The sequence below is a fragment of the Lepidochelys kempii genome, chromosome 2 (genome assembly GCF_965140265.1).
Source record: "Lepidochelys kempii isolate rLepKem1 chromosome 2, rLepKem1.hap2, whole genome shotgun sequence".
Lineage (NCBI taxonomy): Eukaryota > Metazoa > Chordata > Testudines > Cheloniidae > Lepidochelys > Lepidochelys kempii.
Window position 1 is genome coordinate 162,691,225 of NC_133257.1, and position 1,153,433 is coordinate 163,844,657.

A 1,153,433-nucleotide genomic window follows, 5' to 3' on the forward strand; every position below is an offset into this window, starting at 1 on the left:
TTTCTGTCTACATATTACAGAAGGTGCTCAAGATATAACTCAGTCTGTTCTCTGGTTTGATTCAGTGGTCTGTAGCAGACTCCCATCATTCTCCTTCCAGGACTTTGTTAATTAGTACATTGATCCATGTGCATGCAAGATCCCGTGACTCTGAGTTATCTCTAAACCAGATAATGGTATCTTTAGCATAGAGTGCCACCTTCTCCATCTCTTTTATCCTCTCTATCCTTCTGAAACAGGTTGTATCCATCAATTTTAACACTGCAATCATGTGAATCATCCCTCCAGGTTTAGTAATGACAATTCTATCACATTTCCTGTCATCAATGAAAATTTTCAATTCCTCTTGCTTGTTACCAAGACACCTAACATTGATACAAAAACAACTGAAAAATGTCTTCTCCTCACTTCCTTTATGACGTCAGTTCAATGTGTCTGAGACACACAGAGTAGGACACAGTCCTTAACCCAAGGAGCATATGATCTAAATGGGTATTATTTTACAAATGGGAAACTGAGGCACAAAGTGATTTGGTGACTTGTTCAAAGTCACATCCTAAATTTAAGGCACAGATTAACTCAGATCTTGTGATACTCAGAGCACCGCCTCAGCCACAGGACCCATACTTCCTCTCAAACAGTTTTCAACCCATGTTGCTCCCATGTGCAGAAGCCTGTTTTTAGCAAGCTCAAGTAATTTTGTAGTTATCTAATGGAGTGGCGAATGCTACATACATATTGCTGAAAAACATATGTTCACATTAACCTGCAATATACATAAATAGCTGCAAAAATACAACAACATTTTTGGGAATCAAGATCAGTGCCTCTTTATGTTCAAATGTCTTGATTTTTCACCTTGGCAAGCACTTCAATGCAAGTTAGTGTGAAAAAATCATTGTGCTAGTGATTCTGACCCATGTTTGGAAGGTCTCTATCAAGAATTAATTTGGCAAAGTCTGAGATAGTGCAGATACTTTCTCATAAACAGCTCCCATTTTTCAAAATAGGAATATGCAAACTCCATTGCTGTAGGGATACCTAACTTTTAATTGCTGAATTTATTGCTAACTGCAGCCATTTTATAGCAAACGTAATATACTTAAAGTGTGAATGAATTCCAAAAATGATTAGGCTTAATTATCAACACCCCCGAGATTTACTATTTTTATTGGCTTTCACTATTTTTAGTAGTTTTTAAAACCTTACATGGGTGCTATATTTTAGAATTAGAGCTCTGAACGCCAGCTGGTTTTCACTCAGCTAAGTGTTTTATCTAGAAGATTAGATTACACACCCTTGGGAAGAAATAGACTTAAATACATTGTACAGCAGGTAACATACTTGGGGCTATGTATTGTGTCATTAAGAGCAATATAAGAAACCAGGAAGGTTGATCTTAATCTCGCTGATCACCTCAATTAATACAAGCCCTACAGTGTCCTCCTTGAAATTCAATCCCCATGGTTTCTTGTTCTGTTTGTTTAGTTAGGATAATCTTCTTTATAAAACCATAGCTAAAGGTACAAAAGTCCATATTAAGTAAGTGGGGATGTGGCAGTTATAGAAGAAGCCACACGCCTAATTGACATGGAAATCAACCAACTGACTGTTTAGGCTTCCAAGGAAAGACGTGTATTAGGTAGGGGCCTTTTAAAAAAAACAAAAGGAACAAAGCTAATTATAAATAGAATGCTCAAGCGATTATATTCATAACAACCTGTCTATACTTACAGTAAATATCTTTATCATTTGGAAAGTACCTTCTTCTGTGTACCAACATAAGCAAGGAGCACAAATAGGGTCTGATCCTGTACTCATGTGACTAGTCCTTACTCACGCGGGGGCTACTTGCATGAGTGAGGACTCCTCTAGTGAGTAGAAGTTTGCAGGATTGGACCCATAGATCTTGATGAAATAATTTTGCTATTATCCATTTTCTTCCGCCCCAATAGCATATAACAGGAATTATGCATATATTATTTTGTATCAAAATTGTATGCGAGGCTAAGAAAATAAAGTATTGGGTGCAGTAAAGAGCATGGGAAGCTCGTAAAGACTGGGCTTGGAGACTGACAGGCATCAGCTGGTGAAGGGCACAGGACAAGAAACTCCACATCCATAACTGCTTTGTGCTCGCCAACCTGCCGATGCTCTGGTTGATTTTCAATATGTGTCACGTGGCCAAGATGCCACTGAAAACTAATCCGATCACAATGGGTGAGAGAGATTCTGCAAAGCACCTTCCCCTTTGACTAAGTGGTGGTGGGCTTGTATCTGCCTCTACAACATGTCCTTTAAAAAAACTTCATTTCGTCTCAGTGATCCCATCTGTGTTGATATGAATTTTATTCCCCCTTATGTTTTAAAAAGGTGACAGAGCTCAGCGCTGTGACAACAGTCACATTTCTTTCCCCTTAACATAAGGGGTTGTGTTTGGCGTGGGGCAGGTGAACGGTAAAATGTTCCTTTTTGAACATTAAACACTTAATCGGTTGAATACTTAAATATTTCACCTCTATCAATTTTTTTAAACCCGTTCAGCTCTTAAAGCTCACTGTGTGACTGCCATGAAATGAACAGAAAAGGCTCCAATAGTGAATATCTGCAGTAGCTTGATTTGAGTCCCCTGCCAAAATTTGTAAAGTGCAATGCACCTGTTCTGAGCTATGAAACCTCTGTCTTTTATATTACCTCTTCCCATTGACTTCCAGGCTATATGGAACAGTGACGTGGTAGAGTAGCGCAAATGGTAAATATTCTCCGAGGAGGGGAACATTCTTCTGCTATTGATGAAGCAAACATATGTAAGAATTTCCCATCGACATTCCTTTACAATGGAAGGGCTGTCTCATTTGCATTACTGTGTTTTATATGTAGATGGGCTAAAATAAAGTTATTCTCAGATGCCTAAAAAACATTGAGGAGTGCTCCCGGACTTGGGTTCATACCAGTTTGTTTTTCTTCTCACATTCTGAAAGCTGTGCATTGTGGTTGCTTGGTTTTCAATGGAGATCTTGAGGGAAATTTGTGCCTGTGCTTAACAAACAGATGACATAAAAAGACAATTTCAAGATGAATAATGAATCAAACTGACACAACCCAGGTGGGCAGCTGGTGCATTATAATTAGAGATGGGCCTGAATCAGAGCTTCAGGTCCTAGCGCTCCCTGAATTTTGGGGAAGTTCTGATCCAGACTGGGATTGCAGCTCTATGACTTAGACCCATCTATAACTATGCTCATAAGGGACAGGTTTGTCCACTCAGGATGCATGGCAGGAGTATGATTTTGTGATGACATTGGAGCTTGTCTAATGCAAATTGCAAGCCAAGGAAATGGGCCTGTAAAAATGAAGAAAAGTGACTCTTAGGTCACCTTCCCCTCCTCCCACCCCAAATGATCAGCAGTTTTGTAGTGTTGCTTTAGTGCATCAGTGTTGCTTGTTTTCAATGTCGTGAGTTGAACTGGTAACAAAAATGTCAAAAAATGGGATTTCAAGGACAAGACCATTCTTCGTGGGTGATCCGGCTCTCTGGAGGTTTTCTGCATTTGGGGGGGTTGAGGGGAAGGTGACCTAAGAGTCACTTCTCTTCATTTTTACAGGCCCATTTCCTTGGCTTGCAATTTGCATTAGACAAGCTCCAATGTCACATGGAGAGACCAGTTAAGATGGCTTAGGGTCCCTTTTTGCCACCATGGTATACAGAAGAAGCATAGCGGGACTGTGGGTCTATCCCATAGAGTGTTTTTGGAGTGGAATTTCATTAGTGTTCAAATGCTAAGACATGAAGGAAGGGAAGGAAAGAGTTAAAAGCATATGGGATGGCTGATGAAAAGAGAAAGGAAGCTATGTATGACTATTGAAAAACTATCGTCCTCTCTGGTCTAGAGGGGATTAGACAGGGTAGTTCAGTGGACAGGACACAGGCCTAGAAGTCCTGAGACCTGGATACCGCAGCTTCTGTTACAGACTCCTTGTGACAACTCAGGCAAGTTGCTATGACTCGGTTTCCCTTCTCTAAAAATGGGAATAATGAAACTTATTGGTTGTTACAAAGTGCTTTGTATTTGATGAAAAGCATTATGTAAGCACTAACTTTTATTATTCTAATGAGGCTGTAAAATGATGTCTTTCTTGCAAAATGATCTTTAAAACATGAAGCATTAGGATGGTGACTGAAATCATTAGTATCAAATTGCTCTGCTTTTGCCCTGTCACACTGAGACTTCAAAGCAAAATTGTCTTGTGGGTGTTTATAAGGTTTTATAAGGATAACTTGTCTTAGGTCTTTAGTGAAAAAATAATCAGACTTTTTCACACTGAATAATTATACAGCGAAGGGAAGGATCAATATTTTCTTACCATTCTGTGTTGAAGCTCTGTTTTGATTCTTAAATTTTAAAAACACTTACAATTGAAATGAGGAGGAAATGCCAATAATTGTTAACAGACTATTTAGAAAATAATTATAGACTGGATTCACCACTGCATAACTCCATTTGATGGCAATGTGCTCCTACATAAAACCTGAGGAATTCAGTGGGGCTTCAGGCGCTATGCTTGAACTGTGACCATACTAGCAGCTTTTCTGCTGTTGTTTGGCTCAGATTGTAAGCTATTTGGGGCAGGCATGATCTTTTTGTTCTGTATTTGTATAGTGCCTAGCACAATGGGGTCCTGATCCACGACTAATAATTCATTATATTGTAGGGCCACAGCAATATCATGTCACTGGAGTGGCGCAAAGTAGCCAGAGTGATCCATGGTTTACAAAGTGGAAATGGAACAGTCAAATTGTTCAGAAATTGTTTCTTTTCAGCAGCCAGCTTGCTGCCTTTTTTATTGTCAAAGACCATCGTTCCTGGGTTCATGTTATATAGTACCTAGCATCTGATAAATTAATTGACGACAACACTGTTGTTACGACTGGAGTCGAATGAAGGAAAGAGCAGTACTGTGGCTGAGATACAGCTGGGAAGTATTACAGTTATACAATTTTATGTCAAGCCAGTTCATTAGCATTTAAATAAGTTCTTAAATATTATCCTTGAAACTAGCAATAATGTAAGCCTTAAATCCAGTGATGATAGTGGTGCGAGTTTAATGACTAATTTAAGCCTTAATTTTGAACCTGCTAAATTGCTCTTAGAGAGCCTTGCAATTTCACACGGCTGCTTTAAAATGCATGGATTTGTGCTTTGCCTTTAACAGGTAAAAAGTAGACCTTACCCCACGTCCATATTTGAAATCAGTAGCAAACTGTGCAACACCTTGACATAAACCTCTCACTGATTACATTTATACTCCTGACAAATTGAAACCCAGGACATCAGATATATCTTTTAAGCCATGTATCAGACATAAAGTATAAATCAGAGGAGCTGGATGACTGTGGATTGAATACACTAGCCTTTCACCTCTGAATACCAACTTGGGTTCAAGACTGGTGTAAATTACCAGTGAAATGAGTCTGTCAGCCTTAATACAGTCCCAGTACACATTTGATCACTTCACACAATTTAGTACAATTCTGTGTTTCTGTCAGTTTCTGCTCATCAAAGGCCCAAGTCTGTAATAGTGCAGGGATCATAGAATATGAGTGAAATGCTTTGACCAAGTTGTGCAAGGACACACGTCATAACACAAGCCATCTGCAATACCTGGATATACACACTACAACAGTCTCTCACTTTCATCAATATTGCTAATATTTAGCAATTGCTTCCTTGGTTAAAAAACAAACAAATAAAAAACCAAACAAGCAATAAAAAGCTTTCACATAACCAGAAAAGATCTGAACAGATCCCATTTTAAAATTCAATCCAGTGATTTTTTTGGGGACCTTTCCTGATTAGGACTATATTGTCATCCATTTATTTGGCTCTATTAGGTAATGCACTGTCATGAAATGTGTAATCCTCAAGAGTTTTATGAGTTAATCATTTATTTTTCATCTGTGGTTTCTATGGATGAGTAATGTGGTGCCTCATATTTCAGTTGCAACTGAAACTAAAAATTCTCCAGAAGCTGACAAGCTAAACGAATGGACACGTTAGTAACACTGCATTGCTCATGTGCTTGAGTCTATGTTTTAATTAACTGGAGAATGATAAGAGGTTTCATTAGGTGGAAATTACTAAAGGACCTGGGGGAAAAGAAAAATATTTCATGAAATGGAATGCTTATGCTATTAGTCTCAGTAGGTTGTCTCCACTCATGTTATAAAAGAATCACCCCATAATCTTGTCCTCTGAGAACCCTGATGTGGGAACAGCTTTAGATGATGAAGGAAAGTTCCACAACGGTGATAATGACACATCTCCAATATCACATTTAAAAAGTTGCTTGGTAACTTCATTGTTGATAACTATTCAGGGAGAAAATCAGTATTCAATGTGGTAAAGGCGAGGTCAAGCTCTGTATAATTCCCATATGCTTAACAAGCAGTGCTGCAGGGAACCCAGAGGTGGAGTGAAATTACTGTAGTAGAATTATATTTTATTAAATTAAAGCTTCAAAGTGAAGGGAGTGACCACAATTTATCTCCAATAATAAAAGTTTGATTACGAACTGAACGTCACAGGTTCAGTAAAGTGCCTTTCACTTAATACTAAATTCACTTCTTTTTCTAGGAACGTTTTCCCACCCATTAAAACATTAGGCATCTTGCTCTGTGTTCTTGTACTGTATAAAATAGGAAACTCAACAATCTGGGGTTTCATTTTTCCTCTTTATTTTAATATTTCTTCACAAAGGACTTGCTGTACCTGTGAAATTAATGGATTGAGTACCTAGCTAACTACAATTTTGCTGTCCTTAAAGGGATGTGGAGAGATGGGACTGAAGCAAATTCCTGAAGCCAAGTCCCTTTGAGAGAGTTTGAATCCAGGTCCAGATGCAAACTTCTCAGGAGGTCCAAAGCAGAGCCCTGGGTCTCAACCTCCTTTGGGAAAGAGTTAATCCATAGGTAGATCTGAACTATGTGGCTCATTGTATCAGACATGTTTCTCATTATGGTCCTGATCCAAACCCCAATGAAGTCAGTGGGAGTCTTAACATTGTCTTCAGTGGCCTTTGTAGCAGATCCCTTAATATTGGGGAAGAAAGTTTAATAACCTGTGGTTCTGGCTCTAAGGAGGGCAGAATGTCTTATGTGTCATAATGTCATCATGCTTCAGGTGTAACTTTCTCTTGTCTTCACACCTCTTCCTGTTGCAGATGCTTTGACTCGTTCTGCCATCTATTCTTTCAGTGACTGTAAGAACTGGGGACCCTGCTTCTGTTTTAGTATTTTGCAAATCCTGTAGAACTGGGTTTTTAAAGTTTTGCTTTACACAACACATATCTTTTCCCTCTTCATCTTAAACCCCCCTTTTTTTTTTACCCCAAGGGGAATATAATATTAAGAAAACATGTACTCCTAACTGGAAGTCAGTGTTAGGTGTGACACTCATTCTTTCCCTGCTTGTAGGACTACCAGGGGAATAAAATAATAATCATTTTAAAAAAAAAAATGCAGAACCAAACTTAATTCAAGTCTCAAAAGTTTTGGGTTCTATTCTAGGACTTGCTTTAATTCACAGCAAGACCAATGCGCGTTTTTTCATTGACTTTGATGGGAGTTGTATTTTGACATTATGGTTGTCAAATGGGTTCTAAATTTGGCCATTTGGGTTCTTCCATCTTTAATGGAAAATTAAATGTCCCAGAAATGCCATTTTACGTGTGTGATTCATGTGTTTCCATGGCCCATAGCACTATGGAGGCACTCTAATATTTCAGAAGAAAAACTCCCTCTGTGGATCCAAAGATTATACCTGCCTTATTTGAAATGCCTAACTAGTTCTTCTTAAGTCAATTGGACTGCATAGCTGAGTATGGCAAGAAAGACTGGGCCCTAAAAGAACAAGTATGTCCATGCAGTTCAACCATAACTACAGTGTGATGTCTCAGAAAGAGGCCTAAGAGCATCTCTGATACAAAGCGAGCAGCCCATAGCATGTCCTAGTGGATCCCTGGCAGCCTCAGAAAGGGGATATGCTCAGATAGAAAAGAAGCTAATGGCTGTGCTCTTTCAAATGGAATGATTCCATCAGTTCTCCTTTGGGCGCAGGATGGGCATGCAGTCTGATCACAAACCATTACAGAGCATCATGAGGAGACCACTGCTGAGTGCACCCAAGCAACTACAACACTTGTTATTGAGACTCCTGTCCTATGAGGTGAGGCTAAGGTAGTGCCCCAGAAAGTCATTACTGGTGGCAGATGTGTTGAGCGGGGCATACCTTGCAAAGTACAACGCTGTTGGCTCTGTGGAACAGGAGATAGAAATTATCAGCATGCTACAATGTGTTCACATCTCTGTGGGAGGCTCCAGACGATCCAACAAAGCACTGAACAGGAAGAGTTGCTATAGGCAGTAAAATGATACATACTCCAGGATTGGCTAGAACAAGTGCCACAGGAGGTTACCTCCTACTACTAGGTGAGAGATGAGCTCATGCTTCAGACCTGAGGATAGAGGCTTGTCTGAGGTGAGCCAGGAAGCGTATCTGCTGGCCAGGTATGAATGCTCAGTTGAGAGCAAACATGGAACAGTGCCCGGTGTGCAGAGAATATAGTAATCAATAACAGAAGGCATCTCTACACCTTATGAAATTCCAACCTTGCTCTGGGAAAAAGAATAGATACTCACTGTTAATGACAGGAAGTACGGGCCACAATAGGTTATGACTCCCGTTTCTGGGAGGTGGATGATCTGGAGGACAATCGGGTAAGAACTGTGATCAGGAAACTTAAAGGCAAATGTTGCAAGGTATGACATACTTGGCACTATGCTCAGGCCACAATGTAGTCCAGCAGAATTCAAATGATTCAACACCAAATGGGAATTAGAGCACAAAATGTCTTCCCCTGGGTACCCTCAAAGCAACGGGAAGGCAAAGTTGGTAGGAAAGACAACCAATGACAAAGGCAAAACAGACAGAAAGGGATCCCTACTTGGCAATGTTGAACCATCACAATACACCCTCCCAGAGACTGGATAGTTGCTCAGCACAGAGACTTATGGGGCAGAGAATCAAGACTCTGCTTTCCATGATGGGTAGTCTGCTGCAGCCCTGAAGAGGAACAATGGACAATACACAGAAGTAGTTAAGAGAACACCAAGCTGGAGAGACTGCCGGCTACAGCCAAGGTCCTGAGGCCACTACGGACAAGGGAGCAGATCCGGGTCCGGCCATCGAATAGCCACACAAATCAATGGCAAAAGGCAACAGTCCAAGCTGAAATGGAACACAGGTCATATGAGACAGCTACAGGCTCAGGACAGCAGTGAAGACAAAACCAAAGACAGCTGTGGAGTAGTGGCACACAGCTGGCACACGTGGACAGATAAAGCAAGCCCAGGAGCAGGAGGCCATAGAAACAGCTTCAGCCATCAGCAGGCCTGGTGAAGGAGAGTCAAAAGAAACAAGGAATATGAGCAATACACAGGACCAACAGGAAGCTACCCAACAGAATGAAGGCAGCAACAGGGTGGAAACAATTCCCCCACCAACAGCAATAACACAAACAAGTTGTAAGAGACTGGTTCAAAGAGCAGCACACTTGAAAGAATGAGGCATAACAGGCCTGTAGTGGGGTGGCTGCCCCACTCCAAGGTAAAAAAAACATTAAGAGCCGCTGAGGGGGACTGGCAAGGTAGTTGGCCCCAGGTATGGCTGGCTTAATCAGGCCACAGCTTGCCTGGATTAAAGAGCAGTGGGGCCAGGAGACAGAGAGTCTTACTCTAGCCCGGGAGTGGGAAGGGCTAGCTGCCTGGGAGCAAAGTACCTGAAGCAGAGCAGTGCTGGGGAATAAGGCAAGAGGAGCTGGGGAGCTCCAGCCTTGCAACTCCTCAGGCTGAGGCCTTGTGCAAGGCCTAAAGATGTACTGGGGCTGCAGAGGTGTAGCCCAGGGATAGGCAAAGGCAGCTGGTCCAATCCCCTTGCTGGTGATGAGTGGCCATTACAGACTGCAGTCTGACCCAGTGAGCGGGGGCTAGATGACGACTGGCAGTAGCCACTGAGGCAAGGTGGGGATAGAGGGTTGGGGGTTCCCCTGGGAGGGGAGACCCAGAGTGTGGGGGTACTGCACGGGCAGAACCCCAAGGTAACAGGGCACTTGGGTCCAGTAGGGACACGGGGGCCTGAGGCAGGCAAGACACCGGCCAGCAGGAGACGCTCCATGGCTGGAGGTTGAGCTAATTCCCAAAAGACCAGCAGGAGGCGCCGCACCAGTGAGTCTCGACTCTGCTACAAGGCCACAGTGAGATGGCAATAAAGGCATGACCTTTAGGTGGGCTATGAGCTAGTAACCTTTGGCTCCAGTAAGTCAGAACATGCCTGCACAACAGATACAACAAAAATTGTTTAAAGGAATATTGTAGCAACCTGCATAGAACTTGGAAGTCAGAGCACAGGTGGCAGGAGGGGAGTTTGGAGGATGCACCAGGAAGTCACATGTATAGATTGCAAGCTGCAGTTGGAGCATGTCTGTAAATAGTTCTCTTAACAAAAAGAGCCAGTTTAGTTTTACGAGCATAGAGTCTTTTCATGTTCTTAGTCAGCATGAAGTACATGGAGCACTTGACATTCCCTACTGTAAGTTTAGGAATAGGATGTTTAGGGAATACTGCATATACCAAGGTGAAGTGGTTTATTTTGGTGAGGCAAAAGTGGTAAGAAGGCCCGCCAATGGCGCGGGAGAAGGGGGGAAGCGGGGGAGGACAAAGGCGGCAATTGCCCAGTGTCCCGGGCGATTTAAAAGGGCTTGGGAGTCTCTGGCCGCCGCCAGTAGCGCAGTGGGGCAAAGGCAGGCTGCCTGCCCACCCTCGCTCTGTGCCGCTCCCGGAAGCAGCCGGCACATCCCTGCAGCCTCTGGGGAGGGGGGGGGTCTCCTCCCACTGCCCCCTGCCCCCACCCCGAGTGCCAACTCCACAGCTCCCATTGGCTGGGAACTGAGGCCAATGGAAGCTGTGGGGGTGGTGCCTGCGGCCAGCAGTGCATGGAGACCTCCTGGGCCCAATGCCTAGGAGCCGCTGCCAGAGGGGTGTGCCAGTCATTTTCAGGAGCTGCCAGAGGTAAGCACCTACCCCCTGATCCCATCCTGCACCCCAACCCCCTGCCCCAGCCTAGAACCTGCACCCAAACTCCCTCCCAGAGCCTGCCCCCCGCACTCCCTCCCACACCCAAACTCCCTCCCAGCCTGCACCCCTTGCCCTAACCTGGTGAAAATGAGTGAGGGTGGGGGAGAGCGAGTGACAGACGGAGGGGGGATGGAGTGAGCAGGGGGGCAGGGCCTCAGAGAAGGGACAGGACAGGGGCGTGGTCTCAGGGAAGGGATGGGGCAGGGGACTGGGCAAGGGTCTTTGGGTTAGTGCAATTAAACAGTTGCCAACTCTACCGGGCGGGCATGTGAAAACCCTGGCTGTGCAGGAAGAGCGTGCCCAGCAGCGCAGCTTGCTGGGCACCAGCCAGCACAGGTGCACACCGCCGAAATATCAGGTGGACCACGTCTGCACGGGCGCGGCTTTTGTGTGCCTGGGGCCCATTGACTGTTCTGTCCTGAGGCCTGGAATTGCTGTCAGTGGGCCTGGTGGCAAGTTTTTAAAGGTGATATTTGACTGTAAACCTTAATACATGACATGTAACTTTTGTAATGTAACACATGACATCTAGGTTTGCTGCAATCTATCATAATATCCTTTAGAAGACAAAAGATTGCCTGAAAAATATACTTTTGACAATGAACCAGTAAAAATATATTGTTTTCTTTCAGTGGTATAATGGCTTGAATTAGAATATTTCTGGGTAATATAGATCTATGTATAATTTTGAAACACTGTATTGCTTTTTTTTTAAAAATAAGAATAGTTAGAGACTTTAATGACATACTTAATTATAGATTAAACAAAATACAAAACAGACAAGTGGGTAATATTTTCAAAAGCACCCTAATGACTTATGCTTAGATGGTAGGATTTAGGTTTCTAAATCACTTGGTGCTTTTGAATTTCCCTCCTCTCCAATAACTATAGTTTTCCTCCATCTGGAACTTTAGCCAAAGATCTGTTTGCTGCAGGAGAGGGGGAAGAGGGCTGCCAAGGAGTTGTATTCATTTCCCTGATTGTCTGTCTGGATCTGCCCCAGTCTCATCCCCACAGTAAGTTAGAGTAGTCTAGGGGTTGCTCTAACCTGCACCAGAAAGGAAAGATCCTCAAGGAAGCATCCACAGCTAGGGAAAGCCTGAACACTGTGGCCCTGATCAACAAAGATACTTAGGTGCCCAAGTCCCATTTTTAGGTACCACTGTGATCCACAAAACTCCCACTCAGCTACCACCGAATCTTGTAAGCACCTAAACTCACTTGACACCTAAGTGTTTGCAGTAAAAGTTCCCATGACACCTATATTTCTGTCTCTGAGCACGCACACTGCTGCCTTCCTCTAGCATGGGGTGCTTCCTCCCCTGAGCCCCAGAGTGATTCACAAACCAGGGGAAACTGGGTGCTTCTCCATCTAAATTGTGTGTTAGGCATGCTCAGATGCTGCCTAAATCCACACAAAGCAGCCTAGGGAAGGAGGACTTCCCTGATATCCTTTAGGCCAGTGATTAGAGCACTCACCTGATGAGGAGAAGGGATTTGAGCAGGACTGTACCACCTCTCTGGCGAGTGCCCTTCCGCTGGACTATGGAATATTCTGCCCTCTTGAAGTTGGTCCACTTTAATTAAAAAATTGAATATTGATTTGGCCAGAGACTGAGAATGACACTCCAGCCCAGTTGTTGGGGCATTCACCAGAGAGGTGGCAGATCCCTGTTCAAATCCCTCCTCATCTGTCAGTTGGGGTACTTGAACTGATGGTCTCCCACATCCCAGGTGAGAGCCCTGACCAGTGGGCTGCAGGTAAAAGGGAGATTCCTCTTGCCCTCCCAGCTGCTTTGTGTAGATTGAGGTGGCCTCTGAGTATGCCCACCTGATTAGGCCCCATACGTGAGTTAGGTGGAGAAGCACCTATCTTCCTCTGGTTTATGGGCCGCTAGCAGAGATAAGCTCCTCCCTGCAGCCTGGACTTGGGCACTTGTGTCTGGGAGAGGGCAGGACATAGGAAATATACCTCTCATCAGCATCTCCCATTGGCTAGCTTAAGTAGCTCCCAGCCTAATGTGTTGGCTTTTGTGGATCCCATTCTAAGGCACATGTCTCTCCCCATTCATTATATAAGGAGCCCAGGCATCTGACTCAGGCCTTGTGGGTCGCAGGTTGTTCCTGTGATTTTCTAGATGCCTAAAAGTTAGGTGTTGTGCCTTTGTTAAGCCCCTTTATGGATCCAGGCCTGTGTGCTTTGGCCACACCCCCTCCTTGCTCCCAACATTGGCCCCAATAGTAGGAGCAGTAGGGGAAGGTCGACTAAGAACCTAGTATGCCGAGCTGTACATCTGCTGGAAACTTCCCATGCCTTATGAATCCTCAGTTACAGAGATATAGATAGTTTCCTTTCCCAACGGAGCAGAGCAGGGCTGAAAATTTGTCCCTTTGTATTACATATAGTTCTGTATATGCAGGAGACCTAGCTACATGAAATGAAAGTAACTACACATTGTTAATGCTGCTATAAGTAAGCAACAACAACAAGAGAGGGTGGTGTTTGTTTTGTTTCATGTTCAATAATATACAGAAAATGTGGATGCGCCTTAACATATTGGAGGTGCATGTTCGGATCACTTCATTCCTGTTTCCCTATCAGGAAAATAATGATAGTGATCCTTCCCTTTCTTTTTGAAAGTGCTTTGAGAGGTCTGGATGAAAAGAGCTATGTAAGAGGTAAGACTTATGATTATTACCATCATTGGTATTGACATTTCCCATCTATATTTTAATGTGGTAGAATTTGTTATATATATGTCCTCTAAGAATGAACCCGACTTGCATTCACTTGAGTTAGTGAGTGAAAAAGTGAATTATTTTGTTAATTTCCCATAGGAAAAAAGAGAAGGGTCTCTGCATACTCATACGTGTCAGGAAGCTCAAATGATGTGAAGAGGTCTTGAGTTACTCAGCAATTAAACTTTTGTGGGATATGGGGAGGTGATCATTAAAACACTGATCTGAGCGGGGGGGGAGGGGAATTGCTATATGACATAATTAGGTGACATCATCTCAAGAACACACAGCCTGAGCTATTGGTCTTTCTTGCAGGGTCATGAAATATGCTTAGAGGATAGGCTGTAATAAGGATGGTTAGCCAGGGCTTCGTACAGCTGTACTCGTGGTCTTCTGAAAGACAGGAAGGAGAAATGGGCTGTGGGGAGATAAGCAGAGGGATTCCTCTTGCCCACTCCTCTGGGTGAGGTCTCTCAGTTGCTCCAAGCAAAAGTCAGGGCTCCATTTGTAGAAATGGGTGTTTGTGAATCTTATTAAATCTCTACTTTATTGTTATGAACATAAGCATCCATCGATTCATAGATATTAAGGCCAGAAGGGATCATTGTGATCATCTAGTCAGCTCTCCTGGATTAACACAGGCCAGAGATGTTTTACCCAGTGGTCAAGCCCATAATTTCTAGTTGAACTAGAGCATATATTTTAGAAATATATCCAGTCTTGATTCAACTATTCAGGTGACGGAGAATTGTCACACTGGATCAAACCAATGGTATATGTAGACCAGCACCCTGTCTCTGAGAGTGGCCAGCACCAGAGGTTTCAGAGGAAGATACAAGAAACTCCATAATGCATAATTATGGATTAAACTGCTAATAGAGAAATGTTCTTTTTAACCCCATCCATGAAGTGGTTGGTTTATGCCCTGAAGCATGATTTTATATCCCTTATTAAAAATACATTTTTATCCTCTAATGTAACTGCGGATGTTCTCATTATCCACATTAACGTCTTATTTTTAATCACACTCGAATATCACACAACCCTCTCTTCCGCACCTCTCTTTAACAAGCTACCCTCTTGCAACACTATTAGTGGTGGATGTTTGGTGTAATGATCTGGAGGGGCTAGATCAAGGTGCTGGAAGGCTGGCATCCTTCCAAAAGCTGAGATAAGTGGCCTGTTACAGTAGTGGTAGGATGTGTGTCTGTGGGTGGAGGAGAAGAAGATATGAACTGTGCAGTGGCTTCACTTTTCCATTTCCTTGCTCTTGTGGGTTCGTGTCAGGCATGTGTTATGAAGTCGTATGAAACTTGGCTTGAGAGTCTTATACTGATAATTATTTCTGTTAACACATAGGGCTTGATTTTGTTTGCTGTGGTTATGTGATCAGCCTCATTTACATTAGTCGGACAACTACGGGAGCACAGAATTCAAGACTGAGCCCATACATTGGGGAAAAATGAAGGGAAATGGATTTGGTATTTTCTGAAATAGAAATCACTTTCCCTGTGCCTGGGAGTCACCAGAGACCTCAAATAAAAAGCAATCTGTCAGTGGTTAGGTGACACTTCAAAATGAACATTTTCTCCTCTATGGAATAGCGTAAGGAGCTGGTTCTGATTGGAAGAACAAAAACGCCACAAATGAGACATCTGCACTAAATTAATTGAGAGACCCTATCCACATTACATGATATTTTCTCCTTTAAAAAAGGGAAACCAACCCAGAAATCAGCCTTTCATAAATGGAAGAAAGACAGAAGTATATCTACAAACTTACACAGCGATTGGAAGCTCTTTTGGTGGCCCACAGGGAAGCTTTAGGAAGGTAATTTTGCTACCAAACGAGTGTTCAAAAGGATGAACTAAACATGCTTTCAAAATGTATGATTGCTGTAAGTAATTCAAATTACCTACTCTAGCTCATATTACATCTTTCTGTAGAGATCACAAAAGCACTTAATTTTTTACCTACAGTGTGGCAGAAATCCCTGAGGAAAGTCTAAATCAATTTACAAGCACTGCCATGAGAAATATTGTGAGAGGACTGTAACGCTACCACCCAGCACACCTATAGTTAAAGGTCTGACAGCATTTCCTCCATTTTGTAAAGCCTTTTGTTCAGACGTTTATCACTGAGACCTGCAAAAATTCACTCCAGGCTGTAGCTTGGCAGAGAAGGGTTCAGCCAAGGAACACTATTTCTTGGCAGTTTGTCCTTCTTTTTAAAATTATGATTGAAAAAGGAGCTAAGCGCTCTGTAGTTTCCGAGCCTGCGTGTGTTCCTCTTACTCAGAAAGTGACTTTGATTTGTAAAATGAAATTGTGTGGGTTCTTAGTCTAGAATGTTGGTTATTTTTTAAAAATTTAGAGATTTTGTGGCAATTGCAGATACTATAGACTGTGCAGCATATTCTCTTTGAAATATGAAAACTTCCATAAATGCTGTGGCCCAAACAACCTTCACTCAGGTAAAACTCCCAGTAACTTCAGCAGGAGGATTTGATTGATTAAGGACTGCAGTTCTTACCACTGCTGCAGCATTCTGTCTATAACCCACAAAACATAGGAATGGCTGAGCAGAAACTTTGCAAAAACCCCAGAAACCAAACAACTCTTCTCTGGTTTCAAGTTTTGTTACAAAATAGAAACTCTGCTCAGGTCTGTTGAAAGGGTTGCAGACAGGGCTGGCCTCATCATGAGGCGAACTGAGGCGACCGCCACTAGGACCCAGAGTGTAGAAAATTGTGTCTGCTGCTGGTGCATATGTATTCTCTCTGCTCTAGATGCACAGAGATGGTGGAGTGCTGTGCTGGAGGAAAGAGGGCACAAGAGACGTAACAGGCAGGCAGGAGAGAAGGTGAGAGGGAATCACAGAAAGCAGCAGCAGCTGCAGGGAGAGAGAGGAGGAGCCTCTTATGTACCTCTCTAGCACCCCTAGGAGCCTGGACTGATTAACACCAGCTTCTCAGGGAGCTTCCTATTTCCTGCTGCTTCCCTGAACCCACTTGAGGAGAACAGGCAGTCAACTGAAGTAGTAGGAGCCAGTTAGGCCCTTAAGATGCTGATATCTTCCCTCACTCAGGCCCTGCTACCAGCCTGCTTATTTGTTCCCTTCAACTGAGTGTTGAGAGCCACTATAGCTGGCACAGAACAGCAGTCATGAGTGAAAGAAGAAAACGCCCCTCTGGGGCAGCATTCAGAAAAAGAAAGAAAGCAAAGGAAGCTTTTCTATCTAAGCAGGAAGGAGCTCTCCTGAGATACATAGACATAAATGTTCACGGTGAGCCTTCCAGCCCCAGTGAGGATGTGACTGGTGAGGAGATGCCTGATCTTCCAGTTAGTCAAAGGGCAGGTGACCTGCCAGCTACTGCAGCATCCATATCTCCATTTCAAATGAATCTAACCATGCACATTCCTGAAGAAAATGTAGATCAGAGAAGAATGTGGTGGAGGCGCAAGAAACAGTTGCTGCTGAGTTTAGTTCCTTAAGTCTAGATGATCCAGGACCGTGTCCCACTTGAGCAGTAGCCTGAGGGACTTCCTTGTACTGCATGGGCCACAGCAAGTGAAAAACTTCATGTTCCCCAAAGACAATGAAAAGAGAAGTTTCCATCCAACACATTACTGGTATGAAATCCCCAATGGTGACAAAGTGGAGAGGCCATGGTTTATGTACTCAAAATCCCAGAATGCTTAATACTGTTTTTGTAGCAAACTCTTCCAGTCTAATGTTCCAGTCACATTGGGTTCTACAGGAACAAAGGACTGGAAAAATCTGGCTAGAAATGTGGCATGCCACGAGAAGGCAGCAAATCACCAGAGAGCATTCCATAGGTGGAAAGAGCTTGAGATGAGACTAAGGTTAAAGGCCACCATAGATGACCAGCATCGAGAGAAGATTGCATCAGAGAGTCTCTTTACTGGCAAGATGTTTTGAAAAGGCTCATTGCCATTGTGAGAATGCTTGCTACCCAGAACCTAGTATTGCATGGCACTTCAGATCAGCTGTATGTGCCAAACAATGGAAACTTCCTTAAAATTGTGGAGCTGATGGCTGAGTTTGATGCTGTACTCCAGGAGCATCTAACAAGAGTCACCACCCAAGAAATGTACACACACCACTACCTTGGAAAAACAATTCAAAATGAGATCATACAGTTACTGGCAACAACAGAAGATTGTGGCAGATCTGAAGTCAGCAAGATATTACTCTGTTATTCTGGACTGCACACCTGACATCAGCTGTATGGAACAAATAACTTTAATGGTGCATTTTGTTACAACAACAGAACCTAGTGAAAAATGTCCCTGCAACGATGACTGTCAGAGAGCATTTTCTAGAATTTATTGACATTGATGATACTACAGGAGTTGGTATGACAAATGTGCATCTTAAAAAGCTGGAAGATATGGGAATTGCGATAGCTGACATGAGAGGTCAGGGCTACGATAATGGTGCCAACATGAGAAGAAAGAACAGATGAGTGCAGACACAGATCCGAGAGTTAAACTCTCAAGTTTTTTTGTCCCATGCAGTTCTCATTCATTGAATTTGGTGGTCAGTGATGCAGCATCAGCTTCTAGTGAGGCTGCTAAATTTTTTAATGTAATTCAAAGCATCTATGTATTTTTCTCTGCATCAACTCATCGATGGCAAATTCTGAAGCAGCTTCTGGGAACATCCTCTCTGACACTGAAACCACTGAGTGCCACAGGATGGAAAAGTCGAGTGGAGGCGATAAAGCCTATCAAACACCAAATTGGGAAGATAGATGATGCCTTAGTTGCCATTATGGAGGATAATGCTATGACAGGTTTCAGAGTAGCAGCCATGTTAGTCTGTATCCGCAAAAAGAAAAGGAGGACTTGTGGCACCTTAGAGACTAACAAATTTATTTGCGCATAAGCTTTCGTGAACTACAGGTCACTTCATTGGATGCATGCAGTAGAAAATACAGTGGGGAGATTTTATATACACAGAGAGCATGAAACAATGGGTGTTACCATACACACTGTAACGAGAGTGATCAGGTAAGGTGAGCTATTACCAGCAGGAGAGAAAAAAAACCTTTTGTAGTGATAAGCAAGGTGGGCCATTTCCAGCAGTTGACAAGAATGTGTGAGGAACAGTGCGGGGAGGGGGAATAAACATGGGGAAATAGTTTTACTTTGTGTAATGACACATCCACTCCCAGTCTTTATTAAGCTGGATCTGTTCATGGGAGAACAGTGGCAGAGAGAAATGTAATAACCAGAAACATACATAACTTCAAATTTCTGTGTGGCTTAGTGTTGTGGCATGACGTACTGTTTGAAATAAATGGTGTAAACAAGAAACTCCAAGGTGTTGACCTTGATATATCTGGAGCAATGGAACAACTGGACAAAGCGAAGGCATACCTACAGTCTTATCGGTCAGATGAGGGATTTCAAAACATTCTGAAGAGTGCACAGAAGTTGGCAGAGGAACTTCACACTGAAGCTATTTTCCCCACCCATTCAAGAATACAAAAGTCACCAAAGAAGATGACATTTTGATTACGAGGCACGGAATAATCCCAGAAGAGACCCCAAACAACAATTCAAAGTTCAGTTCTTTACCAGGTGCTAGATTGTGCAATACAGTCAGTTGAAGAATGTTTCATGCAGTTCAAGGAACACAGCAGTGTATTTGGGATGTTGTATGATATTCCAAAACTCCTCACTATACCTGAAGAAGTCCTACACCAGCAATGACGGGCACTAGAGACAGTGCTGATACATGATGACATGCGCAATATTGATGTGAGTGATTTAGGTCATGAACTGAAAGCCCTTTCAAGATAGATTTCAGCAGGATCAATTCCAAAGGCTGTTCTGGAATATATGTGCATAAATAAGATGACCACCCTCTTTCCAAATGCTTTTGTTGCTCTGCGCATACTTCTAACATTTCCTGTAACAGCTGCCAGTGGAGAACACAGCTTCTCCAAGCTGAAGTTCATAAAAACACATCTACGCTCCACAATGACACAGGAGAGGCTGGTCGGCCTTGCAACCATCTCAATAGAGCATGAGCTGGCCCAGACTCTGGACCTTCAGCAGGAAGCAGTTCAAATCTTTGCAGCCAAGAAGGCACGGAAAGCACTGCTTTGATTATTCAAACAGATAAAAATGCCAGTGTTTACTATGCAGACAAGAAAAGTTACATTTGCTGTTCAGGCGTTTGAAAGTTAAGTGTTAAAATTTTTGAACAAGGCATTTTAAGTTGTTTGTTCTCCTTTATTGGGGTAGGTAGCAGAGCAGTACCATGAGAGGAATAGAACAGGAAGAAGGCAGAACTGAGACCTTTCAAAGTTTTGGCCGAAGCGAGGGGGTATGGGGGCATCATTTGAGCTCCCCGCCTCAGGTGCCAAAATGTTGTGTGCCGGCCCTGGTTGCAGACCTCATGAGTGAAGCTGGGTCCAGTTTCAAGCAAAGTCTGTTCTGAGTTAGGGTTTTGACTTGAAACCTGGTGAAACCTTTTGCTGAGTTCTGCTTTGCATCAGGGTCGGGGGTGGGGGGAGAGGGTGGTTGAATCCAAAAACCTCAAACTCAGAGGAATGAACCTATGTGAAGTGAAAACCTAAAGGAGATTCTTCACACAAACCCCTGAGAAATGAAACTGCTGAGTTATGCATGGTTCTATGAATGGTACCTCATATGCTCTGTTTTAAACCACTTTTAAAAACACTAGGGGTGTGATCCTGGCCCCACTGAAGTTAGTAGCAGCAGCAAAGAGAACTCTCTTATGCCCCTTCCTCCACAATACTTTGAGTGTAACTGACCTTGCTGCTCCAGAACTGAGTGTTGACTCTCTAGACTCTCAGGGTATATCTACACTGCAGTGTAAGCCCAGGGTTAGTGGGACTCAAGTCAGCTGACCTGTGTTAGGGAACCCTGGGCTTGAGTGTCTACATTGTATTTTAACCCTGTCAGGGTTCCCTCCCCACTCTGAACTCTAGGGTACAGATGTGGGGACCTGCATGAAAAACCCCCTAAGCTTATTTTTACCAGCTTAGGTTAAAAACTTTCCCAAAGCACAAATTTCGCCTTGTCTTTGAACAGTATGCTACCACCACCAAGTGATTTAGACAAAGAGCAGAGAAAGGACCACTTGGAGTTCCTATTTCCCCAAAATATCCCCCCAAGCCCTTACGTCCCCTTTCCTGGGGAGGCTTGAGAATAAACAACATGAGCACAAACCAGCCTTGGATTTTTAAGACCCAAAAAACCCAATCAGATTCTTAAAAAACAGGACTTTATTAGAAGAACAACAACAACAACAAAAATAAGAGAACAACTCTGTAAGATCAGAATGGAAGATAATCTTACAGGCAGTCAGATTCAAAACATAGAGAATCCCTCTAGGCAAAACCTTAAGTTACAAAAAGACACAAAAACAGGAATACACATTTATCATAGAATATCATAGAATATCAGGGTTGGAAGGGACCTCAGGAGGTCATCTAGCCCAACATTTCCTCCAGCACAGCGAATTTCACAAGCCAAAACAAAGAAAACCTAACGCATTTTCTAGCTAGATTACTAACTAACTTTACAGGAGTTGGAGGGCTTGCATCTTTGATCTGTTCCCGGCAAAGGTATCACACAGACAGACAAAAGCCTTCCCCCCCACTCCAGATTGAAAGTATCTTGTCCCCTCATTGGTCATTTTGGGTCAGGTGCCAGCCAGGTTACCTGAGCTTCTTAACCCTTTACAGGTAAAAGGACTTTGCCTCTGTCCAGGAGGGATTTTATAGCACTGTATACAGAAAGGTGGTTACCTTTCCCTTTATATTTATGACAAACCCTATGTTAAGACCTTTCTAACTCATGCTCGAATCTTGGGCTCTGGTGTCCACACTGCCAGTGGGATTATCCTTCCCTGTTAAAAAGAGGTTTGAAAGAAGACTTAGACTCACTGGGTACGTCTACATAGCAGCTAGACACCTGCAGCTAGCTCATGCCAGCTGATTCAGTCTCATGGGGCTTGGGCTGAGAGGTTGTTTCATTGCCGTGTAGATTTCTGGGCTGGGGCTGGAGCGCGGGCTCTCAGAGGGTCCCAGACCTTGGGCTTCAGCCAGAGCCCAGAAGTCTACATGACAATGAAACAACCTCGCAGCCTGAGCCCTGTGGGCCTGAGTCAGGCGGCACGGGCCAGCCACTGGATTTTCTACATACCCTGTGTAGTCTTTGTAGACATACCACCACCAGGGGTTAACCCCTAGGAGAATCCTGGGTGATTAAGTAACAAAGTCAATGGAAATTTTGCCTCACACAGTAACATTTTAAATTACATGAAAAAAAAATACCCTGTACCAGAGTTGTGCTGTTTTTGCTTATCTTTTATTCAACCAGAGTTCAAGAGGCAATAAGTACAAGTATTGCAAAACTTTGTATCAGCCCCCTCACAGATCCTGATACCTTGGAACATGGGAGGGTCTTTGTTACCATTCCAAGATACTGGCCAGCATCTCCCAACTTTATGTTCTAGCATAAAAAATACCGATTTACTACTGCTGTCTACCACTTGTGTAAGTGTTTTACTGCTGTAAAAAAACAGTCACCTTCCTCTTAAATAAATGTCAAGAACGATCTCTTTTTGTTGCTCTATCTGAAAGGGCTGTTTTGAGTGACTAATAATCTTTACAATGTACAAGGATTGCCCATGATCCAGAAGTGTGTTCTTTGGAAGTGGGCCACAGTGGCAAGCAGCTCTCGCTTGTATGTCAGTGATTTTATTCAAGTCGCAGTTGATTGAAATAAATATTTCTGTAAAAAACAGAAGGCAAGCTGCTTAAGCCATCCTGCCCCCGCCGATGAATGGAAGTTTAGGGCCAGATCTTCTGGTGCGGCACAACCATTTCCACTATGTTACTAGGGCAAACTCGCCTTAAGGTTAGTATAACCAGCTCAGCATAAGGGGGGATTCTCTAATGGCACAGAGCTGGCAAAGGGCACTTACAGCATTCTACCTCCCTGCTGCCAACCAGAGCAGGGGAAAGGAGAAGTGTCTAGAGGAAAGTGGGCACAACTGGGATGCAGCTATGCCACACTGTATTTGGACCCGTGGGTCTTTTTTCAGTGATGTAAATTAGAGCAACCTAAGAGCTGTTCTAACTCAGTGCAGGGAGACTGACTCAGCACAGAGGTGCAATATGAGTGTGGAAACAAAGGTGAACATTAAGCCACTGTTCTGTACACACACACACACACACACACACAAATACCTTCATGCTTTGCAGATCTATCAGAACCCAGGTTCTGGCCTATAGGGCTTCACATGTTAGGAGGCAAGAAAAGGGAAGGTTATATGATAAACTTAAGTTAAGTTACCCCTGGAAAAACTGCTTGGAGAGGCTCAGATGTTTGCAGGGTATGTTCTTGTTGTTTAATATCATTTCCAGCAACAATTGCAGCTCCAAACAGTCTCATTATTTAAGTTTGGATGTGTGTGTTGGGGGGTGTGTGTGTGAGGAAAGTAGTTGTAGTGCTGATCATTGACAAGCTATTGTACGAAGGGAGAGAACCCACTTGTGCAGATCTTGGCAATTTACAACTTGGACTTTCATTCCCCACAGCGTTTCCCCCAACCCAGCACAGTGAGCCTGTTTACAGCTCTAGATTTTAGACAGCAACATCTTCCAGAATAAAGAAACTCTACTACAGCCAGTTACACAACACCATGTATTCCAGTGTTGTATTGTATTATTACAGTCCCATCCTCAAGTCTAGTCGGTAACTGTATTTGCACTGAGGTGAAGGGTTTCCAAATGCTGCTACTGTGTAAATCCGGGCCACATGTATTCCATAGCACAATGGGACCAAAGAGTGCAGGAAGCATGCCTAAATTCTGTGACATTGAACATTGCATTGTATTTCCATGAAACGTCCTTCATTCTCCTCCATCATGTCTGGCTCTCTGTAGATGCAGATGGACAGCAGTTTACACTCGTTTCACATTCTCAAAATTAGCTTAGCAACCCAGAGTTAGACATTTAATTTTTTTCAAATGAAGGTGTGAGATCCTGGAGCACAGTTCTGTGGCAAGGGATGAATTCTGTGACAGCATCACGGAATAGTTGGATCCAGCATAGACTGTAGTTTGGCCACATACGCTACATTCAAAGCCTTTTTGCCATGGCTGGAGTATTGTTCTAGATATCCTTGAGTGATGTTTAAGTTCTGGCCTATCTGCAGCAAGATTCAGTGTTATCTATCACAGCAGCACCTAAACAAGGGGTCTGCAGAATTGCTGAAAGCTGTAGGTACTCAGCATCTTTGAATAATAAATCACTTAGGTTCATAAGTATGGATCTAGGTGTCTAATGTTAGGGACTGAGAAATAAAAAATATCCCCTAAATTCTTGATCACCAGCCTAGCTCAGAAGCTTTTAATGAACATTATTGCTCTTTGTACTGTGATTTTATAGACAGTTGCTCTTCACTCTTACGTTCTGTGATCTATTTCAGCCTCTTTGATGTCATTGCATTCAGTATGACATGTTTCCTAGCCTATTATTGAAATCAGTGTATTCTGTGCTTTGGAAGATGTGCAGGGTTTTTTTAGCAATGTCTTTGAGATATCTGTATAACTATGGTTCTTGGAAAGCATTTCTCTGAAGTTCCCTTTGATGTGGGTGTGACATTATCTGATTAAAATATGACCATATAGATAATTGTTGCAACCACTGTTATATATTTATAGCAAATCTTGTACAAAGGTTGTCAAGTGAGGTGTCTATGAAAAGGTTACGATTTGCTGGTTATGATTATGCTATCTGTATGCATGTATCTTTTTTGTAATTTAAGCTATAAGATTGGCTCTATATCTGGATTTCAAATGTTGGCACCTGGGGTACCGCCCACAAGGTAGCTAGACAGCACATCTTGGAGGGACTATTCAAATTAAGTGGCTCATCAAGAAACACTTGGTTGACAGTGGACCATTGGAGATGCCCATCTACACTGAGTGGATTGTCATGTAAATAGGTTGTCTTGAGTGTAGGAAATGGTTTTCTGCAATGAATAAGTGAAATTGGGCATGAATATGTGACTTGCCCATGTGACTCCAAACACCATCTTGTTGCTGTAATTTTCCACAGTAAGAACAATGGGATGTCCTTCACATGGCAAAAGCTATAAAAGGTCCTGGAATGACCCATCCAAGCTGTGGATGTACTCCAGAGACTTGACTTAAGCCAGCAGTTTATTCCATCACTGCTACAAGCCTGAACCAAGAACTTTGCAATTACTGTATGTAATTGATTTTTTTTAACCAATTCTGTCTTTTTATGAATAAACCTTTAGATTTTAGATACTAAAGGATTGGCATCAGTGTGATTTTGGGGTTAGATCTAAGTTATATATTGACCAGGGTGTGTGACTGATCCTTTTGGGATCAGACGAACCTATTATTTGATGAGACTGGTTGTAAAGAACCACTCATCTCTGAATCCAGTGTTTTTGGTGGTGGTATAAGCACTGGAATGACTGAGAAAACTGCCTTTATGTTTTCTTGTTAGCTGGTGTGGTGAAACAGAAGTTTACTTTTGTTGCTGGTTTGGTATGTCTTATGGGAGATTAGCCACCAGTCTTGGGGTGTATCTGTCCTATTTCTTAGAAGCTCGTCCTGAATTTGGCATCCTCAGTTGTGACCCACTGAGGCATGGGTACAGTGGGATTCTTCCATTTCATCATGAGCTCTGAGTGCTATTCCTGTTTAGCACAATTCAGCAGAGAAGTGATTCAATCTATATTCTAGGGTAGAGTAAATGATGGAAAGAACTTTCTGTGAATATTTGTCCAAATTGAAAGATTGAAATTCACTGTGCTCACTTTCTACAAACACTGGGGTGTTTGAGCTTTACTAGCACAAATGCAAATATTACAATCAGATACAGATTTCAAATGACAGTAGAGTTGTATATTTCACAACAGACTGTGTAGGTTGGTTATGTATGCCATCCAATCAGGGAACAGAAACACTACCACATGACTTACATAACTAGTTCCCAGAGTGAATTGCAAGTTATGGTCCAGATTATGCTACTCTTACTCATGCTGAGGAGCACCTTACCCTGCAACTAGTTTCACTGAAGAGAAGGTGGTCGAATCAGTCTCCAGGACTCTTCACAGCCAACTATTTCCAAATGGTGTGTAGATCAAGAATTTTTTGCTGAAAAAAGTTTGCAAATAATTTCAAGTAAATTAAAGAATTGTTCAATCTGTTCACAGCCAATTTCGGACAGAAAAAAGGCAAAATTCATCAAATAAATTATCTGTTACTTTATCATTCATTCAGCTCTGCTTCAGTCACCATTTACCAACCTTTTTTTAGTTGAATGGTGAAGGAGGTCATGAACCCCAGAGCTAAGCGGAACGTTAATGGCTGTATGTTGTCCCTGACTGCTGAGTGGTAAAGTGTATACCAGTGATAATGGAGTATAGTTTATATTCATTCCTCAAGACATATTTTCAGTATGTAAATCCACAGAGCAGAACAAATACTAAGAAGTGAGTGGTTAAGGTGAACATTATCAGCATATAAAGCAGTTGCAGTTACTTTTTGTCATGCTGTCAAACCAGATGCCAGCTTTTGCCAATACATAGCTAGAATTAGTCTGGCTCATCTCTGTGTTAGTACTGTTAAAATAAAGTTATAAAAATGTGTTTAGTGATTAGACTTTATGGAATGCTTGTAAATTGCTGCATGCATTAATCTCACTTATAACATCTGTATCCCATCCTGTAAGGTAATATTTGAGCATTTGGCATTGTCAGGCTCAGTAACTGTGCAAATCACCAGGCAGGAAAGTGTGACATGGTGGCTTCCAACAGAAGATATTGTTAGGTCCTGCCCAACATAGAATAACCATCAGCACCAGGTGAACTATTGTGGAACATCAGAGGACAAAAGACTTTGCTTCCCCTCTTCCCCCAACAAACCATGAAGAGGAGACGTACAAGAGAATTCCTCCCATCATCTTAGCTGGCAGCTCACAGAAGAAGGAAAGGGAATAAGAATTCCTGACAAAGAGAAACTATATCTCTATGCTGCTTGGACTTTTGAGGGTGAGGTTTTCTAGGCATAAGCAAGAGATCCCCAGTGTTTAGTCTGGGTTAGCCTATGTGACACATAGAACTTGCTTATTATAGAAGCTTCTATTATTTTTTTAAATTTAAGATTGGAACTCATTTGTGGGTATATATGATTACCTACTTTAACCTTGTAAATAATTCCTATTTCCTTTTCCTAGTTAATAAATCTTTAGACAGTTTATTATAGAATTGGCCACAAATGTTGTCTTTTGGTGTGAGATCTAAGGTTCAATTGATCTGGGATAAGTGACTGATCCTTTGGTACTGGGAGTAACCTGAATATTGCTGTGATCCTTGGTGTAAGTGACCATCTTTCATAAAGGCAAACTTACCTGGGTGGCAAGATGGTACCCAAAGGGGACTGTTTGTGACTCTATGGTTAAGCTGTTACACTGCCTGAGGATTTTACACTTAATAAATGGTTGGTGAAAACTAATATAGAATTCACAGTCAATTTGGGATTTGTGCCCTGCTCCTGAACAGTCTGCCCTGAGGTTGGTCTTCATGCTCTTGAATCACTGCAGCACACCTTGACACCTCTGTTAACAGAAGACTCATTCTATTCAGGAGTTTTACACCATACAGAATAAAAACTTTGACCGCTGGTATTTCCTGTTGTGCCTGAATTTTGGCAGGGATATACAAGTGTCTAAGATTGCCTTTCAGTTATTCTTTTAGAAGGTACTCTCGGGAACAACTGGTGGGAAATATTTCTCTCGCTCATCTCTGTTGGGATGGACTCTATTTTTAAGGCCTGTCTGTACTGGGGAAATTGTCTAACTGGTTTTGAAACTGGTTCAGCTTAAACTGAGTTAAAAGCTGGCTAGAGCTGTAGTGTAGGCCTGGTTTTAGGATTTACCGTGAAACAAACCATGCAGTGGAATGGGGCTCCCAATGACAGGGGGCCCATCAAAATGCAGGACAAATATTTGACAACCTGCCCCCGAGTCCCAGCTGGCAGTGCAGCAGGGCTGAGGCAGGCAGGCTGCCTGCATGCCATGGCCAGTGACCCCACGCCACTCCTGGAAGCAGCTGGCTTCCAACAGACCTGCTGCCCTCCTCCCCACAAGGGGCGTGCAGAGACATGCCAGCAGCAGCGAGCCGGGCTAAGGCAGCTCCCTGTCCGCTCTGCCTCCCTCCCTCCCTCCGCACCACTTCACTCCCGGAAGCAGCCAGCATGTCCCTGCGGCCCCTGCGGGGGTGGGGGGTGTCTCCACGTGCTGCCCCCTCCCTGACGGCTGACCCCGCGGCTCCCATTGGCCGGGAACTGTGGCCAGCGGGAGTTGTGAGGGCAGCGCCCGAGGGCAGTGGCGTGCAGAGACCTCCTGTCCTCCCAAGCCTGGGAGCTGCTGCTAGAGGGGGGTGTGTGCTGGTTGCTTTAGGAGTCGCGCGACCCGAGGTAAGCGCTGCCCACCTCCTGCACCCCAACCAGAGCCCACACCCAAACTTCCTTGGAGAGCCCGTGCCCCTCACCCCCCCACACACCCCAACCCCCTGCCCCAGAGCCCACACCCAAACTTCCTTGGAGAGCCCGCGCCCCTCACCCCCCCCACACACCCCAACCCCCTGCCCCAGCCCCAGAGCCCACATCCAGCACCCAAACTTCCTCCCAGAACCTGACCCCCGCATCCCCTCCTGTACCCCAACCCCCTGCCCCAATCAAGGTACCTCACTTTATTTTCATTTACTTCCCATTACTTATAATATAGGAGGAAGATGAAGAAAAAAGAATGAAAAATGGGGGCGGGGAGATAAGAGAATGTTCTTTTTCTTGGCTGGGTCTCCGGGGGGGGGAGGCTCGAAAATGAAGCTGCGCAAATGGCCCCAGTAATTCCAAATCCACCAATGGTCAGATTTACTAAGGATGCTACAGGGAAGTAAAATGCACTATATCATGTCTCTGAGGATATCTTCAGGTCAAAATCACTGGCCCATTCATATCTGAGATTACTTTCTTTGGCAGCAGGTGGCATTCTTGTTTAAAGTTAACCTATTATTTAGTTACACCATGAAAAAGAATATAGACAATGGGCCAAAAACACTGAATCAGGTGTCTTCCTAAGTCAGGTCATCTCCCTATGCCCTTAGGATGGATGATTCATCCCACTTGTGTTGTTTCCTGCTCCCATGTGAGTTGTAATGTCTAGGGAATGATATAGTCTAAGTGATGAACTTTGGCTCAGTTTGGCTGAGTCACTGCGGTGTGCATTCTGTACAACAACACAGCTTCCGCCATTCCAAATCCCGTGAGGCGATCACATCAGAGTGGGGCTTGGAGGTGACTCAGCTCCGTTACAAGTAAGCATCCACTCAGTCAAAAAGGTGGTGCATGGTGGCAGCACAGAACGGTCCAAACAACACCACCACAATTGGGCCCTGTGTTCATCATCAAGAATAGGAAGGGAGCCACCAAATGAGGGGACAATAGCCAACCAATAGCTGAAAGTACAAGTACTGATATGCAGATGCAGAGGAACGTGGGGTGGGGGCGAGCGAGTGAAGATGCCAGACCTGTGCAGGAGGGAGGCTGGGCTGGAGGGGGGGGGGCGGGGGGAGAATTCCAGTGTTGAGGGGGGGCAGTCAGGATTCCAGTGACAACCTCGAGTGGGGGGTCAGCAGGGTTCGAGTGACCAGTGACAGTCTGAGGGGGGGTGCCTTAAGTGAGCAGCTGGGGCCAGCCCTATGGGGGGTGGCCCTCAGGCAAGCAGCTGGGGCCAACCCGGTGGCAGGGCGGGCTTGGGCCAGCCCTGCATGGTGTCCTGTTTTCCCTTTGGGAAATATGGTCACCCTACATATGAGTAGTTAGGGACTATTGACTAGAGAACCAAAGATTCCTTCTCCTCAAACTCAAGGTTAGCAGTTTTCATTATATTTAGCCATATTTTATTTCTGCTATTTGTCAGTTGTCTGAATAAACACTGCAGTAAGTGTAAAGATAAGCATTGTTTTATTGATGTCTGTTCTTGCCTTTCTGATAAAAGTTTTGGTGCAGCTAAACTTCAGCTTCTTTACAGGGTTTTTTTGGTCTGATAAATATGAATTAATACTAGCTCTTGTTCTGAGCAAATTTTCAGACTATGGGAAAACTAATATACAAGCTTGCTTTATTTAGTGAATTTAACTTGCTGTTTTACTGAGTTATTAATAGTTAAAAGGTTATGTAGTGAAGGTTCCCTCCCACAATATTTTAATTTGATTAAAGTTTTATTGAAGTAAACTTGCACATGAAAAGCAATTTACCTCTGCTCTTATTGGAGATAACTGCATTTATTTGTGATAGCATAATGTATTTTCTATCTGCATTTCATCTGCACTGCATTATCATATGAACCAAGATAGATTTAATCAAATTTAATTTGTGTTGTAAATTTTAAGATGTTGCACCAATTAGCCAGAATAAATCAAAGCAGTGGGGGGAGGGGTGGGAGATTACAGTTGATTAGCTAGTACTGGCTCTTAGTTGGTCACTCATCCCTTTGTATATCTTATCTCACCCAGCTCCATTGCTCCTTTGTGAAATAGTGTTATTTTCCTTTGGTCTCTTCTCCTCACGTATGGTACATTTCATAGATGATTTTTTGGGTCTCATGGAAGCAAGAGCCACAGATAATGTTACCAGCCTGTTCTTCCAGTAGGCACCTCAGTCCTGAGCTGTTATATTCCTGCTCTACCAGTTGTGGGTCTCTCTAGGCAGTGACTGCCAACTATTCTGTAAAGTGGATTTTTTAAATGCATTAATCTCCTCTGGGAATTGATATTGCTTTCCTAGCGCTCTATGACCCTATCCTTCCATTGGCTCCCTTCCATTGAATCCTTAACTCCTTCCATTGGCTCCCTCTCTCCTGGCATCCACTACGGGCTTCTTGTCCCCACCTCCAAGGCTGGATTACTCATTTGCTTAACTGTGTTCGCATCTTGTGCCACTGTGTACTGTGCACCGAGTGCCTACAAAGTGGCTGATCAATATGGAGAAGGTCAGTCGGACACTACAACCTACCCTTTCTCATAAGGCTAGCCAAAGAAACTGAAGAACAGCTACTGTAAGAGTGATAAAAGAATATACTTTAGTTATGCTATGAATAATTAACCCGTGGAACTTTCTGCCACAAGATGTTTCTGAGGTCAAGGGATCAATAGGATTCAAAATAGAATTAAACATTGAGAGGACTAATATATACATACTTAATTACATGATAGGTTAAAATTTTATAAGGGATATTAACGTGCTTGCTTCAGGTCATAAAACTAATTGCCCGGGGTTCGGAAGAGACTTCTATAGGCATTTACTGCATAATTCTCTATTATGGGGATTTGGCATCTTCCCATTACAGAGAGGATACTGGGCTGGATGGACCACTGGGCTGATTCCCTGTGGCGCTTCCTTTGTGCAGCCTTTTCATGGATAGGTACCTACTGATGCTCTGGCTCCATTCTTACCAGTGTCACGGCACCTTGGCACCTCAGTTCATCCTTTTTAAACAAGACCGAGTCTTTTATCTAATGAATATTTTCTATATTTCCAGTATTGGTCCCATAATTCTTTCCTTTCTTTCTTCTCCCCTTCTAATGGGATTCCCCCCCCCCCCCCCGAGGGTTTATTTGTCTGCATGTCAAGGGGGTGGTTTTCATTACAGTATCTTAATTGTAGGTCAGGATGTTTCAGTTTTGTTGTACAGTGTCTGGAATGTCAAAGGATAATAAATATATTATTATTAGTTATTGCCCATATTAATTTAATTATGATGTCTTATTCTATTTTCCTGGCTTGAGAATTCTTCATTGGCTTTCCAGATTGCTCAGGCGAGTGAACCTAAGCAAAGGCCATTGTAAAATAGTAGAGTGAAAAGAAAATGTTTCAGTACAGTCGGACAACACTTCCCCAACTGAAAAATGTGGTGTTTTTACATTTTGAGACAGTTTCTCGGACAGTGAAACAAGGTGACATTAAGCAAATCACACTAATTACAATGTAGAGTGATTTCACTGACCTGTTGATACTTGACAGCAGCTGCCAATTACAAGTGTGTTAAGAAAAGAACATTTTCTGTGTTACCTTTTCCCTTTTAGGTAAATAAAAATTGTTAGCCCACTAACTGCAAGTGCTAAAGAGAGCACAGTGTAGCTAAAGCTCAGCACTGGGAGTCAGAGATCCAGGTTTTGTTAATGGAGTTGACACAGACTTGCTGTATGATCTCAACCAGATCATTTAGGAACTGATCCAATGCCCACCAAAGTCAAATGGAATTTGATCAACTTCACTGGGTTTTGGATTTAGCCCTAAATCTTTCTGGGTATGATTATCTACCACCTGGTAACTTGTATAGTCAATGACATCAGCTAACACACAGCTATAAGGCTTTACCATTCTGATTTGGCAAGATTTTGCACAGATGCAAGTGTCTACACGTGCTGCAATGGAGTGGAGAATCAGGCTCTGTGCACATTAGTTTCCCCAGTCTATAAGACAGGCATAATAACTTACCCACAAAACATGTCAGTAGCATCTCCCAGCTCAATTCATATAAAAGCTCACAGCCCCTTTATAGGGCCGGCTGTGGGCTGATTGGGCTGGCCACACCTGTGGTCAGCTACTCCCTCAGCTGCTCTCACTTTCCAGGGCTGCTTTTAACCCTTGTTTTCCAGGAGTGGGGCAATTGCCCCACTAAGTTCCCTGTATACATGGCTTCTTCCACTTGCAGGTCATGGAGGCATCCTTGAGAGCAATGAAATGGAAGCCCTTTCAAAGGGTGCTCTGAGATGTTCCAGGGTATATTATGTGGTAAGCTCAGGTGCTGTAGATTCATATCCTAGCTCACTGCACAGTAAGAGTGAGAAAGGGTAGAGTGAGAAACAGGGTGAAAAAGCATCGGGGGGAAAAGTTAAAGTCTAGCTTTGAAGTTGTGCCAGTGATGTTCAGCCAGGGCAGGACATTTTCCACCCCTACCACTATCTCCCTGCAGTGATGCAAAATTCTACTTGCCCCAAACCATTCTCTCTCTTTTTTTTTTTTTTTGCTTTTGAACGGCTGAATAATGTATTCCCTTTTTCATTACTATTGACTACGTTGATTTTGTACCAGCTGATAAATGTTCATGCCAATTTTGCAACACCGTCAACCTTGGCTCCTTCTCGGAAGTGTTTGCCCTTAAAAGCATTTGAAACAGAAATGGCATTGGAAAGAAGGCCAGCATCCCCAATGAGCGAAAATAGCATTTCAGTATTAAGTATCATTCAATAGTATACATCAGTCATTAGTTTGCTCATTATGGATTTGTACTTTTGTAACATAAAATGTTATATTCATTTTGTTGTTTTATAAGAACTGGAAAGAGGAGAAGCTATATATCACAAACAGCAGCAAAGAGTTGCACCACAGAGCACTCAGTTGGGCAACTGAAAGTCTTGAATGCAGCTTTGAGATTTGTTACATGCTCAGTCTGTGATCTTGGCCAGTTCCTTTAGTTTTCTTTTGCTTCAGTCGACATGGCTCCGAGCAGAGGCAGGGCTAAGACTTTCCCTGTGAAACTGTAAAGATCTTGCATGAAAGCAAGAGAAAAAACTGAATTTTATATTTATGGGCCCAATCCTAAAACACTTTCTCATGTCCCAGGGAAGTCAATTGGGCAACTTGACTGAGTGGAGGCTTTAGGCTCAGGCTCTGTATGACCTGTTTTATGCAAGATAGCATGAGATGTGCGCTCTACATATATGATTTTCAGTGGTATTGAGCGGTCAGAAACAATGCCCATTCCTCAGTGTGATGGCTCATCATTCTGAAAGACAGCCAGGATCCTGAAATGTATCAGCTATTGAAAATGCTCATTATCCTTATATTTGGAAGAAGAAACAGGGATGCTAGGGGAGAGAGCGCTTGATATCGCCCTCTGCATCTTACAAAGTATTTGAACTGAGTAAAATTACTATGTTTTATAGAGTTCTGGAAGCTGTCCCCCAAATGTTTGCCTCCTTAAGTGCTCAGCATTTCTCTCACAGCCAGGCGATTAATGTTGCTCTCTGATAACTACCCTTCAGCCTGCCATTCCTGCAGAGAGACGAATATGTAGGGCCAACTTTAGAGATGGTATAAGTGGGTGCAGCTCCACTGATGGCACTTTGCATTGTACATACATGCGTCATGTCTGAATTTGGGCCCTGAAAATGGCCGCCTTCTTCCTCAACATCCCTGCTGCCCTGTGAGCATTCAGAGCCACATCTGCTTATTCTGGAGACTAAAATTAGTTTTTGTTGCTTTTCATTTCTGTTAGAGTTACAGAGCCAACAGAGTTATGGGAGTGGGAACCGGATTCCATTACTTCTGTGCCTTATCAGCTTCACTCTGTTCCAGTGACAAGGCCAATCACTTACACCTGTGCAAGCCCATTGGCGGCAATGGTTTACACAGCTCTCAGAGACCATAAATGGAAGGCAATGGGGTTGCACAGGTGTGACTGATGGCAGGCTTTGATTGGCAGGACATTTATCACAGGTGAGAAACTGTTCAAGAAATACAGAACCCCAGCTTGGCTCACCTGTCCCAGGATGTGTTTGCAGAGCTGGCTGTTGGGGGAATAATAGTCCTTTGATTTGTAGCTGAGCATATTTGATATAGGATCCCTGAGAGACATCACATATGAGATGCCATGGTGCCACTTCAGCGTTGTGTGGCGTAGCTGGGAGAGTAGGTGAGTGTGGCTGTGACTGCAAGGACCAAAGGCTAGTCTGCAGCTTGGGCTGAAGGGGACAGAATGGATTGGCTGGCTGCAATTACCATAGGCTGTCATTGCTGTGTTATAGAATAGTTACATAAAAGAATTTAGTTGTTAAATAAACTCTTTTTGTACCTTCAATAAGAACGATATAGGAGTTGAGCCTCACACTGCAGGGAACTTCTGGAATACCAAAGACTTTCAAAATTGTTGTAAGCTATAGCCTCTATTTTCTTCTTCTCTTTCTACCTTCATCTCCAATTTCTTCTTCATCCTGCTTCCTCTGGCTGTCCCCTTCTGTTTCAATTCCTTTTCCTTCTTCCCCCTCTCCCCTCAACCCCTCTTCAACAGCTCTCTCTCTTTCCTATGTGGTTTGAGACACTGTCCAGGGCTCAGAGAACAAGCTTTGAGCTAGTCACTCAAGTTCAAATGCAGGCTCTGATGCTGATTTCTCTCCATGGCCTCAGACAACCTGCTGAAGGCCAGTCTTTCAAAATATGAGCCTTAACTTTTCTGCCTCAGGTAGCCCCTCTAGCAAATGAGGATAATGAATATTTACCTGCTGGACAGGGACATCCTGATGATTAATTAGTGTTTGTAAAGTGCTTTGAGAGATGTGAAATGCTAAGAATGCTGAATAATGATATGAACTTTAGTTAACCTAGCCCTGATATTAATTTATTGACTTCCCGGAAATACAATATGGTGGGTGTGCATCCAGCTACATAGGTAACTAACCTGAAATCTGGTAAGCCACAGACCGGGATATATCCAAATGTGGTGTCCAGAGGAGGCTGCACAGGGTGCATTTTGGATGGAACAATCTGACACTCTCTGCTGAGTTATGTTTTACAGAACGAGGGGATTTCAACAGTGAATATACGATTCATTTAGCATAAAGCTGCATTTTGCCCAAGGCTGCGTTGTTTTTTCCCATGCACCTGCTTACTTCTTTAAATCATGCCCACATGCTGCTATTTCAGTTCCTAACCCAGCAATTATCCACCTACTTGTGTGTGCATTGGGCACACTGAACGCAGCCAGTTTCCTCCCCAAAGTTTCAAAGGAAAATCAGGCGTCTCTTTTCCCCCCCTTTTATTGAACTGAGCCCTGTGTATCATCCTGTAGTTCTTTATCAACAATTGACATGCTTTAACATGTAGCTGCAAAGGTATATGCTCTTAAATCATCATTTACTCCCTGTGCTCGCCTGACAGATTGCAATTCTTTTGTATGACTGATTAGCCACAGGCTTTGAGGATAATCTGCTGCCTTTAGCTGACCACTTCAGGGCCTTTTCCCATTCAAGTGTAAAAGACAGAGAGGTCGCAGTGGTAATGTTCACCACAAACTCTTTGCTGGGCAAACTCGCCCTGCCCAGTTCTTTATTTCTGGATGGAAGAAAGACCATTATTTTGGGAGCGTCTCTGTGTTGTGCTGACTTGTCATATCTTCTCTCATCACCTATGTGTGCCATGGTCAAGAAGTGGAAGGAATCACAGAGCAGGGAACTAAACCATCCTACAGACAATAAACTGTGGGGGAGCGGCCATAAAGCTACCATCGACCAAATAGATGGAATGCAGTCAGCAGAAAATTATACTTAGGACATATTGGATGGCTGCCTGAAGGAAGAAGACAGAAATAAGAGCTAGTGTTAGCTACTAGAGATAGGGGAGAAAAACAGGAATCCACTGTATACGCGTAACCCTAGAGCAGACTTATGCTTCTGGGCCCCAATTCAGCAATGCACTAAAGCATGTGTTTAACTGCTTTCTTGATTTGTGGTCTTCGTGCTGAAGGTCCCAGGTTGAGCCTTTGTTGACAATCCATTGTGGGAGCTCACGTGATATATGAACTCCTGGCTTTTTTTCTAGAAGGAAAAAAGTAAATGGAATCAACACAGTTCTGGAGAGTGATATCTTATGTGATCAGAAAAATCTTTCTGGGAGGTTGGATTAGACCTAATGTTTAATTAGTACCAGACCAACCCTAGAGAGAATTCTTGCTGGGACTAAGAGTAATTGGTTATAAGACACCTAGTTATGTTCATCATATGCATGGAGGCAACTCCATTGTTTGTAATGGAACTGCTGTCTCTAACTCTAGGTCTGAACTGGGCCTGGTATTCAGGTGATAGAAGTTTGCTTGTGGGTTTGGGTGGTCTGGGGCAGGGGGGAAACAACACATGAACTTTAGGGCCAGAGTTGTCCAATTTGGAAGCCTTAAGGCAGGTACTTAGGTGCCTAAATACCTTTGAGGATCTGGGCCAGAGAGCCATAGTTAGGTATCCAAATAGATGTGACCTGTTTTTCTGATGTGCACTGAAGTTGATGGGAGATGCAGTGATCACTACCTCTGAAAAACAGGCCATCATATGTAGCTGCCTAAATGTGATTTTTGGCCCTATATCATGATATGGCAGCAGCACTAGAGGCCTCAGTCAGGTCAAGGTGTCCGTGTGCTACGTAGGGTCTAGACTCCGATTAGTTCAGTGTACACATGCATTCTGTAAACTGGGGATTCTTCCAGCTGGTTAATATTTACAACAGTCATCATTGATATTTCTGGGAAAAGAGAACATTTAAAGCAGGGAAATAAAATTAAACCTGCATTTGTAGATGGTTGGGTTCAGAATGAGACTCACTGGAAAGAAATATTTTCCTTGTCTTTAGCAGTTGCTGGCAGAAAGAGTCACTGCTGTGTGGACAACACTAGACAGATTGGGGGTTTGGCTAAGGAAATTGAGGTGTTCGGATAAATTACTTCTTTCCACTGAAACAGCAGAATTTCATTTAAAAGTGTCATTTTATGCATTCCCGGCTCAATTCATTAAAGTCTCACTCTAGCCCTGGAGTGGGAAGGGCTAACTGCCTGGGAGCAAGGTACCTGAAGCGGAGCAGTGCTGGGGAAGGGCAAAGGGAGCTTGGGAGCTCCATCCTGGTAAAACCCCAGGCTGCAGGCCTTGTCAAAGGCCTACAGGGGAACTGGGGCTGCAGAGATACAGCCTGGGAATAGGCAGAGGCAGCAGGTCCTAACCCCTTGCCGATGATGAGTGGCCATTACAGACTGCAGTCTGCCGCAGTGAGCGGGGGCTAGATGATGACTGGCAGTAGCCACTGAAGCAAGGTGGGTTGAGAGCAGTGGTTCTCAAAGCCGGTCCGCCACTTGGCATGGGCCAAGGGACGTGCTGGCCGCCTTTCCCGCAGCCCCCATTGGCCTGTAACGGCGAACCGCGGCCAGTGGGAGCCGCAGTCGGCCAAACCTGTGGACGCGGCAAGTAAACAAACCAGTCCGGCGCGCCAGGGGCTATCCCTGAACAAGCGGGACCGGCTTTGAGAACGACTGGTTTAGAGGGTTGGGGGTTCCCCTGGGAGGGGAAACCCAAAGTGCAGGGGTACTGCTGGGAGCAGAACCCCAAGGTAAAGGGGCACTGGGGTCCGGGATGGACATGGGGCCAGCAGCAGGCGAGACACCGGCCTGCAGAGGGCACTCCGTATGCTGGAAAAGAGATAATTCCCAGACAACCAGCAGGAGGTGCCGCACCAGTGAGTCTTCGCTTCACTACAGGAACCCTAGTCCTTACAGTGGAGTCTGGCAACATCTGTGTAAAGTTGCACTCGGCCAATTTCACAACAGTGAACAATGATTTAAATATGTCCGATTCAAAACAGGACAGACACTGTCTGCTCCGTTCTGCCTTTGCTACCGCAAAGTACCTGAATTTCACCAGCCCAAGGAGTTAAAGCTAACATTTTAAATATCGAAAGGATGACAGATGGATCCGCGCTTCTCCCCTCCACGGTCCCTCCACTACATTTTTCCAATATTAAAGCAACAAGCTGTTCTTCTTCAGGTTCATCATTTTTAAATGACAAAACCATGACAGTAGTCTCCCCTTGAGGTCTGAGAGCCTGGATTACAGTACAGGCTCAGAATCTCATCAGTTTTTTCACTCTCCTGCAGCATGTGGGGTCTCGGTTATTCACTGGAAACTAACGAGGTGCATTCAATGTGGCATTTAAGCCTGGGTCTGAGGGGAAAGGAGGAAAGACGCTAAGAAAAAAGACAAAAGAGTTGCCGAGATAGAACTGCCACTGACAGAAAAAAATGGCGTCCAGGGGAAACACGGAGAAACTTCTGCAGAAGCAAAGGCGAAAGAAATAGGAAGAGGCTGGTGGAAGTGGAACAAATGGAACCCAGGCTTGCCAACCTCACTAGGTGTTGGGGGCTAGCCCCCAGTACACTGCTTGGAAAACGTACTCCATGGTAAGAGCTGCAAGCACTCCAGCCAGCCTGTAGTTCACACTTGGGGTCCCTACACACAGGGAAGTGTCTGAGGAGATGCACAGCCCCACGGGAAGCACTGGATAGATTGTCCCTCAGGAGACACAACCCCTCTCCAAGTTCTCTGGCTTGCAGGGGCCTGGTGTTTGCTGTGCTCTTCATCCTGTACACAGTTAATGAGGCCTACTCCTCCACAACCCTTTTTGTGGTATCTAGCCCCTCCCCCCCTCCCCTGAGGATTAGCAGGCAGCATTCCCCATTACATCCTCAGGCATAACTTGGTCATTATTATTTTCTTATTTCTTTAGTGCTTAGGTACTTGTGGCCCTTTACAGCTGGCACTTTACATTCAGATGTAAATGTCAACAACTGGGCCTACTTGGAAAGTCCCCTTTGCGTTTATCTAATTGGAAAAACTACTACTAAAAAAATTCATGATCTACAACGAGTTGTGTGTCTTCAAAATGTAATGGGCACAGGGTGTTATCACTGTATCCCAGTGTCCCAGGAGCCCTCAAAGCTAAAGCAGGGCTATACAAAAGGGCATAAGAGCTGAGGTCAAAATTGATGAACCTGAGACTAAAATTCTCAAAAGTGACTAGTGATCCTGGGTGTTTAGCTAACATTTGACACCTTAAACAGGCCTGGTTTTAAGAAATTGCTGAGCGTTCATCTCCAGAAATCACACCCTTAAATGTGTCTTGGATAGGCCAACAAAAAATGGAGGCAGCAGAAGTCACCAGTCACTTCTGAAAATCTTGGTCTGGGCACATTGTTATCCTCCTAAATTCATATTTAGCCATCTAAGTAAAGGCAGCCTGATTGTCAGTGGTGCTGAGCACCCACAACACCCACTGCCTGTCATGTATAGGAAAAATCTGTGACAAATTATCGCCCTCAGTGGTTGGTTTGCATCTCCTAGGTTGCAATTAAAAGGGCTGGAAACTGGAAGCTGAGATGCTCCTTTAAAGTTCCTCCCAATTAGTGGATGTCAGACCGCGGGCTTGGTCTGATGATAAAGGCCAGCTCTGCTACCAGATCCTATGCAGCCAAGGCAGGAGGTAACTGTGAAAAAAGGACTGCAAAAAATAAATTCCCAGGCGTGAAACATGGCATACTACAGAGGAGAAGACCTGTGGGGTGATCAACACCTTTTGTGAGTGGGCCCTAGGAGAGCATGGACCAAAGAACAACATTAGCTACAGCTCCAATGAGAAAAAAATCAGAGGTCTGACTCGGGAAAGTAGGAAGGAGAAAGGAAGTGAACACTAACACAAAGATGGACGAGTTGAAAATCTCTGGAAAAAATACTAAGTTAGACCAAACAAAACATTCTTACTAAAGCCACTGGTGTTTTTGAAATCATGTCCTTTATTACTGCACTAGCTGCATCACTGTAACATAACATTGCACTATGGGCAAATGCAAAAATAGTTGAGTCACCAGCTTTTATTCCTGGGAACACGATGAGCTAGGGGGGTAAAGAATATCTGTAGCAAATACCCCCAGCATGCATAATAAGACTAGGTTGCTTTAAGGAACAGCTACATGAACCATTAAACTAACTTCCTAATAAACTATACTACACAGTTTAAGGAAATCTAATTTTATCTCTGCCTCCTACTCAGGAAAGCTCCCTATCATGCTTTTCCTTTGCTTCAGTTCTATGTCTTTGCTTTTTAATCAACTCCATAAGAGCTTGGGGATAATGTTAATAATGGACAAATTAGATACAGAGAACAGAATTTTTTTTGTGCTTTTAAAGTTACCCAGCAGGTCTGCCATTAAAATAAAAACTAGATATAAAGAGGTTAATCACATAGCAACTTGAGTAGGCTACAGCAGAACATGCCAGTGACTCCAGCTAAGTTAGCATAAAGCTCCTGTCATTAATTGGTGCTGGAATGGTAAAATATTTAACAAGGGGAACTCCTCCCCCCTTCAGCATTTTCCTTATATAAACTAATTAAGTGGTGGTATGATAAGAGTTGCCCCCTTGATCTGGGCCCTGCTTTTAGCTTGCCTACGCAAAATGCCCAAAGCCCTGATCCTGCTTCCAATTAAGTCAATGGTAAAACTCCCATTGACTCTAATTGGGGCAGGTTTGAGTCCCAAATGCAAAACAACAACAGCAAAGCATTTTAACAAGCAGGCCACTAATAGGCAAATATAGAGTTGAACGCGGAAATTTTCTCCCTCCCGCATTTTTTTCCTGGAAGCCGAAGACTATAGGGAATATAGAACTTTCAGTTTGACTTTCATGAGCGATTGCTGACATACAGAGCCCAGGGTGCAACACAATGAGCCACATTTGTGTAAACATGGTAGTATAGCTGTGAAACGTTTATTTAGCATGGGGGGAATTATTAGCTCTAGATCCATGCATGGGGGGGGTCCCTTCTGCGTGCTGAGCTGCCCTACCAACGTGGAAGGTAATGGTAGTGCATAGCAAAGAAGTAGTAGCTTGTCAAATAGTTTGTAAGCCCTCCAATGGCCTACACGGTCCTCTGTGTTTCCAAAGCCACCAGAACCCTACCAGAGCAGCAGCCTGTATACAAAGCAAGGCCATCCATATTGTGTATAGTTAGTTAACATGGTTATTTGGACCGCACTGTGTCTGTGTGGTTTCTTCATGTTCTATTTGTTGTGTAAACAGCAAAAGACACGTAGGGTCCAGACGTCTCCCCAACACTGCCTCCCTGCCTGAGACATGCAGAGACCCCTCCATGAGGCTGGGATTTCACCTACAGAGAGGGGTGGGGATTGGCAGGCATGGGTCCAAAGGACAGGCATGCTCCACACATCACTCCTTCCCCCATCCCCCTGGAGACAAAACACAGAAAATACTATAGCATGAGACTCTAGTCCCTTTTTCATAGGTCATTCCCACCCCCCCACCCCCCAAAAATTGAATCCACCCCTTTGACATGATGTTCTAGGGGGAGTGGCCAGCAGGGAAAAGAGATGTGATGTCCGGAAGCCAGAGATCATTTTTGCCAGATGCACTGACTGGACCAAAAAGAGGGGGCAGGGGGGACGGAGACAGGAGTCGTTAGATTTCAAAAGGCCAAGTTAATGTTAACTTCTCTCTCACCCACCTTCCCTGTGGTCTCCTACATGAAGCAAACCCATTTAGAGACTAGGATACACTATGAGAATAAACCTACCATTTGGACAAGGTAGGGTTGGTTCCTCTATACCTACCAATGCCCTAGGATCTGTGCAATTCTCAGAATACCCATAGGCACTCACATAGAGAACAAGGGCTTGGGAGCTGGGCTCAAGGTCATCCCTTCTGGTGGCTGCAACCTACTCCCACCCCCAGGCAGGTTGCAGTAAGTGGGTATGTCTACACGACCCGCCAGATCAGCGGGCAGCAATCGATCCAGCAGAGGTCGATTTATCGTGTCTAGTCGAGACGCAATAAATCGACCCCTGAGCACTCTCCCGTTGACTCCTGTACTCCACCACCACGAGGGGTGCAGGCAGAGTCGATGGGGGAGCGGCAGCCGTAGACTCACCGCAGTGAAGACACTGTGGTGAGTAGGTCTAAGTACATCGACTTCAGCTACATTATTCACGTAGCTGAACTTGTGTTATTTAGATCGATCACCCCCCCAACCCCCGTTCAGTGAGGAGTTAACTGCTGGGCTAGCCCCCACAGGAGAGGAAGCTGCAGGGAAAGCCTTTTCCTTTCTCTAACATGCAGGGGCTTCTGCAGTGACTGAAGGAAAAGAGGCATGTAGTGAAAACAATGCTCTCCTCTCTGGCCACTGATTTGGGCCCTAATTTTGCTGCCTTGTGGGGGACAATACTGTCATGACTCCATGTGCTGCAGACAATAGACATAGTTACTACACATCCACAGTTGGAGAAGAGCCACTGGAACCCAGCTCCTTCATAGTTGGCATAAATACAATAAATTCACTCAGGGGAGCTTGAGAAAGTGGACACCATGAGACCTGGCTAAAATTGGACTTGACTTGGTTTCTTTCTTCAGCTCACACTCAATATTCATACTGGGTCGAGTGACTGTGACTCTGTACCTGCCCTATAAGAAATATTAAGTATTTTTTTAAAGCTGGACTTCAGCAGACTTTATTGCCATTTACTTTGGATGCCACCAGAGCAACACTGGGTGGCATTTTCAGCATGTTTGTGACTGTGTTCAGCCCCAACGTGCCTCTTGTGCTCAGTTTTACCTAGCTGCTTAGCACTGCACATGCAGTGAGGAAAAGCTGGCTTGCATTTTACCATGTTCACCTGATGAACTCAGACTGAGAACCCTTAATGTAATGCTGCCTAAATAACCAATGGTGAAGCACCCCTCTGCAGTGCCGGAGGGAGATGTGAACAAAGCAGCTTTTCGCAGCGGAGTCAGCTCCCGCTTGCAGAGGGTCACATCTTTTTAAAGCAAGGTGGCACACATAGCGTAGATCAGGGACAACATTCCGTGATTAGTTACCGTGGTCTGGATCCAGATGACTGCGCTGAAGCCCATGGAGTCACTTTGGCTCAACATCAAGACAAGAGGAGAATCTGATATCAGATTCTTTGGGGCACCCCTTAACTAAACTAACACACACACACTCTCTCTCTCTCTTACTCCACCCCTACCTTCCCTCCAAAGCTTTTAGAATATCCTGGCTCCAGAATGTTTTGAGCCTCTTTCTCTAATTCAAATGCTCAGCCCAGATTGTGGCTTTGGGCTTCTGTGGGGAGCAAGTACAACTCAGGCAGAATCTCTGGTGGGAGCACATGATGGCAGCTCCACCACCCTTTGAAAGGGTGCAGAACATGTCTCCCCACACATGGTTAGGGAATGATGCTGGCATTAACCTGACCCAATTCCTTTACTCCCTGTGGAGATTTTGGCTTGCTTCTGTGAAGGAGTGCAAGGCAGTTCCATATGCTCTCTCCTTGCCTGCCCATTCAGGGCCATCCGTGGTCTGAGCCAGCCTGTAAAACTTGGGTTTGTTAACATGTTTATTGTTTCTCTTTGACTCCAGATCAAATGTGTGCTCAGTTTACAAGGAAACAGACTTTTTTTTTTGGCCCACTAACTTCCAGCCCTGAAAATTCAACCGGGGCTGGGAAAGCCAAGCTGGCTTCTTCTCGACTCCTGTATCCGTCATCGCTGATAAATATTCTTCATTCAGAATTTATCTAACAATTCTGCTGAAGATGTGCAACCCGACTAGACTCCAGCTCGCTTTCCATTAGTTGTATTGACTCTCGCTGGCAATAGGGATCAAACTTATTGTCACTGGGAAAATGAGCCGATAACAACCATGAGACACACAGGAAGCAAATCTTTTGAGTCAGAAGATGACATTTTCGCAGTTATTTTTTTGACCATAACAGCACTTTAAAGGTCAGATAAATTGTTCAGCAAATTCACTTTTTTTAAAGCCCTGACTTATCTGGCATCTTCCATTCTTGAACTGAGGTTTTTGTTAATTATTCAGGGAGAGAAGTGGACATTTGTCGGCTAGTTAATCAATTATAAAAAAAATTGACAGAAAGAAACTTTTGGAAATGTCAACATAAATTTAAGGAAGGTAAAAAGGTCGGGTACAGCCGGAACTAACTGGCAGCTTCGTTAACTTGGTTGACACTGCGATCAAAGACTGAATTAGCTTGGAGATCTGAACTACCCTATCATGTTCCTGTTCTAGGCCAAGGCGAATATGGGCAAAGCTTGCCCTGCTGCTGCTTGGGTAGTTGCCGTTTTAGGGATAAACGGAGCCATGTCAGTTCTTCATATTGCCAATCAGGAACTTTTGACAAAATAATAAATTAATTTCTTTTTTTAAAAAAAGAAGGAGCAATGCTCCTTCCGGGAGCTATGTGTGACCTTGAAAGCATGCACAATAATTATATGAGGATGACAAAAGAGTGAGTGGGCTCTTCCCTATTAAATCTGTTTTTCAAGGTTAATACAGCTGCTGGAAAGCTCAGAACCTAAAGAGTGCAGAATCTTTCTGTTCATATTGGAAGTCAGCTTTGCTTTGGCAAAGTCAAACGATAGGTGCTGAGCAGACATTACCTTCCCATTTTGTCCTTGTGAATTCAAGGGGTACATTTTAAAAAATTGGTCTTGTAGAATCAGCCTAGTTGCATGGAGAAAACCCGACCAGCACTCGGCTGTAAAAACACAGCCAGGAGCCATGTACCAGCACTATCATTCTGCTAGCTGAGCTCTCCTTTTATATTTTAGGGCCTGATCCTGTGCTGTGCTCAATACCCTCACCTCTCACTGCAGTCTGTGAGGGTTGAGCGGGTTAGAAGGAGAAGGAAGACAAATAGGAGACAGGGAATGGCTGAAATCTCCAAAGGTTGGGACAATTTTAGGCTAAACGTCCAGACTTTTTTTTGTGTCTCAAGCTGAGTCTTTTGCAGTTTATCCATCCCAATAGTTTGAGGAGCATAAGAGGTCAGAGATTAGGCCCCTACAATGAGCGATAGGGCTATTCTGCTGGCTCATGCTGGTTTATGCAAGAAGCCAGATCAGGTGGATCTTATTTGCTCCATTTCAGGGTATAAAGGGTTTGTATGATAGGGCGTGAAGAAACCCCAGGGCCAAGCCCAATTCAGGAGTAAGCACAGGCTGCTGTTATTTAAGATAATACCCCAAGAAGCGGGTGATTTTTGGACAGTAAGGCTAATGTAATAATCATTGCAGCCTTAGGAAACTAGGCACCCAACTCCTATGGAATTTGAATGGGAATTGGGCACCTAACCCCCTTAGGTTCCTTTGGAAATCCCAGCTTCACTGGGTTCTGTGTGCACACCAGCTTGACAGAACCAGTTCGGGACCCTGCCTCTTCACAGGGAAGAAAAAAGCTCTCTTCATTTTTGTGCTGCAGCTCCAGCTCAGTAGCAGGTTTGGCAGCATCCCAGACTTCACTGAGCTCAGTCCTAGACCTATTATTAGTTACGTTCTGTTACAGTGCACCATTTTTAATTGCTGTTTTCTGAGCCAGAGGGAGCCTTGTCTAAATATATCTCGAGCGCCAGCACTGATATTTAGCACAGCTCCCATAATTAAGCATTCAGCCAACAAATAAACTTCTCACTTGAGCAAACAGGTGCTCTCAAAACCGGCTGAACATTTGACTAGCTTCCATTTTCTATTATTTTAATATTGTTAGGTGGCCTTGGCTTCCTTTCCTTGGTGGTGTGGGTATCTGAACTGCCAACAAAATTACCGCTTTTCCATCACAGCTCTTTTCCAATTATGAATGCAGATGCTGACAGCTTGAATAAAGATGCTCCACTGTGCTAGGAGACTTTTCCTCCTTTAGGAGAACTAAAGCACTTTTGGTTTAAAACCACCAATTTCAGTTTATAACAATACTTCCTGGGAAATTATTTGTTTGTTTTTTACTCCACATTTGGCTTCAGTCTGATGACTACTTAGCACAAAATCTCTCACCTCTTAACAGTTCAGCCGACAGATTCCAGAGCAAACAGGTGAATGCAAATCTTTCAATTGAACCATTTCCTACACATTTCTGGCCTGCTCCAGATCTCAAGCTGTACTGTAGAAAGGCGTGAATGCTACTCAGCATGAGTAAAGCTGGCAGAATTGGGTCCCTTCAAAGCTGGGGTGGTCCCATTGAAATAATTGAGAGTGGCAGATAGCGTCAGGTGCTTGGTATTTCTCAGAATACTTGTGGGATTTTCTGTTAGCACAGGCAGGACAATTTAGGAGGGAAAGTGTAAAACAGTGTAGCTTTGTTGAAGCCACTGGAGGAATGCTGATTTACCCCACGTGAATACCTGGCTCTGTTTTTTAAACAGAGTGCATTTTCCCGTGTTGTTCCTCCAGAAATATGATCTACCCCAATGCATGGCAATGGGACTGAAAGGTGAATCTCTATCCCTCAGACAGTGCCTGATCCTGAGCTACTTCAGTGGGAGTTGACTGTGCTCAGCAGCTCCGAGGAAGTGCTTAGCACCTCCCAGGACTGGTCCCCAAGTGCCTAGCCATAGCTCTTAAATACTGGCATCTCTGCCACCATGGACTGAAAAACATGTAGCTGTGAGTAATGGCTGAAATGTCACAGGTGCCTGGGAGAGTGCCACAGGATACTCAGCAGGGATATGTGCGTCTACCTTCCCTTAGGGTCCTTTCCAAATCCTTTTGGTTGTTTGTGTAATGCTGACAGCCCCCGAGCGGGTGAGATTGAACCTAGGACCTCTGAGTTTAGTGCATGAGCCTCTACTGCATGAGCTAAAAGCCAACTGGCTGTTAGCTAAGGCTGTAGAGCAGACTCCTTAATCTTAATCTTTCACACTTTCACACCCCCGCCCCCCGGCCTTGGTGCCAATACATGGGACAGAATACCACACCCAGGGGGATTATCCTAGTGCAGTAATTGATATTTAAAACTAAGACAGAAACACTGAATCACAGCTACAGTTTCTGAATGACAACACCGTCTCTCAGAGATGATCACCAGCAGTGCAGGAAACACAAAATCTGATGAGAGAAAGTAAAGGGGAAATCCTTGTTTTCTTTCCTTAGATCCGCTTTCTTGCTTTGTTCATGTGAAATAGGATCTGAGCAAATGCAAATAAATACACACCCCATAATATTTATCAGGTATAAGAACTTTCTAAAAATCACCTTTGTGGTGAGATCCAAGGGCCACGGTCTGTCACCTTTCCTCCCAATGAGTGATACCTTTCTCTGCATGTAGATCCACTGATTTCAGTGGGACTGCTCATGGACTAAGGTACAAAATGGGGGGCAGATTCTGATCCCAAATGTTCAGACAGTGTAGAAACATACTCTTAAATTTTCAGATCAGACACAGGGATTTAGCCATGTTCATTCCTATTGACATGGGCAAGTTGCACAATTACATCACTCTGCACCATTTAAAAATGGGGGGATTGGCTTTGTAGGTCACTCAGTAACTCAAAGTCTCCTGTGTTATTTTAATGATTCCAAATGACCATCTAATGTTACAATCTCAGTAGTTAACAGATATAAAGAGGATTTTTTTCCAAAGTGCACATTAAAACAATGCATCCTTTTTTATCCAGACTAGTAAATCCAAGCAAATCCTGTTGCAGTCCTTACTCAGTCAAGAAACACCTTGAAGTCAATGGGAATTCTGACTATGATCTGCAGGATTTGCTCCAAAAAGAAATCAGAAAGTTCGCCACTACTCACAGGCATATTTTCTCTATAGAGTTTTAAGACCATACACCCTGCCATGTGTAACTGCTTGCCACTGCTTTACCGAAAGCTCCTGTCTCCTATTACTGCAGAATCCAGTTACAAGAATAAAAAATAATGTGGCATTCCAAAAAGCAATGCATGACATTGAAATGCTGCACCCAAACTAGCCAGAGTTTAACCTGCTGATCCTAGCCCAGCTTGCAGGACAGGAACAAGGCCAATGACTGTTGCTACCTGACCCAAAGCCTTCCGTCTGCAGTCAAATCAGGCTGAGATCCCAGGGAGGTGGCAGTTCTAGGAGAAAGCCGCAAAGACAAAGACCAAAAGAAAAAACAAGCAACAAATTCCTGGGTCTGATCATCTCAGATGTTCAGTGAAAGCCTCATGTCCATACCCATCTCTCTCCTTCCACTTCTTCCCTCTTGGTTTCTTCCACTTGTCTTGGGCTGTGCTGTAAAGATGTGCCCCTCTGGCTGCAACACAAGACACGAGGGTTCAGAAAAGCTCCCATGTCCTGTGTTGTAGCCCGAGGTCTCACAATATGTCAGAGGAAAAAGCCTCCAGCGTGCAGGCTCCTTTTCTAAGCAGGGCTGTTCTCATGCACTTTTGAATTCAACCTTTATGCCAACCTGGGAAAGGAAAAGCAGAAATAGAAGTCAGGTGCTCGTGCCGGGCATGCAGATAACACTGTGTGCTATTGCCATTGTCAACACCACTAATGGAAAAAGGACTCCAGCAGCTGGCAAACTGGAGCTCAAGGGTCAAGTTCAGGCCTGGAGTAAGAGAGTGCCATTTCACTGACCGCAGTGGAGGGGCACCTGCTCACAGCAGGTCTACATTTGCCCCATGGCCTTTGTCACCCCTGGGATCTCCTGGACTAAAAACACTGAATGTTCTTCTTAGGTAGCTTGGTTGACAGTTCTTTGACATGCAGCTAAGCACATACTTAGTAACTATTAATTTACCAGTACAGTTTGCCTTTTTTCTGTTTGCAAGTTGCCCCACGTCGATCACAACATTCTCCAATTTGTTATCCAGAAATACTTTTGAATTTCTTCAGTGATAATTCCAGGTCTGCAGATCATTGTGAACAGTTCACTGGGAATATTTGCAAACTGTACTGTGCTTAAGTAAAATAAGCCCTGTTGAGTTATTCTGGTTTCCTGATTAGAGGAGTTAACTAACTAACACACAGTGACTATCCAGTTCAAAAGTTCATTTTAGGCCAACATTCAAACATTTTAAATGTGCATTTTTGAAAGTATTTTTTGCTAATAAAGCTCCAGTTCAAATATTCATAGAAAGCAAGCACCAAAAATGGTTACAAGCAGTTGAACTGAAATTCACTTTTAAATTCAACTGAATATTCACAGGGCATTTTGTTTTTCACTGCTCTCTCAGTAGTGAAAACTCAAGTAATAAATTATTCTTAACTAAAGTTTTCAGAGATGTTGCTGAATTTCTCATGAGTGTCGTATTTACTTGCATGCATTCCTTTGCTTGTGGGTCTATGATTCATTCCCTGGTGCAGTGATTTGCGAGGCAGTGCATGAAAGAATTTTTAGAAATGCCCATTCAGTACAGTACACTGCTGTGCATTACAATCAAGATCAGCAATTAGGGAGCCAGGTATAAAAGACAAGATTTTTCGCTATCTCCGTTCAACCGATCTATGGCAGATTAATGGCTTTTTTCGTCCCAGAATCCCTACATATCACTTTTTTGCCATCTCGTCTTGGCTAGACACTTTTGCTTCTCCAAACAAACAGTGTGGGGGCTGAGGAATGAAGTAATCTTAGCTACTCTGTCTATGAAGGTGACCCATTGAAATGTCTACTTGGGCACTATGATAAATCGTGTTTACATTAACAGAGTTTTTAAGATTATATAAGTCATTTGCTCCAGAACATTAGTACAAACTTCAGGCATTATTCCGTTCAATGGATTCTTTCAGTTTGCTATCTACTTTAAATAAAGCTCCAAGCTATCAGCTTTGTTCATGTACAGCTTTATCTCTCATGGAATAAAGTGGAGTTCAGCCAGCCATACCCCAGATTAGGCAAAGGACAAAGCTTTGAATTCAAATATCTTGCAAAATATGAACACCTCAAAAAGGAAAGCAGGCGGTAACTTTTGCTAAGAACGTGGCTCTCAAGGTTGTCTAATGATCAATGCAATACAACAATAGCTTTTAACTGTTAACCTGCAATGCATAGATCCCAAAGCTGTGTTTTATGTTCTGCAGTTTTTGCAATGAGAAGCGATTTATCTGGAGATTAGTCATTTCTAAATCTGTCTCCTGGATCTCAACAGGCATAATAAAACTAGAAAATATCAGTTTCATAATCACTTTTAAAAAAACATTCTCCAGCCTGCATCTGTCTTACCAGTTCCCTAAACTGTGCCCATATAAGCACTAGAGGAGAATCAAAATGTAGAATACTAGGAACTTGGGTCCCAGAGTTAATCCCTTTGTATATATATAAAAGAATGATGCTCAGATAAAGTTAAGAGTTTTGCTTCAGCCCATTAGAGCAAGGAAATTCAAGGTTAAAGCTGATATTGCATCCTTAAAGGTCTGATGCCTCATGGAAAACTCTGAAAAACATTCATTCAGTTTAGAGACAGTTTCACTTAATTAGTCTGTACTTCCTTATCTCCTGATTTTCATTCCTCAGGGCATTGCCATAGAAAGCAATTTGGGTTCACCCGCTTCGGAGGCCCATCTGAAGGCCTTGGTGAGCATGCAGTAGACTGCTCTGAAAGCGATTGTGATCACTGTGGGGTGATGGGGTGAACTGGTTCAGCTAACAATCAGAACCTCAACACATCTTCATCTACTCAAACTGAGCATAAGCTTTTGTTGGTAAAAAACGCCACTTCTGCACAAAAGCTTATGCCCAAACAAATCTGTTAGTCTTTAAGGTGCCACGGGACTCCTCGTTGTTTTTGTGGACGCAGACTAACACGGCTACCCCTCTGATACTCCTCAAACTGAGTTGCTTCACCTTTTGGCTGAGGGAACTGGGCTTATTTAGTTTGCAGAAGAGAAGAGTGAGGGGGGATTTGATAGCAGCCTTCAACTAGCTGAAGGGGAGTTCCAAAGAGGATGGAGCTCGACTGTTCTCAGTGGTGGCACATGACAGAACAAGAAGCAATGGTCTCAAGCTGCAGTGCGGGAGGTCTAGGTTGGATATTAGGAAACGCTATTTCACTAGGAGGGTGGTGAAGCACTGGAATCAGTTACTTAGGGAGGTGGTGGAATCTCCATCCTTAGAGGTTTTTAAGGCCCAGCTTGACAAAGCCCTGGCTGGGATGATTTAGTTGGGTTTGGTCCTGCTTTGAGCAGGGGGTTGTACTAGATGACCTCCTGAGGTCTCCTCCAACCCTAATCTTCTATGAATCTGTGATTTTACACCACCAACATGGACAACTTTTTTTTTTTTTTCAGGGAAAGGAGGAACCTGTTATCTTAATCCTGCCCTCCAATAAGGGATGTCTTATTTGGGGTGCCACCCAGCCATATGGCAGCTGGCTTTCCTGCCGTGGCCACAGATTTTAAGGCTGTCAGAGAAGCTGGACAGTTCCCTTTCACCCTGTGGCTATAAATCTTGATTTTTGTTGGATACTGAGCAAAGGCTTTTGCCAATCCATCTTTTGAATGATGTCACACTTTCCCTGCCCCACAGAGAACCTGCCAAGTAGGAAAGGGATTGTGATGGGAGTGGTTTGGCAATTGAGTCAGGAAGACACACTCATTATTATCCTCCATTTCAGATATCGCAGCCATTGAAGAGCAATCAATCATGTTGTTATTAGCAGAGGGTTGTGACTCCTAGTGCAGTAATGAGCAGCAGGACCAGATGAACTTTCCTGAGATCACTTGGAAAATGCACTTTTAATTAGAGCAGGATCAAAACCAGACTAATAGATATAAACCTCTTTTAACCTGGAGGCCTGGAAAAGGTTCAGATTTGAATCTCCACATCCAATCCAAGTGCTACAGTTTTGGTGCTGGGATGGATCCAAAAAAATCAGAAGGGGTCTATTTTACAGTCCCTGTCTGGCTACAATCCCCAAAATAGATTATAGGATGCTGGAGCCATTGAATCTGAACTCCAGTTGTCGTTCAGCCTCGAGCACAAATCTTATGTCTAGACCTAATCTGGGTCTGGATCTGAATGCTACCTTCTTGCTCCATCTCTAGTATTAGTGACTTCAACATTTTCTGTAGTTGTTGAAATCAGATGTGTTTCCTGAGCCCTGGTCTTTGATACATTTCTGAAGTTGTGACAACTACCTTTTTGTTCTTGTAGGCAGCTAGCATTACAGGGCGCCCCCTTGTGGCCTGAGGTGGTCATAGAGGCAGCCTGCCTCCATTTCCCGCTGAGTTTCCCCTGAATAATCCAGTCATAGTCAAGGTTTTTGAAACAACATTCCCTCTCTCTTGGGGTCTAGTTTATTCAACAACATTCAGGTCACACAAAGGTCCTTTTCTGCTCACCCCTCAGGGTTAGGGTTTCACAGTCTCTCTCAGCTTTAAGTCCTGGCCGCCCACCCCATAGCTCATCCCTCAAGTCTAAGAGTTATACAGCCCTTCCTCGGGTCGTGTACTGGTTGACATCTTTCCCCCACCAGCTTGCTCCAATAGCTCCTCCCTAACTGGGCTTGGAGCCTCCTTTTGAGTCATTGACCCAGTCACCTGAACATGCCCCTAATCCTCCCCAGGTGGATCTAATAACCCCAAACACCTGTTTGCACTGGCTGGGAAAGAGGGGAGCCTTGCCCCTGCTGTGACATACTAGGGCACAATCCAGACCAGTAGGGGACTGGCCTGTAACCTTGTTGCCTTACAATGTCTTGCTGTACTAGCTCACCTCAGCCTCCTACAAACAGCTTTCCAGCATGCAAGCCACACCCTGAGTGCCTGTGTGTAACTACAGTCTGCCAGCTACACCTGGCTCTCACCAGCCTTGGTTATACTTCAGGGTAACCACAACACTCCCCCAGTTCTGGATCTTTCCTCAGAAATGTATATACTGTACTGCCCAGCCCTCTCCTGGACAGTACAGATATCTTCCTTTAAGTGACTAATGGCCATCTTATTACTTTAAAAAGTTACCCAAACATTCAGCTTATACACAGCGGATGAGATAAAACAGTAGAACAAGTTTATTAACTGCAAAAAGACAGATTTTAACTGACTATACTTAATGAGGCATACAAGTCAGAAATGGTTGCAAAAAAGATAAAATGCTTACTAGTATCTACTTCAGAAACTCTCTCACCACATTCTCCAGTAGATTACTTACCAAACTTTCCCGTCAGGACCCGTCCCCTACAGTCCAACAGCCATTTTCTTTTGTTTTCTCAGGTTTGGAGAATGAGGTTGGTAAGGAGAAAGAAGGGGTGTCTTGGGTGGGGTGCGGGGTTGTCTCTTCTTTTTATAGTTCCAGTCCCTCTTTTGAAAAATATTTCCAGCTGAGACCCAGGAGACAAAGAGTCTGTGTGGAAGGATATTCCCTGCTGGGTTTTTTTCACCTGTTTGAACTTCCTTTGTTTTCCCTCCTTGCTTGATGACTTTTTACTGCGTAAATGCAAATTAAGGCAAGCACATATTTCTTTGTTTAGGACAGACCTATTGCCGACTTCTGCTTGGGCAGGGCTGTGGGGTTTGGAATAGGTGTTAATAACATCATACAGGGGAATCTTATAACTTCAGATACAATGTTGCCACACATATTTTATCAGGAAAATACTGACCAGCAAATTATGAGTTTTCAAGGATATCTCGCAAGGCATACTTTGTACAAACATTACAATAGTTTGTAGGGTGTGATCACAAGGGTGTATTCTGTCACACCCACCCACTCTATAGGACTCCTGGTCCCAGTCTCTTAAATGAACAATGATCTGTGATGGCCCCCATACTTTCCCTTTCCCAGACACTGATTGTTCCCTGGCACCATCTTCCTCTCTCCCAGTGACCACTCCTGTTATTCCAGACACCTGGAACAGGGTAACTGGCTTCTTACACTACCTTAAAGGGCCAGCACTCTGTTACAGTTCTAATTAAAGTTTCACATCAGTTCCACACCAGTTCAACCTGTACTTCAGAGAGGATAGTCTTACTGGGGTATGCTAAAAATTCAAACATTTTATAGAGAAATAAATGTGCTACAAGTTGTCTAATACCTGATAATTAATTTGGTATTTAAGGTGACACTGTACTCCTTACATATTAGGACATTAATTTAGATGTATGCAGTAATCATTTTTCAAAACCCATAATCATGTTTCCTGTAGCTATTATTTCAATATAGATGAAGCCATGGTGCTGAACACAGCACAATCATAGTGGGGAATGGAGAAGGATGTCCAGCTTTATTTTCAAGAACGAGTTACCATCGACCTGTTTATTATTAGCAAAACAGGTCACTAATCCTGAAAAGTATTGCCATTGTGTAAACACAAGTCTCCATAATAGTTAACGAGTACAAAGGCAGAATGCAGCCCTTTGTGAATTTGCACACTCTATGGATCTGATAATCAGATAATCCATATTTGCTGTGGGACTTTTTCTCATCCGTGCTCTGCTGCTTTATACCTTGGGACATGCCCTATATGTTGTACATACATGTACATACATATTTTGACACAGTCATGCAGCAAATGTATCATGGGCAACTGCCAAAGGCTAACTAGCATAATTCTTGAGAACAAAGAGGCAAGGCATTTACCTTTAAACGTGAAGATTTGCCAGATATCTTCTGAATTAAGACCACAATTTAAAACAAGTCTTTAAATTGAAAATCTGTATCTGATTTGGCTGCAGGGGGGCTTCTAGATCCGTCTTATCGCTTTTAAATCAATAGGACTCATTTTGGAACATTCCTCCTGTTCAAGGATTTTGTGCCAGTTGCTGTTAAAGCATCATTAATTCATGTCCTTATCTTTTGTATTTCATAAAGTGTAAGGGTTCTTTTGTGCACAGTCTATTAATGTGGAAGCTGCAATCCATCTTTTCCTTTTTTGGCTTAGTATTGTCTCCCTTGATCAAAGCTAGATTATAACACAAGAGTGAATTTCATAAATTATTTACAGAAAAGAAAAAAGTAATGTGGGCTAAAGTCAATAACATGTAGTATTTTACCTAATTCACGAGGAAGCAGTCAAGATTGTTTGGGATAATCTGCTAAAATGCTGCAATAAAAAGTCGATTTAATTTTTTTAAATGGCAGATGTCATTAAAAAAAAAAAAGGTTAATGCAAACATAAAATCTCCAGAGTCTGGAACTTCTCTTCGGATGTCAATAAAAGATAATGTAACCTGTCAAATTTGCAAGCATGTTTTATCCCACCATCACATTTTATCTTCGTCACTCAAGCATTACCTCCCAGGAAACAGCCACATCTGCTTGATTATGCTGAAGTCATTCTGATGAGGAGAGCAGGTTGCAAATTAAAAGCTCCCTTTTCTTTCCAGTTTTCAATCCCTCGGTATGTCCAGTTCAGTTAGTTCTTTCTTGAAAGGTTGAAGAGCTGGTGACCACTTTAGTGGCCCTTGTGACTTTAGGGTAGGCTTTCATCTCATTTTATTTTAAGGAGCTGCCCTTGTGTCATACTTGATGATGTCTCTTGTTAAACACTAATACTGACCTAACGGTTACTGTACAGTGATGGCATGGTATATTGTGAGGTAGTATGATCTTGTTCCCACTAGCTGGTACAAGCTGTGACATTGAAAGGGCCTCTGGTCACCACAAACAGGCTTAATGCAATGTGAAACTTCATAATGTTGTACTAGCTGGCCAGATACTCTAGGCTACCACTGCTTCTTAATGTTGGTTTACATTTATCCCTCCCTCCCATGCCTCATTTTCTTGGGCTCCAGTACTATTTTCTACGTGCTCTCCAACACATTTTGTCTTCTCTAAATTCCATCCTACTATATTTTTAAATACGTAACCTACAAATCACAATTTCCCAAACTTTTCATAGATTCATGGATTATAAGGCCAAAAAGAGATCACTGTGATCATGTAGTCTGACCTCCTGCCATAGGATGTCCCTGAATTTGTTTCTGTTGGAACTAGAGCACATATTTTAGAAAAACATCAAACCTTGATTTGAAAATTGCCAGTGGGGGAATCCATCACATCTCTTGTTAAATTGTTCCAGTAGTTAATAACTCTCACTACTAAAAATGTGGGCCTTGTTTCTAGTCTAAATTTCTCCAACTTCAACTTCCAGCCATTGGGTCATGTTATATCTTTGGCTGCTAGTTTGAGGAGCCCATTATCAAGGTTTTTCTCCCCATGTAGGTACTTAGAGACTAATCAAGTCACCGCTTAACCTTCTCTTAGTTAAACTGAACAGATTGAGCTCCTGGTGTCTAGCACTATGAGGCATGTTTTCCAATCATTTAATCATTCTTTTGACTCCTCTGAATTTGTCAAATTCAAATCCCTCTTGAATTTATCAAATCTTTCTTGAAACATGGACCCCAGAACTGGACACAGTATTCCAGTATTTTGAAAGCTGATGTAAAAATTTCAACCTAGCTCTAACATGTTTGAATGTAAAGCTAGACATGGGCACAGACAAAATTCAAAGATCTCAATATCTCTGAATTATTTATCTATATTGGGGTTATTACTAGTACCCAGTGCTTAATTTGTGCCAGGGCTTGCCTGGCACCTCTAGGCTTGCTGCGTCAGTTATCAATGTAGAACATTGCTTGAGCCCTGGTACCTAACTGTTTGAGCCCCAGCACCTCTTTCATTACAAATTAAGCACCACTTGCATCCATCACCAGCATGTTAGAAAAGTTTGTATAACGTGCCTGTGACATCTCCAGTTGTTGGGCTTGCTAGGTCCTAGAAGTCTGGGTACTGTGCTTCTGAATAAGTTCTGTGTCCAAGCTCCACTCCAAACCCATCAACAAGTGAACTAGAAGGGGCCCAGCACAGTAAGTATCACTCACCATAAAATAAACCCTTTAAAGCTAGCAATCCTGATTTGAAGATGCCATCAGGTTGGGAAGAATGCTGATGACACAAGGTGTGCTATGCCAGATGGTCCTTATCTCCCTTGGCTGTATTCTGTATTTCCATTCTTTCTTCACTGTTATGCCACCATCACTAATCCATTTTCTTGCAGGTTGTCTGTCTCATATAGCGGCTGCAAGCTTCATAGTGTGCATTCTCCTTTGCCTTCCTGTCCTAACCCCGCTCTAGCCAAGAGTGGGGCCGGGTTGAACACTAGAGCATTACTGTCATCATTATGGGTCATCAGTTTTTGTATCTTCTCACATTCAAGCCACAACTCAGGCATAATCTTCCTACCACAGAAGTGTGCTTTTGCAATAGCACAAGCTATTCCCTTTTCCCTTGGAGACTCTGCACGTTATTTCCGCAACTCATTGGTCCCAGCACCAGTGAGAAGGTTGAGAGTGTCAAAATAGTCTAGCGTATCCAGACACACCTTCAACTAAAAATTACAGTAAGAGGTGCCTAAATCCATGGACTGCTTTTAAAAAAAGCTCATCCATAACACTTGTTATTTCTAGAGTGCCCTCCAGCTGCGTATCTCAAAGAAGTCTGCAAATGGTGTGGAATTTAGCTTCCCTTTGAAGCGGATGGATACTACTTCCCTTTTCAAATGGGGAATACTGAGACATAGTGATTTACTTAAGATCCTATAGGAAGGGTGTGGCAGAGCCAGGAATTAGACCAGGTCTGTTTTCATACCTGTGCCTTAACAAGGCAATGCTTTCCAGGAGTATCTGCAGCCTTGTTCAGCAAGCAGAAACTACTGTCGGAAAAATCTCAAGAGGTTTGGTGTGTAATCTTGGTTTGAATTAGCCCTCAGCAGTTGCAATACTTGACCAATCTATTCAAACATCTTGGATCTGTAAAACTGGTCTGGAAATGTCAGAGCAATTGGCTTTCTTGTAAGACTGTTGGGATTTCCTGCTTGCAGACACTCCAGAGATATTATGAAACCATTCTTTCTCTTGGTGTTTTGGCAGAAGGAACCCGAATGCATAGAGGAAAGTGAGAGCAAAAAAAACAGTGTCAAATAGTTGTCTAAACTTTTCCCTTTATTCAAGTTGAGCTCCTTTCAGATTCTGGGCACAAGTTCAAAAACTTGTTCTCATTTTATCCAACTAGCAGAAATTCTAAAGTCTTTCCAAGCCTCATGTCTCTAGCACTATGACAGCACAGAAATATTGTCCAGGCTGCCCACTTATCAGATTCCTGGATATGGGCTAGATTCTCTGCTCTCATATGGGCCATGTGGAGTAGTCTGGTGACACAAAAGCACCATGTAGTTGGCTTTTCTGGCCATCTGTGGATTCACCTTTTGGAGGAAAGTCCTCACTTGATGTAGCGCTGGCCCCAATTTGCCATAATGATTCTTAAGAGCTGTGGCAACCAAAAACTGTTTAAAGAAACCACGAGGCCTCTCTAAACTACTTTGGGGACTGGACCATTGTATCTTCACCCCAGGATCAGGGATGCAAATGGATGCCTTGGGGTCCCACTGCTTAGATACTGGTTTCCATATTGACATTTAAGCTATTTTAAATGCTGCCAGTGGTATATAATTGACCATGGTGAATAATGGAGCAGGTGACAGTGTTTAGATGTTCTAAATTTGCAGTACCGTAGGTGGTTTTGTCCACTGCTATTTCCTTCCACTACAAAGCACTGAATATTGCTTCCTGATTTCAATAAGCTGTAAGAAAAAATTTTTTCTCACAGAGCAACTGACAGAAATTTGAAGTGATATAATAATAATGCACAGTCCATTTGCTGTCTAATGTATGTGTGGGATTGAATAATTCTTTGCAATACATTTCCTTCTAGCTAAATTACCGTAACTTCAAACTGAATTAAAGTAGCTAGTTGCCACTACACTGTGGAACTTCAATAGCGAGATCCATCCCAAACTTTGGCCCGTGTGTCCTTTCCTGCACAAGTTATGGTCCCGGGGGAAGGATATCTGAGGAAAAAAGGAGTTCAGAGAGGCAGCAGGTTCTAAAAGATACAATATTAAAGGCACAACAGCAAACTATCCAAGCGCAGAGGAAACATAGGAAGACTAGTAAGAGACCAATATGGCTGCATCGGGAGCTTTAATTACCTACACATTAAAAGGGAATCATTCAAGAGTGGAAACAAGGACAAATTGCTAAGAATGAGTATAAAAGAATAGTATTATAGAATAGCACAAGTCTGTAGGGATGAAAATCAGAAAGGCTAGGGCACAAAATGAGTTACCCCTAGCAAGGGATATAAAAGGCAAAAAGGTTCTATAAATACATTAGTAATAGAAAGATGAAGGAAAGTGTAGGTCCATTGCTTAATGAGAGCAAAATAATGGATGACACAGAGAAGGCTGAAATGTTTTTTGGTTTTGTTTTTTTTAACATCAGTCTTCACTAAAAAAAAGTGGAGTTGTAGTCATGTCGGTCCCAGGATATTAGAGAGACAAGATGTGTGAGCTAATATTTTTAATTGGACCAACTTCTGTAAGGGAGAGCTTGTCTCACCAGCAGAAGTTGGTCCAAGAAAAGGTATTACCTCACCCACCTTGTCTCTTCATTGAAAAAGGTTAACTGTGACCATATGGTTAACACAATTAATATTAACAACAAGAAGAAAGGATCTCAGGGCACAGAAGGGAAAGCACAGGTTAAAGAATATTAAAGGGCAAACATGTAGATATCTTCAAAAAGGGGGGAAAGAAGGAGCTGGGGAATTACAGACCAAACTTGGATACCCAGAAAGATACTGGAACAAAGTATTGAACTATCAATTTGTTCAAACCTGGAGGATAAGATAAGGGATAGCCAACATGGATTTGCCAGGAACACGTCATGCCCAACTAACCTAATTTCCTTCTTTGACAGGATTACTGCTTTAGTAGATGGGGGGTGGGAAGTAGATGTGATATACTTGATTTTAGTAATGCTTTAACACAGTCCTACATGACATTCTCCTAAGCATACTAGGGAAATATGTTCCAGATGACATTATTAGAATGTGGGTGCGCAAAGATCATATTCAAAGAGTAGTTATCAGTGGTTCACTGTCATACTGAAAGGACATATCTAGTAGGGTCCCATTGTTGGATCATATTAAAGAAGTTCTGTATTAAAATCACAAATGAGTTTGATTCCCCAGTTTAAATTCCAGGGTATTACTAATTAAGAGGTCTCTTGGTTTTTGGTACTGTTTCTCTCCCTCTATGTGTGAAACTTGCAAGCTGCTAATTGTGTTAGTACATTCTAAGACAGAGTCTGTTCTCAAAGCAATTCACAAGAGAGAGAGACTCAAAGCAATACTCTAACAACAGAAACAGCACCCAGAGACTCCCCACCCTTTTGTTGTATTAACAATTGTGATTAAAATAGAGATAGAGGATGTATGTGGATGGATGCTTGGTGTGGATAATAAGTGAATGATCAGGGAGGTGCCAGCCTAAGAATCCAGTGTCCATCGGCTGAAGAAGGCGTCAAGTGGAAATAACCAGACGACCCCCCCGGAGGGCAGACTGGAATCCACCCAACAGCCTCAAGGATGGGAGAACCAAAGAACAAGATAACATCTTGGAGCTGTCAGGAATGTGCTATCTGCTGATTGATTCAGCAACAGCATGATGAAGCAATTCCCATAGACTGGCATAGGAAGAAATTCCTATAAAAATAGACTCTAAAAAGTGAGAACTTTGGGGTCTGATTCTGCAAACCAACTTCCAGGAGCATCAGATGAGCATCTGACAAGGCCCTGCTCCCTCCTCATGTCCAGGCCACCTGGCCAGTGGCTTGGCATGAGCAACTCTAAGGCTGGTAACTATGATAACAACCTTGCAGAACCTGTGTGTGTATGTTTGTATGAATGAATGTGTGAATAAATATGAGATTGAATGGAATGTTATAACTATAACTAACTGCTTACTATGATTCTTTCTGTATTCACAATAAATGTGGTATTTTGCCTTTTTCCCTTTAATAAGATCCTGCTGGTTTTTATTTTATTGGTATAACACCATAGGGGTCTGACTTGGGTCCAATACTATTCAATATTTTCCGTAACAGTTCAGATCATGCTTGTATGCTTATAAAATGTGCAGGTAACACCAAGATGGGAGAGGTTGCAAGTACTTTGGAGGATAGGATTAGAATTCAGAATGATTTTATAGAATGGAGAATTGGTCTGGAATCGATCAGATAAAATTCAATAAAGACAAGCACCATGCACTTAGAAAGGAAAAAAATAAATGCACAAATACAAAATGGGGAATACCTGGTTAGGCAGAATTATGCAAAAGACGATCTGGAGGTTATAGTGGATCATAAATGGAATATGAGTCAACAGTGTGATGCTGCTTTGAAAAAGGCAAATGTCATTCTGGGATGTATTAACAGGAACATTGCAAGTGAGATTCCATTCTTCTTGGCCCCGCTGAGGCCTCAGCTCCAATAGTGTCCAGTTTGGGGCACCGCACTTTAAGAAAGTTACAAATTAGAGAGGGGCCAGAGGACAGCAGCAAAAATTAGAGCTTTATAAAACATGGCCTGTGAGGAAAAGTTGAAAGAACTAGGCATGTTTAGTTGAGAGAAAAGAAGGCTTGTGGTGGGGGGGCATGATAACAGTCTTCAAATATGTAAAACATTGTCATAAAGAGGATGGTGGTCAATTGTTCACCATGTCCAAAGGTAGGACAAGAAGTAATCAGCTTAGTCTGTAATAAAGGAGATTCAGGTTAGATATTAGAAAAAGCTTTCTAACCATAAGGATAGTTAACCATGGAACCAAAACAAAATGGACCACAGGAGGTGGGACTGAAGTCTGAGCCCAAGCCTAAGCCCCTCCACCCTGGGTGGAGAGGGCCAAAGCCCAAGCCTGAGGCCTTCTTCAGCTCCAGGCAGGGGGGTTATAACCAGAGCCCTGTGACCCCGGACTGAAGCCCTCAAACTCTAGCCCCAGGTGGTGGGGCTTGAGCTTTGGTCTCAGGCCCCAGCAAGTCCAACACCAGCCCTGGGGACCCCATTCAAATGGAGTCATGACCCACTTTGGGGTCCTGACCAGTTTGAGAGTGGCTGGGCTAGGTAAACATAATCCTGCCTCAGCACAGGAAGATGGACTAGAGGACATCTTGAGGTCCCTTCCAGACTTACATTTCTATGATGCTATGATCGTAAATTCACAAGGAAGAAGAGGAGTGAATGAAGAGATCTGTAGTAATTCCCTCCTGTTATTTGTGCTGCATTCTCCACTCTGGGATGTGGGGCTTGGTCTGTCAAATGCATGGAGGCTGGAGGTCTGCTGGAAACTTCAGGCAAACCATGCTGGTTCCACCTGACTGATGTCTGCCCATATATGCACATCTGAAACTGCTTCTTCCACTGAGTTTTGACAACACAGCTCTTTCCCAGCCTGTGATGCCACTGGTGTAGCCAACTGCTACCTCTGCTGGTACATGAAAGCAGAATATAAGCAGTTAATCCATTAGTTTACACAGCAAATTGCCATATAGGTTAAGGTAGGCTTTCATGGGAACATGCTTCCTAACTTAGACCCTCACCACCACCAGGCCATATCTTCCTTTCCTGTTGGTGCTGTAGGGGAACATAACAAATAACTTCTCTTCGCTGCTCTCCCATTGCCTCTTCTTTTTTTGCAATTAATGTATGGTGGAGGGGAGCATAGAATCCTGAGGCAGGTGAACCAGGTAGCCAGACAGTCACGACAGGACATCTGCGAGTTCTTTTTCGTTTTTTTAATTCTAATAGATTTGTACAAAGGTTCTTTTGAACCTTTTAGACTTAAGAAGCATTGTTGTGAAAATTAATAAAAGAACCTACTAGTATTCTATACATACAAGTATGTCTATGCTGCAGTCATGGGGTGTGACTGCCGATGGAGTAGACATACCCAATCTAGCTTGGGTACTGGAGCAGAGAAGCTGCAGCAGCACACGCTTCAGCATGGGCTGTACAAACCTGCCTGCCTGGAACCCTACGTAATCACTCATGTAGCTAGTCTGTGCTGAAGCATGCCAATTAAGGTTTTGCTGAATGGGAAAAGAGAAGAGGAGCTTGGGCTGGTGGGCGTGAGGCTGCCGCCCTGTGCACGTGATCTGTCCCCACAGTCAACTATGCTAGAGGCCAGAATGGGAGCAGGGTTAGATGCAAGTGTAAAATGGGAGGCGTTCAAAGAGCTACCTGCGGCTTTACCTGCAGCCAGAGCAGCACATTTGCTCTGTTTGTGAGGGAGCATCTGGGGTTCACCATTGTATCAGGCAGTGGATGCCACCTTTGCACCCAGATTGGCAAACACTGAGGTTTGTCTCTCACGCAGTGAGGTAAAGAATGAAAAATAGTGAAAGGTGGCAAAAAAAAAAAAAAATAAAAAACTTTCCCCTAGTTTCCCATTTTCTCTAGATAATTCAGGACTTGTATTTCCCCAATGGGCTTTATTAATTAATAATGAGACTCCATGATTACTAAGCAATTTATAGTACCTGGACAGAGATAATCATTATAGTCCCAGGAAAAAGAAATCAGCTGAAGGAAATATGAAATTCACTGTGTCAAATCAAGTAAAAAACGTTCTCTGTAGTGCAAATGTTCCCAAATCCTTCATCCTGCAAATGCTGTCTTTCTAACACAACTCTAAATTATGCTTATATACAAAAACCTTTATAATATATCTACAAGAAACAAACTCCACCACATGTCTTTGTCCTATTATAAGTAGGGAGGCATCAAAATCCAGGATGATAGCATTTATAAGAGAAAGATCAATAGGGCATATGGGATTCCCAAGACAGCAAATTAATCTATTAAATTTCCACAGGTAGAAAATCCACTGGAGAAAATATCCAAAACAACATTTGCAGTACACACAATGTGCTATTGCCAGGCTAGACAGAGGGGGAAATAATCATCACTGAATGTACTTTCAGAGATGGGCTGGTGCCCCTTCTCCTTTTCTGATCAAAATGACAGTCGCCTTTAAGCCAAGAGGTTCTCCAAAAAAAACTTATGACACCCCCCACAGCACAGAATGCATCTGAGAGCCTGTGACTTAAGTCCAAAGGTATTTAGGCACCTAACTCCCATTGAAATCTTGGCGAACACTCTTGAAATCAATGAGAGTTAGGTGCCTAAATACCTTTGAGGATCTGTGCCTTAGTGACTACTTCGCTCATGGTTGAAAGTGTCTTCTCTCTCCCTTCTCCCCCACAACTGAGCTGGTGAGGTTGTAAGAAAGGAGCGATGGTCTTGTAGCCAAAGCACAGGACTAAGAGTCAGATAATCTGATTTCTAGTCCTTTCCTATGTGATCTTGGGCAAGTCAGCTACTGCTGCGGCACCTCAGCGTTTCAATCTGGAAAATACCTACCTATCTGGTAGAGGCCCTGAGACTTCATTCTTTAATGTTTGGAAAGCACTTTGAGATCTTCCGCTGGAAAGTGTTGTAGATGTTACTTGACCCCACCAGGGCTTAAACGCCTGGAAATAAATGATCCTCAGTTGAGCAGCGTTAGAGCAGCAAACAGCGTGAGGAAACTTGCCAAAGGAGAACTTGTGTTATTGTTTGTATTGCTATAGCACCTGGGATCCCTCGTGTAAGCAGTTCCACTTGCCACTGCAGCGCTCCCTGGCATCAGAGTGTGGCATTGCAGGCATCTTCATCTCCAGTGCCCTCTGTTGACAGCTTCTCTGGCCTCACAATGACCCTGTCTGTCTCTAAAACTTCCATAGCCCAGTCCTCTGAGCAGGTCACCTTTGAAGTTCAGTCCCCTTCCAAGGTAACAAAAGTCCAACTGAAAATGCAAACTAATGATCCGTCTGCCCTTCTTGGGCTACTCTGAAGTTCACTGCTCTTCATCCCTTCTCCCAGACCTTGTAGAGTTCTTCTATGTTCCTTAGGCTGCCTCCCAATCGTCCCCCTACAGGTCCTTCTTCCCAGCAAGTTTTCCCACTTCCTCCCCCTGCAGGGACCTACCTGCTTCACAGAGGCCCTACTCCTCCTACAGGAGCCTAACTTCGTTCCTCTAGGCCCTCTTCAGCCTGCTTTTACCAGGCCTTTCCCAGAGAGCCGGAACACCTCAATCTCCTTCCCAGACTGAATTTGTCTTTCTCCTTATATAGTCCTCTGACCATTTTACAGCTGAACTCATAAGTTGTCATTCAGTCACCAGCTCTGGATCAACTGGAGGATAATTGCTACAACACAGGCCGGCCAGCCTGTGCTGTCTAGTCACTGACCAGGGCCCCATTGTGCTAGGTGCTGTACACATACAGAATAAAAAGAGAGTCCATTCCCCCAACGAGCTTAAGTATAAAACAAACGCCAACAGCTGGCTATAGACAGCTGGGGGAGTAGAAGAAAACAATGAGACACTATTGGTCAGCATGACAGGTTATGGTCTCAGCACACCAGCAGCCTAGTTGTTGTCAAGTTTTTGTAGGCAACACAGCAAAGGAGAGTTTTAAGGAAGGTTTTGAAGGGGGTGTCAGTGAATTCATTTTGTCGATATTTATCCTGCCAAGCATGAGGGGTAGCGTGGGAGAAAGTACGAAGGTGCTTGTTTGAAAATTTAGCTTCCATGGCCCTCTTGTTATACAATGGGCTGATTGGAGGCAGGTAAGGTAACAGTTCACATTCCCAGCTCATATCAGCCTTGAAAGGTTTGCAACAGAGTACTCTGCCAACTCAGTGCTGGGGCAAGGCATGGAAAGGAGCAGTAGCAGGACAGGGAGCATTGCAGAGACTGAGAGAGAGAGAGAGAGAACACAAGAGTGCTAGGACAGTGATGAGCCCATGCCAGTTTATCTTTGTTCCTTAAGCTCTCTGCACAGTGAGCAATAAATCTTTCTACCCCCAATTCCTGTGAGACTATCAATTACAATGGATTCAGAGGGAAGCATAAACCAAGAAGCAGCTTTTTCTTTGCTTCCTCTGAACCCTGTGTCAAGTGTATGTTCTGCTGCAATAAACCTTGGCCTCTCTGCAATGCAATACAATTCCAGCTACCTAGACACTTACCATAGAAAAGAGAGGATTCTAAGAGCAACACGCATCCCTGGAATCAGTGGAATTATACCAGAGATGGGTATAGACCTTTGTTTGTACCCTAGATAGTACCTTAGATACTACTGGACTGCCTTAGAAATCTGTACAATAAGAGTAATTAACCCTCCCTCCCCCATCAATTTGGGCATGCTTACTAGAAGAATACAATGTTTGGGGGCCCCTGGATAGATTCCCAAATATTCAAACTTTTAGAGACAGATGTAGAAAGTTCTATTGTCTAGGCAGAGCAATTATGGCAAAACAATTGCACAGATGCAGTAACTAGCAATTTTAACTATTTTCCTTGCAACGCTTATTTTTAAAAGATCTTTTCCTTGCACTGATTCTGAGCAGAAACCATTTGTCTGTTGGCGGATTTGCCTTTCTGAGCTGTTCTATGATACAGAACAGAATTTAGAATTTGTTTTTAGACAGTGCCTTTCACACCCAAGTGTTCCAAAGTTTTTTTACCAACCGATTGTTTATTGATTGTGGGTCAGCAGTCAGTCTGTCTACAGGAATAGCTCTTCCATAGTCATTTACATTAGAAAGAGAGATGGCCTTAAGCCACAAAACTGAGTTTCTGATATGATTTCAGATCACTCCCTGTGGGGAGTTCAGATCTGGGATTCTAAGTTCATCTTGTTATAGACATAGGCCCCAGCCAACATTTGGAAATTTGGACCTGAATCCAGATCCTGAAGTTCCCCTGTACCTTGGGTCTTTGGTTAGAGTCTGTCTATACTGAGGGCCCTACCAAATTAATGGTCCATTTTCGTAAATTTCACGGTCATAGTATTTTAAAAATCTTGAATTTCACTATTTCAGATATTTAAATCTTAAATTTCATGGAATTGTAACAAAGCATGAATATTTATTGAAAAAAATCGCAAAATATAAACATGTAAAGCCCTTAAAGTCAGTGTTTCTTAAACTGGGGGTCCCGACCCAAAATTGGGTTGCAAAGCTATGAGGGGGAGGGTATCTCATGGTATTGCCACCCTTACTTCTGCTCTGCCTTCAGAACTGGATAGCTGGGGCACAGCAGCTGCTGGAAAGGTGTGGAGCTCTGAAGGCAGCACTGCCAGCAAGAGCAGTGCAGCCTTCAGAGCTGGATTCCTGGCCAGCAGCCGCTGCTCTCCGGCCACGCAGCTCTGATGGCAGCACAGAAGTAAGGGTGGCAATACTACAATCCCTTTACAATAGGCTTGAGACCCCCTTTTGGGTTGGGACCCCATTTGAGAAACGCTGTGTACTTGTTTATATTTTTACCCTGTAGTATAAAAGAGTATAGGACCGGGTAAAAATACACAAAAGACCAGATTTCATGGTCCATGATGCATTTTTCATAGCCGTGAATTTGGTAGGGCCCTATCTATAATTAAAGACCCTTTTGTTGAGAAGGAAAATTGGGCAGGACGGAGAGGTTGTTTTTGAACAGACTATTGATCTTAAATATCTACCTGGAAAGCCAAAAGGGATTGTGGTTTAACATCTCTGCTGAAGAATGTCTCCTCCAACAATGAGGTAATCCCCTATGGCACTGCAGTGTTGTGAATAGGTTTGGGCCCTTGTGCTGGTGTGGGCCCCAAACCTTGCACCAAGAGAGAAGTCTTCTACCATGGAAGCCACACTGGCACCCTCATGTTGATCAGAGTGATTATCTGGTTCTATCTCAATAACTCACCAAAACTTTTAATTCAACATCGAAGCTTTTTTCCACCTCTATACAGAGTAATTCAAAAGAGGTTTTGTACTTGGCATGAACACCACCACATTTTGTAACCATGTGACTTATCCCCCTAATTAAATACTTTAGACTAAGAGGTCTAGTCTGCTGTCAATGCACCTGCTTAATTGTAATCAGCATACAAGACAGCAATGGGTAGATGCAAAGATAAAGTTATATAGCTACTAAAGATGACTGGAACAACCTTTATTAATTAATTATTACCTCTTCTGTAGCATCCATTACAGCACTTAGGTGCTGCAGAATAATTTTGAACATCATACAGAACTCAAAGCTCAAAACCAGACCTGCCCTTCATCCAAAAAGTGCCTTGCTGAAGGAGGGCCGGATTTCCAATTAGGCCCAGTAAATGCCTAGGGGCGCCAGTGTTCCACGGGTGCCTAAAAATTCAAAGTTTGCTGCTCCCGGGTTCTGTCAGGGGGCGGGGCCGGCTGAGAGGGAGATGTCTCCATGCAGCCCTGCTGGAGCACTCCTGCCAGCAGGGAAGGCGAAGCAGCCCCCTGTGGCAGGGAAAGAGCTCAGCAGTCCAATGCAGGGGGCCCTACTGGGCAAGTGGGTCCTGAGGGAGCCCAGCCAGGAAGGCCTCACTCCTGCTCCAGCCTGGCTGATCATGCCACTCCCAAGGAGCCAAAGTGATCCCTGACCGACCCCAGCTACACTGCTGCTTGCTCAGCCCAGTGGACACAATCACCTCCCAGCAGGGCTGGTGAGTGTGGCCAGGGGCAGGGCATGGGAGAGTGGGTCTCTAGGACTGTTGTGGGGGGGCTCTGGTCAGTGAGGAGGTGTTGGGGTGCTGGGCAGTGGGGGATCTAGAGGGGGAAAATGGGCAGTTGTGGTGGGGAGGGGACTGTGCGGCGGGCGCCTAGAAGTTGAAAGTGGCAGCGTACCTCCTCCGCCCGTGGCAGTTTGGAGCTCCCTGGGGCTCCCGCAGCTGCCCAGCCACTGGGGCTGCCTAGGGGCACGCAAGGTGTAAATCTGGCTGTGTGCTTAAGACCTCCAGTTTAACCAGAACAGAATCAAAAGCAGAACAATATTCATCTAAACACCCACCTTACAGGGAAAGTTGCTGTGAGCAAGATCCAATAGTGGGGACTTTCTTCTGAGAACACCCCATCACTGTCCTTGGAAAGAGGAGTACTGACAGCTAAGGTGACCCTGAAGAGGTCAGCTGTTGTGGTGAGGCTTAGAAAAGGAAGTGGTCTCATAAATAAACTGAGTCCCATGCTATGTAGGGCATTAAAGACCACTGGAATTTTACAATGTTGCCGGTAACATCAGTTTTGTCTCTTTCATGGTAATCATATACTATAAATAATACATCATTCATAATACTTTGCCCATCCATAGTTCATTTGATTCAGGGTCATAGAATCATAGAATCATAGAATATCAGGGTTGGAAGGGACCCCAGAAGGTCATCTAGTCCAACCCCCTGCTCGAAGCAGGACCAATTCCCAGTTAAATCATCCCAGCCAGAGCTTTGTCAAGCCTGACCTTAAAAACCTCTAAGGAAGGAGATTCTACCACCTCCCTAGGTAACGCATTCCAGTGTTTCACCACCCTCTTAGTGAAAAAGTTTTTCCTAATATCCAATCTAAACCTCCCCCACTGCAACTTGAGACCATTACTCCTCGTTCTGTCATCTGCTACCATTGAGAACAGTCTAGAGCCATCCTCTTTGGAACCCCCTTTCAGGTAGTTGAAAGCAGCTATCAAATCCCCCCTCATTCTTCTCTTCTGCAGGCTAAACAATCCCAGCTCCCTCAGCCTCTCCACATAACTCATGTGTTCCAGACCCCTAATCATTTTTGTTGCCCTTCGCTGGACTCTCTCCAATTTATCCACATCCTTCTTGAAGTGTGGGGCCCAAAACTGCACACAGTACTCCAGATGAGGCCTCACCAATGTCGAATAGAGGGGAACGATCACGTCCCTCGATCTGCTCGCTATGCCCCTACTTATACATCCCAAAATGCCATTGGCCTTCTTGGCAACAAGGGCACACTGCTGACTCATATCCAGCTTCTCGTCCACTGTCACCCCTAGGTCCTTTTCTGCAGAACTGCTGCCTAGCCATTCGGTCCCTAGTCTGTAGCTGTGCATTGGGTTCTTCCGTCCTAAGTGCAGGACCCTGCACTTATCCTTATTGAACCTCATCAGATTCCTTTTGGCCCAATCTTCCAATTGGTCTAGGTCCTTCTGTATCCTATCCCTCCCCTCCAGCGTATCTACCACTCCTCCCAGTTTAGTATCATCCGCAAATTTGCTGAGAGTGCAATCCACACCATCCTCCAGATCATTTATGAAGATGATAATGGGTCCCCAAAGCACATGTTAATTAACACATATTTTAATTAACTAAGCCTCACTAAGGAGGATGAGGCAAACCCATGAAGCATAATCGATTCAGATACAACTCCAATACCTCTCTTGAATTCAGATTACACCACATAAAACACATCAGGATACTTAGCATAGTGGAGGCAGTTTTAATCATAATATGACTCCTTTCTGCAGCCTCCAGCTCCTTTAGCCTACTTTCTCTCTCACTTCCAGTCACCTTCTCTTTCCCCAGACACGGTCCTTTGTCTCCTTGTGCATGCCAGTTTCCATGTGGTTAGTCAGATGACAGAAGAGAAGAGAGGAGGGTAAATGATTTGTCCTCATCCTGAGCCAAATTTTGCTCTGTCTGGTGTGTACCTGGAGCAACCCCATCATCTTCAAATGGATTTATTCCACATGTACACCAGTGTAACTAGAAGCAGAATTGACCCCAAATACAAAGCAATCTTTATGTATAGACCTTTTGATACACAGAAGTCTCTCTCCCTTCCTGGCTGCCAGTCACTGCAGATCCCTTTGCAGCCCCTGAAACCTCTTCTTTTCTGCTCTCAGCTATGTCTTCCTTCCTGTGCATGAGCCCCAGCAGATCTTCTGCTCCGTATATCACATCAGGTGGATCCTGATGGAGGATACCCACAGTCTGATGAATCCAGAAAACATGGTTTCTCCATACTCCCTACTCACAGCTAGAGTGGGTTGAGACTCGGGATTTCCACTTTGTGGTGAATTTCGACATCTCCAGGTTTGGTCACATTACAATTTGGAATTAAATTAATTTTATTGACATTTCCTGTGAACCGGAAAAAGTACATTTTTCGTTTTGGAAACACTGACACCTAGTGTTTCTAAAAACAGTCCCCAGGACTAGGTAGCTGCTGGCTGAAATTGACATGATTCACTGCTCCTATTTAGTGGTGGGCAGCAGTGAAACTGACAAGAATCATCGCAATGTCAGTCAGCAGTTACCGCAGCTTCCAGGGTCTATGGCTTCATGACAGCCCCACTATATGGACTGTCATGGGGTTGGGGACTCCAGGACTTCCAGTCTCCTGGACCAGTTGGTTTCCCTGTGCTGTCCAATTCCCACAGCCTGGGGAACCAGGGCCCTGAGAGCTGGGCACCTGGGGAGCCATCTCTGGCCAGGTCCCTCTAGGGATAAGCTCCCATCTCCATGATAGGAAGCCTAGAAACTCTGAGAGCTCCAGCTTGAGTTAGGGCTCCCAGGCTGTCTGCTATGGAGCTGGGAGTCTGGACATCTTGGGATGGACTTTGAGGTCTGTGGGTCTGAGGCAGCCCCACCACGGGGACCACCTTGGAGCTCCTCATGGCTCCTCAGAAGGCAGCTGGCCCATAAGTTTGGAAGACATTGGGTCTCCTACGCTATGGCAGTACACATGGTGGGGCTGCCCCAGAGATGAGGACCCTGGAAGCCTGGGCTCCCAGCACCCCCAAGGCAAGCTGGCAGGAAGCCAGTCAGGTTTCCAATGGAAACATAACCTGTTGGTTATTGAAAGTTCATCAGACTCGATACATTTGCATGCAACGTGTTACGGTTCAATGAATTGGTGTTTTCTGGTGAAACCCTCTTTCACTGGAAAATTGCTGACCAGCTCTACTCCCGCCATCCTTGTGAAATACAGAATTATTATTAAACTCAGTTTACCATGAGGGTAAGTGAATTGCCCCAGGTTGCACTGCAAGTCAATGGCAGAGCTGGGAACAGAACCCTTGAGTCCCCATTCCCAATCCCCTGCCCTAATCGCTGAGCCGTTTTGCTGTGAAATCCTAGTTGCTGCCAGTCTGACGCCTTCAATACACATGGAAAAACAAAAACAAAAATTAAGGAGTTGGTCCAAAGCCCACTGAAGTCAATGGAAACTGTTCTGTTGACATCAGTGAATTTTGGATCAGTATCTAAGAGCAAAAGAATGGGTGTTAGGGGACGGCTATTGAAAACCTGGACAGGTAATGCATATGGTATAAAAAAGTGACCTAAAATAGATGACGCTCATTGAGAAACTCTGGGTACCAATTTAAAAAAAATTGAGAATTTTGTTTGTTTCTTCTCTCATGTTAATTATCTTTCAACATCTCTTCAAGCTGTTGTAAGGATCTTCCTTCTTTTCTCCACATTTCACAAAATTTCTCCAAATAGAGAACAAAGTTGAATGGTTAGGCTTTTAGAAACTGCTCTTGCTTTCTCGGTGTCTGAACAAACAATAGTATTCTTCTTGCACTTACAGAAAAGGAGCTGAATAGCTTTCAAGAACTATGCTACATTTTAATATGTCTTAGTGACATACAAGAGTGTAATGACAACGCTAGAATGAGTTTAGGTGGGGAAAGAAGGGGGAAGTTTCTTTGATAACATTAACTTACCTCAGAACATTCAGTAATGTCAGGAAATTTTGTACGCTTTTTTTTCTGGGTAATTAATTCACTGGTATTTGAGCAAACAACTATTCCTTGTTCAATGGTACAATCGGTAGGTGTTTTATTCTGCCTTAAATTCTAAACCTTCATTTTATCTGGTATATTTTTAAATGACAAAATCATTACAAAATGCAACCTTTCCATTCTTCTCTCAATCTTAACTAATTTCAGATGATGATCACTGATAATCTCTGAATTCCTTAGTCCAAGTACTTCACTTTTAACTCATCATTGTTCTCTTCCTCAAGTCCCTCCTAAATTTCCAGTTGTATAAAAGAGGGAATTGAGGGATGAAGTGCCAAATTGTGATCCACTTACTCATACTGAATAGTACCTTACTCCACCAATATCCCCTGTGACTTCATAGTGTAAGGTACTTGTAAACATGAGTGACGAGATCACAATCTGGCCTGATATGAATGTAGTCCATTTATTTACCATCCCTTGGAGAATGGTGGAAGGTCTGCTTCTTTGGAGAGTCTGGACACTGCTCTCAGTCAGGAACACTTGATTACAATGGAAAAGTATACAACTGCTTTTCTGAGTCAGTAATTGAATCCCTTCCAAGATAGATGGAAGCATCACAATTAGAGGTGAGCCTAAAGCAAAAGCCCCCATCTGAACACCCCCAAATTTGGGAAGATGCAAATCTGGATCAGAACTTTGGGGCTATTTTTAATTAAGTCACCAGAGGCTGTTCAACCTACCAAACATCACAGAAAAAAACCATTGTCCCTCTAGCCTGGACACCATGATTTGCTGAGAGCCAACCAACCATCACACTTCTACTTTCTCTCACATATATAGTGATTTTGGATCCCTGGTTAAGATTGTAAAGCAAAAGAAAAAATATAAACAGGTCCTGGTGCCTTTGAATCCTATGCATCTGAGAAACCCAATGGGCAACTGGAAGCTCTCTCAGGAGGGGAGAGGGGGAGAGAGAGAGAGAGAGAGAGAGAGAGAGAGAGAGAGAGAGAAAGAGAGAGAAATAAATATTTAGCCAGCTAGATTTAGCAGCTAGATTTTTAACAGATTTCAGAGTAACAGCCGTGTTAGTCTGTATTCGCAAAAAGAAAAGGAGTACTTGTGGCACCTTAGAGACTAACCAATTTATTTGAGCATAAGCTTTCGTGAGCTAAAGCTCACTTCATCGGATGCATTCTTCTACACTTTCCACAGTATGCATCCGATGAAGTGAGCTGTAGCTCACGAAAGCTTATGCTCAAATAGAATTTTAACATGTACTTACCAATATTTTTCAAGAAAATATTTCAGTCATCTTTTTTCCCTTCTCTGATTCCTTTTCCTCTCTTGCCTCCTTCAAATAACTATTTTTTTCTCCCCAGCATTTGGTCCAAATGCTTTGGGGCCCCTTAACTTGGTTTAATAAATTAAGGGCCAAACGCTCTTCTCAGATCCCCAGCTTTAAGAGTCTAGTCTCCCTAAATGTGTGCATGTCCCACTGACATCCAAAATACTGGGCCAGATTCTCTGGCTCACTGCTTTCAGGTGGCACAAAGCAAGTGGAAACCAGATGCTTCTCTCCAGCTGCAGATTCTGTTGCTGTAAGGGAGTCCCCAGTGGCTATTAAACTAGCTTAGCACAGCTTGTATTATGCCTAAAACTGGGGGGGGGGGTCTGGAACATTTTATAGTGGGGGGTGCTGAGAGCCATTGAACCAAACTGTAAACCCTGTATATGATGGAAACCACTTCAAGCCAGGAGATGCATCAGCATCCCTACTTCCACCACCTATGCCTAAAGCAATGTGTCTCAATGAAATCACCACAAAATCTGCAGCAGAACAAACAAACGCTCCCAATTATAGAACATAAAGAAGAAAGAGCTCCAAAACAAGATACTGAGAGCTGGGTAAAACCTTGTGACGGGTTGCATTAAAACCTCACTCAAACTAATGTGTAGGAGGCCCCCTCACCCACCTTATCTCCCCCATTTAAGACAGTTTTAACAGACATTTGAGGAGCCACACCTAAAATAAAGCATAATAGAGTCAGCCAAGAAACTAGCCCCAGGTGGGTGGAGAGTTTGACTGGTACTGTGGCCAGGTGCATGTGTGTAGGAGGGGAAAACACAGTGAAAAACTGGAAAAGACTGAGCGTTTATCTTCACATACAGCATGAAGATGCTACAACTCTGACGGGAGAGTTTCTTCCATCGGTGTAGTTAATCCATCACTCTGACAGGTAGTAGCTATGTCGGTAGGAGAAACTCTCCAGTCAATACAGCGCTGCCTACACAAGGGGCTAGGTTGGTATAACTATATCGCTCGGGGTATGGATTTTTCATACCCCTGAGTGACATACTTATAGTGATATAGGTCTGTAGAGTAGACCTGACCTCAGAGAGAGCACAAGCCTGAAGGAGCAGCTGAAGCATGGTGGCTGACTCTGGAAGAAACCTGGGGAGAGATCTTTGGGTCAGGGTGCAGGCTGAAAAGAGCATTCTTGGTGCTGTGAGCAAAAGAAGCTGTCTCCTGCTATTTAATTCCTTCTGCGTTTAGAGACACAGGGCTTTGCACATTCTTTGTAAATAAACAAAACTGAATCAAAGAAAATACCAGACTCCATCAATTTCTATTTCCAGCTAGAACAGGGGTGGCCAACCGCTGGCTCCAGAGCCACATGCGGCCCTTCAGAAGTTAATATGCGGCCCCTTGCATAGGTGCTGACTCCGGGGCTGGAGGTACAGGTGCCAACTTTCCAATGTGCTGGGGGCTCACTGCTCAACCCCGTGCTCTGCCCCAGGCCCTGCCCCCACTCCACCCCTTCCCCCAAAGCCCCCGCCCCTTCCCCCAAACGTGCTGCGCCCTCCCTCCTCCCCTCTACCCCTACCCCCACCCCCAGAGCAGCCTCCTGTACATGCAAAACCGCTGATCGTGGCAGGCGGGAGGCATGGGGGGAGCTGAGGGGAGGCTGCTGACGTATTACTGCGGCTCTTTGGCAATGTACACTGGTAAATTCTGGCTCCTTCTCAGGCTCAGGTTGGCCACCCCTGAACTAGAACAACCTCAGGACCTCAAACTTTGACTAGACGTTCAGGGTTAAAAAACAACAACAATAACAACACAAACTAGAAGCCTGATGCTGAGCTACTTGTTGTAATGAATAGTAATTAAGATGATGATAATGCTTAGCACCTGATTAGCATTTTTCACCCATACATCTCCACAAGCTTTAAAAAGGAGGCTAATTATCCTTATGGACAATTTACAAATGTCAATGGGATTTCTGGTATTAGCAAACAGTATCCCCCGCTGCAAGCATTTAAAGAATCAGGCCCTTCAAAGTCTTCCATCTTTCCCGGAAATTTGCCAGGCATGAGATACCTGATTTTCATTAGTTCCAAATATGAGGAATTGCAGTAAAGATTTCCCTTTCTGCTCTTTGAAACATATATCCCAAGACAAGCAACAGATCCAACTTACAACAACCTCAGAAGCTAGGACATAGATCAGTAGGTGTTGAACAAAGAAGATGTTTAAGGAATGTTAATTAGGACTTTTATAAACTACAAGCACAGTGCTTAAGAGAATGGATACTTAGTATTGTGTAAATATGGGGAATCAAGTGACGATACTTGTGATGTTGTTCATGCGGGAGGTGGATTTAAATATAGCCAATCAGGACATAACTTCGATAACCAGGGTCCAATTTTCCAAGAGGTCTCAACCTAGCCTCCATTTTTCCCTGTGTAACCTCTGTGTGTGCCTATCACCTATGCATATCCATGTTATAATATTTACATATGCTAAACCATTCACCTGCAACTGGATACACAAAGCGGGTTTTGGGCATACAGGTTTTGTGTGCACAGAGTGCTCAAAAACTGTGTGTGCAAAAAACTGCACACACAGAAATGGAGGCACCAGTTGGCCTTTCATCTCTGATGTTACATTATAATAGACATTTTCTGGGTGTGATAGAGGAGCACATTTTTTGACCTCCAAGGTAATGATTACATCCTTGCTGGCCTTTGTTCTTTCCGATCTTTACCACCCCAACCTATACTGTCTTACCTCTCTACAATCAGTTTCAGACTCCGAGTGTGACATGCCTTTCATACACATTTTCATTTAACTCTGATCTGTCACTTTGCTGAAATTCTGACCAGGTTTTCATAAAAACCTTATCTAAAAATCAAAACATGATTATGTTCTTTCATGCTGCAGGATATGGCCCTACCTCATGCTATTACTGAAAATCTAAAGCTCTTTTACACAGATCTATTTTTTGACCTTTGCTTTGCTGTATTTGGAATCAAACCCCCAGTGACAGAGCAAAGAATAGAAGACCGATCTCTTAGCTCCCAGTCCTGTGCTTTAACTACTAGAACATACTCGCAGTAAATAGAAACTTTCACCTACATTTCTAACAGCTAGAATGTTTGTTTGCAGTTATGGTAGTTTAAAACTATTTTCTAAATCCTGCTCTCCCTCTAATTCCATCCTCCTCCCATCCTTAGTAGAATTTCAAGGTCCATTTTAACACTGCTGGCAGCTTTATGATCTTACTTGTATAGACCGTATATGAAAAGTCCCCATCAAACAACTAGAGGTGGCTATTACACCACAGCCAGCCCCGTTAGAACACAGAAATCTTCGGAGTCTGTGCAAGCAAAACGTCTGGTAATGCAGATATTTTAGGTAACAAGCACACACATCTTAAATGTATTATCATTCACCAGGCTCTTGTACCACACAGGAGTTCAATGTTCCAAAGGCAAAATGAAATGGCAATTCTCAGTTATAAAGATGCGTGGCCTGATTCATCTGTCAGTGGCAATCAGGAGTGATTTCACTGAAGTCAAGGGAACTACAGTAATGTAAAAGTGGTGTAAGGGGAGAAACATTCCCAAAGACTGTTACCATTAAAAGAAAATAGTTTAGCGCTTCACTGAGGATTTTAAACATGTATCTACAATTAGCAGGTAAAGTGCTCTTGTTGCTACACTGTGCCCCCCAGGAAATGAGCCTGCTTGAGTAAGAGTGAATAAAGGGGTCCGGAAAACAGTCTAGGTTGTAAATTGGTGTAATGCAACAGCTCCTATGGCACGTCTAGATGGCAAGCTACTGCGTGGCAAACCAGGGAGTGAATTTACAGCATACCAGCTTGCTGCGCGCTACCCCCTTTGTGGACACTGCTGCAGAACCGTGACAGTTCCGGCATGCGGCTTGGCATTCCACTTTCAAATAGGAGCCTGCCGAGCTGCACTCCAGGACTTTCATTCTGCTGTAGCAGTGTCCTCATGGAACATTGTTGCACAGGTGCTGGAACTAGGAGTGCTGCTACATATGCCTCATATCCAGGGTTTGCAGTTTGGTTCAATGGCTCTCAGCACCCCCACTATCAGAATTGTTCCAGCATCTCTGTGTTGCTGTGAGTGACAAACTGGTGTGCCGTAGATTCACACACCCTGGCTTGCTGCATAGCATCTTGCCATGTGAACGAGCCTTTCACTGTGAAACTGAGACTTAGTCAAAACTGTGTGTCATGAAGCTTCTCGGAGAGGAAGAGATGAAAGGTGTCATGGTCCTGGGGAGGCTGCCCCTCCGAAGACCCTTGTCTAGTCTCCCGAGTGCACCCCCTATCCAGGGACGGGCCCATGCCTCCACTTTTCCTTGGGGTGGGATCTTGCAGTCCAACCACTCCCGACTAGATCTCGGGGTTACACTTCCCTGGCTGCCAATTGTTACCCAGCAGGTCAAACTGGGCTTGGACCCTGCCCCAGTTGCCTTTCAGGAGCCTGTGGTCACCAATCACATGCAGTGACACAGAAGCAGTTTTGCCAAATCCAAGTATAACTTATTTTGCCCAAATGGTACAGAGAAGTTGATTTAAAGATAACAAAGAGCTATATTCATATTGTCTTACCTACACTTGGCATTCCTCTCAAGCCCATAGATGGACCCAATTTAGTCATGTTGTCCCCTGTTCTCCCTGGGCACCAGGGTACAACCAGCTGGCTGAAGACCCTGGTTCTCGAGTCAGTCTGTCCATGCGTCTGCCTCAATGCATGCTGACTCTGTGTTCCTCTGTCAGCTTCCAGCAGAGCTGCCCACTTCCCCCTCCCTGTCTGCCAGGGCACCTTTTTAATCGCTCAGGGCCTTTTGATCTCAGCCCTAACTTTGGGAAGAGAAAAATATCCTATTTTGGATGCTGCCAGCCAGGTAGGTTCATCCTCTAACCCCCCCTTTATAGCCTCCTCTGATTTAACTTTATGCATTTGGTCAGGCAGCAATATAAAACTGAACAGAACACCCAAGTCATACCTAATTTTCCTAAGAAATAACAGACTCTTTCCCAATTTGTCACAAAAGGAACACAACAATTTTTACAAAATCTAAGCTTTCATTTTAAAAAAACTTGTCAATTAAAAATGAAAGTGAGAGTGTCTCTGACAAAAAGTAACTAAAACTGGGCATAACCCTCTGCAGGATTGATTTTTAAGAATCAAAGTATTTGATCATCAGCATTTGTGTGATCATGGGCTGAAGTGTGTTGGATTGTGGGCTGATATTAGAATGTTATGCCCTGATTCTGCAAATCACTTAAACACATGCTTTACTTTGAGAAGTTATGTAGGCCCATTGGGTTGAACCTGGACCATATTTAGAGCTGGCTGGAAAAATGGAATTTCCACTGGTAATGGAGTCAGCACCCATCTCTCTTGAGTGCCCCTCTCTGGCTGATAGTACTTGCAATCACTCCGTTTTGAACGGGGTGGCACCCGCCTCTTGCAAGCACCCCCTGGACGATGGTTGTTTGGCAGGTCTTTAGCAACTCATCCCTCTGGCTGAGTCACACTCACTGTCCCGCCTTCCAGGGTATATAGTCTCTAGTTCTTGTTCATGGTCCTGGTATGGGACTGTAGCACCCAGGCTTCCTCTCCAGATGCACTGCCTTCTTTATGTGCCCATCTCAGTACCCTGGGTTGGTGACCTTTCAAAAGCCCTCCCTGGGCTCAGTCTTCAACCACACCAGTAGGGCCCATCACAGTAACCTCGCCTAGTCTGGCTACGTTCTAGGCTCAGTCCCCATGACTCACCCTGCCCACACTGACCTATCCATGCTAGGCACCCCATCTTCAGCAGCCTTTCCTGGGCTCAGTCTTGCCTGGAGTGAGCTGTTCACAGTCCTGCTGCTCTGCCAGCCAGCCAGCCAGGCACCTGATCCTCTCTCTTTGAGCTCCATGCAGCAATCTACTCCTCTGCTTCTGCTGCTGCCTTTATTGTGGCCCTTCTGGCCCCTGATTGATCACTCCAGCAGCCCCTCTGACTGGCTGTTTCCCTGCAGCCACTCTAGGCTGCCTGGAGGACTTCTCCTCTGCCCTTTTCTGGGGCAAGGTGAGGCAGGGCTGCAAGGCCTCCTGCCAGGGATCTCTGGACTTAGTCCACCCTGTCACACCACCCTCATGAGAAATTCTAACATTTCAGAATTTGCTTGTGTTCCAAATTAGAACAAAAATTTGAAATTTTAAAGTTTTTTGTGGAATAGAAACTGAAAAATATGATTTGGAAGCATTAACATGTTTTGATAAAGTCAAATGGTTTCACTTCGATAATGCTGAAACATTTTATTTTGAGAAAGTAAAAAAATTTCTTTTGATATCAAAAATAAATATCATATTATATAAATATAATATTAAAAGTAATGTTATAATATAAAAGTCAAAACAAAATGGAACAAAATGATAACGTTGAAACTAAACATCTTTACCTAATCAAAACAAAATGTTTCAACGATATCTAAATGTAACAAGAAAGTCAAAATTATTCTTTTTAACATTTTACATTAAAAATATCAACAGAATCAACATGTTGCCACAAAATGTTTAGATTTTGACAAAATTGCAATTTCCAACTGAAAACTGTTCCATCAAAAAAAGGTCATCCAGCTCTAACTGTATTGAAGTCAAGGGGAGTTTTGCCATTGACTTCAGTGAGGTCAGAATTTCACTCACTGATTTCACTTGGGCTACTTATGTGCTTACAGCTATATACATGCTTAAGTACTTTGCTGAACTGAGACCTTAGTGACAAGTAGTTACATGGAAAATGACCTTATCTCCATCCTGGTTGCCAGTGTAGCACATCCATGACCTTTAAACAGGCACAAGCAATGGTGGACCAGTTTCTCAGCTCCCAGCTACATGGGGAGGTGACAGAATATGTTCTTTTAATATTAATATAATTCCATCAACCAGTTTTAAGTGTTTTTAGTCACAGTGAGATTACTGCATTCCATTCTTACCATACATAGAAAAATCATTACCCATGTTACTAGGAATCTGAAAACTTAAGAATAAGGGATCAATTATTAAGATTAAAGGGAGGCTGCTCTCTCCAATTACAATAATAAATCTAAATAACATGGTAACATTTAAAAGTCAGAGCTCACCAAAGGCAGGCACCGCCATTTATAGGCACATGCACCCAGGGCAGAATGCTATCATTTTCAACTGTCAATACGCTCCATGTGTTTTTCAGAAAGCAAGTACAAACATTCCCAGCAAAGGACGATGCTAAATATAAGCTTTTTTTGACAAGTGGTGTTGCCTTCTTCCTCTGTTGTGGTAATGAGAGAGCATTTTTGCTAAAATGGGAAAACAAATAGATTCCCTACTTCCCCCCGTCACCTTCCCCTCCCTGAGCACATGATTTATCATAGTTTGGAGGGAACATTTTTGTGGGAGCTCTTAATTAAAAAATTGGCAGGGTGTCATTGCCCAAGTATGAGCTTCTTTGTCCATCTGTACTGTCCTCTACTTTTCTAACAATAAAGTTTGGAAACAAAGGAGATGCAGATAATTGTGAATATCTGAGTGACGTGGATGAGCACTGGTATAAAGAGAATGCTGAGTTTCCCTGAGTGCTCTTATCTGAAATAACACACCAGCTGGAGCATCTTATTAAGGGCTAAAAAAACCCCTCAGAATGTTAGAGCAAACTAAAAGGTATCTTATTTTTAAACTGTATTAAGTATTTTTAAGGGAAGGTGGGAAATGATATTTCAGACATGAATCATAAAACACAAATGATTGCAAAACAGCATTGAAATTTTCAGAATGATCACTTAAGAGCTGCTTTATTTTCTTTAAATGAATGTCGATTTTTGGTACATTAACTCGGTATTTTTGGTTTTAGTAAGTGGAAAGTATTCTCTGCTTGCAACTTTTTTTATGAGCATTACCACAAGTTTTGCAGCTGCATTCATCCAAGCAGATCATCATATTTAATAACAAATTGTAATTTGTTTATTTTACAAATTGTTGAGGGGACTGGATGGGTCAGAAGATTGCTAATGGGACATGGGGCTTTCACCTCAAGGGCACTATTTGAATCTGAACAGATCCAAACTATTACTATCTGCGTGGCTGTATAGCAGCCCATATGAAACAACATGGAGCTCTAGCAGAGATCAGGGTCCCACTGAGTTAGGTACTGTACAGACACATAGTAAGAGACAATCCCTGCTCCAAAAGCTTGCACTCTAAAGAGACAAGGTACACAAAGAAAGCATTATTATCCCCGTTAAGAGACTTGTCCAAGGTCACACAGGAAGGCTGTGGCGGAGCTGGAAACTAAATTGTCAAATACCTTAAAAACAAGACCAGCCTCCTTCTCAGGAAGGACTCTCTTTGACTTCACTGGAGTTTGGTTCAGGACCCTGATGGTCTCAATTTAAGAAAAAGAGAACAACGATAGATAAATAAGCCTGGAATCCTTATTCTAAAGTCTATGGGTGTGATTCATACCTGGGTCACTCCAGTTCTATGATGGTGCCACTCCACTGAAATCTTCTTCATCACTATGGGACGCTGGTTTGAGGTTAGCTATATATTGGGTGGCAGGGACGGCATTTTCCAACTGTGTGAGCCAATGGCCTGATAGAACATGCTGGAGTTATACTGGGAACCAGTGGAGATCACCTATCAATCAATGGAGTTAACAGCAATGTACAGAGTAACCCAGGGATGAGTCAGGCCCACTGAACGTTCAGTTTAGCTCTTGGCAGTACGGTTATTGGAAACCATGCAAAAGTGGTGTGCTTTTGATGATTATGGGTTTGTCACTTACAGCTAGTAAATCAGAATGAAAGAGTTAAGCAGTTGTTTAGAATTATGTCCCTCTGGTTTTAGGAGAGTCTCCCTGGAGGTCTCCCAAGCTCTGATGCCCTAAACTACACTTAATCACTTTTGGTGTCCTTCCCTGTTGATTGCAGCAGCCTCAGCACCTTTGGGATTGGTGTTGCATTACAGATCCATCAACGATTTGCTGCACACTCTGTATTATTTCACACCTGCTGAGGCAAACATTTCTCCACCAGGGTCAGATGATGCTCTACATTGGCCTACAGTTTAAAATCTTGTTAATGTTGACACTTTAAATAAAAACTCTGCAGTCATGATGGACTGAGCAAGTCCTGCTAACTTCAGTGACTGCCGCATGCTTGGGCAGTTGCACTCTCATGCTTGGGGCAGCAAAAAACCTAGAGCCGGCCCTGATTTCATTGCCAAACTGGTATGTACAATATGATTGAACAACAGGCCTGATCCAAAGACTATTACATTTGGTGGAGAGACCGCCAGTGACTTCAATGAGCCTTGAACCAGTCTCAATATGAATGAATTAAGCCATGGCTCTCAGAGTTCATTTTAAACTTGTTTTTTTAATGTTTGATGAGAAATTGACTTTCTGAATGATTTAAAGGGGACTGACATCGCTTTGAAAGAGAGAGGTTCAAACCAAAGACACAACTACATTAAAAAATAATAATAATTAGGGGCAAGGAGACCAGGAATGAAATGTTACAAAATTGTGCAAATATGACCTAGCACACAATTCTAAAGAAAATACAAACTATATTTCAATGGTTGGCTGCATGTTAGTTGTATGGTTCTATCTTACTCCTTGCAAACTCTAACATACGTGTTTAACTATGAGTTGTCCTATTGACTATAGGATCAGGGCCTTCCTTTTTCGGATCTCTCTCTCTCCCACCTATATTTTATGCCTTCAGAAACTAAAATGGAACATACATCTGAAAACCACATCAAACTGGAGAAACACTTGAAGAAGGTGATGGAGAAGATAACACAAGATACTTAAGTTAAAGTGGTGATATGACAAATGGCTGAACAGTCTCTGCACTCTCTAGGATTTAGTAAAAGTAGTTTGGCATCAGACTGTCACCCAAAAATCAGATTAGATTAAGAAATGTTCAAGTTCTGGGAGTCCCATTTAGGGCTGGGTGAGTTATTTATTCTGAATAATTTTTCTGACGATTTCCCCTCTTTTTTCTCCTCATGAAATGTCCCCAAATAGATCTTTTTTTTTTAATATCTCCATTGCTCAAAATAAATTGCCAAAACATTTCTATGAATAATTCTTTATCTGTAGCTTTTTACTAAAAGAGGTTTGCTGAAAATATTTAACATTCAAAATCTGAGCTGTTTTGAATATCTACTCAAGTCACAGGAAATTTATTATGTTCCCTGAGTTAATGAGCAGAACTTCTGCAATCAGAATTAAGGTGTCATTTCTCATGTTGACAAACTCAAAATTTGCTTTCCATGAATGTTGTCCATTATTTGCTTAAAACTCATTGTTTCCATAAAAGTTCCTTACAGTAAATTGGTTCGCTAGAATATTTGGAAACAGTTGACTCAAGTGGGGCATGAAAACAGACAATGATATTTCAATTTTCCTATAGGATAAATAATCTAGGTAGAGAGAAAATACATATTCTATATATAATATATGCATATTCATCATAGTGATAAATACAGTGAATATTTTCTCAAATAAAAATGACTCATCTTTGTTCTCATGCCCTATTTGAGGGCACTTTCTATAAATATACGGGCAATCAACTTTTCTGGAAGGAATGTTACTTAGATGTAGAGGGATGTTACTTATAAACCTTGGACCAAACGGCCTCCAGTCACCTGACCTCAATCACATGGTCCTTCCCAGTCACATGCTCCCTCTGGTCAGGGGCTTTACCTGGATGTTCCCGCCTGGGGAACTACAATTGCCTGAATTCCCATCTTTTAACGGGCTGGGGGTCCTCTAGCAGATGTGCTGGGCCAGGAATGACCAGCATCCTGTTACAGACAGAGATTGTGCCTCAAGGAAGCAAAATGCCAGCTCCTTCGTGCAAGAGGGGTGCACACACTGCACAATCCTTGGGTCAGTGCAATATCTTCCCCACCCCCATCCCCGAAGGCAAGTGTACAGAGGGTTGAAAGGGCATAGAGAGGCAGTAACACAGGAACTGTGATTGTCTCTGGCCCTTGTGGGGGACACAAGGGGAGAGAGGCTCCTTATGCTCTCCTCCATGGATGGGCCAGACAAACAATTTAAGCCTATGTATAGACTCTCAAAATGGGCCAAATTCTCCCCTTACATTCTCTCCCTCTGAAGTCAACAGGAAATGGGCACCTGTATTTTGGGGGAGAATTTTGACCCAGGTGTATGCTCCTGACTCTAGATAGTCTATTCATAGGGACAGACTGCGACCTGTCCTTGCAGAATAACAGGAGGTGCGTGCCAGGCAAGGAATCACTCCCACCCTTTTTTGTACCCTGTTATAGTCTTGGGAAAATGTTTTTTTTTCCAGGAAAAAAATTGGTTTTTCAGTGGAAATTCAAATACCAAAATATTTGGGTCAAAAACTGAAATATTTTTTAGTTTGGAAATACTAACACAGTCCTTTCGTGGGAGCTGCAGTTTGTGTAACTCATGCTCCCATTCTCTTTTATCGGCCATGCTCCCTGCATCTCCCATGATGCACCACAGTCTAGTCCACAGAATAGAATAAAGTTTTTGAGTATTGAGTATTTTAGAATGTTGGCTGGGGAGAAAACAGTCAAGCTCCAATAGCAAAGCTACATGGATGGTTTCTTTTTTATTGTGATGAATTATTGACCACCAGTGTTTGATGTCTGGGCAGCTCCAGCATGGGTGCAAGTAAGAATTCCTACTGCAGCGCTCTTTACAACACTGTGCAGCTATCCGACAATTCTTCTGGAGTCATGAATAGCCTGAATACCATTTTGATTAGAATTTCTTTCAAATGCCTCAAATATGAGCACTTATGCATGATTTCCACAGACTTTCCTGTTGTTCTTTTGGTAAACACGGTATGTAAATGCCTTTGGCAGTGTCCCAGGTAGTTATGCTGCCAGATAGGGAAATAATGGCTGTGCAGGTACATGACATAAGACACAGTACAAACTTTCTTCAACAAAATTCTGTGTCTTTTTGTTACCCACAGACCTGGATTTTACCTCGTTGTGAAGTGACACAGCTGCAGATACTGAATAACTAATCAATTCCTCATGAGCCTCTCCTGAAGCTGCTACTGACTCAAAAATGCAGTGACGTCATGACCAAGTCTTTCTGTCCTCGTATGACTCTACTGAAGTCACTCGAGGTAGGCCAGGGATGGAGTTGAACCACTGCTTTCATTTTCATAACCAAATGGCTGACATCATTCAACTTCTGCACAACACTCCAGAGCAGTTTATTAAGGTGCCTGGGGAGACACCCGAAGTGACTGCGATCTTTTCGGTTGGTTTTTCCCAGATTTCAAGGGTTGCAAATTTGATCAGAAGAGCTCATCTTTTTGATATATAATTGGACACTTTGATGTTTCTAGTTGTATTCAGCGGGCAACGCTGGAACTGTATAAATAAACAATCATTCGGGCAGACAGGCCTAATACGAGATCTTGAAATCAGGGTAGGGACTGCCACTGAGTAGGCTTGTACCATGCCTGGCACAACAAAACGCTAATCGCTGTTGGGACCCTTAGGCACTACCATAATACAAATAATTATTGGAACTCTTCTGCCATAATAATTGTAATACTTGTGATACTTTTGTGGGTTTAAATGAGCAGAATGTCAAATGTGAAAAAAAATGTACAAGATACAAATGTAACCAGAGGTGGGTGGTAAACAAAACATCGGAGGAGTATTCCAGAGCCCCTTCAGTTGGATATCCAAACACCCAAGGACTACAGAGCAAAACTCTGAAATCCCAAAGTGTTGTGTTGTGGCATCATTCCCAAATGCCCACACCTTGAAAAAAGTGCTACTTCTGGTGATACTCTGATTGCATAATTTAGCTGGCACTGGCTAAAGTACATCACTGTCAGCAATTCTGCATCTGATGAAAGTACTTGTAGGAAGACAGGGCTAGAGTTGGCAGCCCTTTTTCACACAGGTAGTCTTATTGACCGGGGGTTCTGATGATAGGGGAATTACTTATATGAGAAGGAGAAACAAATTGGGCATAGGAACCTAAGAATCACACTAGCAATGGAAAACACCTTTTTAATAGCATCATAAGAGACCCGTGAGCTTTCCTGAGTCATGACTTCCAGCTGTATTCTCCCATACACTAAAGGCCCAGTAAACTGAACAGGTAGGTTTTAAATCAGTAGCTCACAGCATCCCCTTAACACAGTTTGTTTATTTTGATGCTGCCATTTCTGTTGTCTTGACATCCTCTTGGTGCCAATGTGTGTTCTTGGGGGATGTGTCAAAGGACTGGGCCTCACCCTTCACTATTCAAACATCTGAGCTTGTTGATGGTGTCATGTTCATTACGAAAACCGTGTAATACCAATTAAGCAGACTCAGGCTTTTGTACTATACTGTCTGTAAATCAGAATCATATTAATTAACTAAATTAAAAAAAGATGTTGGACCCAATTCTGTAGTTCTCCTTACCCCACTACTTACATAATCAAGATTTCCATGAGGAAATCAATGGGAATTTTGATTTAGTAAGAATTGCAAGGATTGATCCACTATTAAGTAATTTAGGTCTGTTTGGGGACTGTTTTAAAAGTATTATAATCTGGTGATGATTGTCAGCTGGAATTTAAATCTCTTTCTTTCATCACTCTAACATTTTGAGAAATTGAAAGACAAATGGATACCCAGATCCTCAGCTAGTGTAAACTGGTGTTGCTACTGAAGTCAATGGAGATTCACCAATTTATACCTGCTGAGAAGTTTCGGTTTGTGTATGACTTTGCTATGTATTTTGTTTTTCTGTAGCACAGCCAACCGCCCGAGAGAACACAAGGTAACTAACAAAGCCTATTGTCTGATTTGCTGATGTCAGTATAAGGGCATGTTATGGTGACAGGAAAGAAATAAAGTTAAAGGCAAAATTTAAAGAACCATGGCACAGGAGTAGGTGCTTGAGAGAAAGAAGGAATGTTTGCACAACACATAAGGACAAAGTGGCAAAGGTTCCAACAGGTGAAATAAGAGAAAGAAAATAAGGGAAAGAAAATTAGAAGTCAGTTTTCGAAAAGTATTTGATGGTACCTTTCTAAGATGTGACTCTAAATTCATAGCTAGCGTAACTCCACTGGAATCACAGGATTTATACTAGGGATGAATTCAGTCCATGTTCTGCTCTGATACTATGGCAATGAACATGGTACAATAATATATCCAGAACAGAATATATCCAACTGAATGGTTCTGAGGGACCAAGCAGGAAAACAAAACCTTATCAAATAGAGAATTCCTTTGTATCTACTCTTGAGTTACCAGGGACGCAGGTATTTTCGGATTAGCAAATCTCTAACTCTCAGTTTTGTCTCAGCAGCAGTTCCCTAGCTCAGTGGTGATCAGTCATCTCAAAACTTCTCCTTTCAGAAATTGACCATTTCCATGGTAACAACTGCCAGATGCACTGGGAAATGTGATTTTGTTTGTATATCAGTGGAACAACCTGGATGTAGAACTTTGGTGCTGCGTGAGGTCAGTGCTCCTTTTCTATTAAACTGTTTATTTCTGAAAGAGAGGAAACAGGTGCAAGCACGAGTCAGCAGCCAGTTGCTGGCTGATCCATGGAGCAGGATTGGCAGCAGCACCCGAAAGCTGTCTGACTGCCCACCTGCAATGCCAGGATATACTGCAGCTGCAAGAGAGTGGGAGGGACAAGTACATTAAACAACAGCACCCAACTGTTTATCAGCATTTTTCCTTTTCTTCTTGCTCCTTTGGTGTACTCTGCAAACAACAGCAACATTCCAGTTTAACACCTCCACAAGATCAATTTAGAGAAGGGTTTTAAAAATCCTGATTTCTCATTCAAAGACCATTGAACTGAAACTGAAGAGAACATTAGTTTAATCATTGAGAGCTTGATGTTGCTTAAATAATGACTGGTGCCTTCATCTCCAAGAGTCTTATGACCATACAGCTAAATCAGGGATGGACAAACTTTTTGGCCTGAGGGCCATATCTGGGTATGGAAATTGTATGGCGGGCCATGAATGCTCATGAAATTGCGGGTTCAGGTGCAGGAGGGGCTCAGGGCTCTGGCTGGGGTGTGAGCTCTGGGGTGGGGTGAGAAATGAGGAGTTCAGGGTACGGGCTGGGGCTCCGGGCTGGGGCAGAGGGTTGGGGTGCAGAGAGGGGTGAGGGCTCTGGCTGAGGCTACAGGTTCTGGGGTGGGGCTGGGGATGAGGGGTTGGGGGTGCGGGAGGGGGCTCTGGGCTGGGACCGACGGGTTCGGAGGGCGGGAGAGGGATCAGGGCAGGGGCAGGGGGTTGGGGCACTGGAGGGAGTCAGGGGTGCAGGCCCCAGGTGGCACTTACCTGAAGCAGCTCCCGGAAGCAGTGGGATGTCCCCCCTCCGGCTCCTATGCCGAGTCACAGCCAGGTGGCTCTGCGCACTGCCCCGTCCGCAGGCGCCGCCCCTGCAGCTCCCATTGGCTGTGGTTCCTGGCCAATGGGAGCTGCAGAGCCCCTTGTCTGATCCTATGCATAGGAGCCAGAGGGGGGACATGCCGCTGCTTCCGGGAGCTGCATGGAGCCACAGCACCACGGAGCTGGAGTGCCAGAGCGGGGCAAGCTCCAGACCCCGCTCCCCGGAAGGAGCTCAAGGGCCGGATTAAAATGTCTGAAGTGCCGGATGTGGCCCCTGGGCTGTAGTTTGCCAACCCCTGAGCTAAATCCTGGTCCAACTGAAGTCAGTTGCAAAACTCCCATGGACTTCAGGATTTGGCCCATAGAAAGTGTTTGTACTGAAGTTCTTGTCCAGCAACCAGTCATACCAGCAATGGAGTTTCATCTGACAGACTTCCTATATTTTCTGGAAGTCTCTCAGCTTGGAGGCTCTTTGCAGTAAGCCCATCTGTTTTATCTGAAGTTACTCCAGCACCTTCATCCTCTTTGAAACGGATGATTTGCAGGCCAACCCAGGAGGCTGTGAATGGCTCATGTGAGATTCAGTCCCACTTTCCCTGCAGTGCAGTGGAATAACAGTGTTTCCTTTCGCTCACAAGCACAGTTTCAGGTTGGAAAGTAAAGACACAAGGTCTGCCTTATGGGACTGAAATTCCCTATTTCCAAGGCTAAGATTGCAGGTGTCATTTAATGCGTGGATTTCAACTGTCATGAAAAAGTCCAATTTTTTATTTTTAAGGGATTTCTTTTAAGTGCTTGTGAAAGGGGCTGGATTGACTGAAGGATTAACAGTAGCTTCAGCTGCTTTTTCTTAATTCCTAATTTGCATTCTAAACACTAGACCCAGATTTATTGTTCTGTTTCCCTGAATAAGTACTGTTTTATTTCCAGGTCGGCAAATGTATGCAGTTAATTAGATGCTTGAAAGACTAGAACTCGGGTTGGATTTAGGCCTGCAAGCCTAAGGCTGAGTGTGCTGGAGAAGGAAACTACCAAGGCATTTGGGAGAAGAAAATGTTTACTCTGCTCTACAAAAAACGAATATTCAAGGGTTGGGGTTATGCATCCTGTCCAGTACTCTGCCTGCTCAGACCCCACGGAGACTAATCTTGATTAGAAATGAGGCCAAACTCCACCTCTGAATGTAACATACTGTAATCGCATACATACAAACACCATGGTCATCAGCTGTTATCAAACCCAGGACTCTTCAGCAATAAAACCACTGTCCTCTACCATTTAAGGTGAAGGAGCGCTCCTTCAGCTGTCAACGAGTAGTAGGTATTAGAGTCATTGGAGACATTAAGCCAGTGTATTTGCATGAACACCTCAGAATGCAAGTGATGTTCATATTCAGATCCAGATCCCAACGTTGTAGCTGGACCCTACTTTTATAATGAGCCGAATAAAAACTCTGAGTCCCAGTGCCAGGAACTCTGGGAAGTTTGGATCTGAATCTAAAGTTAGTGGCCCAAGCTCATCTCTAGCCTAGGTTCAACTCAGAATATGGGTGGATAACCCAAACCATAAAATATAACCCCCTCGCATCCAGAAAACAACCCAAAGATTTGCCAGATTCTGTGGAAGAACATGTGCAGAGATCTGTCAGCAGGTAGATGAACTAGCCCAGGCTCAACTTGCACATGCTCATAGGGTGATTATCAAAATGGAACACTCTTGGGGAGGGAAAGGAGAGTGAGATGAAGGCACAGTGTACCTATGTACTAAACACCCCCTCAAATTTATTTCAAAGTAACCCCACAATGATGACATCAGAATAATGGAAACAAGGAAGCTCAGAAATAATAATGTTGCCAAGAATGGTTCTCGGGTCCTGACTGACAACATCACTGAAATAAAAGGATCTTAGCACATATCCCATGTGTGAGCCATTCAGATGTGAGACTTCAGATTTGGATGAGACACAGGAATGTGCTTGTCACTCACTGGTTGTCATTCCAACCAACATTAATCTCAGCCACTGTTTATGACTTTTCAAAGACAAGCAACATCCTTAGGTTCACTAAGGTCACTCAGCAGCTAATGACCTATCAGAGTTTAACAGAGCAAAAACATGTTTGGCTTAACTTCCGAGGCCTTTTCCCTGGTTTTAATATCAATAACAATGAAACAAATATTACATCAGCAGTACACAAGGGCCAGTGCACAAACATACCAAGTTTTTTCACATGGTTGGTGCCTATTGGACTGGTAATGTTCTCATGAAGGGAACACATATCTGTTCTCTCTCTCTCTCTCTCTCTCTCTCATTACCATGGTGTCTGGGCACTTAAAAAAATGAAGAACAGTACTAGCAAGAGCCAGGCAACAAAATGGTGGGCACCAGGAATGCTTCTGCACACAGTTCTGCCAATAGACCTTAATCTGACCCTCCAACACTTCCTGGCTTCCCACTCCTCTCTCCTTTGCCCCTGTTCCTCTGTTAGTCCAATTTTTTACCTCTCTATAGTACAGACTGTCAATCATGTCAAACAGCGGCAAACGATGTGGAGACATTGTGAAGTGGTTTAACCGCAACTCGATTTACAACTAGAATTGGGTCTGAAGAAGAATACTGGTTCCAAATGTTGGGAAGGCTCTGAATCTGAAAATCACACCACAGGCCTGTCTCTGGAACCCTGGATTCTGATCTGGAGCCAAACTTCAGCAGAAGGGCCCATCTCTACTTATGACCTAAACCTTAATGGGAACCCAAGTCTTCAGAAGTAAAAAAAGAAATGCATCAATACACTGCAGCTCCTAGACATCTATGAACATTTTAGGAACAGCAAGAGAAAGAGACTCATCATATGCACAAATTAAAACAGAAAGTAGCATCTCAATGGAATTTTTCACGGCAGTCCTGCCATCTATGACTATGCTTCAAAGAGATATATGATCATAACCAACTGAGAACTACGTACATTTCATATACACACACACACAGCTGCTTAGGGCCTTTTTTGGCCCACAATGATTGAGCAGAATGTTCTGTGATGCTTAGACAGAATTATTCTCCTGAATGCTCTACTACTGGGTTTCTCCCCCCTGGAAGTCTTTGAGGTATTTGAGTTCACACCAAGATTAGTGTCTATCATGCAATCATGTTAAGCACTCTTATCTATAGCTGTGAAACACAGACACTTTATAGCAGGCACTTGAAGCAATTAGAGCATTTTAACATGCACAGTCTGCATCTCATCTGTAACGTCAAATTGTCAGATAGGATACTAAACATTGAAGTCCTGGACTAGTTCTGCATGACTACCGTTGAGTCCCTAATGATACAGGTGCAACTTAGCTGGGCTGGTCACCTCGTACATATCAATGATACACGACTCCCCAAAGTCATATTTTATGGACAGTTGAAAACAGGGGCACATACACTGGGAGGCCAATAAAAATGGCATAAGGACACTTTCAAAGCGCACCTAAAAGTTGGCCAAGTCATCCCCAACACACCGGAAGCTGCTGCTGCTGTGGACAGATCAGGATGGTGGCAGACCTATTTGTCTGCAGTTAAATCCATTGAGAACAGCAGAACAGAAAAAGCCAAAAAGAAGTGTGAGTAAAGAAAACAGTCTGCCTGTAGCAAAAACCAGTGCCCACATCTGCCCAACATGCGGGTGCACCTGTGGATCCCTCATCAGCTTACATTCACACAAGACGATGCACTGAAACAAACTGACTCTCAGACATCGACAATGACAGGAAATTTCAAGGGGTACATATCACATAAACACACCTGGCTGCTTAGGACCTTTTTTGGCTCAGAATGATGGATCAGAGTGCTGATATGCCAGACAGAATTATTCTACTGAATGTTCTACTACTGGGTTTCCTCCCTACCCCTCCCCTACCCCAGGATTCTTCAAGAAACAAGCCCCCCAAAAAGCTTCCACAGCCAGGCCACGTTTAAAAAGAATACCTCAGTTAAGCGTGGGAAATTGTTGCAGAATATATGACCACAATAAAGACCTTACTAAGAAGAACATGATTTTCCATCCCATATCAAGCCACTTATACTGTCCTAATTAGACTCGTCTTCTGTGTGGCGCTGTTGCTTTACCATGGCTGCATCAGATTCAAGAAATAATTTCTTCCTCTCCATTTTAAATTACTATTTACCATAAAAGTGAAATTTAGGGTCAGTGAGAGGTGCCACAGCCCTGCAGACTGAAGTGCTCCATCTACAATGGTGGCTGTCAACCTTTCCAGACTACTGTACCCCTTTCAAGAGGCTGATTTGTCTTGCCTACCCCAAGTTTCACCTCACTTAAAAACTACGTGCTTACAAAATCAGACATAAAAATACAAACGTGTCACAGAACACTATTACTGAAAAATTGCTTATTATAAAATAAATCAATTGGAATATAAATACAGTACTTACATTTCAGTGTATAGTATATAGAGAGTAGTATAAACAAGTCATTATCTGGATGAAATTTTAATTTATGCTGAGTTTTCCAGTGCTTTTTATGTAGCCTGTTGTAAAATTAGGCAAATATCTAGATAAACTGATGTACCCCACTGGAAGACCTCTGTGTACCCCCAGGGGTACACAATACCCCTGGTTGAGAACCACTGATCTACAACACAGATACAGCACTGTAGGCTTTCCCACACTGCCTGTGTGCTTCAACTGTGAGCTGAGAAGTACCATGTCTATGTGGGTAAGAGGGTACTACAGGCCCCAGGTTTATTTGGTTATTGTGCTCTCGGCTTAGAGCACTCTCTCTCGCTCTCTTATATCATCATAACCACCATCAACTTACCGGCCTCTCTAGGTACCTGTCCCCTCCCCCGACTCTCTCTATGTATCTATATTATGTCCATTACTGTCATATGTAAGGTTCAGATTTCCAAAATAGTCTAGGTTGGTTATGGCTAAAACGAATGGAATGTATGTGGGTCTAAGCACCCTAGATTGCTTTGAAAAACTCAGCCTAAATTGGTCTACAAGGCTGCTAACTAGTGCCAGCAGCGGTGAGGGCACTACAGATGGTCAAACTATTCTACTGAGAACAGAACCCCTGATCCTGACCTTAATCTTTTCAAAATTTGGGGTTATTTGAGATACTTTAACTGAAGTCTCCTCCAAGTTCTCCCTCTCCCCCAACCTTTCGTTGATAAAATGGAAGGAATCAACAACAGCGGAGGCTTCTCAGATACCAGATCAAACTTTATGATACAAATACGTTTGTGAGCACTCACTCTTCTGTCTGAGCAGGGATTATTGCCTTGTAACGGTTGCTTCTCTTTGCAATTGGCTCAACTGCTGCATTCTGATGAGTCTCTCTGTTAACCCACCTAAGCAGGCTAACCAAATGTTTCCAGGGATGAGAAAAATAAATCTGTGAGGATTCTTTTCCACTGACATTGTTTTTTATTGTAAATAGCTATATTTTATTTTCCACTTCTCATTTTCAAGGCATTAAAAATAATGCAGGGTGGACCTCCCCCCCCACCACCAAAAAAAAGTCATCAGTGCTTTCCTCAGGGTAATCTGTAAGGAGCAAGGAACAACAAAAAAAGACAGCACAGGCTTAAGTTATGAATGTAGGAAATAATAATAATAAAAATGGGTGGACTGGATGCTTCCCCTGCCCCCTCCTGCACCAGAACAAACAAAATGATGTACGTGTTTTCCTGAAATGTCTGGCTCCTCTATGTTGCCGCTAAATAGAGCCAATATGGAGAATATCTAAAGCTGCCTTGCTCTGATTAACATGACTCCCTTTGTGGCCTGGTGGCCTAGTGGTAGCACGCTGTGTTGCCATGCAGTAAACTTCGGCTCAGTGGCCAGCACTGATCTGTCATGCCCCAGGCTGGAAAAGGTTGGGAGTGCTGCTGTGGCAGCACCTTTGGCTCCGGGAGGAGGAAATGCCTCATATCACTCAACAATAACTCTCCACTTAATTAAGGTGTGGAACTGTCATCTGCTGAAGAGTGTTCCATCCAGTCCTTCTTAACTGGGAGGACGAGAGCCAGCAAGCAGAGCCTTCAGGGGTAGGGGCTGGGGTATAAAGTGTAGAAAAGCGGGGTTGGGAAATCTACAGGCATCTGAAAGAAACACACACGACTCATCAGGAAAGGAGAAAATTGCTGTTTCAGCAAGAGGCTGAAATAGCAATCCTAGTTCTGCCGCAGTACAGCAGTATATGACCCCGAATGCTTGGGACATTTCATGTGCACATTGATATGCCTGACAGTAGGGGCTACCACACATGTTGTTAAAGAGACTGGTATATGTGACAACTAATACGTTTATTAGCAGGATAGATTCTGGAATCTGAGTGGAGTCTCTGAAATTTCTATACTACTCATGCAAGTTAAGCCAGCAGAGACACTTTCGCACCCAGCACTGGTATAGAGACAATTTCGCACCTACTGCAGGATTTCACAGCCACATTGTCTGAGCCCGTCATAGAGCACCACTGATGGCGGTACTGAGGAGGAAGGCTTCTCGTATTCTCACTCTGCTTCTTGTATATCCACGCAGTGCCAGTCACAATTTGGCCTTTACTCTGGGTATTATGCCGATTTTACAGCTGAATAAACTGAGCACAGAGATTAAATTACTTCCCCAAAGCCACATAGTGAGTCACTGGCAAAGCCAAGTTAGGATTAGAACTAGTAATGGTTCCCATTTCTCAGCTCTTACAACTAAATTACTCTGCACTCCTCTATAACAGTGGAAATTTCTCCATGCTCACATTCATAGAAATCTGGCCCTGGGGGAAATCTCCACCAAACACAATGCAACCATGGTAACTGCATCACAAACAAACATCAGCTGTTACAGAATTTTGATTGTAAGACTTTCAGAGAACTTCCAGTTTCAGATGAATTACTAATAACTTCCATAAGAGAAGATTTTGAACTGCAGAGTTTGGATCCAAATCCTGAATCCCAAAGTTCAGGTGTGTTTGTATCTGAAATTTGGTTCAAGCCCATCTGTAATTTCTGTTATCTGCTGTACTATAGGATTTTGGGCTCTGCGAGAAGCATTATAGCACAGGAAACAAGGTAAATGCAAAAAAAATTAAGAATTTGAACTTGAACTTGTAACTTTCAGATTCACAGATATTCCCATATAAACTGTTATTACCAACATACTTTATAAATATTATGTTTCATCTCCCTCTGATAGGAATTCCAGGATACTGAATTCCTAATACCCAAGTTCAGTGGGGATATAACATTAGGTAGTTTTGCTTTGCCTGCCCTTCCAAGCTAGTGGGTATTTTTGAGTGTTTTCCTATCCCTCTTCTTTGATGAGGAGTCCGTCTTGTTTCAGATGGGTACTTGCTGCCTGACCTCTAGATACCCTTGTGTTTTTAGCATGATATCCTTAGAATACTGATGCTCCTATTCTTGATCTTCCACATCGCAAATATTTCCTCTTAGTCACTTCTCTGATACAGGTGGCTGTTGAAGTGGAAGTGTATCATCTGATAACCTGTGCTGCTTAACTGGCTCCTAGAATCCCGGGGTTATTTTCCAAATGTTACTGTTCCACTAGCCTTGATTGTGGCAATAGAAAAGTGTTTCACATTTATTTCTCAACTTTTGTCCCTCAGTTTCTCCTTTTTTCAGAAAGCCCTCTGATTTCTGTGACTTAACTCTTGCCTTTCATTATCTTTGTGTGCTTTGTTTTCACATCCCAGTACCTTTCTCATGAGAAGGCGTTTGTAAAACCCGAGAACATTTCCACTGTGTTTCAAAAGCATGGGAGTGAATTTCTCCAGACTTCCAGCTCAGATTTCTCACAAAGCTCAACAAAAATCCACTCACAAAGGCACAATAATAGTTACTCCACCTATATATTTGCCTCTGTAAACTACAGATGAGGCACCTCAATGCAGAAACCTTGGAAAATGCTAACCACCTTTTCAATAGTTCTAACAAGAAATATTCTATATCAAACAAATAACTGTTTACTTGCTTTACCGCCCGAATATTGTAGGTAAGCATGGATGGATGGAGATGCTTACTTCTGCATCATCACTCTCCTGACTTTCAGGACAATATTGGTGTCATCACAGCTTGCTTAAAAAGCAGCTATCTCACAGCATTTCAACCGCTCAGTTTACTCATGTCTTTGATATAGTCAGCTGAATGCCTATTATCTCACTTGAAAGAGAAGCTTGTAGTTTGCTCACCTCAGTCACCTGCAGGATCTTTGAAATGCCTCCTCTTCTGTTCCTTCCAAAGAGTGCATTCCTGCATCACCCACTTCGTTCCTGAGTCCATTTACCATCCAGTTAGCAATAAGTTCCTGCTAAGTTATCATACGTAACGCTGAGAAAAAAAAAGACACTGAGACACAATGCAAGGTCTTTTCCCCTATCTTTCTTTGACTATTTGTTTGCTCGGTGATCCATCACAGACAGGTCTCCACTAGTAAATTGAACAACCTACCCTCCTGGTTCTTCTTTTCTTCTTCCTTTTTATAAACATATAATCAGTGTTTCAAATTCTTCAAGTATCACAAACTGTGCTTCTCTATTGCCCTCTTCTGGCTATCGAGTAACACAACCTCACTACTGAATCAGAGAGCAACAAATATACAGTACCATTTCCTTGTTTCCCTGTTTAAAATCAATTGTGATACATGCTGACCAAAAGTCAACAAACATCATTCTATTTCTTCCCTGCATTGCAAAGCACCTGGAAAGATTTACAGGTTGTTGGTCAGCCCTGGTAAGCACAAAACACTTAACAGCGGGGCGGGAAGCAGTTGGTAAAAGAGGCCTGCTCACATGCTTTTTTGTCACCAAAATATTGGAAAAAGTGGAAACAAACTAATTTTATCTAAAAATGAAACACAGGTGGATTTACCCCAATGATGCCATAAATAACATGTTCTTCTGTGGCCCCGAGGGTTATCTGATTTTAAGGGTTTGGTTGCACCAGCATTGCATGTACAGAACTACTGATTTTGATGGTAATTCTATAAGTGAAGGGCTTGCAGAATTAGACCTCAAGAGAGCAATGAATTACAGCCCATGGTTTCTTGGTCATATTTTCTTTCTTTCCTCAGATTTCTCTCTGTGAACATTTATTACCAATATTTGCTGAGCTGCACCATGTTCAGCACGGCACATAACCTAAAGGAAAACATGGTCCCTGCCCCATGAAGCTTGCACTCTAAATTAGAGAGCCACACAGACAATAGTCCAAACAGATATGTATAAATGGAGCTGTGATGTTCTGGTGCACAGCACTCTTAAAGTGAGGATGACTAGCTTCAACTGGATGCGTAAGGCAAAGGGAAACCAGTGAAAGGATTCAAAGAGGGGAGTGACATGGGGTGGGTTCTGGGAGAAGATGATAATTTTAGCAGAAGCATTTGAATAGACTGGAGGGGATTGAGGTGAGTTTGCAGCAGGGAAAAGCATGGCTTACGAGTGGGATAAAAGTGAGAGAGAAAACTGATTTCCCTGTATATTAGTGGTCACTAATTAATTCATACATTAGTTATTAGTGCTTGGTAATTCATTTAGCCAGGTAAATGTTCTTACTAAAAATAATAAGAATAATTTATGATCTGGCTACTTTGTACAACTCTGGCAGCACAAGGGACCAGATTCTGGCCACAGCATAATTTCCCTTTGCTAGCCATACCCAGGGGACATGCTGGGGACAAGGAGAACATGCCAGAGTTCTTGGCATAGGGTTCCTTAGTGTGCAGGCCAGCTTCCAGGATCCAGGAAACAAATGTGGATAAAGAGGAGAATTTGGCTCATATTCTGAACCTCTCTCTCTCTCTCTTTCATACACACTCACTCACACAATTCTCTGTTGGCCTGCTTTAAGCATTCTTCTTTGCATTTTACTTTAATTTTTAAAGAGACATGGACCCATACCAATATTCTGTTTTTAGTGTTCAAAATCTGTAACCAAATCAAGTTATGAATTTTTTCAAATCGTCATATATTTATAATTGGCTAAATGAAAGCCGCAGCTGCAAACACCCCCATCATCTGGGATGTTCGACACCCCCAGAATTGCATTGTTTGAATTCAACATGTCTCTGGATCTGAATTTTGCAGCCTGAGCCCACCTCTGCTTTTAAATATAGTCCTCTGCTCTGTTGTCACTTTTGCTGTCTCAGTCTTTTTAAAACATATTTTATGGTCAAAGCTGAAGTGCCACTTTTTCTACAGCCACATAGACTCTGTACAAAGCTGTCCACTTGGAGCTATGCCTTTTAGAAGAGTCCACACAGCAGTGGATTGGTGGGGTAGCCCATTGCTGGCCAATACACATGAATCAAAGAATGGGACAGAGGAAAGAGGAATTGCTCTGCAACGGGGAGAACAAGTCAGGGAGAACCAAGCTGAAGGGAGATGATAGGAATATGGGATGTAAAGCAGAAAAAACTAGAAACTAGAGGTGCACAAGACAATATTAAAGAACCAGGGGTCTCTAAAGGAATGAGGCAAAACTACATTGTCAAAAATCCAACAAACCTGTAACACAACCGGAGCACGCATACCCAGCAGTGCCTGCCACCTCTAGAACTAGCATACAAGGCATTCTTACCCCAGAGAACCCTTTGTTTCTATTTCCTTTTCTCCAGCCTCTCTCTCAAACCACACTCAGCTGCAACCCAGCCCGGAGGGGACTACAAGTTCAGTACACTATTTTTGATTTCACGTATCTTTAACATGCAATGCATGGCACTCCAGATACAAAGAAATCTTTGAGTTTCCTGTGAGACTGAGTATCCCTCATGCAACATGTACATATATATATATGTATATCATGGCAAATATCTCATAAAACAACAATATTTTTGTCCCCCCCTCAACTCTAGGTTCCATTTTTCCTGCTTCATTTTCCATCCTCCTGCCAGCTCCTTTGTCCATATGATGTTACACACTGCAAAAGCACATAAATGGGCCACATTCTGCCTTCAGCTACACCCCATATTCTGCCTTGAGTTAAACGGAATTTTAAGCGTGGGGTTGAGGGTCCGTCTATACTAAGATAATACAGCAGCACAGCTGCGGTGCTGCTACGGTGCCACTCTACCACCATAGCGTAAACACTTGCTACAACAACAGAAGGGGTCTTCCCGTCACTACGGTTAATCCGCTCCCTTCAAAGGCGGTAGCTAGGTTGATGGAAGAATTCTTTCATCAACCTAGCAGCGTCTATATCAGGGCTTGGGGCTGCTTACCCATGGCTTAACTACTTTTTCACACCTCTGAGCGACATACCTAGTTCGGCCTTAGTTTTACAGGTAGACAAGGCCTGAGATGCTGAGGCTGCCTGGCTAACTGGAGCAGGGTGCCCTGTGGAGTGAATCCACCACCTCGACGCACAGCAGTAAATAATCTGGGTGAAATCCTGGCCTCACTGAAGTGAGTTTAGCCATTTATTTCAAAGGGCTCAAGATTCCATCCAGAGTCTCTTCAAGAGGATGGGGCCATGGGTGGCGGGTGGAGCCCCCACTTTGGGAAGACTAGCCCCTGGCTCCACCCCTTCTTCCCCCCCCAGACCAGAGCCCCATCCCCCCCCCGCCTCCCACACAGCCAGAGCCCTAGGCCCTCCCCCACTGCAGCCAGAGCAATAAGGCCTCCCCTGCCCAGAGGAGCCCCGAGTTCCCCCCACCCTTGGTGGAAGGAGCCCCGGGCTGGCCAAAGCCCTGAGCACCCACGCACACACACCTACCTGGAGGAGCCCCGAGCCCTGGGCTGGACAAAGCCCTGAACCCCCCACCCCAACCTGCCCAGATGAGCCCTGAGCCTCCCACTCCCGCACGTTCCCTGGGGAGCTCCGAGCCCACCCCACCCTGAAACTTGCTGAGGGGAGCCTCTCCCGAAGAAGAGCCTGAGCTTTTGATATGCCCCATGCAGGTTGCGGGGCAGTTGAGGAGGCAGTATCTGCTGGTCAGCATCCTAGGACCATCAGTAATCTCTCTAGAGTCTAGGGAGATTACTGATGAACCAAGGAAGCTAAATAGCACATACCACCTCCTCAGCCACCCTAGAACCTGCATGGGGCAAAATAAAGCAAAACCTTCCCCCACCAAACCCCTCAACCAGGGGTCCAGTGGCAGTATCAGGGCCAGGGGAGGCAGAGTCCTACCGCCCATGGGGGGAGCCTACAGAGGATGAAAGCCAAGCTAGAGAAGACAAGAAGATCACAAAGAATGAGCCTGATGACCTCAGTGTCAGACTGCGGAGATGGTCAATAACTCGAGGTAAAGTGGACCACATCCAGTCTTTCTGAAATGAAATTTCATCCTAAATTTACAGCAGTACAAACTGAGCTAAATGCCAGGCATATCTGAGCATGTAGGTATAAGCCTTCCTGTACTGGAAGAATATTGCTTGAATGTCATGAGGTTTTATTATATTTGAAGGGATGTAGAGCAATGAGTAAGGCAGACATATTAATCCTGGGACATTTCAGAGTCCAGCGTCAAATATGTATTGGATAATTGACAGAGAGAGGAGACAGGAAATGTAGATGCTGTCCTTTCTATAGCAGTGGTTCTCAACCAGGGGTCTGGGGCCTCCTGTGGGGTTGTGAGCAGGTTTAAGGGGGTACACCAAGCATAGCCAGAGTTAGACTTACTAGGGCCCAGGACAGAAAGCCAAAGCCTCACCGCATATGGCTGCAGCCCAGGGCCCCAAGCCCCGCCACCCAGGGCCAAAGCCAAAGCCTGAGCAACTTAGCTTTGTGATGCCCTCTGTGGCACGGGACCCTGGGTAATTGCCCTGCTTGCTACCCCAAATGCCGGTCCTGGCTTTTATGTGCAGAAAAACAGGTGTTGTGGCACAGGGGGGCCGTGGAGTTTTTATAGCATGTTGGTGGGGCCTCAGAAAGAAAAAGGTTGAGAACTCCTGGTCTATAGGACCCCATGGACTGCACAAAAACATGTCCTTAAAAAATATAGGACTGAAGGAGGGGACAAATCTCTGCAAGAAAACACTCATCTTACCAATAGAAAACACGGTATGGGATAGGTAAAAATTATATTGTTGTGTTTAATATCAGCAGCACAAGAAAATTATTCAGTTAGACTCTACTTTTACCAATAATATCATGATTCATTACCACTGAAGGCTGAGGCCTATGTCCCCGAGCTGGAAGAGAGCTTGGTTAGGGCCAATGGTAAATTAATTCCTTGAAATGGAATGGAGAAGATTCATTCTGAAGTTAATGCAATCAGCATGAGGCTCCAAAATAGAAAACCATGACTTAGGCCTTGGCTACTACAGAGTTTTGTCAACAAAAATTATGTCGACACTGAAAAAGCACTATAATAAAAATCAGTATTGCATATTCACGCTTGCTCCCTCTGTCAGCAGAGCATGTCCACAGTTGGGGCACGATCATTGACAGTGTGAGCAATGCACTGTTATAACCTATCTCAAAGTCCAGATCTACAGCTTCTATGGCTAGATCTTGTGGAAAGACAGAGCAGATCACAGTGCATCTTGGGACCAAGCTCAATGTCCCAGAATGCATTGTTTTCTGTCCCAGCATTTCATGGGCTTCTGGCTTTCTTTCACAGCATTTTTCAGCAGCCCTTCTTTGCTGTGCACCCCGGCATCTTTGTGAGAAGGGATGGATCCTGCACTGCTCTCCTATGCTCTGATAACTGTCTCGAAGACATCGCAGATGGCAATGGCAGATGGCAACATGTGACCTCCAGAAGAAGAAGGGGGAATGTCCGGGTTCCAGCAACATGGACACAGGTAACTAACCGCTTTCATGTTCTCTCCACAGGTACCATTGCGGAGAGTGGACCAGATGATATGTCTGGGGGGAGAAAGCAGAAGGAGACTCCGCTGGTTGGAAGGCATGAGATGCACTGTCCTGAGATGGGGGGTTCCACGACCACCACTCCCAAGAGAAGGAGGCGGGTGGTGGTGGTCGGGGACTCTCTCCTCTGGGGGACTGAGTCATCTATCTGCCGCCCTGACCGGGAAAACCGAGAAGTCTGCTGCTTGCTGGGGGCTAAGATTCACGATGCGACGGAGAGACTGCCGAGACTCATCAAGCCCTCGGATCGCTACCCCTTCCTGCTTCTCCACGTGGGCACCAATGATACTGCCAAGAATGACCTTGAGCGGATCACTGCGGACTACGTGGCTTTGGGAAGAAGGATAAAGGAGTCTGAGGTGCAAGTGGTGTTCTCGTCCATCCTCCCCGTGGAAGGAAAAGGCCTGGGTAGGGACCGTCGAATCGTGGAAGTCAACGAATGGCTACGCAGGTGGTGTCGGAGAGAAGGCTTTGGATTCTTTGACCATGGGATGGTGTTCCATGAAGGAGGAGTGCTGGGCAGAGACGGGCTCCACCTTACGAAGAGAGGGAAGAGCATCTTTGCGAGCAGGCTGGCTAACCTAGTGAGGAGGGCTTTAAACTAGGTTCACCGGGGGAAGGAGACCAAAGCCCTGAGGTAAGTGGGAAAGCGGGATACCGGGAGGAAGCACAGGCAGGAATGTCTGTGAGGGGAGGGCTCCTGCCTCATACTGAGAATGAGGGGCGATCAGCAGGTTATCTCAAGTGCTTATATACGAATGCACAAAGCCTTGGAAACAAACAGGGAGACCTGGAGGTCCTGGTGATGTCAAGGAATTATGACGTGATTGGAGTAACAGAGAATTGGTGGGATAACTCACATGACTGGAGTACTGTCATGGATGGTTATAAACTGTTCAGGAAGGACAGGCAGGGCAGAAAAGGTGGGGGAGTAGCACTGTATGTAAGGGAGCAGTATGACTGCTCAGAGCTCCGGTACGAAACTGCAGAAAAACCTGAGTGTCTCTGGATTAAGTTTAGAAGTGTGAGCAACAAGAGTGATGTAGTGGTGGGAGTCTGCTATAGACCACCGGACCAGGGGGATGAGGTGGATGAGGCTTTCTTCTGGCAGCTCGCAGATGCTACTAGATCGCACGCCCTGGTTCTCATGGGTGACTTTAATTTTCCTGATATCTGCTGGAAGAGCAATACAGCGGTGCATAGACAATCCAGGAAGTTTTTGGAAAGCGTAGGGGACAATTTCCTGGTGCAAGTGCTAGAGGAGCCAACTAGGGGGGGAGCTTTTCTTGACCTGCTGCTCACAAACCGGGAAGAATTAGTGGGGGAAGCAAAAGTGGATGGGAATCTGGAAGGCAGTGACCATGAGTTGGTTGAGTTCAGGATCCTGACACAGGGAAGAAAGGTAAGCAGCAGGATACGGACCCTGGACTTCAGGAAAGAAGACTTTGACTCCCTCAGGGAACGGATGGGTAGGATCCCCTGGGGGACTAACATGAAGGGGAAAGGAGTCCAGGAGAGCTGGCTGTATTTCAAGGAATCCCTGTTGAGGTTACAGGGACATACCATCCCGATGTGTCGAAAGAATAGTAAATATGGCAGGCGACCAGCTTGGCTTAACGGTGAAATCCTAGCGGATCTTAAACATAAAAAAGAAGCTTACAATAAGTGGAAGGTTGGACATATGACCAGGGAAGAGTATAAAAATATTGCTCGGGCATGTAGGAATGAAATCAGGAGGGCCAAATCACACCTGGAGCTGCAGCTAGCGAGAGATGTTAAGAGTAACAAGAAGGGTTTCTTCAGGTATGTTGGCAACAAGAAGAAAGCCAAGGAAAGTGTGGGCCCCTTAATGAATGAGGGAGGCAACCTAGTGACAGAGGATGTGGAAAAAGCTAATGTACTCAATGCTTTTTTTGCCTCTGTCTTCACTAACAAGGTCAGCTCCCAGACTGATGCGCTGGGCATCACAACATGGGGAATAGATGGCCAGCCCTCTGTGGAGAAAGAGGTGGTCAGGGACTATTTAGAAAAGCTGGACGTGCACAAGTCCATGGGGCTGGACGAGTTGCATCCGAGAGTGCTAAAGGAACTGGTGGCTGTGATTGCAGAGCCATTGGCCATTATCTTTGAAAACTCGTGGCGAACGGGGGAAGTCCCAGATGACTGGAAAAAGGCTAATGTAGTGCCAATCTTTAAAAAAGGGAAGAAGGAGGATCCTGGGAACTACAGGCCAGTCAGCCTCACCTCAGTCCCTGGAAAAATCATGGAGCAGGTCCTCAAAGAATCAATCCTGAAGCACTTAAATGAGAGGAAAGTGATCAGGAACAGTCAGCATGGATTCACCAAGGGAAGGTCATGCCTGACTAATCTAATCGCCTTCTATGATGAGATTACTGGTTCTGTGGTGAAGGGAAAGCAGTGGATGTATTGTTTCTTGACTTTAGCAAAGCTTTTGACACGGTCTCCCACAATATTCTTGTCAGCAAGTTAAAGAAGTATGGGCTGGATGAATGCACTATAAGGTGGATAGAAAGTTGGCTAGATTGTCGGGCTCAACGGGTAGTGATCAATGGCTCCATGTCTAGTTGGCAGCCGGTGTCAAGTGGAGTCCCCAGGGGTCGGTCCTGGGGCCGGTTTTGTTCAATATTTTCATAAATGATCTGGAGGATGGTGTGGATTGCACTCTCGGCAAATTTGCGGATGATACTAAACTGGGAGGAGTGGTAGATACGCTGGAGGGCAGGGATAGGATACAGAGGGACCTAGACAAATGGGAGGATTGGGACGAAAGAAATCTGATGAGGTTCAATAAGGATAAGTGCAGGGTCCTGCACTTAGGACGGAAGAACCCAATGCACAGCTACAGACTAGGGACTGAATGGCTAGGCAGCAGTTCTGCGGAAAAGGACTTAGGGGTGACAGTGGACGAGAAGCTGGATATGAGTCAGCAGTGTGCCCTTGTTGCCAAGAAGGCCAATGGCATTTTGGGATGTATAAGTAGGGGCATAGCGAGCAGATCAAGGGACGTGATCGTCCCCCTCTATTCGACATTGGTGAGGCCTCATCTGGAGTACTGTGTCCAGTTTTGGGCCCCACACTACAAGAAGGATGTGGATAAATTGGAGAGAGTTCAGCGAAGGGCAACAAAAATGATTAGGGGTCTGGAACACATGACTTATGAGGAGAGGCTGAGGGAACTGGGATTGTTTAGTCTGCAGAAGAGAAGAATGAGGGGGGATTTGATAGCTGCTTTCAACTACCTGAGAGGTGGTTCCAGAGAGGATGGTTCTAGACTATTCTCAGTGGTAGAAGAGGACAGGACAAGGAGTAATGGTCTCAAGTTGCAGTGGGGAGGTTTAGGTTGGATATTAGGAAAAACTTTTTCACTAAGAGGGTGGTGAAACACTGGAATGCGTTACCTAGGGAGGTGGTAGAATCTCCTTCCTTAGAAGTTTTTAAGGTCAGGCTTGACAAAGCCCTGGCTGGGATGATTTAATTGGGGATTGGTCCTGCTTTGAGCAGGGGTTGGACTAGATGACCTCCTGAGGTCCCTTCCAACCCTGATATTCTATGATTCTATGAATGCTGTTAATCACAAAGTTCCTAACTGAAGAAGACTCCCAGTTGCCTGACATGCTGTGTGATATAGATAGGAGAAACTTTAGATTGCTTTTGGCATTCACAGAACAGCTGCAAACAGTGGACCATTGCTTTTGGGCTCAGGAAACAAGCACTGAATGGTGGGAGCATATCATCATGCAGGTATGAGATGATGAGCTGTGGATACAGAACTTTCGGATGCGGAAAGCCACTTTCCTGGAACTGTGTGCAGAGCTCACCCCAGCACTATGGTGGAAGGATGCCAGAATGAGAGCTGCCCTATAGGTAGAGAAGTGTGTGGCAATTGCTGTGTGGAAGCTGGTGACTCCAGATTACTACCCATCAATCACGAATCAGTTTGGAGTCAGGAAGTTGACCATTGGGGCTGCATTAATGCAAGTGTGCAGGGCAATTAATTGCATCCTGCTAAGAAGGACCATGACTTTGGGAAATGTGCATGAAATCATGGAGGGTTTTGCAGAAATGGGTTTCCCTAACTGTGGAGGGGTGATAGGTGGCACACACTTTCCAATTTTGGCACCAGACCACCTTGCAATGGAGTACATAAATAGGAAGGGGTACTTCTCCATGGTGTTGCAGGTGCTTGTGGATCACTATCGGCATTTCACTTACGGGGTGGTCTGGGAAGGTGCATGACACACACATCTTCAGGAACACCGGCCTGTATAGAAAGCTACACGTGGGAACTTTCTTTCCAAACCAGATTACAGTGGGAGATGTTGAAATGCCCATAGTGATGCTGGGAGACCCGGCATACTCCTTACAGCCATGGCTCATGAAACCTTACATGGGAAACCTGGACAGCAATAAGAAGCGGTTCGACAACAGGCTGAGTAGGTGACAGATGACAGCAGAATGTGCCTTTGGCAGATTAAAGGCGCACTGGCGATGCCTTTATGGCAGGCTAGACCTCAATGAGGATAATATTCCCATGGTCACTCCACATGTTGCATAATCTTTGTGAAGCTGAGGGTGAAAGGTTTGTTCAGGGGTGGAGTGTTGAGGCAGACAACTTGGCTGCTGATTTTGAGCAGCCAGATACCAGGCCCGGGAGGCTCGAATAAGGGAGGCTTTGAGGCAACCCTTTGAAAATGAGAACCAGTAATGTACATCTCTGTGGTTGATGCTGCAATGTCACATTACATGTAGTTTTCCTAGGAAGCAATGGTGAAGTTTAGGGCATTACATTCCAGTACACAAATGATTTAACTGCCTGTGTATGTATCGGTAGTGCCTGCTATCTCAATTTGTAGGAAACAAATAAAGATGAGCAACCGTTCAAAAACTTTGCTTTTATTGCACAACACACACACACACACACACACAAAGACACTTGGTGGGAAAGGAGGTACCAGGGAAGGGCAGACTTTCACAGCTGCGCATAGATATCATTTTGAAAGTTGTCTAAGAGGGTGGAGTGAAGGGGAAACCGAGAAGTACCAGAAAGCAGAAAGGACTGTCTATGTCTAGACTACCACTTTTGTCAGTATAATTTCTGTTGCTCAGGGGTGTGAAAAAAAACACACCCTGAGCGACATAAGTTACATGGATATAAGCACCACCTCCAGGCCCGCCACAGATAGATAGCTTCTCCTGAGGACATAGCTACTGCCACTCGCTGGGGGTCGTTTAATTATGTCAAGGGGAGAGCTCTCTCCCATCAGCATAGAGCGGCTACACAGGAGATCTTACAGTGGCACACCTGTGCCACTGTACGCTCTCTAGTGTAGACATGGGCCTATGTCCCTTTGTCATTCTACTGTCATTCCTTCTGACCACCTATAGCGGATCATCAGTGAATAAATCAGGAAAGGAGAAACATTTTCCAAGTAATTTTCTGTGCGGATTAAATCTAATTTTGTCATTTGGATTTTAGAAGTTACATATGTTTTCAGGATTAACCATAAAAATTAAGTTGCTATCTAAGATGCATGTGATGTGCACCCTGTAAATCTGTACAGTTCTATGATAAATAACTATACCAGTTTGCTGAGTTTTAATTTTCTGCACATTCTGTTTGGCATGCAATTTTTCCTAAAGAAACAACACTGTGCAAAGAAACTGAAGCTTTCTGTCCAAGAAGATTCCTTCCCTGTGCATGGAATTCATTAGAATATTATGTTATGTTTATCAAAACCCATTAGAAGTGAGAGGCAATCCTTCTGGCTGGCTCACATTTCATATATCTTCAAAAGGTATCTTTTGAAGTGTCAGAAAGACATTTGGAATGATCAAATATGCAGAAGAAAGTAAAAATAAAGTAAATGGCATGGAATACTGAAATCAACTGAGTGTTTGGTAGATATACCTATACAACTATGATGAGATACTGTTTGCTGGGGAATGACAATGTGTAAGAATGCTAATGAGGACTGTAATATCTCTAAACAAAGCCTCCAGGTCCAGCAAGCTACCAAAGGCATAACAAGATACAGAAGCTGGAAGCTGAAGCTAGATACCGTCAGACTGGAAATAAGCTGCAATTTTCTAACAGTGAGGGTAGTTAACCACTGTAACAACTGACCAAGTGTTGATTCTCCATCTCTGGGCATTTTTAAATTAAGAGTGGAAGTTCTTCTAAAAGATCTGCTTTATTTCAACAACAATTCAGAAAAGTCCTGTGATCTCTCTTATACAGGAGGTCAGGTGAATCCCAGTCAGTCTGGAGTTTCATAGAACAAGAGGACACTTACTACTCCAGTTGATCTGGGCGTGAAGGTTCTTTTTCTTTATGTGGAGAACACAGGCGATATCTGCAGAATTTTTTATGAATATTTGTACCTTAGTTTATCTGCTTGATATTATTCTGAGTATATGGACTTAGACCAAAAGGAGCTGTTAGGAAGAGCAAGCAGGAAATGAAACAATGGTCATAGATAGGACACATACAAGAAAACAACTTCAAGGGAGTAAGGGAACTATGGCTGGACTATTCAGTGGCAAGATGCTATTCCCAGGCTCCAACTCCCAGCGATTTTACCAGGGCCACATCCGAGAGATCAAGTGGACCAAGAACAATTAAAGGGACCCTCCAGGAAAAAGAAAGGGGAGGTGAGTTGCAGCAGCTACTTGAGGGGTGATGCTGATAGAGAAACAGAGAGAGAGAGGCAAAGAACGCCTTTTTTGGTGGTACCCAGGACAGGTCCAAGCAGAACAGTCCCATTCATAGGATGGACCAAGGCAACCGCTCCAGGCCCTGTGCTTTGCGGGGCCCTGCGCTTCAGGGGGATGCAGGATCCAGAGCAGCCTCAGGGGTTGGTGGGGGGCCTGGTGCCAGCAGCAGCAAGTGACCCGGCCCCCTCCTGCCCCCATTCCACTCCTTTCCCCAAGCCCCCACCCTGCCTCTTTCCAGCTTCCATCCCCTCCCGTGAGTGACGCCGGGAGCTGGCAGGGCAGGGCAGAGCAGGGTGGGCCAGGGCCAGGTTGCTTGCTGCTACCGGCGCCAGGCCCCTCACTACCTCCCAAGCTGCCCTGGATCCTGCCTCCCCCTGAAGCACAGGGCCCTCCAAAGTGCGGTAAGCCCAAACATTGGTGGAGCTGGGCCCACGTTCCAAAATATTGGTGGACCACAGGGCACCATGGGCTCAAATAACTTGCCACCTGTGCAAATATCTGGGTTAAGCAGAACCTTCCTAAACTTGCAAGGAAAAGATAAAGTTTATGCAAGACCAGATGAGTATAGACTTTTATTGTGTTAACCTTTTTCTCAAAATGATGTATACCTCTGGATGAACAAATATTTGTTTTAAAGCAGCTGGTTTGATTCACTTCAATCAGCCACAGGCCACATACTTCTGGAGGGAAGTTTCTTGCAGGTGTCAAACACTGTTAGGCCTGTTGATTTAGCATGGTTGCTAAACAAGGGGCTGTCTAAGAGTAGCAGGACCACATGTCTCCATCCAGGCAGGGGTGAAGACAGTGATTCTTGTCACATGAGAAGTGAAGTTGAGACAGCAAAGGGGTTTAAGGCACAGCTCATCTTGTACCTATCACACTTATGTCCTGTGTTCCCTCTAAGCTGCACAGTTGCGCAGCTGCTCAAGAGTCAATCAAGTGCCATGCACTCGATTAGCAGAGCAGTGCATATCTGGTATCATGTGTTCAGGTGCCCCTCTCCCCACTGCTCTGCAGCAGCATTGCTCCTGCCCTCTGCCTTGGCACCCCGGCCAGCTGCTCCTGGGAGCCTCCTGCTTGCTGTGTAGAGTGGGGTGTGGGGAAGTGAGTGTGCTGATGTCAGTGTGTCCCCCTCTCTCCACCTCCCACATCCATGTACCTCATCTCTCTCTCACTGTCAGTGTCTCTCTCACAATACACACTGTGTCTCTCTGACACACACACTGTCTCTGTCTCACAAACACACACTATGGGTCTCTAACAGTCTCTCACACACAGTCTCTCTCTCACAGTCTGTCTCAAACAAACACACACACACACAGACACTCTCTTTTACACTCACCTCCCAACACATATTTGTGTTATTGTTGTTACTTCTGGTACTTCCTGCAATGCACATATATTCGTTGCAATTTTATTTTTTCGAAGCGCTGTTATTTTTTTGACTGGTCTATGCATTTCATAATTTGATTTCTCTCTTATGCTTTATTTTTTGAACAGTGAGTTCTAAAATGCCTAACCTGTCCTGGCCAGAGTAATTATCCCTATAGTAATTTTAAAAAAATACTCATTATACCTAGGTTTTTTGTTTCTACTGATGGTGCACATTTCCTTGATATTGGTGCACATAAAATTCACTCTTCACATGGATGGAAAAATTAGAGGGAATGTTGCTTGTATCCTCTTAAGAACATAAGAACAGCCATACTGGATCAGACCAATGGTCCATCCAGCCCAAAATCCCATCTTCCGACAGTGGCCAACGCCACGTGCCCCAGAGGGAATGACCAGAATAGTCAATCACCAAGTGATACATCCTGTTGTCCACTCCCAGCTTCCAGCAGAGAGGCTCGGGACACTTAGATAATGGTGTTGGATCCCTGACCAACCTGGCTAATAGCCATTGATGGATCCATCCTTCATGAACTTACCTAGTTCTTTTTTGAACCCTGTTAGAGTTTTGGCATTCACAACATCCCAGGCAATGAGTTCCACAGGTTTACTGTCCACTGTGTGAAGAAGTATTTCCTTTTGTTTTAAACCTGCAGCCTATTAGTTTCATTGGGTGACCTCTAGGTTCTTTTGTTATGTGAAGGAGTAAATAACATTTCCTTATTCACTTTCTCCACACCAGTCAAGATTTTATAGACCTCTATTATATCTCCTTAGTCATCTCTTTTCCAAGCTGAAAAGTCCATCTTTTTAATCTCTCCATAAGGAAGCTGCTCCACACCCCTAATCATTTTCGTTGTTCTTCTCTGTACCTTCTACAATTCTAATATATCTTTTTTGAGATTGGGTAACCAGATCGGCACGCAGTAATCAAGATGTGGGGGTGCCATGGATTTATACAGAGGTATTATGATATTTTCTGTCTTACTCTGTATCCCTTTTTTGATTGCTGCTGCCCATTGAGTAGCTGATTTAAGAGAACTATCCACGATGACTCCAGGATCTCTTTATTGGGTGGTAACAGCTAATTTAGACCCCATCATTTTGTATGTACACTTGGGATTATGTTTTCCAATGTACATTATTCTGCATTTATCAACATTGAATTTCATCTGCCCTTTTGTTGCCGTGTCACCCAGTTTTGTGAAATTCCTTTGTAACTCTTCATGTCTGCTTTGGACTTGACTATCTTGAGTAGTTTTGTATCATCTGCAAATTTTGCCACCTTACTGTTTACCCCTTTTTCCAGATAATTTATGAGTATGTTGAACAGTACTGGTCCCAGTACAGAACACTGAGGAGACACCTCTATTTACCGCTCTCCATTCTGAAAACTGACCATTTATTCCTATCCTTTGTTTCCTATCTTTTTTAACCAGTTATTGATCCATGAGAGAACCTTCCCTCTTATCCCATGACAGTTTACTTTGCTTAAGAAGTCTTTGGTAAGGGACCTTATCAAAGGCTTTCTAAAAATCTATGTACAATATATCCACTGGATCACCCTTGTCCTTTTTTGTTAACCCCTTCAAAGAATTCTAAAATATCGGTGAGCCATGATTTCCTCTTCTACATATGAACAGGAGACTGAGATTAAGAAAGCTACTGGAGAATTATTATCATTTATTATTTGTATTACCATAAGACCTAGGAGTCCCAGTCAAGGAGCAGGATCCCATTGTATGAAGTGTTGCACAAATACAGAACAAAAAGACAGCCCCTGCCTCAAAGAGTTTATAATCTGAACCCCTGGTCTACATTATGAGGTTAGGTCAAATTTAGCCGGGGTTAGGTCAATTTTAAAATGAACGCATCTACACAACCAACCCCGTTCCGTCGACCTAAAGAACTCTTAAAATCGACTTCTGTACTCCTCCCCAGTGAGGGGAGTAGTGCTAAAATCGACCTTGCTGGGTCGAATTTGGGGTAGTGCAGACGCAGTTCGATGGTATTAGCCGCCAGGAGCTATCCCAGAGTGGTCCAATGTGACTGCTCTGGACAGCATTTTGAACTCCGATGCACTAGCCACGTACACAGGAAAAGCCCCGGGAAATTTTGAATTTCTTTTCCTGTTTGGTCAGCATGGCGAGCTCAGCAGCACAGGTGACCATGCAGTCCCCCCAGAATCACAAACGAGCTCCAGCATGGACCGAAAGGGAGACACTGGATCTGATTGCTATATGGGGAGAAGAACCTGTGCAAGCTAAATTCCGATCAAAAAGAAGAAATGCTAATATCTATGCCAAAATTGCACAGGGCATGGTGGAGAGAGGCTACAACAGGCACACACAGCAGTGCCGCGTGAAAGTTAAGGAGCTCAGGCAAGCCTACCAAAAGACAAAGGAGGAAAACGGTCGCTCTGGGTCAGAGCCCCGTACATACCACTTCTGTGATCAGCTGCATGGCATTCTAGGGGGGGGGACCCTATCACTATCCCACCACCTGCAAGGGGGGAGTCTCATGCAGCAGGGAGGAGGATTTTGTGGATGAGGAAGAGGAGGAGGAGGAGAATGCGCAGCAGGCAAGCAGTGAATCCGTTCTCCCTGGCAGCCAGGACCTTTTCATCACCCTGGAGCCAATACCCTCCCAAGGCGGGATCCCCGACCCTGAAGCCGGAGTGCACATTTGTAACTAGAGTACAGGGTTTAAAAGCAATAGTGTTTAATGTTTGATTGCCCTGAAGACTTGGGATGCCTTCGCGGCCAGTACAGCTACTGGAAAAGTCTATTAACATGTCTGGGGATGGAGCGGGAATCCTCCAGGGACATCTTCATGAAGTTCTCTTGGAGGTACTCTGAAAGCCTTTGCAGAAGGTTTCTGGGGAGGGCCGCTTTATTTCGTCCTCCACGGTAGCACACTTTACCACGCCAAGCCAGTAGCAAGTAGTCTGGAATCACTGCAGCACAAAGCATGGCAGCGACTGGTCCTGGGTTTTGGTTGCATTCAAGCAACATTCGGTCTATATCTTTCTGTGTTAGCCTCAGGAGAGTGATATCATTCATGGTCATCTGATTGAAATAGGGGAATTTTTGTAAGGAAACAGTAAAAGGACCCCATTCGTGCTGGGTTGTTTGCGCTTGGCTAAAAGGGATCATCCCAGAGAATAGCCACGCGGTGGTGTGGCGGGAGGTGTGTGCTGCACATCCACCCAAAAACCGCAGCCCCTCCAGTGAAACCCGACTGGCATTGCTTGCTATGGGAAAGGATGGCGGTGCAGTTTGAAACCATTCCCATGTTATGAAGGCAGAAGAAGCCAACCCCATGTACCAAAAGGCTTACCATGGCTGCCTGGAACCGGAATTCTGTTGTCCAGCCATGTGTGATGTGTCACCATACCGGCAGGCGCTCAATATAAAAGGCAAAATGCAACCTTCTACCTAAACCACATGTGCTGTGAATTGCTTGATTCACTGTGAAAGAGTCTGTCTTTTGTTCTCAGAAATGTATCATCTTAAATTTTACACTCTCTTTTTATGTCCTCCCAGGTGCAAATGTTTCTATGCTCCTCCTATCATCTCCGTCCCTGAGGTTATCGCAGATTAGAAGGTGAAAAAAACACACCTGCGATGACATGTTTTCCGAGCTCATGCAGTCCTCCCGCACTGATAGGGCACAGCTTAATGCACGGAGGCATTCAGTGGCAGAGTCCAGGAAAGCATTAAGTGAGCATGAAGAGCAGAGGCAGCAGGCAATGCTGAGGCTAATGGGGGAGCAAACGGACATGATGAAGCATCTATTGGAGCTGCAGGAAATCCAACAAGAGCAGAGACGTCCACTGCATCCGTTGTCTAACCGCCTGCACTCCTCCCCAAGTTTCATATCCTCCTCACCCAGATGCCCAAGAATGTGGAGGGGGGCCCCTCCGGGCACCCAGCCACTCCACTCCAGAGGATGGACCAAGCAACAGAAGGTTGTCATTCGAAGTTTTGATTTGTAGTGTGGCTACAATAAGCAATGTGGCCTTGTCCTTCCCTCCTCCCGCACCCCACCCCACCCGGGGTACCTTGTCAGTTATCTCACTTTTTTTTGTAATTAATAAAGAAAAAATGCATGGTTTCAGAACAATAGCCACTGTATTTCCTTTGCCAGCTGTGATCGAAGGAGGGAGGGTGGTTGGCTTACAGGGAATTAAAATCAACCAAGGGGGTGGGTTTGCAGCAAGAACACACACACAGCTGTCACACCGTGGCCTGGCCAGTCATGAAACTGGTTTTCAAAGCCTCTCTGATGCGCAGCGCGCCTAGATGTGCTCTTCTAATTGCCCTGGTGTCTGGCTGCTCAAAATCGGCCGACAGGCAATTTGCCTCAACCTCCCACCCCGCCATAAACGTCTCCCCCTTACTCTCACAGATATTACGGAGCACACATATCGCAAGCAGCAATAACAATGGGAATGTTGGTTGCGCTGAGGTCTAACCTAGTCAGCAAACAGCACCAGCGAGCTTTTAAATGTCCAAAGGCACGTTCTACCACCATTCTGCACTTGCTCAGCCTATAGTTGAACTGTTCCTTACTACTGTCCTGGCTGCCTGTGTACGGCTTCATAAGCCATGGGAGCAAGGGGTAGGCTGGATCCCCAAGGATAACTATTGGCATTTCAACATCCCCAACAGTAATTTTCTGGTCTGGGAAGTAAGTCCCTTCTTGCAACTGCTCGAGCAGCCCTGAGTTCCTAAAGATGGGAGCGTCATGCACCTTTTCAGGCCATCCCACATTGATGTCGGTGAAATGTCCCTTGTGATCCACCAGTGCTTGCAACACCATTGAGAAGTACCCCTTGTGGTTTACCTACCGGTGCCAAGATAGGGATATGTGGTCTGTCTATCACCCCACCGCAGTTAGGGAATCCCATTGCAGCAAAGCCATCCAGTATGACCAGCACATTTCCCAGAGTCACTACCCTTAATAGCAGAACGTCAACGATTACATTGGCTACTTGGATCACAGCAGTCCCCACAGTAGACTTGCCCACTCCAAATTGATTCCCAACTGACCGTTAGCAGTCAGGCATTGCAAGCTTCCACAGGGCTATCACCACTCGCATCTCAACGGCCAGAGCAGCTGTCATCTTGGTATTCCTGCGCTTCAGGGCAGAGGAAAGCAACTCACAAAGTTCAAGGAAAGTGGCTTTACGCATGCGAAAGTTTCACAGCCACTGTGAATCATCCCATACCTGCAACGCTATGTGGTCCCACCAATCTGTGCTTGTTTGCTGGGCCCAGAATCGGCGTTCCACTGTATCAACCAGCCCCACTGCCACCATGATGTCCCAATTGCCACATCCCATGCTTTCAGGAATGTCTGTGTCCATGTTCTCATCACAATCATCCTTGTGCTGGCGTCTCTTAGCCCAGTTATGCACATACTCCAGGATAATATGCAAGGTGTTTACAATGCTCAAAACAGCAGTGGTGAGCTGAGCGGGTTCCATGCTTGCTGTGGTATGGCATCTGCACGGGTAACCCAGGAAAAAAGACACAAAGTGATTGTCTGCCATTGCTTTCACAGAGGGAAGGAGGGGCGACTGATGACATGTACCCAAAACCACCCTCGACAATGTTTTTGCCCTATCAGGCATTGGGAGCTTAATCCAGAATTCCAATGAGCAGCGGAGACTGTGGGAACTGTGGGATAGCTATCCACAGTGCACCGCTCCGTAAGTCGATGCTAGCCACGGTATTGAGGATTTAATGCACTTAGTGGGGACATACACAAACGACTGTATAAAATCAATTTCTAAAAATCAACTTCTATAAAATTGACCTAATTTTGTAGTGTAGACATACCCTGAGTATAAGACAAGAAACAACAGATGGATGAGACATTACAACCACTTAGTTTGGAAGCTCACCGACTATGCAGATCAAAAGGAGCACCAGCTATGGTCTGTAGTTACTAACCAGGAGCCCCAGAATCAGCATCCTAGAGGACAGCAGCAATGGGAAAAAGAATTGTAAGAACAACAGAATCCTGTTTCCATGACTGAGAACTCTGTGCTACCCAGAAATATTCTGCTCAGACAGTAAGTGTCCATACTAGGGATTTTCACTGCTCCAGATGGCTCCAGGACAGAGACTCAAACTTTAAAGTCAGAAGGGACCATCACAATCATCCAGTCTGACCTCCTGCACATTGCAGGCCACAGAACCTTACCTAACAACATGTAGTTGATCTGCAACTGCTAGCAAGAAATATCTCCAATGACTGGTGATGGGACACTAGATGGGGAGGGCTCTGAATTACTATAAGGAATTCTGTCCCAGGTGTCTGGCTGGCAGGTCTTGCCCACATGCTCAGTGTTTAACTGAACACCATATTTGGGATTGGAAAAGAATTTTGCCCAGGGTCAGATTGGCAGAGACTTTTTTTTTTTTTTTTTGGCCTTTCTCTGCTTCATGGGGGATGTTACTCACAGGTTTAAACATGCTTATTAGGGAAAGCAACTAAAAATATAAATGTTTACTGTTTATACTAGATGACTGTTTATCGTTAAAAACACTAAATGATGTTTAAAATGTGTTTTTGCTTCATTCTCACATTTCCTTGCCAAAATCCGCCTCCTTTCTGGAAAGGACAAGCAGACCCTGTCGACACTGGGATGCAGCAAGGCACTGTGGTAAGGCTCCCCGAAAGCACCACGTTTCGGCCTCTCATTGCAATATGGCTAAGTTAACTAGCACCGTTTTGGGGCCAGGTGGCTCTTTCCTCAGCCTCACTGCAGCTGGTGTTCACGGCAATTAATCCTGCACCGGCACCCGCATCTGACCGGCCGCAACCCTGCTTCCAAGGCCAGAGCTGCGCGGTGCAAAGCGGGCCCCGGGCTGACAGGTCCCGGGGGGGGGGGCGGCTCAAGGGGCACCTGGCGCGCGGGGGCCGATGCGGGGCCCCAGGAACCGGCCGCGCCGGGCGGGGGGGGGCCCGGCCCCCGGGGTCTGTGCTCAGGCGAGTCCATTCGGGGCCTTCTTCCCGCGAGACGCGCCGGGGCAGCTCGGCCCCGCCCCCGCCCGGCTTTACGGGCCCACGAAGCCCCTGCCCCGCCCGCGCCTGCCCCAGGAAGCGGTTTGTGGCGGCGCCCCGCGGCAAGGCGGGGGGAGGGGCCAAGCCCGGCAGCGACCCGGCCCGACCGGCTCTCTCTCCCTCCCGCCGGCCCGCGGGGAGGCCGGAACGTTGGTGCCGCGGCTGCCGTTTCCGCCAGGACCTTGCCCCCGCGCTTTCCCACCGGAAGGAAAGGCGGCGGCACCGGGCCGGCCGCCGCGGGGTGTGCGCGCGCCTCTCGCTCTCGCGGGGATGTCCAGGCGCCGGCGGTTCCTGGAAGGGGCGGCTCGGGCGCTGATGGGCACGTGCCCGGCTCAGGCCCGATTCCTGATGTAAGAGCCTGGCGCGCGGTCCCCCTTTCCAGGGAGGGAGGGAGGGAGAACAAGATCTCCAGTATTCTGATTTGTGACGTAATAACAGCCACATCTCCTTCTGGGGGGGGGGGGGGGAGGTGCTCTGAGAACGTTCTGTTAAATCTTCTGTAGAGTCGTGGCCCCGCCCCCTCCTGTTCATCCACCACGTGGCCCCGGTTTCTTGACGCCTCCCCTGCCCAGGGGCCCGGGCCGTGCGTGGCTGGGTGAGCCCCGCGCATTTGGGCCGAGGTGCTGTGCGGTGCCCTGCGCCAGGCTGATCGCTGTCCACCCCCACAGCCCGCTGTGTGTCTGTCTGTGCTGCTGCCCCCCCCCCCCGCGTCCCCTTCTCTCCACAACACTTCCTTAGAGAGGACAGCCCGTACACAGGGCAGGATCCCGGACAGGGGCTGTGGCTCGGTCTGGAACCAGTGCCTCCTGCTGCCCCAGCGCAGTGACTTGTAACTTGGTCAGTAACCCCGTCCTTTTTCCTCCCCCAGGTGGACGCTTCATTCTGAAAAAGGCAAGTATAAATAATTCAGTGGTTTTGGTTCTTTAAATTGGAGACAGGCAAGCTCAATTCACAGCTTTTGAACTGCCCAGAACACGTGATGTGACTTTTAAAACATGTTCAGTTCTTCTCCACTTTCGAAAACGTGGGATAACAGAGGGAAATTCTTCACCAGAGGGAATTAGGAAATGTTTTTCTTTTGGTAGAATTTTCTGTGGCTACCACTTATGTCTGATGTAATGTTACCTGGAATGGGATGTAGTGAGGCAGATGTGGGACCATCTCTCCATGTTGCATCCATTCACGTCAAGCCTGAATTTGGCCTTTCATTAGCCTGTTTCGATTCTAACACTATTGTATTTTTAATTAAATCTCAGTCTTGGAAGAAGCTTAGCAAGGGCAGACCACCTTTGACTTCAGCAGGGTTTTATGTTGATACAGGAGTGTGCCTCATAGAGTTCCTTGCAGGAATATGTTTCTCATAATGTAAGATTTTTGAAGAAAGGTGGACGTATTTTGCTGGTACAATTACCTTTTGGACAGCACATTACTATATGTAACTCTACACACAATACAACATGATTATTTTTTTAACATTTTGGCATTCGGCTTCCTCTTGAGTTTTTGTTGAGTATGAAATGCAGACTCAAACTAATCCTGTATCTAGTGCTGACATAGAAACACCTCTAACAGAACAATTTGAAGAAAGTACTTGTACCCAAATAAGATTTTTAAAATGCTAGAGAAAAGGTTGCCCTGCCCTTATCAATGCACAATTTACAGTATGCTATAAATTAGTGGCTTAATAGCTGTAATATATGCCTTTTATATGTTCACCTCTAAAAATACTTACAGAGAGAAGTTCATTTAGGGTTTTACTTTATTCATCTGTAGATAACAAAACCGACAGAGAAAGGATATGCCCTTACTGTTTCCAGTTTCTGGTTCCTGATAACCACAGAGTACGTCTCAAACCCAAGATGAAACTGATTCCACGGATACAGAAACTTCTTAATCGGGAGGCAAAGAACCAAAAACTGAATTTGAAACAGACAAAGCTTTTGAAAAAGTATAAGGACTCAAGAAGTGTTCGGGTAAGATTGCGATTCCAATTAATACGATAACTGAGTTTGTTCATTCCCTGGAGCCTTAATTTCCCTCAAAGAGAGAGGGAATAAAAGAAGATAGGAAGCTTTTCTCTTTAGAAATTGAGTTTGCAATCCATACGATTATTTCATCCGAACGTAACTTTCTCTACGTAACTTTCCTGTTACGGTAACTTCTATTCAAATACACACACAAGGAATTTTAAAACAAAAAACCTGACTTTAATATCGAGATGAGAAAATGGCAGGTGGAAAAATCCCCAAACCTCCAAACACATGGCTGCAAAAATGTACAGAAGCCACAATCTGCACATTCTAAGATTTAATCTAAAAAACAAGCCATTTATCTTTTTATTGTGAAGATAACTTTTTGTTGTGAACATTCTTGGTGTAAACTGTACTGCTAGTCTATTTGTGCAGTTTTGCAGAAGTGTCTCTAGCCAAACTAGCAGCAGCAAAGATGGATACTTTTCTTTTCCCACCCTCTTCACTCAAGAGTGTTATGACCTGCAAAGCCTAATTGGGGTCAGGTAAATCCTAACATCATTAAGTAGAGGTAGGTTTTCCCTCCTTTTTTTAAAAATGAGGAAATCAAAGCTGAAAGTCCTGTTAAAAGTTAAGATTCCAGCAGTTACACTAGTTTGGCTGTGATGGACATTTTTTTTTAAAGTGTATAAGCTGAATGTTACTGTTTGTCATAAAATGTCTATGATAAAGCATACAACACGTAACATAATCCTAGTTAAGGTTGCTGTCGGAACATTAACTCTTATTGGCTTACTTCTTTTCTTTAGCCATTTGAGGTTTGTCTTCACAGTGTTTTGGAGCCTGTGGGAGTGAGCCTATCAGCCCAGGTTGATAGACTTAGGTAGCGGGGCTCATGCTAGTGCTCTGAAAATAGCTGTATAGACAAGGCTTTGAAGTTGTGGCTTAGACACCGAAACCTAGGGAGTGCGGGGTGTTTCATACTCTGAGCCACACTTCAAAGCTCTGTCTAGACAGCTATTTTTAGAGTACTAGTGAAAACTCTGCTGTTAACCCGGATTGGGATGCTTGCTCCTGTGGGCTGCAAAATGCTGCATAGACATACTCATGGAGGCCTGAAGATTTCAAGGACAGCTATGCCTGGAGGAAACACTTGTCACCAGTCTCCCATTTAGAAGTCTGTTGTGAAGCTGTGTACCTAAATGAGAGTAAATTATTTCTGGAAGAGATCAGAAGTTCATGCACACACAAAGTGCTTAGTCACACATTAACACTGACCCAGTTGCTTATATTTTGAGGGCGAGGATATCCATAGTGACATGTAATCTCACATGTCCGACAATGAAACAATTTTTGTTGGTTTGGTTTGTTTCTTTATCAGCATTTTTCAAATTGAGTGTGAACTGCCTGAGCAGGCTCTGATGTCTCCCAGAGGAAGCTCAAACAATCTTAGGGAAAATTGGGTTGGGTGGCAATTTTGTGTGAGACTTTCCTGACCAGTGTTTAATATTCAATACTTAATAGCCAGTGACTTCTTATTTGCTGATTAGAAAGTGGAAATGATCCAGCAAGAATGAAAAATGAATTACTGACTTCCCCTATCTACAGGGTTAAAATATACATTTCTGCCCCAGAGCACAGTGTTTTATCACCAATAAAAGGCACTTTACCCAGTGCTGCAAACCAGTGTGCATTATGGGAGGTCTCAGAATGCTTTCTGGGCTCGATTTTTGCTCTCATTTACACCAATGTGTAAATCCAAAGTAACTTCATTAAAATAATGAAAATAGTCATTAAGGGGCAAGGGAAGACGCTTGTTAACACAAAATATAGTAAACAGTGCTAACACATTTCACTTTACTGCATGAGCTTCATTGTATTCCAGAATGATCAAAATGAAGAAGTTTTCAGGTTCTGAAGCTGTCATGTAGAAAATAACTATATATAACTTTAATGTAGTGCTATAGAGACATACAAATCTATTAAAACAATTATATAGACAGATGTCTTAATAAATGAAGACAACACCCCACTGGGGGCGGAGGGATAGCTCAGTGGTTTGAGCATTGGCCTGCTAAACCCAGGGTTGTGAGTTCAGTCCTTGAGGGGGCCATTTAGGGATCTGGGGCAAAAATTGCAGATTGGCCCTGCTTTGAGCAGGGGGTTAGACTAGATGACCTCCTGGGGTCCCTTCCAACCCTGATATTCTATGATTCTAGGCCCAACATTGACTCTTCAGAGCGTGTCCTGCTGGCAGATTGAACAGCTTTCTAAGAAATGAGGAAACTACTGATTATAATTTCCTGTGCCAGAATTTGCAACAATAGAAATCTGAAGCACCAACAACACAAGATTGGGTTGAGGAAGTATCATAATCATTAACTAGGATCACTTCTATGTCAAGGCTATAGGCACTTCAGATAGACACAGTACAAAACTAACAAAATGAAGCAAATTCCCTCCCCTCAAAATTTTAGTTTCCATTTGAAGGGCTCACAAACCACTGTGAACCTGGAAGTTTTGCTTTTATTATTCATTGGTGTGATATCACAAATATTTAGGATGGATTTGAAAAGCTGTCATTTTAGACAGCAGATATTCAGTGTCTCTCTTCCTATTCCAATAACGTGGGTGGATCCAACACTTTGTGGTCTTGCCCAAACAAACTTAAGTAATGATACTAAGGCAGGGGTGGACAAACTTTTTGGCCCGAAAGCCACTTCAGGGTGTGAAATGGTATGGAGGTCCGGGTAGGAAAGGCTGTGCCCCCCAAACCTCCTGGCCCCCACCCCATCCAGCCCCACCCACTTCCCACCCACTGACTGCCCCCCTCAGAACCTCCAACCCCCCCCACATCTTGTCCCCTAACCGCCCCCCGGGACTCCACCCCCAACCAGCCCCCCTGCTCCCTGTCCACCCTGACCCCTGTCCACATCCCCACCCCCGACAGGCCCCCCACCCCCTATCCAACCCCTCCCTGTTCCCTGACCCCACCACCCCAGAACCACTGCCCCCTGCTCCTGACTGCCCCCCGGGGACTCCCTACCCAACCCCCTTCGCTGCCACGCGCGCCGCCACTACCGTCCCCAGGCAGGACGGTCCTGCAGGCCGTAGTTTGCCCACCTCTGTACTAAGGAGTAGTTGGCCAGGTGTGAATGTACTGCTTATGTCTTAAAAAAAAAAAAAAAAAAAATCCCCAAAAGAACCAAATATTGATGTACACTGTGACCTGCAGAGCTGTAACAGGTTTTTAAACAAAAATATACATTTGTTTGTTAGCTGGACAGATTCTCAGAATATAGCAGGCATCCATATAAATGTGAGTTTATAGTTTGTGGTCCATTCTAATCTCCATGCAATGTTCTTGAATTGGGATTTAAACATAGTAATACCGTCTGCTCTGTTTCAGACAGACTGACCATCCCATTAAGATCTGTCTGAGTTAAGATCAAGATTGACTTACATACTTACTGTGATTTGGTGTGCACTTTCCTACTTGGATTGTGCTTGGAATGTTTCTGGTATTATATACTTAAAATACTACCAGGAACTGACAGCTCCCAAAATTACCATTTTAGAGCCATATAAGCTCCTTCTGTAGAAAATGACACAATAGGAGCAAAATTGACTGAGACTTAAACCAACAAGCTGACAGGCTAGGTTTACAAGACCTTTCTTAACCATTAGCGATATGTTATATCTTGGTTTAAGCATTCTGCTAACTTTGCAATTGCATAAAATTGCCTTATTCTATTTTGCAGAGTTCTAAAACTCCTAGAGGCATCATCTGTAAATTAGTTGTTTTTGCGGATATGGTTCATCAGTTAATGGAAGATCAGCTGTTAAAGAGACTTTTGCCAAAGCCATTGGTTCCCAAACTTTGGGTTGTGGACCACTGGTGGTCTTCTGTGGAGAGTTGGCAGGTCACATTGTTTTAATTCTCCTTGTTTCTAGCTGAATCCATTAAAAAGAGCTAAAATAAATTAAAAGCTTTCCTGTTATTTTCTGTGACAGCAGTTGGTGTACTTGTAAGAGATGTTATGTGATGGGAGCAGTGTCTCAGACAGTCTCTCTATTAACACATGGTTTTGCCCACTCAGCTGCTTCCCCTTTTGACCCCACTGAACTTTAGTAGATACCCTCTAGTCCCACTCTCCCTGTGTGGTATTCCTTCTCTCCATACCAATGGGCTACCTTGTTTCTTTTTATCTGTAGTGCATCTTTTTATTTTTGCAGATTTGGGATTTTTAATATTTTCTCTGAAGACTCACCAAAAAAAGTGTTCTGGAGGGGTACCCATGTTAGTCTGTATCAGCAAAAACAACGAGGAGTCCCCGCTGCACCTTAGAGACTAACAAATGTATTTGGGCATAAGCTTTCGTGCGCTAAAACCTACTTCATCGGTGCCACAAGGACTCCTTGTTGTTTTTGCAAAAAAGTGTTGTATATTTACGTAGAGGTGTAAATTAAAAGATAAATTTTAAAATACATTTTGATTGTTTTCTGGATTCTTGTATGTTTGTGGTGAAACATGAATTCCACTGGGGTACATTCAAAGTATTATACAGTCAGAGCTACTTTTAATGTTGTCTAGTCTTTTTGTGGTGACAAGGTTGTTTTTTGTGTTTCACTCCATGTGTTTGCAATTCAGAATTAAAAGTCCCCTGAAATTAGTTTCCAGGGGATTGGAGTCATTTCTAGTCACACCCTTGGGAATTTGATGATTTACGTGGTTTAAAAGAGAAAGCTAGATGTGGATTTGATGTTGCTTTTTATGTCTCTCTGCTTCACACAAGTAAAGTATTTAAGCAGCTTGATTCACTCTCTGTAATTTTGAAGAGCAGTTTAGATAAGTCTAGAAGTGTTCGTCACCAATGCCTTATACATTTAAAATGCAGAAAGACTGACAGAAGAGCTAACATTTCCTTTCCTCTCTTCATAGCTGGTTACTTGCAACACATGCAACAAAACAACAAGATATTGTGGTAAAAGAAGAGATTTTTTGGCAACAGCAACAAGCTGTTCTGGTACTCCGAAGAGTAGACCAGACCCAAAGACTCAGATATCTGCAAACAAAACGACACCCTTAAACCACAGTAAATCTGGATCTAAAAGCAAGAGTCCAGCATCAACTTCCAGGTGCCTATTTCCATTTTACCTAAAGAGGCAACATACTTCAGTGAATAAGGGCACAGTACTAGAAGTCAGGAAAGGGAGTTCAGACAAGTAGTTTAGTAATCGCTCTGATAATTAATATTTTATCTTTTATCAAGGATCTGAAATGGAAGATCAGTTGTTGTTTGGGTTTGTTTTTTAATTGCAGGAGTCCAAAGAGTCTAATAAAAAGAGTGACTAGGGGTAAAAAATATTACTTCTAGGTGTTTTTAAAAAAATAAACTTCGGCCTTTAGTGTGAGATACCATGTAGGGTTTTTATTTTCTAAGCATGTGTGTAATTGTGTGCACAAACTCAGTACTTGCATACATATTTGGGTAGTTGTGTTTCTCACAGCCCACTTTTACACGCAATGTATAAGTTATGTTTGTAGTTAAGTAATTGTGCACCTGAATTTTATGTACAGAACCATTTTCAAATGCAGACCATAAAATTACATTATTCCTCCAGCCTCTTTTTAATAAGAGATTTATTGGATTTTTGTTTTGTTTTGCTTTTCAGAACATGCATGGCTGGACAGTCACCATCCAGTTCTTTGTCCAAGACTCCCAAAAACACTAAATTTCACTTTACTCAGCTAAAACGGTTGCTTAATCTTGAAGAAAAACAAAAGAGCCAGAAGAAGATGGACCTGAAAAACTTCTTGTCTTCACTTTGAAATACTGAATAATTACAATAGTCATGATAATGGTTACAATAGTAGTGGCTAAAATTGGGCCAGTAAATGAACTAAATTAGTGGCTGCTTTATTAATTGTTTTATAAACTTAGAAACAATTTTTGTTAATACGGGTTAATTTCTGGCTGTGTTAAGGCCTTCAGCATGTAGGGGAGATTTAAATACATTGTTTGGAAACAGTCTCTGTACTTTTAGATGGATTGCCTACCAGAGGATATTGCTGGAATAATAAGGTAATAAGCCATGTCTTGGAAGCCTGAACTTGTATCACAATCTTTAGTGGCTCAGGAATTAAAAGCCAAAAGCTGTTCTTGGACCAGATTGGCTTGCACTGTAGCAATCAGTGTAATGGTTTTTAAAATAGGATCCTGTACCACAGTAGAACTTGCAGAGGATCTGCTGATCTCTAATTCTTTCCAGATCTGTGCTGTAAATGCTATGGGTTTGTTTGTGAGTTTTACTCAGGACTTTCTTTGTGACTGCAGATCTGTGACTAAAACTGATTTCCAAAGGAAATCTGTGCGGTCATCTTAATGAACTGACAAAGTAATTCTGAAACATTCCTGCTTAACGCTATTCAGAAGTAGGTCTTATTCTGAAATTTCTGAAGTTGATGGCTCCAGTTTTCCATGTGGAAAGAAAATTATTTGTTTTTACATACAAATAGCTTTACAACCAAAAATTTCTCTTTCTGTAAGTTATATAAAGTTTATTCCTTTCTGTTCCAGTCCTCATTCTTGTTTTGGCACCAGTAAAGCGACAAATAAAATGATTCCACTTGCCCCTTGAAGTGCATCTGGCTTATTCTTATCCAATTAAAAACCAGTTTCCAACAAATACAAGTTGGTATATTTAAAAAAAAAACATTTCAGGGAAGGCAGAGCTTCTTGCAAATCTTAGTTTTAATCTCATAAGGGCTGATAAGTATGTAATATTCATATGAATCTTCTGGAAATGGGTAATGTGACTGAAATACATAGTAGAAGTGATTTGGAAAGCCCTTCCTTCACTTTAGGCTTAACTAAAACATATGTAGGGTCAATTTTTAACAATTTTTCTGGTAACTATGCTTTTACAATGCATTGTGCTGTTTTTCCTCTCTGTAGGGCTCTGTATTTATTTACATGGGTCACTTTATGGCTTGTCCTCTGATGCCTTTACTAATTCTTTAGTTTTGTTGGGGAGAAAAATGTATATTGTAAAGCAGTATTTTAAAAGGGTTTGTGTTGTAAAATCTTAACTGTAAATAATTTTAATTTTTTTTCATAAGGTATGTGGTACTTTTGCATGCTGTGTGTAGGATTGAAACGTGACTATTTATATAATTAATATTGCCACTGTTAGACAATTGCAACAAATTTTATACAAAGTATGTTAGGTAAGGTATCAATGAAAAAGTCACAATCTATCATCTTTGGATCTAATGTGAAATCCCTTTATATCCCATTTCTCACCCATAACAATTTAACATTCAACACGAAGACTTTGTCCAAACCATGGGAATGGCCATGAGTACTAGGATGACTCCTAAATATGCCAACTTCTTCATGGGCCACATTGAGGAAGCATTTCTGGACAAGTACACCACAAAACCAATGAAATACCCTAGATACATCAATGATATTTTCTTTGGACAGATGACCTAAAGTTCATCGTAGATTTCCACCACAATTTCAACAACCACTCCCCCTTCTTTAAACTCTCTCTAGAACAGTCCTACATTAGCATCAACTTCCTGAACGCAACAATCAGCTTCAACCATGGAACCCTACAGCCAAGAAACCCATAGTTCATCATACCTACCTTCACAGATCCAGTAACCACCCCAAACCCCCCAAGAAATTTATCTACAGCCAGACGCTCTCATACCACAGAATATGGTCTGAGGAGAAAGTCTGGGATATACATCTTAACACACTTAAAACTGCCTACACCAAACAAGGACACTCCACTAGAGAAGTAGATATACTTCATGGAATGGGCCACTCAAATACCTCAAGAAAACCTGCTTTAACAAATAAACCTCCCTGTTACAATTACAACCCATACTTGATGGGGTCCTCATCCTAAAGAAATCTTTCCTGAACCCCCTCTGTTGGCCTTCAAACAACCCTCCCAAGCTCATAATCAGAAGTAGCTCCACACAGACGAGGATACACCAACTGAAAACCACCAGATCCTTCCAGAACAACAGATGCAAAAACTGTACACATCAACAGCTACAATGATCAATAATCCCCATAACACACCTTTCAAGATCCATGTCTATATGTGCTTATCACAATATATGGTGTACCTTTTCCTGTGCACTAAATGCCCCAATAACAACTTAGTGGGTGAAATGAGACAATCAGTATGCTCCAAATGAACTCTCACAGAAAAACGATAAAAGAAAAACACCCTATCACCTGTGTGTGAACACTTTTCACAAAGCGATCATTATATCTGACCTCTCAATGCTCATCCTCAAAGGAAGCCTGCACAACACCTTCAAAAGAGAAGCCTGGGAGTTTACATTCATAACTTTCCTAGATGCTAAAAATCATGGGCTGAATATGGACACTGGATTTATGGTTTATTACAATAATCTGTAACCTACAAACCCCCTCCCAGCTATTTTTTCTCCCCATCCCATAACACCTCTCCTGTCATAGGAGTTAACTGGCCACTTAATACATATTTCAAAGGACAATTCAAGGTGAACTACATGTGCTAAACGATGTGTTCCATCTTGTACATTTCCCAGACCTGAGAAAAGCTCATCCTAAGATTGATAGCTTGTATCTTTCACCAATAGAAGTTAGTCCTGGCTATGACAACACTACATATAAGAAAACAAAATGGTAACAGTAATCAGTTTGGTACAGTAATCATGGTTAAACTTTCTTCCATTTTGAGATATTCCCAGTTTCAGCAATTATTCCCAATTTTAAGTACAGGGAATCTCTCAAACTGGTAAATCTTTCAAAATGGAAGACACTAAAGTGTAATCATTGTCTTTTTATAATGGATTCTCCTGTTGCTTCAATGGATAACTTCTTTAGTTTTAAACAGTTTTTAGAGACACTCACCTCCAAACTATATATCTTTCCTTTAGAACAAATTCTACCCTCATTTAAAAGTGCCATTTCACTCAACTGAGAAAGAGTAATGTAACTGTTCTAAACTAGCCACAGTCAAAATGGTGGTGCAGTTTTGGGTTACTCAGAACAATATATGGAGGTTATATATAGACATTTCAGAGAACATAGGTTGGGCATATAAGCATTAAATAATATTGATTTACGATCATGTTTTTACAATGTTTTATTCTTTTAAATATGAAAACATTATACATTGAGGTGTTATTTAGAGGACAAATTACACAAGAATTACACCTTCTGTGAGCAGTGCACAATAATGAAACATTTTTACATTTCAAACATCTTTTCTTTCTTGTCAGTTTTCAACAAATGAGTAAATTTTTGTTGCAAACAAGTTACAAAGTGCTGTTAAAGCATTTTTGCAAATTCCCACAAAAAAGGATCATGCTTACTAGGATACTTTTTAATGTAGTAAAGATTAAATCGGAATTAGACTTCTAAATAGTAAGATGGAGAAGCTGACGAAGATAATTTAACACACTGAGACAGGTTCAAAGACAGAATGGTCATTTTAAAAAAAGATAATCGATATTCCTATTAAGATTTTTTTAAGTTGATTCTCTAAGAGTAAGTTGCTGACAGCCAGATCCTAACTGCTTTATTCCCACAAATAGTCAGTGGGAATATCAAGCATGAGAAAAGCAAGCAAGAATTAATCCCAAGTGTTTTTATTAATAGAAAACCAGCCCATCAAAAATAGTGCCATTGCAGCTGATTAACTCATCTTTCAGCGATAACTCTATAACTTTCTATTACCATATGTACTACAAGTTGAATTTCCGCCCAGCCAGAGGGCCAGTAAAAGGCCTATGCATGAGCTATATCCATTTAAATCCTCCACATGGTGCACAGGCTTTTTGATGGCCCTCTACGCAAGGATGAATTTTGGTGATCACTAGAGGACACATTTGCAGACACTGAAATTCATGGATGTTTTGCCACTGACTTCTAGATTTTAAAGCATGTAGCTTTCATTGTGTTGGGTGGGAGGGGGAAATCATGAAAGGTTGACTGGTTTAATATATGAAAGGTTGAAGCTGGATGTAAAATAGACAAGCTAATGTTACTGACACCTATACATTAACTTTCTAGAGAGGAGGCAATTTATTTTTTTCAACAGTTACAATTGTTTTGTACCAAGAATCTTAAACTTGTTTTTAAGATCACAAAAACATGGAGAATAGGCATTTTTAGATAGATTTTTTTATAAAGTTTTACAACTATATCATTTTATCTTTAGTCGTTACTTCATGAGAGTAATCCCACTGACACCAGCAGAATTACCTGCAAATAGGTATTATTCATATGATTAAAGGCTGCAGGATTAGGTCCATGCTTTTTCACTAAAAACTCCTGATCACTATATAATATAACTGAGTAAATAAATGTGTCTCTCTCACTAGAAGGATCTAATTTTTTATGATTAGAAAATGCTTCAATCTAGTATCCACCTTTCTTTGGGCAGGTCATTTGGATTTCAGTGCAATTGGGTCACATTACCAAAATACAATTTTATCCAGATTAGGTGACTACACCTCATTTTATCTACCTGGGAACAATCCTGTGCACAGGTATATATGCTACATTTTGGTACTTGAGAACTTAAGGATACCTGCCAACCCTATGGGGTTGCTGTTGTGTCTTACTATATTGTATGTCTCCTTCAGTGAATCTGGGAATGGTGTTACAGTATTAAAACTTCAAATTCATTGATACTGTGATGTCACTCCCATTGAAAACATAGACAGTTGGAGCACCATTCATCCACTACCATGAGATACTTTTAGTGACAAACAAGGAGCATTTTATCTCCCCGAAATTGTCTGTTTTCAAACTAATTTTGAGTGGCTATTAAAAAACCCCAAACAAACAAAGCACACCACAGAAGTAAAAGTTCCATGAGGCAAAAACATTAGCACTGAGCTACAGCAAATTTTACCCAAAGAAAAGTATAGTTCTCAAACTTTCACTTTAAAATTATATCAACGTTAACGTTCACCTCAAGGAAAAGTTTGATTTTTTAAAATATATTTTTCCTAAACCTTGTCTTTAACCACTTCTAAATATACATCTATAGATACACGACAATATTACTAAAACTTAAGAGAATAACAGAGTGAAGTCAGTGTCTATTTTTTCTCTGTCTTTGAGGTGTTCAGTGCCGATTCTCCTTGACTTTTACACATTGATTTCTGCTCTTTTTCTGACTAAGGCAGGTGGAGAAGGAATGAATGTTTAAACTTTTTACAACAAAATATTTTAAAAATCCAGGCTCTAATCTTACAATGAACTCTATACCAGTGGAGCTCTATACGTAGTGACTTCAATGGCGGAGCTGTCCACCGGCTTTGGAACGAATTGAGACTACTGATTTGTTCTGTGCATTTATGATTCACGTGATAACTGATCTGATTTTTGGTTTTCATTTATAAGAAATTTTGTACTATGCTTTACAAAAGGAGAGTGCTTCTTTGCAGTAATAATGTGTGTACATACACATTTATATAGCTACATTTTTAATTGACTAGAACACATTTAAACCATGAAAGTCTTAACCTACATCTAATTTTCAAATAGTCTTCAACTTGAATGTACTTTTGAAAAGAGGATTATGGATATTTTTTACATACCTGACTCTGCTTACGAAAACATAGCTAGTTTCCTTTGTTCTAATTATGGTCCATATCCTTCCCACTCTGGTTTTCACTGTGGAATGATAAAATGAGTAGAAAGCCCACTCAGATGGCTATAAATCTGTTGAAGGCTGGTGAGCTCAGAGCATCGAGAATCTCACAACCCCTTAATCAGGTTTTTGGGTGGGAAACTCCCAGTGAAAACAACTCTACATAGCATTGTTTCCTTGCAAATTACAGGGTAAAGTGTGCAAAAATGAATGTCGATCCAGTCAGATTTAATTCCCAGAGGTTCCTACTTCATGCATGCAAACCTAAGAGGGACTTGAAGTGTTTTGGAGCCAGGTATGGGTTGAAAGGCCATGGCAGAAGCAGTCTAGATGGTATATTGTTAGAGAGGACAGGAAGAGTCCCAGGAAATGTCATGGAGAGTCTGGCCCTCTTTGTAAATACCCCATTCCTCTGTTACCTTCAGATGCACAGAGAAATGGGTGAAGGTCCAAACTCTCTGAGACCCCTCTGTGGGCTGCTAAACCCTATTCCAAAGTAATGATGCTGTGCAGAAACCCTGTAATTTCACTCCATAGATTTTTCCATCTAACTACAGCCCATTTGTGGTACTTTTTGCAAAAGAGGACTGTATGTACTTGTGTCCAAATATGAATATTTTTAAAAAGAAGGCTGTTATATCCTGCTGATCGTTAACAAGAATTCCAGGGCCTGGACCTACTGAAGTAAATGGCAAAACTTCCACTGACTTCAGTAGGGCCAGGATTTCACTCCAGGATTATACTGAGTCATCTCAGTCTATTTTATTTTAGAAACTACTGTTTTTAAGTGTGTAATGTGGGGTGAGGGGGTACAGTATTAATTGGCTGTAAAACTTTATTTTTGTTTACACTAATGTAAAAAGCTTTAGTTTGTATGACAAGTATGAGTAAAGGTGGATATTTGTTAATATTGCTATGAATGTTTACAATGAAAGAGCTTCTCTAGGCAAATTTCTTGCTAGAACACTTAAAAAAGCCTCACACGGTAAAACAAACTCAAACACTTGGGGTCAGATGTTCAAGGGTATTTAGGGCCCTACGGATGCTGCTAGGAGCCTAGGGGGATTTTCAAGAGCACCTACGTTCTTAACTCCTATTAATGGCGAGTAAGGCACTTTTGAAAATCCGACTAGGCATCTAGCTGCATCTTGAGGCTCCTAAATACCCTTAAACATCTGCCTCTTAGTGTTTTTAAAAGGCAAGGGGTAAACAACTTTATTTTCATAAGTTTAGTTACTCATATACAAATACCACATTTATACAGCGATAGAGTTTGTTTTTAAACATACATTCAGCAACATTTTTCTACAGTTTAATTCACACAGTGGCCTAGATTTTCTGGGAGAAAACCCCCTCCTTGTAAGAAAAGGAGACCAAGATCCAGAAGTTGTTTGCTGAGAGGCTTAGACACAGGGAACCTGTGGCACTCATTGGCCTCTCTGGACAGGCTTCTCCATGGGAGAGGATGCTTTGACCCAAAGTTTCCACAGACAACAAAATTCTACCTGTAGTATCATCATGCTGTGTAAGTAAAATGGTACTTGAGCACTTTCCAATTTTAATAATGGCCATTCAAAAATAGGTATGGTCCTGAGTAACCACCGCATACTATAGTTGAAGCTGTGGAATGACTTCACGTTTCAGGGATCAGGTTTGTTAATGGAGACGGATGTGGCAGAAAGGGGTTATTGTACAAAGAAGTGGTCCTTCAATTTAGAAACCGAGTTGTCAGGAAAAAAAGCATTTCTATTGTACTAATTAAAATATTTAGTTTTTATGCTGTATTTTTAATGTTTACTTTTAAATATTAAAATTAAGCACAATTTTGAGTCATTTAAGGTGTTCAATTTAACATGATTTATATTTTCCACTTTCAAAGTTGGTTAATAACATTTACTTTAAAATAAACCAATAGTTTTATTTGGGGGTGCGTAAATTAACTTAATAAATAACCAGTAACATCACACTCCACATAAAAATAAATTGCAGTCGTCTTCTTATAAACATAAGATTATGATTTCCATAATGTTCCATTGCCTCACTAGCCATTGAAATGTGGCAACTTAAATGTATACTTTGATTATATAGTGAACTACACTGAGTAGAGGGTGCATAAGAAAAATAAAGTGGAAACTTATCAGTTTCTTACAGGGCACCTGATCAAAATCTGTACAAAAGATATGAATATTTTAAGATAATTACCCATTTTTAACGTAATAATATACAGATGCCACCTTTTATAAATGTACCTATGTTCACTTGCCAATAAAACAGTAAACAAACCAATATTTTAAACAATTCTTATAAATTATTTGGAGCTTTTTTTTTTTTTCCCCGCCACTCTCCAACAATGTACAAAAATAATACTACAGGACTATCAATCAGTCTGACCTACCCCTCACTCCACAGAAGAGCAGAGGCTATAGAAATAGAGGTTCTTATCAATCATCACTGTAGATGTCTCCAGCAAATGGTAGGTGCACATGACTGCCTGTGACATTGGGAAGTCGAGACAGATCAGGAAGGTTCTGGATGCGTGACCTGAGTTCTTTTCGCACCTGGGATACTCTGGCTAACTTACGCTTGTATTCCTGTAATGCAAAAGTAGTTGACATTAGATTATTTTCCAGTCACCGTTGCTTTCATGGTGGGATTTTCAAAATCTCATCCATAGTGTTTAACTGACATTTTGTTGACCCTTAAGCGAGTGAGGTCATGAAATGAGTTAGACAACCAGATATTTTCCAAGTAGGAAGAAGAAAAGGAGTACTTGTGGCACCTCAGAGACTAACAAATTTATTTGAGCATAAGCTTTCGTGAGCTATAGCTCACTTCATCAGATGCAATCCTTCCACTCCATATAGCTAAATTCAGTGCCTCGCATAATGACAGGTTTCAGAGTAGCAGCCGTGTTAGTCTGTATTCGCAAAAAGAAAAGGAGTACTTGTGGCACCTTAGAGACTAACAAATTTATTTGAGCATAAGCTTTCGTGAGCTACAGCTCACTTCATTGGATTGCATTAATCAGAAAGCTTATGCTCAAATAAATAAATTTGTTAGTCTCTAAGGTGCCATAAGTACTCCTTTTCTTTTTGCGAATACAGACTAATACGGCTGCTACTCTGAAACCTTTCCAAGTAGAGTTTATCACCTACTGGAATCAGTGTTTGATTCCCAGACAGCTCAGGAATCACAACACAGCTCAAGAGATTGATTTAGTTCACTGTACATTTTGTTTTGGGGGCTTTTTCGTTGTCCTGTGACTATACAAAAACTAAACAAGGAGGATGCCAGTCTTAAATAATACAATTGTAGAAATGTCTACATGTGACTAATACCATGGGATTATTCTGAGATCATTTAATATGGTATTAAAGCATCTTGTGACTGATTGTCTTCTCACTTGCCCCATAACTCTACTGACATCCAGAAAGTTACTTGTCATTTACACTAGCAAGAGAGCTGCAGCTGGCTCAATTCCTTTCAATTAAAGCACTAGAAATGCCAAGCGAGATTGGCCAAATGTCAAAAATGGTTAGACTGAGGTACAGGGAAATTGAATGACTTGCCCAACATGCCACTGGGAATTAGAGCAGAGCAAGAAGTAGAACCGAACATTCCTGGCTCCCTGCTGCGTTCTAAGCACTTTACAGCTCCTACATTAAAACACTGGCTGGCTCACTACAAAAGCAATTTTCCCTCTCTTGGTATTGACACTTCCTCATCAATTACTGGGGGTGGACCACATCCACCCTGATTGAATTGGCTCTGTCAACACTGGTTCTCCACTTGTAAGGTAACTCCCTTCTCTTCATGTGTCTGTATATTTATGCCTGCACCTGTAATTTTCACTCCATGCATCTGAAGAAGTGGGTTTTTTACCCACAAAAGCTTATGCCCAAATAAATCTGTTAGTCTTTAAGGTGCCACCTGACTCCTCGTTGTTTTTATGACCTTGTTAATACACCAATATGGATGGCAAGTAAACTGGCGTCAAAGAGAAATCCCAAGTTCCTAATTAGAAGTTAAACACATAGGTGTGAGGAGTTAACCTCAATATAATGAGAAACGGAGATGAAATACTGGCCCTCAGCCCCAATCAACAAATCCTTTGTTTTGTTTATATTAATTGACACACAGTCACAGACCATCCAAAACGATGCATCAGGCAATGTGAGGTTCATGTAACCCAAAAGGGTCAGAAAACAAACATAGTTCTTAACGTCATCAAAGCAAAAGTGATCATTAGCAATTCAATCAGAGTCCCATGAGGTACTAAATGCAGTACAAATAATAAATGATCTATAGTTAGGAATCAGAGCTTCAAAATTTGCTGACTCGATACAGAACAAAGCTGTATTCGTATTACTATTTTCTATTATATGAATTATAAGAAAGCTCTATAGAATTGTATATCATTTGCTGAAAGGGGGGGAAAAAGAGAGTGGTCATATTTGTCCAGATCACCTTCGTTGGGAAGAGGCTCTGGAAGTGGAAAATGTAATCCTGATTGGGTCCTTTGGACACTACAGCAATATAATGTACTGTTCAATATTTTATGTTTCAGTAGTATCCATAGGTCCCAGTTGGATTGACTCTGTACACACACAGATACAAAGACATGGTCCTTTGCCACAAAGATCTTAAAATCTAAAAGTCTGATGATAATCCTGTGCTTTCATCTCCATTTGTTTCTAGTCCAGCATGCATGAACACACGCTTGAGAACTCTTTGGTGACATAGGGGGCACAGACGTTCAAATTAAAGGAAAGAATAAGGATTATTGTTCACAAAGACAAATAATTTGGCAATCTGTATAACATTTCATTGCATTAGGTTCACCAGTTTCAGAACACAAATGGCTAGAGGTCCAACACTAAGGTATCAGATTCTAAGGAGCTGACAGAAAGCTTGAAGCCAGTAGATTTGGCTTCAGTAATGATATAAAAATGATATAAAACAATGCAGGAGAGGTTCAATGAAATCCTATGCAAAACCAAACTGTCCAAAGGAGCTAAAAATTGGCAAAAAGCCTAACATCAATTAGCCTAACTATAAAATAATATTAATGGTAACCTTTCCTTAAAGAATGAGGAGTACTTATGGCACATTAGAGACTAACAAATTTATTTGAGCATAAGCTTTCGTGGGCTAAAACCCACTTCATCAGATGCATGCAGTAGAAAATACAGTAGGAAGAGATATTTATACACACAGAGAACATGAAAAAAATGGGTGTTGCCATACCAACTATAATGAGAATTATCAGTTAAGGTGAGCTATTATGAGCAGAAGAAAAAAACCTCTTGTCGTGATAATCAGGATGGCCCATTTCCAACAGTGGACAAGAAGGTCTGAGTAACAGTAGGGGGAAAAATAAACATGGGGAAATAGTTTTACTTTGTGTAATAACCCATCCACTCTCAGTCTTTATTCAAGCCTAATTTAATGATGTCCACTTTGCAAATTAATTCCAATTCAGCAGTTTCTCGTTGGAGTCTGTTTTTGAAGTTTTTTTGTTGTAGTATTGAGACTCTCACAGATCTTGGGAGACAGGCCAGTCCTTGCTTACAGACAGCCCCCCAACCTGAAGCAAATACTCACCAGCAACCACACACCACACAACAAAAAAACTAACCCAGGAACTTATCATTGCAACAAAGCCCGTTGCCAACTGTGTCCACATATTTATTCAGGGGACACCATCAAAGGGCCTAATTACATCAGCCACACTATCAGAGGCTCTTTCACCTGCACATCTACCAATGTGACATATGCCATCATGTGCCAGCAATGCCCCTCTGCCAGGTACATTGGCCAAACCGGGCAGTCTCTACGTGAAAGAATAAATGGACACAAATCAGATGTCAAGAATGGTAACATTCAAAAACCAGTCAGAGAACACTTCAATCTCCCTGGTCAATCTCCCAGACCTAAAAGTCGCAATACTCCAACAAAAAAACTTCAAAAACAGACTCCAACGAGAAACTGCTGAATTGGAAGCGGCACAGGTTCCTTAGCAGGTTGCTTGACACAACACTAAAATTCCCTTCCACTTGTAACACAGCATTCCCGTATTAACATCCATCTCAGGAATATGTAACAAAAGCTTTTTCCATTATAAACCTCATGTAGAACTAGAATTTCCATTATGTAGAACAGATTTTATGAAGCAATAAATATTCTGGAACCCAATGACCTAATTTTTCATGTACTTGCCTAACACAGTCAACTAAAATTCTGAATTTGTCCAAAATGTTCACAGGGATTTTGGGCGCCCCGCTTGGGATGGAGGCCAATTTTCAGAGCATACATGCTCAGCAGTTTCAGGAAAAACAACCCCAACGAAGCGATTTCCAGTTGGGCAATCAAAATTGAGATATTCAAAATCACTAATCACTTTTGAAAATCTTGGCCTCTGTACTCTGAATGTTTCTACACAACTGCAGTCATCTAAGCATTCCTGGAGTGCTGTAAGATTGATAATAAACAAGCAAAATAAACTGTTACTAAACATATATATAATCATTTGCTATTTTATCATAGTAAATATTACGTAATGATGTGTACATATCCCTTGAGTGCTATCAGAGTGATATTCACAGATTCACAGATTCCAAGGCCAGAAGGAACCATTGTGCTCATCTAGTCTGACCTCCTGTATAACACAGGCCACAGAACTTCCCCAGAATAACTACTACAGCAGGGATCGGCAACCTTTGGCACACAGCCCACTAGGGTAAGTGCCCTGGCGGGCCAGGCCGCTTTGTTTACCTGCCGCGTCCGCAGGTTCAGCACGGGACAAGAGTTGCGCTAGCCACCACTTCCCGCAGCCCCCATTGGCCTGGGACGGCAAACTGCGGCCAGTAGGAGCTGCGATCGGCCGAACCTGCGGATGCGGCAGGTAAACATTGAAAGAGACGGGGTCCAGTGGAAAAATATATGTGATCATGTAATTATGACTGTATTATAATGCACATGAACAAGGAGGGGAGCAAATTAAGGTTGCATAGGCAACCTTAATTCTGACATTTCCTAACTTTTGAGTGCTTGACTTTGCAACCTTAATTATGTTGTTTTAAAGTAGGTTTTATGTGTGCAATTTCCTAGGTTTTTAAAAAACAAAATGAAAGAAAAAACAAAACATAACAAACTAACCCCAAAATACCATCCTGTGGCATCATATTTACACCCACATGGACCATAAGCAGGCTTGAAGGAAACTTTCAATCCAGTACACAGACCTCTGCCACTGGAGCTAACAGAGTAACGGACAGCAATAGTAGGTTGCCATCCAGTGTGGAGCAGCACTAGAGGGAGATGAGACACTTTACCAGTAGGCCTCACAGATATTTCCTGACAGCAGAGGAATATTGAGACTCAGGAACTGGGGGTTCCATTCCATGCTTTGGAGAGGACTGTGCCCTAATGGGAAAAGACTCTTCTGCCCATTTCCCCCAAATGTAGCTCCTTCTGCCCCATCCCCTCCAATCCATCCTTGTCTCAGTCTTGTCTCCTTCATACGCTTGGCTCCTGGTCCAAGACCCATTTTCTTTATCTAGCCAGCACAATTTTCCACACCTCATGCTTACTCATCCGAGACACAGTCGTCTTACCCAGCAAGTCCTAGTCTCATCCCTCCAAACCCACCATTGTCCCAGCCCATGTCCACCCAACTCCCAGGCCCAGGCTCCTGTTTCCACTCTCCCCTACCGCCAGCTCCTTGTCCTCAGTCTCTGTGTCCAACCAGCCCCAGTTCCCCACTTCCCATCTTCTCATCCAATTTTTCCTTTTCTCTTACCCTGGCCTCCAGTCATTCCCTTCTTCACTGGCTGCCAGTTCCAACCTCACTCCCAGGCTCCTTGTCCAATTTCAGTGCCTCCCTCCCTCAGCTCCTTGTCCCACTCTTTGCCCAACTTGACCCAGTTCTCCTCCCAGATAACAGTTCCTTCTCAGATCAGTTTCCCCTGCCCACAGGTTTTCATGCCCAGTCCCTCCCCAGGCTCCTCATCCAATTTCAATCTCCAACCCCCAACCAACAACTCAGTCTATCCCTCCCCTTCCTGTTTCCTTCACCAGCTCCCAGTTGCAGTCTCTTTGTCCATCGAGTTGCAGATCCCCCACCCCCAGCTCCCAGTCACAATCGGCCCCAGCTACTAGTCTCTGTTTTCCTGCCCAGCCAGTTCCAGTCTCCCCTCACCCCAACTCCCAGTTCCAATTTCCCTATCCTTTCCCTGCTAGCCTTCAGTCCCCACTGCATTAGAATCCCACAGTATCTTCCTCCATGCTGCCTGGGCCAACCAAGGGTCATTGAGAGCACAGAAGAAACAGGCTCCCTGCTCTCAGTTCAGGGGCCCAGGTCTGGATCCAGCACAGCCTGCAGCAGTCCAAACTTACAAATGCAGAGGAAGCAGTGCTCATCCCTGGAGTGGAGTATGCTCAGTGTGGATGGAATCTTCAGGAATTTAGCTGTTCAAGTCTAAGAAGTCTCTACTAAGCATGTGTGAACTGAGGTTTTTTATAAAGTTTATAACTTTGTCAAATTTACTGCATGGGGTGCTAAAACGTCTCAAAGAAAAATCACCAGAGTTTTTTATATTGGCAAAACAACATATTCTTCCTAACCTCATTCTCAGAAACAGCTGAATCATTCTGACAGAATTTTCCAAAAAAATTCAGCCTGAGGCAGACACCCGGCACAGAAAAATTCAGCCAAAATGGTTACAGCTTGGCAAAATTATAAGCAACTGAAAATAGGGTCTTCTAATGGGAAGTGTCAGGTAATCTTAATCATGGGGGGAGTTAGCTACCAGCTGTGCCTATAATATATTTACTAAAGCTTAGTCACACTTGCTGCACAATGATCTATGTTAATTTATAAAATGGATAGTATGCAAAGGGAACTGATTAGCTGCTGAAGGGTTGGACTATGCAGGCATCTGCTACAATTGCACATTCAGTGAAGGAAAACTGAAGTAATTTCAAGAAATGGGGTAGGAAGGCAGAGGCACAGTCATGTGACCAATAGCATTAAAATAGATCATAAGTAATCTCCTGGTTGTGACTGAGTTTGTCTCCTTTCCTATAGTTCTGTTATCTGTATTTTGAAGAGGTTATGCTAGTTAAGAATTTGGCTGTAAGTATAATCCCATACCCCAGAATGACAGGTTCCCAACAGATGCTTTTAATTTCATTAACTATTCAATCCTTGATCCCCTGCCAAAACCACCAGGAAGCTCTGAAACATCATAGTTAACACAGGATTAGTCATGGAAGACCAGTACGGAGTAAATGGGCTGGAACAGAGTATTAACGCTGATGCACTGTACAGTAAGAGACAGGTACAACAACCACTAAAAGTCAGCAAACTTTAGAATTGAGAGCAATGAAAAGGAAATTGCCTACAGCCTAAAGACAGCTTCCGAAATTTGTGACCTACTGACAATGGAGCCATTTAAAGAAAATGAATTTCTGAAAGCTAACATGGGCCATCTTAAAAATAGATTTGATATTAAAAATGATGAATTTATTCTTCTCCTTTAGAAAAGTAGGTTTTCACAAACTTGTTTAAGAACAGTTGTGTGAAATACAGGCACAAACGTTTACTATATCTATTAGCTGAACTCTAAAATCGCACCTATCGGACATGTATACTTCATTTCAAAAGCCGTTGCCTGCAGGTTCTCATGAAGCACTTAATTCTACCCTGAGAGCCACGCACATAACTCTGACTTCAGCAAAGTTACGCTTGTGTGTCAAGTGCAAAATTTAGCCTCAGAATTTAAACTGAGCATTTAGCAGAGACAACTGTAGTACACTTGAAAGTAAGAAATTATATATTGTTCAAACGACATTCACTGTTGTGAAGAGAAAAAAAGAACCGAAGAAGCAATTAAGGTCACTAGTCAGAGAATTTATCCCTTAGTACCCAAGAAGCCTGATTTATGAAGTAACAATTTATATTTTCTTCCATTTAAATTAACCTGTGGACAACAGAGGAAGAGATGAAGAAAAGAGATGGACTGTCTTTTTCCAACAATATCCTTTTGACTCAAGGTGGGATATTTTAGGTTGAAATACATTTAACTGATTAAACTACCTCCTAAAGCGGTATGAATTTGTCCTTGGCTCTCTGCTATGGATATGCACCATTCTGTTTGCCTATGGGTAGCCATGCTGATGTCAATGCAGAGCTGATTTTACCAGTTTTGGGCAGGCCTCTCAAAACAAATTTTTGCTCCCTCCCACTCCCCTTTCTCTAAATCATAAATAATTCCTATCCAACATGAACATACTACTGTGCACAATGACAGCCATAGGATTCTGGGAAGATCAGTGAGAGAATCTGGTAGGGTTTCCTCCAATTAAACCAATACAGTGTATGTACAATAGGCTGTGTGGGAAATCTTTGTGTCATCACTAACCCTTTACTCCAGGTAAAACAGAGCCAGCTGTTTGTGCTGATGTCTATGCAAAATTACCAATATATCGAAAAAAGTTTCAGGAAAAAATTCTCAAAATAGGCCAGGGCCTGGGTGCCACCAGACCCCCAGCTACTAAAAGATTGTGTGTGTGCACTCAGGTAAATGTTACCACTTACGGTACTCCAGAAGACTGGAAAAGGGCAAATATAGTGCCAATCTATAAAAAGGGAAATAAGGACAACCCAGGGAATTACAGACCAGTCAACTTAATTTCTGTACCCAGAAAGATAATGGAGCAAATAATTAAGCAATCAATTTGCAAACATCTAGAAGAGAATAAGGTGATAAATAACAGTCTGCATGGATTTGTCAAGAACAAATCCTGTCAAACCAACCTGATAGAAAAAAAAAAAGAAAGCTTTCTTTAACTTCTGAGGATAGGACAAGAAGCAATGGGCTTAAATTGCAGCAAGGGAGGTTTAGGTTGGACATTAGGAAAAAATTCCTATCAGGGTGGTTAAGCAGTGGAATAAAGGACCTAGGGAGGTTGTGGAATCCCCATCATTGGAGATTTTTAAGAGCAGGTTATACAAACACCTGTCAGGAATGGTCTAGATAGTATTTTGTCCTGCCATGAGTGCAGGGGACTCGACTAGATGACCTCTCAAGGTCCATTCCAGTCCTATGATTCTATGATTACACACATTACCTAACAATAATGACCTCATTGATGAATAGGTTGATATATCTCCATTTTACGTGAAGGGATAGCAAGGCAGAAGGGTTCATTTCACCTTGATTTTCAATGATGATGAGCATCCTCAATCCCGTTTACTTTAGAGGCAGATATGGATGCTGAACATCTCTAAAAATCAGACTATAAATAGGGCCCTACCAAATTCACAGCTATGAAAAACGCATCTCGGACCGTGAAATCTGGTCTCCCCCTGTGAAATCTGGTCTTTTGGATGCTTTTACCTATGTTATACAGATTTAATGGGGGAGACCAGCGTTTCTCAATTTGGGTGTGCTGACTCAGAAGGGAGTGGCAGGGGGGTCACAACGCTATTTTAGGGGGGTTGCGGTATTGCCACCCTTACTTCTGCGCCGCCTTCAGAGCTGGGCGGCTGGAGGATGGCTGCTGTTGGCTGGGTGTCTAGCTATGAAGGCAGCACCTCACCACCAGCAGCGCAGAAGGGTGGCAATACCACACCGTGCCATCCTTACTTCTGTGCTGCAGCTGGCTCTGCCTTCAGAGCTGGGCTCCCGGCCAGCAGCCCTTGCTCTCCAGCTGCACAGCTCTTAAGGCAGCACACAAAGGTAGCAGTACCTCAAACCCCTGAGCCTACAATAACCTTGCAACACCCCACACACAACACTCCTTTTTAGGTCAGGACCCCTACAATTACAACACTGAAATTTCAGATTTAAATAGCTGAAATCATGAAATGTATTATTTTTAAAATCCTGTGACCATGAAATTGACCAAAATGGACTGTGAATTTGGTATGGCCCTAACTATAAATGATTTCTATTTCTGTGTGCAAAGCAAGTAGGGTTTGGCCTATTTTAAATCTGATTATTGCTATCCTATTTCCCCTTTCAGGAGCACAAATCAGTGCCCTTAGGGACTCTGATGTAACTGATTCTTCAGCTTTTTAAAACTTAGAGTTTGGCTAGGGGCACTGTCCAAAGCCATATTCTGATTAGCTAGATGAACCATTTTGATGACATCTCACACATGCATTGAGGGACAAATCCAGGTGTCTAAGGGGAGGGAAGGGAGCCTTTCATCAGGCCACACAGCAGCTGCAGAGCTCTTCCAAAGAGGCTGCCCTAGCCCACTGACTGAAGTAGGCTCTGTGCTGGGAGTATGAGAGAAAGGTGGGAAGGAAGGGAGGTACTACACAACAGCAACAGATCCCCTGACTCAACCATTCCTTCAGTCTGCTCCCTCCTCCCCACTACTGCTATATATATGCTACTAAATAGGAGCTATGCTCCATGCATGGGATACATGTCTCTCATATGGACCTCTGCAGTCACTGCACCAGTTCCACAGCTATCAAGGCAGAGGCAGGATTTGTGCCGAATTCCCAACTGTGCCTTGTTCCCCTCCTTGAAAATAAAAACACTATCCTTAATGTTAAATTCAAATATAAGAGAGCTGTAGATGGTGCAGGTAAAGACAGGCAGCTAGGAGAGGGCAGGCCACAGTAGGATCACATCATAATTTTACACTCTCCTCGCCTTGGCCCAAAGTGTCAAGTTGACCTTTCAGAAGCAGTTTGCGCATATCCAGCCACTTTAAACTCACTTCCTGTTGGAACCACTAAACTGGGAGCTGTTCAATAGACTGAATTTTGTTTTTACAGCACACGATGGGATAAAAGTGGCTGCTGAACCATAAACTACTGATGGAAGTGCAACTGAACCTTTAGGGATATAAAGGAGGAGGAAAGGTCCAAACAGCATAAGGAATTTTAAAAGGAGAAAGGAAAGTGGAAAAAAAATGAAAATATATTCAAAAGAGCAGGGAAAGTGTGTTTATAACTTTTTCCCCAACTATTTTCTCTCATTCTTGTACTATTAACCATTTCCCCAAAACACACCTTAACTAGGCAATAACAGCCTGCTCAGGCACATCCTGTTGTGGCTTCCAGCTATATTAAAGAGGGTACAGGTAACAGATTAGGGATCATTTTAAAAACAGTGCTATTTTTCATTATTGGAATTTTTAAATCTTTCATCTACAAAAATGTTGTTGGTCAAAGTTTGCTGCAAGAGAGCAGAGGAAGGTCACTACAGAGCGCACAACAGATACACAAACACACAGGTTATAAATATGCCGAATTCAATGCAGATGTAAGCGGGTGAACTTCCAATGAATTCAAAGGCTTGCCAGCAGTGAATGTAGCCCAACGCTTGTAGAACTGTCTACATGCCATGAAGGATATCTTCGGAAATGTGAGTAGTTCAATATACAATGGCTTTGCTGCTATGGAGTTCTAATTTAATGTTTCTCCGTCAATAGTAGATGACCAGCTACTTTTGGCTTGTTAACAAGTCTTTACAATAACTTTGACCTTCCCAGTTTAGTAAAGGCATTGGAGTCTCCTGTGGTTGAACTTGGTTGTTTCTTGGTTTGTAGGTTTTGATATAGACTCATCCTTGGGGATGATCTGGCCTTTGAAGAACAGGCTTATTATGGCAATACAACAAATTAGATATTGTTCAGTGTTTTTATTGTTATGATTCTTCACAGTGTTCATAAAAGTGTACTTCAACAGACATTTCAAAGACCAAAAAATAGGCCCACGGTAAGGGAAAATTATTTAGTCCCTTTGAAAGCCATGCATCTGAATGTTAACAAAAAAAGTGACTATACAGTAGGGGGAAACAAATTATATATCTGTTTGTGAAATGTAGTATTATAAAGATGTTCTTGATAAGCAGATCTCATACATTCATAAAATAATTAAGTGATCATTCTGAAATGTCATCCAGAAATGAAAAACCTGGACTCTGTCATTCTATCCGTTCCTTACCTAAGTTTCCGTATATAGGTGTTTTGTTCTTAGGATATACTGAAAAATAAAATTACAGAAGACTATGGATGGTGAAATGGATTGATAATCCATTACCAATTCCCTTCTCTGCCATGTGCTTCCTGTGTGACCATGTGCAAGTCACTTGGGGTAAGTCTTCACTGAAGAGTTAGCCCGGGCTATTACTCAGATGTTATCCCTATCTCCCCACCCATCCTCACACAAAATCCCTCACCCACATTAACTGATGCTTTAAACCGAAGCTAACTAGGAAGGCTGGGTGTGGGTTAGAGCTTGAATTCCACTTTCACTCAGGCTCATAACCTATCCACTATGCCGTGAGGATTCAGGCTAAATCACTGGAGTGCTGACAATCTTCCAATGCCTTCCTACAACCCCCCCAACAACCCAGAAAGACAGACAAGTTCTCCCACACTTCACTTGGAAAGAATCATAGAGCAGATCAGCTTACCATAGCTCTAAAGAACCATGGGATATGCCCCCAAAAGTCCTAGCAACATACACAGGGGTGCATAGTATTTGTGAGGACACAGCAACTTGGGCAGGGCTTTGCAGTGTGGTTGCTCACATCCAGATTAGGCCAGCCTAGATGCTGATCAGCCAGGCTAACTCTCCAGTGAAGACATATCCTTAATCTTGCTGAGCCTCAGTTCCCTATCTGAAAAATGGGGATGATAGCACTCCCCTACTTCACAGGGATGTTGTGAGGATACATTAAAAAGACTGCAGGCGCTCAGATACCATGCTGATGGGGACCATATAAATCCCTAAAATGGATAATAGGGTAAAGAGCCATATCCATCTAAGTACTTTTTTCATATTCAATCCATGATACCAGTAGCTGAAAGTTATTACCAAACAACAGCTTTAAGGTGGCCTCTATTTAAAATAAGTTGATGATCTCTAACCAGTTTCACTACTTGGAAGTCTTAGGAGAGAAACCAGCAACTGAACAGGCATGGGGACTCAAGTTATTTGCTGATACTTAGAGGTGAGCTCACCAGATTAGACACACATTTGTGAGGCAACCTAGGAAATTTTGAATTTGTCTTCTCTTCCTGTTCTGTGGTGAGGTAAGGTTCGTCAATCTACAGGCTCTCAATACCACATCTTTTGTGCACATGAAAAGAATTTAAAATTGAAAAAGAACAAAAATAATTTAATCTCCTCCTGGTCTGTCTGTGGTGCAGGAAGCCTCTTCATCCATCTCTGTCAAAAGCAGCAAGGCAGAACCCTGTACTTGGTGTTCAAGAAAGCGCTAGCAGGGAGACCTGGCTTCTACACTAGCAGATGCTTCAAAAGGACAATGTCTAGGCTCCAGGGTATGGCAAGACACCCAACCAGCTGAAATCTGCAACATGCAGGACATACTAGGTGGGAGGGAAGTATGCTGTTGCTTTTCAAGGGAACAATAAAACATGCTCAGCACTGCATCCTTCTGAGCCTACCTGAGGTAATGTACCCTGTGCCAGGGCTCTAATATTATATATGTGACTTGCCACTTTCCTTTCACCCCTCTGTGAAACTGCATCGGAGAAGGGTAAGATTTCACCTGCAATGGGGAGCATAAATATGTGATGAAGCATTTGACACAAAATTAAGTAATTCTACCATGATTTATATAAAAGTCTACCTCAAGTATAATGTGTAGTTTTATTCTAAAATGTGCTGTAAAAAGACCTCATAGGGTCTCTCAACATCTCCCATTTCACAAGTGCTCAGTTTACAAGTTCAAAGATTACTTTTCTAACTGGTAGCCCTGCAAACTCAAACTGGTATTTGAAAGTCAACCCAGGTTCTTTCCTCCTCATACACAATCCTCAGTTGTAAATGTTTGGCAGGCCAAATTAGGCCCTGAGTGACACCTGTGCTACCCTAGGGCTACAAAACTGTACAACTTTAGTATATTGTGAGATTGCACAGGTATAACTGACTAATCCTGTAATTGAAACTTAGCAATTTTGTTGATGGTACACAAGAAGGAACCTGTACCTGAATAACAGAAATCAAAAGTAAAAATTTGCTTGGTCACTCAAGTTAGCCTATATGACTGAATACCCGCATGGTGCAGATCTATGAGTGAAAAATGGAGCTTACTTACTATAACTAGAGGATATTTGAGATGTGTGGTCCCTACCTGTATTCCACTCATAGGTACACGTGCATGTCATGCACCTGAGTTCGAAAATTCTTCAGAGCAGCATCCATTGATCCACGCATGCACAGTAGCTCCCCTCGTGCTCCTCACCAAGGGCATGAAAGGCAGTACGGGATAACATCTTTCCACTTCCTTCTCTTACTGCCATCCAATAGGATATGAAGCAGAGGAGATGGAGGGCAGGTAGTGGAATACAGATAGGAACCACACATCTCAAAGAACCTCCAATTACAGTAAGTAATCTCCATTTCTTCTTCGAGTGATGGTCCCTAGGTGTATTCCATACATGGGTGACTGGAGGAGAGTGCGAGGAAGATGGCAGAAGAGTTGCTGATAGTACTGCCACTCCTACAACTGTATCTGCAGTCACTACTTGCAGGGATAGTCAACAGGTGGACCGCAGGCCAAGTCCGGACCAGAAGACACTTTTGAACGGACCCCAAAATCTTTTTATTTGCTTATCATTATTGTTACTATTTTTTTAAATATTTTCTCTGGAGTCTGGACCTTGACTATACCTTGATCAAGAAATATGGACCTTGACAAAAAATAATTGACTTCTCCTAGACTAGAGTGTAGTGTGTTTCACCCATGTGGGCAGAATTCCAAGTTGCTGCCTTGCAGCAGCACACCTGATAGGGATGCCACAAAGGCAGCTTATGCTTGTGTGAAGTGAGCTTTAATACCCCCAGGAAAAGGAATTTTTGGTATTTTGTAACATTCTAAGATTCCCCCTGAAACCCACTTAGAAATTCTCTGGGAAGATATAGCTTGCCCATGCGACCTTTCCACTATGGCAATGAAGAGAAGGAACTGGAGAGGCATCGACCCACCCTGCGTTTTATGCCTTTGGTCAGGAGCATGAGGGGAGTTACAAACTGTGAATTTGTGGATCAACGGACACTTCTTTGAAGACTTTCCAGACTCAGGCGCATGGCGCTCACGCATACCCACATGTGGAAAACACATAGGGGCCATCACTCAAAGAAGAAGGTGCTATTTTTACATAGTTACTTTTCAGAGTAAACCACAATTTAAATAAATGTGTGTCGAGTTTTGAGGGAGCAATAGAAGATGCTGCAATTAGCAAAAACAGTGGCATGGAATATTACAAAAACTAGACTGTTCACAGAAATATTAAAGAAGAGAGAAAACATATTATTGAACTAGAAAAACGCATTATGCGAAGATGGACAGACTACTTCAATAAACAAATAAAGCATTTTGTAACAGATTATTAGGAGTAGTTTTGTCATGACAGATTTAGAGGAACACTATGAATCTGTCTTGTGGGTAAATTATTTAAAAGTTGTAGATCCAGGCCTAAGCTTCCTTTTACTGGCAATATTTTACGGGTAACTTACATCCAATGAGTATTCAGATTCTTCCTCAGAAAAGTCCATCTCAGCTGTTGTAATTATTTTTCAGTGATGACTTGCTTTTTACCAAGAAGGTCTAACTGAGCTTCAGTGGCTTTCTCATACTCTTACATTTAGGCAGTTCTTCAAGCCCAGGTAAGGAATCTTTTGATCTAACCATTAAACACAGTAGCAATTTTTAAAACAACTATATTAGATTTAAATGCTACCTTTTACATTAATTTAAATTGGCAATTATCAGATTTTCTGTCTTGTCTTTGTGCTCCAGCATTTTATAATTGAAGATAACCCAGATCTGAATGAAGTAAAAGATTTTGCTAATCTCAGCATAGTCCCTAATCCACATTTGCTTATATTACTGATAGATGTTTTAATTTTTATATACTTTTTGGCTACTAGTGCCTGCAACACAAATTTTAAAATACAATACCATGATTATCCTAATGTCAAAAGGACAAATAAATTTGGACAATTCATCTTTTAAACAACAGGGAATTTTTAATTTGATTCAAGGATATGACTTGTTCCATTCTATAATGTTCTGTGTAACTGAAGTTCAAATAATCAAAGTTGTTCTGTGACTCAATGTGAATGATTTCTCAGGAGTTGGAGAGAGAGCTACGGCTCTGCTGGTGAATGGGGACATGTAGGTTAAAAACTCCAACAGCCACTGAATGTGCTCAGTTACTCTGGATCCTACTCACTGATTGGAAAGAGAACCCAAATCAGTGCCAGCTATTTTGGAGGCATGACTTGAAAGGGTTCTGACTAGAATATGTGCCAAATCACCACCACTTTCTTTCCCCTCCCTCCATCCCCACAAGGCAGACTCTGTCCATGAATGAAATAGGTGAGATGCTTCCTGTCATCAGAGGTGCATGGTAGAGCTTTGTGATGCAATTTACTCCACACCTGCCTATATTCTGGATACTTTCTTCTTCCAACACATTCACATACCTTCTTGAGTGTCACTAGGAGTGATGCACATGCATCAAGAGAACATTTTCTAGACCTCTGGATGGAACACACTTTCCTGGAGTTTTTGAAGGACATTCCAGTTGGCCCTGAGTAGCGAAATACAGAAGCATTCTTCTCTAGGACCAGCACTAGCTGAATGAAGATCCCACTGGATTCACAGTTCAGCTAGAGAGCTGTGACTACTAGCATAAGGTGGCAGTGGATGCAGAGGAAGATCTCTTCTGCTCCACACACAACACATTCACTTCTCCTTCCTCTCACTACAAGATACAAGACACTGAGCAGCCCAGGGAAGCACCAACCCTGCTTGCAGCACACCAGCATACTATGTTGCTTTCTTTTGGAGATGCTGAGAAAAGATGGCTAAAGAACCGACTACAGAAGTGAATTGTTCTGTTTCCCTCCCCTACTGTGCTATGGTTTTCTCTCCTCTACAGGCAGCTTTGTGCTAGTTGAGCACATGTGAAAACCGTTAGTCTCACATCAAGGGCCTTACGCACTACAATGAGTCAGCAAGCCATATGTATTCTGAAGACTGCACCGTGTGTTAAGGTGGACAGCTCACACCTACCCCATACAGGGTTAAGGCAGAATGCCGTACCTTGCCAGCCCATATAAATTACTTACAGGAAGTTAGCAAGAATGACAATGAGGTAGAAGTTATAGGGATAGATTATCTGGACAGCTCAAAAACAGATAGGGCACAGACAGAAGCAAGAAGTTGGGGGTGACCCTGCTATATTCAAACAATACACAGGGAGAAAGGAGGGCACAGGCTAGGTGGCTCCAGGGAAGTACTCTGTTAGAGACCTGGATTCACCTAAGGCAGGCAAAAATGGAGTTCCATTGAGGAAGACCCCACCCACATTGGCAGAATACTCAGGAATGGCCAAGGTTTACCAGAGACAGACCCTTGTATCCACAGGAGACAGAACGCCTGGCCTCAGTGTCTATTTTGGGGTGATACAACCCTTATTAGTCTGCCTCTCTTCCATTCCATGGGCCCTCTGCCTTGGAGGACAGAGGGTCCATGATGATCCCATTCAGGAAATACCTGGTTTCCTCACCCCCCCCAAAAAATGTGCGCGCCATACCTAGGGTCTTACCTACTGTTATGGCATCAGACAATGCTGGGGAAAGGGGAAACAGCTATTCAAATAGCTGATTAGTATGATTAGATGCATGTAGGGAGTCATTTTCAGCCCTGGAGGCTGAGTCTAATTCTCCCCAGATCTTGGGTTCTTCAGTAAATGCCTAGCCTTTGGGACTCTCTCTCTCTCAGAAGTGACACCCAATGAATATTGCTTAATCTATTATCTATCCTTTGAAAGACAGTACAGGGACTGAACTGACTTGAAGGATGGCACAGTGAATTATCAATTGTTTGACCACACTATCAGCCTAGACAATGTGTGTGAAGGTGGGGCCCCATATGGCAACTAACAGTGTAAACACCAACTACACACCCTCCAGAGTGAACTTGTGTTTTTGTTGGAAAACCACTTTTATTTTAACAAAGTCCTGGGCTGTTCAGTCTCCTGCAGTCTTAACATCCAGTACTTTCCTAGTGGGTGATCAGGGAGACTGGTTTACGGTCAACTGCACAATACCTATGTGTCTGGGTTGGGGAAGGTGGAGGCATAGGACTCAAGGGACTACGATGGTCTGTTAGAGGTATGCCAGCAACTTAAACGGGATTTCTGACATTTCACGGTGTTGAACTGGTTACTATCACCAGAGAGGCCCAATGCTCCAGTATAAAGTAGGCATGAAGAAGGGGATTGATACTCGAAAGAAAGTCCCTCAACCATCCAGCAGTGTTACCAACTTTTTCCTTCAAGGCAGTGGCGTGTCCAAACTTTCTGTTAGTGTCTCACTGCAGCAATGGTTGAAGCCTATTATCTTCACCACATGCATCAGATAACTTTTCAAATAATGGACAGCATAGTTTTCTGGGGTGACTACCCCAGTATTTCTAAAGTTTAACAAGGCTTCACCCTACTGCCCTGAATGGCACTTTTATGCAGTCATGCTGCTATACTCAGGCATCAGCAAATATTTTGGAGTGTCTTGATTCAACTGTTGATGTCCATCTCCTGGGTTTAGAGGAGGGGTTTCCTAAGGACATAATCTTGGTGTTTTTTCTTCTGTATTATTTGCTATTTTATGTCTATTGTCCTTTCAAGAATGGCTCTCAGCCTTGTTGATTCACCCCATCTTCAGATGAAAAGGCATTAGCAAATTGGTTTGAAGCAAGCAAAGCCTTAACATATGTTTGAAACACTTTAGATGATGTTTTATGTGGGAGTTATGGAGAGTTCTTCTGTGGGGTTCACTACCCATCCAGCTACACCACGAGCAGCAGACTAAACTTCAGCATTGCAGGTCCTCACAAACTCCACTACAGCAGCATCGTTTTAGTCCGAAAGCATTTGTGACCCAAACCCTAACAAAGAGTTTTACCATCTCCATGATGGGAGAGCTGGCCTACAGTTAGTTATCCTCTACCTCGTGAGGGACTTGGTGGCAAAAATACCTGGTCTGCCGCAGAACCTTAGTATCTATGAGTTTATGAGATGGGCCCCTATCAATCTGCTAGAGGCTGAATTTCTTTAAGGCCGAGTAGAGGGTTTGTTTGTTTAAGTGGAGAAGGGGTGGGGAAAAGATGCAGTTTCCTCCACATGTAACTAGAGTTAGGTCTTTACCCACTGACCCTCTTTACAATACCAAGGATAATATTTTCAGAAGCGCCTACATCCCATTTACAAAAAAGGCTTAAGATTGGATCTACAAAAGCTATTTAGCCACCGCTGATGTTCTCAGACCCACTGCTCAGCTGCTGCCTAACCATGTAGGCACCCTAAATTTCTACCAGTAGCCATATGCATTAGCCACCTAAATCCTGATGCCCCCTCACAGCTGAATAGCTGCTCAGTGCCCTGGCACAAGGCAAAGCAACAACATTTTCAAACCAGGCATTCCACTGCCTCTGTCACAAATGTCATAAGCCTTGTCTACACTACCAAGTTTTGTCACCAAAACCAGCAAGAGCGTACACACTACAATGGGACTTTTGTCGTGAAAAACACCCAGTTTTGGCAACAAAAAACTTCCACCCCTACAAGAGACTTTTGTCCTTCCCCCTCTCTTTATTGTCAACAAAGAGCCAGTGTAGACACTGCTGATTGTTTTGTTGACAGAACTGGCTTCCGCCAGTATCCCACAATGACTGCCCTGATTGCTCTGCTCAGTGTTTTGATCTCTGCTGCCCTGCAGGCATGCACCCCTCCCTGGTCAAAGCTCTGGGAAGTATCTATGTGCTGCTCCATTTGGGAAGCAAAGAGCAAATAATTGCAGGGGGAAAGACTGTTGTGCTACTTTGCCATTCCTCAGCATGGAGAGCTCACACAGCTACTCATGATGCTGCTCTCAGCAGTTGAGGGGGCTATGGGAGAATTCAGAGAAATCCCAAGATGCACAACCATCAGCTCTTCCTTCCCACAACACTGCACTGTGGAATTCATACCCACAGTGCATTATTCACCCTGTCAATGATGGTGTCCGCAATGTGGACAAGATCTGTCAGAGGGAGCAAGTGTGAACACCCTTTGGTGATTTTTGTTTTGTCAACTTCTGCATGTCGACATAAGTTTTGTCAACAAAACTTGGTAGTGTAGACAAGCTCATAGATGCTCTTACAGCACAACTACTGGGTGATGCCTTGCACAAGAGAGAGTGGCCCAGAATATCCAGTAGCCCAACAGTTTTGACCTTCCTTTGAACTGCGGGAGACTCAGAATTGAATTCCCACTTTGGAGCAGGGACTTGAAGCCAGGTTTCCCACTTCCTAGATGAGTGCCCTAAGCATTGGGCTACTGCAGGGGTGGGCAAACTATGGCCTGCGGGATTACCACCCCTGTGGCGCCATGGGCTCTGTGGGCCCCATGCCGCTCCCAGAAGCGTCAGGCACCACACATCCCTGCGGCCTCTGGAAGGGGGGCAGAGAGCTCCGCGTACTGCCCTCGCCTGCAGGCACTGCCCTTGCAGCTCTCATTGGCCAGGAACAGGGAACCATGGCCAATGGGAGCTTTAGGGGAGGTACCCATAGCTGAGGGCAGCGCACGCAGCCCTCTGCCCTCAATCCCCCAGTGGCCACAGGGACATGGTGCCGGCCACTTCCGGGAGTGGCATGGGGCCAGGGCAGGCAGGGAGCCTGCCCTGGCCCCGGAAAGCACAGCTGCCACCCCAGAGCCGCACCAGGTAAGTGGCGCTGGGTCAGAGCCCACACCCTGAACCTCCCTTCTGCACCCCAACTCCCTGCCCTGAGCCCCCTGCCACACCCCTCCTGCCCACCAACCCCCTGCCCTGAGCCCCCTCCTGCACTCCTCCTGCACCCCAACCCCCTTCCCTGAGCCCCCTCATACCCGCACCCCTCCTCTGCCCTAACCCCTTGCCCTGAGCCCCTTCCTGCACACTGCACCCCATCCCACACCCACACCTCAACTCCCTGCCCCAGCCCTACATTCATGGCATGCAATTTCTCTACACAGATGTGGCCCTCGGGCCAAAACATTTGCCCACCCCATGGCTATTGCATAGCCTGGGGTGGGGGTCTCAATTTCTCCTGTTGAAGCTGTTCTCCTTTGTATAAACAATTAAATATTCATGGGTCACAGACTAACACTGCAGCCCAGCGCTCAGTTAGGGCATTTACTGTGGCTGTGACAGACTCCGCTTCAAATTGGGAATCAAACCTGGGTCTCCCACATGAATGCCCTAGCCACCAGACCAGAAAAGTGCCTAAACTAAGTCAGATCTAACTCCAAGAGAGGGTTTACAGCTGAGTGTCTCAAGCAGGGGAAGACAGTTAAGGTCTAGATCAATGGGAGTTAGGGACCTAAATTCCTTTGAGGATCTAGGTCCTAAGCCCTGCCCTTTCCTCTACATTTTGCTCCTGGTTAACTTGGGTGGCTTCCCACTGAGCTTGCTGGCTTCTGAGGATCTCTGAGGTGTCTAATGCTCCCCAGTCATCATATGGTGAGCCTCAGTCCCTAACCCAGGGCTAAGAATCCAACTAAGCAGCAGGGCCCTAGAAGTTAGCCGTTGCGATGTCTAAGATCTAGCCCTTAGGAGCCAAAGTTTCACTAAAAGTCAATGGAACTTAGGCTCAAAAGTAGATAAGTCACTTTTGAAAATGGGACTTGGGTGCTTTTGAGCATTCTACCCTCTCTCCTGCAATATATCTGCTACCTAAGGTAGCTAGTGCCCTGTTTAACTTCTACTACCCACACCAAGCTTTGGGGCAGAAAAGCCCCCAAGCCATGGTTTAGCTATCAGCCTGGAACCAAGCAGCCCAAAATCCATGTACATTTCACTGGATAGTCACAGGAAAACAATCATTTTGGATGGTGTTTAAGGTGACTGAAGCTTACAATGAATTCTGTGTATTAGGCATTTAGGCCTAAATCTAATCTAGGTCTCAATGGAGTAACGTCAAATAGTTTGGGCCTTTTTCTAAATATAAAGCAGGTTTTCTACTCTCCCAGCAGCAGTTACCCCACTCCAAATTCAGCTACAGATTTAAAAGGAAAGTGGCATTTTCTCATCTCTCCACCCTCAAATTAACTTCAGCAAAGCAGCAGACTAGCCCAAATGGGTGGGGACTTGCCCCCAACATTCAATTTCTCAACACAAAAATTGATGTTGCTGCTGAGGGCGGTAATCTGTGATTAAGGGTAGCGACTTAGGCCAGATGTGGCAACTATTTAGGGACAATAGTGCTTGTGAAGGTGGGCTATTTTGGTCCACTGGAAGCACCCAAGCAGAATATCTGGCCAGGGACTGATGTTATGCTAAGTTTACTACTTAAGAAAAGCTGCAGCTTGTTTTTCCTTCCCAGTCATTCATTCTCGTAAAAAGAAAGAATAGCGCGAGTCTGTCGCTGTACCTAGCCTACAAATCCTTCAATTCCAGCAATTACATTTTTTAAATTGAATATAAATCAGGAAAAAATCAAGCCATTAAGATTTTCTTTGCCGTTTAGGCAAGCTAAAAACAGTTTAGCAAATGACCCATTTCATTTAAGGTTTTGGGGAAAAACCACACACATGGGCAGCAAATCTAAACTATCAAACAATGGAATTTGCTATTGCTGAAGAAACTGCACAAGAGGAGCTTGTTGATCAGAAAAGGGAGACAGTATTTCTGCCTATAGGAGGAATGAAACCTAGAAAGATTAACGAAAGCTCCCATTGGTGTGCAATAGCTTATGGCCTGTAACTGCTTCAATTATTTCATTGGAATTAGTACTAGAAAGGAGCTGTGTGTATGAAGTATTTTATGCCTCAGACATCTCAGGTGATTACATAAAGGGGAAAAATGTATAGTTACTTTTGTATTAATATCATATACTGTTAGATTCCAAATCCTGTTCAACTTTTAGGAGCAGTGAGCATTAAGAGCTCCTCTGTCACAGGGAAGATGCAAGGAGGTGGTAAATCTGAACAAAAAACGCAAACAGCTAGAGGGAGAAGCTCAACCTGCTAAGGTCTCTGGGCTAGCAATTTTAGGGGACTCTCCTGTAGCTACAGTTCTAGAGGTGCTAGCAGTGGAGGGAGTATAGCACCACGATTTCACCACCATGTTGTCTAGACCATCTCTGAGCAAGATTAGATGGCACAACGGTACAAATGCCTGCAGGCACTGTACACTAACATCCCCTCTCTCCACCCTAACATTGCTAGCACTGGTGAAGAGTAAAATTGCTACTGCAAATATAGCCTTAGTGCTCAGTTATCATGCTTTGACATTCTAAAGCAAGAGCTCGAAAGGGATCTAGATTTTAAACGTTTTTTTAAATTAAGAAAAGAGTACCAAAAGGTTCTTCTCAAGGGGATGGCTTAACTGGTGGATATATGTCTAATTATCTTTGATAGATACACCAATTAAGGAATATACCAGTGGTTCTCAAACTGTGGGTCGGGACCTCAAAGTGGGTCGCAACCTCCTTTGAATGGGGTTGCCAGGGCTGACTTAGACTTGCTGGGGCCCGTGGCTGAAGCCTGAGCCTCACTGTACATGGCTGAAGCCAAAGCCCAAGGGCTTCAGCCCTGGGCAGCATGGCTCAGGTTGCAGGCCCTCTGCCCAGAGCAGTGAGGTTTGGGCTTTGCCTCCACTCCCCCCCGCCCCCCACAGAGTGGGGCATGGTGCAATGAAGTTTGAGAACCCCTGGAATATACAAATTCCCAAATGGAATGTGGTTGAGGGCATCCACTTAGTGCGCAAGACCCAGTAGAATGTACACAGGCCATCACCTTGTGATTTTCTTTCCATGACTGAGATCCCCAAGCACACCTGCCATAATGGTGGAGTTCCCTAGATGTTGTTGCAGGTAACTAACTTCCATACAGACAACCATATAACGTAGACTAATTTAGGATTTAATTGTTACCAGAATTAGGGGAGCTGCCCTATGTGGTTCTTGGCTGAACACACGCAGATGTACATACTCTAGCTCTTACTTTTGGACTGCAATTGAAGATTTTGGAGTGCGGGAGAGAGTGAAGACAACACTACACTCTTGTCTTGGCTAGCACATTAACTCCTCCAGAGAGAGGCCATTGCTATTCTTTATGGCCAAAGGACTTCTTCCATTGGTTCATCCCCCAATCAATAGGTAACTTGACTAAGACTAAGGAATAATCACAGCATATGTGAAGGTCTTGTAAGGTATAGCCATCCTTTCTCACTTGTCACTACAATAGCTCCTTACATTCTCTCTCTCTTTCCAATATTGTCTTAGGTCATGTAGACACACAATCTGCAAGAGAGAATGCAGGAGGCTAAAGCACCAGGGATGCAGTTCAAGTAGCCACAGGAAAGAAAGAATTTCAGATGTCAAGGGGTTTATACATCACTCAGCTACATTTTCTTTGATTTCATCAGAGTTTCCAGGAAGTCTCAACCAACAGAATTATCTGGGGGAAAGGACATGGTATTTGAAATGAACTCCACTTCTGTGGTAGATTTATATACCGAACAAAGTCCTCTGTGACCGTGTTTCAGCTGAGTTGATCTCACTGAGGGTCTAGATCTGTTGGGAAGTTACTTTGGAAGTCTTCTTGTTCGAAACACTTCAGTTTGGAAAGACAAGGTGCCAACCCTATATAGGATTTTTAGAAATAGGCCTAAGCAATAATCTGACTTAATTAAGGGGGAGGAAGAACATAAGGTTGCTCTAAGGCAGCTGTGGCACCATCTGAAAGCTTTAGGATTTCAACTCCTTTCAAACCGGATATAGCTGTAGATCCTGAATACAGTCTGCACAGAGTGTCTTCTCGGAAAATATCCAGGTCTCCATGGTTACTGCTGGATAGGCCAACAGTCTTCTTATAAAACTGGCCATGAGGTATTGATGACTCAGCTATAGGTCATGGCAGCAATAGTAAAGAGTTAAACTCAAGTAGCTCATTCTCCCTTTCAAATCTTACAGTGCACCCAACTGCTAGTATAAGATAGCCATTCATCTGCACCAAGCACACACACGGGTACAGGACTTCATTGTTTCTAATTTGTCACCGGTCCTTTGGATGCATTTCAAGGTGTAGAGGTAATGGACTGCAGTGCAACCCGTTCCAATATTTAGATTGCCCATTCTTCTAAATTTGCTTTTCCTTGCAGCTAGAGGATGCCATGTGTTCTGGTGACCCAGATCTTAAGATCAGTCCAGCTAAAACAGAGTTCATAGTGGTGAGCTGGAGAGATGCATCCGTCAGCTATGACAAGTTACACCAGCTCCCTCAAGTGTGAGTATAAGGTCAGTTTTTGGATAGGCTCCTCATGACACCAGGAGAAAGGAGTTTCTATCTTCCTCAGTGGTAGCTGGGAAAGGGATTATATCTTCTCGCCACTGGAGTTCTTGTGGCGCTGCTCCATGAATGTGTCACTTTGATTAGATTGCAGTACTATACCTTATCTTTTTCTCACACAGAACTTCAACTAGTGCTGACAGCATCTTCCTGCTTAGTTTGTGGCATGTCCTGTGTGAAGGACATGACATGTCATGACCTGTATTAGGTACCTGTTTGAATGTGATTCAAAGTGGTGGGTTTTGATTTACAAAACTGCATAGTTTTGGTCCTGGTTATATTAGAGACAGCTGTCCCTGTATGCACCAGCCTGAATTGAGAACCTATGGAAGACTTCTGCGAATAGTCCCAATATTTTAACTATTTGGCAGGGAGTTCCTTAGCTCCAGAATTTGCTTTTAACAATAGTTCAAGGTTAAATTTGTTAATTTTTTGATAACACTAATCACCACATTTTTTCTCATGATGCAACTTCATTACTTCCCCTCACCTACATGGTAATGTGGAGCAAGAGGAATTGTTTTTTAAAACATTATCTTTGATTTTTTTCACTGAATTCCAGAGATTGTTGTTTTTACATTCAGGTTAACAAAACTTGAAGTTGAAATTTTAGCCACATGAAGACAATGTTCACACAAATATTTATCCAAACTTATTGCACATGTAATGTGCTATTAAACATTCCTTACTCTATATGCTATGCAACATACCTAAGATTCATATATTTTTCTTTTTCCTTATCCATGTGCATTTAAGTTGTCAATCTTAAATTTGCATCAAGTCTCTTCAGACAGAAGTGTTTGCTGAAGCATGAGTATGACAACTGTCAAAATGACTAAATATGCATTACAAATACAACTTCCTCCAGGAACTAGTGGACACTGGGAGAAGAAAGAGGGAATGCATGAGAGGGCTGTCAAACCAGAGAGAAGGGAAAGGGCTTAGCTAGGCTTTGGTAGTCTAGCATCATTGTATAAATGCATTGGAGCAGTGAACTAATTATGCAGAGATATAGCTTCTATGTGAAAATCATATTTTGTATGCCTCATTAACACTACATTCGAACTGGATGGCTGAGGCAGAGAAATGTTATCAAACCTGCCCGATATCTTCCAATGACACAAAGGCTAAAGAAGGTAAAGCAAAAGCAAAAAAGTTCTACCATCTCCTTTCCCCATCAAGTTTCAACTGTCACTGGAAAGGCCAATATATTTATCAGGCTCTGCTGAGCCCTTCCAAGCAGCCAGTTCACACATGACATATGCACAGTGTTTTCTGGAGCAATAAAATTCCAATGTGTCCAAAATAACATTAATAGTCTAATTACATGCATGGGTCAGACTGAGCTGTCACAGGTGTACAATATTCATTACCTTTTTGGTGGTCCTATAAAACTTGTCTATAAAAATCTGAGGTTCTACTTAAAATGTTTCTAAATCGTATGGTTGCAGGAAAAAAACCCAACCTTTAAGTGTAATCTTTTGAGTTTCAGCCCAAGAGAAAGGCAATAATTGGAGAGGTGTTTAAAACAGTTTCTCTCCCCACCAAAAAATATGTACTGATATTCCTATTGTAACAGAAGCACCACATCCACTAAAGCAGCAGAAATTCCCATTTCATTCCCTTCTCACTTCAATTTTTGGACTGAAGTTTTCCAGGTTTGATCTTTTCCCATAAATTTTTAGAACATTTGTAAAATAAGTTTGATTCCTGCTCCTGTAAAGTAAGCTTCTCAACAAAAGTTGTGTTCTTTCCACCTCATATAATATCATTAAGGTAGGGCAGCATATGACTACCAATAATTACAATTTGCAACTGATTTTCAAATTAGGCCATCTGTTACACCTGTGAAATTCTATGGCCTTTCCAGTCACACAGATGTAACAAAATACACAGCACAAATTCTAATTGGGGGAGAAAGTGAGGGGAAGTGGTCATTTAAAGTCAAGTTGCACAAGTGACTGCAATTGGACCTTGATTAACAATTCTATTGATGTGAGTACCAGAAAAACTTCCAGTTTACTCAACAGGAGCAGTATTGTTTCTGCAGAGGCAAAAAGACTTACAAAAATGTGTGGCCTCACATTAAGGTAGTAATCACAGATGGCTCCCTAACATCAGTAGCTGTAGGTTCTCAGGACCTCTAAAATGAGGCCATTATTTTTTTTATTAGTTGGCAGATATGACCAAAACAGAGCACATCTGCCCAAGCACCATTTTCAAGAAAAAAATAGATTCTAGATGCAGAACCTAAACCAAGCACTCACATGTGATGTTTTCTTTATGAATGAGTGAAATGTTTACTCAAAGTGATCTTAGCATGTAACAGAATAATTTTATATAGTTAAAACTATGCTCTTCAGATTGTAATTAGAACATTAAATTGCAGTTTCCCATTTTCTCTCAACCCAGTTTACATGCTTATTGCAAAGTATTTTGACTAACCAGTGAATGCATCTGAGTACTGCAAGCAAAAAAGAAGTCCTCATATATTTCAACTCCTTCCAAGAAAAAAAATTCTGTCACTGAAGTTTGCAGTGGGAATCACTTCAGTTTTCAAAGTATAAACAAAAATAACCCATTACATTACATACCTCAAAATGTTGTTCTTCTGAAGATGTATGAGATAGAGCCACTCACTTTGGTTTAGGGATCTTAAGCTTTTGGCTTACAGCAGCCAGGAATAATCTGTTTAAAAGCCTCACACAACAGCAGTAGCAGGTCTCAGATAAATAAGAGACCACTACCCTCATTTAGTTTCTTAGTACTGAGGTACCTTTAAATAGATTAGTACAAGCACCCCAATCTAGTGCAGATGATGGAAGAATGTGAACCTATTTAAAATACACTAAGATACTTTTCCTACAGGCTATAGTTAAGCCACAATGTAAAAGTTCAGATGTGACTCTACAGATAATGGTAGAATCAAATTTGAACAGCTAAAGGAGGTTTCTTTAAAAATGTGAACTGCAAAGAAATAAAATTGTGGGGGACTTACCCTATACTACTCCTTTCTGGTAATACTTTTCACTTTCAACCTAAGAATTCTAATATTTTACCAATGATTAATTACAGTAGAAATTTATCCTTGTTTTGGAGAGAAGAATCAGGTGTATGATATGTCTGTACTGCAATCATGGGTGCGACTACAGCTCGAATAGACATACCTGAGCTAGGTTTAATCCACCTAATTCAGGTACTGGAGCAGTGAAGCCACAGCAGCACATGTGATGCAAATCCATCCAGAACCTGAAGCAATTACTCAAGCAGCTAGCCTGCCCTGAAGCATGCATTGTCATGGTTCACTGCTCCAATACCCATGCCAGTCTGTTATTAAAGCTAGCTTAAGTCTGTCTACTCAGCTTCAAATCATGCCCCTTGACTGCAGTATAGACATACCCTCAGACAGCACAATGACTTGCCAGAGCTCTCAACGGATGACTGTATTAAAGCCAGGATTTAAACCCATGTCTCTGTATATTCAAGTCCTGTGTTTTAGGCCCCAGCCCATCCTTCCATTCTAAGGCTGGCTTCATTTTTACCACTTAAATATTAGAAATATCAGATCCTATTTTTGCTGAAGGTCTGGGATTGGCAAATCACAAAAGGCTGAAGCCTAGGTCTAATGCATTTTCAATTGAGGGTTTTATATACTGATGACCCACATTATCATAGTATCTGCGGAACTCAGTCATTTGAATATGCTTATTGATTATACTTCATACCTGTGCCAGGGTTCAATTTATAAGTTGTTTATAAAGGGTAAACAAATGATTAACAGATTTTATAAGCATGTTACAGACATGAGGAGAAAGTGGTATAGATGGTTATAAGTCATGGTAAGAAACCTTTTGCTGTTGGATTTTAACAACTGATTGACCCTTTATGAGATGTAAATGGAAGTGTAATATATGACCTATTTATCCTCAACAACCCAGTGAGACAGACAAGCACTATTATCCCCATGTTACAGAGGGGGAACTGAGGCAGAGAACTTAAGTAGTTTGCCCACGGTCACACAAGACAACTGTAGTAAAGCACTGAATTAAACCTCAGTCTCCTGTGTCCCAGGCCAATGCTCTAACCACTGGACCATCCTTCTCTAAGGTTTGGAGAACTGAAGGTCTAGTTTCAGTCTAGTCTATCAAAAAAAATACTGAAGTCTTCCAAGGAAGAGGTTTAAATTAAAGACCTGATCTTGCCAGTGAAAAAGGTAGAATTTAAAATAATTGAATGCAGCCATTACTGTAAAGGAGCACAAGAAAGAGAACAACTCACTTTCAAAGAACTAAAAAACTCCCTGTAGTTTTTTTTTGGGGGGGGGGGCGTGGAGGAGAGAGAGAGAGAGAGAGAGAAGACAACATATATTCTGTTTTTAGCTCAGCAGATAAGTCTCTCTGCATTACAGAATTTCTTCACAAATTCTGTATCCAGACACAGGTAGAGAAGATTTCAATAGTTCAGGTCGGAGCCCTGAACACATGAATCCCTGGCCTATTTCAAGATGGTCAGAAAAGTGATAAAATGACTGAGTTATGTCTGTGCCCAGTGTATCTTCCAGGTCCTACTATAGTTTACCAACCAAAAAAAAAAAAAATCTGTCCTATTGACAAGGCAGAGGCACTAGCCACGTAGCTACTATTGTTGCTCACACAACAGAAATGAAATAAAAGGTTTGATCCCAGAACCACTACAGCTGATATAAACAGAGTATTACACATTTAGAGAGTGTTCACATTTACAAAAAAAAATCTGAACTTAAGTGAATTCTGTAGAGAAGGGAATTATTCTGTATACAGAGGCAAGTACTCCTTGATACCTTAATAGAGAGGTGAAGATTTTAAAATAAAATGAGAAGATTTTTAGTGTCACTTTTATTATCTTATTTCAAACCCACACAAATTGGAGCTAGGAAAGTTCTGCACCAGAAACAGTCCGACTAATGATATTGTAGCGCAGATCACTTACAAATCTCTCTTTCAAAAGGTGGCACCATTTCATTGATTTTACACATTATGAAGTGCATTTAGATGTTTTGCTGCTTCCCCACAACATTCAAATGAATAAGGCAGTGAAGAACATCCTTTTGGGAAGAGAAGTCTTGTTTACAGACAAGTTGATCTTAAATTATTTACTAAGAGCTTCTAGAAGGCATAGAAGTCAAGGCAACAGACATGCCTGTCCATGAGAGATCAGGATTAAAAACAGGAATGCCTGTGCAGAGGTATTTTACGAATATAATCAGGACAAATATAGAAAATGAGGAATACTCAGCTGGCCCTGAACATAAAATCTTGTCTAATGGAAGAGAACAGCAACTTGAATAGAAGCCTCGACTAAATGGAAGTGGTTAAAAATCAGGAGCGTCCCCAAAAGTCATGCTTTTCAAACAGAAAAAAACCCTCCTCTTTAAATTTAGAGATTTGAGTCTTGATTTGAAATAACATCTTTTAAAACACTGGACTATTCAAAATTCACTTTCCTACTAAAGCAGTTAAAGGATTACAGATCTAATCACTGTCAATTAGGCAAGGGAGAAACTGATGAAGTCACGTTATGCCTCTTCACAAACCACATACAACTGCCATTTTGTGATAAGAAAGTTCTTTTTAAACCGAACATTAAAGAAAACTCAGAGGCTACCATGAACTAGAAGCCTGAGATCCATAAACAAGATGTGGAGAACTATTCTAAAATACTTATTTTAGAGAAGGAAATGCCTATTTACACAACAGTCCCCATTGTTGGTAATTTGTTTAATCTATGACCTATAACTATTTGAGCATGAATACGTTAAAAAAAGAACTACACAAAAATTGCTATTATGGATTCACTGACTACCTAGAACTTTCACATTTAAATCTCTTTAATCCCCCAATATTCTCTATTGGATCTCAATTTTGCCCATCTTATTTTGTAGTCTGTGGGAACAGGCAAAAAAGGAAAACTTTCCCTGGCCCTGCACCACACCCCTCAACTCCCAACAACCAAGAAATATTATGCTATCTTGTAAATATTCATATGTAGAGGTGAGAAAAGTCATGGGATTCCTGAATCAGTAAAAACACCTATAGTTTTAGATTTATCAGTTCATACACAAATTTGCCCATGTGAAACAAAACACTTGAGTGCAAAGGCTTACGCGACTGCACGCACATCTAATAGCGTAACAGCTCTGTCTACACTACAGGATAGGCAGTATCTTGGTAGTTGTGACCAGTTCTTGAAAACATATCAGCTAATATTCAAAAACAATTGTTGAAACATCTAAGGTTTTTCAACAAGTGTTTTCAGAAGAGTTATGCACCAGTCATGCCATAGGCACAACGACATTATCTGAAGTAATATAAAAATTACTATTAATTGTTTCATGACTCTGGCAATTTTGTAGCGTACACAGCGCTGTTTATACAGGGCATGATGTTCCAAGCTACTCATATGCTTAAGGGTAATCACTTTTACACAAGGGCCCCGGATAAAACAAACGTGCACCTCTAACAAGCCCGTATTCTCATGGGGCAAAACAATGACAGAATACTAAACTAATTTTACGATTAGGGTGAGTGAATTTTTTTTAAATCGGTACAAGCTAAAAGGGGCTGCTACTGGATTTATGAAAAAGCTGGTCAAAGGCCATTTTAAACTTTATTTATTCCTCAATTATTATAAAGTGGGAAGGAACACTGTTAACCACTCCAAATTCAAGGAGGTAGCACTGATGCTATGATAAGTTAATGAAACTGGAGCATTTAGTACACAATGACTACTAGCAATATCAGGGTCTCATTTACATATTACCACACCAAAACTAAAAGATATTTGGAGCAGTCCTGAAGTAAAATTTAGGAGAGATTTACTCCACAAACATCCGAATGCAGTGGTTTGTAAGTTTGGGCAATGAAGATTGTTATTTTTTGTTTTTGTCAAGCCTTTTCATTTCTGTCACCCACAGCCTTCACCATGGATTTGTTTGCAGCAACCCCAATATCCATTTGATAAACACGGTTTTACAGATTTTCTAGAATTAGGCCACAATGCTACTAAAAAGTTATATACAACTTGTGTATAACTTTATACTATGCACAACCAGAAAATATGATTCAGCTTAAGCTGCATTGACTGAGTCAGCAGATTAACCTATATCCCATCCTGGGTTTAATTCTTTATAAGAAAAACGTTTCTTGGGGAAAAATAAATATCAGTAGTCACTAGTTTTCTGAATGTTCTGCAAAATGACTTCCTGCAGAAGAGGAAGGGAGAGAAAGAGTGTGTTTGTTGTAAGGGGAATACAGAGTAGGGCCTTGAAATACATGATGTCTATGCTATCAAAACACCAAGAGTAAAAGATAGGTGGAGTAGACAAGAGAGAAAATTTGCTATTGTACATGTGAAGGACACATGCTGCAAGTTGTATCACATCTCACTGGGATGTAACCTAACACACCCAAGTTATTGGCAGTGAAAATAATAATGGCATTACGTGCACAGCTCTTTTGTTGAAATGACAACTTCATTATAAGTCAAACTGTTGACTTCTCTGGTTAAGGTTTCCACATTCTAAGTGTTTTTAACAAGACCAAGGGCTTTAAGATGTTGAATTTATTGAAAATGCTTGAATGTTAGCTTCACAACTGCTGCATATTTCATTCTTGCAGATTAAAATCTGCAGTTTCTAATCTCCAGGGACAACAAACTTATTTTCTGCTTCAGATATAAAAGACATGTTGTGGTTTGTGAAACAATGGAAAGTATCAGTGAAAAGGCAAAGAATACATTTTGATATAAGCGGTTACTAAAGCATTATCTTTTCAATTTTCAAAAACGAGAGACAATACAGGATTTTGATTTTGATATTTATTTTTAGCAGGATGTGTGTACTAATGGATGGTGACATCATTAGGAGATACGTCCATGTCCACCACCTGCAACAGAAGCTAGACAGATGTTAAAGAAATCATACTTAAAGCTATAAACGACACTACTTACCTATAGTGGTGTTATGACAGTCACCTTAACAAACAACTGGGTTAGCTTTTGATACAAATACACATGACCAATATAAAAACTTACCAACTGTCAAAATTCATTCATCAAGTTTTAAATTTAATGCATACTGTACCTTGATTTTAACAAGCTGTTAATTTAGAGAAATACCCATTATAAAAATCCCGTTATTTAGAAGAGAGAGATATACTCATACAAAACAAGGCTATATTGTTCTTAAGTGAAAGAAACTTACCTGTAATTCTCTTCAAAAGATAAGCGATCCATTCATTTAACCCTATACTCCAGATTATGGCTAGCAGGAATTCCCCAGACTTTCAAATTCTAATGCTATCAAACCACTTCAGCAGCAGATGGCATGCATTCATTCTTGCTACGAATATAGCCCCTTATTCTTTTTACATGTCAAATCCTTTTGCAAGTAACCAGGTGGAAATTATATAAAACATAATACCCCAAAACTCTTCAAGAAAGGTGATGCTATAAATGTACTTTCTGTAAGCAAGAGATGTGTAAAATATGTAGTAAAAACTTACCTATCTCCTTCTAAAGACTACAAGCTTCAGGATTTTTAATCAAAAGACTGTGCAGTAGCAATAACTGGCTACAAAAAGCAAAATACAACTGTCAAATTTCAAAGCCTCACAATGGTGATGATACAAAGAAAAAACTTAAGTTTGAAGGGTAAAATCTAAACAAACCCCGTTCTAGAAACATCTCAAACATACATACTTACCTGAGGATCTATAAGCTTGGAAACAAGTCCTTTTAGACACTTATAACAAATCCAAACTCAAGATGCAAAGCTAAGTCTGAGCAACAGTGCTTTTTAAGCACATGCAGAAACTCTGTGCAGCTGCATCACAAAGCTCTTTGACAGGAACTGACTGGAAGCTGACTGTAGATAACATGCATATTCTAACTACACCTTGTCATCTGAGAATTACTGAGAAACCAGAAGAAATTCAGTCAGTCACCTAGCCATACATACAAGTTCTCTTGAAAACATCTTGACCTATCACATAAATGTGTACTCGGGCACCTAAATATGTTGGTTGATTATTTTAAGGATTGCTTAGCATCCAGCAGCTCCACTGAAATCAACAGATGTTGGGTGATGATCCTTTCTGAAACTCAGGCCTCTTTTTTAAGTGTCTGAATGAGGATATAGGAGTCTAACTTTAGACTGTTTTTTAAAAAATCTTGGCCCATAATTTTTTTCCATAAGTTTGCGTTTATATGTAGTCAGTGGCTCAAAAAAAGTCTTTACAAACTGAACATCTTGTGAAACCAGGGACTTTCAAGAGCCATTTATCGAGAAAGATTACTATAGCAACTGAACAAAATGTGGGCTACCTTTTACTTGCGTGTAAAGAAAAACGAAGTGTATAAACTTGCAAACTCAGTCTATAATTAAAAAAAATATTTTGCATGAGACTAGGCAAAAGAAACTTGTTCACACCAGACCTAATATCATTGGCATTTAAAGTTAAAAGTGCAGGCAGACTCTCGAACAATTACAAGGACTTAACACAGCTACCCAAGCTTTACTTTGTCAGGAGCTATAACGACAGAATGAAACCTTAGATTGGGATGCAGAAATTCCCTAGTTCTGAGAGATCAAATGTGGCAAGATGTACAATCTAATAGAATCACCCAATGTTATCTATGAAGACTGTTAAGATCTGTCGGAGTTTGGTCAAGACCTTTGCATGCTTCTTCCCATTCCTTTTTATGGCCAAGATATTTCCCAACAAAACAAAGATCTCTATTCACAGCTATAGTCCGAATGCATTTTCTGGGGCAACAAACCACTATTTAAAGGGTGTGGTGAGTCTCTATAGTGTGTCCACACGAAAGAACTTCTCATGACTCTCTGGTGAATGGCTCCATCTCTAGGGTCTATTATATAGCAGCATGGCCTAATTGCAGTAGTGCTCTTCCATGTCAGATAAAGTAGTCATGTGGGAAATGTGTCTTAGGACCCCACCAAATCAACAGCAGCATGATGGGTGTTTGTCCTCAGATTCGTATGAAGAGGGTTTTTTTGTTCACTGATACTTCAATATATACTGAGGTTCTCAAGTGAAAGTATAGCATGGATACCATGAATACTATTGGCGCCCTAAGAGCGGAGATTTCCAGCTTGGGTCTTGATAACTAGTCTTTTGTTAAATCCTTCCCCTGCCATACAAGTCCAAAACACTGCAAACTAATACAAGCTGTGTCAAACATGGTCCCTTTGCTCCCAATGGTCCCTTAAAGCCAAGCTGGGACTTACAGACAAATTCTTTCATTTCTTCCACGAGACATCCTTCATAAGTCAATCATCTAAACAGGTGAAAATATTTACTCCCATCTTCTGGATATATTGTTACAATGGTTAGGTATTTTTATAAATTCATGCTGGTCTGAGAGCAGCCTAGAAGACAGCAGTGAATTGGCAGCACTGTTCCAGTATAAAAAAATTGGACACAAACAGTACTATATGCATGTCTTGCCATATGCACATAAGCATTCGTCAGATTCAGAGCGACCACTTCTAGCTGAGACAGAATCATTCCCAGACAGCAAGAACATCAAGTGTCTTAATATATGGGGCACAGATCCCAAAGTACCAACTGCTGCTAGTCCACTGGAACTTTCAAGTTGGCCAGCCTTCGAGACAAAGTTTTAGATGGCCAGAAATTATAGGTCATATAACACTAAAAGCTATAGTCAAATCCCAGAGATTCATCAGGCTGGACAAGTCAAGTTGTGGACAGGACCCAGGGGTCTGACTCATCCACTCCCATTTTTAAGGGGCTGAGTAACAGAAGGCCTAAGTCAGTCACAGACAAGTCAAAGACAGAAGTCTAAGACAGACACAGTTAACTTTTGGAGTTGAGTGGCATCTCCAGCTGCAGACCTTGACCTGCATTGAGAGAAAGCATAGAGAACTTTTAAGGATGTATCAGATCCTCTATGTCAAAACCTCAACTCACTCAGGCTAAGATGGGAACTTGGCTTCATGGGAGGTGCTGAAGAAAAACTGTATGGCAATCTTATTGGACCTTGTGTCAAAGTAGGTAACGTTGGAAGTTATGACAGCTGTGCTAGATTCTGAAGCACTTTAAGATTTGTCCTTTTTAATCTTTCATGTTAACTTGATGGACTGAATGCAAGCTTTTGGTCAGTCCAACAAAGGTTACTCTGGGACGAGAGTGCTTGCAGCAATGCTTGGATGTAGATCACACAATCACCTAACTCACGATCCACCTTAAAACATCTTTGGACAGCTGGGGCACCTCAAAGCAGTTAGACAACTCTGGACATTTTTTCCCAAAAACATTATACACTTCCGAGAGATGGGAGGAAAACATGGCTCTTTAAATGAAATTATGATACATCATTAAACTATGTAATGTAGTAATTCAGTACTACAGTGACTGATAGCTTATTTCAGAACAGAAAAAATCAAGCAAGACCTTAGCTGGGTAAAGAGTTAAGCTCCTAGATCCCATGTAGCAAATGATTTTGTTTGAACAATGCAGATAAGAAAGCTCTGTTAAATTTAGGTAAGCCCCCCCCAAACAGAAGCTGTGAACAAAACTTAGAAAAAGCAACCACTGAAGGCTACAACAGTAGAACCATCTGTTGACATAGCTGCGTTTATACCAGGGCTTCTGTTGGCATAGCTACGCCAGTCAACAGTGTGTGCTCATTTGTATTTTTAAAACACCCCAACCAAAGTAACTACACCAATATAGCTTTTCGGTGAAGACCAAGCGTAAAACAATAACCAAAAGAGCCTTTTCAATATCAGCAGTAAAAGAAGGAAGTGAGCTAGATATAGAAGGAGGACTTTCCCTCAACATACCACCTAATGTGGAAGTGGCTTAATGGTTTTAGAGTTTTGAAGCTAGGAAGTTCCTGCTAGTCATGTGCTCGAAGTGGGCATCTAATATTTACCTTTGAGAGAAAGTTTAAACCAACTAAACATTTATAACATATCAAAATTAATTTCATGAAGAACATGGATTAACTGAACAAAATATTACGCACTTCCAACTTATGCTCTTTTTCTGCAAGGACTTCTTTTTGACACCGCAGAAAGTCTGATAACATTCGAGTTAATTGTTTTCTATCATCTATTTCAGCCGCCAACCTGCCATTGTAATCCGCCAGTACCATACAAGCATCATCTACCATCTTGGAAAGCTGTTCTCCAGATTCCTTATCTAAAAGACAAGCAAAGAAAAAAAAATAGCAATACATTACAAAATCTTCTCAGGCTCTCTCATGCTAACACTTCAATTACTCCATGCCCATCTCTCACCTGTTATTCTGTCTAGTAAGGACACATCTTGGACCTCTACAGGCAATGAAGCTATCCTCTGATGAACTGCTGCATCCCCAGAGGCTGCATTTTCTAGTTCTTGTAATGCTCTAATAAGATCTGTAGTCTGAAAAAACACACAGCCTTAGAACTGGTCTAGTCATTAAATCCTGATACACAATAAAGATTCCATCGGCATGGCAGAAGCCTCTGCAAGCATAAATCTGGTATAGCCCACTTGATACCTATGAACCATGCTAACGTAAGGAAGTGCCTGAAGTAGAGTTGGAGTGCACAGCAGTCCTTCCCTATGGGAGGCCTCTTCAGCCAGCATAGTTGAGAGCAGCATTGGGGCTGTTACATCAGGGGCTGTTTTGCTCATGATAATCCAAGGATTGGGGAAGAATAAAGGTTGCATACAGCCACCTTTACTCAACGTTCTAGCTTTTGAGTGTTAATTTGGCCCTTAAAATGGGACCCATTACAATGCAGAGTTGGTTCTTTATTACTCAGTGACTGAAGGATTTGGGGTTTTTACACATATATCCCAAACCTTACGAAATGATAAAAGTTTATGAACACAAGAGACTTCTACCTGTGGAGGGTCACTTGGAGAACTTTGTGCTGAACAGTTATTTTCATCAACTTTTATCTGTTCAAATGTGCGCTTCCTGGCCTTTCTGTCACCATCTAAAAGTCAAAGTAGAGACCTAAAAATCAGTTCAGGAAACAATACATTTATTTCGAGAGACTAAAATACATACACACAGAATACTTACACAAAGCTTGCCTAAGTTGTTCTAATACATCATTTTCATAAACAGACCTTTCTTCCCAAATAGAGAGCACACGGCCAAGGTGTTTCTTACAACTCTCATCAGACTCACTGTGGGGGAAACAATAAATTCACCAATAAAAATGGTAGAAGTACAACCAAGTAATAAACAATTCAGCCCTGTATAATCTTGCATCCAAGGATCTGAAGTATTTTACAAATATCAAAGAATTAAAATGCCCAACACCTCTCTGAGGTGAAGATCCTCATTTTGCAGAAAGGGTAAAGGACGTTTTGACTTGTTCAAAGCCACCTCACAATACGTCACATTGAAATAAAGGCCAAGTCTACTAGCCCACCAGCCTACTTCAACCACTGAATGCTTCATAGTGCCTTTAAACCTAGCAAAGCATGACAGATCAGTTTTACCCTTATTCTATTAATTAACATTTCATCTTTTTTACAATTAAATCTTATTACATAAAAAGATGCGAAAGATTCATCTACAGATACACGTTCTAGTTTAAGTGCTAAATAGAATCATAGACTAAGGTCAGAAGGGACCATTATGATCATCTAGTCTGACCTCCTGTACAATGCAGGCCACGGACTCTCACCCACCAACTCCTGTAACAAACCCCTAACTTGTCTGAGCTATTGAAGTCCTCAAATCATGGTTTAAAGACTTCAAGGTGCAGAGAAATCATATGCTAGATCTGTATCATTAAGGAATAGGGAATTATTGTAACGTACAAGTTGAAAAACACATTTACCCTCAACCTAACACAAAAGAAAAACACAACCCAGTCTTCCAATGTGAAAAGATGATTATCAGGCTAATAAACTTTATTCTGATCAAGGTGCATACACAGGCATGGGAACTAGGGTGTGTGTGGGGGTGGGGGGGAGGGTGCTGCAGCAACCCTAGGTTTTATGCGGGATCCCACTTGCCGGCCCTCCTGCGCCCGGGCTCCCGGCTGCCAGCCCCAGCCTCTTACCCCTGCCAGATCCACCACCCCCCCACCCCCCGCCCAATCCCGGAGACACGGCCCTGCTCCCAGTCCCAGCTGGGAGGGGGGGGGGGGAGGAGAAGGGAGGGAGGGCGGGAACAGACAGGGGTAAGCGCGGTTGGCTTTCAGTACTCGCACTATTAAAAAGTGTTCCAGCACCACTGGGTATATATACTAAAGAAGATTGACATTTATTCAAGATCAAAGGAGCTTTTAAACTAAGAGGTGCAGGGAAGAAATTGAAAAAAAAAAATAGATTTCAGATCTAGGATAGGGTGCTTTCTTTAAATAGGGTCCATGAGCGCTGCTGAGCCAGACAGAACAAATGAAGTGTTCTGAAAGGAAAATGCCTCACACGGGCTTTTTTGTTTGCATGATAGTTAAGATGACAATAATGCTCACATTACAGTTTACTGTACCTTGAAACATGCTTAAAGGCCTCAACTATAACTGGTGCAAAGTCTTTTGTAAATTCTGGTCCTTTCCTTTTGCTGTTCTGAATGACATCGTTGGCCAGGTACAGAAATGTCAACTTCCTATTTGGTTTTGCTGATAAAAGAAAAAAAAAGAGAGATGCAACAATCCGAAGTTGTTAGTAGTATAAAACTAATTTTGCAAGTTAACATTCAGTTGAGTTTCTTCCTACATCTCTTATGTAGAGAATGTAAACAGATATAAATGTTAGCTAAAAATACAAAGTTCCTTCACTATTTCTGTTAGCACCTCATACTATTAATACAAAATAATCAAAGCCATTTTTTATAAAAAATTTGTCTGCATAAATTTCAGCCCTCAAAACCCAGAGAAAGCAAGTCATATCAGTTCGCCATCCCCCGCTGCCATTTTCAGTACAGGCCCAGCAACAGCTAATTTGAAGTTTGAACATTCTTCACATTTTGCCAATCCACAATTTGCTCTGACCTCTTGCTGCCCCTCTCACACTACCACATTCCTTTGCTACTTCAGCACACACACTGTCCTTCCCCTCCACGCTCATACCCAGTCTCTCCTCCACAACATAACACTTACTTAGTCTCCCAAATTCTTCTTCTTCCCACACGCAGAACCTTACATTTTTTAAAATACACGTTGCGCTTTTAAATTTACATTATGAATCACCAAAGCAAACATATGATCTTGTAGCTATAATCTTAGGGTAACATTTTCAAAACTGCTTCAGGGTATGTCTACACTACAATATAAGCCCAGGGTTAGTGGGACTCCAATCAGCTGACCCTGGGTTACAGAACCCAGGGCTTGAGCATTTACAATGATTGTTAACTGGACATTAAGGTTTTTCTAACCCAGGCTTGAAGCTGGGACTCTGATGTCAACGCTGCAGCACACAGACTCAAGTGAAATCAGCCATACACCAGACTCTCAAACACCCTCCTGAAATGCGGCTGGTCTAGACCCCGGACACTGGCCTCCTGTGAGAAAGCTTGACTGTCTACACGGCATGTTACAGGAAGTTTGAACAGCCCACCAACACATCCTGCCAAGCAATCATTTTGGTCCGTGCACCCCCAGCTATTGGAAACAGCAACATGGAGACGGCGCCTTTAGAAGAAGTTCTTTGCTTGCACTTTCACTCCTGTGTTGGGAAACAGGCAGAGCTTCTGAGAAATGCTGGTGGATATTTTGGTGCTGTCTTCTGACCCAACAAAGGCACCTGACAGAGCTTATGATGGAGCAGGAAGTGGCGGTAGCAGAGTACCAAAGCATGGCAGACTCCAACTGGCTGACGGAGCTCATGACACTCCGTACAATCACTCATGCCCCGAGTAGACCGGCGCTTCTGGTGCAGGGCCACAAGCGCAGGCTGAGGGGACGATACTGTCATGGTGACTTAGGATGACCAGCTGTGGTCCAGCACTTTCACATGAAGAAAACTACATTTCTGGAGCTTTCTGAAGCGCTTGCCCCAACCCTCTAGTGTAAACATATGCATGAGGCCACTCATGCCAATCCAAAAGCAGGTTGCTATAAGTGTCCAGAAGCTGGCTACCCCAGACTGCTACAGGGCCATTGCCAACCAGTTTAAGACTGGGAAGTCACCTGTGGGTAAAGTCATGGTGGAGGTGTCTGAGGCAATCAGGCATGTGGTTTGAAAGATATTCATGAAGTAATTGCATTTGAGAGAATGGAACTCATGTGCCCCTAGTTTGCCCTCCTCAAGGAACATGAGCACAAACCACAAAGGGCACTACTCCATTGCTATGCAGGCCCTCATGGACCCCAGAGGTCCATTTACAAATGTGAACGTGGGCTGCACTGGGAAAGTTCATGATGTCAGGGTTGTGTGATGAGGGAGAGTCTACATTCATGGACAGGCTGGAATACTATTCCCATCAAATATCAATAGCATTACTGACCCCACCATTATTTTGGGGATCCCCACATGGCCCTTTTTGCCTTGGCCTATTAAACTCTCAGCAGGTGCAGAATGGTTGTTGAACGTGCTTTTGGTAGACTAAAATCCTGTTGCACATCCAAATGGGTCTGCAGACATCTCCAAGTCATCAGTGCTGTTCGCATTACTGTGGCTTGCTGTAATCTTCACTATCTTTGTGAAGCCAGAGGTGAGTCATTTCCCTCTGAATGGACCTATGAGAGAGAAGGTCCACTGAACCAGTATACTCAGGCAGAAAGTCCCCCTACCATAGCTGGAGCTAGATGCACCCAGGCAACAGAAGTCAGGGAGGCTTTGTGCTCCCATATTATAGACTATGAATGTCCTTTTGGAGGAATGGGGACAGGGCTTATTGATTTGGGGTGGGGGGTCAGTGCTTGGGGAGGGTAGGGACTCGACTGCCATGCAATGTACTTATGAATGACTTGGCCACTTATGAAATGGTGGGGCATGATTCACAGTATAGATTCATATAATACTCCTGGGAAAATTCAGCACCACTCCGCAATGCAGAATTTGCGCAGAATGAATCTTCTGTGCAGAATTTCCTTTTTCCCTTGCAGAAATGGGCTGCAGAGCTCCTGGACCCGGCCGAGTCTAGTTCCACAGTTTGCAAATAGAAGACTAGGGTGGGGGGAGCGGAGAGAGAGAAAAGAGGAGAAGAGAGAGAACTGGAGGGCTCCCGACAGCTGCAGTTCGAAGGAGACAGTGTGCAGGAAACATCAAACAAACCCGGGACCCAGCATGAGACTGTTTCTCCCTCTGGATCCCTGGGCTCCCGGGGAGAGGGACTGGAACTAGACTGTGGTAGGGCTTTCTTTAACACTCTACTTCTGGGGGAATTTTTTATTTTTGTCTATGTTGATACATTGTTGCTAACAAGCATGTTGAATAAATTACCAAAATAACAAATTGGTGTGATTATAGAGTGTTATTTTGACAAATAAAATTTGCCAAATTTTAAAATATTGTACACAGAATTTCCCCAGGAGTAATATAAAGAAGTGACTGAAGTGAGGATTGTATAAAGGAATGGTGTTTGCATACTAATTCCTAATTGTCCCTGATCATGTGTTTACCTTTGTTATTTTAAAAACACTGTACAATATGACAGTGATAGAAATAAACTCTCCTAATGACACAGAAATCTTTATTTATAAAGATGTCTTGGAAAACTACAACATCCACCCATTGCCAGGCAGGCCAGCTGACAGTGCCACACCAACACACCAGAACCAAACAGGGGAGGAAAAAAGTGCATGAACAAGACAAATAATGAAACCATGTACAAAACAGAAACCCCCTACCACTGCTTGTCCCCAGACCCCTAGGTTTCCTTTCCCTTCTTGCTGCACATGAGTGGGATGGAGGCATCCACAGGAAAGTTGTCAATATAAAGGACCGAACTGGTCTAAGTTTCCTGGCCCAGCCGCTATTGGGGCCTGACTGCATATGCTACACAGTCATGAAGTTTTCCGAACTGTTTCTGGACTAAATCCCAGGATACTGACCAGGGGTCTGAGGCTGTAATGTGGGTGATGCAGCAGGAGTCGGTACTCTTTCAGCCGTTACTTACATCAGCAACTCAAACTGTTCTCTCTGCTGACCTCTGTCCTTTTTTAGCCACTGCTCCTGCTCCAGGAACAGTGAAACAAGTGCCTGCTCCTGCACTGAAACCCTGTTCTCAAGCTGTGCAGCCTGCCTCAGCCTTTCCTCTTGACTCTCGCCATGCCTTGCCTTTAGCCATAAGTCCCTCTGTTTTTGGTACTGGACCTGCTTGTGGGTCCTATCCAGAATTTCAACCATAAGTTAATCACAGAAATGCTTCCTCTCGAAACGATCCTTGACAGTATGCTGGGCCAGGCTTGTACTAGACAGTGGGCAAGCTGTGGAGATTCTGCAGTCACTAGAGGTCGAGGGGCCTGGAATAGGACAAGACACAGAGTTACTGTCTCAAACAGCTCATTGCAGGAGCACAGAAAAAATTCTGGTGGAATTCCAAGGACAAAGCATTACATTTCCAAACTGAACCTCAATATACTGTGAGAGGGATGCTTCCAACCACAGATGCTCCCTGAACACAGCCTGGTTAATCACAGAGACATTAATATTGAGACACTGGTAAGTTAAAATTCAAAGCTGTTTTTTGTTTTCTAAAAATTGCATATCTACTCAGGGGGAGGAAGGTGTGTCTGTCAGTTGCCTTGCTACAAAGACTTTTTCTATCATTTCAGGCCTTCCACATTTTGGAGGACATAGCTGTTCTTGTGGTGCCTGACCGGCTGTTCTTGTGGTGCCTGACCGGCAAAAGGAGAGGATATTCAAAGCTGCTGGTGGGAAACCTGCAATGTATGCAGTGAAGGTAGTCAAACCTATAATGGCTGAACACCTCTATGAGTGGAATGGCTTTGTGAGCTACCAAGGTGGGCCTAAAAAATATTCACTTCCCCAAAATGTGATTACTTATCTGGAGTTCTGGCTTCAGGAAACGTCTGCATCTATCAGCACCTAAGATGCAGTCAGAATTCATAAGGGAATCAACAGCATGCTGCATAAATTTCATGGGGCTTAGCCAGTCATGATTACATGCAAACACACAGAACTCCACAACCACCCCCCCCACCTCCTGGCATATTTCTGGATGCATTTTCAAACCCAGTCAAATTTGAGACAAATGATTTTGTCACCTATGTACTGCTTGGACTACCTTTACCTGAAATGGACTAGATTTGTGAATGAAACACACTTGCACCACCACCGCTGTACCATTCACTCTTTCCAGATGGCTTGTTACACCACTGGATGGTTATAGAGTGGCATACTTATAGGTATGGCAGTGTTAGGTTATTATTTTTAAGAAACAAATGCCCTAGCAAAAATCTGTGCCTTTCTAGTAATATAAAAACACCTTGAAAATATTTATTGTTTGTATTTCCTGGTCACCAATTTGAATTCCACATGGCGGGGGGGGAGTGGACGGAAGAAGACAGAGGAGAACGGGCGCACAACTGGTGTACCATCTGCCATTGGCAGACAGAAGCCCTGGTTAGCAGCATGTAATAAATTTTGAAGTGTTTCATAGAACCGAAATCCACCCCATTCCTACATTAAATGGAGCCAGAAACTTACCAGGCTCCAAGGCAGCTTCTGTCCAGTCTGTCCTCTGCAAGCTCTGCAGCCAGGTTGTTCCCTGGGTGGGCATCAAACAGCTCCCTTAAGTACAGCAGGATGTGCTGCTCCTGGATCAAAGCCCTCCCCCCCCGGGACTCATTTCAGGAACAGAATCACTTTGTGGGCCTCCTTCTGCACTGCTGCTGGTTCCCACCACTCCCCATGCTGGATTCTGGGGCCAGCAGGGCAGCATCACAGCTGACTAGTTCATCATGCACCACCGCTGGCTCTGTGCTTGTCAACCTCCTCAGAAAACAGGCACAATGTTGGCAAGATGCCAGAGGTGTGTTTCAGGTCCCTGGTTTTCTTATACCGTCTAGAGATGCTTAATCCAGTCCCCGTACTGGTCACCAGCCCGATATATTTGCATATTGGTGTCAGGTGTCATCTACACTTTGGGGAAGGAGAATCCAGTAACATTGTGACACCCCATCCCCTCAGTGATAATACTCAATTTTTGCAGTGTAAATAGAACGCTGTTTTAATCATGTTCCTTATACAAAATCCCTCATATGCCAGTCCGTACAGCGAGAACTAACAACAGCTCTCAACATCCGAAAGACACATTGTTGACATGAAATTAGATTCTTGTCTAAGGGACAACGGTATGCAAAATCTCTTACTGAAAAAGACCAGATTCGTAATCTGGGTCAGGCACAGAGATGCCACATGGTAGGTGGAAGGTGGAATCCATAGAAAATGTTACTATTTGAAAATTATCAAATATATAAGCACAGTAACTCCAAACTTAACGTTGTAGTTATGTTCCTGAAAAATGCAACTTTAAGTCAAACAATGTTAAACTAATACAATTTTCCCATAAGATTTAATGTAAATGTGGGGGGTTAGGTTCCAAGGAAATTTTTGGGGGGGCAGACAAAAGACATTATATACTGTACTATCGTAGGGAGGTGCCCTTGGCTTACCCCACACAGGCACAGCCTGCTGCAGACAATGAGGCAGGCAAGGACACTAGAAAGCACCTTGCACAGCAGCAGCTTCCCCCCTTAAGAACAGGCGCTGACTTTGCTAGGGGATGCTCCAGGTCCAACTCTTCCCACCCCCACTCCACCTCCTCCCTGGAGCACATTGCGCCCCCGCTCCTCCCCGTTGCTTCCACCACTTCCCTGCCGCCAAACAGCAGGGAAGTGGTGGAAGCACTTAGGACTTTCTGGGAGGGAAGGGGAGGAGAGGAGACTAAGCAGATTTAGAGTTAGTGGGGCCCTGTGCTCAGCTTCATTTTTGCTCCCCACCCCCCACTGGGGGAGCACTCTCTCTTATCTCCCTCCCATTTTTTTCCCCTCTATTCTCCTCCTGGGGCTCAGGGCTGGGGGTGCAGGGTTTGGGAGAAGGCTCAGGGCTGGGGCAGGCAGGAGGTGCAGAGCACTTACCTGGGACAGCTCCTGTTTGGTGCAGGGGGTGTGCAGGTGGCTCCGTGCAGCACTACCCCCGTGACCACAATTCTGGGAGCTCCCCCGCCCAACCAGGCAGGGCCACCTGGAAGGCAGGGGCTTTAGGGGCTGCAGGGCCCTGGGCTAAGGGGGCCCCAGCCTGCAGCTCTAAAGCCCCTTTCAGAATGCAACCCTGTGAGCACAGGCTGGGGGACACAGGAGGAACAGGGGCAGCTGCGCAGCCAGCCAGCAGGAGAGAAGTAGCGCTTTGAAGAGAAAAGCCGTCTGGCAGCAGGGGAAGCGCTGGGAGGGAGGAGGCGGAGAAGAGGAACTTGTGCAATGCTCCCTTGTAAAGTCGCTGCTCTTCCACAGAATCCTATAAGCAGTGGACAGAGCAGGCAGCCAAACGACATTATAAGGAAGCATTGCACAACTTTAAACGAGCATGTTCCCTAATGGAGTAGCAACGTAACTTCGAAGAAACGTTAAACAGGAGAACATTAAGTGAGGAGTTGCTGTAAATTGCTCATGCTGGTCTCTACAGCAAGCCCTGACATACTGCCCCTTTTGACATGTCACTTGACATGGGAGCAAGCAAAAAGTGTGTTTCGAGGACAAACTATGGAGCAACCAAGTAAGATGATCTGAGACTGTATGACTAGGTAAAGCTAACATTGCCATCCTCTGAACTGAACCCTAGTACTGATAGTCACTAACAGGAAAAAGATATCAGTTTGATATCTTGTTTTGGGGAAACAAGGCATCTGGAGGCTGTAATGTGTAAACTCTGAAAAGTCACCTAGATATTGAACATAAATCTTCTTCATGCACAGGGGGCAGAACAGCCCAGATATACTATCTTGATAGCTACATAGAATAAATACTTGTAGGAACTGTTTATGTCCAGCATGGCTATAGAACCATTCAGTTTTCAAAGTAGTCAAGTTTGAGAGGATTTCTGAAACAAAAATAGCCCCTCAGAGAGCAGTGCCAACAATACTGATGGGTGGGGATCTGCTTTCTGACACTGCACTGTTCTCCTAATAGCTGAAAGTAAGAGACAATGAAAACAAACTCCATAAAGTTGGGGTCCCTATTTGAAACAAACTCAGAAACTCTAACTGAAAGAAGTGGAACACTAAAAACAAGGAGGCCATTCTGTCACAAGGGAGTCCTTCCAATGGAGAGAATTGCAAGAAATCCCAGAGACAGCAAGCCGCCTTCCTCACAGCACTCATAAGAGAAAGGAGGAAATAAAACAAAACACACCTCGAAAGAACTACCATCAACAGATGGAGGAAAAGTCTCCCCACATCTCCATCAAAAAGCTAGTGTTTTCTCCAGCTGTCAGGTAAGATTTCAACAAACTATATTCATATTCACTGTACTGAGATGAGAGACATTTACAAAGCCAGGTATTTTCCTTGTCCATTTGCTGGTAAGAAACATTTACCAATTGCCTTAGGCAACATACAGGATATTGGTGTATACATAATGATGTATGTAATGCCTTTAAAAAAGTCTCCCCCTACAATCTAGCCCAGGGGTTCTCAACATTTTCCTTTCTGAGCCCCCCCCGCAACATACTATAAAAACTCCACAGCCTAGCTATGCTACAACTGGTCTTCTGCATATAAAAGCCAGGGCAGGCATTAGAAGGTAGCAAGCAGGGCAACTGCCTAGTGCCCCACACCACAGGGGCACTGTGAAGCTACAATCCTCAGGACCCAGGGCTTCAGACCCATGCGATGGGCTTCAGCTTTTTGCCCTGGGCCCCAGTGAGTCTAATGCTGACCCTGCTTGGCGTTCCTCCCACGCAAAAAACCTGCTTGCAGCTCCCCCCTAGGGAGCCCGAGACCCCAGTTCAGAACCACTGATCTATCCAATCTACAGATGTTACAGATTTGCCTGATTTAGTTATACAAAATGCTTAAATCAAAGGATTCTTTGGCAGTTGAGGCAGAGAACCAACCAACATTTAAGGAGCACAGGGAGACGAATATTGTTAGAGATTTTTCTGTAGTTACTAAAATAATGAAACATTGATTAGAACCCAGGTCTCTTGGGTTCCAGATCAGTGCCCATCCTTGGATGATGCACATTTAAACTTCTCCACCTATGTGTGTTTCCGTATCTAGACTTCAACCTTGAGCTCTTGCTGATCTGCAATAGAACTATATCAAACTGGGCTAAATTGCTATCTGGAAGTATACACAATCCTGCCTTAGCGTTTGCTGCTAATGTATTCTGCTCCGCATAGATTCTAATTAAAGGACACGAACAAAGGACTTCAATATGCTTAACTGTTCCTGAGAACATTTTACATCTATTTCCAAAATCAACTTTGCTGGACTCAGTCTGAAAACCTTTATCTACCCCTTCTAGTATCTCTCTTCGGAGAGGACCACTCATATTCAGGTTTCAAGAAAGATATGGAAGTTTGGATTTCCATTAAAAAAATATATGAATGTGATCACGGAACTATACAGATTTTCCTCGGCACTTGGTAAAACACAGTATGTTAGATTCAAGTGTTGGTAGCGTTGTCTGCCACAATTTACGGGTTAAGATTTTATTTAATTTATTTAATTCATACACATTTTCCTGGCTCAAGGCAAGGGCTAGAAGGTGACTATTGACATGGGGAGCCGTACAAAAATAGGTAACGACCAATATCACTGCTATACTGAGACACTGCACCAGGTGAATACAGAAGAAGGGACTGGATGGTAGGGCTGGGTCTATATTGACTCTCATTCCTAAAAGGTGCAGTTTTACCTCATGCCCACACTAATGCTCTTCTAAACTTTCAGTTGCAATGCCCTCTGGTTACCTAACTCCAGTTATTGGCACAGCTCCCAGAAGCAATGGATTCTGGAACACGTCAAAAGGCTACTGGTGCACTGTGGGAGTAGTTGACCCATCTGGACCATTTCAGTTTGAACCATTTTAATGACATTCATATTGGCACTAAACCAGTGCTAGCTGAAACAGTTCAGACGAAACTGGTAGTTAGACACACTGAAAGCAAGCTTAATCCAAAAGGTATATGGCAGGCATTCAGACAGTTTAATATCCATTACGTCAGGCGTTCTCAAACTGGGGGTTGGGATCCCTCAGAAGGTCACGTTATTACATGGGGGGGGTCGCGAGCTGCCAGCCTCCCCCCCAAATCCCGCTTTGCCTCCAGCATTTATAATGGTGTTAAATATATAAAAACGTGTTTTTAATTTATAAGGGGGGGAGGGTCGCACTCAAGAGGCTTGCTATGTGAAAGGGATCACCAGTACAAAAGTTTGAGAATCACTGCATTACATGTATGCTACCAGGAACCATGTTACTCTAGTCAGTGTACGAGCAGCTACACTGCAAGCCCTTACCCAAGTTATGGTGCGCTCCCCCATGTGCGTCCTCGGGACTTTCTGGGGATACGTCCCACGGTTCTTTGTGCTGCAGTAAACTGTGCAACAGATTCTTTCCCAGTGAACTGTGGGAGAATTTGTCTGTCCTCCTTGGCACACTGGAGGAAGCTGAGAGAAGACAAATGGAGGACTATCAGCACTCTAAATGATTTAGCCTGCATTCTCACAGCACAGGAGGAGGAGTACTACTGGCTCAAGTGAAACCAGAACCCAAGCCCTAAACCCCATGCCCCCTGCCATGCTAGCTGGCCTGCAAGCACAAAAACTCAGGTGAGATATGTGTATGTGTGTGTGTGTGTGTGTGTGGATGGAAGGGGATGGGGCGGGGGGTTGGGACAACACACAAGGAAGAACCTGGCTAACTCATTTAGCCCAGACTTTTACCTTGGTTTTAGCCCAATCCTCTCTACCATGCTTAAAAAGCCTTTTATATGGATTTGTCAGGCTTGCTTACCCAGGTGAGTAGGCTCCCTTCCTCAGCGCTGGAACTCATCTATTAGTTTATATACACCTGCCCAGTTTATAAACACCACATTACACCCAGCCTTCTGCATGTCTACACAGCTCACTTGAATAGTTAGTGTAGTAAGCACCATAATTTGAGACACACCAAAAATCACACCTCTAAAAGAGCACTGCCAAGAGTCTGGCAGAGGAGGGGATTACATGGAGGGCAAGTCAGTGTAAGAGAATAAAAAAAACGCACGACAAAAAAAAACACCAATGGCAAATCTCGAAACTTACGATCAACCTGCCACTACTATAAAGAGTTTGACTAGTTGCTGAACACCCCCTGTTGTGCCTGATGGCGTTTTAAGAGCAAATGCACTCATGGACACAGAGACTGGCAGTGCCAGAGGAGATTCCAGCAGTTGAAGGTCAAACACAGACCCCAGAGCCAGCAGGCTCTATGGGCAGATGGACTGGAGGACATCCTCAGACCTGCTCGGGGACAAGGAATGGAACAGAGAGAAACCTGCATCAGAGCCATCGCCACTTCCAGGTAAGAGGCTACTGCCATCTTTGTTATTGCTAGTGAGAAATTGCAACATAAATGATAGGATTTTGCTAGTTTATGGCCAATGCAATTATTATGAAGAATATTATGTACTGTGGGGTGACCTTTGGGCCACCTGAGTGCAGAAGCCACACCATTTCCCCAGCCACCTTTTACCCCCTTCCTCCCCCATCACATGCAATTCAAGATGGATTCCAAACAAGGAGAAAAGTAGTAAATATGCAACTAGTGATTTATTCTAACTGAAATGTAACTGAATACTGCTAATTGATTTATGCACAACTGAGATTACAAGATGAGCGATGCCTGCAGACACTGTGATGCATGCAGCACAAGCACATATGTAGAGCTATGTACACACACACACACTGCACTCTTCTCATACTGGCACGGTATTAAAGCAGTCTCCAAAACAGCCAGGATTTTATGTCCTACTGTATGATCTGTGGCTATATTAAGTGAAAGCAAGGTGGATAAAAACCAATGATTTTTTTAAATAATAAAAATTCCTAGTTATTTAAAAATTGGACTTTTTGATAAAATGCTTTTTGAGGAAAAAAGCAATCTGAAGATATCTTTAAGCTATAATGTATCTCTTCATAGAACAGGGATTGTAAATTCTAATTCTACAGTATGAGAATATATTCATGTAATGTTTAAGAAAAGTTTTGTAAATGAGTTCCAATAGTTCATGGATTAGGGACCCAATCTTATGGGATTCCAGGGGCTTCTGTACAGATTTAGATTAATCTTTCTACCTATCCAATGGGTCTCAGTGCTCAGTCTAGAAGATACCATCAGAGAAGATACATTTTTCAGTTCTCAAACTGTGGATTTGTCTATCCAGAGATAACATGCTTGTTAACAGCAAAAATGTTTTTAAATGAATAAATAAATATCTAGAGGTGAGAAACAGACCTCAACCCTACTGTCCCTCTGAAAATTTGTGTACACAGAGTCAATCCCTTATCTCTCTCTAAAAGTTTCAAAAAGTTCAATGAACAGAAGTTTGTTGGGGGCAGAAAAAATCTGGATAAGGAGATGTCTGGAGATAAAATGTGAGAAGGGAGGAACAGGCAGCAGAAACAAAAGTGAAACTGTTTGAGCAGCATATTCTAGAAGTCTTGAGGTCTTTCCAAATGTAGCCTTCATTGATTTGAGATCTACCATATCATTCTCTTACTAGAAGGGAAAAACTATAATGGCAGCAGGCTGTAAGAGAGACCCAGTTTGGGAATAATTACCATTCAAGAAATATATGTTTGCTGCTGATGTTTTAAAGAAAATCACACCAATGAATGGTGGAAGTCACTGCTGAAGTGATAATCTCACTTTTAACAGCAGTAGCTTCTTCTGCCAGTGTAGAAAGAATATTTTCTTCCTTTGGACTAATTAATTCCAAATTGAGAAATCATTTGAGACCTGAAAAAGCAGGAAAGCCGTGTTTTTCTTTTCCAGATTAGGAACAAAAAGGAAAATGAAGGTGAAGACTACTGAGAAGCTGCAGAAGCCAATATTTTACATTTTTCATGTTGACCTGGCTGACATAGTCTTTTTAAATATTTCATTTAACTATTTTAGTTAAAAACAATTTTAACAAAAACAAACCTGAATTAAAAAAATTGAATGTTTAACTAAATTTAAAAATTCATGTGCTTGTTTTGTTAAAATATTATATGTTTGCTGTTGAGGAAAACAATCCAGAATATATAACGTTGTTTTAAACAATTTAAATGTCTCTCTGGTGATGTTCTCCTCCTAATACAGCATGACAAGAAAATCCTCCAAATATTAATGCTTGACCAGTTGAATTGGAAATAGTTCGCCTCCCAATGATTTCATAAATATCTGCTTCAATTACCTTTGGACCATTCATTTTCTGATATAGCTGTAAAACTAATCTGAAAAGTTTTCAAAATCAATCACTTAAAAATGTATAGTGTGTACCTTCTAAAAATGAAATCTACATCTATCTCTGAGTTGAGAAGAATATGTACTAAGGTTATAACAACCAACAAGAATGCGCTTTTATGTAGAAATCCATGATTAAATAGAATCTTCCTAACTAGTGATTTAAATCAATTTGAGCTAAATCAAATCCACCCTGAGTGAAAGTCTCTAGGTATTGGCAGCCTGATGTACAGGGGTAGTGAAAAGGCATATTCATGGTAAGCAAGTTCCTGCATCCTATTTCAGCATGCTTTTTTGTGTTCACTGAGATTTTGGTCCACCCCCAGAAAATTATGCTTCTGAACTTTTCACACAGGAAAACCTCAAGACAGTCCACGAGACACCTATGCAGGACAAACACTCCCCGCCCCACAGCTCACTACAGTCCTCTCTAGTCATCACTCGCTGATCAGTCATCAGACAAGGAAATACCTCTTTGACATACACAGATGGTCTTCTACCACAGGCCTGGAAAAGTTCCCTTTTCCAATCCTGAATCTCCAGCAGATTAACATCTTCTGATGACAACACTACCTGAAATACTTTTAAGACCAGCACTGGTAAAAGGTTCCTAGTTTATGGGCACCAAACCCACCCCCCCATCCAGGTAAAAAGATATATTTATTTTATTTTAAAAAATTCCAAGATTTTCCATTGTATTGGTGGGCTGGTGACCTGAGCTGCAGCTGCTTATCAACAGGCAAATATGGAGAAAGGAGATAAACGTGGGTATGGAGAAGACAGAAGTATCAATTTTGTGGCCTTGCTGTGACACAATGTAAAGAGATATTTTTATTTCCCTGGACAAAAAAAAGTTCCTTTATTGCCTTTGCAAGGCTGTCCACATCTGCTGCACCAAGCAGCCTCCAATGGCTTTTGGGATGAGGGCCGTGAACTAGCAGGGGAAAAGAAAAATGTTCCAAAGATGACCATCTGCAGGATATGCAAAATGACTTTAGCCACAGGTCACACCAGCAGTGAGAATTCCAGAGGCTGCTGTAGGAGCAGGACAGGGAAATGAAGGAGCATGACTGGCAGCAGCAGAAGGAAATGTTCAAGCAGACACTTAGCCTGATGACCAGTACCTTTGCCAGTTGACTCTCCTCCATGCTAACATACCTGGCAGCCAATGCACCACTTGACAATTCTGGAGTGGGGTTGGCAATGTGGCAATCAAACTCCTAGAATAAAAGTGAGTATGGATATATATATTCTGTTCATCCTACCTCCATGCAACTACAGGAGAAGTAGTACAAGAACACTGGTGATGTGCAATTCTATCAACAATGACATCACACTGATTTACTTTGTTTTCACTGCACATTTCACCCAACATTTGCACTCTGGTCAGTAGCAGCTGGATTGGCTGCATTCACTTTTACTAAAGTATTTGATTGAACAATCCACAGGTGAGTGTTTGGGAAATAAGAGGCAGAAAGCTTAAATCAAAAGCTTTTAATTGTCAGAACAGCAGCAAATAGATACATGTCTAAGTCTACACAGTATAACACTCCACAGCCTCACATTTTCCCACACAAAGCTGGATGTGGGCAAACAAGCCATCCCTTACTTCCCTTGCTCTCCCAGCCCCAGTGATCAAAGGTGCACTCTTAGGTTCGGGTGAACAGGCAGCCAATCTTCAACCCATTCCTGGAGAAAGCTCTCTCCATTATGCTTGCATATGTTGTGGAGTGCACAGCATGTCCCAATAACAGATGTCACTGGGCATACTACATCCAAACAGGTTTGCAAGCTGTGCCAACTTACCATCAATCGTCCAAATGTACATTCTACCACCATCCCGCAACTGCTTAGTATGCAAATTCTTCTGAGTGCACTCTTACATCAGGGTACAACTTCACATGCACCTTGTGGAGGGAAGGAGATGGTCACAGTTGATGTAAAACTGGTTAGCAACCAACCTGTAGCAGTCTGAGGTAAGAGCCTAATTCTGGATTCCCTCATCTGCATGTCCTGACACTGGAGGGTTGGGTCCACATGACAGTGTAGACCCACTCAGTACTTGTGCTCCTGATCCAGCATCAGGTCAACACAGGAGAATCTACAGCTATTACAACCTGCATCAGCTGCCTCAATTCTGCTGTGTCCACACCAAGGCCTGCTGCCACCTTCTGATGGCCACTAGCTGCTTCCAAAATGCTCTCTACCAAGTCCCATGCCCTCTATCTGCCTCCAGTTGTGAAAACAGGTGTTGGATTAACAGTGACAACTGCTGGATCAGGTCATCATCCTGATCTGGATCAATCCCTTGTCAGTGGGTGGAACAGAGGTGAAGATGGAAATGAGGAGTGTGCAGTGCCAAAAGTGTTTAAATTCTCTGTGCTGGTTAGCAAAGAACTCTTCCACACAGGGACCTGGGAGGGACAAATAATTTCTTCCAAAATACAACACAAAACAATTCATGTGGTGGTATTGAACTAAGAACCACGGGATATGCTCCTGGAAATTCTAGCATGTAACCAGGATGCATGCACCTACCAGACAGGCCTCAAGTGTGGCTTAGCAGCGTGGATGCTTGTAGGCAGGGTTATCTAACCCAGTTACCCATACTCAGGAAATCTCCGTGAAGACTACAAAAGCTGCCTCAGTAGGGAAAAGAAACAGCAGGGTGATGAGCTGGTGGCAAAATAAAAAGCAGAATGCCAAAGAAGACTACAGGTACCAACGATTAGTAAGTGTCAGAACGCTAAGGTGGCAACAACAAAAAAAAAAAAATCAAGTGCCACCAAGTGCCAAAGTACTGACAAAAGTCAAGCACTGAAGAATTGCACCAAACATCAGAAGCCAAGATAAGAACCTCAATAAGTTCCAGACTTGACTGAAAGACAAAGTTGGTGTTGAGAAAGGATACCTCAAGCACTTACTGGGATCCAGAGAAGAGCTACAACAGCTGATGTGGTACAGCTTCTCTGCAGTTAAGGAGCAAGTGACTGGATTGTTTTCAGGGCAGCAAGCATATACAGTAGAGGGAGTCACATGAAACAACTAGTGGGGACCTGACTCACATTCTTCTTTGCTACCACTGCCCTCATAGGTTAAGAATTTGGGGAGATTCTACCAGTTCTCCACTCAAGAGTTAAAACAGGAGTATCATGCACAGATCATATACTTAGAGAAAGTTAAATTTTTAACCCACTACATCAGGAGTCAGACTGATCCAGTTCATGGCAGTCTGAAGAACTGGTACTTTTCTCTGATGGCTGATTTTCTGGGCTCTAGAATCTACACTTTCATTTTTTTAAACGTTTAGCCCTTATAGTTCCAAAAATATAGCTTTTCCCTATTAATATCCATCTGACCCTACAGACATGAAACAGCTCGGAGAAGTGTGAACTGCCTCACTCATCTCAATAGGTTAACTAAGGTACACTATCATGAAAATTTTAAATGTAAGCATTGTTAGCTATTACGCTGCTGATTACAACATACAAGGAAGGACAGGGGTGATCATGATACAAAGATGTACTCTAAATGACAGGTTTCAGAGTAGCAGCCGTGTTAGTCTGTATTCGCAAAAAGAAAAGGCGTACTTGTGGCACCTTAGAGACTAACCAATTTATCTGAGCATAAGCTTTCGTGAGCTACAGCTCACTTCATCGGATGGTGTCTCATGGGTGGAACTGGGAGAGTATCAATACTTTTCTCTGTCTGATTTGACCCCTTCAGATAATGCCACCCATCCCCAACCCCACATACAGACAAATGCTTTGATCCAGGTGGCTAAGTTTGAAGATAACAGAAAGGCAACTTCTTCTTACCAAAAAAAGCCAGTTTGGAGCCATTACAATGCATTATGACGTCAAATCAAGAGGCTGACATACTCTGAACATGCATGAAAGAAACAGCTACAAACCTAGAGGGGTCAATCTCAACTGAAGTTCATGACAGTGCTATTAAAATTATAGTTGGGCTTTAATCATTGTAGTTTCTTATCTCTGAATTAATAATGGTGTCATGCTTCAAATTAATTGTTACAGCCTCTTTTCAATATAAAAAATTTTCATCAATATGCTAGCACAGACCCAGAGCATGAACTAAATGACAGTTATGCCAAAAAAATCTAAAATTTAATATATATTATCTCATAGGTTAGATTAAAAAACAAAACCAAAATGAGTGAAACACAAGTTTAAACACACACTAAAAGCCATACTAGTCCATCTACAGAAGCATTCAGCATATATGTTCCAACCAACCTTTTAAAGAAAGTCTCTAATGAGCAGACTCATCTGATGAATATATCATCGTATGACAGATGCCAGAAGTCCCGTTAACCCATAGTAATTTCACAAAATGATGAATTCTAGAATATATACATTTAATGTATTCATTAGTTACAGTCAAGAAGAATCAGTAAAAAGTCTGTTCTATAAATCTGAAGAGAAAGGTCGAAAATCATACAGTTTATGAACTGTTATGCATGATTACAAAACACTCAGATTCTGTTTACACTAAGGGACTGTAAATGCATCAACAAATCCTACTGTCCAGCTGCTGGCTACAACCAAGCCAAATAAGTAAAAAAAGTCATATTATATGCCATAAGACTGCAGCAAACTGAGCAACCTATTTGGAAATAATTCTAATTTACATACTCCCAAATGTTACAAATATAATTGTATGAAAATTTAACAGATTACATTTAACAATTTTCCTTTGAATTTATGTACACAAACATCTAGACAAAGTGAAAGCTATAACAGCTAAAAACTCTCTCTTCTGCAACTGTACAAAGTTATTCTAATAAAGAATTTCAGTCCAAAGACTGTTAAAGAACATGCAACTAAGGATGGGAGCTTAGTTCAGAGTTACTTCAATTCAACTTGATCAGCCATTTCCCATTATCTTACTGTAGACATCAGCATAGAAAAAAAACTTTCCGATCCCATTTGTTTCTGTACTCTTAAAAGCATGATCTAAAGAGTCTTTCCTTACTGGCGACTGGAGAAAGAGAGCAAGAAAAAAAGCTATATAATGGAATTAAACAACTCCTATTACTGTAACCATCTTTACATAAGTTACCAAAGAGCAAGTGAGGTAAAATTTATCTAAGTTACTCTGGACAAGGGGTCTGAAGGAAAGAAAAATAGGAATAAGCTAAAAATAAAACCCAAAACATTAAAGAAAAGATCTGTGCTTTAATATGAAATTTTAAGAGGACAAAAAAATTACAAATATGAGAATTCTAGCTAATTGTACCCCAAAGGAAGACATGTTGAGAAGTCTGTTTTCATATACCAGAAGTTTGCTGGGTTTTGCTAGTTTTTAAAGCAAACTGCAATAGTTCACTGTCAGAACCAGAATCTCATGGCTCCAGTAGAAGAAAGTTGTTACAAGATGTTAACTTATCCAGACAGTAAATAGTATGTGTGTGTCTAAATATCACCTCCTCACTCCAATTTCAACATAGTGTCTCGTTCCCATTACACAATTTTAGAAATACAGGTGCCACTGACAAAGAGGAACAAGGGTCTAAGAGCTCCTATCGTTAATACTGAAGCCATTTAAGATGAAAAACTAGGCAAACAGTTGTCCAGGACACACATCCATGACCATTCCACTCATTAGTTAAGTGAAAGGCTACAGAGAAATTAGTCTTGCATTGTATTGTGCTCTTAAGGTTGCTCATTTTATCCCTGGTGATGGCATATTCCACTGTAAGGGCCTTCCACAAGAATGAATTATGAGATGAAAGATGGCATTATGGTTAAAGAAATTGGTTTGGGACTCAAGGAGATATGGGTTCAATTTTTAATTCTGCACAGAATTCCTGGGTAACACTGGCAAAAATCACAGTCTCGAAAACACAGTTATTACTAATTCTTTATCTCACAAGGCAGGGGAGTTGGGAAGATGTATTCATGTGGTTTGATAAAAAAGGCGCGGAACTAGGTCTCCTGAGACCTAGATTCTGTGCCTGGTACTACCAGGGACCTACTGTCTCACCTTGGGCAAGTCACTTCGCTCTGTGCCTGTTTTCCCTCCCACTCTTTGCCTATATTGTTCATTTAGATTAGAAACTACTGGGGTTAGGGACTGTCTATGTGTTAGTACTGCATCTATCACAATGAGGCCCTGATCTTGGCTGGGGTTTCTAGACTACTGAAATATAAGTAACAACTTTTGTGAGGCTTTCAAATACTGTGGTGATCACAGGCAAATAGCTAAGATAGAGGTTGGGGTTTGTCAGCCACAGCATCCCCAAATGCAGCTGAAAGTTGGGATGTGGAACAAAAGGCAATCTCTATAGCTTAAAAAATGAGGACCAGGACCTTGAAATGGACAGTGCAACATGAAATGATCTCAGTGTTTTTTTCTTGGACAGGAGCTGGCCTGCCACATGTCTAAGCAGCTGTAGTTTCCAGATACTTAGAGGTCAGCCCCAAGTCGGAAGAATTGCACAATCTTACTTTGAGATGGCAAAGGCACGAAACACTGTAGCCAAATCACCATTCAGGTGACGATTAAAAGAATAGTATTTCTAGTAATCACTGCTAAGGACCCCATACAGATCCCCTCCCGCAAGAGGGCACAAGCTTGACAGCTGGAGACAGGTGCTACCAGAAAACATTGCTGTCAGTTCTTCAGAATGCTTCATTCTGCCAACCAACACTACCTCCATTTACTTAGAGCAGAGATTCTAAAAGCGTGGAATGTATTCTGGGAGAGGCGTGAGATGCTTTAGAGGAAAAAAAGACTTACTGTGCACTCTTTACCCACAGCAATGAATAATTAGCAAAGCTGATTCCTCCATACAGGTTCTCAGATGCTGCTGTGTATTTTGATGGATTTTTTTTAAGCTTGCATAGCATTATACAAAGTCATTGCCATCTGTACATTAATCCATTTGCTATGATGTGGGGTCCACATTTAATTGTAAGTATCAACCACAATTTTACTTTTGCTCTTATTATAATGGATTGTTGGTTCTGTTTGAATCAATGCCTTACTGTTTTTTTATATTTAATGAGACTTACATATTGATTTTTTTTTAAAATCAGTATACATACTTGTGTGGTGGAGTGGGAGGCATAAACTACTACAGATGCAAAGAAGGGGAGGAGCACGACCAAATAAGATTGAAACCGTCTGTGGTTCTCAACCATCTAATTTTCATCCATTTCTCTAGTCAAGCAACTATACTTAAGGCTATGAGTCTGTCACAGATTCCGTGACTTATGCAGCAGCTGGGGCTGGGGGAGCTGTGGCAGCCAGCACTTGTGGCGGGAGCAGTGGAGGAGTTCCTGCCCTGGCCCCTGCCTCCTAGGAGCTGCAGGGATGCGGAGCCGAGTAGGAAGCCCATACCAGCCCCGCCAACCCTCCCTCCCCCAGTACCAGCAGGGGTCCCGGGCCACAGCCCAGCCCCTCTCCCCCAGTCCCAGCGGGGGTCTCGGGTCAGCTCCCCCAGCATCCGCAGACTGCTCCCCCATCCAAGTTTCACAGCAGGTATTTTTAGCAGGAGTCATGGATAGGTCACAGGCCCGCGATTTTTTGTTTACAGTCCGTGACCTGTCTATGACTTCTACCAAAAAATACCCGTGACTAAAACATAGCCTTAACTATACTATCTGAACTTGATAAAGAGTTAAAGAGCTGGATTTCAGGAATATACTGATGGCACTACAGTGACTGCCTCATACGCTCACTCTCATGCGTATGTTGATCAAGATAGAAAATAAAACCAATTTTAAAAGGCTCCTACATCAGCTATTCATCATAAACTTCGATCACTCAAAACAGTGATCTTAAATAATTTATTTGGGGGGTGTTTGGGATTTTTGTTTAGAGATGTGGGAGAAATACCATACATTTGTTTTCAAAAAAAGAGAAACTGTTCCAGAGACAGTGTTGTTATAGGGAAGGTACTTTTACTTTACAAAATACTGTACATACTCTATCATAAGCGGGTTTGTTTATAAGCTGACCGCCCCCCGCACCGCCCCCCCCCGATGAATAAGTAAAAATGGAAAATTTTTATGACCCATTCATAAGCCGACCCTATAATTCAGGGGTCAGCAAACTTTGGATCCCAGGGTATCAGGATAAGCTGCTGGCAGCCCGAGATGGTTTGTTTACCTTGAGCAAGATAAACCTAAGTGAACAAAGTGCTCCCATCGTGCCAGCAGCTTACCCTTACAGGCCGGGACAGCAACTAGTGGGGAAATTTGTGTGTGTGTGTGTGTGGGGGGGGTAATCTGGGGGTCAGCCTCCACATGACCCCACAACTAGCCCAGGATCCCCATACTCTCCCCATCCCATCCCTTCCCACCTTATCTGGGGAGGGCCAGGGGAGGATGTCTCGTGCCTAGCCGCAGCATGCTCCGGCGGGCCAGGCCAGGCAGCACAGCCGCAGCGTGCCAGCCCCAAAGCTGCAGCTGCTTCGGAGGCTGGGGGGGGGGGGGGGAAGAGCAGTGTAGCCAGAAGCGGAGAGACTCCGGCCCCACCTCTTCCCTTCTGGCTCTGCTGCCTCTCCTTGCTCCCTCTGTTGGGGGAGGGGCTGTGTCCCACCTCTCCCGCTCTATACCCGTTCATAAGCTGACCCCCTTCTCTGGTGCTTCCCTTTTTTACTTAAAAAATTCGGCTTATGAACAAGTAGATACGGTAACTGAGATAAAATACTTAAACCTACATATCTGTGTAGTAGACACGTCACTCTTCAGTTTGTGCATTCTGACATCCCATGTTTCTACCCAGAAGCCACGAGTTTTGGGTTTTGTTTTTTAATTCTACTTACTCTGTTCAGTCTAGTGATTTGAAAGTTCAAAAGAGAACCATTTTCTGCAAGAAGTGAACTAAAATGTATTTTAAATCAAATGTATTTGCAAATGTTCCTAATACAAAACACATGGAAGCTTAATGTAAGATATTAAAACAATTTACATACCGTTTCAACACAGGCTAAAATAATTATAAGATATAATACTAAAGTTTTCCTTTTAACTTAATCCTATTTAATTTTAAACCCGTGTTTCTAGGATAAACTAATTCTATGTTTATGAAGGTATGCGGTCCAACCCAGAAGGAAAAAAAAAAAATCTTTGATCAACCACTTAGAGGAGTAGCCGTATTAGTCTGTATCCACAAAAACAACAAGGAGTTCGGTAGCACCTTAAAGACTAACGGATTTATTTGGACATTAGCTTTCATGGGTCAAAAACCCACTTCTCCATGCATCTGAAGAAGTAGGTTTTTGACCCATGAAAGCTAATGTCCAAATAAATCTGTTAGTCTTTAAGGTGCTACCGAACTCCTCGTTGTTTTTGTGATCCACCACTATGATCTATCAATATGACATGGCACATGCACCATCTGCAGGTCAGCCAAATTTTTCCTATCAATTTTGTTGGACTGCTGCCTACCAGCTTCTCCTCCCTAATGAAAAACCCACCCCTAAAGTCTTCCTGTTCAAATCCCTAAATGTCTCTACTGTGTAAAGGTAGCTATGGGAAGAGTGAAAGCAAAAGTTGCCAGGCACAGTAAGTTATCAGCTAAGGTGACTTCTGGTACTATGGCAGATAGGCCAGCTCTTGTCTTTGCAGCAGGAAGTCTACAATTCACTTGCTAGGAAAAACAAAATTAAGCATGAATGCATATTACTAAGGAAATAACCTCAAACTTTAAAAAAGTCAGTCTGAAATATAGTCAGTTTCCAAAGCCAGGTAAACAAAGCTTCAGTTCTCACACCTGTCTGAGTCCCTCTGCCCATTTTTGTTGTTACACATCACATGTTTCTATTTAACCTAGTTACTCTAGGCTGCTGCTGTGAAAGAGCCACAAACAGCAGCCTGCCTGCTACACTCCAAAACTGATTATACACAAAACAATGTCAAATACTGAAAGTAAACACCTAAAGGGAAAACGAGTCTCTAGCCTTTGTCATACTGATCTTCAGTGCGACGAACAAACATAATCGGTTAAAAAAAGCGCTATTTGTAAAGTTGACAGTGTCCCTTTAATTAGTCCTACCCGCTAATTCTCTCTGAAAAGAGAAAAACCCGCTGACGCAGCTAGGAGGAGTCTCCACGCCAAGCAAGGCACAGTACGGATAGAAACACTGACCCTGGCACAGCGCATCTCCGCGGACTCACCTGCAGGATCGTCCTTCCCCCAGCGCGCGAAGGCAGGGAGCGCTGCCGAGCCCGCAGCAGGGCCGCAGCTCCTACCCCGGGCCCGCTCCCCACGCCACGCGCCGGCCCCGGGCGATGTCTTCCCAGCCGTGGAGGAGGCGGGTCACCGGGGACAGGCCTCGTGCCGCGAGGAGCGGGCAACGCCGCCTTCCGGGATGGGGGGGGGGGGGAGGCGGAGAAGGCACAGAGCGGCCGCCCCCATCGGCGGAGCGGGGCTCCTGCTTGTCCCGGCGGCCAGTGCCGGGGGAAGAGGTGAGCCCCAGGCCTGCCCGGTACCGACCTCACCTTTGCGCAGCTCCCGCTCCCAGACGGTGACGATGAGCCCCGAGTGCTTGCGGTGGTGGATGAGCCAGAGGCTCAGCGTCTGCACGCTCTGCTGGGAGTTACTGAGCTCCGAGAGCTTCCGCTCCAGCGCCGCCTCCGAGAACGCCGACATCCCGCCCCGCCGCCGCCGCCCGGCTCCGCGCCCGACAAACCCGCCGGCCCTGGCCAGACGCAACCAAAATGGCGGTGGCCCAGAGCCCGACTCTCTCCGCCTAGCCTCCTTACGTCATTACCGGGGCGGGGCCTGAGCGGGGGCGGGGCCGAACGTCCCACATCCGGGTGAAAGACAAGCCCCCGCCCCTGCCTGGGGGGAGGAGGAGTCTCTACGGGGCCGGCGTGGGGGGTAGGGAGACAGAGTCTGTCTGACCGCCGGGGGCGCAGCGGTCCCTGCGTTCACCCACCAGGCCTGGGCAACACGCGGCCTATTTCCGGGGGTGGGGGGAGCGTGTGAGAGGACACGCTGAGAAGCAGGCGACAGGGCTCGGGGAGCGTGGGGCTGCCTCTGAATAGTTCCCTCGTTTCAGCCGGCCTCGTGGAGATCATTTACATCGTTCGCTTCATGCCTGCCCCCCCCTTCCCCCGGCAGTGGCCATCTCTGCAAGAGCCATTTTCTGCTGCCCTGGACACGGAACACGCGCAGGACCGCTGACCCCGAAAGTTAAAAACATCATGGCAGAGCCCACCCCCGTCCTCCAAAATGATATGAGTGCCAAAAGCCATGAGATTTTTCTGAAAATAAATTAGGGTTTGGGTCTTGTTTTTTGGTCTCTCTGCTGTTTTTTTTAACTCCCCGCACCAGCACAGATTTGCGACAATTAGTGTTGGCCCCTGTTCTCCCAAACCTATTGACTTTCAGGTGAGCTAGGCTCCAACTACAGGGGCGCCCCCTGGCTCCTGTTGGTGTGGAGCCTCCAGCTTCCCCCCATACCTTAAAATTCTAATTAAGTCTGCACCTCTCTAGCCCCACAGCTGCCATCCCCTGGCCAAGAAGTTAACTACATACCTCCTCACTTCTCACATCAGTTCCACACCCCACAACCCTGACCCCTTCATTCCTACATCAGTTCTGCCTCCACTCTGGTAGCTCCTGGGGCGCGGCGGGGGGTGATTCAATAGGTGCAGCCCCAGGGGGTCTTCCCCATCCACTCCCAGGCCTGGGGGGGACGACAGATGAAGCAGGGTCCCCTTCTCATCCATCCCAGGTTCTGCAGAGAGGTCAACTGCAGGGACTCTTCGCTCTCTCCTCATTCGCAGGCCTGGTGTTGTCAGGATAAAGACAGGAGGAGGAAGAAGCAGAGAGCAGACTGACGCATTATTCACAGAAGGGGAGAAGGCTGCCCTAACCTACAGGATCCTTCTCCTCTTCCTTTCCCCAGCCTGTCCTGTGAAAATAGTATCAGCTGCTCAGTCTCCCACATCACCTACCCCAAAGTCCTCTTAGTTCCTGGCAGGGAAGGGGAGCGCTGTCTGCTTCCTACAGCAGCTCTGATTGGCTGTTCTTTCTCAATTGCCCGCCTCCTGGAGAAGAGTCAGGAGTCAGAGGGGGTTTCCCCCCAGCTCCCTCAGGACTGAAATTCATGAGAGGTATGGAGCTTCACCGCTACAGACTAGGGACCGAATGGCTCGGCAGCAGTTCTGCAGAAAAGGACCTAGGGGTTACAGTGGACGAGAAGCTGGATATGAGTCAACAGCGTGCCCTTGTTGCCAAAAAGACCAATGACATTTTGGGATGTATATGTAGGGGCATTGCCAGCAGATTGAGGGACGTGATCGTTCCCCTCTATTCGACATTGGTGAGGCCTCATCTGGAGTACTGTGTCCAGTTTTGGGCCCCACACTACAAGAAGGATGTGGAAAAATTGGAAAGAGTCCAGCGAAGGGCAACAAAAATGATTAGGGGACTGGAACACAGGACTTATGAGGAGAGGCTGAGGGAACTGGGATTGTTTAGTCTGCGGAAGAGAAGAATGAGGGGGGATTTGATAGCTGCTTTCAACTGCCTGGAAGGGGGTTCCAAAGAGGATGGCTCTAGACTGTTCTCAGTGGTAGCTGGTGACAAAACAAGGAGTAATCGTCTCAAGTTGCAGTGGGGGAGGTTTAGGTTGGATATTAGGAAAAACTTTTTCACTAGGAGGGTGGTGAAACACTGGAATGCGTTACCTAGGGAAGTGGTGGAATCTCCTTCTTTAGAAGTTTTTAAGGTCAGGCTTGACAAAGCCCTGGCTGGGATGATTTAATTGGGTATGGGTCCTGCTTTTGAGCAGGGGGTTGGACTAGATGACCTCCTGAGGTCCCTTCCAACCCTGATATTCTATGATTCTATGATTCTCAGGTCATCCAGAGACTGGCTCCAGCCATAATTTGTTACTCATAATTAAGGTTAAGTTTCTGTCTTGGGGATTTTTTACTAAAAGTCAAGGACAGCTCATGGGCAATAATCAAAAATTCATGGAAGCCCACAACCTGTCCTTGACTTTTACTAAAAAGAAAAACTAACGACTCGGGGGAAGACTAACAGTTGGAGCGCTGCTGGGGGCTGACCTCTGGCAGCTACTCCAGCCCCACCACTGCTCCAGCACAGGGGCTGACCGCTGCTGTTCCAGCCCCCAGGGGGCTGACACAATACCGGCTGCTGCTCCAGCGGCCCCGGCGCTGACGGCTGCTCCAGGCCTGCTGCTGCAGAAGAAGTCACGAAGGTCCCGGAAAGTCACAGAATCTGTGACCTCTGTGACAGAACCATAGCTGTACTCATGATTTCTTGTGTGAGGTGGCAGTGCTGCAACCACACCTTCCCTGAAAGGTGCTAGCTTGTGACTCTCGCTTGTATCAGAATAAGGAGCATTTACGGAAGAGCATTTACGAGGTATTGAGAAAAACAATTTGAGAACCCTACCATGTTTTCCCCTAAAACATTTCTTTTTAAACTCCCACAGTTTTCCCCAACATTTTCACATATTTCTATCGCACCAGGATTTGAATTATATGAGTTAAATTTGTCTAAATTGATGGAGATGCTACAGGAATCAAATTAAATAAGTTCTAGAACAGGACCGTGTTTTTCACTTGGTTATGAGGCAAGTTCCTGAATCTTTTCCAGTAGCTGGTGTGCAGTGATTAGAAAGTAAAGAACAGGAGGAGGAGCAAACAAAATGGATCACATGGGGCTGAAACAGCTAGAATTATAATTATATGTTAGGTTTTTAGCTCTTAACTGATCTGCTAAGATGCAGAGCTCCTTGGATGAGTAGTTCCCAGCTGTTATTGTTTAAAGCAGTACTCCACATTTTGAATGTGGTAATAGCCCTGTTTCTTGCAGCACCCGGGGCTACACTTCGATTTTTCTTGGCTGACTACAGCAGAGAGAAAATACTATATGATAGGTCTTCCTCACCTGCAGGTATTCTTCAAACTATGGGACAATATTGGGAATCCTTGGAGTAGGAGAGATTTAATTAAGACAACAAGCACAGCCAACATTTTCCCCATGTGACTTACCTAAGAGGGACAGCAGTGCTCAAACGTAATGGTTAGAACCCTTGGATAGGCAAGCAGCGCGTCATTGGATTGTGACTCTGATTCCATGACCTCTCCCTACCTCTACTTCAGAGTATCCTTTTCAACCATAGTCTTTCTAAAGAAACTCCAGATAAGGCTGTGATGGGTTTGGTCACAGAAACTCCCTCAAGATTGGTCACTAGATGTGCTGGGATACCACTGAGAGAAAATCCCTCTGCCAGAGAAGACTTTCCTCCACTCCGGTCTTGCTGAGTTAGACACTCCAGTCAGCTACAGCACAGACCAAGAGGTTAGGCCACAGCCCCCTGCAGTTCACAGAAACTAAGATTCACTTAGCCCAGGGGTTTCTCAGTTAACAGGGACTTTCCCAGCACCCAGTATTCAGTCTTTCTGGGAGCCTAAACCCCAAATAAATCCATTTTACTCTGTATAAAGCTTATACAGGGTCAACTCATAAATGTTTTGCCCTTTACAACACCAATAGAGAGATATGCACAGCTGTTTGCTCCCCCAGGTATTAATTACTTACTCTGGGTTAATTAATAAGCAAAAGTGATTTTATTAAATATAAAAAGTAGGATTTAAGTGGTTCAAAGTAATAACAGACAGAACAAAGTAAGTTAACAAGCAAAATAAAACAAAACATGCAAGTCTAAGCCTAATACATGCAGAAACTGATTACAGATGAAATCTCACCCTCAGAAATGTTCCAATAAGCTTATTTCACAGACTAGACTCCTTCCTAGCCTGGGCTCAATCCTTTCCCCGGTACAGTTCTTGTTAGCTCCAGCTCAGGTGGTAACTAGGGGATTTCTCATGACTGGAACGTCCTTTGTTCTGTTCCACCCCCTTATACAGCTTTGGCACAAGGCGGAAATCTTTTGTCTCTCTGAGTTCCCACCCCTCCTTCTAAATGGAAAAGCACTGGGTTTAAGATAGACTCCAGTACCAGGTGACATGTCCTGTGAGACCCCAAGCCTTCATTCTTCCTGGCCTGACTCACAGGAAGGCTTGCAAGTAAACAGAGCCATTTACAACCAATTGTCCGAGTTGATGGGAGCCATCAATATTCCAAACCACCATTAATGGCCCACACTTTGCATAATTACAATAGGACCTCAGAGTTATATTTCATATTTCTAGTTTCAGGTACAAGAATGATACATTTATATAAATAGGATGACCACATTCAGTAGATTATAAGCTTTGTAATGTTTCAGAGTAGCTGTCGTGTTAGTCTGTATTCACAAAAAGAAAAGGAGGACTTGTGGCACCTTAGAGACTAACAAATTTGAAGCTCACTTCATTGGATGCATTCAGTGGAAAATACAGTGGGGAGATTTATATACATAGAGAACATGAAAAAATGGGTATTACCATACACACTGGAAGGACAGTGATCACTTATGGTGAGCAATTATCAGCAGGAGAGCGGGGGTGGGGACGGGACTTTTTGTAGTGATAATCAAGGTGGGCCATTTCCAGCAGTTGACAAGAACGTCTGAGGAACAGTGGGGGGTGGGGAGGGAATAAACATGGGGAAATAGTTTTACTTTGTGTAATGACCCATCCACTCCCAGTCTCTATTCAAGCCTAAGTTAATTGTATCCAGTTTGCAAATTAATTCCAATTCAGCAGTCTCTCCTTGGAGTCTGTTTTTGAAGTTTTTTTGTTGCAGAATTGCCACTTTTAGGTCTGTAATCGAGTGACCAAAGAAATTGAAGTGTTCCCCGACTGGTTTTGAATGTTATAATTCTTGACGTCTGATTTGTGTCCATTTATTCTTTTACGTAGAGACTGTCCAGTTTGACCAACGTACATGGCAGAGGGACATTGCTGGCACATGATGGCATATATCACACTGGTGGATGTGCAGGTGAACGAGCCTCTAATAGTGTGGCTGATGTGATTAGGCCCTATGATGGTGTCCCCTGAATAGCTATGTGGACACAGTTGGCAACGGGCTTTGTTGCAAGGATAGGTTCCTGGGTTAGTGGTTCTGTTGTGTGGTGTGTGGTTGCTGGTGAGTATTTGCTTTAGGTTGGGGGGCTGTCTGTAAGCAAGGACTGGCCTGTCTCCCAAGATCTGTGAGAGTGATGGGTCGTCCTTCAGGATAGGTTGTAGATCCTTGATGATGCGTTGGAGAGGTTTTAGTTGGGGGCTGAAGGTGATGGCTAGTGGCATTCTGTTATTTACATTATAAGAGACCATTTGCATGAAGCATATTCCAGTTACATTATATTCACACTCATTAGCATATTTTCATAAAATCATATGGAGTACAACGTCACAAAGGCTTTTCCCAGTTCCAGGTATGTCATCGTTATAACTTAAGGTAATGTCTCTCTCAAAAATGTATTCATTTACTGTTTCCTTAGATTTATACACACATCCATTCAAAAGAAGTGCCTATCCCTTGCTCTAGGCACTCCTTGATAATTTTAAGTACACAATCTTAAAATAGACCAGAGGTTCTCAAACTGTGGGTCAGGACCCAAAGTGGGTTATGACCCCATTTTAATGGGGTTGCCAGGCCTGGCTTAGACTTGCTGGGGCCAAAGCCCAAGCCCAAGGGCTTCAGCCCTGGGCAGCAGGGTTCAGGTTACAGGCCCCCAGTCTGGGGCTGAAGCTTTTGGGCTTTGGCCCCCTGGCCTGGGGTGGTGGGGCTTTGGCTTTGCCGCCCCGCCACACCCTGCCATACATACACCCAGGATGGTGGGACTTGGGCAGACTCACACTTCGGTTCCCCCTCCTGGGGTCCTGTAGTAATTTTTGTTGTCAGAAGGGGGTTGCGGTGCAATGAAGTTTGAGAACCCCTGAAATAAACTATACCCAGAACTAGCCTCCAGTCATGAATAAGCAAACAGCAGTAACCTTGCTGCAAAAAACATATTTAAGGTTTTTGAAAACTTTCACAACATTTCACCCTTCCTCCCTGTGCTAAATACCATGGACCACTAGCGGGATGTGGGCACTTGCAAAGGGGATTGGCAGAGGACACATTCCTGGCTATTCTTTCCTGGGAAATATTTCTAAAATACCTGTTTCTTGGGACAATCTGGTCCATTCCCAAGACAAAATGTTAGCTCTTCAGGATTATTTCTGCGAACCCCAGGAATAAGTAACCTTGAGCAAGGATGAGTTAGCGGGACTCAGAAATGGGAGGGCCAGCTTCACAAAGTCAGGGAAATCATCTCAACCCTTCTTTCAGTTTGGTGGCAGAATTTAAACTTGGAGATCCCATGAACCCCCAGGGAATGCTTCCAATACATCACTCATCATTTGTATTTTGAGTCAGCATGGGTGAAATGAGGTCTGAAAACCTAATTTGTAGAATACTGTCATTTTTATTATGTACAGCAGAGGACACTATTGGCATAATCCAGAACTGACTACTCAGGTGAAACTGAGACTGAATGGATAGATACACAGGAAGTAGGACACCGATGAACACTAATTCAGCAGTTAACTCTCAATTAATGCTGCCTATTAGGGAGTTATTCTGAAGTTACAGCTGAATCTTTGTAAACAGCTATAGAAAAAGAGAACAACAACTCACAAGACTGGATAGAAGAGGGAGTTGAAGTACAGTTTTGTCAATGTCTCACCTCCAAGCAGTATATAGAAGACAAGAAAGAAGATATGTAGGTTAGGGGAAGTAACAGTGGGTAAATAGCTATAGTGATAATTAACAATACTTGGTATTTCTTAGCACCTTTCATCCTGGAATCTGAAAGGTCTTTGTAAACAAGAATATGTCTTGTGGGACAGGCTTTTTTCCAATGTAGCAAATGAGGAAACTGAAGCACAGAGAGATTAATTGACTTGTTCAAAATTATACAAAGTTGAATAAGTTCTTTTGTCCATATATATCTTATACTACAAGCACAAAAGGGAGGCTTTGAAAATGTAGACCAAAATTAACTCCTGAGCTCAAAAGATGGTGATTCATCTAGATTAGCTGTTCTTGAGAAGAATTAAATTCCATTTACTGCTGAATGCAGAGAGGATATCCCAGGCACAAATTAAAAATAAAATACTGAATCAGCCTAAGGACAGACAGCAAAAGAAAGCTTAAATGGAAGGAAAAATCCATGTTGAAGCCATCTATCCAAGCTGCATACTGGAGCCAAAGACTTTTTTATCTAAATTCCTGACTTCAAGCACTTTACATTTTAATTTAATTAATTAAAGATGGAAATAAATTGCTGCATTTCATATTAAGAACAGCCCTTTCTGGAGCCATGCAGATTGCCACAATTGTTCAGAGCAAAAGGATAGATTGCACAATCTAGAATCTTCACTAGGGTTTTGTCTATTCCATGATTGCTCTGACTCTCTTGTAGCAGGACATATAAGGATGTTTGCATAAAACCTTCCTTTTCTCCTAACAGTCAGGCAAACAGCCAGAGCCAGCTACGTACATCCTCCCTTTCATCATTAAACGATTAACTCAAATCATACTATGTAAACATGGACTGTGATTGATATATGGATGTAATGAAGTTTCAGGTTTTTTGAGTGAAGGGAGAGCTGTAACTAGGCAATAAGACACTCCAGGGTATGTATTAACTCAGGTGTGTTGAGAGGCATGAAGCTTTAGATTAATTTAAACATTCTGAGTGGTGTATTAATGGGCCATTAATATTTGCCCTGGAGTGTGTACAGCTTTTATCCATAGCATAAAAGCAATAAAGCACATTCCTAGTAATAAATAATGTTAGCATTTTAAAGAAGTAAACACCCTTTAATGCATCACGGCACCATAAGGAAATCCTATTGAGAACTTTTGGAAAATGCAAGTTTAAGCTTGAATTTAATGACAGCAAATGGGCTGATTCACCTCCCTGCTCCAGCAGGGGCCACTGTGTCTCAAGGAAGATTCACCTCTAGGAAGGACAAGCAGTGTTTTCATGACCTATTCACCCCCATGGCTTCCATTGCGTAGTGCAACTTTAAGGGGCCAAGGAAGTCCTGCTGAGAGAGGGATCCAGGATGATCCACTTGAAAGGCTACACTAACAGGAACCTGTGCTAGATCTGGGGATTAGCTGGGCACTTTGATGTTGCCAGAGGATTTACAATGTGGTTTATACCCTCAGCCAGTAAAACCCATTGCTGAATTTAGCTCAGTGTCAATAAACAATGCTTACGTATTTTATAAAGACATTAAAGAACATTGCCAAAGATCTCAGAGTTGTTAAAAATGTAATACTGTAGCTACCTACCTTTTTGATGAAAACTAGGTGTCACTAGTGGTTTGGATGTGGCCACAGTAGTTTCATTCCCATCTCTTTTCTTTCCCTGCAGGATTACTCATTCTTGGTAGTGTACACAGTAAATGCAACAATTTTTTTGTTTAAAACAAAAAAGTCATTAAAAAAATTATTTACTGAACAACTTAGGCCAAATTTTGCTCTCCATCACAATGATGAAAATCCAGAGTAACTGCACTGATTAAAACCAGTATAACTGACAGCAGAATTTGGCTCCTTATTTATTGCTGGAGGGTGCTAATGTGGTATATTTCCATAGTACTTTTTCAATACAAACAGTATGGTTACATACATAATTATACAATTACACATGTGATCAAGTTATTAAAAACTATATTATAATGTATACACACAACAGAACTGAATTAAGGTTGCACTGGCAACCATAATTATAGTGTTTCCTAGCTTTTGATTGCTTGACTTTGCAATCTTATTAATGTTCTTTTAATGTGGGTTCTTGTATGTAATTTCCTATGTTTAAAAAAACAACAACAAATTCCATCATGTGGCATCATATTACCACCCGCATGGTTCATCAGCAGGGTTCAGACCTTTAAATCCACTGCACTCACCTTTGCCATTTGAGCCAATGGTGTAACTGATAGCAGTAGCAGGTTGTCATCCTCTTTGTGGACCAACACTAGAAGGAGATGGAACACTTTGCCAGTGGGTGTCACAGCTATTTGCTGACAGCAGAGAAACGGTGAAACTCTGTAATAATGGGTTCCAGTCCAACATGGCACTGTCCCCTCCAGACCTATCTCTTCCCCACCCCTGGCTCTTCATCCCAGTCCTATTCTCCTCACCTCGTCAGTCCCAGTCGTCAATCCTTAGGCCTCTCATCCCAGGTCTAGTCCCCTTGCCCAGCCTGTCCTAGTCTCCTGTTTTAGGCTCCCCATCCCAGTCTTTCCCAGTCTCAGTCTCCTTGCCCACTCTCAGTCTCCCTCTTCACCCCTCCCACACAGCCTCCAGTTCCCTCACAGAGGCTTCTTATTCCAGTCTACTCACCCTGTCCTGCTAGGTCTGGCTCTTGTCCCCTCTGTTCATATGAGGCCTCTTCCTCCTCCTCCTCCCTCCCTGGGCACCAGCAGTGTGATCATTGAGAACACAGAAGAGAATAGTTTCCCTCCTCTGACTTCCAGTACCTGACTCCATAAGCACCAACTCTGTGGGTGCTCTGGGACTAGCACCCAGGGAAAAAAATAGTGGGAGCTCAGCACCCACCAGCCACCCTCTGATCAGCTGTTTGGCATGCCCTACTGATCAGCTGTTTGGCGGCAGGCAGAAGGCACTGAAGGGAGGGATGAAGTGTAAGTGGGAAGAAATGCTGTGTGGCCTTGGGGGTAGATGGAGGAGGGGGCTTCAGGGAGGAGCGGGGGTGGAGCAGCCGCCTGGAAAGAAGAAAGTTGGCACCTGTGCCTGGCCCCAGCCCCAATCCTCAGCAACCAAGGGCTGCTATTCCAGGAATAGTCCTGCTCAACCCACTGCAGCCCCAGGCTAGACCATACTCTGTGCTGATGGAATCTTTGGGAAAGTTAACTGTGAAGCTCTAACAAGTCTATACAGATAATAAGCAAGCTGTGATTTTTCAAGGGCTTATAGTTTGGCCACATTTGGGCAGATTTTCATGGGATCAGCAAAATGCGCATCCCTGACTCAAAGGCTGCCCTTTGCCACATTTCAAGTCCCTGCTGCAAAGCATGGAACCATTAAAGCTTCTGAAAAACAAAGGTCAACAGAATTTTTTAACATGGGCAAGACAATGTATTTTTCCCTAGCCTCATTCTTAGAAACAGCAAACTGTTTTGACTGAAATTAAAATAAATAAATATCAGCCTGAGGCAAACATCCAGCATGGAAAATTTCAGCCCAAACAGTTACAGTTTGGCAATGATACAAACAACTAAAAACAGGGTCTTATAATGGGACAAGTAAGGCAATCTTAGGGCTGGTCTACACTGAAAACTTGCATCAGTATAGCTACAAAATCCACACCCCTGAGAGATGTGGCTATGCCAAGCTAACCTTTGGTGTAGACAGCACTAGGTCAACAGAAGAATTCTTGCATTGACCAAGCTACTGCCTCTTGGGTAGGAGAATTAACTACAGCGACAGGAGAATCCCTCCCATCGCTGAGTGTCTACACTGATGTACTACAGCAATGCCACTGCAGTGCTGCAGCTGTGCTGCTGTAGCATGTTAAGTGTAGATATAGCCTTAATAATAACTCATACTACTAGTGTCACCTATAATAAAAGTATAGAGGCTAAAGAGAGGAATGCTTGGTGTGCTTATTTGCATATCCTTCCCCTTTTTGGATTACTTTTTAGGTGTTGAGATTTGCCTTTGGAGTAAAGGGTAAATTTCTACAATTTAAAAGTAGAAACATACTTTTCTTGATGGAAGCTTTTAGCCTAGCAGCAAGTGGAGATCTGTGTATCAATCAATAGGATACTCTCAGATAGTGGGAGAAGCTCTTCTGCCGACATATCACTGTCCACACCGGCGCTTATGTCGGCATAATTTATGTCGCTTAGGGGAATGGATTTATTCACGCCCCCTCTAGTAACATACATTATGCCGACATCAGCAATAGTGTAGACATAGCCTTAGAGTTAAGGGCATTCAGGATCTCCCAAGTTTGGGCCCTTGAGCATGAAATCAAAGAACCTTTGAGGTCAATTACAGTTTTGAAAAAGTAAGAACTAATTGATTTGGCCCAAAGAGGTTTCAGGCATTAATGTTTTAAAACGAGAAGTATTACTTTAACATAGTCATTCTTTCCTCTTTTCCTGTAGGGGATAGTAAGGTTTCCATTTTCTTTCATGTGAAATGGAATATCTCTGCAATTTTTATCATATTTTCTGGTAAGTGAATCTTGGCATCTTTTCTATTCATATTTGTTTTTTTGTTGGCAATGTGATCACCTAGGTCTGGATTAAAAATTCACTAAAAATACCATAAATAACATTTTACAGAGTTTTAAATATTAAAAAATTGCAAAGAATAATTCCATCTCTCTGAGCAATATCTGGAGAAAACAAAGGACAACATGCATAACTCTGAGAGGCAGCAGCATGGTCTAATGGATTGAATGTGAGGCTGCTTTATTCTAATCCAGGTTTCAGCCACTGGCTAGCTGTTTAGCCTTGGATCAGTCATTTAGAGCTCAATTCAGTAAGGTATGTAAATGTGTGTCTAACTTTAAGCACATTTATATTTCCACTGAAGTCAATGGGACTACTCACATGCTTATGTATGCCACTGAATACTGGGCTTCACTCCCAATCTTGCTCCCACTGAAATCAATGAGAATTTTGCCATTGATTTTAATGGGAGATGGAGGGATCCTTAACCTTCTTGGGCCAGATTTTTATAAGTATTTAAGTGTCTAATTATGCAGATAGGCACTTTTGTACACCCTACTGGGTGCCTTGGCACCAAACTTCCATTTTCGTTTGAACACCCCGCTAGGCACCTATCTACATTTTTAGGCACCTAATTACCTTTAAAAATTTGCCCCCGTCTCAGTTTCCCCATCTGCAGAATGGGAATGATAATGCTTATCTACCTCTAACTGGTGCTGGGAGGATTAATTAATGAATGTTTATGGTATGGTGTGCTGTGCTGTGTAAAAATATGAGAGTTGGCTATTGATATTGTTAATCAATGTAGTTATATGCATGCATTTAGCGTACACGGCATCCTACCTAGTGCTGATATGGTTTGAGAATGTAATATTCAGCTAACACGAGTAATACTCAACTAAAATGAAATATAGAAGTCAGCCAGTAGTTTACTAAGATTTAGCATGGGGAGTAGCAAGAAATTTTCTGAGGGTTGAGGTATTATGCCAATCCTTAAAGTCCAATACAGGAATTTTAATGTCATTAAAAGCACCAGACATTATATAATGTGGTGCTATTTAGAGTTATCCTTTATCAAGGTATTACACCTTCAATAATAGATCAAAACAGTGGAAATCACAACTTTCTTATGCTCTAATCCACAGGATTAAAGCTTCAGTTGAGGAATCAGTGTTTATGCTTGGGGTGGTTACAAACAAAGGGCCAGCTACTTCAAACATTCATTACTGGACAGAGTATTTACCATTGTAATTAGTCCCTTTGACCCCAGTGGAACTACTCATGGTAGTTAAGCACTACGCTTGCAGGATCGTACCAAAAATGAATTCCAGACTTTGTTGTATTGCCAAATCTTAGGGCAATATGAATTTTACTGCTGAAAGTTAATGGAAATACTAACAGGTCAGCTGACAAATCTGCTTTGTGTCTATAGATTGTACTAAATGTCTCTGTGACTGATGAATGTCATAATATGTTATAATTTTACACTCATATATCAGACAAAACCATTGAGAAATCAGAACATTATACAAAGTTTCAAAGAGCTACACAGTGCTTTAGTTATGCAACTTCCTTCTGTCACTGTTCGGCACTGTGTGCTGAAATATCTTGCAGTATTTTCAAAATGTTGGGATAAATTCACATTCTTAATATGTACTAAATACAGTATACATGGCATTTTTTAAACATTGCACATATGTGATTTACTGATCCACATGAAGCAGATGGCAGCTTTGTTGTTTTCTGGTGGAAACCTTTTTTATGTTGACCAAGAAATGAGAATGTATTAAAGATTCAAACTGGTAAAACACCTAGGTCTGGGTTTTTCTCTGTGTGGGGAATCTCCACTGGCGTAAAACTGGTGGAGGAAGCTTGAATGCCTCCTTCACCAGCTCTGCTGCTACCTGCTCCAGTCACCCGGCCCCTTCCCCAGCATAGGAAGGGAGTGTCGGATGGGGTGTGTATCCCTGAGGGACCTTACATCAGCGGTATAAACTAAAGCTGCTCCCTGTATTTTTAGTTTATTTCATTATTATTTTATTATTACTTCACTCACATTAATCCTCCAATCATTATTTAGGGCCTGCAACACTGAGATTTGGCTGAGAATCAAGGAGCTGCGTCTGGCTCCCTGTCAGCCTTCCTTTACTGAGCAGTCTTCAGGCACAGTGGAGTATAAAACCCATTAAAAATAGTCAAATAAAAACAGGTGGGGATACAGAGTGTTTGCTTACAGATTGCTAGTCTGAATCAAGACTGGTCAGTAGTGATTCAAAGTCACTCCCCGTCCGATAGATATTGAATGGTGACTTGCAGTTCATCTGACTTTTCTCACTTTAGCTATTTCTACATCATTCAGAGCTTTTTATAAAAGATTGATTAGCACTGTATTTGCGCATAATCCTCCAATATTCTAGCATTACTTATGGATAAAACAGATTGCCAGCAGAAAAGACCTGGATACATATTTGAATAAAATGAAACAATGCTTTTAAGCTATGGGGTTCTCAAAATGCAACCACCATATACAGTATCCAATTTTGCCCTGTTAGGGCAAGCCTTAAATTGCTCACAGTCAACAACTGTGACTTCAGCAACCCTTCCAGTCATGGATACTCCAGATAGTGTGTCAAAGCCATTTGGGCATTATGAATATGAAATGGCATCAGAAGAACCTGGCAGAATAGTGAGGTATCGATTGCCAGAACTGCTTGTTTTGTTTGTTTAACAAATGATGCGCTCCAGCAGCCTTGGGCTCCATCAGTTCCACTGGGCTCATAGATACTAGGTTCATGCCAGCAGCTTTCATTTGATCTCATCAAGAAATTTGGCTGACCGCAAGCAATCAATGTTTTCTCTCACATGCTGCATGACTTGCACTGAAAATGACCTGAAGTTTTCCCTAGTGGCTGCTACCATTGTTTTTGAAACCTGAAGCTGGCTGTGTATATCAGGGACAACCACACACCAGAGACAGTTTTCCTCAGTTTAGATCTCTTGTGTCATCATGTTAAGTGGCTCATTTTATTCATAACAACCCTCAGAATCCAGTGTATGGTCACCAAATGTCCTCATACTGATGAGTCTGTCCTTGTTATCTGCTATCATGGTATAAGTGCTTACCACTCTCCGCCTGACGGTCTGCTCTTAACTGGCATTGCTGCAAGAATGGAGCTTGGGATTGAGAGAAAGTTTGTTTCAAGGACATCTCCCATTCAGCATGAGGAGAACTGGGCTGAGGGAACTGGGTTTATTTAGTCTGCAGAAGAGAAAAGTGAGGTGGGATTTGATAGTAGCCTTCAACTACCTGAAGGGGGTTCCAAAGAGGATGGAGCTCGGCTGTTCTCAGTGACGGCAGATGACAGAACAAGGGGCAATGGTCTCCAAGTTGCAGTGGGGTAGGTCTAGGTTGGATATTAGGAAAAACTATTTCACTAGGAGGGTGGTGAAGCACTGGAATGGGTTACCTAGGGAGGTGGTAGAATCTCCATCCTTAGAGGCTTTTAAGGCCCATCATGACAAAGCCCTGGCTGGGATGATTTAGTTGGGGTTGGTTCTGCTTTGAGCAGGGGATTGGACTAGATGACCTCCTGAGGTCTCTTCCAACCCTAATCTTCTATGATTCTCTGAAAAACACCAGATATTCTGCTGAAAGTATACAATACCCTCCTCACCCCACCCCAAACTTTGACTTCTTCCTTTGTAATTGAAAATATATCAACCCTGTCAACCCAGTTGGATGTACAGAGTGGGAATCACTATTTTCACCTCTACTTTTACCATGAGCACAGGGATTAACAATGGCCAAATTCTGAAAGTTTTGCAGGTCCCTACTAAATTCAGACATGTTTCCAAAGATTATCCAAACGCTTTTAGTCCTAGTACTTTTTGGGGTTGGTAAACCACTGAAAATAATATTTGGTATTAAGAAACCACCACCCCTATGCAGGAGTCGGGAAAGGGTGACTTGTAGGTGAAACTCTAATCCATCTTAATGCAAGATAAGGCCTGATTGAGGTCTGGGTTCTCTCTCATTTTCTCCAGGTTTCTCTTCCCTCCCTTTCCCTCCAGTCCCTAGCAAGCAAATGAATGATTTAACTTACTAGTCCTGAGGTTCTGCAGTTCTGATTCTTTTGGAAATAATCATTAGCAATTTCAAAGTGTGAAAGAGGTGTCCCAGCACCATCAGCTGGGCAGAATGAAAGCCACAGTCTCCCAGTTTATTTAACACAATGGGCTAGATTTTCCTCTTACTTACACTGGTGTAAAGAAGGGTTAGCTCCACTGATGTCTGTGGAGTTATACCACTCTGAACCTGGTCTAAGTGAGAGGAGACTCTGACTCACTATATTCAGTGATTGTGTCACTTGGTGATTAAGAATACATTCAGTCATGTAGCAGTCAGTAGAATTCCGCAGGCACAGGGTATTGAACGTACAACCCGGAGCATGCCCACTGACATCAAGGGTAGGTGTGCAGTCCTAAATTTATACCCACATCTACTGACCATAATTAAAAATAGAATTTAGCCCTCTTCACTCATTGAATTTGACACCCCTACACTAGAAGCTTTTATACTGAGCTGGATTTGGGCCTTACATATGTGCATGTGAACTGTGCAGTTAAAAACACACCCTGATGAGCATTATGGTCCTGCTTTTGCTCCTGTCGAAGCCAACAAGATACTGTCATTATCTTCACAGGGAGCAGGAGCAAGCCTTTCAAATGTGCCCTTCTAAGCTTTGATAAACTGTTTCTCGTTTGCACGATACAAACAATGTTTTCAAATGGGTGAATTTATGAATCCAGAACTAACATTTTTCAGTCCTGTCAAAGGCATTGTGTCTCAGGGAGGGCTAATTCTCTTCAAAGTTTGAACTTCAAAAATGTGGTTATTTGAGTTATATGTGTGAAAAAATGGTAATGAGAATAGCATATAGGATGATATTATCAATTAAATGTACGGTGATCATTTTAAAATAATCTTTTTCCCCCCAAAGACCAAGAATGGAAAACTTCAAGCCTAAAGGAGACTATTTTGGAAAATTGTGAACAAATAAGGATAAAGGCAGCCAGTCTTTCCACTCAGGGAAGTTACATTTTAAGTTTACTGTGTTTTCTAGAATACTACATGGTGATTTTAAATATGTAACTTTTGCAGAGGTGCCATGTGTCACACAGCTCATGTGGCACACAAACATTTGAAAGACCTGCTACTCCTGTCTTCCTCCACATAGACTGAGTCCCCCATTTTGACTTAGATGAGGATGATCCACTGGGCTGGGAGTCAGGAGACCATGGATTATAGTCTGACCTCTCCCCCTGACTGAAATTAATATTTCTGAGCAGTTCACATCCCTTATTACTGACCAAGGCTGCACACACCCCTGCTTTAGGAAATACACAACTATGATCCTCCTCTTTTTACCATGGTTTCTGAGAGATCATACAATGTCTCTTCATGCAGAACTAGGAATAGACCCTGGCTCTCTACCATGACAGAGCCAAGTTTCATCCATTTTTACACAATGCCTTTCAGAATGAATGTGCCAAATACATGTGCTTGACTATCATGTCTGTAACCACTGCTCTGACCACTCGAGCACACTGCTCTACTAGAGCCATGGATAAAATCCTGGAGTTCAGGTACCAAACATTCCACTGCTGCCTCACAAATAGTTCACAGATTCCAAGACCAGAAGGGACCATTGTGATTGTCTAGTCTGACCTCCTGTGCAACACAGACCACAGAACTTCCATTAAATAATCCCTAGAGCATTCCTACAGGTGTATAACCTACCTTCAAAGTATCTTAGTACCTTCAAAGGGACTAAGCCACATAACAGCCTCCTTCTATTATCAGTTACTCCTTTAACTCAAGTAGAAGAGGCCAGGATATTTAGAAGTCCTGGGTTTTAACCCTGCTGATGACCCAAGAAATAAAAAATAGTATGTGACCATGAAATCAGAGACTAACTAGAGGGCTAGTTGTGGCCACTGGCACAGACTTGCTGTTGCTGGGGTCACTGCTCTAGGTCTACATCAACAGTAGCTGGTACAGACTATGGATAGTTTTATCCTTTCATGTTCTACTGTGTTGTGTAGATTAGTGGTTCTTAAAGCCGGTCTGCCGCTTGTTCAGGGGAAGCCCCTGGCGGGCCGGACCTGTTTGTTTACCTGCCACGTCCGCAGGTTCAGCCGATCGCAGCTCCCACTGGCCGCGGTTCACCGCTCCAAGCCAAAGGGGAGCTGTGGGAAGCAGCGCAGGCCCAGGGACGTGCTAGCTGCCCTTCCCGCAGCCCCCATTGGTCTGGAGCGGTGAACCGCGGCCAGTGGGAGCTGCGATCAGCCGAACCTGCGGATGCGCCAGGTAAACAAACTGGTCCGGCCCTCCAGGGGCTTCCCCTGAACAAGCGGCGGACTGGCTTTGAGAAGCACTGGTGTAGATCATATATCCTACAAATGTAAGAAAGTATAAGAAGTGTTTAAAAAAAAAGAATCAGAAAACATAATTTTGTAATGTATACCTTTTCTACAAATGGGTAAGGAGAGGCACAGAGAGGTTAGGGAGTGAAATTTATTCTTTGCAAAGGCCTTAAATAGTGAGGAATAGACTTTGTGTTGCCCCTCAGCACGGAGATGAATTTCACCCCAAGGCTCTGATCCTGTAAACACTTAAGCTTGTGAGCAGTCCCACTGAAGCTTGTGTCCCATTGAAGTCAAAAACACTACTAAAGTGCTCAGAATTAAACATGTGAGTAAGTATTTGCATCAGCCCAAAATCCAATTGTAAAACTTCAATATATATATTACATCATCACAATATTGATGTCCGCCACTTACTACTCCTAACATTTTGGGGTGTGGGAGGAGGGAAGAGTCCAGTTGGCTCCATTTTCTCCACATGATCGGAATCAGATGATACAGTACCATGCTGAACTATCTGCTCAGTAGCCAACATTTTAGTTTTACTGATGCCATGGGTTGGACTCAGCCATAAACTGCAATGCTTATTAAAGGCTTTTCTTTGGAAAAACAAAGTTTAAAAAGAGAGAGAGAGAGAGAGAAGAAGCTGAATTGTATTGAAGGCTGAGATCATCTTTAAAAAAAGTTTCCAGCTAGGACAAAAAACTTTCTGACTTCAAAATTACATTTTGCAAATACTTCCCAGCTGGGAAAATTGAAAACTGCTTTGCCAATTATGCTTTAGCCATACATAGTACTAATGGGAAGATAACTTGTTCTATCAGTAATTGATAAACCAATTAATGCTACTCTGTGTATATATATGTGTGTTCGATGGGGGTGTTGTAAATGAACATTTCCTATGGCACTTATCAGACAAATGCCTGGTGCTGCCAGATGTTGATCAGATAGGCTATCTGCTTGCAGCTAGGAGGTATCATTTGATAAGTAGGATGTGTGTTACTCAGTGTGGAAGGTGAATTTTGTTTTTACTAGACAGAGCTGAATGGAAGCTACATGCCTACCTCAAGACCAGATTTATTTCACTCTATTCAGCAATTATTTGATAAAAAAATGTTAATTTTATCATTTTTATTGATTATTTTTTCCATTTATAAAAATATCTTTTTATCGTTAAAAGGATCCTGGTATAAAAGATAAAGACAGTTGCTTCTGCTCACCCCCACACCCAAGAACTCCAAATCAATCTCAAACAGTACTTTCCCTTACTGGTAAATTCCAGCCCTTTCCATTCCCTGCCCCCGCCACCCAAAAAAAAAAAAAAAAAGGCCTAGGTAAAGAGATGGATCTTGCAGCATGACTGCAAATTCAACAGTTTCAGGCTATTTCAGTCTAAGTGGGGAGTAAGTTTCAATGTTGAGTTTTCTTCATAGAAAATGGCCAGCAACTCCGTTGCTCTACTGAAACGGCTCTGTCTTGAGCTCCTTTGATGACAGTAGCTGTAATAGCCTGGCTAGGGGAGAGAGGCAGATTCTCAGATAGGCAGATCCAAGGGCCTGTCTTTGTGTGTTGTGCACTACAATACAAAACCATAGTCTAAAAAAGAGAAAGAAATCACTGTAATGAAAAAAAATTCTGGGTTTCAGGAGGAAAAAGCAGAACTGAGAGCCCATAATCAATCTAAGAACAGGAAAAGCCCAGAAGTAAATTGAGAGTCACCAAGCAAACCAACTCCGAAGAAACCAGAACTGAAAAAAAAATTTTTTTTTGCTTCCCATCTATAAGAGTTGAGGTTATTCTGTGTAGTTTACATCTTAACACCTGTTCAATGAAAAAAATAATTTTAAAATATGCCATTGATTGAATACTGTATGTTTAAAAATATTTTCAAAATATTTTGCTGTTTTATATGTATGACTAAACAGCACAGTGAAAAGGACAGTCACCTGTAGTGATTGCCTGGTGCTTCTAGGTCAGATAGCCTTCAGTTTGGGTGCAGTTGGAAGGGTGCACACAAAGGTAACTCTAAGCCATCTGTACACCTCCCACAATCCTTGGCCAGTAGGGCGGGCAAACTGCCCCGAGGATAGAGCAGTGTAATGGCTGCTCTTACTTGCTCTAGCTGGAATGATACTTCAGGGACTGTTCCACTGGCCAGGAGTGCCTCATTCTCTGGGCCACATTTCACTTCAACGCACCCGAGATGCACCAGCCTCAATGTGATCCCTGTGCTGGGATCAGGGGAGGGACTTCATAGGCAGGGTTAGTGCAAAGCCCATGATTCCCCCATGCCAGGGTAATCCACATCATCCCTTTAGGGCTCATTTAAGATCCCCTTCTGCCACTGTGGGAGCATACAGTGCAAGTGAGGGTGTGATTGTAGCCTGGGTAGGCATGTCTGCACTAGCTTTAATGTACATATCATGGCTAACAATAGTAGTAAAGTTGCTATGGCATGGACTTTAGCATGTCCATGCCATAAGCTAGCCCAAGCAGAGTACAAGCCCGCTGGGAACCCTGGGTACATACTGTTATTGCTAGCTCATGCTACAGTCCATACTGCTGTGTCTTCACTACTACTGCGACCCATAGAGCTAGATTAAAGCTATCAGGTATACCTATCTGTGCTATAATCATCTCACCTGCAATGTAGACATAGGCTTGGGTCAAGGAATGGACCATTGTTCCAGAAGGCCCCTCTCCTGCCCCCCTGCCATTTCACACACTGCTTCAGAGGAAGAACACACCTTTTCTGTGTCCTGACACAGCACACAGGCAGTGGACCATTCCTAGCTGTCTCTGCAGTGAGGCATGAGAGCTTTGTTACCTTAGACCTTGTCTACACTACAAAGTTTTGTTGGCAAAAGTTATGCCGCTTTAACTAAACAGCTGTTGCATGTCCACACTAGCAGCTCTTGCATCAACACAGAGAGCAGTGAACAGAGCTATCCCACTGTCTAACTGGCCGCAGGGTGCTTGGGGGATGGGAAGGGTTTGCAATGCCTCATGGGGCACGACAGCATCACATGATGCAGGTTTCTCAATCCCATTGTTCCAGGGGCATCCTAGTAAATTGTCAGCCACTTTTTCAACTGGAGTTGGGGGGTAGGAAAGGAGAGTGCTGTGTCTCGGGCCGGGGAGACAGCAGGCTGACTAACCTATCCTGAGGCACACACATCAGCCCCTGGCTCTGCTCCACACAGCAGTCTCTCCCGAAGCAGCCTGCTCTGCCTGCCTGCCTGCCTGCAGTTCTGTGATTCCGTCCAAGTTCTCCATACTGAGGAATGTCAAAGCAGCACAGCAGACCCCCTCCTCCCACTCCCACCCCCCAGCAGCAGTCTGCCTGCCACTGTGTTCCTAGTGCAGGGCAGAACAGGAGCATCATCATCATGTTCCCATTATGCCTGTGGTGTTTAGGGCAGTGACGAAGTTCTTCCACTCCTGTTTGTTTCTGTCAAGTCTTTCAATGATTCCCCAGCTGTGCCCCAGGTTTTTCAGCTCAGTTTCCAGAGCTCTTCACCATGCTGTTTTTGGGTGGCCTCATTTTTGTTTGCCTTTAGGTGTCCATCTTATTGCTATTCTGGTGATGGAATCCATTTCCAGCTGACGCACATGACTGATCCATTTCCAACGCCTCCTGGCAATGATGGTGCTTAGATCCTCTTGGCTGCACTGTGTCAATAGATCTTGGTTTGAGATTGTTCTGGGCCAAAAGATATGGAGGATTTTTCTGAGGCAGGTTGTATGGAATGAAGACAGTATGGACATGTCATATTTTCTCATCCCCCAGCATTCTGCACTGTAAAGTAACGTTGAAAGTACGCAGCTTGGATAAAACTTGAGTTTGGTTTTGGCGTTGTATTTTGATGATTTCCAGACTGTATTTAAGCTTCTAAAGCTGATCCTGGCTTTACTGATTTTGTTCTGGATGTCCTGGCTTGTTCCACTGTCCTGGCTGATGGTGCTGCCCAAGTATGTGAATGCTTCTACACTAGTGAGAACATAATCCTCTGTCCGTACTGGTGATGGTGAGGCAATATTAAAGGTCATGATATCTGTCTTATTGCAATTGATTTTCAGTCCAATTTGCTGGCTGAATGTGTTAAGTCGAGTTGTTTTTTCTTGTATATGATGTTGGTTATGTGATGGGAGAGCGAGATCATCTGCAAAGTCCAGGTCTTCAAGGGATGAGAAGAGTGTCCATCTAATGCCCCTTGTCATATCTTCTGTTGTATGCTGCATTACCCAGTCGATGGCCATGTTGAAGAGGATTGCAGACATGACACCCCCCGTTGTACTCCTGTTTTGACTTAAAAATGAGCTCACTGTGATCAACACTGTATGTAAAGTTGAAATAAAAGCTTTTGATGAGAGGTATTCCATATGCTCGCAGAATGCGCCATAGGCTGGTCCTGTGAATGCTGTCAAAAGTCTTCTCAAACTCTATGAAGTTTATGTAGAGCTGCTGTTGCCATTCTAAGCACTGTTCTATTATGTTTCGTTGAGTGAAGATCTGGTCTGTGCATCCATGCCCTTTCCGAAAACCGGCTTGCTCTTTTCTGAGAAACTATCAACTGCCTCTGATATACCCTGGACTATGATGTTACATAATACTTGGCTTGGCACAGATAAAAGTGTGAGACCACGCCAGTTATTACAATCACTGAGAGTTCCTTTCTTTGGTATCTTCACTATAACCCCATTGGTCCACTCATTGGCACTTTTTCCCTTTCCCAGACTGATATAAATAGAGGGGCCAGGATAGACGCTGCTAACTCATGATTTACCTTGAGCAATTTTGCATTCATGTTATGCTTGCCAGGAGCTCTCTCATTTTTAAAGGATTTGATGGCTTGAATGATCTCTTCCTTAGTTGGGGTGTCTGTGTTGATATCAAGATCTTCTTCTGCCTCCTGGATGTTTGCTTCCTCTTTAGGTGGCTCACTGTTCAGCAATTCTTTGAAATGCTCTGTCCAGGGTATTTCTTGTTCTTTTTCTGTTGTTAGTAGGTGGCCTTGTTTGTTCCCGATGAGAGTGTTTGTTGGTGTCTGCCATTTACCACTGATAATCCATGTAATTTTGAAGAGAGTTCCTTGTTCACCACAACCAGCTGCATCCTGTGCTTGTGTTGCCAGATTATCAATATAATATCATAGAATCATAGAATCATAGAATATCAGGGTTGGAAGGGACCCCAGAAGGTCATCTAGTCCAACCCCCTGCTCAAAGCAGGACCAATTCCCAGTTAAATCATCCCAGCCAGGGCTTTGTCAAGCCTGACCTTAAAAACCTCTAAGGAAGGAGATTCTACCACCTCCCTAGGTAACGCATTCCAGTGTTTTACCACCCTCTTAGTGAAAAAGTTTTTCCTAATATCCAATCTAAACCTCCCCCACTGCAACTTGAGACCATTACTCCTCGTTCTGTCATCTGCTACCATTGAGAACAGTCTAGAGCCATCCTCTTTGGAACCCCCTTTCAGGTAGTTGAAAGCAGCTATCAAATCCCCCCTCATTCTTCTCTTCTGCAGGCTAAACAATCCCAGCTCCCTCAGCCTCTCCTCATAACTCATGTGTTCCAGTCCCCTAATCATTTTTGTTGCCCTTCGCTGGACTCTCTCCAATTTATCCACATCCTTCTTGAAGTGTGGGGCCCAAAACTGGACACAATACTCCAGATGAGGCCTCACCAATGTCGAATAGAGGGGAACGATCACGTCCCTCGATCTGCTCGCTATGCCCCTACTTATACATCCCAAAATGCCATTGGCCTTCTTGGCAACAAGGGCACACTGCTGACTCATATCCAGCTTCTCGTCCACTGTCACCCCTAGGTCCTTTTCTGCAGAACTGCTGCCTAGCCATTCGGTCCCTAGTCTGTAGCTGTGCATTGGGTTCTTCCGTCCTAAGTGCAGGACCCTGCACTTATCCTTATTGAACCTCATCAGATTCCTTTTGGCCCAATCTTCCAATTGGTCTAGGTCCTTCTGTATCCTATCCCTCCCCTCCAGCGTATCTACCACTCCTCCCAGTTTAGTATCATCCGCAAATTTGCTGAGAGTGCAATCCACACCATCCTCCAGATCATTTATGAAGATATTGAATAAAACCGGCCCCAGGACCGACCCTTGGGGCACTCCACTTGATACCGGCTGCCAACTAGACATGGAGCCATTGATCACTACCCGTTGAGCCCGACAATTTAGCCAGCTTTCTACCCACCTTATAGTGCATTCATCCAGCCCATACTTCCTTAACTTGCTGACAAGAATACTATGGGAGACCGTGTCAAAAGCTTTGCTAAAGTCAAGAAACAATACATCCACTGCTTTCCCTTCATCCACAGAACCAGTAATCTCATCATAAAAGGCGATTAGATTAGTCAGGCATGACCTTCCCTTGGTGAATCCATGCTGGCTGTTCCTGATCACTTTCCTCTCATGTAAGTACTTCAGGATTGATTCTTTGAGGACCTGCTCCATGATTTTTCCAGGGACTGAGGTGAGGCTGACTGGCCTGTAGTTCCCAGGATCTTCCTTCTTCCCTTTTTTAAAGATTGGCACTACATTAGCCTTTTTCCAGTCATCCGGGACTTCCCCGGTTCGCCACGAGTTTTCAAAGATAATGGCCAGTGGCTCTGCAATCACAGCCGCCAATTCCTTCAGCACTCTCGGATGCAACTCGTCCGGCCCCATGGACTTGTGCACGTCCAGCTTTTCTAAATAGTCCCTAACCGCCTCTATCTCCACAGAGGGCTGGCCATCTCTTCCGCATTTTGTGATGCCCAGCGCAGCAGTCTGGGAGCTGACCTTGTTAGTGAAAACAGAGGCAAAAAAAGCATTGAGTACATTAGCTTTTTCCACATCCTCTGTCACTAGGTTTGTCGTTTGTCTGCACTCACAAGGTGTTTGACCTCCCAGTGTGCCTTGCTATTCTGGTCGTGGTATTTGTCCTTTAGCTTCTGGGATTTTGTGTCTAAAACTTTTTTCTTCAGGGCTCATCTGGTTTCTTTGGTGTTCCATGTGCTGGGTGTAATCCACTTCTTCCTTTTCTTCTGCCTGTAGCCTAGACAGGCTTCACTGCTCTGTTTATAAATTGCTGTTACTTTGTCCCACTTCTTGTTGATCTCATCTGCATTCCCCTCCTCTTCATTAAGGTCTGCAAGTGCCTGAAACCTGTTCTTTAACTGCAGAACAAAGGCTTTCTGTATTTCAGGGGACGTTAGCCTGTCAATGTCATAACGTCTATGTCCCTTGTTTGATGGACCCACACTTCTCAGTTTTAGCTTGATGGAGGCTGTCACAAGGTGGTGGTCGCAGCCAACATCTGCACCCCTTCTCAATTTCACATTTGTCAGTGAACGTCGCCATTTGCCATTGATCATCATATGGTCAATCTGTTTCTTATCTCTGCCATTTGGAGAACACCATGTCAGCTTGTGAATTTCACGATGTTCAAATAGGGTTCCGCCGCCGATGAGGTCATTGATATTACAGAAATCAACAAGCCTCCCTCCGTTTTCATTCACGGTGCCTCACCCATGTCTTCCCATTGCTCTGTCATTGTTTGTGTTGTCCTTACTGACGTTTGCATTCAGGTCTCCCTTGACGATACTCAGGTTGCGGCGTGGTATTCTCTTTAACTCTGCCTGTAATGTAAGGTAGAATTTGTCCTTTACTTATTCATCACTGTCATTTGTTGGCACATAGCACTGAATGAGGGTGATATTATTGTATTTCCCTTTCAGCCTGGCTCTCATAAGTCTGCTGCTTATGGACTTCCACTAAACAGGGAATGCTCCACTCCCTTCTTCAAAAAGATGGCAACAACCTCATGGTGTTGTCCATCATCCCATCCAGAAAACAGCAAAGTTTCTCCCAAGGCTGTTGTTAATCTTCCTGATCCCATCCATCTGCTCTCGCTGACACCCAGGATGTGTAGGTTGTAGCGTCTCATCTCTGCTGTGACCTGAGCGAGCTTCCCTGTTTCGTACATTGTCCGTACGTTCCAAAAACCAAGTTTGATTTTTGTCTTCGGTGTTGAGCACTTCAGTCTTCATGCCAGTGGCTTCCTTTCGGCTTTCACCACTGGCAGTCATATATATGGCCATCACACACAGTAATGGTCGATTTCTACATCATTGTTTCCATAACATATTTTGTCTTTTACAGGATGGGGTTGTTAGTCCTGTGCCTAACCCCCAACCTGGAGGACCAGGATATCTGTTTTGTCTGGCTCCCCTCCCACAGACCAGTCCAGCATGGTTGAACCTACCAGGAGCAAAAAGCCCCCGCAGACACAGACTCTAGGGATCATTAGAGCACGCAAGCTGTCCCACCACAACAAGGCAAGGAACAGGAGCATTCCACATTCATGATTTAGTCTTTGTTCCTCAAACTGAGCAGGATGCTCAGCTGTCAGATACTTTAAGGAGCTTTGAAAGGGGAGGGGCACATGCCAGCAGGGCAGCAGAGATCAAAACAGTGAGCAGAGCGGTCAGGGCAGGCATTGTGGGATACTGGTGGAAGTCAGTTATGTTGACAAAACAAACAGCAGTGTCTACACTGACGCTTTGTCACTTTAACTTTGCTGCAAAAAGCTTTATGCCTCTTGTTGAGGTGGTTCTGTTTTGTCAGCAAAACAGCAGAGTTTTGCTGCCAAAAGAAGCTATGTAATAGTGTGTGCACCTCCCCTCTTTTGTCGGCAAAAGGCAGCTTTTGCCGAGAAAACTTTGTAATGTAGACAAGGCCTCAGAGAGCATGATCTTACCGCCCACTTCACTTTGGCTCAAACAATCAAAGTTTTACTAGGAATTTTACAGAAATTGATTTTTTTTTAAACAGGGTAATAAACACATGGACGTCTATCAGAACAATGCAGAAAGAATTGCTAGATTGCTACTGAACTTAACACTGCACAAAAGTACTAGATTTTCTTTTGTGTATTAGTACCCTCTTTTTGGCTGTCATGGACCTGTTTTCTCAGTGTTCCTCCTCCCCCGCAACTCTTATTGTTATTAATTATTCGTATTATGATAGCACCTACTGGCCTCAACTGAGATCGGGCCCCACTGCTAGGTGCTATACAAACACATAGTAAGAGATTCTTTCAGCATCTCTTTTGATGATCCCTTGTCTTCCCTATATATTTCTCTATCAGTGTCCCAAAGGGCTATGTCTGTGTCCCCTCCTCTCTCTTCTCACTTCACTTGGTCTCTGATCTAACAAAACACTTAGGCATATGCATAACTTTAATTGAGTAGCCCCAATGACTTCATTGGGACCATTCACATACTTAAAGTTATGCATGTGCAAATGTGCTCTGCTGAACCAGGGCTAAGTTATTAACTTATTTGCTGTGAGACTAATATGTACATTATATTATATATAACTAATATAACATTATATAACATTAATATGTACATTGTATTATATATAATATGTACAGTAGTATATAAATATAATACTAAATATTTCCCCTGTTATACTGTTTAAATATGAATAGCACTATAGTAAATGAAAAAATGAATTCACACTACTGTGGCTCTTTTGGTTAATGTTGATTGCCAATCGCTCAGACAAACGAGTTTGTTTACATTTCCAGAAGATAATGCTGCCTGCTTCTTCTTTACAATGTCACGTGAAAGTGAGAACAGGTGTTTGCATGGCACTGCTGTAGCCAGTGTCGCAAGATATTTACATGCCAGATGCACTAAAGATTCATATGTGCCTTGATGCTTCAACCATCATTCAACAGGACATGTGTCCATGCTGATGACGATTTCTGCTCGATAACGATCCAAAGCAGTGCAGACCGACGCATGTTCATTTTCATCATCTGAGTCAGATGCCACCAGCAGAAGGTTGATTTTCTTTTTTGGTGGTTCAGGTTTTGTAGTTTCCACATCTGAGTGTTGCTCTTTTAAGACTTCTGAAAGCATTCTCCACACCTCATCCCTCTCAGATTTTGGAAGGCACTTCAAATTCTTAAATCTTGGGTCAAGTACTGTAGCTATCGTTAGAAATTTCATGTTGGTATCTTCTTTACATTTTATCAGATTTGCAGTGAAAGTGTTCTTAAAATGAACAACATGTGCTGGGTCATCATCCGAGACTCCTATAACATGAAATATATGGTAGAATGCAGGTAAAACAGAGCAGGAGACATACAATTCTCGCCCAAGGTGTTCAGTCACAAATTTAATTAATGCATTATTTTTTTAACGAGCATCATCAGCATGGAAGCATGTCCTCTGGAACGATGGCTGAAGCATGAAGATGCATATGAATCTTTAGCACATCTGGCATGTAAATATCTTGCTATGCCAGCTACAATAGTGCCATGTGAATGCCTGTTCTCACTTTCAGGTGACATCATAGGTGTTGACTTCTAATGGCACTGGTGGGTGCTTGACTCTCTCCTGCCCCCGGCCCTTCCCCAACTCCACCCCTGCCCTGCCCCCTTCTTTCCGCACTCCAACCCCTTCCCCAAATCCCCACCCTGGCCCCGCCTCTTCCCCACCTCCTCCCCCAAGCAAGCCACATTCCTGCTCCTTCCCTCTCCCTCCCAGAGCTTGCTACAGCTGTTTGGCGATGACAAGCACTGGGAGGTAGGAGGAGGAGCTGGGATGCGGCGTGCTCAGGGAAGGAGGCGGAGGAGGAGGTGAGGGGGCCGGGTGGGGAGCTTAGCTGCTGGTGGGTGCAGAGCACCCACTAATTTTTCCCCATGGGTGCTCCAGTCCCGGAGCACCCACAGAGTCAGCGCCTATGGGTGACATTGTAATTAAGAAGTGGGCAGCATTATCTCCCGTAAACGTAAACAAACTTTTTTCTCTTAGCAATTGGCTGAACAAGAAGTAGGACTGAATGGACTTGTAGGCTCTAAAGTTTTACACTGTTTTGTTTTTGAGTGCAGTTATGTAACAAAAAAAATCAACGTTTGTGAGTTGCACTTTCACGATAAAGAGATTGCACTACAGTACTTGTATGAGATGAACTGAAAAATACTATTTCTTTTGTTTATCATTTTTACAGTGCAAATATTTGTAATCAAAATTTATATAAAATGAGCATTGTGCATTTTGTATTCTGTGCTGTAATTGAAATAGATATATTTGAAAATGTAGAAAAACATCCAAAAATATGTAATAAATTTCAATTAGTATTCCATTGTTTAACAGTGCAATTAATCGCGATTCATTTTTTTCAAGTTAATCGCGAGTTACCTGTGATTAGTTGACAGCCCTAATAATTACATGACATTTGCAATGATGTGTCACTCATCACAAAATGGCCCATACTGTACCAGTGAGATCTAGGATTCAGAGCCAACCCCTGATAGATGAGATCAAGGATAAAAGAAGACTGTACATATGATATCTTCCGGCATAGTTCATTCTATGCAAATAGCTATTGGGTAGCATCTCCTTTTCAATAGACCTCTTTGCTGTTATGCCGCTGCTGCTCGTGCTTGATGCTGGAATGGAACGCACGACAAAATTTATTATCTCTTTTAAATCTGAAGTGACATAATGTACTTTAGTAATTCAACTCCAGCCCAATAAAATTGAAAGAGATACTTTGTCCCGGGCCCTAGGACTGTACATACCTGAATCGCTAAAAGATGTGTCACTAGGAAGAGTTGATTGCCTGATTATCATCACTAGGAAACCATTTCACTGTTGGTATACACATTCTGGAAAGGCTGTTTCTAAATTTGTGTCATCTGGGAACCAAGGGGTCAGGGAACACTGGCCTACACCTATAGTTGGATTGCTCTCTACAGAAGCCACAGTGAGAAATTAGTGGCCAGTAAACTATTATAAAACAAAACTTTTATATATTTTAAAATCCTAATTTAGGGACTATTCTGTCTATTTTAAACTAAACACTGAGTTTGCACTCGGAAAATATATGTTAAATCCAACCTTTTTCTCTCAGTCATTCACAGGGCAATACCCTCCTCTGATATGTGCAGTAGCAGTCAAATTTCACTCTCACCTGCTCAGGTGCAATCACCATGGACCTCAAAAAGACTGCATGAAGATAATAGGAAGCAGCATTTGGCCCTAGTTTTCTCATTTCTGGGCAGTTTTCTATCGCATAATCTCCATTCATTTAGCACATGGAAATTCCATTGATGTCAATAGGAAGTTTATATACAGAGAAAGAATAATGCAAATCCACACTGTGGATAACAAAGAATAAACGTTGCCCACATATGGAACTCTTAGCTATGTATAAGGCTTGAAGGCCAAATCCTGCTCACTTTACTCAAGTGGGTTGTTTAGTTTATTTCACTGAGTCTACTCCTGAAAGGCAAGTAGGATTTAGCCTGCTATGTTTTTTCATGCACAAGGAGCAAAACATATTTTCCCCTATCCTATATGAGTTTTATTTCAGTTCATAGAAAGACAACAAAGAGAGAGAACACAACAGCTCTTTGTAACATTTTGTATCTGCACACACAATGGCAGCTGCTTCTTAATTGTACTCTGCAGCAAATTATTCCTTTATATTTAAAAGGATAGCATAACATCGTCTCCTTTCAGTTCCATAGCTACCTGCACCACACGGCTCCTAATAATTATCTGTGCATAAGGATTAAGGAAGGTTTGGCTGCTTTTTATTTCCAATTATATGGAATAATATTTCAGTGTGGATTTAGCCACAGTTCAGATTAATGCCAGGTTATATTCCTGATTTCATTTATATTAACGCAAACAGTGGTTTTCATCTGCTGCTACAATATGGGACATTTGCGAAAGTTTCAGGAAATTTCCCTCTCCAGTTCATAGAGTTCATTCACAGATGGTTAATACAGTATTCAGTAGACAAGACAATAGCAGGCACAGTGGTTGAAAGATAGCAAGGAGGTTGTATCAAAATACTTTCCTCGAAATTTCTGAACTCTTTGAGTATCGTATTTCGGCGAGACATATCGCAGAGCTACATATATTATCAAAAAAACATAGGTACATCTCTTTAGCCAGGCACTTGTACTGTATTACGCCTAGCATGTGCATATTTAAATGTCAAAGAAAATGGAAATGAGTGTGGAACAGTTTTCTACAAGCCAGTGCAGTTAAATATGGTAATATTGAATGCACTGCTTTGTGATTTGCAAAGTTTCTTCAGCACCCTGCTTTGGTGGATATTCAGCTGTTAATCTTGTAGGGTCAGTTCCTCTGGTGTTAAGGCGGAGAGCTCAGTTGAAGTTAATGGAGCTCTGCCCATTTGCCACAGCTGAGGATCTATCCCTAGCCTATAAATGGCAGTTATTAGTGGTGTTCAATATGTGTTCATTGGATATGTGGTATATGAAGTTATGATTTTGTTTTCTGTGTGTTGCATCTTTAAATATAAGGGATGAAATCCTGGCCCTCTTGAAGTCAGTGGCAAAACTTCCATTGGCTTCAGTGAGGCCAGGATTTCATTCAAGATGTCTGCCAGGCTGTAAAGGAATTCAAGATAGAAGATATTATTGAGTGAGAGAGACACTCTGTTTTTTTTCTCATGGTGATGCTATATTTCCTCTTTCACTCTTTATTGCTTTCCTTAATTGAAAATACACGTAATTTAGATGGAAACTGTACATTTGGCTCTTTGTGGCCTTGATTCAGTGAAGAATCATAATCATGTGTCTAAATTTAAGCACATGAGTAATTCTGTTGACTCTTAGAGATAAGCACCTGCTTGCATCCCTTGTTGAAACATGTGGGAGATGTAACAGTCACTCATGGCTAAATCTGCAAAGGTTATGTGTTGCAACACCTCACAGTTATATACCCTGCTGCCCAGTGGTATTCAGAGCCCCAGGTTTGGTACCCAGACTCCCTATACAATGCATGGGGAGAATTAGGCAGCTAAGGGTAGGCTTTTCAGAAGCCAGCAAGCGAAGCAGGGAGCCACTGAAGCTAGACAGGAAGAAATGTCAAAGAGCAGGGCCTAAGCCCAGCTCCTCAGAGGGAGACAGGCCCCTAACCTCAGGCTGAAGGGAGGTGCCTATAGCTGATCAGGATTCACACCCATGAAGCCTCCCCTGACCTGTCAGGTCAGCTGTTTCTCACAAAAAAGCAGGGGACAAGGACGAGAGAGTGAAAGAGACCCCACCCCATTCAAGCCAGTAGCCCAAGGTTAAAGCACTCACCTGGGGTGCGGGAGACCTGTTTCAAATCTCCGCTCTGCCTGTTTTGGAGTATGGAGTTCAGCTTGGTTTTCCCATATCCCAGGAGAGTGGAATTAGCACTGGGCTAACTGGGCACTCTGGGACTCAGACATGTGCCAATCAGCCAACCCTGAAACTTCCCTCTGTGGTTGTTTCTGGCTATCTTCTGTATAGGTTAGTCATGCTATGAGCATGCTTATCGGACTGGAAACCTCAGGCAAGCCAGGAGGGGGAACATCTAGTTCAAAAATCCTGCTGGGGCTTAGGCACGAGCTAGGGGACCCAGCAGCTCAGTGGCATCAGGATTTAGGCGGTTTGTGCATGCCCAGTGGCAGAAATTTAAGTATTTTGGGGACTTTACCAGCAGAAACTTAGGAAATGTAGGTGCCTACAGCATTAGGTGGCAGAGAGAGGGGGTCTTTAGGATCTCAGTGGTGCCTAAAGTGGCAGTGAGGTGCCTAAGTCTCTTTGTGGAGTTAGTCCTCTGATTTACACTGACGGAGGCTAGCTAGTCAGGCTAGACTGTATCCAGATACTTTGCAAGAGAAATAACCCAGAATATAAACAGGAATAAAAAAAGGAACTAATTAGATGCTTGTGATATACTATAACGTTTTTATACAGTATATTGCTAAAAATTTAAACATGCTTCCAGCTTATCTGCCTTTAAATAGCAGCTAAATATTATAATTCATTTTGAATGATTTATTATAGGAATCTTGCCCATAAATCCAAAGTAGGAGATTTTAAATCACATCTTTTCCTTTTAAAGGAATTAAATAATAGTCATGCCTTGGCGTGCTTTAGCATTTGAAGACTGAGCCAGATATTTCCAGTATTGGTCCAGTTGATGATCTGACAGAATATTATCATGTCTTGTTGAAATCATGCATAGCTTGCTATTACAGCTGTATATCAACAGGAATCTGTAAGTTACAGGTGTTGGAAATAAACCCGTCATGAAAAAAAATGGTTGCAGATGGTGTCACTTGCACCAAAAGCCTGACGCCTATTTGTTTGACTTTAAAAATCTTCTTACAGAGATTCAGAATAGCCTGTTTGTTAGATATTGAAATGAAACTTGTTTTGCTGGAAATTCCAAACAGGAATAGCAATAAATAACCAAGTACATATTTATAATAATAATTTAGTTCTACACAATAGTTTTTCAGTTAGTTCTTATAGACTATTGCCTGGTGATCGTTCTGAAATGGTAAAGCTCCAGAATTGTTTTGGCAACCAAAATGCATGATTTGAGGCATTCTTACTGTTCTGTATGCATATAATTTTGTGAAATGTAGCTTGGTGGTGTTCATTCATCTAAAATTGCCTATGTGTAACAGATGCCGCCCATATACATTTTCTTTGAACTCTCGTGACAATTGTCACAGTTTCAGGGTAACTGCACCTCCAGTCCCCAGTGGGCTGCTAATGGATGCTCCCTTAGGTCTCAGACCTCTAGAGCTGTCACCAATGTATGGGCAGAGACCTGCATCCCTCTCCCTCCAGAATGGAGATTTAGGCTTGCAGTGCCACTGCAATTCACTAAGATGTCAGGGCTGGGGTATGGGCAGCTTGGCCTGGGGTTAGCATCAGGCACAGGCTGAGGGCCCAGGGACAAGAAGCCAGTTACGAGAAATCAGGCCAGACTGGAAAGCCAGGAGATCAGAATCAAGAGACAAACTGGAGGGAAGGGATCAAGAGTCAGTTACTGAGAGTCAGGTCAAGTCAGTATACCGGGAAATCCGGGTCAGAAGGCAGGAACAGGTTGACACCAGGGAAGCAGTCTATGGTAGGGTGCAGCCAAGTTGTACAGACAACTTCTTTCTCGGGCTGCAGCCCCTAATTAAGCCAAATTAGGAGCTTGGATCTCTGCCAGTCAGAGCATAGGGGCCAGGCTTGTGCCCCAGTTGCTGTCTGTGAGCTGCCAGGTGGAGCATCATGACCCCCAGACCCAGGTCTGAGACCTGCAGGGCCTGATGTATGATTATCCCAGCAGATCTGATCTCAGCTCAGCACCTGAGGTTTCACTCTGTCCCAAGGGCTATGACAGGATTAGCAAATACCCACCAACTTTTGCAACATACACTTACTTTTAGGACAACAGCATCACAGAGAAAACATATAATAAAACAATAAACCGTCTATACATTTGCTAGCTTCCCAGGTGTCACCTATCTTCCACTTAGCAACCTTGACTGGTTCCAATACTCCACACCCTTTCAGCAAGGTTTATGCACTTGGTTATAAGTTCATGTCAATTTGCTGGATCAAAATGAGGGTTATTCAGCCTATACAGGCTGGCTGTTTATACCACCAGTTCTTTCTTTGACTCTTGAACCCAGTCTGAGCCGGCATTGGTAATTTATCAGGTCCAGGGCCTGCTGTAATTACCCCTCAATGATTTTATTTCCTGGAGGAGTTCATGCAGCCAGCATACAATCCCTGGCACACAGAGATACAGATAAGATTTATATATTGATAAGATAGTCTCAGACATATTGCATGTGTCCACATCATCTGTCACAACAATATTCATAGGGCTTTCCATGCTCTACCCATTTCTCAGAAGTGTGGAACAAATCATGGAGTCATGTGTAGATATATGTTTGCATTTAGTTTTTAATATGATATGTATGTCTGATTCCAGACGTGTTTCCTGGGGTAAAAGCCTGGCCCCACCGAAGCCAATGACAAAACTCTCATTGACTTCAGTGGGACCAGGATTTCAACGCTGGTTTTTATCAGCCCGAGCCATATAATTCAGACCTGGATCTGAATATTAAACACTTCAGAGTTTAGGGAAACTTGGCTCGGGGTTTTGGGTCAGGCCCATCTCTAGGTTTTTACATAAGAAACAGCATCAGTATTTTGAGATTAAACCCATTGTGCTGTTTTTTTCATCTGATTAGGCAGATGCAACTATTTCTCTTGGATATGGACTGTGAAGCTGTCAGCCATGCTTTTGTGAGTTTCAGATTAGTTATTCTAATGTATCCTCCATGGCGCTACCCTTAAATACCATTGAAAAACAACAGAGAACATAGTATATCTGTTCTTTGACAAATGCCTTGGCTTCCAATTCCCTTCTAGGTACATTTTAAGGTGTAAATTCTTAGATACTTTAGGCCTTGGCTGTGCACCATTGCAATAGATGACATCAGCCAAAGCACTCAAACTGACAGTTCCCAGATTTAAAACTCTGTGGTAAAGCAGGTTGGAAAAAGTGAAAAACAATTTTGCAAAATATTTTGAAGTTGTTTCCATTTTGCAGACTGGGCTTCAAAATTGAGACTATTTTTTTTTTCAAATTGCTCATGAAATCATAGCATTACATAAATGTAGGGCTGAAAGGGACCTCAAGAGGTCATCTAGTCCAGCCCCCTGCACTGAGGCAGGACTAAGTATATCTAGACCAACCCTGACTGATGTTTGTGTAACCTGTTCTTAAAAACCCCAAAAGGCTTTTTAAAAAAAATCAATTTTTTTGTATTTTTCCACTGCAATAAAATTAATAAAGTCCATGGTGTGTTTGTTTGTGTTCATGTTTCCTGTTGCTATTCTGCAACTCTTCACAACTTCTTCAACTTTGGCACTTGGTAACTTTTCCAAAAATGAGGAAGTTTTGAAAAGTTACAGAATGAAGGGGGGGAAGTGGAATTTCCACATCTTAAATCAAAAATCTGAAAGTTCAAAATTAAAAAAATGCGGGGTTTAGACAAAACCCCAGTAGCTTTAAGAAAACAACAACAACAACAAATTGTTAAAGATTTTGGTTAGGAAAAAAAGTTTTGAATGAAAAGTTTTGACCAGCTCTGACCTGCAGTGTGGTGACAGGCCATTCTCATGAGAGGGCTCTCAATATTGAAATTCACTTCCCTGAGATTCTCCTCTCCAACAGAGTCCAAAGGCACAATCCTCAGCTCAGCCAAGCTCATATTAGGTACAAGTGAGGGAGGGAAAAGCAAAGGCCTCTTCATGTCCCCCCTAACCAGCCCCCAGCACAAGTAAGAGCCAGCACAGTCAAAGTCAAGTCAAAGTTCCCCCAAGCCTAATGGCTCATCAGCCCAACACAGTTAAGGCACATCAGTTTCATAGCCAACAGCACCTGACCTAGTGGTATGCTCTAATTTGTGTCGGCAGGACCAGTCCCTATTCTTCTAGTTGAGAAGTGGTGGAATATATTGTACTCCCCACTTCTGCCCCTGGAATGCCACCTCCCTCCAGCTGACCCTGGACACACACACCCTGTGCCCTTGTATTGCAGCTGTCAGGGAACTTGGCACTACTCTGGCAGCACAAAGTGACCTCAGTGGTATGAGAATCTGGCCCCTAGGCTGTTGAACCTTAGAGCATTGTGCTAGGCTTATAATTTCTTTCAGGAATTCAAGGGGCGGGGGGGCTTGGTATTTAGTTTTTGAGGAGAGTCTATACCATTAAATATTGTAAAATTTGACACTGAGGGCAAATTACAGGAGCCCAAAGTGATTGCCCCCCAGTCAGGATTTCCAGGGTGCATCATGAGCTAACCACACCAACACCCCCTGACCCAGCCTCCAACAAGTCTGCTCCAGAATTCCCCTTACTCTGTGTTGGGGGGAACTAGCATAGACTAGCAGAAGACCACTACACCAGTCATCCACCAGGTCAGTGATCCTTTACACTATGACAATCCTCAGCTGTTGCCTTAGGGCAGCTTTAAGTCCCCTTTGAGTGGCACAAAGGAATTTAAGAGTGGCCGAGGATCAGTCCTGAGATTGGGTATCAGGCAATCTAGAATCTATTCTTCATTCTGCTACTGGCTTGCTGGGTGACCTTGAGCACATAAGCTTTCTGTATTTCCATTTCCATATCTGTAAATCGGTCAGAGTAATGCTTCTTTGCTTTCATAAAGTTCTTTGGAATCAGAGCAAAAGCACTGTACATGTGCAAAGTATTCCATTACTATTATTTTAAGGATATATTTTGCAGTTAATACTAATCATTCTTAATGCATAATTGCTTACAGATCCGATGCAGTTATAGTTTTATTTGCAGTAGAGGGGGAAGGAAATGCAATATTTATATTAATAATTTCTCCACACTTCCCTGTATTGTCTTTTTCCAGGTGTGGCCTGCTGTTATTTTTTCCCCATCACTTTTCAGAAACACTTGGATAATGAGAAAGTTCAGTTTCTCAGTCCTGCTTCAATAGATCAAAGGGGAAACAATTTCATTTATCCGTTGGACAATGGAGAACAGCAGACAGGTAAAGGGGACTGAGGTCTGGGATTCACTCTGTAGTACTGAAGTTAGTGGGGGGCATGGATCAGCAGACCCCTTTTTCTACTGCCCTGTTGGAACATACGGTGACCAGATGTCCCGATTTTGTAGGGACAGTCCTGATTTCTTATATAGGGTCTTTTTCTTATATAAGCTCCTATTACCCCCCCACCCCCTGTCCTGATTTTTCACACTTGCTGTCTGGTCACCCTATTGGAACCACCCTTTTCCACATAACAGGAGAATGCACTATGCTGACCCTACACATCCTACAGTGGTGTTTGTATCTGCATTGGAAGTGAAAACATTTCCCTTCATTAAATGCAAAGCACACATTGGCTTTCATATCTGGATTTTGAAGCCGAGGTTTTGGCACTGGCAACCCACTATGTGTGAATGCCAGCTGGGCGGGGTGATAAGGAGTTATCCACACCAGCCAAAGTTCCTGGTCTATTTTACCCAGGGGTAAATCAGGCTTTTCTGCAATCATCTGCCTAAATTCTCTGTCATATCTTAACCATGCTACCCAGATATAGCATAAGCCCTCATACTTGAAGAAAGAAATACACTCCTTCGGGGCTCCTTACACATATTATACTCACATAAATGTTTGAAGCATCTTAGGTCTGCAGGGTTTGTCGTCCTTGTTTTTGTGTTTTCTGCCCCCTTCCTCTGTCAGGTCTTCCCTGAACAGCAGGCAAATAAATCCGCAAATTCCCCTTTCCAAATCTTTCCTGTAACCCCTTTAGACAGACGATTCCCAAGTGGGCAGTTGGATCCCGCATAAGCTGCTGTGTTTCCTGCCTATGTTTCTTTAGGAATTATGCCACCTGGAGACAGGTGGGAGGTCCCCTCCCTAATTGCTCCATATTCCCTTGTGGGATATCAGTCACATTCCAAACATGGGACAGTGCTACCCCGTCATCTGAGAGGGGCTCACTCTTATCAGGCAGGCTGCCCAACCTATGGGCCACCAATGCCACTGATTTTGCCAGGTCACCCCATATGCACTGGGGGGGGGCATGCTGGAGGGAGGAAAGACCTGGGCTGCCACCCAGTTTATATAACTCACTTTCATCAGAGGTAACAATGACCACAGGCCTCACTGTATTCAGAACTTTCCCTCAATAAGATCTACACACACACATAATGTGCCCTTTTCCCAGAGTGAAGCAATAGCTGATCTCCCACTGTGCTCTCAGTGATATTCACAAGGGATTGTGCTTGAGTTAGTGAGTATGCCTTCAGGAGCTTTCTTTGTATCAGTGCAACTCCTCATTTCCTCAATATCGAGCTGTGCATTAAAGGCACAAAATAAGCCCTATGGTATAGGAACAGTGTTATGTAACCATCCTTCTTTAGCTTCCCCATAATGTTGTCTCCAGCCCAGAAAAATGCATGGAATGTACCTGTAAAAGGTCTTCAAGGTATGTTGTATCCACAGAACTTAATAAAAAGATCAACCTTAGAGCCAGCATTTCTCAACTCTTCTTCTCTTGAACTAATGACTTATGATGCACACCTCCGCAAAGAACTGCATTTCTGTGCCAAATACAAACTCTTCTCTAACAGTATCTGGCCTCCATATGCAAAAACAGTATCTCGCTCTTGATCCACTGGATATTTCTGTACTAAGGAAAAAATAAGATGAAAAATGTAAATTTGTTAAGCAGAGTGTTCAGGGATCATCATATGTACTTCTGTGGCTTATTTATACCCATAGTGAAAATTAATTGTACTGAATACTATCATTCATTTCACTTTTGTACTGTGATCTACAGTTTCCTCTCTGCAGCACATGGACAACAGAACTCTGTCTTTTTCTACATAAGAGCATAAACCAAATAAATGTTAACAGACTTGCACACTGATGCTGTTTCATTACTAACTTGGCTCTGCCTCGTTTTATGACTACGGTGTTGAACTCTATTCTTTTGTCATCCCTCTTTGTTTACTTCTACATCAGTGATAATATATTGCCAGAAAGGACATATGCTTGACAGATGCAGAACCCAGATATTGTTGTGAACTTTATGTCTCCAGCAGTGATATCTGGGTTTATCATTTGTTCATTTTCTTGCTGCTGGATAAACCTTCAATGCCCTTTTTGGCTGGCATCACTGCTTTGCAATGTCGATTTCATTTATGGTGCCAGCTCCTGGGGTCAGTTAAAAAGGACATGTATTTTGTGACAGGTCCATTTCCTTTAAATATGTATGAAACAAGTCTCTGTTCTAAATCTTTTAAAAGCAGCCATCTGAAGGCCTGATCTTGCTCTCATTGTGGTCAATGAGAATTGTGCTGCTGACTTTTAGGGGAGCAGGGTCATGCGCTTATAGTGTAACTTACCAAATGAATTCAAGGAATGGCCAGGATTTTCAAAAGTTACTCGGGAGTTTGGGTGCCCAATCTGAGACACTTAAAGGGGTCTGATTTTCAGAGGGTGGGTGCTCAATGCAGAGGCACTTGGCCAAATCAATGGCAAAGTCAGGCTCAGAACTCAAGAATCCTCTGAACTGAAAGGCCTTCAGGAATTCCCAACAGGCTCTTCATGAATCAGAGTAAGATTTAAAGCTCTCTGCCATACAGCTTTTGTGTTTGTAGTCAAAGATTGTTGGTAGCATTTGCCTGTACTGCAAAATAAGACTTAATGAGCCCCATTCCTCCCTGATGAAGCCAGTGGAGTTACAAGAGAAATGAACTGGCCCACTTAACCAAGGATATATTTGTGCTGTGACAGCACGCTTATTATTCACTGATATATTTCATGCTTTGTGGCTGGTAATGTTATTTCAGGTTGATATTTTGGTATTATGTCTTCACAGCCCCTGCTTCTCTTTGAATTCTGGTGAAATTATGATAAACGTAAGTATGACATTCAAGTGTCAGAGTTTATTACGGGACAACTTCTGCAAGGTGCTAAGGACCCTGAAGTCCCACTGACTTCAACAGGACTACTCGTGCTTAGAGTGAGGCATATGCTTAACCGCCTTGCAAAGTTGGGGCTTAAACTGGTATTCAATTATTTTCTTTTATTCTTGTATAAACAAATGGTGTCATGAAGCTGCTATGTCAGTGTGAATTCAGAAACAGAGCCATCTGGGATATAATTACAAATGCCTCAAAAGGCAGTTCAGTAGCTAGAATATTGCACATTTAGCCTTATGTTAATAAGTTTATTCAGCTGGCATGACAACTTGCACATTACTCAGTACTAACTTCAGTCTTCTTAGCAACTGAACTACCGGTGATCATGGGGCACCTAACCTTTGCATTCTAGGTGGTGGCTCCCAGTTGGGCATTTTGTGCCCACCTGGCGTCAGTCTTCTGTGGAGCATGAAAACCCCTCCACTTTCTCAGAATGACAAAGGAAATCTTCTTCTTAGCATATGTACAACATGCCTCAGGCAGTAAGTGACCAGGATTCATCACCGAATTTGGTCTGCTGGTTGGACCATTAGCTTCCCTGGCTTGGCTGGGTTCTGACGGGGAGTCAATGTGAACACTGATCCATGCCCCCCACAAATGAAATGAACAAAGACTTAGAAGTGTGGGAAAGATTCTTGGAAGAGTTTAATGGTGTTTCAATATGGCGTTCAGACTAGCGCTCAAAAGCATGAGCTGCAGGTACAGCCTGACGCCTCAGGAGGCGTACGTTTTGGGGTTTACTTTCAAGGAGATTGGTGTGCACAGAGGTGGTCAGAAAGCTGGGTGGCTCAGGGGACATCAGCTTCCTTGAGGTTCTTTTTTACTGTACTGGTGGCAGTCACTATTTGGGGAGAAAAATTTCAGAACAAAAAGTTTCTGGTGTGACAACCAATCTGTGATCCATATTGTTGATAGACAGTTGGCTAAGACTGCCCAGGGAATGAGGTTGGTGAGGGTCTTTGGTTTACATTGCTTGTGGTTTAACAGCCTTTTTCATGCAGTGCATGTCCTAGCAATGGCTACTGGTGTTGCTGATGCTCTATCGCAATTTCAGGATGACAGATTCCTGGAACTCACCCCGCTGGCCAGCAAGGATCTGCAGGCGATGCTCCAACAACTCTGGAACCTTGGCTCATGACAGCTGTGGGAGTAGTTGAGGACATGGTAGGCCCATGAACTATTAGGGGGGTATAAGGCCAGTCTTTCAGAATGCATGTACTTTAGGGCACAGGAAGGACTTCGCTGTGGGTGGCCCTTATCCATACACCAGGTAGTGCGATATGTGGTGTCTTTGACCCCCCACAGTTGGGCTTCCTCTACTATCTCTGACTGGCTAGCAGGCCTGTCCTAATGGAGTAGGTTGGCTGGTTTCCCAGACCCATGTGGACATTTCATAGTGAGGAAACTCTTACAAGGGCATAGGGTGACCAGATAGCAAGTGTGAAAAATAGGGTCACTTTTTTGGGGGGGGGCATAGTTATGTATATAAAATAAAGCCCCTAATATTGGGACAATCCCTATAATATGGGGTATTTGTCCATCGTAGAAGGGTGGTCCAGGAGGGATAGGTGCTGGAGAGACTACAGGTTACCCATAATACTGAAACCCACAGCAAAGCCTAAAATAATCATGTCAGGGTCTGCAGCTGTGGGAAGGGGCCATTTTATTTAAGGTGGCATTTGTTGTTGCTTTCTATAAGTGCCGTGTGGTTTACAGGAGTGGTAGTTGAAGGTAAAACTGGAAAATTGCGGTACATGGCTTCTTTGGGGGCAGAGGCTCTGTAGTTTCTATGGGCAACCCCAGTATCAGGGGCTAGATGTCACAGGGGAACAATTCAAAGAGATGCAGAAACTAGACTAGTTGTGAATCTGCAAGGCAAAGTTAGAGCTGTCATAGTTTGAATGGCTGAGAGGTTGGAGGTGTCAGGAAGCTGACTCCCAGCTACCACCGGAAAGACTCCCTCTTGCTGGAAGCAGGGGGTAACAGGGTGACTTACAGTCCTGGGTACCCCAAGTACAGTCACAATGGTTATGAAGGAAAAGGCAATCTCTGAACTCCCTGGCCTGATCCAACAGGGGCCTTTGAGTATAAGGACAGAGCTCTTAAACTGGGTTTCATTCACTGGGGAGCCTGCGCACAGGGGAGCACCAGAGTAACTCAAGGCAACCTGTGCTACGAAAGAGAGAGGCTATGGTGTATCATGCTCGCTGGACCTTTTCCAGAGCATTAGTTTCGTTCCTGAATATAACAGGTTTCAGTAATCAAGCCTGGAGTGCATGAGTGGGTGAATCACTGTGACCAGGTCTGAATCTATAAGAAGGAGCACAATCATCTAGCTTGCTGCAAATGGAATGAGTTTTTTTTTTCTCACCATAGATATCTGGGCATCCACTAGCCTGAGGAGTCCAACAGGACTGGAGGTTTGTGAACCAACTTAATAAGGTGAGTGCAGACGCCTGACATCTGGAATATTATATAGGAGACAAATTCCTTAAAGTACTTCTCTCTTCTTCCAAACATCACCTCGGTCATGCTTGGATTCATGCAGGTGCTGATTTTGACAAGACACTAAGAAAGCTGGAAGGTGGTGCTGCTTATGTTTGAAGTCAAGAGGGTGTAGCACTGTAAATCTGTATAGAGTGGGCACTTCAGTCTGGGTTGTCTCAGCAGCTGCACCAGCACTTTTCTGTAAATGTTGAGTACTTTGGAGACAAGGGCTGAGCCTTGTGAGACTGCAGGTTACAGCTCTGGAAGAAGCGAAACAGTTACCCAATAACAACCCTCTCAGCATTTCAGGATGTTTCCATTCACCCCTATAACTTCATCTAACAGGAGTACGGTTGGTCAAAAATTTTCCGTTGTACCTGTTCAGGTTTTTTTAAACAGAAAATGCCTTTTTGACAAAAATTAAACATTTAGTAAAAAAATTATCTTGGTCAAAAAATTTAATTTGTCAACAGTACATTTCAAATTTTTTTGGAAATTTGTCTAAAAATTTAATTTTGGTGGAGGGGCAAAAGGCACTGTCTGACCTTATTACTCTCTCCTCCACACTTTTTCAGTAGAAAGGAGTGAAAAAGGAAGATAAAAAAATTTTCCTCACCAAAATGAAACAAAAATTTTCACTGAAAAAACAAAAAATTTCATAGGAGTTTTTGAAAGGAATGAAAAATTTTCATTTCCCTCAAAAATTGTTGTAGAATATACTTACCTTTTATTCCAACTAGCCCTACAAAGGAGTGTTTCTTATTAAACAGTATCAAGTACCAATGTATGGTCCAGCAGGAGGAATATGGATGTACTTCCCTTGTCTATGGCCAAAAGACAGTCATCCACCAGAGCAACAAGTTATATCGCTGTACTAAGTGCAGGCCTAAAGCCTGATTTAGAGAGACCTGAGACACTCATAAGAGATAATGGAGAGGAGATTGGTTTTTTTGCTAGCCTCTCACTAACTGGCTGAGAAAAGGGAAGTTAGATAATGGGCAGAGGGAGGAGGGGAGGTAGTTTGCAAGGTCACTTGTGTTGAGCACTGGCTCGTCTGTTGTATGTTTTAGAGTTAAAAGTAAAGTCCCTCATCAAAGGAGGAGTGTACAATCTGTGACTGTGAGTCCCACATGCTTTCCACTCTCTTTTACCATTTAGGAGGACCAGAGTCACAAGTGGTGGCCCTGACTGGGACTGGTACTTCCATGACTACTTCTTGTGTGAATGTGCTAAATTCTCGGCAGGAGGGTGTTCTATTTCTGCTCATTTGCTTATCCTGGCTTTTCTTGGTAGCCCCTGAGTCCATTCTGGATGCAAGTGAAATAAGAAACTTCCTTGCAGAAACAAGTTCTGGGGTTAAATGGAGGCAGTCTGGGTTTTTTAAGCAATTTACCATCCAGAAAAATTCTGCAGTACATAACTTTGCATCCTCTCTGGCAGAGAAAAAGTAGGAGCTCTTTGCCTCCTGCATAGCACTGGCATAGGTTTGCCATTGCTTGCGTGCACGTGTTACTGCCCTCTGCTTGCTGGCCTACAGAAAAGATAGGTCCACATGTGTTGGAGCTGTCCTTTAGCACAGGAAGCAGAGGCCTGGCTTTCTGGAGCTAAAAATGAGGATTCTATTCCCATCTTCTTGTGGGTGTGCGATGTACATTGTAATTGTTACAGGTCTGCTATAATTCAGCACATAACACAGCCATTTACCACTTTCATTTAAAAGTTCAAATCCTGAGGGTAGTGTCCAGTAAAACAAAATTTTCATATGGGATGTGTAACTTATGTATAATTGTTCTTATACAGACATTTCTTGTGAGAAGGGTGGCAAACTTTTCTTTATTGAACATGTCAGAAATGTAACTTTTGGTAACTTCTGTCAAATAACCTGTTTGGTTCTGGCCTTTGTCAATTGCCAAAGTACTTTGCATCTCTTACGGAAAATGCAATAAAATGAAATTTTAAACAAAAGGATACCTTCTGACCCACAGTTCAAAATACAAAGGCTTTTTTTCCCTTACACCCATCATAAAAAAAGGTTACTTACCTGTATTGTAACTGTTGTTCATCGAGATGTGTTCATGAGTGCACCGTAGCCAAAAAGTTTTCCCGAGTAATACCCATCAGGGTAGTACATGTGCCTTGCATCTTCTTGTGCATCCAGTTGAGGACATAGAAGGAAGAGGTGCCACCTCAGTTCCTTCTCATGACATTGGCTGGTAGTTGGAGCTTCAGTTGGCTATTGCTCATCGTACCCTGTTTTCCTCTGAAGAAATGTTTTTTTTCTTATTGTAAATAATTAGTAGTTAGTTCGGTACCAGCGTTTTTTCCCACTGAGCAACTTATTGGTTTATTTTATAAAGTTTTTTCTTGTTTTGATCTAGGTTTGTTTTGCCTGGTACCGGAGAGGCTTAGCCCTGGTCTACATTACAGGGTTAGGTCAAATTTAGCCGAGTTAGGTCAATTTTATAATCAATGTGTCTACACAAGCAACCCCGTTCTGTCAACCTAAAGGGTTCTTAAAATCGACTTCTGTACTCTTCCCCGGCAAGGTGAGTAGTGCTAAAATCGACCTTGCTGGGTCAAATTTGGGGTAGTGGGGATGCAAATCGACGTTATTGGCCTCCGGGAGCTATCCCAGAGTGCTCCAATGTGACCGCTCTGGACAGCACTTTCAACTCTGATGCACTAGCCAGGTACACAGGAAAAGTCCCAGGAACTTTTGAATTTCACTTCCTGTTTGGTCAGCGTGGCGAGCTCAGCAGCACAGGTGACCATGCAGTCCCCCCAGAATCACGAACAAGCTCCAGCATGGAGTGAACTTGCTGTATGGGGAGAAGAATCTGTGCAGGCAGAACTCTGATCAAAAAGAAGAAATGCTAATATCTATGCCAAAATTGCACAGGGCATGATGGACAGAGGCTACCAAAGGGACACACAGCAGTGCCGCGTGAAAATCAAGGAGCTCAGGCAAGCCTACCAAAGACAAAGGAGGCAAACGGTCGCTCTGGTCAGAGCCCCAGACATGCCACTTCTGTGAACAGCTGCATGGCATTCTAGGGGGGGACCCTACCACTACCCCACCACTGTCCGTGGACACCTGCAAGGGGGGAGTCTCATGCAACATGGAGGAGGATTTTGTGGATGAGGAGGAGAATGTGCAGCAGGCAAGTGGTGAATCCATTCTTCCCGGAAGCCAGGATTTTTCATCAGCCTAGAGCCAATACCCTCCCAAGATGGGATTCCCAACCTTGAAGGTGGAGAAGGCACTTCTGGTGAGTGCCCATTTGTAAGTAGAGTACAGGGTTTAAAAGCAATAGTGTTTAATGTTTGATTTGCCCTGAAGACTTGGAATGCATTTGTGGCCAGTACAGCTACTGGAAAAGTCTGTTAACGTGTCTGGGGATGGAGTGGGAATCCTCCAGGGACATCTTCATGAAGCTCTCCTGGAGGTACTCTGATAGCCTTTGCAGAAATGTCTGGGAAGGGCTGCCTTATTTCGTCCTCCACAGTAGGACACTTTACCACGCCAAGCCAGTAGCAAGGAATCTGGAATCATTGCAGCACAAAGCATGGCAGCAAATGGTCCTGGGTTTTGGTCGCATTCAAGCAACATTCGGTCTTTATCTTTTTGTGTTAGCCTCAGGAGAGCGATATCATTCATGATCACCTGGTTGAAATAGGGGAATTTTTGTAAGGGAACAGTAAAAGTACCCCGTTCATGCTGGTCTGTTTGCGCTTGGCTAAAAGGGATCATTCCTGAGAATAGCCACGCAGTGGGGGGAGGGGTGAAGGGATTGTCCCATGTTGCCATGCATAGGGGTGGGGGCAGGTGTGTGCTGCACATCCACCTGAAAACTGCAGCCACTCCTTTTAAATGGCAAACCCAGCTGGCATTGCTTGCTGTGGGAAAGGACGGTGCTGCAATTTGAAAACATTCCCACATGTTATGAAGTCATTAGAAGCCAAACCCGGGTACCCTTTGGCTTACCATGGTTGCCTGGAAACCAGATTCTGTTGCCCAGCCCTGTGTGATGTGTTACCATACTGGCAGGCACTCAATATAAAAGGCAAAATGCGACCTTGTACCTAAAGCACATGTGCTGTCTGCTGTGAATTGCTTGACTCACTGTGAAAGAGTCTCACTTTTGTTCTCAGAATGTAGCAACTTAAAATTTATTTTCCCTTTTTATCCCCCCGCAGGTGCAATGTTTCTATGCTCCTCCTATCATCTCTGTCCCTGAGGTTATCGCAGACTAGCGGGTGAAAAAAAAGCATTTGTGATGACATGTTTTCCGAGCTCATGCAGTCCTCCTGCACTGATAGGGCACAGCTGAATGCATGGAGGCATTCAGTGGGAGAGTCTAGGAAAGCATTAAGTGAGCATGATGAGAAGAGGCAGGATGCAATGGTGAGGCTAATAAGGGAACAAATGGACATGCTCAGGCATCTGGTGGAGCTGCAGGAAAGCCAACAAGAGCACAGACCGCCGCTGCATACACTGTACAACCGCCTGCCCTCCTCCCCAAGTTCCATAGCCTCCTCACCCAGACGCCCAAGAATGCGGGGCAGGAGGCTCCGGGCACCCAGCCTCTCCACTCCAGAGTATGGCCCAAGCAACAGAAGGCTGTCATTTAAACAGTTTTGATTTGTAGTGTGGCTACAATAAGCAACGTGGCCTTGTCCTTCCCTCCTCACCTACCCCACCCGGGCTACCTTATCAGTTATCTCACTTTTTTTTTTAATTAATAAAGAAAGAATGCATGGTTTCAAAACAATAGTGACTTTATTTCCTTTTCCAGCTGTGATTGAAGGGGGGAGGGTGGCTGGCTTACAGGGAATTAAAATCAACATAGGGGGCAGGTTTGCACCAAGGAGAAACACACACAACTGTCACACCGTGGCCTGGCCAGTCATGAAACTGATTTTCAAAGCCTCCCTGATGCGCAGCGCGCCTACCGGTGCTCTTCTAATTGCCCTGGTGTCTGGCTGTTCAAAATTGGCAGCCAGACGATTTGCCTCAACCTCCCATCCCGCCATAAACATCTCCCCCTTACTCTCACAGATATTATGGAGCACTCAGCAAGCAGTAATAACAATGGGAATATTGGTTGCGCTGAGGTCTAACCTAGTCAGCAAACAGCACCAGCGAGCTTTTAAATGTCCAAAGGCATGTTCTACCACCATTATGCACTTGCTCAGCCTATAGTTGAACTGCTCCTTACTACTGTCCAGGCTGCCTGTATACGGCTTCATGAGCCATGGGAGCAAGGGGTAGGCTGGATCCCCAAGGATAACTATTGGCATTTCAACATCCCCAACAGTAATTTTCTGGTCTGGGAAGTAAGTCCCTTCTTGCAGCTGCTTAAACAGCCCGGAGTTCCTAAAGATACGAACGTCATGCACCTTTCCCATCCATCCCACGTTGATGTCGGTGAAATGTCCCTTGTGATCCACCAGTGCTTGCAGCATCATTGAGAAGTACCCCTTGTGGTTTATGTACTGGTTGGCAAGGTGGTCCGGTGCCAAGGTAGGGATATGCATTCTGTGTATCACCCCACCACAGTTAGGGAAACCTCTTGCAGCAAAAAGAAAAGGAGTACTTGTGGCACCTTAAAGACCAACAAAGTTATTAGAGCATAAGCTTTTGTGAGCTACAGCTCACTTCATCGGATGCATACAGTGGAAAATATAGTGGGAAGATTTTTTTATACACAGAGAACATGAAAAAATGGGTGTTAAGATACAGACAGTAACAAGAGTGATCAGGAAAGGTGAGCTATTACTAGCAGGAGAGCGAGGGGGTAGTGATAATCTTTTTGTAGATAATCTTTTGTAGTGATAATCAAGGTGGGCCATTTCCACCAGTTTACAAGGACAGTGGGAGGGGAAATAAACAAGGGGAAATAGTTTTACTTTGTGTAATGACACATCCACTCCCTTGCAGCAAAGCCATCCAGTATGACCTGCACATTTCCCAGAGTCACTACCCCTGATAGCAGAACTTCAGTGATTGCATTGGCTACTTGGATCACAGCAGCCCCCACAGTAGATTTGCCCACTCCAAATTGATTCCCGACTGACCGGTAGCAGTCAGGCATTGCAAGCTTCCACAGGGCTATCGCCACTTGCTTCTCAACTGTCAGGGCAGCTGTCATCTTGGTATTCCTGCGCTTCAGGGCAGGGGAAAGCAACTCACAAAGTTCCAGGAAAGTGGCCTTACGTATGCAAAAGTTTCGCAGCCACTGGGAATCATCCCACACCTGCAGCACTATGCAGTCCCACCAGTCTGTGCTTGTTTTCTGGGCCCAGAATCAGCATTCCACTGTATCAACCAGCCCTACTGACACCATGATGTCCCCATTGCCACATCCCGTGCTTTCAGGAACATCTGTGTTGCCGTCTCTTAGCCAGGTTCTGCACATACTGCAGTATAATGCACTAGGTGTTTACAATGCTTGCAACAGCAGCAGTGATCTGAGCGGGCTCCATGCTTGTGGTGCTATGGCATCTGCATGGATAACCCAGGAAAAAAGGTGCAAAATGATTGTCTGCAGTTGCTTTCACAGAGGGAAAAAGGGAGGGAGGAGAGACTGACGACATGTACCCAAAACCACCCACAACAATGTTTTTTTGCCCCATCAGGCATTGGGAGCTTAACCCAGAATTCCAATGGGCAGCGGAGACTGCAGAAACCATGGGATAGCTTCCCACAGTGCACCGCTCCGTGAGTCGATGCTAGCCATGGTAGTGAGGACGCACTCTGCCGACTTAATGTGCTTAGTGGGGACATACACAATTGACTGTATAAAATCGATTTCTGAAAATCGACTTCTATAAAATCGACCTAATTTCATAGTGTAGACATACCCTTAGTTATGCCTAAGTATCCTGGCTTTAAGCACTGTCTGATACAGAGGGTGTCTATGTGACCCTCACATCCACTTGCTGTATTGTCTCTGTGAGGGCCATATTAGAGACAAGTACTCTATTTGTAAATCTTCTAAAAGGAGGACCTAGAAGCCTAGAGATATTAGGTTATGGGACTACCTCATGTAGTATGTCATGTATCCCTCCTGGTTGGGCCTGGGTTGTTCAAAAATTAGCACTTCATCCTTGGCCTCCAGAAATGCTCCTGCAGATCTTTCTGATGTGCCCTGCTGCTCAAAGTCAGTCACCAAGGAGAAGAGGAAGCATTCCCATTGTCCAAGTATGTCTCATAAAAGACACAAGTCAGTTTCAGGGTGAGATCTGACTTAAAAAACTGACTAAGTCCTCTTCTTCTTCTAAAGGGGGTGTTGGGCACCTTAAAGCTTCAGCTAAGTCTTTGCAGGAGTCTTCATGTACTGGTTACAGTGAAGGTAGAGACTCACAGTTCTTTGGTACTGATGATTGAGCTTCAGCAAGAAGACCAGCCACTGACTCTGGTACCTTTGCATGTACCATCAAGACTGGCATCAACAAAGCTCCTAGTTGAGGCACCAACTTTGTCATTGTCACAGATTTTATCAGTGCCGACAATACCAGAGGCCTATGCAGCACATAAGACTTACTTTGTCTCTTGGTTGCTTGATTCCCCTGTGCTGCAGCAGGATATTTCCTTGGCCAAGTAGGTCATGCAATCAATATCTCAATCAATGCCTCCTTCGGTACCAACTCTCACTTGCTTGGCACCAGTCCCATTGGGAATGTTATCCTCTGTAGCCAAGAAACCTCCAGTACTGACTTCATCAAGACAAGTGGTATCCGTGGGACTTAAACTGTCCATATTGTCTATAGGACCGATGAGTAAAGCTACCACCCAGCGGTGCCGTTCTAAGTCACATGCCCCAGTTACTCCATCTGGTACCGCTCTACCAATGCCTACAACTACTCTTTTCCTTCATTAGATTCTGAGCAAGGGACCTATGCTTCCCCTTACTTCAGAGGCAGATCAAGATTCTCTCCCATGTGTTCATTGGTGGCAAGATCAGATACCCACCATAGACAGTTCTACAATGGCAGATAGAGGCAATCTCCCAGCTGGCAAAGCATGCCATACCCATATATGCAGTGGCCATATTGGAACCCAGGGGATATTCCTCTAGCTTTTAGGTCAATTTCCCCAGACCAGTTGAGGCAAAGATGCTCACTTCATTCCAGAGACATAGGAACCTGGTGCCTGGTACCCAACTCAGTACTGGCTTGCCTTAGGAGCCTCCTCAACTAATACACACGATGCAGCAACTTTTGGAGCTGAAGGCTCAGATTGGCCCAGTACAGACTGAGGACCCCATTTTAACCACCAATAACTTGTCTTCTTGTCCAGATGAAGCCTTGGCTCCTGAATCATCATCTCCCATTGAGGACTATTTAAAAAACTACAAGGTACTCATTTCAGGGTGGCTAATTCCCTTGGGATCCAAATAGAACGAGCCCAAGACAACCCTCACCAGTTGGTGGACATTCTACATCTAACCATCTCAGGCAGGGTGGCCCTGCAAATTAATGAAGCCATTTTGGAAGCTGCAGAAACCTTATGGCAGACACCTGCTTCTTAAGCCTTTATGGTGAAAAAAACTGAATGCAGATACCAAATACCTTCACAGGGATATGGACACTTATATACCCATCCAGCTCCTGGGTCCCTGGTAATTACAGCTGCCAGTGAGAAATGGTGGGAGGATTGCCTCCCACGGCTGGACTTGTTTTGGAGAAATATTTATTCCACTGGTGAATCACAAATGTGCATAGCCAATCATCAGGTTTTACTGGCAGGGTCTGATTATTCCAACTGGGGTGCCTGATTTAAGTTTGTGGAGAAACTTCCTGATGATTCCAAGGAAAAATTTCAGGTTATGCTGGGTCAAGGATGTCTAGTATCACGAACATCTCTCCAGGCACCATTAGCTGCGGCGGACTCTGCAGCAAGGTGATGGTGACTTTGGTAATCGTGCGCCACCTCTTCATGGCTTCAGCATTTGGGAATACCTATGGAGATGCAAAAAGCTATTGAGGACGTGCCTTATGTAGGTTATTCATTGTTCTTATAGCAAACTGATGAGGCATTACATCATTTTAAATTATTTGTCAAATAAAACAACTTATAGTTTCATGCAAATAGGAATTGCTTATAGAAAATTACACACAGTAACTCACAATATCACACACAGCCTCAGCTCTCTGCAATGGGACAAATCTCCAGAACCTCAAAGGGTATGTCTACACTGCACTAAAACATCTGCAGCTGGCCCATGTCAGCTGACTCAGGATCACAGCGCTTGGGCTGTGGGGCTATAAAACTTCAGTGTGGATGTTCGGGCTCAGGCTGGACCCCCTCAGAGTCCCAGAGCCTGGGCTCCATTCCCATGCTGCATGCTCGGAGTGACAAGGCACTACTATATAGCCTCTTTAAGGGGCTATACCCTGTTCCCCACTTACTGTCAACCTGTGGTACAGACTGGATAGTCCCCAGAGTGTGAACCCTGTTGTCTAGCATCAACAGAGCAACTAGCCCCAGTGAGACACCTCCACTTGTTGCTCTCATGAAGAATATGAAGGCGTTTTATCCAACTGAACTCAGCCCTTATCCACTAGTGCTTCCTAGTTACTGATTCCAATAAGAATTGTGTTGCTCTCGTTATCAGTTCATTCTGATTTCTCCTGTGGGCTTGGATTTCCTAGGATCCATCCCCTGCACTCCCCCCGGCTCTGTCTGACAGCTTTGTTGGGGGAGAAGCTAGCTCTCTTCATGTTGGAAAGGGTCCTAATTTAATTCCTGTTTCATGGCAGACTAGGAGTACTGTCAGTCTTGCTGTGAAATGCAGAGGCTCAGCAGAACACTAGCAGACTCTGTCAGTTCCCCAACACAGCCATCAACAACCCCCCTAAACCAAACTCCTTGGGACTCATGTCCGCTACTCCCTCCACACCAATACCTCCCAGCCAAACTCCTTGACGCAAACAAAACTCCTACTATCTCTCTGATGCAATCGCTTGCAGACAAACTCCTTCAGAGCCTCTATTCCCCTTTTGAACCAGAGCAGTTCAAACACATGTTGGCTAACATTCAACTCAATGGCATGTCTCGGTTTATCTGTAACACAATAACTTTTGAAGACTACAACCAATCAATTCCAAAGAATCAATTCAGAGAGATCAGGAAGATCTGTTTCCTTTCCCACAAAACTGCGGGCTGAAGACCCCACAGGGAGATCTAAACATGGAAACGTTTAGGAAATTGCACATTGATTTCCCTCTCAAAAGTGGAATTCCTCCAGAACTGTCCTCTGACACTCATGCCCCTTTCACTCCTCTTCAACTCAGATCATTAAGCCGAGGTACCCTTAGAGAAAAAGAACCAGCTTTCCCCCCTTACTGTGACCTGGACCTCATGGGATAGATCCTTTGTATTATATAGCATGGCCACTCCCTGGCCGCTTGCTCTGAGTGACCAGGCATTGCATAAGGGTGTCCCCTCTTTTCCCCTTGAAGTCAAAACGCTGATACAGACTGGACAGTCACCAGAGGATGAATCCTGCTGTCTAGAATAAACACAGCCCCAGTGGGAAGCCTCCACCTGTTACCTTCATGTGAAATGTAAGAGGCCTTGAGCCACTGAACTCAGCCACTAGCCCCAAGCCTCTTGTGTGTTGAGAGAACATGGAGTGTGAGAGAATTAATGTGCTTTCAAGTTTCTGATTCCAATCAGGATTTTGTTGTCATTTAATGGCGAGGGAAGGGAGAATGGGAGAGGGAGGAAGCTCCTTCTAATTTCTCTCTGCTTAAGTCTCCTATGGGCTTAGACTTTCCTAGGATCCATCCACTGCACTCCCCCATGGTCTGATAGCTTTGTTGGGGGAGAAGCTAGCTCTCTTCAAGTTGGACAGTGCCCTAATTTAATTTCTGTTTCATGGCAGACTGTGAGAATTGTCTGGTCTGGCTGTGAGATGCAGAGTTTCAGCAGACTATGTCAGTTCCTCAGTACAGTCGGCAACAACCCCCCTAAACCAGCTTCCATCAAACCCATGAAGCTATTGCTTCCTCTGCACCAGTCCCACCCAGCCAACCTCATAGTATGTCTACAAGACAACAAAAAAAAAAGGGGGGGGGTGTTCTTAACTCAGGTTAGCTGAGGTTAAAATAGCAGTGAAGACATGGCAACCCTGGTTTTAACTTGGGTTGGCAACCTGAGTTCAACCCCTAGCACCCCCACAGGCTTTAACTCAGGTTAGCTAACCCAATTTAACACACTTTTATTTTGCAGTGTAGACATACATTTAGACACACTCAAAGTTCCTACTCTCTCTAATGCAATCCCTCCCAACCACAACTCCCTAATATTCTCAAAGACTCTATTCTCCCTTTGAACCAGAGAAGCTAGAACACTTATTTGTTTTCTTTTTTATTCCCTTATTGTGTTATTTTTCTGGCCTCCCAATGTAATTAGAAAAAAAAAACAGAACCACCATTCGTAGCACTAGAAAAACTCCAAGTTCCATGGAGTTCCCGGCATTATTTCCCCAGTTCTCAGCATTGGGACAAATTTTTATAGCTTCCCTAATTTAGAGATTTCCCTGAGCTTGTTCCCCTGTTCATACTCTTCAGCATATAACTTAGCTATTCCCAGGTTTTTCTTCCCATGTTGCTGTTAAATCTCTTTATATTTTTTGATTTCCCTTTTCTCTCTCTCCCTGGCTTGCCTATGTCTGTCTTGATCAGTACAAAAGTGTGTACTCAGCTCTTCTGCTCTCACCTTGCCTAATTGCTGAATTCCCTCTGGAAAGGCAGACCAAAGGTTCATTTCCCATCCAGTTACCAACTTCACAGTGCTAGGTTTTGTGCTGAGTAGTTGACATTACAAGGCTGAGATACTCTCTGTCTTTCACAGTTAAGGCACCTCAACAACCTTAAACTTCCCGGTAGTGACACTATGCAGTAACCATATGATTAGGATAAAGAGATTTTATTGTTTGTGGTCCCAGATTAGGTAAATGCACTTTCAATTTTCCTTTTCATATTTTTCTCTCACATTCTGTCACTAAGGGGCAGAGTTAAGGTTGCGTGGGTTCCTCAGGTGTGTAATTCCACACCTTTAGCCTGAACTCTCAATTTCCCAAGTTTAATGCTGGGTTTGGGGATAATTACAATATCCCTGTAAAGGTTTTTACCCTTAAGTTACAGATTCATACTCACAATATTAACTCCATTTTTAACATAGTTTGTCTGGAATTTTCCTTGGTTATTAAAAATGATTTAAAATGCCAGACATGAACCTAAATGAGAATTCCACAGATAATGTTGCCTGGATTATTTCTAATTATTTGACAATAGGTAGTATCAACTTAAACCATTTTTTTGTATTTTAACTATAGGGCAGTTAACTCTGGGGAGGCTTGGAGGACTGTGGGGTTTCTTTTGGGAATCTCATAGACTTTAAGGCCAGAAGGACCATAATGATCATCTAGTCTAACTCCTACACCTTGCAAGCCACAGAACCTCACCCACTCACTTCTGTAACAGACTCCTAACCCCTCGTTGAGTTACTGAAGTCCTGAAATCATGGTTTAAAGACTTCAAGTTACAGAGAATTCACCGTTTACACTAGTTTAAGCCTGCAAGTAACAAGTGGCCCATGCTGCAGAGGAAGGCAAAAAGAAACCCAGAGTCTCTGACCCCGGGGGAAAATTCCTTCCCAACCCCAAATATGGTGATCAGTTAAATCACAAGCATGTGGGCAAGACTCACCAGCCAGACACCTGAGAAAGAACTCTCTGTAGTAACTCGGAGCCCTCCCCATCTAGTGTCCCATCACTGGCCGTGAATCTGAGAGCTAGGGACATTTGTTACAATAATAAACTTTGTCCTGAGGCACCACCTGAAACAGCCTCAGGCATGGTGCTAATTCTGTCCTGGGCTGGTGAGAATGCCCACTAATGTACCATTGAAAAATAAACCATTCACATTCTAAATACAGAGGCACCATAATAAAGCCAATACTCTGTCACACCATGTGCTTCCATATTAATGGCACCCACAGCATCATACTTTTTAAATAAAATACCATCCCACAAATTTACAAAAAACTCTATTTTAATTTTGCTTTGTTTCTTCCTTGTCCTCATTGTCTGGAAGGGGCAAACACATTAAAGGGCTCTTGTGTGTTGAAAAATTGTATTTGTTCAACTTTTTTAGGTTTAGTACCTCTCTATCCTTTTGCAACCTGGGTACTAAAGTTTTTTAGATCCCTTTGTTGGTAAACAGATCGGCACAGAGATGGGATTTAAGGTAAATCATGCCTGATTCTCACATGTCCCCTCTAAACGTGAGACCTTCCTGGCATGAGTATTTTTTCCTCCAGATAAAAGCCTCAGAGATGCAGACGTATTTGGGTTTGAATTCCAGACACCGACTTGGAAAATCTTGTATTGCAAATGGAAAAAGTGATACCTGATTCTAATGGTTCATTGTAGCTTTAGTATGCTCTCATCTAGTGGCAATGCTTTCTAGCATGCTGTGCTAAACAAAGTACACTTTAATGAGGGCCTGTGGCTGATTTGCTAGCCGTATGTGGGAGGAAGCCAGAAGTTTGCTTTACCCAGTTATCATTTCTGTTATTGAATCCCACTGTGTTTGGGAGATGTGATATTATTATATATCTATTTTTAAAGCCATTGCTTTTCAAGTTCAGCAGCAATGTCTGAGAAAAGTTGGCTTTAAGTCAGACTGTATTTTGCTCATTTCTAAATTCTCTACCTTTCCACCCGTGATTTTTATCACAGATCTACCTCACCCTCTCCTGCCATACTGTTAATGTTTTCAGTCTGGTTTCAATCACTCACAGGCTCACAGCCAGTCAGCCACCTTCAGTGTGACAAAAGAGACATCTCAAAAGCTGAAGCATTTGCACAAAATTGCTTAGCAAATGTAGTGGCCTTTTAATTTTGCTGCCGTGTGACCATCTCATTTACCCTTTCCTCTGGCAGACCGAGAATAGTGAATGTGATCTTTAAAACTTCCTAGACGTTACTCAAGAATACAAACACAGTGCAGAGGAGGGCATTTAGAACTGCAACTGGAGGATAGGAGAAACCATTAAATGGATACAAACCTGAACTTTCTGTAACTGAGGCTTTTTCTCCTGAGATGTAATTCTTGGCAAATCAAGTTTCTATAAAATAAAATGTGAACAAAAAAGTGTCATAATTCCACTCTCTGAACAATATTTTTTCAGAGACAAATTAGATTTGCCAATACGTCACTTTTGATGCATCTTCCCAGCAATTCAATGCAACTTGTTCAGCTGCTTTTTCCAATGAGTATTCCAACTGATCGTAATAAGTCTAACCAAAAGAACTCTGCTGTATTTGGTCCTGCTATAAAAGGCAGGGAAAATCTGTAAACCTACTTTGCAGTTTGTCATTCTGATCAATCTTTTCCTGACAGATGAAGATTAGCTGCTGGTCCTGGTGGCTAATGCTGAAGCCAAATGAGATTAGGAAAGGTAACCTTAGCATGCATCTCCCAGGACAGCTCATGGTTTCTGATACCCACTGAATAACCAGAGTCAAATTAGTGATGTGCTGCCAATATTTTACAAAAGGACTCCCACAAAAGTGTTCCCCTGAGCCTATGATAAACCCCAGATCTCAGGCCAGTGTCTGGTTGTGGAGAGGAAGGATGAAGAACTGAAGAAACCGCTCTGTGCATAAGTTTACCCATCACTCAGCTGGGGATAATAATGCTCCCCCACATCAAGAGTGTGCTGTGAGTTTAATTAAAGTACCTCAAATGATAAGTACTACAAAACTCCTAGTATGAAGATAATGTCATATGTCAAGGTTCATTAGTTTTTAATGGGGAAGTCTTCTGCAAACAGTAATCTTACCATGTGTATAATGTAAGGATATAGGCATGACATTGGACTTTATTTCATGTTCCTTACATACAATACAGTATTTCTTTGAGTTGCATGCTATTTGAATCGTGGAACTATTTCCAACTTTATGCTGAATAATAACACATTTATTTTTCTTGTGTCTCGTCTTAGAGAACAGATGCTATTTTGCTCTCCTGTCTTCCGAACGTCAAACAATAGCTGAGGCTAAACTGTTTACATCTAAGTTCTGCCAAGTCTGAATTATTAATTTCTGGCTCTGCTTGGTCTCTTCATCTTGTCCTGGATATTCGTTTGAACTTTGATGCATCACTCCCTTTCATTTCTAAGATGACCGCACAGATTCATCGATGCTTTTCATTGATTCAAACCGGTCTCTTGTGTGACACTTCAAAGACATGATTAGAATTGATTTCTCCTACCCTCAATATTGCTTGTTTCCAGAGCAGCTTCTCTTCTTCGAACACAGAGTTATTGATCCATGCATGCAGGGCTTCTAAACTTGATTATTATGCTTGTCTTCTCACCGGCCTCCCTCATACTCTTATCTGACAATTCTATTAAGCCCAGAATGCTACAGCATTTTCATTAACATTCCAAAATTAGGGACTGAGCCTTACTCCCATGAATAGTTGCTATTCACCTATGTAGCCTCAAACACGTAAGACTGTCTAAGATTAGGACCTTGATGATCATTTGATGGGGTGGACTAGGCCCTGAGGCCCGTTGCTGGAGGCCTTGTGGACCTGCCATTCCCCCACCACCACCATCCCCCTGAAAAGGGCAGAGGAGAGGTCCTCCAAGCTGCCTAGAGCAGCTGTATGGGAAGTAGCCAATCAGGGCCCAGCAGGTCAGTATAAGAAGAGCTGCAAGGCCAAAGTAAGCTCAGTTCCTTGCTAGAGCTAGATGAGAGTGGATGGTGCTCTAGGCTGGTTGTTCGGACTCCACAAGGACAAGGCCTGGAGGCAAGGGTGAAGAATGTGTGGGAGCCATGGGGAAGTGGCCCAGGAAATTATAGCAGCAATGCAGTTTATTTAAAGGGACATTGTGCACAGCTGCTATCTATAGGGTCCCTGGGCTAGGGCCTGGTGTAGAGGGTAGGCCTGGGTCTGTCCCCACTCCCTCCCCACCAGCCCCTGGAAAAGTGCCCTGGACTTTGAGGCACCCCAGAAGGGGAAATGAACTGTAGTGGCCGAGCTGGGGCCAGAAAGGCCCTGAGAGGGTGAAGATATTATTTCTGGGGAAGGAGCCCTGGGACACCACTCTATTCCAGAGCAGGACAAACAGAGACATCACAGAGGGCACTGAGAGAGACCCCTGTTGGACTTATACCCCAAAAGGGGTTTGTGTTGCTTTTGTCTCACAGATTGTGTATGACTTGGTGAGAAGGCTGAGTCACTGAAGACCCACCACAAACCAATTGAGAGTGCAGGCAGCCACACTTGGCCAAGGGTTGCTCGCGAGAGATGAATGTGACCGCCCCACCATTACAGATCATGTTTGTTCCTGTTCTTTCTTAACTCCATTAGCTTTGGGTGCATGTGATAGGGTGCTTGGGAGGCTGAGCAGCCTAGGGGTTAGCACACCTGACTTCCATCCAGATAGGGAGGCAAAGGGCTGGTAGAGGGGTATGTTCCTGACCTTGAGCCATGAATCTTTGGCTCTCCTCCCATAGCTGGGTTTTGCCCTCCCTCTCCCAGCCCAAGGCTCTGTTGGAAGCAACACCAGCAGGGTCCTCTCAGCAGGAAGTCTAAGTTCACTTCTCTTGGCTACATCCTACCTATAGATCCCTTCAGTTTGGGGCATGGCCCTTATAGTCCAAACAGTCAAGTCAGTCACTCAACAACAAAAAGAATTCAAATATTCAGAGCCCTGCAGGACCTGCTGGCCCTCAAAGAGGGGTAGTGGTTGGAGAAGGCTCTGCCTGAGGGCATTACTGCTCTGTGGTCCCTCTCAGGCTCACTCTTCTGTCTGGCTTCCTGTAAAAGGATTCCTCACACCTCCAGCCTGCCCACCACCCTTTGTCTGGGCTTCTGAGCTCCTTTGAGCTCCTTTTAACCCACTCTTCCCATGGGAGCATGCTAGGGAGCCCTGGAGGGGTGGGGTTACCTGGGCTTAGTATTACCTTTTAACCCCTTCAGTCCAGTGTGAGGCTTATACACCCATCAGAGTGTGACAGGGTTGGGTTTTTTAAATTCTGACTCTGAGCTTTAAGTGTTGTAATGAATTTGCTCCATCTTAATTTCCCTCCCTCCCATGTAAGTCAATTACCACACTGACATTAAATAGAGAGAAGACCCAGTCCTTCTTCCTTTGATAAGAATCACATTTCTTTCTAGTTGTTTTAGGGTTTAATCCAGCAAGGTGACACTCTTGTGAGTCAATCAGAGTGAAGACCTTGCAGACAGCCCTCAGGATATTGCAGGATCAGCCATTAGATCTTAGTCAGGGCCTTTGGGTGCCCACTAGTGTTGCCACCTGTCCAGGTTTTCCCAGAATTGTCCCTTTTTCAGGTAGCTGTCCAGAAAAATCTTCAAGTGTGCTCAGTATACACTACCAGCTGTCCAGTTTTAAGATCTCAGGATCAGTTTTATGGGCTCAGCATCTCTAGTGACCCTCTCTGCTTGGATTAAATTCCTGTGGTGAAATTCTGGCTCCACTGAACTCAGTAAGAGTTTTGTCAATGGGATTCCACCCCTCTGGGTAGCTAGGATTCTGAGTACTGTTTTTAGACCAAATCTTGGAGACCTAAGTGCTCACAACTCCCACTGAAGTCAATGACAGACACAGGTGCTCATTATCTCTACAGTTTTGGCCCTATATAGGCTGTGTAATTTTTTTCCACTGAGAATTAGAAATTCTGATGCTTTGCTACAGTTCAAATACAATTTTAAAAGCCATCTTTCAAGTCAACTTTTTTCCTCTTTCATTTTATTCCCATGACTCTGTGATTTGAACAGCATGTTTAGTTGACACATCCTTGAATTATGAAGTAAGAATAATTATGATGATGAAGAGGGTTGTGGTTTAGTCATAGCAATTTTTAGGGAAAGCCAGGGGGTGGTCAAAGTGAAAAGAACAAAAATCAGGGAACCACAAGAAAATAAAACAGTAAAAGTCTCAGGTCCTGTTTTGTATCTGGTATTGTCATGACTGTCCCATTTCAGTGGAAATAGCAAAAGCATTAAATAAGCTATCTGAACAGTTTTGAATACACATTAGGATTTGCCTGTAAGCAAACCCAATCCAGCTCTACATAAGGAAAAATATTTGTATCTTAGGAAGGGGAGAACGTATGACCTGTTGGAGGATGAAGGTCTCTGCAAAGTCTGCTAGCATAATCTTTTATGTAGAGCTCTTGAACTCCTGAAAATCATTTCAGCCAGGGTTTGTATCTGATCCTCAACTCAACAAACCTGCCCTGTGGTCATTTTAACAAGCCCTTTGAGGATTCCCCTGCACTTGGGAATCATTAGATAGCACAGAGCCACAACTGTGACTTCTATGCGATTCCCCCGCTCAGCCAGAGGAAGGCTGCCGGGTGCTCCATGTCCTGGGGACTGCAGGGTGAGAAATGTGGGGACTCTAGACAACTGGCATAAATTAGAGCAGTCTTCTAATTTCCACTAGGGTTTCCAGAGGGCACAGATTGTGCCTAAAGCCACTGTTGCCACTACCTCTCCCGTATCCACCTTTCCAGTCTTGCAGTGAGTAATTTCGCCAAATAGGAGGGTCTGACACTTTAGTCTCAGCTCTCAAGGCTCTCAATAAAATCTGTTCAGCTACTTGTCACCAACACACAAATCAAGAAAGAGACTTAAAAGTCACCTATATTTTAAGCACAATCATTATCCGGTCCATGACTCCTGTGAAGCAAGTGATCATGGATTCCTTCATTTTTGTGTGGCTTTTGTGGCAATTGCTATGCCTGAGTGGGTGGCTGAGCAGATAGTACTGGTTCACCAAACTTCATGGAGCATTGACACTTGCAGTTAAAGCATAGGCTACACAGGAACATAATAGAGCAGGGGTTCCCAAACTTTTTTGCTGTCTCCCTTCTCCACGGGAGTCGCACAACAGCCCCATCCTCACTGCTCCTGCCCTTCTGAGGCAGAAAGTCACAGAGGGCAGCAGGCAGCTCAAGCTTGGAGTGGTGGCAGGACCCAGCTGGCTCTATCCCAGAGAAGCCCATGGCAGTGCAAAGTGGACCAGGGCCCTCTCCCTCTCTCCTTCCTGCCCAGATCCTTTGTCTCCTGCAAGCTCTGGAGAGCTTAAAATATCTGGGCCTGTGGCCAAACAGGTGCCCATGGCAGGGTGACCAGATGTCCTGATATTGGGGCTTTGTCTTATAGATGCAGCTATCCCTCCCCCGTTTCTCCCCACCCCCCAAAAAAAGTGACCCTAGGGCAGGACAGCAGCAGGGAGCACACCAGGGAGTCCACAATGGTCAGGGAGGGGAAGAGGAGAGAGCAGTAAGCTGCTGCCAGGTCAGGACAGTGCTGCGCTCCCTAGGGTGACCAGATAGCAAGTATGAAAAATCAGGACACTTTTTTGGGGGAGGTGGGAGTGGGGAGGGGAGTTGTATAGTTGCTTATGTAAGACAAATTCCCTATATTGGGATGGTCACTATAATATCACTCCACCCAACCACTTGGGACTCCTTATGCATTCTCTCCACTGCTGTGCTGCCCTGCCCTGGCCTGGAGACCTGGCCAGATGCAGCCCTGCACCTCACTTCATGCCTCCCCAATAATCTCCTCAGGAAGAGTGAAGCCCACAATTCGAAAAACCAATGTAACTGAGAGCCAGCCTCAGCAACCTCTCTCTCTGAGCCAGGAAAAGCATAGGTAAGTAATTAGGGAATTTATTCTGGTTTGGTAGTTTTATTTTTTTTTTTTTAAAGTATCCTGAAACAAGATGGGGGAGAGTGGACAATTTACACAATGGTATGTTTACATTCCAGATAGTAATGAATGATAATTTACAAGAAATGTACCTGATTTCATCTCCTTTTCAGCTTGAAGAATACTAGTGATCTACCAATCTATTTTGAATATATGTAGTATGTGAGCACCTCACAATCTTTAATGTATTTATCTGCACAATACCCCAGTGAGGTTGGGAAGTGCTATTATCCCCATTGTACAGTCAGGATGTAATTTGGTTTCTGCAAATACTCCTCCATTTTTGAAAATTACTTCCTTCAAACATTAGTGTCATTAAAACTCCATCATTTGTATGTTTGCAGGAAGTGAATATAAAGACTGCAAACTTGGTCCAAGCACCACTTAAAACGTCAAATGAATATTTACATTAAAATATGCAGTATTTGTCCAGCTCTAAGTGTTAATGTATCTTTAAGGGGTTGAAGACATTTGGCTAGGTTTTGTTTTTCCTAGGAAATGACTGTCAGAGTCTTTTGAATCTGTGACTAGACTAAAGCTCAGCACATAGTCCAGAGTATCACTTTCTGAATTCTGGCCTGCATGGAGGATCAACATTAAAGACAAAAGTGGGAATCTCAAAAAAAAAGAAGTGTGAAAGGACAAAATGACATCAACAACCAACACGAACTACAGAGCATGCAGCCACTGAGGAATTTCAGCCTGAACAAATTCCATTCCAAAATTCCAGTTGTGGAGAAGGGTATGGATTCTGATAGTCCAAAACAGATGAAAGCACAAGTTATGTGTCTCTTTCAAGTGTTATGGAACAGGACTATTGTCATCAAAGCCACTGGGCAAGAACAACACTACACAGCACATTTGTTGGTGATCTCCCCTGAAAATCTGGGTCGTTAGCAAGGTCCAAAGTGGGAATAAAATCCTGGTCCCATTGAAGTCAATAGGAGTTTTGCCATTGACTCCAGAGGGGCCAGGCTATCCCCTACATGTACGCATCTGTATGTGAAACACTGGCAACAAGGCAGGATCCAACCCTTATTTAGGGTCTGCTGCTGCTCCCATTGACATTAATGGCAAAACTCCCACTGACTTCAATATTAGAGCTGGACCAGGGTCTTAGCAAATAAATCTCTTAGATATCTAATGTCACTGGGGTTGCCTTTTAACAAATGGTTGTTCGGGTAATACATACTTTACTTACACAAACTTCTTCCTATTATAAAATTAGACCTTTATGTTAGCTGTAGTTCATGCTGTAGAAAAAGTTAGCTGAAAATATTTTAACAATTCTTTGCATATTTACTTGACTCTAGATCAATTTTGTTGAAGCAACATGGCTTTTAGAAACCTAGTTGTTTTAAGAGGACATGTGATTTCCCCCCCCCCCCCGCTTCCCGCAAGTCAACCTTCTACATTGAAGCAGCATGGAGGAGTGAATAGGACACTGGATTGTGAATCAAAAGACCAGGATTATATTCCTGTTGCGCTACTGACTGCTGTGCAACGTTAGGCAAGTCAAGTAACCTCGTAATGCCTCAGTGTCCACATTAGTAAAATGGGGGTGGTAATAATAACCTTATTTTTGTAAAGATTTTTATGTATGAATGAAAAGCACAATATAAGTGCTAAGCAATATTTGCCTACTGGAGTTGGTAGAAAAACATGTTACAAAAGTTTAATATATCTTCATGCATGGACATTTGGAATCGGAGTATAAAAATCTCTCTGCCAGATCAGAACAATGGTCCAACTAGCGTGGTATCATCTCTCCAGATGCTATTGGATGCTTGAGAGGAATGTGCAGATATAGTGGGCAATTATGGAATAACCTGCCCAAAGATGTTTCTTTCTAACCCACAGCAGTCAGTTTATGGCTGATGACCTGAAGCATGTGGGGGATTTTCCTCCTATCTAATACATATAAGTGTCTAGCCCGCTTTTTGCCTCAGTGATACCTTGTGACAATGAATTTCACAGGTTAATCAGGTAGGAAAGTATTTTTTGCAGCTTTAAATTTGTTGACTCTCTTTCATTGGATGTCTCCTTATTCTGTATTGTGACAAAGTCACATCCCATTTACTTTCTCTGTACCATTCATTATTTTATGTAATATTTGTAATCATCACCTCTCATACTTTTGTCTCATGGTGCTTTTTTGCAAAGAGTGGCCTAACCCAGTACGTCAGATTTGAATATCCCTGAACTTTAAGCTCTAAACCAGATCTGGATCCACATTTTGTGATTTGAGTCTACAAATAACAGTGCCTGAAATTAGGGGGGGAAAAAAAGATAAACTTTCTTCTTTGAAAAAGTGTTGTATTAGGAATTTTAAGTAGGTTATCCCTTAAGTAGGTTAATTAGGTGATTTGTGTTTCTGCTATCAGCAATGAATTAATTCTTCATTAATCAAGATTTTGAAAGAGGGAATAACTCTTGACCCCATGGCTGTCCCTCAGCAAGTGACAGTCAGTGCGCTCATGTCTGCTGTAAACAAGAGATAATGAAAAAGGGATAAAAAGTAAAAGGAAAAATCACTTATTGAAAAGCCCACTTCGTTTCAGCACATATCCATGAGTCAGCTGTGATCCACAGCTAGGGTAAATCAGTATAGCTCCATTAACTTTAATTGCTTGCGTTGACTATGCCAGTTTACCCCAGCTGAGGATCTGGCTCAGAATATTTATTTTCACTTTAGATCTGGCTGTCTTACTAGTAAACATGTGGCTATTTTTTTGTTTAGGCAGTTGGAATACATCTAGTCCTAAACACATACTGTCTGAGTTTGAACTATCCAGAAAGCTCTAGATGACATCAGCTCACTGACACAATAGTTTTGTAAACCAGAGATTCCTAATCTCTCTGGAAGACTCTTCCAAGCTTATTGCCCTGGAGCTTGTGATAAAGAACAAGCCTAAAAACACATGCAAAAAATCACAAGAGAATTAATTGTAGAGCTACGAAGAAAACAAAAAGCAAGCCTTAAAAACTCTGCTGAAAATCACACCAGCTAGGCCAAGAACTAGGACTCCTTACCATTAAAGTAATCATTCCAAAAACTCAGTGTCTCAGCACTGTTGTCTTCCACAATTATCTTTATCTATTTTGAGCCAAAGACTCTGGGGGAGAGTATAAAACCAGACAATGTAAATGGCTCAGATATGCATGGCTTGTTTTCAGGATAAAAGCTATAGGGAACTTGGTTACTATAAATTGTTTTGCTCTTAAAATGACAGTCCAGAAATGTTTAGCACTCAGTTATTTTTGCTACAGACAAAATTTTTTTTACTTCGCTAATCCTGGGCTAGGTTTTTCAGACCCACTGTGGGTGTTACAGACTGGCATAATTTGGAGCTCTCTGAGGGTGGCTCTAACAGTTCATGGTGGATCAGGATCAGAGCACAGCAGCTGGGAGCTTTATGCCTGTCTTTCATACCACCCTCTGATTTGCATGTTGTGATTTTTTTCTTTTGCGGGGGAGAATCTGAGCCAATTATCTCTGTAGTACAAGGGTTCTATTGTTTTGGCTGCATAGCCTCTGCAAAACTTAATCCTAATTTGGGGCCTTAAAGCAGTTTCTAAGAAATCACATTCTGTGGATTGGGACTATCATTCTGACCGACAGAGTTGTACCTCTATCTGCATGCCTATATATGGAGTGTGGCCAACATAAATTTTCATAAGGCTGAAATGATTATGCTCAGAGGATGAAACTTAACTCCATGGGAATAGAGGCTGCCGAAGAGTCCCAGTGCATTAGCATCATTTTAACTTTTCATTCAAAGTGGATGGGGCAGCACACCCGTAGGTGCTAGAGCAGGGGTCCATGCCAGCTTTGTCTAGTCCAATGTGGAGGAAAGATTTCAGGGCAAGTCAGGAAAGGCTGGGGGGGATGGATGGACGGACACAGGAATGTGGCCACAGGGTCTTTGATTATACACATCCAGTAGCCACAAACTCCCATATGGGGTACATATAGGGTGTTACAATAAATAGCTTCCCAATAGAGGGCACTATAGTGTGATTACAGAAAGGAACTTAGAGAACTTTACTTCTAGGAAGTGCTTGATGAGAGAGAACAGCATATATGGAGGAAGGAGTAAAGCCTGCATGTTATACTGTTTTGTGTCTCTCCCTCTCTGTCTTTATGCTTGAACACAGGACATGGTGTCAGAAATGAATCAGCTCCTACAGGTATGTGAAATCAGAAACTAAGAATATTGCCACAAACTAAAGAAAGAGAACACAATAATTATGGCCTCATACCAGATTATTGTCCCCAAGCAGGTGGACATGAAAGGTGAAGAGTTTAGTAACTGGATAGTCTTTAGATCACAGTGGGAACCCTATGAAATTGCAATGGGGCTAAATAAAAAGGAAAACCGAATAAAAGCATGCACACTATTAAAATAAGCTGTAATTGACAAAGGCTGCCATAGTCTCCAACAGCCTCCAGCTATGTCAAGAGCAGATCAGGAGGACCCATGTAAAATCTTAGAAGTGCTCCAAAAGCATTTTAAGCATACAAATCATGTCTTATACAAAAGGTTTGTAAAACAATTGTAATCAAGACTCTGGAGAAAGAAAAATATATAGCCACACTATGCAAAATGGTGGACTCATGAAATAGATAAAATGAATCCACTAGTACAGCACCTGCCTCAGAGCACTCATTGAAAACTCAGAGTAAAAAATGGGAGCATGTTGACAGAATGCAATAATAATCTTTGTACAAAATGTGCCTTGTAAGGTATTATTTGAAAACTTATTACTTGCTAGTCGATAATATCATGGTGAAATGTATGTAACAACATATGTAAAGTTATAAACATAAGTTGAAATCATGGCTGAAGTGTGTTTACCACACAAGACTGGGAAGTGGGTAAACCTGTTCCTCAAAGACAAAGGACGCCCCAAGACAAATATCATTAAAGGTGATGGGCCATAACCTATCAGTGGCTGTTCTTTGGCATGGAAATGAGGGAAGGCAAGAGAGACAAACAAATCTGCATCTTAGCAAACAGTTGAAAAGCAACAGCACAACACCTCTTCTCCACCAGACACCATGTCTCCTTGCTCTCAGTTGGAAAGAACTTTATCTAGGGAAATTCATTTCCAAGGGTAAAAACACCTCAGTTCTTTCTCCCTGTCCTTCTTTCTTTTCATGTAAGACAAAAGAAACAGCCATTGGGCCTTGGGAGCACGTCCTGAAATGTAACTTTGCCAGCAATGCTACTGAAAACCTGTGATAAGAATTTCACCTTCAACCAAGTCAAGTTAGCGAAGTTTGGTAGTAGGAAGCATTTTTTCTTTGTTGTAACCATTTCTGACACTAATGTCTTAATACTTGTACTCACTTACAACCTACCTCTTTGTAGTTAAATAAACTTGTTTTATTTTTTAATCAAAACCAATCCAGTCTCGTGAACTGTGTGGGTAACTCCATTTAAGGCAGCAAGCTGTTGAATACTGATCCCGTTGGAGGGGCAATGGACCTAATATATCTGGACTGTCCAAAAGAGTGCTGGACAGTGTTAAACACATGTTTTTGGGGAAAATCCAGGACTGGGAGTGTGTTGGGGTCACCCTGCATGTGGTAATCGAGGCTGGTGGAAGTCAGTGTGTGTAGGCAGGCTTCAGTTATACAGACACTCAGCGTGTTACCTACAGGCTGGAAGGCAGTTTGTGAGCAACCCAGGTGGGAACTACAACAGCAAAGCATTGAGAGGCATCCAAGGTTGCAAGGCTGGGGTGACAAAGACCCTCACTGGTCTGGATTGCACCCCGAAAATGTCAGAGCAATAAAGCAAATGGGGGGAAAAGCAGCATCATTGCTAAAGTCACAGACACTGAAAAGATGAATAAGTGGCATGGGAACCACTGAAGTCAGGCAAGTTGCACATTTCCACAGACCCAAGCAACTTAAAGTGCTAAAACGAGTTCACTATCCAATGCCTACAACTGAAGAAATATTATCTGAAATGGCATATTATCAATACTTGGTGACAAAGACAGATTTGCAAGTGCTATTGGATAAGCAAGCAGCTGCTTCACTGCATTCTGGACACCAGCAGGTAGCTACAGATGGTGGAGAATGATGTTGGGAATCAAACTTATAGCAGAAGAATATCCATGCTGCCAACAAGATGTACTAACAGGACTTGCAGGATCATATTCTGGTGTATGAATACAGAGACAGCAGGGCAGAAGCTGTGGTGGATCACAGCCACAACCTAGTATCTTCTAGGAAAAGCCAGGGAAGGAAATCTAAAATTAAACAAGATTAAATTGCAATTGTCTGGAGTACCATACAATGGACATTTACTGATCTCCCAAGGCCTATGACCCAGCCCCTAAAAGATAAAAGCAATACAGGTATGCCCACATCTAAAGAGTACAAATCCTAATAGCTTCTGAACAGATTTAATAACTATCTGACAATTTCTTCAAAGCCTCTCAGATGTGTGCAAACTCCTGAGGTGACTACTGGTCAAAGATGTAGCATGGACATGGTTACCTCAATATGATTCAGCCATCACACATCAAGGAGCTGGTGACCTGAAATACTACTACAGGAATGAAGAGGCAACCATACAATGTGATTCCACTGAGACAGGTATTGGGCATTGCTACTACAAAAGGGACAGCTGGTACCTTTTGCATCAAGGCCACTATCACCAATGGAACAAAGTTACACCCAAAATTGAAGAGAAAAAAAAAATTTTGCAATAGTGTTCCCAAGTAAAAAATGTTGACCAGTATGTTCAAGGACATTAAGCCATTTGAGTAACAAGTGACCATAAACAATTAGAGATTATTATTAAAAAGCCACTGCTGACGGCCCCCAAACACCTTCAGTGCATGCTATTAAACTGCAATTCTGCTACTTAGATGTACACTACAAAAAAGGCACTGAGATGTATTTAGCTGAGTTCTTAACCAGAGCAGCCTTGCAGCATGAAAATGTGGCAACTGAACAATAGGAGACCCTCAATCTGATAGAAATACAGAAAACACAGACAGATCTAGAAAACCACTTCATCCAAGTGCCAGTTCAAGGAAGGAGCTAGAAGGAATCCAAGAACAAATTAAACAAGGCAAAGATTTACAAGTAAGTGCTCATGTACGTCATCTTGTCAGGATGCCCAGACACTTGGGGAGAGGCCCCACCTGCTTCCCAAAAATACTACACTGATCAAGATGAGCTGACCATTCAAGATAGCATCATATGTAGGGGATTCAAATCTTAGCACCCAGATCACTGAGAATAGAAAGCCTCTCAAAAATACCTCTGAGCCATTCTGGAACAGAAGCATGACCAAACCAGAGACATCTTATACTGGCCAAACATGACCACGGATATCAGAGACCTGATGAGCAGTTGTCATATATGGGAGGAAATGCAGGCCAAGGAGCAAAAGGAGACCGTGACAACATGCAGCATTCCTAAAAACCCCTGAGCAAAGACACAGGACCTTTTCACCCCAAACCACTTCATTATTGTGGACTACTATTCAGACTTCTGGGAACTAGATGACGTGTCCATAGCAGCCATCATAGACAAAGCAATGAAGCATTTCAATAGGCAAAATGTCCAAAACTCTGTAGTTTCATACAACAGACCCCAGTTCACTTGCTGCGAGTTTGTCCCATTTACCTGGGAATTCAGTCGCGTCACATCTGTACCATACTACAGCCCGTCAAATGGCAAAGCTGAATCAGCAGTTACATTCTTTGATAAATTGCTAAGACTCTGAGCCTTTTTTGAATGGAAAAACATCCCATGGAAGGCACTGACAGCAGCCTAGGACAATGCTTGATATTAAGACACATGTTTAGCTTGGTGCCTATGGCGCCAGCATTACTACAACTGGCAGTGGTGGAAGGAGCAACAGACAGACAAAAGAGAAGAGAGATGACACACCAATGACTGAAAAGCTAAAGGCCTCCCAGACTACAAACAGGAGACCCTATTTTTCTAAGGACAAATCACACACTTGGAAGCAAGCTACGTGTGTTTGAACAGATAAATCCTCATTCACATAACAACATAGGCATATACGTCACCAAAACCACAAATACATATGCCCTTTACAAACACAAAACAAAAACACAGATGTGGAGAACAGTAAAACTCACTCTGCTGAGACATGATCATCAGGACATGGAAGGAACACAGGACAATGAGCAATCAGTAGCTAGCGGAAGAGACTTTCAAAATACCACACTATCAGAAGAACCCAATGTGAGGCTATCACAAGAAAGACTTACTTCAACATCAAACTGCCTGCAAGGCAAAGACAAGACTGTGTACAGTACCAAGGTGTGAAAGAACAACCCTCCTGGTTGGTCGGTGTCTGTCTGTCTGCCTTTTTTTAAATGCTTGAAAACTGAAAACGTCTTTTTTCTTTGCATTTAGTTAATCTAAGTAATCCTCTCCCCCACGTGCCCCCCCCCAAATTGGATATCTACCTCCATCATAATGTTCACTCAGCTTGTGTGTTCTACCCCTTCCTGCACTCTGTCTGTCTTGTAAATTTAGAATAGATCATAAGCTCTCCATGGTAGGAACCATCTACAATCTGTGTTTAGGTCCCCATTGTGCTACGCACTGTACAATCTTGAGTGGTCCTTAGGCAATAAACATGTCAAATAATATAATGCTCCATGAGATCTTTGAAGATTCATAGATCTTGAGTCCAGAAGGTACCACTAGATCTTCTAGTCCTATCTCCTATATATCACACCCATTAAATTCCACCTACTTACCCTGCATTGAACCCAATACAATTTTGCTTTATGGTTTTTCAGTTTGTCCTCTTTCTCTTGTCTGACTGGGAATTGCCTGTGAACAAATTCAGCTTAGTGTAGTTCAGCTCAGGACCTAGACTTGTCCTTCAGCTTCATGCTTTCTCCTTCTCTTACTAGTCAGGCTTTTCTTTGTGTGCTTCAATGTTCATACAGATGATCAAGTTCATGAAGGCATGTGGCACAAATATTGCAGTGTTGTACATAAAGGAGAACCCTCCTGCAGAAATATTTCTTGGAGCATTAAACAGGCTCCCCACATGCCTTGCTTGCCACTTACGTCCTAGAGCAAAGCTTCAGCCAACTCATGATGATAAGTCACTGTCTGACTTCTAAATTGACAAGTGTTTGTGAAAGCAGCAAGACGTGTATATGTAATAGTTGTAAGTGCCCAGGACAGGGTTATCTACTGAATATCTAAATGGCCATCTGGCCTGAGAAACTGCTTCAGTAGATATTAGACTGTTCAATCACTAATCAAGTTCTGAAATGTATTACTTTTAAACTGCAAGATGCTACTGTCTATTCAGAAAAGGAAAAAAATAAGTTCTGAATCCAAATTGCTGCCTCACACCCACATAGCTGGGTTTGGTGAGGAAGTTTCCATAGGAACTAGGCAGGGAAGGAATTCTCTACACAAGATCATGGAGTGAGGGACAAGCTGCCCGATGGATGCTATTCATTCATCTTCCTCTCCATCCCTCTGTAGTTGCAAGGTGAGGGTGAGGATTATTACCAGGAGGATATGATGCCAGTAGAGAGGTATTGGTAAGCATAATGGTCCCTTCTAACCTTAAAATCTATGAATTCATTACAGGGACTCACGGAGGACTGTTCAGGGCAGGGATCTTATTTACATGAAATTTCAGCCTCCTAAGTGTTTCAGCAAATAACTTCCAGGAAGCAGGTATGGAGCACTTCCACCAAAGCCTGCACTGAGCCGGATCCTCCTCATCCTCCTGAGAAGAGGAGCACAATGCCAGGACTACAAGAGGGCCTGCGTATGAGGCACTGGTGGGGAAAGGGTAGTAGAGAGTGAGAACTGATGAGGGAGGGAAGGAGAAAGGAAAATTGATGTGAGGGTATGATATGGAAAAAGGGAGGGGATAGAGAATTGCAGGATAGAATTCTTGGGGCAAGGGAAATAATTGAAGTACTGTGGGGGAAAGGGAGAATTGATAGATTGTGGTGGGGAAGACTGACCTATTTGGTGTGGGAATGATTGATAGATATGGGTGGGGAAAGTATTTTGTGGGGAGTTGTCTATTAGGGCTCCCATTTTGGAACTATTATGCAAATATGCACATATACATGGAAATTTTTCTCTGGGTTTTTGCTGAGCCAGTGACTTCAATCAGACTAGTTGCATAAAAATCCATAGGTGAATAAGGATATGGAGGGTCAGGCCACAATGAATGAATGGAAAATTTTCCATGGCATGTAACAAGAATTATGGGAGTGCAGGTACTTCGTGAAGGCAGGGAGTTTTAAGACAATGTCTTTACACACCTGCTTTCAGACAGTAAAATCCCTAGTTGTGAAAAGTGCACAGAACTTGACCCAGCTAGGAAATAGCTGCTCAGGACCAATAACTTAGATTGCTGTGGATGAGAGTTATTCATCACCTACTCTTTCTTAGTTCAATGACAGACAGGTTTATTGAAGAATTGCCTCTTTCAGACTAGCTAAAATGAGCTAGCTGCATATCAAATGGGCACACTGATGACCTGGATTCGGAGTATGTCACAGGTCTGTCAGTTCTTTTGCCTGGGGTAGGCTGTATTCAGTGGAAGGAATAGTCATTGTTCAGTCAGCCCACTACATTTCCTCACTTCTGTTATCCTCACTTCTGCTTTCTCTGAAGATGTTGTTCTTTCCCTAGCAAGCTTCATTTATGAAAACAGCTTCTTGTTCACCACACAGATTTTTCCCAGGCTCTCTCTGCTCTAGTCAAAATACGTGCAGGCAAGCTGACTAGACTTCACTTCTGGCTCTTTTTCTTCCTAGGTGACCTAAGTTAGTCCCTAGCTATACTTTTCTCAGTGCTACAGTGTAGTCCAGGCAATTTATATGCCGTTTTCTGGTATGTTTGGTTTCCATTAGAGAAACTCAAGCAACAATCCCGATTGGTGCCTTATAATTTTACCAGAGAAAAAGACCAAGGATACCTTTTAAATCACATATATGCATGTAAGCTGCTTGCATATGGATGCATTTAAACTTCTAAAGAGCTAGATGTTTCTTCACAGCACGAATGTGTTACTATGGCAACAGCACTATTTATCCTGATGCCTTTTGACATTATTAATTCAATGGCTTAAGGTGATTTTTTTTTCAGACAAAATGTTACCCCACAGATACCAAAAAAAAATTAAACATTTGGGGACAGATTCTGTTCACATTTATGCAGGTGCAACCTATATTCAGCAGAGGAGTATGCTTATGTGTCACTGAGAGCAAAACTTGGCCCTTCAAGCCTATTATTATTATAAATTGGGGTAAGTGGGAAACTTCTATTAAAGAGGCCAAAATATTAGTTTCACCTTTATAAAACAAAAACAGATTTTGTTTCCTAGAAGCTTAGATCCCCAAGTTTCATGCAGAAAGTGAAATATTTCACACAGATTTAATGGAAGAATTTGTTGTTATTAGGTGTTTTCACTCTAGATACAAGGAGTGTTTTACAGGTTAAAAAAAAATACACACAACCCCCCGCAGCCCCCAAGGATCTTACATTCTAAGTAAAATCAAAACACAACAGCATGACAGCAGATCAGCATCGGAGAGAGGGCTGGGAAAGGAAGACATGGGGAGATAAAATCCTCTTGTACACTCTAGTTTGCCACCACCAGGCCTGTATGGAAAATTAGTCAAGTTGGAACAGGGTTGTGTTTGTTTATATATTGTTTAGATATGCATCTCTGGCTGATTGTCAGTGAAAGTCTTCATGGAGAAAGTGTGTTTAAAAGAGTGATTTCAAGAGAAGTTGACTTCAAAACAAGTGTTCCAGGCCTAAGGGTCAGCATGGGCAAAGACGACAAGGTGAAAGTGGGATACAAATCCTAAAGGAGAAATTTGGTGGGAGATTTTTGAGATGTGGCAGGAATGGAACAGGTAATAGACAGATGAAAGCAAGTGGGGGAGTGCCTAGAGGAGTCTCCCACTCACTTCTTTGAGACTAAGGAGCATCATTTGGTATGTAGAACAAAAATGGTCAGAATTTGAAAGCTTGGCCTCCATTTTTTTTCTTGCAGTTTGCAGGCACAAGTAATTGCAAAGGTATATTGGGAGGTATAGCCAATGCAGAAGAGGACCGGAAATCATACAAGAGCTGGATGACCTTGTAAACTGAAATAATAGAAATGGGATGAAATGTAACAGTGCAAAGTGCCAGGGCATGCATTTAGGGACAAAAAGAATTTTTGCTATACGCTGGGGACTTTTCAGTTGGAAAAGGACAGAGGGGGAGAAAGACCTGGGTGGATTGATTGATCACAAGGTGATGAGCCGTCAATGTGATGCTGACATGAAAAAGTCTAGTGGACGTGTTATTCCTTGACTTTAGCAAAGCTTTTGATACAGTCTCCCACAGTATTCTTGCCAGCAAGTTAAAGAAGTATGGGCTGGATGACTGAGCTATAAAGCTGGCTAGATTGGGCTCAACAGGTAGTGATCAGAGGCTCCATGTCTAGTTGGCAGCCAGCATCAAGCGGAGTGCCCCAAGGGTCGGTCCTGGGGTCGGTTTTGTTCAACATCTTCATTAATGATCTGGAGGATGGCATGGACTGCACCCTCAGCAAGTTTGCGGATGCCACTAAACTGGGAGGAAAGGTAGATATGCTGGAGGGTAGGGATAGGATGCAGAGGGACCTAGACAAATTAGATGATTGGGCCAAAAGAAATCTGATGAGGTTCAACAAGGGCAAGTGCAGAGTCCTGCACTTAGGACAGAAGAATCCCATACACCACTACAGACTAGGGACTGAATGGCTAGGCAGCAATTCTGCAGAAAAGGACCTAGGGGTTACAGTGGATGAGAAGCTGGATATGAGTCAACAGTGTGCTCTTGTAGCCAAGAAGGCCAATGGCATTTTGGGCTGTATAAGTAGAGGCATTGCCAGCAGATAAAGGGACGTGATCATTCTCCTCTATTCAACATTGGTGAGGCCTCATCTGGAGTACTGTGTCCAGTTTTGGGCCCCATACTACAAGAAGGATGTGGAAAAATTGGAAAGCGTCCAGCGGAGGGCAACAAAAATGATTAGGGGACTGGAACACAGGACTTATGAAGAGAGGCTGAGGGAACTGGGATTGTTTAGTCTGCGGAAGAGAAGAATGAGGGGGGGATTTGATAGCTGCTTTCAACTACCTGAAAGGGGGTTCCAAAGAGGATGATCTAGACTGTTCTCAGTTGTAGCAGATGACAGAATGAGGAGTAATGTTCTCAAGTTTCAGTGGGGGAGGTTTAGGTTGGATATTAGGAAAAACTTTTTCACTAGGAGGGTGGTGAAGCACTGGAATGCATTACCTAGGGAGGTGGTGGAATCTCCTTCCTTTGAGGTTTTTAAGGTCAGGCTTGACAAAGTTGGGGATTGATTTAGTTGGGGATTGGTCCTGCTTTGAGCAGATGACTGGACTAGATGACCTCCTGAGGTCCCTTCCAACCCTGATATGCTATGATTCTAATGCAGTCCCAGAATGCATCAGGCAAGGTTTTTCCAGTAGAGACAGGGAAGTGTTACTACCATTATACAAGGCACTGTGAGACCTCATCTGGAATACTGTGTGCAGTTCTGGTCTCCTGTGTTTAATAAAGATGACTTCAAACTGGAACAGGTGCAAAGAAGGGCTACTAGGATGATCCAAGGAATGGAAAACATATCTTATGAGAGGACACTCAAAAAATTTTACTTGTTGAGCCTAACCAAAAGAAGGCTGGGGGGAGATATGATTGTTCTCTATAAATACATCAGAGGGATCAAAACCAGGGCAAGAGAGGAGTAATTTAAGTTAAGTGCCAACGTGGACACATGAACAAGTGGCTATAAACTGGCCATCAACAAGTTTAGGCTCATAATTAGGCAAAGATTTCTAACCATCAGAAGAGTGAAGTTCTGGAACTGCCTTCTAAAGGGAGCACTGGTGGAAAAAAAGACCCTAACTGGCTTCAAGACTGAACTTGATAAGTTTATGGGGAGACGGTTCTGATGGGACTGACTACAGTGGCATGTGACCCAGTGGTAATTGCCAGTAGCAAAAATCTCCAACTGCTGGAGATGGAACACTACATGGGGAGGGCTCCAGGTTACTACAGCAAATTCTTTCCCAGATGTCTGCCTGGCAGGTCTTGCCCACATACTCAGGGACTAAGTGACTGCCATATTTGGGGTCGGGAAGGAATTTTCCCCCAGGTCAGATTGTCAGAGATCCTGGGGTGTTTCTGCAGCCTCGGGCATGGGACACTTGTAAATTTAACATGGTGAATTCTCTGTAACTTGAAGTCTTTAAACCATGATTTGAGGACTTCGGTACCTCAGTCAGAGGTTAGAGGTCTATTTCAGGAGGTTCTGAAGAGTGAGGTTCTGGGGCCTGCAATGTGCCGGTGGTCAGACTGGATGATCACAATGGTCCCTTCTGACCTTAAAGTCTATGTCTGTGAGGATGCTTAGAGGTCCCAGCAACTGATTTGGGGTGCCATCAGATATTCAATCTGTCTAAAGTAGCCTAAACTGCATCCTTGAATAATTGTTGGTACAAATTTACTTAAACAATTATTTGCCCCTGCAAAACTGTGGGTTCAAAAATAGAGAACGGATTACTGAAAATTTGACCCTAAACGTTGAGAGTGAACCTTTTTTTGTTTCAGAGAATGAGTCATGAAATCATGACTTGAAACCTAGTTCAGCCTTTTAACGAGCTCAGAGAATTCTATCTCATTTTTAAGTCAATAGCAAAAGCCTTTTGGCATTAAATCAGTTTCTAGTGTTAGAATTAATAATGAATTCACTGGAGCCATTTTATTTGCCTGTGGTAACTTTCCATAATGAATAAGAGTTAGTCCTTTCATATTGAATGAAAATGCAGATTGTTCTGTGTCAAGATCACATCCTTTTGGGTCATGCGTATTGGACTCTCAATCTTAACTGGGAAAACTTAGTATTCTCTTGGAACAAAGAATAGACGGTAACAAAATACCAGCTCCTGTGTTTCCTTTGATGCCTATATGCATTTTTGTTGCCCGTGATCAGCAGGTGTATGTAGTGAGGTTTTCCTTATATGACAGAAAAATAAAGTTCTCTAGTAATGGCATTATATAAAGAGACACATATCAACATATGAAAACTATACCCGCGTAGGCCATGTGATGTAATTTCAGGCTCTTTTATAGGCAACAGTAACTATGTCCAAGTTTCTGGTAGAGCTTTTAGAGTGCAAGAATACTTAACAAACACAGTGTATGAAATATCAATATGTGGGACAGAAACTTTATATCCCTAGTGGAGCTGTTTAATATCAGAAGAGACCTTTGAGAGTTTTTAAGGAAGTTTTCAAACAAGAAAAAAAAACTACTGAGCCCATGCATAGTATCTACAGCATTTTGCACTGAAGAGCATTTTTAAAGATCCCATAAAAGAGAAGAGAGACATTTTTATTGGGAAATCTGCCTGCATGAAGGAAACAATTCACCAGCATTGCACAACCTATATAGCCGTTAACAACTATTCACAAGCACTGGGGTAAATTTGCAGTGTGTGGGGTGCCTAGCCATGTGAGTTGCATTAACATTAATGGGACTTCTGTGTGGACAACCTGCTGAAAATTGACCCCCTGGAAGTTTAAGTTGCCACAAATATATTGTCAGCTTGAAACAATACGTGGTAAATTATCAGATGGGTTCATATGGACTTAGATGCCAAATTCTTGTTAACAATAGCAAGAGCCATGAGTTTGACTCCTTGTGCTCTTAGCTTACAGACATTTAAGGATATGTTTACGGCTTTCAGAAATAAAAGCCATCTTTCGGAACCAGTCCCAGAGACATGTAAATTGTCTGGTCACATGTGACAATTCCTGAACTAGTCACATGATACTGAAACAAGTCCTCACTGGCAGTCAACAGAAGACTGCTCAGAGTGTGTGGTGCTTGTTTGCCTAAAAGAGGAATGAATGCTGATGCCATGGCCGGCCCTAGACCAAATGGCACCCCAGGCAAGGAGCATCTTTAGCACCCCCTCTGCATTTGTTAAACTTTTGAATATTTTTTTACTGCATTTGTAGCCCATTTCACAATTGCATGCATGATTTATCCCTGTCATATATGATGATAAATTTTCACGCTAGGATCTGTAAAACTGTATTTATGTCTCACTGATGGACTGGAAATGCCCCACCCCTTACATACCCATGAGGTCATGGCTGACAACATTCTAGGAGGTTAGAGGAAAAATGTAGTTCTCAAAGTCTGAAAGGTTCCACACGATTCTACAAAGGTCCAGAACATTCTAGGAGGTTAGTGAAAATTGAATCCACATATAGAATACCTGAAACATGTTACTTCAAACATTCTATTTTCCTTTGGTTGCTAACAACAAAAACAGCACCCCTAGCCCGGCAACCCCCAGCCGGGCATCCTAGGCAGTCAGTTGGGTTGCCTGCCCCTAAATCTAGCCCTGGCTGCTGCCTTTGCTTGCAATTGGTCCCCCATAGCCAACAGTACAATTTTTCCTCTTTATCCTTCCATAATTGTTCCTACAGTAGAGATCAGATCAGCTTAAGGCCCCTTAATAATCAAAGCCTTTATATAACAAATACAACACTTACAGCTGGGAGAATTCTGCAATACTTCTGGTGAGGTTCTACTGTGAAACATTACCCTGTAAATAGGTGGTTTTCATGCTTATTACCGTTCAGTTAGTTGCATATCAGATCTGAAAATGTAACCAGCTAATCAGTGTGTGTTATGTGTCCACTACTGTGCTCAATCAACAGCACATCTGGGTCTGTTATAGATCCCTCATATGTGATGACTGCCACCTTACCTCTTCTCCCTCCATGCTGAAAAATGCAAGTCTCTACTAACACTAGGCAAAATTTGTAAATCAAAACTTTTTTTTTTGCCCCCCAAAAAGCCAATTTGTGTTTGAATGAAACGTTCCATGAATTGGTCTTGATTTCACCAAATTGTTTTAGTTAAATCTAAAAAAATTCTGAAAAAATTGAAACATTTAACTTTGACTGTTTTTTATTTGAAACAACTTTTGTTTTAAATGTACTTTAATTTTATTGGAAAAAATTATAAAAAGTTTTAAAGATATCAAAAACTAAATGAAAGAAAATGTATCCTTCCAAATTATTTTTTTAACTTTTCGGTTCACCAGAAATTAAAAAAAAATATTTTGTCTTGATCCAAGAAGAATTTTTCTTATTTTGATTTTTTTAGAATGGCCAGTAAACTGAAAAATCAGTTATTCACACAACTCTCGTCTCTACAGCTTGAGCTATAGAAGTAGACACGCAAGCTGGGAGCTGTAACACACTAATAACTTCTGTGGATTGGGCAGTGAGCATAACACCAGTAGTAACCAATGGGTTACACAAACTCAACCTGGGATCTGAAAGTCAGGCTGGGGACTTTATGGCTCACATATTCCTAATAAAAACTCTGCAAGTAGAATATCGTTTACAAAAAGTTTTGTTGCTGATGCACAAACCAAAATAGACTCTAGCTCTCTCTCCTAGAGCTGTGTTGGCTCTACAAGTTTACAAATACAGATAAGTCCAAACAATTTAGTCAGTTAAAATGGCAGATACTACTCTGAGTATATACAGGGTGTAGCTGTATTAAGCAAGGCACTTGCATTTTTAATAGCCACTTTTTAGATGTGAACCACACTTTAGAAGTTGAACGATGCATTAAATACTGAACTTCTTGCTGTTCAAACTTTAATATACAAAATTAGGGCCCAGTTCTGCTTTGTGTTATTCTAGCTTTATGCTGGTATAATTCCATTGATTGCAATGGTCTGAAGACAGTATAAAACAGGAGTAACACAATGATGAAGACAGTCCTTTATATTTCTTTATCATAGTTTTTTTTTCTTACAATCAGTACATGCTTTTATTCTAGAAAAGACTAAGAAAATGAAAAGAGGAGGTGTGGGAATGGAACGTGCATTTTGTAGTAGTCAGGCTGAACCTTCCAAACCTTTCAGTGATTCATTTGGGATAAGCACCCCAAAATTATCAGATCATCCAAACTTCTTGAGTATGCAAATTTGGGCTGGAAATCTCACAAGATTTTGGTCCTCCCAGCTTCCAACTATGTCAGAAATACAGTGAGAAGAGCTTCTTTTGTGGTATTTCAGCACTTCTGCTTCCAGTCCCATCCAAAATCATTAATTTCAGAGAAAGAAAAGAGTGGAAGTGACTTTCTTCATGTCTAACACAATAAGCTAAGTTTGAATGTGTTTGACTTTTTATTTCAATCCAGTTTGTTATTTATTGGCAGAGAAGACAAATGAGATAATTTGCCTTTCATGCCAGTACTTGATGGCATGTGCTAACACCCTGTGAGCAGGAAACTTCAAGTAGATGGGCTTCATTACTAGACCTGAACTGAAACTGAGCCACATCCAGTATGCATCATTGGATGAAATCATTTTTCCTGCAGTTCTTATTGATGAGTTATGGGGACAAAATGAAGGTTTGAGTACAAGGGCACGCTGTATTGGAAGGGGTAAGAAATGTAGTATTGGTGTGAACAAGAATGGCTAAAATGTAGATGTATATAAGACAGAAAAGGAATAGGAAGTTAGGGGGTGGGAGTAAAGGAAGGGAATCAAAGTTATAGGGCTTGTAGAGGAGTGGTGTATGGAATATAGGAAACAAAAACACTATGATGTTAAACTTTGGAAGAAACTACTTGCATTGTGATCAATCAGTGTGTGATGGAGTCAGCAGAGCTTGATGTGATAGATTTAATGTTAGCCATACTGTTTTTGATCACATAAGAGATTTGGTTCAGGTTCATTTTGGGTTTTAGGTGAAGGTTCTGCTTTAATATGCCTCTTTCATATGCCTCCATCGTCTGATCAGATTTGAGAGCGTGAGTTGTTCAGTTAATGGACACACACAAAAAATGAAATGTAAGTGGAATGAGGTGGAAGATCACTAGGCTGGCCACAGAACAAAGTCATCAAGATGGGAAGAGAAACTGAAGAAGACAGAGAAAGAAATGAAGGGCAAGTTCCAGATGAAATTTGCAAGGGTGAAATTTACCCTTGCAGAGGGTCTGTAGAAAGCCCTGTACCACACATCTGCTCCCAGCTATATCAGGACAAACCACTGAAGTAATTAAGGCTTTGTGGGTGTAAATGGCATAGAAATTGGTTCTAACACTTGATATCAACTGTATTCGCTATCATTGAAGGTTTATTCATTGAATATGTCAACATTGTATTGGTACCCAGTAGATGGGGTTGGTTGAAATTTTCTGCCAAAACTATTCTTCATTGGAAAATTGGGTTTTTGATTATCATCTTTTTTGTGAAAAGCATCTGCTATCTGCAGAAAAAATGACTTTTAGTCAAAAATTGAATTTTTCAGTTTTCGGATGAAAATTGAAAAAATTCATTTCAGAAGTGCTGCCACAGCAGAGCTGGGCAAACTATGGCCTGTGGGCCATATCCGGCCTGGCCTGGCCCTTGAGCTCCTGACTGGGGAGGCTAGTCTCCCTCCCACACAGCTATGCCACCACGCGGGCTGCGAGCTCCTGCCGCTCTGAGCGGCATGGTAAGGGGGCGGCGGCGGCGACACTGGGCATGTGGGGACACTGGGCATGGCCACTAGGTAACTTGAGGGAATGGAAGACCACGAGTGTCGATGAAGCCCCCTCGCACTAGGCCCAAGTGACCTTGGCCCCCCCTGCCTGGAGGCACTTGCAGAAGTTATGCTGAGGATCTGCAACAATATGTTGCAAAGTCAGACTGTCTGAAACTAAACAAGGCCAGACAGGGCAGATATGGTAAAACACTGCTGAACAAAGCAGCTTTACATATATGGTTTAACAGATGGTACAAAGAAAAAGGGAACTAGCTGGTATCTGGATTGGCTGGCTATATGGATACTTAGGACAGCTTGCTATTGGATAAGTATGCTGAAGAAAGGATGTATAAAAGTCTGTGTAACTTCCTACTCTGTGTGCAGGATTTGAGATTAATGTCTCCCTGTACCACTTGAAGCTTCAAATAAACTTTTCCGCTTCTCACCCTGTTGTGATTATTGGGCGACGCATACCAGGCAACGAGCCCTGCTGTTACTTGCCTCGGGCACTCTGTGCCGGCAACAGTGACATCTCTGAATTGAAATGTTTGGTTTTCAGTTGTGAGTTTTCTACTAAACATTTTTGAGTTTTGGCTGAAAATTTTCAATTTTTGACTTGTTGATGCAAGAGCAAAAACATTTTTTTTCATTTGCATAGAAATCTTTTGTTAAAAAAAAAATCTAAAAATGTTCCAACCAGCTCTAGTACATATACAATTTTATGATAATTAAACTCATCAAGTCCTATCCCTGTGTACAGGGGAACCAGTGTAAAATCTGAGATGGATACATTTGGTTGATAATGATAAATAAACAGAAATTTTAAATACTCTGCTTTTTTTGTTAGGAAATTGCCTCCCCTCCCCCGAGTTATAAAAATATGCCTGTGGCCCACTTGTTAATTCAGTAACCACATCTTTGTTAAACATTTTTCTCCCCTGCTTCTTCCACAATGGACAACCATTGCAGCATTGTCCTGGCAGCTAAGTAGATGAAATGTTAAAATAGCTTTTCAGGGTTGAAATAAAATCAGAAGATGACAAATCCCTTATGCATACTTACTTGGCTGAATTTGAATAGGACGTGCACCAGAGAAGTAACATGGGCTTCCAATTTCTATGTCTTTCAAATGAATTGTTGGGTCTTCCTGGAGACTTCAGGTCTCACGTCAATAAAATCAGAGGTCCAAGGGCTGTATCTTAGCTCCCCAAGTATTGGCCACAATGTCTACCAAGAAGGAGAGAGATATGTTTGGAATGATTGGATGATTAAGGTGAAAAATGGTTCACTTTTAAAATGTAATGGAAGCCTGCTAAAAAGATCAATTATTAAAGCCTGGAACCTACTTCATGCACACATCGCACTTGAGTGAACTACTTATGGATTAAAAGGTAGACTTGCAAAAGATTTTTTATGCATGCCAAAATTGTGATTGTGTGATGTGGTGTACACTCCACACTGGCCTAGAAGGGGTTAATGAAGCTGGAAAGTGGCCAATTAACTGGATAGGCCACCACTGAGGTGAATTAGGTTGCCTAAGTAAACCCTGAATGATGATGGAGCCCAGCTGAGAAAGATCAGGTGGGGCTAGTATAAAGCCAGGAAGCTAGCACTAGAAGGAAGCCTGCAGCCATTCTCTGGGCATTGAAGAAGGAAGGAAGATACCTACCTACCTAAGGAGAGAGGTTGTAGGAAAAGAAAAAGCTCAGGGAAATGGCAGCAAGTTTTAAGATGGTGCAGACCTTAGCTGCTGAGTAGAGGGTGCATGGTCTGGAACCCAGAGTAGGGGGCAGGCAGGGTTCCCCTACCAGCCACTGCGGAAGTGGCACGGTCAGGGCAGTGGATTTGGAGACTGCCTGGGGTAGTTTGTCCTGTGAGACTTTGATAACTCCCCCAGAAAGGGAAAACACACAATGACTTGGCAAGAGGGACAAGCCATGATGGGAGAGCACCTGGAATTGGGGGGATAAAGGGGAGGCGCATGGCACATGAATGAGTGACAGAAGGGGGCATCATACCTGGAAGGAGCTAATCCCCAGAACAGTCAGGAGGAGGTGCCCTAGCAGTGAATGTATCCCATGGCAAACTATCACTAACTTTTATTTGCAAGAGAGAGAACATTTGTTTTATTATTTGCAATAACACTGTTGAGCCATACAGAAGATCCACCCAGATACCTCTACTAGTTTCATTTAGAAAACAAATCTAGTTTTGCCAAATGATTATTTGGCTTCCTTCCAGAATGAAATAATTATTCACAAATATAACCCCAGATTCCAAAAATCTTCAGAATGGGTTCAGAAAAGCTCTAATAGGGATTAGAGCAAAAACATGTCTAATTTTCAAAGCCTGACCTGAGGGCAAGGCTGTGTTTGTAAGTTTAAATCAACAGCACTGACAAGAGCCAGGAATGTTTCAGAAAGCTCACCATGGTAATGCCACTGTACTGTAATTGATTTTGAATTGAGCCATTAGTTAAAGCCAATTTGCGATGTTTCCTTAAGATTTTGAAGAATCAAGGAAATAGAGCCAACACTGTCAGAAGAAAGTACATGACATTCATTCCCAGTTGAGAAATGGTTAATAAAAAGAAACAATGCATATCTCTCTCTCTGTGTATATATTGTGATAGACCCAGGCCAGTTGGGTACAGCAGAGTAGCCTTATTGAGATCCAGGAAGTGGGCGGGTGAAGGTCGCCCACTGCTAAAGGATCCCCCCTCAGCCTAAGGGGGAGATCCACAGGACCTGGGAAACCAAATAATTACGGGGGACAACTAATGAACAACAGGGACGGGAGTGCGGTCAAAGGGTCAAACGAAGGGAACCGGACGAGGACACCGAGCAGAGAACCCCGGACAGTGCCCACCGCTCCTCAAAGGCATCAAGGGAGTCAGTGGACGCCGCCCAGAGGAACTCTGCCCAGAGGCGTGAACGGACAGAGAATCAGAAATAGGCCCCGCAGTCGCAGGAAACTCCATCGGCCAACCTCCTCACTCTGGTTTTATAGATGGCCACTTTAGCCAGGGCCAGGAGAAGGTTGTCCAGGAGGTCCCGCAACTTAGTGGGGCCATGGACAGGGAGTGCATAGATAAGGAAGTGAGGAGAAAAGTGCAACCAAAACCTTAACAAAATATTCGTGAGGAGCCGGAATAGGGGCTGCAACCTGGAGCACTCCAGATAGACGTGCGCCAGGGTTTCCCTCACGCTGCAAAAGGGGCAGGTGTCCGGGATTGGGGTGAACTGCGCCAAGTACACGCCTGTGCTCATGGCCCCGTGAAGGAGCCGCCAACTGATATCCCCGGCGGGCCTCGGGACTAAGGTGGAATAGAGGCTGGCCCACCGGGGCTCCTCACCCTCTAGAGGTGGCAGGAGGTCCCGCCACTTTGTGTCAGGGCGGGACGTGAGGGTGAGGACATGAAGAGTGTGGAGCACGAGTGTGTAGTACAGCAGAGTAGCAGAAGGCAGATATACTGGCCACTGGATGAACAGTTTTCTGTTCCCTGACTGACCAGAGCAGGGGCTGCTCCAGACTAATAAGAACACCTGACTCCAATTAACCTGCAAAGAGTCAGGTGAGGCCATTAAGCTAATGTGACCACCTGACTCTAATTAAGGCCCCTCCAATACTATAAAAGGGCTCACTCCAGTCAGGCAGAGGAGAGCCAGGGAGCGGAAGTGTGGCTGAAGGGCTGGTTAATGAAGACACCCTTAAGTCATTGGTAAGGGTGAAGAAGGGAGAAGCAGGAGAGCTGCGGGGAAGTGGTCTAGGAAAATGTAGCAACTCTGGCAGTGAAAGATTGGCTGCCAACAGCTACTACCATTAGGGTCCCTGGGCTGGAACCCAGAGTAGAGGGTGGGCCTAGGTTCTCCCTCCGCACACAACCCACCACTACAGAAACAACTCCTGGGAGGGGAAAATAGGCCCCTATCAGGACAGGAGGCTAAACCATTTTGGTATAAGGCTGAAGGAGCAACAGAGACTGTAGGAATTCCCTCACCAACCTTCTTGCTGGCTTATGATGAAAAGGGCTCAGTAGACTGTATCCCTGGCCCTAGAGAGAGAAGGGCTACATGTAGAGTTGCAGTGAGCCTCTGAAGCTAGCATAAACCACCTGGAAACGTGGGACCCACGGGGACAAGGTTGAAGCTCTGCCACAATATCTATATATAGCTCTGTGTGTGTGTGTGTATATATATATATATATATATATATAATCCACAGTTGAAGGATGTTGAAATGAACTGGAAGAACCATTAACAAAAATTTCCAGCACTGGCAGTGTATACTGTAGTATTCAGTAAACTAGATTTATTTTCTAAAATCATGCTGGGGACTGGGAAGGATCTGGCCCCAGGGCTCTGCTGTGACTTGTACAGCCTGAGCTGTGCTGTGACAGAGGTGAAGATGCACTGCTAATGTAGCTGGAGGCATTATGATGATGTAAGGAAAGACACCTCCAGTAATTCTGAGTAATATCATATTTGCAGGTAATGTTTCCATGTCAGGACGAGCTGGGGCCTGGGATAGGTGCAGGGGCCATTACCCTTTCCCTGCACTGCCTTATCTGGAGCAGTAAGCAATGCCAGTCTCTCTCCCCTCCTGTGACATTTGCATTTACAATATGGATACCTACTGTGTAGGGAGAAAAGGTGGCTTCCTATGTCCTCTCTGCATTCCAGGCACCTATGTATGGCCAAACAAAACTTGTCATTGAGGGCAAGTCTACACTACAAAATTAAGTCAACGTAAGTAATGTCCATATACAGCCATCACAGTAATTAAATCGCTTTTGCATATCCATACTACACTCCTTGTGTCAGCAGTGCACGTCCTCATCAGGAGCACTTGCACTGATTAAATTGTCAGTGTGGGGCATTGTGGGATGGCTTTTGAAAGGCAGCAACAGTCGATGTAAGCAACTCCGTGCCTGCACTGATACTGCATCAACCAAATTACATTGACCTAAGCATTACACCTCTCACAGAGGTGGAGTTATTACGTTGGTGTAGTGGGCAAGTAACATCGGTGGGAGCTACATTTTAATGTAGATGCTTATGGAGTTAGGTCGGCATAAGCTGCCTTACATCAACCTAACTCTGTAGTGTAGACCAGACCTAAGTTTAGGAGTTAGTGTCTTACCCTCTGTATGTACACACAGTAGTCTCAGTTAAAAAGCTAACGTTTACCAACACTTTGCATACACTGTTATTTAAGACACCCCAGCTGTTTCCAGTTATTTCCTAGTCCAAGTATAAGGACCTACTGTGGCATCTCAGGAAACCTCTGTATGGTAATTGTTAGCAAATGTTAGACCATAAACTCAACTGGTGTAAATCAATGCTCCATTAATTTACATGCACTGAGGCAACAGCCTATTATCATTTAAATGGCACCCACAATATGTTAATCATCTGTTGTACATTCATTACTGCTCCCTTTGTAAATGTTCATTAATTTGTATCTTGTCAAGCCCTTACAAACAAGGTGTGTTTTGTTTGACTATGCATTCTGTCTCTCCGTTTTGGTGAAAGGTGGCTGAATTTATGTTTGGCCCAGGTGGACCAGCGAAGTGCTCTAAAACAAGATTAGTGAATTCAATTCAGCAGGAAAGTCAGGGAGTTTCAGATTCCGATTAAGAACAAAGAGGAAAGAGAAAAAAAGAAAAGCATGTTTAAATTTGAGCTAAAGGTTCATTTTCAAAATGACAGCCCTTCTTGCCAGACAGGATATTCTAATGATATTTTTGTGCTGAACAGCACAAAACATCAAACAAGTCACTTTGCAATAACATGGGTGGATCTAATTTTCTCCATATGCACATTTTTCAAGCATCATTGTTCAATTAATATTTCATATTGTAAAAAAGTAACAAAAGTATTATGACTGGAAGTAATATCAAAGATCAGTCACAGCACTTGTTGCTGAATATTGTTGCTGGGAGCCTATAAGACAGAATGTCAGCAGACTTCCATTTCCAAACATCTCTTGGTTTAATAGTTTGAGTGTCTATTGTGAAAATGATACGAAACACCAGGAAATTAAATAAAACCCCCAAACAAAACAAACACCACACTGAAAGAAAAACAACAAATCATATGAGATTTTTTTTCTTCATTTTAGGAGCTGAAATGAGCATGATGTCACACAAATTGTTGCGATGACTTTGAACCAAAAACGTTTTATTTTAATGTGACAAGGTCCTGGTTTTCATTACTTTACTTTTCAAGCTGTTAACATTGTGCTCTGTGATAACAAGTACAGAAATCCTACTTGCTCATTATATTGTATCTTGTAAAAATCAAAGACACAGAGTTAACATTAATCTACACTTTCCCTCTATTGCACTGAAATACAGGATGTTGCACACAGTTCTGGCCAGAAAAGTGACTATATATACAAGAACCAACTTCTTACTCCATCTTCACTGCTCTCCATATGTATTCAGAGTAATATCTACTCATTTTAGCATCTGAAATAGGTTATTACATTTAGCAGCTGGCAATACCATGGTAAAGATAATACTAGTTTGAGAGAGACTCTTTCCAGGAATAGGGTGGAAGGATGACCTTGTGATTTAGGCACCTGACTCAGGAGTTCAAGGTTCAATTCCTGTTTCTGCTACAGACTCATTTGGAGCCAAAGTACTGTATGCTTCATTCCCCTGTCTGTAAAATGAGGCTAATACTTCCCTACCTCACAGAGTTCTTGTAAGGCTAAAATCGATTACTGGTTGTGAGGCATTAGAACCAATAAGTAGGCGAAGTACAATTTCACTTTAAATTAATGGAGAGTTATATTCTCCTTTAGATAAGTGCAAATAACTCTTATTGACTTTAACGTAAATGACACATCCGTTCAGAGGGGAAGATACTGAGATCATGATAGAGAGCACGATGTAGGATTCGGTTCTATTCCGCTTCTTTTACTATGCCCATTTCCATAGTAACAGAGCACCTATGTAAGAAATAACATAGTATGCTTCCACAAGAAGAGAGGATATTTTGTCACACAGTTTGGTACTATTGACAGTCATCAGGAACAGTACTGGAATTCTATACGTAAGTCCAAATTGTCCCCTCTGGCTTGGTGGCTGAAGGGACAAAACAGATGAAGCCACACCCAACATTGGAGAAAGCAGGTATGATGCATCTGAGGCATCATTCATTCACCTTTCCCCAGACTCAGAGGCAGACCCCACTTGGGCTTGTGAATCCATGTTGTGGGAGGGTTGTTTCATATGTAAAATGCAGTTCTGAGCCAATTTCTCTGCTCAGATGCATGCAGCTCCCATTGATGTCAAAAAAACCAAAGTCTGAATTTGACCCTTTTGGAAAACCAGTTCATGATGATAATGGAGAGCAACATACATTATTAATCCAGCCTGGTGACAGGATTAAAGTCAGCTATCCAGAAGACTTGGGTTCAGAAGCACATTATGCACTTACTCTTCAGATAAGTAGAGGCAGGGGGCATTATGGGCCAGATTTTAAAAAGGTATTTAAGTGCCTAAAGATGCAGATAAGTGCCTAAGGAGATCTAGAAAAGCACCTAAGAAATTCACTTAGGTACTTTGGTAAATCCCACTAGACCGTTATCTGCATCTGTAGGTACCTAAATAAATCTGGCCTCTCTGCATAACTGTAACAGGTTATGTTTCTGCCCACTAGGTGGATACCTTCTGTGCTTCTCCCCATTTCAGATTCATCTAAATGCTCCTACCTCTAAACTGGAAAAAAAAAGTGCCATAATATGAGCAGCCGTTATGAAAGAGGGAGGGTGGGTTTTGAAGAGAAAAGTGGTAATAAAATAAGCTGCACACATGATATGTTAACAACACTCATTCCATTTAATAAATCCTTAGTTAAGTTACTGTAGGACTGGCTACCAGCTGGGGTAGGGGTGCGGGAGTGGGGTGAGAGCTCAAGCTGGGGGTGCGGGCTCTGGGGTGGGGCCAGGGATGAGGAATTTGGGGTGCAGGAGGGGGCTCCAGGCTGGGATTGGGGGGTGCAGGCTCCAGGAGGGAGTTTGGGTGCAGGAGGGGACTGCAGGCTGGGGCAGGGGGTTGGGGTTCAGGAGCAGGTTTGGGGTCCCGGTGGCGCTTACTGTAGCTCCCAGGAAGCCACCCACCAGATCTCTGTGGCCCCTAGGCAGAGGCGTGGCCAGTAAGGCCCCATGCGTTGCCCTTACACCTGCAGGCGCCGCCCCCACAGGTCCCATTTGTCGCGGTTCCCTGCCAATGGGAGCTGCAGAGCTGGCACTTGGGCAGAAGCAGTGCATGGAGTCTCCTTGGCTGCCCCTGTGCCTGGGGGCCATAACAGCTGCTTCCAGGAGCCACGCAGAACCAGGGATGCATTTGCCTGGCAGGGAGGGGAGGAGTTGAACAGCGAGTTCCCTCGTGGACCCCTGACGGTCTGCAGACCTCAGTTTGAGAAACGCTGTTCTAGAATTAGATTCCACCAACCAAGTAACAGCTGTGAACTCCTAAAGCACTATAACAGCCTTAACCTGGAGTCACAGTCCCCTTGGTCACGTTGGTTTAGCTTGGTTCAGCTTGCCACCCAGACAAACTTGTCTTTGTGATAGATAGTGCCTTACACCAAAAATCACAACAATATTTAAATTATTCCCATTCACGAAGGACCAGTCACCTAGCCCAGATTAAATGCATCCCAGATCTCACCAAAGATAACACTTACAGCCAATCCTGTAATAATCTAACTAAAGATTTATTAAACAAGAAAAGAAATATGAATTATTTACAAGTGTGCCGCTCATACACCAGGTGCCAGCTCTTGCCAGGGCTGTAGGCATTAGCTGAGCACTGACTAATTCATAGCTCGCAACCAGACCAGCTCACCTGCATGTTAGTATTGTTCAAGATAGGTGTTAGACTTGTAAGAATGTGTTTTGCCTCTGTAAAATGCTTGTAAGTTTCTGCATGCTTTAATCTTGCAATGCCAGTATCCCATTCTATAAGATAATATGAAAGTTTTGCATTATAAGTGTAAAAATACCTGCTCTGACCTTGTGAACCTCAGGACAAAGAGTGGCTCCCCTGCCCATCTAAAAGGACTATCAAAATCAAATGGGCCATGTTTAAGGGCAAGCACACCCCATCTCCCCTTTGGGGTGGGGTAGAGATTACCACAGTCCTGCGACTGAGTCCCCCCGACCACCCTTAGCCTGGGGTGGTGTGGCCTACGGGTCAAAATCAATATAGCTGCCCTCTCCCTCAAGGCTGTGTGGCCGAATGACCAATGAGGAGAAGTGGGCCGCCACCTGGGGGTGGGTGGCGGCTGGGATAGAGGGACCTGGGCCCTCCCTGCTCCACCGGGTCCCAGTCCAGGGTCCTGTCAGTGGTGAGGATATTTGCCATTGATTCAGCAGGGAACAATCCAAAACATGCTGATGCCACTCAGCTGAATGGCTAATCCCCTTGGGCAACTTCCTACCCTGTCCTGTCCTGTCCTGTCACACAGCGGTCCAGGCATCTCCAGGGTTTCTGGATTCCTCAGCTGGGGCAGTTCCAGGTGGTTCTGTCCTCTCTGGGGTGTCCTCCATCGTCCTGGTGTCTGCCTGAATTTCCAGCTTGCAGAAGCCAAACCCGCTGAGATTCAACAGTTCCCAGGCTAGAGATGACAACCTGCATCCTCCCTCCTTAGTGGTCAGCCCCAACTGAGCTGAGTTGCTCCCTTTTATACTTGGGTTCCTGCCAGAGCATGCCCAGCAGGGCAGAGGAGGTGTGGCCTCCTCGACCCAACGGGGTGGGATTAACCCCTACTGCACCAGTGTGGGGCAAGCATGTCCTGTCACAGGCCATTGTAGGACAAAAGCTTTTATTGTGATTGCCCCATCCACCAGTGAAAATGTTACATGCAGGAGTGCCTGTCCTATTGGTTTGAAAGCTGGGAGAAGGGCATATAAAGATGCTCACAAAAAGAAAGTTATCTCTTAGTTGTTTGAACTTTCATGGCCCTGGTCTACACTATTAAGTCGAATTTAGCAGTGTTAGATCGATTTAACCCTGCACCCGTCCACACAACAAAGCCATTTTTGTCAACTTAAAGAGCTCTTAAAATCGATTTCTATACTCCTCCCCGATGAGGGGATTAGCGCTGAAATCAACATTGCCGGGTCAAATTTGGGGTAGTATGGATGCAATTCAACAGTATTGGCCTCCGGGAGCTATCCCAGAGCGTTCCATTGTGGCTGCTCTGGACAGCACTTTCAACTCAGATGCACCAGCCAGGTACACAGGAAAAGCCCTGAGAACTTTGGAATTTCACCTCCTGTTTGGCCACCACAGCGCGCTTATCATCACAGGTGACCATGCCATCCCAGAATCGCAAAAGAGCTCCAGCATGGACTGAATGGGAGGTACTGGATCTGATCGCTGTATGGGGAGATGAATCCGTGCTATCAGAACTCCATTCCAAAAGACGAAATGCTAAAATATTTGCAAAAATCTCCAAGGGCATGATGGACAGAGGCTACAACAGGGACCTGCAGCAGTGCTGTGTGAAAATTAAGGAGCTCAGGCAAGCCTACCAAAGAGGCAAACGGCCGCTCTGGGTCACAGCCCCAGACATGCTGCTTCTATGATGAGCTGCATGCAATTCTGGGGGGTGGGGGGGGGCTACTACTACCCACGCCTATCCGTGGACACCTGCAAGGGGGGAGTCTCAATACCCTCCCAACCCTCCCAAGGCAGGCTCCCGGACTATGAAGCCAGAGAAGGCACCTCTGGTGAGTGTACCTTTGTAAATATAATACGTGGTTTAAAAGCAAGTGTGTTTAATGACTGATTTGCCCTGAAGACTTGGGATGCATTTGCAGCCAGTACAGCCCCTCCTTTTAAATGGCCAACCCAATGGGTGCTTGGTATGGGAAAAGAGGGCATTGCTGTTTGAAACCATTCCCACATGTTATGAAGGTTGAAGACGCTGAAAGACTGTGGCTTACCATGGCTGCCTGCAAGCCGAATTCCAGCCCTGCTTGTGTGATCTCTCACAGCAAACCAGGAGGCCCTCAATATTAGAGGTAAAATGCGACCTTGTACCGAAAGCACATGTGCTATGTAATGTTAACAGCTTGGTTCACCGTGAAAGAGTCTACCCATTGTTCTCTAAAATGTGTCTTTTTAAATACTACTCTCCCTTTTATTCCTCCTGCAGCTGCAAATGTTTCAATGCTCCCCCTATCATCTCCATCCCAGAGGCTAGCACAGATAAGAAGGTAAAAAAAAAAGCACTTGTGATTAAATGTTCTCTGAGCTCATGCAGTCCTCCCGCACTGAAAGAGCTCAGCAGAATGCATGGAGGCAAACAATGTAAGAGTCCAGGAAAGCAGAAAATGAATGCGAGGACAGGAGGGATGAGCAAGATGAGAGGTGGCGGAGCAAGATGATAGGTGGGGGCAGTGTGATTAGAGGAGGCAGGATGCAATGCTGAGGCTACTGGGGAATTCAACTGATATGCTCCAGCATCTGGTGGAGCTGCAGGAAAGGCAGCAGGAGCATAGACCACCACTGCAGCCCCTGTGTAACCGCCAGCCCTCCTCCCCAAGTTCCATAGCCTCCTCACCCAGACGCCCAAGAATGCGGGGGCGGGCACCCAACCACTCTACCCCAGAGGACTGCCCAAGCAACAGAAGGCTGCCATTCAATAAGTTTTGAAGTGAAGTGTGGCCTTATCCTTCCCTCCTCCCCTCATCCACCACCCCACCCAGTGCTTCCTTCCTCCCCCACCCCTCCCAGGCTACCTTGGCAGTTATCCCCCTATTTGTGTGATGAATTAATAAAGAATGCATGATTTTGAAACAACAATGACTTTATTGCCTCTGGAAGTGGTGATCGAAAGGGGGAGGGCAGTTGGCTTCCAGGGAAGTAGAGTGAACCAAGGGGGCGAGTTTTCATCAAGGAGAAACAAACAGAACTGTCACACCTGGCCATAGCCTGGTCAGCCATGAAACTGGTTTTCAAAGCTTCTCTCATGCGCAGCACACACTGCTGTGCTCTTCTAATCGCCCTGGTGTCTGGCTGCGCATAATCAGTGGCCAGGCAATTTGCCTCAACCTCCCACCCCGCCATAAATGTCTCCCCCTTACTCTCACAGATATTGTGGAGCAAGCAGCAATAACAATGGGAATATTGGTTTCGCTGAGGTCTAACCGAGTCAGTAAACTGCACCAGCGAGCTTTTAAACATCCACATTCTACCACCATTCTGCACTTGCTCAGCCTATAGTTGAACAGCTCCTGACTACTGTCCAGGGTGCCTATGTCCGGCTTCATGAGCCATGGCATTAAGGGGTAGGCTGGGTCCCCAAGGATAACTATAGGCATTTCAACATCCCCAACAGTTATTTTCTGGTCTGGGAAGTAAGTCCCTTCCTGCAGCTGTTCAAACAGACCAGAGTTCCTGAAGATGCGAGCGTCATGTACCTTTCCCGGCCATCCCACACTGATGTTGGTGAAACGTCACTTGTGATCCACCAGTGCTTGCAGCACCACTGAAAAGTACCCCTTGCAGTTTATGTACTGGCTGCCAAGGTGATCCGGTCCCAAGATAGGGATATGCGTTCTGTCTATCGCCCCACCACAGTTAGGGGATCCCATTGCAGCAAAGCCATCCAATATGACCCGCACATTTCACAGAGTCACTACCCTTGATAGCAGCAGCTCAGTGATTGCATTGGCTACTTGGATCACAGCCCCCACAGCAGATTTGCCCACTCCAATTTGATTCCCGACTGACTGGTAGCTGTCTGGCATTGCGAGCTTCCAGAGGGCTGTCGCCACTTTCTTGTGAACTGTGAGGGCTGCTCTCATCTTGGTATTCTGGCACTTCAGGGGAGGGGAAAGCAACTCACAAAGTTCCATGAAAGTGCCCTTACGCATGCGAAAGTTTTGCAGCCACTGGGAATCATCCCAGACTTGCAACACTATGCAGTCCCACCACTCTGTGCTTGTTTCCTGGGCCCAGAATTGGCGTTCCACAGCGTGAGCCTGCCCCATTGCCACCAGGATGTCCAAATTGCTGGGGCCCGTGCTTTGAGAGAAGTCTGTGTCCATGTCCTCATCACTCTTGTCACCACGCTGCTGTTGCCTCCTCGCCTGCTTTTGCAGGTTCTGGTTCTGCACACACTGCAGGATAATGCGCGAGGTGTTTACAATGCTCATAACCACCGCGGTGATCTGAGCAGGCTCCATGCTTGCCGTGGTATGTCATCTGCAGGAGAGCAGAGTTGCAGCAGAAGCGATGAGAATAGATATTTATAGAGAACGACGAGAGGACCTGCGAGGTGGATTCATGAGAGCAGGAGAGCAGAGTTGCAGCGGAAGTGGTGGAGGACGATGGTTAGCTCTGCGCACGTTTCACGAGGAAGAACACACGTACCCGGGAGCCCATGACAGACAACATGGAGAAATTCGCTATTGAGACAATAGCAGCAGAGCAGAGTTGCAGCAGAAGTGGTGGATGACGACGGTTAGCAGTCCTACTGCACCACCTGCTGACAGCAGCACCCAGGACACAACAGTGGCGGTGTCAGTGAGCTGAGCTGAGTGGGCTGCATGCTCGCCATGGTATGGTGTCTGTGCAGAAAAGAGGCGTGAAATGATCGTCTGCCGTTGCTTTCACGGTGGGAGGGGCGACTGACGACATGTACCCAAAACCACTCACGACAATGTTTTTGCCCCATTAGGCATTGTGAGCTTAACCCAGAATTCCAATGGGTGTCGGAGACTGCAGGAACTGTGGAATAGCTACCCACAGTGCACCACTCCGTAAGTTGATGCTAGCCACGGTAGTGAGGACACATTCTGGCAACTTAATGCGCTTAGTGTGGACATACTCAATCGACTGTACAAAATTGATTTCTAAAAATTGACTTCTATAATATCGACCTAATTTCGTAGTGTAGACATACCCATAGTGTTACAGATAACCTTACAAGTTCTGCTTAACTGAACATACAGGCGGTTTTAGATCTTAGAAGAAATGCTATGCTGTTGGGTGTGATGCAGCATGCAGAAATAAAATTTGGTTAATGTCTGTGTGTCTGACTGGTACATAAGGAATGATCCAGATCTGCTGCCTACAGGATGTTCCTATAAAGACAACTGTATTTATACATTCACAATTTTGCCCCTTCCCCCATATCTGCCCAGGCGGCTGTCATGGCTGCAGGAAAACCCCTTGGTGGTCGCAAGCGGCCACGGTGGATGCATTTGAGAAACACTGTTCTAGGATATGTCTATACTGCATTTTAAAACCTGCAGCAGCAAATCTCAGAGCCTGGGTCCACAGACTAATGCTCACACGACAGTGCTAAAAATATCCATATAGATGTTCCAGCTCAGGCTGGAGCTCAAGTCTCTGATGCCTGGGCCGGGATGGCTTTCAGAGCCACAACATGTACACTGCTGTTTTTAGCACTGTCGCATGAGCCCACAGAGCTGCGCTCTGAGACTCGCTGCTGTGGGGTCCTGCTTGCTATGTAGGCATGCTCTAAAATGCTACATTTAAGAAACACAAGGTAGATTTGGGTGCTCACTAAGATTGAAGCTGTAGAAATGTCGAGTCGCAGATGAAAATGTCTGACATTGTGACCTGGTCCATGATTTTAAAGAAATGATTTAACCGTAAAGTCAGGGATGTAATGTGAAACACACATCACCCCCCACCTCACTACAGTATCAAAGTGGGGGCTTAGGGTGCAACTGACAGACAACTCTCCCCACTTTCCACCTGACCTTCCCCAATCCCCTAGTGTTTTTCCTTGGGTTTGTTGAAGACATTGCATGCAGGTGCCTTGCAGGGTTCCAGATACTACTGGCAGCATGCTATGTGAGCATTTATTTACTCTGCAGGGGGGTCTACTATCAATTTTTCACTTGAGACCTGCTGCTTCCCTCCATGGCAAGTAGGCAGAGGGAACATAGGACCCTTAATGAACAGCAATTTTGCAAATAGATGCCAGAGACAGTTTTGACAGACATTAAGCCTGTAAGTGTTAATGCTGTGGAGGTGCACTGTGGAAGTCCCCAAGTATATATTTTTGGGTGTTAAAAAAACAAAAGGGAGAGGAGATAAGTTTGCTATAAATAAGGCTAAGCCATAATAAGGTCAATTCTGCCATTTGTTGCTAGCCAGCCGCTAAAACTATACTGTGGAGATTATTTGAATAACTGTCTGTGAAAGCAGCTGTTAACCAGATGTTCTGCAGCCCTACATATTTACAGGTAATTTTATTTATTATTCTTAATTATTATTATTATTTCCAGCTACCAAAGAGAAAAAGGAAGGGAGAATGCCACAGATTCAAGATACAGCATGAACTGTTTCTTTTTTTTTACCATAACTATTTATATAAGAAAGCAAGAAATATATATTTGTTTATAATATATAGAAACACAGTATCATATAAATACATCATACTTCACATATACATAATCATATCACATATACTATCATGTGTGTGTATACCTAGAGACATCTAACATACATATACACATTACTAGGCTGATAATATCATGTTGCTTACTATTTTTAAACAAACATAATGGGGATGCTCTTCATATTATATTAACTACTGTGAAATCTGAAACAAGTAATGTTTGAACGTTATCCTGCAATTCCACAAATATCTGACTAGAATGGTGGGACCAGTTCTCGTTTTAAAACAGTACAGTCAGTTCTGTATGCCATTTTACTATGCAGCAGGAAGTCTGCATATTTTATTACCAAGTCCCTATGGCCACTACTGTAGACACACAGGTCATCTGCATACCAGGCTATGGGCTGACTTAAGGCAGATTTATGACAGCTTATCACCAATCATAAAAACTGCCACCACAGATGACGTACTGAATTTCATCTGCTATGGTGTCTGAGAAATGGACAGAGCCCCTCCCATCAGTGAAAGGAAAACTTGTCTGACCCCTCTTTTTGGTAACAGAATGGGCTTTGGATTGATAACATGTTTTATGTATGTCTCAACTGACACATGCTTCACTGACATATTTAAATTCCATCAGTTGATGGTAATAAAACTTTAATTCCTTATGGAAAAGCCCTACAGACAAAATTTAATAGAGATATAGCCAAGAAGGTTCTATGCGTATTTAATAGGGTTTATAGAAATTATTTTAAAAACCTGTAGAATGCAATGGAGAATTTTACCCTTTCTATCAAATATTTAAACCTACTATAGAATTCTATAAAAGGAACATAAGCCTTTGTTAAATTCTATAAGATTGCTTAAAAAGGATGTAGAAAAGTTACCAATTTCTATTACACTCTATAGGACTATTCCATAAGGGATAAGCAGTAGTACTGATCCTGTGAGAAACGCAATGGAAAAGCTCCCATTAACTTCAATGGATCAGAATCAGGCCCAGAATATTTTTTAAAGTTACTTTGTTTACTTTTCTTCAATCATTTGTGTATGGTATCTAATATGAACAGAGAAAATATTCATGTAGAAATCAGATATTTATATCTGTTGTATTAGTAATGCAATTGTATTGTTACTCCAGCATCCTGAAATATTATAACAACTGCTAATACAGCATGATTATTATTAGAGCTGTCAAGGAAAGCTGGGACTGACCAAGCATAATACCCCCAGAAATTTTTCCCATGATACACGCGATCGATCTCTGTGGAGCCATCCCTGCTGCAATCGCTAGCCACATCCCCTCATGCACCAAGTCTGTACCATGCTCAGCCCTCACCTTCCAGCCCGTTCCTTCCTAAGAGGGGACATGGGCTGTTGGAAGCAGGGCAAGGCCTGGCAGCCTCCCCCCACTCCCAGAAGGAGTTCTGTGGCAGGAACTAGCCTCATGGCAGTGATGAGAAGGAGCGGCATTGACTGCCCCACTGTCTATTCAGATTTGGTCCTGTGTCTCCTCTCGTGGCGGGGGGGGAGGGGGGAGAAGCTGCAGGGCCAAAATTAAGTGAATACTAATTTGATCCCTGTACACACTATATACACTGTTGGCAGATCCATACAATATATAGAATCAGTGATCACAATCAAGAAGAACAAAATGGGAGACACAAAATGCAGGGAACCCAGAGATAAACAAATATGCAGCCAAGGTGACAGAGGAGAGAAGGAAAACTGGAGATGATTTCTGTTCCCCAGCTCAAGCCAGCAGGGATTGCGGAAGTGACTTCCTCATACTATCTGTTAGACAAAGACTTTCCACCAAAAAGGGAGGGAGTAAAACCCTGCCTAACTCTGGGAGAAAGGAGGGAGACAGCAACTCAGCCTGCACTGTGTCGTTATTCTGTCAGCACAAAGCCCAGCACTGGGAAGTTATCGCCGAGGTCAGCACAATACCTTGGTGGCATATGAGGCCTAGATTTCTTTCCCGGAAGGCACTCACCAGTTCAGGGGGGTTAAATTAGACTGAGTGTGTCTTATGGTCATAGAGAGACACAGGGAAAGAGAGCAGAGAAATTTAACAGGGAACCATACAACATTCCAGCCAGCATACAAGCAGGCACTGAGTGTCTGTGTGTTAAGCAGCTCCGATTCAGTGATTCTGATTCTGGCAGCCTGTCTCCAACCCAATAGTCCCCACTCTAGTCTCTATCACCCAGTTACTTATGCAGGGTGGTCGCAACACAGTCCCAGTCTCAAATTTTCCCTAAACCACGTGCTCTGCCACATCTAGCTTTTTCCTGGACCATTCAGAGAGATATTAAGATTAGGTTTCTCCTTTAAAGATACGGTACCCAGCAGCTTGCCACATTAACTGGAGTTAACATTCATGTTAAATCAAACACAGCACTCGGTTGGTTTAGATTAAAAGTAAAATACGTTGATTAACAAAAGAAGATAGAATTCTAAGTGAGTTCAAGTACAAAGGATAGAATTAGAAATGGTTACGAGCAAATAAAAGTGAAAAACACTTGTTAGAGGCAAAGACTTAACAAAATAAGCCTTTGTTCAAGATAGTTTCCTTACCAGACTGACCAACCCCTCTGTTCAGGATCTCCCACAAAGTCCAAAGTGCTTGGTTCCTTTGTCTTCTTAAGTGAAAGATAACGCTATAGTCCAGTGAACCTTTGGATTCTTCTGAAGGTTACTCCCAAAAGTAAAGTTCATTCAAGCTGTGAGGAAGGTGACATGACATCTCTCAGTGAAGGAAGTTCCATGCTGGTTTCTCTTCCCACTGGTGGTTGCTAAAATGCAAATCGATCTGTTTCCTACAATCTTCTCCCTCTGCTGTCTTGATGATCCTGTTTACCTTCTGTGTAATTTGCATTCCCATTGTCTCTTAGGGTATGTCTACACTACGAAATTAGGTCGAATTTATAGAAGTCGGTTTTTTAGAAATTGGTTTTATATATTCGAGTGTGTGTGTCCCCACAGAAAATGCTCTAAGTGCATTAAGTGCAGTAACTTGGCGGGGTGCTTCCACAGTACCAAGGCTAGAGTCGACTTCCGGAGTGTTGCACTGTGGGTAGCTATCCCACAGTTCCCGCAGTCTCCGCTGCCCATTGGAATTCTGGGTTGAGATCCCAGTGCCTGATGGGGCTAAAACATTGTCGCAGGTGGTTCTGGGTACATATCGTCAGGCCCCCGTTCCCTCCCTCCCTCTATGAAAGCAAGGGCAGACAATCATTTCGCACCTTTTTTCCTGAGTTACCTGTGCAGATGCGATACCACGGCAAGCATGGAGCCTGCTCAGCTCACTGTCACTGTATGTCTCCTGGGTGCTGGCAGACGCGGTACTGCATTGCTACACAGCAGCAGCAACCCCTTGCCTTGTGGCAGCAGACGGTACAGTACGACTGGTAGCCGTCATCGTCATGTCCGAGGTACTTCTGGTCGCCTCTGTGAGGTCGATCAGGAGCGCCTGCGCAGACATGGGTGCAGGGACTAAATTTGGAGTGACTTGATCAGGTCATTCTCTTTAGTCCTGCAGTCAGTTCTATTGAACCATCTTATGGTGAGCAGGCAGGTGATACGGATTGCTAGCAGTCCTATTGCATCATCTTCCACCGGGCAGGCAAGAGATGAGGATGGCTAGAGGTCCTATTGTACCATCTTCTGCCGAGCAGCCATGAGATGTGGATGGTATGCAGTCCTTCTGCACCGTCTGCTGCCAGCCAAAGATGTAAAAGATAGATGGAGTGGGTCAAAACAAGAAATAGACCAGATTTGTTTTGTACTCATTTGCAACCCTCCCCCCGCCCCCTGTCTAGGGGACTCATTCCTCTAGGTCACACTGCAGCCACTCACAGAGAAGGTGCAGTGAGGTAAATCTAGCCATGTATCAATCAGAGGCCAGGCTAACCTCCTTGTTCCAATAAGAACAATAACTTAGGTGCACCATTTCTTATTGGAACCCTCCGTGAAATCCTGCCTGAAATACTCCTTGATGTAAAGCCACCCCCTTTGTTGATTTTAACTCCCTGTAAGCCAACCCTGTAACCCATGTTGTCAGTTGCCCCTCCCTGTGTCAGAGCAACGGCAAACAATCGTGCATCTGAGTTGAGAGTGCTGTCCAGAGCAGTCACAACGGAGCACTCTGGAATAGCTCCCGGAGGCCAATACCGTCGAATTGTGTCCACAGTAGTCCAAATTCGACCCGGCAAGGCCGATTTAAGTGCTAATCTACTTGTCCGGGGTGGAGTAAGGAAATTGATATTAAGAGCCCTTTAAGTCGAAATAAAGGGCTTCATCGTGTGGACGGGTGCAGGTTTACATTGATTTAACACTGCTACATTCAACCTGAAGTCCTAGTGTAGACAAGGGCTCAATATAACTTGGAGATGCCTTCCAGGTGGCAGAACCACATTCCTTTATCTAGGGTGGAGTAACTCTAGCCCTGCCTGACAGACACATTTTGATAACATAATTTCTAATGTTTGTTATTTTGAATTTGTCCTCTGTACATGCACCACACAATACTGTTAATGATCAGTATAGTATTAGCTTTCTACTGATCTCTTACATGACACCTTTTAAATACGGGTTATAACATTAGTGAGTTGGGGGTACATTCAGCTGGTCAGGCCAGCTGAAAACTTGCTGCCATGTACCAATGAGTCCCTTGCCTTCTTGCACTGAGATGCTGTTATAGTCACAGCAGGGGAGCAAGGTCAGGGAAATCCCCAAATCAGGGAAGTAATGACATAATCTCTCATTGCTGGGAAGGTGGTGCTGGGAGCTCCAGGGATCCTGGGGTTTACAAGAGCTGGGAATGTTGGCTCTGGGATTTTTTTTATCTGTATTGGGAAGCCAGAAAAACAACATGATAAGGGATTATTAAGAAAACAGACAAGTGTTCTGGCTTCTCCGGGTCACAAGGAGAAGCGGGTTTTGTTTTTGTTTTTTGAGTTTGTTTCCTAGGGATTGCATCAGAAAGAGGAGGAGCTTTGTGTGTATCTAAAAGTTTGGCTGAGAGGAATTGGTGCAAAGGGCACAGCGGATTCATAGGCCTCATGGAGTCTGGTTTAGAGAGGGTTATCGCAGGCTGTATTGGGGAATTGATCAAATCTGCTAATGTTCTGCTGAGTCTTTACATCTCACAGCCAGACAAATTAAATTAGGACACCTTCCTACTTGAAAAGAGCTATCTTCTCTCCCCGTAAAGCTTTCAGACAGAGCCTTGGGGAGTGCCAGGGATGGACCCTAGGAAAGTCCAAGCCCACACAAGACAATTAGCGGACAGAAATTAGAAAGAGCTAATAACAAGAGCAACAAAATTCTTATAGCAATCAGTAACTTTAAAGTACATTGAATTTCCTGCCACTCCATGTTCTCAGTGCACAAGAGAGAGCAAATAAGACTAGTGGCTAAGGGCTGATTTCAGTGGGGTAAAACCCTCTCACATTCCCCATGAAAGTAATAGATGGACACTTCTCACTGGAGCTAATTGATGGACTGATTCTAGACAGCAGGGTTCATCCTCTGGTGAATGTCCATTCTGTACCAGCATACCCCCTTACAGAGGATAGACAGCAGTGCCCAGTTGCTCAGAGCAAGTGGCCAGGGAGAGAGAGACACTGTGTAGTACAAAGGACCTAGCCCTCTGATATCTAGGTAGGGTGACCAGTTTTGCTGATATTATTGGGACAATCTTTATATTAGGGGCTTTGTCTTATATATGCAACTATACCCTCCGCCCCATCCATACCCACCCCCTGCCTCTGCCCACCACCACAAAAATGTATCCTGATTGTTTACACTTGCTATCTGGTCACCCTATGTCTAGGTCACAGTAAGAGAACAAAAACTAGCATTGTCTCTTACGTGATTCAGCTTAATGCTCATAGCTGAAGAGGAGTGAAGGGAGGAAAGAGTCAAGGGGACAATTCCAAAGAAATTCTACCTTGGAGTGGGAAATCAATGTGCAACTTCTTTAAATGTTTCCAAACTTTGTCTTTCCCCTGGTATTTTTACCCAGCAGTTTTCTGGGGAAGGAATATAAACCTTCCTGATCTTACAGGCCATCCTTGTTTATCACCCTCTTTATGGGAGACTGACAAAGGAAATACAGGTTTCAGAGTAACAGCCGTGTTAGTCTGTATTCGCAAAAAGAAAAGGAGTACTTGTGGCACCTTAGAGACTAACCAATTTATTTGAGCATGAGCTTTTGTGAGCTACAGCTCACTTCATCGGATGCATACCGTGGAAACTGCAGCAGACTTTATATACACACAGAGATCATAAAACAATACCTCCTCCCACCCCACTGTCCTGCTGGTAATAGCTTATCTAAAGTGATCATCAAGTTGGGCCATTTCCAGCACAAATCCAGGTTTTCTCACCCTCCACCCTCCCACACATAAACTCACTCTCCTGCTGGTAATAGCCCATCCAAAGTGACAACTCTCTACACAATGTGCATGATAATCAAGGTGGGCCATTTCCTGCACAAATCCAGGTTCTCTCACCCCCTCATCCCCCTCCAAAAAACACACACACAAACTCACTATCCTGCTGGTAATAGCTCAGCCAAAGTGACCACTCTCCCTACAATGTGCATGATAATCAAGGTGGGCCATTTCCAGCACAAATCCAGGTTTTCTCACCCCCCCACCCCCATACACACACAAGAGTGAGTTTGTGTGTGTATGGGGGTGGGGGGGTGAGAAAACCTGGATTTGTGCTGGAAATGGCCCACCTTGATTATCATGCACATTGTAGGGAGAGTGGTCACTTTGGCTGAGCTATTACCAGCAGGATAGTGAGTTTGTGTGTGTGTTTTTTGGAGGGGGATGAGGGGGTGAGAGAACCTGGATTTGTGCAGGAAATGGCCCACCTTGATTATCATGCACATTGTGTAGAGAGTTGTCACTTTGGATGGGCTATTACCAGCAGGAGAGTGAGTTTGTGTGTGGGAGGGTGGAGGGTGAGAAAACCTGGATTTGTGCTGGAAATGGCCCAACTTGATGATCACTTTAGATAAGCTATTACCAGCAGGACAGTGGGGTGGGAGGAGGTATTGTTTTATGATCTCTGTGTGTATATAAAGTCTGCTGCAGTTTCCACGGTATGTGTCATAAATATAAAGGGAAGGGTAAACCCCTTTGAAATCCCTCCTGGCCAGGGGAAAGCTCCTCTCACCTGTAAAGGGTTAAGAAGCTAAAGGTAACCTCGCTGGCACCTGACCAAAATGACCAATGAGGAGACAAGATACTTTCAAAAGCTGGGAGGAGGGAGAGAAACAAAGGGTCTGTGGCTGTCTGTAGTCTTCTTGGCCGGGGATAGACCAGGAATGGAGTCTTAGGACTTTTAGTAAGTAATCTAGCTAGGTATGTGTTAGATTATGATTTCTTTAAATGGCTGAGAAAAGAATTGTGCTGAATAGAATAACTATTTCTGTCTATGTATCTTTTTTGTAACTTAAGGTTTTGCCTAGAGGGGTTCTCTAGGTTTTTGAATCTAATTACCCTGTAAGATATCTACCATCCTGATTTTACAGGGGGGATTTCTTTATTTCTATTTACTTCTATTTTTTATTAAAAGTCTTCTTGTAAAAAACTGAATGCTTTTTCATTGTTCTCAGATCTAAGGGTTTGGGTCTGTGGTCACCTATGCAAATTGGTGAGGCTTTTTATCCAACATTTCCCAGAAAAGGGGGGGTGCAAGTGTTGGGAGGATTATTCATTGTTCTTAAGATCCAAGGGTCTGGGTCTGTAGTCACCTAGGCAAATTGGTGAGGCTTTTTACCAAACCTTGTCCAGGAAGTGGGGTGCAGGGTTTTGGGAAGTATTTTGGGGGGAAAGACGCGTCCAAACAGCTCTTCCCCAGTAACCAGTATTAGTTTGGTGGTGGTAGCGGCCAGTCCAAGGACAACGGGGGCAATATTTTGTACCTTGGGGAAGTTTTGACCTAAGCTGGTAAAGGTAAGCTTAGGAAGTTTTTTCATGCAGGTCCCCACATCTGTACCCTAGAGTTCAGAGTGGGGGAGGAACCTTGACAGTATGCATCCGATGAAGTGAGCTGTAGCTCAGGAAAGCTCATGCTCAAATAAATTGGTTAGTCTCTAAGGTGCCACAAGTACTCCTTTTCTTTTTTAAAGGAAATACAGATGCTCCTTGGAACCTCAAATTTTAAAGATCTGGAGATTTGTCCCAGAAGCACATATTGGTGGGTGGAAGAAAACCCACATTACTGCCTTCAGTGCCTCAGCTGATCATGTAAAATATTAACAACATCATCCAAAATCAATTGCTCCATGCTCATCTGGCAGAGGCAGCAGAGGGAAGGATGCTCCCAACCTAAGAGTCATGTTAGAAGATCCATGTTGCTTAGAGGAGCTGCAAGCAGTGGTTGGATGAGGAGCCCTCACCCCTAGTTTTTACTGATAGCCATTGTGAGAGAGCAGTGATGGATGTTTTGGGGGTCCAGCCTCTTTCACAAATAGCTGGATACTGTGGAAGACCTTTATCAAAACATAATTCAAACAGATATTGCTGCCCCCTCTGTTGTTATGAGCAGGCTGCCATCTCATTTAAACATGGCACTTGCAGTTACCAGTCCCTTTGCACTGTCTATCAATGGCCTTCATGCTCTGCCATTCTGCTGATGTTTTGTAAAAGGGCAAAACTTATTAATGTAGATTATCAGTGTAAACCTATCAGTATTTTGTGCAAGAAACTGTGGTAACAAGCCCATTTCCAGTGGATAACCTGCCATTTCCCCAACGGAGATCAGCTCCAACTACGAGATTCTCTTCAGAATTCAAGTTAGGCAGTTTCCTTCTCCACACTGCCTGGGCACCAGCACAGGGTCACTGAAAGCACAGCACAGGACAGTCTCCCTTCTCTCACTTCCCATGCTCATGCTACCTGGGCCCACCGCAGCTGGGAGCAGCAATTGCAGAGAAAGTCCTGCTTTGCCCATGCAACCCTGGGTTAGATCATGCTCAGTGAAGATGGACTCTTCAAAGGAAAATGTACCTGCAAAACTGTAACAAGTCTGTGAGCATGTGTGAACTGGGATTTTTCAAAGACTTGGCCAAATGTTAGGGGCTATTCACAGGAACAGCAAATGTATATCCTGGACATAAAGGCAAGTCCACTGCCAAATTTCAAGTTCCTGTTCCAAAACATGGGGTGCTATATCTTCTCAAAGAAAAGGCCATTCAATTTTTTTAACATAGCAAAATAACATACTGGCCCCTAATCTCATTCTCCAAGTAAATGGAACCATTTTGACTGAAATTTTCCCAAACCTATTCAGTCCGAGGGACACATTTAGCATAGAACATTTCAGCCTGAATGGTTTAAGTTTGGCAAAGTTATAAGCAACTGAAAACAGGATCTTATAATGGAAAGTTTGAGGCAACCTTAACTATAGACATTGCTACCCATTCCACCTATTATATAACAAACAGACAGTAGCAGTAATAGATTGATCACAGATAAATCCAGACAAATGCTGGATTCCAATCAATCAGCATATCTATGGAGATTTACAACTAGATGAGGTAATCTGCTGTAGTCTTTCCATTGACTTCAATGGACGTTGAATCAGGCCCTATATGAACATTCAGCATAAGTGTATTTTAGCTCAAGATAGTGTTGGAGTGTAAAGACAAATGGTTGTTTGCCAGAGCCTGACTATTCCTTGATAAATTAACTTCTCTGATGACTAGCAGACTGAGGTGGTACCACTCAGCAGTGACATATTCAGAGCTGTTTTCTCACTATATTCACTTCCACCTACAACTAAATCACTTGTTCCTGTATATTCCTACTTACATTAAAATTAGGACAAGTAATGTAAATCATTACTTTTAAAACTGTGTTGCTTACTTTTAAAGCCCAGGGGCATCATCCTAAAGATTCATCACGATAAAAATGTCTTTCTACTTTTGATCTTGTCTTGCCAGTTGTAGCTTTAGAATTTTAATGCTTTAAAGTTAAAGTTGATTTATTTACAAATTGCTCTATCGGGTATATTTCTACATTCCCAATTAAGGTTTTGGGTTTTTTTTTAATAATTCAACTTATCATCTTGGAGCATACAATGGTTCATCAACTTCCTGAGCTGTTTGATTAGGCTTAACCCCAGAAACTGGCATTTTTCTTAATCATGACACAGCTGAGTCTAATTTATTTCTGGTTATTAAACAGGTGAAGTGATAACAGTAGTCTCTAGGGATGAGTCTCTAACAACAATAGTGTATGTACCTTAACACTGGGGTAGCCATTTTACTACCCACGTCTAATGACCTCTGCAAAGATAGTCAAGACAAGGACAAATCCCTCTCTTAGTAAATGAGTTTGGTCCCTTGACTTCCAAGGGAGCAAGTTTGCGTCTTTTATTAGCATTAGCAAATCAGGTAGTTTGATTGTTTCCCTGAATAAGCTTGTAAAGGTTTCATATTGACACAGAATCCATTTGACATTAATCATGTACTATCTCTGTAACTTGCTGGGGCCTAGTCTCCTGACAGATGCTAATTAATTGGTGGTATGTGTATCTTGCAGTGGGATAAGAGGGCATCCTATTTCTGTTGGTGTCTACAGAAGTTTGGGATTGTCTACATTTGGAAATTTATCAAAGTAGCTAATCCAGAATAATTATTCCAGAATAGTTTTCTGGTTTAACCCCATGTGTGGTATTTGTATTCTGGAGTAAGACAGTTATACAGCAGTTTATACCAAAAGTCTGGTTAATTTCCAAGTGCAGACAAGCCCTTTTTCTCTGGAAGTGAAACAGATAAAGTTGTGTTTGAGGTATTCAAAGAACCCCACATGCAATGGTTTTTCTGGAATTAAATTTATGAATGCAGAAAACTTTTGTGTGACAGAAAAATCTGTCTCAGTCTCTCTCTACCAGCTTCATAGTTTTATCTGAGAGAAGATTGGCTAAGTTAGAAAAAGAGAAGATGTAAAATCTTATTAAAAATACTCCTATTCTGCAACAAGAGAAAGAGACTGAGTCTTGTGGCTTTAGTTGGACTTTTATGCTCATGACTAAACTCAGTGCTACTACAAATAGCAGAGGACACCTGCAATTGCATAGCACTGTGTGCATTCTCTCTGAGAATGGAAAGGAATGTTCCATTTCATAGATCATCTGCAACTTTCTACAAGGATCTTACAAAGTCAGCAGGCTTTAAGAGGAGTTAATGAAAACAACTACATTAGCCAGTCACAGGCTACCCCATGATTAAGTTCATTTTTATTTAGAGATGAGCCTGACCTATAAGGTTCAGACTAATATCTGGATAAGAATTCCCCCCCAAAGCTCCTGACACCCGAACTTTCATAAGTGCTCTGCTCTGTTATCTCAACATCCTACCATATCTCGAGTCGTTCAGTGATTCCCTCGCAGGGCTACGGGAACTGGATTAACACACTATAAAACAGCAGATTTATACTTTAAATTTGGATTTTTCAAAAGCACTCACCATTGGCCTATCTCTGCTCCCATTGAAATCAGTGGATTCTGACTGACCTCAGTGAGAGCAGTTTAGGACAACAGAGAGCCCTTTCAAAAATCCCACCCTACATATCTTCTAAGTAAAAACTAACACACATAATAAATCTAATGTTCACAATGACCATTGCTTGGTGTTTTTGTTTTCTGAAAATACATTGACACTTTTACATTGTTATAAATTATAGATATTCCTAGCCCTGTACTTTGCCATATGCTGTGATATCCTTGCAAAGAGGGCATTACAGTGCATGAATGTGCATTTTTAAAAAGGTCTGTCTCCCAGTACAGACATAGATACAGAGATTGTACCACCACAGTAAAATGTTCTCTGAAGTACCCACCTTTGCTTTATAAAGTCAGTTGAGTGCCCCACTGACAGCCCTGAAGGCTGAAGTCCTCAGTCTATCAACAGCAAGAGCACAGCGCACGCAGTGACAATACAAGTTTTCCCACTCTGTCTTGCCAATGTGTCTAATTGCTTAACTTTAGGGACTACATTTTGGGGCGAGAGCATAGTTTGGTCTCCATATCCATCTGTCCTTCCATATCCTGGGACTCTTTGACACTGAAGTTGTGAAGTGTAATGGCAGGTTTCATATCCGCACTATAGGACTCTTTCCCCCAGTTCTAAACAGAAGATTCCTCTCCCTTCACTGCCTCAAGACCCCATATTGTGATGACCTTTCTTGCCTGAGAAAGGTTAACTAGGGCTGCCTTCAATCTACCCATGCCCCTAGGCAGTCAGAGCAGAGCCACACAAGGTGCTTCTTCCTCTATGCTTTCTCTACACTACTCCCTGTCACGATCTGCCCTGATAACACAAGACGGACAGAATATTGGACTTTGGTTTCCTTTGTGGTATTGTGATGTGAAAAAAAATTGGTGAGGAAGAATAAGATCCCTCATAGAGAAACATCAGTCAAGAATCCCTTCAGCTACAGCTATTGCTCTGAGTGCTTCATGTCCCAGTTTCTGGTATATTTTTACTCTTCTTACATTGAGGCTAGTGACGTCTGAAATTCAGCCAGCCTAGCCTGAACCTAATTGATAAACTATCTCTAAAAAGCTTTTTCATAATCACGGCCTCAGTGGCAGACTCTCTGAGTTGTGCTACATTAGCAATTCAACCATCAGGGACAGGTTCACTCTTTACCCATTTGGCATCTCCTCCAAAGTCTATTACATGCAATGTGAGGTTTTCCATTGACTTTGATAGGCAATGGATTAGCCTCATGGACAGATCCCTTTACAAGTCAGAAGTGAAAAACATTGATTAAAAAAAGACAAGCACATGCATAGCCATGGGAGCAGTAAATTTCTGTTTGTGCTGTTTCAGAATTAGTACAAGAGAGTCAAAATTTTGGACAAGACACTGGAAAAATTTACAGGACAATGTTTCATAGAAATTACTTGCTGTTTTCCAGTCAGCTCTAGTGGTCATTGTGTAATGCTATAAGCAGCAACTTCATATCATCGGGCAAGATTGTCTCTTGCCCAAAGCATTTACACAGGACAATAAGGTTGCAAAAGGGTTTGTCTGCATCACAAGTCACAGCATAAGTGGGGAGAGTAAACTCTGTGAGCTTGCTACACCCCACCCAGCACGGATGGGTGGACTTGACCCTTCACTCAATGTGCCAGCCACCACAGCCAGGTAAATAGATGATTCAGATTTTTTCCTCTGCCCCTGGAGCACAGAGAGAATCACGGACCAGATTTTTTTTTTTGGGGGGGGGGGTGTCAGAGGACATGGGGGAGGAGCAGTAAACTAGAAAATTTCTGAAAATTGTGTGAATTTTGCCATAACATTTGTAGACAAAATGTTCACTCAGTAATAACACATTTCACAGCACTGAAAATTTTGTTGGTCATTTTGTGCTCCTTTCCCCTTTAACCTTCAGTCTCCACATAGGGATTCTTTGCAAAAAATCAGCTTTTTGCTGATGGGAAACACGCTGGCAAAAAGCAAAATTATATGTCTGTAACCCTGGCTAAGTTTACAATTGCTCCTTTGTATGAAGAATTATTCTCACAGTTCTATATGGGTGAAATACGGCCCTGTGCATAGCATTGACACAAGGCCTATGCACCACGTCCGTGCCTTAAAGTTGTATTTTGAAGGTTAAGTAGCACATAGCCCATCATGCTTGCCTTCTGAACAGGGCTGAATTTTACACCAAAGTGGATGATGAGAGTGGATTCCCTTTTCCTAGTTCAAAGTTTCCTTTCCTTACACTCTCATCATTGAAATGTATACACAATACATCTGAGTCTATTCTAGTCATTCTGTAGTTTTTACTGCCCTTCTCCCCTTTTTATTACTGCTTCCTCCTCCAGTTTGGTATCTTCAGTAAATCTCTTCCTTTCACTGCACGCTTGTTTGCTATTATCTGCAGTGTTTTAATAAGGTTTCTTGTACAACCGATAGCTATCTAATTAGTACATTGTGAGCTGCTTTACTGGAGGACTTGGCACTCCCTTATCTGTTTTACATTTCAAGCCAGAAAAGCTTCTTCAGTCATACAGTTTGCGCTTGTAGATGCTGCCAAAGGAGTTGCTACTTTGAAGTCTTTTTTATTTTTTTCGCCAAGTGTTCCTCAGTATTAAACCTTTCACGTTTTCATACAATAAGGCAGCTTGAAATTTTACCTTTCTCCCAGATTTCTTCCTTCACATTAAATGTTATACTAGGGCCTGATTTTTCAAAACTGTAAGTGCACAAATTTGCTCATGTCCAAGATCATGTACACAAATCAGATACTTTTGCAGGCAAATGGCCAGCGAGATGCATAACTTACCTTGTACATACCTTGTCATCTACATACATACACACAGTAACAAATCAACATATGGTATCATCGTAATCAGGTCGTTACTGTGTTTGCCCCGGTACTAACAGCCAGTTTCTCCCAAGTGCACTGTTTATGAATCCCCAACCTCTTCCTCATGTTTTGTCTCCACACTGCTTCCAAAAGTGTTGAGAGAGCCTCACAACCTTCTGGTTGAGTGGAAGTACAAAATTAGTTCACTTAAGAGTCCAGTTTAGGAAGAATCCCTTTAAGAAAGCCATGCTGCAGAGAGCAGGGAGCTGTTCTTGCAGCACCACTTATGGACTTTTCTGGCTGGTCAACATGGAATTTGGACTACTAAGAGCTGGTTGGAAAATGTTGTTTATTTTTCCCCATTGAAAATTACAACAAAGAAAGAAAAAAAATAGTTTTCATCAAAAATTGTCAGTGGAAAATTTTGACTTTTCATTAAAAAAATCCAAACATTTTCAGATGAAAAACTGAAATAAAAATCAGTTTTCCAACAAAAAAATGAAAACTTTTGAATTTAGCAGACATCTTCTATGAAAATTTGTGTTTAGCCAAAACCCCAATTTTCCATTGGAAAAAAGGGTTTTGATGGAAAGTTTTTGACCAGCCCCACTATCCGGATGATTGTGGGGCTCTTTGAGACTCCACATTCCCTACTAGTAAAGGAAGTTAGACCCATACATGAGCATCAAAGAAAAACAGAGCTCAGCTATGTACCTGCAATATCTAGGCTGAAGCCATGGACATGAATAAACAGTATCAGGAAGACCATCTTTTCAAAGGAACAAAGTCCACTGCAAAATAAAATAACACATCACCTTATTTTGTTTAGATGTCAACAGATGACGGAGCAGTATGTGATAACAATCCAGTTTCAGTCAGCAGTCCAACCAGGCACTGTGATGTGCCACTGAAGTGGGGCTGCAGGCTGTGCTAGGCCTTACAACATGGCAGAACTGCTGTTTGGTATAACCTATAACCCTTCTAATACTGACAGAGTTGAGAGCAGAGTATTGCACAGGGCTCACAGAGGACTGGACCAGTTTGCAATATTCATTTGGTGGTGCTATATAACTACTGAAATATACACTCAATGAGCCAACAAGGGGAACATTCTGGATGGATCATGAGGTAAGAAACGATCTCCCAAAGCCTTATTTATAAAATGTACAGTTGGGTGTGTCAGGGTTTCCTCCCCATTCTGAACTCCAGGGTACAGATGTGGGGACCCGCATGAAAGACCCCCTAAGCTTATTTCTACCAGCTTAGGGTAAAACTTCCCCAAGGCACAAACTCTTTGCCCTTGGAGGGTACACTGCCACCACCAAGTGATTTAACAAAGAATCAGAGAAAGGACCACCTGGAGTTCCTATTCCCCCAAAATATCCCCCCAAGTCCTTACACCCCTTTTCCTGGGGAGGCTTGAGAATAATATCCTAACCAATTGGTTACAAAGTCATCACAGATCCAAACCCCTGGGTCTTAGGATAATAGAGACATCAGTCAGGCTCTTAAAATAAACAGAACTTTATTAGAAGGAAAAAAGGTAAAAGAAGCACCTCTGTACAATTAGAAGGGAAACTAATCTCACAGGGCAATCAGATTTAAAACACAGAGGATTTCCCTCTAGGCAAAAACTTTAGCGTTACAAAAAGAAAACCAGGAATACACCTTCCTCTCAGCACAGAGAAAATCGCAAGCCAAAACAAAAGTAAACTAACGCATTTCCTTGCTAGTACTTACTAATTCTAATGGAGTTGGATTGCTTGCTTTCTTGATCTCTCTCCTGCAAGTACACAGAACAGATAGACAAAAGCCTTCCTTCCCTCCATACCCCTCACCCCGATTTGAAAGTATCTTGTCCCCTTATTGGTCCTTTTGGCCAGGTGCCATCCAGGTTACCTGAGCTTCTTAACCCTTTAACCAGGTAAAAGGATATTGTGCCTCTGGCCAGGAGGGATTTTATAGTACTGTATACAGGAAGGTTGTTACCCTTCCCTTTATATTAATGACAGAGTGGATAAAGTATTTCTACACCTAGCCAATGAAAACCATATGAACATAAAGGAAAGATTTAACAAATTATTATAACTCATTGGTGATCTTGGGCACTGCGACTCAGGATCTGGATGTTCATATGGTACTAGGTATTCTCGGCAGCAAAGGTATTCTGCTAGGTATTCTCGGCAGCAAAAAGGGCTTACTTTAGTTTTCTAGGAGTTCCTTCTGACAATTTAAATAATACCAACTTGAGCCTCCACACAGAAACCTAGGATAATATGTATATCACTGTGGCTGCCCTTGGTAGGCAACTACTCACAATCACTGACTCCAGGGATTTAAAAGAGAACTTTCCTGGAGGGAGGGGAAATGGGGGATGACAGAATAAACCTGGGAAAGAAAGCAATCAATAAAACAACAATATCTATTAGGTAAGATTCCCTCCCCCCCCTCCCCTCAGACTGTCTTAACAATAGTCCCAACCTGAGTCCTTCTCTTGCCATTGTGTTCTAGAGCCAGCTGAAGGGGAGCTCTCTGGACACAGGAAGGAGTTAGTGTCTAATCATCAAGGAAAGATGACAGATTGACAAAGTCAGGGAGAGGATTTGAAGAGGAATAAACTAGTCACTTTTCTTTCTTTCACTCTCTTTAGCTAAACTGAGAATGTCTCATCCAGTTTAACACACGAGAAGTGCACATCTAGTTATCTTAATCTGACAGATATTTTGTGGGAAAGGTTTGTTTATTTTAATTCCATTTTCTCTCTGCTTTTAATAGATCTTCTTTTGTTAAGATTACTGCTGTATGAGTAATTTCACACAGACATCCCCAAAGAAAAGAGAATGCTATAACCTTTAAGAAGAGACACTAAAAGTTGAAGTTTCTCAAACCTGTACCATCACCACCACAGTCTTGGTTAAGGGGTTTGGATGAAGGTGTCCTATATCAGCGAGTTGTTGCCCTTTGGTTGTGGTGGGTGAACATAAAAGGAAAGGCCAAAAGACCAAGCAGGGGAAGGTAGTTGATGGTGGTGGTGTGATATTGGTCACAGGCACAGTATGGACCCTTCCAAAAATTTCTGCAAGTATATCTGGAACCTATTCAGTAGAAAACATGATTACTGGAGATATGGAGAGAAAGTATCTCACTTTACCACCTCTTATATTTCTGCTATGTCAGTCGCACCTTTCTTTTTTATTTTTTCAGGATCAGGGACATTGTAGTCTAATAAGAGCAGGGTGAAAACAGTTGTTGCCAATGGGCTTAATTTCCCAGCTTCCAAGTGTCAAGAGGCAAGCATTGTGGAACAACAGGAGCAAATCACAAGCCTCTGCCTAGCAGAGGAATATCCAGTTATCCATCCTACATAGCCCTAAGTAATTTGGCACTGGTTAGTGGAGAGTCTCTTTCCTTGTGTCATACTTCTGTAGTTGAAATCAGCAGACACATGTGAGCTGGAGCCCCCTTGTTATAAATAAGGGAAGCTGTAGCAAGACAGTATTTCAGGGTCCTCCCTTTACTTTGGAATTTGCTCTACTTGATGCAAAATAACCCAAATTTAGTAATCTTTTGCGCACTCTAAAGGCCCATCTCTTTTCCCAGGTCTTTGGAGTGGACAATAGGTTGCAGGGGTGTGTGTGCTGTGCAAAAGTCTTCTTCCATTATGTTTGATATATATTTATTTAGTGGGATGATTATTGTGAGAATTAATTATGAAAGGGAAGCCAGGGCATGGGATTAGCAGCTTTTTATATTTTAATAATCTCAAGAAAGGAAAAAAAAGAAAGTAGGAGTTATGAAGGCCGGCTTTTGACCATAAGACAAGGGTCTCAAAGAACATTTATTGGAAGGCAGATGTTATCAGACATATAGTTGATAGTTTGCCATTGTATATTTTAGGAAGATGGGGTAGACCGACCCTGGCCATAGATAGAGGCACTATAGAAAAACCTAAGTTAGATAGACAGAAGGCCAGATTTGGTCATGGCAGTAATAAAGAGGAACGCTGCCAACATGAAACTGTAATAATCACCCCAATGGAATGATATTGTGTCAACAATGGGATGAGTTGACAGCACACACATGCACTTAGGACTCAAGTGTGTGCCTTCACACCTCTTGTTCACATCTCTTGTTCAGACCATGTGCTTAACAGTCTGCTCCCCACTTACAATCACAGAGCTGGACGATAAAAGTGAAACTGGAGAAACATATTGGGTTTGTCAAATAAATAGTAATCCCTAGAAAATAATACATCACCACTTTTTACTGCCAAAAGGAAAGAATAACAATTTAAGGTAAAATGTAAGAGAAGTTCATGATGCAGATTCAAAGGAGCATGAAGAGTCTGACGTGTGGAGATATGCATATTTCCATATTTGCATCTTATGTTTCATGTAGATCCATTTTGTGCCAGCAGAAACTAGTAAGCGTTAAAGATTGCAGGATTTCCCCCATAATTGAGTAAAGTCAACTAAAAAGAAAAGCTAACCAAGCTGATATGAAGTACTAAATTCCTCCAAAGACTGATAGGTTGACATCGGGTGAGTCAGCAAAACAGCTTTGCATCCCTATGTGGCATCCTAGACATGCTACCTAAGGACAGAGGCTACATTCCAAATTCGGCTCTCACACTCTTGCAGTGCCATGACAGTCAATGGGGCTGCATTGGCACGAGTGAGAGAACAATTTGGCCCTGAGTTTCTAACATATCCAGAAATAGGTACTATAGTAAAGTTGTGAATATTTCCTGCTGATTGGAGAGTTAAAGTAACATCATACATTGTCTCTGTGGGCAGGTGTTGTTAAACTGGTCAGATGAGATTAGGCAATTCAGTTTCCCAAAAGCCAGGTTATACCTCCATGACTAGGAAATGACACATGTGGTTATCCACTATGGATTTTACACTGGAATTTTCTCTTTTCATTGATTCATTTCTAGACCAATGGATCTCATCCTTTCCAGACTAGTGTACCCCTTTCAAGAGTCTGATTTGTCGTGTGTAGCCACCAAGCTTCACTTCACTTAAAAACGACTTGCTTACAAAATCAGACATAAACATACAAAAGTGTCACAGCACACTATTATTGACAAATTGCTGACTTTCTCATTTTTACCATATAATTATAAAATAAATCAAATGGAATATAAATATTGTACTTACATTTCAGTGTATAGTATATAGAGCAGTATAAACATGCTCTGTATGAAATTTTACTTTGTACTGACTTTGCGGTGGCTTTTTATGTAGCCTGTTGTAAAACTAGGCAAATATCTAGATGAGTTGATGTACCCCCTGGCAGACCTCTAAATAACCCTAGGGGTACGTGCACCCTGGGTTGAGAACCACTGTTCTAGGCCATGTCCAAAAGCATATTCAGTTAAATAATCATATATATGTTTTAATTTAACTTATTCCCCCCGTCCATGCCACCGTATACCAGAATATTGGTGTGGTGGGTGTTTACCCCACACCAGCCCCACAGAGGATAAGGTGGCCCAGAAGAGGCCAATTAACCTTCACAGTTGCCGCTGAAGGGAGGCCCAGGAATTAATAAAGTCTAATTGCAGATGAAGCCAAACTGGGTAAGGAATATAAACAAATGAAGTTTGTGGCAGTAGAGGGAGAATATGCAGTCACTCTCTGGGAACAGAGAGGAGGAAACCTAGGGGGTACAAATAAGGCCTGAGATCCTAGCTGTGAAGGAAAGGTCAACCCCAGAGGAGTTTTAGGGGGAAAAAAGCCTGAGACAGCAGGGTAGGAAGAAGCTCAGGGAAACAGAAGCAAGGAGGGGGACTGTATAGACATTGGCTACTGGTTATAGGATCCCTGGACTGGAACCCAGTGTAGAGGGAGTGCCTGGGCTCCCCTACTCGCCACAGGGAAGTGATGCAGGACTGTTGAAGGCTCAATCCAAACAGCTTTGTCTGATGAGATTTTTGATACCTTGGGTGCAGGGAGTATATAGTGACCTCACTGGAGTTCTGAGTCTCGAAGAGAGACCACTGCAGCAATGAAATGACCATCAGCAGGGGATTCCATATAGGAAGAAAGCTTCTGTGCCACACCTAGCCAGAGGAGGCATTCTTGCATTGAGTGAACCACGTACAACTGGAGAAAGGATATTATCGTGTGTGTGCGCACACACACTGTTATCCTTTTTACTGTACTTTATTTTTTTCAACTAATACTTTTCTAACTAGCTGTTAAGAAGTACACTGTGTTGAAGATTAACTATTGGCAGTGATTGAATACCTGAACACAATTTTAAGTAAACAGGGCTTTGCATCAGATAAGTTAATGCCAATTCGTCCCCACATGCAGGCTAACTAATGCACCCATTTCCCATCCCTAATGCCTGGTAATCGCTTGACACGTTGCTAGAAAGTGTGCACGTATACTGCAGTCAAGAACATCTATTTCATTAATAGAAGCATAAGCCTTTGATTGTTGGCATGCTTTCTGAATAGGCTCTTCCTTTTGCCACCAGGTACTCGAAGTCTCTCTAGTACCATAGTTTTACAAACGGAGGAGCCTAATATTGATTCCATTGAAACAAATGGGAACTGCAATTAAATTTCATTCTGAAATATGACTGCAAGAATTGTGTGATTAGATTCCATGTTTAGTGTGTCAGTGATTTCCATATTAAATGTACTCAGTTTACAAGTAATTTCCCCCCCTCTAATTGGGCTCTGAGAGGCGAACTGGGTTCTTGCACATCACCAGTAGTAGCAAAGTCTTTGCAGGCCAAATTATGCTGTACATGTGGAAATAAAGATAAGCCCAAATCTAAACACCATTTCCAAACACCCCTGAAATTTGGAAATGTGTGTTCCAAATCTGACATTTGTGGGAGGCCTTTGTCTCTATAATGGGTTGAGAAAACACCGCCAGACTTTGAACCTGATCAAAAACCGTTGAAGTAACTGAGTTGAGATTCCCATTGACTTCAGTGGGTTTGGGATCAGGTACTTTGTGGAGGAATTCCATACGTGGTTCTTCACGGGAGGTCCTGGGGCCTTCTTTATATACAACAGATGCAGAAGTGTACCTTGTGAAGAACTCTGTCAGAACCATCATCATGCTTCTCAATCACATTTTTTTCATCTCCCGGATTATTGGCAATATCTTTGATTACAAAGTGGCTCAATCTGCCCTTGACCTACATCTTTACTTTCCTTTAAGTGATCCCTAACCAGTTCCCTTACTTTTTACAGAGTTTTCTTATTTACAGCTGAAGATTTTTGAAAATGCCTTCTATTGCTAAAGCTACAAAACAGTTGGTTTTCACATGCTCATAACTTTCAGAAACTTTCATCTTTTGTGAGGAAAATAGCCATGATTGAGCTCTGTCAAAAGTGATTTTTTTTTAAAAAATTCTCAGCAAAATCTCTTCAGCCATGTGCATGGTCAGTGAACATGAATATCAACACACACACACACTTTCTATTTTAAAGAAATCTAACCAAACTTTTAAGAGAGGGCAACAGCAGAAGTTGTGAAAGTGGGAAACTTGAAACGTCACACACACATACACAATCCTCATTAAGAACTAGTGCCTTTGCTTGATATGAAAAAAAGCTTTGATTAAACAATATGACCATTTGAAAACTGAATATTGAGTATTCATGTTAGGTATGTTCCTGAACTGTAACAGTGTGAACTTAAACACAGACGGACTATGTATGCATTCAACTATGTAAATGTGTAGATAGCTATTGAGATATATACCTTCTGATTTAAGGAATGTACAAAGTGGCCACTTCCAGATTTTCTCATTTTCTCCATCTTGTTTGTCTTTTCCATTTACGGTACAAAATAAACTGCATAAAACTCCTATTTATGCAACATTTAGGGTCAGATTCTGATAGCCATACTCCTGATGAATTGTAATACCTCACTCCATGAATCAGCCTATTGCAGATACTGAGTGAGGGAATAGAATAGAGCTGTGCAAACACGATTTTTCAGTTCATTGGCCATACCAAAAAATTAAATAAAAGAAAATATTTTGGGTTGACCTGAAACACAAATGTGAAATTTCTGGCAAGCAAAAAAGTTGAGGAAAAATTAATTTATTGTATAAAATGGTTGTTGGAGCTGAAATGAAATATTTTAGGTCATCTTTGAACTATTTTACTTAATTGAAGTAAATTTTTAAAGTAATTTTTAACAGAAAAATCAAAATTTCTTTTGACATTTTCAAAACAAAATGATTCAGTTTTTTTTCAAAACCTTTTTCTAGGTCTCCCCAGACTGAAGCAATTTGGCAAATTCAACACAAATTTAAAAAAAAAATGTTTCAATTGACTTCAATCTGCAATTTTCATTGAAAAAAGTTTCGGCTCACAAGTTTTGCCCATTCCTAAATCAGTTGTAAAGCTGGAAGGTTAAGGACTCAAAGATCAGGCAATTCCAAAGTTAAGCTTATTCTGGCAGTCATAACTCAGCCATGCTGGGCGTATATTGGATTTTACATTGCTCATTCCTATGCTGAATTAAACCCAAAATCTTACTTTTTGTTCATGCCATATACTTGTAAAATGGCCAATGTACTAAGATGAGCAATGTGGCCAAATGAATGTTGCCAGAGCAACCTTATCTTCTGGAATTACCGGTCTTAAATGTCTGGGTCTCATAGAACCCAAACACTGCAACAATACTAGTCTTTTTGCATTTTAAAATGTACTGTGCCAAGAATAAATCACCCAAAAATACTGTGCTATGCATTCAATTGTGTGAGTTATCTGAACACAAGGGGCCTTGTGGTGACACTTGATGCCACTCATGGAATACAGAGCTCACTCAGAACCCTCTATAACTCTGAGCCTTCAGACGCCATTTATTCTCAGTACAGAGGGCAAAAATATATACCGGTGCACATGCTGAGGGTTAGGTCTTTCTGTGAACATTCTTCTCTCCCACGTACCCCTCGCATATAACTGTTTGCTGCCAACATTTGCATCAGTCTTGCAGCATTACAGTTTTCTTCCCAATATCCACAGGAGAAACTGGAGGCTTTCTGAGCCTTCCCAGAGGACAGCTGATGAGTTGAGATATAGTGACACTTCAACAGCTGCACCCACAGCCATCTGCTGCTTTAATTTGGAAAGAATATAATAAGAGCAAGAGGGAACGTTCTTTTTCTCATAGAGGTGTACTTCTTTTTCTGGCAAAAGAAGTGAAGATCTCTTGCTGTTGATCCAGGTGGAGATGTGAATAAACCCAACATTTACTGTATAGAGTGCCTTTTACCGAGAAATAAGAATCAGAACCTTTTCTGCTGCTAAACGATGTCCAGCTGTTAATGAAATTACTCATTCTCTGATTATTAATAATCATAAAGGGGATGAATTTTTATGGCCTTACTGGCATAACAAAATAAGCACTTGACTGCCTAGTCAGACAGCATATAATTCTTGCATGAGCAAAAGTGAATTCTTTTATAGAAAGCTTTTCTCTTTATTTTCTCTTTATTTGAATGGCATACAGACTTTCTTACTCATTCAAATGTATGCATTCACTTATTATATTTGAGGGGATACAATTGTTTATCATATTTACAGCTGAACTACTATGTGTGAAAACATATAGTAACACCACAGTACAACATAACCTCAGAGTTATGAACTCCAGAGTTACGAACTGACCGGTCAATCACATACCTCATTTGGAACTGGAGGTATGCAATCAGGCAGCAGCAAAAAAAAAAAAAAAGAAAAAAAAGAAAAAGAAAAGAAAAGGTGCAAATACAGTACAGTACTGTGTTAAACAAACTGCTAAAAAATAAAGGGAAAGTTTAAAAAAAAGTTTTGCCAAGGTCAGGAAACTGTTTCCGTGCTTGTTTCATTTAAATGAAGATAGTTAAAAATAGCATTTTTCTTCTGTATGGTAAAGATTCAAAGCTGTATTAAGTCAGTGTTCAGTTGTAAACGTTTGAAAAAACCACCATAATGTTATGTTCAGAGTTACAAACATTTCTGAGTTATGAACAACCTGCATTCCCGAGGCATTCATAACTCTGAGGTTCTACTGTGTGTCTGTTGTACACATATGAATATAGAAATAAGATTAAAACCATGTATTCTTCATGTAAAAAGAAATGGTTTTTAATAATCATGAAAGGAATAGGAACTTACAACCAGCTTCTGAAAATCAGGCCCTTTTAATTGTCTCAGGTTGGGCCACCCAAAATAACTCGGTTGTGAGACCAAGAAGTCTTCTCCAATGACATCTTCAAATACCTGTCCAGGGGCGAGCCACAATTTGGCATAAAATGTTTTTCTATAGAGTCCTCGAAATGTAGGGCTGGAAGGGACCTTGAGAACTAATCAAGTCCACCCCCCTGCATTGAGGCATGTACAAGTAAACCTAGACCAACCAGTTCTTTAAAACCTCCAAAGATGGGGCTCCACAACCTCCCTTGGACACCTATTCCAGAATTTAATTACCCTTTTCGTTCGGAAGCTTTTCCTAATATCTAACCTAAATCTCCCTTGCTGCAGCTTAAGTCCATTCCTTCTTGTCCTATATTCAGTGGCTATGAAGAAAACTGATTGCTATCCTCTTTATAACAGCCCTTAACATTTTGAAGACTGTTATCGGGTCCCCCAGGCCTAAGTCTTCTTTTCTCAAAACTACATATGCCCATTTTTTTTAACCTTTCCTCATACATCAGGTTTTCTAAAACTTTTATCATTTTGGTTGCTCTCCTCTGGATTCTCTCTAATTTAGCCACATCTTTCCTAAAGTGTAGCACCCAGAACTGGACACTGGACTCCAGCTGAGGCCTCACCAGCGCTGGATAGAGTTGAACAATTACCACCAGTGTCTTATATATAACACTGGGGGTGGGGGGCTTTTCTTTGCAACTGCATCACATTGTTGACTTATTGAGTTTATGATCCGCTGTAACCCCCACATCCTTTTCAGCAGTACTACCACCTAACCAGTTATTCCCCATTTGGTAGTTGTGCATTTGATTTTTTCCTTTTTTGTGAAGTACTTGTAACTTGTCTTTATTGAATTGCATCTTGTTGAATTCAGACCATTTCTCCAATTTGTCTTCTAATCTTGTCCTCCATACTGCTTGCAACCCCTCCCAGCTTGGTGTCATTTGCAAATTTTATAAGCATACTCTCCATTCCATTATCCAAGTCATTAATGAAAACATTGACTAGTACTGGACTGGGAACTGACCCCTGCAGACCCCACTAGATATGCCCTCCTAGTAGGACAGTAAACCATTGATAACTACTCTTTTTCACTATGGTCTTTCAGCAAGTTATGCACCCACCTAATAGTTATTTTATCTAGTTTGATTAGATTGCTAGTTTATCTAGATTGACTAGATTGCTAGTTTATCTAGTTTGCATTTCCCTAGTTTGCTTATGAGAATGTCCTGTGATACTGTCAAAAGCTTTACTAAAATCAAGATATATCATGTCTACTGCTTCTCCCATGCCAACCACAAGGCCACTAACCCTGTCAAAGAAAGGAAATGTTGGTTTGTCATAATTTGTTCTTCAAAATCCATGCTAGCTATTCCTTATGCTCCCTCTAGATGCTTACAAGTTGATTGTTTAATAAATTGTTCCAGTATGATTCCAGGTATCAAAGTTAGGCTGACTGGTCTATTATTTCCTGGGTCCTCTTTGTTCTCTTTTTAAAAGATAGATACTATATATTTTCTCTTCTCCAGTCCTCTGGGACCTCATCAATCCTCCAGGACTTCTCAAAAATAATTGCTAATGTTTCTGATGTTGCTTCAACTAGTTCCTTAAGTACCCTAGGATGAATTTCACCAGATCCTGATGACTTTAGTACATCTAACTTATCTAAATATTTTTAACCTCTTCTTTTCCTATTTTGGCTTGTGTTCCTTTACCCTTGTTAATATTAATTGTGTTGAGTATCAGATTGCCATTAACCTTTTCAGTGAAGACTGAAGAAAAATAGACATTAAACACTTCCGTTTCTTGAGGTCATCAGTTATTAGTTCTCCTTCCCTGTAAATAGAGGAAGCTACACTTTCTTTTGTCTTTCTCAGGCTCATAATGTTATCTAAAGAACCTCTTCTTATTGCCTTTTATGTCTTTTCCTAGGTGTAACTCATTTTGGGACTTAGCCTTTCTGATTTTATCACTACATGTTTATGCTATTCTTTTATAATTCTCCTTAGCAATTATTCTATGGTCCTACTTTTTGTAGGATTCCTTTTTTCATTTTCAGGTGATTAAAGAGCTCCTGATGCAGTCATATTGGCCTCTTACTATTCTTCCTGTCTATCCTTTGCATAAGGATAGTTTTCAGATGTGCCTTTAATATTGTCTCCTTGATGAACTACCATCTCTCCTGAACTCTTTTCCTTTAGATTTTCTTCCCATGGATCTTATCTACAAGTTCAGAGTTTAGTAAAGTTTGCTTTTTATTTTAATCCTTCTGTCCTTATTCCTCTGCTCTCACGCCTTGCTTTCCTTAGGCATGAAATCTATCATTTCACTATCACTTTCACCCAATTGCGTTCCACCTTTAGATTTGCTACCAATTTCTCCCTGTTAGTCAGAATTAAGTCTAAAATGGCTGCCCCCTGATCACTTGCTCCACTTTCTGAAACAAAAAGTTGACCCCAATACATTTCAAGAACATACTGGAAATTTTGTTTTGCTGCATTACTTTTCCTGAGTTTCAGTCTGTTTTCACCAACAACTTCCTCCTCCCTTTCTTTTTGTCAGTGTCTGGTCTTTTGCCCTTCTGGATCAAACCAGACCAGTGGGCTCAACAAGAGGTCAAGCCAAACTCCTCAGAGGCTATTGCTCTTCCATTGCCTGTAACAACCTTTAAATGTTTGATGAAGGGTAACTTATCTTGAGCCACTGTTTCCTTCCTGTTTGCTTTTCCTTCTAGTCTCCCATTAAACTATATAAATATATTCATATAGTAATCATCCCAGTATCAGGTAAACATACACTATTCATAAACTATTACAAAGCAGCTTCATGTCGTCACAATTATCATTTAGTCTGACCTTCAGCATAGCACAGGATGAAATTCACCCGGTAACTCTTGGATCAGGCCCATAACTTCTTAGCTGAGCTAAAGCATAGCTTTCAGAAAGATAGTCAATACCAAACAAAGATATCTGGGAAACATGATCGAGTATTTCAACTGAACTCATCTGTAATGAGACAAAAAGAAATGACCAAGACAAGATGAAAAAAATAGTAAGAAAGGACTTTAAAATAGGCTCGTATGAGTCACCATTGGAAGCAGCCATTCTCCTGCTGGCTGAATGATCTTCTCTTTCTTCAGGAGCCTGGGTAAATAACTTTTGAGGCTACAAAAAAAGAACTTCAACAAACTGAAAAGGAGCAGGCAGAGCAGAAAGACACTATACAGTGGGAGAACAAGGGAAAGGTATTGCAAGTTGAGCGATTTCTATTTCTACCTCCTAGATGCTGGTTTCATCAATTCTTCAGTGCACTGATGGTATTTACTCCTTTTCTAAAATTACCTAATATAACACACATAGTTCTATTACCTGTGTATAACCCACAACATATCTTTGTCCCCCTCTAATAGTTAGACAGTTTACAGAGGTTTGAGACTGCTACTGCCTCCAGCCTAAAAGAACATTGTCCTTTAACTCAAGCAGTAGAGGCTCATGCTTTCAGATCCAGAGGGCCTGAGTTCAGACCCGATCACCCAAATATGGGGCTTGTCTACACTTGAAAGTTAATGTGGATTAAAGTAGGGTACACACTGAAAGCACAATAGCGGTTCCTGAATTGGGTGGACATTGTTGTTCTGGAGTGAGAGTACCTTCTTCCTGTTTAAACTAAACCCACTTGTACATTGGATTAATCTTAAGAGGAACAAGGCACTCTTGCTCCAGAATAAGTGTCCACACAGGAACTGATAATCAGGAACAACTTTATTTGTAGACAAGTCCCTGGCATCCAATATAAGAAATGTTTAAATAAGATAAGACACTCTGATTGTTGTGAAGTCTCCTTAAACCAATTAACAAAGTAAAATTGTTGTAAAAGGCAGCTGCCATTCAGCAGAATATTGTGCTCATGCCTGCAGTGCAATTTTAATATAACTTGGGCATGGAGAACTCAGTAAAAAGTATGCCAAACAGCAAGTGGCATTTGGTGAGCTATTACCTGAGTAATATCTGGCAATATTCAACTCCTGGACTGATGGCAAGATCTGGGCCTGCTGCTGTCAGGAGAGAGGAGCAGCCTACAAAGTCAAGCAGCGATTCTCTCACTCTGCCTGAGCTAGTAGACCAAGGAGTTTGTTGTTCTAACACAACTGTCAGAAAAACTCCATCCAACCTTTCCTCATTCTTTCTGAGCCTGCCCCTCCCCATGCAGGTCACTATTTGACAGTGGCACTGGAGTGCTCCTGTGCTGCTAGCTAGGCCTTTAAAGTATACAAAGGTTATGTCCCCATCCCAGTGCACCCTGAGGCACCTAGGCCCAGAGTTAAAAGGCCAGTGTATGCAGCAGTAGCAATAAGAGGAGGACTGTTCCAATAGGCCAGCTGCCGAAGCAGTGGTGTGAAGCAGCTGCCTGTCCCCAGCAGATATCCCTCAAATTATGTTGAGGAAAAGATCTTATGTCACCACCACCTGAAGCCACAAGCTAGCCACCTATCTCCCAGCTTGAACACGTGAGGGGAAGAGGAAAAAATCACTCAAGTTGCTTCCTTCTTGGCAACCCTAAGTAAGTTTTTTGAGCAATTAATGGGGGAAGGATAATGGTGGCAGGATTCCTGGCCTGTTGATGATTTTCCATTTGGATGTTTCTCAGCTCTGACTACTAGGACTAAAGATACAAAGGTAATCAGACTCTGAGCCAGTTTGTCCAGCCCCCCCTACCCCAAAACTTGAGCAGACTGTACAGCCTATCATGGTCAGCTGAGGCTGGCCATCTCAGGTCGGTGTAGAATCTGGTTTTCCTCAAAGATTCACAATCAGAGTACTGCTGATTTCCAAATGCAAAAATGAGGGGGGAAATCTGTGAAAAGAAGAGGGTGGTTCAAAATACATTCTACTCAAGGGGTCAGTCACTGCACAATAGGACACTTGAATACATTTCACTCCTCCCTTCCCCAGAATCTCTCAAGAGAAGTTTATGTGTGAATTGGCTGGGTTCCCCTATATGCTTCCCACCTGCTGCACTGACATCAGTGCTGGAAGAAGCTGCTTTTTCTGTTCCAGCTGAAGGCAAAACATGCCGATAACATCTGCCAACAAGCAAAGGTAAGGAAAGAATAAGGGGGATATGAACAAAAGGGGTACATCTTGGGGAAGAGGGATGGGAGAAGAAAATTTTGGTTTACTTAGATAATTAACTATATGGCTTTGGAAAGCCCAGTAAGCCTCAATGTATTTTGGCTACTAGTGTGTGAGCCTGCTGCTCTCAGTGACTGCAGTTCAGATGAGGAATGCAGGGCCTTATTCAAACTCCTATTTTGGAGGGGTTCGTCGCAAGAGGCCTCCCTTATCCAGTTTTCACTTAATCAAGGAAAGGATGGAACCTTGTCAGGAAAGGCTGTAGCTGCAGCAACAACAGTGGAGAGCCATCTGTTGTAGAAGGGTTCCCTGCCACCCTTTTACACTCTCAGATACTCCTAATTAGGATAAAATCTTTGCTTATGGTTCTCTCAAATCGGAAAGTGGCCTGCGTAGACCATCAAAATGGAGACATTTTATAGGCTAGATTAAAATGCTCTGTCTAAGGAATTTATTAGAACTCTAGTATTCTGAATTCTATAAAGAAAACTTTTTAAAATGGGTTCTCTTATTCCTTCTATAGACTACTTCTAAGTAGTATGACACTACTAATAAAATAATACCCATGATATTGTTGCCAACAGATGAGGGAGAACAAACACATAACACACTTAGAATTAGGTATTGATATAGATACAGACTTCTGCCAAAAAATAAAAAAATGTGGGGTGGATAGGTTAGAATCTGGAGTTTGGTTTCAGTTTATTACAGAGCTTAAGTAACAGGATCCAAACTTGCCCAGAGTTATTGGGGGAAAGACTGAGTTAAAGTTTTTGGCTCAAGGCCTTGCCTAAAATTTAGTGCCTGGTAGATTGTTCCTAGTAGTAGTATTTAGCTTAGAATTATTAGCAGTATATTTTATTATTATTTTCTGTCCCACGTTTCATTGTAGGCAATCCTCCTCCTTTTGATCATTCTCTACATGGAATCTATGAAGCAGCAAGCTTCCTTCAACCAATTCTGCACAGAAGCAAAATCTCCAACTTAGAAGGACCAGGTAATAGCTGTTATGTCATTTTTGTGCCAAAGTAAGTGAGTCAAGTTATAATTGCCTGTAATTGGCACTCCAACAATCTTTAGAATTCTTTATCTACAGCCAACTGTAGTCAAAAAGCTGTGAAATTCCTTCCTGCCTTTGAAAACATTAGAGAAAACACTTCCAACCTTATCCTTATAGCCCAAGGCTCAAATATTTGAAGTTATATTGTACATGTCATTGTAGATGGCTTACTGATAAATACAATTCATCAACACAACGTGGCAGTGATCAGCACAAGCATTGGTAAATACATCATCACAAAGGGAAACTGGCTTTTGTGATGCAAGATTTTAATCATATGCTGAATTATGTCTGCACATAGTGATCATTAAAACCAAATTCCACTCCAATAAAATTTTCCTTGGAAGGCAGATTTAATTTCCATGCATCTTTTGAGACATAGAACCAAATTCTATCTTAATTTATAGCTCATTTACACTTAATAGAATCTCACAAGGTGGAAGTCAAGATACAATCTTGCTCAAAATGGTTGTTTAATTAACTGAAAAGGGTACAATCAGGGTAATTATATAGTATATATATTTGGAGCCACAAATCTTTACAGTTTTATCTTTTGCCTAATAAATGTTACCACCAAGTTAGTGACAGGGAATGCCACAGTCATGCTGATCATTTGCAAATGTGAACCGTAATGTTTTTACTGGTGACCACTGTAAATTAATCCCTATTTTTTCCCTATAATTTTCTAACATGAACGGGTATTGCATCCAGCATGAGGTAACTCAATAATGAGGTCCAAAATAAATTAATCACTGGCCTGGAAGTTGGTGATTGTGTAGGACCAGTGACTATCGCCTGATTACATTTAATGTGTGCAAACCGAGGATAGTCCCAACCAGTAGTGTATATATATATATATATATATATATATATATATATATATATATATATATATATATATATATTTGGTACTTCAAAGGAGAGAATTTCCCAAAGTTGAGGAAAATTATGAGTGAAATTAATTTGGAGGGAAAACTGATACAGAAAACTGATTGAAAATTGGAAGCTCTTTAAGCAAAATTTATTAGATGGCCAAAAAGCCACAGGTTTCAGAGTAACAGCCGTGTTAGTCTGTATTCGCAAAAAGAAAAGGAGTACTTGTGGCACCGTAGAGACTAACCAATTTATTTGAGCATGAGCTTTCGTGAGCTACAGCTCACTTCATCGGATGCATACCGTGGAAACTGCAGCAGACATTATATACACACAGAGATCATGAAACAATACCTCCTCCCACCCCACTGTCCTGCTGGTAATAGCTTATCTAAAGTGATCATCAAGTTGGGCCATTTCCTGCACCAATCCAGGTTCTCTCTCCCCCTCACCCCCCTCCAAAAACCACACACACAAACTCGCTCTCCTGCTGGTAATAGCTTATCCAAAGTGACCACAGTTTCACAGTCAAGAAAAAGAACAACTTTGCCTATAAGCCTATGATGGTTCAGTAGCAAAGTGAAGGCAGCAATTAGAAATTATATATATATTACAAATGGAAAGGGGGAAATAGCAATCAATATAATGAAAAGTTATAAAGTATAGAAAACTGATAAGGGAAGCTAGGGACATCAGGGAAAAATCCAAGTCTGACAGGGCTAAGCACAATAAGGAATTTAGGTATATTAGGCACAAAAGAAATCTTAGAAATGGTGTAGGCTTACTACTGCATGGAGAGGATAAAGTTGTTAAAAAATTATACAAAAAAGGCAGAAGTGTTCAATAAACATTTCTGTTATGTATTGGGAAAGAAGCAGGGTGATTTATTCACATCACATGAGGCTAATGAAGTACTTTCCAGTCCATTAGTAACTAAGGAGAATGTTAAACAACATTTACTTGGGATGAATATTTTAAAATCAACATGCTTAGATAACTGGTAACCAAGAATCCGAAAAGAATTGGTTGAGGAGATCTCTGGCCTGCTGATGTTAAATTTTAGTAAATCTTGGAATATTCTAGAAGACTGGAAGAGTGTTAATGTGTTCCAGTATTCAAAAAAGGCAAAAGGGATGATATTGGTAACCATAGGCTGACATCAATCCCAGCCAAAATAATGGAAAAGCTGATACAGGATTCAACTGAGAAAGAATTAAAAAGGTAGGAATATAATTAGTGTCAGTCAAAATGGCTTAATGAAAAATTAAGTCTGCTCAAACAAACCTGATTTCATTCTTTGAGATTGCTAGTTTGGTGGATAAAAGTAATTGAGACTGTTGTATGGTTTTGACTTAGTACTGCACAACATTTGTACAATATCAATATAGCACACAGTAAATGGGTTAAGAACTGGCTAACTGACTAATCCATAAAAGTAATTGTTAATGGGGGTATTTCTAGTGGGGTTCCAGAGGGATGAGAGTTAGGCCCAATGCCATTCAGTATTTTCATCAATGAACTGGAAATAAATATAAAAGCATTGCAGATATAATTTGCATATGACACAAAGATAGGTGGAGTGGTAAGGCAGTCATACAGAGTCATCTGGATTGCTTGGTTATCTTGCCCCATTCAAACAAAATGTGTTTTAATATAGCCAAATACTACGTTACAAATCTAGGAACAAGAAATGCAGGCCACACCTACAGTGACTCTGAAGGGATTTAGGTGTCATGAGCTTCCAGTGTGATGCTATGGCAAAAAGGGCTAATGTAATCTTGGGATGAATAAAGAGCATGTCTGGGTGGGAAATGGTTTTCCTATCCTGCAAGAACTTTAAAGATTTTTTAAAAATCCCCCCGAATCAGGACAAAAAGTCAAAGTTTTGCAAGTGTTCATGCACTGATAAGGCAAATATTTTTTTGGTTCAGGTCAATCAAAATGTTTTGTTTCAACTTTGACATTTAAATCTCTTCTGTATAAATGAACTAAAATTTCAAAATGAAAAGTCGTCTTGAACCAAAAAGTAAAACTTTTCATTATGAAAATGTCAAAATGTCATTTTTTTTTGACAATTTCACAATTTTTTCCCCCAAATTGGGAAATTTGTCAGAACTGATCCATTCAGTTTTCGTTTTGACAAATTGGCATTTGTCTGACAAAAAATATTAGTAGAAAAATTCCCAATGAGCTCTAAAAAAACCCCACTCCTATCTTTGTATTTGGCATTAGTGTGTCCAGTCAGGGAGTCTTGTTCTGGTACTCACATTTTAAAAAAGGTGTTGAAAAATTGGAGAGGGTCCAGAGAAGAGCCACAAAAATGATTTGAAGGCTGAAGACAATGTCTTACAAATCAAGCCTGTATGTCTTTCTACAAAATATGCTTTAGCCAAACCACAAATGATGTTTTAGTCACAGTTTATTGGGCTCAATACAGGAGTAAATGGGTGAAATTTAATGGCCTATGATATACAAGAGGTCAGACTAGATCTAATGGAGTCTTCTGGCCTTAACCTCTATCAATTTATGTACAACTTGCGACAATACAGTACAAAGGAGAAACAGAATTTTCTGGTGCACCAGAGTTCAATGGCCTAAACTACATACAGTGCAGCAGACCATAGCAGTGCATTGTGGAGCTAGGAAGTCTCAGTGGTAGCTGAGGTGAGAGGCACAGGTCTGCAAATAGCAAGAGCTAGCGAAGCTACCATCTGTTAACAGGGATGTACACAGGAATCATTTTCTAGTCACTTTGCATGTTGCTTTTTTCATATCCACTCTCATGGCGAATGAAGATACTGCCAGGGTCTAAAGCTGGAGTGAAGTGTCCAATCACTGTCTCCCATTTCTTAGTCATTTTGCTTTCGCACGATGTAATACCCCAATACTCTCTCTAACAATGAGATACTCCAAGCTGTTTGTTTCTAGGAAATCATAGAACAACTTGGGCAGTTAAAGCTACCTGGTCTTTGACTTGTGCCTGATGACACAATCCAGATGTACAGTTAGATTAGTTAGCTCTCTAGGGCAGGAATTGTTTTTGCTTTACTCACCTGTATAGTACCTCACACAAGGTGGTCTTGATCCATGATTACAACTTCTAGGTGGTACTCCTATAAATAAATCATCATCCATCATACTGTGAAATTAAAGTAGCCATAAAGAAGAATTCTAATTCATGCCAGGTGATAGCCACCAATTGTTTTCCAACACGTAGATGTTAATTTCACAAAACAAAAAACAGCAATCGAGTGGAGTTCAGTAATCACAACTTTGTACTGCTATTGCCACTAAACCATGGATGTTCCAGGTACTTCAGGCACAAGGGACTCTTTCACACAATTTGGTTTGTGCTGGCTATATCCCATTCAAGGCCCGGGACAAATTCTCCCTTCACTCACTCACACACACACAGTTTCCACTGAAGTAAATGGAAGTTCACATCTGTATCTGAAGGCCGAATTCAGCCACTTCTCAACACCTGGCTAGAAGATAATGAGGCTAGATTCTTGATTGTTATAGTTTCATTGACTTCAATGGAGCTATGCTTTTTTACATTGTCTTAGAATCTGGCCCAATATCTCTAGCTCATTTCTACTAGGTGCATTATCTAAGTGATCATTTATAAACCATTTGAAATCTTTCATCCATCATAGAGGATAATAATATCTCTGTTCTCTTCAAACAAGCTACAATTACTGCCTATGTGACAAAATCTGTAACCACAGATCTCCTTTCAGGCCACTTACATAGCAATTCTTCCTGTGTCTGTGAGACAGTATATGCCTGAAATGTTTGCTTCACTTCGTCCCAGTTCACTGGTAAATAGAAACACAACTGGCATAAAATTAAACATGAAATCCTTGATCACATTCATCAAAAGAAAATAATACTAGTCATGACAACTTTAAAGAAAACATCAGCAATAATGAGTCCATTATTTGCCAGGCTTATACTGAACGGCATTGAGTGTTTTTGAAGCCTCATACACAAACTTTGCAAAGTCATAGGGAATGGCTACAAAAGTAAATTTTTTTTAAAAAGTGGCCTTCAAAAACTTATGGCCGATTTCAACCTCAGTTACCCTCTGGGCATAAATATATTCATGAAGTTTATCATGGCCAGAAACAGCAGCCAAAAGTTCTTTCTGAATCTGTGGATGCTGGTATTACTGCCAAGGATCAGTAAAGACTTTGAAAACATGTACCATAAGGCAGTCATCTTATAGACACTTCTCACAACCAAAAGGCTTGAACATGTAGGTTGCAAAGTTTGAAATCTTGCCAGAACTATTCTTAAGGATCAAAAATGTTAAAAGCAGCCATGTACCGTGTTATTTTTTTCTTAATGGTTACCCTATACCGGGGTGGGCAAACTACGGCCCATGGGCTAGATCCTAGAGATCTTAGAGATGACACTACCATAAGAAAGAATTGTGGAGATTTTGTCTGCCACATTTCTTTTGCGCACTAACATTTTGTTGGCAGCAGAATTACCTTAAGAAGCTCACAATCCTTCTCACTTTGGGTACTGATATGGTCCTCATCTCTGTAGCATTTGAGTACCTGGTTGTTTGTTCTGTGATGGATTCTATGTATCCTAATATAGCTAACACTATAAATGACTCCTGCAGTTTTAAATAGCTTGTCTTTCTCCCTGTTTTTTAGAGCATTTTTTGATCTTTTTTTTGTAAATTGTGATTGCTATGGAGGCAGTGGATCAGTGAAAAAGTCAATCACCTGATGTTCTGCATTGAAATAAGCCAGTTTTCTCCCAAAAAACTATTCCCTTTTGCATTTCCAGAGAGAAAAATCTGATAGTGGAGACTATCTAATCAATTATTTCCCATCTTTCCTGTTCCCCATATCAGCTGGGCAGTTTAGACTTACTCATTGGCCTCAAAAGTGTATTAAAGCAGTATATTTTAATCAGTGGGGACGAGGAGTGATTTACAAATGAGCAAATAATCCCAAGTCTAAACCACGTTTTTTTGTCCGTGACATTTGAGAGTTCCCCCAAGAGGATCAATTAACTCAGTGACGGCCAACTGCATGACATTAACTTATCGGTTCAGTAGCCAAATGTGGTATCCTGCTGTATTTTCCAGTTTAATTGCTGCAGATGTACTGAATCTGTATGGCAAAGACATGCAAAATTGGCCCAATTGGGGATTGCAATGGCTACAGCTGAGGATCGCTAAAGAAAATGGAGTAGAGTGTAGCCACCCTCCTCTATAATATGGCTTGCCGTGTGGCCTCCTGAAATCACAGGCCACCTTATGCATTACTCAGATTGCAGTGCTTTGAGGCCATTTGCCATACTGGCATCTTTCTGATCATTTCCACCTTGTTTTGGCCCCCCGTGGTTCCCCCTCCACTGGTGCAACAGCATGTCAATGGCATCAACCTCAAGCTATAGGCAGAGTACCAAATGGTGCACTGAGGCTGCAGCTTGAGGGGGCCCCAAACAGGTACCATGTCTGCTGCTCCACGAATGGGAGGGGCAGGGAGGAACAAGCCACAGAGCGCTGATTACTTAGCAACCATCCAGCAATCGTTTCTTCTCCTGCTGTTGCTGGAATAAAGAAGTCAGCGGCAGGATAAACAGGAGCCAGGAGAGCCCTATTCAGGCCAGCTGGACAAACAGCCCCAGCCTCTGCCTTCATTCACTTACCAATCCCAGTCTGTACTGCCCCAGAGTCAACTCCTCCCTTTAACACCAAAATGCCTTCTCCCAGGCTGTCTGGGAAAAACTCTGATCAAATCTGAACAGCCTCTTGCTTATATTCTCTTTCTACTCCTTCCTTAAGACTCAACTCTGCCAAGACACCTACAAACCCCAGCGTGCTGAGCATGGCTAGTCATGTGGTGAGCTGCGACTGTCCCTCTTCCCTTTCCTTCCTTTTCCTCCCCATTTCTGGCCTTCCTCCTCAACCCACCTTTATCCCCAAGTTAAAAAAGTGAAAACAAAGCAATACTTGTAACTTACAAAGCTGTGCCAGTTCTTCACCAGATTACTTGTTTGTACCCCATCTCCACACACTCATTTGTTTGATATCTTTTAGAGTGTAAAGCCTTTAGGGCAGGAAACAGTTAATGAATCGCACCACTTTCTGGTGGCCATATAGTCCTTCTTCACTCATCATTTCACCTGATTTGCAGCATCTATATAACTATAGCTTTGCCCTTTCAATTTTCAAAATTATACATATAGGTCAAAATAACAAATTACTAGGAGATACGATCCACTTGCCTATTGAAGGGATCTATGTCCAGTGTATTGTAACACTAACAAACACTCATTACAAATAAATTACATTAATAGCTATGCAGTACAGTGAAAAATACAAACTTCCAGCATCTACGTACACTTATATAAACCTACAACACCAGGTAATCAAACATTCCACACCACCAAACCAACCAACCATCCCAATTCCATTTCTAAAACTATTCTCCATAAGTCCATCACATTTGAAATTATAGCACAAAACTTAACGCACTGTAGAATTTCCTTTGGAAATTTTTGTTAAATATTAATGAATAATAAATAATTATAATAACAATGACTGTATACATTAATTGTATGCACTCAGTGGCATATTTCCATTGCGGAACAAAATGAAAGGACAAAGTTAAGGCTTTCTGGATTGTCTAGGTTTGGCTGGGATAGTAGTAAATTATGGAAGATTATATGGCAAAGGCATTCCCTAAAGTGTTTCTTTTTCAGACATACTCATGTTTGGGTTTCTTAAAAGGTGTAGAATGTTTATACAATAAAATATTATTTTGGGGCATTAGCTTGAGTCCACTAAACACATTTTCAAACTGAACTTGTTTTAACATAGTTTGTTTGGGGAATAAGGTTTCAATGCTGGCTTTCGGGCCATGTTCCACCATCAATTTTTTTAAGGAGAACTCCTACAATGAAATCAATGGGGTTTAAAAACGGTTGGAATGATATGACTCTGTCAGAGAAATACTCCAAAACCATCATCAAGTTCATTTGCTAATAGCCAATAATAGAAGTTATCTTTTGGGGCCTGATCCAACACCCAATGAAGTCAATGGGACTCTTTCTATTGATGCCAGTGCCCGTTGCATTAGGCCTTTTTGAATGTGGCTCTAGTGACCATTGAGTGATATTTGCTGTATCTCTCGTATCACTATGCATATAGCAAAGTATATTAAAGAGCATTATGGTCGATGCTTTTATCTTTTAGATTTTTATTTATTATCTTGAATAACCTCATTGTTCCTTGTAATTAATACAGCATACTTGTGAAACGTTCCAGCCAAACAGATTTGAAACCCTATGTGAGGATAGTCTAGTTCCTAGTCAAATGTTGATATAATATCTTGGCATTTAGCAAGAATAGCTTTTTTGACTGTGCTATGAGGTCAATAATTTTCCACAATTTTATGTGGGGAAAAAGGTTGTTAAAAGATATACAGGGCCTCATTTTAACAATCCCTTTCCTTTGCTAGAGCTTGCCAAGATTATTTAAGCCTCCCTTTACACACTGAGGGGAGGGTTGGACAGGGATGGGTAGGGAGAGCCAGCTTTTGAGTTCTCATTCAGGAGTTGGAATGTTTCATCACTTTATTTAAAAAGGTAATTTTCACCCTGATGTCATTTTTAGATGTGGCATGTGACAACATCACATAGAACCGAACTTTCACCATGTGGCCTTCATATAGACTTGTAATATGTACTTGAGGTGATGTTGGTTACCTGTGGTGTCAGACATGAGACTTTAGAAAATGTAGGCCATTGTCTAAGGGTTTGGTGTTTTTAGGTGTCCAGTGGGACACACCTACAGGAACCAGATAGTCAGGAGTGCTGGCATCCCTCCTCTGAAAATCAAGGTGTCTCAAAGTGTGGGACACCCAAAAATAAAGCAGAAGATCCCATCTCAGCAATGGTGGCAAGGGGAGAACCCAGTGTAATTGAGAGGTAGCTGGGTGGCAGAAAGGAAAAGGATTCCATCTGAATGTTAGAAGTGGAGTGATAATCGTCAAAATACATCATACTCCTCTACAGGTAGACTATGCTCCTGTTCCGAAACAATTCAGGAAAAGCTGGGAGTGCGGGGCGGGGTGTCCTCAACAGCATGGCATCTAAGGTGGATGCTTTCCATTCAGGATGTCCCAGCAGAGGGTTGTCTCATCAGACTGTGGTGTAATACAATACAGCAGCTATTGAAATTCACTAGAGGTAAAGGTTTCTGAATAGAAAGGAGCCTTCTTCTTTTCCAAACTACATTCCCAACAGAAAATGTGGAGACGTTATAAAAAGGAAGGTTTCAGAGGAACAGCCGTGTTAGTCTGTATTCGCAAAAAGAAAAGGAGGACTTGTGGCACCTTAGAGACTAACCAATTTATTTGAGCATGAGCTTTCGTGAGCTACAGCTCACTTCATCAGATGTTTACCGTGGAAACTGCAGCAGACTTTATATACACACAGAAATCATGAAACAATACCTCCTCCCACCCCACTGTCCTGCTGGTAATAGCTTATCTAAAGTGATCAACAGGTGGGCCATTTCCAGCACAAATCCAGGTTTTCTCACCCTCCACCCCCCCACACAAATTCACTCTCCTGCTGGTGCTAGCCCATCCAAAGTGACAACTCTTTACATAATCAAGTCGGGCTATTTCCTGCATAGATCAAGGTTTTCTCACATCCCCCCCACCCCCATACACACACAAACTCACTCTCCTGCTGGTAATAGCTCATCTAAACTGACCATTCTCCAGGTTTAAATCCAAGTTAAACCAGAACATCTGGGGGGGGGGGTAGGAAAAAACAAGAGGAAACAGGCTACCTTGCATAATGACTTAGCCACTCCCAGTCTCTATTTAAGCCTAAATTAATAGTATCCAATTTGCAAATGAATTCCAATTCAGCAGTTTCTCGCTGGAGTCTGGATTTGAAGTTTTTTTGTTTTAAGATAGCGACCTTCATGTCTGTGATTGCGTGACCAGAGAGATTGAAGTGTTCTCCGACTGGTTTATGAATGTTATAATTCTTGACATCTGATTTGTGTCCATTTATTCTTTTACGTAGAGACTGTCCAGTTTGACCAATGTACATGGCAGAGGGGCATTGCTGGCACATGATGGCATAGATCACATTGGTGGATGTGCAGGTGAACGAGCCTCTGATAGTGTGGCTGATGTTATTAGGCCCTGTGATGGTGTCCCCTGAATAGATATGTGGGCACAATTGGCAACGGGCTTTGTTGCAAGGATAAGTTCCTGGGTTAGTGGTTCTGTTGTGTGGTATGTGGTTGTTGGTGAGTATTTGCTTCAGGTTGCGGGGCTGTCTGTAGGCAAGGACTGGCCTGTCTCCCAAGACTTGTGAGAGTGTTGGGTCATTCTTTAGGATAGGTTGTAGATCCTTAATAATGCGTTGGAGGGGTTTTAGTTGGGGGCTGAAGGTGACGGCTAGTGGTGTTCTGTTATTTTCTTTGTTAGGCCTGTCCTGTAGTAGGTAACTTCTGGGAACTCTTCTGGCTCTATCAATCTGTTTCTTTACTTCTGCAGGTGGGTATTGTAGTTGTAAGAAAGCTTGACAGAGATCTTGTAGGTGTTTGTCTCTGTCTGAGGGGTTGGAGCAAATGCGGTTGTATCGCAGAGCTTGGCTGTAGACGATGGATCGTGTGGTGTGGTCAGGGTGAAAGCTGGAGGCATGCAGGTAGGAATAGCGGTCAGTAGGTTTACGGTATAGGGTGGTGTTTATGTGGCCATTGTTTATTAGCACTGTACAGTGTACACCACCCTATACCGTAAACCTACTGACCGCTATTCCTACCTGCATGCCTCCAGCTTTCACCCTGACCACACCACACGATCCATCGTCTACAGCCAAGCTCTGCGATACAACCGCATTTGCTCCAACCCCTCAGACAGAGACAAACACCTACAAGATCTCTGTCAAGCTTTCTTACAACTACAATACCCACCTGCAGAAGTAAAGAAACAGATTGATAGAGCCAGAAGAGTTCCCAGAAGTTACCTACTACAGGACAGGCCTAACAAAGAAAATAACAGAACACCACTAGCCGTCACCTTCAGCCCCCAACTAAAACCCCTCCAACGCATTATTAAGGATCTACAACCTATCCTAAAGGATGACCCAACACTCTCACAAGTCTTGGGAGACAGGCCAGTCCTTGCCTACAGACAGCCCCGCAACCTGAAGCAAATACTCACCAACAACCACATACCACACAACAGAACCACTAACCCAGGAACTTATCCTTGCAACAAAGCCCGTTGCCAATTGTGCCCACATATCTATTCAGGGGACACCATCACAGGGCCTAATAACATCAGCCACACTATCAGAGGCTCGTTCACTTGCACATCCACCAATGTGATCTATGCCATCATGTGCCAGCAATGCCCCTCTGCCATGTACATTGGTCAAACTGGACAGTCTCTACGTAAAAGAATAAATGGACACAAATCAGATGTCAAGAATTATAACATTCATAAACCAGTCGGAGAACACTTCAATCTCTCTGGTCACGCAATCACAGACATGAAGGTCGCTATCTTAAAACAAAAAAACTTCAAATCCAGACTCCAGCGAGAAACTGCTGAATTGGAATTCATTTGCAAATTGGATACTATTAATTTAGGCTTAAATAGAGACTGGGAGTGGCTAAGTCATTATGCAAGGTAGCCTGTTTCCTCTTGTTTTTTCCTACCCCCCCCCCAGATGTTCTGGTTTAACTTGGATTTAAACCTGGAGAATGGTCAGTTTAGATGAGCTATTACCAGCAGGAGAGTGAGTTTGTGTGTGTATGGGGGTGGGGGGGATGTGAGAAAACCTTGATCTATGCAGGAAATAGCCCGACTTGATTATGTAAAGAGTTGTCACTTTGGATGGGCTAGCACCAGCAGGAGAGTGAATTTGTGTGGGGGGGTGGAGGGTGAGAAAACCTGGATTTGTGCTGGAAATGGCCCACCTGTTGATCACTTTAGATAAGCTATTACCAGCAGGACAGTGGGGTGGGAGGAGGTATTGTTTCATGATTTCTGTGTGTATATAAAGTCTGCTGCAGTTTCCACGGTAAACATCTGATGAAGTGAGCTGTAGCTCACGAAAGCTCATGCTCAAATAAATTGGTTAGTCTCTAAGGTGCCACAAGTCCTCCTTTTCTTTTTATAAAAAGGAAGAAGATCTTTTCTCAATTTAATCTGTGCATTTTCAGGGTGAAACTATTATGGAAGGGCTACAATAGAGGTAGTCAACAGACAGACCCCATGCCAAATCCAGATCGCCAGATGCTTTTGAACGGACAACGAAATTTTTTTATTTACTTATTATTCTCATTATTATGATTTTTTATTATTTTCTCTGGAGTCGGGACCTTGACTTTACCTTGACGAAGAAATCTGGACCCTGACAAAAAATAATCAGTTACTCCTGGGTTACAAAGGATGCATGCAGCTGTGCAGTGGATAAGCTGCAGACATATTTGTTCTCTGACTGGAGTCCAGAGGCTTCCCTGTGACAAAAAACGAGTTCTGAGTACTGAGTCTGAAAAATCTATCCATGTGTTGTCACTGCACATCTGGAATTTAGGATTACTAATGGAGATATTGTGATAGAAGAGAAAAGTGTCTGGCCAATAAACTTGTTTTATATATTTATTTTAAAAAGCATTACCACATTTCTGGCTAGTAGCCTTTTATCCTCTAGACCTTACAACAGCGCAACTGGAATGCTAAGCAGCTCTTTAAGAGATACATATAGATCCCACGGGGCATCTTTTTATATGAAATTATTGGAAAAGAAGATCTAGAAAGGAGCAAGTCCCTGTTTTCCGTCGGAAGCGTTACATATATGATAACTTACAACGGCTCCTATCGCCCCAGGGGCTAAAGATGATGTGTGAAAATCATCTGCTAAACTCTTTGTCAACACAGGTAAGCATCTAGGGTGCTGCCAGAAAAGTATTTAACTGTCTTTGAACTCTGTAACCTAACCTTACCTGACTGTACATGTTACATAAAAGAGTCAATATTTCTGGGTAGCTTGTAACACTTATTACCAATTGCACTGGAAATCAAAGTTCTTCATACCACTGTCCTTATTTAGTAGGGTAAAATAGTTATCACTTTTCTACTATGTCCCTCCAAAAAGCCCTGTTACTCTAATTCAGATAGATCGAAACACACTGTGCATGGGGGGAGCTTGGTGACACTGTCCTCCGGGGCACACGCAGTTGTCGCCCAGAGCTTAGGTACCCGGGTGATGCGTGAAACACATTTCAATTGAGTTAAAAGGCTGTCCCCGTTTTACTCCCCCAATATCCGTTTTCATGGCTCTGTGATCAAGAGTTTCAGGAATTCCGTCTTGCTGTGCAGCATCAATCAGAATACTCACCTGAGTGCAGGCGAGTCAGAGATCTGCATTTATAAACGATGGGCTCTGTACAAGCCTCTTCCTGCATGGTCTGCTTTAAAGACAAAAATCAAAAATGCATCAACTACCAGCAGTGCTTAATTTGTGCCAGGGCTTAATTCCGGCACCTCTGGGCTTGGCAGTTCGTAGCCCTGGGACCTCTCGGCTCGCCACATCGGTAATGAAAAGAAACGAATTGCTTGAGCTCTGGCACCTCTTTCATTACAAAGTAAGCACTGCCTGCCAGCTAATGGCAGCAAGCAGCATCCCATCATGTTTGGTGGGGCTTTCAGTATTAGATTACTATAATCCTTGAGAACTGAACAGACACACACACACACGTACTTCACTGAGGATTATACATTCAGTTCAAACTACCAAAGCAGGGATACATTTTAAGGTTAGCGTTTCATTGCCAGGCCACCCAGGTGGTTTAACAAAATGGCATTTTGTTGCTTGTGTGGCGGCTTCATGGCTGCATAAAGAATACAAAATTTAAAAAAAATAGCCAACCAAGATCTCAGTTGGATACGTCAACAAAACCAGCAACAAACACAGTGCTTTAGAAAGCTTTATTGCAAGATGTGTTTACATAATGCTGTAGAGGTGAGTTTTGTTACTACTTATATCAAGAAATTTTGGACACAGGTCTGAGGTCAGTTTCTCATGTTGACCCTGCATGGCACGATAAAAAGAGAGACTGCATTTTCTAGAACGTGAGGAAGGGATGGAGTGGGGAGGAGAGGCAAAAGAGGGGTGTGTTAAAAAGGAAAATCCCCCTGGGTTATACTCAATGTAGTGACAAAGCTTCCTAAGGATGGATACAAATGAAGGAGTGCTTGTGTGTAGTAAATTCTTAAACAGTCATTCAAGTTATTAATGAAGTAAAACTGAGAAACAAAAAGCAGTTTCATGGACAATTAAATTTAACATAACAAAATATCTTTACCTAAAATGAGAAAAACAAACAAATGAAAAAGGACCTGCAGATAATATCTTTGACCATGCATGGCTTGTTTTTAAATTACAATTCACAGAATAACACTGCTGAAAAGCCTATTTTACACTATGCTACACACAACATGAAAAAACATGAGTAGTGACATTTACACAATTTTACAGTATTTGTCCTTCGTCTAAGAAACACGTCCTTTTCTACTTTACAATTTTTTTTTACAATTCCCAGCTCTCTTTCTCTCTCTCTCTCACACACACACAGACACACACACACACACACAGTATGCCCCTAATACAGTCTTTAAAAAGGAGAAAAACACGCATTGCTATCAACAGACCTTTTCTTTCAAAGAAGCCTGCAGATTTCGTATCTGTTTGACGTGATCAATGGTTAGATAATGGTTAAACATTACGTACCTCTGTTTGCCACTCAGTGGGAAACCAACAAATTAGAAGTGTACAGAATATATTTAATTTAATTTTTTGCATGAACATAGAACTATAAAACCCCTCAAACTCCTTTGAATGACTTGCTCTTTAACTATTAAACTGCTTTCTCTTTATATTGCATTTAAAATGCAATTCAATCATCTGTCAAAAAAAAATAAAAAGACAAACACAAAATAGGCCCTTGTATTATCAAGTGTTTACAAATAAATTCTAATAGTGTTCCCTAATCAAGCATCATTTCATCTCAGCATTAGGAAAACAGCATAGGGTGTTTTTAATTTTTTTTCTTTTTTTCCTTCCTTCAGAGCTCTTAAGTACCGAGCCAGAGAAACTTCAACATTCACAGACCTTGCAGTTTTTCTTGCGTCCAGATGCAGGAAATCCAGAGCAATCTGAACTTTATACAGGGCCAAGTTCTAGCCTCATGTATGCATGCACAATTCCCCTTGAAGACAACAAGAAACTGCATGTTCATTGGAGAGAGCAGGAACTGGCCTTTGCGTGCTGCTTGTCACGTCTTTCTAGCCATTTTTAAAAACAGTTTACAAGTAAAAAATAGCAAACAAACATAAAAAATGACTCCACATTATAGACTAATAACTTGCTAAATATGGGCTTCCAAATCAAAGCTGTTCTTGAGTTATAGGAATGTATGTATGTTTGGGGGTGGGGGAGAAACAGGGGATGTGAAGTTGGTAAACTATTATCTTTACCCTTCCTAATCAGATTTAAAACAATCTATTGTAAGAACATAAAAATGGCCATACTGGGTCAGACCGAAGGTCCATCTAGCCCAGTATCCTGTCTACTGACAGTGGCTGATGCCAGGTGCACCAGAGGGAATGAACAGAATAGGCAATCATCAACTGGTCCATCCCGTCACCCATTCCCAGCTTCTGGCAAACAGAGGCTAGGGACACCATCCCTGCCCATCCTGGCTAATAGTCATTGATGAACCTATCCTCCATGAGCTTATCCAGTTCTTTTTGAACCCTGTTATAGTCTTGGCCTTCACAACATCCTCTGGCAAAGAGGTCCATAGACTGTGCGCTGTGTGAAAAAATACTTCCTTTTGTTTGTTTTAAACCTGCTGCCTATTAATTTCATTTGGTGATCCATAGTTCTTGTGTTGTGAGAAGGAGTAAATAACACTTCCTTATTTACTTTCTCCAAACCAGTCATGATTTTGTAGACCTCTATCATGTCCCCCATTAGTCATCTCTTTTCCAAGTTGAAAAGTCCGTCTTTTTAATCTCTCCTCATACGGAAGCTGTTCCATACCTCAATAATTTTTGTTGTCCTTTTCTGAATCCTTTCCAATTCCAATATATTTTTTTGAGATGGGGCGAACACATCTGCACACAGTATTCAAGATGTGGGTGTGCCATGGATTTATATAGAGGCAATATGATATTTTCTGTCTTATTATCTATCCCTTTCTTAATGATTCCCAGCATTCTGTTGCGTTTTTGACTGCTGCTGCACATTGAGTGGATGTTTTCAGAGAACTATCCACCATGACTCCAAGATCTCTCTTGAGTGGTAGAACTCTTTCTTGAGTTGTAAAAGCAACAACCACCCAACTTAAGCAAATATTAATCTTGACTCACAATGTTTGTGAAATGAATCACATTTTTGTTGTTAATTTCCAAATCCCTGTTAAATGAGGGGGATCCAAAGGATTTTGGACATGCAAGCTGACTGAGAGACATTTAACTTTAATGACACTCAGGAAATGCCACTAAAATACAGTCCCCAAACACAAGAATTGCTTCCTATTACTGCTGGCAAAACACCATCTACACTTTAGCAATTGTTGCATTCCTCCCTCATTAATGAGAAGTGGAGATTCCCATTGTCCAGGGTGCATATACAGCACACTACACAGGGAATTTAAAGTTCAAACCTGCCAAGTAACTGGAATGGGAGTTGAGCACCTTGAAGGAGGCCTTCAGCATCTGGCCAGAGCAGGACTCAGATTCAGATCTGCTTTTAACTAGGACATGAATTGCAATCCAAACTACTCACTCAGACCACACTGACGTCAATAAACCCCCAATACATCCATCTGTGTTTTTTATGCAACCTTGAGCAGAAAGATAAGAAAATATACTGAAAGGCCAAGTGTCGTATCATGTAGAGCAGTGGTTCTCAAAGCCGGTCCGCTGCTTGTTCAGGGAAAGCCCCTGGTATGCTGGACTGGTTTGTTTACCTGCCGCGTCCACAGGTTCTGCCTATCGCGGCTCCCACTGGCTGCGATTCGCCGCTCCAGGCCAATGGGGGCTGCGGGAAGTGGCATGGGCCAAGGGACGTGCTGGCCGCCCTTCCCGCAGCCCCCATTGGCCTGGAGCGGCGAATCGCAGCCAGTGGGAGCCGCGATAGGCAGAACCTGCGGACGCGGCGGGTAAACAAACCAGTCCAGCATACCAGGGGCTTTCCCTGAGCAAGCAGCGGACCGGCTTTGAGTACCACTGATGTAGAGATCCTTTCCAAAACCCTGGTGGCAACACATTGTTTCTTTTAAAATGAATTAATGTGATTAAATAAATTCTGTTTCCTTCAGTTTTCTAACCAATCCTTTCCTCTTTACAGCTTTCAACTCATTCTTTATTCTATGTTTTATTAACTAACCAATGAATGGCTTCTGTCTGCTTCCAAAATTCACTTGTTAAACTAAATTAACTGCCAAATAGCAGGAAAACATGTTCACCAATGTCTGTAAACCCAAAGCCATACTGTAACAACCAGGACTCATAGCAGGGACATATATTTACCCATGAACTGGATGGGTCAAGGCCCCAGGCAACTGTCAATAAGGACTGAAATCCAGCAGCTGAGGAAGAGAATTGCACAGATAGGAGTTTTCACAACGTATTCCATTTAGTTTGATTCTACTAGGTCATTTATTTCAGTATTGCCTACTGATTGGCTCTCAGATTACTTGGATGCTGTGTTCAACATAGTCTCATATATAGTTGAAATTTTGCTTGTTTGGTGCCTTATCCTTAGCACTTCCTGTCCTCAAAGTGGAACAGAATGCAGGAGTCAATACACCTTTATTCCCAGCCCGGGGTCACAAAAAAAGCTAATCCCATATTGCCTCACAATGCATTCTTCAGTACCATTCCATCTAGATATGCTTTGGTGCAAAATGTTCCCTTTTTTTGTTGTTACTAAATTGCAGTTCCCATGAAAATGCTTTGGCAGTGGCGAAAGCCGGGTATAAGTGGGTTCAGTTCAAATTCACTGAGGCAGATGTACTTCACTTAAAGGCAAATGAGCTGATTAAAGTACATTCTAAAATTCTGTCTGGTTTGGACAGTGGAGTGTGATCCTTTATATGGGGATATACCAGAACAGAACACGCACTTAACCTCAGACATACACTGAAGATGTTTATAGAAGTCAATTACAAACAGTGAGACGAGGAAGAACGAGGAAAAAGCAAATTCCTTGTGTGGGAAGAGGAATGTTCACTGTGGTATCCTCGCTATTTATTTTAATGAGGAAAAAAGACAAAATATAGAGGAGTTTTAGCAGGGCCATTTCATGTTCAGTTCAATTGGTTTGAAGCTAAATCACCACTACGCTACATCACAACAGAGAAAAGCAGCATGAAGGGCTCAGGCAGGTGAATGAAACTTCTTGATCTTGGCAGCAGAACCTCTTCATCTAGCATGTAAATTGTTGGCATACATTTCTGAAATTGTACAAAGACTCAGTATACCTAGAGTTTAATAGTAGGAGGTATTCTGTGCTATCTGTGTGCGTACAATATTAGGTACAGTGTACGTGCATACACACACATGCAGTTCAGAATCCTAAACATTCCACCTGCACGGCAGGGTATTTCCTGCCCTGCAGGGTGAATTCCATTGAATAACAGTGAGTTCCTGTAAAAAGACACTCCTTTCCTGAAGGTCAGGTGGAATTTTAAGGCCCCAGGAGTGAAATCTTTGCCGCTTTGACTTCAGTGGGGCCAGGATTTCACCCCAGGACTATATGTGTACGTTGTACATACACACACATCCATACTGTACATATACATAAGTACACATACATTTTTACATTCTTTGGTGGTGAGATAAAAATAGGGTTGTACAGATTGGTGTATGTCTGTCCAATAAAACAATCTTAGGAAGATCATAGTAACTAACAGAAGTGATTTTGCCTCTTTAAGGACTGTTCCTTGCACTGACAAAATGCCATGCTTTACGATTACTAAAACAGGCCACAAGGAAAGCCAACGTAAACATAGCTCACACAATAAAAGATGACTCAGGAGAGTCCCCTAATACTCACATCAATGCATCATGAGAGAACAAGCTATAAGCTTTCACCTAGAAATACTCAAACACTCCTTTTTTGTATCTGTCAGGTTTTAGTGCTGAGCTGTGACACACCCTTCTTTAGCCCTTTTTGTTTTTTCTGTTATATATCTTATCAAAATTAAACTAACAGAGGACGGGATGTCAGGAGGAACAGATGAGGCTGGTAGAACAATGCCACACTGACTGGTTGTCAGCCCGTGTATCACCGATGATGGTTTTGCTTGTAGCCACCTCTAAGGATTTCACACCTGCATCTCAGAGGTGCTGATGAGGCCCAGTGCTTTGGCTTCTTCTGGTGTCAGTCCACTCTTTAGAGTTCTTCTTACTGTACAGTCACAAAATCCAAAGGGAAGCAAATAACAGTTAGGAGTGATATACAGGACTGTCAGTTGCAATATATATTCTAACACAAAAACAGAATCAAACAAACAGCAGCTATGTCTATAAGGCCTGAGTTTCAGAGCAGCTGAGCACTCTCATCTGGCAACTCAATGGGACCATAAGGTACCCAGCAGCTGTGAAAATCTTTCTATAACATCTATATTTAGATTCAAAACAAGTCTTTTCAAGTCTTGTTTTCTTAAGTAAAATCCTACAGAACTTAAGGAAATCAACTTTCTTTAGATTTATAGAAAATGATTTTTACATTCCACAAAAGGAATTAGCATTCTCATATAGGTTTTTAGAGAACTTTTAATAGAACCCTATTTGTTTTGTCCCTATTAAATTCGATGGGGCTTTTCCATATGGTGTTTTAATTGCTATTTCTCTGATCTTCTAATAACATAAAAGTTAAAAAGAACCAAAAGTAACCACAACATTACAAGTAATCAGAATCCTTATAAATAATGCTTCAAAACCAGATTTCCTTTCCTCTTGTTTTCTGCTGTGCCCCCTTACTCCCTCTCTCCCCCCCCATGTCTACATCACATATTGTCAGCAATGGTTTATAGCTAATTTACAGGGGTTGAGACCTTGGCTTTTTATTTTTCTGAGAACTGTTGGGAAAATCTGTACTACCACAATAATATAAACAGCAGCACAAATAGGTATAATTTGACACATGAAACTTACATTTTAAATTTATTTCTGCTTCACAGACTCAGGGTTTGTCTACATGGTATGATAATGTGCACCAGTGGGGTGTGAATTCTAAAGTGCACCAACATCTCACACATTAACTTGCCTGTGTAGACCTGGCTGATGCGCACTAAAAGTTCCCTACTGGGCATTAACATAGTTCTGTTAAACCAGACTGTTATAATGCACACTAGGGAAATGTTACTGCGTGCCAACAGGGTTTACATAGGCCAGTTAGTGAATAGCATTTTGGTGTCCTTCAGAATTCACACCCCACTGTTGTGCATCAGTGCACCATGTAGACAAGCCCTTAAAGAAGAGTTTGCCATTTCTTTTATAGCAAACAGAATCTGTGACTGTGCACTTCCCTAGAATTTTTTTCATTAGGGGCTGCAGGTGAACACACCTTGTTTCAGGGTGGGATGTGGAGGCCTATGGACTGACTGCTCACTCCAATAGTTTGTTGTCTAGGCAGATGTGCAAAATGCAGATTAATGCATTTATTGTACATCCAAAGTCCAAACTATAATTTATGCAGAGCAAAAATATTCAGAGCTCCATAACAGTGAAGAGAGCCAGTAGGAGACACACAGCTCTGGAGAAAGGAATTACAGAGCATGGTTAAGAACTCCTTGGCTTCCAGCATTGTTTTTATGCACCATAATTAAGAGCTCCAATTCACTGGAGAGTCACTCCAAGTTCCTGAAACTGACTGGTATAGACATGGGTCTAGCAGGAGTGAAAGGACTGAATGGATTGTTATGGAAAACAAATAAGATAAGAAAGAGGAAAATAATGTCACCATGTCACGAATATGGTGAAAAGCATGACCTACATTTAATAGCAAAATTTCTCTCTTCCGTTTCTGGGACAATTAAGTGAATTGGGAATGTCACACTTACAATTGTTCCTTCACCTCCGAATCCCTCACTTGAGGAGTTCTTCAAGGCTCACTCCTCTCCCCTATATTATTTAACTTCTATACCAAGCCATTGGAAGAATGTGAGGAAATGTTGCATGATACCCATCTCCATATCTCCTTTGCATCAAATATAAATCAGCACCATCTCCCAACTTTATCAATGCTTCGGTGAAATCTGCACTGGATGGAGAGCTCCGGGCTCAAGCTGAACATAGGCAAGACTAAGATGCTGGTAGGAACAGGGAAGTGCTTCAAATAACACGTCCACTATACAGACCACTTTCCTTACATTATTAAATCAGTCATCACTTGGAGGTCCTTTGGGACTTCTCAGAGTTATTAGATTCCCAACAGTCATGACAACAACAACAAAAAAGCTGTGAATTGCCATAATATTTCATCCCTGCCTATCAGAAATGGCCACAATGATCCACATGCTTGTGACTTCAAGGTTTGAGTATCAAAACACACTATATCTAAAATGAAACTACACTCCCTTCCCCCTCCCCCGAAAAGCTGCAACTGAAACAAAATACAGCATTATGTCTGCTTGGTAATTACACAGCTGCCATGTATTGTTCACCCCAGTGCTCTGCTCCCTGCTGAATAGATAGTCAAGTTTAAAGTCTTTGTCCTGTTATATTCAAGGCCCTCCATGAGACTGGCTCTAGCTACCTACAAGGTTATCTTTGCATCTTGTAACCCTGAACTCCAAAACCAGCTATATTCCATTGGAGCAATGAACCTGTTGACCTCTAGAGGGAGGCATATGAGCACAGGAGACAGAACTTTCACAGAAGCTGGACCTAGAATGTGGAACTCACTCCCACAAGAAATAAGACCACACCATTTCCAGAACTTAATGCAAACCTCATTTCTTCGAATTAGCTTTTCCTCAAAAATGTCACCACAGATGCACGCACACACAAACATATCCAAACATAAACAAGAAAAATGTTCTGAACTAAGCAAGCTTTTTTCTTACAAGATGGCAAGACTGAAGTAAAGACAGAGAGATCAATTGTTATGTCCATTTGGAAATACTTAGTAGACACTCAGACACTGTAATAATGGGGTCATATTCATCCATAAAGAACAGCTAGAATAAACCAAATTCAATTATGCCTATATAAATCTTTAAAAGTCAATACAGTTACTATTCCACATACACAGCTAGCTAACTGGAAAAAAATTGAAGGGAGAAAAATATGTGGCTTTACCTTAGACTGAACACAAAAACAGAAGATGGTGAAATTCCCATTTTCCCTTTACTTACAGGCCTGCAACTTCACTATGCAAACCAGTGTAAAGGGAATGCCAAAGACAAGTGCAATAATGAATTGGTATTTAGGGCAAGTATATACAGAGTACTTAATAAGGAGTCAGAATACTGTGGAGGAAAAAGCCTATTATGAGAAAATGTGAAAGAGAACCGAGGATGTAACTGTAAGCGAGAATCATCATTGTGTATCTTAAGATGTGCCATGTTCTGAATTTATTGGAGACTCAATTCAAGGACATCACGATTTTGCATATGATCCAAAGTGATGTACAAAATTAATGTAAACTCTTCGAGGCAGGGGCCGTCTTCTATCCTATGACTGTATAATGCCAGGCATAAGGGAGCCCCAACCCTTAGTTGGGGACTTTAAGAGCTAGCAGAGCTCAAATAAATAATAATAGTAACATTCATTCAGTACTTGGATACATGTAGAAGTATCTGACCAAAAAAGGTCTTGTAGGGTTCTGTAGGATTTTGCTAAACTACCTCAGGTCTCAGCTATGACACAGAAAGGTAATTTGGATTTAGACATCCCAATGCCTGGACCTTTTAACTTAAGCAGTTAGACAGGAGGAATCAGCTCCAAAGACAGACAGACTTTGATGGATAAGGGTAATAAAATTACATTTTTAAATCTGTAAATCTAATGAAAAGCTCCCCTGTGGAGAGAATCAGGCTCTAAGCAAAGAGATTCAACAGATAAGCCTGAGAGGCAAGCACTGAAAATACTACTTCATGAGGTATTGTGCGCCTACTGGAACACTCAAACTCACTAAGTAGAAGTGTGTCTACTCTGAATTTACATGGCAATTTCCCATGCATTATGGCCTTGCATGCCCGTATTGTAGCAGATTTGGAGGGTTTGTTGCTGAGCAGAAGAACATGATTTGTTTCTAATGTGCCTAGGGACTGAGAGAGCTTGAGATCCCTTGTGAAGATAAGTGCCTTTCAGTGTAAAAGCTTCTAATTACAAATAACCTAGAGCCAGACCTGGCTCTTGTGTGAGTGTGTTGTGGGGACACGGAGCTCAAGGAGGCCTCCCTCACCTTAGTGCGCCCCTTTATGAGTCAGGTGGAATTTAAGCCCTTGCATTTGTGGAATAGCAGGGACTGCCTCTTTAAACAGTGCCAGGAGTAAGGAGAGGTGGAAGGGAGGGGACACCACAGTCCTGTCACATTTTCCCTTGGCCCCCTTGTATTGGCTCTTGAAGAGGGCTAAAACAGGGGAAATCTAACTGCACTCTATAAAGGGGTGCAGTAAAGTATGCACTTTCCCTATGAACTGGAGGGTGGGTGAATCGCCTTCTGACATGCTATACAGCAGATGATTCTAGGCCTTTTTCACTTCCAGAGATTGCATTTGGTGGGGATCTCCTACCAGCTTGGGGCAGGAATACAATCCATTAGTAGAAGTGACTTGGAGAGAGAGTTTTTCCTTCCATGTTTTACACTCAGTGCAACATTACACCACTCAAACTAGGTCTTTATTCTTCCCTTTTCACTGAACTCTGTGGCATGTCACTAACTTGACTAGACATAATTTCTTGGCTTGTAAAACTCTTGGCCTGCTGCAGCCCACATTAAATTGAGTTATGGAATGCATTCTGGAGGCAATGACAATAAAAATAAAGCTTTCTAATGACCTTTTGTGCTCTTTAAGCAATCTTTAAAACATTGGCTAAAGAAACATAAAAACATAAAACAGGAAGAAAATTACTTTTACTGTTGTCACAAGAAAGTCCTGCTGAGATCTCATAACCCAGAAACCAAACATTGTTTTTAGGGGGTCGGAGGGGATGATATTCTTTACCAGTCAGGAAATCTAGAACTTAGTTTGATATTCTGGCAGAACGTAGCATGCCTATGATGAACTTGGTGAATTCATCTGAGCATACTGGGTCAAACAACTGAAAAGAGAAGCAGCCCTCACAGAACTGGGAACATTTAACATACAAGAAGACTCCCCAAAGCAGAGCCTTTTCTCAGCACATAATTAATCTACACAGGTTTTTTTTTAAAGGGCGGCTAGCCTCCCTGATTTCACTAGAAGTGAGGAGCAGTAAAAAAAGCAAGGTTGGCGCCACATATGGTAACAGTTTCAATGGCTTTTGGCATGTAGGTGTAGACCATTTCCATTTGAGCACCATTTGAATTGCAACAGTATCCCTTTACATAAATATGAGCACTTTGTCCGCTTTGGGGTCGCGTGTATCATGGAAATAGTGTAATTCCCAACAGTATCCTAGCAAACAATGAAAATGAATAAAACTCCGACGGAAGTCTGTGGGCCAATGAAGTAAATGATTATGATAGTTTGTCAGAAAACAAATTTAAGATGCTGTAAATTACCTATGGGGGAAGCAGGGAGGTTAGTAGGAAAAGCAGCCTGTAGGAGGACAGGAGACTAAGCAGTCTTATGAGCCTATTTTATTTTATGTACTTTAGTTGCATTTCGTGCTACATAATCCCGTCCCTACCTCCTACCCAATTCACTCACACCTATTTTATAATCAACTTCTTCTTCCCGTTATGCCATCATCTGGGGTCGGCTCACTGTGCAAGCATGTGTCATCTTCATCTGTCTGAGGTCCACCTGCTTACATGTTCTTTGATGCAATCCATCCGTCACTTCCTCAGCTTTCCTCAGGGTCTCCTTTCTAGCACCCTCTCCTTCCATGTTATCTTCACCAGGTCCTCTTTGTTCACCCTCTCTGTGTGTCCAAACCAGCTAAGTCATGCTTCCTCAATTTTAAAGCCACAGTATGGACTTTGACTTCCATCCTAATCTTGAATTTCACAATCTCTCTTTATTGTGCCTTTTTATTGTGTGTTTTTAGCTGTTGACACTCTGAGTACCTTTCCTAGACTTGAAGAAGAGCTCTGTGTAAGCTTGAAAGCTTGTCTCTGTCACCAATAGAAGTCTCTCTCACCAACAGAATATCAATAAAAGATATTACCTCATCCACTTTGATTCTTTTTTTATTGCGCAAAGATATCCCATCTCAAACATCTGTAGGTGTTGAACATACCATCTCTTTACTCCCCAAGCTTCTGAATTATACAGCATTGCGGGGCTCACCATTGTTCCAGACAGATGGGCTTTCAATCTCAGTGGCATATGCTTGTCATACACAACCCTAGAGATGTTATTCCACACTCTTCCAGCTCCCACACAGTCTTGAGTGTATCTCACATTAAAGATTGCCATCTTCCATAACCCAGCCGCCAACGTACTTGAACTGGTCCGTCTGGTTTAGTCATAGTCAGTTAATCTCTATCTCCAGTTTCCTTGTGGCACCTCTTCTAACCAACATGACCTCAATCTTATGTTCATTTTCATCCCATGCCATTGTAGCTGGTCATACCACTGGATTACTATTTCCTTTAGATTTTCTTTTGAGGACACCCTTATTACTATATTGTCTAAATATATAAGTTAGTCCAGTAAAAGATATTACCCCACCCACCTTGTCTCTCTAATATCCTGGGACCAACATGTCCACAACAACACTGCATATAGCAGCTTCTCACTTTTTCCCACAGGGATCTTCCTGCTAATGTAGTCTATCAAATATGATAAACAGCAGCAGACTGAGGCCTGGCCCTCATGCAATCTGACTTACACTTCAAAGGGGCTTATCTTTTAAAACATGTTCAGATCAGTGTTTAAGTGATTGAGAAAATCCCTTTCCAATCAATGTACACCCAACATATTACAGACACTGCCATTTAAGTCCTCTCTGATTTTACCCCCATCAGTCAGGCTATGGCAGTTTGGTTATGTGAGCTCAATTCAGAAACTCTCTGTGTTCTTCATCCCCTTCCATTGTTCACTTAGATGATATATTTTTCATGTCAATATCTTATAGTCTGCATTAAGCTAAACTTGCATTAAGCGAGGCATATGTCATTGTTGAGCATGAGCAGGGCTAAATTTCCCAAGTGGTGGTGGTGCGTACGGAAATTTTTCCTTATGGGATTTGTGAGTGAATTCCTGGATCTCATCCAGTACCACTTTGAAAATGTGCAGACAACTGAAATATGCAGCATTTTCAGTCAGGGCCAGCATGTCAGAAGTTGTCCCAACCAAATTTCATAGATAGTGCCAGTCTCTCCTAACAAAGAATTCAACTATTCAGCAAATTCCATTGTAAGACTAGATATTAAATAACATAAAGGGGAAGCCAAAAGTAAAAAAGGATAAAATTTGTCTTTATAAGAGAAAGTTAAGAGATGTGTTTGATCTTTAAGTGGGTTATATTCTAGAGAACAATAGGTACATTATTCTGAAGAATTTGGATAAAGGAAAGGATTTTTTGTTTCTACCTAATATTTAACCTATTGTTTTAATTACTAACTAAAAATGGTTTGTATCTCTGGGTAACGTTTTTAGGTGTCAGCATCTTCCTCACCAATTAACATGATTTATATAGTGCCCATAGTGAACCAGACTGTTGTACAGACATGGAAGAATACAGCCTCGAAAAGCTTAGAATCTATGGTCCTGAGGCAGGAAAGCATCCCTGTTCAGGACAGCACATGCCTAAACGCTAATCTGAATTGGGGACCATGCCATAAATATTATCGTGTAGTACTGGGAGCATGAATACTGAATGTAATGCTCACAGTAGTAAGCACTACATTTGGTAATATGTATTTGCAAGATTAGACTGTAAATAGCCAATGTGTATATGGGCAAATCAGGTAGGGGATGGAGGATTGAAAAAGCAAGGGGATTTAGCAGAGGTGTTAGGCATACACCTTGTAAGTTCCATTTTTAAAGCAATTTATCATTTAGTAATAGATGTATTTCACTGAGGCAAGAGCTAGGGCTCGTAGATTTAGAACTGTGTGTTGAAAAAGGACTAGGAGGAGGAAGAGAAGGGCTACTATCTTTGAGCACATAAGTTCTATGGAATTGGAATCTAAACCTAATAATGTCTGAATCTCTCACCTGGAGTCCTTGTTGGGGAATAAAGAAGATTAAAAAGCAGATCTGTAAACCAAGAAGATAGATTCAAAACAATTGAGATGAAAATGTTTTTTTGTGCATATGCTGATTATTCAGGGTTACTCTGCTTTGAGAAATTCGGATCCAATTACGGGTGAGGTTCCCCCCCTTTGTGCTGTAGGTGGGGTCCCTCCCATTGTGCTGCCCTGCTTTGAGCCAAAGCAAAATGCAAGGTAACTGCTGTGGGAACTTGTTTTGCATCTCCAAACAGAGACATCCCTCCAGATGCAATCTCAATACTATGAATGTAGTTGGAATTCCTGCCTTCACAAATGATCATGTGAAATTTCTTCAGGGCATTAGAGGGCTCCCTTTGGCAACTATGGCTATCACCTTGCTTTTCAGTAAAGCCATGCATGATCGCACTTTTATTCTTGTACTCTAAACTTCCTTATTATTTCTGGTTCTTAATTGAAGCCCTTTCCTCAAGAACAGTTTGATCGTGAAAGCCAACACCACACTGCTTCTGATTTCTTTACTCAGACGTTGGAAGGAAGACATCTCCTATAAGGAAGGAAGAATGATATAAATACAGGCATACACAGCTGACCTGGTGTAAACCTGAAGTCTTTAATTAAGATGGATAGAAACCAAAGTAAACAAAGTGCATGTTTAAGGCCAGCAGTGCAACCAGACCATATGTTATTTTTCAAATACCCAGAGCAATATCCGTACTCACTATGCCAGAAATTAAAAGAAAAAAAAACCCTTTAAATCTTTAAAATATACTAAAGAGGAAACAAAGGGGAATGTGAGTGAAATGACTTCTGTCTAGTGGACTGAGAACAAAATAAATAACTGACAACAATGAATTAACTATTTCTATCCCTTGAAAGAGGTAAACTAAAGATGTCAAAATTAACTTTTGTTGTGAATGACTTACATGGTATTACTTTCCATGATTCTGTAGTAAGAGATGACACTGACTTACTTATAACCTGGAACCATAAATAGATCACCTCCCCAGCACTCCTCTACAGAGCTATAATTCTATATGAATTATCCAACATCCCATCACTTAATGTTTGCTATGCACCCTTATCTTGCCAAATCCTAGCTTCCTCCTTTCACCTTCAGCTTGTTCTTGCAATATAACTAATCAGCATCACTCAGTCAAGAAATATAGGACACTCCAGCACTCATTGTCTTTATTTAGCAACACCTGGGACGTCTCAGTTCATCAGCTATTCTTTGATCCTTCCTTTGTCTGCTTTCTGCACTCATTGGAGACTGTGTATTACACTTATAGTCACAGGGACAAATCAAAAAATTCAGTAACGTTTTGCTTACACTATGGGATCCTGCTGGGAAGCAAAATGGCTTCTCTGCTAAAACACACTGTAAAAAACCCCACTACAATACCCTCAGCCTTCAAACTTGCTTTACCTGCCCAAAACTCTGATTACAGTCACACGGCTCCTTTACTGGCTCCCCTCTTTGAGAATCTGCCTCATGCCCATGAATTCTAAGGGTACGGCAACAATGAAATTAAAAATCCATGGCTGGCCCATGCCATCTGACTGGGGCTAAGGGGCTGTTTAACTGCAGTGTAAATGTTCAGGCTTGGGATGGAGCCCAGGCTCTAGGACGCTGCAAGATGGGATGGTCCCAGGCTGGAGCCCGATGCCAAATGTCTACACCGCAATTAATCAGCCGCTTAGCCCCAGTCAGATGGCACGGGCCAGCCACGGACATCTTTGGACTAGTAGAATGTTCTGGAACAAAACATCAAATCCAAAAAAGCAAATGATGCAATCTGGGGAAAAGGACACATGTTCCCTGACCTTGCCAAACAGTAGTGCAGTATACATTTGATGAACTAAAAGCAGATTCTACTTGCCTGGTGTCAGTGCATTTATATTCTATCCTGCTAAATTAGGAGTCAGTTTAGAAGAAACAAAACATATCTTTTTATTATAATGTATTTTTTATGACTAGATTTTAAGGCTAGAAGAGACTGGACATTTATGTGGATAAGAATATTCATAATAACTATGCTAAAACTTTTGGAAGGGATAATACATCTCATGCTTAAAACCCTAAATCAATGTCCAACTATTAGAGATCAGGACAAGACCTAATATGCGGAGCAGATTATCCCATATCTGCATATTGTAGAGTTCGTACATCCTCCTCTGAAGCATTTGGCACTGGCCATTGTCAGAGACAGCATACAGGACTAAGTGGACCTCAGAAAAGCAATTCCAGAGTTCCTATACTCTAATCTGACCTGCTGCATATCACAGGAGTATTACACCCAGTAATTACTACAATGATACCAATAACTTATGGGCAAACTAGAGCATATTTTTTTGGAAGGCATCAAAAAACTACTACTGATTTCATAAAGAGTCTGTACCATCTACTGAATTCAATCTCCCATCTTCCAGAGTTTTAGCTATTTCATCATTTTATTTTTCATTCAATTAAACTTTTATTAGCGTGATGACCACCCTGTGAAAGTATCAGGTTAAGTATGTTTTGCTACGACAAATAGCATTTGATAATGAATAACATCTATGAAATATTTACTTATTGTAATTGTGATTAATTGCTGCTAAGTGTGCATTAAGTAACCTGATTGATTAAGTTTGCCCTTCCTTCTTCCCAACTCCTTTCTTTTATACTGAACCCAGCAATTGTGGATTTAGTTATAAATTGGAAGCAAAATTGCTTGGGATTTTGGAGTTTATATAATCTTTTTTTATCGAAAGACATAAAAAGGCATAATTTCCATTAATTCCTGTTTTCAGTCAGGCCATAAATATCTGGATAACAGGCTCTTTTATAGCATTTTGGCACTTTTGTATTTGATCCTGGCCAGAAAAAATAAGTGCACAGACATATGAAAATAAAACATAAAGAAAAAACAATAACTGAGGTGTAAGCTGGTGGAGCTCCCAGCCAGCTCAGAACAAAAATTATACACCTGAGGAGTCAAAAAGTCATCCTACCTTCCAGAGTTTATTTGATTAACAAATGTGTTATTCCAAAATAATACTGCATGAAATCTCAGCCTCTTCAGAGCTGGATCTTCATAGGATTCTTTCCTACATCCTAGATCCCTTTTCTAGCGTGCTATTCCTACCTCGTTTATATTCAGGGTGGAGTCTAACAAGAAAGACCTGCACTGGGATATTTCTGTAGTTAAGGCACTGAGATAGGACTCAGGAGATCTGAGTTCAGTTCCCACTTCTTTCATGGACTTGTGCATGTCACTTAATATCTCTGTGCTTCAGTTTCCTGTCTGTAAAATGAGGATAATAAGACTTCCCTATCTCACAAGGATGTTGTAAAGATAAACACATTAATGTTTGTGAGGTGCTCAAATACTTAGTGAGGAGGGTCACAGAACGAATGACACAATGAGAATCTATCAGCATTAGTTAACCGGCAGGGCTTCAAAACCTGATAAATGGGCAGCTCATTACACGTGGTTTTTAAACATCAAAAGTAGTTTGGGTCCAGTGGTTTGATTCATGCTGCAGGCTAAAATTTGAGTCACTTTGATTTGATCCAAACAGTTTCCCTATCCTAAATCTATAGTAGATTTTAATTTAAATGAGCAAAAAACAAACAACCAACAAACGTTTTGAAATCAACTTTAAATAAGCATCTAGTTGTGAAACTTCCTGCTTCTGCAATCCTTACTCATGTTACATGGAACTTGATGTAACTACTCATGTGAATAAGTACCACTGAGAATCAGCAGACTTCAAAAAACTGGGCCCTAAATTAAGGAATACAATATAGACACATGATACAGACGAAGATCCATGTTCAAAAATGGCATTTGTTTCGTTTATTTTTTAAGATTTGTTTCTATGGTGAATTTTCACTGAAAGTCTTTTAGAAAAAGTGCGTTTTACAAGTCTTTGAACGGAATTGTCACTGTTGTTGTTTGAATGGGGAAAATCTAAACTCACAAAAACAGGCCTAGCCAGTAACCTGCCCACCTTTGCCATCTCCATGCTAGATAAACATCAGCATATGCAGAATATGGCTGCTCACCTGCTCCTCAATATAAATATGTGACTCAGTGAGACCATGCTTATGACACCATCTCTTTGCCCAGGACACGGACTTTCATGAGCCAACAAATACACTTTAAGATATTAACACTGATAATGCCAATAATGATGTAATAATCCAGGATTAAGGCTCTAGCAGGTCCCCATTTCACACTGTGTTCCACTAAGGCAATTGAGATCAAGTGGATTTGACTTTGTTTGCTGTCCTGTGGTTCAATTTGTATTTGGCAGAGCACTTGTAGGGGTCTGCCATAAAACTTCTCCGAAGATGCCTGTCAGAGCCCACCCTTGGCTGCTCACAAAAGTCGCAAAGCATTCCCTATTTGGCTGGTTTAATCCACTGATGTTTAGATCTTCATTTCCATGTACCTTTATGCACGTGTTGGAGTTAGTGTTTGGCTCTTTAGGTGTCTATCACTGGGCCTGATACACGTTTATTAAATTGGAGCTTGATTTTGATACACTTACTCATGTGGAGTAGTACTTTACTCCTTGAGTAGTCCCACATATTTCAACGGGACTACTCAAGAGCAAGGTGCTACTCCAGCATGACTAAGAGTACTGCAATCGACAGCTCTGAGTGAATGATTTTATGTACAGCCTGTTTATTGAGCATTCATCACTGAATCTTTGAAGTAAACAAACATCAAAAGAAGAACAATGAAAGTGCCTTTTCATACCAGCTAAGACGCCTTGATACCTCCAGTACTACTGTATGTATCCACAGCCCTCTTCTTTGGTTCTTCCACCATCGAGTTTTCCCTATTTCTTACATAAAAGTTCTCATCCTATCAATTTTTACCACTAGTTTCAGTGTGCATTCTCAGTGTGCAGAGCAGCAGGAGTGATCATGCAACCTTTTTCTAACACTTGATGCAGTCAACGTTATATTCCTCATGTGGTCATCATGGTGTGAGTACCCTATTTACTGCTGGGATATTCAAGTGTGTACCTTCCCTCTTCATTCCCTTTCTTTTCTCTTTCACTCGGTCTCATGACAGTGGAGTGTCAGTCTCCCTGTCCACCTTACACTCATGGGCGGCGGGTATTGTAGGCAAGGGGAGGCTGTGCCTCCCCAAACAGCCTACCGTGGCCCCACCCCTAGGCCAGCATGCTTGCTGGGGTGGCTGGTGCTAGGCCACACTGCCTGCCCGGCTCTCCGGGGCTGGCTGCCCAGAGCCCTGAGGTTTGGGGGCTGCCCAGAGCCCCAGGGCTGGGGGTGCAGTGACTGCACTGCCTGGCTGCCTGAGCACCAGGGCTGGGGGTGCAGCGGCTGTGTCGCCCAGGAACTGTGGGCGCTGAGGCTGTGGTGCACTGGGGCTGCGGGCTCACCCCCCCACCCCCAGTCATCCGGTGCTGGGGCCAGTGGGGGGTGCTTTGGGCTCCTGTGGGGGAGGAAGAGGGAGGGGGGGCGAGGCCTCGGGCACAAGGGGAGGGGCCGGGGGTTAGCCTCCCCAGGCAGCTGGGTCACCGGCCACCCATGCTTACACTCCAGCCTGGAAGAAAAGCTCTGTGTGGCTCGAAAACTTGCCTCGCTCACCAACAGAAGTTGGTCTAATAAAAGATATTACCTCATCTACCTTGTCTCTCATCTTATGCTTGTCTTTCATCTAATTCCTTCTCTACCAAAATACCTCCATTCCTTCCTCTAGTTTTCTCAGATCTCCATGACCCCTTTTCATTCTGCAACTTCTATTTTTTATTCCTTACAACCCAGTGCTTCAAAGTCTGCAATAACAGTTTTCTGCAAATTGCTAAAACTAACTCCGTTTTCCTCCTTAACAACTGGACTGTGTTCACTGGAATTTGGACTACTGCATACAGTGGTTCTAAAACATCACCATTTCCAGTTTTCCCTCATATTCACTGTTTGTTATGGTATCATTTCTGAAGTTCATCCCATACGTAGGGGAGAACCAGACAATCACAATTATATTATTTTCTATTTTCTTGCTAGGTTGGACAGCTCTAAATAATGTTATAAAAACCTTTCACCCAGAAAGCTTCTGTCAAGTCTAAAACAATGGAAATAGCACATGTCCAACCCTCAGTTTTTATTTAATGCTTGTGAAACATGCTGAATTGAGAACCCTAGAGATTGGAGTCTTTATTTAAATGCAGAACAGACACATTAGAGAAAGGAACAGTGCAAGCTTCCTGTGGCAATGTGCCTCAACCCTGACTTTGGGTTCTGTGGCTCATTAAACTGTTAAGACTTCTAATGAGAGTGTCAGATTGTGTTCTCCAGTTTTCTCACGTGTTCTCCAGTTCAATACATATGTCATATAGGCCACTGAATAACCATCACATAGTAATGACATTGAGTTGTCATTAGACTTGTGTATATACAATTTTATCTTGCAAAACCTCTAATGTTTTGGAGGTACCTCAGAAACAGTCCCTCTTATCACACATATTCACCTTCAGAACACAGCCTTCATACATTTACAGTATATCTCAGCAGAAGTCAGTTTTTCTTAGTTTACCCGTACCCCCATCTTCTCCATTTCAGCTCTTTCTCAACATTTTCCTTCTTATTTGTTTTCAATGGCCCTATAAGTCAGATCTGCATTTATCAATAACCCTTGATATCTTCAGAGGTTGTAGAGCAGATACAGGAATTACCATTCATTTATCGTCGAAGGACTTTTCACAGCCTTATTCCTTCTCACAACTTATGGCTCCTTCGATTGCTCTGACTTGACCTTTTCTTTTCATTAGAATCTAAATATTGATCTTTGAATACTGAATATGATCACACTACCCAACAATTTATCTCATTCCACTTTGTGGAAGACCTAATTCAACAAATGTAAAAATATATTATTTTCCCAATAGATTCACCCAATGGCTGAGTAAGAACTTGCTTCTCTTATAACTCCATTTCTATTTCTCTCTTGATTCAAAATGACTGAGAGTTACTAATTTCTCATCTCTATTTTCTTTATCCCCTCACCTTGTCTATGAAAGGTAACTGGTAGAGTCACATGAAATGTTTGCAACACAATCATGCATAACTCATTTGGGTTTCCAATTTTGATAGAAACACACACATCTCAGTCCAGGTTCACTTAAATCTTTGCTACGCTTTAAGTGAACCTGAGCAGATTTATTCTTCTGCATTAAAACCCTGAGAAATGTATGATTTTACATGGCTGCAGTAAAAACATGGTGCAAGCTGGTACTTTCAAGTTAGTTTCACTTTGACATTTTGAGTTAGATTGAACACCAAACACACACCCTCCTCGCTTTCACTCTGAGTGTATGTGTAGGGATGGGTCTTGCCAACCTGTATGGGTCAGAACAACGAACTATTGTGTCTTTTGCTCTTTACACAACAAAGGAACGTAACCCTGCAGCACTAAACCACCTAAAGCTCTAGTTTCCAGTATATTCATGTAGATCTGTGCCACTTTCATAGACTTTTGACTGTTCAGCAGTCAGAGTAGCCTTTCCCATTCTCTTATCTTAAATTCTACATTCATATTGATGGGGTCCTGCTTAGTTCCTTGGGGAGAAAATGCAGGTGCCTTGTTATCTCTTCAGCTCAGTGGTTTTTCAAGCCAAACCATTTTATTCATTCATTATCCAGGTATATCAACTACCACTGAAGTTGTACAGTTCCAGACATTCTCCTTGCTGAAGTGCCGTACGCTAAACTACTGAACTTTACATTTATTTTGAAACTGTCTTTTAGTCGACTTAAAAGGCAAGCTGAGATCTTGAAGACAAAACAAGTGAGAGAGCTGGAATCTATCAGGATAAATTACAATGGAAATCAGTCCCAGCCTAAACATTTACTGAGTCCTTAATCCCTGTTGATGTTTTCACTAAACATAAATGAAAACCAGCCCTATGGAAAATATATAGTATTTTCATTATTATCCCTTTTGCTGTAGCAAGTGCTTTCCTGGAAGAAAGGTGCCTGGCAAAGACATCGAACATATGGCTTTTGTGTGTGTGTGGGGAGAGGATTGCTAACAGAGGGAATAGTTTAGCATGGGGTAAGCCACAAAAATATGCAAACATAAAGGGCATCTGTTTGATATGCATGAGTCACCTACAGCAATCAGCACATATGGAGAACACAAGCGCATGTGGGGCAGCAGGTGGTCGCAGTGGATATGCTGCTGAGAGCTGTGGTGTACTCTGTGACAGAAAGTAAAAGAGACAATCCAGTGTCAGCTCATTTTCTTTGCTGGAAGGTTTGCTCATTCAACCAGAATGCCTAGTTCATTTTTAATTTCTCTGAGGAAGTTGCCGCACGCAAAAATCCCCGTTTTGGCACTTTGGGAAGAGTGAATGTGCTTTTGGCATATGCTAGCTAATAAAAGCCAAGTGCTGTTTGTACAGAATGCTTTCCATCACCAACAAGGTTAACTGAACTAGAACAATGCCACAAAAAGTATGCCTGTTGTGATCTTTCACTCACTGTTGTTGTCTCTTCTTTGTTCTAACTTCCTGGAAATGCTAAAAAATGGATGGAGAGGTGGTCACAAAGCCACAGACAGTGAATATGATTAAAATCTTAAATTTTTACCCTCCTCTGGTATTCACCTTTCCCACGGTAACTGCAATATTCTCCATGCTTGGAATGGGGAATATCGCAAAGACTACTGTAACTTAAACTACTGCATTTAATAAACATCAAAGCCAAACTTCTCAAACTTGGGTGACTACGGCAGCTCTGTGCCACTGGAGGGTTGCATTACGACAGGATTTCCTTTAATTCCCAACGTAAATTAAACCAGCTTTGTGGCTGCTTTGCAGACAAATTTCACTACCATAAGTAGACAGATTTTACTTCCAAGTTTGCAAAAGGACATTGTACCAACAATAAAGAAAAGATGTTTAAAGTTGTGAAATAATACGTTTGACAGTGGCCTTTTATAGTTAAGACACAATGAAGTCAATTACAACAGGGCATATCTTGTATTCTGTATATACATATACAAATAAATTGGTTTTTTTTATTACTTCACAATGCCTGACTGCAAGTTAATTTAGTTTCCATTTGGGTTCTTTAACTGATTGCAATACCCTGTTGATGTGTACTGTGATCACAGAAACATTAAAGCACTTTTACATATTGGACTCCTTTTCCTACTAAAGCATTGTTCAGTTCTCTAGTACATAGACACTCATTGTCTACAGTAGTAACTGTCCAGTAAAAAAAGGTTATTAACCTCTCCATAACTGTTGTTCTTTGAGATGTGTTGCTCATGTCCATTCCCATGTAGGTGTGCGCGCACGCCGCACGCACTGTCGCCAGAAGGTTTTTCCCTCAGTGGTATCTGGTGCCCCCGGAGCTTTGCCTTCATGGTGTTGAAAATAGGAGCCTGCTGACCTCGGGCCCCCTGAATTCCTTACAACTCCGACAGAGGGGTAGGAGGGCAGGTTTAGGAATGGACATGAGCAAAACATCTCAAAGAACAACAGTTACTGAAAGGTTAGTAACCATTTTTTCCTTCGTCGAGTGCTTGTTTATGTCCATTCCCATCTAGGTGATTCCCAAGCAAATGTTGGAGGTGGGTTCAGAGTTAACCAACAAGCTAGCTGGACTGAGGGGGCGCTGGGTCAGCAGGCTCCTATACAGAGTGCCATGAAGAGCTATATAGACTGCTGGAGCTGACCCGACAGATACTACTGAGGGAGAAACCTTCCGGCGGCAGTGCATGTGACAAGCACACACCTACACGGGAATGGACATGAGCATGCACTCGAAGAAGAAGAATAGGTACGGGCTTGTATGCTCAATACCGAGTTTACCAAATATGCAGCAATATTATCTACATATTGGAAGCCAGGTTCAAGCCATGATGCTTTTCTTCACCTGATATTAATTCTGACTTCCATAGAGAATTTTTACCATTATGTTTTATGCTGTTTTGCCTGAGCTAAATATCTAATTCTAAACTTTCCAAATGCTAAGTGTATTTTGAATAATGCTAATAGCCTATCACCAAAAAGTTTAAATGTGAATTTTAAACTGAAACATTTCAGGACAGATCCTCAATGTATAGACTTCAGTGAAATCACTGGAGTTATGTTGATTTACACAAGCTAAGGAGCTGATCCTACATATTTACACACATACACATAAACATACAGATGTGCATATAAAAAGAGACAGATGGACAGACAGCTTTCCTCTCCACTGCAACAAGTTTATCAGCAGTACTCACATGACTTCCTGTTTGCACGTGACCGCTTCCTCTCTCTAGGCACCGCTCGCTGACTTGGCACTTGGGTGGCTGACTTTACAATGCGATCCATGATCTCATCAGCTGCATCATCTGTAGCATTAGGTGAATCATCACCAGCAGCATTCCATGAACCGATACGGCCTGGAATGAATTGGAGTCTTAGAAAAAGAGTACCCCTCACACATCACCTTTGTTTGTAGTTGGATCATTGCAGAATGACAGCAGGCAGCTCAGTGACTGCTGTTTCAAATTTGTTAGAGTAAAAACGTCTACCCATTACAGAAAATTTTAGATAACTCGGAAGCACCAGCTGAGCTATAAGGGAGTTCTGAACTGGCCTTAAACTCATGGCTCTCCTCTAGACAATGCAGCTGGCAGTAGTCTCCCAGAGACTGTCCACCAGCTGGGGATTGCTGGAGTGCAGCATGCTCTCCTCACATCCCGTTTTGCTCCCTATACTGGAGCCAGACCAGATGGAATAGAATCTGACTGTACCAAGTCTGCTTCCATGCTTCTGGCACAAAGGGGATGTAGTGGAGGAAAGAATCTCTTTCAAGATGTTTTTTCCCCCTTTGAAAGGAAGAAATCACCTTTTCATTGCGTGGCTGGATATAGCCCGGCACAAGTGCATGTGCTCTGTTACAAGCAGAAAAGTAAAAGTGGTTGGCAAAATGTTCAGACTGAAAAGCTATATAAGCAATTTTGGTTAAAACTACACACCCACCAGAGAGCCACGTCTCCGAAACCAAAAGATCCAGGAAATTATGGCCCTCCCTGTTGCACAGAGCCCTCCGACAGGCACATCTTTTGGTTTCTCCATTAGATATTATTGTTTGTTTTTCTTAATAATTTGAAGGTTAGTCAGTCAGAAGAATAATGACAATGAGCTTTCCAAAAGAGCTGGCTCAGTAAACACAGTCAGGTTAAAAAACCAGCAATGATGGGACCAATCCTTGGCACTTCGCTGTTGACAGTAAATAGCAGTCTTGAATCGCAGTGTGTCCTGCTGCTTTTTTTCCAGGCTCCTGTCAACAGCAGGTCTATTAGGACAGCGCTCCTAACAGGCTTCTGTCTGGCTCACGCTACCACTGCCTCTGTTATTCTTTAAGCCAACAGGAACTGAATCTTATTACAGGACACACTGCTCACTAGCACTTAACGAATTACGTCAGCTGTTTAGTTTGCTGCAGAGCAGCTTGAGTTGTTTATTTCTTTGTATCTTAGCTACTCGGCCTGCTTTTTAAATTGGGGCTTTTGGAGCCAGGCATCAAAGGTTTAATAAAATACATAGAAAATGTTTTACTAGCAGAGCAGGGTCTAGGCATAGTGGTACCAAAAGAAATCAGTAATGGATAAGATTTCCATATATGAGGGAAAGGAATACCATGAAGAGCAGGCCTTACCACCAAGAATTAATGCCCTGTACTCCAGAACCAGTAATTGATTGATTAATTGATAAACCACAGCTGTAAGAAAAAATGTGAAAGGAAAATGGGTTAATGAGCCCACTATCTGTGAAATGATTCAGCAACAAGGAGGTGGTTTGCTTGCCACTCTTCTTATGAATAGAGATCCCAGCGGATCACATGATGGAGAAGAAATGAAGATATCTCATTGTCAGAGATGAGATACTACTGTTGTACTACTGAACTCCTCTGTCAGAATATTGGGTCTGTGCACTGTAGACTGGGACAACATTTGATTTCCCAGGATTCAGTTTTCAGAACTGAACCGTGCTGACACTTGACAACTGTTGGCTTCAAAGGAAGAAGAAATAGCTGCTAGAGTTGCGAGCACATCCATGGTTACCTATAGAAGGTAGATGACCTGCCACCAATCTGCTCTCTCTTTACCAGCTGGTATCTCCGACCCTAATATGGCACTAAGTGATATCAATGTGTACATTCATCTGGGACTGATACAAGCCTTGGGTGCATGATGCTTTACCCTTAGACTACTAGTGTTCACTGTGGAATAACTGATTCTTCATCTTCCATTTCATTATTTTAAAATTTGTTTTTCCAAAAACAACACTGGGCTTGTACATATGATGTAAACTCATGTGTCCACTACAAACAGCAGTTCTATGCAGTAGGATAAATCAAATAGCAGGGAAATGTTTATACATTTATAATCTCTTTTATTCCTTCAAAAACTTTGCAAATCCTTCTCTTCTTTCCCCACCATTCCTCATAAGCTTTGATGCCCTTTAAGCAACAGTTTGTGGCCTAATGGCTGCTTTCAACTTGCTTGTATTGGAAAAAAATATGTTGACCTCATCTATATTTCATAACAAAAGGTGATCAGAGGAATACAAAATGTGGCTTAAAGGGGAGCCAGGCTCATGCAGGAAGGGGGTGGGGGTGGGGTCAATTTTAAGTGGTTATTATTCCTTATTGCTACTCCCGCTGTCTCAGCTACTGACCACCTGCCTGATCTTAGGCAAACCACTCCAAGGGGTCTGTGCCCCATTTGTAAAATGGGGGGTAACAAAAATTGCTTCTTCTCTTTTGACTATTTAGATTGTCAGCAACCTACTACAGTGGCATGACCTCAACGTCTTACTGTAGTACATACAATAAATAATGACAATGCCCAAAGGGAGTTGAGAAAATAAAAGCACAGCGTTTACCTCTGCTGGCTCTGCTTCGAGTGCGAACACCTAGTGCAGTGGTGGTTTCCCCACTGACGGAGGAGGTCTTCAGCACAGCCTTCATGTTCTCATGCTCTGCTGCTTCTTCAGCATACTGCAGACCCTGTGGCTGGCTCTGAGATGGTGTAGAGTTGCTGGAGAACTTTCCAGACTGCAGAAAGAAAAAGAAATTGTTTAATTGACACGATCTAAGTTGACGAGCAAAGGTGGGTGAGGTAGTATCTTTAACTGGACCAAATTCTGTTGCTGAGAGAGAAACTTTTGAGCCTACCCAGAATTATTCTTCAGGTCTAGGAAAGGTAGGCAGAGTGTCACAGCTAATTATAAGATGGAACAGATAATTTAGCATAAGTTGTTAACACATATTTCAAGGGATCATACAGGATGAAGTGGCCCTTTCACAGTGCTCCAGTCATAAGGAGGAAAGGAAAGTGGAGGGGAAAGGGGGGAAGTAGCAGCTGGAGGGGGTTGTTACTGGGGCTACAGATTGTTGTAATAAACCATCAGTCCAGTGTCTCTATTCAGTCCATGATTTTTAGTGTTTAGCAAAGTTATCAATTTAAGCTCCCAGGCCTGATTTTAAAATCGTTATGCAGGTTTCCTTTGAGGGTGAGGACTGACAGGTCAACTGCAGAGTGAGAGAAGTGTTCATCCACAGGTGATAGGCAGTAGCATAGCTGGGGGTGGGAGAATGGCAGCGGCCGCTCCCGCACCGAGCACAAGTGGCGCCTTTTTAATTACTTGGTGCCTTTAACATTTTTACTGACCTGGCAGTGCTCTGGGTCTTCAACAGCACTTCGGCGTCGGGTCCTTCACTCGCTCCGGTCTCCAGCGGCATTGCGGTGGTGGTGGGGGAGCGGGGGGGTATGTGTTCCTTCAGCGCCGAAGACCGGAGCGAGTGAAGGACCCAACACTGAAGTGCTGCTGAGGACCCGGATCGCCGCCGGGTCAGTACCAGGGGATGGTGCCTTTATTTAATCTCCGCTCCCCCTGTTTTTTCCACCTGGCTACACCACTGGTGATAGGGTGTTTTTGTCTTTTATCATTTTCCTGTGAGCTCATTTGAGAGCACAGTGATTGTCTGGCTTTATCCATATAGTTGATATTGAGGCATTTAATGCACTGGATGAGGTACATTACATGCTGTGATTGGTATATGTGGGACCCATGTATCTTGAAAGGTGTGTTGTGGGGGCTGTTGATCTTTGTAGCAACAGAAATATGTTTTCAGCTCTTGCATCTGTTGTTCTGGCAGGGTCTGGGCCTACTTTGAGTTGGTGTGTCCTGGGCGTGGGGAACTTGCTTCTGATAATGAGTTTGGAGAGATTGGAGGGTTGTTTGAAGGCCAGAAGAAGGGATTCAGGAAAGATTTCCCTCAGGATGGGGTCCCCATGGAGTATGGGTTGTAGTCATTTGATGATACCCCTATGGGTTCCAGTGTGGGGTGATAGGTGACAACTTGGGGTGTGTGGTCAGAGAGGTTCTAATTTCTTTATTGACGTTATTTAGTTCTAAAGAATGAAACTAGTAAAGAAAATATGCCATTTGTTTAAGACCACATATCACACACTGAGCAGTAGACACACAAGCAGAGATCCTTGCCTGTCTGGACTCATTTGTAGTACAGGTAGGCTCAAAAGAGTGGGGCAATATTCACTTCTCTCCAAGAGAACGGACCCTGATAGCTATAAGGACAAGGGAATATCAAGGTGCATATAAAATCCTCAAAAAAACTAGGCATAAGTATGGGCTTTAATCTTCATACCTTTTCCATCAGAGCATAGGGTGTGAAACAAAGACCTGCTGTGTGACCTTGGGTAAGGGCCTGCCGTATGGACTCAAATACCACAGTGATGAGCACACTAGATGAATCAAGTTAGCTAAGTAAGGAGTAGATAAGTTTGTTCTGTAGCCCCAACTACGGGTAACTTGGCAGAGCAGAAGTAGTTTCACTGTCCATGAAAGGAGACATTTTCCTGCTGTCTCTAACCTCCCCCTCTACTCCTGCCCCTGCATATCTACAGATAACAGTTAAGCGGTTCTAATAGCAACTACCTACAGTAAGTTAAAAATATATTAAGAACAACACTGAAAACATGCTGCCAAATAATTTCATGGCTGGAGCACAAAAATTGCAGGCGGCAGTAAGAAGAACAAACAAAACCTTAAACTGATTTTGGAATCTGCCCTTCACTCACCCAATCTGTGTATGATTTCTGTATTACCAAGACAACATTAAGAAACAATTTCTAAATTAGCTGCACACACACAACACAAAGTAATGTGACAGTAGGCTGAGGTTTCATCAGTTACAGAAGAAACCTGTCTAGGATTGAAGCCTCTAAGAACTTCTGCAGAGCAAAACATTTTTAAGGGAGCATGATGTTTTCAGAGGAGGAGCAAGTTATATTTCTATTTCAGCCTATGGATATTAATGTTAAAATGTGCCTCTTACTCTCATGGTTCTTACTGTCAGAAAGAATATTTAAGGTATGTTTTTACTCTGAAAAGTGATTACATAAAAATGATAACTTGTTACTCAACAGATCTGCCCCAGTGTTATATTCAGAGTCATATTTCCAAGCACCAGGGCCTAAAATATTTTTTAAATTTCTCCTCACTCCTGTTAGCCCTGCAGACATAACACAGATATGAGAAAGTGTGCTGAATGTTGCTCCTTCATTTGCACCATAAACAGGATTGTTTTATTAATTTCCTATTATAAGGCCAATTAGTTGCACTCAGGAAAATCCATAGAGCCTTTATTACTGGTGATGATGCTTTAGAAGAAAAGAACCCAGCTTGACTCTGAGAGCCTATGTTGAGTTTGCAGGGCTGGCTGTTAGGAAAACCCCATTGTTTTACCTGTAAACTGAAAATATTTGATCTGGAAATTACTGGGAGAATGATACTATTTAAACAAAATGATTTATCAGATTAGAGCTGTAAGTGAACCAAATAACAAAGCAATAATCCTTACAAAGCACTGAGCTAAATATATTAATTTGAGATGTACTGCTGATGGTGCATGTCTAGAATTTGTTTTAAAAATACCAGTTTGCCTCATTTGGAGGAAGAAAATGTGTAAGTGCTAGAGTCTCACATGTGAAAATAAAGGTTAGAAAAATATTAGTGATAAATGTCTACTGCAGTGCATGCCAGTCTTGGTTTAAAAATAACATTGACAGTAGGTTGAAAAGTTAACAGATACAAAATGTCACAGAAAAAACAAAGGAGACTATCATCACATAACCAATAGTTAGAATACACACATTAGTTAAATATTTTTGCACAAATGTTAATTCAATAGCATGTATTGTTCCATCTAATGGATTCAAATCATCATTCACTTGGTGATTCCTCATGTTCTGTTCCACCCAGACATTAAATTATAATCTTTGGGGAAGAAGAGGTCCCAGATAAGTAGCTTCCTATATATCTTTCATTTTCAAATGTCCATGCTTTGCTTACCCTCAAAGAGTAGCCCCTTGTGCAAATGACTGTCATTATGAAGCACTGGGCATTCAGCCAATCAAATTGCTTGGTTAGTTGAACTGGATGAGTGAGCTATATTTGAACAAAGAATGCATTACACAATGAGATGCTGTCCATAACAATAGACTGTTCCACTGGGAATACAGCAGGTTTGTCAGCTGGTACATTATTTATTCAATTATTTTCAGACTCATGTATTAAGAGGAATTTTAAGAAGTTCATAAACTATTCCATTGTTCAATTCTTTGGGATTCATAGTGCAGATGTTGCAAAATTTTGTTTTGCATCTCTATAGACAGATGTTTGAACTGCTCGTAAAATAATGTTTTGTGACTAGATAGCTCAACATTGATTATCCCATTGTCATGGGAACCTTCATCCAAAGTTTTCCACAGGACACTCAGATTATTGAAGTTTTGCATAGTTAAGGGAATTATTAACTTAATTAATGATTTTGGGACCTGGAGAAAGGAAGTTTCAGATAATTAAGGCTCCAAATCAGGATTTATAGGAGAACACAAACTCATGGTTAAAGCAACTTTAAAAACAGTCTCATGATAGAGCCAAAAAGCCAAGAGAATGAAAGTCACAGTGCACGGTTCCAGTTGAGCTAATGGACTTGAGCATTCCATAATATTTGTGTTAGAATTAGATCTCACAGCACACAGGGGATGTGGAAACGACATGCTCTTTCAAAGAACCATACCTCTACATCCTCCTCTTCATCCGTCTATCGGGGAGATGAAGGACAGGACAGAGAAGGACAAAGAGCAATGTTTAGGAAGTACAGTATGATCAAAGCATGGTATTGTTTAAGCAATGACAAGATGATCTGTAAATAAAGGTAGATAAGAAAATACTTCATATGGCAATCAACTTGCCGCTTCCTTTTAGTAAAGAAAAATTTATGGATGCTGTTATCTTCTGCAGAAAAGGCATTGCATTTACTCATCTGTGCACCCAAATGCATATAAATAGAACTGGCAGTAGAACCAAGGCAAAGTTTTAAGTAGAGTTGCCTGCTGCCTTCTCTCAGACAAATTCCAAAGTAAGGCCATGCCCTATCACCCTTTCATCTTTTTCTTTCCCTCAAATCATAGTGTTATATGACACTATGCATCTTTCTGCTCCAATGGAACCATAAAGCAGCTGTCCCCTGGCTGCATGGAAGGAGGTGGAGGGCTCTCTTGTTGTTCCAAATAATGGAAAGACAGACTGTATGGTTGGCTCTGGCTTCTCTCTCTTAGCCCCTCACTCACCTGCTAGTGAGACAGAAGCTCTCTCTTCCTCTCCCTCTCTGTGATGTTTCTTGGGCACCCACGACTGTGAGTCACCTTGTTACCCCCCATGACTCCAGTGTGAGGGAAACTTGCCCGTTCTTAGCGGGGTGTCAGCTCCCTGACACCACCAGCCTATAAGCCACCCAAGCCCTCTCCTCTGGGCTACATCACACTTTTCTTCACCTTGTAGGTTAACAATAGGTGCACCCTTTGAATTGTACCCCCGTGATATCCAGCCCCTAATGCTGGCTACTCTCAGAAATTCCAGATCCTCTGCCCCCAAAGAAGCAGTGTACCCCAATTTATCAGTTTTACCTTTATGCACCATTCCTGCAAACTACACAGCGCTTGTGAGCACTTAGGATAAAACAAAAGCAGGCTTATTTAAGAAAGAATACAGATGTAATTAGAAATGGGAGAAACTGATGAAACCAAGTGATTACAACACAAAGCAATATCATAAAACTCGAACCTGGGTCTACACTTATCAATAGTTACCTCTCTTATGCAATAAGGCAGATTTCCCCCAAAGTTCAGTCTACTGCAGATCTGGCTGGTTTAATAAAAACCAGGATCCAAGAACCAGGATCATGAAACCCCCCTTGCTCCCCATGAGTTTTCTCAGTGAATGGACACGGAGTGCCTCTCCCTCCTCTGTGTTATACTGAAAACAGCCTTTTGTTTCTATTCACAGATAGGGAGAACCCCGGGCTTGCTGTAAAGTTTCTTTTTTGCCTTTAAGTTTTTTGATTGTTTGTTGTTGCCTCTGATGGTTTCTCACTCAGAGTCTCAGTATTGCATAAAGCCAATTGATTGAGCCTTGCATTGCATCACTGACCAAACAGAGTGGGGTGATAACTCCCCTTTGCCTGAATGGGCCATCACTGAAACACGTTAACTCTTGGTGACTAACTTCTACTCCTGGTCCATAACGCATTCTTTAAATATAGATATCTTATTCCTTAACTATTACTCATACTTACATCTCATAATGATTATGAATCTTGATGAGCTTTCTGTAGATACCGTACACATTACTCTTTATGGATAAATGTGATGTATGAGTTTTGTCAGATCAGAGGTGCAAGATATTTGCAAAGAACAGGGGAACCTATGCTACAGGGGTCTGTGTCACACTCCGCCCAGTTGATCTGTTAGCAATCATTGGCACTCTCTCCTCTTTTCCCATGTTCATAATAGGGAGAAGTACTGGAGGAGAGCCTGGCTACTCCTTCTCCCTATGTAGTGACTGGTTTCTTGGTGGCTCATTTTCTCTACCTTTTGCTTTCATAACAGGGTGGCTTCCGAACCACTGTGTCTTTTTGCTTAGAACTTGGATCTCTTCTGTATCTCTAAAAAATCCAAATGTCTGGAAGTCAGGAAATGCAAAGTTGACATTTGAAAGAAACCTCTAAATGTTGGAAAGTATGAAAAAACAGAGTTAATGCCCTCCCCATACAACCTTAACTCTACCTGTGCGTTCCCATCCACACCCTCCCACCCCCTGCCCCAAAACACGAGACAGATATTAGCCCTCATACTTCAAAATTGACATCTTGACCTGCATAGCCCCAGCTATGCTGGATTAAATTGGACATACAAATGTGTATATCATTCACCACCTATTTGACCAAAGAAACTAGATTCAATTCACTCTCTCTCAGACAAAAACACCACCAATATCACCGTGACTCTTAAGAGATGAAGGATGGTCTTGTGGTTCAACCATAGGACTGACAGTTTGGAGACCTGGAATTTATGCTTGGCTCTGCCAGAGATTTCCTTTTGAAACTTAGGCAAGTCTCTTAATCCATCTGTGGTTTATTTACAATGATGCCTGGTTACCACAATGATGTTGTGAAGCTAAACACACGGACGTTTATAAAGCACTTTGAGATTCTTGGATGCTATATAAGTAGGATAGTCCAACAAAAATTACACTTTATATAAAAGTAAAAGACCTATCCAGCTGCTACCTGACACTTCCTAATTTAGGCCCCAGCTAAACAAAGCACCCAAGCGAGTGCTTAACTTTAAACAGGTTCAAATAAAACACATACTTAAAGTGCTTTGATGGACTGGGGCCCTAACTCCCTGACATTAGGCACTGGAAATCATAGAAACATATTAATCCCTCACCACCCTAGATTGTGTGCTGCAGACATTTAAAACCTAGTGTACTCCTGCATTTAGGCTACACAAACCATGGTGGATGTAGTTTATGAAGTCTGCAGCCACAGTATATGAATTTTAAGATTTCCTTAAATTTGTGGAGTTCAGGTCCATTCACTAGTGTATCAAGTGTTGAACCTGCAAAATTTCAGGAATTTTTTTCATATGTCCATATGAGTCATGGCTCCTGGGTAGACTGCTCCTTCTGAGATCCCTTTCCAGTGACAAGCCCATGCCTCCACTTCTCTTTGGGATGGGACCATGCAGTTCAACCACTCTCCGACTGGGTGTCCAGATTACACCCCTCTGGTTGCCAACCAGGATATCTAGCAAGCTCAATGGGCTTGTTGCCCGCAGGAGTTTTCCTTTGGGAGCCTATATCTGGCATTCCCCTCAAGCCTCTTGGTAGACATGACTTAGCCTGAGTGGCCCCTTTCTCTTCTGCGCCATGCTGTAACCTGTTAGCTACAGACCCTGATTCTCAGGCAGTCTGGCGTCTCCTTGCATCCTTGTCAGTGCTCACTGACACTCTCTGGGAAGCCTCTCCCTTTTCTAGGCCCAGGGTCCTCTCATGGTTTAGTGTCCTCCTTTGATTCTACTCTTAGTGTTGGGAAGATTAAACCTGGATGGAGTCACATTGCCCAATTAACAGCTTCCTCATTGTTCCCTCCAGGACTCTTATCCCTGTTATTGTTTTGCTATTCCTGTTTGGTCCTTTTAACCACCTCTTTGATTTAGCTCCATTGCAAGTAACAGATCACACAAACACTACTCCCCATTCATGAAAAATAATCCAGATATTCCCCAGTTCTCAACACCTATCTCATATGAAGTGTTCTCAGAGTGATAGCATAGGGGGGCATTTATTTATTTTATTAATATTTGTAAAATGCAAACACTGAATTTCCAGGTTTTTAAAAATACACTGTTCCATTAATTCCCCACCCCCTGCAAGTTATTAATATATATTTTCTTATCTTATCTCCAGTTCAGTAATGATTTTTGTCTGGGATTGATACATTTTGTTCCAAAAACATTCATCATTAAATAGGAAAGCCTCATTTGTTTTGGCGCTCATCTAGTTTTCAGCATGCTCTACATGACAAGATTAGCTGCATGAGAGTGCTGAGAAGCACATTAACGTTACTTTTTAAGGGCATGTTTGGTTTAGAGAGTGAGCTGTTTATTTTCCTTTGGGCATAGTGGCACTGAAATGCAGCCAGACATTTTGCAGTGGGACCTCAGCAGGTATGTTCATTTTGTTATTCGCATTATGATAGATTTTTTTTTTTTTTGCAATCCTAGGGAAAACAAATTCCTCTGAAAAACGGCCATGCAGAGTTCTTCGAATAAATAAAAAAGAGAAAACCACAGAAGCATCTTGGAAAGAAAGAGCATATCTGTATATTAATCCATACACAAAATGAAGAGAAAAATAAAAAGAAAGGGGGAAAATGAAGCAAAAATATAAAGTAATCTGTGAGAGGCATTCAAAGGAAGGGAAAGGGGCAGAGGACAATGCTAAGTGCATTTTCCAGAGTAAGAAAGCAATCCAGGCTTTGTGCAGTTTATTTATTATACAAGGGTTAGATTGTGATAGCAGGAGCATTCCAGGCTCAAGAAGACAATTTCCTTCTTGCTCCCCCCTTTGCTCCAGGGAGAAGTGATTGGCTGATGGCTTATACCAGCAGCAGACTACTACCCCTCACCCCACCATGCTTGCTCAGTTCCAGTAGCCAGTGTGTATTGAGAGGGACAGAATCAAAGTTCTGTTCATTCCTCTCCCACCTGCTCTGGGTGGAAGGGAGTAAGCAGTTTGTACAGCATCCATGATCCCTATAGGTCCATACCAAATCTCTGTCGCTGTGTGGATGGGCCAGTCTGGGCCAGAATGCAGCCCTACATTACTAAGGGTAAGAGTTAAAGTAGTAAGTGAATTACTCAAGTCTCCTAGATCAAAGATTAACTAGATGGGAATTTTCCTTCTTTTCTTTCTTCTTTCTTTAATGGTTAAATATATTGCGAAATGTTTTTGAATTGGGAAAATGTTAACAAAAGTAACATTACCAAACAGTACTGGAGGAATGCAGCTAGGATGAACAGCTCCCCTAGCTTTCTTTGTGCATGAGCTCTGGCTTTGAAGGCTGAAAGGATCTCCAGTTCAAATCCTAGGGATTCAACTTTTCTGTCAAGTTCACATGCCATAGCACAATTTCAGGAGACCTTTTTTTAAAAAAAAGTCACTCTCGGATTCGTGCCGGGGCGGGGGGGGGGATTTTGCCATATTTAAATATTATTTCTATTAAATAGAGGTTTTGGAATAGAAATTCTAAGGAACTGTACAAAAGACAGCTACATAATTCTGGGGGACAGGTACTTTTCAATGTTATTAAAAATAATTGAAAAGCTCAGACTCAAATGTATAACTGCATTTCTTTCCTATCTTTCCTGCTTATTTTTCAGTGAATTGTATTGTTTCTGAAAGTGTGTGACTGATATCACTAGATAAAGGCAGACATAGGGTTATTTCTACACTGCAATCAAGGGTGAGAACAAGGGTGATTGTAGCACGTGTCGACCTACCCAAGATAGAGTTATTCTAGCTAGTGCGAGTATTAATAGCAGCAAAGTGAAGCTATGGAAGCACAGACTTCCACACAGATTGTACAAGCCCACCTGGGATCCTGGATACATGTATGGGTGGCTAGTCCATGTTCAAGTCCATGCTGCCGCAGCTTCACTGCTGTTGGTAGCTGAGCTAGCTAGATTAAAGCCACCTCGGGTGTGTCTACACACGTTGTAACCCAGATGCAGTGTAGTGATTGCAGTGCAGTGTTGCAGACACTAGGCAACCTCCCCCTGTAACTGTGACCATGCGCCATTCTTCCATTTTTATTCTTTTCCCATCTAAGAAACATCTGTTGGGAATTACATTAACAATACCAAACTCATTTCACTATGAGTGACCTAGAGAAGTCAGGAGCAAAGGTCTGTAGAAATGAAAGGCTATTACAAAAATTGGGAGTCTGTTTCTCAGACCTAAAGCCCCTTCCATGTGAATAACGCCACTGAAGTGTATAGGAGTTCTGCATCCAAAAAGGTCAGCAGGATTTACCCTCTGCCCTTCAAGACTGATTTTGGTTGAGTGGGTTTAAAAAATAAAGGGATATGTATTTTCTTTTCTAGAATCGGAAAGGTTACCTTTTCTTGGGATTCATGTAGACCACAGTGATAGGATGCGGGATTCGATCCTGGGAAGATTTGAGGGTTGTGGTGGCTATTCAGCTGAACACGAGTTCCCAGTGTGACACTGTAGCCAAAAGAACGATTGCAATCCTGGGATGCATAAACAGTATAATCTCGAGTGGAACAAGAGTGGTTATTTTACCTCTATATTTGGCATTGATATTACTGTTGCTGGAATACAGTGTCCAGGCCTCACGACCACAATTCAAGAAGGATATTGATAAACTGGAGAGGGTTCAAAGAAAATCCACGAGAATGATTAAAGGATTAGAAAACATGCCTTATAGTGATAGACTCAAAAAGCTCAATCTATTTAGAGAAGGTTAAGGGGATAAGGATATAGACTTGATTACAGTCTATAGGAACAAATATTTAATAATGAGCTCTTCAATCTAGCAGAGAAAGATTCAACACAATCCAACGGATGGAAGCTGAATCTAGACAAATTCAGATGGGAAATAAGGCATAAATTAACAATGAACGTAATTAACCATTGGAACAATTTACCAAGGGTCATGATGGATACTCCATCACTGACAGTTTTTATCCATGATGACTCCAAGATATATTTTTTGAGTGGTAACAGCTAATTTAGAACCTATCATTATATATATGTAGCTGGCATTATTTTTTCCAATGTGCATTACTGTGCACTTCTCAATGTTGAATTTCATCTGCCATTTTGTTGCCCAGTCAGCTAGTTTTGTGAAACCCCCTATAACTCTTCACAGACATCTTTGGACTTAACTGTTTTGAATAACTTTGTATCATCTGGAAAATTTGAAATGAATATTCCGTTACCAGGTGTATATTTACTATGCATAGCAGGCATATCTTTTCACTTCCATGCATAGAAATATAAACTAATCAGAAAATCTAAAGTTAGCAATAAAGCAAAGACAAAACCCCCTCCCCCTACCATAACTGCTCTATTTCATTATTCTCCCCATGCAATTGCCTGCCAGCATGCTGAATTACAGTCTTGTTTTTTGAGTAGAACTGGCCTTGGAGATGTTAGGTATCTCTCTGTTTATATGGGGCAATGGGGAGAGCAGGTGTTAGAAGGAAGCTGTAGCAAGTCTTCTGATGTGACTGTGGCTCTGATTTTACCATGTGCTACACCTGAGTGGGGGAAAATAAAAGCAACATTACTTGACTATATTTAAATGGATAACTCCTATACATGTAGATCACAGAAAGTCCTTGATTCACCCACATAAGCAATCTCCTTAAACAGAGGAGTATGTGTCGTGCTAGTGAGGAGCCAGTGGTTGTGGTACATGTTGGTACCAATGATACAGGGAAAGGCAGGAGAGAGGTCCTGGAGGCCAAATTTAGGTTGCTAGGTAGGAAATTGAAGTCTAGGACCTCCCTGGTGGCATTCTCTGAAATGCTTCCAGTTCCACGCACAGGGCCAGGTAGACAGGCAGAACTGTGGGGTCTCAGTACGTTGATGAGATGATGGTGTACGGAGGAGGGTTTAGATTTATTAGGAACTGGGGAACCTTTTGGAAAAGGGGGAGTCTATACAGGAAGGATGGGCTCCACCTAAACCAAAATGGAACCAGACTGCCTGAACTTAAAGTTAAAAAAGTCGTAGAACAGTTTTTAAACTAAGGTCTGGGGGAAAGCTGAAAGGTACGGAGGAGCACGTGGTTCGGACAGAGACATCCCTTAGGGGTGGATCTATTAATGAAGATTCTCTGTGTCCTAGTAAGGAGGAAAGGATGGAAGATGATAAAACATGGGTAGAACCTGATGAAAAACAGTCAAATGAAAAAGAGTCCCATTCAATTACATCTTGTAATGGCAAACAGCTAAAAAGTAACAATTTTTTAAAGTCCTTATATACAAATGCTAGAAGTCTAAATAATAAGATGGGTGAACTTGAGTGCCTTATATTAAGGGAGGATATTGATATAATAGGCATCACAGAAACCTCTTGGAATGTGGATAATCAATGGGACATAGTAATACCAGGGTACAAAATATATCGGAAGGATAGAAAAGGTCATGCTGGTGGGGGAGTGGCACTATATGTGAAAGAAAGTGTGGAGTTAAATGAAGTAAAAATCTTAAATGAACCCAACTGTACCATAAAAGTAATTCCATGCTTGAATAATAAGAATATAGTAGTAGGGATATAGTACCAACCACCTGACCAGGAGGGTAATAGTGACTGAAATGCTCAGGGAGATTAGAGAGGCTATAAAAATAAAAAAACTCAGTAATAATGGGGGATTTCATCTATCCCCATATTGACTGTGTACGTGTCACCTCAGGACTGAATGTAGAGATAAAGTTTCCAAACACCTTAAATGACTGCTTCTTGGAGCGGTGCATCCTGAAACTCACAAGAGGATAGGCAATACTTGATTTAGTCCTAAGAGGAGGACAGGATCTGGTTCAAGAGGTGAATATAGTTGAACCGCTTGGTAATAGTGCCCATAATATAATTAAATTTAACATCCTGGGGGGGAGGAGGGTGGGGAACACACCACAGCAGCCAACCATGATTGCATTTAATTTCGGAAAAAGGAATTTCACAAAAATGAGGAAGTTAGTTAAACAAATTAAAAGATACAGTCCCAAAAGCGAAATCCCTGCAAGCTGCATGGAAACTTTTTAAAGACACCATAATAGAGGCTCAACTTAAATGTATACCCCAAATTAAAAAACATAGTAAGAGAACCAAAAAAAAAATGCCACTAAGGCTAAACAACAAAGTAAAAGAAGCCGTGAGAAGCAAAAAGGCATCCTTTAAAAAGTGGAAGGTAAATCCTAGTGAGGAAAATAGAAAGGCGCATAAACTCTGGCAAATGAAGTGTAAAAATATAATTAGGCAGGCCAAAAAAGAATTTGAAGAACAGCTAGCCAAAGACTCAAAAAGTAATAGCAATTTTTTTTAAAGTACATCAGAAGCAGGAAGCCTGCTAAACAACAGGCGGGGCCACTGGACGATTGAGATGCTAAAGGAGCACTCTAGGATGATAAGGCCACCATGGAGAAACTAAATGAATTCTTTGCATCAGTCTTCACAGCTGAGGACGTGAGGGTGATTGCCAAACCTGAGATATTCTTTTTAAGTGACAAATCTGAGGAACTGGCCTAGATTGAGGTGTCATTAGAGGAGGTTTTAGAACAAATTGATAAAATAAACAGTAAAAAGTCACAAGGACCTGATGGTATTCACCCAAGGGTTCTGAAAGAACTCGAATGTGAAATTGCAGAACTACTAACTGTGGTATGTAATCTATCATTTAAGTCAGCTTCTGTACCGGATGACTAGAGGATAGCTAATATGATACCAATTTTTAAAAAAAGGCTCCAGAGGCAATCCCAGCAATTACAGGCCAGTAAGCCAAACTTCAGTACCAGGCAAACTGGCTGAAACTATAGTAAAGACCAGAATTATCAAACACGTAGATGAACATGATTTGTTGCGGAAGAGTCAACATGGTTTTTCTAAAGGGAAATCATGCCTCACGAATCTGTTAGAATTCTTTGAGAGGGTTAACGAGCATGTGGACAAGGGTGATCCGGTGGATATAGTGTACTTAGATTTTTAGAAAGCCTTTGATAAGGTCCCTCATCAAAGATTCTTAAGCAAAGTAAACTGTCATGGGATAAGAGGGAAGGTCCTTTCATGGATCAATGACTGGTTAAAAGATAGGAAACAAAGGGTAGAAATAAATGGTCAGTTTTCAGAACAGAGAGCGGTAATTAGTGGTGTCCCTAGGGGTTTGTACTGGGACCAGTCCTATTCAACATATTCATAAATGATCTGGAAAGAGGGGTTAACGGTGAGGTGGCAAAATTTGGAGACGATACAAAACTACTCAAGATAGTTAAGTGCAAAGCAAACTACGAAGAGTTACAAAACTGGGTGACTGGGCAACAAAAGGGCAGATGAAATTCAATGTTTATAAATGCAAAGGAATGCACATTGGAAAACATAATCCCAACTACACATATAAAATGATTGGGTCTAAATAAGTTGTTACCACTCAAGAAAGACATCTTGGAGTCATCATGGATAAAAACTGTCAGCGATGGAGTATCCATCATGACCCTTGGTAAATTGTTCCAATGGTTAATTATGTTCATTGTTAATTTATGCCTTATTTTCCATCTGAATTTGTCTAGATTCAGCTTCCATCCATTGGATTGTGTTGAATCTTTCTCCACTAGATTGAAGAGCCCATTATTAAATATTTGTTCCCAGTGTAGGGACCTATAGACTCATTTAACAGGGATTTAGAAATTACTAATAAAAATGTGATTCATTTGATAAACATTGTGAGTTGGGATTAATATTTGTTTAGAATGGGTGGTTGTTGCTTTTACAACTCAAGAAATAGATCTACCACTCAAGAAAGAGATCTTGGAGTCACTGTGGATAGTTCTCTGGGGGTATCATAGAGGTCTATAAAATCATGACTGGTGTGGGGAAAGTGAATAAGGAAGTGCTATTTACTCCTTCTCATAACACAAGAACTAAGGGTCACCAAATGAAATTAATAGGCAACAGGTTTAAAACAAACAAAAGGAAGTCTTTTTTCACACAGCACACAGTCAGTCTGTGGAGCTCTTTGCCAGAGGATGTTGTGAATGCCAAGACTATAACAGGGTTCAAAAAGAACTGGATAAGCTCATGGAGGATAGGTTCATCAATGGCTATTAGCCAGGATGGCCAGGGATGGTGTCCGTAGCCTCTGTTTGCCAGAAGCTGGGAATGGGCGACGGGATGGATCACTTGATGATTACCTATTCTGTTCATTCCCTCTGAAGCATGTGGCATTGGCCACCGGTGGAAGACAGGATACTGGACTAGATGGATCTTTGGTCTGACCCAGTATGGCTGTTCTTATGTTCTTAGAGGTTCCACAAGGAGAATTTTAGAGAATGCTCTTCACTCCGTTAGGCTTTCTCAGCTCATAGGATCAGCATATAATTGTGAATTAATGCTAAGCATATATCCTACAATTCAGACAAGGAGGATATTTGTAGCTGGGATACTATTGCTCAGATGATACTCAGTTTCTCCCAAATACAAATACCATTCTGGTCTGATTCTTCTTCTTCTTCCCTGTCCTATAACAAGCCCTTCTGGGGAAGGCCCAATCACTCTCTCTCCTGTTTTCACATCTTCAGGAAATGGCCCATCTCCCTGGCTCAGATGTTCAGTGACTGGCCACTGGCCTGTACCTACATCCTGTTTTACTGTGATAGGGTCAGCATGCAGGCCCACTTCCTCTCTCCATCTCCCTGGATATTTCTTCTGGTGAGAAGAAGCTCCTTCATTCCTGTTGCTGCCACTTATTCTGGTCCTTTAATACACAAATGCTCCATCGTATACTGGTGTAACAGGAACCCCTCCCCTCTTGCCATTATCTGAACTGGTGAAAAGCACTGATGCTACTTGGAAAATTAAATGTTTAATTTGCTAATCCCTTTGGGTAGTGTCACATTTTAACTCCTTCAGAATGTTACAGAGAAATTAGGGCGCAATGCAAATATAAAACTTCAGTTCCCTAATACTAGACCTGAAATTTTGCATGTCTATCTTAAACCCTTTGCAAAGAACCAGAGCCCTTCCTTTACCTGGGACTAGTCCAAAAGGAAAATCTTTTGAGATAATAATGTGGCTCTAAAATTTTCTCCCAGATGAGGCAGATTTCCAAAATTTGAAAGGTTATTGCCAGGAAAGATCTACAAATGATTGTGAGTCAACGACTTAAATACAATCCCAATATGGGTCTGATGCATTTTTTTTCTTTACCTAACTTGTCTGAGCTGTTGGCCATAAAACTGTAATCAGCTTTGGGTTTTTCATGCCAAAGGCAGGATAGGGGTAGCTTCATATGCGATGAACCACTCATGTTTAATCGAAACTCCAGATTTGGATTTTGAGACAGCTGGAAACTTTTATTAAGTACTGGCACTTCTTAAAACTTTATTTGGACTGAGTGAAACTGCATCAATTTAAAAGAAGATAAAAAAAATCAGAGGATCTTTAAAGATCAAGAGAAAGTTCATCTTATTTTTACCAAAGTAGCCTGAACATAGCGAAATTTATCAGGTAACAACTAAAGAGAATCTAAATTAGTAATCTGTAATAAAACCTGAAAGAGGCTGCACTTGACACTCATGTAATATTTTTTTATCTAATGAAGAAAATAGATACTATACATATAAAACACTATAATATTTAAATTTGCAAGTCAGGACTTTCCCAAATGGGAACCTCACATTACACACCTAAATCCATATATAGGCACCTAAATATGTGGTCAGTAATTTGATGTATGGAATGATTTGGCAGCCTAACTTTAGGGTTGTGTTATTTATATTCTTGGCCATATTTTTCAGTAAGGTGTCCTCAATTCCTACTCTATTCTTTGTTGAAAACAGACATTGTGCATGAATTTGTCCATGCAACACATGGAAGATTTTCTTTATGAACACTTAGTCTTCTTTTGTCCAAATCCGGAAGCTGCTACGAATCCAGAAGCTTTTATAGTCAATGACAAAGAAAAACATAATACTGATTTAACAAAGAACAAAGGGTACATTATTCATAGTGGAGGGAATCCTTAAAGGAAGGTTAGTGAATGAAGCATAACATCTAAAGTATGGCATTCACTAAAAAGAAAGCTTCACAAATACTTGCCACAGTGGATTTGATTTTGCCACTTACATCTGTGATCATTTTCCCCCTGGTCTTGTTTCTTTCCCTGTGGTTGGCGCGTTTCTGCTTCTGCTGCAAAACTCGTTCCCTGGTGGTGCGATACTCTAAAGCAAATTCACTAATAATTTTGCAGAACTTATTGATGTTGACTTCACGGATTGCATAAGGAGGATGACCCATAAATAACAAAAATGCATGGAACCTAAAAACAAAATGAATTAATGACAGCTTTTAAAAATGAAAAAAAAACATTCAAAAACTTTAGATTTCTAGTAAAATAGATTCCAATTGATCCATTTATTGTCTTCCGAGCTCTCATCTCTTTTTTTTCACGCTGTGGAATTTTCATGGATGCCTTAAACATCACTGGCATGGTTTATAATTAAAAACATAATGCAAATAAATGGCTAGCCTATGATAACTTCATCCCAACCCATTTTCCCATGCTGATATTAGAGATAAGATGTGTATGAAACTCCATTAATTTTATTTTACTAATTTGGCAAGTGAATGAACAATTTCATTGCAGATATTGAAAAAACTATTATGTTTTAATTCCATTTGTTTGTATTAAGCAACTTCAAAGAGGCTGTTAAGATGTTGGGGAAAGTCTAGACAAGAAGAATGAAGATTTACAGGCTAGCAACACAGGAAGAGAAGCATTTGTAGTTCAAAAAGAAAACCATAAAATGTTGTAACATCCAAATACTTACAGTCTGGGGTGCTTTGAGTTCACAACTTTACTGTTGATTCAGTATTACTCACAGCTTTTTGTATTATTTGCAGCTTTGCTGCCGCTTCTGTACCACATTATTCACAATGGACTACTGAATATATAGATCTTTGTGAATCTATTTTTTATCTATTGCGTCTATGCCAATTAAAACACTCATTACAATGGAAATGAAACATGTGACTGAATAAGGTATCCTGGAGAGGCTTAGAATAGTAGTTACATTAGGTAATTTAAAGTAAAGAAAACACTGTTCAGCTTATTTTCAAATCCAAAACAATATATGTGATAAACCCAGTAGGAAACTCATACGTTCCTGCTTTCACTACTACTCAGCTATATTTGGGGTACTACTTATTTAGAAGGTGGAATAGAATTCATGAATGAGAAAACAGATGGGCTGGACTAACATCCCAGAGCTGTACATTCACACATTTGGGCCTGTTTGAACTCTCTTTGGTAATTCTGTGTACAAATATACATTATTTCCCCATCTGGAAAATGGGAATAATGATACCATTCTCCTTTGTAAAGCAATTTGAGAACTATGGATGAAAAGCACGACATAAGAGATAGGTATTATTAATTATTATTATTAATTATTATTATTGGGCATATTTAAATCATCTGTGTGAGTTTATGAATCTGGAAATATACTAGCAATGGCACTTGCATATATATGAGCATTAGCAGATTGTACAAGATACGTATAGTACTAGCTCCAGATACAGAACTTGTTACTCTGTCTTTACTATGACAAACATATCATTAAAGACACAAGGAAATTGCCTGAGAAGGATTTCAGGATTTCACCACAGTGTGTAGTGATATGTAAGAAAATAATTGTCAGTCGTCGTTTTTCTCAGCAGAAATACAATATTCAGCTGAAGTTAGGAAATATCTGGAACAAATGAACATCTGTTATAAAGACCTCACAACAGATATGTAGGTAAACATACTTCTTGGAACGTGGTTTGAAGCACATTGAAATAAGTAATTGAGGTTGTTCCCATCAGTGCCCTAATGCTGTACCTGTTAATTATTCTTCTGTGAACAATCTTCAGAATTATGATTCTTTCTGCACAGTCTTTAAGGAACTCAGACATTTTTTGCTTCAGCGTTGGTTTCATTTCATGCTTTGCTATAGCCTTAAGGTGATCCCATGATGCTTTGCACCTTTTCTCCATCTGACATAAATTGTCCTGAAGTTGCTCAAAGTCAACCTAAAAACAAGTGAAGACATCAGTCACTTTGATCTCAAACACCATAGCAGTAACCTTGGGTATCTGAACTGTTTCATCTTTATACAATAAGGAGGTGGGGAGGGAGATGTAGCTTCAGTGACACTGCTATATACATTAATACGATATTAACACTTGTCCGTGTCTCTACCCTCAGTGTAAGTATGTGAAAAGTTAGTCAGAGAAATTCCGAAACAAAAAGAAATGTAACTATGTGTGGTTGCCATATAGATGTAACATCTAAAGAAAGGATAATATCTTCATTTTCTGCTACATTTGTATAAAATGTTTTAGTAGATTCTCTTCTTTGCAGTCAACTGCACTAGGGACGATCAGAAAATGTGTGCATGCACCAAGGCAGCAAAAGGGTTTTTTCTTCTCTCTTTCTCACTACCACCTTACAGTATTTTAATGCGTCTGCCAATCACTACAGTGTCCAGATGCCAATGTTTCCCCTTGGGTATGTCCCTACCCCATGCACTGTCTTGTTGAAAGACTATATTGTATTCCAAATGGTCAGTTCATGTGCCAGAACTTCAAGTTTTATTCAGAGGAAGTGTTATCTAGTGATCTCAATACAAACTTGCATCTCTTGATACACAGTATGACACTGTTAGCTTATAACACAATCTTTCTAATAGCTTTGAAAGTCTGTGTCAACACAGTTAAAATAAATTATTACATCCTCAGTAACACTTATCAGGAGGGAAGCCAATAAATTCCATAAGAAGGTGAAACAGAGGTTCTCTCTTATTCATCAACCAAAAAAGGTGTTCAAATTGCAGTGGTCTACGCAAGCCATTCTGGATATGTTTATAAAAACAGGGCAGTATGCATGAACTATCCAGCCGCAGTACAGCACATACACAAAGCAAATGGAAACAGTAGAAGTCTCCAACATGGTCTCCTTAACTTCCCAAGGAAGAATAAATTTATTTTCAAACAACAGCTCAAAGTAGAGATGAGCTTAAGCCATAAAATACAGATCTAGACTCAGATTCCAAACATGCCAGAGTTTGGGTCTGGTATTTTTGGCCCATATCTTATTGCAAAACAAAAAACAGTTCTGTATAAGGGGTTTCTTCCTGCTCATAGGATCTGAAGAAACTGTAGCTTAGTAAATGTTATTTTCAAAGGTTTCTAACTGAATATATTCCTATGCAGTGCAGCTATTCATTTATTAATTTTAATTGCTTTTGTGGTAAGAAAACTATAGTCCTACAACAGTACATGCAATGTTATTAAAAAAACTTAGTAATATAAAATTTATCATATATATAATAGGAAATTAATATCGTTATTAATTGTTCATTGTTGGTAACATGTCCATAACCAAAATTATAATGCTGACCAAGTACATACGTAACAAGACATTTTAAATGACTGAAGGTGATATAAGCACATACGGATAAAAGGTGAAATACTAGCCCCATTGAAATCAATGGGAGTTTTGCCTTTGACTCCAGTGGAGCCGGGATTACATCCAAGGTCTTTATGCCTGAATTGCTCCAATCCACCTCCCAAAGCCATAGCACAATCTCATGAGGCTTAGTGATTTCTGATTTGTACAACTGTTACATATTTCGTATGTTCTGCCAGGTTATTTCACAGTTATGTGGGCTGTGCAAATTAATTTTATCTTATAGCTTTTATATTTTACCATTACTGGTTTAAATCCAAAATCAGCCTGAACTGGAATCAGAACTCTTGTGAATTCGCGGAAAGTTCAGGTAAATCCAAACACTGAAACTCAGACACATCTCTGTAAGATGGACCTGAACCAGCGTACTGAAAGCCAGGTCTCTAATTGTGGCCATAATGCTGATTGTAAGTCAGCATGCTGTTTGAAGGGGGTTTAGAAGCTCTCCTTTGCACTCCCCTGATCCTGGTGCTATTCTGTGCATGACTGTTACTCTTGTGCTGTGTTAGAGCAGCCTAAAGGTTTTTATCACCTATGCTAGGTTGCTAGAATCAGAAGGGACTGAAAATAGAGCTTATGATACATTTTCCCCAGTCATGATCCCTTTTCCCTACCATGCTGGCAGCAGAGAGGTCATCTGGCGTAACCGTCCTGGTTCAGGCTCTACTCCATACAGTTATCTTGCTTACTCTGGGGAAATCCCTCCCTGGTTATGCTGTCACTGTAACTGCAATAATGAAACTGGCCCTGGACTCATACTACCACAAAATTGGAGGAATTTGGGATTGGGATCCAAACCGTCCCACCCCAGCCCTATCTCGAGTGTGGGTGGATCTCACTCTAAGCTTTTTATTTTTTTAATGCATTCTTCACCTTGGTTCAAATTAAAGTTTGTTACAGATGGAATAAAGTTTTCAACTACATACAGTACCTACTGCTGAGAGTCATACTAACTGAGTTTAGCCATAAGAAATGTATATTATTAAAAAGCTCCCTGATATAACCTGGTATTGATTTGATTCATTTTTCCTCTGACTTACAAAGTGATGAATTTTTCCTCTGCACAAGGAAATAAAAACATCCTTTGATCCATTCTGCTATTTAGAAAAGCCCTGCAGGCGAGGCAGCTGTGGGGGGTTATATTTTTGTTAGAGTATCAATGCCTATGTTAAAAAAAAATCCTTCTCCAGGTCAGTATTTTGACTGTTGATGACAAACATACTGCAGCTCACCAAAGACTGGAAATATAAAATGCACACAGCAGACAAAATACCAGTATCCCCATTAGAAAAAAATGGAGCCCAGAAGACTGTAGGACTCAAAATTTGGGGTCACAAAGAATTTACCAGACGGGGTAGGGAACTCCCCCTATCCCTCCTCTGCATAGTGCAGGAATTTTTATTAGTTTTCATCTTATGTTACAACAGCTTGCATTGAAATCAGTGAGAGTTCTGAGTTACCAGTTCTGTAGAGGTCAGAAGACAGTGTGTTCGGGAAAGGTTCTCTAGTTTCTAGAGAGCAGTTGGCATCTTCCCCTGGGCCGTGGTCCTGCAAAGAACCAATGCAACCACAAAAGGGGTATTGATAGCTGACGAGTGGATATGGACGAAGGATGTGCTGGAGCCTTCACTACAGTTTGAGGCTACCAGCCTCTGGTAGAACCTCTGAGGGAGCACCGCAGTGAAAATACCACCTGCTCTCCCATGGGGGGCACTGAGCACAGCTCAGCCTGCGCTGGTGCAGTAAGTGCGAATTACTGAAACTGGAAATCCAAACTCACTAGAGTAACTCACCTGTATATTCTGAACATGACTGAGGCTAATGTCAGAAGGAGAGTTGCCAAGAGAGTATAACAGATCACTACGAACTCTAATGTAATATGGGCCACCAACTCTCAGGAACTTGTCTTGAATGAGTGGTCATTTTTAGGGGACAAAAATAATCCATGTATGGAAAATTCTCCACATTTGGAAGAGTAAGAGTTAAAAGTGCTATGAGACATTCATATACATTAGCTTGTATTTTACAAGTACTGTTTCCCCAGCTTACGTTTCTGAAGGTGTTCCCATTATTTCCAATAAAACCCTAGGATAAGTAGTCCTTATACACACAGAATCCAAGGCATCTCCATAGGATATCTGCTATAGACCCTAACCCTTAAGGGGTTAAGTGAAGATCATTTCACACATTATCTGATATAAAGTATCTGCTTTCCTTTAAATGTGTGTCATGGTCCAACAAAATGCTTCCCTAAAGAGCACTGATGAATGAACTTGATTTTAAAAAAAACCCCCAAACCATTTTGTACTTGCCGATCTGTTGATCAGATTTTTCCTGCCTAAACTCACAGAACAATTCCACCAGACTGGGTAGGCAGGAATAGAAACATCTGAAGTTATTTAGAAAATTTGGACTCTTCTAGAAAATGAGGTCAAATGAATGTGAGAGTTTACAGTATTAAAGCACCCACTGTACAGCATTCAAACCACTGGTGTGGGCTTTTTTTCAAGTAGCAAAAGTATTAGGAAGCTGCTCTCTCATGGGGCATGGCCTGGAGTGACGCAAACACTGTCACCCTCACTTAGGGTGACCAGATAGCAAGTGTGAAAATCAGGACAGAGAAGGGGGGTAATAGGCACCTATATAAGACAAAGCCTCAAATACTGGGACTGTCCCTGTAAAATCGGGACATGTGGTCACCCTACCCTCACTGTCCCTTCTTACCTGGATCTGTCCCTTGTTCTGGTCTTTTATCCTACCTACCTCCTTTCTTTTTTTACTGTCCACGTTTTGTTTTCATGGTTTCTCTGCTGCTCCCATTTCTCTCAGTTTCTGTCCCCTCTCCTCCCCGATACACGCTAAGGGCTCAGTCTTGCCTTACAGGCACTGCCGCAGAGAAGGACAATTTCTCCCTCCATGCAGGACAAGTTGGTTACGGCTCACCTCTTCAGGTCATGTGGCCTGCTCCCCACTGCATGCACAGCCAACTCCACTGGCTGCTGTAAAGGGAGAACAGAATGCTGGCCATACTTTCTCCCTGGCAGCTTTATCATCTTCTTTCTCCATACCCCATCCTTTCTCAACCAACACAACAACACTTAGACTCACACATTCACACCAGGTAGTACTGAACAGCGTAAACCTTTCTCCTCCAGTGAGGGAGCACTAACCAATGTGCTGAGTTGCTGTGACCATCAACTCCATTTAGGCCAACGATCAGTAACATTAGAAAGTGAATGAGGTGCACACAGCGTGCATGCTAACAGAATAGGCCTCTCTACCACTCTCTTCCTGCATGCCCATGCTCATTACTACTTTCCAAATGCATGGATGATGTAAGGACCATCTAATTCCCTTCATCATCTGTAAAACAAGGTTTCCAGTAAAAGTTTAAATTCTGAAGGATGACAGTGAAGTTTGGATACTTCAGTAATCATTGGCAACATCCAGCTCTATATCACAGATGAGGAACAAAAGAGTCAAGCAACTAGCCTGAGGGCACAACGTGATTAAGCCCAAGATCCACTAAGCACTTTGTATGTTACTCTGACCTGCCCCCTACTGTGCATACTAATCTTTATCTATACAGAATGGAATTTCCTTAAATAGTGTACTGTATGCAGTGTTGTTGTAGCCACGTGGGTCCCAGGACATTAGAGACACAAGGTGGGTGAGGTAATATCTTTTAAGGAACTACTGTCAGTGAGAGACACAAGAGAGACCAACAGAATTGATTCAATAAAAATTATTACCTTACCCACCCTATTTTAAATAGTGATATTTATACATTATACATTTTGTCAAAAATAACTACATTATACTTTTTCAGCTAGAAATGTACAATTCCTTTTTCACTCCTTAATGCCATCTTTAAGAAACTTGCTATCACTCTGTGGACTCTTGTAACGCGCAAGGAAGGTTAATAGGAGGTACAGCTCACTGGAGCACAACTTTCCTTATTTATAAACAGCAGATTCAATTGAAAACAGGGATCCAAAGGCATTCAAATGGTTCAGAGCTTTACTTATCTTCATTGAGAACTCTAATAAACCATTGACATAAGAAAGTTGTCTTGTAACTTTACTGACATTATGTTGGCTTATTAGTCAATAGACTAGATTCTCTGGTGCTCTTTACCTTGTGTAGTTATTTATATGAGTAATAACTGTGAACTACTAAATCAGAAAATTAACAATTTGCATCTTTTTTACCCTTATATAACTGACTATACAAGGTGAAGCCCAACTGAGCAACTGACCAAAGGTTTGTACAGTGCTTTGGAGATGCAAAACTACACATGTGCTCAGCAATATTATTATATTTGATGCATTCTTACTCCATTTTGCGGTTAGTATTTGCTTGGTGTCGAGTGTTATCAAATAATCAAATTACACCTCAAGGAGGTGTAAGATGATAAAGGTGCACAATGTAATTTGGGGTCAGAATTAACAAGATTAAAAAGGGTATTGAGATAGGGAGAGTTATAAATGAGGATTGTTTACATTACAAGTACAGTACACATATCACAACGTATAAAATACCGTATCTCTTTCCTGTGAGCTATTCAGTTCATACTGTGTTCCCAAGGGATGCAGGGCAGAGTGAGGTCCCTACTCCACATTTATATGTCATCTTATTGCCAACATTTTATTAAAAAAATGAAGTTACACAATGGTAGAGAGAGATGATTCATTTTCTTATTGTTGAAAGGAAACAGGAACAGTACCTGCTTCCAGCTGGAAGACAGCACTGTGACTAACATGGCATTTAGGTGGATTTCACATAAAATTGTGGTTCCACGAGACTATGGAAAAGGTAGTCCCGAGAGAACTCTCTGTTGTAAGAGTGTTTTATAATTATGATGCATTGTATAAAAAAAAGAGAAAGATGGTAATTTCAAATTATCATTACAGCTTCAAGATACCCCCTTTTGCACTGTGTGCTACACATATCAATCAACTCTAGTCTTCTATTCCAATTAAACCATTTTCTGGGTCAAGTTCAACCCTGCCATAATGTGCACAACTCCTCAGACATTAAAGATATTGCACCTGCTTATGCTTGTAGTGAATTTGTTCCCCTGCAGTTACCTGGATATTTTGAACAGGGCTAAAAACCCCAACTCCAGGCCTGAGGTAAAAATAAAATGGAAGGAAGCTGACAAAATAAGCTCAAATTGAGTAGTGGCATTGAAGTTTCCTGAACGTGCCTGAAAAACTCAGACTGAGAATTAACTAATTTATTACCAAGATCACTGGAAGGTATTCTGAGTCTTTTTTGAAGGTTCTGCATAACTTCTGTTATATATTCTCAATATTCCTTACAGCTTTCTGTTATATTATAATTATCATTTGCTGACTCATCCTAGCTCTTTAAACTTTGTTATTATACTGGTGGATAGATCAGCTCTAGACATTTTCGAAACAGGAACTGACTCTCTCCCCATCTTTGCCTCTCCCCACCTAATGCTATTGACGACAGAACCAACACATTCACAAGACATGTTTCATTCTAATTTCATAACTGAAATGATAATTAGATACACACACAGACATATAAAGTCAGCTTTTCTCCCTTCAAAGATAGGGTATTTTCTACTGCAGACCACAGGCTAGTTTAAGTTCTTTGTAATTTAGGTCAGACAGATCATTTCCACATTATTACAGGGATGAGTTTTGATGTGGAACATGACATTCTCTTCTTCCTGCCCTTGTTCAGGGCCAAGGGAAGTTCTGAGCATTGAAAGAGTAACAAATGAGCCCAGAGTTCTTTCAAAGAGCAGTCAGATTAGAGTTTCTTAAACAATATTTGTTATATTAGAGAAGCATATATCATTGCAGCACACTGGTGGGCACCTTGTGTTTTGGTATACACTATCCAAACATTTACAAACACCATTGTGAAGATGCTATTCCATAAAATCTACCCACTCTCTTTTAAATCTTGTATTTTAGGAGTTAACATATAATTCGTCACAGGATTCAATGTATTTAATTAGGAGTAGGCAGAAAAATAAGAGAAGATGCAGTTATTGCACTCCATTTGCTAAGAATACAGGTACAGGAAACCATCTGGTAGATTTGCTAAGTGCTTTTGCCTACAAATGCTGGCTTATTAGTAACGTAAACAAAATTCTTATATAAAAACTGGGGAGAAAGGCAAGTAGGTCAGTATTAATAATAGAAGTTTCTTTGAAAAGTAATAGTTTTTTTTTTAAAGAGGTGGAGTGTCGCAGGGCTGGGATTCTTTGTTAATGAACTTCACCACCCAAGATGCAGGACTATGTACATAAATGCAGCTAACAAATGTAGGGTACAGACTATGCCTGATGAAAAAGGTGGCGGAGACTCTTGTGCCACAACCACTAAGGAGAGATTTGAATTATGGTTAGTGTTTGAACTAAAGAGAGCAGAAAAATAAAAGGACAGATGAGAAGTATACCACCACTTTCAGAGACACAATCTGGTGAAACTCAAACTATGAGAAGATTTCCAACGGCATGAAGGGAGGTCAGGTGAAAATCTCTCATTGAAAAGCAGTGGAAGTTGGATGCCTTGGAAATCTGCCTCCTAGTTTTTTTCTGAATAAACAGCATCTTCAGTCAGTATGACTCTAATGTTGATTAGGATATGATTGGACACAAACCGTAAGCAGAATGTGTGTGGCAGTGAAGGGATCTAGCATATTAGTGCTAGATAGTGCTCCATAAAATCTTAAATTAAACAGAAAGTTACCAGAGAATTTTATATCCCATAATCCAGGTTTAGAAAATTACATCCCTTGAGTTTCAGAGTAATTAGTGAAGAAGGAATGTGCTTAGACCTAGCAGACATAATGAAAGGGGGTCTTTCACATTCTTTCACATGTCGTTGGCTGGAATCTGGTCCAGGATGGTAGTGAACAAAAGTAATTTCTTTCTAAAGGCTCTTCAGTGGCCGACATGAGATGAGCTGCTGGTCTCAGTCCAAGTTTTAGTGGACAGGTGAGGTCTGTATTTTGCTACCCATGCTAATAAATGATTATTAATAGTAATAATACAAACCATGATGTGCATATCTGTCACTCCACTATAATGTAATTCCTTGACATATTAGTTCAATTTCTGCTCCGATGTGCCCATATACAACTTATTTCAATAAGAGTCATATGAGGGCATCAAAGGGCAGCATTTAGCTCACCTCCATTCTTGTGGCTACAAAGTTAGTGTCCATCCTATCCACATATTTTTAATAAAAGGTCAGAAACAGTCTCCTTGCAAAAATAATTATAAAAAATATGACAACAGAATCGAGTAACTGATTAATACATGAATGGATTGCATGAACTTAGTGGTCATATCACCCATTATTCCCATTTCTTTACTTATCCACTGCACAGCACCATTGTATCTGAGCACCTTACAAATTCTAAAATAAATACACCGAACAATCTCTTCACAAATCCTACACAAAAACCTCCATGATCAGAGACGGCAAGGAACACGATCAGTGGATGGCAACCTAACTCTAGGTGGCTTGAATGGATGCTATGGCACTGCTAATAATAAGGGCACTCATCTGACTTGCACTGTTAGTGAATCAAAACAATACTGCCAGGTACTTACTTTTTCCAGACAAAACACCTAAATCGCTCTCTCTCAGACACACACACACACACACACACAAACACACACTTCCAGCTGTGGAAACCATCTGGGATATTGCAGCTAATTCTTCAACATTGCTCCAACTAACCTGTTTCACCAGTTGGAGCAGCTGTCAATGTCCTTGCACCTGACACCGTATTTGGTAGAAAATGTATGGATTTCTTGTCTTAAAATATATATACAAAATATATTTTAACTGTAAAGGACAGTATACACAGATACCCCCTTGTGCACAGAGACAAGAACAGATATCACTGAGTCCAAGTTTGAAGCACCATTTGATCTTCCCTTCCCATCCCTACCACCACCACCCTGGCTAGGGGTAATATTTCTCTCTGCTTTCAGTCAGATTAAACAGGAGCCATAACATACCAGAAAAGCACTTGTGTTTCACCCACTCCTTCTCCCCATAAATCCAAGCGGAGTCCTTTGGCTCACTCTGCTCTAGTTGCAGCCTTCCTGTCCCCCCTGCATCTGTGTCAGTACAATCAGCAGTTCTTTCCTGAAAGTAATTGCTACTCCCTTGTTTGTGTTGCTCCCATTTCCTCATGCTTACTCTTCAAAATCACCTGCTTTTCCACTGTCTAATATCCGCAAGTAATTTGAGAGTCTTGCTGGAAGAATCAAACATAGCCTGCTGGGAGTGTGGCATTTTATAAATAAGTGATTCAGAGGGAGAATAGGACAATTATAAGTTAGCTGTGGAGCTGGCTTTAGATCTTCAGATGCATGGAGATGATTAGATAAGGGAATTTTTACAAGGATTTTTTTCACTAACATCGACTGACTCCAAAGAAAAGATACCAATGCAAACCCGGCCTCATCTTGTTACACTGAGAGGAACAGCATTGACAGAGGCACAGAAATCTGGAGGCCTGAAACCCTGCCTTTGTGTTGGGTATATCAGTACTAGGGCAGTACCAGCTGCAAACAAACAGCTTTTTTAAAAGGAAGAACAAAAGATATGTTTGTAAAGCCTATTTACATAGGTCTTTTCTGAGGGAATGGTTCTGAAGGGTTGGGGGGATTTATGTCTGGTGAGTTATATTACGAGTAGTTTGTATTTAATTGAGTTATTTATGTGATGATATTACTATAGCTTTGTATACAAAATTCCAGTAGGTCAAAATGTCAATGGTCCCTGCTCTACACAATTTTGTATGGTAATAATATGGCATTGTATTGTTTTAGACTTCTGTAGTGAGTTTCCACTCACCCAGGTGTGTTCTCATCACCATTGCGGATAACTGTGACTTTGTTTGGTCTTTTGGAGATGATCCACAGGCTTCACAAGGGATTTTACTGCCTTGTTTCATGTCTTTTCAACCCTTTTCAGATGTGCCAGGCTGTTTTATTTAAAAAAAAATAACAGTTAGGGAATTCTCACATTGATGTTCATCCCAAGGGAAGGGGCATCTCTGTTTTTCTACATGATGGAAATTGTTTAGCCTTTTGTGGCTTGGGTCTCCTTGAAGTTTTAGAAAGATGCTTATAGATGAACTGGAGCCCAAAGTGCAGTGTAATCATCAGTGAAATAATGATTCTTCATTTATGCCAGTTTTCCTAAACCAGATTTCACATACTGTCTCTGACCATTCCATTGAAGAGGGCAGGATGGAAGGTTTCCATGTCCTAACGCTTTGATTTGTGGCAAAGATGAAGGGGGACTAGAGCTTAATTCAGTAATCCATCACTGGTACAATATGTGCAGGAATATCCCAAAGAGGAAGACCTTGGGCATTATAGGGAGGATTAAGGCCATAATTTCCCTTACTGTGATTTTGTTTGACCTTTTAGAATATCATCTGCTTTGGGCAGGGCCACTCAGAGTAGCAAACCACAGACTGAAATGCTGGGTGCAGTTTTGTATGGCTTTGGATCTAGAAACTCTCAGAAACTGCAAATGTAGATTGGGATTTCTTCCACTTCCTGAAACTGCAGGATACAGACTTCTTTTCAGAGCCCACAGATAAAAGTCTATGATAGATTTTGGAGGATAAGTTCTTCTTATATGTTCAACAATAGTTTTCATCCTTTTAGTAATTAACTGAGTCACAATTTAAAGTGTGCTTTAACCTCTAAACACAAAAAAGAAGCAAGGGAAACAAGAAGTAAACCAGTACAGCCAACTGGCGAGGCATAAGAAAGTTATCTGAGCCAAAAAGAGATCCTTTAGAAAATGGAAATCTAATCCTAGTGAAACCATAAACTGTGACAGTCAATATGTAAGAAGAAAACTAGAAGACCTATGATGAAATCTACAGAGTAAGTAACTAAAGGTGTAAAAATAAATACACCGGACCCTCACTAGAATGCAGGATTTGGGATCCATGCATGGTTCTGCATTAACGTGCGGACTGTGTTATAGCGGGGACTGCGTTAAAATGAATTCCAAATAAAGTAATTACATTTGGGATCCATGGCTGTTACTGTGTTATATGTGAATTCACGCTATTTAGACATGCGTTTTAGCGAGGGTCCGGTGTACCAAGAAAGTTTTTAAGTATATTAGAGGCAGGAAGCCTGTTGGAGAATCTGTGAGTCTGCTGGATCACCAAGGATTAAAGGGAGAAATTAAGGAAGACAAGGACATTGTTGAGAAACTAAGTAATTTCCCTGCATCAGTCTTCACCCCAGGGGATGTTAGGGAAATACCTACCCCAGGCCTTCTCTCTTCTGGTAATGAAGATGAGGTATTACCAGAGACTGAGGTGTCCGAAGAAAAGGCATTGGAACAAATTGATACATTAAAAAGGAACAAATCACTAGGCCCAGATGGTGCACACGTAAAGTTCTGAAGACACTTAAGAATGAGATGATTAAGCTGCTAGCAAAACTAGGCAATCTCTCGTTAAAATCAGCTACTATATTGGAGGACTAGAAGGTAGCAAATGTCCCATATTTTTAAAAAAGGTGTGAGGGCTGAGCCAGGAAATTATAGAGCAACAAGCCTTACTTCCATACTTGGTAAACTGGTTGAAATGATGTTAAAAACATAATTATAAAACATTTAGATGATTATGATATGATAGACTCTAAACAGCACAGTTTCTGCAAAAGAAAACCGTGTCTCACAAATCTATTCAAAGGCTTTCAATGTGCCAATAAAATAGTGGACACATGAGAACAAATAAACAAAATTAATTTAGACTTTCAAAAGGTCTCTGAGAAAGTCCCTCACAGGAAGCTAGTCACAAAACTAAGAAGTCATGTGATGTGAGGCAAAGTACTGTCACGGATCAGAAACTAGCCAAGAGGGAGAAAACAAAGCAGAGGAATAAACAGTCACTTTTCATCATGGCACAACATTAACAGCACAATATCACAAGGCTCTGTACTAGAACTTTTGTTGCTTAATATCTTGATTAATATATGGAAAAGAGGGTGAGCACTGAGAGGGGAAAATCTGCCGGTAACAGAAATTTATTTCGATTAGTCAGGGCTTCAGAAGATTTTAGAAACTTGAGAGATCTAATCAAGCTAAGTAAATAGGTAACATTGTGGCAGATAAAATTCAGTGTTGATGCATACAAAGTAATGCACAGAACAGTGAATAATCTGAACTGCCCAGACACCTTGCTGAGTTCTAAATTAACTGTGTCCACTCAGGAAAATACCTGGCCATCATTATGGACAGCTCCATAAAGACTACAGTAAAATGTGCAGCAGCACTTAAAAAAACAAACAAAATGTCAGGATGCTTAATGAAAGGGATGGAAAGTAATATGGAATATATTATAATGCCATTAGATAAATCCTCACCTGGAATACTGTTTTAAGTTTCTTTCATCCCATGTCAAAAAAAGTATATAGAGAGGCTTCAAAGACAGATGTGAAAATAATTAGAGTATGGAAAAATGAAGAAGAAAGATTGAAGAAATTAGGGTTGTTAAGTCAGTCAGTCAATATGTCGCAAGAATGAAACAGAAAGTTGGCAAATTCAAAACTGATAATAGGAAATACTTTCTACTCGATGCACAATAAGACTTTGGAACTCATTGTTAAAAGATATCACTGAGACCAAGAACATAGCAGGATGCAAAAGAAGACTGAACATTTATATGCACAAGAAAAATATCTAGGGTTCTAATAGTAAGTATTTTTTAAAAAGCAAAGCAAGAGTTTTGGAAGGTTTATAATATCTCCTGTTTGAGGAAATAAGCCAACCTCCAGTTATTGGGGATTATTAGGAAAAAGACCGTTACCTTTTCCGTAACTGGCGTTCTTCGAGATGTGTGGCTCATATCTATTCCACAATAGGTGTGTGCGCTTGCCACGTGCACCGGTGCCAGAAGTTTTTCCCCTAGTAGTACCCGTAAGGGGAGCACCACTGTGACCCCTGGCATGGTGCCTCCGTGGCACGGTATAAGGGGAGCTGCATGCTCCCCCTACCCTCAGTTCCTTCTTGCCAGACAACTCCGACAAAGGGGAAGGAGGGTGGGATGTGGAATAGACATGAACAACACATCTCAAAGAACACCACTTACGGAAAAGGTAACTGTCTTTTCTTCTTCGAGTGATTGCTCATGTGTATTCCATAATAGGTAATTCCAAGCTATATCTGTTGGAGGTGGGTAGGAGTTCACAGATTCCTGGGACGGAGTACAGCCCTTCCGAACCCGGCGCCATCCCTAGTTTGGGAGATGATCACATAGTGAGAGGTAAACGTGTGAACTGAAGACCAAGTAGCGGCCCTACAAATGTCCTGGATAGGGACGTAGGCCACAAAGCCAGCGACAAGGCCTGGGCCCGAGTCAAGTGTGCCTTCACAATCGGTGGTGGGGGAACACCCGCCAGATCATAACAGGTGCGAATGCACAAGGTGATCAATGGGAGAAGCACTGATTGGAAATCGACTGACCCCTCATGCGCTCAGCCGAGGCAATAAACGGTTGAGAGGACTTCCTGAACAGCTTAGTCCGTTCCAGGTAGAAGGCCGGCGGCCTATGCACATCGAGCATGTGAAGCGGCGTTCCTCATTGGATGCGTGAGGCTTAGGGCAGAGGACAGGCAGGAAAATGTCCTGGCCCATGTGATAGGCGGAGACCACCTTAGCGAGGAATGCGGGGTGTGGGCAGAGCTGAACCTTATCCTTATGGAAAACTGTGTACGGGGGTTCGGAGGTCAAAGCCCTGAGCGCTGAGACCCGCCGGGCCGACGTGATAGCAACCAGGAAGGCCACCTTCCACAAGAGGTGAGACCAAGAGCACGTGGCCAGAGGTTCAAACGGGGGCCCCGTGAGACGGGATAGCACCAAGTTCAGGTCCCACTGTGGAACAGGAGGCCTAGCATATGGAAAAAGATGGTCCTACCCCTTAAGGAACCGCCCAGTCATAGCATGTGAGAACACCGTGTGTCCCTGCACCAGCGGATGGAAGGCCGATATGGCCGCCAGATGCACCTTGACCAATGAGGACGCCAGGCCCTGGGCTCTAAGATGAAGGAGGTAGTCCAGGATAAGCTGGATAGGACGGCCACTGGGGAAACACCCTGCTCGGCAGCCCATCTACAGAACCTGGACCACTTTGCCCAGTAGGCGCGGCATGTGGAGGGCAGCCTGGTTTCTGGGGGATGCGTTGGACCCCCTCTGAACACGTCCGCTGCTCCCCACCTAGTCATCGAGCAGTTACGCCGTGAGGTGGAGAGCCGCTAGGTTGGGATGGAAGAGATGGCCCTGGTCCTGGGAGAGCAGGTCCGGACGGAGCGGCAGCGGCGGGGCCACCACCAGGCCCATGAGGGTCCCGTACCAATGCTGTTGGGGCCATGCCAGGGCAATTAAGAGGACCTGTGCCTTGTCCATTTTTACTTTCTCCAGGACCCTGCTGATGAGAGGGAATGGGAGGAAGGCATAGAGAAGCTGGCTTGACCAGGACAGGAGGAAGGCATCTGAGATAGCGCCCCATCCCAGACCCCCCCGGAACAGAACCGGGGGCAACACCTGTTCTGCCTCATCACGAACAGGTCCACCTGGGGAGTTCCCCACACTCGGAAGAGCTGGTGAGCCACTTCCGGGTGGAGAGACCACGCGTGTTGGGAGGAGAAGTCCCTGCTCAAACAATTGGCCCACGTGTTGTGGGCACCCGGCAGGTGGAAGGCCCTCAGGGAGATGTCGTGTGCTATGCAGAAGTCCCACAGTCTGAGGGCTTCGCGGCAGAGGGCCGAGGACTGGGTCCCACCTTGCCTGTTGATGTAGAACATCAAGGCTGTGTTGTCCATGAAGACCCTGACCACCTTGCCCTGTAAGTGCGAGCAGAAGGCCAAGCATGCCAGGCATACAGCCCTGAGCTCTTTGACTTTTATGTGTAGGGGCAACTCTGTGGCCGACCACAGTCCTTGGGTCTGAACGGTCCCCATGTGGGCTCCCCAACCCAGGTCCGACGCATCGGACACCAGCTCCAATGACGGGGTCATGTCCTGGAAGGGGACACTTTGGAGCATGTTGCTCAGGGAGGACCATCACTGCAGGGAGGCGATCACTGGGTTGGGCACAGTGAGGACTTTGTCCATCCTGATCTGGGCCTGGGAGAACTCCGAGGCCAACCACAACTGGAGGGGCCTCATTTGGAGCCTGGCATGGCAGACCACGTACGTGCACGCCGACATGTGACGCAGGAGCTAGAGGCACACTCTGGCCATTGTCACAGGGAAATTCATGACTGAGTCGATGAGCCCCTTTAGGGTCTTGAACCTGTCTGGTGGGAGGGAGGCCGTGGCCGTCGAGGCGTCCAGGAGCGCCCCGATAAACTCTATGCGCTGGACTGGGACTAATATGGACTTGGTGTTGTTTACTGACAGGTCCAAGGTGGCACACGTGGACAATAGGAGCATCACGTGATCCTGCACCTGCGACCGGGAGCTGCCCTTGACCAGCCAATCGTCCAGGTAGGGAAAGATCTGGACCCCTCGGTGCCTGAGGTAGGCAGCCACCACCAACATACATTTCGTGAACACCCTGCGGGCAGTGGATAGGCCAAATAGGAGGACCGTGAACTGGTAGTGGTTCTGTCCCACCAGGAAACGGAGGAAGCGCCTGTGCCCCTTGTATATATGGATGTGGAAATATGCATCGTATAGGTCCAGGGCCAAGTACCAATTCCCAGGGTCGATGATGGAGGGGATGATGGAGGGGATGATGGAGGCCAGGGAGATCATGCAGAACTTAAGCTTGACCTCTGGAGTCGGGGTCAGCACCAACTCCATGAGAATGGCCTGGATCCTGATGTCCCTTTCTCTTTTAGTCCAAGGCTTGAATGACTTGCAAACCTTGCAACGATCGCTGATGTGAGTCTCATCCAAACAGCATAAACAGTCCGCATGCGGGTCACTCCTTGGCATAGAACGCCTACAAGAGTAGCATGACTTAAAATCCGGGACGTGGGGCATGCCCCGGATCGGGCACTCTAACTAACTGGAACAACTAACTGACTACAGGTACTAGCACTGAACAAACGAAAAGTTGTGGGGACGAGCTACAGCGAAGCTGGAGCAGAGCAGTTCCGATTCACCTTCACTGGCGGCAAGAAGGAACTGAGGGTGGGGGAAGCACGCAGCGCCCCTTATACCGTGCCATGGAGACTCCAGTCCAGGAGTCGCTGGGGTGCTCCCCCTACGGGTTCTGCCGGGGAAAAACTTCCGGCACCGGTGCATGTGGTGAGCACGCACACCTATTGTGGAATACACATGAGCAATCACTCAAAGAAGAAACATAACCAGGGAGCAGGTTATCCTGTAATTACCTACTGCTGAGTTTCTTTCACCTTCCTTTGAAGGAGCTGATATTGACCGCTGCCAGACACAAGATACTAAAATAGATGGATCACTGGTCTGAGCTATTCCCATGTCCGTGAAAAGCGATTCTGTAATAATTGCATTCTGGATTCCCATGTTGATTATCTCTCAATGATTCCATATTCCATGTATGCAGTTTAAAAATAAAAAAAACATGTTGTTTCTAACTTACAGATCAGAAAATTCAACTTGACTCTGGGAGTCAAGTTGGATTCTTTCCCTCATGAATATCACTTTCAGTAATAAAAGCTCTAAAGACTAAATTTGTCCGCAGTGACAACTGTACAGCCCCCTATGACTTCAAATTTATATTCTCAGTGACAAAGGGATAAAGACAAAGACAAAATGTCCCTCACTATAAGGGATGTCACTCTTCTTAGACCCACAGTTCCCTCTGCTCCACACCAATTTGGCCTCCGCTCACTTTTACTGTTGAAAATCCTTTACATAAGAATTAAAGATGCATGAAGCTGAGGTTATACATTGAAGGAAAGGAAGGAATACACTGAAGAAACCCACCCAACTGTACGTTTCCTGCATAAAGATTATCTCTGTGCCCCAATTTTGGGTCTTTGTCACACACTGTGTGCCACATTGGGGACTGGAAGATTTAGGCATTTGGCTATACCTGTGCAGCTCCAGTGCCTTTAGTGGTTTCCACAGGCCTGACTCTTTGGCATTTACTAATGAATGCAATTAATGTTGCACAAAATGGAATAGAATCCCACTCCCTGCTGATGTTTGTGTTGGCTCTGCAGAGCTAACAGGAGTAAGGAGAAGTAAGATTTATTTTTGTCACTGTTTAAGTCAGTAGATAGGACACACACATAGTAGACACACAGAAGGAGCAAATCTGTCGAGGAGGAAAGTGCCATTATTACATCTTTTGCAGAGTAGAATCACACTGTAAGCTGTCAATAGTGAGAAAAAAGCTTAAATGCACCTTCTTTCCATATGAAATATGGCTTTCTAATGAAGCTCTACCCTAGAAGTATGTTAGTACAGCACAGAGATATTATGTTAGGACAAGAACAAAATTTGGGGACTGTTGTTCCCTCATCCCAAGCCTCTGGCAGTAAAAAAACTAAACAAAGAAAAGAAAAGGGAAATTTTTTTTCCTCTCATAAAGAACATAAGAATGGCCATTCTGGGTCTGACCAATGGTCCATCTAGCCCAGTCTCCTGTCTTCCAACAGTGGCCAATGCCAGATGCTTCAGAGGGAATGAACAGAACAAAACAACCATCAAGTGATCCATCCTGTGTCGTCCAGTCCCAGCATCTGGCAGTCAAAGGCCTAGGGACACCCAGAGTATGGGGCTGCATCCCTGAACATCTTGGCTAAAAGCCATTGGTGGACCTATCCTCCATGAATGTACAGAATTCTTGTTCTGAATCCACTTATACTTTTGGCCTCACAACATCCCCTGGAAACGAGTTCCACAGGTTGACTGTGCACTGTGTGAAGAAATACTTCCTTTTATTTGTTTTAAACCTGTTGCCTACCATTTCATTGGGTGACCCCTTGGTTCTTCTGTTATGTGAAGGGGTAAACAACTTATTCATACCATTCATGATTTTATAGATCTCTGTCATCTCTTTTCCAACCTGAATAGTCCAGTCTTTTTAAATCTCTCCTCACATGGAAGCTGTCCCACACCCACAATCATTTTTGTTGCTCTCTTCTGTACCTTTTCCAATTCTAATATATGTTTTTTGAAATAGGGCAACCAGAAGTGCATGCAGTATTCCAGGTGTGAACATACCCCTCTTCTGCCCTTCAAACAGTCCCCCACCCTGTCAAACCTCATCATCAGAAGCAAGCTCCCCACAGACCAGAACACACCAACTCAAAGTGGCACCAGACCCTGCCAGAACAACAGATGCAAAACCTGTACACATATCTTCACTGCTACAATGACCAACAACTCCCACAACTTTCAAGATCCATGAGTCCTATGCATGCCTATCATAATATATGGTGTACATCATCGAGTGCACTAAATGCCCCTAAAACAACTATTTGGGTAAAACCAGACAATCACTACATTTTTGAATGAACTTACACATGATAAAAGACAAACACCATATCATGTGGGTGAACGTTTTTCACAAAGCCATCACACTATATCTGATCTCTCAGTCCTCATCCTCAAAGAAAACCTTTACGACACCTTCAAAAGAAGAGCATGGGAGCTTAACTTCATAACTTTGCTAGACACTAAAAATCAGGGATTGAATAGACACACTGGATTTATGGCTTATGATAACAGTCTATAAACCACTAACCCCTCCTCCTCCTCCAGCTTTTTTTTCTCCTTTACCCACTGTGATGTTAACTGACCATTTCACCTTGAATGGTCCCTTGAAATATGTGTTAACGACTGCTGCTAAATAATCTGATCCATCTTGTATTTAGCTGTGACACTCTGGATACATCTACATGGGGATAAAAGCCATGCAGCATGGCTGCGGCTGGCCCAGATCAGCTGACTTGTGCTCATGGGGTTTGGGCTGCAGGGCTAAAGGTTGTTGTGGAAGCATTCAGGCTTGGGTTGGAGCCTGAGCTCCAGGGCCCCCAACCCTCACAGGGTCCCAGAACTTGGCCTCTAGCTGGCGCCCGAATATCTACATGGCAATTTTTCAGCCCCGGAGCTTGAGCCCTGTGAGCCCAAGTCAGCTGATCTGGACCAGCTGCAGATTTTGTTATCCCTGTGTAACATATCCTGTGAGAACATTGCCCAGATCTGAAGAAGAGCTCTGTGTAAGCTCAAAGGCTTTTCTCTCTCACTAACAGAAGCTGGTCCAATAAAAGATATTACCTTATCCACCATGTCTCTCTAAAACTCTTCTGATGCAGGTAGTTTTTTTTAAAAGAAAAAGAAAAAAACAGTGCCTCTTGGTCTCTTGATGAGTTTGACATAATTAAATAAACACATTTACTTTAAAAAAAAATGGTTTCCCCAATACCAGAAAATAACCATCGGGCAATACCAATAAAATCAAATCCTAGCCTGAAAATAGCGAAGGACAAACTCACAAAGATATGTCCCTAATTTCTGTAATAATATTATAATAAATCCATGTAATAAATAATGATGACTTCAATGATTTCTAGAATAACTCTTTTCTAGTTGTATCAAAGCACAACAAAGGCAATGAATTTGTTTCAGGTTTATAGACAATGTAGGAGCATGGCTGCAATCTGAGGGGTATACTGAGATACTAAGATATCTCAGAGATATCTCTGAGATACAGCCAGAAAGATAAGAGTACTGGTATCTTTAAAATTCCATAAAATCCACATTCATAAGAAGAATTGTGAGGAGGGGAGAAAAAAAAAAAGAATTAAATCAAAAAACTTCAATGTTACATTTAAAATCTTTTCGTTTCTTATGGAGACTGATAAAGATCCGGCATCTGTAGCAAATGCAAGGAGCTTTTCTTCTTTTGTTCGCAGACATACCTTGGCTGACCTAGTGATGGCCCCAATTTCTGAATAAAGATCTGTGCTGTCTGGGAATTTTTCTACCACCATAGTGCAGACATGGTGGAGGAGAGACTGCTTATGCACTGTGTCCTTGACTTCCGGAACCTTCTCGAGGTAGCTTAACTCAAAAGCTTTGGCCTGTGTAGGAAAGGAATTTTTTTTTAAAGTAAGTTTATTTTGTCCACACAGATCTCCTGAAAGAAAACATTTATTAAGATATACAATGCATGAGGGGGGTGAGGGGAAGAGATTACTCTTTTTAAATAAAAAGAATCCCAGAGCAGGAAGAATATATGATTCTTTCTGATACAATTTTACATACTTCTTAAGAGTCAGTAGATGCCTAGATCATTCCATTGGCAATGAAAAGAACAAAGAGATGATTCTTGTAGTGTGTATCAAGAACAACTCCACTGAAGTCAATGGGGTTATGCTGGTATAAAATTGGGACCAGGACTGGTTCCAAATCTCTCTGAGGTTATTTTGAAGGGGGAAAATAGAATTAATGAAACATACAATGTAGGTTTTGTTTTTTAAATTACATGTATGTGTTGGAAATACACATATACTAGGTGATAACTGTGATACGAGGTACAGAAGCTGATGAGGAAAGTCTGTGATAATAGTCAGTAATAAAATAATAGGGTGACAAAAGCTTACATTGGTTCCATTTAGAAAGTTCCCAATGGCTAGTAAAGTAGAAAGGATAAATTCCAAGGTTTTATTATGCTCCAGCTGGTCCATTCCTTCCTTCAGGTCTAAAAGTGGTTCTGCAACTTCCTGGCATTAAAAAAAAGTGAAGATTTTAGGCTCTCATAGATCATTCTGTCTTAATTCTATGTTTTAGATTAATTATTGCAAAGGTTCTAAACAGTGATCCTGCAGAGAACTGGCAGTTGTGTGATGCTGCAGCTACTAAATCACATAAAAAAACTCAGCAGAGAAATAAATTAAATATTTCCTAAAGTTGCTTGTTCACGTAAGCGATTGGTGTCCTTGTCACAGGGATGTTATATGATTGAAAATGGAAGAAGCTTCACTGCAGGGGGCTGCTGTGTTTGAGTTAGAGGCATAAAAAGCTCCACTAATGAAATGTCTTAATTTTTTGTGATGTTTCAAGAGCAAAGAAAACCTAGAATATTTGGTAACTTGACATCTTTAATCTGCCTCTACTGGTCCCTACAAATGATGGCCACCTCTGAGATGCAGATGTGACTACTTCTGTATATCAGTCTGTCACTTGAAAACTCAAAAAACTCGGAAGTGTCACGCTTTACAAAATGGCCTCTAATTTTAACTTTTTAACCTGCAAACTCTTAATGTGCTTTCTGTACATGCAAGTTATCGGTAAGCAGGCATATAGACTGACAGACACCAATTCCGCTCCATTATCTCAGGAAATGGATTACACTGTATAATTCAAAGGCAGAGAGATATACAGTAATTGAAATAAATGAGCTTATTTCTATGTCTTTTTGGGTGGCCAAGGGCTGTTTCTTTTGTATGTACAATAAGGTACATACAGTTCTCAGTCCTTTCTATCAGCAAATTTCATCTTAGTCATCTGTAACCAGCATTCTTTCTACAAATTATCACTCTGTTGATGATCTGAGGAGCCAAAATTAAGCCTCAGTATTTCAGGCCAAGTGGCAAAACAACTGAGAATTTCTTTGCCTAGTGGAAACATGATGGATTATTTGTAGATTATAGGGATATTTTATCATAAACATGTGCAGGGAGCTTCAAGAGAAAATGCACTGACAATCACTATCATATTACCATTTTGTGTAAATCAAAAGAAAAGGAGTACTGTACATTTTATTTTGGGTATATTGGCAGGGTGAACAAATTCAGAGGTGATATAATTTACACATCAGACTATGGGAGTAAGGGGGTCTAAGGCCTTGCCTACATACACAAACACACACAGCTTGCACCAGTTTAAGGTTAATGTTTACACTATGGAGACTGTGCTGCTAGGTCACCATAGCTGTGCCAGCATAACCCCCTAGTGCAGACGCAACCTCTTCTCATGGAAGGGTTTTTTCCATTGGTGTAGGAATACCACTTTCCTGAGCAAAGGTAGCTATGCCAATGGAAGTATAAGTTGACATAGCTGTATCTACACTGGGGGTCAGGTTGGCATAGTTATGATGTTCGGGGTGTGATTTTTTCACACACCCCTGGCCAACGTAATTATCGTGAGCTAACTGTTAAGTGTAGACGAGGCCCATGTAAAATTGATTTAGTTAAATTGGTACAAACCCCTATGTGGACACACTTAAACTGGTTTGCAAGCTTATATTGATTTAGCTTCATTTGGTAAATTACTGAATCAAGCTAAATCAATACAGATCAGTTGCAAACCCAGGGATTTTCACAGGTTTAACTAACTTGATTTAAAAACTGATTTAAATTCAGCATGTATAAGCTGTGTGTGTGTGTGTGTGTGTGTACAACAGTCTTAAAATGGTGTAACTTACTTGATACTGGGCTAGATAACAAGGTAGCTCCCAGCACGATCATGTTAGACATAATAAGTTTGCCTCAGTTAAATTAATGTACATCTTCATCCAGCCAATTCATGTGCAAATTATACCATCTTAGAATCCCTTATATACATCTGTTGAATATTCTTATTTATTATTATCTGCATTAGAGTAGTGCCCAGAGACCAACCCAGGCCTCAGAGACCACAGAGGGTCCCTCTGTGCCAGGTGCTGTACAAAGAGTGCAACAGACAGTCTCTGCCCTTAAGAATTTACCATGTAAATAGACAAGACAGACTCATGATTGGGGAAAGGGTTATAATACCATTTTCCAGATCCAAAGTAATTATGACACAACTTTATCATTTTTATTCTAAAGATTTATACTTTGTGAAAAAGTATGAAATTTCCTTAACGAATGATAGCATATGGTCTACAGTTCGACCAGGCTTTAGGTGTAATCATTTTATGCTGAAGAGAAATGAAAGGGAATCCTTCTCTTTCCCAGTTTAACTACTCTCATTATTGCACCTGTTTGCATTCATTTATAATCCTTTAAGATTGTCAGCACTGAAGATATATTTGCACACCCTGTCCTGAGTTTAAAGACTTTTCTCTCTTGATTTAGGAGAATTATCAACAACCTCTTTCTAATAAATTCAAACTTGTTTTAAGACGTCACGTCTTTTAAGATGTCAAATTTTTGTATAATTTGATGGCATCTGAATTACATATAATTTGGTGCAAAGAATTAGCATTAATGCAATATCCATATTGAGGAGCCAAGCACAGAAAAGTCAGAAAATGGAGACTAACGTTGAAAATCAAACTTAACTCTGCCACTTTCCCCTTGTATTTATGCCTTAAAATATGATCTTACTTTAAAGTGGAGGACATTAAAATGATACATTTACCAAAAAAATACCTGAGATCCATGATTATTTTCTATTCTAAATACAGCAAAAAACTACTGTTTCTCAAATATTTCTGTGTTATGCGTATGGTAACTATTGGCATATGATGACATTTTAATGGTGACTTTTGTATACATGTACAATTTTTTAAAATCTGACCATATGGAAATATTTTATTTATTTTATTTTACACACATACAGATATCAAAAACAGCAGAATGACTCTGGCTCAAATCTGATAAAAACTGATAAAAATTCAGGAGGTAGAGAATATGACAAAAAGGAAGAGCCAAACTCGGACCTCTGATGAAATCTGGGTCTAGAAACTAAAGTGCTAATATCAGCAGAAGAACATCTTTTGTAAATACTTTGTGAGGAAAATCCTTAAGAGGAGGGAATTTGCAAGATCTGATAGGAAATCTGCATTCTAATACATTATTTTTTGCATTTCCTTTCAGCGTGGGATATCATGAAGTCCAATCAGAAAATAAAGAGATTTTGTATTGATTGAGCTATTACTATCTAGGCCTCAGATCACGGACCAAGCTTATTCTTAGTAAAACTTCACTGCAAGTACAGTAGTTACATCAGAGATGAATTTGGCCAAAAAACATTCAAACCAGATGAATTCTGTTTGTCTGTTTTGCCAGTCAGGAACTTGCTAAAAATAATATTTCAAAATTTTCCAAAGCATCAAATAAAAAACCTGTTGAAAGTTAGCAAGCGAATGTATGAAATCACCCAAACAATGTTGACTCTTCCTCACTCATCCATCAACAATCTACCCTGCATCAGTTTGCACAAACAATTCACAAAATACTTCTATGGCTCTTTGACTGAATAGTGCACATCAACAAGTGCAGCAATGTTGTGCCTGCATACAAGTAATTCTGTTAATGAGCAAAATTAGAAAAACATCTGAGAGATAATCTTAATTTTTCTCCCCACACACTTTCAAGAGTTTACAATAGCAATAACAACTTTGAGGGATCCCAGGGATCTTATAAATTAGCTAATGAATTAATATAGTGATTAGTTCGCTCCACTGGTCACAATAAGCCAGATTTTGATATACTAAGTCTTTACATAGGCAAAACTCCCACTGATTTCAACAAGTGTTTTGCCGAATAATATCTGGGTAAGAAGGATGTAAGGATTGGGCCCTCATCCCCAGGAAATTCCTTGTTCCTAAATCATTATTGCCTAATTAGAGGAAGGAAGACATAACCCTTACTTTTTTTTGTAAAAAAGAGCTAAAATGTTCCCACTTCTTCCACCCCATCTCCTGTTGGTCACCAAAACAAAAGCTAAAAACAATCCATTCACCATACACACAACATAGCCAGCCATGTAATAGTAAAGACTGAACAAGCTGAAACAAGGACTTGAAATTGCCTGCTGCCAGTCAGAAGAAGTTTACCTTTTCCACTAGCTCATAATCCATTTTGAAAGCCCAAAGCTGGAGTCTAGCGGAGAGCTCACTGATGGAGGAAAGAGTGAGAAGAAACTGCTCTGCACTCCCCAGTGGGATGTCAGGGTTTGCCATCTGGGCCTCCTGGATCTTCTGTTTTTCTTCCTCCGTAGGAATCATAGTTAAAATTTTCTAGAAAGAAAGACAAGAGAAATTATTTTTAATCAGATGTACAAGAGCAATGATTTCAAACCTCTTTTTTTCATGGAAGGAAGGGGGAGGCAAAGAAGCAAATTTATACAACATATATTTGGAAACCCATTTTTTTTCAGACAGGTGTCCGTTCAAACAATTAAGAATCATACTGAAGGCTTGACACTGGTTTACTTTGTGGTAATGGGATTCCTGACTCAAACAGCTATAAGTGAGAGCAGAATTGTGCTCCGATTATGTGTAACACAAAACCACTGCACAGGACACCTAAACCATAACAAGGGAATCTTGAATAGGTCTATGATTGTAATTAGAAGTCCTTATTGTTTCTTTTATTTTTATGGAATGAGAGTGATTAGGCACAGAACAAACTAAAAATGCAAGTTTATCTCCTGGTATCTTCAGATCAAGACTGGATACCTTTCTGGAAGATATTCTTTAGTAAACTGGAAATTACTGGGCTCAGTGCAGGGAAAACTGGGTGAAATTCTCTGGCTTATGTTATACATGAGGTTAGACTAGATGATCTAATGGTCCCTTGTGGCCTTAAACATCTGAGAACTTAGAACAACAAAATAACTCAAAACCTAGGTAAAGGCGAAGATAGGATTTTTATGGTACGTTGTTAAAAAATGTTTCTAAATGGCAGCATTTTGCATTTCTGTAGGTAGGAATGAAGGTACCCAGATGGCAAACCATTTTAGGGTGATAGCGGGGTGGGTAGCTCAACTATATAAAATGTGTGATGTTGGAAGAGCTATTATCCCTCTCTACTCCAACCCCATATGTTTACTTGTCACATAATATGACAACACTATTTCAGCATGAATAGATCAGTCCTAGAAATACCACCTGTATTTAAGACAGTTACTCAAAAAGGAACAATTGGTAAAGTTTTAATTCAAAGTATGCACTGCACAACATGGGGCCTGCTTCTCCATTCATCTGACAGGCTTATAGTATCGATGAAAGAGGATATCAATATGCTAATTTGCTGCTGTTATTAGTATTGGTTCAGAAATTTACATTTTCCTTTTAATTCGTGGCTTTTATGTGCTTGTTTGCATGTGGCAACTTCCCAGCTGCTTGTTCTCCAGGGTTGCTCTTGGAAATAAGATTTTGCTTTAAGCAACTAAATGCGTTTTTAAAATGAAAAAGAAAAGAAAACAACATAAACACATCAAATAAGCCAGGACCTCTGCCCTGCTGAACACTGCCTTGTTAAAGGCGATGTGGTAGGTTTTCAACAAGACCTATGTTCACTCATTGGAAAGAACGTTAGGCTTTTTCTGTAGCCCTTTGTAATGGCAGAATCAATTCTGGAGAGGCGAAAAGTCAAAGAAACACAGGATTTGCCAAACCAGATTACACCACTGATCCATTCAATCTAGTATCTTGTTCCAGCAACGGCCAATGCCTGATGCTTCAGAGGCACCTGCTCCCTCCCCCACTGATACATCTAGCTCATTGCTTAATGTTGCATCTGGGTATGGGGAGTGAGGAATTCCCTGCCGACCCCATCAGGTGAAGAATGACCTTTGATCAACCAAAATATTTTATCAATTCAAATCCAGCCACAGTACTTGTCCTGATGACCATCTTCCTACGGCAGTGTATTCCATATGAAGAAGCATTTCTACCTGTTGGCTTTGAACATATTATGTTACCTTTCAATTTAACAAAGTGTCTCTTTGTTCTTATACTACACAATAACAAGACAGTCTGGTTTTTACCTGGGATATGCAGATGGGAAGTGTAAAGTCTGTACTAATTTCAAACAGGGAGTGGAATCATTTAGTCTATTCATTCACTTGGAACAGAAGAGGGATAATGTAGAATTAAATTTCTTTGCCCCTCTTTCCCCCAGTTATTACTACATTGTGTATATACTGCAATACAAGAGACAGTCCCTGCACCAGAGAGTTTACAATCTAAATAATCAGCCTCAGGGGGATGGAAGAGGATGTAATATTCAAGACAATGATCAAGATGATAAATAAGGGCATGCAACTTTTGTCCTGAAATTTATATGATGACAATGTAAAATACAAATTGAATCCAATTCCTCACTTTTGAATTCTAAGCAGTATCTGTGTTTTCCTGACCCATATCCTGAAAATGGCTTGAAATTACTGTTGCATGCATTTAACAGAGAGCCTTCATTTACTGAAATCAGTATGGTTTCTTGATTTGTTTTTATGATCTATCTGTAATCAGTTTTATATGCTTACATCAGTTGCCTAGATCATATCTAGAGCAGATTTGAGAACTGAACTGACTGCTCCAGGGCACCTCTCAGACCTCTCTATACTGAGTTCAGTATTTAGATGCTACTGCAATGGGCACTTTATAAACACTCAAAGAGATCAGACAAAAGGAGGGACAGATTAGACAGACAGATATGGACAGATGAGATAAAAATCCTGACTGGGGCATCAGGAAAACTTCACAGTAACTCCCCAGGAAGAATGAGGCCCTCCAGCACCTAGTCCTCTCTTTCTTTTTAAAAGATGACTTAAATTTCAGTGACTTTGTGAGGCTGAATGGAGGAGCCAGGATAGTTTGCATCTGGGATTATTTTAACATTCATACATGGCCAATTTAGGAGACATGATTGATGTAAAAATACTTTTGATACATTCTGGTCTCAGAAGGGGAAACACTTTGGCAGTTGCAATGCCCTCAATTACCCACTGCAAATAACTAGGGCTCCAGGCTTTTGACAGATACACAAGGATCCTACAATCTTTCTTTTTTTGATGGTAAAGCATCCTCACTGTAGGGATTTTTCAGCAGCCTTAGGGCATTTTAACCAGAGCAATGAAACAGTCAACTGTATTTCCAAAGGGACTCGCCTGGTCCCTGAGCTTTGTATAAACACAGCAGGCCAGATGGAGCTGACAAAGAGCATTCAGTCCAAGCACTGCTACTCTGCTCTGCTGCTGAGCTGCTTCATGTGGTATGTGCAAAGGAAAAGCAAATCCAAAAAGCCTTATTTGTAGTTCAAGGATCATCCCTGCCATCGAATTACTGCCCTGATATAAGCAGAACTGCTGCTGACTAACTGGCTGATCTCACACTAGTTGCACTCAAGGTGGAACCGAAGCCATAACAACAGGCTTTTCACAACACTTTTAATCCACTCTAAGAGTCATTTTTGTCCTGCTGATTATGACCTTCTCTGTGCCTTCCTGAAAAAGCAATAAAATGTTCTTATTTTTGTTTTCCACTCTATGACTAATTTAAACCATTCATTCAGTGTGGAAGATTGATGAGTCTACCATCTGCCAGTTTATTATTATTATTTTTTACACATCATTTAGAAAAACTGTATAGAAACACAGTAGGACAGAAGGTTACTGGCACATCATCATAACTCACAACCTCTTTGTTTCCACCACATACATCACCTTTGAACTTACTCATTATCTCATAATACCCAATAAGGCCCACTTTGGGTAGAGAGCAAGGAAAAGCTTACCAAACCCCATAAACAGTCTAGGCTCATATATTTCTTGCTGGTAGGGTGTCACAGTCTTGTATAAACTACAGATTCCATGCCCATACATACCCCTGTAATTGTTTGGCCCAGAGTGCATGATTCCAGAGAAAAATCTGTCCAGTAAAGTAGTATTTTTATGGATACAAAGATTGTTTTTGGCCACCTGATTCATATGAGATCATGATACTGATTATTTTAGTATTTGAGCTTAAAATACCCCCCAAAGTTCCTTTTTTGGAAACTGTCAATTGCTGGAACTCTGCGGGGAGGGGAGAATGGGGGGAAAGACATATTATAAAACCATTACTCTTCTAGGTTTAGTCATTCCAAGTCTGATTTCCAAAGTTTCTAAGGAGAATGCTTCACAAAGTACTAAGTCCCTTCTTGAATCTAGGAATCGTATAGTCAAATACATACTTTCTGACATTTCACCCACTATTTCACAGGGTCTCGTGCCTTTCAGACAGCTGTTAACCATGCAGATCAACGGTTTACATAATCTGGAAAAAAAAGTCCAGAACTCTACATTTACTGACTATGACCACCTGAATTTATTATATTTGATTTGGATTCTCAAAAACACATCCAATTTCAAAGAGAAGGAACTGTATCCAAAATACTTCATAATGTTAGTGATAGCTAGAAATCAGTAACTGATTACCAGCCTTGCTTCATTCAAACTGGGTTTCTTCTTCAACTATTCATTGAATTTAAATGTAAATTTAAATTTAAAGCTAGGCTCCTATGTACCCAAGTCACTTCTGAAGATAGGATTTAGTTGTTTTTGAAAATGGGACATAGGCGCTTTTGAAAAAATATTTCCTCTCAGTCTTTAATTTCAAATAATTTTAACCTGAAGAAGGCTAAAACTACCACTATATAACTTATACAGTATAACACCATACATTATTTTCTAAAACCTTAGATACATACACTATCCTCCTGTATTACATAAAGGGCACAGCAGCCCAACTCAACCCCGTCAGTCCACTTTTGACTCAGTTAAATTAGTCATGCTTACATGCACAATGCAAGCCTCCTTAGGTGTACAATTTGGGTCTGATTCTGTTTCTCTTACTCATAAGAAGTAGCACTTTACAAGCAGACTCATTGATTGCCTTCATTGAGGATGAGTACCAATAAGTGTTGTGGTTGACTTTTTTTTTTCGATTTGTCCTTCAGATGAATCTGTTAAGATCACAAAGAGTAGACTTTACACTGATTATCTCATAAAGAGCCAAGACTGCCATTCTCACTCACAGTGAATAAATAGCATATTGCTCTGCAAGTCCTGTAGTCCAAACTTGATTAGACATATTGAGTGCCAGACTTTCAAAAGAAAGCACAACCAATGTGGCAACTGAAAGATGACTCACCATTTTATGTGGGTTCATTGGAAAAGGGTGCATTTTTGCAGGAGCACCTGTTGGGCCCTCCTGTGAAAGCATGGCCCTACCAGTTAATCCTCTGCATACTAAATTTAATACATCTGCTTGCTTAAAACCAAGCAATGCCTCTTTGTCTCTCTTCTTTACAATACTCAGTAACTAACTACTCCAAGCTCATGGGCTTTAAAGTACACTCCATAAAGCCACTCTTTTTTCTGCCTATCTCCATTATGCACTTTGAGTAAAAAGTTACAGGAATAGCAAGATTTGTTTTTATCTGGCAATGTAAAGCTTGAGGACAAACTTAATTTTTGCCTTTTGATTTTGATTCTGGCTGTTAATAATCCAAAAAGGTTTTTCCTGGTCATATTTTACAAAAATCTGCCAACTCTTCTGATTTATATAATGCCACCCTCAGAAGGTTTTTAATGGCTCCCACGTGTATCTGATTTCAGCTCAGCCCTCGGAATATATTAGTCCTGTGGGCTACACCTACATCCAGAACATCAATAAAAGACCCTTCTGATGCTAAAATTATGTCTTCATTATGGGAGCCCAGGACGACAAAGGAAATAGAAGAATGCCCCAAAACAAGATTTTGACAGTTTCTTATGCACTATCACTTTAAAAGCATGACAGACCCACAGCTCCCCCAGCAGCCTATTCTACGGGACCTGCAAAATGACGACTCTCAGTTTGCATATACTATGGTGTTGAAGCCTCTCTTAAAGCGTGTAGGCTACATGTAGTCACAGATCACAGTGAAAGGCAGGCTGTGTCCATACTGTGGTTTTTAGCTACTTGCAGCAGTGAAAGGCTGTGGTAGGGTGACCAGACGTCCCGATTTTATAGGGACAGTCCCGATTTATGGGTCTTTTTCTTGTATAGGCTCCTATTACCCCCCACCCCCTGTCCCGATTTTTCACACTTGCTGTCTGGTCACCCTAGGCTCTGGTGAGGGGAAGGCAGTGGAGAAAGTCTCTGGCAGCTCCCTGCTGAGGAAGCCTTTCCCTGTGTATGGGGAAGATTTCAGCAGTGGGGAAGCAGCAGGCACTACACTGCTAAAAATAGCTCTGGGACCCTCGGGCTCCAGCCGAGCCTGGTCGTCTACACTGCAATTTTACAGCCGCCCAGCCTGAGCCCCACAATGGGGCCACCCGTGGGTGTTTTATTGCAGCACAGATGAGTAGGGTGGCCACACTGTGAAGCAACACTGGAGCTGCACACAGTGCTTGGATTAGCAGCGCACAGTGACTGAATCAGCACTGGAAGAGTTGTGCTAACCTGAGTCTGTAGCCTGTAACTATATCCCCACTGCATTACTACCTCAAGCATCAGCAGCAGTTGAGTTTTTGAACTAGTGATTATTGTGTGTGGATGGAGCTGGTTTAGGGACAGCACTCCAGTTATACGTTGAGCAAACTCGGCTGCGAAGACATGCCCTTAGAGGTGCAGCATAGCCCTCACAATGCCGGGGGAGGAGAATAATCCTGGGCGGCTCTTGGGGCTCGAGAGGACCCTGGCAAAGTGTACACAGCCTAAGTCACAGTTACCTCCTTGGGCTGCTCTATAGGCTGCAGAGTTGCATTATGCATCCCAAGTTCCCCACCCCAACATACCTCTCCTACCCTGCCCCTAGCACAACCCTAGCTCGGGGCTTGTGAGGAGTCCTTAGAAGGCAGCCTATCACATTATCTCTGCTGGAGGAATTCTCTGGATGTGGGGCTTTGGAGATCCCCTTATGTCATGCCAGTCTGTTTACCGGGCTTACAGGACTACAGGAGGCATGAGGTTCTCAAGCCTTGTTCTTTTGTGAAACTTTCCAGAGAATTTTAGCAGTAGCTTCCTTACATGAACAGTCCATAGGCAAATGGAGAAAGCTAAAATTCTTACATACAAATTGTACTCCTTGATTCTTTGGCAGCTGTTCAGTTTGCTACAACAGTAAGGGCTTATTTTTCCAATTTTTGCATGGCACGTGTAAGCAGAAAACCAAAGCAACAAGAAAGCAGGCTCAAATTTGCCATGCAGAAATACAGAGAGTGTTGACACACTGATAACTGGTACAAATTTTGATATGAATATACGACTATTTCTGCACCCAACAAAAATGAGAGAGAAGATGGTGGCTGGAACTCTGATTACCAGTGCAGAGTTGACATTTTCACTGGCAATCTGAGTGAGCAGCCTCCATTACAGTCTGGCAAATTAACACAAAAGTCAGTAACTTGTAATATTATAGGTAGAGAATATAGCAATGTCTATATTTAAGATGTTAGACTTATTTCATTTTAAAGGCTTATTTTCCATTGCTTATACAATCTTCAACTTTCTTTCAGAATCTGGCAGACGTGGGAGCAAAAGAACAAAGATAGCGGGGGGGGAATATATTTTATCCCTTAAAAAGTTTTGTTGGCAACTTTTTTTATGAACAGCTCTAGCACAGCAGGGACAGATGGTAAACACTTGAAATCTGGCAGGGAGAGAGTCCCTAAATTGCAAATGGACTTTTCAGAATGCCGGTGAAAGTTGACTATCATTTGTCAATGTTATATGATTTTAACAATTGTATTTTGTGCATGACTGGAGTTTGCAGTCTCTTAATGGTCAGTCAGTACTTTATGGGGCTTGAACAGGAGTGTGTTGATTGAAAAAATTTGTAGGCTGTGCAGTGTTTTTATCTACAATTAATGAAGGTGAAAAGCAGAGGAGACAAGATTCTTCCTTCCATACAACATATGAGTGTGTATAATACAAAGTAAGGAAGTAGGCAAAAGTGTCCAAAGGAATCCTGTCTTCTTCTGAATAATCTGGAAAGTTGTGTATGGAAGGAGGCCACATGGATTGCATGAATACCACAGCATAGAGCAATCTACAGCTATTTAACAAGAAGTTGAATGGTGGAATTTCTATATTTTCTTATTTAAAAATGTAGGAAATTCTATTAAAAATCCCCAAATTTATGTCACAAGAATGGTAAGATTGCAAAGTGAAACACTCAGAACTCAGGAAATTATAATGTGAAGGTGATTTGCGCAAATTTAGCTCTGCCTTAGCCTGAGTAATCATTACAATAGGATCTGTGATTAAATGATCTTAAACTATTTCCCCCCCACATGAGCCCTACCTCATTCAAGATATAGCTTGGCTAGGAACAAAACAGCATTATGGAGAGAACTGATTTGCTTCGTTCACTGCAGTTGTGATATGCACCGCTGTGAAGGAAACTGTTGTGCACAGAATTTCTTCTCATTCATTGTAAATTATGTGGTGTGTAGTGTAGTCAATGAGACAGGTCTCTAATCATCATCATCATCATGTTCCTATTATGCCTCTGGCATTTAGGGCAGTGACGAAGCTCCTCCACTCTTGTCTGTTTCTGGAAAGTCTTTCAATGGTTCCCTAACTGTGCCCCAGGATTTTCAGCTCAGCTTCCACAGCTCTTTGCCATGTTGTTTTCAAGAGGCCTCGTTTTCACTTGCCTTCAGGTGTCCATCTTATTGCTACTCTGGTGATGGAATCCGTTTCCATCTGAAGCACATGGCCAATCCAACACCTCCTGGCAATGATGGTGCTCAGATCCTCTTGGCTACACTGTGTCAACAGATCTTTGTTTGAGATTGTTCTGGGCCAAAGAATATGGAGGATTTTTCTGAGGCAGGTTGTATGGAATGAAGACAGTATGGACATGTCATACTTTCTCATTCCCCAGCATTCTGCACTATAAAGTAGTGTTGAAAGTACGCAGCTCTGATAAATCTTGAGTTTGGTTTTGATGATTTTGAGACTGTATTTAAGCTCCTGAAGGTGTTCCTGGCTTTACTGATTTTGTTCCGGATGTCCTGGCTTGTTCTACCATCCTGGCTGCTGCTGCTGCCCAAGTATGTGAATGTTTCTACATTGGTGAGACCATAATCTTCTCCCTGTACTGGTGATGGTGAGGCAATATTAAAGGTCATGATATCTGTCTTATTGCAATTGATTTTCAGTCCAATTTGCTGGCTGAATGCGTTGAGTTGAGTTGTTTTTTCTTGTATATGGTGTTGGGTATGTGATGGGAGGACAACATCATCTGCGAAGTTCAGGTCTTCAAGCGATGAGAAGAGTGTCCATTTAATGCCTCTTGGCATGTCTTCTGTTGTATGCCACATTACCCAGTCGATGGCCATGTTGAAGACGATTGCAGACATGGCACACCCCTGATGTACTCCTGTTTTGACTTCAAAACTGAGCTCACTGTGATCAACAGTGCATGTAAAATGGAAATAGAAGCTTCTGATGATGATTAAATGGAAAGGAATTCCATATGCCCACAGAATGCGCCATAGCCTGGTCCTGTGAATGCTGTCAAAAGCCTTCTCAAAGTCTATGGAGTTTATGCAGAGTTGCCGTTGCCATTCTAAGCACTGTTCTATTATGTTTCATAGAGTGAAGATCTGGTCTGTGCATCCACGCTCTTTCCGAAAACCGGCTTGCTCTTTTCTGAGAACACTATCAACTGCCTCTGATATATGCTGGACTATGATGTTACACAATACTTTGCTTGGCACAGATAAAAGTGTGATACCACGCCAGTTACTACAATCACTGAGAGTTCCTTTCTTTGGTATCTTCACTATAACCCCATTGGTCCACTCATTTGGCACTGTTTCCCTTTCCCAGACTGATGTAAATAGAGGGGCTCTAATGGAAGAAGGAGAATGGACTTGAAGTTAATTCACTGGACTGAGATTCAAGAGATCTGGGTTCTATTGCTGCTTATGTGACCTTTGTCAACTTACTCAGTACTTTCAGTAGCACTGTAGTTGCTTACTCCTAGTCATCCCCTTGTGGTCAGGCATGGCGTAGCTGCTCTCTCTCTAGGGTAGCATCCCCTGCCAACGGTCCCTCTGGCACTGTAGTGGTGTGTCTGCTTGATGACTTGGCCCTCCAGCCAGGTCACTGTCTTTAGTCCACTCCTTCTGGGTTCCCAACTAAAATTCACAAAAAGCTGTGAGAAACAAAAGCCTTCTGCCCTCTCTGGGGCTCTTCCATGGCCAGTCTTTGGGTCAGCCTGCTGCCCCCTTGTGGGGCTTGACAACCGTTACAATGGGTTTGTCCAATCCTTGCCTTGGGCTGGTATGTGAACCTAGTCACCTCCCTGGTGACTCAGGGTGTCTCCCTGCCTGGAGAGCTTTTCAGTCCCTTCCCTGCTTTTTAATCAGGGTCTCTCCCAGGACTCCGTGTCAGGAGAGCTTTTTTCCTCATTCTCTTCCCTGCAGTTTCCTTTCCTTTCCCTCCTCTGCTAATACAGGACCCTGTAGGAGCCTTTGTGACTCCTGTAGTCTCTGCAGACACAGCTGCAGACTCCTTTTCCACAGGAATCACCTGGTTTCTCTCATGTGGGGCCCATCCTGTAATCAGGGTTCACTTAGCCTCAGACTCTCCAGCCCACATATATACTCTCTCGATACCTCAGTGCAGTACATAATACATCTGTGAAATGGGTGTATTAATATTTCTCTCAACCAAGGTGCTGTGAGGATGAATTCATTAAATGTTTGCATGATACTCAGCTATTACAATGGAGTGTCACAGAAAGAAAATAAAAAACCTTCTTATTTCGTGCAGGGTTTAGATGGCACAGTAAAAAAACATGTGGCCACACATTAAAAAATGAGGAGAAAAAGAAATACTGAATAGCTGTTGCTCGCTGAGCACCATCCAACCTCTGCACTGGGCTCAATCCTGTAGGGTACTAAGCACTCTGGCTCAGATGCAGCAGAGCTTTTCAAGCATGTTATCATCTTCAAGCACATGAGTAGTTCCACTGCAGTCAATGGGAGTACTCATATTCTTAACTTCAAGCTTAAGTCTTTGCTGAAATGGGGGCACAGTACTCAGCATCTCTTTGAGCCCTAAAGGAGGCAGTGGTCCTATGTGAAAAAATAGCATGTGGCCATGTCATAGGAGACTATATCGGAATGCATATGAATCAGGAGAAAAGTGAAGGATGTGTAGGAAACAATATGTTATTTCCTGACTTGTGAGTGCTTCACTTCGCAATCTGCCCTATTTTGTAGTATATTTTAAAAATAAATGATGGCATTCTCGCATCAATCAGGGTGCAGCCAGTGAAAAGGCTACCCAGAAAGGGTGGAGATGGTGCAAAGCACTCACTATCCTGCCAAGTGGCTAGTGTAGCCTCCACAGTAGGTGGCACTGGTTGGAAAGCTGAGGTGTCCAGAACAGCTGGTGAGGTGTTGAGTCTGCCAGGGGCGGTGGAAATTTAAGGGAGAAGATGCATACAAGACTGTGAACATCTTTGCTATGTATTCTGTTTTGGGCCCTCTCTAGAGTCATAATTACTAAAGGCCCTATTATTCACCTGCAGAAGATGAGCAACGTACTATGGGATGCAAGTAAATGTGTCACTGGGAAGTCCTTGTATTCCACCAGAGGATGATCAGGCCCTCACATTAAGTTAAAACATAATAGGTTTTATTCTTTTTTGCATTTAACTGTCCGCAGCTCTGTTTCCATATTATCTTTCTTTTGACTTTTCCTTCTTAACTAAATATGGGGAGGAGGGTGAGGGCAAAAGAAAAACCTACAACTGAAATATTGGAAGATGATCTGCAAATGACATATTCAGTCAGGTATTGATCGAGATTTTAGACCAGGTCTTCAAGCATGCAGATTACTCTGTAACTGGTATAGGTTTAATAAAAACATTTAAAATAAATTTAAAAAAGCAATGTTAAAAAACAGTAGCAGCAGTTTCTTTTTAGACTTCATAAAGGAACAATGTTTTGATAAAAGAATAACAAACAGAGTTCATCTTGGATCTCGGTAAGGAGACCTGAAAACTCAAACATGTAATGGTAAAAATGGCATCATCTGTAATCTTTTTACCAACTGGCTTACTTCAAACAACAGTAACACAGAGATGCTATTCTGAAGACAACCAGCCATTGCATTTGTTTTCCATTTGATATACAATCTAGAACAATTGCAATAGCAAACCAGGCATGAACTTTATTAAACCTTGTACAGTTTCCAACAGTTCTAGGAACTGTGAATTTACCCTTGTAGATATCTGGGTGTGCAAGTGTTCAACATTTAATATATATGTATGATGAACTGGATTTAGGATTTTTAATGACTTAAAAATGTGAAATACACAAAGAAAGATATGTGAGCGCTACCACTGAAAATCTCAATAGGAATTTAGGTTCAAATTTTCTTAAAAGTTAAGTACAGAAATCCATACTTTGACACTTAATAAACAGCCTGATGTTCAAAGAGGCAGAGCTCCTGCAGTTTCCACGGGACACCAACTGGAGTTTGGAGTACTCAGAGCACATCTGAAAATCCTAAACATGTTTTTAGAAGCCAAACTTTAGGGACTTAAGTTTTTTAAAAAATCAGTCTTTGAGTAATAAAGATGCAGGATTGAATGCTGAACCCGCAGATACATATAACTAATGTCAACCCGCAACGATGAAAATAAGGCACAGATTTTTTCCTTACACAGAGATGAACTACAGTACATATAATACTTGGGCAAAATTATATGCTCACAGTTTAACGCTGACCATATTGGACTATCCCTTCTTACCTCTATTCCCTCCTTGTTTAAGGCATATTCATCAAAGTTCAAAATAGCAGTCTTGATGGTTCTTGGAGGGGGTAACACTGTCAATCCAATATTAATAGCATTGCTTCGTTTTGAGTCCAACACAATGATCTCTTGTCTCTTTCCATCTGCAGCAGTTTTCTTGGTAAACAGGTAAAGAGAAGAAACTTAACGTTGATACAATTCTTTGATAATACAAAGCAAAAATTTACATCGATCTTCAATGACTTGAACTTTTATGATAGTAGCAACACAGACAATAAAAACTAGTGCATCTATAAGTAAAACACAGGGTAAATTCTTCTGTCGTTTACACCCGTGCATCTCCACTGAAGTCAATGGGGCTTGTCAGAGTTTAAACTAGAAGGCAGAAATTAGTCTTATAACTATACAAGATAACTATATTATGTACTTTTAGCTACAAGGCTTGGGAGTACAGAAATTTGAGATGGGATTCAAAATTTTTAAAGAAAGTTTTATGTTGCCAGTATAAAGTGATAGCTGTCACCAGCTGACAGAAATTAAATGTCACCAGAATGTCACTAGACTTTGCAGGAATGCTCAGCAGAAGTGTGTACTAGTGATTAGAGCAGGGAACTGGAAAGCAGGGCTCCTGGGTTCTGTTCCTGACTGGCTATGTGACTTGGATATGTAACTTAACCTTTACCTCAGTTGACCTATTTGTAAAAGGGAGACAGTAATACTTACCTATCTCATAGAATGTGCGTGGCTTGATTCAGAATGGCTCTATTACGTTGGAAAACAAAGGTAGAATATGGTTCCGTGATTGCTCTCAAAAGGAGCTCCAACACCTCCTTTTTGGAGGTGCAGGATGTGTCCTGCCTGAACTGCTTTCTGTCCTGTGGCTGGTGAAGCAATAACACCATCCCACCGACTGTGGTCAGAGTACTGTGGCTGATCCCTGTGCAGGTGCGGACCTACTTTTGCTCTCTTATCTCCTTTGCACTTCCATGTAGGGCCAGATATAAGCTAGTCCTTAATATGTACCAAAGGCTTTGAGATCATCCGGTGAAGTGTGTTAGATAATAATGACAATACAGATAATAATGAAAGTGAAAAATGTCAATAACAATATATTTTTATAGACCTCAGTCAAGTATTAATTTTTTAATAAAAATGTAAAACACATTCTCCACACACAACAATGACAAAAATGCCTAGCCAACTAAGTAAACTGATTTGCAAAACACGTATAGGGGAATTATAAAATTTTCAATATGGTTTTCATTTAGGCAACATATCTTTTATTTTCTCATCACACTGCATTGAAAGGTGCCTTTTTTGGAAAGCCAAGGACGTAATTGAATACGGCATATGATGTAGGACTCTATTACACACTGGACTTTGTAAGCATGTTTCTTTCTTTTCTTCCTTCTTTGGTAGCATACAGTATGGGGTGGGAAGATGCTGTTCAGAGCCATATCAGGATCAAATTTATGGGTTTGAGTTAAAGTCTGAAGCCCCTATTCAGCAAAAGCACTTAAGCATGTACTTAACTTTTAGCTTTAGCTCCACCCACCAACATGTCAGCTCACACAGCTGTGCCTGTGAGGAACAGGAAGTAATCTGTGCATGATATAAAACTGTGGCAGATTACTTCCCTTTTGGATCAAAGGGGGAACGAGGAACCAGATAGTTACTAACTGAGTTACTAACTGAGTATAAAAATATAGCTGTGTTTCACCTAAGATCACTTTCCTCCTAAGATCACTGGGTCTCAGTCATACTAACCCTTTTGTAAACAGCTACTTTCTAACTTGTATTTCACTGTCCATAATTATTTATTATGGGTATTACCAAAGAAGTGAAATTTAATATGATTTTTCCAATAGCCTTGCAAGCAAGTATTTATTTATATATTATCTAACATGAAGACAAAAATAGCTTCTTCCCCAAAAGTAACCCCTGCATGAGCAGCATTTAAACTGGCAAGACAATTTGAGACACCTGACTCTGCGTCAGTTATATGGAGGATGTTGCATTGACCTCCGATTGTGAGAAAGCAATTAGAGCACCCCATCTATTTCTATCTTGATTAACAAGGATTATTGGGATTTCAAAAGGAACTGAATGGGATTTGGAGCTCAAACTCCCTTACACTCCTTTGGAAATCCCACCCCACATGTGTAATTTCCCTCAGCATTCACTGAAGTTATGCACATGCAAGGGATATCCTTAAGCACGCAGATGAGAATATATTCCTTTGTCTTTACTCCCTACCGGTTTCTCAGGCCCCAGGAACAGTAAATTCAGCCCTATTCAATAGGAAACAAGCCAGCAAAAACATAATTTCTAAACTATGCACTGCAGACAGCAGCAGGGTTGCATGATAACATAATTTAACACAGCAAAGGTGCATTTGTTTTCATCTCTCTGCCAGAAAAATAAATACCTTGAACCACCTTGCCAATATACCTGCCTGGTTTGGCAGTGTCAGAAGGGAAGAAATCTTCAGACTTGCTCAGTGAGGAAATCTGATCTCGCTCTTTATGCCTGCTAACAAGCTGTCACAGCCCTCTAGTCCCACAAATAAACTGTCTGCTGTGGAGGATGCTGTGATTCGTATAATCATGCAGTAGTTTTCTCTGTTATGTTACCAGTTTTCTGCCAGAAATCACAAATGTCTCCACATGTTACATTCATCTATCTGAGGTATATTTTATTTTATTTTGTTGTAGTCTATTGTGTTTAATGAAAAACTTATTGTGAGCCAGCATCAGGAAGTGGCTGTTTATAGCTGTGTTTTGTGGAAATCATAGTTAAGGATTAGAAACAGGAGTAAAATTGGTTGCAGCTGTATCAAGGAGCATATCTGGTAAGATGGAGCCAAAAAATCCATACCTCATCCTCTCTTCTGATCTTAATTTTAGTCTCTCTCTCAGTTTTCTGAACAATTCATCTGACGAGCAACTGACTACATCTACTGTGTTGAAATCTGACTGGTTGACCTTTTATTCATTACTCTGTATTCTGTTTTTAGAAGAACCAACTGAACTTGTAGCACCTCTTATATTATTGTGCAGTAGACCAGATTGGACACTAGGAGTTAGCACAATGGGATGTGTTCTCACTGGAAATTGACAAACTGGTCTGGAAAAAGTAAGAGCTGGGCTAATTTGAGCACAATAGCCAAAGCAAACCTGAGGGGGGAGGATGTGTGCGTGCATGTATTATTATTATTTTTTTTTTTACAGATTCAGTTATGTCTCTTTAATTACTTCTACTTGATCTAGGATCTGCTCTACCTGCCCTCAACAGGTTGATGATATTCCCCCTAACCCGGGGGGTGTCTCAGAAGTCTGAAAATCTTTGCTGGGCTATTTCTTGTTCTTCATTACATGATCCAGGCTTCCTGGAGTCAATAATCGGTGATACTTGTGACTCACAGAAGACACAGGGTATTTGCGATTTGAAGACAACTGCTAGTACGAACAAAGAGAGGCCCTCATTCCTCCCAACTTAGATTTGTCAGAAGGAGAAGATGGGAAATAGGACAGATCTTGGACTGCACACACAGAAGACTGGGGTTTAAGAGCCAAGACCACCATCAGGTGGGATGGTTAGATAAGGCCTGAGCCAATGCCCATTGAAATTCATAGGACACTTGCCACCAACTTCAGTGGGAGCTGGATCAGGCTCACAGACAGCAGAGGTCACAAGATGCAGCCCAAGAGATCAGGCAGAGCCCAAGAGGACTCATTATACTCAGAGGAAGAGTAGAAAGTAAGGGCACTAACACAAAACATGACTGGGATTCATATCAAAGACATTACAATAGTCTGGATGAAAATGGGAAAGGAAAAGGGTCTAGCTGAGTAGAAGGAAAGATGTTGGGTTATATAGAGAAAGAGACAAGAAGGTTTCAAAAGTTTGGCTATACATCAACACTTTACCAGGCTTATCCAAAGTTTGTCCACTAAAACAGTAAGTCTTAAAAAATCCATACAATCTTCTGTGCAATGATAATGAAATTCCAATCTTGTACTACTGAAGGGACATAATGGAAGTTAAACTTGTAATCTCTCATGCAGAGAAGTCCCTGCCCTCCATGTACTGCTAGATGCTTTGGCACAGCATCTGCTCCTTGGCTGGGAAGATGAGTCAGCAGGTTTCTTTGACATCAGTGCAGCCTTGAATTCTGAAGAGTGATTTAAATGACCACTATTCTTGGAGACTAAGTCTCCGAGACTAACCTCGAAGAGAAAAGTCATCATCTAAATCACTATTCAAAACTCAAGGCTACACCGGTTTCTAAGAAACCTGCTGATTCATCTTGCCAGCCAAAGAGTAGATGCTGCACCAAAGCACCTAGCAGCACATGGAGGACAGGGAAGAAAGTGCGTGTAGGGCGGAGATGAGTCATGAGAGTTTGGGAAAATACCTGGTTAACGATTTGGAAAAATTAATTGATTGATTAAAATAATCTAAACTTTTATCATAATTTATGATAAATGTAAAAGGGTAAAAGTAAGGCAGACCAGTTCATCAAAATATTGACATTATGAAGTATACAACAAACTCTGTGGAAGTGGAAATATGCTGTAACTCTACATTCAGTTCAAGGAATGATTTGTTTTGTGGCTCCTAGATGACATTCTCATTCCTTCTGCTCCAGTCCACACTCAGAATGAGCCTTCTATGATAGATTTATATTTACAATGAAGGAGAGTAGGAGGAGTAATATGCCGCAATTTTACCAACAGTGGAGAAAGCAGAGGGAGTGAAATTAAGCTCAACATGCCCTGAATTAATCATTGATTGGATTTAAAATCTGTATGAAATTAAATTATTTTTAAAATCTGTATGAAATACATTTCAGTTCTATATGCAATGAAAATCACTGAGCTATTCTTGTGTTAGAGATAATTCAATTTAAAATTATAACAGCTGTGCAATCTATGTAATTGATGTATTTGTAGGCCTACTGTTTGCTGTGTAAACATTTTATAAACTACAGCTACATTGTCCACATTACCAATACATAACCAGTATGACACATCTGTAATTCTGATTATTTTGGCTGAAATGATTACACTCTCAGATATAGCTCAGGGTTCAAAGTCACCTTACAAATTAGTCAGGAGGACTTTTGATTACAATTTTTTTTCTTTTTTTGGTGGGGAACTCAGTCTTTATTGAAGGTACAAGGTGATAGCCTTGGAAACAGAAGTCTTCTGCTTATACCCAAAAGCAACAGCAAGGTAGGGCAAGCTTCCCTGCCCTGATACAACGTCTCTCAACATTGGCCCGGAGGAACAGTCTCTGGGGGTGAGAAAACAGTGCAAGATTTCAGATCCATTCAATCCTTGGCCTACCAGCTGAGTCAGTCAACTGTGATGTGTCTGCTTGACCAAGAACACCAATATAGACTGTCAAACTGCCATTTATAACAATTTCAACTGGATTTGAACCAGTGACCTAGAAATGAAGGACTAGAAATCTAATTTCCAACACCTTGAGCCATCTAGTCTTCTGGATTGTTTGTTTTTGAACACGTGGATACTTAATTTGTACCAATTATGGAAAAGTAAAATGATCATGGTACTATGTGGTTTTTCAGAATTGTTATAAAACTTGTACTAATGTGAGAACTTAGGCATATGTACAACAGATATATTGGCAATGAGTGATTTTCTTATATGTGGCCTTACGGTGTATCTTTTATTAGTACTATAACTGGAAAAGAACATTGTTTGTCTGATACCAATTACTGTATTTACATTAACAAATCAAAAACAATAGTCATGAACAGCAAGGGTTCTAGCTAATAACGTTTAAAGGCTAACTTTAAATCTCCATTAAATTCAACTACAAGATACGTCATAAGAGTTCAGCATTAAATGGTTCTGTTACCAGCCTTAAAGATTTAATTTTATGATAATGTTCCTATGAAACACAGAAGTCTTAGCAAATCAAGATTTTCTCTCATGAAAATTTCATATTTTCATAATGAAATTTGGATAGTAAAGTTCTCTAAGTTAAGGGTGAAAAATATTTCTGTGCAAAGTGGCAAAAAAATGTATGCATGAAAAGAAGAGAACCCAGGTTATATTTGCAGGGCTTGGCAATATGACAAAAAGTTCTTTAGACAAGAAATCTTTATACACTTGAAACGGAAATCATCGCGAGACAATTAACATGGAACCACAAGACTATTTACACATTTCAAAGCAGAACCATACTTTAACGTTATGACCCTTTCAGGAATAATTCCTAAAATGATTATGAAAATAGTATGAAGATATATTACAGGATATATGTTATGAGAATATATTACAATGATTTCATGTGGTGTCCAATTATAACAGGCCCTGTTTTGCCTTATCTCCATACATGCCTAATAATAAAGCTTTAAATTTCACTAGCAAGGGAAAAGTAGCCAGATACACAGATCTGAATTACCTTTCCTTAATACATGATGCACTTTGGTATCCATGGGGACATCATTTTACAGTGGCCTTAATTTAGGATAGTTTAATTCACTTTGTAAGTGAATTAAGCCAAACTAAATTAAGGCCACTTTAATTCTGAACAACAGCACCCACACAGGGACTCAATATGGTTTAACTAATCCACTTCACATTCATAACTTTAATTAATTTGGATTAATGTTCCTGGATACCCCCATGCAGACAAACCTATGTTTGAAAATTCTGGCTATGAAGTTTACAACGCTACAATACCACAATGCTACAATACTCTCCAGCTGAAGTGAAATACAAAAAGTGAAATAGAAATATGATTCACAAGAGCAATATGGCATATGGCTAGGCATGTATATTGTTTGGGGCTCAGCTCTTATTGTCAGCTCATGGAGTGTCTGTCTGTCTTTGTAGAATACTTAACTTATGTGCACAAATATAGAACATATATAAAACATCTTTGTTAATTTCTTTTGTTTTTTAAACTCTGTAAGCATAAATATCATCTACATTAATCTAAAAACAAACTCAAATTTAATAAAAACTAAACAAAACATTAGAAATACCTTTGTGACCGGCAGTTCCTTGGATTTAGATTCAAAGAGGTGCTCCAGTTTGGAAGTGTCCACCTTAATGGGTTCCAGTTTCGACCACAGGAATTCTTTACAGCGTTTGTTATTTTTACACTGCCACTCAAATGGCCGTACCTCGTTCCAAAACAGACGGATGGTTTTCTTCTTCTTCATGAATGCTGGCTGACCCCTAGAAACCTGGGGTGACCCTAAACCCTGAGGAGAGCTGAACAGTGGAGGAGGAGCCAATAAATTACCAGAGGGTGGAGGTGGACATCCAAACAGAAGAGGAGGTGGTGGAGGAGGCAAACCCAAAAAGGAAGGTGGAGGTGGGGGAGGGGGAATTAGGGAGTCCCCAGGACCCATATCAACGTCCAACACATCTACATCATCCTCATCCCCCAAGTCTGTAAAATCCATGTCTTTGATTTTAAGTTCTCTAGGATTAGCCATGAGCTGATCCCAAATGTAATCAGATTCCTTCTTGGGCTCTGCTGGTGTTTTCTCAGGGACCTTTTCATCGAGCTCACCCTCAGGCAATACTGTCCCCTTGGCCAACTCAACATTGTTGAATTTTTCTGCAAAGGCTTTCACACTGCCTTGGTTGTCCAGATTTCCAATCTCCATCTTTTTGACACTTTCATCTTTGGCCTGCTTGCTGGCCTGCAGGATAGAGATCCTACTGGCTAGGCTGGTGATTGACTGATCACTTTCCTCCGTCTCCTTCTTTTCTTCCTCCTTCTCCTCCAGCTCTTTCTCCTCTTCATCCTTGGGCTTCTTGTTATGGGCATACAACATATCCAGCATAAACCGTTTGTTGTTGAGAATGTTGCTGCACTGCTCATTCACACCAGCATCTTGAATAGTCTTTGACCACGTACCTGTAATCACACGCACAAACAATGAATGGAAAAGCACAGGGTGTCAGGAATCCTAAAAATGGCATTGGAAATATCTTTGGTGATACATGTGCAATTATAGTATGAAACCGGATAAAGGGCCTGTCTATAAGAAGACTGAATATGCAGCAAGCTGGGCTGTGAATCTATCTCACGCTGACTGTCCATAGGGACACTGCCAATGTGCACTAATGGTTTAGTAGTGTGCTTTGATCTATACCACCTTCAAACAGCAGCAGTTCATAGTGCACTTGGGAACTTTTGGTGTGCAGCAGCAGAGTCTACACAGACTGACAATGCACAGCAGATTAGTGCAGGGTAGATTGAAACCACATGTTGCTGTGAACTAAATATTCAGGCAGACAAGTCCAAAGTTTCAGGGAATATTTGGAAATGATATGTAAGCAATAGCACAGATCTACAGCCGGATTCTGCAAGTTGGTGAGTGTTTCTCTGAGAAGTGCATAGCAGCCATTCAGGCAGTGGGAGCTGAAGGTGCTCGGAACATCTCAGGAGGTACTCGGTGACTCTAAGGACAGAGACCAAACTGCTTCTTTGAGCTGCTCTTTAAATTTTATATAGAAAAAATAATTGGTTACATGTTGGTAATTGCTCACTGAGGAGATCTGGCCCATGTTATTTTACTGGATACCTAAATTGTTAGATTCTTTGACAGTCCATCAGTCCAAAGGCCAACAAGACTGGATGACACTTGTCCCCATTTCCAGTGTCTCTGCGCTTTCTGCTCCGAGCTAGGATCAGAAGTGGGAGGATTAAAACACTGTCAGAAGGGCTGCTCCTGTGGTATTCTTGACATGGCTAGAAAGAGGTGTTACTTTAAGAAAGACTGTTGCTTTTCCAGCCTGAGGCCAACAAAGTTTGTATACCCACCCACCCCATCCTCCTCCACCGCAACCACCCCGGCCAGGGGAGGGCAGCTTGAAACTCTGGCTGCGCTTAGCACAACTCCTTGGTGCTTTGGCCATATTCACCAGGGTGACCTCTGGGGTCTCTGCAGAGTGAATTGTGCACACAGAGTAAAATTTTCAAAAGCACCTAAATAACTCAGGAGCCTAAGTCACATTTTCAAAAATGATTAATGTACTTAGGCTCCCAAGTCCTTTGGGTGTTTTTGAAAATTTTATCGGCTGACCATAATTACTGACCTGCATTTAAACCACAATCAAATTGAAATATAGTGGCCTCTGCCCACCTCTCAGCAAGATAAAATCATACATATTGTATACTGGTGTATAGAAGTTGAAAAATTAACTAGTGCATGAAACATCATAAATAATTAAAACCAAACAACAATAAAACCATCAAAATAAATGATCAAAGTAGATTGTAGGATGCATTTTTTCCTGACGTTGAATACCTCTTAACATCTTCACCAACCAGTGTGGGACACAATGTAGAAAGTATGTCCAAAATATGTGAGATCTTTTTTCAAAGGGTATTAAATGAGACCGGCCTTATTTCACCTTCAGTATATTTTGCAATTAAAATGGATTATGAAAATAGTTCAATACTTACCATGATTCTGTTTTTGATTCTTTCTTTCTCTTCCTTACACATTTAATCAATATATTTTTTCTAATCTAACTTTTAAAATTAAATTTTAGTTTATTTTTGATTACTGCCTTCCTTCTCCTCTCTTTCCTGGTGTGTGTGTGTGTGTGTGTGTGTGTGTGTGTGTGTGTGTGTGTGTGTGTGTGTGTGTGTGTGTGTGTGTGTGTGTGTGTGTGTGTGTGTGTGTGTGTGTGTATTAGTTATGTGGTTGCATGTTCTCTTGAGTTTCTTATTTATTTTTGTTTCTCCTTTTACTCTACTGTCTTTTTCTTTGTCAGGATTTTTATGTTAGCACTTTAAATTTAATGTCTTTATCAGTTGACTTATTTTATTTCTATAACCTTAAGCCCCTTCCATCTGCTCTGGAAAATCTCTTCCTTGGCAAGTTCAGTGGCCACATCAACACTATGGGCAAGAGACCCAAACCGGTCTAGCTGAATCATTTGTTAAAATTAAATTAAATTAAAATGGGTTTAAAAATTCACTGTGCATCACGGAGCAGACTTCCAACCTGGGAATTCCAACCTGGGTTTCTAATGTTGAATAGTTTATGGCCCCATCCATACTAGCTCTTAGCCACATTTGAAGCTGAACCCAACATTAAGAAAGATTCAGCTTATAGCAAATGATTTTTGCCCAGGATGCAGGCAGTCCATCTTTCTTCACTTTTTACTTTCCTGAACACTCAATCTCTTCCTTGCCTCATTTTCCCATTTGTGACAGATATGGCAATTTCCTGCCATATCTTTGGGAGATCTTAGTGTATTAAGTGTATATATCATTGTGGGCCAGGGACTGTATGTAATTCCCTGCGGGAGGGTGACCACAACTCTTCCAGGAACTAAGAACAGTGGGAGGAAATTAGGCAAATTCACTCAGGTTGTAACTTCTCCAGAGAGCTACCACCAGATGGAGAGGCTCACATATACTAGTTCAAACTGGATTCCCCAGAGGCCACCAGACAAGGAAAGGATTTTGTGGATAAAAAGCCTGATTTTAAAATGACTGAAGACTTTCTTCCTGATCCAGCAAAGAGACAGGACTTCTGTCCAAGTTGAGCCCCAATCATTCCTGGGGAGGGTTGGAAGGACTTTGGCCTACTGAGGCCACATAAGACTGATGGGTAAACTATGGTAAGCTGTTAGAATGCATATAGGAACTTTTATTGTTTTTATATGTTTTCTCTGTAATGCTTTTACCTTAAGAATAAATGTGCTTGCTCGTAAAGGGCTGTGCTGTAACTTATAACTGCTGGCAATTAAGCTGTTCATAAGCCCGTGGAGAAAAAGCAAAGTGCAGATGCTGGCCTATTTAAGCAGTCTGGTTTACTGGGGATTACCACAGTGTAGACAGGGAACTGTGCAGCCTGTTTAGGCGGGAGAGAGATGCAGCTGGGAGTCTAGACTGGGTACCCTCAAGGGACCACAGAGGGAGGAATACAGGTGCAGTTGCCCTGAGCTGTGACGCCCTTCACTCATCCCTTTCCCTCAACATTCCATCTACAGGATTGCTCCCTCACCTCTTCTCTCTCGAAGATTTGCTACTAGATTTTTCTGATCTCCTCCAGACTCTCCTCTTCCCCTTCACTATAGATTTCACAAAGACCAATTCTCAACCAGATTCAACTGCCTAAAGACTTCAGAACTGTCCAAGATTTCCCAGACTCCACTGTATACATGCCACAAGATTTGGCCCCCCTCTAGATTCTCACCTTCTGTGTCTCCCTAGATTTGATTCCTTTCCAATACTGCTCACTCAAAATTCTCCAACAGAGTTTGCATCCCCATTTTAGTCTCCCAAGATCTACCTCATTCTTCACTAGCCAAACAAGATTATCTCTTGTAAAGCCTCCTGCTGTTGCTACTCCTGTAGATTCTCCTCCCGCGCCTCCCCCCCCCCCCCGGCATGCATCCCCTTCATGCACACTACTTCATCTGGCTACTGTGTTGCAGTGCTATCTAGGATGAGAAGGGTTGGAAGAAGCATAGAGCAGTATGTTTGATGATAAGGAAGGAGGAGCCCAAAACCAAACACTTCATTTCCTTGCCCCTGCTGTGTCTGGGCAGCCACAGCAATGTAATCCATGAATGACAGCTCCTTTCCTGGAATCTGAGAACTGTCTGAGAAAGCACAAAACCCTAGGAATGCAAAAATAATCCATGCAGACCGAGTACTCTGCATGATTTCTAGTTCTGCATTTGCTCCCTTACCAACTAAATTGCAAACTTTAGTAATTCACAACACATTAGGTCTCTCAACCAACAAATCTTTACTATACTGCTAAAGCTTATGAACTTTTAAAAGCTGGCATTTCATTAAGTTATAGTATAATACCAAAATAGTAATGCAGAAGCGTATGACAAATGGATTCAGTGTGACAAGAAGTTAAAGTTCATCATGTTGGAAACAGCCAGAACTAAAATGTGCTGAGTGTGAAAAATGTTTGTAACCCATTCGCTCCTCGTTTAACATTTGGAATATGCCAAAGTGTGATGAGAGCCATAGTCTGTTTCATAACCAGTACAGTTTTTGCTGAACACCAGCTGAGTAATCTGTAATACTGATGGTTAGCAACATCTTGCCTGTGTGAAGAGGAGGAAGCAGAGGACAGTCTCCATCCCCTATGTGTTCAAAGCCTTTCATCATCTACTCTAAAATAGAGGCTCTAGCCACCTTCCATTGGTGGAGAAAGGGGGAGAGTGGAAGATAAAGAGTGAGCATGAGCTCACTTTCACTTTTATGGTTTATTTCCTATGCTGGTCCCCTCACAACCCACTAAGCAACAGCACTGCAGGTGTAAACAATGCCTCCATTCCTAGAGGCTACTTTTCATTATCTGCACTATAACACAACCTCTGCTGACCTGAAGGCAAGGGATCCAAATTTATGATAAAACTGTCCTTGAAACTGACTGTGCCCTTTTCAGGTGGAACTGCTGTCTCAAAGAGATAAGTTTGTTGGGACTAAATCCTCAACTCATCTTTTAGGTTTATATTTTTACACAGATATTTATCTATCCATCTTCTTCAAGGGTATAGTGGTATTCATGGAGCCATATACAAGCCTTGACCAGTGACATCAAGGAGAGTTCTGCGCACTGAAGAAAAGTTGATGACCCTTAAATAGTGAACAATAGTGAACCTGTTAAGTTTTAGTAACATATTCCTGTAAAAAAGAGATGGGGTTTGCCTCCACAGGCAATTTTAAAATCAATACTGCATTTAAAAAAAAATTCACTAGTTCAAAAAGAACTATTTGGGGGAAGCTCTATGGCCTGTGTTACACACGAGGTCAGACTAGATGATCACAGTGGTCCCTTCTGGCCCCGGAATCTATGGAAAAAAATGTGAATGTTCAAAGGCTGGCAATATAACCACCAAGACATGATCTCTATGATTTCAAATAATTCCTATTTCATCAGCAAAGAGTGATTAGATACTTCATGTATTACGATAATTTATTTTAAGATCTAAAATGTTTCACTTAGAACAGTGGGCCCCACTGCAGTGCGTCAATAAGATTTAGAGGCCATGTTAATTATATTACAGCTATTCATTCAAGAGCAAACTATTGTATAAGAATCAAATTACTAGGGGCCACAATCTGCCATTTAGTCACTGGCATGGGCTGCTGGCCACGTGGAGTTGGACCTCCCAAGAGAGAATTCTAGATGGCATAACTCCTCCCCTAGCAAGCTGACGCATAGGGTAGGTGTGCAGGCGGTGACATCCTTTAAGTGTGGCTGGTGGTTCATCCAGCCATTACTGTTGGCTACTGTGGAAGTTCTCCTTATGCCTTCTCCACCCAAGCCATGGTCAGGCATTTCTAGCTCTACAGTCAGCAACTTCAAAGTGTCTCCCTGAATTTCTGATACCTGACCAAGACAGGAATGATGGAAGAAAAGAAAGAAATGCAGCACCTGGAGAAGCACCTCACCTAATTTCCTATAGTATTAACATTAGGACTACCCATCGTGATAGTGAACAGCATGGAGACAGGCATTGGCGATCTCATGACAAACTGTCTTAGGGCATCTCATACCATTGGAACATCCAACAGAATTCACTGACCTTTGGATGCATGTTAGTGGCAGGACCAGTCTCTAACCAGTTAGTAAATTAATTGTTGAAAGAAGAAATAGGTCTTGATCAGAGGGAAATCTTATAAGACCTGATTCTTCTGCTGCTCTGCACACATAAACCCCATTGAAATTAATGGAGTTCCACACAAAGGGAGCAGCTATGGATTTGAACCATAAAGGAAGAAATACTAATGAAGGACAGGCTGAAAAGATTTGTTAGTTGATTAGCTTTACACCAAAGCACCTGATTTGACATGTTCTTTATGGGAAAGCCTGCATTTATTGAAAAAGCTTCACTTTACCAGTTTCATTGTCACTGGTTAACTTGTCCTCTCTTTCTTCCCTCTCTAAAGTGCTGCTTGCTGAGGATATGCTGGATGCAGAACAGTTGTCTTTTTCATTCACTTCCTCATTCTGCCTCTCTTTTTCACTGAGTATTGCACTTTCTTCTGGCTCTCGCTCAGGACCTTGCTCCACCTCACTTTCTGGTCCCACCTCCGAAGCCTCTACTTCCTGTGGTGTCTCCGTTCCCTGCTCGGCCTCTGCCTCAGTTTCCTGTTCTGGTTCTGTCTCTGGCTCAGGCTCGGGTTCAGGTTCACTGGCACTCACTGGTGGAGAGAACAATGAAGAAAAAGATTCACTTAACAACAATTTCTCTTGGTCGTCTAGACTCACCCATCCAAATGAGCAAAATGTGAATTTACGAGTGATTTTTTTTTGTCCATGGAGAGTCTAGCTTTATGAGTGAGAGATTGCCGATCATTGTGTGAAGACAGAACCAAACATGAGTGCAACTTGGCAAGTCTTGCTTGATTTATGTTTGCTTACAATCTGAACCTAATCCATAATTTTTTACTTATACTTCATTGGAAGTTTGGTTATTGTGGTCACAGAAAGAGCTGAACTATCAGAAAACGGGCATCCAATCCATGTCTAGCAATGAAAGCTCAACACGCAGACTGAGCTATAAGGAATGAGTTAAACAAAAAAGTAAGCGGAGAGTGCCTTGTAGTTGAATCCCCTTGGGTTTCTGAAGGAATTTTTATGGTGACTTCTTTTTTCACCTGATGTGGATGGCTTCAACAAAAAGATACAATCATTAGTTTTATGAGCACAGTAAATGGCACAGTCTGGAAATGACAGTGTCATACAAATTTGGTTGACAGAAAGCATATGTTTTTTATGCATATTTACTTCAGAATAGCCACATCAAAACTGAACTGAGCTTCCAACTGCTTGGCATATGGCATAAATTTAGCTTCCAATTGGATGGCATATGGCACAAATTTAGCTTGTAATTGGTTAGCAGATGGCATACATTGTTGATGGTGCACTTGGTTTCCTCCTTCTTGCTTTATCACTGACACAGTGCAATCCAGTCATTCACCTTATAGTTTTCAGCTAAACCAGAAGATTTTTACATGCAAGATTTTTTTGTTATGCTGTGAAGACACTGGAAAGCATCCACACATATTCACATCAAGCAGCCCACAACTCTTGGCAAATTGAAATGGCCATGCAAAAGTGATGAAAATGTACATGCATATTAGGTACGCACAGTTTTCGCATCACCTCTGTATTAAAACTTGTGCAAGATGGTTGAACTACAATACCTTAATCATATCAGATTTTCCCCCTTGTTGCTTACTTTTCATTTACAATATTGCAATATGCACTTCAGGCCCTGTAGTGGTTTCTGGATTCAGCTACATATGACATGACATATTCTGAGAACTTAAGAGATTAGAATTCAATTGAGCCGTTGGGTGAAAGAGTGTAACAAGGAAGTGGGACCTAAAAATTTCAGTCTTCTAGAGCAGTGGTGGGCAACCTGCAGCCTGCGGGCCGCATGTGGTCAGTCAGGGTAATCCGCTGGCAGGCCACGAGACAGTTTGTTTACTTTGACTGTCCGCAGGCATGGCCGTCCACAACTCCCACTGGCTGGGAACGGTGAACTGTGGCCACTGGGAGCTGCGGGCAGCTGTGCCTGTGGATGGTCAATGTAAACAAACTGTCTCGTGGCCCGCCAGCAGATTACCCTGACGGGCCGCAGGATGCCCACCACTGCTCTAGAGAGAAGGTAAATGGATTTAGCCTTAGAAGGCATAAGCCCAAAATAAGAGCAGTAATGAGGATTCTTTAAGTTTCTCTCATTCTCAGTGCAAAGGCATTTCGCATCCTGAGACAAAAATCTAGCCATGTTTTTCTAAGAATGCATGCTTATACATTTTATTAAGCCTATCTTTATCTTTCTATGAAGGATACCTTTCCAAATCACATCACTAAACCAGACAGTGTTCAGTAATGTGGTTTTGGTATTGTAATATCCTATTTTACACAGCCTACAAAGCATAATTTTTGACTTGTAAATGTTAATGCTCTGAGTGAAGTCCTGATCCCTTGAAGTCAATGGGGCCAGGATGTCACCCTATCTAATCCTCTGCATCATATCTAAGGTGTCTCACACCCATGCATTACCCAAGAGAAAATCAGCATCAGCATCAGAAAATCAGAGCAGATCTAGTGCTGTTCATTGGGCAGACAATTTGAACCACAGAGAGCATATCTGAGCCATAGCTCCCAGAGCATAGGGAAACCACTATCTCTTTTCAAGACAAGCCGGAAGTACAATACTGCTAAGATACAACCTTAAGTGTCCTTAAGAAGTTAGGCTGTGTCACATAGCTGAGCACTGAACTAACATGCTTCTGAGATATTTGAGACCTATGAATTTGTCACATTGTAATCACAACATACAAAGACACGACTGTCATCTGCTAACCTTTATACAATTGGCACATGGTACAGAACTTTCGACCTTTCTCTCCAAAAAGAGAAGTTGTTCTCTGATGACTGAAAAGAATAGCTCCTCTAAAAAGAAGGGAACCGTTGAACACTTGGCCAGATCTGACATTATTTATGATACCATGGTCAGGAGATTGCATCAGAGATTTTAGTTTAACAGGGGAAAGAACTGGGAATATCTGATAAATGTTTAGGAGCAGAAAAAAATAAACAGAAAATAGCTTAGAAGAGGTTTTACATTTTCTATGTATTTGGAATAGTCCCTATGTAATAGATGGAAGTGGTACATTAACACAAGACAACACATAACTAAGTGTAAATAGCAATATAGTATCTTGGAGTATGCTATTTATCTCTTTCCTAGCACAGGGAGTGCCTAATATTCTGCCCTTTCTGGTGCTATAGTACACAGAACAACACTTCCAGAACAAAAGATTGAAGTGCTATTACTCAACCACTTTGATGGTGTCTCTCTAGCTTTTGAGATAGTGTCAAATGATCCAAGATATACCGAAACAACGTAAGTAATAACATAAATCCACCAAAACTTCTGCCAATGAAACTCAAAAATACAAAATATTCAACACGCACTACGGAGAGAATAAAAATATTGAGCTCACCATACATCTGTCTCTTGCATTTGCACTATATGATAAATTTAATGGTCATGTTGATATTGGAGAGAAATATGCTGATGTGATAAACTCCATTCCCAGCAGATGTCTATTTGGTTACCTATGTGAAATGAATTGTTGGTTTCAGTCCAGCATCTACTGGACCAGTTTTCACACCCGAAAAACCACCATGACAATTGGCAACGTTGCTGGCAGACACAGCATAGAGGCCAAGACTAAGGAAAACCTAAGTTTTCATAAACACCTTATCTATATTAGCGAAGTAAGTCAATCTAAATTACTTTAGTTAAGTTACGTAACTTAAGTTGACATAATTTACATTGACTTAATGTGGTGTCTACACCGCACTATGTCGATGGGAGACACTCTATGGTCAACATAGTTTCTGCCTCTTGTTAAAGTGGATTAATTAAGTCAACGGGAGAGAGCTCTCCCATCCACTTATTGTGTCTTCACCAGATCTGCTAAATTGATGCCCACTGCATCGATCACAGCCACGCCGATTTAGCCCATAGTGAAGACAAGCCCCAAGAGAGTAACCATCCTCTGATCCCTATAAGTGAACCCTCCAGATATGTATTGAAGTATTGTGGTGGGCCAACGCAAGGAAGCACACATTGCCACACCAGTAGCATTGCATTTAAAATTATGCTTCTGAGATGAGGGATTTGGTTAAAAGAGGAAAGACTTTGATTTAAATCTGGGCTAGTGGAAGCGAAGTAGGTTTTCCTGAAGTACTGGAAGGGCAAAATCACTGTGATCATCATCATCATCATGATGTTCCCATTATGCCTCTGGCGTTTAGGGCAGTGACGAAGCTCCTCCACTCCTGTCTGTTTCTGGCAAGTCTTTCAATGGTTCTCAGCTGTGCCCCAGGTGATGGAATCAGTTTCCATTTGAAAGACATGACTGATCCATCTCCAACACCTCCTGGCATTGATGGTGCTGAGATCCTCCTGGCTGCACTGTGTTAACAGATCTCAGTAAATCTCTGTGAGTGGAGTGCTTATCATGTTTTTATCTCAGATTCATTTTGTGTGTGTATGCAGTTCTTGTTAAGACTCAGCTGAGTTTACTAGTGGTTATGGAATGGTTATAACTTCCCTTTGGCAGAATTTAAATCACTTTCCCCCTTCTATCAAAATTCCATTTTATTTAATTTTTACAGTTAAAATAAATTGGGTGAATAAAGTACTTTCGTTAAATGAATGGACACTTAGGGTGGCTATATCAACAGGAGGGCGACTGAAAGGTTTTAAGATGCATGATGTTTTGTATCATATGTCTGGTTATGTTTCTGCTGAAAATGAAACAATACAAGTCTACTACAGGAAAAAAGAAAAGTGAGACATTCCCGGAGGAGTGAATGCTGGAGTTTCAGGGTTCCCAAGAAGTTATGAAATCTCACTACTATCAAGTTCCAAGACGGAAGCTGTGAGGGCTGGATTGCAGGTGTTCAGATTTCCATTGTTGCTGCTGCTGCTGTTGAAAGAGTAATCGGCACTGTGTATTTCCGAAGTAGAAGTAAGGAAGCTGAATTTCTTAAAACCTAAAAATTGTTAGCTGTATCTAGGAGCTTAACATAATTCAGATGAACCCCACTGTATAAGATTGTTAATGTGCACAGTCCTATCTTCTGCCACTCATCCTAAATGTATGTCTAACCTTAGCAACACCAGTCTCATGATAACACCCAGACCTCGTTCCCCAATGGCTTCTCCTCTCTCCTCAACCTACTCTAAATCCCTCTCTTCACCCCTCCATCTTACTTTCTTGACTCCCAACCCTACCCCGCTGTGACTCCACCAGCTCACAATGGTGGCTGACAAGAAGCTGCAGACATCATCTGATTTCTCTCTGGACTAATGGCTCCCATCCTGCCCTCCAACTGCTTCTGTTTTCAGCACTAGAAGGGAAATAGACTAGTTGACCTCTCTAGAACCTGTTATTCCCACATATGCTGCCTTCTTATCTGATCGACTCAGGGGATGCGTTGTGAGCTTAGGGGAGTAGCCAGCAGGCAGACATATGAATGGACAGGTGACAAAAGAGCCACTAATTGTCTCATGGCTTTATTGACATGTTAACACAAAATAAACAACAAGCTCAAACTTAAATCCAGGTTTGGCAGTTCCTGAAATTCCACTCTTAGGACAAAAAGAAAAGGAGTACTTGTGGCACCTTAGAGACTAACCAATTTATTTGAGCATGAGCTTTCGTGAGCTACAGCTGAAGTGAGCTGTAGCTCACGAAAGCTCATGCTCAAATAAATTGGTTAGTCTCTAAGGTGCCACAAGTACTCCTTTTCTTTTTGCGAATACAGACTAACACGGCTGTTCCTCTGAAACCACTCTTAGGACAGCTTATCCCAGACCCTAGATTTCTCTGATCAAGTAGGCCACTGCCATCTTCGTCATATTCAGCAAGGATCCAATCTGGCAAACACTGCTGCACATGTTTAGTTAATTTTAAGCATTTGACTATTCCCATTCCCTTCAATGGGCCTACTCATGAGTTTGAAGTTCAGTATACATGCAGCGTCTACAAGATCAGGGTCTAAATCAGCATGAGAAAATTAGCATCTCCTTGCAAGGGTTCAAACATCTGGTAACAGGGTGGGTCTGGAGAAGAAGCTGCTCACCACCCTGTTTCATACCTTCCCCACTAGAGCCTTGCCCACCACACCCTGTATTCCCTCCACTTCTCCCATGCACAACCCATTTCAGAGCCAACCACCAAAGACCCCTGTGATTGCCAGAGCACTTGGTGTCTCTTACAACTGTGGCATTTCCTCATATAACGCTGTTAGCCAGTCCTACAAGCCCAAAAAGAGAACAAAAGCATTCCCAGTCTTGCTCCTTAACAACTGTCTAGAGTCTAAAATGGATAATCCCACCTTGAGTCAGCCTTCTCAGCTCCTACCTGTTGAGGGATGCGTACATGCATCTCCATGGACACAGATGACCTGTTCGCAGAATTTCACTTCTAATCAAGCCCTCCTGACTCAAATGTCTGGGCACACCCGGAATCCACTGGGGCTGTTGAGAATCTTTCTTTTTAGCTGTATAGGCATGGTACACCCAAACTTGGGAACTCAGCAAGACTGCACATCTCCCCCTAGTCACTCACACCAGATAAAAGAATCCAGCTAATAATTAACACATTTCTTTGAAGGATTGTGTCTTAGCCCTGGTCTACACTGGGGGAGGGGGATCGATCTAAGTTACGCAACTTCAGCTACGTGAATAATGTAGCTTAAATCAACGTACTTAGATCCACTTACCGTGGTGTCTTCACCGTGGTGAGTTGACTGCTGATGCTCCCCCGTTGATGCCGCCTGCGACTCTCGCAGTGCTGGAGTACAGGAGTTGATGGGAGAGTGCTTGGGGATTGATTTATCGCGTCTAGACTAGACACGCTAGATCAATCCATACTGGATCGATCGCCGCCCGCCGATCCGGCAGGTAGCGAAGACATACCCTTACAGTGCATAGAATGTATCACACATTTTCCTTCTGCAATTTTCTCTTTGCTTGGGAAGAAGTAGTTTTTAGGATTAAAGCATTAGACTGGAATTCAGGGAGAGCTGAGTTCTTAGATCTGCCTCAGCCTCCCTATATGACCATATGCAAGTCAATGTTTTCAGTTTCCCCATTCATAAAATGGGGCAAATAATATTTCCTGACTGTAGAGGGTTGTTGTGAGACTACATTCATTAGTGTGTGTGAGGTGCTCAGTGAACATGGCATGAAAATTTGCATACAAAATGACAGCCAGTCTAGTGCTGTCCAGTTCACAGCAGCCTGGGGTGTTTGCTGCCCTGCCTCACTTGCCAAATCCCCAATGCTGCCTTCCTGCTGCTTACTGAAGACAAGAGACAGCAATCCTTACTCAGGTAAAACTCCCACTGAAATAAATAAATTTCAGGGCCCATATACTGATGCTGTCCCAGCTACCTGAAGAATACTCGGAGCTGCCTTCTGCCGAATTTTGTCTGCTGCTGCGCTGCCCACCTGTTTTGTGCCGGCTGTTGCTCTGCCCACTTGCCCAGTTCCCAGGTACTATCTTTTGGCTGCCCCATGTACACCTGTTTTTGTTAGGTGCTTCATTTGAGATGCCCTGTGCACCTGCTGGCTGTCTGCTGATAGGCTCTCCATTGTCCAGCTGCCTAGAGTTGCTCTCTGCACCTGTTCTAAATACATGCTCCATTTTATACTGTCATTTAAAAAATGCTTCCAGGGGAAATATGTTAAAATAATCATCATAAAAGAGATACTTCCTTACCCAGTTGTGAAATCCTAATGGTGGAAAAATCTAGCTCATTTGCTCTAAAAGCAACAATGGATCTGAAGAACTGGGATTTTAAATATTTTGACAGACAAATGTTACCAGAAAATATCCAGATTCTGAGCCATGATTCCACAGAGACTTGTGGGGGCTCTACTACCCAAAGAAATTAGTGTGATTACGAAATCACGTAAACTCAAACTAAATAAACTTGACCTGAGATTTAATGCTATTAGAGTAAATACACCCAAAGTCAAAGTGCAACCTCAGTATCTTCTTTCATAGTTGTATTGCTTTACAGCATGCTTCAAAGCCATGATACCCAATAAAACCAAGTAGCGCAAATCATAGAAGCATTAATCACCAATAGCATGTAGCAGGAAATCAAACCAAATAAAATAAAATGATGGTAATAATTCATCCTCAACATGCACAGAGGCTCCCAATGTTAATGCAGCATCACATGGAATATACATCTCTGTGATTTTGGGATTTTTTGGAGAGAGGGACACATGATGCAAGTGGTGGAATGATGTGCATGCATAGTATCACTTTGGACATCAATAAATTATATGACAACAAACAAACCACATAAAATGCTAATTATACTTTCCTTCTTCCTAATTGCATTTGGCCCCCTTTGTTAGTTTTGCTAAAATTTTAAATTTTTTGTGTGCATTAAAATTAAGCAACAAAGTTCCCCCTTAAATTTAATATTTCTTCTGTTTGTCACATTCAGCCTGTGCTATGCTGGAAGGTTATTATAATCTTGGCATTCAGCAGTTGCATTTCTTTCAGAGAATCCACATAAGCAAACTGTGTTGGCAGGAGCACTATTGTTTTAGTATTCAGTAACTACTGATAGACAAGGAACATGATGCTAAAATAAGATGCTTTGCACGTTGCATGTTCTAATTATTTTGTTCTAAGAACAATGGGCAATAATAATAACCATAAATAATAACAACAATGAATTATAACATATTCCTAGCATGAGTAGCTCAGAAGGCATTTGAGAAAGTAAGAGAAAAATGCAGACAGAAAGCACAGACCAATCTGTCAAGTTACAACCCCTGAAATGAGTGGTGGCACCCTAGAGCTTATATTTCTGTATTCATGCACAAAAAATGTGTGCTAAACAGAGAGACGCAATGAGAAAATTAGCTCCTTTCTCCCAGTCCTCCCTTGCACTCACCTTCAGGGGACTGAGGTGTTCCACGGGGTGTTGAAGGGGTCTTCAGCTCCTCCTGTGACTCTATGGATGCTGGGCTGATGCACTTGGGAATGGGAGAGGATGGGGCAGAAGGAGAGCTCAAGTTCAAGGACAGCTCACTTCTGCCTCGGCATATACTCCGACTTTTCAGCTCCTTCTCATACTCCTCAGCTGCCAACTTCTCCAAGTATTTGTATCTGAAAGTTAAATTCCAAAGGGTTTCCGTAAAGAGAGAGAAGCCAGTGGTTGATGCTTGTTTAGGGACGACGCACCTGCAGAGAATGAACTGACTTCCTGACACAAGGGGTACAGTGCTACACTGACTGCTGGGTCAGTCTGCCAGTAAAAGTGCACCAAAGCAAAAGATATTAGCCAAAAAAATATTAAGTTGCTCATGACAAAACAAAAAATGGTATCATTAAACAATCCTCAGATATTGCATCCTGTCTACACAGTCCTGCCTTCCTCCTTTTTGGAAGCATTTGCCTGCTCCCTCTTCCACCCCTCTCCCCAAAAAAAGCCCCCCCCCCCAAACCCAGCCCCCTAATCTGATGCAAATAGCCAAAGTCCCTGACTTGCTGCAGGGAGAGGGAAAGTGGTTCAGTCCAGCAGACAAAAGCAGCTCTCCCTGAAAATAATACCAATAATAAACGTTTGGACTGAGGACTATCTAAGGCTTTGAACCTGCTTCTATTTGCTCTAAGAGCAATGCACTGGAATTCACTTTGTTCTCTCCGGAGTCTACAATGGAAACTTTTCTTTTTTTTTATTCTAAAAAATTTCTCTGCCGGACTCAGACATCCAATAGCTTGGACCTGACGTCACATATAGTTTATTCATCAAAGTCAGTTTAAAAGAACAAAGATACATCTGTTTTGCATTTTAGGCAGGCAGAACTCACTAACTGTTTATTAAGACCAGCTACCAATCATATTCTTCATACTGTGCTTTATACATTTGGACCAAAATAACTTTGGAATATGTGCCTCTTCCAGATGTCTGCTAATTTTATCCACCATTATTTGCTCAGGAATAAATTTATGAATACAGCTGTAACAGGCTCCTGACTCTGTCTTACCCACAATTGAGCTGTTAAACAGGTTAATCAAGACTACCGCCTATGTCCCTGAAAGACTATGTGGTCATCCTCCAATAACCCACTGCTGTAAACACATCATAACAAGGAACAGCCCCTTCCCCAATCCTGCCTCCCTGACAGGCAGAATTAATGTACACGTGTGTATTAAATTCAGTAACGGTAAGGAAGTCAGCCAGATGTGGTAATAAACATGCTTAGTACATATAGTAATCAGACACATGCATTCACAAGCATAACTATACAGCATATAAAGATGTCTTTGAAGAGCACTTCTTGTGTTTTCTGATGCAAGTTGCATTATTATAAACTGCAATAATGACGAACAAACTCATTTTCTTTTATTCCTCTGGAGGAATAGGCATGCTTTGAACTGAGCTTTTGTAGGAAAAGGAACTCCTACAAACTGGATGAAAATATAACAAGCCACATACTTGTATGGTTATAAAATAAGAACTGTTTACAGTTCTAGCATGAAGCCAATTCTAAAGAACGATTCTTTTCCAAAAGAAGAGAAAGCCCTTCACAAACATTATCATGGTCTTTTGTTACACAGTTAATGAAACCAGCCCTTATTTTAACCACAGTCAGTCAGGTATTCAGCCTTCCCTCTCCCCACAAACTCAGCAGATGGAACTTCGGACTCATAAAGAGACATTCAAATAGATCGCTTAGCTAAACCAGGTACAGAACAGCTGGCTGCAACGAAGTTTTCTGCAATGTGCCACTGCACTACAGCAACAATCAGGACTGATCCCCCTGTAACATGGGGAACTACAATATTTTATTGTCCTCTGCTCTTTTTCAGCTATTTAACTTTTTAGCTTCTGTGGCTTTGTGCTGCAGGATTAAATTCACCAGGCAAATAGCAGTCTGTCAACATTCACAGCTATATCTAGTCAAAATGTAAAAACTGAACCCATATAGCAGCAGATTTCATGGTATTACACAACAACCATGGATACTGGGTAACTCAGGGGATTAGCAAAGGTCTAGATGGAGCTTTATACCAATAGGCAACAAGTATGAATCTAGACCAAAAGTTGTTTCCATTTCACATTTGTTAAGTGAGTTATGTTAAACAAGTGGATGGTTTCAATTCAGTTCCTAGTGAGCAGGTATCTATATTATCAAAAGCACCATCACATTAGCTTTCTTGTTAGAAGTCTTATGAAGACCAGGGTTTGAATGAGGATAAAGAATGAACTACTGTCTCTCTCCTCCGTGTGGTTATTCCAGTCCAGGGTGGAGGCACGGCCGCCATACATGCTTCCATGTTCCTCTAGGTCAGGGCAACTTGCAGTGCCAGTGCATATGCTGAACCTGTTCTATGGCTATAAGGCAGCAAACCCCTGGGTTGTCAGTTTGGTATGTTTCATGAGCAATCAATTCCACTGATTCTGTTTAAGAGAATAAAAATGTAATTTGAAGTTCTCTAGATCTGTGAGCAGTGCCCTCGGAATTCTACGTAACCCTCTGTATCAGCAAAGTCAGCAGGTATAGGTCAGAATAAGAACAGGAACATTTCCATTTGAACTGTAAACCTCTAGGAAAGGGTCTGGGCATGTTCCTTTGCAAGGGCATTTTTAAACGATCGTTGCAGACAATCTGCCATCAAACACAAAAATACATGAAAATAATATTACTGATTCATACTTGCAAAACCAAGGAAATGCAGAGTTAAACTTTTTAGTTCCTCATTAAGGTCCTGATCCAAAGCCCACTGAAGTCAATGGAAAACCTCTCATTGACTTCAATTGGCTCTGGCTCAGGACATAAATTACTATAGGTATTGCATAAAGGGGCTCATATAATATGTGATACTACACAAGACTGCTCCAAAAACCTGGAGAAACTTACACAATGGGGGATTTCAACAGAGCTTTTTGTGCTTATTTTGTTTTAATGTGGAATATATGTTTGCAAAAAAAGTGCACTGTCAGAAATTGTCTGATGCAAAGGACTTCATAAAAAAAATTACGTAAGGCCAATGCAATGGATGACTCATGTTTGACCTCCATTGTAGATTCTTCCTCCAACATATACGGACTGTCTAAGAGGGATGTTTCTTTCCTCTTCTTAAGAAGGAAATAAGAGTCTAGTTTTTCATTTCAAGATATATATATACACATCAAGATATATTGCAAATGACTGGTAAAATTGGCCCAGACAGCATAGCAATGATGCCCTGCTGGTGAACATTTCCAAAAAAATACTCCAGCTTACTTTAGCATGTTCCATTACAACTTGAAAATACTGGAGAGCTCACTTCTAATTTGTTTCACATCTAGCCGACCAGCAGGATGGTGGTAAAAGTTTTTACCCAGCTACAATCAGTGTTTTGTGTTTATGCGGTCAGATGTGTTTCATTTCACAAGATTCCTTAAATGGCTATATTTTTGGCTGTAAAGATGAGGGAAAGCACATCAACCTCTGTTTGATTTTAGAAACATCAACATCATTTTTAATAATGGCCACCTTAGCCACAACAGAATTGCTGCTGGGTCAGACTAAGTTTGAAGGAGGAAATTGCCTCCTGTGATGATTTGTACTGCCAGAGAGAAATCTACCAGTTAGATGATTTCTTCACATTAATGTAACGAAACACAATTTTTAAAGGATTCCATGGGTCACTTTGTCCAGTAGTCTCTCAATGGTAAGGATGCGGCATACGTTATGCAAAACAGAATTGTAGCACTCTTGATTTTTTCTGTCTGTTATCTGGTTAGTGACATGCACATTTTGCAGGTGAAAACAAGAATTCCGTCTCGTCATTAATAACCACTATTGAAAACGGAGGTTAAACTACTGGAAGACAAAGTCTGTTATTTGAGTGCTCCTTGAAAACTTGCTTTCATAGGCGTAGGAACCCCATTGCTTAGTACAGTGTTTCTCAACCTTTCTAGTTGGTAAGCTAACAATGTTAAACCTATATAATTTATTTGTGTGTTTTGAGTGGTTCTGAGAAAATACTGAACCTTGAAGGATAAGGGTATGCTGGGAGTGCGGGAATGAGATTTTTTTTGATAATCAATTTTCTTTGCTTTAGATAATAACACAATTTTCAGTGGCTCATGACCACCTGACTGACCTCCCCTGAAGATTTGTACCCATCGGTTGAAAACTACTGGTTTAGAAGAACTATAACCATACTAATATTTGGGCAAATTTCTGGTGCAAATGTAATACTTGGTATTATTTCCCAAATCAACAGATAAGTTATGTCAATCAACCAATCCCATGCCTACCAGTCCTGCTGCACTTTTATTTATTCCTACGCCCATGACTGGACTCATTTTTCGTTTTAGTGAAAGTACAACATTCTTATAGGTTTCTTTTTAAATAAAATTGTCCCTTGCATGCCAGGTTAAAAGTGCATTTAAATAGTCAATAGCCACACAATAACGGACATAATAAGTGGAAAGCAACTGAAAGCAGGAAGCAAAAGGTACAAACCTCTCTTCTCTTGCTTGCCTTAGTTCCTCTCTTTTGTCTAAATAATCACGGCTAAAGTTGCAATAAGTTGCAGAGGAAATCAAGGAATAAGAAGGAACAAGAATAAGGAAGGTAACAGATGTAAATAATAAGAGAAATAAACATCTAAACCCAAGACAATTAAAGGTAATGAAGGCTGATTATCTATACTGAAGACATTTGCATCTACTCTCTGAATAAATGTGGAAGAGGGGGTATGTGTGTTCAGATGTGCATAGATACACTCTATGTCACCATCACCCCAAATATGTACAGTGGAGAAGGATACTAAGCATAGAATAAAAATGGGCAACTTTGAATTACAGGCTTAGAAGCCCAAAATAGAATTTCTGGCACATAATTCTATGTTTGCCTGTTATTTCTCATGGCCCTGACTTTTGGACAAGTTACAAGTCCTCAAATGCCACTACTTACATCTGTCCTCACATTTCTGCTATTTTTTCTCCTCCAGTTCCTCTTATTCTCTCCTCCCACAACTCCCTAAGCAACTCTTTTCTTTCACGTTTGCCAGATCAACTTTGCCCGACACTTGGGTAGTGTAATTACTGGGTGTGATGTCCCACCCATGATCTTTATTGCTGAAATGTTCTTTATATTATTTGCAGCTTGTTTATCTCATAGGGGTATATAAGAATTGCAGAAGTTAGATGTCCTGTTAGAACATCTAGCCCACACCCCTGCTGATGCAAGATTGTTCCGCGCAGTCCATTTCATAGTGTTTTGTCAAGTGTTTAGACAAAACTGATGGGACTTTCATCACTTCAGACTATTTCTCAGCCTATAAGACCTCAGTGCCAGGAAGTTTTCCAGAAATCTTCCACTTACTGATCACATCTCATTATTCCTTTTTATACTCTGTATCAAATGAAATAATTACTCACCATCCCTGGCGCGTGCACCAATCAAACATCTGAAGACCGTTATCTTGCCCCTTCCTTAGCACTCACATGCAGATGTCACCCATAAAAACTTGTCAAATTGTATATATAGCTAAAGATACTTAAATATTTGCACTATTCTCTAGACCATTGGTTCCTAATCCTTAAAAAAAGTGAGTCCCCTTCAGGAGAATGAAACTGATCTAGCTCCCCTTCAATCCTACCATGTGTTGTTAAGGCCCTACCCCAAATGAGCAGTCACTCAGAGCAGATGGTGAAGATCTTCATAATCTGATACTTCCTTTCTCACATGCTTAGATGACATAGTCTATAATGCTGACATTCATCATTGGCATTGGAATTAGCGCCCATTGAAATGAAAGCTGCAGTGCACATCTTAGAGTTATTATTCCAGTCTCTCTGCAAACTAACGACGCCATCAATGTGTTTGTTACACACTGGTTCGCAGTTTCTACATTTTCTCTGCAACTCTAACAGCTAGGAGACTAATGTTTAAAAAAAAAGAAAACTGAGGTTCTGGAGAACACTGAGGGTATTTGTACACTGCAGTTAGACACCTGTGGCTGGCCTGGGCCAGCTGACTTGGGCTAAGGGGCTGCTTAATTGTGGTGTAGATGTTCGGGTTCGGCCTGGAGCCCGGGCTCTAGGACCCTGTGAGGGGTGAGGGTCCCAGAGCTCGGGCTGCATCCCAGTTCCGAATGTCTACACTTCAATTAAACAGTCCCTTAGCCTGAATCTTGCAAGCCCAAGCCAGCTGGCATGGGCCAGCCACAGGTGTCTAACTGCAGTGTAGATATACCCGGAGAGGCCTCTCCATGTACCCCAGGCTAATCGTCTCCACCCGTTCTCCACCCTGGGAGAATGTCTTGTACTGTGGGAAATCCTGCTCTATATTTACTATGGAAAATAACTCAAATATTGCACAGGTACTGAAACAAGTTTTGTTATCTCAATCATATCTTAGCTAACTGGAAAATTTGAAGGGTCACCACTGTATTTAGGAATTTGGGCTGTTCAGCACTTCACAGGATTATACTCTTAATTGAACAACTGTGAGGGGCTCAGGGAATGGGATTAAGATTTTTTTTTTTTAACTTCACTTGTATGTTCTCATTTTTCTAACCTTAGGAACCATCCCCAATGGCAGCACTATCACGGCATGTTGCGGGTGAGATGTGCAGATCTATCATTCAAGCTGCCAAATGCTCTGTGGTGGCTTTTTTGGTCTGGGAGTTTCCTTTCTGAAAGTTGATGTTGGCTGTCTCATGACTGCCTGCTGTAGCAATATGATACCATTTGGAGGGAGAGTTTTTGGAAGGAGCTTAGAGCTAGAAGATTAGGATCTAATTGCTTCTGTTTCAGAAGAACTTGGGCAGCTTTTGGCTGCCGAAGATTTTATTGTGGTGCCCTAGTCCCTGCCCTCCTGCTCCTCTTTTCTTCACTGAACTAGCTGTGTTCTGGAGCCAGGAGGGCATCTCCGCTGACTAAAGAAGGCTTATGTGTAACTTTCTTTGTTTTCTTCTATTTGTGATTGGATATAACCTCTCTTACTAACCTCAGGCAAAAGTACCCTCTTTCCCAGCTTCACTATAGACACAATAGATTGCTTCCATTTCTTAGATGCTTACTAAAACAGAAAAGGCTTAAACCTGCATCTCAACAGACAAATTTCCATGAAAACTAGTGCCCAAATTCTTATTAATATATATTCTAGGGCTATCCAATAAATGCTTTATGGAGGAGACAGCAACTGTTTCCAGTCTATAGCCTGCAAAATTCTGACTTCTACTTGATGAAAGATATTCTTTTCCTCACACCCCTGATTATGACACAGTGAAATTATTGTTTCTAGGCACAGTTTGCAGAGAATACTTCATAACTGCAGATGGACAAGGAGTCCCACACCAATGAGATCTGCTATGACACTGTACAACTAACAAACAGGGTAACCAATTTTTTATATCTGGCATTTCCACAACTCCTGCAAGCTCCCGAATACGTATACTGAATTTCAGGCCTTTGGAAAATTATTTAATTTAGAATGTTTGATTTCTCCCATTTGGGAGGGATCTATATAAATTTTAACTTGATGTGCCTGGTCCAAAGCCCGCTGTAGTCAATGAATATCTTTACATTGACTTCATTGGGGTTTGGATTAGGCCCTGTATTTTGTTTGTGCAGTGATTCTGATACATCTATTTTCTTGGACTCTCAATGCATTAAAGCGAATGGAGGTAAAGCATTCTAAAAAAGTGCCATAGGCTCCTAAAAGTGAAATGTTTTTACTTAGCAAAAAATTAAGGCAGCAAGAGACCCCTCCAAAAGCCCCTACATCTTCTAAACATTATGGTTTGAGGGAGAGTAAATTGGTTAATGAAGTGGGGCCTGTGCCGTTATCTAGCCAGTATAATTGGCTGGGTACACACAAACTGACAGTTTCATTAAATGTTACAGTTCATAATACCCTTTGTTTAATATATCAATCTTTAAACACGTTTATACCTTGACACACAGCTGGAGGAAGAACACTGGCATGTAATTTCCCTATTATTTAGGAACATTTTGCATTAAGGCAACAAACCATTAACAAACACTATTATCTCCTACTTGAATTTGTTTCTCTCTTCCCGCTCTATCCTTTGCAACCTCTCTTCTCTCTCCTGACGTCGCCTCTCTCTTTCCACTGCCAAGGACTCTTGGTGTTGCCGATAAGATGATGTAAGGAGACCACCCAATGCTGGCCTGCAGACCAAAAGGAATCACATTTCACAGTGCCACTTTTATTGATTATATAGACAGAAATTCTTAACAGTCATCAGTTAGTCAGAAATGCATTCCCGACATACAGAATGACATGGAAATATTCATTCAAAAATGCATCAAAACACTGACATAATAGACCCTTACTAACTACTACTTTATTAAGCTGTGATGACCTTAAAAGCTGCAGGTATTTTAGAAAAAATTTAAGGTAACTTAAATCTCTGAGGTGCGTGTAAAATCTTTTTAAGAATTGTTCAGCATCTTTCAATTGAAGTATCACCTAAACCAGCTATACACCATTATGGCTCTAACTGAAAGGACGAACTCCGAAATGGTATTTTGACATAAAAATAGAAGTGCAACACTTTGCTACCACTTCCAAACATGTTATGCGATGATGCTTCAAAAGCTGATGTATCATAAACACCAAAGGAATACCGTATACTGAGAAGCTAAACTAAAAGGCGATAGAACTAAATTTTGGAACCTGAATGCAATTTAGGATGAGGCTTATTAATACTTGCCATTATGTTGCTAAATTCATGAATTTTGTCATCTTAGCAGTTGCTGCAATAGCAATATGAATCCTTTGCTGAGCTATATTGCAATCTGGACCTTTCACGTTAGTAAGTACAGGAACAAATCAGTAAAACATATAGGGAAAGTGCTAGTGATTATGACCCTGGTTCATTAAAAGGCACAAAGGGCTTAGTCTTGCTATATCAAGTTTATTACTGGATTGTTAGACAGTGTACTACCAGAGTGCAACAGAGCTAAGTCACACTATTAGTAATGACAGGTTTCAGAGTAGCAGCTGTGTTAGTCTGTATTCGCAAAAAAAAAAGGAGGACTTGTGGCACCTTAGAGACTAAAAAATTTATTTGTGCATAAGCTGTAGCTCACGAAAGCTTATGCTCAAATACATTTGTGAGTCTCTAAGGTGCCACAAGTCCTCCTTTTCTTTTTACTATTACTAATAGGTATCAAATCTTTAGCTCTTGTTCAACTGTCTGCTAAAATAGAATCAAAGGATCAAGCATAGCTGAGTAAGTTTCCAGCCAAACTACATGGTCCCTTTCATCAGGGATGAACAGTGGCTGCAGCTAGTAGAAACCAAAGCAACCACTTCTGGAGGATTTATCAGATGCTAGCTTTGCAAGATAGACTGCTACTGTAATTAGTGGATACATTTAATGAGTAGTCATCATTGAAAGCAGATGTGAGTTCTCCAGTCTTTGGCCAGGTCTACACACAGTTTTTGTACCAGTATAACTATTTTGGTTAGGGGTGTGTTGTTTTACAAAAGTAGTTATATACTGGTACAAGCCCTCATGTGTATGCAGTTATATAAATGTGCCTTATACCAGTATAGCTTATTCCCCTTCCGATACAGAAATAGCTCTCCAGGTACAAAGCACCTTTATACCAATAAAACTGCATCCACACTAAGGGGGATTGCACTGCTTTAACTATTCTGGTAGAGTTAAAGTGGTTCACCCTTGTGTGTAGACGAGGCCTTGTTTAGTTCATAAATGGTTGTAATGTGAGCTTTGGAACGAAGGGATCAGCAGTCATAAAGAAAGGAATCCCTTCGCTGAAAAGAAACTGACTTGCCTAATCCTTTCAGAGTCACAAATTTAGCAGTACAAGAGCGAATATACTTGCACTGCCTTTACAAACTCAGATACCCTCCTTCTATTTATCATAGGTCTAAGCACTGTACTGTCTAGGCATTCAGTCACTAGTGCCCACTGATTCACTGGTGGAGGCAATAGCAGCAAAAGACCAAGCTATTCCTGTAAAGATATCTTTCTTGTCTGTCTGTGTTTAGACAGAGAGGAATCTTGTAGAAGACGGACTTTTTGGCCGCATTGGCAGCAGGTCAGTGTAAGTATAATTTCAATAATTTCATTAAATTCAATTTCAATATGTCATAGTCCACCCTGATAAACATTACCTAAGGGGCTATAAAACATGATACCCTGTAAACCTTGTTTCTGGCACTCTGCTGAAGCTACAACAACAATGTTGGATCACAATCAAAATAATAAAAAACTCCAATAATCTCCAACACTAGCTCCCCAGCACAAAAAAAATCTGATAGTCCAATTTGGAATACATTTTAAACAGATTATAACCTTTGACTTTCAACCCCCCCCTCAAAAAAAGCTTTCAGCAAGAATTAAAGATTCAAAAGGCTACAGCTCTATCACCTAACATGGTATGAAAGACTCTGGTGAATTATGGCTACAGTATATCACTCAAGGACTGCTCTAAGAATGGTCAAACCGGGCAGTGTCTCAGGTATAAACATCTGTAAATGAAAAGAGAGAAATGGCAAAATTGTGAATTGACTGTTTTCCATCAGTTCAGTTGTTTTCTCCAATCACTTGAAACCCCAGGTAGCTGCCTTGAAGGCTGAAGTCTCAATATACAGCCAAGGGCAGTTACGACTGAATGAAACCTGAAGAAACACTAGAAGCAGATCAAGGAAAAAGACCAGACAGCTACTATGAGACTGTAAGCTTTTTGGCTGGGAGTATCTTTTTACTACATTTGTATAACTTCAGCATAAACTGGAGCACAACCTCTCTGATTGAGGTCTCTGGGCACATAATACAAATGAATAATACAATAAGCAAAATTAATAAATAATAACTATCCAGAGGATCAGGGACATAGTTATGTGGAGGTGAAAAGTTTGGTCCCTCACAGAAGACTGAAACCCAGACCTACCTCTGAAGTTCTTCTGTGAGACCTAATGAGTTCACAGCCCAATCATCATTAACAGCAACAACTATAACTGTTAATAACTACGACTACTTCATTATTTGGAATTATGTTAGCTGGGTCAAAATTACAAGAGCTATCAGGCATCATGCTTCAGAGCATAAGCTGATCACTATCTGGGATCAGAAAAATACTCCTCTTCCCCAAGTGATGATATAATATTTCCCCAACGATGCACTGTGAGTGTATTATGCCTTCTCTGGAGCGTATCAGGGATGGACCACTGTCAGAGACAGAGTAGTATGCTTGATAGACATTTGGTGTGTTTCTGTATGCAATTTCCTATGCTCTAAAATATTCTGGTCTGGAATTCAGTCATATCAACCCCCAACCCTAATATGAGTTGTGACGAACATTTTCGTAAGTTTTAATATGCAATAATCTTGTACAAAATTATGTTCATGGAACTTGAATCAAAATTCCCTGGGCCTCCTGATTTTATCCAGAGACATACTGACTCCATGAAACACACTTCAATGATGCTTCACAGCAATCTGGTGTGACACGTGGCACTCAAAGAACTGTTTAAACTTTAAAGAGTAGTTGCCAATGCTACATGAATGTATAGCTTTTGTGTTGGTATGTACGTGGAACACAGACAGCACGACAAGCAGATGGAACAAGCTGTTAGGTCTGTAATGCACTTGAAATAATATTTTAAATAATAATGATTTTTAAAAGAGATTTGTCTTAAAATGACTGTTTTTCTATCGCAATAGCAATGATGCTCAAGGTAAAGTCTCTCCCTTGCTGAAATCTCAAAGTAAGGTGTAACATGACCGTGTAGAATGGTTGAGACACGTCAATAAATGGTCTTGGTGTATTATTGTTATTATCCATATAGATAATATATACACACATTATGATAGCTGGTTTCATACATGACCAATTGGTAATATTGACCTTTAAAGGTAAAGGTGCAATTCCAAACACACAAAGAGGGTGTTTATTCTGACAACTATTTTCAGTCTTCTACATTCACTAGGGGCAGGGGGAAATAAAGAGGCTTGCTTGGTCTGATGTGACAGCCAGCAGAATCTAAACAAGATTATGTTTCCAAATACAGGAACATCTGAAAGGGCACTCCCACCACAAAAATTATATCCAGAGAAAATGAGTGGCAGGAAAATATTATAATAGTGACCAGAAGTCTCAATCCCTCCCAAAAAAAAATTGATTTGTAACCATTATTATCCACCAGGATATTGGGGGCAAAGGGGCCATTACTTTACCATTATCTTGTTAGAAGAAGACAGGAGAGAGATAACAAAGAGGAAGGGAAACAGTTTGTGTAAATGGGGACCCTGGATAATGTAAAAAAAAAAAAAAGCCACCTGCAAGTTAAAACTCTAAAAAACCACCTAACTAAACTGACCTATTGCATTTGCTACAATTCAATTTCAATGCACCACATACTGTTTTGTCACTTTGTTATATGTATTCTTCAGTTTAAACATTTTATGACAATACTCCATCATATACTAGTAAATACCATGGAATAGTTTGTGAAAGTGACGATGCCTTAGGAATTTGAGACCTTTGCTATTAAATCTTTGTTGAGAATTGAGGTGAGGAAATAGGTCTTATTGCAAGAGTTGCTGGATTGGCAAAGTGGGAATTAGCATTGCAGATATATTGATCTAAATTTTCTTCAGTGGTCACCTTTTCTTCATTGCCAGTAGAGCAGAAAATCTTTAACTTTATCAAATGTATCTAAGTCTGCTGTTTCATTTAATCTTTGCAAAGAACACAAGATACAAAGGTATATAATGACAGCTGAAAAAAATCAGAAGGTTGATATTCAGGATTTTTCATAATTTAACTATGACCAGAATCATTAATAATCTTTATAAATGAGCCCTAATTATCCATTTTCCACCCTATTCCTGCTTCTGCCGTCACGCAAATGTTAGAACACCACCAGACTGCTAGTCTGAAACAGACCTCACGCAAGTCTAAATGTCTCTTGGCTCTAACATAATAAACCCACTGCCCAGCCTAGAAAGAGACAAAAGGGGAGCTGCAGTTGCCAAGAGCCATACTGCTCTTCACAGTTATGGATATTATATCTGTGTGTGACAGGGCAGATTCAAAAGTATGTTGATATAACAATTTGCAACCAGACTAAACATAACTTGGGAAATCTTTACAAAAATTCTCTTGAAAACAAACAAAAATTAGAGAGATAAAGCTACAGATTAATATTTCCTTTGAAAGAGAAACTTGAGAAGCATCAAAAGAAAAAGAACTGATTAACGTCAGACTTTTAACTGGCCTGCAAGGTTATGTAAAATGAAGCCATTTTAGGTTCAGGGTCAGTGGGTATCCGGGACAATGGTTTCCAATGCACAGACTTTCCTTTACACACAGACCACTATTCAGAATGAATAGCCCACACAATTTCTGTACCAATATAACTATTTTGGTCATGGTGTGATTTTTCTACTGACAGTTATACCAGTGCAGTCCCTAGCTTGGATGCAGTTATACCAGTATAAAACTGCTTTATACTGATACAGCATATTCCCCTCCCTATAAATTAGGAATAAGTTAAAGCACTATAACTGCAATCATACTAGGCAGTCTGTACCGCTTTAACTATACCGATATTGTTAAAACAGGGACCACAATCCTGCAGATGTATAGAGGTGCTTAACTTTAACTCAATGGGATTACTCATGTGATTAAAGTTAAGCAAATATGTAAATCTTTACAGACTGGGATCAAAATTAGTAAAGGTTAGATGTGTGTCTGAAATGCAAATGGCTATTCTTCTCTTAATGTATGCACAGCTCACCTTCATAGCATCAAGACACAGGAGGGTGTCTTTTGTCAGCCTTCAAAATATGCCTTTGCCTACATTGTGAGGCACAGAGGGCCACAACCAGTGGATGACCACTGAAACAAGTATTGTCATGTCTTGATGTTATTTTAATATAGCAAGTTCAGCAGGACTTCTCTAACCTCCACTACTGCTTGAGAGCCTTTGCAAGTCACTGAATTCTGTGAGTAAATACATACAAAAATAGTGTCTTACAAGACCTAGTTTGTTCGTACACTTGAAAACCATGACTTGGTTTTAATTATTTAAGATAATACTTTATCATGTACAAAGTGCTGCAGCGTATTTTGCAAAAATAATAACGCTTTGGTAATAAGGAGACATCTCTACAGTTTCCAAGCTATTAAATCTCTTTATAAGAAGGAAGGCAGCATCATTCTTTATGTGAATCATACAATGGGCAGAGGCTCTACATTCTTAGATATTATAACAATGCCTAGCACATTTGAGGCTTTACTGGACCATAACTATTAGCAAGTTTATTCTGTAAATTGTTCAGGGTTTAATTCAAATAATTCATTAAAAAAATTTTCCTTGCGTTTTGAGCATATCTCAGAAGAATTATCACCAAAAACATGGGGAAGGAGGGAAGGTTTTGGTCCATTCATGCTTTTAAGTGGAAACCTGGCAAAATTTAGTGGTTTTGACCTGAAATAAAGCTGAACTTGGCTTCTGTGAGTTATTTTTCCCTTCAGTTTTTGTGTTTTTAAAATCTGAAACTTGGAGTTTAGCTCATCTGGGTGTGAAGAGAAACCAGAAAGAGATTTGCACAAAACCCTGCTAACCTAAACTGCTGAGCTTAGTACACCTCTGTTCTCACCATGGCTCTCTCGTGGATGGGCTGTTCCCAACACTGAGTTCGTGTTAAAACTAGGGGCTAAATTCTCCCCCATGATGAGCACAGCAAACCACTTCAAGTGTATTCTACTTTCCTGACATATACAGACCACCATCACGTTCCCAGAAAGCTCTTGGGAGTTACATACTGTAACAATGCCAACTCACCACCACAGTGCCTCCTGCTGGTCATGCTGGGAATTAGCTCTCTTGGACCACCAGGGCGCCTTTCACTAGTGGTGTCTCACTCGCCATTACTTCCACTTCCTCCACCATCTCAACCCACGTTGCTCCCGGACCGCAATGTCCTCTTTGAGACACGGCCCTCCGGCAGTGCCCCAGCCTGCTGTCTCCCTGCTGTCTCGGGGGATGGGTGGTCCTCAGTCTTTCCACTTGCCTCAGTGGCCAACTGTAGTCTCTAGTCTAGCCCCTGGCTTTAGTGGCAAACTGCAGTCTAGATTTAGGCCACTCTCCTTACTGGCAATTAGCAGTAAAGTGGGGGGAAAGACCCAGGCCTGTCTGCTACTCTGGGTCCCAGCCCAGGGAAAATATACCTATCTTTAAGGTGCCACCGGACTCCTTGTTGTTTTTATAGCTGACAGCCACTATTCCCTAATCCCGCTGCCTACTTTCCCTGGACCATTTCCCCCATAGCCCTAGCACCTTCCCTGCCCTTGCTTCAGGGCCTCAGTCTGGCCATCGTCAGCCAAGAGCTCCCCTATTGCACTGCTACCCTGCCCAGCACTGCAGTATCTCTGGTGCACCTCAGCAGACAGTGCTTTCCCCTTGTCCTCCAGGGAGAGGCTGCCCCTTGCTCTGCTGAGCCGCCCTTTATATATTGGCTGCTCCATCAAGCCTTCTCCTGATTGGCTCTCCCTTTCCTGATTGGCTGGGTTCTGCACAGCCTCTCCAAGGCTGCCTTAACCCTTCTCATGCCTATGTGTGGTAGCTGCCCCACCACAATACACATAAGGAGAACAGAATACTGTTCATACATATTAAAGCAGAGAACGTGAAGAGCTTTCAACCCCAAATTTGAAATCACCAAACAGTTTCTAATAGAAGCACAATACCCATCAGGGAAATACCATCAATAGCTAACCACTACCATATTATACCTAGAAAGAAACAGTCACTGCTCTGAAGAGCTGGCCATATAAAGGAACAGATAAAAGGCTACAGGTAACACTTAAGTCCCACTTAAGCTCTATTTTGATCTGGTGGTCTGTGTAAGCACTCCACACAAGGTTAAGAGTAACTCACAATGAGCAGTTGTCTGGTGGTGGGCTGAGTGCAATGGGCTAGGGGTGGAGGAGAGAGAACCTAAAGCAAGGCAAAGGGGAAACTGCTCTTGGGAAAGCCCTATCTTTCAAGGGCAGTGGATCATATAATTTGTTTGGTTTCATATATTTATTTTTTTCCCTTAATGTTCAAGTACAACAGTGGGAATAGATAGTGCTGGAGTGGGGATTAGCAGCGGAAGACTAGTCAAAATAAGTCAGTTTTGAGAACCTGCCAAGAAATTTCTTTCAACAGCACTTCCCGGGTGGTGTAGCCAATTACAGGAACAGTTAGTTTTAGTAGAAAAGCTAAATCAAGTGCTGTTTAACTTTGTCAAGTACGTTTTTTTTATGAGGCACTAAAACAGTTTAAAGATGCACCCAGATTGCCAGGAAATCATTGAGGTAGGCACCTGGGGAGGGGAGGGTACTCCAGGGAAAAATATTACATGTTTTGGCTGCATTTCCTGCTTAAGCTTATAGCAGGGTATTAATAATATCACTAAAGTTAGTTGAGAAAAGATTTCCATATCATTTTACTCCAGAAAGCTTATTTATCCCATGTGTTTATGAACTTCTGTTATGGAAATACAGTGGCTGGATAACTCTGATGATGTATTAATATTGAACTGTATTTAAATACGGTGTGTATCAAAAAGGCCTAAGCAGCCAATCAGAACATTGGATTGAACAAAAAATATTCAATGCCATATTTTACGGGAGCCCAGTGAGAATATATTGTATCCTAGGGTCAGATGGTACAAACCCAAGTGTTCCAAATCAGCGGTTCTCAAACTTCACTGCACTGCAACCCCATTCTGACAACAAAAATTACTACACAACCCCACTATCAAGCAGAGTGCCGCAGGGGTCGGTCCTGGGGTTGGTTTTCTTCAACATCTTCATTAATGATCTGGATGATGGGATGGATTGCACCCTCAGCAAGTTCGCAGATGACACTAAGCTGAGGGGGAAGAGGTAGATAAGCTGGAGGGTAGGGATAGGGTCCAGAGTGACTTCGATAAATTGGATGATTGGGCCAAAAGAAATCTGATGAGGTTCAACAAGGTCAAGTGCAGAGTCCTGCACATAAGACGGAAGAATCCCATGCACTGCTGGGGCTGAGGACCAACTGGCTAAGTGGCAGTTCTGCAGAAAAGGACCTTGGGATTTCAGTGGACGAGAAGCTGGATATGAGTCAACAGTGTGCCTTTGTTGTCAAGAAGGCTAACGGCATATTGGGCTGCATTAGTAGGAGTATTACCAGCAGATTGAGGGAAGTGATTATTCCCCTCTATTTGGCACTGGTGAGGCCACATCTGGAGTATTGCGTCCAGTTTTGGGGCCTCCACTACAGAAAGGATGTGGACAAATTGGAGAGAGACAAGCAGAGGGGAATGAAAATGATCAGGGGGCTGGGGCACATGACTTACGAGGAGAGGCTGAGGGAACTGGGCTTATTTAGTCTGCAGAAGAGAAGAGTGATTTGGGGGATTTGATAGCAGCCTTCAACTACCTGATGGGGGGGAGGGTTCCAAAGAGGATGGAGCTAGGCTGTTCTCAGTGGTGGCAGATGACAGAACAAGAAGCAATGGTCTCAAGTTGCAGTGGGGGGAGGTCTAGGTTGGATATTACGAAACACCATTTCACTAGGAGGGTGGTGAACCACTAGATGGGTTACCTAGGGAGGTGGTGGAATCTCCATCCTTAGAGGTTTTTAAGGCCCAGCTTGACAAAGCCTTGGCTGGGATGATTTAGTTAGGGTTGGTCCTGCTTTGAGCAAGGGGTTGGACTAGATGACTTGCTGAGGTCTCTTCCAACCCTAATCTTCTATGATTCTATCCATATATATGTTCAGAGGGAGCTTTGTTGATGGGACACAGCAATCAGGAGCCTTGGGTTCTATTTCCAGCTATTCTGCATGACATCGGGCAAGTTACATCATCTCTCCGAAGCCTCTATTCCCCTCCCACCTTTGTCTGTCTTGTCTCTTTGCACTGTTAGCTCTTTAGGGCAAGGACGGTCTCAATCTGTCTGTACAGTGCCTGGCACAATGGCTTAGGTGCGATGAAAAATATGAAATCTCAATAAAACCAATTACTACACCAGAGAATTGGAAATTAGCAAAAATAATACTTATATTTTTTAAAAAAAATAGGAGATCCAAGAAATTATAGATTAGTAAACCTTAATTTTTTTACCAGTTAAACTGCCTGAAATGGTCATTAAAACTAGAATTGTAAAAAATCTAGACGATCTGAAAGGGTCTAATCAGAAGGACTTCTGGAAAGGATAATTGTGCCTCACAAATCTATCGGAGCTCCTCTTTCAGTGAGCCAATAAAATAGTGGATAAAGGAGAATTGGCTGATGTAATTTATTTAGACTTCCAAAATGTCTTTGAGAAAGTCACTCATAACGGGCTGTAATTTAGGTTGGACATTAGGAAAAAACTCCTAACTGTCAGGGTGGTTAAGCACTGGAGTAAATTATTTAGGGAGGTTTTGGAATCTCCATCACTGGAGATTTTTAAGAGCAGGTTAGACAAACACCTATCAAGGTTGGTCTAGATAATACTTGGTCCTGCCATGAGCGTAGGGGACTGGACTAGATGACCTCTTGAGGTCCCTTCCAGTCCTATGATTCTATGATCTCCATGCCTGATTGTAACCCTGAGTGGGAGAAAAATCAAGAGAGGATACAGCAATGGAGAAAGGAAAAACAAAGGATAGGAGAATGGACATCAAGAGGAAAGATACTGCCAATACCAATGACACTAACTGGCAGTAGAATGACTGTATCTAATAGGATGAGGAATCTAGGTGAAGCCGAGCAGAAACAACTAAGATGTCTGTACACCAATGCAAGGACTCGGGGTAACAAAATGGAAGAACTAGAACTACTGGTGCCCGAAGTGAAACCAGATGATATAGGGATAACAGAAACATGGTGGACTAGTAGTCATGGCTGAAGCACAGGTACTGAAGGGTAAGTGTTGTTCAGGAAAGCCAGAAATAAAGATATTGGTGGTGAAGTAGCATTGTATTTTAATGATGAGAATAAAGAAATTAGAAGTGATGAAATGGATAAAACAGAATCTGTTTGGGTCAAAATAACATTGGGGAAGAAAGGTAACAGAGGTTTAGAATAGTGCTTGGGGTCTGCTACAAAAACCCAAGAATCCAATCTGGATATGGCTAGAGTGTGTCATACCCAGGGTACAATTTGGACTCATGAACAGCTGTGTCCTCTCATTTCTCCAGCCTGGGGTGCCTTTTACACTGTTTCACTGTGAGAGCAACCACTCCTGGTCTGCTCACACAGAGCCTTCAGCATGTAAGTTACCCCGTTAGATTATATGAGTGCCGCAGCCAGCCACCCTTGAATTATACTGCAGAACAACATCAGCAAACTCCCATTCTCAGACTTTCCCCAGAAATGTACATCTTGTACTGCCTAGCCCTCTCTTGGACCATACAAGCTCCTATAAAGGCTGTTATTTTATTAATAGAACATTATATACACAAATCCTTTTATCTCAAATGGAATTTCCCAAATACTTCAATCTAATCACACTGGTTTAGCTACAACAATAAAACAAGTTTTTTAACTACAAAATGATAGATTTTAAGTGAATATAAGTAATGACGCATAAAAGTCAGAATTGGTTACAAAAGAGATAAAAGCAAAATGCAACTAATGCCTCTCTTAACAAAAAGGAGTGAATTCAAAGCAAAGGTCTCTCTCACCACGTTTCAGCAGTTTAACTGGCTGAATTTCCTTCAGTCAGGATCTCTCCCACAGTACAATGCTGCTTCCTTTGTTCTTCAGATGTTGTGGATGCCATAGGCAGAGAGAAAGGGAGCCATAATTTGAGGGCATCTGCTCTCCCTTCTTATAGTTCTTTCTCTTCTTTGAAAAGCATCTCCAGCTGAGATTCAGGAGACAGAAAGTCTGTGTGGATGGGAACCCCAGCTATTTCTTTGTCAAGTTGTAGATTTTTTTACCCACACCCTCTTTCCTGCCAAAGACTGGCCACTTACTCAGGTGATGGTTTTTATTTGATTTTATTGGCACTTAGCTGGGGCATCAGCTTGCCTTTTATCTCTGAGGACCTAGTTTGTTGCCACTCACCAGACATGAAACGTGTCTTAGTCATACCATAGAGAGGAATCTTATAACTTTACATACAATGTTGCCACATATATTTTATCAGGGCAATAACGATCAACAAATTATGAGTTTTCAAATAATACATCACAAGGAATACTTTATATAACATTGACCATGTTCCTGTGAAAGGGGTGAACACAGGGATACAGACCATCACATAGAGACTTCTTTGGTATTTTTAATGAAATAAATACTACTGGGAATTGTGTGATTACGGGAGACTTTACTTTCCCAGATATAGATCGGAGGACAAATGCTACTAATAATGGTAGGGCCCAGATATTCCTGGATGTGATAGCTGACAGATTTTTCACCAAATAGTCACTGAACCAACAAGAGGTAATGCCATTTTAAATTTAATATTGGTAAGTAGTGAGAACCTCACAGAAGAACTGGTTGTAGAGGACAGCCTTGGTTCGAGTGATCATAATTTAACTCAGTTTAAACTAAATGGAAGGATAAATAAAAGTATGTCTGCAACTAGGATCCTTGATTTCAAAAGGGAAAACTTAAAAAAAATAAGGAAATTAGATAGGGAAGTGGACTACACTGAAGAACTCAAGAATTGGAATGTGGAGGAGGCTTGGAATTACTTTAAATCAAAGTTCCTGAAGCTATCTCAAGCCTGCATCCCAAGGAAAGGGACAGAAATTGTAAAGAAGGGTTGCAGACAAAATTGGATGAGCTAGCACCTCAAACAGGTTATTAACAGAAAGCAGAAAGCCTAGAAGGAATGGAAGATGGAAAGGATTAGCAAGTGTATGGAAAAAGTGAGAACTGCCAAAAGCCAGGCAGAGTTGGACCTTGAAAAGGAAATTAAAACCAATAGTAAAAAGTTCTATAGCCATATAAATAAAAAGAAAACAAACAAAGACAAAGTGGGACCATTAAGCACAGAGAATGGAGTTGAGATTAAAGATAACCCTGGCATGGCCTAACACCTGAATGAATAATTTGCTTCAGTTTTTAATAAGGGTAATGAGGACTTTAGGGATAGTGGCAGGGTGGCTAATGTAAATAAGGATATGGAAGTAAAGATTACAACATCCAAGGTGTAAATTATACTCAAACAGCTTACTGGGACCAAATTGGGGGACCAAGGTAATCTGCATCCAAGAATATTAAAGTAATTGACGCATGAAATTGCAAGCCCAATAGCAAGGATTTTTAATAAAGCCGTAAACTCAGGGATCATACTCTATTACTGGAGAATTGCTAATACAGTACCTATTATTAAGAAAGGGGGGGGGGGAGAGGGGAAGTGATCCAGGAAACTACAAGCCTGTTAGTTTGATCTCAATTGTATGCAAGGTCTTGGAAAAAAATTTGAAAGAGAAAGTAGTAAAGGACATAGAGGTAAACAGTAATTGGTATAAAATACATGGTTTTACAAAAGGTATATTGTGCCAGACCAACCTGATATCTCTTTGAGACAGTAACTGTTTTTTTAGACAAACGAAATGCAGTAGATCTAATCTACCTGGATTTCAGTAAGGTATTTGATACAGTTCCATGTGGGAAATTATTAGTCAAATTGGAGAAGACGGAGATTCATATGAGAATTGAAAGGTGGATAAGGAACTGGTTAAAGGGGAGACTACAATAGGTCACAATGAAAGGTCAATTGTCAGGCTGGAGGTAGGCTACCAGTGGAGTTCTTCAGGGACTAGTCTTGGGACCAGTCTTATTTAGCATTTTACTTCATGACGTTGGCACAAAAAGTGGGAGTTTGTTAATAAAATCTGAGGATGAAACAAAATCGGGAGGTATTGTCAATATGGAGGAGGACTGGAATATCATACAAAAAAATCTAGATGAACTTGAAAACTGGAGTAATAGAAGTAGGATGAAATTTAATAATGCAAAGTGCAGGGTCATGTACTTAGGGAAGAACAAGAAATTTTGCTATAAGCTGGGGACATATCAGTTGGAAGCGACAGAAGAGGAGAAAGATCTATGTGTATGGATTGATCACAGGATGACTACAAGACACCCAATGTGATGCGGCCATAAAAAAGGCTAACACAATCCTATGATGCATCAGGCAAGGCATTTTGAGCAGAGACAGGGAAGTGTTAGTCCATGATGGGCAACCTGTGGTCCATCAGGGTAATCTGCTGGTGGGCCGTTAGACAGTTTGTTTACATTTGCATGGCCGCCTGCAGCTCCCAGTGGCCGCGGTTTGCAGTTCCTGGCCAATGGGAGCTGTGGGAAGTCGTGTGGGCCGCAGGGACGTGCTGGCTGCTGCTTCCCGCAGCTCTCATTGGCCAGGAATGGTGAACCGCAGCCACTGGGAGCTGCAGGTGGCCATGCAAATGTAAACTAACTGTCTAGTGGCTCGTCAGAGGATTACCCTGACGGGTTGCGTGTGGCCTGCAGGTTGCCCACCACTGTGTTAGTACCATCATAGAAGGCACTGATGAGACCTCATCTGGAATACTATGTGCAATTCTGGTCTCCCATGTTTAAGAAAGATTAATTCAAATTAGAACAGGTATAGTGAAGCACTACAAGCATAATCAGAGGAATGGAAAACTTACCTTATGAGAGGAGACTCAAGGAGCCTGGCTTGTTTAGCCTTATCAAACGAAGGCTAAGGGGAGATATGATTTTGTTCTCTATAAATACATCAGAGGGATAAATACCAGGGCTGGAGAGGAGTTATTTAAGTGCCAATGTTGACACAAGAACAAAGGGATATAAGCTGGCCATCAACTAGTTTAAACTTGAAATTAGACAAAGGTTTCTGATCATCACAGGAGTGAAGTTCTGGAACAGCCTTCCAGGAAAGCAGAGGGCGCCAAAAAACCCAAGTTGTTTCAAGACTGATCTTGAAAAGTTTATGGAGGGGATGGTATGATGAGACTGCCTACTACGGCATGTGGCCCTTTTGCGACTGCTAGTCGCAAAAATCCCCAATGGGTAGAGATAGGGCACTAGACTGGGAGGGCTCTGAGTTACTACAGAGAGTTCTTTCTCAGGTATCTGGCTGGTGGGTCTTGCCCACATGCTCCGGGTTCAACTGATCACCATAGTTGGGGTTAGGAAGGAATTTTTTCCCAGGTCAGCTAAGTAAAGACCCTGAGCGTTTTTCGCCTTCCTCTGCAGCATCGGGCACAGGGCACTTACTGGTTTAAAGTAGAGTAAAATGGTGGAGTCGCTATAACTCAAAGTCTTTATATCACGATTTGTGGACTTCAGTAACTCAGCCAGAAGTTATAAGTCTATTACAGGTGTGGGTGGGTGAGGTTCTGTGGCATATAATGTGCAGGAGTCAGACTACATGATCATGATGTTACCTTTTGCTGTTAAAGTCTATGACTCTATAATATTGATGCAGAACATCCAGCCACCAGGGGCAGAAGTATCCAAAGCTGGGACTACTATTTTGCAGGGGACGAAAGGGAGGTATAAAAATGGGTCCAGAACTGTGCAAGGGAGACCCACCCACACACACACTCGGGGGGCAGTAGAACCTAGATGGTGCCTCCCCTCTCATGTGCCATCTGGGCTGCAGAGAGGAACCATCAGACACTCCAGCTGGTAGGGGCAGAAGCAGCCAAAGCAGGGACTTTCAGTCCTTTGGACAGTCAGAGAACTTTCTACAGTTTTGACTAGGCTTACTCTAATCTGTGATCATTGGTTGCTTCCTCCAACCCTCCTGCCCACCTCCCTCACAGTATCTGAATTTCAGCTTCAGTCTACACCTGCCCCATTCCCCTCATTCCTCTTCCCTTCTCCGTTTTTTCCCCTTTAGTCTGTCCACCCCAAACTAACCTTCTCTTCCAAATACATACATAAAGAAAGAAAGAAATTGTGGAATAATATGCTGTTTGCTGCCATCACACTGTTCATTCTGCTTGTGTGTTCTACCCCTTCCCCAACGCTGTGTCTGTCTTGTCTAGTTAGAAGCAAGCTCTTTGGGGAAGGGGCCATCTATGACTCTGTGTTTGTACAGTGCCTAGCACCATGGAGCCTCTCTTTTGGTTGGCTCTAAGGTGCCATGGCAATCAGCTTAAAAAAGAATGTAGTTCTTGCCACAGAATTTAATCCTATTTCACTGCAGATTTCAATGACTATAACCATAAGTACCAACAAAAGTATCCGGTCACTGAGATATACTTACAAGCAGCTGAGAAGGCTTATTTGACAGTGATGGGTTTCGTACCACAACTTCACTATGATTCAGAACAGGGATGGCAACTGTAAGGTAGTAGAGGGCCACAGAAGCCATTAAAACTCTTTAACGAGCCATATAGAAAAAAATATTCAGACTGCGCTGTGTCTTTTAGTAAAATGGCTGCTGCCTCGTACTCTCCACCTGGCTCCGCCTCCCCATCAACACCTGTTCTGACTCTGCCCCACGTTACCCAGCTCCAGTTAGTGCCTTCCCATTGGCTGATTGTGGGGGAGCTCAAAGCCAATCAGGTTCTGGCCAAGCCCTCCACCAGAGGGGGGAGCGCACACCTCTGTCAATGGGGAAGACGTAACCAGAGCGGAGTGGCATGGGATGGAGCTGGAGCCTATGTCAGTGGGTCGCCAGGTGCATGGGTTCCCCATGTGGCAGAGTCTGTGTCCATGGAGGAGTAAAACAGAGACAGGGACTGGCAGCAGCATGACCCGTGTGCCAGGTCACAGTGCCACTCACATTTGGTCCAGCTGCCCCTCTGTCATGCCAGCAGGGAGGACGCTCAGGAAGGGTCTATTGGCATTGATTACTGTCCCTGCACATCTGGTAGAGATGTGCCCCAACCTTCCCACGCTGGGCGAGGAGGGATTGGCCACAGTCAGTTTGGCGGTGGGAACTGGGAACCAATGACAGCAAGAAGAGCCAGAAGGTGTGGGACAGAGCTCCCTCCCCTCTGTGAGTGATGGAGAAGTGGTTGGGCCATTGAGTGGTGCTGCGACCCAGCACATTGGCTCAGGCTTCCAGTCCTGGCTTCGCTCTGCTCCACACTCCCTGCAAGTGACCTCACTACAAGCAGTGTGTATGTTGCTCAGAATTGGGTGGGCATGGGTGCTACCAGCCACTCAGGCTCACCTGTGGCTGTACCCCTACTCAATCCCCCCTCCCCCGAATATTTTCACTGGCCACCTATGGGTGGGCCAATAAAATGATCAGGTGGGCTGGATGCAGCCCCTGGGTCACCAGTTAACCATCCTTGATTTTTAGAGCAAGGGCATGACTTTCCCCCATTATAAACCCATCTGTCTCCACCTTCAGTCTCCAGTGGTGAGATCACAGGTAAAAGAGTGTAGGTACCTCTACATAGCAATTAAACACCTGCAGCTGGCCAGGGTTAGCTGACTCAGGCTTGGGCTACAGAGTTGTAAAATTGTGGTGTAGACATTCAGGCTTGGGGTGGAGCCTGAGCTCTGGGACTCTACGGGGGGGTGGGGGGGAGGATGAGGAGGGTTGCAAAGCCCAGGCCCCAGCTTAAGTCCGAAGATCTGCACTGCAATATTACAGCTCTGCAGCCAGAGCCCTGTGAGCCCGAGTCAGCTGACCCTGTTTAGATTGAGGAGCTAATTTTCAGGAAAATCCTGTAAGGCCTGAGCCCAACTAAAGAAAACAGAAATACAGGGGAGCCTTAGAACAAACATCTTCTCTTCACAATCAAAAAGTGGAGTTAAAGGTACAGAGAGAACAGTGTATATTGTTACTTTCTGGCTGTTACATACTGTCGCCCTGCTTCGGCTGAACTGGTGGGCTTATGCAATTGAGATTGATGTAGCTTTCTGGTTGTAAGGGAGAGGGAGGTGGTTTGCTGGTGGAGGAAGAAATGAAGGGTGGGAGCACTGGCAGTGTACTCTAACCTAAAATGGGAAGTCTGGAGTGTCTCACTTTCTTCTGCATTGGGAATTACACTCACAAACTGGAGCAGTAAAAGAGCCAATATCCCTTTCCTTTTGGTCACATGGTGAACATAAAGTGCACTATGGTTAGACTTCCTTCACCAGGATCTCACATAGCTGTTATACGCACTTCACAACCATGGCTATCCACAGGGGGTACAGATAAATGAGATGGAGGAACAGTCTTTTAAGCAGGAACTGGCAAGATCTGCAGCTGAATTTACAAGCTGACAAATTCAAATAGCTTCTCTTTCCACTGTACAATCACAGATACACCCAAAAAAGAAGTAAACACAAACAGTGTTACTATTGCACTGAATTATACAAATGTTTTTGTTCAGTAGATTTTAGGCAAAGAATGGTTTTAAAAACAGGAATGTCAATTACTCTTCTTTCAAACTCAAGGTGTAGCTCTTGTTTTCATAGGCAAAATGCAGCCCACGTTCTGAAAGGTCCATCAACTGAATCAAACTCAGACTGAATCACGCTAGATAGCACCGAGATAAATGCTTCTCTCCTTATTTCTTGTTCTTTAAGGTCAGATAAATTGTATCAGCAATCACATATGAAGTGCTTGTTGGATAATTCTCCCCTAAACGAGATAAAAATAAGGATATAGAGGAGATCATTTATGCTGTCCTTTGATAACTCCGAAACCATAAACTGAAAGCAAAAAACTCACCTTGGAGTTAACCATTAATTGCATCTGCTTATCAAGCTTCGTTTATTTTCAAATTTTTACCGTCAGGAGATAGGAAACAGCATCAACATAATCTCACACGAATACCTCAGATGGAGGTCACTGAAAGGTTCCATGGTACTTTGAACTAATTAGTTGGTGATTAGTGTAACATACATTACAGCCCACTGTCCATCCTTAGGTCCCTCCACGTGCATCTTTGCAAGTCATGAATTTCACGATTCCATAAGAAAAACATGATTCTGCCCTGCTTAGAGTAGACCTGTCACTGGAGTAACCTGGTGTGTACACCTGGAATGGCAGAGCACCCAGAAATCATGTGCTTGACTTAAATTCAATCCCAAACCCTGAAAATCTGTGTATGCTACATCATAAACTGGGGGCTTAAAATATTTCAATAAATAACCGCATATAAAGGGGTGCATTCAACAGGCAAAAGGAAGCTGTTGGATACATGCATTTTTCACAACTCTAACCTCCACCTGAGGTTCACATACAAAATCCATAAATCCAGGATAATCAGATTGATCTGTAACACTCCCTCAAAGACTTTTATGGCTTCATCCTGCAAGGTCCTGGGCACTCTGGCTGCAAACCAGCAAAGCAGTTTAGTACATGCTTAAAGCTAAGCTTGAGTGCTTTGCTGGATGAAGGCCAGGGTGCTCAGGACCATGCAGGGCAATTCCACATAAATGTAAGTTATTCTTTCTGTGCAAATCAGTTGTTCTTTGACAATTTCATCCTTGCTATATTACCCACTCCTGCTTTTCAGATTTATTCTGACTCTTTCTTTAGCTTTTATTTTGGGACGGTGTTTGCTTCTTTGTAGTCCTTTGAGTTCAACATATTTTAATTATTCTTGTTTTTAATTTTGTGCAGCTCCCACATGCATGGCAGGAGGTGTTATATACTATACAGGTTCCATACTAGAATCTTTAGTCATATGAATAATCCTGACCCATGCTCATAAAAATTCACAGGATCGGATCCCCCCAAAGCTATGAGTGCATTACACTCATTCAGAAAGGGGTTTTATTATTATTTGTAGTATACATAAATATATATTCTTCTCCTTTTTGATGTTTAATATTTCATTTGATAATTAACCCAAATTTAATACTAGTTATTGACATAAGTTTAAAATATTTTTTCTTATTGTTTCAGAAGACCAGAGGCCAGGCAACTCAACAAAATGCAAACTGCTTACAAAACACGGGAAAAGGCTCCTGTACTTTGTGATGACTAATTTGCCCATCAGTGTAATTTCTAGTAATGAAATATCTAGAACTAAAGCTCATGCACAATACAAGAAACAAAGACTTAGGTTTGGACCCAGATATTTGTCAAGCTATTGGCTGAACAACGACCAAAAGTTTCACCAGTGGTGCAAAAAAGCTGTTACGGTCAGATAGGCTACACCATTAAGACATTTATTGCTGTCACATCATATCAGAAAGACACATTTGGTATCCACTGAACACCGCAGGGCTTGCTCTCCCGGGAGCCGCAGCGGTGAAAGGACCCCAGACAGGAGAAGCAGCTACGTGGAAGGGATGGGGTGGGGCTGGTAATGCCACGCCGGAGGAGCTGCTGGCATAGGGCCCCCCGGCAGCCCCACGTTCTGCTCCTTTCACCACTGCAGTTCCCAGGAGGGTGCTGCGGTTCAGCAGATTCCGACTTCTATCTACAGATATCCACATCCGTGGATATAAATTTGTATCCGCGCAGGGCTCTACAAGTGACCCTCTCCAGGCTCAAGTGCCCCTGCCGGCCCGGGCGGTGAGAGGAAGAGGCGGTACCAGAGCCGGAAGGTCAGAGGCCCTCCTCTTCCGGCCACACTGCCTGGGACTCTGCCCGGTGTAGCACTGTGGCTGCCTGGGAGAACCAGGCACTCTCTTAGGCAGCTGCTGTGCTGCACCGGACAGCATCCGGGAGTGGCTCTGGGGCCTGGCTGCCACGAAGAGCAGCCGAATGCCAGGGAAAGCCAGCGCAGCAGGAGGACAGAGCCTCCCACCCAGGTAACGTGGGACGGGGAAGGGATGGGGAAAGCATGACCCTGGGATGTGGGTGAGGAGGAGTCACATGTGAGGTCACAGAGGGGTCACATGCTCCCCCGTTAGGTGGTGCCCCCTTTGTATCCCTCTCATGAGTTGCCATACTGGTAAGAGTTAAAATCTATTTGTACAACTGGGTTTCACATTTGTAGATCTGTGCAGCCCTTCCACAGCCGGATCCCCAAAAGAAATGAATGTTTCATGAAGGGTAACAATTAGTATTTCGTGCCTAGAGATAAGAGAGATTTTTTGTTGCATAATTTTCTTCAAAGGGGATGAATTTTGACGTGTGTAATCATGTCTCAAAATGAAGGGTTGAATGCTTCTTTTATTGCTGAAATTATAATATACACATGCCATATGTAGAAGACACATCCATGTGATGAATTGCAGAGCCAGGAGATAAAATAAATGCATCACATACTCTGAGCCACTTGCACGCTGCCCAAGGTCCACGTCTAACATTTCAAACTCATGAGCATCTTCAAAGGGCCACTGTATTTTTGGATATCCTGACACTGAACCTTTTTTTCCCTCCCAATCCAATTTACACTCACCACAGGCAATATTCAGTCCAGCATCAGAGACAGATTAACGCCTGATAGGGCTAGAAATAGATTTATGTCATTGGAAAGAGGAGATAACTCCATGTCCCAGTGGGACAGGGCTTGATTCTACTCCTGGAAGGTCCAGAGGTATATTTTAAGTCATAACATTTACGCATGGATGTGTTATTTTAAGTTATTAGTTTTTTCATTTAAAAAATGTAATTACATATTTTTCTGCTGTCATGAGCTCTGTCCTGCTGGACTCAAAAGGAGTCCTAATTTTACAGACCTACATATAATATATATGGACACAAATACACATGTAATTACAGGATAGAAATGAAGGGATCTTCCCTTTGTGAAATGTTTGCATTCATTTCCTGTTTAGCTGCTCTACACTGTACTCATAAAAAAGCTGCCTTTAACTCTTTGAAGTAGTCTTTGCTAGTGCCCATGATACAACTCGATCTACTAAAATCAAGCTAAAGGCATTATTCTGCATCTGTAACAGGAAAAGGTCAAGTTTAGGGTCAAACTGAACGAGCACGTGTAATCTAAGCACAAGTACACTGGGACCACTCTTCCTCGTCAAGAAAAGGCCTCCGAAGGTCATTTTCACATTGAGTCCTAATTCCAAATCTGACCTAGCTTCAGGTGTTGATACAGAAGTTTTTCACAGCCCTAATCGCAATGTCTACTACATATGCAAGCCAAGTATTAACTGTCCTCATTAAATCTGTTCAACGAGCAACTGGAGAACAAAAACAATTGTTCTTACACAAGTTTATTAATCAAAAACCTCAAAAGAACTGGAATACTTGTAACTTTGGCTGATTTGAATCTCTGTTTCTAAGAGATAAAAGAGTGACAGTGGTTGTATGGAGTCTTTTGTTCTGGTTTCACATGACAATGATTTGACCCAGACTGCGAAAGATAAATCCAGCTAAGTTCCTATAGGAAGATGAGCAAATGAAAAACTGTGCCTTTCACCATGGTTATATTTAATGTAATTACTCACTTGAAAGCAGGATTAAATCAATACCTTGTGGTTGGAAACACTTACAGACCGTGGAACCACTTACACCAGACGGTGGAAAGATTCAGTGAAATAAGCAATTAAAAATATAACAAAGGGAACACTGAGGAAAATTAAAGAGGAAACAATTAAACTCAAAAGATGACTTGGAAATGTAAATTCAGTGGCACATAAACAAAAGACCCTGGGTAAAATATTTTGGTATGTTAAAACACAGGTACAGCGGCTAGTAAAAAGCTCGAAGAAATTCACAGAAGAAGCAAGAGTCTGCACTAACCAAAGCAGAGGCTAATGGCCAAGTTTAGAGTTGAGGTTTAGGGTAAACTAGGCCCCTGTAAGCTGCTAACTTGCAGAAGGCTTTTGAAGAATTAAAGGCCAATCTGGCAACATGTGAATCTGAGCCCATCAAGCCCGGCTGGAAATTATTTAAGATTAACCAGTCTTGACAGCTGCATAATTAAAATCTCCTACCTCTCCCTCCTTAACCCAGCATGATATCCTTTGGAGTTGTCGTTTACTTTCAAGCAGTAACAGTCAGTTAATTTCTGGTGGTCTAAACCTCTTGCCAAGTGGAATTTCTTGCATGTATCCATAACATTCTTTTTTTTATATTTTTTTTCTACATACCTTAGTGGACCATAATTTATCGTGGTATTTTGATAGCTCATAGACTTATTTTTTTTAAAGCTAGTTGGTAGGTTAGTATGTGTCTCCCTGAAATATTATGGAAAACATTTTGCTTGTGATTTAAAAGCAATAAGATAAATTATGCATTTTCAAGAAAATGAAGGGCCAAAATTATACCATGGGAAATTTGGACATTTTAGACTTTGATGACGTTAATCTGAATTTGCCTCAGTGTAAATGAAACTAGAATTGTGGAAAAATGTTTCAAAAATTGGGAGAAATAAAATTTGTTCTAAAAACCCTTCAAGTACTTAACTCTGTTGTAACAATTCTAGATGGAAGCAGCAGTGATGGGATGGAAATAGATCTGGCCATTAAAAATAACACAACAAACAATCCACTTAGAAAGAGTGAGGGAGAAAATTTTTCTTGCTTTTGGTAAATTCTATCTATAAATGTTAAAACAGACCTGACTAGGACACATGTTTAAAATTCAGACACAATGACATACACAGCCACAACCATTATTTCCTCTACTCTCTATATGCCGGGATAATTTCAAAATGCAGATTTAATTACTAAGAACTTTCTTACAAACCTTTCAGATTTGGTCTCCTGAGGTGGTGAGAGAGTTGTCCCATAACGAGAAATGGGTGTTGTAGGTGCACTTAGTCCAGAATAAGGTCTTGTAGAGGAATAAGAGTTGTTGCCATAACTACTGTTTCTGAAGTTACCAGAAGAATAGGAGGCAGGCAGAGAAAGGGAGAGACAAAGAGAAAGAAAGAGAATAATCAGCAAGCAGACATGCGGCAGCAAACCCTCTTTACTCATAAAGGGGATCAAAGGATGTTGTACCCCAGAACTCCATGAACTTCCAGCCACATCCCCACCTTTGAAAAAAAGTAGCATATCATCTCATTTTAATATAACCCATCACAAGGACACGGTTAATATTGTATGTTTTAAACTACTGGTATGGAGATTAAAAGAAGGATCACAATGTTCCTTTAAAGTGACAGCTGTTCACTGGAATACCTAATTGACTGCTCAGTTACTCAGAAATGTATTAGCTGGTTTGGGAGCTGATAATCAACCACCAGGAAAGAAACCGAAAAGATCAATGTCAGCAGTATTCATTCCAAGTGAACTAAAGGAAAACACCACTATTCCCCAGCCATTGTCAGAACATGGACTCAAATGATTGGCTAATGTTTCTGCTGTAAATGAAAAGCATCCAAATTCTTTTAAATTAAAACGAAGTATTTTCTTTCCCCACCCCTTCTTCCCCAGCATAAGTCATAGCTTATGTGCCATTTCTTATGATGTCTGTAAAAAATCATAGCCACAGTTAAAAAAGACATGTCTCTGGAAGCACAGCTTTAGGAATTTCTACCATCCATTCACTCCATTAAAAAAATGCTTGACTTCGACGTTAGCTTGTTGATCAAAGAGAAATTGTTTCCAGGGCTCTTGGAATGGTCACCTCCCCAGAGCCCTTAGTATCAATGTTTTCATCCTGGCTTTTCTACTGAGCAGAAAAGGCAGCTGCACAGCTTTCATGTGTCTTTTCACCGCTCCACCATCATATGTAACTGACATGTCATGGGTGCTGGCTTTGGAAAAGTTTTAACCTTTCTTTCTACTTTTTGGAAGAGATGCACCTTTTCCATTGGGACTGTATGCCAGATGGTAGTTAAATTATTCCAGGAAGCCAACCAGCCCAATGACAAAATTTCATGAAAGAAAAGCCTAGTGTCGTTTTCTATTTAACAGCTCATTAGATTAAATATACTTCATTTATTTTATCACTCCTCTTCCCCCCTCAAAATGCTAGTATTGCATAATTTCACTTCATTCAGGCATGTTACTTGAAAACCTAGGTGTCTTTTTCAGCTCAGATTAACTCCTACCATTTGCTTATGGAAAACTGCTTTCTACAAATGTCCAAACTTCATTCTTTGGGCTGCAGCCTGAAGTACTGATTGCCATAGGCTAGAGTTATACAGTTAGAATATATTTAAGCTAGGAATCTTTTATGGGAGGGACCTTGCTATGAACAGAGTGTATCAGATTTCCTCTCCATATCCCCATCTCCATACCTATCGTGCATGTCTTAAAGCACTCCCAAACAGCTATTTGTAAGGCTTTGTACTACTCCAAATGCAACAGGAATCCAAGGAAAATAATTGAAATTCACCTTTCTAAATAGGGAAAAGAAAAGACCAGTTCGGGAATTCAACCTCTGTCAGAGTGCCTTGGCAGGAGAATAGAATAGGAAACGGAAATAGTACTCTGGTTCAGGGGTTATGTGTCTGTACAGCATAAGGCCTCTTTGGTCACATAGGCCTAAAGTTGCCACTGGTCTTCGCTCAGATACAGATTAAATTGGTGGCCATGAGCAAGTAACCACTCCTCTGCCTCAGTTTCTACATCTAAGATATTTAGATAACACTACTTACATCTCTCTCATGGGATGTTGGGAGGGTTAAATGATCCTTGTGAAAGGGAAGGGAAAATCCTTTGAAAAAGGGAAGTGCTCTTTATATTCCAAGTGTTGAGTGGTGGAATAGTATCACTCAATTCCTTTTAGAGTGTTTGGAGGCTACAAAACATACTAACTAGTGAAGAGAGACCTTGGCATCTGTAGTCTGTCAGAAGCAAATGATGTCAGCGTGGGTATGAAAGTGAAAATCATCCACTCCCTATCCCATTGCAAAGATAAAAATCTGCATAACTTTCAGTAAGCATCATATGATAAAGAGAGATAAGTAGGGGATAAGAATCTGCAGTAACTTGTCAGACTTAATGATTTTGCATAACAAAATAACAATCCAAATAAATCTAAATATTTTATTTGCTAAGACTTTTACTATATGCAAAATATTTACCAATTTCTTATTGAAAACATGTGCATTGAGGATTTACTACTATGCTCAGTAAGGGCAGTATAACCGCTAATCGGCTGGTAAACCTCAAAGTGTTGCGAATAATCAATTATATTATAAACCTATAATACTGTAAGTGGCTTATTAAATCTCATTCCAGTGTGTATCTGGAAGTTTTAAATTAAAGTATGGCTGTTTCCCTATTTTCACTTGTATGATAGCTTTTTAGGATTAAACCTATTATACATCTCTTGTGACACAGACAACTTGAAACGGCAGAAAGAAAAGCTATGGCTGTGTCTGTACTTAAGCAGTGCAATGCAAGAGCACTGGAGGTGAAATCCCAGCCCCACCAAAATCAATGGGAGTTTTGTCACTGATTTCAGCAGAACCAGGATTTCACCCTAAAATTTCTAGAGCCTGATGTTGATCTCACACAGCTTTTACATCAGTATAACGCCAATGATTTCCTGATGCTCAAATAAATTTGTTAGTCTCTAAGGTGCTACAAGTAGTCCTTTTCTTTTTAATGATTTTCTTGAAATTACTCCTGAAAATAATACAACATAAATGAAAGAAAAATTGATGCCCATAACCCTTTTCCCCAAAAGATGCTTTTATCATGTTTTTTTTATTGTCACTTAGAAGAGGCCAGTTATTAACTATGTATCTTGAAGAGAAACAGGATGAAATAAGAGTATCGAAGACCAAGGAGGGAGAATCAATCATGTTAAAATATAGGCTAACATGACTAAAACTAATACAGTATGTTCTAGGAACAATGCAACACAAAGAGCATGTAAATAGTACAATAAAACTCTAGAAAGATGTTATTAATTCATCTAAAAATGAATGCCAGCTGCATAAAATCTACCTGTTTTCCCTGATAACCTCTGCTTCCTTTTCTGTAACAGTTGCTGGAGACTCTTCAAAGTCATAGGAGAAAAGGTGAAAAGGGCTATGTGGTACATAAGGCAATTTCTCTACAGTTGGAGATGCCTTTGGAGTAATAGATGCTGATGAATTTTGGGAGGAGTTAAGTGCAGGAGAGGATGGTGATGAATAAACAGAATAATGGAGTGAGACAGATGAATCAGGCACAGAAGATGAGCTGCTGGGCGGACTCTTGGCTTTAGAGCATGAGGGAGGCCTCTCGGCTTGAGAAACTGCACTTGAGACGGTTGAAGAATCAGAACTCTGATTCTCATTCTGCAGCTTTTCATTTGCAACCAGGTTTACGTCTGGGACCTCACTGCAAGGGAGGGTGTGGTGAGGAAGGAAAGAGAGAAAAGGCAAAGCAGGATAAGGAGAGAAAGGATCAAAGAGCACATAGTTGGGGGGGAGGGGGAATCCAGCAGAGTCAAACAAAAACAACAACTTCCCAAATGTAGCCAATTGCCATCACTTTTAAAAAGCTAGGAAGCTCAAAGCTTTGTATCCTAGAGGGATTCTTCTTAGGGTTGGAAAAAATGAGGAATGTTTAGATTTGGTTTAGAGGAAGGGAAGGGATTGGACCCATGGAAATTCAGAACCTGGAATCTAGTTTTCATGAATCTTTTTCACTACAGTTCTGTATACTATCCTCAAGTGACCAGTTAAGCCCAAAAGCAGCCTTACCATATTGGATGATCTGGCCCAAAGAACAGGTAATTTATGATGTATGCCCAAGTCTAACAGCCTGCTATCTCAATACCATCCTGTATTTTCATATGACATGTTCATATAAGTATGGTGAGATCCACTGACACAAAGCGCTATAACAGAGCAGGTATTATTATATAAAACTCATTTACCAGAGATGAAGCCCAAAATGACCCAAATCAGTATTCTTCTATCAAAACAAAACCCAACAGTAGATTTAAAAGCAATGTGCTATCAGTGTGCTTATGTACCTCTTTAAGGACTTCCATGACAATTCTCACTATAAGAGTGTCAGCACAAGGCTTTTACCCCATTTAATCACTACATGGGGGCTGCATGAGGGAACTGCAAGCAGATCAGTTGTGTCTAGATGCCTGTGCTCCAAGGGCAGTAGAAAGGGGTCTTTGCATTGGCCCTGCGTAGCTTAGTGTTATTGTAATAAATGAGGACCAGAGGCAGGACAGGCAAGGAACCATGGGATCTGAATTTGTGCACGGTTAGCCTTGACATCCAGAGCCCATAGGCTGGAATAGCAACTATGGGGGGCTGGCATTGCAGCCCTGAGCTGGGTTACTAGATTGGTGGGTTGATTTCACCACCCCTGCCCCTCTGAACTCCAACTGTGTAGCACAGGGTGGGCAAACTATGGCCTGAGGGCTGCGTCTGGCCCTTCAGATGTCCGGGGCTTGCCCTGCTCAAGCGCTTCAGCTGGGGAGTGGGGTCAGGGGTTGGCCCCTGCTACGCGTGGCTCCCAGAAGCAGATCCTACACGCAGGGTCAGCCAGGGGGCTCCGCATGCTGCCCCCACCCCAAGTGCAGCCCCTGCAGCTTCCATTGGCCGGGACCATGGCTAATGGGAGCTGCAGGGGCAGCGCCTGCGGAGGGGCAGCATAAAGAATTGCCTGACCATACCTCTGCATAGGAGCCGGAGGAGGTCACACCCCGCTATTTTACAAAGGCAGTTAAAAGGTAGTATTTTGAACAACGATCTGAATATCACTCTAGCCATATCAAAGTAGATATTATTTTAAAAGTATGAAAGTTACATAAGCAAAAACATGCCGTATATGATTTGTCAATTACACCTCTTTACATAATATTGTTTTATATTCAGGTAATTAAATAACTGAATTTTTAGCTCCTACTTTTAAGCATTGGATTTGAGGAAATTATCACTTAATTTTAAATTTTCAGAAGGCCATTGGCTAGATTTGCAGACTGGAAGACATTAATAACGACATTACAATATTTTCTTTGGAATTTGCACATTAAACAGTTTCCTTTCCTCCTTCAGCGTTGTAGAAGTCTGTATGAGTGCGGTTAAGTTAAAAAAAAATCCAATCTCATTTTGCAGAATTGCAGAGCCAAACATTTTAACTTAAATCAAATGGCTGTCTAGAAGAGAAAGCATATTTTCTTTTTCTGATTTATTTATTAGGATAAAGTTACCATTGGCCAAATTCATATGAACCTCAGAAAACAAATGGAAAATATTACATGTGAACATGTAATATTGATAGCTAGAGTCTGTTTACATATATACATGCGAATGCATGCCTGTGTCCAGCATTGTCCCTAGGTTAAGTATTTTTCCCCTATAAAATTTGTTAAAAATTCTAAAATAACTAGTTGGCAATATTCCAGAAATGGTAATATTTTTATATCAGTAACAATTCATAAAAAAATTATAACCATGAAAAAGGCACATTTTTGTCTGTGATGATGAATCATGGAAACACTAACAAAGGATGCTCAGGAAGAGGTTCACAGAGGCCCCAGCTCAGCAAAGTACTTCAGCATGCAATGAATTGCTTTGCTGAAAGGGATGAAATTAGGCACATGCATAAAATTCCATCATCATCTCTGCTTGTTAAATCTTCTGAACCAAATTAGTGTAGCTAGTGTGCAATCTATTGGATTTTTATAATTAAATGCATTTAAATATTTTCATAAATATGAACAAGGCTTTGTTGATTCAAAAGGCTTTTCCGAAGGTACTTTTTAAAATGAAAAGTAGGAAAACGTTTTCCAGGATAGTTGAGTACTATAAATCAGTAAGGTGAATTCATGCTACAAATATTGGCGGTGAGATCAGGAAAGGTGAGGGGAGGGACACTGAAGCCTGGTACCTGGGTTTGACCTGCCTAGTGGCCTCTTCCTCCCCCTCATCCTCAGTATTAGGCTCTGTGACTGGTGGCTCCTCTTCTTCTTCTTCATACTCCTTCTCCTCTCTGAGATCAAACCAAGGAAAGAGGCATGCAATGGGACAGAAAGAGGGAAGGTGGAAGAGAAAAAGAGATAAGTCGCCCCAAAACACCAAACCCAAACATGTTAGAAATGGAAGGGAAAAAAAGACAGAAGTAGTTCAGTCACAACATGAGAAACCATTTTACCCACCCTAAATCTATCAAAAAATGAGTAAGCTTGCTGCAGAACGTTAAATGAACTCTTTGCACTAGCTAAGTAGTTAAGTATTCAGGACATTAAAAATCACACTGATGTTCGCACAAAGGGATTATTAATGCATGGATTTGTTTTCCACACTTATATCTATTTTAAAAAAAATCCTAAAGACTTTCTAGACCCAGGTAGAGCACTGCTGCGGTGCTAACCCCACAGACACTTCTGTATGCTATTCTCCCATATCATACCAATGGCCAGTTTGTTTTGCATGAAACTGTGTCACTTTGGCTTAAAGCACCACGCAGTGAATCAAGGTGTCGTAATATTAAAAGCCAAAAATAAAATATTTTGATTGAAAAGCGGACAGTAATTTGCAAGGCACCTATTTAACAAGAAAATTAAGGATGTAAACCAAGTTAAAAATAAGTCTAATAAAAAAAATAAACAGGATACAGTTTAGAACTACTCAGAAGTTAAAAATTGTAGTTATAAGATGCTGTTATATGAATTATCCATTAATGGAAAAATGGGGAATCATTAGCATTGCATAGGGTATATAGTTTTGATCCAGAGAGCAGACTGGGAGATGAATATTACAAGTCATGCTTAAGCCCCACTATAAACCATAGCCCAAATATAAACTCATTAGCTACATTACATTCCTCTCAAATAATATACCAGTTTCTCATTCATTAATATTCAGTTTCTCATTCTTTATAGCAGTTGGTCCAGTTCTCCATTTGACTTACTGAAGAATGCCATTATGGTATGTTATATACAAAAGAGATATCACTTGAACTGCAACACCATGAATGGCAAGGAACTTTCTAATGTTCTCATATTCCACTCACTTTTCTAGTTGCAATGCTTCTCTTTTTTAAATTCTAGAGGGATGCTCTATGGATTTTTGTTGGTTTGTTTTTTTAACATTAGTATATTTTGGAGTCAGAAGAAAACTGAATGCCGCTACTGTAGGAAAAAAAGGGTTTCAGTGGCACTGTTGAGGTGAAGTACGATAATCTTAATATAAACTATCTAGGTTAAAAATGCCAAATGCTATCCCATTGAAGCCAAGAGGAGTTTTGCCATTTGCTTCAATGGAACCAAGGATCAGGTCCAAAGTTTATTGCTCTTGCATTGATTATGTTATATTCAAAGCTTGATCTACTAATATTGCAGGAAGATGGCAGCACTTGAAACCCTTTTCTGAAACCTCTGACAGGCATTCAACTACTCTCAAAGCATATAGAATGCAACATCAACACAGCGGGCAGCTGTCTTTAACCAATACTAAGGGTATGTCTACACTATGAAATTAGGTCGAATTTATAGAAGTCGGTTTTTTAGAAATCAGTTTTATATATTCGAGTGTGTGTGTCCCCACAAAAAATGCTCTGTCAAGGTTCCTCCCCCACTCTGAACTCTAGGGTACAGATGTGGGGACCTCCATGAAAAACCTCCTAAGCTTATCTTTACCAGCTTAGGTCAAAACTTCCCCAAGGTACAAAATATTACACCCGTTATCCTTGGACTGGCCGCTACCACCACCAAACTAATACTGGTTACTGGGGAAGAGCTGTTTGGACGCGTCCTTCCCCCCCAAAATACTTCCCAAAACCTTGCACCCCACTTTCTGGACAAGGTTTGGTAAAAAGCCTCACCAATTTGCCTAGGTGACTACAGACCCAGACCCTTGGATCTTAAGAACAATGAACAATCCTCCCAACACTTGCACCCCCCCTTTCCTGGGAAATGTTGGATAAAAAGCCTCACCAATTTGCATAGGTGACCACAGACCCAAACCCTTGGATCTGAGAACAATGAAAAAGCATTCAGTGTTTTACAAGAAGACTTTTAATAAAAAATAGAAGTAAATAGAAATAAAGAAATCCCCCCTGTAAAATCAGGATGGTAGATATCTTACAGGGTAATTAGATTCAAAAACATAGAGAACCCCTCGAGGCAAAACCTTAAGTTACAAAAAAGATACACAGACAGAAATAGTTATTCTATTCAGCACAATTCTTTTCTCAGCCATTTAAAGAAATCATAATCTAACACATACCTAGCTAGATTACTTACTAAAAGTTCTAAGACTCCATTCCTGTTCTGTCCCTGGCAAGCGCAGCATACAGACAGCCACAGACCCTTTGTTTCTCTCCCTCCTCCCAGCTTTTGAAAGTATCTTGTCTCCTCATTGGTCATTTTGGTCAGGTGCCAGCGAGGTTACCTTTAGCTTCTTAACCCTTTACAGGTGAGAGGAGCTTTCCCCTGGCCAGGAAGGATTTCAAAGGGGTTTACCCTTCCCTTTATATTTATGACATGCTCTAAGTGCATTAAGTGCATTAACTCGGCGGAGTGCTTCCACAGTACCGAGGCTAGAGTCAACTTCCAGAGTGTTGCACTGAGGGTAGCTATCCCACAGTTCCCGCAGTCTCCGCTGCCCACTGGAATTCTGGGTTGAGATCCCAATGCCTGATGGGGCTAAAACATTGTCGCGGGTGGTTCTGGGTACATATCGTCAGGCCCCCATTCCCTCCCTCTCTCCGTGAAAGCAAGGGCAGACAATCGTTTCGCGCCTTTTTTCCTGAGTTACCTGTGCAGACGCCATACAACGGCAAGCATGGAGCCCGCTCAGCTTACTGTCACCGTATGTCTCCTGGGTGCTGGCAGACGCGGTACTGCATTGCTGCACAGGAGCAGCAACCCACTGCCTTGTGGCAACAGACAGTACAATACGACTGGTAGCCGTCATCGTCATGTCCGAGGTGCTCCTGGCCACGTCGGCCAGGAGCGCCTGGGCAGACATGGGCACAGGGACTAAATTTGGAGTGACTTGACCAAGTCATACTCTTTAGTCCTGCAGTCAGCCAAAGATGTAAAAGATAGATGGAGTGGATCAAAACAAGAAATAGACCAGATTTGTTTTGTACTCATTTGCTTCCCCCCATCCCCCGTCTAGGGGACTCATTCCTCTAAGTCACACTGCAGTCACTCACAGAGAAGGTGCAGCGAGGTAAATCTAGCCATGTATCAATCAGAGGCCAGGCTAACCTCCTTGTTCCAATAAGAACAATAACTTAGGTGCACCATTTCTTATTGGAACCCTCCGTGAAGTCCTGCCTGAAATACTCCTTGATGTAAAGCCACCCCCTTTGTTGATTTTAGCTCCCTGAAGCCAACCCTGTAAGCCGTGTCGTCAGTCGCCCCTCCCTCCGTCAGAGGAACGGCAGACAATCGTTCTGCGCCTTTTTTCTGTGCGGACGCCATACCAAGGCAAGCATGGAGGCCGCTCAGCTCACTTTGGCAATTAGGAGCACATTAAACACCACACGCATTATCCAGCAGTATATGCAGCACCAGAACCTGGCAAAGCGATACCGGGCGAGGAGGCGACGTCAGCGCGGTCACGTGAGTGATCAGGACATGGACACAGATTTCTCTGAAAGCATGGGCCCTGCCAATGCATGCATCATGGTGCTAATGGGGCAGGTTCATGCTGTGGAACGCCGATTCTGGGCTCGGGAAACAAGCACAGACTGGTGGGAACGCATAGTGTTGCAGGTCTGGGACGATTCCCAGTGGCTGCGAAACTTTCGCATGCGTAGGGGCACTTTCATGGAACTTTGTGACTTGCTTTCCCCTGCCCTGAAGCGCATGAATACCAAGATGAGAGCAGCCCTCACAGTTGAGAAGCGAGTGGCGATAGCCCTGTGGAAGCTTGCAACGCCAAACAGCTACCGGTCAGTTGGGAATCAATTTGGAGTGGGCAAATCTACTGTGAGGGCTGCTGTGATGCAAGTAGCCCACGCAATCAAAGATCTGCTGATATCAAGGGTAGTGACCTTGGGAAATGTGCAGGTCATAGTGGATGGCTTTGCTGCAATGGGATTTCCTAACTGTGGTGGGGCCAAAGACGGAACCCATATCCCTATCTTGGCACCGGAGCACCAAGCCTGCGAATACATAAACCGCAAGGGGTACTTTTCAATAGTGCTGCAAGCTCTGGTGGATCACAAGGGACGTTTCACCAACATCAACGTGGGATGGCCGGGAAAGGTACATGACACTCGCATCTTCAGGAACTCTGGTCTGTTTCAAAAGCTGCAGGAAGGGACTTTATTCCCAGACCAGAAAATAACTGTTGGGGATGTTGAAATGCCTATAGTTATAGTTGGGGACCCAGCCTACCCCTTAATGCCATGGCTCATGAAGCCGTACACAGGCAGCCTGGACAGTAGTCAGGAGCTGTTCAACCACAGGCGGAGTAAGTGCAGAATGGTGGTAGAATGTGCATTTGGACGTTTAAAGGCGCGCTGGCGCAGTTTACTGACTCGCTTAGACCTCAGCGAAACCAATATTCCCACTGTTATTACTGCTTGCTGTGTGCTCCACAATATCTGTGAGAGTAAGGGGGAGACGTTTATGGCGGGGTGGGAGGTTGAGGCAAATCGCCTGGCTGCTGGTTATGCGCAGCCAGACACCAGGGCAGTTAGAAGAGCACAGGAGGGCGCGGTACGCATCAGAGAAGCTTTGAAAACCAGTTTCATGACTGGCCAGGCTACGGTGTGAAAGTTCTCTTTGTTTCTCCTTGATGAAACCCCCCGCCCCTCGGTTCACTCTACTTCCCTGTAAGCTAACCACCCTCCCCTCCTCCGTTCGATCACCGCTTGCAGAGGCAATAAAGTCATTGTTGCTTCACATTCATGCATTCTTTATTCATTCATCACACAAAGAGGGGGATGACTACCAAGGTAGCCCAGGAGGGGTGGTGGAGGAGGGAAGGAAAATGCCACACAGCACTTTAAAAGTTTACAACTTTAAAATTTATTGAATGCCAGCCTTCTTTTTTTTTTTGGGCAATCCTCTGTGGCGCAGTGGCTGGTTGGCCGGAGGCCCCCCCCCACCGCGTTCTTGGGCGTCTGGGTGTGGAGGCTATGGAACTTGGGGAGGAGGGCGGTTGGTTACACAGGGGCTGTAGTGGCAGTCTGTGCTCCAGCTGCCTTTGCTGCAGCTCAACTATACACTGGAGCATACTGGTTTGATCCTCCAGCAGTCTCAGCATTGAATCCTGCCTCCTCTCATCATTCTGCCGCCACATTTGAGCTTCAGCCCTGTCTTCAGCCTGCCACTTACTCTCTTCAGCCCGCCACTTACTCTCTTCAGCCCGCCACCACTCCTCCTGGTCATTTTGTGCTTTCCTGCACTCTGACATTATTTGCCTCCATGCATTCGTCTGTGCTCTGTCAGTGTGGGAGGACAGCATGAGCTCAGAGAACATTTCATCACGAGTGCGTTTTTTTTTCTCTCTAATCTTCACTAGCCTCTGGGAAGGAGAAGATCCTGTGATCATTGAAACACATGCAGCTGGTGGAGAAAAAAAAAGGGACAGCGGTATTTAAAAAGACACATTTTATAAAACAGTGGCTACACTCTTTCAGGGTAAACCTTGCTGTTAACATTACATTTATAGCACATGTGCTTTCGTTACAAGGTCGCATTTTGCCTCCCCACACCGCGTGGCTACCCCCTCAACCCTCCCCTCTCCCTGTGACTAACGGTGGGGAACATTTCTGTTCAGCAACAGGGAAACAGCCCAGCAGGAACGGGCTCCTCGGAGTGTCCCCTGAAGAAAAGCACCTATTTCAACCAGGTGACCATGAATGATATCTCACTCTCCTGAGGATAACACGGAGAGATAAAGAACGGATGCTGTTTGAACGCCAGCAAACATACACTGCAATGCTTTGTTGTACAATGATTCCTGGGTATGTGTTACTGGCCTGGAGTGGTAAAGTGTCCTACCATGAAGGATGCAATAAGGCTGCCCTCTCCAGAAACCTTTTGCAAAGGCTTTGGGAGTACATCCTTTCACATGCTTGCTTTTAAACCATGTATAGTATTTTAAAAGGTACACTCATCGGAGGTCCCTTCTCCACCTGCCAGGTCCAGGAGGCAGCCTTGGGTGGGTTCAGGGGGTACTGGCTCCAGGTCCAGGGTGAGAAACAGTTCCTGGCTGTCGGGAAAACCAGTTTCTCCGCTTGCTTGCTGTGAGCTATCTACAACCTCCTCCTCCTCCTCCTCATCTTCTTCGTCCCCAAAACCTGCTTCCGTGTTGCCTCCATCTCCATTGAAGGAGTCAAACAACACGGCTGGGGTAATGGTGGCTGAACCCCCTAAAATGGCATGCAGCTCATCATAGAAGCGGCATGTTTGGGGCTTTGACCCGGAGCAGCCATTCGCCTCTCTGGTTTTCTGGTAGACTTGCCTTAGCTCCTTAAGTTTCACGCGGCACTGCTTCGGGTCCCTGTTATGGCCTCTGTCCTTCATGCCCTGGGAGATTTTGACAAAGGTTTTGGCATTTCGAAAACTGAAACGTAGTTCTGATAGCACGGATTCCTCTCCCCATACAGCGATCAGAACCCGTACCTCCCGTTCGGTCCATGCTGGAGCTCTTGCGATTCTGGGACTCCATCATGGTCACCTCTGCTGATGAGCTCTGCATGGTCACCTGCAGCTTGCCACGCTGGCCAAACAGGAAATGAGATTTAAAAGTTCGCAGTTCTTTTCCTATCTACCTGGCCAGTGCATCTGAGTTGAGAGTGCTGTCCAGAGCGGTCACAATGGAGCACTCTGGGATAGCTCCCGGAGGCCAATACCGTCGAATTGTGTCCACAGTACCCCAAATTCGACCCGGCAAGGCCGATTTAAGCGCTAATTCACTTGTCAGGGGTGGAGTAAGGAAATCGATTTTAAGAGCCCTTTAAGTCGAAATAAAGGGCTTCATCATGTGGATGGGTGCAGGTTTACATCGATTTAATGCTGCTAAATTCGACCTAAACTCCTAGTGTAGACCAGGGCTAAGGTGCCTCGGTGACAGAAGCATAATTAGAATCAGACTAGATGGGGGTGTGTGTGTCAGTTTTTCATTGTTACCCTGACCTCAAAAATTCAAATGACACAAAGCAAGCAGCATGAAAAACAGCCAATCAAGAGTGTTCCTCTTACCTCCTTTACCTGACAAGCTATCCGTTGAGCATTACCTTTGCCAACATCTGACCTCCTGCTAAGAGGGAAAGCCTATAGCAGCAGTGCTGCACTTGTTGCTATTCCTGTACCAGACAGAAGTATAAGAGCAGCTGGCTTCAGACCATGGTTCATAGATCACAGTGTAATGATTTACACTGTCAATTCCTTAACTATAATGGCGCTGTCAGTGTTTTCTTTCACAAACCATTATATTTACATGTTAATTTGCCCAAGGGGTTTAACTCTGCCATTAATATTTGCTCTGGGGTGAATTTTGGCATATACTGGCTGAATCTTGAGGCAAAAATGTTCAAGCTACCCTCTTCATCTGAAGTAATATTTTACCCTAAAGGCTGCCTCATTCACAAAGGAGAAATCAGAATAGCTGGAATATTTTGTTTCATGTATACAAAATTAGGACCTGAATGTACAACAACCCTTTTGCTGAGCACTCCTTTCTTTAAGTAGAACCACTGGCATGAAACTATTTGTCTGAGTAAGGGCTCCCCAGTGTGAGGAAGGGCTGCACAATTTGGCTCTTCCTGTATGGTTTGTTAATTCCCATCAGGAGGTTTTTGAATAGACTTTGCCAAATACCTCTTACAAAAGAAAATGCCTCATATTACAACAGAAACAGAAACAAAATACATGCTAAGATAAATCAGTATGATAAGTACCAGCTTTATGCTTCATGCATTGATTTTACAGATTTTGGTCAAGATTTTCAAAACTGGGTTCCCAAATTTATTTATAGCTAAAATAGGGTGAAATTCTGCCCCACAGAAATGAATGGCAGAACGCCCATTGACTTCACTGGGGTAAGACTGCACTCTGATTCAGTGTACCTTGGAGCTGCTGGCTGCTCAGCATATATTAAAAACAGGACACGTAATTAGGTGCATAGGACCATGTACCTCCTGTTGATTCCACATGGACTATGGAGTCTGTTTGTGTGGAGTCAGTTACAGGACTGGGACCTAAATATGGATTTAGGAACCTAATTTTAATCACACAGTTTTGAAAATCTTGAACTTTTTGTATGTACCTTGTGTGAAATGAAATATACAATCATCATCCTCATCAAATTATGAACAAGGGACGTAGAGCACTCCATAGTTCTGGTTGTTTCATTTGTCTTTGTCAGTCAGTGGGAAAATTGGATTCCCAGAGTAGAAGGGTTAACTAAAAGACTGGAATTAAGTTCATATTTAGAAGAGTGCAGGCTAAGTAAGCTGGCCTTTATAAGCTGGTGTCACACGAATAACAGTCCCCTACAAAACTTCTGCACTTCACTTAGCCTGAAAGGACCGTTTCTCTCCAGGAAAAGCCAACAACTAAGCATCCTGAAGAATTACAATAAAACTACCTAGATCAGCACAAACAAAGTTCAGCAGGTTAACAATAACAAAAACATGCTAAAACACAGACTGCAATACCTCATTTTCAGTGCTGTCAATCAGGCACTTATCATGAGCTCTCATTGATTTAAACTAGGGCTGTCAATTAATCACAATTAACTCACGCGATTAACTCAAAAAAATAATTGCAATTAAAATAATTGTAATTAATCACAGTTTTAATCATACTGTTAAACAATAGAATACCAATAGAAATTTATTAAATATTTTGGATGTTTTTCTACATTTTCAAATATATTGATTTCAATTACAACACAGAATACAAAGTGTACAGTGCTCACTTTATATTATTTTTATTACAAATATTTGCACTATAAAAATGATAAAAATGATTTACTTGATAAAGAAATAGTATTTTTCAATTAACCGCATACAAGTACTGTAGTACAGTCTCTTTATCGTGAAAGTGCAGCTTACAAGTGTAGATTTTTTTTTGTTACATAACTGCACTCAAAACCAAAACAATGTAAAACTTCAGAGCCTACAAGTTCACTCAGTCCTACTTCTTATTGAGCCAATCACTAAGACAAACAAATTTGTTTACATTTACAGGAGATCATGCTATCCACTTCTCACTTTCAGGTGACATCGTAAATAAGAACAGGCGTCCCCATGGCACTTTTGTAGCCGGCATTGCAAGGTATTTTACATGCCAGATATGCTAAATATTTGGATGCCCCTTCATGCTTTGGCCACCATTCCAGAGGACATGCTTCCATGCTGATGACGCTCATTAAAAAAATAACCTGTTAATTACATTTATGACTGAACTCCTTGGGGGACAATTGTATGTCTTATGCTCTGTGTTTTACCACCTTTTGCCATATATTTCATGTTATAGTAGTCTCAGATGATGACCCAGCATGTTGTTCGTTTTAAGAACACTTTTATTGCAGATTTGACAAAATGCAAAGAAGGTGCTAATGTGAGAGCTCTAAAGATAACTACAGTACTTGACCCAAGGTTTAAGAATCTGAAGTGTCTTCCAAAATCAGAGAGGGACGAGGTGTGGAGCATGCTTTCAGAAGTCTTAAAAGAGTAACACTCTGATGCAGAAACTACAGAATCCAAACCACCAAAAAAGAAAATCAACTTTTTGCTGGTAGCATCTGACTCAGATGATGAAAAGGAACATGTATCGGTCTGCACTGCTTTGGATCGTTATTGAGCAGAACCCATCATCAGCATGGATGCATGTCCTCTGGAATGGTGGTTGAAGCATGAAGGGACATATGAATCTTTAGCATATCTGGCACATAAATATCTTGCAACACCGGCTACAAGAGTGCCATGAGAATGCCTGTTCTGACCTTCAGGTGACATTGTAAACAAGAAGCAGGCAGCATTGTCTCCTGAACATGTAAACAAACTTGTCTGTCTGAGTGATTGGCTGAACAAGAAGTAGGACTGAGTGGACTTGTAGGCTCTAAAGTTTGACATTGTTTTATATTTGAATGCAGTTATTTTTTGTGCATAATTCTACACTTGTAAGTTCAACTTTCATGATAAAGAGATTGCATGACAGTACTTGTATTAAGTGAATGGAAAAATACTATTTCTTTTATTTCTACAGTGCAAATATTTGTAATAAAAATAAATATAAAGTGAGCACTGTACACTTTGTATTCTGTGTTGAAATTGAAATCAATATATTTGAAAATGTGGAAAACATCCAAATATATTTAAATAAATGGTATTCTATTATGGTTTAACAGCATGATTAATCACATGAGTAATTACAATTAATTATTTTAATCATGTGATTAATCAGGATTAATTTTTTTAATCGCTTGATAGCCCTAATTTAAACATATGTTTGAAGAAGGGACACACATCAAAGTGTAGTCATACAAGACATCCATGCTTCTCATATGGCATACGAACTTGGCCTTTGATCTCACATCTCACAACACATATACGATGTGCAGGAAGGTTGTACGTAATATCCGCACATCTGGAGGATTAGATTGTTTCAAGAATCACAGTAATAGGATAGGGAGCAACTTTCACTTCTAAGTCACTTGCTATAATAGATCCCAGGTTAAAAAAAAACTAAAAATCATTATCACATAACAGCTATATGGATGTCTATGACTTCATGATCTTAACCCAGTTCCTAGTGGACAGGTAGTCACATCTCCAAAACCACCAGTACAATCAGCACCCTTATTGGCAGTCTCAAGAGTGAGTCCAAGGCTTGAGTGAGATTTACACCCCCACTCCCCCTTAGTGGTGGGCCCTTCAAGCCAGAGTTCAGAAATTCTAATAGGGTCATATGAAGATCTTATGTTTCCTCTGCTCTTGCTCTACCTCCTGTATGTACACATAGAATACTTCAGTTTCCAGTGCTAGTCATCTGGCATCTGTTACAAGCACTGACCTCATTTTTGGGGTTAAAAAAACCCCAGCATGTCTTCTTACGTGTTACTGCTTGCATGATGTCAGGGCAGGATATTCAAAATCAGATAACTGGTTGGGAGCCTATGTTACCACTGCCTGCCCCAAATCAGGCTGTGAACCTATGGACAAGTCCATTTGCAGCATAGCCTCTGGCCACCAAATAACCAGCAACTCAGACATTTGTGTATTGTTTCAAAGTATCACATGTTTCAAATGATCTACACATGGAGCATTCCTGTGGCACTCTTGGTTTTATGGTTTACAATTGGCCATTAACACGTATGCAGTTAATCCTTTCAGAGCTGCACATTTTGTAAGAAACTGGCCTATTTTTCTAGAACAAGCACTTTTGATTATGCATAACCAAAATGAGGACAATAAACAAGGCAATTAAACGCACTGCTGAGTGGACACTTAGGAATGAGCATAGGCACATGGTCTCCATGTCCTCTACATGGATCTTTTGGCTTCTCAGTTAGCTCCAGAGAGGCTAGTAAAGTGTCTACATATCAGCCCAATTGATCCTGGGGATAGCAGGCGCAATGTGAAAGTGGTGGTGGTGGGGATCAGGGGAGTGGGACAGAAGTGAACTGATGCTGCTCCACAAGGAGGAGGTGCTGAGTGCCTTGGCTGAGGCACAGGAAGTCATGTAAATGAGTTCTCCCACTCCCCTGCTCTTAAAGCTGCCTTACGTTAATCCCATTTGTGTCTCTCCTCCTACCTACTCCACCCTAGAGACACAATAAGATCTGTAAGTCTCCAATATACAGGACAAGATGAGACCAGAGTTACTAATTATTTTTGGGGGGAGGGGGGGAAGGGAATTTTTTGTGTAGCAGTGGGTGGATTGGAGGGTGGAAAGTTGATAGCTTGAGTGAGTAGCTCTCTCCTCCCATCTCCCCAGCTATCCAGTGGTGGTGCAATGGACTGATGGGTCCAAACTGTGCTTCTTACATGATGGCTTCATTTTAGAGATGCCAGCCAGCTGGACTTCTTCTCAGGCCATGGTGACCCTTCTCATGTACTCTCTCTCTCTCAATGCTAGCAGCTCAGAAGGAATCTGGCCCTCATCCAAATGTTAGAAGGGCTCAGTGACTCTGCTGATATTAGCCCTAGCAGGATGGGACACATATGGCAGTTGGGCTGGGAAGAATCAGAGCAAAGGGTTGGTTGTCCTCATGTCTGTTATGAAGATGCCAGGGGCAGTGGGGGAAGAAGGTGAAGGGAAATATGCATTGGCTTCTGTGGCTGTGGAGCCAAATTGGACCATGCCAACTACTGTGGAATCTGCATAGTGGAAATCGCTGAATTAACATATTAAGGGAAGACCCAGATCCAGGGTCCATAACTGGGAAACACTCTTAATCAGCAACTGAACATGTAGCTCCAGAATTTGACCTCTAGAGTAGAGTTTTTATGAAAGTGGGTCTGATTCATGCCTGGGATGAGTGACAATCTTATTCTTAAAATACCTGCTGAATCAACGGTGTTTTTCATTTCTTAATCCAGAAAATAGTTCCAGTGCCAGCTGACTTTCAGTATGGATAGAAAATAGATTTTCTGCTTATGCAGAGCTCATGTAATAGCTGAAATATAACATCTTCTGCAGATTCGTTGTCTAAACAATGCTGTAAAAATGGAAAATGTGCTCCAAAACATTTGTTAAAACTGGAAAACAGCTAAATAAAGACTGGGAATGCCATTTATATAATAAAATATGGTGGAAGCAAACAGATAGAGGAGACAGATCAAATGAGAAGAGCCAACAGATTTCTGAATATACCTGGCAGCTCCAATGGGGCATTTCTTATTAAGTATATGTTTATTTTTGTGTGAATAGGAGAAGGGGTAACTTGGCAATAGTTTCTTTCTTTTTCCCTCTGTCTGTACATATATATGTAGATTTTGTGCCAATGCAATAGTATAATTAGATTAAGAAAAATGATTCAGTGGAAACTATTCAATGAAATTGAGCTCCAAAACCTGCCAAGGTTTTCAGCAGTGGCCTAGTTACTTTATCAAGTTTAGCACAAAGCAAATATTTATCTCTACAGAGCTTACAGCTAGCACTGTATGGACTGGCATGTTTGACCAACATTAAGGCCACCACTGGCTTACTTAGGTTCCATGATATCAATCACAAATCAGAATTTTGCAATTAGTGTTTTAAAACTGTAAACATAAATTCTGGAACAATGGATACATTAAAATTCAGCTTTAAAATGGCTGTCTGTTATCCACCAAAGGGGGCAAATACTTTTAAAAGATTATCATCGGCCAAGAAAACTAACAGATATCTAATAGGGCAAAGTTGTTGTTTGGCTATTTCCATGACAAGAACCCAAAGTTAGACAGGGAAATATTTGTAGCCCCTTTAAAGTACATGTACGTTTAGCAAGATTATAAAGTGCAGTTTATGGATACAGAATATACCAAGGGAATCTAAAAGCAATGTAGCCAAAGCTTTAAAAGTAATGGATAATCCTTTCCCCTTCCTTTTAATTTAAAAATAAAATCAAACTTGAATCTATCAGATTGTTCCTGCTGCTGACATTAAATAGCTTCCTCAAATTAATGAAACATAAGCTTTAAAAACACAGAGACTGAAGAAAAAAACTAACACCCGAAGACCAACCTACAACTTTATTTGAAAGGGAAAAGCAAAATGAATAAGGTGCTAACTAAAGAAAATAACACACACACACACAGACACAGAAGAATCTCGATGTTTTCTTTACATGATCCTTTTTTGCTTAAATCCAAGTTGTAATTATTCTTTAGTGGAATCTCAATCTAATAATATCTGTGCACCCTACAATGTGGTTAGGAGCAGTCTCTGAGAACACAAGGGAAAAAGGATGCTGCAACCATTAAATAACCAGGATGATAAGGAATAGCAGTACAACCAGAAGACAATAGATCTGGATTAAGGCTTTCAAAAACAAGGTGTTTGAAAATTCTAAAGTCTGTGACTCTGATCCTTCTGTAAGAGTTGAAAGCATGACACTATGTTACGCTAATATCACAGAATATGAGAACCCAGAGATGAAGAAAACCTGTTTATATTATCTAGTCCATCCACCAGTCAGCACAAGATTGCTCCCTACAGTACAGAGTTTAGTATTTCAACAAGCATTATTTTTAGTGTCTCAACCTCTAAATGTTCCAACATGCAGCTTGAAACAGGCAATTCTCAAATTCTTAGTTATTTTCCAACAGAAAGAAATGGCTAATCGGGAATTTGAAGGAAGTAGCTGGGAGGATATTTCTGTCTAACAGAGAAAGAATTTTCAATATAAGACCAGATTCTGCAGTCCTTAGTATCAATGGGACTTTTCATGGAGTAAGGTAAGGTATTGCTCATTGAGGATGAGTAGCAGAATCTGGTCCACAACAGAGAGAAATAGCAAAGGATGTTTTTATAATAATATTTATTTTGATTTTTTTCACCAAAAATCATTTGCTTTGTACGAGCATTTATGCAAGTTTTACTGAATGAGATATTAGTATATCAAAGACCTCTGTTCAATTAGGGCCTGTTCTTTTAGGGCCTGATTCAACTGCCATTACAGTCAACAGTTTAAAATCAACCTGTTTTCCCTCTCATTTCAATAGGCATTGGATCGGGCCCTAAGGCAGCGATTCCTGCAAGGTGGATCTAGGGACCAGTGGCCTGTGAGTCCTTCCTAGATAATCTGCAAAATTAAGTATTTTGAGAGCCAGGTAGTGGGGCACTGAAATGTTGGTAGGGAAGGTGGGGTCATGAGAGAATCTCTCTCTTATGAAGTGGTCCACAGAATGATAAGGTTGGGCAATCCTAGTTAAGTTACAGGACACTGTACTCCCACTTCTCTGAAACCATCAGGTATGCAAATGCCTTTGTGTACTGCTTACTGCCAATGAGGGAAAGCCGCGGTTTAAAAATTAAGGTATCAGCATACAAGCTCTTTTCGTTTTAGTTTCTTCAAATTACCTATTTAAATAGCCACTGCACATCACTGGCCAAGCTCACTGACGTGAGATAATATGACTGTGGACACTATCCCTCCAAAAGTTATTTTTTAAATGAAACCTTAGGGTTGATTTTAAGGCACATTACTTTTCAGATTTTTTTCCATTCAAATATCAGATCTGTTTTCCCTCTCACAGAGTACTTGAAAAGCAGCTTTCCTGAACTCCTTACAGGTGAATAAATAGAAAATGAAAAATATTCCATCAAGGAGAAGACTTTACAAGTCATAGTAGGTATCAATTTTATTTCCTTCCAGGATTGCTTGCTGCTGTCATAAATTTATGGCTCAAATTTCACTTTCCTAGGTTAAACAGTGCCGCTCATAATTAACTGCCTCAGCTCTTATAAAACAAACAAATGCTCTGAAGCACCTCTGGTCATAAAAGGCTTCCCTTTTCTTCCTTTCAAGAGCATTCCGATACAGTCTTTCCTTTCACAGACAGAAGAGGTTTAATTAGTCTTATGTGTAAGGCTAAACAGCAAAAAGGAGAGTTGCCAACATTTCAAATTAATCAAATTATGACTCTGGAAGAAAAGGTTATTTACACTGGAGGGTTTTTTTCCCCCTTAGAAAAGAAAAGCTAACAAAGCAAGCCTCATGTCCATCAAGTATTTTCAATAAAATGGTTTTACTGGATAAAATTAGTAGTCTGCTGACTTATACCACATGCAATCTTACTGATAATGGGTTGCCTAAGGTATACATTAGCAAGAATTTGGCCCACTGTGTAGAAAGGGTTTTATTTGTACTTGCGATCAAATGGAAAATTAATGTGTGTAATTAATAGGTCAAAAATCCTGCCTTTTCTTTTCATACATCCTTTTACCATGACTTATATTACATTTTGGAAAATGAGAAGGAGGGTAATGAAAGTTGAAAGGGGAAATATGTTTCCATTCTGTATTCATATGTGACAGTGCTCTTTGCTTTTTAACTTCCTGTTATTTTCTTTTCTATAAACTATGATAAATACCACCTTACACCTGTATCATACTTATATCTCATACTTTTGCCCAATGAACCCAAAGCAATTCACATTGTTACACACATTTTATGAAAGGGTACACTGATGTATAAACGAGTGGCCAGGAATGGACTTCGCAGAGACTCAAGCACTGACACACAATTGTCAGGGGTGGAGACAATTGGTAGATTGCTCATCTGTGATGGTGCCCCAATGACCAACGTGGTTATGGGAGTGAGGATGATGATGACATTGATGTACAGAGGGTCTGTGCAAGTTGCTCAACGTCAGTGGCAGAGCTTTGAACAACCAAATTTTAATAGGGCAAGAGCCATATAAATTAATAGATTCTATTACATATGGTTTAGGTTGGGAGTGAAAACTGTTCTTGATCAGTTTCTTATCTCCCCTCATCCATTGTATTTCCTTAGCTTCCTCCAGACCACTCTAAGATTCTCTTTAAAATCATCTGAGTATACAAATCTTTTTTTTTCTAGCTTCCCTGTTTCATCAGCTGTCCCTTCAAATCTGCATTGCTTCATTCTTCATTTAATCCGCTACCGTTACCGCCTTCAGAATGCATGAGGGACATAACAAAGGGAATCCGTCCCCAAGCTAAAATAGGAGGGCCCCAACAGCTATTTTTATTGGTAAAGGTACTGTTGTCAGAGACTAACAATGGCTTGATGTTATGAACAGTTGCCATTCCGTGCACCACTCTTTTCTGAGGATCACTATTCTTAGATCTTCATTTCTTCACCATTTTTTGTCCATACCAGTGGCTAATGAAATAAAATTAAAAGAACATCCCCATCCACCCCCATATTTAATCTTACGTCATTTTACTTCAAGAAGAACCATAATGCTAGGTGGCCTACCCTAGGATGTCTATGAATGGGTCCTTCAGTATATGAATACCGCAACCTATGTCTCTGTGTTTATCACTTCTACAGGAGATGTTTATTGCCTTGGATAACTGTCTCAGACACAAAAATGGGACAAATCTCAGGCAAGAGAAAGTACAACTCAATGTCTTTTCATTAAATGATAAAGGTTACTTTTTACAACCCCCTCTATTTTACAATGATGTCCTACCATTAGATAGGCCCCCTTAAATTCTTAATCTTGGCTCTCCCTACTCATATATTGTTGTTATTATTGCTATTAATTACTTTCATTACAGTAGCTCCTGATAGGCCAGCAGAGTCAAGTGCTATATGCAACCCTGATTGCCCTTTTCTCTTTTTTTAAATAGCAGGATCAGCCAAACCTAAGGGATCTGACATACGTTCATCATCATTTAATTAAAAAAAAACAAACCTATCTGCCTTTCAATTGTGCGATAGCATGTTTTCATAGCACCAAGAAATATCAGCTGTGGCAATGGAAAGTCAACAAAGCGCAAAATTCTGTGACTAGAGCTACAATTTTGACATGGTAAATTCTGTGGGTGGAGGGGGGAATCAAGGACTGGTTATAGTCAGAATGTCAGAAGCCATGAAAATCATAACAATAATTGTAAAAAGTCTTAGATATACTTTGGGCATACCTTCCCCTGGAGGACTGTCTCACCACAAAAATTTATGGGCCACTATAGCCAAAGCTATGGGCTGTGCAGCTGGAGAGAGTCCAAAGTTAAGCAGAGAAAACCCTCTTCAGGATCTCAAAAAGCATTCAGCTATGATCCCTTCATGTAGCTGAATGGTCTTCCAACATCAAAACACATAAAACCAGACAGTTCTAATGTTTGCACAGCTCCCTGTCGTGTTTCAAAACAGTAACAACCCATCTTTTCCAAGAGGCTTGAAGGAAGTCCAGCCCCTTTCTAAGGCTCAGCATAATTCCACTGATAATGGATTATGTCACAATATCCTCGAGTTACTCTCAGCTCTGGGAGGCTCTTCCAGATGGGACACTGAAAACCTGGTGCAGATGTAACTTCAAAATTCCTACACTATTGTCTAGCTCAGAAGGGCTTTTCCCCAGTGGCACTAGTAGGGCAACGTGCATCTTGACTGTGAGGTCCTCCTCCAGGGGGTGCCAACAGACTTGAACACTCGTCACAAGTATATCATGTCCTCTTTCGTCTCTAGCCACTGCTTCTTTCCTCCTCTACAGAGTCCTTCTGGAAGAAAAGCTTCTTCAAAACACAAAGTAAGATTGGGAAGTTTTAGGGGAAACTTACCCCTGAACTGGTTTAATACTGGTAGAGTGTAAAGTCATAACAGCTTCAGTCACCATATAAGCCTGCTTATGTAGACCTGACAGACCTCCCAGTATAACTACTTGTTGCTTGCTTGCTAGGGTCCTGTGGTACCACCAGAACATCCTAATGCAGTACAAGCTCCAGCTGAGCATGTAGAGTGACTAATCCTCATGTTATTATTTTGGCAGAAATGACAGAATAAACAACAGCCAAGGAAACATATTATAAACTAAAAAATTAAAAGGGAGTCTAATAAGATGGCATTATCACCTAAACTTAACTATTCACAACGTTATAAGTCTCAGTAGATTATTTGGAAACACTTCATATTTAAATTCCCTAAAAAACATAGATAGATTCTTTGCTCAAATGCTGATAAGATCCACTAGTGTAAATCTACTTTCAACTTCCCAGAGAAAGCTCACTAAGTCTTGTTGACAGAATTCAGTTGAAGTATTTCTGGGGTAGAAGATTTTCTTTGTATAATAAGGATCAAAGAGAAACACTTGGTCTGATCAGTTTTTGTGGAATAGGCTCATCATTGCGCCCATTTGAAAGACTGTGAGGACCGGCAGTTCCTGGTATATTGCTGTGTGTGGATGGGCCCATGAAGAGCACATTACGTGAAAACCATACCGAGGAATTCCACTACCACGCAGCTGCACATCAAACTATATGCCTTCAGTTCTGTCAGTATGAGAACCAAAAGTGAAACACAGTCACTTGACTTGTCTATTAATGCTCATGTGACCACTGCACACAAGATTCATTAAGGCTATAAAATGAAAACTCCACTATCATGCAAGATCTTGCCACTGTTTATTGTCTTCTTTGACTCGCCATTGGCATGGCTGGAAAAAAAGCTAGAGTCACACATAAAATATAGAAATGCTTTGGTAAGAAGTCTATTATTTTACAAATAAAATGCTATGCTAGGCCCATAGATTTAGACTAGTAAATTCTGAGCAGGACAGAAAAAGTTCACAAGGTGCCACCCTTGAATCATTCTAAATGTCATATTTTAATAGGATTAAAGTGTTTCCAAACTTTAGTGAGCTCACCTGCGGAATGGAAACAGAAAAGGATCTAGTGCAAGGCAAACTTGTGAGTGTAAGGCCTAAAGTAAATGTCAAGGGTCTAGGTAACAGAAATATGCCTGCAGCAAAATGCCTGTCTGTAAAAGTCCCTTCCTCCCCTCACACACACTTAGTATAATTTTAGTTAAGTATTTGTAATGGGTATATAAAGATGGCTTTTGCTCTCTGCTAAACCACACTAACAGAACAGATTTAGTCCCTTATTTGTTTTGAACAGTGGTACATTTACTTTGGAAGACGGTTGCCAACATGATGAAAAAGACCTACAAGTTCTCCACTTGGTTGCCCTTAAAGACATATAGTCTGACCTTTTCCCATCTTACAAGCAAAATCTGCTCTCAATTACACTGGTGTAAATCAGAGTAACTGCACTGGCTTCACGCAGCTTCGCTCGATTTACAGCATTGCAAATGAAAACAGAATTTGGATACTATTGTCTTTTCTGCTTTACTGCCACCATAAATTTCTCTTTTTGGAAGACTTATTTCCTTGCCATTGCAGTAAATCTTACCTATTGACACAAAGCAGATGACTCTGAACAACCTGTTTGATGTGGTAAACAAAAGCAAAATAAATGCCAAACCATCTGAATGAGTTAGAAAGAAAGGGAAGAGGAACACTCTGCAAAGGAGTACTTTGAGGAACCTGGGGCGTGCTGCAATTTGGGGAATGGAGTCCATAAATACCAAGAAGAAAAGAGCCTAAAAAGAAACACAATATACTATGTGGGACTGATTCTGATCTCCCGAGAGTGTAAATCAGGGGTAGCTCCACTGAAGTCAATGAAGTTATTCCAGTGTAAAGCCAACATCGGAATCAAGTGACATATGTACCGTGTAATTACCAGCAGAAGCAAGGAAGTAAATCTAAGGAAAAGAAAATTAGGCTGAATACCAGTAAAATTTTTCTAATGGTGAAGCAAATTTGGAAGAGTCTCCAAGGAAAGTGACTGAAGCCTCATAGCTGGGGATATTTTATAACTAAAATAGATAGAGCCCTGCAAAATACACTGTAAATAGCAATCCTGCATTTGCTAGGTGATATGCTACGGGCTGGGTCCAATGCCCACTGAAGAGGAGTCTTTCCATTGACTTCAATGGGCACTAGAGCTGATCCCAGGTGAACAATTAGGCCTTTTCCTCCTGTAATTTCTATAGGCTGAATTACAAAAGGTATCACCAGGCTGTGGCGTCTGGAAAAGTCCGGTGCTGACAATTTCACTACCAGGAGAGCACTGAGCTGGCTTTTGATATACCGTTGCAGATGTAACATGCCCTTAGTTAAGACAATGCTCCAGATACTTGTTTGTATGGGCAATGGAGGTGGGACTGTGGACCCACAACAAACATGCCTCCATGGGGAGTTTGCTGCTTGCTGAAATTTTTCAGAATTGGAACAGTATGCATTGAAATTGCAATATTTTGGTGAAAAACAACAAACATATTTTGAAGACATTTTTGCAGGGTTTTTTTGCCCATGTTTCCACCAACTCTGTGACTAAACTCAGATACAACATGAATAAAAACTTACTAAGATTCCATAGGAACCATATTTCTATAAAAAAAAGAAAAGAGACATCTCTATCAAATTACCTAACATAAATCTGTGTTGTTTAGTTTTGAGGCCAGGATGTGCCCTTTAGAAAATAATATTCCTACTTCTCAGGCACAATGACTAGCCCACAAAATGACTATTTTGAAACAATAGTCCATAACGTCTTCTCTGCATAGCGATCCTGAAAGGGAATGGGAAAATGGTACCCTTAAGTAGTAGCCAGGTGTGGCAAAAACATGGTCCAGAGTTCTGAGAGTCAGACTCATTTTCATTAATACAAGAACTTCTGGTCCCAACAGGCAAATATTCTACCTTGATCTAACTGCTGAACCATATGCCTTTACTCTCGCCCTAATGCTGTCATATTGGTTTCAGGAGTTAAAAAAAACAATTAAGTCTGGGACTAACAGATATGTGGTGTCTAGATGTTATTTTGATGCTTTAATGTTTATAGCTTGGGAAACAGGATGCAGCCAATGCAAATAATGAATCAGAGTGGTTAGCTATGCTTTTAAATACTTCAAGGCATTCTAAGACTTATACATTATATCAAAGTTAGCTCTTAAAAAACCCTTTATCAAATATGACAATTATATAGGCTTCTTTTCTGCATATCCAGAAAGAAACATAATCATGCAGATGACTAGTCAGCAAAGCAGGATATCTTCTCAAGAGGCTGAATGGCTGGAATTTCAAAGAGTCAGCTTTCAGGGATTTTCCAGGAGTGAAGAAACTACAGGCCCAACCTCTGGTATGGCAAGAACTGAGTGGGAGAATGAAGTGTAGTACTTTGCTCCTGCCCACTGCCAATACATCCAGAGCTGGGGCCAAGATCTGTCCCAAAATGGTTAAAATATAGATGACAAAGAAAGTGACTAGCATAATATCAGGTCCAAAAGGAGATGAACACAGATTTAAACAGAGAGGGCATTAGAGGGTTGTGTGTTGGGGATTAGGATGGTGTGATTTGGGACAGACTGTTTTTTCCATCTGGTGTTATACATTCTCCAGTTCCCAGCTATGAAACAAAGAAAACAATAGGGTGAATGCAAATGACAAAAAAATCATCAAACTGACCAACTGTAATGTACCTCAGGAAGGATAACTCAGTGTGCTTGCATGTCTTTGATTACAACAGAATAATCAATCCAGGATCATTGTGGAGTCAAAGCACTGAAATAAAATGCATTTCTTCCACCCAAATGCATCACCCTAAGGAGTCAATCACACCCACTGTATGTGTTCCAGACACCAAAAGGTAATGAAAAAGCCCAGAACCATGCAAGAGGTGTTCCATGCAGAGCAACTGCAGCAACACTCACACTGAAGATGTTTGAAGTTCAGCCTCAAATGCACGGTCATCCTTGTCATCAGCCTGTAAGACCACGAGGCCCTCAGACTCAAATTCACTATAGACCCAGCCAAAAACAAGCATGAAAGAGATGTCAAATGAAAACATGGAATGATGACAAATGCATTGGACATAGAGAGCTGATCTAAACTACTGCTTAAGTCGATAGAACTTACATCGCTCAGGGGTGTGAAAACAACATCTCCATTGTGCGACGTACATCGACTTACAGCAATGTTTACACCATGCTATGTCTTGCACCTCTCGCAGAGGTGGAATAATTATGCCAACGTGAAAGTGCTCTCCTGTCAGCACAGTGTGTCTTCACCAGATACGTCACAGCGGCGTAGCTGCAATGTACTGCGGTAGTGTAGACTTACCCTCAATATACTGAGAAGCCACTATGCGGTATATGACATACCACTACTACTTAATAGTCCTGGAGCCTTAAAATTTCACGTATTCTGAAGGAAGGGTCTTTTTAAGAGGAATCCATTGTTATTCAGTAAAATTTACTTTGCAAGGTAGGAAATTTCCTACATGACTGGCAGAATTTTGAGGCTCCAGGATTGTATATAGTATCTTCCATCAGAAATGCTCAAAGAACTTCACAAATGTTAAGTCTTCATTTGTTTGATGTGCTTCAGTTTCTGGTTTCCCAGCTCAAGACACTTTGTGCCTGGTTTTCAGAGGTGCTGACAATCAACAACTCCCACTTTTCTCTAACAAAACCCTGTCCAGATGAACTGGAATGGCAGTGGCAATAAACAAAATTTAAACATCTGTCAGTTTTCATTTTTGTCTTATAATGCCAATAAATACCTCAGTCCAGAGCACTTTTCAAGCAGTAATAACCAGCTAGATTGAATGGCTAGCCTTGGTCCTGGGCCACTGATTCCATCCCCAGTTGGTCATTATTGCATCTCATTTGTTAATTCTTAAATATAACATCACATCTATTAAAAACAACAGCTCAGCCTTGAAAGAAAATACACGTTTTGGAGCACTGATTGTAAAAAGAAAATGTCTCACATGAATTCATTCCAACCAAACAACCAATAACTTTGCACAAGTGTCATAAATCTTGATGTTTATGATTTCACCAGGGCCTCCCTGTAGAATTTGAATCTTCTACTATATGGATATATCAGATGGAAATTCTGTCCATATATTACAATAGATGAAAATTCTATCAATAAATGTTGTTCAGATCTCACCCTATTAATGTTTTATCTCATGCCATTCATGTCATTCCTGTGGGACAAATGGTAATACAGACTCAGGAATGTATTTGTTTATTTTACAGATCACTTTGAAGGTTTGTTTCTTCTAAAAATTAATGAAATATAGTACTGACAGGCAGCTATTCATAGGGAACATATAGATCTTAAAGGCAGGTGAATATAGAAGAACCAAGTGATCACACCTTTCTTCCTTTAAACCTCTGGTAGCGTTTTACCTTTTTGTCCATTAAGATACATTCTGAATAAAGCAAGAAAGGCAGGAGAAAATGAAATAACTGAACAGTTTACCATGATCAGAGTCAATGATGTGCAATGAATACAACAGAAAGGAACAACAATGAGAATAAAGGTATGTTTCTTGTCTCAAGCACTTACTTCTCACTAAGATCTTCAATATGCTGCCCATGGCCTAACATGAAGCTTGGGCTCGACTGACTGCAGGGACTTGCAGGAGCTGATAAAGTGCTTTTGATGCTCTGGGCTGAATGTCTCCGGCTTCTCCTGCGCTCTAACCCCCTTCGTTCACTGGAGCCAAGACTGGCCCTTCTTCTATCTTTGCGCCCATTGGGAGGGGGATCAGCAGTCTCGTCTCCATCCTCATGTCTCAGTGTCATCTGAAAGGAACAAAAGGGGAGACTTTTCACACGTTATCTCTAGATTTCCTATGTTTTCACTCACGTTTTAACAATGAATATGTAGCTGCACATCATCCCCAATCATGAAGTCATTGCTCCCAGCAGAACTTAACTGACTCTTACTATACTCACCATTACAACAGCTACTCCTCGTTAAATGCTACATACTCATCTTACTGCTGCTATTCATACACTGGGATTGCATAGACCCCCTCATCTGCAGATCTTCGAGAGCTCTGTAAACATTTAGGCTGGGATTTTCAAAATCTAAGGGAGTTAGATGTCTAGCTCCCATTATATTACAGTGGGATTTGGGGACCGCATTCCCTTACGCCTTTGAAAATCCCTGGGAGAAAATCTGGCCATATTTAATTCAATGGTAAAATTCTTACCAACTTCAAAAGGGACAGGATTTTACCTTGAGTCTTGTGAATTGCCACTCCACCACTGGAGGTAATGATATACAATCCTCATTTTATAGATGAGGAAACTGAGCCACAGAGAGGTTAAGTGATTTACTAAAGTCCCACAGGAAGTCTGGGACAGGTCCATAAACAAAATCCACATCTCTTGAAACTCAGTCTGGCCATTAGATTTTCTACTCTCTAGAAAGTAGTTACATGAGGGCATGGAGATATTATACATAGCGGACTACTTTGGAGCTTTACAAATGTTGCTACAATCTGTTGCCTGATCTTTAGATTATGTATTAAATTATACTGATTACTTAAGAATCCCCAGTTATCACTTTGAGGGCTGTCAGGTTCTTGCCCCAAGATCAGTCCCAGTATTATTCAAATTATTATGTAATTGGGAACCCCAATGTGCGCAGTTGTAACACTCACCCTATAGCAACTCTTTTATATTTACAAATATAGTTTAATAATACATTTAACACAGTCACAAACACCCCAATTCAGTAAGACAGAGATACTACAGAATGTACATCTGCACATCCATATACTCACATCATCTCCTGTAGAACAACCTGAAACGCTAGCCATCATCTTCCCTCATCACCTTCCCCATCATCAACAGTAAAAAGAAAAGGAGGACTTGTGGCACCTTAGAGACTAACCAATTTATTAGAGCATAAGCTTTCGTGAGCTACAGCTCACTTCCTCAGATGCATATCGTGGAAACTGCAGCAGGCTTTATATATACACAGAGAATATGAAACAATACCTATTCCCACCCCACTGTCCTGCTGGTAATAGCTTATCTAAAGTGATTTCCAGCACAAATCCAGGTTTTCTCACCCTCCAGCCCCCCTTTGTTTGGGGGGCTGGAGGGTGAGAAAACCTGGATTTGTGCTGGAAATCACTTTAGATAAGCTATTACCAGCAGGACAGTGGAGTGGGAATAGGTATTGTTTCATATTCTCTGTGTATATATAAAGCCTGCTGCAGTTTCCACGATATGCATCTGAGGAAGTGAGCTGTAGCTCACGAAAGCTTATGCTCTAATAAATTGGTTAGTCTCTAAGGTGCCACAAGTCCTCCTTTTCTTTTTGCGAATACAGACTAACACGGCTGTTACTCTGAAACCTATCATCAACAGTGACCATCATTCTGGCATCTCCCAAGGACGACATCTCCTCGTCCTCCTGCTGCTCCTAGGCTGGGATGCCACTTTTATAATATGTTACGCTGACACTGCTATGTTTGATGCATATTCAGTAGGTGATTTTCCCCCTTTTCCTTATTTGTATTTCCTCACCTTACTAACCTTTTCCCTATAGATTAGTATATCAAAGATCTCCACCCATTATCATATAAGTCCATTTGTTACCATGGCCCTTTTGTGGTTAGGTATAACATTTTTATTTCTGTCCTAACTGGTTATTTCGGTTCTTTCCAAGTTCCAAGGTGTGGTATACCTGTTAAATTTAAAAGGGTATGAACTTAGGAAAGCCCCTGTGCCAACCTGCTTTAACATATCCTCCATGTTAAAGGTCGCAGCCATATATGGACCTTATGCTTTAGCTCATCACCATCTATCTCAGTGAAAGGTCGCAAACATATGTATGCAAACTGCCTTAGCTCAACATACAGGATGTGACCTGCAGGTCCCTTGTGTTATAGCCAAAATATACTCTAATATAAACCTGTAAACTTATTATGATAAAACAAAGAATCAAACTCATACAAAAATAAGAAACTTATAAGAAAAGATATACAGGCAAGCAAGCAAGCTAGCCTTAGATGGCAGGTTTCAGAGTAACAGCCGTGTTAGTCTGTATTCGCAAAAAGAAAAGGAGTACTTGTGGCACCTTAGAGACTAACCAATTTATTTGAGCATGAGCTTTCGTGAGCTACAGCTCACTTCATCCGATGAAGTAGCCTTAGATGTATCTCATGTACCTGTTAGAGACATCAGTTTATTGCCTGGACACTTCTGTTGAATTCTGTACCTGTGATCAGAACTTCCCCATAAACTCTATTTTCAGCTCCCCAAATACTTGGTGTTTTCAATTGGGCCATTTTCTGTGCAAAGTTTATCTGTTCAAAGTTCACAGGCCTCAAGCCTTATCCTAACTTGCTGAAGATAATGTCTTACAGGATACAGGCCTGTAGATTTCTTCCATTACCGCTGAATATAATGCAAAGCAGAATATAATGCAAAGCAGTACATACAATAAAGGCAAGCTAGCCCACTGGCCTACAGATTTCTTCTCAACCAAGGAAGAAATTAACACACTTTCATGCCAGCTTAATATCTTTATCTGTTTTTACCACTCTCTCAATAAAATTGAGAAAACCTGCTCTTGTCAACTTGTATCATGATGGATTTCAAAAACCAGAGAGGACGTTTCTGGACCTTATTCTCCAATGAGCCACATAAGTTTTCAGTTGGTGTGACTACATTCAGTTGAGCATTAGGGCCTCTGTTCCTACGTTTTGCCTGACTCATCAAACACCGGTATAAATGAGGAGTAATTCCACTACAATCAATGGAGTTACCACAGGGTAAACCTGGCATAAGAAAGAAGAGAAGCAGGCCCAACGTCTCTGCAGCTGGACTTAGTACTAGAGGCAGTAATTTCATTTCACCGCACCATGACATAAATTCACATGCACTTTATATTACTTTCGGCCTAAAAAAAGCAAAGTCTGAAAAGTGTCTAATCGTTATGAAACCAAATATTCTATCTTTGCACATAAATATTTCACAGGTGGTGAATGTGGAGTCAGTCATTACCCAATCACTGCAAGTCGGGTAGGAATTAATCCAGTATAAACTCATAAACAAGGACTCACTGGGCAATCAATTGTGGAGAGAGCCGTGTATGTGAAGTTGATGTAGGCTGGACATTTTTTTGTGCACTGAATGCTTTTGCATATGGAAAGAACTTTTACTGACGTAGGGAGTCTGATGTGTAACTAGCAGTTTGAGAAAGAGTTTTAATTGCAGGCAGAACTGCCTCTAAAGAGGCTAGTAAATGTGCTGTTTCACCTTGACATATAACCTATCTCTAATATGAAATGCATTTGTACTGCATGTAGTCATGTACCGGAGTAGGTCACATATACGAATGTGTGTAACACTTCCAGGAACCAGATGTTTTTCTTTTAAAAGAAAATAGATAACCAAGTTTCACCTAGGTTACATATTCCCCATACCCAGCTTTGAAGTTTGCACAAGCTGTAAGATGCATAAAACAGGGAATGTTATGTTACCTCATAAATGTTAAATTGCTCAACTAAGTCCAAGTCTGTTCCTTTCTTGTTCAAGTGTCTCTGTGAAATAGTTTCGATGCCTAGCTCTTCCAGACAGTCCACCACGTCATAGAAAGAGTCCTGATCTGGCAACCCCGACAGCGTCTGAGAATCAAAGGGACAACATTGACATTGATTTGTTTTGAAGAGAATTAAAAAAGTTTTACAAGAATTTGTAAGTGGCAGTGTACGTGAGTGTGGTTAAACAAGAAACAAAGAGTGGGGTTAGTGAGACACAGCTAGAAAAAAACAAAACATCAAGTGGAGCAGAGTCTAACCAAAAACTCTGGGAAAATATGTAAAAAAAAAGATAACAAACAAAACAATATATATATATATATATATATATATATTTAAATATATATAACAATATATATTTGGATCCTTCCCTGGTTCTACTTAACTGCAGAACTAAAAAGCAGCAAATATTAAGATATTAAGCACAGGAACAAAAGCAGAGAGAGAGAGAGAAAAAAAATTAAAAAAGGTTTATCTGAGCAAGGCAAGCTGGTTTCCTATTGATTCCTGTCTCTTCAGCCTTAAGGAGAAGGGTGAGCCACACAGCTGATTGATGCTCAGCCAGCAACAATCATCCCAAGCCATGTGCCTACTGTCTTCAAGTCCTTAGGTAATAGTAGTATTCTTAATGTACAAGTTGATCTAGACAGCAGAAATATCAGTTCCTTCCTTCCTTTTCATTCTTTAAAATCTTACTGAAGGGATACTTGCTACCTTGTCCAAAGGGTCTTATTAAGAGTTTCAGCATATATAAAGCATTTCTAATTGTGACAAACATTTACCATTAAAAGTAGAGAGACACTTTCACAGACTTGAAAATAAAGAATATTTATATAAAAATAATTTACTCCACAATAACTTTTTGAACTCCCATTTCTATTTGTTTCTGGGTTTAATACAGAGCTTTTCTTATCACAGTCTAGACTTTTTTTGGTGGGTGAATTCACAATATTACCATTAGTCACACACTGCTACTGTGCAGTGAAGTCATAGTACAGGTTGTACTGCAATATGCCCTCCCAGCCTAGTATTGAAAATGACTGCCATGTGATGAATCCATTATTATGGCTCAACAGCAGAATGAAGTCAGGGAGAAGATGAACTATTGGAGAGAGTTTCAGAGTAGCAGCCATGTTAGTCTGTATTCACAAAAAGAAAAGGAGGACTTGTGGAACTTTAGAGACTAACCAATTTATCTGAGCATCAGCTTTCGTGAGCTACAGCTCACTTCATTCAGTCTTTCCACTTTATGCATCCGATGAAGTCAGCTGCAGCTCACGAAAGCTGATGCTCAGATAAATTGGTTAGTCTCTAAGGTGCCACAAGTACTCCTTTTCTTATTGGAGAGAGATTTGTTTAAACAGAAATGGGCCTGATTCTCTGTTGCTCTTTTGACTTCTGGCAGTCATTTACATCATTGCAAAGTGGGTGTAATGTACTGCTATTTTGATTTGGTAGCATTTTACACTCAGTTTATGTTGTTGTTAATGACTATACAAGGTGCAGGGCAAGTGAGAATCAGGTCCAAATAAGCTTAAGAGCCTAATTCTGCCACTCATGTTGAGTAGCACCTTATTACAAGTAGTATGCAAGCCAGTTTAGAGCATGATGTTACCCAGTGTGCATAAGTGTGGCAGAATTGGTCTCTTAGGCTAGGTCTACACGACCCTCCTAAAAAAAAAGTTACAAGGAGGAATGATGGGCTCAGACCTAAAGAAATCCACTGTGGGATGAAAATAAGTCAATACGGGATGAAGTAATAAAACAAATGCTAGTGGCTGACAATTCCCAGACAAGATTAAGAGGTATAACCCCCAGAAAGAGGGAACCCAGTATGAAATACAACATTGCATGAAATGGGCATGGAAAAAGACTCCTGGGGACATGTTTTCCTGCTTTAGTGGGAGTTACATACATATGTGAATCGAGAAATGCCTTTCAGAAGGTCTCTTATCCTAATGAAGTCATGGGAGTTTTGCCACTGATTTCAACAGGACCACGAGTTGGTTTTAAATGAAACATCATGACAACAGTGATGTTACTGGGGGATCTGGCGCTACCAGGCTGTTTCCAAGGGCAATTCCAAGCATTAAAAGAGAAGCTACTTTACCAAAAAGCATTTACTGTAGTCATGAACAAGAGCTTGAGAAAGTACTATGCAGTAGGAATAAATTCATATTGTGATTTATGACCAGAATTGACAAACTGAAGGTACTTGAACGAATATAATGAATTTAACAGGTCATAATGTTAGTAACACTCTGACCTGTTAAACAAAACCATAAAGCACAATGATATTTTGGTTCCTAAATACATTCTGGCTTTCTGTCTTCTTTAAAAGGTCAGTTTTAAAAATCTGACTCATTTGATGATTACTTTAGCGGTTAAGAACTTTTTTCTAACTAGCTTCTCATTTTTATGGCCTTTCGGTTTTATTTTGTGTGTGTACATGCATATTTTAGATAACATTTGATTTTACAATGGAACAGCTACTTGTAATAAAAACCTTTGAGAACGATAAACAAGAAAAAAAAAATCATGGCACCTTTTCCTTTTCAAACAGAAACCCTTTCATTAGCACTCAGACCTGTTAAATTCATTACACTCGATGCATAGAGAAAAAAAATCAAATGTTCTGGAACCATCAAATTGCGCACAAAGCTAGCCTTTGTAACCATGGGATCTTATTACCATTATGCTTGTCCGCCCCATCCCTATGGTTTGTTACACTCATTTGTTGAGTCTTTTTTTCTAATTAAATTTTGAGCTCTTTGGAGACAGGAACTGTGTCTCCCTATGTGATGGCACAACACCTAGCAAAATGGAGTCCTGATCCTGGTTGGCGCCGTTACACAAATGATAAATAACAAGAGTAACCATCAGTTTTATTCATACTGGTAGGCTGGCATAATGATGTGAACTAACCTTCAGAAAGCTGCCCCGGAGTTTACTGATCCATAATCTGCCACTCCCATCTAGTGCTCACACTACTGTCCTTACCTGTCTCCTGTGCCCCCCAAAATCCCTGTCCTCCACCACCCCACCCACCACAGACTCTCAAACACCTAAACCCCTCTTTCTATCTGCCTAAACCTCACACAATCCCAAAGCACCACAGCATTCACTTCAAGTGAATATGCTCTCATACCTCTCCCTCTACCCAACTGCTCAGACTTCCCACCACACCAGCCAATTAATTTGAAAAGAACTTCTCTTTCAGCTACTATAAAGCCTCATTTTCCTCACTAACCTGGAGATCTGGTAGTATTCTAAGGGATGGAAAAGAGAAGATGAAAAGAGAAGGCCTGAATTTTACAGCTGTTGCATGTTGAGATTAAACAGCCTTTGAATATTTATTTTACTTATACAAAGACATATTTAGTGCCCCCCATCATGGCATCTGCTGTTGTTAATGTTATATTTACAAAAACGGAGTAGAGTGGTGGCCAAAGGCACAGTACTAAAACAACAAATAGTGTTCTCTAGATAAGGTTAATCCAGTTTGGCTTTGAGTGGCTTGCACTGTAAGTTCTTGGGACAAGACTGGTCTTGCTATATATCTGCCAAATGCCCACAATGCCTTTGAGCATTATGTAACTGAAAATAAATGAGTACTAATATTGCTAATGATATTAATGTGTTAAAACAAACCTTGTTAACTAAGGTCATTGCATAAACCAGCAGTTCAGTGTCAACCCCGTCCTTTTCCTCCAGGATCTCCATAATGTTGGACCATGGCTTGGCTCCTAAGAGTAAAACAGAAACAGTAGCTCATCATGTAATCTAGAAAAATGAACAGGTTCAGACAATATGTACCACAGATTCATAATAGCAAATGGTTAGATAAATTGCTAAACAATTAGTTTGTACAGTTCTTTGATGCATCAATATTTACACCTATATAGCCAACGATAATGCTTAGTCCTGCCATGAGTGCAGAGGACTGGACTAGATGACCTCTCAAGGTCCCTTCTAGTCCTATGATTCTATGATATTACAGTTGTATAGTGTATTATTGGGACAGGTACCTATATCACGACAAGTACTGATGACTGAAATAAAGACGACTGCATTGAATCCCAATTTATGCTTCCCAGATAAAAAGCATCAGTGCAAGAGTGATATATCTTTTGTCCTAATTTTTACCTGAATTATTTTAATAACCCCTCCCTACATCTCCCCCCCCCCACACACACACTTCAAAGGTGATTCTCTCAGTTTTACTCAGTAAGGGAAATACTATATATTTGTTTTGGCTCATATACTTACAAAATCTGTGAAAAGCAAGGTGACTTAATAGCCTATTGCTCCAAATAAAGTAATTCTATAGGTCTTTAGGAAAATGGCTGGTAGTCTCAAGCTAAAGTCTTATGTCTGAGATGCTCTGCAAAACCATCACATTTATTTGGCTGAGGTGGATATATGTACTCAAGAAAGAGCCAAAACTGATCTATCAAGGAAACTGAACCGGATAATGAAGGATCCAAGTTCAGACAGTAGTGTTTGAAGTAAATGTGAGGATCAGGAGGGAAATCAGAAAGCTATCAACTATTTACCTGGAGAAACTAATTCAACTACATGATCAGCAGAGCTGGAAGGCATTCTCTGAAATGCAGAGAAATGATTCAGACCAATCTTCACAGAAATCCACCTCCATAACTCTACCCGCAGGATATGGAGTGACAATACACTCATATAATGAAACTCGAGAGATTCTTCATCAGAACCTGTCATTAGGTGATCAGTGACCCCAAAGATAGGATGCTGTAGCCTAACAAACAATCCTTTTGTGGTTGTCATATACACCACATGAGTTATCATCATAACTCTGCGAGCAATCTCTCATTCACACTGCTTTCAAATTTATATCCTGCCACACACATGCAAATCTCCCATTGACTTAATTGAGAACGCCATTCACAAAGCGATGGCAGTTTATAGTGTGCAAAGTTCCTTACACATGAACATTCAGACAGTGGAATGTTCCCATTTTCAGTTCCTTTACTTTTATTGATACCAATATTCTCCAATCCTCACTGCAAACAAAACAAAACAGAAAGCTTTTGGCAGCTTCCATATCAAAGGCAAAGGTACAAAAAGGCTGGAGATACATTCATAGAATATCAGGGTTGGAAGGGGCCTTAGGAGGTCATCTAGTCCAACCTCCTGCTCAAAGCAGGACCAATCCCCAGTTTTTGCCCAAGATCCCTAAATGGCCCCCTGAAGGATTAAACTCACAACCCTGGGTTTAGCAGGCCAATGCTCAAACCACTGAGCTATCCCTACTGCTCAGTATTTTTTCTAATGCATTAATTAAAACACTATTCTGTTATGAGCTTTTCCAGTTCCACTTGCCTTCTCTTCATTTGCCTCTCTACATAAACAGACATTTTTGTGCAAGGAACACACGTTCAAAAGACATGTGGAACAAATTCACTCTGCTCAAATAAGATATATGATTGGGAGGAATGATATCCTCACTACAAAAATGTCTTCCTGTGGTTTCTAATGAAAAAAGAAAAAAAGTAAGAAAACAAGAAAGAGAGAGAGAGAGAAACAAAAAGGGGAAATTATATTATTCTGACCGACAACAGTGCTATTTGTAAGGAAGTGAATTGTCAATAACATGACAAATTAATTACTTAATCCTTGATTTATGATTCAGTGAAAGATCTTCTCGGGGGGGGAGAATGCCTTTTATTCTGTAGCTAGACAGTCCTTATTTTGATTAGAACAATTCCATTTTGTTTTTTAAATGCAATATCTTGGTATTCTACCATTCCACATTCTCCTGCCTGTTTCCATGTAAAGATGACATCCACAGGTACCCATGAAAGCACAAACTTAGCTAGCCTACACCCATTGCTTCGCTGCTTTCCGGGTGTATAATTTTAATCTGTCAGTCAGACACTGTTATCAGCAAGCCACTTCAGCAGTACTTGCTTTTCAGAAGGTAATCGGCTGTTGTTGTTTACAAAAGGCCATTTCCTGACACATACCATGGAAATTCTGGATCAGATGCTCAGCTAGCGTAAATCAATGTAGCTCTAGTGACTTCAATGGAGCTACTCCAATTTACGCTAGATGAGGATGTGACAATTGCATCTAGGCTGCCCATTTTCTCATTCTCCAACCTGGAGACTCTCATAAATAACCAACCTTCCATACAAACAGACTTTATTAAAATAAGACAAAAAGAACAGGAGGACTCGTGGCACCTTAGAGACTAACAAATTTATTAGAGCATAAGCTTTTGTGAGCTACAGCTCACTTCATCGACGAAAGCTTATGCTCTAATAAATCTGTTAGTCTCTAAGGTGCCTCAAGTCCTCCTTTTCTTTTTGTGGATACAGACTAACACGGCTGCTACTCTGAAACCTAAAATAAGACAGGAGATCTACATTACACACTTCACCTCTCTACAAAGGAAAAAGGACTGTAAAGCTATCTAAAATCCTACCTGCCACATGGGGCCACAACAATGGTACCCCTAAATCACCCAGCAATATCATCAATCTATCCAGCTACACACTTAGCCCGGCAGAATAGTCTGTTCTATCTCGGGGACTCTATTTTTGTCCCACCGCCCCCACAAACATGATACAGTTTTGCGGTGATCTGGAAGCCTACTTTCGCCGTCTCTGACTCAAAGAATACTTTCAAGATAACACTGAACAGCGCAGATATCCTCCCACACAGATATCCTCCCACCAACAGCACAAGAAGAAGAACTACACATGGACTTCTCCTGAGGGTCGAAAAGACAGTCTGGACCTATACATAGAGTGCTTCCGCCGATCTGCACAGGCAGAAATTGTGGAAAAACAACATTGCTTGCCTCATAACCTAAGTCGTGCAGAATGCAATGCCATCCAGGGTCTCAGAAACAACCCTGACTTTATAATCAAAGAGGCTGATAAAGGAGGTGCTGTTGTCATCATGAACAGGTCTGACTACCAAAAGGAGGCTGCCAGACAACTCTCCAATACCAAATTCTACAGGCCACTTTCCTCAGATCCCACTGAGGAATACACTAAGAAACTGCACCGTCTACTCAGGACACTCTCTACACTAACACAGGAACAAATCAGCATACCCTTAGAGCCCCGACCGAGGCTATTCTATCTACTACCCAAGATCCATAAACCCGGAAATCCTGGACGCCCCACCATCTCAGGCATTGGCACTCTCACTGAAGGACTGTCCGGATATGTGGACTCTCTACTCAGACCCTACTCCACCAGTACTCCCAGGTAGCTCCGTGACACCACTGATTTCCTGAGAAAACTACAATGCATTGGTGATCTTCCAGAAAACACCATCCTAGCCACCATGTACGTAGAGGCTCTCTACACAAACATCCCACACACAGATGGAATACAAGCTGTCAGGAACAGTATCCCTGACAGGTTTCAGAGTAGCAGCCGTGTTAGTCTGTATTCGCAAAAAGAAAAGGAGTACTAGTGGCACCTTAGAGACTAACCAATTTATTTGAGCATAAGCTTTCGTGAGCTACAGCTCACTTCATTGGATGCATATTGGACAGTCTCTATGCATCCGATGAAGTGATCTGTAGCTCACAAAAGCTTATGCTCAAATAAATTGGTTAGTCTCTAAGGTGCCACTAGTACTCCTTTTCTTTCTGAGTATCCCTGATGATGCCACAGTACAACTGGTTGCTGAGCTCTGTGACTTTATTCTCATGCACAATTATTTTAAATTTGGTGACAATATATACCTCCAGACCAGTGGCACTGCTATGGGCACCCGCATGGCCCCACAATATGCCAACATTTTTATGGCTGACCTCGAACAATGCTTCCTCAGCTCTCGCCACTCACGCCCCTTCTCTACCTACGCTGTATTGATGACATCTTTATTATCTAGACCCACGGGAAGGAAACCCTGGAAGAATTCCACCATGATTTCAATAGCTTCCACCCCACCATCAACCTCAGCTTGGACCAATCTACACGGGAGGTCCACTTCCTAGACACCACGGTGCAAATAAGCGACAGTCACGTTAACACCACCGTATACCGAAAACCCAACGACCACTACGCCTACCTTCATGCCTCCAGCTTCCATCCCAGACACACCACACGATCCATTGTCTGCAGACAAGCACTGACGTACAACCACATTTGCTCCAACCCCTCAGACAGAGACCAACACTTACAAGATCTTCACCAAGCATTCTCAAAACTACGATACCCACACAAGGAAATAAGGAAACAGATCAACAGAGCCAGACATCTACCCAGAAGCCTCCTGCTGTGAGACAAGCCCAAGAAAGAAACCAACAGAACTCCACTGGCCATCACATACAGTCCTCAGCTAAAACCTCTCCAACGCATCATCAGTGATCTACAACCCATCCTGGACAAAGATTCCTCACTTTCAGAGGCCTTGGGAGGCAGGCCAGTCCCCGCACACAGACAACCCACTAACCTGAAGCATATTCTCACCAGCAACGACACACTGCACCATAATAACTCTAATTCAGGAACCAATCCATGCAACAAACCTCGATGCCAACTCTGCCCACATATCTACACCAGCGACACCATCACAGGACCTAACCAGATCAGCCACACCATCACCGGTTCATTCACCTGCACGTCCACCAATATAATCTACGCCTTCATGTGCCAGCAGTGCCCCTCTGCTATGTACATCGGCCAAACTGGACAGTCTCTATGTAAAAGGATAAAAGGACACAAATCAGAGATTAGGAATGTCAATATACAAAAACCTGTAGGAGAACACTTCAATCTCCCTGGACACACAACAGCAGATTTAAAGGTAGCCATCCTGCAGCAAAAAACTTCAGGACCAGACTTAAAAGAGAAAGTGCTGAGCTTCATTCATTTGCAAATTTGACACCATCAGCTCAGGATTAAACAAAGACTGTGAATGGCTAGCCAACTACAAAAGCGGTTTCTCCTCCCTTTGTGTTCACACCTCAACTGCTAGAAGAGGGCCTCATCTTCCCTGACTGAACTAACCTCATTATCCCTAGCCTGATTCTTGCTTGCATATTTATACCTGCCTCTGGAAATTTCCACTACATGCATCTGACGAAGTGGGTATTCACCCACGAAGGCTTATGCTCCAGTACATCTATTAGTCTATAAGGTGCCACAGGACTCTTTGCCGCTTTTACAGATCCAGACTAACATGGCTACCCCTCTGATACATTTTCTCATTGTGATCTTGAGGTGCACAATCAAAGAGAAAGCATGAGGTTACCTGTGAGGCTATCTTCTCTCATCTTAGAGACTAACAAGTTTATTTGGGCACAAGCTTTTGGGATATAACCACGAAAGCTTATGCCCAAATAAATTTGTTAGTCTCTAAGGTGCCACAATGACTCCTCATTGTTTTTATGGATATAGACTAACACGGCTACCCCTCTGAATTCTCTCATCTTGTTACTGAAGTGTGTATATGTCCTCTAAATTCGCAAGAGGCTGCAGCAAGACAATGACATTTATCTAGGAGCCTTGAAAAACATGAAGCTATATGCTTGCTTCTTCATTTTCCTTTATTCTTCCTACCTTCCCTTGAAGAGGAATATTCATATTGTGGAAAGCTTTCAAACATCTCAGACTACACATGAGTTCAAACCAAAACCACAGATCTGAACACTCCCAAATGTGAGGGAAATTTGTATCTAGATCCAAAAGCCCTGGCTTGTCACCAACTGTAATGGTCAGACCTCTTCAAACTTTGAAGACGTTCAAATTTTGAGTGAGAGCTAAACTTTTCAGGTCAGGCCTATCTTTACTGAAAAACTAAATCCATTTAATGTTCAGCTGTTTGGTTTTTTTTTTCTTTTTATACTGTTATCTACCTACATTTGTTAATTCCCAATGCTATGTGGTAAACAAATGTAGTCTCCATACAACTTGGCTCCTCCTCCTGCACAATCATGAAACAAAGGTAAAATGCTGAATTTGTGGCAACATTTTTTCTGACAGCAGACTGTGACATAAGGGGACGCAGTGTGGCCTACTAGACAGAACACTGGGCTGGGACTCATCTGACCTGGTTCTATTCCTAGTCCTGCCACTGATCTACAGGGTGACCTGGGGCACATCACTTCACCTCTCTGTGCCCCAAATTCTCCATCTGTAAAAAGGAGATGATGAAACTGACTCTGAAAAGTGCTTTGAGATCTGCTGATGAAGAGAGTTATTCAAGAGGTAGGCACCATTAAAAGCACAAGCTTATGACTTCCATGCAATACCAGTAGTAAAACTGATGAGAGAGAAAAATCAGGCTTCCTGAAGTGAACTGGAAGAATTTTCTTTCTCTGTATGTGTACCAGTGCCTTCCTACTGAATGGAACCAGAACTGCTCTCCTGTATGTCAGAGGCTTCCTATTGCTGACAGCTACTGGAGATTCTCCTTTAGCTGAAGCGTGGTGTTTTTGGGGAAGGATCATTTGAGCTTCCTTCACATTGCTGCCACTAAGTCCAGAGGGGCCATGGATGGTGTAAAGCACAGTGACAACCATTACGTCCTAGATGATCCAGAACACTTTAAATACAGTATATCCAAATAGTATATCTAGTTACTTCCTGAGTCTCTGACTATTTTTTGGCCTCTCCTTAAAACTGTGTGCATATGAATTTTGTTCAAATCTAATAAAAAAAGGAAGCTGAGTTTGGTGGGGTCAAAGTCTCCACATCACAGGGCAGACATGCAAGTAAACACAAATAGTTTTCTGTTCATGAAAAGCCCAGGAGAAGACGAATACCATAGGTGAGGAGTAAAGTGCAATTGGTACTGCTGTGTGAGAATTCATCCACTGAGAGAGGTTTATCTGTATATCTCTATTAGTCATAAGCACTAACAGGTGACAGCCTTTACATTTACGCTTGTTTTTTAAGTGTATAATGTGCATGTACATTCTTTCATCTGATTTTAGGAATATCAGTATTAAGCTCCTGAATATCTAACTCTGTTTTGATAAGGGAGGAAAACATGAACTATTCTGATATTACAGGCTGCTTACAAGCCATATAACAGCAGCCAAAGTTGCAGAAACAATACGCACAAACAGGATGTTATCAGGCTCAGTTCAGACACGGCGCTTTCATCTCTGAATTAAAAAAAAATGCTTGTGATAAAGTAGCAGCTGGAAGCACTGTAGAATTCCTACAGCACTTTCCAGCCTCCCCCCCCCCAGTACACAACCCTTCAATTGAAAGGAGAGAGTTCCCTTGGAGCTAAGAACAGACAGCAGACAAAAATTAAATAAGGGAGGGTGAGCAAGAGGGTGCTCCATATGTTCTAGGGACTGTACAGTTGCTCACCTATGATCTGCTTTTATCCATTATTAAGCCGGCAGCTTCTATAGAGCTTTGTATTTCAGTTTGCATATGGATGTACTCTAGCAGAGAAATCACAGATGGGATCACTTGGAAACAGGGTTGAATTATTAAAGTTGGGGATTTTTTTGGGGGGGTTAATCATGTGTGGTACACATGTTAAAGAATTATGTCATATCTCATCGCCTTGCATTTGAATGAAAAACAGGGCTTTTTTCAAAGCAGCATTGAACTTAATTAGTTAGCTCTAAGACTTATAATAAAATTTCCAAAACAAGGCATGTAACATATTCTTCCTCTTTTCTTCCATCTAATAAACAAATCTTTTAAAGCAGGTCTGCCACCGTTACAAGGCAGCAATTACCAACTGTAATTAAAAAGGCAGCATCACCACAAATAAAAAAGAAATGCTGTTCCTCTGATTACCTTAAAAAAAACCCAAACCCTAAACAGACAGGACAATAACACACACCTCCTCTTGTAGTTTCTTGTTTTACTCTTGAGGAATTTCTAATATAATTGAAAGGGACTTTTTTTTTTAAGCATAGTGGATATGTAAGGATAACAAGTTATTTGTAAAAAGAAAAGGAGGACTTGTGACACCTTAGAGACTAACAAATTTATTTGAGCATAAGCTTTCATGAGCTACAGCTCAACCATGATGCAATATGCCTCCCAGCTGGTATGAGAATTCCAATAATCTCCCACTTTGCTTTCAACAATCATCTAACCATAAGTATACTTTTTCAAAATTTTATGTTGATTTTCAAATTCTTTTATTACTTTTTTGGGGGAGTGAAATGTAGGCCCAAGGCCATCCTACCAGATATAAAAGGGGATGGCACATGGTAGCATGTTTTTTCCCCTTCTCCCTCCCCCCGCCATTGTTTAATGGTGTTTGCTAGCGCGGGAACAGCTGGTGATTTGAACATATTGAGAATATAAGTGAGTTCAGAGGGCTGAGGAAATACTACAATTGGCTATAAAAATAAATCATAGAACTCACTATTACATGAGCACTATAAGTACATTTCTGCTGTATAGCATTCTAAGGTTTATGGGTTTTAATTCAAAACAGAAAACCAACCTGAACAGTCCACATTTTTAAAGTATCCCCTTGCCTTCCACCCGGCTACAGAGGATTTATGGCTCTTTTTTAATCTTTTCAACACACCAATTCTGATAGTTAAAAGTGAAAACTGGTAACTTTCTCTTCTCTCCCTAACATCCCACACCCTGCTTCTGTTCCCACCAATCATTTGTTTTACTTTAACCATAACGAGTCTTTTGAAGAAGTTCAGCAGCAAGGCAACCATTCCAAGGATGGGAACTTTGTTTTAATCTCCATGTGTGTGAGACCACAACAATGGGTCTGCAGCCTCACAAACCTTTCTGGAGTCAAAGGAAGAGTTCAAACCAAAAGAGCATGTCCTTGGAGTTCTGCAATACTTTTGTGGGAAGAACCACCCAAAAAACCCCACCACAACATTTTTGTTCTTTTCTTAATTGTGTGCACATTTTTTAATACAAGTCTTTTTTCCTGGATGTAAAGGATGACAGGTCTCAGCATAGTATCTGCTGGAGGATTTTATTGCAATGCAACAAACAGACCATTTTCTATGTACAGTTCACACTGGTGCTATGTTTGTTTAGGTTTTTGGATGACAAAAGGACAACACTGATGACATGTTTTTTCTCCATGTTAGATGGCTGCTTTTAAGCAAGAAGAGAAAGCATGATCCTGAGGTTAGGGCACTCACTTACAACTTGGGAGACCAGAGTTCAATTCCTTGCTTTGCCACAGACTTCTTGTATGACAGAGGTAAGTCACTCAGTCTCTCATCTGTAAAATGGGGATGACAGCTTTTCCCTATCTCACAGAGATGTTGTGAAAATTATTACACTAGCAAATTGTGAGGCCCCTAGATATCCCAGTAATGAGGGCCATAGAGATAGATACGGGACCTTAGATAGACTAATTATGGAGAAGTTCCATATAGTCTTAGAGTCTTAGTAGGAAAACAAAGTAACTTCTACTGGCTGGTAACACTGAAGACTGGTTTCATCAATGTCTTTAATGTACATTTTCACTATGTGACGGATTCTGATATACTTATTCCTGTGAAATGGTATCTTACCCCACCAGCAGCCCTAATGAGACCCATGGAATTATTTAGAGAAGAAGGGTACTTCTCACAGTGACTCCGTGTTGTATTAATACTTTAAACATGTTTTTAAAAACAATCAAGCAGCAGTTCTGTAAAATGACTGTGGGACAAATAATCACTGAGGCAGATTCCTCTGGGATGAACAGACAAACACACACCACAGCTGAAATCTTGGCCTCACTGAGATCAATGGCAAAACTCTCAGTAAAGCCTAGATTTCACCCTATATTATCAGCTACTCACCTCTCTTCTCATCTACTGTGGATACTGCCTGGATTAAAAGTGGTGCATTAGATTCCGTATACTCCACAAACACCAGCTGCAGTTTCAGTGCTGTTTTTACCACCAGACGGAACTGAAAGAAAAGAAAGTAACTTGGTCATTCAGCAGCTGACAGTATTTCCAGATGTGCTGCATGCCACTGTACCAGATGTAAGCATTGCATTTTGGCTTGAGGCAGCAATGGCAACAATATGAGAGAATGAATATACTTGAGCCACATACATAAAAGTTCTGCACAGCGAGTTGGCCTCGCACTTCACTGATAGGACAGCACTCTCCCCATTAACTGCAGCTCAGTCTGAACTCCAAAACTAAGGCTCCAAAGCGCATAACAAACATGACAATACATTCCTCAGACCCCTAGTCAGTCCCTGGTCAAAGCATGGTAGACACTGAATCTACTGATCTGAGAACCTCATCTCCTAACACAGTATTTATTGTTCATTACTTGTGAGTGGTTAACATGGTCAGATTTCAAGCTCTTCCTCCCTCTCACGCAATTGGATATGATTTTCCCCTGCTTTCTTTTTCATTTCTTATAATATTTCTATTTAAACAGATTGAAATTCATTAAGCATGGGAACTGGGAGAAGTGTCTTTATACTTAGCTGTCCCAGAAAACACTATCATAAAATGGCCTTTTTGTACTCCAGCGGAGGGGAGCATTGAGTTTGCAACCTGCTAACAAGAAAACAAAAACTCCATCAATGAGTGGGGCCTCCCATCATGTATTCTCTGAGTTCAGAAACTTTGACTCCTAGGGTGAAATTCTGATCCAGCTGAAATCACTGGCAATTCCCAGTGACTTCAGTAGGGCCATAGTTTCATCCATAGATTTCTCAGTAACAGAGAGGAGGGTTTGTCTATGAGATAATTTCCAAAGCACACAGTGGGAGCAGTTAAACATTCTCATATAAACACCTACAGACCTGACTTCTGACAAAACCTTCTTCCCTGCAGGGTAAATTTCATCAAATAACACAGAGTCTCACATATAAAAGACTCTGAAGGAAGAAGAACTTTTAAACAAACAGGATTGTGCATGGCCAGTGGAGAGGAATTGTATCAGGATGGCTATTATGGGTTAAAACTATTCTATTCTCAACCCTCCAAATCCATGGATTTAAAGCTGGAGAAAAGGGTGATTGAACCAGCGTGGCTCACCCCTTGACAACTGAAGCTAAGTAATGCTGATTACAGATGAGCCAGACCTGGGAGGGATCCTAGTTTTCTATGATAAAAAAACCCACAAAATTCTCTGATTAAAAATACCCCATAAAAATTAATGTTTTTCTGCAATTAAAATGAAACGCTGAATTTAGTTTCTCTAGCCACAACGGGGAGCCCTGCTTCTCTAGCCCGGGGAGCTGAGCCACCTAGGGCTGCCAGCCTGAGCCCCACTGCCCAGGGCTCGAGCTCTCATCCCCGGTCCGGTTAATATGGAGAGCCAGACGATGGAGGCTTGGATAAATGGAGTTCTACAGCATATGTTTTTATTTTTTCACAAATGTAAAAACATTCTCTATAAAAATGCAAATTCTGTATTTTTCTGCAGCAAAGGGAATTTTCAGGATCCCTGCTTGTAAACGGCAGCAGAAGGGTGAGAGTCTGCAGAGAGAATGTGAAAGGCTCCTGCAGGGAAGACCTTGAGACCAAGGCTGCTGTGACAGAGAGGAGCTGCGGTAAATAGGAGGCTCCTGCTAGAGACCCAGACAGACAGGTTTGGGCCTGACAGCCTGAACCAGAAGGCTAAGCTCCAACCAAAGAAGGCCTGAGAAACTTTTGGGAGACTCCTGGGACTTACCTCTGGGAAGAAGGGCTGCAGACTCCCTGCCTAAAGGGAAAGAGTGAATTAACTGGGGTTTGGGCCAGTATATAAGGACTCAATAACTAGGACCCCAGTAGGGGAATGTTTTAATTATCTGTGGACTGTGAATTATTAAGGGGTACTGAAGAAGGAAGAAATTGGTAGCAGGACATGACAGAGTGACCTCTGCCATAAGGGGGGGGACTCAGTAAGCTGCCACCATGCTAGCGTGATACATAATTACTCTCAGAAATACACTCCAACATACTAGAATCGAGCTAGGCTCTGTAAGAATGGGTATTTGTAACTTTTATTTGGTTTATCTGTTCTCTTTCTCCACATGAAAGCTATCCAACAGCTTGAGGAACATCTCATTGAATAGCGAGAGCAATGTGGTCCCTCTACCAATATAATAATCTTTGCCTGCTTTATATTTAACATGTATCTGGGCAGAGACAGGACACTCTAAACAGCGGTTTGCAAACTATGGGGCAGGCCTCCCAAGGGAGGTGCAGGAATGTGTCAATGGAGGCATGAGTTCTGACTCTCCTTCCCCCCCACCCTCATTCCTTCACCTGGAGGCAGCCCGGGCTCAGGCTCTCCTCACTCTCTCGCCCCATCCCTCACCTGGAGGTGGCAGGGCGCTGGCTGTCAGCCCCAGAGAGGCAGCAGCAGCGCAGAAGTAAGGGTGGCAATGGGGAACTAAATCTGCTGTGAAAAGTGATATTGACAAATATCACTGTTCTCATTGCTGCCCTTACTTCTGTGCTGCTGCTGGCAGAGTGCTGTCTTCAGAGGTGACTGGTGATATACGTACTCAGAGGGGAGGCGTAAACAACTACAGACACAAAGAAGGGGGGCCTGATCAAATAATTTTGAGAACCCTGGCTCTAAAAGAATCTATGCATTACTGTCTTATTACATTAACTCAGTAGGCAGGAAAGTAACTGAAACACTCATTTTGTCTCATTCCAAGAAAAATCACTGTCCCAGTAATTATTGCTTCAAGGAAATAATCTAATCTATCTCTATATATATAGTTGGTCTGTCTATCTACGGTACTTATAGTTCCCATTATCAGTATCTGAGTGCCTCACAATCTTTAATGTATTTATCCTCACAACATCCTATGAGTTAGGAAAATACTATTTCCCCTGTTTTACAGATAAGGAACTGAGACACAGAAAGATAAAGGGCAACTGACTTTTAACAAGACTCAGTGTGACACTACCCAGGGTAAAATCAGGACTGATGAACAGATGTGTACCCTCAGTTCTCCAGCCTGCGGTGCCTTTCACACTGCTTTGCTGTAAGAGCTACTACTCCTGGTCTGCTCACACACAGCCTCCAGCATGCAAGTTACTCTCAGTTATATTGTCTGAGTGCTATAGCCAGCCACTCATGAATTAGACTGCAGAGTAACACTAGCAAACTCCCAATCCCAGACTTTCCCCCAGAAATGTACATCTTGTACTGTCCAGCTCTCTCCTGGACAACACAAGTTCATATAAATCCGTCATTTTATTAATAAATGATACGCACAAATCATGTTATCCCAAGCGGAGTTTCCCAAACACCTTAAAACAAACACACTGATTTATCTAATCAGTAAACTAAATTTATTAACTACAGAAAGAGAGATTTTAAGTGACTACAAGTAACAACGCATAAAAGTCAGAATTGGTTACAAAAAACAGAAGTAAAGCGCAACTAATCCCTCACTTAACAAGCTGAAAGAATTCAAAGTAAAGTCTCTCTCACCACACATTTCAGCAGTTTTATTGGCTGAATCTCTGTCAGTCAGGATCCCTCCCCCAGTCCAAAGCTATTCCCTTTGCTAACCAGGTATTGTGGATGCCGTGGGTAGAGAGAAAAGGGGGAATAATTTGAAGTGTCTCCTCTCTCCAGTCATAATTCTTTCTCTTCTTTGAGAATCATCTCCAGTTGAGGTTCAGAAGACAGAAAGTGTCTTTGTCAAGATGTAGATTTTCACCCACATCCTCTTTCCTGCCAAAGAATGGCCACTTAACCAGGTGTTGGTCAGTTTGATTTTATTGACACCTGGCTGAAGCATTGGGCATTGGCTCTGGGGAACTGGTTTGTAGCTGCTGTCCCTAGACTTGGAACATGTTTAGTAATACCATACAGAGAAATCCTATGCAATGGTTACATGCAATGCTGCCACACATATTTTACCAGGAAAATAATGATCAGCAAATTATAAGTTTTCAAATGATACCTCACAAGGCATACTTTTACAGAACAACGATAAATTTTGTAAAAGGGGTGAACATAGGGGTACAGACTGTCACATTCAGGTGCCTAAGTCACTTTTGAAAATGAGACTCAGGATTCTAAGTCAGTTGTAGTTGCAGCTCTGAGTGGCGCAACACCTAAATACCTTTAAAAATCTGTATGCAGTGTTGTGGTAGCCGGAAGAACTCTGGGTAAGCTAGTAACTTGTCTCTCTCAGTAACAGAAGTTGGTCCAATAAAAAATATTATCTCACCCACCTTGTCTCTTTAAAAAATTGGGCTTCTGTCACTTTCCCAAGATCACTCAAGCAGTCCATGGAAGAACAGGGTCTTAGACCCAGGTTTCCCAAGTCCCAGGTTAGCACTCTAATCACCAGACTGCCTGCCTAGTGACCCCTTGTTTTAGGAAAGCAGTGAATGGACTAATGAAAATCAGACACTTTGAGGTGGCCTTCTAATAATGTGGTGCAAAACTCAACTATTAAATAAGGGGTATCTGGGGATGATTTTTATTGCTTAATTATCATTTAAATTTATTAATCAATTTTATATTTAGGGCCCAGATCAAGGTCTCTTGAGCTATGCACTGCACAAATATTTAAGCAGAGTCTCTTCCCTGAAAAGCTTGCAACTGAAGATCTAAGGAAATCTTACTGTCGGCCATAACTTTTGACTTTCCTTAGAACTTTAGGCTCAGTCACACAGGCCACTGCTGACTGGATCCACATGGAGGTATCTGGGGGCGAAGTCACATACAGCTTCCAATAGACAAAAAACGGTGTGAGATGCTGATCTTTAAAAACTATGCCTCTGTAATTCCACTATGTCCTCCACGAAGCAGAGGGCCATTGTGTGATCTCAGCATGCTAACTGTGGGTCATGGCTATCTGTGGCGGTCTATTAAGTCAATTTATTCTTTCATTCAGCTTGCAGCTGCTATGCTAGAAACCCTGTAAACCCTTAGGGGCCAATGTGACTGTTTCAGCCAAATAAGGTTTCTGTATGTGGATTTACTGAAGCCCAGTCTGACTTTCTGAGCGTTCTCTGTAGCTGTCAACCTACTGTGCTTAACTGGATACCAGACCATAAGATGGCTGCTGGGTATAATCCAGCAACCAAGACCTGGAGAAAGAGGTGATTATATATGTATATTTTTTTCCTTTTAAATTGTGGTTTATAGCCTCATCTAATTTTGGCAATAGGAGGATGCTTTTAATTCAGTTGTAAAATTGCACATTTTGGGGGTTCATTTGGCTCCTAACAAAGTAAAAACGGATAAAATAATTAATAAATATTGGGGAAATAGGTATGTGTGAAACCACATGACCAAAGTGGTTGGTGACGTTAATCACTTTAGTGGATAATGGATTTAGATGTTGTTAACTGTTGTCATCTCTTTGTCAATGACATTTGTTGGCAGGCGATGAGGCTCTGTGTGTGATGCGCACTTCAACATAAAATGGTACTGAAAGCACTTGGCTTGCTCCTTTGTACTAAAGCAGGATTTTTATGTAGGATGGTCAATTTTCCCCCAAAATGAATTCTTGGGAGGGGAAGAAATTTGGATCAAATCTGTGACAACCAGAAAAAAAGTCAAAATGGTTGTTTCAGTCATGTTGAAAAGAATCATTTCGACTTGTTTTCCCCCAAAATGAATTCTTGGGAGGGGAAGAAATTTGGATCAAATCTGTGACAACCAAAAAAAAAGTCAAAATGGTTGTTTCAGTCATGTTGAAAAGAATCATTTCGACTTGTTTTGAAAGAAATGCTTACTCACTGTAACTGTGGTTCTTCAAGATGTGATGCAGACGTGTATTTCACTTGCGTGTGTATGCACTCAGCATTCTGGAGCCAGAGATTTCTGCCCAGCAGCGCTCGTGCCTTGTGGCCATAGCTCCCTTCCCCCGGTTATATGAGGCGGCACCATCCCAACCCACCTCAGTTTCCTTTGCATCAAATACCCAGACTCCGATGCAGAGGGGACGGATGGGGTTGTGGATTACACATCTGTATCACATCTCAAAGGACAACAATTACAATAAGTAATCGTTCCTGCTTCTTCTTCAAGTAGATGCAGCCATGTATTTCACTTAGGTGACTCACAAGCAGTACCACCAGGGGATGGGGCACACAATCTATTTAAACAAGGACTTGAAGGACTGCCGGGCATGTAAGGCGGCTCTGCCATCAAAGCCTGCAACTCATACACTCTCTTTGCAGATGTTATTGCCACAAGGAATAAAGTTTTTTTTTACGTAAGTGAGGAAAAGGATAGAATGCCAGACGCTCCAAAGGAGATCCCATCAGAATCGTTAAGACCACATTCAGGTCCCACAAGGCAACTGGTTCTGGAACCAACAGATGGAAACAAAGGATTGGAAACACCAATCGTCCATGAATGAGTGGATGAAAGGCTGAGATCGCTGTTAGATGCATGAGCTAAGTGTAAGGCCCAATGACTGCAGATGCAGCAAATACTTCAAGATGTCATGGATACTGAACTCTGTGGGCCAATGACCACACTGAAAAATGCTTCCACTTTGCCGAAGAGGCCATCCTGGTTGAGGGTTTTCTAATACTGAGTAGGACTACGGAATAGCTGCTGAACATTGCTCTTCCTCCTCATTCAACCATGGAGCAGCCATGCCCTGAGATGCAGAGCATGACCATGATTCTGCCTGACCAGGTCAGAATGAGAAGGAAGGAATATGGGAGGCTGAATTGACAGTTTTCAGAGTAACAGCCGTGTTAGTCTGTATTCACAAAAAGAAAAGGAGTACTTGTGGCACCTTAGAGACTAACCAATTTATTTGAGCATAAGCTTTCGTGAGCTACAGCTCACTTCATCGGATGCATACAAATGCACAGGAAGCATTTTTCAGTATGTAAAGCTTAAGCTTTTTCACGAAAGCTTATGCTCAAATAAACTGAATTGACAGTGCAAACAATTGGCAAAATTTCCTTGGCCATAGGAAAAAAATCAGTTTCAGTTCAAACCAAACTGCTTTTCCCCGCCCCAGATTTTGTGGTTCAGACCCTGACCAAAAAAATCAATTATAGCCTCAGCTCCAATTTGTACACCTTTGGGGAGGACAAGGCTGAAACAAGAGCATGAAACTGCCAAACAATCCCTTATTTAGTTTCCACAGTGTCTACACAGTTCTGAAATGATCAAGGGTACTACATGCATGGTGAGGTACTATAATCATTTATAATATTACATTAATGGATAGTATCTCAGGTGAAAACAGAACAGTAGTTTCACACTTAAAAAATTTCAGATTCTGGACTTTAAAGAGCCACTCGTTTATTATAAAATATCAGCATCTAGTAGGTAGGATTTTTACATTTCACAGTCGGTGGCTTTAAAAGGCTTTTGCAGATTTCAAGGTATTTCTTTTCAGCTATTTAAGTTGGTATCTACAGTATGAGAAAAATGTAAGTATTTTGCTCTCCTAACCTTGCTCAATGGGAGGAAAGAGCATCAAACATATAACTTTGTAGCCTTATTTTTTCAAACCAGAGCAATAGATAAGATTAAAGATGCTAAATATTGATTTAAAATACCCATAAACCAAACCTTTAATGTTCATATGAATCAGCAGCACATTATGGTAACTGATGTGTAGCTCACAATGCCAGTGTGTAGTTCACTAATTTGGTCAGTGTAACTGTAAAAATATTGTCTTAGGTATGAGACCTGGATGAAATAACTAAGACTCCTAACTTCATAGGGTGAGATTCTACAAGGTGCAACACAAAACTTGCAGCCCGAGGGGAGGAGAGAAAAGACAAGTTTATTATAAGCATAACATGATCTTTTCCCCTCTCTACCCAACTCAAGGGGTTATAATTAGCTTTCTCCCTATAGGTACCAAGTTGGGCCTTTGCCTCAATTCCACTAAAAACTTGCCAGGTTTGTAGTACCCTTTTTACCCTCCCAGAAACACCACAACCCGGGTTCCAATCTGTGTACTTGAGCACAGCAATGCTCTGAGAGTGTCTTGATCATTCTGGTGCTTATACTACCTTTTCCTGTATTTCATATATTCCAGTGATTAGAAATTTGCTAAAGTAAACAGCCAAGTAATATATCACAGAATTATAGAGGCAATAATTAAATTATTACTTATGATGCCTAACTGGTTTTTTAGTCCATTGATGCTTCGCAGACCAAACAGAGTAGGTATTTACATCTTGACACATAAATGCATGGTCCATCCCAAACCACTCAACAGACTGCAGCGTCACACAAATGACTTTTCCACACCAAGGGTTAGCAGCAGATAAATAAAGAGAAGGAGGATGCCAGGGTGGGACTTGAATTCCTGTCTGAAACAATACAAGGGAAACAGACAGTGAAGTAGAATGAAGCGTGAAATTCAGTCTATTTGGAATACTGGTCTCAGGGCAGAGGTCAGAAACAATGAGCCAGAAGCCTAACGGAACAGAAATCCCAACTCCAGTGCCTTCCACTCACACAAAAGTATATATAGATTCCACAAAGGTGTTTTTTGAACAAATAAAAAAAACATTCCAACAGCCACAGCTAAAACCAGCACTAAATTAGATCATCTGACGAACAGAGGAAACAATACAAAAGAGAGAAAATGATCTTCTGTACTCTGATGAGAATTTAGTCTATCAGAGCCCCTTGTAGGGTATTTTTAGGAAGTCGTGCAAGGCATGTTTGTTAACCCTGGATTTCAATTTTTCATAAATTAGGCCCATGTGTAGGCGCATTTTCCCAGTCAAGGAGTGAAAGGGGTTGAGGTAGGGACTGAACTGGTTGTTGAGCATCATTTTAATCTATGTGTTGCATCCAGACACCTCAGTGATGGGTGCAATACAAAAAAGTTCTGTGTCCTATTTCCAACCGCCTGAACCATTAACTTTCAATGAAAACTGTGTTTAAATCATGAAAGCTGTTTCTAAGATATACTGGCCTTCTTACACTTTGTAATAAATGAGGATGAATCGTTTCCTGTAGGATATTAAATCGCTAGCCAAATTACTACGGAAATCTGTAGGACACCTGCAACTTTGATCTAACAGGATGTGGTGCAGTAAGAACAATCAAGAGCAGAAACAGACTGCAAAGGTACAACTGTGGCATCTTATGAGACAACAGCATCATCACAGTGTGATCAGTTTGGGGTTGTAATTAATTCCATATTTTTCCTGCTTTTCTTAAGGTATTTACAATTTTACATTGCAAATACCACTGCGTGTGAAAAAAAGATGTCAGCCCTTTAGGGTTATAAATACATCCGCTGACCCAAGGAAGTGAGGTTTCACTAATAGCAAACCAGGTTTTGAGAGTAAGCCTGGATTCTTAAATCACTGAAGGCTGTGATGTCAATATTCTCTGTGAGTATATAAAGTCTGCTGCAGTTTCCACAGTATGCATCCGATGAAGTGAGCTGTAGCTCACGAAAGCTCATGCTCAAATAAATTGGTTAGTCTCTAAGGTGCCACAAGTCCTCCTTTTCTTTTTGTGATGTCAATGTTTTTCTCAAGGATGCTGGAGGGGATTGAGAGGGGGAAGTGATGTTCACAAAGTACTTTGTTCTTTTCACATCACTTGCCAGTCAATCCACAGAGAGGAAATGATGTTAGCATCTTCTGGCTAAAGATAAAATGCAGCCATCACTGTAAAAGGGAGGAGAGGAAAGCAAGGAAGGGAAGAAACATTAACATTTCCCCTCTAAGTGTCTTTTACACTGTACAGTGAGTTTGGCAGTTCCTTCCTGTTTTATCTCTTTACATTAGGACAATCGGAATAATGTGTTACAAAGTTAGCCAAACATACTGCACAACAAGAAAAGGAGGACTTGTGGCACCTTAGAGACTAACCAATTTATTTGAGCATAAGCTTTCGTGAGCTACAGCTCACTTCATCGGATGCATACTGTGGAAAGTGTTGAAGATCTTTTAGTCTCTAAGGTGCCACAAGTACTCCTTTTCTTTTTGCGAATACAGACTAACACGGCTGTTACTCTGAATACTGCACAACAGAGATTGCAAGATTAATATTCCAATGAAGGGCCTCATTCCAATTGTTAATCATTCACCTAGAAAAACCTAAAACTTTACAGGGGAAGTTGCCAAAAGGTTCACTAACCAGTGTTCAAAATAATATTCACTTTGTGCAGCTTTTAGCAATTTACTTTTTAAAATTTTTAAATGAATTCCTAACAGCCAGTGTAAATTCAGAGTGTTCACTGGATGCAACATAGTTACTCCAGAATTACACCAAAATAACTGAGGGATGAATTTAGTTCACTGAATTTTAGTCACTTGAGGCTTGAGGTCTGAGCCAATGTGCACTGAAATCATTGGGAGTCCTTCCAGTGCGTCAGGCCTTCAGCATGTTACCATGCTGCATAAGAGACTGAGGTTCAAGTTGTCCCTTGGGATATTACACCTCAGACCAGCAGGTGGCAGGAGTACGCAAAAGTCAAAACTCTGTTCTTCATTGGGGAGATTCATACTACAGTAGAACCTCAGAGTTACAAACACTAGAGTTACGAACTGACCGGTCAACCACACACCACATTTGGAACCGGAAGTACGCAATCGGGCAGCAGCAGAGAAAAAAAAAACAGTACAGTACAGTATTAAATGTAAACTACTAAAAAAATAAAGGGAAAGTTTTTTAAAAAAAGATTTGACAATGTAAGGAAACTGTTTCTGTGCTTGTTTCATTTAAATTAAGATGGTTAAAAACAGCATTTTTCTTCTGTATAGTAAAGTTTCAAAGCTGTATTAAGCCAATGTTCAGTTGTAAACTTTTGAAAGAATAACTCTAAAGTTTTGTTTAGAGTTACAAACTTTTCAGAATTATGAACAACGTCCATCCCCAAGGTGTTCATAACTTTGAGGTTCTACTGTACTTTATTCTCAGCACCTTCTAGATCCATGTAGCAGTCCCCGGAAGGGTTGCAATTATGTTTGGCTGCAAGGTTTTTGCTGTAATAAAGCCACTACTTATGCAAAGATGGAGAGAAGACGAAGTATTGGCCCTGAAAAAACAATGGGTAACTCTTTCTTACTCAGATGGGCCTAGAAGTTGTACTAAACTTTGTAGCTCTCCCTCAGGTAAAACTCCTTCTGATATGATATGTAAGGGAGTTTTGTTTGAGTAAGTACTGCAGTATTAGACTCTTGGGTGAGTGAGGAGAGCTTCCCATCAACGTTGGTGCAAAGTGGAGTGGAAGGAGAACAAGTTAGCTGTTGTGGTGGTACAAATGGGAGACTGCATCTCTGCAATAGGTGGAAAATAAACATGTTCAGGGAATGTAAAGCCAAAGCGTACCTCGTACATGGTGCACTCTTATTATTGTAAAAATCTAAATTATGCCATTTAAAAAAATACATTTGAATATTTTTTAAATCCAAAGGTCCAACTTCAATAGGAGCTTCTACAATAGGAAGAGAAGCACAAAATTAAGTATTATGGACCATTCTCTTTTATTATAAAATGACTGTAACATCAAAAAGTTCTATTGACAGTAGTCCAGTTTACATCCCCAGTTCACTATCCTAATTTCATTTATTCTAATTATCCACTTATTTATTTGAGACAAAAGAGAAGGGAAAGATATAACTATCAGACCCAAATGTTCCATAATAACTGGCACACACCTAGAAAGACAAAACACTATACAAAATTATGTTGTTATATCAGAATTAGTGCCAATTGTTATACTGCCTGTCGATTGTCTCCTAAACCCATATAAGTCTAAGAGCTAGTAATAAAAGAATCAAAGAATTAATCTCTTTTGCAGCAAGCAAAAACCCAAAGGCTATATCTGTTCAATGAAGGAAGAAAGGCACTTTGAAATACTTGAACTCAAAGGACAAATAGCTGAAAATATTTGCTTTCATGTGCAGCTATCTCTGAGTCTAACCATGTCATGGCATCAGGGTCAAAACTATATTATTATTTGTATGCAGTAGCACTGAGAGGCCCTAGCTCTACTGTGCACTCTGTAAAAATTAGAAGGCACTGGACCCTGCTCCAAAGAGTTTACAGTGTAAGCAGAGGACAAGAGACAATAGACGGATACAACAGACAGAATGAAATGATACTTGTCGGCATGATAAGCAGTGGTCACAACCCACGGGCCACCCAACCTCGATCAGGATTTTGTAAGCATGACAGTGGAGGAGAGTTTTATATATTTGACCCCAATTCTTGATACACAGAATTTTGCTGCATATGTGGTTGAAGATTCAGTTCTTACTGTTAATCTATGACTATTACTAATTATATAACACCAAAAGAGTGCTAGGTGCTTTACAGGATATAAGATGCCTCCTCTGAAGAGCTTACTATCTAAATAATTTATCCTAGAAGGGCATTTTCCTCTTTCAATTAATGATAGGAGGTGGAAAACAATCACCTTCTACCTTCATGAAGAACACCAGCCTTGGCATATATGGCAGATACGGCTATGGGACCTGAATTCCAAAGCTGATTTTTGAAAATCTCATCCTGATCCCCAAAGCATTATTAGGTCATAACCTGTATCACTTTCGCTGCTTGCATCTTTTACCGTAATGAGACATGAAACATACCCTGTCTTTGTAGCAGTGCCGTACTCTGCCCTTCAAAGAGCAGAATGCGTATAAGAGACCCTCTAAGTTATGTATAAGAGGAAGCTCAAGCTAAAAAAAAGTGGAAATAAACTAGCAGAGAATGCTGGTCTGCCCAAAACAAATAATTTACACACACTGCACCAGATTTTGAGCTGGTATAAATCAGTGTAGCTGCATTTAATTTAATGCAGTTATAGTGACTTATTCCAGCTGAGGGTCTCTCTCACTGTATTCACCTTTCAAATGAGCACGTTGAAAAAAAGACTGAGCTTGATACTCCCCTATCTTATGTGCGGAGAGAGCAGATGGGGAAAATGTTGCTGTATTAAGACACACACTTGCATCTCCCACTGAATTCATTAGGAGTTGCAGGGGCTGATAATTGAAAATTTGAGAAACAAGGTGGATGAGGAAATGTCTTTTATTGGACCAACTTCTGTTGGTCTCTCTAATATCCTGGGACTGACATATCTACAACTACACTGCATACATTTGAAAATCTGGCCATTTGTATACAGGTGGCTAAATATTGATCTAGGCAGCCATTGTTATTTATTATAAATTATTATTTATTTGTATTATTGTAATAACAAGGAGCCATGGACCAAGACCCCATTGTGCTAGGTCAACAGAACAGAACAAAAGTAAGTCCCTGCCCCAAAGAGCTTAAAATCTAAGCAACTTTAGGCATAACCATGGGATATACTATGTACATTTGTGTCCAACAGGGTATGTATTCTTTGTGTCATGTCAAACACACACAAGTCCACACATGTGCCCAAACACAGGAGACTTAATTGTCTTCCCCTTTGTGTTTAGTTTCACCCTAGTCCTTTGTTATGTTGGTGAGATGAAAAAAGAAAAGCATCCTTGAGATACAGTCAAATCTTAGTTATGTCATTTTTGTGATTATCTACAGATTATTGCTGTTTAATGATTGTTACATTGATAGAAACAATAAAACAGATGATTTAAAATAACGAAATAATAAAAAGCCATTCCAGTTACCCTTTTCTTTTGAAGAGGTATAATTCGGTGGCTTCCCTAAGAGCTTCCAAGAAGAACCACAAACCGTCCAGACCAGAAGCAGAACAGGAAGAAGTACCCCTTCATTAGGATATAACAGACTACACCCCATTCACCAGGTCTCTGGTTTTCCTGGTATACACTGGAATGTGATAAGTCCCCCTATGTTCAGGGGCTCTTCATGCTGTCTTGTCTGATCAGTTAATGAAGTCAGAACAACCCTGTCCATAATATACTACTTCTGTCTTGGGTTACATGCCTCTGAGAGAAACTCAGATGATACACTCATAAAAAGGATACAGTAAAGGAGAATTAAAGAATTTTATAGATGGAGCTGGGTAAATAGTGGTAAAATTATTTTCAAACATTTTTGCAAATTCCACATTGTGATTTGATCTGATCACATTTATACCCTTTTCTCTTTACTTTCTTGGGAACATTTGTGCAAACAGTAGTTTTTTGCAAGGACTTTTGGGAAGCGGTGAAGCTGTATGCATGTGTGTAAAAACATAGCAGTGCCTACACGTACCAGAAGTATTTGTTTGGCCATCTGTCACCAGGCTGCGCTGCTCTCCAGTCTTTTGCCCAGAGCTGTATTTCTTTAACAGAGGTTAGCAAACAAACAGAAACCATCCTTTAACTCAGTCCTGGGCCACAGGCTTCAGGGCCTCGCAAGTGGTCTCTGGCATTCCCGGCAGCATCCTAGTCCCAGTCTGCTTTGCCCCCTTCTTAGAGCAATAGCCCCAGAGCTGCTTCCCTGAACTCCTGGCCCCTTGCTCTAAGGACCCACCAAAGAAGCTAGCTCCACTCCAGTATGGGCCTTTCCTCCCTAGGACACAGCCTGTCTTAGTCTTCTTCTCCACCCGACCCACTAACAGCCCTTTATAGGCTCAGCTCAGTGGTTCTCAACCTGTGGCCCACTCAGCACACAGCTTGCGGCCCATGCAGCCATACAGGTAGTATATATATATTGTGTGGATGTGGCCCACATAACACAGAGAGCTGCATATATGGCCCACAATGGTAAATAGGTTAAGAACCATTGGCCCAGGTGTAGCCCAACCCTCTTTAATAGGCTGGATTGGACCCACCTGCTCCAGGTTAGGGGAGCTGGGCTTAGTCTATCCCCAGGGACCAGGGACACCACTTTTTATAGAGGTAGTGATTTTCTATCTATGTAGACAGATAGTGGACACTTTATAGCAGTGGGACAGTGTCTTCACAACTCCAGGTCAGAACCATGGAACTAACGTATTTAATACGACAAAACAGAGAAAGGTATGTGACTGAACCGTTCACAGCAGAGACCTACATGAAATTAATGGCACTGATGATTCATACCATGACAGAATATAAACTTGTGTATTCAACCCATCCACCTGTATTGCTTCATTAAACACTGTTGCAAAATAAAGTTTAAATAGCAATGGGATGATGACATCTCTGCTGAACACCATTCATAATGTCAGAAGATCAGATATCATTCTCCCTCAACTGTGCCATCATTGAGTTATCTCTGGCTAGCATAACAAGGCATCCACATTTTCACAGGCGCTTCCAAAAGCTTGGATGAGTGACCTTATAAAAGGGCTTCTGTTATGTCTGTAACACTGTCTAAAACTTTTCTTGTGTTCCCTAGACTTTTCCTGCAACTGTCAAGCAGCAAAGATAATACCAGTAATACCAATATTGTGATAGACAACCACACAGTGACAATGAGAATATGGTGTCTATGATGTTGCCCATCAATCACTGGAGAAGAAATCCTCAATACTTTGCCAGCAGCTGATTCTGTATAATTACCATTTAGTACACTTTTCATGATTTTTCTCTAATTGGTTTACAGGTCACTTAAAGTGCCATGCCTACATTTCAGCAAGCATTACCCAATATGGGCAATAATAGCTGCTTGTCATGTATTAAATAAGGTCAGCATCTAATAATCCAATCCCGTCCTACAATACACAGTGCAATCTTATCATGCTAGTATGCTTGCATAAGGTGCCTACATTTTGTATCCGTTCCCAGAATTGTGTCAAGTTTTTTTTATTTATTTGTACCTGGAACACTCATTTCCTTGTTCTCAGAGAAACATCTAATCTCTAAGTCTTCTCCAGAGGGAAAAGCAGAATGACTGCTTTAGCCTTCTGTTGGCACCAATTCAGATAGTGTAGCACAAATACAGATGACAATATTTATGTGCCTGTGAAATATGAACTGTTACCTGGAAGAAGGAGAACTCATTTGGCCTACATTTTCCAGCCGGTTAATCAATGCCAGGTATGTGCATGTGCCATCTGAATGGCCCATGCCAAGGATGCAGTTCTGACCACAGTATAACTGCCAAGCCTCCCAATTTAATAATAACGATCTGTACCTTATGCTGTTTCTTCCATGTGAGGAGCACAAAGTACTTCAAAAACATGAGTTAACTCAACTGGCACAACACCTCTGTCTTCAGGTAAGTATAATTATATCCAGGGTCTCTCCTGTTTTGAGCACTAATTTTCATAGCTTACTGACATTCCAGCCCCATTTTTATGAAGCATGCACAATTCCATTTTTATGAAGCATGCACAATTCCTCACCTAAGCCAACATTTTACTAATCCTTTTTCAGATCTGTGTGATAAGAGGTGGATTTGTTCTGATTCCAGCCAGCCAGGAATACCAGAGCCACATACACAAGTAGGAAGTGTTGTCTCTGATATGTACAATTGATTTTATTTTATTTCTGAAGCATAGTAAAGGACTATGACTTCTACCTGGGGAACAAATAGTTTCACAAATGCCTGATAGGATATGTAATCTAAATGAAAGAAAATATATGCAAAAACATCAGATTAATCAGGAGAAAGTCATTAGTGGGCAAGTTTATGACTGGGAGTTGCAAATGGTTAAAACAATACAAAGGAAATATAAGTTGCGTCAATTACCCTGTTCAGAAAAGAGGTTAGCTATCCTATCTAATGAATTTAGAGGCCACTGTTATTTTTCTACAGAAGAAACATACACGAGAATAAGAATCAGCTCCTTTTGAGTCAACTCAGCCAACTATTTCAACTCAGCTTTATTTTCCAGCTCTACTAATTCAAAGAAATGGCTAATTCTGTTAAGGAAAAATATTAAGATTTTAAAATCCAAAGAGACTCACCCGCCAAATGTCTTTTTTAGAGTTCTTAACTTACTGTGAACATCTTTTTTTTTGAAGGGACACAATCAACTTCACTATGGTCCAAAAGTTGATCATAAAAGGTGTTTCACTTTGCAGTTACAAAGATTTCTCTGAAAATGCTTCCTTTTACTGATCATAGCAGCAAAAATGCCTTCCTTGGTGCTTTATTCAAACTATCATGCTGCAATAGCACAAATTAGAGAGTGTGCATCACCTGTGTTGATTTATGTTAAGATATGAGACACATTGGTGGCTGCAGCTAGTTGTCTTTTTAAGTATCTCCTCTTTGCTTTAATAACTTTAAAGTAGATGGCTTCATGGTTAAGGCTCTGATTCAATAAAGTACTTAAGCATAAGCACAACCTTCAGTGTGTGGAATGGGACTTCTCATGTACTTAAAGTTATAAACATGCTTAATTACTTTGCTGACTCAGGGCTTAAGACACAGGATTGTAGTCAGAAGATCTGGATTCTAGATGCCGGTAGTGACATGCTGTGTGACCGCTTGGCCAAGTCACTTTTTTCTCAGAATGCCTCAGTTTTCCTAGCTGTGAAATGGGGACAACAACATGTAGTTCCCAGAGTGAAGAAAGGGCAAGTGAACTTATGAGGCTTTATTCCTTAGTGCTGGGAAAACACTTTGATATTCTCAGATGGGAGAATCTCCAAAACTATGAAGAAAAAGCTTTTGAACTATGCATGTCACTTTAATCTTTGCTTTCTGTGCACACTGACTGAATGGATGACAGGGAAACAAATCCATATACTGCTCTGAAAATCAATGTTTCCAAACATTGCAAATGCTCCGCATAAAGATTACATATTGTGTAGAGTTACATATGTGGTGTACAGCTTTTATATATCTGCTGTGAGATTTTGGCCATCCAGAGAAAGAGGGAAATTAAAACAAAATATATCTGGCTTAACACAAGAAAGTAAAGAAGAGCAAATGGTGATTAGTGAGTGGTCAACAAAAATTAAATAAATAAAATAAAATGGTTCATGCCTGGAAATAATTATTTCCATCATCAATCATGGTCGAGAGAGAGGAACAATAAAACAAACCAAAGCAATCCATACACACAAGCAGGCAATTTATACAACAAACCAAAACAAATTATGAGCCAGTTCTGCCCTCAGATAAATATGTGCAACTTCAATGAGAGTTGTGCATGAGAATCTGAGGGAAGAATTTGACCCAATTTTAGGCTGCTTTTATTGACTTTAATCAAATTGAGATATACTTCTAATGCAACCAATATCACGCTATCTAGGCACCATGTGCAAAACTAAAGGCTATTTCAACTCAGCTTTTTAGGAATTGTTATAATTGTCCAGGAATTGTTATAATTGTCCAGGAAGGGAACTGACACACCTTCTTTGTATAAGATGTATTTTCACACTGGAATCATGATGATTGTCTTTCAGGAGAAATATTAGAAGATAGTTGTGCTACTCTGTTTTTTGGGGGAAAGACCTATTTAGGAGCAGTCTTTCACTATGCAAGACCAGATTTATTCTGATCTCTGGTGGTAGTATAGATATTAAGGAGCATTAGAACATAAGAACGGCCATACTAGGTCAGACCAATGGTCCAGCTAGCCCAGTATCCTGTATTCCAACAGTGGCCAATGCCAGGTGCTTCAGCGGAAATGAACAGAACAGGTAATCGTCAAGTGACCCATCCCCTGTCACCCATTCCCAGATTCTGGCAGATTGTAAAGATTTACAAAAGGGTTTTTCATTTCTCTCCTCTCTCCAAGCTACAACTTAATCTTGTTAAAAATCTATTCAACTTCCTATTAACCTTTAACAGTGATGCTATTTTCCAGGATCTCAACCACATGAACGCCAGCAGGATGTGTAGTTATGCCTGCAGTATCCAGGGCGCAAGCTGCAGTTATATCATTCTGAGGAGGATGCAAAACATTCAGCTTGATGGATACTGTATTAAGGTGAGATGCAATTTCTGCTAAAACTCATGTTAGTTTGTAATATGCTACAAAATACCATTTGAAAAGAAACAGACATCTCTTTTCTCTTTTAAAAATGCACGTCCGTTATATATGTATAGGAAGGGTTCTCCAACATTTTCACGATGTGCATCATAATGAAAAGATCATAGAATCATAGAATATCAGGGTTGGAAGGGACCCCAGAAGGTCATCTAGTCCAACCCCCTGCTCAAAGCAGGACCAATTTCCAGTTAAATCATCCCAGCCAGGGCTTTGTCAAGCCTGACCTTAAAAACCTCTAAGGAAGGAGATTCTACCACCTCCCTAGGTAACACATTCCAGTGTTTCACCACCCTCTTAGTGAAAAAGTTTTTCCTAATATCCAATCTAAACCTCCCCCACTGCAACTTGAGACCATTACTCCTCGTTCTGTCATCTGCTACCATTGAGAACAGTCTAGAGCCATCCTCTTTGGAACCCCCTTTCAGGTAGTTGAAAGCAGCTATCAAATCCCCCCTCATTCTTCTCTTCTGCAGGCTAAACAAGCCCAGCTCCCTCAGCCTCTCCTCATAACTCATGTGTTCCAGTCCCCTAATCATTTTTGTTGCCCTTCGCTGGACTCTCTCCAATTTATCCACATCCTTCTTGAAGTGTGAGGCCCAAAACTGGACACAGTACTCCAGATGAGGCCTCACCAATGTCGAATAGAGGGGAACGATCACGTCCCTCGATCTGCTCGCTATGCCCCTACTTATACATCCCAAAATGCCATTGGCCTTCTTGGCAACAAGGGCACACTGCTGACTCATATCCAGCTTCTCGTCCACTGTCACCCCTAGGTCCTTTTCTGCAGAACTGCTGCCTAGCCATTCGGTCCCTAGTCTGTAGCTGTGCATTGGGTTCTTCCGTCCTAAGTGCAGGACCCTGCACTTATCCTTATTGAACCTCATCAGATTCCTTTTGGCCCAATCTTCCAATTGGTCTAGGTCCTTCTGTATCCTATCCCTCCCCTCCAGCGTATCTACAACTCCTCCCAGTTTAGTATCATCCGCAAATTTGCTGAGAGTGCAATCCACACCATCCTCCAGATCATTTATGAAGATATTGAATAAAACCGGCCCCAGGACCGACCCTTGGGGCACTCCACTTGATACCGGCTGCCAACTAGACATGGAGCCATTGATCACTACCCGTTGAGCCCGACAATCTAGCCAGCTTTCTACCCACCTTATAGTGCATTCATCCAGCCCATACTTCCTTAACTTGCTGACAAGAATACTATGGGAGACCGTGTCAAAAGCTTTGCTAAAGTCAAGAAACAATACATCCACTGCTTTCCCTTCATCCACAGAACCAGTAATCTCATCATAAAAGGCGATTAGATTAGTCAGGCATGACCTTCCCTTGGTGAATCCATGCTGGCTGTTCCTGATCACTTTCCTCTCATGCAAGTGCTTCAGGATTGATTCTTTGAGGACCTGCTCCATGATTTTTCCAGGGACTGAGGTGAGGCTGACTGGCCTGTAGTTCCCAGGATCTTCCTTCTTCCCTTTTTTAAAGATTGGCACTACATTAGCCTTTTTCCAGTCATCCGGGACTTCCCCGGTTTGCCACGAGTTTTCAAAGATAATGGCCAATGGCTCTGCAATCACAGCCGCCATTTCCTTCAGCACTCTCGGATGCAACTCGTCCGGCCCCATGGACTTGTGCACGTCCAGCTTTTCTAAATAGTCCCTAACCGCCTCTATCTCCACAGAGGGCTGGCCATCTCTTCCCCATTTTGTGATGCCCAGCGCAGCAGTCTGGGAGCTGACCTTGTTAGTGAAAACAGAGGCAAAAAAAGCATTGAGTACATTAGCTTTTTCCACATCCTCTGTCACTAGGTTGCCTCCCTCATTCAGTAAGGGGCCCACACATTCCTTGGCTTTCTTCTTGTTGCCAACATACCTGAAGAAACCCTTCTTGTTACTCTTGACATCTCTGGCTAGCTGCAGCTCCAGGTGCGATTTGGCCCTCCTGATAACATTCCTACATGCCCGAGAAATATTTTTATACTCTTCCCTGGTCATATGTCCAACCTTCCACTTCTTGTAAGCTTCTTTTTTATGTTTAAGATCCGCTAGGATTTCACCATTAAGCCAAGCTGGTCGCCTGCCATATTTACTATTCTTTCGACTCATCGGGATGGTTTGTCCCTGTAACCTCAACAGGGATTCCTTGAAATACAGCCAGCTCTCCTGGACTCCTTTCCCCTTCAAGTTAGTCCCCCAGGGGATCCTGGCCATCCGTTCCCTGAGGGAGTCGAAGTCTGCTTTCCTGAAGTCCAGGGTCCGTATCCTGCTGCTTACCTTTCTTCCCTGCGTCAGGATCCTGAACTCAACCAACTCATGGTCACTGCCTCCCAGATTCCCATCCACTTTTGCTTCCCCCACTAATTCTACCCGGTTTGTGAGCAGCAGGTCAAGAAAAGCGCCCCCCCAGTTGGCTCCTCTAGCACTTGCGCCAGGAAATTGTCCCCTACGCTTTCCAAAAACTTCCTGGATTGCCTATGCACCGCTGTATTGCTCTCCCAGTAGATATCAGGAAAATTAAAGTCACCCATGAGAATCAGGGCATGCGATCTAGTAGCTTCCGTGAGCTGCCGGAAGAAAGCCTCATCCACCTCATCCCCCTGGTCCGGTGGTCTATAGCAGACTCCCACCACTACATCACTCTTGTTGCACACACCTCTAAACTTAATCCAGAGACACTCAGGTTTTTCTGCAGTTTCGTACCGGAGCTCTGAGCAGTCATACTGCTCCCTTACATACAGTGCTACTCCCCCACCTTTTCTGTCCTGCCTGTCCTTCCTGAACAGTTTATAACCATCCATGACAGTACTCCAGTCATGTGAGTTATCCCACCAAGTCTCTGTTATTCCGATCACGTCATAGTTCCTTGACATCACCAGGACCTCCAGTTCTCCCAGCTTGTTTCCAAGGCTTTGTGCATTTGTATATAAGCACTTGAGATAACCTGCTGATCGCCCCTCATTGCCAGTATGAGGCAGGAGCCCTCCCCTCACAGACATTCCTGGTCTAGAGCAGACCTCCCCTCCCTATCATAGTCACATAATATCCTTGGAGCAAGTACAGCAATTGCTCACACGCAAAAATATTATTCGGAAAGTATGTAATGTAGTTTTAATATGATTTTGGGGCTGGAAACACACAGGAGAAGTCAGCATCCATCTGTCCAGCTAGCTCTTCTCTGACCACCATCAAGGAACATGCCTAAGCCTACCACTGACCACAGTTTCAGAATTGATGATCTACAATATTTACAAAGGACATCCCAAAGGTATCTGTTAGGTGACAGAGATCTTCAGAATCAAATCACAGTTCTTCAATCTTTCATTTTTGATGGTCAGAGTTCATCTAAACAGTTTATTCAAGATTATTCAACACCATGATAGTCATACACTGTTCAACAGTCACCTGGTAGTAACAATTCTTAAAGTTCAGGTATTTAGAAGTAATGATCAACAAGTGTATAAAAACAATAGAAATGACTTGTATTCCTTAACACAGAAGAATTTGCTAATTAAATTTAACAGTTGAATCCAGGTATAGTTTGATCCAGCTGTTGGATGTGCGTCTGAGTGAGAGAGAGATGTGATCAATGCATTTTGCAGTCTCTTCCTTTAAAAGCTGCAACTGTCGCATACACAGTTTTCTCACCCTTTGCCACACTGATGTATGACGTTAGCCTTGAACTCTGGTACCCCTCACAGCTGTGCTGTCTGACAATTCACTGGGTTGGACCTCTGGGCTGTCATTCTCTGGCAACAGGGAAAGATGTGGGAGAATGTCAGTTTCAGCAACTTCTTTTCCTTGAGTAGGGCCAAGCTGATATTTCCTTAGTTGTGTTCCAGAAAGTGGAGGGGGAGAGAAAGATTTCCGTGGGACTATTCTATGGACAGAGTCTTTTGATTTTCCCTTCCCAATACCCTGCATCACACTATAGCATGTTACTCTTTTGTTATGTGACTTAGAGTCATGTTTTGGGGGGGAGGAGAAGGGGGGGGAGGAGAAGGGGGGGTTAGGCTGCTCAACATAAGACAACACGATGTAAGTTACCCAGAAGAATGTGTAATACATTTTAACTAGAATGGGATCCAATACAATACTAGAACCTCAAAAAAGAATTATAATATTTTATTTACATACTTATAATACTGATATAGCATTGTTCATTTACGGATCTTAAAGTCCTTTACTAACAATTAACGGAGCCTCCAAATACCACTGAGAGATAGGCAGTATTATCCTCATTTTACCAATGGAGCACAGGGGGTTTATGGGACATGCCTAAGATCAGAAGTAGAATATAAGATTGCTGTTTCCCAACCCCCTGCCCTAGCCACCCAAGCAGAAATTTGACACTAATACATTTTCAGGACTAGTGCACATTTAAAAAAAACAAAAAACATGTGGATGAAAACCACAGTTACATTAGCTTTCTACAAAAATACCATCCCAACTCAGGGACATAATTGATTGGAATCCGTTGTTTTTAATGACTTTCATTTGGAGTGTGTCACTTTTCCAAAGCAAATCCCTCCTCTTAGCAATGTATCCCCTACCATAGCATGGACAATTGATTTCTATACAATGATCTACAAGCCACAGCAAGTAAGAACTCCATTACAGATTGGGTGTGCAATATGGATGAAGCTCAGTCTCCTTACTCCTGGGGCCAGAACATCTGCATTCAAGTCCTGCACAAAGGAAGAACCTCATAGTGGTCTCAGGTAGCCAATGCATGGACTGGATTTGATGGGGTACAGATGGACCATGTCCAGCCCTCCTCTGAAGAGCCTGTGTGGTATAATACTTTTAAGGATTATGCCCATGATAGAAGAAAAAGGGAAAAAATGAGAAGAATACTTGAGTACTTTCGACTGCATCCTCCTCAAAAAAGAAGTCAAACATACGACAAATGTGAAGACAGTTCAGTCTAAAAAATGGAGCTATCTTAAAAGTGTCCCATTTAAATAATGTCAAGGCTGTGTTCAAGGGCTTTGGGGAGGAAGGAAATATTTGAGCTCATAAGTACAGTGGAAAACTATTCTGCGGTTTTATGCATATGACATTTGTTCTTTCAACACTTCCATTAAAACATACTCATATTAAGTACCCAAAAAAGGCTATGTTTAAATATCTTTACCTGAAAATACTAGTAAATTTAAAGATATGGTTGAAAATCTTTTCTTAATGCTGTGAAGTCTCACAGACAATATATTTCAACGTTTTAAAAAAATATAAGTACATTTGAAATAGTGGAAGTGGTTAAAAGTAGTATACTATCTAAGGTTCCAAACCAATACATATTCACTTTTGCAGCAGATCTTGCTTAAGCAAATAATTAAGAGGTTAACCTTTCTGTGCACCCTAAAAAGCAAAGTACTAGTGGTTTTATTATGCAAACAGTTCAAACTGTTGAAAGAACAAATGTTAGAGGTATAAAAACATGGAACAAAAACACCACAAACCATTCTCGAAAGAATACCTAATAAAGGAAAACAGGGGAAAGGATATATTTTCCACATATTACTGCAACAATGAGGCTAATAGCATTTCACTGTATTTATGGACTGGAATATTTCCTCCATTCTCAACCCCCTGAACGTTATCAGGGACAAAAAAGAACTCAGCAACAATGTCCTGATTGCAAAACAGACCCATTCTTTTTACCTTTGCATTACTTGCCAAATGAACTCAATGAAAGAAGCGGGCTTGTGAAGATCCTAGGTGGACATTAAAAGTGGTTACTGGAAAATTTTCCAGCAACCAGCCATTTGTCACAGCTTTCCCAGTCATAATGTTAAAGTTCACAAAGCCTTTAGGCCATGATCGTGCAAACCTGTCAGTATGCTGAAAGTGTCATTGATCCACCTAAAGATACTACACAGTACAGCGGATTCTAAGCAGCACCATCCTTTTTATGCTCCAGTATGACAGGTCAGCAAAAACTTTCTCAGAATAAAGAAATTTTGAAAGAATGAAACATTTTCAATAACTTTTCATGTTTCATCTAGAATGACAGAATGTAATATTTTCCTCTGATGACATGCTTCATTCAAGGCTTTAAAATCTCTTGTAATAATACATTAATTAAATCTCAGATTGCCCATGAAAGACAATATACGTATTATTAGGTGCAGTTTACAAATGGCTAAATTGAGGACACAGAATTTTAGTGATTTGCTCAAGACCACAAACAAGTCAATGGTAGAACTGGGGACACAACTCAAGAGTCCTAGTTCCCAGGCTTCGGTTTAACTAACTAGATATCACCATCTCACTTAGCCCTAATCCTCCAAACGTTTATCTACATATTTAATTTAAACTTGAAGTCAACTGGATTACTCACAAGTTTAAAGTTAAGCATATGCATAAGTGTTTGCAGGACTGGGGCCTTGAATTTTCCTGACCTTTATTGGACAAAATATGGTAGAAGTGGCTTGTCGACTTCTATCTGATAGGAGCTGATCATCCCTCTCAACCTGTCAAGTCTCAAATGTAGGACACAACACGCTGCTGAAGTACTGAGACCACAGCCTACCATGCTGACCATATTGTCTCAGTGTTTCCTTGTTTTCCCGTCAGTCTGTTTCTCTCTGTCGTCTCTTGTCTTAAACTTAGACTGTAAGCTCTTTGGAGCACGACTGTCTTTTTGTTCTGTGTTTGTAAAGCACCTAACACAGAGGGGTTCTGGTTTATGACCAAGGCTCTGAGACACTATGATAACACAAATAATAAATAATAAATAAAGACCAAAAATATTCATGAAGGAAATTTAAAATGTTGTGGAAGTTGATTCTTTAATACAAGTACTACCATTCTCAGTTTCATGATTCTTTATTTCTTTCGTAAATAGTTTTTAACAATAAAAGTGAGGGGACCCCACAATTTGTGTGGAGTGTAGGTAGCTTTGGGACTAAAGTGGATGATGTCCCTCAAAAAGATGGACATTTCAGAGCTCTGGAACTGACACAACAATGAATATTTGAGTGAGAGAGATATTAATTAGTGCAGAATTTAAAAGGGTCTAGGAACAGACTGAAAGGTTGAATGAAATTCAGACTCATCATCCCTTAAAAATTACAAGCTGAAACTGGGTTCTGTGATAGCAATGACATGCATGCTCTACTGAGAGAGCGAGCGAGCGAGCAAGAGTGCAAGACAGGCAATGTAGTCAAGGTTTTGAGCCCTGTGGCATGAAAAAAATTAGGGCTGTCAAGTGATTAAAAATTAATAGTGATTAATCACGTGATTAAAAATTAATCACAATTAATCACACTATTAAATAATAATAGAATACCATCTATTTAAATATTTTTGGATGTTTTCTACATTTTCAAATATATTGATTTCAATTACAACACAATACAAATGTACAGTGCTCACTTTGTATTTATTTTTGATTACAAGTAATTGCACTGTAAAAAACAAAAGAAATAGTATTTTTCAGTTCACCTAATGCAAGTACTGTAGTGCAATCTCTTTATCATGAAAGTTGAATTTAAAAATGTTGAATTATGTACAAAAAATAACTGCACTCAAAAATAAAATAATGTAAAACTTTAGAGTCTACAAATCCACTCAGTCCTATTCCCTGTTCAGCCATTTCCTCAGACAAACAAATTTGTTTACATAATCAAAGATAATATTGGCTGCTTCTTGTTTACAATGCCACCTGAAAGTGAGAACAGACATTCACATGGCATTGTTGTAGCTGACATTAACGTGCCAGATGTGCTAATGATTCATATGTCCCTTCATGCTTCAACCACCAGTCCAGAGGACGTGTCCATGCTGATGACGGGTTCTGCTCGACAACGATCCAAAGCACTGCGGACTAACACATATTCACTTTAATTATCTGAGTCAGATGCCACCAGCAGAAGGTTTATTTTTTTTTGGTGGTTCGGGTTCTGTAGTTTCTGCATCGGAGTGTTGCTCTTTTAAGATGTCTGAAAGTATGCTCCACCCTATGTCCCTCTCAGATTTTGGAAGACTCTTCAGATTCTTAAACCTTGGGTCAAGTGCCGTAGCTATCCTTAAAAATCTCACATTGGTACCTTCTTTGTGTTTTGTCAAACCTGTTGTGAAAGTGTTCTTGAACCGAACAACGTGTGCTGGGTCCATCCGAGACTAGTATAACATAAAATATATGGCAGAATGCAGGGAACACAGAGCAGGAGATATACAATTCTCCCCCTAGGAGTTCATTCACAAATTTTATTAACACATGATTTTTTTAACGAGCGTCATCAGCATGGAAACATGTCCTCTGGAATGGTGGTTGAAGCATGAAGGGGCATATGAATGTTTTGCATATCTGGCACATAAATACCTTGCAATGCCTGTTACCAGAAGTGCCATATAAATGCCTGTTCTCACATTCAGGTGACACTGTAAATAAGAAGAGGGCAGCATTATCTCCCTTAAATGTAAACCAAGTTGTTTGTCTTAGTGATTGGCTGAACAAGAAGTAGGACTGAGTGGACTTGTGGGCTCTAAAGTTTTACATTGTTTTGTTTTTGAGTGCAGCTACGTAACAAAAAAAATCTACATTTGTAAGTTGCACTTTCACGATAAAGAGATCGCATTACAGTACTTGTCTGAGGTGAATGGAAAATACTATTTCTTTTGTTTATCACTTTTACAGTGCAAATATTTGGAATAAAAAATAATAATATAAAGTGAGCACTGTACACTTTATATACTGTGTTGTAACTGAAATTAATATATTTGGAAATGTAGAAAAACATCCAAAATATTTAATAAATTTCAAATGGTATTCTATTGTCTAGTAGTGTGATTAAAACTGCAATTAAAAATCACGATTGATTTTTTTATTTGCGATTTTTGGAGTTAATGGCATGAGTTAACTGCTATTAATCAGCAGCCCTAGGAAAAAATCTTCCTTCGCAAGGTGAGATACACTGTCCTATGATTTAAAAAGTCACTTGAAAAGTCCCTTCAGCCACTGCTATATGCAGGACTCAAGATATAAGCTTTTTAACATCTTCTAAAGAAAAGGTAGTATGTTCACTTTTATAAAAGCATTCTTCATTTTGAAGGTAAGAGTATTTTTCCCTATATTAGCTCTCATATTCATATTCACATCACTTACTGACTGAAAGCAGAAAGCTTAGAGGGCATGTGCATCCCATGGTCATTAGAAGCACTTTTAAGTTAACTTTTTAATAACAAATAATGAAGGTTTCTGGGTATTTCCTTCAGATAATCCACTAGTCCACTGAGAGTCAATCTATTATGCAGTCTCAAAGAGTAACATCAGTGGCTATGTGAGCCAGGGTGATGATATGGAATATATTTAGTTGGTTCACTAAATTACTAAGACATAAGCAAATAGAAATGTGAAAGATAGCAATAGTTTTCCTACAGCAATAATAAATTCTGATAATGGTGACCTGAAAAAATATATGTTTCAGCTAGGCTATCACTGAAAAGGTGTGCGAATATAATTATTTTTGATCTTTGACCTCCATCCATCATTATAGTATCTGAGTGCTTTCCAGCAATATTAACTGTCCCTACATTTCATTAATGCAGAGTTAAGGTTATTTGTTCGTGCTTCCTGCCCTTCCAGAATATCAAGGTCAGCCATACTCAAACCTCTGAAAACTGGGGAATGAAGACTTAAGGTAATGTAAACTTAAACTTCTGAAAACATGGAATTACAGACTCAAGGTACATGCCACTCCCACAATACAACCTTACCTCTGTCTTCTTCAAGCAATGCCCCAACACACTAACAACACACATTAATACGACACTTTAGGAACAGAGTACCTCAGCACTGTAGGACAAAGCACCTTCTCTTTGCTAACACCTTCTCTTTGTGAAGGCAAAACATGGGTTAAGGTCAGGTAAAGGGAACAGCTACTACCTGCACCTACCTACATGCAAACACCAAGCCTACTCCGGAGAAACCACCTCAGATTTGCTAAACCTTTCACGCTAAGAATTCCCTCTGAGGTATTGCCTTCAGTTACCCCTCACCAAGCCTCAAAGACCACTGTCAAGTGTGTCACCAGTCTGCGAGCAATCCCCATGGCAAGAAGACCTCTGTGCACTGCTACTGATACAACCTACAAAACAATGCACTGAAATGAAGCAAACATCAACGTGCACGTGCACCTGTCCTCACCATGACAGTGACAACTCTGCCAACCTGCTCCAAGTAATCCCTCAGGCATTCAACAGAGAGACACCTAACACAGTGAAAGCAGCTGGGACACATGGGGATAAATGCTGGAATTCAAATCTCTGGAGCACAATACAGCACAAATAATGTCTTTTTTCTTTTAAACATTCTTCATGTCTACTAATTCTGGCACCACCCTTACTGAACCATTCCCAGTGGCTATTGCTAGCTCCACGGGGCAGACTTAAGGTTGAATTTGGAGGATGACGTGCACCTTAGTTCTGCATTTTTTCTGGTTTTCTGAAGTTTAAGTTTGTGTTATTTTAACTTTTCATTTCCTGGTTTTCAGAGGTTTAAGTGTGCTGAATTCAATTTTTCAGAAGGGTACCAGGCAACCTTAATTCTGCGTTAAAGTTTGGGGGCAGTTTTTAAATAATTTCTCAGCAACACCATGTTCCCCAGCCCAGCTCTCCTCCTCCACTGCCTCCAGTTTCTTGGCAATGATTACCCTGGCCACAAAATCATTAGCTGTATCTTAGTGTCTTCACTGCCCCCTCTCATCTTACATCCTTCTGCCTTTCCAAGTACAGACTGGTCCTCCCTCCCCAGCCCTCCTCACTACAGAAGAAGGGGCATTGGTGAGGCCCCATAAGGTGAGAAGCTGAACAGAGGATGACAGAACAGAGCAGGGAGTGACATGGAGTCACTTAGGGCATATTCTGAAGTGAGGATACAAAGGGGGAGGTATGGACAAGGGTGGTAATGTTGGGTCAGAACTGAAGCCCCTCCCTGCATCTCCAACTGTACAGTTTTGATCCCACCGTATTCTTGTGCACTGCTTTGACTTCTCCTTTCTCCCTAAAAGCAGCAGTATTAAGGGATGTCTCTTCCCCGTTGCAGAAGGCAGCATGTGGAAGAAGGGAGTTTAGGAAATACTCTGTAATTTTCACTCCATGCATCTGAAGAAGTGGGGTTTTTAACCACGAAAGCTTACGCTCAAATAAAACTGTTAGTCTTTAAGGAGCCATCAGACTCCTTGTTGTTTTTCTGGAAATACCCTGTTTCAGAATTACTTACACACACAATTTTATGTGCTTGCTATCCTGATGTGTACGTCATATCATCGATAGACTTCAGATCTTGTATTTAGATCAATGGAACACCGCCATATGAAAAAAAATCTAATTTAAACACCCATTTCTAACTTCCCAATTGCCGAGTTTTTGAGGTAAGTGGCAACATATTTCAAGTTATCAGTGGTTAGTCCCTGGTCAAAATGTGGCCTAAACGAGTTATGTATATCTAAACTAAGGGACTGTTAAAAATGGAAGAATTATGTAGTGATAGTAAGTTTCAAAAAATTCTAATTAATCCACTTGAATCCCTAAAGGATTATATTGTCCTTCACTGAGCATCTGCTAGAGTTCATGTCCCATTGAAATATGACAGAGACAGACATATTTTAAATTTGGATTTTGCAAAATTCCCTCATGTATACAGCATCTGCATACAGTTGCCGAATGACAAAGGGATTGCACAAGACCTTTTCTTTGTCATTCGTATTATTTGGTTTCCATAGGCAAAAGCTGTATCTCAGTTACAGATAAAAGGTTTGGAAAAGATTTAAAGTCCTGTGTTCAAAAAGAAAATGGAATTATTATTCCATCTCACCTCCCCTCACCAAGGCTCACAATAACAGCTCTTAGTTGCTATAGCAAACCAAACAAGAAACAAACAAACAGGAAAGGTGGATATTTTGATTAGAATCGCACAAAGGGGTAATAGGTTCAGCAGCACCCCTGAGTTCCTGTTCAGATAATAAAACTGGAAAATGTTTCTGCAAGGCCTTTATCCAGGTTTCTGAAGTATGAACTAGGACCTAATTCACACCAAACACTTGCCACTGTGGAAAAGACTTGCTGTGAGGAGACACCATAAACCTCAGCATTTGCCTTTTCCTTATCAGGACTGCAGTATTAGTGCCCAGATGCAGCATTATTACTCTCTGAGCCTTGTCTCACCTCATACAATGTTTCATTATGTAATTATAAGTCACACATTTTTTCTTCTTACACCATGCACTAGAACTACACAGAGAAAGAAAGAAGTCTTCCATCTGCAATACGCACACACACACACACTTGGGAGGGGGGTGTTCAAAAATACATAATGCTTTGCATTTTCACAGGTTTAGTATGTTTTCCTAACATTGGAATAACAGACCACAACTATATGCAAGTGCACTTGAATACTATGGCACTGGTATCATACAAATGCCTGAAATGTAAATTTCATTTAACCCCAACCAAGTGAAGATAAGGCCTTTGTGTAAAAAAATCCCAAGAGCTCTCTTTACAACAGCAGTAGCATGAGATTTTGGCAAGCAGCTCTGACACAGTAGTTAGCTAACTAATGGTCTGAAGTGGTTTGAGAGTCGTGTAGGATTCTGTAAAGATGAGAGTTACCTGTGACATGAGAATTATGAGAGTAACGGCAATGTCACATTCAACGTGTTATCTTAAGGGTTTTAAAAGATATTCTCAACAAAAAAACTTCAAAAACAGACTCCGACGAGAGACTGCTGAATTGGAACTAATCTGCAAACTGGATACAATTAACTTAGGCTTGAATAAAGACTGGGAGTGGATGGGTCATTACACAAAGTAAAACTATTTCCCCATGTTTATTCCCCCACCCCCGCAACCCCTACTGTTCCTCAGACGTTCTTGTCAACTGCTGGAAATGGCCCACCTTGATTATCACTACAAAAAGGTTCTCCCCCCCGCTCTCCTGCTGGTAATAGCTCACCTTAAGCGATCACTCTCGTTACAGTGTGTATGGTAACACCAATTGTTTCATGTTCTCTATGTATATAAATCTCCCCACTGTGTTTTCCACTGAATGCATCCGATGAAATGAGCTGTAGCTCACGAAAGCTTATGCTCAAATAAATTTGTTAGTCTCTAAGGTGCCACAAGTCCTCCTTTTCTTTTTGCGAATACAGACTAACATGGCTGCTGCTCTGAAACCGGTCACATGAGAGTACGCAGAATGCTAAACAGACAGAGCTTGAGTCAGTGATTTGCAGCCCGAACCAAAGCCCTAATGGAGTCCTTCCATCAATTTCATAGATTCCGAGGCCAGAAGGGACCACCATGATGATCTAGTCTGACCTCGTATAGGACACAGGTCATAGAATTCCCCCCAAAATAATTCCTAGAACATACCTCTTAGAAAAACATCCAACCCTGATTTAAAAATTGTCAGTGATGGGAAATCTACTACAACCCTTGACAATGGTTAATTCCCAGGGTTAATTACCCACACTGTCAAAATGTATGCCTTATTTCTGGACTGAATTTGTCTATTTTCATTTTCCAGTCATTGGATCTAAGGGAAAAAGAAGTTGAGAAGAGATGTCATTTTCTCAAAGAGATACTATTAAAAGCACAACTGAAAACTATCCTGATGCCAAAGAAAGATAGGAAAAATAGTAAAAGGCCAATATGGCTATATCAGGAGCTCTATAATCACCTGAAAATCAAAAAGGAATCCTAGAAAAAGTAGAAACATGGACAAATTACTAAGGAAGAGTACAAAAGAATAGCACAAGTATGTAGGGTCAAAATCAGAAAGGCTAAGGCACAAAATAAGTTATACCTAGCAAGGGACATAAAAGGCAATAAATAAGAGGTTCTTTAAATATATTAGGAGCAAGAGAAAGACAAAGTAAAGTGTAGGCCCTCTACTCAATGGGGAAGGAGAGCTAATAAGGATGACATCAAGAAAACGGAGGAGTTTAATGTCTATTTTGCTTCAGTCTTTACTGAAAAGGTTAATGGTGACCAGACGCTCAATGTTATTAATATTAACAACAAGGGGAAGGAAAGCAAGCCAAAATCAGGAAAGAATATGTTAAAGAATATTTAGATAAGTTAGAGGTATTCAAATTGGCAGAACCTCATGTAGTTCACCCGAGGGTACTTAAGGAACTAGTTGAAGCTATTTCAGAACTATTAGTACTTATCTTTGAAAAGTCCAGAAGAATAGGTGAGATCCTGGAAGATTGTAGAAAAGCAAATGTATTACCTATCTTTAAAAGGGAGAACAAAGAGGAGCCGTGGAATTATAGACCAGTCAGCTTAAATTCAATACTTGGAAAGATACTGGAACTAATTATTAAACAATCAATTTGTAAGCACGTAGAGGATAACAGGGTTGTAAGGAATAGCCAGCATGGATTTGTCAAGAACAAATCATGCCAAAACAACCTAATTTCCTTCTTTAACAGGATTACTGGCCTAGTAGATGGGGGGAAGCAACAGATGTGATAGATCTTGATTTTAGTAAAACTTTTGACACAGTCCCACATGACAGTCTCATAAGCACACTAGGGAAATGTGGTCTAGATGAAATTACTATAAGGTGGGTGCACAACTGGTTGTAAGTCTGTACTCAAAAAGTGGTTATCAATGTTCTGCTGTCAAACTGGGAGGGCATATCTAGTGGGGTCCTGAACTATTCAATATTTTCATTAAAACTTGGATAATGGAGGGAAGAGTATGCTTATAAAATTTGCAGATAACACCAAGCTGGGAGGGCTTGCCAGCACTTTGGAAGATAGGTTTAGGATTCAAAATGACCTTGACAAATTGGAGAATTAGTCTGAATTCAACAAGATGCAATTCAATAAAGACAAATGTGTCACACACACCTGCTTGATGACAATTCCCCATTTACAATTACATTTTGAGACCTATCAGTTAGCCAGTTTTTAATTCACTTAATGCATGTCATGTTAATTTTATACTGTTGTAGTTTTTTAATCAAAAGTGTGGTATCAAGTCAAACGCCTTAGAGGGTCTCTAAGTACCTTACATGAACACTATTTTCTTTATCAATGAAGCTTATAATATTATCAAAAATTAAGTTAGTTTGGCAGGGTCTATTTTCCATAAACCCATACTGATTTGCATTAATTATATCACCCTCCTCTAGTTCTTTACTAATTGAGTCCCGTATCAGCTGCTCCATTATCTTCCCCGGAATTGATGTCAGGGTGACAGTTTGGGAACCCCTGATCTAGTGGTTTGCACATGGGAATGCATATTAATCCTGGTTCTGCCACTGACTCACATGTGGCCTAGAGAAGGTCATGGCACCTCTCTCAAATTCCCATCTGTACAATGGAGACAATACTTGCCCACCTATGTAGCTTACCACGGGGTTGAGAGGGTTAATTAGCTAAATTTTGTAAAGTGCTTTGAACATACTTTAAACTTACAAATGCTAAATATTATTAATGGCTCAGAAGCACGCTATTGTCAATTTCACATGCTAAAACAGCAACAGTAATAAAGAAAAATGCTACTAAAAATATAGCAGTCTCCTCCACTTATCATGAAAATGTCTTGTGTGTTCTTGAGAATATCTATGGATCTACTGTACATATTAGATTGATTTCAAAAGGTCATGAAAGTTCACAATGCAAGTCACAAAGAACTCTCTATATCAGGGGCTTTTAGAAGAAAAATGCTTTGGAGCCCAGATGTCTCTTCATTTGCTCCTTTCCTTCTCAAAAGCCATGTCTACTTCAAATCTGAGCATTAAACACATTTGACCAGCTTGCTGCAGTTTTGGATGTGCCTTTATTGTGGTATTATTTAATGTACATTTTAGTTTCATTCTTGTCAGAATGAAACATATTTGAGATGTATTATTTGAGATTTATTTTGCATCTGGGACTTGTATAATTTTTAGCCAAGTAATTGCCATGGTCATTCAAAAGAGCTGAATTCACTGAAGCATGAGGTCATAATCAGTGGTGATTTGGCTTATATCATAGATCAATCTAGAGTTGTTTTTTTCAGTTCTTTGGAGTGGTATATGACCAAAGGAAAAAAATAAAATAAAAACCTTTCCTGTTCCTGATGTAACCACAACAGATTTCCACCTATGCTTTTTTCTCAAGTCTAGAGGAACTGCAGACACAATCCAGTAAATATACAGATACTCTAATGAGGAGCAGCAGTTCATGAAAGTAATAAAATAAATGGATGCATAAAAAAGAGTCTCCATATTCCAGAGAGCCAAACCAAAGAGTTTTGGGTTAGCTTTATAACATCTGATGGGAAAGGTTTCTGTACATTCAGCCAAAAACATATTTAACTTAGTTTTGATCCTTTCAGCTCAGTATAATATTGTCTTTGAAGATGTGGGTTTATCACTATTTAAACACATCCAGATCTCCTACCTATCATGTGACATTATTCTTCCTACTTTTACAGCACATTTCATGAAAGGCTCTCAAAGCCCTTTACAAACAGTATTTAATTAAGTCTCAACACACTTCTGTACGATAGGCAAGTTGTAGTATGGGGAAACTGGCCGGCAGACTGAGTAAGGGATTCAGACCGCCATTTTCCCATTTGGATGCCTAAAGTTAGACATTTAAATTTGACCAAAAGAAAACTTGAATTTGTGTTGGTGAAAAAAAAATGCAAATTAGCTGCTCAGATATTACAGTGATGAGCATGTGATAAAGATAAAGCCCTTTGTTTTCCGTTTTTATTGGGGATTGATCAGTGTTCATAAAAAACAAAATAAAACAAGTGTGTCACAATTCTGGGCAACTGCACCTGAGTTTTCCACAAATGGTTTAGCAAGGGCACCCGCTCTCAGGCTTCCCCAGCCATTGCTTTTCTTGGGTGGAGACCCTCCGTGTCTCTCTCTCTCTCTCTCTCCCCTGTCTGGGATATTTCCAAGCTGAACAGTTCCCTGTATTCATTATGTTATTCCCAGCAAAAAAGTCTGCCTAAACAGGCCTGCTTGCTACTCCCTTCAGAGATGGGGCATAGTGTAATTGTTACAGTTATAAGTTACCACACATTTCTTTCTCAGCAAGCTCATTTTATTCCTCAGATAAAAGCACTTAAGAGAAAACATTTGAAACAATAAAAGAACCTACTTGCATGCTAATAAGCTTACCAGAGATTCCCCCTGTCAAGGTTCCTCCCCCACTCTGAACTCTAGGGTACAGATGTGGGGACCTGCATGAAAAACCTCCTAAGCTTATCTTTACCAGCTTAGGTCAAAACTTCCCCAAGGTACAAAATATTCCACCCGTTGTCCTTGGACTGGCCGCTACCACCACCAAACTAATACTGGTTACTGGGGAAGAGCTGTTTGGACGCGTCCTTCCCCCCAAAATACTTCCCAAAACCTTGCACCCCACTTCCTGGACAAGGTTTGGTAAAAAGCCTCACCAATTTGCCTAGGTGACTACAGACCCAGACCCTTGGATCTTAAGAACAATGAACAATCCTCCCAACACTTGCACCCCCCCTTTCCTGGGAAATGTTGGATAAAAAGCCTCACCAATTTGCATAGGTGACCACAGACCCAAACCCTTGCATCTGAGAACAATGAAAAAGCATTCAGTTTTTTACAAGAAGACTTTTAATAAAAAATAGAAGTAAATAGAAATAAAGAAATCCCCCCTGTAAAATCAGGATGGTAGATATCTTACAGGGTAATTAGATTCAAAAACATAGAGAACCCCTCTAGGCAAAACCTTAAGTTACAAAAAAGATACACAGACAGAAATAGTTATTCTATTCAGCACAATTCTTTTCTCAGCCATTTAAAGAAATCATAATCTAACACATACCTAGCTAGATTACTTACTAAAAGTTCTAAGGCTCCATTCCTGGTCTATCCCCGGCAAAGACCCAGCATACAGACAGCCACAGACCCTTTGTTTCTCTCCCTCCTCCCAGCTTTTGAAAGTATCTTGTCTCCTCATTGGTCATTTTGGTCAGGTGCCAGCGAGGTTACCTTTAGCTTCTTAACCCTTTACAGGTGAGAGGAGCTTTCCCCTGGCCAGGAGGGATTTCAAAGGGGTTTACCCTTCCCTTTATATTTATGACACCCCCCAACCCACCTCCACAAGGGCTTTAGTCAGCATCAGTCTTTGCAATCCCTTCCCTCAGGACTGGGGCCCTAGCTCAGTGGTTTGAGCATTGGCCTGCTAAACCCAGGGTTGTGAGCTCAATCCTTGAGGGGGCCATTTAGGGATTTGGGGCAAAAATTGGGGATTGGTCCTGCTTTGAGCAGGGGGTTGGACTAGATGACCTCCTGAGGTCCCTTCCAATCCTGATATTCTATGATTCTATGATTTGCTGGATCAGAACAGAATCCCTGAGCCTGTTTAAAACCAGGCTATTTAACCAAAAAGCCATTCTTTGTCTGTGATGCTTGGAGAATCCAGTTTGAACTAGAATATGCGTATGTCTCCAGGGGTGGCCTTCAAAGGGCTGATAAAGGGGTCTCTGTCCGGCAGGAAAAATGGATGGGGACTATCACTTGGCAGTGAGTGAGTGAGTTGGGCAGGGAATTGGATGCCAGGGAGAGAGATAGGAAGGGAGCCCCTTTTGGGGCTGCTGGGACTTAGCTTTCTGTCAGCTTTGATCTCCCGCAGCACAGCTGTAGCCGTCAAGTGCCAGCTACCATCCTCTGAGCAGGTTCACTGTGCCATGTGGATGGGACCCTGACGGGGGCAGCGGGAGCTAGATCTGGGGACTTACAGCACTTGCAAAATTCAGGTTAAAATTGGTAAAACGCGAATAGTTGATTTTTCAAAACCCAGGAGTTTTGGGGGCAAATTTAGTAAAAACCAAAAACAATGGGCCTTTGGTAAAGGCAGAGAGAGATAAAAGTGACCCAATTTTCAGAGCTGATAAATATGCACAACACCTATTGACTCAGTGGAAAGTGCAGTAGCTCAGTATCTCTAAAAATCAGGCCACTTTGGGGTGCCTAATTATGAATTTAGTTGTCTAATTTTAGCCTTGAAATTTTTGGCTTGAAATTTCCCAAGGCCATGACACCCAGTCCCTGCTTTAACCCATAAAATATCAGAAGATCTCAGAACTTGGAGAGGACACATCCTCTTCCCACCTCCGTTTTCTTAGCACACCTGACTGTTTACAAGACACATCCAAGTTGGACTGTGGCCCTGCTGCCAGCGATGCCTCTGTGCTATTTCTGAGCAATACAGCAGACTGGCCCACATCCCGAATGCTAAGTGAAAGGCCTCTCTGTAAGGTAAATAATCACTGATTCAGAATGCTACCCCTTACATTTGACAGCCAGCATGGTTGGTTCTCTGCACCTGCAATGAGGGGGAACTAAGAGAATCTGTGGTTCAGCAAGTCTTCTTAGAGGTCCCAGTCTTGGAGTGTTTCTTTAACTGTGCCTGAAACCTGCCCACCCAGTTGCTGATTTTGGGCAACCTCCCATGAGTCCACATGTTTCTAGGTCCACCTATGCAGGTCATTGATTTATTTATTGGGGTGGGATTTGCAATATGGAAATGAATGAGAACAAACAAGAGTAAAGGAAATAAGAAAAAAAGGAATTGGATTGGAATTTACTGAGGTTTTACAAATAAAGTCCTCATCCATACTGCAAAAGGAACTGAGTTCAAGGCCCTATCCATGCTAGGAAGCAACTAGGTTTAACAATGGGTTTTTAACTCAAAACTAGCCAGAGGTGCAGCTCAACTATGTTTTGACACAGCTTGGTCCCACTTTTGGACAGGGGAGGAGGAGGGGGGAGGCAAAGGGGGGTATGAACTGGGTTATACTCAATTTTCAAAATCTGTGCTCTACCAAAACACTCCACCATGTCTTCTAAATCGGATTATAATGCCCTTTGGGATCACAAGGCTGGGTTGACCTAGGTGAGAACACACTGAATTGCCACTGAGTTTAACAAGCCCTGTTAAACTTTTTGGCATTAAAGGAGAGTAACTATAATGGGGAGAGTGGGGCATAACCACCTCTTCTTTTGAATAAAAGGCCCGTTTGGCCTGCACTGGATGCTAAAGAGAGGAGTTATTGTGTGGCATGCAACTCTCCTTCACAGTGTTATATTGTCATGTCTCATTTTGTTCTGTTCCATCCTCAGTCCCAACTTACTTTCTATCTCTACTCTATTTTATTTGCTAGATGGCGCTGTGGGATGATTTTTCTAAAGCAGACAAGAAAAAAATACTTCTTCCCTCTCTTCATTTGTTGATTTTTCTCTCCTTATGAAGCATCTGGAGGTTTCTCTGCTTCTTGGTGGCACCAGACACATGCTGATCTGCTGTGGCTGGACATTTCCTCGGCTGTTCTCTCAGTATATCCACAGCATTTACTACAGTGCTTCTCAGAAACTGCTAGCAAAAATAAATGGAAGGGAGAGAACCCTTGGGAGCAGCTGGGGTATATGTGTGTGCATGGGCAGGGGTGGGACTCCTTTCCTCAAGGTTTCCTATTTTTATTATTCTTTCTTTTTTTTTTTACTTTTCTTTGGGACTATTACAGCTCCAGTAAAATGGGACTTCCTAGAAACTAGATTTTTCTAACAGAGAACTAAAATTAAAAAGGCCACAACTGGCAGCTGGAGTTCTGGTATGGGTTAATTCAACACCGCCCCCCGCCCCAGAATCCTACCCTCTTTTTCTCCACCAAACTGGAACTCACTCTCACTCCCTACGGGACAAGCTGCTGTTTGCAAAAGCCACAGGAAGCTGCCCTTTGCAATGGGGGAATCTCAGAACGATACTTTTTTCTGGCACATTTCACCTGCAGCTTAAGTAAGCCATCCGGTGCTGGGGAATGCTATGAATGGTGCAATATTCATAATATCATAATAGGTTTAAATCGGGATTCAACTGCTTACACTTGATGCTCAAGACTTGCTACTAATGACTTGAGGAAAATAAGGTGAAAATAAGATCATGGCCCTTATTTGTGAGGCTGGTTATGTCCGTCTGTTCCATGTAACAGTCTTCTCAGTTACAGCTCACTCTTCTGGACAAGAACAGCACTCCATTTATTCATACTTGTAGAGAGCTTTAAGATCCTTGGATAGACAAATCCACTGAGGTATTATTAAGTTTTATTAGGTCTTATAGCCAAAATTTGATCTTTACTGATGTTTTTTACCTAAAATCCATTGACAAACTCAGAATTCTTTATCTATATTTCTGCAAAACAACTGCTTTCCTTAAAGATAAAATTAATCAGTCCTAACAAACAGGTGTGTGGTGGAGAGAAAAACAGCCTAAGAACAAAGGTGAGTTTTCAGTTGTCAACAGGTAATTATAAACAATGAGAAAAATGTAGTGATTAGAAAAAACACCTTGGCCACGTCCTATCAAATACTTAAGACTAGCCTGTCACACTCTCTTTTAATGTATTTTATGTTAAATATATGGGGCAAACCTGACACTCCAAAGCTTTGTTAACAAACGCAGAGATTATCAGCATGATTCAAATATCAATGAATATGATGAAATTAACCATAGTGCCTTGTAACAGCCATAGAGAACCAAAACATTAAACACGCAGCCGGGAATGCAAAGGTTAACCAACTCCCTGCTTCCTGCAGATTGCATGACTCATCCCAGAAGTCACACCTGCAATCTCTGCTGGCAGACCAGGCAAAACCCTCAGAATACAGGATTATGCTTTAGAGCCTCTGGACGCAAGGTCAGGGTCAGAGTACATTTATTTGTTTTTTTTAATACTGGGCTCACCATGATGGGGAAAAGGGAAGATGGGATTTCTTTAATTGGTCATAAATACTGGATTGCTGAAGTATCAGGACTTGGCACTTTCTGGAAGTTTACTCATTCAAGATTGTTTTGTTTTTTTTAATTGACCATGTGCACTTTTCTTCTACAACAAGTAAAGCAGCAGAAGACAAAAACCCACCTCTCTCAGCCATTCAAGGCCTCTCATTCCATAGACTTAAGCCTTCCTATCTTCTTTTAAACCTCTAGTAGCATTTTACCTTTGTCCATGGAAAAGAGATAAAGATCAGGGCTTAAACAGTGACTTGTAGGAATGGAGCATGTGAGGTCGGGGGGGGGAGGGGGAATGGTATGGGGGATAAAAAGACAGAAGTACATGGCACATTTATTACTGACATGAGCCTAGACAAAAATCAACAAGCCTTTGCTTTTCATTGCCCATCTAATCCCCAGATGACGAGTATAATTGTATAAACTAGAATAAATTGCCCCACTGATTGGCGTAGCAGCTGGACTTAACTACAACCATATTTGACAATGCACTAGACTGTCTCAGTCTGAAAATGACTGAGAATCTACTCATGTGCTCCCCTATCGTTCTTCTTCCAACACCAGAAGCTGTCAAGTTTGGCGGTACAAACTGTTGGTCATCAAGCATAAGACTCAGGGGACAGGAGAGGAATTGATTAGAGACTCCAGAGCAGACCGACTGTACTTATGCCCAAACACTGTGTAATTGTGTGCAAATAAGTAGCCTTCTCCTTTATGATTCACATCCTATTTCTGCCACAGTGGAAGCGCTGTTAATGTCAGAAAACTGTGTGAGTGAACAAAACAAACTTAGAGAGAATATATTTTAGTATTTAAATAGGAAATAGTTCCTCAGAATACAACATACCAAATTCCTTATTTATGGTTAAGACCATTTCAATCCTATAAAGTGCATGCAAAACGGTGATAAGGAGACTGACCTTCTTTGTAAGGCGCTTTGAGATCTAAAGATGAAAAATGCTATATAAATGGTAGGTATTGTTATTAGTACTAGTGGACTTTTGCATCTCCTAAATGATTTTACAAAATGCCAGAAGCATGGAGAGAATATTTTATATTGGCCAAGCTGATTTCGAAGTTCAGATACACCGAAATATCTTATGAAAGCATATACCTTTCATTTTATGTTCTGCACTGTAAACTTGGATTATTGTACTTTGCTTTTCACCCTGTAAGCAACATTGGCTTCTTGCTCCATTCTTTTTCATCTGGCCCAATGTGTCAAATTTTTGGTTGAAAATTTGCAATTTTTCTTCTTCAGGCAATTAGTTTCACAGCCAGACAATCTCCAGATGTGTATCTTGCCAGAAGACTTAATGGTTATAAGCATTCAATAAAGACAAGTTGGTTCCATTTCTTTGTTCTGGTACTGTGATATGACCCCTTCTAGCAACCTTATGGCACTGCATCTCTATTAGGGAACATATTGCTAGTAATCCTTTTAATAGAACCCACTTGCTACAAGGAATATGTATACTGGGGTAATTGTGAAAGCTGCCACTCATGTTGATTTCTTTTCTATTACCATTTCCTAACTCATGTAATATTCATTTGCTGTGGGGTCTTTTGTTTCATTCTTCCTGTTTTTTCTCATGCAACTTATAGACCATTTTTGGCAATTATTTCATAGAATCATAGGACTGGAAGGGACCTCGAGAGGTCATCTAGTCCAGTCCCCTGCACTCATGGCAGGACTAAGTATTATTTGTCCATGTTGCATTCATTCCTAACAGAATGTTTGCATGTTATGTACAAGATTTGATTATTCTGAATGAAAGGTTGGAAGTGAGCTCCTGCTATGCTAATAGCAGTTAAAAGTCATGCCATGTGTCAGTTAAAATTTAATTTCTGCTAGATTTTCAATAAACTGCTAATCTGATCTATGATCTCAAGGTAACGAGATACTCATGATATATAAAGAGGTATATATTTCATAGAATTTTATTCATTTACAAACATAAATGCTGAGCACATTAATTTCTAAAACTGAACTTATTTTCCTTGAAAATATCTATTTCTACTACTGGTAGTTCTATTTATATAAATTTTGGAGTCCACATTTCAGAATGCAACAGGCTTAGCTGCAGTGATCTACACATTTGTCAGCTCACCCCAGACTATTACAATGCACTCTACTTTGCACTGACCAAAAGTAAACTATAATTGGTTCAGTAAGCAGCTAGCTCCCTACCTGAAAGACTGGACAAACCAATGTGAACGCATCATGTGCTCTACCTTGACTGCCGATTCAATTTCAATCTTATTCCAACATCCTGACCTTATCTTCAAAGCACTAAATCAATACGTGCAAAATAAACTATGTTTATGCAACATTACAGCTACAAATTTAGGGCCTGATGCAAAGCACTATAAGAAGCTTTTCATTGACCTCAATAGGCACTGGCTTGGGCCCTTAAAAGTCAGGAAATGAAAAAGTTAAGGTGATATGACTGTGTTCATACTGCACACAAACATTTTGTTTTTCATAGAAGTTAGATAGCTAAATGTATAACAAAATACCTATTAGGTTGGATTCTGGTGTAAATGGCCGTCATTCCAATGAAGTCAAAGGAGCTGCACCCATTTACACCAGTTGAGTATCTGGTGCACAGAGTGTGGAATGGGTAAATTGTAATATTGCTTTTAGGACTTTGAGAGAGAGAGTCTCACCCTTGCTCTGAACCCCCTATGCCAGGCAGAGGGGCCAGAGAGAGGTTTAAAAGTCCTGGGGGAGGATTCACCCAGTGCAGTAACTTAGGAAGAGAGATGTGAGACCCCTTTGCAAGGCTTGGTGTAGGGGAACACATCAGGGTCCTGGCCAGAGGAAGGAGAAATATCCTCATAGCCTGCATCGGCTACAGAGATTCTCAGAGCTTGTTTACACAGTGCAACAATGCACACTATGGAGGTGTGATTTCTAAAGCACATGAATATGTTGTGCATTAATTGGTGTGAGTACACCCTGCTGGTGAGCACTAACAGTTCCCTAATGCACTTACTTTAGTTTGCATCAGCAGTATCTATACAGTCCAATTAATGCACAACATGTTAGTGTGCTTTAGAAATCACACCCTGGAAGTCAAGCATCAGAGGGGTAGCCGTGTTAGTCTGGATCTGTAAAAGCGGTAAAGAGTCCTGTGGCACCTTATAGACTAACAGACGTATTGGAGCATAAGCTTTCGTGGGTGAATATCTACTTCGTCGGATGTGTGCACACCCTGGAAGTGTGTATTACCCCACCATGTAGACAAGCCCTCAGCTGTTGCAGGCTTCAGAGCAGCTCATTAGCAACCTGGGGGGGAGCATGAGTGCATGAAGTAACTTAGAGCAGCTCTCAGATGAAGTGAGCTGTAGCTCACGAAAGCTTATGCTCAAATAAATTGGTTAGTCTCTAAGGTGCCACGAGTCCTCCTTTTCTTTTTGCGAATTTATTTTGAATACCTTGCCAGGCCCTGCAGCAGTCCAGAATCCAGCAGGCATGAAACTACCTGAGATGCCTTCCCTCTGAGCTACAAATTCTGTGCTGTGGCACACTATAATTTTTCACGCTTCAACTTTGGCCTTTCCACCTGGCAGGCCTGCTTAACTCCCCCATTATGTAGTAGCAGGAGCAACATACACTTCTGCTGAGGGCAGCAGCAGGACCCTACTGAACAGTTCACAGGCACATACAGTGCTACGGATACATACCAACTGCTGGACATACACTCCACAAACAGAGGAGAAGGAAACAAATACATTCATAACTAAACAATAAACAAGTATTTAATCAGGGCTTTAATTTCCGTTTGTATGTAACATATAAGATAGATTTTATGTTTTCTGCCCCATTACAATTAAACTTTATTAAATATGGTTATAATGTATTGAGTGCTGTATTGTATATAGAGGATATGAGGCCAGACAGATTCTGATCTTACTCTGTTATACATTCTGAGTAACTCGATTAGAGTCAAACAAATTTCTTTGTGTTATTGTCATGTAAACATTACCACAATCTGCCCCATGGTCCCTTCCCCAAAGGGCACACAATCTAAAATGAAATGAGTGCATGTCTATGATTAGATACAAATATTAAGAAGCATAGAGAAGAAAATCTACTGTTTTGACATCTGCCAACCTTGTTTGCCTTATTTGTCTCCTTCACACACATCAGTAATTTTAGCCACATTAGCAAATAAGGATAAAGCACATTATCACCTGATGATCCTGTAAATGACAGTTCACATGTAGTGCACTGTGCGTGTTCCTTTGATGACCACTAATTAGGCAGGCTTGAGTATATATTTCACTCACTCATAGAATATGTGCAATTCAACTCGTAGATGGTATTAACTCAGGACTGGCCATACACAACTGTACATTTACTGGGCCGTAAGAAATATTTAACCACGAAAGCACTTGAGATGCAAGGATGTCTCATTTTTAAGAACACCCTGAGAAAGCTCCACTGTAAGAACTCCAGTGGAAATTTATTTTATTACTTTCTTGGGCTTTCATGCATAGGTGACGATTCCATGAGTGCTCTGGGGATGGAGCACCCATGGCAAAAAAAATAGTGGGTGCTCAGCACCCACTGGCAGCCCCACCGATCAGTGCCTCCCCTTCCCCCCAGTGCCTCCCATCCCACCAGTGGCCCCACTGATTGGCTCCTCTCCCTCCCTCGCAGAGCTTCCCGCCTGCCACGATCAGATGTTCTGCTGGGGAGGAAGGGGAGGAGGCGCTAGGGGGAAGGGGAGGAGCGGGGGCAGGAAGTGGGCAGGATGAGGTAGGGCAGGGTGGGGGTTTGGAATTAGGAATGGAATGGGGGAAGGGTCTGGGGTAGAGTGGGGGTCAAGCACCCGCAGGGCTCTGAGTAAGTCAGCGCCTATGCTTGCATGCCTTTTGAAAGAGAATTAATTTTTAGTCCTAATCCTATCCTTACATATTCTTTTCTCCAAACCTTTGCTCCATTAATATGAACCTATTTACAATATATATTCATAAATCGGTTTCTGTGTATGTTTGTATAGGTGTCTATGAGGACCTCTTCAAGAAAGGGAAAAAGGACAAGTTGTACTGTCAGTACATTTCAAGGCTATGATACAAGTCAGCATAATAAGGTGTAGAACTAAATCCTGAGATCCCTATTCACTTCCTTGATTGATGCCAGTGAAAAATGGCCTGAGTAGGAACTGAGTGATAAGCGAGTAAGGACACTGAGATGTGGCTCACCAGCAAAATCAACAGCCATTTCCTGCGAGGTAGTTCATAGGCAAACAGCCCCAAGGATATATAGCAGCTGTTGGATATACCAGGCAGAAACAAAGGAGTAGAAACCAAACTGCCACCTTAGTGACAAGAAGGTTGTGTGGAACATGGAAATTCCATTTAATGAAGATTTCAATATTTGGCTTTGTTTCAAACTGGAATGAAACCCAAAAATTCAAAGTTTCCCATGAAAGAAAATTACCCGAAAAATTTGTTTTGAATCAATTTTTAAATTTTTTTTCCTTTTACACTAATTAAAGCAATTCAAAACAAAAGTAATTTCAAATAAAAAAATTAAAACATTTTATTCTGAAAATGTTGAAATGGTCCATTTATGTCAAACCTACTTTTGTGGGTTTTTCCCCTCCAAAATGAAATGTTGGCAAAATCAACATGATTTCATGCTGTGTTTCAATTTTGGCATAAAATGGTTCTGTCCAAATTTTTCCAACCAGCTCCAGTGACAAGTTACTATGCTAGCACTTGTGTTAAGTCATCAAACAATAATTTTAAGAATTAATCTTTACACATTTTCTGGGAAGTACCTAGGAAAGTATTATTAGATTCTTTTACACAATGGATCAGCTATAGCACAGAGAAATTAAGGTCCCAGTTCAGCAAAACCTTGAGCACATGCTTAAGTCAATCTGTGTTCAGCAAAGCAGTTAAGCATGTGTTTAACTTTAGTCAGAAGCAGGGCAAGGAACAGAACTCCAAAGACTTGACTGTTTGACCTCTTCTCTAACCACTAATCCTACATGGCCTCCCATATTTTAGAACTAGAGCCCAAATGATCACTGCTTAGGGCACTTTCCAAAGCCCATTGAGTCCATTAACTTTAATAGACTTTGGATTTGGTCCCTAATGAGAAGTGAGATATATTTACATTATGTTCATGTGAGCTTCTATTCAAAAGTCAGTAACACAGTTCTCAGAATCTCTATGTGGCCCAAGATCTTTCTGGTACTTTGTAGATGCAGTGCCCCTTCAGAATATAAAACAATTCTGCATTTTAACAAATGTGAAGCAAAAGATTCATACAAGGCTGAGGGAAGGCCAGAGAGCTAAGATTCAACATTGTCCTTACAATACTGGACTCAGACAGACGCAAACTGGAAAAACAAATTAAAACAATATGTGAGATATAAATCTTTACTCAATCTTCCTAGACCTAGCATTCCACTTGGTCTTCCGAGGTTACCCAGATCACTTTAAAAATGGACTACTTTCCACTGAAAACAATGCCAAAAATGGTTTTCAGGTCTGCTGGGGGGAATTATAGCAGCCTGGATCATCAAATAGAAAAAAAAAATTACTCTCATCAGTGGCACTCAGAAAGGAAAGGAAAAAATGAAAGTGCAGTACAGTTTTGGGAACACAATGCTCTTTTATGCATAAATTCTAAGGACAGTGGTAGAGATTTGTGGGTTTGCAGAGCAACCCAAACTTTATAAGAGATTTTTAAAAAAAGATCAAAGGCTTAATCCCAGTGGTCTGTGAACACACCAAGGGTAGAGTATCTGAATCAAACTAGTGCTCCACCATTAGAAGTTTTATTCAGAAATGTAGCTACAGTAGGTATCCCGCCTGTGGGCAATGATCTCTAACCCTGGATCCTTTACTTCAATAATTTAGAGTAAATGTATACAACATACAGATATATATGTAAGTTTATATGTACATTTATTTATTTCAAAAGATAAAAAAAATCATTGCAAGTACTTAAAGTTAGTTCAGTACATATCCCAAACCTTAAAATAAATGAATATCAAGCTAAGGGAAATGTCTCCAACAATCCACAGGTATCACACAGACACTGTCAGTGATACACTACAGGGACACCACTTCCACCTCCAACATACACTCCAGATCCCTTCACAGCCAACCTGCATGTAACTTGAACTATGATGCAAAACCTTAAACTCTTACCTCAGCAACAAGAGATAGAGACTGCAGAAATATGGGGACAGGGGTACAGTGTGATTTCGCAGAGGTTTGCCACAATATTTATACAGGTTGGAATTAAGGTTTTGCATTATAGCACAAGGAGAGATATGGCAGGACCACTTAAATGTTAATTACTAGGCTTTTTAATTTTATTTTGAAGTTGCAGAATTATTGTAAACAACCGTTGTTACCTGCCTCTGGAAATTTCCACTCCATGCATCTGACGAAGTGGGTGTTCACCCACGAAAGCTTTTGCTCCAATACGTCTGTTAGTCTATAAGGTGCCACAAGATTCTTTGCCGCCTTTGTAAACAAAATAATTTTGGTGCTACAGTGCTAATTGTAGTCTACTGAAACACACAGGCCCGTGGCAGGGCTTTGAAGTGTGAGTGTGGTCGCTCTCCCAGCGCTCCGCGAGAGGATTAGCTTAGAGTGCTGGGAGCGTGGCTTCTAGCGCTGGGGCACTGTTTACACTGGTGCTTTACAGCGCTGTAACTTGCTGCGCTCGGGGGGCGGGGTGTTTTTTCATACTCCTGAGCGAGAAAGTTGCAGTGCTGTAAAGTGCCAGTGTAGCCATAGCCTTTCGCTACTAACTCTGGTCTAACATTGTTTTTTGGATGATTTTTAATGACTGCCAGATGTTTAAATCTGGTTAGCGTCAGCTTTTCTTTAACCCTGATAAAAATAATGGGCCCCATCCTCGGCCCTGCTACAACCCCTTCCCATCATGCCAGAAGTGCACAGGCACTAGCCCGGGGTGGCCAACCTGAGCCTGAGAAGGAGCCAGAATTTACCAATGAACATTGCCAAAGAGCCGCAGTAATAGGTCAGGTTTCAGAGTAACAGCCGTGTTAGTCTGTATTCGCAAAAAGAAAAGGAGTACTTGTGGCACCTTAGAGACTAACCAGTTTATTTGAGCATAAGCTTTCGTGAGCTACAGCTCACTTCATCGGATGCCGATGAATCTGATGAAGTGAGCTGTAGCTCACAAAAGCTTATGCTCAAATAAATTGGTTAGTCTCTAAGGTGCCACAAGTAATAGGTCAGCAGCCCCCCATCCACTACCCCACTCCAACCCCCAGCACCTCCCGCCCACCTGTAGCCCCACCAGTCAGCACCTCCCCTTCCTTCCCCACGCCTCCCACCCGCCACAATCAGCTGTTTTGCAGTGCGCAGCAGGCTCTGGTGGGGAGGGGGAGGAGCGGGGGCATGGCAGGCTCGGGAGGGGGCAGGGGCCTCGTGGGAAGGGGTGGAGTAGTGGCAGGACCTGGGGAAGAGCAGGGGGTTCAGCAGCGAGCACCTGACAGCACATTGGAAAGTTAGCATCTGTAGCTCCAGCCTCGGAGTCAGCGCCTATGCAAGGAGCCGCATATTAATCTCTGAAGTGCCATATTATCCTCCTGAGCCACCTGATATAGAGGGTGGTGCAGAGCCAGGTGGTGCAGAGCCAGAGTAGTGGCTCTATACCATTCTCCTCATAAGCGCTGGCACAGAGGATGTGACCAAGGGAAAAAGGGAAAGTCTGGAACGTTGCTGTACTCTGGTGATCCCCAGCTGCCAGAACAGCCCCTCGTAGTATGGCTACACAGCGGCTGGGACCAAGCCTCCCAGTCCAGGTAGACTGACTCACACTGGCTCCACTCAAGCTAGCACGCTAACAAATAGCACTCATCACTTATTCTTTCAGAGAAAATCAACTGAACACTCTGCACTTCAGTATGTGGTGGGTCTTTTGGACAAGGCCTTAAAAATGAAGGTGCTGTATACTCTGCATACATGTTGAAAATGTCATGGCACTTTTCACAAGAACGGGGTTTTGTCCCATTGTCTGCTAAGAACTCATCCTCTCCACCAGTGTCACTCATCACGCTGTGTGCTAGCGAACTGCTGTTCTCCGCTCTGCAGGAAGCTTCGTTTCAGTGACAATAGCATATGTACTTAGTTTCGGAGGTACTTCGGAGATGAAAGTTATTATATACATGTTAAAATGGCGGTGGTATTATGGTTATTAAAGCTCCATCTTAATGTGTGTACTCCAAGCCTAGCTCACTGGAAAAAGTATGCCACTTCTGTGGTTGACTTTGAAAGACTTGAAAAACTTTTTAAATTAGGATAGGTTTTCAACTATGAAGGAAGACTAACAAATTCTGATGGAGTGTTTGTAGTTTTACAGAACTGCTTCTCCGGTTACTGAAATGTACATGAGGTTGGGTATTTGCAAACTGCATCACTAAAAGATACAAGCTATACAGGGAAGTGCATTATCTATCATCTAGGGCAGTGGCTCTCAACCTGTGGTCTGCAGACTATGTCTAAGGGTCAGAGGGGTAGCCGGGTTAGTCTGGATCTGTAAAAGCGGCAAAGAGTCCTGTGGCACCTTATAGACTAACAGATGTATTGGAGCATAAGCTTTCGTGGGTGAATACCCACTTTGTCGGATGCATGTAGTGGAAATTTCCAGAGGCAGGTATAAATATTCAAGCAAGAATCAGGCTAGGGATAACGAGGTTAGTTCAATCAGGGAGGATGAGGCCCTCTTCTAGCAGTTGAGGTGTGAACACCAAGAGAGGAGAAACTGCTTTTGTAGTTGGCTAGCCATTCACAGTCTTTTTTAATCCTGAGCTGATGGTGTCAAATTTGCAAATAAACTGAAGCTCAGCACTTTCTCTGTGAAGTCTGGTCCTGAAATTTTTTTGCTGCAGGATGGCTACCTTTAAATCTGCTGTTGTGTGTCCAGGGAGATTGAAGTGTTCTCCTACAGGTTTTTGTATATTGACATTCCTAATCTCTGATTTGTGTCCTTTTATCCTTTTACATGGAGATTGTCCAGTTTGGCTGATGTACATAGCAGAGGGGCACTGCTGGCACATGAAAGCGTAGATTATATTGGTGGACGTGCAGGTGAATGAACCGGTGATGGTGTGGCTGATCTGGTTAGGTCCTGTGATGGTGTCGCTGGTGTAGATATGTGGGCAGAGTTGGCATCGAGGTTTGTTGCATGGATTGGTTCCTGAGTTAGAGTTACTATGGTGTGGTGTGTAGTTGCTGGTGAGAATATGCTTCAGGTTGGCGGGCTGTCTGTGGGCGAGGACTGGCCTGCCTCCCAAGGCCTGTGAAAGTGAGGGATCGTTGTCCAGGATGGGTTGTAGATCACTGATGATGCGTTGGAGAGGTTTTAGCTGAGGACTGTATGTGATGGCCAGTGGAGTTCTGCTGGTGTCTTTCTTGGGCTTGTCTTGCAGCAGGAGGATTCTGGGTAGACGTCTGGCTCTGTTGATCTGTTTCCTTGTTTCCTCGTGTGGGTATCGTAGTTTTGAGAATGTTTGGTGAAGATCTTGTAGGTGTTGGTCTCTGTCTGAGGGGTTGGAGCAAATGCGGTTGTACCCCAGCGCTTGGCTGTAGACAATGGATTATGTGGTGAGATAAATAGCAGATTTAAAGGTAGCCATCCTGCAGCAAAAAAACTTCAAGACCAGACTTCAAAGAGAAACTGCTGAGCTTCAGTTCATTTGCAAATTTGACACCATCAGCTCAGGATTAAACAAAGACTGTGAATGGCTAGTCAGCTACAAGAGCAGTTTCTCCTCCGTTGGTGTTCCCACCTCAACTGCTAGAAGAGGGCCTCATCCTCCCTGATTGAACTAACCTCGTTATCCCTAGCCTGATTCTTGCTTGCATATTTATACCTGCCTCTGGAAATTCCCACTACATGCATCCGACAAAGTGGGTATTCACCCACGAAAGCTTATGCTCCAATACGTCTGTTAGTCTATAACGTGCCACAGGACTCTTTTGCTGCTATGTCTAAGGGGTCCATGAAAGACTTAGACGGAAAACTGATTGAACAGAATTCAACTATATACACAGACAATAGGTTTCCAAAGGGGCCCACACCTCCATTTGAAAATTTTTAGGAGTCTGTGATTGAAAAAAGGTTCAGACCCACTGTTCTAGGGTGCATGCAGTTTTGTAGCCATGTTGGTCCCAGGATATTAGAGAGACAAGAAGAGCTCTCTGTAAGCTTGATAGCTTGTCTCTCTCACCAACAGAAGTTGGTCCAATAAAATATATTATTGAGGGTACAGTGATGCAATGTGTCACACATCACTACGGTGTGAAACAACTAGGTAGAATGACACATAATGCCACTTCATTAACTTGCTATTGTTTGCAGTCAGTGACATCCAAGGGAAATGGTTTCGCATAACAAAAGCAATCAGTTCTTCCTGGACAACATGAGTGAAATTGCTTCAAAAATGGATTAAATTAAACTACAATATCCCTTTAAAGCTTTCTTTTTTTTTTAAATTTAGAATAATTATTTGTAGCTTTGTGATTTGCTAGCCTTGTTTTAACATTGCAACTTGTCCTGAGTGAAGCCCGCTCTATAGAAATGTCTATTGGAGGCAAAAAACCTTCCAGCCTTCACACATACCCTTGCTGGTATGTACAAGCAGGACTTTTCCTTTAATTTCTACACAGAGGGAGATATTTCCCCCAAAGATACATGGAGGGTATTGGAGTGCTGTCATGGATCTGAGAATTACCAGAAAATTTAACCAACAATGATGGAGATTTTAAAAAATCTATTGAAAATCTATGAGAGTTTGGTGCCTACTTGTTCTTCACGCTTTGAAAATCTTCTCCCTTGTTACTTAACTTGGCTCTCTAGTTAGATTCCAAATTTATTCTTGTACATAGGCTGGTGGTGGTGAGATTTGTAAGAATGATGTGAGAAAGATGAGATGATGAAATTGACAGAAAAAGTTGGAACCGCTAGTTATCCACTCCAAAATCTTAGGTTTCAGTTTTAGCCTTCCTTTTCCCCTAGTCCCACCAAACCCCTCATCCCTTTTATCTGGGAGCCAAAAGAGCTTTAAAAAGATTTTTTAAAATAGACATATATGATGGCTATTTTTATCTCTGTTTTTAATCCCTTAATCACCTTAAAAAGTTAGGATAGCTGAAACTTTTATTGATATCTACACACCTGTCTAAAGAGCTCGAGAAGCACTATGGCTTAATTCAGCAAAGCTTTTACATATGCACGTAAGTCCAACCCTCGCCTAAAAAGCATGGTTAACTTTAGGTATGTACTTAAGTTCCATTAAGCCCAATAGAACTTAACCATTTATCTACAGTTAAACTCATGGTCAAGTGCTTTGCTAAATACGGGGGGTGGGAGGGTGGGACCGCTGAATCAAGGCCTATGTAAGTGTTATGATTTTAGTGATATATTTTAATACTTTGAGCAATGCCATGCTATTCCATCCCTTAAAAGGAATATGGAAGAAGTACATTGCTAACCTCAAATTTTGCACTGATCATCAACAAGAAGTGCTATCCTAGCACCCAGTTCTCCCACTCTTACTCATATGATTTGCGTCTAACACTAACCTTCCCTCCACCTTTACGATTTCTCACTACTGATGCCATTGGTGCAGCTCAACTAGTGGAAACAATGGTAGGAGTCCTAGTGCAAACTCTCTGCTGGAATTTTAACAATTGTGTCCTCTAACTCTGTTCACAGCAGGTCTAGGCAATGCAGTGATGAAAATGCCGGTGGCTGATGGTGACCCATCTATGCCAGTGTCCAGTTCTGTTGCTATCAGAGATGGAAGTGCAATAGTATGAGCAATGGTAGGGAATATAACAGGAAAAAAATACCTAATATAGACAAGTCCATTAGGTAAGGAGCCAGAACTGGAGACTGAATGAGCAGGATTTAACAAATAATTATAAAAAATCAAAAATATTATGGAATTTGTCAGAAAAGATTTTCAATGAAAATTACTCAACCATCTCTACTAATTAGCTTATTGAGCCTCTACAAAGCTTTTAGGTAAAGGCAAGAAACAACATGTCCCAGTCACTGCTAATGTACTCCACTAAATGATATGTTGTTTATCTTCCGTTTCCTTCCACAAGGAATTGTTTCAATATTTACACTGAAGCTTTAGCAACTTTACCTTCCTTTTATGCTCAACAACGTTAAAACAATTTTCCCTTTGTTGCAGAAAAAGAAGTAGTTTAGCTGGACTGTAAATTAGACTGTAGGTATGTTGCAAATTCCACAGATTCGTTTTTCATGGAGAGCCAAATCCACACTTAAGTGCATAAAGCAGCGGTCACACCACACATTCTGCTAGTAGCCTTGTCATACCTTCGATTAACTTTTGGCACACAGACAGGGACTTAGATCTCTTCCAAGACAGTTAAATAATAATGAAAGAATAACTTTGATGCTACCTGAAACCAAACTATTCAAAACACATTGCCTGCATTCCCTAGGCGCAGGCACTGAGCCAAGATATGGATATAATCATTTCGGCTGACGATGGGGGAGAAGAGGAGCTTAAAGACTGGAGTGTTGTAGTGCTTTGGTAAAGACAATCAACATACCTCATTTCAGATCTGTAAAGTAACACTAAGATGTCCCCCACATCGTGGTAGAATGAGAGGATTAGCATACTCAATGTCTTAACATTTCTTTTTCTTGCACAGCTTTTTTCTTGTATATGTTTCATAGGAAACTAGAATCCGTATCCCCCAAACCATCTCTACATCTCTATTGCATCCTCTCTCTGGCAGGGGCGAGTATTTGATGTTCCAAGAAAACAAGCTGCCTGGTTATGCACCGAGGCAACTGTGGAATGATCTACGTGTGTGTGTGTATGGGGGGGGGGGGGATTCCTTCCTGATCTTCCACCCAACAAGATGCTCATGACACTTGAGATTAGTTACCCTCATCATTATCTTACTTTTCATATCTACCAATATTATTAGTCATCCAAAGATGATCCAGCATTTATAGTAACCCAGCCCCAGTTTTTGACTCAATCTCTTGCAGCAATGAATTCTGTGCATTGGGGGGATTGGTTAAAGGGGCCTCTGGGACTCAGGACTGCTAGGCTCTTCTTTAGGTTGCACAAATATCCGTACGGAAATAAGGAAAGAAAGCCCTTTCTCTATGGCCCCATCATCTCCAGAGACAGGGCCGGCTCCAGGCACCAGCGTTCCAAGCAGGTGCTTGGGGCGGCAGTTAGAAAGGGGCAGCAGTGTTTCCGTGGCGGTGGCAATTCGGCGGCAGCTCCTCTGTTCCGCCGGCCGCGGCAGCAATTCAGCAGCAGCTTCTCCCTTTTGCTGTCCGTGGCGGCAGTTTTTTTCACTGCTTGGGGCGGCAAAAACTGTAGAGCCAGCCCTGTCCAGAGAATTTCTCACCATTGCTAACACTAGTTCAGCTTCACCAGGTGTTAGCAATTTTGGGGACCCCTAGTGTAGAGAGGTTACTGACACCATTCCAAGCATTGTGGCAGTTAGTCTTGTTCTGAGCCGGTCTAAATAACAGGGGCAGGAGTAGCCTGTGTGGCTCTTACACATTACCCTCTGCTTTAGGGGGCAGTAATAGATTTTGTGGCTCATCTCACATTCCTTTTAGGTCCTGCCTATTCTTCACCCACTCCTTGAACTCCCATATTGGGAGTTTCTACAGTGTAAGGCTCTGCACTGTAGACTTGATCTACCTCTCATTACAGTTAATGGGAATCTTTCCACTGACTTTAACAGGAGCTGGATAAGGGCCTATGCAAGCAGCGATATCCGTAAGCAGCCCCTCCACCTGTTCCTCCCTCCCCCTGCAGAAGAACTGCACGGGCTCCAGGTCAGGCAGAGACAGAATTTGACCCATTATGCATCTTTTGTTATGAGACTAAAGTGATCATGCTCTCCACTGGTGGCTGTTCACAGCCAGGCTGTGCAAACACGAAAAGCTACAGCAAAGGGCTCATCCTCATATGAGTAGGGCCCTACCAAATTCACGGTCCATTTTGGTCAATTTCACGGTCCTAGGATTTTAAAAATTGTAAATTTCATTATTTCAGGTATTTAAATCTGAAATTTCACAGTGTTGAATTTGTCGGGGTCCTGACCCAAAAAGGAGTTTCATAGATTCATAGATATTTAGGTCAGAAGGGACCATTATGATCATCTAGTCTGACCTCCTGCACAATGCAGGCCACAGAATTTCACCCACCACTCCTAAAAAAGACCTCACACCTATATCTGTGCTATTGAAGTCCTCAAATTGTAGTTTGAAGACCTCAAGGAGCAGAGAATCCTCCAGCAAGTGACCCGTGCCCCATGCTACAGAGGAAGGCGAAAAACCTCCAGGGCCTTCCAATCTGCCCTGGAGGAAAATTCCTTCCCGACCCCAAATATGGCGATCAGCTAAACCCTGAGCATATGGGCAAGATTCATCAGCCAGATACTACAGAAAATTCTTTCCCGGGTAACTTGGATCTTACCCCATCTAAAAACCCATCACAGGCCATTGGGCCTATTTACCATGAATATTTAATTACCAAAACCATGTTATCCCATCATACCATCTCCTCCATAAACTTATCGAGTTTAATCTTAAAGCAAGATAGATCTTTTGCCCCCACTACTTCCCTCGGAAGGCTATTCCAAAACTTCACTCCTCTGATGGTTAGAAACCTTCGTCTAATTTCTAATCTAAATTTCCTAGTGGCCAGTTTATATCCATTTGTTCTTGTGTCCACATTGGTATTGAGTTTAAATAATTCCTCTCCCTCTCTGGTATTTATCCCTCTGATATATTTATAGAGAGCAATCATATCTCCCCTCAACCTTCTTTTAGTTAGGCTAAACAAGCCAAGCTCCCTGAGTCTCCTTTCATAAGACAAGTTTTCCATTCCTCGGATCATCCTAGTAGCCCTTCTCTGTACCTGTTCCAGTTTGAATTCATCCTTCTTAAACATGGGAGACCAGAACTGCACACAGTATTCCAGGTGAGGTCTCACCAGTGCCTTATATAACGGTACTAAAACCTCCTTATCCCTACTGGAAATACCTCTCCTGATGCATCCCAAGACGACATTAGCTTTTTTCACAGCCATATCACATTGGCAGCTCATAGTCAACCTATGATCAACCAATACTCCAAGGTCCTTTTCCTCCTCCGTTACTTCTAGTTGATGCGTCCCTAGCTTATAACTAAAATTCTTGTTATTAATCCCTAAATGCATGACCTTACACTTCTCACTATTAAATTTCATCCTATTAAAGAGTTGTGGGGGGTCGCAAGGTTATTGTAGGGGGGTTGCGGTACTGCTACCCATAATTCTGCGCTGCTGCTGGTGGCGGCGCTGCCTTCAGAGCTGGGCAGCTGGAGAGCGGCGGCTGCTACCACAAGCAGTGCAGAAGTAAGGGTGGCATGGTATGGTGTTGCCAACCTTACTTCTGCGCTGGTGCTGGCAGGGCGCTGCCTTCAGAGGTGGGCACCCATCCAACAGCAGCCGCTTTCCGGCCACCCAGCTCTGAAGACAGCAGCGCAGAGGAAAGAGTAGCAATACCGCAACCCCCCCTAAAATAACCTTGTGACCTCCCTGCAATTCCCTTTTGGGTCAGGGCCCCCAATTTGAGAAACACTGGTCTCCCTCGTGAAAGCTGTCTAGTATAGGGTAAAAGCACACAAAAGACCTGATTTCAGGGAGGGATACCAGATTTCACAGTCCGTGATGTGTATTTCATGGCTGTGAATTTGGTAAGACCGTACATATGAGGAGAGATATTTCCACATACCACCCTGGCAAGCTCAACATTATGCCAGAAAAAAAATGTTCTCCTCGTGGTCAAATTTACTGGTTGCACAAATGGAAGCAATGCAAGGACATACTGTCCTTTGAAAAAATATGGTATTTACCAATATCAGGAAATATCAGGAAAGAAATAACAGTCCAGTCTACATTGGAACTCTAAACAGATATTTACTTAGTATTTTAGACCCTAATCCAAATCCACTGAAGTCAAAGGAAAGACTCCGATTCACTTCAATGGATCTTGGATCAGGTCCTGAAACAGCTTACCAATTAAATGCCCTTGCAATAATCATGTTTTTTGATTGCCCCTCCGTGCATGTAGGCACTATGTAAAATATGGGCCTGATCTAACTCCAAGTTTAGATGAGGGTAGAAGTCCTATGGACTTGACTGACAGCAATATTAGGTAGGTGGCAGAATTAGCCTGAGTTGCAGAATTCTTGCTTCACGTGTGCGTGGTAGCAGATTGATGCCTGTATTCTCCAAACTGCTCCAGTTTGGGCTGTAGATGCTTTCACTTAGAAATTAAATTAGGAGTGGATTAAATTAGGAGTCTTTAAATAGGAGTCTTTAAATTAGGAGTGGATGTATTTATAAAGGATTGTTCTAATTTAACCACAAATTATTTGGCTGGGCACAGGAATTACTGGGTGAAAACTATGGCTTGGATTATGCAGGAGATCAGTCTATATGATCAGAATTGTTCCTCTGACCTTAATATTTACAAGTTTATGAAAATTGAGCGCTCTAACAGGATACTGAACAATGGACTGAAATATACACAACGAATACTGTATATTTTACCAAAGGACAGGATAATCTCAGTCTAAATTAAAATATAAGAACCAACACCATTATTATAACAAATGCTATTGCTATAACTGATCGAACTATATTTAGGAAAGAGCTAAGATGTCAGGCTCCAGAGTCTGCTGATAAGTTATTTTGCTTTACGAATGCTGCCAACTCTAAATTCTGTGCATAATTCTATTGTATCCTTCTAGTCTTAGTTTACAAAACTATATGAGTTGATCCCAAGCAATCAATACTTAAATTTCTCTCTGGAATTCCAACCCTTCTCCACACACACACACACACACACACACACACACACACACACACACACACACACACACACACACACACACACACACACACACACACACACACACACACACACACACCTCAGCAACAATTCATGCACACAAAATAAAAAAAAAAGTAAAGAACACTTAAGATGTACAAAACAAGTAACTGGAGAACTTCTTACCTTTGACCCAATGAGAGTGTACAGCCATTGGATGGTTTCATTATGATTTATTACTCCATTCATGCCATCTACATACAGCATAATCTGGCCCAAAGCTAAAGCAAAGAAAAAGACAAAGAAAGTACAATCAGACCTGGTGAATATTTATTAAAATCCTGATATTGACTATCATTACTATTTAAATAGGTTCACATTGACAAAAACTTTATTGACAAAAGACACAAGGCTAGATACTGTTCTAGATTACACTGGTGTTAATTTGAAGTAACTTCATTTGGAGTCACTGCAGTTTTGTACTAATGTTACTGAGGGCAGATTATAGTCATCAGCCCTTGCCTGAATGATTCTGTGCTGTATTGGCCCAGTCTTGGAAACACTTGCTACCCAGCATAGTGCTTACTACCATGAACAGTTCCATTATTTTCAATGGGCTATGCTTTGCTACTGTGAGCCAATGGGTCTATTCATGTTTGGAAGTACTATGTAGTATATTGAATGTTTTAGATTTGGAATCTATCTATGTGAATTAAAATAATCTTTGATTAGGCTAGCCATTCTGTTTGCCAAATTTCAGCAATTCACAATTCCAGCGTGGTAGTTAATGCAAGTTAGTATAGCAGAATGTTGCCATTTCACAAAGACATCCTTGTGAATCATTGAATTGTGAGTGTTAGCAAGGAAACAAAAAACAGCAAGGAGAAAAAATCACAAAATACGATTTATGATAACGTTTCATATAGTGCTTGTAAAATACGATACTATACTTTGCAAAACCCATGAGGTATTGCTAACATGAAACTTTGCTACAGCACATAGCTATTAATTCTTTGCTGAGTGATAAGGAAAAACAGAGATTTTTCATATAGATTATCAACTGCTGGGATTAGTGAAGAGTGGATTAACAAAAATCAAAGCTTTCTTCTCCAAATCTTTTACTTTATAATAGGAGATTCATGCACACTTGAGCCGAAAAGGAATATGTTAAAGTAGCACCTTCAACACAATCTGTAGTAAGAATAACTCAATAGTATTAAAGATGACCCAATAGTTATTACTGGAGAATTTTTGCAATGAAGAAATATAAAAAAATAGAGCAGAGAAAATAATAATTATACTGTGCATCTTCCAAAAGCTTTTCAAGGATTGGCTAGTTTCACTATATGTTCTGTACTGGACCCCATCAGCAGAACCTGTCTCTGGTGGTTGGGTGGGGAATGATCCGTAACCCACCTCAAAAGTGGGTGTCATTGTCTAGCGGCTGTCCATCAGGTGAATCATCCATTTGGTGCAGCCAGCTTCGTTGACACAGAGAGAGGCAATGCTTACATCCTTTGCCAGGAAGCATGAATCTGGCCTATTAACTAATTAATCATCATAACTGAGGTAGGTAAAAATGTATACTTATACCCTTTTCTCAAAGGGGCGAACTGATGCAGAGAAGCAAGTGCCAAAAGCCACACAACATGTCAGTGGCAAAAATGGATTTGAGCTCAGATTCCTAATTACCTATCCTACATTCTCTAGACCGCAGTGCCACTTACAAGAATAGCAGGAATCATCACATGTTCACATCCTTTGGTAGTAGTTTGTTTCTTTTATGATATGTCTGTATGATTTTTCCAACCTGAGACCACTGTTCACACAACTGTACTGGATAGGCAGTGCGCATGCCATGACTCTTGATAAGGAGGCTTATTATGCCAAATACGATCATTTCTCTGTTACTTAGAGAGACAAGGCAAGGCCAGATTGCTATAGAAAAGTAGTGGGAGATAGATATATTAGCTCCAGGCTAAACAAATCCCTGGTACCAGGTTAAGTGAAATGGAAGCTGCTCCAGGTCAATTAAGACACCTGGGGCCAATTAAGAACTTTCCAGAAGGCAGGGAGAAGGCTAGGTTGATTGGGACACCTGAAGCCAATCAGGGGCTGGCGGAAACTAGTTAAAAGCCTCCCAGTCAGTCAGGTGGGTGGGCATGTCAGGAGCTGTGGAAGGAAGTTGCGCTGTTGGAGAGGCTGAGTAGTACACACCATATCAGGCACAAGGAAGGAGGCCCTGAGGTAAGGGTGAAGTGGAGCTTGAAGAAGTGAGGGCTGCTGTGGGGGAAGCAGCCCAGGGAATTGTACATGTCATTTTTCTAAAAGGTCAGCTACCATAGCTGATACTATTAGGGTCCCTGGGCTGGAGCCAGGAGTAGAGGGTGGGCCTGGGCTCCCCCTGCACCTTTGCCCCCTGATTAATCACTGAGACTGGGAGACAACAGAGACTGTGCAAGGAAGGATAACTTCTCCTCACCTCCCTTGCTGGCTTATGATGAAAATGGCTCAGTAGACTGTGACCTTTGTCTCTATAGAGAGAAGGGTTACGTGGAGGGTCACAGTGAGCCTCTGAGGCTAGTGAAATCCGCCAGGAAACGCAGGACCCACGGAGGCAAGGACAGAGCTTTGTCACAACTGGTGTCAGGAGTGGGACTTCGTTCACAGCATGGCGGAAGAAAGAGGTTTAAAAAAAGTGCACTGGGGTTTTGGATTTTTTTTTTTTTGGTTTTTGTTTGTTTGCTTTGTACCACAATGGAAGAGGTGGTAAGAGCTCTTGTACAAACCATGGCAGCCCAGCAGGAGGCCACCCGGGTTCAGGCAATGGCACAACAGGAGTCTATGCGGCTACAGCAGGAAAGCAATCAATTATTGATGAGCCAGGTGACCCAAGATCGTGCCCTCTTGAGAGAGGTGGTGGACCAGCTGAAGATCCTCACCACCCAGGCCCAGGGGTCTGACGGGACGCGAACCCTGAGGGCCACTGGTTGTCTGCCAAAGATGACATCAGGAGATGACATAGAGGCATATCTCCTCTCATTCGATAGCACTGCTCAGTGTGAGGCGTGGCCCCAGGAGCAGAGGACCAGCATTATTGCCCCTTTTTTGTGTGGAGAGGCCCAGAAGGCTTACTTTGACTTGCTTGCCACGGATGCCACTGACTATACCCATCTGAAGGCAGAGATCCTAGCACGATCAGGCGTAACAGCAGCAGTAAGTACCCAGAGGTTCCATGAGTGGAAATACCAGGAGAACAAACCCCCGAGGTTCCAGCTATTCGACCTCATACACCTCGCACGGAAGTGGTTACAGCCTGAGGTGTGCAGGCCGGAGGAGATTTTGGAGACCCTGGTCATCGACCATTACATGCGGGGACTGCCACCAGATCTCTGCAAATGGGTAGGCCAGAACGATCCGTCCATATACGAGATGATCACACTGGTAGAAAGACGGTGACAGCTAGGGAACTGACCCAACTACCCAAGGAAGGCCCCTTTCGAAGCAAGCACCTGACCCCAACCCTGGAAGGTTGGGCAACCAAACCCCTGGGGAGTCCTAGGTGGAAGAAGGGGGGGGGCGAAAACCAGAAGGAACGGATTAGCCTGAGTGAGGGGAACCCCGGGGCTAAACCCCTTACCCCCAGGATAGGGGAGTGATTAAAAGCAATTATAGATGTTATGCATGTGGGGAGAGGGGACACATAGCAGCACAGTGTCCCAGCACCGAGGAGCCTATGCAATGTAACTTGGGGGATTGGGAGGTCCCATGCTCCTTATCCACCTCACGGGGGTCGCATTAGCCCTACATAATTATACCAGGCCAGTGAGGATAAATGGAGCAGAGACTACAGCGCTTGTGGACTCTGGGAGTGCTATCACCCTCATATTGGGTAAGCTGGTAAAAAATAGTCAGCGGCTACAAGCCAAATGTGCGTGCATGGAGTCGTGAGCCATTACCCCACCATCCCAGTGGAGATAGAGGTTCAGGGAAACCCCATTGAGGTGATCGTGAGCATAGTTCCTAAACTTCCATATCCTGTAGTCATTGGGAGGGACTATCCAGGGTTTGATAATTTACTCCCCCCTGGAGAGGCTGGAGGGAGGTGGGGACCCTGAGGACAGCGACTCATCACCGGGGGAATGTCAACCCCCAATATTCGCTGAGATTTCTCAGGATCTATTCTCAGCCCCCCCAAAAGACCCGGAAGACAAAAAAAAAAAAAGCAAGGAAGGCTGTGAAGGCCTTGGGAACCCGGATCCTGACCCAGGGCCAGAAGACCTCCCTAGTAGGCAGATGGACGCAAGCAGCCAACAGAGGAACTTCCACCAGAGAAGGTGAGCCAGAAGCTGCCCCCAACCATGACGGCGGCAAGCCGTTGAAAGAAGCAGAAGCTGACCCCTGGGAGCGTGGGCAGGTTAGTCCCGGGAGAGAGACTTTTGGGCAGGACCAGGAGGAGGACCCCCGATATGATAATGCCAGGAAAGAGGTGGCCGAGATCGATGGGATACCCGTGGATGGGAAGGTCTTGGGTCCCGGACCGTACTTTATAGTGAAGAAAGATCTCCTGTACTGCATGGTGCAAATGCAGGAGCAAGAGATACAACAACTTCTGGTGCCACGAAAACATCAAAAAGCCATATTGAGTCTCGCCCACAGTCACCTGTTTGGAGGACACCTAGGGGTAGAGAAAACCCAGGCACGGATCCTGCGGAGGTTCTTCTGGCCAGGAGTACATGAAGATGTCCGGCGATACTGCACCTCTTGTCTGGAGTGTCAGTTACATAGCCCTCGCCTGCACTTGTGGGCTCCTTTGATACCTCTTCCAATAATAGAGGTTCCTTTCGAACGGATAGCCATGGATCTGGTAGGGCCCCTACAGAAGACAGCTCGGGGCCACCAACGTGTGCTTGTTGTACTGGACTACGCAACCTGGTACCCGGAAGCTGTTCCCCTGCGCAACACAGCTTCCAAGACAATAGCTAAGGAGCTTTGCCCAGGTTGGGCTACCCAAGGAGATACTGACTGATCAAAGGACACCTTTCATGTCCAAGTTGATGAAAGATCTCTGTTCACTGCTCCATGTACAAGCCCCACGGACCTCTGTATACCACCCGCAAACAGATGGCCTTGTGGAAAGATTTAATAGGACCCTCAAGGCCATGATCAGGAAAGTGGTGAGCCAGGATGGGAAAGATTGGGATACCCTATTGCCTTACCTCATGTTCGCCATCCGGGAGGTTCCACAAGCCTCCATGGGTTTCTCTCCGTTCGAACTACTATATGGGCGCCACCCTCGGGGCATATTGGATAGCCAGAGAAGCCTGGGAAGAGGAGCCAAATCCCAGAAGGAACATAGTTGAGCATGTACTGCAGATGAGAGATCGGATAGCCCGAGTTACGCCCATTGTACAGGAGCACTTGGAGAGAGTACAGGAGACCCAAAGAACCCATTATAACCATCAAGCGAAGCTTCGACGGTTCCAACCAGGGGATCGGGTGATGGTACTGGTGCCCACAGCAGAAAGTAACCTGTTGGCCCAGTGGCAGGGACCCTACGAAATAATCGAAGCTGTGGGAGAGGTGAACTATAAGGTGCGGCAGCCAGGCCACCAGAAATCGCAGCAAATTTACCACATCAATCTTCTAAAACCTTGGCACAATCAAGAGGCATGCTTAGTCATGCAGGAGACCCTTCCCCAGGAGGATAACTTACACGAGCAAGTGAGGGTATCCTCCGACTTGACGCCAATCCAAAAGATCAAGGCAGGCGACATGATTAATCGCAACCGAGATGTGTTCTCTACAAAACCAGGGAGGACGACTGAGACCTATCACCATATCCACACGATCCCCGGAGCCAAGGTAACACTGAGACCCTACCGAATCCCAGCAGCCAAAAGAGAAGAAATCAAGGCCGAAGTAAAGAAAATGTTAGAATTAGGGGTTATTGAAGAATCCTACAGTCAGTGGTCCAGTCCCATTGTTCTAGTGCCTAAACCTGATGGTACCATGAGATTCTGTAATGACTTTCGCTGACTGAATGAAATATCCCAGTTTGATGCATACCCCATACCACGCATTGACGAACTGGTTGACCGACTGGGTAGTGCCCGATTCTTGACTACACTGGATCTGACAAAAGGGTACTGGCAGATTCCTCTGACCAAAGAAGCTAAAGAAAAGACAGCATTCTCCACCCCGGATGGGCTATTCCGGTACACTGTCCTCCCTTTTGGCCTACATGGGGCCCCAGCCACATTCCAGCGCCTCATGGATAAGCTGTTGCGCCCCCATACTAGTTATGCAGCTGCATACCTAGATGATGTCATCATCTATACGCCAGACTGGGGAACCTACTTGGAGAAAGTTGAGGCAGTACTGCGCACCTTAAGGTGGGCTGGCCTCACTGCTAATCCAGCTAAATGCATCATAGGGCTAGCAGAGGCTAGGTACCTGGGATATATTGTGGGAAGGGGCATAGTGAAGCCCCAAACAAATAAGCTAGAGGCAATTCAAAACTGGCCCCGGCCGACCCGAAAGAAGCAGGTCCGTGCGTTCCTAGATGTGGTAGGCTACTACCGACAGTTTATTCCCCACTTCGCCACTAGGGCAAGTCCCCTAACAGACCTGGTGAAGGCCCGAGGTCCAGACATGGTAAAGTGGACCGACACAGCAGAGGGGACATTTACAGACCTTCGGACAGCCCTCTGTAATGACCCCGTACTCATAGCCCCGGACTTTAACAGGAAATGTATTTTACAAACAGATGCTTCCGAGGTGGGGTTGGGAGCGGTTCTGTTGCAAATGGTGGGAGAAGAGGAACACCCGATCCTCTACCTAAGCAGAAAGCTTCTCCCAAGAGAACAGAAATACACAGTAGTCGAGAGAGAATGCCTTGCTGTCAAATGAGCTATGGAGACACTGCGTTATTACCTCTTAGGCCGGCGATTTATTCTTGTGACAGACCATGCACCCCTCCAGTGGATGCAGTGGAATAAGGAAAAGAATACAAGGGTCACCAGGTGGTTCTTATCCCTCCAACCATTCCAGTTCCGCATACGGCACAGGGCTGGATGCCACCATGGCAACGCTGATGGTCTGTCACGAGCATACTGCCTGGTGTCCCAAGTTGCCCAACTCTATGGTGTTGAGCAGAGGGGGGGGGGGGGGATATGTGACGGGGCAAGGCCAGATGGCTATAGAAAAGTAGTGGGAGATAGACATATTAGCTCCAGGCTAAACAAATCCCTGGTACCAGGTTAAGTGAAATGGAAGCTGCTCCAGGTCAGTTAAGTCACCTGGGGCCAATTAAGAACTTTCCAGAAGGCAGGGAGAAGGCTGGGTAGATTGGGACACCTGAAGCCAATCAGGGGCTGGCTGAAACTAGTTAAAAGCCTCCCAGTCAGTCAGGTGGGTGGGCATGTCAGGAGCTGTGGAAGGAAGTTGCGCTGTTGGAGAGGCTGAGTAGTACACACCATATCAGGCACAAGGAAGGAGGCCCTGAGGTAAGGGTGAAGTGGAGCTTGAAGAAGTGAGGGCTGCTGTGGGGGAAGTAGCCCAGGGAATTGTACATGTCATTTTTCTAAAAGGTCAGCTACCATAGCTGATACTATTAGGGTCCCTGGGCTGGAGCCAGGAGTAGAGGGTGGGCCCGGGCTCCCCCCCCACCTTTGCCCCCGGATTAATCACTGAGACTGGGAGACAACAGAGACTGTGTGAGGGAGGATAACTTCTCCTCACCACCCTGGCTGGCTTATGATGAAAATGGCTCAGTAGACTGTGACCCTTATCTCTAGAGAAAGAAGGGTTATGTGGAGGGTCACAGTGAGCCTCTGAGGCTTGCGAAATCTGCCAGGAAATGCGGGACCCACAGAGGCAAGGACAGAGCTTTGTCACATTAGTTTTGTTCCCTCTCACCACCATATTTGTTTATCTCTACCTGTTGTGTTTCCAAGGTTTAGATTTTAAGTTCTCTGGCATCTTTTTTGTTGTGTGTGCACAGTTTCTACCACTATGACACCCTGATCCCTGATTAAGACTTCTGAGCATTAATGCAACATAAATGTATACATAAATAATAATAAATGTACATATATCCATATATGCTACTGTTCTACTAACTACATTATTTCAGGGGAGATTCTCCCACAGGTACAAATGCAACCAGGCACTTAACTGTCATTGAAAATCAATAGGAGTTAGGAATCTAACTGACATTTTTGTTTCTAGTAAATCTCACCCATTGGTCTGTTTTAACTGGTTTACATGGAAAACTAAAAAAAAAAGTCAATACATTTTGAAAAAATAAGATAACTCCCCGTCAGCAAGATTAAAATGGCACTGATTGGATAAAAGGGCTCATTTTCAGCATTTCCTGACAGTTATTTGAGAGAGGGGAACACTGATATCCCTCAATAATCAAATAAAGGTCATAATTCCTATATTTGCTTCTTTTCAGAACAAAAAGATTTGGCCATAGATCAGGGTGAGATCAAACCATGATAAAATCACCAAACCATTCCTTTGTAGTGAATTCTTTGGTTAACGGTGGAGGCATTTAATTTGAATCTGAAACAAATGTGCAACAAAATTTATTGCTGGCACATACTTTCCAAATTAATAAGAAAGAAATCAAAGACAGCAGAAAGTCTGCCTTTAAAACAAAAACACACACAATTTTCCAACAAAACAACTTTCCTATTTGTTCTCAAGATAGACTGAATGCTTACGTAAGATGTGGGCTACATTACGTCCCAGCTTTTTAAATATAACTGTGCATAACAACACTGGGTTAGGACATATTAGCAGGCACCATGGAAAGCAGGAGCAACATGATTCCTGACAATTTTCATTTGTTACCACAAAACCTTTGTGTGTGCATGTGCACATCATCAGGCAATGCCACAAGACTGATAATATCTGTTACAGCTACAGGACAGTTCTTTGGGATCTTGGTGGAAAATTCTAAACACATGAAAGAAAATCTACTAGACATTCTGTTGCAGTTTAAACAACTGGCAAATACTGACAGAAGTATTACAAGATAAAGAATATTGTACAGAATGTCATTGAGCAGTTAAGACAAAAGATAAGTTTTTGCTGGTGCCAGGCTGCCTGCACAGAAGTCGCGTCTACAATAATTATCTGTCACACATCAAGTTATCAGTTGCTGACAGTCCCTGGAATGGAGCTTCATAGTTTACTTGCTGAATAGCATGTTATTTCCTGTCTCTATTAGTCACGGGAACAAAAGTGAGAGTTAAGGAAGGGGGGGGGCGGGAAAGGGGAATCTACTTTCTATAGGATGAGTACCTAAAATACACAGCAACTTTATTCCCTTAACTGGTCTCTTAGATTCATGTACATTGATGGTGCCCTAAAAATCTTTTTTTCCTCAGATTGAGTTCCATTAAAAAAGAAACACTGAATTCCTATTTAAAAAAAAAAATGCACACGCACTCCCCCAGGACTGTATAAGGTCCATTTCCAAAGCTAAGTGCTACTTGTGTTGCATGGGTGTGCTGAGGGAAAAGAGAACACCTGAAAAGAATGGATCAGAGTGGAGGCTATCGTACAAACACTAGCCTGGGAACCAAGTTAATGCACCTGCTGATACTTCATGGCTCTAATGAGGATTGAGTCTGTCTGACCACGTCTTGCATATGACATAGTTGGCAGACTGGGCGCAGGATGCTCCTTGTCTAGAGCAGCAGCATGTGTCCTCCTTAGATACTCTGATGCACTTTGCCCTACATTGGCACAGTGGTTTATGGTCCACTGAATGAAACCCCAGGCCAGAATGGCTGAAACTCCCCCCAACTCCACCACATTAGTGGCACAGCCAATGGGGGGTGGAAAGTGACTCTCCCACCCCACTCTGGTGACCCCTAGAGTATGTGTGGTGACTTTTCAAGCTAATAGGTATCACTGAAGGTGGCACCAATAATGACCCATCACCCCCTGTCCCCAGCTCTGCCATTGTTCACAACCTGGCTTCACTACCTCCCCACATATGGCCACATCAAGGAAGAGCATGATTTTACCCTATGGAGACAGGCTAATTTGAGAAGGGATCTATTAAATCAATGAGTTTACTTTGGGGCTGAATTTGGTCCATCACATTTAACCTCTCCATTTGTACACTCCTGTAACCAAACTGGCAAAAAGTACAAGCTATTTAATCCAATCTCTGTACTAACTGGAATTCTACTTTGGAAATATATCAACAAGGAAAGCATGCTATTGAGCAATGGGGGGCAGGCAGGAGGGTACGGGATTAAGATGAGAAGGCTTAATTTGAAAATCCTTTGCTTTTGATGGTTTAAATCAAATTCTTAATCTTATTTGAACATAGTTTGTGAATTTACGCAGGGCTATTTTGAGGTGGAATATTGCTGGATTTTTTAGGTTAGGCTTACGTTGGAAAAGGATGGACCAGCCAGGAATTTCATAGATTTCTAAGGAATCAGAGGCTTAAAAAAAAAATCTCTAAAAAACTTGCCAGTATTGGCACTGAGACTTTTTTCAACTAATATAAGAAGGGTTAATTGGACTAATGAGGGAAAAACAAGCACAAAAACCTCACCCTCCTAATTATTTTAGTAGAAGTCTTTTATTTACCCACCTATAATTTCAAACTTTTCAAAGCTGTTTCCAACCTGTAGTGTTCAGCAGCTTTAAGCCTCTCTGGACTGCAGACTCATTTTTTTCTATCTACTTCAACTTTGCACCACAGTAATAACCTAGTTAAAATACCAACATTTGAGTCAGGACAATTGCTATTTTATTCCTGCTTCCTCAAGTCAAAACATAATTCATCATGCCAGAGTCATGGCGCAATATATCTAATGACTACGTATCATTTTTTTTGCCTAAATAAGAATGATGGGCCAAAGTTAGAAATTGTCAAAGTGGGTTCAACTCTGATGGAAGTTCCTGGGCCAAATTCAATGGGGATGTCATACACACAGGTAGTGGTGTAAGTTACATGTTGAATTAAACTATATTGGTAATATAATAGGTGTAAGTAAGTGTAAGAGAAATTGCACCAATCTGGCATTAGAGATTTGCAAAAGAAGAGTAAATTATTCACCACCAGTGCGGAAGGAGGAAATGGCAGAAAAAATAAATAGCAGGGTATAAGTTTAAGCGTAGCGGTGATACTTTATATTACACCTCCTGTTAATTACTTTTCCTGCTATACCTTTTTTTCTGATTCCTTACAATCATTTTGACATCCCCCTGAATGTCATATATGTAGAAGTTATATATTATTTTATCATTCACACTTATTTTCTGAACAATTAGCCAAATTCTGTTCTTGTTAGAGTACATACTTGTTAGAGTACTGCATACTCAGCTTTTATGAGAAAACTGCTTTCTGTCTGGCTAAAGCTTTACCTTATCTTGTACAAGCAAAGAATGGCCAATCAAATTATAGCTACCTTGTGTTCAATTTGGTATACTATAATTAATTATTACATAGCCTACTCTTGAGTCATCAGCTCTGTTGAAGACTATTATAATGTCTCCCAGAAACACATGAAATCCCTTATCTTGCAAAAGCACCTTAATATATGAAGTATATGGGGATACTGAAAAGATATGGGCTATAATCCAATATGGAAAAAATGTATCCTCGTCTGTTATATCTTTGGAAAATATTTATCTGTCTATGTAAGGTTTTTGTTAGGTCCCTAATATTATTATCCTAAGTGCCAACAATATCCCATGATGAAATACCAGTAGGTTACTTGGCCGTAAGTACAATATCTGTCTCAGAATTCCTGGCTCATATTCCGTCACTGCAAAGGAGCGAAGCTCATCTCTGAGATGGTATTTGGTTAGAGCAGACAATTTACTGCTAAATAATCTATATGGTTCTGCAACTGGACCTATGGAAGTTTCAGAAAGTATTGTTTATAACCATGTTCCATGCCCAATGCTGTGTGCTGTACTATAAGATATTATCGGCATAATTCCCAGGAAAAAACGGTCTAGAGTCATTTAAAAAGATGTCTAAAGCATCAGTGTTAGGCTCTACATGCATTTCAAGTCAGTAACATATTTTGAGTTGGTCCCAGGCCTACCATTTACTACAGACATTTCTCTTTCTTTCTCAAGTAAATCACTAAAAGGTTCAGTAAAGGGGAAAGTATAATACAAAAAATTAAATAAAAGCCAGCCCACTGAACTCAATTATTCAAGCCCAGATACGAATGAGTTAAAGTAATTGTTAACAATCTACACAGACAGGTTTTGTTCCAAATGTAAACCCACTGCATTGTTAAACACTGTTTTTGTGCCACTTGGCTATGTGAAAAAATAAACAAAATCATCAAAAACTTCTCATCTCTAAAAAAGTAAGATCAGATACAGCAGTTATTGAGGTGGCGTCATTGTTCCCTTTTGTAAAAACAATCATGTTAAGCAACAGTTTGCCAGCCTACAGACACTATATTTATTCTACAGGGATAGAACTGGCTCAGATTTTTCAGATTTGCTTTTACTTTGTTATTAGAGATATGGTCAGGTTTAGTCTGCAATACCTAGTCAGTCATTTGCACACATATTCAAGTCTTTTATTGCTGCCAGGGATGTTAGCAATGCCTGACAGGAAGCTGAAAGCCAATTTAGTAATACCTAGAGTTGTGTGATCTGCTTCTTAACAAAGCCTTCTCAAATTTGATTTCCTTGTTTAATCTGTTTTTATAAGGTCTGTTCATTTGTTCATTATTACGGAGCTGAAATACACAACAATGCTAAGAGATTCATTTTTTAGGACCCCTTTATTAATCCGTTATTTATGGCAGAGCTGCAGTTTTCTAATGAACAGCATAACTGTTGAAATACATAGACAATTTAGTTCCAAATATAAATGTATCATACTATTAATATGTAACACCAGCCACCCTGGGACCTCTTGAGCTTAATCCATGTGCCTCTACTGCCTGATCTAAAAGACACATCTCTCTTACCAAGGCTGTATATAGCAGGTTCATCAATCTCTACCTGGCCTAGCCACCACACCGAACAAACAGGGGTTACAAACGTAAATCAGCAATTTTCATAACAGCTGGCACTTTCATTTTTAAGATCAAGCATTCACTTCCATGTTTAGCCGTGGAGTACTTTCCTCGAACCAACAACTGTGTGGGAAACTTTATGCAGCAGTTTCAGATCTTTGGCAATATTTTAGGGTTAAGACTCTTTGCAGTTTTATGGTTTTACTCTTCAGGAAGAATACACAGAAAAGGTTTCAAGATTAACCATCATATGCAATTTTTATTCTTCTAACTCGTTAAAATCCTTATAGCAAAAATATACACAGATATAACATACTAACACAGTGGTTTTCAAACTGCGGTATGAGTACCTATAGGGGTACCGGAGCTCTCACCAGGGAGTACAGGATCAAAATCCTTTAATAGTGGCCAGGCCAGGGTCAGGAGGGGAATAGAAAGATGCACGCCTGCACAGACTCCCCTGCGCAGGCTCTGTCAGGCAGGGCAAGTGGATGCAGGGCTGGCCTTACGGGTGGATCATGTGAGCTACTGCCCAGGGCACTGTTGTCAAGAGGTAAAGGAGTAGGGAAGGCCTGAGGTGTGAGGCAGTGCAAGTGAGATTTGGGCAATGGGGAAGGCCGGGGTGGGGGGGGTGAGGGAGGGGAGGCAATGCTTAATTTGTGCTCCAGGGCGGCTGGCCAGGAGCCCAGAGGTGCCGAGTGCCCAGCTCTGACGTCAGCATCAACACCAGGAGCAGCGCAGAAGTAAGGGTGGCAATACACACACCACGCCATTCTTACTTCAGCGCTGCTGCTGGCAGTGACACTGCCTTCCGTGCTGGGTGCCTGGCCAACAACCGCCGCTTTCTGTTCTGCCCTCCGAGCTGGGTGGCTCGAGAGTGGCAGCTACAGGCTGGGAGTTGAGAGGCGACAGCCAAGATTCTGTTCATTCAATCATGCAAATGACCCTTTTAATAAAGGCAAAGAACTGAAAACCGGGCAGTAAATATAGGATATGAAAGCCACCAAACAACATTAGTCAAAGATTTTTTTTCTAAAGCATCAAAAGCTCTAACATGCTAAACTGTATTTCAGAAAATCTAAAAGGTCAAATTTTCATTCAGAGCTCTGCAAGTGCATAGAAAAAAAAACACACATGCATCCACATTTTAAATATTTACCAACAAGTATTAAAGTCTTTTCATAGGTATGTTATGACCCTATCTCAGATGGGAGGGTATGTGGTAGCCTACATTATTTGAAAAGGGGTACGCAGCCTAAAATGTTTAAAAACCACTCTGCTAACAGATCCTGCGGGCAGCTGGCGAACAAAAAAAAAAAAAAAGTTGTTGAACAAACAAGATTGGCATCTAAGATTTTTCACCTGACTACTGGTTCAAATGCAGCTGCTTTCCAGAGGTCAGCTCACATGATGCCAAACAGAAGAGGAGGCTGAACATGCTATCCTTCAGCACAATCAATTCACCTTTGTGCTGCACATTCAGGCACTGAGATTTACATCGCTCACGGTGATTATAATGGAGTGGGCACTGCAACAACATGCCATAACTTGCCATTAAAAATACATATTATTTAAAAAGCAAGGTCAAGTTCATGAAGACTAAAACTACTTTTCTTTACTGAACAGCTAAAATGTGCTTGTGCTAAGCCACTTTTGACATTATTTTGCTTTTAAAGAGAGTGCATTTCTATCGTGAGACTATTTCAACCTGTTAGAACTCCACTCTAAACATTTTGTTCTAAAACGGCACAGTTTTTATCAGCAGCAAAAGCCCACAGGAAGTTCTCAAAAGAGAGTTATAATTCTGACATTCCTGGCACAAAACAGAGACCGTCACGTCCATGTTATTATTATTCTGTTCCACCTAATTATCTGTCTTTAACAATAACCTCAGTCCCAGCATTCCCCAGGGGCCACTGTCAAATAAATGCTTTTTTCAGTGCTGATTATGGTAAGAAAGTGAAGGTTAATAGGCTGCCAATTCTAGACACTGGGACAACTGGGACAGAACTGAGGCTGAAAACAAGGTGTCAAGCTTTTGAAGCCCTCCTGCAATGACCATCTTTTTAAGAAGAAAGGTACCTGAGCTGTCAGCTGCCCTTCCTACACTACACTAAGAGGTCCCACTAATTCCTGAAGCCCTCATTACCGTTTTATCTTTACTCACAAAAGCCAAGTGTGCAGCCTCTTCCTTTAGGGCCTGATACTCCCAGGTTCTGAGTTCTCCCTGCTCACAGAAATCCAGGGCATTGCTCTCCTCCTACAAAATGCCCAGAACACTGCAACATCAGCTCCTTAGAAAGTCCAAGGAATACCCTAACAATATATATTCTCCTTCAGCCAATGTTTCTCCCCACTCCACTTTTAAAAACAACACACAGAAAATTCAAAGGTGATTTTAACCAAAACAAATATTTCTGCCGGCTTAAGGCCTTTGAATGGAAAGAAAAATATTAAATTGTCAAATAACGGTAAATGACAACACCTGCGGCAGCACACACATCAGCCACATGAATCCCAAAGCAATTCATCACAGTCATAGCCATTCCAACAAATAACACATACATTCCTAGAGATGGAGATTTCCTACATTGTACCAGCTCTCAGGAGAAATGATAAAAATAGATCCTCTGTAGACTCTGCCAACAGTTAACAACTTGCTGAATATATTTGTGTAGGGAATGAAAAATCCAGTAGCAACTATTATATAAATACATTATAAAATCTTTGCATGGATAATAATGATCGTAATAACATAATCATCCACTTTATTTTATATAGCATTCTTTATACAGCATGCAGAATAGCATAATATGCTTTACAGAATTAGTAATACATGTATAAGATTATACACATTATGAATAAATAAAATTATTTCACCATTAAAAAGAAATCTGTAATAAAACAATCCTACTTAACAAATGAACAAATCCACTTCAGCCTCTGACCACCAGTTTGCAGACATAAAAATAGAAACATATGCACTAGAGCTGTGTGAAGTTTTCATTAAAAAGACAAAAACCTAAGAAAACCCTGAAACAAAGCAAAGGACATGAAAACCCAGGTTTGGAAATTCACATGACTTCAACCAATAAGAGTTCACAAGGATGACCTGAAAAACAAAATGGCTGAGCTTTGGACATCTCTGATTCACACACATGCAAGGCAAAAACTTACCATCCAACACTTTGACCTTTTGCCATGAGTTTTGGAAGTCAATTCGGTACCTGAAGCTATATGTTTCCAAATGCTATCAGAAAATGTGCTCATTAAATTTGCTGGCACTCAGCTGATACAGCTAATATGGATGTTTAACATGGGGTTTTGCCCTAGCACACAGACACATTTACATAATCTTTACATAATTTTCTGTCCTCTGGTGTCTGTGCCTTGTCAGGGCGGGACAGCTTGCGTCCTCTTACGATCCCCAGAATCTGTGTTGGTGGGAGCTTTTTGCTCCTGGTAGGTTCAACCATGCCGGATTGTCTGTCAGGGAGGGGCCAGACAAAACAGACACCTGCTCCTCTAGGTTGGAGGTTAAGCACAGGGCTAACAACCCTGTCCTGTAAAAAACAAAATATGTTACGGAAACAGCAGTGGAAAAATCAACCGTTACTGTGTGTGATGGCCTTCAGCAGTCAATGACCCATACTACTGCCAGTGGTGAAAGCCGAAAGGAAGCCACTGGCATGAAGACTGAGGTGCTCAACACCAAGCCAAAAAAGAAACTTGGTTTTTGGACTGTACGGACAATGTACGAAACAGGGAAGCTAGCTCAGGTCACAGCAGAGATGAGACACTACAGCTTACATCTCCTGGGTGTCAGTGAGAGCAGACGGATAGGATCGGGAAGATTAACAACAGCCTCAGGAGAAACTTTGCTGTTTTCTGGATGGGATGATGGACAACACCATGAGGGTGTTGCTATCCTTTTGAAGAAGGGAGTGGAGCATTCCCTGCTTGAATAGAAATCCATCAGCAGCAGACTTATGAGAGCCAGAGCAAAAGGGAAACATAATAATATCACCCTGATTCAGTGCTGTGCTCCAACAAATGACAGAGATGAAGAAGTAAAGTACAAATTCTACCTTACACTACAGGCGGAGTTAGAGAGAGTACCACACCACAACCTAACTATCCTCATGGGAGACCTGAATGCCAAGGTCAGTAAGGACAACACAAGCAATGACAGAGCAGTGGGAAGACATGGGTGTGGCACCATGAATGAAAATGGAGAAAGGCTTGTTGATTTCTCTAATATGAATGACATAGTCATCAGCAGAACCCTATTTGAACATTGTGAAAGCCACAAGATGACATGGTGTTCTCCAAATGGCAGAGATAAAAGCCAGATTGACCATATCATGATCAATGGCAAATGGCGACGCTCACTGACAGACGTGAAAGTGAGAAGGAGTGCAGATGTTGGCAGCGACCACCACCTCATGACAACCTCCAAGCTAAAACTGAGAAGTGTGGGTCCACCAAATAAGGGACATAGACATTATGATATTGAGAAGCTAAAGTCCCTTGAAATACAGAAAGCCTTTGTTCTGCAATTAAAGAACAGGTTTCAAGCACTCACAGACCTTGATGAAGAGGAGGGGAATGCAGATGAGGAGAACAACAAGAAGTGGAACAAAGTAACAGCAATTTATAAATGGAGCAGTGAAGTCTGTCTAGGCTACAGGAAGAAGAGAAGGAAGGAGTGGATCACACCCAGCACATGGAATGCCATAGAAACCAGATGAGCCCTGAAGAAAAAAGTTTTAGACACAAAATCCAAAAAGCTAAAGGACAAATACCGCAAGCAGTATAGCAAGGCACACTGGGAGGTCAAATGCGTTGTGAGAGTGGACAAACGGCATTATATTGATAATCTGGCAACACAAGCGGAGGATGCAGCTGCTCGTGGTGAACAAGGAACTGTCTACAAAATGTAGTGGCTTATCAGTGGTGAACGGCAGACACCAACAAACACTCTCATCAAAAACAAACAAGGACATCTACTAACAACCGAAAATGAACAAGAAATGCGCTGGACAGAGCATTTCAAAAAATTGCAGAACAGGGAGCCACCTAAAGAAGCAGCAAACGTCCAGGAGGCAGAAGATCTTGATATCAACACAGACACCCCAACTACGGAAGAGATCATTCAAGCCATCAAATCCTTAAAAAATGGGACAGCTCCTGGCAAGGATTACTTGAATGCAGAATTGTTCAAGGTAAATCCTGAGTTAGCAGCATCTATCCTGGCCCCTCTATTTACATCAGTCTGGGAAAGGGAAAAGGTGCCAGATGAGTGGACCAATGGGGTTATAGTGAAGCTACCAAAGAAAGGAACTCTCAGTGATTGTAATAACTGGCGTGGTATCACACTTTTATCTGTGCCAAGCAAAGTATTGTGTAACATCATAGTCCAGTGTATATCAGAGGCAGTTGATAGCATTTTCAGAAAAGATCAAGCTGGTTTTCAGAAAGGGCATGGATGCACAGACCAGATCTTCACTCTATGAAACATAATAGAACAGTGCTTAGAATGGCAACGGCAACTCTGCATAAACACCATAGACTTTGAGAAGGCTTTTGACAGCATTCACAGGACCAGCCTATGGGATTCCTTTCCATATAATCAACGTCATCAAAAGCTTCTATTTCAACTTTACAAGCATTGTTGATCACAGTGAGCTCAGGTTTGAAGTCAAAACAGGAGTACATCAGAGGTGTGTCATGTCTGTAATCCTCTTCAACATTGCCATTGACTGGATAATACGGCGTAGAACAGAAGACATGCCAACAGGCATTAAATGGACACTCTTCTCATCCCTTGAAGACCTGAACTTCGCAGATGATGTCACCCTCCTATCACATACCCAACACCATATACAAGAAAAAACAACTCAACTCAACACATTCAGCCAGCAAATTGGACTGAAAATTAATTGCAGTAAGACAGATATCATGACCTTTAATATTGCCTCACCATCACCAGTATGGACAGAGGATTATGTTCTCAACAACGTAGAAACATTCACATACTTGGGCAGAACCATCAGCAAAGATGGTGGAACAAACCAGGATATCCGGAACAAAATCAATAAAGCCAGGAACACCTTCAGGAGCTTAAATAGAGTCTGGAAATCATCAAAATACAACACCAAAACCAAACTCAAGATTTATCAGAGCTGCGTACTTTCAACACTACTTTGTAGTGCAGAATGCTGGGGAATGAGAAAGTATGACATGTCCAAACTGTCTTCATTCCATACAACCTACTTCAGAAACACCCTCCATATCTATTGGCCCGGAACAATCTCAAATTGACACAGTGCAGCCAAGAAGATCTGAGCACCATCACTGCCAGGATGCGCTGGAGATGGATTGGTCATGTGCTTTGGATGGAAACTGATTCCATCACCAGAGGAGCAATAAGATGGACACCTGAAGGCAAGCGAAAATGAGGCCACCTGAAAACAACATGGCAAAGAGCTGTGGGAGCTGAGCTGAAAACCATTGAAAGACTTCCCAGCAACAGACAGGAGTGGAGGAGCTTCGTCACTGTCCTAATTGCCAGAGGCATAATAGGAACATGATGACGATTACAAATTTTACAATTTTACAAAATTTACATAATCTGCTGTCATATTTTCAGAGGCCCTTTGAAATATAGCCCTAAAACTGTAGGAGACAGAAATGTCTCAGAGGCTGTCCAAAAACTATGGAACTCCCACAGGACCATTACAAACCTCACTACCTTCCACTCTAAGTGCAAGGTGCATTTCTTTGATCTTGCCTTCTCTGCAATAAATATACAGCAGCATGTTTGTGTATATGCATATTATATGTATGTAAAACAAAAAAATCCCAAACCAAACAATCCACTGCTCACATTTTCCTCTCTGGAGAGAAAAAGAGAGAACAAATGTCACACGTTAGTCACATTGCTTAACACACTACTGAAAGATGCTAAGATACTATGGAGATAAGTGCGGTATAAGAATCTGTATAGAACAGAACAGAATACAATATATTTTCTGGGGACCTAAAATTACCATATGATTGCTCAGAGCCAGTCCTGTGGCCATTCAAATGGTGTGTTAAGTAGAATCTGAATTGAATCTTGTGTCCTATTCCTTTGGGAGTAGCAAATCTGAGAGTTCTGTGACTGTTTAGTCAAACAGGGGATGAGCACTCCAGAGGGATGCTCAGAGGACTCCGGGGTTGATGTGTGTCTATTACTCTCCGGCACAGAGAGAACGAGGCCTGCGGAGGCCTGGAAGGCAGTGCTTGTGTTGTCAGAGGCTGGTAGTTTCAGAGAGGTTATCCACAGCAGGCACAGACAAGACTTCCTTACGCTAAGGGCAAGTGGTGGCAAGGTACCTCACAAACCTGGGAACCAGGGAGCTAACTGTGGCTAGAGAAGACTGCATGCAGGAGCTGGCATGCATACATCCTTTAGTCAATTCTTGCACGAGGGGGCTGAATTAAGGTTGCATAGGCAACATTAATTCTGGGATTTCCTAACTTTGGAGTGCTTGATTTTGCAACCTTAAAAGTGTTCTGCTGATGTAGTTTGTGTGTAATTTATACATGGCTTAATTGTGTAAGAGGAGGGTTTTTAAACTATTGTCCATGGAACCTTTCCTGGTAGTCTGCAGAACAAGGATTCGCGGAACCAAGGAGTAGGACATTTTGGATGGGAGGTGTGCTCAAGAGAGGATGTCACCCTTGTGAAGTGGTCTGCAAAATGACAAAATAGTTGTCACTGCTACATTCTTGTCCTGTACCCTCTCATGCCCTGCAGCTCAAGCTACACTTTTTCAGGCTGGGTGTTCTTTCTGATGCTGCAATTAAAGACATGGTTATTAACTAGTGCAGCTGCAATTACACCGTGTTTTAGGGACTGGTATTCTGCCCCCACTTTCCTGTAATAACTCAAATAAACTTTGAGTCTGGACTCTTAGCAAGAGATTCACCTTTTAATAACAGTTTAAACTTTTTATGGTGGATTTATCATTCTGAATCATCTCAAAGTGCTTTATAATAACAACAGTACAATTAAATAATCCATCCCCCCAGAGTTAATAATTAGTTAAACTCAGATAAAGGCAGGGTGGATAAAAATTAAAAAAAATCCATTTTTTAAAAATTTAAATTGGATTTTTTTGAGGAAAAAACCTATCTAAAGATTGTTTTAATTAAGATACATCATAGCTCAAAGGTATCTCATCATGGAATAGGGATTATAAATTCTAATTCTATAGTATGAGACAATATATTCATGTAATGTTTAAGAAAAGTTTTGTAAATGAGTTCCAATAGTTCATGGATTAGGGACCCAATTTTATGGGGTTCCAGGGACTTCTGTATAGATTATTTAGGTTAATCTTTCAATCTACCCAATGGGACTCAGTGCTCAGTCTAGAAGATACCATCAGAGATGCTTAGTTTTGCAATTCTCAAATTGTGGATTTGTGTCTCCAGACATAACATGCTTGTTAACAGCAAAAATTTTTAAAATAAATAAATAAAAATATAGAGGTGAGAAATAACAGACCTCAACTCTATTGTCCCTCTTCAAATTTGTTTACAGAGTCAATCCCTTACCTCTCTCTAAAAGTGCAACTTTTCAAAAAGTTCAATGAATAAAAGATTGTTGGGAGTGGAATAGATCTAGACAAGGAGAAGAGGTCTGGAGATAAATGTGAGAAGTGAGGGACATATTCTTGTTTTGTTAAAATATTATATGTTTGCTGTTGAAGAAAAAAATCCAGAATACTTAACATTGTTGTTTTAGTTAAATAAAACAATTTAAATGTCTGTCGGGTGATGTTCTCCTCCTAATACAGCATGGCAAGAAACTCCTCCAAATATTAGTGATTTACCTGTTGAACTGGAGATAGTTCATCTCCCAATGACTTCATAAATATCTGCTTCAATTCCTGGCTAGTGATTTAAATCAATTTGATTTAAATCAAATCCACCCTGGATAGAGGTGAGTAAAGCAAACATGTCTGAAATGCAAAATTAAACAAGGGATAGATAGCAATACTCCCAATGTCAATAGGCAGTGAGTTCCATCCAGCAGATGCAAAATGGTGAAACAAGCAACCAGCCAAAGTAACATATTTCAGGAGTGAAGACACCAGGAGAACTGTATTGGTGATCTTAACTGGCAACCGGCTTGGTACTCAGTCCAGTTATGTGCTGAGTGGGATGGATTTCAAGGCACTCCACTCCCCACTAATCATCGTGAATGTAAACTGTCTTTCTGGGTAAACACCACTAATCCTGACTTTGAAAGGCACAAAGACAGGAACATGATGAGCCAATCCAAATTACAAGAGGGAAAAACAAATTTTAACAGCTCTCCTTTCTTGAACTCCGTACAAGCCTATTTATGCAGCAGAAAGAAAGGACCTGCAGGTGCTAGCTGTTTTTTATCAAACACTATCAATTATGTACAACACACTGGTTTGGAATTCCAGTTTCTCCTCGAAACACGAGCAAGCTAAGCTGTTCGCCTGAGATTTAAGGCAGTACTCAGCTTGAAAATCACCGGGAAAGACAGATATGTGTTTTGAAAAATAGGCTATTAAAATCCAGTTATAACAACGACAACTCTCCTGAATTGGCAGTCTCTGTGAGCATCTGCACCTGGGCATAGAAATTCTGAGGAATGATATGAAACAAAACTCCTGCTACCGTATGAAAATAGCCAATTAATTGACTGCAATCAAGTATTTCAACATTAAGTAGCAAAAAGAAGTCCATCATGAGGCCATTGGCTCTTGCAATCCATGTGAAGTAAAGAAAATATAAGCAGAGGTAGCACAGCTGTTCTGTTTAACGGGGCAGGGAAGACGTATCCAAGACAGTGAACAATTGTTTATCCTCAACTACATTATCTTGTTAGGACAAAAAGTAAACCTTCCAGGATATAACTTGGACATTTGCTGAGGGAACAAATGCTGGATTTTCTGTCACTGTTTTTAAATATAAAGACACATGTTCTGAAGGATTTAAATATTTACATTTCTCCTAAACAAAGAACAGGATTCCCTGAGAACAAAAAAAGAGAAAATGAATGGGGGTGACTAAGTGGAACTGCCCGACGCTAATTTGTAATAGAAAACACTGAGGATCTCTCTTGTGTATGTGAAATCCTGGCCACTGCCTACTTGATTTATAACTGTCTCCACCCAGAACTATTGTTATTCTAATGAATGTTTTCATTACATGCATTTCTATACCATATACAACTCCTACATAAGTACTACTCCCTTACTGTCATCAGCACCAATATTTCCCACAGCCATAGTGCCTAGTACTCCTAACCTGTTTCCCAGTGGCTAATTTGCCACTTACCCACAGGCCCAATACAATACCCATTTAAATTACTGGGAGTCTCTCTGCTGATTTCAAAGAAAGAACCTCTCTGCTTAAAGTACTGAACTTCTTCCGGTGAATACAGATTCTGCAAAAAAGGTGTGTGTGTGTGAAAAGCAACAGAAGAAGAAATGGATGAAGAAGAGGTAAACAATGACAATGGTAGCCGTGCTGTTGGTATCTCTTATAATTTTCCTACGTGGATCCTACGTGCAGCGTAGGTGATGGACATGAGAAGGGCAATTGATGTTAGCAGCAATTAAATCCTGATCAAGGAAAGCACTAAAGCATGGGAGCTGTAGCTCACGAAAGCTTATGCTCAAATAAATTGGTTAGTCTCTAAGGTGCCACAAGTCCTCCTGTTCTTTTTGCCGATACAGACTAACACTGCTGCTGCTCTGAAACCTGCCATTGACTTCAATGGAACTACTCATGTACTTCAAGGCAAGGAAGCAGTAGTACCAACCTTCAGCATCCTAAAATCATGAGTCAGTCCCCTCAAAAATCAGGTGATTAACTTAAAAATCATGAGAGGATTAAAAAATAATACATTTGGGGTTCTTTGTGTGTGTCTTCTGGTTTCTGAGCTTTTGCAGGGCACTCAGGTCACTTTTTTAAAAAAAGCTTTTCTCTATAACCCCAAGAGCTGGAAATGTACTTTCTTTGTGAAATGAAAGATAAGATTTTCATGCAATCTCTTGAATACAGCAACTGGGTCTTTTAAAAAACCTTGCCATATGGAGCAAGGCTTGCAATAGGACTGCAAGAGTTGGCAACACTGTCACGTGCATAAATGGATTGCTGGATCAGGTGCATGACTCAATTACACATGGAAGGTGACGCAGAAGGAAACTAATGACACGGTACAAAGAAATAACTTCTCTGCCTAAAGTACTGCAGTTTCTTCTGGTGAATACAGATCCTGCAAAAAAGGTGTGTGTGTGTGAGAGAGAGAGAGAGAGAGAGAGAGAAAAGCAACACAAGAAGGGATGGATGAAGCAGCGGTAAACAATGACAATGGTAGCCGTGCTGTTGGTATCTCACATAATTTTCCCACTGAGAGTTTTGTGGGACAAAATTAAGAAGCGTTGGCGTCGACCCACACTGCCCCTGACACCCTCAGTCGGGAGCATGAACGGAGATACTGCACATGTGCGGGTCAGCAGACATTGCCTGGAAAAACTTCTGGACTGAGGCGCATGGCGCTCATGCATACACACATGTGGAATACACACACGGACCAGCACTCGTAAAAGTAGTAGTAGTTAGGTAGACTTTGTCTAGTCTACCACTACAATACAAGATTTTGTTCATCTTAGCTAATTATATAATGAGTGTCTGGGGAATATATTGGAGGGCTACATTTAAAAGAGAGAGAGAGAGAGAATATACTTCTTTAGATATATTTTTGCTCTGTAGGAAGGAGAATATATTAACTTTCACCATTTCTAACCTTTACCATTCAGCAAATTATTTTTTTTTTTAAAGAAAGAGGGTCATTGTTAGTAAAAACAAAATTTTAGAAAATCAAAGTATTTTCAGGAAACACTAAAAATCCCCTTAAACATTATTAATTTTAATATTACTCCACAGTATTTGCAGTGCAAATATTACAGCTGGTGTTACTTTATGTGAACCAGAAAGGTACCATGAAGAGAAACAAAAGTAAAACTGATATCTGCTTTCATCGTCTCACCTGAGAACAATGCAACAAGTAAAAAAAACAACTTCAACAGAAGTAAATTATACATATTACATTTTCTCAGGCTTAGTAATATTTAAAATATCATTAAAAACTGAGGTGAAGAAGTTTGCTTTGCAGAATAATGTTTTTAAACTGCATACAGCTTCTCTTTACCTGGTAGAGTGGGTTGCCACTCTGAAGCCAATCTACTGCACATTCATTGTAAAGATGAATGTAGTGAAATATTCTGATACAAAGCTTCTTTTCCCAACCAACAGTATATCAACCCACTTCAAAATTTTCTCAATGAGCAGCACTTTGGTAGCCTTATGCTCTGCTCATGTGGGGCTCAGAAATAGAAAGTAGAAGAAAGATGGAAAGAGTCCAAGGGACTTTGGGTCAGGCTGTTATCAGCAGAGCAATGTGAAGAAGCTTGTATGTTCCCTGGCCCCAAGTAGTGCTGCTTAAATCCTCATTTATTAGCATACTAAATTTACATCTTAAAACTTCAAAACCAAACAAAAGGCAGGGAAGTAAGGCACTCTTCTAGTTTCCCAAATTCTTTGTCACCATGAATGGTGTCTTAATGAGGGGCAGAATGAAACAGCTGAGAAAATAAGCTTGATTGAATGAAGATCCTCAGCTCTATACATTCAGGGATGTATTCCAATATACAGTGATGATAAAGAAAAGTATCTGTCATTAATGATCTATTGAGCTCTCATAACATAAATAACATTTTAAAAATGATTATGTCCTTTTCTTGGCTTAGACCATTTCTCTAAATCATAATTATAGTCTAACAGAAAGCACAACTGAACCTGACATTCCTGACATACAGAGACTTTCCAGTTTTTATTGCTGTACGACATGCTGTGCTTGTCTCTAACATTTCACACAGACTCCACCCTACACCTGCAGTAATGTATGTGTCATCAAGGAATTCACTTTCATCTGCTGAAATCATGCTTGTTAGGACAAATTAATGAAAGAGACTGTTCTTTAAATATTGGCTATACAAAGCCAAAGTCAGCACCAGAAAGCAAATTAATACATTTATTCAGTGGACTTTTTTTGTTTTTGTTTTGTTTTGTTTTGTTTCAGGTCTGCTTGTTGCCACATGGAATTTATGGTTATATGGTCTCATAAGAAATCTCTGAGAAAAGAATGTACTGGTATCACAAGTTCAAGTCTCCTACTTGGAATGGACTTTCTCAGCGAGAAAAAGGTGTAAAAAAGAGATGTCATTAGAAATCCCTTTCAAGTAGGGAGACTGCACTTTTCCAGAATATTCTTATTAAAAGTGCTTTTCTGCCATTTTACTCAAATTCATCTCAGACAATGAGCAAAGATTCCTTCCAAATTAATCATAATACTCCTCTAATCCTTTATTATTCTTTTCCATTTTTTAAACACCCACATTTACATCAAGAATTACCATGAACATGAATCTCAGCTTATAGGAATTCTTAAAGCTTTCAACAGTTTCACGTTTAGGAGATTTTTTCTTCTCTCCATAACTTCAGATAGGTTAATGTTATCCTGCCCCTGGCTCCCTGTCCCAGTCTCTCTCCCAAGGCTCCTCATCCAATCCTCCCCCTCCCCACACCCGTTTACAGTATCCTCTCTTCCTGGGTCTTTGTCCAAATATCTGTGCCCAGCCAGTCTCAGTTCTCCCCCCGCACTCCAGCTTGTTTTCAGAGATGTGTCTCATTCACCCTCCTCCATCGGTTCCCTGTCCCAGTCATCTTGGCCAAGCAGTCACTGTCTGCCCCCTCCCCTACCAGTGTTCCCCACCACCAACTCACTTACAGGCCTCTCTTTCCCCCATTCATTTCCAGTATCAGTCTCCCTGCCCTCCCAGCTCTCAGCCCCAGTATCTATCTTCTCCCTCACTCCAGTTCCAGTCTGATCAAGTCCTTGTCCCAAACTACTCCTTTCCCTCCACCCTGATCTAGCTTTTGTCCTCTATACATTCAAGTCAAGCAGATCTCTTCTCTATGCTGTCTGGGCACCATCATGGGGATCACTGAGAACACAGAAGACACAGGTTCCATGTTCTCAGTTTTGGTGCCCAGCCCTATCCCAGCATGAAGGAGCAATAGAAGCAAAGTTTGGTTGCACCCCTCTAAACCCTGTTCTGGAACATGCTTAGCTGTTCTCTGGGGATAGAAAGAGCAACGTCTGGTCATACTAGGAGCTACACAAGACCAAGGCATGCACGGTGATGACACAATCTTCAGAAATTTTAGCTGCTAAACAAAAGTACCTCTACTGAGCAATGGCATGTGTGAACTGAGATTTTTCAAAGGCTTAAAATTTGACCAAATGTGGACAAATTTTCACAGGTACAGCCATTGGCACATCTGAGACACAAATGCCACCTCCTGCCAAATTTCAAGTCCCTGCTCTAAAGCATGGGAGCATTACAGTGTCTCAGAAAAAGCTGGCAAGATATTTTTGTTAAGGGCAAAACTACGCTAGCTTCATTCTCTGAAATGGTGGAACCAATTTGACTGAAACTTTCCAAAAAATTCAGCCTGAGGCAGATAGCCAGCATGGAAAATTTCAGCCCAAATGCCTGAAGTTTGGCAAAGTTAAAAGTAACTGAAAACGGGATCTTATAATGAGACGTCTCAGGCAACCTTAATAATAGGCTGTGCTACTCGCCTCACCTATAAATATTTAGCAGATGTTGAGGTGCTTAGCAAAAACAGCCCCCTGATATACCTAGTTAAAGGTTTAAATGTAATATCACTTTATGTGAAATCTGCACAGCACAACTGTCTTAAAATGTATAGGATGTAATGAACAAGTGCAGTCTTTGTAACTTTAACAATATACGATGATATTCACAATCTGCACTTTTGGAAAAATGGAGAGTATGCTTCCTGGTTATTAAATCTCACATTCATTTGTGAAACATGGATTTGATAAGTTTAGCATCTAAGCAAGGCTGTCCTTACCCATACACAAAGTAAGCAACTGCGAAGGGCACCAGGAAATTTGCTCCCCCGCCCCCCTTGGTGGGGCTGCGTACAGCCCCAGAATAGCTAGGGATGGTCCTGCATCTAGGCCTGAATGCAGAAAAGGAGTTAGATGTCGTGATGCTCTACATGCGCTTAGACAGCCAAAAACCTATCTTCCCCTGGTTTGTTAATCACTCTGAGGCTTAGGCATGAGATGCGTTCCTGGGCACCCAAAGGGAGGTAGCGGTGCTCATAACCAGAAGCAGAAACATAGGCACTGAGGGAACTTTTACTGCAAAAACTTAGGTTGCAAGTAAGGTTAGGCACCTACAGGGTTCAGCAGGAGTTTTGTGCATTGCAATGAAGTCAAACAGAGACTTAGGTGCCTAAAGCAGGGACTTAGGTTCCTAACTCTTTTTGTCCCTTCAGGCCCTTGTGGGTTTTGCTAGGCAATACCTACTGAGATGAAACAAACAAACAAACAAGGAGGAATCTAAGTAACACGGCAAGATAATGCATAAACCTGGCATGTGTAAAGAACAGGTTCAAGTAAAGAACCAGTCACAGCTGAAATTATTTTGATGCTCTCAAGCTATTTCCTATGTTCTAGCAGACATTATTCACAAAAGCACTATACAGGCTTGCTCATCCTCCCATTTCTCCCCCACTCCTGTGACTATTCTTGCCTGTCTGCTGGTTTCTTCAGGAGGCAAGAGAGTGGAGATGACAAGTGAGTCTTCTCCACACAGGGCAGGAAAGAGCCACTCCATGTTGCTGTCACTCCCTCTGAAAAATAACGGCTTTTGTTACTGCTTCTGATCTCCTGTGGAAGGCTCGGAGAGTCAGGAAAGTAGATTCAATACCATGTGACTAATCTTAAGCAATCAGCCCAGCTGGAAATGTAAAAAAAGGAAACCTATAACCTATAAACCTGGGAAAGGTCACTTTGGAAGCCTTACCTTTTTCCATAATGATTAATTTTGAGATTTTGGGGTTTGGCCTCAAGCATAAAGTTCTTTTACTTTAGTGTTTGTTTTGTTTATACACTGCATAGAAAATAACACAAAAAGAACCTTTCCCAGCATTTCCAAAACTTGTACATAAGAGAGAGTATTTCCTGAGCTTTTGGGAACATTCTACTTTTTCAGGATGATTCGCAATATGGTATTTTCTTTATGAAATGCCAAAGGAAACACTTAATAAAATGTTCTCATTAGTGAAAGGGCTGAGAGACCATGATAGGAAATGAGCCAACTAGCAAAACAAGCATGATCTCCCCACACTCGGGAGATGCCCCACTGAGAGCAACAGCTTCATGCAAGCGGCACCTGTAGTACAGCTAACTGTTCAACGTGAGGGCCTTTTCACCATCTGCCTAAAAACCCTCGTTCATAAATTCTGCGTGGAATGACTGTGCATCCGTCCCAGCCATTAAGTAATACACACCACTGGATTTCTCCCCACCTCTTCTTCTGAACTCTAGTAAGCTCAACAAGAGGGAATGAGGAAAATAACTGTGCGATGAAACTTCTGAGATCTAAGAGTTACCGTCAGTCCCTCTGTGGGTTTAAGTACATGACACTTTGTAGCCTTCTAAAGTAAACCCTAAAGCAGACCTACAGTACAGTGTTCGCATCCCAGAGAGATTTCTGAAGCGTCACTTTTACAACATACCAAAATCATCTGTATGTGGAACTCTTAATAACGACAAGGGTTCAAATGACAGATATATTTAAACTTACATCATTTGTCTCGTTTTATTTTACCCCATCACATTTTTTCTTCTTAAACTAGACTGTGGATTTATCAATTGTAATGTGACTTGCACACCAAACTGTGTGTACACATGTGATGGGCTGGGCTTACCAGTGATGCCACCTACTGGTTTCAGAGTAACAGCGGTGTTTGTCTGTATTCGCAAAAGAAAAGGAGTACTTGTGGCACCTTAGAGACTAACACATTTATTTACTGGTTAGGTCACTGAGTCCCAGCTCTCCCTGTCTTTGGCATCCCTGGCCAGCAGTCACTCCAGCACTGTGAGAGTCCCTCTTCAAGGAGGTAGTGACTTGGCCCTCTGGCCAGGTCATCAGTTGAGTCTGCCCCCTTCAGGGGTAACAGCGTTCAACAAAATATACCTGTCCAACATCCCCACAACGAAGAGTCTTTGGCCCACCTCTAGTCCTCTGTGGGCTGTGCACCCTTGCCTCAGGGTCTACACTGTCTCGACCCTCCCCCCCCACACCCTTATCTCCAGGGGAGAGGGAAAGAAGAAGGGTTTGTTCCCACTTCAAGCTCAGACCTTCACTATCCACCAGGCTCTGACCCAGGATCCTATGAGTGGCAGCAATGTCAGGCACCTGGCAATGCTCAGGGGCTACCTTACTGGGCCACTTATTACAGCATACTTTCCAGTCCAAGGTGTGGTCAGAGCTGCACAGACAATACAAGTGAATGATTCTTTCCTCCTTCAGGACAAGCTAGTACCTCCTCTTGGACCTGGGGTAGCTGCAGCATGCTGTGTGTGTGTGTGCGCGTGCGTATACACAGCTAAGGCAGGCTTTTCAGGTGACGTGGGATAGCCCAGAACTGCTTCATAAAACCTTCTATCCCAGTGTGGGGCTTATATACCCCATCACAACACCTAACATATATACACAGTTTATTCCATTAAAATCCTACACTGCCAATATTGAGGTTGCCTGACTGAGTAATCCGAAGTGAGGAAATAAGAAAGTCAAGGTTGCACAGGAGGTGGTGTCCCATGGACAGGCGACCAGTTACAGTGGCCCAAAATAGCCCTTTCACCCCCTCCATGAAGGGCTACCATGGCGTCTGGCTCTTGCACTTTCTCCACATTGTTCTCCACAGCCATGACCGTTAATGCTGAAATTAAAGTTGAATGTATCAGTCAAGATCTAAGCGAAGAATTTTGCCTTCAAATATGTGAAAATAGTTTCCTCACATTAAACAAAGAAAATGAAGATGGAGAGAAGAACAAGTAATCCCAGCTGGGAGAATAAGTAAATTACTGTGTTAGGTAAGGCATGAAATCCCTGTACAGTCCTACAGAGTCCTGTGAGGCTGCTTTTCCTACTGTCCACCAACCGGCTTTTTCTTAGTTGTTGGAACACATCTGTATGTGCAACCCAAAACCATCTCTTACATTATCATAGTAAAGCAATGTGTACTCCAAGGCAAACTCAGTCATCTGATCTTAAACAGTTTAAAATAGTATTTGATGGCAGCGTAAAATACTTGATGGCAGCGTAAAGCAGGATTGTCGTTTATTTGTAAGCATTCTTGAAAACTGAATGGCAGCCCAAATTTCCGTAACAGTTTCAAAATTTTGTTTCATAAGCAAAATGCAATCCACAAACAAGTAGAGGATATAGCTGCATAACTGGCCTACGGTTGCCAGGCATCTGGTTTTTTACCAGAACACCCAGTCTAAAAGGCACTCTGGCAGCTCCAGTCAGCACCTCTGATCGGGATATGAAAAGTCCGGTCAGTGGTGTAGCAGGGCTAAGGCAAACTCTCTGCCTACCCTGGCTCTGGGCAGCTCGTGGATGCGGACGGCATGTCCCTGTGGCCCCGAGACACAGGGGCGATCAGGGAAGCTCCATACGCTGCCCCTGCCTTGAGCGCCAGCTCGGCAGCTCCCATTGGCCAGGAACTGTGGCTAATGGGAGCTGCAGGGACAGTGCCTGCGGGTGCAGGCAGCATGCACCGTGCAGAGCTGCCTGGCCGCGCCTCTGCCTAGGGGCTGGACATGCCAGCCACTTCCTGGAGCAGTGCGGGGCCAGGGCAGGCAGGGATCCTGCTTTAGCCCCACTGTGCTGCCGACGGGGAGCCGCCTGAGGTAAACGCTGCCCGGACAGAGCCCACACCCCGAACCAGGTCGGAACCCCCTCCTGCACCCTAACTCCCTCCTGGAGCCCACACTACCACCACCACCCTTACCCCCTCCCCTGAACCCCCTCCCACACCCACTCCTGCACCCCAAACCCCTGTTCCAGCCCTGAGCCCCCTCCCAGATCCCACACCCCATCCCGCATCCTGAGCTGCCTGCCCCAGCTTTAAGCCCCCTCCTGTACTCCAAACCCCTCGGACCCAGCCCAGATCCCCCTTCCACACCCCAAACCCCTCATCCCTGGCCCCACCCCAGAGCCTGCACCCCCAGCTGGAGCCCTCACCCACTCCCGCACCCCAGCCCCTGCCCCATCCCAGTGAAAGTGAGCAAGGGTGGGGGAGAGCGAGCGATGGATAGAGGGGGGCTGGAGTGAGTGGGGGCAGGGCCTCAGAGAAGGGGCAGGCGAGGGGCCTTGGGGCAGGGAAGCAGGTAGGGCAAGGGTATTTGGTTTTCTGCAATTAGAAAGTTGGCAACCCTAAACTGGCTTATCTGGGACTTCACAGAATTACAGAAATGTGGGCTGAAAGGGACCTTAAGAAGTTATCTGGTCCATCTGATTTGAGATAATGTGACTGACTGAAAGGAAGACCTACCTTTTCACAACACGTTCAGCAGCAATTCTGAATAGAACACCCCTCCCATTTTGGTTGAACTATCCAAGCAAGCACCTAAGCAAGGACTTTCTCAACATGACCTTGCTTTCTTGGGGTCATCATTTTACCCCATTTTCTAAATGTTTCTCAACCCTCTGTTTTCTCAGTTTAAAAAGTGGGCTTGAGGCAAAGATAAGTGCAAATCTTCAGCTTTTCTTCAGCCTGAATTTCAAAACAGCATACCACCTGTATCTCCGATTCAAGTAAAAATTAATGTTTTTGCTCCCAGAAGATAAACTTCAAAGAAACAATCACAAAAACAAACTCACAGCACATAACTTCTAACAGACTTTAAACCAAAATTAAAATAATCTGAAAAAATTGTCTGCCATTTTCTCTGATTTCTGCACTGCTTCTTAAGTTAAATAGTCACTAATGTTGTAATTTAATTGTTTTTAAAGAAACCCTCCTTTTCTAAGTAGGAAGATGTAAACTATTCACAATGAAGTTTAAACTTATACATTGCAGCTTGAAAGACTGCAGTACTTTAAGAGCAGAAATTATCACAATAATAACAACAATGAAAATACTCATGGCCTGGTGGAAAGCCACCTATTTCTGTAAATGATGAAATATGAATAGTTAATCTCAACAAAATTATATTATATAAGAAGCACGCAGCTGTTTGATTTTACTGCCTCCAGGCAGAGCTTCATAATGTCTGATTAACTAAAATAATATTTTTTAAAAGCCTGGCAGAAGTTAAGCACTGAAGCAACACACAACTACCATGCTTTGCTATTCTGTCTTTTTGTCTAAATGATGTACTGAAGCAATCTGAAAAGAAGCATTCCATAAAGTGAATGTCAAAAACAAAGTAACAATGTACTCCTTACTAATAACTTATAGCAGCTTCTCTCTACTTCTGTGCAAGATAATTATAGTAGGAGGAGAGTAATTTAGCATGCCTATTTACCTAAACTATGCCAGAGTTTCTAATATATTAGAAAACAGATTTCCTGGACAAGAGTGAAGGGCCTTTCCCTTGGACAATTTCCAGTATTGTCAGCTTGCTTACATTTTCTCCCTCAGATTTTCATACATTTCAAGAAAGCAAGCCCCTCTATGTAAAACCTCAGCCAAAGCACTGAATTGACTTTCCCCTCCCATGAGGCAGAAACTCCTCTGTTCAAGGCCACAAATTAACTAGAACAACAGATGAGGGCTCTGTGATGACCACATCTCCAAGAAATATCACACAAATATATAAATGCCCAAATAAATTCTAGTAATAGCACTGACTAAAAGTCAGGACTATCAAGGTCAGAGGACCACAGTCAGAAGTTCAGTAAATGGTGTCTCAGTGGTTTGAGGTCCATGGTATAATGAAGGATCATTACAGACAGCTGTGGTAAACAAAGTACAGAAGGCCTTCTGCTTGTCTGTTTACTACTGAACTGGACAATGATTAATCAGGACTCTGTTGTTTCCCTTTATTATTGTGGCTGCTATGTGGTATCATCTGAAAAGATTTTTGTTTCATCTCTGAAACAATTCGCCAAAACAAGGCCTTAAACTTAGCTGATATTAACTCGACGTTTCTCAGGGCAAGTCTACACTACAGCGCTATCTCAGCACAGCTGCACCGTTGGCATAAGTACTCTACCTCCTCAAGAGGCAGAAGCTATGTTTCCCGCCAACACAGGTCAATGTAACTTGCGTCACTCGCAAGGGTGGCTTTTTCACACCCCTGAGTGACATAAATTATATCAACTTAAGTGGTAGTGTAGACCAACCCTAAGTCTCAGTTTTTTTACTGTTGGGCACTGCTCTACAATAAAACAAAGTTTCAGTCTTGAGAAATATTTGCGGCAATACATATATAAGTTACTTGAGGTTTTGACTAACTTCTACCACTAAGGATGCTTAAACAAAGTTACCCTTGCCACAGTACCTGTGACAAAAACAAAGCATTGTGATGAAGAATTAAATCCCATTGGCCTTGGTAACCACAGAACAGCAACTCTTTTAAGCTGTCTTAGTGGTAGTTTATCTGAGTCAAAATTATTTATTAAGGCTTGTTCCCACACAGACTTATCCATGTACTTAACTTTATGCATTTGAGTAGTCCCACTGAGAGGGAGGGCTGGCTGAATGGAACTCAATATGAATACAGTAGAAAAATAAACAGGAAAACATGGTTATAGTTTAGCCTGTAGTGCTTTTGTTTTACAGTGCTATACAATAAAAAAAAATCTCGAAGATATAGAGAACTTATCATTTCTGTAAGTAATTTTTAGCTTATTGTATTTTTTAAAAACTGTTTTTTAAAAGTATAAATATATTGTTTGGTTTAGAAGGGACTTAGAATGGAGTTGTAGTAACAGGGGAGAATAAATTCCCTCGGCTGTGTACAAAATGAGAGAATATTTATCCACATGGCTTCCGTGGAGCAGTCTATGTATTTCCAGTAATCATTCGATACATTTCCATTACAACAGCTGTGCCAGTATATGCATCAGGCATATCATACCATAGGAGAATTGTCAGCAATGGCACTACAAAGGGAAATGATTGCTTGCCTCCCAGCCGTGATATTGGTACACTGGAGAGAGCTCATAATTTAGTTTCTTAGGAGACAAATTTAAGAGAGATGGGAGCTGGAGGGGGATGGACTAAAACAAAAAATCAGAGAATGGGGGGTCAATACCATCTTTGCCTTCCTCTGCAACCAAAGCACATAATATGTTAAATGGCCACCCCATGTCCTATAAAGGGTTGTAGCCACAAACAGAAGAGAAAAATTAGGTTCAAAGAGTAGTTATTTTCCACTTCTGTCTGGCAATGAGATCCTGATTAGTTACCGTTGCACTGGTGCCTGAGTGCCTCACAATGAAAAAGGCCCTAACCAGCAAACAGAACATGACTTTGGTATAATTTGTGTCTAATGATACACTCTAGTAGGTTTTGGACTGCTCCACTTTAAGGTTATACACAGGAAAAGAAAACAATCCTACAATTTAATACAATAATTTTTAATGATGTCATTTCATTCCCCATTTCATATTCAAGTACTATAAAATAAATACACATGATTTCCTGTGGGTATCCCTACAGTTAGAATTATACATCAGACACACTCTAATACAAATGTAAAATAACAGACCATTATGTAACTATTTTCACAGGAGTTAAGGCTGCCTTTGGCATATTTTAGAAGAATTTCAATACACAGCTCCTGGCACGTATGCTCTAAGGGTATATGCACACTGGCAAGTTTTTGCGCCACAAGTTATACCACTTTTATTAAAACGCTGGAATTAAACTGCTGTTGTGTGTCCACACTGTGCTCCTTGTGATGCTGGAACGCATCCACCTTAGCAGCTCTTGCAACAGCAAAAACATCAGTGCACTGTCATAGCCACCTTACTCTGCAACTGGCTGCAGGGTGCTTAGGGAAGGGTTTGCAATGCTTCATGGGGGAGGCACAGCGTCATATGATGCACGTTTCCCAAACTCCATTGTTGCAGGGGCATCCTACTACATTGCCAGCTGCTTTTCAACTGAAGTTGGGGGTGGGGGGGTGGGGGAGTGTGTGACAGGGAGTGTGTGTGTGTATGGAGGGGGAGAGAGAGACACTGTGTTTTGGGGGACAGATAGTGTGTCAGCATGCTCTCTTGTAAGCTCAGACAGCAGCAGGAAGCAACCAGTCCTGAGGCAGGGAGCGGGGTGAAACCCCGACATCCGCCCCCCATTATGGGACAGCTCCGGAGGCCAATTACAGCGCAGAAAGCAATCAAGTGTCTACACTGGCAATAGAGCGCTGGAGCTTCTGTGCAAATAGCCTTACAACTCTCATCAAGGTGGTTTTTTGCAGTGCTGCAACTGAGGAGTTTCTGCACACAAAGTGGCTTGGCGGTATGTACATGTCTGCACTTTGAGCGCAAAAAGCTGCTTTACTGAGCAGAAACTTGCCAGTGTAGACAAGCCCCTAGGTTCTCAACTTCTTCCCTCATCCCTACCTCCTATTGCCACAAGAAAAGGAAAAGAAAAAAACTTGAGGTAGATTTTTTGTCAAGGATAAAAAAGGTAAAACTAGAATATTTCTGAAGTTCATAATCACAAATTTTGCTAGCAAAGTGCAGTGTACTGGAAACAGTTCACTATTTGCATGAACCTGTGCGGAAGAATTAACTAGCCTACTGGATCTTTTCTTTTTTAAATAATAATTCTTATCTCTTACATAGGAGCTTTTCATCCACAAACTGTAAACTACTTTACACAAGAGATAAATATTGTTATGTCCATGTTACAGATGGTGAAACTGAGATACAGGGAGAGAAGCTGCCTTGCACATGGTCACGCAGCGGGCCAGTGACAGAACCAGCAACAGAACCCAGGTAACTTGTATCCCAGTCCAGTGCCCTATCCACTGAGTCACACAGCTTCTCTCTCTGATGTTTTAGCAATTCTGAATGATACAGATGTTGTCTGCTGCAGATAGGACCAAGGAGACCAATATTGTTAAATATTCTTACCAGTTTATTGTTCTTTTTTGAGTGCTTTCACTGAATCTTTGTACGAAGAATAAAAGCAGTTAAAATACCTTTTCTTTACTCTCATTTACATGTCACAATTATTGTGCTGTGCAAAAGGATTGCTACACAAAACCTTAAAGGCTGATCACAGTAATATCATTGTTTTGTAAAACTGAAGCTGGCTCTTCAACTCTGATGAATGTGGTTTGCTGGAAGTTATGGCAATCTAAAGTTGATTTGAGACATCAAGGAGTTGAAATTCTCAACACTGAATAGATTTGAAAAGTGAAATTTCATTTTCTCTTTGGAAGCAAAAACCTCCCAGTTTTGTTTGACTACAAAACAGAGCCGAAGTCTTTTTGGAAAATACAGTATGAAGCATTTCTTTGTCAGCGGCAGACAGCCTGATTTAGATTTAGAGTTCTTTCAAGCAATTAAAGCATCTAAAAAGCCTTCAAGCAGCCCCAATGTGGTTCTTTTTGGGAACACTGTAGGGGCAGGGAGGAGGGGGGGGGGAAAGAGCTATGCAGGCAGAAAACAAGAGCTATGTTTGGAAATACCACAGCCCTGCATATTCTTCTTAAAGTATATAGTGAGATGCATAATGGCATTTCAAGATGTGCAGTAATGTGCCTGTGGTTCTCACAGGATAGCCCAGTAAGCAGGATGTTTTTGTCTTAAAGTTTTTACAGTAACAATGTTTAAACAAGCAAAACTGAAATAAGGCTGTTGAATGACACTGCAGTGATCCACAGAACTCTGGTTTTCATTCACAGATGGATTTCAGTTTTTCCATAGTGTTTGTGTAAGGAATTGTGTGTTTTAAGGGTGATGCTCCTCAGAAGTAATCAGACTTTTGTCTTTAATCTTTAAAGACCTAATCCTGCTTCTATTGAAGTTAATGGGAGTTTGTCATTGACTTCAATGGAAGCATGATTAGGTCTTTAATGATTAAAGGCAAAAGTCTGATTACTTCTGAGGATCAACACACATTTCTACACTGAAGTGTTTTTGTTCAATGGACTATGACAACATGACAGGCAAACAACATAGGCAGCTTTCTTTGTTTATAAGCCTTCGAGTATATATGTACAGGGCCTCCTCTCAAAACAATGTCAAGAAAAACTCCCTTTGAAATCAGTAGAGTTACAATGTGGTGAATGAAAGGAGAAACCAGGTCCACTGTATCTTAGCCTTGTGTGCGGTGCTGAAGACTTCACAATCTTGTGTACAAAAGACTCACTCCAGTTTAGAGATTGAGAGTTAAGTTCACCCATTTTGGCATGATTTAAATGTGAATACAAGTGAGATTGTGAAACTGCGCACATGCTCCCAAGACAGCAATGGGAACTGCAGCTGTAGGGCATTCCCATCTGGAGAGGGTAGTGTTTGGACCATCAGCCTGCCTGGGGTTCTGCTGGGAAAAGCAGCTTCAGTGTTGCCAACTCTTGCGATTTTATCGAAAGTCTCATGGTATTTGGTATTTTACTTAAAGCCCTTTGACCTACAGTGATGTAATTACCTAAGAATATCAGTTTTCATTTAAAAGAAGAAAAAAGTAAGTTTCTAGCCTTCATGGTTGTGGAGAAAAGCTTGAAAACCATGACCCAAATTTAGCCAAAAAAATCTCCGAAACCAGAATGCACCTATAAAGAACCCAACATTTATTATTTTTAATATGTCACATTTTACCCCATCTCATGATTTTGGAACATTTGGGGTTGGCAATATGGCATCTTGGACTTGTAGCCAGACAGCAGCAGCCCAGAAGACACACTGAATCAGTGTATCCCCAGGCACATTGGTCATATTCTTGCCCCCACGCAGCATTGCTCAGTTTGCCACTATGCTAGCTGGCTGAGAGCCTCCCGGAGAGTTGAAGTTATGGATGCCTCGCCCCATTGCAAGCAATCTCCGGGCAGACTTTTTGTTAGTGGGGGCTCTGGATTAGATCCAGCCCAGCCCAGCGAGTTGTACAGTACGCTGATCTGGATTTGTAAATCAACACCACAGTCAGTACTGGTAGGCAGTCCGCAGAGCCAACAAATGCTCTCCACTCGAAATACAAGATATTAGGCAGGTAAAGGCAAACAAGCCCACCCTACAAGAGACCATATTCACTGCCTAGATTTCCTTTCCTTTCTAAAATGTGCACAGGAAACAGCTCTATAAATGGGAGGAGAATCTGAATCACGGTAACGGTGGCTACAGTCATCTTTTGACCAAAAAATTAAGGTAATTTCTATTTTCTATTGCAAGGAAGCAATTCCTATCTAAACTCGTATGAAATACACAACAACATGATTCAACAGCTCCTCATTTACTAATAGGAATAGCCTCCCAGCTTTCTTTATGTTCTTTATCCACACATACAGTAAGTATACAATCTGCATTATTTTATTCCTCCTTCCTTGTCATGGCCTTAGTAAGTTTGGAGAGAAACAAAGGTTTTACATTCGTCATATTGAAGTAAAGACTTATTACTTTTACCCTAGAGTAATTGTGGGTATTAGAGATATTGTAGTTACCATGGATCCCATTGCCAGTGTGCATGTGCCTCTTGTGCACAAGACTGGATTTTTTTGGGTAGGAGTGTCTGTCAGGGTGTGCATGAACCCTGTGCCTCCCGTAATAAGGGCACCAGGGACAGAATGGCAGCGACCCTCCCTCAATTCCCTCCCAATTCAAAGCCCATGTTGCTGAGGACTCTGAAAAGCAGGGATGGAAAGTGGGTCATGGGATCCACACTGACTACAACATCATATAGAACCACAGTTACTAAAGGGTAGGTAGCTGTTCTCTCTTCTTGGAGTACACGTCAGTGTCGATCCCACTGTAGATGACTGGGAAGCGGCGTCCCCTTAGGGTGGTGGGGATGAAGAGTTTCAGCTGCATCAGTCAGATAGGGACTCCGCTCTCTGACCTATCAGCTAAATCCAAGCCATCGTGTTTGACAAATGTCAGTAAGTAATTCCACATTCCTGCCTTACAAATTCCTGTAGCAGGTGGAGAATATTGCTCAAGCTCTGGTGGAGTTAGCCTTGATGTTTGATGGGAGAGTTACACCAGCCAACTAGTTTCAGAGTGGTAGCCATGTTAGTCTGTATCAGCAAAAACAAAAATGAGGAGTACTTGTGGCACCTTATAGACTAACAAATTTATTTGGGCATAAGTTTTCGTGGGCTAAAACCCACTTCATCAGATGCCTGGAGTGGAAAATACAGCAGGAAGATATATATATATAACAGTACATGAAAAGATGGGAGTTGCCTTACGAAGTGGGGGGTCGAGACAATTCAATTAAAGTGGGCTATTATCAACAGGACGAAAAATCACTTTTGTAGTGGTAATCAGAGTGGCTCATTTCAAACAGTTGATAAGGAGGTGTGAGTAACAGTAGGGGAAAATTAGCATGGGGAAATTAGTTTTTAGTTCTTGTAGTGACCCATCCACTCCCAGTCTTTATTCAGGCCTAATTTGATGCTGTCAAGTTTGCAAATTAATTCCAGTTCTACGGTTTCTCGTTGGACTCTGTTTTGAAGTTTTTTTGTTGAAGAATTGCCACTTTTAAGTCTGTTAATATTGAGTGTCCAGGGAGGTTGAAGTGTTCTTCGACTGGTTTTTGAATGTTATAGTCCTTGACGCCTGATTTGTGTCCATTTATTCTTTTGCAATAGAGACTGTCTGGTTTGGTCAATGCACATGGCAAAGGGGCATTGCTGGCACATGATGGCATAGATCACATTGTAACACAGTGAGATGCACTGTGATATCTATTTCAATATCCTGTGCAATGAGATAACCTGAGCTTTAGAATGCCTGGCTATGGTTGGAAATAGACAGGACAACAGTTTAAATGACGTAGGGCTTGTCTACACTACCGCACGGGGTTGATCTAAGATACGGAACTTCAACTACGTGAATAGCGTAGCTGAAGTCGATGTACTTAGATCTACTTACCGCGGTGTCTTCACTGCAGTATGTCGACAGCTGACGCTCTCCCGTCAACTCCACTTACGTTTCTCCTTCTGGTGGAGTATTGGAGTCGACGGGAGAGCGCTCACCAGTTGATTTATCATGTCTATACTTGATATGATAAATTGACCCCTGCTGGATCGATCACTGCCCGCTGATCAAGTGGGTAGTGTAGAAAAGCCCTTAGTCTTGTCATTGTAATAAAGTAAAATCCTGCATACATGTAGGCTGCGTAATTTCTTTTTCCCCAATAACAAGTATGGGAAAGATCAGGCAGGTTGACTCAGGTGCACCACTTTGTCCTTACAGAACACTGCATGGGGGTGTGATGGGTTCCCCCTGGGGTGCCACCTGGAACTGGGGTACAACTGAGACCCCTGACTCACCAGCTGGGCTCCCTTTCACACTGTACAGATGTGACAAGCTACAAAGCCTTCCGGCCTGCACTTTCACCAGAATACATATAGGTAGGGGCATACCCAGCTGCAGTTGCGTGTAGGCTCTCTGACCAGCCCCTGCATAGGAATGCTACTCCCAGCTCCTCAGGCACACACCCCCTCTGGAGTATAAACCCAAAATTATACCGTCTTGTGCTGCACATGGAACTGTACAGTGTAAGCTCATAAAATTCACCCCTCAACTCAGTCTGGAGAGGAATTTGCCCCTGAGTTATGATTTGCACACACTTCAGTCCAAATAACTGTTTTAGATAAAGCAAAAACAAGTTTATGAACTACAAAAGATAGGTAGATTTTAAGTTATAGCAAACAAATGAAAGCAGATTACCTAACAAATAAACAAAAACACAAACTAAACTTAATATACTAAATAGATTGGATATGAATAGCAGATTCTCAGCCTAAGAGATAATACAAGTAGGCTGCAGATTCTTAAGGGGCAAGCTGCACTTGCTTTACAGTTTGGAATCCCCAGATGTTTTATTTACAAGCCAAAAATGCCTTTATCGTGGGTCCAGCACTTCCCCCAGTTCAGACTTTTTCCTCAGGTGTTTCCAGGAGTCTTCTTGTGTGTGGGGTGAAGAACCCCAGATGGTGTCACTTCCTGCCTTATATATAGATTTTGCATATGGTGGTAACCCTTTGTTCTCAAAGCTTGGTTCCCAGATCGGTCTGTGGAAAAATACTGACATCTCAAGATGGAGTCTAGAGACATGTGGTCTTGTCACATGTCCTTGTAGAGTCATAGCAGCTATTAATTGGAGGTTGTCTTAGCATTCTCAGGTGGGAAATAAGATTCTCCTAAGGCCTACTGTTTTTTTCCTAATGGCTCATTGCACTGAATAGGCTGTTCCCCACCCACTATCAAGACTGAAAGCATCAATATTCATGACTTCAGATACAAAAATGATACATGCATACAAACAGGATAATCATCTTCAGCAAATCATAACTTTTCCAATGACATCTCACATGACTTATCTTGCATAAAATACATTATAATTTGTCATAATAATATCATCATAATATGAAGAATATGGGATTCAGTGACACAGGGGAATCGGCCATATCTGCCTGAAGCTCACTTATTCTTCTGGCCTAAGTGATTGCCACAAGGAAGACAGTCTTCACCATGAGGTGGTGCAAGAAGCATTCTGAGAGAGGCTCAAATGGAGGTTCCATGAGCCTCAGAAGGATTAAATTGAGTTTCCAGGCAGGCATTCTCTTTCCTGTGGCTAAATATATAATATCCCTTTAAGAACTTTAATACCACTGGGTGAGAAAAGAATGAACATGACTGCACACAGAAAACTGAAATCACTGTGAGACAGTCCTTCTACCACTAGTTTTCCTGCTCTGTGTCATGGACCTGCAGGGAGCAGTCTCTGTAGTAGTCAACCAGCCAACAACTACACTGTCAGGTACAATGACTTTGAGTCTGGATGGAGTATCTGGCCATGGTTCTGTGACATCAGGTCCAAGTGGTCTGGGGAACTGGACTGGGGGGTGAATGGGCATGTGTATTCCAGATGCCAACAGCAAAAAGGCCCATCTCATGGTCACAACTGTGGCCAAGTCCTTGTGATTATGTCAAAGGGGACCATCACTGCCTGTAAGACTTTTCTGACACACATTTGATCTTCTTTAATTCTGTCTCTTAATTCTACTAATTAATGAATTAATAAGGGAGTCATAATTTCCCAATGTGGGAAAAGGTATCTGGCAAACAACACTGGCAGTTTGCCACACAGAGTTGCAGTGAGGCAGATGAATAAACTTTGCACTCAAAAAGGTTCAGCTTTTGGGGTGTTTGTCCTGGGTGTGCCTTTCATCAATTTTGACTTTTCCTGCACTGATGCAAGAACCAATAACCTTGGGTTGAGTGGAAGGGGGTAAAAGTGCTTCAGGCTTTTCAGAAGCACCTGATAATGTTTCTCCACACTTTTAAATATGGGCTGATTGGTATCTGGGATTTGCCAGCACCTCTTGGCTGGTTCAGATAAGCCATCATTGATGAGGAGAATGATTGTGGCTGGGGCTCATGCAGTGAATGTCAAAGAGTGTATGGAATTTCTCTTATCTGACCATGGTTTCAATATCTAGGCTATCTCTGCAACGCAAGCTAGCAGATCCTGAAAGGCTTTAAAATAGTCATCCGCCAGGGCGGGTGCTGGTGCAACTGTTTTTTCTCAAGCAATGATGACAATTCTTTTGGCAGAAAACTACTGTTCTTCTGCAATCCCCAGCTCTTGGGTGCTGACATCGGGTTCTGGTGTTGGTGGCCTGGGTAGTGATGCCACTGGGAAGCCTGATTTCCTCCTCTTCCTGGACACACAGGAGCAGAATTTGATACAAAAAACCTGAGGTGATAAGCAACAGTAGAGCCAGTATTGCCAAGGCAGCATGTTTTACGGGTACTGACCCAGTTGTGGCTGGTCATCCCAATGCCACTCATGCTGCCTGTGTGGTGGCGCAAGAGGGATCTATAATAACAACTCTACAGTTGCTCTTCCAAGGTAGAGGAGAGGCATCCTTGCTCAACACTGAAGGCATAATCCCATAATGATGGAAAAGAGTAAGATTCTCTGAATGGCAGTGCACTGGAGTGTGGTTCCAGCGCTGGGTGCCATCCTCAAGGGGATGTCAGCGGTTCCACAAGGGCATAACTTGGTCCCATAGTCATCCCCACAGTCAATGTTAGTGTCTTCATTGGTCAATGTCAGTTTACCATGCACTGCTCCTGCCTTAGCAGAGGATTTATACACCCTGTCCTTGGAAGACTGATACGTCTTTTCCTTATGGGATAATGTTGCCTGATGCTTGGAGCCATGTTTGGTCTCTGCTTGGTTCTGAATTTCAGTCTCACCCTTGTTTTGAGGTGCTGGTGTCTGCCCCCATGATGCCATTGTAAGTGCCGTGTCAACTAGACAGCACTCGAGGTGTTGGTGGCAATACTGGGGAAGTTGTCACTAACGTTAGTGTAGTGGTAACCAGTGCCAAGGCAGTGTCAACGTAGACAGTGCAGATTTTGATAATATTGTATTTCCTGCTTTCCTTTCATTGCTGGACTCCTGAGCAGAGCCATCCCATCCATAGGGCAGACTTGGGCAACTGCCTCGGGCCCCACGCTTGGGGGGCCCCACGCTTCAGGGGGATGCGGGGGGGGAGCAGGGCGGCCCAGAGGACTAGCAGGGGGCCTGGTGCCGGCAGCAGGGGTTGGGCCTGCGTCCTGCACTCACCGGCCAAGACATTTATTTCTTTTTCTTGTCTGCAGCCCCCTTGGGCTCAGGCTTGTTCTCTGCGGTGGCAGCAGCAGCGAGCGACCCGGCCCCAGTCCGTTCAGCTCCACTCTGCCAGCTCCCAGCGTGGCCTGCTGCCACAGGGTCCTAGCACCCCCCCCCCCAACCTCTAGTGCCAGGGCAGGCTGACTATGACCCTACCCTTCCACCTTGGATGGACCCTTCCCATTTCCGGTGGGACTCTCCATCAGCACAGGGAACCCCCTTGTCCCTAGCACAGGCGAGTGCCAGCCAGTAGTTTCCATCAGCCCTCACCTGTCACCCAGCACTGGTGTCCCCCCAGTGCCCGACACCTCCCCCTTGCACTGCCCTTTCTCCCCATCCCCCAGCACTGGGTGGGGTCCTCCAATGCCACCTCCAGGCCAAGGTGAGACTTATCACCCCCCTGCCTCAGGGTCCTCCTTGCCTTTCAGCTCTCCAGCCTTTGGTTCCTCTTCCCCGCAGTACCATGACCAGGAGTCCCACAACTCTGCTCTCTCCACCACCCACCAGGATTGGGGTCCCTCAATCCATCTGCTTTTCTGCCTCCCCTCCCCCTCCCAGCCCCCAGAGAAAACAGATCTTAGAGCCCCATCTCCATGCTGGAGGGTCCTGGTGTCCCCCAGCACCAGGGCACATATAGGAACTCCAAGAGCCACCTAGTTCCCAAGAAATGGGCTCTCAGGGTTGCAAATGTATAATTACATTTAAAAAAAGTCCACTGAGGGTAGCGAGACCATATGCACCTGGGAAATGAGTTTGCTGCAAGGAAGTCCAGGAAGGTGGATTTCAGAATGTAAACGGCGCAACACTGATCATGATTGGTGAGTTTTTTTAATTATATGAACTTCATTATAATTATAAAAAAGAGCTACAATATAACAACATTGTAATTATACAGCTGGGCACTAACAATATTTAACTTGCAGCCAGCCGCTGCTCTTGAAGTTCACAGTAACCAGATTTCACCTGAATAAAAAATGTTAAGGAGGGCCCCACATAGGCTGATTTGCCCTGGGCCCTGCACCTCCCTAGGGATGGCCCTGCCCCTGGGTATGGTGTCTGCTCATGGAAGAACTCACTGATGATGACCCTTTGGGTTGTTCTTTTGTTAGTGGTCATCTCTTCTGGGTCTGAAGTAATGCCCGTCAATTGCTTGAGTAGATGTAGCTTCAGTCATGTGTTTGTAGACTAGCAAATCCTCAAGGAGAAGAATTTGCACACCAAACATCTTTCAGGAATGTGGCTCTTCCCAAGACAGAACAGACAGTGATTATGCCAGGTAGGGGAGAGAAAGTATAAAATCTGAAGATTTGGAGTCTGCCCTGGGAACAGTGGTTGGCATAAAGTGTCTCGCCCCACCTCACTGTAGAGGGGGAGTACCTACAAGGGCTGGGAGTCACCAGTAACTTTTCTTCTTCGTGTATGTGTGTGAAAATAAAGCTGTCTTCACAAAGTGGCTTGAAAAAAAAGATATTAAAGTCTCTAAGTGTGTAGCAGGTTGGAGACTCACTGACTTCGATCTCAGTGCCATGGGAAGTAAAAGGAAACTCAGGGAGGGTTGAAGCTGCTCTATTCTTCATGTCCTCATGTGGGAGCACAAGACATCACAGGGCACATGCACAGCTACTGAAAAAAAACCATCTCATGTGCATCAGCATACTGCGCACCCACAATGGGATTCACACGGACACCTAATTCTAAGAAGTTTCTTTCCAAATAAAATTATTCTGGTCTGCATAAGCATATCTGTCCTGCTGTGCTAATAATCGGTATGCAGTCTGGTAATAAATAAATCACAGTCTGGTAATTTCTAGCTAGAGGGATTGTTCCAGCACTAGCCGTGGAGCAACAATCTCCATTAGTCATGCTTTGCTATATGTAATCCATAACACAAAGAGCCTCTTTTAAATACTTAATTAACTAAACAAACATTCTCCCAAGAGCTATTAATACTGTAATCAATGCAAGATTTTTAAATATAAACACACTGAATGGTAACCTTTTAATACAATATACCAGTTCATTGTCTTGGACTGCTAATTCATTTTGAAGATTTTAGGAGTTGGCTCTTTACATTACTAGCCCTATTAGTTTGATATTTTATCAAGGCCAATAACCAGGATCTGTCTCCCATTTTTTTCTGAAACAATACATTAACTGCAAATTAGTCAACTCCTCCAGATCAAGAACTTTTTTTAATTAAAAAACAAAACAAAAAACAAACAACACTTCTTTAACTGGAATTGACTTAAAAGTCACCCCATTAACTCACATCATTCCAGCTCGTAAATGGAACAGAGCCATCATCAACAGAGCCTTTAAATCAAGTATTCACTCTTTTGCTGCTGGCTAATAAAGGATCACTTCTGTCCACATTTTCCATCATTGAAAGAGAGAGTAATCAGACCCATGGAAAGAAAATGAACCCTTCATTATTACAAAGAATGCAGGTATTATAACCTACATTTGAACAAATCAAGCATGCAATATGATTGGTTAATGAAGATTACAATGTATTTATATACTATAGGCTGGACCTGGATGTTCTGGATACGTTTAGCCTAAATTCTATGGCATTCTATGGCAAGCTTGTGTGATCCAATATTGAACTGTAAGGCAAGATGGAAATCATGCGGCAAAGTGCAGTACATTTTTGCAAGAAACGTGCACGTAAAAGGGTCTCTGTTATGTTTTACAGGAAGAATTTTTTAAGACATAAACCATTGAAAAAAATCCCTCCTGAGCATGGCCAGTGGCTATCTACTAAATTGTTAGCAGCCTAATGAAGCCCAGATCCGTATATCACATCACTAGGGGGCGGGAGATGTGCACATTTTTCTTAGCTGGCTTGACTGCTGTGATTATTTAATTATTTTTGTTTTAAAATCTGGGAAAGAAGTAAAGGGTGACTGTAGAAAACTACATATAGTCTCACAACTTTAGGGTCTCTCCACCATTTCTTCTGCAATTCACAAGTTTCATATAATTCTGACTAGAGTGTAATTTTACAATCTGCAACAAGTAAGGGGCAGTGTAATGTTGCACCTTCCCAGGAGGGGACAAAGAATCACAGTTCTCTACCCAGCCTTGCTCTATGGGCAAAGCAATCTGTACTACTGGTCTATACTTATAGCAGCTTACTTCCCCCTGTACGTTGGCTCAGCTGTGCTGGCCAGTGCATCCAGGGATCTACTTAAGTCCTGCCCTTGCCCATCTACTCATTGAGAACCTTCAGGGAGGTGGAGAATAGTACTTGCCCGGAGACTGCTCTCCTCCCAGTGCTGTAACACCCAGCATGGGTAAGTCTGTTCAGGGGAGTAAGCAGGTATATGACAGCAGGTTACAATCCTCTCCCCTATATTTTAGTAAAAAAAATGAACATGCACAAAGTGTGTTTCCTTGCATAGATACAGATGTGCACCTGTCCTGTTAACTGAGACTTCCTGAGCGAAACACATCCCCAGCCAAACAGCAGCACCCACAAAACAGTGCACTCAGCCCTCCTCTGCTTGTTCTCCTCCATAGAGTTTAAATGTCAAAATATCATTGGAATGATTTCAATGCTTACATTATTAATCACTGGCTATTTATTTAAATAAAAACAGATTATTATATGGAAAACAGAATTCAAATTGAAACACCCTCCAGTCAGGAAATGGAAAATATATTCTCATCCTCTCATTAACCCAAGCTCATTGCAAATACTGTGTATATAGTCTGATATACATTTAATAGCCTAGATAGTAACTAACATGTTCCATATACGCTATGTAGGCCTGCTAATGCGACTAGGAGCACTTTAACACTTTCATTTCTTAATCTTTTTCTGCTTGAATTCATTAGTCTCTTTTAATATTTGTATTACAGAAGCAACAAGAAGTCCCAGTAAGGATCGTTGCCCCAGTGTGTGGAACAGTATACAAAGATGAAATAAATGACAAGCTCTTCCTCAAAGACCTTGCAATATAATGCTCTGATTCTGCAATTGGATCCGTGGGGGCAGACCCTGTGCAAGTACCTACATAATATATTCAGAGGTAAAGTTAAACTTCGAAGAAAGCCAAACAAATTGAAGTGTGGCAATGGACACTTAAGACTCCCCAAGAACTTTAGCTCTAAGCTGTAGTGACATCATGCAATGGCTATACAATTATGATTGGTGCATAATGGTGCCTGTAGCTTCTGATTAGATTAAACTGATTTTAAAAATACTTCAGACTTTTTTGTTCTTGTTGTTCATAGTACCATGAGGTATAAGAAACTTTTTTCCTCCTCTTCCACTTGCCATGATCAGGGCATCTTGCTCAAATAAACTGGTTAGTCTCTAAGGTGCCATTAGTACTCCTTTTCTTTTTCCGAATACAGACTAACACAGCTGCTACTCTGAATTCCTCCATGAGGTACTTCAGTTTTGGGGATCACTAGTGATATCACAACTATTCCAGATGTGTGTCAGAGCACCATGTTTGAAAGTGGCGGGATAGAGAGAGGTAAATCTGTTGTTTCTCCAACATTTGACAGTAGTGAATGGTTTGGGGTATTAACAGTTTATATCCTACAAAACCACACCCTACTGGCATGGTGCATTGTGTGTGTAAGAAGAAAAGGAGTACTTGTGGCACCTTAGAGACTAACCAATTTATTTGAGCATGAGCTTTCGTGAGCTACAGCTCACTTCATCAGATGTTTACCGTGGAAACTGCAGCAGACTTTATATACACACAGAAATCATGAAACAATACCTCCTCCCACCCCACTGTCCTGCTGGTAATAGCTTATCTAAAGTGATCAACAGGTGGGCCATTTCCAGCACAAATCCAGGTTTTCTCACCCTCCACCCCCCACACAAATTCACTCTCCTGCTGGTGCTAGCCCATCCAAAGTGACAACTCTTTACATAATCAAGTCGGGCTATTTCCTGCATAGATCAAGGTTTTCTCACATCCCCCCCACCCCCATACACACACAAACTCACTCTCCTGCTGGTAATAGCTCATCTAAACTGACCATTCTCCAGGTTTAAATCCAAGTTAAACCAGAACATCTGGGGGGGGGGGGTAGGAAAAAGCAAGAGGAAACAGGCTACCTTGCATAATGACTTAGCCACTCCCAGTCTCTATTTAAGCCTAAATTAATAGTATCCAATTTGCAAATGAATTCCAATTCAGCAGTTTCTCGCTGGAGTCTGGATTTGAAGTTTTTTTGTTTTAAGATAGCGACCTTCATGTCTGTGATTGCGTGACCAGAGAGATTGAAGTGTTCTCCGACTGGTTTATGAATGTTATAATTCTTGACATCTGATTTGTGTCCATTTATTCTTTTACGTAGAGACTGTCCAGTTTGACCAATGTACATGGCAGAGGGGCATTGCTGACACATGATGGCATAGATCACATTGGTGGATGTGCAGGTGAACGAGCCTCTGATAGTGTGGCTGATGTTATTAGGCCCTGTGATGGTGTCCCCTGAATAGATATGTGGGCACAATTGGCAACGGGCTTTGTTGCAAGGATAAGTTCCTGGGTTAGTGGTTCTGTTGTGTGGTATGTGGTTGTTGGTGAGTATTTGCTTCAGGTTGCGGGGCTGTCTGTAGGCAAGGACTGGCCTGTCTCCCAAGACTTGTGAGAGTGTTGGGTCATCCTTTAGGATAGGTTGTAGATCCTTAATAATGCGTTGGAGGGGTTTTAGTTGGGGGCTGAAGGTGACGGCTAGTGGCGTTCTGTTATTTTCTTTGTTAGGCCTGTCCTGTAGTAGGTAACTTCTGGGAACTCTTCTGGCTCTATCAATCTGTTTCTTTACTTCTGCAGGTGGGTATTGTAGTTGTAAGAAAGCTTGACAGAGATCTTGTAGGTGTTTGTCTCTGTCTGAGGGGTTGGAGCAAATGCGGTTGTATCGCAGAGCTTGGCTGTAGACGATGGATCGTGTGGTGTGGTCAGGGTGAAAGCTGGAGGCATGCAGGTAGGAATAGCGGTCAGTAGGTTTACGGTATAGGGTGGTGTTTATGTGGCCATTGTTTATTAGCACTGTAGTGTCCAGGAAGTGGATCTCTTGTGTGGACTGGACCAGGCTGAGGTTGGTGGTGGGATGGAAATTGTTGAAATCATGGTGGAATTCCTCAAGGGCTTCTTTTCCATGGGTCCAGATGATGAAGATGTCATCAATATAGCGCAAGTAGAGTAGGGGCTTTAGGGGACGAGAGCTGAGGAAGCGTTGTTCTAAATCAGCCATAAAAATGTTGGCATACTGTGGGGCCATGCGGGTACCCATAGCAGTGCCGCTGATCTGAAGGTATACATTGTCCCCAAATGTGAAATAGTTATGGGTAAGGACAAAGTCACAAAGTTCAGCCACCAGGTTAGCCGTGACATTATCGGGGATAGTGTTCTTGACGGCTTGTAGTCCATCTTTGTGTGGAATGTTGGTGTAGAGGGCTTCTACATCCATAGTAGCCAGGATGGTGTTATCAGGAAGATCACCGATGGATTGAAGTTTCCTCAGGAAGTCAGTGGTGTCTCGAAGGTAGCTGGGAGTGCTGGTAGCGTAGGGCCTGAGGAGGGAGTCTACATAGCCAGACAAGCACACTCTTTACTCCATGCAAATTCTCTCTCACGAATCAGTCTTGCTATACACCAAACTCAAAGATTATAGCAAAAAACAAACAAACAAAAAACCCCACAACAACAACAGGGGGAGAAATATTCTCTCACACAGTGCCAGTCCCACCCTTGCCCCACACTCCTACTAGCTGGTATCAGCACACTGTGTTCAAAACTCGTTCCGTTCAGAATGGCTTTAAAGACCCCAGAGACTTCTTTTCAGGACCACTTATGCTTTGCTTAGTAGTTAAGGATGTGCATTTTTCATGGTTCAATTCCTCATTTTTCACAGAGTCTGCATAGCCCAAAGTGTCACATTTCATGGGAATTTCACAAAGCATAAAATTACACAAAAACTGCATATTAATTTTCATGTAGGCAGAAAGCAAATCGAAGCCCTCCAGACACAGTCAGCTTTAAAAACAAGGGAAATCCATAATTTTATGGTGTTATTGCTGAATTCCATGTAGACCTTCAGAATCCTATATCCTCCTCATCAGTAGTCATAACATGAAAGGGCATTTCATATTGTGCACAGAGGAAGGAACAGCTCAGTTTATTTGTAGACTTGTAAATTACTATATGGAGGTTAAACTTATGAACTCAAATTTGTTTCAATGCCAATTCCCATCCCAGACTGCAAAGAGACATACTCTGTACAATCTGTATTAGGATAAACTGACTCTCTTTGCAGATGTATCATAGATCAGAATCATATCCAGGGATGAGGAAGGGAAGGATCATTTTACAGCCTAAAAGACACTTCAGATTATATTTTTTGTAGGAAACAGTCATGGAATGTGTTAATAAATCAATTTTAATAAAAATGTAATTTAAAAATGTTCAGATGGGAACTGTGGAAAGGAAATGTTTGTTATAAGCATAGAGGGAAAGGAAAGAGGATGCTTTCTGCCTTTAAAATTGTATGTTTTCAATGTCAAACTCTTTTGTACAAATAAACAAATTCAGCTAGTCTTAAAGAGACATTCCCAGAGGTGCCAGAGGGGCTCAGCTACTGAACCAAGACAGCCCACTGTACATCTCAGTAAGCACACCGATGGTATAATATACCCTGTTTTTAGCAAAGTAGAGTATCATATTCAAGTGTTTCTTTCAAAACCAATGGGCTGATGTACCTGGGTGTTTACCCAATGCATATTAGCCAATCTCACAGGCACACAAGACATAATGGTAACAGGTCAACTGCAGTCATACTGTTTTAGTACTTTTAAATCAGAACAGAAATGTTTTGAAGCCCTTCTTAGGATAGCAGTAGTAGGTATTGACCTATCACCACATCTGTCTGTCTGTCTGTCTCTCCTGACGACTATTAAGTGATCTTAGAATGATATGGACTAAGATGTCACCCATGGCAGGTGTCCAAGTATGTGAAACATCTTTTCCAGAGAGAGATCTTCTATGTTAAATCCAAGAGAAAGTAATTCACTTGCAGCAGAATACTTTTATTAGATTGTATCTTTCATGCTGAAGATTACACTGAGATACTCATTCACTGTTATGATGTACAAAAGATCCTGTGTAGGTGGTTTCATATGATGGCTACTTGGCAGCCTTTTATAAAATGAATGAGTGGTACTCTAGTATAGTTTCCAGCTATACAGAGTCTACAACACTGAAATCATTGACATTCTTGTTAGCAGGCTCAGGAGACGGACCAAAAATGGAATGCACCAAGAGAACGAACTGTCAACTCGCTCTTGGTGGTGATCTACTGAGATGGTCAAGCTTTAAGAATATCGCTGAGGGGGTTTTTTTTGAGCAGCTAATAAAGGCCCAGGCCCATGCTGTGTTTGTTCTGTGACTAGCAGGGGATTTTATATGCTTTTTAAAAAACCCAAAAAATAAAGAACTACTCATTATAGATTACTTGAATGCTTAGGGAAAAAAATCAGTCAACTTTGAAATTATGCACATAATAGAATAATGAATGTTGGGGAGGGTCACAGAGTGGGGGCTGCAAGTTTTGATGTCAGGCCATGGAAAATGAGAGATGAAGGTAAGCTTCTGCCCACTAATGTGCTGAATTCTCCTGGTATGCTATTTACTTGGGGGTATTCAGCGTACCATTCTAAAAGACGCTTGGTAGTTTCCAGTATCCAGGTTTCATTTACAATGAATGGGGAAATAACAGAATGAGATTCATGCTACATGATATTTAACTCTATTTTCACTAATAAACCTGAAATGTGACTATTCGCTTTTATGTTGTGACACCAGTTCAGTCACAACTGGTCACTCAGTGAGACATATCAAGCTGTGATCTAGCATTCTTTATGGTGTAATTTATTTATTCATCACACTTACACAAAGTAAGCATCATATGTGCAGCTAACGCCATTTGTTTCAATCCACCACTGTAATTAGAGAAAGCTTCTCTGTAAAAAAGCAAACATTGCACACAGCACTTGGCTTGTAGCAGAAATACTCTCAGCTAGTGACAGCTAAAGTTTGGGCTCTGCCAACAAGAGAATTTTAATCAACTGTTTCCATTGTCTATTAAAACTTCAGCCCTCACTTTTTCCTTCCTCTAACCTCACCTCAACACCTTCAGGCACGGCATGTCCAGTGATAGATATTAACCAGATGCTGTTCTACAACAGATCCATGGCTCTCAGTTGTTTCAGGAATCTGATTTCCCAGAATGTACAAGAATAGACGTTTGTTCTAAAGCTGGTGCTCAGGTGACATCACATGCCTCTTGTTTTATAAATAGGCATAACTTCTGGGGGCATTAGTACAGGTTCTGTTATTAAACTGATTGGCTGCTACCATAGGTATCCACAGACCATCAGATGTTTGAGTATCTACATGAAATTCTGACTGATGGAATTGTTTCTGAACTCATTCGGAAGTAGCAGACATTATATAACAAATGGCAAATCAGATTATTTGATTATTGTATTCAAATTCATTACCAATTGTGAAATCTTTTTTCTGCCATTACACCTAATCATAATGTAATTGGCCTTACATATTTTGTTCTATTTGTCTTTGATAAGATAGATAATATTATTAAACTATTTTGTTCAAGTTTGCAAAAATAAAGATATTAAAATTGAGTTAATACAGTAGCAGGCATAGCCTGAATCCAAAGCAGGAAAGATTTATCATTTAATAATAAATAACTTCTCACATTTACAATATGCTTTTTATCCAAAAGTCTCAATGCAGTTTACAAAGGTTACGCTCATTCTACCTATTACAAAACTGAAGCACAGAAAAGTTCATTGACATCGTGCCTATGGTCTCACATGAAATGAAAGAGAATGAAAAATCCAAACTGGAGCTCTAAAATCAGATTTAGTTCCATTTTAACATGAGTGCTTGACTAGCACAATCTTTGGGGGATGCAATATAACAACTTTTTGCCTAAATAATATAGGTATGAATTGGGGTCCAGAATTTGACTCATTGTGTTACTTTTTCCATAAGGGATGTTATTATATTTTTGGGTTTCCTGCAGTTATTTCTCATTTATTTTCAGTGCTACTGGTAAATGTCATATGACAACATGATTTAAAATTCATGAAAGGCCTTGTAAAATTAGTAGGGTAAATATAATAACCAATTACAAAGTCTTACTGCATGCTTATTTTATTTGGTATAAAGCCAAAAAGGCATCATGGAAGCATGAAAAGCATTGCACACAATGTATCTCATCCACACAAGACCAAATAAATCCCCAAGTTCACAGGACAGAAGAATACAACATGTTAATAGAGGATTGAAGTGCCACATTGGCTATGTTTATCAAACTGTTCACTCAGGTTTAATCCTATTAACCAACATATCACCTTCCCTCACGGTATTTTAGTTCGTTATCCTATGTCCGTCACAACAACCTAGTGCTTGATCCCTAGCCCACTAAAGTCAACAAGAAGACTCTCATTTACTTTGGTGAGCTTTGGATCAGGCCCTATCACAGTGAATTCTGCTACAGCCCAACTCCTCTGTCCAAATGACTGTACTGGGTATAGGAAATTGGAGCATCAGAAATGATACATCTTTAGTTTTAGATGACACGATTAGTACTTTTTTGACCTTACATGTGTAACGAGCTGGATTATATTCTAGAATGTTCTCTTTGGGTTACGTAGAGCACCGAAATAACAAGGTCATGCCTCATGCACTCACAGGCAATCTTACATCTCTGTTCCTGACTAGAAAATGTTCATTGCAAGTTTCTTTTCATGTGTATTATTGTTGACAGTCAAGTTGAGAGTAACACTCGATTTATAACTCAAGCGAACTGCTGTGAAAATACTCTTAGTGAGTTAAATTAGCTACTGCATTAAATGCCTGCAAACTCCATATTGTCTAAAAATGCAAGTTTACTTAGTAGGTTATATTCAGTTTTAAAAACAAACTTTTAAACAAATTCTCCGACTGTAAGGATCCCAGGGCAGAATTTCACTTAAGGTTATTATGGGGATATTGACTGAAGGTCCCACTTTTCTTGTCACATTAGTCTTTTGATCTACAGGGATATATATTTTAACTAGGCCTGGTCTCCCATTTAAGTCCCTATTTTATGCCTACATAACTTGGTGCCACAGCCTACGTAACTTGAACTTTAGCAACTAGGTAATGATTTGAAACCAAAATTAGGCAGTTAGGGATACACACCCCGGCCCCACTCCAGGCACCCGGACCTCAGCCCCACTGCCAGAGCCTTGCCGCAACCCCGCTCTCAGCCCTGACTCCCCACCATGGCTCTGGCCCTGCTCCTGGCACCTGGCCACAACTCTACTGCTGGCCCAGGCTCCTGGCCCCACTCCCAACCCCGGTGCCTGGTTCCCCACTACAGCTCCCAAGGGGGCGCGGAACAGGTAAGGGGAGGGTGCAAACAAAAAAAAGTTAGGGTCCACTGATCTTTGCTGTACAAAAAGAGAATTTATCCATGAAGAAATGCAAAGAATCCCCCAAATTAAAGGGTAATGCACAATTAAAGCCTTACCAACTCTGGACATTTTTCTTCCACTTTTTCTCCATTTTCATCTTCTCTTTTAATATTCTGATAACACCCACCTCAATATTGTCTTTCTAACTAGACCTACAGATATAGAGATACACATCCAAAGAGAGAGACTGCAGTTTGATGGATCAGCAAAATAAAAAAAATAAATAAAATCCTTGCAACACTGAGATTTGCTCAGCTACCCCCAGGAAATTCAAATACCATACAACCACAGCTATTTCTATAAGGTACAAAGTATATTTTCAAAGTTTTAAACTAACCCTATTAACTGCAAATCCCCCACCAAAACCACCAGACTTGCACCGCTTCTGCCGTCCTCCATCCACATTCCATTTGAATCAACATATTGTTAGGATGTAGCTGGAAAACTCAACAATAGAACAGATGCTCTAGGATATTCAGTAAAAAAGAACAGAAAATCTTCCTTTTTGGATTATTTTTCAGCTATGTCTAACAAAGACCCTTTTCCTGCTCAGTGTTTACATCAGTGACCTATTCTTGAGTATATTGCATATCTATGGTATTTACCACACTGATGGCATTATTCCTGTGGAGTCCATTGAAGCTTTCCATTGACTTTCCATTGCTTTTCCAAGCTTTTCCAAGCTTTTCCAAAGCTTTTCCAAGCTTTCCATTGACAGTGGGCTTTGAATCAGGCCCGTGTTGATTAAAAGTGACTCTGTTTCTGAACACGTCTGTTTCCAGTTAGTATAAAGGAACGTTATTTGAGTAACTTTAGGCCCAGTGGTTATTAACTGAGAATGAATAACCACTGCAGCTAAATAACCATCAGATGAAAAGTAAACAAAGAGAAAAGGCACTAGCTACTATTGTTTCAGGATGTTCTGGAGACAAAGCAGTGTTTAGTGCTCCACAGCATGGATCTTTGGAGGAGGATAACAAAAGAAAACCCATTTGCAAAGGTATTCATATACAATGCTCCTTTGTTGGGCACCAACCAATAGATAAAAGTGTCCCACCCTTTAGCAACGTAACAGTTTTACAAAAACTGTCCTTGGTTCATCTGTATTCTACGCAACAGACACACTTTTATCTGCTACTCATTTACTAAATATAGAAAATGAAACTCTTTCGACTACTCATTCTTCTGGCAGCACCTTCTGCTTTGAAACTCAGTAGATTATTCTAAACTGCCCAGAAAAGCAAACTCACAAACAGGAAGCTTTGGAGTGAAACAATAAATAAATCTTAAAAAAACCCCAAAAAACCAAAGTTTGTCCCCATGAAATTAGTTCCAGAAAGCAAAGACTGGCATTAAACAACCTAATGATGTTAACGTGATTGTTGGACTTCCACTGGCTTCTGGAAAATTAAGTCCTGACATGGATGCTGGCATCCAATTCCATAGAAATCTCTCTGCCTAAACACCTCTTAAACTCTTCCACCAAAAATAACTAAGTTAATGTTGGATACTTATGCACTAGAAAGTCAGGAAATGTCCTGATTAGGGTTGGAGTTAATAGCAACACTACAATAAAAGAAGAAGAATAGTGCCTTCAGTTAAGGCTACAGTGGAATTGAGTTGGGATAAGAAACTTGGGCCAAATCATATCCTTTTTGCAGTTTAGGCTGACCACTCCCCAGAAAGAGGGTAAATCCCACTGCAAAGGGTATTAGGAGGCTGGTACACCCCTGCTTGCATGTTGGAAGCATTCAGTGACACATGCTACCTCATTATATTGTTGTATTGCCATCACTTAACATGTTGTTCAAAGCCCATGGCACTGTCTCAGCTTCTCGAATTCCTATTCTGATGCATTTTAAATCCCTATATTCAACCAGAACTCTACAGTTGTACATTTTAAAACATCATATTAGATTTATATTACATACATGGTTATCATGAAAACCCTTAAACCATTTCCTACAGTCATCCAAAAATAATAAATCAGAAAAAATATTATTCTCACATGACGTATACTTAATGTTTCTTCTCAACAGCCTCCTCATATTTTTGGATAGGGTTGGATACACTGTACTTGCAAGCCTATCTTTATCTCACTGCACATACAGAAAGCACATACTGGTTCCTGGAACTGAAAACAGCTGACAAAGTCTTGACATAATAATGGACTTCAAGCAGCCTGAAAGTCAGTCAGGACTTAAATTCAATTTCTAAAGAAAACACAGATATAGGAAAATGCTAAAACATGTCTGTTTTTTTTTTCTTTACTACATTTATAGAGGTAGGGATATATACCCAGAGAGAGAGAGAGAGAGAGAGAGAGACTGCAGTTTGATCCACCAGCAAAACATTAAAATGTCCAAAAATAAACTCTACTTTCAGATGTGCCTTATATGGTTCATAGCCCTATAAATACTTAATAACCAAGATTTTCATCCACACTTGCATACAGTGGTATTTTATTTAGTTAGTTTTTTTAACCTGTCTAGATGGTCACCTGTTGATAATAAGGCAACAGGGTTGCATACCAGTTTTCTTGGTTCAACCACTGAAAAGCAAGCTTCATATGCACATGCTGTGAACATCAATATTACGGGTCTGATCCAAACAAAGCCCACCTAAATCAATGGAAAAACTTTCATTTACTTCATTTTGCTTTGAATCAGGCCTATAACACATACAGTTTTCCCACATGAAAGTATAGAATTTGACCATTTTAACCCTCCTAAATCTGATGGCATTCGGATGTCCTTCTGGGAATACATAAATACATTATTTAGTTATTTTTGAAAAGCAGATGATGTGCATGGATGTGTTACTGCCACTCATTCAACCTGTGATGTCAAATGACATTCCAAGAAGGTGGAGGTACAGATAGCATGCTGTGAACTCGCAAAGATGAGGCCACATCATACAGACAATGCAAAATGCAAGCATTAGAAAGCTGACTTGCCTAATATTAATAGATTATTACTCTGAAACCTTAGCACTATTGTATGCAATTACTATGCTCAAGTAAGGAAGACTCACTGTAATCCTAGAGGGAAATCCACGTTTCTCACTAATTTATTTGGCAAATTTTCTTGGATATTTCCTATATCCGAAACGTTTACTCTCCGTAAAATCTCTAGAGATAGAGAGCCAGATTGTCAGCTAGTGTTTATTAGTGAAGCTCCATGCCAGTGGATGGTGCTCCACCAATGAACACCACCTGAGGATCAGATTTTTTTTCCCCACTGTATTTGTTTTCTTATTTTCTTTTCTATTTTTTCCTTAGTGTAGTTCTGGCTAATTGCTTCTGCATAACTTTTCCTCAGAGCTGTAAAGACAGGATCTTATTTAGTGTTCATGTATTATTTTTCTGTGAGCTTGCCTTGCTTCGCTGTGTATTATCTCAGAGCCTTCACAATAACATGTATAGTTATTATACCATTACTGTTGCAGAAACAGGCAGTTTGTTTTTAACACACTGTTGTCTGTATTGGTCCTGTCTTTGAGTCTCTTATTTAAAAGGATACTTTCAACTCAAATGTACTATTTTAAATAATGTAGATCTAGAATACCTAGCTCTTAAGCCAGCTTTCTGTCTATTTATGTATTTAATTTGTATTTGGCTCCTCAGTGTGTGGTTTGTTTTTCTGTTGAGGGTTTTATGAAAGGTAAATGAACCAGGCTGATAACTGTAAAGACTCTTATAAACAGCACCATGGAAGTATTTAAATGGAGCATCTGGCTAACATGCATTCTTCTTGAGTCTCCCTGTTTACCAAGAGGGGCTGCTGGTGCTGAAACCATCAGGGTTGTACAGGTCCTCTCATATGAACACTCTCCCACCTACCCCAGCCCTGAGAAGGAGGCAAGGAGAAGCTGCTATTGGCTGGAACCCTTGTTTGGTGGCTAAAGAGGATCAAAGACAAGCTGGAGTAACTGCCACTGCTTGCAACCTGGGCTTTCTTGTTAAATGAAAACCACTGCTGCTTCTGAGATAGGGCGATTTTTAAACTGATGCTGTGAATGATATGGTTCTCTCCCCCACATACAGAGCTAAGAAGCCTTTCAAACTCAATAGGCCAAATTTTCAAAAACATCCTATAAAATTGTGTCTGCAGTTGCAGAAGTCTTTTAATAGGGCTTAGTAACATAGTCATAGGGATTGACAAAGGGAAGAGAGAAGAGAATGTGCCTAGTCATGTTTAAATTTTCCAGTTCTCCCAGTCAGTGATATGTCCATTTCACCTTTAACACGGCCTGATCATAGAGTCATAGAAATGTAGGGAGAGAAGGGACCTTGAGAAGTCATCAAGTCCAGAGCCCTCTGCCGAGGAAGAACCAAGTAAGCCTAGACCATTCCTGACAGGTGTTTGTCCAAAAAAACGCCAGTGATGGTGATTCCACAACCTCTCTTGGAAGCCTAGTCCAGAGCTTTTTCCTAATATTGAACCTAATCTCCCTTGCTGCAGATTAAGCCCATTATGTCTTGTTCTATCTTCGGGGGCATGGAGAAAAACTCATCACCATCCTTTACATCTCTTTACATATTTCAAGATTGTTAACAGGTCCACCCTCAATCTTCTTTTCTCAAGACTAATCGTGCCCAGTTTTTTTAACCTTTCCTGACAGGTCAGGGTTTCTAAACCTTTTATCATTTTTGTTGCTCTCCTCTGGACTCTCTTCAATTTGTGCACATCTTTTCTAAAGTGTGGCACCCAGAACTGGACGCTGGACTCCAGCTGAGGCCTTAGCAGTGCTGACCAGCCTGGGATGATTACCTCCCATACTGTTAATACACCCGGAACGATAGTAGTCATTTTCACGACTGTATCACATTGTTGACTCATATTTAACTTGCAATCCACTGTAACCCCCAGATCTTTTTCAGCAGTACTACTGCCCACCCAGTTATTCCCCATTTTGTTGTTGTACATTTGATTTTTCCTTCCTGTGGAAAGCACTTTGCACTTGTCTTTATTGAATTTCATCTTGTTAAAATTGGTGTCATCTGCAAATTATATAAGCATTCTCTCTGCTCCATTATCCAAGTCATTAAAGAAATTATTGAATAGTACCAGATCCACAACAGACCCCTATGAGATTCCCACTAGATACGCCCTCCCAGTTTGACAGGAAACCATTGTTAACTACTATTTGAGTATGGTCTTTCTGCCAGTTGTACACTCTCTTTATAGTAAATTCATCTAGACCATATTTCTCTAGTTTGCTTAGGAGACTGTCATGATGGACTGATGATGTATTTGCATGGAATCTATTCCACTGCTCTAAAAGTAACTCTCTTCCACAACATATAAAAACTCACTCACTGGGAGACCCAACTAATTATGAACAGCTAACCACTGCAAATTATTCAAACATGTTTGAATCCTTGATGTAGTAGGTTGAAGCAGATTTGTCAGTGAGATTCACTGCAGGAAACACAGCTTCTGCGTTCACTTACTGTACCTCTTAAGATGTAGTTCTGATAGTTCTGGTCTGCCTCAGCTCCCACTTTTATCAAGCAAGTCAGGCCTTCAGCCACAACAAACTCATGAACCAAATCCTTGTCATCCTGCCAAAGAAGACAAAGGGAGAGAAAACAGAGATACTACGTTACAAATCTCAAAGACAAGGAAACATTTTTTGTCACAGTAATATGAACTAAAATATATGGGCTGTGGTTTTTACTTTCTATTCAAATGAAATGATATGAGCATACTCTTTTTCTATAAGTCAGAACTGGACCAAGAATTCTTCCATCAACCAAGCCACGTTTATACCGGATGTCAGGTTGACTACACTATGGCATTCAGGGTGTGAATTTTTTCACAGCCCAGAGCAACGTAGCTTGGTCAATCTATTTTTAGGTGTAGACGAGGCCTTTTCATGATATGTCTACACTGCAATTAAACACCCACAGCTGACCCATGTCAGCTGACTTGGGCTGCAGGGTTGTAAAATTAAAGCGTAGACGTCGGGGCTCGGTCTGGAGCCCAAACTCTGGGACCCTCCCCCCTCTTGGATTGCAATTTTACAGCCTGATAGCCCAAGCCCCACAAGCCCAAGCAAGCCACGCAAGCCCCTGGACATGACCATCCAAGGGTGTTCAACTGCAGTGTAGACAAACCCTAAGAAGCTGTGGCAATATCAGCAAGTATAGACCACTTCAGTCTCTTGGCATTATTTCAACCTAAGTATTTAAAATATGGATATTTACTACACTGTAATATTTACTTTTATCATAGTATTTGTGATATTAATTAAACTTTAAGTGAGAAAATACAATGGTAAATTTAATGACCAAGGGTAGTTAATTCCCCCTACGTTCTTATGGAAAAGTCTCATAAAATTTCATGCAAAATGATTTTATGTTTACTATAGGGGTATTTTTAATAACCATCCTTTGGAATTTACTAGACAAGTACATCTCTTTTATGAAATTTTCTACAGTACAAACTGAGTCAGGATTGCAGGATTTGACCCAAAGTTTTCAGTTGGTTGGTTGATTTTTTTACATAGGAATATAATGTAGAGAAATGAGGAAGCGACAGCATCCAGAAGAACTGTATGCACGAGGGTTAGATTTTTCCCCCTTAAAGTTTATATCCATTTCTAAGACTAATAGCACAGAAAGTTTTTCTCTTAAATAGTAGGAACTGAATAAAATCTATTCAAAATTGTAAAATTTTACATAATGCAAAAATCAGTGTCAAATACAGTGGCTGCCATTAAAAAGTCAACATTTACAGTTACCTCAGAGTAGGACTACATGACCTTAATATTTAAGTTCCTGGCACTTAAAAAGTCCTTCTACCCTGCAAGGAAGAATCTTTTCTCAAGGAAATCATCAGAATTCACTTTGCCGGGCAAGTATAATTTCAAATGACATGATTTTGCACACTTGATATTATTAGTTTCATATTCACCTTTAATATATAGTGATAAGATGACTAGGGAAAACTAGTAATTTCAGCATCACCGGTTTGTTTTGTTAACCATTAATTATTATGGCAACAGTACTACTTGTTGATTTCGGGAGCAATATCCATAATTGTGAGAATAATTAACTACATCTGTCATTCTGGTTAATAAAATACCACTCCTGGACTTTGGTTAACAATTTACCATTAGTTAAATTTGCTTGTGGTGATTTATGCAAGTCATTTCTTGGACCACCAGTCTCTTATGCAGCACAATCTGATGATTACAGTACTTCAGCTGCTGAAGAGAAGAGGGCAGTACAGGTATTTAGCACACGCATGCCAACAGAATAGAGAGAAACATTTACATAAAAGAAAAGGAAGCCATTTAAAAACATGCTTAAACTTACACAAAGCTGCTGGACAGTTAATTAAGCAGCCATTGATCGGGTGACTAAATCAATTAACCAGATAAGCATTAATAAATTTAAAATATTACTGGATCTAGCTGCTTTGTGAATACAAATACTAATGTTGCCTGTGGATTACCAATACATCTAATGATTTGGTTTTACATAAACCTGTACATGTTTTCACAAAGAAATTGATGTCAATGGAGTGACATTGCACTCCATATGCTTTATGAAAATATGCTTATGAATGTGAATATAATGTAACTGGAATATGCTTTACGCAAAAGGTCTCTTGTAGGGTATCATTACAAAGCTTAAAATCTACTGAATGTGTTCATCCTATTTGTATGCATGTATCATTCTTGTATCTGAAGCTAGAAATATGAAGTATAACTCTGAGGTCCTATTGTAATTATGCAAAGTGTGGGCCATTAATGGTGGTTTAGAATCCTGATGGCTCCCACTGACTAGGACAATTGGCTGTAAATGGTTTATTTACCTGAAAGCCTTCCTGTGTACTTGTGGGCCAGCCCGTGGGTAATGAAGAATGACCATGTCACCTGATAATGAAATCCATCTTAAATCTGGTACTTTTCCATTTAGAAGGAGGGGTGGGGACCCAGAGAGACAAAAGATTCCCACCTTGTGCTAAAGCTATAAAAGGGGATGGAACAGAATAAAAGGGGCAGCCAGTCATGAGAAAGCCCATGCTAACCACCTAAAATATCTACTGGAACTAACAAGGACTGTACCAGGGGAAAGGATTGGGCTCAGACCAGGAAGGAGTCTAGTCTGTGAAAGAAGCTTATTGGAACATCTCTGAGACTGAGATATTACCTGTAATCAGTTTCTTAATGTATTAGGCTTAGACTTGCATGTTTTTGCTTTATTTTGCTTGGTGACATACTTTGTTCTGTCTGTTATTACTTGAAACCACTTAAATCCTACTTCTGATACTTAATAAAATCACCTTGGTTTATTAGTGAACCCAGAGTAAGTGACTAATACCTAGGGGAACAAACAGCTGTGCAAATCTCTCTGTCAGTGTTATAGAGGGCAGACAATTTATGAGTTTACCTGTATAAGCTTTAGACAGAGTAAAACAGATTTTTTCGAGATTTGGATCCCACTGGGAGCTGGGTTTCTGGGTGCTGGAGTCAGGTAACCTGGAGAGCTGTTTTCACTTAAAGTCTGCAGCTTTGGGGGCATGGCCTGGTTCTGTGTTGCAGCAGGCTAGCTTGTCTGGCTCAACAAGATAGGGTTCTGGAAGTCCAGGTTGGCAGGGAAAATGGGCTCAGAGATAATTTCAGCACATCAGGTGACAGTCCCAAGGGGATCCCTGTGACTGGACCTGTCACAAATGGTAACTGCCATCTTTCAAATACTGTAGCGCTAAAGGGAATAGGTCCAGACTCCACAATTATAATAAATACACAGGACCCTCGCTAGAACGCGGGATTTGGGATCCATGCACGGTACCGCGTTAACGCAGAGACCACGTTATAGCGGGGACTGCGTTAAAATGAATTCTAATTAAAGTAATTAAATTTGGGAGCCATGGCCGTGACTGCATTATATGCGAATTCGCGCTATATAGTTCTAGTGAGGGTCCGGTGTACATAGATTTGTTGGAGATTATTTCTTATTTGTCATAGAATTGATGGCACTCACTGAGTTAGAAAACTGCAAAGTCACCTAAAGAATAAAGTGTTTGTCTTTTATGTTGACAATACACTTATTAGGCTCTGAATTTTATACATTTGCTAGAGTTAAATAATTTTAATAATTTGTTGGAACATGTATATTTTCAAGCCATAAAGCATTCTGAGGGAAATTTATGCAATGGCAAATCTTGAGTCAGCTGAAAATGGTGGGGAAGGATTTGATTATTGAGTAATACAGGAAGAGGTGAAAGATGTCAACCAAAATATTTTACCCCCAGCTAAGAATTATTTATCCTATTGAAAAGCATAAAAAGGAGAAGCCAACTCAAGTCAAGCTCATCCTTTAGTTCCCTCCATAAACCCATGGTAAATAAATAAAACAGATTAGGATATATGCATTAGACTTTGGTTTAGAACTCCACTTTTCTATAGATTTATATTTTTTCTTAAACATTAATGAAACACTGGTAAATATATTGTTTTAAGAGTCACAATCCCTAGAAACCATCATATGGAGTCCTCAATTTAAACTATTAAATTGTAAGTGCAAATAGCAGATACGATGAAGGGGACATAAACTTGCTCTATTTTTTTTAAACTATTTTCTTGATGTTCAAAGTTTTATAATGTGATTCTACCTTTGTGTTCAGCTCCATGGTAATGATTGTATCAATAATATAGAAAGGGATCAGACAAAAAGCGGGACCACAGAGTACACACAGAAGTCTGTTTGGTAATATTGCATATATTTATTATAGTGTGACTCCCCTTGTTGAATAAAACAGGCTAGATTTTGGCTGAGATGCACACATACAGGCTTGTCATCAGCTCCACTGGAGTCAATGGAATTAAGACAATTTTCACCAGCTGAGGATCTGGCTCTGACACTTTGGGCCAGATCACAGCCCATGGTAAACACACTTTGTGTCTCTCCAAAAGCACAAAAGGGAATTAAAGCTGCCCTACCTGGGCAACTGAGGATTTTCTGGTGTGGGGGAATCCTTGGCTGACACAGAGTCAATATAGCAGGCCCTATATCACCTACTGCAAGGCCCCTGACATAGAGGGGATGTCCAGGTATGCTGGGAGGCCTGTGGCCAAAGCATGCTGAGCTCTGGCAATCCTTGGCTAGTGAAATGCCCTTGGAATCTATTACAAGTTGGCACAACTAAGAGGATTGAGCTCTTCAATTCTAAGTCAATCTATCTCACGCTAATTTGTGTAAAACCTGTTGTCAAAATTTGCATTTTAAGGTAAAGTTCCAAAACTAACATTTTGCAGCAGCCGTTACACTGTAAAAATACCCTGTCATAATCCATACATTTTTCAGTTGACTGAAAAAATGATACAAGACAAAATGCATTCTACACCTAAATACATATCTAGTCGGCTAAGTAAAAGTGGCTCAAATATCAGAAGTGCTCATGTAGTAGCATTAACTGTAGGCACCAAAGTTTAAAAATTCTGGTCTGTGTGTATTAATTTTTGTGTAATACCAATCTCACAAATAGCCAAATGTGCCAGTCTGTACAGAACAATTACAGAACAACTATACAGATGGTAAGGATCTAAACTAAATTGAAAAGGGCTACATTTTGCTCACTGTAGTCACACCTTGTCCCATTGACTTCACATGAACAGTCCCATTAAACTTACTTGCTTGAGTAAGGAGAAAAGGATTCAGGCAGCATAAAATAAAAATGTCAATCTAAAGCTGCCATTTTGCCCTCAACTCACTTCATAATGCCCATCGCACTCTGTGGTCTCAAGTCAGTGAATGATCTTCTGCATTAATGCAACAGAAGTATAAAACTTGGAACCAATGTGCCAAATTCCTCCTAGGTCTAACTCCAGTGAAGCCAACAGAGTTACATTAGTGATGAAAATGATCCAATGAGACAAAGTGAAGCTGGAACACCATCATGTGGACACATATCATTTGCACTACAATTTATTTTGCAAAGTCACACACAAATTTTATAATACTAGTTGTCTCAGCAACCAAAAGTCTGCTAGTTGCCTCCCAATACATCCAAAAGACATGATCCCTGCCCCCAAGTAGCTTACAAACAATTTTATGTTCTGTGTTTGTAGAGCACCTAGTACAATGGAGTCCTGGTCTAGGTTTGGGGCTCCTAGGCAATACCACATCACAAATAAACAATAAGTAAGACATAAATAGGGTGTGACATTGGCAGACCAGCCAACCTTTGTATGACCCATAACAACTTAACAAGAGGCATTTGCATCAAGACAATTCACATGTATGTGAATTTCAAAGAGATGTACTAGACTAGCAATCATCAACTCATTCATTTCTAGTAATAGAAGTCAAGGGTAGATGCTAAGTGTATTTATCTGATTACCTATATCTTGTTAGAAGTTTAACAGTGTAACCAAATGAACTGGTAGATGCTAATTCCATTTCATGTGTTAATTGCCTTAATTATGTATGTGACTGTGTCCCAATTAATCTTGAGATCAAAGATGTAAGATACTGCAGGAAACTAATAATATTATCTACATTGTCTTCAGCTTAACTTATAATGAAGGACTGGTTAATTACCTCATGTGAATGAGTGTAACTAGTTTACCTGTGTATGCATAGGAAACAGAAGATTCGTTTGAAAGCAACAGTCCACTGGCAATCTGCGTTGCCTATTTTGCTTCGAGGGAAGGCCCTGCTGTGACAATTTCTATGAGAAGCCTGCTAGAAGAGCTATAAAAGAGAAGCCTCGGGCCTGATCCTGCCATCTCAGCTCTGCTTAAACTTTAATAGGGAAAGTATATGACATTCAATGGAAGTCTCCACGTAGTCGCCTGGATTATCCTGGAAATCTCAAGGAAAAACCTCTAACAGACTCTACACCCGAATTGCCTATTGGACTATAACCCACTGAACTGATTCCAGAGAGACTTCTACAAGCCAGCAGATATACATTGCTTCTATGATTCTGATCTATGAAAATTAAAAGTCATTTGTATGTATACTGACCTTGTAACCATTTATAACTCTCTTCTTTCTTTTTCCTCTTAATTAATAAATCTTAGATTTAGTTATTAAGGATTAGTTGTAACCGTGTATTTGAGTAAGATCTGAAATATTCATTGACCTGGGGAATAATGTGTGATCCTTTGGGACTGGAAAAACTTGATTTATGGTGAACAGGGTTTTAATTACCTTACACTGTACTAGACTTGGCTGTCTAGATAAGACCCAAAGGCTGGAATGCCTGAAGTGGAATGTGTTTGGCTTCTTGATAACCAGTGTGGTATTACAGAAGCTCTCTTGTTACTGGTTTGGTGAATTTAATTATAGAATAAACCACCAGTTTTGGGAACTGTCTGCCCTATTCCTTGCAGTCTGCCCTGAGTGTGGCATTCTCAGTGTGGCCCAGCCAGGCACCATGGTCCCATAGGGGAGTTACAAGAAAGGAGAGAGGAAAAGACTAGGGTGAAATCAGTACGACTACATTGTTGACCAGAGGAGGCTAGTGCAATGCATGATGTAGTACAGGAGGTTTTTGTTTAAATAAGTGAAATAAATTTCTTAACCAGAAGGCCAGCCGTCCTTTCAAACAGGCCTACTAGATTGTTTGAAAGACTCTGTACTGTTGTGACAAAAAGAGAATGTACATAAATAATTTCCTCTCTCCTGGTTTCTCTAATATAAAAGCACAGAATAATTCAACTCATATACGTACACACACAGCCATGTCATTTATACTCAAAGGAAATGATTTGAGTAGTCTCTTGGTCTTCCAGCATTCTGAAAATGGTTTTCCATAAAGTTATAAAAAAGCAGTAATAAGCCCTAGAACTCATCTAGTAAGCTTTATGTAAGTTTATCCATGATTAAGATGAGATAAATCTGCTCAATCCATTCTGATTCACTAGAGGGTGAATCTCATTCACAGGTTCTAGCAAGGAAATTATTTTAGTTGCCAAAATCAGTGGTTAAACAAATCTTTGTGGTATTTCAACATACTGTAAGAATATGGGGACTAAGCCCCAGAGGAAAAAAATACCAGAAAAAAAGAAATTATCTAGGATTTTGAAAAGTTACCCAAAATTATCCACGTAAGAGTAGGTTTACCAAAGGTGTAAAAAAGAGACTTCTTCAAAATCATTTTTCCAGCAATCTTTTTAACAAATGGTTATTGCTTTTATTCAACTTAATAAAAATAGCATTAGAATCTAAGCGCTAATTTAGAGACCACTGATATCCAAGGAACTCAGCAACCAAATATGTATTGTCAGTAGGAATTACAATTGAAGTCAGTAAAATTGGCTGGTAACTATTTTTTTCAGCATACATTGCTTTTCTTTTAGAAATATTTTATGGGCACCTTTCTAGAAATCTTGATAAGAGATTGAGCCTTTCCTGAACAGTTTTCAGTGTCCTTGGGTTGACAGACAAAATGATCCATTCTGGATTGTTTAAGGACAAAATAGCCCAACTGGAAATATTGAAAAGTAGAATAACTGTGTTCCAGTGTTTCTAGAATATCTTTAATTAACATTAAAAGACCTAACATGTCAATTTTGGAAGACCTCTAAGATCCAAAAGATACCAAAAAAGTCTGATCCAAAGCCAATAGGAGTCTTTCTTTTGATGTCAGGGAGCTTTAGCTCAGGCTCTTCAGGCGCAAAAAAAAAGATTGTCAAAGGCAAAATATAGAATTTAGGTGCCCATCTACAACGACTTTCATTAGGAGATGGGTACCTAATTGCCCTTTACACCTTTTTAGGGCAAGTAGACACTAGAAGTGCTACAATGGCACAGCTGCACCAATGCAGCTGTGACACTGTAGCACGTCTGGTAAAGACATTCTATGCTGAAGGAAGAGAGCTCTCCTATCAGCTTAATAAAATCACCTCCATGAGAGGTGGTAGCTATGTCAGTGGGAGAGCTGTCCACATCGGCACTTAGGTTGGTGCAACTTGTGTCGCTTACGGAGGTGGCTTATTTGCACCCAGGAGTGACACAAGTTATACCGATATCAGTGGTAATGTGTACAAGTCCTTAGAAATCTCCCTCCAAATCTTTATTGGAATGGATGCATAGTTATTTTATGTCTGTACTTCTACCAGAATATTATTCACAAACAAAAAACCTGACAATATCCTTTTAATTCTCAATGTGATATGCAGTATGTATTATAGTTAGTTATCCTTGCTTTTTCTTTTTAAAATGAAATCAAGAAAGCTGATTTATTTAATGTTATCAAAAGGGCTGAGGCAGTAAACTGTTACCCTGTAGATTCATCCTTGACTGAACTGAGATATATTGCATTAGGACTGCAGAGGAAATGAAGGGGATGTGGAAACTTTAACCAGACTACTTTGAAAACCACTGAATAAACACACCAAAACTGAATTTTAAAAGGCTCTTAAGGTACTCCTCCTTTCACCAATAAAAGGAGAAAAGAAGGTGTAATGCAGCAGAGTATAAACACATCATACTGTAGACAAAAATTTGCACTCTGTACATTATCTATTCCATCATGTATATATGATGTAGGGAAAGAAGCAAACATCTGGAATGTGCAAAGAAAGATGAAAGGAATCCAAATCCACATATCCTAAACTGAAAGGAAAATATTTACATCGTCTCTGTACTAGGGTAATCTTTTCAAACCCATTAACTCACTGTCTTGCCAAGTTAGGTGACCTCAAGAGTAAAGGCTATTCTAGCAATGGCAAGTGGTTCACCATTTCCTGAAAAAGATCATTCATTCTATAGATTATTCGAGCAGCACCAATGAAAGACAAGTAGTTGTGGCATGTGTATGATAACAACTAACAGGGGCAGAAGAAGGTTTGTCATTTGGTAGGGAAATGGAACTCTCCAGTAATATTACTAAGATTTATGACCCCTTAATCAGCAGGCATTAAAGCACTGATGAGAAAAGAAGCAAAATACAGCCAAATCTCCATAAGCTTCCTTTTAAGCTCCTACAACCATAAAGATTGTGAAGTAACACAAAGACCAGCTACTTAAGAACTTTACAAAAAGATACTGGTGGCCCTGTCAGCTAAATATATTTTAAACACCCATTGATAAGTTTGGAACAGATAAAACCCTAATAAAAGCAAGCAAATCAGCAGCAAAACCAGGAACAATTATGTTGTTATAATTATATTGCTTTTCAATTTTACACTATTTTATTCCAATAAGCCATCAAACAGAACCCTGAATATATTTAAACTATTTAAAGTTTGCTTGTTAAGTGAGAGGCTGGCAAATGTAATATATAAATATTTAGAAACAAACTGTTATACTTAAGCCTTTCCAAAGCCCGCTATTTCCATGGACCATGTGTTTTAAAAGTTCCTCCCCTCAGTGTTATTTGTTATTTTATTTCTGTCATAGGAACATATTCTCCTAACAGGAAAAGATTTTTCAGAAAATTATCTCCCAGAAAAACAGAATGCAATAAACTTTAAAAAAAAATCAGCTCTAACACCACTGCAAACAGCTGTATTCTAAGCATTTGGGGATTTTGGATTAGTTACTTGCTAATCACATTCGGATGGCCACATATTTGTGTTTTACATGTCCAATACATATATATATGCGCCTGGGGATTTTCACTAAAAGAGCAACTCATTTTTATGCCTTTTTTCTAAGACATTTCCATATCCCTCTGGGAAACCTGAGGATTCCCATATTTATTCCTACTCCATACATCTTGCCCCCACCACTTTACAAAGCTGCATGTCACAGCCACTCTGATACTAGCTTGTTTAAACCAGGAACCTGGGTGCTGTCAGCTTGCCCTCCTCTCGTGAGGTATCACTGAATAAGCAGGCAGGCGCAGTCTGTACCAGCCAACTTTCTAATTGCAAACATAGAACACATTGCATTCTGGAATTGATAAAGGCATGGGTAGCCGTGGTGATGACCACATCTGAAAGAAAACCATGGAACTTCCTTGCCAAGAACAGATGGAAAAAAATCACTTTTGAAGACTGTTTACAAGACAGAAGTCCTCTGTGTGGCACAAACCTGACCTGGCCAGATGTGTCCTCCATTGAAAGAGAAGTGTCACTCTTCCCCCCCATGCAAAGCCTCCACATGGTTCTAGTTAGGAGCAGACAAGGGCTAGGAATTAAACCTGAGTTTACTGTGGTTAGGGTTCCGTGTTTGTCACGGAGATTGCGGAAGTCACGGATTCCATGACTATCTGCGACCTCCGTGACTTCTGCGTGTGGCTTACCCCAGGGCTGCCCAAGCAGCTGGCTCTGGTGCCAGCTTCTTAGGTGGCCCCAGGGACAGCCACTCCAGCCGCTGCTGGAGCGACTCTGCCACCAGCCACTCAGGCGCCCCTCAGCCAGCCGCTGCTGGAGCAGCCCCGGGCCAGCCGCATCAGTTGCTGCTTGGGCAACCTGGGGCAGCTAGCCCCAGGAACTACCTGAGCAGTGGTCTTAGGGGTGGCCAGAACAGCTGCTGTTCGGTGGCCCCTGGGCGGCCAGAACAGCTGGTGCTCAGTGGCCCCCAGCAGCTGGAGCCGCTGGCCCTGACTCCTCCCCCACCAGCAGTATCCCCCCCCAAGATGCCCCCCAGCAGTGACCCCCTCCAAGATTTAGTCAGGGGTATTTATAGTATAAGTCATGGACAGATCACAGGCCATGAATTTTTGTTTATTGCCCATGACGTGTCCATGACTTTTAATAAAAATACCTGTGACTAAATTGTAACCTTAACTATGGTTTCTGTCATACAGAATAAAATCTTTATGTCTGAATATGCATTCTTGTGTCTTAATGTCACACTAATTCCCATTGCTACATTGCAAGATATCACATTGTCTCGCAAATTTGTCATGCAATGTTTTACAATGTGAGAAAGTTAAATCCTACCTGAAACAATTCAGGGACTAAGGGTAGACTCACTGACATTGAACCGACAACAGTTCAACAACTTTTAGTGAGAATCAGTTAATACAGAGCCCTACAATTAGTGGTGTTGCTAACTCAGAATTTTACGCGGAACTCTATGGCAATTTCTACTTCTAAAGCGGGAGGACTGAAGGAATCATTGTTCTCGCTTGTGCTTATTAATTAATGGTACTTCTGCAACTGCCCCTCATACTCTGCTGCGGTAGTGAAGGTGTTCATTGAAGTGTGAATTGCACAATCTGAAGCAGGGGCCACTAGGCACTGCTGCAGTAGAAAATAATAAATAATGATAATACTAACAACACATGGGTCCTTAAAGTGTGAATCTACTTTGAAAAGTTATTCCATAAAATAGTATTGTGGGGTCCCAGGTTTATTATTCCTCAGTTACTTTCAAATCAAATATTATCAGCTTAGAAGTAAAAGGATGTGTTTTTTCTGCCTGCCCTGCAAACTCAACCTAGGATCAGAAAGTTGAGCTGGGTTTAGGAGGATTAGGATTTTCTCATTTGGTGATATAAATTAGCTTGAAGGGAGCTAGAGATGAGTGGAGAGGGAAGGGGAAGAAAAAGCACAGCAAGTGGTATAATGTAAATTAAGGCTTTGTTAGGATAAACTATCTCAGTGAAGAAAAGAACACAAGGAATGTATTTGCCCTCTACCCTTTTTTTATTCTTCAGTGTGAGAATACCATACTGGAATAAAATGAGAAGCTATATTCCAAAACAACTGCCAAGACTCCTCTACTGGCATGCAAATGAGGAAGAATGGAAGGATCCAGTCTTTTAAAAAAGATAATATAGGGCAAGACTCTTTGGCCTGCTCTGCCCCGATTTTGCATTTCTGGTGGCACAAAGGGAGCAGAAGCAGCCAGGTCTCCCTTTCCGAGGATTCCTCTGGCTTTGGCAGCCCCAGTGCTTGCAGAGCCATCATAGCTGGCTCCTACAGGTCTATTTCCTTGAAGACCCCAGTGTAGTAGGCATGTTAGGGTGTGGACAGATCGCACTGCACTTTAGCTATCCATAGTTGGTATATAGCCCCTATGTGGTCCAGAGGCAGCTAGCATAGGTAACAATAGCCTATGGGTTTTTTTAATCTATGCCAGAGTCTGTGCAGAACCAGCAACCAATTCCTTTTTGTCCCTCCTCTCAGTTGCACAGCTAGGAATCTGGCCCATATATCACAGAAATGTCTGCACAGGTATGATTATTTGTAATTACCTATATCTGCTCCCAAAGTACTTTGTGTGTTAAATCCGCTGAAGTTACTGACAAAATTATCCCTGTCAACTTTCCTACCTTAGTGTCGAAACAAAAGAACATGCTGTGTTCAGTTCTGTGTCACATATCGCAGAACGAAATTCCAGCTAAATCCCAAAGTCCAGTTTTTTTAATTGTATAAGCAACAAGTTGTGGGTTTTTTTATATACGAAGTTGAGCTTCCAATGATAGCTTAGTTTAGAAAAAAATCTCATTTTGGCACGCACACTGCGCCAACGTGATCAGGAAGTGATTGAAGGAGTATAAATATGGACTGTCACAATATATTTTATAGTCACTTTCCCATACTTTAAATTACAGTTCTGTTTTCTGGACTATAAAATTATTAGTGTAATTAAAATATTAAATCACAAATCCAGAAGGGCCTACTACTATATACTCCTGTAATTCAATCATCACTGTTTGCTTCAGTATATTTTAGGTTGCTTCCTGGGCCGTATCAGCTATAACAAATGCACCTTTAAGAAAGACGGAAATCAAGAAAGTTTTAAAGTTCAATGAGATGCCTCATACTGTCCTGCTGGTTGAATATAAATTATGTAAGGAGCACCAAAGATAGGACTCTGTATAGAGACCACCTGTTGTTCTTAACTAAACCACTGATTATAGGATTCAAACCCTGTCTTACATTATTATTTTAACCTCTGGTTTGCATTGAGGTGGATAATTCCATTTAAAACACAAACGAAAAACAGAGCACAGAACCAGATATGAACAGTTTTTCCACACAGTCCTGAAGAACCTAAGTTCATATTTTTTTCAATTCTGAACATTATATGGCATTGGTGACAAAATACTCCTAGATGAGAATACTGGGGACATTCCAGTAGTGTTTTTCACTGTAGTTTTCTACTTGTGTTTGTACATGCATTTCTTAACATAGTCCCATGGAGCTGCCCTATTTATTTTGTGAGACTGTCATCAATTTGCTCATTGCCCAAGAGCTTTGCAGACAAACTGAGCCCTTCGTGAGGGAGATGGTTGATTGTATCTTTCCAGAGAGATAAAACTGGAAATTGACAGGAAATAGCGTGCTTATGTATATAATTGAGAACTAAACTGTGACTGCTCCAGTACTGGGTCTCTCAATATATATCAATACATGTAATAGAAAAGGAATACTTGTGGCACCTTAGAGACTAACAAATTTATTTGAGCATAAGCTTTTGTGAGCTACAGCTCACTTCATCGGATGCATTCAGTGGAAAATACAGTGGGGAGATTTATATACATAGAGAACATGAAACAATGCTTAAGGTGAGCTACTACCAGCAGGAGAGCGGGGGTGGAAAAACCTTTTGTAGTGATAATCAAGGTGGGCCATTTCCAGCAGTTGACAAGAACCTCTGAGGAACAGTGGCGGTGGGAGGAGAATAGTTTTACTTTGTGTAATGATCCATCCACTCCCAGTCTTTATTCAAGCCTAAGTTAATTGCATCCAGTTTGCAAATTAATTCCAATTCAGCAGTCTCTCATTGGAGTCTGTTTTTGAAGTTTTTTTGTTGAAGAATTGCAACTTTTAGGTCTGTAATCGAGTGACCAGAGAGACTGAAGTGTTCTCCAACTGGTTTTTGAATGTTATAATTCTTGACGTCCGATTTGTGTCCATTTATTCTTTTATTCTTTTATTCTGGTATATTTTTGATATTAAAATACTCTCTGGGAGCCCTTTTCATAAGCCCCCATCAGAATTAACATTTTCAAAAATGAAAACATTTAACATTGGTTTTTGAGTTGAAATGCTGATGCAACCGTCAATGTTTTCTTTTCTTCGGGATCTTAAATATTACGTCAATATAGTGTCATCGATCTATTCAACAGAATTGGCCTGGTTACGTAGAGACTGTCCGGTTTGACCAATGTACATGGCAGAGGGACATTGCTGGCACATGATGGCATATATCACATTGGTAGATGCGCAGGTGAACGAGCCCCTGATAGTGTGGCTGATGTGATTAGGCCTTATGATGGTGTCCCCTGAATAGATATGTGGACACAGTTGGCAACGGGCTTTGTTGCAAGGATAGGTTCCTGGGTTAGTGGTTCTGGTGTGTGGTTGCTGGTGAATATTTGCTTCAGGTTGGGGGGCTGTCTGGAAGCAAGGACTGGCCTGTTTCCCAAGATCTGTGAGAGTGATGGGTCGTCCTTCAGGATAGGTTGTAGATCCTTGAGGATGCATTGGAGAGGTTTTAGTTGGTGGCTGAAGGTGACGGCTAGTGGCGTTCTGTTATTTTCTTTGTTGGGCCTGTCCTGTAGTAGGTGACTTCTGGGTACTCTTCTGGCTCTGTTAATCTGTTTCTTCACTTCAGCAGGTGGGTACTGTAGTTGTAAGAACGCTTGATAGAGATCTTGTAGGTGTTTGTCTCTGTCTGAGGGGTTGGAGCAAATGCGGTTGTATCGTAGAGCTTGGCTCTAGACAATGGATTGTGTGGTGTGATCTGGATGAAAGCTGGAGGCATGCAGGTAGGAATAGCAGTCAGTAGGTTTCCGGTATAGGGTGGTGTTTATGTGACCATCACTAATTAGCACCATAGTGTCCAGGAAGTGGATCTCTTGTGTGGACTGGTCCAGGCTGAGGTTGATGGTGGGATGGAAATTGTTGAAATCATGGTGGAATTCATCAAGGGCTTCTTTTCCATGGGTCCAGATGATGATGATGTCATCAGTGTAGCGCAAGTAGAGCAGGGGCATTAGGGGATGAGAGCTGAGGAAGCGCTGTTCTAAGTCAGCCATAAAAATGTTGGCATACTGTGGGGCCATGCGTGTACCCATAGCAGTGCCGCTGATTTGAAGGTATACATTGTCCCCAAATGTGAAATAGTTATGGCTGAGGACAAAGTCACAAAGTTCAGCCACCAGGTTTGCCGTGACATTATCGGGGATACTGCTCCTGACAGCTTGAATAGAGACTGGGAATGGATGGGTTATTACACAAAGTAAAAATATTTCCCCCCCCAACTGTTCCTCAGACGTTCTTGTCAACAGCTGGAAATGGCCCACCTTGATTATCACTACAAAAGGTTCTCTCCCTCCCCCCCACTCTCCTGCTGGTAATAGCTCACCTTAAGTGATCACTCTGGTTACAGTGTGTATGGTAACACCCATTGTTTCATGTTCTCTATGTATATAAATCTCCCCACTGTATTTTCCACTGAATGCATCCGATGAAGTGAGCTGTAGCTCACAAAAGCTTATGCTCAAATAAATTTGTTAGTCTCTTAGGTGCCACAAGTACTCCTTTTCTTCTGCGAATACAGACTAACACGGCTGCTACTCTGAAACCTGTCATTACGTGTAATGACATCTAGGAGATTGAAGATAATTCCTTAGCAATTCTACATACAGGCTGTGGGAGAGTTTCCCAAAAGAAATGGTGGAAGCCCTATTTCACTCTTACTTATAGAGAAGAGATGAATAAAAGAATACATACATATGAAATAATGAGTGGCTTAGAGAAGGTATAGTTGTTGCTCCTATTGACCATTTCCCATTGTACAGGAACAAAAAGACAATCAATGAACTTGAAAGGCCACCATTTCAGAACTATATACAAATACTCAACCTATGGAGCTCATTGCCATAAAGTATCATTTAAGGCCAAATGTTCAAAGGATTCGAGAAGGATGAGATATTTATATGCATAATGGGAACATACACAGGTTAGACAGAAAATTTAAGGAATATAAACCTTCCTGCTTCACTACATAAGCCAATCTCTAACAGAAATGGCTAAGAAGGAACTTTGCCTACAGACAGTTTAGTTTATAATTGTCCACTGTTGTGTTTCTTGCATTTTCCTCTGAAGCATCTGATTATGATCATTATTATAAACAGGATATGGGATTAGACAGACCACTGGTCAGCTCCATTATGGCAGTTTCTATGTTTATATGTTATCTGGACAAAATACTCTAGAATATACTGGAAAGAACAAGCACGTAGGGAAGTGGACAAGATGACCTAGCTCTGACTACAATGATTCTATAATAAAGTGAAACATTATAAATAATTGAAAGGCAGCCAATTTAGAAACAGGCTTAATCTTGTTTTACCTGTCAACTAATGGTTGCTTTAGAGATGGAGTAGTAAAAATGCCTCAAAACTATGAGTCAAAAGCTGTGTCCCACATTCCCCAGGCCAGTAGGTCCTTAAAAACAGCACAATACTATGCTGCTGCTGTGCAAAAGCAGAGAGGCCAGGCAGTGCGGGGGGGGAATCATGACATGGAACTTTGCTGTCCCTCTCTCAGCAGCACTGTGGAAGAGTGAATTGGGGATGCAGTGGGAGTGGATGCGGGTGGGAAAGGCAACTCTCTAGATCCACAGACCTAAACACATTAGAGACAGCATACAGGGCCCAGCAGCTATGACATAGCCTAATGGAGAATAGTAGGGGCAGCAGAGAAGCTTCAAGGTGACTTTTTGTCAATCCACTGGCTTGGAAGAGGAAGCTTCCTTTCCTCCAAACTCTCTTAGACCCCAGATCCAAGTATTCCCCATCCACAGATGTTTTCTGCATTCAGGGCTCTGGCCCCCTTGGCCAGCCATCTGGTGGGGTGAAGAAGAGCAGATCCTAGAGGTGGGGCCGTCTGCTGGAAGTAGACACTTCCCATATTTCAGTCAGGGGATACGGGGGAGTGGCGGAATCAATAGGATGTGTGTATGGGGTAGGAGAGTGAGGTGTACCTAGACACAGGTGATCTAATCAGACTCTGTTTTCAGCTTTGACTCATGATATCCTTTTCTTTCTGCTGTCTGGCTGTTGCTTCAATCACCCACCTTTCACCACAATTCCTCCCCTGCTAGCCTCACTTCCCCTACCCCCTATGTTCCTCTCCCAGTCTTGTCTTCCCTCCCAACTACCTCCTCACATTTCCTGACTCTTCCTGCTTCATCTCCCTGTCCACTTACATCCTCCACCCTCCCTCTTGCTCCAACCTATTAAATATACATATATGTAAAAATGGGACAATAACATGATAAACACCAATCATCACCTGACAACTTGCTTTTTACGTTACATCCTTCTTCCCTACTCTTTGTCTGTTCTGTCTAGTTAGACTGATTTTCCTGGCAGGGACCACCTATTCTTGCATGTTCATACCGTTCCTAGAGCACTTAGCACAATGGGGCCCTTAGCCTGACCATTCCCTTTAGGAATTGTTGGAATAGAAGTTTAACAAATAATGAGATCTTCCCTACTTCAGGTATCATAAAATGTTTAGAATCTTAAGGAAAACATCTAATTTATTGCTACACCTTCTATATCTCTAAGGCCAAGTATAAGTGATAAACAAAGTCAGTAGTTTGACCTGCTATAAATAAATCTATGTGAGCCATTAATAACGTTATACACTCACATCTCGTGGAAGTTGAAGGACAAGAATGGCCAGGATGGTCTCTCAAAAGAAAAGAAAATACTAAACAAATGTTGACTTGTGACATATTTCACTTCCCCTACACACCATCGCATTACCAGTGCAAAAAGACTGCTGAACAATACAACACAGAACAGCATTTTGTCTTGTTTATATATGTATATGTTTATATCTAAGACATTCCCAACAACCACTGCAGGTCAATGGGTACATTTTTAGAGCAGGTAAACAACTTATAATGGGAGTTGCACTCCTAGCTCCCTGTGGATTATGCAGAAAACTTACCCTTAAAGTATCAATGTCCTAGCACAACATTGCAATGAGTCAATTGGCCAGTTATCAAACAGCAAACACCAGCAAATTTCTTTTCCAGTCTTATAAGCATCTCCAGAGTATTTCTGTTGCCAGTAGAACAGTCTGACATTAATGTATTAAAAGACTAGATCATTTCTTGCCAAGTTGAAGACATTTCAAATATACACCAAACTATTGCTGGTTATGTATTTCCATCTTGGCATGAATGAGTGGGCATCAAAATTTGCTGAAAAGTGAAACCTTTTATTTACAGCCATTAATCCCCCATATCTGGTTTCCCACCCCAGGACAGCACATGAACAGAAGCCTGTTTCAGGGACTAAATTTCAAACTGCATCACAGAAATATCATCAAAGCAACAATGTAAAAATTGTTGGTGTCGGATGCTGAAAAAAATGTAGACCAAATACTATTCTTGCTAATTTGCGTATTCCCCCCACCCCCAAAGTATGGTGTTTTGGTTATTTTAAACTGTTAGTAAATATGTAATTCTACATCATATTTTGGGTAAATGTGGTGATTTCAATATTAATCACTAAAATACTGGGAAAAATAAAAATTTTAATGTAAAAGTTATGTCCCAGAAAGTTGATAAAAGCTTACAAAATATTTAACATTCTGGAAGGGTTTTGCAGTTCTACCATAAAGAGGTTTGACTGACATTTGGTACTCAGCCTATCAGGGGCACTGGGAAATAATGTAGCCCCAAGACTTTGATCTGAAATCTTTTGGTTGTATTGCTCATTTATCTGAACTTTAAAAAAATATTTAAAACTTTGAAGAAAAGATATTCCTCCATTAAATTATTCTCTGAGTGGTCTCTGGAAAGGAGGCACAAGGATCTGCCAGACATTCAAACTGCTAAAATCACCAAACATCACTCATGCATCTGTCCCTATATCCACCCAATATCACAGAGAAAAGTCTATAGGATGGTAAATTATAAATAAGACTCATATCTTTCCTCATTAATATTGCAGTGATTGCTTAGAGGACAGCAGACAGAGGAAGAGAAGAAGCAAGGTCAGTCATCCTATACACAGGGTACACACAACATAACCGGTATATCTTCAGGTTTAATTTAGGGTAAAACAACAGTTCTGCCAATTAAAAGAAATTGTCCTTCCCTATTTAGGGAGAATATATGTGCCTTCTGTAACACATGCAAAAGTGTTGAGATTTTAAATATATATGAATTTGCTAAACAAGGATGATACCCACAAATGATAATCTTCTCTCCTTTATTTTTTCAAAAATCCAGTGCTCTTCTGTTTGCTGAGGATAGTGCCACAGTTGGAAATTTAGGCTCAAATGCAAGTCCTATTGAAGTCAATGACACAATTCCCATTTACTTAATTGCAGTTGGATCAAACCATTAGAAAAAGAGCACACTAAATGTTTACAGGGATTTTAAATTTAATAATCTAATAAGTGAACTCTCAAGGGTTGCCTAGACTAGGAAAAGAAGTTGAGCCTATGTTAGGGTTATCTTGGGGTTACCTTTTCCTTAGTACAAACATGTTAACATCTTGCACCTCAATTTAGCTGGTCAAGAACAGTGCTGGAGTGAGCTTTAACCAGCTAGATCAAGGTACAAGTGTTAACCTGAGTCTGCACTAAAAATAGGGTCAACCTTAGGTCAAAGGTAGCTAAAATGTGTTAGCTAGCCCCAACCTAACCTCAACTACTTCACCTATTCTAGACAAATCTTTAATGTGATGTTACTACAGGTTTTGCATACCAGACTTCCTCCTAATTTGGTGTTGTGTATGAATTCTTATGTATGCCATTGCTTGAGACATTTAAACAAAACTAGACAAAATAATAGAAAGTATTTTGTAGGGAACGACCCTTCACTCAGAGTGGGGACTAGATTAGATGTAAATACTTTACAAAAAAACAATAATTATCTGCTAGTGATGGAGCAATGGAGATGTGACAGCAATTGAATGTTCAGTATATGCCTTATACTGCTTATATATATATATATATATATCCTATATATTTGCAATAACAGCATTTTAGTAATCTAGGTTTAAGAGAGACATAAAAGAAGGGAACATCTTGACATTGTAGAAGGATGGACTCAATTATCTACTTGGTCTTTTTGATCTCTACCTACTATACGTGAAGAACTAAGCTCATCCAGCCCTTCTTTCAGAAGAACATGGGGACAGAGGACTGGAAAGGAGCGCCTGGATCATCGAGTCCAATCCCCTACTGTTGCAGGCCACCCAGTCATATGGCTCTGTTCATAAACCTATCAATCTCCACCTTAAAACTCATTAGGTTGTTTGCTCCCACTACTCCTAATGGAAATCTGTTCCAGAACCTCATTCCTATGATGGTTAGAAACCGTCTTCTAATTTCCTGCCTAAATTTATTCATGGCCAGTTTACACAGCCCAGCATTTGGAAATTCAAACCTAAGGTACGGTTTAAAAATGACTCAATGAAAGAAGGCCTGTCTTCACAGAAGAAGCTCTGGTACTAGTTCAATTACATTTGGTGGAAGTGGAAAAATTATAGATGGTTTTATTGCTTTGTATATTTTATTGCCTTGGCGACTTCAGTTGTCCAAAGCATTTCAAGAAAACAGGAATGTTTGGGAATTTTTTCCCTCCATACCTCACTTCTGGCATTTGCAGTTAAAGGGAAGGGAGAAAAAATACCATATTTCAATCACAGATAAACACTGTTGCCCCTTTTTGACCCAAATGGCTAATCAAAGTTTAGGGCTCTGTGGGTTTTCCAGTCGAGAGCAGAAATTGATTGTAGCCAGGAATTTCTTTGATGCAATCCTGTTTATTTACAAGGAATGTACAAAATCTTGTGTCTCTGAATACATTGGAGCCAAGAACAAAAAGGAGCAGTTTCTTAGTTTACCAGCCCTCTAAGTTCCTTTAGCCAACACCAGAACCAAAGGCACTCTGTCAAGCTTGCTTTAGGGTCACAGTGTGCTTACAGGCTCCTGCTTGGCTTTTTCTTGCCTTTTTTCCTCTGCCTCTCTGTTCCTGTCTGTGACCTCAGGACAGGCCTACACTTAAATCAGGAGTGCAGCTGAGCCTCTATACTGCTTCCGTGAAGACACTACTATGCCAACAGGAGAGCTTCTCTTTCCAGCGTAGTTAATCCACCTCTGTGAGAGGCAGTAGCTATGTAGATGGGAGAACCTCTCCCATCGACATAGCACTGTGTACACTATACCTTAGGTCGGTATAACTGCATCGCTCAGGGGGTGTGGATTTTTCACACTCTTGAGTGATGTAGGTTAAACCAATGTATGTTTATAGTGTAGACCTGGTCTCAGTCTCTTTGTATTCTCTCACATACTCACACATACCTACCCAAAACAACATTCAGACCAAAAGCTCCTGGGTGGTTTCTCACACACCTTTTGTCTGAAATAAAACAAGTGTTAGAGCTACACCACTATGAAGTGAAGTGAACCAAAAGGTGCTGTTAAACTGTCCCTATTTCTCACTACGTCCATGTACACTGAAGACCAACACTTCATTCCTTAGATAAAATTATCGCCCCCATTGAAGAAAATGGGTGTTTTGCCATTGACTTCAGTGGTACCAGGATTTCATCCCTCAGGTCTTGAATGAAAATGGAAGAGTGGCTTTATATTGTGACTCTTTCCACTTCATTTTGGAGCTGACAGCTGCTAGCAAATATTTTGCTCAAGAAGCATGCAGAATAAACCTAAAATGCAGCTCATTAATAAGAAGTGCCCATTCATGGGACAGTAACTTGTACAGTCGATCAAACAACGTCACATTAAATGTGAAAGTAATGCAAGATAAACTAGGTAGAAAACAACAAATTAGTTGTCCTGTGCTACAGTATTTCAGTTCAAATAGACATAAATATCTCAGACGCGAAAAGTTGTGGTTTCTAGGGTTGTTGTCCTACTCCTGATGTTTTTGTACTGCTTAGAAGAAAGAGCTCAACACTTTAAAATCTGTGTGTGTGATCTGATGGATGTTTTAATCCACAGACAATAACATTGCCTAGGCCTCAGTAAGGCTTTGGCTTTGGATGTGGTTTTGTGAAAGGAACTTTGCTAACACTTAGGGTGATACAACCTGTATTTCACGGGTGATTTTTGAGACCTGTCTTGTTCAAAGTTGGGTAAAGATGAAGCAAACTCTGGACTATGAGATTGGGAAGTCAGGATGGGAAGAAAGGTTCTCTCTTCCCCATGGCTGATCAGGAGTCCTTGCAAGAGTTTTAGCTCTTAGAGGGGAGATCTGGCAATCTGAGTTTAGAAGACTGTTCTCTTTGGACAAATCTACAGGGCTTTGCATGCCAGGACAGAGGCTCCTAAATTAAATGTCACACACTTCACTCCCTAAGGAGTCATCAATCATTCTTAGAAGAGCAGAAGGAGTACCCTCCTTGACACATCTCCTTCCTCAGATCAATGAGGAAAACAGAGTATACTCCTTCTACTCTTCTAAGAGTGATTGATGACTCCTTAGAGGCTGAAGTGTGTGACATTTGATTTCACTTACTGATAAAACTGTGTGCTTCTGAACACCTTCTAGTTAATGTTTTCAGGAGTCTGAGATATTTACTCCCTTTAACATTTTAAACAAAGCTCCATTGTTCTATGATTAATGAATTTGTGACAAAAGGCGAAAATATATACGCAGATTTTATATGTGACTACGTATTCTATATTGCCCAACATTCTGACAACATCATCAAATAAAAGTATAGATTAATCAAAGAGGATACAGTGTAACACCGCCAGATGTGAACACTGGCATTTTAATGGAAAAAGTTCTTTATGCAAAAGATTATTTTCGCTAAAACAAAAACTGACATAATACTCTACCACTATACTCTATCAATGCTTGCTTTCCACAAAACCTAATGCACTAGTTGATCAGCATCTCTTACAGTCCTCTTTAGAGAGTGGTATTTCAATTTTACAAATAGAGGATGCTTCTGTTGTTGTTTTCTTCTTCTTTCTCTTGTAGGAATGTATTTTTTGTCTGACTCATTGATATACTGAAAGACTACAATTAGCATATTTTTAAACTATGGTCTGATCACCATTTTTAGTTTGTACCTTCTCAAGCATGGTTATTATTCCTCTGAGCATAACTTTTTCCATTTTATTATGTGCTGTAGTACTAGAGGCTCTATTAAATAAAATCCTTTAATATCGTGTAAAATAGATATACTATTATGCATTATTCATTTATTTTGCCTTTAAAACTGATAAAATATTAAGGGGGTTTTTAATACAGCTATTTTTCCTCTATTTTAAATTATGATTTTAAAAGAGGAACTCCTGTTCATTATTTCATTATGTGCCATGCTTATTTTCTGTTAATTTAGGGCCAGATTCCGATACCCTCTCTCATGCTGAATACTACCTTCCTTACTGCACAAGTACTCCAATTGAAGTCAACAGGAGTATTTGTGGAGTAAGGAAACAGTAAATCAGATTCACTTGAAAGGCACACCTTATCAACACCTCACTGCAAATAAAGACAAGAATCAGCAATTTAGCTGGTTGTATCTGGGAAGACAATACACACACACTAAAGGCATGTCTACACTACAGACATTACAGTGACATTGCTAAGGTGCTACAGCTGTGATGCTGTAGGGTAGAAGCTCCCTACATTGACAGAAGGGGTTTTTCTATGTAGTTAACCCATCATTCTGAAAGATAGTAGCTAGGTTGACAGAATAATTCTTCTGTTGACCTAGTCATGTTTGCACCGGGGCTAAGGGTGTGAAATTTTCACAGCCAGGAGGAACGTAACTAGGTCAACCTACTTTTTAAGCATAGGCCAGGCCTATGAAACTCTGGGTTTGCCTTGTATTATTCTGTAGACAAGTATTGCTTCCCAGGGTGGGTCAGCTCTTTTCACACAAGACTAGTAGACGCTCAGCTGACCAAAACTATGCATATAACAACAGGTAATATGAGAACAAGCAATCTGGCCTGGCTACCAGTCCTGTCCGTTGCTTCTCCTGACCTCAAGCAACAAGTTGCCTTGCAGAATCTGCTTCTTAAGGTAGAAGACATGCCACATCTATCCTGTTTAAAGATGTGTTTAATGCACTGAGCCACTGTCTCAGCTCAAGGTGCCCCATTTGGACAATTACCCTAAGGAACCTCAATATCATCTCAAGGTGACATACTAGGTGGCAAGAATAAGCTTCAGACATAGTCAATGCCTATCTCGGAAGAAAACCAACAGTCCAGCCCTCTTGTTTTAACCTTCTTCGCAATCTCTGGGTAAAGCTCAATCAGTTCAGATGTGGACTGATCAGATGTGCTGCTAATGACTCTAACCGAAGGTTATGGAGCACTATTTAAAATGGGGGGACATAGATTTGGATTTCTCTCCACATACACTTGACCTTCTCTTCCCCCCTCAAGCCCCCCTCCCAGCAGCCTCCTTACCCCCTTGGCACATGAGGCCCTATGTTTGCCCCCTCCAAATTTCAGTGAGTAATGCTGCAACCTGGGGCACAGAATTGCAGCAACACTCAAGTTTGGCCCAGCCAAGTAGTGGTCGGGCCATGGCCTAGGAACCCGCCAACTCTGTGTCTGTGGGCTTGTCTACATTACCCACAGGATTGATGGGTAGCGATCGATCCAGAGGGGGTCGATTTATCGCGTCTAGTCTAGATGCGATAAATCGACCGCCGAGTGCTCTCCCGTCGACTCCAGTATTCCACCGGAGTGAGAAGCATAGGTGGAGTTGATGGGGGAGTGTCAGCTGTTGACTCACCGCAGTGGAGACACCATGGTGAGTAGATCTAAGTAAGTAGCTGAAGTTACATAACTTAGATCGATTCCCCCCCACCAGTGTACACCAGGCCTATGACAAGTGGAGTCTTCATGGCTCCCATTTGCCACTGTGGCCAGATAGAAGATGTAGGCCACATACCTGCTCGCTGTGCCCATAAGCAAGGGGTGCTTGGTTCCCTCATGGACTTGCCATAATACCGTTCCTGCAGTTACTGAATAGTTAAGACACTAAGGCCTGGTCTACACTGGGAGGGAGGGGGATCGATCTAAGTTGTGCAACTTCAGCTACGTGAATAACGTAGCTGAAGTCGACATACTTAAATCTACTCACCACGGTGACTTCACTGCAATGAGTTGACAGCTTACACTCCTCTGTCGACTCCGCCTGCGCCCCTTGCTCCAGTGGAGTACCGGAGTCAACGGGAGAGTGCTGGGCTGTCGATTTATCGTGTCTAGACTAGACGCGATAAATCGACCCCCACTGGATCGATCGCTGCCCATCGATCCTGCGGGTAATGTAGACAAGCCCTGAGAAGAACATGCTTGACTTGATTGTCCATGCAGATACAATCAAAATACATAGTAAATCAAAATAACAGTATCACAATTTACCCCAGAGAAAATGCTGATTGGAAATATTAACATTTTAAAATAGGAAATTAAGAAATAGCAATAGTATTTAGGTCTTCAAAAAGAAAACTCTCCCTGTACCCTTTTAATGAATTCAGCCCTCATCAGAAACCAAAGAGAGATTCCTGCTCTGTACATGTCACATTAATCTAATTTTTTGTTTGTTTATGATTCAAAACAATGGTTCAGTATTTGCCAAGCCTTGCCTCACTTTGCTGAGGCCTTGTGCGACAAACAAAAGCATTGGTTATTTTGATTTCATATTTATGTGCTGCTTGAATGACTTATAAAACCTGGGCTCATTCCCTTAATGCAAATAAGAGATGCACGCTACCTTCAAACACTTTTAATGGAAAAAATAGATGGGCACAGACTCTTTTGCCAAATTAACTGACCTCTGATCACATGATTACAAAAATATGGTGTTATGAGATGTTCTGGCACTTTTCTCAGAGATGATGAAATCTCCACTGCCTTTTGAAAATTATTACAAAATGAGCACTGTATGAAAATATAAAGAATGGGATTAGCCTGAAGATACAACTTTTAACGTAAATTCTAATATTTCAGAAAAAAAAGTAGCCCTGAAGGTGCTTTATTACTAAAACCAACATGATAGAACATCATCAGATAGCTGATTTATGCTGAAGACTATATTTTTTTCTTAGTCTTAGCACAATTTTATATCAAAAGACTTCTAATACTACAATACTTTCCTGGCACTGATTCTAGAAATTCAAGTCTCCTGGCACCATTTTGGACATATATTTTTGTACACAATTACTTTAACTCACCCACTTTTCTTCAGTGCTTATAAATTAACATTTCAACGCAGACATTTCTCATCTTTCGAGAAAAGTCACAGAACATCACTTTGCTGTCTATAAAAATCTTGTATTTTTTCCTTGACAGTTCTTTTCAAAATATTCTAAAGGCACCCTTGGACAGTATCTTCAAAATACTTGTAACTAATGGGAATAATGACACAGATATTACATAGGTACTATAGTTAATCTTCACAACAATTAATTGGTAAAACTCCAATAATTTCCCTATGGTCTTTTCTCCCTCATTTTCCATTTTGGTAACACACAACTTCAAGTATTCAAACGTGATATGGATTCTCTCCATTACAAGCTGTACTTTTTCCCTCAAATCTCCCAGTGATGTCATTGTCTTATTATAATTTCTATCCTGGAATGCAGGAGATGAAGAGTCTCCCAAAATCATCATCATTCAGTGAGAGTTCATAAATCAGTTGGCAGCAGGTGTATGGACATAGACAGTTCCCAACTTCCTCTTTAGAACAAATATATAAGAAAGAAGGAAAATCCAGTACTCTATGGAAACTGATTATTTCACACCATCAGACTGGGTCAGTCAACAAGCTAACTCCATCCTTAGTGGAACTCCAATGATCTAGCTTAATTTATGTTTAGTTTAAAAGTAGTTATCTTATGTTTCTTTTAAAAAAAATCCTTATATTATCTTTCAATGCTTAATTACACTAAAAAAACTGTATTAAAAGAAAAGTATTAAGCTTGAAAAGTAAAGCACTCAATAGTTAGGAAATGCCAGAAAGAAGGTTGCTTATGCATATGAATTATAATTAGAGCTGGCTGGGAATTTTCCAACTAAATAGTTTTGCAATTCATCAAAACAAAACCTTTTTGTGGAAGTGTACCAGGGTCAACAAATGTTTAGCTGAGAAAGGTTTTGCAGGTCCAGGATGGAATATATGGTCAAAACCAGAAGAAAAGAGCAACCCATCCACCACAGAATAGCTAATAGTTCAGCGGTTGGAACTCTCCTCTCGGATGCGGAAAACCCACGTACAAGTCCCTGCTCAGACCAGGGACTTGAAATGCAGATGAGTGCTCTAATTATGAGACTACTGGCTTTTTTGGGATGGGTCTCTCTAAACTTTTTCCATTGGAGCTGTCCCATTTTGTATAAATAATTAAATATTCATTGGAGCAGGGACATGAACCTGAGTCTCCCACATCGGTGCCCTAACCACCAGGTCATATAATCAATGTGGGTTACTTTTCAATTATTCCCTTATGCAAAGAAGGAAAAACAATTTACTGTTGAATAGCCTGGAGATTCATCGGTAAGGTATTCACTTACCTGAAATATTTGTTTCAAAGAGAAAAGGGCCCGTCTCAGCTCCCGTCCACTGGAGTTGTAGAGTTTTTCTGAAATGAGGAACAACAAAAAATCCCAACATTAACAAGACTGCCAAAATGAGATGGAGTTAGAGGGGAGCTGGTGAGGAATGGTCGCAGTGTCCATTTACTAAGGAGTACATTCCTCTTAGACTAGCCAACCTTTTTTTTTTCATAGATATAATACCTGTTAATCAAATAGCACAAATAAAATGAGTTAATTATTCATGGCCTGAGTGAAATTTCCCAGAGGAATTTTAGGAAAGGTCACAAGAAAACGAGACTATGAGGATTTTTCAAGTGTAATTGTGTCTATCTAGCTTTCTTTCCTTTTTAAGTTAAATTTAGAGCCTGTGAAAGGTACTGGACTGACAGCAATGAAGACTGCACAGCAGCTGCACTGCAAGCTTCCCCACACTTGCAATTGAGGCCCAATAATGAGCCTCAATCCTGTCCTGGAAGGATTACTTTTAAGGAATGAGAGTGGACTTCAGTCCTCATACCTATGCAGTCTTTGACCATTGTTCTATGATGGCCAATGATCATGCTAACTAGTGCCAGCTTTATGATTTGGAAAATCTAATGGGAAGTAAACTGAGGACATATCGCTCAGATCCCTCATTTTATGCAGACTACTATCAAGTGGTAGTAAGCTTAGATCGCTACCAATCTATCTACATTTGAACTAGTGACTTAGAAGTAAAAGTATCCACATCCCCATTATCAGTCCTTGAGCCACTGAATCCCCAAGATGTTCCTTTCCTGTGTTCTCATTTTTTGTAATTGGAATACCTTTCTGCAATTGCAATGTATGTGAGGATACTTAATATCAGAAATAGCTGCACAGTTTGTTCTGAGCATAATTCAGAACAATGTTTTTCTCCCTTAATATATATCTCAATCTCTCTCTCTCTCTATATATATATACACACACACACATATATATAAATGCATAGTCATAGAACAAATAATGAAAAGTGGAAAAAGTCATTAATTTTAGATGGATTCATAGATTCATAAATATTAAGGTCAGAAGGGACCATTATGATGATCTAGTGTGACCTCCTGCACAATGCAGGCCACAGAATCTCACCCACCCACTCCTGCAATAAACCTCTCACCTATGTCTGAGCTACTGAAGTCTTCAAATCGTGGTTTAAAGACTTCAAGGTGCAGAGAATCCTCCAGCAAGTGACCCGTGCCCCATGCTACAGAGGAAGGCGAAAAACCCCCAGGGCCTCTTCCAATCTGCCGTGGAGGAAAATTCCTTCCCAACCCCAAATATGGCAATATGTGTGTATTGAATTAACATATTATGAAGGCAATTAACAAGAGAAACCAACTTCTTTTGGTGACCTTTCAGGATGCTGTTAGCCTCTCCCAAAAGGTATCACATGGAGCATAGGAGCCTAGTCCTGCAAAGGATGCGTATGAAGGATGCTCAATAGCTTTAAAGAGGCACTCAGAGGCTCATGGGATCAAGGATAAAGTGACTGCAGACTGTGGATGTTCCTGTGTGGCAAGATGACACACCATCAGCCAAGTGTATGGAACTGACTTAAATAAATTCTCCTCTCCCCCCCCCGCACACTTCCCTTTGCATATTTTTGTACCACACTAAATACTGTACAAAATTCAATAGCCACATTTTCTTTTCCTCTTTCTGGGAAGGACGCAGAAAAAATAGGCATTTGGGGATTTCTTACATTTTTGCTCAGAGACTTTCCTTTTTCCACATAACTCTAAAAAACTTAATTTGAGAAGACCTGAGGGTTAATGTGAATAAACACCTTCTAGTCCCAACAGTCTCATCCAATCAGAAAATATAACTTCAGCAGTTGTTTATAAGCCTCATAAAGCATTTTGGTCATCCCAAACTGCCTTTGGCTTTGAAGGCAGAACGTGTAGAACTGACCCAACTATTACAGCTGTTACAATCATTCCTCTTCCTTGTAGAGTTTATGGATTTCTGACAAAAACCCTGGAGGAAGGGATTTCACTTAAAACCATAAACTGCAATCTTTAATTGTTCTATCTTAAAAATGTACTGGCATGTATAAGCAGATGACATTTCTTGGCTTGACAAAGAGGAGTCTTGTCAGGAAAGCTTAAAGAATAATAGGGATTTTTTTAAGACCTTGTTTGTTGACTTCACATACTATATAGCACAAAACTATTTCTCTGTGAAATATACCTCCATCTGGCATTTGTTATAACTAATTTCCCTCCATTCATATAAGTCACTGGCATCGCAGAGTGAGGCAAATAAGGCAATGCAGCATCATCCTAATTAAGAGAGGCACCATTTCTTGTAGTGCTGGCAACTTTGTACATAAATATCAACATTTTAAACAATGTCACCTGTGGGCCCTTCCTTACACAAAAGCAATTATTGCCGCAGCCTGGGGTAAATAATAATCATGTATTGTTATGATACTACAATGGTGGCTGCCTCCGCTGGTGCATGCGATTTTTGGTAGTTCTCTGAGAAGAATAAAGTTGAACTATTTACTTGTGTTCTTTTGTTTTCTCTTTTCACAGATGTGGTGTAAAAAAATCTATGGCTCAAGGATAGACAATGTGTCTGTCAGTTGTTCATATGAGACAGAAGTCTGTAACTTCACTTCTGAATATACACCACTTGAGGTAAAGGAGGCTGACCAATAGCTTCTAGCAGTATTAAGGCTTACAGCAGAGGCAGCCAGCTACCACAGGGCAACATAATCAAACACTTGAACAGATCTGACTCCACTTAGAGGGGAGTAAAAGTACATTTTAGATGTGAGCCAGCATGTTGCACCGGCCACGTGTAGCAAACTGGAGAAAAAAAACCCAATTAATGTTCACAGTTCTCTTCACATGTTAAGATGAGCTTGTGGATTTAAACAGATGTAACCTATTCACTCACAATTCCAACTGCTACAGTTTATTCAGGCTAATTTTTACATGCCTTGGCAATACAGGGATCTTCTCAAGACTTGGCTCCACCGAGGAATTGTGAAAAATCAGAAACATTTACAGACCCATAATCCAGAAGATAAGTGAAATACTCATATCTTTAAGAGTTATGCTACATTAGAAAATGCCATGGGTTGATTTCTGCATGAAGTAAGAGTGTAATTCACCCTAAGCAGAGAACTCTGTATAAGGCAAGCTTTTCTTTTCCTTGTGGTACTATGCTATTTTCTTCAAGATACACAGAACTTTATCTACAAGATAAACATTTAGGGCTATATACAGCCCTCAAGGCATGGTAGAACTCCTATAAATGTCAAAAGGAATGCGAATGCCACATGTGAGTTAACAGCGTGTTTTGATGCTTATCCCATAAGCTTCATATATGAACAGAGACAGTGCAAACATTAAACATTAAACTGACAGCAGGATTTGAAAGTCAAGAATAATCAATTGCAGTAATCTCTCTTTGTGTGGTAAACCAGGAATGAAGTGCATATTTTTTTACAGTGCTTTCATAAGAATACCAAAGATAATTAAGAAACAAGATAGCAAAAGCTATCTAACAAAACACCCGGGTCACTGGATTGTAATGAACTCGCTACTGTGATGTGTAATGCTACCCCTCTACTGGACAGACTCAGAAATACTCAGCTCTGTGTTTGAATGAGTGTGTCATAATTCAGCCAACAGCTGAGAAGAGTCTCCTGTAACTGAAGTGATAGGTGCCTATAATTCTGAAGCAGAAGCATCCAAATTGCATCCCTGCTGCTACCGCTAATTTCTAACTTCAGGGCCATGCTGACAGCTTTAAAGTCCTAGCTGGCCACGGGTTTGCTATCATATAAAATACTCCATATATAAACACCAACTGTTAACAGGAGACAAGAAGACAGCTTTTGTATGGAGCCTGCTTTGTTAGTAGCCAGTCAAACGATCTTCTTTGAAAGAACGCGGTTTAGTTGAGGATACATACCAGGCAACGTTGGCTAGTAGGGTTAAGGAATATCTTCACTTAAAAGAAAATCCTTGTGAGCTCATGTGAGAGCTGGATCTTGGCTGACACACCAGGGATTGAACCATGGACCCTCCAGAGCTAAAAGAGTGAGCTTGCTACACATTGAATTAATATGCCAAGACGCACAACCAAAGGCTGTAACAGACTCATATCCTCCACAGACTGAGCACAGAAAGGGATTTCATATATTCAGGAACCACAATACCATTAAAATTAAATAAGATAAATTAAGAGCAATAGACACAGTCAGAGGTCTCAAACTCCCTAAATATTAATCGTGCATTTCTGATGCTTATATGGTAATGGTTTGCAAAATTGCTTTTAGTTCCTAAATAAAAGAGAGAGCTCATGGAGGTTTGGAAAGTCAAGATTTTATTAAAGACATTCATCTTGGAGTGATCACACTCAGTAGTTTTGTCAGCTATTACCGCTAGATGGCAGGGATTATTTTTTAAGGGAAAGGAGGCACTATCTGTTAGAGGTCTGCTTGGGCCCAATTTTAAAGCCCAACCTGAACCTGACTAGACCACAGCCAATACGTACCCAAACCACATCCGAGAGTTTCATGTTGTTTTCATTACCGACACAGGGGAAAAACAAGGAAGGACTCTCTGGCTTAAAATTGCAAACAACAGGGTAAGGGATGGCAGAACTCAGGGGTAGGGGGGAGTGGGAGATAGCACCCCTCAATGGAAATATTGTGGGGCCTGATATGTTTCTGTCCACATGCATCACACTTGCGGGGATGCGGGAGGAGTGAGACCTGTAAGGGCTGGAACAGCACCAGGACTGGACTAGGAAGTACGAACTGGGGTGAATGGTGCCCCAAGACCAGCAGAGGTGGTAAAATGTGGGCTGAGGCGCATCCTGAGGGACAACAGGAGGCCCCAGCAGGAAGCAGAGGAGAGCAAGGGGGAAGCTGAGAGGAAGACAGGGGCAGCGAGGGAGATGGGGGAGACCCCTGGAACAGGGGTGACTCTTGCAGAGCCTGTCCAATCCCTGCCTCCCCCAACACCTGTGCCTGGCTCCTGCTCCCTGCAGGGAGCTCAGCCATCTGGGTAGCCCTGCTACCCGGCTCCCAATATCTCCCAGCTCCGCTTGGGCTCCCAAAGGTTCCAGTCCCCATGATCCTGTCTGATCCCAGCTATAGCATCCCTGGATCCTTCCACCAAATGCCACCACCTGCCAGCTTGGAGGACATTCTTCAGCCAGAGAGAGAAAGGGACCACCTTGGCCCCTGGCACCTGAACCCTGCTCACCCTGCTTCGTATTCCCCAGCCTAATCCTGGGCACGGCAGTGGCTGCTCCAATCACTCTGGGTCACATTCTCAGCCCCCACAATAATTCTATTGCCAGGGGACTCATCCTCACCACGTTCATGAGCTACAGTTCAGCACTAGAAACTTATTTTTAAAATGAAAGAGGAGATTCTCAGCTAATCAGGAGTCTCCAGGACCTGAATCTTTAAATAAAATTTCACATATTGCAAGACTTGTGCTAAAACCAGTAGAGTTGGCAACCCTGGGTCCTTACCTTCAGCATCAGTGTGCTAAGAAAGGGCCACACGGTACAGAAGCAAACTAGTATTACACCCATCCCCTCTAACACCCAGGGTTATTTTAAAACAGCTTTCCTAGACCAAAAATGAAACCAGTGAAAGTGGTTTTCTCTCAGGCAAACACAAACGTCAGTGGATCATTGAAAAGACAACTCTGCTTATTTTACAGATTATTTTACACTGAGAGAGAGCTTGGGAAGGTTCTCGTGCATGACCTTCAAAGGCTTTTTGTTGTAGCATGAAAGGGTTTCATTCTTTTTCCTTTTCGGTGTTCTGAGAAAAATAAAATAAAATAAAAGTAGTAATTTGCCTCTATGTCAGAAGTTCTCAAACTTCATTGCACCATGACCCCCTTCTGACAACAAAAATTACTACACGGCCTCAGGAGCGGGGACCGAAGCCTGAGCCCACCCAAGCCCCACTGTACTAGGTCGGGGATGGTGCGGGAGCGGGGAGGGGAAGGGGAGCCAAGCCCAAGCCAGACAGCTCAAGCTCAAGGGCTTCAGCCCCAAGCAGGGGGCCTGTAAGCCCTTGAGAGCTTCAGCTTTGGCCCTGGGCAGTGTGGCTCAAGCTTCAGCCCCGGGTCCCAGCTTGTCTAAAGCCAACCCTGGTGACCCCATTAAAATGGGGTGGTGACCCACTTTGGGCTCCTGACCCACGGTTTGAGAACCGCCACTCTATGTCATTAATAAAATCTTCAATTTTCCTTAGTATTCGCTAGGAAAATCACATTTTTATTCACAAATTTTAAAAAAATACCTTCGATAAACATAGTCCCAGGTGTAATGCCTGATCTCTGAAGGAAGTACACAGCTCCTCCCTTCCCTGTCCATCACACCAGCTGAATTAGGCCCTGGGGTATAGTAATTTATGAAACGTCAGCCTTTTGGGTTACTGGCAAAAGGCAAGCTAACATCTGGCTGAGCACAAATGGGAGTTACTCTGCTTCATTTGCTCCTAACTGAACGACCTCCACATTTCCCATCCATGCCCCTCTTCTCCAAACTCTGATTTCAGAGATGAAACATCTTTCACTACACTCTATATTACATTACATTACCGGGGTCCGCAGCGTTGACTCAGTAAAGGACATTTGAAATAGTTCCTGCTAGTTCTTGGTAAAATCCCTGTGCATGAGGTAAGAGTAGCAATATTCTCTGGCTTCCATAAAACACCAAAAATCTGGCTACCACTTAAATTTAAAAATATTATTTCTGAACCTAAAGCAATGAACAACCTGAATATCTGGAAATACATGTATTAGCTACACCTTCATTGGCAGCTAAACACTCTACTGGAATTAAAGGGAACAATTTGAATTTTTCCAGAGAAAGAAGAGAGAAAAAACGAAGTCAGGCAATTTTTCTTTTATAGTAGGGAAAACTTAACTCTTGCTGTGAGAGCTGAGTACCGTATAAATATAAAGCCTGATTCACCACCATGCCACTCCTGTTTTACACCAGTGTAATTCCACTTGAATCAACAGCAGTACACAAGCACAAAAGTGGAGTAGCAGCAATGAATCAGGCCCATGCATCCAATCCTGAAGTGCTTCCTCAGGCAACATTCCAACTGACTTCAACAGACTACTGGATTGGGCCCATGGGTGCAAACAGATTCTCAGATCCATAAATTCACTGTATACAACACTGATTAGTGCAACGTGCCATTCTTTCATTGTATGTCAGACAAATTAAAGTGGCACTTTAAGAAAAGACCTGTGATGATGCCAAAAAGGGGCTTTCTTCTTAGTTTTGTTTTTGCCCACAAAAGCCAATAATAAATCTGTTGGCAAGACAATACACTTTCCTTTTACTCCCAGATCCCTACAAAATATATCATTTCAAGAGGGGAATTATTCACAGGCACATTGTCCACTATTACATTAACATAATTGCTGTTTCTGTTGAGGATACTTAGTTTTGTATATTACAAATCTTGGATATTTTTATCTAATCTGTTTATCTATATATAAATTAACAAATTATTACACACTCATTTGTGCAATATTTGTAGTTTGTGAATTTAAGATTTATAGTCTCTCATTAATCTAACAGTAAATGACTAGTATTTGGTGAGGAAATGCAGTTTTTTGACAATAAAAACAACAGGCCAAGAACAAAATATAGTAACTCTCTTCAAGCCCACATTGCTGCCAGCACTGATTGATTCCAAAGAATCTTCAGCCTGCTTCACAATGAATGCATGGCAGACTAACAATGAGAATAAAACCTACCTCTACTCATTTTCATTCAGACACAAAACAACTGCTTCATTAATTATCTGGGGGACAGTGTCACCTCCTTAGGTAGAGAGGACAGGGATGTAAAAAACCATGATCCATTAGGCCTGGGTACAAGGAATGCTCTCTCTTGGCATCATTTCCCCATACCCCAATAGAATCTGTTCTTCAGAGACCCTGTGATGTGCAGGATCCGCAGGTGTGGAGGGGGAGGAAAGATAGCCATCAAGGTAGAATTATAAGCCCCTCCCACCTCACCTTGAAACCCATGCCACCTTTGTGCATAAATTAATACTGAACCCTCCCCCATCCCCACAACTCCTTCAGACCCCTACAAAAGCCAAGCTGCCAGGGAGCTGATGGTGAATTCAGGGAGCCAGTGCAGACAGAGGACATCTGCAGATCTTGGGAGAATTTGTGGATTTAGGGGGTGGAACCACATCAGGGACAGGGTGGGCGGGGGAGGGAGAACTTCACTTTCCATAATGCAAGAACTACAGGGCAAATCTACACATCTCATCTCAAGAAATTTTCTCTCTATATTATAGGTCTGCAGTCCTCCCACTGAACGTATCAATTTGGAATAACAGTCTGCTGGGCCTCCCACAAGGAGACCCCACAGATAGGGATATTCTGTTTTGACAAGGGAGCCTGTATGCGGAAGGATCTCCGTAAAGCCTTTCAATAGCCTCCCTGGGTTCGGAGAGACATCCGAAGTAAGAGATGCTTATCCGAAACCCAAAACGTTTGAGGTCTTCCTGAATATTGTTATTTGTAGATATTTTTACAATATCAGACAGGGATTGACACAGGGCTACCAGGTCTGCAAATTAAGTTTCACATTAAAAGTAACAAAATTCAACAGAAAGTACATCCATCCTCCAGGAACTGGTGGCAACCTTGATTCCCACCTCCTATATTGACAACTATGTAAACAGAATGAGGTCACTGAATGAAGGGACTAAATGATTTGAAGACAGACAGGAATATGAGTGAAGAGAAAGAGCAATAAAGGGAACCTGCAAGAGGACAGACAGAGGAGAAAAATACGGAGCCAGAGGATGAGGAGAAACAGCTATATCAGGGTAGACAAGGAGAAAAGTTGGGAAGGACAGTACAGAAGAGAGACAAGAGGAGATAGCCATCAAATGCGGGAAATAAATGAGAAGACAGAGAAAGATAGATGATCCTTGCTGTCAGAAAGCAGCAACTTTTGTGATTCACACACAGGGAGTGCTTGTATTAAGATGAGTAAATTCAGGAATTGGAAAATGGAGGAGAGATAAGGGAGGAGCTGAATCATCTTATCCAAAACTGGAAAGCAAAAGAAAAAAAATCTTCACAGGAATGGATCCTTGATCTCTCTACATAATTCCTGCACTTCAAAATGGCTGTCACGCCACCATAAGAATCGGCACCCCAGGCTCATTACCAATGTACAGAAAAAATAAAGTGATACCTACATGGTCCAATTAGATGTGAAAGATGGATTTTTCCATATATTCTTAGCAACTGGGGTTATCATCTTCCACTACGGAAGCCTGAAGAGATCAAATCAATCCCTCCTCCAATGATTTCTATCAAATTCCTGCTTATTCTGCCTGACTTTATGTGAGTATACATTTGTCATGGATAAATCAATAGAAAGAGTTCCTTCTTTACAAAGCCCTTTAATTATTACTCCCCTCCCTCCCACACATGCCTCCATACGCATGCTGAACTAGCAGAAAGAACCATTTATAACACTATCCCTAAACACCAAAGCAAATAAATACCAGGGGTTTACAGATTTACAGTAAAAGGATGTGATGAAACACAGTAAGTGTTTATATACTTAAGTGAAATGGGAAGCCTTTGTTTTTCATCTGCTGAGGGTTGGGGGATTGAAGGGGATGTGGAACCTGGAGCTCTCCACACGTCACTCCTGCACCACACTGAGAATAATGAATAATTTTACAAACTGACAGCGTAACAACTTCCTTTGAGTATTCCCTCTTCTCATTCACCTTTGCGAACTTAGGTCCTGGTTGCTAGTGGAAAATGGAAGGAAGAAAACATAACTGATACCTGTGCTGAGATAGGGCAAGAAGACTGGCTTGGAGAGAGCACTCCTATTTCAGTCCTAGTTTTGTACTCACACCTGAAGTAGAAGTGTTTCTGTGTTCCTTACTCCATGCTGCAGAAGCCTGTCTCAATCTACTCCTGCTGTTGTTCTAGAACAAGTGCAGAGGTGGGAAATGGGCCCAGCATGAAGTGACAATAACAATGGGCTTTGTCCTTAGATGGGTAAGAAAGAACTAGAATTGGACAGTGGAGGTCAGAGTCAATAAACTAAGGCAGAGCACCATATTGACTTTACCAAAAAAAGTAGCAGCAACAGCCTTGGGACAGTTGTGTGGTTCAAATATGCCATCTGTAAGGAATGATAGGCTTATTCAGATTGGCTCCCATAGGACAGGCAAACAGAGTGCAGATGGGAGAGGTTCATTGCCCAAATGCTCCATGGAGCTGGCTTTTGTGGTTGGACTGCAGCTGATGATCTTTCAAAAGTGATCAGAAGGCCAAAGCCACAAATGAGCTTTTCTTTCTCTGCAAACTGAGGAGTAAGAAGAGCAAGGAGAGTGGTGCACTTTCAGATCTCTTCACCTATTTCAACCCACTGCAGCATTTCTTTGAATTTCCAAACTTCTTCCCCTTCCCACATTCACTTACCATTTCTAGTTTTGAAAGCTGCAGTACAAGGGTTCTTCTTACCAGTTATAATTATCACCGGAGACTGTGGGGTTAGGTGAGTATGCGTGTGTCTGGGGGAAAGCTGTACGCAAGTAATGAACATTATAACACACTGACAAAACAAAATGGCAAATACATTACTTGTTATGGTACTATCTATACCATGAACAACACAGTACAGCATTGGAATACAGGGAAGCCCAATCTGCTTCAAAACATCACCATTACTGGAAAACAAGTTAAAACTTTGCTCACATATTGAACAACTAAGGATTCCCTGCTTATTCAATGGAGTTACACCAGTGATTAATTTGGCCCTGTGACATGTACTCCTGCAATAATCTATTCATACAGTCCCTCTTCCCTTGAATGCAAAGGAATCAGTACTCTCTTTATGTCTCAAGTGCAGGAGATGGCCTTAGGTTCATTTAAGCTTGGTAATTTAAAAAGAGGGAGATTTAAAAAATATACAAAAATTGTGGTGATTGTTCTTTTGAAAAACTATGTGAATGAAAGAAAGTGTTTGAGAGGGGAAGAGGCAATGTGGAGTTAAAGTAACAAGGGCATATATTGTAGCAGGATATTATAGAAAGTGGTGATGGAAAAGAATTAAGAGGTCGTCTTGTTCATCTCCCTAATAATGCAAAATTGTTCCCTAGAGAATAATACAGTAGGAAGGCAGTAGTTATCCTAAAACATGGGTTACATAATTCAGGAGAATGAAGCCAGAGAAAATTACTATAAGAAATATAGAACAGCTCATTGTTTTCTTTAGAGATTATTGTAACCAATCTGCGGCTAAAAATATAATTATCCAAAAAACTATGTAAGTCAAGGCAAACCTTTAATGTTTGTTTCAGTTTACAACTCGGTCTCTGAATTGCTGAACTGTACACTAGTATAAGCAAGAGAAATTACATCAGTGCCTCTTGGGTTATGAGAATTTAGCAATCTCATGCTAGATTATTTTTCCGTGTTTTAATTCACTGGGTATTGTGCCAAAATGCTGCCAACTCTTGTTTACTCTATAAATATTACTAAGCCAATGGTGATCTGCAGCTTTAGCATGTTCTCACTAAGAAAATGCAAAACAATCAAATCACATTTCTGCAGACCTTACAGTTATGATCATATTTTTATTTTTGCTGACAGCTTGGCAAGAAGTAAAATACCTGAGTGTAAAGAGTTGTCTGATTTACGACAACAACTTGGATTCATTCCTGAGCTTCAGGCTCAAACCAAACTTTAGTGGCACAAAAGATGTGCCAAAGTACGTCAGAGGATAAGGGTACCTCCAAAACAAGGAAGGTTCCTATGATTTCTGTCTTTTTTCAGGGAATGTACTAGTTTACCAGGCTAAGCTCCATAGCATCAGCTGCCTTCTCATCAACTGTGCATGTTCTAACACAGTGATTCTCAACCTTTTTGGGCTCAGGCCCCATTTGTAAATGTTTATGACATGTTGCGACCCCATAAATAGTCTGGGGGTGGAGACCACAGGGTGGCTTTGGTCAGATCCTGGCCCCCAGAGAGGTTGGGATCTGCCCAGCATTCACCCCACAGTGGCAGCTCCTGTGCTGTAGGGCTGGCTGGGCTTGGCTCTCCGCTCCGAGCATTGCAACATCCAGGACTAAAGCGCCACTCAGGTTTTGACTCACCCCCCGACTGACCAACTTTGTGAGTGGAGTTGCAACCTGGCTCACAGGATTGCAGTGTCACTCACTCAAATTTGACCTACCCAGACTCCCAACATCATGATGGCTGGGCCAAACCTGAGTGGCGTTGAGACCCCAGAGTTTGCATACCTGGAGCAGGGAGGTGAGCCCAGCCAGCCCCATGGGACAGGAGCCACAGGAGCTGCCATGCGACCCTTTGAAACTTTCTGGAGACCCAGTGTTGGGTCCCGACCCACAGGTTAAGAAACCCTGTTCTACCCCACCATCGGGATGCTCGAAAACTCAGACACCCAAGATTAGCACTCATAATTGGCGGTCAGCAGTCATCAACCTGCCTGAGAGTAGTTCAGAACCTCAGCATCTTAGCACAGTGTTGTCAACTCTCACAATTTGATCATGACTCCTATGATGCTTGTCTCCAACCATCAGCTGACGGAGTTATGTAATTATGCATGATAATCTTTGCTTACACACACACACACACACACAAAATAAGATTCTAGCCTTCATGGTTGGGAAGAAAAGCTTGAAAACATGACGCATAAAAGATAAAAGGCAAGATGACAAATAAAAAGATGCAAAACTGTATTTTGTTTTTAAACTCTGATAATATTTAAGCCAAACTCATGATGTGTTGGGATCTGCCTCACAATTTTTGAACACTTGCGCTTGGCAGTTCTGAGTATTCATCAAAAAATCCTGATGTATGAGTAACAGTACATGAACCTGTGGTTGAGAACCACTCCAATCATACAAAAAATATCCTTATTTATTTATATAGTGGTAGCACATAGGAGCCACCAATCATAGATGAAGATCCCATTGTGCTAGGTTCTGTACAAATGCAGAATAATAAGACAGTCCAAAAGAGCTTACATGGGAAAGAAAAAGAAAAAAGGAAATTAACTAACCAGCTTGCTTAAACAACCAACCAAACAACCAAAACTGACATCTCTCTTTATATATAATGGAGCCTTGCTGTGTTTTGGTTTGTATGGAAGAATGACAACTTGTGGAGAAATCTCACACCAGTCTGCCTGCAGTATGTGCTTCATTATTACAAGTAATGCACCACCACTTAGACCGCATTTTGAATAAATTATATAAGTCAAATTCAGACAAATGTATTAGTGGAGGGAGGAAAGGGTATGCGGGAATCTGAAACACAGGAGAAAAAAGTTACATTTCACGGAAAGACCAAACCACACTTGTATTAATTTAACAGAAACCGGTGTCCAACAACGTGAAAGAAATAATGAAATATCACAGATGTATGAACAAATGGAGAGAATGTGGTGCAAATGGATTAAACAGATGTCAAAACACCTTTTGGTAAGCAAAGCTCCCCCCTGTTCTGAACAATAAAACTGATAGTTGTGAAGAAAAAAATGCATCATCCTGAAGACTGAAAGGCAGGAATTTTGATATTTTATCTTCATCACACTACAAGAATTTAAAAGTAAAGAAGAGGGCAGAATTTCTTCGACAGTTATTTCTATTATTATTATTTGTATCGCGGTAGCAATAGGAGCCCCAGTTATGCTAGGATTTCTCCAACTGGTTTGAACCCACCATAAAATTATCTCACAAAAACAATGTGTCAGGCTCAGGAAGTTTAGATAGGCCTTAGGGTGCTAAATCTTCTTATATTCTTCTCATAAAAAATTGAGGGAAGTTGTTTGCATTTGTTGTTGTTTGTATGTTTTCTTCCACTTCCACAGCTGCCACAGTTATCATCAGTGGAGATTCCCAAATACAGCCCACTAGGATTAAGAGAGAGGGAGCAGCTGGCCAGGTGATATCTCCGAGGGACCCACACTTTTGGAATTCCTCACCTTTTCACGCTAAATAAAAAGGAGCCTGGGATTTCAGGAAGCTTGGTATGATGATGGCTGGCGCTCCATCCTATTGCTGTTCAGGGCAGAAAGATTTTTTGTTGGTTGTTTGGTTGGTTGTTTTCTGGTTTGGAGGCAAGGGGGCAGCCAGTTCTCAGTTAGTTGTTTGGCTTTCTTTTTAACATATGTAAAAATCATTTTGAGCCTTGGCTAGGAATTTTTCTTCTTATGTAAATTGAGAGAAAGAAAATGTCAGAGCTGTTGTTTTAATTCCACCTGCAGATATAAATAAATATATTGTGCCAATTTTTTTCCTCTCTTTTACACTTGCATAACCTACTGATGTCAGTGGGGTTGTATGGGTGTAACAGAATTTGTTCCATATATCCTTACATTTCCGCATCAGTGGAACTTAAGTGGCGCATAGGCTTGTGCCTGACCCTCGGCACGTGGAGGAATTCCACCCACAATGAAAAACATCAGATACTAAAATACTTTAGTCTCACAACCCAGCCGAACATAATACTCTATAATATAATATGATCAATATCATAGACTGAGGCTGAGAGGAGAGATGACCTAGTAGTAAGGGCGCTAGCCTAGGACTCAAAAGACCCATGTTCAATTCTCTATTCCACCAGACTTCCTGTGAGACCCTAAGCAATTATATTTTCAACATATTTATGGTATGATGGTTATATTTAGTATAGCATTCCAGAGATTTCTATTGTATAGTGTATTTAATAATATTTTGCTTGTAGTCAATCTGTGCCTCTATTCCACAGCTGTAAAATGGGGGTAGTAGTACTCTGCTACTTCACAGGAATGTTGAGAGGTTACATACATTTGAAGATTGTGAGGTGCTCAGATACTAAGGTAATGGGACCATATAAGTACCAATGGTGGACAGTAAGGTTTCAGTCTGCTGTATTCCTCTGTAAGTATTCTTATAAAAAAACCCAAACTATTTCACACTAAGAATCAACAGTGAGTATTAACTGAGAGGCTCTGTCAAAAATTTGGAGAAAATATGGGGGCCCTATTCAGGGTGGAATAAACGGCAGAATTCTTGTTTCCTGCTTAATATTAACCTTATCTTATTATTTCCTAATTGAACTATGAAAATATAATAATAAAATAATTCTCTCTATATATAGTCTATTCTAATCATGAAAGTCAGAGTTCATTAAAATAATTGCCATCAATGTCTATCACTATCTATTACAATTGTAAGTTAATTCAAATCTAATTAAACTTAATTAAATATAACTCTAATGATGGTAATTTGGAGGTCTAGACAATGGTTCTCAAGCAGGGGCACATGTACCCCTGAGGGTACTCTGAGGTCTTCCGGGGGGTAAATAAACACATCTAAATTTTGCCTAGTTTTACAACAGGCTACACAAAAAGCACAAGTGAAGTCAGTACAAACTAAATTTCATAGACAATAATTTGTTTATACTGCTACTGTACACCAGTGGTTCTCAAACTAGGGGCACGGGCCGAGGGATGTGCTGGCCGCCCTTCCCACAGCCCCCATTGGCCTGGAGCGGCAAACCGCAGCCAGTGGGATCTGCGATTGGCCGAACCTGTGGACGCAGCAGGTAAACAAACCAGCCCGGCCAGCCAGGGGCTTTCCCTGAACAAGCGGTGCCCCTAGTTTGAGAACCACTGCTATACACTGAAACCTAAGTACAATATTTATATTCCAATTATTTATTTTATAATTATATGGTAAAAATGAGAAAGTAAGCAATTTTTCAGTAATAGTGTGCTATGACACTTTTGTATTTTTATGTCTGATATTGCATGTTTTTAAGCAAGGTGAAACTTGGGGGTACACAAGACAAATCATACGCTTAAAGGGGGTACAGTAGTCTGGAAAGACTGAGAGCCACTGGTCTAGAACATATGCAGCTTTGCAGGAACAAAACAGATATGTAAACGTATTTGTAACTTGGTATTAGAATAAGATGGTTAGTTTTACATGTTGGTGTCTGGTTCTAGAAACTGAGCTAGGGCTGCCCACTGTAATTCCTTTCTTTGAGCAAGTAAAACGCTCAAAAATCTCTTGTAGGCCAAACACAGTGAAAAGGAAGAGTAATCAAAATCCCATTATGTCCTCAAATTTACAACCTGTGAGCTGTCAAACCATATGGGTGTTGAGGTGGGAATTATTTACTCAGTTGTGGCACACACCATACCAGAACTCCACTGCCTTCCTGATGCAACAAGGTACTGCTGAATCCATCAGTGATTAAACAAACTTTTCCACAAGCCACTTGGGATGTTTATTTACAGCCCTCTCAAATGCTAATCTGTGCTTCTTCACTTAACTTTCAAGAAAAAGAAAAAAGGAAGAAACCATCTGAATTTGTTCAATGAAGGAAAAAACAGTCTGGGATCACCACTCCGGGGAGTCAATTGATAAACATTTCTCTTGCTAGATTTCCTTAGGAGCAGGACGACTGAATGGTTCCATTAGACAATGAACACTGTATCTATACTTCAGTATGCAACATGTAGAAGTCAACAGAAAATAAAACCCTGTTACTTTGGTTTATTTAGTGAAGGGTGTCAGCACCTTGATAAAGTATGTGTGTGCACACACGTGCCATTTATGTCAGGACGCTCCCTATAAAACCAAAGGTTTGTTTATATTTATGAACAGTACAGCTATACAAATTTACTCCAGTATGAAGGCTGGTGGACAAGATTTCAACCTGGAAAAAGAGTAGTCTCCACTAAAAAGAAAAAAAAAAGTGCAGTTCAGCTTTTATATATATATGGGCATGACCTTCAAAATTCCATTCACTTCAGGTAGTTAATCCTGATTTACACCAATGTAAAATTCAAGACCACTGAATTTTGTATGTTAAGAATTGTATATGTAGAAACTACATATTTCAAGGACTGCAAATACACACTTGTGACAACTAATGAATTACAGCTTTTAATTTTCCTACTGGTCACATAATACTGGTCAATAATATTGCTGTGAGTAACTTGCATCATAGTGACAAAACTATTTTTTTCCCAAAGGTAACCTTAACACATGTAGTTTTTCTTCTCTCTCTCTTCATATTAGTGTGAGGCACAAGAAAAGAGTGGTAGGCCCCGGACTTTGGAAGTCACAACATACATACTTAAGTAACCTGCACTCGGTAATCCCGATCACAGGAACCTCAACTGGAAAACGTAACTAAACATTCAATGTTATTAATTCATATGCACATATTTAATTAATTCCATAAATAGGCATTTTTCATTAGCCACCTACTGTCAGAATGATTCACCAAAAATTAATGAACTGGACATATTGTGCAGTGTTGTAGCCCTGTCAATCCCAGAATATTAGAATGGGGGATCAGACAGAAATAGGGGTATCAGACAGAAAAAAATCAGGACGGGGGTGAGGAGTAATAGGTGCTGTAGGGAGCCAGGGTGGCTCCCCTCCGAACCAGAGAGTAAAGAGCCACCCTTGCAGCCTGAGTGGGCGGGGCCAGACCAAGCTTCCGCCAATCCCCGGAAGGGGAAGGGTGGGACAGGAAGTACAAAGGGCGGGGCCCTCTGCCCAGTGAGGAGAGCACTAGGGAGGGAGACAGACACAGGCTGCTCCCTCGCAATCCTGCTGCTGACCCAGGCGAAGCCCTGGTCAAGGAGGAGCCTGACCGGGAGGAAGGCCTGTGGCAACCAGGGCTGCCAGCCGTTGAATACCTGGAGGGGCCTGACGGCAGCCCGGGCCAGCGTGAGTCCGATACCGAGGGGGAGCGGGAGTGGCCCGCAGCGGACTACCCGGAGGAGATGGAGGGACCGGAGCGACCCGCCTGAGAGACCAGGTAGGAAGTAGCCCAGGGGCCCAACTACACCGTGGGGTGGGTGTGTTTGGTCAGCGGGCGCGGACGGCCCCGGTGACCCAGCGGCAGGATTTTCGCCTCCCGCCACTGCCAGGGCCCTGGGCTGGAACGCAGTGGAGTTGGGTGGGCCTGCGTTCCCCTACCCTGGCGCTCCCCGGCCAGAGGGGCGCGCTACTGACTCCGGCCGGCACACCTTCCCCACTAATTCCCCAACGCCAGGAAGGTCTGGCTGAGGCCTGCCACGGAGACCATAGCTCTCTATCGCCCCTAGGGGCTCGGAGGACAGACACCTGCCACAGGTGCCTATATAAGAAAAAGCCCCTAATATCAGGACTCTCCCTATAAAATCGGGACATTGGTCACCCTATATTAGAGAGACCAGGTGAGTGAGGTAATATCTTTTATTGGACCAACTCTGTTGGTGAGGGAGACAAGCTTTCAAGCTACACAGAGCTCTTCTTCAGGTTTGGGAAACCATACTCATGGAAAGCCTACACTTAAAATGCTGCAATGGCAGAGCTGCACCGATGTAGCTATGCTGTTGTGGTGCTTAAGTTAAGATGCTTCTGCACCAATGAGAGAGAGCTCTCCATTGCCTCGCATTTGTGTCCTCAAAATTGTGAGCGGAAACCAGTGAAGTAGCTTGTACTAGGTGTAATGAAGGCCAGAAGCTAGGTGTAAAGTGCACTTTAAGTCTGTTAGTATGCTGTAGGCTTGTATTCATGCACTTTGAGTATACTTGAAGTATACTAAATGTGGGTTCTCTTTTCCATAGGGGATTCACTTCCGGTGTTCAGTGTAGATCACTGACCAGTCTCTGAAACAACTCTTTTAGTGTTACATGCTCTGAAGACTATTTATACAGCATGTCAGTGCTTCTGGCTCTTCTGTTCCACACTTCTTGGTCACACAGCTACTTCGTTTTTGTCCCCTTTGCAGCCTTGCAGAGTTAAATGTGCAATTCACACATTGAATCACAAACAAGATTTCTTCACCCTCGAGCACAACACAGCTACCAGAAGCAGGAGTTTGGCTTGGTATCCCCAAGAAAAGGGGCAACGTTTCTCATTAAAAGAGTCAAAAATACACTCCAGTTAGTGTTCTTATTTTTAAGACCATACAAATATGATGCTTAGTATCTTTTATCCAAATCTGTAGTTGGTTTGATATTTTTTCTGGTTACCCTTCTCTCACACATCTCAGCCTGTCATAAATATAAAGGGAAGGGTAAACCCCTTTGAAATCCCTCCTGGCCAGGGGAAAGCTTCTCTCACCTGTAAAGGGTTAAGAAGCTAAAGGTAACCTCGCTGGCACCTGACCAAAATGACCAATGAGGAGACAAGATACTTTCAAAAGCTGGGAGGAGGGAGAGAAACAAAGGGTCTGGGTCTGTCTGTATGCTGGCTCTTGCCAAGGACAGAACAGGAATGGAGTCTTAGAACTTTTAGTAAGTAATCTAGCTAGGTATGTGTTAGATTATGATTTCTTTAAATGGCTGAGAAAAGAATTGTGCTGAATAGAATAACTATTTCTGTGTATCTTTTTTGTAACTTAAGGTTTTGCCTCGAGGGGTTCTCTATGTTTTTGAATCTAATTACCCTGTAAGATATCTACCATCCTGATTTTACAGGGGGGATTTCTTTATTTCTATTTACTTCTATTTTTTTATTAAAAGTCTTCTTGTAAAACACTGAATGCTTTTTCATTGTTCTCAGATCCAAGGGTTTGGGTCTGTGGTCACCTATGCAAATTGGTGAGGCTTTTTATCCAACATTTCCCAGGAAAGGGGGGGGTGCAAGTGTTGGGAGGATTGTTCACTGTTCTTAAGATCCAAGGGTCTGGGTCTGTAGTCACCTAGGCAAATTGGTGAGGCTTTTTACCAAACCTTGTCCAGGAAGTGGGGTGCAAGGTTTTGGGAAGTATTTTGGGGGGAAGGACGCGTCCAAACAGCTCTTCCCCAGTAACCAGTATTAGTTTGGTGGTGGTAGCGGCCAGTCCAAGGATAACGGGTGTAATATTTTGTACCTTGGGGAAGTTTTGACCTAAGCTGGTAAAGATAAGCTTAGGAGGTTTTTCATGCAGGTCCCCACATCTGTACCCTAGAGTTCAGAGTGGGGGAGGAACCTTGACACAGCCGAAGTCCAGTCTCTGTGGCTGCTAAACTAGTCTAATGAGTAGTTCATGACTCCAGCAGATGTTTCTAGTTTTAAGACCATTAGGAACTTTATGGGCCTTTTTTTAAGTCTTTCTCCCAGCAATGGGATTTCTAATGGGAACTTAAAACTAATTTAATAGGTCAATAAAATGCTGCACTTTTTTCCTTTTTAGACTCCATATTTGTGATATCAAACACTTAAATACTGAACTCTATTTCAGAGCCTCAAAACTTCAGAACAAAAGCATAATCAAAGGTAAAGCTGGCTTACTAGATGCTTGACTTTAAGTTTTCCAGCTTCCCCCTCAGAAACATTTTTTACTCATTATTATCTGTCCTGATTGGCATTTTTTATTCCATATTGCACTTTGGTCATAAGAAATACCAGACTTTGTGCTTCCAAAACATCCTAATCCAAGGTAATATCAGTTTCACAAAATCTTATTAAAGTTATTGGAAAGTGAAACCTACAATTAACTCCTCATAAATTTCCTTTTTCTTTCCTTCTTTCTCCCTTTTCTACCATTCAGTATTGGTAATTTAGTGCTGGAATTGAAGTCACTGCCATTGTCCAAACCGTCTAGGATCACAGAGCCCTGAAATGTGATGATTAGGGCTGGCTGTCAAGTCCGTCATGAAATAAAACCCCAGGAAGAACATGGACCCTGAATATTTATGCGCACATTTTCCATAGATCAAAGTTTTTCTCATTATTTGTTCAGAGTGTTGACAGCATGTAATTATTCCTATTGGAAAGAATTAGAGTGTATCAGGTGATTCAACTGATCTGTTATTATCTACCTAGCACTGTACACTGTTATACTCACTCTATGCAGATGTCTGACAATATATAATATGCCTTAGAAAGCTACTAGGAAAGACAGCAACCTACAGACAGCCAAAAGTTAGTCACTCAGACCAACTCATTCTTGAGATTTTGTTGCTCAGATACGAATAAATTGCATATGCCCTGTGGTAAAGGTTTATAACTGCTTGAAGTGATGAGCCGTTTTTAGAGAGGTGATGAGCCATCTTCAGAGAGGCTAACTGAGGGTGGCATGCACACACCAGTAGCAAGAGATACGTCCTCCAGAAATTACATTACTCAAAAGAGGTTACTGTTTCAACTAAACTCAAAATATCCTCTTTTGAACTTCATAGGCAGGGTATGATGGCACTAAATGCCAACACACATGCAGCAGTACTGGCTGGAAGGAGTCCACAGGACATTAAGTGTGGCTGGATGAATGAAAGGGAAGGATAAATCTTGTTGTAGGTGGTTATACAAAGAGAGTTAATCCTTTGACTTGTCAGACGTATCCTCAAATTTCTCCTTTCACCTGCCCCGTAAATGAATCAATGTTCATTGACGTCTACCAAGTACCTTAACAGGAAAAAGGTTTCACCGTCATGCAGGATTCCCTATGGTCAGGTCTTGCTAATTTTGTCCAGCGGAAAGGACTGTAAATCCTACTATGGGTGTCTAGGCCAAGTAATTCACTGAGGTCACAAACTCACAATTCATACTTCAGTCACAAAAAATAGCAATCTTAGTCCTAAATGCATCAATTTCCATGTATTCTTGAATCACAAAACCAGCTCAGTGAAATACTAAGTGTCTGACTGAAGAGAGAGCACAAGACAGTCACTAAAATGACATCTTCATCGAGCAGTCATACTCATCTTCCATGACTGTCATTGAGAAAAATAGCATGCCTGTTTCAGTCTATCGTTTATACAGCTAAGTTATTTTACTGAATTCAGTCTCTTCTTAGAGTGAAATTTCTTGTTTGCCTGGAATGGCATTGCAAGAGTGTGAGATAATTGGCTCTTTACATTCCAGTAGTGCCCAAAATGTGCTAGGTTCTGTACACATATACAGGTAGATACAGTCCCTGCCCATTTATAATCTTAAATTATCTCAGCGTCTCCTCCAAAGGCTGTCTCCACCCTTTCAAGGCAGCGTGTGGGGGGCTCACGACCTACATGTGGTAGGGGGCCCCCACAAGACCAGTGGTCCCTTTGGATGCTGCTGTCTTGGAGGTGACCCTGGGACAGATCACTGCATATGTCGTTGTCCAATCACACACTATAATGGAAGAAGTTCAGGTTCTGAAATCTAAGATCCGGCACCAACAGAGTTAAGGGGCTGTATGAATGAGTCCATATTCCAAAGGAGCCCTGGCTAAAATTTCCCCACTACTGTATTAATTCTTGATGCCTTCTGCCTTCCCAGGGGGACAGACCCCACACCTCTGGGAGGTCTGGCTTCTCCTCTACCACTCTGTGTTGATTTACAACAGTTTCCATGATTAGCACAGCACAGCTTGTAATTGCTGCTAAACTAACATAGGGAGACCTCTCCCACAGGGATTAAAATGATCTACCAGTAGTTCTTTGTATTTTCAGCAGTCTATATGACAACACCAGGAATGAAATGTGGAACACAATAATAATTCTATGACAAATCCTCTCAATATTTGTCTCTCATGAGCTATTCATTAAAAATTGATTTAACTTGAAGTCTGTGGTATTTCAATTTAGGTCAATTAAGAAAATTGTTTAAAAAACCATACAGTCAATGTGGTAGCAGATATAAAATCCCTTTTGTGTTATAATGGGGGCGGCTACATAAGGCTAGGAAAGACCCTCTGAGAGTTTCACAATGATTAGGACCATTGGAACAAGTAGTAGTATGTAATTTCATACAAATAGGCTCTGTTCTCCTTCAGATGTTCAGCTGATATTATGCACATCTATATTATTTACAGTTAAAGGGAATTATATGTTCATCCACTCCGCTCATGAAGAGGGAGACTCCACAAGTTTTACTGGCATTATTTAAATTTGCAGTGAGAACAACTGTTCACAACAAAGCTTGTTAGCTAGAAAATGGCATAAAACAAAGCTGAAGGAAGTATGAGCTGAATCATCATTCAAAAGTAGTTTTTGTTTTGTACATCAGTTCCATGTTAGTAAGAGTGAAGGAGTAACATGCCAAATAAGGCCAGGCATAGTGCAGGAAGGAACTACATTGCTCTTCCAGTTCACCCCAGTTCATTCCTGACTTGTAGCTAAATTGTAGCTGCTACTGTGATGGACTTCTGCTCAGAATGAGAAGCTGTGCCTTATGTTATAGTGGTTTTGTGAAGCACAAAAACATACTGTAGGAATAAGGCTGACATCCCAAGCCCATTTGCACTTCCAAACCTAGGTGAGAGTTTAAAATTGGGTTTCCTGAAATAAAAATCCAAAAACGTTTAAAATTCCAATTTAGGGCCTAATATCACTCCCCCGATGTGGAAGTTTTGTCATTATGTTCAACATTGGGCCTTAAAATACAAGTCTTGTGTTACCCCACCTATCCCCTTTGCCTGCACAGCATTGTGCTGTACAGTATTCCTTTCAGCGGTTTGTGCAGTCTTGTTTTAAATGACGGGGGTTCCTTTATACTTCTTGGCATATTATTCCACAGACCATAACATCTCACTATTAGGAAAATTTTCCTGACATTTAACCTCAATTTTCCTTTGTTCAATTTCATCCCCTTGCTTCTAGCTACACACTTGGACCACTCTCTCCCTCTTTGGTTTTTATTCCCTTCCTATTCTGTGTACAATCATTTTACATTTCCTGGTTCTAAAAATCTGTATCTCATTTGGCAATAGCTATTTTCCACATCCCTCAGAAGTTACTGGCAAGATGATTTTCCATCTGTTAAATTTTTAAATTTACATGTTTGGTTTCTGCAAATCATTCCCTTGGACATGCCAACAAATTTAGATGAATTCTGTTCTTCAAACAAGCAACAGTTTGTGCTACAAACCCTGCTTATGTTTTTGAAGCATTTAAAATAATTTCAGGTCTCAGGATTTTTAAATATACTGTAGCTTTTTATATTTCCCATACTTCAGGGGAAACAAAAGATTCTTCTAGAGCTCATTTAGGTGTTGCTTGATAGTGCCTGTTAGTATTTCCTGGTGTCACAGTTCAGGGCAACTGCACTTATATTCACCTTTTATGGGACACCCACTCTAGGTTCCTGGCTTCCTTTCTTGGTGGACACCTGTAAGTCTTTCCCTTCTGACCGGAGTATTTCCACACTGCACAGCACCCTGCCTAAACTGTGAATTTCTCCACCAAGTCAGGCTGCCACAGCAGGACTGCTTTACTTTCTTCTCAGAGGCTATAAGCAATGCAATTGCTAGGGTTGCCAACCCTAAAAGCGTTACAGAGAACACATAAAAACAACAATAAAAGAACTTATATGCATGCTAATAAGCTTATCAGAGATCATGCCCCCCCCCCATCTCCACTAAGGCTATGGTCAACATCAGTCCTTCCAACCCTTCCAGGCTGAGAGCCATTGAACCAAACTGTAAACTCTGTATATGATGGAAACAACTTCAAGCCAGGGATTCCAGCAACTATGAACCCTTTCCTAAGGATTGAGCCTCCCCATCCCCTCCTGCCCCTTGGACAGAAGATCCTATTAATTTGCTGGATCAGAAAGAAGCCCTGAGACCGTTTTAACGTAGGCTACTTAACCAAAAGCCCTTTATTTCTTTGTTGGTCCCCAGAGAATCCAGCTTAACCAGAATATGCAAACTTCTCCAGGTGGCGGTAGCTCTGTGGAGGTGTGTGAATTTGTCTAACCTCACACCACAGTTCTTAGTTCCCGGAAGGGCTGTGGGATCCCTCCTCCATGAAATTACATACAAACCCTGACCCACAGTGATACATAAGATTAATTCACTAAGGTTTAATTTCATTCAGTAAGGTCTGTCCAGGATATTGCCATATCTGTCACACCTGGGTCTTTCGAATTCAGTCACTCTCACTGTACTGGATTAAAAAGAAATTGGGGAAATATTGAAAGAAATCAAACTTTTTTTTAAATATGGGGAAGATTTGTTGCCTTTTTCCAATGCTTTCTGTTAAACCTGCCATGAAACAGGAGTCTTGTGAAACTACATTAAAAACTGTAAAATGCTGAGGCCCTCAAGTAGAAAACACTGTACACAATGAAAAATTATTATTACTAAAATGAGTACTCGTTTCCACTCTTCACTAGATATTGAGCCTTGTTCTGCATTTAGGCTCTGATTCGACAAAGCACCTAAGCACATGCTTAAGTCCATCCCTACTCATAAAAGCATTTAGACACATGTTTAATTTTTAAAAAAGAAAAGGAGTACTTGTGGCACCTTAGAGACTAACGAATTTATTTGAGCATAAGTTGTCGTGAGCTACAACTCACTTCATTGGATGCATTCAGTGGAAAATACAGTGGGGAAATTTATATACATAGAGAACATGAAACAATGGGTGTTACCATACACACTGTAACCAGAATGATCACTTAAGGTGAGCTATTACCAGCAGGAGGTGGGGGGGGATCCTTTTGTAGTGATAATCAAGGTGGGCCATTTCCAGCAGTTGACAAGAACCTCTGAGGAACGGTGCGGGCTGGGGGGAAATAGTTTTACTTTGTGTAATGACCCATCCACTCCCAGTCTCTATTCAAGCCTAAGTTAATTGTATCCAGTTTGCAAATTAATTCCAATTCAGCAGTCTCTTGTTGGAGTCTGTTTCTGAAGTTTTTTATGTTGAAGAATTGCAACTTTTAGGTCTGTAATCAAGTGACCAAAGAGATTGAAGTGTTCTCCGACTGGTTTTTGAATGTTATAATTCTTGACATCTGATTTGTGTCCATTTATTCATTTAGTCATAGAGACTCTCCAGTTTGACCAATGTACATGGCAGAGGGGCATTGCTGGCACATGATGGCATATATCACATTGGTAGATGTGCAGGTGAACAAGCCTCTGATAGTGTGGCTGATGTGATTAGGCCTTATGATGGTGTCCTCTGAATAGATATGTGGACACAGTTGGCAACGGGCTTTGTTGCAAGGATAGGCTCCTGGGTTAGTGGTTCTGGTGTGTGGTTGCTGGTGAGTATTGCTTCAGGTCGGGGGGCTGTCTGTAAGCAAGGACTGGCCTGCCTCCCAAGATCTGTGAGAGTGATGGGTCGTCCTTCAGGGTAGGTTGTAGATCCTTGATGATGCATTGGAGAGGTTTTAGTTGGGGGCTGAAGGTGATGGCTACTGGTGTTCTGTTATTTTCTTTGTTGGGCCTGTCCTGTAGTAGGTAACTTCTGGGTACTCTTCTGGCTCTGTCCATCTGTTTCTTCACTTCAGCAGGTGGGTATTGTAGTTGTAAGAATGCTTGATAGAGATCTTGTAGGTGTTTGTCTCTGTCTGAGGTGTTGGAGCAAATTCGGTTGTATTGTAGATCTTGGCTGTAGACAATGGATCGTGTGGTGTGGTCTGGAGGCATGTAGGTAGGAATGGCGGTCAGTAGGTTTCCGGTATAGGGTGGTGTTTATGTATCCCTCCTGCACAGGGGCTGTATTGCATGCCTGGAGCACTTACTGAAGACCAAGGGAATTCTGGGTGCAAAAGGAATGCAGAATCAGGCTCAATGGCAGACAATCACACAGTAGCACTTTTCTGATTTATCAACCTTATGACTATAGCATTTGCTTCTCTACACCTTTCTAACTACCACTCAGGTAGTGGTATCCACTTTACAGACTGACCTTATGCCAAAGGTAATTCAGTAACTATGAGATAACATCGATAACCAACCACTAGCCAGGGCTAACTAAACCCTGGTTTTAGTGTTTTGGTTAGCTGTGTCAAGGAAATGCCTTTCAAAAGTATAATTTTAGGTGGATTTGAACAGGAATTGCTTACAGGTACTTATAAAGCTGAGATGCCGACCTAGCATGCTGAGTCAATGTCTAGGAAAAGAAGGGCTCGGTGCCATCTGTGTGGTGCTGTAAATCTCTCCTTCTTTGCATTGTTTCTCCTTGTTTGCCCCAGAGGATTCCACTTTCCCAAATACATTTTCTCTAACAGAATTCTTGATTGTTTCGGGGACCATACATCCCATTTTGGCCAGGACAGTTCCCTTTTGTAGCCCTATCCCCAGGTGCCCCGATTTTTTATTTTATTGGGGAGGGGGTGAAAACTGGGTATTTGTCCCATTTGCTCTTGCCAACTGATCATCTCCGCATGGTATTCCATTTTCCCTTTGGGAACTGTGGTCATCCTGTTGGCTATGGTTTAATGCAGTTTATTTTCTTTTGTCAAGTATTATTTTAACAACAGCTCAGTGGTTACATTGCCACATGCTTTCAGTGTACACATAAAACACCTTCGAATTTTCATGAGATCAAAGTTTTATCCAGATAAATTGCAGAATGGCAACCTTGCCTTAGATTGGGCCTGGATTAATAATAGTGAGTTGCCCATAGATCTTTTTGTTGTTGTTGCTGCTGCTGTTGATATTGTTTTTTAAATACTTTAAAATGTACTAGTTTCAGCGCCATGGTGCTGAAATGGTACAACCGGAGGACAGTATTTTGCATTTTTAGCAGTCAGACCCCAAATGCTTATATTATGTTGTAATGGATCCAAATGAATCAAGGACATAAACATACCATCATGAATACAGACCATTGTACCCCCTACTATTTGTTGTATGAACTAAACTCTGGCCATGCTCTTCAGCAGACAATTTAATGGGATCGTCTTGCTGGTGGAATTGTTGTATGTGTCATGCACATTACTGCAACAGAGATCTGAATAGGGACCCTTGTGGTTGAAAAGATCAGCCTAACCAGTCAAAACCTAAGTCTGCTATTATTCTACACCTGTCTTCAGTATAGGTTGGTTTTTGCATACTTTACATTGTGCATTAATCATGGTTCCATAGGTGTATCATTCAGGCAAAAAAAAAAAAAATATCAGGGAAGTACTGTATCAAGATACCCAGAGATATTAAAGGCCAGATTCTCTCCTCAGATGTGTAGCAGGACCAGCATGTTTAAAATACCCGCCCCCCCGCTTCCCTCCCGCACCAAAGCATCATATGTTATGCATTTCAGGCCCTCTCCACACCTCAGTTAAGCCAAAGCAGGTGTCTACCGCAGTTTCTCTGACTCACATGTATACAGATTTTTTCTCTCTGAACTAGTGCTTTAAAACAACACAGAAGAGGTTTCAATTTATAGCATGAGCATCAGAGGATAAAAAAAGAAATCCCAGTTCACACTGATCAAGGAAATTCTATATGATTTTTTGTTGCTAGGCTAAACCTAAGTGTGAATAGCACCTAAAGATAACACTGGGCATTTAACTTTTGACTATAGTTTACACTTTTTCAATAAAGAACTTAAAATTAGTAACAATAATGGATTTTCTGCTTGGGACTTTTCTTTTCCGGAGATCATGTCCAGCAAGAGTTGTGCCAGCTTTAGGGCCTTTTCCTACTTGAAGAACTGAGCTGAAAACCGGTCCTAGCTATGTGCTCTTCTAGGACACAAAGCACCTACATTTGATTCTTCTAAAATCGGCTGTTTTAATCTGTGGAGGAAGGGATGGGGAGATTCATTCCTCTTCTGTGAGGGAATTAATTTAATTTTCTATTTGTTATTAATTTATGTAATGACACCTTTATATTATAGGGACGAGCTGTTTTGAAATACCTACAACTGGGATAGACTGATGGACATAGCTCTCCAAATAAGAAAACTGCAGGTGTATTCCTGTTCCACAGTATCTCGAACCCACTGATCCACGGTAATATGAATCCAAGCACATAGGAAGCGGGATAACCTTTTGGAAAAAACAGGGGAGGGAGAAACTGGCACATAACAATCTAGTACTCTGTCCTCGAGAAGGAAGTAAAGCAGAGTGGATTTCCTGACTGCCTCAAAGAACCTGCCAAAGAAGGAAACTGAGGAGGTGGAGGTCTCCTCCTGTGGTTTTCCCCATTTTCTGAAGTGATCAGGCTGCCTAGGTTGGAAAATAGGTATCTTTGGAGAGGGTGGAATTGCTTCCTTTTAGGGAAAGGAGTAATTCCCAATGGTTTCAATGTGGCCCTGAAATCTTGAGATTATGGAGTGTTGCATCCATCTTTTGCGAGAATGGGATAGGACATCTGAAGGGGAGATACTGCATCGTCTGCTAGACCACAAGCAGAAGACACGACAACTGAAGCCATGAACATCTGTGCATAAAACTATGGATGCCATGGCTCTCCCCATCAAAGGCTGCTTGCAGAAAGGTCCTAGCTATCAGTCTGCTCTCTTCTAACATGGCCTAGAATGCCTTCATTTATAGGCAGAACCACTGTAGAAGGCCTGATGAACCAAGTATATTCTTGGCCTATGGGAACTCTCCTGAACCACCTCAACCTGAACATTAAGAGCGGTAGATACTCTCTGTGGTAATTCCTGGTAAACCCTGCAGTCATCCTGATCGGGAGAAGAAATCCCAGATACCACCATCTTGTCAGTGGATGAGGAGGAATAGTGAAAAGGAAGTTGAGTTTGAGCCTCCTGTACAGAGATGGACTGAGATTCCCAAATCTAAAGCTGGTCTTCAGATTACTACTCAGTACCATCTTCAGTACTGGGGATAACATCCCAGGCCTCCTCATGGGAGCTAGCCCAGTGTCTGTTAGCCAAAGGAGGAACAAGGGAGGATCTATAGGTGGGTGTCAACCTTTATAAGTTTCAATAAGGTCATTAGCAAAGCACAGGACTCCAGCCCTGACTGCTTCAATGATCTGTGTCTCTGGACCATCTTGGGAAATCCAAGGGGTATGAGGAGTGGAATCCTTGTGGCAAAGGTGAGTGTTGTCTTCTATCCTGGGAGCAAGGGGCAGAGGAGCCTATCTCAGCCTCTGAGGAGGACCCTGAGTTGCGTGACCATGGAGGTGCTGTACCTGTTTGTGCCAAGGTCTGATGGCATCTCTCCAGAGATGCTGGGTTTATCCCTGGACTGTACTGAGTGAGGAAGCACTGGACTCTCTGAAGAGCTAGCTGCCCATTGTACCAAGGGCTGAATTTGTCTCAGAGATAAGTCTGTAAGTCCCCAGACAGTTTACTAGTGGGCAATACCAGGAACCTAGACCTTCTAGAGGAGCTCGGCTCCTTCAAGGAATGGGTTTCCAAACTTCTGTGCTTTTTTCCTCAGCACTGGAGAAGAGCATCAGTGTCAACTTTCCCATGCAATGTCAGGATAGGCACTCCTAAATGGGGTAGGAGTACTCATTGCCGAGCAGAGAGGTCCAGAGGATGGATACAGGGTGGCTTCCAAAGGGAGATGATGCAGTCTCACCTCTCATTTTTTGTCTGGGATTTGAAGCCCCTGCAGATCTAGCAACGGCCTCGAATGTAACCTTCACCAAGGTACTTTAAGCACCCAAAATGAGAGTCATTCACCAGCACAGACTTTTTGCAGTTGGCACAAGGCTTACAGCCCAGAGACTGAGGCATGCCAGGTGATGATATCCTTTGTATAAGAAATATGTGACACCCACAGTCAGAAAAAGAAAAGAACTCTAATTTACACTGAGTACTACTAACTGACTATTTACAGATGAGAGATGTTTTGCCCCCTACAGGGGGAAAAACATTTCAGTTGCAAGCCAACATGTTCCAACTACGGATCACGGGCAGTAAGGCACAGGCAGTAAGAAGGCACTGAGGAGGTGAGGGGCGGATTCATCCTTTATACCATCCTGCAGCAGTGCAAGGCTGCTGAGGGCGCATGCACTGTTCCCACTAAAGGAAACATCTCTGTCTCTGGTGCACTGGACACACACACACCTGAAGTGGAATATGTGCAACCGCTTGAAGAACTCTTTCTTAATACTGAACCTCTATGTTTATTGCTTTTTGACATGATTTTTTTTAATTGGTGTCTATAGACTACTATCATGTGCTCTACATGGGGATACATCTCAAATCTATTCATATACTAGAGCTGGTACAGAATTTGGCAGCTTGCACGTTAAGTGGCGTTTTGATTAACGAGCATATTAAACCTGTACTCTACAAACAGCACTGGCTTCCTGTTTTTTGTTTGTTTGCTTGTTTGTTTTTTCTGGATTGATTTAAGATGTTGGTCTAGACCAGTGGTTCTCAACCATCTGCTCAATCAGCAACAGCTGCAGCCCATGTGACATCCTCAGGGCCATACAGGTAGTATATAAATGATGTGGATGCAGCCCACATAACACAGAGAGCTACATATGCAGCCCACAGTGCTAAGCAGATTGAGAACCTCTGGTCTAGACCTATAAAGCCTGAAATGTCTTGGGACATACTTATCTAAGAGACCACCTCTCTCCCCACGACATACTGCCACAGTTGTGGTCCTCAGAGGTACCTTTGGTGAAACATTACGAATAAAAGTGACAGGGGCAGCTGGCAAGATATTTTCCATTAAGGCCCTGGGTCTCTGGAACTTATGTCCTTCCCAGGCCGAATCTGTCAGCCTTCAGGGCACACTGGGAGGCTCATCTTTTCTCCTTACTAGGTAGGATTGAATAGCGGTGATGTGGGACTCTGCGGACTGTGTGTGGGGACTGTACATTGCTATTATGTTTACATTGTTCTTGGGTTATTAGATTTGAGCTGAGGGAATTGACAGGTCTGCTTGTTTATTTAGTGTATTTTTAAAAGCCTGTCAAAGGTGCCCAGACCATGAGATGGGTGATTTTATATTCCACTTTATAAAAAATATAAATAACTAGAGTTAAGCTCCAAAGTCCACAGCTAAGCACCTATATGAGGGACTGTGAAGTCCATGGATGTTCAGCAATTTTGAAAATCATTTGACTTTTTCAGGCAGCTAAATATGGACTGAGGAGCCTGACTGCTGACACCTAGTTTTGAAAATCCTAGCCTTGGTATACAGTTTCAGATTCTCTTCGTGCTCTCTTCTCAACATGTTCAAAACAATTAATAGCCAAATGAATGGGAGAAGCTATTACTAACAGTGCAAAAGCATTTCAATTCGGTCCATCAACTGAAAAGAAGGGGAAAATTACGTAACATTTTGTTCTGCAGTACATCAATCACACTCTTCTGCAGAAGTTCCAAAGTGGTGCCCCAAAAAACTGTGCGAGTGTGTGAAAATCTTGTCACTTCTCACTCACAAACTCAGGGGTTTGCATGTCTTAGAACAATCCTATTTTTTCCGGTATTTTATTAGCAGCCCATTTCTAAGAAATGCCAGGTGGCAAGATGCCCAGAAATCATTTGCCAACTAATCTTGCAGGATTGGGCACCCTGCCATCCAGACAAAAAACCCAAATGCTTTAACTCATTGATAATGGACTCATAAAATCACAAATTAAATTCAGTAACCACACTACTAGAAAAAGTTTTTAAATGTATCTCCATAAATGACTTTCATACTGAAACGTGCAATGCAGCTAGTGAGAAAAAAGGCTTTCCTAGTCCTTTTTCTCCATAATGTAGACTGGGTTCAAATAAGGATAATCTGCTATGATTTCATTAGGCACTGAGAAAGTTGGAGACAAAAATGGGACTTCTGGATCCCTGTAAGCATCACCACTGTACATTTGTCTACTACGGGTATATTACGAATGGATTTCATTTTACCAGGAAAGTTGCAAAGTGCAAAAATAAATCCAGCTCTCTTCCTCCCTCACAGGGCTCTTTTGAACAGTGCTCTAAAACTTAGGACAAGCTGTGCTGTACCATCACCATTCTAGGGAGAGAGAAAAGAATTTGCATCTGAAGAGAGCAGTGGATGTTTTTTCGCAAATCTTTCATTCTTGCATTTTGTCATGCTGTTCCTAAAATAGAGGATTATTGCTTAATTCTGCTTAAAATATAGCATTTATAACGCCAAGAAAAATCTTAAATAGCCAGTTTGAAAGCCTACAGAACAAAAGAATAGCCAGTAAAGCCCCTCCAACTTACCCCCCCCAAAATCAACCAAAGATATTTTAGTGCATTTTCAATAAAATACACTACTAATAATCATTAATTCTTTAAAAATAGTGAATATTCAGTGAACACCTTCTGTTCCTATGACAAGCTTTAAGGTTTTGGTAGTTTAGAAAAAACCCATATAACAATGGCATTGGTCCAACATTTTATAACCTTCCTTTAAGATTTCAAGTCAACACTAAAAAGTTACCCCAGCCACAGGGACGTGGATTTTCTATGCCAACAGCAGAATCCCTCCCATTGGCGTAAGTTGTATTGCCTATACTGAAGCACTACAGTGGCATTAGCTAATAAGCAATAACAATTCAAAACCCTTTTCCTAACTTCCCATAAAACAATTGAAGAAAGAAAAAAAAAACCAAGGGAGGCAACCTTGGACTAATCTCCAACGGCTGTCTTTAGAAGGCATGTCTCTGTTATTTACAGCCTTCTTTCTATTCTTTCAAAGAACAGGATTCAGCAGAAGAGAGTCATTTTTCCTTAGCCTTCCTCTTACACCCCTTGAAAGACCCATAAACCCTATACATAACTATTACATCATTTCCCCTTTGGAATATTTCAGTTTGTTTTAATTAATGGAGAAAATAAGTAATCAAACGTATAAATCACATCGGGAAACTGTCCTATTCCTATAGTGTAATAACCTCCAGACAACCTTGCAGAAACAGTTGTCAAGAAACAAGAATAAAAAGAAAGTTCACAGACTTTTGCCCCCTATAAACAAACAATATGCTTTGTATGAAGCTGAAGCTGACTTTGTATAGTTCAGCTATAGTTTGGTGCTCATAAGGATTACTTATTCAGCCTCACTCCCACGATTGCAAAGCAGTACAAAGGAATTTAGTCATGCAACCCTCGTTTGCATCTTACAAACTGCTATAGAAATTTTGGAGACTGTGTGAACTTGTGCAACCCTATGCATCAGTTTCTTCATCCACAAATGTGGATAACAATAATCAGCTTCCTACTTCACCCAGGTGCTCCAAGGATGAATCTAATTAACACTTGCAAAGCAGAATGGTAGAGCAACATATTTAAATTTTATGAGTAAAATGGTAATTTCTGACTATTACTCTGTGCACTGCAGTTGGTAGCGAGTGTAGGAAACAAAAGTGACACTACATACTCATTCACTATATCCTAGATTTAGGAAAACATTCATATTCATGACAAGATTTAAGCATGTCCTTAAGGGCTGTCCTGCACAGGGATGGATTTAAGCATGTGTTAATTTAGATTGATTAAGACTAATCTATCAGATAAGGGCTCTGCACTCTCCAACTGATATTCATGCTAGCTGAAAGGATTTTAATATGCTAGGTAAGAATAGGATATATGTGTCCCGTGAATATCAAAATTGCAAGGAAATTTCCTCTTTTCCTGTGCTGACTTGACTTTATCCCTTCTTTCATGCTGTCCCTGATTCTTGGAACATGGAATGATCACCAATGCACATTCCACTCTACCACCACACAACTTCAGAAAACTCAGCTGTATGCTCCCTATGGATCTGTACTGCACTGGACCCTCCTGTGGCTTTATGGTTAGTTACCACTGGCAAAAGACGATGCACATCTCCACTGTCTTAAGCGTAGCTTTGCCTGCTTCCCACAGCAGAGAATTTGGCCCTTGGAGTATAAACATTGCAGGGCATGCACTTTGTTATCTGTTCGACACATCTGACCTACTGTACAGCAGTGTGTACACTTACACCACCACATCAATGATCAAGTCTGAAAAACAAACTTAGGACAACATTTCTGCATTCTTTCCTCAAGTATGTCTTATCAATACATTATGGGCCAGGCTTAGTCCCTCCCTCCTCATATACATTTCACATTTTTGCCATCTGAAAAAGTCATCTCTGATCATGTCCCAGCAGAGTCTGTCCTTGTAAGAGGATCTCCAAAATGTTATAAATATTACAAAAGTGATTAAACAGTGTGTCAAAGTGAGAATCTTTTTTATTTTTTGTATCCATCCGATACAAAGTGGCTTTAATGATGACCCAAGGTTGATATCCTTGAAGCTTCTAGTAATGCAGTTCATTTAGATGAAAGGCCAGAATAAATTAACTTTTGTTTTCATGCCATTCTCAACAAGCAGAACTGAAGCAAAGACACTTGACTACTATTTCATGTCTGAAGTCTTTGCTTCAAAGCAATAGGGACAGTACGGTGTGGGTGGCCATGACACCACAGCTGCTGTAAAACAAAGCCCCTGTATATTATACACAGTTCACAGGATTTAGTCTGGAAAAAAATATGTCTACTAGTAATGATGAAAACGAGGAGAGGAGATTGGTGCTCCAGTAATGTACATTGCTGTACCCAGGAGTCTTCACTATTGATAATACGAATAGTGTCTTTAAAGTGCTAATTGACGGCATTCCAGCAACCCTCCAAAATTCATACTTTGGGTGACAGTAACTGAACTAAAAATGATGGGAAACATTACAATAGGCAGCAAAACCACGTCTTTCTTCACATCCCCACATTTCAACTAATAATCTTAAGACAACAGGGACCACCTCAGTAATGTATAAAAATAATGATGATGTGGCAAAAATTCAGACCACATTTTCTAGATGCATATTTCAGGGCAAGTTTGATTCTATTAAAGTAATGAGAAGAAGCAAATGTATTTAAAAACTGCAACCCATACCATTCTTCTCAGTGTGCATTACAATGATCAAAATAATTGAAACCTTAATTCCATAATCGCATAACACCACAGATTATGATTTTTGGCACAGACCACAACCCTACAGTTTGCAGATTCAGCAGCTGATTTTGCAAATGATGTTTGTTATCAAATAACATCTCAGCTGCAGTTTAAGTTTATGACAATCTTGGCTATTATACTATTTTTTTTTATGTTAGGACTGTGATATCTGAGAGATCAATGTTGGTTATTGTGTCTGGAGTATGCTGGAATATGGATATTGGATCCAAAATGGAAAGCACTTGCTTTGGGAAGTCTATGCTAGACTAGTCATTTCCAACTTGAAAAGACGGAACCAGTTCTAATTGAGCTAGTGTGCTATGTGACAGGGTCGGGCCAGATGGCTATAGGAGAGTAATTTTTTTTAAGAGTATTTTTTTTATTTGCATAACACACTTACAAAACAAAACAACAGCATATGCAATGTGTAACACAGCAACCAATCACAATTGTTTTCTCATTAGCTTCAGGGGAGGGAAGTGTTCAAGCTTGCCTGGGCCCAGAGCGGGGGGCTTCCTCGACTCTCGTGGTCTTCCACCCTTCTGAGTTACTTGGTGGTACAGAGCAAGGGGGCTTCATCGACTCTCAAGGTCTGCCACCCCCTCGAGTTACCCGGCACCATGCCCAAGTGTCACCAAAAATTCCCTCCTCTGAAAGCACCCAACAAAAGGGGCAGGTTGTGGGGTGGACAACGCGGGGGGGGGCACGTGCACCCACGTGTGAAAGGACCCCTATAAGGTGGTGGTGTCCGCAGCAGCAATGGCTGGGGCTGGAGTCCCTTACTCTCTCCCCCAATCAAACGGTCAAAACAAAGGGAGCCGGACGGGGACACCGAGCAGAGAGCCTCGGACAGCGCCCACCACTCCTCAAAAGCATCAAGGGAGTCAGTGGACGCCGCCCAGAGGAACTCCGCCCGGATACGTGAACAGACAGAGGATCAGAAAATGGCCCCACAGTCACAGGAAACTCCATCGGCCAACCTCCTCTCTCTGGTTTTATAGATGGCCATTTTAGCCAGGGCCAGGAGGAGGTTAACTAGGAGATCCCGCAACTTTGTGAGGCCATGGATGGGGAGTGCATAAATAAAAAGGTGAGGGGAAAAATGCAACCAAAAACATAATAAAAGATTTATGAGGAGCCGGAACAGGGGCTGCAGCCTGGTGCACTCCAACTAGACGTGTGCCAGGGTTTCCCTCACACCGCAAAAGGGACAAGTATCTGGGATGGGGTTGAACTGTGCCAAGAACGTGCCCGTGCTCACAGCTTCGTGAAGGAGCCGCCAACTGATGTCCCCGATGGGCCTCAGAACCAAGGTGGAATATAGGCTGGCCCACCGGGGCTGCTCACCCTCCAAAGGTGGCAGAAGGTCTCGCCACTTTGTGTCAGGGCGGGACACTAGGGTGAGGGCGTGAAGGGTGTGGAGCACGAGCGTGTATAGATGTTTCCTTGGCGCGGTTTGGAAGCATACCGGCTGCAGTTCATGCAGCCAGCTCGCTGAAAAGGGGTGAGGGGGTCAATTGGGTCTACAGGGCAGGGGTCCAATTAAAAGGACCGGCGGGCCTGGGGTAGAGGGTGGGTGTGGCGTGCCCTCGAGCAGGACCCAATCAAGGTAAGCTCTAGGAGCAGGCGGCAAAGCGGCCTTCACCTCCTGAAGTACGCGCGGGGGAGCGTGAGGTCTGGAGAGTCCCATGCGCCGAGCAAGCATCAGGGGATCCAGCCAGTCTCCCCGGTAGTAGTCCAGGAGGTCTCCGACTCTCATGACTTCTGCCAGGATCAACCTCTGGCGCACCGAGTGGGACTCCACCACCTGCACACGGAGCTGGGGGTTGTGTAGCAGGGGCTCCGTGAGGAGATCTACCCCCTCGGTGGCCACCATGGACCTGGTCATTAAAAAACGTTTCCAAGTTCGGAGGAGGTCCTGGTAGAAGACCGGCAGCCCCGAGAGGTCTCGCGGAAGACCTCCCGGATGGAGATAAAAGAGCTGCCGGTCATATCGGAGCCCTCGGATGAGGTGCAGGATGGCATGCGCCAGTATGCTCCATGCTGAACTGCCTGCACTATAAAGGAGTCTCTGTAGGGCCTGGAGGCAAAAAACGCAGACCTGAGTATGCAGACACTTCAGTCCCTGTCCTCCTTCTTTCAGGGGTAGATGAAGAACCCCTACAGGGGCCCAGTGCATTCCTGACCAAAAGAACCCCAGAATCGATGTCCGGAGGTTGGTCAGGAAACCCGGGGCTGGGAACAGGGTGTTCAGCCGGTACCAGAGCTTGGACAGGACTAGTTGATTAAGCACCAGCGCTCTCCCACGAACGGAGAGACATCAGAGTAGTCCCGTCCATTTCCGGAGCTGCTCTAGCACCCCGCCCTCTACATTTTCCCAATTCTCCGGCGGAGAGGGATGCGTGGCAGAAAGGTAAATGCCGAGGTAGAGTAGCGGACCTGCGCTACACCGGATGGTCTGAAGCGTGGGTGGGAGGGAGCTCGCCTGCCGCCAGTCTCCTACCGCCAAGCCAGAGCTCTTGACCCAGTTGACCCGGGCAGAGGAGGCTGCCGAACAGATGGCCTGCCAAGCCTCCACCCGCGCCAAGTCACCTGAGTCCTGGACCACGAGGAGCACGTCATCAGCATACGCCGACAGGACCAGCCGCAGCTCCGGCTCCCGCAGCACCAACCCTGTCAACCTTCTGCAGAGGAGGCAGAGGAAGGGCTTGATCGCCAGAGAGTACTGCTGGCCTGAGAGGGGGCACCCCTGCCGTACTCCTCGCCTGAAGCTGACCGTTTCAGTCAGGGTCCAGTTGAGCCTGACCAGACACTCTGCGGAGGCGTACAGCACCTGGAAAAAACCCACAAACTGGGGTCCGAAGCCAAACGCTCGCAGAGTGCTCAGGAGATACCCGTGATCCACCCTGTCGAACACCTTCTCCTGATCCAGGGACAGGAGGGCGAACGACAGACCGTCTCTACGCCCGAGTTCCAAAAGGTCCCGAACCATAAATAGGTTATCAAAGATACTGCGGTCCGGGATGGTGTAGGTCTGGTCTGGGTGGATCACGTCCGCCAGCACAGACCCTTGCTGCAGAGAAATTGCTTTTGCTACGATTTTGTAGTCCGTGCTGAGGAGCGAGACGGGACGCCAATTTCGTAAATCGCGGAGGTCCCCCTTCTTTGTGCACCGCTCGCCTGCACAAAAGAGGAAGGACCCCGCTCTGTAGAGACTCGGCCCAGACGGTGACTAGGTCTGGGCCGAGGACGTCCCAAAACACGCGCTAGAACTCTACGGTCAGCCCGTCCATGCCTGGAGACTTATCAGTGGGCATATGAACGGAGGGCTTCCGAGAACTCGGCCAGAGCGAGAGGCAACTCTAGCCAGTCTTGGTCGCTCGTGCTGACTGTAGAGAGCTCCTCCCAGAGCACACTGCAAGCGCCAGGGTCGGTCGGATCCAGGGAGAAAAGACTTGCGTAGAAGGCTCAGGCCCTCCCACACAGCTCCATCGGTTCCATGAGGGGGGTGCCGTCTTCTGCCAGGAAGCAGGTGATGTGTTTCTTGGCCCCCCCTCATTTTCTCCAGGGCATAGAAGAAGCGGGAGCCGCGATCCATCTCCCGAAGGAGGCGGATGCGGGATCGAACAAAGGCGCCCCAGGCCCGATGGTCCTCGAGGGCATGGAGCTCCTCCCGCTTCTCCTGGCATGCTCCGCAGAGGAGTGGGTCCTCAGGACTGGCGGCCAGGCGCTTCTCCAGCTCTAAGACCTCCCGTTTCAACTGCTCTATCGCCTCATTTCTCCATCGGCTGGTGCCCTGGGTGTAGTCACGGCAGAAAAGCCTGGCGCGCACCTTCCCCAGGTCGCACCATCGCCGCGCCAAGGGAAAGGCACGCTGCTGCCCACGCCAGGCCAGCCAGAATTCCCGGAAGGACTCACGAAGCCCTCATCCTCCAACAGGCTGTTGTTAAAATGCCAGTAGGCCTGCCCCGGCCTCTCCGCACAGAGGGAGGCTGTCACGGTGGCTAGATGATGGTCAAAAAATGGGGCCAGCCGAATGCTGGAGGAGTGGGCTCATGAGAGATGGAAGCGTGATAAATAAATGCAGTCCAACCGGGAGTGGCTCGACGGATGGGCTTCCACCCGGACAAAGGTGAACGTGGAAGTGTGATCCGGGTGGTGGTCGCGCCAGACGTCCACTAGGGAGCAATGTTCGACTATCTCCCGGAGGGTGTCCACAGCGGCCGGGCTCTGCTCGGTCCCCGAGCAGTCCTGTTCCTCAAGGGTGGTATTAAAGTCCCCTCCCAGAACCAGGCACTCGTGAGAACCTAAGGTGCCGAGGAAGGCAGAAGCCCGCTGGTAGAATTGCAACTGCTCCAGGCCCGATGTCGGGGCACAGATGTTAACGAGGTTAACCACGAGCCCCTCCATGCAGACCAGGAGATGCAGCAGGCGACCCCTAGCACCTTGGGCCGTAGGTCGGGGGAGAACAGGGTCGCCACTCCAGCCTGTCGGACTGTGGCATGGCTAAAGTAGACCCTCCACTTCAACTGTCTTTGGCGGTCGGGTCCGTGTGGGTCTCCTGCAGGAAAATCACAGAGTACCCTCCCACGCGAAGGAAGGAGAACACCTGGGACCTGCGGAGAGCCATCCTACAACCCCGGGTGTTCAATGTTGCGATGGTGAGAGGTGTCATTGGGAGATCCGGGGGGGGATCCTCACTGGCAGGGACGCTCGCATCTCCCAGTGGGCCGCACAGCAGTCCGTGACCCATCCCGTAGGTGAGTAATTGTTCACGGATGATGCAGACCCGCCAGTAGGCCGCGGCATTCTGCTTCCCCGTCCCTTTACCTTCCCCCATGAGGGCCCTTGTGGCCCGGAGGATTTGAGAAAAGTCCCCCCATCGCTGGAGAGCAAATTGTACCTTGTTGCGGGAGCCATGGACATCCTCTAAAAACTTCCGCAGCTCTCCTCGCAGCTCATGGGGGGATGGGGTTACGGTTTCCTGGTTGTTCCCCGGCGGGGCCCTTGGTGCAGCCCTGTGGTCCACTAAAACGGACAAGCAGGGTGTGGACCCTGACGGGGTGCCTGATGGGCTGGAGCTTCTCGGCCCGCCTCAAGCTCTGGGGTGATAGGGGGTGGTGGAGGGAAAATAGCAGCTCCTAATGGGTCGGAGCAGGAAAACACAAAAGCCGCTCCCTGGGGGTCATCAGTTGCGAAAGGGAAGGAGACAGCCCCGGGGGCGGCAATAACATTGCAGGAGGTAAATTGGATGGGGTAGGGGCAGGGGCAGAGGCGAGGTTCTGGGTTTTGGGAGGCAAGCAGCTCGATGGTGGTGCCTCCCGATCAGGCTCAAGGGTTAAAGGGGTGGGGAGGAGGCTCTCAGTGACACTGGGCGTGTGCTCTGTGGTGGATTTAGCGGCCACAGCATCAGAAGGTGGATTATCTTCTGTAGGGCCCCCGCCCGGGAAAGAAGTCGATTACTCTGCACCAACGGGGGGTGCCCCTGGTGACTCGTGTCCCGGCCGCGTGGTGCCGGCTGTCACCTGAGCAGGCTCGGTGGTCATCAGCGGGATGCCATCAGCGGCCGGGTTGGTGGAGGAGTACAGGGGCTCCTCGGAGGTGGGAGCGGAAGCAGCAGTTAAGGGGGGGGAGCATGGGGAAAAAGGAGGAGTGGAGTGAGGTTGCCCAGATCGAGATTTGCTGGCAAAAGGTCGTCCTCCCCCTGAGCGACCAGAGTCAGATCTAAGGCCTTGATCTCCTTGAACATGGAGGAGAGGACACTTTCCGCCGCCCCGGGGTTCTCCCCGCCGGCACCCACCACGACTGTTGCCTCGGGGTTCACGGAGGCTTTGGGGAGCATCAGGACAGAAGGGGCTTCCTCGAGGGTCTTGGAGAGGAGGGTCTCCCGTGGAGGGGAGACACTACCCTCCGGTGCTGCCACGTCTTTCCCGGCTGACACCGGTGGATGGGACGCACTCGTGGGCAAAGCAGAAGGTTCGGCATCGGTGCCCCCCTTCCTGGTCTTCCGGGGGGCCTCCACCTCGGGTAGATGAGGTGGAGCTCGAGCCTTCCGCTTGCCTTGCTTCCCCTGGACTAGGGCCCAGCCCTCCATGGCATCATCTGGGGGCCGGTTAGCAGGGGTCGTGTCAGGGGGTAAAGGTGATGGCTTAGGGACTTGCTGGGGGAACGTGGGGCAGCATAAGGGAGGGAGGATTCTCCCTGGGGCAGGCTCTCTCCTATGCCTGGTGGTATCTCTGCCACACCCTCCTCCATAGACCCCGCTAGATTGTCAGCAGCGAGGGCGGGGCTCTCCCGCTCATCTGGGCATTGTAGGGGAGGTGCCCCTTGGGCCTAAGTGGGAGTAGCGGTGCTCCGAAGAGGAGGGGGCCAGGGGAGTCAGCCATGACAGGGCCGATGTCCTGCCGGGTCTCGGGGATCCCAGGTGCCCCTCCTTGTCGCCCTAAGGGGCAGTCCCTCCGGACTGTCCCCAAAGCCCGGCAGAGGAAGCACCGGGCTTCCCCCGTGGAAAAGTACACCCGGTAATGGGCCCCCTGGTGGGGGCTATGAAGGACACTTCGAGCGCCACTCTGTCACACGCCGCCGACAGCAGTAAAAGTTGCACTTGCCGGCGGAAGAAAAAATGTGACGGAGGGTGGGTCAGCCCAACGGGAGAGGGCTGATAACAGAAACAGGTTTCTCCAGGGTAGAAAGGGTGGGTAGCAGGGCAGCATTGGGGAGAAAAGGAGGGACAGAGGTCAGGACCAGGCGGATACTCAGGTTCTCTAGCCGCAATAAGGGGACAAACACCCCCACCCCACCGCCAGGCCCCTCTCCACCGCTTCCTGGGCGGCAGCCTCCGATGCTAAGAAGAAAACGACCTTCCCGTACATTTTGGAGGCCGCCACAATGGCCGAGGGCCCCACCACCCCTGCCAACGCCTGCACGTAGGTCTCCACATGGGGCGAGGTGGGCACCAGGAGGCATCGGACACCGTGCTTCCTTGTCATGATGGGGAAGGGGCCCCAGCTGCTATTGATGGTGGCGGAGGCGGTGGGCGGGAGAGATGACGAGGCGGCAGGCGGGGGGGCTGCCGCCGCCTGGGCATATGTCCTGGGGGCTGAGGGAGGGTCATCCGCAGAGCTGCTGGAGGGGACAGCGGGGGAGGACGCCGTGGTCGGTGGCGGGGCTGCAGCAGTGGGGGTGGCCCCTGCCATGGAGGGCCTGGTGGTTTTAGCAGGGCCCTTCCCCTTCTTCTTGCCCTGGCCTTTCCCACAGCTGGGGGGGGCTTCCCTAGAGTCTGGGGAGGCAATGGGCATGGCAGCGGCAGAGGTCACCCTGGTGCCCTCCATTGCCGATGCCCCAGCAGGGGCGGTGGCAGGTGATTAACAGGAGTTGGGGTCAGGCAGAAAGGGACAAGCTGTGAGGTGGACAATTCGGGGGGGCGGGCACATGAACTACCATACGCTTGTCCAGAGAGTCCTGTTGGGTTGGCTGGTGCTTCTGGCCCACGCGGTGGAATCAGGACGAACAGCTGAGTCCAGAGGCAGATGTTGGACGGCCAGCAAAGATGGTGGGGTTGGGGGGGGTGAAGATCGTAGTGTGGGGGTTGGGAGGACACAGATGGATCGGGGGCAGCTCCGTGCCACACCCCCTGTGTCACTACAAACACAGTCACGACACAGTCAAGGCCTCCCCCCACACGAGAGCAGAGTTCGAAAGTTACTCAGTCTTAGGCCCCCTCCAAGCCAGAGGGCAGCAGCAGGAGAGCAGGCTAAGTAGGTCCCTTTTCCCTGGGTAAGGTAACATGGAAGGTTCCAGAACAATCAGGAACCTCCTGGAGACAATTAAGACAGGCTGATTAGAACACCTGCAGCCAATCAAGAAGCTACTAGAATCAATTAAGGCAGGCTAATCAGGGCACCTGGGTTTAAACAGGAGCTCACTTCAGTTTGTGGTGCAGGTGTGAGGAGCAAGAGGCACTAGGAGCTGAGAGTGAGAACGTGGACTGTTGGAGGACTGAGGAGTACAAGCATTATCAGACACCAGGAGGAAGGTCCTGTGATGAGGATAAAGAAGGTGTTGGGAGGAGGCCATGGAGAAGTAGCCCAGGGAGTTGTAGCTGTCACACAGCTGTTCCAGGAGGCACTCTAGACAGCTGCATTCCACAGGGCCCTGGGCTGGAACCCGGAGTAGAAGGCGGGCCCGGGTTCCCCCCAAACCTCCCAACTCCTAGTCAGACACAGGAGGAGTCGACCTGGACTGTGGGTTCAGAAAAACGGCAAAGCTGAGGGCTGCCGTGAAGCTCCAAGGCGAGCAAATCTGCCAATAAGCACAAGACCCACCAAGATAGAGCAGGAACTTTGTCACAGCTACAAATAGTAGGTTAGCTGACGTACTGCAAGGATTGTACTTGGGGTGGCTAGCCCGTCCCAACTTTCATGCCACCATGTCTACACTTTTATTTTTAGCACATTAGCTTGATCAGAGGTAGCGCAAGTATGCTTACCTAAGCTGGGAATTACACCTTCTGCTCCAGTGTAAACATAGACAACAGTGATTGTAAAAGTCATATGCAAAAATATAACACTGTAATGTGTGACATTCCCTATTTATTGTGTCCTTTTCTCTCACACACAGTATTTTGTTTCTAAAATTGTTAACTGAAATGAGAAATAGTCTCAATGTCAGTGTACCACAGATGAACAACTACTGTTTTGGATTGGTGTAATCTAGTCATGATTTTCCAAACCTCAGGTTTTCCAGTGAATACCCACATACTTATGATATCCATGAATGCTAAATTTTGCGTTTGAGTCTGATCACTTCATACTCTCCTTGTGTAAAAACCTATGAGAGGAGATGGAGGAAAAGGCAGGAACTTTCTATATCATTCTGAAAGGAGAGGAGGGTTTTCCCCACTGTGGAGCTCTCAATGAATTTGGGCCCCAGAACCTATGGATCCCTCAAGATCAACGAGGAATCGGAGATATTTGCCCCCACCTTTGGCTCCCTAGCTGAAAGGGACTCCTATGACTTCCGCTGCCCCAAGAAGTCTTTGAGGGGGATATGCCATAGCAGAATGAGGCTCAGGAGGAAACAAAATGGATACATGTGTTGGGTTCTTTGCATACACAGATAACCAAGGGACAAACTAGCCCTGTAAGATCAGACCACAACGTCTCTAAAGGATCCGCCAACACAAATGCGGAGGACGTGATCCATTCTTCTGAAAGGGTAGCAGAATAACAGCACCCAGAAACATATGGTGCCGATCTGAGAACAGAACTGAGATCTATGAAAGCTTTCCTCATACTGTATGTGATGTTGAAGTTGCTTTCCTGTCAATACTAGGGCACAGCAATGGGAACATGTCAGCAGCCAAAGTTGTATTACTGCATCCCAGGCAGCAGCATGCTGGCAAAAAACATCTCTTTTGGTATCGGTACGTTATATGTGTTTGTATCCAAAACAGAGTCTCAGCTGAATGCATAGCTGATCCTACCTTTTTTGATTTGAAGAGGGTGCATGGCTTACAACACTAGGTAATACGATGAAGGTGCCAGTAGCAATTCTGTAGTTAAGAGCAAGCCTAGATATCCATTATAAGCCCCATTTTCTTTCTCTCTCTTTCACACACACACACACACACACACCACTTTTTGACTGGAGTGACCAGTTTGCATAATCTGGGATGCTTAAACTAGGGCATGAGATTTTTTTCATGAGAATTGAGAAAGTGCAGTGTTGAAGTTATTTGCTATTTAAAAATTGCTTGCATTTTAATTCCATCCCTCAGGCATAATGCTTTTTGAGCTCCTGTGTATCCTATGGATCTCTGCCTCTCCTACCAGCATTACACACACACACACTTTTTTTTTTTTTGCCAATTATTATGGCTGGAGATTTGTTGATAGTAAAAGCAGATGTTTATGGCCACATGTGGGATGTTTCTCTGTATACAATGGCTACTACATTACGCTGCATTAGTAAGTCCATGACCTATACCATATGTATCACTTTGGTTAGGAGGCATTTTAAATCACATTGACAGTGGAGGGCAATTTTTAAAAGTCACTTTAAAATTGAGTGGGGTTGTTTGTTGTTTTTGTTTTCACAGATGGTCTAAAAAGTTTGTTTAAAAATTGTTCTTAAAACATCAAAGTATCAATTTTGCAATACTTATTCCCCACAACCAACATATGTTGCTATCTGGATTTCCTATCAAATATTTATGGACTTAGGGCTACATTTTCAGAGGTATTTGGGTGCCTAAGGATGCAAATAGATATTTAGTGGGATTTTTAAAATGCCTAGGCACCTAACTCCCATTGAAATAAAGCAAGAACAGGGGCTTCTCAAACACAGCCACAATGTGGGAAACACTTCTGTTTACTACATCAGACTAAAGTTCAAGGGCTAGCGGCAGTTCCTGTATCACTGCATTTGAACAACAATAGCTTTGATACCACAGTCATGCTGAATGCACTGGGTTGGCAGCCATCTTTCTAAAACGCAGGGAAAAAAAATTCCATCTGACAGAAAACAGTGAATTCACAGACGACCACCGCGCCCAAATCTCTAGCAATGTGCTATGTAATGACATTTCCCCACACTGTCAGCCTTGAATCTTAGAATGAGACCATAAGGACAAAATGCTGGTTAAGTTGCATATCAGCTTCCTTACACCACTTTTGGTCAGCATCAGCATCTTTCTCTGCTACATACTTTCCCTACCTGAATTACTTATTACTCTTTCTCAATTTCCTTATTCAGTAAATGTCCATGAGGTCCCATAGGGAAATCATTTTCTAACCTTATTCTATAAAGCTCCACTGGGATTTTATTTTAAATGTTTCTGTTACTCTGTACTAGTCACATTAACATCACACCTATTGCAAGTTTTGATACAAGAAACATTGGGCTGTAAATTCAGACTGTGAATGAAAACTTCAACTATTCTAAAGCTAAAAGGGGCATGATGCGAATGTCAAGGTTCTTGATTATGCCTACTAGGAATCAACAAGTAAATTACAAAATAATTTAGAAGCCAAGAAAGGAAGAGGAATGCATGGAGTTATTGCTGATGAAAAGTGTGACTAGTGGGTGGAATCAACTGTCACTCAAGGCGGAGAGAGAAGTGGGTTGAGTGGTGAACTGACTGAAGGGGTGGTCTTGCTTTACCAGAATCTAGAAGTTTCCGGAGTGCATGGTCATTTGAATTTGGCCTGAGATTGGCTTACCAGTGCGGGTGGCAGGATCTGAACTGCAATACTTTATTACTGTACTTAGAACATAAAAGATAAGGAATTTATAAGGAATGAAGGGCAACTGGAATCAGAAGTGTCAATCAAAATGTAATTAGTTATAGTTCATGGCTGCATATAGACCCAGTCCCCTCACAGCATTCTTTTTCAACCCCTGGACTTTCTGCTATACCTCCTAATTATTCTCAAGTCCCTCTTTTGTTTGCAACTTTCCTCCTTACAGTAACAATGAGATACAGTATTAACTTGATAGTCTGGTTTTCGACATGTTAGTCAATGAACTAGAAGAACTCAGATTTGCCAAATATTTCAGTTATTCAAGGGATTTCCTCCCCTCCCCCACGACCTCTCTCTGCACACACATCCAAATCCCAGAATGCTATTATAATTTAATCTGTCATCCAAATTCATATACCAAGCCCAGCATCATGCTATCTGAAGATTAACAAAAGGGGCAGGGAACTTTGTTGTAGAAAATACCATTCTTGGCAATCTGAGACTTACATACAAAAGAGGATTCCTGGCTCTTGGTTCTGGCCCATTGGGGGCTAAATCATCCTTAGTAACACTGCTGTTACTAAGCAGTTCAAGAACATTTTGCACACTTTTGCTTACTAACATGAATAATAAATAAAAATAATATATGATAGAAAAAAACGTATAAAACACAGTGAACAATCAGGTCTAGGAAAAAGATCTACCCACCGCCCTACCTGGAGTAAAAATCAGATACTATATGAAAAGCATCTACTTAAGAGGAAGTAGCTATGTCAGAGGAAAACACTGAGAACATCAAAATGCTGAACTCAGGATACGGAGGGGGAGAAGTATGTCCTAGCTAATATTGATTTTCATTTTGGTGCGATGACCATTTGCCACATCTCTTGCCCTGATGCAAAATGACTGACCTCCTCTTTCCTCCATTAAATAGCTATAGTTTAAGCAGTTCTGAGACAGAACTGTTAGTCAACGGCTGACATTCTATTATGCCTATAGCCCAACAAGAGTCTGCAGCTGTTAAAATAGCCCAGGCACATACGTTGAAATAGCTCAGCCTAATGCACAGAGATAGATTGTTAGACATTTAAAGTGGAGCTTTTTCCATCAACTGGTTAGTATATAGCCCTGAATTTACAAGGGAAAAATAGTATTACATCGTGCATTGTCATGCCTGAACTGGGAATAATAGCTGACCAGCAAGTGATCTGAAATAAATTTCTGAAGCTGGGAGATGGATTAATATGCATAGTCAAGTTACAGGAAGAATGGAGAAATCAGTAGGGACTGAACATTCCTTACTCTCATCCCAACCTTTAAAACAAATTGACTAAAGGATACTAAAAGATATTGATTCTGCTGGTGATAAATGGCTGGTGTTAATTCCCCTTCATCCTCTGTTCCCAGTTTGTTCCAATGCACAGATTGCACGAACTCTGCCTTTAAGGTGGTAGTATTTCTTACGAGCTGCAAAAGCAAGGGACATTGTATACACTGTCCTCTTAAGTATGCAGCTCAGTATCTTTTAAATGCTATTAATTTAATATTAATATTAATTTAAATCCTGGGGAAGTAGTGTTGTCTAAGTAAATCCAGTGTAAAGGACAGCTGCAGACCAAGGGACCAAATCCTGCTCCCACAGAAGTCATACATATGTGGTCTACTTTTTTTTTTGGTTTTTTTCCTACCCTGTCTACATATGAATAATTGAATTCTTCATAAACCTGGATCATTTTACACTGCTTGGCTGTAAAGTATGTTAACTGCACTTTACCTTGGATCACCAAATGGCTATGGGAAAACAGAAAGCTAAACACTCTGTTTATTATAGCAATAGACCTTGTGACCTTCTCCTCGAATAAGACACATCACAATCTCCTACAAAGACCTCAAATGTACCATATAACTACAATAACCCCTGGTCCTCTCTATTACCGTACCAACTAGATTCCTGATCTCGTTTCTCATTTAACCTTACTGTGTGCATTCTTCTGTCAATAAAAGGCTTGCAGCTTAGGGTTTCTTATTGACTCAGAAAATCCAGTCACTAAGGGTTAACAAGCTTGAATGTTCACAGGCTTGGTTCTAAACAGGGTGAGTGACACCGACTATAATTAATACCAAGTTGCAAGTCCACCTGTTCTGTTTTATTAAGCTTCTTGATGCTGCGGTGTCCAGTAACAGTGAAGGTTTCTGGGACAGCATATTTAGCACATGAAACCAAATAATGCGCAATTGCATAATTCCCTTCAGGAAATCAGTCTCTTACCATTCAGATTTAGCCATACCAAGCAGCTGCTAGCGGAACAAAAATAACTTGGCATCAATATAGAGCATGAGACAGAGCCAACGTTATCATATATCATATTATAAAGACCACAAGATAAAATATTACGAGAAAATGCTGCGCTAACATCTTTGGTAAAATGGTACACTCAGTCATATTAAAGCACTGAAACAGAATACAGCTATCTAGCTATTGTTTCAAATGTTGTGCTTAGGGTGCCAACTTTATAAAGGTCTCCTCAGAGAATAATATTGGGAGATCAAATGTATCCCACTGAAGTTGCCTTTGGAGAGAGACAAACTAAACCTATGGCTATTTGAATTCAGAGATTTATAGATAACCATTATTCCCACTGAGCAATTGTTGTTGCTTCTCTGCAGGAAACAAGGATGTTATTTCACTGGTAACAGCATAAGGAGGCGCTTTCTACATGAAAGACAAAGTTTCCAGAGTATAATTTTGCTACACACTTAATGACTGTATATAAACCTTATTTGCTGAGAAACTACTATTAACATAGGTTGGGTATCCAAATAATAGTTATGTGAAGTAATAAAATACCCTGTTTGGGGTATTGAAAATACGCCATTTAATTTTCTTGACCTACTGTACTACCTTTATGATATCTGGAGATTTAGTAATTTAAGCAGTTGGATTGAATTTCATAAAGTACCCAACCTACATCTAACTTAGTTTATTCACAAATGAAAAGAGGAACCTGTTATGTGCTCCTGGGGTCTAGTACTGACCTTACCTAACTGCAGGTCAATCCCAATTATCAAAGTCAATTTCAGTTTCTCAAGTTCTGATATGTCTCAAGAATCTGCAATTCTTAGGGAGAAAAAATTTCCTTTACTCAGAACCAATTATCTAAATGTTTTAGATGATCTGAGAAACATTTGGATAATCAGGGTTTACCTGCAACTGTTCATCATAACTCTACCCCTAAGCTCTCAAATCGTTGCATGGTGATTTGGCTGAAAGTCTATTCTCAAAGACAAAGGAAGTCAGGGTTCCAATTTTGCAGGCTCTGAAAATAATATATAAATACACATTGGGTTTTTACCTTTACTTTCTTTTTTGATCCTATTAAAAGTCATTAATACAGATGCCTCTAGTTTTGTCTTCTAGAATGGAACCTTCTGCCTTCTAAGGTTAACTGTTACAGCATTTTGGACACCCATATTGTTCTTCAGCACTTCAAACTCTACATGCATACTACATAAATCAATTCCACACATTTCTGAGAAATAATGCATCTTAAAGTGGTATTCTTCCAAAGTTAAAGTCAGCTTTTTGTGACTATTTTGGTTTTTTTCAGGTTATTCATCTCAAATTAACCTTCAGCATATTGCACAATGGAAAAGATGCAGTTTTAGGGCTAAATTATGCCTCTTAGAAAATCTATGAGCATCAATTGAAAATTTCAGCTTATCCTGCACTTGACCAGGGTAGTGAGATATATACTGTACTTTGCCCTTTCATTTCTGCTGATCTCCGAGTGGCTATGGGCATGGTTTCTATGTCTGAACTTTTGCCAAAGATTATCAGTATTCAACACATACACAAGCTTAAATATGATTTCTGCTTCCAGATTTTTGCGGCTCTCGTGTGCCTTATTCTAGTTTTCCAATCCAGAAGAGGCAGCCCAGATATTTTTCTACTGGCCATAATACAATAACTCACATAAGCATTCCAGGAAGAAAAATAGTTAGCTGACAATGCCTTGTATATATCATAAAAAACAACAAAATGGGCTCTTGTGCGCGCAAGTAACCAGTCTGTGCATACATGGATTCTGAGGTCACAACATCAGCTTCTTATGCTAATTTCCTAGATGTACTTTAGGTAGCCAGTTCTGAAAATGTGACCCAGTATATTTCCAGCTCAAAAGAATTAATACAATTGCACCAAAAACTGTGACCGGTTATAATCTTAGATTTCTCAATATTCTTCACTCAAACTCCTCAGCACAGCTAATTATGAACTCTGTCCTAACAGCTAAACTCTGAGACCTATTTCCATCCAGTTTTCAGTTTCATTTGCTTGCTGCAGTCTTCTCTTAAATCACTGTATCTCTTTAACTAGCTTTAAGTTTTGAAATGTGTTCGGAGACACTTGGCATAAAGGATGCTATATAAGTGCAAAAGTCTGTTTGATGGGTTACAAACTGCCTGTGCTATTGGAAACTGCCCATCCCCAAAACATTACTGCAGGGTAACCAATCCCCTGCTTTGCTTTGACTTGTTTCCCTTAGCTCTCAATTACACACTATTTTTGTCCTCTCCACAGCTCACAGAACAAAGCAGCACACACACATTTAACAACGTTCCATAAAAGGGGGCCTGGGGAATGCTGGTTGTGGGATCTGTTTGCTCTTCTGAGGATTCTGTCTTGCAATCATCATTAAAATGTACCAATATATTTTTAAACAGCCAAAAGCGTCCATCAGTAAAATCCATTACAAAATTATCTTCCAGTACCATGGCAAGCTATTCCAGGATATTTGAAAACACATTTCTGCATTCTCAGGGTGGTGAAATAAATGGATTATCAGTAAAAAATGTGAATATTGTTTGTAATATTTTTCCTAGGCGCTGTCAGCACTACTAAAGGATTCTGTACAGTTTGTGAGAAAAATTCCATATACTGAAACTGGCAAGTCTGATTCTTCAATGATATTAAAATGCAAAAGAAATGAGAAAATCAAGGGGGGAAATATATCAGTGATGAGAGTGTTACATCAGGAAGGAAGGAAAGCTTCAGAAATAATCTATAAATTGTGACTTCTCTTTGCCCTAAGTTTAGAGACTCATCGCTCACACCTCAGCCCAGCCACATATACAGCAAAAACAAACTCATTAGCTGAGCTGATGCCCCCATGAATTATACACGTCCACTAGGGTTGCCAACTTTGGTTGGACAAATTCCTGGAGATTTCATCACATGACATAATTTTTAATTAAAGATTAATCTATAATTCTTGGATACTCCAGGACAATCCTGGAGAGTTGGCAACCATAACTTCCGCATATGTGCTTATTAGAATATAAACATAATATATAGAAGTACTGTGATACATAAACCCCTCTTGCCAACTGGAAAAGGGTTACAAGAATGTCCTGATTCTGGAATGTAATTATGGTTCACCAAAAAAACCCACATGAGATCTTAAATGAATGTCAGGGTTATACTGATCATTAATATCATTGTGAAATCTATGTACAGATATTAGGTAAGGAGTTATGTATGTATATCTAAAATATGTTCTTAGATTCTGTATCACAGAAGAGGTGTAGAAACAGGTTTCCTGTCAGACAAAAGACGTGTATTCACCCGTCTCTCTGTTGGCATGTAAATTTGGCATTGTAAGCCAACACAAAGGTGGCATATTTATATATGAAGTCAACAGAGAGATATGAAGTCAACAAGGAAGAAAGCATACAGCAGGGGAGGAGAATCTTGTATTGAGATACACCTCAAAGGTTTGCTAGAATATATCTGGGGAACAGAAGACACCCTGCCATCCTACACCTAGGAAGTAAACAGGCAGTATGTTTACATTCACGAAAATGGGATCTCAGCCAGCCTTAGTTGAAACACTGCAAAGGATATTTGGGGTGAGGAACTTCTGCAGACAAGAGGTTAGCCTGGTAAGTTAAGTCTAGTCTCTAGAAGGCATGTTATGATTTTGTTTTATGCATAACCTTTAGTTTCCATTATCCTTACTCACTATCTCTTGAATCTTTGATAATAATCTTATTGTTGTTTTCACTATAAATGTATCTCAGTGCTGTGATATTAAGCAAGTAGTTGATCCTGTGTGGAATCATTCAAACTGGTGTGTCCACTGTTCCCATACGGACAGCATCCCTGGTACTTCTGTGAGAGTTCAGTGGAGATGGGGCTGGACACTAGAGGCAAACACTTCAAAGGGACTCAGGGACTGGGGTACATTAATTGTTAACCTACATGGCAAAGTGAGGGGTGACACAGTCCAAAGAAGAGGGTTTGGGTGGCTAACAGACTGGGGCTAAGCGGTTTGCTGTGTGAGAAGGGGCTTTGGGCTGAGCCTGGGTCAGGGGGTTGGGGTGCAGGAGGGGGTACAGGGTGCTGTCTCTGGGAGGGGGGTCAGGGCTGGGGCAGGGAGTTGGGGTACAGGAGGGGTTATGGGGTTCTGGCTTGGGAAGGGAGCTCAGGGATGGGGGTTGGGGTGTGGCCTCCCACCAGGCAGCACTTATCTCCAGTGGCTCCCGGTCAGAGGCGGGCGCAGGCTCCCTGCTTACCCTGGCCCCACACCACTCCCGGAAGGGGCCAACATACCCCTGCGACCCCAGGGGTAGAGGGGAGGAAGGGACGTGGCTCTGGGCTCTGCCCCTCTCTTGAAGAACCACCCCCGCAGCTCTCCCAGCCAATGGGAGCTGCAGTGCCACTTCCGGGAGTGGTGTGGGGCCTGGGTAGCCTTAGCAGCAGCCACACTACACTGCCGCCAGAGATCGTGATCCACTGGGAGATCCTCTAGTGTAGGCTTAGATGTTTTGGAAAATTTTACCCAAAGTGACTTGGGAGCCTAAGTTCCAATGAATAAGCTCCACTGAGTAAGACATAAGCTCCTAAATACCTAAGTCACTTTAGAAAATTGGACATGCTATCTAAGCCAGTTAGGCCTTGCAACGCTGCACAGAGTAATCCCTGAGTACCTTTAAAAAGAAGAGAAAGTATCACATGCTGCTGGGGATGTCCAGAGCTGCGAGCCTGTGTGTTACCTCTCTGCCTCAACAGCAGTGAGCCTAGCTGCAGATTAGACTGCGTGTCAGCTCCCTGCCATTCCAGTACATCTGCCTCAGCAGCAAACTCCTGGAGACACTACCAGCCTTAACGTTGCCTAGCAGGTAATAATCAGTGAACTCCAGCCCCTGAGTACCTAGGAGATGTCTCTTTGCAATGCACACCCTCTATCATTGTACAGTCACAGAAGATACTAAGTGTATCACCTTTTTAAAGAATCAATATGCTGCAGTTCATTCATTTAACTGGTGTTTGACAACACTCTTATATCAATCACACCACTGAATTGGTTTCACAGTAAAAATGAAACAAGTTTATTAAATAAAAAAATCATAGATTTAAGTGATACCAAGTATAGGGAGTAAAGACAGAAAGGGTTACATACAAACTACAGTAAAATATGCTTCCTAATGGCTAAGACCTAACACAAGTATACAGCCTTTGTGCAAGGTAGTTTCCTCACCAATCTTCCTTTTCCAGCAAGGGCTGTCTAGCTTTTAACCAGGATCCCCACAAAGTCCAAGATGCTGGTTTTCCTTGTCCCCTCAGATGAAGGATAACACAAAGTCTTCCTGTGTGTCCTTATATCTCAAAGTCTGCCTTTGTTTCAAGAGTCAAACTGATCCCCGGGGTTCCATCTCCTGACTCTTCTTGGGGGAGGGGACAACACCATCTTGATTAAGGTGTCTCCTGGTGTGTTCCAGTGTAATGCTTCCTGCTGCATTTTTACAATATAAATGTCCCTGTTGCAATTCTGGGTGCCAAGTGACTAGGAGTTTTCCTTCCTTTAGGATCCACACATGGTGACTCCCCAATCACCTTGTGAGCTTTGATGGTTCTGTTTATCGCATACATAAATTATAATCCCATTGTCACTGGTCAACCTTGTTTTATTTGTCTTCAAGACCTGTGCAGACCGATTTTCTACTTTGTTCAAATATAGACTTTAAAACATAGTATCAGAGGACATCCATACTCCATATACAGCACTGTCACCTATATTTCACAATGATATTATTGATCAGGGTGGTGTTAGTTTTCAGATGACACATCACAAGGCATATTTTGTACAAACACCACCACAATAGCATGTAGGCTATGAATACAGGGTTGCCTAGGGTCACAGAAGGGTTGTGCCTGAGACGACTTTTACAATCCAAGAAAAGCCTCTAAAGGATTGCTTGCCTATGTTGCAACATCTTCTTATTCATTCCTACCAAAGCTGTTTGTGTTTATTCTCTCCTTGTAGTTCATTCTTTCCTACTTGGTCCTTTGGCACAGCTGCAGCTGAAAATTGATGCATCCTCACAACACACGGAAGCCTCAGACCCTGCTCCACCAAATCAGAAGGAGGACTGCCCCAACAGGGAAGCTAAACATCCAGTCCATCTCTACAGCTGATAGCCTCTAAGCCATCCTGGCTCCACAGCCCCTGATTGAAGAGATTTTTTCAAATCCTACTCACACAAGCTGTAGTTACTCCATCTCACCTGCAAGTCTTAGGGCCATACTTCTACGGCGAGGTATTTAATAAAATGACCTAGTAATTCTTGGAATGGCAGACCCTTTTTAATCACCTTGGGAACACCTCAATAGTTGCTTATTGGAAAGGTTAAACCCCCCCAGGGGATTCTTGGTTTACTCCTCTCCCACTCCACTTTCTTTTGGCTGACACTTCCTTGGCTGACAGTAATGGGACCAATAACTATGGGCTCTGGTTCCTTTCTTTCCCTTGGCTGATCAACATGGAACAATCTATTTCCATATCAAAGCAGAGAAAAATACGACTAGATTATGATGTCACAAACAAAGTTATCATTTAGGTGATCCAACACAGCTGTGATGGGTATGATACAGGAACCTGAATACTTGGAAATCAAGAACAACAAGAAGCTAAGCTGTGTGGCAGAAAGACCTTGCTCAAACAAATGTCGTCAAAAAGAAGACAGAAAAATATATATTTTGCATTTAGAATGAACTCTGAATTTTGCTTTTTGGTGAAAATCTTCCTTTGAAGATCTCAGCCCACAGACTTACAGTTAATACAGCAAAACAAAGATCGCTTTGCTGTAGTTTTACAGATGTTCTGCAAAAAAAAGACCATAAAAGGAAGAAAAGAATTAAAAGAACATGATGTCGGTACATTCTCTAATTGCATTTCAGCTATTGTTAGATTAATTTTCTGGCATTTGAATTTTCAAATAAAAACAATACTGTATTAAAGGCATGAAAAGTGCAGTGCAATCAAGTAATCTTGTTCAGCTGACAAACCAGATTTTTTTTTATTTGTACTGCTGGAAGATCCAGTGTTTTGTGAGGTAAAAGAGAAAAAGCATTCAGACTATTGATCCTGGCTCAGCACACTTCTCCCAGCAGCTACCAGTTTTGAAGATAAGCCTCGGATTGAAAAAAGTAAAAGACAGACTGGTTTTGGTGGGTTGTTTGGCCTTTTTTGACTGAGTTTGACACAAATCTCTCTACAAAACAACTTTATGGAGTTCAGAAGTAACTATCCAGTTACTCATAGCTTCACCAATGTGGTACTACCTTAATAACTCTTCTCCATTAGTTACTGATGGGTGATTGGGGAACCTTTCTTTTCTGAATAATGAAAGTGTTGCTGGTAAACAACTACTGTCGTTGCTTTAAGACAACAAATAAATTTCTAGAAGCAAAATATTACTATAATGCCTACATTGCTTTAAACAATTTATTTTATTTAATTGCCTGATTATCATTTTAGATGCCCTTGGAAGAAAATCTAGAAATGCAATTAAACATTATGGGAAAGTATAAATCAGGGGTAAACTAATTTATCGCAATCAAGGACTGTTGGCAATTTGCCATGAGTTAAAGAATTACATAATTTATCCTATATATATACACACCAGATAAACTGGAGTAGTTTCAATTTTATCTCAGGTATGGAGGTTCAGCTCACGAAGATTATGAGTCCCATAATGCATAAATCTATTATTACCTGATTAGCTGACTGCTTCGATCAAGAGGGAGCACAGCATGCTGGAATCTATAGTTTGAGGGCTACACCTGTGTTCAGGCCAGTCACAGGCCACATTTTGGAATTCCCTGGGCTGCATACGTAGAACAGGAAGAGAGCAGGAACCCAGTGCAGCTACTAGAGCACTGATGTAACATGCTCCTTATAGCCAGCTTTTATTAAGTAAATGACTTGCTATATTCTGTAGCAACTATAACTTGTAAGCCATCTGCAAGGGTAGTTTATGGTATGGTACACCTCCAATCTGGACACGGATGACAGCAGCAAAGCTCAAGGCCTGGACAACCACTCATATATAAATGAATGGAAAAATCACTCCTGATCACTGATGCCAATTGGGAATTCAAGAGCAGTGGAGGATCCAAGAGTTCCCCTAAACAGCAAACCTCACTGGCAAGAGCTGGGTAATTTGTCTGAAATGCCCATGGAATTCTGTGTGGATGTACTGGGGGGAAAAAAATCTTCCACCAGCTGGACAGAAAAGTCACCACTAGCAAGCCAGGATTGAGCAACCCTACAATAAGAAATACATGTGCAAACAAGGAATAGACATAAGAAAAAAGAAAACTGATAAAGAAACATGGTCTTCAAACACCCAAGGGTTATTACACACACACACGAGAGAGAAAACACTAGTTGTGTGCTTTCTGTGTTTTAGAATTTAAGATATGTTAGCAGACCCTTTTATAACAGTTTCCTGGGCAGAATATCTTGCTCAGTTCAAATGTCCATTCCAAAACCTTCAGTAGACTTTTAGTAGGTGAGCTGAGTGTTTGTGAAAAATAGACATTTTGCCCAAAGAGAATGGGCAGCCAAATCTCAAATTGCAATTTAAACATGATTGTCTATTATTGTTGCCCAGTGGTTTATAAATTGAATCTTTCTGCCCATACATCAGGCTTAGCTGTCGCATATTTATTTTAAAAAACTTCCTCTCTTTCGCTCTTCTTCAGAGTCTTACTCCTCATTACCTAATGTTCACATGCCTCTGAGGTGTCAGATAGAACATACTACAATGCTGGCCAATTTAACTTTTTCCTTCCACTGTGTGGTATCTCACCATATGCTAACTAAATCTGCACCAGATTATTGTGGGAAGTATATTACAATTGTCTCTAAGGGAACAGTGAATCCACTATTGGCCCAAATATAGAAATAGTTAAGATGAATGCAACTTCAGTGAGGCCACTGGAACTGCATTCACTTTTATTCTTATCTTGATGTGCTAAAACAAGGCAGGTAACTCTCTCCAGTTAAAGGCCATATTGTGTGTCCACATAAACAGTGGTTGATTGGGGTTTTCTGTGGAACCTAGACAATGGTTTTGAAAAGATTAATTTGTCACCTAATGTACGAACATGTTGCACTCATCTGTGCTAATACATTCTATACCCATGTACACTGTAGTCTCTAAATATGTCCAGTTTGGGAAATTAAGACCACGCTTCAGTGATGACAAAGAATCCTGGCCTATTACTATCGTCTCTGGATAAATAAAAATAACCAAATAATGAAAAAATAAGACTATAAATTAAAAAGATGTAATCCATTTGACCACTTACTTTATCTTTAGCTACACTGCAAATATATGCATTAACCAAAAACAAATTCTCTCTTCTATTATTTCCAAGCAATGGTTTCCTGTGGTCAACAAATAGAATAGTACTAAACATTAGAGAGCTCTCCAACAGAAATCAGCATGGGTGCTTATTAACTGCAAGAGACTGACTCAGAGGAAACTCACTTCAAAAACCTAACATATCCTACTTCTCTTACCCCACATGGCTCTGTGGTTTTCCCCACTATCCAGCAAAAATAGCAAATTATTTGGAACCAGAAGCAGCACAGCCAGTAATGGAGACTCCCAAATATTGCCTTTCTGTATGAGTCATACATCACCCAAGAGTGATATGAGAGCTTGTCTACACTTACAGCACTACAGGTGCACTGCTGTAGTGCTTAGTGAAGATGCTAGCTATGCCGACGGGAGAGATTCTTCACCACCCTGAAAGGCATTAGCTAGGTCAATAGGTGAACCCTCCCATCAAAATAGTGCGGTCTACACTGGGGATTAGGTTGGTATAACTAACCTCAGGGGTGAGGAAAATCTGAGCAATTTAGTGATATCTACGTAGGTTGGCAGCCCAAACCTTAGGCAAGGCTGTATAACTAATCCTAAAGGTTTTTTCTACCGTGGATGCAACCTCTTTGCAGTCTTATACCTCATCTTCAGAGCACTCTTCCCCTCTTCCAAAATAACAAAGCTTTCACATGCAACTCTTACATCCCTAAGACTAATGAATGAAAAACAGCTCTATTCAGGACAGCTCTTAAGCACACCTTAACTTGAAGACTCTGCTTAAATCCCACTTAAGTCAATGAGATTTAAGCAAATTTTTAATTGCTTTCCTGACTCAGGACCTAAGAGTATATCTATACCACTATTTTAAATACCCATGGCTGGCCCGGGTCATCTGACTGGGGCTCACAGGGTTTAGGCTATGGGGCTGTTTAACTGTGGTGCAGACATTCAGGCTCGAGCTGGAGCTAGGCTCTGGGAACCCAAGCACCGAATGTGAAAGTGTGTTATTGTCTTTAAGCCATACAATAGAAGGTACACTGCACTGTGCACAAGAACAGTTTCATATTATTTTACACTAAAATCTAACATAAAATCAAAGTCAAGGAGCATTCAAAATAATCAGGTTATGAGGAATCAATGAACAATTCAGAATTCACCATATAATTCCATAAATAACTTGAAAAAAAAAGCTCTAAGTCAAAGGACTTTAGCTGGAAAAAAAAAACCCAGAAAATAAAAGACACAACTCGGAGATAGATGTAGGTTTCATGTACACACTGTACATTTTTAAGTGATCGATTTTGAAAACTTTTCAGATTAGTTTTACAGCTATATCAGAAATATGAATGATTTTGGTTATTTCATTTACCAAAGGTAACTGAAGCAGATATTTATGAAGTCATTGGGAGGGGAACTATCTCCAATTCAACAGGTTAATCATTAATATTTGGAGGATTTTCTTGCCATGCTGTATTAGGAGGAGAACATCACCAGACAGACATTTAAATTATTTTATTTAACTAAAACAACAACGTTATGTATTCTGGATTTTTTTTCTTCAACAGCAAACATAATATTTTAACAAAACAAGCGCATGAATTTTTGAATTTAAACATTCAAGTTTTTTTAAAATCAGGTTAGTTTTTGTTAAAATAGTTAAATGAAGTATTTTAAAACAAATAGTCAATTTAATTATGTCAGCCAGGTCAACATGAGAAACTTAAAATATTGGCTTCTGCAGCTAACTCCGTCATCTTCACCTTCACTTTCCTGTTTGTTCATAAACTGGAAAAGAAAAACAAGCTTTCCTGCTTTTTCAGGCCCCAAACAATTTCTCAGTTTGGAATGAATTAGTCCAAAGGAAAAAAATATTCTTTCTACACAGTTAGAAGAAGCTACTGCTGTTAAAAGTGAGATTATCACTTCAACAGTCTCTGAATCCAAGTGCTTAAGTGACTTCCACCAGTTCACTGGTATGGCTTTCTTTAAAACATCATCAGCAAACGTATTTCTTGAAAGCTTCTTATTCCCAAACTGGGTCTCTTTTATGGCCTGCTGCCATTATAGGTTTTCCCTTCTAGTGAGAGAATGGTATGGTAGATCTCAAATCAATGAAGGCTAAATTCAGAAAGACCTCAAGACTTCTGGAATATGCTACTCAAACAGTTTCATTTTTGTTTTTACTGCCTGTCCCACCCCTTCTCACATTTATCTCCAGACTTCTTCTCCTCGTCCAGATCTATTCTGCCCCCAACAATCTTCTGTTCATTGAACTTTCTGAAACTTTGCACTTTTAGAGAGAAGTAAGGGATTGACTGTGTACACAAATTTGTAGAGGGACAACAGGGTTGAGGTCTGTTTTTTCTCACCTCTACATATTATTTATTTATTTATTTATTGCTTTTAACAACCATGTTATCTCTGGAGACACAAATCCACAGTTTGAGAACTGCAAAATGAAGCATCTCTGATGGTATCTTCTAGACTGAGCACTGAGTCCCATTGGGTAGATAGAAAGATTAACCTAAGTAACCTATACAGAAGCTCTGGAACCCCATAAAATTGGGTCCCTAATCCATGAACTATTGGAACTCATTTACAAAACTTTTTTTAAACATTACATGAATATATTGTCTTATACAACAGAATTAGAATTTTTAATCTCTATTCCATGAAGAGATATCTTTGAGCTATAATGTATCTTAATTAAAACTATCTTCAGATAGGTTTTTTCCTCAAAAAGCATTTTATCAAAAAAAAAACAATTTAAATAAAAAAAATCAGTTTTTTTATTAAAAAAACACATTGATTTTTATCCACCCTGTTAGGTAGTCTGTTTGTATGGTTTGAATAATAACCCTCCGTTCTTTGCCAATTAAGTAGGAGGAAGTATCCCAAAGGTATGCTTAACGGTGACCAAGCTGAAACCAAGATTTCCACAAGAGAATCCATCAGAAAAATAAGTCAGCATAGGTAAGAAGATTAAGAAATGAAACACTGATGTAACCGGGAAGATGTCTGGTGTTACATTTAAAGGACTACAGTGGTGTGAGGGTGTTCTTTGGTGTTCTGCTGAATGTTACTGCAGAAGAAAGCTATTCTGACTATAGCATTTTCTAGATTCTGTCCCCATGCAACAATCCGTCACAGAGACTTACTTGTGCAGAATATGACACCAAATATTACACCAAAAATACTGCCAATTGGCAATAAGAAGGCACAGTGTGAATACTGTACATCTAAAACATCTGTTATACAGTCTTCCCATTCATTCAATTAACCTGACTGACATCTGTCTTTTAAAGAAATGACAAGACAAACTTCACTTGTCCAAATTAAACCCCTTCACCAAACAAACAGGAAGGTATTGCCACTACATGAAATTCATACACTCTCTAGCAAACTTACAGATTCAGAAGGCTTACGTCTCAAAGTTTTGCAATCAGTTTTTACCCCTAGAATGCCAGCAATTTTGAGGCTGTTGACAGCCAAACATCTATTGTGGAGGTTAAGTGTTTAGGTCAATAAATGCTTTGTCATAGAATTATAAGATGATGACACAGGCACAAGGCTGATCAGAAACCCATTCGGCAGTTTTATTAAAGAAAAAACAAACACCAACACAAGGAAAGTTGTCAAACCAAACAAGGGAGTCTAATAAATTCCTTTTAATATAATCATTTGAAAAAGTGTTTCACAACAGGAGTCCATGCTTCACTGGTACCAAGGAATGTACTGTCAAAACTCAAAGGTAAGAAAAGATTCCACTGCCTCTTCCACAGTCTTCTATGACAAAGAACCCAAAACAGCAGCCCATATTTTTTAAAGTGGACTATTATTGTCATTTATTGACTTGGGGCGGGAGGGGGCGGGGGGAAGAGAGAAAATATCTGAAAATAAATTACCTACCCCAATGTTCTACATTATGTTCGGAGTGGAATCAGGTCAGATTCAAGGTTGAGATAACTTATGAATGCAGCATATCCGCTAGCATACGTAGGCACTGAATGCAGTATTTCTGAAATGCCGCATTGTCTTCTGTTTGTCAAATATTAAATATCAGACAAAAAGTAACACACCATGCTAATGTTTTCGAGCAGGGCTGCTGAACGTTAAGATCTGGAGTTGATTTACCCTACATTTTGGGACTGGAGTTCAAATCAAAAGAACGCTGGAGACTACACAGCTCCAAATTTCATAATCTGTTCATGTGATATGCTGAAAATCTCATGAGAATGATTATCATTGCAAGATTTCAGCTGCATCTGAAATAGAAGCTACACTCTTACTCATTTCGGACCTGAACTGAAGTAAAAACATAGGGGTTAGCTCTTATTCAAGTATACTATGGATTTGAAGTTCAGTTCTCAGATAATTTCCGATAAGCATGGTTATTTTCTATTCACAGTACCAAAAATCATCTTCTTCACAATAAACACATGCCACATAATCTCCTTGGACATCTTAACTATACTGCAAACCGCAGACCTATGATATATAGTATTATTCGTAGCAATGATCGAACTGTGTTCACAGTTTCTTAGTCTGGCTTTATTTGTAAATCTCGGCCACCCAAAGTCTATTATCAGGGTTTTTTTTAGTCCTGCCTTGTTAGCTTGATGAGCTTCAGTGCTGAAGTTTTCTACTAATAAATCCACTTAATTCAGTTGTAATTAAGTAAATGTTCCAAAACAAAATTGGACACCAATTTGTGCAATTTTCACTGCCCAATGCATCAAGGCTGGTGTTTTATACTGTGATGTTTCTGGATAATTAAGACAATATTTCAAAACATACATGAACACCTTGCATTTTTGTTTATGTGCAACATCTTTAAAAAAATCCCTTATTTTAAATGGCATTCCTAGAAGAAAAAAGAAGTGGTAAAATATTGTGCATCAACTTGAAAAACCCCTTTAGTCCATCCTTTTTCCTCTCTCTCTCTAATGAATTGCCAATTCACTGGGGAAACAGTGTTCACTGTCCTCTCTTCTGCTGAAAGTCAATTAGGTTTGGCAAACAGAGACTGTAACTTCCATGCAGTCAGCAATCCCTTTTTGTCAAATGGCGAAATTCATGTTGACTAAATGAAGTAAGGATTTCTGAGTGAATATCAGCCAAAGCTGTTAAAATCACTCACAATGAGAAATCTTTAATTGCCCTGAATGAAAATCAGCGCGTGGGCACTATGCATGGTGGGTCTGTCACACAAACAGATGTAATGTAGTGCAATCTATTTAAAAAGCATCCAAGTAACTGTCAAAGTCAAAAAATGTACATACTCCAAGGCGTCTATGTCCAGACTGCAAATTTCTGATGCACAGATTCACTATTTCACAGTAACAGCCGTGTTAGTCGGTATTCACAAAAAGAAAAGGAGTACTTGTGGCACCTTAGAGACCAACCAATTTATCTGAGCATATTCGTGAGCTACAGCTCACTTCATTGGATGCATACTGTGGAAAATACAGCAGATGATTTTATACACACAGACCATGAAAAAATGGGTGTTTATCACTACAAAAGGTTTTCTCTCCCCCCACCCCACTCTCCTGCTGGTAATGGCTTATCTAAAGTGATCACTCTCCTTACAATGCGTATGATAATCAAGGTGGGCCATTTCCAGCACAAATCCAGGGTTTAACAAGAACATCTGAGGAACAGTGGGGGGAAAGAGGGGGAAGGAATAAACAAGGGGAATTAGGTTACTTTTTATAATGAATCAACCATTACTGTTAACCTTGAAGAATCCACTATGCCACTTACAGACATACTGGGTTTGAGAGGGGAAATATATGTGAAATTGGAACAAGAATATGGTTCCAATTCCAAGGGCTGCTTTTACTTAGATGGGGCAGAGGAAGTCAAGAATAAACTATTTCTATATTCATCTGTCTACACCGCTGTTCCCTTAAGGGATAAATGATGAACATTTTTAATACAACAGACTTTAAATGACACCCCCTTGTTGGTAATATTTTATCTTGAAATTAACTAGATTGTCTGCACTCGCTAGGTCTTATTCCATTTTACAAACACTGCTTTCCCATGCTGTGTCAGACGTAGCACAGGCTACCATGACTGCATAGTGTTGGTCCTGCCATATCCTGAGTATTAGCTATCAATATACAGATGAATCAGCAGAATTGTGGAGCTATCTGCCATAGGAGCACAGCAAAATATTACAGGATCATGCACTGTCGTCAGACATTCTTGATACTCACCCACAGAACAGTAGTTTTAAAAAATAAGATGTAAAATCCAGGGTATGTTTCAAATAGTTTAAGACTGGTCAAATATTGAGGCAGTTGATAGAATCCTTTTTAACTTGCTAAGGATGGAGGGAGAGCAGAACCTGGACCTATCTGAGCATTTCTATTCCAAACAACACTTAAGCACTCACTTAACTTTAAGCATTTGGCGAAGTGAGGTCCTGAGTAGGCATGTAGTTAAGCATTTGATTAAGTGCTTTTCTGAAATAAATGCACGGTTAGCTGGAATGGAAACTGGAGAGAAGTGATGCAGAATAACCCTCAGGCAATAATCAAGTTATTGGGTGCATAAGATTAGAATGTTTTATTAGAGGAGCAAAGATTAGCTGGGTTGCAGGTTTTCCACCCTGTCACTCAATATTATGGAACCAGTAAACAAAACATTTTTATGGTCCTTTCAGTTGGTTTCCATTCTCCAAACAAAACTCTCATCTCATTATCCTATGCTCTATCACTGCAAAGTTGGCAACTGTGGTTAATCCTCTGCACTAAAATAGCTGCTAATTTTTTTTCAAAGTAAATAAAAATGTTTCCGCATACTGTAGGTACTATAAGAGTAATACATAAATCCTCCAGCCAACAGCTTCTTTCTACAACCCTCCCTCTCACTCCTTTAAAAAAAAGGTAATTTAAGTCTGAAATACTATACCTCCTGTGCTATTAATCCTGGAAAGCTTCCAGCTTCCCTTTTCCATCACAGTCCATTTATTTTGCTTGAAGTTTCCAACAATGCTTTCTACAAAGAAAAGTCACGGACAGAAAGACTGTCACTGCTGGCAATGCTCAGTCTTTGGGGTTTGCTGTATGCGCCACTGTGGAGGAGCCTGCAGTTAAGCTCTTATCAGTCAAATCAATGAAGAGCAAGGCACCTGGACAACTTCTCCAATAAAGTTTAAAACCTGAATTATGATGGTGGGTTTAAGGGCACCATAAAATTACATTCCCATTTTGCTCAGGGCTTAACAACTCTTTCACCAGAGCAGGGTTTTATAGTCAGGTTTTTCTGCTGCATTCTAGATCCATCAAAACAGCCACTAGACAAGAAAGTCCTCTTTAAAGTTGTGTATGGGTATTTAGCACACTGTAAACTGTGTACAGCACATTTCATCCAACCACTGCAACTACAAAACCTCGAGTTGTGATTCTGACAGATCTAACAAGTTGGGCTAGTGGGGTCAGTAGTTGGATCAGAGACATTCAAGATCCATCTAGGTGCTCTAGAAAGAAGAATCAGTGATTCTGTAGATTTTGCTCTTTCCTGTCAAGCAGAACTGAACCACTACCTCAGCATGCTTAGGACACTGTGCTGTTTTTTCAGAGGAAAAACCAAAGTTCAGACCCACTTGTGGTCATGAAAAATCCAATTTCTGAAACAGCAGAAAAGGCTGCCCCTTCATTGGTGGATGACAAGTTTCCGGAATAGTTTCTGTATCAATTTGGAGCGTGCTTTGGATCTCCGGGGACCGAAAAGCACTATCAAATTTAGAGTACTATAATAAAAAGAAACTGCAGTGCATTCTGTTTAGAAAGATTTCTGATAAAATACCCCTTTGCTATGAAACTCCACTCAAATTACGGTACCCACACTGCCTTTTAGGACTTAGGATCCCCTTGGGAGTATAAGAGGGCTCTTTTTTAAAAGAAAAGAAACAACATTTGTACCCTAATGCAATGTCACCACAGAACTCCCTACTGAATGGCCAACAGAGAGAGAAGAGGTAAGCCGCAAATCAGCTGTGCCTCTTACTCTCAGCCTTCCTAACAACTCAGCACAGATGCAGAGAACTGTAAATTGTTACCATTTACATGACTTCACAAAACTGTCCAGCCAACAGCACAGTAAGTCATGGGGGAAACCACTTCTTTCAAACACTCAGTATAATCAGGGCTCCTTATGAGATTCTAAAGGTTGGGAACGTGCTAAGCAAGTAAAAATCTTTGCAACAAACTTTACAATAGCTTTACAATAGCTATTATATACCCCAAGCAGTACTCTCATTTGAAGAGGCAGCGTCAGTAAACAAGAGACTAGGCTGGAGAAAGCCCTCTCAGGTTATGTCTACACAGGGATAAAAAAAACTGCAGCTGGCCTGGGTCAGCTGACTTGGGCTTGTGGGGCTCAAGCTCTGCGGCTGAAAAAAGTAAACATTCAGGTTTGGGCTGGAGTCCAAACTCTGGGACCCGGTGAGGATGGAGGGTTCCAGAGCTCAAGCTCTAGCCCAAGCCGAAACGTCTACACAGTGATTTTTAGCACTGCAGCCCGAGTCCAGCGAGCCTAAGCCAGTTGACCCAGGCCAGCTATAGCCATGCCGTGGTCTTTTATTCCTCTGTAGATGTACCTTCAATGTCCCCCGTCACTGGATTCTCACTGTTTTAGTTCTCTGCCCCTTCTTCTACTCTCTGCAGGTGACCAGAGAGAAGAAACTGTAAAAAAAATAAATAAATAAAAATCTCTCTTGTAAAATGTAAACTCACTTGGAGACTGGTGAATAGAACAGCAAGTCAAAGATGAATCAATGCATCAAAGTGTGTGTAAATTGCCATGTTTGTCACTAGTTAAACATAATTATGGTGACTCTAAAATTTTTCTAAATGAGAGTGGCAAATTTAATTCTCATAACTCAGCATATGTTATAGGCCATATTGTTTTAAATGCAGCAAAATGGATAAAATAAAGTCAGAAAATACAGCGTATGCAAAGAGGACCAACAATCGGCAGCAAGAACTTTATTTTATTAAGCCAAGATGGTGAAGCCTCATTTTTCCTCTTCCCCTTTTACACTGGCTGCCATTTCACTAAACAACCCTGAAATCATTTGTTCCTGATACTGTGAACTGAAAAATCATAACATAAATTTGGAATTGCTTTAGGATGCAAAGATTCCAAACAGCAATGCCCCTTAGAAGCCAATACATTTCTTATTCAGCAGCTCTATGCTCCTCAACAGAGAAAAAACCCACAAAAAACAGATTAGCCTACAAGTACTGGTAGATCACAAAGCAAACTACTTTAAACATCAACATTAGGAACCCAGCACACACGTGGACTCCAGTTTAGCTCATGTACAACTTACTCATTTGACCCTTTAGTTATTGGGCTACAATACAAAGCAAATATCTAACAGCTGAAGTTGATGTTAGTGCATCCTACCTTGTGTTGGCCAAAAGAGTTGGAGAGCAGTACCCAGCTGATGTTTATAAAAGCTGTGAGACATGTTGTAAGGATTAGTTGGAAAGACTACTTAACTACTCAGGATCAATCCCAAGCCCATGAAAGGGATGGCATGGGCAACATGCCTGCTAGCACTACAAAGTTCAATTTCTGGATTTCTTTAATATACAGTGCCAAAATTATCAAAATGTCTTTTCAAGTGCCATGAAAATGCCAGGTAAGAGACAATATTTTCAAAATAGATAGTGACACAACATGCTTATTACTGGTCTTTAACATATATTATCGTTCCATCTTTTAACACCATGTTCACAAAGGCAAGATAGTGATAGCACTTTGTGGACACTACTGACTCATTAGGAGGCATCACAAAGATCAGTCTGACTTCTACCCACAAGGGCCAAAATAAAGGTAACCAGTGTAAAAGTCACATTTGTAGGATCTCACTGCAGGCTGCAACCACTAGACGGTAACATGACCACTTTAGAGATTTCAATAGAAACAGTAGTTTGTTTCACAGCGTTTAGCCAAAAGAGAGCGCTGTGATCACACAGATTTCAGTGTGACACTCCATTGAGTGGAAGGCCATGGTGCACAGTGTGGTGGAGGTAGGGTGACCAGATAGCAAATGAGAAAAATCAGGAGGGGTGGGGGGGAATAGGAGCCTATATAAGAAAAAGACCCAAAAATCGGGACCGTCCCTATAAAATCGGGACATCTGGTCAGCCTAGGTGGAGGACAACCACACCATTGTAGGGTTCTATTGTTCTAAATATTAACAATAATATAATGGAAATGAGAGATGTGCTCTAGGAATTATTACTTTGGGTTCCATGACCTGTGTTCTACAGGAGGTCAGACTAGATGATTGCAAAGGTCCCCTCTGGCTTTGGAATCTATGGACTTTCAAAAACTGTATTAAAGCCTTTTTTTTAAAAAAAATTCCAAGATGGAGTCTGATATCCAGTTAATTGAACTCTGAGCACCAACAACTCATAAAACATCTCTCAGGATCATAGCCAATTCTGAAAGAATGGAACTCCAGAGTGAACAGAATACAAGTCTGACCACTGACAAATACCCATACTGGGCTGAATTTTCAAAGCAAAAGTTGTGTAGTGATGTGTAACATAACCACAAATCATTCCTCATCTCCAAAGTATTCTGACAATACAGCATCAAATCTACCAGGTCAGCCAGTGACTACTCAATTTCCAGTGATTCAGCAAGCCCTTTTTGTTATTTCTTTCTAGTTACTACAACATCATCTCACTACGTTTCCCAAGCAACTGAGAAAACTCAGGTCTGGGTGGAAATTGCTGAGGGTGATTGTGCAATTTAAAGGGCCAGTGGCAGGGCCTAGCAATAATTTTCTATGTTCCATTTGTCAACCGTAGGTGGTTGGGGTAGTTCACTCCCCCTCCCCCCAAGATGCAGCATGATGGAAGTAAGGCAAATGTTCCTTGTCTGAAGACTTGTGTGGACCCAGCTGACCCAGAAGTGACAGGAGTAGGAAGGAGAGTATAAGGCCATTGGGACTTACGACTAAGGACGAATGAAGGTGAAAGAGGAAGTCTAAGACTTTGGGGGAGAGGTCTGTCAGCAATATATAAGGAAGTGAAGTCAGCTTCTTCTTCCCCTGATTCCCGAGGAAGCTGGATTGTGGTAATCATAAGGTGTAAGATGAAACTACAGGAAAATCAGTTTTAACTTTTTGCATTCTCATGTAGCTCTAGGGTATACCTGGCCATTTCCACCATCCCATTTTACTGCATTATAGTAAGTGAAAACCTATTCATTCTTTTTATTTACTTGCTGCTTAATAAAAAAAAATTAGGCCTCTCCTGCCCCTCCCATCCCCACTTTAGGAGTAGCTACATTTTGCATCAATGGGAAACTCACTTCTCTATCTGAATCATAATTTTCTCAAGTGCAGAGAATCTAACCTTCATCACACTGGTCAATACTGGTTCCTGGGTCTAATTTACCGCTTGTCCTGCCTTAAATGTTTAGGTACTAGTTAGTATGAGCAAGGAATTTTCATAAATGTACAAACACCTAATAAGACAAAATGACATGAAGGCCTATGGATTGGATCCAGCTAATTAGGTACGACATGGCAAGTTCTTCATCTCTGTGCAAACTCAAAGAGTGAATATTTGCTTGAGAGAACACCTAGATGTCTCTGTAAAGCTCTGTAAAGCTCACAAGTTTTTAGACATGGGGAAGGCCTTGGGGAACTTTAGACTTCAGAATTTGGTTAGAAGGGCCAAAGGCTCTGCAGCCAGATGTGTGCAGTTGATCTGTTTTTCATCTATCTTAGTTCAAGGCGGGCATTTCCTTGTAAGCAACACAACTCTCCTTTGAGACAAGATCAAAGCAAAATCAAAAGAAAAGTATATGAAAATGATGACATCTCCTACAGGATCACAGTGATAATTCCAGGCAGAATCAACAGAGGTTACCATCCCCCAGGATTCAGTTTCTGACCCACGTTTAGCTTGATTTATTAGGTAGCATAGTCAGGTGGGATTGGTCTATGTACAATTTTAGAATGAAATAGAGATAAGCCTGAGCAGGCGAGTTTTGATCCATAAACTCCTCATCTATATTTCCCCCAAAATTCAGATTAGTATTCCTGTAGTCCATAAGAAATGGGGTCAACAAGCCTGAATCTAGAATCAAACCTTCCCAAATTCCAGGTGTGTTTGGATTCTGGGTCCAAATTCTGTACCATATGTAGAATAAACCATAAATAATGGAAGCCAATCGCTGAGATGCATGGTGAAATCCTTTCAGTTCATATACAAGGGAGACAGTATCAATCTGTCAGAAGTGATACCAGTAATAGTACTACTATTATATGGACTGACTCTAAAAACACCCAAATAACTGACCTAAGGGAAACTGAATGCCTGTTATGGTCCATATTGCCCAGAAACAGGATAGAAAAGTTTCCATTTTGAAGTGCCTAGCTACCATATTTACCATAGAAATAGACAAAAAAGATCAGTCAGTTCCACATGAAGGCACAATGCCATCAACTTCAAGGGCAAGACTTTGAAGGAAGCTACACTACATGGGTTGAATGAAGGGGACTGTCTTAGGAAGGGCAGCAGCACTTGGTCATTATACTATGGGCAACAACCCAGATTATAAAATAGTGCATTACATAACACAGACTGTCCCAGACTTATGGATATTATATGATGTGTGAAAAATTCAAGGTCTGTCAAAAGATCAGTTTATTGTTTTTGCATTATCCTCAGCATATTAATGGCATAATTATACTTTAGAAAGATTATATTAGATCAATAGTGCAAGAACTGAGCATGTCAATCACTGGTTCTTTGGAAAGTGTCATATATGCAGTAGGCTGGAGAAACAGAGTACATAGGACACCTATCGGTCATAAATTTACACATCCAGATATCCTTACCATCACCCATTCCTACCTATCTTTTTTTTATTCAACACGATCTATGTTTTTTTAATGAAAGTGTATGCCTCACTTGTCTTGGACATCAAATATGTCCAGGGCAAACTCCTACCCTCACAGGACAGATGAAGTGTGGGAGGGGCACAAGGATATATTAGTCACAAGAGTCATCCTGTCAATGCAGGGAAGAATGCTTTGGAGCAGGCTGCCACATGATAATGGGCATGCAGAACTTCCTTGTTAATATTTTTATTGCAGTAGTGCCTTCAAGGCACCATCATGCTATGCATTGTATAGATAATAAGAGTTTACAACCTAAATAAATAAAACAGGCAAAGGGTGGGAGAAAGGAAGTACTATTTTCTCCATTTTTTTAACAGATGAGGAAATGAGGCACGGGGAGATTAAGTGGATACACAGGAAGAATATGGCAGGGCTAAGAACTAAACTCAAATTTGCTGAGTTCTAGTCCAGTGTCTTACCTACAGGACCCTTCTTCCTGTGCTTCTTTGTACGTTGGCTGGGGATTTGGCCATGTGCCTTTTAGGCTGTAAGGCACCATTCAGGCCATAGTCCATTCCCATCCCTAGAGATTTGAATTCCAGGTTGGCAAACTTCTCTGCTGCTGTTCAGGTGGAAGCAGAGAAGATTGAAGAGGGAAGTGCGAGCGCTCAGCATTTCTGCAGATCAGGCACTTTCATTTAGGAGCCTACTTATGGATTTGAAAATGTTGGTTTGAGCCTCTGGCCCTTATTCTTGTGAAGGTAACCTGCAAAATATGAACAGAAGCTGGAAGAAGAGGAACACTATTTTTCCCCTTATGACAAAGTTCCTCCTCTGCCTCGGTGGGTCCTGCGCTTTTTGGCGGATTTGCTCGCCTCAGAGGTTCATGGCAGCCCTCAGTTTGGCCACTTCTGCTAGAGGCTCAAACCCACCATCCACTCAGTTAACCTCATCACTGGCCAGCATGGGGGAAATGGAGAACAATCCCCACAGTCTCTGTGTCCCACCTAGTGGGTTGGGAACAGGCCAGATCCCTTTCCAAATTAGACCTTCCCTTCTGGTGTTGCTCACAGACCAGGTCAAGTCCTCCTGTGTCCAATCACGAGTTGGAGGGATGGGGGGGAACCCAGGCCCACCCTCTACACCAGGTTCCAGCCCAGGGCCCTGTGGATAGCAGCTGTCTACTATGCCTCTTGTATCAACTGAGTGACAGCTACAACTCCCTGGGCTACTTCCCCATGGCCTCCCCCCAGCACCTTCTTTATCCTCACCGTAGGATCTTCCTCCTGAAGCCTGATCATGCTTGTACACCTCAGTCCTCCAGCAGTACACCTTCTCACTCCCTGCTCCCTTGCATGCCCTCCATTAACTGATGGCAGGTCCTTTTTAAACCAGGTGTCCTGATTAGTCTGCCTGCCATAATTGATTCTAGTATATTCTTAATTGGCTCCAGGTGTCTTAATTAACTTGTCTGTCTTAATTGGTTCTAGCAGGTTCCTGATTACTCTAGTGCAGCCCCTGCTCTGGTCACTCAGGGAACAGAAAACTATTCATCCAGTGGCCAGTATATGTACTTTCTACCAGACTCCTGTACCGCACTGGTCTGGCTGTCACACCCTCCAGTTTGTTTCCCGATTTACAGTGGGTTAACAACTATATTTAGCTGAGAAATAATTTGCATTATGAGGTTCTAGAGAGTTAAAAATTAGAATTACTTGAAGATTACTGCAAAGAGGAGAACTCTCAGGCAGATTAGATTGTAGGGAAAAAAGTATATTAGGAACCCTGCAATCTTGCAAGGATTTTAGCAAAGATGAGATATAACTTGAACCTGGAAGGACAATCTCCATGGAGAATCTCTGGGTCAGATCAAAAATGGGAAAAAGGCCAACATTCTGATTCAGATGCAGTTGAACTCTCATGGGGTTTCAGCTCAAGATAGTGGAAAACTCATGCAAACTACTGATCTCATGAGACTGCCACTTCTAGAGGATCAAATCTAGTGATGCCAACCACATGGGAGCAAATACATCTCCTAAGAACAGCTCCCAGGAGTTTCTTGCCATCAAATACAAGATTAAATTTTATCCTTGTCTTTGACCATGAACCCAAATCCTTGCCTAAAACATCTATTTAAGAATAATAATGTCATCAAATGTCATATTTGAAGACAAACTGATCACTATAGCATACAATACTGCACAACTAGCTAGCAACATTTGGTGAATTTTCACATCCCTATGGAAAATTAGTCACTGGCCGCTGCAGGAGTCAGAGGACTGAATGAAGTCTCTCTCCTACTGGCATAGGATGATGTGGTAAATCCTACACTCCTAAAAGCCATTTCTTATGGCACTATTCAAACTTAGTGACCGGTTTAGATCACTTAATGTCAGCAAACATCTAATGTAGGGTATAGAAGAGTATAGCTGTACTATAATAAATTAAAGAGGATGGTAAAAAAATCTTATGGTCCAATGCCCCTTTCAGATACACTCATACAATTCGCACTGAATACAAGTCACACTGAAGTCAACAGGAATTGAGTGTATGCAGCTGAAGACTGAACTGGGCCCTGAGTAAGCCACTATGCACATTTGAAAAATAAAAAAAAATGCCATCAGATTAATAGTCTCTCGAAAAATATGAACAAAGCTTCAGTCCAGCATGTCAGTTCCAAAAGAGACAAGCAGCCATTCCTCTCTGGTTACTAAGACAGTGATACTTAGACCTCAGAGGTTCAGGAGCCAAATCAGTGATCAGCATTACCCAAAAGAGCGACAGTAGTGAGAATACATTGTTTCATTTACTGCTTATAAATAAATAAATGAAATTATTTTCACAGCAAAATGACTGACTCACGCATCCTAAAATTGGTTAACACCACAGTAAAACCACCCTGATTGGTTAATAATTAAGTCACACACTGTTTTAATAGCATGTGCTGCAGAGAGCTGCAGGAAACACATTGAAGAGCCACTTGCAACTGGCAAGCCTCCATCTGAGTATCACTGCTCTAAGATTTCAATCTAGCATATAGCTGCAAAAGATCCTTATAAGGCAAACTAGCAGAACACAAAAAGGCCCCCAAACAATTTTTAATCATTTCAGAAATAATAGGTTCTCAAAGAGAAGCAACTTATTAACCAAATACTGTTGAGCATGAACCACATAATGAGATAAAGTTAGATTTTTAAATCTTTAACCGTGATAGTTATTAAAGGTGTTTTGTAGTATAAACAGACCATTTCTGTACTCTTGACATGTAACACAGACAGAGCTAAGCATTAATGTATCTATCATTTTCCTAAGGCACCTAACACCATCAAATCTAAGCACTGCACAACAGTTAAAGAGCACTGAATGTGCCCTAAAGGCACAAGTGGATCATCTAAAAAACAACACATTAAAAAAAACTATCTAGTTGACATTATTTCTCAAGATACCAACACTAACTTACTTTCACGAAAATTAGGAAAGAAGTAACAGAGCAGCAGTTTTACTCACTGAAAAACAAGCACTGATATTAGAAAATGAATTTGCCATTTTTTCCAAAACACTCTACTATGAAGTAGTACTGAATGCATCCGATGAAGTGAGCTGTAGCTCACGAAAGCTTATGCTCAAATAAATTTGTTAGTTTCTAAGGTGCCACAAGTCCTCCTGTTCTTTCTACTGTGAAGGTCTTCTAAAAGCCCAACCTACTTGGTAATGATAGTAAATTGCTAGGATTTTTTTTTTTTTTTTTTTTTTGCCTTTCACAGGTTTTCACTTTTGACTCCAATTTAGGAAAACATCATCTGTTCAGGACCATGCTCAAAGTTAAGCGTATGTGCTTAAGCACTTTCCTAAATTGAGATGGATTTCAACGTGTATTTAAGTGCTTTCCAGAATCAGGACCTGAAGGAGAGAAGAAAAGATGGTTTTGTATAAATAAAGTCTGCTGCAGTTTCCACGGCATGCATCCGATGAAGTGAGCTGTAGCTCACGAAAGCTCATGCTCAAATAAATTGGTTAGTCTCTAAGGTGCCACAAGTACTCCTTTTCTTTTTGCGAATACAGACTAACACGGCTGTTACTCTGAAACTTGTTTTTGAGACACATGACTCAAATACAGAGGATCTGGGTTCCATTCCTAGCTCTACCACAGATTTCCTGTGTCTTTGGGCAAATCACTCAATCTCTCTGTGCCTCAGTTCTCCACCTGTAATTTGTGGATAGCAACACTTCCCTATCTCATGGGGTTGTTATGGGGATAAATTCACTGATGTTTGTGAGGTGCTCAGATATTACAGCAAAAGGGACCATAGAAATATGGAACCTAGACAGAGTGAAGAGGAAAACTGATCCCCTGGTGGGATTTGTACCTGGTGTATCTCATTAACTGCTCATCACACTGAACCATGTGTAAATACAGGTCAGAAGCACAAAAACTGATTCACTCAAGCAGACAGTAAAATGGGTTTGAATTAGTGAAATCTATTCCAGTAAGTCCCTTTAAGCTTCACTGTCCTGCCTCTCTGTCTTAAGTGACAGCAAGGTCACTTGCTTCTTAATTATGCTGGTCTGGTGAGCACTACATTCATTCAGTTGGCAAGTTTATTTAGGCATGCTTCTATTAAAATGCACACCAAAACAAACGTTTAAATATCACACATGTAAAACAAACTAAAATCAGCTTTGAACAACTGAGAACTGAAGTTGGATGGAAAGAAAGACAGAGCTCTGCAAGTACTGTGACATCTTACAGAAAGAATAAAGGGAAATTTGCATTCTGTAATATTTTGAAGGTGAACTAAAATGCTGTTTTAAAATAAACAAAACCACTTGAGGTTCTAAATCATTAACTGAATACATGAGCAGATGTTAAAAAATACAAATAAACACCTTTAAAAATGTAAACTCAAAGACGTTTTACCTGCCAAGACTTGAGGTCAGGACTATGTATTTATCCTGCAGCAGTTGGTGACATCATTAATGCCTCCTGGAATGTAAGGAATGCAGCTCTCTGCATATTTTAAGTGTTAGTGATTATACCAGCTCTTAACAGGGGAAAAAAAAGATCCCAGAACTTGGCAGGTAAACAAGGGTCTGACTCTGAGAGATGTTGAGTATTTGAAATTCACAGAGCAGCGAATGAGGACCAGGTTCTCAAGTGCTCAGCACCAATAATTGGGACCAGATTTTCAAAAGAGCTCAGCACCCAATCCACTAAACTCCTTTCAAAAATTAGTGCACTAAGTGTACAGGGGCAGAGCAATTTTGGAAAATCTGGCCCAGCCAGTTAAGGTTGCTCAGCATCACTCAGGATAGAGCTCATAGGAAGGAAACGATTCTTCAACTAACCTTTTTTAAAACCTAGCACTAGACTATCATTTTTGACTCTACATCTATTGTATGCTAATGATTTTGGATCTTAAACAAGTTTTTTTTTTATTTGTTAAAAGCACTTCAATTAATCTTTAAATGTAAAGCGCACTATAAAAATGGCTGCAACGTTTACCACTGATCCTACCCACTGCTGCAAAATTGTGCTCTAGAGTATATCTTTTCATTTAAAACAACAATGATTTATATCAGCTGAGGATCTGGCCCTATGTTTTTAGCGTTTCTGGTTGTAAAAACAACCTTGAAAATGTGAGCAGTGTTCTAACCAATGCAGTGTCGTCTTTTGAGTCTGCTAACAGCCTGAAACAATAGGTCTGAAAGGTGTCAACCACAAATCAGTGGGGCGTTAACTATGAAGACTACTGATGATCATTTAAATGGCAGGAGAGTACACTTTTACGGCTGAGCATTTTAGCAAAAATTTCCAGCAATTGTCTTTATCCCATAATGCCAACTACCTCCCATACCTACAAAGATGGAGAATTTTATATCAAAATAAATATAATTGGAAGTATTGTACTAATCTATTGTTTTGTATCTATTCATTCATAAATTTCATTTTTTTTTGTTGAAATGAAGCTCTCATGGAATTTCCTATCAGCTGCACATGAGTGCCACAGAATTTAAGGTCAATATGCATGAGGCCTTGTCTATAATATTGCTTGCCATAATATCGGATGTTCTGTCTAATTTTGAATCTCTAATTTATAAAGTTTATATTACAAGCTTTCATAAGGCAGATACTTTTAACCCAGATTTCACTTGAACTTTACTTGTCACTACCCTTACACATCAAAGGAATCTTGTCACTTCATCCCATTTCATATATTTACCCCTCACGTATGCTGCAAGTTAATGGGTCAAAATCAACCTATCATTGTTTCAAGTAACTCCTGAAGATTAAAGTGTAACTTGAAATGATTAGAGAAACCAATATTTTTTCTGATTGTTTCAGATTGTTTATTTTGTGCTTTTGACAACATTTTGGGTGTAGACTGTTTCATGTTTGCTGATGTTTAGTCAGTTTCCCTCTGTTGTTTGTGTGGCTCTTTCACATTCAGCAAAAGAGAGAGAGGAAGATTTTAAATAAACAAAGCACTACAGTAAAGCCTCTAAAATTGGCACATGTGAAGGACCTGAAAGTACTTTTAACTCATTGTTTTTCATTTGACTAATTTTCACATTATTGGTATCCTTTAAGTTCCCAATCCAGTGCATTATGGTGCTTTCCTGAGAGGTATTGAACAACCTGAGTTCCCATTTATTTAAATGGAAATGGAAGATGCTCAGCGTTTTGCATAGGACACATTCACACCGCATGGGACAAAACCACAGAGAAATGAAAGCAGAGCAAAACAATATCCTAGGCAGTCCAGGTAAAAATAATGGGTCATCCTGCAAATGCTAACTTGATATGATCAAAAAAAAAGAAAAAAAAGAAAAGGAGTACTTGTGGCATCTTAGAGACTAACCAATTTATTAGAGCATAAGCTTTCGTGAGCTACAGCTCAATTCATTGGATGCAGTATGGTGTGCATCCGATTAAGTGAGCTGTAGCTCACGAAAGCTTATGCTCTAATAAATTTGTTAGTCTCTAAGGTGCCACAAGTCCTCCTGTTCTTTTTGCGGATACAGACCAACACGGCTGCTACTCTGAAACTTGATATGATCAGTAAGGCCTGGATCCTCAAACAAAAATCCTAAAACAATACTATGATAAATCTTTTTGTTTGTTAAAAAACTGTCCACTCCTATTAATCAGTATAAAACTTGATTAGACATCCATGCACCATCAAAGGTCAAGCTCTGCTGAAAATCTATCTGCAGCTAAAGGACTGTGTTTGAGGCCCAGCAGTTAATTACAACTGTGTCCCAATCTACTGACCACTATAAGAAAGTCCCAGAAGTCTCACCCCATCAAGCAGCACTCATATAAACACCTTTCACTCAGCAGGGGGTCTGATAAACACTGAAAAGACCCAGATAAGCAAAACAAACTTTAACCAGCAGAGACTTCTCATGGCACAGCTGACTAAACTCCCTAAGGAGAATTCAACTTATCATCCTTTAAAAATATATAAGTAAAACCAACACCATGTAGAGGAAGCCAGACATATTTTCTTAACTATTAAGTGACCATAACAGAGGAGGAAAACCATTTTAAAAAATAACCCAAATCATGGCTGTAAAACCCTCAAACTTGACAGGGGGACACAGGGCTGGTTTAGTATTCTAAATGCCCTTTTTAATTTTTTTTTGTTTGGTTTGTTTTTAATTTGACTAGATTTCAGACTGGCACTGTCCCTTTAACACTGAGCTATAGTGAAATATACCAGGAGGGGTAACTAAGGACACAAGTGTCCACCCATGAAAACCAAATTGCAGGATGTGGCCTGAATAGTCTAGGGCCCCAAATTCTGCAATTAGCTATGAACATGCCTAACTAAATGTTTAGGATTAATCCTATCACATGCATTCCATACAGCATTTGTGTAAGTTTTGGTAAAATCAGGACCTAAAACTTTCACTACTCAATAAGGGAGTAAAAAACCAAGGGCATATGGAATACATTTGAGTTCTAATGTCCAAATACCACTGGGTAGGGCTGTATAAAGTCTAATGGACTTTTTATCCACTCCTTCTCTCCTTGTATGTCTTAGCTGTGGTTTACCTTACCTTATTTCCCTTCTTTCTTTTGTTCTTTGATTTCCTCTTATTGCTATTTTGGGTTTTCTCAATTGTACTTCAGTTTGGGGGTTATAATGAAAGAGAGAGCTTTCCTTGTATCATGACAGGAAAAAGACATGTAATCGTATGCATTTATTTGTATTATTATCCCAATATACCTGTATACAGGAAGAAAGGAAACAATTATGGGGTGCCTAAATTATATTGAAGAAACACTTGATATTCCATATTGAAGGAAATTATTCTACCACTATATAATGGACTAGTGAGAGGACATTTGGAATTCTTGTTGCCTTATCATAACTCATTATTCCACGTGGCTCAACCCTTATATAACATCAGAAACATTTCCTTTATATTATCTCCCAATACTCTTTACGGTATTATTTAGACATCCCAAAATTGTGCTTGCTTTTTACATTAAAAAAAAATATTTTTTTTGTGTTGAAGGTTTTAGTGTCAGTTAACTAGTTCCTAACACATTGTTGGGAGTTGTAAAACAAATAATAAAATAATAATGGCATTATCACTATCTCCAGTTCCTTCTCCAGCTCCATGTTAGCTGAAGAAAAAATAATACCACATATTCTAAAATGGTACAGCAGGAGACAACATAAATAATACACGAACTTGAGCTATATAAAAATGGAGTTATTTTTAAAGAGAAAGCCAGAAAGCAAACATTGATGTGCGGTATACAGAATTCTGATGACAACAGAGGACAGAGTTTGCAAGACTATTTGACCTAATACTAAGTATGAGAACAAAGTGAGCAGAAATGTTTATGAAGGAAGGCTCAAACACTAGAAAACATAACAAAAATCAAGAAACATGGGGTTGCGACTGATCCAAATTGAGACCTTCAGCAGGTCGCAAACTCTGTGTCTAATTCCCCCCCCACACACACATCTATAAAGCAGATCTAATGGTACTTACCAATGCTGGTAAAGCACTTGCAGATCTACTGATAAAAACCAGGTTTCAGAGCAGCAGCCCTGTTAGTCTGTATCCGCAAAAAGAAAAGGAGTACATGTGGCACCTTAGAGACTAACAAATTTATTTGAGCATAAGCTTTCGTGAGCTACAGCGCGCGTCATCGGATGCATACCATACTGCATCCGATGAAGTGAGCTGTAGCTCACAAAAGCTTATGCTCAAATAAATTGGTTAGTCTCTAAGGTGCCACATGTACTCCTTTTCTTTTTGATAAAAAACACTATATGGATGCTAAGTATTATTATCAGTCATATTATTAAATAACTGTAGGTCAAATTGCTGTATAGAGATAAGTTACCAAGACAAAATAACTGCTTATATTGTTTTGAAGATTAAGTAAGAAATAGAATGAAACACTTTTGAAGATGGGTCATTTTTTTCAAAAAAGGACTGAAAACATGTGCTCGTTTTAGCTTCCTAATTCCTATTCTTCTGAGCTCTTTACCAGTTTCCCTTTAGTTACACATTTGTCTTCCCATGTAAAATGGAGCAGCAGAGCAAATACACTCTGAGTGTGGCCTGGTAAAAAAACGTAAGTTAAAAGTAACCTTACACAAGCTAAATGTATGTATATCTGAAATGTATTTCTAGAAATCTAGCTGATATCTTCAATATTTATTGAGATGTAGTGACCAAAGCTTTTGTTTTAAATCCCTCTGCTTTATCTTTCTTTCTTTCTTTTAATTGTGGTAAAAACATTTCCTTGCTAAATTTACCTAGAGCACCTACTCATTTGTCCAATACCTTCAGAACTATCCCATGGTTGTTTATACTCACTACCTTTAAGGATTTGCTGCGGCCAAAAATGTTAGAGAAAAACCATATTCCCCCACGTGAGGAAATACAGACTTCTTATGAGAAATCTGGCATAACAAACAAGGTTGTCATCCAATAAAGTGTCTCCTGATCAAAAGAGCTAACATACAGTAAAAGATACTTTGTAAAATAATACCTCAATATCTGTCTGTTCTGTTTTAAAACGCTTTTCTTTAATGTAAACTGAAAAAGCTCAACTTGCAGGGCAGTTAGTAATTCCTGCTCCACAAGGAAACATATTATGTTGCTGCATCTACAAACAAATGTCTTTGTTCGGATCGTGCAGACACTTATGCATGCATTTAATTTTAGTCATGAGAATAGTCCCATTGAAGGATTGAGATACTAGGGTCTGATTCCGCAAAACCTTAATCAGGGAATTACTTAGCAGGTGAGTAATCAAGTGTGTCTGAGGAGGTCAGACCTACTGACTTGAATAAGTCTACTGATATAAATAAGCGCTGCAGGATCAGGCCATTGGGTTATTCACTCTCCCTCCCCCTACGCACCTCCTTCATGCCCCCCCACCCCGCCCCACCCCCCAAAAAAAGGTTTGCTCCTGTTTTCATAAATGTTTTACAGAGTGCTTGGTTTCATGGAAATCACATACACAACAGTAAAAAAAAAAAAAGAAAGAAAGAAAGAAACTATGTGAGAAATCTCCCCCTCTCCGGTTTTCTTACCTTTTTTTGGCTTGTGCATGAAATTCAGAAGGAAAAAACAAGATCTGCCATTAGATAATTTTGTATACTTGGAACTTGTAAAAGAATTTTAATGGGAATTCCACACATCAGGGCTGTTTTCTTTCCAGGTTATGTCAGTTTGCTTCAGTAGAGTAACCCACATACAGAAAAGTCCTAATGTGTTCAAACTTGCTGTATTTGCTAATCAAACATATTTGACAAATCTGCCACTGAGTGTATTAGACCCTACTTCTGCAAACACTTACACTAGGAATAAACTTTACTCACATGTGCAAATGTAGGACTAGGCTTTAGCATGGGCTCAATCCTGTGAGCAGATCCACACATACAACACCTTCTCCGAGGTGAAATACTGAAGTCAGAGGGGCTGAGCACTGGAGCAAGTGGCTGTGTACCTATTTGCAGAATCAGGCTTCCAAGTTGTATTTCCATAAATTAAATTGAAAACCCAAGATCAAAATTACAATAAAGCAATCAGAACTACAATCTACTCAGGTACATTCAACAAGAGTTTTCCTTGCTGCACTAGTCAGGTTTAATGTGAGTATAGGAAGGGTACTGAAATTTACATTCAGTTTTGCTGTCTACTCAAATTGTCTGCACAGTTTTGTGTGTTGCCTGCTTACAAGTACAAATCAGAAAGGAAGTCCAGTCCTAATTCCCACTCACCTTAATGTGAGCAGGACTGGGCATGCATACAGAAAGCAAAACGCAGCGTTGCAAACTCTTGTGATTTTATCTTGAATTTTGCAATACGTGGGGGCGGTTGTTGTTTTTTATCTCATCATTTTTAAGCCAGTCTCAGGATTTGAGGGGCCTGATTTACAATTTCTGATCACCAAGCGAGGGCAAAACTAAAACCATAACAGTAGAACATACATACATACAAGTCACTAAGCCAAAGCGTATACACACGTAAAAATGTATAAAAAAATGTACTTCATTCATTTATTTTTACAACTGTCATTGTAGTTGTAATTATTTATGAGAAATCTCAGGGTATAATATCTACCTATATATTTCTACCACATTCATCATCACAATGTGCCAATACAGAGGGTAATTGCTAAACAACTGCCTCTTCCATGAGGTAGGGTTGCCAGGTGTCCGGTTTCTGACCAGAACATCCGGTCAAAAAGGGACCCTGGCGGCTCTGGTTGGCACTGCCGACGGGGCCATTAAAATTTCGGCCAGTGGCATGGCGGAGGCCCGGGGCTAAGGCAGGCTCCCTGGCTGCCCTAGCTTTGTGCGGCTGCCAGAAGTGGCTGCCAGGTCCTTGCGGCCCCTAGGCGCATGGTCAGCCAGGGAGGCTCCGTGCACTGCCCCCGCTCCCAGTGCCGGCTCTGTGGCTCCCATTGGCCGGGAACCGCAACCAATGGAAGCTATGGGAGTGGCGCCTGCAGGCCCAAGTGCACCACGCGGAGCCTCCCTGGCCGCCCATGAGGCTAGGGTCTACAGGGACCTGACAGCTGCTTCCTGGGAGACATAGTAAACACCCCTAGGACCCCGCACCGCCCCCCCACACACACAACACCCCACCTCCTGCCCTAGACCAGAGTCCCCTCCCGCACACAAAGTCCCTCCCGGAGTCCAAACCCCCAACCCAGAGCCCATACCCTGCCCCGCACCCCAACCCCCAGCCCTCTCCCGCACCCCAAACCCCTCATCCCCAGCCCCAACCCAAAGCAAACACCCCCAGCCAGAGCCCTCACTAAGCTTGGTGAAAGTGAGCGAGGGTTGGGGACAGTGAGTGACAGAGGGAGGGGGGATGGAGCGAGCATGGGCAGGGCCTCGTAGAAGGGGCGGTGATGGGCCAGGGCCTTGGGGAAGGGACAGGGAAGGGAGCGGGAAAGTGGTGTTCAGTTTTGTGCCATTAGAAAGTTGGCAACCCTACCATGAGGTCAAAAGAGCCCAAGTTTGTGAATCCTCAGGCATAATGCAAGGCCGAGCTCTTCCTTCCGACCTCTGCCAACAGGGGTGTTTGGGCAGGGTTCAGTTTCTGTCATGATGTGCAGACATTTACGTCATTTTACATATTAACAGAGATGCTTTTATATTTTTGTTCAGGTAGGAAGGGGCATAATGAAGATTAAATGAATGTAAAATATTAATAAATATAACATTTTGTTAAATAAATCACATATGTTTTGGTAACATGAGATCTCACTAAAGCAGCTGCTATGAAATCTTTACCAAAAACTGAAGAAGAGAGCCCACCAATTGTGTGTGAAGATACTGTATGTGGATTACTCAGGTTCTACTGAACAAGCAAATGTGTTAGCAACTCGAAGCAGAGTTAAACAGGCAAATTTTGACCTATCACATTTGACATCAATAGCCGGTGTAAGGCAGTGTACCCCTCTGATACCTGAAAGTCACTCTGAAAGTGACCTAATTTAATCATCTCCACACACATTCCAGAATTTAGAGGGAACATACCTTATTGTTTCTATGCAACAGTTTGGCAAATTATTATTTTGCATCTGGACAAAGGAGAAACAAAGAAAATATATCAGCAGACAAAAGGAAAAGAAGGAGACCGCCCACAGAAGGGATGGAATAGGATTGTCTTGGGAATTTCACTGAAATAAATCGTTCCCAAATGATAATCTGCCAAAAGCACAGAGGCAGTTCAGAGCCAAGGGGACAAATTCTTCCCCGGTGTAACACCACTGACTTCAGAGTTACACTTGGGATGAGTTTGGCTTAAGGAATCTAAAGATGGACCCTGACCAATTTCCCCCTAAGTAGGATTCAGATCTGTGGCTTCCGGTGTTACAACATTGCTTTGGCTTTGTTATGCTGTTATGTTCTTTATCAGAATTTTTTTACTCATACAGAACAGCTAAAGAACTCCAAACCAGTAGCACCACCTGATGAATATCAACTGCTCTTCAAAGCATTTGTCTTAAAACCCAGGGTTGGGTTTGTTTCCTCCCCTACTCCAAGCTGGTGGGTCTTAGCACTGATGAGTTCATTGTGTGGTCTGTCTGGTCAAATCTGCTGCTTAAATCCAGTCATTCAGAGTTGAATGGTAATGTTTTAACGGGGTAGGATTCAATCTTTTCCAGTGTGTGCACTTCCTTGCTTCTTTTGCAGCCTTTACATTTCTATTTGTGGTGTTCTTGTTACTGGCTGATAGATGAGACACAAGATTAATGTCGCCTCGCCACATATCAATAGCCTCCCAGTGAAAATATAGGTTTCAGAGTAACAGCCGTGTTAGTCTGTATTCGCAAAAAGAAAAGGAGTACTTGTGGCACCTTAGAGACTAACCAATTTATTTGAGCATAAGCTTCCGTGAGCTACAGCTCACTTAATCGGATGCATACTCTGGAAAATACAGAAGATGTTTGTTTTTATACACACAAATCATGAAAAAATGGGTGTTTATCACTACAAAAGGTTTTCTCTCCCCCCATTTTTTCATGATTTGTGTGTATAAAAACAAACATCTTCTGTATTTTCCAGAGTATGCATCCGATGAAGTGAGCTGTAGCTCACGAAAGCTTATGCTCAAATAAATTGGTTAGTCTCTAAGGCGCCACAAGTACTCCTTTTCTTTTAGTGAAAATATAAACAGTCAAAAAGCTGTAATGAATTCCACTTATTTATCAGTTTAGAAGAATGGGATTTGTGGTGACTCATCATATTACAGCAGCCCAAAGACATAATACATGATTCTACACTCCACCCATTTTCCTTTTGTTCACCTATAATAAGAGATTCATGCAGGATGGACAAAATGCAGTCTCTATACATTTTTCTTCCCTAAGCAATTATTTGGGCTCAAATGCCTAAATTTTCAAAACCAAATTGACTACAATGATGGCGGGAGGTTGTAGCTTGGGTATCAATTTGCATTCACTTTCACATTGTTTCTTTCATTCCATTTTATAAGTCTGATACTTATTTTTCTCTGTCTCTTGCAGGATGTCTGCTTTCCATCAAGCACAGACACACTTTGGGACTGGGCTGCTACAGCTGCATTTTCTGACTGAGCCACATTTTACAAAAGAATTTTTATGAATGCAGTGCCAAACTTGTCATAGGTGATCGTGCCTGTTTCAGCCTTAAAGTTTCAGCCTTTGTTCTCTCTCCTCTTTCCTCCTGGTTAGCTAAATGATTTGCTGCTAGGAAAAGAATCATTCACTAGGCCATGCAAAGGAGTTCAGTAGCCGTGTTCCACATCTTAAAGTAAATAGACAGACTAGCAATAGGTTGTTCTAACGTGTTAATAAAGTAGTATGTTACCATCACATTCACCATTGCAGGGTCACTCTTTTAATTAAAGAGATCTATCTGGCTGCATTAAAGAAATATTATGGAATATTTTATATATGAATGTACTTACTTCAAAATTATATGATAATCAGTTAATAATGGAAACCCATAGTAATATAGGAATTGCCATGCTGGATAGCACCTTAGGTCCATTTAACCCTGTATCTGACAGCAGTCAGCACTGGATGCTTCAGAGGTAGGTGTAAGAACCCGCAGTAGGCAGGTGCAGAATAATTTGCTTCCCCACACACATCAGGTCTCATCCTGATCTCTAATAGTCAAAGATTGGCTTAAGTTAGATAATTGGTTTAACATCTCTTCCAAAAAATGTTGTTAGCAATAACTATCATAATCCTGAATATTCATTATACATATAAAGGTTCAATCCCTTTTTGCATCTTGCTGAGTTCTTAGTCTCAATGACATATTATGGTAAAAAGTGCCACAGTCTAATTATGTATTGTGTGAAAACGTGTTTTCTTTGATCAGTTTTGAATCTGCCACCTTGCAGAAACATTTGATATACTTTCTTAACCATTCATTATTTTATATAATTTTACTATGCTTCCTGCAGCTCTCATTGGCCGGCAACAGTGAACCACGGCCACTGGGAGCTGCGGGCGGCCGTGCAAATGTAAACAAACTCTCTGGCAGCCCACCTTGGATTACCCTGACAGGCCACGTGTGGCCTGTGGGCTGCAGGTTGCCCACCACTGGTCTACGGTGAACAATCCCAATCTTGTCAATCTCTTATCATACAAGACTTTTTCCAGGCCACTAACTATTTTCATCATCTTTCTGTGAACCACCTCTAATTCTGCAAAATACTTTTTTGAGATGCACTGACTAGTACTGCACACAATTTTCCAGATAAAGCTTCATGATCAAGTTAGGTGTTGAAATTATAATATTTTCCATCATGTTCTCCGTCCTATTCCTTATGCATCCTAGCTTCTTATTTGCTTTTCTGACACACTGAGCAGAAGTCCTTATTGGGCTGTCCACAATGTCATTTCCATTTCCAGAGCTGACAGAGCTCATTTAGAAATCTGTATGTTTGTGTTTGAGCAGTTTAAATTTTTCCTATCAATGGCCATTACTTTGCATGCATCAACATTGAAGATTTTCTCTGTCAAAGACCAAGTGTACGCTCCACAGTAGAATAACTCCACCCTAGGAAAACAAATAAACACTAGTAAATGCCAGTAAATAAGGAAGCCCAGCAACTACTAAGAGAAGTATATACTCCGGGAAGGAAAACCTCCAAAGCTCCACCTACACTTATGAATAAAACTCCCCAGAATTGAGAGAAGAAGGGATTTCACTCCACCCTTCGGATGTCACTTCTAGCACCAGTATGCCTGGCAGCAGCAATGAGTTTCTTTGTATAAATGCTATAGAAATATAACATCTCTTCTACTCTTCTGTTTCCACATTAATGAAAATGATTAAGGACAACGGAAAGTACCTTTAGCAGTGAAATCAAGAACTGAATTTCCTTTGCATGGTAAAGTAGTTTAGAATCATGTGCAAATCGTAGCTCTGTAGTAAATAACTTTGTATTAATAACCACTAGTATAAACCCTGTATTGTCCAGTGTAATGTTGTGATTCAAGCCACTCATCTACCAGTTGCTACAACACTCTTATCTACTATCTAAATGACATGACGAATTACCTCTATCTATACACTAGTGTAGATACATTATCTCTATCAGGAATAATTATTTGGTTTCACAGGTATAATCTCAGTCAGTCTCTGGAGTCTATGGCAATGTGTACTCAACATCAACTGAAAAGACAACAGCAATATAAACAAACTGTTATCGTTCTTGTGATAACTAACAGTAAATCACTACGGGACTTGTGCTTCTAACAGCTTTTGATTAGGATGCTAACCACAAAAATGTGTTTGGAAAAAATACAATTTCCTACCCCAGTTTACACATTATTGAAAATATAGACTGCAGCTTCTTTTACTTAGTGTCTAAGCATTTGATATCTTGGTAAACACAAATTTAGGGAACAATTCATTATGAAGAACAAAAGGGTGTCACAGATCTTTGCAAAACTTTGTAACAATCATTTCCTGAACAATCAACAAAATAAACATTGCAAAACGGGTATGCCAGAGAAAACAACCGCAAGATTATGAGAAGCAAAATGTCCACTATAATACTGTGCGCACTGTACTGCAACTGAATTCATTCAGTTGCTTACCTGGACATTCTGAGATTCCTACTTCTTGTGGTTAACAATTAAATTTTATTGTTCTCTATGACGGCTCCTTTGTAATCTGCTTGATAGTAAAAGTTAAACGTGGGCAAGAAAACCAAAACTGACAGCATTAGTTCATTTTGGGAAGCATGTTGTCTGTTGCATTCTATAGGCCTCATTGAAGTCAATGAGAATCCTTTCATTAACTTCATTGGACACTAGATTTGACCCACAGAGACCATCACCTCATTTTTTTTTGCCAGAGATAGAAATTCTGCCTATGAGTAACCATCTCACTACTGGTCATAGTAAGGGGACTAAGCAGGGTCTGTCTGCTAGACCCCCAAGAGTACAGCATGGTCATATAGAGAATGCTAACAGACCTGAAGGAAACAGGTTCTAAAATATAGGGTGCATCTTGCAGAGCAGGGAACCATTACATTAACTCAATGCAGCACAAGGTGTAGAAAGTAAAAAGATATGCAACACTATTCAGCTGTTTGGAAATGGACTACTTTTAGAAAGGTCTAAAAAGTCACTTATTTCATCACGTTGATATCAGATCAATGGAATAAAATGTATCTCCACAATAGTTTTGCTATTATGAGTAGATTGCCAAAAGTTATTTTATCTAAATAGCGTATGAGATCTCTTAAAATCTGCCTTACATCAGTGTGTCAGAAAAGTAAAAATTCAGATTCTGGTATGGCTTTTTTGGTTGGTTGGGGGGTTATTTATTTATTTATTTTACAGAAGATTACAGAAGAAAACAGGACAAATGGATTCCCTGTCATCTGTTGTGGTCAGATTCAGTCCAATACACCCTGGTTATGTTTCAGGGCCAGATCCTTAGCCAGTGTAAGTCAGTGCAGTTACACTGAAATCAACAGAGCTCCACCAGCTTAAACCACCTGAGAATCTGGACCTCAGATACCACTTTAGAAAAACCAAATTTGCATCCCCAATTTATCAGGCACATAAACCACAAATTTTGCACTAGGCCTCCTACAGATGTAGCGCTCACCCTGAATTATAGCAGAGCAAGGAAAAAAACAAAAGATTACATTCTCAATGCAAGCAGGCCTTAAATCACTGCCTAAAGGGAGGACACGGTTTATATTCACATGGTCACCCTGAACAATGCTTCTTTCCCTCTGCTAACCTCTCTGCGGGAGGTGATGAGCTCAGAATTCTGGGTTACTGGCATACTGAGTGCTAGCAACACATGTGCATAAAAAATTAAAAGGAAAGCAAAAACACGCACTAAATAAAATTCCCTCTTTTCTCTAGTTACCTCAGTCAGATTATACTGTTTGATAGCTTGTAAGTCTTTTTAGACTATCATGAAGTAATACAAAAACAACATATTTAAATAAAGTCTGGAGAGAACTATGATGTCTTAAGCTGTCGAAACTACCACACTGCTGCAGAATGATGCTAATTTTTCTTCACTTGAAGGGTACTCAGGAAATTACATGTTGATATCCCCAGCTGTGCTGTCTACAAAAAAGTGAAGCAACAAAATGCTTCACACAGGTGATCCAGCTGGAAACAAGTGGAACAAAATGACTGGTTGGATCTGATACACACAGTGAGTAGGCGACTTACAAAGATAATTACTGATGACTGCCAGTCATCCATATTTATTTGGTCCCCCAGAAATCAAAATGCTACACCAACATGCAACTTCTAATATTCTTTCTCCCTTCCCATCGAAACACCGCATATGGAATTTTTTACAGGTGACTTACGTAGTTTCTTGTTTAACTTTGATGCCGCAAATTAAACTGACAGAAAAGTCCAGAAAAAAGCATTTCAAGTACACCTGGCTGGGGTTCCTTTAAATCTCATCAGTAGTTTTAGACATCAACGATGTGCCAATTTTTGCCAATCTACCTTTCTCCTCCTCCCTTATGTAATACAAAATGACAGTGTAAGTGCCAAAGGACCCTCTAAATTAGCAAAAAAAATTCTGCATTCATAGCAAGATCTTCAGCACAAAGAAGACATGATGATACTTACACCTCTCCATCTGCCACCTATATGCATGCATTAAAGCAAGGCTCTTAGCCCTGGTCTATACTAGGAGTTGAGGTCGAATTTAGCAGCGTTAAATCGATTTAACCTTGCACCCGTCCACATGACGAAGCCCTTTTTTTCTACTTAAAGAGCTCTTAAAATCGATTTCCTTACTCCACCCCCAACAAGGGGATTAGTGCTGAAATCGACCTTGCCGGGTCGAATTTGGGGTACTGTGGACGCAATTAGACAGAGTGCTCCATTGTGACCACTCTGGACAGCGCTCTCAATTCAGATACACTGGCCAGGTAGACAGGAAAAGGCCCACAAACTTTTGAATTTCAATTTCCTGTTTGGCCAGCATGGCAAGCTGCAGGTGAGTGCAGAGCTCCTCAGCAGAGGTGACCATGCAGAGCTCATCAGCAGAGGTGACCATGATGGAGTCCCAGAATCACAAAAGAGCTCCAGCATGGACCGAATGGGAGGTACGGGATCTGATCACTGTATGGGGAGAAGAATCCGTGCTATCAGAACTACATTCCAGTTTTCGAAATGCCAAAACATTTGTCAAAATCTCCCAGGGCATGAAAGACAGAGGCCACAACAGGGACCCGAGGCAGTGCCGCGTGAAACTTAAGGAGCTGAGGCAAGCCTACCAGAAAACCAGAGAGTCAAACGGCCACTCCGGGTCAGAGCCCAAAACATGCCGCCTCTATGATGAGCTGCATGCCATTTTAGGGGGTTCAGCCACCACTACCCCAGCCGTGTTGTTTGACTCCTTCAATGGAGATGGAGGCAACACAGAAGCAGGTTTTGGGGACGAGGAAGATGATGATGATGATGAGATTGTAGATAGCTCACAGCAAGCAAGGGGAGAAACCGCTTTTCCCGACAGCCAGGAACTGTTTCTCACCCTGGACCTGGAGCCAGTACCCCCCGAACCCACACAAGGCTGCCTCCCGGACCCACCAGGCAGAGAAGGGACCTCTGGTGAGTGTACCTTTTAAAATAGTATACATGATTTAAAAGCAAGCATGTTTAATGATTAATTTGCCCTGGCATTCGCCGCTCTCCTGGATGTACTCCCAAAGCCTTTGCAAAAGGTTTCTGGGGAGGGTAGCCTTATTCCGTCCACCATGGTAGGACACTTTACCACTCCAGGCTAGTAGCACGTACTCGGGAATCATTGTAGAACAAAGCATTGCAGTGTATGTTTGCTGGCGTTCAACCAACATCCGTGCTTTATCTCTCTGTGTTATCCTCAGGAGAGTGATATCATTCATGGTCACCTGGTTGAAATACAGTGCTTTTCTTAGGGGGACATTCAGAGGTGGCCATTCCTGCTGGGCTGTGGCTAAACAGAAATGTTCCCCGCTGTTAGCCACAGGGAGGGGGAAAGGGTGAGAGGCTAGCCACCCGGTGGGGGGAAGCAAAATGCGACCTTGGAACGAAAGCACATGTCCTATGCATGTAATGTTAACAGCAAGGTTTACCATGAAAGAGTGTATTGTTCTATAAAATGTGGTTTTTTAAATGCCACTGTCCCTTTTTTTTCTCCACCAGCTGCATGTGTTTCAAGGATCACAGGATCTTCTCCTTCCCAGAGGCTAGTGAAGATTAGAAGGCGAAAAAAACGTACTCACGACGAAATGTTCTCTGAGCTCATGCTGTCCTCCCACACGGACAGAGCACAGATGAATGCGTGGAGGCAGACAATGACAGAGTGCAGAAAAGCACAAAATGACCGGGAGGAGAGGTGGCAGGCTGAAGAGAGTAAGTGGTGGGCTGAAGAGAGGGCTGAAGCTGAAAGGTGGCGGCAGCGTGATGACAGGAGGCAGGATTCAACGCTGAGGCTGCTGGAGGATCAAATTAATATGCTCCAGCATATGGTTGAGCTGCAGGAAAGGCAGCTGGAGCACGGACTGCCGCTACAGCCCCTGTGTAACCAACCACCCTCCTCCCCAAGTTCCATAGCCTCCTCACCCAGATGCCCAAAACCGCGGTGGGGGGGCCTCTGGCCACCCAGCCACTCCACCCCAGAGGAAAGCCCAAGCAACAGAACGCTGGCATCAGGTCATCAAAACATCAATAAGTTTTAAACTTTTAAAGTGCTGTGTGGCCTTGTCCTTCCCTCCTCCACCACCCCTCCTGGTGCTTCTCTCCTCCACCACCCCTCCCGGGCTACCTTGGCAGTTATCCTGATATTTGTGTGATTAATTAATAAAGAATCCATGAATGTAAAGCAACAATGACTTTATTGCCTCTGCAAGTGGTGATTGAAGGGAGGAGGGGAGGGTGGTTGGCTTACAGGGAAGTTGAGTAAACCAAGGGGCAGGGGGTTTCATCAAGGAGAAACAAAACAGAACTTTCACACTGTAGCCTGGCCAGTCATGAAACTGGTTTTCAAAGCTTCTCTGATAGGCACCACGCCCTCCTGTGCTCTTCTAACCACCCTGGTGTCTGGCTGCGCTTAACCAGTGGCCAGGCGATTTGCCTCAACCTCCCACCCTGCCATACGTGTCTCCCCCTTACTCTCACAGATATTGTGGAGCGCACAGCAAGCAGTAATAACAGAGGGAATATTGGTTTCACTGAGGTCTAACCAAGTCATTAAACTGCGCCAGCATGCTTTTAAACATCCAAATGCACATTCTACCACCATTCTGCACTTGCTCAGCCTGTAGTTGAACAGCTCCTGACTATTGTCCAGGCTGCCTGTGTATGGCTTCATGAGCCATAGCATTAAGGAGTAGGCTGGGTCCCCGAAGATAACTATAGGCATTTCAACATCCCCAACGGTTATTTTCTGGTCTGGGAATAAAGTCCCTTCCTGCAGCTTTTGAAACAGACCAGAGTTCCTGAAGATGTGAGCGTCATGTACCTTTCCTGGCCATCCCACGTTGATGTTGGTGAAACGTCCCTTGTGATCCACCAGTGCTTGCAGCACTATTGAAAAGTACCCCTTGCGGTTTATGTACTCACAGGCTTGGTGCTCCGGTGCCAAGATAGGGATATGGGTTCCGTCTATGGCCCCACCACAGTTAGGGAATCCCATTGCAGCAAAGCCATCCACTATGACCTGCACATTTCCCAAGGTCACTACCCTTGATATCAGCAGATCTTTGATTGCGTTGGCTACTTGCATGACAGCAGCCCCCACAGTAGATATGCCCACTCCAAATTGATTCCCGATTGACCGGTAGCTGTCTGGCGTTGCAAGCTTCCACAGGGCTATCGCCACTCACTTCTCAACTGTGAGTGCTACTCTCATCTTGGCACTCATGCGCTTCAGGGCAGGGGAAAGCAAGTCACAAAGTTCCATGAAAGTGCCCTTACGCATGCAAAAGTTTCGCAGCCACTAGGAATCATCCCAGACCTGCAACACTATGCGGTCCCACCAGTCTGTGCTTGTTTCCCAGGCCCAGAATCGGCATTCCACCGCATGAACCTGCCCCAGTAGCACCATGGTGCTCACATCGCCAGGGCCTGTGCTTTGAGAGAAGTCAGTGTCCATGTCCTCATCACTCTCATCACCACGCTGACGTCAACTACTCGCCCGGTTTCGCTTTGCCAGGTTCTGGTGCTGCATATACTGCTGGATAATGCGCGTGGTGTACAATGTGCTCCTAATTGCCAAAGTGATCTGAGAGGGCTCCATGCTTCCCATGGTATGGCATCGGCACAGAAAAAAGGCACAGAACGATTGTCTGCCTTTGCTCTGATGGAGGGAGGGGTGACTGACGACATGGCTTACAGGGTTGGCTTACAGGGAAGTAAAATCAACAAAGGGGGTGGCTTTACATCAAGGATAAATAAAAACAACTTTCACACAGAATGGCCCCCTCAAGGATTGAGCTGAAAACCCTGGGTTTAGCAGGCCAATCCTCAACCCACTAAGCTATCCCTACTCTGTTATTTCAGGCAGGACTGAATCTTCATTAAAGTTTTCAAGGTGCCCCTGACAGACCTCACCAAAACGATTGTCAGTTGTTGATTTCACGGAGGGAGGGGGGAGCAAATGAATTCAAAACAAATCTGGTCTATTTCTTGTTTTGATCCACTCCATCTATCTTTTACATCTTTGGCTGGCAGCAGACGGTGCAGTAGGACTGCAAGCCATCCACATCTCCTGGCTACTCGGCAGAAGATGGTGCAATAAGACTGCTAGCCATCCTCATCTCCTGCCTGCTCACCATAAGATGGTACAATAGGACTGCCTGCAGGACTAAAGAGAATGACCTGGTCGAGTCACTCCTAATTTAGTCCCTGTGCCTATGTCTGCTCAGACGCTCCTAACCAACCTTACCGAGGCAGCCAGGAGCACCTCGGACATGATGATGATGGTTTTCAGGCCTATTGCACTGTCTGCTGCCACAAGGCAATGGGTTGCTGCTGCTGTGTAGCAATGCAGTACCGCGTCTGCCAGCACCCAGGAGACATACGGTGACAGTGAGCTGAGCGGGCTCCATGCTTGCCGTGGTATGGCGTCTGCACAGGTAACTCAGGAAAAAAGGCACAAAACGATTGTCTGCCGTTGCTTTCATGGAGGAAGGGATGGAGGGAGGGTCTGACGACATGTACCCAGAACCACCCACGACAATATTTTTTGTCCCATCAGGTTTTGGGATCTCAACCCAGAATTCCAATGGGTGGCGGAGACTGTGGGAACTCTGGGATAGCTGCCCACAGTGCAACACTCCGGAAGTCAACGCTAGCCTCGGTACTGTGGAAGCACTCCACCGAGTTAATGCATTTAGAGCATTTTGTGTGGGGACACAATCGACTATATAAAAACGATTTCTAAAAAAACGACTTCTATAAATTCGACCTAATTTCGTAGTGTAGACATACCCTTAGTCTGTTAGGAGTTACAGTCTCAACTAGTTATTTTTGCAAGTTACTTATTCAACTGGTGGATCCAGAAATCTATGTGGCTTCTGTTAACTCTTCAGGAGATCCAGATGTTAAAGCTATGACATGTTCCCTTCAGGAAGCACAGCCCTACAAAATTTCTTCTCAACCACTCTCCAGGGGCAAGAGAGGCTTGGATTTTTTTTATTCTTGATGGGCAAGTCAAATATCATTAGTTATTTTCATTGTAATCATCACCTTGATAAGGGTGTGTGAGTTGATTTCATGTAACACCAATAGAGAGCAGGTAAATTTTCATTAGCATTTTAAAAAGCTGAAACCCAGGAGTTAGCCTCCCACTAAAGTGGAAATTCCAGAGTTGTTTGGTGTAGAAATGTGAAGAAACATAAAACAGATAAAGAGAGCTATGGTCCGACTTACGGACATTGTTTAACTTAAAACACGTGCACAAATCCTCCCAGGATTGGGGCCCATATTAGTTCTACACTAAAACAGTGCACCATATCACATATACAGTATAATGTACTAAAATGTGTAAATGTTAATGCATTGTTCATTTCAAATTTTCCCAATAATAAGTAGATTATCACAAATCAAATTTGCTAAGCTGCCTGATGCTATGAGGACTCCATTTGGTTGTAGAAGATTTCGGGAACCCCTTATGTAAGGGTCGGGGAAACTCTTTCAGCATGAAGACTCTTGTCCATAAGCCCTTCATGTTAAAAGACCACCAAAGGCAAATATAATGTGTCATTATTTCATATGTTATAAGAGTTCCCATAATCACGAGACAGTCACATGTATCCTATGAATATGCAGTGGTTGCCACTGAAAAACAATTTTAAAAAAAAGCCAGTATGCAGTTTTATTTGATTAATGCAGTTATTTTGTGCTCTATTAACATGTACAGAAATAATTCAGAGACAACTAAACCCACAGACTTCAGTGTAAAAATGAGGGCAATCCCACGTATTTTTTTAAAAGGTAAAAGCATATTGGACACAATATTGTGGTTGTTTCATCTGCCAAGCAATCCCAGATTTAGATGCACTGTACAGTACATGTGTTCAATTGCATTACTTTAATTTACTCCTCTCTAAGTTAGATGGCAGCCACATAGCACTCTCAATAATACAAGATTAACAGAGTATATAAACTGAATGAGGTTTCGTAATACAACATGTAAGATGAATGGCCTGTCTCCTCTTCTGTACTGAAGTATTTTAACATCAGTCTGTTGTGTTTACTATTGGAATTTACCAGCTTGCCTCTGCGTTATGTCTTCCCTATTCACACTTCTCCTTAATTATATGTGATAGCTAAGGCTTAAGTAGCTGTTAAATTAATTCCCTTTGGAATTATTAATGCCTATTCAGTCTGGGAAAGATGGGGATGGAGGTGTTTTTGTCAGCTAATTAAAAGTGGAAAGAAGAAATGGGAATTCTAACCGTCCTACATCATGGTTAAACCAGGAATGAAAACTGAATTTAAATGCAAAAGATATACATTTGTTACATACTACTTCAGATCATGTTAGGGTAACCATGAGGTTTACTTTGAAGAATCTCTGAAGAATGCAATCCAATTTAAGACCGTTTCATTATTCTTATTCTGAGGATGTTATTATACCTTGCATTTTGCAATGTTACACATGGCCCAGTCACTTGTCCTTTTCACCCCAGCATTTACACATGCATACTGTGACAGGGTCAGGCCAGATGGCTACAGGAGAGTGACAGAAGGCAGATATATTAGCCCCAGGTTAAGTAGGTCCCTTTTCTCTGGGTAAGGGAAGGTTCCAGAACAATCAGGAACTTTCTGGAAACAATTAAGGCAGACAGGCTGATTAGAACACCTGCAGCCAATCAAGAAGCTGCTAGAATCAATTAAGACAGGCTAATCAAGGCACCTGGGTTTAAAAAGGAGCTCACTTCAGTTTGTGGACCATCAGAGGGGAAGGTCTCTGGCCTGCCCTTATTTTATTTCTCAGTAATAGAATTGTACAATTTTAAATAATAAAAAAATGATTTTCAGAGGCCATTTTCTAGCCATTCATGGTTTGGAGGCAGGGATTTCAGTAGTCTATTAGCTTTGCACATGTCTGGTCAGTGTCACTTTCCAAAGAAATGTCACCAGCTTGACAGAGAATCTCCAAAATTAATAAAATAATTGTGGCCTAAAGGTAAAATCAATTAAAAGGAATTTTAGAAGTTGGTTAGTAAATCAAGCCAGTACAGGTGTGCCTTTGTACTCTGTGTGTTATTGTAGACATGGTATGTGGCTGGATGAAAAGTGAGGAATGTGGATTAAAGCAATTACAGATCAGAATTCCATTGTGCATTTAGTCAACTTTTGTTGACACCACTGGAAAAGCATTTGAGTTATATTCCTGATCACATGATTAAAAAGAAAATTCCTTCAGCTTGTGAAACATTTGGCTTCTGAAACATTCAGTTTGTGACCAGAGTCATAGAAGGCTGCTGGCTTGGGAAAGTCAATTCGCCAGGGAATCCTCCTACTCTCTGAATTGCACTGGTCAGCCCCAAAGGCTTCCAACCTCACTTAAAGAGCCTCCATATCCAGCAACCTCAGCTGACATGCAGAACTAACATGTTTCCAACTGCCAAAAGACCATGGGTAAAATTCTGCTCTTGGTTTTATTCTTATTACGTTTTGGCAGTTGCAGACATTTTCTTTTTATCTTGTTTAATCAACAAAGGTCAAAAGGATTTCACAGGTGTAATGAAGCAAATAATTTGTCCCTATGTCTCTAATTACAGATGAAAACTTTTGCCAGTGTTAGGCATTTGCAACTTAGAGCTAGCATGTCACAGCAAACATTAATGCGTAACAGTGTCTAGTCTTGTTTTGAATAGTATGCAATATTTTGTGTACTGCGTGTTTGAGCTCTTAAAGTATTTGCTAATGATTTATATTAATTATAGAATACTGTTCAACAGTAGGTAGCTCTCAAAGCACTTTGCAAAGGAGATCAGTATCACTATCCCCATCTCACAAATGGGGAAACTGAAACACAGAGTGGTGAAAGTTACTTGCCCAAGGTCACCCAGCAGGTCATTGGCAAAGCCAGCAATAGAACCCAGGTCTCCTGAATCCTAGACCAATGCTCTAGCCACTAGAGTGCATTGCCTCAGTTTAGGCAATTATGTTCTCAAAAGCAAGCCTGGAAATAGTTAACAAAATGGTTGAAATATGTCATCAGTGTGTGACCAGAAGGAAAGAGCAGCTGCCAGCTAGAGTTGTGCACAGGTCTTTATCTTCAGGTTTGGCTCTAAACCAGAAATCTTGGATTCTGTCCTGGATCAGATTTATTTACAAAATCAGAGACTTCTCTAATGCTCCACTGGCCTCCTGGACCTTCAATGTCTTCTTTAGCCTTCAGTTCGCTCTCTTGGCTCCCTCCAAAACTCCTCAAGGCCTTTTGGCTCCTTTCCAGCTACCTCACACTCTGATGGCCTCAGTTTGCTTATCTGGCCTTATCAATAACCCACTCCTTAGTTCTAGAAGTTTTTTTTCCTACAGCTTCCCTTTTCTATTCTCACTTAGCTACACTTTCCCCAGGCATTGAAAGAGTCAGATCTTAGACTCTGACTTCAGCTCATGGCCATTATTCTAGATGCACTAAAATGCCACTTGTGCTTTGGTCACAAACTCAATATTTGCTATTTTTAGACTGCTGTTAAGTAGAGAAAATAAAACCATGAACAGTTTGCCTGTAGTATTCCATTTTCTATTATACTCACCTGGATGAAACATGGAATACGTTGTCCAAGAAACAAGAAGGCAGCAGCAGTGTCTTCTCTGCTCTAACCCCTTTTTATCAACTAGCTAATCAGCATCAGAGGCTTCTCACACTACTGAATACCATAATTCCCAAAAATAGAGGACAAATGTAGGAGTATTACACAAAAAAATCCAATAAATATATGCAAAAATTGAAAATTCCTGTTTATAAAATATTCAGATAGGTTGTTTTCTTTGTTTCCTCAGAGCACAGAAAGTCCTGGTAGTGAAGCTGAACCACAGAGTATTTCATAGAGAGAAATAAACTCATAATGTTAGTTTCACAAGGTAGTGTTTGAATCAGGATTAGGTTTAAACGGTGGTTGGGCTTCCAAGCCAAATCAGGGCTAGGACTTGGATTTGATAGCAATGAAGTCCTCACAAGAAACTGTGAATGGCATAAACCAGGCATGATCAATTGTTCTCATGAGATTTTGGCCACAGCTGAATTGGAACTGACCTACTGAAAACCAAATTGTAGGGAGGGGTTTGAATCCTGGGATGTGAACCCAAACCCCTTCACCCCACTCTGAAATATGAGACAGGGCAGCTTCCAAGTCCCAGTTTTGGCTCTACATTTTAGTAAAAGAAAAAGAAAAACAAACAGGTTTTCAAATCCCTTTAACAATCGTTCCATAAACATGAATGACACAAGGTATATTTGGCACCTTAGAGACTAACAAATCTATTTGAGCATAAGCTTTCATGAGCTACAGCTCACTTCATCGGATGCATTCAGTGGACAATACAGTGAGGAGATTTATATGCACAGAGAACATGAAACAATGGGTGTTACCATACACACTGTAAGGAGAGTGATCACTTAAGGTGAGCTATTAAGCAGGAGAGTGGGGATGGGGGGCGGGGAAACCTTTTGTGGTGATAATCAAGGTGGGCCATTTCCAGCAGTTGACAAGAAAGTGTGAGGAACAGTGCGGGGGGATGGCGGGGGGAGGGAGGAAGGGAGGAATAAACATGGGGAAATAGTTTTACTTTGTGTAATGACCCATCCACTCCCAGTCTTTATTCAAGGCTAAGTTAATTGTATCCAGTTTGCAAATTAATTCCAATTCAGCAGTCTCTCGCCGGAGTCTGGATTTGAAGTTTTTTTGTTGAAGAATAGTCATTTTTAGGTCTGTAATCGAGTGACCAAAGAGATTGAAGTGTTCTCCGACTGGTTTTTGAATGTTATAATTCTTGACGTCTGATTTGTGTCCATTTATTCTTTCATGTAGAGACTAGTCTGGTTTGGCCAATGTACATGGCAGAGGGGCATTGCTGGCACATGATGGCATATATCACATTGGCAGATGTGCAGGTGAACGAGCCTCTGATAGAGTGGCTGATGTGATTAGGCCTTATGGTGGAGTCCCCTGAATAGATATGTGGACAGAGTTGGCAATGGGCTTTGTTGCAAGGAGAGGTTCCTGGGTTAGTGGTTCTGGTGTGTGGTTGCTGGTGAGTATTTGCTTCAGGTTGGGGGGCTGTCTGTAAGCAAGGACTGGCCTGTCTCCCAAGATCTGTGAGAGTGATGGGTCGTCCTTCATGATAGGTTGTAGATCCTTGAGGATGCGTTGGAGAGGTTTTAGTTGGGGGATGAAGGTGATGGCTAGTGGCATTCTGTTATTTTCTTTGTTGAGCCTGTCCTGTAGTAGGTGACTTCTGAGTACTCTTCTGGCTCTGTCAATCTGTTTCTTCACTTCAGCAGGTGGGTACTGTATTTCTAAGAATGCTTGATAGAGATCTTGTAGGTGTTTATCTCTGTCTGAGGGGTTGGAGCAAATGCGGTTGTACCGTAGAGCTTGGCTGTAGACAATGGATCGTGCGGTGTGGTCCGGATGAAAGCTGGAGGCATGTAGGTAGGCATAGTGGTCAGTAGGTTTCCGGTATAGGGTGATGTTTATGTGATCATCGCTTATTAGCACTGTAGTGTCCAGGAAGTGGATCTCTTGTGTGGACTGGTCCAGACTGAGGTTGATGGTGAGATGGAAATTGTTGAAATTATGGTGGAATTCCTCAAGGGCTTCTTTTCCATGGGTCCAGATGATGAAGATGTCATCAGTGTAGCGCAAGGAGAGTAGGGCCATTAGGGGATGAGAGCTGAGGAAGCGTTGTTGTAAGTCAGCCATAAAAATGTTGGCATACTGTGGGGCCATGCGGGTACCCATAGCAGTGCTGCTGATTTGAAGGTATACATTGTCCCCAAATGTGAAATAGTTATGGGTGAGGACAAAGTCACAAAGTTCAGCCACCAGGTTAGCCGTGACATTATCGGGGATACTGTTCCTGACGGCTTGTAGTCCATCTTTGTGTGGAATGCTGGTGTAGAGGGCTTCTACATCCATAGTGGCCAGGATGGTGTTTTCAGGAAAATCACTGATGGATTGTAGTTTTCTCAGGAAGTCAGTGGTGTCTCGAAGATAGCTGGGAGTGCTGGTAGCGTAGGGCCTGAGGAGGGAGTCTACATAGCCAGACAATCCTGCTGTCAGGGTGCCAATGCCTGAGATGATGGGGCGCCCAGGATTTCCAGGTTTATGGATCTTGGGTAGCAGACAGAATACCCCTGGTCGGAGTTCCAGGGGTGTGTCTGTGCAGATTTGATCTTGTGCTTTTTCAGGGAGTTTCTTGAGCAAATGGTGTAGTTTCTTTTGGTAACCCTCAGTGGGATCAGAGGGTAATGGCTTGTAGAAAGTGGTGTTGGGGAGCTGCCTAGCAGCCTCTTGTTCATATTCCGACCTAAAAAGTAATTCTTTTGCTTCTGGTAGCATCACCACAACTGTAAAATGAGCATCTAGTAACAGGCACATCCAGTCCATAATCTGGTTTATGATTGGAGAGCGCATGCCAGGAAAATTCATACTAACTTTTTCACTGCACTTTATATACAGGTACTGCAAATACCGGAGAAACAGTACAACTTGCTGAGCTGAAAGGTCTTTCAGATGAGGCAAGAGAAACGTTTCACTGTATGCTGAATGGAGAATGGCATTTAACAGTGTTGCCTTTTGTGGTCCAAGAGGGCATAATTCTTCAGTGTTCATCACATGGGATTTCTGTGTTAATTGAAACATATTCTGAAACAAGGTACATTGTGCTTTTGTTTCCTTTCATTCTCCTTCCTCTGAGGCATCAAATACAGACCATACCTGATGGGAGGAGCAGTGGTTAATATAGGCAGGAGGGCACTAGAGTGCAGATAAATTACAACTTTCTGTCAGCCTAGACCCGAGAGAGTACAGCATTCATCTTATTGGCATACAGTCACCACACACCTCACAATGTCACCATTTGAAAATGCAGTGTCAAGATGACATCACAAGTTCCACCTCTTTTATGGATGTATTTTAACAAGACTGTGGTGAACAAAGGGATCTTACAGTATAACAAATCTGATGACAAATGTTATCCAGCGTTTAATATTGATTTTTAACATAAACCTTTGACAGTGGGGGGCATTCACAATCTTCAAAGCCCAGTACTGCCAATCTCAGTCATTCAAAAATCACGTGCCAGGCCTAAGAAATCATGAGATTGCCTTGAAAACAATGAAATTTTAAAAATATTATATTTGGAGTTCTTTTTATTTTCTGTCTCGGTTCTTGGGCCTTTAGGAGTCACTAGGGTCACATTTTCAAGTGCTTCTTTGCAACTATATGGGCTAGAAACTTTTTTTTTTTAAAATGGCAAGTGGGATTTCATATAATCATATGACTCCGGAAGCTGGGGCTTTAATAAACACTCACAATTTCATGATACTCACAATAAAATTGAGAGCTGGCAACACTGGTCGCTATTACTATTGTTTGGTTCATCATCCTTGGAACATAAGACCCGCCATACTGGATAAGACCCAAGGCCCATCTAGCACAATATCCTATCTCTGACATTACCCCATACCAGACGCTTGAGAGGAAGGTGTTAGAATCCTGGAATATAACAAATGTGGAATAATCTTCTCACAGGGTCCACTCACCACAGGTGGCACCTTCTCCTGGTCACTCTGGGAATTAGCTCTTTGTAGGTTCTATGCCCCCTTCTGCTGCTCGCTGCACACCCTACCGCCGCTCTCTCTCTCATTCTCTGCAACGCAGGGTGTTCCCTCTTCGTGATTTGGCCCTCTGGGTAGGTCACTATGTGTGTTTCCCCATTCCAGGGTACTAAAGTCTTTCCTTACCGGCAATCTTATGCAGTCTTCCCACCCACTGCCACTATGGAGCCACTTCCCACTGTCTTTTCCCTGAGCCTTTCCTTACCATCTCCCTCCTTCTCTGCATTTGCCAGCCCCACAATTCCCTCCTCCCAGAGAGTAACTGTAGACTACTTGCCTCTATAACCCCAAACCGTAATCCTCCCAGTTTGCAGCCTAATAGGTTGATTGGCCCATCTGGCCTCCATTAACCCCTTTGAGGCGAGTGTGGGGTGAACACCCCACCACAAATCTGCCCCAACATAGGTCTCATCCTAGTCTCAAATAGTTAGAGATTGATTTAAGCCCTGAAGCACAAGGGTTAACATCCTTTCCAAAACTTGTCATTGACTATAACAAATCTGGATATTTTTGATAGCTATATAAATATCCAATCTCTTTTTTTAATTTGCTTAATTTCTTGGTCTCAATCAGAGGAAAATTCTGGACCAAAAGTTAACTTTCTTGAAGATCTATTCTGATGGAAAGAAAGAAAAAACAAGAACAAAACCTGGGAAAACTAAAATGCAGTGTACTGTAGCTAACTACAAGGATACAAACCCTTCCTGAGGTGTTTCTGTTCTCCCAGAATCTCCAGTGCTGAGATACGAGCCATTCTGCAATATTGTATTGTCTTTTCCTTGTTTCTTTAAGCAAGCTCCCTCCACAGAGCTCAGCATGGGGGAAGAATACATAAATATGGAGGAGCGAGAAGTGCCAAAATAATTTTGGCTGCTTCTGACAAAGTACTATTTTCTAGCATTATGCAAAGTACTGTTCAGTATTTTTTTTTTTTTTAGCCTCTCAAAAACTAGGGAATTGTTTGCAGCATAAAGTGCTTTCTATCTCTGTAATAAAGTCTGGCTTATTATGCCACTTTAATACAAAAGAAGGAATGTGATGCCTAATTGGTATGAAGGTGGTATATGTACTGCCACGCTACCTTGAATACCCAGAACAAAGACCTTTCTTCACCTGTCCACAGGGCAACACATTACTGAACAGAAAATGTAATCCTAGTCCCATTGAAATCAGTGGGCTTTTTGCCATTGAGTTCAATGGGGCCAGGATTTCACCCTGACTCTTAGGACTGATAACGCTTAAAGCCAAAACCAGGCACTGGTTATCAGTCAGGTCTCTTTGACTTATTTATCTGTATTATGTACACAATTTAAACCATATAAATCTGCATAGAATTAGAATCTGATAGTTACTAATCTAACTATTGTAAACTCTATGAAATAATTAAAGACTAGAAAAATAAGGGTCAGATGCCAATCTCAATTACACCCGTGTAAATCTGAAGTAAACCTATTAAAGTGAACGCCGTTACTCATGATTTATGCCATTCGAAATTACCTCAGAATCTGGCCTTAAATATCTTGATCCATTGATCCTAATAAACAGCTTTTAATTTTAATACCCATGCTTGAACAATCGTACTAAAATATTTATCTGCAGTTGTTCTTTAGCAATTGGCAAAGCGGAATAAGGATCACACAACCTGACCCCTGACACACGGATTTAAATGAGTTGGGAAATTCTTAAAGGAAACAACTTCCTGGCTTTACCATAGGAGGAAAAAATCTAATAGTTTTCCTAAAATGGCATTCCAGTATATGTGACACACATTTGATTTGCTACAGCCACAGTACAAATGATTATAAAAGGAAATATAGAGCAATACCTGTGTAATAAGCTCCCTCTCACACTTTTGAAACTCACAAATAAATGTAACCAATGAGGATATTATCACAATCATTCTAGGCACGCTGTAGTGGTCAAGAAATTAATGTGACTGAGGCCAACCACAACAGAAAGATATCCTATTTTTTGTTTACAAGGGCAGCTTTTCAGGATAATTTGAAGTGACAGCTTGACCACTTCTGGTTACTTTCTTGATCTAAATACCCAGATACAATCTGTGCTTACATACTCTACAAAGCATACTCAAGTAGATCTGTTTAAGGATCACAAAAACAAAGGAGATAACTTAAAAATAAACCTAGAGAGAAGCATGATAATCAATCTGATCCTCTCTACAATTTGAGAATGTCCATAGTCAAAATAATAAAAGAGTGGTGAAGGAAGGATAGTCCATTGATGAGGGTGCTAGCCAGGACTTGGGAGACCTGAATTTAATTCCCTGTTGTGCCACAGACTTCCTGTGTGACCTTGGTCTAGTCGTTTAACCTCCTTGCCTCAGTTTCCCATCTGTAAAACTGGGAACAACAAAACTTTCCTGCTTCACAAGCATGTTGGAAGGATAAATACATTACAGGTTGTGAAGTGCTTTGAGATCCACTGATGAAATACTGTGTTCTCTGCTCTTTTGCCAGCCTATCAGATTGGTCCCAGAAATTGATTCTTTCCTACAGACCGCACCGCAAGACACTCAGCATATTGGTAAGTAAGTTATTTCTACTTTTCTTGTGTGTCTTCATTTTCTCCCAGTGCACAATGACAACGTGTCACTGTAACTTGATTTGGTAGATGTTTTTATTTTTATGAAGGCAGCCCTATCTCAAAGTGATAGGACATTACGGCGCTCTCAGCAGCAATGTATATAATTAAGGAGGGTAAAGACAAATATACAGTGCAGTTGTTTGTCTCTAGCTTTTCACAGAACATGTGGTACACCAAAAGAACCATAGTTACTTATCTGAACACACAAGGACTTTGAAAAGAAAACAAAAAGAATCCCTTGACAAACACCAAATTGGAACACTGTTTTGATAGCCAGTGGGTTGCTTATTATAATACTTCATCTTGAAATCCATGCGACAAATTGAGGACAGAAACAACACACAAAAATGTGTATGCGTCAAAAGTCTCTAAAATCCTTTTTAAGAAAACTCCCATGGTAGAACAGGGTAGAAGAAAAGCCATAGTGGTTTCAACAGCTACTTACAAATTCTGATCTTTTTATGGCGATGATTCTAGGTGTACAACTCATAGCAACAATGAGAACACAGATTGAGGGGCCAGATAGAGACCTTAGATTTCTAGATAAAGGAGCATTAAGTAAAAGTTCGTTTCACTTTCCTTTTCAATGTTTTTTTTCCCCTCCTTAATAGCAGAAGCTGGTAATAGTGCACTAGGATTTATCTACTTAAAAAGAAAAAACTGTTACCTGCCTTTCGGAACGGTTGTTCTTCGAGATGTGTTGCTCCTGCCCATTCCATTCTAGGTGTGTGTGCGCCTAGAATGGAATCGACATGAGCAAGCACTCGTAGAAGAAAAAATGGTTACCTACCGTTTGTAACTGCTGTTCTTCGAGATGTGTTACTTATGTCCATTCCATTCCAGGTGCACACACACTTGGCATGGAATGGACATGAGCAAGCACTAGAAGAAGGAATTCATACTACCAAATTCAGACCTGCTTTATGACAGTGTAACTCTAACAGACTTTACTGGAGATGCCCGCTACTTATTTTTAGGCTGGACATATATTTCTGAAACAGAAAAAGAGGCTATCTTTCATATTATATATGCAGAACAGCTTGCAAGCAGTTGGGCCAACACTTGGAAACCTAAGTAAATGAAGTCAAGTATAGTTTGTCTCTTAAATAAGTGGTCTGATTTTCAGCGGTGATGAGCCCCCTGGAGTCATTGAGAGCTATCTGTGTTCAGCAGTTCTGAACCTCAAGTCATTTATTTAGGTGACTTACTTTAGGCACTAACATTTTAAAAAATAAGCTTTATTATTGACTTCTATTTTATATGGCAGAGACACAGACATATTGTTGTGGCCTCTATTTCCTTTGCAATGTTTTATTCTCTGTTTGGAATTCAGACAATGCTCTCATAAATAAATTGCTGTCAAATTAAAAATAGAGAGAACGAGTGAGAGGAAAAAAATATAAATTCAAAATCACATACGTTAAAGCTTCCAATAGTATGACACATTGGTCTGCATTGGTTGACATTTTGCACATTAGTTATATGAAAGCTACAACTTCATTCTTCATTTCCCTCATGATTTATGAAAGAGGTAAAATTGTTTTACTGATGTGCCAGAGAATTGTTACACCCTAAAATACATATTTTGTAATATTGCAAAATAAGCATATTAACCTTATTTACATTCAGACAAAGGCACACACACAAAACACAAGGACAAAGTCTGACTTGTCCTTCTTGCCCAGCATCTGCTCTAAGTGGAAGGTATTGGGAAGAATGATTACAGGGAAAACTTGTGTACAGATAGAATGGCAGAGAAAGGCATAGGGAGAGATATCTAAGCCAAAGAATCTTTTGCCCAGGAGACAAAACAGAGAAGGGAGTGGGAAAGCCATTATGTTGTCCAGAAAATGTTCACAGAAAACTATTTTCTAGATCAGGGTTGGCAAACGACGGCCTGGGGGGCCACATCCGGCCCTCCAGACATTTTAATCCAGCCCTCAAACTCCTGCCGGGGTGCGGGGTCAGGGGCTTGCCCCACTCCATGTGGCTCCCAGAAGCAGTGGCATGTCCCCCCTCTGGCTCCTACGCATAGGGGCAGCCAGGGGGCTCCGCATGCTGCCCCTATCCCAAGCGCCACCCCTGCAGCTTCACTGGCCAGGAAACACAGTTAATGGGAGCTGCAGGGGTGGCGCCTGCGGACAGGGCAGTGCACAGACCTGTCTGGCTGTGCCTCCGTGTAGGAGCCGGAGGGGGGACATGCCACTGCTTCCAGGAGCTGCTTGAGGTAAGTGACCCCCAGATTCTGCACCCCTGATCACCCCATGCCCCAACCCCCTGCCCCAATCCCCCTTTCGCCCTCCAAACCCCTCTCTCTCAGCCCAGAGCACCCTCCTGCACCCCCAACCCCTCATCCCCAGCCCCACCCCTGAGCCCGCACCGCCAGCCAGAGCCCTGACCCCCCCTGCACTCCAACCCCCAATTTCGTGAGCATTCATGGCCTACCATACAATTTCCATACCCAGATGCGGCCCTCAGGTCAAAAAGTTTGCCTACCCCTGTTCTAGATGGATTATGCATAAAGAAAAAATGGAGGTTAACCATTAACATAACATTATAACCTTTGTTTACATTAATCAACGGTAGTATTGAATTTTAATGGCTAAATCTGAAGATTAAAGAGTTAAACGCAAATTTCCGGGAGGCAGAGAACTCATCAGTTCACAGTGGTTTGTATAAAACTTCCTACAACCCATGCTCAGTGGCTTTATTTATTCAACAGTACAAAGTTTCATTCCCTATCAACATTTGCCGAGACCATTCCCTTTTTTATTTTAGGAAAAGTCTGATGGGAACTTTTAATGTACTTTAGATTAACGTAATTTAGATTACTGTGGTAACAAATGGCATTCCCACCACTGTTACTTTGTTAGAGAATGGCAGAGCATAAAGGAAATAACACACAGTGTTCACTGACTCTTTGCAAGAACTATTTTGATTAGCAGCAATTTATGACTGATTAGGTAGTGGGAATTAACAGCTAAAACTACTCCAAAGGGAAGCAACTTGCAATGCACACAGGACTTCTAATTCTAAACTCTTGGACCATAGTATTGCTTACTATTACTGCCCATGGCTGACCCAGTTTTTCTCCTCAAAAGGCCCAACAACATTCCCTGTCACCACAGAGGACTAAATGTGATTCCCTCTGGAGCCAATCATTCTAAAGGCTGGCCAACGAAATTTGCTGAAAAGCAATGGGAAGGATACTCAAGAGCTGAGTAAGCTGTCTTCATAGTACTCTCAGCCTCTCCTGTCCCAAGCTGATAGAAATAGAGCTTATGACCTAAAATGAGATCTCTTTATAGCTACACTGAATTAGTGCCACTAACTAGACTACTGGGTTGTCTCAAGTTATAAATCCTCAGCTATACATACTAACAGGGGCCCTGAAACAGAACACTTTACTCGGCCTTTTTTTCCCATTCCCTCAAATATCTCAAACATTGGAAAAACTCAGATCTCTCTGGCCTTCAGTAACATTTATTTATCGTCACAATGTGAAAGAGCAATACAGAATAAAATTTCCGCTGGGTAATAATGGCCTATATTTTATTTTATAAAAGGCTCAACACTTTTCTTGCAAGAAACTTCTACCTCTTGCTTTAGCCTCTGCCTTTTTTCTAGAAGAGTCCTGTGGTTCTGGATTTTTTACGTTTTGGAAGTTGCAGAACATCATTGGCTTTCCTAAAGGAACTCAAGACTCTCATCACACCAACTAATAACCATTTGGGGAGTCTGTGATCTCCTGAAGTACTTTACAGCTACATATCTAGAAGTAATTTACCCAGTTTGTCATGGGTTAGTGAGTGGGCTCAGACCAAGTCTCCAATTATGTATTTGATTTTCAGACCTAATCCATACCATCTTTGAACCTAATTGCTGTACATTGATGGGATAATGCCTGATTTTCTTTCCAGCTTAAGGTGAGCCTCTCACTCCCCTATAGGTGAAGGACAGTTTATTTCAATAAAATATTATTCCCAACTCTGAACTATTACCCCCATTTCACAGAGAGGGAACTGAAGCACAGTGAGGTTGCACGACTTGCCCACGGTCACATGGGAAGCTGGTGGTAGAGCTAGGACAGTAACCCAGGTCTACCACATCCTAGTCTAGTGCCTTAACCACTGGACAATCCTTCTCTTCCTGTGTTCTCTTCCCCTCTCCTCTTCTTGGTGGCCTTTCCCTTTCTTTAGCTGTGGCCTCCTATCTTTCTCTCTTCTCCCATTTTCCTTTGGTGACTTCAGCATTTCCCTTTATCTCTTTCCTTTCTTAGGACTTGTCTTAGGACAAACGGTCCAGTGGACAGACTCCCTCCCATTCACTTCAATGGGATTTGAATCAGACTCTCATCTCTCCAATAACACTCGTGTTTTCCCTTCTTGGTTCTCTCTCTTGCAAACCTCATCTCTCTAGAGATGTTATTTATCTACAGTAGAACCTTGGAGTTATGAACAACCTCCATCCTCAAGGTGTTCATAACTCTGAAACGTTCTTAACTCTGAACAAAATGTTATGGTTGTTCTTTCAAAAGTTTACAGTTGAACATTGACTTAATACAGCTTTGAAACTTTACTATGCAGAAGAAAAATGCTGCTTTTAACCATCTTAATTTAAATGAAACAAGCACAAAAATAGTTTCCTTAATTGTCAAATCTTTTTTTTTTAAACTTTCCCTTTATTTTTTAACAGTTTACTTTTAACCCAGTACTGTGCTGTTTTTGTTTCTTCTTTTTTTGTCTTTGCTGCTGCCTGATTGTGTACTTCTGGTTCCAAGGTAGGTGTGTGGTTGACTGGTCAGTATGTAACTCTGGAGTTCGTAACTCTGAAGTTCTACTGTATTTTCTTTATATTGCACCCTTCACTGGAGTATCTGTGCTCCCCTCCTTCCTTTATGTAGCTCTCCCAGATTAATGTGAACCACTATATAGCCCATATACTGGGGTCTGTGGTGGAGCTCCTACTTATATCAGTGGGAGTACTATGTGCAGACTGTGGTGTGTTTGCGACAATAACTTAAAAATTTAGCTGCAGCATAATGGGATGGCACATGCAAGCTATATAAGGGAAGAAGGAAATCAGTGAAGAAGAAGCATGGTAAATACAAGCAAGGAATACGTGGGAGAGACAACCCCCAAGGTGATGAGGCAGTGTGGGAGAGCTATACAAAAAGAGATAATCAGGACAATATATGTAAGTTGCTGGCTGTATTTTAAAGAATCCATATTGAGGTTACAGGAACAAACCATCCTGATGTGTAGAAAGAATAGTAAATATGGCAGGCGACCAGCTTGGCTTAACAGTGAAATCCTTGCTGATCTTAGACACAAAAAAGAAGTTTACAAGTGAAAGACTGGACAAATGATGAGGGAAGAGTATAAAAATATTGCTCAGGCATGCAGGAGTGAAATCAGGAAGGCCAAATCACACCTGGAGTTGCAGCTAGCAAGAGATGTTAAGAATAACAAGAACGGTTTCTTCAGGAAAGCCAAGGAAAGTGTGGGCCCCTTACTGAATGATGGAGGCAACCTAGTGACAGAGGATGTGGAAAAAGCTAATGTACTCAATGCTTTTGTTACCTCTGTCTTCACAAACAAGGTCAGCTTCCAGACTGCTGCACTGGGCAGCACAGCATGGGGAGGAGGTGAACAGCCCTCTGTGGAGAAAGAAGTGGTTCGGTTTAGAAAAGCTGGACGAGCACAAGTCCATGGGACTGGATGCGTTGCATCTGAGGGTGCTAAAGGAGTTCGTGGATGTGATTGCAGAGCCATTGGCCATTACCCTTCAAAACTCATGGTGATCGGGGAGGTCCCGAATGACTGGAAAAAGGCTATTGTAGTGCCCATCTTTAAAAAAGGGAAGGAGGAGGATCCGGGGAACTACAGGCCAGTCAGCCTCACCTCAGTCCCTGGAAAAATCATGGAGCAGGTCCTCAAGGAAACAAGTCTGAAGCACTTAGAGGAGAGGAAAGTGATCAGGAACAGTCAGCATAGATTTACAAGGGCAAGTCATGCCTGACTAATCTAATTGCCTTCTATGAAGAGATAACTGGCTCTGTGGATGAGGGGAAAACAGTGGATGTGTTATTCCTTCACTTTAGCAAAGCTTTTGATACGGTCTCCCACAGTATTCTTGCAAGCAAGTTAAAGAAGTATGGGCTGATGAATGGACTATAAGTTGGATAGAAAGCTGGCTAGATCGTCAGGCTCAATGGGTAGTAATCAATGGCTCCATGTCTAGTTGGCAGCCGGTATCAAGCAGAGTGCCCCAAGGGTCGGTCGTGGGGCCGGTTTTGTTCAATATCTTCATTAGTGATCTGGAGGATGGTGTGGACTGCACCCTCAGCAAGTTTGCAGATGATACTAAACTGGGAGGAGTGGTAGATACGCTGGAGGGTAGGGACAGGATACAGAGTGACCTAGACAAATTAGAGGATTGGGCCAAAAGAAATCAACAAGGACAAGTGCAGAGTCCTGCACTTAGGACGGAAGAATTCCATGCACCGCTATAGACTAGGGACCGAATGGCTAGGCAGCAGTTCTGCAGAAAAGGACCTAGGGATTACAGTGGACAAGAAGCTGGATATGCGTCAACAGTGTGCTCTTGTTGCTAAGAAGGCTAATGGCATTTTGGGCTGTATAAGTAGGGGCACTGCCAGCAGATTGAGGGATGTGATGTTGCCCTCTATTCAACATTGGTGAGGCCTCATCTGGAGTACTGTGTCCAGTTTTGGGCCCCACACTACAAGAAGGATGTGGAAAAATTGGAAAACGTACAGCGGAGGGCAACAAAAATGATTAGGGGACTGGAACACATGACTTATGAGGAGAGGCTGAGGGAAATGGGATTGTTTAGTCTGCGGAAGAGAAGAATGAGGGGGGGATTTGATAGCTGCTTTCAACTACCTAAAAGGGGGTTCCAAAGAGGATGGTTGTAGACTGCTCTCAGTTGTAGCAGATAACAGAACAAGGAGTAATGTTCTCAAGTTACAGTGTGGGAGGTTTAGGTTGGATGTTAGGAAAAACTTTTTCACTAGGAGGGTGGTGAAACACTGGAATGGGTACCTAGGGCGGTGGTGGAATCTCCTTCCTTAGAGATTTTCAAGGTCAGGCTTGACAAAGCCCTGGCTGGGATGATTTAGTTAGGAATTGGTCCTGCTTTGAGCAGGGGGTTGGACTAGATGACCTCCTGAGATCCCTTCCAACCCTGATATTCTATGATTCTATGAAGTTACACTGCAATTAGGATCTCCTTTGAAAAGTTATTTTTCAGAGAACCAGCTCTTGAAAATGGTCCCTACAATTGAATGGAATTTCTAATTCAGGAAAAGTGGTAGACTTTGTCCACACAGAGAGAAAATCAATCAGGAGTTTGCCTGGGAGTAAAGGGAGTAAAGAGTTATACTGAATTAAAAGACAATGCTTCCAAATCATTGGATTTCTGTGATATAGCTCAGGAAAGGTGCATCAAGCACAATTAGCTTAAAAACAGAGAAGTTAAGGGGAGATGAAAAGTCATTTTAAAAAGAGATGAGAGAAAATTGCTTTAAAAGATGGATCCAGCTGGCCCAATGTCTGGTGGGCTGAAAATTACAGATGAGAGTAAAACATCATGGGCAAAAATAAAGAGCAATCAGGGCCCTCTTTAAAAAAGAAAAAAAAAAGAAAAAAAGAAGAAGAAATGTCAAACCAACCAAGCTATCCATAAAACCAACAATTCTAAGTGACTTCCATGCCAGCTGTAATTTCAGCATTGCAAAACACATTTCTTTCAAAGATACATAGTTTTTCTGTGAAGTCTGCACTATTATTATTGCAATACGGAAATGGCAGAAAAGGCATCACTAACGAAAATAAGATTAAAAGTATCATTGTAGAAAGAAATATTGGCTTGTGGAATATTAAACATAGCCCACTCACTGTTAATGTTACAGACATGTATTTATTACACTGTCTTTTTCAATGCTGAATCTCAAATTCAAAGAGATCTCAAATAATAAGAGATCTCAAAGAGAGATGATTGGAGCTGCAGAAATATCCAAAGCCAGGTCACTTTTTTAAATTGAAATCAAATACTAATCAGAGTGCACATAATGGAATTTGCTCTCCTACCATGGATAGATTTTTGGAGAGCAGCATTTGCAAATAGCTACCTGTTTAAAAAAATAATTTGTAGTGGACACTTCAATGCAATGATCCTATTAACTCATATCAGACATAAACTTGGATTTTTTTTGCAATAAGACTATTCAAACATTAAAAGCATGAAAAAGTTATTTTTTTAGACATTGTATTTTAGCCAAATAGTAGATTCCAGGGTAACAGCTATGGAGCCAACTGTTATATTGTATGTTTTAGCTTAACAGCACCAGGAATTTATTACACTGAGTCAGATTCCCTGAGCCAAATTAATGCTGGATGTAAATTAAACTGTAGATGAATTTGGCCTTTTCTGTCTAAGGTGTGTGGGCTGGTTGGCAGCAGGCCATGCAAGTATCAACAACTACCTGTCAGCAAAGCTGGAAGAAAGAATTTCACGCTCACAGTAATATATTTATTTAGTACAAAGTGTTTAGAAGTCAGATGATGTGGAAAAACAAAGTAAAGTACACAACACCATTAGGGTTCAAGATAGATTTGTTGATGTGCTTTATGTTATCTACGGGTAAATGTTTATTGAACTTGTAATCCTCCCCCTCACCCTGGCTTTTGCACAGTATCAAGTTCACAGAATCTATTCAAGTAACTCTTCAAAGTATTTTTTTCTCCTTCCTATTGGGAAGGGATATATAAACTAATTCAGGTTGGTCTGGAGAGCTGCTTTTTCTATAGCAGTTCTCTTTAATTTCTCACCATATTTAGATACATCAATCCAACCTATACAAGACTTTTCTTTGGGGTGTGTGAAAGGGGTACTAATTCTCCTCTCTGACCAACAATGCAATTCTTGTATCAACAGTACAGAGCTCTACTGCATGTTCATCACTTCTTTGGTGCCTGAAACTTCCACAGATATATCAATTCTCTTTGCAAACCTCTGGCATGCAGTATTATCATGAAAATTGTATAGCAGTGTATTCACGCTATACAGATTAGATAAACACACACAATTACACACAGACACTGTAGTTTCAATCAAAGAGGGGCCTGAGCCACAAAACTCACTCAGATCGGAATTTCTCAAAACTCAGGGGTGTTCAAGTTCAGGGTTTGGATAGGCCCATTCTAGAGATACAGGCTAGTTGCAAAATTCAGATCTGAGGTCCGGTACCAATCCACTAACCCCACTGCCAAAGTTTGGTGGAGTTTTAATCCAGGATTTCAATTTGGGCCCATCCCTAGTTTCAAATGAAGCAGCTGGAATTAATCAGTGTCTCTCCATAACAGAGCTTGCATCCTAGCTGTGAAAAAACGGAGAAAGAAATCCAGCTTTTATATTTGTTCATGAGGCAAACAAAATAAGCTGTCATCCTTTCTCACAGTACAAAAAGTAAGAACAAATTAAATGACAGTCCTGGGACCTGACATCGCCGGATGAGACCATGCAAGATTTGTGTTCACAGAGAACCCTGGTTCCCGAACTAAGATGTTCCTCAATATATAGGGTACATTTATAAGTGTTAGGTCAGGTTTATACCCAAGCTATTTACAGAACACGACTAGGCTCAACATTTTTCCTTTATTTGTTTGAACACTGTTACAAAAGAAAACCTGCTGAACCAAGAAAATAAAAAGTCTGGCATTACACTGAAAGGATCTCTCCTTCTTTATATTTGTTTGCTAGCCCGTGTTCTAGTGAACAGCACATGTGTCAAAAGCTGAGCTGCCATCTGAGCCATCACTAGAAAGGGTTCTGCATGTCAGAGTACTAATGTTCCCTGGAGTTTCTTATTCACAGACCTGGGTAGCCACCAAGCACATGGCAGCTTCCATCAGAAAAACAAAACGGAAAAAACAACAACCTTAAGTACATTCTCCTCTTCAGAGACAATACACTATCTATTTTTCTCGTGGCAATATCATCTGCTTACAGTTGCTAGATATCAAGTCCCTGAATCACCAATGTTTTAGTTACTACAGACTATTATTGTATCCAGTGTGTTATTCCAGAAGACCTGCCAGCAACAGCTACTGCTAGAACCAATCAAAACTCCACAGGCACACTAACTCATACTCCTGTATATTTTTCTATCAAAAGGAAGAATTCTGAGTAGAAGCAATTTGGAAGATACACACTAGTCCATCACTGTGATACCAAGCAGCTACAAAATGTAAACAAAAATTAATTTCAAGAAAAGTGGATACCACAGGAACGTTATTTTACTATTCATTGCTTTCCAAGACATCCAGAATCTACACGGACTTTTCAGTTTGCATATTAGCCATAAAACATAAATTTGATGATGACCTGTTCTGTTCATTCTCTCTGAAGCACCTGACATTGGCCACTGTAGGAGGACAGGAGACTGGGCTAGATGGACCATTGGTCTGATCCAGTATGGCCTTTCTTACGTTCCTTTGTGATAAGGCTCTGGGAGGCACAGTACTCGTTATTGAATTGGAAGGTGGTGTGTGAATAATCTAGCCAACAGGGAGAGGACAGAAAAGTGAGTAGAGAGTCATAAGTTAGGACCTCCCAAAAATGGGATCCGTTTAAAAACCATGAGATTTTTTTTTTTAATTCTTGGTTTCTTCTTATTTGCCTTCTGATTTCTGAGCCATTAGGGCCCACTCAGTTCACATTTTCTGACTTTTCTCCACAACCATAAGGGCTAGAAACTTACTTTAAATACAAAACAAAAAACAAAAAAAAAAAACCCTGAGATTCCCATTGAGTCACTGGCTTCCAGGAGCTGGGGCTTTAAGAACACCACCAAACAGCATGACACCTGTAATAAAATTGCAAGAGTTGGCAACTCTCTGCCGTGTTTCCGCTGCCTCAGGCAGTAAAGAGCCCACATAGGCTTATGCAGAGGCTTCTTACAGTGCAATTCATGGGAAGGCAAAGGAATGGAAATGCTGGGGACAGGCTAGTCGGTTCAAAAAGGCAAAAACCTGGAGCTAAAAAGGGTCAAATCCAGCAGAGTAAGGAAGTAGCAGGCCGTGTCCACTAATCTCCTCTACTCTCCAGTAGCTTGCCACAGACTGATTAACTTACATACATTAAAGCGTCTAAAGCATATAGTATGATGGGTGAGGAGACAACACATTTTTTTCAGAGCAAAGAATCCATCAAACCTTATACTTTACGACCGTGAAAATCTGCCAGCAACGGTGCTCACTGAAATTCCAGCTGTGGTGGTAGTTAATAGCGGTACTAAGCTTATGGCCACATTCTACTTGGCTATAAATTTGGATGTATTCAGTGGCGAACTTCTACAAAGAAGTGTAACCTCAGTGTTCTTTGCATTTTGCCTTTATCTCCTAAAGTCAAAACTATCCAAATGGATTGGATCTCTGGTTGCATATGAAAGAGGGTAGGCAAAACTGGCATGAAATGATAGGCTCTGAGACAAGCTCTTCAACTGATCCTTAGCTTGTGCACCCAAATCTTTAATACACCACTAGGAAAAAGTCACCATACCAGTTGGAAATCAAAATGTGCATAAGTTATTTTTAAAGCTAAGACACCAAGAACTGCAATTTTAACTTTTATGTGTTTTCAAATCATGGGCTTACAAACACATTTATGATCACAAGTGAAATCATGTCCTTTGTTCAGAAAAGTCTGTAAAGATGACTACAATAACTGCCCGTTAGAAAGAAGGGGAAAAAAGCAACAACTCAGGGGTCTGTGCAATGGAGCAGTCTATTCAAAGCCAACATCATAATCTTCAGCTCATCCATGTGCAAGTATTTAGAATGTAACCACTTCCTTAGCTGATGGTTCATTGGAATTGCCCTGGACAGTGACTCTGCAGGAGGCCTCAGCTGAGTTCACAGTGAAATAACTTATGTTTAGTAGCATGGCAGAGCTAAGAGTCAAATACTTTCAACATTTAGCAGGTCCAGAAATTTCCTAGATTGGAAAAGAGAAAAAAGCCTGCCCCTTCATCCACAGTAGGAAGGACCCCAAACACAATGGAACTAGGGTGGCTCTCCTGCACGTCTGAGCAGTAGGGGCAGGTGCTAAGAAGACCACAACACCCTTGCATAGCTTGCACCTCAGCTTCATGTGGTCATACACAATTGCATGCAGGGGACTGAGAGTGTCCCGGGGTATGGACTGGGACCAGTGTATCAGTTTCTACTCAGATGCACCAGTCATTGCCCCTGAAGAGTGGAAGCTGAGACAGTGTGTGGGCAAAACAGTGGCTGTGTGGACTCTTTGGGCTTGGTCTGTAAAGAGTCAAGCCTTATTAAATCAGTACACTGAAAGGATGTGGCGAAGCTGCGGCGGCCAACAATTTGACCTTTAAGTTGGATGGTGGGAACTTAAAAACTTTCACCTAATTTTGTAAATCTTTTCTGTTAGATCTAATATTTGTTTATGGTATTTCTAATCTTGTATATATTTGTTCTGTTCTCATGGGCAGTTCTCAGTCTGCAAGAAATCCAGATCCTTGTACATTTGACATTAAAAAAAAAAAACCTGCCTTCCAGCAATAATAAAAGAATAGTAAATACATGTTAATTTATTCAGCATCTTTCCAAAAGGATTACTAAGCATTTTGTGTGTCCAAGAATTGCATCCCCATCCTATCCCTTGAGCCAATCAGAAACATGCAATCTGCATGCACACAATTGCAAATAATGAGAACACTACAAGCTTGGACTGGTTACTGTAGGGTGCAATCTACAGACTGTTGGGGGAAGGAAGAGTTGTTTGTTCATTTTTTTAAAACTCCAGCTTGCTGCCTTCATTCTTCTCTCCTTTTGTTTTTTTTTAAAGAAATTTATATTAAATTAATCACCAAGACACGTGGAGTAAATTTTACTTTCTAATTTTTTAATCTACCACTCTTGATATTTGTGTACTACTGGTTACATCTGAAGTATAGCAGCTTGCAAAAATATTTTTTTCTTTAAAAAACAAAAACAAAACAAAAATCTGCTGATGCCCCATACAAACGGAATTTGGAGCAGAGGAAGTGATTTAATCCACAAAAAAAGTATTTCAAATTCTTATTCTATTTTAATATTTTTGTTTAAGGTTTTTCTGGCTGGCTGAATTGAGACTTTTTCCCCCTGGAACATCTACGTTGTGATGCTAGCCCTTGCGCTGCAGCAGGTTCACATCGAGCAGTGTGAGGAGGAGGAAGAACCGTGAGCTCCCTGCTGTTGCACTTGGTTCAGCATCCTCCTCATCACTTCAGCAGATGTTTCAGCTGTCTCACAACAACAGGAACTCTGGGGACTTTTTTTTATATATATATCTTCTCTATTCCTAAAAACAAACATCAGCCAAACTCTGGGAGCCCATCTCCAGATAGCCACAACAAAAGTACCGACCCAAACACCACCACAATACAACTGGAACAGACCCCTGAGCCCTTGGGAACAGAAGGGTTGCTTCTAACGTCATGCTAATGACTAATCTTTGGCAACTCATGTGAGAAAAATCTTGAAGTAGTTGCTGTGACAGAAAACAGCATGAAAACAAACGTATGATTCAGACATGAAAAATATTGTTTAAAGAGATAATATAACGTTATCCAATCTTTTTTACCATCAACATTTTGTGCAGTGCTCTTGCAAGTGTTGTATGTTTTGAAGTGCAGGGGTCTTGGAGGGTTTTTTGTTTGTTTGTTTTGAAAAACCAGGTTAGAGCACATGAGAATTACCACAGTGTCTCAGTTTGGAAATAGCTAGATTCTATAGAGCCACAAAATTCAAATGCCATAAGGTTAGATAAATTGAGTGCCAGACAGTTTACTCTGTGTCTGTCTTTCAGCTGAGACTGTTCAAGTCCTGTTCCAATACAGGTCATGTCTGTTCCAAGTGGAGAATAACATCCCTTGGGACCTTTTATAAAGACGACTACACGCAAAAGATTCACCCCTTTCACTGTGTCAGTGTAGTTAAAGCGGTACAACCCTCACTAGTATAGCTATTCTTGTACAGAGAAGGGAATAACTATCATTGCATAAGGCACCTTTACACAAGTATAGCTGCTTCCATATTAGGGTTTTTACCAGTATAACTACTTCAGTAAAAAAATCACACCCTTAATTTAAATAATTATGCCAGTACAAAAACTGTGTATAGAGCAGGCCTAAGAGTGGGAGTTTCCCCCAGCGTCCTTGGAATAAAATTTCCCCTCCCTACATTACAGTAGTGTTCTTCGCATATATTCAAGCTGCTCCTTCCTCCTTTGTGCATGCAAAATTCCCAGTGAAGTCCATAGAATCCTCTTGGAGAACAGATAATAAATATTGAATGTAAATTCTTAGCTCATCATCCAGTAATTTCGTATCTTCTTCACTTCACTGCAAATCATTTCCAAATATTTTATTTTTTTTTATTTTATATTGCTGTTACGCATGCTCTCCAGCTCCCATTGTTTGATTAATAATTCAGAGAGAACAATTTATTTAGCAACTACAGCTTCTTTTTGTCCATGCATTGTCTGTGAGTACTCTATGATTTTCTCAGATGTATTTGTTACTGAAAATTTATTCACCAAATAATTTCTGTGTAGAATGCTTCTTCTGCAGATTGTTAATGAATAATTCACTGCAAATACAGATATTTCATATCCCAATCAGCAGTGTTCATTTATAATAAGACTTAAAGGTCAAATGGTACTGTGGTCTGCTCACTGACTGAATATGCATAACACTAATAAGAATTACATTTCTAGTGTGAATACTTGTATTTATGAATTACAATTCTCTTTCTGCAAATGGTCTTAAAATTGTGCTTAAAATGTGACACTTCAAACATTCCTGCCAAAAAATGTATTCATAAGAATGTCTACAAATAACAAAAGAGCACCAACACAGCTGAAGCAATTTCAATTTTTATTCAAACAGATATTCACAGATTTTTTTCCCCAAGCATTAATCTCGAATTTTAAATTATAATTAACTCTACTTGTTGTGGTCACCATCTCAACAGTTTGTTTCCAGATAGGCAAGAGATTCTGGATTGAGTCATCTCGTAAACATCAAGATATTATTTTAAGACTTATGCTCTCAGACCTTTCCTCAACTCCAGCTAGAATGTGGTACTTTGGGAGAATGGGGTGAGGAAACAGGAGGAAATCCAAAGGAGTAAATGTCACAGTTCAACAGCATTTACTGTACCTCTATTATGCTGTGGTACTGGAATAAGTAATATCACCACTATTCCTATACTAATATGTGCCGCAACATCAGGCAAGGAGCTCACCAAGGGCAAGGAAAAGATAACTTCATTTTCACAAGATTTTCCAAAAGGCAGCTAAATCATCTCACATCCTAGATCATCCACAGTGAAAGCATCCCTTCATAGCATATATAAACTAGAGAATGGCAGGAACGATAGCCATAGATCTAAAGCCATGCTCCTCCAGAGATGATCGTGGCATCCCAAAGGTCTCCTCTGAGAGCATCTTAAACTTTTATATTCCCTCACAACAAGACAATTTTTCACCACTGAGATTTATGATTGTTTAGTCATCAAAGTAAAGCATGCATTTAAGGAAGCAAAAGGAAGCACCGGGCATTTAACCAAAATATGTGGACAAGTAGCAAAAGACAATCATTTGGCTAAGAGCACACCAAGATAGCTTTCAGCGTGCGTAGTGCTTCAATCTTTCCCAGCTCCTGGATGTGGCATCAGTCTTCTTGTATTATTAAGCAGTGATACTGACAGCAGAGCATGCTATGAAACAGGGCCATGTTCCAAGTTGTGCATTTCCTTCAAAAACACACACACTAAGAATATGCAAAACCAGCTGGAATGTCTGGTTAATGTTCACACCACCTCACAGAGTTTCACATGAGGCTTCTTTGTTGCAGAGAATTTAAATGTGACCGCTTTTGGAGGGGCACGCTAAATACACACAAATTAAAGGTTCCCATGACATGCCCCCACCCCAACCCCCAGAAAAAAAAATCTTGGGACACCTCTGGTGAGGACGCCCTGTAAAGTGAGAAGGCAGTGGGTCCCCATGGCAGTGGCATTCTCCATGTCCCTACAGCCCGGGGAAAGAGGAGAGGCAGCTCCTCCTCCCTCCACCCCTACAGCTGCTGCTTCTCCTTCCCCACTGCTGGAGTCCCAGCACTGCCGCCTGCTTTGCAGACTGCCCACGGAGGTGAATCAAGGGGTGGAGGCAGAGGCAATGTGGGGGACTCCAGCAGCAGGAAAGGAGAAGCAGCAGGCTGCAGCTGTAGGGATGGAGGGACAAGGAGCTCAGTTGGCAGCCAGCCACCCTGCTGCTTCCTCCTGGGCTGCAGGGACACACAGAGATTTTCTGGGGGGTCTGTGCCCCTGCTTGCCCTCCCCTTGTGCATGCCCCTGAGTAGCTATATAACAAAAACAGTTATTCTGGCTCACTCACAGCAGCGGCTTCGCATATTACCTTAATTAGATCGTGCAAGGTTCTCTCAACAGTAAACTGTTGGCAACAACCACATTATGCAAGGTTTCCTGCCACTTTAATCACTAGACAAAAGTGCCTGAGACATTTGCTTGAATTCAGCAAAGAAAAAGAAAATAAACAGTGCAACAGGTCTACTCAATATGTACGAAGTTGATGGAATTGTACTTACTACTTGAACTAATGGATTTTCAATCAAAGAGTACAGTCAAATCAATACATCATGTATAATGATCTCAAGGAGAGAATTAGCTTCCCCTTTACTCAACAGACCATGGTTTAACATTTCTATCGCATCATCAAATATTCAACTGTACCAAAAAAGTCAGTGCTGGAAAAAGCATCAATAAAGCCAAGACTTTCAAAAGTTCCTGGGGATTTTAGGTGCCTCTGTTTTTCGGTGCCCAATTTGACACCTAAAAGGGATCCTCTTTTCAGTCCATCGAGCACTCGCTGGTGGTTTATGGCAGGCTAGAAACATGGCACTGACTCCATCCACTGAATTGCATTAAAAACAGCTAAACATATTACATTCTAATACAACTTTTTCTGTTTGTAATTGCTTCAAGTGGTGAGGGTGCAGCAGTTGCTATATACTCATGAGTTCAGTCTTCTCTTGTCCTACCTATATTAAATATTCCCCAGTGTAACACCACTGCTTCTTCACTGTGATGGCCTTATAGCTGCTGAACCATCGCTTACTGTATACAGATATCAAAGTTCATCGAGAAGCATATGTTCTGCTCCCTCGTTATTTCCATATTTTCTTTTTCAGCTCTCCCTATTTGTTAAGCCAAAGTGAAAGTCTCTCCATATTAAATTTCATTTGCCATATCAGACTAATTGCAGCTTATCTCTGCAAATAAAAGGAAACTGCATCTCTCTAGAAATCTGTATTAGTCGAGTACTTAGCATGTTTACAGCTAGACCCTCTTTTCTAGGTAAAAGTATTAAAAGTAAATGAACTGGCCTCTGCTATGCCACTCAACACTAGTGGATCAACGGACTTGTTGCATGGGTAATCCATCCGGCACCAATAACAGTGAGTGTCATTTTTCAGTATCCTAACCTAATACACAAACATTCCATCTGAAATTGCTAGATAACATCAGCTACTGAGCCTCTCTCTTCTAGGTCACTGTTTCAAATCCTGCCCAGGTAGGCAATGAGCAAAAGATATTATCTCATGGCTATTCAGTGGCCTACATCAAATGAATTGGTGGACTGTAATCATCTGGGAAGTCAGACTTATTTTATTTATGATGAACAGTTTATTATACCATATACCCCCAGCCACGACTGGACAGGCTGGCACAAAAAGTACAAGGTACACAAATAATCAGGTATCATACAGAATATCAAAAATGTTAGAGGATGTTGGGATATCCGTGACTCCTAAATATTCCAGCCTAACCGCATACTAATCTCTGGCCAGTTCCAAGTGGATAGGAGTCCATATCAGAAAACCTCATGGACCACAGTTATCCTTGTTGGGAGACTTAGCAAGGACAGATGTGAGGACTGAGCTACCTTCTCACCCTCTACCATTGTCCTCTTCAGAACAGCACTGAGGCACATTGGCAGGCCAGTGGGAGACAGAAACTTGGGCTACACCAGACTGCAATATGCCTGTTCTGTGAAAGACTTCAGTCTTCACAGATTCTAATCATACATCTATCTTCCCAGCATCAAGGTTTTTTGTTTTTTTCCAACTCTTTAGTATGTCACTTACGACCACCCAATCCCTTTGTTAACTTTCCCATTTGTATGGTTTTCAGTAGGAAACCTAATCATTTTTCAACTGCTGCTAAAACTACTAAGAAAAAATATTTCAGCATATAAAACACATGCATAAGAGAACCCTGGGAGGACTGTAAAGTCTTGGAATCATGGTAGCCATCATCATAAGCCTGGTTCTGTTCTTATTCATGACCACCAGTTGCTGACTTGTTTACCTCTATGGTCGAGTATTCTCATTCTTTGAGACCTTGTGCTGAATATTGTTACTTTTTGGAGTCTTCTGTTATCCTTCCCTAGTAATTTGCATCAAAACGGCTATAGTAAACATAATGTAATGTAATATAATCAATCAGGAGTTTCACTGCTCTTACAGTGCATCATGTACCACAAAGGCAGTAACATTTGGCTACAGTATAAAAAACTTGGTCAAAATTATTTTTACCCTTTATGTTATTAATGCAGAGGCAAACACAAATCCAGATAAAGTTGTACAGAAATGTAACTGAATGTTTTAGCAGATTTTTAGTCAGTATTGCTACATGATCTGTGTTTCAGCCCACTACTCTAAGGGCTTCTCTCACAGAGAATAGCAGTGATTTAACAAAAAGGGTAATTTAAAACTGATTTAATTGAAACTGGTGCAAACCCCTTTGTGGACATGCTTATTTTGGTTTAACAGTGACATATTTCAGTGTAGCTTAAGTCAGTTGGGAATTGGCTTAAAATAAACTGAAATAAGCCACTCAAGCCAAATTAAGTGTGTCCACATATGGTTTTACACCACTTTTAAGTGACGCATGGTCTACACTCAAAACGTAGGTTGGCATAGCTACAGTGCTCAGGGGTCTGAAAAATCCATACCCCTGAATGCCTCAGTGCTATCGCTGAGCCTCTGTCATGTAGACATCAGTTTTAAAAACAACTTAAAGTTAAAACAGCACAATCTTCTCACATTTGATCACTATATCACATGAGTTGATGCATGAGGGTTAGAGTTCTTGCACTCTTAATTCCCAATGTACTGAAAGGCTCTTGGTAACCTTGGTAATACTCTTGGTAACCTTACGACTGATCCACAGCCCTCAGAAGTTCTCAATTCTGTTGTGCTAGCTACATGCATATTGGGCAGCAGTACAAAATATATAGGTATATTTACAGAAAGACTTTTTTTTTTTTTACACTGCCTGCAAGGTATGTGTGCGCACTCCTTTACTTAGCCATGGACACTGTTTTGTAGCTGCACTGATACTTAATTGGATCCTGGTACTAAAAGGAGGACTTTATCAGAGGCATTCTGGACATTTTAAAGAAAAAAATTTGCAGTTCTCTGCCACAGTCACCACATTGGCTGTAACACACAAAGCTTAACTGTAAACTGTGTCAGGACTAGAAGGTATAAAATATGATTTCCAGTTTAAAAGACACATCCTGCTGTCAAATGGGAATAACTACCTAAGTGCCTCTCCCTGCCCAATTTCTCAGCTGGCAGTCCTGTTTATGAAAATAAGATGTGAATGTCTCACTGGAAAAGGAAACATAAAGGCTTCCCAGATGTGCCTTTGAAGATCACGTCATTTCAGTGTTGAAGTATCGAACAGAACAAAATAAAACCTGTTTACTCTGGGAACTACTTGCCATACTGAAATCTGGTTGTTTTTTTTTAATTGTCATACATTTGGATAAAGTGGGTTTTTCTGCAGAATGTGCTGTTTTGGAGTTTCATTTTTATTTTAAAATTTATGTATACAATGGGTTTGGTGAAAAGAAAATAAAGAAAGACATTCACCCCTAAGCCCTGGTCTACACTGGGGAGTGAGGAGGAATCAAACTAAGTTATGCAACTTCAACTACGTGAATAACGTAGCTGAAGTCGACGTACTTAGATCGACTTACTGTGGTATCTTCACTGCGGTGAATCGACTGCTACCACTCCCCCGTTGACTCTGCCTGCGCCTCTCATGGCACTAGAGTACAGGAGTCGATGGGAGAGCGCTCGGGGGTCCATTTATTGCGTCTAGACTAGACGCGATAAATCAATTCCCACTGGATCGATCGCTGCCCGCTGATCCAGTGGGTAGTGAAGACATACCTTTAGTTAGACAGTTTTCCTTATTCCATCTGCAAAGTTCAATACCTATGTTTATATTTTATTCAAACCATAAAACAAAGAAGTTATTGTTTGCTCCATTCTCTGACCAGTACTGGAATTCAGTATAATTCGCTTGCACATGCCTCTATTTGTCATGCAAAATAAACTTTTTTCTTACAGACAACTCCTACAAATAAACTTAAAAAATAAAATGTAAATGTTAAAAGGAAAATTGTAACAAAATGAATAGCCCACATTCACTATCAGTGTCATTTTTAGTCACTTTGCTTGAAAGCAAAAAAGCTCTACTTAAAAAAAAAAAAAAAAGGTGAAACCCCAAATCTCATAATTACAAAACACATTTTTTAAATAAAACATCTCCCCCATCTAGAAAGAAAGGTTTATATATAAGAATAAACTAAAGCTTAAAGGCAGAAAGGCTTTGAAACATCCATTCAATACTCAAGTTTCTAGAGCAAGTAGAGCACTTCACTTTTTAAGTTTTATATATATAGTTTTATTTATATTTATATATTTTTTTTATTCTATAGACTCAAATTTTTCAAAACTTTGACTTCAAATATCAATATTTTATAAAAGAATTGTTGCCTTAATTGAAATACGTGATACCTGTATTATAAAAAGGACTCTCTCTCTCTGTCTCTTTGTGCACACGCATTCACACACACCCAGAGTTCTCTTGATAAGCAGAAGTCTAGTATTCTGTTTCTTATAATATAAAGCCATACAGCTCCACTTCACTTGTTCTGCATGAGGATGTACATGCATGCACATACCCATACTGCCTTTGAGAAAGTACAGGCTAGCATTCTGAATTACCAAATTAGTAAACTATGGTTTTAATTTGCCATTTTTTGTTCTGTTGAACATCTCAGAAGATCCACAAGAACAAATATATCTCAAAAATGTATTGTCATAATCCCCTAAATTGCACAGAATGCACTTCATTACGTGTGGTGACTGATGACAGAAGAGTGTGAAATGTGCTGGTACAAACATCAAAATTAACAATAGAAAGCTAAGTGTTTTGAGCTATTCAGTTACTGAATGGCTTTGGCCAAACTTTTGAGGATTTTTCTGGTGTTCATTATTTTGGTTACTTCCTTTCTCTTCCCACCTATTATTAACTGGCTCAGGAAACACAATAGCACACAGGAAGTTGCAAGACAAAAGTCCTTTCAACATTCTTTAGTACTACCATGGTAAACTTTTACATTGTAGCACAGGCATGTGCATCACTAATAGATCAGAGTGCCTAATGCACATCCAGCGGGAACCCATTTAAAGTTATAAACTCTCTCTCCTTCTGAATAAGAAGAAATTGCATCTCTCAAATATATGAGAGGAAAAAATCAACAATACCGTTGTATCTGATGTGTTATTTTCAAAATTCTAAAGATCTGATGCAAACTTTAATTTCTCAAGCTATCTTGGGAAGTAATTTTGATGACCATTTACTCTTTATTATGCTCCGTGATGTTCCTTTGCTATTGCTGAGATTTCCCAATATATAGATTTTTGCCATTTTTATGGATTGACAATTGGCATCATGACACCATATTCCTTATCTAGCCTGAGCTCGAACAAAAATTAGGATATATTCAAATAAATTAATCCATTTCCTTTTTCCACAAATGAGATGAACTAAAAGGCATATTTAAATACTGTCAAAATTAGAGCTGGTTGGAGAATTCATTTTATTTTGCAACAAATTTCAAAATTTGTTTTCATTCTATGTTGGAACAAAAAAAAAAACCCTTTCAAATGTTTTTCTGAAATGAAATTGTGTCAAAAAGGTCAGGTTTTCTATTTCTCCCTTTCTCTTAGCAACTAGAGAGGCCATTCACCCTGGACCTCAGAAACTTTCCCATGGAACACTTTCTCAAAATTGATATATGTTGAGGAAACAGTGTTATTCATCAAACAAAATGGTTCATCAAAATTTTTCTGACTGGCTCTAATTACAATGTGATCTAGAACAACAAATCCAGGAAACACTAAATTAAGACTATCACAAAAGTATTCTTTCATGCCAAAAAGGAGAAGACAGCAATGTCCTAAGCTATTATTAGTACAATCATTTATACAGCACCTATCAGAATAATTTTGGTGCAGTTTAGAGAAAAGTATCATACCCAGTACAGGCCCCTATCCTTCAATTTTCTCAATGCTGGCAGACCCTTGCAATCTGCACACAGCAGTTTTAAAAATCAGGGGCCTCAATGTCTCCTAGTTTCTTGGTTTAAGTTACATTTCAAAAGGCAGTTGGTCACTATTTATAGTTGCCTTTTTAAAGTGTTTTAATGTCCTCATGAAATCTCAAAAAATGTCATTCCTTACAAATGCAATTATTTTATTACTTTCCCCATGTGTTTCTGTTATAAATTAATATGATTTTCTATTCAATTCCCTTTTTATTGCACTAGTAGCACCAACACAATGACAGTACAGCTTGCCAGGCCTGAGGAGTTTTTTTTTTTTTTTTTTTGATAACTTCTGCTCCCTATGTAAACATACCCTCTGTTTGGTCTGCAACAGCAAGACATAAAGCAGTATAGGTCCTACATAAACATTGTTTTTGTCCTCATTTCTTGGCAAAAAGAGTAGTGCATTTTTCTGGAAAGGATGAGATTAGATAAAATGAAAGAACTATGAACGCTGGCAAGGGCCCATGGAGCCAGGTACTAGTCAAAGTAAGTAAGAAATGAGCCCAAAAGGTATGTCATATGTCTAAAGGCCAGGCCCCAACATGCTGAGTAGTACCTTACTCAACCAACAGTCCTATTGGCTTCAGAGGGACCACTGGTGGAGCAGGGTGCTATTCAGATTAAATAAGGGTACCTGGCTCGAAACATACATTACAGCGTCCCGTTAATATAATTCCAAAATCAGGGTGAGTTTTCTTTTGCTGTTGTTTGGGGTTTTTTAAATGTCACTAGTGGTGGCAGTTTGTTTTTTGTTTTGTTTTAAGGAGGAAAGTCTACCAAAAAAAAGTTGAAATAATAACCAAACAATAATCAAATATAAAATGCCATAATTCAGTGTAACAAAGATTGTATTTCACAGGGGAGACCAAGTATAACAAAGAATACAAATTCGCTACAGCATAGTTCACTGCTGCTTCCTGTTAGCTGGAACTCTGCATCACATGCAAGTTCCCTATGGTTCAGTCCTTGAACGATGGGGGAGAATAAGCAGAAGCAATACATTTGTCAAGAGAAAAATATACATTTATTCCTCCAAATTAAAAACTGTTTACCCTAACAGCAGCTGGTGAACCACGAAATGCCATAGCAAAGTGAACTCTGCTTCAATAAACTTACGTTCATTAAAGAGGGAGAAAGAGAGGGGGAAATAGTCAAGGGGAAAATGTTTGGTTGATCCTGAGAATGCAAAAGGAGCTGTGGGTAGGAGTGTAACACATTTTCAGGTTAAGCAAATAAATCCCCATTCAGAAGAAGCATGAGGCCAAGAAAAACCAAGTACTCCTTAAGATTATCTCAGAGAGGTCAGCAAAAATTTAATCCACCTGCTGTCCTTGCACTAAGACCCCCACATTATATACAGATCAAAAAGTCATGTGCCCAACCAATACATTTGTGTTAGAGTAAGAGGCATGGAGCATGCTACCACATAACGTGTTTAAGTGAATTATAGTCATATGTTTCAAATAACATTCAAGAATGAGAGCAAAATGGTTAGGTCTCCAGCCTCTTTCCTAAGAATGAGTGAGTCTAAGGGACAGGAATATATTTCCCTCCTGAAATGTGCACATAGCTCTCCTCAGAATCTGAAAAAAAAAAATGTACAAGCATGATTGCGATCTGCTATGATCAGCTTTCATGCTGAGCATATACCCAGGAAATACTCCTCAAGTAAAACCTAGTATAGCCAGAATGCTTTGATATTCCGCGAAGATTACTAAATGCTCTATATAGAATTGCTGCCACATTTTGACACCAGTGCATGTGTTAAATGAGTACTTGCTGCTATTTAGCTGCTTAGACAGATTTTCAGAGACATTTGCAGCAATGCTAGAATTTTTCCAGTGTGATGAGGATATACAACATGGAGAGGGATTTGGAAAAGAGAGAGGTCCTTCACCCAGAGGAACATTATTTAGTGCTGAGGTGCCAACGGTGTGAATCCATAGAATAGCAGAACATCACTGGTTGCATTGTGTCATCTGCCCGCACTCTAAACTATGCTTGAATTGGTAGAACTTTCATCTTTTACATCTCTTCTTAACATTGAATACATGATGTTTCACACAGACATACAATATAGAATGTTTGTTCAGAAATCTGACTTTTCTCCACTAATAAATAAGAGTAGGGTTATACTTGCGGCAGAGTGTAGAGTACAGATATGCCACACCGAGCTAGCAAGAGTATAAACAGTAATGTAGATTGTGAGGCACAGCTTGAGTATAGACATAACAGAACACTAGAGTCTTTACCCTACATGGCTCCCTACATTCCCAAGCAGTGCCTCCCGTTTCCATCGTGCTATTTTTAGTCATGTAGTGTCCTGCTGTCTCCTTGCTGCCAGAGCCTTTCCCACTGCAGTGAAAGACTCCAGCAGCAGGGAAAGCCTTTGGCAGCTCCCTGCTTCCAGAGCCTTTCCATGTTACCTCCTCCCCGGCCAGAGCCTTTCATAGCTGCCTGTAGCTACACATAGCAGTGAGTCTTGACACAACCTGCCTTTCACTGGAGCATGTGGCTAAAAATGCCTTACAAGCCACAAGCACAGACAAGGCCTAAGTGTGGCATAAAATGGGGATGTAAAGGACTGGAGTGTAGGTGGTCTGGCCTAGGGTCTGCACATCAGGGACAGTAGTCGATGAGTAGGACTTGGAGGAATCATAACAGCCAGGTTCGGTAAGCAAGAGTTAGCGTCAGAGTCAAGCTGGGGTCAGAGACAAGAGACAGTACTGGGCCAGAGTCAGAAAGCAAGAGTTAGAGTCAGGCCAGGATTGGAGACCAGAGATCAGGAGATGGGGTAAAGTCTGGAGTCACAGCAGGCTGAGGTCTGTGTGGTTACCCAGAGAACTTCCTGGGGCAACCCCATGGTTAATATAGGGCACTTGGCCAGTCAGAGAGCCACAGGGTACTGTCTCTCTGGTTCCCTTGGATGGTACTTTCTGTGGCGCCTATTCTCCATAGTGTTCCCTGGCTGTGGCTCTATCTGGCCTCCTAGTGGCTCTGTGAGAACCATCAGCTGTCCCAAGCTTTGCCAACCCAGGTTCTAGTCCACGGACCCAGACAAGGGAGCACCACAAGTTACTTTTTTAATGCAAACCACATTTAAATACAAGGGGGATATGGCCTACGTGGATAGTGGATTTTAACAGGATCAAAAAATATTCTAAAACTAATGCTCTTACCACCATAAGGAAACATATCCTTATGCTATAACATTGCGACTTTCACACAAACACACGCACTATCCAGAATGTAATACACTCACTCATTCAGCCATTTTCAACACCATGCAAGGGGAATTAGTCACAGATATCCTGTAAGCAGTTTGAGAAGGAGTTTTTCTCAGTTCGCATACAGCATGATGAAGACCTGCTCTTGATAAATACTCTAGAAAGGTAACACAAGCCCAAAGCTAAATCAGTTTTCTAAACAGCATTGCTAATTGAGTAAACAGTACTCTGTACTCTCAGTCACTACTAACTCAATGCCAGCCAGTGATGCTAGGGGGGCACTTTTGCTGCTAAAGATTCTGCCAGCATATCAGAATAAAACTGAGCTTGTGACTCCTTACTTAAAGATTCCATGGCACTATATAAAAGAATAATTATGAGGACAGCGGTCATAAGTGTACTGCAGCAATTAAACAGAAGTGCTTAACGATCTTTCCCTCCCATTATAACATAAGCATGCATTGCTTAGTTAAAAACAAGGAAGAAGGGAGGAAAGGATTATCAATGTTTTTTCACATCCATCCCAATATATTTAAACCCACTATCAGCAAGAATTCTCTCTCTCTCTCTCTCTCTCTCTCTCATCCCCTCTACACACTAATAACTGTGGCGGGGCTCCCAGTTACAACATGGTAGCGCCTGCACTTTTTGATCTTAAAGCGTAGACAGGACTGACCCACATTTTATTCACTGTGCCCCTGAACCATATTAATATAGCAGATGACCAGGTCTGGTATAGTTCTGGAGTTTAGCAGGACTATAGCCTGGATCACCTGGATCGATCGGTCTTCAGCTGTCGTTAAGACTGTGCCAATCACAACACATCCGCCATTCTTCTCACACTCTTGCCTTTCTTCTCCACGTTCATCTGAAACATTTAACAATGTCATCTTCCCATCTTCTTGGAGGCCAACCGGGTGGTCTTTTCTGTTCTCACGGGTACCACTCAGCAATGATTGTGGTCCACCTCTTGTCCATGAGCCGTGCTGTGTGGCCTGCCCATCGCATCTGGTTATGTCTGCTTTCCACGATAATATCTTTCACGCTGCTACGTTCTCTGATCACCTCATTTGGGATGCAATCCAGAAGGGCATTTCCCAACATAGCTCGTTCCATTGCCCTTTCAGCTACCGACAGCTGCTGTTCTTCTCTCTTTGTCAGTGCCCATGTTTCACTGCCATACAGCATGGCTGGCAGCACTGCTGAATTGAAGATATTTGTACATGTGGTCTTGTCAATTTTTCCTTTCAGGACATTCTTGATGGAATTAAAACGCACACCATCCTGTCCAAATCCTTTGCGAGAGTTCTCTGTTCAGGTCTTCGCACATATTAACTTCTTGGCCCAAATATATGTACTGTTCCATTTCTTCGATTTCTTCTCCTGTTACCGTTATTCGGGCTTTTCGTAAGACGTCTGATCGCATGTATTTCATTTTGCAGCGGTTCATTTTCAGGCTGACCTGACTGCTTTTCTTGTCGAGTCTTCATAGCATGCTCTGCAGTTGGTTGGTGCTTTCGGCAATTAGTACGATGTTGTCCGCGAATCTGAGATGAGATAATCGTTCTCCATTTATGTGGACACCACTCCTCCAATTGATCTTGTTCATAACCATTTCGAGGCAGGAGGTGAATAGTTTTGATGAAATCATATCTCCTTGCTTTACGCCTTTCTCGATTGGGATGCGGAGAGGAGTTTCAAGGAGAGTAATGTCTGTTGTACATCCAGTATTTGCTTCCTTCAACAAACTGATGCATTGCATGTTAATGCCCTGCTCTGCAAGCGCCTTTAATATTGCGTTACACTCAATGCTATCAAAGGCCTTTTCATAGTCGACGAAAGCAATGCACAGCGGGAGTTTTTATTTCCTTGCTCTTTCTAGGAGCTGGCTAAAGGTAAATATATGGTCAATCGTGCTGAAATTTCTTCGAAATCCTGCCTGCTCTCTTGGCTGTTGTTCATCCAGACTCTGCGAGAGTCGGTTTGTTATCACCTTTGTAAAGAGCTTGTAGATGTGAGAGAGCAGGCATATAGGGTGGTAGTTCTTAAGATTTTCTCGATCACCCTTCTTGTGCAGCAAGATGGTATTCGACTCCTTCCAGCTTGATGGTATTTTTCCTTCTTCAAGAGATCGACTAAATCTTAACACGAGGGCCTTATAAAGTTTTTTGCCTCTTGCATAAATCATTTCTAACGTTACTCCATCTTTGCCTGGGGCTTTTCCCTTCTTCATCTGGTGTAGTGCGCTTCGGACTTCACTGATGATTATTGGGGGAGACGCGTTCTTCTGACTCTTCGAGCAGTGGGAGAGGGACGTTTATTCTTGATTTGAACAGTTCTATATAGAAGTCCTTGCAGACCTCCTCCATCCCTGTTCCGTCGATTACTGTCTCTCCATCCTTGTTGTTCAATGCTATCACTCTCAATCTATACTGCATCAATTTCCACTTGCATGTCCTGAGGCTCTTACGTGATTCAGCTGTTTTGAGGAGCTTTTCTTTTCAGAAGTTCTCGAAGTCGTCCTTCAGTTTTCGTATAAGCTTGCACAGAATGGAGTACTCGAGGTTGTTTCTTTTCATGTTTCTCTGCTTCTCCAACAAGCTTTTCATTTCATTCAAGATTCTTCTCTTTGTCTTCTTCAGCTTTTCAATTTCAGCTGCTTTTATGCAACGTCTCAGCTTGTCAGCAAAGATACTACAGTCCTCATCACACTTTTCCGTCTGGCTCCAGTCAAACCCAGAAATCGCTTTCTTCAGCTTTGCTTCATCAAATGTCTTCGGCCGCTGTTTCCTGTTTGCCATCTGTAACACCTTCTTTTCCACCACTTAGTCGAAAATCAACTTCGCTCTAAGCAGGAGATGGTCACTGCCGGTGTTGAAAGGCTGCACAGAGACATCTTGAACGATGCACCTTTTATTGACTAAAATATAGTCAATTTCATTCTTGCTCTTCGTGTTTGGCTCAATCCACATCCACCTTCTTGCTGTCTTCTTTTTGTACCAGGTGTTTGCCACATACAGTTCTTTCATTTCTGCCATCACTACCAGACTTTCTCCTCTTTCATTCCTTTCGCCACTGCCATGTCTCCCTATAAACTTTTCACCAGCTTTCCCTCGCCACTGTAGAACGGTTCCATGATGCGCAGGGAACTAAGACCCATTTACTCGTGTTGTTTTAGCCGTTAACTTCAAGCCATCCCACTGGCTAGGCGGGCAGGCATAGGACTATAGCATAGGTTGAAAATTTGGTTGTAACCCTTTTCAGTCCAGTCAATGCTATAAAGTCAAATTATGCCACAATCTTCGCAGTTGACTACCATTTTGTAATTAAGTCCTTGATGTAGTACCTGATACAGTGTAAATGGGATTTCTGTCCATACTATCCTTCCTTTTACCATCCATCCCCTTCACATTCACCCCATTCATCTTATGGGGAAGAATATGTCCCAACAATAAATTCTGAATTCTCTTCCTGGAATCCTCGCTTTTCCCCATCTTAAACCCTTCAGTTTTTGTTGTTGTTTTAAACATCATCATATGCTCTTACACTCCTCCCACATTGCTCTGTTCCTCCATATACCAACCACCCTAGGTAAAGGCTTTGCCACAAAATAAATAAATGCATTACGTAGGAAAAAACAGAACTGTTGGTCATTATGTGTCAAATCCCTGACTTGGCATGTTCATAAATTTACTGTTTTAAAACATAAAATGCAATTGCAGTTTATTTTTATTTTATTGGGGATATCTTGAGTGGTTGTTATATGAAATGCAGACCAACATTTACCAATAAATGACAAAGTACTATAAATTTAAAATAGTTCAGTGGATAATTGCCTGAACATTTGAAAGTAGGCATTTTTTCACATCAGGCCATCGTCGACAGAAAGTTGCTATGATCAGCTAACAGAGTGAATATCCAATCTCCTAGTTTCTGGCACTTCAGGAAGGACTGGAGGAAAGTCTTCCAAGCCACTGTAACTAAGGCTGTGTTACTTTTATACGAGCAGACTTGCCTAACTCCTTTTTAATAAAATTCCTTAATCTCCTTCCTCTCGGCAACAAAATTTAGCTTGTAAAATGTGACAAGCAAAGTGGGTGGAAATACACATGTGCCCTTTATTTTTTGGCTTCTTCATGATTTATGGCTAAAACCCAAAACAGATTTCCCTTTCCCAAAAATAGCTGGGGTTGGAGCAGGTTCTCCTTGTTATTGGGGGAGGGGAGGGGATTTGTGGGTTCTTTGTTTTGTTTTAAGAAATTCACGTCTTGTCTACCCGAGAGGCCTTTTTGGCAACTGGAAATTAATGAAATGAGAACATCACAAAAGTCAAGAGACTGAAAGTTGAGCAATCAAGAAAGGATGAGATTTTTAGTCTGGCTGTTTAAAACTATTTTTTGTTAACTCTAGCTCTAATAACTAATGAACATTTTAGTTAAAGGTTGTCTTTGTTCAAGATGCAGTATCCTCATCTCTTCTTCAATTAAGGTATGAAAACACACAATACACATGCTCCAAGACAGCTCCCCTCTGTTCCCTCCCCAAGAGATCCTCCAGCAAAACCTAGTAATTTGATATTCCTGACATTTCTTAGGTAATATAAAAACAGGAGGAAATACCTTTAAAAATAAAAACAAAAAAAATACTTGCAAGCTCTTTATACATCATAAAGGAGAAACAGAGAGCTCAAACCCAACTTTTAAAAATTCTTTGCAGGATTCCTTTAATATTAAGAAAGCTGACAAAAATAAATAAATAAAACTGCTCCTCATTCTGTTTTATTAAAAGGTAAAGTTCTTATCCTCTCAAAGGCCCGACCTTCATTTTTCAAAATCCTGTTCTACGTCTGTGGAGAGGGTGATCACTTAACAAGAGACATTTGACCTGCAACCAGGCCATCCCAAACTGGCCCTAGAAGAAAAATGTATACATTTTTACCATAATGCTTCAGTTTCAGCACTTTAAGATGCTAACTCTAAATTGAAATGCAGTGGTTAGCAACTGATGGGCTGTTTATCTACCACTGATAAATCACATATTCCATATTCAATGGCTGAGCTTCAGAGGGTTGTAGGGTTGCAGAGTTACTGCAGCACAACTGTACTTCTTTTGAAACTCAAAAGGTAACTCTAGCTGCTCTATAATTCTTTTCAATTAGCTTTCCAACCTTCTGAGAAATGGAACCAGCATGATGGTTCCCAGACTCAGGCACAGAAGCTGTTTTCTCACTACACATTTTTCCTTCACTCAATCTCAGAACTGAAACCAAACCTTTCTGGAGGTTCAAGAAAGCTTGTGTAATTCCCTCCTACCCCTTATTATTTTTTTCATTTTCATTTGCCTCTGCATTTCCTGATTCCATTCAGGATTGCCAAATATTGCGAGGAACCACAGGAAATCTGGAGAGAAAGCCTGTCCCCGTGAGATTTCCAGATTTCTGTGCAGGTGCTTAGATACTTTGGATACAGTTCCGATAATTTTCCAAACTGAACTCAATTACCAAACTTTTAGAGGTTGAATCATCATTGGATTTCATCAGAAGACAGACAGCTACCCTGAACCCAATACAGTTGCACTGCTATTTACACTGGCATTACAAATGAACTTGCGACATCTGCAGCAATATTTCTTTAAGAACACTGTTCAGAATTTAATGGGTGTTTTAATTCCTTTAATTTTATTTTAGAAAGCAATTGCTGTTTCTGTAGGCTTGGCAGCCATCTCCCTTTACAAAGTCAAAGAGATACATTTCCCATTACCTCTTTTCCGCAGCACTGTTTTGCACATTGCCCTTTTACTTGTTCTGAAATAAAACATCTGCCTTGAAAATGCTATTTTGCTCTCACTGGTTGAAAATGGCTTCAATCTTCAGCAGCTGGTGCAGGAATCTATTGGCCTAGCCCACAGTATCTAGTATTCTTAGGGGATAAAATCAGCTTCTGTACAATATGCTTTTGTCGTAAAGATGCCAAGACTTAATAACCAACTTCCAAGGTCTGTGGAAGCGCGCGATTTTTTTCCTCCCAGTTTACTAACTGGATTTTAATTAAGTGAACTTTTCATTAGGAAAAGAGATAAATTATATTTTAAAAGCTGTTGGTATTGTGGGAATGATGGAGGGGAACTTAGGCTAACATTTTCAAACCTGGATGCCTAATGTTATGCACCTATGTCTATATATAAGCACTTAAATAAAAATTTTATTTTCAATTGTGCTGAGCACCTGACTCTCCCATCAATTTCAATGGGATTTATGCATGTTCACCAATAAAAAAAAAATACCAGATTTTGTGAAGTATGTTGCAGATATACTGTAGCTGCTTTCAATGGTAGAGGACCCCTGCTTGTTAATCAGTGGTGACCTCATCAGTTGGTGACACTAAAAGTACCATTCAACGTTAATGTAACATTCAACATTAATTTCATGCAAGTTATATAGAAATGGCTCCTAAAAAGTTTTCCAAAAATCAAACAAATGAAAACATCTCTTATGGAAATGCAAAATTAATAATGGACAATGGATTGTTCCAATTCCCTTCTTTAAAACCTACAATAATATTATCAGTAGATCTCAAAGTGCTTTATGAAGGAGATAAGCCTCAGTCTCCCCATTTTGCAGATAGGAAAACAAGCACAGATTGGGGAAGTGACTTGCCCAAGATCATCAAGCAGGCCAAAGACTGAGCCAAGAACAGAACCCTGGTCTCTTAAATCCCATCCAGTACTCTAGCCATTAATCCTCTGCATCACACTGTAAGGGTTCCCTCCCACTCTGAACTCTGGGGTACAGATGTGGGGACCCGCATGAAAGACCTCCAAGCTTATTTCTACCAGCGTAGGTTAAAAACTTCCCCAAGGCACAAATCCTTTCCTTGTCCTTGGATGGTATTGCTGCCACCACCAAGTGATTTTGACAAAAATTCAAGAAAAGGACCACTTGGAGTCCCTATTTCCCCAAAATATCCCCCCAAACTCCTTCACCCCCTTTCCTGGGGAGGCTTGAGAATAATATACCGACCAATTGCCTTTAACATAAGAACAGACCAGACTCTTTATCTTTAGGACACTAAAATCAATCAGGTTCTTAAAAGAAGAACTTTATTATAAAGAAAAAAAGTAAAAGAAGCACCTCTGTAAAATCAGGATGGAAGGTAACTTTACAGAGTGATACAAAGATTTAAAACACAGAGGATTCCCCTCTGACTCTGCTTTCCAGTTACAAAACAGGAATGAAATTACCTCTTAGGATAGGGAAAATTCACAAGCTAAAACAAAGGATAATCTAAAGGACTTTCTTGCCCATACTTACAATTTCTGTAGATTTACAGATTGTAGATGTATCATTTCAGGTATGTTTTCAGGAGATGGTTTACCTGCTTGGTCTCTCTCTCCGTCCAGAGAGTGAACAAAACAAAGAGAGCAAAAACAAATACCTCCCCCCCCCCGATTTGAAAGTATGTTCTTTCCTCATTGGCCCTTTTGGCCAGGGGCCAACTAGGTTATTTGAGCTTCTTACCCCTTATAGGTAAAGATTCAGTACAGCTACCCAGGAGGGATGTTATGCTACCCTCAGCTGTATGTTTATGACACACACACAGTCAGACAAAACCAGATCTATGGATGGTGAACTGATTATGTATCAACATCTATGTAATTTACAAACCAAGACACCAATGGTGGGGGACTTACTTTGGATTTTTTAGACATCTTAATTTTCATCGATGCTCATCTGCAGGTTGTAAGAATTAATAACTAGGTACCAGATAGTTGGTGCTCTCTTTCTTCTTCCCCACACCCTTTTTCACTCACACGAGAACGTCTCTACCCTCGTACTGAGATTTGTCTGTTTAAATAGCAATAAGTTAGATAACTATTGTGACAGACAGACAGACAGACAGACAGACAGACAATCTCATCTCCATCATAACTCTCCTAAAGCCAAGGGATTTTCATCAGGGATTAATTTGGTCCAATGTATTTGGCTTCCTCAGTCCCACTTGTCCACTCAAGAAAGCTGAGAAAGAAGTGGACCTCTGTTTCTGTACTGCCTTATTCAAAGAACTTCCTAGATGCCTGATCCATAGGCAATTGAAATCAAGGGGAGTCTTTCAGTTGATTTCAATAGGCTTTGAATCTAGCCCTAATTGCATACATTCCCAAATTTGCTCAGAGAAGATGATGTAAATTATGTGGTGCTTATGAAATGATATTAACTTATTAGGTCAATAGCCCCTTATTTTTCCCACATGCACCATTCGGCGTGAGCTATCCCTATTTTCAGTGCTGAACCCAAAAGGATGGGCTCTCTTTTACTTTAGCTACCATATCACCTGGCTTTCCCGTATCAGAAGACTGGTACCATGGTCTTAATATTTATGTTCTTCCCATAAAAAAAAATACAAGTTTCATGATAAAAATGGTGTGTAAAATAAAGGTATTAACTTATTACTGGGAGTGGGGGAGAGGGTATAAGGAAAAGCAGCCCAGTTCACAGGAATAGATAATAAAATAATAATAATAATACTGGTGGGTTCTACTGACAGCATAATGTCTCATCGCAGCAGAAAGAAATGAGACACATTTACTACTTGAAATTGATTTATGTCAACATAGCCAAAGCTCACAGGGTGACCCACTGAAAACCAGGGACAGACATAAACCAGCTGCAGGAAATATGAATCAAGTTATCTCAGAGTCAACATTTTTTAACTGTAGAAGTGGGTAAGAGTTTATAGTGTGATAAGTGCTTGTTTTGAGTATGGAAACATGGCAAGGAGGAAGAAAAGCTGTTTCACTGCTAAATGCAAAGTCTCGGTCACTGGTCCACATGCAGAAGTTAAGCATGACTTTACAAAACAAAAAGGCTTTCTAACTCTTGCAACTCATATCACTGTGGTGGCATAAACTAGTTTTCATAGGAACAGTAAACCATTTTAGGAGTCTGGCCATGAGTTCCCACTCCAAGTCTCTGAAGTATACCACATATAACTACATAAAGTGCCTGGAAGCACCATAATAGTATAGTCGTGGAAAGAATCAAAAGGAAGGGCCCAGTAAATATTAACATTATTTGCATTATAAATCTCACTTGAAAAATCTTCACTTGTTTTTTTTTTTTATTTCTTTCATCTGAAGGCCTAAAAATAAATAATGACACTTGACATCTAACTGCACATCTAACTGGAATTCAAAAAGAGAGGTGCAACACCACTTTTAACCAGAGTTTGAGAGGTTTCCTTTCTTGTGACAAACAGCTGATACCAAAAAGTTTTATCTCTATGATACTTTTCAGTGTCATAAATGAACAAGAGTTGTAAAAATCTACTACACAGCAGCATTAAGTGTCTGCATGTAAAACTAAATCAATAAACCTAACTCAACCCCATCCTCAGAGGCTTCTTCCAGACAACAGATTTATTCTTTTTTTTTTTAATTCTTTCAGATAAGTAATCCTCTCAAGACATCCCATGAGTTTACCCTCATCAGAATTGCAGAAATATATTTATATTTATTAACTATTTGCATTACCACATGCAAATATGCCTTCAGTAAATGTGCCTGATTTTATAGGAGTTCTTTTTGACAAACGTATTGCAAAACACACCAGTGTTCAATTTTGCTAGCTGGCATATGGCTAGAGATCTCCCATATAAGACGTTTTAATTATTCTTTGAATTAACCCTTTTGTTAAAAATATTAATGCATACATTCAACAACATACAGTTAACAATATTACACAGTAATGGAACATAATTTACAGTAATATTAACAGTATAATCTTAACCTTTATGGTACAGTCTGTGGTGATAATGACTGATTGTATATCATGTACAATCATTACCCGTTTGGACAAATTCAGACTGATAATGTCAGTAGAGACTTATTAGTATTTCTAGTGAACAAAAAGCTACATTAAGAAGATCAAGTGGAACAGCCTATCACATATTTATTACACACATATGGAGTGAAAGGACCTATGGCCTGATCTCGCATCAAAGTCAATGGTAGCTTTTCCATTGACTTCAGTAGGTGTAGGCAAAGGACAAAGGTCTCACATAACTATTGTGGAATACTGATCAAGCCAGCCCTTCTGTTGACATTTCTCTCAGAAGCATGCTCAGATCCCAGTGTATGTGGTCATATAAGTGGACATTTCTTACAGATTTTTAAAAAAAGGTTGTCAGAGTGCGTGAGACACAAAAATAACAGCTCTTCCATCTTTTTCTAACAGATTCCTAACCTTTCACTACTGTCCCCCGAGTTTCCTCTATTTCAATAGCAAGACAAAAAGGGACTCTCCCAGTAATACTAAAGGATGTCTGTTCAGACTAGTCCAGACACTGGAATGCGGTGAACTGTCATCAGGCTGTCAGAGTACAATATGCTTAAAAAGCCCAATAAAAGAAAGCATAGACAGTGATTGGTGGTTGGAAAAGTCAGTGAAAAATAGTTCTTCCTTCTCAAGAAAGGTATGAATGGATGATATCACACAAACCTTATTGATAAAATAGACAGGAAGATGAGAGATGTGTGAAGATACCACATACGGGCGACAGGAATCTGATGCTGTTTTGATAGGAAGGCTCACCATTTAGTGGGTAGAGTTAGTATATTTAACACAAGTCTAAAAACGTCTAAGGTGCCATTTTTTCTCAGGAGTAATCAGTAGTAACTACGCTGAAGTCAATGAGGGTATACTGGTGTGAGATCAGAATCAAGCCCTTAAATCCCAATGTAGTTCAGAACAATGCAAATCTATATCCAATATATGTCAAGTACCATGGTTAAATGGTTGAGATTACAAAGGGGAACTTCACTTCTCTTCATTCCTGTACCAACATATATTAAACCTTTCATATAATTTCAGCAGGAGAATGATCTATAAACACACCATGCCTGGGGTTTCCCTCAGCTTGGGCTCTTTCTGCATCTAAACATAGAAGGCATCATATTCATTTAAACTCAGATTCCTTTATACCGCTCAGGAACTGTAAACGGGCCTCAAAGTGAGTGTAATTATGATTTACCACCACCTTAAGGCCCCATCACACTGCCAGAGTGGACTAATGGGGCTTTAGTGCAAGTAAGTACCAGACCCAGAATTATTTTTGGATAAGAAATTGGTTGTACCCGCATGTCAAAATCCAGTTCTTCTATACTCGGTGTGGACAACCAATGACTGGGAACTCAGGGCCTCTTTTGGATCTCATTTACACTGGATTTATATCTGCAGAACTCCATTAACTTTAATAGATATGAACCAATTTACAACAGGTTGAGAGAAGAATCAGGCCCAAGTTAGTAGGGGCTTGATGCAATGCCCACTGGAGTCATATATAACAACTCCCATTGATTTGAATAGGCTCTGGATCCGGCCTATAATGACTGGAGCTGAATTTGGTTTTTGCATTCCAAAAGGGAAATAACTACATAATGCTCTTAGCCACCAGGCAATTTATAATTTAGCCTTTTTTGGACTATAAGAGTAACTTACAGCCTTCTGGCCACTGATACTTTCATACTTTATAATGAGATTTTAAGGACCTCAGTTGTAGCAAGACAAAACATATTGCCAAATGTAAAATGATTGTGATCTCATTTCTATAATGTAAGGTTTTCAATAAGTTAACATTTTCACATAGCTAAGATTTGAAATGGACTGGCAAAAAAATTATTCGGAGAATTTTTTTATAATGTAAAATTGCTGCAGAATTTGATCCTAATTTTAACTATATCATCCTGATTTTCATAAGTAAACACATGCTGATGATTAGACCTGGGGGATATTTAGGGCCTCAATAAATCCCTCTGGGCCAGTTCAATATCATGATGTCAAATAATATGATTAGGATACGTTAGCTGGGTCACATCAGGATTACATTAATCCTTGTCGTGATCACTGTGTTGAAACATGATGACACAAGGTATGACATTGCCAGTTTATCTCAGAGCTAGCTGTTAAAGTTAGCAACTCACCAGAAAAAGTGGCCTAAAATGAGATCAAATGTTTGTCTCTTTTACCAACAGAAATTGGTATTACCTCACCCACCTTGTCTCTCTAGTATCCTGGGACCAAAATGGCTACACCAACCCTCCAAACAAACATTCTTGTGATATTTTTGGGAAATTTGTCATTGCCTAGCAACCAATTGATAAAGTAAATTATCTAATTTCTATTCAAAAACATTTTTAAACTCAACAATTAAAGCCTTTGATCCATAAAACTTTGTTTCAAAGCAAAGAAAACAAAACAACTCCAAACCCACTTTTGTTTAGGAGTATAATAAAAACACAACCACTGATCCCAGTGAATGTCTGACTCCAGGTCCTTTTCTTGGAAAATGGACATATGGATTTTTAACAATACTTCCCTTTCATCACATTAAGGTCTCAAATGTTAAATTTCAAAACGGAAGAGAACTGTATATTGTGGAGTTATAAAATCCACAAAAACTGGACATTGCAACAGAAGTGCCTCACAAGCCCAGCACCACTGAGAACCATGAAACTATGGGATATATTGTTTGGAATCCATTCAGTCTTTATTTTGCAACATACACATCTGTGACTCTGAACCAAAAAACAAATCCTATGTGTAGCAGGTATTGCTATTTGCAAAGCAAATCTAAAATAAAACACAATTCCCACGCTCACCTAAAACAAACTTCGAACTGAGCCCCCTGGCTGCCTCTATGTCTGATTCCTGTCACAAGTGATACAGGAGGAAAAGGAACATTCTTTTAAAGTTAACACAGATGATGCTTCACGGATTAACAAAGTAGACAGATGACAACCAACCCATGCCCACATACATTCAAGCTCTCCTACTGTGTCTCCACAGATCCTCCGCCAACCCAAGTTCTAAAACCCAATGGTCATTGTCAAACTCAAAATTCCCAGCCTGTATTTTAACTAGAGCTGGTTAAAAATGGGAAAAACAAGGGCAAAACCAAGACCCATAAAAAAAAATCAACAAAGGTGAAAGGGACTACTGTATATGGAAGTGTGCTGATTGAGCTGCTGACTGAGAAGAGGTTGCCCAGGTTGAAGGAGACACTGTAATACAATATTCAGCTTGGGCTCCACCAGCTAATTTATATTCCAATATGCACATTGAGTGTGTTTTTTCTGAAATATACACACTAGCTCAGAATCCCCTTGTGTAAGACCTCTCTTAAGCCTACACTCTTTGCGTGAAGAGGTGGAACCCCTTATTTATAAAAGAGAAATCCGAAGAATTAGAAGTAGTGGAAGAACATGTGCCCTGGAGCTAAAGCCCTGTTATTCCACAAGCTCTGTGAGATCTTTGACTTATAACAAAACAACCAACCACATTTCACACCCCATTCCTGGCCTGGTGTCTCCACTGGAACCACGTCTCTCAAGTTCTGCAGAAATGCAATTATATGGACAGCGTCCAGATTTCTCATAAGCAGGATTTGCTACGTGTGAGCTTTGTGTACTGATATACTCAATGAGGTGCCTTACTTACAGAGAGACTATTAACTCAGAAGTGTGACCATTCCCACCGGACTTAGCAGGAATCCTTTCCACTGATATAAGTGCGTAAGAATAAAATGGAACTCAATTCAATTTCTGGCAAGAAAGTTGTGTTCAAATCTGACTTGGTGTTATATTTCTAACAACGGTGTCCTTTTTCAACACCATACTGAACTACATTTTTAATCTTTCCAAGATCTGGCTTGCTCGTTAAACTAAAGAGAAAAAATCTTTTTTTTCCCTTCTCGCTGTATGCACATTCTAGTGAAGTCTGTGAAATAAAGATGGTTTAAATGGAACTAAATTCCAGTAAACCATAGCTCTGTGGGATTTCTACATGAACATTTAGTTTGCAGCAAGCTGGAGTGTGAATCTTCTGGGCATGTTGACAACCATTCTGTGTGCAGAACTTGCACTGATGTCAGTAGGAGTTTTGCATAAATATCATGATCATGATCCTGATCCTTTTGAACCTTTCATACATTTGTTCAGACAGAATTTTTTCTTTTCACCTGTCACCTTCCTGCAATACAAGGGATTTCTGTAGAGTCAGGCCAAGGAAGGGATTAAGAAATTGAAAGTAGTAGGTAACATTCCAGGACCTCTGACCTACAAATTGCTATAACTTGACACCCCACCCTCCCAAGGTTCTTGTTACAGCTGAATATTATGATGGATGGAAACAAAAAAAGAGATAATAGAACCAGACTGCCCGTTTTGCTCTCCAAATCTATCAGAACTACAGAATACTTATCAATTAAATAATTACTCAAGGAAGAGAGAGGACATTTTTGCTAAGGCTGACTTCAACTGCCAACAGCATTAATCTACGAACAACCCCGAGCCCATATGTTTTTGTCATGTCAACAGTTTCCAAAGATAATAATTGCTCTTCAGTATCATGCCTGGCATAACTGAGCCTGTGAGCAGGCTGCTAAAATTAAATGGAGTATGTACAAACTCAGAGAGTAATTCTCTAATGACTTCAACCAAGAATCAGTTTAAACAATATTACATTCAGTCCAGCATAACCAAGGGATTTAGAATGGAATGTAGACTATACAATAGCCATTCGTGAACAGAAACTTCAGTGTCACACCAAATGTTGGCAGAGAACGCACAATACTGTATAGGAATAGCCCATATAGGAATAATGGATTCTAAGCTAAATCAGCTCCTGCAGACCCAAAAGCCAACCATAACATAATGTGATCTTTTACAGAGAATATTTACAGACTTTACTGCCAAAGTCAGGCCACATAAGGGCCTGTATATATGGATTTAGGATCCCAAATTCAGGTTCTGTTGTTTTTTTTTTAAATCTCATTTTAAATACATGCAAAACAAACAAAGTTGAATTATGCACATACCAGAAACAAACACTATATATATATATATATATATACACACAAGACAAATACGTCAGCAATAACTTTTAAATCTAATTCTAGGTGCAATTAAAGGTTTTGCTATTGAGCTATAAAGCTACAAAGCTATAAAGCTCTGCATGATTTGCTCAGTTTGTCCTCCATCTCCAAGCTCCCTGGGGCGAGTCAGAGAGAACCAACAACCACTCGTGGCTGAAATCTCCAAACTGAAATTGTGACTGAAATTTAGTCTCTAGTTGCAGGATGCATAGAATTTGCCTTCATGTACTACTGTGGAGATTCCATGTAGAGATCACCTTAGCATCCACAACACATGTCACCCTAACAGGGACTATCCCCCATAGGAGAATCTTCAACAAGAACTTCCCCCACAATAAAAGTACAATATATACTGAGTGCCTCCAACCATTCACAACATGCTGCTTTTTTTGGTTCAAGATAATTTCAGATGAGCTAACCGTTGCTTTTAGCTGGGGCTGAAAGTCTAGTGCATTGTTATCTGTTGGGCAAGTGTTATAAAAACAAGCTGCATTCCACTGTGGCATGGCAGAGAATGTGCATTAATAATAAATGCTGCACTTAAAATTGGCAAAAAATATTTAAATGATGGGAAAACACATTAGCTGCAAATGAGAATAAGTTATCATCGAAGCCAGAACTGAAGCTTTGCTATCTGACTGGAAATATTGGGTGTTAGCAAATTAAAATGTAACTACTAAAAACAGCAAACCACAGTGCTGCCAAGTCTCTGGATTTCATTGACAGTATATATCGGGTGGTGATATTTTTAAGCTCCAGCTCCTGGAATCACATAATTACAAGGGATTTTTTTTTTCAGCTGAGCACTGCTAGATCTCATAGTTAATGAAAAGAGCTAGAAATGTGACATAGATGTATTTAATGGCTCAGAAACCAGAAGGTAAAAAAAAAAAAAGAAGACTTTCTAAAAAAAATAATCTCATGATATTTATACCAGTGTCTTGACTCATGGGGCCTGACTTATGGTTTATGTATGCTTGTGGTTGGCAATACTGAAACATACCCCGACCTGCTACATCAGGAAGGCATAAATACTATGTGTCCAATTCCGATCTCACCCTTACACTTGTGTAGCACTACTGGTTTCAAAGGAGTTAGTCCTGATGTACACCAGTGTTACATGAGAGTAGAAGCAGCTCTGCATACTCCCATGAACCCCACTGTTCACCATGGTGGAAATTAATCTCTGTGCAAAGGGCCTGCACAGGCCTATGCCCAGTTGACATAATATGTAAGCCCATTTCTGAGGGTTTAAGTTGGATTTAAGTGGTGCCTGGCCTTTAAATGGAGCCCTCTGCAGAGGGATGAATTTCATCCTATGAGCATTTGTGTTCTTGTGATATTCTGGTCTTTTTGCCAACATTATCATTGTATCTTAACAACAATTCTGTGTATATTAAAGCTTTCTCAGGTTTCACTGTACTAAAATCAACGGTTATATTAAATGCAATATATTCAGCAAGCAATGAATCATGACAGGTTTCAGAGTATCAGCTGTGTTAGTCTATATTCACAAAAAGAAAAGGAGGACTAGTGGCACCTTAGAGACTAACCAATTTATTTGAGCATAAGCTACAGCTCACTTCATCGGATGCATTCAATGGAAAATACCTGTTGGGCAAGTGTATTTTAGTATTTAGTGGTATTTTCCACTGAATGCATCCAATGAAGTGAGCTGTAGCTCACAAAAGCTTATGCTCAAATAAATTGGTTAGTCTCGAAGGTGCCACTAGTACTCCTTTTCTTTTAATGAATCATATGTTATCCCACTTAAAATAAAAGTGCAGCTTTGAAAACCATTATTTTACAATGAAACATCATTTATTCTATGCTGTGGTAATATATACTGACTATACTGCTAAATGCGAATTTCACTTTAGAAATGCACTGGGAAGCTCTGGTGAGACAGAAGCTTTAATGTTTATGTAACCAGAACCACTAAGTTGTATTCACTGGTAAAGCACAAGTTAGTTTCTCTCTTTTTAATTTTATATAAATGCATGCAACCTTGCACCAATCACATTAAAACATTGCAAAAACACCTCTTTTGTCCTTTTGTCCTTGTTCTTTCCTTCTCTGGCAGATCTCTGCTCTTTCTTTGTTTCTCCATAGCCCCATAAAACATCAGTCAAAAAGTCTTTTAAAAGCCATCAACAGTTGAAAACTCTTCACTGTATTTCCCAGGTCCTACGAACCAAAATTAATTGGAGGTAGGATGATGGCTTGCCATGAAAAGAGGGTAGTATTTACGATCACTGACAAGTAACCACTGTTACTTTCCCCATTTCTTCCTGAGAACTACTTACTATGATCTTAGGCATAAAACAGCCAGAAACAACTCTTCAGTAATTAATTTCTTGATAAAAGACACCCATAGTTCTAAGAATTCATTTAAATGGTCCCAGGCTTCTGAAAGGTTCTTGTGAAGGGCTGTTTCATCTACAGACTGAAAAACATTCTCTTCAAAAATGCACGGGCCAAATTCTGCCTTCACATGCATACACATCACTCCCATTCAAGCAAGTCAAGAGGGGCAGAATTGTTCTGTGGTGCAGCTGCACCATTACACAAAACTGAAAATAAGGCCATTCATTTCATTATGTAATTTTTTTTTCTACAGGAAAGTTTGTGTGAAACAATATCACAAATCATCATTGGAAACTGTAACAACAAGTAGCATTTTATCACCTTCCTTTCCACAGGGAAAGAGCCAATATCAGAGTTGTCCTCTCTATAATCTGCTGTTAGTAACAGAACCTTTTAAATTCCAAGTAACAACTAATCAAAAAATACAGTACTAGGAAATCTTATTGTGGTAACAATTATAAAACTATGTCACATACTAGTGACAAATTCTTCACACTGAATTTAGTGGACAGTGTATTCTTTAGTGGCTATTACCAAACTGCTTCCTTTGAGCACTGCGGGGACTATGATTAACAAAATAAAATCTGAATTGATGTAGAAATATAGACTGAAGTGCGAAGAGAATGGAATGAAATAGTCTGAGATTTATTTAAGAGAATAACCCAGAGAACATGAGAAAGGGAAAACATGTTTTAAGATCAGGGAGATGGTATTAAAATCCTGGATTAGTTGAGGATCTATGAACTGCATAGCCTATATGAGAGAACACTTTGTGGAAATTCTATGGAGGAAAAGTGCACAGGGGTTGTTTTGCCCAATAAAATTTAAAAAATTATAATAAAAGGAGAAAGGTGGGAAATGGGTATCCTGTTTCCTTTGATGTCCAAATACAAATAGTGCTTATGAAAGAGCACGTCACATACATACTTTCCTTTTATGTATGACTTATTCTGGATAAAACTTAAACATGATTCTGGTTCTATAAATTAATAAAACCTTCAAGGTCAAACTAAGGTTTTAACACCAAGTGAATCTGCCTGCAAATAAAACAACAGTGAACTTCCAAAAATGTGTTGTAACGTGCAAGGTAAAGTGTCTTGAGAAATCTTGAATTAAAAATACACTGCAGGAAGTTTAGACTTGAGAGGCGTGAGAGATATTTTGCACAGGAACAGCTCCTGCTGTAACTTGCAGTCAAGCCAGATTTTTTCAGCCTCAACATAAATCAGGATGAACACAGCAGCAAAACTGTCCAGAAGAACAAGGATAAATCATTTACATGCAGGTCCTGCTACAGAACTCAGTGCTTTATACACCAAATTATAAAGTTCTACAGATGCCTTGATTGTAAAATGTTACAGGGGCATTTGTAAGTCAAATAATCAGCAGTTAGGAGGATATCAGGGGAAATAGTTACCCATTTCCTAAAGTTTTATCAAGACTCTAGAAATGACCAGTGGAACTGCCCATATGCACCATTGTGTCATTTTCATAGCAAGATTTAAATATAAATGGACTTTCTTCCACAACATTTACAGAGAAGACTACAAAAGTGTATCTTGGGCAGCAAATGTATTTGCTAAGTAAGAGAAAAAAGATTTCAATGCTGGTCTTTGACCAAGTGTGCAAAGCTGCAGACAAACATTTATTTATATAACGTACTTTAATTAGTTTTATATTAAGTTTTACTTTTTCTGACAGCTTAACTTAAGTAAAAGAAAAAAGAGAAAGCCTACACCCTTGTATCTATGCAATTGTTCTTAGGCGGTAATCTTTTCATTTCTAGTACAGTCAGGTCACCACTGATGTGACTCCAACTTTAACAAAGGCAGCAGCACAAAGCCACCACAGCTATTGCTGTTTTCCCACAACTCACTGTGACAGTGGTGGCAAAAGCCTTTCACACTAGAGCTTCAGAACTCTGAGCCCTTGTTTTACATGTAAATGACATCAAAGATCTTTCAATCACACCTCAAGGATGGAAAATAAAGGGCCTCCACTCACTGGGCTTGCTCTGGAATTCTGCTCAGAGAAAACATCCTTAATCTCTTCAGGATGTTGAGATCTCTAACCATACAAAATGATCTTGGAGATTATTTGAAAGACTTTTAAAAAAATTAAAATAGTGGTGGCAGTGTTAAGGGTGGGAACTTATTTTTCTGTAAAAACAGATGCTCTGGAAAACTTAATGTTCATCATCATCTTTGTGAAAGGTCCAATAAATAAACAACCAAATAATATAAAGAAAATATGTAATAGAAAGCTAATGTTTCCATCTGAGTTGTGACTCAAGTACGATGACAAATGTCACCTCTTAATCACAGGGCCTGATTCATCACAGTGTCACTTCAGTTTCACGCTGGTGTAACTCCATTTACTTCAGTGGAGTTAACACTGCTGTAAAACTGGTGTACTGCAGCGATGAATCAGACCCATATTTTCTACTTCCTAGACACAGTTAACAACCTATTATATTTAGCAGTGTTCACTGACATAGAAATAACCTGTATTACCCTCTTATTACAAATATGCTCAAAATCTAATAGTTTGTTTTTTCCCCAGCTGAATAGAGCAGTCTGAGCCCAACATTTTCTAGCTTGGGAGCCCAAAATTGGGCTAATTCCATATTTTAAAATGGCCTGATTTTCAGAAGTGCTACTGACCACTCACAAATTCTGGAGAAGTCAAAAGGTAGTGAAGGTGTGACCTGTTCAGCCCATTTGAAAATTAATCCTCTCTTGTTTAGGTACCAACATATGGAGTTAAGAGCATCACTTTAGATACCCACGTTTGACATTTTTTTGCCTGAATGTCTCCTGGCTCTAATAAAATATCAAAAGTGAAAGTAGTTTTACCGCAGTTTTACTTGGGTCAATGTTATAGTTACTGAAAAAAACACTGATTTTGACTGTATGCCATGATGTCATACAGCACTACTTAGCAATACACAGAAAGCCTCAAACCAACTGGGTATACGTTATTTCGAATTCAGTTTATATGTAAGTGGGGTGTGAGTGAAACAGAGTCACATCCACAGAATGCAATTTGATTACAGAAGTAGAGTAACACTTATTCACAAAGAAATATTTGAAACATTTTTACTCAAAAATGCTGTGACAGGTAGAAGTATTTTCACATTCCTCTTAAGTACCATCCTAAATGAAAGTGAATGTATCCACTCAGATTTGTACATGCATGACTTTGAAAGTCTGGCCTTCAGCTCACTGTCACTGTCGCTAAACAGCATCCTTAATTAATTTAAACCAGGTCACTAGATATGACCGAGCAAAAATTAAAAAATATAAATTAAACTGCAACAGTGCAGTCATGATTTACAGATTTACTACTGGGCACTAAGGAAATACAGGAGCCCTCCAGAGGGAGCTCAAATAGATGTCCAAAGGGAGAGATGCATTTATCTGAATTTCAGATCTTTTGAAGGTGAAAAAACACATTTCCCTTTCTGCTCATCAAAGCTTTACAATTCTCCCTTCCCTTTGTCACTTGCATTAATGCAGGTGGCAAAGGGTAATCACTATTAATGGTCTGAAGGAGCAAAATTTGGATCTAGATCGGGAATGAAAACTTGGCTTATCGTAGTGAATGGCAAAACTCCCCACTGACTTCAGTGGGACCAGGATTTCACTCCTGGAGATACTCTCCAGTATCTCAGTTTTTGAATCAAAAACTTTGGGACAGCACATTATAGACACAGGGGCCATTTGGAGCCAGTGACAGGTTCAAATTCTAAATCCCCAGTCCGAAGTTCAGTGGTTTGTGTTCATCTGTACTAACTTTTCAGGTCCACGCATCTGTACTCACACATGAACACAGTATGAAATTGGCTGTCATAAATTAATTTAATTTCAACCACTTCCACTTTACAACCCCATACATATAAGTAATGCAGTGCACTGAAATATCATGAATTGTATTTAGTTTTATGCAAAATACTGTTAAGATAGTAACTTTCAGTATCAAAAAAGAAAGCAGAATTCCAGGTTGGAGCTATAGGATATAAAACGTTTATTTTCTCAAATATTCCATACCGCAACCCCCATTCCCCACCACCACCCCTTTTTCCATACCAGGATCACACTGAGACCCTCCTCCCATCTAACAAGAACCACCTCCACCCCCACCGCATTTCGCAATATGCTAAGGAAAGGGCAGTTGTGACCCCCAACATCTATTCCCAACCCCAAGTCTGAGAACTCCTGACATACAACAAGGAAAATCAATGGAAAGGATCCTGCAAACTATCAGTCAATCAATCTGCAACAGAACAGGCACACAGACATTTCTGAGAGGGAAACAGAGAGCCTAAATAGCTCGGCTTAAGCAGAAGCAGCCAAAGTAATAGTAACAAAGCAAGTCTTCTTCCTATTCCCCTTTCTGGTTTTCTTTCCAACAAAATCAGGGTTGAAACAGTTTCTGAAATGTGCTCCGTGGATCCAGGCCATGTTGCCAGATATATCTACATAATAGCATCTTACAGTCATATCAGAAAATGACCTTTGTAACTAACTACTAGTTTCTTGCTATCATAGCAGTAAAACTAAATACTCTCAAAATCGGCATCATTTCAATAATAAGCAATATCAGTGGGACAGAAGCATGTAACCCATTTTTGTGCAAGCCACAGCTATTACTGAGAGAGACAAGCTTTTGAGCTCTTCTTCAATTCTGTGTAAGCTCAAAAGCTTGTCTCTATCCCCAACAGAAGTTGGTCCAATAAAATATATTTTCTCACACACCTTGTCTCTCTAGTATCCTGGGCCCAGCATGGCTACAACACTACTGCATACAGCTAATGCTGCCTGTTTCGCTCCGTACCAACATTGTCCCATGTATGTAACCAAATAGTTTGAAATTCTGCATAAGTACATCAGCCCTCCTTCCTTTGACGAGGAAAAATGCACAGCATCCACTGCAAATTAAACAGATACTTTGGTTAGCTAATAAAACTGTAGCAGATGGGAGGACTGAAAGTATATGTCACATGTAAGATCGGCCAAGCAGGGAACTGCAAACAAGCACTGGTGACATCAGGGATTCTGCCATCCTGGTTAAATGCTGAAAGTATTGAGAGTACCACTGCCAAGCAGTAGGAGAAAGCAGGAGGAGGGAATGAGGTGGTGAAGTGGGGACCAGATGGCTGAGAAAAGGAGGTCCTTGCAAGTTATAAAAAGAGGGCAGTGTGTATGAGAAAAAGAAAGAATGGAACTTGGAAGCAAAAAGTGAGAGAGAAAGAGCACTAAGACACTGCAGTCATGGGTGCTACAGAAAAGAGAAGAAAAATGTATTGGTAAGTTATGCAGTCTTGGAGAATCCATTCAACTCAACAAGCCACAAGTCTGAGATTTTATTTCTATATATTTATCAATTGTGCATTATTTGTACTTACTGTTCATTGTGTTTCTTTTACTGGAAATGTAATGGGCAGATTCTTTTTAGTAACATGAATACAAAACCTGAATGACAAAAGGAATCTTGACAACATCTTTGGGATCATTGGTCCCTAAACGAAACCAGCCCACCACACAATAGCCTGCCTTCTATGCACAGTACACAAGCTTATATTACTGTTTACATCTGACTGATCTACTTGCTCCTCAGTCCAGCAGAACAACCCTATCTTCAAGGTGTGCACTAGGTTACCTATGTTCTTAGAGTCCTATTGTGCCCTCCTAACACTCTCACTCTTTATTTGGCTTCATTCTGATTATTGTTTAAATTACAATTTGTTCGCTGACAGCAGAAGTTGAAGGTCAGTTGTGACGTCTCCATTTACCCTGTGGTTAAAACTCAGAATTAACTCAGTGACATGCTGAAGCAAGTAACAGCAAAGCGTGAAATCAATCGGACAGCTGTAGGTTACACTCTTCTCTGTAGAAGCATTGAACTGTCAAGCTCTTCATTAGAACCTGTACTCATATGTGGGCAAAATGTATGAAAAAAGCAAACTAAAAGGTCAACAGCTCAAGGACACTACATGAGCCACTGTGAAATCCCAACGTGAGCATTTTCCCTCTTAGCAAAAAGCACTGCCAGATCATTTCCAGTTCAAAAGAAAGGAGAAAAAAACCCCTAATTCTGCCACACTTACTATCTATCACCTTCCACTGCTGGTCTTCCCTAAAACGGAATTGGAAAGTAGATCATTAGTTGTAAAGACTGGTAAATTAGAGAAGCAGAAACAATCTGGGCTAATAGGGTGTACCTCTTTCTATACTGGCTGACAGGTAACAGCGCCAAAGACAATGGGACATCAATGCTTTCGACGCCAAATTTTCAGTCTCTGCAAAAGAGTCTTACAAAGCATTCAAGAGAAAACCACAGATTAATCAAACAACCATAAGAGCAGTAATTGAATCAACATGCAAAGTTCTTCCAAGCTCTAAAAATATGTTCACAGGCAGATAACAGGGTCACACAATTTTATTCTGTGTCTTGCAGATCAGACAGGAAGAGGTATATTTAGTTAGAGAAAGGTAATTGGGAAAGTTTACTACCAAACCCTGGTAGTGGTCTATCAACTCTTCTGGGTACTGCGCCTTGTATTAGGAAAAGAGCAGGAGTCATTCATCCAAAAGATGACGGTTTGTTCAGGTACATGATCATTGAGGTGTTGTCACAACAGTGTTCCTGAACGAACTTTTCAGCTGCTCTGAGCACAAGTAGGTGAATGTTCTCTTTCCTCTCTGACAAAGGCCACTTCCTCATGCATATCTGAAAATCTTGGGTTGAAATCCTGGCCTACTGAAGTCAACAGGAGTTGTGGCATGGACTTCAATCTCCTTTTATTTCCTTGAGGCTAGTGTCAGTAGTCACCATCTATCAAACTGATCCTGGTAAGGAGATACCCTTTATTAGGTGACTTTCCTCTAACCAGTAGGTCAGGGAATATTGTTAAGGAAAAACTGTGTTGGTGCAGGGGTTATGAATGTTACAGGGTTTTTATCTTTTGTGTTCATAAATGTGCAGCAGACAAACATTTTTTCTAAATAAAAATGAGAGTATTTTGGAATGTCACTCATATCCTTCAAAAGCTTTTAACTATCTTAGAATACAGTTCTGCCTAGGAACACTAGACCTGAAGAAAAAGACCGACAAGAAGTTGGAGTGACTCAAGACAGACTGGCAAAGTATAATATTTTTAATTGGAATTATGTTAGCATGTGCCCCAATTAGGAAGCACATTTCTTCCTGGCTTTAAAAAGCAGTACACTTATTCATTTTTTAAAAACAAACAAGTACACAGCATGAGTTCATTTACAAAAATAAAGCTTTTTGCCTTTGTGTCTGCTCCTGATTCCAAGCCACACAGCCCTTCCCCTCTAAGAATCTGATACAGTGTAATTTAATTAACTCATTCACAGCTAAGGCCCTTCAATTTGCTGCAGTTCTGTAAGAATTAGGGACCACAGTCTCAGCTGGTGTCTATCAGCATGGCTTCACTGACTGCAATGGAAGTATACCAATGCATACCAGCTAAGTTCTGGCCTCAAGTCTTCATTGTTAAAAAGCAAAATATTCAGAAGAATTTTCCTGGGGAGAAAAAGGTCTCGGCAAAGCACCTCTCTTTCGTGATTTATTCTCTTTACTTTCAAGTTAAAATTATAAAAAAAAAAAAAGATGTGCTTTCCAATATCAACTTAGCATTATGGAAGCTTCCTTGCTTTTTCTAAACTGCTGCTGATGTGATATGTACATAATTCTGGAAATATACCGAAATCATAGCTGTTCTGGACATTACTGTACATGGGCTAGAATAACCCATTGGTTTATTTGTTACAAGCTTTGTGATTCATACATTCCAAAATGTTCAATATATGGCAATTTTAGTATGTCTTCTCTTTTGCTTTAGACCCCTTTAGAAATGGCCACCAGTAGCAAGACACATGGTAAATACTTAGTTTTATTATTAATAGAATTTCAACATCATATATTTAAAATAAAAACGGATTGTTTTCTAACGAGCAAGCCAAAGGACAGAAGGGAAAGTTCTAAACAGAAGTGCCTTAATTCTGCTGAACAAACAAATGGTCATAGCAGTTCATGCTGAGGAAAAGAATGTTAGATAATGGGTATTTCAGACAGTTGCCATCTTGGCAACACTCTGGGACCTCCAGAGCTAAAAGCATAAGCTGCTTCCACAAAAGCTAAAGAGCCAAATCTCCCTACCTGTGAATGTAACATTCATATCCTCTGCAATTGGGAAACAGCAGTACCTCTAATATATACTCACCAGTGAGTTATATGGCATATACGTGTTAGGAAAGAAAACAATGGTAGGATTGTCAAACTCTGCTGTTTAGTCACGCATCATTTATTAATGGTAAAATGATAACTGTTAATGAAAGAAATAGTTTTAAATTGTCAAGAAATAGATGGCTTCATATGAATATGGTTTGAATAATAAATCTTATGTTAACATAAATAGTCAAATTACAATAAGAGATTCTGGAGAAAATTGGAATGAAAACAATATTGATTTATGATGTCAACAGTATCCCAAAAGGTAATTATATCTTTGCAATTTTGAATTCTCTTATTTCATAGCCCACACTGGTGATCCAACTGCATATTTTAATTAATGGAAAACTAAGTTTATTTAAAAGTCAAGGCTCATTTAGTTGAAAAATAAAATGATAATTAAAGCAATTAAGTACTATCTCGTGAAAAAATAACAATAATGTCACTTATGAGTCAAAGTAATCTATGCTTTCTACAGCTCTGATACCACCAATCTTGGAACGCTGCATTCAGCTATGCAATCATTATTGAGATACATAGTTACAAATTGAAGATTCAGAGAAGACACTAAACATGATCCAGGAGCTGGAGGGATTGAATTATCATGAAATTTAAAAAAAAATTGGCTAAGCAACTGCTAAGCAGGGAATAGAACCAAAGTCTCCCCTTTTTGAAGGCAGTAAACACCAACGCAGAATATAAGAGGATGTAAGTTGCGTGTTAACAGAATGACATTAAGAAAGGAAAAGTATATTACAGTCGGAATAGTTTCATAAGAAAAAGGGGTGGAAGCTTCATCACTTGGGACTTTTGAAATGAGTCTGAAAAAACAATAGAAAGGAGACTCTAGGGGCCAATGTAGGATTGTTAAGGCAATGGACTGGATGATCTAATAGGTCTTTTTCATCTGTAATTACTATGTTTCTCTGTATTGCATGATTAAACACGACAGGAAAAATGAAAAAAGTAAGTGAGAATTTATATACAATTCATAAACGTCTCATATCCATGACTAATATTACACACAGGAATTTTATACTTTTCATAGTGTCATGGGGTGGATAATTCCACCCAAAAAGAGTATACCAATTAATTAAATAGGATTTTAGTAAACTTAGTGCTAAGATAGTCTTAAAGGAGAGAAAATAATCTTAACGTTCTATGGATATTATTGATAATATCATAATGGGGTAATCAAAACAGTCCAATATTGATGAAAATAGAAAAGTTCAAAGAGAGGAACATACACCTCAAAGACGCACTCTCCTTAGATGAGAAACAATGAGAGATTAAAGCTATGTACCTGACCCAATGTCCACAGAAGTCAATGGAAAGACTCCCACTGGGGGACTAGATCCAAACCTAAGAGAGTCAAAAACATTAAAATAGGGACAGAGCAAGATGACGTGCATCCAGTTTCCAGTAATCAGAAAAATTAGGGTCACAAACTAGTTTTTATCACTTTCTTCATTTCTAAGAGTAAAGAAATCACATCTGTTCTGCATTTTTGGCATAATTATGGTCATATAAAAGTTTCCTCACACTTGGCTTTAGGAAGAGCATCATGGAGCTTGTGTTTTTGTCCGTTTTGTGTGCAGCAAAAATGTTGGCTCATGGACCGTCTTTATGTCTTTTTCAGTTTTCAATTTTGGATAGTCCTGGTTCCTGCTACATTTTTACATCTTATTAACAATCTCACCAAAACAATGCAATTGAATAATATTGCAGGCCTACTAATAAACTCACAAAAGCCAAGAAATTCAAGGAGTTAAAGAATACATTACTTCACTCATATTCTGTCCAGTTGTAGTTCATATGGAATGTTGATTCACCCACTAACGCCATGATCTCCTAAAGGACCAAATCAATACAAGATCTAGCAACAACTCTGTTAACAGTTTCAGAGCCTGCTTCTCCTCTATTCTCTCTGCATTTAAACTTGTCTAATTCCACCAAAATCAATGGAGCTACAAGAGTGCCAAATTGAAGTGAGTTCATAATCAGGTCCTCAGTCTTTGGGTTTGGTCAGGTTAGCCAGAATCTCAACTTTACTTCAATATAACTTGTGGTGAATATGAGATATAATGCTGTGCAACCTAGGACTGCCTAAAATTAAAAACTGAAACAGATGTAAAAATACCAGCTTTATACAGAGCAGCAGCAGACGCATTAGTTGGGAAATATCCGGAATGTTTGTTTCCCTTGAAAAACTCCTATTTCAAAAGAGACAGCTTTAGTGTATTACGAAAATTCTTAATATGATACACCCACAAACTCCTTGTTTATAATGCTGTATACCAGGTGAAGTGGAACTCTGCATGGTCTTGTGACTATATTTTACACTAACATGTTTGTCACAGGACGGCACAGGTTTCTTCCCCCTTGTCCCTGCACCCTGTGCTTGAGCTGGCAAAAGAAAGGGTCTCAGACGCCTCTTGCAGGTGCTTCCAGTACTGGATTTACCATGGCGCCATAGTGCCGGGCCCAAGCTCAGAATGGAGCCCATAGCACTCACTTCCTCCCCTCTCGCAACGCTACAGAAGCAGAGGCTCTGGGCTCCAGCATGGGAGCTGAGAACCCAAGGGGCCCTGGGATCTGTAGTTCCTTGGCCAGCTCCCTGTGTAGAGAGCCAGCCCTGGAGCAGGGAGACAACTACATTTCCCAGCATTCCCTTGGCCGGTATCAACAGGAAAGGAAGGGGGAAAGAATGGGAAAGCTGTGACACCCCATGCGATCCAGCTTGCTGTGAATGGGGAGCTGGCTGCTAGAAGGGGGTAGCACTGTGAATGAGGAACAAGTATGCCCAAGGAGTAGAAGGCTTTGGCCCAGGTATCACCCTTAGAAGACTTCCCCAGACTGGCTTAGGGATGCTGGTGTGACATCACCTGGCAGCCCCCAAAGAAGGAACTGGGTGGAATGAATGGACAGTGCACCTCTCTATCTGAAGTGTAGCAGGGGAGGTATGTGGACCCCACCAGGAGAAGTTAAAATGAAAAGTAAGGGAGGGGAGGCTCTACTAGAGGACCTGGGCAACTTTAGATACAGTAACAGGCATGCAGGAGGAATTCCACTTCTGAGCCATGGAAGCAGAAATTGACTTTTCCTTTTCAGATTTATCCAGTATTCAGAAAGGAAATCTAGCACATGCCTTCCAGATTTGAACACCCTCAAAATTCAGGAGTGCTCAAGCTCAATTTAGGCAGCTGTTACTTCATTTCTCCCAAATCAAATATACTGATCCACTGTAATTTGCTGTAGAAAAAGTAGGATAAAATTGAGTAACAAATGCTGGGGTCTTCCCAGTGCTAACTAGGACTGGAATAGCTATTTTCAATAGCCATTGCCATATTTTTTAGTTTTGTTTGTTTAAAAAGAAGACCTTGATATTGCATTGGCAAATTCCCCACAGAAATGAAGAGTGGAAGAAAAGAATAACAAAGGCACCTCAACTTTTCCTCATTTATGTAGGACAGTCTTACAATATGGATCAGATATCCTCCAGCCACACAAGCTGAAAACTCTTCCACTTGACTGCAGTTCTGTAATCATGTGGGAACCAGTCCTGTCTGTGTTATGTGCACATCCAAAATTCCTGCTGAATTCAGAAGTGCTTTGCTTTTGTAACCATACGTCCTGATATTTTCAGCCCTGGTAAGCTAAGCAGGAGGCCTCAGAAAAAGTTAGATGCTGTAGGAAGTGTTGCTTATTCACTAGGTAATGTGAGACCTTCCTGTTACAATAGTAAACCAGTAGAGCATAGAATGCACTTTGCTCCTAGAGTCTAGAATAGGATCCTTTGCTTCTATACACAGCCCATTAAAGACAACGGAAAGACTCCCACTTACTTCAACAGCTTTGGACAGAACTGGTTATACACAGGGTAATTCCACTGTCTTCACAGCATCCTGGTCCACAGCGGAGGGGGGGGATGTGAGCTTGTTGCAGAGCTGCTGCTCAGGGATGGGAACCTCCTGGCACTCCAGCCTCCAAAATCATTCAGGCAGCACTTTCTGCACGACTGTGTGCTAGCTGAGAGGTGTGTGGGAATTGGTGGTCTCTGCTGCAGGTGATGGGCATCTCAGGTACTTAAAGTCATGGCCTAGAGGAGGGAAGCACCTAACTCCACAGTCTGCAGCTGCCTAGGGCCAGCACTGAGAATTTAGAGCCCATAGTGCTGCCACTGCAAGGTTCAAGCATGCTCAGCCTTGGAATTGCCACCCCTCCCTTGCTAGCAGCTGCAGCTATCTAAGGCTGGCCTGTGGCAATGGGCCCCATGGCTGTAGCCAGAGAAGCTGCAGGTGGCTCTGTGACTACTGGGGGCCATTAAGCTAGGAGCGGATAAAGAAACTGGAGTTAATCTCAAGGAACAGAGGTCACCAGTAGGAAAGGAATGTCAAGGGGAGCAGGGAAAGAGGAAGCAGATCAGGCTTGCAGGGGGAGAATAGCCCCAGATGGCTACGGAGCATGTCCTAGGTAGAAGGGAAACAAGCATAGGGAGAGGTGGTGCTGACCAAGTAGTAGACTAGCATGTAGATGGGAGCAGAGGGAGAAAGGCTGGTGACTTCAGGTTCCCAGGGGCTAAGTCCTCACTTTGGGGAAATGGTGTTTGCAAGTGGCTTGCTCAAATGGCAGGATGAGCGCTCAGGGAGGGATTTGTCAGAACGGATCAGGTATCTGCTGGCTGTGAAACCTTATTGAGCTGAGACCAGAACCACATACAGTGACAGGTGACATAGGGTGGTACTGGAGACATGGCTACAGAAGGTCTGAATGAGGAAGGAGCTAAATCTGTGGGGAATTTCACCTGATCACTGTGAAATTACTGCTCACTGTGGACACTGGTAAACCCACATGGATACACAGCTTAATGAGAAAAACTGGGGGCTAAGGGAGCTGTGTACGGCAATGCAGATAGTCATGCAGAGCTGTGTGATCAAAATGAAAAATGTCTCTGAGATTCAGTACCGGGTATACTATGGCACCACCACACCAGGCCCACACTCGGAGCCCACAACGACTACATGGGGGCCCACAAATATCTTTGGTGCCAGGGCCCACAAAAGGTTAATCTGGCCCTGAGTGCTTCACCCATGTTTCTTTATTTACAGTGGCTGTACAGTCCCAATTCCCCACCAACACCGGTCCCCACCCAACCCCTCACTGAGTCCTCTGGCCTTAGAGGCTTGTGTCAGCCAGCAGGGATAGAGCCACAACCCTTCTATCTTCCTGCCTGGCTAGCCTCCCCTCACTGAGCTCCTCCCTGGGTTTATATGCCTGCCCAGTCATCAACCCAGCTGGTTCCATTTGGCTTAGCAGATCTCCCTGAGCCTACCCTCGTTAGGCCTGCAGCTGGGCTCCCTGCTAAGGGTTTCGGCCACGCCCCCGGCCACCCCACAGGGAAGCAGGGGGAAGCCCTGCGACAGTGTTATATTTCTTTCATCAGCATCTAGTTGAAGAATACAACTTGTAGCATGAAAGGAGAAAGAGATGAGCATTGCACTGTAAGGGTTGATCTAATAAACTATTCACACCACATTTTAAAACATGGTGATGCAGAAAGTATTGTAATGCATAAATCAGGAAAAGCTAAATATTCTATTTTTTTAAATATTAACTTATATGAAGAGCCCTACCAAATTCACAGTCCGTTTTGGTCAATTTCACAGTCATAGTATTTTTAAAATTCTAAACTTCATTATTTCAGCTATTTAAAACCAAAATTTCATAGTGCTGTAATTGTAGGGATCCTGACCCAAAAAGGAGGTTTTTTTGGGGGGGAAGGTGGCACGGTTATGGAGGGAGGGTTGTGGTACTGCTACCCTTACTTCTGCGCTGCGGCTGATGGCAGCGCTGTCTTCAAGGCTGGGCAGTAGGAGAGCAGCGGCTGCTGGCTGGGAGCCCTGCTCTGAAGGCAGAACCGCTGCCAGCAGCAGCACAGAAGTAAGGATGGCCTGGTCTGGTATTGCCACCCTTACTCCTGCGCTGCTGCCTGCAGAGCTGGGCCCTCATTCAGCAGCCGACACTCTCCAGCCACCCAGCTCTTAAGACAGCAAGGCAGAAATAAGGGTGGCATGGTATGGTGTTGCTACCCTTACTTCTGCGCTGCTGCTGGTGGGGCACTGCCTTCAGAGCTGGGCATCCGGCCAACAGCTGCCGCTCCCCGGCCACCCGGCTCTGAAGGCAGAGCAGACGTAAGGGTGGCAATACCGCAACCCTGGTAAAATAACCTTGTGATCCCCCCTGTAACTCCCTTTTGAGTCAGGACCCCCAATTTGAGAAACGCTGGTCTCCCCTGTGAAATCTGTATAGTAAAGGCTAAAAGCACACAAAGACCAGATTTCACAGTCTGTGATGCGTTTTTCATGACTGTGAATTTGGTAGGGCCCTACTTACATGTTGCAAACCATGCCAGCTCAGGCCAAAGCAAATAGCTACAAAAATATAAATCTCTCTTAGAAGGTGCTAAATGTTTTTAACATATAATATCCAACAGAGTAAACTTTCTTAGCAACCTGGTAAAAAAACACACTTGCTTAGGTCTTGATCCAAGAAAACACTTAAGCATGTGTATCTTTGAGCACAGTAAGTAGTCTCATTGCAGTCAGACAAACTATTCATATGCTTAAAGATATAAACATGCTTACCCGCTTTGTTGGATTGGGACCATAGTGAAGATTATTTATAATAATACTGACTGATATGTAAACATTAAATAACAAAATGAGTCTATTTAAATGGCACACCTAGTCCACATGACACATCTGAAATTTTCAATCCCTTTCAAGCCAGCTGAACCCTGTCTGCCAGCGAGGTTTCCATCAGAAATCTCCCTGGTTCCCTAACAGGTTGCCTGGTGGGATGCTGAGGCTACAAAGGGTCCATGGCTCCAGGGCAGACCCACCATGCAGGAGCCATGTCCAGGGCCAAGGACTCCAGGGCAGTTCCACTTGCCAAGCCTTCCGTGGAGCTGGAAGCCTGAAAACCTGGCTCCACATCTAGGAGTCTGGATATTTGAAGGACTTACAGTATCTCCTCCCAAATCCCTCATCCTGAGGAACCACCTGCCTTGAGAGTCGGGCAGCCTATGGAGTCACCTGGCCCATGAGTCTGGAAGCCCTAGGCTCTGGCCCCAGGATAGTCCATATAGCAGGGCTGCCTAGAACCACAGGCGCCAGGAGGCTTCTTGAAGCTGCTGACTGAAATTGACATTCATTCAAGAATGTCTATTTTAGTTGGCAGCTGCTGGTTCTGGGGAGCATATTTCATTTGGGAAACATCATGAGTTGGTGTTTCTGAAACTACTTTTTTTTCCCCCAGGATTTTCAGTTTGCAACAAATTTCAAGAGGTTTGGTTTCAGTGATTCATAATGAAACCAAATTTTGAAATCTCAACATTTCTCGCAAACTGAAAATTCTTTGTTTTGGATGGCTCTAATGATGACACATACACAGTGTGTAAGAAAAAGAAAGAAACCAAAAACACAAGATGATTTTAATAGTCTGTTTAAGAATCTTTTATGGCCTAGCCAAATTTAACCAGATCCGTTAAAGAACATATATTAGCAACATACATTGCTGTATTGTTACTAAAATCAGCTAGTTAAATTGACTGCTCTTAATCACAACTGGAATTATAGGCAGCTGCATCAGGTTGCTTAATACTATCAAAGACTAGACCACAAATTAGACCAAAGTTTTCATCTACAATCTCATATAACAGACTGAGCGTAGTTGATTTAAGTCCTACTTGATCCTACAATGCTTGCTGGCATATATTACTCATAGGAAAAGTGTTTGCAGAGGGTCTGTGTGCTGATAAGTACTCAGATTCTTTCTGAATAGCACAGTAAGCATGAAGGAAACACTGTGTCTTAAATAAAACCTCATTACATGCATTCACATTTCCACTCATATTGTCTAGTCAGAAAGAATGACTTGCTACCACATCACTAGAAATAATGATCCACCTTCAAAAGATGTAGCTTTGGCACTAGGCCTAAGAGGAGACTAAGGTAAAAAATTAAATGAGTGGGTTTTTACTACACAGAAGTTACAAATAATGGGCCATTATTATAGAATCAGTCTTTTAAGAAGAAGGTTAGTCTTTGCATAAAATGTAACTGTGACTGGCCTGCTGGGTGATTTCAGGCAAGTCACTTCATCTCCCTGTGCAGCAGTTTCCCTACCTGTAAAATATGGATAATAACACCGACTGCCTTGGTAAAGCACTTTGAGATCTAACAAGAGCTAGGTGTTCTTATTATTTTGTAGTAATCCCATACAGTGGTTTTTTTCTCCCGGAACAAAAGGGATAATAGTTAGGGGTTTGTTTATCTGTTTGGTTTTCAATTTTGCAAATAAGGGAGGGGCCAGCATGAAGCCAATGGACCACTTGCATACTTAAGTGTTTGTCAGGTGTTTCCCAGCAGGGCCAGATCAGCCATACATCCTTCTGATGCAGGTAAGTTGAGTTTCATGTTGTGAAGGCCTCTGTAATATTATTACACAGGAGCTTAAAATCCAGGGTACTGTCTGCTTTGTAGTTCCATTACAGATCCCATGGCACTATCTATACGAATAAAGATTAGTCCCAATGTCCATGGCCAAAGTTTCTCCTCCCTTCATTGTTGTGCAGAATGTTATGTGTGGTTGGCGGACACCTTGTTATGCCAGAGGTGGCTGCATTTCGTGGAGGCTGTATGCAGTCATTAGTGAAGTGCCTTGGATTGAACAGCACTATATAAATCTAAGCTATTAGAGTATTTACCTTCACCCAACTTCATGTCCTAAAAAAGATTCAAAGGCAGGCAAGCTCTGTTTTCAATTACATTAAACAGGTACCTTGTTGCACGCAAGATCAACCGATCTGTTTATATTGTGATTTCTTTCATATCTTGGAAAGCAACACAGAAATGAATAAGTCCCTTGGCAATGCTTGGTTCAGCTCTTAACTAGGCCAGTTTCACTTCTCAGTCAAGGAATATGTGAAATAACCAGGATTCATACAAATCCCTAAACAGCAGGTGACTTTAATGCAGACAATTTCACTGGAGGATATGGGTAGACTGAACTCACGTGCAGGGGCTGATCTAGTGTTACTTCACAGGCAGAATTCAACAGGAGCAAAAACTGAGACAGTATCTCATTGGTGAGACACAACAATATAAGTTTCCCCCCAAAATTCAGTCATTCATGACCCTGGAAGCTGAAAACAGAAGAATTCTAAAGACGGGTTGAAATACTGACCCCACTAAAATTAAGGGGAGTTTTGCCATCAACTGCAGTGGAGCTAGGACTTAACCCAGCCTTCTCTTATCCTTGTATTGACATCACAAGTTAATTGATAACAGTATTGTTTTGGCATACTATTAGAAGGTATCTTTGGTTTTAATTCCTCGCCAAATCCCAAATCTAATTACTGGTATATTCTAGCTATCTAAATTCCCCCTTTAGATTCAATTACATACATTATCCTTCTCTTCTACCTCTAAAAGTCTTTCATGTAATGTGGCAAACAGAGAACGCCTTTGCATCCCAACCCAGAAATAACTATTTCACTGATGGATGGAGTGATCCCTGCACATACATGTCGCCAATTTTTCCCTGGATACAAAGAGTGCCACAATCCGTACTCTGGAATCCTTCTGGAGAAGAAATCATAACGTTCCCTTCCAGCATTAAAATGTATGATCTGGATCCTCCAGTCTGCTAAGGTCGGAGTGCAGAGTGGAGTTGAAGTCTTCATGTGTCGGGGAATAGTCTACTGGTGGAAATCTGGAGGAGACAGTTCAGCCACCTTCTATGTCAGCTGCCGTACAGCCCCCAGAACAAGGGGGAAAAGGGGCATTCCAGAGATAGGAGAAGAGGACATGACTGAGCACAAGTCTACTATATCTTATCCTATACCTGGCATAAAGATCCTGAGGGCTCTTGCAACAGGGCCATAACTAAGGACTTCCCCTATGCTACCTTAACTTTAGCCATGGTGAGGAAGCCCTGAATAAAGAAGCCACAATTGCCTCCCCATTACCTTCCTACCCCAACATACACACAACTGGAGAATTAATCCACATAAATATATGAAAGTGGCAAAATGAGTGTAAATTTTTTTTTTTCCTGTAACACTGGTTCAGATAATAAATATGAAAACTGTACTAATTAAGAAGTGTCTAGTGGACTACGAACATCACTGATGCTTTCATTTTCGATACATGCCATTATGTTTCCACTCAAAAAGAGTTGCATGCATTTTAATTTTTTTCCCCCAATGAAGGTTTTTTTTGTTTATTTTTTAAAAATAGAGTCACCATTTTGCTTTAAGGTACTGACTTCTTTAAAAAAAATATATTTTCATTTCACCCCCAGATTATGGCTGTGTCAGTTTAATAAAATCCAATATTAAAATGATAAAAATGCATAATGAATCAATTTCAAACTAAATGAAAGGGAGTTCATTACCACAAGTAACCATTCAGAAAGCATTTAGAGTTTTCTGATTTGCAACCCTTTAAAAGCAATTATTTGATAGCTGCCACCAAAAGCACAGACAGAATTCAGATGTGCACTAAAATCCACTCTGGGATTTACATTACAAATATCTGCAACTTCTTTGAACTGCACACTCACTAGGAATAAGAGAATAGAAACCTGAGCTTAACTTTTGTGCACCCTTGAAAAGATCTCTGACCACACTTTTTAACTACCGCTGCACAAAGATAAACTTTGAAAGGCTACTGTACTGCTCTCGCTATCCAAATATTTGCAAACTGCTCCAAACACCATGTAAACAGCTTGCAGGTTACTGAATAACAATGGCATAATACCATGTGCCCTCTTCTGAGCCTTTCACATTGCCCGCATTGTTGGATTATTTTAAAAATATTTTTTTTGTATGGAGAATGATTCATTTCCTTGAGTATCAGAGGGGTAGCCATGTTAGTCTGGATCTGTAAAAGCAGCAAAGAGTCCTGTGGCACCTTATAGACTAACTTCCACTACATGCATCCGATGAAGTGAGTATTCACCCACGAAAGCTTATGCTCCAATACGTCTCATAGTCTATAAGGTGCCACAGGACTCTTTGCCTCGTTTCCTTGAGGATCACAAGGGAGATAAGGCCAATAACTTTCAACTACAATAAAGTCACTCATCATAGCAATCTAGGAAGCAATTTTCTCCTATACAGATATATTAATGAAGATTATTCCTATACAATATGTGGTTCCTGTGTTGAAGACTGGTTAAATTGACTGGGAAGCCAACATTCTTAATGATATGAGGAATACTATCAAGTACTAGGTCCCAAATATAGGTTTCTTTTACAAAACACATATGAATGGAAATTAATGAATACCATCTTAAAGATGTAAATCACCCTTTGTTCCATAGGAATGAGATGTTATTACCTTTGTTAACAGTATATTTTTTAAGTATTTGTGAAAAATTTTGGGAGGGGATTTATACATGACACATCACGGCATATCAATACAATATGGTACCAGTGCATTAGAACCAGAAAATGAAAGAGGCTATTCACCAAGTGAAACTGAGGCATCTAATTTCATTGTCCAAATTGAGTGCAATAAAAAAAGCAAACAGCATGTACTGTGAAAAGTAAATTAGATGTTTAAAGTTCTTTTTGCTTTTTTTCTGCTTCTTCATATGTGAATTATTTGTAAATACATAACCATTACCCTTGCAATATCCCTTTAAACTTCAAGTGTAGTTTAAACTTCAAACTTATAAACTACATTTACAAGTTTAGCTGGTACTTTTCAAGTATTTTTTGGCAGTGAGGAAGGGGAACAATTCATTGCTTTATATTAGCTATGTGTATGTGTTTCCACACACACACACACACACACACTTAATCATTGATTAAGCCGCTTCAAGCATTGCCACATTAAAGGCTAATGCAGAATGTTCTATATTCCTGAAAGACATCACTGTGAAGGGGGATAATAAAGACTGCCATCAGAGCTATGTTGTCCACCCCATCCATATCTTAATTACTTTACACTTATAAAATTTGAGACATATGATTCCCAGGCTGCAAACACAGGCTCAGCCTTGTATCTCCCAGCTGAGAGTGTCAGCAAGATGCAAATCTGATTACCTACTTTTGAGACCCAAATCCTTGGAATGTTAAAGGTTTCAAAAATCCTAGAGAAAAAAGAGAAAGTATTGTAGGTAACCTGACCGCTCCATCCTGTAAATTCTAATCCAGCAGCTATTTCATTAGTGCTCTGAAAATCTAGAAGACAACTCACCAAGTAAGGGGAGCAGTAATTTAGCTGTAACAAGATTCTTTTAAACTTGGCAAATAGAATTAGTAGGTAACTGTGAAGCAACATCAAAACTCATATGCACGCATCTAAAAAACAAAAAAATATTTCCCAGAAAACTTCAGGAAGTTCTTCAAATTGAGCTTTCCTTGGCACAGATATTTGGTGTTGCGTTGGATAGCAGGCACATACAGAGGGCTCAAACTTTGCAAGCAGTATCAAGGTCTCCACCTTTGTTATTACTAAGTAGGGTGACCAGATGTCCTGACTTTATAAGGACAGTCCTGATTTTGGGGTCTTTTTCTTATATAGGCTCCTATTACTCCCCATCCCCTGTCCCGATTTTTCACATTTGCTGTCTGGTCACCCTAATACTAAGCAACTGTTTAGGAAAAGAGGGCCAGATCCTTATGCATTCTCGAGTGAGGTCTGTCCCTTGCTTGACTCCAATCTGCTAGCAGCCGGCAACCCGGACAGTTTTCTCACAGACAGGCAAAATATTCCCTTCCCCTCTGGAGCAAGCGCTGCCTTTAGTCACTGGGCTGTAGGAGTTGGTCTCAACCACATCCAACTCTGGTAGCAGACTGTTTTCCACTGCTGCAGCAGAATTAAAGAGACACTCTCCCCTTTCCACAGCAGTTCCTGAGACATCACTCTTTCCCTGTGGGATTTCAGCACAATATTTCTCTGTGCTGCTGACAGACCCCTTGACAGCCTGAGCTACACTGAAAAAGTCGTTCCCCAATGATAATTGGGTTGGGTTATTGAATACCGCAGCCACCATTAATTCAGCTTTCAAATTCTCAGTTTCCATGTGCACTTTAGCCAAAGGCAGAAGGATTTTGTGACCTCCTACTAACAAAAGCTCTACCATCTGTCCTGGCAGTATGTCTTTCTCCTGAACCAGGTCTCTCGTAACCACAGAATCTCCACTCAGGGAATTCCTTACCATTAATTCTGAAAGCCTTTATGTGCTTTCTCCCTGGCTGGGCAGTAGTACTTTTAAAAAACCCTGTATGATAAGTGGCAATCGCCTGAGGTGCCTCTGTGCTCTGGGTAGCAGGATTTCCATGAGTTGTCTGCTGCCTCTTCTCACTCAACACAGGGCATTTATTCCTCAGGTGCTCAGTGGAATTACAATGATAGCACCTTCTGGACTCTTCTGCTTTTACAGGAGATTTGGGATGAAGACTGGAGGAATTAACTTGGGGAGGGGAACCCTGCTTCCCACCAAACTTAAACCCCTCTGCCTGTGATTTATTTCTAATGGATGTTTGAGTTTGATCAAATTCATCAGCAAAAGTGGCAAGTGCTTCAAAAGTCTTTACCTTTTTATCCCATAAACACTGTTTTACATCATCATTACACATACTCAAGACATGTTCCTGAGCAACAAGATCACACATTTCTTCAAAGTGTGTAATACCTTTCCCCCAACCCACTTATCAATTAAATCTCTCATCTGGTTTACATGTGCCACATTACTCATTCCAGCACCTCTCTTAAGGCTTCTAAATTTTACTCTATATGTTTTAGGTATAATCTGAAACTGTTTAAAAACCATTTCCTCGAATTTATCATAATCTGCAGCACCACTAATTGGCATCTTATTGAATATATCCAGAGCTCTCCCAGACAATTTTGCAACCAAAGTGGTCATCTTTTGATTCTCAGGAATTGCATGGAGCATACACAGCCGCTCAAAGGTGATGAAATATTCAGCAACGTCCCCTGTCTCGTTGTATGCAGGACACAACCATTCCCATTTGTGGATTTTTGGAGCGGTGGGATTCCCTGATGGGGGGAGGGTGCTGGTTTCGCCTCTTTATCAAGTCTAGTTCATGCTTCCTCTCTTTCCCCCTCTCCTCCATTTCCTTGATTCGCAGTTCCAGGGCAGCTTTTTGCCTGGCATTTTCTGCTTTCATCTGCAGATGCTGTAATTCCATCTGTCTTTTGTGTATCTTTTCGTCTCTCCTGCCTGCAACCTGCAGAGCTCTGGCTTCTTACTAGTTTCACTTTCACTCATTTTCCTGCTTTTCTGTCCCTACCTCCCTCGCCTGAAATAAGCAAACAGAAAATAACAAACTGGTAACCACTTTGACTGATCTCTAGCCCAAAGCCTTAAAACTCATTTAAAATCACCACCAGTGTCTCAGAGCAACAAGCTGTGTGTATGACCCCGCTCGCTGCTCCACTCTCATGGGTTCCCCTCAGTGTACCACTTGGAACTTGTGTACCACTGAGCCCAGCTGATCCACCAGCCTGGGATCCCTTTCAACTCTGTGTTGCCGTGATAAGTTGCCAAGCTCTCCAAGCTTCCTCTTTCACCAGCATACCCATAGATAGGGACACACCCAGGTGAAGCTTCACACACAGATGCTGAAATCAGCTCTGCAAGGGAAGGCTAAGTTACTAAGTTGCTAAATTGCTAAGGCACACCCCACAACTGGAATGTAAACCCCAAATGATACCATCTTGCATTGCACAGGGAACTGTACAGCGTAAGTTCATAAAATTCACCCCCGCCCTCAATGTGGAGAGAGATATGCAACAGCTTTCTGCCCCAAGTGATAATTTACACACACACTAGTTTTGGACAAAACAAAACAAGTTTATTAACTACAAAAGATAGATTCTAAGTGATTATAAGAGATAGCAAACAGATCAAAGTAGATTACCTTAGTAAATAAACAAAACTGCAAACTGAGTTTAACACACTAGACAGGTAGGATAAAAATTAGCAAATTCTCATCCTGAGTGATAATCAGGCTGGCAGATTCTTAAGACACAAGTTGCCTTGGCTTTCCCAGGTTTTCATGCACAGGCTAAAAATCCATCTAGCCTGAGACCATCACTTCCCCTAGTTCAGTCCTTGCCCCTCAGGTGTTTCCAGATACGTTGTTGTCGGGAGAGTGGGTACCATCATTATGTCATTTTCCCTCTTTTATATCTTCTTCCAACTTGCTGGAAAGCTCTTTTGCTGTTACCTGGGTCAAACAGTTCCCACTGTTTAGTGAGAGGTTTCTATTGTACACAGTTCCTGGGGTAATCCTTGTGCTTGTTTGCATTTCCTCAATCAGCCATTAACATCTTTTTACTGTTGTACCTGAAAGGCTGCTTGTGGATGTTTTCAACCTCACAACATGTTTCAGTAGCATATATATAGCCAAACTTCATAACTTCACATGTGATGATAGCACATACAATCCAACGAGATATTAATGTCTAGCAGATCAAGACTTTAGAATGATACCTCACAAGGCATACTTTGTACAAAACATATTCTAATTACATGATAGTGGTGAATAATTGGGATGTGAGAGTGTCATAGGGATGTTGTTTGTTTACAAGGGAAAAAAACCACACAAACCACCCAATTAACACTTTTTAAAAAATCTCAGTTTGCACATGCTCAGTAGAGACTTGTTAGAATCTGTAGGCTAAATTATCTGAAGATTTCATCTTGCAGAAGGGACTGTGACCACTACAGGAAACTCCTCTCCCAAAGTTTCTTAAGTCTGAACATTCCTCTGCTGTCAGCAAATACAGTGGATATAAAGGTTTCACCCCGGCTCATGAGCCTTAAGGGGGTTAATGTGATTCTACATGATAGAATTTAGGGATAAATTGTTTGTTTTCAGTTTGCTTTAAAAAAAACTAGTAAATTAGCTCAATTTAATCCCAGGTTTCTTCAGTCAAAAGAGAGCTCTGCTCTTCAGAGGTACTCACCACTCCTGAACAAGGACTGTGATATTTCCCAGGACCACTGTCAATCCTGTGTTAATCCAGCAGGGAAATCAAGATGCTCATTTCAGACATGGATGTGACAGACACCAATGGAATGTGTGTGCACGTCTCTGTGTATATTTCTTTTTCTCAGCCAGCAGAAACTCCTTCAGGGATTAGGAGCAATGTTATACAATTTAAAGTGTGAAATATATCGTCTTTGCAAAGTCCTTAGGGTTTTTCGTTGTTGCTGTTATCAGCCTGGATCCTCAAGTATATTCCTGAATCCTCATATTTCAGACTCACTGTCACATAACCTGCTATAACACCAGTAAAAGCCTTTGCTTCATTTAACTGCCATCACAGCTGCACCTTCAGAAACTTTCAGGGTCTCCAACTCCAGCCTTGTAGCAATCCCTTCCACTGTAATTCAGTCAGAGCTAAACTGCCCAGGATCATCCAGAAACAAGATCTCAGAAGCTGCAATCAAGGTGGTAATCTGTTTTCTCACACAAACTTCTGAGTATTTTTTTTTAAATCACCAACATTCAAGCATCGTCTGCTACATATGAGATTTAATTAAAAAAAACTTTACAATGAACTGACATTCAGCAGGAAACCAATTTTGCAGGAGTCTTGAATGAGAATTTTTGATAACGGAAATGAAGTCTGAATTTTGATCATCAAGACTAATTACTCCCCAGGTCTTGCCCACTTTATCTTATAAATATTTTTAAGTTCAGTTCATTCTTTAGTTTCATTGTTAAACTCTATACAGGTTCATAATTGTTTTAAATCTAAAAGCTCGGGAAGATAACAGTGAAAAAAGAAACAAATCAAACCCAACATATAGGGGTTTTCATTCCCAAATGAGAGCTATATAAAGCGAAAAGTGATATCCATAATGTGTCAGATCCCCAGCTCCATCGACGTCAGGGAGAGTCAGTTGACATCTGGCCCAACACTTCCAGTCTAGCCCTAACCACAGCAGGTTTCTATTCCAGTGCATAATCAAGTGAAGACTTAATGGGGAAATTCCTTTTTTACTAGCTATGACATAGTAAACATGCTGACTATAATACAGATCACCACCACATAATATCAGTTTCCCAAAAGCACATTTTATTTACAACACATTTTTTCCATGGTCTCAATAAACACACAATAGGCAGGGTTTGGATTAATGTGGAACATACAGGAACCCCACTGTGTTAGAAACCACAGCTAGGGGGGGAAATTCTCAGAGAGCAGAGCTATACTGTGCATCCTGGGTGGCTCCATAATTATGAACCATAAAAGAGATTTGCAGGTTTTATTTTATTTATTTATTTTCGCGGGCTTCCATGACAAATTGACTTTTCCTGTTAGTAGGGCATTTCCTGCCCTGCCCCCCAAGGCATCATTTATGGTATTCAAAGATGGCACAGAAGGCAGTGAATATTTTGAACTAGATCAGGCTTGTGCGTACGTACTGTTGTGCTTAGGAGCTGAAATATCATTATGGAAGGTTGTAATTACCAAGTAACATGTTCAGAAAGCTTCAAGTCATCAGGAAAATGTGCACTGTGTTAAAGGGATATCATAAATCTAAAAACAGCTTTAAATCACACTCTGCAAACTTTTCTGCTTTTTATTACAAATTAAAAGGGAATAAAGTGTTTGTGAGTGGGGAACGGGGACTCTGGCTTTTCCCCTCAATTTGTTTCCATTGCGTATTTGTGATTGTGGATAGTCAAATTCACTATTCTTGCTCTACAGTCAGTCATTTAGTCACTTTCCCTTGTTGGGGTAAGTCTTTCCTATAGAAACAAGGGAAAGGGATACAGTTATGTTTTGTTTTGTTTCAGAGAATCAAGTAGATAATGACAGGTGATGTAAATTGGATCAGGCATAAAGGTAATAATCAGGAACGCCGAGGTAAAAAAGAATCTTGGTACAAATGGCCATGTGCTGCTGGAATTCACAATATGCGACAGTAGAAAAGTACAGTATTCATCTTTAAAATACCAACAACTGAGAAAATTAAGGACCTGATTTTCAGTCTTGCTAAGCACTCAAATGCCAACAAAAATTAATGAGACTTTTTTTCAAATCAGATACTTAGAGAGAGTGTAGACAGAGTCCAAGAAAAAAGAGTAGAGGAAGAATGGCATATTTTAATTTATACTCTAAAGTAGGTACAAAGAAAATTGATCCTTTTATGAAAGAAAAACTGAATGATTTTGGATGCCAGCACACTCCTAAGATGCAGTGTCTGTGTGCGCATGCACGTTGCTCTAGTCTCAGTTTTCAAATGTTGTGTTTTTATTTGAAGAATACCATGAGATTTTTAAAAAGAAAAACTTGAAAAGTCCTTTTGCTTGAGGGCTTGTTTGTTTGTTGTACAAATCGCTCCTTTCAGGAAACAAATGAGAGAGACTTTTGGACTTCTCTTTTTAATATTTACACCAATTTCAACACCATAACATAAACAGTTCATTGTTTTGGTGCTTTGGTAGGTTTGAATTTGGATACCAAATAATTAGTCATTTTTTTAAAATGTTAATTTAGGAGAGAACATGGTGTAGTGGTTAGAACGGGGATTGTAAACATGATGTCCCACATTTGGGATGTCACCTCACAGTATGGTAAAGAGAACTCCACAGTCCCTCTCCCATCTCTGCCACAGACTCATGTTATAGCTGTGGATAAGTCACTTTTGTCCCAATACACCCCTTTTGTGATATGGTCCAACTGCAATGCTACAGTTAATTTCCAGGTCAGTATTAACTCTTTTGTGCTTCTGTTTTCCTGCTGTTCACATCTTTCTCAAAGCGGTGCTCTGAGGCTTAATCAACTGGCATTTGCAAGGTGCCCAAATGAGCCCTACATCACTTTTTTAAGATTCCTCAGAACTGGACACTGTGGACTGATTCTATAGAATGATAGAGGGGAATTGTCAGCAATAGGATTTGTGGGCCAGCTTTACTGGTGGAGGATCTGAGGATCTGGTGTGGTATGCATATACCCTCTATAATTGCTTGGATAAGTTCCCTTTTCAAATATTATTTTTGATTATAAATAAAATTGAATTATGCAATATTAGGAAAAGGATGACTGTCAAAGAAACAGGAATGATTGCTTCATTCATCCAATTATAAATGATTCTAACCATGGAATCAGGTGATACATTAACACTTATAAAATGGCTTCTGGCATTCTATAGCATGGGCTGTATTGGGGAGAGAGAGGGGAAGACATTTAAAACTTTGCTAGAATATCATAAGTGGAGATGGACAAGGCTGGAGAATGGTGATCTCTAAAGGAGGCTGCAGACCACTGAGACTCACTCTCTGCAGGGGGCTGCAGAAAATTATATTTTGGCTCCCTTAATTGTACCTCAGTGAGGAAAAGATCAGTTAGAAAAGAAAACATCCCCTTAAGTACTAGCTTCCAGCTACAGGGTGGTAGCACAGGGAAAAAAAGAGAGAAACAGACAGAAATACAGTTACTATTTTAGAGATCCTGATGTGCTTACAGTTTAACATCTGGCTTGTGTTAAGGAAAATTACTGATCATTGCTATTATATCAGTAACACTAATTAAAACGTCTTGGTTTGTGTTCAAACAGTTATACTGAGAAGAACAAAACAAAAAAAAACAGGTTTTATTTCACCAAAATAGACCACATTATTGGACAAGGATTTGAAGTTCATATTTTTCCCTCGGTATATTTATTATGGATCTAAAAATATCAACTGTGTTGAATGAATAGACAGAGGTATTTGTTGCATTTGTATTAGAATTGGGAAACAGACAGTAGTTGATTAATAACATACACGTTATGACATGCCTACTCTGTTACAATGACCGCAATATTGTTATTTCAGGTTTAGGTGAGTACAACACCTGAAGGGGGAAAATCCCATGCTTTCTTTGAAATAATTAAACCATTCCTTTCATTTCAGAATGGTTAGACATAGTAGGCCAGATTCAGATCTCAGTTATCCCAGCATAAATCAGTAGTAACTCCACTAGCATCAGTTACACCTAATTTACACTTGTGTTAAATTAAGCTCAGAATCTAACTCATTTGTTTGGCCCTGTAATGGGGAACTTCACTCCTGAAGTGCCACATGACAGCCACATTTCTCCTGATGAGCTTCAGTAAGTCCAGTGAGGCATATGTATATTGAACAGTGCTCCTTCAGGGTGTCTAGTTTATTTAACACATAGGCGGAATATTGTTCAAATAGGCCTCCCCCCACTGGAGGGGTATGGGGCTGAGTTAACCTTAGTCCATCAACTCCACTTATGTCCAGGTCCCTTTCCAGAGGGGCCCTCTTGAGCCACAGTCCTCTTCTGGAGCCAGGGCCTCTTGTCATCAGCTGAGGGAAGGGTCCTTTGGGTCAAGATCCCCAGAAAGGTCAAACTTCAATGACCCTTCCTCAAATCAGCATATAATATCTGTGCTCTGGGGCTTCTGCTTCTACCTGGGTAAATCCTTCCATGAGGTTCAGATTCTGCTAAGACTTGGCCTTCATAGCTCCTCCCCCCTTGAAGCAGTACTCCTTGGTTTCCTTTGCTGGTGAGCCCTCTCATCAGGTTCTTTCTGAGAAGTCCTCCCCTTGGGAGCTCTCTCAGTGTCCTGGGGACTGTTCCTCTTCCCAGGATCCTCTGTTCTCTTAGCCCTTCCATTGTGCATAGCTTCCTTTTTAATCTTGCTCAGGTACTCCCCTGCCCAATTAACTGCCTCCTGGTAATTCCATGAATGAACTAGTCCCAAGTGAACCCGAGTTTCCTCATTACCGCTTGTGGAACCTGTCAGAGGTAGGCTGAGCCTCTGACTCCTCAAAGAACATTTTCACATATGCCAACTTCTCGCAGGGGGGCTCATGGTATTCCTTAGTAATTCACACCCAAGAAATATTATTTTACAGAATCACCCCAAAGATAAGGCAATCACCTTGACACTTTCTTTTTAGCATGCTAAGTAATGTAAATTCACCCTGCACTTACTTGCTGGCCATATGTGTTCACAGTTCTGTATTTCATTACAACACAATAGCCAGGCAATTTATCCACAGTTTGAGTACACGGTGTTTACTCAAGGCACTAAAACTGAGTTATTTCCCATTAAATAATTACTTGTTTTTTCCTCCTTCATAAACCCACACTGCAGAGTAAAGCAAACTACTATCTTTTATATGGCTGTTAGGATTAGGAAGTGGTTTCAGCCTCTTCCTTTTAGAAAGCCGAGTAGGTTTTAACGTTTTCCCCTTTGCTTTGTTACTGTAGAATGGATATGATCAACCTGTCCTTAATCTTTCTGAAAGAGAGACGAGCTAAGACAGACAGCTAATGTGCCCGCCCTGCACCACATCCCGGGGGTGTATGGTCTGACTCTGGGGAGAAGTGCCCACCTGCCATCTAACAGTGTCAGCAGCAAGTATTAGTAGGAACACCTTGTGATGGGCACTCCACCCGCTGCTGGAATGGCTCCTCCTCCTGGCTGTTCTCGGGATTAGCTTCACACGGTCAATGCACCATCATTCTCTCCCAGCGTTCAGCCCCTCTCTTGCTCTCTGAGATGCTGCTGCCTCTTTGTGACTCAGCCCTCTGGCTAGAACACTATATGCATTTTCTCCTTCCAGGGTACCAAAGTCTTTCTTCAGCAATCTTGGACAGTCTTCCTATTCACTGCCTCATTGCCACTTCCTCAGTCTTAGGCAGTCTTCCCAATTTCCTGACTTTATAAATCCAGCCCAGCTCATTCCTCCTCAGCTAGGCTCACTCACTCAGCTTGTCTCTCTTACCAATAGACATTTGTCCAGTAAAATATATTACTTCACCCACTTTGTCTCTCTAATATCCTGGGACCAACACAGCTACAACAATCCTGTGTAGGCACACTGTGTCCATCTGCTCTACCTGAAGGAGCTGTAAACAGTGCTCAGCAGCCATCCTGCCCATGAAATGCAGAATAATTAATGTGTCACATGTTATGTGAGCCTCCTGGATTTGTGGTGGAGGACCAGAGGGGATATGTGGGACTGTGTGGACTAACAAGCAAAAAGCCCTGCAAACGTGTGTTTCTAAACAGAATGGAAGAGAACTCCTGGAGCACTGGTTATCAACACATGCTCAGTGGAACTAATCCTGTAGCAACAACTTCCTTTATTTACTGCACTGAATTTTATTTCTCTGGATTTGAATGTGATAGTCAAGGACTATGAACTATGGCATCATAATGTTAATTAGGAAAGAAGGAAGCAGGGTGGTATTGCTAATTTTGAAAATCCAAGGCAAAAACTAACATTTAACACTAAAATACAAAGTACCTTGAGGCTTGGTCATAGTAACAATATTTTATCTTCTAAAGCATCTTTAATCCAACAGTCTCAAAGTGCTTCATATATTAAACTTCACAATGATGGAGTGAGGCACACATATTTCATAAATAAGGAAACAAAAGCACAGAGAGATTAAGGACCAGATATTTAAAGATAAGTACTCATGACTGTGCATATGCATTTCCGTTCTCCAAATTTATTATGGGCCTAACACAAAGTCCATTGAATTAATGGAAAGATTACTATCATCTCCAATGGGCTTTGGCTCAGATATAATGAGCCAGATTCTCAAGTGTAGTGTAAATCAGGGTAGCTCCACTGAAGGCAATGTATCTGTGTAAATTTACACCAGCTCAGGATATGGCCCTAAGTGTGCATACATTCAAAGCGCATATTCAAATCAGGTATTCTACCCACAAATGGCAAGATAATAGCCTAATGGCCTATATGAGCAAATACTCAATTTGTGCATACACTTCAGTTATTTGTGTGCATAAATTATATACACACAAAAGTAAACACACAATTGTGCCTGTCTAACTTTCAAAATCTGGCCCTGTATAATTTATTGAAGGTCATATAGGAAGACTATGGAAAAAATCAGGGGAAAAGGGGTCTTATTTCCAAACACAGGAGCATCTTTCCTCACCGAGACATTGGTTATCCCTCGCAATATACACCACCACTGGACTTAATACAGTATTAATGAAGTAGAAAAAAAGACTGCATGAAAAATAAAGTGTATCTCGTATAAACACAATATACAGAGGACACTTGTGCAATACCCCAAGAAAGATAACAACAGGTCACTGGAAGTTGTTTTTCTGTCACTACAATATCCTTTAAGGCATATCCACTCTACAATGAAGGCACAGCTGAAGCCTGAAAAACACTATTCTATTATCTATCAATGAGATATTTTGAGTGGAGTGATGGCTGTTGTGTGCCACAATGGATGCAAATAAGGTAGTGCGTTTTTAATTGCTTAGAACATGTAGCTGCATTAATAATACAGTATTTGATTCCTTAGGAAAATCCAGGTCTGACTGTAGCTTATACAGTGATTTCCTTATTCTAGGAGTGTTTCTCCTAGGGAAAAAAAGAAAAGATACTTCCAGCTGGGGTTTTAATGCCAAAGTACAGCTGACCTGACCCTCACAAGGAGAGATGCATTCAGAGCTACAGGTCCCTGATTGTTTGCCATTGATCCAACTGTCAATACACAGCACAGGCATGGACAGGCAGTGGCTAAGTCTGAAAACCCCCAGGTATGTGGCATCTCAAGAGAAGAATCGGGAAATACATAAGAAAGCAGCAAAAGCAACGGAAAAGATAACAGCTAAAAAGAGCTGCTTTTCCCTCCGTTAAAAATAACTCAGAAAAAATGGCTGCTGTTCACGTAGCCCTCTGCATACCTAGCAGGCTCCATAATTTATTTAGTTGCTTGCTTCTTTGGGGGTGCAGGGCGAGTTCTTTTGAGAGACAGTGTTTTTGGGAGCTAGAACAAACTTACAGCTTTCTTCCCTGGGTAGTAAAACATGCATTTACAAAGTTACTGAGAGAACCACCCATGCCACAGATTGGTGCTAACTATCAGGAGATACATATATTTCATCACAATATTTAATAGATATATATGCATGCACACACACGCACACACACACACACACACACACAAAGTTGTTTGCCTCCTGCCTAAAACCACATACATGGGAGATCCACAAGATCCACAAATGTCGATGTACAGAATTTCTGCCATAATCCCATTGGAATCCTGGCCCAGCAGCAGAGTGAAAGAGGCCAGTTGTGGCCTCCAATAACCAGACAGATCACAGGTGCCATTGATCCGTGCCTGTCAATACGCAGCACAGGCGCTGACAGGCAGGGCTGTGTCTGAAAACTCCCAGAAGACCTCAAGTATCTTATCTTATAATGTGTTTTTCTAATTTGCTGTTGCCTTGTTTGGTCATTTGCATCAGCAAAAAGCGGAGGTAAAACACGATCATTCTGAGTTAGCGCAGAGCAACAGTAAATTGGGACCACAATGTCCCTACCTTTGGCCTCCCACTTTGCATCAGCAGCATGATTAGCTCTGATAGACCTTCACGTGATTCCTTCAATGAGAAGACCACAAAGTGAATCTGGGAAGCTAATTCTGCTGTAGGCAGCATTAAGTTCTAAAGCTATTCATGGTATCTGGTACCTCAGTATGAGATGGAAACATGCCACAAAACAGCTTTCCCTTACACCTTCCCCACTCCTTAGCCACAAATACTTCTGCGTGTGGTATGTATTTGTGATAGAGAGGGTGCTACGCAGCCATATGGGAGGATATTGGACAACTATTTTTCTTGACCCTTTCCCTTGTCAATTATGTCAGTTTGTTTCCCTCTGCACCATGTATGGGAATGAAATGTATCGGTCAGACACACTGTCCATAAGTAACTCCTTACCACAATACTGAATACTTAGACCCATTTCAGCAGTCAGGAAATTTGCAATGGCATACATCAATGAAGAAGTTACCACAGTGCAAACTCCACTGCTTGCACTAGTGAAGTTTAATCCAGTACCATACCAAGCTTCTTTAATGTAGACAGGACAGAAGCTACCATGTTTTATCCAACTCTCTGGACAATACCTCTTCTAAAATGTAATGAGGTAAAGGCATCCTCTCATATAGTGAAGTGTATTGCCAGAAATAAGATAAGGATCCAACAATATATCTGTTGTTAAATATAACATAATCCAAACAAGTATGCACACTAGTCGGTCTCTGATGGAGCCTTGAAATAAAATACTATTGGGGCCATTTTCTGTTTTCTAGTAAATAAACATTATTAAAAGAAAATGGAACAAGATAAACATCAAAGCACATGAGAAAGAGTGGGGGTTGTAAATAACATTCTAATTTAGTAAGACCAGAACATTTTCTTTTCAGGGGAGTGATTCCAAGTTGGCAGCAATCATGATGGTGATCTTGACATGGTACAAGTAATATATTAGTAATAGGAAAAACAAAAAATGAGGTTTCAAAAGAGAAAAGCTGGAAGCACTACAGCCAGAGGCCTAAGAATCTCAGATGACAAAGTCATATTGAGGCATTCCATAGGCCAGAAATGTTGGCAAAAATACATTGCCATATGCTGAGATTCCAATAATACCCTGTTATTTCATCTGCTATGGGAAATTTTGGATTGTAGGTATTTTTTTGCGCACACTTCTCAGCTAGGATCTTACCAGTTCCATCTGTCTGCAAAGGATGCAATCTACACAACACAGCTATTAAAACACATACAAACTTACAAGAGAACAAAACAGAGAATTAAGTTAAGAGGAAATCATTTCGATTTCATGATGTATTTTCCCATAACTAAAATGAGTCATAGAAAGTAAGCACTTTTAGAATCACTGCATACATTTTAATCTCATAATCAGTTAATTATTCACAGATAGTGGGCCTAATTCATCCCTGTGGAACTTCATGGAAGTTACACCAATGAGTAAATTCACCTGCTGAACACACCAATAACAGAAGAGGCTGGGCATATATGGGCAAAATCACTGCGGGGGGGACGGGGACCCAGATTTTTGCAGCATAACTACTCTCAGAGCTTGGTAAAAAGCCATATTCCATGAGTAAAACTGCAACTATAACTGCTCATCATCCAGGATCCAGACATGCAAAGAAAAGGGACGAAGAGAAAGAGGTATTAATTATTAATAAATATTACTATTATTATTACAGATACATGGGACAAGCTAAACATCAAAGCACATGTGAAGGAGTGGATGTTGTACATAACATTCTGATTCAACATTTTAATTTAATTTCTAGAAGAAGGCTACAGTTTAGGGATCTGGTTCTACAATCTTTACTAACATAAACAGTAGTATTTAGGACAAAACCAACGCCCACAGGTTGTGCTCATCATAATTTGACACTACCTAATGAAAGGTTTTAGTTCCATGTTTGTGTGTTTGAGGTCCAAGAGGCCGTAGAGACCTTGGAAGTGCAGGACTTTCATCCTCCCCAGTAACTAACACTGAAGAGTCTAACATTACCGTTGTAACGACTTTTTTTGCTACACAAAAAACACAAGAGGTAGGATTATAAAACTAATACAGAAAGACTGACCTCATCCTAGTTTGAGAATACTTAACTATGAAGAGGCACAGCTTTGCAACGAAAACTTTAATTTACATTTTTGTGCACAGGTGTGTCAGTTAGACCCAAAACATTGGGAGGGTTACAAAAATTTAATTATATAAATACCTTATTATAGATACTGTGCATTTTTCCACTGAACCATTGTTCATTCATTCTCCATGAAAGAGTCTAGGTAAGACATTCCGAAAGAAATTATTTGGATGTCTTTTGTGTTTATAGTGTCTACATTTTCTCTGAGGCCTATGGAAACTGGAGGCTCCCTGATTATTACTCCTCCTGACTGTTGGCAATAACACCTTAAAACCACAAGGTAATAACAACGGTTTGAAGAGACACTGCCATCTCTGAAGAACGGAATCCTTGGAAGAATATAGGCCTAATTTTTTGTGCCTGTATTTAAATGAATTAAAATATATAAACAAAGGGCTAACCCCTAAGGTCTTTACTCAGGAAAATTCCCACTATTGACTAACTGGTGTAGTTCTGTCTGTGTGAAAACTGATTAAGGAGCTTGAGATTTGGTACATTAAGAATAAATAACAAAACAGCCACACACCAAATGTAATCGCTGAGATATAAATAGGACAAAAGGCACAGGCCTGTGCTGCTGCTGGTGTGCGACTGCATCACCCGCAGGGGAACTCTGGGAGGCACAGTGCCTTGGTTCCCAGAAAACGCGCACGTGTGAGAGAGAGAGAGAGCGCGCGCACATGCATGTACAGGAGGGCAAGTTTTATGGTTCATTGCATGAGCCCTTAGGAGGGTGCAGTGTGTGCTCCCTTCCCTTGCTGGACACTTCCATTCAACAGTTGAGTGGGGCTGCAGCACCTTTTCCTCCCTCCTCCCAGAGAGATGCTAGTGGGGTTCAGGAGAGCGAAGGGATTGCAAGTGAGCTGAGCCTTGGCATAGGAAGTGGAAAGATTTTTGTAGCCCCACACAGAGGACAGGGATGAATCAGACCTAAAATATTTTGAATATGCTGGACATTAATGAACATTCATGTGAACAATATAAGAAACGAGCCATTATCCCAGATTTTAATCAATGAGGTTTATGGTTTCGAGATAGATAGATAGATTAGATACACACACACACACACACACTATGCTGGTCTGTTTGTGCAACCATGGCCACCATATTTTCTTTCGCATGTTCCTTGAGTTTTACATCAAGCACTTTGGTTTAGCCATTAAAGAAAGGGTTACAAGTCCTTTCCTGTATATCTGATGCAGCCACTAGGAACCAGCCTACTTCAAGCATAGAGAGAGATGGAAAAGCAACGACAGCTGGCTGTCATCTTACTGGGATTGTCCTCATCCTCATCTTCTTAGAGCAGCTCATCTGTCCCTCATACCCTGCAAAATAAGCTCTTCTGATACAGAAACACTAAGCTAAGCCTAGGCCCAGGGCAGTGGTGAGAGGAACCTTTAGACCCCTCCTGCACCCATCAAGAAAAGAAGCTTTCCACAAGCTGAACTGAAATGCTTCATATGAAACCATACAGGAGCACAGGCCTCGAACAGCACATGATATTAAGGAGGCTTTCAAATGGCCAGCGGGCCTAAATTTAGGAGTATGGAACTGGTCTAATATTTATGTTTTCCTTCCCAGGGTATCCTCAACTTAATGTGATACGCCAGTTTCAGACATGGCAAAATTACATGGCACTTGTATGGCTGAAGTGTAATCATCCACTTGCCAATGATGGGAATGGGCAGGCGGCAACCCACTTTTTTTTTTTTTAAAGCATAAGTTTGTAAGTTCTAATCGTAGATACCAGAATGATCATATTAAGTGTCTGAAAGACAGATGGTAACCTGATATGGGTTTTACATGCACAAGACTCAATTTAAATTCTTAACAACAGGATGCAAACTGATAGTTTATGAGCTCCATTTTCCTTAGTACATATGGCAACACATTACTAAGCTACAGTTCAGATCTTTAACTTCTTCTTGCATTTCATTTTAAGGTTATTTTGGCAACTGATCAATTTACATTACTTTTGCTGGGGTTTCCAGGTAAAATGAAAAGGGACACACTCAGATTAAAAATAATATAGCCTGTTATGTCTAAACACAAAAACTTTGTTTAGTGACAGTCAGGGTAGCATTTGGACACACATTCAAAATCTTAAAAACCACAAATATTCCCTGTTTATAAATGAGATTATGTTAATCAACACATGGGGAGCAAAGCAAAGGGTGCAGTGTGTTTTAAATTTCTTGCGGTGTGTCCAAAATAAAGGTAAGACAGTCCAGTGAAAACGTCAAAAAAGGGGTCACTTTGGAACTCCTGTTATTCGCTCTGTATCGACTGAATTCTCATAACATTATGATGAAAAGTTTAAAACAGTACTAAAAAATATCACCTGACAGTGTGCCTGAAAGAGCTATAAAATCCAAGGGACTCCCTAGGTGAGAAAGAAAGAGATGGAAGAAGAGAAAAGGGGCACCAGTATCAATGCCGAAGATTAAGAAACAGAGAACAGTATGCATCATGAAAAACACACAAAGAATGCTTGAATAATATGTGACTTAACAGTAGTATACTGTCATATGCAGGCATGCCAAGCTAGAAAATAAAGACAAAATATTTTCAAACTACTGTGTTTTTTTTTAAATATATACTTTTAATAATTTTATTGCACTTGAAAAATATAATCAACAGCATAGAAACTGGAATACAAACTATTCTAATTGTTAGAATATTACATTTATTATATAGTTCCTCCCACTGGAAGGTCTCAAAGGGCTTAGCAAGCTTTAATGAACTAAGCTACACCACGCTGCACTGTATCATTATTATCCCTATTATACATATAGAAACTGAAGTAATAAGGCCCTGATCCTTCAAAAACGTCTTTATGTGCTGAACTTTTCAGTGGGACTACTCAGTGCATAAAGTTAAGTATGTGCTTAAGTTTTCGCAGGATTGGGGACCATGAGTTTATAAAACTTGCTCAAGGTCTCAACAGGAAATCTTTTACTGAGACAAACCCCTCACTATGCCTTTATTTCCTTCTTTCACAATTCAAGTCAGTGGCAAAGCCAAGAATGGAACCCCAGTCACTTCACTCTCACTTCCACACTTCTTCAGTATTCATTCATAGCGTCTCTTCTAGGTGCCTAACTGTGTTTTCTTGATTCATATAACAAGTCTGGCAGAGTGAAATTTAAACTAGGCCTAGGTATAAGGCTTCAGAAAAGTAATCTGAAGCCAATACATTTATAGTGATTTGTATTTTCCATATGGAAAATAGGCAGAACACAGGCAGGAAAGTGATCACTCAGCTCTGTTCTAAACATAATGCTAATTCATTTTGGGATATTTTTAACAGACAACCTTTTTCATTTCCAGTTAGGGGCTTGTTTGTGCTGTGGTTAAAGCTAAAGCGAAATGCGTTTGGTGGTCGTACTCTAGTCCCAGAAGCTTGAAACTGATTTAATTTTGGCACAAAGAGCTATACTTTATAAGCAAACAGAATTAAAAGGGAATTTTTATGAAAAAAGTTTCAACTACGGGAACAAGGTTATGAGAAGTTGCTATGTAGAAGACTGTGATAATTCCTATACTTAATTAAATATAGGAACTTCTTTTATAAATTTCTGGAAGAGCATTAAGTTGAAATAATACCAAGCTTCTTAGTAATATTTATTGTATTGTACTGTATTGCAACGGTTTTTGAGGGGTCAAACTAAGTTAGTACACAGCACTACTCAATCCTGGCAATTCTATAGTGGCCACACGAGACTCAGCAGAACTTAAATTTCATTTAATATAAAATAAATGAAGCCTTTATATCCTATGTTTGCAAAGAAAACTTAAATATAAATCAATGCAGTGTTGTCATAGCTATCCTGTAGGACATAAGCAACTATGGGCACACTTGTGCAACCCCCAGGGTGTACAGTTTCTCAACCTGGGGTGGGGTGGTCACAACCCCCAGAAGATGAGCTAACAGGTGGTTGCAGCCATCATTCCCTTTCCATATTGCTAAGTGGGATGAGCATCCTGGATAGATCCCAGATAGATGGAATAGGAGTACAGAGGTCACTGTATGGAAAAGTTTGAGAATAAATGCCATAGACTTCAAGGGTGTAGCAGTGGCCATGCTCACCTAGAGCTGAAGGAGATCTCAGGCAAGAGCCTCAGCTGGTGTAAACTGTCATAGTCCTTTGAAGTTAACAGAGTTATGCTCCTTAACATCAGCTAAGGATTTGACCCGTCATGCTTGCTTTGGTCACAATCCCTCCCAGGTCTCAAACTGAGGGGGTATACTTCCAAATTGCCCCCAGAAGAGCGCTCTAACTTAATAACCAGATTTAAAGCACTCTGAAGTCAGTTGAAAGACTTCCATTGATGACAGTGTAATCAGGACTTTGGATCAGGCCCTATAACTATAACAGAACCCACAATGGGGAAAAAAAATAATTTGTGACAGGCTCTATCCCGGTTTTATTATGGGCAAAAGCCTTTTAAACATCTAAGTAAAAACTAATATTTGTTCATAAATACAACAGTTCAAAACAATACTTGTAAGCTCAATAGAAACAATAACTTGTTTTTTAAAAAGAAGGAGAATAAACTACCCACAGTAATAAATACTACAACTCATTAGTAGATATCTGCAGGACCAGATCCTTAGCTTGCTACTTGTTATAAACAGTATGTGTCTGTATATATATTTGTGTATATACAACTAGGTTGTCTTGTGGGGTTTTTTGTTTTTTTTTTTGAAGTATCATCCTGGTTACACTTTTCAAAGATTGAAATTATTATGTTAGTCCCTTTAAAAATTACATAGATTTAAGATTTTGTGCTTAGACCAGACAATTGCAACACCAGTCATTTGCATGTGACATCTTAGACATTTTAATTATAGTGCACCAGTAAGCACAAGACATGCCGATTAATTAATTAATACTTACCTATTTTCATGGGGGTTTTGTGAAACATTATAGCATGACAAGTGTTTTGAAATCATTGGAATGAAGGTGCTATAAAAGTGCCAAGCAATACTGTTTTTTCTGTATTTTTTGTTTTTAATCCCCAAAGGGAATTAATGTGTAGCTAGATTGCATGTTCAAAAAACAAATTACAAATCTTTGCTAGATTTTTTGTGTGTTCCAGATTACAATAAAATATAATATGACAATAGTTTAAATTGCGTGAAAAAATATCTATATCTAAAACAAGTTTGCAAATGGATAAAAAAAGTGCCCTAATACCCATTTGTCTAGCTTTGCATTGCATTCTGTAGACACATGTGAAGATGACCTGTTGTTTCTTATAAACCTTGTTTTAATGCTCAATGATATTTGCTACTGGTCAAAACTGAGTTTTTCTTGCCTTACAATTTTTGAAGTTATAACAACAGAAAAATCATTCTGGGAATCAACATAATTTAAAAATATAGTTAGAGAGATGATAACCTGATTCAGAGAAATCATGTTGATCACTGCTGTATTTTCAGGCACAAAAGAAGTAGGGCAAATTTCAAATTTTCAGTCACAGCACTCCTTTCAAATTTGGAACAAACCCTCTTAAAACTGGATATGTGCATTACAGCAGCCCACTGCTAATGGAGGCTATGGTTTCTTTGCACCAAAACTTTCATGGTGCAGCGGCTTTAAACTTAGGGCACAACAAGGATGAGGATTTTGAATAGCTTTGCTGAGATAATCACTAGAGATTTCTCTACTTTGTCTAAAATTCTCTCTGGACTAATACAGATTTTTCTTGAGGCAAAACTTGAATATTTTCAAAACAGAAGAAGTAATTTCAAAAGAGAGTAAAGAAGAAAGCGGGGGGGGGGGGCAAAACAGAACTCAGAATGGAATGGTAATTGTAACCATCACCAGGAAGCCATGACTATGGCTCCATAATGCAATGTTCTTTTGCTGAGCATAAGCAAGGTCAATAACAAGTTGGCAGGAAGTGCTGTGATTAATCCAGAAAAGCAGGTTGTCCAAACGTGTTTGCATTTATTTAAACAGGAAAACTTATCACCATTATTTAAGGGAGACCGGTTCTTTAAGCACAATTATTATTTATATTAATTTATTTTTCTGAAGCAATCTGATCTGGGAGCCATTGACTTAAGAGCATCAGTGTTCCAAAGCCTGGATAAAGTTAATTTAAATAATCCTAAAAAAGCTCAAAAAGGTATTTTTATTGCAGTGCTTTGCAGCCATTTCATGGTTCACACAAATTGAAAAGGCGCTGAATCAGAGATCTCCAATCGTATCTGGAAACAGCCCCAAGATTGTGTATGTGCTGTGCTAATTAGTACTCAAATTATGCCATTTAGAAAAAAATAGCTGACCCTCCCTGTTCCCCCAAAAAACCTGGAACTCCTTTTTTCATCTTTCCTTTTTGTATGATCTCAGTTTACTTGTAATAAACATGCTGTTTATTATCTTCATTTAAACCACGACTTTCACTAAAATACAGCAGGAGCCATGAGGAGTATATCATGACTGTAAATCAACAATGGACAACCCTCATGTGGCATCATCATTGTAATCAATTAAGAGTAGAATTCATCTTTTCCTTTCCAGTTATACTGAGAAGATATTTAATAAAGCATTTGCAACTCACCTCTTTTGCAGTTCTGTTACCATCAGCATATGAACTCAAAACCACAGCACTTCCGACAAATTCTCAAGGCACCTCTATTGTTCCCTTTAAATTAAATCCGAATTGGTTGCACGTTTTGCTGAGCTGCTAATGCTCTCCACATGCTCTTTCTTTCAAGATTAAAATGTTTTCCATTAGGTATTTCTAACACTGAACAGAAATCTGTAAAATGCCCCTCAAAGAACCTCTTCTCTTTGAGCTTCTCATTTGGGCCTGTAAATCACAATTCACAGGCCCAAATGAGAGGCTCAAAGAAAGGGCCTAAACGTATGTTAAGCCTCCATTATGAAAGGTTTTTATGGGACACTCTGTCTTTCCATATTTTGGAGGGCTCATTATAAATTCCGAAAGTTCTCGTTTCCTGGGAGATAATTTGCTAGCCTAAGATCCCATAAATAGGGAAAGCAGTTTCTGAAGATCAGAAGATACTTCATAGGATCTGCAACTATTACCACAGGCCAACTGTCAGAACAGTGTACGTTTACACATTCCAAACAAAAGCAACATTTGTTTGAACATTCAGGTTGCACGGTTAAGCATTCAAAAGTAAGGAAATGCCAACACTGCGGTTACATGCAGAACCTTAACTCTGCCCTCTGAGAGAATGCAATACAGTATAGTCTTTTACGACATGATCATATATGATTTCTGACATATATCACTTTTTTCCATGTTTGTGTAACCTTTTTCTTTCTTGTCTATCTACACTAATTTCTTCGTCACTACGTACCAGATATCTTTACTGGTTTAAGGATTAGATTTTGTCACTAGGACACCAATCCAGGCACAGCGGAGGGAAAGATCTAAGGTTCAGGCACTCAGTGGGACTATTCACATATATAAAGTTAAACACATGCAAGAATGACTGACTTGTAGGATCAGGTTTTAATATATGACAACATATGCAACAAGTGACTATGACCAATAATTGGAAGGAAAAGGAGCAGGCACGATAAAGATTAGCTATGCGCTCTAACTGGTGGTTCTGAATCACTTTAAGATAAAGATATCCTCCTTGCTCAGCAAGCCCCTCTACTTAATCATTATCAGCTGACAGTTTCCCACAGGCATCACAGTACAGGTAGGTCTTGAAGAGGGACTTATGGACCAATCTGGGGAGAGTATTTCATGCATAAGAAGCATGAATGAAATGAATGAAAAGGAGTTAATGAGGGAACAGGATGGTTGGGGTTAGCATTGCTAGTAAACACAGAGGGTAAAAGGACCAATAAAGTAGAATTTTCAAAAAATTATGAGTGATTGAATTCCTGGGGCTAAAATGGACTCTATTATGCAATTGCTACTGTTCCTGCTATAATATATATAGGGGTGCTATGAGGTTAAATATTTGTAAAAGCTCCATATAAAAGTTAAGAATTATTTTTATTATGCACGTAAATAAAAACAATACTTTTCATATATCTACCTATATGTAGATAGATATATGGGGGAGAGTATTTTGGAGGACAAGAACTATAACTACAAATAAAATCAGTATTAATATTAAAATCATTGTTTTGGCATATTGTAAGTAGATTGTTAATCCTTATTGAATTAGCCTCTTCATTTTGATAGCAATCACGCAGCCAAACAGGATGGCTGATTTAATCACATTTTGCAGTTCCTGTTACATGGAGCACCCCTTCAGGCAAAGATTTGCTGTCCATCAAAACTACTATATCTTGGCAGAAAATCATTGGTTGACACACAAATCTAAAGTGATGTAAAGTGATTAGTTTGTTATTATAATAATTATTTATTGAACTGTGATAGTGCTTAGAGGCTCCAATCAGGGACTAGGGCTCCATTGTGCTGGTATTATACACACATATAATGGAAATGATGTCCCTGCACCAAAGAGTTTACAATCTAAGTATATATTGAGAGAAAACAGATAGATAAAACAAGCAGATATGGGGAGCAAAAGGTAACAGTGAGATAATTATTAGTGTACTAAGAGCAAACTAAAGGTCAATTTATACTATGCAATGATACTGAGCACGCTACTTTATGGAGCAGAGACTTGGCCAATGACAGTGGCTAACAAAAAGAGATTGGAGGCTGCCTCTCAGACATGGCTGAGGAAGATACTGCACATAACATGAAAAGACAAAATAACAAATGGGAGAGTAAGGATGTGTGACAGAGCAGGACATGTTAGAAAACATAATCAAAGAAAGAAGGCTCAGGTGGTTGTGACATGCACAACATATCGGAGACATGCTAAGCAAGCACTGAACTGAGTACCTAAGGGAGGAAAGAGAAAGCAAGAAAGGCCAGGGATGAACTGGCAGAAGATAGTGACAGAAGATATTGAATGTACTGGTATCACTTGGAATGTAGTACCACAACTAGCGAGCAACCATAATATACGGAGGAACCGGACTGCCTGATGAGTCAGCGGCACAGGTGGAACTAAGGTCTAAGGTATGGTATTAAGCAGAGGTCACAGCATACCAGCTGCCTGGCCACTCTCATACAGAAAAAGTAAAGTGAACATTCAAGAAATAATGAAGAGTTCCCTTGTTTTGGTCACTGTGTCTTCTTCTATTAATCTGTCACAGAAAAATGTTGGCAGTACGTAATTAACGAGTTAATTGGTGTTGCTAGGGAAAGCCCAGAATTTTGTCCCTGCAATACTGGGCACTAACTAGTCAAAAGCTGCTCTGATTGAAATCTACTGTTTTGCTGGAAAAGGTGAAAGTTCCTAGCACTGTTGATGTTTTAGGCGAAATCTTGGTTTACATAGGAATTTATCAAGTAATTAAGGAATTTATCAAATAATCTTCCATATTTAACACACACGTACAAAAAACAACCTTAGGTCACAAACAAATGAAAGCAAGGAAATTTGGATATAAGGCCTGCCAAGACACCAAGTGAGACTTAACCCATAGAGTATTAACTCACTGTCAATGTAATTACACCAAACAAAAATCAAAATTTGATAGAACTGAGAACAAGGCCTCTGAAACTGGGCCAGTTAAGGCCTGCTTCTGCTCCATTTACATCAATTGGTGCAAAACTAAGCCCATCATTTTCACTGGTTTTATGCTCTATAAACAAAAACTGGATTAAGTTACAGCAACATTTCAGCTCATTCAAGTTTTGTTTTTAAAACTGTTCATTTGTTTGATTATATTAATCATGATATAGTTCAACTGGGATTAAATAAGACACGGAAAAATAGAGTTATATTATATGAAAGCTACTTGTTCCTTCTTCCATCAAGTTCTTAATTTGAGCATAATGTCCAAAAGCATAAGGTCCAAAAATGAGAGAGAAAATTTCTTAATGTTAAATTTAAAAGACAGAGAGAGAGGGAGTGTGTAGTGATGAGATATGATAATATGATAATAAATACATTCAATGACCGTTTCAGTGTTCAAAATACTACAAAGCATTCACCTCTTTTCTGCTTCCTGCTTTAAGTTGCTTCCTTTGTCATAAGTTGGAGTAACTACAGTAACTACTACTTCCTAATGCTCACAAAAGATTAGTCAATACATCCTCTGGCACTATTGCCCAATGAATTGCCAAAAGCTTAGCATCCCCTAATGCAGGGAAATTTATTTTACCATTCTGAACACAAACATTTGTATATTAGACATGAAAAAGAAAAATTTAGGGACAGAAAAAATGTTGGCACAATTTATTCATGGGAGCTTTTATTAAAAAAAAAATCTTTTTATTTCAGCCCTAAATACAAATTACGATTGGGCATGTGGTAGTGATGACAGGCTACGTGACAACAGCCCTGATGCTCTCTAGTAAAACAGCTATAATATGATAGTAATGACTTTAAACACAGTCACATTCTAAGCACAATCCTTTGCAGGCGCAGTGTGAAGAAAGACTATTGTAATTACAGTGCAGGTGGGTGGAACCAAAGAAAAGATATGAAGCAAATTTCTTATTCCATAGAACACCAGCTCAAATTGATCTAACACCTGGCTTCTACCCCCTGCCCCCCCAACAACAACAACAAAAGTAATACATATTTCAACCTCAGAACCTAATGCTCATATTTGGAAAAAGGCATAGCACACAGCTGATGTGGACAGATATGCAAGATGAAGACAGCTACTCATTGCCAGTGAAACACCCTTCCTAATTTCTGAAAAGTGTAACTGACATGTACCTTTCTCAGAATGATTCTAACACTAAAAACCATTCAGAGTTCCTTATTATTTCACAGTAGCATATAAAAAAAAATTAAGAAAACTACATTACCATCAGATATGGGCTGAAACAACACCTCTGGTCTGAAAACTCCAAAAACTTTGGCAGCAGGCTGGAATCTAAAATCAGATCCAGATCTTGCAGTTTGCCCCTTTAACTATAATGCACCTACCCAAAAGTGCAGATCCAAATTAAATTTTAGAGATTTAAAATTCAAGGCATCATCTATGCACAGAACATTGTGATAGCCTTTTACACTGAGGGACATATTTTTGAAAATGGAAGTTAAAATGTGTACAGTAAGATACATATGTTCAAGGACATTTGCGCATGTCCATCAGATAACTGCAAATGCAAACCCAATGCTCTGACTCTTTGCACTCTGGCCAACCTAAAAATCTGACATGAGGAAATATTTTTTGTTACTCTAGGAAACATATGAAATTTTCTCTTGTGCTAATGGTCTGTTGAAGAGATACCTTAGCCAGCCAGAACAAGTCTTTCTCCAAACTGTTTTTAATTTAATTCATATTTATACAATCATCCTAGTCTTGGCATCCTTGCTTCTTCTCTAATAGCAAAGCACATATGTTTAATAATGGTCCACTGTTGTTCTTCAATCAGCTAGTATAGAGGAATCTGTTTCTACATGATGCCGTCTAGAGACAGCTCTCAATGGGAGGCATTTGAGGAATTCTGTAGGTTGCTTATGCTCAGTTCAAATTCTTATAAAGGCTGTTTCAGAATGTGTCCCTAGAATAAGAAGAAAGTTTACTTGTATTTAAAGTCTGATTTCATGAACACTCAGACAACACTACAATCTTAGAAATAAAGGGAATCGTTACTCAGCTTTTTTTTTCTTTAATGAGCCTAAAAACATATGTCTCTATAGTTCTGTGTTCAGGGTATGATCTCTTGAATCCAGACTAGCACAATATGAATGGTTAAAGTGCCAAAGTAACCTACCATGGAAGAGATGAAATGAAGGAGAGAAAAAGGAAGCTATGGAATACATTCTTTTTTATGAACCCAAGCCACTTATAATGTCTTGGTATGACAACATCAACGCACTCTAGCCATTTGTAGTAGCTTCTACCACTAAGGGCCATTTAAATGAGTTTCTGTGCAGCAGATTGGTTTATAAAATTCCCATTGCAATGCACTGACTTCGCCATAGGCAATGTACCATAGGGTAACTTCATTCAGGCCACATTAGTACTATGTGGACATTTTAAGATACACATTAACTTGTTTCAATTGGCTTTCCTTATGACAGCAATATTCTAACCAGCGTACTTCCAAAATCGTGACGGTGATAATGACAGTCTGCATGGCCAAGAGCCACACTATGCAGAAAAATAAATATTACAGGCTACTAAAATACAGTAAAAAGAAAAGGAGTACTTGTGGCACCCTAGAGACTAACCAATTTATTTGAGCTCACTTCATCCGATGAAGTGAGCTGTAGCTCACGAAAGCTTATGCTCAAATAAATTGGTTAGTCTCTAACATGCCACAAGTACTCCTTTTCTTTTTGCGAATACAGACAACACGGCTGCTACTCTGAAACCTAAAATACAGTAGTTAGCTGTCAACCAGCAATTTCTCATCTCCCCTTCTCAACCCAGGAAGCATAATCTAGAGGGGGAACGTAGAAATGCTGTGGATACATGGATCATGCAAGCACTTTTAAGTATCCGCACCACAGTTTTAACATCACAGTGTACAGCACCAAAATCTCCATTGTGCTTCTTAACAAACTTCTACAGCAGGAGTCTCAAAACCAATTTACCTTCGGGCCAGTGCCAGTCCTCAGATCCTCCCAGCAGGCCAATAATGTCACTGAAGATGGTGTTCAGAAAAGAAAACGTTTATATTGTATTTTTTATTTCAAATTTCTTAGAAATAATAAAACTGTCATACAACTTTATACAATTCTTTGCCTGCCAGAAAGTTTTTAGTGTTTGCCAGACACCTGGCAATGCTTCAGTTCTGTCAGTTTGTTGATGTTTGGCCTCAGTGAGTGAGCAGTTGAAACCTTCAGGATTGCAGCACGGTGAGCATCAGATAGTTGTGTTTGGTATTTTGACTTGTTTATGTTCATTGTGGAAAAAAAGTGACACTGCCTCCCTGGCTGACTCTGCCCGACAACTAATGATGCTGCCTCCATGGCTGACTCTGCCTGGCAACTAGTGATGGTATCTCTGTCCCTCTCCCGCAGCCAATGGGAGCTGTGGGGGGCGGTGCCTGCAGCAGACAGAGCCGGCAGCATGGCTGCATGCATTTCTTCTCCATGGGCCGCAGTGGGGAGGTTCTCGGGCCGCAGATGGAATGTGAGCCAGGACTTTGAGACCCCTGCTCTACAGATTAATTCCCCTCAATCACATATGGGCCAAACCTGTTCATTTTATGTTTGAAACTTTTTTACTGAGGCAAAGTTACAATAAAAGGTTAACATATTACACTGTACATTGCCCATTCAGGAACAGGCTAATATTCAAAGAACCTGTGGGGGAGATTTAGGTTGGATATTAGGAAAAACCTTTTCACTAGGAGGGTGGTGAATCACTGGAATGCGTTACCTAGGGAGGTGGTGGAATCTCCTTCCTTAGATATTTTTAAGGTCAGGCTTGACAAAACCCTGGCTGGGATGATTTAATTGGGGATCGGTCCTGCTTTGAGCAGGGGGTTGTACTAGGTGACCTCCTGATGTCCCTTCCAACCCTGATATTCTATGAAAGATTCTGGCTTGCTGGCTGCGGAGCTCTCCTCCTCTGAGTATGCTAAAAAGGGTGACCAAATTTCTAAATACCTATTCTCTTTTTGGCTCTTCTGTTGCATAGGTACTTGTTTTAAAAACTTTTCCATTACAAGGACAGTCCATATTTTACTATGCCACAATTCCATGGAGGACAAGTCACAGCTCTCCAATAATGTGCAATACAAAGCCACACAATAAAAAATAAATTAATTTGTCATTCTGTTTAAACTAGCTATATTTTTTAGTAGAGCATTAATTAGGGAGATCTCTAGGAAGCTGACATTTTGTCATAAGATGAATGTCTTTTATAATTTCCTCCCAAAGCTGTCTAGTTTCTAGACACAACCACCACATGGCTACTATGTTCCTCTTTCCCCAAACCCCTGCAACAAAGCACCTCCCTAGTAGCAAAAATATGATTGATCTTATCTGGAGTCAAAAGCCATTTATACAGTAATTTATACAAACATTCTTTATGAGCTACACAAATTGAAGATGTATATCTGCCTTGCCATATAGAGACCCTCTAATCCAGATCAATTTATTCGTCCAAATCCCTTTCCCATCTTTCCATCTGGGTTGTTTTCTTATCAACATCTTTTTCAATCAAAATTGCATATGTTCCAGCTTGCTCCTGGGTCAATTCCTCAAATGTGATTAAAGGTTTAGATACAGCCATCCTGTATCCAGAGTTCAAAAGAAAATGTTGGACTTGTAAATACTGAAAATACGGGATCTTTATATTAGCAACATTATTACATATCCCTGAGTAATTTTCAAACCAGGATCCAGGAACAGCTGTCCAAATTGAGTAATGTCAGCTCATATCCACAATGCCTAGTCACTTTGACATTTCCTAGAGATAAATCCCTGATTATTAATGAAAGTAGAACCCTCTTCACTTCACCCATACAACAATCCCACTGCAATCAATGGGAGGTATTTTTTTCAAGTACAGTGAACAAGATATGGCCTTTAACTTTGTAGAAAGCAAGCTTATCTCATCATATTCCTCAAACTCGTTTCCCAGAGTACTCTCTGTTTTGTCATTTAGAACCTCACTTACCAATGCAGGCGTGGACTCTCACTGAGAGCTGGGTCCTCAGAATTATACTGTGCTTCTTGCCCCTCCTGGGAAAAAAGAGGAAAACTTGATGTGAGTATTGAAACCACAAAGAGATCTCTCATCTAATATCACTAGAAATCCCACATTAAAGGAGCTCCAAGCAATGATGCAGGGTTTTTCTCTTCATAAAAAAATATTCTTTATTATTTGCGTTATTGTAGTTCCCAGGGACCCCATGATTTGAAATGCTGTACTTATGCCTTTTATAGCTGAGCATTAAAAAAGACAATGCTCAATTAAAGATTGCATACACAACCTTAACTCTGTCCATTCCTTCTGCATATGCATTTTGATGAGTCTTTAAGTACATGATCACATTTCTATATCAATACAATGTACCATGTTTCCTACAAGCTTAAGGAGGCCTTCCTCATTCCTTAAGGCCTATGCTGCAGCCTTGTCTTACTGACACAGCACAGGAGTAAGGCTACCCCTCCCCGCATCTGCTGTACTGACTGGACAGATCTATCTGGATCTTCAGTCTGCTCAAAAGCACAGTCCCTGATCTCTGGATACTCTACCTTCCAAGAAAGTGGCGGGGAGTGGGCAGAGCTTTGGCTTTGCGCGCACACACACACACACACACACACACACACACACACACACACACACACACACACACACACACACACACACACACACACACACACACACACACACACACACACACACACACACACACACACACACACACACCCTACCCATTCAACAGCCAGAATAGCTTGCCAGATGCAAGGCCGGAAGTAAGTTGTACCCTTTCAAGGCCTAGACTAACTTATTCCCTTACCACCACACCACCCCCACATTTCCCCCAGAGAAACAGAAGAGCAGGAGTGGGATGGGACTGTACCTCAACAGGGCATTTGGGGCACAGTGGCTCTTGGGACTTGTTCAGGACTGTACCCGAGGTCACATTCTAGCCTTAATCTTTCCACTGTGCATACAAGTTAGCCACAAGCTCACATACTACAAAGCCTGCCTTAGCTGCTCACCATCTTAGTGAGAAATTTCTGTGCAAAGTCTTCTGCCAATAGACATATTGCAATTTTCAATGGGTCACAACTCAATCGATCAAACCACTTTTCATCAGATGATACAGTGGCTCTGCTCTTCAACAAGGAATACCATCAAGCCATATTTCAACTTCCTTTCCATAGCTGTTTCAGCAAAACAGTTGTGAGTTTTATTTTAAACACGAGTAAAAAAGACAGGTTTCAGAGTAACAGCCGTGTTAGTCTGTATTCGCAAAAAGAAAAGGAGTACTTGTGGCACCTTAGAGACTAACCAATTTATTTGAGCATAAGCTTTCTGAAAGCTTATGCTCAAATAAATTGGTTAGTCGAAAGCTTATGCTCAAATAAATTGGTTAGTCTCTAAGGTGCCACAAGTACTCCTTTTCTTTTTGCGAGTAAAAAAGAATTTTTTCACTCTCCCAGTACAATTTGCCAGACAAAAATTCACATTCAGGCAAATGCTAGGCCTGCAAAAATTAAGAATTATTATGTAAGTGGCTGAAAACTGAGGTTAGAATGGAATTACTTATGTACTAGTAACTGAAGAATTCACTGCCACTCTTACAATAATATGTTTTCTTTTAGGTTTATATCAAACCTTTAAATTACATTGGTTTTCAAATGCTCTCTCTTTACAGTGGTATGAAACAAAATTTCAAAATATAAAAGCTCTTTTAAGACTACTAGATTTGCAGGTCTTTTGAAATTCCAAACACTAACATACTATTCCCTCACATGTATTCTGTATAGTATGGAGATTAACCCCAGTTTTCTGGACAAATTCCAATTTTGGTAATGACAATCTGTGCACCTAAATTACTCCTGAAATTTCAACTGGACACAATATCCTTCTGCACTTTATGGCCTGTGCTCTGTCTACAGCTGCCCTTTTCCAGCACAAAAGTGCAATGACTTGTGTGAAATATCTAATTCACAAAGTGCTTTGGGATCCTTTCAGATTAAAAGTGGCAAATAAATGAGAGATATTCATTTTAGTACCACTCATTGACATATGATTCCATGCACTGGATTTGCACTGTAGTTTTACTACCGTGTGTCCCAGCATGTTGGCTGTTATAAAGGTGAAAAAATGTATCTTCTATGCTCCTTCTTCTGCACTATTATTAATACTTTGAAGTTACGGATGACCTTTCCCTTATGAAGAGAGCAGGATGGGTTGGTGATTCAAGCTTGGGATGTGGAAGTCAGAGGTTCAATTCTCTGCTACACTACAGATCTCCTTGGTGACCGTGGGCATGTCACGTAGTCTTTCTGTGCCACAGATCACCACCTGTAAAATAAAGATAATAGCACTGCCCTACCTCACAAGGATGGGGTGAAGAGAAATGCATTGAAGACTGTTGGTGAACAGATACCACACTAATGGAGCCAGGTGAGTACTTAAGATAGACGGACAGAAAGGGTAGTCATGAGAACAAAAACAGTGAACTCAGGTAATGAATGCTCAAGATAATCATGGAAATTCATTCTTTCCTTTCTCTGAAACATGCCATTTTAAACCAGGCCAGCTGTAGAATTTATAAGCTTTCTTTGTACACCACGCAGAGGGTCAGAAACCACATCACCAAAAATTAAAAAACTGAAATGTGGTAATAATGCTGCCAGCAAAATGGATTTCTAAACACAAATAGTTTTTTCGCCTTCAATCAGTGGTTAGCCTATTGGATGAAGTTTCAAAAAAGGTCAATTTGCTGTTGAAAGGAAACCATAGCTTCCTTTTCTATTTGTCATGATCTTATTCAACAGGCAGTCACTGGGGTTAAAGGGAAACTGGTCATCAGGTTAATTATTACCAGCTGTGTTGGTGATACCAGTACATGGAGATACTGCTATTTGCTTTTCACTTAAATGCCAGGAAATAATAACAATTTCATTCTTCATTCCACTAATACTGTAAATTAGCTATTAGGAATAGTAAAGGGAGCTTTCTTCCTTTTCTCTCAGTTCTGACATTCCTGATCAGTTCCTTGTCATTGTATCCCTCCCAGTTCTGCCCTTCTCAGGATAAAGACTCTTTTAAAAACCTTTCTAACATATAAATATCACCTAGTTAGTAAACTTCCAGATCACAATGGCATTAAAGAAAACCGACTATGCATAAATGATGTTTTATTAATCATAGATTCATAGATATTTAGGTCAGAAGGGACCATTATGATCATCTAGTCCGACCTCCTGCACAACGCAGGCCACAGAATTTCACCCACCACTCCTGCAAAAAATCTCACACCTATATCTGTGCTATTGAAGTCCTCAAATCATAGTTTAAAGACTTCAAGGAGCAGAGAATCCTCCAGCAAGTGACCCATGCCCCATGCTACAGAGGAAGGCGAAAAACCTCCAGGGCCTCTTCCAATCTGCCCTGGAGGAAAATTCCTTCCCGATCCTAAATATGGCAATCAGCTAAACCCTGAGCATATGGGAAGATTCATCAGCCAGATACTACAGAAAATTCTTTCCTGGGTAACTCAGATCCCACCCCATCTGATATCCCATCAGAGGCCATTGGGCCTATTTACCGTGAATATTTAATCAAAAGTATCTGTTTATTTTACTGTCAAAAGCAAAACTCCCAGGACTCCCCACACAAGACATCTACAGAAGAGTGAATGGATTTCAGTCTGAGTAATGCATCATCATCAAAGTCTACTAAGACTTGATTGCAGAATCTTTATAATTGGTGATGATGCATTCAGTAGTCAGATTCTGGTGCGAGTTTGCATGTTAACTCTGACCTGTAAGTTATTGAGACACAACAAATATGGACCCCCACAAAGAGAGTTACACTTCAGAGTATAACTTCATTTTAAACAACTAGCTAAGGAGCTGGGATAATTTAGTGAGTGGATCAGCATGATCAGAGGACCTCTGTCAATTCAGTTTTTAATTCTTCTGAGGTTAGACTGAGTAAATGCCATACAGTTCACTAATGATACTACCCTTTTAAAATCACTTCGAGACCTACTTGTACACAGAGCTGTATTATTATTATGTTATGGTAAAATAAAAGCTAAATCATGGCATGGGTCCTGGTTGTTAGGCACAACTTAACCTAATGTCAGAAATGTATACAACTCGCATTTAAAGAAGGGAATTTTTCTAATATTTAATTAGATACATTTTATCACCCTGGGATTGTCACAATTATCCTTTTCCTTTTTGCTAATTAATTATTATATTTGTGTTTAATAGATTGTGAAGAAAAATCATTCAAACTTCTGTACCTAATTGCTCTATTACATGAGCTATTAAGCTCAGTTTTTATTATCACAATCATGTACCAAGAAAAAAAACATTGCCATAAATACAAGACTGTATTGTTCAGTAGAAGATAAAACAAAGTTTATTCCAGGATAAATAAATGTACTCTGCTAGATGTATATTTTAACAGCAGCAAAAGGAATACATGACATTACAAGCAAACCAAGTGGCTTCTCCCATAAATATTTTCTTTCAAGCAACGTGAAATCTGAGTTCACTAGCTCCAGTAAATGCTTAATGTAAAATATAATTATATATGACGGTATCATATATGAAATATGAAGGTCATTTGAATTCAATACAATAATAAAGACCTACATTTATGGGGCATCTCAAATTACACATTAACAGTATTCTTTTTGTAGGAACAATATACTTGAGATGTTGATTTTTTAATGGCTATATGTAAGTGGCTAAAGCAGTAATAAAAGTAGCATTTTATCCAATGAGTACATCATGCTTTGAAGCCAAGAAATATAATGGATGACCTTCCAACTTTCTGCTCTATGATCAAATATCTACTTCATGACTTTTTTGACCCGTGATGTCCCTCTGTACACACCCAACCCTCACTGGAATCCATGGAAGGCAAAAACACTCCTGAAAAACTCTTCAGGTTTGAGACCTTTGGACAGAAGGTGTAATCTAAGCATGAAGTAGTATTGTTATCCTTTCATTGACAGTTACAGGTCAAGAAAAGAGAATACTGATACAGTATGTATTCAATAGAGCTGCTGACCCTTTAACTTAATACTAAGTATGTATTAATTCAAGGCTGGTAGAAATCCAAAACACCCAGTCATCAAAAGAAAAAAAAAGTACTTTTAAGTAATATAAGCCCCAATCCAGTAAAGCACTTAAGCATGAGCACAATTTTAAATGCATCAGTAGTCTCATACACCTTGATATTTACATGCCGAAAGCTACACACAGGTTTTGATGCTTTGCTGGATCTGGGCCATAGCATAAAAAGAGCTTGAATTGCCAGTGTATGTAACATTCTTAAATCTTTGGTCCATAGGTAACCTTACTATTAAAACTTTAAAAGGTAACAAACAAATAAACACCAGTTATTTCCCTAAAAGGTACGAACAATGTAAAGAAAGAGAACAACACAAGCAGCCTTCAGGCAGACCAGGTTTCAAAATGGCAACTGGTAGTCCATCCTCCAGTATCTCTTTTACATGGGTATTTTATAAAGACCAAAAAGAGAAATAAAATGAAGAGATGTAGATAAACTGACTTACAAAAGAACAGGTAACACGGCATGTCAAGGTTCCTCCCCCACTCTGAACTCTAGGGTACAGATGTGGGGACCTGCATGAAAAACCTCCTAAGCTTATCTTTACCAGCTTAGGTCAAAACTTCCCCAAGGTACAAAATATTACACCCGTTGTCCTTGGACTGGCCGCTACCACCACCAAACTAATACTGGTTACTGGGGAAGAGCTGTTTGGACGCATCCTTCCCCCCAAAATACTTCCCAAAACCTTGCACCCCACTTCCTGGACAAGGTTTGGTAAAAAGCCTCACCAATTTGCCTAGGTGACTACAGACCAGACCCTTGGATCTTAAGAACAATGAACAATCCTCCCAACACTTGCACCCCCCCTTTCCTGGGAAATGTTGGATAAAAAGCCTCACCAATTTGCATAGGTGACCACAGACCCAAACCCTTGGATCTGAGAACAATGAAAAAGCATTCAGTTTTTTACAAGAAGACTTTTAATAAAAAATAGAAGTAAATAGAAATAAAGAAATCCCCCCTGTAAAATCAGGATGGTAGATATCTTACAGGGTAATTAGATTCAAAAACATAGAGAACCCCTCTAGGCAAAACCTTAAGTTACAAAAAAGATACACAGACAGAAATAGTTATTCTATTTAGCACAATTCTTTTCTCAGCCATTTAAAGAAATCATAATCTAACACATACCTAGCTAGATTACTTACTAAAAGTTCTAAGACTCCATTCCTGGTCTATCCCTGGCAGAAACCAGCATACAGACAGACCCTTTGTTTCTCTCCCTCCTCCCAGCTTTTGAAAGTATCTTGTCTCCTCATTGGTCATTTTGGTCAGGTGCCAGCGAGGTTACCTTTAGCTTCTTAACCCTTTACAGGTGAGAGGAGCTTTCCCCTGGCCAGGAGGGATTTCAAAGGGGTTTACCCTTCCCTTTATATTTATGACACGGCACAAAAGGAACAGCATCATGGGCAAGTTGGAGGGCCGATCAGGGTAAGATCCCCATCCTGCTCCAGTCGCTTTATGTCAGGTAGAAGGCCTGAAGTGACATAGAGGGGCCCTAAAAATCTCATTTCCAATTCTGGGTGGATTCTTTTGGTGCAGGAACTGATGGAGTCAGATATAAAGGTGTCCTCTGAGGATCCTCTTGCAAACTCTGGCGTAGAGGGCAAGGCTGAGGTCAGGAAAGGCATGTCCGTTGCATGCAATGCTGCCGAGATTCCAGGCAGCTCAGCGGCCCTTAGGGCAGCTCCAAAAGGCTGCCATAACTCAGGGCTTGTCTACAATGATGGAGTGTAATGTCTAAAGCACACTAACGTGCTGCACATTTGTTGGTCCGGGTAAACTCTGCTGCTGCACACTAAAGGTTCTCTAGTGCACTTCAATGTAGTGCTGTTTCAAACAGCACGATGTTAAAGTGCACCAGCAGCAGGGTCTACATAGACCAGGGATCGGCAACCTTTGGCACATGGCCCGCCAGGGTAAGCCCCGTGGCGGGCCGGGCCAATTTGTTTACCTGCCAGGTCTGCAGGTTTGGCCGATTACAGCTCCCACTGGCCGCAGTTCACCGCTCCAGGCCAATGGGGACTTCGGGAAGCGGCGTGAGCTGAGGGATGTGTTGGCCACTGCTTCCTGCAGCACCCTTTGGCCTGGAGCGACAAACCGTGGCCAGTGAGAGCTGCGATCAGCCAAACCTGCGGATGTGGCAGGTAAACAAACTGGCCCGGCCCGCCATAGGCTTACCCTGGTGGGCCACATGCCAAAGGTTGCCGATCCCTGACATAGACCGATTAATGCACAACACATTTAGGAATCACATGCCTTTAGAGCACATAACCAACCCACCATGTAAGACAAGCCCTTAGACAGATCCCCAGGACTGAATAAGTTATGCCAGGAGCCTCTTCAGTTTCCAGAACAGCCCAGGATCAAAGGTTACAAAGATGGCTTAAAGCCACCATAGCCCCACTTCCTTCTGGACTGAGAGTTCTGGGCTGTACCTTCTAGAGCCACAACATAGAGTCACACCCCAGGCCCATAAGTACAGACTAAATGACAATAACTTTAAAAAAATCAGTTAATATTTTCTTCCCATTTTAACGTAACACTTGCCTGTACAATGGGAGGTTGGGGGATGTCGACAGAACACACACCTTACAGAAATTTAAGAGGACATTCCATAGGGCGATGTGGTTTAATATCCAAATAAACGTTTTGTGCTTTTCTAACCTTTGAATGAATAAGCCTACAAAGCACCTGTCAACATGCATCATCTGTGAGAATTTTGTTCTCAGATAAATGAGAAACTTTTCCAAAGCTCCCACTGATCACCAGGACAAATTGATGGGAGGGGCAGTATGCACACAGAGCAACCTCACCACCACTAGTTGTGCAGGAGTACACCATGACAGATGTCAAAATCAAAACAAAGGAATCTCTACACATTCACTCCTCTGGAGGTGATAACTATTTATTACTTTCATGCTACTTCTCTCTTGCTCTTATCAGCCTATCAAACTACTGAATCATAGCTCTGATAACTAGGCAGAATTTGAACTTCCAGGAGAAAACAAAAGAAAAATTTTAAGGAGAAAGCATAAATTAAATGCTGTGTTCTCATATCTTAACAGGACAATATTACATTGGTAGGGGAATGATCAAGCTCTTCCTCTCTAACTTCCACAAATCACATCTGAACACTTATATTTGTGAAAACAAGTCTTAAATCTGTACACTACATCTGGGACTTTAAAGGGCATAAGTCACCCAACTCCCTTTGAAAACCAGGCCCTTTACAAATACCAGCCTAAATTTTCTTAAAAATCACAAAATACCACTGGGATATCAGCTTTTTCTAACTGGATAGTCATTTTGAAAAGTATATCTTTCTTCACCTTTTGGAAGATTTCAAAAGTTTCACCTTCTTTTTGCCTTGGAGCTAGTAACTATTAAAATCAAAGCCCAGTCTGTGCTTACAGAATTCTGAACTGTCCTATTCCATTCATAATGAATCCAAGACTGCTATTCTAGTCTATATAGGTTCTTATATTGCCCTCATCACCATAGTATTGGATGGCTTTTCAGAAGCGCGCGGAAAATTATTGTGTGTGGTTCCATTTTCAAATAAATCCATTTCCACAAACTATTGCCTAGAATCACAAAGATGTGCAGTAAAGCCACAACCTACTGCATAAGATTTGTCTTACTGTGTTCAAGCAAGTCAATAGAAAAACTGAACTTCAAACTTTCAAAAACTGACTTACGTTTAGTGAAATCTACCTTAGCGTATATTTAAATCCAGACTTCTTGAGGAGATAGCAGTGAATTCCCCTTGTATGCACAATGTAGCCTGTCAGCCATTGGAAATAAAGTTAATAATGCTGATAAGCTAATGCTTGCTCTCTGATACTTTGGTTTAAGGTAGCCACTTGAAGTGCCATTTTTCAAAGTGTACAGTAATGCATTTTCTGGAAATAGATAAAATCACAGATTTCCCCCCTTTTAATTTGTAATTAAATAGGGTTCCAAATGTATATAAATGTATTACATAAAGAATATATTGGAAAATCCATAGTTAGGATTGAAGATAAGCAACAATTCATTGTTATACACTGGTTTACATACTGTCAGTATTCGAGGACTCTGCCTGATTGCAGCAGCACAACTGTGGTTCAAGAGTAGAAGTAGGAGCAAGAGGGGGGAAAGAGAGCACCTCTTTTTTGTTCTTTCTAACCCAAGAAGAGTTTGATGTTATCCTATTAACAATTATGCCTTATATAAAAGTCAGAAGTTATAACAGAGGAACATGTGAAGGCAGAGGCAAATTACAAGTAGGACACAAGGGGGTTGATTTAGCAAGTGAAGCTGCTGCTTGGCCCCTACTGCAGTCACGAGACAGCGTGGCTTCAGGCTCACTCAGAAAGGGGATAGTGGAAAGAAGGGGAACTAGCATCCCCCTGCCTCAGGTACTTCCACCCATAAGCAGGCTGGAAGGGTAAATTGGCAAGCGATGCTAGTGCATTGGGAGGAGGTGGGAGGCAAGGGAATTTAGCTGTTTCAGGTACCGGCCGTGCTGCAAGTGGATGTATGGGCTATCAGGCTGCAATTCTTTCTGGTTGTGAGCAGGTTGCTGTTCAGGTGTCTGTACCTTTGCTGGAAAGTGGACAAGCAGAGGCAGCAGCTGCAGCACAGGGCAGTCCCAATGGAGCCCAGGGGCTGGAAGAGGACCCAAGGGAGTATTGCAATAGGGGCAGGGGGCTGCTAATGCCCAGGGTGGAGTGTTTTATGACCCAAGCCATAAATTAGGGCAGCCCCATGGACTGAAGGAGGGAAATGACTGAGGGGAAGCGTCCATGCATACAGGTGGGTAGGCTGTGTGGATTAATAGGGTAGTCAGCGGAGTTGGGCAGCAAATGGTCAGTGAAGTGGTTTCTGAGGTTTTCTCCACAGCACTTCCAAAGGGCACAGCGTCACCTCGAACCAGGATGTTCTCTTCCACTGAACACAAGGGATGGCAGTAATGCTGATCCCAGGAGTGAGTGTGATCTGAACCACATAGGGGCTGGGGGGATGAGTGGCAGAGGTGGTATCCGGCCTTCCAGCCTGGCAAGGGGTGGCAGTTGCAGGGGCCACAGCGAGGTGCAGGGATTGTGCTCAACCAGTCACTCAGTGAGTTCACCTGAGGGGGACAGGAGTGAGCCTATCAGGGTAGTAAATACTCTGGCCCAGGAGTGGGAGATCCAGAAGCCTGGGCAGACCCGCCCCAGGGGTGGCACCTTCAGTTTGGGCACTGATGGTTTTACACAGCTGCTGCAAGCTAATTTGCATTTACTACAGCAGCTTCAGGCAGCTAGGTGTGATGGGTCTGCACAGGGTGACACGGTAGGCCCAGCATGGGCTCAAGTTTGGGCAGCAGGACAGGGACAGGCCCCCGGCAAAGGTAGCAAAGCCCAGGTTGGGAACGAACCCCCTGGGCACATGGGGACTCATCGGCCATCAGGGCATGTAACCACATGGGACACAGTAGAAACTCCCAGGGGGGTCTATGGGGGAGCAGGGCTCTGCGGAACTCCCTCCATTCAGTCCTGAGTACGGTTATGCCGGGGTGGCTGACCTGATGGGAGTTCACCTACTCAGAACAACTAAAGATAAAATCCTGAGAGGCGAATACGTGGATATATATATATTATCCCTGTTGCACAGGGAGCTGTTGACAGACAGTAAACAGGGGCAAGGCAAGCAAAACAGCGAGCTGCCCAAGAGGCCAAGGGTGCCGAGAACATGGGAAAACTGGGAGACTGCCGTCCTCATCTGCGCGGCTGTTACACTACAGGCCTCCCCAGAGAGGAGCCCTGCCTTGGTTAAGTATATGGACATAATTAGGCGGGCACACAATATGTTTGGGGGCATGTCCTGGTTTAATTAGGATGAGCAGTTTCGATTAAGGGCAGCAACACAAACTGGGTTAAGGTGGGACACACCTCATCACACACTGTGGTTGGAGTGGATGACACCAAGGGCGCCAAGAGTTCACACAGACAGTGGTTTGTTCATACCGCAACTAGCTCAGGAGGGGCCCCAGGCACGTAATAATATTTGCTGGGCATTTAATGATGGCGGTTGTGTTTGCAACTCCTGTAGATACAGGCATGTTTGCGAGACATGTTTTGGGACCCATTCAGCCCGTTCTTGCCAGAGCGGGAAGGGAAGTTCACAGGGAGGAAACAGGAATGGGGGTGGCGCAAGCGTCAACAGCAGGTTTGGCGTGGGTGGAACAGGGTCTGGGACACAGAGCACAAGCTGGGGAGGGGGACAAGCCGGAGGGTGGTGTAATGGGCACGGGCCCCAAGCCAGTTAGGCCAGATGTGTTAAGCGTTATCCTATGGGATTACCCTAACAGGGAAGATGGGGCATATTTGTGGGAGGGGTTTACAGCAGGATTTCGGATCCCTTTTGTGGGAAATAGAATTCATTTGATGTCAGAAAATTTAAAGTCAGTAGCTGGGACAGGACATATTGTTCAAAAACGGATTGCACAAGAATTAAAGGAGGGCAGCATAGCTGGGCCATTTAATCAATTGCCAATAGCACATTTGAGAGTTTCCCCCCTAGGGCTGGTCCCCAAGAAGACCCCAGGGACATACCGATTAATTCATCACCTGTCAAACCCGCAAGGTGGCACTGTTAATGATGGGATAGACCCGGCACTATGTTCCATACGCTATTCCTCCATTGATGAAGCCATTTGTATCGTTAGGGCGTGTGGCCCTAAGGCGCTAATGGCTAAATGTGACATCAAGTCTACTTTCTGGCTACTGCTGGTGCACCCATTGGGCTTTGACCTGTTGGGTTTCTGTTTTGAGGGGCAATTTTATTTTGACAAGGCTATGCCCATGGGCTGTTCAGTATCCTGTGCAGCTTTTGAGAAATTCAGGACAATGTTACACTGGGCAGTGGTGTGGTTAGCAGGACTAAACCAAGTAGTGCATTATTTGGATGATTTTTTATTCGCAGGGTGAGCTGGGTCAAATGAGTGTGTTCAGCTGTTGGACACATTTCAGGCCCTGGCTAAAAAGTTGGGGGTACCCCTAGCAGAGGAGAAAACAGAAGTCCCTTCCACTATATTGACCTATCTGGGCATTGGGCTGGACACCAGGGAGGGCATATCTCGGCTCCCTCAGGATAACCTTCAGGAGCTATCGGGGTTGCTCCAGAGAGCACTGGGGCCTAAAAAACTCAGACTGCAGGAACTGAAATCTATTCTGGGGCACCTGAACTTTGCTTGCAGGGTTGTTGCTCCAGGGCGGGCGTTTTGTGCCTGACTGGCAGGGGCAACGGCCAGCATAGCCAGGCTACACCATTACATACAAGTCACTAGAGAGATGAAGGAAGACTTGAGGGTTTGGGGAAGTTTTCTGAGTTGATTTTATGGGGTATCATTGTGGAGGGAGGAATGGTTATTACAAAGGGGTTAAAAATCCACTCAGATGTGGCAGGGGATGCAGGTTTTTGGGTGTTTTATGAAGGTAAATGGTGTGTAAAAAAATGGCCCACCTCCTGGACACAAAACAGGTTTGTGCGTGACATGACCTTCTTGGAATTTTTCCCCATTTTAGTTGCGGTGATGATTTAGGGATTGGGGCTGGCTAATAAAAGGGTGTGCTTCTGGTGCGACAACATGGCAGTGGTACAGGTTATCAACCTGTGTGGCCCTCCATGGAGGGCAGTTGTTGCAGTACTGGGTCAAGGACAATGCAGCTGCTGGTGCCCTTGGCAATCACACACGGGACAATGGGTTCTTTCTCCCCAGTAAGGCTGCTAGACAAGAGGCCATTTGGAAATGTCTGGGAACCCGGAGGGGTTGGGGGGAAGGCAGCCAAGCAAATTGTTGACACCTCCTTGTGGTGGATGCCCAGTGCAGGTATTCCATAGGGAGGGCAGCCAATGACCAGATAAATGGCCTGGTAAAGGCCTCAAAAGGAGGTACTGGATAAAGGAACAGAACGAGGGAAGGGGTTGGGGACTTCTCTGATTGGTATGGCAGGGAGCCAACCTTCCCCGCCCCATTCTCATAGGCCTCCTTAACCCTCTTACAAGGGTGGTGGATGGTAAGGTCCAAGCCATGGGTTGGCTGAGGGACCTGGATGGAAACAAAGTGGTGCTGGTGGAAGCCCTGGAGAATTGATTTGAATAAGCATGTATTTGCCTGCCAGGTAGTCCCTGACATCTATATAATAAAGTTGCAGCCTGATTAAAATCCATAACAAGTCTCCTGTCCTTCTTGCGGTGTACCCAGACAAACATACATGCTCTTTTTCTACTAAATGCTAATATGACAGCAACTTCAGGTTCTTCTTTGCCTACTTCTACACAGCAATCTATTTTTAATAAATCCAATGTGGTTGGGTTTAATAGTATTTGGAAGTATTATTTCCAAACTTTTTGCCATGACTGCCAAACATATTTACATTTTCAATGAGATTGGCCACTAGTTTGCACAGTCATTCATAATTTTCCTGACTTCACAAGTACTGTAATGGGTTCTAGGCAGACAGGTAAGATGTTGCCATTAAATTACAGCATATAGATTTCTGTAAGAAGGTTACTAATATGTCTTTATACTTTATAGATTCACTGGGAATCAGTTTAATCCAGAACTTCAGGTATTCTACTTGGACTGGATTGCCTGCAATTTTTCTTATTTTCTTATATCCTTATCCCAATTAGATTTGTGCTCCTCCATGATGTGTGGGAGATTTCATACATCAGAAAACTCACTGAATGCTTTTATAGTCAAGACAATTTTCTCCTTTGTAATTTTCTTTTTAAATCGTTTTGACCAAATAGGGTTCTTGGTAGTTGAGAGTGCTATAACTTGACTGATGCAGGAGAATAAATAATCCAGAATGAATGTGGTTTCCAGAATTTTCTATGTGGTTTGCTAGTAAAAAATTAATTTTGAACAGTTTGGGGGTTTTAATAAATATAGTCATAGATTTTTATGGAGAAGAATCCCAAATTATTGCTGGGGGAATAAAATCACACTATTAATCAAGAATTTTGACTTCCTAAAATTAAAACAGACCACATATTGATCACTCTTAAACATGCCATATATAGTTTAAAGAAAAGAGGAAACCAACACAGTGGGCCAGAGTCTCTACTGCTAAAATAGGGCTACAGTGATTCACACCATCTGAGAATCTGGCCCATTACTTTATCAAGTATTAAGTAATGCAAAGTTAATGTTATGGTGTTGTGACATCTGCTCATTTTTTTCCCCCATGCATTTTGGAGAGGATGAGCTGAGGTTGGGGAGTTAATGGATGTTAATGGGCAATCTATTTGTAGTATGTTGTGCTCTGGGCACCTATCCCAATCATTAAAAATGCACGGGATAGGTGCCCAGAGCACAGAATGGGCACCAATAGGTATTTTAATAAATTCAGAGAAATTTTTAAACATGCAATGGAATACTCAGTAGTTTCACAAAAAGTATTCACTCAGTGTAATGAGTTTTCTGTATACATTTTATAAGCCAATGAGGCATAGCCCTAAATAGTGGAAAGCATGAGGATTTTTCCTTGAGCTTGTGTGTTAAAAAGATGATCCAACTGGACTTTTAAGAAGACTGTGGTTCCAATCTTAACACAAAGAAATTATCATCTAATAAAATATGCATCCTATCAGGAAAACAACTTTGGTCCTTCAATTCACAAAACACAGGCCTCTATCACTTGACATAACAAAAGACCACTGCTAGGTACTATCGTAGAATACCCATAGTTACTTTCTAAACTGCAACCAGTTTTTAAGGGGTACATTGGCAGACAAATATTTTTTATTATCAGCTGTGATGGGAATGGACATATATGAAATGTTTATCATCTTTTTATATGATTTTTAATTAAAATGTTTGCTTGAGTGTGCAAGTAGGTCTTCAAAGTTTGCAAATTAAATTTTTATTCAAGTACACAAAACTACATTTGGGACCCACCTAACACACCACAGACACAAGATGTTTAGTGAGGCAGTAGCAAAGCCACTATTAGATTTCAAGAGTTTCTGCATCTTAGTCCTGTACTCAGCCTCCCCTCAGCCACACTGAATTTCCAAGGTTTCATAAAGGCAAGGAGGGAGAGTTAACATTGCTGTTGGAACACTAATCCTGGCCTTCATAGGCATTTATGAATCTAAATAGTCTTCAAAAATATATATAATGCAAAAATTAGATCTGTAGCATGACTTTGGATATACATCCTCCAACACCTATCCAAAAAAAACCCAACACATTAAAACTGGGAAGTTACAGAACATTTTATTAACTGACCTCATTTAGAGCCCAATCCAAAGCATGCTGAAATCAAGGGCAGTAGCCCTGTTGACTTCGAAAAGCTTTGAATCCGCCCTTACTTCATGTCTCTAACAGGAAGGATCAGTATACTTTGAGGGGTAGCGGAGGAGTTACAAAGTGTGCAACTACATTTGTATTTAAATGTTATCTGACTATAATGCTTATATCCCTTTACTGAGGAAATAAGGCATAACGGTGGCCAGATTTTTTCCCGTACCTAAAATGCTAGGAAATAAAATGTATTTCATTCTAACAGGACAAATGATGTAACCTTCCACCTAGTTGTTACATTCACGATCAGCTACTTGTGAATGAGAGGCACTTATTGAATTATTCCATACCCTCAATGATTTATTTCTCAGCTTTCTTTCATTAGGTTATTGATGACTGAATATTACCTGATATTATATGTTCTAACCAATTACCAGGAATATGTGGCACACAAGAATGAGCACACAATGTAGAGAAGTTGCGTACATTCTGCTCCTGGAGATTGTTTAAAATATAGAACATACCAGATCTAAAATGACATATGCTTTGTCTCTAAGACACTAGTCTTTTGATTATTGATGGATTTTTTTCTTAGGTGGGGTTGATGAGGTGGAGAGCAAATATACTGGGTAAATTTATTGTTGAACAAAAGTTAAACTGCTCTGGACTGGCCCTTTTCAAATATTACTGCTCTAAGGAAACAAAACAGAAACTCTTTCCCATTTCTCCCTTTTCCGATTTTACTTATCTAAGAGTGTTTGTGTGTGTCAAGGGGATCAGAGTTCAAAATTCTGGTCACTCGGGGCTCTGAAATTTATGTTGAGGTAAAACAAAGGAAATTAAAAGGCTTCAACAGCTCAATGGGCTGAACATTAGCCCTTTGACATTAGAGGACCTCGGTTTGGATCCCAAAGCGGTTGACATGGTCTTTCATCTAACTGGCTGGGGTTAGATAAAATGTTTGCCACACAATATGAGGTTAAAAACATCCATTGTAGAATTTCGTATAGCACTTTTGGCCTGTGGTATATAGTGACATGCTCTATTATCCAATAAGTTGTGGATAGCTCTCTGTGTGCCTTAATAGTTCGCAGTAGTCCAAAACTACAAATACTCAACTGAAAAAGCAAAGCCATCTTAGGGTATTAGTCCCAACTGAAAGAATAACCAAAGTGGCAGTCAGTTGTAGAACATCTGTTGAAGTTAACAGCAAGGCCTTGTGCACTCAATCACAAGCGGGGCATAAATTCTGCTGCAAGATTCTTTGATTCTGAAACGCCCTGGTGTTGCAAACTGGAAATTCTGCAGCATCTTCAATTAAAATATTTTAAATGCAAATAAATAGTAGAATGAGTGCAGCAGCCCCTGTGTTATTTAGTTTGTAACTAAATTCACTTTGTTTTCTCAATCCAAGTCTTCAATGTGCCAAACAATTTTTGCATTAACAGCACATAACTGTATCATAGAAGTTGAAAGAGGAAAGCTGGAGATTTTGGCAGTCAGGCAAGGCACAGTTGGGGATTTTGGCACCTGGATTACCAGGCAAGACCATTTGGGACTGTGGGAAGAGTATATTAGTCTGCTAAAATGTTGACAATGAAATTGTCATATTTAGGTTTCAAAATTAATGACCCATTGTAATGTACCCCTTAGACTGTTTCAGACTATTTGCACCCTGTGGAAAACAAGCACTGGCTTATGCTCACTTCATATTTTTAAGATTAATCTTCATATCCGTGAAGATCAGAAACATTACAAAAATAATAAAGCCTAGTCACTAGAGCACAATTCTTTGGCAAGGAATATATTGTTCAGTCAGTTCAGCATTCGCACAATCATGGAAGATACAGACCTCTGGTTACAGGGCCTGACACACTAAACTTCAACATAAAGGCCCCAGCTAAGGAAAGCACATAAGCCCAAGCTCTAGTACTTTCTTGAGTATGGGCTAGAGTATACAATCAGTAATTTTAATGCCATTTTGATCGCGTACAGGAACTGGGGATCAGTCCAGTTGCTCCTCGCCAATAATCTGAGAAGCTGAAAGAAATTGGCTTTGTATTACTGGCTTGACTGGTTTTTCAAAACTGTATCTTGATAAATAGCTTCAGCTGAAACCACTGTTCTTCATATCTCTCCCCTGGCAAAGACCAAAAGAGTGCCAATGGTCTAATCTCTAGCAAAAAAACAAGGCTGTGTAATGGCCACTTCTTTTCCACCTCTGCTCAATATAAATATTGTATCTTTTATTAAGTGGAAAATTATTTTCAAAAGAGCATCTATATGGGTCACATTTCTTTGTTCCAATTAGAACAGATCAGTTACAAAAAATCTCATACCCTGCACTGAGGAATTTAAGGGTCATTGCCCAAAACTAAAGGGTTTTAACTCCACTGTCTTGATTTAATTTAGAGATTTAAAATGAACCTTCGCTATGGGATTCTTCTTTGCATGGAATGAAATGTCACATAAATAACACCACCTTTACTAGTTCGCTTAACAAATGCCTTCACACAATACATCATTCTGCACATATTTATTCCCTGTAAGACGTTCAAAATGAGGGACAATAACACCAGTTACAATATTAATAATGACATATTAATGATGGCAAAAAGCCTTCAGTGAGACAAAAAGATATTTAAATCTACTATCATGTAAAACACTGTTATTCACTAACATTTTCTTTTGATTTACAAATTTAAAACACATACTTGAAAACTGCAAATGATGCATATAGGTGGTCTATGTAACCATGCATTCCTTTTACTACTGTTCTAATCTTCCCTCCCACATCCTCTCTATTGTTTGCTACACTCACCTGTTTGTATCTTTTCTTTTAATTAGACTGTAAACTCTTTAGGATAGAGAATTTATTTTATAGGGTATTTGTACACCACCTAACACAATGGGTCTTTGATCCTGACTGGAGTGTCTAAATACATCTGTAATATAAATAATAAGTATAAACAGTAATAAATCACCTCTGTAAATTTTCAAAGAATTACATTAATTTCAGCTGCACAAGTCTCATTAAAGTCAATGAGCACAGACTTGATAAAACCAGCGATTAAAAAATCCTCTCAACTCTGGTGAATAGGAGTTTTTCCTGGGTGACAGGTTTCAGAGTAACAGCCGTGTTAGTCTGTATTCGCAAAAAGAAAAGGAGTACTTGTGGCACCTTAGAGACTAACCAATTTATTTGAGCATGAGCTTTCGTGAGCTACAGCTCACTTCATCAGATGCATGCCGTGGAAACTGCAGCAGACTTTATTTATACACAGAGAATATGAAAAAATACCTCCTCCCACCCCACTGTCCTGCTGGTAATAGCTTATCTAAAGTGATCATCAGGTGGCCCATTTCCAGCACAAATCCAGGTTTTCTCACCCTCCACCCCCCCACACAAATTCACTCTCCTGCTGGTGATAGCCCATCCAAAGTGACAACTCTTTACACAATGTGCATGATAATAAAGTTGGGCCATTTCCTGCACAAATCCAGGTTCTCTCACCCCCTCCACCCCCTCCCAAAAACCACACACACAAACTCACTATCCTGCTGGTAATAGCTCATCCAAAGTGACCATTCTCCCTACAATGTGCATAATTAAGGTGGGCCATTTCCAGCACAAATCCAGGTTTTCTCACATCCCCCCCACCCCCATACACACACAAACTCACTCTCCTGCTGGTAATAGCTCATCCAAACTGACCACTCTCCAAGTTTAAATCCAAGTTAAACCAGAACATCTGGGGGGGGGGGGTAGGAAAAAACAAGGGGAAATAGGCTACCTTGCATAATGACTTAGCCACTCTCAGTCTCTATTTAAGCCTAAATTAATAGTATCCAATTTGCAAATGAATTCCAATTCAGCAGTTTCTCGCTGGAGTCTGGATTTGAAGTTTTTTTGTTTTAAGATAGCGACCTTCATGTCTGTGATTGCGTGACCAGAGAGATTGAAGTGTTCTCCGACTGGTTTATGAATGTTATAATTCTTGACATCTGATTTGTGTCCATTTATTCTTTTACGTAGAGACTGTCCAGTTTGACCAATGTACATGGCAGAGGGGCATTGCTGGCACATGATGGCATATATCACATTGGTGGATGTGCAGGTATACGAGCCTCTGATAGTGTGGCTGATGTTATTAGGCCCTGTGATGGTGTCCCCTGAATAGATATGTGGGCACAATTGGCAACGGGCTTTGTTGCAAGGATAAGTTCCTGGGTTAGTGGTTCTGTTGTGTGGTATGTGGTTGTTGGTGAGTATTTGCTTCAGGTTGCGGGGCTGTCGGTAGGCAAGGACTGGCCTGTCTCCCAAGATTTGTGAGAGTGTTGGGTCATCCTTTAGGATAGGTTGTAGATCCTTAATAATGCGTTGGAGGGGTTTTAGTTGGGGGCTGAAAGTGACGGCTAGTGGCGTTCTGTTATTTTCTTTGTTAGGCCTGTCCTGTAGTAGGTAACTTCTGGGAACTCTTCTGGCTCTATCAATCTGTTTCTTTACTTCAGCAGGTGGGTATTGTAGTTGTAAGAAAGCTTGATAGAGATCTTGTAGGTGTTTGTCTCTGTCTGAGGGGTTGGAGCAAATGCGGTTGTATCGCAGAGCTTGGCTGTAGACGATAGATCGTGTGGTGTGGTCAGGGTGAAAGCTGGAGGCATGCAGGTAGGAATAGCGGTCAGTAGGTTTCCGGTATAGGGTGGTGTTTATGTGACCATTGTTTATTAGCACTGTAGTGTCCAGGAAGTGGATCTCTTGTGTGGACTGGACCAGGCTGAGGTTGGTGGTGGGATGGAAATTGTTGAAATCATGGTGGAATTCCTCAAGGGCTTCTTTTCCATGGGTCCAGATGATGAAGATGTCATCAATATAGCGCAAGTAGAGTAGGGGCTTTAGGGGACGAGAGCTGAGGAAGCGTTGTTCTAAATCAGCCATAAAAATGTTGGCATACTGTGGGGCCATGCGGGTACCCATAGCAGTGCCGCTGATCTGAAGGTATACATTGTCCCCAAATGTGAAATAGTTATGGGTAAGCACAAAGTCACAAAGTTCAGCCACCAGGTTAGCCGTGACATTATCGGGGATAGTGTTCCTGACGGCTTGTAGTCCATCTTTGTGTGGAATGTTGGTGTAGAGGGCTTCTACATCCATAGTGGCCAGGATGGTGTTTTCAGGAAGATCACCGATGGATTGAAGTTTCCTTAGGAAGTCAGTGGTGTCTCGAAGGTAGCTGGGAGTGCTGGTAGCGTAGGGCCTGAGGAGGGAGTCTACATAGCCAGACAATCCTGCTGTCAGGGTGCCAATGCCTGAGATGATGGGGCGCCCAGGATTTCCAGGTTTATGGATCTTGGGTAGTAGATAGAATATCCCAGGTCGGGGTTCCAGGGGTGTGTCTGTGCGGATTTGATCTTGTGCTTTTTCAGGAAGTTTCTTGAGCAAATGCTGTAGTTGCTTTTGGTAACTCTCAGTGGGATCATAGGGTAATGGGTGAGAATAGGTCTTTAACTATTGATTGCTCCTGCTTTTAAATTTTTGTGTTAAAAAGAAAATGAAGCTTCTAGCCTTTAATGTTGTGAAATCAACTCTCCAAATGTGAACTGAATGCAAATCTATGCAGTGATGTCTTTCTAAGCGTGCAGTCACACAATTCCAGTGTGCCTCCTCTGTTGCTCATAAAACTTTCCCCCGCAGCAGCAAAATTACAAGACCCTAGTCACTTTCATTGCTGCTCCTCAGAACTTAATGGGCAGCTATGAAATCATCATACTGCCACTTGCATAAGCTAAGTAGCAGCCGAGGAAGGTATTGGAGTCATTCACACAGGGTGTGCCTATACTGCAACTGGAGGGTGTGAGTGCAACAATTGTACAGATACCCAAGCTAACTCTGGTAACAAAGCCGTAAAGCCACGGCAGCGTGGGCTAGCTGCCTGAAAGTACCCAGGGTCCCAGGAGGGGTTCTACAGCCTATCCTGCAGTAATTTCACTGCTCTTGGTACGCACACTAGCTAGATCAAAGCTAGGTGAGAAACGTCTACACATGCTGGAATCACACCTCTGATTGCAGTGTAGACATACGTAGGGGAAAAAAAACCTCTGTCTTTGCAGCAGCAATGATTGGTAGGGATGAGCAGGCTTCTTCCCAAAGCATTGCTCCTGCACCTAGCCAGTGACGCCACCAGCTCCTGTCCTTCATATCTACCACAGGCTATTACATTTCTGATCATCTTCTTTTAACACCGTCACTAAAACTTTCCAGGATTCTTTCAAAAAATTGAATTTTTTTTCTGTAATAAAACATCTCACATCAGTGGGCTCTGCTGAGCTCCTGGGGACTTGGCTTCCCCTTGGTTGGACTCAGACTCAGCATCTAATGCATGGCAACTACCGCAAGTACAGAGGTACATAATAACCTAATAATGATGATGAAAGAAAAAAAATTGCCCAATACAAAGCTAGTTTGATTGTAAAGCTTCAATAACTTCATGCTCTCCAAAAATAAAAGTATATTACTAGAGAAGCTAGTACTTTTATTAAACCATTTCTCCAAATGTTTTAAGCATTGGCCTGCTAAACCCAGGGTTGTAAGTTCAATCCTTGAGGGGGGCCATTTAGGGATCTGGGGCAAAAACTGGAGATTGATCCTGCTTTGAGCAGGGGTTGGACTAGATGACCTCCTGAGGTCCCTTCCTACCCTGATATTCTATGATTCTATGAATGTTCCCGGCAGACTGGTACCACAGCAGGATGCCCCCTTGTGGCCTGAGGTGACCCTGCAGGCACCCTGCTTCAGTAACCCTCAGCATTCCCCAGAACTATCCAGCCATAAGAAAAATCTTTGAAACAATATTCCCCATCTCTTCACAGTCTAGTTTACTCAGACTACTCAGTTCCCCTTTTAGTTTCAAGGTTTTACAGCCCACCCTTGCGGCCTCTGCATTCCCAGTCCAGGCCTCCCTGGCCTGTATACTCTCCCACTCACGTTCAGGAGTTCCACAGTCCTCTTCCTGTGTGTTCTGCTTTCAGTCCTTGCCTTCCCAGCCTGTAGCTCACTCCTTAAAGTTTAGGGGTTGCAGAGCCCTCCTTCCTGGAGCTGTGTGCTGGCTGGCTTCTTTTCCTCAACAGCTCAATTGCAGTAGCTCCCCCCGACAGTGCTTGGAGCCTTCTTTTGAGTCATTCACTCAGTCACCTGAACACTTCCCTAATCCTGCCCAGGCGGGTCTAATAACCCCAATTACCTGTCTGCACTGGCTGGGAAAGAGGGGAGCCTTGTCTTACCCACTCTGCAAGGCTTCTGATCCCTTAAAAAAACAGTGGTCTGTGATGACCCCCATACCTTCCTTCTCCCAGACACGGATTGCTCCCCAGCATCATTTTCCTCTCTCCCAGTGACCACTTCTGTTTTTTTGGACATCTGGAATGGGGTAACGGGCCACTTGCACTCCCTTAAAGGACCAGTGCTCTGCTACATTCCTCATGACAGGTAGACAAGTCATGAAAAGGTGCCCATGAGTGGAAATCAAATTCAGCTCTGATAGGAGCCCTGCTTTGTATGATTTTTTTGAGAGGTCTTTGGCTCCTTTTATCAGGGTCTGTGGAAGACCGGTACCAGTGATTGGGGAAAGGGCAGTCTAACCTGGTGGTCAGCCTGGTGTTCAGAAACCAGAGACCAATGGACAGGTCTGAAATCAGGAGCCAGGTGTCAGAGCCAAAAGTTGGAGGCAGGATCCGATGGAAAACAGGCACTGAAGCCAAGGGTTAGCACTGAGTTAAAAGCCAAAGAGCCGTAGAGGAGGGTTGGAGCAGGAGTAATCAGAAACGAGGGTGACATGGTTCAGGGAGCAGAAAACGGCATAGGGCAGGAGTCTGGAAAAGGGCAGGGTCAACGTCAGGAATCAGGGATGAAGCCAGGAGTCAGGTAGCAGACAATAGGGACTGTAGCAGCAGCAAGCCAGGATTCATTCATTGTTCAACAGATAATTTCTTGTCTGTTCTTTTTGGCTTAAATACTGTTCCCAGCACAATCAAGGATGCTGGAGCGCCTCAAATAAGGCCCCTTTGGTCGGTAACATTAGTGGTGTATAAGACCTTAGGGCTCCCAATTCCCCTGTCACTGGTAGATCCATCAGGTGGTATTATGGGTGGATCAGCAGCCTGCAGACCCAGGTTCAGGACCAACTATTATTCAGAGTACAAGGGCTTTATCCTACGCTCACTTTAGTTTTTGCAAAATTTAAACAAAGTAGCCCTGCTCTGACCCATGTTGCCTACCTTAGACTATTTTTGTATATTAAAAGTGCTACTCAAATTCATAAGACTCTTACAAGGCAAAATCCCACCAAAGGGTATTTGGTGGTAATGGCTTTTTTGCTGTAAGTAGGTCATTACTACAACCGTATCCATGTCTGTACTTTCTCTCTATATATATTATTTAAAGGTAAATATAACCTCACAGTGGTGCTCAGCATTGACATACTGGACACCTATGTTAGATTCCCATTCCTGGGTTCTTGCTTCCCTGGAAGTCAAAGGCTTGATCACTGAGGAGGCAGTGCACTCAGTCCCTGCTAGGAGGGAATATCTCACACTGCTCAAGAGTAACCGATTTGGCTAACCATAAGCTAACAACGGTGATGGGATTTGGTAGGAATCCTCTCTAACTATCCTTGGCCAACGAGAGGTGATAATGCCTTGAAAAAGGAGGAGTTTTAAAAGAATGAGGCTGTTCCTGAGGGTTCCCAAGAGAGACTCTTGGAAAATCCCCTAGATTTATAAAGAAAAAAAATACAAAAGCTCAAATTTACACTGATTCAAGAAGTGGAGTATTTGCAGTGTGAGTCAGGAGGTCCTGAACTCTGAACTTGGCTCTGCCACTGACTCACTGCATGGCCTGGGCCAAGTAGCTTGACTCTTCTCTCTCACTTTCCCAGCTATAAAATGGGGATACTCTGCCTCACAGGGGCACACTGTGAACATTTATTAGCTAGTATCTGTGGAGCACTTGCAACATATAAAGCACCACATAAATGCTAAGTATAATTCCTGGTACAAAATCAAGGCTTACCTCCTAACTTCCACTCTGACTTAAGCAAAAGAAGCAAGAATTCAAGGGTGTTGTAGTAAACCCACCTCAATATCTTTGCTTTTGCTAGTTTAAGTCATTATTATAGTGTGGAGTTGTTTTGTTTCCTTTATTCAGTCTTCTGGTCACTATTACCGTTTTGTTTAGGCTCAGTATCTGCTAATCATTCCCAGCCATCCTGTTTGCAGGATGACTCTGAATCAGGTAACAATATGAGAACAGCTAGGTATCAGTTTAGTTTGACCCGAGCCTCTCTTGGGAGAATCAAATGTGACTTCCATCACCCTTCAAGACCATTGCCAAAGGAAACATGGTGGGTTTCTGAATCAAGCTATCCTCTGGGATACACTAGCAAGAGCCATGACTTTGAAGGGTGTATGTTTAGGAAGAGAAATTACCTATAATTAGGTAATGTGTACAGTATGCAAAGAAAACATTTTTACTACAGGCCACTATACAAAGCCTATTTAATCTGATGACACATCACATGACATTTATGTGTTCATTACTATCTGGTGTGACAATCTAAGTGCCATGGAAACCTATCTAAAACAGACACTACACTCAGGAAAAAGCATTCAAGGTACACATGCATAGCTCTGCTTTGCATTGTTATGAGAGCCTTTCAGGGCACTCAAGTTTCTCAGTATACACTGCCCTTCTCCTGTAACAATGTTTATTGTTTTGCATGGAAGATTAATGAAACAGCATCTACTGACAAACCCCATTTTCTAGGGGGATCCACTGGCTCCCAAGAGAGAATATTTTACTCTGTAGGAAATATGAACTGCTGCAACACCCTATTTGAAACAAATTTCTTGCAACAAGATATCAACAGCACATGGAGAGCAGAACATTTGTTCTATGGTACATTCTTTCATGATGCTTAAGTACTGGATTACACATTGTTTAATTTAGAGCTCAAAAACCTTATATCTAGGGGCCTTTGCACCACCCATCTAAATGACACTCAAACTTTCAGTAAGTAAAAATGTTGCATACCATCCAAGGGGAATCTACTCACAATCAGATTAACTTCATACTCTAGGGTACTTCATGTTGTCAGCAAAAAACTAGCTATTCCCTATTGAGTTTAAAATATGGGAATTTCTGCCAGAGTTCAAGTGCTTGAGGCTATCAAGTGTTCCTTGCAAGAGAGCTGAAAGCCAGCGCACACACAAAAAGGGAAGTGTACCCGAAACCTGCCGTTAATCAGGCAGCATAATCCTAGCCTTTGATTTCAAAGCTGTTAAAGCAATGAATGGTTTGACTGAAGTTCCACAGTAACATGTTTCTCCACTCAATTCTGGATTCAAGAGATGTGATAACACTTCTGATGTTTAATGAAAAAAAAAAACTGTTTTATGAAAGCCAGGCTTTTTTTGGAAGAAGGAGGGAGAGAAAATTAAAAATCTCTCTGCAAAGCCACCAGAAAAACCTTATCAAAACAAGTAACCTTTTTGAAGCTCTTTACAGCTTAGCATATCACAATCCAGCTGTCTCTTTCTCGTTCCTTGCATTTTTGTTCTATAAGGAAACAAAGGAGCTTGAGAAGTCTATTAAGTGCCAAGATTCACCTCCAAGGCTCTGAAGTATATTACAAGCTGATGCCCATTCAGCATCAATGACCTCTTCTGTCTCCTGCTGGCTGTCACGTTCCAAACACATACACTCATCTTTAAATGATTTTAATGAGGCTTTTCTTCCTTATCTAACCTCCTCATCTAAAGGCTTGCAATAGAGATAGTCCTAATATGTCCGTATACTATTCCTGTAACATTCTTGCACCCCACTCACTTAACATAACGTTCCTGGATCACAACGTATCTGACTTGACAGGAGCAGAAGAGGAGAAAAAAAATCTATCAATACCTCCTGGGAACATATGTTTTCTGGATATTTTTTTTTTTAAGTCTAATTAGGAAGAAAAGAGATAAATCACTCAGGCAACATCCTACAGTTGCGAAGTGTAAATCATACACTGCAAAGAAGAAAAGTACCGTAATTTTGATGCATCAGGATATTGTATATATAATGGTATATTATTATATTATATATATATATTATATTATAATGGTATATAATGGTAAACTGGCAAAAAACCCAAGGTTTAATTAATCAAGTAAGATCTGTACATATTTTTTCCTGCAGAATCTTCAGTGCTGATCACAGTGTGATTGGTAGCCCTAATTTAACTTCCCTTTTCTTCAGCATATACAGGTTGCGCCGCAAGCGTTACACATAAGCGGAACTGAAAGCAAAATGACACAGAGTCATACAGAAGAAATACCTTTTTCCTACACATGTAAGTGTCCAACCAAATTTGATTCTATATCACAGCTTCATCCACTGATGTAGAAGCTTACACAGTAGAGAGACTGTCCGTCCCCTCAGACGTAAACTTATTGGCTTTTATAACCACCTACTCTTCCAATAATAGCTAGGTCAGGGCTTTCTTCTTTTTAACGGAGGACAAAGCAGGGAGGAGAGGAGTGAAGAATTCTAAAAGAAGTGTCAAATAAAATGTTAGAAAATTTCACCAAATATGTTTTGTAATACATAAGCTGCTCTGCTAATTACTCATTATTACTAAATATTGAAGTATTAGTAAAGTTCAATGCAGTCATTTCCATGTTTCACCACAAAGTGATGATTTTTGCCCAAACAGAAGTCGCTTCCTTGTTACATAATATGAAGAGTGACATTGAGTTCAGAAAGGTTGGCTATTTGTTGCATTTGTTCTCCGTATGGTGAATTCTGTGAAACAGAAGTCTGAGATATGTGCAAGTCTCCCCCCCCACCTCCTCCCCAGCCCTGCTTTCTGAATCACCATCATAGCTATTTCTGTGGTTTTTATGGCACAGTTTTCCCACATTAAATAATTACCTTCCAAAAGCCCCCAGAACATTTAAGGATCAGTTGCTGTCTTCACATTCACTAAGTGACTATTTTTAAAAAGTCATACTTTTCATGAGCAGGGACAGCACAAAAAAACTTGTTCCTGGTAGAAAGCTCATGCTGTCATTCTGTACGCTTTTGAATGAGCCTTCTTTTAACACACTAAAGTTTGCCAACCTAGATTTTTCCTGTTTTAGAAAACAGAAGAATCTTAGAGTTGGGAATGGAGAAGACAGTGATTTTAAAGGTTTTATTTTCACTAAAATATAAGATATAGTATTTTTCAATTCACCTCATACAAGTACTGTAGTGCAATCTATCATGTCAGTAAAACTTACAAATATAAAACTTTTTTACATAACTGCACTAAAAAATAAAACGTAAAACGTTAGAGCCTTTAAGTCCTCTCAGTCCTATTTCTTTTTCAGCCAATCGCTCAGACAAACAAGTTTGTTTACATTTACAGGAGATAATGTTGCCCACTTCTTATTTACAGACTACAGGACAGGGTCACAATCAATTATTGCAGTGGGGGGGAAGGTCTGCTGGAGTCACCACTGGGAGTGGGGTACTGTGGCGGCAGCTCTGATGCACCCTCTTTGCTTCATGTCCTCACAGCTGCTGGTGATTGCTCTCACCTCTCCCCTCATGTAAACCAAATCAATAATTAATGCAGAGGGAGGGGGCATGAGACCAGTTCCAAGGAGTTGGGAGGCACTTTGGTAATCTGTGCATCTGGTCTGGATATTACAGTCTCTTTTCCCAGGCCACCTCCTGCTCACTGCCACAGCTGCGACCTCCCTCCGCCACCACCAAGTCCCGTCTCCAGAGGTGTGTGATTAACTCTCATTTAAAAAAAAAAACATGGTAATTTGTTTTGAGTTAATCGCATGTGTTAATTGCAATTGACGCCCTAAAATTTACTCATTTCCAGTGTGAATTTGTCTAGCTTCAGCTTCCAGCCATTGGATTGTGTTATACCTTTCTCTGCTACTCTGAAGAGCCCATTATTAAATATTTGTACTTCTATGTAGATAAGCTGCTAACTACTGCTCTTTGAGGGACAGAAATACTTAGGGTAAAGTTTCACTTATTTTACTCCTCCCATTTTTCTGAGTGAGGCAGTGCCCCATGTGCCCTTATGGCAGCAGTAATACTTTTGATTTTCTAGGATCCTAAGACTTGTTTGAAGGCATCAGCAGTTGTTTCAGGCATGTGAAAAGAAAGGATTATAATGGAAATCTGCATGTAACATGAACTCTGTAGTGCTGGTTACTAGTCAATGTATTTGTATAGTAGCTGTAGCAGAAATGCCGACATATATATATGCCAAGTATAAATGCCAAGTATAAATTGTCTAGTAATTATATACCAAGATTACCCCTCAAACAGAATTTAGAATAGAAGAGCCAACGTGAGGTGAGAGAGAAACATTATTAAAGAATACTCCATCATAAAAGAGGTCGTGGCAAACATGGTGCTGAAAGACAACTTCCCATTGCCACCAAAAAAAAAAAAAAATCCCAAACAAATCCCCCAAACCAAAATCAAAAACTCCAACTCCCTCCCCCCAAAGAAAATCATATTGTCCAAAATAAGGGAGGATTTTTATGAAGCAATGGCAAATTTGCTTTTTTTGGGGGGGTGAGGGGGAATGGGAAGTTTTCTTTCAGCACCATATTTGCTGCGACCTCTTTTATGATTAGATGGAGTATTCTTTAATAGTGCTTCTCTCCCACCTCACGTTGGCTCTTCTATTCTAAGTTCTGTTTGAGGGGTAATCTTGGTATATAATTACTGGACAATTTATACTTCATTTAGCATGAACTGAGCAGTAAGCAAACAACAAATAAATAGTTTGTTGCATTGATGTGGATTGGTCCAGTCAATTCCTTTACCAAGTTTACTACTGTAATTCAATTCATATGGTCATATTACATGTTAAGGCTCTTCAAGTTCAGGTTTTTATTCATACACTGGCAGCGAAGTTACTAGTAAATTTCACTTTCTGCAGGTTCACTAGTGGCTTTGTATACAGATTTGAACCAGTTTAACAAAAGGAGTTTTTAGTTACACTGGTGCAAGTTTATGTGTAGACACTTATTTCAGTTAAAGATTAGTTTATTTCAATTTAGCTTAATCCATCTTTTAAAAAAAGCTTTTAAACTCACCTGAAATAAGCCACCCGTAAATCACAATAAGAGTGTCTGCAAAAGATTTTGCACTGATTTAACTAAATTGGTTTAAAAATCAATACAAGTTACTTTGTGTGTGTGTGTGTGTGTGTGTGTGTGTGTGTGTGTGTGTGTGTGTGTGTCAGAGAGAGAGAGAGAGAACCAAGGTGCTCCCCACCCTAAGGCATCTCTCAACTGTCCATCAGCAAGTGAGCGGCACACCCTTCTGAACAGTAAGAGGCACAAAGATCAGAACTTTTCCTTAGCTACTTTTCAATAGGCCAACAAGAGCAGGATTGCAAGCCCTCCCATACCACAGAGTTCTAAGTGGCCAGTTAGCTGAAATGTTGTAATGGGGCAGATTTGAAGCCTCCGACTCAGTCCCTACAGGATTTTCCCATCTGGCACAGAGTTAAACTTCATGGTGGCTTTAAGAATGCACAAAACCCATGATTCCACACTCAACTTTATATTCGTCAATATAGTGTTCAAGTCAACAAAAATAATAAACTATCACTACATATAAGGGAATGTCAGATCTCCTCAGTTTTAGGTGCTCTCTCTTCAAACCACCACAACGAAGTGTTTGATCACAAGGTTGAACTAGCAAGAGGAAGTGCATCTGCCTTGTGTCCTCTGTGGATGTTGCCTGGTTGGTCTGGAATTTAGATATTGGATTTTACAGAATAGCTTAATTGCCAGACTAGTCAGCTGGTGTTAAGACTGGAAGTACAGATCAGAAACTAAGGCCTTGTTCACAATATCATTTTAACTGAGTTTATTACCAATTATTCACATGGTTGGTTCCGAACACAGTTTACATTCACACACAGTGTGGTTGCTTGATTAATAACTGAGATCAGGTAATTGTGTTTCACTCCATAAAAGAAACTAAATCCTATCACATGACTGTCTTCCTGTCACCAGCTCTGCATTTGTTGTTGTTGTTACTTTTATTGGCAAGGGGAGGGAGGAAAGAGATTGGTGATTGTTTGTGTGTTTGTTTGCTTGCTTTGTGTGACTGTTTGCAGCAGAAAAGAAACCATAATTATGTAACTGATCTAGCCAGCAACCTGCTATAGAAACTCATAGAAATGTAGGGCTTGAAGTGACCTCAAGAGGTCACCAAGTCCAGCCCCTGTGCTAAGGCAGGAACAAGTATACATAGACAGTCCCTGATGCATTGTCCAATCTGTTTTTTAAAAACTCCAGTGATGGGGATTCCACTAGCTCCCTTGCAAGCCTATTCCAGAGCTGAACTATTCTTATACTTAGAAAAAGAGTACCTCCAGCAGAGCTTCATGGAGATGTCCCTGGAGAATTTCCGCTCCATCCCCAGATACGTTCACAGACTTTTCCAGTAGCTGTACTGGTACTGGCCACGAATGCATCCCAAATCCTCAGGGCTACTTAATCATTAAAAAACGCCTGCTTTTATAACATGCATTGTATTTAAAAAGGTACACTCACCAGAGGTCCCTTCTCCAGCTTGGTTGGGTTGGGAGGGTATTTCAGTCAGGGTGATAAAAAGATCCTGGCTGTCCGGGAAAACGGTGTGCTGTGTGCTCTCCTCAAGCTCGTCCTCATCATCATCATCTTCCCCGTCCGCAAAATCCTCAGGCATGGCGGAGAGTATCCCATCATCGGAGTCCACGGATAGGGGTGGGGTAGTGGTGGCGGCCCCCCTAGAATTGCATGCAGCTCAGCGTAGAAGCGGCATATCTGGGGCTCTGTTCTGGAGCGTCCGCTTGATTCTTTGGTTTTCTGGTACGCTTGTCTGAGCTCCTTAAGTTTCACGTAGCACTGTGTTGCGTCCCTGCTGTAGCCTCTGTCCCTCATGGCCTCGGAGATATTTTTAAATGTTTTGGCATTTCGTCTTTTGGAACGTAGTTCTGATAGCACGGATTCCTCTCCCCATACAGCGAACAGATCCAGTACCTCCCGTTTGGTCCATGCTGGAGCTCTTTTTCGATTCTGGGACTGCATGGTCACCTGTACTGATGAGCTCTGCATGGTCACCTGTGCTGATGAGCTCGCCTGGCCAAACAGGAAATGAGATTCAAAAGTTCCCGGGGCTTCTCCTGTACGCCTGGCTAGTGCATCCGAGTTCAGAGTACTGTCCAGAGCGGTCACAATGGTGCACTGTGGGATAGCTCCCGGAGGCCAATACCTTCGAATTGCGTTCACACTAACCCTAATTCGAAACGGCGATGTCGATTTCAGCACTAATCCCCTCGTTGGGGAGGAGTACAGAAATCGGTTTTAAGAGCCCTTTATGTCGAAAAAAATGGCTTCGTTGTGTGGACGGGTTCAGGGTTAATTCAATTTAACGCTGCTAAATCCGACAAACCTATAGTGTAGACCAGGCCTAACACTTATCTTAAAAGGTCTAACTAAGTACCTATCAACTAACAGCCAAGGACACAGAACAATGGACTGCAAGAACGACCAATGCTCTTGCAATGCAAGACAAGGCCCTCCAACCAACTGTCCTGGGCAGTACAAAGGAACCGAGAGCGTAGAGTTGGCAGCACCTAATATACCAAAGCATGAACACAGCATTCAAGAGAGTGTCACAGCTGACCCTACAGATACCACTAAGGCAAAAACTCCGATGACTTCGCACATGGGCGCGCACACACCTAGAATGGAATCGACACGAGCAAGCACTCGAAGAACTGTGACTTACCATACATTCAAATGTTTGGGGGCTTTTTAAAGTATAATTTTAACTTTGCATCTTTGGTTTTCCTAATGTTAATGACAAGTACAACACAGTATAACATAGAGCACAATTTTGTCCTAAGACTCCAGTATGGTTCAAAGGTCTTGATGCTAGAATGATTTGTCACAAACACCTTAACACAATCTTTCTTTTAAGTAAAAATCTTACAAAGCTATTCCCTGAAGGACTCTCCATCATTTGGAAGAAGCTTTTGTATCCTTTGGTTTAGAATTTTGTATTCTTTGTGTTTAGATCTTGTATGCTATCATTAGAGTTTCTTAAGACATGTTCTTAAAAAGAACTTGGCCCATTATATTCCACTATGAATACATAAACTTCATGAAGCTTCTTGCTTACTATACAATATAGCAAAGTAACAAGGAAAAAATCATTATCTGTCATGGATACGTTTAAGAAATAGCCAATCTAACCCTGTCTCCATGTTATGGATGGTATCTGCTCAAGCAATTGCAAAATAATTGTTAAGAAACAAAAGAAGAAAGTGTGCACAAGTGTGGAACTTGAAAATTTTATCTGACACTCAATATGCCAAGGACTAAGCCCTATTAACCAGGCGAAAAATATCTGTGCCTACAGAGTCTTGCCCCTCTGAGCCAAGCCCTTTATGGTGTAAAAGAATAAACAGTTGCACACTGTTTATTGAATTTGAACACACTGTCAATCAACCTTCTATTTAAAACATTTTAAAAATGTAACTTTGTCTTTCTCTTGTTTTTTGTTAAAACTTCTATTTCCAATCTAGCTTCACTCCACAATTTTTTGCCTTTTTTCTTCCCTATAATAATAAATCATGCTGTATCTTTTCCTGGGTTGTTTTCAGTGACGTGCTTTCCTCTTTTCTTTCTCCCCTCCCCTTTCTCATTCTTTCCCTAAATTGTGTACTCTATGTTTTGCCCTATAATCTTTTTGTTCCTCCCACTTCTCCTGAAAACACCCCCACCTCTCTTGCTACCCTACTTCTCTCCCTGCCCACCATGCGACAACTTCTCATTGATTTCTCTCTTTCCACCTCACCAGTTAGCACATGGCAAACCAGTGTGCTATAGACTGACAGCCCAGCTTGCTGTGCACTAAATCTTTGTGTAGAGAAATCCTTACTCTCTCTCTCATCCAACTGACTCCTGGCTTGTGTGAAGGTGGTTGAAATGGGTCTTCACTAATCTACTTCCTCAACTAGCATTTTTTTCTAGGTCCTCCTCCTCAGTGGATAGTTCCAGTGATTGGCTCTGCTGCTATTCCTAACAATCCCAAGCAGAAATGGTGTGTAAATGACCTAAGATTCTTGCTAGTTTCATAGCTGCCCACAGAGTTCTAAATGGCAACAGTGAAAGCTGCAGATTCCACAAGATAATACTGCATTGATTCACATTCTATTCAAGCTTTTCTTCATAATCCTAAGGGACAAAACTTTAAAATAAAAAAAAAAGATTGGATGGATTTTGTACAAGTTGTTGGCATTTACCCAGGAAAGATTTGTATTATACTGTATTCACCATAGGCAATTGGGGTTTGTTTCTTTATTCAAACCCTGTGTACAAGCATGCATGATTTCTTTCCAAAATAATTTTGATTATAGATGAAGAGATTCAAAAGTAAATTGACCATAACTGATATAATCCTTTTTCTTAGAAAACATTATTAATCCTTTCCACTTTGTACGTACCTATCTAAGATATCAAGAGAGAACAAATCACTGCAGTATCTAGGCAATGAAGTACAGTGAAATAAGAAAGGTATATAACTAAAGACTAAAACTGGACTCCACTTTGTCACCTTCCTTGGGTTTGGTCCACTGTGCTTTCCTCATCCCACTCCTATCATCATCTCAACTTTTGTTAATGTAGCTAGGCTGTGGTGAAGGAGGGTCTTTTGCACCAGGCTCTGAAGGTAGATAGAGCTTATTTTGATTCCCTTTCTAAGGGGTTCCATAGATTAGGGCCTAGCACCAAAAATGCTTTGATCACCTAGCTCCCGAGTCTTTTATTCCGGGTTTAGCAAGCTTTCATGTGCCTGATGAGCACAGTGGTCCTGAGATAGAGAGGTTGATCTTGAAGTAGACTACTCTCAGACAATTAAGGTTGCTGAAGCTAAGAACCAGGACCTTGAAATGAACCCAGAACAAATGAAAAACTGAACTCTACAATGTGAGTGAACAAAGGTTTTGCCAGGTCACTGACAATTAGGTTTTTTCAGTAGCAGAGAATTATACAGAGGATAAATTAATGGCAAATTAGTAGTTACAAGGCAACTGAAAGAAACAGTATAGTAAATTTCATTATAACAAAAAAAAAACAAAAAACCCACACTGAATTGCTGTTCAGCCTTAATCAGAACTATACTAATACTTCTTGACTGATGTCAAAGACTCATAGCAACATCAGACTCCTACAATATAACTTTTCTATATTACATAAGAATGGTTCTACTGAATCAGCCCAATAGTCCAACTAGCCCAATATCCTCTCTCTGACAGTGGACAGTGCCAGATGTTTCAGAGGGAAAGAACAGAAGTGGGCAATTTTGAAAGGTCCACCCCACTGTCTAGCTTCTAGCAGTTGGAGGTTTAGGGACACCTGCAGCATGGGGTTATGTTACTGATCATCTTAGCTAACAGCCATTGATGGACCCATCCTCCATGAAATTAACTAATTCTTTTTTGAACCCAGTTATACTTTTGACCTTCACAACATTCCATGGAAATGAGTTCCACAGGTTTACTGCATGTTGTGTGAAGTAGTCTGTCCTTATGTTTGTTTTAAACCTGCTGCCTACTAATTTCATCAGGTGACCCCTTATGTGAAGGGGCAAATAACACTTCTCTATCCACTTTCTTCATACCATTCATGATTTTATAGACCACTCTCACATTCCCCCTTAGACGTCTCTTTTCTAAAGTGAACAGTCCAGTCTTTCAATCTCTCCTCATATGGAAGTTGTTCTATACCCCTAATCATTCTTATTTCTCTTCCCTATATATTTTCCAATCCCAATATATCTTTTTTTGAGATGAGGTGACCAGAACTGCCTGCAGCATTCAAGTTGTGAGCATACTATATAGATATAGATATAGATATAGATAGATAGATATAGATATACTGGCATTATGATATTTTCTGTATTATCTACACCTTTCCGAATGATTCTTAACATTGTCAGCTTTTTTGACTGCTGCTGCAGAGCAAATGTGGATGTTTCAGGAAACTATCCACATTGACTAGAAGATCTCTCTCTTGAGTCTTATAGTCTTCCCAACTGACTTACACATAACAGCTGATATTACCTGAAACTCCCTTGGATGGGCTTGGTACAGATCAGTCAAATTCTGCTTTAATTTATATAGGTATAGATCTGGAGTAACATCTCTGAAGCCAGTGGAGTTACTCCAGGTATACACCTATCTACGAAAGAGAAAAGGCCAGCCATTAGTGTAAATAGTTTCAGAAATATTTTGTTTCTGACATCTTATTTTGCTACAAATGATAATAATGAAACACTCAGCAGAACACAACCCTCAGCTGGTGTAAATCAGTACACTCCCCTGAAACCAGCTGTGGATCTAGCCCATTACATTGTAACCTAATAACCTAGTTATTTGTTTTCACATCTCACCACTATGCAAAATATTCACACAAAATGTTGTTCTGAAATGTTAATGATAATAGTTTGAACTTATATAGCACCTTCTATCTACAGATGTGAACATGCTTCACACACATTAATTAATTTAGGCTCAATGCCCTTTGGCGGTAGACAAGTATTATTATTCCCATTTTCCAAGTAAGGAAAAGAGCAATACCAACAGGAATACCTACAACAGTTGGGCAGTACAAGGCACAGTAGACCAGGATGTTAAGTAGATGTTTTGCAATGCCTCGCAATTGATAGCAGGTTCTGTTATGTAATAGGAGGTGCTGTAAAAAACCTAATTTTCTAAATCAAAAAGACATAGCAGGCATGTGTCATAAAGGGACATAGTTTGTTCTGAATCTTTTCCCACTACAGCCACTTCTGAAGAGTTTAGTGGATTGATTTACTTTGTCCAAAGCAGGTGGAAAGAAAAATGGGGGTGTAAAGTTGTTGTTCAATCCTGAATGAAAAAATTGTCGTGAATGCCACTGGCGGGCCTCATACTCATCAAACTGCTTATTTGTGCTATCACCAGATACCAGCTGAAATGGAGTTAGGTCAGTAAAAGTACAATGGAGAAGCTAACACAAGGGAAAGAATGCCTGGGAAAAACTGACCTCACAACTCACACAGGAAGAAAACTCCAGTGAAGCCCTAGATAATCTTATATTTTCCTAAAACATGTGTTTCTTCTTTTATGCAATGTAAGTACAACCCTCTTGTTACACACATGATAGTATCTTGGGGTAAAGCAAAATGCAGTGAAGAAAGAAATCTCTACAATTTTGAGTGCAACAGCAAATAAACTCTCTTATATCTCAGTCACATAGATAACCAAGTGCAGCTTCTAATATTCAATGTTTCTCACTGAGAAATATTTATCATTTATAAAGTTCTCACATTTTTATGCAAACAGTGCCAAGAAAATTGTTTAAAAAGATAACATTAATTTGAAATTAGAATTACAATTGAAATTAATGACAGGTTTCAGAGTAGCAGCCATGTTAGTCTGTATTCGCAAAAAGAAAAGGAGTACTTGTGGCACCTTAGAGACTAACAAATTTATTTAAACATAAGCTTATGCTCAAATAAATTTGTTAATTGAAATTAAATGTTTATTAGTCGTTTATACAGAGGCTGACAAGCCAGTGACTTTTATCACCCAGAAGTTCACTAATCATTTTACTATGGAATGGATAGGTAGAATATTCCAATTTGTGGGACACACAATAGAGAAAAAAAGAGCCATCTTTCTCAAAATAACAAGGAGCAGCAATAAAGTTCAAAGCAAAGCCTATCTGAACACAGCTTGCTTAAAAAAAAATTACATAAACTGAGTTCATTTCCTTCTTGTAATAGGACACCATGTTTACCTGCCAAATAACTATCCTATCTTTTTCATACATAGCAGTTTTTGCGTACATATGTAAAATCTTTTATGGTTAAGGAGACCACCATTTATAGACAATGTCCTTTCTTAAGAAACCACCATAAAATATTCCCAAATGTACTGATTAAAATGCTGTTCCACATTTATTAGAAGGTCATATCCATTATGCAACTGATTTTTGTCATTCCTTTGGTTTCACCATACTGTAATCAACGAAGATGCAATTTAGATTGGTAAAAAAATATTAAACTACAGAAAGACCATATCTGTAATCCTCTGTATAACATTAAAAAATGGATAGGAAGAAAAATAAAAAAATGAATAAACTAATCAAAGAGCCAAATTTGTCATTGGCAACAAGACATAATCCAGTGGTTCTCAAACTTTTGTACTGGTGACACCTTTCGTAATAGCAAGCCTTTGAGTGTGACCCCCGTTATAATTAAAAACACTTTTTTATATATTTAACACTATTATAAATGCTGGAGGCAAAGCGGGATTTGGGGTGGAGGCTGGCAGCTCGTGACCAATGTTCCCTCTAGTTTTCGACAGGCCGTGTGTGCAAAAGGTTTCTTCTGTGCAAATTGTTGTGCTTCTGTGCAAATTTTTGTGCGCTCGGTGTTTCGCCGTGTGCGTGGGGTGTAGGATCTGTGTGTGCACGCACATGCACACAGCTTAGAGGGAACAGTGCTCGTGACTCCCCCGTAACAACCTCACGACCCCCTGACTTAACCAACGTCAACCCTAATTTGTGCCCTTTTGGTACTGCCAATCTAGTGATATATGCGAAGCCTATACTCAAAATGTTAAGGGTCTAAACCTGCCCTTAATTACAAACATGCAAACCTAGTAAAGTACAAAAATGCAACGGGGGCGGAGGGGGAGAAATGGTTTTAAATTGTACATTTTATAACTTGAATAAAAATAAAGATAACTGTCATAAGCAGTCACCTGAAGGTCCAGCAGAAATCAGGCAGACACCAAACTCTACTCATTTATTTACTTATAAACGTATGTGATGATCAGTAAGTTTCTTTGTTCTCAGTATCAATTGTTATCAGAAATAGTCAGTTTATTAGGAGCTATATTATAATATTATACTCAATATGCTCCATTGAGCAGTGTTTTGTAAGAGAGAGACACTCTCTCTCTCTCAAAAATTTTCATAATGGGAATCTTCCCATTGACTTCAATGGGTTCTGGATCAGGCCTATAGTCATAAAAACCAGGTCATTGAAGTCTACATCTCAAATGCCATCATTTGGCAGAGAACTGGTAGCAGATATACAGTAACAGTCAGGGTATAGCGAGGTTCTTGGTGGGGTTACAGAGGAAGCACAAATATTGCTGAGTTCTACATACTAGAACTAGGTACCAATCAGGGTAAGCTACAGAAATTATATAGGACTGTTTGAAAAAAGATCCAGCCTAGAAGATTTCATACACTAAGCAGTCTTTGTTTGGAAAAAGACACAAAAGTGAAGAAAGAATAAAAAAAAAACCTTTTGCTTCTAGAAATGGAATTGAATGCAACTGCTTGTGAGTAAAGATATGAAGGTTATGCTTTTCTGCTTTCTTATTTGAGTCTCAAAGCACCAGTTTAAGTGCCCACATCTCCATCATTTCAACGTGTCCTGATAAATACGTCTTTCATTTAAATCTGATAAATATTTTACTTACCCAGCATCCTCCTGGAAACCTTCCAATTCATCCCTTTGCTCTGCTAAGGTGGATTCTAAATCCAGATAGGTACCATTATGGGACAGTTGCAGTGTACAGTCATCAAGCTGTAAGGAAAAAAATCAAAATAGTGTAATTATTTGTATTAATAAATTATAAAACACTGCCCTTCTTTTGGATATGCCAATTTTTTTGCCGCAGAAAAAGGGAAATCTTACAGCACATGTTCCTGTTGAAGCACCTGTTTTCCGCCATTTTCACTTTTCCACCAAGTCCTGAGGTCCACATTGCACTCACTATTCTTCTAGCAAAGGAGGACCAGACAGCATTCTCTTATTTGGAGACCAATACTAGTTCTTAATTTTCTAAAGGAGCCATTTGAGTTATTAAGCCCTCAAACTCCACCAAAGACTAAGCACACTCTTCCTTCAGTGCTCTCAGCCCTAGCTGGCATAGGCAGCCAAATGTTTGTTAGACACACACAGATAGATAGATAGATAGATAGATAGATAGATAGATAGATAGATAGATAGATAGATATAGACACACACACACACTTCAGCCCTCCAGTGAATTCGATATCATTGACTCAGGAAGAGATTCAAGGAAAGATATCTATTGCTCAGATTAAAAAATTATTTTAGGTTATTGCTTGGATCAGGAGGCAAAAAGTATATTTTGATTTATGCCAGAGTAACTGAAATCACAGTAAGAAAAGGAGTACTTGTGGCACCTTAGAGACTAACCAATTTATTAGAGCATAAGCTTTCGTGAGCTACAGCTCACTTCATCAGATGCATATCGTGGAACCTGCAGCAGGTTCCACGATATGCATCTGATGAAGTGAGCTGTAGCTCACGAAAGCTTATGCTCTAATAAATTGGTTAGTCTCTAAGGTGCCACAAGTACTCCTTTTCTTTTTGCGAATACAGACTAACACGGCTGTTACTCTGAAACCTGAAATCACAGTCTGTCTACAATCATTGTGCTACTACCAAATCTAGGATTTGGAAAATCTGTTCACTTCTGTTTAGATTTTTCTTTGGAAAAAAACAACAACATTGCTTTTACATGAGCTATTCACAGTTATCCCTCTAAATTCTTCTGGGAAGTAGACATTTAAATGGCATGGCACATACAGAAGGCTCAATTACTGGAAAGAAAAATGTAAACAAAGTTAACTCTTTGATTCTTAGGGATTAAAAAAAACCTACATTAAGTTCCATAACTAGAGCATGTATCTTTTTGACTAAGAAGGAATATCAATCTACACAAAACTGGAAATACAATCTTTAGAGAAAAAGAAATGAGGCTAAACACTACTCTGGGAAACTTTTTCCCAGTAGACCAGATTATCAACTGAAATGCTAATTTATTCACTGAAATGCCAAAAAGGAAACTACTAATTAGATAAATGTTCTGCTGTCACTATGGGGACTGGGAGATTTGCCTACAATCTCCAATTCTACTGCATAACTAGGAAAAAGGAACGGTGCTTTACTAACATCTGATTACTTTAGTTTATAAAAAGCATGACGAGAACAGGAAGTATCTGATGTGCTAGATACAGGAAAATGGTACATTCTGCCTATTTTCAATTTGTCACCACAGTTTCAATTGAATGTGGTATTATTCATTTTTGTCCTAAAGCTTTTTACAATGTATCTAATAACTGAAACTATGGTGATGGAGGGTATGCATAAAAGTAACTATTACTCCAGTACTTTAACTATGCTGCATTTCACCAAAAAGTTGGCTCCTTTTCAATGGGGAGGGGGAGGCAAGATGAGGCAAGAGGGGAGTAAAGTAATACCTACAGAAAGGACCAGGCACTCAGATACCATTGTGAGGAGCCACTATGAAATACTAAGACAGATCAATCACCTCATGCAGATTCACTCTTCCTCCCTTTAGACTCCCCTCCGCACGCACGCACAGGCCACACAGGGGACTGGAATCGCTGCAAATTCCCACTGTTGGAGATCCTGCTAATTACTCCATCAGAAGGAGAGGGGAATTACTTCCCCCATATCCGAAATGATATGGGATTATAGCCACAAAACACACAGCATTCCCAAGATTTGTGCATATTTCCAATGCTCTGCCATTTGCCAGGGTTGACTGTACAATGACCATACTCCTCTGCACAGCCTCCTCCTCACTCTCGGCACCAGCAGGTGGTTCACTGAGAGCACAGTAGAGACAGGCTCACTGTTAGCAGTTCCTGTGCTTGGCCTACAACATCACAGAGCTCCAATTGTAGGGAAAGTCCTGCTCAGGCCCCCGCAAACCCGGGCTCAAACATGCCCAGTGAAGTTAGAATTTTTAGGGAATTTAGCTGAAAAGATCTATCAAGTCTCTACAAAGCATGTGCAGGAAGCTTTTGGAAAATTGCAGTTATCTTGACCAAATTTGGGAGGATTTTCACAGAGAGAGCAAAAGGCCACCCCACTGCCAAATTTCAAGTCCCTGTGCCAAAGCCCGGGAGTGCTAGAATTTCTCAAATAAAAGGTTATTAGACATTTTTAACATGGTCAAACAACGTATTTTTCCCTAGCCTCATTCTCAGAAACACCTGAACTGTGTTGGCTGAAATTTTTCAAAAAAATTTCAGCCAGAAGCAAACATCCAGAATGGAAAATTTCAGCCCAAATGGTTAAAGTCTGGCAAAGCTATAAGATTCTTGTAATGAGAAGCTGTGATGATTTTGGAAATCTATCTATACAATGTATTAATTCAGTGAACTCTCTGTATGCATCTTTATCAAGCTGCAAACTCCATTCTGAATGTGGAGTCTAGGTGCATTCACTGTGAGCTTCAGTGTCATGTTAGACTGAAATTTCAAAACAGGACCGTTGACTTAAGTGCCCAACCAATGATATGCAATAGCACTAGACAAATACAGGCTCCCAACCAGAAGAACTGGTTTATCAGGAGAGAGATCACCTGGCCACTAAGTCATGTGGTAGGACTATATGGTCACCTGTTGAGGCTGACCAGTGAGTTAGACCCATCTACCAGAACAAAGACAGTTCTCCAAGGACTTCCAAGGGAAGGGTGAGCTGAAGAGGGGAAAATCCATATATGATTTACAATTTTCATACAGATCTGTAGGTTTCTTGTGTGTTTAAGTAAAGAGCAACAGCGTTGCAGAACTCTGTGCAAAGTGTGGCTGTTCTATGCTACAACTACCATGTAGCCCTTGAGAGAGTTAAACTGTAACCCAAAAGGCTCACACCTTCAGTAGGATTCCGGAAGAGAGTATGTTTAAGCTACAGCAGGAGTCTGAAGTGTCATCACTATGCTTAGGGACTAGGCAGCTGAGCCACATGGTCACAACTCTCAGGGGTGGGGCCAGAAATGAGGAGTTCAGGGTGCAGGAGGGGGCTCTGGGCTGGGGCGGGAGGAGGGACAAGGGCTCTGGCTGAGGGTATGGGCTCTGGGCTGGGGATGAGGAGTTTGGGGTGTAGGAGAGTGTTCTGGGCTGGGACTGAGGGGTTCGGAGGTCAGGAGTGGGATCAGGACTGGGGCAGAGGGTTGGGGTATGCGAAGGGGTGCAGACTGGAGCTGGGGATGAGGGGTTTGGGGTACAGGCTCCAGGCGGTGCTTACCTCAAGCAGCTCCCAGAAGCAGCGGCATGTACCCTCTCTGGTTCCTACTTGGAGGTATGGCCAGGTGACTCCGCACGCTGCCCCATCTGCAGGCACCTCGCCTGCAGCTCCCATTGGCCGCGGTTCCCAGCCAATGGGAGCTGCAGGGAGGCATGTGGAGCAGCCCCCAACCCTGCTCCCCGGCTGAAGCAGGGCAAGCCCCAGATCCCACTCCTCAGTCGGAGCTCGAGGGCCGGCTTAAAACAGCTGGTGGGCCAGATCCGGCCCACGGGCCGTAGTTTGCCCACACCTGCTATAATACATACACTATAGATGTATAATATACTACCATATTTCTGATTTAAGGTCAGTTCATTTTCATCTATAAAACTGAGTTTTTACTGGATTCATGTTTTTCTGGCCTACATAAAAATTAAAGTTGTTTTGTGAACCCAACAAAACAAAGCTTTTTAAATGAGTTTTCTATTTTTCTGTGTGTCAATATATCAATTCCGAAAGTTGCCAGATGGACAGCCCTAGATACTGAAACCCTTTGTTTATCCACAGATCAGCGATCGCTCTGCCAATGGTCTCAATTCTAAACTGGAGCAGAGACTCCTGTCTAGTTAATCCATCAATTCTCCACAAAGACGGCCACAAGGTTAACATATAACAATGGTACTAGTCATGTTTTAAGGACCATGGATGGTGTTGATGTTAGTGATGTGGATACCTGTGCATCAGAAAACAGAGAACAACTTGTCTCACTTTGCCCAGCAAGTCATCAAAGGGTAATGATTACTCATATGCAAAATAGATGCATCCATATTTCATCTATGCTGTTAATGAGACAATGATAACATAGTGTGATAGTTCCATGAATAGGATGTTAAGACTGTTAGAACCATGGATCTCATCAGCAGCAAAGAAAATAATTTATTCACAGACTCGACATAAGAAACCTTCACATTCTGCTTTGGACTTAACTATCTTGAGTAATTCTGTATCGTCTGCAAATTTTGCCACCTCACTGTTTACCCCATTTTCCATATAATTTATGAATACATTGAACAGCACTGATCCCAGTACAGATCCCTCTCTCCATTCTGAAAACTGAACATTTATTCCTACCCTGGGTTTCCTCTCTTTTAACCAGTTACTGATCCATGAGAGAACCTTCCCTCTTATCTTATGTGAAAGGCAACGGAAAAATGTAGTCAAAGAGTTAAAAATTCAAAGCAAAAGGTATTTTAAAAAACACAATTCCTATTGTTTCTTAACCTAAACCTAGTCTGTCAAAGGGTAAGGACACCCTTGACCCAAATGTAAACTGAAAGGAGCAATTTTCAGGATCAGGACCCAATTGCTCAGCTGCCACTCCTGCCCCTTGTGATGTCATCGCTTCACTAGTTCTCTGGTCATCACAGAAAGTCTTCCATGGTAAAGAACACCTAAAATTTGAATCTAAATCTCAAGCAGACAATGGGTGGGTGGAGGGGAGGGGAATGGAACTCTCATAGGTTCTTTAAATACTATAAGGAAATAAAAAACATGGGATGCCAATGTATTCTTTTTTATTTTGCTGGTCACCTTTAAAAATTAGTTTTGGTTAGATTCCTATTTCTTTGTGCCAAAATGATTTTTACTGCAAGGCTACTGAGCTCAATAGGACCCATCAGCATAGCTTTAACAGCAGCACAAAGGCAGTGAAGGTTTCTCAGTTGGTCAGTTCTAAAAAAAAAAAAAAAAAAAAAAAAAGCTATGCCCCATTTCTCCTCACAATGTAGCTCTTATTGCTAAGCAACGGAAAAAAGCTCCTAGTTTCCTTAAACTTTGCAGCTCTTTCTAAATGCAGCACTGAAAGGAACAAGGAGCAAGAGGGCAAAAAGAACAATAGGAAGGAAAGCAGGCTATTAGCCAGCTACCTGAAGACAATTAAATGCCCAGTGTCCCCTTTCGAAACTATAATGGAAACTTTTTCCGGCTTTGAATAAAACTAAATCTTAGTCTGCCATTTTTTTGCTTTTACTGTCTTTAGTTTCTTATTGTCCAAGAGCTAAAACCGAAAGATTGTTGGCAGGGAGGGGGGAAATGGGGCACTTGCCTCTAACACATTAGCCACATGCTTTCAGACTGAATAATGTGAAGTCTGTAGGCACTACCGCCCCTCCCCGTCCCTGAGTATGTGCGCGCACACACTTCTTATTCAGAAAGCCTAAAGGGTCAATTAGGCAACATAAATGCAACACGCTTATTGCCATGCCAACTGAAACTTTGGAGAAGCTGTTTTCTTTTTCTCCAGAATGCTTAGCTTGGTTATAGAGCCTGTGTCTGAAGTGGACTTTCCTTGGTTGTTCTAAGTTGTCTGTCCCAGAGTACTGACAGTCAATTTGGCAAGAGCCAAGGGGATATATACCAGGACTCACTCACTCTCCATTTTATTTTAAAAAGAGAAAACTGTCCCAAATTATTACAAATGTCTTTTTTTTTTCTGTCACTTTCTTTCACTCAAAAAAACCTTGGGGCCATGGGACTGTATTTTTCAGCAAGCAACTTATCAAGTGATTTCCCCACATAGGTTTCTATAGTTATGTTTGCAAAATCCATGCACCTCTAATTATTGTCCTGCACACTCTGAAGTTGGCTACAAGTTGATAGCCAGCAGATGTACAGATCAGAGCAAACCATTTTCAGGGTTTCATCTTCCATTTAAATTAGTGATAGACAACTTCCAAAAGGTTCAGTTCAGATCAGTACTGAAGGTTCAGAACCCGAGTTTATACTAGGCACAAGCCCACTGATGTTTATGGAGATACAACACAGGTGATTTTGTTTCCTGAAGTTTACACACACTACTTGAACAACTTGACTCTACAAGACAGAACTGGAAATATCACAACAGGCTGTCATCAGATTTCTAATAGCTCTAGATCAGGGATTCCCAAACTTGGTTCTCAGCTTGTTCAGGGTAAGCCCCTGATGGGCCACAAGACACTTTGTTTACCTGAGAGTCCGGGAACGACGAACCGCGGACACTGGGAGCTGCGCACGGCCATACCTGCAGACGCTCAGGTAAACAAAGCCTCTCGCGGCCCACCAGAGGCCTACCCTGAAAAAGCCGCGAACCCAGTTTGGAAACCCTAGTCTAGATGGAACTGTCAGGACACTTGTCCTGCTGCATTTTGCCATTTCCAGTCCCACACGTTACTGAGATGAACACAGATGCTGAATAAAAGGAAGGGGAGGACATTTAATTATTAAAATTACCTGATAGTTTCAAACATTAGAAAATGTTTGGTTCATACTACTAGTTTTTGGCAAAGCTTCACACAATTCTTATCGCAGCCAAACCTCTCCACTCCTCCCTAATTTAAACTATCATTGGATGGCAATTGCTCGTGTTAATTTTGGCATGCTTTTTATCCATTTAAAGAATGGTTTTCATAGTGGAGAAAAACTGTTGACTGTAACAGACAAAACTAAATTGCTTTGTTGCTCAGTCTTTCTTTTTAAACTTTTTAAGCCTTCTTGATTGTATATATTACAAGCCCATCATGTTTGCACACTTCCACTGCTCAGTTTTTCACTATGCTCCTTTCTGGGTCAGTTGTTTCTGCAGTGGAATAACAATCCTATTACTGGGCCCTGTGAAAGCCAAATCTGTCCTTGCCCGAGCCATCTCCTCCTCCACCTGCTTTACTAAACCCCCTCTTGCCAAAGATGGAAGACTGTCCCCAACAACTCAGATTTCATATCTACGTTATTTCAAATTGCAAAGAGGTCTTAGTGATCCACCATGGTGTGATTTATTAACAGAATTGTAATAGCCTCTCCAGACTTTAAGGTCAAACTGGTTATTATCAAAGGGTCAGAACAAAGACTATTTTATTCTGTACTCAGAAAGAACTGTTTTGATCAATAAACTTTCATTAACATTATTACAGTTCATCAGATGTATAGGTTTTCTGCAGCTGCATGTGACTCAGCCTTTAAAATGTGACAGATGATTACTATTGTTATTGATTCTCAATGGGTAACCTAGATAGAAATAAAAAAGTGTACTACAGTAACTCCTCACTTAACATTGTAGTTATGTTCCTGAAAAATGCGACTTTAAGTGAAACTATGTTAAGCGAATCCAATTTCCCCATAAGAATTTATGTAAATAGCGGGGATTAGGTTCCAGGGATTTTTTTTTTTTTGCCAGACAAAAGACTATACACACACACACACACACACACACACACGGAGTACAAATTTTAAACAAACAATTTAATACTGTACACAGCGATGATGATTGTGAAGCTTGGTTCAGGTGGTGGAGTCAGAGGGTGGATATTTCCCAGGGAATGCCTTACTGCTAAATAATGAACTAGCAATTGGCTGAGCTCTCAAGGGTTAACTCATTGTTGTTAATGTAGCCTCACACTCTACAAGGCAGCACGAATGGAGGGAGGGGAGACAGCATGGCAGACAGAGACAGAGACACACACCCTACTGTGTGTGTGAGAGAGAGAGATGCACATTTCCCCTTTAAGTACCCTGACATCACTCTTAAGTACACTGCCTTGTTAAGTTAATCAGCAAGCTGAGACAGCAGCAGCTGCTGCCAGAAAGCTCCCTCCGTCCTGAGCCCTGTTGTGTGTCCCCCCTGCTCTAAGGAGATGGGGTAAGCGGGGTGCAGGAGCGGGGGGAGAGGGACACCCTAACATTAGGCCCCCCTTTCTTCCCCCCCAGCAAGCAGGAGGCTCTGGAGAGCAGCTCCAAAGCAGAGGGCAGGAGCAGCACATGGCAGTGGGGGGAGGGACAACTGAACTGCTGGCAATTGATAGCCTGCTGGGTGGCTGCCGCACAGGGAACTTAGGGGAGAGGGGAGCTGATGAGGGGCGGCCAGTCCACCCTAGTTCCAAGCCCCCACCAGCTAGCTGCAATGGGCTCCTCTTCCTGCAAGCAGTGGACAAAGCAGGTGGCTGCCAAAAGACGTTATAAGGAAGCATTGCGCAACTTTAAACAAGCATGTTCCTTAATTGATCAGCAACGTAACAACGAAACAACATTAACCGGAATGACTTTAAGTGAGGAGTTACTGTATTTTATACGAAAGGCGAGTGCCAAAAATTCTGCATATTTCAGCTCTGACACTTGCAGGTCGCACAGCAAATCCCCATTCTTCAATATATAACACACAATGTGCAGAGGATGTGACAGAGATTCCCACACCTGAGCCATTCTTTTTAGGTGATAAATTTGAGGAACTGGCCCAGATTGATGTTAGAGGAGGTTTTAGAATAAATTGATAAATTAAACAGTAATAAGTCACCAGGACCAGAGTTCTGAAGGAACTTATATATGAAATTGCAGAACTACTAACTGTGGTGCATAACCTATCATTTAAATCAGCTTCTGTATAAGATGACTGGAGGATCGCTAACGTGACACCAATTTTTTAAAAAAGGGTCCAGAGGTGATTCCCAATTCCAGGCTAATAAGCCTAACTTAAGTAACAGGCAAATTCGTTGAAACTATAGTAAAGAACAGATTTATCAGACACACAGGTGAACACAATTTGTTGGAGAAGAATCAACACAGCTTTTGTAAACGGAAATCATGCCTCACCAATCTATTAGAATTCCTTGAAGAGATCAACACACACGTTGACCAAGGTGATCCAGAGGATATAGTGTAGTTAGACTTTCAGAAAGCCTTTGACAAATTCCCTCAACAAAGGTTCTTAAGCCAAGTAAGAAGTCATTGGTTAAGAGGGAAGTTCTCCTCATGGATCACTAACTGGTTAAAAGATAGGAAATGAAGGGCCAGAATAAATGGTCAGTTTTCAGAATAGAGAGGGGGAAATAGTGGTGTCCCCTAAGGGTAAACAGGGAGGTGGCAAAATTTGCACACGATAGAAAATTACTTGAGATAGTTAAGTCCAAAGCTGACTGCAAAGAGTTACAAAGGGATCTCACAAAACTGGGTGACTGGGCAACAAAATGGCAGATGAAATTCAATGTCGATAAATGCAGAATATTTCACATTGGAAAACATAATCCCAACTATACATACAAAATGATGGGGGTCTAAATTAGCTGTTACCATTCAAGAAAGAGATCTTGGAGTCATTGTGGATAGTTCTCTGAAAACATCCACTCAATTTGCAGCAGCAGTCAAAAAAGCTAATAGAAACTTGGGAATCATTAGGAAAGGGATTGATAATAAAACAGAAACGAAAATAATGCCTCTATATAAATACATGATATGCCCACATCTTGAATGCTGCGTGCAGATCTGTCACCGCCTCTAAAAAAGATATATTGGAATTGGAAAAGGTACACTGAAGGACAACAAAATTGATTAAGAGTATGGAACAGCTTCCATATGAGGAGAGATTAAAAAGACTTTGACTTTTCAGCTTGGAAAAGAGACAATTAAGAGGTGATATGACAGAGGTCTGTAAAATCTTGACTGGTGAAATCTTGGTGTGGTGAAAGTGAATAAGGAAATGTTATGTATATCTTCACAAAACACAAGAACTAGGGGTCACCCAATGAAATTAATATGCAGCAGGTTTAAAACAAACAAAAGGAAGTATTTCTTCATACAATGCACAGTCAACCTGTGGAACTCTTTGCCAAGAGATGTTCTGAAGGCCAAAACTACAACAGGATTCATAAAATACTTAGATAAGTTCATAGAGGATGGGTCCATCAACGGCTGCTACCCAGGATGGGCAGGGATACAACACCATGCTCTCAGTGTCCCTCACTTCTGTTTGCCAGAAGCTGGGAGTAGATAACAGGGGATGAACCACTTGATGATTGCCTTTTCTGTTCATTCCCTCTGAAGCACCTGTCATTCGTCACTGTAAGAAGACAGGATATTAGACGAGATGGACCATTGGTCTGACCCAGTGTGGCCATACTCATGTGCTTATGTGTGTTCTTACGATCATTTCACAATACAGCATCCCAATGTAGGAGAAACTGTTTGGAGAGGGTATTTGATGGCATTTATTTGTACTAACAAAATTTATTTTCAACTCACTTATCTGTTTTTCTTTTTTATGGATTTTTTCTTGGTTTGGTTTGGTTTAATACAGTTTTGTAACTCAGGACCATAAAAGGTTTAAAAACAAACAAACAAAATTTACAAAAACAAGTCTCGCCACAAGGCCACAAACTAAGACCTGCACCTAACGGTGAGCTCCACAAGAGCAAAACCCTGCACCTACACAAAGCCCCACTGACTTCAGGGTGCATTCACATAGAACTCATTGTAGAATCAGGGCCTACATTTGGAGAAAAATTAAACTTATATTTTTTTTTATTTTGAGGGTGAAATTCACAGTATGGTCAGGCAGTGAATTTACATAATGAAACAGCAGGCACAAGAACTGCTTCCATGTTTTTAACTACATTTCAATGGTTTTCAACTAAGGTTTTTATGTGTCAATATTATTAGCACTCTAATGCCTACTGAGTTAACTGCTAATAGTCAGGACTTAAACACCTGTTTTCATCCTCAAGATGCTTTACAAACTTTGCAGGAACAGGGCCTTAAATGTGTGCATGGGCTTAATTTTACATCTTGTGACTAGTCCCCCTTAAATCACTGGGACTACCCACAGAGTGTAAACTTAACCACAAGTTTAAGTGTTTGCAGGATTCAGCTAAGGTATCAGAGTCAAATTAAATTAAGAGAACTTGCTGCTATGATATGAAGGTTTCTGCTTTGTGACCTCATCCTACATTCCTGGTTGATCTCAGGATCTATGTACGAAACATAACATCAATAGCACCTTACAGTCAAGGGAACCACTGGCACAATACAATGCCAATAAAATATTCCATTAATTATTTTACTATCATTGAAATAAAGAAATTAAAAACAAAAACAAAAAAACTGTTAAACAAATATTATGGATCTGACTTTAAGCAACAAATTGAAGGAAGTCCAGAGTTAAGACCGCAAGTCTTAATATACCCTGTTGTACCTTGCTATTTCAGGGGTCTCTGAAATGGATGTAATTAAATACTGTGAATATACATAGTATATCTGCTGCAATGGTTAGATACAAAGGAGTAAGTCAGTGATTCTACAGTTCTTTCATTCTGTTGATCACTTTAAGAGAAAGAGATCCCCTTGTGATGCTTACAGTCCAGGTGCCAGTGCATGCCAGAATCTCAGGACAATTCACTTCTATGTGAATATCAAAGAAGCGTTAATTGCTAGTCTGCATTCAAACTCATTCACTCCTATGGTACTCGAGATCAAAGGAGATATTGACTGTATTGTTTTTGTCTGTCAGACTCCTGTAGTTTGCTATTATGTTACTTGTACATTATGTATACCCTGTAATTAAATAACCCTAGATCAACAGTGTGTTAATGAAGAGTGTATTCAGGTGTTAGAACTTCATGAAAACTAATGAACAGTTACTTGTATTGTTCTCAATTATCTATTCCTATGTAATGACAGGCGTTCACATTATGTATATCCTTATAACTAAATAACCCATTAAATGCAGCTGAAGCTTTGGGAAAATGCAAATGAAGAAGAGTGATAACTTCAAAGTAAGGGCCCTTGTGTATGACAATGGGAGTTCATAGATGCAAAGTGTATTCCTCACTCACTATCATCAGAAAATGCCCATGTGAGTAGTGAGACTGTCGGCTAATTGTTTGTGCAAAGAAGCTATAAAATGGATTTCAAGGAATAATCCTGAATCTCTGGACTGTTTGGATTCCAACAGGGTGGAAATACTGAACAAGTAGACAGAGACCCCTGGAGTTATTCTGGGTACCCTGAGAGACTTTTGGAACTGACAGATTACTATATCTCTGCTATCATTTTGGATTTACAAACTCTGACTCACCTGTTAATGTATTTTACCTGTTTTAACCTCTCAGCAACTCTCATGACTTTTTTCTTAGGTAATAAATCTTTAGTTAGTTTACTAGAGAATTAGTTGCCAGTGTTGTCTTTGGTAAAATCCAGGGTACCAATTGATCTGGGAGTAAGTGACCAATCCTTTAAATTACTCCCAATCCCAATGCGATGTGAAATTTAGTATAGTGACCATTCTCACAAAATCCAGTTTGTCTGGGTGACAACATAAACTGGAGGGCTTAAGTGGACTGACTGTGACTCCATGGTAAGACTAATATAGTGATCCAGGAAGTCACATTTGTTACTGACTTGGAGAGATCTAATCATAGAATATAGCACTAGTTTGGGGTGTCTGCCCTATTTTCTGACAGTCTGACCTGAGATTATCACTCACAGCTTTGAGCCACTTTAGACAGCATGGTACCCCTGTTGCCCAAACCACCTCTTTGCCCAACAATCCTTATAGTTTGGCTCTCTAAATGTTTCGTTCTGGAGACCAATGGAAAATCTTCCAAGGACTACAGTCTAGGATCTGGTAGAGTAGGTTTTTATAAGCATGAGAGTTCCAGGATTCCCAGTTGCAAGCACCTTAGCATGATTACAAACAGTATGCTAAGAGGTGGGGAGAGAGGCTCAAAATATTTGCAATGAAACATCAAATTGAATGAAACTAGCCTGGTCATAGGGGCTTTTTCTTGCTGTTTTTTAATATTAACTCACAAAAGCTTAATCTAAATTTCACTAAAATATGCATCAAACCATGCAAAATGACTAGTTTCGACCTGAAACCACTCAAACTTCAACAGTTTCAACTGAGTTTTGCATTGAGGACTGGGTTCATTCAACCCAAACACCCGAAGCTCAACTTAGGGGACTGAAAGAATGCAGTTAAAAACTTGAACTCCCTGAAAAATTGAACGGCTGTGTTTTCTGGTGCTTCAGCACTAAACTCAATGTACATTTTCAGTGATTTTTTTTCAAGGATGAGAGTAATGTATCTGTCTTCACATCACAATTTTTTGGCTTGCAGATTGCATACTGCTATGTTTTTCACACCAGTGCAGCTTTTCCTAACTAAGAGTAATCGGAGTTGGGTCTAGCCGACATTGTTACATGTATTTCTTTGAGTGACCAGAGAGTAAAATAGCTATAAAACCAGAAAACTTTTTTTGGAATTACATATAACTTTTTTCGCTGATGCACTGGGGATGCCTACACCTGACATGTTCACAATACCATTTAGTGAGAATTACTGTGAAGGTATACAGGGAAATGGACATAATTATGTTCTCTAAGAAGGGGATATACCAAGACAGGGAGGGAAGGATTAGCTTCAGTGGAGTTTGTCATTTTGGGAATCTTTTGTTCTCAGCTTTTTTTTTTTTTTTTTTTTTTTTTGAAGTGTAGGAAAATCTCTAGGATCAAACTACTATAATCATGCTTTTAAAGATAATATGAAACCCAGGAAAAACAAAATCATATATAGTTTGAAAAATGTGATTTCATCTGGCTTTTTTTTTCTTGCTTGTTCTTGAATTTATGATAAACATGGAGAGTTTCCATTTTCCAAATATTTTCTGAAGTGATGTGGAATTATTCTACAACCTGCAATCTCTTCTCCCTAGTGCTCATATTTCCATCAGTCGGTTATTCCATCCATCCTCCACTCTGTTAAAGACTACAGTTAAAAACACGAGGTGTTTACTGAACTCAGCAGTTACTACTCTTACTGGATTTAGCATATCAATATGTTATTGGAATAAAAAATTATCTCCTAAAAAGCCAACCAAACTACTATATAATTTATAGCTGTAGCAAATGGAATACAAAGTAATATAGACTACATCCATTTTAGCACTGGTGTAGGTGCTCATTTAATAGAGTGCTCAAATGTATGCTGGAATCTTTGTTGGACAAATAGAAAGATAAAAACAGAGATGGTTCAGGGAAAAAGTGGAAAATAATGTTGGGAGCACTGAATGACAGTGAAAATACTATAGTCTGCATATTTTCTCCTGAATTCTCCCTTCCAGGTTTTCAAACAGTGCACAACGGATCCTGAGAGGTATTTGTTTCCCCTCCAGAACACACATTAGGCACCAATGCTTAGTCATCATCCACTTTTTTCTTCTGTTTGATTAGCTGCCAAGAGATCTTAATCCTTAGTATAAAAAAAGTTGTTTCTACCCTGTAGAACAGGGTATGAAAGTAAAGAGAACCTCTGTGCTTCTTAGGGCCTCATCTATACTACTAATAATACTGAGTTGGGACCACATGGGTGTTCCCTGACTTGGTTACAAGATAATTCCTACAGACAAAATATATGGATGCTTAAGCAATGAGTAAATAATATAATACTATTATATGATCAATGGTATGCTCTCCCTGTGTCTTCCATTCTGGCTGCCCTATCTCAAAATGTATGTAACAGAAATAGAGTGCGTTCAGAGAGGAGTGACAAAAATAATTAGCGGCACAAAAAAATGTCCATACTTGGGGCCTGATCCAGTCCCCACCGAAATAAATAAAAAGGCTCCAACTGACTTCAACTAATGTTGGATCAGGCCTGAAGAAAGACTGAAAAGCCAGAGATCGTTTAGAAAGGAGGTGAATGAGAAGAGATTCGAAGGCCATATACAAAATAATGAACAATACAAAGTAAATCTCCTATTTAACCTCATTCAAAATACAACTACAAAACTAACTAAAAGGCAATTGTTTTTTACACAATGCACAGGTAGCCTGTGCTCGTTGCCACTAGACGTTGAGTGCAAAACCTTGGGGGTGGGGGAGGGGAGTGCTCAAATAGGATTAGACATGTCTATGGAGAATGAGAACATCCACTGTTCCAATAATTAGTTTTGGGGGGGTTTTTTTATGAAGAAATAAATATAAACCCTCACGTTTAAGGACATCAGCCTATCACCGAGCACTATTTTTCTGTAATTGTCCATTATGGGTTTCTTGGATCTTCCTCTTAAGACTCTACTATCGACGACAACATACTAGTCCATTACAGTATGACAATTCTTTTGATAATCAGACCTTTCGTTGAGTTTGAGGAATGGGAGCTATCTACATCAGGAAGCTGAAACTTTGGGGTAAACAGGTCAGGAACAGAAGCGGCATATAAAAGACCCTGATTTGACTGTATTTGTAATGAACTAGAGGCTATCTACCTCTGCATATTTTCAACAAGTTTGGCACCAGTCAGTAACAGGGCTGGGTCTACAAACAGTCTGTGTCCACTCAGTGTGGTTGCCATGCAGTTAGTGACCACAGCAGCTAACAGTATTTTACCCTTGTAATTGGCCTAGTCTGCATCTGATCAACTATTTGCCAACCTATTTGATAGATAGCTGTTTTACAGTGTAGATGGGACCCCCGAACTGCACCCTGTAACAGTGTGGCTCCTTCCTCTCTGCTTTCTGTGCAACAGGGCATTCCAGAGTTCTTAGCTCTGTGTGCATGTCTTCGGCAGAAGCCATATGGAATAACTGCTCATATTTTCCCAGAAGGGGCAGACATAACACAGCCTGCAGACCTCCAGACTCGGTTAATATATGGTTATGATTTTAAAAATGCTGCTGTGAAGACACAACTTAACTTTGTTTATAACTGGGTCAGATAGGAGTATTATGTAGTGGCTACATAAATATGGCTGTACCTGTAGTGGGAATTGGACCCTTATAATTAAAAAGATGACTGCAAATACCGATTTACCATCAGGGAACTAAGGCACAGAGAAATTAAGGGCTTGATCCTGCAAGGTCCTGAATAGTCTGGCCCTTACCCAGCATAGCACTTTAGCATGCATTTAGCGTTAAGCACTGTGTAGTCCCATCAATTGCAGGATCACATCCAAAGTGACTCACCTAAGGTCATACAGCAAGTCTTTGGCACAGCCAAGAATATAACCCAGATTTCCTGAGTCCTAGTCTAGTGCCTTAACCACAGATCATACTTCTTCTAAAAGTAGAATCTATTAGGGTACATGTTGCTCTTTTAAAGATAAATACCTGGAAAAATATAATATCGGTTTCATTCTAAAGGCAGAATGGAAATAAATATGTACTGATCTATGTTATGTCTATAAAAGCACCTTGTTGGTTAATGATAACTAGTGAATTAAGTAAAAGACTTTCCCTGGGGGGAAAAGGCCTTTTTGATAGTGTTATAATTAGAAGGTCTTCAAATTTACTTTACTTAATCACATTTTTACAACCAATCTTTACATTAAAAAAATCTCTTTAAAAAACTAGCTGGCTTATATACAATAAAATTTTCTACTGTGTATCCAGCTATCATGGGATCGGCTTACGAGTGAAGAATGGGAAGGAGAAAACCAGGCGGGTCTTTGTCCCTTTTGATAGGCACTCCTCCCAATGCCACCCCTTTTGTCACCTCACTTACTTTAAAAAGTGACATCACAGTGAGTTGACTGTAACAATATACCTAGAAGAGGTAAGTTACAATAAGTTAGAAGAGAACTACCAGTACTAACTCTATGGCTCTGCATAGGAATTCTTGGGTATTGTTATGACAATACCACACACTGAAAAACTATTTTTGAAGTATAGGCTTAATCACTAACATCATACCAAAAGAAATAATAATAATCACTTAAACTGCACCCTGGAGGTGCAGATCTTCACCATTCCATTTTTATTCATTAAAGGCAAATGGTTCATATGCCTAGCACTAGCAGGAATCTAGCTATAATCAAAATCTCCAAAACAAACATGAAGCATGGGGCTTAGCTTTATTCCATATAATTTCTGGCTGCCAACTAATTTAGAAGCAATTTTAAAAGTCTGGGGATTGTCTGGCGTGAGAAAGCTGCTATCTATTTGTGGATATACTAGACTACTTTCAGAAAAAGGATAAAGGCTAAATATTTAAAAATTCCTTTTACTTTTCTTGTCTGCAAAGCACCAATATCTCTGGGCCTGATTCTCATGTTACATAATGTATACACCAAGGTAACTTCATTGACTCCAATGGGACTGCATCATCACCTTCAACAGAACTGCTTCCAGTGTTAAACTGGTATAAAGAAGTAAGCATCAGGTCCTTTGAATCCACAAGAAGGCCCAAATCTTTCATTTATTTCCAGAGTTCAGACCTTCCTGTAGATAAATTTGACATTTTCTTTTTAAAATAACACAAAGAGAAATGAATATTGGGGTTTCATTCAACATGCAGTCATTGAAAGACAAAAACTTTCCCAATCCTCTTTCCTGTTGTACTTGGGTGATACACAGCCATAGCAACTGTGTGCATTGAGGAGCACTCCTGTAACCATGGAGATGAGCACTTGGGGTGCCTCTCACTGCTTTGGCTGCATTTGTAATTCCAGGAACAAAAGCAGAAAACTAGTGAGAGCAAAAATTCGAGGGCAAAAAGTGCTTTGAGAATCTATGACAATTTAAACAGCAGAACATTTTCTGGTGACTGGAAAGCCATTATAAATTCCACTTTAAAAAACCCCAGTAACAGTGGGCTGTTCCCTTCTGCCAACCAGGAAAAGCTGACCCAATCACCATAACCAGCAAACTGGGGAAACAAACACACATTACAAAACCGAGAAAACAAAATGTACCCTTTTAATCATGCACGTAGAAAGGTGAAAGTGCAAGAGAAAAAAAACAGATCTTTACGAAGTAACTTTTCCTAAACAAAATTATCTAAAGTATTTCAGTGCAGATGGCTATCTAACTTATGAAGTACTTCTACCCTTCTTTTCAGACTGCTCTTTCCTTATAATCCTGTATGCACTGGAAAGAGATGCTGGCAGGGGTTTCTTTAAAACTTCATCTTCTCTTTTTTATATATATTAGGATTTAAGTACTCACACCTGCACCCTTACAGTAGAAACTATAACATTAGCAGTGCTAACACCCTGATAGCTTTTAAATATGTTTAAACACATGCTTCAAACAGTTTTCAGGTTGTTTGGTTTTAGGTAGAGGAATAAACAGTTCCAGCTGTTTCAGTGTGAATGATTTGGCAGAGAAAGTCATTGAACTTCCAGATGTCTTTGGTATACAGTATTACAAATGTATTTCTCCTCCATCACCGCCACAAACATTTCATTTTATCCCTCCAATAAGCTGCCCACACAATCATACTGATGTAATATGGGCATGAACTGCATGAGCTGGATTTGTGATCACTGAACAGAATGGGTAATGATTAGCTTTTGCTAGTCCTTTATATCCTGTTGGCTTGTGCACCTACTGTATGTTTCTTTCAGGATATTATTAAACTGATTAATCACAGGCAAGCAAAATTAGGCAAATCAGGTAAGCATTCATTAAATCTACATTGTCCCATATTTGCAATTCAGTGCAACAGGCTAGAAACAAGTGTTGATGTTTTAATGGCTGCAAAATCACAAGAGCCTATTTTAAAAGGCACCTTGTAAGACTCTGGGAGGATGATTTTAACGGGGCAGCACTGGACAGTGAAACTAATACCACATATTTCTAAACAGAAATGAAGTTCACTTGCCATCCTGGGTGACCAATTTAAGATTTGACAGAGTCTTCAGGTTTATTTACAACATTTATGTTCTCACTGTTCTGGCAGGATTGTCTCATTCCCCTCCCCAGAAATGTAGGCATGGAACTCCCCAGTGAAGTCTCTGGGAATGAGCATGTCCATCTGCAGGACCAGCCAGATCTCTGGGCTTGAACATTTCTCACATTACAATGGAAAGTAAGTAGCACTGTGTCAGTAAGGCAACAGAACTTTGGCTCAGATACAGAAAACAAAAATGTTACTGTTCCCACCCATATGAGTGAAAGATCTTGTCATAATTGTAATTCATTCTGTTGAGTGCTCACTGTGAGCCCAATTCTGCCCTCAAACCTGCACACACAACTCTTGTTGTCATTAATAGGAACTATATGGGTGTCTCAGAAAGCAGAACTGAGCCCTAACAGTAAAACTTGGGCTAATTTCCTCATAGTGTATTACTCTGTTTGGTTTGAAGGTTATTCTCTGCTCCATTAAATCTCACATTTATCTAGGCGGACACTTAACTGGCTCTATAAAACATGGTAATCTATTATGGAGCTACAATAAACTAACCATATTCTCGAGGAAACCTGAGCTTTAATTTCAACATTAGAAAACTTCAAATTTATAATTATTATTATTTGAACTATTACTGAACTGGCTTCTGCCTGGGTCTTCTGAATTAAATGGATACTTTTGGAATAAAAGTGTGTGGGATTTTTTTGTCCATTAAATATTAAACGAATATTCTCACTGAATGCTGTTTTACAAGCACGAATTGCGCTAACAAGTAATAGGTTTTATACACACTAAGTCCTGTGCACTGACCAAAAAAGTAAATACACATAGTCTGTTTGCCCCAAATACCCTTCCAGAATTATGTGAAGATATGGATCAACAGCCAATAAATGTGTTATTTCCTCAGGCATTACTAAACTGTACAAAGTATAAAGAGTACCAATGGTAGACTCATGATCAATACCTGCTCCACTTTTCAATTAATTGTTATGTTTATGTTTAACTCCACTGACTATGTAAAAAAAAAAAAAAACCAAAACACCTTAGTGTTGAATACAAACAATAGCTATGGCTCATTCATGCAGCATCAATAATAGAAACCAGGAAATGATCCTAAAAATGCAATCTTCTCCACTGAAGCTTAAGCAGAATCTCTGTTAACTGTAATGCTTGGATCTCCATTAGCTGCAGTACTATTTAAATTCCTGTCCTCAAAAGATCAACCACTACAGGAAAGTAGAAAGAAGTGCTGCACACAGACTAGCTACGAGATTACACATTGTCTTCTTTTCTACCCACATTTCAATGGCCTCTTTTCCTCCTAGCTTGAATATAAACCATAATGTGTTCCATCAAAGTTTAAGAACAGTACAGTGGACATAAATGGTAATATAGAACTATACTCAATCTGGACCAGATTCTGTCACTCACACTGGATACAATCGAGACTGCATTGAGGACAATGTAAGTTTTACCACTGACTTCAGAGGAGAATGGATTCCACTCATTGGGTAGTACCTTTCTCTTTGAGCAGTCCTATTGACTTAATTGAGACTACCTGAGAGGAGTAAGGTACAAGTCAACACAGAATCAGACCCAATTACTGGATTTACTGAGATACTTTCTTTTACATAATATAACATTCTGTATTTATTTATACAAAAAGCATACATAAGCATAAGGTTTAGCAGCACAAAGGGTGGGGTTCCATAGTGGCATATCAGAGCAACCTAGCCATATCAATCTAAATGAAACTTGCAGGTGTGCAAGTTCCTGAGCTTTGCCACAGATTTGAAAAATTGTCTCTGATGGAATTCAGTACAAAGATGAACATCTTGCATTTGGGAACAAAGGTCTATTTACTACAATGGCTTCCAGGAAGAATTATTCATATTTATTCCAAGCTAGCTGACAGTTCTCATCCCAGAAGTTCCTTTCTTAATTCATTCACATTATGATTCAAAAAGTCTCTGTCTTCTAAAGTAGCAGCTTATAATTATTAATTACCTGAGAGACAAGGATACACAATGCTCACAGGCTGGGAAATTGATCCAGCCTTCACTGTCAACAATACAGCAAGTGGTGAAACATGAAAATGCTGGCTAGTGAAAGGAATCTGTATTCATTATTGGATGTGTTTAAACCTGTACTGGAAGTACTTTTGGTTCACAAACCATTTTCCTGAGTTACTCCTGAAAACCATTAGCTTCACAGGACTCTGTAGCTTTTAGTAACTACTGCTATTTCTCAGAGAGCAGCAGCCCCTGTGCCTGGCAAGCCCAGAACAATGTAAAAAAAAAAAAATGTAATGAGCCCTTTTGTAAAGCCTTCATGGTTACGAGGTTGTCAGCAACACAAGCCAAAACTAAATTATGGCTCTTTGCAAAACAACCATTTCAATACCAGGTAAAGAAGTACTTTTGAGTAAGTGCTCAAAGTACAACAATCTTCAGGTATGTCATAAATATAAAGGGAAGGGTAAACCCCTTTGAAATCCCTCCTGGTCAGGGGAAAGCTCCTCTCACCTGTAAAGGGTTAAGAAGCTAAAGGTAACCTTGCTGGCACCTGACCAAAATGACCAATGAGGAGACAAGATACTTTCAAAAGCTGGGAGGAGGGAGAGAAACAAAGGGTCTGTCTGTCTGCTGGTTTCTGCCAGGGATAGACCAGAAATGGAGTCTTAGAACTTTTAGTAAGTAATCTAGCTAGGTATGTGTTAGATTATGATTTCTTTAAATGGCTGAGAAAAGAATTGTGCTGAATAGAATAACTATTTCTGTCTGTGTGTCTTTTTTGTAACTTAAGGTTTTGCCTAGAGGGGTTCTCTAGGTTTTTGAATCTAATTACCCTGTAAGATATCTACCATCCTGATTTTACAGGGGGGATTTCTTTATTTCTATTTACTTCTATTTTTATTAAAAGTCTTCTTGTAAGAAACTGAATGCTTTTTCATTGTTCTCAGATCCAAGGGTTTGGGTCTGTGGTCACCTATGCAAATTGGTGAGGCTTTTTATCCAACATTTCCCAGGAAAGGGGGGGTGCAAGTGTTGGGAGGATTGTTCATTGTTCTTAAGATCCAAGGGTCTGGGTCTGTAGTCACCTAGGCAAATTGGTGAGGCTTTTTACCAAACCTTGTCCAGGAAGTGGGGTGCAAGGTTTTGGGAAGTATTTTGGGGGGAAAGATGCGTCCAAACAGCTCTTCCCCAGTAACCAGTATCAGTTTGGTGGTGGTAGCAGCCAGTCCAAGGACAACGGGTGGAATATTTTGTACCTTGGGGAAGCTTTGACCTAAGCTGGTAAAGATAAGCTTAGGAGGTTTTTCATGCAGGTCCCCACATCTGTACCCTAGAGTTCAGAGTGGGGGAGGAACCTTGACAAGGTAGAACAAACCAGTGGTAAACAAAAATTTAAGGTATTAAGATTAATCAGTACATATATTTGACAGCATGATCAGAGCACACTACAACTAAGGGATGACAGACAACAGAGCATGCAGTCACAAAGAAATGGACAGTTTACGGTAGCCATTATGCAGATTTAGATCTGTTGTCTATATTTTAGACACATACATACATTAGGTCTCTGTAAACACACAGTAGATTGTAAGATATTTCAAAACCATATATTTTGTTAGACAATAAAACAGTGCATCATTATGACTATAATTTTTGCTTAGGAGTCTCAATCATGGACCAGGACCCCACTGTGCGAAGCATTTACAAACACAGAACAAAAAGACTGACTAAATACAGAGGGTCAATTTAATAACCTAGTGGAAGTGCTCTTTGATGCAATGTAGGAGGCTCACAATGGATTTCCTGTCCCAATATGCATGTTCGTGGCCACTCAAAGCTCCTAAAACATTCCCTCTCCCTCTCTGACCCACACACTATCAGCGTTACTCAAGGGCATTTAAGCAAACATTCTCAGGGGAGAGGTTCCAAGGACCTGGGGAAAGGGCATTCTTGGTAGCAATCCCTTTCCTGTTTAATTCACTCCCATCAGATATAAAGCTAAACCAGTGTCTAGACCTGGGCCCTGGCTACACTCAGAAAGTACAGTAAGATTGCACCTCTCTGTCCAAGCTTTTATCTAATTGTCAAAACAATTACCTTTCCCCGGGAACATTTATGCTGCTTTGGAGGGTCATGGGGTACTGTCTCCTTACATACTGGAAATGTTAACCTTAATTTAAGGCCTGACATACACTTAAGAGGTTTGCTGGCAAAGCTATGCCTGTTAGGATAGGCAAATTGGTTGAAACTATAGTAAAGAACAGAATTATCAGACAGATAGATCAACATGATCGTTGGGGAAGAGTCAATGCAGCTTTTGTAAAGGGAAATCATACCTCACCAATGTATTAGAACTCTCTGAGGGAATCTACAAATGTGGACAAGGGTGATCCAGTGGATTTAGTGTACTTGGAGTTTCAGAAAAATTTTTTATAAGATCCCTCACCAAAGGCTCATAACAAAGTAATCACTCATGGGATAAGAAGGAAGGTTCTCTCATGGATGAGTAACTGGTTAAAAAGACAGAAAACAAAGGATAAGACTAAATGGTCAGTTTTCAGAATGGAGAAGGGTAAAAAATGGTGTCCCCCAGGGATCTGTACTGGGACCAGTGCTGTTCAACATATTTATGAATGGTCTGGAAAAATGGAGTAAACAGTGAGGTGGCAAAATTTGCAGAGGATACACAATTACTCAAGATAGTTAAGTCTAAAGCAGACTGTGAAGAGCTACAAAGGGCTCTCACAAAACTTGGTGAGCGGGCAACAAATTCAATGTTGATAAATGCAAAGTAATGAGTATTGAAAAGCCTAATCCCAATTAAACATACACAATGATTAGCTGTTGCCACTCAAGAGTGAGATCTTGGAGTCATTGTGGATAGTTCTCTGAAAACATCCACTCTGTGCAGCAGCAGTCAAAAAAGCTAAGAGAATGTTAGGAACCAGTAAAAAAGGGATAGATAATAAGACAGTGAATATCATAAGCCACTATATAAATACATGGTACGTCCACACCTTGAATACAGCATGCAGTTCTGTCACCCCATCTCATAAAAGATATATTAGAACTGGAAAAGGTACAAGAGAAGAGCAACAGAAATGATTAGGGATATGGAACAGCTTCCGTATGAGGAGAAATTAAAAAGACTGGAACTGTTCAGCTTGGAAAAGAGATGACTGAGGGGAGATATGATAGAGGTCTATAAAATCATGAATGGTGTAGAGAAAGAAAATAAGGAAGACTTATAACTACTTCACATAACACAAGAACCAGGGGTCACCCAATGAAATTAATATGCAGCAGGTTTTAAACAAAAGAAAGTACTCTACTTCACACAATGCACAGTCAACCTGTACAACTCATTGCCAGGGATGTTGTGAAGGCCAAAAGCGTAACTGGGTTCAAAAAAGAATTAGATATGTTTATGGAGGATAGGTTCATCAATACCTATTAGCCAAGATGATCAAGGAGGCAACCACTGTTCCCTCTAAGCGGTGTGCATGTGCGCGCACACGCAGATCCTAAACCCCACGCACACGGCGAAACACCGTGCACACAAAAATTTGCACAGAAGCACAATAATTTGCACAGAAGGTATTTTTGCGCACACGGCCTGTCAAAAATTAGAGGGAACACTGGCTGCACTGTCCTAAGCCTTTAACTGCCAGAAGCTGGCACTGGATCACTCAATAATTGCCCTGTTCTGTTCATTCCCTCTGAAGCATGTGGTATTGGCCACTGTCAGAAGACAGGGGCTAGATAGACCATTGGTCTGACCCAGCATGGCCAGTTTTATGTTTTTATCAGTGTGAAAAAAAAATCATACCCCTACCTGGCATAGCTATGTCAGCAAAAGTTCTTCTGCAGATGCAATTACACAGGCAAAAAAATGCAGGTATAGCTTAGTTTGCTAAATGAACTGGTATAAATTGTATCAGCAAAAGAACTCTTTTGCTGGTATAAGCTGCATTTCCACTAGGAGAGTTTACCAGTACAGGTACACCAGCAAGCCTTTTCTAGCGTAGGTATGTCCTAAACCTTGTAAAGTGCACCACATACTTTGGTGATGGAGGAATGCAACAGTTCTTGTACAAACATTAAATAACTGAAGAGTACTACCAAGTTGGCTGGGGGAGGGAGACAACATCAGTACCAACAGTTTGTTCACTTCATCTGTGGTATTTTAACTCCCTCTCTAGGTATTTATGTTGCACCCAACATATCATGAATTAAACAAAAAACAAATAAGAAAGACCTGTTCCCTATCTTCCCCATAAACGTTTCCCTCTTCATGAGAATGTTGATGTGATTAGAGGTAACATGTGACATTATCATATAATTAAAATAAACCATTAGTCCCAGCTTGGAACTAGAACCTGCCATGCACAGCTCAGTTCATTCCTATCATGTTGCCAGTCTGTTATGGATAGTTCCAGATCATCTTCACTACGGATTAAAAAAAGCTAGGTACTTCCAGAATCTTTCAAACCAGCTATAATTCTCAAATAGTGCATGCTGCAGCCTTTGTTGTCATTTGAAATGCAACTCTAGTTGCAAGAAAAATGAATGTATTTGTATACATAACATTATGTCTCCCTACAAAAGAGAGAGAGAGAATGTGAAATAAAAAAGATGTCTGCAGTATTACGAAGAGTGGGGTGCCAGTTTAATTACGGCTCTCTATTATCTTCGTGTTTACTGCTAAAAACATTTAAGTACACATCAAATATATTATCTTAAAATAAACAGCTTCCATTCTGAATCAAATGTAAAGTTTTGCTTGTACAATAACCTCCAACACCCCCTTTGGTGCCATGTTCATTCAATTCTCATTAACTCAACACAGCCTGAACCTCTCTACAGGTCACCTCAAGTTGCACAGCAGTGTTAATCACCCTGGCTTGTCACAGACTGGGACAAGGGTGTCTTCTCAGGTCCACTGATTGATGTAGTGTCTGTCTCTGCCAGCTTAGGTTTGGAAGCTCCTTTGGATTTGTGCACTCCCTCTGTTTCAGTTCAGGGAGGCAACAAGAGACATTCTCTTCAGGGCAGATCACAGAACCTCATAGCATCGTCAAGTCCAAGTAGACAGTGATCTTTTCTGACTGTCCTTACCTCAATTCTAGAAAGTCAGATCTGAAAACCACAGAGGTTAGCCTAGTCTCCATCTCAGATGGGATCAGATACTCATCCTGCCAGTTCATAGATCATAAATCTTCCCACAAGATCAGGTGTAGAAGAGTTGATAGCATCCATTCTCTATCCTCTGACAGCTGAAATCTAGCTTCCCTAGATTGTGTTGCATATATGCAAAGCTTCTCCATCCTGAATATTTCCCTCCAATTGTAGTTTTTTAGTCATGTCACCACAGTCTCCAAACTTTTAGGTAACTTATCAGAGACACATGCATTCTGCAGTGTGGAATATGCCATGAATTCCACTGTTTGCTGAAGAATTGTACTCCCAAATCAAAGCTTTTGTTTTTAAACAAACAAATATTTATTCTAGGCCTCAAAATTGCAGCGACAACCAATGTAGTGTTGTCTCCCTGCAACTGTAGGTATCCTGAAGCAATGGCCATGAGAGATGTAATCTGCCCCATTCATCTCAATTTAATATACCTAGGTAGCAATACAGTCGGCTTGGGTTTGACAACATCTTGATTCAATTGATGCATCCTGTAGTGGGACACCCCGTCGGTAACATGGGTTACTGCAGGCATATCACCCCAGTCTTCCACTCGCTACACTGGCTCCCTAAAAATACCAGGGTAGGTAAATATAATGATTTAATTTTTTTAATTAAAAATTTATTTTCCAAATGTAAATCATGGTTTTTAAATTTACATTGACTTTCTAACATTTAAATTAGATTTCTTATTTATATGTTACTAATTCTTTACTTTCCTCCCATTTTATAGACTGAAAATTGATAAAGTAGACATTCCGTGTTTGTTTCTTTAATTAGTTTCCTAATGGTTAGTAGAATGTCAAATTTTATAAACAGATATTTTTCTAACTGAAATTTTACCATTAAAACACTCATCTATGCTGAAAAAGACAAGTCCAGGGCCTCGTCAATATCATTCCTGTAAGACTATCACAAACTCAAACACAAAATTGATACGCAAATAGTCTGTGCTATATTTGCAACAAACATCAGCTTCCACTTCATCAACCTTCTAAAGGTAAAGAAAGATGAAATGTTTTGCTCAAATTATACCACATCATCAACAAGTTGTCACACAGGAAATTCCAATATTCTGAAAAAATTTAGTTCCATTTTGAAACAAAAAATAGATCTTTTGAAATTTCCCATAGAATGGAAAATTAAAAAAAAAAGAAGTGTTTAAATGCAATTGTTTAGAAAATTTCATACCAAAATTGCTCCTCAGAGCCCAAATTCTGAGGATTTCAGATCAGCCATGGCACCCAGTGCTTCGAGGCTCCTGGCTCCCCGTCAGCTAAAACAATTTTAAACTACAACTTACCTTGTTTAACATGTTAGATAAGATGTGTTAAAAATACACTATTTTCTCTAGAGAAGACAAGCCCTTAATTGATTGATCCCAGGATATCTAAAATATTGTCGCACAGTTCTGATCCATGACCGCCATCACAACTCAGCTCCTTCAGCAGAATGAAATGGCAGATGCCAGCTCATTTGTACAAAGCATTCTCCAGGGCCTGGTCCAAGGCTAGAAGCCACTCAATCAAGAACTAAGCACTTTTGCAAACCTTACTACTTTCTATTCCAAATGCAAAGCACGTTTTTTTGACCTGGTGTTCACTACACTAAAAAAAAGCTCTACGTACTTCAAAAACAAACACATACACACACAACTATTTTTCCCCCTACGAAAGGAATGGAGAACATACTACACATTACAAATGGTAGCATATTGTTTAATGCACTTCTGAAAGTCTCTCAGATACCATGGTAACGGGCCGGTATAAAAACCTAAGTGGAATACTCAGGTGCCAAAACCTCCAATGTCCCTGCTCAGAAAAAAAATTAAGCGTGGTTAAAGTAAGTGAAATAGGAGACTGAAGATTTATTTTTTGACAGGACTGGGAAGGCAAATTTACCTGTGTAACCTAGGACAAGTTAGATCTTGTCTACACTGGGTTTTTTATACCAGTGTAGATACACCAATGTAGATGCATCATACAAACCCCTTGTATAAACAAACCACAGAGGTGCAATTTACCACAATTTCAAATCTAAAGACTCCTCTAAATCATGCCAAGGGACCAGATCTACACATAGTGATTCCAAAATCAGGGCTTTTATTCAACCTCTACACATACTTCTAAAACCTGCACTGAGTGTTCCTCAACTGTGACCAAGAATCTAGTTTATGTATCCTTGTCTCTCAGTCTAAGGTTATAATGCATGGCCCAAAACTAGTGATTAACATTAAATTCCATCAAGTTCTTTAGCAAAGAAACTGCCCTATTTGGTGTTTTTCTACCCCAGACCTGGGAATATGCAAGACCACAGTAACACCATTTTCAACCCAGTGATGCTTCAAGGGACAATGAAAATGAATGAACAATTGTACAGCTCTACCATTTCCGTATTTTAACATGATACTTCCAATTGACACACAATTGTTTTTTACTTGTAAAACAGTGACATCTCTCTGGACTAATTTTCCTGCACAATTATCTACAGTGACTACTGAGATGGGTTGGTGTTGGTTCCTGGAGATTTCATATTCCACTGCAGAAGGCAACCATCACTCCGAGTTCATGGGTCAGCAATAATTGTTCATGTAGGAATCATTAATGGCAAAATCTATCTAGTTCCTGAAGGAGACTGACTCATGTTGACCAATTAATCAGCACTGCTTGTAACTGGGGCTGGATTCTCTTGCTATACTGCATGATGCATAGGGCTCTACCAAATTCACGGCCATGAAAAACACGTCACGGACCTTGAAATCTGTGAAATCTGGTCTTTTGTGTGCTTTTACCCTATACTATACAGATTTCACAGGGGAGACAAGCATTTCTCAAACTGGGGGTCCTGACCTAAAAGGGAGTTGAAGGGGAGGTCGCAAGGTTATTTTAGGGGGGGTCGTGGTATGCCATCCTTACTTCTGCTCTGCTGCCTTCAGGGCTGGGTGGCCAGAGAGTGGCAGCTGTTGGCAAGGTGCCCAGCTGAAGGCAGCACCCCACCAGCGGCAGCACAGAAGTAAGGGTGGCAACACCATATCATGCCATCCTTACTTCTGCTTTCTTACTGCTGCTGCTGGAGGCAGCTCTGACTTCAGAACTGGGCTCCCAGCAAGCAGCCACCGCTCTCCAGCTGCCCAGCTCTGAAGGCAGCACCACCACCTGCAGCAGCACAGAAGTAAGGGTAGCAATACCACAACCCCCCCTACAATAACCTTGCAATCCCCCCACAACTCCTTTTTGGGTCAGGACCCCTACAATTACAACACTGAAATTTCAGATTTAAATAGCTGAAATCATGAAATTTACAATTTTTTAAATCCTATGCCCGTGAAATTGACCAAAATGGACCATGAATTTGGTAGGGCCCTAACAATGCAAAATGAAAAAGAACTGAAAATTAGAGACTGACATCAACTTTATTTTGCTACCAAACACGAGTCTTTAATTGTTGCTTGAATTCCTTGATATGTTGAATAAACATTCTGCAGCTGGGGATTTCAGTTCCCCTCCCCGCTTTCCCAAACAAAAAAACAAATCAACAAAAGGAAACTAAATAATTAGTTTAGTTGGTGTTTGAACAAATACATTACTTTGCATTTAAATTGCTAATTGGGAATCAGACTGTAGAGTGTTTACTCACAGTGGTGTGCACTTACTCATCTGAGTAGTCTCATTGAAAACAATAGGACTACTAGAGTGAGTAACTGCTCACTAGTCTAAATAATGGCTCCACAATCTGGCCTGAAATACTTTAATTCCACTGAAAACAGTGTATGTGTCAGGTTAAAATAAATATTCTGATACCAAGGGCACAAGGTTATACTATTTGGCTGTTATGGGCTGTACTGAGAGCAGCCATGCCAGCTAACTCACGCATTTCCCCAACAGCTAATTAAAATCTCTCAAGACAAATCACAGTAATATTTTGCAGAGATGCTTGCAAATATAATGGGTTTGTGGCTTGTCAGAACAGATTCCCCTATGAACTGAATCCCTTGATGGAAATTCCCATTGACACCTATTCATGAAGTCAGGGGTGATAAACTCCAGTGCTGCTGAACTTGGCTAACGATCTGCTCACAACTGAATTCCTGTTTTTCAGGCCAATAAAACTTTATAGACCTTTCCCCCCTTTTCCCTCCCCTTAATTTCCCGCCTTCCTATCACCCCTCAGTTCTATGCAGGAATCTTAGCTGCAAGAGTAATGCAAACCAAATGCAGCAGCATCACTAATTACCCCACGGAGAGGTAGCTTTAGATCAGTTACATTTCTCAAAAAAGGAAGAAATTTTAAAAAGAGATGGCTAAAAATGCAGTCTGCTATTAAAATGTGCAGGAACAAATTTAATTCCAATTTTAACTTTCTGTGACTTGTCAAGCAAGAAAATTTCAACACTGACTTGACTCATTTGGAAGAAATGGTAAAATAAGTACCGAGAGAAAACAGAAGTAGAAATATTTTTGTTATACACACCACACATCTGATGCTTCAAAAATGGGTTCTTTTTACATTAACTGCCATTTGAATTTCACTTTCCATTCCCTGAAATGTAACAAACATGAAAGCTAACTAGATCACAGTCCACACACTGTGCTAGTTCTTTTAGGATTATTCTATGTGGAAATCATGCTCCCATGGCTTTAAACCAGAGTGGAAAATATAGTTAAAAAGATAATTAAGCACAACTTTATCTCAGTATATATCAGAGATAACAGGTTTGTCCATATGTAAACGGGTGGGGGTGAGGGTGTCAAACTGGATTATTTGATGTACATTATTCAACAGGCAGTATGTAAACCACAGTAATAGCATGCACATAGGAAGCTGCGCCTTATTTCAGTACACATTCATGTACATATGAGATGGCTTGCTGTGTACTAAGCATGGGGCATTCTCGGAGGGTATCCTATGATCCTTTGCTTCACTGCTTAGCAGTGTGCATTCTGGGATTTTTCTTGCTCTGTATTATGAGATGTTTGGTGGAAGCCAGGTGGGTTAAAATTTAAAAAAAAAAGAAATCCCATGTTTTCACGATCTCTACCCCATGCTTTCTTTCGGGGCTGGCTAGAGCAATTTTCAAATTGTTGCCAGTGAGTATGGATCCAACAACGCTGTGTGTCACTATCCTGTCAACTGCAAATACACAGAGGCTGCTTGGGCTATATTTCAGCCCTCAAAGCCCGATAAATTTGGACTTCGCCTGCCACACCACCAAGCAGATGACGTGGTAGCAGCTGCACCTCCTCCAGCAATGCCAGCAGATTCAGAGGAGGCAGACGAAGCGGGACAAGGACAAGAAGGAAGACACCAAGCAACGGATACTCGAGGAGGAGTTCCTGGAGCAGCTTCACAACATGCAGCACCATTGTCGGGCTCAGAAAACCAGCATGGAATGGGAGGAAAGGATTGTGCTGCACACCTGGGATAACCAGTAGTGGCAAAAGAATTTCAGGATGGCAAAGGAAACCTTTTTTGAGATATGTGCTCTACTAGCTGTGGACTGCAGCGGCAGCATTCCAACGGGCGGTGCCACATACCCATGGAGAAGCAGATCACCATAGCCACCCCCAAATTCTACAAGTCAGAACCCAGCCAATTTGGCTTGTGCAGATCTACGGTTGGGGCCATTGTCATGCAGGAGTATGATACCAAGGACAAGGTACCGCTGCACTAGGTTATAAAACTTGGTAATGCTCAGGAGGTTACTGATGGTTTTGAATACACGGGGTTTCCAAACTGTACTGGGGCACTGATGGGTCCCAATCGCCTAGCCCCCCTTAACTCCCAGGTGCAGAATTTATAAACAGAAAGGGGATATTTCTCCGTGGTGCTCCAAGGGCTGCTTGAACCCATGGCAAGTTTACACAAAAATGCCAGGTGGTCTGGAAAGGTCCAGGATCTTTTGGAACTCAGCTCTATTTATTAATGCAGAAAGGATAGTTTGACCCCAGGGGATCACAGGGGACATTAATGGTGTGGAGATTGCTCCAGTTATCCTGGGACACTGGCTTATCCTCTGCTTCCCTGGTGAATGAAGCCATTCACAGGCCACCTGGGTAGAAGGAAGGAACCATTTAACTATCACTTCAGTAGCTACAGAATGACACTGAAGTGTGCATTTGGCCATCTGAAAGGAAAATGGTACTGTTTCTGGAATAGGTTGGAAGCAGCAAAAAAAAAAAAAAATGTACCGAAGATTATAGCAGTACATTGTATTTTGCACAATATTTGTGACAGAAATGGAGAAAGGCTTAACAATAGGTGGGAGGCTGAGGGGCAGAGACTTGCTCAGCAGTTTGAGCAGCAAGCAAGGCATCTAACACACAAGGGAAACAGCCAGGGCAATGCTGTCAGGGATGCCTATTGCTGCTACTATGATTTGCATGTGTGAAAATGTGCAGCTGCTAACCTGGGGGAGGGAGGATGGATTACAAGGAGTTCAGGGTTGTCTATGAGTGGTAGAAGTGGAATGTTGTGGCAATTCTTATTTTACCTCGTGTCTGTGCCTAGATAATTTTGCAAAACCCTGTGATATATTTAGAATCTATGGATTGTCTGTGTAAAATGCATTGATGACTCTTTATACATGAATTTGAAGTTGTTATTATTAAACAATGTATCATATAGCAAACAGAAATTAGCCTTTAATTAGAACAATAATGAAACCAAAATTCAAAGTGAAACAGTGCAGTGGAGGGGAGACAGAACAAGAGGAGGGAGAATTCAAGTCACAGGCGGGTATATGTCTTGTCTCCAGCTCTTCTTTTTCTTGGGCCTTCTGGTAGTTGAGTGGTGAAGCTTTAAAGTTATTAGGGATTGTTAGATGGTGCAAAAGAGCTGGGCTCTCTGGTGCAGGTGTTCTCGCTGCCCTGGGCCTGGGTCTGGGAAGGAAATGGTGTTTGAGAGTATGGCTGAGGGGAGGAGTTGCTGGTGTTCCGATTACCTCTACTGTCCAAGAGCTGTAGAACATGGCGGGTCCCAATTTGTAGCATTGCATTGCTTGCTGTCCCAATAGCTGCATGTGCTGCAGGAGAGCATGTGGGCTCTGGATTGCCTCCAGGAGTTACCGCTGCATCTCCCTGTCTTTCAACACTGTCTTTTGCCATGGCAGCACTGTCCATGGCGGCTGCAACACTATCTTTGGCCATTCCAAGGAATGGCAACATTCCCTTTTCCCCCTCCAACTACAAGTACAATTTCCACCTCTTCATTTTTATTTGGGGTGGAGGGGAAGTCTGCAATGAGGCTGTCATAAATAGAAAGGGAAGGGTAAACACCTTTAAAATCCTCCTGGCCAGAGGAAAAATCCTTTCACCTGTAAAGGGTTAAGAAGCTAGGATAACCTCGCTGGCACCTGACCAAAATGACCAATGAGGAGACAAGATACTTTCAAAAGCTGGGGGGAGGGAAAAAACAAAGTTCTCTCTGTCTGTCTGTGTGATGCTTTTGCCGGGGACAGAACAGGAATGGAGTCTTAGAACTTAGTAACTAATCTAGCTAGATATGCGTTAGATTATGATTTCTTTAAATGGCTGAGAAATTAAGCTGTACTGAATAGAATGGATGTTCCTGTCTGTGTGTCTTTTTATAACTTAAGGTTTTGCCTAGAGGGATTCTCTATGTTTTGAATCTAATTATCCTGTAAGGTATTTACCATCCTGATTTTACAGAGGTGATTCTTTTTATTGTTACTTCTATTAAAATTCTTCTTTTCAAGAACTGAATGCTTTTTTCATTGTTCTTAAGATCCAAGGGTTTGGGCCTGTGGTCACCTATGCAAGTTGGTGAGGATTTTTACTAAACCTTCCCCAGGAAGAGGGGTGGAAGGGTTGGGAGGATTTTTTGGGGGGAAAGACATTTCCAAACGGGCTCTTTCCTAATAAAATAAACCCGGATAAAACGTTTGGTGGTGGCAGTGGAAGTCCAAGGGTAAAATAGTTTGTACCTTGGGGAAGTTTTAACCTAAGCTGGTAAAAGTAAGCTTAGGAGGTTTTCATGCAGGTCCCCACATCTGTACCCTAGAGTTCAGAGTGGGGAAGGAACCTTGACAGAGGTATACAAACAATTCATACTGTTTCTTCCATTTTTCCCCCTCAGGTTAGCCAGCCCAGCTCCTAAAAAATATGGACAGGTCACATTTCCACTGCTGGACCTTTTCTTGGCATTTCTGGTTTGAATGTACATTTTCCTGAGATGTTTTCTCTCTATACTGTACTATCCACATCCCTGTTGTGGCCCCTCGCAGACATCTGCTTAGCAATGTATGCAAAAAGATCCTTATTACGGTGGCTGGCCACAAGAGCTTTCTGCCCCAATGCTTCTCCCCAGATAGCAATGAGATCCAGGGTCTCAGCATGGCTCCAGAAGTTGCTTGAGGCATGTTGTTTGGCTTCTGGAGTAATATTGCATCAGTGCGGATATATTCAAATCCAGGGGCAAATGGGCAAATTCTGGCCCAGTGCCAGTATTTAAATGCGGGAGGGGACATCTGGATAAGCTGACACCAAAGCTGTGGAGGACTCACAGGTAAAGAGACAGGTCACTAACTGTTGCTGACAAAGCAGCATGGGATAACAGCTGAAGGACTGCCAGAGTAGTGTGCAGCATGAACAACAGACCAAACTAACTCAATTTGCAGTAAACTTAGTTCACTTTGAAAGAGGACTGCAGAGTTCCGGATAAGGATGGAATTAGTGCACTATAACAAATTGCGTTGTGCACACGCAAGCATTTTCCAACTGGTTTAACTCGACTTAATCCTGTTTAACCCCCCCCCCACACACACACACACACACAAGTGTAGACAAGCCGTCAGACCACTATTTGTATTTCAAAAGATTTCATCTGGTGGACAAAGAACACAATACTGCGAAATTAATATATCTTGTTATTCCTACATTACTGTCTCCTCTGAGACTTGTAAGGATAACATTAGCAGACTACAAGTTACCTGCTCATATCTTGTAAGGACAGGATAGTTTACCATAATTCTGCTATTTGAAGAAGAAATAGCCACCAGCTATAACTATACAAGGGAGATGAGTCTATGGATACGTCCACACTGCAATTAAAAACCCACAGCTGGCCCATGCCAGCTGATTCAGGCTCGCAGGAGTCAGGCTCTGGGGCTGTTTAATTGGGGTGTAGACTTCGGACTCAGGGTCTGGGACTCTCCCACCTTGCAGGGTCCTACAGCCCATGAGCCCAAACATCTACATCATATTTAAACAGCCCCCTAGCCTGAAACCCACAAGTCCAAGACAGCTGGCACAGGTCTGCGGTGGGTTTTTACTTGCAGTGTAGTCCATACCCTATAACTCCACTTACATTGAATTGAATTTTTTAATCCTACTTTTTGTCACTGAAGTCACATGTAACAATAATTACTCTTAAATCCCATCAACTATCAGCAGTGTCTTTCAAACAGAATCAATATGAATCAAAAGAACTATTCTTTGATGGCAAGAACACTGTTTCATCAGACAACCAAAACTAATAAAGAATTTAACAAAAAGAGGAACACTGATTTGAAATGTAACCATATTACTCAAATTTCATCAAGTTAGCCTTTATTTCTGTGTGCATAATAATCACAGAAAGACATTCTCCTTACTACTTCTGTCAACCTTTAATTGTGTCATGTTACCAACATCCTGTCAAAGGAGAGAGCAACTGAAAGCATACAGCATGTCTGAGTAAAGGCTATTTTTATCCTGTGATTCAGTCAGCACTCTTACAATGGCTAGGATTAAAGCTACAAGGCAGCCAAGTTACTGTATATAGGCCAATGCAATTACATGTTGAAACATGTTCAGAAAATGTGATTGTATACTGCAATCTTGCAATCTACACTGCGAACAAAAATAACATGTCAAAGACAGCTATCTCTATGCAAATAAACTTGTTAATAAACAGTGTGCAATCCTCTTGTTTCTTTCCTGTTGATTGACAGTTCACTAGCACTTTTATTTCAAGTCCTTTTAACGAGATTTTAATGCTCATGAAAGGTGTCGAGACTGGCAGACCTACAGACTGAGGTCTTCCTTTTACCTACTGAGCAGGTGCAGCATAGGCAGGGGCACAGCAGACTTCTTCAGACTGCTCCAGCTTCCATCTTCCCCTGCAATGACTACTCTTAAAGGCAAGAGGGTAATTCGGTCTCCATGCCCGGCCAAACCTTAACCTCTCTGCTGAGACTACCAACAAGAGCCAGTTGTGGTGGTGGCGGTGGTGGTGCTAAGAATGCTTTTTCAGTATTGCCAGCCCCAAACATCAAAACACTGTGACTCGGCCACCTCCAAAATCATGAAATTGGGTGAGATGTTTACAATGTTGGGATCTTTTTATTTGTGTTTCTACCCTTGGGCCTTTAGGGGCCATGTTTTCAACTTTCCTTCTGTGAAGCTGAGGTTAATCACACGACCCCAGGAGCTTGGGCTTTAAGAAACACAGTAAATATTGTCAGACTCACAATGAAAGTGAGAGACTGGCAACATTGTGATGTGGGCACTTATCGACTAGGAAATTGTTTGAGACCATCTACTCACTTTACTTATATCATCAACCAGTCATCAAATTGTAATGACTTTCAGTTACGAGAAGTGGAGCTGGAATTTGACCAATAAACTGCAATAGAATGGCTCTGTATCTCATTACCAACCTCCAAAGCCTCCAGTCTCTTTCAATTCTTCTTTTTTTTAAATTAAAAAGGTAATTTCCTTCTTTCAGCTGATCAGTCTGTACCTTTGTCCTGAAAACTGTCAAATGAAGTACTGTAGATTCTCCTGCCCCTTAAGAGGTCTAACCTCCCATTCATGCACAGATGATTTACTCACATAGTAGAAGTTTATTTGTTGTTCACAAAAATGAGCTTAAACCACAAAAACAAACAAACAAACAAACAAAACAAGAGAAATGTTCAAAGGACTTCTGAGTTCACCAGACATGCAAACCAAGGTGCATGCGACTTGTTTACCAGGAGAGAGACATTGGCATGGAAGGATGACAACATCTGCATCTTGGAACAATGCAATGGAACAATACAACTTTCATCAGCCCAAAGAAAACTCTGCTGACTTTGGCTTGTTATTTTTCATAAAGCACTTTTGCGTGTGTTGACTACTCCACTGTGGTAAACTGAATAAAACATCAGAAGCATTCCTTAAAATCACAATAGGAAAAACTATAACTACTCAAAGTGTTCAAAGTTTAGAAAACTGAATGGGACATCTCAGCTGGAGCCTAATATGACTTTATGTTCATCAGTGTGGATTTTTTTCCCTCTTTCAAAAGCCCAGGAAGAGTTCATCAAGACTATGGGGACAGAAGAAACCTAACGACAGTAGCATCCAAACACACAAAGCAAGCTTAGGCCTTGTTGCTCTGCACCCTCCTCTCCCTAAACCTCAGGAATTTTCTCTCTCCTGCATGACCTTCACCTGCCTTAGAAACAACAGCTTCTGTTGCCCTCATTATCCAGGATGCAATCTAAACACAGGAAGACAAACTTTCTGATTTAAAATAAAATGGCCAGATAAAAGGCAGAATCTAGAAAACCATGGCAAGAGAGCAAACAAAACAACAAAGCACAATGTCTGAAACGTAACAGATGAGCTGTTAAACTGTTTTGTTAGTTTGAAGGAACAGTAACTGCACTTTCCACCTAAGCAATATCCAGTTAACATCTACAGGACATTCAAATAACAAAAATTAAATGCACTAATTTTATAGACATGCACTTCAATAATTATACCTGAGCATGGCCCATTCTCCCACTCCAATGTGAGGAAACGGGTGGAAATAAATGTAAAACTAGACATTATAACTAAAAAACAAAACAGACTTTATAAGAATATAAACCTAAAACTTGATATTGTAAAAAAAATGAGCCCTTGACTTGCAAAAGGCAATTATTTTTATGATTTATGCATCATTTAGAATATTTAAGCAGGTTAACTCAATCCTGTCTGGCTGAAATAGAACACCAAATCTTTCATTTCCGCTGTTTTTCACTTGAGAGTAAAGACAGCATACCTCAGTTCTGATCACTGGAGAGTTATGGGTCTTTTGCATTAGTAAAAGAAATTTGATTCTTGTCCTTTAATTAGTAGCCTGATATATTATTGTATCTGAAAACGAGTGAGAAGGAAATGAGGAAATAGAGACTGAAAAGTGCAGAGCATATTTTAATTATGCCCTCTTTCTCTCATGAATATTTTTGTCTGAGTGCCTTTCTTGTTTTTCTTTTCCTAATATACAGTGTACACGGTTTGAAAAAAAGCTGATCTACCAATAAAGCTATAATTGCCAGCTCTTTTCTAATTCCACACAAGAGTACCAAATTGTAGAATCATAGAATATTAGGGATGGAAGAGACCTCAGGAGGTCATCTAGTCCAATCCCCTGCTCAAAGCAGGACCGACACCCACTAAATCATCCCAGCCAGGGCTTTGTCAAGCCAGGCCTTAAAAACCTCTAAGGATGGAGATTTCACCACCTCCCTAGGTAACCTATTCTGGTGCTTCACCACTCTCCTAGTGAAACAGTGTTTCCTAATATCCAACCTAGATCTCCCCCACTGCAACTTGAAACCATTGCTCCTTGTTCGAACATCTGCCATCTCTGAGAACAGCCAAGCTCCATCCTCTTTGGAACCCCCCTTCAGGTAGTTGAAGGCTGCTATCAAATCTCCTCTTACTTTTCTCTTCGGTAGACTAAATAACCACAGTTCCCTCAGCCGCTCCTCGTAAGTCATGTGCCCTCTAATCATTTTCATTGCCCTCCGCTAGACTCTCTCCAATTTGTCCCCATCCCTTTTGTAGTGGGGGAACCAAAACTGGACACAATACTCCAGGTGTGGCCTCACCAGTGCCAAGTAGAGGGGAATAATCACTTCCCTTGATCTGCTGGCAATGAAGGCCTACTAATACAGCCCAATATGCCATTGGCCTTCTTAGCAACAAGGGCACACTGCCGACTCATATCCAGCTTCTCATCCACTGTAATCCCCAGGTCCTTTTCTGAAGAACTGCTGCTAAGGCAGTCATTCCCCAGCCTGTAGCAGTGCATGGGATTCTTCCTTCCTAAGTGCAGGACTCTGCATTTGTCCTTGTTGAACCTCATCAGATTTCTTTTGGCCCAATCCTCCAATTTGTCTAGGTCGCTCTGGACCCTATCCCTACCCTCCAGTGTATCTACCTCTCCCCCCAGCTTAGTGTCATCTGCGAACATGCTGAGGGTTGAACAAAACCAACCCCTGGGGCACTCCGCTTGATATCAGCTCCCAACTAGACACCAAGCCGTTGATCACTACCCATTGAGCCTGACAGTCTAGCCGCTTTCTGTCCACCTTATAGTCTATTCATCCAATCCATACTTTTTTAACTTGCTGGCAAGTATACTGGGGGAGACCCTATCAAAAGTTTTGCTAAAGTCAAAGCTCAGAGGAACAAACCTGGAGGAGAGGGCTAACAAATGGGAGGAAAACTCAGCAGTCTTGTGAATTTTTCCTGACTACATCCCCTCAGGTGAAAAGAGCTTGAGCCTTGCAAATTTTTCAAGCCCTCTTCCTCCCAGTCCTGTGGATGTGGAGAAGAGAATCCCTTCCTGTGTGGAGCCAGAAGCCATGCTACCAGGACAGCTGCTGTAACATGGTAATAAACTGAGGGTGTAAAAGTAATAGTTTTGATTTTTCACTTAGAATAATATGTCGTCAATTTCTTCATGTTCAGAGTCTCTTTTCACCAGCGATGTTCAACTTTTTTTTACTTCAAGAGCAGAACATTTTCTAAAAGGTCACAGGGCAACAATCAATGCTTTGTGGATGATTCTCTGCCCCGTTGTACTCTCTCTGTGTCACTCAGGCAACACAAATGGAGTGGAAACCACCCTCATGTCTCCCTGGCACAATGGAGTTCCCAGCTGGTGAAAAGCTGGGGCAGCCTGCTCCTACGTTTCCTCCCACAGCCGTTAGTGCAGAAAGGAATCTCAGAGGTGGGGGAAAGAAACGGCTGCAGTGTGCTGCTTTCCAGCTACCCTCACTGGGCATATGGCCACCAAAATGACCACTTCCAGCTGGCACAAGTCTACTCTAACTTGCCCCAGGCCTGCAACAGAGAATCAGGAGCTGTAACGGGTTGCTGGTTCTCAGCTTCTCCTCTTTTTCAGTTTCCTGGGCTGCAGTGGGTGGCTCTGTGGGGAAAGGGAGACATCTTCTGTTGGATTCTTTCCTAAACTCAGGCATCTATCCTGCTTTCCCTAAGCTCGTAAGGAAGCAGGCAGTGGAGTAGCCAGAACTACTCTCTTCTTTCCCCTGAATGCACCAGGTAGCCCACAAGGGAATTGCTGAGCAGCTGCACCCAGGACGAAACAACTGCTCAGGGCTCGCCTGGCTCACACCACAGCATCTCCTGCCACTGAAGGGGAATCAGCCAGAGTAAGTTGGAAAGGTGATGTCCCCAACCGCTCCCCTGTAGCAATGAAGCTGGTTCAACTACTTCAGTTTTAAAATTGCTGGGTGGGGGCTTTAGCACATTTTTTTCAATTCATAATCAAAAAACAAATTTTCTTCTTCATGCTCTTGTTGTTGAGGGCTGCAAGCTAGAGACTTGAAACCCAGAAGCAGACCCCAGGCCACAAGCTATACATCACTGCTTCAGACCCTTGAATAAAGATCTTAAGATTCTAAGGCCTGGTCTACACACAGTTTTTGAACTCAGACAATGTCAGTGAGGACTGTGATTTTTTTTTTACTGATAAAGTTATACTGGTACAAGCTCACCTGCGTACAGTTATACTGGTCTAACTTATTCCCCTTCCCATTCAGAAATAAGCTATATGGCTATAAGCACATTTTATACTGGTATAACTGGCTCCAAATCATAGAATCATAGAATATCAGGGTTGGAAGGGACCTCAGGAGGTCATCTAGTCCAACCCCCTGCTCAAAGCAGGACCAATCCCCAACTAAATCATCCCAGCCAGGGCTTTGTCAAGCCTGACCTTAAAAATATCTAAGGAAGGAGATTCCACCACCTCCCTAGGTAACGCATTCCAGTGTTTCACCACCCTCCTAGTGAAAAAGTTTTTCCTAATATCCAACCTAAACCTCCCCCAACTAGAGGGAGTTGCATTATTTTAACTATACCAGTATAGTTAAGCGATACAAATTTTGTATGTAGGCACGGCATCCCTAAGGTGCAGTTCATGATATTTATTTGTACCTTAAAAATATAATCTAAGTTTCAGCCTAAATTCCCATTCAATAACAGATATAAGCATGTGTATCTCATTTGATTTTGGAACTTTTCTTTTCTTTTCATGTGAAGGTTTTTCTTGTCTTTGAGAGGTAAATAATCTATCTTTAACTCATCACAAACAATATAATTTGAGTCCGATTTGTCCCAGTCTTAAAATAGACATACACCTCCGTCTTGAATATATTTCAAAAGTATGACCACAAGGAGATGAAGGTACTTGTTCAGTCATTGCTACTCTAATCTTATTAAACACTGACACGTAAAACGATGATGAATGATGTGACTAAGTGATTACTTTAATATTACTGCCTTGTCCCTGTTTAGCAATGACAAACAGACACCCAAGATCAAAATCAGCTGTTGCTCAAGACTCTAAAATTAAAATAAACACCCACTCACTGCAATCTGAGGGCCAGTCAGTGGTACAAGAGAGGCAAGTCATCTTAATGAAGTTAGAAAAAGCCTAGGTGTGTTTCAAAGCACTTTTTAAAAGCCGGTAACGACAGAATTAACTTATTTTTTTTAATCGTTGGAATGGGAAACTGAAGCGCATTTTTTACTTTAAAATTGTGTTAAGCTGATGACATGCAGATAGTTGAACTTTAAGTCTCATAGTCATCTCCAGCTTAATAATTTTTCAAGCCAGATAGTAGCAGATGTTTCTGGGTAGCTGGGCCCACTTGAGAACTTACTGCTACTTTTGCCCAACCCTGTTCCTTCACTAAGAACATTCAACAACATTCCTGGCGATGTTATTAATAAAGTGTAATATAATATAAAGTTAATGTGAATGTAACGCAATCCAGGTGTTGTAGGATGCGGTGATGGTGATTCAATAGGTGGCACTCTTTCCTCCAAGTCAGTACAGAACCAATATCCTTGCATATTGTTAGAGGCTAAGCTGGTGCGGTCTTTCAAATAAGATGTTCAACCCCAAGACTTCACCACTTGTGGTCACTGAAAATCTCATGGCACTTTTCAAAAGAACTGGAGTGTAAACGGAGCTTGGTCAAATTCCAGCATGTGTAATTATGTTCTGCCAACCTCAGTTCCCCTTATGATACTCTTCCATTCCAATCCTAAAGGGCTACGTAGTGTTTCTGTGGACTTTTCAACAGATGTCACATAATCATACAAGCATTTAAATGGTGAGCAAATTGTGTACAACACTTAGGGTATGTCTACACTCTGTGACAAAAGACCTCAGCACAAGCACACCTGCTTCAGCTCAGCTGACACAGACTCGCGGGGCTCAAGCTGAGGGGCTATAAATTTGCAGTGTAGACATTTGGGCATAGGCTGCAGACCAGGCTCTGGGACCCTCCCCGCCTCATGCGGTCTCACAGCCAAAGGCCAAATGTCTACACTGCAATTTTATTGCACTCCATCAGAGCCTCATGAACCTGAGTCAGCTGACCTGGGCCAGCTGTGGGTCTTTTATTGCAGTGTAGACATACCCTTAAAAATATAATAAAATCAATTACTTGGCTTGGCCAGATGGGAGAACAAGAGGAAGCAAGAACTCCCATTGCTCTCTTGCTGAGCCCTGCATAGCTTCGGACTTTAGTTGCAGTAGGTAGAGCCAGGGGCAACTCACCTGATATTCTTCCCTGAAAACAAATGGGAGGGGAGGGAGAGGAGCCCTGACTCAACCCCCCTATTCTGGTCATGCAAAGATAGGAATAAATTGCTCCACAAAAAGATATGAAGAAATTTAGCCCTGGATCCTGAAAGGCATATAGACATCTACTTCATTTGGGACTTAGGCCCAGATCCTCAAAGGTATTTAGGTACCTTTCTCTCTCCCCAGACCAAGGGGGAAAGCACAGGGGGAACTGTGATTCTGAGTCCTATTCATTCTCTGGTCTGCTCCAGCTTACTGAGTGCAGAGTAATTTTTCTGAAAGCACTTTTAGAAGCATCTGGATGAAAGGTGATACATAAATTTAGTTTTGAAAACAGACTGCAGGAATTATAACTGTGCAGACTAGCTGCTTCTTTACTGTCAACTCCCTTATCTTGATTACTGACTCATTTTATGTTTATATCAATACGAATTGACAGGTACTGCATATGGATAGATGGCCCCCAATTTGAGAATTTAACACTGCTTTTAAAAACTGGTGGGCTTTGCACTTGGTTTCACCCTTCTGAAAGCCAGGATCTGCAAGGACTCTAAAGGCTTATTAACAATTAAACTAATGACTGCCTACTTGAGAGAAGCATCAATAAATTACAGTACAGGAAGCATGTACAATCAAACAAAAGGATAACGTAGGGGGAATTACTGAAGCTTATTCCTGGCAGTTAATTTAAAATATTCAGTTATATTCCAAGAAGAAAATGGGGAGGGAATATAAAACCTTACATAGACTTTAAGAAACTAAAATTGCCAACTGCAGAAAAATACAGAGTGAAAGCCAAAAGAGCTAATAATGAAGATATGCCACATAGCCCCACAGCAAAAGAAAGAAATGTGATATTATGAGACAATGCATGAAAGGATAACAGGATTGGGATTTTAAATGATTTCAACCTTCCCAATTGGGAAATTTTTGAAACATGTGGCACACTGAGATACAAGGGACGGATATAGTAATTGATGGTTGTCTGTACCAATGTGTTAAGAGATCTTCCCAAGAAGTAGGACTGCTACATGTGCACTTAAAGGGACGCTGCCTGCATTTTTAGGCCTTAGAACAAACAAACCAAACTTTCTGTAACTGATGTCTACAGCTTGCAAACATCTTCAAGAACACATCTAATTTGCATTAAATGGATCACAGTAAGCCCTAGCATTCAATGCTCATTTTTAATGTATATTGCTGGGATCTCTGATCTTCGAGGCCCACATGGCCTTAAAATGAATACCCCCAACAGCTTTCCCATTTAGCATCTCTTTAATTTCATTCACGCTGACATTCTCCATACAGATCCTTGATGCAACTCAGTTTTGATTTTGTTTTTTAAATTCACTGTTAGGGCCAGATTCTGCTCTCATTTTATACCAATAGCCAGTAACCATACCAGTATCCAGATCAACTTCAGTGACTGCAATTTCATTTTCAGCTTGGCATTGTTATAAAATAGGTAAAGAAGGCTGCAGTGCAGAGAAATGGACAACTGATAAAATGTGATATCTCTCTTCAATTTAACGTAAACACCTTTCTCTGAAAATTAAAACAAACACAGCCATTGCCAGGGTAACAATCTCATGTTGTTTGTAGTTAGGGATGGGTGAATCTCTTGCCATTTGAGATTTTGCAAGTTTCTGGATTTACTTTGCAAAAGTACTGTGTATCACAAAATGGCTTTAGTTTTGTGAAATCCAGAACACTTGGAAAAAAACTGCAGATGTTGCAGATACTTATGCCCAATTCCCCTGCCAGCCCTGATCTCCTGGTCACCATTACAAGAAGGGTAAAGCTTCCTTCCCCCTCTCTTCTTCTTCCCATGGGAAGGGCAATGAAAATTCAAGCACTGCATCAGTCCCAGACCATATCCGTCTGCCTCAACAGGTTCTCCCCCCAACCTTACCACTAACAGTTTCAAGAGGGCAGCAACCACCATCCTCACTATCATTTTTTGCAGGTGGCAGGCTATGTTCAGGCTGTTGGCCCACTGACCAATCCAAAAATTGCCTCTTGAGGAAGAGAGAGATGACCTACCTGCCCCCATATCCAGCAGTAGCAGAACCAAAAAACACACACCTGACAGTCTCAGTGTACAAACTCTTTCACAGATGCATAGATTCCAAAGCCAGAAGGGACAGTAGTGATCTAGTTTGACCTCCTATATAACACAGCCCACAGAACTTCCCCAGAATAATCCCTAGAGAATATATTTTAGAACAAAATCAAATCTTGATTTAAAAATTGCCAGAGATTCAGAATCCAAAACGACTCTTGGTAAATTGTTAATTACCTCCAGTGTTGAAAAATTACACCTTATTTCCAGTCTGAATTTGTCTAGCTTCCACTTCCAGCCATTGGATCATATTACACCTTTCTCCTAGACTGAAGAGCCTATTATCAAATATTTGTTTCTCTTGTAGGTACTTATAAACAGTGATCAAGTCACCCTTATCCTTTTCTTTGTTAAACTAATAGAGATTAAGCCTCTTGAGTCTATCACTTTAAGACATGTTTTCTAATCCTTTAATCATTCTCATGGCTCTTCTCTGAACCGTCTCCAATTTATCAACATCCTTCTTGAACTGCAGACACCAGAACTGGATACAGTATTCCAGCAGCAGTTGCAGCCATACCAAATACAGAGGTATAAAGCTCTCCCTACTCCTACCTGGGATACCCTTTTAATGAATCCAAGGATCGTATTAGCCCTTCTGGCCACAGCATTGCAATGGGAATTCATGGTCAGCTGATAATTCACCACAATACCAAATCCCTTTAGAATCAATGCTTCCTGGGATAAAGTCCCTCATCCTGTAAGTATGGCCTACATTCTTTGTTCCTAGATGTATACATTTAGCCATATTAAAATGCATATTGTTTGCTTGCGCCCAGCTTACCAAGTTATCCAGATCAGCCTGTACCAGTGAACTATCCTCTTCATTATTTACCACTTCCCCAATTTTGGGGTCATCTGCAAATTATATCAGACATGATTTTATGTTTTCTTCCAGGTCATTAATAAAAATGTTAAATAGCGTAGGGCCAAGAACTGATCCCTGTGGGACTTTACTAGATACACATCCACTCGATAATTATTCCATGTTTATAATTACATTTTGAGACATATAGGTTACTCAATTTTTAATCAATTTAATGTGTGCCACATTAATTTTTAGGGCTGTCAATAAATCACAGTTAACTCACGCAATTAACTCAGAAAAATTAACTGTGATTAAAAAATTAATCACGATTAATCATACTGTTAAACAATAGAATACCAATTTAAATTTATTCAGTATTTTTCTACATTTTCAAATATATTGATTTCTATTACAACACAGAATACAGTCCACAGTGCTCACTTCATATTATTATTTTATTACAAATATTTGCGCTGTAAAAATGATAAAAGAAATAGTATTTTTCAATTCACCTCATATAAGCACTGTTGTGCAATCTCTACCATGAAAATGCAACTTAAGAATGTAGAATTTTTTTTGTTACATAACTGCACTCAAAAACAAAACAATGTAAAACTTCAGAGCCTACAAGTCCATTCAGTCCTATTTCTTGTTCAGTCAATCTCTAAGACAAACACGTTTGTTTACATTTTCAGGAGATAATACTGCCTTCTTATTATTTGCAATGTCACCAGAAAGTGAGAACAGGCATTTGCATGACACTTTTGTAGCCGGCATTGCAAGGTATTTATGTGCCAGATATGCTAAACATTTGTATGCCCCCTCATGCTTCGGCAACCATTCCAGAGGACATGCTTCCATGCTGATGATGCTCGTTAAAAAAAGAATGTGTTAATTAAATTTGTGACTGAACTCCTTAAGGGAGAACTGTATGTCTCCTGTTCTGTTTTTGCCTGTATTCTGCTATATATTTCATGTTATAGCAGTCTCGCATGATGACCTAGCACTTCTTTGTTTTAAGAATACTTTCACAGGAGATTTGACAAAACCCAAAGAAGGCACCAATGTAAGATTTCTAAGGATAGATACAGCACTCAACCCAAGGTTTAAGCATCTGAAGTGCCTTCCAAAATCTGAGAGGGACGAGGTGTGGACATTGCTTTCAGATGTCTTAAAAGAGCAACATTCTGATGCGGAAACTACAGAATCCAAACCACCAAAAAAGAAAATCAACCTTTTGCTGGTGGCATCTGAATCAGATGATGAAAATGAACATGCGTCGGTCTGCTCTGCTTTGGATCGTTATAAAGAAGAACCCATCATCATCATGGACGCATGTCTTCTGGAATGGTGGTTGAAGCATGAAGGGACATATGAATCTTTAGTGTATCTAGCATATAAATATCTTGCGATGCCGGCTAAAACAGTGTCATGTGAATGCCTGTTCTCACTTTCAGGTGACGTAAACAAGATGTGGGCAGCATTACCTCCTGCAAATTGTACCTCCTGCAAATTGTAACCAAACTTGTTTGCCTGAGCGATTAGCTGAAGTAGGACTGAGTGGACTTGTAGGTTCTAAAGTCTTACATTGTTTTATTTTTGAATGCAGTTATTTTTTGTACATAATTCTACATTTGTAAGTTCAACTTTCATTATAAAGAGATTGCACTACAGTACTTGTATTGGGTGAAACGAAATATACTATTTCTTTTGTTTTTTACAGTGCAAATATTTGTAATAAAAAATAAATACAAAGTGAGCACTGTACACTTTGTATTCTGTGTTGTAACTGAAATCATTACATTTGAAAATGTAGAAAACATCCAAAAATATTTAAATAAAGGGTATTCTATTATTGTTTAACAGTGCGATTAATCGTGTGATTAATCACAATGAATCTTTTTAATCACACGATTAATCATTATTAATTTTAATTGCTTGACAGCACTATTAATTTTGTATTGTTCTAGTTTTTTAATCAAAATATCATGCAATATCATGTCAAACACCTTACAGAAGTCTAAGTATTTTACATCAACACTATTACCTTAATCAATCAAAACTGTAAGTCTCATCAAGAAAGGTATCAATTTAGTTTCACAGGATCAATTTTCCTTTAAGCCAAGATATTTCATAATGCAAGTGGGCTCAGGGGAAACCTTGAGCAGCAACTTTCTGCCCCAGTGTTCCAAGCAGGGTTTCTTAAGTTTAGTGTACTGTGTGTCTCTATTCCATAGTGCTTAAAGAAACAGAGCAGCAAGACAGGGAAGTGTGCTTCCCTGGTCTTCCTGTTGCCTAACAGTGAGTAGCTTGTCCAGACTCAAAAAAATAATCCTCTCTTTGGACTGGCTGGGGCAGTGGGGCTCCTTGCTACCCGCTCTTGAAGTCAGAAGGAAATCTGCCTAGAAAAAGACAGAGGGGAAATGGGGACCCTTCCCTACAGAGGACTTCAATATAAAAAGAAAGGGGTTTATAGTGTCAGTATCTTCACTCCCCTCCTCCTGGAGGAAAGGATAAGCCAAGGATCTTCAGTCTCTCTTCCTCCTTACAAACACCACTGGAGGATGGGACAGCTGAGGAAGAAGGACCAGAATCTTTTTTGCCTCATGCATAGGGGAATCAAGATTCTTCTCTTCCCTGGAAGGAGCAGGGAGCCCAATGTCTGAGTAGGACCAGATGCTCCCAACTTTTTGGCCGCTATAACACATTTCTTACTAACAGTAAACAAAATCAAAAAGTTTGAAGTTCTGGTCCTACTTTTGTGTGGGTTTAAAAAAAAAAGACTAAGGAAGGATGTGTTTACCCAACTCTAATTTTACTATGATAGTAATTTATTTTATTAGCACGGTGTTTGTTTTGTTGTTTACTTTAATACTACAATAGTTACTCACATGTCACACCAATTCCTTAACTTCTTTAGTTGCAGTATTTGAGCTTTTTTCACTGTACAGTACTCTGCCTTTATGATACATTGTGTTTATATTTCTATATACTGAAGGGAGCCCCATCACTCCACATGTCAGCAGCAGGCTGTGAAGGCCTCAAGTGCCCTGACTGGTTAGCCCTGACTTCCTGCTGCCAGTTCTCCTCCCATTAGAGTATGGGGATGCCGCCTGAGAAGAGCAGGCCCATGCTGCTCTTGTTGTAGGGACACGGCAGACCCTGAGCATGAGCTCAAGGCTGGGAAACAGGCCAAGGGAGCAACCCGGGAGTGTGGCCACTACAAACTGCACTGCAGGCAAGACACAACCATTGTCCAATGGGAAAGAGGAGCCCTAATCTGGGACTGAGTGGTTGAGCCTGGAGGGGCAGTTTGGACTATTTCTTTACTAAGGAAGGTAAGAGTCCCTTTGTTAAGTAAGCATATTGGATTCATTTCATTATACTTGGATTAGCTGCTCCTTTCAGTGACAGGGTGGTTCTGTCTATCCTGATAAATGTGTTGGAAAAGATTTGAACACTGGCATGGCTCCTGGGTGAATTCTTGCCTCCCCAAATGTTGCAAAAGTGTTGTACAAGGCAAGGGGTGGGAGTTTGGATCAATTTATCTTTGAGCCCTGTATACACACACTAATACAATTTTTATTGTATTATTTATTAATTATTATTATCATCATCATTTGGACAGAAAATTGAATTGAAAATAACTGTACTTTCATACATATTTCACAATAATGTACTTCATAAGGAGCTGCTGTAACACCAAAATGTAGAGTGGCAAATGAAGACACAGAATAAGGTAAAATACAGTATGTTGTAATTAAATGAATAACTAAGGGAGATCACTAAAAAAAAATGCCACCTGACATTGGCTGTATATATATAGCCACTCGCCTAAATGACTTTAGGTCAGCAAGTCAGAGGTATCAAGTAACTTAAAGCAATTCAAAACCAACAAATCCACAGTACCAAATTAGATTCAAAGAGCATTATTAGAGTTGGACCTGAGCCACAAATTTAGATCCACATCTGAATTTTCCCAAGATTCAGGGAAATGTGGAAGAGGGAGGTATGGATCTAGAGGTCCAGCTTGGACCTGTCTCTAGTTAATATTACAGACAGAGACAAAACATATTCAGAAAACTCTAAGCTCCTGGCTTAAGTAGGTATGTAATTTTCTAAAAGGTCAACTCATAAAACCAAGAGATTTACATTTCTAAGGGTCTAGGTCAACCAGAATATAACTGATCTAGCTTTTTCTTTGGGATCAAATTGTAGAATATGCAGATTTTTTTTTAAAAAAAGAAAAATTTTAACCATGTCAATCTAGAAGTAAATCCTGCTTGATTTATTCACAAATCTGATTAAAATGAGGATTTTGCTACTAACCTTCCTTACAAAACCACTGCATTACATCATGATTAGAAGTCATAAGGGCAAAATCCAACACCTACTGAAGTCAAATGGAGTCTTTCTAATGACTTCAGTGAGAATTGGATCAAGCCCAATGTGCCATTATGGTTTATTTAGCAATATATAACATAGTAAATGATTAGGGACGGCAAACCAGGAGCTCCATCCCTTTTAGAGGACAAGGGAACATTCAATCAAATTAAATGTGTCAAATTTAAAATTGATGAAAGGAAACAAATACACATCATTAATCTGTGAAACTCATTGTCACAAAATGTGAAGGCCAAGAGCTCAGCAGGTTTAAAAAAAAGGCTTAGAATTTACATGAATAATAAGAGCATCTGTAGTTACATTAGATAAAATAAAAACAAGTTTCAGGAGATAAAATGTTACATTTCAAGGTATAATATGAAACATTTTGTACTCATCAGAGACAGAATACTGTACTAAATGGACCATTAGTCCACTGAAGCATTAATTTTCAAAGTAATTAAAGGATCAAGCCTCAGCTGTATCAAAGACCAAATTTCAACCTAAGAACCACCATGACAGCTGCACTTTTCTGTGACTGGACAGACCACAAAGCCCAGGACAAAGCATGCAAGAGTTGGGGATAAAGCTCTCAGTTGAGGGACTCTGACTATGGAACAATCTTCCAGAGGAGATCAAGTTAATTCCAGTCTTTAGGAAAGGATTCAAAGCCTTCCTCTTTGTAAATCTTTCCACCATAAGTGACACTCACAAAATAAACCTCCTTTCTACCCCCTAATCTCGACCAAACAAAAATAAAACAAAAAACAAACAACCAAAAACAAAAAAACCCACCCACACAGCCCTACTCCAAGCAGACTTTTGACTTCAAAAAGAGAGAAGTGCCACTGGACTTTGCTATTGCTACTGGTTTTATGTGGACGGCACTTAAGATACTATGGTGACGGGCGGCAGAATAAAACAGACAGACAGATTTAACTAACCAAAATGGAGTTCCTACGTTCCCAAAGCAACATGGTAAACTTGCAGCTAGATGGTGCTGGTCAGAATTGGGGAACATTAGCAGAAGTGTGCAGATGGACATGCACATCACCTATCTATACTGTGTCTGATTAAAGTCCATGAGCACTAATTTCACTTGCACATTTTAAAAGTAAATGAAAGGTTCATACCTCATTCTGATGGAGCACTTCCAAAGTCCAACATTACCAGGCAGCCTTCTTTTCTTCTACCTGATCTAAGGGCTGATACTCAAATTCAGAACTTTATGTAAACATTTCTGAAGAGAAATTGTTGTTGAAAATAAAAGGCCTGCATTTCAGGAAGGATTCTTTGAAATAAAAGCACATTGCTGTATCTGGCCAGACAAAGAGGTGCCACAAAAAGACAGGCATTGCATTGCTAATGCAGAGAATAAGATATATATACAGATAATATCCACACACCTATTTCATGTCTAAGTCCCAAAAGGATCCTCAAACCACGTAGAGACCAACATTGCCCTATCTACCTTGCCTGCTGGGCTCAATCTGGTAGGCAGAGACGTCCCTGGGGTAGGGCGAATCGGCGCAACCACTCCGGGCCCCACACTTTGGGGGACCCCGCAGGCTGGTGTGATTGGCTGGCGAGGTCGGTCCCAGAAGAGACGAATCCGTCACTTCTGCCCTGGGACCCCCTGCTCCAGGCCCCGCACTTTGGGGGGCCCCACGGGCAGCTGCAATTGGCTGGCACGGTCGGTCCCAGAAAAGACGAATCCGTCACTTTCACCCCGGGCCCCGCACCCCTACTAGGGATGGCCATTCTGGTAGGCATCCTGTGAACGCACCTAACTCCACACAAATGGCCAGGGGAGGGAGGACATCTCACTTATAATCTTTAGCCCAGTGGTTAGTGTACTCACCCGGCATGTGGGAGTCTCCCAGTGCAACTTCCCCCTCTGACGATGAGAAGGGATTTGAACAGGGATCTTCCAGATGAGTGCCTAACTACTGGATTACAGAGACATTCTCAATGTCTCTCTTACATAAGAACAACCATACTGGATCAGACTAGCCCAGTATCCTGTCTTCCAACAGTGGCCAATACCAGGCGCTTCAGAAGGAACGACCAGAACAGAATTATCAAGTGATCCATCCCATCGTCCACTCCCAGTTTTTTGGCATATATAGGCTTAGGACACCCACAGCATGGTGGTGTATCCCTGACCATCTTGGCTAAGAGTCATTGATGGACTAAAGCTCCATGAAATTATCTAATTATTTTTTGAACCCAGTTATACTTTTGGTCTTCACAACATCCCCTGACAATGAGTTCCACAGGTTGACAGAGCGCTGTGTGAAGAAGTACTTCCTTTTGTTTGTTTTAAACCTGCTGTTTATTAATTTCATTGGGTGATCCCTGGTTCTTGTGTTATGTGAAGGGGTAAATAATACATTCACTTTTTTCATACCATTCATGATTTTATAGACGTGTATCATATCCCCCTTAGTTACCTCTTTCCAAGCTGAAATGTCCCAGTTCTTTTTAATCTCTCCTCACATGGAAGCTGGTCCATACTCTTAATCATTGTTACTCTTTTCTGCACCTTTTCCAATTCTAATATATCTGTTTTTGAGATGGACGAGCAGAACTGCACGCAGCGTTTGAAGTGTGGGCTTACCATGAATTTATATAGTGGCAGTAAGATATTTTCTCTTATTATCTATCCCTTTCCTAATGGTTCTTAATATTCTGTTAGTTTTTTGACTACTGCTGCACACTGAGCGGATGTTTTCAGAGAACTATTCACAATGATTCCAAAATCTCTTTCTTGAGCACTCATATTTAATTTAGACCCCATCGTTTTGTATGTATAGGTGGAATTACGTTTTCCAATGTGCATTACTTTGCAGTTATCAACACTGAATTTCATCCGCCATTTTCTTGCCCACTCGCCCGGTTTTGTGAGATCCTTTTGTAGTTCTTCACAGTGTGCTTTGGACTTAACTATCTTGAGTAATTTTGTATCATCTGCAAATTTTGCCACCTCACTGTTTACCCCTTTTTCCAGATCATTTATGAGTACGTTGAACAGCACTGGTCCCAGTACAGATCCCTCTCTCCATTCTGAAAACTGAACGTTTATTCCTACCCTTTATTTCCTCTCTTTTAACCAGTTACTGACCCATGAGAGAGTCTTCCTTCTTATTCCATGACAGCTTTTTTGCTTACGAGCCTTTGGTGAGGGACCTTTTCAAAGGCTTTCTGAAAATCCAAGTACATTATATCCACTAGAATTGTGGTGGGCAATCTGTGGCTGGCACACAGCCCATCAGGGTAATCCACTGGCGGGCCTCCAGACAGTTTGTTTACATTTGTACGGCTGCCTGGAACTCCCAGTATCTGCAGTTTGCCATTCCCTGCCAATGGGAGCTGCGGGAATCGGCGTGGGCTGGAGACAGATTGCAAGAGAGCCATTTCAGAATACCCCATTGCCCAGAAGACTATTCACCAGAGTTTCAAGCCACATAGAAGAGGCGTATATTGAACCATGATCAAATTTACTGATGACACAAATTATTGGAGAGATAGCAAACAAACAGGAGGAAAAAACTGAAGTGCAAAAATACCTGGAGAGAATAAACCAGTCTGATTAATTCTTTAGTAAGTAGCTAAGAGAATGCCAGGAGACATAACTATAATGTACTGGAAGTAGGTTCTCATACTGCTGAGTTCAATGGGACTACTCACATGAATAAAATTAGCAGATGCATGAGGTGTCTGCAGACTCAGGACCTCACATTATAGGGTCTTTTGGACAGGGCCTATATTTTAATATGTGTTTGTACAGCAACTATGGTGTTTCATATTTTCCACCCAAAATGCCCATGTCTTTTTTAATCAGTTAAATCTCATAAAACCTCTGCGAGAAATGTATTATCTCCATTTTTCAAATGGGTAAACAGATGTGGGGAAGAAAGTCAATGTTCAGAAGTGCCCCTGATTTTGAATGCTTCAATTTTGGGGAGTCAAGTTTGAGTCATTATGGGCCTGATTTTTCGAAGTGCTAAACAAGCAATTCAAACTGAAGTCAATGGGAGCTGCTGTTGCTCCAAGTAATCTCATTCTGACCCAAGTGATATCAAATTGGGCTTTCCAAATAAACAAAAATCACCCAACGTCAGTGGCCACTTTTGAAAAATAGGCTGCTTACAGCAAGTCAACAGTAAAGTCAGATATAGAACCTTTAAGTGCCATCTCCCAGTCCACTGCTCTACACAATTAGATATCAGAATCTGGCCCTTACTCACACTATTTTACTCCACAAGTAATCCCAAATGGGACTACTCACAGAATAAGGTACTACTCAATGTGACTAAAGTTTATGAATCTGACCCTGAGTTGTAGAAACAGAATATGACCCAGTGCACCTACATTTTTTGTGCATTATGCAGAGCTTTGTCCTCTACAGAGTTTCTGTAACCTTGGCAAGAAAATGTTCTACAAATGTAAAACTTCTGCTGAAAGAGGTTTTCTTTGAACTATTTTTTATTGGTCTTTTGACATCCTTAAAGCTAAGAGCACACACAGCCTTTTTCCATCCTCCAGCAAGCTCCTGAGTGCAGGCCATAACACAACAAATGATGTTAAGAGACTATTTCCCTCCCACTTTATGAAAGAATGGATAAAATGGTCTTTTCCTATTTTGCTTTCTTCACAAAAACACATACCAGTTGTTATTTTTCCTCTGACGTCTTTGCTGAGTTAATTCACAGACTAGAAGGATTATTAAATAACAAGGTAGAAAATAATAAAAGAAAGTATTTCATAACAACCAACTGTGGTATTGCTTTGAAAAGCCTAGAATTCCAAAACCAGGCCTGTGTGTGTGACCATAAGTGAAGAGAGTGACATTTATCAACAGATGCATTAAAGTAAATATATAAGAGGTACATAAGTTTTCACAAAGGTTGGGATTTGCATTAGTGGCATACTCAATACTCACCCTTCTGAAGAGCTACAGTATCAATAGTTCCAAGGACAGCAGACTTACAGCTATTTTTAACAAAGCCCTCACTGCAACTGTTTAGCTCATAAAACCTCACAACAGCAATAGCTTAAACCCTGCTCTGCATGAACATGCTCTTAGCCAACCTTCCTAAACAATAAATGGTTTCTCAAAATCCCATGATACTCTGAAGAGGTTACTAACAAGGGGCAGACATGTCAGATTTGTTACAGATTTGGCCTGTTTTCAAGGCTTCCAAAATACAACGGTTACAACTAATGCATCAGCCATGCCTGCCCTGTTGATATTTTTGGAAATGAAAAGTGACATCTCATGAAGGTACAATACTCTGACCTGACGATTCATGAAGACACGAACACATTCTTTCATAAACATGTTCACTTATAAAGATGTAAATGCATGCTGTCCCAGGCAGACCCATGCTGAGACTGACTGATACCCATTCCATTCACTTACAACACACAATTTATTTCTGTCAACGGATTACTTATTAAGAGTGAACTCTTTGATACACTCACATGAGAAAACAACATTGCTATCAAAGTCCACCACCACCAGTTCTCAAACATCTTCCCCTGCACTTCTTAAAAAGTTTTAAGTGACTTTATGTATAATGTGGAGAATAAAACTAATTTAAAATATTAGGTATACTTTGTGTTCTATCCATTTAGGAGGAGATTTTCAAAGGCACACAGGAAAATTAGGCATTCAACTTCCATTGATTTTCAATAGGAGTTAGGTGCCTTAATCCCATTTGTGCCTTTGAAAATCTCTCCTTTAGCCTACACATTTAAATACATAATCACAAAGAAATTATTTATTTTTGTAGGCCGGTTATTCTAAAACATCTCATTTGTAGACACTAAGGATAATGATGGTGGTGAGGTCTGGGATATCTTTTCCTAAACTGGTGAAGTTTAGGGATATTCCTAAATCAAGCGAAGTTAAGGGATATTCCTAAATCAGGCAGAAGGCAAATTTGATTTGGGATGAAAATATCACTCAGTTACAGTCCTGTTGAGTACAAAAATGACAGGTTACTAGGCACAGATCCGTATTTTTTTCATCTTCTGTGTTTCCGATTTGAAAAACTCTTCTCGTACATAGTCAGGATTCAACGCTCCTTTCCGCAGGATACCTGTATTCCTCTGACACAAGAGGTCTGTACTTCTCTTCACTTCCATCACAAGTTTGGGCAATAACTCTGCTCCGTCTATCCTTATGCTACACTATTTGACAGGAAGAGTCACATAACAATTGCATCACTGCAGTGTTTGGGGTATCAATGTAGAATACTATACTATTTTATAAGGAGGACACCGGACACTAGCTGAGCCTCTGCCTGAGTCCTGCTGCACAATCCCTTCTTTCTGAACGCAGACTTAGGGCAGGTCTACGCTAGAAGCGCTATATTGACACAGCTGCACTGATGCAGCTGCGCCACTGTAGCATCACTGGTGAAGATGCTCTCTCCTGTCGGCATGATAACTCCACCTCCATGAGAGGGGGAAGCTATGTTGCGGGAGAGTGTCTCCTGCTGACATAGCGCTGGTGTGGACAACACTTAGGTCGCTGTAACTTGCATCGCTCAGGGGGCTGTCTTTTCCACAGTTAAGTAAGATCGACTTAAGCAGCAGCGTAGACCTGCTCTGAGTTCCCTCTAGTACAGTGGTTTTCAATCTTTTTTCATTTGTGGGCCCCTAAAAAATTTCAAATGGAGGTGCGGACCTGTTTGGAGATCTAAGACATAATCTGAGGACCCCCAGTGGTCTGCAGACTACAGGTCGAAGGTTCTATGGTAACAACAACCTTTCGCAGACCCCTGAGTCATAGTCTGTGGACCCTCAGGGGTCTATGGACCACAGATTGAAAACTACTGCTCTAGCACTAGGAATCAAAGAGCTGGAGTTAGTCTTGAACAGCAATCCCTTCCTCTGCAGACCCCCTCCTCCTGCTGGAAGGGAAAAAATACCTAAGTCTCCCTCTCCAGCCATACAAAAACGCAAAATAGCCCCCTACTTCTGCCTAATGTGCAACAGCACTAAAATCAGCGCATGTTCCACCACTGGCAACCCTGACAGCAGCAGCAGCACTGACCATGCCTCTGATCACATCTACCGCTGGTCTGAGTATTTGTGCTACTGGTCCCCTCTCGCCCCAGCTCCTTCCTTCCCCACCAAGGCAGTGAGTTAACTCCCTCCCCCGCAACAATGCAGGGATACTTTCAAAGCGCCCCTTTCTCTCCCCAACGCTGAACAGCTTACCCCCACCCCCACCAGTGTAGGGATAGTTTCTAAGTCCCCCCCTTCCCCCCCCCAACACTATGGAGTAGGTTTCTCTGTACCAACCCACGCCACCCCCCACAGGGTAGGGATGGTTTCTAACACCGCCCCCACCCCTGTACCTTATGCGGGGCTCGGAGCAGGCGGTGCACCCCGGCCAGCTGGGTGATGAGCGCGATGTCCTCCCTGAAGGTGTAGAGAGGGGGCCGGGTGGGCTCGGGGAAGTTGGTGCTATTGAAGGGGTCGGTGTCATCTAAGAACTGCACCCTGCAAACCAGTGTGGCCATGGTGCAGCCATGCAAAACACGGCAGCAGCGGCAGCGGCAAAGCACAGGGTGGGGGAGGCTGGGCAGGAGGCGCCCCCTCCCCCGCGAACAAGAAATAAAAGTTGGAGCCGAGCAGCAGGGCTGCGATCAGCCCGCAGCGGCAGGTTGGCAGAGATCAGGCTCCGCTCCCCGGCGGCCGGGCTGAGCTGCAACCCGAGGGCGGGGGGAAGCAGGAGAAGCACCGGCCGCAGGAGCCACCGCAAGATGCACGCAGCGGAGCCCGACTGCTTCAGAGCCCCTAGCACGCGGGGATCATCGCCCCCTCCCCGCCCGGCTCCACACGGTGCGGGCGTCCTTCAGGCTGACAAAGGGCAGAGCCCCGGGGCGGAGCGGCCGGCGGGCGCGGTGCACGGGCAGCCGGAGAGCAGCGGCGGCAGCTGCTCCCCCATGCTCAGTCAGCCTGAGCCGCTGCAGCGGGCCGGGGCTGCTGCCTGTGGGAAACCCGCGCTGGCTTAGTCTTCAGCCAAGCGCCGCCGGAGCCGCCAGGCAGCAGGCGCCCCCCAGCGGGCACAGGGAGGAGCGTCACCCGGCCGCCACATTCCCCGGCCCGGGACACGGGAGCGGGGCACAGGGACACCCAGTCAGCCAGGAGCTCCCGCCTGCGCGGGAACTGGGGTGGGGTGGAGGGGGAGACAGCCTGCTAAAATCTTCCGGGGAGGAGGTAGGGAGAGAAGCTCCTCATCCTCGCATCTGCCAGAGGAGAGACAGACATTCCATCCTTCCCCCTCAAAAAAATACTCCTAGATTGGGAGGGATCGAGAGAGTCCACCACGCAGAGACCATGTCGAACAACCCTCAATCTCCAGGGACGGGAAAATGTGGGGGGAGGGGAAGAGAGAGACTCCTACTTGGGGAACCCCACATCCTTCAGGGGAGAGAGACAGAAAGCATTTCACCACACCCAAATCTCCAGGCAGACCCTTGCATTCTCCCGGTCGTCCCGGTCCTGGAACCACCTATCTATAAATTTGGGAGCAAGGCCAGATTAAGGCAATCCAGGGCCCCAGGCACAGTACCACCCATGGCTCTGTTTGGTGTAGTGGTCGGTGCCAGTGCCACCCAGGAGCCATCTACTGGGAAACAAATTCTAAACACCCATATTTGCATATAGTTGCATTCTGTTACCTCAAATAGCCTGTGCTTCCTGTTAAAATCTTGCGTGTAATATTTGTTAAATTCAAAGGGAATTTAAAATAAAGTCAGGGATTTGATCCAAACAGAAAGTAATACAAAGGATCAAAGTTTGGCCATCTTTTTTTCTTGTTTATATACAGTCCATATAATTGTTTGGGTTTTTTGTATGTGTTCGGGGTTTCTCCCCCCAAACAGATGAATCAATGCTATTTTGTTTCCAAACAGAAAAAATAAAAGAGCTCACTCATATATTTCTTTGCCTTTTTCCCTAATACTTAGGCCTCTATTTTTCTCCTCCAGAAAATATCCACAGAAGAGAAAATTTCCATGATATTGTTAAAGTACAGAAAGGCTCCAGATATGTATGGGATCACGCCCATGTGGACTGCAGAATGTGGACAAAAATGTGCTGTGTTCTTCATTCAAGGGGAGACGGATGGGCCATTTGTTAGGGCAGTGGCATAGAAAGTGGGATGCTTCGGTTTGGTTCCCTGCTCTACCACATGCCATCCCTACCTCTTGTCATGGTACTAGGGTGTTCCCAGAGGAAATCTCTGGTTAATGGGGCTCTAGCAACCATATTCCCACCATGCCATGCAAGAGAGAGAGAGTTTGGCAATATGATGCTGTTTTGTATGTACTGATGCATTACCTCTTTTGATTTTGGAGAGTCTTCATCCAGTGACCTAATGGAGGGAGTACAAGAAAAAGCACTAGAAAAAACATCCCTACCTCTTGTCATGGTACTAGGGTGTTCCCAGAGGAAATCTCTGGTTAATGGGGCTCTAGCAACCATATTCCCACCATGCCATGCAAGAGAGAGAGAGTTTGGCAAGAAAAAACATCCCTACCTCTTGTCATGGTACTAGGGTGTTCCCAGAGGAAATCTCTGGTTAATGGGGCTCTAGCAACCATATTCCCACCATGCCATGCAAGAGAGAGAGAGTTTGGCAATATGATGCTGTTGTGTATGTACTGATGCATTACCTCTTTTGATTTGGAGTGTCTTCATCCAGTGACCTAATGGAGGGAGTACAAGAAAAAGCACTAGGGCTGTCAAGCAATGAAAAAAATAATCGTGATTAATTGCATTGTTAAACAATAATAAAATACCATTTATTTAAATATTTTGGATGTTTTCTACATTTTCCAATATATTGATTTCAATTACAACACACAATACAAAGGGTACAGTGCTCACTTTTTATTTATTTTTTATTACAAATATTTTCACTGTAAAATATAAAATAGTATTTTTCAATTCACCTAATATAAGTACTGTAGTGCAATCTCTTTATCCTGAAAGTTGAACTTACAAATGCAGAATTATGTACAAAAATATAGCTGCATTCAAAAATAAAACAATGTAAAACTTTAGAGCCTACAAGTCCACTCAGTCCTATTTCTTGTTCAGTCAATCGCTCAGACAAACAAGTTTGTTGACATTTTCAGGAGAAAATGCTGACTGCTTCCTGTTCACAATGTCACCTGAAAGTGAGAACAGGAGTCCAGCACTATTTTAGCTGACGTCGCAAGATATTTACATTCCAGATGCACTCAAGATTCATATGTCCCTTCATACTTCAACCATCATTCCAGAGGGCATGGGTCCATGCTGATATGTTCTGCTCAATAACAATCCAAAGCACTGCAGACCAACACATGTTCATTTTCATCATCTGATTCAGATGCCACCAGCAGAAGGTTGATTTTCTTTTTTGGTCGTTCAGGTTGTGTAGTTTCTGCATCAGGATGTTGCTCTTTTAAGACTTCTGAAAGCGTTCTCCACACCTCATCCCTCTCAGATTTTGGAAGGCACTTCAGATTCTTAAACCTTGGGTCGAGTGCTGTATCTATCCTTAGAAAATCTCATATTGGTGCCTTCTTTGCGTTTTGTCAAATCTGCTGTGAAAGTGTTCTTAAAACAAACATGTACCGAGTCATCATCTGAGACTACTATAACATGAAATATATGGCAGAATGTGGGTAAAACAGAGCCAGAGACATACACTCCTCTGAGTTCAGTCACAAGTTTAATTAATGCATTATTTTTTAACAAGCGTCATCAGCATGGAAGCATGTCTTCTGGAATGGTGGCGAAAGCATGAAGGGGCATCCGAATGTTTAGCATATCTGGCACATAAATACCTTGCAATGCTGGGTATAAAAGTCCCATGTGAATGCCTGTTCTCACTTTCTGGTGACATTGTAAATAAGAAGTGGGCAGCATTATATCCTGTAAATGTAAACAAACTTGTTTGTCTTAGCGATTGGCTGAACAAGAAGAAGGACTGAGGGGATTTGTAGGCTTTATATTTTGCGTTGTTCTGTTTTTGAGTGCAGTTATGTAAGAAAAAAAATCTACATTTGTAAGTTGCTCTTTCACAATAAAGAAATTGCACTACAGTACTTGTATGAGGTGAATTGAAAAATACTATTTCTTTTGTTTATTATTTTTATAGTGCAAATATTGGTAATCAAAAATAATAATATAAAGTGAGCAGTCTACACTTTGTATTCTGTGTTGTAATTGAAATCAATATATTTGAAAATGTAGAACATCCAAAAATATTTCATAAATTTCAACCTATATGAGTTGCTGAATTAATTTTCAAACTTCATGGGCTGATATGATTATCATGAGACCACCACCACAGGCTTCCTGTGTGACTTTGAGCAAGTCACATAGACTCTCTGTAACTCAGTTCCCCATCTGTAAAATGGGAATAACAGCACTGCCCGACCTCACAGAGTGTTGCGTCAATAAATACCTTAATGATGGTGAAGCGCTTTGAAATCTGCTGATGAAAAACCTTATTTGTGAGATAGGGATTAATGGCCCAGAAGCAGCACCAAGAAAGCAAAACAACGTATGGGCTAAAACTGTCTTGGAGCATGGAGTACCCCAGTGTCTTGGTAATTGTCTGTGTCCAAACTGTGTCATGGCCCATGCACCCCTCTGGCAGCGTAGATGGACTTGCCACACTTTTTGCTGTGGACTACGGCTGCAGATGACACAAGTCAAGCATTGTAATGTAATGCTGAAAGAAACAGCATTAGATTGTGTGGGGGTTTCCAACAGAAACTATGTGGTTTTAACAAGTGAGCATGACATCTAGACCATATTGTTCAGTTGGAGGGTCTGTTTTCTGCAGAAAGTGGTTACTAGGGACTTCTGTCAGCTCAGGGGCAGAAAGGACCATGCCACATAGGTTCTTCTGCGTTTCTTCCATGATTCTGAGGGCCAGATTTTCATTATTAGTTTACGTTTACTCAATTTCAAAACATGCTGAGGGATGGAGCATTTGACTCAGAGATTATCAAAACTGAAAGAATTCTAAAAGTGTTTTTGTTCACTTCTTGCATTTCACTCAGCTTTAATAATGCAAAGAGACTAATTTGTTTAATTTCCATCTCTGTTCTGTCTCACTTTCTGATTCTCATGCTACAATGGGTAATGTTTACAAGGAAACAAAAATTGTTTTTATTTTAATTATTTTTAAAAGTAATAAAACATATATATCATACTATTTTTATTAATTAATTTTTAATTAAACAGATTCTAAGTTTGAGGACTAAACTACATAACTATCACTTCAAAGGGACACTGTCAACTTACAATTCATATGATGTAAACAAATATACTTCTACCTCTTTTACTACTGATAGATTATAAAAAGTAAGAGAATGTTAAGAATTCAGTTTATTAGTTCCTATTTCTATTCTTATTTACGTTATGTATTTCTGTCATGGTGTATAATGAAAAATCAAGTCACTTTCACATTTTTTGTCATAGTTTGTTTAATCATTATTTAAATTGGATTTTTTAATTTGTGTTATGTTAGTCTTGCATTTTGTGAAAACTTGTTATACATTTATTTTTAATTTATGGCCATTGTTAGATTTTGCAAGATTGGGCCCCTGGTTATGTGAATAATCCTTACACACCACACCCATGTAGTTCCATTGAATAAGGGAATGAAATTAAGGATATACATATTACATAAAGGATACAGAGATGTTTTGATATCCTGGGGGTATTTTTAAACAGATCATGGAAGCCAAACCTTTTTACAAGGCTTAAATGGTAGTATCACCCAGACTATGAGGAAATGAAATTAAGAAAGGAGTGCTGTACTGGGTGTCTCCCTACTCCATCATCAGGAAGTCCAATCATTGACTGTGATTTTCGAGATAAAGAGTTAGGGATCTAAATGTAGCACACCTCAATTGAATTTCCAGACACTGAAAATACTGTTTTTCCTGTAAAGAAAGGCAACTATGGAACACAATCTTAGGCAACCCCCTTATTACATCAGGAAACACAAATAGGAAAGAGCACACCAGGCATTCCAGAAATAGACATAAAGTTGTCACACTCTATCTCCTGTCCCAGTCATAATAAGGCCATATAAGACCTCTCATGAGAGAGATGTGATAATATTTTTAAGAACATACAATGGAATCAATACCCAAATCGTGAGCAGCCTCAAAATAACAAACTTTGGACATGATAAAAAAAAAACCCAGTTCTCTGTTTCAAGCTACCAAGTTCTTTAGGAATGAAAAATCATTTAAGAGTTTCCATGTAAGACTGATATGTTCTTCTTAACTCATCTCATTGTGGATCTTTATAAAATGAATTATTGTGTGAGTTAGGATGGTGTATCAAGCTTGACTTTGAATTTCATTATTGTTGAAACCTGAATGTTAAAATAACAGTTTTTTGTCTTTAATTTAGTCTTTTTTATTAAAAAATAATTGATGGAAAGTTACTTAGAAGCATATTGTTTAACCAAAGTACCACCCAGACTCCACTTAAATATGTATTTAAGCAGTTTTTTGAAAAACAGCTATTAGATATCTGAGCAATTGGAATAGCTCCATAGGAATATTAGTTTTTCCAGTATATCATGTCAATCCATATCTAGAATGCAAGGTCAGCCTAGTAAAAATCCTCATAAAGTTATAGTCTAAGTATGTAAAATGGCCATTTCTTTTAACTTTTTATCTCCATCTTATTCATACAAATTAATTGGACAAATTAAAAATAAACTGCATGCCAAATTAAATGTTTCAACTTGAAGCCAATTTAGTTATAGGAGGACAAAAGCAACTTAAACTGCCATGTTTTATTTACTTAACATTAATATAGCTAAAAATAACAATCCATTCTTTATTAAAAAGATAATAAAAATGGGCTTGTAAACCACTGGAAATTGTGAATTATAATGGAAGTGCTGACAGATCCTTTACAGTAGTGATGGGAACTGTATTCCTGTCTTACCTACACTTTAATCTGTAAATAAAACTTTAATCTCATTTAGTAAAGTGAGGACAATGATTTAATGGTATAGTTAATGTGGAGTTGTAATGGAGTCTACAAACCCCATACTAAACTTAGACAGCAGGGGGAGGAGAGTTTCTCCTGATTACAAGCAAGCAGCTTGACCACAACCCCACACAGCTGCCAGAGGGGGCCATCATGGAGGCAGGCATCCACAGTTGCAAACAATAGAGGAAAAATGGCATGCTATAAAGGGAAGAACATGGGACAGGAAAGGGAGGCAGAAAGTCCTGGAATAGCAAGGGTGACAGCCCTGCACCAGGCTGCCTCCAAGAAAACAGCTAGGAGACTGAAAGAGACTGCAAGCCCAAAAAGCAAAGGGCTGACAGGCTTAAGTGAAGGTGAGGGTCCAAGAACTGACCTGACTGAGAGTAAACTAAGGAGGGTCAGTTATGAGAGAGCACACCAAGAGATGGTGACAGCAGTGCACAGGCAAATAAAGTAAAAGACTTTCCCCACTATGAGTCTAAGTGAAATTTGGCTGTCACAAGACCAAGAATAATCACAGAATCATAGAAATATTGTGCTGGAAGGGACCTTGAGAGGTCATCTAGTCCATCCCTCATGCTGAGGGAGGACCATGTATAGCTAGACCATCTCTGACAGGTCCAAACTGTTCTTGGAATACTGTCATCAATGGTTTCTACTACCTCCCTCAATAACCAATTCCAGTACTTAATTATCCTTTCGGTTAGAAAGATTGTCCTGATATGTACCTTAAATCTCCACTGCTGCAGATTAAGACCACTACTTCTTGTCCTACCTTCAGTGGTGAGGGAAAACAATTGATCATGGTCCTCTTTGGAGACTGTCATTAACACCTCCCCCACCCCCAGTCTTCTTTTCTCAAGACTAAATGTGCCTTTTTTTTTTATCCTTTCTTTATAGGTCAGGTTTTCTAAACATTTTATCATTTTTGTTGCTCTTTCCTGGATTCTCTCCAGTTTGTCCACATCTTTCTTAACGCACCCTAAACGGAACAGAATACTCCAGCTGAGATCTCATCAGCCGAGTAGAGCAGAACAATTACTTCCTGTGTCTTACATATGACACTCCTATTAATACACCCTAGAATATTAGTCTTTTTTGTGACTGCATCATACTGTTGTTTTATATTCAATTTGTAATCCACTGTAGTCCCCAGATCCTGTTCTACACTACTGTTTGCCTAGCCAGTTATTCTCCATTTTGTATTTGTGCATTTAATTTTTACTTCCTAAATGTAGTACTTGACTTTGCATTTGTCTTTACTGAATTTCATCTTGTTGATTTCAGACCAATTTTCCAATTTACCAATGTCATTTTGAATTCTGATCCTGTCCTCTAAACACTTTGCACTTGTATAGTACCTTCCATCCAAGGATCTCAAAGCACTTTGCAAACGTTAATTAATTTATCCTGATTATTCCCATTTTACATATGGGGAAACTGAAGAACAGGGTTAAGTATCTGTACCAGCTTCTACTGAGGTCAGTGGGAGCCTATCCTTTAACTTCACTGGGAGTTGGATTGGGTCCAATATGAGATGGCCATGGTAAAAGGGGAGAGGATGTGGAACTACATGTCAAAAATGGCATTACTGCTTCTAAATCACTGACCACTCTGAAGCAAAGTTGGGCACCTAGAAAATGAGGAACATAATTAATGACAACCTCTAAAAAGTTTGATTTAAGTGACTTGCTTGGCATCATACAGGATCTCTGCAGCAGAAGTAGAGATAGAATCCAATTTTCCAGGGTAGCATTCAACTGTCTTAACTGAGAAGACCACCCTTTCTCTTCCTGAGTCATTCACTATATACCTTCCAACTTTTGCAACAAATGAGGCAGAGGTTCAACAGACAAGAGACTCCTTTACTACACAGCCCTAATTCATCCCCATAGCTGGTCTGTGCTGTGCACCGAATGAGGAAGAGTCCTGTGTAAAAATTTCATCTGATCACATACTTTGGGATTGTATTATAATTCATACTCACAAGGGGCAATATTTCTAATTTTCTTTTAACATAGTTTATTTTGGTGACATTTCTTAGGCTTTTTAAAAAAAGCAAACTGAAAAAACAGCACTAGAGGGAGATGAGATACACACTTTGCCCTTGGTTTTCACAGATACTTGCTGACAGTAGAGGAATGGTGAGACTCTGAAATATTGGATTTTATTCCAGGCTCTACTAGGTACAGACTACTCTGAACGTTTCTCCCAACCTTGATCTCTTCTGCTCCCTTCCCACCAACCTGTCCCAGTCCTGTCTCTTCCCCACCCTAGGCTTCTTGCCCCAGCCCCATTCTCCCACCAAGTACCAGTCCCCACTCCTCAGGCTCCTCAGCCCAGTCCTGGTCTCCTTGTCCTACCAGCCCCAGTCTTGCCCCTGTCTCCAGCTCCTTATCTGATTTCAGTGTTCTCCCCAAGCCAATTGGCTCCAGTCGCCCTGTAAAGGGAAAGGTTACCACCTTTCTGTATACCGTGCTATAAAATCCCCCCTGGTCAGAGGCAAAACCCTTTTGCCTGTAAAGGGTTAAGAAGCTAAGATAACGTCACTGGTACCTGTCCAAAATGACCAATAAGGAGACAAGATACTTTCAAAGCTGGAGGGGGGGGCAGGGAACAAAGGGTCTGTCTGTGTGTGTGATGCTTTTGCCATGAACAGATCAGGAATGCAGCTCAGAACTTCTGTAAAAAGTTAGTAAGTAATCTAACTAGAAATGCGTTAGATTTCCTTTTGTTTAATGGCTGGTAATGGTGCTGAATGGAATGTATATTCCTGTTTTTTGTGTCTTTTTGTAACTTAAGGTTTTGCCTAGAGGGATTCTCTATGTTTTGAATCTGATTACCCTGTAAGGTATTTACCATCCTGATTTTACAGAGATGATTCTTTTACTTTTTCTTTAATTAAAATTCTTCTTTTAAGAACCTGATTGCTTTTTCATTGTTCTTAAGATCCAAGGGTTAGGGTCTGTGTTCATCTGTACAAATTGGTGAGGATTTTTATCAAGCCTTCCCCAGGAAAGGGGGTGTAGGGCTTGGGGGGATATTTTGCGGGGAAGACATCTCCAAGTGGGCTCTTTTCCTGTTCTTTGTTTAACATGCCTGGTGGTGGCAGCATAGGGTTCAAGGACAAGGCAAAGTTTTTACCTTGAGGAAGTTTTAACCTAAGCTGGTAAGAATAAGCTTAGGGGGTCTTTCATGCAGGTCCCCACATCTGTACCCTAGAGTTCAGACTGGGGAAGGAACCTTGACACGCCCCCATACCTGTTTCTCTCAGTGGCTCCTACTGTCAGTTTCCCCATCACTCCATCTCTCCTTGCCCAACCAGTCTTCCACTCCAACTCCTAGCCACAATTTATTTCTCTGCCTCCACTCCTAGTTTCACCAGAGTCCTTATCCCAACTCCTTTTCCTTCTCCAGCTCTGATTTTTTTTATCCCCTCTGCATTCAAATCAGATAGCTTCTTCCTCCATCTGGGCACTAGCCAGGGGGTCACTGAACACACAAGAGAGACAGATCCAGTGCTCAAATCTACCCTGACCCAGAGCAGCCATTACAGGGAAAATGTTTCTGAGCACCCATAGCTTTGAGATGGAGCATGCTCAGTTGCTCTGGGGGGATGATGCACATACAGTCTGGTTAGCACTATGAGCTGTGAGGGGATAGAATGTGCCCCATGACAACAGAATTGTCACATATTTTTAGCAGCTACAGATGTCTGTGAACTGAAGCATCTAAGCTGGCCAAATTTGGGTAGCATTTCATGATAATTGCAAAAGGCACAACCCTGACACAAAGGCTACCTCCCCCCAGATTTCAAGTCCCGGATACAAGGCATGAAAACACTAGATCAGTTTTTTTTTAAAAAAGGGGGCACCAGAATTTTTTATCATGGGCCAACAACATACTGTGCCCTAGTTTCATTTTCAGAAACAGCTGAAATGTTTTGGATGAAATCTTCCAAAATAATTCCACCAGAGGCAGAGAAGTGCTAGGCAACTTTACTAATAGGTAGTGCTACCAGCCCTGTCTGTAATTTCTAATATGGTAATATGATCCACTCTTCTGGATCAGTTTTAACATGGTATAAAACAGTTTAGGGAAAGGATGCAATTCAGGCCTCAGGAACTCCAATGTAACATGCACTCAGATTGGGATTGGTGGAGACAACATATTCCTGTGCATCATGGAGTTAGGCTACACACCATCTCCACATAGCCCAGGAAAGTTTAGGAATAGGTCTGCAGAAAGGGAGGGGGAGTGGCCATAGGGTCCATGGGTATGCAGATCTAGTGGCAACAGAGCTCCATGTCAAGAATGGAGGTAGGGGGAATACCAAAGAAGCCCACCATCGTAGCATTTAATCTCTGTAGCATTCATGCGGGGTTCATGCACTTGGCAACATTCAGGGCACACCTGGAGTGTTGTGTAGGAGCAGTGCACACACGGCTCCTCTCAAGGGCATGAACCTTGGAATCTCGCCCAGATGACATGAACCGTGGGAAGCGTCCCAGGACTGGGCTCAAGGCCCGAGAGCAAGGAATGCGGTAGATAGATATTGGTAAATAAGAATATTAAACAAAGCCAGTGTATTCCTTTTATCTGTTGGAGTATGTAATGCGGGGGGGAAGAGAAAGAATAAAAGAGAGGGTGGAAAGCTGACAGGAGACCAGCCCGTCGGCAGACCAGCCTGCTTGCTTGCTTAAAGCCTTGTTCTGTCTTGTATCTGAACCGCAACAAATCTCAAAAAGGGGAACTATACAAATGAGGAAGCTCGTTAAATGGAAGTTAAAAGGGCCAGTCACAAGAATGAAATGTCTGCAAGCTGCATGGAAACTTTTTAAAAACACCATCATAGAGACTCAAATTAAAGGTACACCTTCTACTGGTATGGTCAACAGTGGTGTCTGGTGCAAGGAGTGAGGTGAGATGGATCATGACCTGCCTCCCCATTAGTGCTGGAACAATTTTTATAATGGGGGTGCTAAAGGCAGAAATCATTTTTGTGGATTGTTATTACTACTTCAAACCAGGGGGTGCGGAAGCATCCCTAGTTCCAGCACCTATGCCTTTGGTGGCTGTTTGGATATCATGCAGAGATTCTGCAAGGAGCAATCCCTGTCACTGTGATTAGGCCTGACCCTTGTGCAAAGGGCAGAAGACTCCTTGTTTCTTTCCTTACCATGCAAGACCCAAGCACAATGTAGCCAATGCTTAAATTTCATTACACTATTGAAAACTGCATTGATCTATTACAGGATTACTGGTGGTAGCCAGAATATAAACTAAATAGCTATTGAAGTGTGCAGTAGAATGCTGCTTCTTTTTTGTCAGGTTAAGAAATTAGTGGTCAATGGGGTGATGATTCCTGAAGCCAATGAGGTTAGTGTTCCAGATATTCCCATTTGGTTTGTACAAACCCTATAAAATGATGTTTGAGCAACCTGATAGTTTCTGATGTATTAGTGATGTTATTGTTGATTGCATATTCCCCACTCTAGAAGAATTTGCAGGAGCAGAGATATAGCAATCATTTCCCCCCTCTGTTTTTAAAGACGTTGAATGGTGAAAATCCCTTTACCCAAATATGTCACATAGTGGGATCTTACCTTGGTATCAAATGCTGCGTCTGTTTGATGTTAAATCCTTCCAATGTAAGCTGAAATTCTGATAATCTTTCCTCATGGCCAACACAATTAAGCGATTAAGATTTTTCCTACAAATTTGACATCCTTGAGCGGGGTGGAGGGCAGGAGAATATGAAAGAAGCCCACCACAGTAGCACTTTACTTCAAAAAGGGGAGCTACACAAAAATGATAAAGCTAGTTAAATGGAAATTAAAAAGAACAGTCACAAAAGTGAAATGCCTGCAAGCTGCACGGAAATTAAAAAAAAAACACCATAATAGAGGCTCCAATTAAATGTATACCCAAATCAAAAAATAGTAAGACGACCAAAAAAATGTCACCATGGCTAAACCATAGAATAATAGTGGAGGTTAAGGGCAAAAAGGCAACCTTTAAAAACTGGAATTCAAATCCTACTGAAGAAAATAGAAAGGAGCATAAACTCTGGCAAGTCCAGTGTAAAAGTGCAACTAGCAAAAGACCACAAAAATTACCAGCAATTTTGCTTAACTATATCGGAAAGAGGAAGCCTGCCAAACAATCAGTGGGGCCTCTGGACAATCACAGTGCTAAACAAGCACTCAAGAAAAACAAGACTGTTGCTGAGAAGCTAAATGAATTCTTTCCAGAGGAAGATTCTCACACCTGAGCCATTCTTTTTAGGTGACAAATCTGGGGATCTGACCCAGATTGAGGTGTCATAGTTTGATGGTCTCCTCATCTCAGAAAAGATATACTGGCATTAGAAAAGGTTCAGAGAAGGGAAACTAAAATGGTTAGGGGTTTGGAATGGGTCCCATATGAGGAGAGATTAAAGAGGCTAGGACTTTTCAGCTTGGAAAAGAGGAGAGTAAGGGGGGATATGATAGAGGTATATAAAATCATGAGTGGTGTGGAGAAAGTAAATAAGGAAAAGTTCTTTACTTGTTCCCATAATATAAGAACTAGGGGCCACCAAATGAAATTAATGGGCAGCAGGTTTAAAACAAATAAAATGAAGTTCTTCTTCACACAGTGCACAGTCAACCTATGGAACTCCTTGTCTGAGGAGGTTGTGAAGGCTAGGACTGTAACAGGGTTTAAAAAAGAACTAGATAAATTCATGGAGGTCAAGTCCATTAATGGCTATTAGCCAGGATGGGTAAGGAATGGTGTCCTAGCCTCTGTTTGTCAGAGGGTAGAGATGGCTGGCAGGAGAAAGATCACTTGATCCTTACCTGTTAGGTTCACTCCTTCTGGGGCACCTGGCATTGGCCACTGTCGGCAGACAGGAGACTGGGCTGGATGGAGCTTTGGTCTGATCCAGTATGGCCATTCTTATGTTATGTTCAGACTCCATCTTGTTGCTGTTATTTTCCACAGTAGGAACAATGGAATTCCCTTCACATGGTAGAAGCTATAAAAGGCCCTGGAAACACCTCCATTTTGTCTTCAATCCTGCATTTTACCTCTGGAGGGACTTTGCTACAAACTGAAGCTCTGAACAAAGGCCTGAATGACCCATCCAAGCTGTGGATGTATTCCAAACACTTGACTTAAGCCAGCAGTTTATTCCATCACTGCTACAAGCCTGAACCAAGAACTTTGCAATTACTGTATGTATTGGATTCTTTTAACCAATTTTAACTCTCACCTTTCTTTTTCTTTGACTAAACCTTTAGATTTTAGATACTAAAGGATTGGCATCAGTGTGATTTTTGGGTATGATTTAAGTTATATATTGACCTTTGTGTGTGGCTGGTCCTTTGGGATCAGAAGAACCTTTCATTTGATAAGATTGGTTGTAAAGAACCACTCATCTCTGAATCCAGTGTTTTTGTTGGTGATATAAGAACTGGAATGCCCATGGAAACTGCTTTTATGACTTCTTGTTAGCCAGTGCGGTGAAACAGGAGTTTACTTTTGTTGCTGGTTTGATATAGCATATGAAAGAATAACCCACCAGTTTGTCCTGAATTTGGCATCCTCAGTTGTGACCCACAGAGGCATGGTTACAATTATTAATAACAAATTTTGTATTTAAACTATATTTTACTATGAACAAGCCTTTCCTTGTGAAAATAGCTAGCTTTCGTGTGAAATTCAAGTATGTGAAATTCTCATTAATTTATATTTTCTATCAAAACTAACTTACTGAATTAATAAACCTTGCTTTCATATTACATTACTACCTTGACCACAACAAACCATAATAATACTGAACTTTGCCTTTGTAACATGTATTTTCAACTTCACTGCGGAAGAGATAAAAACCTTGTAATGTGATAATGTATTTCCACTTTGCATTGTATATAATACCCATGTGCAAATTGAGCTCGAAAATATGCCAATTAAAACAAACATTTTCAAACTGATAACTTTTTATGGAGACGAGTGGAAGAAAGAGGCTTAAACATTGCTTTTAATTACATTTGTCATGGCTGAATGAGTTTCTGAGAACATTTAGGGCTTGTTTTCACTGCACTTTTGTGCCTCAAGTTAATTGTCTGCCAATTGACACAAAGTACTTAACATGTTTTTAAAAGCGAGCGTGGACAATTCCAACATGTTTGTTCCAGACGCAACTAAAAAATAAATGTTTGTAATCTGGAACAAACATGTTGGAAGTAACCACACTAGCCTTTAAACTTGTTAAGCAACTCTCGTTAATTGGCTATCAGCTAACTTGAGGTACAAAAGACTAGTGTAGATATACATACTCTCAGTGCAAAACTGCTAGGGATTTATTGTCAAAACACAAGAACACAGAAATTCACTCAGGCCAATGGCACATCAACTGTCTCTAATAGTGGCCTGTATCACTTGCTTCAGAGGAAAATACAAGGAAACCTGCTGAAAGCAGTAATGGGACAACCTGTCCCCAAGAAAAATTTCTTATTAATCCCCAGTATTTACAAATTATCTGAAGCCCTGAAACAAGAATATACATGTCCCTTGCAAACCCTGGTTTATATTTTAATATTCACTGCTATAACTCTACCTGTTCTTAAAATAGCCAATCCTTTTTTGAATCCTGCTAAGCTCTTGGTCTCAGTGACATATTGTAGCAATGAGTTCTACAGGTTAAATGAACATTTTGTAAAAAAATAAAAATAAAAAATATCCTTTTTTCAATTTGGAATTATCTAACTTTGTTTCCTTAAACTGAAAGTTGGATAACGGGTCTTGCATTATGGGAAAATTACAGGGGCACTATCCTTCTCCTCTTTACAACATTCATTATTTTGAATATTTTTATCAGGTCCCTCTTATTCACATCCTTTCTAACATGTTCAGTATTTTTTTTCTCTTCACTTGGAAAGTTTTCCATGTCTCCCCATTTGAGCCGCCTCTGTTTCTGTCTTTTTTTTTTTTGTCTTTTTTTTTTTTTAGATGGAAGGACTGTCAAAATGGGAAACACATGAGGGCATACATGTCACATATAGAATGCCACTGTAATATTTTCTGTATTATTCTCCATCCTATCCCTTATGCATCCTAACATTCTGTTTGCGTTTTGGACCACTGATGTATATGGAGCAGAGGCTCCATTTAGCTGTCCACAAAAATACCAAGATCTTTTTCCTGAGCTGATACAGTTAATTTAGAATCCAGGAAGTAAGTACAACAGATGCACACTGATTCCTTGAATACATGGCAGATCATTTCAAATATGCAGTGTTCCTGTATAAATCATCTGAGAGACAACTTACATCATCTCTCTTGTGTAAATCAATAAACATGTAAATCCCATCACAAATACCTGCATGCATAGGCAAAAAAGGAATTTGGACATAATTATGCTTGTGGGAGCAGTAAAGATGTCTCTCTCCTGGGCTCCAGGAGGCTGTTTTGAATTCTGAGCAGTCCTTATTAGGACTCATGGTTGAAATCTCAGACTCCAGAGCTGAGTGCGATGACAGTCCTGTTGTCTTTGGGCCAACCAGTTCTTTTCCTTTGCTCTTTCCCGCGTAGTTGATTCTTTATGTATTGAAATTGGGTTACATTTCTGGGTAGCCTAGTGAGTGCTTGAGCTCTGAGAAGACTTCCTTGTTTCTTTTTCTTTGGGCAAAGCAGAAAAGAGACACTCTAGGGGCTCTATAAATGTTGCCTGTGTGAGGCAGCCTCTTTCACTTGTTGTAGTCTTTGGGTCTGATCCTTGGAGCTATGCTGATTTACTTCTCAGCTTGCTGATCATGAAGCTGATTTTTTATTCATTTTTGGTCCTTTCGATTTGGTGCTGACTAAACAGTGGAGGAATCAGTACAGACCTTGCATAGAAATATTCCTGTTGCTCCAATTGAACTTTATCAGATAAAAGGAAAGGACAAAAAAGTTCATAGAATCATAGAATCATAGAATATCAGGGTTGGAAGGGACCCCAGAAGGTCATCTAGTCCAACCCCCTGCTCAAAGCAGGACCAATTCCCAGTTAAATCATCCCAGCCAGGGCTTTGTCAAGCCTGACCTTAAAAACCTCTAAGGAAGGAGATTCTACCACCTCCCTAGGTAACGCATTCCAGTGTTTCACCACCCTCTTAGTGAAAACGTTTTTCCTAATATCTAATCTAAACCTCCCCCACTGCAACTTGAGACCATTACTCCTCGTTCTGTCATCTGCTACCATTGAGAACAGTCTAGAGCCATCCTCTTTGGAACCCCCTTTCAGGTAGTTGAAAGTAGCTATCAAATCCCCCCTCATTCTTCTCTTCTCCAGGCTAAACAAGCCCAGCTCCCTCAGCCTCTCCTCATAACTTATGTGTTCCAGTCCCCTAATCATTTTTGTTGCCCTTCGCTGGACTCTCTCCAATTTATCCACATCCTTCTTGAAGTGTGGGGCCCAAAACTGGACACAGTACTCCAGATGAGGCCTCACCAATGTCGAATAGAGGGGAACGATCACATCCCTCGATCTGCTCGCTATGCCCCTACTTATACATCCCAAAATGCCATTGGCCTTCTTGGCAACAAGGGCACACTGCTGACTCATATCCAGCTTCTCATCCACTGTCACCCCTAGGTCCTTTTCCGCAGAACTGCTGCCTAGCCATTCGGTCCCTAGTCTGTAGCTGTGCATTGGGTTCTTCCGTCCTAAGTGCAGGACCCTGCACTTATCCTTATTGAACCTCATCAGATTTCTTTTGGCCCAATCCTCCAATTTGTCTAGGTCCTTCTGTATCCTATCCCTCCCCTCCAGCGTATCTACCACTCCTCCCAGTTTAGTATCATCCGCAAATTTGCTGAGAGTGCAATCCACACCATCCTCCAGATCATTTATGAAGATATTGAACAAAACCGGCCCCAGGACCGACCCTTGGGGTACTCCACTTGATACCGGCTGCCAACTAGACATGGAGCCATTGATCACTACCCGTTGAGCCCGACAATCTAGCCAGCTTTCTACCCACCTTGTAGTGCATTCATCCAGCCCATACTTCCTTAACTTGCTGACAAGAATACTGTGGGAGACCGTGTCAAAAGCTTTGCTAAAGTCAAGAAACAATACATCCACTGCTTTCCCTTCATCCACAGAACCAGTAATCTCATCATAAAAGGCGATTAGATTAGTCAGGCATGACCTTCCCTTGGTGAATCCATCTCTCTTCACATCTCTCCCCTTCTTTCTTCTAAAACTCCTACAGTGCCAGAGGGACAGAACAAATGGGCTGTTCTGAACCAATACATTTTTCAGCTTTTACCTATAGCAGGAAACTACACAAGGTCAACTTAACTATTTTCTCAATCCTGAGCCCAGATACTGAGTCAAAAAGCTTTGTGATATGCCCACAAAAATAATGATCTAGACCAGAGGTGGGCAAACTACGGCCTGCCGGCCACATCCGGCCCGTGGGACCCTCCTGCCCGGCCCCTGAGCTCCTGGCCCGGGAAGCTCACCCCTAGCCCCTTGCCTGCTCTTCCCCTTTCCCTGCAGCCTCAGCTCACTGCACTGCTGGCGCAATGCTCTGGGTGGGGGGGACTGTGAGCTCCTGGGGCAGCGCAGCTGCAGAGCCTGGCCTGACCTGGTGCTCTGTGCTGCACGGCTGTAGTGCCGCCAGCCACCAGTGCTCCAGGCACTGCAGTAAGAGAGCAGGGAGGGTTGGATAGAGGGAGGGGAGTTTGGGGTGGTGGTCAGGGTGTGGGGGTGTGGATAGGGGTCTGGGCGGTCAGAGGGCAGGGAACAGGGGGGTTGAATTGGGCAGGGGGTCTGGGGGGGCAGTCAGAAAGGAGAGGAGGGGTTGGATGGGGTGGCAGGGAGCAGTTGGGGCAGGGAACAGTGGTGGGTTGATGGGGTAGGAGTCCCGGGGGGGCCATCAGGGGGCGAGAAGCGGGGGGGGGGTCAGATAGGGGTTGGGCACTGGGCCACTCCTGGCTGTTTGGGGAGGCACAGCCACCCCTAACCGGCCCTCCATACAACTTTGGAAACCCAATGTGGCCCTCAGGCCTGAGAGTTTGCCCGCCTCGATCTAGACCCCAAACCTACACTGCGAACATTTTGTTCACATCAGAAGTCCCATTGACTTTAATGGGACCACCATGTGCTAAGCATGTGGATAAGTGTTTTCAGATTGGGCCTTAATGATTCCAAGATTAGTCTTCTTACAAGAAAAAGTGACCTCAAGAAATAATAAATGTAAGATGTTGGCCGTACAATATTCATCCACACAGAAGAAGATCTCCGTTTTGGAAGAAACAGCTAGTGATTATTCTACTGCAGTAGCAGTTTAACCAAGGCAAATCAAACCCCCAAAGAAGAATTATTGTAGAAATATTGTAAAATTCCTAGAAATACCTCTGGGTATAGGATGGAATAATAATATATAGAAATGGCCATTAAGTTATTAGATCAAGAGGCCCTATCATCCCTTTTCCAGTTTGGTGCTGTTTCCTCTTTCCCAATTTACAAAACAAAAAGTCAGAAAGTTTTATTTACAATTCTGTTGAGCTATACCTAACTACAAGAATCAATTTAGCATGAGATCTAAGACAAGCTGCAGAAATAATCTGATCATAATTTAGAATAATTCAGTGAGAGTTTTCCTCTTTCCTGGTGAAGACACAGAGCCTTTATTGATTTAAAAAAAAGTTTTCGACCAGAGTGTTGTTTGTATCAGCATGCTGTCCTCTACTATTTAGACCCTGATTGTACAACAAAGCTACCTCTTGTTATTATCTATATGAAAAGTTGTATGCTTATTTTGTTTTCCTTACTGGTATCCAGTGCTGGAGGAGAATAGGTAATTAGCACATGACTGGTGAGATTAGGCATAGGGGATTTATCTTCAAGGTCATTTAGTTCAAACAAATCTGGAGGTCCCAGCAAAATCATTTGATCAAGATTCAGTGCATGACCTTCTCCTAACCCTTGCTTCAAACTCTGATCCCATGTAAATTGTGTGGTGGGGCTGTTGGGTTCTTCTGGAGCTGCAGGTGAAATAAGTAATGTGTACAGATTGGGGCTTTTGGATTATGGAAGAGAACAATGGAAAGAATTTTGCTGTTACAGAGGAAGATGATGGAATTTGCAATGAGTTCCTGTCAGAGACCAAGTCATGGGTAGGTTGGCCTAATGGTGGGAGAAAGTGAACAGCCTACCACTTACAGCTGAATCCAGACAGGATGGGTCCAGGACTGAAGCCAAGGGTCATAGCTGGGTGCCAGAAACCAAAGCCTAAAACAGAGGGTTAACCAGAGTTGCAGTCAGAGAGGAGGAGGGCATAACTGAGGGTGTGAGCTGGGAATCAGAAGTCAGGAAGCAGCTGGAGACTGGAGCAGGAGCAAGGGTAGGTACAGGCCGGGGCTGGAGCAAGGCTAGAGACAGTGGCATTACTTTATCCACAATGACCCACATGCCATATGCAGATCGCAGTGGTGCGAGCACTGTCTTACCTGGCCCTGCCTGTTCTGGAATGGTAGTGTTGGTTGCTGTACTCCCCCAGATGGTGGAAATATGACCCTTCCACAATGTACAGTTTAAAATGAATGACTACTTTGTCCTGAGGCAAAGTACTGGATGGGTCAGATGATTGATAAAAGACCATCTGGTATTCAAGGGCTCAAATTGCAGTCTGACTGACAGTTCTGTTCAGCTCCCTGAACAAGACTGCATAAAAGGTATATTACTCTAATGCTACTCTTTCATTAAATGATGCCTCAGTCAGCACACACATCCTACAGCTTTCTCTTTGTCTCTTTCTTCCAGTGCTACTCTGGGGCTACCCCTTAACCAGAAGGGGCTATAATAAAAGAGACATGCATTCTCTTCTCCAGGCCAAATATGGGGTCATGGTACCAATATAGTGCCTTGGTAAAATATAAATTTCATCAGAGGTGAGATCTATTCTGCGCTGATTAGGCCTCAAATTAAGTATTGTGTCCAGTTCTGGGCGCCACATTTCAGAAAAGATGTGGACAAATTGGAGAAAGTCCAGAGAACAGCAACAAAAATTATTAAAGGTCTAGAAAACATGACCTATGAGGGAAGATTGAAAAAACTGGGTTTGTTTAGTCTGGAGAAGAGATGACTGAGAGGGGACATGATGATAGTTTTCAAGTACATAAAAGATTGTTACAAGGAGGGAGAAAAATTGTTCTTCTTGGCCTCTGAGGATAGGACAAGAAGTAATGGGCTTAAATTGGAGCAAGAGTGGTTTAGGTTGGACATTAGGAAAAATGTCTTGTCAGGATAGTTAAGCACTGGAATAAATTGCCTAGGGAGGTTGTGGAATCTCCATTACGGGAGATTTTTTAAGAGCAGTTTAGACAAACTCACCTGTCAGGAATGGTCTAGATAATGGTTAATCCTCCCATGTGTACAGAGAACTGGACTAGATGACCTCTCGAGGTCTTCCAGTCCTACAATTCTATGACTGATATTTGGAGCCCATGTATTGTTAAGAGGGTAACTATTTTCTTTTGTGGCATCCAGACTCAAATGCAATAGATTACTCCCTCTGATGAGTTTAACAGTTAGAGTTGACTTTGAATGGTTTCCCTGGTCCAATCATACTTCTTCCAAATGTGAACATGACTGGAAAAGTCTGAAACAATATGATTTTGTAATTCTAGTATAACTTCCCTATATAGGAGTCCACTCTTAATTCTATTGAAGTCAGTGGGAATTTTGCAGTTGGAGTTCATTTGAAATCTAAGGGGGAGTTTCTACAAATTTGCTACCTGTACTAGTGTGTCTTCTCTAAACCTTCTAACAAAATTAAGTAAAACAAGATCTTGGGTTAAATGACCACATAGAAAGGCAGCATCAAATGTGAATGTGCAGTGATTTTTTTTCCTGAGACAGAGTACTAGGTTCATGATTTACAAGCTGCATTTTTATTCACATGCTAGCACCATCTGCTATTTCTTAAAAGTAAAACTTTAGCTAAAAATCAGCAGCTGATAATTCCCATGACAGAGAGAAACAGTAAATATCTTTTATGTTTGACTGCATTTAAAACTATGGCATAAAACACAACATACTGAAACAATTTGGTACATCCATTGGGTTTAATTATAAAGAGTTGCTCTATATCTGAGTTCATGATCAGTGAGTGCCATGGTAGTAGTTGTAAAATTGCATGGCAAGCAATATAGCCTAAGGTGCTTTACAATTAATAAAAGACACCACAAAATGTTAATCCCTTATTAATCAGGATTAACAACAAAAAACTAATTGGTTTTAACCCTGGCATTATAATCAAAGGGCCTAATCCTGAGCCTCCTTATAAGTGCAGTGGAATAAGTGCAGTAGAAATACGGTGCAGTGGAAATACTGTGTTTTTTCAGTGGCACAGGACAAAGCAGAAGTCTGCTCATGCCAGGGGATGGTATCACTCCTGCATATTGCAGAGGAGTGGTGTTTGCACTGTAATACAGGATGGGGGGGGATATGGGTGGTGGGGGTCAGACACAATGAATGCATAAAGGCCAAAATCACCATAGGAGGAGACTAGCAGGTCATAGAGTTACTTCATGCCCAGTAGTTGCCAGACAGACATGGCCCTGAAGCATGTGATGGGTTGAAGATCCCTTTCACATATTCTTGTCATAGAAAAGCCATTTTTTCCAGACTTTTCCACTTTTTACAGGTTTAGGCCTATCAGTCATATCTGTATCTAGACTAAACAAGGAAAAGTTCCAGAGCCAAGGGTATGACAATATTTAGCTTGTGACTAAGTCACCAGATTTAACAGACTGCAAGAATTTGTGGCCTGCATTGATACTTAAGGAATCAGAAGATCCACAAGATGCATCAGACTGACAGTTTTCAATGGCAGTCTTAAGTATCAACAAAGCAATTGTACATGTAATATGGAATTCAATAGGAAACCAATGTGAAGACTGTAAAATCAGAGAAATTATTTGAATGTGCAAGAATCCTGGCAGTAGAGCTGGTTGGAAACTTTGTGTGCATTTTTTCAACAACACAGAGTGGTGTTTCATTGACACAAACATTTCACAAAGATATATCAATTTCAACCAAGGTTTCAATGGGACGGTTTGTCAGGTCCTGGGTGGATTTTCCAGAGAGAGGGTGAGACTGAAAATTTTGATTCAAAAAAGGATGTTTAGACACAATTCCTTTTTCTGAAAACCCTGTACATGTTTTGTTTCTGTTACAATGTGAAACAGAAACAAATACTCAAAACCGCAAAAGTTGTCACAAAACGGAATTGTTGTTCTTCTCTGTATGCAGCGTGGTTGTAACCCTATCGGTCCCAGGATCTTAGAGAGACAAGGTGGGTGAGTTAATATCTTTTATTGGACCAACTTCTGTTGGTGAGAGAGACAAGCTCTGTGTAGCTCGAAAGCTGTCTCACTCTCCAACAGAAGTTGGTCCAATAAAAGATCTTGTTGTTCTCTGTACAGCTCTACTTGGCAGTAACGGAAGCCTATGGAGTATATTATCTGCTAGACCACAAACAATGAGTTACAAGAAAACAGCTAGAACTTACCATCTCTTTGTCAGAAACAAAGGTCAAACATCTGCTAATATTCCTCAGGTGGTAAAAGCGGGTTCTGGTTAGAGCAGATTGACACTTGTAGGAGAAAAAAAAATGAAGGATAGCAACCAGCAGATTTTTTTCAAAAATAAATAATGAGTACCTGGAATAAAATTGGTATCTGTATTAGCAATGACACTTAAAGTATACAGAGACAACCCACCCCCAGCCCAAATAAAAAACAAAACAAACAATACCCGATTCCCTCTGCCTCCCCGCCCCCCCCACCAAAAAAAAATCAGGAGCCAAAACTTATGTTCCTAAGTCCATATTTAGGCAACTCAATAGTTGGTGTGATTTTCAAAAGTCCTGAGCACCCAGCTGCTCCAGTTGACTTCAATATTTAGGGAACTCATTGGGAGCTACTGGGTGCTCAGCATTTTTGAAAAAAAATCACACCACCTATTAAGGTGCCTAAATATGGATTTAGGAGCATAATTTAAGGCTTTTGTTTTTGAAAATCTTGGCCTGGGAGTTAACTGTTATGAACTCAGCCATTACAACTTAAACAGGTATTTGAAATCCAGTTCTGGACCTCTAGGAGACAGGACACTAACAACAAGACAACTCAATTCCATCTGTAGAAAGAGAAAGCTAGAGCTGAATATGATCAACAAAATAATAATTCAGACTTGATCGATAAATTGAAGCATGAGAAAAACTACTGAGTTATAATTTGGCAATTAAAATTGATGCCAAGCTGAAATTTGGCATCCCAGGATCCAGAAGAAGTGCTTCTTAATAACTTATTTTAATTGGCTGAGTCATGTTTAAGTTATAAGAGTGCAAACATTTAAATGTATTTGAGGCATAGCTTGAATGCAGAGAATCTTGGAGATTTTTTTTTACTGGACAGATATTTTTGCCCTTCATTGTTAACTTTACTTTATTCTACTGGAGACTAAAGGTTTAAAATATTTGGAAAACAGATTGTGGAAGAGATTTTAATTCCTAAAATAAATTAGGCCTTGTCTATTCTTACAAGTTTTATTGGTAAAACTATTTTGGGTAAGGATGTGATTTTTTTTTTTAAACTGAAATTGTTCTATCAGTACGAGCCCTAGTGTGGCCGCAGATATGCTGATATAAAGGTGACTTATACTGGCATAGTTATTCCCTTTCTTGTACAAGAAAATAGCTACCAGTATAAAGTGCCTTTATACCAATATAAATGCAGCCACAGTGGGGTGGGGTGGTGGCATTGCATCACTTTAATTACTCCGGTATAGTTAAAACCATACAACTTTTGTGTTTAGACAAGCCCCCAGACACCAGTAACTTTTTGCATGTGTTACCAGATGTCCTCTTGCAAATAAGAGTTAGCATCCCTCATTCTTGGAGTAATAACTAAACCAATAATAATTAATGATTTGCGTATACTTTGGGATCCCAATGCACACTGTAAATATAAATAGTATATAAAAACTTTACAGAGATCACTTTATTCACCACTGAAATGTAGCCACCTTTGGAGTGAAACATAAAAACGCTAATCATACAGTATTGCACAACAGTTGAGTGAACACTTGAAAGTTCTTTAGGGAACCTTAAAAGAAGCAATCACAAAAAGAGAAAACTGATATAACAGATGCACTGCTCTGTCAGACAAAGTCAGCAGGCACAGGTCCTAGGCAGCAGGACAAAGTCAGCAGGCATAGGTCCTAGGCAGCAGGACAAAGTCAGCAGGCATAGGTCCTAGGCAGCAGGACAAAGTCAGCAGGCATAGGCATAGGTTCCAAAGTCTGCATTGGAACTAGGGGTGCTGCAACATCCCCTGGCTTAAAGTAGATTCCATTATATACAGAGTTTACAGGTTGGTTCAGTTGCTCTCAGCACCCGCCCTATAAAAATTGTTCCAGCACCCCTGTCAGCAGAGTGTGACTGTAATGACTGGGGAACACTTTTTTCACTCTTGCATAAATGAAAACTGATGATACGTTACAATTTAAGAACGATTTCAATTGAGTTTTCTTTTCTCTTTATTCATCAAGAGTTGGCCCAGTACACTGACAAACTGATAGAAAACACAAGGCAGCCAAGATCACAAAGATTGTTGCTGTTGTAAAGCATTAGATATGGTACAATTCACTCTTTCATAGAGATGCAGTTAATTTGCATATCACTCATTTGTATAATATTACTTATTTGCATACTGATCATAAGTCTGCTCCAGATCCAGGACAGAATAACTTTTGTTTATTACATCTGAGAACATTATAACTCGGGCAAGTAGCTACTAAAAATGCATTTTCACTTAGGGACAGTTGTAGGACTGTTCTATTCAATGTTCTCGCTACTGATCTCCAGTTGCTAATTTCTCCTATTGTATGTACCATTTATTTAAATGCAAACTATGTGAGTCACTCAATCAGAAGACAGTACTCCAATGCTGCTGTTGTGTGACTATGATGACTATAATTTGCAGTGATGTTGTAGCTACTCTGCTTCCTTCCCCAGGCCTAAAGAAGAACTCTGTGTAGCTCAAAAGCTGGTACCTTCCACCAACAGAAATTGGTCCAATAAAAGAAATTACCTTACCTACCTTGTCTCTTTACTATGAATATGTCCAGACTTGAGTTTGTGGTCTTGTTTTACCTAGAGGTAACTGCTTGCCAATTAACTCAAATTAACTAACAGAACTGTAAATGCCAGTCTAGATACTCCACATACATTTGTTCCAGGACAGGCTGAGCCCTGGGGTAAACCACAAACATTTGTGTACTGGAACATTTTCTAGCATTTATTAACACAGACTAGCATTTACAGTCATGTTGGTTAACTCAGGTGAATAGGTAACGAATTAACTTGAGTTAAAACAGGACCAAAAATTCTAGCCTAGACATATCCTAATTGAATTTGGAGTTCTAGCATGCAATCGCCAAAGAATTACAACTACTCTCATGTTATTGGCAGTTTAGTACCATTAGAAGCACCTGAATTTATGGAACTCAAAGTGAAAGTCTATGGTAAATGTATGTGTGTTGGGTAAAATAAACATAGCTACAAAAATATTAGTATTTTATTTATTTCTTAATGTAATTTGGATGCATTGTCTAAAGTATTACTGGTGTAGTCATGTTACATCTTTCCTAGGGTATGTTAATTAGTTGAAACCCAACAGTCATAAACCACCAGGAATGTAATAAAGAAAACCAGCATTTGCTTTACTACCTTTTCCCATACTTTGGCATTTTATACAAGTTTAACTTAAAATTTTTTATATTCTTCCGCTTTTCCTGTCTTAATTTTTCCCCTTCGTCTTAAGTCTCCATTCTTCACAAGTGGGAACAAGCAATTCCACCTTTCAACCAGTTCCAATTAAATTGATGTAAAAATCAGTTTACAACATATTCTTTCGTGCCCCACTCCCTTTGGAACAAAATGTTGAGATCAAATGATTAGCCAGTTCTTGGCACAGGTTGAATACATTTGCATTATTAGTTGTATTCTATAACTTTACAGTTGCTGGCTTCCCCACCACCCCCATGTGAGCTCAAAATGGTTTTATGGTCTTTGGAGTTTGAAACCTAGGAAAAGCTTTTCCATCTTTTTGTCTAGGGATATCATGCAAATAGTCTGTAGATATCTATAACTTTTCAAATATCTACCTCATGGCTGGTGTTCTTAAAGCAGTCTGAAAAAAGGGGAGGGGATTTTCATAATCTGAGAGTAGCAGATTTGGTAAGAAGAGTGCTTAAACTGTGCCTCTCAGTGACCCAGCTCAATTAAAAAAATATTTTTTCCAGGTCTGCGATCACTAATGATCCCCTTCTACCTAACTTTAAGCACTGCATGGCTGAGCTAAATCTACATAGGAGTAAGAATAAATATAGAAGTTGGTTACATGTGATATAAGAGCTTTCATGTTGTATTTTCAAGGAGCAAGGAGTCTCAGTTTTCAATGAAATGCTTGTATTTAACAATTACATTACCAAGGTGGATGAAACTGGATTCAGTATTTTATTCAGCAAATCCCTAAACTTAGCCTGTCTCCCGTGTCTCTCTCTAGTCTGATTCCTGTTAGATAAGTGCAGGGTTTACAAGGCGGCATGATGTCACATGTAGCTTGCTCAATAATCAGCGGAGACCTGCAGGGGAGGCAGCAGGACTGCATGCAGAACTGGTGAGCTGCTAACCTTCATGACCTTCATCACAGTAAAATACTGGCTACTAAGGAGAAATAAATTACAGTCTGTCTCTCTACTTAGCTACTGACTATCCTGCTTGGAATGGATGCACAATCCTGCCATTTTAACTTTTTCATTTCTTTTACCGGAGCTCATTGTTATATTTCTCTAAATTTAGAGGGAAATTTTTACTAAGTAAACACAAGGAAAATAATCTGACACCATGATATAAATTCAAGGTGTACTGCTGGCACATGGGCCAATACCTTAACATTTTAAGGAAAGAATCATGAAGATATTGCCATAAATTATCACATTGTTTACTCAGTGCTGCTTATGTGTATTAACATTTTCAGATTCCTGATACAAATGTTTGAAAGCTGTAGCCATATGGACCAACTTGCTCTTTTGTCCCTAGAACTCAATTTGAGCTTATATCACCTTTTTAAGGACTGCACATCACGTACATTTTACAGTAAAGGAAAATCTCCAGTTCCTTCAAGTCCACTGTGGACATACTGACCATTATCTTCTATGACACTTTTATATAGTAAGACAATAAGATGCGGACACCTTCAGGTACTTTCCCTCAGACGTGTCTTCTAAGTGAATTTTTCATTAAGCTGTTGAGAATCAAGTATGTCCTCAATATGTCCATGTCTGACTTCAAAAAGGGTGATGGGACCTCACACCCATTGGGTTGACAACTGATAGCCTTCTTCTATCATCTGTTCCTATTCTGCACAAGAGTTCGACAGTGTCATGTGAAAGCCACACAGATTGGATAATGTTCCACACATAAAAACTACGTGTAGTGTTTATTCTGCACACAGATCTCTTACACTGTGAAGTACACTAAGCCCGAGGTTCCCAGACTGCGGTCCATAGATCATTGGTTGCTCACAGAGCACATGTGGATGGTCTGTGGAGAGCTAGCTGGTTAGATGGTGATGGCTATCCTGCTTATTTCCTGTTCCTAAATTAGAGTAAAAGTAGCTGAAAATACTTTATATGCATGCAACTGCTGTAGTTGCTGCAGGGATGTTTTTTGATCATCAGTGGGAAGGGAAGCAGCCCACGAGACAGTCTTCTACTTCCTGAAGGTAAAGGAGTACTTGTGGCACCTTAGAGACTAACCAATTTATTAGAGCATAAGCTTTCGTGAGCTACAGCTCACTTCATCAGATGCATATCATGGAAACTGCAGCAGACTTTATATATACACAGAGAATATGAAACAATACCTCCTCCCACCCCACTGTCCTGCTGGTAATAGCTTATCTAAAGTGATCATCAGGTGGGCCATTTCCAGCACAAATCCAGGTTTTCTCACCCTCCACCCCCCCACCCCCCACAAATTCACTCTCCTGCTGGTGATAGCCCATCCAAAGTGACAACTCTTTACACAATGTGCATGACAATCAAGTTGGGCTATTTCCTGCACAAATCCAGGTTTTCTCACAATCCTGAAGGTGTTTTCCCTTTTTTTTAACATTGTTTCTCTCTTGTCTGGACTTAGCTTTACTTAAGTTCATTTCATCCATAAAATGACATAAAGCAGTCTGCTGATAAAAATAGATGCAGCTAATTATGAATCAGCCACTCCTTTGGGTTATGCCAGGGGTCATATCCAAAATGGCAATATTACATAGACTCTGTTCACTTCTATTATTAATAATCATGTTTATTATGATAGTGTGTAGGGACCAACTGAGAATGGGGCCCCACTGGGCTAGGTGCTGTACAAACACAGTCCCTGGCCCAATGAGTTTACAATCCAATAGACAAGATGAACAGAGGGTTGGGAAAGGAATATAACACACAGAAGACACACTTTCTTCCCACAGTATAGGAAAGGTGAAATACACATGTGGAGAAATATTCAAGGATCAGTATGTTTTGGGGGGGATTTAGGGCTGCTCCCCAAGACACAGTTTCAAATATAAAAGTTACAGTTTTATTGATTTGACTCCAGGTGAATAGCCTGCATCATGCAGTACGGAGTGCATTACTGCAGATTAGTAAATTGTACAATACATTGTTTTTTGTGGAAAGGATATGATGGATTCTTTTTTGTTGTGGATAAGCTGCATTGTTTATTAGTTTGTCCCTTTTATTTTTTTAAACAAGTTACATGATGTTACCACACTGGGAAGAGAACTGTCTGTAAGTTGAATTCCTACTACTTCATTGCTGATGACTGATTTCATTAGTGGACCTATAGTGCCACCTTCAGTATCAAGCTGAAAGTGAATTACAATTAAAAAAAAAATCAAAAATCAACCCAACCATAACAAAACACAGTATATTAAATTCTGCCATTTAAATACCATGACTGAGTTCACACCCTTGTAAATAGTTGTCCCATCTTTTTCCCCATAAAATTAATAATTGAGAATGAAAAACCCAACATGTAAGGAGCCTGCAGAAGCCTGCTACCCTTTTACTTCAGGGATGATTAAGAAACCAGCCAAGAATCAAAATAAATAATTTACACATGATAGTGAATAGTTAACAAGAAAATAATGTGGTTTATGTCCCTCAAATGTTCATCTGGAATAAATATATTGTGACAGGGTTGGTCCAGATGGCTATAGGAGAGAATTTTTTTTTTGAAGCAAAAGATGTTTTTATTTGCATAACACATTTACAAAGTAAAAACAGCAGCATATGCAATGTATAACACAGCAACCAATCACAATTGTTTTCTCATTAGCTTGAGGGGAGGGAAGTGTTCAAGCTTGCCTGGGCCCAGAGCGGGGGGCTTCCTCGACTCTCGTGGTCTTCCACCCCCTCGAGTTACCTGGCGCCACGCCCGAGTGTCACCAACAATTCCCTCCTCTGAAAGCACCCAACAAGAGGGGCAGGCTGTGGGGTGGACAATCCGGGAGGGGGCCCTTGCACCCACGTGTGAAAGGACTCCTCTAAGGTGGTGGTGTCCACAGCAGCAATGGCTGGGGCTGGGGTCCCTTACTCTCTCCCCCAGTCAAAGGGTCAGACAAAGGGACCCAGACGGGGACACCGAGCAGAGAATCTCGGACAGTGCCCACCGCTCCTCAAAAGCATCAAGGGAGTTGGTGGACGCTTCCCAGAGGAACTTCGCCCGGATACATGAATGGACCGAGGATCGGAAAACAGCCCCACAGTCACAGGAAACTCCATCGGCCAACCTCCTCTCTCTGGTTTTATAGATGGCCATTTTAGGCAGGGCCAGAAGGAGGTTAACTAGGAGATCCCATGACTTTGTGAGGCCACGGATGGGGAGTGCATAAATAAACAGGTGAGGGGAAACATGCAACCAAAAATGTAATAGGAGATTTGTGAGGAGCTGGAACAGGGGCTGCAGCCTGGCACACTCCAAATATACGTGCGCCAGGGTTTCCCTCACACCACAAAAGGGACAAGTATCTGGGACGGGGGTGAACCACGCCAAGTACGTACCCGTGCTCACAGCTCCGTGAAGGAGCCGCCAACTGATGTCCCCGATGGGCCTCGGAACCAAGGTGGAATATAGGCTGGCCCACCAGGGCTGCTCATCCTCCAAAGGTGGCAGAAGGTCTCGCCACTTTGTGTCAGGGCGGGACACTAGGGTGAGGGCGTGAAGGGTGTGGAGCGCGAGCATGTATAGATGTTTCCTTGGCGCGGTTTGGAAGCATACCGGCTGCAGTTCATGCAGCCGGCTTGCAGTGAAGGGGTGAGGGGGTCGATTGGGTCTACAGGGCAGGGGTCCAATTAAAAGGTCCGGCGGGCCTGGGGTAGAGGGTGGGCAGGGCGTGCCCTTGAGCAGGACCCGGTCGAGGTAAGCTCAAGCAGCAGGCGGCAAAGCGGCCTTCGCCTCCTGAAGTACGCGCCTGGGGGGTGTGAAGTCTGGAGAGCCCCATGCGCCGGGCGAGCGTCAGGGGATCCAGCCTGTCTCCCTGGTCATAGTCCAGGAGGTCTCCAACTCTCATGACTTCTGCCAGGATCAAGCTGTGGCGCACCGAGCGGGACTCCACCACCTGCACACAGAGCTGGGGGTTGTGTAGCAGGGGCTCCGCAAGGAGATCTACCCCCTCGGTGGCCATCACGGACCTGATCGTTAAAAACAGTTTCCAAGTCTGGAGGAGGTCCTGGTAGAAGACCGGCAGCCCTGAGAGGTGTCGCGGAAGACCTCCTGGATGGAGATAAAAGAGCTGCCGGGTCATATCGGAGCACTCGGATGCGGTGCAGAATGGCGTGCGCCAGTGTGCTCCACGCCGAACTGCCTGCACCATAGAGGAGCCTCTGTAGGGCCTGGAGGCGGAAGACATGGACCTGAGTGTGTAGACACTTCAGGCCCTGTCCTCCTTCCTTCGGGGTAGATGAAGAACCCCCACAGGAGCCCAGTGCGTTCCTGACCAAAAGAACGCCAGAATCGATGTCAGGAGGTTGGTCAGGAAACCCGGGGCCGGGACCAGGGTGTTGAGCTGGTACCAGAGCATGGACAGGACTAGTTGATTAAGCACCAGTGCTCTCCCTTGGAGGGAGAGACATCGGAGTAGTCCCGTCCATTTCCGGAGCTGCTCTATTACCCCGCCCTCTAAATTTTCCCAGTTTTCCGGCAGAGAGGGATGCGTGGCAGAAAGGTAAATGCAGAGGTAGAGCAGCGGACCTGTGCTCCACTGGATGGTCTGAAGCGCGGGTGGGAGGGAGCTCACCTGCCGCCAGTCTCCTACCGCCAAGCCAGAGCTCTTGACCTCCCGGGCAGAGGAGGCTGCCGAATAGATGGCCTGGCATGCCTCCACCTGCGCCAAGTCGCCGGGGTCCTGGATCACGAGGAGCACGTCATCAGCGTACGCCGACAGGACCAGCTGCAGCTCTGGCTCCCGTAGCACCAACCCTGTCAACCTCCTGTTGAGGAGATAGAGGAAGGGCTCGATCGCCAGAGTGCACAGCTGGCCCGAGGGGGGGCACGCCTGCCGTACTCCTCGCCCGAAGCTGACCGGTTCAGTCAGGGTCCAGTTGAGCTTAACCAGACACCCTGCGGAAGTGTACAGCACTCAGAGAAAACCCACAAACTGAGGTCCGAAGCCAAATGCCTGCAGAGTGCTCAGGAGGTACCCGTGGTCCACCCTATCGAACGCCTTCTCCTGATCTAGGGACAGGAGGGCGAATGATAGACCGTATCTACGCCTGAGTTCCAAAAGGTCCTGAACCATAAATAGGTTATCAAAGATACTGCGGTCTGGGATGGTGTAGGTCTGGTCTGGGTGGATCACGTCCGCCAGCACAGACCCTAGCCGCAGCGAGATTGCTTTTGCTACGATTTTGTAGTCCGTGCTGAGGCGCGAGATGGGACGCCAATTTCGTAAATCGCGGAGGTCCCCCTTCTTCAGCAATAAGGCAAGCACAGCTCGCCTGCACGAAAGAGGGAGGACCCCGCTCTGCAGAGACTCGGCCCAGATGGTGACTCGGTCTGGGCTGAGGACGTCCCAGAATACGCGGTAGAACTCCACAGTCAGCCCGTCCATGCCTGGAGACTTATTAGTGGGCATATGATGGAGGGCTTCCGAGAACTCAGCCAGAGTGAGAGGCAACTCTAGCCGGTCTCGGTCGCTCGCGCTGACCATAGGGAGCTCCTCCCAAAGCACTCTGCAAGCACTAGGGTTTGTCGGATCCGGGGAGAAAAGACTTGCATAGAAGGCTCGGGCCCTCCCGCACATTTCCGCCAGTTCCGTGAGGGGGGTGCCGTCTTCTGCCAGGAGGCAGGTGACGTGTTTCTTGGCCCCCCTCCTTTTCTCCAGGGCATAGAAGAAGCGGGAGCCGCGATCCATCTCCCGAAGGAGGTGGATGCGGGATCGAACAAAGGCGCCCCAGGCCCGATGGTCCTCGAGGGCCCGGAACTCCTCCTGCTTCTCCCGGCACGCTCCGCAAAGGAGCAGGTCTTTCGGGGCTGGCGGCCAGATGCCTCTCCAGCTCTAAGACCTCCCGTTCCAACTGCTCTATTGCCACATTTCTCCGTCGGCTGGTGCCCCGGGTGTAGTTGCGGCAGAAAAGCCTGACGCGCACCTTCCCCAGGTCCCACCATTGCTGCGCCGAGGGAAAGGCACGCTGCTGCCTTTGCCAGGCCAGCCAGAATTCCCGGAATGATGTTACGAAGACCTCATCCTCCAACAGGCTGTTGTTAAAATGCCAGTAGGCCGGCCCCGGCCTCTCCGCACAGAGGGAGGCTGTCATGGTGGCTAGGTGATGGTCAGAAAATGGGGCCAGCCGAATGCTGGAGGAGTGGGCTCGTGAGAGATGGAAGCGTGATAAATAAATGCAGTCCAACTGGGAGTGGCTCGACCGATGGGCTTCCACCCGGACAAAGGTGAACGTGGAAGTGTCATCCGGGTGGTTCTCATGCTAGATGTCCACTAGGGAGTGATGTTCAACTATCTCCTGGAGGGTGTCCGCGGCGGCCAGGCTCTGCTCGGTCCCCGAGCGGTCTCACTCCTCGAGGGTGGTATTAAAATCCCCTCCCAGGACCAGACACTCGTGAGAATCTAAGGTGCCGAGGAAAGCGGACGCCTGCTGATAGAATTGCAGCCGCTCCAGGCCCGATATCAGGGCATAGACGTTAACGAGGTTAACCACGAGCCCCTCTATATGGACCTGGAGATGCAGCAAGCGACCCGGTACGGCCTTGCCGACCCCTAGCACCGCGGGCTGTAGGTCAGGGGAGAACAGGGTCGCCACTCCAGCCTGCTGAATCATGGAATGGCTAAAGTAGACCCTGTCCCCCCACTCCAGCCGCCAACTGTCTTTGGCGGTTGGATCCGTATGGATCTCCTGCAGGAAAATCAGAGTACCCTCCCCCCCCGAAGGAAGGAGAGCACCTGGGACCTGCGGAGAGCCATCCTACAACCCCGGGTGTTCAACGTTGCGATGGTGAGAGGTGTCATGGGGGGGGCCGGGAGGGGATCCTCACTGGCAGGGATGCTCGCATCCCCCAGCGGGCCGCGCAACAGTCCTTGAACCATCCCGTTGGTGAGTAATTGGTCACGGAAGATGCTGACCCGCCAGTAGGCCGCGGCATCCTGCTTCCCCATCCCTTTACCTTCCCCCATGAGGGCCCTTGTGGCCCGGAGGTTTTGAAAAAAAATCCCCCCATCTCTGGAGAGCAAGCTGTACCTTGTTGCGGGAGCCATGGACATCCTCTAAAAACTTCCGCAGCTCTCCTCGCAGCTCATGGGGGGGTGGGGTTACGGTTTCCTGGTTGTTCCCCGGCAGGGCCCTTGGTGCAGCCCTGTGGTCCACTAAAACGGACAAGCAGGGTGCGGATCCCCGACGGGGTGCCTGATGGGCTGGAGCTTCTAGGCGCGCCTCAAGCTCTGGGGCGATAGGGGGCAGTGGAGGGAAAATAGCAGCTCCTAATGGGTCGGAGCAGGAAAACACAAAAGCCGCTCCCTGGGGGTCATCGGTTGCGAAAGGGAAGGAGACAGCCTCGGGGACGGCAATAACATTGCAGGAGGTAAATTGGATAGGGGTAGGGGCAGGGGCAGGGGCAGAGGCGAGGTTCTGGGTTTCGGGAGGCAAGCAGCTGGATGGTGGCGCCTCCCGATCAGGCTCAAGGGATAAGGGGGTGAGGAGGAAGCTCTCAGTGACACTGGGTGCGCGCTCTGTGGTGGATTTAGTGGCCACAGCATCAGGAGGTGGACTATCTTCTGATGGACCCCCGCCCGGGAAGAAAATCGATTGCTCCGCACCAACGGCGGGTGCCCCTGGCAACTCGTGTCCCGGCTACATGGCACCAGCTGTCACCTGAGCAGGCTCGGTGGTCATCAGCGGGGCGCCATCAGTGGGCGGGTAGATGGAGGAGTCCAGGGGCTCCTCGGAGGTGGGAGCAGAAGCAGCAGTTAAGGGGAGGGAGCATGGGAAAAGAGGGGTGGAGTGAGGTCGCCCAAATCGAGGTTTGCTGGCAAAAGGTTGTCCTCCCCCTGGGCGACCAGGGTCAGATCTAGGGCCTCAATCTCCTCGAACATGGAGGAGAGGACACTTTCCATCGCTCTGGGGTTCTTCCCACTGGCACCCGCCACGATGGTTGCCTCGGGTTTCATGGGGGTCTTTGGGTAGTGTCAGGACAGAAGGGACTTCCTCGAGGTCTCAGAGGGGAGGGTCTCCCGTGGAGGAGAGACACTATCTTCCGGTGCTACCACATCTTTCCCGGTTGACACCGGTGGATGGGACACACTCATGGGCAAAGCGAAAGGTTCGGCATCGGTGCCCCCCTTCCTGGTCTTGCAGGGGGCCTCCGCCTCGGGTAGATGAGGCGGAGCTTGAGCCTTCTGCTTGCCTCGCTTCCCCTGGACTAGGGCCCAGCCCTCCATGGCATCATCTGGGGGCTGGTTAGCAGGGGTCATGTCAGGGGGTAAAGGCGATGGCTCAGGGACTTGGGGGGGGAATGGTGGGGCAGCATAAGGGAGGGAGGATTCTTCCTGGGGCAGGCTCTCTCCCATGCCTGGTGGTATCTCTGCCATATCCTCCTCCATAGGCCCCGCCAGATTGTCAGCAGCGAGGGCGGGGCTCTCCTGCTCGTCTGGGCATTGTAGGGGAGGTGCCCCTTGGGCCTGAGCGGGAGAAGTGGTGGTCCGAAGAGGAGGGGGGGCGGGTTCGGGTATCAGGCAGCCAGGGGCGTCGGCAATGACAGGGCTGGTGTCCTGCCAGGTCTCGGGGATCCCAGGTGCCCCTCCTTGCTGGGCTAAGGGGCAGTCCCTCCGGACATGCCCTGACGCCCGGCAGAGGTAGCACCGGGCTTCCCCCGTGGAGAAATACACCCAGTAACGGGCCCCCTGGTGGGGGGACTAGGAAGGACCCCTCGAGCACCTCTCCGTCATGCGCCGCCGACGGCAGTAGAAGCTGCACTTGCCGGCGGAAGGAAAAGATGTGATGGAGGGTGGGGTCCTTGCAGCCCAACGGGAGAGGGCTGATGACAGAAACAGGTTTCCCCAGGGTGGAAAGGGCGGGTAACAGGGCAGCATTGGGGAGAAAAGGAGGGACAGAGGTCAGGACCAGGCGGATGCCCAGGTCCTCTAGCGGCGCTAGGGGGACAAACACCCCCCCCACCGCCAGGCCCCTCTCCACCGCCTCCTGGGTGGTAGCCTCCGGTGCTAAGAAGATGACGACTTTCCCATACATTTTGGAGGCTGCCACAATGGCCGAGGGCCCCACCACCCTTGCCAACGCCCGCATGTAGGTCTCCACATGCGGTGAGGCGGGCACCAGGAGGCATCGGACACCGTGCTTCCTTGTCATGGTGGGGAAGGGGTCCCGGCCACTGTTGATGGTGGCGGAGGTGGTGGGCGGGAGGTATGACGAGGTGGCAGACGGGGGGCTGCCGCCGCCCGGGCATGCATCCTGGGAGGTGAGGGAGGGACACCTGCAGAGCTGGTGAAGGGGGCAGCGGGGAGGGACGCCGTGGTTGGTGGCAGGGCCGCAGCAGTGGGGGTGGCCCCTGCCATAGAGGGCCTGGTGGTTTTAGCAGGGCCCTTCCCCTTCTTCTTGCTGTGGCCTTTCCTGCTGGCTGGGGGGCTCCCCTAGAGTCTGGGGAGGCGGTGCGCATGGCAGCGGCGGAGGTCACACCGGTGCCTTCCATTGCTGATGCCCCAGCGGGGGCAGTGGCAGGTGATTAACAGGAGTTGGGGTCAGGTAAAAAGGGACAGGTTGTGGGATGGGCAGTTCAGGGGGCGGGGGGCACATGAACCACCATATGTTTTTCCAGAGAGTCCTGTTTGGTTGGCTGATGCTTCTGGCCCACATGGTGGAATCAGGGCGAGCAGCTAAGTCCATAGGCAGATGTTAGACAGCCAGCAATGACGGTGGAGGAGGCAGTTGTGAAGATGGTAGTGTGGGGGTTGGGAGGACACAGATGGATCGGGGGGCAGCTCCGTGCCACACCCCCTGTGCCCCTACAAACAGAGTAATGACACAGTCTAGGCCTCCCCCCACACGAGAGCACAGTTCAAAAGTTACTCAGTCTTGGGCCCCCTCCACGGCGATTTATAAGTTCCCCGGGCGGTGTTCCTCTGGTAGACGGCTGTTTCTCTGTCTGTTCCGGGTTTTCCTTTTTGCATTCCAGAAATGCCGGAGCAAGTGATAAGATTCCTCTCAACCAGAGACGGGTCCGCAGACAAACAGCAAGCGGCTAGGTCTGGGGGCTGCATCCTTCCACTCCCCCCCTCCGAGGAAGTGGGCCGGCCGGCCCCCCCTCTCTCGGGGGGGGTTTCAGCTGGAGCGGCAGCAGCGTCTGAGGGCGGGTGAGGGGCGGCTAACAGCTGGCCGGCAGCCGGTCAGCACTCTAGCAACAGCAGAGAAAGAAAAAAGCAACAGAAAGAAAAGAAAGTGGGATGATTGTCTGGCCCAGTTGGGGGGGGGAAGCCGAAAGCAGGGGCAAAAAGGAAGGAAAGCCCAGGCCAGAGGGCAGCAGCAGGAGAGCAGGCTAAGTAGGTCCCTTTTCCCTGGGTAAGGTAACAGGGAAGGTTTTTTTTTTTTTTTGAAACAGAAAGAAAGTTTATTGGTAACGCTTACAGAATTACCAAAGGAAACAAAACAACTATGCAACAAAACAACGCAATCAGAAGGTATAACACAGCAGCTTTCAGGAGGGAGAAGTGTTCAGGCTAGCCTGGGCCCAGAGCGGGGGGGCTTCCTCGACACTCGTGGTCTTCCACCCTCCTGAGTTACCTGGTGGCCTAGGGCGGGGGGGCTTCCTCGACACTCGTGGTCTTCCACCCCCTCGAGTTACCCAGTGCTGCGCCCAGTGTCACCGATCCTCCCTCTCCTGAGAGTGCCCGGTAAGATGGGCACGGCTGCGGGGTGGGCGGTTTGGGGGGGGGGGTAGACACCCATGTATTATAGGACCCCTCCTAGATGACAGGAATGATGGTATCCATAGCGGCAACGGCTGGGGCTGGCGTCTCTCGCTCTTCCCCTCAATCAAAGGGTCAGACGGAGGGAACCGGACGGGGTCACCGAGCAGAGAACCCCAGACAGCACCCACCGCTCCTCGAAGGCGTCAAGGGAGTCGGTGGACGCCGCCCAGAGGAACTCCGCCCAGATACGTAAATGTACTGAGGATCGGAAAACGGCCCCACAATCGCAGGACGTTTCATGGGCCAACCTCCTCTCTCTGGTTTTATAAATGGCTGTTTTAGCCAAAGCTAGGAGGAGGTTGACCAGAAGATCCCGCGACCTTGTGGGGCCACGGATGGGAAGTGTATAGATAAAAAGGTGGGGGGAAAAATGAAGCCAGAAGCGTAATAGACTATTTGTGAGGAGCCGGAAAAGGGGCTGCAATCTGGCACACTCTAAATACACGTGCGCCAGGGTTTCCCTCACATTACAGAAAGGACAAGTGTCCGGAATGGGGGTAAACCATGTCAGAAACACGCCCGTGCTCACAGCTCCGTGAAGGAGCCGCCAACTGATGTCCCCGACGGGCCTTGGGACCAAGGTGGAATACAGACTGGCCCACCGAGGTTGCTCACTCTCCAAAGGTGGCAGGAGATCCCGCCACTTTGTATTGGGGCGGGACACCAGGGCGTGGGCGTGAAGGGTGTGAAGCGTAAGTGTATATAAGTATTTCCATGGTGCAATTTGAAAGCTAACCGGCTGCAGTTCGTGCAGCCGGCTTGCAGTGAAAGGGTGAGGGATTTGTTGGGATCTACGGGGTGGGGGCCCGATGGAAAGGTCCGGCGGGCCTGGGGTAAGGGATGGGCGGGGTGCGCCCTCGCACAAGGCTCGGCTAACATAAGCCCGAGCAGCGGGGGTCAAGGCGGCCTTCACCTCCTGAAGTACGCGCCGGGGGGTACGGAGGCTGGAGAGCCCCATGCGCCGAGCGAGCGTCAGGGGATCCAGCCAGTCTCTTCGGTCGCAGTCCAGGAGGTCTCCGACCCTCGTGACTTCTGCCAGGACCAACCTCTGGTGCACCGAGCAGGACTCCGCCACCTGCACACGGATCTGGGGGTTGTGTAGCAGGGACTCCGTGAGGAGATCTGCTCCCACGGTGGCCGCCACGGACCTGGTTGTTAGAAAAAGTTTCCAGGTCCGGAGGAGGTCCTGGTAGAAGACTGGCAGCCCGGAGAGGTCTCGCGGAAAACCCCTCGGAGAAAGATAAAAGAGCTGCCGGTCATATCGAAGCCCTTGGAAACGGCGCAGGAAGGCGTGCGCCAGTATGCTCCACGCCGAACTACGTGCACTATAAAAGAGCCTCTGCAGGGCCTGGAGGCAGAAAAAGCGGACCTGAGTGTACAGACACTTCAGGCCCTGCCCTCCTTCCTTCAGGGGTAGATGAAGAACTCCAACAGGGGCCCAGTGCATTCCTGACCAGAAGAACTCTAGAATCAATCTCCGGAGGTGGGTCAGGAAACCCGGGGCCGGGGCCAGGGAGTTGAGCCGGTACCAGAGCGTGGACAGGACTAGTTGGTTAAGCACCAGTGCTCTCCCTCGAAGGGAGAGACATCGGAGTAGCCTCGTCCATCTCCGGATCAGCTCTATCACCCCGCCCTCTAAATTTTGCCAGTTCTCCGGCGGGGAAGGATGCGTGGTGGAAAGGTAAACGCCGAGATAGAGCAGTGGACCCGCACTCCACCGGATGGTCTGAAGTGCGGGTGGGAGGGAGCTTACCTGCCGCCAGTCCCCCACCGCCAAGCCAGAGCTCTAGTTGACTCGGGCGGAGGAGGCTGCCGAATAGATGGCTTGGCATGCCTCCACTCGCGCCAAGTCGCCTGGGTCCTGGACCACGAGGAGTACGTCATCGGCGTACGCCAACAGGACCAGCCGCAGCTCCGGCTCCCGCAGCACCAACCCTGTCATCCTCCTGCGGCCATCCCCCCCCACGCCATACTATTTATGTGGATCAACAGAGCAGTTGTCATCCTAAGACCGACTTTATAGGCAAGGATGTGCAGTGTTGCCTTATGTCCAGGAGAGGGAACCAATATACACAATTTCTGAGCATAATCATTCAAGCACATTGATTATGATGAGGTTGTGGAAACTGCTCTAAGCAATTTCTGTTTATTTACTACCAACTTAAATAGGAGATAATTTAATTTAAACTTCCTGAGGTATATCATCACTCTTCAAGGACAAAGGAAAGAAGGTAAAGAAGATATTTCAGGGATAAATTAATTTATGATTTTACTTCTTCAGAAAAAAACACTCATTTGCTACTGGAGTCTGTGTTTGTACGACTAATTTCTGAAGCAAGGATATAATAAAAAAAGTATTCAAAGCTTTTTTTTTTTTGTACAGGGACATATTGCAGTTGCTAAAGTCAAGGGTGCAACTTTATATCCTGCATAAGACATCTATTGTCACTCATTCATTAGGCTCATATTCAGCAACAGTCCTCTCTTCCCTTCCCCAAATATCTTTTGCTGAATTTTGGGGGTGAAAAGAAATAAAGTGAAAACCCACGTTAAAATGGCCCCCACAGGCTTCTGAGTTTTGGTCAAAGGTCAGAGAAGAAGTATTACAACTTCAAACTTGCCAGTGGAATAGTGGAAGTGCAATTACTCCCGGTACTAATTGCATTATGCACAGCTTGAGAACAAGACAAGATGACAAATGGCAGGTGACGTTTCTTTTGTCTGGAAGTCTAATTTTGCAATCACAGCAAAGAGTACAGATAATTGAAAATAAGGGATAATAGAAAACAAAATCCAATAAGTAAACAAATATTTTTACATGTAGGGGAATTTAAGATCCTATTTCCTGAATTTCTTAACCTCTACATTGGCCACATTCCATAGCCATATTTTTCCTTGCTATTTGCTTATCAATATCAAACTAGATTTACTCATACTCCTGACAGTTTACTCTAAATAGGTCTAGTAATATAAAATATTAGAATCATTTTTGAGCTTAATTGGCTAAATGCACAAAATTAGGGCCCTAGGCCTGTTGTAATAATTGGGCCTAAAAATTTTGCTAATTGTGAGCTGAGCTGTGAAACTGTGAGAAAGTTTGTAAAATGTCATAATAACCTAAGATAACAAATCAGCAATGTGATGCTGTTGCAAAAAAAGCAAATACAATTTTAGGTTGCATTAACAGAGGCATAGGAGTATACTCAGTGCTGGTTGGCCTCAGCTGCAGTACTGTGTTCAATTTTGGTCACCAATGTATAGAAAGGATGTAGGGAAACTGGAAAGGATCCAGAGATGAGCTACAAAGATGATCAAAGGGATGGAATGCAAGCCATATGAGCAAAGGCTGAAGGAACTGGTGTCTGTTTAGTTTGGAAAAGAGGAGATTAAGGGGGGACATGATAGCAGTTTTCAAATACTTGAAAAGCTGTCATAAAAAAGATGGAGAAAAGTTGTTTTCTCCTGCCACAGAGGGCAGGACAAGAGGCAATGGGTTCAAACTACAGCACAGCACATTTAGATTAAATCTCAGGAAAAACTTCCTAACTGTAAAAACAGTAGGTCAAAGGAACAGACTACCTAGGGAGGTTGTGGAAGCTTCTTCAGTGGAGGTTTTCAAAAGAAAGCTGGATAGCCATCTGTCTTGGATGGTTTAGGCACAACAAATCCTGCATCTTGGCAGGGGGTTGGACTAGAAGACTATTGCTGTCCCTTCTAGCCCTATGATTTTATGATTCTATGTTGATGGGGAAAAGTGGAAAGAAGAGACACATTGATTTAATCCAAACTAAAAGGCCTAGGAATACAATTCAAGGCCTGTATTAAGATCATGCCTTGTAAACAAAAACATATTCGATAGGAAATCAATGAACCAAAATTGGTGTGTGGGAAATTAGGCCTAATTGGTGGAGAAAATAATGAGGGGATGGGTTATCCCACCCATAACTCCCTTTTGGGGTCCTTAAAGAAAGAGCCTTTTGGAGTAAAACTGGCTACTGGAGTGAGCTTCACCATCTTGTCTGCCACGCCCACCAGTCTCCTGGGGCTGTGTGCCTTTGTCACTCTGATCCTGAGAGATGTCCTGACCTGACTGTGCCAGAGAGAGGGACCTAGATGACATCAATGTTTCTTCTAGCTCTGGTTAATCCTGAACACTACGTGGGATGTGAGATTTTGACTCCCCCTCCATATGTCCTTTACTTTTCCTACCTTATTTCTTTTCCTTCAAATCTCTCTCCTTTTTCCTTCCATCCAAAGAGAGTCTCTCTTAGCTGGCCAAAACTGCGTATTTTGGAACTCTGCTGTAAGCCACTGACCAGAAAGGCATCTAAATACAATGCCCTAAACAGCCAGATGCTGGTATGAGTTTGCCAGGTCTTGGAATGGCTGATAAGACTGTGTGCCAAGCCTGTGTTTTTCCAGCAGCAAGGTTGCAAGTGAGACTCTACACCAGAGACAGAAGCTGCATTTTCTTTCTTTTCTGTTCTTTGTGTGTATTTGTTTCATTTTGCCTTCCAAGTAACAGGATCAGACTTTAACAATAGTAGCAATAATAGCGCCAGCCCATCTTAACTTCTCTTTTCCTCAAAAGGACCATTATTACTATCTTTAATACCATCTAAGAGACTGTCAGACAAGGAGGTTTTTTCCCCTTCTAAAGACTCTCTACAGCTACAGAGAAATGAAACAAGGGATACTGTTAAAATGAAATCCTTACTTAATACTTTACATTTCAAATGCTTTAACTGCTTCTCTTCCTCTTCTGTATCTTTAATAAAAAGGTTAAAAGGATTTTTAATGGGGTGTTTGACATGGTACCAGGCAGGCAAAAGTCTCTGTATACCAAATCCCAAAACTTGCTTAACACCTTTTATTGCTGGATACTTTCAGGATCATGTTAATACCTTTGACTCTTTGGTCCCATTTATTCCACCTGAACCAATACAACAGGACCCTCCCTGATTTGAGGGAATTAAAATTGTAAAAGAGAATTTCAGTTTTCATTTAAAAAAAAAAGTTCCCACCACTTTTGTGAAGGCAGCTTTGAAATCATAGGATCAGATCGTCAGCTGGTATAAACCAGCTTAGTACTTTGAACTTTTAACCTATTTTCAAGTGAAGATGGGTTTACAATGAGAAAAAATTTCACATTTTCCCATGTTTTCAATACAAAAACAGAGTGTCAAAAGTTTTGCATAAACCATATTGGAGAGAATGCAAATTCTACAAACTGCAATGGCAAACATCTCTGTGTGAAATCCCATGAAAGAAGATGTTGAATTTCACACAGTTCACAAATAGTGCTGACAAAGAAAAAATAAAAGGCAAACTAGACTTTGTAGCTTTTAGAGGCTCATTCAAAAGGCCTTTTTGCTCCCTATAGCAGTTTTGACCATCCTGTCAGGAATAAGGACCCGCAGCTATCCTGCTTATCTGCTAGCTTAACTGCCAGGCAATCTAATGAGCACAGCTGCGCCCCAGTTGAGCCCCCTGATTGGACCAACCACGAGTTGGATGGGGATGGGGTGTGGATCAGCAGACCTGCTCTTAAAACCAACATCAGGGCACTAGTTGCTCAAAACATTTGCCTGTGGCTGAATTAGCTTCTACTTCTGCCTTGTTCCAGCCTTACTTCTGCCTGAGGCCTAACCCTGCTCCTACCTTCCTTGACTCCAGGTAAGCTGATTCTGACCCTCGGCTCTGATTCCCGGATCTGATTCTGGCTTGCCCTTTAGCACTGACTGCCATGGTGCTGACCAGCACAGCTCTGACGGCCCACATCTGCGTCCCTAACACATTCTATCTAAGGCCCAGGGCCATCAAAACATTTAAGTATGTGCTTAATTTTAAGCCCATTAGTAGTTCAATTGAAACCAATGAGACTAGACTCAGGTTTAAAGTTAAGGATGTTCTTAAATGCTTTTCTGGATTGGGGACTGTGGCCCCAATTCAGCAAGGTACTTAAACATGTCTTGAAGTACACGCATTGTTCCATTTCAGGAGTGAAAGCCCCTGTGGCATGATGTGATGGAGTGTGACTCACCACTGTGGCATCTTCTACTAGCTGTTGTGGGAATTAGCTTTGTGCCCTCTTCTGGTGGTATCTTGAGCATTGTCACCTCTGCTCCTGGACCCATGTCACTCTGAGGACCGCAGCATCCTCTTCAGGACACAGCCCTCCAGCTGTGTCACCCTCTGTTCTCCCCCATTCTGGGGGACCTGCAATCTCTGTCAAGCCACTCCCTCAGTGGCAACTACAGTCCATTTTCCCAGGGCCGCTTCCCATGCAGCTCCAGCACCCTCTTCTGCTCTTACCTCAGGGCTTCAGCCTGAAAGCCCTAGCAGCGAGACAGGAGCTCTGTCTAGCAAGCCCGGTCCCTGCTTTCAGCACTGCTCTGTCCCAGGTGCTGACACTCCTTCTTTCTGCTAGGAGCGTGGTCTCTCCTCTCAAGCTCCAGTCAGCTACTGCTCTCTGCTCTGCTTTGCAGCCCTTCTTATATGAGCCTGCTGGACCTTGGCTGCTCTTCTCAGTCCCTTTCTAATTGGCTGCTTCTGGCACAGTCTCCCTAGGGCTGCTTTTAACCCCTTTTCTGTCAGTGAGGAGCAGCCGCCCCATCACACATGGGGACAGGAAATTGGACTGAAGTAGAGGAGAGTACATATAAAAGAAATATTAATGAGACTGGATGATACTTAAGAGTGCAAATTGTTCAGGTCATAGAAAGGAGGGCAAAGAAGTAGTAGCTACAGATTTACCACAGGGGAAGTGACAGTTACTGTAACCTAAGAAAATATGAAATATGCAGCTTAATGGTGACTGTAACACAAGAATCATTCCTTCAAACAAACAAAGATTATCACATCAAATAAAGCTTCTTAGCTGGCTTTAACATGATGCCAATCCATTTTCAATGGCTGGTTCGTGAGTATTATTGAAAATGATAGCCAAGAGAAGATACTCAATAATGCTACTGTAAAACTAAGCATTGTTAAACACAAGTGAGAATTACAACTACAAAATTACAATCACCACCAAAATATTCTGTCAAGTTTCCATATCAGTTCTTGAGAGCAGAATTTAACCAAAAAACAGCATTAACTTATATTGCTGTTCCAACAGTTACTTAAGCTTCTCTTAAACACATACACACATGATATATATATCTATATCTATATCTATATCTATATCTATATATATACACCTAGATACACTTTTAAAAATGCATATTTATTATCAAGAAATTCAGCGGTTACTGATGACCTAAAAAGGAATGCTATTTATGCGCATGAGATCTTTTTTTTGACTGGAAGGAAGGATCATGACTTTGATGTGTTCTGCTGATGACCCATTGTGACACTACCCTGGTGTTATCTGGACTGGAAAAGAATGTGAACCAGTCACTCCTTGATCTGCACAAGCTGTCAACTGACAAGAATGACCCTCATTTGTGTGACTTCATTGAGACTGGTGATCTGCTAGGACACTGCAATCCTTGACTCTGGGAGCCAGCCTTACCCTGCTCTGCTGTGAGAACCCCCACTTCTGGGATGTTCACACACAGCCTCTCGCATGTAGGCTGCTTGGATTGTGCAACCAAATGATGCTAGTTAATATCTCCGGTCCCAGATACAACCCTAGGAATCTCCATCTTGCAGTGTCAGTTATGCCTGCTGGACGCTGCAAGCTTATATGAGTTTGTTAGTTTAACAAATAAATTGATATGCACCAGGCTTGTTATACCAAGGGGAGTCTCTGACACACTTCAAACCAAATGCACTGCTTCAGGTAGAATAAGCAAACAAATTTATTAACTACAAAAGATTTTAAGCGATTATAAGTCAAAGTACAACAAGTTGGATTTGGTCAAATGAAATAAAAGCTAAATGCATTCAAAGCGTATCTTAACACTTTCAATGCAGTTACAAACTTAGATGCTTCTCACCATGGCCTGGCTGGTGCCCTTCAGCCAGGCTCTCCCCTTTGATCAGCACTTCAGTTGCTTGGTGGTGATATATACAAATGGAGGTGGAAGAGATAGAACATGATAAAAGGGAGAGACATTTGCCATGCTTTCATTCTTACTTCCCTCTTGGCTTCCCCCCCCCACTTCAGGGTCAGGTGAGCATTACCTCATCGTAATCCCTGACTGACCAAGGGAATGGGGGGGTGACTCACTCGAGAGTCCAACAGATCCTTTGTTGCTGCCTAGGCCAGTGTCCTTTGTTACCGTGAGGCTGGGCTGGGTTTGTCCCATACATGCCCTGATGAGGTGTGAACTTACCCTCTGTTCCTGGAGAGTTTTGCCTGGCCTTGTTTTAAGCCATGAGGACATATTTTCAGCCTCATAACTATATACATGAAATTACAACCTATAACATTACTATAACAGCAATGCTCAGTGCATCATGAACCTTCCAAAGACACCTGACATGACAAATTTTGCACTGGATACCACACAATCATTTTGTAAGGATGAACATAAGGGTACAGGGGGTTCCCCTGAGGCACAGAGTGTCACACCCATCATGCTTTATTTTCTTATCTCAGAAACTTGGAAAACACCCAGCTTCCTTTTAAGGGTTCTGGGCAAAGTAGCCCATGATAGTTTTGGCTAATCCCTAAATGAAGTAGTCTTATAGTTAGAATTTCCACTAACAGGCACTCAAATAAGTATGAAGATATTACTACATTAGAAGCACATATATTGGAGATGGTTCTACTATAATTTATATTGGGTGTAATTTATTTTCTACAATGTTGCTTAAGCCTAGTTCAGTTGTATAAATCAAGGACAATGTGTTAAGACTGGTTTACTAAACAGTAGCTACTGTAGTATCTTTAGATTTGGGGGGATTAGATTTTTATTGGTAAATGTCAGTAAACACATATTTCACTGAATGTTCACAAACGGATGAAAAAATATTTCCATCGATAAAAATCAAAATGTACAGCTAAGCAAAGTAAGAAAAATGCTGCTTGAGGACTTATCCAAATTTGATTTCAAGATATTTATTTTACATATTTTGACATATAATGTTGCTAGTTTGTGTTTTAATGGGTTATAAATCTTTAACTTTTTGAATCTCAGCATCAAATGTCATTACACTACCTTTGTCTGTCCCCTCATAATTTCCTGCAGTTGTGAACATTTGAAATCAATAAAAATTAAAAATCTTAAAAATAAACATTGATATTATCAGTTGAAACGATAAAATAACAATTGAAGTCTATCAAATCTAAGTATCTTTATGATGAACAGGCTGGTTTAAAGATAAACACTTTATTATGAACAGGAACTATGTATAGAAATAAAGCATCCTCCTACTCTGTAGCTGCACTCCGTGACTGTCCTAACCTGGGCTTCTTTGTTTCTGCCCCAGCAGGAAGTGTTATAGGAAAGCAAAGTCTGCATCAAGAGATTACAGGAAGTGTACTCCATAGCACATCTTCCCTTTTTTAGATCCCCTTTTAAAATTTCCTGACTTAAATAAGATACCATTACAAATACAGTAATTAACTTAACCCTTGTTGCTTAAACACAAGCCTATTATGTCTTGATCAGTCTCGTAGGGTGTTTCAGTAATCTTCCAGATATGCTGTAATGCAAACCCTTTAAAAAAATCCTTGTCAGTAAAAGACTGTTCAGTCACACAGTCAGTACCAGGGTAGGTTTGTGCGTGGTTTTCAACTTGCATGTCTGCTGTCATTTCACTTTTCTCAACCAAAGTTGACAGGTATCTTGAACTGATGCTTAAAATTCCTTTGTAAGATTTTGCCTTTATCTGTGATCACTGAGTATGAGCAAGGTGACTCTTCTTTGATCACTATAGCTTTGACTGGCCAGTGCCCATCATACTAGATTCTCAATGAGTCTTTACTTTTTAACAGTGTGAGAGGTTTTTCTCCTTTATTGTAATATTTTATCTGATTGTACTTTCCCAGTCTCTTTCTCAGTATCACAGACTCTTCAGTCATCTTGTGCTTTTGTCCCATATAGGGTAGTTGAGTATTTATATATCTGTTGTAGAGGAGTTCAGCAGGTGACTTCCCACAATGCAATAGTGTGGCTCTATAGTTGTATACTGCTAAATATGGATCTTCTTTTGCATCCATTGCTTTTTTGAGCAAGTTCTCTCTCTCATCTAATCCATTGGCATGAGGATATCTAGGACTAGATGTCTCATGACGAAAGTTGGACATTTTTACAAAGTTCCCTATTCTTCTACTGTGGTCCATTGTCAGTTATTACTGTTCTTGGAATTCCATGATGTACAAATACAGATTTAATGTGTCTGACAACTCTTGCTGCTGTGGTATCTTCAAGTGTGATTACTTCTGGGAAACTGGTAAAGTAGTCCATTATAACCAGGGGATCATGTCTCCACACACTGAACATGTCACTTCCAACTTTGTCCCATGGAATTGCAAGCTGTTCATGAGGTGTCAGTTCATCTTTCTGCTGGGAATTTCCGTACTTCTGACATGTTTCACACCGGCTCACCATTTCTTCAATGTTGCTGTTCATCTGTGGCCAGCACTCCAGCCCTGAAGCACCCACGGAAAAAAATTAGTGGGTGCGTAGCACCCACTGGCAGTCAGTTCATCCACTCCCCACAGCGCCTCTCACCCAGTGGCGGCCCCCCTAATTAACTCCTCCCCCTCCCTCCTGCATGCCATGGAACAGCTCTTCCATGGTGTACAGGAGGCGCTGGGAGGGAGGGGCAGGAATGGGGACGGGGCACACTCAGGGGAGGGGAAGGGAAGAGGCAGGGCAGGGTAGGAGCAGGGGCTGGAAGAGGCAGAGCGGGGTGGGGACTTGGTGGAAAGGTTGGAGTGGGGGCAGGGCCTGGGGCAGAGTGGGGGTGGGAAGAGGTGGGGCAGGGCAGGGGTGGGAGCTTGAAGGAAGGGGCGAAGCGAGGGCGGGCCTGTGGCAGAGGTGGGGGGTTGAGCACGTGCTGGGTAGAGAGGAAGTCCGGCGCCTGTGGGCCAGCTTACAACTTCTCTAGTTGGCCTTTTTGATTTGATCATTCCGAAGTGCCCTTTGTGTATTTATTCGAATATTCTTCTTCTCATCACTATGGGAGGCACAATCTGTCTCCCCTTCAAAAGCACTTCAGAGATCATTGAAAGCTCATTTTTATAGTGGGACTATGCAAATGAGAAGTGGTGGTTTTTTTTCTTCATTACTTATAGCTTGTATCACTGCTTGCGGTATTTTGTCTTTAGTTGTTTCTGCCTAAATTTATCCCATAGGCCCAGAGATATAGCACATGATGCTTTTATTATGATCACGTATGTTTAGTGCTTGTTCCAGATCATCAGTCTGAGTACTGGCAGTGGGTCTGCCATTACTAGATGACGTCCAGGTCGGAATTTCCAGGTCAAAACATATTTCTGTATTTTCAAAAGTAGTCACTGTATCCCTAGTGGTGCTTCTCCAAGTCGCTTTTTGTATATTGCAATCAGCGGTTTGTGGTCAGTTTCTGCTTTGAAGCTAAAACCATAGAGAAAGTCGTGAAATCTTGTACATCCATACACCAGGCCTAAGGTCTCTTTTTCAATTTGTGCATAAGTTGTGCTGTATCATAGCACTAGACACACTCTCAAGAACATGTGCTCCTTCTGTCAATGTGGAGGTCCAAAACTGGTTGCTTGCATCATGTACCACCACAAACTCTTGTTTTATCATTTTCCCTTTGTATTTAGGTGTCAGTGTGCATTCTCCTAACACTGGAATTGTTTCTCTGTTATAGTATTTTACAGACACTTTTTACTCGTTCATCTTTATATGCTCTTTACATCTCTCTTTCAGTTTCTGTTTTTATCATAGAATCATAGAATATCAGGGTTGGAAGGGACCTCAGGAGATCATCTAGTCCAACCCCCTGCTCAAAGCAGGACCAATCCCCAGTTTTTGCCCTAAATGGCCCCCTCAGGGATTGAACTCACAACCCTGGGTTTAGCAGGCCAATGCTCAAACCACTGAGCTATCCCTCCCAGAAGTAAAGTTTTATATTTACTTCTGCCCCATGTCTATTTTGTATGTCACATGTGCCATTTGTGAATGTTTCATTTTAATTAGCCAGTCTTTTGAGTTTTCAGCCTCCTCCATTACTGTGCTTAATAGCTCTTGCTCTTCATGTGAGGAATCCATTTCTGCACTTTAAACATGGTTTTCCCCTGTTTCTCTGCACATTTTCTCATAATGGTTGTGTTAATACAGTTTCTAGATAATTGCCTGAATGCTGAGCATTTCCGACATTCATGCTGGTTGCCACATCGCTGGCACTGTTTCTTGTTGTCCATGTTTCTGTATTTAATTTAATTTAATTTAATTTTGGTGAACTTTTCCCTTGCTGTTTAGCTGTGACACTCACAGTCATAAGCTCTTTGCCTCTCTTTATGTTTTTTATTTGTTTCTGTTTGTTCTGCTGCTTGGTGCAACCTATTGCCTTTTCTAGTAATTGTTCATGAGCTTTTTTATTGTTATACCCCAGGACAATCTGGTCTTTAATGAGAGGGTCTTTAATATTCCATATTCACGGGGCTGAACTAGTTTTACTTTTAAATCTATGGAAAACTCCTCTATTGTCTCCCCTTCATTCTGTGTTCTCATCCTGAACACACATCTTTCATAAGTAACACTTTTTCCTAGGGACACAGTGATTTTCAAACCTTTTTATTATATCTGCACATCTTTCCTTTCTCTCTATCACCATCTAGCTGGAATGTATATACACATCTAGGACTTCTGTGGTTGCCATTGGTCAGAGCAGAGCAATTTTTTGCTCACCCTTCATCTTATGTAGTGACTTATGTATACAGCTCACATTACTGTTTGAACCATTTCTCCTGATTCTCAGGGCTAGTGGGGAAGTTACTTGCAGTTGTACAGGCTCTGTAGCAGCTATTTCAATGTTACCTCACACTAGGTCCTCACAAGGTCCGCCAGCATGCTATACCTTCCACTCCTGGTACCATGTCACTTACAAGCAGACCGGTGACCAGATAAACCCTTTATTATGAACAGAAACTATATACAGAAGTGAGGTAACCAAATTGCCTACTACTCTATGTAGCAACACTCTGCCACTGTCCTGGCCTGTGCAACCTTGTTTCTACCCCAGCAGAAAACCAAGGACTGTATAAAGAACATATAGCAAATGTGGCATCTGTACCCGGCTTAGAGGACTTAATAGCACAACTACCATGATCTGCATTATGGGAAATATACTCTTGCTGACTGTGGCAGGGTTCTGGTCGAGAAGCCCTTAATCAGCTCCTGCCACTCCAGCCCCAATCACGGGGAATGGATTGGGGCTGTGCTTGTGCCTGGTAACTGGCCCTGTGCTTGCCTGGTAACTGGCCGCACCTGCCAGTCTTCTTAGCCCGGAGCTATAAAGGCTGGGGGGAAGGGGTGGGAAAGAGAAAGGTCAGGGACAGAAGGAAGTGGGAGCTGCCTAGTCAGTTGCTGACCAGGCCTGTTGTAGGCAAAGTAGCTGTGAAGCCTGTATATAGTTGGGAACTGGTGGTGGGAAACCTTTCGAGAATAAAGAGTGTGGTGTTGCACCAGACTGAAGTGTCCCTGACTCATTGAAGAGGGAGGCACAGGGGCCGAATACCCAGGGGCATAGTGTGAACCCCGTTACACTGACCTTATTCACACACTGCTTTATATTCTTATTTAGTTTCTGAACCAGCAGAACAGAGAGACGATGCATGGTAAGAGGGAATACTCATATCATGGTGATAGACACTTGATAGGAACTTAGGCCTGACTCAGTAAAGGACTTAAACACCTTAATATTATACATGTAAGAAGTTCCATTGAAGTCAATGTGTTTACTTATATAATCAAAGTTCAGCACATGCTTAAGTGCTTTGCTGGAGTGGCACCCTAGATAGATAGATAGGAATGTGGTGTTATGTCGTCAGTTCTAGTATTGGAGGCAAGGTTGGGAAGACAAGGACCACTGGAGGAAAGGGAAAAAAAGAGGTGGAAAGAAAAGAAGAGAAAAGGCGGCAAAAACAAAAAAAACCCAACAACCCAAAACCACAACACTGAAGAAATAACAGGAAGAAAACCAGAGAGAGCAAGAAGGAAATATATGACAAAGATAGATCTTTCAAGAAACTCTGCCTGTTTTTGGTTGCAGAGAGGAAATATCTTGAGTTGTGCCAGTTCAAGCATCTGAAAGTGCAAGAATAATATAGAGTGAGATAAATCGCCTGACCAAATGGAGGACAAGTGAAAATAAAAAAGAAGAGAAAAAGATGGAAGTGGTCTGTACTTTTGGCATTAAAATGTTTCCAGATTGCACCCATATATCCAATGTTTTTCAGGAGACAGACTCCGCATTTGCATGAAGACTTTCAATTCAAAATCACCACAAAAGTTACTTTAACTTGCTATTTCTTTTTTCACTTAGCCCTTTTGTTGAATCTTTGCTCTGTACACAATATTAGGAATATGAGGAAGCCACATAGACACTACTGGGTTCCACATAACTCTGTTTCCTACCTATATATAAACTTACAAAGCTTATCTGTGTATACACACTGCTGCTTTCTTAGGGTTTTGATGGCTTCTGCAACAGAAGACAGGGAGGCCCATTTTTGGGCTCCAAAACTCACTGCCCAATTCCTCCACACCAGTGGTTTCAATGTGTGGGCTGCAGACCACTGGGGTTCCGCAGACTATGTCTAAGGGGTCCATGAAAGGTTGTTGTTACCATAGAACAGTGGTTTTCCACCTGTGGCCCATGGACCCCTAGGGGTCCACAAATGAAAAAAGGTTGAAAACCATTGCTCTATGCTACACTTCCCCATTACATTCAGCTGTAGTATCAGAAAGCTCCTGTCAGATATTGCTTCTAGATCTTTTTCTGTGTCTAGGTGGCCTCTAACACTTCCATTCTTCTGACTGGATCCTTTTTACTTCTTTGTTATTTATTAAATAGGTGGGCCTAAGAGGTTCTGCTGACTATGGAGGTGTGACTCAAGCCAAAGTAATTATTTGTTTAGTGAGTTTCATTCTCAGATGGTCCCTCTTGCCAAGAAATTCCCTAAGCCTCGAGCATTATTACCTAAAAAAACATTAGAACAAGAAAAGTCTGCAAAAATGATTGTATTTTAAAAAGGCTAACATACTAGTTGATGCTCACAAATTCTGTGTGCAGAGAAACTGTTTGTATATTTATGAAAGTGTTATACAGTTGTATAAGCCACCAAGATTGTCCCAACAGAAAATGGTTTTATTAATACAGTTAATATTTTCATAATATATCACACACATACTGCATGTGGAAGTTATATCCATGTGATAAATTGCAGAGCCATTTGATAAATTACTTTCTCATGCACCATTCACCTCCTCACCTTTTCTTTGTCTTCGCTTCCATCACGTGTGTGTCTTTACCTTAACACTCCAGACCCCAGAGCAGCTTCAAACAGTGACCATTTAATGTTTTTAATCAGCCTGCCAGATAAGTGTTTCCTTCTCCTCTAAACTGTGGAAGACTCCTGCAAACCCAAATTTACCCCTGCCTGAAGCCTAAGATGGGGAAGATTCATTCCTGGATCAGACACAGATTTTTCTCTACACAAAATGTCACAGTTGTAAAGTAGGTTTCAGAGTAACAGCTGTGTTAGTCTGTATTTGCAAAAAGAAAAGGAGTACATGTGGCACCTTAGAGACTAACCAATTTATCTCAAGGCCTCACAGGGCTAGGAACAGGATCTAGGTTCCAGCTTCTTAATGGAATCTGGTACTTGCTTCTAGTCCTGGCAGCGATGAGTTAATATACTTTAAAATCAAAATACTTTTGTTTATGGGAAAGCTATGAAAGGTCATTTTTATAAGTTTATTGATCCCTCTAAGCTCCGTACAGTTGGAATCACTCTATAGTAACTTAGACACCTGAATTTATAGGGGAAGGGATAAAAAAATAGACCCAACAAAATAGTTCCAATAAAAGACATTAAGCATAAGATCATGCAGACATTTACACAAATGCTCACCTTTACAAAGGTGAGCAGGCCAAGAATTAAGTTAAACACACACATGAATGTTTGCATAATCAAAGTCTAAAATATTTCTAAAAGAGTTATCTGCATTAGGTGAGTAATTCACTCATGACTTTTTTATTAATGAATAATGCACCCATCTCAAATTCATGCTGATAAACCCTTTATACCGCACTACATCTTAATGGGTACAATTTTCAAAAGTGCTTATAATCTCATTTTCAAAATATGTTGTAGGCACATAGACTCTGATCGTGCAAACACTTAAGCATGCACCTGGTTTTACTACCATGAATAATCCCAACTGAAGTCAATGAGATTAAGGCCCAGATCTACAAATAGATTTAGGCACCTAAATCTGGGGTTTAGGAGCCACTGAAATCCACAAAATTCCCTGGGCCTGAAGATATCTAAACTCACTCAGTGCCTACATTTTCAAACAAGAGTTCTCCAGGTGCCTACTTTTTTTGGCCCTGGGCATGCACACTGCTGCATACCTCTGCCTGTCTGGACACCTATCTCCTGCTGAAGCCCAGAGCGATCAATGAACCAGGGGAAGATAGGTGCTCATCTTCCTAACTCATGTGCAGGGCCAAACTGGTAAGAGTGCCTACTGGATTGGGTGCTTTTCAGAAGCCGCTGCTGATGGTTCTGCCACTTACCATATCACCTTATCACATTTAAGAGTCATTGAGAAAGAGAGAGAGAGAGAATGATTCTACAGTTCCGTGATTAGAGCACCCACCTAGGTGGTGGAAAATATCCATGGTCCAGTTCTCTTGATCCAATGACTCTTTAGTTATTTCTACACAGTACAATAGTTTCTTCAAAGCCTATGCTGAGGCTGCATTACAGGCCCAGAGAACATTCCTATCAGGTTTCTCTGAGGGTGCCAAATCCTTCCCGAAGGAGTGATCTAGGGTGGTAAATTGCTTCACAATCCAGAGTGCCTACAACCTGGATCACAACCAAGCACAGAGAAGAACTATCATCCTACTTTGCTGAAAAGATCATACATTCAGGAAGCCTTCTCAAAAAGCATAGATCTGCTCCGCCTGCCCCCACCAACCAACAGTGCACCTGTATTCCCAGAGTTCAGTTCATTCACTCATTCAGAAGTTCTGGACACTCTAAAGACACCCAAGACTTGTGAAGCCAACCTATACCCTTCCTGGCTTGTGAAAGAGTCATGAACAACTGGTACCACTCCTGGCCAAAATAGCCAGCATCTCATTCTGAGAAAGAATCTTCCCTTCTGCCTTCAAACATGCAATGGTCCAATCAACACTGAAGAAACCCATCCAGGATACTTCACTTCTACCCAACTGTCTCCCAGTGTCCAACCTGGCATTTCTGATCAAGCTTATAGAGAAGCTAGCTAAAGGTAGACTACAAGCTCAGCTAACTGAACAAAACATTTGAGAAGTGCCACAGTCTGGATTTAGGTCAGGACATGGAACTGAAACTGCTTCAGTGGCGCTGATGTCTGATCATATCCTGTCAATGAATAGAGAAGAGACATCCATTCTCATCCTCTTGTACCTCTGGGACGCTCCCCATTTTATGAGGTACCTCACCACCACCTGCCCTTAGCGTAAGGGAACCTTGTCTATTCCTGCTGTGAATCAGCTCCCTAAAACCACCAGTCTCTGACAACACAAGTACTACCTTCCAGGCCTCGTCTCTCTGTGCAGGTTAGCAATAGACACGCACCAACCCAAGTCCTCCGGGCGTCCTTCTGGAATGCTCAGCCCCTATTCACTGAACACTCTTAGAACTCTTAGATCCACTATTCCCAAAGGAATAGTATATACCAGCTTATATGATTCAGCTCAGGATCACCACTTTGCTTAACATACAGCATTTAGATATATATAGTGAAAACAAAAAAAATTATCAGAGAACAAAAATTGAAGTGATAGAGCATAAATTTAACTGACAAGGCATCCCCCTATTTCCTATAAGACAGCTTACCCCAAGTTCTTCCCTGAGCATTTCCACTGGCAGCTTGTTTTCACAGATTGAAGGAATGCCTAGGGCTTCATCTGTACCCCAGATGTAGTTTCTAAAGTTCACCACATATGACCACACCACTACCACAAAGATGGCTTGGATGAGATCAGCTCATGCATGAAGAACAGTTGGGTGAAGCTGAACCTGAGCGAAAAAGAACAGAGGTGATGCTGGTGGGCCGAGGAAAGTATTTTTAAGGCATTTGAAGCCACAGGGTTGTCTCCTTTGATTGAAGGTTTGCATCCAGAATTGATCAGTCTGTAGTATACTTGTGCTCTTGGATTCCTTGCTGACACTTCATTGTCACATTGCAAAGGCTGCAAGGGTTTCTACAATCTCTGCGTGGTGAGGAGACTCCATCACATACTGGCAGAAGAATACCTGGCCTCAGTTATTCATGCTTTTGTCACCTCTTGGATAAACTACAGCGATGTGATTTACCTGAGCATGAAAACTTCAGCACTTAGGAAACTCCAACTAGTACAAAACACTACAGTGCATCTCCTCAATAACACAGTCTACCATGAGCATGTCCTCTGCTCTCTACACTGGCTTCCCATAGACTTTTGAATTATGTTTAAGGACTTGGTCTTTGATTTTTCTAAGGGCTAAAAAGTGAGGTGCTGAGCATTGCAATGCCTTAATCTGTTTGTGAATCTGGGCCTAAATGTCTAAGTCATTCCTGAAAATGTGACAGGCACTTTTGAAAATTTTACCCAAATATGTATATACAGACCTGCCCCAGCCGTGACCCCGCCCCTGCCCCTCCTCTTTCCCCTGAGGGCCTGCCCCCAGCCAAGCCAGAAGCAAGAGTGGGCTGTGAGCCGCAGACCCACCCTCTGCCCCCCCATTCTAGCGCCCCTGTATACAGACATGAAAAAAGTCACAATAGTGTAAAATATTTGTACATTACATAATATTGCAATTTTTAGTTATTTGCAAGCTGTACACTGAGAAAATCTAAAACAGGGAATAACAGAGTTCAATTCCAAAAGAAAGTGGGCCCAGGCTGCAAAATCCAGGTTTGGAATTGAGTTTCCTTTCAGTTCAGATCTGAAGCTGGATCTGTATTTCACCAAAGCTTAGGGATGGGGTTAATTCAAAGCATTTATTTTTTATTAAAAAACAACCAAACTCAACACACGCTTCTGAAAAGGTTCTGCTTTCAAACGGCCATTTTCTGATGTGCCACAAATGAAAACAAACAGTTGAACAGCAAGCCAAACCCAATTCCTGGAATGACTGTAGATGGCACTGTCACCTCAGAAAACCTGTTTCATATTTTTTCCTCTGTCTGGGAATTCCTTTTTTAAAGAGAAAAAACACTGCTCCTTTGTGGAGTGCATCAAGATTCAGAAGTCAAGGCTGTTACCAGCTTTCATTTGTGGTTAATTTTCTTTCCATTTTTCTTCTCATCATCCTGTGGATTGGTCTGCAGATGTTACATTGGGGGATGACCTTGATTGTCTGCTGTTATAACATACAATTCATTAGAAAGTCAACAACAAAGAGAAAAAAATATTTTAAGACTGGTTAGGTCTATAAGCAGAATTCTGAATACTGAGCTGGAGTGGGGAGTGTTATTCAACTTTAAATCTAGAAATTGTTTAACAAATGAGTTAAAAGTGGTTTCAGGTGTTACACCTATCCAGGAGTTTCTCTGACAGTTGTATGGTTTTACATTTCCCTAGTTTTTAAAAACATTTCTCTCCCCTGTTACTGTGTGAAAGAGCCACACAGAGGAAACTGATTAGAGAGGAAACAATGAAATATGTTATACACCAAGTGCTGTCAAATATACAAAGTAAACAAAAATAAAAAAATATAGAGAGAACTATTTCCTTCTAGTATCTTGCAGCAATAACTTTTTGAGAGGGAAGTATGATTGACAGGAAAAAAAATTCTCAGACTCTCAAATCTTACCCCAACCTTAATATTTAGGAGTCGTTTATCTTTTAAAAATCTGAGTATTTCCCTTCATCCTTCTTTGCTTCCTTCCCTGCCAAAGATCTACATAGTGCTTCACCAGCCAAGGCCCTTACATTGTAAGACTAACATTTTCAAAATTAGATGTGTGATGCCCAAAGGGTCTGATTTTGGCTCCTGAATATGGAATTTTGATATTCTTTTAGTTAGAAGCTAAGGTAATGATACAGTGAAATAGTTCACATTTGAATTGTGTCTCCTTACATTAAACTCTAACCAAGGCCTGATATTAGGCCACTTTATCTACAGGAGAATCCTGAGATGTTTTAAATGGTTTTGTTATCCTTTTTTCTACATCCTGAGTGAAAGAGACCTTTCCAGCTCTGTGAACGTTCTCTTGTCACCTCCAAAAGAACTATGTGGTTGTAAGGGAAGGAATAGACAGAGGCCTTTTAATGTCCTCACACATTCCAGTCCTATGGGTATGTCTATACAGCGATTAAACACCCATAGCTGGCCCGTGTCAGCTGACTTGGGCTCACGCTCAGGGGGCTATAAAATTGTGGTATAGACATCTGGGCGCAGGCTGGAGCCCAGGGTCTGGAACCTCACAATGTGGGAGGGTCCCTGAGCCCAGGCTCCAGCCCAACATCTACACTGCAAGTTTACAGCCCTGCATCTTGAGCCCTATGATCCCGAGTCAGCTGACACTGGCATTTAATTGTTGTGTAGATATGTAATGTAAGCCCAGGGTTAGTGGAACTCAAGTCAGTTGACTCTGGGTAAGAGAACCCAGGGCTTGAGCATCTATATTGATTGTTAACCTTATGTTAAGAATTTTCAAATCTGGGCTTGAACCCAGGGCTCGGCCCTCTACACTGCAGCACACAGTCCTGAGTCAAACCAACCATATACCAGGCTCCCTAGCACCCTGCTGAAATGTGGCCAGTCTAGCCCTTTGACTGTAGTGCAGCCTGGGAGAACTTGACTGTCCACCTTGCAGGTTACAAGATGTTCAAACAGTCCACCAAAACATGCTGCCTTGCAGTGATGTTGGTCTGTACACTCCCAGCTACCACAGCCAGCAACATGGAAGATGCACCTTTTGAACAACTTCTCATGCTTGCCCTTTCACTCCTGTGTCAGGAAACAGGCAAAGCTTCTGTGATAATCTGGTGGACAGTTCCTAGGGATGGCAGAGTTATACTGGCTGATGCTGTTCATGACACGTGGCACAGCTGCTGATGCTCTCTATGTAGACTGGTGCTTCTGGAGCAGGGCCACAAGCACAGACTGGTGGGACCACATCATCTTGCAGACCTGGAATGACCAGCAATGAATCCAGAACTTTTGTATGAAGAAAGCTACATTTCTGGAGCTTTGTGAACAGCTTGCCACAACCCCCCAACATAAAGATACACCTGAGGCCGGACTTGATGGTCCGGAAGAGGTTTGCAATAACCATCTGGAAACTGGCTACCCCATTCATTCCTACAGGTTCATTGCCACCCACTTTGGTCTTGGAAAGTCAACTGTGGGTAAAGTGGTGGCCCAGGTTTCTAAGGCAATCAGGCACGTGGTTTACTTCCAGGGTGGTGTGCATAAAAGATATTTATGCAGTAATTGCTGACTTGGAGAGAATGAGGTTTTCAGACTGTACCAGGACCATTGATGGAACTCATGTGCCTCTAGTTTGCCCTCTTCAAGGAGCACATGAGCACATAAACTGCAAAGGGCCCTATTCCAAGGCTATGCAGGCCCTTGTGGACCACACTGGTCGATTTATAAATGTCAACATGGGCTGTACTGGGAAAAGTCACTATGCCAGTGCTTTGTGCTGAGTGGGAGTCTATATTCATGGACAGGCTGGAACACTATTCCCATCAAATGACATTGGCATAAACAGAGTTACTATCCTTACCATTATTCTGGGGACCCCACCTAGCCCCTTTGCCTTGGCTTATGAAACCGTACCCTGATTTAGGAGGCCTTGGAAAAAGACTGCTTAATTACACTCTCAGCAGGTGCAGAATGGTTGCTGAATGGGCTATTGGCAGACTGGAATACTATTGGAGATGTCTATAGACCCATAGACCCATTTGGATGCCAGAGTCATCAGTGCTGTTTGTGTTACTATAGCTTGCTGTGCTCTTCACAATCATTGTGAAGGCAGAGGTGAGCCATTTCCCCCTGAATGGACATATGACAGCGAGGGGCCACTGAATGCATCCGATGAAGTGAGCTGTAGCTCACGAAAGCTTATGCTCAAATAAATTGGTTAGTCTCTAAGGTGCCACAAGTCCTCCTTTTGTTTTTGTGAATCAGTACATTCAGCCGGAAAGTGCCCCTACCACAGCTGGAACTGGATGCACCCGGGCAACAGAAGTTAGGGAGGCTTTGTGCTCCTACCTTATGGACTTGCATGGCTAAAAGAAAAAAGGTGATTAGTACCTTTATCAATGTGCTTGGTGGTTTCATTGATTATGGCGGTTTTCAGTGCCATACAATGTGTTCATGAATGACACAACTACTTATCAAATGAGGGGTTGGGTTGATTCACAGTATGGATCGATTGTAGCTACCTGTGCTGAGATAGTGTTTGCATACTGATTTCTATTGTACCAGATGATGTGTTTACCTTTATTATTTTAAATACACATTGTATGATGTGATGCAGTGATACCAATAAACTTGATAAAATAAAAAGCTTTATTTATAAACATGTATTAGAGAAGTACAAGATTAACCCATTGCCAGGCAGGCCACACCAGTAACAACATAACCATAAAAGAAAAAAAAGCGCACTTTCTCCTGGACTTCTTTACACTTTGCCACACACTGGGTGCAGGTGGAGGGATATGGTGGCATCCATGGGGAAGGAGTCCATCTGGAGGGCTGCATGGGCCAAAGTTGCCCTGCCCAGCCTCTCCTGGGGCCCAATTGCATGGGCCACCTAGCCATGGAGTTTTCCAAGCTATTTCTGGACTGAATCCTAGGGTACCGCACAGGGGACTTGGGCCGTAGTGTGGGTGATGCAGCAGGAACTGGTACTCTGGTGGCCATTAGCGATATCAGCCATTCAAACAGTTCTTCCTGCTGAGCTCTATCCTCCTCCCTTAGCCACCATTCCTGTTTCAGGAACTGTGAATCAAGGGCCCACTCTGGTGCTGAAACCCTGTCCTCAAGCTGTGCAGCCAGCCTGAGCCTTTCCTCTTGCCTCTCCCCAGGCCTTTCCTCTAGCTGTAAGTCCCTCTGCATTTGGTACTGGACCTGCTTGTTGATCCTGTCCAGAACTTCAACACAAGTTCATTACGGAAATGCTTCCTTTTGGAACAGTCCACAAAGGTACATTGACCCAGGCTTCTGCTGCAATGTGGGCGAGCTGTGGAAGTGCTGCAGGCTGCAGAGGTCGAGGGACCTGGAATAGGACAAAACACAGAGGGGGATTATTTCAAATAGCTCAGTGCAGGAGCACAGAAAAAATCCTTGTGGAATTTCGAGGACATAAAATGTTACATTTCCAAACAGAACTTCAGTATATTGTGAGAGGGATGCTTCAGACCACAGAAGCTCCCTGGATACCACCTGGTTAATTGCAGGGAAAGAATTGCAGAGCCGCTGGTAAATTAAAATTTCAAAACTGTTTTTTTTCTCCTAAAAATTGCAGAACAACGTGGGGTTGGAGCATGAGTGGCCAAGATACAAAAGCTTTCTATCATTTCAGGCCTTCCAGATTTTGGAAGACATAACCATTCTTATGGTGCCCAGTTGGGAAAAGGAGATGTTATTCCAAGCTGCCAGCGAGAAACCTGCAGTTTCTGTAACCAGAATATTCAAATGTAGAGTGACAGAACAGCACATCTGAGTGGAGTGGGCTGGTCAGTTACCAAGGTGGCCCTGGAAAATATGCCCTTCCCCCAAATGTGACTACCTATCTAGAGTTCTTGCTTTAGGAAAAGCTTGCACTATGGGTATGTCTACACTACGAAATTAGGTCGAATTTATAGAAGTCGTTTTTTTAGAAATCGGTTTTATATATTTGGGTGTGTGTGTCCCCACAGAAAATGCTCTAAGTGCATTAAGTGCATTAACTCGGCGGAGTGCTTCCACAGTACCGAGGCAAGCGTCGACTTCCGGAGCATTGGGGAAGAAAACTATTAGAGCCTCCCCTGGGATAGTGCTTGGGGTGTGCTATAGACCGCCGGGATCTAATTTGGATATGGATAGAGCCCTTTTTAATGTTTTTAATAAAGTAAATACTAATGGAAACTGTGTGATCATGGGAGACTTTAACTTCCCAGATATAGACTGGAGGATGAGTGCTAGTAATAATAATAGGGCTCAGATTTTCCTAGATGCGATAGCTGATGGATTCCTTCAGCAAGTAGTTGCTGAACCGACTAGAGGGGATGCCATTTTAGATTTGGTCTTGGTGAGTAATGAGGACCTCATAGAGGAAATGGTTGTAGGGGATAATCTTGGCTCAAGTGATCATGAGCTAATTCAGTTCAAACTGAATGGAAGGATTAACAAAAATGAATCTGCAACTAGGGTTTTTGATTTCAAAAGGGCTGACTTTCAAAAATTAAGGAAATTAGTTAGGGAAGTGGATTGGACTGAAGAATTTATGGGTTTAAAGGTAGAGGAGGCCTGGGATTATTTTAAATTAAAGCTGCAGAAGCTATCGGAAGCCTGCATCCCAAGAAAGGGGAAAAAATTCATAGGCAGGAGTTGTAGACCAAGCTGGATGAGCAAGCATCATAGAGAGGTAATTAAGAAAAAGCAGAAAGCATATAGGGAGTGGAAGAAGGGAGGGATCAGTAAGGAAAGCTACCTTATTGAGGTCAGAATATGTAGGGATAAAGTGAGACAGGCTAAAAGTCAAGTAGAGTTGGACCTTGCAAAGGGAATTAAAACCAATAGTAAAAGGTTCTATAGTCATATAAATAGGAAGAAAACAAAGAAAGAAGAAGTGGGACCGCTAAAAACTGAGGATGGAGTGGAGGTCAAGGATAATCTAGGCATGGCCCAATATCTAAACAAATACTTTGCCTCAGTCTTTAATAAGACTAAAGAGGATCTTAGGGATAATGGTAGCATGATAAATGGGAATGAGGATATGGAGGTAGACATCACCATATCTGAGGAAGAAGCGAAACTCAAACAGCTTAATGGGACTAAATCGGGGGGCCCAGATAATCTTCATCCAAGAATATTAAAAGAATTGGCACAAGAAATTGCAAGCCCATTAGCAAGAATTTTTAATGAATCTGTAAACTCAGGGGTTGTACCATATGATTGGAGAATTGCTAACATAGTTCCTATTTTTAAGAAAGGGAAAAAAAGTGATCCAAGTAATTATAGGCCTGTTAGTTTGACATCTGTAGTATGCAAGGTCTTGGAAAAAATTTTGAAGGAGAAGGTAGTTAAGGACATTGAAGTCAATGGTAAATGGGACAAAATACAACATGGTTTTACAAAAGGTAGATCGTGCCAAACCAACCTGATCTCCTTCTTTGAGAGAGTAACAGATTTTTTAGATAAAGGAAACGCAGTGGATCTAATTTACTTAGATTTTAGTAAGGCGTTTGATACTGTGCCACATGGGGAATTATTAGTTAAATTGGATAAGATGGGCATCAATAGGAAAATTGAAAGGTGGATAGGGAATTGGTTAAAGGGGAGACGACAACGGGTCCTACTGAAAGGTGAACTGTCAAGTTGGAGGGAGGTTACCAGTGGAGTTCCTCAAGGATCAGTTTTGGGACCAATCTTATTTAATCTTTTTATTACTGACCTGGGCACAAAAAGTGGGAGTGTGCTAATAAAGTTTGCAGATGATACAAAGCTGGGAGGTATTGCTAATTTAGAGAAGGACAGGGATACCCTACAGGAGGATCTGGATGACCTTGTAAACTGGAGTAATAGGAATAGGATGAAATTTAATAGTGAGAAGTGTAAGGTCATGCATTTAGGGATTAATAACAAGAATTTTAGTTATAAGCTAGGGACGCATCAACTAGAAGTAACGGAGGAGGAAAAGGACCTTGGAGTATTGGTTGATCATAGGATGACTATGAGCTGCCAATGTGATATGGCTGTGAAAAAAGCTAATGTCGTCTTGGGATGCATCAGGAGAGGTATTTCCAGTAGGGATAAGGAGGTTTTAGTACCGTTATATAAGGCACTGGTGAGACCTCACCTGGAATACTGTGTGCAGTTCTGGTCTCCCATGTTTAAGAAGGATGAATTCAAACTGGAACAGGTACAGAGAAGGGCTACTAGGATGATCCGAGGAATGGAAAACTTGTCTTATGAAAGGAGACTCAGGGAGCTTGGCTTGTTTAGCCTAACTAAAAGAAGGTTGAGGGGAGATATGATTGCTCTCTATAAATATATCAGAGGGATAAATACCAGAGAGGGAGAGGAATTATTTAAACTCGGTACCAATGTGGACACAAGAACAAATGGATATAAACTGGCCACTAGGAAATTTAGATTAGAAATTAGACGAAGGTTTCTAACCATCAGAGGAGTGAAGTTTTGGAATAGCCTTCCGAGGGAAGTAGTGGGGGCAAAAGATCTATCTTGCTTTAAGATTAAACTCGATAAGTTTATGGAGGAGATGGTATGATGGGATAACATGGTTTTGGTAATTAAATATTCATGGTAAATAGGCCCAATGGCCTGTGATGGGTTTTTAGATGGGGTAAGATCCAAGTTACCGGGAAAGAATTTTCTGTAGTATCTGGCTGATGAATCTTGCCCATATGCTCAGGGTTTAGCTGATCGCCATATTTGGGGTCGGGAAGGAATTTTCCTCCAGGGCAGATTGGAAGGCCCTGGAGGTTTTTCGCCTTCCTCTGTAGCATGGGGCACGGGTCACTTGCTGGAGGATTCTCTGCTCCTTGAGGTCTTCAAACTACAATTTGAGGACTTCAATAGCACAGATATAGGTGTGAGGTCTTTTTTAGGAGTGGTGGGTAAATTCTGTGGCCTGCATTGTGCAGGAGGTCAGACTAGATGATCATAATGGTCCCTTCTGGCCTAAATATCTATGAATCTATGAATCTATGAATCATTGCACTGTGGGTAGCTATCCCACAGTTCCCGCAGTCTCCGCTGCCCATTGGAATTCTGGGTTGAGATCCCAATGCCTGATGGGGCTAAAACATTGTCGCGGGTGGTTCTGGGTACATATCGTCAGGCCCCCGTTCCCTCCCTCCCTCCGGGAAAGCAAGGGCAGACAATCGTTTCGCGTCTTTTTTCCTGAGTTACCTGTGCAGATGCCATACCACGGCAAGCATGGAGTCCGCTCAGCTCACTGTCACCGTATGTCTCCTGGGTGCTGGCAGACGCGGTACTGCATTGCTACACAGCAGCAGCAACCCATTGCCTTGTGGCAGCAGACGGTGCAATAGGACTGGTAGCTGTCATCGTCATGTCCGAGGTGCTCCTGGTCACCTCTGTGAGGTTGATCAGGAGTGCCTGGGCAGACACAGGGAACAGGGACTAAATTTGGAGTGACTTGATCAGGTCATTCTCTTTAGTCCTGCAGTCAGTTCTATTGAACCATCTTATGGTGAGCAGGCAGGTGATACGGATTGCTAGCAGTCCTATTGCATCATCTTCCACCGGGCAGGCAAGAGATGAGGATGGCTAGCAGTCCTATTGTACCATCTTCTGCCGAGCAGCCATGAGATGTGGATGGTATGCAGTCCTTCTGTACCGTCTGCTGCCAGCCAAAGATGTAAAAGATAGATGGAGTGTATCAAAACAAGAAATAGACCAGATTTGTTTTGTACTCATCTGCAAACCCTCCCACCTGCCCCCATCTAGGGGACTCATTCCTCTAGGTCACACTGCAGTCAGTCACAGAGAAGGAGCAGCGAGGTAAATCTAGCCATGTATCAATCCGAGGCCAGACTAACCTCCTTGTTCCAATAAGAACAATAACTTAGGTGCACCATTTCTTATTGGAACCCTCCGTGAAGTCCTGCCTGAAATACTCCTTGATGTAAAGCCACCCCCTTTGTTGATTTTAACTCCCTGTAAGCCAACCCTGTAAGCCATGTCGTCAGTCGCCCCTCCCTGCGTCAGAGCAACGGCAAACAATCGTGCATCTGAGTTGAGAGTGCTGTCCAGAGCAGTCACAACGGAGCACTCTAGGATAGCTCCCAGAGGCCAATATCGTCGAATTGTGTCCACAGTACCCCAAATTCGACCCGGCAAGGCCGATTTAAGAGCTAATCCACTTGTCAGGGGTGGAGTAAGGAAATCGATTTTAAGAGCCCTTTAAGTCGAAATAAAGGGTTTCATTGTGTGGACAGGTGTAGGTTTACATCGATTTAACACTGCTAAATTTGACCTAAAGTCCTAGTGTAGACCAGGGCTATGAGTACCTAGGATTGGGCCTGAATTCATGAGGGAATCAACAGGATGAGGTGTTGGCTTCCACATGGCTTAGCCTGTTATGGCTGCATTCAAACACACAAAACTCCACAGCCATCTTCCTTATCCTTCGTTCCCGGGCATATTTCTGGACAAAATTTCAACTCCCATGTTGAATTTGGGACAAATGATTTTGTCACCAATGGACCATCTTTACTGGTTTGTTACACTATTGATTGGTTACAGAGCAGTTTACTTATAGGCACAGCAATGTAAGGTTATTATTTTTAAGAAACAGGAATGCCCTAGGAGAAATCTGTGCTTTCTAATAAAAAGTCACTTTCAAAGCATTTTTACTGCTTGCATTTTCTGGTTGTCATTTTGAACTCCATGTGGAGGGGATGAGGGTGAGGAGCCAAGCCGCCAGTGTACAATCTGGCATTAGCAGATACAAACTGCTGGCTGGGGCTTCTAATAACTTTTGCAGTGGTTCATAGAATGGAAATCCCTCCAATTCCTATATTAACAAACTTTAAAACAGAGCTAGAAACTTACAAGACTCTGGGGCAGCTTCTGTCTTGTGTGTGTCTGCTGCAGGTGCCATGGTGGGCTGTTCCTCATGGGGGTGTCAGAAAAGCTCCTCTGAATACAGTGCCAGGACATGCTGCTCCTGTGGCAAAACCTCCTCTGGGACCGGTTTCAGCACAAAAAGCCACTTCATTGTCCTCACTCTGCACCTGCTGCTGGCTCCCAGTCCTTATGCTGGATTCTGGGGCCAGCAGGGCACCATCCTGGGTGATGAGGTCATCATGCACCCCACTGTTGGCTCTGTGCTTGGTGCAGTGCCACATGAAATTCCTCATAAAATGGGCATGATGTTGGCAAGTTGCCAGAGGTGTGGTTCTGGTTCCTAGTTTTCTTGTACTCAGTCTTGACATGTTTAATCTGCTCCCTGCACTGGTCACTGGTCTGGTATATTTGCAGTGCTGCCAACTTCTTTGCTATTTTCTGGTATGTATCATCATTCCTGGTACTCTTGCTAAAGTCCACTGTTTAATTGGCCTTGCACCAGAGATTTACCAAAATCTGGCTGTGCTCCTGTGACCATGAAGCTTTGCAAAAACTTTTTCTGTTCAGTCTCCATTGCACACATAGAAGGGTCTGTTATGGTGTGTTTGTAGCTCTGTGATCAGAAGACAAGGGAAGGTTTAAACATTGACTCACTGAGCTGCTGCACTACACCAAGGGGAGTTGCTTCCATTTTCACTGGAGTTGACTAGAGATGCTTGGTTTAGAGAGGACAAAGGAAATTGGCTCATGGGATTGTGGAATACCTTTGGTAAACTCCCAGGACCTGATTTGGGGTGGACTGCATCTGCATTGCAAAGTAATAGGGTTCAAACCCTGGATCCCAGCTTGACTCAGGCTCGAACACTCTACCACCACAGGGCCCTAGGACTGTAGGTCCGAGACCACGTCAGAGATCTATGTGTAGATGGAAGGGGGTAGAGGGGTCAGGCTCAATCCTGAGTGTGAGCCCAGGCTTACATTGCAATGTAGACATACCCTACAAGGGTGACCTGTCCTCCCTTGTCCCAATCTTCTTCATCTAGATTTGTATTTAACACTTTGAATAACCTGTATTAAACTGAAAGAGTAACCTCAGAAATGAGACATTTTAGTGTGTTAAATCTTGAGATACTTAATATCAAAACAGACATTTCAATTAATCTCCTAATAAGTGACACAGAAACATATGCAAAAGGAGCTAAAATTTGTTTTCTTTGCATCAGTGCAGGCTCTATCTCCTTGCTAAAGACTATTAAGATCCCACATAAATAAACTATAAAATTAACACAGACAAAAAGTGAGACCATAAACCAGAGTGTCCCTAAAACATTTACAAAATTGTTTTGGAGATATTTGTTTCTCATTTTTAAGCAAACTAGATGGTTCCATCACAACCATTAATGCATCACTTGGCAATGTGCAAAAGAATAAATTAATTTAATAAGTAATTTCACAACATTCTCAAATTCATAAAAAGAAAAACAAACAACAAATATTTTTGCATCCTGAGAAACATGAAACTATTGAGAACAAAGGAATGAATGTATGATCTTGTCTATTGATTTTCAAGGTTACAACATTGAATTCCTTTCTTGTAAAAAATCTCCAATTTGCCAGCATGTATATAGTTAAAAGTGTAAACTTTTATATTTGTAGCTGACTATTTTACTAGTTTAGGAATAAGGCTGAAGTACTGGTATAAAGTTAATATGGAAATGTATGTTCACATACCGATGTAGAAATGTTATATGAAGGAATTGGTACTTTTAATTGTGAATATATTAGACTATGAGAAGTAGAATCTGTTTATTTTACTAATGTTTTGAAGTATCTCAGGCAACACTTAAAAATAAGATAGAATATTCTAACCATTTGGAGTTAAGATATTGATTTTATAATGAACCTGGAAGTTGTTTAAAATTAAAGTCAAATTGGGGAAAACTATTCCCACTCTTATGAGAACTATGAGATAAACTCTCCCAAAATTAAAGTTAAGAGTAAGAAGAAAGAAGAATAAAGCTTTCATAAGATAATATCCAAATTACAACAAAATAAGAAAGCTTTTATTCTGTTCCTAAAGGGTTCATGAAGTTGCAACTGAAAACGGATCCAAAAGACTTTAAACAGTTCTATTAGTATATATTTTAATTAAAGTGCTACAGAAGAAATTAAGGAATTCCAAAGAGACTGGAAGCCCTTGGCAAGGAACATTTGTGAAGCTTGAATGCCACCTGCTGGATGGGCAGAAAACTTGCCATGACACTTGACTGGTCAAGCTGATAAATTTACAACTTGCAACCAGATTTTAATTACATCCCCAAATCTTGGACTGTCAATGAAAGATGATTGAAGAAATTAACTGTTCCTTCTTTGGAATTGGGCCAGTCCCTCAATACAATTAAATGAAAAATAACTGCATAAAAATTGGTACAAAATCCCAGTTCATTGTCCTCTCTTCACATGAGATAGCTAGTCTTCATCTATAGGTCCAGAGATCCCGAACACTAAGACAGTCCAATCCTGACCCAAGAAGAGCACTTTTATTTATTTAAGCAATGTTCAGTGATTTTGTTCTGCCAATAGAGAGTTTCTTGTAACGAAGAGTCCTTTACTGAGAAGCACCTGGGTTTTGAAGCCTTCGAGATCCAAAGTCTCAAAAATAAACTACCTCAGGAAAGAATGTGCTTTCCTGAAGATCACAGATACAAAGAAGAAATCACCAGCAAACCATCAGACTCCCTAGACAACAAAAGGATGGGTGAGATAAATCCCACTTTGCTTTGAAGCACAGAGAGATTTAAAAGTCAGTATTGACTGCTAAAATTCCATAGGGAATTTCTGTGTGTCAAGGTTCCTTCCCCACTCTGAACTCTAGGGTACAGATGTGGGACCTGCATGAAAGACCCCCTAAGCTTATTCTTACCAGCTTAGGTTAAAAACTTCCTCAAGGTACAAACTTTGCCTTGTCCTTGAACCCTATACTGCCACCACCAAGCGTGTTAAACAAAGAACAGGGAAAGAGCCCACTTGGAGAAGTCTTCCCCACAAAATATCCCCCCCAAACTCTACAACCCTTTCCAAGGTTTGATAAAAATCCTCACCAATTTGCATAGGTGAACACAGACCCAAACCCTTGGATCTTAAGAACAATGAAAAAGCAATCAGGTTCTTAAAAGAAGAATCTTAATTAAAGAAAAAGTAAAAGAATCACCTCTGTAAAATCAGGATGGTAAATACCTTACAGGGTAATCAGATTAAAAACATAGAGAATCCCTCTAGGCAAAACCTTAAGTTACAAAAAGACACAAAACCAGGAATATACATTCCATTCAGCACAACCTATTTTACCAGCCATTTAACAAAAGAAAATCTAATGCATTTCTACCTAGATTACTTACTAACTTAACAGAAGTTCAGAGGAGTTATGAAGAGCGATCCTGATCTGTTCCCGGCAATAGCATCATACAGACAGACAGAGCCTTTGTCCCCCTGTCTCCCGCCCTCCAGCTTTGAAAGTATCTTGTCTCCTCATTGGCCATTTTGGTCAGGTGCCAGTGAGGTTATCTTAGTTTCTTAACCGTTTACAGGCGAAAGGCTTTTGCCTCTGGCCAGGAGGGATTTTATAGTTCTGTATACAGAAAGGTGGTTACCCTTCCCTTTATATTTATGACACCGTGCTTTGAAGGAAGCCAGAATATTGCTGGGAAATGTAAAAATACTGCCTTTCTAGAATCTGAATCCTCCCTTGTAGTTCAGATTGTTGTTCCATAAATCCAAACCAAGGTTCTGAATCTTTGAATTAAAATTTCAGATTAATAAACTTAACTTCTAGAGATACTATTTAAGATATCATGATTCCAAATGAATCCCAAGAAATATTATACTAGGAGTAGGAAAGAAACAGAAGCTTTAAATAACTGAAGACTGGGGACAATTCTCCTAAGAACCATAAGTGGCCTAAATTCTAGGATTTGAATCTGACAACATTGCAACAAACTGATTTGGTGCTGATTTAAATATCATGCTTTTAACCTGTAACTGCCAGAATTATTGTTCATATCTTGTGTGAGCTCACTTCACTTGGCTTACTTAATTATGTGGTTCACTACTTAAAACAGCGATGGGCAACCTGCGACCCGCAGGCCACATGTGGCCCATCAGGGTAATCTGCTGGTGGGCCGGAAGACAATGTTTACACTGACAGTCTGCAGGCATGGCCTTCCGCAGCTCCCAGTGGCCACGGTTCACCGTTCTTGGCCAATGGGAGCTGCGGGAAGCGGCAGCCAGCACGTTCCTGCAGCCCATGCTGCTTCCCGCAGCTCCCATTGGCTGGGAATGGCAAACCACGGCCCCTGGGATCTGCAGGTGGCCGTGCCTGTGGACGGTCAATGTAACCACTGTCTCGCGGCCCACCAGTGGATTACCCTGATGGGCCGCGTACGGACCACGGGCTGCAGATTGCCCACCACTGGCTTAAAAGAACTAACCTTAAAAATCTTTGGTTTCAGTACATAACTAAATGTATGTCTACACTGCACACTCCTTTTGGCAGCATGTAGAGTACATACACTGCACACCCCAACACAGGTAGAAATAGAGTGTAGCTAGTGAGGCACAGCTTAGGCAGAGTAAAAACATGCCAGAACTTTATTGTATATACCCTATGTTGCCTCTCCTTGCCCAATCAGCGCCTCCTCAGCATCTTCAATGCTATTTTTAGCTGCACTGGAAAAAGACCCCAGCAGTGAGGAACTGTGCTGGAGACTTTCACCGCCACAGTGCAAGACCCCACCAGCAGGAAAAGGTAATGCTGGCAGGGAAAGGAGTAACCGCACCCCACATTGTGAATACAACCTGCATTTTCACTGTGCCCTGTAACTACACCTACTCTACGCATTGGTGCAAGTGGTGTGCAGCATAGATGTAGTCTTAAACTCGGCTGGATTTATTGTGTTATCTTTGTGAAAATTCATTGTTGAGGGCTAATTTTGTTATCTTTTTTCAACTCAGTTCCTGAGAACTAGTTACTAAGAATTACCAGCTTCCTTAAATCACTGTTCTGCTCTGCCCTGTATCTTACACACATACCTCCTGCAGCTGTGCTGTCTTTGCATGTGGGAGTGAGAATTACCTGCTGGTGAGATAAGCATCCTCAGATCTCTCTCCCTCCTAACATTATACTGAGTGTGAGAGGAGAAAAGCTATCTTCTAATTTCAAAACCTCACCTCAATCTATATTGGTGTATGTTATGAACTTTAGAATACTTTTACACTGGCTTTAATTGCACTGCATGTTTCTATCTGCACAGTTACCTTCTGTGTTAACACGTTACACTTCCCAAACCTATTTTCATTAAGTAGTCACTCCTTTCCTTTGTCTGTTTTAAATACCAAAAGCAGTGAACTTTGTCACATTTCTCTTTCTGTATTTGACATTACAATGTTTACCCATTGATGTATGGCAGTGGTTTTCAACTTGTAGTCTGTGGATTCCTGGGGGTCCATAGACTTGTCTAAGTGGTGCATGAAAGGTTGTCATTATCATAGAACAGTGGTTTTCAACCTGTGGTTCACGGATCCCTGGGGGTCAGCAGACTATGTGTAAGATTTCCAAAGAGGACCACCCTGACATTCAAAATTTTGTAGGGGTCCACAAATGAAAAAAGGTTGAAAACCACTGGGGTGTGGTATTACCTTTAATCACCTGAGAGCTGTCTTTTTGTATGCTCATTAACTCACACACTGGTATCTCTCTGTCTACCTATTCGCTCTCTAAGAACCACTCTAGCTCACGAAAGCTTATGCTCAAATAAATTGGTTAGTCTCTAAGGTGCCACAAGTCCTCCTTTTCTTTTTGCGAATACAGATTAACACGGCTGTTACTCTGAAACCTCTCAGAAACTGCTTGATTTAATTTGAACACCTTGATTAACCAAACTGCCTTCTGAACTTTCACAGCTGTAAAAGTGTCTGTTGACTCCACCTTCAATCTGCACTGCTATTGTAACAGTCACAGTGTACGTAGCTTTGCTTTCCATGTTATCATAATACTGCCCTTCGGCTAGGCACCTGTATCTAAACACTGCTTAATTGTGACCTGTAATGATTGTATGACTGTGAATTTGTCTTAAGAATCATGCTTAGCCCTCAGAATCTATTTTCTTAAGACAGAAGTAAAAGTAATAGTAATGGTTTTGCTAGCTTTTAAGTATTTTTGTCAAAGGGTTAGAAAGATACCTTGCAGCAGGGGTCGACACTTTCAGAAGTGGTGGGCTGAGTCTTCATTTATTCACTTTAATTTAAGGTTTCGCGTGCCAGTAATACATTTTAACATTTTTTAGAAGGTCTCTCCTTATAAGTCTATATATTATATAACTAAACTATTGTCGTATGTAAAGTAAACAAGGTTTTCAAAATGTTTAAGAAGCTTCATTTAAAATTAAATTAAAATGCTGATCTTATGCCGCCAGCCCGCTCAGCCCGCTGCCAGCCTGGGGTTCCATTCACCTAGGCCGGCAGCAGGCTGAGCAGGGCCTGCGGCTGGGACCTTGGCTGGCAAGGGGCCGGCATCCAGAACCCCAGACTGGCAGTGGGCTGAGCGGCTCAGCCCACTGCCACTCAGCTCGCTGCTGATCTGGGGTTCCATCCGCTGGCTCTTGCCAGCCAGGATCCCGGCTGCCAGCCCCGCTCAGCCCGCTGCTGGTCTGGGATCCCAGCCCTGCCCACATACAGTAGGTACCTACCTTCTCCCTGGTTCTAGCCCATTCTCTTCCTCTCTCTCTGCACTGAGCTGAGGGTGGGAGTGCACTGAGCACAGGGCTGGAGGTGAAGGAGCAGGCTGGGGGTTGGTGTTCAGGGTCTGGCTAGGAGCTAGAATGAGGGAGGGGGCTCAGGGTTGGGGCAGGAGGTTTGGGTGTGGAGTGCTTACCTTAGCAGCTCCCATTTGGTGTGAGGGGTGCAGGTGGGAACTGGGGGGTGGGGGGGTTCAGGAGCTCCCGTTTGGTGCTCAGGGTGGGGGTGGGAATGTGGGGGGTGCAAGAGTCAGGGCATGGGGTGTGGGGGGTGCAGGAGTCAGGGCAGGGGGTTGGGGGCATGTGAGGGGGTTCAGGAGTCAGGGCATGGGGTGTGGGGAGTGCTGGAGTCAGGGCTGGGGTGGTGGGGGTGCTCCCAGCGCCCTGCCCAGAGCGGCTCACGACAGGGGGCTGGAGGGGATATGCCTTGATTCCACCCCCCTTCCCCAAGTCCCCATCCCCATCTCTTCTCCCCAGAGCAGCGAGTATGCTGTGGCTCCGCTTCTCCCCCTCCTGCGCAAGGGCCATCAGGTGATCGGCAGCAGGGAGGGAGAGGAGGAGGGGCAGGAACCCAGCACGCTGGGGGAAGAGGCAGGGGAGGGGGGAGTTCGCCTGCCGTACAACAGCAGCTGGCAGGACCAAGCTTCTTCACCCTGCCCCCATGGGGAGGGGGGCGGAGAAGAGCAGGCCGGGGTGGGCAGGATTTTTAATGGCACGCTGCTGCCTTCCGGGGTCCCAGCCTGGGTTCAGCAGTGGGCTGAGCAGTAGGACCTGGCAGGCAGCAGCGTGCCATTAAAAATCGGCTCACATGCCGTCTTTGGCACGCGTGCCATAGGTTGCCAACCCCTGCCTTACAGTGATAGACTCAAAGAGCTCAACCTATCTAGGTTAGCAAAGAGACAGTTAAGAGGTGACGTGATCACAGTCTATAAATATTGACACAGGGAACAAATATTTAATAATGGGCTGTTCAATCTAGCAGGGAAAGGTATAACAAGATCCAATGGCTGGAAGTTGAAGCTAGACAAATTCAGAGTGGAAATAAGGTGTACATTTTTAATAGTAACAGTATTTAGCCATTAGAACAACTTACCAAGGGTTGTGGTGGATTTTCCATCTCTGGAAATTTTAAAATCAAGATTGCATTTTTTTTCTAAAAGATATGCTCTAGGAATTATTGTGGGGAATTTCTATTACCTTGTTGTACAGGAGGTCAGACTAGATGATCACTTCTGGCCTTGAAATCTATGAATCTGTGAAGTTGCCACTACTTTCAACAATACTGTCCTATCTAGTTTCCTTCTAAATCATTTTTAGTTCAAAAGCTTTTGATGTCAAGTTGAATTATAGTTGTAATCTCGTGGTTTCATTAAGCTTATACTTGGTTATATGATACTATTTCCAAAGGTTTAGCTGTGAAATTTTGTTAATAATGATTAGCTATTAGTTAATTTTAATTATGGTGAACAACCTGTTAATGCAGTTAATATCCCAAATAATGAAACAAATACCCTTGTGGTTGATGCTCATAGCTTTTTGAATTTTATACTCAGTTTTATAATAGTTCATTCAATATGGTTAACCAGCTTTGTTTTATTTATTTTAGAATTTCATGTCTAGTTAAGAGGTTGTTTTAAAATATTGTTATATTTTATCATGCATTTTGCTCATATTTCTAGCTGGTGTTTCTCATTTGCATAATGCTTGTTGATTTAATTGTTTATTGGTTTCTTTTATTACCTACATGCTTGTTTTCTTTATTTCAAAGTCAAGTTCAATTGTTTATTTTGGGGTATCCCTTAGGGTAGAATTCAAAAAGGGACTTAGGCATCACAATGCTGAGCCTCACGGTGCCTAACTTTTATGCACCTAGAAAGTCACAGGAACACCACCACGACCCACAGAGCCTGAGATAGTTGCCTAAGCTTCCTATGTAATGCATGGGGAGAGAGCAGCCCTTTACACTGCAATCCAGAAAGGCTAGCCCGTTAACCAAAACTAGCCACTGGAAGATCCCAACAGGAGTGATGTCTGCTACCTCCTTCCCCGTCCTTATCATAAAGATAGGCACCTGAGTCCAGGCTTCAGGGAGGTGCCTATCTTTGCTCTCCACAAATGGAAACCTGGCTCCTGGAGTCAGGTGGTTTAGGTGCCTAAGGTGTTCCTTGTGGGAAGGAGTTAGGCAGGTTAGGGTTTCCAGGTATCCGTTTTTTGACCGGAACACCCGGTCAAAAAGGGTTAGCTTTGGAACTGGGCTGTTAAAAGTCTGGTCAGTGGCACAGCGGGGCTCAAGCAGGCTCCCTGACTGTCATGGTGCCGGGTGACTCCCGGAAGCACCAGCATTTGCCCACTCTGGCTCCTACGTAGGGGGCATCCAGGGGGTCTGCAAGCTGCCCCCGCCCCAAGCACTGGCTCTGCATCTCCCATTGGCTGGGAACCATGACTAATGGGAGCTGCGGGGGTGGCACCTGCGGACAGGGAAGTGTGCAGAGCCAGCTGGCTGTGCCGCTGCTTCTGAGAGCTGCCTGAGGTAAGTGCTGCCCGGAGCCTGCACCCAACCCCCTCTTGTGCCCCAACCCCCTGCCCTAGCCCTGATCCCTCTCCTGCCCTCTGAACCCCTAGGTCCCAACCCAGAGCACCCTCCTGCACCCTGAACCCCTCATCCCCACCCCAGAGCCCACACCCCCAGCCAGAGCCTGCCCCCCCATGGCCCAACCCTCTTCTCCAGCCCCGGTCCCCCTCCTGCCCTCCAAACCCCTTGGTCCCAGCCTGCGGCACCATCCTACAGCCCAAACCCCGCACCCCCAGCCAGAGCCCTCACAACCCCCCGCACTCCAATCCCCTGCCTAAGCCCAGAGCCCCCTCCCATACTCTGAACCTCTTGGCTCCACCCAAGCCCCCTCCTGCACCCCAAACCCCTCATCCCTGGGCCCCATCCCAGAGCCTACACGTTGTTTGTTCTGTAATGATGAAGCAGTATTACATTACTAGGCTAAAAATACAGGAGAGAAACAGAACAAAGTTAATGTGGGTGGTGGGGGGGGAGGGGGGAAATGTAAGTGCCAGACCCTTTGATGGAGCTACATCAATTTACACCAGCTGAGGAGGTTAATTCCAAATGCCTTCCCTCCCACAATAAGTTCTCCTAGTGCTCAGGCCAATATTACCACATTCTGCATGACACTTCCTGTTTGCATCCCTCTGCATTACCTTTAGATAGTCATCTGCTTTTTCTTTTCACATTGTTTGAAATGATCTTCACTGTGTTTGCCAACCCTGGCCTGGAACAGTGCCAGCCCATTTAAAAAGCTTTATATAAATATTACTTATTGTACTTTCCTTTCTGAGACGAAGGCTGATTCTCTCTGAAAAACCTAATGGCTCCATACCTAAGGCTGCATTTAGATGTGCATTAAAGCAGGGCTAAAAATCCCTCTATTTCATATGTTAGTATTTGTATTTAGTTTTAAATGTAATACTGAAATTCTTCATGTCATCAAGAGCCAACTGAATTGTCCTTAATAGTTTTAGCCTAATATTTACTAACTTAGCTGAATCTACAACACTGGACTGGAAATTTTATAAGAATTTTCTTATGCTGCTAGTACTTCTGGGTAAAGTTTTAAAAGTGCCTAAGGGCTTGTCTACACTTAGAAGTTTTGCCACTTTCACTATACTACAGTAACTCCTCGCTTAACGCTGTAGTTATGTTCCTGAAAAATATGACTTTAAGTGAAACAATGTTAAACGAATCCAATTTCCCCATAAGAATGAATGTAAATGGGGGGTTTAGGTTCCAGGGAAATGTTTTTCACCAGACAAAAGACTACACAAACAATTTCATACTGGTACACAGCGATGGTGATTGTGAAGCTTGATTGAGGTGGTGAAGTCAGAATGTGGGATATTTCCTAGAGAATGCCTTACTGCTAAATGATGAACTAGCAATCAGCTGAGCCCTCAAGGGTTAATCCATTGTGTTAATGTAGCCTCACACTCTACAAGGCAGCACAAATGGAGGGAGGGGAGACAGCATGGCAGACAGAGACAGAGACACACACCATGTGTAAGAGAGAGATGTGCATTGCCCCTTTAAGTACTCTGACCCCACTCTAAGTACACTGCCTTTTTAAGTAGATCAGCAAGTGGAGACAGAAGCTGTGGCCAGGAAGCTCCCTCTGTTCTGAGCTCTGTCATATGTCCCCCCTGCTCAATGGAAATGGGTAAGCGGGGTGAAGAAGAAGGGGGCAAGGTGACACCCTGATATTAGCCCCCTTCTTCTGCCCCTCCCATCCCCGCACAGCAAGCAGGAGGCTCTGGGGAGCAGCTCCAAGGCAGAGGGCAGGAGCAGCACATGGCAGTGGGGGGAGGGACACTGAACTGCCGGCAATTACAGCCTGCTGGGCGGCTGCTACACAGGGAACTTAAGGGAGTGGGGAACTGATGGGGGGCTGCTGGTTCCACACCCTGGCTGGTTCCACACCCTGGTTCCACGCCCCCACCAGCTCGCTCCAACGGGCTGCTCTTCCTGCAAGCAGTGGACAAAGCAGGTGGCTGCCAAACGATGTTATAAGGGAGCATTGCACAACTTTAAACAAGCATGTTCCCTAATTGATCAGCAACGTAACAACAAAACAACATTAACCGGGATGACTTTAAGTGAGGAGTTACTGTAATATAGTAATTATAAATGGCTTTTTCCATTTATGACTATCTAATTACATTCTCAGAACAGGTTAGAAGTATACTAAGTAGTTAAATCTGGAAGCCAACTCCCTGCCCCCCCAGTCCTTAAATATACACTGAACTTAAATTTCCCAAGGAACTACAATGAGAATTAAGGAACAGAGACATTTCTTCTTCTTCTCTCTTTCAAGTGGTTGGTCAGTTTCACACACCTTTTCTACCCACTACCCACTCTCAAGACCATATTGGCCCCCTTTTGTTTGTAAAACCACATTAGGATGTAATCGTGGTCCAGAAAATGCTTTTTTAATAGCAGAGTGCAAAATATACTGTAGTGGTTTCTACTTGGGATCTGACATTTTGTTTTTGTTGGGTTGCCTTTAAAAAGAGATCCTATATTTATAGCAAATAAAAACGTGATCAAAACAAAAGGTACTTGGCCTCCAGCACACTACCCTAAGCAAGCAACATTCCCACTCCCAATTGCTCCATTCTCATATGCAGAGCTGGAAAGGAGCACTTGATTACTTTCTTCTGCAGTTCTAAATTACTCACTCACTCCTTCCGTTTGTTTTGGAAGAATACTTTGGAAGGGACATATATGGTGCAACAGGTTTGGCACTTTATTTTTGGAATAAAATTTATTGTTGGCACCCATTTTTGTAACAGAATGCACAAGAAGAAAGTAATTCACATGATTTGCTTTTTACTTCGTACAATCTTAAGAATGGCACAGCAGCACAGGTGTTTTTCAGTCTCATATCCAAACCAGTGGAAAAGAGGGTAACTTGCTAACTGTCTTTCTAATACAGGAGTGGCCAACCTGAGCCTGAGAAGGAGCTAGAATTTACCAATGTACATTGCCAAAGAGCCGCAGTTATACGTCAGCAGCCCCCCCATCAGCTCCCCCGCAGCACCTCCCGCCCACCGGCAGCCCCGCTGATCAGCGCCTCCCCCTCCCTCCCTCCCTACACCTCCCGATCAGCTGTTTCGTGGTGTGCAGGAGGCTCGGGGGGGGGGCAGAAGGAGCAAGGGCATGGCAGGCTCGGGGGGGGGGGGGAGGGAAGGGGGGTAGTGGGGGAAGGGCCTGTGGCAGAGCCAGTGGTTGAGCAGTGATCACACACACACCCCGGCACATTGGAAAGTTGGCACCTGTAGCTCCAGCCCGGGAGTCAGTGCGTATACAAGGAGCCGCATATTAACTTCTGAAGAGCCGCATGTCACTCCAGAGCCACAGGTTGGTCCCCCCGTTCTAATACATGACATACTTCTGACAGCAGCTACAGCAGGGGTGGGTTGGGGTGTAGGAGTGGTGCGGGGTGCGACAGGGGGCTCAGGGCAGGGAGTTGGGGTGCATGGGGGTGCAGGGTGCAGCAGGGGGCTCAGGGCAGGGAGTTGAGATGCAGGAGGGGTGCGAGGTGCAGGCAGGGACGTGATGCCGGCCGCTTCTGAGAGCAGCGCGGGGCCTGAGGCACCACGGGGGGCAGTCCCGTGGGCCAGATCCAAAGCTCTGAGGGGCCAGATTCGGCCCTCAGGCCATAGTTTGCCCACCCCTGAGCTAGAGGCTGGTGCCCTGTTCCTCCAGCCTCTGAGTCTAGGAGGACACTATCATACCCTCAGTTCTTTCAGGCTAATGTTTTTCTTCAACATAAGCCCTAGTCAATACAAAGCAGTTCCTCTACCAACCGTAGGCCTCAGATCCCACAAACTTTTCTCTTTGTTTCAATGTTGAATGGAGTACAAACTCTTCCCTTCACTCCCTGTGCGCTGGGACCTACTACAGAATCCCATATCCCTCGGCAGTATCTTCTCAAGTGCGCCAAGTGCTGGCTTTTATATTCCTTTCCTAGCTAGGAATGATAATTGAACAGCTCTGGATGGTACCTGGCCCCCTGCTCCTTAAAGAGGCAGACCACCCTGTTACACCCTCATTCTCTAATAAGCCTACTAAACATATTCCAAGGTCACATATGATAGCCTCTTATATACATGCAGATACTAGAGAAGCAATTTCTTGAAATCCTAGACAGTTGTTTCTCAGAATAGAATGTTTAGAGAACTCCAGAAGGGAGGCTATTCTTGAATTACTTCTAAGCTACCAACAGAAGTTGTTTCCTGGAGTAAATCCAGCAGTCATTAAATAATAGTGAGTGTATATATAGTACAATATAAAAGTTCAACATCTACAGGAGAGGAAAGATACTGAAAACTTGCTCTTTATTCTGTTTGTTAAATTATTTTAATTTCCTTACTGTAAACACGGCTCTCAATTCTTCAAGAATAAGTCTCCCAGTAGGATTTTCCCATGCCTTCCAAACAGCCACTCTCAGAGCCTTCCTCTGAGTACCCATGGAAAGGAAAAGGAAAGCTCAGTTGGAATTAACTACCTGTTCACTGTGGGGGGGAGAGAGCAGTTAGTACTCCGGCATCCCATTAAATTGGGAGGAGAATTAATGATAAGAGGTAATGTCTTTCATCATGCAACAACACAATATAAAATTGAAAGGAATTAGTGTATTATTGTGTCATCAGCAAGAAAAGTATCTATTTCTGCCTCTTACTGTGGATAATGTTACCGGTGCATCTGAAGTATAAACATACCATCTTTATGCAAGGCACTTGATGCTAACATAAAATTTTTAGGCTTCTAAACCCAGTAAGTAAGTTGCCAACATGCATTACTCTTCCTAAAAAGAACAGAATTTGGAGTTCATGGGAATATAGTTGGGCTATCAGTGTGCTGATAGTGGCATGTTTTCAAAGAGGCATGTTTTGGGAGTTTTATTTATCTGCTTCTTTCATGGAAGCAATTGTTACAAATCAGGAGTCTTGGGAGAACAAAAGAGGAGCAAAAAGTCCTCTCTTCGGTAACAGAGTGAGGGAAATCGTCCAAAGCAAAACAAAAAGGAACACTGGAAAGCAAAGCCTTCTACATACACCTCTGGCCCTCTGTGATGCTTTCGGCAGAAATGTCTATGGATGGACATCCACTGATTGTACTTCGTCTTGTTCATCTTTGCCCTCCCCTGAATTATTTTGGATGTAGAAATAAAATAAAGTACCTTCATTTTGCATATAAACACAGCTAATTTAGCTTTTTTAGCTGGAATTGTGTTGTGGTGGTTTTTATTTTTTGGGGGGCGGGGTATCTCATCTTTTACTAAGTGGTCAACTTTTAATGGGACTAATTCTACTCTCTCACCAGTTTTACACTAGTGTAAGTCCATCAATTTTAATAGAGCTGCTCTTGGTTTACTCCAACTGGAATCTGCATGTAGAGGTTTGTTTCAAGAGTCCTACCATTTTCACTTCCTCTCCTGTGTAGTTCATTTCTTTGGAGTGATACAGCCTCCTATTGATGCTTTATTGCATTCAGACACTCAGCTGTACCATAGTTGAAGGCATGGTTATTTGAGCACATTGCGCATGAAGAGTATATTATATCAAGGCTTTTATAGAGATTCAGCTTCACTAGTGATGGGACAAGCACATTTAATTCCATTCATTTAAGCACCTAAAAGACTGGATGTTTATCTAAAATTATGCAGCCTTGTGCAGGAGTGGACTGTAAAAGGGTGACTGTATATTCATTTTTATACATTTTTGCTGCAAGGCAGCAGTCTAGATTTTCACTCATTTTGTCCATTTTTTTCTCACCCCACTTTGACAGTAGTGGGATGAGTGGTTTAACTGTTATTAATGGGGCCTCTTTAGCACTGTTTTCTCATGTGCCAGTCAAAGGTTTTAAAGAAGATAGCCAGTGCATGTATTTCAGCTGAGATCATTACATGCAAATGTGTGCATATTTTTTTTTAATGAACATCTTTTTTTTCTGACATGTGAATGTTTCCAATCCCGCGGTGTTACCAGCTTTTAAATATGTCTTGATGAACTCCTCCCATAGCAACACAATCTGCTGGAGGAAGTGGAGAAAGTACTAGAAGTTTCCAGCAGAGTAAAGGGGAACAGAAAACAGAGAGTCTGTGTGTCTAGGCAAAGTCAGTACCAAGGAAACTGGACAATGGCAGTGACTAGTGGAGACCAAACTCCCTTCAAAATACTTTGATGCTGGAGAGCTGTGTAAAAGTACATTCGAGGGGTTTTGCAAATGTTACAACCACCATATGGCCTATTGTTGGGTGTACTTGTGAACTCACCTTGCCTAGGACGCTGAACTCAGTTACATATACAAAACTGAGCTGGGGTTCCCCATGCCATATGGAACTCATCCTGCAAATTGTACATGTACCCAGTCACTCTAATGTTACACACCCCATAGTCCTTTTCAAGTGTATGTAGCAGCTGGTCTTTATTTGAAGAGCATGTGTCTGCGGTGCGTACCCTGGCCATTCCATATATACCTGGCCAGAAATAATAAGTGACCTCTGTTTGACCACAGCTGTTCCAAGTAAATGGATGATGAGCTGCCTGGCCAGGCATGTGCTGTGTGCAGTCAACTGCATGTGCTGCCTAAGGGGGTCTTCTTCCACAGTCATTAGCATAATGATTGCTCTGTCCTTAGCCCCCATCTTCTAAATGCTTCAATAATGGTGTCTAGCTGGAGATGCTCCTCTATGCCTCTTGTAAGTGGCTGTGAACTTTGCCTTGCTTCTGGAGATAGGTCAATGGGTGCTACAGCATCCAATAACTAGAAGTTTGTAAATCCTAAGGTTTTCTACCATGTGGCTACTTGAACTCTACCCTATTTGTTTGGTTTTGGCTATGAGGCAATACAAACATGCCCCTCACTGCATGCACTTTTTGTAAAGGCTACCTGCTTCTCAGGGGTGGCGAGTTATATCTCCACGTGGTGCCTTAGCACCAGGAATATTCAGAGCCCATGGGCCCAGCTTCACCAATATTTGGGGCCGTGTGTCTCCCCCAGCCCTCTCCTGCTGCCCCTGGCCCCTGCCTTGTGCCTCCCCTGAGCCCTGGAGCAGAACATCCCTGCCTCTGCCTCTGCCCTGCAGCTCCATGCTGCCTCCCTGCAGCAGCTGCTGCCACAGGGTCCCAGTGCCCCCATCTCGACTGCCAGGGGAGACTGACTGAGCCTGCCTTTCCATCTCAGACCCTTCCCTTTTCCGGCGGGACCCTCCACCAGCACAGGGGGCTGCCCCGCCCTCAGTCACCGCTCCTGCCCCATGCTGGGCAAGGAGGCAGCCCCATCCCTCACCCCCCGTGAGGCTACAGTCGGGGCAACAGCAGGGGAGGAGGCGCACGCAGCACCCCCCCGGCACCCACCATGGGGAGGCGAGGGAGATTCCTGGACCTGAGAGGGGCCCTAGGAGCACGTGCAGTGACAGTGGTGGGGGTGAGTGTGCTGCTCGGGGGGCAGGAAAGGGGGGCTCCTCCCCCCAGAGCTCGCTGCTGCTGGCAGGGAAAGGGCTGGGGGAGTCCTCCCCTCTGTCCCCTGTCCCGGAGCAGCCTGCCTGTACCCCAAACTCATCCCCAGCCCTGCCCCACCCCAGAGCCCCACATCCCCAGCCAGAACTTTCACCCCCCCACCGCACCCTCAGCCCCCTGCGTTAGCCCTGAGCCCCTCCAGCACCCCAAATACCTTATCCCCAGTCCCAGCCAGAGCCATCATCCCCCTGCACTCCAACCCTCTGCCTTAGCCCTAAGCCTTTCTAACACCACAAACCCCTCATCTCCAGCCCCAGACAGAGCCCTCACTCCCTGCACCCCTACTCTTGCCCTGAGCCCCTCCCATACCCCAAACCCCTCATCTGAAGCCACACCCCCCAGCCCTTACCCACAGCCCTCACCCCTGCACCTCCTCCCATCCCCAAACTCCCTCCCAGAGCCTGCACCCCAACCCCCTGCTCCAGCCTAGGGCCTGCACCCCAGACCTCCTCCCCCACCCAAACTCCCTCCCAGAGCCTTGGGCAGGTGGGGGGTGGAGTTTGGGGGACAGAGTTTGGGCGGGAGCGGGTTCTGGGCACCACCAAAATTTCTACAAACCTGCCACCCCTGCTTCTTCTCCCTTTTTACAGCCTTTCAGTCCTGGGACTGTCCAAGAGGTTATTCAGCCCATCATGCAGCTTGGAGAAGCCTTAGAGCTGTTCTACGCTGCATCCAGCTCCAAGGGGCCATTTGTTTCAGCAGCTGGAGAATGGCAGAGCACAGTCATGCTCCAGTTATGCCTCAATGTGCCTTCCACTCCAAGGCGGGGGGAGGAGGGGTGGTGAAGCCTGTTATGCCAATTTTGTGGCCTGTGTGTCTGATGCAGAGCTTGTTGGCTAATAGAAGCACATGTTATAGTATTGCCAACTCTCAGGGTTAATGCAATTTTTGGCCTTTGATGTAGGTAGTCTCACACTAAATTATGTCCCATCACCTGATTTCAAGGAAGCAAAGTTAAAGCAAGATTTATTCAAATGCAATGTCTTCTCGTCTAGTGGAAGATGCACTAAACTGTAAGCCCTGGGACCACGAGTTCAAAGCCTAGCACCTTCCACCAAATGCTCTTAATAATTCTGTGTCCTTCATAATCCTTATTAACAGGGCTTCGTAGTGCTACTATGTGGGACTGCTATTGGGGGTTGGAGAGGGACTCACCAGTGGTACACTCCCTTGAGCCAGGGTTATTTTATTCTGACAACCCCCATTTTTTGGTCATTCTGGCTCCGTAGTGGTCTGAAGCTTACATGACAGCCCTTCAGGCTAGGCACCTTTCAGACTCAGTCCCCTTCCAGGGTAACAGAAGTCCAACCAAAACTTTCAAACAAGAGATTCTTCTACACTGCTTCTTCTGCTTGGCCTACTATTCAACCCCTCTTCTAGACTATCTTTAAGGTCTTCCCTGCTGTTACAGGGCATGGACTCCCAAGCTACATTCACTGGAATCCCACTCAGAGTTTCCCCCGCATCTAACCAGCATTCCCTGATCTTCACCCCACCTCCCGAGCTCTGCAGAGTTCTCCCCTGCTCTTTTAGCTGAGCATTGCATCCCAAGTCTTTCTTCCTAGAGACCCTTTTCCCTAGCAGATTAACAACTACCCCCCTCCCTGCTTCCTACACACCTTGTCTCCCCCAGGACCCTAAACTACTTCCTGCAGTTCCCCCTCTGAGTCTTCTCAGCCCTTTTTATAAAGCTTAGGGGTTCTCTGGCTAACACTGATCCCATTAGTTCTATCCTCTCAGGCTGGGAGGGAGCTAATTATGGCACAGATGTGACTGGAAAGCATTTGCACTAGATTATAAATGCTTCTGGGCAAGGGCTATCTCTTACTATGTGTTACAGTGAATAACAGGGTCCCTGATCTCAGTGGGGTCCTCCAGCAAGAACTTCTGCTGTGGGGGCCAAAGTCAACTTTCTATAAATTTGTGAGAGTTGGCAAGACTAATGATCTCTCACACTGGGCATAGGCATGGGAGTTCAAAAATGAAGAATGACCAGAACCATGATTTTAAATTAAAAAATGTCACAATTTTGGGGTGAATCGTGATTGTTGAATCTGACTCCTGATTTTTGAATTTTAGGGTTAACGATATCATGCATATCCTAAAAAGTCAACATGGTGAGTTCACTCTGCTTTGTTTATGTGGGTTCACATTATTTGTTATTTGTTAATATTTAGATGGCCACCTGTTTATTTGTGAAAATGTTTATAAATGTTTCACAAACTTTAGTAGAGACACCGTAAGATTAATATCAGAAGTGCATTTGTTATACATTATTTGCCACTCTTCATTCTCTTGCTGTAAAGAGTTTTAGGCTGTTCCTACAATATGGAACCTATGCTGGCTCTATCCGTCTAGTGTAGATGGAGTGTACACCCACAGAAGTTTGTAGAAAGAAGCACTCCCCCCACCTATGTCTACACTGGGATTTTGTCAGCATAACTGTGTTGGTCAGGGATGTGGTTTTTCACGCCCCTGACTGACATACTATGTTGATATAAGTTTTAAGTTTAGACCAAGCCTCTGTCATCCTATGGTACTTTTATGAATAAAAGCACTAAGTTAGATTTGCTATTATATGTAGCCTCATATTATTCATGAGCATTCTGGCATCCACTGGGTGTTCATGGATATATTTCTAGATTTCAAAATTTTCATGAAATTTTAGCACGCATCATTTTTTCAAAAAATCATACAGGAAGTGAACTATTTGTTATTCGCTACTCATTTTATACTTTAAAAGTAAGTTGTGCAATTGAAGAATAAAACCAGTAGTATATGATCTGGATGACTAATCACTCCACAATAACTAATAATAAATAGCAAATAGAAGTTTACAGAAAAGAGAGAAAGTTGTTCTTCTTAATCAATCAGTGCATTCTTGTGAATACATTTCAACAAAGTAGGATAAGTTTGGGAATAATTTTTAGAGGGGGGAAAAGGGTTAATTTAGATCTTGTAATTCAAACAGCTCTAAATATTTATCTTGAAGGCTTTGGCATGATAGGAGTAGAAATGGGATTTTCAGACTTCCCATTCCTATTCAAATCAGCCTGATAGCAACAAAAGAGGAAACATGAGCACTAAACCAAGAGGATAAAACTTCTTATGTGAGGAAGCCTGTGAGATTCACTAGGGCTTCAATTCAGCAAAGCATTGTGCTTTAACTTCAATGGGGCTTAAGCACTTGCTTACGTGCTTTGCTGAGCAAAGATGGATTTAAGCATGTGCTTAAATTCTTTTCTGCACTGGGGCCTCAGGATAAAAATCACTGAAGCCAAGAGTCCTCTGTGTGTTTTTAAAAATAGCCTGGGCAATTTTTTCTACTAAATAGAAACTTATATAGGGACTAAATGGAAATAAAGTCAACAGAAAAGTGACAGCACTCTCTGGGAGTAAAGGGGATTTTGTTGTTGCTGTTTCTTGAGACACTAACCACCCCTATCCCCCTTCTCTTCTTGCCTTTTAAATCTTTGTGATGGTGTCATTGCTTGTCTTTTTTTTTAGAGGCTAATTCAAGATCTGTGAGCTGGATTTCTTTGTATAAGGGAGAGTGCCCTTCTGGACTTCTGTTCTAACTATAAATATATACCATGCACCGTAATTATGGGGAAGCTTCCTTCCTGGCAAGGGCATCGGTAGTTAAAGGGGGAGCTTTCAGGCTTGCCTCTTCCAGCTGATCTGAAGTGTACTTAAGCATGCAGAAAATTCTAGCTGAAAAGATTTTTAAGGGAAAGGAGACAATGTAACTGGCCTGTGTCCAAATCTCTAGCAAACAATCAGATGTGGCCATTACATGAGACATTTGTTTGTTTTCTTTCTTATTTACATCAGAAAGTGATTCCGACTGTCATCAATTGAATACCCCCATATTCAGTATGTGCCCTTCAGCTTGAGCACCTTCTTTTAGTGGCTTTCAGTAGATGTTCTCATTTACTTTCCACACATTTTTTAAAATCATTTTTGATTTTCAAACAACAGAAAGGAATGCCAGATAAATAGACTCATTCTCCACTGCCTTGCATCTGATGTGCCCATCTCCACCTATGCAAAGGAAGTGTAGTGTGTATGTGAACAATATTAAATCACAATTCTCCATAGCCTTGACACCCACTCAGTGCTCACTTTTGAAGGTACAAGGCAGTGCAGAATCAGGCTCGCTGTATTTAGCATCACTCGAATGGTCAGATGGATTTGTTTCAGAGTCTGAGAAATGACATGTTTCTGATAATACTACATAACTGGCTTCTGGCTGGGGTGCCAATTTGATTGCACTTTTCCCCTCTCAGGGGAAAGTTTACATCCTACTGACTGTTTATGGCATGACAGATTAGAAATGCCAGAGCCTGGAAATTGGACCAAATGTGCCATTCATGGAGTTACAAATGTGAATCATTTAAAGCTCAGAACACCGACTGCTTTCCCCTTTAAAGGTCAGACTATTTGTAGAAACATTAAGCCAGATGTAGAAGGGTTGCAAGACCATTAAAAAAAAGTCTACACTGTGATGTGATTTTATATCCCACCCTAATAGGCAATGTCAGTCATAATGATCAGTATACATGTATTCCTAGCTGGGATGCGGGCTTCACATGACATGGGACTAAACTGTGTAGAGTACTGCTCTTGTGGTTCTGTGGTTTCAATTAACAGCTTCAAGGATAAAAATCCACAGTGAGATGATGGCTGAGGTCAAGGAGGTTATCCTTTTATAGCAGCTGCCATCCTAAGGGAGAAAATAAAAATGAGGGACATTTGAATGACCTGACCCAGGACATTGCTTCCACGAATAACAGGTCAGCAGTGCTGAAATCTGCCATCGGGACTCAGGAGAAAAAGTGTGGTCAGACCAATATATCTCCAGTTCATGACCTTAATCTTTGCTTTACACTTCCTAATCCTAAATAGATACTCTAATGATGCCCAGTTAGATCCAGTAATAGCCTGACTCTGTTGTATTCATGAAGTGTGTGAGCACGCGTTATTGCTGGGCTGGCTAGCCTTACTTTCTCTTAAAAGATGCTCATTATTTGAAGCAAAGCACAGTGATGTCCACACATGAAACAAATATTGCATATTCCGAACCACAAACAGCAATTTACCATACAGTTTCAAGTAAATGACCCTTGTTGGTTTTCTTTTTAACATCTTCCAAACTCAAGCACTAGAGAAGCTATTCAAAAGGCTCTTATTTTTAATAATAACCTGCATATAGTCTTCTCCCCAACCATGACTGCATTTTATCCTGTTAAAAATTAAACCTTTTATAAATTCTTCCTAAGGGAAAACACCTATGGAGTGTGCTAAAGACTGACTGGAATGACCTTATTTAGAAATGATCAAGATTTTACTTTTTTCTTTGTTGCATTTTTGTTTTTCCAGTTCTTATGGCCAACTAAAGACCTGATCCTGCATACTAATCCACACAGTTAGACCCTTAAGCCCATAGGGAAAGCCAATGGGCCTTCACTGAAGTCAATAAGATCCCTACAGGCACAGGAGTCTGCCCACAGAACAACTTGCAGGACTGGATATGCTAATATGACTTGCTGGAGGGACCTAGAAAACCCTGCCATGCCCCACTCCAGTGGTTCCCTGAAGAGGAGGTGCTACTCTATCAGACAATAGCCTGTGGTTTCAGGCTTAAGATCCATCCCAGGTTCAGAGCCTGCTAGGAGATAATTAGGTGCAGCTGAGATATTCAAGCTCAACACTTTAAAGGTAGGAGTGGTTCCTTCAAAAGAAGGAAAAGCTGAAAGGAGGTTGGAGGCTGTACTGGTTAGAAGTCAATGCAGGGAGTGCTGAGGAAACAGTGGTGCTATTTTATATGGTCTGTACTTTTTATATTTGAGTTTACTGCTTATAGAACTGACTGGAAGGAAATGTAGCTAGAGATTTTTATTAACTTGGTGTCAATTTGAGTTAAAGCAGAATCTATATAATAACACTGTACTTAGGGTATTTGAATCTGAGCCATTAGTGAACTTATTTTCTTGGCCTGCTGTAGTCCAGCCTAGCAATGGGTAGCATTAGTTCTCTGAATTTGCAAACACTCAGGAATGTGTATAACTTTACTCTGGGATTTATCCCCTGTAGTAATGAATAGTAGCAGCACCAGCTGGGAGTATTCCCCTGAGTAAAGGTACATGCATCAGTGTCCCCAGGATTGAGGACTAAAATTGCTATTGGTATCATTGTACTCTCAAAGCTAAGCAAATAATTGGCAACAAAAATGAGCTTAGTCTCTCTGCTCATGGAATATCTGCAAGTAGACTGGAATTTTTAATTCTTTTACTTGGATAAAACACCTGGTTTGATCAGAAATAGTTCTGTGAGTGTCTGCTAGTCAGACTGTGTGGTAAGTTGTAACTGGTTAGATAAGTTCTATTGTATTGTTTCTGCTATTTGTTAGAATGAACATGCAAATACTTTGTGTGCATTTGGAAGCACTTGAACTGTAAATTTATATATATTCATGCTACTCAGGCATTCAAAAGTTCATGGAAAATGAACATAAAAGGGCTGCACACCATAGGATTAAATTCATGTGTGTTCAAAAATATTGTAATCATTACTTCTCACTCACTACAACTACTACTACTCCCATGGATATGTCAAACCTCTAAGGTACCAGTGGTCTTCCAGGGGTACCATAACTTGGAGGCCAACACTGAAGGTGCTTCAGATGCTAGGTTACTAGCTGTAGTGTGTTGTGATAATAATTTGACCTTGTGGCTAAATAAAGGAATATTTTACTAGGGCTTGTCCTCCAATACAGTGGCTTAAACAGCTGCAATTTAAGGTGAAATACTAACTGTCCCTATTGTGGGATGAGTGAGGGGTCTGCTATAGTGTTAGGGCTCCTAGGGTTGGGATGCATCTCCAGATCAGCCTAGTCTCTTGGACCTGGAATCTCCTCTAATCAGTTAGTGGTGTGTTCTTGGAGGGTCATAAGTTAGTGAGGAGGGAGTTGATGGGAATGATTGTGCCCCACTCTAGAAATCACTAATCCTTTGTAGATCAGATGTTAAAAATTAACAGCCCCCCCACAAAAAAAAAACCACCCAGAGCTCCCCAAACCAAAAATAAACTCAAATCCCTGGACCTCCCGAAATACTACCAGCACGTTAACCAAACACTAAACTCAATAAATTACCCTTACCATCTTCCCCTACCGGAGAGTTTTGCCCTTGGAGATTTCAGCAGGAAACTTTCAGCTGATTAAACTGCACAAAGGGAGAGGGCTACTATCTCAGATATCAAACTATTCAGATACTTAATATTTTATTAAGTTTCACCCACAAGTGACTAGGAATCTCGAGCAGTATTTGAATTCTTAGTGTTATGTACTCATACTATGAATTGTGCTGTGGCAGTCTGCTATGTTCTAGTTGGAGCCTCCTGGGTTAGCCTTAAGTGGAATGTGTGATGTAACTTAGTTTGTCTGTGACCAAGGTGTAGATTGCCTGCACAAGGCTTCCCTCTGATCATAGCATATAAACACTCCACGGGCTGCAGACGAGTCATAACTACTAGAGAAAACGTGAACGTACCCCCAGAGTGGCCAGGTCTTTTCACTCCAAAAATAGACCTCTAGCTCTTGATATCTTTGATCCAGTGTGAATATACAGGGTCTCCAGATGAAAGCCCTGTGGAATAGCAAGATTTGCATTGAGCCTTTTCCACAAACTCTGCTCCCCTGATAGGATGATGGAGGAGAAGAAAGCTCTCAGAGTGGGTCCCTGAAGAGACTTGCTCCCCAGTTCCTCCCTGTGGGCTTTAACATTAGAGGGAGTGATCAGGCCCACTATAAACATGAATTACCTTCCACTCAGGAAAGTAAGACATGATAAAACACGGCAAAAAGAAATGGGGTAAAATTGGCTTAAGGAACAGTGACTATTTTAATGAAGCCAGTCTTAAACAGATCTGAAATATTTTTAGAAAGCTAAAAATAAATGACTTTTGTGGTACATTTGCAAAAGAATTGAGTCAAATATTTCCAAGCAGACAACATAATGACCCATTCAAGAAACGCAATGTCAGTTGTAGGTGGCTGGAAGATGGTGCTGTTGCTATACATTTTTGTAAACTGAAAGGATGGGATTTCACTGAAATGTTTCCAAGCTGAGCAGAGACATCAGTAGTGTTAGAGAGGAATTGTTCACAATGATCTCCCTTTGTGCTTTATTCCAAATCCAGAGCTGACCATTTGTGTTATATTAGTAGAGTGTGAGTAAATAGAAAACCCAGCATGATGACCTATGAGGGTCTAAATATTTTGGTTCATTTTAGATCTGTAATCATAAATATTTTTACTGACCCTTTTGGAAAAAAGATTTCTGTGAAAACTGTTTTCCGATTCATAGGTAATCCAGTTGATAGGAGAGGAGTATTTGTAGGACTGTAATGACTGCACCATACACACAACAACTGAGAGTGAAGTTACTTTGAAAAATGTGTCAACTGAACATGCCCAGTACTAAGCTTTCTGACCCAGCAAAGCATTTAAAGCATATACTTTAGGCATGTGTGTTCAGTGGGATGAGTCATCTGCTACTAGTTACGCATGTGTTGTGGTAGATGAAGGCCTAAAACAGGAAACCTAAAGAGCGATCACACACAGAAATGGGTCTGTAAGAATGTAAATGTAACACGTACTCAGTTTTAGCGATTTTTAGAATGATTTGAAAGATTAAATGGGTGGGGAAGCTAAGACATGGGGTCAAGTTCCTCCATATTCTCCTATTCCCAGTTCTTGTTATAAAATTCTTTGATCACCACCAAGTATCACTTCTTGTCAGGAAACTCTGATCATTTGCCTTACTTTAAATTATTATTTATTACATCAGAGAAATTTACCCAATATACAAAATATTGAATAAATAGGGAACACTTGCAGAAATCCTCATAAAGCAGTAGAAACAATAGGAAAGGCAAATATCACCTGGAAAACTATCAACAGATTACAGAGAGAAGAGAACTCAAAGTGCGTGTGAGTGAATCACAATATTAGTTAAGGAGATTAACGTGAAATTCCTATCAACATAATCCCTAAATATCAATGAAACCACTATTTTAAGGAACACTGACACCCAGTTCACATGCCTTACCCCTCACACATCATAATATCCAATGCACGCAGAGCACAATTGTGTGGACAGAAAATCCCCTTATTTCCAGCATCGTCACCAACAATGCACACAATCCACTCCTCTAAATCACAGGCACTACCTTCACTCCAACTCTTAAAAGTCTATCAACAGGATATTAATATTTCATCTCAAACATATGGAGCCCACTACTACACTTAGCAATGTTGGGCCAGATCCCCAAATGTGTCTCAGCTGTGTGTGTGCAAGACCCAGGTAGGGGGAGAAATTAGGTCTAAGTTACTTTTCTGTCACCCTAGTCCCCCAAATCTTGGAGCCAGCCATGAGGCAAAAGGGCACACAGTATAACTTAGAGCAGCCTTAGAGCTGCTCTAAATTATGCTACATACAGCAGTCCCTTAGAAATCTCTTTGCTTGTCAATCATCATGGGAGAGCTTTATGCTCTGATTCTGTGCTTCCATGTCCCTTATATCCGGGTCATAGAGAACTCACTGATTTTATTTTTGTTTTAATAAATATGTTAAGTCAAGTATTGGATTGAAATAGTAATCTTGTGTGACTATCACAGGCCCCAGAACACAACCTTTAAGTCTATATTATGTTTGTCTGTTATATATGCTCGTATAGGTATAATTACAAAAACGAATGACGAACTTTTCAAAATAACTGTGTATTAGTTTCTGGCACATGTCAAAAAGAACACTTTGCCAGTTTTTTATTTTGTGTTCTGGTACTATCCAAAAACATCACAGGCAGTTTGACAAAACTGTACGACATGATCAGCAAGGTGCAAACTTCCACACACAGCAGAAGATGGCAAAACCACTAACAACACCAGCAGAAATTAAACACTTGGCATCTGTGGCTCAGTTTTCTAACAGTGATGAAAATCTCTGCATGTCAATGCCTTTCCAGTAGTCTCCTGTGGTTGATACTGGATTAAAAAGTGGAAGGAGAAAGGAATCTCATCTTGACAGTGCTATGGCTGAGCTTGTAAAACAACTAGGTTAGTGTGGAGTAAAATCCTACAGCAAGGTCTTTCGAAGTGGTGAGATACAAGGGAATGCCCAGAAAACTGATGGAAATTGAGCCCTATGTCCTTACATTAAAAAAGGAGACCTAGGATGCAAAACACAACCCTCATCATTAATCTGACCTATGGATAAGGGATAGTACACCTCACCATTGTAGAGAATATTTAGCATAAGACTCAGAAGTTGTCTACAAAGCAGAACTTAGGATGAGGAGAGCATGGTGGTTTTTAGTAGAAATAGTTTGATGGAGAAAGCAATTATTTCACATGTACTACCAGCTTGTTTTCATCTCTGAATACTCTACGTAGATATGGATGGTAATATTTGATATGAGTTTTCCAGGTCATTTAATACAAAACTTCTACTGTTAAATAGAACTTCTATCACAACTAATATTTCCTACTCTGAAATACTCCCAGGACTTTTACAAAAGGTGACTGATAGGACTATATATTTTATGCATTTAATGGGCTCAAGCTGTTAATCATTCATCTTGAAACTTGGGGTTTAAATGCTTCAGAATAATCCCCTCCCAATCTGACCCTGGCTTTACAATTTTGGATCAGACCTCCAAAACCAGAATCATTCAGTTTTCTGGATACAGCTTGAATGTATTGTAAGTGGGTAGCCTTGTAGTGAGAACAGATGGTCTGGCAAGCATTCAAATTGGTGAAAATATTGTGGACTAAACTGATCTTGTGAGATTATGTGGCCGAAGCTATTTTTGAGTTAAACCTTGAATGTGAACTCCTAAAGTGATTCTTGATCTGAACTTTGCAGCGATGTGAATATTGCAGCATAGTTCTAAGGTCAAAGAAGTTAGACACCTACTTCTATATTTAATCACTTAGATAAAAGTGGCCTGGTTTGCAGAGATGGGGACTACCAGATAAAGTCAATCTGTGCTTAGCACATCTGAAAATCAAGTGCCTAATTAAAGTTTTAAAATTTTAGCCATTGTGCAGGTCAATAACAATGAAGCCAATGATATAGTTTTATTTAGTTCATTATTACAGAAGTGCTAGAAAGGGAGCCTATTGCCATATGATCTAGATGTCCCAGCATAAGGTAAAAATAGCCTACCACAAATCTGCTTCCCACTTAAACAGTTCTCCACCCCTACAATTAAAATCCTTCCTCCAACCTCTCCCCAACTTTCAAACAAAAATGGTAAGGAGAATTAAGTTTTCAGTGAACCCTGAAGATCATGAGGTTTGGGCAATATCTGTTAGCCCAAATTGTGAGAAGTACCATGTATTTATAAGTCTGCTGGAATGTTCCAAACACCAAGGTCATGACTGATAGATGATAGAGAACCATTATATCCTTCTGAGTGACATCTGAAATTGGTTACATTGGTCATTTAGGCTCTGTGACAAAGAAATGTGATAGCTGTCAGGTACTCTTTAGGAGGCTGGCCAGTCAGTCATCGATGACATTGACATTTGAAGATTATCTGGAGCATTTTCATTGTTAGGGAGCATGAACTTTCTTGATTTTGATTGGTAAATAGTCCATTTGCTTTGGAACAAATGAGGTATGGTAGTGTATAAGATTGGGATAGCTTTAAATTTGGGTATTCTGTTAAATATTATCGTCGGCCAACCCAAAGAAGGGGTCATCTGAATGGTGGACAATAGCTATATACCAACTTACTTACCCCTCAGTGGTTCTTTTAGAGTGAAATTGATAAATGTTTGTAAAATACTTTGAGATCTTCAGATGAAAGGGACTATCCAAAATGCATAGCATTATTGTGTTAGTGCCTACCAGAGGCAGGAAAATGAACATTTCAAAGGCTAGTGAGGGCTACAATTCCTGCTGAAAGACGAGTGCATTTTAATCAAAGACAAAACTTGGCACAATCTACAGCTCACTTATAGAGAGCGTGCAACAGCAAAACTAGCAGAACAGATGAGCTTGTCTTGTAAACTGGTTATAATTAAATATCAATTTAAGGAAGCCAGGTAAATCAAGCATCCTTGTTTAATATTCATGAGCAAAATGTAAATATTTGCCTAACCTGTATGGTGTTTGCACATTATACCCCTAATTCCTTTCCTGGCTACATTAATGCCAGAAAGGCACAGCCAACTTCATAGCTCTGAACTGAACCATGAACTTCTGACCCTGGGTTTTTTTTGTTTAATAAAACATCTCAACCGTAATCAGGTGTCTACATTTTGATCAGAAAGGTAACCACCTAAGCAAGGTGGTTTTGCGATCTGTCTGATTCACAGCGTTTGCTTTCCATTATCAACAAATCTTATAAAGGGTAAAAGTGTAAAATTTTCACAAGCATAAGCATCAGAGTCTGCAGATTACGTTTTCCTTCAGTTAATTAACTTAAAAATACTTGGAAAAGCTATCTTTTTATTTGGTTAGACAAAGTTAATAACAGTGCACTCTTGTATTTCTTATTGTTACTTCCAAGTTAACAAATCATTAACTTAAAATATGAATAATACTTGATATTTTCTTATTATTCCTGTCACATTTTCCCCCAGTTCTACTTTCTGCATTTTTTTAAAATGATACTCTCATAATTTATGAAATCATAGTTCCCTCTGGAAACTAGAGATTGAACTGTTTCCATACTGATTTTTTTCCTCCCTCTTCTCCCCACCCCCAATATATGCACCTAGTTTCTATCCTACCATTGCTCATATGTGCTAGGTGGCAGATGTTTATTTAGTTTGCTGTGGAAGTAAAAACACTGTTTAGTCAAAAAATCATGACTGACTTTCATTACACACATACGGAGTCAATGTAGGTCAAATCTGGGGGTCTGATATGTTTGACACAATATCCCTCGCAAAATGTAAGGGAATTAAATGCTCTTGTGCATTATAGATATTATTCTCTGTTCTGCATGGTAGCTATATCTGTCTCCTCACTTCATGCAAGTCCTATTCAAAAACAGGAGCTGTGTGTGTGTGGTTTTTTTTTTTTTGTTTTGTTTTTGTTTTTTACTATGAAGCTTCTCCACAATCCAGCTGTGGTGGCCATAGACTTTTTTTGCTAGATTGTTGTCTCATACATTTCTCTGTTCATAACAAAGCTGACTTATTCGTCATCATAATGAAACTCAAACATACCCCCTTTCATTTCAAGGGGGCTGAAAGTCAATTGTAGGAGAAAATCAAAGATGCATCCTTACAGGCACAAGAAACAGAGGTTAGCTGGTTTTATATCCTGTAGTCTCCAAGGCGTGTCATACCAGATGTCTGATTTTTCATTTCCAATACTATGAACTTTTGTTATGGATCTGTGACACTAAATGGTGCCTATGGCAGTTGTAGATCTTTCACTGCATGTTCATGCATTAAGTTTTATGTATTGTTAGAGGAGAAATGGTGTCATTGTCAGCACTCTTCCCTTCCGGTGTATCAGACATGTACCATTCTGGAAAACAAGAAAGAAGAGTGAGCATTTGAAAAAGGATACAGAATTTGGGCTATGCTTACAAAACCTGAACTGAGCATTAAAAGAAAAAACAAACTCTCTTTAGTCTGGCTAGGGCTTGAGAAGAGTTCTTTTGTTTGCATTGCATTCCTTATTTTGTAACATGGATCTCATGTAAATTACACAATTCAGGCTGATGAATCTGTAAATCCGGAACATAAACTGTCGGTTAGCTGTAGTTTTTGGAGAAGGCAGGCATGCAGAGTCACCAGGTGGATTACCAGGGGTTATTACTACACTCTTGAGATCTGGTTCCCTGCTTTTATCAAAGCTTCATCTATGTTGCAGATGGGTACTCGTTAATTTAAAGAGGAAGGGAAGGGTGGGGGCAACACAACAGACAAAATAGCTCCGTGGCTTCTGGAAGCAAACAGATTTGTATAAATCTCATAAACGGCTCAGCTTCCAGCATAAAGTCTTACGGAAAGGGTTATTCTATTCCTGGTTAGACATCTGTTCACATTTCCTGCTGGGAATTCTGGGATTTAGACAGCCATCTGCTGCTGCTTACTGTAGCAGCTCAACAACAAAGGGAATTTTCTCAACTAACAAAGTCTTTGACTAATAAAAAAGATATTGCTATAGGCATATGCTATTTTTTCCTTTTAATTTTAGTCAATGTCTTTTTAAATCTAGATCATATTAACTTAACAAAACAAAAAATGAAATAGAAGGCAAGTTGCTGAAAAATGCTTGTGCATGAGTTTTCTCAATGAAATTCAAACTAAATAAACAAGCAGGTGTTGTCGTGCATTTCTAGGTAAGTACATTGCAGCAGGTTGGTGCAGAATAAAGAAAAAACATCTTCAGTTGGTAGGACTACAGCTGTATTTGTTTATGTAAAACATAACAATATTACTTTCAGCTTCACGCACCTTTAGTGATCCAATTACCTGTGATGGGGGATTTATTATCGAAATAAACTAATGTACTACAGGGAACAAGCCTGCAGTATTAAGGGATGGACAAGATGACCAACTAGTATAGTAGGCCTTCTGTATCATTTATTTGAATCCAATCTGTGTGGTATATATTCTTTACTAGATAATATTTCCTCCACCCCACCCTGCTTTTGTCTTCAGGGGAAAATCTTTGTGCCGTTTTGTTTTAAAATGCAGATACTAATTGCAAAGGAACTCTCCCTTTAAAATCCTCCATTCCATCCTGTTGATCAAGATGATCCCTGTAAACATCTTTGGCCTATAATACTTCTGTGACTGGGGTGTGGAAATACATCTGTAGCCAACTGAGCTCCATTTTGTGTTGTGACCTTAATTTTTACACCCCGTCTTCCATTTTGTGAGCTAACTGCCATTTTGTGTTCTTTGAAAAGCCAGCCCGACCTTGACAAAGCCAATCTATTCCAGACACTATCCTGCCAGGAAGGAGTAGGACACTTTAGAGAGGGATATAACTGAGAAACCCAACAAAGCCCATCAACTTTGAATGACTGTCAGTGACCGTCCCATCTCAGGAGATAATGGTCCATCACCACATGCCAGAAGATTGGGAAGAAGAGAAAAGGAAGGCAGGAGGGACCGTACTTTGCTAGAAATGGTGACTAAACCTCTGATTTGCAGGAGTGACTTTGGGATGGGGTGGGGGTGTGTATGTTCCATCTCAGGTCTGTGTTATTTTACAAAGATTTGTAACTCTAGTGCTTTCTTAAGAGTAAAAGTGATTGTGGTCTGTGACTTGGGCTCCTAGGCATTATGGTAATGCAAATAATCTTCACTTGCCTGTCATTTTTTTTCCTGAAAGAGTTAATCAAGAAGCTATCTCTTGAGATACTGCAGTTCTGCCTGTTTTTCTGGCACTGTGTGTGGAAATGGAAGCATTTCATAGAATGCTACCATTCAGGTCCTGGACTTTAATCTCTTAGCTTGGAGGCCAAATTTAGGCTGATAAGTATCTCCCCTACCTTTTTTCCTATATCATTGGTACCTTCATGTATCACACCACCAGCTGCTCCATAGCACTGCAAATACATCTGTCTAGATGTCCTGTGAGATTGTCAGGAATAAGGCTCTCAGCTGTGACTGCTCAGTACTTCTGATGCCCTAGTGAGCCAGCTAGGCTGTCTGATGGACCACCCTGTCTGATTGCCTGAGGAAACCAGCAGGCTGTTTCTTAAACCTAGCAACAGCAGTGGCTCACTGGCTGCTCAACGCACATGCCCAGGGACTTTCTGCCTCCCTGTGCTTGTCTCTCCCAGATCCTGCTCTGCACCCAGCCTAGGTCCCATCCTGTTCCAGCCTGGCTCCTGTCTCAGAACCATCCCTGCTCCTGCCTTCCTTGACTCCTAGTAATCTGGTTCTGACCTTTGGCTCTGACTCCAATTCAGTTTCAACCCTTAGTTTCAGTATTTGGACTCTGACCTCGGTTCTGACTCCTGACTCTGTCTGTCTCAACTCTTGTTTCTGGCATTCAGACTCTGACTACTAGGCCTGGCCACCTACAACAGAGATCTGCAAACTTTGCACCTTGTGGGCAATTTACCATGAGGTTCTTCCAGTGGTTAAGGGGCTGGATATTACAGGGGGATGCTTGGAGAACTCAGAGATTGGAGTGCACCTACTGCTAGCCCGCTTATGGGCAGTGTTGCCCACATTGGCTGAGAGGGGATTGCTAAGTCTTGCCTGTGGTTGAGAGTGTGAGGGACTGACCCCTGACAATTATGCACAGAGCACCCTAATGCTAAGGGCAAGTAGTAACAAACTGCTCACAATCCTGGGTCCCTTCAAAAGGTTCCCAATCTGTAACAAATTTCCCAAGCGATTGCATTCCAAAGGTGGGAGCCCTCACCTAAAAGAGCTCTGCCACCAATTATTCCTGCATGTGCTTCCCTTAACCTAGACCACCAAACATCTCTTCCAGTTTATCTCTAGTATTTTCTATTGCTGCTCAGATACAGCAGCCCCTGAAAATGACACAGATACACTATTCTTACATACACTACACTTCACATGCTACACTTCATACACTATTCTTCAGGCAGGCAGAATGGCCAAGACTTTTTAAAGTAGCTAGTAATCCTTGAATGCTTCAGTTTTTGAGTGCCCAGAGTGAGACCTTCAAGAGACCTGGAGTTCAGCACATCCTGAAAATCAGCCCCCTTCAGGGTGTCTCGAGTTGGGCACTCAGTCACTAGTCACTCTGGAAAATCTTGGCCAACGGTGTCTCTAATTAACCTTTTCCCTTGCTGGAAGGTGTTTGCTCTAACCCCATTAGTCTTTTAGCATTGAATTGAAGTTACCCTCTCTGACTGAGGAGGGCTGGAGACCATTTCTTCCAGAGTTAGTCAACACCAGTCAATACATTGGCCAGTGGTCTTGTAAACTGTGTGAGTGTGAGAGAGAGATCCTCTTTGACTGAACAAGAGAGTTGTTTGCTGAGTCCCAAGTTTAATGGGTGCAAAGTGACCTGTTTACTGTATATGCAACAAAATATGCAAAGATATTTAGTGTGGTTATACCAGTGACTATTTTATAAATTGTCTCTCACCGTGTTGTGGAACCCTGCTATGGAATCACCAAAAGAATAAGCAAATCCTCATCTCAAGTAGCATAAATCATGCTGATAGCTGTTCGAAATGAATCTATAGTAGAGAGAAGAGAGCATGTGAGATAAATTATTCTCAGGAGTATTGAGTAATGGTGACTGGGAGTGCCCAATAACCCATGCATTCACTGGAGTGAATATCTTGTACTTGTCCTTTAACTGGCCTTTGTGTGACAGAATAATTACACAATAGCTTGAGTTAGGAACAAAGCTAAGAACAGAGTAAGCTAGTCTGCCTTCACTCTGGTAGTCCTGATTGTAGGTTTGACTCAACTTATGTTAGAGTAATGGTAACGGTTTGTGTGGTTACTTCCTCTATACCTTCTGAATTTTACTAAATGACCTTTTATTTGTGAAGTGAAAAATTTTGTGCATCACTTTCTATTTAAAAAAAAAATTAAAGCAAGAGGAAGAAAATCCATAAGTAGAAGAGGCTAATGGGCCCACTGTACATCAACACAAATACTGGCATAGGATTCAGTGTGTTTATTTCAGAGCCAATAAATTTGCCTGTGGGAATTAATATGTAATATACTGTGATCCATCTTAAACCCATGAACAAGATAATGTTGATATGCCTAATCAAAAGGAGACAGAGTGGATTTTTAAAGGGACAAATTTTTATTGATTTCACAGGGAGTTTGCCCAAGAAAGGATTGAGAAGCACTCTCGCATCTAGCCCAAAATAAGAAAACAATAAGCAAATAAGGGCTAACATTTTTTTCAAAGTCCAAATTAATTGTGGTAAGTGGTTCTTCTTAATCCACTATTTTGTTGAAATGGTCTATTGAGTCTGAGAGCCCACTGGAATGAATGGGTGTCTTTCCCTGGACTCTTCAGATCACGCCTTCATGGAGGAATGCTTTTCTTTTACAAAGGCTGTTTTGTCCGTATCATGTCCTTGTGTTCATCTAGGTGTCTCATTTAACTATTGCGTTAACCAACTCATTTTTATATATATATATAATCAAAATAAGGCTCACTGGTCTCTATTTCCAAGGATTACTCCTAACTAATGTTGGAGTAACTCCTAACTTAAAAAAAAAAGTGTTATCTTCTAGCCCTCCAATATAGCAGCTGATTTCAGTGAAATTGTACATTTTTCATGGTAGCTTAGCCACTCTGTTCTTAGATTCTTTCAGAACTCTAGGATGTGTACTCTGGTTCTAGTAGTACTCCTGCTACTCTTAAATTTATCATTTTTTGTCCAATATCTCTTGTTTTTACACCTCTCTGTCTCTGACAGGGATGCATTTTACCTACCTCAAACATGCTTTTCAAGCAGTTATCTCTCTCAAATCCTTGCAATTCCTTTTGCCTACATTAGTACTTTGTTTCCTACAATGAATCTAGTCCTTAATTTTGCAAAACTTCAGAAAAGGAAATTAATTCAAAATTATGGGCTAATGGATGGCAAAATATATTTGAGTTATAGAAGCATGAAACATGTCCCTGTTTAAAAAAAATTATTTCACTTGCAACAATTTAAAGCATTGTCAGTAAATTTAAATATGATCTTTAGTCCAACAGTTTCCTTTAAGTTTAAAACAAGAAAACTAATTGTTCAGAATTTTCATGTCCTCTTCTGTTTCTACTAAAGTCAATGACAAAACTCCCATTGACTTCAGTAGGAGCAGAACTGGACCCTTAGTTAGCAAGACTAATGTGGTCCATTAGGCTGAACTTTTATTGATCCTATTAAGATACAGTACTTCATGAATATTTGTGCCAGCAAGAAAGCTATTTATTTAGTTGACTCAGCTGGCTTTCAAGTTATATTAAACTAGATTTAGTTTAGTGATTCACAGGCAGCAATATGGCATATTTTAAAAACCATACATTGACTCTAAATAAGTCTCCAGATAAATACGCAGTGGTATGTTTTTTGCATCTTTCCAGTTCTATCTTCAGCTGAGTAGGTTGCATTAAATTGGACTCACTGAGGCCTGCACTTCAGTCAAATTCCACCTTGCTTACTAAAATATCCATGCTCATTTACAGTTCTCTTCTGGGAATCTCTAAGATAAAGATGAGATGAAGACCCCAAAATCTCAGAAAGGAGCAATATATTGGGTGCTGCTATGTTGATTGCTTCATAGCAGGGTTGCTAAACTCTGCCATTCCCTTTCTCTGGTACAGCAGATGGGCCAAATTCTTCTCAGGTTTAACTGCACTGATCTTCATAGAATTAAAGCTGAGATGAATCTGGCTGTCTGTTTTCCCCAACCTTTCTTTGTGTGAAAAGAGTAGTAGACAATGTTTGTATAAAACTCCAGGTGCAATCCAGGGATGAGATCTGCAGATTTTTACACTTGCAAAACACTAGATGGGTGAACAGATAGTAGGGATTTGCCTTCACATGTGTACAAACCTGACCTGAGTGAGATGCAATGTGCTAAACTCATGTTCCTGCAGACCCTTTAATTGACTCCCTATTTCCTCATGTTGGGCTCCTTCTGGTCCTGGAAATGACCCCAGCAATTATCACCACCTGTTACTGTGCACCAAGTTTGAAGACATATATCCCTTCCATTTTTTACATACTTGCTTACTATTAAAATTAGGGATATTCTTTTTATCCCTATAAAAGTCCGATCCTTTTTTCAAATCCTGCTAGTCTCTGACCTCTATATCTCATGGTACTGAATTCCCCATTCTAATTATTGTGAGGGGAAAAAGGTATTATCAGGTTTGAATTTGCCACCTTTCAATTTCATTGAATGTCCCCTCATCCTTGTTTTATGAGAGATTGAATGTAAGATCCCTATTTGTCTTCTCTACACCATTCACTATTTTTATTAAAATACTTTTATCAAGTCCCCTCTTATTTGTTTCCTTTCTATTGAAAATACCTCAAATCTTTCTTCATATGAGAATTTTTCAAGGCCACTAATCACTACCATTGCCCATCTCTGAACCTTCTCTGTTTCTGACAGTCTTCATTTGTTATGGTAATCTAACTTTTGCCATATCTCTCTCACAATCATTAACTCTTCTGCCTCCTTCAGATCAATCTAGGGACTTCATAGGTTATAGTCTGAAGACTATTTTAAAACAGTTCTTATTTTTTTTCTTGTGTTAAGATTTGAAAAGACATTGGGTTTGAATCTCTCTAAGCCAGCATGCTTGTATTATGTTGATGTATTTCTAATGACTTCAACTGAGCAATGGAGTTACACCAGCATAAAACTGTTAGAACAGAGTGGAGAATCAGGCCAATCATATTTTTAGGCTAATGATCACACAGCAATTTACAGGAGATACACTCTTAGACTTTACAGGTTTCAGTGTCCTCTCATGAAGTATCCAAAGAAGCAAAATCTAAAAATGTAACTAAACTGAAGTTTCACAAGAGCTCCACCTAACAACTTAGCAATGAAGTTAAGAGGACATGGAAGAGAGAGAACCTTTTGTATTATGTTTTTAAATTGGTCTACAGAAAATTTAGACCAACAAGTAGCAGTAATTACATGTTATTGTATTATTTTTCCTACAAAGTACCTTATGCAACCACAATACTAATACCACAGTGGTTGCCAATTAAAATAATCATTTATTGTGTCACAAAAGATGAGATACCCCATGTCGTGTCCTGAGTACAGAACAATGCGGCAGTGCCTCAGACACCACTGGGCTGTCAAATCAAGAGGTGTAGGGAAAAGACCCCTTCTAGGCAATAGGGAACCTAGCATAGAGAAGTAACTGTACACAGGGCAACAAAAATTGCAATGTTCCACCCTGGAGAGAGGAGAAACTTGATGGAATCCAATGCAATGCTTTCACATTTATTGGGGGAGAAGATAGATTGATGACTATTAAAAAGGGGCAGGTTGACTATACCTATTTTACAATATGTATTTATAATCTATGAATTGACTTTTTTTTTTCTGGTGTATGGGGAACTTTTTTGAACCGAGCCATTTCTTCTCAGGAGATTGGGAACTACTTGTCATTCCCAAAAGACTGCCTATTGAAAGTTAATGCAAAAGTGACTTCTCTCAGTGAGGAGGGGAAATATTCAGTAAATATGTAAAGTCACTGTTTTTAATTATTCAGCTGCTGCTGGATGATTTGAAGGCACTTTGCTCCTAATCAGAATAGTATGATGATCCCAAGGTATGATGGATTATTCCTCACTCCTCTCCTAATAGGGAAACACTGACAGACTCCATGGGAATGGGGTGAGAAACAGGTTGCTGCTGCTGCTGCCTTTCCAGCTATCTCAAAGACCTACTGGAGGAATATCTCTACTTGCTAGAGTCAGACTCTTTTCATAGGAACAAGTGATACAGTAAATGATCAAAGGCCAAATGCAGAGTTGCATCTATGATGATGTAGATAGATCTTGGTTCTGCCCATCTTCTGTTTAAATTCCAATCTGCTTTGGTGCAGTTTTGAGAGTTTATTTTCTTAGGAATCACTGAAGCTACATAATTCCTGAAAGCCTAAAGGAAAATTTATTGTGGTGAAGTTTTTGGATCCAGATATGTGGTGTGAGAATCAGATTGTAGGGAGGGAGAGAAGGGCTTAGGACTGAGTGGTTTTCTTGAAAAATTGCTTGCAGGGATTCTTAAATTAGATGTACAAAATGGTCCAATTTATGTGAAATGTGGCTTCTGTGTAGATTTGAGGCTAGCCAGCCTGTCCCTGAGCTCCCCGAGCAATACTGGTCACACTGTTTGTTTGATCTCTTAGATGGAGAATTACAAGCATCTAGGAAAACGTGTCAGTTGGAACATAAAGGTTGACTAGATTTTATTTATTCCTGAACTGGGAAATGCAATGAGGTAGCAGAAAAGAGCATTTCATCTTACAAAGGAGAGACTTAGCACTGCACTTGGAATTCCTTTTTCTGGCAAAACTAAACTTTGCACTTGCAAAAAAATTAATGTTCTACAGTTACTGGGCAAGATTCATCCAGTTTTATACAAGTGTAACTCAATTGATTTTCAGTGGACTTCCTCTATGGTAAAATTGGAATAGCACAGTAGTGAATCAGGCCCATCATTATATTTTTTTAAAATCTATTAACACAATGTTAAGGTTTCGAAGTCAAGCACACACAAGTTAGGAAATACCAAAATATGAAATTAAGATTGTCTGTGATCTTAATTCTCTCTACCCCCCCATGCATATTCATAGAATAACAGAGTTGGAAGGGACCTCAGGAGGTCATCTAGTCCAACTCCCTGCCCAGAGCAGGACCAATCCCAACTAAATCATCCCAGCCAGGGCTTTGTCAAGCCTGAACAAATTCATTATGCTACAGCCTTTAATTACATGATCACCTTCTATTTTTTCCAAAGGATACCTCCCTCATTTAGTGTACTGGATGGAAATTACTTACTCAATGGGTAGTGTGACGGGGCAAGGCCAGATGGCTATAGAAAAGTAGTGGGAGATAGATATATTAGCTCCAGGCTAAACAAATCCCTGGTACCAGGTTAAGTGAAATGGAAGCTGCTCCAGGTCAATTAAGACACCTGGGGCCAATTAAGAACTTTCCAGAAGGCAGGGAGAAGGCTAGGTTGATTGGGACACCTGAAGCCAATCAGGGGCTGGCGGAAACTAGTTAAAAGCCTCCCAGTCAGTCAGGTGGGTGGGCATGTCAGGAGCTGTGGAAGGAAGTTGTGCTGTTGGAGAGGCTGAGTAGTACACACCAGATAAGGCATAAGGAAGGAGGCCCTGAGGTAAGGGTGAAGTGGAGCTTGAGGAAGTGAGGGGGAAGTATTCCAGGGAATTGTACATGTCATGTTTCCGCTATGGTAGCTGACCTTTTAGATACTATTGGGGTCCCTGGGCTGGAGCCCGGAGTAGAGGGTGGGTCTGGGCTCCCCCCCCCACCTTTGCCCCCTGATTAATCACTGAGACAACAGAGACTGTGCAAGGAAGGATAACTTCTCCTCACCTCCCTTGCTGGCTTATGATGAAAATGGCTCAGGAAACCTAGTGGGGGAGTAGAAATTCCAGGGATCCAGACAGGGCCAGCTCAGAACATTTTGACACCTGAGGTGGGGAGCTCAAATGATGCCCCATACCCCCTCGCTTGGGCCAAAACTTTGAAAGGTCTTAATTCTGCCTTCTTCCTGTTCTACTCCTCTCGTGGTACTGCTCTGCTACCTACCCCAATAAGGGAGAACTAACTACTTAAAATGCCTTGCTCAAAAATTTTAAGTAACACATTTGCTGTTCAGCTGTCTGAAAGTTAAGTAACTTTTCTTGTCTGCATAGTAAACATTGGCATTTTTATCTGTTTGAATAATCAAGGTGTGGTGCCTTCCGTGCCTTCTTGGTTGCAAAGATTAGAACTGCTTCCTGCTGAAGGTCCACAGTCTGGGCCGGCTCATGCTCTATTGAGATGGTTGCAAGGCCACCTCCTCTCCTGTGTCATTGTGGAGTGTAGATGTATTTTTATGAACTTCAGTTTGGAGAAGCTGCGTTCTCCACTGGCAACTGTTACAGGAAGTGTTAGAAGTATGTGCAGAGCAACAAAAGCATTTGGAAAGAGGGTGGTCATCTTATTTGTGCACGTATATTCCAGAGCAGCCTTTGGAATTGATCCTGCTGAAATGTATCTTGAAAGGGCTTTCAGTTCATGACCTAAATCACTCACATCAATATCTCACATGTCACCGTGTCAACACTGCCTCTAGTGCCCTGCATTGCTGGTGTAGGACTTCAGGTATAGTGAGGAGTTTTGGAATATTGTACAACATCCCAAATGAACTGCATGAAACATTCTTCAACTGACTGTATTGCACAATCTAGCACCTGGTTAAAGAATTCAACTTTGAATTGTTTGGGGTCTATTATGGGATTATCTCGTGCCTCATAATCAATGTTGTCTTCTTCAATGACTCCTGTATTCTTTAATGGGTGGGAAAATAGCTTCAGTGTGAAGTTCCTCTGCCAACTTCTGTGCACTCTTCAGAATGTTTTGAAATCCCTCATCTGACCGGTAAGACTGTAGGTATGACTTTGCTTTCTCCAGTTGTTCCATTGCTCCAGATATATCAAGGTCAACACCTTGGAGTCTCTTGCTTACAACATTTATTTCAAATAGTATGTCATGCCACAACACTAAGCCACAGAGAAATTTGAAGTTATGAATGTTTCTGGTGATTCCATTTCCCTCTGCCACTGTGTTCCCATGAACAGTTCCTGTCATAGCATTATCCTCCATAATGGCAACTATGACATCACCTTTCTTCCCAATTTGGTGTGTGTTAGGCTTTGTCGCCTCGATTCAACTTTCCTATCCTGTTGCACTCAGTGGTTTCAGTGTCAGAGAGGATGTTCCCAGATGTTGCTTCAAAATTTGCCATTGATGAGTTCATGCAGAGAAAAATACAAAGATGCTTTGAATTACATTAAAAAATTCACAAAAAGAAAAGGAGTACTTGTGGCACCTTAAAGACTAACTTAGAGACTAATTTATTTGAGCATAAGCTTTCGTGAGCTACAGCTCACTTCATCAGATGCATACTGTGGAAAATACAGAAGATGTTTTTATACACACGGATCATGAAAAAATGGGTGTTTATCACTACAAAAGGTTTTCTCTCTCCCTCCCCACTCTCCTGCTGGTAATAGCTTATCTAAAGTGATCACTCTCCTTACAATGTGTATGATAATCAAGGTGGGCCATTTCCAGCACAAATTCAGCAGCCTCATTAGAAGCTGATGTTGCATCACTAACAGAGTTAAATGAATGAGAACTGCATGGGACAAAAAAAGCTTGAGGGTTTAACTCTCGGATTCATGTCTGCACTCCTCTGTTCTTTCCTTTCATGTTGGCACCATTATCGTAGCCCTGACCTCTCGTGTCAGCTATCACAATTCCCATATATTCCAGCTTTTTTAAGAAGCACATTTGTCATACCAGCTCCTGTAGTATCAACATTGTCAAATTCTAGAAAATGCTCTGACAGTCACCGTTGCAGGGACATTTTCACTAGGTTCTGTTACAAAATGCACCATTAAAGTCATTTGTTCTGTATGGCTGATGTCAGGTTTGCAGTCCAGAATAACAGAGTAATATCTTGCTGACTTGAGATCTTCCACAATCTTCTGTTTGACCTTTTTGTTGCCAGTAACTGTGTGATCTCATTTTGAATTGTTTTTCCAAGGTAGTGGTTTGTGTACGTTTTTTGGGTGGTGACTCTTCTTAGATGCTCGTGGAGTACAGCATCAAACTCGGCCATCAGCTCTGCAATTTTAAGGACATTTCCAGACAGCTGATCTGAAGTGCCACGCAGTGCAGATTTTGGGTAGCAAGCATTCTCACAATGGCAATGAGCCTTTTCAGAACATTTTGCCAGTGAAGAGACTCTGATGCAATCTTCTCTTGATGCCGATCATCTATGGTGGCCTTTAACCTTATTCTCATCTCAAGCTCTTTCCATCTATGGAATTCTCTGGTGATTTGCTGCCTTCTCTTGGCATGCCAGATTTTTCCAGTCCTTTGTTCCTGTAGAACCCAATGTGGCTGGAACATTAGACTGGAAGAGTTTGCAACAAAAGCAGTATGCAGCATTCTGGGTTTTTGCGTACATAAGCTATGGCCTCTCCACTTTGTCACCATTGGGGATTTCACACCAGTAATGCGTTGGATGGAAACTTCTCTTTTCATTGTCTTTGGGGAACATGAAGTTTTCACTTGCTGTGGCCCATGCAGTACAAGGAAGTCCCTCAGGCTACTGCTCAAGTGGGACACAGTCCTGGATCATCTAGACTTAAGGAACTAAACTCAGCAGCAGCTGTTCCTTGCACCTCCACAATGTTCTTCTCTGATCTACACTTTTTTTCTTCAGGAATGTGCGTGGTTACATCCATTTGAGATGGAGATATGGATACTGCAGTAGCTGCCAGGTCACCTGTTCTCTGACTAACTGGAAGATCAGGCATCTCCTCACCACTCATCCTCACTGGGGGCAGAAGGCTCACTGTGAAAATTTATGTCTATGTATTTCAGGAGAGCTCCTTCCTGCTTAGATAGAAAAGCTTCCTTTGCTTTCTTTTTCTGAATGCTGCCCCAGAGGGGTGTTTTCTTCTTTCACTCATGACTGCTGTTCTGTGCCAGCTATAGTGTCTCTCAACACTCAGTTGAAGGGGACAAATAAGCAGGCTGGTGGCAGGGCCTGAGTGAGGGAAGATGTCAGCATCTTAAGGGCCTAACTGGCTCCTACTAGTTCAGTTGACTGCCTATTCTCCTCAAATGGGTTCAGGGAAGCAGAGGGAAACAGGAAGATCCCTGAGAAGCTGGTGTTAATCAGTACAGGCTGGTCTGGGGACCAGACCAGCAGACTGCCCTGGCCAGCTTGAAACAAGGTTTGACTAATGCTCCCACCCTGGCTGATCCTGACCCTGCCCTGCCCTGCCCTTTGATTCAATTGGTTTCCTCAGAGACCAGAATCAGAGCTACTCTCAACCAAAGGCAATGTGACAAGCTCAGAGTCATCGCATAAGCCTCCAGGCTCCCGGATCAAACCGAGCAAGGCTTTAACCCGTGAAAAGGAGCGTCTTGCGTTGGTCTTGAGCCTCACACATTGGGAATTTATTATTGGAGGGTCGAAGGTCATTGTTCAGACTGGGCATTCCCCACTCAAGTACATAATATCGGGGAAAATACAGGAAGGCCAGGTCTCTAACCCCCACATTGCCCATGGACCCTCACCCTAGTAAACGGAGGAGTGGAGTTTAAAAAAGAGCAAGCCGTTTCATCAGCCCCGGATGGGCTAATTATAGAAGGAGAGGAGCATACCTACTCCCTCCCCTGGTAAAACACCTTGAGTGGCCAGTCAAGAGAGCATGAGGCTTGCAGATGCTAAACAGAAGGGGTTTGCAATTTGCTTTACAGATGGCCCAAGTTTTCTTCTATACAGGTCATCCCCGAAGAGGGCATGGAGCCATCCATGTAAATGACGGAGAGATGTTCCAAGGACTAGCTCGCCCCCATTCTGCCTCCACCTTGGCTGCGTAGGCAGTTAGAGCTGTCTTAGCTTATGAATCTCAGGACACTTCTGTTACTATTAACGCTGACTCAGACTGGACAGCCAGAGCAATCACTGTGTGGCTCCCCCTTCAACTAGAGAAATGGTAGCCGCAGATGAGCACTCCATTTCTCATTCAGACAAAAGGAGACAACTTGCAAATCTGATCAAGGAAAGAACTGGAGACACCTATTTTCACCTAAATTTGTCATTTGAATTTTAAATGTAACAAGCTGCATCATCTCAAATTGTACTGGAATGTTTCATGTAACTCCATGTTGGTGGGAAGGAAGAGATTGTTCCCTAACCACCAATAATTTGGGCAGGCTGCCTTAATTGGCATGAGTGCTGTAGACTCAACATTGGCTTCAACCTCTTAGTGATTTGACCCTCTCTGGATCAGCCATCTGGTTGGAATATTAATATATCCATTAGCATTGAGATTGATGATGTCTTATTACTTTGGGGCTGATAGATAAAACAAGATTTTGGTGCTTTCCCAAATTATTAGTTAACACTTATAAAGAGGAGTTTAATCAACAATGATAACTAGATGGGTTTTGATTTGCTATTAGCATGGTTTTTTAATTTAATTTGATCTTCTTGTATGTATTCTACTTTGTCTGTTTAGTTAGTTAGTGAGTAAATTGTATACTGGTAAACTGGTATACTTTGTAAACTGGTGTGGTTTGGATGTTTCTTTCCCAGACATCAAGGTTCAGGACCTGAGAATGGCCATGGTAGATAATGTCGTCTGCTCTGTGACTCGCTTAGTGGTGGTCTGTAGAACTGTGGTATAGTCCTCACATAGATGTCTGAACGGGACCTCTATTAACATTTGAAGGAAATTTGAATTGTGGTGTTGATTTATTTCAATAGGCTACATGGGTCCAGAAACATGGAGGGACTGGAATGGTTATAAGCTTGCCAACCTAAATACTGACCAATTTCCCATATTCAGGCTATGTTCCTCATCCTTTTTTATCCTCCATCAACCAGTCTGTAACCTGACACTTTATTTACTGCATACCATCCAAGCCCTGCACTGAATACAAAATTATTAATTTCCTCATGGGCTCTTCTATGGTGTTCAGCACTATAGCATCTGAGTACTTCATCAACATAAATAAACTTATCTTTACAACAACCCCATGAAAAGAGTAAATTGTCCACATTTTACAGATGAGGAATTCAGGCACAGGAAGAGTAAGGGAGTTGAAATTGTCAAGTGTCCACTAATTTTAGATGCTCCACTTGAGATGTCTAGGGCCTGATTTTTTTCAGAGCTCAGCATTCTGCAGATCAGCTATCACGTTTTTCAAGTTTAGCACCCAATTGTTGGCTGCTGTAAAAAATTTGGTTTGACCTGCCTACACATAGGAACTAGCATCACACAGGAGCTCTGGATGGAGGCTGGGATAGAATCCAGTTGTCCAAGGCAGCATTCAGCTACCTTAACCATAAGGTCATTCTTTCTCTTCCTGCAATCAGCAACAACTGAGGCAGGGGCCCTACAGACCACAGCCTCCTTCACTACACAATCTTGATTCATCCCCAAACAGGTCTATTCTGTGCACTGAATGAGACAGAGGTCCTATGGAAAAAACAGTATGTGATCATGGAATTAAAGAGCATATGCATAAGGGGCTGAATTAAGGTTACCCAGGCAACCTTAATTATTGCATTTCTTAATTGTTGATTGCTTGACTTTGTAATCTTTAACTGAAATGTTTTTGCCTGTGGTTTCCCAAGTTTTTTTAAAAGCGCACTGAAAAAATAAAACAAAACCAGAAAAATCCATCCTGGGGAATTATACTGACTCCAGCCTAGGCCATCAGCAGATATGAGACCATTAGATCTACAGCTCTGACTTCTGCTGCTTGAGCTAATGAAATAAGTTATCTGTTGTTTTCTATGTGGACCAGCCACATAATCTACCCCGTTCCTCCCTCTGCACTAAATCAGGCTGCTTCTTCCTACTGTCTGTTGGTTGTGTGCCACCAGCTGGAAGAGCACTGAGGGACCATCTTGCTCTGTTATGGTACCTGGAGCCACAGTGGCCCCTGACAGGTGAGAGGAGCAATGGCAGGGAAAGTCCTGTTAAACCCCTGCCCTGGAACTGAGCATGTTCAATTACCCTGTGGGGATGGCACATGTGCCATCTGATCAGTATATGGAAGCTGTGTGGAGACAGAGCATGCTCATCCAGGGAGCCTGATCTTTCAAGTTGCTGAGCATCCTCAATTTCTGTTGAAGGTGTTCAGCACTTTATTACATAAGCGGACATAAAAATTTTGATTCTATACAGAGTATTGCTCAATAAAATCACAACAGTGGCTACGGATCTTTACAAATAATACCTGCAGTGCATAGTGAATGAATGAAACAGGTAGTTTGGTTTAGAAGCAAATGCAAGCAACGGCAAGAGAATTTCTATTGTGAAAAACAAAATACATCTGTCTTTTAAATTTCTTTTCATTGTCTGTAGCCCTGATGACATAACCAACACATCCCAGGCTAGGGAAACCTCTTGCAAATGGTAAGCAATACTGTGGGACTGTGGGACTCTGGGAGGTATCATGTAAGAAATGTAGGTGGCTTCTCTCCTACTGTGAGAGTTTAGCCCCTCCATCCAGTGTTTCTTCAGCTATCCCTCCATGCGAGGATGATTTCTGCCAAGGCAGCTTTTTGGTGGGTTTTTAAGTGGCTGAGGAACCCAATTTGTGCTCTGCAGATATTCCCACAGAAGTGACAGGTGTAATCTTGGAGACATAGATGTTGGCTGGAGTGTTGTGGCCTTTCTTATCTCTGTCTCATGAGCACGTCTGTTCTCCTCAAAGTGGGCTGTGGCTTGGTGTATGGGTGGCACTACTGGGCTCTGTTCCACACAGTCCTCCCAGTTTGTTGGGTTGATGCTTCCCTTTTTAAGGTGTATTTCCAGTATGTCTTTGAAGCTCTTCCACGGCCCTTTGCAAGCCCTTCTTCCTTGACTTAGCTGAGAAAAGAGTACTTGCTTCGGGAGGCAAGTGTCAGGCATACATACACAGTGGGCAGCCCAGCAGAGTTGGTATTTCGTGACCTGTGCTTCTATACTGCTGATGTTAGTGTGTTGGTCTTCCCAGCTGATCCTGAGGCAGTGCAGTTGAAATCACTCCAGCCCTTGAGATGTCATCTATAAGTTACCCAGGTCTCTCACCCATCGAGAAGGTTGGGGATGACAACTGCCCTGTAAACCAGGATCTTGGTGCCTGTCTGTAGATCCCTATCATTGAAGACTTGTTTGAGTAGTCTTCCGAAGGATGTGCTGGCACAGCGGATCCTGTATTCAATTTCTCCAAAAGAAAAGGAGTACTTGTGGCACCTTAGACTAACCAATTTATTTGAGCATAAGCTTTCATGAGCTACGGCTCATCCGATGAAGTGAGCTGTAGCTCACGAAAGCTTATGCTCAAATAAATTGGTTAGTCTCTAAGGTGCCACAAGTACTCCTTTTCTTTTTGCGAATACAGACTAACACAGCTGCTACTCTGAAACCTATTCAGTTTCTGAGTCAATTCTGGCTATTTGGGAGAGGTGGCTGCCAAGGTATGGAAATTGGTTCACATTTTCCAGGGGTTCTCCACTGATGATTTGAGGAGTACAAAAAGTAGTTTGTGCAGGTGAGGGCCGAAAGAGTACCTTGGTTTTCCCAACGTTGAGAGAGAGACTCAGGCTATGATAGGCATCTGCAAAAAAAGATTTAGGGTAGCTTTCAGGTCAGCCTCTGTGTGTGAGTGACCGTCATCTGCATACTGAAGGTCAGTGATGCCAATTCTTGTGATATTAGATTTTGCTTGGAGACATTAGACTGAGGAGTTGACCATCCATACGATACTCAATCCCTATCCCATCAGGAAGGGGTCACGGACGAGAATCAGGATCATGGCAAGGTAAATGCAGAAGTGTTGGAGCAATGACACAGCCCTGTTTGACACCCGTGCGAATGACACCAGTGCATTAAATGCTCCAATAACTATGTGGGTGAAACCAGACAGTGCTCTTGAACTCCCACAGGAAAATGATAAGACAAAAATACCCTGTCACCTGTGGGTGAACATTTTTTTTTGTCCACAAACAATCACTTTATATCTCGCCTTGCAGCCCTCCTCAAAGGGAACCTTCAAAAGATGAGCCTGGGAGCTTAAATTCATAACTTTATTAGACACTAAAAGTCATGGACTGAATAGAGACCCTGATTTATGGTCTATAACCCACTTACAATCCCCCACTAGCTGCCTTCCCCCCCCCTTCCCTGCTATGAAGGGAGGGGTGTTTAACGGGCTACTTCACCATGATTAGTCCCTTGAAATATGTGCTAAATACTTATGTCACCTTGTATTTAGCTGTGACATTTTGAGTATGTGTTTCTCAGACCTGAAGAAGAGCTCTCTAGAAGCTCAAAAGTTTGTTTCTCTCACTAACAGAAGTTGATCCAATAAAATATATTCTCTCACCCACCTTGTCTCTTGTTTAGCCCTGCCTGTCAATCACTAGAGTACTGGTGCAATGCAGTGAGAGGGGGGCTTGACAATGGTTGGCTGTTAATATTATTTTTTCAAGATGAAAATCTACTGGATAGAAAGAAAAGGAGGACTTGCGGCACCTTAGAGACTAACCAATTTATTTGAGCATAAGCTTCCGTGAGCATCGGATGTAGCTCACGAAAGCTTATGCTCAAATTGGTTAGTCTCTAAGGTGCCACAATTCCTCCTTTTCATTTTGCGAATACAGACTAACACGGCTGTTACTCTGAAACCTCTCCTTACAATGTGTATGATGATCAAGGTGGGCCATTTCCAGCACAAATCCAGGGTTTAACAAGAACGTCTGAGGAACGGGGGGGGGGGGGGGGGGAATAGGTTACTTTTTATAATGAATCAACCATTCCCAGTCTCTATTCAAGCCTAAGTTAATTCCAATTCAGCAGTCTCTCGTTGGAGTCTGTTTTCGAAGTTTTTTTGTTGAAGGATAGTCACTTTGAGATCAGAAATTGCGTGACCAGAGAGATTGAAGTATTCTCTGACTGGTTTATGAATGTTATAATTCTTGATATCTGATTTGTGTCCATTTATTCTTTTACGTAGAGACTGTCCAGTTTGACCAATGTACATGGCAGAGGGGCATTGCTGGCACATGATGGCATATATCACATTGGTAGATGTGCAGGTGAACGAGCCTCTGATAGTGTGGCTGATGTGATTAGGCCCTGTGATGGTGTCCCCTAAATAGATATGTGGACACAGTTGGCAACGGGCTTTGTTGCAAGGATAGGCTCCTGGGTTAGTGGTTCTGTTGTGTGGTATGTGGTTGCTGGTGAGTGTTCGCTTCAGGTTGGAGGGCTGTCTGTAGGCAAGGACTGGCCTGTCTCCCAAGATTTGTGAGGAGTGTTGGGTTGTCCTTCAGGATAGGTTGTAGATCCTTGATAATGTGTTTGGAGAGGTTTTAGTTAGGGGCTGAAGGTGACGGCTAGTTGCGTTCTGTTATTTTCTTTGTTAGGCCTGTCCTGTAGTAGGTGACTTCTGGGAACTCTTCTGGCTCTGTCAATCTGTTTCTTCACTTCCGCAGGTGGGTATTGTAGCTGTAAGAATGCTTCATAGTTTTTAAAGGAGTACTTGTGGCACCTTAGAGACTAACCAATTGAAGTGAGCCAATAGAAGTGAGCTAATGGTGGCTGAGGAATCATCCTTTGATACTACTAACTAATATATAATATAAACTAGCTCTAGATGGATAGGATCTACATCTAACCAGGATTTTAGCTTTGCTCTCAAGAAGACCCAAGCTGTTCTTTCCTCAGAAAGCTTACACTGTCACCCAAATTATTACCAGGGATAATTAAACTAAATGATGGATTACACTTTAATGGCAACCATATATCTGTCATGAAGAGCTCCCTTCAGACATCTTAGATATGTTGCATGCTTTTTAATACCCTCATTCTGTTCTCCTTTTTAACAATGTATTACACACTTCACAGCACAATAATCTCATTATTGAGTCTAGTCATTATTGTGTAATTTGTGCAATTAATGGGGTAATACAATTAATGGGTAATTGTTGATTCACTAGTTTGTTAATATAAAGCCTGGATAATGTGTGTTTTCTTTAGGAGTAGCAGGTTTTCTGATAGCAATCTTACAATGTGCTGTTTCTGATTACATCTGGATGTTGTTGGTAATGAGGCTTGGTAAGGAAGCCGGCAAAAAATATATATATATATTTCCTCTGCTGCAGTCTTCATAAGGTATCTATTTCATTGTACATCACCAGAAACTATAACTGCTAATGTAATCTTTGCTGTTTTTAATAATTTTTCAGGGAGGCAGTGCTGTCTTGAGTATAGAACACTGGACAGACTCCAATCTAGACTAATTTATCACCTCTCCCACTGGCCTACTCGGTGACCTAGAACAAGTCATATTGCCTCCTGGTGCCTCAGTTTCCCCATCTTTAAAATAGAGGTAATGACACTGATCTTTTTGTAAAGTATTTTGAAATCTGCAGGTGAAAAGCACTCTAGAAAAGCTAGGTAGTATTATTTTATACATCAATTAACCATTTTCTGCTAGGCCTCCATTCCTCAATGATGTCTGCCATATTTCAGTAGAACGTACATGATAACTCATGTCTTGGTCAACAATGGGTTAGCTAATTTTAAAACAGAGTGGGTAGTCTATTCCAGTAAATAAGATGACATTTATTGTGTGTGTTGAGTGTAAATTACTTTTGGCTAATCCAAACCTGAAGGGAACTAATAATATCCTGTTATAGGATTTCATTCTTTCAAACTGACGCACAATTACATTTCTGGTTATAGTCACCAACTTTATTTTGGGACCTTCTGGTGTGAAAATGGCTGTTTCATGATGCATGTTAATGTAAAATGCAGCAGAAAGTCCATACTCCTTAGATGGCTTGATCTTTTCTGCTACAGTCATTTTGTTTCTGTATTACTATCGAGTGCTGAACAATGTCACAAAAATATGCACATTACAAAAGGGGTAAAAAGAGCCTTTTAAAGTCTTTGTTCATTGGGAACATTTAAAAATTGATCTCTAAATTTTTGGATAATTTGTCTAGTTTTTAATCTACTTGCCAACATCAGCAGTCTCTGGACATCTAACTAGAAACGATATATGTTCCATTACCAACAAATGAATCGTACGGAAATCCTGCATCTCTGCTCCTGTGATTCAAAACCCTTTGAAATCAATGGGAGTCTTTCATTGACTTTAATGGGCTTTAGATCAGATCTATAGTAACTTGTGTGCTCCAAAGATTTCAAGGTTACATTTGAGACTCTCAGCCCCAAACATTTATAGGTCACGATAAAATTCCACATTTGATCTCTGAAGGAGAATTTGCAACCAGCCACTTACAGTTCTTTGCTTTAAGCAGACTAATCCTAGTATGATTATTTTTGGATCTGTGTGAACATATGGCATGCTGGTTTATAGCCAAGAAAATGTGACAGATAAACGTACCTGTATAATACTTCGCTCTATGGATTGAGCTGTTAGTGCGGTTGTCTTAGAAATCAAAATTGAAAGTTCATCTGTCAGTGCTGAATATACAGTACATTGTTGGCTGGTGACATGAACGTGCATATGTGTACAGCTTTAAAACGGAGCTGGTTAAGGAATGTTTGTCTCAAACATCTATGAATGGCTGACACAGGAAATGAGCTCTAAAAGCAAGGTTTTACTATGAAACTGTAAAAATGGCATCAGATGCTTCCATGTTTGTTCCGTCTCTATGCTTGATTTACAAATAAAATGCGAGGGAAAAAATATCTATCAGCCCTGAAGACTTTTTCAGGGACCTGAAAGTCAAGCTGAATCTTTCCTTCTCATACATAGTCACGAACCCTCTACAACTCTATCTACAAATTAAACTTTCAGCTGTGTGGAATGTGTAGATGGTATTTATTATTACTTGTATTTAGTGTGCTGTATCTCCACATTTCTAGAAACTTGATGTCAGTAGCTTCAGGTAGTCATTGTGAGGCAGAGGTCAGTGAAGGATGTCAGAGGAGACATATACTGTGCTCTCACATGGAGACTTTACTTTCTGTCTTTTATCTTGTTTTGCCTATAACAATGAAGGGGTGGAAAGGAGTTTCCACAGGTGGATGGCTTTCTGGCTGAGTTCCTGCTGAACTGATTACTTGAATGCTGGGATTTCATTATATTTATTGCATTGTTCATGATTTGTTCTTTGTAAACAGATAACATCCCTTCCATTAACTTATCTAGTTCCTTTTTGAGCCCTGTTATAGTCTTGGCCTTCACAACATCCTCTGGCAAAGACTTCCACAGGTTGGCTGTGGGATGATCACTTGATGTTGACAGGGGATGGATCACTTGATTACCTGTTCTGTTCATTCCCTCTGTCATTGACCACTGTTGGAAGACAGGATACTAGCTAGATGGATCATTGGTCTCACCCAGTATGTTAACATCCTGGAGTCCTAGTCATGGACCAGGACCATGTGCTGGGTGCTGTATACACACAGAACAAAAAGAGGGTCCCAGCTGCAAAGAGCTTACAATCTAAGTATAATTTGTAACCCTAAAGCCCTGGATATATCTTTTTATTATATTAAATCTAAATAAATAAATTAATATCTTTCCTTTAGTCTAAGATAAGTCATCCAGGCTATATTTGTTTGCTCTTTATGTATGAAGAAAAAATGGAAGGTAGAGCTATGCCTTTCTATTTTGTAAGTATGTTCTGTTACCCCGAAATCTCCCAGTAGCAAGGGAGGTGACAAGAATACCCTGATCTTGGTATGTTGATTTTGCCTCAGCAAAGAATGGGATGTGAGATCTTAAATGGAAAGCCAGGGCCATACTGGTAATTAATACCACTGAAATCTGTGCACAGACACTGTGTAAGGAGTTATGTATGTATCCTGAAAATGTGTGTTTAAAGCCTTTATCAAGACAGGGTTCATAAACCAGTTTTCTGTCAAACAAAAGAGGTTTACTCACTTGCCTCTCTGTCGACATGTCATTTAAGCACTGTAAGCCAACGCAGTGGCTGCACCATCCATGTGTGAAGTCGGCAGAGGGAGGTGAAATCAAAAGGAAAGAAGCAGGACACAGGAAAAAGCAATGGGGCCATTTACTGTCTCTGCATACAGACAATGAACTTTGGGGATATAAGTAGAATGCCAAAACATACCCCCATATCCTGCACCTAGGAAGTAAATGGACAGCACCTGTAAAGTCATGAAAATAGGCGCTCTGCCTATCTTGATGTAAGATGTTGCAAGAGACTTTGGGTGAGATGAAAACCTATTTAGACAGGATCATAGCCTGTTAAGTTTAGTCTCTAGAAAGCCTGTTTTGATTTTGTTTGCTATGTAACCATTTTGTTTTTATTAGCCTTATTCACTGTCTCTTGAATCTTTGAAAATGAACTTTTTCTAAATTTCTGTTTACTCTATAAATATATCTCAGTGCTGTGGTATTGGACAAGGTGCTGATCCTGAGTCAAATTATACAAGCTTGTGTGTACGCTGTCCCTTTTGGGGCAGCAGACCTGGTATTTCTGTGAGTGTTCAATTGAGAACTGAGGACTAAGATATATTGTTAATCAGCATGGCAAAGTCAGGGCTGGCATAGCCCAGAGGAGATAGTTTGGGTGGCTAACAGGCTGATGATGTCAGCTCCCCTGACACCCAGTTAAACACAAACAAACCATTCCCTCATTGGAGGTGGCAGTACTGAGGGAGTAACTCAGTCTTGGATACCTCAAGAACGTTCGCACTGTTATACATGTGCAACCCCAATATGGGCAAAGAGGTTGCACAGATATATCTAATTGTCTTGCATTGTGTTGCACAGTCATTTGGCTCTGAAATAGGAATTGGAGCAACACTTTTATTGATGTGTCTGAGTATGAAAAGAGTCCAGTTTCTTTGCCGATATCTGTATTGGCTTTGCAGTGCTAACAGGAGTTAGATGGAGAGTTAAACTTCAGTCAGTCAAGTCAGCACAGATGATGCTGAATATTCTCTGGAAACTGATCTTTGGAGTAAGAAGATGCCAATTTAGCTTAGTGCAATCACTTTTCAGAACAGAATAGCACTTTAACTTGAAAGCATATCTGATCCATCCTCTAATGGTAATGTGGTAGGCCAGCTCGTGTGTAACAATCTTATTGAGCTGCTGTTCTAGCTCACTAGGTAGAGTGAATTAGCTTTCTGAGCAGTTTCTAAATGTGAATTGAGCTACTAGAAGCATGTAGTTGGTGAGTATGTGTAGAGGCTTACCAGTGGGACTCATGATTTTACACCGGTGTAACTCCATTGGCTATAATGGAGTTACTCCCAATTTACACCAGTGGAAGGCCTTGATCCAGGAAAACACTTAGTTATAACATGAAGCATAGAAGTACTCCCTTTGACTTGAATTGTCAACTCATCACATGTTTAAAGCTAGACACAGACTTAAATGCTTTGCTCAGAATTAGGCCCCTATGGCCAGAAGCTCTGTCTTGGAGCTGCCTTTAGAGGAGGCTGATTGCCTGACTTCTTAGTTGAAGGAAGGTGCTTAATGTGTTTTCCTATGCAAGACAATAAAGATGAGATAAGTGGAAGTAAAATTTGTGGCTCAAAATTAAGGAGCAAGTAAGAATGACATGTGGAAGGGACATAGTAATTATTATATTAAGAAGTATTTTAAGAAGAATGATCACTACTTACATATCCTATCATGATTTTCAGGACTACTACCTGCCTTGTAGATTTCAGACTGACAGGCATTCACCTTTTGACACTTTGAATGAATGCTCTGATCACTTCCCATAATATATTAGAAACTATTTGCACCTGCAAATCTAAACTTTTTCTGTGTTACAGTATACTGTTTGAATATTTCACACAAACAAACTTCAATCTATGAGATGCTTGTGAACTGTTCTTTGAGTATACATTTGGGGTTCACTTGTGCATTAGGATTCCAATCTACTTCCAGTTCACATTAGTGAAGATCTTTTTTGACTTGGATGGGAGTTGGATCAAGTCCTATTAGAACTATATGATTGGTAACTAAATTTGCATGATATTGGTTTCTCCCTGTCTGGATGAACATATAGTATTTGGCATGAATATGTACTCTTGCAGAGCACCCATATCTGTGTCTGGAAATGCACATTTCTGTGTGAACAAATGTATTAAAAATTAACAAGTATATTAGGTAAACAAGCATATTAGTTCCCTTCCCCCAAACGTTTGTTTGATCAAAACCTTGCCTGTCCAAAATTCAAATAGAACCTTGCAAATGCTCTCAAATCAAATTCATTGGTGTTATTTGCATGAATATTTCTGAATGCTTTTTTGCTGTAGTTACTAATCCTCACCCTCACCTTGTTCAGTGTTCAAATAAAATTATTTTAGCACATTTCCTTCCTCTTGAAGATGTTTCTATTTCCCCATCAGAATCTTGACTCCCCAGTCTTCTCCCAATCCAGCCTGGGATGGTGCACAGACAAGCCCTCTTCAGCTGTGCCTTTTTGAAGAAGAAATATATACAAGCAGATTACATTACATTAAAGTGCAATTCTACTGAGAAGCAGGATTGTGCAGTTCCACATCTATTGTGTCTGAATGACTTCCATATCAGATCTTCTACCACAGACTTCCTGTGGGACTTTGGGAAAGTTACTTATAGTGGGATTTTCAAAAGAACCTAAGAAGATTAGGTGCCTAGTTCCTAGTGAAATCTATGGGACTTAGACACTTAACCCACTTAGGAGCCTTTGAAAATTCCAAAGTTAGTGTCTCTCTGTACTTCAGTTCTCTATCTGTGAAATGGGGTTAAGAGCACTTCCCTAGCTCACATGGGTGTGGTAAGGACAAAGACCTAAGCCCTGCCCCTCCTGGGACTTACGCACCTACCTTTGCTTGGGACCCAAAGCTGTGAACCCTGTCCTGAAGTTGAGCAGCTAAACCAATTTTTTTGGCAAGTAATGCTGGAGGAGGAAGCAGTGGTACCTACCTCATAACTGTAGCCCTATACTTAAGATATTCACCCAGAATGTGAGGGTTTGATTCTCCCCTCTGCCTCCTGGGAGAAATGCCAGAGCATATCTACTAGATTGCCCTCCCCCTACCCCCTCCCCCCCGGGACTGGATTTACACCTTATGTGCTGCTAGGCACAGCATCTTCAGCAACCCCCCACCTACAGCTGACATTTGTATTTTCCATAAAAATGAAACTTTTAGCCCACTTTTTTTAACTTTTGGGCCCCCCTAGAATGCCAGTGTCCGTAAGCACGTGCCTACTGTGCCTAATTGGAAATCTGGGGCCGGCCCCACAAGCAAGGTGGGCAGGGGAACACCGAACTTCACCTGGCTTGAAGATCTTGCTGCAGCTCAGGTATGTGATAGATGTCTGGATGCCTAGAGTGAGGCATTGTGTACATGCCCAGATGCAGAAACCCAGGAACCTGGGAGACTTTCAGGATGGAAATTTAGGCATTTACAGGATTAGGTGGCAGACAAGCAGGAATTTTGAGACGCTCAGCGGCACCTAGATTTTGCACTGGCAACAGCTAGTTTATTAGTAACATATTGAGAATGGACCAAACATTTTGTGTGCTGATATACATTTATAGTGACAACAGTCTAACACAGAGGACTAAACAAATTTGAGCTTTGTTTCTGACCCCATTCAAATGACCCGTGTCATGCTTACAACATAGCTATCTTCCAACACGAGGTGGTCAATAAAAATCCATTGCTTTCAGTGGCTGCTGTCACACTTATCATCCTCTTCTATTTGCATAGCTCTTTGACCTTATCGTAGTAGTGAACTTCTTTTCAGCTTAAATAAACATTAGCTCAAGACACACAATTCAGATCTGGATCAAAATTTTGAACACCTCAGATTTGGGGGTTTGGCTTGGATGTCTTTTAAAGCTAGAGGGTTTAACAGGTCAGCCTAAGTGAGTTGAAGCAAATCTGAGAATCTAGAGAGAGTGCAAGTTGGTATACTTCCAACTGCTTCCATCCATATCAACCTGAAAGGAGCATATAAATTGATGTAAGACTGCATAGAGTGATTTATATGGACTCACACCCACTTGCCAGCATGTAACTGACACATGCCATATCCACTCTGCATTTAGTCCACTGACTCAGTCTTAGGGAATCTAAGCTAGAGTGATTCATCCCCTGAGGAGCCAGAAGAGAGAAGCGGAGAAAGCAAAATGACTAAAAGGAGGGAGCAAGAATATCAAATTTAAAGTAGCTCCCATTCAACTTTAAATGCTTCTTTAATACACTTTCAAGCTCCTCAGCATGCAAGTTTCACTACTTTAACACTGTGAGTAAGGCTCTTGGTCTGAGTGTAAGGGACTATATTGTCAGAGTCTAACATTTTCTGAATTTAATTGAGTGCTGACAGATGTTTCTGTTTGTTTTCAATCCCTCCTCACCAAAGTAGAGTGTTCAGTTCTAGGATTGTGGAATGAATCCCTGCCAACCTTTAACTTACCAAGTCAGCATGGGTGGCAGCTATAAGAGGCCAGGCCTCCCCAAACAGGATGTGGCGCACCTCCCATTGGAGGCGCACCAGCCTGCTGCCTTTGGAGCACCACCGCCCAAAGGGCACCTGAGCCACGGCACCACCCTCACGCCACACTGAGTTCCCGCTCATCATCTTCCCCTGCAGCAGCGCCCTGCTGCTCCTCTTCCCGCCCCTGCTGTGCCTTTTCCCCCGCAGCCCTGCCCTTGTCCCGCCTCTTCCATTCCCACTCTGCCTCTTCCCCAGAGGCCCCCTCCCCTGAAGGCCTCGCCACCTGCTGGGGGCAGAGAAGTGTGAGCAGCAGGCGGGTGGGGGGCCTAATGGGAGGAGGCAGAGAGGTGTGAGTGATGGGTGGGGGAGCTTTGGGGGAAGGGTCAGAGAGGAAGGGTCCTGAGAGGGAGCAGGCCTCAGGGTGGAGTAGGGGATGAGGCCACAGTCTGAGCGCTAGTGTGCCCCCTGTTTCCAGGGAGCTTCTGGCACTTGTGCCCAGTCTCCCAAAATGCAGGAGTCCTGCACCATCCATGTAAGCAAATCTGAAGAGTTTCATCCTTGTTTTTACAAATGTATGTATTTGTGAATAAAGTGATATAAATAGGAGTGAATTGTTAGGAATATGTAGAGAGCAGGAGTAATTTTCTAAAACAAATGTAAAACCAGCTGAAGGATCTATAACCAAATGAAAACAAATCTTTAGGTAAAGATCTGTTATCTAATTTAACCATGTGCAGCTGTTGCCCAGCATAAAAGAAAACTATTGAAAGTAATTCATAAACAGATCCAGTATGTGGAAGAGAATGAATGTATCATCATAGTGCCTTCAGCAGCCACAGATAAATACCCCTTTCAGAGTGTTTTTTGGATGCACAGAGAGAGTGATTGATAGCATTGATTTTCAACCAGTGTAGATGATGAAGATTGATAGAAATAAGCATGGGGAGAAGGATGGGCCTCCATGTTGGAAACCACCTTAACTATACTACTGTAATTATGCAAATAAGACTAAACAATCTTTTGAATGCAGCTGCAATGTATCCTTGTTCCCTAGACCCAAACTCATTTGCAAACCACCAAAACAGCCCAAGGCTAACCTTCAAAGAGTTCTCCCTCCCTCTAACCCCCACCTCCTACTTTTCCTTTACTAGAGGAGTTGATTGGAACACTGACTGGATGGGAAAGTTTGATTAACATTTACATAACTTATTGCAAGACATATTGGCAGCATAAAAAGAGCCAAACTCTGTTGTCAGAATGTTACCTGTTTGAACAGATAATATAAATAATACCTTACACAGCTGTACCTGTTGCTTTTGAAAGAAAGGTGGTATAGTCTGAAGTGAAGTCAATACACAGAACACAGCTGATTTTATTGTCCTATTCATGGAATGCTTCTGGCCTTAACTAATTTTCTTGTTTCATTAACATTGTCTTAAGTATTTCTTAACTGAAATAGTTTTGTTTGGAAGAGAAAGCAGTTTAGGTATTTATCAGAGGTAAATAGGACTCTCATGAAGCTTACTTGGTGTGGGGGAAGCACAGGCTTCAGTGGCAAGCTATAGGGTAAGCCATATTCTGTTCTACTCAGCACTGGTGAGGCCTCAGCTGGAGTCCCAGTGTCCAGTTCTGAGCACCACACTTTAGGAAAGATGTGGACTAAACTGGAGGGAGTCCAGAGGGGAGCGACAAAAATGACAAAAGGTTTAGGAAATCTGATTTATGAGGAAAGATTAAAAAAACTAGGGTATGTATAGTCTTGAAAAAAGAAGATGGCAGGCTTTGATAATGGTCTTCAGATATGTTAAGGGCTGTTACAGAAAGAACAGGGATCCATTGTTCTCCATGTGCACTGAAGGCAGGAGAAGAAGAATCAGCTTAATCAGCATCTAGGGAGACTGAGGTTAGATATTAGGAGAAATTTTCTAATAGTTAAATACTGGACTAGGCTTCCAAGGGAGGCTGTGGAATCTCTCCCATTGGAGGTTTTGAAGAGCATGTTGGACAAACAGCAGTCAGGGATGGTTGACATATACTTGGTCTTGCATCCGTGTGGGGGAGTAAACTAGATCAGCGTTTCTCAGACTGGATCTGTGGAACCCTGGGGGTCCCCGAGGGGACTCTGGGGGTCTGCAGGCCCTGCTGAGAAACTCCTCCCTCTCCCTCCCAGGCACGCCTCCAGCATGTTGGGGAACATGCTTACCTGTCTTGGCTCCCTGCCACTTCCGGAAGTGGCAGGCACATCCCTGTGGCCCCTGGAGTGGGAGGGGGGGAGCAGGAGTCCTCACCAACTTATAATTTCCTTTGCTCCATGGGGAAACCAAGACACACGGATTCGAGGTTAAGGTTCAAGTTTTCAAAGTTGGGTGCCTAAAGTTAAACCCTTAAATAAGTTTCTTCGCTTTCATAGGTACCAAAAGTGCACTCCCATTGACTTCACTGGGTAGTTTGGACTGAGTAAAGACTTCAGGATCCAGTCCTGTCAACACTTAGGGATATGCTTAATTTCATGCTTGTGAATAGCGGTATTGCCAACCTGAAGTGTTAAAAAATCGTGAGTCACGTCCCCCCAAGACCAAGAAACTAACTTTAAAATAAGTTTTTAAAAATAGTAAATTTTGGGAGTTTTAGTTGCCTTCTGGGTTTTGAGCCTTTAGGGTTCAAACTTTCAAGCTTTTCTCTGCATCCATAATAATACCTCGCTCTTATATTGCTTTTCGTCAGTAGTAGATCTCAAAGTGCTGGGCAGAAGAGGTCAGTACCATTACCCCCATTTTACAGATGAGAAAACTGAGGCAGATAGTAAAGTGACTTGTCCAGGTCATCCAGCAGGCCAGTAGCAGAGCTGGGAATAGTATGCAGTGCTCTATCCACTAGGCCACAAACATATTTTAAATTAAAGTTGAGACTGTCTGATTACAGTATGATTCCAGAAGCTGGAGCCAAAACACCAAATGTCAGAAGACTTGGGATAAAATCGCAAGAGTTGGCAACACTGGGAATGTCATCAGTCATTGTCATCAGTGAGTTTACTCATATGCATAGAGGGCTCAGTCCTGTTCTCACTGAAGTCAACAGCAAAACTTACTTCAATCTGGTACAGGATCAGGCTTAAAAATTAAGCTTGTTCCTAAGTGTTCACAGCATTGGGGCTATAAATCAAACTCTATTTTTAAATTTACCTCCTAGATACACAGGGTAATGGTATTTCTTACATACACATTTGATATTATTGGAGAGAAGACTTTTACCTTCTATGAGCTTGATTCAGCTCTGGGTTATGCCTAGAGTACAAAAGGCCCTGGTGATGGCAAGTCCAGCTAGAGACATTTATTGAGCTGTGAGGAGCTCTTACAATACCCATTGTAAGTGTTGTGCAGCTGGCAAAGGTGAGTGGCACTGGTTAGGGAGGTGTAATTGCACGGCTGCAGGTCTCTCCCAAATATCCCTCTGATATTGCATAATCCAGATAATCGCAAAGAGTGGACCCAAATTTAGTGGTTTTATGTAAGATGGGAATGACACATTGGTAAGTGGACGTGAATACCAGCATGCACCAAAGTACTGCACTGTAACTCTCCCATGTGAATGCTTTGGGCATGAAATAAAAGGTTCCTAGTTCACATTAATGCAATCTTCTTCATACAGGATTATATTAATGTGAATTGGGAACCTTTTAGTTCAGTTTAGTTTTAATGCAGTGCCCACACAGGGGGGTTACAGCACAGCATTTTGGTGAGTACTTCTGTAGCCCAAATTGAGGGGCAGTATAGGCATAGCATCTATTGATGCACCTTACAACTTGGAGGCTGGAAGAAGGTGTAGGTTATACTATCTTACACTCATCAGCCTGATGAACTCGATTCACTTAAGAATTTAGCTCCTAAAAGTAGTTTAAAAATTCAGTCAGTACAAATAGAGTATTTTATTTTATGATCTTGTTGCATACTAAAGTTTCCCAACTCTGGCAGGAAGGTTGTGAGTACATTATAAGGCTTACCTAAGGAAATGAGACCAGTTAGCATCAAAGTCCCCAGTCCTGCAATGAACTTTGTGCAGGTGAAGCCCTGCACCCATATGGAGGCTTGTTGACTTTTCTACCATCTTTAGAGGGGCTCTGTGTGGACACAAGAGTCTGTCTGTGCAGAGCTTATTCTCTGATTGGGACTGTCATAAATATAAAGGGAAGGGTAAACCCCTTTGAAATCCCTCCTGGCCAGGGGAAAGTTCCTCTCACCTGTAAAGGGTTAAGAAGCTAAAGGTAACCTCGCTGGCACCTGACCAAAATGACCAATGAGGAGACAAGATACTTTCAAAAGCTGGGAGGAGGGAGAGAAACAAAGGGTCTGTGGCTGTCTGTCTGCTGCGCTTGCCAGGGACAGAACAGGAATGGAGTCTTAGAACTTTTAGTAAGTAATCTAGCTAGGTATGTGTTAGATTATGATTTCTTTAAATGGCTGAGAAAAGAATTGTGCTGAATAGAATAACTATTTCTGTCTGTGTATCTTTTTTGTAACTTAAGGTTTTGCCTAGAGGGGTTCTCTATGTTTTGAATCTAATTACCCTGTAAGGTATCTACCATCCTGATTTTACAGGGGGGATTTCTTTATTTCTATTTACTTCTATTTTTATTAAAAGTCTTCTTGTAAGAAAACTGAATGCTTTTTCATTGTTCTCAGATCCAAGGGTCTGGGTCTGTAGTCACCTAGGCAAATTGGTGAGGCTTTTTACCAAACCTTGTCCAGGAAGTGGGGTGCAAGGTTTTGGGAAGTATTTTGGGGGGAAAGACACGTCCAAACAGCTCTTCCCCAGTAACCAGTATTAGTTTGGTGGTGGTAGCGGCCAATCCAAGGACAAAGGGTGGAATATTTTGTACCTTGGGGAAGTTTTGACCTAAGCTGGTAAAGATAAGCTTAGGAGGGTTTTCATGCAGGTCCCCACATCTGTACCCTAGAGTTCAGAGTGGGGGAGGAACCTTGACAGGGACCTAAAATATTAAGGACCTAGTTCTGCCCTCAGTTAGATTCTTTAGTTAATTATTAACAAAAACAGAACTTAGAGGCTATGTTCATGTTTATTTTAGACTTGCGTTTATAGGACAATCTCGGCCTCTAGCAAGAGAGAGTCTAGAATGTTGACTCCTCTCTGAGCTCATGTCCTCTATCTACTGGCATAATGTAATGCAACTGTCCAATTCATTAACCAAAAAGAGAGCATTTCAAGCACTCTGCTGTATAGTCTCATCTTGCAGGCAACCACTTAATCTTTCTGACGAATAGATTACAACTTGCTTTGGTAATAAACACATCTTTTTGACATAAGTCTTGCAGGTCACCTTTAAAATTCCAAATCCTTAAATGAATGTATCTGAAAACCTAAATGTTAGAAAGAAGGATAAAATATGAAGCAACATTTCCAGGGAGATTTTGGGTGAATAGGGGAAAGGGGCTTAAGGGGTCTGTCTACATGGATCCAGGGCTGTTCTGGAAGCAGTGGGCACTGAATGCATAGGCCCTCCCATGGATCTTGGCAGCATGGGGTCTGATCCTATGGCATTTTGTGCAGGGAAAGGAAACTCTGCCTTCCTGGTGGGATGAAATGGCCAGGAGAGGAGATATGGCAAGGGGCCCTCAGGGATTTGCTCCTCCCAGTGTCTATTCTACAGTCCTTGCCATGGGAAGGGATGATATTGGCTTCTGTGCTCTCAGATGCTGTATAGGTCACTCTGCAGCTTCTGGGTGACTACAAATGCCATGGAATAGTTCTGTCCTGATGGGAGAAATTACCATGTTGAAAGTACCTTGTGCAGAATTTGACCCAGCTGGCATGAGGAACCCCTCAGGTACCCATGCCAGTGCAACACCTAACTGCTGATGTGCTGGTCTTTGATCTGAGGTCCTTATGGAAAGAGCTACCACAGTTAGCTGAAGCATCTCTAGCTCATTATCAACCAGTCATCTCTTTAGCACAGTCATCAACTTATGGTGTGAGGGATACCACTGGCTATCACTGATTTGTATCTGTTTACTAACCCTGTCAGGGTCGCTCTGTGTATTGGCAGCTGGTCTGCAGCTGAGCACCACCCAATACTGATTATTCTTCCCTATGTATGTTGCTTGTCATATAGGTGGATTAGCTGAGAGTCAATGCCATAGGTGTTTGGGCTCACTGTTTCAGTGTGGCATATATAGTTTCAAGATGATACATATGGGAATTTGCCTTGTATTACTGTGATCAGAACCACTGATTTATGCAACAGTTAGGGGCCCTGGGATAGCCCTTTGTTCCTTTATAATGTTCCTATTGGATGAAAAGCATGGTCCACATCCAATTACCAAACTTAACCAATTTTAAAGATTTATTGAGAAATTGTTTAGTACAATATATCACCACCGTAATCAAGCATAAGTAAAACAGATAGAGCAGGATAGGTAAGCTGGGGCACAGGTAAGCTATTTCTGTTGTTATCAGGTCCATGCCAGTTTGACTGTGCAGACTCTGTTGCTCTGTTTAAGGTCCGTAATTAACAGTCCTTTATACCCTGTTCATTGGGCACAAGCTGTCCTTGCTTTTATATGTATTATGTAACTGAACATTCATTGCTCTGGCCCACATTCAGTATATTTCATGCTTTTTACATGCTACCTTTCCAAAATCACACGCTACACTCTTTTCCTCTGACTGGTTTATATTTTCTTCACATACCCTAATAACACACCTCTCCGCTCATATTATTATCTACATGGCTCACCTCTTTAGCCTCGGTGTTTTCCTGTTTTTTATCAGTTTTAATGTTTCTCGTGGCCCTGTTTTTATCCTCATCGGTTTTGTGCATGGTGTAATGATCCTTCCTGTTTTTTCACAGTAGCAAGCCTATTTATGCAATGTCTGTTCAGTTTTTATCTTTCCATGACCCTTTAACATTCCACTTCATTTTTATGCATTCCTGAGTCTAAACCCATTATGGTCATCACCCAGCACATGTGTATCCTCTATTACTGATGCAGTGAGCACATTGTTGCCATCTTGCACTTTAGTTCAGGCGTAGGCTCAGTTTCCATAGCTGATTTGATAATTGTGTAGCTGATACAGGCCTGCAGGGGTGTGTGGACGCTCCTTGTCATGACCCCTTGTGTTGGGCTTGATACCATTGTGAGACACTTGGCTGAGAAGCTGTAGGGCCAGTTATGTTCTCTCCCTGTGCCCCCAAACATTTAATGATGAGAATGCAGGTAAATCTCACCTTCCCATGCTGAGGCAGTTCAATGTATTTTACTGCATTGAAACTTCTGCTTGATTTTTTTAGTGCAGCTCTCTGCTGCTTGTGAACTGCATACTTTTGTGCATGATGACATCCTAGGGAACCATGTTTTCCCCAAGTAAATGGCTACTACAAAGTGCTCTGTCTGGGGGATAATTTGGGGCACAGAACAATTGGATGATCCTATTAGGTAGCTCTCACTGAATATATCTATTTCTATATAAAGGGTTAGGTTTAAAGGTACCTTTGCACCCTCCTGATCCTAAGCTGCTCTAGTTGCTAGAGAGGCTTCTAGCATAACTTAGATAGCCCTGCTGGCCTGTCTAAATTGCAGCAACCTCCCTATGGGTCAATGAGCCATTGCACTGCCTGGAATCCCTGCTGCATCTTGCAGCTGCATCTCCCTACACCGGGGCTTGCTAGTGGGTCCTTTTGGCTGTTCTCCACGGTACCTGTGCTAGGGGAATCCTCACCCCACCCAAGCTGGATATGGGCTTTAAGGCCCCTTTATGAGTACTGGTCTTTATGCGCTGTAAAGGGGCCAGAGTGGGAGTGACAATCTCACCCTAAATTGCTATTGTTGCCTTTAATCTAATGTGTGAGTACAGCATGGTCCTTGTGTAATCCCAGCACTGAGGCGTGGCTGCAGCTTTCTCCCTTTTCTTCTCAGGGGTATGATTCCTGGGTTCACCTATAAAGGTGCCTGGTGCCTCCACCTCAGGAAACACCTCCTAGTGCAGAGATCATAGAGGGCCCATCCTTTGGGGAAATATTCAACCCCTAATATCATACAGAGGAGCATCAGTTAAAGCACAGAAAAATAGAATAGCTAATCACAATTCCCAAAGTAATAAAACAGTAACTGGGGCTTTATTAGGACCGGGGACAATGGAAAAGGTGATCAGGATAATAGACATTACAAAACATTAACACACACATTCTACTGCTCCCAACTCTTACAACCAATACAAACCACCCTGTGCTCACTCCCAGCACCTACCTAGGTAAATAGTGAGTTTAGGCTCAGTCTTTGATGGATGGTACAGCACTGAACTCGGTGTTCAAAAGAAATAAACGTGGGTGTTCTTACCAAGTATCCACACCAAAGATGGTAAGATCTTCTTTGTGTCTCTCTGGCCTGGATTCAAATGTACGCTTAGGCTGGCTCTTGGTAGCCTGATTGTGACTCTCTCCTCAGCTTCCTGATTTCTAGTCTCTGTTGAGATGAAACTGTCCAGTGTCGCAGAAATCCCAAAAGGGCTAAAATCTTCCCTTGGGCAGGAACGTGGAAGGTCGAAGGGGCTTCTCTGGCTGTGATGCTTCTCTCCCGTCTATGCTCCAAACGCAGTCGTAACCGAAAGTAAAATCAAACCTGTTGTCTCTGAGTTTTGGCTTATGCTTGGTTCCGGTAGCGTTGCTAGTCAGTTCTATCTCCACCCTGGGCAACTGGGGAAACTGAGTCCTGAGCCTTTGTAGACCAGGGGTGAGTCCCCTGTAGTCCCTCTAAAGAGGTTACACTTGGTTTGGCAGCTAAGTAAAGAAGATACGGATTTGCAAAATTTTTGTATTTCATAGTGTCCTGACTGTAAAATGACTACATCTTTTGGTATTTATGTCTTTACAAATTCTCTCAGCAATTTGGGGTCTTATGAAGTTTTTAGGCTTACGTTAGAGATTGCAATTATTTAAAGAAATACTCTGTATATTGTGTATAGGGTGCTTCATAGAATGCTTACAAAAGCATTGTAAAGTAAATGGACTGTCCACATAAGGGCACTAGTATCCTGAGAGGCCAGTGTTGTACAGCACAGCAATAATGAATTCAGTTAAAGTGCCTCCTTGTTGACTCTTTGTGTTTGCTGAGTTCAATAGTGCACTTTTTTAGGTCTTAATTTTTCAAAGTTAATGGCTTTGGACTGCAGTGATTAGCACTGACCTTGGTGAGTAGTAAGGTTAAAATTACATAAAATGTTTTGGAACACAAACTCTGTCACAGTCCTCATTATGTGAAATACCACTGTGTAAGTCAACCAAGGACACCTTGATTAGTCTGTAATGTCCTTCTATTAACAGTTTTTTCCGATGATAGATATTTATTAACACTAAGTATCTAATGAAGATTTATTCCTTCTAGAGTGCTATCTACGTGCTCTTGTAATTTTGATTATATTGCAAGTTTTGAACCAATGGTAAAAGACTAATGATTTAATCAGAGAAAGTGTGCAGAGACACAAAACTTTGCCAATTCTGAAAGCGGCATATCCTGTTCCATGCCTATCATGGTGCTTTAAATATAGATTCTGTGAGATTAGTTTTCGTTATATGTAATTGTGAATATCTAAAATCTATTAGATAGGGTCACAAGCTAGTAGATGGTACATTTTAAAATAGAGACAGAGTGGTGTTATGAGTAATGAAATCACTGACATTTATTGTTTGTCTCACTTTACTTCCTCATTTTAGAACAGTCTGTTTCTGCCCCCTTTCATTTTAAAAGCTTGACATTGTGTTTTGGAAGGAAACTTAAAAGCATGTTTATTCCTAAGGGTATAATCTGGTATTCCTGTACAAGCAAAACTAACTTTGAATTTTAAGAGCAGTTTTGGGTGCACAGAGAATTCAGAATAGGGCAAGGCATTATATTTCCTGTCTATTGTTCTGGACAATGAATATGCTTACCATGAAGAATAACCAAGGTAACAAAAATATCACACTTCATAATTTTTCTCAAATGAAGTATTAGAGATGACATTTTCCAGAAGTTTACCTGAATGTTTTCATACTCCTCAGTTCAGAGGGAATATGAAAATGGGATACCATTCATACTCACATCATAGGTGGTCAACACATTATTGGTCGTCATCATAAGAGAGGTCCATCAATGGCTATTAGCCAAGATGTTCAGGGATGCATGCTCTGTGAGTCCATAAGCCTCTGACTGTCAGATGCTGGACCGGTCGACAGGAGATGGATGACTCCATAATTGCCCTATTCTGTTCATGCCCTCTGAAGCACATGACATTGGGCACTGTCCAAAGACCGTATACTGGGGTAGATGGACCACTGGTCTGACCCAATATGGCCACTATCATGTTTCTTCATCACTGACCATGTATTAAATTGCATGAACCAAAAAGGAAGATCATTGCCTACTGAGACACCACCCTCTGAGAGAGAACTGCATAAGAAACCAAGGGATCAAAATGTAACATCTTGATTCTGGCTTATGTCTGTCTTCAGATTTTTTTTCTTGCTTTGTTTCTGTAATGAAAGTTTATGTATACCCTCTTGCAGTCTTTCTTTTTGGAGCCTCACTTCTCTGACCTTCCTGTATGTCTTTATCTGGTTCTGTGACAGTACAGACAATTCCTTCTGGATAGCTATAAACTCTTAGGGAGTGTTGTACTTCTATCAAACCTTTCCTGTTACCCAAACTTGGATGTGTGGTGTACCTGTTTCCATGTCTACACAACTGTCCCCCTTACCCACTGCCACAGAGATCAACTGACTCAACTCTGTATATAGGAACTCATTTGTGTTGTTTTACCTTCTACGCTTACTATCAAGTGGCCATTGAAGGGGTGAAGCTGCGGCAGCTGAACATGAGATAGGACCTCCAAGGCAGGCCACACCAATTTCATCAATACAGGTGCCCTTCCTACTCCTATGTCCTCTCCAAGGTCAGCCTACTGGGGCAAAATACCTTGCTTCATTTTAAAATGAGTTGAACAGGTTCAGACACTTCCTAAAATAGAGGAGAAGCTATGTATGTAGCTTATGTGTATGTACCTCCAAAATCAGAAGTATGCCACTTCTGCCTTTCATATTGTCATTCTTGGAATTCATGTCATTCGCAAATGCACTGCTGTGTTAAGGCAGGAATGACCTGACAGGAGGAGTCTTGAAAAAAACAGTTTTACAAAGAAATGTATGTCAAGATCCTACATGACAAGATGGCTACCCCTACCAGTCTAGAACATGTATAAGACATTTGGAGGATATGTAGGAGCATCCAGATGAGTCAAATGTCTCTGTTGGGTCCATTTCTATCTTGTCTTTGGTATATACACTGACTGATTTCAACCTTTAAAAGCTGCCGTTTAATAATCACATTTTTTTAAAATTTGAATGTCTTAAAATAGATTCATGTCAAATTTTAGTTGCAAACAAAGAAAATTGATACATTATTTATCAGATGGGTCCTGCCTGTAATAACTCAGTAAGGTTGGAGCTCTATTAGGAAAGGATGCCTTGTCTACTGGGCCACACCAATTCCCAATCCCTAATCATTTTCTGTACTTCCACATGTTTTGTTCCACCTTGCTGCATTTCCTGAAACTGCTAAATAGAAGAGATGCTGAGAAATAACCTATCTACTCCAAACCCTGAGACAGGATTTTCCTCACTCTACTGCATTAAATATTGAAAAATATTCAGAGAAAGATTCAGTTGCTGATATCTCTAGGGAACCTGTAATGTAATAATGAGTCACTTATTTAATAATAAAGGGGGATTGCCAGAGCAATCTTATTCCCAAACAACTCATCTACATGCACTTAATCCCCAGTTCAAGTAAAATAACAGTGGCAACAGCATATCCATTGTAAACAAAGTCTTCAATAATTTGCAAAACAGATTAAAGCTGAAAATGGAATGATTGGTTCATCCCCCTTGTCCAGCTGTCGCTCTTGAACACCCCTACTGGAGTTCAATGAACACAGGGGCCTGAATGTCACTGTGGAGGGTTATGAGCAGTATTCACTTTGTTGTTGTATATGTAACAACCACCGCCAATATGTTAACTGCTGGGATGGTCTCCTGTAATGGTTTTCATAAGAAATTATAAACTTTGAGCCCTCCATATGGCTCAGAACTATGACCCACTCTCTCTGCAATCTACAAAGATTTATCATAACTTTGCAAATTCTGTCTTCATCCTAGGTGTAACATCCCCAACCACGGAAACTCTGCTCCAAAGTCCTCCATCACCTCCTAAAATCTCCTTTTCTCTCCCCTTGCCTTCTCCTACTTCATCACAACAAATTAGTGCACTGTGTACTTGTGTATGTGCTAGAGCAGTGGGGACACAGACTTCCTTTGCCTTGTGTTGAATCAGGAGCTCACTGCTTTGCTTTTCTCTGTGCAATAATACTCCCCTTTTGCTCTTCTTCTGCTCCTAGGACCTTGAGAGGAAACCCCAGCTGTAACACAGCGAAACTAGAAATAAGACCAATGCTCCCTAAACTTTAGCAAAACTCCATAGAAAAACATGCAGGAAATCAGCTTGCTGGATAGGCTTGAGGAGGCAGCTGTTTGTGGCATTGAACTGAACCCAATTCTGCTTTGAGATCTCAAATACACCAATGACATTGTCTTGCCGACTCAGTTTGGTGAATTGCTGCAAAGGATGGATAATCTGGTCAGGCAAGAAGCAACCCATATTTATCTGGTTATTAATCTGGATAAAACTAAATCCTTGGCCACAACAGACAAGCAGTCTCCAGCTCCAGATGACATCCAGCTCAGTATTAAACTGTCTGGATGGGATGTCGAACAAATGGCAACTGTCAAATTCTTGGGCATTGTCATAGACAGCGCTGGAGGATGTTCAGCAGATGTGAACACTTGTATAGGAGCAACTGCTGCCATGTTTTGGGCCCTTCAGTGAATTCTGTGGTGACATCATGATATCAAACTTTCTGTGAAGCTACAGATGTGTAGAACCACAGCCAATAGGACTCTATTGTAGGGAGTTCAACATGGACACGGAGGAAGTCCTGAAAAACACCAGTCTGACATTTTGAGTCTCATTGCCTCAATCAGAGGCTTCATATCAAGTAGCAGGACAAGATTAGAAATATTTGAAGCTGATTCCAGCAACTGCCTCCGTCAGCACTGGTTCAGTTTTGGTGGCTTTCTTTTTCTAGACATATTAGCATGGAAGGCCAACTAATTCTGAAGTGTGAGTGCCAAAAAGCTTTGGTTGTGTGATAGACATAAATTGCATACCCAGCCAGACCACCTTAAGGACCTAGCCAGAGGTTGACCTGGGTGGCACTTGATATGCCAGGAAGTCATGTCCATTTGGGATTTGCCATGATGATGGTAGAACAGTGTGTGTGTGAGTAACACTTTTTGGTTATATCTTCACTGCAAAACTTAGGTGTGTTTTCGATGTAAAATGGAGACAAGCACTGGTAGTTTTTACCTCCTGTGTAGGTAGTCACAGTGAACCCTATGTCCCACACCCAGAGTTGACCTTGACTTACTGAATCAAGACAGTGCCATGTCTCCACTAGTATTTTATATTGAGAATATTTTTTTTTGCAGTGACAACATAGACTAAGATACTTGGGTTCTCCCTTCCTAAGTAAATGCTTTTCCAGCAGCTGCTTGGCTTTAAGCAAGATTGCTACCCCAAATTCTCTACATTGTACTATATTTTTTCCACATGATGACAGGGGATGGGATCGCTTGATTGCCTGTTCCGATCATTCTCTCTGAAGCACCTGGCATTGGCCACTGTAGGAGGATAGGATACTGGGCTAGATGGACCATTTTTCTGACCCAGTATGGCTGTTATGTTTTTTTGCCACTGCTGCCAATCCTCTGTCGTTTAATAATAATTTCAATGTAAGTTTTCTACTTGATGGAGTTTTAGATTTTTGTTCACAAAAGCAAATTTAAAGCCTCACTGGCACAGGCCAACTCCAGTTAAATGATGTTGGAGAGAGGAAAAATATTTTTGATTGTGATGGTTCATAAATGTTGTTGTATAGTTAGTTAGTTCTGCAGCACACAAGTGCCCCCATATGCGATATTTCCTGCTGTGGCTGGAGCAGAATCCTGAGGACTTCTCAGGTGCAGTGCTGAGGGATAAGTTATTAGATGCTTTCAGATCTGAGTTTTATAGGCTACACCAAAGGAGGGATGCACCAAAATACTCCTCTGAGTATAATCAAAAAAGATTTTGCTGAAGATTTTGCTATTAAGATTGCCAGGTAATGCTGCTTGCTCGGGTAGGGAAACATCCCTTTGATGCTTAGTTTTGTTTCGAATAAGAAAACTTAATGGAGTGAAATTTACATTCATTTCTATATATAAATGACATTGAGTCTGTAGAACTTTTTTCCATCTCACAAATCATATTTTAATGCAATCTCAAACTACCATAAGTGCTGTGGCTTGCAAATAATCTTGGCTTCCATGTCTTTGAAGAGATTTTAGCTCTGGACTGAATACATACACTGCTGTAGCTTCACTAAGATCAAAATTCTGAACAAACTTTAGGCACTGGGTGAGGTTTGGTTTTTTTGACCACAACACATTCATTTGAAAGCCATACTATCCGATTCCATTGATGAATACTTACATTCATAAAGATAATGGGAGTAGGATAATGGTAGTGTCATAATGGTTTTTATTCTAGCAGTCTGTCTTTCAGTTTCTCATTACTTTCCAAAATGTTCACTTTCCAAGCTGAAATTTCCCAAGCATGGTCTCTGCTTGAAGGTGAAATATTTTCAAAAGTTTGAGCAAAAAGAGTTTTGTATCATTTTTGAGAATGAGGAGTGTGGGGGGGAAAATTACTTTCCTCAATTAAAAATAAATCTTGACTTTTCTCCAAAAAAAAAAAGATAAAATTTTCAAGTGCCTAAATCACTTGACACACTATGCCTCAGAGTTTCAATGAGACTTAAGTTCCTAAGTGACTTAAGGAATTTTGAAAATAGACATAGGCTTCTAGTCACTTAGGTCCAGCCAATAAGAATTAGGTGCCTAAATACTTGTGAAGACCTGAGCCTTTGTAATTTTTTGAAAATTTTACCTGAAATGAGTGTAGGCAGAAAATTTACATTTTCTGGATGAGGAGAAACACCTGTGAATGTTCAAGTGAAAACTGGCAGCAAGACAAAAGCAATTTGGGATGGAGATGCATTTCCTACTGCGTAGGTCCTAGGGAGATTACTACAGCTGTCATGTTGAACTAGCTGTGACATACTATACTTAGGGGAAGCATCTTGCAACCCCCATAATCCTCATTTTCATATAATTGTGATCTTACCTTACAAGGCATGCTTTATATGTATCAGGGGAAAGGTTATGACCTGCTGAAAGTCATTTCTCTAGCCATCTATGTATATCATTAATACATACAAAGTTATGAGAATTGTGTTTTAGTGACAACCACAGATTCTGTAAGTTGGGGAATCAGCCAGATATTAGCTCCCCAGAGGCAACAGCAAGGAAAGTAAGTGACTCCCGGGCAGGGTTTCAAACAATTGTTCAGCAAGGGAGTTACAATTCAGTGACTCACCTGCATGAGGCCACATGAGGGGAATTGCTCAACCTTGCCTGGACACTCGGCAATGCCCCCAGACATGCCTGGACCTGTGTTCCCCAAGCACATAGGACTGAGGTTATAAAAATGAATACAGTGGCCATATGTGGGGCCTTTCTCCTTCACCCACCTATGCTGTAAGCAACAAGGACACTCTCTATAGACTCCAACTGAGGGGACTGGCCTAGATTTCAAGGATGAAATCTGTGTACTATGAACGGCTATATCCAGTGGCGTGAGAGAAACTGCTTAGTCTAATTGTTGCCCAGTCGAATAGGATTGAGAGTTTACACTGCATGCTTATATTTTATTTCTTTTGGTAACTAGCTCTGACTTTTTGCCTATCTTTTGCAGTCAATAAATTTTTTTTACTGTTTATCTTTAAGAGTGAGTTTGCATGAAGTGTGTGGCAAATCTGCACAGGTTTTGCAAAGGCTGGTGTATATCCACTTTCCATTGATGAAGTGGAGAACCAATTAATAAATCTGCACTGCTTATCTTGAGCAGTGGAAGACAGTATATTCCTGAGGTACTGTGCTGGGAAGTAGGGGGATTAGGCTGGTGCCTTTCTCTGTGTGATTCATGAGCGGCTCTGGGAGCATTCATGCAATCTAGCTGGGTGTGTGGGGTCCACATGCTGTTGTGCTGAGTGATAACAGCACCTGGAGGGGTTTGCTGCTGGTCACTAGCAAAGCATTGTGCCCAGGCTGGAGATCCCATCACACTAGCTTCCACAGAATTGTTGTGCAGCAAACACTCCACAGTCTCTCCCACTTACCCCACACATTTGCCCAAGGCCTATTCATGCTAAAGAAAAGCTGATCTCAGAATTTGAAACTTGTTGATTAAATGCTAACCACCCTCCTCTGATTAGAGTTGGGCAAATAACTTTTTCTTTTTGGTTCTCTGGAAGTTCTGAAAAATAGAAAACAATAATTTAGGTTGAACTGAATCTGAACATTTTTAAGAATTTTGGCCAATTGGAAGAATCAGTTTTAGTTTGAAGGACTGGTTTTTGTTTGGGGCAGTTTTAATGTGCCACAATCACAAAGGAGCCTGAAAAAGTGGTTGATTAGTAGCTACCTTATAATGTTTAGCCCAGTGGCTAAAATACTCAGCTAAGAGATGGGAGATTTAAGTTCAATTCCCTCCTCTGCATGTTACAGTAGAGAGACTTGCTTCACCAACATGTGAGGTGAACGTTTCAACTATCAGGCTGAGGAATCCTTTTCGGTCCCTGGCCCAATGTCGATTCTTCTTCATTCAGTCAGGAAACAAACATGAGAAGGACTCTATAGCTTGGTGGTTAAGGTATCCACTTTGGCGGTAGGAGAGCCTAGTTGAAATCCTTGTTCCAATGACTATTTAATTAGCTATACAAAGTGGAACAACTTCAACAGGAGAGCTTGAACAATGTATACCTATAGGCCAGTGGTTATGCCACTGTTCTGACAGGAGGAAACCTGAATTCAGATCCCTTTTTCACATCACACAGAGGGAGGAAATTGAACCCAAGTATCCCACATCCCTGGTTAGTAGTCTAACCAGCAGGCTAAACCTTATAAGGGAGGCCTCCACCTCTAACTGTTTTGTGAATGACATCTAAGTCCCCCAAACCCTTTTTTTGGCCTAAACTGTTAGGTAAATTTATGAATAGTTTAGGATCGACAAAAACTACATTTTTCAGCAAATAAACTATTGCTCTGAAAAAATTTGCCTCGCTCTATCTCTGACACAGTCCCTGCCATTAAACTAGTTTACTGAAATACCTCAGGGAAAGCAAACGGAAAAAAGATGTGAACGCTGTCAAAGTGAATTTGTTTCAAAATGTCATTGAATTTTTTTGTAGTATTCACCCAGTTCTAGCGGGGCAGCTTGCACTGAAGTTGCCTGGTGTGTGCCCTTGTTTCTTGGAGAAATAGAGGACTTCTGTCTCCATGGCTGCCAGTATAGCATCTTTCACAAAAAAGCTAAATTCATGTACAAAAACAGTAAATGTAGTCACTGGGATTTATTCACATCTCAAAATGTAGGCATTTACTGGGGTAATTCCTATTATCAGTAAGGGGAAAATACTGGGGTCTGTTGCTCCTTTAAGCCCAGAGGAGGAAGAATTGGGGGCCAGGCTATCCCTTCCCTGGGTCTCTGTCTGCATGGGACTCTTGGAAAGGGCAGAGGTGGCTGCTGAGAGCAAGTGGTCCTAAGGTAATGCTCTGTGGCCAGGAAAATCCCCAGGGCGTTACTGTTCAGATTAGCAGCCAAAGAGCCTTGTAATGTAGGGTGGGGCCAGACTCTCCTCTCTCTCTGCCAATCAGGGCAAGTTGTGGGAAGGAGTGCAGTATATAAGCAGGTTTTTCCTCTCATAATGGAGTGAAGTTAGTAGGAAGAGAAGTGCTTTATTTGTTTAGCTAGTAAGCGTACAAGCTGTTTGTACTCTGTCTTCAGGCTCTGAGGAAGTGTTAGAGGAACATCCTGTTCTTCCCCTCTCCAAACCTTTCATCCTTTCGGCCAGCAGCAATGCCTGGGAAGGCAGGGTCATCTTGTGAAGATATAATTCCAGTTTTGTTGATTTCTCAGGCTTTGTTGCCTGTCCTGGGTGGAGGTAATTTAAAGAACCTGTTGGGTGTGGCTGGCTCAGAATTACAGCCTCCCACAAGATCCTATGTATATAAAATCCCCTGAATACGGAGAGAATAGACCTCTGTACACTTTTTAAATTACTTTTACTTTGCAAACTTTATACAGTGATTATTTTATAGAATGTTAGTCATCCTGATGGGATTATAAGCCACAAATTTACTAGGCCCAGATCCAACAATGACTGAAGCATTTAGGTGTGTGAGTAGTTCCCATGAGACTACTCATATGCTTAAAATGTCAGATGTGCTTTGCTGGATTGGGGTTTTAAAGAAGGTTCTTGACTAAAGATGGGCTTGGAGAAAGTTAGCGAAGCCCCCTGGATGTGCATTAGAACTCTGAAGCTCTGGTACATCACTAACAGTTGCTTAGTAAACACTAATTGTCTTTGAAGTTTTTGTAGTTTGATTTTTCTCCATTTGATGTGTATTATGCAGACATAACACTGCAGAATTATTTTTACTGTCTGTCACCATACTTTAAACATCCACCTCTTTATGAAGTATAATAGCTAGCCAAGACAAAATGTTACAAACCAGACAGGAGGTTATCTGAAGTTTCATTCTGTGCCTGAAAGAAAAATGCTAATGCAGTACACAGGGTTACAGCTAATTTGCCATCAACTGGGGTTTTTAGGACTAAAAGGATGACTGTCATGTTGCTTATTTAGCTATGAAAAGACTGATCTTTGTTCTCCATTTATTGCATTGTCCAGCTGTTTCATGTTAACTGTTATGTTATTGCATTTTCAAAGGTTACAGCAGAAATAAAACGACAGAATCTTCTTACAGGAACCCTGGGCAAAGAATTTATTAGTTAAAAGCATATATTGGTGCTGTGCTATTAAAAGGAAAAGTACAAAGCACTACTGACAACATTATGAAAATGAGAGAAGCACATTTTTCTTAAATCAATGGCTTATATATATTTTCCATTTGGAACAAAACTGTTGTAATATATAAAAAAATACAAACAGGTTGGGGGGGGGAAGTAGTTGTAGGAGGGTATAAATCTTAGTTTTTGGTAAGGGGTTAGAATACATAGTCTCTCTGTTTCTTGTGTATGCATAAAGGTGCTGGAAAATGCTTTCTTTTAAGGCAGTGAAATAACTCTTTCAGCATCCTGCTTTGAGTGGGATTCTGAATGCTCCATGCATTTCTTTGTTTTGGGCTTCTGTGTTTCCCTATCAAATCGATTGATTTTTTTTGTTTGTTTGTTCACAGCAGCCATGGTGATTCTGTTCTCCTCCATGTAAAGCCAGGAGGGCAGGTGGTCTACTCCAAAATAGCACTTTCAATTTACACAAGCTGCTTTTGAAGTGAGGAAAGGATCCATGTTGAAGCCTCCAGGCAAAGGGCTATTGACAGCACTACCCAACAACCCAAGGAGTAAAGGTCCCAGTGGTTGCTAAATCTGGGTTTCCTACTGATGGTAAGTACCTTTATACTGTCTACCAGTCCATTGCTTGATATGTCTAGTTCCATGAAGTTCTTTTTGTGTAGGTGGTTAAACGAAATGTTTTTCTTCCAGAACATTCCTCTGTGACTTTATGATGTTATAGTTCAGTGCATGACCTAGTGTTCTCAAGAATATTTTGTTCCTATCATTATACTTACAATGGACCTAAATGGGGAAACATTCTGCCCAGTTTAAATCAATTAAAATATTTCCATTGACTCCAGTGGGGCCAGAATTTCACCCATGGTTTAGGATTCTAGCACATGCATCAAAATCCTGGGAATTAAAATGTTCCCCAGGAGCTGAAAAGCTAGAAGATATGGCCAATAAAAGGTTGGCTATTTCAGGAAGAGATCATCAATGTTTGAGGTTGTGCATGTGAACCAAATAAAAACAGGTCTACCTTTAAATGTGAAGCTTGATCAAAAGGCAAATGTGAATAATGCTGTTTAAAGATCAAAATCATTAATGAGAGCCACAAAAAATGATGGAATCAAAGTGTGTGGGGGGGAATCAAACCCTGGTATGGGCAGGATTCCAAAACACAGGATTGGCTATCATGATGTCAAGGGGTATTGTTTCTGTTCCTTGCTTGGAGGAGAATAACTCTTAGGATCAGATTCTCAGCAGGGATATTCGTATTCGAGTTGAAAATTTGCTTTCTGTGAATTTTCTTTATTACTTATGTACATCTAGATGTTTCCAGTAACATTCCACAAATATTCTAGTGAACATGTTTAATGGCAGGAAAGTGAAAGCACAGGAGCATGAAAACCGCCATCATGGACACATTTTATTCATGCACATATTAATTTTGTGAAGAATTCATGAAGCTCTACATTGCATCTTTCAAGGTACTAATACAAATATGGAATAGGCACATTTTTCTGAACTCGGTGAGAATTCTACAAACCCTATACAACCTCTCATAGATCAAGGCCAGATCCTCAACTAGTATAAATTACTGTAGCTCAATTGACTTCAAGCAAGCAACCCTGATTTGCAGTAGCTGAAGATATAGCCCAGGTTCCACTATCTGTTTTTATCGGCTTCCTTCCATTAGGGCAAAGTGTATAGAGGTACATATTATGTCATAGGATTTTTGTATAAGTCTTTGTACAATATACTAATGTCTAAATAGTTATTGCCACTTGTATTACTTAAACAAATTCCTGATGAGCACAAGCAAAATATTGACACCATGTTTTTACTACAGAGCTCAAGTTCGTGAGGCACAAATGGCTAAGGCCCAGATTTTCAAAGGTTGCAGTACTCAGTGTTCCAATGCCTGTGCCGGTCGATAGGATTTAGATTCCCAAGTGCCTAAATCCCCTTTGAAAATGAGTCTTAGGTTCTTAAATCAGTTTAGTGTTGGAACACTGAAATACCTAAATACCTTTAAAAATCTGGGTCTAACGCTCCACTGCACCCAGGAGATGCCTCTAACCCACAACAACAAGGTTTTTGTTTTGTTTTGGTGTACATGTTTTGAGAGAGAGACTTCCAGTGTCAAATTCACAATTTATTGGGTATGTTCTGTGATAGCAGGGGCAAAGCTGTTATCTCACAGCTGAACTTATTTACCCCAATAACACCACTTGTCTACAGACTACTGTTTGAGAGCTGTGTGAAGCATTGCCAGCTGGTCTGCTCCTCTCTCTGTGATGAAGTATGTGTCGGGTTACAAACAGTATCACTTCCTGCTAGTTGTAGCTACCTCCAGGACCCCTTCAGGGTTTCCAGAGGCTTTTTTGGCCAGCTAAAAGGGACTTGGGGAAGGTGACATTAAAATGAGAAGCATATGTCTTGGAGGGGAGTATGCATGGTGTTATCAGTGACTCTAGGGCAGTGGGTCTCAAGCTTTCCAGACTACTGTACCCCTGTCAGGCATCTGATCTCTCTTGTGTACCCCCAAGTTTCACCTAATTTAAAAACTACTTGCTCACAAAATCAGACATAAAAATACAAAAGGGCAACAGCACACTATTATTGAAAAATTGCTTATTTTTACTATGTAATCAATTGGAATATAAATATTGTACTTACATTTCAGTGTATGGACTATAGAGCAGTATAAACATGTCATGGTCTGTATGAAATTTTAGTTTGTACTGATTTCACTAGTTCTTTTTAAGTAGCCTGTTGTAAAATTAGGCAAATATCTAGATGAGTTGATGTACCCCCTGGAAGACCTCTGCGTACTGCCAGGTTGAGAACCACTGCCCTAGGGAATGGCAATGAGGGAGTGGAACATGCCTGAGTCTGGCTTTAGCAAAAGGGGGCCAGAGATGTGGGGGGCTGACGTACACAAAGGGAGCTGGTGATATCTGGGTTCAGAATCTATAGGAAAGAGAGGCTAGCTCGCAGGGAGTTGTACTACACATGATTTAACAGGAGTCTCCTGGAGCTAGCATATTGGTTGCGGGCTGTTTATGTGTTAGAGGCAGAAAGCCAGATAAGCGGTTGTGAGCATGACCCAGAGAGGCAGCAGAGAAAGAGCTTCTTGAGCACAGAACTCGTGGTGGCAATCTTGATGATTTCTGAGCAGTAATTGCCTGCTGGTGTTTCCCGGAACACAGTAGAAAAAAGAACTTTGTGTACATTTTTGTAAATAAACAAGGTTACGCTCAGAATATACCTAATCATATAACTGATTTCTCACCCTAATGGAAACAAACCTGTAAGGCCCTGAATGTGGCTAACAACTTAAACCAGAGGGGCAAGAGTGCATTCAGAGTAGGGTGACCAGATGTCCCAAATTTATAGGGACAGTTCTGATATTCGAGGCTTTGTCTTATATAGGTGCCTATTGCTCCCCTCCTGATTTTTCACGCTTGTTGTCTGGTCACCCTAATTCAGAGGGACAGCTCCATATCTGGGGTGGTTAATCAGTGATGGGCTGGGTGGGACTTCTGAGCTGCCCGTTGCAAGGTGAACCTTCCCAGTCATGTCTGGGAGGATCAAGTGAGAAAGTAAGATTACACGTGAAATGCTATGCTGATCTGTGGAATATTAAGCTCCTCTGGTTTTTATTTTCATGGCTATAAGTTGAACTCGTATCTAAATGTCTCCAAAGCTCTGATTTTATTAATTTGACACTTTCATTTCCCTTACTCACAGGAAGCTGATGTCCCTATTTAAAAGTCTAATCCTCATGCACTATAGCATTCAGGATGGTTGCTTAGATTCAGTTTATTAGCTATGGGATTCTCTGATGCCAAAAGCCAGTCACTTTGGAAAGTCTGCTTAAGGTCTGACAAACGATGCAGTGCTCCCCTCTTTGAAGACTCAGACCTATGTCCTCCTGCATGTGCATTTGCCTCATAATCTGGACGATGCCAGTATTCTAAAGGAACAGAACACTTTTGACTTATACATATTCAAACACGGTTTATATTAAGTGACTGAATTTGTGTCTCAGTATTGTTCCTAGTGGATCGTTATGCCCCTCATAAATCTACAAAACAATCTGGGACAACACAACTCAGTTGCACTCTACACCTGGGCAAAGCATGCTACTTGATTTGCAGAAACTGCAGGTCTGGTGGACATGCAATGCAACCTATTCTTCAGAGTTCTTTCAAGGCATTTCCCTTCATTTTGCCTGGGTCTAGCAGATATGCAGAGAGCAAACAGGAAATCCCAAGGTTGCACTCACTTGGAGGAAAATTGTATTGTAAGAAATATTACTCCTATCAAAAGGCAACTTTCTGCAAGGGTTTCCTCTGTAAAGAACAGTCAAGATCATCTTGTACATGACCATGAAGTCCTAATGCACAGGAGCCTTGCTTGCATAAAGTCTGCAGGACTGAGCAGCTCATGAATAACAGACTCTTCAAGGTAGCGAGCACTTAACACAATAGCGTTTGCAGAATTGGGCCCCAACTTAATGCTTGCCAAAGTGTACATTTTGTTCTATATTCTTGTGATTGTGGAAATGCTCCTCTTGACTCTCTAGCACTCTTGCTAGTTTGAAGAGGCAGATGGGATTTTATTAGAGCTATAAAATCAGAATTTAAACTTTAATGTCCCAGGATGATAAATAATGGTGTGCAAAAGATGTAAACAAGTCTTTGAAACTTGTTGGTATGGCAAAATGAAGCCATTTTTCTTTGGGATGGAAGCGAAATTTTGAGCTCTCAATTTATAATCTAGAACTTTTCAAAACATTCTGTTTCATCAAACAAAACTGTAAGCATGGGGAGAAAAGAATTCTTCTTTGATGGCAAATGACTTTAAAATGTAGTGAAATGTGTATCTGTAATGAAATTGTTAATACTTAACACAGAAGCATAAACACATACCCAATTCTGAACCTCATGGCCCAACAGGTCTAGGTGCTTTTTGCATACTAGACTCCTCTGTAGTATTCTGTGACTGTATCTCTCTTCTAGTGCCCCTGCTATTTATTTTATGTAATGGGATAGGATCATGACATCCATATCTCATTTTTGTGAGGGCCCTGAGGGATAGCATTCAACAATCTTAAAGTAGCAAACTGCAGTTTAACAGAAAACAATGTAGTGCAGGATACTTGGCCTAGAGTAGCAGACTACAGTGAGCTATCACAATTCATACTTTCTTTATACTCACAAAACTTTAAGTTTTTCTTAAAACCAGACAATGTTAGTGCTAATTTTAATATAACTACTAATAATCCATTTCATTAGGCATCACCCTTTCATCTGGGTGTCTCAAAGTGCTCTTCAAATATTAATGAATTAAGCCCCATGACACACTCTTGTGAGACCAAGAGAGATGTGTTATCACCACAGGGGAAAGTTGAGAGAGAAGTTAAGGTTAATGTTTTCAACTTGGATGCCTGAAGTTAGGCATCTGTATCTATAGTTAATTCTCCGACTAGCACCTTTGCAAATCAAGCCACTTTTATTTAGAACCGTAAATATGGATACAGGTCCCCAGCTTAAGGGATCAAGTTGAAAAATGTTGTCCCAAATGAAATGCTGGGGACACTTGGACCTTCCAATCCAATGCTTTAACAACTAGACATTTCCACTTATTCTTACTTACCTCTTCTTCCCCTCACTATTGTGCAGAGTGCTTTGTGGTGGCTGGCCTTCTAACTATTATCTTTCCACCTCAGGGCTGTCTGCATTTCTGTGGGGATGTCTTTACATAGGAGCCAATTCTGACATCTTCTAGATGGGCAAAACTCCTGTTAAAGTCTCTGGGAATTTTGTCCAAGGCCTGCTAGATGGGTCACAAAGGGCTAGATTATGGCCTATCCTCTGTGCTGGTGTTAGACACCCTGTTACCCCCTCATACCATACTGTTTTCAATGCATGGGGAGTAGAAGGCTTCACTGGCACAGCATTCCCTCACCGCTACCTTTTGTGCAAGTTGATGGGAAGCCTTCACCTTCCTAACATGCCCAGTGGTGTAGCTTGGTCAAACTATAAACTAAATGAAGCTCCACTCTTCATAGAATTCTGGGGAGATCTCATTGGGGTTGACCTTGGCAAATTGAAGCACCTGTACATTTTTATATAATATCAGTAGATTCTTATAGCTTTTCATAAGTGACAGAAAACCTTTCAAAACCTATACTGTAGCAGTCGGTGTGTTATGTAATATCTCTATATGTTCACACCACCTAGTGTTTCAGACCCAAAATTCACACAGGCTGCTGAAAAAAGGAGATGTTGGAGTCCACCATCAGATAGAGGTAGTGTTCTGTAAAATGTGGCAATTGTATCACAATTACCACAAAAACACTTGCTGCTATTTCAATATTAAACTAATTATCTTCCTATCATCACGGTCTGACCTCTGTCAATCCAACTCCATAAAGCACCATGCCTGCTGAATAGTCAGGTGTGGCATGAAACTTTAGTAGAATTCAGAGGTCCACAGGGCCACAAAGTTATCACCCATCTACAAGTGTTTCTGGAAGTCGATAGGGCACCGAGGTGGTGTTTTTTTTTAAATTGTATTAAAATGGACTTAAAATAAAGAGTTACAGTAGGACCTTAGGGTTATGAACACCAGAATTTTGCACCGACTGGTCAACCACCAACCTCATTTGGAACCAGAACTACATAATCAGGCAGCAGCAGAGACCAAACAAAACCAAATACATTACAGTACTGTGTTAAACATAAACTACTAAAACAATAAAGGGAAAGTTTGAAATTTCTTTTTTGACAAGGTCAGGAAACTATTTGTGTTTGCTTTATTTAAATTAAGATGGTTAAAAGCAGCCTTTTTTTTTCTGCATAGTAAAGTTTCAAAGCTGTATTAAGTCAATGTTCAGTTGTAAAGTTTTGAAAGACCAACGGTAACATTCTGTTCAGAGTTACGAACATTTCAGAGTTATGAACAACCTCCATTCCTGAGGTGTTCGTAACTCTGAGGTTCTACTGCATTTTCAATAGTAACTGAACAAAAATTAAAGGAGTACTTGTGGCACCTTAGAGACTAACCAATTTATTTGAGCATGAGCTTTCGTGAGCTACAGCTCACTTCATCAGATGTTTACCGTGGAAACTGCAGCAGACTTTATATACACACAGAAATCATGAAACAATACCTCCTCCCACCCCACTGTCCTGCTGGTAATAGCTTTTATAAGCTTTTTATAAGCTATTACCAGCAGGACAGTGGGGTGGGAGGAGGTATTGTTTCATGATTTCTGTGTGTATATAAAGTCTGCTGCAGTTTCCACGGTAAACATCTGATGAAGTGAGCTGTAGCTCACGAAAGCTCATGCTCAAATAAATTGGTTAGTCTCTAAGGTGCCACAAGTACTCCTTTTCTTTTTGCGAATACAGACTAACACGGCTGTTCCTCTGAAACCTGAACAAAAATTGATATTAACAAAAATGTGGCAATATAGAAATTGTCATTCTACCATATGGGCACCTGGTGCTCTGAGAGCCATTATAACTGGGTTAATCTTCCTCCTCTTCCATGCATGGAGGCTCTTTGTTTAAATCTTGCTAGCTTCACAGTACAGTGCCAACAAATAGGTCTCTGAACAGCTTTGACTGCCTTTCTGGGTATCCTTACACAGTGAGTGGTAGCCTGTGGCAGTAAATCTCAGATGCTGGGTCAACAGGATTAGGCTCGCAGGACTCATGCTACAGCATTTAAAAATAGCTGCATAGATGTTGTCTTTGGCTCTGAAGCCCACCCCTCTAGGCTTCAAAGTCTGAGCTCCAGCCTGAACTGCAACGTCTACACACAAACAATGAGGAGTCCTTGTGGCACCTTGGAGACGAACACCTTTATTTGGGCATATTTTTCCTCCCTTGGTATTCTACTGTTAATTGAATTGTCTCTTTAGACTGACCTCACAGTTGGTAAGGCAACTCCCATCTTTTCAGGTATTTATACCTGCTCCTGTATTTTCCACTCCATGCATCTGATGAAGTGGGTTCTAGCCTATGAAAGCTTATGCCCAAATAAATTTGTTAGTCTCTAAGGTGCCACAAGGACTCCTTGTTGTTTTTGATGATACAGACTAACACGGCTACCACTCTGAAGCCTATATTGAGGATGTCGTCATCCAACTATGCATCATCAGCAAATATCATTAGTGCACTCCTAAGTTTTCTCCCAAGGTGTGATGAAGTGAGAATTTTTCTTAATATTTTGTACAACTACTGTGTGCCTCAGATTCCTCTATGCGCTACATGGTTAACTAGGTGGTGGGAAAAGGTGGGTTATTCTTTGCAGCAATGCAGGTGCGATTGATACCTGGCTGTCTGGGGCCCTATGTCCATGATGAACCCAGAAGACAATGGCTTGGACTTTGGTGCTTAGCAATGAATGAGCAGGGACTGCTGACTCCCTCTCTGTTGGAAGCCAGCCGGTTTTGGCCAGCGCAAAAACAAAGAGCTAGGGAGGATGACCAGGTGACCTGTTTTTCCCTGGAATCAGAACAAAGGCTGGAGGAGGGGCCCTTGGGTATAGTCTGGGTTGCAGGAAGCAGGTCACTCACTTCTGGACTGGGGAGAAAGAGGAGGCTCTGGGTTCAGGATTGCCCCAGGTGGACTATGCTGTAACTTTATATGGAAAAGTACCATATAATCTTCATCCTTGTAACTTTGCAGATGTTCAGTTAAAGTTATTCAAGTGAAAGCAGTCTCAAAATTAAAACATTGTAATCTGACATTACTTTGCAATGTAGATGTTTCACTTTCTGGTTGGTCCCTGGCTGAAAAAAGTGACACAGTGGTACTTTACATTTGTTTGGATAATAAAATATAAAATGCATTGCAGGTCTCCAGGGTTCCTAAAGCAATTAAGTCAATTGACACTTGAAACCTTGTCATGCGAGAACTGAAAATTGATTGTATTCCTAAACTGTAAAAGCATTTATTGTAACGTGGGTATTGATTTACAAAATCAATACTGATTTTTGTGTGATATGGAGGTACTTTGCTAATATGGGGGAATCTCTTTTTATAAGTTACTTTGGAAAGACTGCAGACCTCTGGGGTTCCTGAAGACATTCAGATCACAGACAGTGTTTTTTAGATTTAAAGGGACAAAAACTACACAATAACTAGCTACTTTGCTCCTAATCAATACCTTTCAAAATGCCCCCACGTTGCATCATTAGCTTAACATGTAGGTCCTCTAAGGGAAGCTGGAGTTTGTTTGGAAAAATGTCAAGCTCAGTGGAGAAAATCAATGCTTTAAACATTAATTATTATTGCTGTTTAAACAAGCAACTTTCTTGATGACCTAAGGCAATGTAGGCTGGGTCCAGGGAGGTGGTTGCAATGTCTTGAGAAGGCCCTTCACTTCCACAGATGTTACTGGAAGTTGAAGGTGCTCTGTGCTTCTCAAGAATCTCTTTACACCTTGTAGGATCAAGGCCTATGATAACAGCTTCCTATAAGAAAGGGAAAATGAGAAGCAAGAGGGAATACAGTAGTTTAGTGTTTAAAAGGTAGAGGCACATTTGATGTGTACTGAATCGCATTCCTGGATGATATGACTTGGCAATTCAACATGGATAAGTATCAGATTTAAGTAGAATCATACCTTCCCCAGCCACTTGCATCCCCCCAAGCCTTTCATACAGGCTCTGCACTTCCAAAAATTCTTTGGAGTCATTGTAGGAAGATATTGGTGTACTGCAGGCACTAGCATTTACCAAAAAAATCAAATAAGATGCTAAAGGGCATTTAAAATAGAAAAGGTCACTATAAGTACTATCCTATCTTGCTGTAATTTGGCACATTTTGTCAAACATTGGTTGTGCTCACCTTGACGAATATAACCAAGATTGAAAAGGCCTAGAGAAGAGTAACAAAGATGCTTAGCAATAGCAGGATTTCTATGTAAGGAAAAATTATAAATGTCAGGTGCTTTAGCCTGGAATAGTCAGAAGGGGCTTGAATTAGATATTTACGAATATGAAGGGTATATAGTAAAAGTTGTTTTTTTTTTTCCTCCTCAATCTTATGTTGTTCTGTATTTATATGGTACATGAACACGGCAATTGGTTACACTGACAGCACTTACATTTATCAGAAATAAAAGGAAATGCTTCACAAATGGGTATATGTAGTCTTTATGGAAAAGTCATATTGAACTTAATAGTGAATGTAACCTATCCTGGAGAAATCTTAAATTGACCTAATATGTCCTACTGCAGGGAAAACAATTCTCTGTTTAAATTCTATAGGTTAAGTTTTTTTTTTTCGAGTCACTTCTATCAAATGCTATTGGTTTCTTCCTCTTTAAACTCTCTCTAGGACACTTTTATGTGGAAGCCTTTGTAATGCACTGCTGGAAGATGTGTATTTGACCAGATGGATTTTAAAAGAGCTGGGTAACTTTCTGAGAACATTTGTAGTCATGCAAGCTAAAGGTAATAAACAATTTGTGCTTCAGGGGGTAAGATCACTAATGCCAGTGGAAACCTGCTATCCCGAAACATTACCCTTTCCACAATAAGCACCTCTGTATAATTGACTGTGGGGCTTAAGCCTTCCATCGTTCTTCACTCTCCAAGAGACACACAGGTACAGATCATCAGCAGGTGTAAATTTTCATATTTCAATTGACTTCAGTAAAGCTATAACGGTTTTCACAAGTTGAGGATCTGCTCCATAGTGTGCTACAATGTGCACACAGAGTAATGTGGCAGAGCAGAATCGGGGACTTCATAATGAAGATGAGAGGTAGTGAGGTGTGTCCTATATTGCACTCTGGAGACTCTGAAGGGAAAACTATTGATATTTCCCATCAAGAACTGTCATTTAGCTTTCCTGGATTTGAATCCAAGCCTGTTTCACCTGCAGCTTTTGTGGGCTGTCAGTTGTGGAGGCTGACTACTACTGAAAGGACAACAGTTACCTTACTGGTGATGCACAAGGACAATACTCTTCTATGGAGACAAATCCTGTACAACATGGGTGAGACTGGTCAGATTCTTAGAAATTACTCATAAAAGCTGCAGACTATCATTCCCTATCAAACTTTTAAATAGGTTTTTGAACTATCCTACAGAATTCTGTAATAGGGATATAGTTTTTTTTAAATTAAATTCTGTGGGATGCTTAAATATAGAAAGGTTCTGTAGTATTTTTCCAAACATATAGGTTATTTCTGGAGATGTTGTCTGTAGACTGAATATAGATAACGAAGACACACTTTTGGCAGTGAAGCTACTGGGTCACTGACTATCATTGGTAAAGTTTTGTGTGAAATGTTTGCAGCTGTGGTGCTACATTCTGTTTTTCCTGGTGGCAGGACAAAGAGCAATGGTTCAAATGGGTATCTATGAAACCTCTCCAGATATTTGACAAATAAGGTCATATACCTAGAGGTCATAATCTGCCTATCTATAAAATCTTACATCTGTTATGATAATATGGAATTTGTTCATAGCATTCAATCACTGTTTCTTACATATCTGTTCTGTAACTTATGAAGGAGATGGCAAAGGAGTGACTTGATTAGCCCAATTATCTACACGGGGGACAGAAATTTGAAACTAGAAGGCTCTTCAATCTTGCAGAGAAAGGTATAAAAAAAATCAGTGGCTGGAAGTTGTTGCTAGACAAATTCAGACTTGAAACAAGGTGCAAATTTTTAACAGTAAGGGCAATTAACCATTGGAACAATTCACCAAGCATTGTGGTGGATTCTTCATTTTAAATCATCGTTGGATATTTTTCTGAAAAAATATGCTGTAGTTCAAACAAAAATTCATTCAGGGAAATTCTGTGGCCTGTGTTATGCAGGAGGTCAGACTAGACGATCACAGTGATCCCTTCTGGTTTTATAAATGATGATCTATGAATCTGTAAGGACTTTGGATAGAGAGAGTGTCTGTTCGTGTGGCTGAGACTGGGATTCAGGAGATTCATAGCTCTACCAACAGAGAGCAGAAGGAGAAGAAAGCATGAAGGAGGCAAGAAAACATGGCATGATTCTTCATAATGGATCACCAGAGGCTACCACTCTTATCCTTACCAACTCACAGGTGAGAGGGAGGATGCTAATTGAGAGATGAGGTGACCCATTGGCTCCCATTTATACCACTGTATTTCTTCAATAATTGATGTTTGCTATTGTCATGAGCTAAAGAATGTTCACTACAGTGCATGGAACTTTAGTAAATCTTGTTGCCAGAATGGGGGCCGCTCAGCTGTTTTGGCTGGAACTCCAGAGAATGTTTTAAACACCATTTACTTGCCGTTCTATTAACAGTCCTCTGAAGAACGGCATGATATAAAATCATTTATTTTATATAAATGGATTGTGTTTTCACCATTTTTAATCCACAAAATATATAAAGAAATCTTGTATACGAAAAAGGTGGACATAATAATGCCATTCTGTTTTATGGCCTCACCTGAACATCGTCTCTTTTTGATTCAGATACAGTAGTTCCGTTATACACGTGCTGCAGAAAGTTCTTCCACTGGACCTAATGCTAAGAATTTGAGATGGGAAAAGCTGTCCTCTTTTATGAGACACTGTCATTTGTATTTCTTTAATATGCCTGTCACAGGACACCTCTATCATTATTCAGTGTACCTCACTGCTTGGCCAGTATATGTGGCCTCATAGTCACCAAGTGAGCTGTAGCTCACGAAAGCTTATGCTCAAATAAATAAATTTGTTAGTCTCTAAGGTGCCACAAGTCCTCCTTTTTGCGAATACAGACTAACACGGCTGCTACTCTGAAACCAACACCAGGTTGTTACCCTTTCACCACATGTGTATTTGTTCTTTCCTTACAAAGTAGAACAGTGTACTGCAGGCTTACAGAAAGTAGAGGCTTCCATACAGCCTTCACGCTTCCACCCAGGCGCCCCCTCTGGGCTCCTCCTGAGCACTCTGTTCCTTCCCCTTCAAGCCTCCCAGTTATTGAGCCAATTGCCCAGTTAGCCCAGCAATCACCACCCAAATGTCAGTAAGCCCCAAGGGAAATTGATTAATTGGCTTCAATTAAGCCTGTTCTCTTCCCAGTGCAGTCGCCGCCTCAGTATTACTAATCATGCCCTGTCACCGTAGTATATTTAATCTCAAATCTAATTGTAAATGTGTAATGCATTAGTGATAACTGTGTGAACCTACATTTTATTTTATAGGGTAGATGTCTAAATCCCTAGCCTTTAAACTATGGCTTTGAGGTTAAATACTTTCTAGTGCCTGTTGTGTTGTGATATGAACTCAATACTGCTCCTGATAGTTTAGGTAAACGTGAAGAAAAATTTTAGCAGTGTGGGCCTTATTTTCAGTTATTGATATTAAAGTAACACCTAGAAACCACAATCAAGTTTGGGGTCCTCTGGTGTTTAAGTTCTGCCTGCCAACCAACAAACCCAAACCCCCAACCAACCAAACCATAGTGAGAGACATCCTCCACCCCGCATACCTTACAGTCTAACAAAACAAGAGAAACAAAGGATGGGAGGGGAAGTAGAGGCACAGAGGTGGATTGACTAGTCCATGGTCACACAGCAGGTCAGTGGCAGTGCAAGGAATAGAAGCCAGGGCTTTTGACTCCCAGACCAGGCACTGTCTGCTAGGCTTTACTGTCTCAGATCAGTTGCTCCATTCTTGCAATTACTGCAGGAAAAGAAGCAGGGTGCCTTAAGATACCTTTGTGCTTCATGTACTGTTGAGGTAGCTGAAGATTTCTTTGTTCTCCGGGGTAAACTGAAGCAGGCTTGAGGCTTCTCTTGGCAGCCAAGAATAGCGGGAGTGCAGAGTGCTCCGGCTATGCCCTCTGTGCCAAGAGCAGCAAGCGGGCTGGTGTTGAGCTAGTCTGACAGTTCAACACCAGCCCGGGAACCTGCCCTTACACAGGAGTATTTCCTGGGATTGTTTCTGCCCCGTTATGGTCTCTTTTGCACCAGAGTGGCATGAGAAGCTGCAACACCATAGAGAATTAGGCCCTGGGACTTAACTAGGTAAATGTATTCAAGTGTATGTATTTTCCTTCTTTAAATCCCAACAATTTACATGTAGTTGAGAACTTTGTAAGACTGCTTACAAAACCTCTTTGGCTAGATCCTACTTGCATAATTCTGATTTGCCATTTCCTAAAGTTAACAAATGCTAGCATAAAAATTTCCTCATTCTCTGGGGCTTCATAATATTTGCTGAAGCACTAGGAATGAACAGAGCAGAAATCTTTTGGAAGGGGAGAGACTTCTTTCCAAGCTGTCCGGTCCAGTCTCTGGTAGCACATCACCTTCTACTTAAAGGCACTCCCTCACAAATTGGGACTATGGTCTAAGATGGTCAGTATTTTTAGTAATAGGAGTTCTCTCAATCTACTGTTAACCATCAAAAAGAGAAATCCTCATATGTTAGGCATAAAACTGTCTGCTTCTCCTAATATTGAAGCTAAGATAATATTGAAGCAGAGTTGTCTGCTCTTAGGAGAGGGTCCTGAGCAGAGGAGCAAAAATGATGAAAGGTTTAAAAAATCTGACCCATGAGGAAAGGTTAAAAAAAGGGGCATATTTAGTCTGGGAAAAAGAAGACTGAGGGGGCACCAGATAGCAGTCTCTAAATCTGTTGAGGGCTGTTATAAAGAGGACAGTGATGAATTCTTCTCCATGACCACTGGAGGCAGGAGAAGTAGTAATGGGCTTAATCTGCAGCAAGGGAAATTTAGGTTAGATAGTATGAAAAACTTCCTAACTAGAAGGATAGCTAAGTACTGGAATTGGTTACCAAGGTGACTTTGGAATCTCCATCACTGGAAGTTTTTAAGAACTGTTGGAACGAACTCCTGCCAGGGCTATTCTAGATATACTTGGTCCTGCCCCAACGCCGGGCAGGGGGCCTGGACTAGATAACCTCATGAGGTCCCTTCCAGCCCCACATTTCTATGTTTCTTACGCTTCTGTAATTTTCTCTAACTCTTTCATATATAAATATATAAGTATAAATAGTAGGGTAGCCAAGATAGCACCAGTAGCAGCGGCAAGGGTATGGCTTAACCATTCTGAGTATGTACCTATGGGGTTCAGGTGGGTTTGTACTTGGCATGGCTAAGATATGCATCCACTGCTGCTGGCCATGTTCTCATGGCTACACTACTATTTATCCTTGAGCTAGCATGAGACATGCTTGGAATCATGCCACTAGCTCAGAGGTGGGCAAACTATGGCCTGTGGGCCACATCCAGCCCACAGGACCCTCCTGCCTGGCCCCTGAGCTCCTGGCCTAGGGGGCTAGCCCCCGGCCCCTCCCCCACAGCCTCATCGTGCTGCACCATCGGCGCAATGCTCTGGGCAGTGCAGTTGCAGAGCCGTGGCCACACCCGGAGCTCTGTGCTGCGCAGTGGCATGGTTGGCTCCAGCCGGGCGGCACAGCTGCTTATCCTGGTGCTCTGGGTGGCGCGGTTGTAGCATGGTAAGGGGGCAGGGAGCAGGGGCGGGTTGGATAGAGGGCAGGGGAATTCGGGAGGGGGGTGTCAGGGGCTGGGGGGGGTGGATAGGGGTCGGGGTGGTCAGAGGGCAGGGAACAGGGGGGTTGAATGGGGGCAGGGTTCCCAGGGGGCAGTCAGGACGGAGAATGGTGGTTGGATGGGGCGGCGGGGGCAGTCAGGGTCAAGAGTTCCAGGGGTGGTCAGGGGACAGGGAGAAGGGGTGGTTGGATGGGGCGGGTGTCCCAGGGGGCAAGTCAGGAACGAGAGGGTGGGTTGGATGGGATGGCAGGGAGCAGGGGGTGGTGGATGGGGTAGGAATTCCGGGGGGGGGTGTGTGTCAGGGGGTTGGATGGGGCAGGAGTCCTGGGAGAGCTGTGAGGGGGCGAGAAGTGAGGGCCGGGGCGGATAGGAGGTGGGGGCCGGGCCATTTCTGGCTGTTTGGGGAGACACAGCCTCCTCTAACTGGCCTGCCATACAATTTTGGAAACCCAATGTGGCCCTCAGGCCAAAAAGTTTGCCCACCCCTGAACTAGCTCATAGTGTACACGTAGCTCGAGAAAGCTATTGCTATGTGAAAACAATGAGTTATAATAAACTGTTTTTGGTGTCGCCTTAAGAAGCGCCTACCAATTATGTTCAAATTTTCTAGTATTTGATAAAATTCCAAAACGGGCTGATTAAAGTGTTCACAGCAGCTTCTAACCACATCAGTTCTACTGTTTCTCAAAAGTAACAGGGTCATGAATACTTCATACTGCCTCTCAAAGAATCTGCAACAATAAAACAGTGTATAACAAAAGAATGATTCACAGATATTATATATATACAAATGCGAGGCCACACATCTAGGAACAAAAAAATGTAGGTAACAGTTACAGGATGGGGAAATGTATCCTGGAAAGCAGCAACTTTGAATAGAACTAGGGATAACTGGTGGAGAACCAACAAAACACAAGCTCCCACTGTGGTGATGTGACTAAAATATGGTATATGTGATCCTTGGACATATTAAATAGGTGAATATCGAGGAGGAGTAGAAAGGGAATATTAACTCTGTATAAGGGATTGGTGACACCAGTACTCAAGTACTGTGTCCAGTCCTAGAGTCAAAACTTCAAGTAGGATGTGGAAAAACAGGAAAGGGTTCAGAAGAGAGTGACAGGAATGATTCTGGGCCTGGAAAATCTGCCTTACGATGAGAGCTATAAGAAGCTTAATGTATTTAGTATATGAAAGAGAAGATTGTGGCAGCTTGTATTTCACAGGCTTTATAAAATAGAAATAATTGGTGATCTCATCTGAATTCAGGAGGCAAGTGTTTTGTAGCAAGTAAGATATTGACCCTTGAGATAAGACATTGTGTTCAGGAACCACTGTGTATAGATCTTGCATCTTTTGTTTCCTGAACTAGACTGAAACTTCTACATTCTAGCCACTTTATTCCAATTTCACATGAATGATGAAATCTAGGCCTCCTTCTGTTGGCCGTAAGACATTTTAAGGTCTGATCCCGCACCCATTAAATTGAACAGGAGTTTTGCCACTAACTGCGATTGGAACTGACTCTGAATGATAATGCTGTGGTTCTGTTGCAGAATCCTAGATATGGCCAATCTTGAAATAGAAATAGGACTGTATTGGAAAAATACCCCAGTGGTGTTACTTTCAGAGTTAAGCGGGAATGTACATCTGTATGGCAATACAGATTCTTACCTGTCTGATAGTCCACCTTCTGAATATCTCTTAGTAAACATGTCAGTTTATACTTATACTTTGTAAGCAAAACAGTCTTAAATAAGCAGGCTCATCACTTTTTCAGAGGCCATTACCAGCGGACCAAATTCGGTAATGAATCCTGGTCACATGCCACCTGAAGCATGTTGCACATATGCTAAGAAGATCAGAGTCTTCAGGCAGCACAGCACAGGACTGAAAAATGAACTAACCTAGATATGCATTCGCCTTATGGAAGCCCTGTCTTCCTTCTTCTCTGAGATCTCCCCATTAGGCAGAACTAAAAGTGCACTTATACTCAATGTGTACTTGGTACCAAGAGACCACGCAATAATTCAGTGCCTTAAAAGTGGGCCAAACACTGTGATCCTTTTTTAGTAGCCCTTATTATAAAAAAAACCTCTTAATGATTGCCATAGCAATTTTGTCTGAATAGAGAGGGTGAAAATTAAGGAAGGAGTTTTCAATTTGGCCTTATAACTCTGAACAGTATATGTGCTAGAAACACATCTGCATTAACATTTAACATTATTACTGCCCCACACATCAGTTTCATGGTCAGCGCAATTTGCCATATGTTGTCCGCTGACATTTCCATAGGAAACAGTATTGCATGATTGTGGGAACTCTATAACGGTATCGTATTGTCTCCTGATGATAGCACCATTACTTATGTCACCGTGCAACTTCATTTACAGTCTGGACACATTTCCTTAGTGGGTAAAGTGATCAGTTGAAGACCATTTGAGATCTAAAAAGGGACTTCATATTTTGCTTTTGTGTGCCAGTAGGAATATAGAGAGTGATCTTAGATATATTTGATTGTTGGAAGTGTATCTGATACCTCCGGTAACTCCTTAAATGAACATACCAGAAATGAAATGTTATTTCCAAGGAAGTTGGGTGCCTAACCTAACGTCCTTAGGAAATCCTACCTTTCTCTGTCTTGCATAAAAAACAATTATTCAAAATGATTTTGAGGATCAGTTCCTAGGTAGGAAATGGCTGTTAATTATACAACGTAATCAGAACTAAAAGATATTTGCTTGTATAGCAGTGGTGGTGGTTGTCCCTGTGCTGTACAGATATTGAAATAGCAGTCTCAAACCCAAGCTGATGAAATTAACAAATGTTCACAGACTAACCAAATCATAAATAGCATAAAAGAGGTTGTAGTTGAGCCTCAATAACTAGGTTTCTAATAACCCGGTTTGGTTTTATTAATGCCGTATATTGATCTGTAATACAAGCTATTGAAACCTTAATTTGAGATGGTAGGCCTTCCTGCATTTAGAAAAAATATTTTGGGGAGCTTGATGAGAGAGGATGATTAACAGAGATTCAACCAGGGAAAGTTAATAATATTAGTCTGACATCCGCCCCCCTGCATACATCCTCGGTTCTCAGCCCCAAAACACTGAAAGCTACTCTGGGGTTTTTTCATGGCTGAAATGGAAGATTGACTCCAAGTGACAGCTTTTGGGCAGACTGTAAGCCACTGAGTGACTTGCAAAGGGAAGGATACATCTTTTATTGGTGTCAGAGAGCAGGAGCATCCTCCTTATGGAAAAGGTTTTGAAAATACATACCATTCTGGTGCACTCCAAGGGCAGGTAGGCTCTGCTAGCAGGTTGGGTAGCAGTCACCAGAGAAGAGGATGAGCATAATCCTGAGTGCGCGCTCTCTGTTAAAATGCGTGTGCACACATACACAAATGTCTCTACCATACTTAACACAGTGGTATCTGGCAACACAACAGTACTTTCTGGAAAGCTGTAAATATGGCTTGCTTCCTCCTTATTCTGAGACTAGTTAGGCTGGACCCCAGCGTCACCCATTCTGATTCTTATTGAAATGAATGCAGGGAGGGGATAGAACTGAGATCAGGCTAGCACATAGCCCCATAGTGTCCCCCTCTTCTACAAAGAAGAGGAGCAGGGGGAGCTGGATGCTGGCCTCTCTGTCCTCAGTATAGCTGGCAGTCAGTTCCCCATGTTTACAGATCTCTGACAGCACAGTTGGCCGTAGTTCTGCAAAACCCAAGTAAATTCTCCTACCTATTTAATATTTGCCTGCACTGACTGTCAGCTCTTCTCCCCCCACTAAATGCTTCAAACACTGAAATCCTCTTTCTGTAACTTTCTAACTTGTGTAATAAAACTTTGGAAGGTTTAGCCTGGAAATGTCACTTTTCTGCTTGACAAACCTTCTTTAGGAAAATCCTACTCCAGTGCATAACAGAAGGATTTATGCCTGATGACAGAGGTGGCTACTGAGGCATGGAAAAGCACCTTTACTTAAAAATTCATCAGTTTTTCCATGTAAAGAAAAGAAATATTGGGAGGAAATGGAGTGAACACTTTTTATGAATCAGGTGTGATTTAAAGAATTGCATTTCTGACTCAGCAGCTTGAATCACTGCAGGTGTTTCTATATAAAGTGAATGTCATGGATGCCCTTGTAGAGATTAAGTCTTAACTCAGTTTTTGTACCGATATGAGTATGCTATTTAGGGGTGTGAGGAAGGTTGATTTAAAAAAACAAAACAAAAACAACCAAACAGCTATATTGGTACAGCACCTAGTCTGGGCACAATTATTCTAGTATAAAGATTCCTTATACCAGTATTACTTATTCCTTTTTCCATATGGAAATAACTGTACTGCTATAAAGCACCTTTATAATGATTTATCTGTGCCCACACTGGTGTAAGCAAGGTCTAATTGAATGCTTCCATGACAGCTAGCTAGGAGGGGAAGAGACTATGTATGTGTTTATGTAAATACAGTTTGCTCCTTCTCTGTTTACATATTCATCATTTACACCTGTGTCAAAGGATCAACTTGGGCTTGTGTTGGGTACAAATGACCTCCCTGCATTCAGTAGTGGTAGTGAAATATGGGTAGCAATGTTGTAATTATTGTAGCAACACAGGAAAGAAGGACTTGGCTTAACCTGTCCCAAATCATTGAAAGTTGAAAGAACATCATTAAGCAGGGGCTCGAATGTCAGAACCCTGTGAAAATAAGAAGGGTGGAGACAGGAGTCCTGGTCAGGAAGCTGCACAACACCCACCCCACCTGCCCCCGGGTCCCCTCTAGGCTGGCTTAACCTATTCTTCCCCACTGTTCTAAGAATAGAGCTAAATAGGCTTAATGAGGAGTGTCCTTTGTTGTTTTAATTGCTCAGTCAGAGCTGAAACCAGTTGTGGTAGGACTGTGTTTCTGCCCTGCCTGCTAAGAGCTAAAATCACTGAGAGCTGAAGTCACTTGAGATGGGGCAGTGTTTCTGCCCAGGCTGTAAAAGAGCTGAAAATCACTGAGAGACTGATGTGCAGAGGTCACAGCAGAGAGACAGAAGGTGGCTGACAGCCAGCAGGGTAACGGTGAAGAGGAGTGATGAGTGGCCAGCAAGGCAGCAGCGGAGTGGCTAGCAGGATGGCTGGTGGAGGGATGCGGTAAGAGTCAGCCAAGAGTGGTGAGCAGGTGGCCAGTGAGTGGCCAGCTGAGTGAGTAAGATGCCTAGGGGGGAGGTGAGCTCTGCAGTTGCACCTCTGAACTCTGGGTCTGCACTGACCAAGGACAGCGACTGTGAGTAGGGTGCAGAGAAGCATGTGAAAGGGACTTGTGTGTTGCTGGATTTAAGAACCTGAGGGGGAAAAGGGCACTGCCCAACCTACTTGGGGTGGGTCTTCTACTCATGGTTTATGTTTATGAACCCTGTTTGCGGTGTTTTCCCAAATTAGCTCAGAGTTACTTCCCTCCTTTTAATAAGTTTCCTTTCTACACTCGGACTCTGTGCTTGCGAGTGGGGAAGTATTGCCTCAGAGGTACCCAGGGGTGGTGTGTAATTTTCCGAGGTTGCTTGGTGGGGGCTCAAGCTGGTTCTGTGTTGTATCAATGGAAATGAACCCTTAAATATTGAACCTGGCCCTGGCTGCTGCTGGGTCCACCCGGCAGAAGGGTTACACTAGGCTTTGTACCACTGTAATGGTGCTGGTATATTTAAAGCAGAACAACATCGTGTGGAGACAAGAACAAAAAAAATCTTATTGATGCATGTGGGTCATAAGATGTTTGCAATGCATATTATTGCCTGTCCTCAGGAGTAATGCCATCTCCCTTCCTGCCACTTCAAAAGGCAGTACCTTCTACTATTCCATACGGTAGTACCAACGCTGCCAACTTCAAGTTAAAACATCATGAGTTTGTCTCCACCTTATTCCCCCCAAAAATCATGAGACTGACTTTAAAAACAAAACTAAGGAAAACTGTACTTGAGAAATTAATCTAAGACTCAGCTCTATGAGGAGTTGAACACCTTGCGCCAGATGCAGCATTCTGTGTGTGCATTGCCTTTTGAATGGTCTGTCTTTGTCTTCCACCAATGTCTGTCAAGATGTATCCAGCCCTTTGTAGGATAAGGGACTTAATGAAGTGAAAAAGGGAAAAACAAACCAAAATAAGTTGGGGGCGGGGGGAGGGCTGTGAGTGGTGACTAGATAGTCCTTCTCCCACAAATAGCTCCTTTTACTCTACTCCCAAGATGGGTACACTTACCCTCCTGAAAATAAGTGCAGTCTTCACCCACACTGCTCCCTGCTTTCCCACTCCTATCTGAAACAAACCCTGGGTCTCCACCTCATCAGCTGCCTATCTTACTTGCCTCCTTACCAGATGCCCCCCTGCTCCCTCTATCATCCCTCTTCAGTAGGTCACAGGCTTCACTTTTCCACTGCCCCTTACTGGGTCGCAGGCTCCCTCTGCTCCTGAGTGCTCTAGTGAGTTACAGGCACCTGCTTTCTACCTTCTTTCAAAAGAAGCTACACCATTTGCTAAAAAAAACTCCCTGAAAAAGCACAGGAACAAATCTGCACAGGCCAGGGGTATTCTATCTGCTACCCAAGATCCATAAACCTGGAAATCCTGGACGTCCCATAATCTCAGGCATTGGCACCCTGACAGCAGGATTGTCTGGTTATGTAGACTCTCTCCTCAGGCCCTATTCTACCAGCACTCTTAGCTATCTTTGAGACACCACTGACTTCCTGAGGAAACTACAATCCATTGGTGATCTTCCAGAAAACACCATCCTGGCCACGATGGATGTAGAAGCCCTCTACACCAACATTCCACACAAAGATGGACTACAAGCTGTCAGGAACAGTATCCCCAATAATGTCACGGCAAACCTGGTGGCTGAACTTTGTGACCTTGTCCTCGCCCACAACTATTGGACACTATGGGTACTGCTATGGGTACCTGCATGGCCCCACAGTATGCCAACATTTTAAAGGCTGACTTAGAACACAGCTCTCGTCCCCTAACACTCCTACTCTACTTGTGCTACACTGATGACACCTTCATCATCTGGACCCATAGAAAAGAAGCCATTGAGGAATTCCACCATGATTTCAACAATCTCCATCCCTCCATCAATCTCAGCCTGGACCAGTCCACACAAGAGATCCACTTCCTGGACACTATGGTGCTAATAAGCGATGGTCACATAAACAGCACCCTACACCGGAAACCTACTGACCTCTATATTTACCTACATGCCTCCAGCTTTCATCCAAACCACATCACGTGATCCATTGTCTACAGCCAAGCTCTAAGATACAACCGCATTTGCTCCAACCCCTGAGACAGAGACAAACACCTACAAGATCTCTATCAAGCATTCTTACAACTACAATACCTACTTGCTGAAGTGAAGAAACAGATTGACAGAGCCAGAAGAATACCCAGAAGTCACCTACTACAGGACAGGTCCAACAAAGAAAGTAACAGAACACCCCTAGCTGTCACCTTCAGCCCCAAACTAAAACCTCTCCAACGCGTCATCAAGGATCTACAACCTATCCTGAAGAACTATCCCTCACTTTCACAGATCTTGGGAGACAGGCAAGTCCTTGCTTACTGGCAGCCCCCCAATCTGAAGCAAATACTCACCAGCAACCAGACACCACACAACAAAAACAGTAACCCAGGAACCTATCCTTGCCACAAAGCCCGTTGCCAACTGTGTCCACATATCTATTCAAGGGACACCATTATTGGACCTAATCACATCAGCCACACCATCAGCGGCTCGTTCACCTGCACATCTACCAATGTGATATATGCCATCATGTGTCTGCAATGCCCCTCTGCCATGTATATTGGCCAAACCGGACAGTCTCTATGCAAAAGAACAAATGGACACAAATCAGACGTCAAGAATTATAACCTTCAAAAACCAGCTGGAGAACACATCAACCTCCCTGGTCACTCAATTACAGACCTAAAAGTCGCAATTCTTCAACAAAAAAAAAAAAATTCAAAAACAGACTCCAACAAGAAACTGCAGTACTGGAATTAATTTGCAAACTGGACACCATTAAATTAGGCTTGAATAAAGACTGGGAGTGGATGGGTCATTATACAAAGTAAAAACTATTTTCCCATGCTAATTTTCCCCCTACTGTTACTCTCACCTTCTTGTCAACTGTTTGAAATGAGCCACCCTAATTATCACAATTTTTTTTCTCCTGTAGATAATAGCCCACCTTAATTGATTGATCTCATTAGAGTTGGTATGGCAACACCGATTTTTCATGTTCTCTGTGTATGGGTATGTATATGTGTGTATATCTATCATCTTCCTACTGTATTTTCCACTGCATGCATCTGATGAAGTGGGCTTTAGCCCACGGAAGCTTATGCCCAAATAAATTTGTTAGCTTCTAAGGTGCGACAAGTACTCCTCATTCTTTTTGCTGATACAGACTAACACGGCTATCACTCTGAAACCAGTTATTTTTATGAGTACAAAACTGTCTGTGAATCATTGATTTGCCTAAAAATTGCTGAGTAGTTCCTGAACCTTAACAGTCTTATCCCTACCTGACTTTTATTATATACAGGCATGTGGGGGATAGAGCCCTGTCTCTTTTCCAGGGCTCATATAATCTCCAGGTCCACTGCATTATCACAGCAGTTTCATTCCAGCCACTTAGTACACTTCAGGAACCCTTAATACCATAACCGGAATCAATAGCTGTCATTCTGCCATACTCAAAAAAGATTGAACAAATTGGTTCACAGTAGATGTATTTGTGGGATAACTAATCTGCTTGGCACTTGTATTGGGGAAGAGGGAATGTGAGAAGGGAAAAGAGGAAAATGTCCATGGGGGATAAAAAGGGGGAAGGCCTTCATTTCTGCAAAGTGTGAAACAAAACACCTTTTGGCCCCTCAAATTCTGAAGCTGCCAATAGCTTTGTGTCTAAATATGAGAAAATGGATGCTAAATAACCTCTATTCTCACCTACAGAATGTTAACCAAGCAGTATTCAATTCTGATTGCCTATCAGGATACACAGGTATACTTGGCCCAGCCAGCATAACCCACATGAACACTGATGGGGGGCGGAATGATTTCTTTCAATCAGTACATTCTAAATCCTTTGGGTTCCCCCGTCAAAAAAAAAATTCATTATTTCTCAAATCATTTGAATTGCTGTGTGGATCAATAACTCATTGCTCTTATGTTCTTGGTGCGCTCACCCTTCTGTTCCTGGGAGATCAATATCCCAGGTAAGAATGCAAAATCTGAATGGAAATTATGATTGCTGAATTTTCCAGATGTCAGGTTGGTAGAGAGGATTTTGATGATTTGTCATTTCCCAGTGAGAGGAGAAACTTTGGCTGAGCCTTCCCCAAACTATGTGAGCTGAATGCATACTACAGATTCCTGCATTTGATAGCTAAGCAGGAGAAACTTACTGCTGTTTTACTTTCTTCTTGCCCAGAAGATTGACATACATTGATTGTGCTGATGAAAAACTAAAGAAGAACTTGGTTAGAAATACATAGTTTAACCTTGATCTTTGGTAGTTAAAAAGTTAAGACAGTTTTCTTTTATAACAGTACTGTTATAAGATGGTAGTCCCATTAATTATAAACTGCACTATGCTAATTTTACAGGCAAGACAATATTAAAACACAATATTTAAAAAGGTAAATTTCAGAAAGTGTACATTGAAAAACCTTAGAAGAACATAAGTGAGTTCAGGGGAAAATGAATCACTTTAACCTCTTCTGAAAACTAATTTTTTTATGGATTCCGCTATACTGTGTATGTATAGAGAATAGCCTTAGTCACAAAGTTTGGATATCCTGATATTCAGGAGGACTTAGGCCTTGAGTTTTATTCTTTAAAAATATGATATTCCTTCCCTCATCAACAGCAAAAAACAGCTTCTTCTACAGGATCAACTTCCTTTGTTGCTTGCCAATCCTCACTCTGTACTGCCTATTTATATTTCAGGGACTGGCCCTTTAAATTTGGGAAAGATCTAAAACAGCCTCAGTCTGGGTCGTGTTAAGACATAAACACGATGACTGATATCTTCAAAAGTATTAAGGCTCCTAACACCCATTCAGATAATTGGGAGTTGGGTTCCTGAATGCCTTGGAGGATCTGGGTCTAGGGTCCTGACTTCAAGTGTGGCTATAACTGAATCTGAGTTTACTGTTGTGTGTTTTTTTTAAATGAAAGTTTCTAGCTATCATGGTTGGAAAGAAAAGTTTGAAAACGTGGCCTGAGTAAAATTGATGTACTAATGTCTGTCTGAATCTGCAGCCAGTTTTCAGTCTAGGGGGTTAGACACATCCAAACTGATATTAACTAATTCTGAGAGTAAAAATTTCATGAACATGTTTTTTTAGCAGCCAATGCATTTATTATTTAAAGACCAGTCTTTGCTCAAAGTTTCCATGAACATCAATGAGGCTGCAGGATTTGAATCAGAATGGTAGATTTAGGACATGTCTATATTAGAAAACTTGCCCCACTGTAACTAAATTCAGTTACTTATGCTGATCCAAACCCTAATGTAGATTCACTTAAACCAGTTTAAATGATGCTTATGCTGTTTTGTTTCGTCTGGTAGATTACAGGATTTTCCAAATCAGTTTAAGCACAATCACGACGGCAAACCCCAAGCATTGAAAAATCATCAGTCAGTCAGGCCTCAAAATTTCATGAGACAAATAAATAAAAAAGGTGGGAGGGGGCGATTCCTTCTGGTGTCTGAGGCCTTAGAAAGTGCACTTGGGTCAGGTATTCAATCTTCTGGCTGCAACCATGAGGGCTAGAAACTTTTATTTTTAAGTGAAATCTAAGATTCTCATGTAACCACTTGACTGTATCACCTTGGATGTTAAGAAAAAACAAATACTTAGACAGAGAGTGTCACTGTGCAATTTTACTTTGATTTAAGCACATCCATTTAGGGGTGTGAACCAGCATGACTAAAGTGATGATGATTGTTACTCTGATAGAAGAAAGCCATATGTAGACTGACCAGCCTTTAGAAAAACAAAACTATTCCCCCCCCCCCCGTATGTAACGCCGACAGACCCCAGTCACTGGTGGGCGGGATCGAACCTGGGACCTCTGGAGCTTAGTGCATGAGCCTCTACCGCATGAGCTAAAAGCCAACTGGCTGTAGATCAGACTCATTTAACTCTCTCTCTAAGTGGTCTCGGTGCCACTAGATGGGACAGAACACCACACCCAGGACATGTGTTGGCTACATACTTCCCCTAGCTGAGGAAGTGCATCCAGAGTTTCCAAGACTTCCCAGTTGAAATCCCGGATGAGCCCTCAATTGTAATGCTGACAGACCCTGGTCATCAGCAGGTGGGATCAAACCAGGGACCTCTGGAGCTAAGTGCATGAGCCTCTACTGCATGAGCTAAAAGCCAACTGCCTGTTAGCTAAGGCTGTAGAGCAGACTCATTTTATCTCTCTAAGTGGTCTAGATGGGACAGAACACCAAACCCAGGAGGTGAGTGGGTTACATATATTTTCAATAAAGTGAGATCCTGAGAGGAGTTTGGTAGCTACCCACCTCCTCGGAACTTGTCGTACGGGGACATAATGGTGGGGTTAGAAGTGAGCTACAGCTCACGAAAGCTTATGCTCAAATAAATTTGTTAGTCTCTAAGGTGCCACAAGTACTCCTTTTCTTTTTACTATGATTGGTATTGCCCAAAGATTCTGCTGGTGCTCTTGCTGCTTTTGTCATGATGCCAGTCCACAGGAAAAACTATAGAGCTAGACAGATAATTTGTAATGAATAACTGGGTGAATTTTGCCTTTCCTTTTTTACAAATTAATTGAAATATAGCTGTTTGTACTATTCTTGTAGCTGTGGTGGTCTCAGGATATGAGGGAGACAAGGTGGTAATATTTTTTATTGGACCAATTTTTGTTGGTGGAAATGCCAAGCTTTTGAGCTTCACATAGCTCTTCGGATCTGGGAAAGGTAACCAGAGTGTCACAGCTAAATAAAAGGTGACACAGATTGACAAGCATAAGACATTAACACATGTTGCAAGAAACCACTTAAAATGAAGTGGGCAATTAACAGCTCTGTAGTCATGTGACAAAGGAGGGTTAACAGACTACAAATTGTGGTAATGAGCCATATAACCAACCTCACTGTTGAAACCATGATTTTTAGTGTCCAGCAGAGTTGTGAATTTAAGTTCCAAGGCTTGTCTTTTCAAGGTGTTCTGTGGGTTTCCTTTGAGAACCAGGACTGAGAGGTCAGATATAAAGTTAATTGCTTTTTGAAATGTGTTTGTCCATGGGTGATATGGTGGTTTTGGCTTTTATCATTTTTCTGTGTGAGTTCACTCAAAAGCATAGTGATTGTCTGGCTTCACTCATGTAGGTGTTACTGGGGCATTGGATGCACTGGATGAGGTACATGGCATGTTGTGACAGGCATGTGTAGAACCCATGGATTTTGAATGATGAGTTGCGGGAAGTATTGATCTTTGTATCAGTGGAGATATGGGCACGTGTTTCGCATCTGTTGTTCTGGCAGGGTCTGTGCTGCTTTGAGTTGGTGTGTTCTGGTCTGCGGGGAGCTTGCTTCTGATGATGAAGTTGGCAAGATTGGAGGATTGGAGGGGGTTTGGGAAAGGGATTTTTTCGGGATGTGACCCTGAACAGGATGTGTTGAAATTGCTTGGTGGTACCTGTATGGGTATCAGTGTGGGATGGTAGGTGACAACTAGGGTGTGTATGGTTGGTGGGTATTCCTCCCCCCCCCACCCCGTATTGAAGCAGGTGTTCTCAGGGTATTTGGTGGCCCATTCCATAATGTGATCTACTTCACTGGTGGAGTGTTTTTCTCTGGTGAAAGTGGTCTTAAATGTATTAAGGTGTGTCCCAGACTTTCTCTGCAGAGCATATTCTGTGATATCAGAGTGCCTGGCGGTAGATAACCAATTTCTTGGGGTGGTTACTGGATCAGTGGAGGTGAGTGTGGTGATCTGTGGGTTTTTTCGGTATTGATGATGTCTATAGGGTTCCACTGTTGAAGCTGATTGTGGTGTCCAGGAAGTTGATGCTGGAGTGGGAGTGTTCTAAAGAGAACTTCATTACTACCCACACACCAAACTAAGGTAGATATATGAAGGAGTTTAGCTGTCAGCCAGCAAGGAAGGGGTCCTAACAGTCAGAGGCTGAGGACAATTGGGGTCAAGGTGAGCAGCAAAGTTCTCCAACACCACCTGTTATGTGTGTTTCTTTCCCTGCCCAAGGGCATGTTGCTCTATGGACTTGCGTGAGGAAGAGGCAGGCCAGGATCAGTAAGACTCAGTGCAAGGAATGGATTTTCATGAGTTCCCTAACCTCTTCTGTGACTCAGTGCGTCAGTACTGTGCTGCTCCTCTCATATACTGGATTATCTATTCTCAGGATCAGGCAGGCCACCTTAGAGTTCTGCCCCACTGAATTAGGAAGTCTGTGTGTAGTTTCTAAGATTTGTCCTAAAATAAGAGCAATCTCGGGGTGTGTGTTTTGTATATTGTGAGGATTAATAACTGGCTTGAGGCTTCAAATCTTTTCAGCTTGACACTAATCTGCAGGAAACACATAGCATCTCAATTTGTTACTACCTATTTTCCTGTACAACTAAGACAAGGTAATATTTATGTGACTTTTAAATCTCTCAATGCTTTTGAGTGTATTTTGAAGATAGAACCATACCCCAGGAATACTTCTGTCTCCATCTACACATTTTTTTTCAGTTTTTATACATAAGAATAGTCTTTAGATTTGTGTCTGTTTTTCATTGGTTAAAGAACTAGATGGTAGTTAAATTTCTTATTTCTTTTTTCTCTGTTAGAGTAGATTAGCTCCTTCTATGTAGTGCTAGTTGAATAATTCATAATGAACAATATTCATTTTGAATTTAGTCCTTTTCTAGTCACAAAAAATCCTGATTTCAATATCTATTTGTTGGTAGCTGTTCATGAAATAACTTAGGTGGAAATTATTAATCAATTTATGTTTTCAAACAGTGCTCTTTTAATATTCTACAAGCTGTTAATATTGTATTATTATTGATTTTCTTTAAAATAGGCTGATAATGTACCCTTGGGCTGAATTTGACAATGAATATGCATTCATTCTAAAATTTGTGAAACTTTGGGGTTAGCAATATTTTTATGAATATCTTGTTATTACTACTCCTGAATAATAAATATAAATGACCCCACGAATCACTGCAAAAAAGTGCCGCGTTCTGTTTGTCACAATGTCCATGAGTCAGACTTTTTTTTACTACTGTCTTTTATATTGTGCTTTTCCTCAGTAGATCTCAAAGCGCTTTACAGCAGAGGTCAGTATCATTATCCCCATCTTGTAGATGGGAAACTGTGGCACAGAGAGGCGAAATTACTTGCCTTAGGTCATTTGGCAGACCAGTGACAGGAATCAAAATCAGGTCTTCTGAGTTCCAGTCCAGTGCTCTATCCATAAGGCAATACTGCTATAGACCTTGCTCTAGCTCTGTACATCTGTCAGACATCATCATCTAGGTAGTAGAAGCTACTGTTGTGCTCTGTGTGTGACTGATTTTTGGCAGTGCTAGCACCACTTAATACCTCACGATGATGTGACCCATCAGTGCCATTGAAAAAAAATTGCATAATTTATGTTAATAGTACATAGATCTTTTCAGACAGTTTATTGAAAAGTATTAAGATTTTATTTTGGGTCCAGAACCTGAATACTTTTGAGTGGTCTTCCCCATTCCTCACTCGTACAATTGTGAAGAACGTGATCTAGATGGCTGTTGTCAATGAAAGCAAACACTTCATACCTGCTTAAAGCATTTCAGTGATAACTAACCACATTAATGCAAGCAAATCTGGATCACGTTTTAAAACAGTAAATTCGTCATCTTGACTGCAGGGCCCAAGGTTCAGTGTGTGACCTCCCCTGCCCAGCTTACACCAAATGGCAATGCTATTTGAGCTGGGAGAAGAGGGTCATTTCTATATAGCTGGGGAGAATAAGGGAGAAGACCAGAACTGGCAGGTATGTTTGTGGAGGGCATGAGGGGAAAAATAGTAGATGGCGATTTCCCATTAAAGAGCAGGGGAAAACTTGTGATGTGCCCCAGCCAGGGCTGAGATAAGAGGGAGACATCTTGATTCTCCTGGGGGCTCAAGGGATCACTGCAGAGCTGTCTGCAGGAAGCTGCATGTAGACCACCCCATCCTGCAATAGACAATCGAGCATTTCAACATGTCTTTGTTAGGGTAGGATCCCCATGAGTCTGGAGCCACCTAAGGCTTGGCAGCATTCTCTGAACTGGCCCTGCTTCATCTATGGCAGAGGCAGAAATGTGGCACCCATGTTTTGTGGTGACCATTAAAATGTCGCTATTGTTGTGGAAGGCTTGACAGATATGAGAGATTTCATCTTCATATAGGGATTGAAAGTGCCTTTGCTACAAGCCCTGAAGAAGGTGCAGACTGCAGCTGTGCTGCCCCAGTAGCAGACTAGGAACCAAATCGTGACTCGCAATTTGGTCCTTGGTTTCCATGAGCTCGAGATGAAGTGGGAATGAAAGGAAGTAAATAGTCCCAGCCGCCCCCGCAGAGAGTAAGAGTGCCTCTATAGCCTAGTCACTGGGCACTCACCTGGAAGGGGGCCACTGGGGTTCCAATCCCTGCTCCAATGAATATTTCATTATTTTATACAAACTGGAACCACTTTAACAGAGAAGATTGAGAGACCTGCCCCTGCATAGCCTGCTGGTTAGGGCACTTTTCAGGGATGTGGCAAACCTGGGTTCAAGTCCCTGCTCCAGAGTGGACCTGGGAGCCTGAGTCTCCCACATCCCAGGTGAGTGTTTGAACGAGTTGTCTGTGGGGTAACCAGGGGGCACCTCCTCCTCCTGTGTTTTGTCAGTCTTGCACTTCATTTCCAAATTTCCTTTGCTTTTACTTAAAAAATGGTTAAAATGCCTGAAACAAAACCAAAATGTTTTGCTTGAAAAGTTCCCCAACTTCTTTTTTTTTTTTTTGTATTTGCTGAAAATTCTGGAACCCAAAATGATTGTTTTTCACAACTGCCAAGCAACTGAAAAACCAGTGATTTGTACAGCAGAAGTCACAGATTACTTAGCCAGCTGTGCCAGCCAGCCCTTTTGGGATCCTCCCACTGCCTGCCTAAAAGTACAGGAAGAGGAGTAGTGAGTGGTGACACTACAGAGGCTGCTCTCCTGCAATGCTATTACCCACAATACAGGCAGTAGTTAACACAGGGGAGTGAAGGGGTGTCCTTATACCCCCTTACCCACTTCATAGTCATGTAGAAGGTCACAATCTGGCCTGTAATGGAGAATACTGGTAGAACAGGTAAAAACTTTCAGTCTGATAGAATCTTTGAAAGCATTTGGGTAGTGCTCTCTCTGCATGCTATAGTTCAAACAACTCTGCACATTTTAAATAGATCAAACATTGGAAAAGTATGAAAGGGTTGTGTAGCAAACAAGTTCTGAACAGAGTTCACCATAGCTTTTTCTTTCTAAGATTGCCACGCTGCAAGGTTGCACGCTCTCTCTGACTTTAAGGAATGGACGTTGCACCAGATTCCTTTTGTTCTTTTGGCAACTAAAAAAAACCCTTTTTATTAATTGCTGATTCTTTGTTCCTGAACTACTTCTGTGGTCAAACAGATTCCAAGTTGAAACAGGATGGTGTATTCTTGGGAGCTTATTATCATGTGGTTATGATACTGACTACAGTTCTTTTACTAGTTTTATAAAGTTAACTATCACTGGTGCTGGTTGAATTACCTGGGCAGCAATACTCTGCAGTATCCAGTATGACCTTGTAAATAAATATGACTATTTCCAGTTTATTTATCCTGAGAAATTGCACAAGTGAATGTTCATTAATTTTGCCCAGTGGCTCTGTCCCATATTGTTTTGTTGTTTAGACAGCTAGTGTTTGGAAAGCAGTTCATATATTACAGATTACTTATGTGCAGAACAAGAGACTATCCAGAATGCTTTTATATTTAGAGGCAGGTTTTATACAGATAGGAAGACGAATGAAGAGATCAGAAGAATTACTGGACAATGCACCCTCTCACAAATAATCTACAAAAGAAGACATCAGTGTCTGGGACATGTGCTGAGAATGGAAAAAGAATGCTTACCAAATACCACTCTTGAATGGAAGCCAGAAAATGCAAGAAGAAAGAGGAAGACCACAAATAACATGGAAACGGACAGTTCTCAATGACATCAAACACCTCAATGTGAAAGGGGAGATTTGGAGAGAAGGGCAGTTGACGGGCAAGGATGGCGAATGTGGGTAGCCCAATGTGCAGCAAAGCACGGGATGGACCAAGTGACTAAATTTATTTACATTTCATATCAGACCCAGTCAATAACTCAGCTGGCATATTTCCATTCAAAAAATTGTTTTACAGGAGAACCCCAATTTTATGAAAACCAGTCTTACAAATAACCCATTATATGAATCATTTTTCCCAACAGGGGAAAAAAAAATCACATAACAAAAGTGATGTCAATGAAGAAAAAGTCAACATCCCTTCATATTCCAAAGCCTTCAGTACACTGGAAGTTGTTTTGTGGTGGTTTGATGCGCAAGAAGGTGGTGCTACAATGCACCACAGAGAAATATATGCACTGTACGTATGGTAATTGTGAGATGTTCAATCCCAATGAGCTCATAAAACAGGGGTTCTTCTGTATTTTTCTCAAATCAGCAGGGTACAAATCAACGTTTTAAAGAGACATTTTCGAGATGAAAAAACAGTAACAGTAGCGACCCAAATATTTCTGTTTAAATGTGCTGTGTGCCTAACACATCCTATTTAGGGAGATGGGGGTAGAATGGAGAAGACAAGATATATCTTGTACTGTGCACTTGCATACATCAGCTGTGAAATTACTCATGATATTCAACTCAATTGGTCTTTGAGACTCATTTCCTTTACACTTGCAAAATTATAAAGCATTGTTGGTGATACAATTTGCCTCTAACTGAATGTTCTTTTGGTTTGATAAAAAGAATGGCCGGGTTTAACTGTTTGATGATAGTTGTAATGAAACACAGTGTGGAACAGCCATTACGCAATCACCATCAGCATGGTGATAAGGAAAGGTCTTGTAATGCTAATCATGGCCTGCACAGCACAGCACCTTTACTAAGTCAAGTTAACTTGGACAACACATCTGAAATCCCTTAAAAGGGTTAAGGATAGTGTTGTAACTGTGGGCCCACTTGCAATGTTAGCTGAACTGAAGACAGACAGCATCCCGTTTGTGAGATCGGATGAAAAAAGCCCAAACATAAGAGAGACCCAAAGCCCCTAAAAATGTGTTCGGTAGCTTTACAGGGAGAATATTGGTGATTATATGTCAGTGAATTTTCCGTCCCTAAGGCCATTTGCAATTGTAATGACGTTCAAACTTCAGCTGTTCAGTCACAAATGTAATATAAGGGGAGAATTCAGAGTGTTAAGTGACACTGCTCTTGGTCCTTCTTCTATGTGCTCTGGGCTGGATGCCAACGGGCCAGCCACAATTGCTGTTACTGTGCACCTGGGAGTGCAGGGATTGTTCCTTCCATCATGTGCTCTTGGGGCGGTTACAGTGTGCCAGGGAGAGGCAGGAAAGATACCAGTTTATGGCCCCCCATGCCAGTGACTGGCTGAGTGGGTCAGCTGCACTGCACCCTCTGTACAGCAGGGCATTCTGAACTCCCACTTGCACTGATGGTGCAGCTGCTCCCCGCTCCCTAATAAAGGGCTCTGCCCAGGCATGATCCAGCCCCTCTGTGTGTTTCACCCAAACATTATATCCTCTCTCCTGTTGTTTTCCAGTCCTTTGATCTAAAATGACCAGAGTTGGTTACTTTACCCATCCTTAGTCGAAAATATTTTGGTTATCAGAGACTGCAGAACATACTGCCCTTTCCGTTCCCTTTCTTGCTGGAGAAATACATACGGGCTCTGGGGAGATGTGCTGGACACACCCATGTGATGATGCTGTCAAGATGTTGCTGGTGAAGCAGCTGCTCTGCCACAATAAATCTGCAGCAGGAAACCTGGAATTTGACTCCAGCTGCCTCTATGTTGTAATAGGATGATGTCTCTTCCATGGCCAGTTGCTCTGACTCAGGTTCTGCTGCCAATGCCACTTTCTGGGTGGAGTTTATGGACAGAAATTTATGGGCCCCACACACAATTTAACATGTTTCTGCATTATATCTTGTAAGTTAGAAGTCGTACATTGGCAGGTATACTGGCGACAGGATTGACTTATCTATGTTTAGTTATATAAAAGCTTCAGATGCTGTTTTTAAGTGTATAAACAGTGGCACTTATAAATGCAAACAAGGACAAGACTCTCCAATTTATAAACACAAGAAGAGGTGAAAAAACCTTCCTCCCTCACACTACCATCTCAAATAATCACATGGAAAATAGACTGAATTTGCAATGCAGTTCCAAGACATCCAGCCCTCCAGAATGTTTGCCTCACACACTTGGGACTGAAAGGTAGGCCTACCCCATGTCCTGGCCTATTTTGCTCCAGACCTTTGAGCACCAAGAAGCCACACAAGTGGGAAGACTGAGTTGACAGCTAAATTCCAGGTTGGCAGAACCATCCTCAAACCCTTCTGTGAAAGTTGGATGAGGAGTTTTGCAGCCAATAAGGCCTGGAGTTGGAAAGTCATGGTGGCATGAAGGAGTTTAAGATTAATTCTGTTCCCTTCTGGTGAGAAAACACAGCTGCGTTAAGGGTAGAGGATAGGAAAAGAACAGAAGGTAGTAAAACATGAACAGGACAGATGGGATTACCAGGACAAAGGGAGCAGGGAAAAAATAACACCCTGTGTAAAACAGTGCAAAATGAACAAGAGTAAATATTTATGGATGTAAGGCATAGTTTATTTTATTAGAAAATTCAGGAAGCAAGATATACTTAGTGGGAAATAATTTATTCTGTATCATCCCCAGAAGTGGTTATTAATTATAAGAAGGATAAGAACAAATGCATGGCATTCAGCATAGCAGCCATGCACCTACCATCTCAACTTTTCTGTATATACCTCCAGCTGGTCAAGAATCTCAGACTCTCCAGCTTTCTCTAGTATTTTTGTAAAAAGGACTTGCCTCTGTCACATGTAAATTCAGCATTCTAAATTTCTGAAAGGTCAGCGCATGACCCTAGGGCAAACGAGACAGTTATCTTGAAAGTAGATAGCTTGGAGCTTCCTCTCCCCCTTTCCTGTAATCTGCACATTGATACGTTTATGGGAGGGATGGTATAATGAGACTACCCACAATGGCATATACCCACTGTTAGTAGCAGATATCTCCAACAGCTGGTGATAGGCCACTAGATGGGGGAGGGCTCTGAATTACTAGAGAATTCTTTTTTAGGTGTCCGGTTGCTGGGTCTTGCCCATATCTCAGGGTCTAACTGATGACCATATTGGAGTCAGAAAGGAATTTTCCCCCAGGCTAGATTGGCAGAGACCTTGGGTTTTTTCCCCCACCTTCCTCTGCAGCCTGTGGCATGGGTCATTTGCAGGTTTAAACTAATGTAAATGGTGGATTCTCTGTAACTTTAAGTATTTAAATAATGATTTGAGGACTTCAGTAACTCAGCCAGTGGTTCGGGGTCTATTACAGGAGTGGGTGGATGAGGTTCTGTGGCCTGCAATGTGCAGGAGATCATACTAGTTGATCATGATGGTCCCTTTTGGCCTGACAGTCTGAGTCTATACAAAGAAGACCACATAGAATAGGGATTAAATTCATAATACACTTCTAGTAGGTAGCTTGTGAGTAAGATCTTGTTTTGGCCGAGCAAAGTTTCAGGAGGTGAAAAATTTGTGGTTACCATCTGCCTGCTAATGGTTTCTCTTTGAAGATTTCAGGGCTATCATGTTTATCTTGGGGCTCTAATTCACACCAAACTCATGAATATCAAGATTTTTCTCCATCTGACTTCTGATTCAACTAAGGCTCCTGGGTCCATTTCAGAATCCTCTTTGTATACATTAGTATATGAATTAATCAGTTTGTTCTCCACATCCTAAATACCGGGAAATCTTAAATTCAGTGCATCAAAGGATCTTCATTAGGAAGATAAATCAACATTGTAACAACTTTGTGACTGATTTTTTTTAAAGCCCTCAATATATTTCTCACATTGAGCCAGACTTTTTGCTTATTTGATCCCAACGCACTGTCCATTTTGTGATAAAAGGAGTCCAGTGTTGGACCTATGCATACATTCAATGTATTTTTCAGGAACAAGGTCTGAACATTTCCAGTAATGTGCAACTTAATAAATTTTGTTTGACAAATGCTACTGCCTTTTCTGTGTTAAAGGTATGAGAAAGCATTTGTTTTAATGAGCAAATGAATGCATAGATCCATAGGACCCTGCCCTTCCTCTCTGAGAGTGCCTGTTATACAGGCTGAGGGGACGGCACTGTGGGACACACTTGTCAAAGTATTGGCAGCTCATAACTGGGCAAGCTTCCTTATATAAAGTGGGATGGAATTATGAATCTATTCAAGAAAATCCACAGTTCAAAAGGCTCATCTTTAATCCAGACATTTGTGCCAATATAACACATGCAGTAAAAGATGGTGGTTTTGGTTTTACATTACTGAAGCTCACTTATGAGTGATCAGTATCTCTTCCTGAATATTGGGCAGAATATGGAATCATTAACAGGCAAGAAGTGATTACAAAGACTATTAATAAAACAAGACCTCCAGGCAGTCATTTTATTATATCCATTCCTCTTCTCTCATCCTCCAGTTAAGAAATTATTTTTCTTCTCTCTCTCCAGTTTCTAGATACATTTTTTTTTTTTAGCCATTGTGCTTAGCTCTACATGTGACATTAGTTTTTCATCCAGTTCCTGGCAGTCATACTGTAGGCAATTTCTTGAAGTTGCCATGTACCAAATAGATTATGTTGTCTGGATTACCTGCAGATTCTTGGCGGTATTGACTCCATTCACATCCATAGATGAGGTATATTTTATTAGGTTAACTCCTACCTTTAGTGAAGCTTTTAACTTGCTAGGAAGGAATGCTTGTGATTTTTAGCTAGTTCAGTACTTGTGAAGGCATAGCTCAAACCAATGGGCAAGCGATCATAACCAACAGTAACACCTATATATTATTGAAAGAGTCAAGGTCTTTTAATTTCCAAACTCAATATATGGAAATGGAAGACCAGAACAAATTAGCAAATACTTGTATCCCACTGAGAAGATTTGGATAATAGCTTAAATAAAGTCACAGCACGGAGTAGAAAAGGAAAGTATTTGGTTGGAAAATAACACTGTTTGCTACTTGAAAATAAAAATAAAAATTCTTTTTGGTAAGTAGCTGAGTCTCTTCCAAAAAGGACCAACAGATGAGGACACTCTCTTAAATTAAGTGTATTGCATTGTTCGATATTGCATGACATTTGAGGTCTTTCTATAATGATCACTGACAATAAAGTATGAGGCATTGGTATTATGCTACACTGACAAGCACATTTTCTTGCCAGCTGGGGAATTATGTAGCTTATTTGTAAAAGTTGTTACTTCCATGGTTACAGTACTCTGGTGATCTTCCTGTGACCCTAGCTCTGTGCAGAACAGACAAAAGGAGATGCACATTTTTTCTGCACATCCTCTCTGGTTAGTGTTCATTTTGAAATTCAGGACCCTGGCTCTACAAAATCTGCACTGATGTGTTGCTGACTTGTAGTAAAAAGAAGATGTGGCTGTACATTTGGAAGATGGGTGGAAGGAATGGTTTCTCTGACTATATAAAGTATAATCTTTAGAAATAGCAAGGGGCAATGAGGTGAACATAAACATTAGATTTGGCAAAGTAGCTAAAACATTGTTTTAAAAACATCAAACAGAATGCCACTCAACGGTAACCTGTTCTGGCAACAGTGAAATGGGAGGATGAAAGTCTCCAAACTGAGCAAGCTCGAATTCAGAGAAGTCTAACTAATCAATGGCAGTTTCAACAAAGAGCCCTGAAAGGCCATCACGATTCCAATACCTAGCAAAGGCCTTTGGCCTTGAGCCACACTAAAACCTCTAATCCCATCAAATGACACCGAATCCTTGTTGCCAGGACAAATTATCCAACATTACAGTTCTCCTGAAAGTAACAAATGAGAAAGTAATGTAACCATTACATCATTTATTAAGTAGTTCATGTCCATGCAAAGTCACCTGCACCTGTTCTGTCCACAGCCATTGTCTTTAATGAGACTTTTTTTTAACTTAGACATGGCCCTTCGGTACATTTTAATTGTCAGAACCTGAGGGTTATTCAACAAGAAGAATAGAAAGAAAGCTAACCTTAGGGTATCAGTCATTTCCTAACACTGCCCTTAGTATGTGAGATACCTGACAAGGTGAAGAAATTAAATGTTCTCTCTCTCTCTCTCATGATTGATATTATATGTTTTCAATATTTTTCACATTTTATTTATTTTAATTCAATTTCTTTTCTCACTCAGCTCCTCTTTTACTGTCCTTTCTCTGAATATGGTCAACTGTAGTATCTGGGAACATTGGGCACTCATAACACTGATTAGAATCACTTGGTGGTGGATCATTTTGTAAAGACTCTAAAATGTCTAATGTTGCATGGCCACATTTCTTTTGGGTTGATTTAGCCTATCTCCCCCAAACTGCAAAATAAAATCTGATGGAGCAAATGTCAACAGTAGTGATCTTCTCCAAGAGTGGGGCAGTTACTTCTTTATGTAAACATAGTGCATGCCTGGCACAGAGGGAGATCTCTCACTTAACACATTTTGCATGCCAATGATGTTGGATCATACTATGTTAGGGGAAAAGCTTCAGATCAACAATAAGAGACCATTGTTCCGAGTAAGGAAGAGAATACATTTTCATGAAATAATTATTTTTGTAAAATTAGCATAAATAATTCATGTAGGCTTGGGGAAACTCTGCTAAGAGAGAAATGAATAATTTATTAAAATGATTACTAGGGTACAAGGTTCAGTTTGTAACCTCCACACCCCCTCTATTTGAAATGTACTGGTAACAGCACTGACCACTGAAAAGCACAATATCCCTAGGGGGCATGAATGAGAGATTACAATAAGAGTTTCCCATTGAGTTCAATAAGAGCATTTCAATCTCCTTCTCACCCCTGAGGGAGCACTTTACTTTCAGTGGTCAGGAATGTATAATACATAGGGATTTTCATATTCATTCTTCTGGAAAAAAATGTTCTGTGCTGGAGTTTTCCAGGGAAGTTTGGGCTACATCATCACATGGGTTAGGTAAGAATATTTTAGCCGAGTTTCTGAAAAGCTATCCTTTCAGAAAAACACAATTCTGCATTGAGGGTATGTTATCTTATGTGGGAGTCAAGCAGATCTTACTACATAATTAAGAGATTTTTATTTAGACTATTAAGTGTGGGAAGTGCCTCCTTCTGCAAAAAGAAATACAGGAGATGGCATTGGATGTGACATTCTCCAGCGTTTCGTTTTGTGCAGTTTCTATCGATCATTTGCTGCTTGGGTGCCATGAGGTCAGTATATCCCATCCTAGCATCTGGATGTGCATGCCTTGGTTTGCCCTCTGACTCTCCAAGGAACACCCCCCAGATGTGTTTGTAATATGACTCCCCTTCTTGGGGTCTAGTTTACTGAAATAGAATGCAAACTACATAGTTTTCTTGGCCGTATGCTAAGGTGCAAACAGTTCCATCTATGGGGAGCAATCAGTCCATTCGTGTAGCTTGCCAGTCTTAATTCTTGATGTTCTTGGGGCACCGGTGCTAGGTTTGAAGACTTCTTCCCCTATTTCTGACCCAACATTGTGCAGTCCTTGCCTTACACAGTCCTTGCCTTGTATTCCAGCCAGAGACCTCCTCAGCACTTCCTGTTCCTTGCAGGTTCTCATTGTTTGAACAAGCAGACCCTTTTATAGGTGAAACCTTTCTGGGTTTGCTGTTTCATGAGTCTTGGTCACCTGACTCAGTCTCAAGGCACTGCCTGAGTCATAACCCAGCTCACCCTGTGACAGGAAGTTTATTCCACCTATCCCCTTGAGCATCAGCAGCAATTTGTATCTTGAATCTGGAGGCTGCAAGAAAATTTGCTACTGGTGCACAGTCATCTCTTTGGAGGCCTTGTGTGTGTATACAAGGTCCCCAGGCATCCTCTCTGCCTGCCAGGCTGGAGCAGGAGGTCTGTCCAGCATGAAACATATACTGTACAAACATTAACACAGACTTAGGTTGTGTTAGCTTTGGGGTGGATATACCGCTGGCATCCAGGGAAGATGCATGTTTTTTCCCTTGATTCTACTCAGCCTGCTCTCTCTCATGAGTAAGTATCCGGATCCACTAAGTATCTTGAGTGATGTCTGGAGTGCTTCTTGGGGGTGGGAGAGGAGATACAGTGCTTTGAGGTGGCTCTGACCCCCTAATGCAAGGACAGTGGCAGCTTTGTACATGGAGGGGAACTTTCATGCACATGTCATATGGAGACAATTCATC

General features: G+C 41.8%; 3 protein-coding genes and 2 long non-coding RNA genes across 15 annotated transcripts; 2 read left to right on the plus strand and 3 right to left on the minus strand.

Moving 5' to 3' along the window:
- Positions 1-115,643: 115,643 nt before the first annotated feature.
- LOC140907230 (uncharacterized) lies at positions 115,644-118,793 on the minus strand. The gene is made up of 3 exons (XR_012157415.1): positions 118,127-118,793; positions 117,441-117,511; positions 115,644-117,039 (listed from the first exon to the last, which is right to left on the minus strand). It is a non-coding gene; the product is annotated as an uncharacterized lncRNA (long non-coding RNA).
- RMP24 (ribonuclease MRP subunit p24) lies at positions 118,451-127,219 on the plus strand. Its single transcript, XM_073332682.1, has 5 exons — positions 118,451-118,956; positions 119,475-119,497; positions 120,380-120,579; positions 125,519-125,715; positions 126,253-127,219. The coding sequence occupies exons 1-5, from the start codon at positions 118,466-118,468 to the stop codon at positions 126,407-126,409; spliced, it is 1,068 nt and encodes a 355-aa protein (XP_073188783.1). The 5' UTR covers positions 118,451-118,465; the 3' UTR covers positions 126,410-127,219.
- A 2,531-nt stretch (positions 127,220-129,750) lies between these two features.
- RPRD1A (regulation of nuclear pre-mRNA domain containing 1A) lies at positions 129,751-197,796 on the minus strand. 6 transcript variants are annotated; one of them, XM_073332689.1, is made up of 8 exons: positions 197,536-197,793; positions 184,093-184,242; positions 174,157-174,286; positions 172,732-172,838; positions 172,548-172,642; positions 171,953-172,079; positions 171,679-171,854; positions 129,751-134,846 (listed from the first exon to the last, which is right to left on the minus strand). In XM_073332689.1, exons 1-8 carry the CDS (start codon positions 197,684-197,686, stop codon positions 134,697-134,699), a joined length of 1,086 nt encoding a protein of 361 aa, XP_073188790.1. In that variant the 5' UTR covers positions 197,687-197,793; the 3' UTR covers positions 129,751-134,696. The 6 variants fall into 6 exon arrangements, with proteins under 6 accessions (XP_073188790.1, XP_073188788.1, XP_073188787.1 ...); XM_073332686.1 differs by lacking the exon at positions 129,751-134,846 and adding an exon at positions 138,694-138,726 and having other exon boundaries at positions 197,536-197,795; XM_073332683.1 differs by lacking the exon at positions 129,751-134,846 and adding an exon at positions 161,304-167,564 and having other exon boundaries at positions 197,536-197,796.
- Positions 197,132-198,334, plus strand: LOC140907231 (uncharacterized). The gene is made up of 2 exons (XR_012157416.1): positions 197,132-197,502; positions 198,099-198,334. It is a non-coding gene; the product is annotated as an uncharacterized lncRNA (long non-coding RNA).
- A 144,801-nt stretch (positions 198,335-343,135) lies between these two features.
- Positions 343,136-969,038, minus strand: FHOD3 (formin homology 2 domain containing 3). 6 transcript variants are annotated; one of them, XM_073332690.1, is made up of 26 exons: positions 968,396-969,038; positions 910,611-910,717; positions 871,572-871,636; positions 673,166-673,233; positions 645,212-645,317; positions 583,595-583,689; positions 524,792-524,903; positions 514,693-514,787; positions 510,985-511,128; positions 507,045-507,283; positions 483,120-483,221; positions 477,064-477,189; positions 453,568-453,702; positions 450,023-450,073; positions 445,453-445,667; positions 436,833-437,138; positions 429,973-430,859; positions 422,946-423,104; positions 410,252-410,434; positions 406,089-406,208; positions 405,405-405,566; positions 384,879-385,069; positions 383,123-383,315; positions 366,209-366,380; positions 363,556-363,717; positions 343,136-345,370 (listed from the first exon to the last, which is right to left on the minus strand). In XM_073332690.1, exons 1-26 carry the CDS (start codon positions 968,558-968,560, stop codon positions 345,288-345,290), a joined length of 4,443 nt encoding a protein of 1,480 aa, XP_073188791.1. In that variant the 5' UTR covers positions 968,561-969,038; the 3' UTR covers positions 343,136-345,287. The 6 variants fall into 6 exon arrangements, with proteins under 6 accessions (XP_073188791.1, XP_073188793.1, XP_073188792.1 ...); XM_073332692.1 differs by lacking the exon at positions 483,120-483,221; XM_073332691.1 differs by lacking the exon at positions 450,023-450,073.
- Positions 969,039-1,153,433: the final 184,395 nt, after the last annotated feature.

What these genes read in the sequence shown, in the direction of transcription:
- RMP24 (XM_073332682.1), top strand. Translation starts at nt 118,466, where the DNA reads ATGCGGGGCCCCAGGAACCGGCCGCGCCGGGCGGGGGGGGGCCCGGCC. An exon ending in GACGCTTCATTCTGAAAAAG is followed by an intron (nt 119,498 to 120,379) that starts GCAAGTATAAAT and finishes ATTCATCTGTAG; the next exon opens with ATAACAAAACCGACAGAGAA. An exon ending in AGTCCAGCATCAACTTCCAG is followed by an intron (nt 125,716 to 126,252) that starts GTGCCTATTTCC and finishes TTTGCTTTTCAG; the next exon opens with AACATGCATGGCTGGACAGT.
- RPRD1A (XM_073332689.1), bottom strand. Translation starts at nt 197,686, where the DNA reads ATGTCGGCGTTCTCGGAGGCGGCGCTGGAGCGGAAGCTCTCGGAGCTC. An exon ending in ACAACTTAGGCAAGCTTTGT is followed by an intron (nt 172,643 to 172,731) that starts GTAAGTATTCTG and finishes TTTGACTTTTAG; the next exon opens with ATGGTGACAGAAAGGCCAGG. An exon ending in AAAAAGAGCATAAGTTGGAA is followed by an intron (nt 134,847 to 171,678) that starts GTGCGTAATATT and finishes TTTGCATTACAG; the next exon opens with GAATACAAGCGTAAGTTAGC.
- FHOD3 (XM_073332690.1), bottom strand. Translation starts at nt 968,560, where the DNA reads ATGGCCACACTGGTTTGCAGGGTGCAGTTCTTAGATGACACCGACCCC. An exon ending in GGTTTCCAGGAGGATGCTGG is followed by an intron (nt 871,637 to 910,610) that starts GTAAGTAAAATA and finishes CTTTTTTCCCAG; the next exon opens with GAGGGGCAAGAAGCACAGTA. An exon ending in CAGGAGACCAAATCTGAAAG is followed by an intron (nt 453,703 to 477,063) that starts GTTTGTAAGAAA and finishes TTTGGTCTGCAG; the next exon opens with GCCAGCATTGGGTGGTCTCC.